The following is a 1,153,433-nucleotide window of genomic DNA, read 5'->3' as shown; positions in this document are numbered from 1 at the left end:
ACATGTCGTAGAGGACGGAGTAGCGGGATTTCGTGAAATCAGTGTCGAGACGATCGTACGGATAGGATTCGGAATTCAGATAGAGTTTGACATCGAGGACTTTGCAATGATTAAATCTCAGCACATCCTCGTGCTGATTACTCTTCTTGTTCGTTCTGAACGCCAGAATGACGTATCGCGGCTTCTCCAATTGCGTGGACGCTTTCACGGACCACGTGTGTCGCTGCGACTTGGGCAGAAGGGGATACTCGTAAAGTTCCCAGGCGCGAAAAGCGAGTGACAGACTCTTGTCCTGCTCGACGATACCGAGAAATTGGAGTTTCGTAATTTCGTTCAGAGTCACATGGGGTATTCTCCATTGCACTCGTAGCAGCTTGATCGACGAATCGGTGATTTTCACCGCCGAGTAAATGGCGTTTGTATCGTCGCGCGCGCGAATGAGAACGAGCTCGTGACGCGCGTTAACGACGACTCGCCGATAATCCTCGCAGAATCCCAGCAGCATTTTCAGGGGCACGCAAAAGCTGAAATTCTTAACAGCCGCCTCCTTTTTGAGCCGGTCTCTGGCCGTAGCGACGAACCATCCGGAATGACGTAGACTGACGCTCTCCTCGGTGCTCAGGGAAACGAGATTCTTCAGAGTGCTGGTAATACCGACGTTTCTGCATCGGTCGATCTCGATACCGTTCAATTCATAACGAATCTCGTCGAAGAGGAAAGCCGCGGAATTGCAGTCGAGCGTAACTGTATCGTCGTTGGTGGCGCTCGCGTCACGCGTACCCTCCACCAGCTGGCCCTCGACGTAGAGATAACTCTCGCACGGCAGGAGTATCAAATCTTGCTGCTGTATGGGAATGCGAATCTCGTCGCTGTTCGCCAACGAGGCGTTCGCATACGGATTGTAGGCATGCATCTCCATTTTCGTGATGCGATTGTCGTAGGTCAGCGGTGCGGTGACGTTCAAGGGATCTGTCATTGTTCCACTATGTACTACCTTCGCCCAATCTCTTCACGGTGAATCCCAATGATTGTAAAAATTCGATATTTCTTCTCGTTAGCAGGAAGCTCCTCTTGTCGCGATTTTCACTCCGAGCCGGTGTATTCGACTCCACGTAGGACGAACGACTAGCTAACGTTTCATCCAGTTTCACCGCTTTATAATCCTCGCTACTACTTTTGTAAATTAACATTTCTTAATGTGTAATCTTATGGTAATTTCTTCACGTCCAAAGTCTACGAGACGATCGTCCTGATCGAGGATACGTAACGTGAGACGGTCGATTACTCTGACGATGACCGGTAGATAAATGACGGTTTTCGGTGCCTCCGAGATTTTATAGCCCGGTGGTACGCTGGGAAAGAACTCGTGAATAATGTGTCGTGGTCTACCGTTGGTGTACGCACCACCCGCAATGTTGCACTCGATGCGTAGAATATTTGTTTTCACAATGTCCACGGTATCGTCGGATTCAGCCTGGACGTTCGGCTCGATCACGCGATTCGACGAGAAGCCCAGTAGCGAGCCAATGTTATTCGGTTTTCCAAAGTCAATCGAATATTTACAGAATATTTCACTCTTCAGTGTATTGTTATTCGCTCGTAGAAGAATAACGCTGTCAATGTCGTCTTGAATTTCGTGTCTCGCAGAAATTTGAGACTGCAAATACTCATTTATCGCACTCAATTCGTAACAGCCTCTGGGTATCGTCAGTACCTTATCGTTGTCGTAGTAGAACTTATTATTCGTCTCGTCCACATTGGCTATCGAGTTGTACGTTTGCATGTCCACGAGACCGATCTCGTACCGATCGTCTTGCAGATTGATGGGGGGAAAGAAATCTGAATTTAATACTGATTTACGATCCGATAATGTCACGGTGAAAGACATTTTTTTTTTTTTCAAAGTATCTGTTCTCGCAGGAATTTCACGCACAACTGACCGCAATTGCTTTTATCGTACGATTGATATCGATCATGATTGTAGTAGATTGTAACGTTAGGGCCAAAGTAACGCACACATTCTTTCGGCGGTTTCAAATTTCCGAAGGAATCAAAGTATAGGACGATGTCGTTACGCTTGACGTAGGCTACCCAGTGGGTACCAGGACCGCATTGATCGTCGAGATTCACGATCGCGCACTCGTTGCACCGCGGCCCGTCTAGCGGCAGAGATGTGCGCATAAAGACTCCACGGAAGTATGGTATGCGTCGGCAGATGAGTGCCAATTGTACGTTACTAGTAGGACCTGAATCCGGGAGAGCATCGCCACGACGAAATTTTCCCTCATTCATTTTCTTCCTCGACCGTTTTTTTGTCGTTTTTTTTTTTGTTTTTTTTTTTCCACGGATACCCTCTCCGACGACTCGCTTGTACGGTTTCAGATAAAGACCTCTACCTCTCTCGCGCGACGCTTCCATCGCGCGATTGTGACGTTGCATTTCCCGCAATCCTTCTCTCTCAGCTTTTGCACGGTTTACAGCACTCGCTATACCCGATGCCCCACCTGCAAGTGCTCCGACTGCACCTAGTAGTGGAAGTATAGGTATTATACCACCCCGTTTCCTCGGCACTCGAATTCTTCTCTTCCTCGTAATACCAATTTTTTTTTTCTTGTTGTTCTTTTTTTTAGCCGCTACTGCTTTCTTCATCGCAACAATATTATGTAATCCCAAGCCAAGGATGTAATTTAATATGTTGAAAGACATGTTGAAACAAGCCTGGTTCCTGTTTTTCATCAACATTTAATTTTTCTAGCAAACTTTTTTTTGAATCGGGCGATGGTTGATCGGTTATAGAAGACTCGTCGTCGTCGTCGTCGTCGTCGGTCATGAAATCCAATGGATTCGTAATAGTTTCACTAATATTACTACTACTAAGATTCTTTGCTCGTTTATGCGGTGTCGATGTGAAGTAGGCTCCCCTCTTCATTTATCGTTGTATTTGACAAATGAACTATTTGTGTTATCCTCCGTTTGCGAAACGAGTTTCTTCAATGGTTCGACTATCGGCTTGAATGTCTCATTCAAACTGCTCTCCATTATCGCCTTCTCCGATTTCAAGGCACGATGCTTGTCGCGAATGACCTCGCTCGTCTTGGCGATCCTCTTCAGAAGCGATTTTTCATCCATCGCGATGCTGTATAAAACAGCTATCCCCCGAATTGAAAGGTTTTTAACCGACCTGTTGCGATGCTGTATACAACAGCTTTCCCCGAACCGACACGGGTTTTAACCGACCTGACGATCCGAACAGCCTGCGCTCCAGTATCAAACTGACACTCAAGGCCGTGATCGTGAAACCTTACCGGCATGACATTCACAAGGCCGAAACCTTACCGGCCTGTTCACTCGATCGTGGCGTACTCGTTGAAACCTTTGCGATAACGGCCGTTCCTCAGAGGGCTATCCTTGTCTATTACCAAGAAACCGTAATCGCGACTCCAACAGGTCGAACACAATGTGAGAAATTTCTCATACGACATATCACTGTTGACATGATCGTTGAAAATATGCTTCAGATTAGTTCCATCCTGCTTAAATATTATTAGCAAGTTTGCGTTATCTCGTATCAGATGCTTCGGTATTTTCGCATAAGTCTGACAGAGGTAGAAACAATCGATGTTGGAATGTCTACCCATGCAAAAGTAGTCCCTTATATTGTCCTGCTTGTCGTTGGCCACATCGTCGAATATGAAAATGGAATTCGGCTTTGCATCCGCGACGTTCACAACCTCGCAATTGTTGGAAAATTGAAAGTAACCAATTTCCTCCGTTTCCTGCAGAAGCTGCTCCAGATATCGATACTTCGGTTGCTGCAGCGACTTCGAGTAGACGTACAGGTTCTCGAATCTCACACCGTGCGGACTCTCTATGAGGCTCAGCAGCACGTTTGTCTTACCGCAATTCGACGGACCGCAAACTATGCAGCGTATCGTAGATGGTAATAGCGATCCGTGACGTTTTCTTATTTGCGCGGTAGCATTGTGAGCATCCAAATTTGTCACGCGAATAGTCGGCACGTGCTTCACGAAATGCATCCTCGCTATTGACCTTCGGCAACAGCCGTATCGTTCATTTATATTTCGCGATTCACGGAACTATTCGGTCAGTTGCCATTACGATGTCGTTCATGCTAGTCGTCGTCGATTCCCTGCAGAACTTGACGAATCATCAGCTCGAACACATACCGAAGATCGTATTGCTCGAGTACTTTCCAGACAGTATCGCGAGTGTGTGGGAAAGATTACCTCGGCACATTCGCGCGGACTCGGATGTGCAGCAATATCAATATTGTTTGCAACACTACAATCTACCTGATACCACTCACCACGACGGACCACCGAGACGGATAAAAGACTGTTACGTTTGTCAGCAAGAGAAGCAGTTGCTTTAAATGTCTGGATCGTTCTTCAATAAAGTCTTGAAAAAATTGCCATTTGAGCTGCACGTGCCCGGTTACAATTATTGCGGGCCCGGCACTCGACTTCGCGAAAGATTGGAGCGCGGCGATCGTGGTATAAATCCGCTGGACGATGCCTGCCTCGATCACGACTTAGCATATTGGCACAACGAGGATCTACCGGAGCGTCATCAGGCCGATAAAGTGCTAGCGAGGAGAGCGCGTGAACGTATTACCGCAAGAGACGCGACCTTGGGTGAACGCGCGGTCGCCGCAGCCGTATGGGCATCGATGAATGCTAAGCGTAAACTTGGCTTGGGATTACATAATATTGTTGCGATGAAGAAAGCAGTAGCGGCTAAAAAAAAGAACAACAAGAAAAAAAAAATTGGTATTACGAGGAAGAGAAGAATTCGAGTGCCGAGGAAACGGGGTGGTATAATACCTATACTTCCACTACTAGGTGCAGTCGGAGCACTTGCAGGTGGGGCATCGGGTATAGCGAGTGCTGTAAACCGTGCAAAAGCTGAGAGAGAAGGATTGCGGGAAATGCAACGTCACAATCGCGCGATGGAAGCGTCGCGCGAGAGAGGTAGAGGTCTTTATCTGAAACCGTACAAGCGAGTCGTCGGAGAGGGTATCCGTGGAAAAAAAAAAACAAAAAAAAAACGACAAAAAAACGGACGAGGAAGAAAATGAATGAGGGAAAATTTCGTCGTGGCGATGCTCTCCCGGATTCAGGTCCTACTAGTAACGTACAATTGGCACTCATCTGCCGACGCATACCATACTTCCGTGGAGTCTTTATGCGCACATCTCTGCCGCTAGACGGGCCGCGGTGCAACGAGTGCGCGATCGTGAATCTCGACGATCAATGCGGTCCTGGTACCCACTGGGTAGCCTACGTCAAGCGTAACGACATCGTCCTATACTTTGATTCCTTCGGAAATTTGAAACCGCCGAAAGAATGTGTGCGTTACTTTGGCCCTAACGTTACAATCTACTACAATCATGATCGATATCAATCGTACGATAAAAGCAATTGCGGTCAGTTGTGCGTGAAATTCCTGCGAGAACAGATACTTTGAAAAAAAAAAAAATGTCTTTCACCGTGACATTATCAGATCGTAAATCAGTATTAAATTCAGATTTCTTTCCCCCCATCAATCTGCAAGACGATCGGTACGAGATCGGTCTCGTGGACATGCAAACGTACAACTCGATAGCCAATGTGGACGAGACGAATAATAAGTTCTACTACGACAACGATAAGGTACTGACGATACCCAGAGGCTGTTACGAATTGAGTGCGATAAATGAGTATTTGCAGTCTCAAATTTCTGCGAGACACGAAATTCAAGACGACATTGACAGCGTTATTCTTCTACGAGCGAATAACAATACACTGAAGAGTGAAATATTCTGTAAATATTCGATTGACTTTGGAAAACCGAATAACATTGGCTCGCTACTGGGCTTCTCGTCGAATCGCGTGATCGAGCCGAACGTCCAGGCTGAATCCGACGATACCGTGGACATTGTGAAAACAAATATTCTACGCATCGAGTGCAACATTGCGGGTGGTGCGTACACCAACGGTAGACCACGACACATTATTCACGAGTTCTTTCCCAGCGTACCACCGGGCTATAAAATCTCGGAGGCACCGAAAACCGTCATTTATCTACCGGTCATCGTCAGAGTAATCGACCGTCTCACGTTACGTATCCTCGATCAGGACGATCGTCTCGTAGACTTTGGACGTGAAGAAATTACCATAAGATTACACATTAAGAAATGTTAATTTACAAAAGTAGTAGCGAGGATTATAAAGCGGTGAAACTGGATGAAACGTTAGCTAGTCGTTCGTCCTACGTGGAGTCGAATACACCGGCTCGGAGTGAAAATCGCGACAAGAGGAGCTTCCTGCTAACGAGAAGAAATATCGAATTTTTACAATCATTGGGATTCACCGTGAAGAGATTGGGCGAAGGTAGTACATAGTGGAACAATGACAGATCCCTTGAACGTCACCGCACCGCTGACCTACGACAATCGCATCACGAAAATGGAGATGCATGCCTACAATCCGTATGCGAACGCCTCGTTGGCGAACAGCGACGAGATTCGCATTCCCATACAGCAGCAAGATTTGATACTCCTGCCGTGCGAGAGTTATCTCTACGTCGAGGGCCAGCTGGTGGAGGGTACGCGTGACGCGAGCGCCACCAACGACGATACAGTTACGCTCGACTGCAATTCCGCGGCTTTCCTCTTCGACGAGATTCGTTATGAATTGAACGGTATCGAGATCGACCGATGCAGAAACGTCGGTATTACCAGCACTCTGAAGAATCTCGTTTCCCTGAGCACCGAGGAGAGCGTCAGTCTACGTCATTCCGGATGGTTCGTCGCTACGGCCAGAGACCGGCTCAAAAAGGAGGCGGCTGTTAAGAATTTCAGCTTTTGCGTGCCCCTGAAAATGCTGCTGGGATTCTGCGAGGATTATCGGCGAGTCGTCGTTAACGCGCGTCACGAGCTCGTTCTCATTCGCGAGCGCGACGATACAAACGCCATTTACTCGGCGGTGAAAATCACCGATTCGTCGATCAAGCTGCTACGAGTGCAATGGAGAATACCCCATGTGACTCTGAACGAAATTACGAAACTCCAATTTCTCGGTATCGTCGAGCAGGACAAGAGTCTGTCACTCGCTTTTCGCGCCTGGGAACTTTACGAGTATCCCCTTCTGCCCAAGTCGCAGCGACACACGTGGTCCGTGAAAGCGTCCACGCAATTGGAGAAGCCGCGATACGTCATTCTGGCGTTCAGAACGAACAAGAAGAGTAATCAGCACGAGGATGTGCTGAGATTTAATCATTGCAAAGTCCTCGATGTCAAACTCTATCTGAATTCCGAATCCTATCCGTACGATCGTCTCGACACTGATTTCACGAAATCCCGCTACTCCGTCCTCTACGACATGTATGTAAAGTTTTTCACCTCCTATTACGCTGGTGAGAAACTCGGGAGACCCATGCTCGACTATACGGACTTTTTGACGTACGGGCCGCTCTTCGTCATCGACTGCTCGCATCAGAACGAGTCCATAAAAACCGGCACGGTCGACGTTAAACTCGAGATCGAGTGTATGGAAATCATTCCGGATAATACTACAGCCTATTGTTTAATCATACACGATAAAATTGTACAATATAATCCTCTTACGAATATTGTTAGAAATGTAAGTTAAAAAAAATAAGAAAACAATTTTTATTAAATAAATATATAATAAACAACAAATTTATTCATTATTTTTTGATACAAAATACCTATCAAACTTTAGACTTAAATTCCACGTTGTGATATTTTCCTCCTTTATATAACATTATTAAATTATTGGATGCTGCAGCCTTTTGTAGGTGCTGCAACTGCTCCGTATCTTCCGCCAATTTTGCCATTCTCCCTGGCAAGAATACCCAATCGGTTGTTGACAGCTTTACAATGATTTTCATTCCATATTTTGTCATAATTTTGTCCACTTCGGAAATATCGTACTCTTGATTTTCCGTCAAGCTATTTAATTTCACAAAATTTTTTGGAATGACGCTTCCCAATTCATTGATTTTATTGAAATTCATTTTTATCTCTATGAAAAAAAAAAAAAAAAAAAAAAAAAAAAATGATTAGTCTCATTAAAGTTAAAAACTCAATTAAATAATGCATGTACTAATCGAATGAAAAAAAAAAATATCCTTACCTTTTTTATGTAACAAACAAGTTTCTTTTTAATGCGTTCAAACACACACACAAACTTATTTTTTCTTAATAGTTTAAGCACGCGTGGTACGACTATGCAGCTCTCGTTTAACAGACTGACTTTTTATATGAACGATATTGTCATATATTAAGCGTATGCAATGTTTGGAAGGGGTAATTTTTGTTTATTTTTTTTCTTTTTTACTTGCGATGAATTTCCATTGTGATTGATCTATAGGTTAATAAACAACAAATTTATTCATTATTTTTTGATACAAAATACCTATCAAACTTTAGACTTAAATTCCACGTTGTGATATTTTCCTCCTTTATATAACATTATTAAATTATTGGATGCTGCAGCCTTTTGTAGGTGCTGCAACTGCTCCGTATCTTCCGCCAATTTTGCCATTCTCCCTGGCAAGAATACCCAATCGGTTGTTGACAGCTTTACAATGATTTTCATTCCATATTTTGTCATAATTTTGTCCACTTCGGAAATATCGTACTCTTGATTTTCCGTCAAGCTATTTAATTTCACAAAATTTTTTGGAATGACGCTTCCCAATTCATTGATTTTATTGAAATTCATTTTTATCTCTATGAAAAAAAAAAAAAAAAAAAAAAAAAAAAAATGATTAGTCTCATTAAAGTTAAAAACTCAATTAAATAATGCATGTACTAATCGAATGAAAAAAAAAAATATCCTTACCTTTTTTATGTAACAAACAAGTTTCTTTTTAATGCGTTCAAACACACACACAAACTTATTTTTTCTTAATAGTTTAAGCACGCGTGGTACGACTATGCAGCTCTCGTTTAACAGACTGACTTTTTATATGAACGATATTGTCATATATTAAGCGTATGCAATGTTTGGAAGGGGTAATTTTTGTTTATTTTTTTTCTTTTTTACTTGCGATGAATTTCCATTGTGATTGATCTATAGGTTAATAAACAACAAATTTATTCATTATTTTTTTATACAAAATACCTATCAAACTTTAGACTTAAATTCCACGTTGTGATATTTTCCTCCTTTATATAACATTATTAAATTATTGGATGCTGCAGCCTTTTGTAGGTGCTGCAACTGCTCCGTATCTTCCGCCAATTTTGCCATTCTCCCTGGCAAGAATACCCAATCGGTTGTTGACAGCTTTACAATGATTTTCATTCCATATTTTGTCATAATTTTGTCCACTTCGGAAATATCGTACTCTTGATTTTCCGTCAAGCTATTTAATTTCACAAAATTTTTTGGAATGACGCTTCCCAATTCATTGATTTTATTGAAATTCATTTTTATCTCTATGAAAAAAAAAAAAAAAAAAAAAAAAAAAAATGATTAGTCTCATTAAAGTTAAAAACTCAATTAAATAATGCATGTACTAATCGAATGAAAAAAAAAATATCCTTACCTTTTTTATGTAACAAACAAGTTTCTTTTTAATGCGTTCAAACACACACACAAACTTATTTTTTCTTAATAGTTTAAGCACGCGTGGTACGACTATGCAGCTCTCGTTTAACAGACTGACTTTTTATATGAACGATATTGTCATATATTAAGCGTATGCAATGTTTGGAAGGGGTAATTTTTGTTTATTTTTTTTCTTTTTTACTTGCGATGAATTTCCATTGTGATTGATCTATAGGTTTATCACAGTATAACACAATAGGAAAAAATAACTATGGATATCACTATACGGGGATTATTCAGAGGGTATAGTGTATCCTTCTTAATTAAGAAAGAAATAATGGAAGGGGTAATTTTTTTTTTTTTTTATTTGCGATAAATTTCCATTGTGATTGACCTGTAGGTTTATCACATATAGCGGACAATATTTTCCCGACCTTTCGGCAGTCAATATTGCCATATAAAGAACATCAATCTGATTTTTCAGGCCTTATTCAACCCGGTAACGGGGAATTAATTCCGAAACGTACTATATTACTTTGTTGGGCGCCAGGTCGGTTCTTGTGACCAAGCCTTCGACATCAATTGATGTTTTAAGTTGCACGGCTAGTCAGCCCCCCCTAAGGTAAAGGAGAGGGGCAAGGTTAGGAGAATACTCCCGGATTGACAAGTTTTATGACTTTCAGGTGTTAACCTAGGTGTTGCGGTAAATTAAATAGACCAGACTTTTAGGGGCAAGATAACCGAGACTTTTAATATTCCATATTAAGAGATTCATACAAAATAGTATTCGCTCGGTAGTTTTTCCCCTATTGGTTACTCTCAAACTTTATATACGCGACAGACTCATACCATACAGAAATATCACACTCATACCAACATACTGCACGACATACTACGACCCGAGGAGCGGGGAGAAACAGAGTTTTCCTGACTGTTATTAATCAGGCATCTTCTCGGTTGGCGAATACGGCCCGATGACGGGGAAAATGGTGAATCCCTAATTATATGCCAAGTCCCGAAGGAGGCTACACACGGGCCAGAGACCTCGGTCCAATGGGGGAGGCACGCCATGGGCACTCACTCTCTGGCTACGTCCTCCAGAGAGGCCCCGCCGGAGTGACGCTCGGATGGGGCCCTTTTCAGGGCATCGGACACCCCGAATACTTCCGGATAAGCACCGCAAGTTCCGATCCCGTCCCTCATCCGATCGGACGCCTAGCACCGGACTCGAGAGCGGGGAACCTAAGGAGGAACCACTTCGCTTTTACAGGGACCGGCGTCTCGGGCTCGCGGATGATTCTACGACCAACCGACGGTCCACAAGCACAAATCAAAATACAATTAAACAGGGGAAACAACCATTCGGACCTGTAATACCACCCTACATATGCTCTTCGGTGACGAGACGCCTGGGGAGTGATACCCCGGCGAAGCTCAGGACCCACCGCCAGCCCACCGACCCACCCGGGATGGCCACAGGAGAGAAATTCCCTCACCGTGATGCCCACCGGGGAAGAGCCGGGAAAACCGACGGGAAAGCCCCGAGTCCGCCGTGATACCTCCCCCCTCCTAGGCCTATCTACCTCACTAATTCGCCGAACCGAGAAGAGGAAAACACGGAACTCTAACCTTTACTCCTATCGGTCAGCACCGGGTTGGTCAGCCTCGCCGCAGGTCCTTTGTTTGGCACCTCGTCCTCGCCTTCCTGATCCCGGCTGCTACTTTTAGGTGCTCCGTTGCTCCATCTCCTCCTCCAGATCCATCGGATTTTCCTCCAGACTCCAAAACTGCTACGACCGCTGCCTTCAGAGGACCAGACGGAAGAGAGCGAGTCCACACAGGCACTCCTCAACTTCCAATTCCCCGGACATCTCCCCTCACCCTGGATTATCATCTAGTTTTCTGTAATTCCGGCGGTATTGGCCGATTAATATCACGTGCTCTAGTCGAAGCATCGTGATTAGCGGAGCTACCGACTCAGTCGCGTAGCCTATATTGTACCGCTAAGCGAGGATATTGTCTCTCGCGGATAATATATAGTGTGATATCCAGGTGAGAGGCCCGAGTCCTACCTTCTTCCTTTAACTCTCTGCAGCCATACTTTCTTCCATATCCTCCTGATATTCTCTTTTACCGACGGATCTGGAGGGGCTCTTTTTCTCTTATCAGACTCCAACTTCTCCATCTCTCCCTACTCCTCGTCCGTTCTCAAACACACTCCTCTACTCTAAACGTAATACGCTCTGCACATTCACACAAAACGAACTTACAGACTAATAAACAAGTTAATAAAGGCGCTACTAAGGCGCTGACTCGATACAGAACAATATAATATTAGATAAATGTCATATCCGGTGATAAGTAATCATTTTCCGTATTATTAGGCCAAGGTATGTTTTAGATTGGTAGCAGGAATGGAGCAACGTGCAAATAATAGGGCCTTCCAGGCCAGGATCGCCCGCTTATAACGGGGATCCTAAAATTCACGTTATAATTCCCCCTTCCTACCCCAAGGGTACTATCAAACACCCTTGCCTCACGTCTTGACCCAGATGACCAGGATCAGTAAGTAGGTTCGGTTTGTATTTCTTTTCTTCCCGTTAGAAACATCTTCGGGGTTGAAAAGAGATCTCCCTCCGCAGGGGACCCATCTCCGCACCGCGAAGGCTCCTGAACCTACTTCCCTCATTAGGGGAGGTTCGTTAAACTCCTCTACAATAATTTCACCCGTGGCGGGGATTTTCTTAAAAATCTACGCCCTAACGCAACAGGGGAAATTCTCGCTCTTGCCTATCCGATACGGGGATACCTAAATTTTTGACGGCGCCAAGTTATACTAACAACCAGAACGCGCCAAATTAAAGATGTCAGTCTATAACTAAAATTCATACCCATGAAGGGGTCCGAAGTCTTACTCACCCGTTGCCGGGTAAAACCTCAACTAGACATGCCAAATTATCTATACGAACTAAGGGACGCCAAATCCGTACCCATGAAGGGGAATAGGATGGCTCCCACCCGTTTCCGGGGAACTTAAAACTAACTAAATATAACACCCGCAACGGGGAAGGAGTGTTTCTTCCCGAGTCGGGGATTACTCCTATACGCCCAAGGATGGGGAGGATACAAATAAATAAGATATATACCTTTATATATTTTTTTTTTTTTTTTTTTTTTTTTTTTTTATTTATTTTAACGATCCAATTTCATTTACGATGAGGACAATTTAAGTAGGTGTGGCCCCGTACTCGGCAGATATAGCATCGAGGTCGGCCTCTCGTGACTCTTTGGACGTCTGGATTTGCTCCCTCTTCTTGTACTTGGAAGAAATTTATCCGCCGCTCCATCACGATGCTTGGCTCCCCATCCTTTTTGTAGTATTGCCGGGTTGATTTTATGCAGGTGGCTCCGGCTGGGAGACTCTTGCGGGTGACCGTCCGCAGAACGCTCTGACTCGCTCCAGTCTTAGGTATCGCTCCTTTGGGCGAGGCCGTTGAGGGCGAGGTACTTTCTCCCGCTTCGGGGGAAAGTTTCACGGTCGTGTCCTCGGATAGGGATTCGGTATCCGAATCCACGAGGGGACCTGTTTGAGCGCCACTTGGTCCGGGCATGCTATACTCGGGTATCTTTTTACGCGGCGGATCCCCTTGGATACTCCGCTCGTCGTCCGCTTCGTAGCTGGTGGTGGGGTTAGACCCAATTTCCTCCGGATCTTCAGACGCCGCAGAAGATGTCTGGGTTCCCGTCGTGATTTGGTTTCGGGTTTCCTCGATGTACTCGGTCTGAGTACTCTGAGTATTGAGGGCGGCAACCCGGACGTAGGGGATGTCGCCCGTGCCGTATACTCTTATGGGCGGGTTATCCTCCCGGCGTAGTCTTTCCAGGCTTTCAACCACCCTTTCTTTTAAGCTCGGATATCGGTTGAACCATTTTTTAATTTTGTTAACGAATGGTAATAGCGGTCGAGCCGGGTCGGTTTTGTATTTGTCTGGAGGTTCCCCCACTATTCTCACCTCCGTGTCGCTGCTGTCGTAGTCGATGGGGGGCGGTGTTGCTTCTCGCTCGACTTCTTCAACACTATCCTCTCCCGTTAAGTCCACGAACTCTGCCTTTTTTGCTCCCGAGGATTCCTGGTCAGAATGTTGGCCCTGGCTTTGGGGGCCAGCCGTTCCTCGCGGTCGAGTACGAGGGCGTCTTAACGGGACGGTCGGGTCCTCGTCGTTGGGTACTCCGAAGCCTCCTTTTTTAAACATGTTGATGTTAGTTATCTCCTTTTCAACTGCGTCGGGGGGCGGAAGGTGATGGAACTGATCTTTCTTGGCCCGCCCGTGTCGGGGATGGTCTCCCGAATTTTCCGGGGAAAAATGGTTGATGCAATCGAGCAACGCTCCCGTGTCTCCGATTGCGGGGATTCCTGTACGGGAATATATGGCTTCACGTAAGAAATGTGGGTTTTAATATTGCGTTTGGTGATGACATCCTCCAATTCGTACATTATCGGGGAAATAATTTTACACACCCGAAATGGGCCCTGAAATTTGGGTGCCAACTTGGCTGAAAAGTTCTTCGCGCCCGAGGACAAAACGTGAGCCCGATAAAGCACGAGATCGCCTACTTTGAATCGTTGTTCGCGGCGATGACGGTCGTAGTCTCGAGATTGCTTCGCGAAAGCCTGATCTAGACGCTGGACTACCCAGTCCTGTATCATTCGCAACCGACGCATTCTCTCGCTCCAGTCAGATTCATCTTTGCCTGGAGAAGAGCTAACGTTTTGACTCCGCAAGCACTCAACTGGGGAAAGTTCACGCCCAAGATTGAGGAAAGCGGGACTCATCCCTAAGGTGGAATGTCGCGCCGTGTTATACGCGAACCTAAAATCAGCCAAATGCAAGTCCCAGTCCCTATGGTTATCGGAGAGGAACGATACGATCATTGTTTTAACGACCCTATTCACCCGTTCTACCGGATTAGCTTGAGGGTGATATGGCGGAGTAGTAGCGTGGTGTATCCGAAAATCACGACAAAGTTCGCCTACCACACGATTGGCAAACTCTGTTCCGTTGTCGGTCAGTAATACGCGAGGCGTTCCCCAACGCGAGAGAATGAGTTCCCTAAATGCGTCGCTTATTTTTGGTCCCGTAGCCCTACGCAAAGCACAGAGCTCGATCCATTTGGTGAAATAGTCTTGAATCACCAACAGATACGCGTAACCCTGTTTGCTAGGGGGAAAGGGGCCCATAATATCCATGGCTACGTATTCCCATGGTCGCTCTACCACCCTACGCCCCATCAATCCTGCCGGAGCGACCGCTTCTACTTTATTTCGCTGGCAAATATTGCATCGCTTAACATACGCATGAACGTCCCTATATAATCGCGGCCAAAAGTAACGCAATGCTACGCGCTGATATGTCTTTTCTATTCCCAAGTGACCGGCTTGAGTCGCTTCGTGGTTTTCGCGCAATACCCGATCCTGTAATCGCTTAGGTATTACTAACTTCCAGGCCTCCAAATCCTGCACCTCCGGCTCACAGTCGCGCGAAGGCCTATGTACGAAGAGTCTACCCGGCTTCAACCGCCAGTCTGAGTACTTCCGTGGCTCTTTCTCGATCGCCTCGCATTTCTGAGTGTACCAGATGTCGTCGGCATCCGCGAGATCGTCCTCCGGACTCACACTGTCCTCCCCCGTCAACGCCATGGACCAAAACGCCCCGAACCCTTGTGAGATGTCGGTTGATGTCCCCGATCCCTGGGGGATACCTTCAGCCACCCCGGACTCGTGGGGGAAGTTCGTCGATACTTCCTCCTCCTCGCCCTCAAACATTCGCGAAAGCGCATCCGGTACGTGATGCAGCGCTCCCTTTCTATGTAGGATCTTGAAGTCATATTCTAGTAATTCTAAGGACCACCGTGCCAGACGACCCGTCGGATTCTTTAGGTTATGTAACCACAGTAAACTGCTATGATCGGTGATGACCGTAAACGCTGTTCCTTCCAAATACGCACGAAACTTTTTGATCGACCACACGACCGCGAGACACTCGAGTTCAGTCGTAGTATAGTTTCGCTCTGCCTCGGTCAACGTACGACTAGCGTACGCGATGACTTGTTCCGCCTCGTCCAGATTCTGGGTGAGTACCGAACCCAGACCCACCGTGCTCGCATCGGTTTGTAGGGCGAAGGGAATCTCGAAATTCGGACAACCCAAGGTCGGCGCTGTCGTTAAGCAGCGGCAAAGATCGCTAAATGCCTCTTGTTGCTCCTCGCCCCAACACCAAGCCTGTGTCTTTTTCAAAAGTCGGTTAATCGGTTCGCTTCGAGAGGCGAAGCTTGGTATGAACCGACGATACCATGAGACCATGCCCATGAACCGTCTCACCTGCTTGATGTTTTTAGGCGGAGGATACTCGAGGATCGGAGCTATCTTCTCCGGATCCATGCGCAAACCGTCCCTGTCCACCAGAAAACCCAAATATCGAACCTGAGATCTACAAAATTCGCTTTTGTCTGGATTAATACGCAACCCCGCCCCCGCTACTTTATCGAACACGATTTTAAGCCAGCGAAGATGGTCGGAGAAGGTTGCGGTTATGACAATGATATCGTCAAGATACGCAAACGCGTGCGGCTCCATTTCCGGTCCTATTAATCTATCGAGCAATCGCTGAAAAGTTGCCGGTGCCCCTGTCAAGCCAAAAGGCATCCGTATAAAATGAAATAATCCACGGCCCGGCACAGTAAAGGCAGTTATTTCTCTACTGTTTTTATCCATCGGGATTTGAAAATACGCTTGACTTAAGTCAATAGCGGAAATGTAGCGAGCCGATCTTAATTTCTCCAAGATACTCTGCATATATGGTAGGGGGTACGCGTCTTTCTTCGATACTGCGTTGACGCGACGAAAATCAAGACAAAACCTATACGATCCATCCTTTTTACGAACCATTACAATCGGAGATGACCACTCACTGCTGGAAGGCTCTATAATTCCCTCGGCCAGAAGACGATCGACCTCTTCATAAATGGCTTTTTGTACCACCTGTGCTACGGGATAGTAGCGTTGTTTAATCGCAGCCGCGTTACCCACGTCGATGCGGTGAGAGGCGAGGATAGTCACGCCCGGAGCCACCAATAGTTTGGGACGCTCGACAGCTAAGAAACGCTCAAGCTCTCTCTCCTCATCGACCGTGAGTTCGCTGATCCCAAGGCACAGGTCTGAGTACTTTCCCCCGGAAACGGGGAGTTGATTTTCTCCCGAAAAATTCACGGGGATTCTCATTTCACCCATTTGTAGGGGATAGCGATATTCATCTATTTCGTCTCCCCATAACCGGGGGAAATTATCCACGAACGCGAAATCGGTAAGGTACGGACTTTCCTGCTCCCGAGTATTCGGGGATTGGATCGCGGGGAAGTCTCGCCCGTCACCCTCGAAGGGGAAGACGCACTCCGGCCGTGAGTCAAACCACCAGTTTTGACCAGCGAAGTTGATCACGATGCCGAAAGAGTTTAACGCGTCTAACCCTAAAATACAGGGGACTGCTAACGTTGGAAACACCCGAGCTCGTACCTCCCGCTGCTCAAACCCAATCGTCATGGGGAGGCATATTTCACCGTCGATTTCCGTACTATACCCGTCCGCGGTAGTCACGGTGCTTTTCGTTCCGGGAAGGACAGGAAGATCCAAACAAGCCAGCATTTTACTCCCGACAGCCCCAAGGAAAGTTCGAGTAGCACCACTATCTACTAGGACGGGCAACGGAACCTCTCCCACGAAAGCTGCAAGAAACAATAATGGGCCTCCTTTCCGGATTACCAAAATCGACTCGGACGACCGTTGAAAGCGCGTCACGAATCCTTCCAAATGATCGGCCATTGACGACGTCAACGGCCGCTGTTCTCGTTTCCCGGACCGCAGGGACACTTTAGACTTATTACGCCGTCCTTCCCGCAACGATAGCAAAATATTCGCCTATTAGTAGAGGGACAATTTCGCCATGAGTGACCGTTCTGCCGACAATTCCAGCAGAGAGTGGGTCTTCGATCCACCGGCGCGGAGTCTAAATTCGACCTATCCGCCGCAAGATTTATTGTTTCATTGGTAACTTCTTCAATGAAAGTAGGTTCGTTCGCGTCTGAGACTGGATCGTTCATCTCTGTTAGCATGGCCGCGGTTCGCCTAGTAACGCGTGAGCTTCGGGCGCTCGGTGGACATGCTAATTCCGGGTACAATGTTCGATCCGGTGGGGGTGGAGCACAGTAAGTCTGGGCCGATTTCACTGCCTCCTCGACTCGGCACGCGCGCATCTCGAGTGCATCGAACGACACTATCGAATCGATGTCGATTGCTGGCTGCAATCTAGGCAATAGGTTTTTATAGGCGGCCCAGATCCATTCGCGTTCCGGCCAGGGAGGAGTCAGTCGGTCTAGCATATTTCGAATACACACGAAATAATCGGCGACCGGTTCGCCCTCACCCTGAGTACGCTTGGCTATATCTTGTCGTAAATTAAATTGGACGTTAGGTCCACCGAAACGTAAGCGAAAGGCTTGCTCGAACGTTGGCCAATTTCCCCAACGCGAACGCAAGCCTCGATACCACTGTAACGCTATTCCGTTCAATGCGTATCGTACGTAATCGAGCATCATCGAGTCTGAAATGTTAAGCGGTATCCGAACATCGATCAATCGAAGTAAGAATGCTTCAGGGTCTTCCCCTGTTCTCCCGGAGAAGCTAATTTTTAACCTGCTAAACATGGAACAGATCGATGATACCTGATTCGCCAAGTTTTCCCGCGGGTAACTCGAATGACCGTACTGAGTCGGCGGAGGTACGGCATGCGTGGAGTACGCGAGATACGGGTCCAATGATCCAAACCCCCTTGAAGTTGGAGGGGATAGATCATTTGAGAGGCCCTGTCCAACCGAATCTCTCATTGGGGAATATTCACCCATTCCGTCGTTGCTTGTCGACACATTAACTCCCGACGAACAACGGGGATTCGTATAAGCCGCGGTCTCTTGAACCATAGCGGTTGAGGGCCCTGCCGTCACTCGAACCGTTTCCTGAGATGACGATCCCGGTACGAACGATACGAAAGGGTAACGTTCCCGAGTCGTCATTTCCCTCGTCTGGTTCGGAACCTCTGCTACGGGGAGCGCCCTGTCGGGGAACACCCGATCGGAAGATTCTATTTCGGGGATTGTTCCTGGAGGAACCACCCGACTCGACGGAGGAAAACTAACGTGGTGAGGAATTCCCCCTTCCACGCCAGCCCTCTCCGTCGGAAGCAATACCGACAATCTTTCGATTAACACCGCGAGCTGTTGTTCTAACCGCGAGGTGTTTTCTCGATCACGACTTTGCTCGTTTAGGCTCGGCCCTTCCAAACGTCGATCGCTAGGAGGACTTCTTTCCAAATTAATGGGAAGGTCTCGCTGAACTCCATCCCCACGCGATGCCGCACTCCACGGTTGACCGGTATCCGCGCTGGCGATTTGTGTTCCCGGGGGAGCCACTGATCTCCCCGGTGATGTTGCCTGATCCGCGAGACTGGCCTCCTCCCTGCCCGCATCGCTCACCCGACTCGGCCCTGGATTTCGATTTTGGGCGGTCAAATAGTCGTATAACCGATCGCGAAGAGTAGGCAGAATCCCTTTCGTGGACTGGCCCAGCGTCGCCAATTGTGCAGTTACTTCTGCTACATTTAAGGTATACACCCACGCGAGGGGGTCCTCGTTATCTGGCACGGGGTCGGGCATTCCTGACTATTACGCGACCTGTAAAACGCGAAAAACCTAACCGCCGATGTCTTTCGTTCGCCTATTAAGTGAGTTAGTTGATACCCTGAAATACGCGAAACTGCTATCTACTGTTATCTCTACGCTCGCTCGGTTACTTAAAATTAAAGCGTTTACCCGCGACCGGGGAGTATAGCCTTCTGTAACTTATCAGGGATAATGCGTTACCGAATATCGAAAACCGAAAAGATTCTCTTCCGGCCCGACCCGACTTGAGGAAACGCCCTTTATTCTGGCTAATTAGTCGGAAGTAAGGAAAGCTTCCAGGGAAAACGACAGACTGAGATCTTCCCAAGTCCGCGCCCCCAATTGCCCACTCACCCGACTCTACACCCGATTGATGCGAAGTATTATCGCGAAGCGTTTTATGGGGAAAAACACCCAAGTTTCAAACCGCGAGAAATACCGTATAACGGGGAAAGCGACTGGCAACAGGGAATTCTTCTAGGATATGGTAGTCGCCGAGAAATAGCCCAGGACTACCACCACCAGAAGCCACCTGCCCAAGTCCACAGCCGAAGTACACGATGTATTTCCGCGACGCGAAACTGGAGATAACGCCCAAAACTAACGCCGCGAAGAATACCGCACCACGGGGACTAAGCTGCAATACGGGGAAAATTTCCGGGAAGTGAGAGACGCCGAGATATTCCCAGGAACTCACTACCGGAAATCCACCTGTTCTACCTACACCCGTGCGATGTACCCCGCTAAATATTGTTCGGGAATTATCACCGAAACAATACCGCGAGAAGTACCACAAACCGGGAAAAACCTATCAAAACTTCTGGGGAAAATCACCCAAGTCGAATCGAAAGCCCGAAAGAGTCGTATCGCACGCGAACACTCGAACGCTTCTCTCGCGATCTCCCGATTCACGCACTGAATCTAACTTTCGCAATGTATTAATTAATTTTTATTCTAGCTATTAAGCTAGCACCCAATTAAGCGAAGGGGAAAAACTAAACGCGACTCAACACACGAATAAACGTGGAGGATATCACGTAGCGGATATAAATGGCGGACTATGTCCGCCTACCTTTGGTAGTCCTTTTCCTTATCTCTCTCACTCCTTCGCACCTTTACTGCCCTTCTACTAAGCCCAGTGTCCTTGAGATGGGGGACCCCGGTTGGCAATCCTCTCCTTTGGATCTCCTGAGTCGGTCCACTCGTAGCACTATTTGTCCCAGTTTCAATTTCCTCAACTCGCGACACGTCTTACTCGTCCTCAATTATGCTAAGCACTGGCCCGGTCCGCGAGCCGCGACTCGCATGGAGGGGGTAAAGGACCAATCGGCAACTAGGAAAATGTAAACACTTGCCGATCCCAAGTACCTGGAATTGCTCCGCGCTCTTGTTATTGTCGCGGCCTCAAGTACTTCCGAGTAAGACAACCGATGTAAACATACGGTCCTATAGCCCATCACCCAAGTTATTGGGGATTATGTTTTTCTGCGTGTTTACGCAGTTCGTCTTAACCGGGATTAATATAATAGGACGAACACAACATTCAGGACAAAATTTACAGATACATAATTTATCATTCATACCTCATTCAAACCAAAACAATTTACGCTTAGCAACACCTTATTTAGAATATTCGTTCTAATAATATTCTAGAATGTCGAATCCTTTCACATTCTCGGGCCCCACGTTGGGCGCCAAATTTATAGCGGACAATATTTTCCCGACCTTTCGGCAGTCAATATTGCCATATAAAGAACATCAATCTGATTTTTCAGGCCTTATTCAACCCGGTAACGGGGAATTAATTCCGAAACGTACTATATTACTTTGTTGGGCGCCAGGTCGGTTCTTGTGACCAAGCCTTCGACATCAATTGATGTTTTAAGTTGCACGGCTAGTCAGCCCCCCCTAAGGTAAAGGAGAGGGGCAAGGTTAGGAGAATACTCCCGGATTGACAAGTTTTATGACTTTCAGGTGTTAACCTAGGTGTTGCGGTAAATTAAATAGACCAGACTTTTAGGGGCAAGATAACCGAGACTTTTAATATTCCATATTAAGAGATTCATACAAAATAGTATTCGCTCGGTAGTTTTTCCCCTATTGGTTACTCTCAAACTTTATATACGCGACAGACTCATACCATACAGAAATATCACACTCATACCAACATACTGCACGACATACTACGACCCGAGGAGCGGGGAGAAACAGAGTTTTCCTGACTGTTATTAATCAGGCATCTTCTCGGTTGGCGAATACGGCCCGATGACGGGGAAAATGGTGAATCCCTAATTATATGCCAAGTCCCGAAGGAGGCTACACACGGGCCAGAGACCTCGGTCCAATGGGGGAGGCACGCCATGGGCACTCACTCTCTGGCTACGTCCTCCAGAGAGGCCCCGCCGGAGTGACGCTCGGATGGGGCCCTTTTCAGGGCATCGGACACCCCGAATACTTCCGGATAAGCACCGCAAGTTCCGATCCCGTCCCTCATCCGATCGGACGCCTAGCACCGGACTCGAGAGCGGGGAACCTAAGGAGGAACCACTTCGCTTTTACAGGGACCGGCGTCTCGGGCTCGCGGATGATTCTACGACCAACCGACGGTCCACAAGCACAAATCAAAATACAATTAAACAGGGGAAACAACCATTCGGACCTGTAATACCACCCTACATATGCTCTTCGGTGACGAGACGCCTGGGGAGTGATACCCCGGCGAAGCTCAGGACCCACCGCCAGCCCACCGACCCACCCGGGATGGCCACAGGAGAGAAATTCCCTCACCGTGATGCCCACCGGGGAAGAGCCGGGAAAACCGACGGGAAAGCCCCGAGTCCGCCGTGATACCTCCCCCCTCCTAGGCCTATCTACCTCACTAATTCGCCGAACCGAGAAGAGGAAAACACGGAACTCTAACCTTTACTCCTATCGGTCAGCACCGGGTTGGTCAGCCTCGCCGCAGGTCCTTTGTTTGGCACCTCGTCCTCGCCTTCCTGATCTCGGCTGCTACTTTTAGGTGCTCCGTTGCTCCATCTCCTCCTCCAGATCCATCGGATTTTCCTCCAGACTCCAAAACTGCTACGACCGCTGCCTTCAGAGGACCAGACGGAAGAGAGCGAGTCCACACAGGCACTCCTCAACTTCCAATTCCCCGGACATCTCCCCTCACCCTGGATTATCATCTAGTTTTCTGTAATTCCGGCGGTATTGGCCGATTAATATCACGTGCTCTAGTCGAAGCATCGTGATTAGCGGAGCTACCGACTCAGTCGCGTAGCCTATATTGTACCGCTAAGCGAGGATATTGTCTCTCGCGGATAATATATAGTGTGATATCCAGGTGAGAGGCCCGAGTCCTACCTTCTTCCTTTAACTCTCTGCAGCCATACTTTCTTCCATATCCTCCTGATATTCTCTTTTACCGACGGATCTGGAGGGGCTCTTTTTCTCTTATCAGACTCCAACTTCTCCATCTCTCCCTACTCCTCGTCCGTTCTCAAACACACTCCTCTACTCTAAACGTAATACGCTCTGCACATTCACACAAAACGAACTTACAGACTAATAAACAAGTTAATAAAGGCGCTACTAAGGCGCTGACTCGATACAGAACAATATAATATTAGATAAATGTCATATCCGGTGATAAGTAATCATTTTCCGTATTATTAGGCCAAGGTATGTTTTAGATTGGTAGCAGGAATGGAGCAACGTGCAAATAATAGGGCCTTCCAGGCCAGGATCGCCCGCTTATAACGGGGATCCTAAAATTCACGTTATACACAGTATAACACAATAGGGAAAAATATCTATGGATATCTCTATATACGGGGAGGGTATAGTGTATCCTTTAAGAAAGAAAGAATGGACTTCTAATGTAATTTCATATTGAAAACAAACGATAAAGACTCTCTCTCTCTCTCTCTCGACGGGATTTCTTCAGAGGCTGCATTCAGTCCTCGAACGTTCATCAGTGCGGATAGTAAAGTAGAAAATTAAAGAAATGGAAAGTGAACGTTGTTTAGTGACAATAAATCTAGTAGAGGAGGAGGAGGATAAAAATCAAGCAGAATCGATGTCTGATTACATCAAAAGAATTAACGATTCTCATAATCGTTATTTTGAAGAATATGAAGCAATGCTTCATCATAATATGCACATGAACTGTAAGTACTTATTTTAATTTCTTTTAAAGAAAAAAAACCCTACCCATCCATACAGATTGTTTATTTCAATAAATAGAATCATAAAAGAATTTTACGACACATATATTTGAAAACTGTTAACAATCCCACTATTTGACCAATTTTTTTTTTTTTTATTATTATTCAAAACGAAGAATTACGAAAAAAAAATTTTTTTCTTTTATTTTTTACCAGCCATTGCTTTAGAGGAGAGGGAGGAAGAAGAGGAGATGGTGGAAGAAGAGGAGATGGTGGAAGAAGAGGAAGAAGAAGAAGAAGAAGAAGAAGAAGAAGAGTTTGTGATTTTTGTAAGTATATTTGCTTTGTTAAAATAGTTATTACAATATCAAAAAAAAAAAAAAAAAAAAAATAACAAAATGTTTCTCAAATATGTCCCAGGTGAAAAATATGGCCACACAAACGGAGTCCATTGCTACAAGAACTGAGGCTACGCAAATGGAGCCTCAGATAGATCTCACACCACATTACTGGTGTACAAATTGTACAAAATATGGTCACCTACGCATCAATTGTTCACTACCAGAGTGGTGTAGCATTTGTCATAAATATATACATCATGCAATTGAATGTAAAAAAAATTTCTAAAAAAAAAAGCATTGTAAATAAAACCTTTTTAATACTTCAATAAATTATAATTAAAAAAAAAAAAAAAAAAAAAAAAAAAAAGATTCCCTTTTTTCTAACTTACGAAAAAAAAAAAAAAAAAAAAAATATGGGGGAGCGATCACTGGATCGCTCTCTACGAGTATTCTCTCTCTCTCTCTCTCTCTCTTTCTCCAAAGCGATCATCGCACTACTCTCTCTCTCTCTTGTATGGCTTAACGTAAGGGGGATGGGGGGCTCTCTCTCTTGTACGGATAAACGTAAGGGGGACCACGTGTGTACCCTACGAGTTTATTCTGCTGGAATCTCTCTCTCTCTCTCTCTCTCTCTCTCTCTCTCAGGCGTCCACTGCTTAACATTAGAGGGGGGGAGGTCACGTGTGTACCCTACGAGTTTAACGTCGGGGGAGGACGATGCGCATGCGCACAACCGCGCACGAGGAGAGGGGGCAATTCCCCTACTTCCCTTGCCCCCGCGGGACCCCGACCCCCTCGCCACGCGGTCCCAGAACCATCCTAGCTACTCTACTGCTGGTAATACCGACGTTTCTGCATCGGTCGATCTCTATACCGTTCAATTCATAACGAATCTCGTCTAAGAGAAAAGCCGCGGAATTGCAATCGAGTGTAACTATAACCTCGCTGTTGGCGCTCGCGTCACGCGTGCCCTCTACCAGCTGACCCTCGACGTAGAGATAACTCTCGCACGACAGGAGTATCAAATCTTGCTGCTGTATGGGAATGCGAATTTCGTCGCTGTTCGCCAACGAGGCGTTCGCATACGGATTGTAGGCATGCATCTCCATTTTGGTGATGCGATTGTCGCAGGTCAGCGGTGCAGTGACGTTCAAGGGATCTGCCATTGTTCCACTATGTTCTTCCACCCAATCTCTTGACGGTGAATCCCAATGATTGTAAAAATTCTATATTTCTTCTCGTTAGCAAGAAGCTCCTCTTGTCGCGATTCCTGCTTTCACTCTGAACCGGTGTATTCGACTCCACGTAGGACGAATGACTAGCGAACGTTTCATCCAGTTTTACCGCTTTATAATCCTCGTTACTTTTGTAATTTAAAATTTCTTAATGTGTAATCTTATTGTAATTTCTTCACATCCAAAATCTACGAGACGATCGTCCTGATCGAGGATACGTAACGTGAGACGGTCAATTACTCTGACGATGACCGGTAGATAAATGACGGTTTTCGGTGCCTCCGAGATTTTATAGCCCGGTGGTACGCTGGGAAAGAACTCGTGAATAATGTGTCGGAGTCTACCGTTGGTGTACGCACCACCCGCAATATTGCACTCGATGCGTAGAATATTTATTTTCACAATGTTCACGGTTTCGTCGGATTCAGCCTGGGCGTTCGGTTCGATCACGCGATTCGACGAGAAGCCCAGTAGTGAGCCAATGTTATTCGGTTTTCCAAAGTCAATCGAATATTTACACAATATTTCACTCTTCAGTGTATTATTGTTCGCTCGTAGAAGAATAACGCTGTTAATGTCGTCTTTAATTTCGTGTCTCATAGAAATTTGATACTGCAAAAACTCATTTATTGCACTCGATTCGTAACAGCCTCTGGGTATTGTCAGTACCTTATCGTTATCGTAGTAAAACTTATTATTCGTCTCGTCCACATTGGCTATCGAGTTGTACGTTTGCATGTCCACGAGACCGATCTCGTAGCGATCGTCTTGCAGATTGATCGGGGGAAAGAAATCTGAATTTAATACTGATTTACGATCCAATAATGTCACGGTGAAAGAAAATTTTTTTTTTCAAAGTATTTGTTCTTGCAGGAATTTAACGCACAACTGACCGCAATTGCTTTTATCGTAAGATTGATATTGATAATGATTGCAGTAGATTGTAACGATAGGACCAAAGTAACGCACAAATTCTTTCGGCGGTTTCAAATTTCCAAAGGAATCGAAATATACGACGATGTCGTTACGCTTGACGTAGGCTCCCCGCTGGGTACCAGGGTGGCATTGATCGTCGAGATTTACGATCGTGCACTCGTTGCACCGCGGCGCGTCGAGCGGCAGAGATGTGCGCATAAAGACTCCACGGAAATGTGGTATGCGTCGGAAGATGTGTGCCAATTGTATGTTACTATAGTAGCACCAGAATCTGGGAGAGCTTTTACATTGCGACGAAATTTCCCCTCATTCATTTTCTTCCCGCTCCTCTTCTTCGACCGTTTTGTTTTTTTATACCTCTACGATTCCCACCTCCAACGATTTGCTTGTACGGTTTCAGATAAGGACCTCGACCTCTCTCGCGCTTTGCCGACGCTTCCATCGCGCGATTGTGACGTTGCATTTCCTGCAACCTTTTTCTCTCAGCTTTTGTACGGTTTACAGCCCTCACTATATACGATGCTCCACCTGCCAGTGCTCTGACTGCACCTAGCAGTGGGAGTATAGGTATTATACCGCCCCGTTTCCTCGGCACTCGAATTCTTCACTTCCTCGTAGTAGTAGTAGTACCAATTTTTTTTTCTTTTTTTTAGCCGCTACTGCTTTCTTCATCCCGACAATATTATGTAATCCCAAGCCAAGTTTACGCTTAGCATTCATAGATGCCCATACGGCTGTGGCGACCGCGCGTTCACCCAAGGTCGCGTCTCTTGCGGTAATACGTTCACGCGCTCTCCTCGCTAGCACTTTATCGGCCTGATGACGCTCCGGTAGATCCTCGTTGTGCCAATATGCTAAGTCGTGATCGAGGCAGGCCTCGTCCAGCGGATTTATAACACGATCGCCGCGTTCCAATCTTTTGCGAAGTCGAGTACCGGGCCCGCAATAATTGTAACCGGGCACGTGCAGCTCAAATGGCAATTTTTTAAAGACTTTATTGAAGAACGATCCAGACATTTATAGCAACTGCTTTATTTTTCTCTCTCTTCTTGGTGACAAACGTAACAGTCTTTTATCCGTCTCGGTGGTCCGTCGTGGTGAGTAGTATTAGGTAGATTGTAGTGTTGCAAACAATATTGATATTGCTGCACATCCGAGTCCGCGCGAATGTGCTGAGGTAATCTTTCCCACACACTCGCGATACTATCTGGAAAGTACTTAAGCAATACGATCTTCGGTATGTGTTCGAGCTGATGATTCGTCAAGTTCTGCAGGGAATCGACGACAACTAGCAGGAACGCCATCATAATGGCAACTGACTGATTAGTTCCGTAATTCGCGAAATATAAATGGACGCTACAGCTGTGCCCGAAAGTTAATAGCAAGGATGCATTTCGTGAAGCATATGCCGACTATTCGCGTGTCAAATTTGGATAGTCATGTTCACAATGCTACCATGCAAATAAAAAAACGTCACGAATCGCTATTACCATCTATGATACGCTTCATAGTTTGCGGTCCGTCGAATTGCGGTAAGACGAACGGGCTGCTGAGCCTCACAGAGAGTCCGCACGGTGTGAGATTCGAAAACCTGTACGTCTACTCGAAATCTCTGCAGCAACCGAAGTATCGATATCTGGAACAGCTTCTGCAAGACACGGAGGAAATTGGTTACTTTCAATTTTCAAACAATTGCGAGGTTGTGAACGTCGCGGATGCAAAGCCGAATTCTATTTTCATATTCGACGATGTGGCCAGCGACAAGCAGGAAAATATAAGGGACTACTCTTGCATGGGTAGACATTCCAACATCGATTGCTTCTATCTCTATCAAACTTATGCAAAAATCCCAAAGCATCTGATACGATATAATGCAAACTTGCTAATAATATTTTAGCAAGATGAAACTAATCTGAAGCATATTTTCAACGATAACGTAAACAGTGATATGTCGTATGAGAAATTTCTCAAATTGTGTTCGACCTGTTGGAGTCGCGATTACGGTTTCTTAGTAATAGACAAGGATAGCTCTCTGAAGAACGATCGATATCGCAAAGGTTTCAACGAGTACGCCACGATCGAGTGAACGAAGTGCAGACTTGAGTGGTAATAGTGTCAGTTTTGATCGACGAACAGGTCAGTTGATGATCGGATCTGTTAAAAACCGTGTCAATTAGATCGGTTTATAACTGTTTTAAACAAAAGCAGATCGGGGAAAGCTGTTGTATACCACCCAAAGCAGCATCGCGATGAATGAAAAATCACTTCTGAAGAGGATCGCCAAGACGAGCGAAGTAATTCGCGACAAGCATCGTGCCTTGAAATCGGAGAAGGCGATAATGGAGAGGAGTTTGAATGAGACATTCTAGCCGATAGTCGATCCATTGAAGAAACTCGTTTCGCAAACGGAGGATAGTGATAACGCAAATAATTCGTTTGTTAAATACAACGATAAATTGAGGAGGGGAGCCTACTTCACATCGACACTGCATCGAGATGCTAAAAGAGCAAAGAATCTTAGTAGTAATGATGAAACTATTACGAATCCATCGGATTTCATGACCGACAACGAATCTTCTATAACCGATCAATCGTTGCCCGATTCAAAAAAAAGTTTGCTAGATAAATTAAATATTGATGAAAAAAAGGAAACAGGCTTGTTACAATTGCCTTTCAACGTAATCCATTACATCCGATTCCTGCCAAGTATATTACATTACTTCTGACCGATAGGGATAACTTGATTGATCGTGCTTTTGGACCTCTTTATAAAAATGATCAACTGACGCTTGGTAGATGTAAATTTGAAATAAGTCATGAAGGAGAAATTATTATTGGCGATAAGACGCCATACACCGGTACAGTAGGTACTTATGAACTAGTTTTCATGAGAGAACCCAATCGAGCTATTATAAAACCCGATGATTTGGAACAATACAAGAGTATTCTCAATCAAACTAAGGCGCATAAACTGTTAAACGGTAGTCTAAAACAAACAAAGGGTAATAAAGGTGTAAAATATACAGAAATTATGAAACCATTGCTATTGGGAAAACCAATGTTACCGCCTAATCGGTTACCATCAACATCTGAGGCAAGTAAATCGCCAACATCAGGCGCAAGTAAAGCGTCAACATCATCATAAAAAAAAGGGGTAAAAGTCTTATGCGTGTCACCGAGGGACCAATCAACTACGTACATTGGAACGATCCGAATGAATTAATCGAACGTTTGAGACTTTTCATCGCATCGGTGGCTGCCGGTAATACGAGTCATCACAATGAGATACAGTCGATAATCGAAGAGTTGCGCGAGGAGGATCTTATCGTATAGAGAAAGTTGCACGTTATATTTTTACCTCAGTGAAATATCAACGTCTTTCAGTAGCACGGTGTAAAAAAAATTAAATGTCTGATTTCTGCTGTTGTGAAATTTGCATTTGTTTAATATTGTTACGCGGCAAAAATCTCGTGATAAAACTTGCCGCGTGGAGCAAAATACGAGATACTCTACAAATGGTATTTGGGGACGATACGATACAGCCAAAAACTAATACGCGAATATCTCTACGTCTCTCTTCGAAGGCTCTAAAACTAGAACTCTATGAACGATAGGTTGGGCGCCAGGTCCACGTAGACCAGTTTTCTCTAGTATGTTATTTTCCACGAAAATTACTTATTCGATACAGTAAAGTTTTCCCCAAAATGCTGGGTTAGCTCAGTCCCTAACTGGATAATAGAGAGGGGTCAGGTTAGGAGAGGTTTGCGCTACAGATGATAAGAGAATCATTAACCCACGAGGTAAAATCCGAATAATGGAAAAAGGCACGATTTATTCAAGAAAATTCTGAGGTTTATTAACAAAATACGCTATTTTACAATGATCGATAACACCTCAGATTCAAATCATAAGAACTAAAAGTCGAAATTCATTAATAGATTGGCCCGCCACATTCTATTACAATTTATGATAATTCATTAAGGGACAATAAGTCTCAACTCTTTACGAAGACCTACAAGCGAAATGCTATTAAAACACCAAATATGTCCCGCTAATACAAGATAATGTAAGGTGGAGGTACATCAGGAAGATACAATAAGCTTTAAAGGAAAGGTGGTGAATAATGCCTATGATCACGGCCAATCACCTATACCGTCAATTACTCGTCACGTAGATCGGTTCAAACAAAACTTTACAAATCTCACACGCCTCAAAAATGGAGAACATGTTCCTCAAACGGAGAGTGAGCTGAAGACGGAATTGATGTCCAATGACACTCAATCTTGGACTATCAATCCGTTAGACGATACAAAACTCGGGTAATTTCCTCCCGGTAAGACTCTATAAATAAATCGACAACTATGTCGAGCCTACGACAGGTAGGCCTCGACGCGCGACACCGCCAACGATAATTAACTACAAGAAGAAATAATTAGTTTCTCCCCAGTTTACTTCCCGATACTCTACTTTGAATTTTACGCCAACGATTCGTCTTCTAATTCACGGCCATGATCACACGCAAGCAAGAATTAAAGGATTTTCGGCATATTAAAATAAATGACCCGATATAAAGAAATTAGGCAATTACTGGCATGGTCGACCCGAGGGAGGCACTCACCGATCCGCTCAATTTTCTATATTCTTCACCTCAAACTATTCCTCTCGAATACGGTAGTTTCCCCAGGACAATGTTGGTCCGGTAGATTCGACTATGCCCCTGGAAGCGGTCGCAGGTCAGGTTCGGGAAGCTCCAGATTCACGTCGGACTCCAACTAGTGCCAAATTTCGACTCCCAGAGCGATACAGTGATTTCGGTATCTCACGATCATCCCCACCTAGTCATTAATAGGTTCGGACATCGATCGGGTTACCGAAGATTCACGAGGATCCGCGGGATTCGGCTATCCTCTTCTCTAACTCTTTTCTCTTCTTTTCGGTCGTCCGGAGTCAACTTTGCCCGGGACGACTCTAAATATTTTCGTCGGAGGCAGCGGTGACGAGAAGTGTAGGACGCTGCTGGGCGCGAATCAATCATGGATAGACGGCACGGGAAAGCATGAGCAGGCGACAGTTAGTCCTTTTCAATGCAATGATTCTTTGCCTCGACCTCGAGAGATCCTCCTCCGTCTAGGCCCTGTCCCTTGGCGGGTCGAGATCCAGGGTGGGCTCGCAAGGAAGGGGAGAAGCTGCGGTACCCCGTCGGATGAGTTCGGTGGCGATGCCTTTTCTCCCTTAGGTTATGGAGGTCGTTGGAGCGAGAAGGGGCAGAGCCCTCACCCAGATCGACACGCCGTACAATTAATTTTCAATGTCAGTGTGAGCAATGTTCGGAAATCCGACTGAAAGGCTTAGTATACCACCAAAGTAATTACTCCACAACGATATCAACACGAGAAATTACGAAGTGAGCGGATAAGATCTTTAACCTGTATTGGTGGCGGGGTTCCGAGGTGATCCTGGAGCCTCCCTTGACCTTGGGCTGAAAAGCTTATTCTAACATGCTTATAAAATCGCTTATTTGCCGGTTTCCAACATAATTTTAAAATAGTCAATCTGGAGGGTGCATCCGAAAGCGAGAGGAGGGTTATAGCCATTAAGTTTGTGACGCCACCAAACCGCGTAGGATTGGCAACGTCACAATATATATCGTAAACTGTATACTCTCGACATTACGAGCCATCAAAAAGAGGAATAATAACGAGGAACAAGAGACTGATTTTTGATAAAAAAACAAGTGACAGTAGTGGATTTATTTTGAAATGTCGATAAATAAATTTGAAATTGGACTGGATGGTGTGAGGAGGAAACACTTTCACGAACCAAATTTAGAATATTTCCTACTTGAATTTAAACAATATTTGACAATAACATTGAATAAACTTAATGAACAATTTGAGAAAAAGATGAATCAAACTTTACAAACAATGTGTGAAAAATTTGTTGAGAAAGTGAGTGGGAAAGATCTGATACTTGAAACACTTATCAATAAGAAATTCTAAAAATCTGTCCATTTTTTGAAAAAAAAAGGGAGCAAAGAAAAGATACAGTCGGTGAAGGAGCTCCATGCACCGGCGATGATAAATTTTCCACGCAGAAGAATCATTGTGCGCGGCTTCGACGATCTCTGGCAGGCCGATCTTGTTGATATGCGCAATTACGTAGATGTGGGTCACCAGTACATTCTCACTGTAATCGATACCCTTTCGAAATACGCTTGGTCGGTGGCATTAAAGACCAAGAGTGGCAGAGAAGTGACGACGGCAATGACGAGAATCCTAAAGACCGGCAGATGTCCGAAAAATTTACAGACCGACAACGGCAAGGAGTTTTACAACAGTGACTTTCAGGCGTTGATGAAGCAACGCGGAATAAATCACTTCTCGACTTAAAGCGTGATGAAAGCATCGATAGTCGAGCGCTGGAATCGTACTTTGAAGACGGAAATGTGGAAAAGTAAAGGAGAAAATGCGGTTCCGATGACAGGGAGTGGGGGAAACTGTTTTGTGGTGTGGATGGGGGATGGATGGGGATAAGACTCTCTTAGTATGGTAGTGGTGGGGATGAGGAAGGAAAGGGTCTTATAGTGGGATCGAGTTTGGTTAAGGAGGGTGGGGGTATTTTTCAACCTATGTCACACTTGGAAGGTCTTATAGTGGGACCGAGTTTGGTTAGGGAGGGGGTATTTTTCACCCTATATCACAGTTGGAAGATCTTATAGTGGGACCGAGTTTGGTTAGGGAGGGGGTATTTTTCACCCTATGGTACTGATCGAGATCGGGAGGAGCAACAATGCTGAGAAGTAGATTCCACATTTTTGCTATATCTCCCTGTCTCTATTGCGTTCACAGGGGACGGCTAGACCAACAGCGTGTAGCCGCTCCACCTGTCTCTCTCTATTTCGCACCGCGGCGCGCTTGCGCGTCTACAGGCACTGGCGCGTCGCGGCCGCGGCACAGCTTGCGCGCCTGACCACTAGGTGGCCAGAGCCTCGAGCAGCTCTCTCGCTGGCAAGTTTCGTGCCGCGGAATTATATAGATGGGTCCTTGATAAGGACCCATCGCACCCCAAACTTGCCGCAACCAGCAGCGTAGCAGCCGCAACAGCAGCAGTTTGTCGCCTTCACGGCATTTTTTGACGCCTCACCAGGCCAACTAAACGAGCGCCTCCACCGGCGAACTCTAAGGGTCGCCTACTTTGGTAAGTATCACCCAAACACCCACCGCCTACCAAGAGGGGACTACCCCTCTGTGGCCATATCCTCCCTCCTAAGGGAGATTTCTCCGGGGACTGCCCGGGAGAAGTTAACCCTCTCCTTCCCCTCCACACTGCCTCCGAGGACTAACTCGGACCCAGTGTTCCGACCCTCAAGTCCAGGGCTCTCGAAAGAGTCGGGTAGCGTGAGGGGTAGAATTCACCCTGGGGGTTGGGGTGGCTCGGAGCCACTATAGCTCTGGGAGAAGGAGGCCGAGGGGTAAGGGGACTTCCCCTTCCCTAAAACCACTTCTCCTACTTCACTTCCTCCCGTGGCTGGGGATTTTACTGGGGAATACTCCAGGGAAAATTGCCCAGTCCGGGAGCTTCTAAGTCCGGGTTCCTTTCTGGGGAATTCTGGTTTCTGGGTTTCTAGGGAATCTTCGTCTACCGAAATTCGCTAGAAGTTGACGAGAGCAAATTCCCTAGAAAGTCGATAATTAGTCTAGCGGTTCTTGTACATATATATATATATATATATATTGTAAATTTTGTATATTTTTATTTATTTAAATAAACAACTCATTTTGCCTAGTACCTTGGCTTTGAATTTTATTCTAGAATAAGACCTTCCCTTCTGACCACAGGTTCGGAGCTCTCTTAGGACATTGTTTCGCACAAATTTATGGTCCTTCGAGCCGGATTTCCGGCAAAAAACGTTCGAAGTGCATCAGTGTTCCTGAGTGGGTATTCCGGGCTGTGTTTTGGATTGTGGTTTTGTTCTGGAATAGGGTTTCAAAAATGGCTACCTCAGGGGAATTATTAGAAGCCATCAATTACGTGCCCATGATTCGGGATGAATTCGTTCGGTTGGTCGTTAACGTTAAGAAGCGTGGAGTGCACAATTTCACCCTTCTCTTCTTGGAGGATAGGCTTGCAGCTGTAGAGAAGTGGCTTAAAGTGTTGCATAAAACTCACGTTAAGATCACTACTCACACTAAACCGGCCGAATTGGCTAAAATGGAGTACGTAACCGATAGCTGGTATCAAGCGGCCCTTGATGCCCATAGTGATGCGGAAGAATTCATCCTAGGACATCTAGATGAACTTCGATCCAATCAGGTAATGTCGGCATCAGGTCCCACTGCACCTTCAGGCGAAATAAACCACATTAGGCTTCCAGTTATCGATTTACCGAAGTTTTCCGGGGATTACTTAGAATGGAACAACTTTTATGAAACGTTCCGTTCCATTGTTCACGACAAAGTGTATGTCTCCGGTCGGGACAAGTTCCATTATCTAAAATCCTGTCTGCAAGGAGAAGCAGCTACGGTCATTAAATCTTTAGCGATCACCTCCGAGAACTATGAGATAGCATGGGACACTCTGGTAGCTCGGTACACTGACAAACGGATGATCACGGATACGTTCTTAGATCAGATATCGCAAGTACTCACGCTTCGGGGTGACAATTTTAAGGTTCTGAAAGAAGTTAGGGACTCAGTTACGGTTGCTCTCAACGCCCTTAAAACTATGGGATACGGCGTCGATCAATGGGATCCCATAATTGTTCATTCGCTGAAGAACAAACTGGATGAAACCCTTCGTTTGGCTTGGGAGATGTATCTGGGAAGCAGCAAGGATTATCCCACGTTCATTCAATTCTCTGAGTTTCTAACGCGTCATATTAACTCCTTGCAATCATTAGGTAACAAACCTAAGGCTTCCAAGAAGGAATCGGGGAGATCCTTGAAGTCACACGCTACTAGCGTGAATAGTACCGGTTGCGCTCACTGTGGTAGTAACCATCTCTTGTATCAGTGCAAGGACTACCTTGCATTGACCCCTCAGGCCCGATCAAAGTTCGCATTTTCACAGAATCTTTGCATCAACTGTCTGAGGCCCGGGCATAGCTGCTCCAATTGTTCTTCTTCGTCACGATGCAGGAAATGTAGTAAAATGCATCATACTTTATTGCATTTTGACAAATCTGGCACAGGGGGGAGCAAGGCACGGGGGACTACCCCCGCGGTCAATTCCTCTTCCGAGCCAGAACCCTCTAGCTCGAATACTACAACACATCTCAGTGTTTCCGACACTCGATCAGTTCTATTGGCCACTTTTTCTGCCAGAATTGACGCTCATGACGGTTCTCGTATTATAGTCCGCGGTTTAATGGACGCGGGTTCAGAAACTTCCTTTATCTCGGAAAATCTAGCTCAGCAACTACGGGTATCACGAAAACGTGTCAACGCGACCATTCATGGCGTCTCTCTGAATTCGGCTCAAAACGTTCGCGCAGAGGCACAGATTACGCTTCATTCTCTATCACGACACGGTGTTTCATTGGACATAACTGCATTGATCTTACCAAGGATTACTCAGTATATGCCTCCGACTTATTCTCCGTCGTCGTTTCCAGCACTCAGCGAAATTGATCTGGCCGATAACTTCGCGTCAACCAGGGCTTCAATTGACGTGCTTATTGGCGCAGACTATCTTGCAGCATTGATGGAAGGTCCGTACATGCATTCTCCTGATCATACGTTGCTTGCCCAGCGGACTATTTTCGGGTGGATCGTATCTGGGGTCGTACTCAAGACGGGTCACTCTCATACTGTCACGGTGCATCATTGCTTTGAGGTGGAAAAAACTCTTCGCGACTTCTGGGAACTGGAAGAAGTTCCGGAAGTCAAACCCATGTCCACAGAGGACTCCCTCTGTGAACAACATTTTGTGAATACGGTATCACGCACCCCCTCAGGTCGTTTTGTCGTTGCTTTACCTTTTCGATCCGACATCGAGAAGCACAGCTTAGGTTCTTCCTCTCGGGTAGCAGAGAAAACCTTAACACGAATACTTCGGCGATTGGAAACCTCTCCATAACAAGCTGAAAGCTATTCTCAATTCTTACAGGAGTATCAATTGTTAGGACATATGTCTCCTGTTCCTATGAACTCTGATTTTCGCGTCTTCCTGCCTCATCATGCAGTTTTTAAGATCGAGAACCAGAAGACAAAGATTCGCGTTGTATTCAACGCATCTTCTAAAACATATACGGGCGTATCGCTTAACGACACGTTATTCATTGGACCCAAGCTCCAGCAGGACATCACGCGGATCTTAATGAATTGGCGTGCTTTTCGATATGTTGGCGTGACGGACATTGTTAAAATGTTTCGACAGATTCTTGTGCGTTTTGAGGACCGCAAATATCAGAACATTTGATGGAAGACTGATTCCGGTGAGCTTCAGGCTTTCGAACTCAACACGGTGACCTACGGTACGGGACCGGCACCTTTTTTATCCTCGCGAGTATTGCGCGAATTAGCTTCCACGGACGGGGCTGACTTCCCTCTCGCGCAGGATGTCTTGTTAAATTCTACATACGTAGATGATAAACTCTTCGGGGCTCATGACTTAAAACAACTCAGTTCGGTCAGGGAACAACTCATCGCTCTACTAGCGAAAGGGGGCTTCTCCTTGAGCAAATGGGCATTCAATCAACCGGGGACTTCCCCGCTTGAACCTACCGAGCCGTACGCTTTCCTTGAGGATCCTGCTGGGTCAAGTAAAGTCTTGGGTATATATTGGGATCACGGGGATGATAGCTTTCGCTTCCGTGTTTCTCCTTCGTCTATTGGTGTACTAACCAAACGCATCCTCTTATCAGAGAATGCTAAGATCTTTGATCCATTGGGATGGATCTCTCCCATAGTCATCACTTTAAAGCAGTTAATGCAATCCACATGGTTACTCAAACTCTCTTGGGATGAAGAGATTCCTGAGCCTATTCAGTCCAAGTGGCTCAAGTGCTATGAGCAGCTCTGCGACTTACAGGCTTTGAGAATTCCACGGTGGACTGGACAATCCCTTACTACTGGAAAACGCGAATTAATCGGATTCTGCGACGCCTCAGAGCAGGCCTACGGTGCAGTCGCTTACGAACGTCTCACGGACGAAACCGGTCATCTTTCGGTACATTTAGTAATGTCCAAAACAAAGGTCGCGCCGATCAAGACCACTTCAATACCTCGGTTGGAGTTGGTTGCAGCCGCACTTCTAATCAAGTTGTTGGTTCACGTCAAGGCAAGCTTGGTCGGGAATTGTGATGCGATTCGGTGTTACTCGGATTCACAGGTCGCGTTAGCTTGGATAGCGAAACAACCCGTCCATTGGAAGACGTTTGTGGCCAATCGCGTTTCGTATGTTCAAACGCATTTACCTGAAGCCAGCTGGCATTATGTACCCACTAAGTTGAATCCTGCAGACTTGTGCTCAAGAGGAACCAGTGTTCAACAGTTATCAGAGAACTCACTTTGGTGGCATGGGCCTGCTTTTCTCCGTGAGCACACCGCAAATCCTGTTCAGGTCTTTGAAACCGCGGAAGAAAGTCGGAAGGTAGCGTTAACCGCCCAACTAGACACAACTAAGTGTTGGTTTTTTGATAAGTTTTCGTCTTGGTCTAAACTGGTCCGAGTTATGGCCTATGTTCTTCGATTTGTCCAGCGGACCAGGAAAACCGGCCAATGGGAGGACTCCCTCCTGTCCGCTTCAGAGATTCGCGATTCTATAGTCGCTATGGTACAGGTTGTTCAACGGACACACTTCGCAGCCGAGCTTTCAGCCTTGAATCATGGGTCACGTATACCGTCGCGGTCAAAGCTTCTTTCCTTACATCCGGTCATTAATTCACAAGGAGTCTTAATAATAGGGGGGCGGCTTCGGAACGCCGAAATTTCTGAACAAATGAAACACCCCATTATTCTACCGGATTGCCACACAACTGCCACACTCATTAGGCAAACCCACCTAGATACACTTCACGGGGGACTCCAATTAACTTTGTCCACGTTGCGACAAAAGTTTTGGGTCATGAATGCGCGAAATCTAGTAAAATCATGCGTTTACAAATGCATCACGTGTGTTCGCGAACGCGCTAAACTCTGTAGCCAACTCATGGGTTCACTTCCTGCCGCTCGGGTTTCTCGCAGTTTTACTTTTGAACACACCGGAGTAGACTATGCCGGGCCCTTTCTGGTGAAATTACATCACGGTCGTAATGCAAAATCCATAAAATGCTACGTGGCAGTGTTCGTATGTCTATCTACCCGTGCTGTACACTTGGAACTCGTCTCTCGACTGGATACCGAGGCCTTCCTCGCCGCGCTGTCCCGGTTTATCTCACGTCGTGGAAAACCCGCCTTTATGAACCCCGACAACGGCCTTAACTTTCAAGGAGCAGACGCAGAACTGAAACGCGCCTACCAATGCGCTCTAGAAGCCGCCCGCACTCAGACAACGGATTCCCTCAGCGAAATCGAGTGGAAATTCATCCCGGTCGCCACACTCCAGTGGGGTGTTCTTTGGGAAAGTGCTGTAAAAAGTATGAAGCACCACCTGAAGCGCTCCATAGGAGTTTTCGTGCCTAATTTCGAGGAAATGACCACATTGCTGACCAAGATTGAGCCTGCCTCAACTCACGGCCTATTTCGCGGTTATATGATGATCCTGAGTCGTTGGACGTACTCACTCCGGGGCATTTCTTGTCAGGTCGGGCGTTAAATTCTCCTCCGGAATTTTCCACATTGGATTTACGCGAATCGTCATTAAACCGTTGGCAAAACGTGATTAGAATCACCGAAACATTCTGGAAGAAGTGGTCTTCCGAATACCTCTACACGTTGCAGAATAGGCCAAAATGGCAGAACACGAACTCGGAATTTGGTGAAGGAGATTTGGTCCTGATCAAAGTACCCAACAACCCCCCGCGCATGTGGACCTTGGGGCGGATTCTCAAACTAGTCCCTGGGGTGGATGGGGTAGCTCGCGTAGCTATACTTAAAACCGCGAGAAAAGAGATTCAACGGAGTCTCTCGCAACTTTGTAAATTCCCTTCTTAGCCCTTGCTTTCGGGTCGTATCAGGGTCTATCTTTACCCTGCCTTACGGCATCCTGGGACTCTTCAGGTTACCACCTCCTCCCTCGGGCGTCCTGGGACTCTTCAGGTCGTCCTGTTTCCTGATCCAAACCTTCAGGAACACTTATGATCTCCGCCATGTCTTTTCTTCCAAAACTCCAAAAATATTTACTGAATCTTCGTACTCACCATTTACCCTTTTTGGTGCAGCGAGATCGATCATGGCGGATTATCCGTGGGCCCACCTCCTGGGTGTAGGATATGAGGACGAGGGGTACGATGTCCTCGAATTGCATGCCCCCCGGGAGGAAAATGAATTTCGGCGGCTTTTCGGCCATATTCTCCCGGAGGGGTAAAAGGAGACGCCGGCACCGCCACCACCTCCATCCAAACCGCGGGTTCGACGGCAGAGGCCCGCTATTGCCTCACAGAAGCGCATTGCCTCAGTGAACTGGGCAGGGAAAGTCCTGGACGATCCCAGCGCCAGGGAGCTTGAGCGCAATGCGCAAAAAATGCTGGTCCGAGCATTCGGGCAAACCATCGAGATGCCCCTCTACACAGCCCTCAAGCTGAGGCGCTGGAAGGCCTGGGCCCCCCAGGGCAAAATCACCCTGTGGTGGTCACCAGCTTTGGAGCTTCACTCCGCCAAGCTCCACGTGAAGCCCAAAGTTTAGTCGTCTCGTCCCTATTTGTTTTATATCTTTTATTTTTATTTTTTATTTTTGTAAATAAACTTGTTTTAAACTGAGTTAACTTTCTTCTTCCTTGTCTTGACGCCATCGCGTCAACGGGGGGAGTTTGTTCGAGATCGGGAGGAGCAACAATGCTGAGAAGTAGATTCCACATTTTTGCTATATCTCCCTGTCTCTATTGCGTTCACAGGGGACGGCTAGACCAACAGCGTGTAGCCGCTCCACCTGTCTCTCTCTATCTCGCACCGCGGCGCGCTTGCGCGTCTACAGGCCCTGGCGCGTCGCGGCCGCGGCACAGCTTGCGCGTCTGACCACTAGGTGGCCAGCGCCTCGAGCAGCTCTCTCGCTGGCAAGTTTCGTGCCGCGGAATTATATAGATGGGTCCTTGATAAGGACCCATCGCACCCCAAACTTGCCGCAACCAGCAGCGTAGCAGCCGCAACAGCAGCAGTTTGTCGCCTTCACGGCATTTTTTGACGCCTCACCAGGCCAACTAAACGAGCGCCTCCACCGGCGAACTCTAAGGGTCGACTACTTTGGTAAGTATCACCCAAACACCCACCGCCTACCAAGAGGGGACTACCCCTCTGCGGCAATATCCTCCCTCCCAAGGGAGATTTCTCCGGGGACTGCCCGGGAGAAGTTAACCCTCTCCTTCCCCTCCACACTGCCTCCGAGGACTACCTCGGACCCAGTGTTCCGACCCTCAAGTCCAGGGCTCTCGAAAGAGTCGGGTAGCGGGAGGGGTAGAATTCACCCTGGGGGTTGGGGTGGCTCGGAGCCACTATAGCTCTGGGAGAAGGAGGCCGAGGGGTAAGGGGACTTCCCCTTCCCTAAAGCCACTTCTCCTACTTCGCTTCCTCCCGTGGCTGGGGATTTTACTGGGGAATACTCCAGAGAAAATTGCCCAGTCCGGGAGCTTCTAATTCCGGGTTCCTTTCTGCGGAATTCTGGTTTCTGGGGTTCTAGGGAATCTTCGTCTACCGAAATTCACTAGAAGTTGACGAGAGCAAATTCCCTAGAAAGTCGATAATTAGTCTAGCGGTTCTTGTACATATATATATATTGTAAATTTTGTATATTTTTATTTATTTAAATAAACAACTCATTTTGCCTAGTACCTTGGCTTTGAATTATATTCTAGAATAAGACCTTCCCTTCTGACCACAGGTTCGGAGCTCTCTTAGGACATTGTTTCGCACAGGTACCGTTGGTTAGTTATCCTACGGGGACCTAAGTTATCCTACGGGGCCCTAGTTGAGGGAAGGTTTTTTCACCCTTCGAAGTCGATGGTTAGTTACCTTACGTAGCCTAACTATTTCCGACAGGATAGTAGGAGGGATGAAGAACAATTATCTTGAAGAGAGGGGGAAATTTTCATGAAACATGCATATTTAAATAGAATTATTTTAGTATAAAAAACGTAGGCATAATGGCACCAACGTTCGTTGATTTTCAAGGATTCCGTTTGACGGATAAGTCATTTATAATCAAAGAATTTGCTGCTGTACAAAAACAAAAAGTGTTCCATATTTTATTTTCGCCTCCCTATTCATTTTCATGGCTAAGTGAAAAGGAGCGAAAGCGGACAGGGTAAGTATATGAAAAAGAAAAAATATATATTATTTTCGTTTAATATAATGTTTCTTTTTAGCTGGTCCTTTCTAAATTATCACGGCTTAAATTGGGCGGATGGCTACTCACCCTACTATAAATATAAAGATATTATAAGGAAGTATATCTATGATGATGAGGATGAGATTTTTGTGAAAGGAATTGAAAATACAAATTGGTTAAGAGATATATGTAATTTAGTAATAACTACTGTAGATAATTTTATGTGGGGGGATTTTGATTTAGAAGATAGCTTGCATAATTCACATCTTCCAGCATGTTTGAATCATGAAGGTGTATGTGCCTTAAAAAATGTCTATTATATGAAATATATGTATGAGCAAAAATCTGGAATATATGTATAACTGATAAACGCTTGCATCTATTTTCTAACATGTCGTTACCTGTCCTCAATGTTCTCTTACCCCCTGAAGTGTTTCAGAGATCCTTTATCTGAAGAGAGCTCAGTTTCCCACCCACTTTTCCTCAGTTCCTGATTAGTCCTCTCAAAGAAAAGAACAAAAGATGTCTCTACGAAATAGAGTTATGAAAACGCAAGAAGAATATCGCGAGTGGGTACGCGAGTGTCGTGAATATATTCATAAACTCAGAATCTCTAATCGCAACGCACCTATAGGCACGCTGCAGAAAAATTTTACAGAAATTGCACAAATACAGTGTCTTTTACTTAGAGCAGCTAAGGATAAGAGTTATTGTTTGAATCATGCTCTCAAGAATCCTGATTTAGGAAATCAGCATAATTATCATGAGTGGGTACGCAAGTGTCGTGATTATATTCGAAGTTTAAAAGATGCTAATAGATCTGCAGCTCCCGATACAGTACACAAAAATCTGACTGAAATAACAACTATCCAGCGTCTACTTCTGCATGCGGCAAAAAATAAGAAATCAATTGCAGTGAGAAAGCTTGTTTGAAAAGATCTCGAGTCTTCATTTAAATCTCGAATATGTAGCGGAATGGTTGTAAATTATAATTATATAGAACCACGTGATTTTCTAACAGGTGCAAAAGACTTAGTACAGAAGTAGATAGGCTAGGATGGTTCTATGACCGCGTGGCGAGGGGGTCGGGGTCCCGCGGGGACAAGGGAAGTAGGGGAATTGCCCCCTCTCCTCGTGTGGTTGTGCGCATGCGGTTGTGCGCATTATCGCGTTCCCCCGACGTTAAACTCGTAGGGTACACACGTGACCCCCCCCTCTTACGTTAAGCAGTGGACGTAGAGAAAGAGAGAAAGAGAGAAGAGAGAGAAAGAGAGAAAGAGAGAGAGAGAGATTCCATCGATGATTGTCGGTATCGCTAACTACCGATAGTTGTCGCGTGTATCCCCCCTCTGACTCCTTTGGTGGGGGGGGGGGGGGGGGGGGGTACAAATGTGGCCTCCCCCTTTTACCTTAAATTCCTTAAAGAGCGGTGCCTAAGCGAATCTTGACGCTCCTGGGATGAGAGTTGGGGGGGTGCCCAACCGAGTCTTTACGCTCCTGGGTGCCCGCGCGACCGACTTCTTTTAAGGCGAATAGTGTAGACGCTTTGGAGAAAGAGAGAGAGAGAGAATACTCGTAGAGAGCGATCCAGTGATCGCTCCCCCATATTTTTTTTTTTTTCGTAAGTTAGAAAAAAGGGAATCTTTTTTTTTTTTTTTTTTTTTTTAAATTATAATTTATTGAAGTATTAAAAAGGTTTTATTTACAATGCTTTTTTTAGAAATTTTTTTTACATTCAATTGCATGATGTATATATTTATGACAAATGCTACATCACTCTGGTAGTGAACAATTGATGCGTAGGTGACCATATTTTGTACAATTTGTACACCAGTAATGTGGTGTGAGATCTATCTGAGGCTCCATTTGCGTAGCCTCAGTTCTTGTAGCAATGGACTCCGTTTGTGTGGCCATATTTTTCACCTGGGACATATTTGAAAAACATTTTGTTATTTTTTTTTTTTTCTTGATATTGTAATAACTATTTTAACAAAGCAAATATACTTACAAAAATCACAAAAAGATTTTTAGGCTTTCGCTGCTTCTCCTTCGTTTTCCTCCCCCTCCTCCTCCTCCTCCTCCTCCTCATGCTCTTCTTCTTCTTCTTCTTCCTCTTATTCCACCTGCTCTTGCTCCGCTTGCTGTAGCCCTTCTTGTATTCGATTTCTGAGCTCCACTAGTTTTTCAACTAGTACTATCAAATCAGGATCGTCACCCAACAAATCTTCGTCCTCTTGCACTTCTTCCCCCATTTTACCCATTATTTCCACAAGTTCTTTAACCAAGGCGCTAAATTCAGGATTATCCTCCGGATTCCTCAACAAATCTTCGTCCTCTTCCTCTATTTGTTCCTCTATTTCACTTATTATCCCCACAAGGTCTTCAATCAAGGCATCAAAATCAGGATTATCCTCAAAAATGTCTCGTTTTTTAGGTGTATCACAGAACATTGTCACTGTCGTTGCTAGCGTTAAAATGATCTCAAGATTTTTCGTCACTAGTCGCTCAGATGCAAAACGATCTTCCAATGAAATATGAACTTACTGATTACACACGTATTTTGTAGTTAATCTGATACCTTTCTTTCTTCTTTATCAATACATACATATTAGTCTACTCTTTATCAAAACGTATTAGCCTCCTATCCGAGAAGCGGAACGCAGTCAAAGAGAATTTCAATAGAGACCTGATACGACGAACGTTAATAATAATAATAATAATAATATTGTTTAATCATAGATATTTTTCCCTATTGTGTTATACTGTGATAAACCTACAGGTCAATCACAATGGAAATTTATCGCAAGTAAAAAAAAAAAAAAAAAAATTACCCCTTCCATTATTTCTTTCTTAATTAAGAAGGATACACTATACCCTCTGAATAATCCCCGTATAGTGATATCCATAGATATTTTTTCCTATTGTGTTATACTGTGATAAACCTATAGATCAATCACAATGGAAATTCATCGCAAGTAAAAAAGAAAAAAAATAAACAAAAATTACCCCTTCCAAACATTGCATACGCTTAATATATGATAATATCGTTCATATAAAAAGTCAGTCTGTTAAACGAGAGCTGCATAGTCGTACCACGCGTGCTTGAACTATTAAGAAAAAATAAGTTTGTGTGTGTTTGAACGCATTAAAAAGAAACTTGTTTGTTACATAAAAAAGGTAAGGATATTTTTTTTCATTCGATTAGTACATGCATTATTTAATTGAGTTTTTAACTTTAATGAGACTAATCATTTTTTTTTTTTTTTTTTTTTTTTTCATAGAGATAAAAATGAATTTTAATAAAATCAATGAATTGGGAAGCGTCATTCCAAAAAATTTTGTGAAATTAAATAGCTTGACGGAAAATCAAGAGTACGATATTTCCGAAGTGGACAAAATTATGACAAAATATGGAATGAAAATCATTGTAAAGCTGTCAACAACCGATTGGGTATTCTTGCCAGGGAGAATGGCAAAATTGGCGGAAGATACGGAGCAGTTGCAGCACCTACAAAAGGCTGCAGCATCCAATAATTTAATAATGTTATATAAAGGAGGAAAATATCACAACGTGGAATTTAAGTCTAAAGTTTGATAGGTATTTTGTATCAAAAAATAATGAATAAATTTGTTGTTTATTATATATTTATTTAATAAAAATTGTTTTCTTATTTTTTTTTAACTTACATTTCTAACAATATTCGTAAGAGGATTATATTGTACAATTTTATCGTGTATGATTAAACAATAGGCTGTAGTATTATCCGGAATGATTTCCATACACTCGATCTCGAGTTTAACGTCGACCGTGCCGGTTTTTATGGACTCGTTCTGATGCGAGCAGTCGATGACGAAGAGCGGCCCGTACGTCAAAAAGTCCGTATAGTCGAGCATGGGTCTCCCGAGTTTCTCACCAGCGTAATAGGAGGTGAAAAACTTTACATACATGTCGTAGAGGACGGAGTAGCGGGATTTCGTGAAATCAGTGTCGAGACGATCGTACGGATAGGATTCGGAATTCAGATAGAGTTTAACATCGAGGACTTTGCAATGATTAAATCTCAGCACATCCTCGTGCTGATTACTCTTCTTGTTCGTTCTGAACGCCAGAATGACGTATCGCGGCTTCTCCAATTGCGTGGACGCTTTCACGGACCACGTGTGTCGCTGCGACTTGGGCAGAAGGGGATACTCGTAAAGTTCCCAGGCGCGAAAAGCGAGTGACAGACTCTTGTCCTGCTCGACGATACCGAGAAATTGGAGTTTCGTAATTTCGTTCAGAGTCACATGGGGTATTCTCCATTGCACTCGTAGCAGCTTGATCGACGAATCGGTGATTTTCACCGCCGAGTAAATGGCGTTTGTATCGTCGCGCGCGCGAATGAGAACGAGCTCGTGACGCGCGTTAACGACGACTCGCCGATAATCCTCGCAGAATCCCAGCAGCATTTTCAGGGGCACGCAAAAGCTGAAATTCTTAACAGCCGCCTCCTTTTTGAGCCGGTCTCTGGCCGTAGCGACGAACCATCCGGAATGACGTAGACTGGCGCTCTCCTCGGTGCTCAGGGAAACGAGATTCTTCAGAGTGCTGGTAATACCGACGTTTCTGCATCGGTCGATCTCGATACCGTTCAATTCATAACGAATCTCGTCGAAGAGGAAAGCCGCGGAATTGCAGTCGAGCGTAACTGTATCATCGTTGGTGGCGCTCGCGTCACGCGTACCCTCCACCAGCTGGCCCTCGACGTAGAGATAACTCTCGCACGGCAGGAGTATCAAATCTTGCTGCTGTATGGGAATGCGAATCTCGTCGCTGTTCGCCAACGAGGCGTTCGCATACGGATTATAGGCATGCATCTCCATTTTCGTGATGCGATTGTCGTAGGTCAGCGGTGCGGTGACGTTCAAGGGATCTGCCATTGTTCCACTATGTACTACCTTCGCCCAATCTCTTCACGGTGAATCCCAATGATTGTAAAAATTCGATATTTCTTCTCGTTAGCAGGAAGCTCCTCTTGTCGCGATTTTCACTCCGAGCCGGTGTATTCGACTCCACGTAGGACGAACGACTAGCGAACGTTTCATCCAGTTTCACCGCTTTATAATCCTCGTTACTACTACTACTTTTGTAAATTAACATTTCTTAATGTGTAATCTTATGGTAATTTCTTCACGTCCAAAGTCTACGAGACGATCGTCCTGATCGAGGATACGTAACGTGAGACGGTCGATTACTCTGACGATGACCGGTAGATAAATGACGGTTTTCGGTGCCTCCGAGATTTTATAGCCCGGTGGTACGCTGGGAAAGAACTCGTGAATAATGTGTCGTGGTCTACCGTTGGTGTACGCACCACCCGCAATGTTGCACTCGATGCGTAGAATATTTGTTTTCACAATGTCCACGGTATCGTCGGATTCAGCCTGGACGTTCGGCTCGATCACGCGATTCGACGAGAAGCCCAGTAGCGAGCCAATGTTATTCGGTTTTCCAAAGTCAATCGAATATTTACAGAATATTTCACTCTTCAGTGTATTGTTATTCGCTCGTAGAAGAATGACGCTGTCAATGTTGTCTTTAATTTCATGTCTCGCAGAAATTTCAGACTGGAAAAATTCATTTATGGCACTCAACTCGTAACAGCCTCTGGGTATCGTCAGTACCTTATCGTTATCGTAGTAAAACTTATTATTCGTCTCGTCCACATTGGCTATCGAGTTGAACGTTTGCATGTCCACGAGACCGATCTCGTAGCGATCGTCTTGCAGATTGATGGGGGGGAAGAAATCTGAATTTAATACTGATTTACGATCCGATAATGTCACGGTGAAAGACATTTTTGTTTCAAAGTATCTGTTCTCGCAGGAATTTCACGCACAACTGACCGCAATTGCTTTTATCGTACGATTGATATCGATCATGATTGTAGTAGATTGTAACATTAGGGCCAAAGTAACGCACACATTCTTTCGGCGGTTTCAAATTTCCGAAGGAATCAAAGTATAGGACGATGTCGTTACGCTTGACGTAGGCTACCCAGTGGGTACCAGGACCGCATTGATCGTCGAGATTCACGATCGCGCACTCGTTGCACCGCGGTCCGTCTAGCGGCAGAGATGTGCGCATAAAGACTCCACGGAAGTATGGTATGCGTCGGCAGATGAGTGCCAATTGTACGTTACTAGTAGGACCTGAATCCGGGAGAGCATCGCGACGACGACGAAATTTTCCCTCATTCATTTTCTTCCTCGACCGTTTTTTTTGTTGTTTTTTTTTTTTTTTTTCCACGGATACCCGCTCCGACGACTCGCTTGTACGGTTTCAGATAAAGACCTCGGCCTCTCTCGCGCGACGCTTCCATCGCGCGATTGTGACGTTGCATTTCCCGCAATCCTTCTCTCTCAGCTTTTGCACGGTTTACAGCACTCGCTATACCCGATGCTCCACCTGCCAATGCTCCGACTGCACCTAGTAGTGGAAGTATAGGTATTATACCACCCCGTTTCCTCGGCATTCGAATTCTTCTCTTCCTCGTAATACCAATTTTTTTCTTGTTGTTGTTCTTTTTTTTAGCCGCTACTGCTTTCTTCATCGCAACAATATTATTATTATGTAATCCCAAGCCAAGTTTACGCTTAGCATTCATCGATGCCCATACGGCTGCGGCGACCGCGCGTTCACCCAAGGTCGCGTCTCTTGCGTTAATACGTTCACGCGCTCTCCTCGCTAGCACTTTATCGGCCTGATGACGCTCCGGTAGATCCTCGTTGTGCCAATATGCTAAGTCGTGATCGAGGCAGGCCTCGTCCAGCGGATTTATACCACGATCGCCGCGCTCCAATCTTTCGCGAAGTCGAGTGCCGGGTCCGCAATAATTGTAACCGGGCACGTGCAGCTCAAATGGCAATTTTTTCAAGACTTTATTGAAGAACGATCCAGACATTTAGAGCAACTGCTTCTCTTGCTGACAAACGTAACAGTCTTTTATCCGTCTCGGTGGTCCGTCGTGGTGAGTGGTATCAGGTAGATTGTAGTGTAGCAAACAATATTGATATTGCTGCACATCCGAGTCCGCGCGAATGTGCCGAGGTAATCTTTCCCACACACTCGCGATACTGTCTGGAAAGTACTCGAGCAATACGATCTTCGGTATGTGTTCGAGCTGATGATTCGTCAAGTTATGCAGGGAATCGACGACGACTAGCATGAACGCCATCGTAATGGCAACTGACCGAATAGTTCCGTGAATCGCGAAATATAAATGAACGATACGGCTGTTGCCGAAGGTCAATAGCGAGGATGCATTTCGTGAAGCACGTGCCGACTATTCGCGTGACAAATTTGGATGCTCACAATGCTACCGCGCAAATAAAAAAAAAACGTCACGGATCGCTATTACCATCTACGATACGCTGCATAGTTTGCGGTCCGTCGAATTGCGGTAAGACAAACGTGCTGCTGAGCCTCATAGAGAGTCCGCACGGTGTGAGATTCGAGAACCTGTACGTCTACTCGAAATCGCTGCAGCAACCGAAGTATCGATATCTGGAGCAGCTTCTGCAGGAAACGGAGGAAATCGGTTACTTTCAATTTTCCAACAATTGCGAGGTTGTGAACGTCGCGGATGCAAAGCCGAATTCCATTTTCATATTCGACGATGTGGCCAACGACAAGCAGGACAATATAAGGGACTACTTTTGCATGGGTAGACATTCCAACATCGATTGTTTCTACCTCTGTCAGACTTATGCGAAAATACCGAAGCATCTGATACGAGATAACGCAAACTTGCTAATAATATTTAAGCAGGATGGAACTAATCTGAAGCATATTTTCAACGATCACGTCAACAGTGATATGTCGTATGAGAAATTTCTCACATTGTGTTCGACCTGTTGGAGTCGCGATTACGGTTTCCTAGTAATAGACAAGGATAGCTCTCTGAGGAACGGTCGTTATCGCAAAGGTTTCAACGAGTACGCCACGATCGAGTGAACGGTCTTGTCAGGCCGGTAAGGTTTCGACCTTGCCGGTAAGGTTTCGGCCTTGTGAATGTCGATAATCATGCCGGTAAGGTTTCACGATCACGGCCTTGAGTGTCAGTTTGATACTGGAGCGCAGGCTGTTCGGATCACCGTGTCAGGTCGGTTAAAACCCGTGTCGGTTCGGGGAGAATACAGCATCGCAACAGGTCGGTTAAAAACCGTTCAATTCGGGGGAAAGCTGTTTTATACAGCATCGCGATGGATGAAAAATCGCTTCTGAAGAGGATCGCCAAGACGAGCGAGGTCATTCGCGACAAGCATCGTGCCTTGAAATCGGAGAAGGCGATAATGGAGAGCAGTTTGAACGAGACATTCAAGCCGATAGTCGAACCATTGAAGAAACTCGTTTCGCAAACGGAGCATAACACAAATAATAATAATAATAATAGTTCGTTTGTCAAATACAACGATAAATTGAAGAGGGGAGCCTACTTCACATCGACACCGCATAAACGAGCAAAGAATCTTAGTAGTAGTAATATTAGTGAAACTATTACGAATCCATTGGATTTCATGACCGACGACGACGACGACGAGTCTTCTATAACCGATCAACCGTCGCCCGATTCAAAAAAAAGTTTGCTAGAAAAATTAAATGTTGATGAAAAACAGGAACCAGGCTTGTTTCAACATGTCTTTCAACATATTCAATTACATCCGATCCCTGGCAAGTATATTAAATTACTTCTGACTGATAGGGATAACTTGATTGATCGTGCTTTTGGACCTCGTTATGAAGATGATCAACTGACGCTTGGTAAATGTAAATTTGAAATAAGTCATGAAGGAGATATTATTCTCGATAAGACGTTATACACCGGTACAAGAGGTACTTATGAACTAATTTTCATGAGAGAACCCAATCGAGCCATTATAAAACCCGACGATTTGGAACAATACAAGAGTATTCTCAATCAAACTAAAGCGCATAAACTGTTAAACGATAGTCTAAAACAAATCAAAGGTAATAGAGGTGCAAAATATACAGAAATTATGAAACCATTGCTATTGGGAAAACCTATTTTACCGCCTTATCGGTTACCATCAACATCACGCGCAAGAAAATCGTCAACTTCTGACGCGTCAACATCGGGCGCAAGTAAACCGTCGGGCGCAAGTAAACCGTCGGGCGCAAGTAAACCGTCGAGCGCAAGTAAACCGTCATCAGCATCATCGAAAAAAAAGGGTAAAGGTCTTATGCGTGTCACCGAGGGACCAATCAACTACGTACATTGGAACGATCCGAATGAATTGATCGAACGTTTGAGACTTTTGATCGCGTCGGTGGCTGCCGGTAATACGAGTCATCACAACGAGATACAGTCGATAATCGAGGAGTTGCGCGACGAGGATCTCATCGTATAAAGAAAGTTGCACGTTACACTCTTACCTCAGTGTAATATCAACGTCTTTCGGTAGTACGAGGTAAAAAAATGTCTGACTCCTGCTGCTGTGAAATTTGCATTTGTTTAACATACATCGTAGACTGTATACTCTCGACATTACGAGCCATCAAAAAGAGGAATAATAATAATAACGAGGAACAGGAGACTGATTTTTGAAATGTCGATAAATAAATTTGGAATTGGACTGGATGGTGAGAGTAGGAAACACGAACCAAATTTAGAGCATTTACTGCTTGAATTCAAGCAATATCTGACAATGGCATTGAATAAACATAATGAACAATTTGAGAAAAAGATGGACCAAATTTTTCAAACAATTTGTGAAAAATTGGATGATAAAGTGAGTAAAAGAGATCTAGAAAGAGCAATACTTAGCAACACTTTTCATTAGGAATTTCGAAGAATCTGTCTATTTTTGAAAAAATGAGCAAAGAAAAGATACAGTTGGTGGAGGAGCTCCACGCACCGGCGAGGATAAATTTTCCACGCAGAAGAGTCATCGTGCGCGGCTTCGACGATCTCTGGCAGGCCGATCTTGTTGATATGCGCAATTACGTCGATGCGGGTCACCAGTACATTCTCACTGTAATCGATACCCTCTCAAAATACGCTTGGGCGGTGGCATTGAAGACCAAGAGCGGCGGAGAAGTGACGACGGCAATGACGAGAATCCTACTGAAGGACGGCAGATGTCCGAAAAATTTACAGACCGACAACGGCAAGGAGTTTTACAACAGTGACTTTCGGGCGTTGATGAGGAAACGCGGGATAAATCACTACTCGACCTACAGCGTGATGAAAGCGTCGATAGTCGAGCGCTGGAATCGTACGTTGAAGACGGAAATGTGGAAACGATTTACGTTGAACGGTAATTACAAGTGGCGCGCTATGCTGCAAGAGTTGGTGGACGCGTACAATGCGCGAAAGCATCGTACCACGGGAATGCGTCCCGTGGATGTGAAACCCGAGCATGCAGATAAGCTACTCAAGACAGTATACAGTAACATCAAGGTCGCAGGTCGTGCCAAGTTCAAATTCGGCGATTTCGTACGAATCAGTAAATACAAGCAGATGTTCGCCAAAGGCTACACGCCAAATTGGACGACCGAAATATTCGAGGTGGCGAAAGTGCAGAGTACCAATCCCGCTACGTATCTCCTCAAGGATTCCAGGGGCACGCAACTGTTGGGTGGATTTTACGAATACGAGCTTTCGAAAACCATCAATCCCGATGTGTATCTGGTGGAGAGAGTATTGCGCAGAAAGGGCGAAAAAGTGTTCGTTAAGTGGCTGGGATTCGACAGTACGCACAATTCCTGGATAAATAAGAGCAATGTTTTATAAAAACTTTTATTAAGATGTATCAAAATATAGAATAAATACATAAATAACTAAATAAAGCGAATAAATAAAAACAATAAATAAATTATAATTTTAGACTATAATGTCCCCAGGGTAGAGTCGCCGCGGTGTCGGGTGTAACGAAACGCTTGTCGTCGTACGGACTGAGGGCGACCTTCCGCTGACTGATCGAGAAAACTCGGTGCAGCTTCGATCTTATTAAATTTTGACTGCGAGACTGTACGGTGAAATTGTTCAAACAATCCTTGTAGTCGTCAAATGTTATATTTCTATCGATAACGTAACCTTTGACACCTTTGGCTTTTTTGGTAATTCTCGCACAGTCCTGCACCTTGAAAGTATACATTTTTGCCCTCAGTCCTACGAACTCGGTCATGATACGACCATTGTTCTCGTCCTTCATCAGACCGGGTATCTTTTTGTTGACGCGTGGCAAGTCATACCGATTATCGTCAGGATAATCGCTGGTGTCGAATCGCGCGAGATCGCGTTTCATGACCGAGTAAACGTCGTCGCACTCGACACTGTATATCAGACTGTCCGTGTCGGTATACATCGCTCTACATTTACCGCCGAATGTAGGAAGCATATAGTCATAGTGAAATTCATACAAGCAAATTTTTGAAATATCTAAAATACTCATTCCCACGTAAATGGGTTTATCAAATTTCGCGGACAATTTCGATAATTGAATCGCGACCAAATTCTCCTTGAAAATCGCGAGACTGTGAAAATTCGGTTTGGAAATCAGGCTTTCCGCCCCGTATCTTCCCTCCCACTTGGTTGCGAGCCTCACGTCAACTCTATTCCTCACGTTCTCCATTGTTTTACCGAAAACCGCGTTGTTCATCAATTTGAAGAGATTCTTCTCAAATTCATTGGTGGACGCGGTGCGCAAACGCGTGTTCAGCTCGATGTAATCGCGTAGCCAGGTGGACTGTTGAAACTTTAAACCACGATGTATACGCTTCAGTACCAGTCCATTACGCATACATTGTTGCAGAGCGCGATAATGTATTACGTAACGGGTCTTATCGTTTAAAGTGGCCAGCAGCTTCTCCTGGCTAGCGCCCGGCGGTTTCTCGCGCACCATGCAGAACGGTAGGTCCGCGTGTTTGTCGTGAAGCTCGCGCGGATACTCCAAATCGACCTCCAAAATATAACCCTCGGGATGATCCGTGGGTATAGCAGAGACATCGAGATTGGCAGCGTCCTCGATCCATAGGAATCCATGGGTGGGCAGCGGCTGACACATTGCCCACCCATACAGATTGTTTACGTCGTAATACATGAGATATTTCGACGGTTCCGCCGGATCGTAGTCCCGCATGTACCGATTGTTGGCCCTCTCGTAACGATGGGAGCACTGACTCAAACCACCGCGTATACCGCGCTCTACGAACAGCAACATATCCACGTCCGTGAAAAGCTCCAGCCTGATTCCCGTATGCTTCAACATCGCGTCCCAGGTGAAGCCCGGTAGCGTATAATAATGGGCTGGATCCAACTCATAATTTAGCATGCAACTATCGCGAAAACTTTCGAAAACATCGGCCAACAATAGGACATCGGTCTTCAAGTACAGGTCACTGTACTCCCCAAGTGTGCGCATGTGGAATTTGGTCCATACCTCTACGGCATGATTGTATGCTTCCTCGCTGATATCGCTGTCGGTCAGTCTGTTGTGAAACGACTGGCGCGGTGGTAAAGCCGTCTCTTCCAATCTAGCCGCACTATCTACATAGTCGTAAGGAAAAATACCTTTCCTCGTAAGCAAGTCGAACTGCTCGACGCTCAATTCCGAAAATTGTGACCTCAAATTTGTCAGCTGAGATTCCGCCAAGTACGAGCTCAATTTGTTCAAACTGGAGGCCATAAATTTGAACGAATCGATAAATCTCAACTGTATATTATATTTTCGCAAATATTTGGTAAATGAAATGTATTTTTCCTTATGTACAGGCAGCAGATATACCGATCCCTCGTACAAATTAGCGATCGTCTCGAAGATAAAATGCGAATCATAGCCGGATAAATTGTGAAAAATTACTGGAATGACATGCGAATCTTTGAAATTTAAATTACAATTATTGTGAGCCGGTCCTCTGTATCTGCCGGTCAGATGATCGTGATCGCGAATTCGTAGTTGATTCGGAAGAAACGGCTTTTTGCATATATGACAATTGGGGTCATTATAGTGACGCAATTGTTCGCTAAGACTAAGATTATGCATGGGCACGATAGTACTTAGCGTCTCGCTCGCGATGCGCGCAATGTTCTCGAGCTCGCATACGAACCATTCGATGCAGTCGGCACCCCGACGAGCGTCGTACCTCGAGAGTGACGCATCGCGAGCACTTTTTAAATAATAGCCTACACTAATAGGTTCATGTCTCTGATAAATATCACTACTACTACTACTGTTCGATTGTTCAACTTTCAATAATATGCACTCGAGATCCGCGTATACGACGAATGGCGCTCGTTCCCCATTTTTGATGTTCTTGAAGGAAACCCAGCGATCCTCGGCTTTGCTCGGCAACATCAAGCGGAGATTATCGTTGAGCTGCGCGCAATCCTGCTCGTGCGACTCGAGCCTCTCCACTGTGCGGAAGTAGTGGAGACATCTAAAAAATTTAATATAAAACATATACAGTTATATTTGTATTTTTTCAGTATTATTATTATTATTATTAATACATACCGATCGCATACATAATGAGCATTTTCTCTCTTGGTGAATTGGCTTCGCACCAGTCTCGAGAGATTCCTTATGCACATAAAATGTGCAGCTCCCTGTTCATCGTTGACGAGAAGAAGATTAGCATGCCTCGATCTCTTCTTCTTCGTCACCTGAAGAGGCACAATTCTGCTTTTTGCGTCGCTATTTTGCTCTTCATTCTCCAAGGTGAAGATGTTCACCGACACGTCGTTATCCACCTCGAATTTCGGAATCTGTTTTAGCGTAGTCGGAAAGGTTAGGCTACCGACGTCTAAAACCGTCCGAAAATGTGGATAAGAGGACGTGCGCTTTGGATTAGCCGTAGGTTTTGCCGGATAGAGTGCCGCCGTCACGGACCACGCGAAACATGCATTATCACTGGTTTCTAAATTTATCAGAGCTTTCCTACTCGTGATAGCGGATGGCAGATTAATTTTACAACCCGCGTGGAACGGGTTAAAACGATTAATGTTAACTAGTAAATAATGAATTTTGTGCAAAGTCCATCCACTATCACGCTCTTGAAATTCACTTAATTTTTGTATAATAACGTCTAAAATGTTTTTCCTATACCAATCACTAAAATTATCAGTCTTATACAATGTAGCATTAGTCGTACTAATGTTTTTATCATCACTCTGGTCCTTAGAGATGAATTGTCCGTTAAATACACAATTAACCTTAACACTATTTGCACTAACAAATACCTTATCTATACGCGTACGCACTAATACTTCCGCGTCTACTAAAAAATCCTTAGGCTCTATATAATTACTATTAACTACCATGCCGCTGCATATTCGACTTCGAAACGCTGAATCAAGCTCCTCCCAGGTAAGTCCTTGTACGTCATTGCTACAACCAGCCCCTGATTTAATATAATTCAATTCTCTCTGCGCTCGTAGCAACAGACACTTTATACACGCGATTTCGGCGAAATTCTTCTGACGCGTTCCAACGGGTAAAGCTTGATCCGCGCTGCTCAATCGTCGAATATGCTCGCGACATTCCAGTACCCACGCGTCGTACTCATTCGCACTATTAATTGTAAAAAATTTTCTTCGCAATTCCGTCGACATTTTGTGTGTTTCTTAAAGAAATGACTATGTCATACGGTGAACAACAACAACAATAAATTAATAATTGCGAATGCGTCTCTCGCGAAGAGTAACGCTTATATATATCGAATAGAGAATGGAAGTAGGGGTATCTACACATCCCATTGTTTCGTCCGAGATGCATACTGACATTGATATACATTGTTTTTTTTTTTTTTTTTCAGAAGTCTTTTATTCCTTTATATATTGATCATATACAGATTTCATAAAGTAAACATTTTGCAGTGAACATATACCATAATGATTCATACACTTGGGTAACGGTGGTTCGAAATTTTTACTCCATCCAAGACTAAATTTACCCCACTCACACTCCTTCGCATTGTATATATTTTCTAAGTTGCAAATTTTTCTCAACCAATCATATTTCTCCCGTCCTTTCACGAAAATCCAATCCTCTCCCTCGTACGACGTTACATACTTTCTTATTACATCTTTATGCTTGTAATAAGGTGAATGACCGTCGGTCCAATTGAATCCATGTCGATTAAAATAAAGCCAACTTTAAAAAAGAAAAAATTATATACAAAACATTACATTTTTAAAAAAAAAAAATACTTACTCATTCTGTTCTCTCTCGAGATCGCTCAACCAAGCTTCTTGAAATGGTGGTGAAAATACATTGTGATACACTTCATTATCACGCAACACCGCAAATTCTTTAACTATAAAACTCTTGTCGGTCAATACAAAACCTTGAAAATCAACGAATGTCGGTGTCATTATCGTCGTCGTCGTCGTCGTCAATCGCTCGATGCAAGAATGAACGATCTTTTTTTTGTCGCATTTAAGAAAATTTTTTTCCCCCTCCAACAGGGGAACAAATAACGTATTAAAATTTAATGTTTTTAAAAGGAGGGGATAATTTCTAAGAAAATTTTTTCCCCATTGTTACCTATAGTTTCTTCACAGTATAATACAATAGGAAAAAAAATATCTTCTAGAGATTAAGAAAGAAAGGACTTCTTATCAAATGTAACTTTATATTTTAAAGAAACGATAAAATCTTTCTCTCTACGGAGATATTTCTTCGAATGTTTCATTTCAGTTTTTTTCTTCATCGAGAATAGCACGAGCGCAACAATGTATAGAATAACTCACATAATGGATGTAGAAGGTTTCTTAGTTTATAAAAAAGAACTTAAATATAAAGATATAGCTATAATTGATTTAAAAAGTAACCAAATTTCTTACGCATCGTTTCGTTTGCGTGACAGTATGAAAAATCTTAGTGAGAAAGACAAAAAAACTGTGTGGTATTTGCTCAATATGGTTCATGGTATAAAATATAGTGATACGGGATTCGAGAAATACGAGCAGGAGGATGTGGAAGATTTTATTAGAGGTTGCCTAACGTGCGAGAATCCCGTAGTAGCCTACAAGGGAGGGAACATTGAAAAAAATCTATTGAATAGGATGAATGTGGATAATATTAATTTAGAAGTGTATGGTTGTCCTAAGTTTAAGGATTTAATTAAATTATATGATTTTGAAAAAACTCCGTGCAATTTACACGTTCGAGAGAAGAACTTGGACAATGAACGTATCCACTGTCCTTACGAGGAGGTGTCAGTTTTTGCCAAGTGGATAAAAGCAAATATGTGATTCTTTAAAAACTATTTAGAGAAATAAAGAGGAGAACACAAGTCCTCAATTCTTCATTCAATCTTATACCGTTGTCGGTGCTGCACACAGGAAAAAAAAATGAGCTGCGAAAAGTGTAAATTAATCATGATTCAAGAGGATATTGTTCCTCTTTCACCCACTCTTCCCAGAGAATTGACAGAGGAATACGTCAATCGAATTAACGATTTTTTCAATCGTTACTTCGAAGAGTATGAACGGAAACTGCATCTTTATTTGCATAAAAACTGTAAGTATTTATTTTTACATTTTTTTCATAATTATTGTTTGTTTCTTTGTTTTTTTTTTAAATAAAGTGAAGAAAGACGAAGAAAAACAGGCTGAGGAAAAAGATATTGAGTTAAAGGAGACGAAGAAGGAAGAGGAGGAGGAAAAAGATATTGAGTCAAAGCAGACGAAGAAGGAAGAGGAGAAAAAAGTAGAGGAGGAAGAATGTAAGTATTTATTTTATCTTTTTTTTTACCTTTTCATAATTATTATTATTACCTGTTTGTATTTTTAAAATAAAGTGAAGAAAGACGAAGAGAAAGAGACTAGGGAAGATATTGAGTCAAAGGATATGAAGAAGGAAGAAGAAGAGGAGAAAAAAATGGAGGAGGAGGAGGAGAAAGATATTGAGTCAAAGCAAACGAAGAAGGAAGAGGAGAAAAAAGTAGTGGAGAAGGAGGAGGAGGAAAAAGATATTGCTTCAAAGCAGACTAAGAGAGAAGAAGAAGAGGAACCACCACATTTCTTTTTCTTTTACTATTAAATTATTTTATCTAACAAATTGAAAAAATATCATTGTAAATTAACCTCTACTATTTCTTTTATCAAATAAATTGAAAAATATTATTGTAAATATACCTTTTACTAATTCATCTGGAGTTAACGGAAAGAAACCTAATACGTATTGAGAAATGGATATAAACTTCTCTCCGCATTGATAATGAGATGTAAACTTCATCCGAAGTGGAGAGAGAAAGCTAATATGTATTGATAAAGATATGTAAACTTCATCTGGAATACGTAGAGGAGAGCACTCTTCACTTCAGTCTTCAGTGAGACATCATGAGTTCCACACGACCAATAAGCTTACCTGACAAGAAACTAACATTAAAGGATTTAGAAAAAAAATATTGCAAACCAGTTGCAATAGTAAGGCCATTTCGGCATAATGAAGAACAGCAGCAGCAGCCGCAGCAGCAGCAGCAGCAGCAATCAGTTCTAAGAGGGTATCGCTTGATACTTGAACAGCAGCAGCACCAGCAGCCACTGCGGCGACCACATTCGCTGCCCGTAGCCCTGCAGATGCCGACCGCAGCGGTGCAACCTGCAGCGGACCAACCTGCAGCGGACCAACCTGCAGCGGAGCAACCTGCAGGGGAGCAACCTGCAGTCTCGCGTAGGAGGCAATTGTTATTACGGTTACGTAATATGCAGCCTATGTGAGCTTGTGGGTTGTATGACAGACAGTCACCACCACCAAATCGGTAAGAGTTAATAAAAGTCAAAGACTAATAAAATATAAAAAAAAAAAAAAAAAAATGGCTTAATAGCGAAGGAATCTCGCATTCACTTTTTCTCTCGCAGCGATTTATTAAATCGTAGTACTACTTTTGTTCGACAAAGAGTGCTTTTAATGTAGTATAGAAGCTACTTAAATAATTTTTTTTAATTATAGATGCTGTTGCTGTTGCTGTTGCTGTTTTTATTGGAATTCTACAGGACGTACAATTCCTGGTTTATTTATATATTTTTATAAGTAAATTTGTATTTCAATAAAGAGGGTTTTTTATGCCGAAAGGCTTTTTCCCTTACATTGGTGTTTCTTCAATTACCTCTCCACCAATCCACTGTACCCTGTAATATATAAGTATTGCAAATAAAAAAGAAAAAAAAAAAATGTAAATCATAACATAAAACCCTTGAAGATTTCCATTCAACCGACATCGGACGATGCTTCGACTGAAATATTCCAGGGGGATCTACAGCTTGAAAACTGTTCTGAATGTTGTCGTGTTTTTCACATACGTCCCAACCACTTTTCTGAAGTTAAGGTCACGTAGGCTCCGCTCTTATTACAGAGCGGATGGTAAGTATCTGCGACGATAGATATACAAATGAATATGACGATCGTCAAAGATACTGTAACATAAATAAGGGGGAGCGATCACTGCATCGCTCTCTACGAATGTTCTTTCTCTCTTTCTCTTTCCAGTACGAGTCCATTTCGCATACATTGTTGCAGAGCGCGATAATGTATTAAGTAACGCGTCTTATCGTTTAAAGTAACCAACTGCTTCTCTTGGCTCGCACATGGCGGTTTCTCTCCTTCTCTCTCTAAGGCGTTCACTGCTTACCGTAAGAGGGGGGAGGCCACTTGTGTACCCTACGAGTTTAACGTCGGGGGAACGCGATAATGCGCACAACCGCATGCGCACAACCACACGAGGAGAGGGGGCAATTCCCCTACTTCCCTTGTCCCCGCGGGACCCCGACCCCCTCGCCACGCGGTCATAGAACCATCCTAGCCTATCTACTTACAGACCTACAAAGAAAAAGTGTTTAATAACGTGAACGCAGTTAAGATAAATTGCATCTTCTACGGACAATTTATTTGTAAAGAGATAAGCGATATTAAACATTTCTCAACCCGCAATGCAGTTTTATACAAAATCGATAGTTTTAGTGATTGGTACAATACAAATATAATAGACAAAATTCTAAAAGAATTGAGTGAGTTTCAAGAGCGTGATAGTAGATGGGCGTTGGAAAAAATTCTGAATTTAATTATAAATATAAATTATTATAACCCGCTGCATATAGGTTGTGCAATCGAGCTTCCAGAATCTATTAAGAATAAACAGGCTGTGATAAACATACACAGTGATGATAATACATGTTTTGCATGGGCTGTAACGGCTGCACTCTATCCGGCAAAACCGAATACTCATCCACAACGAAAATCTTCATATCCTCATTTTACAACTGTTTTCGACGTTAGAAGTATAACGTTTCCGACTACATTAAAACAGATTCGGAAATTTGAGGAAGATAATGATGTCTCTATTAATATTTTTACTATGGTGGAAGAGACTGAGACGAATGAGAATACAATCATAGCACCTCTACAATTAACAAAATGCAAGAGGACCAGACACGCTAATCTTCTTCTTCTTCTCGAGCATCAAGGAGCAGCAGCACATTTTATATGCATCAGGAACCTTTCCAGACTGCTAAATGGACAGCTTACTAGAGGAAAACGCTCTCATCTTATTTGTGATCGGTATATTAAATATATATATATATATATATATATATATATATTTATAATTACTGCTTCTATATTCTAATATTACTTTTTCCCTCCTATAGTTGCTTACACTATTTCCACAATGATGAGAAACTAAAATCGCATGAACGTGATTGTGCTTAACTCAATAAAAACATCCGAATTGTGCTACCTGACAAGGACCGTTGGGTTTCCTTCAATAACATGAAGAACAGTGAGAGGGTACCATTTGTCATATACGCTGACATTGAGCGCTTGCTTGAAAAAGTTGAGCAAACGGATGACGATATTGGTATATTTATCAAAAACACATACCTTTTAGTATAGGTTATTATTTTAAAAGCGTTCGTGATTCAACGCTTTCTAATTATAAATCATATCGAGGACTTGATTGTATTGAATGGTTTGTACATGAGCTTGATAAAATGGCTAGTATAGCGAGTGAAAAACTGAAAACAGTAATACCTATGCATAAACTAAGTATTAGTGAAAATTCAAGGCATTATACTGAACCCAACTGTCATATATGTAAAAAGCCGTTTCTTCCAGATCAAATACGTGTTCGCGATCATGATCATTTAACTGGTAAATATAGGGGACCTGCTCATAATAATTGTAATTTAAGCTTTAAAGATGCACATGTAATACCAGTAATTTTTCATAATTTATCAGGTTATGATGCACATTTTATTTTCGGTACAATCGCTAACTTGTATTAAGGTTCAGTACACTTGTTACCTGTACATAAGGAGAAGTATATTTCATTCACTAAATTCATCCGTAAATATAATATACAACTAAGGTTTATCGATTCTTTCAAATTTATGGCATCTAGTTTAGACAAATTGAGTTCATATTTAACGAGATCACAGTTAAAAATTTAGAGTCAGAATTCTCATATTTAAACATAGAACAATTTAACCTTCTGACAAGGAATGGTATTTTTCCTTACGATTACATAGATAGTCTGAACCGTCTGGAAGAATTGCTTTACCTCCACGCGAGATATTCCATAATAGATTATCCGATAGTGATATTAGTGAGGGTGCGTATAATCACGCTAAGGAGGTATGGACCAAATTTCAAATACGAACACTTGGGGAGTATAGCGATCTCTATTTGAAAACTGATGTACTATTGTTGGCTGACGTTTTCGAAAATTTTCGTGATAGCTGCATGCAAACTTATAATTTGGATCCTGCTCATTATTATACACTCCCAGGCTTCACTTGGGATGCAATGCTCAAACATATAGGAATAAGATTAGAACTTTTTACTGACGTAGAAATGCTGCTTTTCGTAGAACGGGGCATACGTGGTGGTTTAAGCCAATGCTCGCACCGCTATGAAAAGGCTAACAATCGGTACATGCAAAACTACAATCCCGAGGAACCTTCTAAGTATTTAATGTACTACGATGTAAATAATTTGTATGGGTGGGCAATGTCTCAACCGCTACCTACTCACGGATTTCGCTGGATTGAAAATGTTAATAATTTGGATATCTCTAATATACTGATAGATTCACCCGAGGGTTATATTTTAGAGGTTGACTTAGAGTATCCAAGCATGCTTCACGATAAACATTCCGACCTTCCATTTTGTCCCGTACACTCTGGGAAATCGAATCGTTCCAAAATGTAAACACAAGTTAAAGGTGCCTTAGTTAGCTAGTGGACAAGACTTTTCCACGTCGCGCGGCTTACCTGCTATTGTACCGAGTCCCAAGCAATAAACAGAGAACAATAAACCGACCGAAAATGACTAATCCTTCTATACCTGTCCTGCAATGATTAATAAAAAATTCTAATTTTAATATTATTAATTAAACATTTTTAAGATTATTATCAATACATTGCTTATATTTTTAAGATGAAAATGAGCCCAAACACGAGGCTAATCATGCGATTATTTCTATATTAGTTGTATCTTATATTTCTCATTTTCATAAATTCTTATGAAACTCTATTTTATATTTTATCTCTATTACATAGTAAATTAAAATAAATCCAAAATACACACACAGCAAGAAGAATTCATTAATAAATATCAGGATTAATACGATGTCTAACAAAGTAGGAATCTTTCACTTTTTATCAAATTTCCCAGCTTAATATCTTTTAAAGCGATAAGCGAAAGGTATTACTTTCTTTGTTGACAACTGCTTTCGGCAACTTTCCAACGCTTTGAACGTAAAAAAAATGTGATCAGCTGCTAATATTATTGTTGTTGATGTTCTTAAGACATAAACAGAAATAGCACAGCTCACCTTATTTAAAATACCATTTAACTCTTACGTAATATAATCGTAACACGGATTATACAGTATATTTGAAATAATATGAAGTGATTCGGTTTGATAAAATTTGACTGTTTACGTTTCACGATGAAGCAGGACAATAATATTAACAGCTGTCAGTCGTGCGTTAACTTATTAAGTGTCACCATATATAGAAACGGTTGAAAATAAAATGAACGACCAAGAAATGTTATTAGTATAAAAAGGAATGATAGTTGGCATGTTATTGTGTGGTGCAAGCAAGTGGGAAATATCCGGAAAGACAGAAATGAGTGAGAAAATAGTGACAAAATGGATAAAAAGATATGAAGAAAGTGGACTCGACGGCTTGCGAGACAAACGTAAAGACAATTTTGGATTAAGTAAAACAACAGCGCAACAGGACGCAGAAATTGTAGCAGCAGTGGATATACAACCGTTTGAACCATCAGCTAGAGTTTTAGATTCAGTGGATAATTTAAATATTTGTCCAAGAACGGTGAGAAATAAATTGCATAAGGCTGGAATACATTGCCATTGTCCAGCAAAAAAAATTAAACTAACAGCCAATCACAGAGAAAAAAGGATTTCATTTGCAACAGAATATTTAAGAGTGGCACCAACATTTTGGGACAATGTTGTGTGGACTGACGAAAAAGTTTTTGTTTCAACGATGGATGGCAGAATGCATGTGTGGCGTCCAGACGACAAAAGATTCGAAGACAAATACACGTTACCGAGAGACAGAAGCAGCAGAATCTCTATAGCATTCTGGGGATGGATGACCAAAGATGGAGTAGGAGAGTTACATGAAATTGAGACAAAAATGAATTCAGAAGTTTACTGCAACGTTTTGGAAACTGTTATGTTTCCTACAGTGAGAGCAGTATATCCCGAGGAAGATGTTCCCAAAATTAAATTCGTGCAAGACAATTCCAGTGTTCACACTTCGAACATGACAAAGGAATGGTTCGCCGGACATCCGGAAGTGGAATTAATCGACTGGCCAGCTAAGTCGCCCGATTTGAATGTCATTGAAAATATTTGGGGCATAATGACAAAGCGGTGGAGGCCTGAGCAAGAGCGATCGACGGCAGCATTAAGAAAACATGTTTTACAAACATGGGACGATTTGCGAAACGACCCATGCATTTGTAAAAACTTAGTCGATTCGCTCCCTCGACGTCTTAATGCTGTCGTAAATAGCAATGGTCATTCCATTGGCTATTAAGGTAATTTCTTTCATTTTCTAATTAAATTATACAGTTTAAAAATTGTATAGCTCAACCTTTTTTTCATTTTTGTTGACTATAGATCAGCTATGTTTCTTGCTTGGACCTTGCCGTAGTGTCATCATGGCCCAGCTATTTTCAATGTATTCAAATGGGTTGACGCTGCCAGTTTATTGAATCTACTTCGGGGATTTGGCAAATCATTCTTTTGGAGTTCGATCATCTCGCACGAGTTTTATTTTTGGGACATCATCTTCAGGATATCCTGTGATCACTGTGGAAGCATGAGTATTTCCAAAATGTTGCAGTAAACTTTTGAATTTATTTTTGTTTCAATTTTATGGACTTTTCCTTTACTCTATCTTTTGTCATATTCTGCTGTTTCTATCTTTTGGTAACATATTTGTCGCGACACACATGCACTCTGTTATCCATCGTTGAAACAAAAACTTTCTGTCAGCCCATACAACATTATCTCAAAATGTATGCTACACTTTTAATATTATTTCGATGCGAATGAAATCCTTTTTTCTCTATGATTGGCTGTTAGTTTAATTTTTTTCATAAAACGATAGTAGAATATTATAGCGTTGTACAATTTATTTCTTCGAGTTCTTGAGACAAGTATTTAAATTATCCACTGAATCTAAAACTCTATCTGATGGTTCAAACGGTTGTATATCCATTGCAGTATAAAAATTATAATATTGAAGTTCACTAAATTTAAAATATGACAAGGCCTCTATACAGCCGCTATATATATAATGTATTTTTCTTATATTATGACAAAAAAGTGAACATATTTATATTTATGTATTTATTTATACAAAACATGACTAACTTTATTATATGACAAAGCCTCTATACAGCTGCGAAAGGAACAACGTTTTTTTTAATCTTTGACAAAATTGAGCTTATTTATAAATATTTATTTATTGTAAGTTCAATACTTTTATTACATGACAAGGCCCCTTTACAGCTGCTATATAAACAATGTTCTTTCTTATATCTGTTGATTATATAGTCAACAAATTTATAATTTTATAATGTATGTATGCGTTAAGAGATATATTATAATTATTTATGTATTAACGCAATATTTTTTATTTTGATATATGTATTTATTGATATTTGTGTAATCTTAAGAGTCCGTATATTTTAAGACAGTAATAAATGGATTGTGTAGCAAAAATTATATTAAATGATAAACAAAAATTTATTTAATTTAAATATATAATTAAAAAATGTGCAAATACTTTAAATTCCTATCTAAATTACTCAAAAAAAAGTGTTATTAAAATTTATGAAAATGAGAAATATAAGATACAACTAATATAGAAATAATCGCGTGATTAGCCTCGTGTTTGGGCTCATTTTCATCTTAAAAATATAAGCAATGTATTGATAATAATCTTAAAAATGTTTAATTAATAATATTAAAATTAGAATTTTTTATTAATCATTGCAGGACAGGTATAGAAGGATTAGTCATTTTCGGTCGGTTTATTGCCCTCTGTTTATTGCTTGGGACTCGGTACAATAGCAGGTAAGCCGCGCGACGTAGAAAAGTCTTGTCCACTAGCTAACTAAGGCACCTTTAACTTGTGTTTACATTTTGAAACGATTCGATTTCCCAGAGTGTACGTGATGCACCACCGGGTACACGTCAGAAGAAGCTACTTGCAACTTTAGAAAATAAGGAGCGCTATGCTATACACTATCGTGCTTTACAGCAATGTATGCGTAATGGTGTTGTCTTAAAACACATTCGTCGCGTTTTAGGATTTCAGCAGTCCACCTGGTTACGTAAATATATCGATCTGAACACTAGTTTGCGTGCAGCATCTAAAAATGAGTTTGAGAAAAATCTTTTCAAATTAATGAACAATGCGGTGTTCGGTAAGACTGGAGAATGTTAGAAATAGAGTTGATGTGAGACTCGTGAGTAGGTGGGAGGGAGGATATGGTGCTGAAGCAATGATTGCTAAGCCTAATTTTCACAGTCGCACTATATTCAGTGAGAATTTGGTCACGATAGAATTAACAAAATTAGCAGCTAAATTCGATAAGCCTATTTACGTAGGTATGAGCATTCTTGATATTTCGATAACATGTTTGTATGATTTTCATTATGATTATATGCTTCCTACGTTCGGTAGCAAATGTAAAGCGTTATATACCGATACAGATAGTCTAATATACAGCATTGAGTGTGATGATATTTACACTATTATGAGGGAGAATCTTGCTAGATTCGATGCAAGCGATTATTCTCCCAACAATCAGTACAATTTACCTCTAGTGAATAAAAAAGTCACTGGGCTGATGAAAGATGAGAATAATGGGCAGATAATGACAGAGTTTATTGGATTGAGATGAAAAATGTACACATTTAAGGCACAAAATAAAATGATCAAAAAAGATGAAGGTATTAAGACTTACGTTGTTGCTAGAAACATAACCTTCGAGGACTATAAGGACTGTTTAACAAATTTTACTGTACAAGTCCGCAATCAAAATTTAATTCGCTCAAAATTGCATAATGTTTATTCGATTACGCAACGGAAAGTAGCTCTCAGCCCATACGATGATAAGCGTTATATCGTGCACGGAACTGTATCGACTCTACCATGGGGTCATTATAGAATAAATTAATTATATTTAAATTGAATAATTTTATTAATAAATATTGTTTTTACAAAATATTATATTTATTTATCCATGAATTATGTTTATTATCGAATCCTAACCACTTCACAAAGACCTTATCACCCTTCTTACGTAATACCTTCTCCACTAGATATACATTAGGATTAGCAGTTTTTAAAAGTTCATATTCGTAGAATCCTCCGTATATATCAGTACCACTAGAGTCTCTAAGTAAATATGTAACAGGATTTGTTTTTTGCACTTTTATAATTTCAAATATTTCAGTTGTCCAATTTGGTGTGTATCCCTTTGCGAATACATTCTTGTATTTACTGATTCGTACAAAATCACCTACTTTGAACTTGGCACGGCCAACAATCTTTATATTATTGTATACTGTAGTCAGGAGCATATTAGAATGATCTGGCGTCACATCAACTGGTCGCATTCCTATAGTACGATGTTTTCTTGCGTTGTAGTCTTCAACTAGTCGCTGCAGTATGCCTCGCCACTTATAATTTCCATTCAACGTAAATCGTTTCCACATTTCAGTCTTCAGCGTGCGATTCCAGCGCTCAACTATCGTAGCTTTCAATACGCTGTATGTTGAGTAATGATGTATTCTACGTTTTTTTATAAGCGATTTGAAATCACTATTATAAAACTTCTTGCCATCATCTGTCTGCAAATTTTTGGGACATCTCCCACTTTTCAGAATCTTCGTAAATGCGTCTGTCATTTCCTTGCCAGTTTTGGTTTTTAGTGCTACTGCCCATCCAAATTTCGACAATGCATCAATAACTGTGAGAATAAAGTGGTAACCTCCGTCAGTATAATTCTTCATATTAACCAGATCTGCTTGCCAGAGGTCATCGAAGCCTCGTATTATAACTCTTCTACGTTGAAAATTCCGTCTTGCAGGTACATGCAGTTCTTCGACCAATTTTTTCTTTTCTTCACTATCCATAACTCTTCAGGTATGTGTTGGGTTTACAAGGGTACAACGAGCACTGATGGTAGTAAAAGTTTCTTTTTCCTAATAAAACTCTTTGTCGAATTATTTCAAAAAGAATTCTCCTTAGCATGATTCTCCCCATGAAAAATAGCACTTTTTCTTTTTTAATATCGCATTATCTTCATTATATGTTTCTTTGATTCAGCATCCTCTTTAGTCTGATTCTCCATGAAAATTGATGCATATTTCTTTAAATCTGCATTATCTTCAGCATGTTTCTGCATGAAATTACTCAATTTCACTTGAAAATCATTTTGCCTTAACTCGGTTTCATCCAGTCTTAACGCAATACTTCGTAAAATATCACTGTTTTCTTGCATTTCATTTTTAAGGTTCTCACGTACAGCATTCATATTATCCAGCAGAACACGCATATTCACAGCACATTTCTCATCAGTAGCATTAAATCCTAAATTTGAAATAATATTCCCCTTAGCATTAAATGCATTCATACGTTTATCAAATTTTAATGTTTCATCTTCAGTTTTGCGGATATATATTCTCACATTACTGGCAGTGGAAATACCTCCAAATTTATTTATCGACATTGTGAAGTAACACAATCAACTGGGAAATTATGGAAAGTGTAATCTCTTTTATAGGATAATACGTTCTTCATGAAGCTCCTCAATTATTGATTGTATCTCATTATGATGATTCGTATGTCCTGCAGCAGATGATGCTATCAAAAGTCTCAAACGTTCAACTAATTCGTTCGGATCATTCCAATGTACATAGTTCACTGGTTTATCATTAACACACATATAACCGCTGCCTTTTACAAGATTCTTTGGAGGAAATAATGGGCTAATTATTTTCTTCCATTTATGACCCTTATTCCCACGAAGCTTTCCCTCGCTACTGTAATCTGCTCTGTGTACATTAGTTTGAAAAAGAATATTCTTATATGTTTTTAAATCGTCTTCAATATAATCATGTGGCTCTTTTATGAAGATCAATTCAAATAGACCAATAGTACCCTGATAATACTCATCATCAATAATAATAAAATCTTTACGATTTACTTTAAAAGAACATTTTCCAAGTCTCATTTTGTTAAGTCTAGCATCTCGTTCAACTCCAAAATTATCATCAATTAAATCCTTATTTTTACGCATAAACATCTCTATATATTTACGTCCAATTGGTGCATATTCTGACAAAGAATTATTTAAATCTAAGGATCTTTGCAATGGCGATGATGGAGTTTCTGCTTGCATTGGTGATGGTATTGCTAAATCATTAACATCCTTTTCCACTTTCACTCCCTCCTCCTTCTCCTCCTCCTCCTCCTCCTCCTCCTCCTCCTCCTCCCCATCCTCTTCCAGAGAAAGGTATAATGTTTCATTAGGTCGTGAATTTCCTTGCTCATCATCATCATCATCATCAGATGAACGGGTTGGAATTTTAATTCTAGAGTCGTCTGCGAAATATTGATGTTGTGGAGTCGAAGAGAAATAAGTCCTTTTACGTTTCGATGGAATAATCAAAGAATTATCGCTTACAGTAGTCTTCTGTAGCGGTTCCTGTTTATACTCATATTTCGGGGACACGAAGGTCATCTCATTATGTTCAGTGAGCTTCTTCAATGGCTCAACAATTGGTTTAAAAGTTTCATTTAAATTGGTTTCCATCATTTCTCTTCCTGATTTGAGTGCATGATATTTTTCACGAATTACTTTACTTTTCGCGGCAATCTTCTTAAGCAGCATCTTTTCTTCCATTTTTCTGCTTTCCATGTTTTCCACGTTCAATCCACGTTCAATTCACGTTCAATTCACGTTCAATTCACGTTCAATCCACGTTCAATCCACGTTCAATCCACGTTCAATCCACGTTCAATCCACGTTCAATCCACGTTCAATCCACGTTCAATCCAGGTGCAGTCCACGTTTTTACTTCCACGTTTATACTAGGTTTATTCCACGCTCATTTGATGTGTGTGTTTTCATGGACACTTAGCTCTAAACTGAACAATCTTAAGCAAATGGTATACTATTTAATCTTAGCATACTCATCGAAACCTTTCCGATATCTACCATTTTGAATTGTACTATCCTTGTCGATCACTAGAAATCCATAATCATGGTGCCAGCACTTTGAACACAATTCATTGAATTTTTCAAATGACATATCCGTGTTTACATGATCGTTATAAATATGTTTTAAATTAGTACCAACTTGCTTAAAGATTATGAGAAGATTTGCATTATCACGAATCATGTGTTTAGGAATTTTAGCATAAGTCTGGCAGAGGTAGAAGCAGTCAATATTTGAATGTCTACCCATGGAGAAGTAGTCTCTGATATTATCTTGCTTATCGTTAGCAACATCATCAAATATGAAAATAGAATTGGGTAACGCCACAGTTACCTTTACAACGTCGCTATTATTTGAAAATTTAAAATATCCAATACCTTTTAGTCCTTTTAATAACCGTTCAAGGTATTGATACTTGGGTTGTTGAAGCGACTTTGAGTATACATAAATATTTTCAAATCTCACACCGTTAGGACTTTCTACGAGACTAAGCAGTACGTTTGTTTTACCGCAATTCGAGGGTCCGCAAATTATACTACGAATTGTAGATGGAAGTAGGGATCCATGACGTTTACTTCTTCCTCCACAACCCCCACCGACAATAAAGCGATCGGCGTTGGAGACATGAATGTGCAGTGGTTTCTTTACGAAATCCATAACTGTAAAACTCTATGATCATGCAAGCTATTTATAGGCTTGAAGCAGATTATCTCATTAGTTCTCATTATGTCGTTGTTAATGTTAGATGTGCTACGTTTGGAGGATTTAACAATTGAGCAGCTTGAATACATTCCAAAAATTTTACTATTGAAGCGCTTTCCAAACAGTATTCGACTTGTTTGGTGTAAATTGCCTGAGCACATTCGTGCAGATCCTGAAGTGCAACAATATCGTGCCTGTACGGAACATTATAATTTACCTAATCAAGATCATTTTGATGGAATACCGCCTTCAATAAAAAATTGCTGGATGTGTCAACGAACCCGTTAGAAAAGCATGACATGATGAGATATGGTTGTGGATCTTTTTTCAATAAGCTGCTAAATAAACTACCCTTCGAGCTGCATGTACCTGGCTACAATTATTGCGGTCCAGGTACTCGCCTTCATGAACGGTTAGCACGTGGTGATCGAGGAATAAACCCTCTGGATGATGCTTGCCGTGAGCATGATATCGCATATTCAGTATATAAGAATCTGCCCTCGCGTCATCATGCTGATAAAGTACTTGCACGGCGTGCACGACAACGTATCATAGCTAGTGACTCATCCGTAGGTGAACGAGCGACAGCGACTGCTGTCTGGGCATCAATGAATACAAAACGGAAACTCGGCTTAGGACTGCGAGTGTCTAGAAAAAGTACGAAGAAAAGAAAAATTCGTGTACCGAAAAAACGAGGTGGTTTATTGAGGAAAAAGTCAATTACTAAAACAAAACGGGGGGAGGGGGTTTATTACCATTACTACCGCTGCTGAGTGCGGTGGGCGCATTAGCTGGTGGTACGGCAGGTATAGCAAAGGCTGTAAACGACACCAAAGCAGCCAAAAAACATTTGGAAGAAATGCATCGACACAATCGCTTAATGGAAGCGAGGCGGGGACAAGGTTTATACCTCGCACCATACAGTCGAATAGGAGAGGGAATGAAAAGGAAAAGGAAAAGAAAATAAATGGACTTCCTAAATCTGCACCTACTAGTAATATGCAATTATCTAACGTCTGCCGTAAAATACCGCATTTTCGGGGAGTCTTTATGCGTACATCTCTACCTCAAAATGCGCAACGCAATGAGTGCGCAATTGTGAATCTTAATGACGAACAAGGTCCTGGAACACATTGGGTCGCTTACGTTAAACGTAATAAGCACGTTAAGTATTTCGATTCCTTCGGAAATTTAAAACCTCCAATTGAACTTGTAGAATATTTTGGACCTTCTGCTATAATCTAGTATAACCACGACCAATATCAATCGTATGATTCAAGCATATGCGTTCAGTTGTGTGTCAAGTTTCTACGTGAACATTGTCTTTAACAGTTACACTCTCTGGCCGTGACTCGGTATTGGGGTCAGATTTTTTCCCCCCGATCGATCTTTGAGATGGACATTATGAACTCGGGCTCGTAGACTTTCAGAGCTTCAATTCAATCTCTAATGTTGATGAGACAAACAATATATTTTACGTTGATGATCAGGAGCTAACTATACCTACAGGTTGTTATGAGCTCAATGCTATAAATGACTTTTTACGTGCTCAGATGTTCGAAGGTGATGAAGAAGAAGTAATTGTTCTACGTGCTAATAATAATACATTAAAAAGTGAAATAAAGTGTAAATATCAGATTGATTTTACACAACCTAACAATATAGGCTCTTTGTTGGGTTTTTCATCAGATCGTGTTATTCCACCGAATACACTAGCTGAATCAGACGAGCTCGTAAACATTATAAGCGTAAATATTCTACGAATTGAATGCAACATTACAGCGGGTGCGTACACAAATGGTAGACCTCGACATGTTATACATGAATTTTTTCCGAGTGTTCCGCCAGGTTATAAAATCGCAGAAACACCGAAGAACGTCATTTACTTGCCAGTCATTGCGAAAGTAATTGACCGTCTCAACTTGCGTATTCTCGATCAGGAAGATCGTATAGTAAATTTCGGAGGTGAAGAAATCACAATTCGTTTACATATTAGAAAATGTTGATTTACAAGAATACTTATAAATCACCGATACTCGATGAGCCTATCAGTCCAACTGCTGCAGCAGGACAGAATACATTGAGTGAAGGTAACGCTGGAGGACAAAATACATTGAGCGAAGGTAACGTTGGAGCATCATTAACAAGAAGAAATATCACCTTTCTACAATCACTGGGTTTCAACGTTAGAAATAAAAATGGATCCATTAGATGTAACCGCTCAACCGGTGTTCGACAATCGCATCACTAAAATGGAAATGCATGCATACAATCCTTATGCAAATGCCTCATTGGGAAATAGTGATGAAATTCGAATTCCTATACAACAGCAAGATTTAATTCTTCTACCCTGTGAAAGTTATCTCTACATTGAGGGAAAGATAATCGTTGGAACCCGTGCTCCAGATGCAACAGCCCAAGATGTCGTAGGACTTGACTGTAATTCCATGGCATTCTTGTTTGATGAAATTCGTTATGAATTGAATGGTATTGAGATTGATCGCTGTAAGAATGTGGGTATTACTAGCTCCATGAAGAATCTCATCTCCTTAACTGCTGAGGAAAGTGCAAGTCTACGTCATTCAGGATGGTTTCTAACAGATCACAGGTCTACGAATCATTTCAACTTTTGTGTACCATTGCAAATGCTGTTGGGTTTTTGTGAAGACTACAGAAGAGTTATAATAAATGCACGTCATGAACTCGTTCTTATTCGAGCACGTGATGATATAAATTCACTACATTCTTCGAAAAAAATCATCAACTCCAAAATTGATTTGCAAAAAGTGCAGTGGAGGATTCCTCATTTATCACTGAATGATTATACAAAACTTAAATTTCTACGTTTGATTGAGCAAAACAAAAGTCTAACCATGGCTTTTCGTTCCTGGGAACTCTACGAATATCCACTTCTACTTGAAACACAGAGGCATACAGGGGCCGTAAAAGCTGCAACACAATTGGAGAAACCTCGATATGTTATACTAGCATTTAGACAAAATAAGAAGAGTACGCAGCATATGGAGGTGCTTAGATTCAATGACAGTTCTGTTCGTGATGTTAAAGTCTATCTGAATTCAGAATTTTATCCATATGACCGAATTGATAGTGATAGCGAAAAAAACCGTTATTCTGTACTATATGATATGTATGTTAAATTTATCCATTCATATTATGCAGGAGAAAAGCAGTCGAAACCAATGCTTAATTACAAAAACTTTGTGGAATACGGTCCTCTCTTCGTCATCGATTGTTCGCATCAAAATGAATCTATAAAGTCAGGCACTGTTGATGTTAAAATTGAGATTGATTGTACTAGAAATATTCCAAGTAATACTACTGCGTTTTCTTTAATTATACATGATAAAATCGTTGAATATAACCCGCTTACTAGTATTGTTAGAAATATAAGTTAATAGACTAGATTTATATGTATCTTACTAATGTAGTGAGGGATAAAGAAAAAATAAATAAATAAGATATAATAAACATTTATTGATGTCATTCCTTAAAAACATTCCTTACAAACATTTCCAAAATTTATCTTATGATTATCATTGGGTAACTTTAAATTCTAAATTATTGTATCGTCCTCCAACATATAAGATTTTTAATGTATTCGCTGATGCAGCATTTTGAAGTTCTTTGATTAGTTCAGGCGACTCCAGTAATTTCATCATCCTTGAGGGTAGGAAGAACCATTCGTCGGTAGCCAGCTTCGCTATTAATTTCTCTCCATATTTGGTCTTAATTTTCACTAATTCAGTGATTTGATACTCCTTATTCTCCTCAAAAGTATTCAGCTTTACGAAAGTCTTAGGTTCGTAAGTTACACTTGCAAGTGCATTGATCTTGGTTAAATCCATTTTTCTGTGAAAAAACATAGAAATTGAGAAAAGAAAAATATTGAAATAGAATAGCAAGAAAAGAGAATAATAATAAAAGAATAATTCTTACCACCCAAAAGAGTTTCTGTGGTACAGCAAGGAAAATATTCGGAATATAGCTTTGCACTGGATCTTTCACCTCCTTGAAGCTTCTAATGAAAACTGACTGATTGAAATTTCCCGATTGCTAACAACAAGGGTTTGAAAAATGGTGGAAGGGATGAGATGCATTCATGGAAGGGGATGAGATGCATTCTTATTGGAAGTTAATATTTGGGTGGTTGGGTATTCTTGCCCGCCTACGAAATTTGCGTCAAACAAGTCGTAACACGTTACAAGCGGTTTCTCCTGAATTCTTTTAATTGCATAATCATGTTGTAGACTTTTCTTAAGTGAAACGGTAAAATTTACGAGCACATTCCTCTCGATAGCTAGGCATATAAAAAATTGAGAGAATATGAAAAAATCGAGGATTTAAAAGGTCATAAATCAAGTAACAAGTCATGACATGACATGATCTCAGGCGTCAGGTACTCGAGCATATCCGTTCTAGAAGATATCAGCACACTCAGCAATCAGTTCTCCAATCGCTAGAATGATGCCAATACAGCTTCTTAATGTCTAGGTAAAAGTTATGTTTTGCTTTACCCTTCAAAAAAATGAAGTGCACTGACAACTCTTTCCCTTTCTAATACCTAGCCTGCTTGTTAGATGGATCGTATGATATGCTTACCTGAAAAGCTAAAAATGGCTAAAAGATAAGTCAGGGAAGGCTATAAAAATTCTTAAAACTGTTTTTCTATTCAATAACTAAAGTTTTACTATCAGTTACTCATCCAGTCTCCATGTCTCATCCTCCTCCTCCTCCTCCTCCTCCTTTTTCATCCACATCCTCCTCTTGAAGGCTACCTTCTCTATAGCCGTATCCCGTGGTACCGCGAATGTATAATTTTAGTCAAACATCTTTCTATCACTTTAACTAATTCGCTCGTAGAAAGGTAAATGATTTCTTGAATGAAAGTCTAAAGAGAGGGTCCATAGAAGGAGAGAATAGTGGGAAGGTCTAGGATTGGTTCTGAATGGTCAAATATTACCCTTTAAGGACATACTATAAGTGAGGAGCTGTAAGGCCTAATAAATTGGTGAACCTGACCTGGGTATAGTAACAGTTAGGACTTAATAAGTTGCCCTATCAAAATATAAATATTCCTGAAACTGATGTTAAATTGTTATTTTCCCCAATAGGGGAGACTATTAAAACTATATCCTTTCATTTAAAGGATATTTTAGTGATTCTCTGCATAGGTTTAGTTAAAACCATGCAAAGTTATAATTCCATGCTCGATGGAAAGTTAATTCCTTGCACGATATCAGTAACTTATCACAATAGCTATCTACAATTTAACTAACGAGAAAAGGGGGGATTGCGGTAGCCACCTAGCGGCAATTACTGGTACTATCAAATAAATTGAACTAGTTCACCCGTGTGTGAAATTACGTAATATTAAAATACCATTAGCGCGAAAGAAGATTAAGGAAGGCAGTCACCTAGCGGTGACTACTGGAACTAGCAATTAACTCAACCTAGTTTATCTGTGTAGCAGAGTCGGAAATAGTTAGGCTACGTAAGGTAACTAACCATCGACTTAGAAGGGTGAAAAAACCTACCCTCAACTAGGGCCCCGTAGGATAACTTAGGTCCCCGTAGGATAACTTAGGTCCCCGTAGGATAACTAACCAACGGTACCATAGGGTGAAAAATACCCCCTCCCTAACCAAACCCGGTCCCACTATAAGACCTTCCAACTGTGACATAGAGTGAAAAATACCCCCTACCTAACCAAACTCGGTCCCACTATAAGACCTTCCAACTGTGACATAGGGTGAAAAATACCCCCACCCTCCCTAACCAAACTCGATCCCACTATAAGACCCTTTCCTTCCTCATCCCCACCACTACCAACTAAGAGAGTCTTATCCCCACCCATCCCCCTTCCACACCACAAAACAGCTTCCCCCACTCCCTGTCATCGGAACCGCATAGCTCCTCTACTTACAACCACTGTTATTGATTTAATAAACATGTTTTATTGATATTACAACCACTATTATTGATTCAATAAAAAGACTTTATAGCTATTAAAATTACTGTTTTTGATTCAATAAATAGATTATATGAATATTAAAAGCACAATGATTAATTCAATATTGAAATTACAGTTTATTGTAATAAATATACATTGTTTGTTAAATAAAATATAAAATTAATTCTTTTTTAGTACTCCTAAGAGAGAAGTCAATAAATCTAATTTTAATCGTTTTCATTTCAACTGTATTTACAGATTTCGTCCGTGAACAAGTAGTAAAGCTATGAAAAATGTGTTTGCAAGTTCAGTTTTTATGAACTAACTCTAAGTGAAATTACAGAAGTAGGGATATAATTTATTTTCTTCAAAGACGTGGTCGCGTTAGATATCTATTATGCTAGTCAGTTACGTTTAATATTTGAAATAAAAAATATCCTGGTTTATAAATGAATAATTAACACTCAATTATTGAAAATAGATTGAAAGACAATGGAAAATGAAATCAAAATTTTCATATTTACATCATTTGCCATTGTTTTTCAATTCTTTTTCAACATTTAAAAGATAAAACGTGTTTGACTAATACAGTAGATATTTAACGCAACAACGTCATTAATACAAATCATACCCTCAATATGTAGGATAATTACGTTACAGTTAAAGAAACTTGTGAAAACAAACGCACTCACAGCATATTCTCTTTTTAATTATATTCTGTATTAATTTCCTAGGCTTTTCACACGTTCTAATCCAGTCATTTCACAAGTCTATTTATTGCAATAATGAAGCTATTGTCAATTAAACTTAATTTGCAAATATGATTAATGCTAACTATATATATTAACGATTTAATGGTCAAAATAAGTAGTTCGCTGTTAATACATAAGTTTTACTAATCATATTTACTAGTTTCTCAAAATATCAATTAAAATATGCGCTTTAGAACATAATTTTTTCGATGTTAAGTTATAAAAGAATTGTTCTATGAAAATATAAAATGCTTCGCATTCTATTGGAAATTGAAAATTAAATAAATATATAACTTTAAACCAGATATCGATAGCTTTAATACAATCACGAAAGTTATATCTTATATTATCATAAAACAAACTAAAGTCGCTTACATTTAATATATCGTCTGCTACGGAATATAAGAAAGGTTGTATCGACGGTTTGGAGCGTTGTATATGGAGGATGTGGTCTTCTACTTCATGCAAAGAACGTCCGATGAAGAGAAAAGCCACTTGTGCGTCTTTGATGGTGTAGCGGCTGTTAATTTTGTTGTTATCCTTTGTTTTTACAGCGAACCTTGTTGGAACAAAATAAGCGTGTATGGCCCAAAAAATTATTGCGTTTTTTGTGTCTGAAAAAATGGTTTTAGTTTTCATCAATGGTTAATTTTTAGTATTATTGAGCATATGTATATATATAATTACTCTGGGATATGTTACTGCTTTCGTTTACTTTCTGAAGAATGCCTTTGGCTGACTTATCTTTTATATGTCCATCAACGAGTAAAAACGTCATAAATTTGGGGTAATAGAAGTCCCAATTTTTTAGCAAACCATTGCTATCGTTATGATGATTGAACGTAATATTGAAATCCATATCCACCTTAAAACACAAATTTACAGGTAACTGCACAAAGTTCTTATAAATAGAGTTATGATTTAAACAAATAAAAATATAATAATACCAGACGATATCCGGTCGGATTTTTATAAAATGGCCATATCTCAATGAAGGTGCTGATTTTGGTTAGCTCTTTAATTTGAAATAACCGATATTGGACACATGCCTTCCAGCATTTATCAAAGTCACCCATACTTAAATTATCATATTTTAAGCATCGAAGACATGATTGGGCATCGGGTTCAGGCTCTGAATATAATAAAATTACCAATTGACATTAAGAATTAACATTTAAAATAAATTTTAGAAGTCCATCTTTTACTAAATTCCCATAGAGCACCTAGTGACTTAAAGACATCATTTCGGTGTTATTTAGCCAATTGGATGACTAAAAGATGTCTATAGGACAACATTTAGTCAAGTGTGCTGTATGGGTTTATTGTAATAAAAAATGAGATAAATTAAAATATAATAACCATAGGTGCTGCTCAGGCGAGAGTTTTTGCTTCAGTGGTTTGACCCTTCATGGTATCCTTTGATAAAACTGATTTTATTGATGACTTCATATTAGCGTATTTGTTATAAATTTGTCCCCTTACTCCAGTACGATAAAACTCCTACAATAAAATTATATTAAATTGTAATGGTGTTACTTATTAATAAGATATATAATATTCAGAAAATTATTGAGAAGATGCAATTTCCTCATTAATTAATAAATTCTCGATTAGTTGTTAAATTGCGAAATGAAATTCGTTTTAAAATAAGTCATGTGTCCCTTAATTTTATAATCTACAGGGTGTAACGAAACGACCGCCTTTTCTCGTAAGTGGAGGTTCGGGGTGACAAACTGAGTGCACGTGTAAAATTTGGCTCGAATCGTTCAAGGGGTTTAAAAGTTATTTACATTTAAAAATCACCCTTTTTCAGTCCTTTTCGAACGACTTTGACTACACAATGCAAAGTGTTGAAAGTGAAAAAACAATTGATGAACACCCCAATAGAATGTAAAAATTATTGATCGCGCGCGATAATACTTTTGCTATTTATTCCATTAATCTGGCTATCAGATCAATTATAAAAATAGCAAAATCCTTTTCTTTACATTTCCAATTCAATTCAGTACAGTTATCATTGACTGAATTTATGGAAAGAGCGAGAAGACGCAATGAAAAGGAAAGTATCAGAAACTAAGATGTCGCGTGTACGCACTGATAATTTAACAGAAAACGCATGAGGGCATTCTCTTTCTACTAACGAAGCTAAAGAGAATGATTCAAAATCAATACATTGATGATAGAGAAAACTAAACTTACCCATTTAATGTTCTCCAAGTTCTTTTACATCGAAGTTTTCGAAAAAGCTTCAAACTGGCTCCTCGATGATTTCCAGAAAGCACACTATCACTGTTTTTGCATTTAAGCACTCGTGAATTTAAACAAATTAGGTATTAACCTACGTTTCTTCAAAACACTGGTTAATTTGACACGTTTGAATTGTTTGAAGTAGGTTGATTAAGAGTAGTCGAAACGAATTACTTATTATTTTTCCTCTCTGTGTCTCTTTCTCTCTCTTTCTCTTCAGCATACTTCAAACAGTTCAAAAGTGTCAAATTAACCGGTGTTTTGAAGAAACGTAGGTTAATACCTAATTTGCTTAAATTCGCGAGTTTTTAAATGCAAAATCAGTGATAGTGTGCTTTCTGGAAATCATCCAGGAGCCAGTTTAAAGCTTTCTTAAAAACTTTGATGTAAAAGAACTTGGAGAACATTAAATGGGTAAGTTTAGTTTTCTCTATCATCAATGTATTGATTTTTAATAATTCTCTTTAGCTTCGTTAGTAGAACGAGAATGCCCTTATGCGTTTCCTATTAAATTATCAGTGCGTTTGTGCGACATCTTAGTTTCTGATACTTTCCTTTTCATTGCGTCTTCCCGCTCTTTCCATAAATTCAGTCAATGATAATTGTACTGAATTGAATTGGAAATGTAACGAAAAGGATTTTGCTATTCTTAAAATTAATCTGATAGCCAGATTAATGGAATAAATAGCAAAAGTATTATCGCGCGCGATCGATAACTTATACATTCTATTGGGGTGTTCATCAATTGTTTCTCTTCACTTTCTTCACTTTCCATTGTGCAATCAATGTCGTTCGAAAAGGACCGAAAAAGGGTGATTTTTAAATGTAAATAACTTTTAAACCTCTTGAACGATTCGAACGAAATTTTAAACGTGAACTCAGTTTTTCACCCCGAACCTCCAGTTACGAGAAAAGGCGGTCGTTTCGTTACTCCCTGTATACTACAGCCAGTATAGCAAATACAATATTTCATTAAAATAGTACTACTGCTAAAAAAAGTAGCGAAATCATACATTTTAGGCAAGTAATTTTAGTCTTATCAAAAAATAGTACAACATTAATGAAAATAATGCTGAAATCAAATTAGGAAATAAATAAAAACCACCAATTATTCACGAAAAAGATATTATTTTACAATATTGAATTCATTGCATAATAATTATTATGCAATGAATTCAATATTGTAAAATAATCAAGAGGCACGGTAGTGTCTCGAAGGCAAGTACATATAAAAGTACCGCCGATGCTACCGTGTAACTTATACAGCAAGTTTTGCCCTCCCAATTATTAAACCGATTTATTTCCGTGAATGATGCATTGTCATGATTTAACTAAAGCTTTTCCTAAACTGGTTTTGAATAAGCTTTCATTTGAGACCATAAACATGAAAATCAGTTCATGCAATCGAAAGATCTCATACAATGTTAGCTATATATATTGTAACGTGGTAGAATACACGTTACAGAAATGCATAGGTCTTTTAGTTTCTCCTGCCCCCCTTAGCGCCTCCTGCGATCCCCCCGGTATGAATGTGTATGTGTGTGTGTAGCCTGATGAACCTTCCGTGGAGCGACGATGTAGTTTTCCGATGTAGGAATATTGTAAGTGTCGACCACGGAAGGAGAGTAGATGTTTTTAGGAAATGGTATGATTGGGAATTGGGCGAATGTTTGTAGGATTAGGTGTAAATAGGATGATAGAAATTAAGAATATTTTATTTCAGGCTAAAACTAGTACTCATAAGTCTCCTCTGCTCCAACATGAGCTTGAAAACTGTTGTTCTCCTATCCTCTACGCTCCCATGCCCAAACGCCTATGATTCCCTCTCACTCTAACCTTCCCGCTGAGCGCGACTGTTTACGCGACGCTCCTACCGTCCCCTCACCGCAAGTCCCCGCTGAGCGCCCCACCCATTCCTTTCCTCTACCGCGCCGCGCCGCTAGCGCGTCGAGCTGCGATCTCCCGTGCCCGCGCTATCCCCGCGCCACGGCTACCGCTTCCCCGACCGCCCGACTCCCCGACCACTACTCGCCGACCCCGCACCGCAGAGCCCCGCCCGGACCTCACCAAGCTACGAAGCAGACGACACGGATAGCCGAGACGCTACGAAACCCAGGGAACAGTGCGAATGCGGATCCCAGTCAATTTGATAGGTGATAATTGACTGATAGATCGAGAGCATGCGCTGTTGCCCTGACGAATAATGAAATCCTAGGAATTAGGAAAAGGACCCGGGGCCCAGGACGAACGAAGAACCAAGGACCGGGCCACTTCTGTTCTACAGTTAGGACTGTTCCCCGCGCCGAGCTCTCTCTCATTTATTATGTAAGAGAAACAGAAGGGTCGTCGCCATACTTTGAAAGGAGCTTCGTCTTTTAAATACGGGCCCCTTCTTCGGAGTATTAAGTGGTCCCGACGTGGGATTTGTGGAGTTTGGAGATCGTGGTCGGAGTGGTCGCTGCCGTGTTTTCCCTCGAGCTTTCCCTGTCCCCGTGTTCCCTCAAGTTCTTTCCTCGTATGCCCCTGCTCACCCCTTTCCCCCTTCTTTGGTCCGCCCCCGAATAATTCCCTCCCCGCATTCCCCGAGTGAGAACCCGAAAAAACAGTGTATACGCGTATAATAAGTGTGCGTGAGCATCGCGGGAGGCCCCCTCCTTGAGATTTCGTGGAATAAAGTGGTTTCCACAGACAATATTTTAGTGTTTCGGATTATTTGTGACACCCAGGTTACAATATATATATATATATATATCGAAAATTCAGTTTTTTCTCCATAATCTTCTTCTTCTTCTTTTCCAGCCATAATGTATGTCTCGGGCTGAAATTGGTTGCTCAACGTAGATGCTAGTGACGTCGGTAGACGTATGCGTAAACATACTTGCACACAATCGTAAATAGTGTGTCTGTGTGTGTATCTCCGCGACATGATTTACTTCATTTATTACGGTAAATCAGGTTAAGCTGCAAGTTTGATTGACAGTATTAACCTTAAAATGAGTAGAACCCAATTTTATAATAAATAAATGAAAGAACATTATTAGACTGTTCTTATTTGAAAAAGATGGGGTTATACTTGTACTCACCATACTCATTAAAAGGATTTTATGGAATCAACAGATTAGATAAGTATAACAATAAATTTTATAATATAAATTGTAATATATTTTGTGGTACTTTGTGGGATTTTATTTCAGATTAAATTATAGTGATGTGTTTATTGTCTGACTGCTGAGGGTCGAGCTGTGGAGTGAAGAATTAAAATATAATGTGGTTGTTGTACCATTTGCTGAGGATAGAGCTGACTGGATAAAGTAAGATTAATATTTACATATCTTCAACACCGTGCCAAAGAGAAGTATACTTTCAACATTTATATGCATCGGTGATTATCAGGAGCATATTAATTACAAGAAATTGTTAAGGTATTTGAAAATCATATGGTAAGCTTCCCAGTATTGATATCATTAACAAAATCCATATTTAACTGCTTCTTTTCTTTAAACTGATGTGGGTTTCAACTGTCCGATAGGTTATATCATATATACACATACAAATATTTCAAATTAAATTATGGTAATGCTTGTTTGTAAGATGTGAAACATTCCAAATAACCCTCATTTACGAATAATAGAAGCTGACAAGTGCTTGGATTTGAGTTAATTATACGATAGGAGATGTTTACAAAAAAAAAAAAAACAAAGACATACCCAAGTATTAAAGATATTTAAACTCAAGGACGTTAGGTTACCAAGAAATAAAGAGAATGAGGATGGAACAAAGTCAAATGTTGGTAAGTAAATGAAATTATTCATATTCTTTGAAATATTTAGTTCCATTGAAGAATTTAGGTAAAAGATCAATTTGATTTTAGGCTTCCTCGTAGTATCGTTATTTCGTATTTTATAGTCACTGTACAAGTCTATTATAGAAAACAGTAATACTTGTGCTTTGACTTAAATACATTTGGTACAATTGAACTAAAAATCCAAGGAGGAAGGTTTGCACACATACTGACTGATGGAGTTGAATGAAAAATTGGACTATTCACTCCTGCATTTTCTGAGACTTGAAACAGGCCAAGATGAAAGCTTTGAAAGATTGGCAAAGTAAGAAGTGGCCAATATTCACAAAAAGGTCATCCATTGCTCAGCCATGATTTGAGGATGGGATTCATTGGATGAAATTATGTAAAGTTGAGTTAATAACTGCTGATTCTTTTCCTTCGTTACCTATGCAAGTATTCTAGGCCAAATGCAGTATACTGGTCATTAGTATGAATGAAAAAATGCACGTTTATTCTCAATTGAAACTTAGTCCAAAAATTAATGGTTTCCACTCCATTTTGCAGCACCAGAAATCCGACCAGTTTCAACAGTGTATAGAGATTAGCGAAACGAACGTCTGAGGACTCTGGCACAGGAAATGTTATAAGGGTGACTCGCCAATGTATCTACTATGTCACCTTTGTCAAGAATTAGCAGCATAAATGTGATAGTAATTGGTGCTAAAAAGAAACGTGGTATGCAAAACGACAATGTCAGCTTTGAAAATATGCTTGATTGCAGCTTAATCAAAGCTTTGCGAATTGCTTGTTCAGTCATGCCCCAGTATCAACTCAAGTACTTGATGAAACTAGTGAAGTTTGGCAAGGTCAGATGGTGGTAAAAAGTCAAATGTTGATAAACAGAAAATGTAAATTAATTAAAACATACATTTTACTTAATTACTTTTATATGTTGAAAGTATGTTTATTGATTATGAAAAATTTAATCAAACCTTTATTATAGTGAAACTGAAAATATTAAACAAGCAGCCGGGACATTAATTATGAAGTTTATTTATGCAGAATGCATTACAAATATCAATAAATTCCATGTGTTGACTGTGATATTTTTTCAATATTAATATATATTATTTTATTAGTTAAGCGCTGCTGTATCACAAAATTAGAAATGTAGAAATTTTCTTTAAATTCTGTAGAAAAATTAAAAGAATTATTTAATTTTTTAAATATTATACTCTTACAAAACGTAATGAAATCCCACAAAAAACAGACTTCGCCTGTAAAAAAAGGCGGCAAGTACATAAATCATCTAGCATAAATAATATAGTAATATTATCCAATTAAAAAAAGTAGTGAAATCCAAATATTAGGCAAGTGTATTTTTTCACTTTAGCAAAAGTTAAATTTTTGGAAAAAAAAGGAACAACAAAGTTACTTGCCGGGCCCGTAATGTCCATGCACATTGGGAAATTGAATCGTGTGTGAGATTCAGCTATAGCGTAGTACAGCAAATTTCATGTTAAAATACAGAGTGAAGTTAGCCGAACCACAGACGATTCAATTTCTCACTGTGCATGGACATTACAAGCCCGGCAAGTAACTTTGTTGTTCCTTTTTTTTTTCAAAAATTTAACTTTTCCTAAGGTGAAAAAATACACTTGCCTAATATTTGGACTTCACTACTATTTTTAATTGGATAATTTTACTATATCATTTATGCTAAATGGTTTATGTACTTGCCGCCTTTTTTTACAGGCGAAGTCTGTTTTTTGTGGGATTTCATAACATTTTGTAAGAGTATAATATTTAAAAAATTAAATAATTCTTTTAAGTTTTCTACAGAATTTTAAAAAAATTTCCACACTTCTCATTTTTTGAAACAGCAGCGCTTAACTAATAAAATAATATATATTAACATTGAAAAAATATCACAGTCAACACATTGAATTTATTGATATTTGTAATGCATTCTGCATAAATGAACTTCATAATTAATGCCCCGGCTACTTGTTTAATGTTTTCAGTTTCACTATAATAAAAGTTTGATTAAATTTTTCATAACCAATAAACATACTTTCAACATATAAAAATAATTAAGTAAAATGTATGTTTTAATTAATTTACATTTTCTGTTTATCAACATTTGACTTTTACCACCATCTGACCTTGCCAGACTTCACTAGTTTCATCAACTACTTGAGTTGATATTGGGTCAAGATTGGACAAGCAATTCGCAAAGCTTTGAATAAGCTACAATCAAGCATATATTCAAAGCTGACAATGTCGTTTTGCATACCACGTTTCTTTTTAGCACCAATTACTATCACATTTATGCTGCTAATTCTTGACAAAGGTGACATAGTAGATACATTGGCGAGTCACCCTTATAACATTTCCTGTGCCAGAGTCCTCAGACGTTCGTTTCGCTAATCTCTATACACTGTTGAAACTGGTCGGATTTCTGGTGCTGCAAAATGGAGTGGAAACCATTAATTTTTGGATTGAGTTTCAATTGAGAATAAACGTGCATTTTTTCATCCATACCAATGACCAGTATACTGCCTTTGGCCTAGAATACTAGCATAGGTAACAGAGAAAAATAATCAACAGTTATTAACTCAATTTTACAGAATTTCATCCAATGAGTCTCATCCTTAAATTATGGCTGAACAATGGATGACGTTTTTCTGAATATTGGCTTATTCTTACTTTGCCAATCTTTCAATGCTTGCATCTTTGCCTGTTTCTAGTACCAGAATGCAGGAGTGAAAAGCCCAATTGTTGATTCAACTCCAATAGTCAGAATGTGTGCGAACCTTCCTCATTGGATTTTTAATTCAATTGTACCAAATGTATTTAAGTCAAAGCACAAGTATTACTATTTGCTATAATACACTTGCACAGTGACTGTAAAATACTAAATGATAACATCTGAGTAAACCTAAAATCAAATTCATCATTTAAAAATCTCAATTCTTCAAAGAAAATAATATTTTAAAGAAACATGAATCATTCCATTTGTTAATCAACATTTGACTTTTTACCAACATCTGACTTTGCGAAACTTCAGTAACTCCATCAGCTGCTTGGGGTGATACAGGGGCATGACTGGACAAGCAATTCGCAAAGCTTTAAATAAACTACAATCAAGCATATAATTAAAGCTGACATTGTCGATTTGCATACCACATTTCATTATAGCACCAATTACTGTCACATTTATGTTGCTAATTCTTGACAAAGGTATAACCTATCGGACAGATGAAACCCACATCAGTTTAAAGAGAAGAAACAACTAAAAATGTATTTTGTTAATGATTTCAATACCTCGAAGTTTAGCATATGGTTTTCAAATACTTTAACAATTTCTTGCAATTAATATGCTCTTGATAATCACCGATGCACATAAATGTTGAAAGTATACTTCTCCTTGGCACAGTGTTGAAAATGAATCTTACTTCATCCAGTTAGCTCTATTCTCAGCAATGACTCAATCCACATAGTTTCATCCTCAGTATGATATAACCTATCGGACAATTGAAATCCATATCAGTTTAAAGAGAAGAAACAGTTTAACATGTATTTTGTTAATGATTTCAATACCTGGAAGTTTAACATATGATTTTCAAATACCTTAACAATTTCTTGCAATCCTGATAATCACTGATGCACATAAATGTTGGAAGTATACTTCTCCTTGCCACAGTGTTGAAAATATATAAATATTAATCTTACTTCATCCAGTCAACTCTATTCACCCCCAGTATGATAACCTATCGGACAGTTGAAATCCACATCAATATAAAGAAAAGAAACAGTTAAATATGTATTTTGTTAATGATTTCAATACTTGGAAGTTTAGCATATGGTTTTCAAATACCTTAACAATTTCTTGCAATTTATATATACTCTGGATAATCACCGATGCACATAAATGTTGACAGTATACTTCTTCTTGGCAGTGTTAAAAATATATAAATATTAATCTTACTTCATCCAGTCAGCTCTATCCTCAGCAACTCAATCCACGTAGTTTCATCCTCAGCAATCAAGAGACACGGTGTATATTATATTTTAATCTTTCACTCCACACAGCTCGACCCTTAGCAGTCTGATAATAAATACATCACTATTTAATCTGCAATAAAATCACACAAAGTACCAGAAAATATATTACATTTTATATCATAAAAATCATTTTTATACTTATCTAATCTGTTGATTCCTTTATGTAATTAAAAATCCTTTTAATGAGTATAACCTCATCAAATTTAAATAAGAACAGCCTAATCATGTTTTTTCATTTATTTATTTCATAATTAGGTTCAAATTGTTTTAAGGTTAATACTGTCAATCTTGCAGCTTAACCTGATTTACCGTAATAAACGAAGTAAAACATATATCTAGGAGATACACACAGACACACTGTTTACGATTGTGTGCAACTATATTTACGTTTACGTCTACTGACGTCACTAAACCTACGTTAAGCAGCCAACTTCAGCCCGAGACATACACTCTGGCTGGAGAAGAAGAAGAAGAAGATTATGAAGGAGAAGACTCTCAATTTACGATATATATATAGATAACTCAGTATGAGATCTCTGGATTGCATAAACCGTTTTTAATGTTCATAGTCTTAAATGAAAGCTTGTTCCAAACTAGTTTAAGGAAAGCTTTACTTAAATCATGAAAGTGGATCATTCACGGAAATAAATCGGTTTGAAAATTGAGGCGGCCAAACCTACTGTATAAGTTAACGGTAGTGCTCGGCGGTATAGACATGTCATTATCTACTTTTATATGTACTTGCCGTTGAGACACTACCGTGTCTCTTGATTTCATATAGTAGACATTTTGCAGTGAACATATACCATAATGAGTCATACACTTGGGTAACGGTGGTTCGAAATTTTTACTCCCTCTAAGACTAAAGTTACCCCACTCATACTCCTTCACATTGTATATATTTTCTAAGTTGCAAATTTTTCTCAACCAATCATATTTCTCCCGTCCTTTCACGAAAATCCAATCCTCCTCCTTCTCCTCGTATGACGTTACTGTTATGTACATAGAATAAACATACATAACTCATTGCTATTATAAGCACTATATAATTAATATTATTAATATTATTATCATTTAAAGATATAATTAATAACTCTAAATCTATCATGATTATATTAAAATATCAATAGCCTCATTGTAAAGGAGAGATACTCCTAAAAGCGACAAATTCCTAAATGTAATACGAAGCGCCAGACGCAGCTCGTTCACACAGTCGCCAAGGCTAAGTCCCGACACGTGGCAAAATGCACTTCGACGGCAGTCGAATGTTCTAGAACAATGACGCATTTGACCATTGGGACCCGCAAATGTTACCATATAAGGTGATGTTTGACGCTGCACTTTGAGGGTAGGAGCCCCAAACGTGCAGCCCCAAAAATCAGTTCGAGTCCAAAGCTAGAAGGAGCAAGTCGAGTCTCCTAGGACCTTCAGTCCTCTTATTTCTTAACCTTAACCAGGCAATCCTTTGTCTCTTAAAACTATAATTATCTAGCTCATAGCTCTGGTTATCAATTTGTATAAAAAGAAACATTGTAAATCAAACGTCAATAAACTTTATTATACAAAAGAATTTCGAGTTTGTCGTGAATCAGCGATTGAACCACAACAAACTGGTGGCAGCGGTGGGATCCGTTGACTGGTGAAGATCAAACCTACATAAATCTTCATCCCAAGGAAAATCAAGAAAATTCTATTTCTTCGATCGACCAACCTCTACAAGGACGAACCGACGTGGACGATCATCGATACTCAACGAGACATCCGCCAACTTCGCCTTTCTCAGCAACGGAGCGACAAACCCACAACTTCGAGGTTCACCCCGCATACTACCTCACGACTACAAGAAATCAACGACTGGAAACCAGCAGAACTTGCAGCCAGCCAACCAGTGAAAATGAGCTTTTGGTGAGTACGGTACCAATCATATCAGTAGCAATTTTAATTGTGAACTTTGTAACCGCGAGCCCATAGCGTTCGTAGTACTAAATTTCTTCCATGTACCGTAATCCCGATAATTTAGACCGAACTCAATCTGAACCCAGCTTAACTCCCGCGACACATAGTGTACCTCGACCAAATCGTGTTTCAATCTCCCGAGAGATAGACAGTTGCATCTCTCAATTAGGGAATAGAACTTTGCGTACTCTTAGGGAAACCGACGAAGGAACCCCATTTCGAAACGTAAATACGCGAAGACGGAATAGACTAACTATGGCTCACCGTGGCAACGCGAATAACGACGCCCCAGATTTAGACCATAGTTACACCGCGGAACGTCCCCCTATCAGAATAGAAGACGCACCAACAAACACGATTCCACTTGACGAAAGCGTACCTCCTAGCGCCATAGATGCTGAAATTAGAAGATTACATCACAGCATAAGGCCCCGCGATATTAGCATAATGGAAGAAGAAAACGCGAGACTGAGAGACGAACTCTCCAGGTTACGACAAAATTTTAATAGGTTCCCCTCGAGGACCTCCACGGCAAGAACGACACAAAGAACATCGTATGTGACTCCATGCGAAAGACCTCGATACGTGCCAGATCTAGACGATGAGGAAGAAGAAGAACCTCACCACGGATATGCTTCCCTACACGTAACTCTTGGAAGAATTCCAAAGTATAAAGGAGACCCAGACGAGCTAGAACCGTTTGTGAATTCCATAATTATGGCAAACCAAAATCTACACCCGTTAGATAGAGACGAATTTCTACGGCAGGTTAGATTCACTATACTAAGAGGCAAAGCTTATACCGAAACTAAGCACAAAGTAATCGAAAATATCGAGCAACTAATACGAGAATTAGAAGAAGCATTCAAACCCCGACGGTCTACCGCGACCCTTCAAAATAGTTTAAATCGATGCCGACAAGGAAAAGATGAATCGGTACGATCCTATGCTTCTCGACTAGAAGACATATTATCAGGTTTGAAAGAAAGATGCATCACGCCAGCAAATGACCCGGCTAAAAACGAAGCCATAGAAGAATTGTTAACGCAACAAGCGAAACATCAATTCATAAAAGGATTGAATTTTAAACTCCAAGTTATGGTAGCATCTTGCGAGCGTGCAACTCTAAGAGAATCAATTGCTATCGCAATCGATCGTGAATCCTTGACTCGCTCCGACGAAGAGTACAGAACTCAACAGGGCTCGACCCATGGCAGACGCGATAACCAAGGACAACAACGATCCTCCGGACAACGGAATAATTCGCACCTCCATTGCAAACGCTGCGATAGGAAAGGACATGTAGCCGAAAAGTGCTACGCGCGACTTAGCAACGCAAAACGGACTCAGAGTCACTCATCTTCCGTTAACAAAGTATCCACCTCTTGCAATTATTGCAAAAAACCAGGACACACCGTCCAAGAGTGCCGCACATTAAAAGCAAAGCGAGAAAGAGAAGCTCAGCAGAATGCAAATAATTCAGAGCAACCAATTAACGAAAACCTGAATCGACCAACACCTGTAGGAAATTTAACCGCTAATATGGTATTATGTACTCCCATAAAAAATCTGATCGAAGTACAAGCCGCTGAATTCATACGACCAGCAACCTTACTCTTCGATACTGGAGCCGATGTCTCCATAATTAAAATAAAAGTCCTGCGCAAGGAAACGATAGCTGACAAAACCCCGATTACGCTAACAGGAATAAGTGGAACACCTGTAAAGACGCTTGGATCAGTTTACCTACACGTAAAAGTCGGAAAATACACTATAGCCCATAAATTTCAAATAGTACCAGACACCTTTTCGCTAATAGCCGACGGACTAATCGGTATGGATTTCTGGAAAAGAAACAGTTTCCATTATGAAAAGGACGTGTCCTTGACGATGCTGGGACACACCTGGCCAATGAAACAAGTAGTATCACGCACGGTATCACTAAAACCGAGATCCCAAACATTAGTAGCCGCGTTAACAGATAGTAAACAAGACGGCATTGTAAACGGACACCAAATACTACCTGGAGTGTATATAGGTAACTGTGCCACTAGGCCAACCAACTCTACCTGCTGCGTCAGCATCTTGAACATCACGGAGAAAGAACTAGAGATACCCTTGCCTACAGTTGTGTTAGAAGATATTCCGAGTCCACCGACTCAGGGCGACGACCCTTCTGTACCCATAACAGTATACGCTGTAAATAATTGCGCCAGCGATCGACTCGCCCGGCTAAAGTCTCAATTAGAACTAAATCATTTAAATCGGGAAGAATTGCGCACTCTAACAGAAATCTGTGAGGAATACAATGATATATTTCACTTAGAAGGTGACAAACTCCTCACCACTGAAGCGGTAAAACATACCATTACTTTGGTAGAAAATACCAAACCTATCTTTAAAAAACCCTATAGGTTACCTGAAAAGCATAAACAGGAAATTGATAAACAAATTTCTCAGCTAGAAGCTGACGGAATAGTACGGCCGAGCCGAAGCCAGTGGAACGCGCCACTGCTCGTGGTACCCAAGAAACCCGATGCACAAGGAAATATAAAAATGCGCATCGTCGTAGATTTTCGCAAGCTAAACGAAGCTACTATAGGTGATGCCTATCCATTGCCAAACATCACCGAAATATTGGACCAACTAGGCCACTCGAAATATTTCACCACCCTTGACCTAGCCTCTGGATTTCACCAGATAGGCATGGCTGAAGAAGACAAGGAAAAAACAGCCTTCTCCACACCCCTAGGGCACTACGAGTACAACCGCATGCCCTTTGGATTGAAAAACGCGCCAGCTACGTTTCAACGTTTAATGAACACCGTATTATCCGGACTCCAAGGGATCCAATGTTTCGTTTACCTTGACGACATAGTAATTCACGCCCCTACTCTAATAGAGCACAATAAAAGACTAAAACAAGTGTTCATTCGATTGCGTGAAAATACTCTAAAGCTGCAACCGGAAAAATGCCGTTTCCTTCGCAAGGAAACTTGCTACCTGGGTCATATAATTACGGACAAAGGCATCTCTCCAGACCCAACTAAAATAGAAGCTGTAAAAAATTTTCCAGCACCCAAGAGCGTAAAGGACGTACAATCCTTTTTAGGCCTAGCAGGCTATTACCGAAGGTTCATTGACCATTTTGCTGACCTGTCGAAACCCATGACGAACCTATTAAAGAAAGGAGTGAAGTTCAACTGGACCTCCCTAGAACAATCATCATTTGAAAATCTAAAGGAAAGATTGACTACTGCACCACTTTTACAGTATCCAGACTTTCATCTTCCTTTCATTCTGACCACGGACGCCTCCAATAAAGCAATAGGAGCCGTGTTATCGCAAGGCGAGGTAGGCAAAGACCTCCCCGTTGCTTACGCCAGCAGAACGCTTAACAAGGCCGAAGTAAACTACAGCACCACGGAAAAAGAATTAGCAGCTATAGTTTGGGCTGTACAAAATTTTCGACCTTACTTATATGGTACTAGATTTACCATCATCACCGATCATCAACCACTTACTTGGCTTTTCAATGTAGAAAACCCAGGCTCCAGATTGATGCGTTGGAGATTAAAGCTAGCCGAGTACGATTACGAAATTAGATACAAACCAGGTACTCAGAATACAAACGCAGATGCGCTAAGTCGTATATACGTGACCACGCGCTCAAGAGCACGGCAAGCCGCCCCAAGGCCAACCGACTCAAACGGAGATGCAACCTCAGCTAACTCCGACGCCGAGGAAAAAACAGCTGATGAGAAGCCATCAACCTATACTCCCGCAATGATAAACCAAATCCTTTACGAGTATCACGATACTCCCTTCGGAGGACATGAAGGCGTAAATAGAACTCTGCAAAGAATTAAAATTAGACACGTTTGGCCAAATATGAAAAAGGACATTGAAGAATACATAAAAAAATGTGACAAGTGCCAGCGCAATAAAACAGGCAACGTGAAACGTGCACCAATGCAGATAACAGACACGCCAGTAGAACCCTTCGAAAAGGTCGCCCTAGATATAATAGGACCATACCCTGCGACCAAACAAGGAAATAAGTATGCCTTAACCTTCCAAGACCTTTTCACAAGGTACAGCATAGCCCTACCAATTCAAGACCAGTCAGCCTCTACTGTGGCACGACTATTCGTTGAAAGGATCATTTTTTCTTACGGGCTACCCCAAAAGGTTTTAACTGACCAGGGCACTAACTTTCTAAGTAACCTCTTTAAGGACGTCTGTAAGCTATTAAAAATTGACAAAATACAGACCACGGCATACCACCCACAGTCGAATGGTGCGCTAGAAAGGTCGCACCGAACATTGGCGTCGTACTTAAAAAACTTTGTCAACGAAGATTTAGACAACTGGGACGAATGGTTACCCTACGCCATGTTCACCTATAACACTACGCCACACACAGCTACAGGCCGAACGCCTTTTTCACTGCTATTCGGACGCGAGGTTGAATTACCGACCACGCTCAAATATCCGCCGCAACCTACGTATACATTTGAAGATTACTATAACGAACTCCGCGAAAGAATTCGCTCAACGGGTAACATAATGAAAGACCAATTAATATGGGAAAAGGAAAAATCGAAGATCTATTATGATCACAATACTCAAGAATCAAATTACGAAGTAGGAGACCAAGTATTGTTAAAGCGAGAAATGGTTCGCGCTGGAAGACCAAAGAAACTGGAACCCCTATACGACGGTCCCTATACCATAACCGCAAAACTAAGCGAGCTAAATTATGAGTTAGCAGTGGGTAAAAAGAAAATCGTAACCCACGTCAATAGGCTAAAGCCTTATCACGTGTAGTTACCGACTCGACCACCCACACGTACCATACTCTCTTCACACTTTTCCCCATCAACCTAATCTACTTCCTACTATAATACTAGCTTACAACTACCAATTACTATATATCACTACCACTAGAACTATCTAACTATACTAATAGTTTTTATAAAAAAAAAAAAAATATATCAAAATCAATTCCTAAATACTTTCATTATAACTAATAAGATAAGCTCAATAAATAAAAAAAAAAAAAAAAAAAAAACTATTTTTAATTTCTACGGTACCTACATAATTTTTTTTTCTTTCATATTATTATTAGAATTTTTATTATTTTTTTTTTACCTTCCTTTCCTTTCTACCTTACTGTCCCTAAAAACTTAACTAATAGGAAAAGGTACTAAGACTAGAAATCAAATGGATACCTTTTAAAAATATTGAAATTTATTCAAGGGGAAAAGGTTTCTACAATCTCCTCACCTCCTCTTACAATTATTACAAGTTTTAGGACATAAATATAATTGTTCTTATTTTTTATATATATAATAATAAAAAAAAAAATATATAAATTTTTGTTTCTGGCTAAATTAAGCCATGATATTTGAGGACGTCCTTTTCCTCCAAGGGTGGGCCAGTCCACCCCTCGACCTGCTGGTTGGGGTACCCCCAGCCACGGTAGGGCTCCACCCCGGTGTACTGGAGCCACCTTATCCCAAACAGGTCGAAAACGACCCAAAAACAGTCCTCTAGGCAGTCGTAGTCCCACTCCTGGTCATTTTGGATGCGGTCGGACTTCCGGCACATCCTCCGGAACTGAACTGCACCCACGTTGAAAATTACGACTAAACAAAAAAAAAGGGGGGGGATAGAAACTACGAAATCAAAACTAATTAAAACAAAAAAGGAGAGAAAACGAAAATATAAGGATACTCACCATTGTCGAACTTGAGGAAAAGACGACGCCCCTGGCCGTCAATCTCTCCACGGTCGTACATGTCCTTCCGTTTGTACACTTGGACAGCCATTGCACAATAAACGCTGGGAAACTTTGAAACTTTTTCGGTCGAATCAAGACGAAATGAAATTCCCCGTACGGGAACCACTAATATATAGTGCATTCCCCACTTCACGCAAATTCACGCAAAAACGCTGACCCAATGTCTACGAACTAGACGCACCTTCGCGACCGACTAAAATAACTCCCATGTAGAAATAAAGCTTGTTTAAATTTTACATATTAAAATTCCAAAATTAACCAAACATACCCTTTATTATAGGTGCATGCTGACCCTTATGGTCATAACGATCCACAGAAGCTCCCAGCAAGTCCAAAATATTCCCATCAAAGGTCAACCGGGACTATTCTATGAAAAATTCGGCACGGTCAATTTTTATAAAGAGAAATGGAAATTAGTGATAACTACCGACATAGTAGAATACCGCCAAAGACTCGCGCAACTAAACAAATTCCTATACGACCACGCCCTTTGCTCCACACAAGAAGGAAAAAAAATCTGTAAACACTCCGTCATTGATACCGTCTACAAATTAGAGACAACCGAAAAAATCCTAGACGAAATAGATGAAGTAACGCTACATCAAGAAAGAAACAGACGAGGACTAGCAAACGGAGTAGGGTCAATCGGAAAAATTTTATTCGGAATAATGGACAGTAACGACGAAGAAGAAATAAATAAACATCTACAAAATTTAGATCAAACAGTAGAAACCAACAGATTAGCACTCCTAAAACAAATACAAATTATCGACCAAACCATAGAAACCTATAATAACACGATACAAAAAATAGATGCGAACGAAAAAATGCTGATGAAAGCAGCACGTGATCTAGAAGCCCAAGCGGACGAGCGAGAAGCTCTATATAACATTAATCTTACATCCGAAGAATTAATGATAGACACAGATCACTTATTAAATTTCGTGATAATGGCGAGCCAAGGAATAATAAACCCGAACATTATTCGATACACAAAAATTATCGAATACCTTAAAGATGCGATTCCTCACATCCCTCCTGGCACGCAATTCCCTTTTCCATTAGAAACACTAAACATCCATTTAATTTCCAAACTAATGCAACCCACAATTTATACCAAAACAAACAAACTAATTGTAGTACTCCATATACCTCTAATAACACCCAAAGAATTCGATCTTTTACAAATATATCCAATCCCAATCCCTATTCAGAATTCTACAACATTACACTCCATAATAGATTTAAGAAAAGATTACATAGCGATAGATAGCATCGCTGAGCGATACACAGAATATACCGAAGACGAACTACGAAAATGTTACACGATAAAAGATAATTATTTCTGTCCAACGGATAAACCATCCAACAAAATAAAGACAATTAATCCATGCGAAATTGCATTATACTTAAAATACATAGATATAAATACGTGCGAGCATAAACTTATACATTTAGTGCAACCGATGCTAATTCCCATGAAAAACCAAGCCTCGTGGATATACTCCACACCGCGATTAGAAATTGTAGAAGTAATCTGCAAACAAAAACCTACTTATAATATAGAATTAATGGGCTCCGGAGTAATTAATTTATATAAAAATTGTATCCTAACAGCTACTGATTTTGTTTTGGAACCCGTACAAACCTCCAAGCCCAACAAACATAAGAACTATATCCCGCACTATAATTTCTCTTTGAGAGCCATAGATCCTGAAAACTACGTAGCAGCAATCAACACAACCAAAATTCCCAGGCTGCATAACATCTTGAACAAGGTCAACGACCTCAACACGCTCAGCATCCAGCTAAAACAGCTGAAAAAGGATGTACAAAACGAAAACCTAGGACAACACCACACCTATCAACATATGGCCATCTCATATTCTACTACAACGTTAATCATCATAGGATTAACCATTTACATAATCTGGCGATATCTTCACAGAAGACCAAAACCTAAGCCAAGAATCAGGTCAATACAGGCATTGGCATCCAATGCCATCGTAACAGATGACGTCGCCGCCCCAGCAACAGACAACGTTGTCCCGACGCACATGATTATCGTCACACCTGAGCAAGCGGCAAACATTCAATACGAACCCGATTATTAACCACCTACCCTCTTTTTCCAGGGGGGGAGGGGTGTTATGTACATAGAATAAACATACATAACTCATTGCTATTATAAGCACTATATAATTAATATTATTAACATTATTATCATTTAAAGATATAATTAATAACTCTAAATCTATCATGATTATATTAAAATATCAATAGCCTCATTGTAAAGGAGAGATACTCCTAAAAGCGACAAATTCCTAAATGTAATACGAAGCGCCAGACGCAGCTCGTTCACACAGTCGCCAAGGCTAAGTCCCGACACGTGGCAAAATGCACTTCGACGGCAGTCGAATGTTCTAGAACAATGACGCATTTGACCATTGGGACCCGCAAATGTTACCATATAAGGTGATGTTTGACGCTGCACTTTGAGGGTAGGAGCCCCAAACGTGCAGCCCCAAAAATCAGTTCGAGTCCAAAGCTAGAAGGAGCAAGTCGAGTCTCCTAGGACCTTCAGTCCTCTTATTTCTTAACCTTAACCAGGCAATCCTTTGTCTCTTAAAACTATAATTATCTAGCTCATAGCTCTGGTTATCAATTTGTATAAAAAGAAACATTGTAAATCAAACGTCAATAAACTTTATTATACAAAAGAATTTCGAGTTTGTCGTGAATCAGCGATTGAACCACAACATTACATACTTTCGTATTACATCTTTATACTTGTAATAAGGTGAATGACCGTCGGTCCAATTGAATCCATGGCGATTAAAATAAAGCCAACTTTAAACAAAAAAATTATATACAGAACATTATATTTTTTATCGTTTAAAAAAAATACTTACTGATTCTGTTCTCTCTCGAGATCGCTCAACCAAGCTTCTTGAAATGGTGGTGAAAACACATTGTGATACACTTTATTATCACGCAACACCGCAAATTCTTTAACTATAAAACTTTTGTCTGTCAATACAAAACCTTGAAAATCAACAAATGTCGGTGTCATTATCGTCAGTCGCTCGATGCAATACTGAACGATTTTTTTTATCGCATTTAAAAAATTTCTTTTCCCCCTCCATCAGGGGAACAAATATGCTAAACGTATTAAAATTCAATGTTTTTTTTCCCATTGTGATTGTTACCTATAGTTTAATCACAGTATACTACAATAGGAAAAGAAATATCTCACGGAGATTATGCAGAGGGTATATCTTTCTTTGATTAGGAAAGAATGGACTCCTTATCAAATGTAACTTTATATTTTAAAGAAACGATAAAAATTCTTCCTCTCTAAGGGGATTGCTTCGGAGCTTCATTTCAGTTTTTTTCTTCGTGGAGAATAGCGCGAGCGCAACAATGCATAGAATAACTCACATAATGGATATAGAAGGTTTCTTAGTTTATAAAAAAGAACTTAAATATAAAGATATAGCTATAATTGATTTAAAAAGTAACTAAATTTCTTACGCATCTTTTCGTTTGCGTGACACTATGAAGAACCTTAGTGAGAAAGACAAAAAAACTGTGTGGTATTTGCTCAATATGGTGCATGGTATAAAATACAGTGATACGGGATTCGAGAAATACGAGCAGGAGGATGTTGAAGATTTTATTAAAGATTGCTTAACCTGCGAGAATCCCGTAGTAGCCTACAAGGGAGGGAATATTGAAAAAAATATATTAAATAGGATGAATGTGGAAAATATCAATTTAGAAGTGTATGGTTGTCCTAAGTTTAAGGATTTAATTAAATTATATGATTTTAAAAAAACACCGTGTAATTTACACGTTCTAGAGAAGAACTTGGACAATGGACGTATCCACTGTCCTTACGAGGAGGTGTCAGTTTTTGCCAAGTGGATAAAAGCAAATATGTGATTCTTTCAAACTCATAGGGGGGGGGGGGGGGAACTATTTAGAGAAATAAAGAGGAGAACACAATTCCTCAAATCTTCATTCAATGTTATACCGTCGTCGTTACTGCACACAGGAAAAAAATGAGCTGCGAAAAGTGTAAATTAATCATGATTCAAGAGGATATTGTTCCTCTTTCACCCACTGTTCCTAGAGAATTAACAGAGGAATACGTCAATCGTTACTTCGAAGAGTATGAACGGAAACTGCATCATTATTTGCATAAAAACTGTAATTATTTATTTTTTACATTTTTTCATAATTATTGTTTTTTTTTTTTAAATAAAGTGAAGAAAGACGAAGAGAAACAGACTGAGGAAAAAGATATTGAGTCAAAGCAGACGAAGAAGGAAGAGGAGAAAAAAAATATAGGAGGAACAATGTAAGTATTTATTTTATCTTTTTTACCTTTTCAAAATTAGTACCTGTTTGTATTGTAACGTTATTCTCGTCAGTGCGAGAGGCCACTCACACTACGGGTTTTCCCATTACCTTCGCCCGTCCTTTTCTATCGGTATCAGGGCGCCAGTTGGTCAGTTGGGTGGCCAACAACCCTACGTTATCAATTGGGTCCTTCGACCCCATTCTCTATGCATCTTATACGGCCCTGCGGCCATGCATATGGACGGTAGCGGTAGCCAGGGTCGCTCAGTATGCTAGGTCGTGGAGAGAGGGGAGAGTCCCTTACGGAAGTCCGAGCCTCGCAGACCTGCCTGCTGAGGGGCATACATTTCTCCCTCACCACCCACACACAGGTGGTGGTGAGGAGTGCGGGAACATGCGGTATCAATTGCCAAAGCATAGCGTTTTGCCAGGAGCGGACCACCACGGAGGCAATGTTCACGGCCCGTCCAGCCATAGCGCAAGCCTATGGGATTACGGAGGGCACCGGGACACATTCCAACGGGCTAACTACGCCCCTGCACAACCCACTATGCATTGGCCGGTATCCAGTCGTGACGTACGCGCAGGCTGGCCTATGGCACACGCCTCACGTACGCGAACCGACCCATGGATGTCTGAGTGCCGCGTCGCGCGCTCACCAGCACGCACGGACACGTCAGCACAGTCCCATGGTCGCGTTCCGACTGCCTGCTATGGCAGTCTGCGCACGACATTCGCGCAGCCTGCTTGACGCGCGTAACCAGCGTTCAAGCCAGACTCGATGTTCTATTTCCCCTCCTCGTGGGGACTTATAGACACTGTCATTGTTTTAGGACTCCCCGAGGCCGCTTCTCCTTATCTCAGGTTGCCTGGGTTGTTTGGCATGGCCCTGTCTTACTTCTCAGGACAACCTGGACATCGTTTACTGGAGCGCCGGTCTTTTCATCCGGGCCTCTGCCTGTCAACGGGGTCTATCCTTGACGTTAGCTATAATCCACTCGTGAGCCTATCTCACGAGTCGGTAACGTAGGGATTAATAATATCCACTGTTCGGTAGCTTTTATGTTATTTATTCGGTATCTCGTATACGTAACGGGGAACTTCGTTACATACCCCCCTCCGTAACGGAGGTTTCGACCCGAAACCGAAAGCGCCCGAACACGAGTTCGTTTTTCGCTGCCACGCCCAAGCGTGCAGTGATGCACTTCAGTCTGGGTTTACTCTTGCGGTAGCTCAGGCTTGTATGGCTTGATGTCTGCCGTAGACATTTTGCCAGTGACGTTTCCTGCCAAATCAGACAATTCTACAACTGTCTCCGATAACTTCTTCGCAATCATAAACGGTCCACCGAATGGTTTGTTCAGTGCAGCCGATATGTGTTTTGCGGCATTCGAGAGCTGTCGGTTGCGAACTAAGACTAACTCGCCAACCTCATAGTGCTTTTCACGACGACGTAAATTATACGGTCTTGCCTGTCGTTCGTGCGCTTCTTCGAGAGCATACTTGAAAACTGTTCTAAGTGTTTCCAAGCGTTTCATGCGTGCCAACCACTTTTCTGTCGGTTGCTGCATGATTTCGGTATCGCCTTCTAATTCACGTCGCATCGACCTTGCCGATTCTGGTTCTCTACCCAGATTAGCAAATGCAGGTGTAGCTTGCAGTGAACCATGGTGGGCAGTATTGAATGCAAATCTAAATGCATCCAAATGCTGATCCCACTCTCGATGATCAGAATCGAGAAAGGCCCTTATCATCATCTTCAGGCTTCTATTCACCCTTTCGGTGGGGTTTGCCTGGGGATGATATGGAGGTGTCGTGGTTTGCCTCATACCCGTTAATTGTAATAAAGCAGTTATGTCTTTATTTACAAATTCGGTACCATTGTCGGTAACTAAAACGTTTGGTGTACCCCATCTATGAATCACCAAGTTTTCGATAGCTTCTGCAATCTTTTTGCCGTTAGCGCGTCGAAGTGGAGCTACTTCGATCCATTTTGTGTATAGGTCTTGGATTACCAACACATACGAGAACCCTTGTTTACTTGGCGTCAGTGAGCCCATAATATCTGCCGATATTACAGTCCACGGCTGTTCAACAATTCGACGTCCCATGAAGCCGACGGGAGCTTGTTGTTCTACCTTGCAACGCTGACATTCGTCGCAGTGACTGACGTAAGCCGTTACATCTTTGAACATACCTGGCCAGAAGTAATTTATCGAAAGGCGTCGATATGTACGATCGATACCTTGATGGCCGGCTTGCGGTAACTTATGGCATTCTTCGAGCACTTTCTGCCTGTACTCCCTGGGTATCACCAGTTTCCAAGCATCAAGATCTTCGAGCTCAGCATCTGCCAAATCTGAACGTCGTTGATGATACATCAACTCTCCATCTAATTTCCAATCAAGAAATTTTTCTGGCGTTCTTTCGATATCCTTTACGCGCTTTAAATACCACGCATCCTTGGTATCGGCGTAAGACGGTAGCAAAGCATTTAAACTTTCCGGTGCTCTTGACAAAGCATCAGGAACATGATTTAAAGCTCCTTTACGATGTACGATCGTAAAATCGTATTCCATCAAGGCTAGAGCCCAACGAGCAAGTCTTCCAGATGGATCTTTTAAATTATGCAACCATCGGAGACTGCTGTGGTCGGTAATTACAGTGAAGTGGTAACCCTCAAGGTAACATCGAAACTTCCTTATCGACCACACCACTGCCAAGCATTCCTGCTCGGTAACGGTATATTTTCTTTCGGGATCCGTAAGCGCTCTACTCGCGTAGGCGATTACTCTTTCTTGACCTTCGATAACTTGTGTCAAAACAGCACCTAAGCCAACATTGCTAGCATCGGTCTGTAATGCAAACGGGATCGAAAAATCTGGACAGGCAAGCGTTGGCGCGCTTGTTAAACATCCTTTCAGCGCGTCGAATGCTGACTGCTGATTGGCTGTCCATTCCCATGACTGATTTTTCTTTGTCAATTTCGTTAGCGGTTCAGCAACTGTCGCAAATTCTGGAATGAATCTTCTATACCAAGATGCCATTCCCAAGAATCTACGAATTTGCTTTAAATTCTTCGGTATCGGGAACGTGATTACGGCTTCTGTTTTCGCCGAATCCACGCGAAGACCTTGACTGTCTACAATAAATCCGAGATATTTTACTTCCGTTCTACAGAAGAAACTTTTCTCCTTATTTATCGTTAGCTCAGTTTGCCTTAACTTTTCGATAACTTTATCCAACCATAATAAGTGTTCGTCAAATGTTTTGGTGACAATGATAATGTCATCCAAATAGACGAATACATGTGGATAAAATTCGGGACCCAATAATTTATCCAGAGCACGCTGGAATATTGCGGGAGCATTAGTTAATCCATAAGGCATTCGCTTAAATTGAAATAAGCCTCTGTCTGGAACAATAAAAGCCGTGATACCACGTGACTTTTCTGCTAGCGGTACCTGCCAATACGCTTGACTCAAGTCGAGCGTTGTTAAATAATTGGCCTGCCGTAACTCATCTAGGATCGCAGCCATGTTCGGTAATGGGTACGCATCCTTTTTAGTTACAGCGTTAACGCGCCGGAGATCCACACAAAAGCGGAGCTTGCCATTGGCTTTCTTCGCCATGACTACCGGGCTCGCCCAATCACTTTGCGACGGTTCGATAATGCCATTGGTTAGCATATCGTCAACCTCTTGCCACATAGCTTGGCGGATTTTATCCGTGCACCTATGAGCTCGCTGTCTGATTGGCTCGTGATCTTGCACGTCAATTATGACTGCCGGTAACTTTGAAATTCCAGGTTTTCCAGAAATGGGGGGCAGTTTAATTTCTAGAAACTCTTGTAATTTCTTAGCGTTATCATTATCGGGAACCATTAAGCCGTTATTCACCACTACACAGTTTAGTGATTCGGCATTCGAGAACCAATGTTTATTTTGAGGTTTTTCCTTGTAAGCCCATTCTCCCGTGGAGAAGTCCACGACAACATGAGCATCTTGTAGGAAATCAAGTCCCAAAATAAAATTACTCGACAAGGAAGGCATCCATAGTGTGTCAACTATAGTTGTCTTCCCCTCAAGAAATATCGGGATCTTGGCGGACTCAATTACTTTACATGTGTAATTGTTGCCAACGGTAACTCTTAAGGGTTCTATCTTATTGGCTTGTATACCAATTGAATTAAACAATTCAATGGCTACTTTGCCTGCAAACGTGCGTGAGGCTCCCGAGTCCACCAGCGCACGCAGCTTTTCCCCTTGTACGGTGATCGTGGTGTAGAATGCTAGTTTCCTAGATCTGTCGCCAAACGTCGTAATTACTATATCAGTAATATCACCGACCGGTAACTTATCGACCGATTGATCATCGTTCGAATTTTCGGTAGCAACCACTCGAGCGCTTGTGTCCTCTGAGTGTTTGTTTACATTCTCCGTCTCCAACATAACATGTTGGTCTGAGAAGTCGCGGGAGCGATAATTATGGTTAATATTCACACATTGCTGTACTGAATATTCTTTGACATAATTATCCGGGAATATATTATCTTGGTTTTCACCCAAGATTTTCGGTATCATGTTTTTCCGCTCTTGGAGTATTGTAATATTCTCGGGAAATTTTACGAACTCCTCTTGGCGTTTTTTGAACAGCATTTAGGGCACTCCGCCGTAGAAACCCCTTTGCTGCCACATCGGTAACAGAACATTGTTCTCTGCTCTTTACACGCACTCCAACCGTGTCCAGCTTTCCCGCAATTAAAGCAGGTAGCGTTCGGGCCCGGTTGTTTACGTTTTGAGCCCTGCCGGCTGTTATTGTTGCCAGCTGCCTTATCTAACGAAGGTTTCGACTTGGAACTGGTTCCTTGTCGGTTCCTTGTTGATTTAAAGGCTTTCAAATGCTCTTCGTTATCATTTGAATCTTCCGTTGTTGATTCGTCGGTATCAGAGCTGGATGTTTTATCCACTTCTAGGGCACGCACACCGTGTCGCCTAGACTCTCGGGACCTTCCATGACTGCCGGTATACGCCAACTCAGGAACTAAACTTTCTTCAGGCGCGGCAGGTGGACGGTATTTTAATGACGGCCTATAAGCGGCTTCGAAATTGAGCGCCAAACGCTCAAATTCTCGATACGTCATATTTTTGTGTATAGCGATACCTCTTCTATACACCGGTAGCATATTCTTGTGCGCGATAGCGATTCGGCTCCAATCCGATCTTTCTCTGCCTATTTTCCGAATATACGACTGTATAGTCTGCAAATAGGCTCGCACAGATTCGTTAGCACCCTGAGTTCTTGTTAGAAGCTCAGTCTCCAGTTCTTCCTCCCATGTTTGTGATCTGAAATACGACCTTAAGGCGGACTTAATATCAGACCAGGTTGAGAATTCATTATCCTCAAACCACATCCTCGCCACACCTGTTAGGATGTGGGGAAAGACGTCAACAAGGTCGGAATCTCTTACCCTGAGAAGGTTCAGGACGGCATCGGTTCGAGAAATAAAACTCTCAACCGCCTCCGTTCCATCGCCCGCAAAGGTTAAGTTTGACCTCTGGAGAGATTCGAGAACACGCCAACGGGGCATACAGTCATCCCCTTGGCCGGTAGCTTTTCCAGGTTTTCCCTTCAGGACCCTCGTCCTGCAGGCCCCCTGGAATATCTCAGCCGAAGCATCGTCTGATGTCGGTTGAGATTCGAGATCATCGCTCGGCCTTGTCACTGTCAATAAAGGTTGACCCTGATTGGCCGATGCCGGTAGAGCGGCCGCGGTCTTTCGCGGTCGGCCTCTAGCGCGCTTTTCGGTAGCAGAAGCAGCTGCCACTGCTGCTTCATCGGGAACAGTCTTATTTTTCAGCAGCTTGTCAAAAGCCTGCTGGACTTGAGAAATGAAATCTTGGAACGACCCTTCCAGTTTTTCCATTCTCTCGTCTAGACTCGAGATCTTCTTCTCCAGGTTTACCTGGGAAGCATCGGTAGCTGTCGGTTCTGCGAACTCATCAGAGTCGCCCGACCCGGTACTCCTTTTCCGTCCTGTGGACTCAGCCATCTACGTATCAATATAATAGTGCTGTTCGTTCTGTCTGGTCCAAGGGTTGTCGCTGGAGTGATCCGGCAAAGTTCTGTTTTGCCCCGTTAGCCGTCCGTCGGATAGGTTACCCCCACCCGAGCTTTGGACATGCGCAGACGATCTAAGTGATTCTCGTATTCTCACTTATCGCTTCTGCTCGATAACAATCGCCCTTCGATTAATCGAATTTCGATCTAGGCGCTCGATAGCTCTGCTTCATCTACGGGCCGCTAGATGGCAGCACTAGGATCGAGTTCATCGACCTCCAGTACCATCAATCACGACCGACGGCAGCACTTCGACGAATTATTGATTCGTCTTGCCGTCGATTACCGCTAGATGGCAGTACCGGTAACATTTCTCGACAGAGGGTCCACGTGTGGTCTCTGTCTCACCTCGTCCTGAAAACATTGGCCTTTACTGGCTCAAGCTCATCAATTTCTGTTTTTGTTTTGGATGGATAGGAAAGGAATGAAAAGGAAGGAAAATAGGATGGAAATTGATGGGAAATTCACCGAGGTGTACGGTAGCGTGCGGGATCGTACGATTTCTCGTACCGGTAACATTCGGTAACTTGCAGGAGGAGTATTTCTAGGGCTCGACTAGCTGTGAAACCCTATCCATACAAACCTCCTTACGAGCCGCTTTCGTCTTTAGCGGCTTCGAAGGTTTTTCCTTCGGTGGGGTTACCACCTGGGGAACTGCCTTCGGAGTCGCCTCGGAAAGCCGTGGTTGGGCGTGTACTTTCCCACGCTCGGATCTGCGTTTTGCCGCTATCACCTTACGTGGTACGTTCGTACCCGCATTCGCCACGTATGGACCGATTGTCTGCCAATGCGGCCCACAGGCAGGGCAGGTGCGCAACGTTTTCCCGGTGCGCCCACACCCCTTACAGAAAGCATCTGTAATTGGTGTAGGGCATTCGGAAAACCGATGGCCCTTACCCTTGCAATTCCAGCATACACGTATGCCGAAATTGCCGGTAGCGCGCGTGGCCACAGGATCGGAAGGCTTCGCCTTCTTCACCGGTGGTGCCGGAGTCACCTTAGGCGGCAACGGTTGCTTGACTCCTTTCGGAGGCTTGACGGACGCCATAGCTGCGTATGACGGCCGCTTCGTCTCCGGAGCAGCTACCGCTGTCTCCCGCTGGACCTCCCTGACCCGCTTGCGCTCCTTTCGGGAGAGCTTACGGACAGGGGTGCTCAGCACAGGTGCCTCGGCCACCTCGACCGCTGCCACGACTTCGTGGTAGAGGTCCAGGTCCGCTCGGAAGAGAGCAGCCAGCAACTCCACTAGACTACGTCTAGGAAGACCCTGATTGCTCCCCCCCATAGGCGTCGGGGTTACCGAACGCATCCTGCAGTGTCGCTGCATTAATTCGCTGAGTACCTGCGTACCCAGCTCCTCATGCCCAGACTCTACAGGGTGTTTCGATACCCCCTCGAGAACAGGTGGGCTGCCGCCCACCTCGATAACAGTAACGCAGGTTGGCGTTTGACGGACAACCTGCGCCACGGGAACGGGAACGGGATCGGATGCGGGACCCTCAATAGGGCCCGCAGGAGATGGGGATGCCAGAAGGGCATCCTCATCGACGGAATCCTGTGCCATAGGCACAGGAGGAGCGAGAGCGTCGCGAGCGGCGACAGTCGTAGCCGAGGGCGAGGCGTTCTGGGATGCCATTGTATAGGGCGGAGAGAGAGAGAGCGAGGAAGGCTGAGAGAGAGAGAGACGGAAGAACAATTTGTTCTGTAGGGATCCAGGGTAGGATGAGATGTGAGGCGACTTGCCGGCTCGCGGAACGTTAGCGAGGCGTTATCATCCGTTGCCAAATTTCCGATTCTGCGCTTAATTCGGTAATTGTGTTTGGCAACATCTCGATAGCTAGCTAATTGAACTGCTCTGACAGTTAGTCGGTCGGGCTCCGCCAGGCAGCATGGCTCAGCTCAGCCGGTCGACTTGTTTACAAACAAGCGCTCAGCTGTCACTTGCCCAGTCAAGTAGCCTTTTCGGTAGCGTTAGATTTTAACACGGGCGAATATAATATTAAATTATATTTGCGCCCGTGGTTCTCATCCAATTTTCCGTTAGCTTAGCATGGGTTGCTCGAATTCTACGTGGACACGTCAATTCGATCAGGCTATCAATTCTTAACAGAATTTGATCCCTTTTACAACCAGATGATCTTTTCATGCTTTTTCAGGGTTTCCGAGCCTCCAGAAAATAGTGGGCCACCTATTCCCTGAAAACTCCAACACTTCCGGTAACTTCTCGGACTTGTGGATTATTCGTTCGCCGAATAATTAATCTATTATAAGAAACCACGTTGGGCGCCATTTGTAATGTTATTCTCGTCAGTGCGAGGGGCCACTCACACTACGGGTTTTCCCATTACCTTCGCCCGTCCTTTTCTATCGGTATCAGGGCGCCAGTTGGTCAGTTGGGTGGCCAACAACCCTACGTTATCAATTGGGTCCTTCGACCCCATTCTCTATGCATCTTATACGGCCCTGCGGCCATGCATATGGACGGTAGCGGTAGCCAGGGTCGCTCAGTATGCTAGGTCGTGGAGAGAGGGGAGGGTCCCTTACGGAAGTCCGAGCCTCGCAGACCTGCCTGCTGAGGGGCATACATTTCTCCCTCACCACCCACACACAGGTGGTGGTGAGGAGTGCGGGAACATGCGGTATCAATTGCCAAAGCATAGCGTTTTGCCAGGAGCGGACCACCACGGAGGCAATGTTCACGGCCCGTCCAGCCATAGCGCAAGCCTATGGGATTACGGAGGGCACCGGGACACATTCCAACGGGCTAACTACGCCCCTGCACAACCCACTATGCATTGGCCGGTATCCAGTCGTGACGTACGTGCAGGCTGGCCTATAGCACACGCCTCACGTACGCGAACCGACCCATGGATGTCTGAGTGCCGCGTCACGCGCTCACCAGCACGCACGGACACACCAGCACAGTCCCATGGTCGCGTTCCGACTGCCTGCTATGGCAGTCTGCGCACGACATTCGCGCAGCCTGCTTGACGCGCGTAACCAGCGTTCAAGCCAGACTCGATGTTCTATTTCCCCTCCTCGTGGGGACTTATAGACACTGTCATTGTTTTAGGACTCCCCGAGGCCGCTTCTCCTTATCTCAGGTTGCCTGGGTTGTTTGGCATGGCCCTGCCTTACTTCTCAGGACAACCTGGACATCGTTTACTGGAGCGCCGGTCTTTTCATCCGGGCCTCTGCCTGTCAACGGGGTCTATCCTTGACGTTAGCTATAATCCACTCGTGAGCCTATCTCACGAGTCGGTAACGTAGGGATTAATAATATCCACTGTTCGGTAGCTTTTATGTTCTTTATTCGGTATCTCGTATACGTAACGGGGAACTTCGTTACAGTATTTTTAAAATAAAGTGAAGAAAGACGAAGAGAAACAGACTGGGGAAGATATTAAGTCAAAGGAGATGAAGAAGGAAGAAGAATAATAGGAGAAAAAAATAGAGGAGGAAAAATATATTGCGTCAAAGCAGACTAAGAGGGAAGAAGAGGAACCACCACATTTCTTTTTCTTTTACTATTAAATTATTTTATCAAATAAATGGAAAAAATATCATCCATCTATACCTACTACTTCTTTTTCTTCGATGAAAGACATGCTGAATTTTTGTAAGTATACTTTCTTTGTTAAAAAAAAAAAACTATTAATATGTGAAGAAGAAAAGTAACAACATGATTTCAATTATGTCTGAGGTGAGAAATATTGGCTACGCAATCGGAGACGTTCGTCACGGGAACACAAGCTGCGCAAATGGAGCCTGAGGTAGACCTTACTTCGAAGAGGCGAAGTGGGCCATTTTAATTCTAGATGGAAGAACGAATCAAAATGGTACGATTAGCAGCAACGAGAATAACAACACGCAGAGCCCAGCTATCTCGCTGCAGATTGTTAGAAAAACAAAAAAAAATGAAGATTGTGAAAAATATGTATTTTAAATAATAAAGTGGGGTTTTTATGCCGAAAGGCTTTTTCCCAAAATCTACGTGTATTTATATAATTAACCGTTCCCTCAATTCCTTTCAAAAATAAAAAAAAATTAATTTTAAAATATGTGTTCCCTCTCTCTCTCTCTCTCTCTCTCTCACATCTCTCGCGTAGAGGGCTGGGACGTTTGGGTGGGGGGATCGAGAGGCTGTCGCGTGCTCAATTTTACCCACCACCATGGGTGTCACGCGATTAATTTTCCCCCTCCACCAGGGCAGTCACGTGCTTAAAAATTTCCCCCTCCACCAGGGATGTCACGTGCTTAATTTTCCCCCACCACCAGGGGTGTCACGTGCTTAATTTTTCCCCACCACCAGGGGGGTCAGGTGCTTAAGTTTCCCCCACCACCGGGATGTCACATGATTAATTTTCCTCCACCACCGAGCTTCCCCCACCACCCTGGAGTGGGGGAAATCCCCCCTTCCCCCTCCGCTAAGGAGTGGGGGCATTTCCCCTACCTCCCCTCCCCCCGTGGAATCCCGACCCTCTCGCCACCCGGTCATAGAATCCTTACAGCCACACTACTTGTTAGAGTAAGGTTTTACAGCTCAAGGTCAAAGGAAGCTCCAGAATCACCTTGGAATTCCACCACAAATAAAGGTTAGAAATCTCATTTATTCATCCACTTCCGTTTCATGTCGATAACGGCATATGTTATTTTATTTTATATTATACTACGCTTTTTAGCTTAATTTTTGTAAAGTGCTTGCTCTGTAAATTAAACTCTCTGTACGGCGTGTTGATCTGGGTGGGGGCCTTGCCTCTCCTCCTTCTCCTCCATCACCAACCCAGGGGAAGACTACGTCATCGGAAAAATCATCGGAGGGAATATTGCATTTTCGTCTTCTTACTACCAACCAACGAGGGATTTCGACCTGTAAAAGGACAACACCTGGATATGAGAAGATATACCCAGGTCAGGGTGCAAGAAAAACTACATCCGAGTAATAATAGAGCTATCGTGGAGTCCTCCAAATTCGAGGAATAATTACATCAGAAGGGGCTATCGTCACTTGCTCATACTCTCCTACGGCTTTTATCCATGCTGGTTCGCGGACGGCGACAGCCTCAACCTCACACTACCGCTGGAGCTGACGAAAATATTTAGAATTGTTCAGGACAAGGCTTACTCCTGGCGACAGAAAGAAGAGAAAACGAGCTAACGACCAGGATCACATAATATCGTGGATCCTCGTGATTATTCGGAAGTACGATCGATATCCGAACCTTTTAATCAGTAGGTGGGGATGATCGAAAATTACCGAAAGCACTGTCTTGCTAACGACACTCGTAATCTACCTCTGAGAAGAGATACTCGTATTTTAGTCCTTACGAGAGGAAAGACTCATATTCTAGCTTTTACCGGGAATCCGTATACCGACATTACAGGGCGAAAACTATTTCGCATGCAGCGTCGTCATTTGTTGATGGATTGTAAAGTTATTACAGGTTTTTGGAAATGCTAGAAGCTTATCTACTAAGTTACGTTAGGACAATTAACAAAAAATGAAAAAAAAAATTTGTTTAAATAAATAGATTAACATTATTGAGAAACAACAATTAAATCGCAAAATCCCCCAACGTACTTTACTAGATAATGTTCATACGTTTCCAAAAAGTCCACATACATGCAAATCCGTCAAGAAATGACGATGCTGCATGCGAAATAAATAATGGAAGAATTTCGTGTTAGCGACTTCCCGAACACGAAATTCTTCCATTATTTATTTCGCATGCAGCATCGTCATTTCTTGACAGATTTACATTTTTGTGGACTTTTTGGAAACGTATGAACATTATCTAGTAAAGTACGTTGGAGGATTTTGCGATTTAATTGTTGTTTCTCAATAATGTTAATTTATTTATTTAAACAAAATTTTTTTTCATTTTTTGTTAATTGTCCTAGCGTAATTTAGTAGATAAGCTTATGGCATTTCCAAAAACCTGTAATAACTTTACAATCCGTCAACAAATGACGAAGCTGCAATGCGAAATAGTTTTTGCTCTGTAATGTCGGTATACGGATTCCCGTTAAAGCATTAAGAGTCGAAATCTAGTGCTGATGGGATTGTGACGTGAACTCTGGAGCATCCTGGACCGAACCTACTACCGTTCTTTTGAGGCCTTCTGGACATCTTTTGGCTGTAGTTTCCCGCCAATTTCCTGTATCCGAGTGGAGACTTATAGACTACCGAATAGACGAGAGTTTGCGGATTGGTGAGTGCCTCATTCAAGTCGACCATGCCAGAGTTGCACTAATTTCCTTGTACATAGTATTTTATCTTATTCCGCTACATAAATCCTCGAGATTTTGCTTTCTTATGATCACGGCAGAGTACTACACGGTGATATGTTGAGTTAAGTTAATATGTAGAAATTTGGGAGTTAACTGGGGAAAATTAATCACATTTTCTTACAGTTAAGTATCGTTTGGCGGTGTCGCGCATCGAGGCCTGCCTCTTGTAGGCTCGATATAATTTTCGTATCTTTTGTAGAGTTTTCCGGGATGAAATAGCCCGTGTTTTCGTGAGTTGATGAGCCAAGATTGAGTGTCGCAGGACATCAACTCTATCTCCAGTTCACTTACCGTTTTGAGAATAAAGTCTCCGCTTTCGAGGTGTTTGAGATCAGTAGAGTTTTGTTTTAGTTAATATTTGATTTAAAGAATCAACGATATCGATATTGAGCCATGATCATGGGAACTTTCATGATCATTCAGTTAGAGTTTATTGTATCTTTTTGTAGATTATCTTCATATTAGGTTGTATTGCGTTTACGAATTAACTTGTATTATTTTGGTGTTCTCTTTGATGTATTTGTTGAGTTCTATCGTTCGAGAATTATGAGGAAAATTACCTATATCGTGGCGGGCCTGATATGTAATTAATATCGACTTTCTGGGCCTTGTTAAATGAACCTGAGGTATTCTCAATAGTTGTAAATCCCAGGAGTTTTGTGAATAAATTTAAGGATTTTTCTTATATAAATCTTGCCTTATTTTTTTATCGCGTTTTAGAGATTCTCTTATCGATATTATATAGCGAATACCTCCCCTAACCTTGCCCCTCTCCATTATCCAGCTAGGGACAGAGCTAGCCCAGCACTTTGGGGAATTTTAGTTGTCGATTAGTAGATTTTTCGTACCGAATTCAGTTATAGAGAAAACTGGTCTACGTGGACCTGGCGCCCAACTTATCATTTATAGCGTAATAGATTGTAGAGTTTTCGAGTATAGTAGAGTAGTTTATCGCGTATTAATTTGAGTAGTATCGTATCGTCCCCAATACCGTTAATAGAGACTTGCGTATTTTGCTCTACGCGGCAAGTTTTATCATAGGGATTTTTGCCGCGTAACAACATCTATTAGAACCGGAGACACTATTCGCGTAATCAAATGTTTACCGGTGGAAGTAAACCTACGAGAAACCGTCGAATGCTATAATCAATTACCAGTTTTTAAGGGCAATGACAGTTATTTTATGACCCCCATAACAAAAATTTTAGTACAAAACGGAGATCACACCGAATGCAATAAAATCCTCGCGCCTATTTACTTAATCAATAACATGTGGCTTGAATTTATGCCGCAGGTCAGTAGAGCTATTCCTCCTTCGAAACTAACTGCATCACCTTCTCCAAAATTCACATGTGAGTCGCCTCACAATTTAGCCGCGAGCGGAATCTATTCCAATAAAGATATTCAAAAACTTCATGAAAACATTATGTTTCCAATGGAAAATCCCGCCATAATTCACACTATCTCTCGCGAAGGTACAGGGCATAATGACGGTAATCATAACTTACGAATTAATAGCCTGTTAGATGAAGCAACACTCCAGAGTCAAATACAAAAATCGTGGGACAAGTTCTTCAATTTTGTACACTCATTTGGGACTTATAGCGCTGCGCTACTAGGGATGTTTTCGATAGTTATGACTATAAAGTTTGCATTGAGTACACTTATCAACGGCTACGCTATCCATTCAGTAGTGGGTTGGAGTATTTGGTTACTCTCCGCCATATGGGACTCTTTAGCTAATTTTGTGGTATATTTCAAATCAAAAAGAGCTAGAAACGACGAGGAAAATCCTGCGGAAAACGTTCGGGGAAATATAATATACACTTCTCCAACTTCCCCCTCCGCCGAACCGAGACGAAGCAACGAATCCTATAATTTAATTCGGGAAGACCAATCTCAACCAATTCCTCGTCATGAACGTCCTCACCTTAACCCACCTATTTCTCAAGACCTATACCCTAGATTATAAATTTAAACGCATCATAAACATTTTGTATAAATGTAAGCAAACTAAAGCGAGTCTTCGCTTATAGCCTACTATATGTAAGCTTAATAACTAAATTATTAAGTTACTCGACACAAATCGACATACCAATACATTATAATCAAACCATGTAATCATTCTAGAATTAAGTTATGGACTGCAGCATTGTGGCTTATGGGATTAACATCTTAAACAAACGATCGAGGACGATCTATCTTTAAGGAGGGAAGTGTTACGTCCCTAACCAATCAATTCCGAAAAACTAAAATTATTTTATTAAAAGAAATAAGATAGTTGAATGTAATCACATATGCCAGAATCTGCAACCACCGTCGCCAGGACCTTATCTTTGCCTACGTTTGCATCTTGCATCGTGCGACTGTAAGTCCGTGAGAGAATTATACCTCCCACTCACACTTAGATGCTTTAATTCTTATTGGTCAAAGATAGGATAAATTCATTTTAAAAATGTTTTGATTGGCTTAGCCATCTCCCTGGATCACGATCCAAGACCCGGCGTAGACTAATTCGATTAGCTTTTAAGCAATTGCTAATTGTACCTTCAACTAAAACAGTCTTAGAAGACTCTTTTATATTTGTTACGGTTAATAAATAAAAACCATTAAAAATCATCGAAGTCTGCTCAACTAAGTGTTATCCCTCCATACAAAAATCCTCCATCGAATTTCCTACAACTACTACTAGCTGGTAGGCAGCGGACACTGGAGCCCACAACAAAAAATGTTCCTGAGTTTACAATACAATTCAGGACGTAACAATTTACATAAAAACGCTCTACCTTCATTATGCATTAATGATAATGCGAATTCTTTTAGTCGTCCTATGACGAAAAGAAGGATTTGTTTGCAGATAAATACCGAACATCTTCCTCGACTAAAATAAAACAGAAGGACAGAAAAGAAGAGCCCAAATCATCAAAAGAAGATGATTATTGCTGGAATAATAGCTGGAGAAACACACGGGTAAAGTATATTACTTTTGATATAATTTTCATGCACAAAAATATATTTAATATTGAAAAACATTTTTATTTTAGTACGACAGAGCCGTGTACGAACAACATTAGAAGCTAGGTTTGGAGGAAACAAAACCTTCCACCAAAAAAAGGTCTCTTACTCCAGAAGGTAAGAATTTAAGGAAAGTACCATTGTAATGTCATGTATTAATAATTATATTGTAGAATGAATATTTTTATATGAATTTAAACCTTCAATTTCGATACGGCTTCGTCTCATGGGTCACAATAAGCCGCATAAATTTATAGGTAAATATATAGAATTAACTTAATAATTATTACTTGAGACAAATAGTAAATTAATCTATAAAAAATTGTATTGCAAGAAGTCACACAGATCGTAAGTGTAACGAAATCTTCAGCCCAACCGTGGTTGTGGTGCATTTTTCATGCGTAGCATCTGTAATATAGAACATTTGTATTTTATTAATGTTTTATTTTATATTTAATTTCAAAAATCATGCTTATAATATCTCATACTTTACCATCAGTATGTCAGTTATCAGACATCAATTATAAAGATGAACATGTTTTTATCATAATAATTATAAACTATTAGCGTTATACTCCAATAAATAATATATAAACATATCTTTATTTAATCTGAAAAAACCAATAAGTTTACTACATCCTGTATTATAAAACTTATTATTATACTTATCTAATTTGTTGACTTCTTCATTCATTTTTATATTCATCCATTCAGCTGAGTGATTTACTTTAATATACATCTCAATTAACACAGTTTGATCCTCATCGCTGTCACATTTTAGATTCCCAAATCTCCTTGAACACCATCATCTGGATATACTTGGATGGAACTAAACATTCTGCCTAAAAGAACAATAAGGAACTACAATATTACAATAATTTCATACTACATTCAGATAAGTTTTGTTTACATCTAATGGGCTTAACTGTTTTCAACCTTTATTGATAATGACGTACTTGCATTAACAGCTTTCCAATATGCACTTGATGTTTCCTTTTCAATTGCAGAAATTATAGTTTTCTTAAGATATATTTTTTACTTGAAAAAATCTGTTGAATAATTTTTTTTTTACTTCTTTTATATGAAAGCGTTTTCAAACTTCCAATCACCAAATTTCAAACTGCAATTAATTGTGTATTTAATATGCCTTTTATCTTTAAATATAAGCGATTTAAGTGAGTATCATTTCTTTACATTAATCTTCTTTAAACTAAAATTTTTAAAATCATTATAGTTTTATGTACAAACATTACTTTCAGTATAATACAAATACAAATAATTACTGGTACTATTTTATTTTTCCTCTTTATTACTAGTCGATCCCTTTATTTTACTTTTGAAAACTCGCATAGCTCCATTCTCAGCATTGACATAGTAAACACTTTACTATAATTTAATCTGAAACAAAATTCCAAAAAGTAATATAAAATATCTTACATGTTAAAGTGTAAATGTAATGTCAGCTTCTTAATTTGTTATCGTATTTACCCAATGTGTTGACTCATTGATTTGAATATTAGTCTTAATCGACACAGTTTGATTCTCAGCGAGATGATACAATAACAACATTATATTTAGTCTCTTCCTTTATTTTAATTTTGAAAATTCCCATAGCTTCATTCTCAGCATTGACATTTGACATAGTAAATACATTACTATAATTTAATCTGAAATATAATCCCACAAAGTACCACAAAATATACATATCTTACATTTTATATTATAAAATTTATTGTTATACTTATCTAAGATGTTGTGTCCTTCATTTACTTTTAAAAATTATTTTTATGCATATTTTACAAATCTCGTCACTTTATTTACTCAATTTAACCATCAGTATCTCAGCTATCAGTCAGATCAAAACTGTCATTTACTCCTTACTTCTTTACTATCCGTAATTTTTCAGTATACTAATAATCGGGGAGAAATGGCACAAAAATATAGCTCTTTTTCCACTTCGTGCCATAGAGAATTTTCATTTTTTTATGTATAGTTTAGAACGTCCTTAAAGAGTTCCTGAAGTCTCGAACACGAAGGAGGTCGGGAAGGTTAGTATTAATTCAAAATAATGTTGAAAAATGCGTTTCTTTCTGGTTTAACTTAAATAACTCGCTTATTATTAATCGTATAAAAAAATGTGTCAAATAAAACTTGTTCGTAATTAAATTTTCAATAAGATAGGCGGGGTTTAAAAAATCAACTTGTTTTGTTTATTTGTAAAATCATTAATGAAATACAGGAAGTGGAGAAAAGTTTAAGTAGTGAAAAACCATATAACAAATGCTTGATTGCTACTGAAAGTTCACTAGAAGGTGTCTTTTAGTTAGTAGAATTTCCTATAAAAGCCATTTTTCGATATCTAAAAATGGTGGCCTATTGCAAAATTATTTATTTCAAAACTTTAAGTAGCTGCCAATTTTTTCCTGGCGGTCAAAAATTAATGAAACCCATTGCTAAAAATTGGTATTAACAAATGGTGTAAAGAGCATATTTTTCAATACTAAACAAAGCATTTTTTAATTGACAAAACCCGTTGCTATCGTCCGTATTTCAGCAACTATTGGATTTTAACAATTGCAATAAAATGCATTGTAATGTTTATAAAAAATCATGGCGATTGGAGCAGGAGAAGCTGAGATCATCAAGTTTTACTTCACGGTGCACTACGTCGACAGTATTTGACCTTTCGACCTGAAATTTTGCACAGTAGTAGTGCACATATCACCCTATCACCTAAATTTTTTTCTTAATCTTTCGTTCAATTTTTCTTGTTTGCAACGAAGAAGAATCTGTTAGAAATCATGTGCTCGGTGGTAGCGATCTCCTCGCTACGTAGCGTGGTGGTGGGGGTAGCGCCTGAACCTTGGAGGAGGCGCGCTGGAGATATTAAACAACTTAATTGAAAAATTTATTTCTACATAACCAAAGGTCGTAGATGGATGATTTTTTTTAATTGTACATCATTTTTTCCTTACTTTCCACCAATATTTATAAAAATTTTATAAGACTGCGGCAAGTGTCAGAAAACTATGCTTTTTAACTTATTGGTAATTTTCCAGGATTTCGAAATAAAGTACAGACATGTTTTTAAATTGCAGTGAAATATCATATGTATATTTAAGTATGCAATTCAAAAACATGTCTGTATTTTATTTCGAAATCCTGGAAAATTACAAATAAGTTAAAAAGCATAGTTTTCTGACACTTGCCGAGGTGTTATAAAATTTTTATAAATATTGCTGGAAAGTACGGAAAAAATGATGTACAATTAAAAAAAATCATCCATCTACGACCTTTGGTTATGTAGAAATAAATTTTTCAATTAAGTTGTTTAATATCTCCAGCGCGCCTCCTCCAAGGTTCAGGCGCTACCCCCACCACCGCGCTACGTAGCGAGGAGATCGCTACCACCGAGCGCATGATTTCTAACAGATTCTTCTTCGTTGCAAACAAGAAAAATTGAACGAAAGATTAAGAAAAACATTTAGATGATACGGTGATATGTTCACTAATACTCTGCCAAATTTCAGGTCGAAAGGTCAAATACTTTCGACGTAGTGCACCGTGAAGTAAAACTTAATGATCTCAGCTTCTACTGCTCCAATAGCCATGATTTTTTCTTAAATTCATGGTTTTTTATCAACATTACAATGCATTTTATTGCAATTGTTAAAATCCAATAGTTGCTGTAATACGAACGATAGCAACGGGTTTTGTCAATTAAAAAATGCTTTGTTTAGTATTGAAAAATATGCTCTTTACACCATTTGTTAATACCAATTTTTAGCAATGGGTTTCATTAATTTTTGACCGCCAGGAAAAAATTGGCAGCTACTTAAAGTTTTGACATAAATAATTTTGCAATAGGCCACCATTTTTAGATATCGAAAAATGACTTTTATAGCAAATTCTACTAAAAGTCACCTTCTAGTGAACTTTTAGTAGCAATCAAGCATTTGTTATATGGTTTTTCACTACTTAAACTTTTCTCCACTTCCTGTACTTCATTAATGATTTTACAAATAAACAAAACAAATTGATTTTTTAAACTCCACCTTTCTGATTGAAAATTTAATTACGAACAAGTTTTATTTGACACATTTTTTGATACGATTAATAATAAGCGAGTTATTTAAATTAAACTAGAAAAAACGCATTTTCTAACATTTTTTTGAATTAATAATAACCTTCCCAACCTCCTTCGTGTTCGAGACTTTAGGAGCTCTTTAAGGACGTTCTGAACTATACACAAAAAAATTAAAATTCTCTATGGCACGAAGTGGAAATTCAAATGCTATTTCTCCCCGACTATAACATGTCTTCGTTCACGCCGTTCACGGTGACAGGCTGTGAATATAATATATATAATTTTTGATATATTACGTTCTGCATTTAAAATGGCGACCGACGTATTTCCGCTGGTAGTATGCTTTGTGGAGTCTGCATTCCTTATATCAAAATTCACTTACTATAGAGCGTATTACTATTCAAGATGGCGGACCTGGCAACGCTGACTGACAGCCAGCGTTGCCAAGTGTAGAGTAATTACACTATGTAGTGTCCATATCCTATAGCGTACTGTCGTTTCGGACACTACGCTATAAGATGTGTAGCCTTTGGGATGCTACGCTATAAGATGTGTAGCATTTGAGATACTACGCTATAGAATGTGTATATTTCGGATACTGCGCTATAAGATGTGTAGTACAACGCTACAATTTCTGTTAGTATATTAGTTTTCTATAGTGTAGTAATAGTCTTACGAACAATACTTCGTAATACTTCTATCTTCCTCGTGTATTTTGACAGTTTATCTAGAATTGTATGTTATTATTGAACTTTGTAAAGAATATTGAAGTGAAAATTGTTCTTGTAATGCATGTATATGTATAATTACCTAGTAAATTAAAAATTAAATAAACTTTTAAATATCGTGTTAGTCATTATTAAATAAATAATTTTATTCTTTTATTTTTTCCCGAGGATAAATGATCCCTTATAATAATGCTGTAAAAAGTTTATCCTTTTTATAATTTTTAAGAATTTTAAAATGTATGAAAATTTATTACTCTTGAATCATAAATAGTTGTGTTTTTCTTGTTTTATATGAATTTTATTGAAATTAAATGTCTTTATTTATGTGAAAATGATCGTTGGAGTTAATAAATTCATGTAAATGTCAACTGAGGTCTTTTTTCTGTAAATTATTATTAAGGGGTGATACTCCTGTAAAACGTTGTTTTATAAAGAATTTTTATTACAAGAAGAGTAAAATATTTATTGATTCGCCGTAAAGTGCATCTTAATTAATATTAAAGTTAATAGATGCTTGAAATGATTATTTCACAAATAATAAAAAACCAATTGGCAGCGCCATAAAATACTAACCGGGAAGAAATTCGTCAATGTGCACGTAAACCGGTTAAAATCCTACATAATATAGACGATCAAATATTATTATAATAAACAATGACGTAGTTTTAGATCCTTAGTTCTGTAAGAATTAATAATATAATTAACAAATAATAATAATACAAGTCTACCGAAAGCTAATATCAATCGCAGATAAATCTGAAACTGAACTATATATATATCCCCCCGAAAAAACACTTTCGTGTAAAAAAAAAACGGCAAGTAATTTGGTCCTTTCTCTCCACAAAAATTAAAATCCCAATAAAATACCATAAAAAAAATTTACACAAAATAAATCTCAAACAAAAATTCCGGCAACACAAAGGATTGAAATCACTTAAATTCGATAAGTAATTATTTGATTCCAAACAAAAATACCGGCAACACAAAGGATTGAAATCACTTATAAATTCGACAAGTAATTAAAACGGTAATATAAAGCACTGAGGTCGCATAATTTAGGCAACTAAAAAATGTGAATAAATAATTAATTATTATATCATTTTTGTATACATATTACTTGCCAGGAGGGGCCAAGAAGTGTAGAGTAGTAGATATTTCAATATGCAACTGTAACGAAGATTTAAATATACATAACTTTATTTGGCCCCTCCTGGCAAGTAATATGTATACAAAAATGATATAATAATTAATTATTTATTCACATTTTTTAGTTGCCTAAATTATGCGACCTCAGTGATTTATATTACCGTTTTAATTACTTGTCGAATTTATAAGTGATTTCAATCCTTTGTGTTGCCGGTATTTTTGTTTAGGATCAAATAATTACTTATCGAATTTAAGTGATTTCAATTCTTTGTGTTGTCGGAATTTTTGATTGAGATTTATTTTGTGTAAATTTTTTTTATGGCATTTTATTGGGATTTTAATTTTTGTGGAGAGAAAGGACCAAATTACTTGCCGTTTTTTTTACACGAAAGTGTTTTTTCGGGGGGATTTCAGAGCTTTTTGTAATATTTTGACAAAGATGCATCTTAAGAATTTCTTTATGCAAATAATACAAAATGTAGTGAAACTCTTAAAGAAAGAATGTGTATTCTAATAATTAAATTTTATTGGACGGGAATATAAATTGAAATATATAAATAATTATATTGTTAACAATAATCAATTTTAATTAACAATATTAAAAAAGGAAAAGTACAACATTTTAAATAATACATTGAAAAATTACATATCAACTCGTTTTAAATAGTTTTGATGAAGAAAGATATAATAATTTTCTACACAAAAAATATGTATTACGAGATTTTATTTGAAACTGCGCGAGATACTCAGTGAGAAAATAATTTAATAATGATAGAAACTCATTGTGGAAATCATATCATTTTAAATAGTTTACTCACTAGATATATTGCAGCCGAAGGCGCTATAATTGCGGCCAATATTTAGTGAAATTGCGTTTTAAACGCAGCCGTGGTGCTAATATTGTTCAACATGTTATTACGAGTAAGATGTTTTTACCCATGATAACAACTTTCAACATTTATAAAAGCAGCCGTTGAGTTACGAATAACGTAATATTGAATTAATTAAATTTCCTCAAAGAATATGATAAACGTATCTTTTGAATTTCTGGGCCATGTTTTCATTGAACGATATGATCGTTCGCATATATCCATGATTTATCTTTACGTATCATAGACGTATAGTGACCAGTTGCAGCATCCTTACCGTCATGGAAAATCGCACAATTTGCTTTATAAACTTTATCACCCATTTCTAATTTCTCAATAGGTATACCTTTAATGTTTCAGTTTTTAAGAACAATCCAATTTTTAACGTTTTCTATATTTTCAGTTTTGGTATTATATAATGATAATTTAACAATCAGAACTTTGTTAGTAACTGTATTAGCAGTTTTTTGCTGATTATAAAGAACTCATGCAATTACTGCACAAAGACTTCAATAGTTTTTTTCCACTTAGAGAAGTTGCTCTGAATTATTTCTTTCATGTGCTCCAAGAATTACTTTTGCATAATTTTTTGAGAATTAACAAACTCTTCATACCATCAAATAGCGTAAGTAATAAAATATTATTACAAGATAGGGTAATATCTGTATGACAACATGAATTACAACATTTTTCCGTTTTTGTTAGATAATGTTGCACAACGCGATTCAAGCAACTTAATTTATCACACAGAGCAGTGATTAAATCACCAGCATCATACTGCCGCTTTCCAACAAATTCGATTTCAGCATATTGTTTAATATCAATATTCTCTAAAGATTTATTAAAAGTTTCTGTAGGCAAAAATAAAAGATTTTAGAGACTTGTCTGCTCCTATACGAAATAGTACATTTCTAATTGAATAACAATTTACATTGCATTGTATAACTGCAATTGCGTATGAAGAAATATAATCACGTTTCATTATTCCTCTTATATATTAATCAATATCATTTACATATACAGCAATCATTGACAAATTTAGATGATGAAAGTTCTACTTATTAATACAACCTTCTATCCTCATTAAAATTATTCACCAAAAATTTTCGTAAGTTATAATGTTTTATCTGCATATCTTTACGCAAACATGTGACTGCTTAGCCCATTTACCACTATTCTAGATGCTCCTTCTTATTTATGAAATAACCTGTAAATAAAACAAAATTATAATATAAACAATGCTAATTAAGAGAAAATTTGTTAGGTTAAATATTGGATACATATTATAGAATATAATTTTCTTTCAATTGTTGCTTTGCACTTATAGCTCAAGTCATACATAATAGTTCCCAGGCTTACTATTTAAATATACATATAAACCGGTTATTGAAAAATTAAAATGATGAAAGATCTGCTGATTACAACCACTTTCCATCCTCATTAAAATTAGTCACCAAAAATTTTCGTATGTTATAATGTTTCATCTGAATATCTTTACGCAAACATGTGACTGCTTAGCCTATTTCCCACTATTCTAGATGCTCCTTCTTGTTTCTCATATAACCTGTAAATAAGAAAATTATAATATAAACATTGCTAATTAAGATAAAATATGTATAAATTAAAATTAGATAGGTATTATACGATACAATTATCTTTCAATTGTTGCTGTACTACTTATAGCTCAAGTCATATATAATAGTTCCAAGGTTCACTATTTAAATATACATATACATCGGTTAATGAAAAATTAAAATGATGAAAGATCTGCTTATTACAACAACTTTATATCCTCATTAACATTAGTCACCAAAAGTTTTTTTAAGTTATAATGTTTTATCTGCATATCTTTACGCAAACATGTGACTGCTTAGCCAATTTCCCCCTATTATAAATGCTCCTTCTTCATTATGATATAACCTGTAAATAAAACAAAATTTTAATATAAACAATGCTAATTAAGAGGAAATTTGTTTTGATTAATTTTGGATACATATTAAACAATATAATTTTCTTTCAATTGTTGCTTTGCTACCTAAAGCTCAAGTCATACATAATAGTTCCCAGGCTTACTATTTAAATATACATTGTAACGTCGTATTTTGCAGCCTGGCCGAATCAGTGCTTTCGCAAAGGTTATTACCTGAAAGACAAGACGCACGATTACTGGGCCTCAGTGTGCCAGGGGATAGGCAGTGACCGAAACAGACGCACAAGGCACACGGAGAGGTTTGATGGCCAGTTAATTAGATTAAAAAAAATTAAGAGTTAAGATACAATCAATTCTCTTTAATAGTCAAAAGTCGTCAGCAAGCACATTTGTATAACATAATAGGGCGTTCCCCTTCATAATGGGTTAATTAACCTTATTATCTAATCGTGATTAGTGTTGGACGCCAGCCTGCTGAACTCTTAATGATCCCCGCCGTGGCTGTCCGGCTTGAGACTTTACCTAAGGGAGGTGCCAGGCACTCCGTAAATTTGCCTAAATAAAAGAATAATAATAAGGAGCGCGGACGGACCGCGTCTTTTAGGTGGTCGCGGAAGTAACGGAACCGGGCCAATAAGGCGTCCCTCCGCCCGGCAACTACCCACCAGTTAACAATGTGCGTTGTACGCCCACTCGAGTCTAGTTCTCTATATGACAAATCCCCGATCGACACCCGATTCGGTAATCCCGAAATCTCGGCATAAACGACGTTTTCGGTGTCTTAGGGAGGGAAATATACGGTTCCCCGATAATGCCCCGATGCCGTACGGATAGTCCGCAGGGAACGCCTGGGCGATTCGCCGTTTACCGCGGTTCGAGGAAATAAAACAACGTATATTTCGTAATGAGAAATCTGGCTCCTCCTAAGGAAAAGCCAGGCCTACCTGTTACTATGAGGTACCGTGCGGGATTGGGTTCACATTCATGAGTGGCTGCATACTGCCGTCCTCTCATGCATCGTGCAGGTTTTCCTTCTAAAGTCCTCACTGTTTCCTCCTCTATATTCCACTACATTCCCCCACAACCGACACTCATCCTCACATGCACTGCTCGAGACGACCAGTATCCTAAGGGGTACCCTTAGGGAAATCCCTTACTTCGCACGTGGTGGGCGATATTTTCTCGCGGCTAAAGAAAAGTTAATCGTCGGGTAATTCGATATGGCGACTGACTACACGAGGTCCCAAATCCGGAGTGTCGTCCGGCGACGATGGCACGCGACACGACGCGAACGGCGCAGGCGCGTATCGATTCCGCCTTCGATCCGCGATGTAAATTAATTGGGACGGAGACAGGCAGATGGCGCCGTCTCCCCGCTTTTCACGACAATCGGGAGAACGAGTATTGGGAAATTAAGGGACAAAGTTACACTTCGTCACAACATATACAACAATTAATGACAATTTTAAATGATGAAAGATCTACTTATTACTAAAACCATCTATCTTCAATAGTTAGACAACTAACAGTTTACGTATGCTAAAATGTTTTGTATGCTTATCTTTACGCAAATATGTGACAGCTTAGTAAATTTTCCACCATTGTAGATGCTCCTTCTTCTTTCTGACATATCCTGTAAATAAGACAAATTTGTTATATAAATAATGCTACTTAAGAGAAAATTGGTTTGAATTAAAATTGGATATGTACGTATTATGCAATATAATATTACTTTTAATTGTTGCTTTGCTACATAAAGCTCATCTCAAACATAATATAATTGAATAATTTTATAATATCCACAAATGGCTCATACTCAACATACAGCTGCTGGATACAAATAATTTCTACTCTTTTTTTCCATTCGGATGTTTGTTGCCGCATTATTTAAGAATATATTGCCTGGTAATCATTTTATATGAATATAATAACAATACAAGAGGCTATGAAGCGAAAATATGATAATATTTAAATTTCCACAACCTGCAGGTCACAAATTAAATTGAAATAAGTATCTCTTTATTATTGTATTAGAGTTTATTGATAAGCACCATGTATCACCATATACCACACAGAATTCTCCAACATAATCTGAAATTAAAAAAAAAATATATCTGTAAAAACATGCATATGTATTTATAAATTTTAATATTTTTTCTTACAATTTTATAGATCTTACGTAGTGTAAAATACCAGGCCTCTTTTTAGACGAAATCCTAATTTATCATCCTCCGCAGCATTGTCTAATTGAATGATTTTCTAATATCCATAAATGGCTCATACTCTACATAATCACCCCGTTACCAAAATTGGCTCAAATGATGTAAAAATGACTGGATTTCTGGTCATAATTACGTCATCTCGACTAATCTTGCTATTAGGGCAGCTCCTGGATACAACTTGATAACTTCTATTTTATTTTCCCATTCCGATACTTGTTGTTGCATTTTTGAAGAATATATTAACTGCCAATCATTTTATAATAATATAATAACAATAGTTTAAAATATTAATGGTATATGACTGCATATAAGTATACAGGGTGAAACGAAACGACCGCCTTTTCTCGTAACTGGAGGTTCGGGGTGACAAACTGAGTGCACGTGTAAAATTTCGTTCCAATCGTTCAAGAGGTTTAAAAGTTATTTCTATTTAAAAATCACCCTTTTTCAGTCCTTTTCGAACGACTTTAACTGCATAATGGAAAGTGGAGAAAGTGAAAAACAATTGATGAGCACCCAGCTAGAATGTAAAAATTATCGATCGCGTGCGGTAATACTTTTGCTATTTAATTCTTTAATCTGGCTATTAGATTAATTTTAAAAATAACAAAATCCTTTATATTACAATTCCAATTCAATTCAGTACAAGCATCATTGACTGATTTGATGGAAAGAGCGAGTTGACGCAATGTAAAGGAAAGTATCAAAAGCTAAGATATCGCGCGAGGGCAATGATAACTTAATAGACAATGCATGAGGGCATTCTCTTTCTACTAACGAAGCTAAAGGGAATGATTCAAAATCAATACATTGATGAAGGAGAAAACTAAACTCACCCATTAAATGTTCTGCAAGTTCCTTTAAATCGAAGTTTTTGAAAAAGCTTCAAACTGGCTCCTCGATGATTTCCAGAAAGCACACTATCACTGATTTTGCATTTAAACACTTGTGAATTTAAACAAATTAGGTATTAACCTACGTTTCTTCAAAACACTGGAGAATTTGACACTTTTGAACTGTTTGAAGTAGGGTGATTAAGAGTGGTCGAAACGAATTATTGATTATTCTATCTCTCTGTGTCTCTCTTTTCAGCCTACTTCAAACAGTTCAAAAAGTGTCAAATTAACCGGTGTTTTGAAGAAACGTAGGTTAACACCTAATTTGCTTAAATTCGCGAGTTCTTAAATGCAAAATCAATGAAAGTGTGCATTCTGGAAATCATCGAGGAGCCAGTTTGAAGCTTTTTCAAAAACTTCGGTGTAAAGGAACTTGGAGAACAATAATGGGTAAGTTTAATTTTTTCTATCATCAATGAATTGATTTTAAATCATTCTTTTTACCTTCGTTTGTAGAAAGAAAATGCCTTGATGTGTTTCCTATTAAATTATCAGTGCAGTCGCGTGACATCTTAGCTTTTGATACTTTCGTTTTCATTCTATCTTCTCCCTCTTTCCATCAATTCAGTCAATGATACTTGTATTGAATTGATTTGGAATTGTAATGAAAAGGATTTTGCTATTTTTAAAATTAATCTAATAGCCAAATTAATGAAATAAATAGCAAATGTATTATCGCGCGCGATCGATAATTTTTACATTCTAGTGGGGTGTTCGTCAATTGTTTTTTCACTTTCTCCACTTTATTATGCACAGTTAAAGTCGTTCGAAAAGGACCGAAAAAGGGTGAGTTTTAAATGGAAATAACTTTTAAACCCCTTGAACGATTCGAACAAAATTTTACACGTGCATTTGGATGGTCACCCCGAACCTCCAGTTACGAGAAAAGGCGGTCGTTTCGTTACACCCTGTATAAAAGTACTTATATAGATTCAATTTTTAAACATACGTACAAACCAAGTTATGGCCAATTTAAATGATGAAAGAAGATTTATTTTGTTAATACAACCTTCTAACCTCATTGAAATTAGTCACAAACAGTTACTGTATGTCAAATTATTCTTTCTGTCTACCTTTATATATATATCATTCTCATCGATCTTCGATTATTCCAACTATTTCTTGCATATTTCCAAAACAATCTGCTATTTAGGAAACAATAATAATATTCACTAACATATATAACAGAAAGACTAAGACTGAATTAAATCTAAATATTAATTGTTAAATGTTATTTACATTTTAATTTGTCCATCGTAATCCATTATATCCGATTTAAATAACCTGAGTAAGCTTGAAGTATATGCTGGTATATAACTGTGTTCGAGATTGGGAGGAGCAAAATGCTGAGAAGTAGATTCCACATTTCTGCTATATCTCCCTTTCTCCCTTGCGCTGACAGTAGACGGCTAGACCGACAGCGTCTAGCCGCTCTATCCGTCTTTACCTCTCCGCGGCGCGCTTGCGCGTCTTCAGGCCCTAGAGCGTTGCGGCCGCGGCAGCGACACTACTTGCGCGCTTGGCCACTAGGTGGCCAGCGCCCGCAGCAGCTCTCTCGCTGGCAAGATTAGTGTCGCGTAATTACTTAGATGGGTCCTTGATAAGAACCCATCGCACCCCCAAACTGGCTCGACAGCTGCCTAACCAGCAGCAACCGCAGCAACTTTCACGCCTCATTGGCAATCTTTGACGCCTCAACGGCAGCGCCTCCACCGGCCATCCAACGAGCGCCTCCACCGGCGAACTCTTCTGGTGAATCACTTTGGTAAGTATCACCAACCACCCACCTAGTGATGTTAGATCGTGCCGGATTTCACCCCCCACCACGCGACCGTAGTCTCACTAACACACGGTCAGCCGGTAGCATCGGTGAGACATCCCTACTCATGCGCAACTCCCTAGTCACGCACACCATTGCAGCGATACGTGCGTGTCTCTGCTGCCTTCGCTGGGTCTCGGTCGGATTCGGCACAACTGCAGAGCGAGAGAGAGCAGTATAGTTTTCTCGGCCCTCTCACTCTCTCCCAATCTTGACTGTCTCTTAGCCAAGGAAGAGTGGCAAAATCCTTTTCAGCAAGCACGGCAAGTGTAGTCCAGTCAAATCAATAAAAATAATTACCAAAAAATCGTAAATTTTTTTTTTTAATTGGTAAATCCTAAGGAGCGAAAATTTGCAAAATTCAAACTCCTAAGGGGTTTGCTAATTGGGGGGGTGAAAAAGGGTAACCAAAAATAGTTCGACTCCTGTACTTCGTAGAATAACAATTTTTTTTATTTAACTTAGAAAAATATTCTCTACAACTATTATTGGACAATATTTTTTGTAGCGAAATCGGTTAAAAAGTTATTCAGGAAAAAGAAATACAAATTTTGCAATGTTAACTTATTTAATTTAATATTTTGAATCCGGCTATATTAATCGAAAATAAGTTTAAATATTTTTTGTAGGTTATTTAATTAGCTAGAATCCAAGTTAGTTAAAATATGATTTTTGTCAAATGGAACCTTAAGTAGGGTGCATCGCGCGAAGTTAATTATTTTAATGACTTATTTTGCTCAGCGAATGAAGTACACATCTTTACTTGCTATTTGTTATGTTCAAACATTGAGCTCCTCATGTTTTTAATATATTTACGAAAAATGCTTTAAATAATAAATTCTTTTCCACCCTACCCTGGAGGTAGAGTTGGAGGCGCATTTTTTTTAACGTGGTATCCCCAGAAGGTATATTCTACAGGAACGCTTTTTAAGCCAACTTTAACACAATTATAACGAAATTTGTTAAAGAGAACACTGGCAAGACGCGCGTTTGGAAACATTGGTGGTCTGGCCTAGTTTTGCCAAAATCGTCGGATAGTATTTTATTTTAGTAGTATAATGTGCTAATCATTGCATTTCTTATTTATTATTGAGTCCAATATGTTAATGGTTATTAAACAAAAATCCTTGCAATGAAAAAAAAAAAAAAAATTAAACTTCGCCAAGACTCGAACACGAGCCCGCCGCGTGACAAACGGTACCCTTACCATCTGCGCTACAGCGCTCACTTGGTGTACCAGAGGCAAAACAGCTTTTTAAAGACTTACTACAATTCTTTCATTAATCCGTCATAAACGATCAAGAATTAGCAGCAATAATAAATACATTTATGTACACATCATTATTGCACTAAATTTATTATGTTTTCCATTTGAAGCATACATTTTGAATGAAGATACGACAGTTTAAGGGTGTTCATGCAATACTCTAAATACAAAAATATTAACACGCTCAATTACCATTAATTATTCGACTACACGTAACATATATTATAAGATTACTCAATTGATTTATGATAATTGAGCATATGAATATTTTTGTATTTAGAGTATTGCATGAACACCCTTAAACTGTCGTATCTTCATGCAAAATTTATTCTTCAAATGAAAAACATAATAAATTTAGTGCAATAATGATGTGTACATAAATGTATTTATTATTGCTGCTAATTCTTGATCGTTTATGACGGATTAATGAAAGAATTGTAGTAAGTCTTTAAAAAGCTGTTTTGCCTCTGGTACACCAAGTGAGCGCTGTAGCGCAGATGGTAAGGGTACCGTTTGTCACGCGGCGGGCTCGTGTTCGAGTCTTGGCGAAGTTTAATTTTTTTTTTTTTTTCATTGCAAGGATTTTTGTTTAATAACCATTAACATATTGGACTCAATAATAAATAAGAAATGCAATGATTAGCACATTATACTACTAAAATAAAATACTATCCGACGATTTTGGCAAAACTAGGCCAGTCCACCAATGTTTCCAAATGCGCGTTTTGGCAGTGTTCCCTTTAAAAAATTTCGTTACAATTGTGTTAAAGTTGGGTTAAAAAGCATTCCTGTAGAATATACCTTCTGGGGATACCACGTTAAAAAAAATGCGCCTCCAACTCTACCTCCAGGGTAGGGTGGAAAAGAATTTATTATTTAAAGCATTTTTCGTAAATATATTAAAAACACGAGGAGCTCAATGTTTGAACATAACGAATAACAAGTAAAGATGTGTACTTCATTCGCTGAGCAAAATAAGTCGTTAAAATAATTAACTTTGCGCGATGCACCCTACCTAAGGTTCCATTTGACGAAAATCATATTTTAACTAACTTGGATTCTAGCTAATTAAATAACCTACAAAAAATATTTAAACTTATTTTCGATTAATATAGCCGGATTCAAAATATTAAATTAAATAAGTTAAAATTGCAAAATTTGTATTTCTTTTTCCTGAATAACTTTTTAACCGATTTCGCTACAAAAAATATTGTCCAATAATAGTTGTAGAGAATATTTTTCTAAGTTAAATAAAAAAAATTGTTATTCTACGAAGTACAGGAGTCGAACTATTTTTGGTTACCCTTTTTCACCCCCCCAATTAGCAAACCCCTTAGGAGTTTGAATTTTGCAAATTTTCGCTCCTTAGGATTTACCAATTAAAAAAAAAAAATTTACAATTTTTTGGTAATTATTTTTATTGATTTGACTTGACTGCACTTGCCGTGCCGGCTGAAAAGGATTTTGCCACTCTTCCTTGGCTAAGAGACAGTTAAGATTGGGAGAGATTGAGAGGGCCGGGAAACTATACTGCTCTCTCTCTCTCTCGCTCTGCAGTTGTGCCGAATCCGTCCGAGACCCAGCGAAGGCAGCCGAGACTGTAACGTCCAGAGTTGTACGATTATTAAATTTAACACGATGCTCAATTACAATTTCATATCATTGCTGAGCCTCTAGGTAGCGTTATTATTCTTTTAAATAAGGCGTCGTAGGTAAGGAAAAATAAAACCCTGGGCGTACAAAATGAGAAGGAAAAGTGAAATTCAAAAATTGGAAACAATATAATTCAAATGTTACCTGGTGATGAACAACAATAATAAAAAACAATGAAGAAGGTAGAAGGGAGACTCTCCTGTTGCTGCTTCTCGGACTACGGTCGTCGTCGCCGTAGGGAACCAGGGATGATTGTGTGAGTGTTTGGTGAAGAGAAAAGTGTGCACTGAGTCAATTAGCGAGAAAAATTTTAATTTGGTAATGATTTCGCTTGGTTACACAAAAAAAAAATATAAAAAAATTGTTCGTTTGTATTTTAACAAAATTATAACGCGAAGCTTTGTCTCACTTTCTAGGTTCGAAACTTATGCAAATTCTTGAATTTTACTTAATCAAAGACGTACGAGATGAGTGAAAGTAATTTAGGAAAAAAAATATGAGTCTAACTTGAAAATGAATGAAAGAATGCAATGCAGCGTCCATCCGCTCCGCTCTTAAATAATTAGCTGGGGGGAAGAACGTCGCGTCGCCTTCAGCCAATCAGAAGGCGCTACTGCCTAAGCTTGGGTACGCTAGAGAATGAGACAAAGGGTGCTGAGCTTGCACCTTTTGTATACAATCGTTTACTTATAACTAAACGCAATTATTAAATAATATTAACAAAATTTAAAGATTAATACGGCATTAGCCGTCGCATGAGCAAAATGTGTCCTAATCCGGACGCGAGAGAAAAGTAATAATAAAAAAAAGGAAAAAGGAGGAAAACTGCGAGAGGAAAACGATCACCGTTTTAGGGTTAAAAAACCCATAACAATTAAATTGTTAAACGGTTGACCGCTTCCAAGGGCACGTTATATAAAAAAATAGTATGCACGTGGCTACCTGTGGTTCGATATCCCGTTACTCATGGGACCTGATATCTAATGTTTCTTATTCCTATGGTTGGACTTATATAAACGGTGGCCCGAATGGTTACGGAGAAGAAAAAAAAACGTTAAAATAGTTAAGCGTGAAGAAAAAATGCCCGAATGGTTACGGAGGAAAAACGCTTAATATTTTATCGCAATTATGTTCCCCATGGTTTATTGGGGTTAGGAAAATCGAAATTCCAATATCTATCTTCGTAGATAATGGAATTTACAAAGGTTCGATTGTTTTCTTTTCGCTGAAGGGTTTCTCTATGCAAATAAAAAGCATGCTTGCAGCAAAGGCATGTGTTGAGTGGGGCAATGAAAAGCAATGATCTATGGCAGATGTTACAAAAGATGTGGTTAACATCTTTTGCAGCTCTAAGACGGTGTTGGCGAATTGTTGCTAGGATACTTCGTTTGTTGTCCGGAAGGGCGGCCTCGCAATAGGCACAGATCCTTTGGGCTGGATTGGTCCTAACATATTTGTATAATAACCGCTCACAAACGAAAAGTTCCTTTGGGGCCATGCTGGTGATGAAACGGATTTGATGGTTAAAATTTGGACACAGGATGTATTAAAGATAGAATAGAAGAGGCATAAGGCAGTAAGCGTGAGATCCGCTGACTAGCGTCTGAGAGGAACCCTTATCGCGAGTAACGTGACTAACGGTGGGGTTCCAGGAAAACAAATAAAGAGAGAGAAAGAGAAGAAAAAGAAAAGAACAAAATTAGTATTTGTTAAATAAGTTAATCCAAAGAAGGGGGAAAATATGGGGAATTGAAAATGAATAAAGGAAAATTGTTTAACAATCGAGTTAAGAAGGGGAAAAATATGGAAAATTGAAAGTGAATAAAGGAAAGATTGTTTAACAATCGAGTTAAGGGGAAAAATATGGAAAATTGAAAATGAATAAAGGAAAGATTGTTTAACAATCGAGTTAATTAATTCCTTTCTAAGAGGGGGAAATATATGGAGAATTGAAAATGAGGAAGATTTTAGACATTTAGGAAATGAATCTAATTTGCTGCTTGCAATCTCTTATTCCCGACTAAAGGAAAGCGCTAGCATTTTAAATGACCAAAACAGTGAAAGAAAGATTACCCAACAGAGAAAGAAGAGAAAAACGATGAGAAAGATTATTTAACAATCGAGTTAATTAATTCTTTTCAGAGAAAAGGGGAAGATCATCTAACAATCGAGTTAGTTAATTCCTTTCTAAGAAAAGGGGGAAAAATATGTGAAGAATTGGGTCCGCACGGCGCGATGGTAAGACGATCGCTGGCGCGTTTTGGAAATATGAAGCATTCTTAAATATAAATAAGACATTTACTCCTAAACGCAAGGAAGATGATAAATGAAAACATTTTAAAATATAAATAAGACATTTACTCTTAAACGCAAGGAAGATAATAAATGAACCGAAATGTTCATGAAACAACTTCAAGGGATGCTAACGATCGGTCTGAACAAAATAATGAAAGTATCGGAACAATGTTTCATTTACTCTAGAGTAACAAATCTATTTAAAAGGGAGGGAAAAAAAAATTTGGGAAACGCTTAAGAATTTAGAATTATCGGTCTGGACGTTACAAGACACGCACGTACCGCTGCAATGGTGTGCGTGACTAGGGAGTTGCGCATGAGTAGGGATGTCTCACCGATGCTACCGACTGACCGTGTATTAGTGAGACTACGGTCGCGTGGTGGGGAGAGAAATCCAGCACGATCTAACAGCACTGCACCCACCGCCTACCAAGAGGGGATTTCCCCTCTGCGGCAATCTCTTCCCTCCTAAGGTTGATTTCTCCGGGCACTTCCCGGGAGGAATTAAACCCTCTCCTTCCCCTCCACACTGCCTCCGAGGACTAACTTGGACCCAGTGTTCCGACCTCAATCCAGGGCTCTCGAAAGAGTCGGATAGTGGGCGGGGTAGACTCACCCTAGGGGTTGGGGTTGCTCGGAGCCACTAGAGCTCTTGGAGAAGGCGGCTGAGGGGTAAGGGGACTTCCCCTTCACTAAAACCACTTCTCCACATCTGCTTCCTCCCGAGGCTGGGGATTTTACTGGGGAGCACCCCAAGGAAAATTGTCCAGTCCGGGAGTTTTTAAGTTCGCGTTCCTTTCTGTGGCATTTTAGTCTCTAGGGTTTTTGGGAATCTTCGTCAACCGAAATTCCCTAGAGTTTGACGACAACAAATTCCCTAGGAAGTCTATAATTAAGTATAGCGGTTTTATTGTATATATTTTTGTACCATATTATTTATTGAATAAATCTCCTATTTTCCATTAAATTGTGTTTTGATAATTTTATTTCAAGAGCAAAAAACCTTCCCTTCTGACCACAGGTTCGTAACCGACTTGGGACATTGTTTCGCACAAACTGAATATATAAATATATAAAAATATCTAGATTCAATTTTTAAACATACGTACAAACCAAGTTATTGCAAATTTAAATGATGAAAGAAGATTTATTTTATTAATACAACCTTCTAACCTCATTAAAATTATAAGTTACGAAAGATCAATGTATGTTTAATTCTTGTTTCTGCATACCTTTATATATGTAATCTGTTCGATCTGCCATTCGTTCATCTGCTTTCTGCTTTTTCCTAACACAATCTGTAATTTTGAAAACACATACTATAATAATAATATTGATAAACACATTTAATATTAAAACTGAGTAAATAAAAATCAGATATTGAAAAATGTTATTTAACTTTTAATTTGTTCTTCAAGATGCATTGAAACTAACCTAAATAATCTGCGTATTAAGGGTTATAGACTATACCACAACTATTTTCCTTGTTTTGGCATCATTTTGTTACCTATTACTTTATTAATTGGAATGTGATGAGCGTTTATAAACGCATGGTTTTCTATTAGTCACTCTATTTCCTGTAACCTATAAAAGAAAGAAATCACAAAGTACCATTGCTCAAATATTTAAATATTTGTTCTAACAAACAATACTTATCTAATTGTTTTCTGGATCACTGCCATATAATTGATGCATCCAAATTTTAACTATGAATTCACGTGGAAAACTCACGTGCGAATCATACTAACAAAACGAACACTTCGATGGATACTACATATACGTCGCGCCTGCGTTGCGGCCATATTGGAATCTGATTCACACCTATAGCACGAACATATTCGGACTATATCGGAAGAGTGGTGGAGAAGGACAGAAGATGTCGTTGATAGGCTTCTCTTGTGAAAGAGTGAGACTTCCGAGCGAGACAACAATTTTCGGTCGGAAGAAGAAGAAAAGCTGAAACTAAAATAGCTGATCGTAATTGCTCAATCTTGATATCTCAGCATTGAGTATACCGATTTAGACGTTTGTAGTCTCATTCGAAAGCTTATAATCGATTTATATAATGAAAGTTTCATTAAAATTTTCATTAAATGAACCAATCGGAAAATATATCCATCGGAAAAATCGAGTGGTACAGTTTGGTTCAATCTTCGCGTAAAAGTAAGTAGTGTCGCGCGGCTCGTATTTTTTTAATTACTTGCCGCGTAACACTACCGTGTTACTTGATATAGAAGAATATATGTATAAAATATTTCTTTATTCGTATAAGAGTTTCTGTTTTTTTACGACGGTTGCTGTGCTAAGATCAAATATTGAAACGGTTAAAATGAGTGACGACTTACATACTTTTATATTGAGAATTGAGAAGAATCTTATGGAACAATTAACATTAATTTATACTGTTATTGAAAAACAAAAATGGATGAGAGAATGTGATGAATTTATTGAAAATCTTGTAGAATATTTGAAAAGTGTTGATGAAAAAAAGCATACAATAAGTATAGGATTACAACAACATATTTTGGCGTAAATTACAAAATTTAAAAGTTATAAGAAAATTATAGTATATAATTTTTGGTCTGGTGGTGGTAATAGTAGTAGTGAAATAAAAAAATCATGATTAAATAATGTTTGCCGTTGGGAAAATGTAGAATCTGCTTTTGAACAGAGAATTATTACTAGTTTAATAGTAAATATCCTACACGTAGATCCACATAGATTTTTATTGGTTATTAAAGAAATGGTAATTGATAAAATTAAATATTATTTGGAACATTATAATTCTATAAAGGTAAATGCTATTTTTAATGCTGAGTTTATTATATCTAATATGAATAAATCTAGTTTGGATGTTAAAATTTTTCAAACGAGAAATAACATTTTATTGAATACCAGTGATTTGGGGAAATGGTATATGAATAACATTGTGAGTTCAATTTTAACATCTCTAGAAGAATTTCAAGAACGTGATAGTGGATGGGCCTTATCAAAAATTTTAAATTTAGTAATAAATATTAACAAGTGTAAATTACTAAGAGGAGAACATTGGATGAATCTTCCGTTAAAAATACGAAGAAAACGAGTAATTGTGAATGTTAAATCTAACGATGATAAATGTTTTATGTGGGCTATTGTGGCTGCTTCATATCCAAAACACAACAATGACTGCAGTTCTTTTAAGGATTATCCTCATTATCTTGATGTTTTGAATTGTGATGGAATAAAATTGCCCATGACTTGAAATCAAATTAAAAAATTTGAAACAAATAACAATTTAACCATTAATGTATTCATATACGATGAAAATGAGAAACAATATTTGCCACTTCGTTTAAGTAAAAATTTTGATGATGATGGTGAAAATCATACGAGAAAAAAACATATTGATTTACTTCTGTGGAAAGATATTCATTTTGTTTGGATTAAAAATTTATCAGGTTTACTATCTAAACAAGTAAGCAAGAATAGACGCAAAAAATATATTTGTAACAGGTAAATATTTCTTATAAAAATTAACAATACATATTTTACATTATATATTTATTTATTTTTTAACAGATGTCTACATTATTTCCAATCAAAGGAGAAATTAAATCATCATTATAAGGATTGTAAAAGACACAACGATTGTATGATACAGCTACCACATGAAGAAGAAACATGGATATATTTTAAAATTTTTGTCGTAAAATTCAATTACCGTATATTATGTATGCTGATTTTGAATGCATTTTAGAAAAAATAGAGAATATTGATAATTGAAACAACAGTAAAATAAATACCGGTATATAAATATCAAAAACATATACCATGCAGTATTAGATATTATTTTCATTCAAATTTAAATAAAGAATCATGTATATATCAATTTTGTAGAGGAGTTAATTGTGTAAAATGGTTTGTCAATGAGCTAAAAAAAATAATTGAATAATGTATATTTAATATAAACATTCCTATGAATGAATTAACTAAAATAGAAAAGTTAGAATTTTTTAAGACAACAAAATGTTATATAGGGATGTTCAGATAATTCGTATCAAGGGGTGGGGGCCCACTTGAAACGAGTCAAAGCCTAGCAGTAATGCCTATGCGCGTGATTGGCCGATATGAGAAAGTGAAAGGTTGATTGGGTAGGGAGGAGGAGAGCACGCTACGCGTGACGTTTCTCTGTCACTCCTGTTAGTTCCCTCTCTTTCTCTCTCTCTCTCTCTGAAACGTAGCTTAGCTAGATTGGCTGGCTGCTAGAGTGAGATGCTATTAGAAATGAGCGAAAGGCAGCGATTTTACGAGATGGAGACGTACACTATTCAAAACTGAATCATGTACAGGTATAGTTTCTGCTTCCCTATACTATCTTGTAGCAAAAATGCTTCTCGCAAAATTGATTCATGTCCCATCTCAACTCCTCTATACTATCTTATAACAAAAGTTTACAGACAACAGCAGACGAAACGCGACATCAACAAATATGAAGATGACGTTTCGGACTTAGTAAAAGCATTATCCAAAAAGCATATTATTTATTTTGGAAACGTAGAGATGTCGAAAAATGGAATGGAAAATAATGCAAATATGGTGCATATATATAATATTATTTATCAAGTATAAAAGGGAAGAGGTCGGATGCAATTTTCCTCTTTATAGGCTGAAAATTGCATCCGACCTCTTCCCTTTTATACTTAATAAATAATATTATATATATGCACCATATTTGCATTATTTTCCATTCCATTTTTCGACATCTCTACGTTTCCAAAATAAATAATATGTTTTTTGGATAATGCTTTTACTAAGTCCGAAACGTCATCTTCATATTTGTTGATGTCGCGTTTCGTCTGCTGTTGTCTGTAAACTTTTGTTATAAGATAGTATAGAGGAGTTGAGATGGGACATGAATCAATTTTGCGAGAAGCATTTTTGCTACAAGATAGTATAGGGAAGCAGAAACTATACCTGTACATGATTCAGTTTTGAATAGTGTACGTCTCCATCTCGTAAAATCGCTGCCTTTCGCTCATTTCTAATAGCATCTCACTCTAGCAGCCAGCCAATCTAGCTAAGCTACGTTTCAGAGAGAGAGAGAGAGAAAGAGAGGGAACTAACAGGAGTGACAGAGAAACGTCACGCGTAGCGTGCTCTCCTCCTCCCTACCCAATCAACCTTTCACTTTCTCATATCGGCCAATCACGCGCATAGGCATTACTGCTAGGCTTCGACTCGTTTCAAGTGGGCCCCCACCCGTTGATACGAATTATCTGAACATCCCTGTATATGTGAGAAAGATTTTCTTGAAAATTATGAAAAGGTAAAAGATCATTGTCATTTAACTGGTATATTTAGAGGAGCGGCACATAGTATATGTAATTTAAATTATCGTGATTCCCATATTTTACCAATAGTTTTTCATAACTTAGGTAATTATGATGCGCATTTTTTAATAGAAGACGTAGCTTTATTATTAAATGGTATTACTAAAGTAATTGCTTTAAACACTGAAAGATATGTTGGAATTATGAAAACAGTTAAGATTCATGAAAACAAAAAAAATTTACAAATACGATTTATTGATTCATACAGATTCCTAAATACTTCGCTTAGTAAACTATCGCAAACATTGTGTAAAAGTGATATGAAAATTGTGAGAGAAAATCTTATTAATAATACCGAGTTTGAATTAGTTACGCAAAGAGGTGTATTTCCATATGATTATCTTGACAGTTGGGATAAATTTGAAGATACTACATTACCAAAATATGAAGATTTTTATAATGAATTAAGTTTATGTAATATAACATTAGAGGAATATGAACATGCGAAAAAAGTATGGAAAATTTTTAACATTAAAAATTTAAGTGAATATAGTGATCTCTATTTAAAAACCGATGTTCTTCTATTAGCCGATATATTTCAAACTTTTAGAATGAATTGTTTATCAAGTTATGGATTAGATCCTGCTTATTATTTTACTCTCCCGAGAGTTTTACCTGGGATGCAATGTTAAAGTTTGCAAATATAAAACTAGAACTATTAACAGATATTGATAAGGTAATGTTTATTGAGCGAGGTATACGAGGTAGTATTAGTAAATGTTGTAGGAGACATTCTGAGGCAAATAATAAGTATATGCATGATCTTTATGACCCTATGAAGGATGATGTTTATTTAATGTATTTTGATGTTAATAATTTATATGGATGGGCAATGTCACAAGCATTACCATATGCGGAATTCAAATGGGTTGATAATTGTGAGAATTTTGATGTTAATAACATAGACACAAATATTACATTAGGTTATATATTAGAAATCGATTTAAAATATCCGCAAAGTATTCATAATTCTCATATAGATTTACCATTTTGTTCTACTCATGATTTATCACCGGTTAATAGTAAACATAAGCTTTTAACAACGTTATACGATAAGAAAAGATACGTTATACACATTAGAATGTTGAAAACATGCTTAAAACATGGTCTTCAACTGGATAAAATACATCGTATTTTACAATTTAAGCAAAAAGAATGGTTACGCGTTTGCATTGAATTGAACACGGAATTACGTGTAAAAGCTAATAATGATTTTGAAAAAAACTTATATAAATTAATGAATAATGCCGTTTTTGGTAAAACAATGGTAAATGTTCGAAATCATGTGGATGTAAAATTGTGTACTGTATGGGACGGTCGTTACGGTGCTAATTCATATATTTCAAAACCTAATTTTCATAGTAGAGTTATTTTTAATGAAATCTTAATGGCGATTAAAATGAATAGATTATGTGTAACGATTAATAAACCCATTTACGTTGGTATGTCAATATTAGATATTTCAAAAATTTGTTTATACGATTTTCACTGTAATAATATGAAAACGAGCTTTAATGATTGCGCTAAAATTTTATATATGGATACTGATAGCTTGATTTACGAGATCAAACATTTTGATATTTATGAAACTATTAAAAGAGATTGTAGAACAATGTTTGATACCAGTGATTATTCAACAAATAATATTTATAAAATACCATTGGTTAATAAAGAAGTGCCTGGGCTGATAAAAGATGAAAATAATGGATATATAATGAAAGAATTTATTGGTTTAAGATAAAAAATGTATGCCATACAAGTTTTCCATAAATGTGACATAAAGAAAATTAAGGGAATTTCATCAAATGTTGTAAAAAGAAATATTATTTTTCAAGATTATTTAGATTGTCTATACAATCAAGATATTAAAGTAAGTTTACAAGGTAGAATAAATTCTAAACTGCACAAAGTGTATAGCATTTTAGAAGAAAAAATAGCTTTAAATCCATACAATGATAAACGTTTTATAATGGATGATTTTATAAATATACTACCATGGGGACATTTTAAAAGTAACGAAAAAAAAAAGGCAAGGATAGAGAATAATATGTATGTTAAAATTTATTTTGTAAAACAATTTTAAAGAATAATAAAAATACATATATAAAATTAGAAATTTAATTATAACAAAATTTTTTTAAATTATTACTTATTATCTATTACCCAATTTCTAAATATTTGAACTTCCTCGAATGGACAATGTACTCTTGTATTTTTTATAGTGTACATTCTAGCATGTAATTTACATTTTGTTGCTTGAAAATTATATAATTCTATAAGATCATTAAATTTAGGACATCCAAATTTTTCAATATTCACATACTCCATACCTAAATTTTTCAATATTTTTTGCTCAATGATACCTCCTTTGTAGCCAATTATTGCAGACTCTATGTCATAATTTTTTTTTTACAATTACTTAAAATAAAATCATTTATATCACTTTGTTCATATTCCTCAAAACCATAATCTTTATATAACATTCCATGTAAATTTAAATATAAATATCGTGCACTTATTTGATCTTCTTTACGTAATGCATAGTAATTATCATTTAACTTAAAATTAGCTGCATATATAAATCCAGTATTAATATCTATAAGAGCTGCATCTTTAAATTTAATTTCATTATCCACGTTAAAACCATCTACATCAAATATATGTGTAATTCTAAAATAATGAATAAATATTAGTTATTAAAAAATAATATTTGATAGAAAATAACACTTACTTATCCATTTTGAAATTAGTAGGTGAAGAGAGGGAGAGAGAGAGAGAGACGATTGAAAGGTTTATAGAACTGTTTAAAAAAATTAGTTGTAGAATAGATGTTATTGACGGTAATGGAGCTATTGACATAGAAAGAGTTACTTCATGTCTTTATACTCTATTCTCCCCACTCCAACGTTTTAGATATATATATATATATATCACAATCGTGTGGTTAATGAAAGAAAGGAAAAGAATAGGAGAAAAAGTAGTTTGAAAATAAAACTTAAATATATATATTTAAGTAATAAAATATTTTTTATTTTATAATTGTTTACAATATATTATCTTTATCTATCCATGAATTATGTGATTTATCAAAACCTAACCATTTTACAAAAACTTTATTTCCCTTTTTACGCAATATTTTCTCCACAAGATATACATTTTTATCTTTAACTTCTGACAATTCTTGCTCATAAAATGCTCCTTTAATATCATTATTACTCAAATCTTGCAGTAGATAACTAACTGGATTAGTTTTTTGAATAACTTTTACTTTAAATACTTCAGTAGTCCAATTTGGTGTATATCCTTTCTCAAATAACATCATATATTTACTTAAACGCACAAAATCACCAACTTTAAATTTTCCTGGAGCAGCAATTTTTATATTACTATACACTGTATTCAATAAATGTGTTGAATTTTTTGCATTAATATCAATAGGTTTCATGCCAGTAGTACGATGTTTTCTTCTATTATAGTCGTTAATTATTGTTGGAAGAATATTTATCCATTTATAGCTTCCATTCATTGTAAGTAATTTCCACATATCATTTTTTAAAGTTCGATTAAAGCGTTCGACAATATTTGCTTTCATAATACTATATGTTGAATAATGATTGATTGCATGTTTCTTCATGAGATCTTGAAATGTTTTGTTATAAAACTCTTTACCATCGTCAGTCTGTAAATTTTTTGGTTTTCTACTTTTTATAATTTTACCAAATGCTTTAGTCACTTCATTTCCTGTTTTTTTTATCGGTTCTGCCCATGCATATTTTGAAAAAGTATCAATAACAACCAAAATATATTGATTACCCTTATTTTGATGAGTGTAAGCTCGCATATCAACTAGGTCTGCTTGCCATAAATCATATCCCTTTATTATTACTCGACGTCGTGGAAAATTTTTTCTTGCCGATCTATGAAATTCTTTTACTAGTTGAACTTTCTCCTTACTCATTGTAGATATTATTATTATTGTTGTTGTTGTTGTTGTTTAATCAAAACTCTTTTCATTATTATTCTTCTTAAAAAAAAAAATCCTTTTAAATTTACTCACGTTATTTATTCTCCTTTTTCATTGTTTTTTGCGTCAGGTATAACTTTTTTTAGTGGAATTGATCCTGAAGTCATTATTCCTGTTCAAAAGAAAGGTTGATGATTTTCCAATCTTAATTGATTTTTCAATTGTTTATTTTCATTATTTTGCGTGTTTGAGATTGATTTTAAATTATCAAATTGTTTATTCAATACTTCTTTTGGATTAGGTATAACTTTTAGTGGAATTGATCCTGAAGTTATTCCTGTTTCAGAGAAAGACTGATTTTCTTGTAGTAATTGTGTTTTCAACGGCTTATTAATATCTTTTAGTTTCTCATTAAATTCTTTTACAAGTGCATTTATTTTTTCATTAACTTCTTCCTCAGTCAATACTTTCGCTTTTTCATCAATTTTCACCTCTAAGGATTTTATTGTTTTTTCAAAATAATTTATCTCTGAATTAACTATTGTTCTTAAATCTTTAAAGGAATTACTTAATTTAGTCAATTCTTCGTTTGAATATGTTAAAATATCATTCTTTACTTTATTCAACTTGATATCATTCGTCTCGTTATGTATATTTATTTCATCAGAAAGATTTCTTATTTCAGTTAATATGTGATCGCAAAGATCTTTGAATTTTCCTTCAATTAGCGAATAAATTTTTGTAATCTTGCTATTAAGTTGTGATAATATTTTAGTATTAAGATCTTGTAATTCACTTTGTATATGTTTACGAAGATCAACATCTTTTTCATTAATCTTTGAAAGTGTATTCTCATGAATATGTTGATAAATTTTATCATTGTTTTCCGAAATTAGATTATATAAATATTTTAAAGTAACAGCATCATTAATATTCTCAGGATCGAATACATTAATCAATTTTTTATTTTGAGCGTCGAAAGAACGCTCTGAATAATTGAAATTCATTGATATTTCTCTTTTTCTTTTATACTGTAAATGATCTTTATATCTACTACTATCACTAGTACCATCAAACTTATTAAAAGACATTCTCACTACTTCTATAAAACGAACTTATGACTTGCTTCGTTGAGTTATGAACAAACACTGGCAAAATTTTTAAAGAATATAATGTTTTAAGCAATGACACCATCCTCGCACAGTTCTTCAATAATAGATATGATTTCATTATCATGATTAGCATGACCAGCGTTTTTTGATGTTATTAATAATTTCAATCTATCGACAAGTTCATTTGGATTGTCCCAGTAAACATAATCTTCTACATGATTATTTAATAACATTTTAGATGGTATCAATTAATTTTGATCGTTGTCATCAACATCATCATCATCATCACTAGATAAATAATTTTTTTGTTTATATAAGGATGATTGAAATCCCCTCCCCGAAAATGATTGCGATCTTGGTCTTGTATTTAACTGTTTTGTAGAATTTTCCAAAGAAGAAGATGCTTTTACTCTTGATTGACTTTCAGACAAACTTGGTAATGTTTTAGCTACTCTTATTCTTGATTGATTTTCAGATGAGCTTGATGTTTTAGATGCTCTTGTTCTTGATTGATTTTCAGATAAACCAGATAATGTTTTAGATGTTGTTGATTTTGTTGCGGATTTTTTCGTTATTAAATTAGAAATAATATTTTTATACTTACTACCTCTACTACCTTTAATTTGATCTTCAGATGACCTATTTCGCCTATATGCATTAGTTTTTAATAACATTTTTTTATAATTTTTCTCATCATCTTTAGTGTATTCGTTCGGTTGTTTCATGAAAATAAGCTCGTAAAGCCTACGTGTACCAGGATATTTATTTTTACCAATAATAATATCATCATTTTCATCGGTATTAAATCAAGAGACACGGTAGTGTCTCGACGGCAAGTATATATAAAAGTAGATAATGACATGTCTATACCGCCGAGCACTACCGTTATCTTATACAGTAGGTTTGGCCGCCTCAATTTTCAAACCGATTTATTTCCGTGAATGATCCACTGTCATGATTTAAGTAAAGCTTTCCTTAAACTAGTTTGGAACAAGCTTTATTTTAGACCATGAACATTAAAAACGGTTCATGCAATCCAGAGATCTCATACTGAGTTAGCTATATATATATCGAAAATTGAGATTCTTCTCCTTCATAATCTTCTTCTTCTTCTTCTCCAGCCAGAGTGTATGTCTCGGGCTGAAGTTGACTGCTTAACGTAGGTTTAGTGACGTCAGTAGACGTAAACGTAAATATAGTTGCACACAATCGTAAACAGTGTGTCTGTGTGTGTATCTCAGCGATATATATTTACTTTGTTTATTACGGTAAATCAGGTTAAGCTGCAAGTTTGACAGTATTAACCTTAAAATAATTTGAACCAAATTTCGTTATAAATAAATAAAAAAACAATATTAGACTATTCCTATTTGAATCCGATGAGGTTATACTCATTAAACGAATTTTTTACATAATAGAATCAACAAATTAGATAAGCATAACAATGAATTTTATAATATTAAATGTAATATATTTTGTGGTACTTTGTGGAATTTTATTTCAGATTAAATTATTGTGATGTGTTTGTTGTATCATTGCTGAGGATACAGCTGACGGGATGAAGTAAGATTAATTTTCAACACTGTGCCAATGAGAAGTATACTTTCAATATTTATGTGCATCGGTGATTGACAGGATTGCAAGAATAAATAAATGAAAAAACAATATTAGACTGTTCCTATTTGAATCCAATGAGGTTATACTTATTAAACGAATTTTTTACATAAAGGAATCAACAAATTAGATAAGCATAACAATGAATTTTATAATATTAAATGTAATATATTTTGTGGTACTTTGTGGAATTTTATTTCAGATTAAAATATTGTGATGTGCTTATTGTATCATTGCTGAGGATACAGCTGACGGGATGAAGTAAGATTAATTTTCAACACTGTGCCAAGGAGAAGTATACTTTCAATATTTATGTGCATCGGTGATTGCCAAGATTGCAAGAAATTGTTAAGGTATTTGAAAATCATATGCTAAACTTCCAGGTACTGAAATCATTAACAAAATACATGTTTAGCTATTTCTTTTCTTTAAACTGATGAGGATATCAACTGTTTAATAGGTTTCAGATTAAATTAAGGTAAAAAAAATGCTTATTTGGATGAGGTGAAATTCCAAAAAAATATTATTTACGTAGAATACAAGTTGACCAGTGCTTGGATTTGAGCTAATTATATGATAGTACATTTTACCAAAGAAACAAAGATATAATTGTTGAATATATAGTACATTTGTCTGTACACTATACCATTGAGATAGGTTACGCAGGAGTGTTGTGCGCAACTAACTATAGTTCTCGAGCTCGAAGCGCGAATTCTGCTTGTGTGTATGAGCGTCGCGCGTCTATGACTAGGTTAACTGGTTGTTGGAGGTTCATAAAGAGCAGACGCATATTTGACATGCCTTTGTATATATAGTACATTTAATAATAATCCTAATCTTTAAGTAACCCCTTTTTTTTTAACAATAATATATATGTCAAGAACAAATATTGAATGCTTTGTAACAATTAATTAGATTAAATAAAAATATTACTTCATTTGAACAATATTAAGATATATATCAGTTTACAAACTGATCAATTTGTCGTGTAAGATTATACATTTTTAAATTGCAGTCATATAGTGGATGAAAATAGGAAATTGGCAGCAGAATATCTATGAACCAAAGGCTTCAATCATCTCATCTGTGGTATTTCCTGATACAGAATGTCCAGAGGAAGATAAAAATGATCTCAGTTTGGCAGAGGATATGTCAGAACTCTTTGGTGATGTTGAGACCTAGAGTATAATATATAATAATATGAAAAAAGGAGTAAATTTAAAGTAAAATTTTGAGAAAAGAAGGACTTGCAACTCTGTTTGGACTGAAATTCTTTAGAATATTAGGCTAATAGTTTACAAATATTATGACCAGAACATCTGGAAGCTTATAATTATGAAAATACTACCAATTTATCATTTTTCATATTATAGGCATACGGTAGATAAAAGTAGGAAATTGACAGCAGAATTTCTTAGAAACTGAGGGTTCAATGATATTCTCTGTGGTATTTCCTGATACAGAATGTCCAGAGGAACATAAAAATGATCTTGGTTTGGCAGGGGATATTTCAGAACTCAATGGTGATGTTGAGACCTAAAGTTCATAAAAATATGAAAAAAGTAGTAAATTTAAAATCAAATCTTGAGAAAAGAAGGGCTTGCAACTCAGCTTGGACTGAAATTCTTTAGAATATGAGGCTAATAGTTAACAAATATTATGACAAAACATCTAGAAGCTAATAATCATAAAAATACTATCAACTTTAGATTTTTCATATTACAGGCTTACAGTAGATAAAAGTGGGAAATTGACAGCAGAATTTCTAAGAAACTGAGGCTTCAATGATATTCTCTTTGGTATTTCCTGATACAGAATGTTCAGAGGAAGATAAAAATGATTTTGGTTTGGCAGAGAATATGCCAGAAATCAATGGTGATATTGAGACCTGCAATTCATAAAAATATGAAAAAAGTAGTAAATTTAAAACTAAATCTTGAGAAAAGAAGGGCTTGCAACTGAGTTTGGAATGAAATTCTTCAGAATATAAGGGTAATAGTTAACAAATATTATGACAAAACATCTGGAAGCTTATAATTATGAAAATACTACCAATTTATCATTTTTCATATTATAGGTATACGGTAGATAAGAGTAGGAAATTGACAGCAGAATTTCTTAGAAACTGAGGGTTCAATGATATTCTCTGTGGTATTTCCTAATACAGAATGTCCTGAGAAAGATAAAAATAATCTTGGTTTGGCAGAGGATAAGCCAGAACTCAATGGTGATGTTGAGACCTGCAATTCATAAAAATATGAAAAGTAGTAAATTTAAAATTAAATCTTGAGAAGAGAAGGGCTTGCATCTCAGTTTGGAATGAAATTCTTCAGAATATAAGGCTAATAGTTAAAAAATATTATGACAAAACATCTAGAAGCTAATAATCATAAAAATACTATCAACTTTAGATTTTTTATATTACAAGCATACGGTAGATAAAAGTGGGAAATTGACAGCAGAATTTCTAAGAAACTGAGGCTTCAATGATATTCTCTGTGGTATTTCCTGATACAGAATGTTCAGAGGAAGATAAAAATGATTTTGGTTTGGCACAAGGTAAGCCAGAAGTCTGTGGTCATGTTGGGACCTTCAATTCATAGAAATATCAAAAAAGTTATGTTTAAAGTCAAATCCCCAAAAATGTAAGGACTGTTAGTGAAGTTGGGCTGAATTTTATTGGATTATAAGGCTAACAATTAATAAATATTATGTTAAAAGTCTATAGGAGAATATAATTTTTAAAAACCATTTATTTAATAGTTCTTATAGTATAGGCATACGTTGAATAAATTTTGGAAACCGAAAGCAGTATATTTAACAAACAGAGGCATTTGTTGTATTGACATATTTTCTATTGTATATTAATCGTACAATTTTAATAATTGTGCTAATTTAATAATTTAAGAATTACGATCCAGATATGTTGTTTAGTAATACCTGAAAAAGATGTAAAAAAGGATAATTTGGAAGTGAATAAGGGGTTTAAATAACTTACAATATATTAATTATAAAAATGGGTTATTTATTGAAGGGAAAAGGGGGGTACTACTGGCCTCGACCATGACCACGACCTCTACCTCCCCTTTTCCCTTGTCCATAGGCCTCGCTGGCCATGGAGCACAGCATTTTTGCCGCATTTGTAAAATTAATGTTGTGCTGTTTGTATCTGCTAGGCCTTGCCCTCCTGGAGCGGTGGTGTTGTCTCCTACCTGCAAAAACAAATTTTTTATTTAAAATTGTAATTAAATAAAACTATTGAATTACTTACCATATCCTCGCCCCACCCTCTCTGCTGGTTGTGCCGGTGGCAATGGAGGTGCCGGTGGCGGCAATGATGCCGGTGGTGGCACAGCTGGCATTGGTGCTGTTAAAAAAATATAAATTATTATTGAACATTTTTTTTATTTTTAAACTTACCATTATTTGGTGTCAGCACCATTCGTTGGGTTAGGGGGATGAGCTGACCTTGCCCCCCCCCCCCCTAATTTGCGTGGATGGCCCAGGTACTGGTTCTGAAAAAAATTATTAATTCTAACTTACCACTGCGGCCACGTGCATACATTTTCAACTCTACTTATTTAATTTGTATAAATTAGCTACATACCGTCTAGGTCCATTTCCTCCAGCATTCTCTGTAATTACAAAAAGCAAAAATTAGTAATCAAAAGACACGGTAGTTTCTCGACGGCAAGTATATATAAAAGTAGATAATGACATGTCTATACCGCCGAGAACTACCGTTAACTTATACAGTAGGTTTGGCCGCCTCATTTTTCAAACCGATTTATTTCCGTGAATGATCCACTTTCTTGATTTAAGTAAAGCTTTCCTTAAACTAGTTTGGAACAAGCTTTCATTTAAGACCATGAACATTAAAAACGGTTCATGCAATCCAGAGATCTCATACTGAGTTAGCTATATATATATATATAATATAATAAATTGTAAAAGCAATTGCCATACTGTCTACTTCACATTATATACTATGTAATGTCACATATGTACATCTTTTTTATACGTAAAAAATTAAATGCAACACATGTACTAAATCTATTATTAGCCGCATATTACTTTATATTGTAAAAGTCATATGCTTATATTAATATGATACATTTCATTAATAATTCATGTGAAAAATTGAGCTTGAATTCATTTTGTACCCTTTTTCCTTTTGCAGGCCTCCTCACCTAGACATAACTTTCATATTTCCTAATGCGTGTGAAACGGATATTGCGAATAAAAATGTATCCGATAACATGATAGTTCGTGTAGCGTCCTCTTACGACATGGGCTGGACTACAAGAGGCACTGGGAGAACTTATGATAGCCTGTCCGGAACAGCAGCTATGATCGGCTTTTTTAGCAGAAAAGTTATTTGTTATGTAACATTGAACCGTAAATGTGCAAAATGCGATCGTGGTCACTCTCCTAAGGATCATGATTGCCGATTAAACTTTGTGGGTAGTGCAAAGGCGATGGAGCCTCACGCTGCAGTTTTACTCACAAAAGATAATCCGATTTTGAAAGCATGTAATCTTCAAATTGGAATATTTATAGCCGACAACGACAGTAGCTCCATTTGTGCCGTGAGAGAAGCTAACGACCATGAAGTTACAAAGCAATCCGACAAGAATCATACAGCAAAAGGAGTTGTCAATGAATTATATAAAATAAATAAGACTCACAAAGAGTTGACTAGTACTGCTATTCAATATTTAAAAAAATGTTTTAACTACAGTATTTCACAAAACCAAGGCAATATAAAAATATGTCAAAGGCCATAGAAAACATCCCTTACCACGCTTTTAATATTCATAGTAATTGTGGGAGTTGGTGCACTTATGCTTTGGATCCTAATAATTATGTGCATGCGAATATTGGCGATGGTTTCAGTGATATGAATTTATTTGAGGCTTTAAAAACTATTTTTAATAATTTAGCAAGTAAATGTAGTCAATTTGTTGGTGGTGCTTCCAGCAATCCAAACGAGAGTTTGAATGCTATGATAGTTAGTAAGGCTCCGAAAAGTAGGCTATATGGAAAAACAGCATCTGGTGATGCACGAGTAGCGTGTGCAATAAATAAAAAAAATGAAGGGGAAGAGTATGTTAGCCAATTGAATAAATCTCTAACACTGTCTCCAGGAAAACATACTATGAAATATATTAGAAAAGTTGATGCTGTTAGTAAAAAAAGATACGCTCAATCTATAACAAGAGAAATTAAACTGAAACGTATTTTATTAAAAAAAGCTAAAACTTCATTGAAAACCCAGACTGAAGCCAAAGAGGGCACAATGTATGAATCTGATGTTGGGTTGCTTAATTTACATGAAAATGTTCCTATTATAGTATTAGAATTAGAAGACGTAAATCAAGACCCGATCACAGTATTTTTTGATTTAGAAACAGGAGGATTTTTGAAGACTGCCGATATTCTACAAATTGCAATGAAGTATAACGAGTTTGAATTTTCAATTTACGTGAGACCAACGCAGAAAATTTCGGAAGAAGCCAGTAAAGTATATGGTTTACAATATATAAATGGAAAACTTCTATTTCACGGAAAGGCAGTTCCAGTCGTCGCATTATCAGAAGCGTTATTAAAATTGTATCAATTTTTATGTTCTTTCAAAAGAAAGTGTATTTTAACGGCACACAACTGTTTATTCGATTTTCCTCGTTTAATGAATGCTATCAAAAAAACTTTCATGACAGAACATTTTCATGCCATAATACATGGATATTATGATACACTTCCTGTAATTAAAAAGAAAACAGGAAAAAAGGGTAAAGGAGACAATAAATTGGAGAATCTGGCTCAAGAATTAAAAATAGATTGTGAAAAAGCTCACGATGCACTCCAAGATGTAATTATGTTGGATGCAATTTTAAAAAAGTTGAACGTTTCAAACGATGATTTAAAAGCATCATTTCTGAGTTGGGAAGACGCTCAGAATAAAATCATTTTTTGGGAAAACTTACCGAATGCAATGAAGAAGTTAAATAATCTGAAATACTGTACATCAGCAGGAATGAGAAAAAAAATGGTTGCTGCAAATACAGGGCGTTTTTCTAACGGCGGCATATAGGAGATTCGTGTTAGTTGACTGTAGCACTCAGTTTGATCGAATCCTAAAGCATTGATTGGTCAGTTTCGCGTAGTGCCAACCTAAAATTAGTTGTCGCCAACACAGTAATAACATAACTGAGACGAGCCACCATTTTGGTGTGTAATAATTTCACACGTGTGTTTCGCAAGTAGAAAGATGATAGAATGAAAGAAATGTCAAAAGGAAATGTCAAAAATAGTAAGGTTAATGACGATCAAAATGAAAAGGTGAGAATAATATGAAAATAAATATTGTACACATAATTAAATAACGATGTTTAAATATTAAATGTTATGTTGTTTATATTCACATTAGATTCGGTGGATAAAGCAACAAGAAATAACGTATAGGTTATCTTAAGATGTAGTGAAGGTGGAGGATTTTAAGGATTTCAAGAGGTATAAAATTATAATGAAATATTTTTAATAAATACCAAATTTATTTAATTTTCGTTTTTACTTTTTTGTAAAATACTTCTTTCCTTCGCAGATCATGGACCATATAGTTAAACTGGAATAGTCGCAGCTTGAGAGTGCTTATACTATGTACGATAGATAAGACATTTGAAGTTCCAACAATGTACGTAATAAGTGTAGCATATGCCTAGCTGCTTGATAGATATCATTAGATTCAGACAAATGGAGGAAGCTGTGAAGGCGTGAACTTTCTACTGCTCGTGGACAGAAAGGATCAAACAAACATATCCAGATGAGTAATTTTTCAGTACAAAATAGATGTGAAATGCTATGAGGTAGATTCTTTGTGGTTTGTTTTTTATTATAGGTACTTATAATATTGGACAAATTTAAGAAACGACGTCATGAATGTGCAGCTTGGATTAATAAAATATATAAGTATCGATGGAAATTGACCAGTGGAATATAGGAATAGATTAGTCTGAAAATTGGTTTAAAAATTACAGAAAAAATGTCTCGCAATCTCAATATAAATTATAGGTAAGAGCACCAAAATACCTGCACTTTAACTAATAATAATAATCAATATATAGGTAAAAAAATACAAATAATATGTATTCTTAAATAGGTATTGTTAAAGCTAGAATGTTTGGTCATCACATATTTTTTCATCGATTGAAGACAGTTTGGGACTTACATACATTTTCTAATGTAATTATTTTTTATGAAAATGTCTTTGCCATGATTTTGAAGCTTAGGTCAACAGGACTGCATACCTCTGTTGATTAGGATATAAATCTAAATATGCCAATCGCAACTATCTTGCCTGAAGTTCTGGGCCACATATTTTGGTAAAAATGAAAAATATTTTAAGGAAGGATGAACGTCGAGGGTTATTATGAAGATAAGATGAATTTATTAATATCATTGCAAACTAATCTTTTTCAAATAGAATAAGTGACTAATTTGTTTCTATTTCAGGCTGTGAAATTGAGAGGACAATTTGTAGAGCATCAGATCCATTAGAAATTTATTCAATTTCACAACATGCTGAGGAACTTTGATCGCGTTTCAATCTATTATAGTATAATCGATTGAAATGGTTAAAGATATTACTACGACGAATAATAGTTAAAACCTAAAAAAAAATGGTTAATTGGAGCATTGTTTTTGTAATTTCTAGTTTAATTAGCAGTATATAATCGCATTAAATCCTGTAATAGTAATGTTAGTAGATATTTCTGCATATATTATTTGTACGAAATATTTTTGAAATTACTGTATGCAATTATTGCCTTCTTCGTTTAATTTGGAGAGCGCGAGAAATATAATGATGAAATTATCGAATATTTACATTTTAGTTTATATAATATCGATGTTATTTGGATATTGAGATGAAATATATGAGAATTTTTAAAATGTGCAATGTATCCTACGAATATTTGAATTTCAAAGAGGTCTTAGTTATATTAACACTTTATGTAATAAAAATTAGCTCATATTTTTTAGTTGTAGGAAACTAATTATTAATGCTATTATTGGAAGTTTGGATAATTCCTTAATTAATAAAAATTATATTTTACAATTTAAACATCTTTTATTCTAAATAAAATTTGATATTAATGTCAACGCTTACAAATTATAATACATATATATTTCAAAAATATATTTTAATTATAAATAGAGCTCAAAATGACCTCCACCAACTGCATAACACATCTATATTCGTTTACTGAAGCTGTTCAATACGTTTTGCAGGTGCTGAGGTGTTAATCTCTCGCATTCTCCAATTATTAAATCTCGTAGATCTTCCAGGCTTTCGATCTCCATTCCATTGTAGATCCTATTTTTGATATGCCCCCAGATCCCAAAGTCGAGAGGAGCAAGATCGGGCGATCTTGGGGGCCACTCAATAGGGCCGTATTTCCCAATCCACCTTCCAGGATATTTGGCATGCAAATACTCGACCACAAATCTTGCCGTGTGCGGTGGAGCCCCATCTTGCTGAAATACTATGCGTCCCTAAAACATGTACCAAGATTATTTTTCAAATTAACTTTCTTTATATTTCATAATTGTTTTTAAAGATTATTGAAAAGTTACATTATCAGCAGCCACTCTTTGAACTCTTGACTGAACATCATTCATCAGCAGATTTAAATACTTTTCGGCATTTAAATTGCCGTCGATAAATATTGGCCCGATGACATTTTCTCCCCATATTCCCAACCAGACATTTAGCTTCTCCTGATATTGGGTGTGAGATTCTATGGATTCGCGTGGGTTATCTTTTGACCAAAATCGAGTATTTTGCTTATTTGGCGAGTGTGTTAAGACGAACGTCGATTCGTCGGTAAATAAAATATTATTTAGGAGAGCTCCATCATCATCTATTTTATCCATCATTATTTTGCAAAACTGTAGTCTTTTTTCATAGTCCACTTCTTTGAGTTGTTGGCAGGTGTTGATTTTATATGCATAAAATTTGGCTTTTTTCAATATTCCGTGGACCGTTGATTTTGAGATACCATGCTGCCTACTGATGTCCATCAGCGATTGTCTTGCGTTACTCTCGGCGCAAGTTATGACAGCTTCTTTAATATTTTGTTGTACAGCCCTATTTGGACGATTTTTTTTAATATGGCTTGCGTCTAAACATCCGGTAGCCTCGAATTTTTTTATCAGACGGAAAACCGAACTGGTAGAGGGGTGGGGGGAATCATTATATTCTCTTGTAAATAATTCTATAATTTTTTTTATAGAGTTACCGCTGTAGTACCATTTTACTATCTGTATTTTTTGTTTGGTATCCATTTTTAATTAAACTGAAACAATTAATACAACGTTCTGTAATATATCAAGTTAACCAGAAATTGTCTTAATCTTTAGATACTACATATTTTAAACAAACAAATTTGATACTCACATTGTATATTTAATCTTTAATTAGTCAAATTCTTCGGTATAGCCACTGCTAATTCGCTGGTTCAATTTCTTCAAAAGAGACGTTGCAGCAATTGTTTAAAACGTCTCTTTTGAAGAAATTGAACCAGCGAATTAGCAGTGGCTATACCGAAGAATTTGACTAATTAAAGATTAAATATACAATGTGAGTATCAAATTTGTTTGTTTAAAATATGTAGTATCTAAAGATTAAGACAATTTCTGGTTAACTTGATATATTACAGAACGTTGTATTAATTGTTTCAGTTTAATTAAAAATGGATACCAAACAAAAAATACAGATAGTAAAATGGTACTACAGCGGTAACTCTATAAAAAAAATTATAGAATTATTTACAAGAGAATATAATGATTCCCCCCACCCCTCTACCAGTTCGGTTTTCCGTCTGATAAAAAAATTCGAGGCTACCGGATGTTTAGACGCAAGCCATATTAAAAAAAATCGTCCAAATAGGGCTGTACAACAAAATATTAAAGAAGCTGTCATAACTTGCGCCGAGAGTAACGCAAGACAATCGCTGATGGACATCAGTAGGCAGCATGGTATCTCAAAATCAACGGTCCACGGAATATTGAAAAAAGCCAAATTTTATGCATATAAAATCAACACCTGCCAACAACTCAAAGAAGTGGACTATGAAAAAAGACTACAGTTTTGCAAAATAATGATGGATAAAATAGATGATGATGGAGCTCTCCTAAATAATATTTTATTTACCGACGAATCGACGTTCGTCTTAACACACTCGCCAAATAAGCAAAATACTCGATTTTGGTCAAAAGATAACCCACGCGAATCCATAGAATCTCACACCCAATATCAGGAGAAGCTAAATGTCTGGTTGGGAATATGGGGAGAAAATGTCATCGGGCCAATATTTATCGACGGCAATTTAAATGCCGAAAAGTATTTAAATCTGCTGATGAATGATGTTCAGTCAAGAGTTCAAAGAGTGGCTGCTGATAATGTAACTTTTCAATAATCTTTAAAAACAATTATGAAATATAAAGAAAGTTAATTTGAAAAATAATCTTGGTACATGTTTTAGGGACGCATAGTATTTCAGCAAGATGGGGCTCCACCGCACACGGCAAGATTTGTGGTCGAGTATTTGCATGCCAAATATCCTGGAAGGTGGATTGGGAAATACGGCCCTATTGAGTGGCCCCCAAGATCGCCCGATCTTGCTCCTCTCGACTTTGGGATCTGGGGGCATATCAAAAATAGGATCTACAATGGAATGGAGATCGAAAGCCTGGAAGATCTACGAGATTTAATAATTGGAGAATGCGAGAGATTAACACCTCAGCACCTGCAAAACGTATTGAACAGCTTCAGTAAACGAATATAGATGTGTTATGCAGTTGGTGGAGGTCATTTTGAGCTCTATTTATAATTAAAATATATTTTTGAAATATATATGTATTATAATTTGTAAGCGTTGACATTAATATCAAATTTTATTTAGAATAAAAGATGTTTAAATTGTAAAATATAATTTTTATTAATTAAGGAATTATCCAAACTTCCAATAATAGCATTAATAATTAGTTTCCTACAACTAAAAAATATGAGCTAATTTTTATTACATAAAGTGTTAATATAACTAAGACCTCTTTGAAATTCAAATATTCGTAGGATACATTGCACATTTTAAAAATTCTCATATATTTCATCTCAATATCCAAATAACATCGATATTATATAAACTAAAATGTAAATATTCGATAATTTCATCATTATATTTCTCGCGCTCTCCAAATTAAACGAAGAAGGCAATAATTGCATACAGTAATTTCAAAAATATTTCGTACAAATAATATATGCAGAAATATCTACTAACATTACTATTACAGGATTTAATGCGATTATATACTGCTAATTAAACTAGAAATTACAAAAACAATGCTCCAATTAACCATTTTTTTTTAGGTTTTAACTATTATTCGTCGTAGTAATATCTTTAACCATTTCAATCGATTATACTATAATAGATTGAAACGCGATCAAAGTTCCTCAGCATGTTGTGAAATTGAATAAATTTCTAATGGATCTGATGCTCTACAAATTGTCCTCTCAATTTCACAGCCTGAAATAGAAACAAATTAGTCACTTATTCTATTTGAAAAAGATTAGTTTGCAATGATATTAATAAATTCATCTTATCTTCATAATAACCCTCGACGTTCATCCTTCCTTAAAATATTTTTCATTTTTACCAAAATATGTGGCCCAGAACTTCAGGCAAGATAGTTGCGATTGGCATATTTAGATTTATATCCTAATCAACAGAGGTATGCAGTCCTGTTGACCTAAGCTTCAAAATCATGGCAAAGACATTTTCATAAAAAATAATTACATTAGAAAATGTATGTAAGTCCCAAACTGTCTTCAATCGATGAAAAAATATGTGATGACCAAACATTCTAGCTTTAACAATACCTATTTAAGAATACATATTATTTGTATTTTTTTACCTATATATTGATTATTATTATTAGTTAAAGTGCAGGTATTTTGGTGCTCTTACCTATAATTTATATTGAGATTGCGAGACATTTTTTCTGTAATTTTTAAACCAATTTTCAGACTAATCTATTCCTATATTCCACTGGTCAATTTCCATCGATACTTATATATTTTATTAATCCAAGCTGCACATTCATGACGTCGTTTCTTAAATTTGTCCAATATTATAAGTACCTATAATAAAAAACAAACCACAAAGAATCTACCTCATAGCATTTCACATCTATTTTGTACTGAAAAATTACTCATCTGGATATGTTTGTTTGATCCTTTCTGTCCACGAGCAGTAGAAAGTTCACGCCTTCACAGCTTCCTCCATTTGTCTGAATCTAATGATATCTATCAAGCAGCTAGGCATATGCTACACTTATTACGTACATTGTTGGAACTTCAAATGTCTTATCTATCGTACATAGTATAAGCACTCTCAAGCTGCGACTATTCCAGTTTAACTATATGGTCCATGATCTGCGAAGGAAAGAAGTATTTTACAAAAAAGTAAAAACGAAAATTAAATAAATTTGGTATTTATTAAAAATATTTCATTATAATTTTATACCTCTTGAAATCCTTAAAATCCTCCACCTTCACTACATCTTAAGATAACCTATACGTTATTTCTTGTTGCTTTATCCACCGAATCTAATGTGAATATAAACAACATAACATTTAATATTTAAACATCGTTATTTAATTATGTGTACAATATTTATTTTCATATTATTCTCACCTTTTCATTTTGATCGTCATTAACCTTACTATTTTTGACATTTCCTTTTGACATTTCTTTCATTCTATCATCTTTCTACTTGCGAAACACACGTGTGAAATTATTACACACCAAAATGGTGGCTCGTCTCAGTTATGTTATTACTGTGTTGGCGACAACTAATTTTAGGTTGGCACTACGCGAAACTGACCAATCAATGCTTTAGGATTCGATCAAACTGAGTGCTACAGTCAACTAACACGAATCTCCTATATGCCGCCGTTAGAAAAACGCCCTGTATAACTTTTGAAATTCTGCTCGATTCATACACTAAAAATAAATTAGTTGGATTATGTACTACTTTAGGTAAAGATGAGAACGGTATTATTAAAGTTACCAAAGATAAAAAAGCTTTACAGAAGATTTTTAATTACTTTGAAAGTAGAAAGTAAAAGAATAAGTTAATTTACTATATTATAAATCGATGTTACTTTTATTTTTATTACTTCGTTCGATCTGTATATATGTTAATAAATACATTATTTATGTCATCTTTGAAATTGTTATTATATAGAAAAACTAACCCTATTTATCATTAACTATTTTCTTGATTTTTTTTAATCCACAAAACCTTCATTTGCGTATATACGTAGCACGTGAAATTTCAAATAGAGCGCGCACCTAACCTCTTATGCGACGTTGCCACATCTACTGAGTCATGGCAGTCTTCCGCTGCTGAAAGTCATTTTTAGTATTTCATCAATCGTTTCCTATTATCACAGGTACCTAATCAATACGTTAAAAATCTAAAAATGCTCTGCGGATATCTAATTTATATTGTCTGTTGTTTTGTTTAAATCAGAACGGTAGTTTTTTTACAGTTTGAGGATAACTGTCGCTGAAAACCCGATTTCCATAAGACTACGTGTTAAATGAGTAATTTTTAAAATACTCATAACTTTTCTCTCACATACCCTAGCCTTACAAAAATTTGTTTTAGACACTTTTAAACCAATATGAATCGATATATTTAATTTCATTAATATCTTAACGGTATTTAATTAACGACGGTACTATCTTAAAGAGAGAGCGGAGATACTTTCTCGGACCTCTCTGTCTTTCTCGCTGTTAGCGTCTAGCAGAAGTTCGAGGCAAAATCTTTCCGCTTCGCTTTGCCGAAAATCTACGAATATTTTATGTTAATTACATTTGCAGCCTAATGCCTTTATACATGTTTATCAGCATATTTATTTATAAGCATTGACTTATTATAGTCAATAATAAATTAAGGAAATGCGCATGTGATATGTAGTAATTACTTTAAATACAATTGAGCGCGCGGATTCAATAATCAGACGCGACGCGTGACCCCAGAGCCTGCCTGACGCCCCCCACCACTCGCACATCGTTGAAAGCCACTGAGCGACGCGTAGATAGCTTTATTACCTATTGCTCGTATAATTAAATATAAATTAAATCAAAGAGCGAGTGAGACGCAGTAGATAAATGATGCTCAGGTATGTCGAGTTGCATATAAATTAAAAAATAACTTACCATTTTCAGTAAAATTTATTCACCTTTTTATTGCGGTTCATTTGATATATTTTTTAAATTAAAGTAAATAATGGTAAGTATAAATCAATTAAGCATAACCCATGAAAATACATTTGGACGATTTTTATAACATTTAAAATTATATGATTTTAAACACAAATAGCTAAGAAAATAATATACTGATTCATTGATTGTGCGAATAAATAAAAGTGATTGAAATTGTTCGAGATTGGGAGGAGCAGAAAATGTTGCGAAGTAGATTCCGCATTTCTCTGTTATATCTCCCATCTCTATTGCGCTCACAATAGACGGCTAGACCGACAGCGTCTAGCCGCTCTATCTGTCTCTCTCTCCGCGGCGCGCTTTCGCGTCTTCTGGCCCTGGCGCGTCGCGGCCGCGAAGCGACACTACTTGCGCGCTTGGCCACTAGGTGGCCAGCGCCCGCGGCAGCTCTCTCGCTGGCAAGATTAGTGTCGCGTAATTATATAGATGGGTCCTTGATAAGGACCCATCGCACCCCAACACTTGCTCGACAGCAGCGTAGCAGCAGCAACAGCAGCAGGTTTTGACGCCTTCTAGGCTTGATTTTTGACGCCTCAACGGCCTTCAAAAGAGCGCCTCCACCGGCGAACTCTACGGGTACATACTTTGGTAAGTATCACCCACCACCCACTGCCAACCAAGAGGGGACTACCCCTCTGCGGCATTTCCTCCCTCCTAAGGGAAATTTCTCCGGGGACTGCCCAGGAGAAGTCCAACCCTCTCCTTCCCCTCCACACTGCCACCGAGGACTACCTCGGACCCAGTGTTCCGACCCTCAAATCCAGGGCTCTCGACGAGTCGGGTAGTGGGAGGGGTAGATTCACCCTAGGGGTTGGGGTGGCTCTGAGCCACCATAGCTCTGGGAGAAGGGGCTGAGGGGTAAGGGGACTTCCCCTTCCCTAAATCCACCTCTCCTACTTCGCTTCCTCCCGTGGCTGGGGATTTTACTGGGGAATACCCTAGGGAAAATTGTCCAGTCCGGGAGTTGATAAGTCCGCGTTCCTTCCTGGTGAATTCTAGTCTTTGGGGTTCTTGGGAATCTTCGATTACCGAAATACCCTAGAATTTGACGACAACAAATTCCCTAGGAAGTCTATCATTTAATCTAGCGGTTCTTTGTAAATATATTTGTACATTTATTTATTTAATAAAGACACTTTTACCTCCTTACATTTGTCTTCGAACTTTATTCTCAGATATAACCTTCCCTTCTGACCACAGGGCTGGAACCTACTTGGGCACTGTCTCGCACAAATTATTGGTCCTTCGAGCCGGATCTCCGGCAACAAACGTTCGAAGTGCATCAGTGTCCCTGAGTGGGCATTCCGTACTGTGGTTTGGATTGTGGTTTGTTTTGGAATAGAGTTTCGAAATGGCTAGCGCAGGGGAATTATTAGAAGCAATCAATTACGTGCCCATGATTCGGGGTGAATTCGTTCGGTTGTTCGTTAACATCAAGAAGCGTGGAGTGCACAATTTCACCATTCCCTTCTTGGAGGATAGGCTAGCAGCCTTAGAGAAGTGGCTTAACGTGTTGCATAAAACTCATGTTAAGATCACTACTCACACTAAACCGGCCGAATTAGCTAAAATGGAGTACGTAACCGATAATTGGTATCAAGCGGCCCTTGATGCCCATAGTGACGCGGAAGAATTTATCCTAGGACATCTAGATGAACTTCGACCCAATCAGGGCATGTCGGCATCCAATCCCACTGTGCCTTCAGGCGAAATAAACCACATTAGGCTTCCAGTTATTGATTTACCGAAGTTTTCCGGGGATTATTTAGAATGGAACAACTTTTATGAAACGTTTAGTTCCATTGTTCACGACAAGGTGTATGTCTCCGGTCGGGACAAGTTCCATTACCTAAAATCCTGTTTGCAAGGAGAAGCAGCTACGGTCATTAAATCTTTAGCGATCACTTCCGAGAACTATGAGATAGCATGGGACACTCTGGTAGCTCGGTACACTGACAAACGAATGATCACGGATACGTTCTTAGATCAAATCTCGCAAGTACCCACGCTTCGGGGTGACAATTTTAAGGTTCTGAAAGAAGTCAGGGACTCAGTTACGGTTGCTCTCAACGCCCTCAAAACTATGGGATACGGCGTCGATCAATGGGATCCCACAATTGTTCATTCACTGAAGAACAAACTGGATGACACCCTTCGTTTAGCCTGGGAAATGTATCTACGAAGCAGCAAGGATTATCCCTCGTTCATTCAATTCTCTGAGTTTCTAACGCGTCATATTAACTCCTTGCAATCATTAGGTAACAAACCTAAAACTTCAAAAAAGGAATCGGGGAGATCCTTGAAGTCACACGCTACTAGCGTGAATAGTACCGGTTGCGCTCACTGTGGTAGTAACCATTTCTTGTATCAGTGCAAGGACTACCTTGCATTGACCCCTCAGGCCCGTTCAAAGTTCGCATTTTCACAGAATCTTTGCATCAACTGTCTGAGGCCCGGGCATAGTTGCTCCAATTGCTCTTCTTCGTCACGATGCAGGAAATGTAGTAAAATGCATCATACTTTATTACATTTTGACAAATCTGGCACCGGGGGGAGCAAGGCACGGGGGTCTACCCCCGCGGTCAACTCCTTTTCCGAGCCAGAACCCTCTAGCTCGAATACTACAACACATCTTAGTGTTTCCGACACCCGATCAGTGCTTTTGGCCACCTTTTCTGCCAGAATCGACGCTCATGACAGTTCTCGTATTATAGTCCGCGGTTTAGTTGACACGGGCTCCGAAACTTCCTTTATTTCGGAAAATCTAGCTCAACAACTACGGGTATCACGAAAACGTGTCAACGCAACCATTCATGGCGTCTCTCTGAATTCGGCTCAAAACGTTCGAGCAGAGGTACAGATTACGCTTCATTCTCTATCACGACACGGTGTCTCGTTGGACGTAACTGCATTGATCTTACCAAGGATTACTCAGTATATGCCTCCGACTTATTCTCCGTCGTCCTTTCCAGCACTTAGCAAAATTGATCTGGCTGATAACTTCGCTTCAACCAGGGCTCCAATTGATGTGCTCATTGGTGCAGACTATCTTGCAGCAGTGATGGAAGGCCCGTACATGCATTCTCCTGATCATACGTTGCTTGCTCAGTGGACTATTTTCGGGTGGATCGTTTCGGGGGTCGTACCCAGGGCTGGTCGCTCTCATAGTGTCACGGTGCATCATTGCTTTGAGGTAGAAAAAACTCTTCGCGACTTCTGGGAACTGGAAAAAGTTCCGGAAGTCAAACCCATGTCCACAGAGGACTCCCTCTGTGAACAACATTTTGTGAATACGTTATCACGCACCTCTTCAGGTCGTTTTATCGTTGCTTTACCTTTTCGATCCGACATCGAGAAGCACAGCTTAGGTTCTTCCTCTCGGGTAGCAGAGAAAACCTTAACACGAATACTTCGGCGATTGGAAACCTCTCCAGAACAAGCTGAAAGTTATTCTCAATTCCTACAGGAGTATCAAGTGTTAGGACATATGTCTCCTGTTCCTTTGAACTCTGATTTTCGCGTCTTTCTGCCTCATCATGCAGTTTTTAAGACCGAGAACCAGAAAACAAAGATTCGCGTTGTATTCAACGCATCTTCTAAAACCTCTACTGGCGTCTCGCTTAATGATACGCTATTCATTGGACCCAAACTCCAACAGGACATCACGCGGATCCTGATGAATTGGCGTTCCTTTCGTTATGTAGGCGTGACAGACATTGTTAAGATGTTCCGACAGATTCTTGTGCGTTTTGAGGACCGCAAGTATCAGGAACATTTTATGGAAGACTGATTCCGGTGCGCTTCAGGCTTTCGAACTCAACACGGTGACCTACGGTACGGGACCGGCACCGTTCTTATCCTCGCGAGTTTTGCGCGAATTAGCTTACACGGACGGAGCTAACTTCCCACTCGCACAGGATGTGTTATTAAATTCTACTTATGTAGACGACATACTTTTTGGGGCCCATGACTTAAAGCAGCTTAGTTCGGTCAGGGAACAACTCATCGCTCTACTGGCGAAAGGGGGCTTCTCCTTAAGCAAATGGGCATTCAATCAACCGGGGTCTTCCCCGCTTGAACCTACCGAGCTACACTCTTTCTTTGCGGATCCTGCTGGATCAAGTAAAGTCATGGGCATATATTGGGATCACGGGGATGATAGCTTCCGCTTCCGTGCTTCTCCTTCTCACATTGGTGTACTAACCAAACGCATCCTCTTATCAGAGAATGCCAAGATCTTCGATCCACTGGGATGGATCTCTCCAATAGTCATCACCTTAAAGCAGTTAATGCAATCCACCTGGTTGCTTAAACTCTCTTGGGATGAAGAAATTCCCGAGCCTATTCAGTCAAAATGGCTCAAGTGCTATGAGCAGCTCCGAGACTTACAGACTTTACGGATCCCACGGTGGACTGGACAATCACTTACTACTGGAAAACGCGAATTAATTGGATTTTGCGACGCCTCAGAGCTTGCGTACGGCGCGGTCGTTTATGAACGCCTCACTGATGAGGACGGTCAACTCTCGGTACATTTAGTAATGTCCAAAACAAAGGTCGCTCCGATCAAGACCACTTCAATCCCTCGTCTGGAGTTGGTCGCCGCTGCCCTTCTTGTCAAATTATTGGTTCACGTCAAGGGAAGCTTGGTCGGGAGTTGTGATGCGATTCGTTGCTATTCAGATTCGCAGGTCGCTTTAGCTTGGATAGCAAAGCAACCCGTACATTGGAAGACGTTTGTGGCCAATCGCGTTTCATATATCCAAACACATTTATCGGAAGCCAGCTGGCATTATGTACACACTAAATCGAATCCTGCAGACTTGTGTTCAAGAGGAACCAGTGCTCAACAGTTATCAGAGGACTCACTTTGCTGGCATGGGCCTGCTTTCCTCCGTGAGCACACCATAAATCCCGTTCAGATCTTTGAAACCGCGGAAGAAAGTCGGAAGGTAGCGTTAACCGCTCAACTAGACACAACTGAGTGTTGGTTTTTTGATAAGTTTTCGTCTTGGTCTAAACTGGTCCGAGTTATGGCCTATGTTCTTCGATTTGTCCAGCGGACCAGGAAAACCGGCCAATGGGAGGACTCCCTCCTGTCTGCATCGGAAATTCGCAGTTCGATTGAAGCCTTGGTAAAGGTTGTTCAACGAACACACTTCGCGAGCGAAATCTCAGCCTTGAATCATGGGTTACGTATACCGTCGCGGTCAAAGCTTCTTTCCTTACATCCGGTCATTGATTCACACGGAATCTTAAGAATATGGGGACGGCTTCGGAACGCCGAAATTTCTGAACAAATGAAATACCCCATTATATTACCGGACTGTCATTTAACTACCATACTCATTAGACAAACCCACCTAGAGACACTTCACGGGGGACTCCAATTAACCTTGTCCACGTTGCGGCAAAGGTTTTGGGTCGTGAATGCGCGAAATCTAGTAAAATCATGTGTTCATAAATGCATCACGTGTGTTCGCGAACGCGCTAAATTCGGTAACCAACTCATGGGCTCGTATTTATAGACAACCCTCGGCCGAGGGTCCCCTTACTCGAGGGCTCTTTACCAACGTTTGAGTTTCCCATCTATGTACACATTATTAAATCTTGATTTTAAACCTATCTTTTTATGTTTATACTAATGTACTAGAAATGCAATGGGTAATTGATAAGAGAACCAATCTTTTAAACCCAGAGTTCTTAAAAACAAAATAATAATTATATCAGTTTATACATATACGTGTACTATACTGTAATTATATATAATTAAGTACTTATAAAATGGACTTTTTAAATTCGTCAATTTCTTCTCTTGAAGATGAGGAAGAACAAATTATAAGATTACCGAAGAGATATTGTAGAGATTATTGTAATCCATTTGAATGTTATAATAATGAACAGTTCAAACGACGATACAGATTTAGTAAGGATTGTGTAATCAATATTTTACATCCATTAATTGAAAGCAGTTTAGAAGGAAACTCGGTAGCCAACTTATGGGTTCACTTCCTGCCGCTCGGGTTTCTCGCAGTTTCACTTTCGAACACACCGGAGTAGACTATGCCGGGCCCTTTTCGGTGAAATTACATCACGGTCGTAATGCAAAAGCCATAAAATGCTACGTGGCCGTGTTCGTATGTCTATCTACCCGTGCTGTTCACTTGGAACTCGTCTCCAGACTGGACACCGAGGCCTTCCTTGCCGCGCTGACTCGATTTATCTCTCGTCGTGGAAAACCCGCCGTCATATATTCAGACAACGGCCTCAACTTTCAAGGAGCGGACGCAGAACTCAATCGCGCCTACTGATGCTCCTTAGAAGCTGCACGCGCTCAGAACACCGATTCCATCAGTAAAATCGAGTGGAAATTCATTCCGGTCGCTACTCCCCACTGGGGCGGTCTTTGGGAAAGTGCCGTAAAAAGCATGAAGCACCACCTGAAGCGCTCCCTCGGAGTTTTCGTGCCTAATTTCGAGGAAATGGCCACACTATTGACCAAGATTGAGGCCTGTTTAAATTCACGACCTATATCGCGGTTACATGATGATCCAGAGTCGTTGGACGTACTCACTCCGGGGCATTTTTTGTCAGGACGGGCGTTAAATTCCCCACCTGAATTATCCACCTTGGATTTACGAGAATCATCATTAAACCATTGGCAAACCGTAAATCGAATCACCGAGACCTTTTGGAAGAAGTGGTCTTCCGAATACTTACACACTCTGCAACATAGACCGAAATGGCAGAACTCTAACTCGGAATTCGGTGAAGGAGATTTAGTGCTTGTCAAAGTACCTAACAATCCCCCCCGTATGTGGACCTTGGGGCGGATTCTCAAACTAGTTCCTGGGGTGGACGGAGTAGCTCGCGTAGCTGTCCTTAAAACCGCGAGAAAAGAGATTCAACGGAGTCTCTCGCAACTCTGTAAACTCCCCTCTTAGCCCTCACTTTGGGTCGTATAAGGGTCTAGCTTCACCCTGCTTTCCGGCATCCTGGGACTCTTCAGGTTGTCATCTCTCCTTCTCAAGCTTCCTGTGACTCTTCAGGTTGCTTAAATTTCTTTTCCTGGTTTCCTGGGATTCTTCAGGTTACCACCTCCTCTCTCGGGCGTCCTGGGACTCTTCAGGTCGTCCTGTTTCCTGTTCCAAACCTTCAGGAACACTTTATGATCTCCGCCATGTCTTTTCTTCCAAAACTCCCACAATACTTACTGAGTCTTCGTACTCATCATTTGCCTTTTTTGGTGCAGCGAGATTGATCATGGCGGACTATCCGTGGGCACACCTCTTGGGCGTAGGGTACGAGGACGAGGGGGACGATGTTCTCGAATTGCATGCCCCCCGGGAGGAAGCGGAATTTCGACGGCTGTTCGGCCACGTTCTCCCGGCGGGGCAAAAAGAGAAGGCGCCACCACCACCACCGCCACGGAAACCACCATCGAACCGGCGACGTCGGAGGCCCGTGGTTGCCGCCCAGAAGCGCAATGCCTCGACGAACTGGGCTGGGAAAGTCTTAGACGATCCCAGCGCCAGGGAACTCGAGCGCAATGCGCAAAAAATTATTGTACGAGCCTTCGGGCAGACAATAGAGGTGCCGCTCTATTCGGCCCTTAAACTTCGGCGGTGGAAGGCCTGGGCCCCGCAGGGCAAAATCACCCTGCGGTGGTCGCCGGCCTTAGAGCTTCACTCGGCCAAGCTCCATATGAAGCCATGTAAATAGTCGTCTCGTCCCTATCTGTTTTATATCTTTTATTTTATTTTTTTTGTTTGTAAATAAATTTGGTTTAAACTGATTACACTCTTTCTTCCTTGTCTTGACGCTATCGCGTCAACGGGGGGAGTTTGTTCGAGATTGGGAGGAGCAGAAAATGTTGCGAAGTAGATTCCGCATTTCTCTGTTATATCTCCCATCTCTATTGCGCTCACAATAGACGGCTAGACCGACAGCGTCTAACCGCTCCATCTGTCTCTCTCTCCGCGGCGCGCTTTCGCGTCTTCTGGCCCTGGCGCGTCGCGGCCGCGAAGCGACACTACTTGCGCGCTTGGCCACTAGGTGGCCAGCGCCCGCGGCAGCTCTCTCGCTGGCAAGATTAGTGTCGCGTAATTATATAGATGGGTCCTTGATAAGGACCCATCGCACCCCAACACTTGCTCGACAGCAGCGTAGCAGCAGCAACAGCAGCAGGTTTTGACGCCTTCTAGGCTTGATTTTTGACGCCTCAACGGCAGCGCCTCCACGGCCTTCAAAAGAGCGCCTCCACCGGCGAACTCTACGGGTACATACTTTGGTAAGTATCACCCACCATCCACTGCCAACCAAGAGGGGACTACCCCTCTGCGGCATTTCCTCCCTCCTAAGGGAAATTTCTCCGGGGACTGCCCGGGAGAAGTCCGACCCTCTCCTTCCCCTCCACACTGCCTCCGAGGACTACCTCGGACCCAGTGTTTCGACCCTCAAATCCAGGGCTCTCGACGAGTCGGGTAGTGGGAGGGGTAGATTCACCCTAGGGGTTGGGGTGGCTCGGAGCCACCATAGCTCTGGGAGAAGGGGCTGAGGGGTAAGGGGACTTCCCCTTCCCTAAATCCACCTCTCCTACTTCGCTTCCTCCCGTGGCTGGGGATTTTACTAGGGAATACCCTAGGGAAAATTGTCCAGTCCGGGAGTTGATAAGTCCGCGTTCCTTCCTGGGGAATTCTAGTCTTTGGGGTTCTTGGGAATCTTCGATTACCGAAATTCCCTAGAATTTGACGACAACAAATTCCCTAGGAAGTCTATCATTTAATCTAGCGGTTCTTTGTAAATATATTTGTACATTTATTTATTTAATAAAGACAGTTTTACCTCCTTACATTTGTCTTCGAACTTTATTCTCAGATATAACCTTCCCTTCTGACCACAGGGCTGGAACCTACTTGGGCACTGTCTCGCACAAAATATTATTTTGTATTAGTTTTAATGATAACAAGATGGATAGAAATAATAAATTACTTTTAGAGGTGCATTCAGCAAATAGATACATTAAGAAACATTAAAAATGCATAGTAACTGAAAATAAAAATAATACTGTTTGCATGTTGATATATATTATTCCAAAAATGTTCATTCAAACAAAATGTAGAAGTGTAAGTACAATTGATGTAAACATTACTGCTATGACAAAAAATCAGTAATGCAAAGCCTCTGAATACAATGTTTACTTATGCCTAGTTCTTATCTCGTTTGTTTATTTGTTATATATCTATAGAACAAAAATAAACAAATGCATTGTTGTGGAAACTGATATAGTCATTTTATTAGAAACTGTCGTGGGAGTTAGTTGTCGTACACCAAATAAGTTACAAGTTAATCCAATAAGAAAACAGTTCAGATTAAATAGTAAATATGTGTATTATATACTAGAATATACTTTTTAAGTCATTGTAAATTAAAAAGATGTCGGGCAAAGGTCGCAAAAAACCCAGAAAAGAGGAGAATTAGGAGAGAAATTTAAAAAAATCAAAAAGAAACAAGGTATTACTTTGGTTTTCCATTTAAAATATTAGTTCATATGCTTTATCCATTTGTGCTTTTTTATAATGAAAGTCAAAGTTATCATTTGTATGAATACTTTTCTAAAACATATTAGGGAGAAGAGTATCGCTCACAGTCTGGCCAAATCGTCCCAGGAAAACACTTTGCTGCCATTGACTCGTGCTGCACTAACAACTGCTACGAGAAAGTGTCCATTGACGAGCAACAGAAATTGCACAACAAATTTTGGGAATGTGGTGATTATCAGGCGGGAAATATACTCTTGGGCTCTCTGACCAAACAAGGCAAACCAAGAAACAACTTCAAAGGAACGATTATTCTCTCATGGAGATATTTATGTCCGACTGTAACAGACACAATTGTTGTTTGTAAAAAGTTTATTTGCAAATTATTAAATATTGATAAAAGTAGAATAGAGGTTGTGCAGAAAAAGATCATTAATGATGAACCGTTATCAGATAAAAGAGGCAAGCACGGAAACCAAAAAGTTAAATTAACTAGCGATGTTACACTTGCGATTTACGATCACTACAAAAGTTTGCCACACTCGCAATCTCATTATACTCCATCCAAAATCAACTACTTTGATGACAGCAATGTTTTTCTGCAAAACCTCTACATGCAATTTTTGCTATATTACAGAGATAAAACGGGAAAACACGATTTTTTTATAAGCAAGTCAACATATGCAAAATATTTTAACTATTACATAGAATTTACTTTTTCGAAACCCCGTACCGATGTTTGTAACACGTGCTACTCTTTCCACCTGACAAAAAAAGATGAAATCGCGTACAAAGAGCACAGGCAAAATGTTGTTTTATATTTTTTAATAAAACAGCAAATGCTTTCTGCACAGCAGGTGCTGCATTGCGAGTTTGATTTTGGCAAGAATTTACCCCTTCCTTATTTGCCTGTCAATGCTCAATTCTATGCACGTTTACTGTGGTTGCAGATTTTTAATGTCCACTTACATAGCAACAATAAAGTTATCAACAAAACCCCCAGCTACATGTATCATTTCATGGAAGGCACTTATAAGAAAGGGGCAAATATTGTGCTTAACTGTTTATTCCATGCTATTACACAGGAATACAAACATGATGTGTACAATAAGATATATCTTTACTCAGATGCTGCAGGTGGGCAAAATAGAAATATGTTGACAATTATGTTCTGCTCCTTGCTATCAAGTCATTTTCAAGTCGAAATCCAGCATATATATCCTGTGCGCGGCCATTCATACAACCAGTGCGATCGCAACTTTGGTTTATATACACGAAAGATTAAGAAATGCGAAACGATTGAATTGAAAGAAAATTACGTAAATCTTATTAGAGATTGCAGGAACCCACCTTTCAGAATTATTGATGCTGAAAAGGAAATAATTTACGATTTTGACAGTGTCTTAAAGGGTAATGCTGCTCAAAAAAAGCTCGTATCAGTCAGACAAGTTACAAAAGTTGCTTATTTCCCAAATGGATCGATTGACATATATTATGGATATTGCACGCAACCAAAAACTGTAAATTTGCAATTAAATATTGCGTTTGATGACTTAATGAAGACTCCATCGGCACAGCCTGTTGGTATAACAAAAGAAAAAATTGCGGACGTCAAAAAGCTACTCAAATTTTTAAGTCCAAAAGCACAGAAATTTTATGAGCAGTTTTTGGAAAGCATACCACTCAGAAAAAATGAAAAAGAAAAATGCGAGGTGTGAAATTGGTTATTTCAATATTAATTAAAAATATATTATAAAAATTGTGTAAATATATTTTTTCGGGTTATGCTTAATTGCTTTACACTCTTACCATTGTTTGTGTTAATTTAGAAAATATCTTAAACGAACCGCAATAAAGAGTTGAATAAATTTCACTGAAAATGGTAAATTATTTTTTAATTTATATGCAACTCGACATACCTGAGCATCATTTATCTACTGCGTCTCACTCGCTCTTTGATTTAATTTATATTTAATTATACGAGCAATAGGTAATAAAGATATCTACGCGTCGCTCAGTGGCTTTCAACGATGGGCGAGTGGTGGGGGGCGTCAGGCAGGCTCTGGGGTCACGCGTCGCGTCTGATTATTGAATCCGCGCGCTCAATTTCATCTTTATATTTAGCTTACTTCCGTAAAATATGCATTTCTTTAATTTATTATTGATTTTTGTAAGTCAACGTCCATTAAAAAAAAATTTTTATCTTAAAAAAAAAGAAAAGTACCGAGCAGGAACCGAACCCGGACCCACGAATCGCCACGCGGTTACCTTACCGCCTAGACCACGAAGCTTCTTCGGTGCACCGTAAGCAGAAAGTCTTCTTAAGGACTTGAAATCTTCTTTTGAACCGTATAAATAAACGAGCAACCGACAGCTTTATTCATTATTATTCTGTCATAATGGTACAAAAATTAAAGGATAATTATATAATGTAGATTTTCAAAAGCTTTTCCAATAACCAAGAACGGAAACTGCGAGCGTTGATTATTTATCTTCGTTCTTGGCTATTGGAAAAGCTTTTGAAAACTATTCAATATATAATTATTCTTTAGTTTTTGTACCATTATGACAGAATAATAATGAATAAAGCTGTCGGTTGCTCGTTTATTTATACGCTTCAAAAGAAAATTTCAAGTCTTTAAGAAGACTTTTTGTTTACGGTGCACCGAAGAAGCTTTGTGGTCTAGGCGGTAAGGTAACCGCGTGGCGATTCGTGGATCTGGGTTCGGTTCCTGCTCCGTACTTTTCTTTTTTTTTTAAGATTAAATTTTTTTTTTAATGGCCGTTGACTTACGAAAATCAATAATAAATTAAAGAAATGCATATTTTACGGAAGTAAGCGAAATATAAAGATGAAATTGTATTTAAAGTAATTACTACATATCACATGCGCATTTCCTTAATTTATTATTGACTATAATAAGTCAATGCTTATAAATAAATATGCTGAAAAACATGTATAAAGGAATTAGGCTGCAAATGTAAATAACATAAAATATTCTTAGATTTTCGGCAAAGCGAAGCGGAAAGATATTGCCTCGAACTTCTGCTAGACGCTAACAGCGAGAAAGACAGAGAGGTCCGAGAAAGTATCTCCGCTCTCTCTTTAATCCGAGGATAAGTGAGAGCGAGCGAAGTCAGTCGACACATGTACGGACGCTTCTACTTGTGTTCGTGACCATCGAGCAGCGGTAGAAGCGGGGATGGCTCACGCAAACGAGCCTGCATCTGTGGTGGTAAGTGGAGGGGGAAATTCTGTAGACCGACGGTTTACTTTCTGGCAACACTGTACGCACGTCCGCCGCACCACCGGTGCCGCCACGCGCCTCCGCGCCTGCTGCGCGCCCCCGCGACACTGCGCGTCCCCGCGCCACCGGGCCCGCCGGCCATTGTGCCAGCGTCCGCCCAGCTCCGACCGCGTCTAAACCTGCGACCAGGTCGGCCGACCCCGACGTCCTGGAGCTGGACATCGACGCCATCTTGGCCGAAATGACAGCTCCAGTGCCGGCGAGGCTATCTCCCATCCGGGAGATAGAGGCCGAACTGGTCGCCATGTTGCCTCCGACCCCTTCTGAGTCGTTTGAGGACTTGCTCCGCATGCCGCCACCGCCGAACCGGCCGAAGCGGCCAACGAAACCGGCAACAACGAGGGACTTACCAGTCCACCGCGTCCTCCCAACCCCCGCCCCGGCTCAGCTGCCGGCGTCGAGACCGGTGCCGCCTCCGGTTCCCGTCGCGGAGATCCCGCTTCCACGGGAACACTCCGTTGTCGGGATCCCGGAGGAGATCCGACACCGTGTCGACATGCGGCAGCTGACGCATAACAAAGCTCGCCTCCGTGTCGAGGGAAATGGCGGGTATTGGATCCTAAGGCGACGAGGACCCACCATACACTCCTACTTCAGGCCTAAAAACCTGAAGTAGTGAGCATTTTTCAGTGCCCGGAATTTATTCCGGGCCGTAATTCTTCCCAAAATTAACTTCTAGGTCCGCACAGAAGCTGGGAGGCCTGAAAACATCCATTTTTATACCGTTTCTCCGAGCTGACAGGTCGCACGTGGTGACCTCTCACCGCCAGCCCGCCAAAACTCCGAGTCACCAGGCCTGTCAACGGCCGCGAAAAAGTCCCTAGGGGAAAATTTTGGACAAGACGGGCCCCACCATCCGGCCAATCAGAGAGCGGAAAATAAGTGAAGAGACCGAACGACCATCTTTCGGTCTGGAAGGAGGGGGAAGGTGTGACGAGACGCTTGCTTTGTTGCTGCCCCATGCAAGATACCGCGTGGTTGGGAGAGCTGTGGCGTACGTGCCGATACCGCGGCCTATACTATAGCGTGCGCAAAGTATAGTGTTCTCGTCATGCCCCTCCCTAACTACCCAGAACGTCCGCTCCGCAGCGCCGATACCGTTTTCGGCGGCTCAACTGGGTATATAAGACCGAGCTCTGACCCAGTTGAGCATTCCGTACCCAGGAGCTCTCCGAGTATATTCCCAACCTATCCTACGCAGGAGTTCTCCGCGTATACCCATCCTTTGCTCAGGAGTTCTCCCACCGCTCTTCCACCTATGCCCGCATGCTAACGACTGCGTCCAGGAGTTCTCCGGACCAAAACGGCCATTTCTTTTCAGCGATTAATGCCGTTTATTTTCAGCTCCGCCCGTTGACCGCCATATTGGCTCCCCGGGGCCCTCCCGTGAGGCCACCTACCGCCGCGCCGCCTATCCGAGCCCTTCCGTGTGGCTACCAACCGAAGCGCCGCCAGCGGGCGAATTTTGTACCTGCGACGTTGCGACTTAGCAACCAACACATATGCGTACAATGACCGCCACTAATGGCCTGCAAGATTTTTTTGATGCGTTTAGGAACTATACTTCCTCATAGATTTTTCCCCACCTGGACTGAGTGACTGGAAAGAGTATAGGATATGTATGATAGGCTATCCTTGTTTAAATGCCTTAAAGAGAAAGAGAGAGCCTTATACCGCGTTCAACGTGGTTTCTCCAGGCCTTCGTTTATTTTCCTATCTCGGACGTCGCCATTGCTCTTCTCTCTCTAACTCATAGATTTCTATCTGCGTCTTTGTCTAAAATAATTCTACGCCACTGGGTGATTTTTGGTGAGTCTATACCACTGGACCTATCTGTGAGTCTTGTGAGAGTGTGAAAAGTGCAGAAATGTCAGTCTGGCATCGCGGATTTTTAATCAAACGAGTGTTAGTATAAATTGTTAAAGAGTTTTAATTTGTTGGAAAATGTTAACCAGTTATAGTGAAGTTATACAATTTTTAATGACTTTTCTGGATTATCGAAAAAAACAGGTATTATAAATTTTTTATACTTTTAAAAACTTACATTACGTATTAAGGAAATATATTAAGTTAATTCTTGTCAAAATTAACTTAATATATAAATGTATGAAACAAATAGATTCATGAATTTAAATAAGAAATACATAATAAAAAATATTGTTATAATTTTTTAAATAAAATGCAGATCCTAGTGTATTTATTATCATGTATAGTTAATTGGTAAAATTACTGCTAATTATAATGTCTCTTTTTCCTAGGTGTAAAGGTTCTATGGAAGGTCCTACCAGGAGTAAAGTGCATACGTCATACTGATTTCAACCAGAGGAATTAAGCAACGCTAAGGAATGGAACACAGATTCAGATCACGCAGCATGCTCTCCACATCTATAATAAGCCAACCTGTTTTCTTAGATAAGTAATATTACTGATAACCATATATAAAATGTATTCAAACATGATCCTTTGTGGTTTCCCTTATGTTTCGCAGGTCAAATGTTCTAATAAGGCTGATGAGCTGCATCCAATTGGTGAATAAAAATGAGGCCAGGCTATGTGTCAATTCTGCTGCTTCAAATTTGGAATCTCCATGCAGAAGCCAAATGGAAATATTAAAAAAAGATTTGTTATTCAGGTATTATTTAACAATGATCTAAATGCATCAATATGGCTATTACTGGTAGTCATTTTTCAAACTTGTTTATATCTAAACTTATTTTCTTTGCTGTTTTAGGTCCAGTAAATATTAATAGATTTGGCTATCAGTATTTGCTTTGAATAACTGTCCTAGATTATAAATGGAGATGAAAGAAAATCTTATATATAAAAAGTAGGGTACAGGATAATGAATTAATCTTTCAAAATATTTTTCTTTTCTTTATTTAGATTACGTTTATATATTATACTGTGAATTATAAAAGATTTATTGCAATAGGTTCAAGAGCAATATACCTTTTTCTGACGATTTTAATTAGCTTCTTACTTTTTCTCCTTCTTATGTTTAAACGTCGTCATTTGTCATGAATCCCACAGATAAATCTATATTTTTACTTTCTTATGGGTAATTCTACTTTGCATATGTATTTGCATCCATGCTCAACATAATTATAATCATAGTAAATGAATGTATTTATTGTGTTCGGGAAGTAAAGCTTTGTAGATTATGGTAAAATGTATTAGTTTATTGAAACATTATTAATTGATAAATGAAATTATTACTATTTTATAAGGTATTAAATATATGTAATTTTAATAAAATAGAATGCATTGTATAAAGATTATTTCAATTTTATTTATTATAAATAATCGTAGTTTATTAGTGTATATTAATAAATTGTTTTTACAAATAATATTAATTAAAAGAGACTATCCATTCAGGGAATATCAATCACTTATTTCAAATTGAAAAGTGTAAGGTAAAGAGGATAAGTTTACTTAAATTTGTAAATGAAATTAGCCATATTGATACATTTAGATCATTGTGAAATAATACCTGAATAACAAATCTTTTTTTAATATTTCGATTTGGCTTCTGCATGGAGATTCCAGATTCGAAGCAGCAGCATTTACGCATAGCCTGGCCACATTTTTATTCAACACTTGGATGCAGTTCATCAGCTTTACTAGTCTCCATTTATTATAATGCAGGACAGTTATTGAGACCAAATACTGACAGCCAAATCTATTAATATTTAGTGGACCTAAATCAGCAAAGAAAATAAGTTTAGATATAAACAAGTTTGAAAAATGACTACCAGTAATAGCCATATTGATGCATTTAGATCATTTTTAAATAATACCTGAATAACAAATCTTTTTTTAATATTTCCATTTGGCTTCTGCATGGAGATTCCAGATTCGAAGCAGCAGCATTTACACATAGCCTGGCCTCATTTTTATTCACCACTTGGATGCAGTTCATCAGCTTTATTAGTCTCCATTTATTATAATGCAGGACAGTTATTGAGACCAAATACTGACAGCCAAATCTATTAATATTTACTGGACCTAAACCAGCAAAGAAAAAAAGTTTAGATATAAACAAGTTTGAAAAATGACTACCAGTAATAGCCATATTGATGCATTTAGATCATTGTTAAATAATACCTGAATAACAAATCTTTTTTTAATATTTCCATTTGGCTTCTGCATGGAGATTCCAGATTCGAAGCAGCAGCATTTACACATAGCCTGGCCTCATTTTTATTCACCACTTGGATGCAGTTCATCAGCTTTATTAGTCTCCATTTATTATAATGCAGGACAGTTATTGAGACCAAATACTGACAGCCAAATCTATTAATATTTACTGGACCTAAACCAGCAAAGAAAAAAAGTTTAGATATAAACAAGTTTGAAAAATGACTACCAGTAATAGCCATATTGATGCATTTAGATCATTGTTAAATAATACCTGAATAACAAATCTTTTTTTAATATTTCCATTTGGCTTCTGCATGGAGATTCCAAATTTGAAGCAGCAGAATTGACACATAGCCTGGCCTCATTTTTATTCACCAATTGGATGCAGCTCATCAGCCTTATTAGAACATTTGACCTGCGAAACATAAGGGAAACCACAAAGGATCATGTTTGAATACATTTTATATATGGTTATCAGTAATATTACTTATCTAAGAAAACAGGTTGGCTTATTATAGATGTGGAGAGCATGCTGCGTGATCTGAATCTGTGTTCCATTCCTTAGCGTTGCTTAATTGCTCTGGTTGAAATCAGTATGACGTATGCACTTTACTCCTGGTAGGACCTTCCATAGAACCTTTACACCTAGGAAAAAGAGACATTATAATTAGCAGTAATTTTACCAATTAACTATACATGATAATAAATACACTAGGATCTGCATTTTATTTAAAAAATTATAATAATATTTTTTATTATGTACTTCTTATTTAAATTCATGAATCTATTTGTTTCATACATTTATATATTAAGTTAATTTTGACAAGAATTAACTTAATATATTTCCTTAATACGTAATGTAAGTTTTTAAAAGTATAAAAAATTTATAATACTTGTTTTTTTCGATAATCCAGAAAAGTCATTAAAAATTTTATAACTTCACTATAACTGGTTAACATTTTCCAACAAATTAAAACTCTTTAACAATTAATACTAACACTCGTTTGATTAAAAATCCGCGCTGCCAGACTGACATTTCTGCACTTTTCACACTTTCACAAGACTCACAGATAGGTCCAGTGGTATAGACTCACCAAAAAATCACCCAGTGGCGTAGAATTATTTTAGACAAAGACGAAGATAGAAATCTATGAGTTAGAGAGAGAAGAGCAATGGCGACGTCCGAGATAGGAAAATAAACGAAGGCCTGGAAAAACCACGTTGAACGCGGTATAAGGCTCTCTCTTTCTCTTTAAGGCATTTAAACAAGGATAGCCTATCATACACATCCTATACTCTTTCCAGTCACTCAGTCCAGGCGGGGAAAAATCCATGGGGAAGTATGGTTCCTAAACGCATCAAAAAAATCTTGCAGGCCATTAGTGGCGTTCGGAATTTTTTTGATGCGTTTACGAACGGTGGTGCCCCCACTACGTAGTTTTCACTATGATTTCATCTCCCCTCTAGCCAGACACCCCTTATGAGTCGGAAAAGTGGGGGAAGTGGCAATCTATTTCCCTCATGGTAGGTTTTGATGGCCTGATAGGCTATCCTTCTTTAAATGGCATAGAGTGAGAAAGTGGAACTTATGCCGATCAACGTGGTTACTTCAGACGTTCATAGGGTATTTTCGTATCTCTAACGTCGTCATTGCTCTTCTCTCTCTCTAACCTAAGGATTTATATTTGTGTCTCTATCTCAACCAATTCTACGCTACTGCTTGATTTTCTGGTGAGGATGAGGCTATGCCACTGGACCTATCTATGAGAGTGAGTGAAATGTGTATTAGTGATGGCATTTTGACAGTGGGCATTTAATCAAATGAGTGTTATTAAACTATCAAGTTATATATATATGTCAAGGGGCAGTTTTGGCGTCACATTTTTTTAATTATATACAAAGGTTCAAAATAGATATATGAAAGAGCACCTAAAGTCATTTTTCGTTATAAGGAATAATGACGACATATATTCAGATTTAATATAAAGTGGCAGTTTTGACGCCATAATTACTTTTATACAATTCGATTAGTTTAAATTGGTAGTTTTGGCGCCATAAATATATCTATACATTTGGATTAGTATAAAGTGGCAATTTTGGCGCCATAAATATTTCTATACAATTCGAATAGTATATACTATTCGAATTGTATAGAAATATTTATGGCGCCAAAACTGACACTTTTTACTATTCCAACTGTATAGAAATATTTATGGCACCAAAGCTGCTGCTTTATACCATTAAAAATGTATACAAATTTTTAATGGTATAAAGCAGCAGCTTTGGTGCCATAAATATTTCTATACAGTTGGAATAGTAGAAAGTGTCAGTTTTGGCGCCATAATATATACTTAAATTTATTTTGAAGTAGCAGTTTTGGGAATATAAATTTCTCTATTCAATTTTGTTTCGTATAAAGTGGCAGTTTTAACGCCATTATATATATTTTGATCAAGAGACACGGTAGTGTCTCGACAGCAAGTACATATAAAAGCAGATAAAGACATGTCTATACCACGGTCGAGGCACTACTTCTCTTATACAGCTAGTTTGGCGGTCCCAATTTTCAAACCGATTTATCTCCGTGAATAAATCATTATCATGATTTAAGTAAAGCTTTTCTTCAAATGATTTTGAACAAGCTTTCATTTAAGCCCATGAAGATCAAAATCGGTTCATGCAATCTAAAGATCTCATACTCTGTTAGCTATACCACAAAAAACAGACTTCGCCTGTAAAAAAAAGACGGCAAGTACATAAGCCATCTCGCATAAATAATATAGTAAAATTATCCAATTAAAAAAAGTAGTGAAATCCAAATATTAGGCAAGTTTATTTTTTCACCTTAGCAAAAGTTAAATTTTTGAAAAAAAAAGGAACAAAAAAGTTGCTTGCCGGGCCCGTAATGTCCATGCACAGTAAGAAATAGAATCGTCTGTGGTTCGGCTAACTTCACTCTGTATTTTAACATGAAATTTGCAGTACTACGCTATAGCTGAATCTCACACACGATTCATTTCCCACTGTTCATAGACATTACCGGCCCGGCAAGCAACTTTTTTGTTCCTTTTTTTTTCAAAAATTTAACTTTCGCTAAGGTGAAAAAATAAACTTGCCTAATATTTGGATTTCACTACTTTTTTTAATTGGATAATTTTACTATATTATTTATGCGAGATGGCTTATGTACTTGCCGTCTTTTTTTTACAGGCGAAGTCTGTTTTTTGTGGGATCTCATAATGTTTTTTTCATAATTAATAAAAGCGTAGATAATTAAGTGTAAATGGTTATTTTAACTTAATTTGTTCTATTATCCGTTATAAATATCATATTACTAAATTAAACTCAATTATCACATTTAATACTTAAATTAAATGGAAAGCAGTAATTTTACTATAATTCAAATTGCTATAGTATAATAACACGAAATGTCATGGCTGAGCAATGGATGACTTTTTTGTGAATATTGGCCATTTCTTACTTTGCCAATCTTTCAAAGCTTTCATCTTGGCCTGTTTCAATTCTCAAGAAATGCAGAAGTGAATAGTCCAATTTTTTATTCAACTCCATCAGTCATTATATGTGCGAACCTTCCTCCTTGGATTTTTAGTTCAATTGCACCAAATATATTTAAGTCAAAGCACAAGTATTACTATTTTCTGTAATAGACTTGTACAGTGACTATAAAATACTAAATGACGACACTACCAGGAAACCTAAAATCAAATTCATCATTTAACAATCTCAATATTCAAAAGAAAATAATATTTTAAACAAAAACATGAATCATTTCATTTGTTTATCAACACTTGAATTTTTACCAACATCTGACTGCCAAACTTCAGTAACTTCATCAGCTACTTGGGTGATACAGGGGCAAGACTGGACAAGCAATTCGTAAAGCTTCGAATAAGCTAGAATCAAGCATATAGTCGAAGTTGGCATTGTCGTTTTGCATACTCCGTTTCTTTTCAGCACTATTCATTGATTCGTTTATGCTGCTAACTCTTGACAAAGGTCGCATGGAAATTACATTGATGAGTGGTCCTTATAACATTTCCTATGCCAGAGTCCTCATATGTACATTTCACAAATATCTAAACACTTTTCAAACTGATCGGATAACTGGTGCTGCAAAACGAAGTCGAAACAATTAATTTTTGTCTGAGATTTTTCTCATTGAGAATAAACGTGCATTTTTTTATCCATACCAATGACTAGTATACTGCCTCTGGCTTATAATACTTGCATAGGTAATGGAGGAAAATAATCAGCAGTTATTAACTCAATTTGACATAATTTCATCCAATGAATCCCATCCTTAATTCATGGCTGAGCAATGGATGACTTTTTTGTGAATGTTGGCCATTTCTTACTTTGCCAATCTTTCAAAGCTTTCATCTTGGCCTGTTTCAAGTCTCAGAAAATGCAGGAGTGAATAGTCCAATTTTTTATTCAACTCCATCAGTCATTATATGGGCGAACCTTCCTCCTTAGATTTTTAGTTCAATTGTATCAAATGTATTTAAGTCAAAGCACAAGTATTACTATTTACTATAATACACTTGCACAGTGACTGTAAAATACTAAATGATAACACTATGAGTAAGCCTGAAATCAAATTCATCATTTAACAATCTTAATCTTCAAATAAAATAAATATTTGAAGGAACATGAAACATCTCAGTTACTTAAAACTGTTTGATTTTGCTCCATCTCCATTTTCTTTATTGCTTGTTGACCTAACTTCTGTAATATTTGATTGTCTTCGCATCTTTTGTAAACATCTACTATCGTATAATTTGTTCAAATCCAAATACTGGTCAACTTGTATTTTACGTAAATGAATATTCTTTGGAATGTTTCATATCTTTCAAATAAGCATTGCCATAATTTAATCTGAAATATTTGTTCGTATATATATGATATAACCTATCGGATAGTTACAATCAATATCACTTTAAAGAAAACAAAAAGCAAAACATGCATTTGATTAATGATTTCAATACCTGAAAGTTTAGCATATGATTATTAAATACCTTAACAATTTCTTTCAATTAATATCCTCCTGATAATGACCGATGCACATTAATGTTGAAAGTATGCTTCTCATTGGCACAGAGTTGTAAATATTAATCTTATTTAATCCAGTCAGCTCTATCCTCATCAATGAATATGAAAATGTTCTGTCTTAATTTAATCTGAAAAAGAAATACCACAAAGTATACTACATTCTGTATTGTAAAATATATTGTTATACTTATCTAATTCGCGAATCCTTCAGTCACTGTTAATTGAATTATTTGTGATTGTAGAAATTAACAGATGCAATATCGCAACACGATGAATAACCTCACTGCATTAAATAAAAATAACCTCACATTACAATTTACACAGTTCAATATAGTCGCCGAATTGACAGTTCACAACCATATAGTTTGATCGTTGAGTATATTATGTTGGAAGCGTTGTGAAAATGACGTCATTTTTCTTAGCGACCAACTTCAGCCCGAGACATACATTCTGGCTGGAGAAGAAGAAGATTATGAAGGAAAATTTTATTTTCGATATATATATAGCTAACAGAGTATGAGATCTCTGGACTGCGTGAACCGATTTTGATGTTCTTAGGCGCAAATGAAAGCTTTTTCAAAACCATTTTAAAAAAAGCTTTACTTAAATAATGGCAATGGATTATTCACGGAGAAAAATCGGTTTGAAAATTGGGACGCCTCAACTAGCTGTATAAGAGAGTAGTGCCTCGACGGCGGTATAGGCATGACTTTTTCTACTTTTATGTACTTGCCGTCGAGACAATACCGTGTCTCTTGATTTAATATATAAATTTCAAAGGTTATTAACTACTTTTATTTTAAATTATTCCAGTAATTTCTTGGTTGTTTAGTTCTCCTTATTTTAAAAGTTTGTACATCTAATCTTGCTAATATTCTCTCCTATGTAAGCAAAATATTTTCATTTTCCGTAAATTATTCGTTTCTTTCCATTTTAATTTCTACAATTAAAAAAAACTTGCCTTTTCCTATTCAAATCTTTAAGGGTCTCTTTCACCAAGTCCTGTAAGGTAAAATTTTACCATGTAGGATTGCCAATTTACTATGAATTAACCAATCAGCATACGTATTTTCGAAAAATTGGCAATCCTACATGGAAAAATTTTACCTTACACGGCTTGGTGAAAGAGACCCTAAAAATGACATTTGAAGGGTTATAAATACATTAACTCATTCTGGCAAAAGAAAAATTCCCTAGATAAGAAGTCCTTAATCTAAGGAGCTCCTTAAGGAATGACTATAAATACGGCCGTAAGTTATCTGACAAACACTTGTTTGTATTAAAAAAGTTTTAACAAGTTTTATTAATTAAAAATAACATACACGGAAATAAAAAATTATCATAGTAATTATTACGCTTCAATTAATACTATTAAGTATAATCCGTTTGAATTCCCGCTTCTCTCTGCTCGAAATAGAATGGCGCAGTGCTGCCACGTTTCGAGTTTTCAGGTATTTAACATTTCGGACGTAACAAAAATATAGAGTTTGAACGCATAAATCTTAAAATCTACACCGGCAAGCTGCTCATGATTACAGTATGATATTCCAATGATATTAACCAACGTTTTACTAGTTTTTTATAAACTCGGTAAGGAAATTTTTAAGTTATCGTTAAATAAACGCGTGAAAACAGGTATGGGCCATATAACGCCATATAAAAACTATTAAGTTTATACATTTTTTTCTCCGAAACTAGACGGCTGTGCATATTTAAATTTATATATGTTATTCTCTGGATAATTAACTATTAGCTTGAATTTTTTTAAAAGTTCGTAAGAAAACCAAATATTGCGATAACCCCCTTAATGTCATTGCATAGAACGGACACTCGGCAAGTAACTTGCTTGTGTTACTATTTTGTTTTTTTCCAAATTTTAATTTTTGCCACAGTAAAAATAAATACTTGCCTAAAATTTGGATTTCCCTAATTTTTTTAATTGGAATATTTTATTTTACTATATTATTTACAGTAGACAATTTATGTACTTGCCGCCTTTTTTACAGGCGCAGCTTGTATTTTGTGGGATTTAATTTAAAGCGGCCAGTTTAGCCCCAATAAGTAAGCGTTTATATTTTTCAATAGTGTAAAGGCTGATTTAAAGGCATTTGAAATTATAAATTTCAATGACCCGCTCAAGCCAAACTACATAAAGGCAAATTTATTTGACTTTCATCCGTAAAACCATTGTATATAAATTTGAAATATTTTTGGGATATTGCTAAGATATAAAGTTTTATTTCCTTGCTTGCACTGGACTCTGTTACTGAGAACAATTGTCCACTCATGTAAGATATATAGTTTATATAGGGTATATCAAACAAAAAATATCATTCTCGGGACGGTGACACTATCAACCGCAACAGTAATTTAACTATTTAAGGTTGGTAGCGCTGAAAGCATGAAGCCTTTTATTCAAAGGCGGAACATAAGATTGTGTTATTTGACTGTAGCACCCAAGCTATAGTATTCTTCATGTGATCACAGTTTGAATAGTCTGATAATCAACGGTTTTAGTTAAAAAGTGTTATTGCTAATTTCAAATATTAAGCATATATTCAATATGTATTTTCTAATGTTATCGAGTGATGGTCAATATTTTATAAAAAGCGGTAGAAAAAAGGAAAAATTTCCAGGATTTGTCATCGTAAAAAAAAAATTGTACGTAAACTACAAAAGTTTAGATATAATACTAATTAATATTATTAACACTATTAAAAATACATGTTTAATTGAAGCTTTCAAAATTAATTGATAGTAAATTATTTCTAATAGTTAAAATTGTTAAAAAAAGTATTGCCTTCAATTTTGTAGGTAACATTTTGCCGTTGCAAAAACTCACGACATTTAAATAAAAAATTACCATTCGTACATTTGTCTAAGTTAAACGAAACAGGTAAATCATTGTTACTATTATTATTATTTTCATAAATAACGTTAATATTTTAAACAAACTTTAATTAAATTCATATCTATTGTAGAAAACTTTGAAAATTCGTTTTCTACTACATCTATTAGTGATGGACCCGACTTGAGTATTAACTACGATGCATCTTCTGAAAATAATACAACTTATGAAGATATAGTAACAGATAATAATAAAAACTTAATCTCTGTTTTCGATAATAAATGCAATAATAAAGGCAACTGCACAGCGACTGTAACAGGTAATAATAAATATTATAGCCTTATTGTTAGTTAAATAACTGTTACTCCATTGTTCTAAAACATTAAATTGAATAACTTAATCAAAATATTACAAAATATATTAAATTAATAAAATTATAATTTATTTTGGATCACAGCGAATATATATTTATTTGTCTCTATACTATTTTTCAGCGCTTTATGTTACCCAATGTCTTTTTAACAATAATGAGTCTTATAATGGTTAAAATGTGTGATTTCATTTAACTAGATATTGTTATTGTTTTTATATAAATGAATAATAACGGTTAGAATTAGTAATACTTTTTGAAATTATTAAGCATAATATAGTTTGAAAGAAAAAATAATTTATTTTTCAGATAGTTTATTTGCAGCGGACAATATTGGTAATAAGGATTCTAACTTTATCTGTGATAAAGACTCTACTAATGAAGTCAATTGTACGGCAACAGTAGCAGGTAAGGAAAATATTATAGCCATTGGTTATTCAATAATAAACTTTTGAAGATAGAATTTACTTAGAAAGCAGTAGTTTCTTTAAACTCGTAATATTTATCACAAGAAATTTTAGTGTTTAAAATTTTATTCCTTTGTAATAATTAAAATTTGTGTAAAATATTAGAACTTATAGGTGAGCTTAATTATTTATAAAATGAATACTTAGTTGAATCAAATTTTTAAATTTCTTTTGCTATTAAACAATGTATTCTATATTTAAGATCTATTTTAATTTTATATCGTTTATTAGCAGTGGCAATTATTGGAAATAAAGATTCTAACTCTTTCTGCGATAAGGACTCTATTAATGAAGGTAACTGTACTGTAAGATTAACAGGTGAGACAAAATTGTATGATTTTATCAGTTGAGTAATTGTTACCATTTGATTCTATTTTATTACCTTTATTATATAATTGTAATTTGCTAGCTGGAATATTTTATCATAAGTAATTAATCTTGAAAAATAGATTAAGTTTAAAGCAGAGTATTTTGCTTACAATTTTAACTTCCTTGTATATATATATTATATGAAAGTTTACTATCTGAAAATGTTATTCTTTGGTGTATACAAATGTATGTAGTACACAGTGGGAAATTGAATCGTGTGTGGTTCAGCTATAGTATTGTATATCATTTTCCATTTTACAGTACAGAGTGAAGCTAGCCGAACCACACACGATTCAATTTCGCACTGTGTACAAAAGAGCCTATCTGAATTTTATTCTTTATTACATAAAAACGGGTTGATTTAATCTGTTAAATCTTCATTCATATCAAACAAATTATTTTAAAATTAAAATCTTATTTATCTTTCAGATCCTTTATTGGCAGCGGTTACTATTAATAATAAAAGCTCAAACTCTTTCTGTAATGCAATAGGCATTATTGCAAGCAATTATAGTGTTCAACTAGCAGGTGAGACAGAAGACTTTAACTTTTCATATAAATGTTATCACTTCATTTATTTGTACCATATATTATTATTCATATTTAAAATTTTGAAATAAGCGGAAGCTTTATTTAGGATCATGTTTAATATAATATTATTAATAAATTATCTTTGTATATTTATTTTAAAATAGTTCATTGCATTAGAATTCAATTTTTAATGTAAAGATTATCGGGTAGCTCTGATTAAATATATTATCATTATTAAATTTTAATTAATTGTTGTAAACTCATCAGAAATAGAAATATTGAAAGAATTAAAACATTTTTAGATTATTTGTTTATTACTTTATATATATATATATATATATTTGGTCTTTCTATACAATATATGTAATATTATATTATAGCAGAAAACTTGTCATTGTTTAAAACGGACATCATAGCTGTTAGAGAATATGAAACCAGTATTATATATTTATTAATTTATTATTAGAGGTAAGCACATTAATTTAAAGAAAATGTAGGAAACTGCATAAATTAAATAGTTATATAATACTTGCCAAATTTAAAATTGAATTTTGTTTAACACCAATTCCTAACCAGCTAGAATGAAAAACTACTTTAGTGCATTTTTGCATTTCTTTTTTATCACAGTATAGCAAAAGTCATATTTTAATTCTTCAGCAGGTATAAGATATTTTATTACGGGCTATATTAAAGTCGGATACAGCCATGGTTAATAGCCTCAAGACGATACAGTGATGCATGTTTCAACTGATAAATGTTACCTATAATGTGAATTCATTTTGCAGAAGTTGTCATTGATTTAGAAAATATTATTTAAATACCATAAGAAAATATAAAAAATGATACAAAATATTCCTGTAAATTTTTATTAATTCATTGATTATTTAATTACTTATAGAGAAATATAGAAACGTATAGATCACTTCCCTAATACTCCTATATTAAGATAACAATTTATTTTCCTATATACATTTAGAGTTAACTTGTCATAATTCTGTTATACACAATGAACATAAAAATTAAAACATTATTCTCTCACCAAAGTCCTTATACATACAAGCCAAAAGTATACTGTTTATAATTCATATAAATTTTAATAACATTATTTGTACCAATTAATTCTAGTTATTTCATACTTTAAGCTTATAAGAAGTATAATTCTGTGAACTGACCTACATCAAATTTGCTCCTGACATTTGAAATAGCGAGATACTCTATTGGATGAAATAACGAATTTTTCGGAAATAGAATTGATACAGCTCATCGCACCCTCTAAGACCAACTATTGAAGAAACTCTATGCAGACTAATGAATATTCAGGTGATTGTGACTTGATCATCTTGGAAATAAATGTATAATAATTCCTGAAAACATTAATAATAGTCTGTGAAACAGAGTAATAGTTTCCGAAATATTTCTCTAATTTAATATTGGTAAAGAAACAGGAAAGATCTGATACGTATTGTTAAAATGTAAAACTAAATACCTTAGATGGTAAGGTTCCCATTAGAATTTTATGATGCATCTGCAATTTAGTGTATAATAAGTGTTATATCTAAAAGTGTCGTGCACGACCATACATACAACATACATCTATAACAATACAAACACGCATATTTCTATATAGAAATATGCACATGCAATAGCAATAACGTTACTGGCTCAAGCAAGATGTTCGAATGATTCCGAAGGTCTTCGGATATCGTAAAATCGAACCAATCAGGGGACAGTAACGCTAGACGCCGAACAACCGTGTTCGCACAGCAGGCAGTTGAACGATAGCTGATCACGACTAACAAGCTCAAGGGACTCAAGCAAGGAACATCATAAATAAAAACCTTAATATATTAAACGTGTATTAATGATAGAACCAAATATCATCGCGTTATAATAAACAATTTGGTGCCTCCTGTGAGGTCTAAGAAGAAAACCAGAGAGAGAAGACGTGGAAACAATAAGCAGCATACAGTGGATATCAAACAAAAAGATTAACGGTGGCATCACAAAGAATAAAAAGGTAGGTCATTTGGCTAATCTGAAACAAAAATGTCGGACAAAATCAAACTTCTCATTCAAAAAAGAATCGCCTTAAAAACACAATTAACCACTCTAAACAATATCTTAGAGAAAGGAACGGTGGATACAACAGCTTTAAATTTACGAATGAAAAGAATATCTGAATTATATAAGGCATTCGAAGATTTCAACGATGAATTATCTGTATTAGATCCTAAGGAGGATCATCAGGTTGAATTTATAGGCATCCAAGAAAGATATTATAATATAGCAAGTAGAATCGAAAATTTATTAGAAGCTTCCACCAATAAATCTGATAATTCGAATACCATTTCAACAGAAGGTAACGAACGAGAAGTTCAAAATAGTCTAATTAAAAGACGAAAATTAAAATTACCTGAAATAACGTTACCAGTTTTCGACGGAAAATATGAAAATTGGTTAACGTTCAAAAATATGTTTAAAAATATAATAGGGACACAGAATGACTTAACTGATACTGATAAATTGCATTATTTAAAAGCCGCATTAATAGAAGACGCGGCACAAAAAATTGGAATTTTCACAATATCCGATATAAACTTCAACAAAGCTTGGGAATTATTAGAAAAATCATACGAGGTTAAACGGATATTAATTTCCCAACATTTATCTTTGATTTTAGAATTACCGGTAATGAACAAAGATTCTACTAACGCATATTCAAAATTAGCAGATGATATGCAGCAGCATATCGCTGCCTTAGACGCATTAGGCGTAAAATTCACACCAGAATTAACAGTTCATATATTAGAAACAAAATTAACAAAGAGCGCATTAAAAGAATGGGAAACGAATTTAGAAAGGGACGAGTTTCCGACATTAGATAAAATGTACGAGTTTTTATACAAGTCAGCAGTGTGTGCATCAAGACGCGAAAGAGTGCGACACGCAGAAGCAGAAAAAGCTAAACCGTTAATTCCGGATAAGAAAAGGAAATTCGATGCAAATCATAAATCATTTTTCGCGAACGCGACGAACAATTGTGTAGTTTGCAATAAATCAAGTCATCCTTTATTTAAATGCGATGAATTTAAGGCATTAAGCGTAGATAAACGAATCGAAGCGGTAAGAGCGGCCAGAGTTTGTTACAATTGCTTACGGTCTCATAGAGGCAAACAGTGTCGGGCTTCAACCTGTTCAAAATGTCATAAAAGACATAACACGTTGATTCACGTAGAAGTTAAAGGTGCTACAACAAACGACACAAAGGAAGCGGCACAGAGTATGTGACTAGGCGAATCAAAACAGAAAGAACAATCTAACAAAGCAACAATGCTTACATGGACACCTCAACTTCTTACCACCGCTATAGTTCGTATACATAATAAAGCTAATTCCGGGAATTTTCGCGTACTATTAGATACTGGGGCTACCGCTAATTTTATATCGGAAACAGTAGTAAAACAGCTAAAACTATTTGTAAACAAACAAGCAATTCCGGTAGGCACGATTAATAACATGGGCACGGTAGCTAAGGGAATAACTAACATAACTATTCATTCTATTTATGGTGATTTCGAGAAACACTTAACATGTATAGTCGTCCCGATTATAACTGAAATGATTCCTTCAGAGATTATAACAAGAGAATTGATTAAAATACCAGCGAATATTAGACTAGCTGATATAAAATATTATAAACCAAAAACTATAGATTTACTGATTGGTTCGGGGGCATCACTATTATTATTTATGCTCGGCCAAATCAAATTAACCAACAATGAAAAAGACTTGTATTTACAGAAGACCAAATTGGGATGGGTAATAGGTGGTAGTGTTCCCATGAAAAATCAAGTTCAACATACGTATCATTGTACGGTATTAGAACAAACGTTGGTTAAATTTTGGGAAACGGAAGAGGTAATAAACCATAGATCACTTCCGAGTTCAATTTCAGATTGCGAAATTCATTTTTTAAAAAATATACGTAGAGGTGGGGATGGACGGTATTGCGTAAGATTACCGTTTCGGGAAGAAATGCCTACGATAGGAGATTCGCGTACGAATGCATTTAAAAGATTATTAAGTTTAGAACGAAGATTGAATACAAATACACATTTAAAAAATGAATACGAGCGCGTTTTCGAGGAATATATAAATTTGAATCACATGTCGATGATAGACAATAACGATGACGAAGGATACTACTTACCGCATCATGCTATAATCAAGGAAAGCAGTGATACAACTAAGGTAAGAGTGGTTTTTGACGCGTCGGCAAAGACTGATAGGGGATTATCGCTCAACGACGTGTTATTAACCGGTCCCACTATTCAAGACAAGCTATTTTTTCATTTATTGCGTTTTCGAACATACAATTACGTATTATCGGCCGACATCGAGAAGATGTATCGCCAAGTGTGGGTAGACGAGAAAGATAGACGATATCAAAAGGTCTTATGGCGAATAGGCGATCAGATTAGAACATTTCAACTCAATACATTAACCTTTGGAATAGCTTCGTCCCCATTTCTTGCCATATGCACAATCCATAAGTTAGCTGAAGATGAAATTGAATATTTCCCAAACGCAGCTAAGGTATTAAAGAATAATCTTTATGTAGATGATTTGTTAGCTGGATCAGAAACAATAGAAGGGGCGCGAAATCTGCGAGACGAGATAATCGAGTTATTGAAAACCGGAGGCTTCAACATAAGGCAATGGGCCTCAAATGATAGACAAATAATCGACGGTTTGTCGTCCGAGGTTATATGTAAGGATTTGTCGAAAAATTTCGATCAAACACTAAAAACGTTAGGAGTCACATGAAATCCATCTAATGACAAATTATATTATATACCAAATACAATCGAATATCATAAGGCAACCACTAAACGGACAATTTTGTCCGAAATCGCGAAATTATATGATCCCTTGGGATTGATAGGCCCAATAGTATTTTATCTCAAAAAACTAATGCAGGACATTTGGCGTAGTCAGGTAAAATGGGATGAAGGTGTGCCCCAAGATATTTACACTGCATGGTTGATTTTTAATAGACAGTGGAAAAATATGAGACAAATTTCTTTTGACCGGCGTATTTTTAAACTCAATTATTATAAAGTGCAAATTCACAGATTTTCCGATGCGAGTAATGCAGGATTCGGTGCGTGTATTTACGTTAGGTCACAAACCCATGACGGAGAAATAAACTCCCGACTGTTATGCGCTAAATCTAGAGTTGCACCCATAAAAGCAACTACTATACCTCGGTTAGAATTATGTGGCGCGCTATTGTTAGCACAATTGTATCAAGAGATAATTAATCTTTTTGATCCTCATATAATAGAAAAAACTGTATTTTGGACTGATTCTACGATAGTCTTACACTGGATAAATACTAGTACGTCGTTATTAGTAACATATGTCGCTAATCGGGTTAAAAATATTAAGGAAATAACGAAGCAATTACAATGGCGACACGTAAGAACAACAGATAATCCGGCTGATGCTATTTCCAGAGGCCAGTTACCTCATGAGTATTTAAAAAACGAATCATGGTTGGTCGGACCTACATGGCTTATACAGGAAGAAGCAAAATGGCCCTACCCTCAACTACATTTAAAGGAAATTCCTGAATTGAGAAAAAATGTATGTTTACATTTCATAAATTCGGTTAAAGATATTTTAGAAAGATTTTCGTCGTACACGAAAATGTTGCGAATAATATCATATTGTCTACGGTTTCGAAGAGCAAATAAGTTTAAAGGTCTGTTAACTACCAACGAAATTCAGGAAACGGAATTAAGAATTTTAAAAATTGTACAACAATCTAAATACGGCGATGACTTCCATGCATTAAAAAGAGGGTCATATAAGAATGGTAAATTAAAAAATCTGGCTCCGTTCCTGGACGAGCACGAATTAATACGAGTGGGAGGACGTTTAGAAAAATCTAAATTAAGGTTCGATCAGAAACATCCCATATTAATTCCGAATAGACATCATGTCACTGATTGCTTAATCCGAGAAATACATGAAAAATATTATCATATTGGGATCCAAACGACTTTATATCATCTGCGACAAAAATATTGGTTAACAGATGGCCGTAATCAATTTCGTAAAATTATAAGATCGTGTACGCGTTGCACACGTTTCAAACAGGAAAGCATACAACAGAAAATGGGTAATCTGCCATCTGCCAGGGTGAATCCTTCACTACCATTTGCCCATACTGGGATTGATTTTTGTGGTCCCTTTTTTATCAAAGAGAAAAAGCTCAGGAACCGAAATCGAATAAAAATATATGTATGCGTTTTTGTGTGTATGGTTATAAAGGCAGTTCACTTAGAAATAGTAAGTGAGATGACTACGGAAGGATTCATTGCAAGTTTACGTCGTTTTATAGCAAGACGAGGTGTCCCAGAACATATATATTCCGACAACGGAAGCAATTTTGTAGGTGCTAATAACCAATTCAAAGAAATATATTCAGTGTTGAATTCTGACGAGCATAAAGAAGCGGTAAATAGATTTGCCGGTGATAGACGCATAATTTGGCATTTTATCCCTCCCGTAGCTCCACACTTCGGAGGGTTATGGGAGTCTACAGTCAAGGTATTCAAACACCACTACAAAAGAGTAATCGGCGATACATTGCTAACTTTTGAAGAAGTTAATACTTTTACTGTAGAAGTGGAGGGTATATTGAACTCCAGACCAATCACTACAATATCATCAGATCCAAATGACCTCCTTATTTTGTCACCTGCCCATTATCTAATTGGGAAACCAATTACTGCCTTGCTTGAATTTAATTTAACAGCTGTTCCAGAAAATAGATTGTCCAATTGGCAACACATTGTCAAAATGCGTCAAGATTTTTGGGTTCGTTGGAGTATGGAATATCTTAACGAATTACAAAGACGAAATAAATGGACCAAGGACGATTCAAGAGCAAGGGTTGGCGCAATTGTATTAATCAAGGACAGGACATCACCTTGTTCCAGATGGCCATTGGGCAAAATCATAGAAATACATCCAGGGAGTGAAGGGGTAGTCAGAGCAGTGACGTTAAAAACTGCTAGCGGAACTTTGAAAAGAGCAGTACATTATTTATGCCCTCTACTCGAGGAGTCTTGACATTTTTTAAGTAATTATTTATGTATCCAATTATTATCTTTCTTGCAATTATTGTTAAATTAATCATACTATGATATTCTATTTTATCCATTTGTTTCTTCAATATAACATATTGTATTCAATTTATTTATATCAATATATATATGTAAGTCTATTTATGTATGCAATAATGTAATTATTGATCCAGAGCTTATATATATCATGTCAATAATAGTCGATTGATCGGTGCCCTCTCAAGGGGGGGGAGAATGTTATATCTAAAAGTGTCGTGCACGACCATACATACAACATACATCTATAACAATACAACACGCATATTTCTATATAGAAATATGCACATGCAATAGCAATAACGTTACTGGCTCAAGCAAGATGTTCGAATGATTCCGGAGGTCTTCGGATATCGTAAAATCGAACCAATCAGGGGACAGTAACGCTAGACGCCGAACAACCGTGTTCGCACAGCAGGCAGTTGAACGATAGCTGATCACGACTAACAAGCTCAAGGGACTCAAGCAAGGAACATCATAAATAAAAACCTTAATAAATTAAACGTGTATTAATGATAGAACCAAATATCATCGCGTTATAATAAACAATAAGAGAAATAGTAAATGGCATAAGCTGTCAAAATGAGGGTCCGAGTTAAAACTTTTTGGTGAAAGTATTGAAGTTAATAGACCTGAAAGAAAATTTCACAAAGTATAATATTCGTTAAAATTTCTATATTGTAAATTTCTAGGTTACTTATCTGACATATTAGTTCAAAGCCTGCATATATTATATTGTTGCATTGTTATATTTATCATAATCAATCAATATCATGCTATTGGAGGCTTCGGATTACTTTGAAATATCCTTCGCAGTACATCTCCCAAGGTTAATCCAATATAGCCATCTTAGAGATTTTTCGAACATCAAAGATATTTTGCCTAAGTCCATTAGCTCTAACTATATTATTGAAATTTGTTCAATCTCAGTATATATTTAGTTTTTCATTAAAGACTTGCGTTGGATAGTAAGAAGACAAATTGCTTTTATCCTTACGCTATAGTTTTAGTCTTCTTTGGCTATACATTTTCTTCCATTTTACACATATTCAGAACAGTATATTTAACCAAATTACCATCATTTTCAAAATATCTCAACATTTTCTTGACATTACAATTGCTTAGAGCTCTGTAAAGAAATTCCTGAAGAGAGTGATTAAATTTTAATTTGTCTTAATTTACATTTATTGTATTTTTAATAAAACCATTATTTGGCAGTGGACTTTTTCAGATACACGTATGCTGATGAAATGAGTATTACCTCTCCCTATTATTGTCCGCTCTATAGTGAATTCCAATTTTTCAATTAAAGTGTCTCAATCTTGCCTCTGATAGATCATATATTATATATATAATTGCAAAAGACAAAGTGTTAGCTAGAAATTTTATTTATAACAGAAGTAATTCTTTTTGTGTTCAAATATGTGAGTAAATACATATATGCTGCAATAAGTGCAATAGTATTATATATAATGAACAAAATAATGTAATAGATATATATCAAAGGGATAACACAAAAATATGTTCTACTTACATATCTATATTAATAGGGTAGACTGGTTTTATGACAGCTTTATTATTTTTAGCCTTCATGGGTGCAGATATCCGACAATATGCCTTCAGTAAAATTTACAATTTTGAAGAAAAGCTGTTCTCAATTATAACTTAAACTTTTTACTAACTCCAATTAATATGAAAATTTGAAATATAGTTATTATTTTTACGATACATAATTGTATTCCTGTGCAAGACATCTGTTGAAACATCTTCCTTTCAGTTAATGTCTTAAGTACATATAACAAATATTTAATAATGCCACAAATAATATTGCTTTTACTTAAACAAAAATAGTATATTATATGTTAAATAAATCATCTGAAAATCAATTTTCCCCGTATTTCATTTAAGCACTCCTTTACTATTTATGTGTCAAATTTATATTCTTTATAACTGTTTTAACTTCACCTTTCAACTATTTTTTTTTCAACTCGTCGATCATTTACGATCGATTCATTTGATCTGTCAAACAAATTTATACACGTTTTGACAGCGAATGTACTGGGACAATAAAATCCTTTAAATTTAGTTACGTTCCGCTGCATTCCATTGTTCCGTCATACTCCCTGATACTCCCTATGAGTATGTACTATTGCCAACCACCATGACCGCCATTTTCTCACTAAGGAAAAGTAGGACAATTGGCCCCATACCTCTTTAGCATATGTGCTGAAGGGTTTTGCATTTTTTTGGCGATGATCCTTCAAAGCTTCATCACCACCAACTCGATACTTCTTGATCCAGCGTCTCATTGTCTGCTCGGTTACACCACAATGTGCGGCAATTTAAGTCGGCTTTTTGCCATTCTCGTAGTGGCCAATTATACGGCCTCTCAAAACTTCACTTATGATAGTAGCCTTAATTATCCAATTATCTATCACCTAATTCGATTTCAGAACGTGAAATTGGAGCACTACTGAAAACTTACGCGTTTTGAACACCAGAGAACTGTGCAATGTTTACATCCGCCCCCCTTTTCTGTGCACTATACTAAGAGTATAATTGTATTAGTAAACAAAGAGAAAAGAAGGCAACGGCAGAAGAGGAAGTGTCTAGTGCACAGAAATGGGGGGCGGATGTAAACATTGCACAGTTCTCTGATGATCAAAACGCGTCAGTTTTACAGTAGTGCTTCAGTTTCAGGTTCTGAAATCGAATTATGTGATAAATAATTGGATAATTATGGCTCCTATCATAAGTGAAGTTTTGAGAGGCCGTTTAATTGGCCACTACGAGAATGGCAAAAAGCCGGCTGAAATTGCCGCACATTGTGGTGCAACCGAGCAGATGGTGAGACGCTGGATCAGGAAGTATTGAGCTGGTGGCGATGAAGCTTTGAGGGATCAATGCCAAAAAAATGCAAAACCCTTCGGCACATCTGCTGATGAGAATGAGGATCTGGTGAAACATATGCGGGAAAACCCATTTGATAGCGTGGACGATGCAAGATATGAGACCAATTTTCCTAGGTCAAACACGACAGGTAGACGACGACTCAACGATGCCGGTATTTCCTGTTATCGTCCGGCAAGAAAATTCACTTTAACAGATTCGCATCGCGAAAAAAGAGTTGGTTTCGCGCTGCAACATATCAATGACAGTGTTGAGGAATGGTCAAAGACTATTTTTACGGACGAAAAAGTGTTTAAGTCGTATGTGAAGAACAGGCACCACGTTTGGCGACCTGTAAATACCCGGCTTTTAGCCACAATATATTGTGCAACAAGATGTGCCTGGTGGAATCACAGGTGGCCTATGGAGGTGGGTGTCAGGCCATGTAATGGGCGAACTAGTGGAAATACCACCACGCATGGATTCTGCAGATTACACCACAATATTAGAACATGTATTGCTCTCAAGTGTCCGGGCAGTGTATTCTGCAGAAGAAATGCCTGTTATACGGTGGGTACAGGATAATTCTAGCGTCCACACATCGTGGCAAACCCGCACATGGTTTGAGGCACACCCTGAAATCCAATTGGTTCAATGGCCTGCAAAAAGTCTAGACCTCAACATCATTGAGAATGTCTGGGCACGAATGACCAACTTTTGGGTCGCACCACAATACCGGACGAGAGCAGCAATATTGGCAAATACAAGGACAATCTGGGAAAACTTACGCGACAAAACAGATTTTTTACCCTACTTAGTATCATCAATGCCCAACAGACTGAACCTAGTACTTGACAGAAACGGTTACTGGACATTCTACTAACTCACTGACTGCTAGAATAACATACCACGACATCCTAGACGCAGACTATACTTAGGAAATATTGGCCAAATGTGACTAAGCGTCGTTACACGCACTTCTACGAGGATCATCATATAATAGCCCTCAACTAGATTCTGTCTGCTTCAATAACAGTTTTAGCGGGTAAGAAAATGTCGGCGCTTGTTACAGGAGCATTATTAAATATGAACCTTTATGACTATACCAACAGAATATATTCTTACACGTAATTCCGGTACCAGTGAATAGCTCCTTTGAAGCAGGAGCTCGCTATGATAAACTTGAATATTTAATCGCAACCTCTTAATATACCTATTGCTAGAAACAATATGAACAAAAATCAAGTATATGAAAATGAAAATGATCTTTAGTAAATCCATATCTGTTAGAAATAGAATTGTTTAAAATAAGTCAATAAAATTAAAAGATTCAGATGATTGGTATAAAATTACATTTAAATATATAGAAACAATAATATACATAAATATGTACAATAAAAATGACAAAATATTTATTATATTTGCATGTCTGGAATAATTAAAAAAGGTAAATAACTATATCGTTTCTTATAGAAGCTTGGGTTGCTACTGTCAGTTTTATAAAATTAAACTCTGGAGACTTCTCACAAGGATGATAATACACTATTTACCAAAAAAGTAGAAGAATCTATCACCCCGTAGACCTCTAATGGACTGCCCTTGAACAATCTGCATGCTGCGACTCAGAACTTCAATGTAGAATCTGAAGCAGAAAAGGGATTTGTAGACATGAGCAATTTCTCCTATTATTGCATATGGTGAATATATTACATGTTTGGTAGACCTGCAAATACTGATTCAAATAAACTTTTAACTTTTTTCCTTCATGCTGCAATTCCTCGTGCAGGTGACTGTATGAATGGATGCATGGAGGCTGGGACTGCTGCTGTTCTCAGTTCTCAATAATTCCATCACCCTGTAGACCTCTAATGGATTTTCCTTGAACAATCTGCAGGCTGCGATACTAAGCATTTAATATTTATAATACGTTAAGTAGACAAGGGAATTATAAGCATAAGGAAATTCTCATATTATTACATACGGTAAAAATTTAATGTCTCATACTTCAAATAATATTCATTAAAAATTACTTTCTTCTTACTTGTCTAGCCCTGTATCTCTTGTTATAGGTGACTTTGTGACTGAACCGTAAAGCCCAAGGGATATATCTTCTTCTTTCTTCTCCGCCAAATGCTTTTCTTCTGCCCAATTTTCAATCTTTTATCAGAAATATTATCTGCAAAATAAGAGAAACAACAAAGAGTGTAGCCCGAATAAATTTTATACATAATCGGTTATAAATATACTTATCTAATGAAGTATATATGCGCTTGTTTTTATTAGTCACAAGTAGTACTACTTGCAATTTTCATTCCTTTTGTTGTATTGCCTGTCTCCATTGGATATATTGACCCCATATTTCATTTGAACTTTCGTATCATCCTTCGTGAGTAAATGAATTCCTGTAATGAAAAATTCTATTTACTATTGTTATTATAAATGCTTCAATGAAAATAACGATTAATAATTATACTTCTTATGTATGTAAAAATTATGACAAATAATTTAAAAATTGAATACCTGTAATGCATTCCAATGACTATTTTATGACACAATAAATTATCTTGATAGTTTAATAACACTCATTTGATTATATGCCCGCTGTCAAAATTGCATCACTAATACACATTTCACTCACTCTCATAGATAGGTCCAGTGGCATAGCCTCATCCTCGCCAGAAAATCAAGTAGTGGCGTAGAATTGGTTGAGATAGTGACACAAATATAAATCCTTAGGTTAGAGAGAGAAGAGCAATGACGACGTTAGAGATAGGAAAATAGCCTACGAACGCCTGAAGTAACCACGTTGATCGGCATAAGTTCCTCTTTCTCACTCTATGCCATTTAAGGGGATGCATTGAGCGACTCAAACATTCATTCAAATTTATCTTCCAAACTATTAGGAATATGAACTTTTTTGTAGAGATTAAATTTACTCTTTTAACTGTACTGAATCGCGCTACAAATTCGGTTTCTCAAAATTATACAAAAAAAATTGTCATAAAAATTATAAATACTTGTAATTTTGTTGATCATAATAATATTGAAAATTAGGCCTTGTAGCGAGCTAAGGAAAAGTTCTATGACTAATTTGAGACCAAGAAGAAACAAATATACCTAAAAATGTGGAAGATTTTTTTGAAAAACTAAATTAGCTATTGAAAGACAAGTTTTACACTATTTTATGGACGGAGAAGTTTCACAGTGCGTTACACAAGGACAAGCCTATTAGCTCTCCTCGCTTTAGAAGGGGTACCCACTCTCTCCCCACCATTTCCCGCTAAACAAACCAACTCTCCTACACACAGCAAGACGGCTGGCCAACGCTGCCTGTCGGTGTAAATTCGTAGCGTAATGCAACAATAAATCATTATTTCTAGGTTTAGGGGTTAGGTTTTCGCAAAACCGACCTTGTACCGCCCTTCCATATCATTTCAGGAGGCTACAGTAAAATTTTCAAAGTATTTTGTCATCTACAAGTCTCAAAAAACTTGAATTAGTTGATGAAAGCGTGACTCGTATCAGCCGACGCTGATGCGCTACACAACTTAGTATCAGCGTCGGCTGCTACGAGTCACGCTTTAGTCAACTAATTCAAGTTTTTTGAGACCTGTAGATGATAAAATATTTTGAAAATTTTGCTGTAGCCTCCCGAAATGATATGGAAGAGCGGTACAATGCCGGATATGCGAAAACCTAACCCTGAAATCTACAAATCATTATTTATTCTTCCATTCCGCTACGGATTCACATCGACAGGCAGCGTTAGCCAGCCACCTTGCTGTGTGTAGGAGAGTTGGTTTGTTTAGCGGGGAATGGTGGGGAGAGAGTGGGTACTCCTTCTAAAGTGAGGAGAGCTAATAGGCCTGTCCTTGTCTAACGCAGTGTGGAACTTCTCCGTCGGTAAAACAGTGTAAAATTTGTCTTTCAATAGCTAATTTAGTTTTTCAAAAAAATCTTCCACATTTTTAGGTATATTTGTTTCTTCTTGGTCTCAAATTAGTCATAGAACTTTTCTTTAGCGCGCTACAAGGCCTAATTTTCAATATTATTATGACCAATAAAATTACAAGTATTCATAATTTTTATGAAAATTATTTTTTATAATTTTGAGAAACCGAGTTTGTAGCGCGCTTCAGTACAGTCAAAAGAGTAAATTTAATCTCTACAAAAAAGTTCATATTCTTAATAATTTGGAAGAAAAACTTGAATGAGTGTTTGAGTCGCTCAATGCATTCCCTTAAAGAAGGATAGCCTATCAGGCCATCAAAACCTCCCATGAGGGGAATAGATTGCCACTTCCCCCACTTTGCCTACTCATAAGGGGTGTATGGCTAGAGGGGAGACGAAATCATAGTGAAAACTACGTAATGGGTGCACCACCGTTCGTAAACGCATCAAAAAAATTCCGAACGCCATTAATGGCGGTCATTGTACAATGACCGGCAGAAATGGTGTCCCTTAATGCGTTTAGGAACCGCGTTTTAAGATCCTTCACTGTATACTCTATTCTGCTAGACAGAGATAGAGGAATGGAACGCAATAACTATAGTAGTTCGTCTATCTCGTATTAAATGCGTGAGTGCGAGAGAGAGAGAGAGCTTTATACGACACAGCAGGGCAAGCCAGGCGTCCGAATGCTTATTTCTATCTGTGCCATTGTCTATACCTATCTCTCTCGCTCGGTAAGAATCATTGGTCCATCCTTGTTTAGGTCAGTTCTACGCCAATGGATACTCTCTAAAAAAGATTTCCTCAGGCGACACCATTGAAGACTGCGATTACAGCGGGGATTTTAAAATAGTGTGCACCTGTCACTGTCAAACGTCAGTATGAAAAATTATTGTTACTTTCAGCGTTTGGTGCAATTAACATTATAAGTCTGGATTAATATATGATATTCTGTAATTCACATATATATATACTAGTCGAATATTCTAAGTCCTATGTCGAGACAATAGGAAGTCAGTGAAGCGTGAGCTAATCGGCTTAGTTCGGCGCGACTGGGCACTCGCGGTGTCTCCCTAGTTTCCCCCTCAATAGTTTTTCTACACGTAAATTTCCTATGTCGAAATCTTCCGTATTTGAAATTAAAGATGATTATTTCGGCTGGAAATAAGACCGGAATATTCGGCTAGAATTATCCGTATATTATAACAGATACAGAAAGGCTATAAACACATGAAATAATATGAGCATAAATCATTAATGCTCGTTACGATAATCCTGTCGGAGAAGACGTTAATTTCGATTAAATCCGACCATTTAAATATTAGTCGCGAGATTCGAAAGCATAATCACTGTATAACTCCGAATTGCCAAACAAAGGACTTGGATTGGAAACAATAAGAGTTCGAAAGGAAATGGATATGGAAAATAATATGACTCGAATTAAAATAATTTTAAGCCGAATTTGTGAAAGGTTATATCACCAACTTCTAGCTTATATCTGCCCTATGCGGGTGTTATGATTCGCGACAAATAATAAGACTTTAATCATGATAATTCGAAGTCGAATTTGTGAAAGGCTATTTCATCAAATTCTAACTTCTGTGGGCCCCACGTTGGGCGCCAAAATTTGCTACAGCATCAAATTCTAACTTCTGCAGGCCACACGTTGGGCGCCAAAATTTGCTACACTACAAAAATTTTGGCTGATCCTTCGATCTTCGTAAGCTGTAACTCAATCAAAATCTAAAACGTAAGTTGGGCGCCAGGTTCCCTAAAGAACCACTGTACTGTAGTGATCGCGAAATACGGTAATCGTCAAACGGTAATACCAACTAGCTCAGTGAATATAGGGTTAGGATTGCGTAAGCGGAGAGTGGGTGAGTCCCTGAAACGTAAAATACGGAAGGATTTGGCAGTTCGGGTCAAATCACTACACACTATATTCGATAATAAATTCTCTATATTTCCGTAAAGACATCGCTGTATATGTCAGATCTCATAGCGCATAGATCGTTCTTCGTATTCTATAAACTATAATTACGGATGGCCTGGAAGACAGTTTTTCGGAGCGCTCGAGATTAATCCAACGAATTTCTTTACTAAGCTACCAACTAATAAACTAAAGGCCTTCTCAAGGCACGTGTTTCTCCTGCGACCTTTTACCAAAACGGAACGATACTTTCTCGAAGAGAACCGAACGGAGTAGCTCCTTTCGGGGAGAATTCACCTCCGGGGTTCCATCCAACGAGAAAAACTAACTGTACTCCCACGAGGTGATCGAACGAGGTAGCTCCTTTCGGGGAGAATTCGACCTCGATATGCACCTCTGGTTAAACGCGACCAACTATACTAAACGTAACGGAAATTCGAAACTAAACGAATATCCCGATCACTCTTTATAACCGAATTCGATCCATCAACTATACTATAAGCGCATATCCAAATTTTCGGAAACGTCGAACTCTAATATGGCAGTAAATACACGGTAATCGATAAAAGGAACTTAACATAAGTTACATATAAAACTATATACATTCCATATCCGAAGATCTATATGTGACTAGGTCATCGAATTAATTACGAATCTCAGAATTTCCCCGACGATAGACTATTATTTCAACTATCAATTTATGGCTCTAATTCCCAATTCACGCACTTTGGGAGCATGTTGAACTCGTAATTCGTGATTTTTGACATCTCAAGGCGATTAAGCGCATTTTCCGAATATTATTCGTAGTATAAAGGATTTCTAGGAGCTGGGACTCCCGCTAACCTTTTCCGCTGAAGTTTAAGGAGGCGGCTGGATCACTCGACGGAGGTGGAGCAGAGTAGAGCGGAGCCGAGTTGAGCAGGATCGAGCCAAGCAGAACAGCGTCGAGCAGAGCAGAGCAGAGCAGAGTTGAGCAGAGCTGAGCAGAGCCGAGTCGAGCAGAGTAGAGCAAAACTGAGCTGAGCAGAGCAGGGCTGAGCAGAGCAGAGTAGCGTTGAGCAGCTTCCACACTTTTCCCACTAATACGATGCGAGTCTCCAATCCACATCTCACCTCTTTCAGGACTAAAGTACGAGTGTCGCAAAAATCGGGAGACACCAGCAATGAGCTGTTAGTCCCTTACCCCCAACTCATCATAACTCTCAATCTAATTGGCAGAGCCGATTAGGTTATTGGTACCACCAATTAGAGCCAAGGTCCGAACTCTTCCGAAAATTCAACTAGAATGTTCGAGAGTCGCGGAAAGCCGTAGTTCGTTAGGACCATTTAACACACGACTTATGGGCCACGAACGTTACTCTACTTTATGACCCATCAATCACCGAACTTTAGACTGTATTTCGAAGGATAGGTAGGCCGATCGTATATGACACGGTATATAGCCTTGATAATGTGACCATAGTATGTCTTATTGTTCTATAGAAAGACATATATGTCTTTTTAGTGAACCTGTACTATCTTAAAATAGTACAGGGTCACAATGTATAGGTTCCTTATTTACAAGTACCACATGTAACAACGATGAAAATGTTCCTGTTGGATAGTTTTCTCATAGATAAGGACAATGAAAACTTTCTTGTTGGATAGTTTTATTACGAATTCAGTTTTCTTGTTGCGATTGTACATGAATTTGCTTATTTCAAAAAAAATGATCATGTATATGTTCCTTATTTACGAGTACCATATGTAACGACGATGAAAATGTTCCTGTTGCATTGTTTTCTCACAGATAAGGACAATGAAAACTTTCTTGTTGGATAGTTTTATTACGAATTCAGTTTTCTTGTTGCGATTGTACATGAATTTGCTTATTTCAAAAAAAATGATCATGTATATGTTCCTTATTTACGAGTACCATATGTAACGACGATGAAAATGTTCCTGTTGCATTGTTTTCTCACAGATAAGGATAAGGAAAACTTTCCTGTTGATAGTTTTATTACGAGTTCAATGTACTTGTTGTGTTTGTACGTGAATTTGCTTAATGTAAAAAGACTATCATGAATATGTTCCCTATTTACGAGTACCACATGTAACGACGATGAAAATGTTCCCTTTGTATAGTTTTCTTAAGTATAAGGACAATGAAAACTTTCCTGTTGGATAGTTTTATTACGAATTCAATTTACTTGTTACGTTTGTACATGAATTTGCTTATTGTAAAAACTATCATGTATATGTTCCTTATTTACGAGTACCACATGTAACGACGATGAAAATGTTCCTGTTGGATAGTTTTCTCATAGATAAGGACTATGAAAACTTTCCTGTTGGATAGTTTTATTACGAATTCAATTTACTTGTTGCGTTTGTACATGAATTTGCGTAATGTAAAAACTATCATGTATATGTACCTTATTTACGAGTACCACATGTAACGACGATGAAAATGTTCCTGTTGGATAGTTTTCTCACAGATAAGGACGATGAAAACTTTCCTGTTGGATAGTTTTATTACGAATTCAATTTACTTGTTGCGTTCGTACCTGAATTTGCTTATTGTAAAAACTATCATGTATATGTTCCTTATTTACGAGTACCACATGTAACGACGATGAAAATGTTCCTGTTGGATAGTTTTCTCACAGATAAGGACTATGAAAACTTTCCTGTTGGATAGTTTTATTACGAAATCAATTTACTTGTTGTGTTTGTACATGAATTTGCTTATTGTAAAAAAAACTATTATGTATATGTTCCTTATTTACGAGTACCACATGTAACGACGATGAAAATGTTCCTGTTGGATAGTTTTATTACGAATTCAATTTACTTGTTGCGTTTGTACATGAATTTGCTTATTGCAAAAACTATCATGTATATGTTCCTTATTTACGAGTACCACATGTAACGACGATGAAAATGTTCCTGTTGGATAGTTTTCTCACAGATAAGGACAATGAAAACTTTCATGTTGGTTAGTTTTATTACGAATTCAATTTACTTGTTGCGTTTGTACATGAATTTGCTTATTGTAAAAAAAACTATCATGTATATGTCCCTTATTTACGAGTACCACATGTAACGACGATGAAAATGTTCCTGTTGCATAGTTTTCTCACAGATAAGGACAGTGAAAAGTTTCCTGTTAGATAGTTTTATTACAAGCATCACATATACGACGATGAAAAGGTTCCTGTTGGATAGTTTTCTCACCGATAAGGACGATGAAAACTTTCCTGTTGGATAGTTTTATTACGAATTCAATTTACTTGTTGCGTTTGTACCTGAATTTGCTTATTGTAAAAAAACTATCATGTATATGTTCCTTATTTACGAGTACCACATCTAAGGACGATGAAAATGTTCCTGTTGGATAGTTTTATTACGAATTCAATTTACTTGTTGCGTTTGTACATGAATTTGCTTATTGCAAAAAAAATGATCATGTATATGTTCCTTATTTACGAGTACCATATGTAACGACGATGAAAATGTTCCTGTTGCATTGTTTTCTCACAGATAAGGATAAGGAAAACTTTCCTGTTGATAGTTTTATTACGAGTTCAATGTACTTGTTGTGTTTGTACGTGAATTTGCTTAATGTAAAAAGACTATCATGAATATGTTCCCTATTTACGAGTACCACATGTAACGACGATGAAAATGTTCCCTTTGTATAGTATTCTTAAGTATAAGGACAATGAAAACTTTCCTGTTGATAGTTTTATTACGAGTTCAATGTACTTGTTGTGTTTGTACGTGAATTTGCTTAATGTAAAAAGACTATCATGAATATGTTCCCTATTTACGAGTACCACATGTAACGACGATGAAAATGTTCCTGTTGGATAGTTTTCTCATAGATAAGGACTATGAAAACTTTCCTGTTGGATAGTTTTATTACGAATTCAATTTACTTGTTGCGTTTGTACATGAATTTGCTTATTGCAAAAACTATCATGTATATGTTCCTTATTTACGAGTACCACATGTAACGACGATGAAAACTTTCCTGTTGGATAGTTTTATTACGAATTCAATTTTCTTGTTGCGATTGTACATGAATTTGCTTATTTCAAAAAAAATGATCATGTATATGTTCCTTATTTACGAGTACCATATGTAACGACGATGAAAATGTTCCTGTTGCATTGTTTTCTCACAGATAAGGATAAGGAAAACTTTCCTGTTGATAGTTTTATTACGAGTTCAATGTACTTGTTGGGTTAGTACCTGAATTTGCTTATTGTAAAAACTATCATGTATATGTTCCTTATTTACGAGTACCACATCTAACGACGATGAAAATGTTCCTATTGGATAGTTTTCTCACAGATAAGGATAAGGAAAACTTTCCTGTTGATAGTTTTATTACGAGTTCAATGTACTTGTTGGGTTAGTACCTGAATTTGCTTATTGTAAAAACTATCATGTATATGTTCCTTATTTACGAGTACCACATCTAACGACGATGAAAATGTTCCTATTGGATAGTTTTCTCACAGATAAGGATAATGAAAACTTTCCTGTTGAGTTTTATTACGAAATCAATTTACTTGTTGCGTTTGTACATGAATTTGCTTATTGTAAAAAAAACTATCATGTATATGTTCCTTATTTACGAGTACCACATGTAACGACGATGAAAATGTTCCTGTTGGATAGTTTTCTCATAGATAAGGACAATGAAAACTTTCTTTTTGGATAGTTTTATTACGAATTCAATTTTCTTGTTGCGATTGTACATGAATTTGCTTATTTCAAAAAAAATGATCATGTATATGTTCCTTATTTACGAGTACCATATGTAACGACGATGAAAATGTTCCTGTTGCATTGTTTTCTCACAGATAAGGATAAGGAAAACTTTCCTGTTGATAGTTTTATTACGAGTTCAATGTACTTGTTGTGTTTGTACGTGAATTTGCTTAATGTAAAAAGACTATCATGAATATGTTCCTTATTTACGAGTACCACATATAACGACGAAGAAAATGTTCCTGTTGGATAGTTTTCTCACAGATAAGGACAATGAAAACTTTCTTGTTGGATAGTTTTATTACAAGCATCACATATACAACGATGAAAAGGTTCCTGTTGGATAGTTTTCTCACAGATAAGGACGATGAAAACTTTCCTGTTGGATAGTTTTATTACGAATTCAATTTACTTGTTGCGTTTGTACCTGAATTTGCTTATTGTAAAAACTATCATGTATATGTTCCTTATTTACGAGTACCACATCTAACGACGATGAAAATGTTCCTGTTGGATAGTTTTCTCACAGATAAGGATAAGGAAAACTTTCCCGTGGAATTTTATTACGAGTTCAATGTACTTGTTGTGTTTGTACGTGAATTTGCTTAATGTAAAAAGACTATCATGAATATGTTCCCTATTTACGAGTACCATATGTAACGACGATGAAAATGTTCCCTTTGTATAGTTTTCTTAAGTATAAGGACAATGAAAACTTTCCTGTTGGATAGTTTTATTACGAATTCAATTTACTTGTTGCGTTTGTACATGAATTTGCTTATTGTAAAAACTATCATGTATATGTTCCTTATTTACGAGTACCACATGTAACGACGATGAAAATGTTCCTGTTGGATAGTTTTCTCACAGATAAGGACAATGAAAACTTTCCTGTTGGATAGTTTTATTACGAAATCAATTTACTTGTTGCGTTTGTACATGAATTTGCTTATTGTAAAAAAAACTATCATGTATATGTTCCTTATTTACGAGTACCACATGTAACGACGATGAAAATGTTCCTGTTGGATAGTTTTCTCATAGATAAGGACTATGAAAACTTTCCTGTTGGATAGTTTTATTACGAATTCAATTTACTTGTTGCGTTTGTACATGAATTTGCTTATTGCAAAAACTATCATGTATATGTTCCTTATTTACGAGTACCACATGTAACGACGATGAAAATGTTCCTGTTGGATAGTTTTCTCACAGATAAGGACAATGAAAACTTTCATGTTGGTTAGTTTTATTACGAATTCAATTTACTTGTTGCGTTTGTACATGAATTTGCTTATTGTAAAAAAAACTATCATGTATATGTCCCTTATTTACGAGTACCACATGTAACGACGATGAAAATGTTCCTGTTGCATAGTTTTCTCACAGATAAGGACAGTGAAAAGTTTCCTGTTAGATAGTTTTATTACAAGCATCACATATACGACGATGAAAAGGTTCCTGTTGGATAGTTTTCTCACCGATAAGGACGATGAAAACTTTCCTGTTGGATAGTTTTATTACGAATTCAATTTACTTGTTGCGTTTGTACCTGAATTTGCTTATTGTAAAAAAACTATCATGTATATGTTCCTTATTTACGAGTACCACATCTAAGGACGATGAAAATGTTCCTGTTGGATAGTTTTATTACGAATTCAATTTACTTGTTGCGTTTGTACATGAATTTGCTTATTGCAAAAAAAATGATCATGTATATGTTCCTTATTTACGAGTACCATATGTAACGACGATGAAAATGTTCCTGTTGCATTGTTTTCTCACAGATAAGGATAAGGAAAACTTTCCTGTTGATAGTTTTATTACGAGTTCAATGTACTTGTTGTGTTTGTACGTGAATTTGCTTAATGTAAAAAGACTATCATGAATATGTTCCCTATTTACGAGTACCACATGTAACGACGATGAAAATGTTCCCTTTGTATAGTATTCTTAAGTATAAGGACAATGAAAACTTTCCTGTTGATAGTTTTATTACGAGTTCAATGTACTTGTTGTGTTTGTACGTGAATTTGCTTAATGTAAAAAGACTATCATGAATATGTTCCCTATTTACGAGTACCACATGTAACGACGATGAAAATGTTCCTGTTGGATAGTTTTCTCATAGATAAGGACTATGAAAACTTTCCTGTTGGATAGTTTTATTACGAATTCAATTTACTTGTTGCGTTTGTACATGAATTTGCTTATTGCAAAAACTATCATGTATATGTTCCTTATTTACGAGTACCACATGTAACGACGATGAAAATGTTCCTGTTGGATAGTTTTCTCACAGATAAGGACAATGAAAACTTTCATGTTGGTTAGTTTTATTACGAATTCAATTTACTTGTTGCGTTTGTACATGAATTTGCTTATTGTAAAAAAAACTATCATGTATATGTCCCTTATTTACGAGTACCACATGTAACGACGATGAAAATGTTCCTGTTGCATAGTTTTCTCACAGATAAGGACAGTGAAAAGTTTCCTGTTAGATAGTTTTATTACAAGCATCACATATACGACGATGAAAAGGTTCCTGTTGGATAGTTTTCTCACCGATAAGGACGATGAAAACTTTCCTGTTGGATAGTTTTATTACGAATTCAATTTACTTGTTGCGTTTGTACCTGAATTTGCTTATTGTAAAAAAACTATCATGTATATGTTCTTTATTTACGAGTACCACATCTAAGGACGATGAAAATGTTCCTGTTGGATAGTTTTCTCACTGATAAGGCTAATGAAAACTTTCCTGTTGATAGTTTTATTACGAGTTCAATGTACTTGTTGCGTTTGTACGTGAATTTGCATATTGTAAAAACTATCATGTATATGTTCCTTATTTACGAGTACCACATGTAACGACGATGAAAACTTTCCTGTTGGATAGTTTTATTACGAATTCAATTTACTTGTTGCGTTTGTACATGAATTTGCTTATTGCAAAAAAAATGATCATGTATATGTTCCTTATTTACGAGTACCATATGTAACGACGATGAAAATGTTCCTGTTGCATTGTTTTCTCACAGATAAGGATAAGGAAAACTTTCCTGTTGATAGTTTTATTACGAGTTCAATGTACTTGTTGGGTTAGTACCTGAATTTGCTTATTGTAAAAACTATCATGTATATGTTCCTTATTTACGAGTACCACATCTAACGACGATGAAAATGTTCCTATTGGATAGTTTTCTCACAGATAAGGATAAGGAAAACTTTCCTGTTGATAGTTTTATTACGAGTTCAATGTACTTGTTGGGTTAGTACCTGAATTTGCTTATTGTAAAAACTATCATGTATATGTTCCTTATTTACGAGTACCACATCTAACGACGATGAAAATGTTCCTATTGGATAGTTTTCTCACAGATAAGGATAATGAAAACTTTCCTGTTGAGTTTTATTACGAAATCAATTTACTTGTTGCGTTTGTACATGAATTTGCTTATTGTAAAAAAAACTATCATGTATATGTTCCTTATTTACGAGTACCACATGTAACGACGATGAAAATGTTCCTGTTGGATAGTTTTCTCATAGATAAGGACAATGAAAACTTTCTTGTTGGATAGTTTTATTACGAATTCAATTTTCTTGTTGCGATTGTACATGAATTTGCTTATTTCAAAAAAAATGATCATGTATATGTTCCTTTTTTACGAGTACCATATGTAACGACGATGAAAATGTTCCTGTTGCATTGTTTTCTCACAGATAAGGATAAGGAAAACTTTCCTGTTGATAGTTTTATTACGAGTTCAATGTACTTGTTGTGTTTGTACGTGAATTTGCTTAATGTAAAAAGACTATCATGAATATGTTCCTTATTTACGAGTACCACATATAACGACGAAGAAAATGTTCCTGTTGGATAGTTTTCTCACAGATAAGGACAATGAAAACTTTCTTGTTGGATAGTTTTATTACAAGCATCACATATACAACGATGAAAAGGTTCCTGTTGGATAGTTTTCTCACAGATAAGGACGATGAAAACTTTCCTGTTGGATAGTTTTATTACGAATTCAATTTACTTGTTGCGTTTGTACATGAATTTGCTTATTGTAAAAACTATCATGTATATGTTCCTTATTTACGAGTACCACATGTAACGACGATGAAAATGTTCCTGTTGGATAGTTTTCTCACAGATAAGGACAATGAAAACTTTCCTGTTGGATAGTTTTATTACGAAATCAATTTACTTGTTGCGTTTGTACATGAATTTGCTTATTGTAAAAAAAACTATCATGTATATGTTCCTTATTTACGAGTACCACATGTAACGACGATGAAAATGTTCCTGTTGGATAGTTTTCTCATAGATAAGGACTATGAAAACTTTCCTGTTGGATAGTTTTATTACGAATTCAATTTACTTGTTGCGTTTGTACATGAATTTGCTTATTGCAAAAACTATCATGTATATGTTCCTTATTTACGAGTACCACATGTAACGACGATGAAAATGTTCCTGTTGGATAGTTTTCTCACAGATAAGGACAATGAAAACTTTCATGTTGGTTAGTTTTATTACGAATTCAATTTACTTGTTGCGTTTGTACATGAATTTGCTTATTGTAAAAAAAACTATCATGTATATGTCCCTTATTTACGAGTACCACATGTAACGACGATGAAAATGTTCCTGTTGCATAGTTTTCTCACAGATAAGGACAGTGAAAAGTTTCCTGTTAGATAGTTTTATTACAAGCATCACATATACGACGATGAAAAGGTTCCAGTTGGATAGTTTTCTCACTGATAAGGCTAATGAAAACTTTCCTGTTGATAGTTTTATTACGAGTTCAATGTACTTGTTGCGTTTGTACGTGAATTTGCATATTGTAAAAACTATCATGTATATGTTCCTTATTTACGAGTACCACATGTAACGACGATGAAAACTTTCCTGTTGGATAGTTTTATTACGAATTCAATTTACTTGTTGCGTTTGTACATGAATTTGCTTATTGCAAAAAAAATGATCATGTATATGTTCCTTATTTACGAGTACCATATGTAACGACGATGAAAATGTTCCTGTTGCATTGTTTTCTCACAGATAAGGATAAGGAAAACTTTCCTGTTGATAGTTTTATTACGAGTTCAATGTACTTGTTGGGTTAGTACCTGAATTTGCTTATTGTAAAAACTATCATGTATATGTTCCTTATTTACGCGTACCACATCTAACGACGATGAAAATGTTCCTATTGGATAGTTTTCTCACAGATAAGGATAATGAAAACTTTCCTGTTGAGTTTTATTACGAGTTCAATGTACTTGTTGTGTTTGTACGTGAATTTGTTTATTGTAAAAACTATCATGTATATGTTCCTTATTTACGAGTACCATATGTAACGACGATGAAAATGTTCCTGTTGGATAGTTTTCTCACAGATAAGGACAATGAAAACTTTCCTGTTGGATAGTTTTATTACGAAATCAATTTACTTGTTGCGTTTGTACATGAATTTGCTTATTGTAAAAAAAACTATCATGTATATGTTCCTTATTTACGAGTACTACATGTAACGACGATGAAAATGTTCCTGTTGGATAGTTTTCTTACAGATAAGGACAATGAAAACTTTCCTGTTGGATAGTTTTATTACGAAATCAATTTACTTGTTGCGTTTGTACATGAATTTGCTTATTGTAAAAAAAACTATCATGTATATGTTCCTTATTTACGAGTACCACATGTAACGACGATGAAAATGTTCCTGTTGCATAGTTTTCTCATAGATAAGGACAATGAAAACTTTCCTGTTGGTTAGTTTTATTACGAATTCAATTTACTTGTTGCGTTTGTACATGAGTTTGCTTATTGTAAAAAAACTATCATGTATATGTTCCTTATTTACGAGTACCACATGTAACGACGATGAAAATGTTCCTGTTGCATAGTTTTCTCACAGATAAGGACAGTGAAAAGTTTCCTGTTAGATAGTTTTATTACAAGCATCACATATACGACGATGAAAAGGTTCCTGTTGGATAGTTTTCTCACCGATAAGGACTATGAAAACTTTCCTGTTGGATAGTTTTATTACGAATTCAATTTACTTATTGCGTTTGTACCTGAATTTGCTTATTGTAAAAAAACTATCATGTATATGTTCCTTATTTACGAGTACCACATCTAACGACGATGAAAATGTTCCTGTTGGATAGTTTTCTCACAGGTAAGGCTAATGAAAACTTTCCTGTTGATAGTTTTATTACGAGTTCAATGTACTTGTTGCGTTTGTACATGAATTTGCTTATTGTAAAAAAAAGTATCATGTATATGTTCCTTATTTACGAGTACCATATGTAACGACGATGAAAATGTTCCTGTTGCATTGTTTTCTCACAGATAAAGATAAGGAAAACTTTCCTGTTGATAGTTTTATTACGAGTTCAATGTACTTGTTGTGTTTGTACGTGAATTTGCTTATTGTAAAAACTATCATGTACATGTTCCTTATTTACGAGTACCACATGTAACGACAATGAAAACTTTCCTGTTGGATAGTTTTATTACGAATTCAATTTACTTGTTGCGTTTGTACATGAATTTGCTTATTGTAAAAACTATCATGTATATGTTCCTTATTTACGAGTACCACATGCAACGACGATGAAAATGTTCCTGTTGGATATGTTTCTCACAGATAAGGACAATGAAAACTTTCCTGTTGGATAGTTTTATTACGAATTCAATTTACTTGTTGCGTTTGTACATGAATTTGCTTATTGTAAAAACTATCATGTATATGTTCCTTATTTACGAGTACCACATGTAACGACGATGAAAATGTTCCTGTTGGATAGTTTTCTCACAGATAAGGACAATGAAAACTTTTCTGTTGGATAGTTTTATTACGAATTCAATTTACTTGTTGCGTTTGTACATGAATTTGCTTATTGTAAAAAAACCATCATGTATATGTCCTTATTTACGAGTACCACATGTAACGACGATGAAAACTTTCCTGTTGGATAGTTTTCTCACAGATAAGGACAATGAAAACTTTCCTGTTGGATAGTTTTATTACGAATTCAATTTACTTGTTGCGTTTGTACATGAATTTGCTTATTGTAAAAAAACTATCATGTATATGTTCCTTATTTACGATTACCACATGTAACGACGATGAAAATGTTCTTGTTGGATAGTTTTCTCACAGATAAGGACAATGAAAACTTTCCTGTTGATAGTTTTATTACGAATTCAATTTACTTGTTGCGTTTGTACATGAATTTGCTTATTGCAAAAACTATCATGTATATGTTCCTTATTTACGAGTACCACATGTAACGACGATGAAAATGTTCCTGTTGGATAGTTTTCTCACAGATAAGGACAATGAAAACTTTCATGTTGGTTAGTTTTATTACGAATTCAATTTACTTGTTGCGTTTGTACATGAATTTGCTTATTGTAAAAAAAACTATCATGTATATGTCCCTTATTTACGAGTACCACATGTAACGACGATGAAAATGTTCCTGTTGCATAGTTTTCTCACAGATAAGGACAGTGAAAAGTTTCCTGTTGATAGTTTTATTACGAGTTCAATGTACTTGTTGCGTTTGTACGTGAATTTGCATATTGTAAAAACTATCATGTATATGTTCCTTATTTACGAGTACCACATGTAACGACGATGAAAACTTTCCTGTTGGATAGTTTTATTACGAATTCAATTTACTTGTTGCGTTTGTACATGAATTTGCTTATTGCAAAAAAAATGATCATGTATATGTTCCTTATTTACGAGTACCATATGTAACGACGATGAAAATGTTCCTGTTGCATTGTTTTCTCACAGATAAGGATAAGGAAAACTTTCCTGTTGATAGTTTTATTACGAGTTCAATGTACTTGTTGGGTTAGTACCTGAATTTGCTTATTGTAAAAACTATCATGTATATGTTCCTTATTTACGCGTACCACATCTAACGACGATGAAAATGTTCCTATTGGATAGTTTTCTCACAGATAAGGATAATGAAAACTTTCCTGTTGAGTTTTATTACGAGTTCAATGTACTTGTTGTGTTTGTACGTGAATTTGTTTATTGTAAAAACTATCATGTATATGTTCCTTATTTACGAGTACCACATGTAACGACGATGAAAATGTTCCTGTTGGATAGTTTTCTCACAGATAAGGACAATGAAAACTTTCCTGTTGGATAGTTTTATTACGAAATCAATTTACTTGTTGCGTTTGTACATGAATTTGCTTATTGTAAAAAAAACTATCATGTATATGTTCCTTATTTACGAGTACTACATGTAACGACGATGAAAACGTTCCTGTTGGATAGTTTTCTCACAGATAAGGACAATGAAAACTTTCCTGTTGGATAGTTTTATTACGAATTCAATTTACTTGTTGCGTTTGTACATGAATTTGCTTATTGCAAAAAAAATGATCATGTATATGTTCCTTATTTACGAGTACCATATGTAACGACGATGAAAATGTTCCTGTTGCATTGTTTTCTCACAGATAAGGATAAGGAAAACTTTCCTGTTGATAGTTTTATTACGAGTTCAATGTACTTGTTGGGTTAGTACCTGAATTTGCTTATTGTAAAAACTATCATGTATATGTTCCTTATTTACGCGTACCACATCTAACGACGATGAAAATGTTCCTATTGGATAGTTTTCTCACAGATAAGGATAATGAAAACTTTCCTGTTGAGTTTTATTACGAGTTCAATGTACTTGTTGTGTTTGTACGTGAATTTGTTTATTGTAAAAACTATCATGTATATGTTCCTTATTTACGAGTACCACATGTAACGACGATGAAAATGTTCCTGTTGGATAGTTTTCTCACAGATAAGGACAATGAAAACTTTCCTGTTGGATAGTTTTATTACGAAATCAATTTACTTGTTGCGTTTGTACATGAATTTGCTTATTGTAAAAAAAACTATCATGTATATGTTCCTTATTTACGAGTACTACATGTAACGACGATGAAAATGTTCCTGTTGGATAGTTTTCTCACAGATAAGGACAATGAAAACTTTCCTGTTGGATAGTTTTATTACGAAATCAATTTACTTGTTGCGTTTGTACATGAATTTGCTTATTGTAAAAAAAACTATCATGTATATGTTCCTTATTTACGAGTACCACATGTAACGACGATGAAAATGTTCCTGTTGCATAGTTTTCTCATAGATAAGGACAATGAAAACTTTCCTGTTGGTTAGTTTTATTACGAATTCAATTTACTTGTTGCGTTTGTACATGAGTTTGCTTATTGTAAAAAAAACTATCATGTATATGTTCCTTATTTACGAGTACCACATGTAACGACGATGAAAATGTTCCTGTTGCATAGTTTTCTCACAGATAAGGACAGTGAAAAGTTTCCTGTTAGATAGTTTTATTACAAGCATCACATATACGACGATGAAAAGGTTCCTGTTGGATAGTTTTCTCACCGATAAGGACTATGAAAACTTTCCTGTTGGATAGTTTTATTACGAATTCAATTTACTTATTGCGTTTGTACCTGAATTTGCTTATTGTAAAAAAACTATCATGTATATGTTCCTTATTTACGAGTACCACATCTAACGACGATGAAAATGTTCCTGTTGGATAGTTTTCTCACAGGTAAGGCTAATGAAAACTTTCCTGTTGATAGTTTTATTACGAGTTCAATGTACTTGTTGCGTTTGTACATGAATTTGCTTATTGTAAAAAAAAGTATCATGTATATGTTCCTTATTTACGAGTACCATATGTAACGACGATGAAAATGTTCCTGTTGCATTGTTTTCTCGCAGATAAAGATAAGGAAAACTATCCTGTTGATAGTTTTATTACGAGTTCAATGTACTTGTTGTGTTTGTACGTGAATTTGCTTATTGTAAAAACTATCATGTACATGTTCCTTATTTACGAGTACCACATGTAACGACAATGAAAACTTTCCTGTTGGATAGGTTTATTACGAATTCAATTTACTTGTTGCGTTTGTACATGAATTTGCTTATTGTAAAAACTATCATGTATATGTTCCTTATTTACGAGTACCACATGCAACGACGATGAAAATGTTCCTGTTGGATATGTTTCTCACAGATAAGGACAATGAAAACTTTCCTGTTGGATAGTTTTATTACGAATTCAATTTACTTGTTGCGTTTGTACATGAATTTGCGTAATGTAAAAACTATCATGTATATGTACCTTATTTACGAGTACCACATGTAACGACGATGAAAATGTTCCTGTTGGATAGTTTTCTCACAGATAAGGACAATGAAAACTTTCCTGTTGGATAGTTTTATTACGAATTCAATGTACTTGTTGTGTTTGTACGTGAATTTGCTTAATGTAAAAAGACTATCATGAATATGTTCCCTATTTACGAGTACCACATGTAACGACGATGAAAATGTTCCCTTTGTATAGTTCTCTTAAGTATAAGGACAATGAAAACTTTCCTGTTGGATAGTTTTATTACGAATTCAATTTACTTGTTACGTTTGTACATGAATTTGCTTATTGTAAAAACTATCATGTATATGTTCGTTATTTACGAGTACCACATGTAACGACAATGAAAATGTTCCTGTTGCATAGTTTTCTCATAGATAAGGACTATGAAAACTTTCCTGTTGGATAGTTTTATTACGAATTCAATTTACTTGTTGCGTTTGTACATGAATTTGCTTATTGCAAAAACTATCATGTATATGTTCCTTATTTACGAGTACCACATGTAACGACGATGAAAATGTTCCTGTTGGATAGTTTTCTCACAGATAAGGACAATGAAAACTTTCATGTTGGTTAGTTTTATTACGAATTCAATTTACTTGTTGCGTTTGTACATGAATTTGCTTATTGTAAAAAAAACTATCATGTATATGTTCCTTATTTACGAGTACCACATGTAACGACGATGAAAATGTTCCTGTTGCATAGTTTTCTCACAGATAAGGACAGTGAAAAGTTTCCTGTTAGATAGTTTTATTACAAGCATCACATATACGACGATGAAAAGGTTCCTGTTGGATAGTTTTCTCACCGATAAGGACGATGAAAACTTTCCTGTTGGATAGTTTTATTACGAATTCAATTTACTTGTTGCGTTTGTACCTGAATTTGCTTATTGTAAAAAAACTATCATGTATATGTTCCTTATTTACGAGTACCACATCTAAGGACGATGAAAGTGTTCCTTTTGGATAGTTTTCTCACAGATAAGGACAATGAAAACTTTCCTGTTGGATAGTTTTATTACGAAATCAATTTACTTGTTGCGTTTGTACATGAATTTGCTTATTGTAAAAAAAACTATCATGTATATGTTCCTTATTTACGAGTACCACATGTAACGACGATGAAAATGTTCCTGTTGCATAGTTTTCTCATAGATAAGGACAATGAAAACTTTCCTGTTGGTTAGTTTTATTACGAATTCAATTTACTTGTTGCGTTTGTACATGAGTTTGCTTATTGTAAAAAAAACTATCATGTATATGTTCCTTATTTACGAGTACCACATGTAACGACGATGAAAATGTTCCTGTTGCATAGTTTTCTCACAGATAAGGACAGTGAAAAGTTTCCTGTTAGATAGTTTTATTACAAGCATCACATATACGACGATGAAAAGGTTCCTGTTGGATAGTTTTCTCACCGATAAGGACTATGAAAACTTTCCTGTTGGATAGTTTTATTACGAATTCAATTTACTTATTGCGTCTGTACATGAATTTGCTTATTGCAAAAACTATCATGTATATGTTCCTTATTTACGAGTACCACATGTAACGACGATGAAAATGTTCCTGTTGGATAGTTTTCTCACAGATAAGGACAATGAAAACTTTCATGTTGGTTAGTTTTATTACGAATTCAATTTACTTGTTGCGTTTGTACATGAATTTGCTTATTGTAAAAAAAACTATCATGTATATGTTCCTTATTTACGAGTACCATATGTAACGACGATGAAAATGTTCCTGTTGCATTGTTTTCTCACAGATAAGGATAAGGAAAACTTTCCTGTTGATAGTTTTATTACGAGTTCAATGTACTTGTTGTGTTTGTACGTGAATTTGCATATTGTAAAAACTATCATGTATATGTTCCTTATTTACGAGTACCACATGTAACGACGATGAAAACTTTCCTGTTGGATAGTTTTATTACGAATTCAATTTACTTGTTGCGTTTGTACCTGAATTTGCTTATTGCAAAAAAAATGATCATGTATATGTTCCTTATTTACGAGTACCATATGTAACGACGATGAAAATGTTCCTGTTGCATTGTTTTCTCACAGATAAGGATAAGGAAAACTTTCCTGTTGATAGTTTTATTACGAGTTCAATGTACTTGTTGGGTTAGTACCTGAATTTGCTTATTGTAAAAACTATCATGTATATGTTCCTTATTTACGCGTACCACATCTAACGACGATGAAAATGTTCCTATTGGATAGTTTTCTCACAGATAAGGATAATGAAAACTTTCCTGTTGAGTTTTATTACGAGTTCAATGTACTTGTTGTGTTTGTACGTGAATTTGTTTATTGTAAAAACTATCATGTATATGTTCCTTATTTACGAGTACCATATGTAACGACGATGAAAATGTTCCTGTTGGATAGTTTTCTCACAGATAAGGACAATGAAAAGTTTCCTGTTAGATAGTTTTATTACAAGCATCACATATACGACGATGAAAAGGTTCCTGTTGGATAGTTTTCTCACCGATAAGGACTATGAAAACTTTCCTGTTGGATAGTTTTATTACGAATTCAATTTACTTATTGCGTTTGTACCTGAATTTGCTTATTGTAAAAAAACTATCATGTATATGTTCCTTATTTACGAGTACCACATCTAACGACGATGAAAATGTTCCTGTTGGATAGTTTTCTCACAGGTAAGGCTAATGAAAACTTTCCTGTTGATAGTTTTATTACGAGTTCAATGTACTTGTTGCGTTTGTACATGAATTTGCTTATTGTAAAAAAAAGTATCATGTATATGTTCCTTATTTACGAGTACCATATGTAACGACGATGAAAATGTTCCTGTTGCATTGTTTTCTCACAGATAAAGATAAGGAAAACTTTCCTGTTGATAGTTTTATTACGAGTTCAATGTACTTGTTGTGTTTGTACGTGAATTTGCTTATTGTAAAAACTATCATGTACATGTTCCTTATTTACGAGTACCACATGTAACGACAATGAAAACTTTCCTGTTGGATAGTTTTATTACGAATTCAATTTACTTGTTGCGTTTGTACATGAATTTGCTTATTGTAAAAACTATCATGTATATGTTCCTTATTTACGAGTACCACATGCAACGACGATGAAAATGTTCCTGTTGGATATGTTTCTCACAGATAAGGACAATGAAAACTTTCCTGTTGGATAGTTTTATTACGAATTCAATTTACTTGTTGCGTTTGTACATGAATTTGCTTATTGTAAAAACTATCATGTATATGTTCCTTATTTACGAGTACCACATGTAACGACGATGAAAATGTTCCTGTTGGATAGTTTTCTCACAGATAAGGACAATGAAAACTTTTCTGTTGGATAGTTTTATTACGAATTCAATTTACTTGTTGCGTTTGTACATGAATTTGCTTATTGTAAAAAAACCATCATGTATATGTCCTTATTTACGAGTACCACATGTAACGACGATGAAAACTTTCCTGTTGGATAGTTTTCTCACAGATAAGGACAATGAAAACTTTCCTGTTGGATAGTTTTATTACGAATTCAATTTACTTGTTGCGTTTGTACATGAATTTGCTTATTGTAAAAAAACTATCATGTATATGTTCCTTATTTACGATTACCACATGTAACGACGATGAAAATGTTCTTGTTGGATAGTTTTCTCACAGATAAGGACAATGAAAACTTTCCTGTTGATAGTTTTATTACGAGTTCAATGTACTTGTTGCGTTTGTACATGAATTTGCTTATTGTAAATACTATCATGTATATGTTCCTTATTTACGAGTACCACATGTAACGACGATGAAAATGTTCCTGTTGGATAGTTTTCTCACAGATAAGGACAATGAAAACTTTCATGTTGGTTAGTTTTATTACGAATTCAATTTACTTGTTGCGTTTGTACATGAATTTGCTTATTGTAAAAAAAACTATCATGTATATGTCCCTTATTTACGAGTACCACATGTAACGACGATGAAAATGTTCCTGTTGCATATTTTTCTCACAGATAAGGACAGTGAAAAGTTTCCTGTTAGATAGTTTTATTACAAGCATCACATATACGACGATGAAAAGGTTCCTGTTGGATAGTTTTCTCACCGATAAGGACGATGAAAACTTTCCTGTTGGATAGTTTTATTACGAATTCAATTTACTTGTTGCGTTTGTACCTGAATTTGCTTATTGTAAAAAAACTATCATGTATATGTTCCTTATTTACGAGTACCACATCTAAGGACGATGAAAATGTTCCTGTTGGATAGTTTTCTCACTGATAAGGCTAATGAAAACTTTCCTGTTGATAGTTTTATTACGAGTTCAATGTACTTGTTGCGTTTGTACGTGAATTTGCATATTGTAAAAACTATCATGTATATGTTCCTTATTTACGAGTACCACATGTAACGACGATGAAAACTTTCCTGTTGGATAGTTTTATTACGAATTCAATTTACTTGTTGCGTTTGTACATGAATTTGCTTATTGCAAAAAAAATGATCATGTATATGTTCCTTATTTACGAGTACCATATGTAACGACGATGAAAATGTTCCTGTTGCATTGTTTTCTCACAGATAAGGATAAGGAAAACTTTCCTGTTGATAGTTTTATTACGAGTTCAATGTACTTGTTGGGTTAGTACCTGAATTTGCTTATTGTAAAAACTATCATGTATATGTTCCTTATTTACGCGTACCACATCTAACGACGATGAAAATGTTCCTATTGGATAGTTTTCTCACAGATAAGGATAATGAAAACTTTCCTGTTGAGTTTTATTACGAGTTCAATGTACTTGTTGTGTTTGTACGTGAATTTGTTTATTGTAAAAACTATCATGTATATGTTCCTTATTTACGAGTACCACATGTAACGACGATGAAAATGTTCCTGTTGGATAGTTTTCTCACAGATAAGGACAATGAAAACTTTCCTGTTGGATAGTTTTATTACGAAATCAATTTACTTGTTGCGTTTGTACATGAATTTGCTTATTGTAAAAAAAACTATCATGTATATGTTCCTTATTTACGAGTACTACATGTAACGACGATGAAAATGTTCCTGTTGGATAGTTTTCTCACAGATAAGGACAATGAAAACTTTCCTGTTGGATAGTTTTATTACGAATTCAATTTACTTGTTGCGTTTGTACATGAATTTGCTTATTGCAAAAAAAATGATCATGTATATGTTCCTTATTTACGAGTACCATATGTAACGACGATGAAAATGTTCCTGTTGCATTGTTTTCTCACAGATAAGGATAAGGAAAACTTTCCTGTTGATAGTTTTATTACGAGTTCAATGTACTTGTTGGGTTAGTACCTGAATTTGCTTATTGTAAAAACTATCATGTATATGTTCCTTATTTACGCGTACCACATCTAACGACGATGAAAATGTTCCTATTGGATAGTTTTCTCACAGATAAGGATAATGAAAACTTTCCTGTTGAGTTTTATTACGAGTTCAATGTACTTGTTGTGTTTGTACGTGAATTTGTTTATTGTAAAAACTATCATGTATATGTTCCTTATTTACGAGTACCACATGTAACGACGATGAAAATGTTCCTGTTGGATAGTTTTCTCACAGATAAGGACAATGAAAACTTTCCTGTTGGATAGTTTTATTACGAAATCAATTTACTTGTTGCGTTTGTACATGAATTTGCTTATTGTAAAAAAAACTATCATGTATATGTTCCTTATTTACGAGTACTACATGTAACGACGATGAAAATGTTCCTGTTGGATAGTTTTCTCACAGATAAGGACAATGAAAACTTTCCTGTTGGATAGTTTTATTACGAAATCAATTTACTTGTTGCGTTTGTACATGAATTTGCTTATTGTAAAAAAAACTATCATGTATATGTTCCTTATTTACGAGTACCACATGTAACGACGATGAAAATGTTCCTGTTGCATAGTTTTCTCATAGATAAGGACAATGAAAACTTTCCTGTTGGTTAGTTTTATTACGAATTCAATTTACTTGTTGCGTTTGTACATGAGTTTGCTTATTGTAAAAAAAACTATCATGTATATGTTCCTTATTTACGAGTACCACATGTAACGACGATGAAAATGTTCCTGTTGCATAGTTTTCTCACAGATAAGGACAGTGAAAAGTTTCCTGTTAGATAGTTTTATTACAAGCATCACATATACGACGATGAAAAGGTTCCTGTTGGATAGTTTTCTCACCGATAAGGACTATGAAAACTTTCCTGTTGGATAGTTTTATTACGAATTCAATTTACTTATTGCGTTTGTACCTGAATTTGCTTATTGTAAAAAAACTATCATGTATATGTTCCTTATTTACGAGTACCACATCTAACGACGATTAAAATGTTCCTGTTGGATAGTTTTCTCACAGGTAAGGCTAATGAAAACTTTCCTGTTGATAGTTTTATTACGAGTTCAATGTACTTGTTGCGTTTGTACATGAATTTGCTTATTGTAAAAAAAAGTATCATGTATATGTTCCTTATTTACGAGTACCATATGTAACGACGATGAAAATGTTCCTGTTGCATTGTTTTCTCACAGATAAAGATAAGGAAAACTATCCTGTTGATAGTTTTATTACGAATTCAATTTACTTGTTGCGTTTGTACATGAATTTGCTTATTGTAAAAACTATCATGTATATGTTCCTTATTTACGAGTACCACATGTAACGACGATGAAAATGTTCCTGTTGGATAGTTTTCTCACAGATAAGGACAATGAAAACTTTTCTGTTGGATAGTTTTATTACGAATTCAATTTACTTGTTGCGTTTGTACATGAATTTGCTTATTGTAAAAAAACCATCATGTATATGTCCTTATTTACGAGTACCACATGTAACGACGATGAAAACTTTCCTGTTGGATAGTTTTCTCACAGATAAGGACAATGAAAACTTTCCTGTTGGATAGTTTTATTACGAATTCAATTTACTTGTTGCGTTTGTACATGAATTTGCTTATTGTAAAAAAACTATCATGTATATGTTCCTTATTTACGATTACCACATGTAACGACGATGAAAATGTTCTTGTTGGATAGTTTTCTCACAGATAAGGACAATGAAAACTTTCCTGTTGATAGTTTTATTACGAGTTCAATGTACTTGTTGCGTTTGTACATGAATTTGCTTATTGTAAATACTATCATGTATATGTTCCTTATTTACGAGTACCACATGTAACGACGATGAAAATGTTCCTGTTGGATAGTTTTCTCACAGATAAGGACAATGAAAACTTTCATGTTGGTTAGTTTTATTACGAATTCAATTTACTTGTTGCGTTTGTACATGAATTTGCTTATTGTAAAAAAAACTATCATGTATATGTCCCTTATTTACGAGTACCACATGTAACGACGATGAAAATGTTCCTGTTGCATATTTTTCTCACAGATAAGGACAGTGAAAAGTTTCCTGTTAGATAGTTTTATTACAAGCATCACATATACGACGATGAAAAGGTTCCTGTTGGATAGTTTTCTCACCGATAAGGACGATGAAAACTTTCCTGTTGGATAGTTTTATTACGAATTCAATTTACTTGTTGCGTTTGTACCTGAATTTGCTTATTGTAAAAAAACTATCATGTATATGTTCCTTATTTACGAGTACCACATCTAAGGACGATGAAAATGTTCCTGTTGGATAGTTTTCTCACTGATAAGGCTAATGAAAACTTTCCTGTTGATAGTTTTATTACGAGTTCAATGTACTTGTTGCGTTTGTACGTGAATTTGCATATTGTAAAAACTATCATGTATATGTTCCTTATTTACGAGTACCACATGTAACGACGATGAAAACTTTCCTGTTGGATAGTTTTATTACGAATTCAATTTACTTGTTGCGTTTGTACATGAATTTGCTTATTGCAAAAAAAATGATCATGTATATGTTCCTTATTTACGAGTACCATATGTAACGACGATGAAAATGTTCCTGTTGCATTGTTTTCTCACAGATAAGGATAAGGAAAACTTTCCTGTTGATAGTTTTATTACGAGTTCAATGTACTTGTTGGGTTAGTACCTGAATTTGCTTATTGTAAAAACTATCATGTATATGTTCCTTATTTACGCGTACCACATCTAACGACGATGAAAATGTTCCTATTGGATAGTTTTCTCACAGATAAGGATAATGAAAACTTTCCTGTTGAGTTTTATTACGAGTTCAATGTACTTGTTGTGTTTGTACGTGAATTTGTTTATTGTAAAAACTATCATGTATATGTTCCTTATTTACGAGTACCACATGTAACGACGATGAAAATGTTCCTGTTGGATAGTTTTCTCACAGATAAGGACAATGAAAACTTTCCTGTTGGATAGTTTTATTACGAAATCAATTTACTTGTTGCGTTTGTACATGAATTTGCTTATTGTAAAAAAAACTATCATGTATATGTTCCTTATTTACGAGTACTACATGTAACGACGATGAAAATGTTCCTGTTGGATAGTTTTCTCACAGATAAGGACAATGAAAACTTTCCTGTTGGATAGTTTTATTACGAATTCAATTTACTTGTTGCGTTTGTACATGAATTTGCTTATTGCAAAAAAAATGATCATGTATATGTTCCTTATTTACGAGTACCATATGTAACGACGATGAAAATGTTCCTGTTGCATTGTTTTCTCACAGATAAGGATAAGGAAAACTTTCCTGTTGATAGTTTTATTACGAGTTCAATGTACTTGTTGGGTTAGTACCTGAATTTGCTTATTGTAAAAACTATCATGTATATGTTCCTTATTTACGCGTACCACATCTAACGACGATGAAAATGTTCCTATTGGATAGTTTTCTCACAGATAAGGATAATGAAAACTTTCCTGTTGAGTTTTATTACGAGTTCAATGTACTTGTTGTGTTTGTACGTGAATTTGTTTATTGTAAAAACTATCATGTATATGTTCCTTATTTACGAGTACCACATGTAACGACGATGAAAATGTTCCTGTTGGATAGTTTTCTCACAGATAAGGACAATGAAAACTTTCCTGTTGGATAGTTTTATTACGAAATCAATTTACTTGTTGCGTTTGTACATGAATTTGCTTATTGTAAAAAAAACTATCATGTATATGTTCCTTATTTACGAGTACTACATGTAACGACGATGAAAATGTTCCTGTTGGATAGTTTTCTCACAGATAAGGACAATGAAAACTTTCCTGTTGGATAGTTTTATTACGAAATCAATTTACTTGTTGCGTTTGTACATGAATTTGCTTATTGTAAAAAAAACTATCATGTATATGTTCCTTATTTACGAGTACCACATGTAACGACGATGAAAATGTTCCTGTTGCATAGTTTTCTCATAGATAAGGACAATGAAAACTTTCCTGTTGGTTAGTTTTATTACGAATTCAATTTACTTGTTGCGTTTGTACATGAGTTTGCTTATTGTAAAAAAAACTATCATGTATATGTTCCTTATTTACGAGTACCACATGTAACGACGATGAAAATGTTCCTGTTGCATAGTTTTCTCACAGATAAGGACAGTGAAAAGTTTCCTGTTAGATAGTTTTATTACAAGCATCACATATACGACGATGAAAAGGTTCCTGTTGGATAGTTTTCTCACCGATAAGGACTATGAAAACTTTCCTGTTGGATAGTTTTATTACGAATTCAATTTACTTATTGCGTTTGTACCTGAATTTGCTTATTGTAAAAAAACTATCATGTATATGTTCCTTATTTACGAGTACCACATCTAACGACGATGAAAATGTTCCTGTTGGATAGTTTTCTCACAGGTAAGGCTAATGAAAACTTTCCTGTTGATAGTTTTATTACGAGTTCAATGTACTTGTTGCGTTTGTACATGAATTTGCTTATTGTAAAAAAAAGTATCATGTATATGTTCCTTATTTACGAGTACCATATGTAACGACGATGAAAATGTTCCTGTTGCATTGTTTTCTCACAGATAAGGATAAGGAAAACTTTCCTGTTGATAGTTTTATTACGAGTTCAATGTACTTGTTGTGTTTGTACGTGAATTTGCATATTGTAAAAACTATCATGTATATGTTCCTAATTTACGAGTACCACATGTAACGACGATGAAAACTTTCCTGTTGGATAGTTTTATTACGAATTCAATTTACTTGTTGCGTTTGTACATGAATTTGCTTATTGCAAAAAAAATGATCATGTATATGTTCCTTATTTACGAGTACCATATGTAACGACGATGAAAATGTTCCTGTTGCATTGTTTTCTCACAGATAAGGATAAGGAAAACTTTCCTGTTGATAGTTTTATTACGAGTTCAATGTACTTGTTGGGTTTGTACCTGAATTTGCTTATTGTAAAAACTATCATGTATATGTTCCTTATTTACGAGTACCACATCTAACGACGATGAAAATGTTCCTGTTGGATAGTTTTCTCACAGATAAGGATAAGGGTAAGGAAAACTTTCCTGTTGAGTTTTATTACGAGTTCAATGTACTTGTTGTGTTTGTACGTGAATTTGCTTAATGTAAAATGACTATCATGAATATGTTCCCTATTTACGAGTACCATATGTAACGACGATGAAAATGTTCCCTTTGTATAGTTTTCTTAAGTATAAGGACAATGAAAACTTTCCTGTTGGATAGTTTTATTACGAATTCAATTTACTTGTTGCGTTTGTACATGAATTTGCTTATTGTAAAAACTATCATGTATATGTTCCTTATTTACGAGTACCACATGTAACGACGATGAAAATGTTCCTGTTGCATTGTTTTCTCACAGATAAGGATAAGGAAAACTTTCCTGTTGATAGTTTTATTACGAGTTCAATGTACTTGTTGTGTTTGTACATGAATTTGCTTATTGTAAAAACTATCATGTATATGTTCCTTATTTACGAGTACCACATGTAACGACGATGAAAATGTTCCTGTTGGATAGTTTTCTCACAGATAAGGACAATGAAAACTTTCCTGTTGGATAGTTTTATTACGAAATCAATTTACTTGTTGCGTTTGTACATGAATTTGCTTATTGTAAAAAAAACTGTCATGTATATGTTCCTTATTTACGAGTACCACATGTAAGGACGATGAAAATGTTCCTGTTGCATAGTTTTCTCATAGATAAGGACAATGAAAACTTTCCTGTTGGTTAGTTTTATTACGAAATCAATTTACTTGTTGCGTTTGTACATGAATTTGCTTATTGTAAAAAAAACTATCATGTATATGTTCCTTATTTACGAGTACCACATGTAACGACGATGAAAATGTTCCTGTTGCATAGTTTTCTCATAGATAAGGACAATGAAAACTTTCCTGTTGGTTAGTTTTATTACGAATTCAATTTACTTGTTGCGTTTGTACATGAGTTTGCTTATTGTAAAAAAAACTATCATGTATATGTTCCTTATTTACGAGTACCACATGTAACGACGATGAAAATGTTCCTGTTGCATAGTTTTCTCACAGATAAGGACAGTGAAAAGTTTCCTGTTAGATAGTTTTATTACAAGCATCACATATACGACGATGAAAAGGTTCCTGTTGGATAGTTTTCTCACCGATAAGGACTATGAAAACTTTCCTGTTGGATAGTTTTATTACGAATTCAATTTACTTATTGCGTTTGTACCTGAATTTGCTTATTGTAAAAAAACTATCATGTATATGTTCCTTATTTACGAGTACCACATCTAACGACGATGAAAATGTTCCTGTTGGATAGTTTTCTCACAGGTAAGGCTAATGAAAACTTTCCTGTTGATAGTTTTATTACGAGTTCAATGTACTTGTTGCGTTTGTACATGAATTTGCTTATTGTAAAAAAAAGTATCATGTATATGTTCCTTATTTACGAGTACCATATGTAACGACGATGAAAATGTTCCTGTTGCATTGTTTTCTCACAGATAAGGATAAGGAAAACTTTCCTGTTGATAGTTTTATTACGAGTTCAATGTACTTGTTGTGTTTGTACGTGAATTTGCATATTGTAAAAACTATCATGTATATGTTCCTAATTTACGAGTACCACATGTAACGACGATGAAAACTTTCCTGTTGGATAGTTTTATTACGAATTCAATTTACTTGTTGCGTTTGTACATGAATTTGCTTATTGCAAAAAAAATGATCATGTATATGTTCCTTATTTACGAGTACCATATGTAACGACGATGAAAATGTTCCTGTTGCATTGTTTTCTCACAGATAAGGATAAGGAAAACTTTCCTGTTGATAGTTTTATTACGAGTTCAATGTACTTGTTGGGTTTGTACCTGAATTTGCTTATTGTAAAAACTATCATGTATATGTTCCTTATTTACGAGTACCACATCTAACGACGATGAAAATGTTCCTGTTGGATAGTTTTCTCACAGATAAGGATAAGGGTAAGGAAAACTTTCCTGTTGAGTTTTATTACGAGTTCAATGTACTTGTTGTGTTTGTACGTGAATTTGCTTAATGTAAAATGACTATCATGAATATGTTCCCTATTTACGAGTACCATATGTAACGACGATGAAAATGTTCCCTTTGTATAGTTTTCTTAAGTATAAGGACAATGAAAACTTTCCTGTTGGATAGTTTTATTACGAATTCAATTTACTTGTTGCGTTTGTACATGAATTTGCTTATTGTAAAAACTATCATGTATATGTTCCTTATTTACGAGTACCACATGTAACGACGATGAAAATGTTCCTGTTGCATTGTTTTCTCACAGATAAGGATAAGGAAAACTTTCCTGTTGATAGTTTTATTACGAGTTCAATGTACTTGTTGTGTTTGTACATGAATTTGCTTATTGTAAAAACTATCATGTATATGTTCCTTATTTACGAGTACCACATGTAACGACGATGAAAATGTTCCTGTTGGATAGTTTTCTCACAGATAAGGACAATGAAAACTTTCCTGTTGGATAGTTTTATTACGAAATCAATTTACTTGTTGCGTTTGTACATGAATTTGCTTATTGTAAAAAAAACTGTCATGTATATGTTCCTTATTTACGAGTACCACATGTAAGGACGATGAAAATGTTCCTGTTGCATAGTTTTCTCATAGATAAGGACAATGAAAACTTTCCTGTTGGTTAGTTTTATTACGAATTCAATTTACTTGTTGCGTTTGTACATGAATTTGCTTATTGTAAAAAAAACTATCATGTATATGTTCCTTATTTACGAGTACCACATGTAACGACGATGAAAATGTTCCTGCTGCATAGTTTTCTCACAGATAAGGACAGTGAAAAGTTTCCTGTTAGATAGTTTTATTACAAGCATCACATATACGACGATGAAAAGGTTCCTGTTGGATAGTTTTCTCACCGATAAGGACGATGAAAACTTTCCTGTTGGATAGTTTTATTACGAATTCAATTTACTTGTTGCGTTTGTACCTGAATTTGCTTATTGTAAAAAAACTATCATGTATATGTTCCTTATTTACGAGTACCACATCTAACGACGATGAAAATGTTCCTGTTGGATAGTTTTCTCACAGATAAGGCTAATGAAAACTTTCCTGTTGATAGTTTTATTACGAGTTCAATGTACTTGTTGCGTTTGTACATGAATTTGCTTATTGTAAAAAAAAGTATCATGTATATGTTCCTTATTTACGAGTACCATATGTAACGACGATGAAAATGTTCCTGTTGCATTGTTTTCTCACAGATAAGGATAAGGAAAACTTTCCTGTTGATAGTTTTATTACGAGTTCAATGTACTTGTTGTGTTTGTACGTGAATTTGCTTATTGTAAAAACTATCATGTATATGTTCCTTATTTACGAGTACCACATGTAACGACGATGAAAATGTTCCTGCTGCATAGTTTTCTCACAGATAAGGACAGTGAAAAGTTTCCTGTTAGATAGTTTTATTACAAGCATCACATATACGACGATGAAAAGGTTCCTGTTGGATAGTTTTCTCACCGATAAGGACGATGAAAACTTTCCTGTTGGATAGTTTTATTACGAATTCAATTTACTTGTTGCGTTTGTACATGAATTTGCTTATTGTAAAAAAAAGTATCATGTATATGTTCCTTATTTACGAGTACCATATGTAACGACGATGAAAATGTTCCTGTTGCATAGTTTTCTCATAGATAAGGACAATGAAAACTTTCCTGTTGGTTAGTTTTATTACGAATTCAATTTACTTGTTGCGTTTGTACATGAATTTGCTTATTGTAAAAAAAACTATCATGTATATGTTCCTTATTTACGAGTATCACATGTAACGACGATGAAAATGTTCCTGCTGCATAGTTTTCTCACAGATAAGGACAGTGAAAAGTTTCCTGTTAGATAGTTTTATTACAAGCATCACATATACGACGATGAAAAGGTTCCTGTTGGATAGTTTTCTCACCGATAAGGACGATGAAAACTTTCCTGTTGGATAGTTTTATTACGAATTCAATTTACTTGTTGCGTTTGTACCTGAATTTGCTTATTGTAAAAAAACTATCATGTATATGTTCCTTATTTACGAGTACCACATATAACGACGAAGAAAATGTTCCTGTTGGATAGTTTTCTCACAGATAAGGACAATGAAAACTTTCTTGTTGGATAGTTTTATTACAAGCATCACATATACAACGATGAAAAGGTTCCTGTTGGATAGTTTTCTCACAGATAAGGCTAATGAAAACTTTCCTGTTGATAGTTTTATTACGAGTTCAATGTACTTGTTGCGTTTGTACATGAATTTGCTTATTGTAAAAAAACTATCATGTATATGTTCCTTATTTACGAGTACCACATCTAACGACGATGAAAATGTTCCTGTTGGATAGTTTTCTCACAGATAAGGCTAATGAAAACTTTCCTGTTGATAGTTTTATTACGAGTTCAATGTACTTGTTGCGTTTGTACATGAATTTGCTTATTGTAAAAAAAAGTATCATGTATATGTTCCTTATTTACGAGTACCATATGTAACGACGATGAAAATGTTCCTGTTGCATTGTTTTCTCACAGATAAGGATAAGGAAAACTTTCCTGTTGATAGTTTTATTACGAATTCAATTTACTTGTTGCGTTTGTACATGAATTTGCGTAATGTAAAAACTACCATGTATATGTTCCTTATTTAAGAGTACCACATGTAACGACGATGAAAATGTTCCTGTTGGATAGTTTTCTCACAGATAAGGACAATGAAAACTTTCCTGTTGGATAGTTTTATTACGAATTCAATTTACTTGTTGCGATTGTACATGAATTTGCTTATTGTAAAAACTGTCATGTATATGTTCTTTATTTACGAGCACCACATGTAACGACGATGAAAATGTTCCTGTTGGATAGTTTTCTCACAGATAAGTACAATGAAAACTTTCCTGTTGGATAGTTTTATTACGAATTCAATTTACTTGTTGCGTTTGTACCTGAATTTGCTTATTGTAAAAAAAAGTATCATGTATATGTTCCTTATTTACGAGTACCACATGTAACGACAATGAAAATGTTCCTGTTGGATAGTTTTCTCACAGATAAGGACAATGAAAACTTTCCTGTTGGATAGTTTTATTACGAATTCAATTTACTTGTTGCGTTTGTACATGAATTTGCTTATTGTAAAAACTATCATGTATATGTTCCTTATTTAAGAGTACCACATGTAACGACGAAGAAAATGTTCCTGTTGGATAGTTTTCTCACAGATAAGGCTAATGAAAACTTTCCTGTTGATAGTTTTATTACGAGTTCAATGTACTTGTTGCGCTTGTACATGAATTTGCTTATTGTAAAAAAAAGTATCATGTATATGTTCCTTATTTACGAGTACCATATGTAACGACGATGAAAATGTTCCTGTTGCATTGTTTTCTCACAGATAAGGATAAGGAAAACTTTCCTGTTGATAGTTTTATTACGAGTTCAATGTACTTGTTGTGTTTGTACGTGAATTTGCTTATTGTAAAAACTATCATGTATATGTTCCTTATTTACGAGTACCACATGTAACGACGATGAAAACTTTCCCGTTGGATAGTTTTATTACGAATTCAATTTACTTGTTGCGTTTGTACATGAATTTGCTTATTGTAAAAACTATCATGTATATGTTCCTTATTTACGTGTACCACATGTAACGACGATGAAAATGTTCCTGTTGCATAGTTTTCTCACAGATAAGGACAATGAAAACTTTCCTGTTGGATAGTTTTATTACGAAATCAATTTACTTGTTGCGTTTGTACATGAATTTGCTTATTGTAAAAAAAACTATCATGTATATGTTCCTTATTTACGAGTACCACATGTAACGTCGATGAAAATGTTCCTGTTGGATAGTTTTCTCATAGATAAGGACAATGAAAACTTTCTTGTTGGATAGTTTTATTACGAATTCAGTTTTCTTGTTGCGATTGTACATGAATTTGCTTATTTCAAAAAAAATGATCATGTATATGTTCCTTATTTACGAGTACCATATGTAACGACGATGAAAATGTTCCTGTTGCATTGTTTTCTCACAGATAAGGATAAGGAAAACTTTCCTGTTGATAGTTTTATTACGAGTTCAATGTACTTGTTGTGTTTGTCCGTGAATTTGCTTAATGTAAAAAGACTATCATGAATATGTTCCCTATTTACGAGTACCACATGTAACGACGATGAAAATGTTCCCTTTGTATAGTTTTCTTAAGTATAAGGACAATGAAAACTTTCCTGTTGGATAGTTTTATTACGAATTCAATTTACTTGTTGCGTTTGTACATGAATTTGCTTATTGCAAAAAAAATGATCATGTATATGTTCCTTATTTACGAGTACCATATGTAACGACGATGAAAATGTTCCTGTTGCATTGTTTTCTCAGAGATAAGGATAAGGAAAACTTTCCTGTTGATAGTTTTATTACGAGTTCAATGTACTTGTTGGGTTTGTACCTGAATTTGCTTATTGTAAAAACTATCATGTATATGTTCCTTATTTACGAGTACCACATCTAACGACGATGAAAATGTTCCTGTTGGATAGTTTTCTCACAGATAAGGATAAGGGTAAGGAAAACTTTCCTGTTGAGTTTTATTACGAGTTCAATGTACTTGTTGTGTTTGTACGTGAATTTGCTTAATGTAAAATGACTATCATGAATATGTTCCCTATTTACGAGTACCATATGTAACGACGATGAAAATGTTCCCTTTGTATAGTTTTCTTAAGTATAAGGACAATGAAAACTTTCCTGTTGGATAGTTTTATTACGAATTCAATTTACTTGTTGCGTTTGTACATGAATTTGCTTATTGTAAAAACTATCATGTATATGTTCCTTATTTACGAGTACCACATGTAACGACGATGAAAATGTTCCTGTTGGATAGTTTTCTCACAGATAAGGACAATGAAAACTTTCCTGTTGGATAGTTTTATTACGAAATCAATTTACTTGTTGCGTTTGTACATGAATTTGCTTATTGTAAAAAAAACTGTCATGTATATGTTCCTTATTTACGAGTACCACATGTAAGGACGATGAAAATGTTCCTGTTGCATAGTTTTCTCATAGATAAGGACAATGAAAACTTTCCTGTTGGTTAGTTTTATTACGAATTCAATTTACTTGTTGCGTTTGTACATGAATTTGCTTATTGTAAAAAAAACTATCATGTATATGTTCCTTATTTACGAGTACCACATGTAACGACGATGAAAATGTTCCTGCTGCATAGTTTTCTCACAGATAAGGACAGTGAAAAGTTTCCTGTTAGATAGTTTTATTACAAGCATCACATATACGACGATGAAAAGGTTCCTGTTGGATAGTTTTCTCACCGATAAGGACGATGAAAACTTTCCTGTTGGATAGTTTTATTACGAATTCAATTTACTTGTTGCGTTTGTACCTGAATTTGCTTATTGTAAAAAAACTATCATGTATATGTTCCTTATTTACGAGTACCACATCTAACGACGATGAAAATGTTCCTGTTGGATAGTTTTCTCACAGATAAGGCTAATGAAAACTTTCCTGTTGATAGTTTTATTACGAGTTCAATGTACTTGTTGCGTTTGTACATGAATTTGCTTATTGTAAAAAAAAGTATCATGTATATGTTCCTTATTTACGAGTACCATATGTAACGACGATGAAAATGTTCCTGTTGCATTGTTTTCTCACAGATAAGGATAAGGAAAACTTTCCTGTTGATAGTTTTATTACGAGTTCAATGTACTTGTTGTGTTTGTACGTGAATTTGCTTATTGTAAAAACTATCATGTATATGTTCCTTATTTACGAGTACCACATGTAACGACGATGAAAATGTTCCTGTTGGATAGTTTTCTCACAGATAAGGACAATGAAAACTTTCCTGTTGGATAGTTTTATTACGAAATCAATTTACTTGTTGCGTTTGTACATGAATTTGCTTATTGTAAAAAAAACTGTCATGTATATGTTCCTTATTTACGAGTACCACATGTAAGGACGATGAAAATGTTCCTGTTGCATAGTTTTCTCATAGATAAGGACAATGAAAACTTTCCTGTTGGTTAGTTTTATTACGAATTCAATTTACTTGTTGCGTTTGTACATGAATTTGCTTATTGTAAAAACTATCATGTATATGTTCCTTATTTACGAGTACCATATGTAACGACGATGAAAATGTTCCTGTTGCATTGTTTTCTCACAGATAAGGATAAGGAAAACTTTCCTGTTGATAGTTTTATTACGAGTTCAATGTACTTGTTGTGTTTGTCCGTGAATTTGCTTAATGTAAAAAGACTATCATGAATATGTTCCCTATTTACGAGTACCACATGTAACGACGATGAAAATGTTCCCTTTGTATAGTTTTCTTAAGTATAAGGACAATGAAAACTTTCCTGTTGGATAGTTTTATTACGAATTCAATTTACTTGTTACGTTTGTACATGAATTTGCTTATTATAAAAACTATCATGTATATGTTCCTTATTTACGAGTACCACATGTAACGACGATGAAAATGTTCCTGTTGGATAGTTTTCTCATAGATAAGGACTATGAAAACTTTCCTGTTGGATAGTTTTATTACGAATTCAATTTACTTGTTGCGTTTGTACATGAATTTGCTTATTGTAAAAACTATCATGTATATGTTCCTTATTTACGAGTACCACATGTAACGACGATGAAAATGTTCCTGTTGGATAGTTTTCTCACAGATAAGGACAATGAAAACTTTCCTGTTGGTTAGTTTTATTACGAATTCAATTTACTTGTTGCGTTTGTACATGAATTTGCTTATTGTAAAAAAAACTATCATGCATATGTTCCTTATTTACGAGTACCACATGTAACGACGATGAAAATGTTCCTGTTGCATTGTTTTCTCACAGATAAGGATAAGGAAAACTTTCCTGTTGATAGTTTTATTACGAGTTCAATGTACTTGTTGTGTTTGTACGTGAATTTGCATATTGTAAAAACTATCATGTATATGTTCCTAATTTACGAGTACCACATGTAACGACGATGAAAACTTTCCTGTTGGATAGTTTTATTACGAATTCAATTTACTTGTTGCGTTTGTACATGAATTTGCTTATTGCAAAAAAAATGATCATGTATATGTTCCTTATTTACGAGTACCATATGTAACGACGATGAAAATGTTCCTGTTGCATTGTTTTCTCACAGATAAGGATAAGGAAAACTTTCCTGTTGATAGTTTTATTACGAGTTCAATGTACTTGTTGGGTTTGTACCTGAATTTGCTTATTGTAAAAACTATCATGTATATGTTCCTTATTTACGAGTACCACATCTAACGACGATGAAAATGTTCCTGTTGGATAGTTTTCTCACAGATAAGGATAAGGGTAAGGAAAACTTTCCTGTTGAGTTTTATTACGAGTTCAATGTACTTGTTGTGTTTGTACGTGAATTTGCTTAATGTAAAATGACTATCATGAATATGTTCCCTATTTACGAGTACCATATGTAACGACGATGAAAATGTTCCCTTTGTATAGTTTTCTTAAGTATAAGGACAATGAAAACTTTCCTGTTGGATAGTTTTATTACGAATTCAATTTACTTGTTGCGTTTGTACATGAATTTGCTTATTGTAAAAACTATCATGTATATGTTCCTTATTTACGAGTACCACATGTAACGACGATGAAAATGTTCCTGTTGGATAGTTTTCTCACAGATAAGGACAATGAAAACTTTCCTGTTGGATAGTTTTATTACGAAATCAATTTACTTGTTGCGTTTGTACATGAATTTGCTTATTGTAAAAAAAACTGTCATGTATATGTTCCTTATTTACGAGTACCACATGTAAGGACGATGAAAATGTTCCTGTTGCATAGTTTTCTCATAGATAAGGACAATGAAAACTTTCCTGTTGGTTAGTTTTATTACGAATTCAATTTACTTGTTGCGTTTGTACATGAATTTGCTTATTGTAAAAAAAACTATCATGTATATGTTCCTTATTTACGAGTACCACATGTAACGACGATGAAAATGTTCCTGCTGCATAGTTTTCTCACAGATAAGGACAGTGAAAAGTTTCCTGTTAGATAGTTTTATTACAAGCATCACATATACGACGATGAAAAGGTTCCTGTTGGATAGTTTTCTCACCGATAAGGACGATGAAAACTTTCCTGTTGGATAGTTTTATTACGAATTCAATTTACTTGTTGCGTTTGTACCTGAATTTGCTTATTGTAAAAAAACTATCATGTATATGTTCCTTATTTACGAGTACCACATCTAACGACGATGAAAATGTTCCTGTTGGATAGTTTTCTCACAGATAAGGCTAATGAAAACTTTCCTGTTGATAGTTTTATTACGAGTTCAATGTACTTGTTGCGTTTGTACATGAATTTGCTTATTGTAAAAAAAAGTATCATGTATATGTTCCTTATTTACGAGTACCATATGTAACGACGATGAAAATGTTCCTGTTGCATTGTTTTCTCACAGATAAGGATAAGGAAAACTTTCCTGTTGATAGTTTTATTACGAGTTCAATGTACTTGTTGTGTTTGTACGTGAATTTGCTTATTGTAAAAACTATCATGTATATGTTCCTTATTTACGAGTACCACATGTAACGACGATGAAAATGTTCCTGTTGGATAGTTTTCTCACAGATAAGGACAATGAAAACTTTCCTGTTGGATAGTTTTATTACGAAATCAATTTACTTGTTGCGTTTGTACATGAATTTGCTTATTGTAAAAAAAACTGTCATGTATATGTTCCTTATTTACGAGTACCACATGTAAGGACGATGAAAATGTTCCTGTTGCATAGTTTTCTCATAGATAAGGACAATGAAAACTTTCCTGTTGGTTAGTTTTATTACGAATTCAATTTACTTGTTGCGTTTGTACATGAATTTGCTTATTGTAAAAACTATCATGTATATGTTCCTTATTTACGAGTACCATATGTAACGACGATGAAAATGTTCCTGTTGCATTGTTTTCTCACAGATAAGGATAAGGAAAACTTTCCTGTTGATAGTTTTATTACGAGTTCAATGTACTTGTTGTGTTTGTCCGTGAATTTGCTTAATGTAAAAAGACTATCATGAATATGTTCCCTATTTACGAGTACCACATGTAACGACGATGAAAATGTTCCCTTTGTATAGTTTTCTTAAGTATAAGGACAATGAAAACTTTCCTGTTGGATAGTTTTATTACGAATTCAATTTACTTGTTACGTTTGTACATGAATTTGCTTATTATAAAAACTATCATGTATATGTTCCTTATTTACGAGTACCACATGTAACGACGATGAAAATGTTCCTGTTGGATAGTTTTCTCATAGATAAGGACTATGAAAACTTTCCTGTTGGATAGTTTTATTACGAATTCAATTTACTTGTTGCGTTTGTACATGAATTTGCTTATTGTAAAAACTATCATGTATATGTTCCTTATTTACGAGTACCACATGTAACGACGATGAAAATGTTCCTGTTGGATAGTTTTCTCACAGATAAGGACAATGAAAACTTTCCTGTTGGTTAGTTTTATTACGAATTCAATTTACTTGTTGCGTTTGTACATGAATTTGCTTATTGTAAAAAAAACTATCATGCATATGTTCCTTATTTACGAGTACCACATGTAACGACGATGAAAATGTTCCTGTTGCATTGTTTTCTCACAGATAAGGATAAGGAAAACTTTCCTGTTGATAGTTTTATTACGAGTTCAATGTACTTGTTGTGTTTGTACGTGAATTTGCATATTGTAAAAACTATCATGTATATGTTCCTAATTTACGAGTACCACATGTAACGACGATGAAAACTTTCCTGTTGGATAGTTTTATTACGAATTCAATTTACTTGTTGCGTTTGTACATGAATTTGCTTATTGCAAAAAAAATGATCATGTATATGTTCCTTATTTACGAGTACCATATGTAACGACGATGAAAATGTTCCTGTTGCATTGTTTTCTCACAGATAAGGATAAGGAAAACTTTCCTGTTGATAGTTTTATTACGAGTTCAATGTACTTGTTGGGTTTGTACCTGAATTTGCTTATTGTAAAAACTATCATGTATATGTTCCTTATTTACGAGTACCACATCTAACGACGATGAAAATGTTCCTGTTGGATAGTTTTCTCACAGATAAGGATAAGGGTAAGGAAAACTTTCCTGTTGAGTTTTATTACGAGTTCAATGTACTTGTTGTGTTTGTACGTGAATTTGCTTAATGTAAAATGACTATCATGAATATGTTCCCTATTTACGAGTACCATATGTAACGACGATGAAAATGTTCCCTTTGTATAGTTTTCTTAAGTATAAGGACAATGAAAACTTTCCTGTTGGATAGTTTTATTACGAATTCAATTTACTTGTTGCGTTTGTACATGAATTTGCTTATTGTAAAAACTATCATGTATATGTTCCTTATTTACGAGTACCACATGTAAGGACGATGAAAATGTTCCTGTTGCATAGTTTTCTCATAGATAAGGACAATGAAAACTTTCCTGTTGGTTAGTTTTATTACGAATTCAATTTACTTGTTGCGTTTGTACATGAATTTGCTTATTGTAAAAAAAACTATCATGTATATGTTCCTTATTTACGAGTACCACATGTAACGACGATGAAAATGTTCCTGCTGCATAGTTTTCTCACAGATAAGGACAGTGAAAAGTTTCCTGTTAGATAGTTTTATTACAAGCATCACATATACGACGATGAAAAGGTTCCTGTTGGATAGTTTTCTCACCGATAAGGACGATGAAAACTTTCCTGTTGGATAGTTTTATTACGAATTCAATTTACTTGTTGCGTTTGTACCTGAATTTGCTTATTGTAAAAAAACTATCATGTATATGTTCCTTATTTACGAGTACCACATCTAACGACGATGAAAATGTTCCTGTTGGATAGTTTTCTCACAGATAAGGCTAATGAAAACTTTCCTGTTGATAGTTTTATTACGAGTTCAATGTACTTGTTGCGTTTGTACATGAATTTGCTTATTGTAAAAAAAAGTATCATGTATATGTTCCTTATTTACGAGTACCATATGTAACGACGATGAAAATGTTCCTGTTGCATTGTTTTCTCACAGATAAGGATAAGGAAAACTTTCCTGTCGATAGTTTTATTACGAGTTCAATGTACTTGTTTTGTTTGTACGTGAATTTGCTTATTGTAAAAACTATCATGTATATGTTCCTTATTTACGAGTACCACATGTAACGACGATGAAAATGTTCCTGTTGGATAGTTTTCTCACAGATAAGGACATTGAAAACTTTTCTGTTGGATAGTTTTATTACGAATTCAATTTACTTGTTGCGTTTGTACATGAATTTGCGTAATGTAAAAACTACCATGTATATGTTCCTTATTTAAGAGTACCACATGTAACGACGATGAAAATGTTCCTGTTGGATAGTTTTCTCACAGATAAGGATAAGGAAAACTTTCCTGTTGATAGTTTTATTACGAATTCAATTTACTTGTTGCGTTTGTACATGAATTTGCTTATTGTAAAAAAACCATCATGTATATGTCCTTATTTACGAGTACCACATGTAACGACGATGAAAACTTTCCTGTTGGATAGTTTTCTCACAGATAAGGACAATGAAAACTTTCCTGTTGGATAGATTTATTACGAATTCAATTTACTTGTTGCGTTTGTACATGAATTTGCTTATTGTAAAAAAACCATCATGTATATGTTCTTTATTTACGAGTACCACATCTGACGACGATGAAAATGTTCTTGTTGGATAGTTTTCTCACAGATAAGGCTAATGTAAACTTTCCTGTTGATAGTTTTATTACGAGTTCAATGTACTTGTTGCGTTTGTACATGAATTTGCTTATTGCAAAAAAAACTATCATGTATATGTTCCTTCTTTACGAGTACCACATGTAACGACGATGAAAATGTTCCTGTTGGATAGTTTTCTCACAGATAAGGACAATGAAAACTTTCCTGTTGGATAGTTTTATTACGAATTCAATTTACTTGTTGCGTTTGTACATGAATTTGCTTATTGTAAAAACTATCATGTATATGTTCCTTATTTACGAGTACCACATGTAACGACGATGAAAATGTTCCTGTTGGATAGTTTTCTCACAGATAAGGACAATGAAAACTTTCCTGTTGGATAGTTTTATTACGAATTCAATTTACTTGTTGCGATTGTACATGAATTTGCTTATTGTAAAAACTATCATGTATATGTTCCTTATTTACGAGTACCACATGTAACGACGATGAAAATGTTCCTGTTGGATAGTTTTCTCACAGATAAGTACAATGAAAACTTTCCTGTTGGATAGTTTTATTACGAGTTCAATGTACTTGTTGCGTTTGTACATGAATTTGCTTATTGTAAAAACTATCATGTATATGTTCCTTATTTACGAGTACCACATGTAACGACGATGAAAATGTTCCTGTTGGATAGTTTTCTCACAGATAAGTACAATGAAAACTTTCCTGTTGGATAGTTTTATTACGAGTTCAATGTACTTGTTGCGTTTGTACATGAATTTGCTTATTGCAAAAAAAACTATCATGTATATGTTCCTTATTTACGAGTACCACATGTAACGACGATGAAAACTTTCCTGTTGGATAGTTTTATTACGAATTCAATTTACTTGTTGCGTTTGCACATGAATTTGCTTATTGCAAAAAAAACTATTATGTATATGTTCCTTATTTACGAGTACCACATGTAACGACGATGAAAATGTTCCCGTTGCATAGTTTTCTCAAAGATAAGGACAGTGAAAAGTTTCCTGTTAGATAGTTTTATTACAAGCATCACATATACGACGATGAAAAGGTTCCTGTTGGATAGTTTTATTAGGAATTCAATTTACTTGTTGCGTTTGTACCTGAATTTGCTTATTGTAAAAAAACTATCATGTATATGTTCCTTATTTACGATTACCACATGTAACGACGATGAAAATGTTCCTGTTGGATAGTTTTCTCACAGATAAGGACAATGAAAACTTTTCTGTTGGATAGTTTTATTACGAATTCAATTTACTTGTTGCGTTTGTACATGAATTTGCGTAATGTAATAACTACCATGTATATGTTCCTTATTTAAGAGTACCACATGTAACGACGATGAAAATGTTCCTGTTGGATAGTTTTCTCACAGATAAGGATAAGGGAAACTTTCCTGTTGATAGTTTTATTACGAATTCAATTTACATGTTGCGTTTGTACATGAAATTGCTTATTGTAAAAAAACCATCATGTATATGTCCTTATTTACGAGTACCACATGTAACGACGATGAAAACTTTCCTGTTGGATAGTTTTCTCACAGATAAGGACAATGAAAACTTTCCTGTTGGATAGTTTTATTACGAATTCAATTTACTTGTTGCGTTTGCACATGAATTTGCATATTGCAAAAAAAACTATCATGTATATGTTCCTTATTTACGAGTACCACATGTAACGACGATGAAAATGTTCCTGTTGCATAGTTTTCACACAGATAAGGACAATGAAAACTTTCCTGTTGGTTAGTTTTATTACGAATTCAATTTACTTGTTGCGTTTGTACATGAATTTGCTTATTGTAAAAAAAACTATCAGGTATATGTTCCTTATTTACGAGTACCACATGTATCGTCGATGAAAATGTTCCCGTTGCATAGTTTTCTCACAGATAAGGACAGTGAAAAGTTTCCTGCTGGATAGTTTTATTACGAATTCAATTTACTTGTTGCGTTTGTACATGAATTTGCTTATTGTAAAAACTATCATGTATATGTTCCTTATTTACGAGTACCACATGTAACGACGATGAAAATGTTCCTGTTGGATAGTTTTCTCACAGATAAGGACAATGAAAACTTTCCTGTTGGATAGTTTTATTACGAATTCAATTTACTTGTTGCGATTGTACATGAATTTGCTTATTGTAAAAACTATCATGTATATGTTCCTTATTTACGAGTACCACATGTAACGACGATGAAAATGTTCCTGTTGGATAGTTTTCTCACAGATAAGTACAATGAAAACTTTCCTGTTGGATAGTTTTATTACGAATTCAATTTACTTGTTGCGTTTGTACCTGAATTTGCTTATTGTAAAAAAAAGTATCATGTATATGTTCCTTATTTACGAGTACCACATGTAACGACAATGAAAATGTTCCTGTTGGATAGTTTTCTCACAGATAAGGACAATGAAAACTTTCCTGTTGGATAGTTTTATTACGAATTCAATTTACTTGTTGCGTTTGTACATGAATTTGCTTATTGTAAAAACTATCATGTATATGTTCCTTATTTAAGAGTACCACATGTAACGACGAAGAAAATGTTCCTGTTGGATAGTTTTCTCACAGATAAGGCTAATGAAAACTTTCCTGTTGATAGTTTTATTACGAGTTCAATGTACTTGTTGCGCTTGTACATGAATTTGCTTATTGTAAAAAAAAGTATCATGTATATGTTCCTTATTTACGAGTACCATATGTAACGACGATGAAAATGTTCCTGTTGCATTGTTTTCTCACAGATAAGGATAAGGAAAACTTTCCTGTTGATAGTTTTATTACGAGTTCAATGTACTTGTTGTGTTTGTACGTGAATTTGCTTATTGTAAAAACTATCATGTATATGTTCCTTATTTACGAGTACCACATGTAACGACGATGAAAACTTTCCCGTTGGATAGTTTTATTACGAATTCAATTTACTTGTTGCGTTTGTACATGAATTTGCGTAATGTAAAAACTATCATGTATATGTACCTTATTTACGAGTACCACATGTAACCACGATGAAAATGTTCCTGTTGGATAGTTTTCTCACAGATAAGGATAAGGAAAACTTTCCTGTTGATAGTTTTATTACGAATTCAATTTACTTGTTGCGTTTGTACATGAATTTGCTTATTGTAAAAACTATCATGTATATGTTCCTTATTTACGTGTACCACATGTAACGACGATGAAAATATTCCTGTTGGATAGTTTTCTCATAGATAAGGACAATGAAAACTTTCCTGTTGGTTAGTTTTATTACGAATTCAATTTACTTGTTGCGTTTGTTCATGAATTTGCTTATTGTAAAAAAAACTATCAGGTATATGTTCCTTATTTACGAGTACCACATGTATCGTCGATGAAAATGTTCCCGTTGCATAGTTTTCTCACAGATAAGGACAGTGAAAAGTTTCCTGCTGGATAGTTTTATTACGAATTCAATTTACTTGTTGCGTTTGTACATGAATTTGCTTATTGTAAAAACTATCATGTATATGTTCCTTATTTACGAGTACCACATGTAACGACGATGAAAATGTTCCTGTTGGATAGTTTTCTCACAGATAAGGACAATGAAAACTTTCCTGTTGGATAGTTTTATTACGAATTCAATTTACTTGTTGCGATTGTACATGAATTTGCTTATTGTAAAAACTATCATGTATATGTTCCTTATTTACGAGTACCACATGTAACGACGATGAAAATGTTCCTGTTGGATAGTTTTCTCACAGATAAGTACAATGAAAACTTTCCTGTTGGATAGTTTTATTACGAATTCAATTTACTTGTTGCGTTTGTACCTGAATTTGCTTATTGTAAAAAAAAGTATCATGTATATGTTCCTTATTTACGAGTACCACATGTAACGACAATGAAAATGTTCCTGTTGGATAGTTTTCTCACAGATAAGGACAATGAAAACTTTCCTGTTGGATAGTTTTATTACGAATTCAATTTACTTGTTGCGTTTGTACATGAATTTGCTTATTGTAAAAACTATCATGTATATGTTCCTTATTTAAGAGTACCACATGTAACGACGAAGAAAATGTTCCTGTTGGATAGTTTTCTCACAGATAAGGCTAATGAAAACTTTCCTGTTGATAGTTTTATTACGAGTTCAATGTACTTGTTGCGCTTGTACATGAATTTGCTTATTGTAAAAAAAAGTATCATGTATATGTTCCTTATTTACGAGTACCATATGTAACGACGATGAAAATGTTCCTGTTGCATTGTTTTCTCACAGATAAGGATAAGGAAAACTTTCCTGTTGATAGTTTTATTACGAATTCAATGTACTTGTTGTGTTTGTACGTGAATTTGCTTATTGTAAAAAAAAGTATCATGTATATGTTCCTTATTTACGAGTACCACATGTAACGACAATGAAAATGTTCCTGTTGGATAGTTTTCTCACAGATAAGGACAATGAAAACTTTCCTGTTGGATAGTTTTATTACGAATTCAATTTACTTGTTGCGTTTGTACATGAATTTGCTTATTGTAAAAACTATCATGTATATGTTCCTTATTTACGAGTACCACATGTAACGACGATGAAAATGTTCCTGTTGGATAGTTTTCTCACAGATAAGGACAATGAAAACTTTTCTGTTGGATAGTTTTATTACGAATTCAATTTACTTGTTGCGTTTGTACATGAATTTGCTTATTGTAAAAAACCATCATGTATATGTCCTTATTTACGAGTACCACATGTAACGACGATGAAAACTTTCCTGTTGGATAGTTTTCTCACAGATAAGGACAATGAAAACTTTCCTGTTGGATAGTTTTATTACGAATTCAATTTACTTGTTGCGTTTGTACCTGAATTTGCTTATTGTAAAAAAACTATCATGTATATGTTCCTTATTTACGATTACCACATGTAACGACGATGAAAATGTTCTTGTTGGATAGTTTTCTCACAGATAAGGACAATGAAAACTTTCCTGTTGATAGTTTTATTACGAGTTCAATGTACTTGTTGCGTTTGTACATGAATTTGCTTATTGCAAAAAAAATTATCATGTATATGTTCCTTATTTACGAGTACCACATGTAACGACGATGAAAATGTTCCCGTTGCATAGTTTTCTCACAGATAAGGACAATGAAAACTTTCCTGTTGGATAGTTTTATTACGAATTCAATTTACTTGTTGCGTTTGTACCTGAATTTGCTTATTGTAAAAAAACCATCATGTATATGTTCCTTATTTAAGGGTACCACATGTAACGACGATGAAAACTATCCTGTTGGATAGTTTTCTCACAGATAAGGACAATGAAAACTTTCCTGTTGGATAGTTTTATTACGAATTCAATTTACTTGTTTCGTTTGTTCATGAATTTGCTTATTGTAAAAAAACTATCATGCATATGTTCCTTATTTACCATTACCACATGTAACGACGATGAAAATGTTCTTGTTGGATAGTTTTCTCACAGATAATGACAATGAAAACTTTCCTGTTGGATAGTTTTATTACGAATTCAATTTAATTGTTGCGTTTGCACATGAATTTGCTTATTGCAAAAAAAACTATCATGTATATGTTCCTTATTTACGAGTACCACATGTAACGACGATGAAAATGTTCCCGTTGGATAGTTTTCTCACAGATAAGGACAATGAAAACTTTCCTGTTGGATAGTTTCATTACGAATTCAATTTACTTGTTGCGTTTTTACATGACTTTGCTTATTGTAAAAAACCATCATGTATATGTCCTTATTTACGAGTACCACATGTAACGACGATGAAAACTTTCCTGTTGGATAGTTTTATTACGAATTCAATTTACTTGTTGCGTTTGTACCTGAATTTGCTTATTGTAAAAAAACTATCATGCATATGTTCTTTATTTACCATTACCACATGTAACGACGATGAAAATGTTCTTGTTGGATAGTTTTCTCACAGAAAAGGACAATGAAAACTTTCCTGTTGGATAGTTTTATTACGAATTCAATTTACTTGTTGCGTTTGCACATGAATTTGCTTATTGCAAAAAAAACTATCATGTATATGTTCCTTATTTACGAGTACCACATGTAACGACGATGAAAATGTTCCCGTTGCATAGTTTTCTCACAGATAAGGACAATGAAAACTTTCCTGTTGGATAGTTTTATTACGAATTCAATTTACTTGTTGCGTTTGTACCTGAATTTGCTTATTGTAAAAAAATATCATGCATATGTTCCTTATTTACCATTACCACATGTAACGACGATGAAAATGTTCTTGTTGGATAGTTTTCTCACAGATAAGGACAATGAAAACTTTCCTGTTGGATAGTTTTATTACGAATTCAATTTACTTGTTGCGTTTGCACATGAATTTGCTTATTGCAAAAAAAACTATCATGTATATGTTCCTTATTTACGAGTACCACATGTAACGACGATGAAAATGTTCCCGTTGCATAGTTTTCTCACAGATAAGGCTAATGAAAACTTTCCTGTTGATAGTTTTATTACGAGTTCAATGTACTTGTTGCGTTTGTACATGAATTTGCTTATTGTAAAAAAAAGTATCATGTATATGTTCCTTATTTACGAGTACCACATGTAACGACAATGAAAATGTTCCTGTTGGATAGTTTTCTCACAGATAAGGACAATGAAAACTTTCCTGTTGGATAGTTTTATTACGAATTCAATTTACTTGTTGCGTTTGTACCTGAATTTGCTTATTGTAAAAAAACCATCATGTATATGTTCTTTATTTACGAGTACCACATCTAACGACGATGAAAATGTTCCTGTTTGATAGTTTTCTCACAGATAAGGCTAATGTAAACTTTCCTGTTGATAGTTTTATTACGAGTTCAATGTACTTGTTGCGTTTGTACATGAATTTGCTTATTGCAAAAAAAACTATCATGTATATGTTCCTTATTTACGAGTACCACATGTAACGACGATGAAAATGTTCCTGTTGGATAGTTTTCTCACAGATAAGGACAATGAAAACTTTCCTGTTGGATAGTTTTATTACGAATTCAATTTACTTGTTGCGTTTGTTCATGAATTTGCTTATTGTAAAAAAACTATCATGCATATGTTCCTTATTTACGAGTACCACATGTAACGACGATGAAAATGTTCCTGTTGGATAGTTTTCTCACAGATAAGGACAATGAAAACTTTCCTGTTGGATAGTTTTATTACGAATTCAATTTAATTGTTGCGTTTGTACATGAATTTGCGTAATGTAAAAACTACCATGTATATGTTCCTTATTTAAGAGTACCACATGTAACGACGATGAAAATGTTCCTGTTGGATAGTTTTCTCACAGATAAGGATAAGGAAAACTTTCCTGTTGATAGTTTTATTACGAATTCAATTTACTTGTTGCGTTTGTACATGAATTTGCTTATTGTAAAAAAACCATCATGTATATGTCCTTATTTACGAGTACCACATGTAACGACGATGAAAACTTTCCTGTTGATAGTTTTATTACGAGTTCAATGTACTTGTTGTGTTTGTACGTGAATTTGCTTAATGTAAAAAGACTATCATGAATATGTTCCCTATTTACGAGTACCACATGTATCGTCGATGAAAATGTTCCCTTTGTATAGTTTTCTTAAGTATAAGGACAATGAAAACTTTCCTGTTGGATAGTTTTATTACGAAATCAATTTACTTGTTGCGTTTGTACCTGAATTTGCATATTGTAAAAAAACTATCATATATATGTTCCTTATTTACGAGTACCACATGTAACGACGATGAAAATGTTCCTGTTGGATAGTTTTCTCATAGATAAGGAAAAGGAAAACTTTCCTGTCGATAGTTTTTTACGAGTTCAATGTACTTGTTGTGTTTGTATGTGAATTTGCTTAATGTAAAAAGACTATCATGAATATGTTCCCTATTTACGAGTACCACATGTAACGACGATGAAAATGTTCTCTTTGTATAGTTTTCTTAAGTATAAGGACAATGAAAACTTTCCTGTTGGATAGTTTTATTACGAAATCAATTTACTTGTTGCGTTTGTACCTGAATTTGCATATTGTAAAAAAACTATCATATATATGTTCCTTATTTACGAGTACCACATCTAACGACGATGAAAATGTCCCTGTTCTATAGTTTTCTCACAGATAAGGATAATGAAAACTTTCCTGTCGATAGTTTTATTACGAGTTCAATGTACTTGTTGTGTTTGTACGTGAATTTGCTTAATGTAAAAAGACTATCATGAATATGTTCCCTATTTACGAGTACCACATGTAACGACGATCAAAATGTTCCCTTTGTATAGTTTTCTTAAGTATAAGGACAATGAAAAATTTCCTGTTGGATAGTTTTATTTCGAAATCAATTTACTTGTTGCACTTGTACATGAATTTGCTTATTGCAAAAAAAACTATCATGTATATGTTCCTTATTTACGAGTACCACATGGAACGACGATGAAAATGTTCCTGTTGCATAGTTTTCTCACAGATAAGGACAATGAAAAGTTTCCTGTTAGATAATTTTATTACAAGCATCACATATACGACGATGAAAAGGTTCCTGTTGGATAGTTTTCTCAAAGATAAGGACGATGAAAACTTTCCTGTTGGATAGTTTTATTATGAATTCAATTTACTTGTTGCGTTTGTACCTGAATTTGCTTATTGTAAAAAAACTATCATGTATATGTTCTTTATTTACGAGTACCACATCTAACGAAGATGAAAATGTTCCTGTTGGATAGTTTTCTCACAGATAAGGCTAATGTAAACTTTCCTGTTGATAGTTTTATTACGAGTTCAATGTACTTGTTGCGTTTGTACATGAATTTGCTTATTGTAAAAACTATCATGTATATGTTCCTTATTTACGAGTACCACATGTAACGACGATGAAAACTTTCCTGTTGGATAGTTTTATTACGAATTCAATTTACTTGTTGCGTTTGTACATGAATTTGCGTAATGTAAAAACTATCATGTATATGTTCCTTATTTACGTGTACCACATGTAACGACGATGAAAATGTTCCTGTTGGATAGTTTTCTCATAGATAAGGACAATGAAAACTTTCCTGTTGGATAGTTTTATTACGAATTCAATTTACTTGTTGCGTTTGTAACTGAATTTGCTTATTGTAAAAAAACTATCATGTATATGTTCCTTATTTACGAGTACCACATCTAACGACGATGAAAATGTTCCTGTTGGATAGTTTTATCACAGATAAGGCTCATGAAAACTTTCCTGTTGATAGTTTTATTACGAGTTCAATGTACTTGTTGCGTTTGTACATGAATTTGCTTATTGTAAAAAAAAGTATCATGTATATGTTCCTTATTTACGAGTACCACATGTAACGACAATGAAAATGTTCCTGTTGGATAGTTTTCTCACAGATAAGGACAATGAAAACTTTCCTGTTGGATAGTTTTATTACGAATTCAATTTACTTGTTGCGTTTGTACATGAATTTGCTTATTGTAAAAACTATCATGTATATGTTCCTTATTTACGAGTACCACATGTAACGACGATGAAAATGTTCCTGTTGGATAGTTTTCTCACAGATAAGGACAATGAAAACTTTTCTGTTGGATAGTTTTATTACGAATTCAATTTACTTGTTGCGTTTGTACATGAATTTGCTTATTGTAAAAAAACCATCATGTATATGTCCTTATTTACGAGTACCACATGTAACGACGATGAAAACTTTCCTGTTGGATAGTTTTCTCACAGATAAGGACAATGAAAACTTTCCTGTTGGATAGTTTTATTACGAATTCAATTTACTTGTTGCGTTTGTACATGAATTTGCTTATTGTAAAAAAACTATCATGTATATGTTCCTTATTTACGATTACCACATGTAACGACGATGAAAATGTTCTTGTTGGATAGTTTTCTCACAGATAAGGACAATGAAAACTTTCCTGTTGATAGTTTTATTACGAGTTCAATGTACTTGTTGCGTTTGTACATGAATTTGCTTATTGTAAATACTATCATGTATATGTTCCTTATTTACGAGTACCACATGCAACGATGTTGAAAATGTTCCTGTTGGATAGTTTTCTCACAGATAAGGCTAATGTAAACTTTCCTGTTGATAGTTTTATTACGAATTCAATTTACTTGTTGCGTTTTTACATGACTTTGCTTATTGTAAAAAACCATCATGTATATGTCCTTATTTACGAGTACCACATGTAACGACGATGAAAACTTTCCTGTTGGATAGTTTTCTCACAGATAAGGACAATGAAAACTTTCCTGTTGGATAGTTTTATTACGAATTCAATTTACTTGTTGCGTTTGTACCTGAATTTGCTTATTGTAAAAAAATATCATGCATATGTTCCTTATTTACCATTACCACATGTAACGACGATGAAAATGTTCTTGTTGGATAGTTTTCTCACAGATAAGGACAATGAAAACTTTCCTGTTGGATAGTTTTATTACGAATTCAATTTACTTGTTGCGTTTGCACATGAATTTGCTTATTGCAAAAAAAACTATCATGTATATGTTCCTTATTTACGAGTACCACATGTAACGACGATGAAAATGTTCCCGTTGCATAGTTTTCTCACAGATAAGGCTAATGAAAACTTTCCTGTTGATAGTTTTATTACGAGTTCAATGTACTTGTTGCGTTTGTACATGAATTTGCTTATTGCAAAAAAAACTATCATGTATATGTTCCTTATTTACGAGTACCACATGTAACGACGATGAAAATGTCCCTGTTCTATAGTTTTCTCACAGATAAGGATAAGGAAAACTTTCCTGTCGATAGTTTTATTACGAGTTCAATGTACTTGTTGTGATTGTACGTGAATTTGCTTAATGTAAAAAGACTATCATGAATATGTTCCCTATTTACGAGTACCACATGTAACGACGATGAAAATGTTCCCTTTGTATAGTTTTCTTAAGTATAAGGACAATGAAAACTTTCCTGTTGGATAGTTTTATTTCGAAATCAATTTACTTGTTGCGCTAGTACATGAATTTGCTTATTGCAAAAAAAACTATCATGTATATGTTCCTTATTTACGAGTACCACATGTAACGACGATGAAAATGTTCCTGTTGGATAGTTTTCTCACAGATAAGTACAATGAAAACTTTCCTGTTGGATAGTATTATTACGAATTCAATTTAATTGTTGCGTTTGTACATGAATTTGCGTAATGTAAAAACTACCATGTATATGTTCCTTATTTAAGAGTACCACATGTAACGACGATGAAAATGTTCCTGTTGGATAGTTTTATTACGAATTCAATTTACTTGTTGCGTTTGTACATGAATTTGCGTAATGTAAAAACTACCATGTATATGTTCCTTATTTAAGAGTACCACATGTAACGACGATGAAAATGTTCCTGTTGGATAGTTTTCTCACAGATAAGGATAAGGAAAACTTTCCTGTTGATAGTTTTATTACGAATTCAATTTACTTGTTGCGTTTGTACATGACTTTGCTTATTGTAAAAAAACCATCATGTATATGTCCTTATTTACGAGTACCACATGTAACGACGATGAAAACTTTCCTGTTGATAGTTTTATTACGAGTTCAATGTACTTGTTGTGTTTGTACGTGAATTTGCTTAATGTAAAAAGACTATCATGAATATGTTCCCTATTTACGAGTACCACATGTATCGTCGATGAAAATGTTCCCTTTGTATAGTTTTCTTAAGTATAAGGACGATGAAAACTTTCCTGTTGGATAGTTTTATTACGAATTCAATTTACTTTTTGCGTTTGTACCTGAATTTGCATATTGTAAAAAAACTATCATGTATATGTTCCTTATTTACGAGTACCACATGTAACGACGATGAAAATGTTCCTGTTGGATAGTTTTCTCACAGATAAGGAAAAGGAAAACTTTCCTGTCGATAGTTTTTTACGAGTTCAATGTACTTGTTGTGTTTGTATGTGAATTTGCTTAATGTAAAAAGACTATCATGAATATGTTCCCTATTTACGAGTACCACATGTAACGACGATGAAAATGTTCCTGTTGCATAGTTTTCTCACAGATAAGGACAATGAAAAGTTTCCTGTTAGATAATTTTATTACAAGCATCACATATACGACGATGAAAAGGTTCCTGTTGGATAGTTTTCTCAAAGATAAGGACGATGAAAACTTTCCTGTTGGATAGTTTTATTACGAATTCAATTTACTTGTTGCGTTTGTACCTGAATTTGCTTATTGTAAAAAAACTATCATGTATATGTTCTTTATTTACGAGTACCACATCTAACGAAGATGAAAATGTTCCTGTTGGATAGTTTTCTCACAGATAAGGCTAATGTAAACTTTCCTGATGATAGTTTTATTACGAGTTCAATGTACTTGTTGCGTTTGTACATGAATTTGCTTATTGTAAAAACTATCATGTATATGTTCCTTATTTACGAGTACCACATGCAACGATGATGAAAATGTTCCTGTTGGATAGTTTTCTCACAGATAAGGACAATGAAAACTTTCCTGTTGGATAGTTTTATTACGAATTCAATTTACTTGTTGCGTTTTTACATGACTTTGCTTATTGTAAAAAACCATCATGTATATGTCCTTATTTACGAGTACCACATGTAACGACGATGAAAACTTTCCTGTTGGATAGTTTTCTCACAGATAAGGACAATGAAAACTTTCCTGTTGGATAGTTTTATTACGAATTCAATTTACTTGTTGCGTTTGTACCTGAATTTGCTTATTGTAAAAAAACTATCATGCATATGTTCCTTATTTACCATTACCACATGTAACGACGATGAAAATGTTCTTGTTGGATAGTTTTCTCACAGATAAGGACAATGAAAACTTTCCTGTTGGATAGTTTTATTACGAATTCAATTTACTTGTTGCGATTGCACATGAATTTGCTTATTGCAAAAAAAATTATCATGTATATGTTCCTTATTTACGAGTACCACATGTAACGACGATGAAAATGTTCCCGTTGCATAGTTTTCTCACAGATAAGGACAATGAAAACTTTCCTGTTGGATAGTTTTATTACGAATTCAATTTACTTGTTGCGTTTGTACCTGAATTTGCTTATTGTAAAAAAATATCATGCATATGTTCCTTATTTACCATTACCACATGTAACGACGATGAAAATGTTCTTGTTGGATAGTTTTCTCACAGATAAGGACAATGAAAACTTTCCTGTTGGATAGTTTTATTACGAATTCAATTTACTTGTTGCGTTTGCACATGAATTTGCTTATTGCAAAAAAAACTATCATGTATATGTTCCTTATTTACGAGTACCACATGTAACGACGATGAAAATGTTCCCGTTGCATAGTTTTCTCACAGATAAGGCTAATGAAAACTTTCCTGTTGATAGTTTTATTACGAGTTCAATGTACTTGTTGCGTTTGTACATGAATTTGCTTATTGTAAAAAAAAGTATCATGTATATGTTCCTTATTTACGAGTACCACATGTAACGACAATGAAAATGTTCCTGTTGGATAGTTTTCTCACAGATAAGGACAATGAAAACTTTCCTGTTGGATAGTTTTATTACGAATTCAATTTACTTGTTGCGTTTGTACCTGAATTTGCTTATTGTAAAAAAACCATCATGTATATGTTCTTTATTTACGAGTACCACATCTAACGACGATGAAAATGTTCCTGTTTGATAGTTTTCTCACAGATAAGGCTAATGTAAACTTTCCTGTTGATAGTTTTATTACGAGTTCAATGTACTTGATGCGTTTGTACATGAATTTGCTTATTGCAAAAAAAACTATCATGTATATGTTCCTTATTTACGAGTACCACATGTAACGACGATGAAAATGTTCCTGTTGGATAGTTTTCTCACAGATAAGGACAATGAAAACTTTCCTGTTGGATAGTTTTATTACGAATTCAATTTACTTGTTGCGTTTGTACCTGAATTTGCTTATTGTAAAAAAACCATCATGTATATGTTCTTTATTTACGAGTACCACATCTAACGACGATGAAAATGTTCCTGTTTGATAGTTTTCTCACAGATAAGGCTAATGTAAACTTTCCTGTTGATAGTTTTATTACGAGTTCAATGTACTTGATGCGTTTGTACATGAATTTGCTTATTGCAAAAAAAACTATCATGTATATGTTCCTTATTTACGAGTACCACATGTAACGACGATGAAAATGTTCCTGTTGGATAGTTTTCTCACAGATAAGGACAATGAAAACTTTCCTGTTGGATAGTTTTATTACGAATTCAATTTACTTGTTGCGTTTGTACCTGAATTTGCTTATTGTAAAAAAACCATCATGTATATGTTCTTTATTTACGAGTACCACATCTAACGACGATGAAAATGTTCCTGTTTGATAGTTTTCTCACAGATAAGGCTAATGTAAACTTTCCTGTTGATAGTTTTATTACGAGTTCAATGTACTTGTTGCGTTTGTACATGAATTTGCTTATTGCAAAAAAAACTATCATGTATATGTTCCTTATTTACGAGTACCACATGTAACGACGATGAAAATGTTCCCGTTGCATAGTTTTCTCACAGATAAGGACAATGAAAACTTTCCTGTTGGATAGTTTTATTACGAATTCAATTTACTTGTTGCGTTTGTACCTGAATTTGCTTATTGTAAAAAAATATCATGCATATGTTCTTTATTTACGAGTACCACATCTAATGACGATGAAAATGTTCCTGTTTGATAGTTTTCTCACAGATAAGGCTAATGTAAACTTTCCTGTTGATAGTTTTATTACGAGTTCAATGTACTTGTTGCGTTTGTACATGAATTTGCTTATTGCAAAAAAAAGTATCATGTATATGTTCCTTATTTACGAGTACCACATGTAACGACAATGAAAATGTTCCTGTTGGATAGTTTTCTCACAGATAAGGACAATGAAAACTTTCCTGTTGGATAGTTTTATTACGAATTCAATTTACTTGTTGCGTTTGTACCTGAATTTGCTTATTGTAAAAAAAAGTATCATGTATATGTTCCTTATTTACGAGTACCACATGTAACGACAATGAAAATGTTCCTGTTGGATAGTTTTCTCACAGATAAGGACAATGAAAACTTTCCTGTTGGATAGTTTTATTACGAATTCAATTTACTTGTTGCGTTTGTACATGAATTTACGTAATGTAAAAACTACCATGTATATGTTCCTTATTTAAGGGTACCACATGTAACGACGATGAAAACTATCCTGTTGGATAGTTTTCTCACAGATAAGGACAATGAAAACTTTCCTGTTGGATAGTTTTATTACGAATTCAATTTACTTGTTGTGTTTGTACGTGAATTTGCTTAATGTAAAAAGACTATCATGAATATGTTCCCTATTTACGAGTACCACATGTATCGTCGATGAAAATGTTCCCTTTGTATAGTTTTCTTAAGTATAAGGACGATGAAAACTTTCCTGTTGGATAGTTTTATTACGAATTCAATTTACTTGTTGCGTTTGTACCTGAATTTGCATATTGTAAAAAAACTATCATGTATATGTTCCTTATTTACGAGTACCCCATGTAACGACGATGAAAATGTTCCTGTTGGATAGTTTTATTACGAATTCAATTTACTTGTTGCGTTTGTACATGAATTTGCTTATTATAAAAAGTATCATGTATAAGTTCCTTATTTACGAGTCCCACATGTAACGACGATGAAAATGTTCCTGTTGGATAGTTTTCTCACAGATAAGGACAATGAAAACTTTCCTGTTGGATAGTTTTATTACGAATTCAATTTACTTGTTGCGTTTGTACATGAATTTGCGTAATGTAAAAACTACCATGTATATGTTCCTTATTTAAGAGTACCACATGTAACGACGATGAAAATGTTCCTGTTGGATAGTTTTCTCACAGATAAGGATAAGGAAAACTTTCCTGTTGATAGTTTTATTACGAATTCAATTTACTTGTTGCGTTTGTACATGAATTTGCTTATTGTAAAAAAACTATCATGTATATTGTTACACTACAAAAAATTTTGGCGTACCCTTCGATATTCGTAAACGATAACTCGACCAAAATCTGAAACTTAAGTTGGGCGCCAGGTTCCCCAGGGAACCAACGATACTGTAATGTTACAAAATACTGTAATACTCGACTAATATTAACTCGAATAGAATCGCAAAGCGACAGTTAGCTCAGTTTTATAAAGAGTAGGATTCGGAAGCGGAGAGTGCGTGGATTCTTCTGGAACGCAAAGGATGTTTGGCGATTCAGGTTAATTGTTCCAAACGCTATAAATGTGATAACACAAATTTGTCATATATTTTCCTAATACTCTGAACTCTACAAAAGCGCTAAATTCGAAATCTTTCTATTCAATTTCCATACATTTCGGAAATATTACGGAAGTCGCGAGTATTCTTATAAGCTTGACTGGGAGGAAATAACCAACGATACTTTTCTCGACTTACTTAAGGCCCCTCTCAAGGCTGGTGTTTCTCCTGCGAACCTTATACGAAAAACGGAAAGCGAAAACTATACTTCCGAGGGACGAATCGGACGAAGTAGCTCCTTTCGGGGAGAATTCGACTTCGGGATTCTATCTCCTGCGGAAAACGAAAACGGAAGGATCGGGGACGAACGAAGTAGCTCCTTTCGGGGAGAATTCACCTTCGGGCCCCACGATCTGCGATACTTAAAACTAACGCGACTAAACACAAAACTTCACGATATTTCCAGCCCAATCTCACTTAGTTAAATATCGCGAACTCCCGACCAAAATGAATCTTCACAATAGGAAATAAATCATCAATATTCTACACGATATACGATATCTTAAAATCTACCATTAAAAATCTATTTACAAATCGTCATATTTCCGTAACCGAATATCTATATGTTAACGAATTCTCTCGAATGATTCATAATTCTACTTCCGTCTACGAACCGGAATTACGTTTCTTCTCAATATACCCCCGCGCTTCGAGTAGGTAAACGACAATTAGTCGATTTAAGTTCGTACCAGGATTCTATGGGTCCTGTAGTCTCTCACGATCGCCAAGTAGGAATTCACGCTAACCTTTTAAGGCCGGAAACGGCAAAGTCGATGAGCAGGCGAAGCGACGAGCAGATCAGCGGGCAGGCGAACAGGCCGGTCGACGAGCAGGCGAAGCGGCGAGCTGGATAGGCAGAGCGGCGAGCAGGTCGACGAGCAGGCGATCGAGCAGGCCGGCGAAACGACGAGCAGGCAAAGCGACGAGCAGGACAGGCAAGGCGGCAGGCAACACTTCCCGGTACTTCAAGATTAAACTCTTGTTCGTACTCGTTGAAGACTCAATCGCGCGTCCGCACTCTTCTCCGACATGACTAGGTGTGTCTGTACTTCTCCAAGACTAGATAAGGTGTGTCGCAAAATTCGGAAGCTGTGATCCGCTAGATCTCGGTCTCTTACCCCCAGTTCATCATAACTCTCAATCTAATTGGCGGAGCTGGATCATCCGTTGGTACCACCAATTAATTTCAAGGTCTTACTTTCTCCGAAAATTCAACTTGAATTTTCGGTAGTTACTCAGGGTCAAAGTTCTTTCGTGATATTTAGCCCAGGACATATGGGCAAGTACCGTTGTGATACTTTTACGACCTGTCAATCACCGAGTCTTCTAGCTTAAGTCGGATGATTGCTAGGACGTTATCCAGGATTCTTTATTATGGCCGTGATAATGTGGCCATAATATATATATTCAGACTCTATATGAAATCCTCTATATATGTTTGGCGAAACTGTACTATCCTAAAATAGTACAGGGTCACAATATGTTCCTTATTTACGATTACCACATGTAACGACGATGAAAATGTTCTTGTTGGATAGTTTTCTCACAGATAAGGACAATGAAAACTTTCCTGTTGGATAGTTTTATTACGAATTCAATTTACTTGTTGCGTTTGCACATGAATTTGCTTATTGCAAAAAAAACTATCATGTATATGTTCCTTATTTACGAGTACCACATGTAACGACGATGAAAATGTTCCTGTTGCATAGTTTTCTCACAGATAAGGACAATGAAAACTTTCCTGTTGGTTAGTTTTATTACGAATTCAATTTACTTGTTGCGTTTGTACATGAATTTGCTTATTGTAAAAAAAACTATCATGTATATGTTCCTTATTTACGAGTACCACATGTAACGACGATGAAAATGTTCCCGTTGCATAGTTTTCTCACAGATAAGGACAGTGAAAAGTTTCCTGTTAGATAGTTTTATTACAAGCATCACATATACGACGATGAAAAGGTTACTGTTGGATAGTTTTGTCACAGATAAGGACGATGAAAACTTTCCTGTTGGATAGTTTTATTACGAAATCAATTTACTTGTTGCGTTTGTACATGAATTTGCTTATTGCAAAAAAAACTATCATGTATATGTTCCTTATTTACGAGTACCACATGTAACGACGATGAAAATGTTCCTGTTGCATAGTTTTCTCACAGATAAGGACAGTGAAAAGTTTCCTGTTAGATAGTTTTATTACAAGCATCACATATACGACGATGAAAAGGTTACTGTTGGATAGTTTTGTCACAGATAAGGACGATGAAAACTTTCCCGTTGGATAGTTTTATTAGGAATTCAATTTACTTGTTGCGTTTGTACCTGAATTTGCTTATTGTAAAAAAACTATCATGTATATGTTCCTTATTTACGATTACCACATCTAACGACGATGAAAATGTCCCTGTTCTATAGTTTTCTCACAGATAAGGACAATGAAAACTTTCCTGTCGATAGTTTTATTACGAGTTCAATGTACTTGTTGTGTTTGTACGTGAATTTGCTTAATGTAAAAAGACTATCATGAATATGTTGCCTATTTACGATTACCACATCTAACGACGATGAAAATGTTCTTGTTGGATAGTTTTCTCACAGATAAGGACAATGAAAACTTTCCTGTTGGATAGTTTTATTACGAATTCAATTTACTTGTTGCGTTTGCACATGAATTTGCTTATTGCAAAAAAAAACTATCATGTATATGTTCCTTATTTACGAGTACCACATGTAACGACGATGAAAATGTTCCTGTTGGATAGTTTTCTCACAGATAAGGACAATGAAAACTTTCCTGTTGGATAGTTTTATTACGAATTCAATTTACTTGTTGCGTTTGTACCTGAATTTGCTTATTGTAAAAAAACCATCATGTATATGTTCTTTATTTACGAGTACCACATCTAACGACGATGAAAATGTTCCTGTTTGATAGTTTTCTCACAGATAAGGCTAATGTAAACTTTCCTGTTGATAGTTTTATTACGAGTTCAATGTACTTGTTGCGTTTGTACATGAATTTGCTTATTGCAAAAAAAACTATCATGTATATGTTCCTTATTTACGAGTACCACATGTAACGACGATGAAAATGTTCCCGTTGCATAGTTTTCTCACAGATAAGGACAATGAAAACTTTCCTGTTGGATAGTTTTATTACGAATTTAATTTACTTGTTGCGTTTGTACCTGAATTTGCTTATTGTAAAAAAATATCATGCATATGTTCTTTATTTACGAGTACCACATCTAATGACGATGAAAATGTTCCTGTTTGATAGTTTTCTCACAGATAAGGCTAATGTAAACTTTCCTGTTGATAGTTTTATTACGAGTTCAATGTACTTGTTGCGTTTGTACATGAATTTGCTTATTGCAAAAAAAAGTATCATGTATATGTTCCTTATTTACGAGTACCACATGTAACGACAATGAAAATGTTCCTGTTGGATAGTTTTCTCACAGATAAGGACAATGAAAACTTTCCTGTTGGATAGTTTTATTACGAATTCAATTTACTTGTTGCGTTTGTACCTGAATTTGCTTATTGTAAAAAAAAGTATCATGTATATGTTCCTTATTTACGAGTACCACATGTAACGACAATGAAAATGTTCCTGTTGGATAGTTTTCTCACAGATAAGGACAATGAAAACTTTCCTGTTGGATAGTTTTATTACGAATTCAATTTACTTGTTGCGTTTGTACATGAATTTACGTAATGTAAAAACTACCATGTATATGTTCCTTATTTAAGGGTACCACATGTAACGACGATGAAAACTATCCTGTTGGATAGTTTTCTCACAGATAAGGACAATGAAAACTTTCCTGTTGGATAGTTTTATTACGAATTCAATTTACTTGTTGCGTTTGTACCTGAATTTGCTTATTGTAAAAAAACCATCATGTATATGTTCTTTATTTACGAGTACCACATCTAACGACGATGAAAATGTTCCTGTTTGATAGTTTTCTCACAGATAAGGCTAATGTAAACTTTCCTGTTGATAGTTTTATTACGAGTTCAATGTACTTGATGCGTTTGTACATGAATTTGCTTATTGCAAAAAAAACTATCATGTATATGTTCCTTATTTACGAGTACCACATGTAACGACGATGAAAATGTTCCTGTTGGATAGTTTTCTCACAGATAAGGACAATGAAAACTTTCCTGTTGGATAGTTTTATTACGAATTCAATTTACTTGTTGCGTTTGTACCTGAATTTGCTTATTGTAAAAAAACCATCATGTATATGTTCTTTATTTACGAGTACCACATCTAACGACGATGAAAATGTTCCTGTTTGATAGTTTTCTCACAGATAAGGCTAATGTAAACTTTCCTGTTGATAGTTTTATTACGAGTTCAATGTACTTGTTGCGTTTGTACATGAATTTGCTTATTGCAAAAAAAACTATCATGTATATGTTCCTTATTTACGAGTACCACATGTAACGACGATGAAAATGTTCCCGTTGCATAGTTTTCTCACAGATAAGGACAATGAAAACTTTCCTGTTGGATAGTTTTATTACGAATTCAATTTACTTGTTGCGTTTGTACCTGAATTTGCTTATTGTAAAAAAATATCATGCATATGTTCTTTATTTACGAGTACCACATCTAATGACGATGAAAATGTTCCTGTTTGATAGTTTTCTCACAGATAAGGCTAATGTAAACTTTCCTGTTGATAGTTTTATTACGAGTTCAATGTACTTGTTGCGTTTGTACATGAATTTGCTTATTGCAAAAAAAAGTATCATGTATATGTTCCTTATTTACGAGTACCACATGTAACGACAATGAAAATGTTCCTGTTGGATAGTTTTCTCACAGATAAGGACAATGAAAACTTTCCTGTTGGATAGTTTTATTACGAATTCAATTTACTTGTTGCGTTTGTACCTGAATTTGCTTATTGTAAAAAAAAGTATCATGTATATGTTCCTTATTTACGAGTACCACATGTAACGACAATGAAAATGTTCCTGTTGGATAGTTTTCTCACAGATAAGGACAATGAAAACTTTCCTGTTGGATAGTTTTATTACGAATTCAATTTACTTGTTGCGTTTGTACATGAATTTACGTAATGTAAAAACTACCATGTATATGTTCCTTATTTAAGGGTACCACATGTAACGACGATGAAAACTATCCTGTTGGATAGTTTTCTCACAGATAAGGACAATGAAAACTTTCCTGTTGGATAGTTTTATTACGAATTCAATTTACTTGTTGTGTTTGTACGTGAATTTGCTTAATGTAAAAAGACTATCATGAATATGTTCCCTATTTACGAGTACCACATGTATCGTCGATGAAAATGTTCCCTTTGTATAGTTTTCTTAAGTATAAGGACGATGAAAACTTTCCTGTTGGATAGTTTTATTACGAATTCAATTTACTTGTTGCGTTTGTACCTGAATTTGCATATTGTAAAAAAACTATCATGTATATGTTCCTTATTTACGAGTACCCCATGTAACGACGATGAAAATGTTCCTGTTGGATAGTTTTATTACGAATTCAATTTACTTGTTGCGTTTGTACATGAATTTGCTTATTATAAAAAGTATCATGTATAAGTTCCTTATTTACGAGTCCCACATGTAACGACGATGAAAATGTTCCTGTTGGATAGTTTTCTCACAGATAAGGACAATGAAAACTTTCCTGTTGGATAGTTTTATTACGAATTCAATTTACTTGTTGCGTTTGTACATGAATTTGCGTAATGTAAAAACTACCATGTATATGTTCCTTATTTAAGAGTACCACATGTAACGACGATGAAAATGTTCCTGTTGGATAGTTTTCTCACAGATAAGGATAAGGAAAACTTTCCTGTTGATAGTTTTATTACGAATTCAATTTACTTGTTGCGTTTGTACATGAATTTGCTTATTGTAAAAAAACTATCATGTATATTGTTACACTACAAAAAATTTTGGCGTACCCTTCGATATTCGTAAACGATAACTCGACCAAAATCTGAAACTTAAGTTGGGCGCCAGGTTCCCCAGGGAACCAACGATACTGTAATGTTACAAAATACTGTAATACTCGACTAATATTAACTCGAATAGAATCGCAAAGCGACAGTTAGCTCAGTTTTATAAAGAGTAGGATTCGGAAGCGGAGAGTGCGTGGATTCTTCTGGAACGCAAAGGATGTTTGGCGATTCAGGTTAATTGTTCCAAACGCTATAAATGTGATAACACAAATTTGTCATATATTTTCCTAATACTCTGAACTCTACAAAAGCGCTAAATTCGAAATCTTTCTATTCAATTTCCATACATTTCGGAAATATTACGGAAGTCGCGAGTATTCTTATAAGCTTGACTGGGAGGAAATAACCAACGATACTTTTCTCGACTTACTTAAGGCCCCTCTCAAGGCTGGTGTTTCTCCTGCGAACCTTATACGAAAAACGGAAAGCGAAAACTATACTTCCGAGGGACGAATCGGACGAAGTAGCTCCTTTCGGGGAGAATTCGACTTCGGGATTCTATCTCCTGCGGAAAACGAAAACGGAAGGATCGGGGACGAACGAAGTAGCTCCTTTCGGGGAGAATTCACCTTCGGGCCCCACGATCTGCGATACTTAAAACTAACGCGACTAAACACAAAACTTCACGATATTTCCAGCCCAATCTCACTTAGTTAAATATCGCGAACTCCCGACCAAAATGAATCTTCACAATAGGAAATAAATCATCAATATTCTACACGATATACGATATCTTAAAATCTACCATTAAAAATCTATTTACAAATCGTCATATTTCCGTAACCGAATATCTATATGTTAACGAATTCTCTCGAATGATTCATAATTCTACTTCCGTCTACGAACCGGAATTACGTTTCTTCTCAATATACCCCCGCGCTTCGAGTAGGTAAACGACAATTAGTCGATTTAAGTTCGTACCAGGATTCTATGGGTCCTGTAGTCTCTCACGATCGCCAAGTAGGAATTCACGCTAACCTTTTAAGGCCGGAAACGGCAAAGTCGATGAGCAGGCGAAGCGACGAGCAGATCAGCGGGCAGGCGAACAGGCCGGTCGACGAGCAGGCGAAGCGGCGAGCTGGATAGGCAGAGCGGCGAGCAGGTCGACGAGCAGGCGATCGAGCAGGCCGGCGAAACGACGAGCAGGCAAAGCGACGAGCAGGACAGGCAAGGCGGCAGGCAACACTTCCCGGTACTTCAAGATTAAACTCTTGTTCGTACTCGTTGAAGACTCAATCGCGCGTCCGCACTCTTCTCCGACATGACTAGGTGTGTCTGTACTTCTCCAAGACTAGATAAGGTGTGTCGCAAAATTCGGAAGCTGTGATCCGCTAGATCTCGGTCTCTTACCCCCAGTTCATCATAACTCTCAATCTAATTGGCGGAGCTGGATCATCCGTTGGTACCACCAATTAATTTCAAGGTCTTACTTTCTCCGAAAATTCAACTTGAATTTTCGGTAGTTACTCAGGGTCAAAGTTCTTTCGTGATATTTAGCCCAGGACATATGGGCAAGTACCGTTGTGATACTTTTACGACCTGTCAATCACCGAGTCTTCTAGCTTAAGTCGGATGATTGCTAGGACGTTATCCAGGATTCTTTATTATGGCCGTGATAATGTGGCCATAATATATATATTCAGACTCTATATGAAATCCTCTATATATGTTTGGCGAAACTGTACTATCCTAAAATAGTACAGGGTCACAATATGTTCCTTATTTACGATTACCACATGTAACGACGATGAAAATGTTCTTGTTGGATAGTTTTCTCACAGATAAGGACAATGAAAACTTTCCTGTTGGATAGTTTTATTACGAATTCAATTTACTTGTTGCGTTTGCACATGAATTTGCTTATTGCAAAAAAAACTATCATGTATATGTTCCTTATTTACGAGTACCACATGTAACGACGATGAAAATGTTCCTGTTGCATAGTTTTCTCACAGATAAGGACAATGAAAACTTTCCTGTTGGTTAGTTTTATTACGAATTCAATTTACTTGTTGCGTTTGTACATGAATTTGCTTATTGTAAAAAAAACTATCATGTATATGTTCCTTATTTACGAGTACCACATGTAACGACGATGAAAATGTTCCCGTTGCATAGTTTTCTCACAGATAAGGACAGTGAAAAGTTTCCTGTTAGATAGTTTTATTACAAGCATCACATATACGACGATGAAAAGGTTACTGTTGGATAGTTTTGTCACAGATAAGGACGATGAAAACTTTCCTGTTGGATAGTTTTATTACGAAATCAATTTACTTGTTGCGTTTGTACATGAATTTGCTTATTGCAAAAAAAACTATCATGTATATGTTCCTTATTTACGAGTACCACATGTAACGACGATGAAAATGTTCCTGTTGCATAGTTTTCTCACAGATAAGGACAGTGAAAAGTTTCCTGTTAGATAGTTTTATTACAAGCATCACATATACGACGATGAAAAGGTTACTGTTGGATAGTTTTGTCACAGATAAGGACGATGAAAACTTTCCCGTTGGATAGTTTTATTAGGAATTCAATTTACTTGTTGCGTTTGTACCTGAATTTGCTTATTGTAAAAAAACTATCATGTATATGTTCCTTATTTACGATTACCACATCTAACGACGATGAAAATGTCCCTGTTCTATAGTTTTCTCACAGATAAGGACAATGAAAACTTTCCTGTCGATAGTTTTATTACGAGTTCAATGTACTTGTTGTGTTTGTACGTGAATTTGCTTAATGTAAAAAGACTATCATGAATATGTTGCCTATTTACGATTACCACATCTAACGACGATGAAAATGTTCTTGTTGGATAGTTTTCTCACAGATAAGGACAATGAAAACTTTCCTGTTGGATAGTTTTATTACGAATTCAATTTACTTGTTGCGTTTGCACATGAATTTGCTTATTGCAAAAAAAAACTATCATGTATATGTTCCTTATTTACGAGTACCACATGTAACGACAATGAAAATGTTCCTGTTGGATAGTTTTCTCACAGATAAGGACAATGAAAACTTTCCTGTTGGATAGTTTTATTACGAATTCAATTTAATTGTTGCGTTTGTACATGAATTTGCGTAATGTAAAAACTACCATGTATATGTTCCTTATTTAAAAGTACCACATGTAACGACGATGAAAATGTTCCTGTTGGATAGTTTTATTACGAATTCAATTTACTTGTTGCGTTTGTACATGAATTTGCTTATTGTAAAAAAACCATCATGTATATGTCCTTATTTACGAGTACCACATGTAACGACGATGAAAACTTTCCTGTTGATAGTTTTATTACGAGTTCAATGTACTTGTTGTGTTTGTACGTGAATTTGCTTAATGTAAAAAGACTATCATGAATATGTTCCCTATTTACGAGTACCACATGTATCGTCGATGAAAATGTTCCCTTTGTATAGTTTTCTTAAGTATAAGGACGATGAAAACTTTCCTGTTGGATAGTTTTATTACGAATTCAATTTACTTGTTGCGTTTGTACCTGAATTTGCATATTGTAAAAAAACTATCATGTATATGTTCCTTATTTACGAGTACCACATGTGACGACGATGAAAATGTTCCTGTTGGATAGTTTTATTACGAATTCAATTTACTTGTTGCGTTTGTACATGAATTTGCTTATTGTAAAAACTATCATGTATATGTTCCTTATTTACGAGTACCACATGTAACGACGATGAAAATGTTCCTGTTGGATAGTTTTCTCACAGATAAGGACAATGAAAACTTTCCTGTTGGATAGTTTTATTACGAATTCAATTTACTTGTTGCGTTTGTACATGAATTTGCGTAATGTAAAAACTACCATGTATATGTTCCTTATTTAAGAGTACCACATGTAACGACGATGAAAATGTTCCTGTTGGATAGTTTTCTCACAGATAAGGATAAGGAAAACTTTCCTGTTGATAGTTTTATTACGAATTCAATTTACTTGTTGCGTTTGTACATGAATTTGCTTATTGTAAAAAAACCATCATGTATATGTCCTTATTTACGAGTACCACATGTAACGACGATGAAAACTTTCCTGTTGATAGTTTTATTACGAGTTCAATGTACTTGTTGTGTTTGTACGTGAATTTGCTTAATGTAAAAAGACTATCTTGAATATGTTCCCTATTTACGAGTACCACATGTAACGACGATGAAAATGTTCCCTTTGTATAGTTTTCTTAAGTATAAGGACAATGAAAAATTTCCTGTTGGATAGTTTTATTTCGAAATCAATTTACTTGTTGCGCTTGTACATGAATTTGCTTATTGCAAAAAAAACTATCATGTATATGTTCCTTATTTACGAGTACCACATGTAACGACGATGAAAATGTTCCTGTTGCATAGTTTTCTCACAGATAAGGACAATGAAAAGTTTCCTGTTAGATAATTTTATTACAAGCATCACATATACAACGATGAAAAGGTTCCTGTTGGATAGTTTTCTCAAAGATAAGGACGATGAAAACTTTCCTGTTGGATAGTTTTATTACGAATTCAATTTACTTGTTGCGTTTGTACCTGAATTTGCTTATTGTAAAAACTATCATGTATATGTTCCTTATTTACGAGTACCACATGCAACGACGATGAAAATGTTCCTGTTGGATAGTTTACTCACAGATAAGGACAATGAAAACTTTCCTGTTGGATAGTTTTATTACGAATTCAATTTACTTGTTGCGTATTTACATGACTTTGCTTATTGTAAAAAAACCATCATGTATATGTCCTTATTTACGAGTACCACATGTAACGACGATGAAAACTTTCCTGTTGGATAGTTTTCTCACAGATAAGGACAATGAAAACTTTCCTGTTGGATAGTTTTATTACGAATTCAATTTACTTGTTGCGTTTGTACCTGAATTTGCTTATTGTAAAAAAACTATCATGCATATGTTCCTTATTTACCATTACCACATGTAACGACGATGAAAATGTTCTTGTTGGGTAGTTTTCTCACAGATAAGGACAATGAAAACTTTCCTGTTGGATAGTTTTATTACGAATTCAATTTACTTGTTGCGTTTGCACATGAATTTGCTTATTGCAAAAAAAACTATCATGTATATGTTCCTTATTTACGAGTACCACATGTAACGACGATGAAAATGTTCCTGTTGGATAGTTTTCTCACAGATAAATACAATGAAAACTTTCCAGTTGGATAGTTTTAATACGAATTCAATTTACTTGTTGCGTTTGTACATGAATTTGCTTATTGCAAAAAAAACTATCATGTATATGTTCCTTATTTACGAGTACCACATGTAACGACGATGAAAATGTTCCTGTTGGATAGTTTTCTCACAGGTAAGTACAATGAAAACTTTCCTGTTGGATAGTTTTATTACGAATTCAATTTACTTGTTGCGTTTGTACCTGAATTTGCTAATTGTAAAAAAAAGTATCATGTATATGTTCCTTATTTACGAGTACCACATGTAACGACAATGAAAATGTTCCTGTTGAATAGTTTTCTCACAGATAAGGACAATGAAAACTTTCCTGTTGGATAGTTTTATTACGAATTCAATTTACTTGTTGCGTTTGTACATGAATTTGCTTATTATAAAAAGTATCATGTATATGTTCCTTATTTACGAGTACCACATGTAACGACAATGAAAATGTTCCTGTTGGATAGTTTACTCACAGATAAGGACAATGAAAACTTTCCTGTTGGATAGTTTTATTACGAATTCAATTTACTTGTTGCATTTGTACATGAATTTGCGTAATGTAAAAACTACCATGTATATGTTCCTTATTTAAGAGTACCACATGTAACGACGATGAAAATGTTCCTGTTGGATAGTTTTCTCACAGATAAGGATAAGGAAAACTTTCCTGTTGATAGTTTTATTACGAATTCAATTTACTTGTTGCGTTTGTACATGAATTTGCTTATTGTAAAAAAACCATCATGTATATGTCCTTATTTACGAGTACCACATGTAACGACGATGAAAACTTTCCTGTTGATACTTTTATTACGAGTTCAATGTACTTGTTGTGTTTGTACGTGAATTTGCTTAATGTAAAAAGACTATCATGAATATGTTCCCTATTTACGAGTACCACATGTATCGTCGATGAAAATGTTCACTTTGTATAGTTTTCTTAAGTATAAGGACGATGAAAACTTTCCTGTTGGATAGTTTTATTACGAAATCAATTTACTTGTTGCGTTTGTACATGAATTTGCTTATTGTAAAAAAAACTATCATGTATATGTTCCTTATTTACGAGTACCACATCTAACGACGATGAAAATGTCCCTGTTCTATAGTTTTCTCACAGATAAGGATAATGAAAACTTTCCTGTCGATTGTTTTATTACGAGTTCAATGTACTTGTTGTGTTTGTACGTGAATTTGCTTAATGTAAAAAGACTATCATGAATATGTTCCCTATTTACGAGTACCACATGTAACGACGATGAAAATGTTCTCTTTGTATAGTTTTTTTAAGTATAAGGACAATGAAAAATTTCCTGTTGGATAGTTTTATTTCGAAATCAATTTACTTGTTGCGCTTGTACATGAATTTGCTTATTGCAAAAAAAACTATCATGTATATGTTCCTTATTTACGAGTACCACATGTAACGACGATGAAAATGTTCCTGTTGCATAGTTTTCTCACAGATATGGACAATGAAAAGTTTCCTGTTAGATAATTTTATTACAAGCATCACATATACGACGATGAAAAGGTTCCTGTTGGATAGTTTTCTCAAAGATAAGGACGATGAAAACTTTCCTGTTGGATAGTTTTATTACGAATTCAATTTACTTGTTGCATTTGTACCTGAATTTGCTTATTGTAAAAAAACTATCATGTATATGTTCTTTATTTACGAGTACCACATCTAACGAAGATGAAAATGTTCCTGTTGGATAGTTTTCTCACAGATAAGGCTAATGTAAACTTTCCCGTTTATAGTTTTATTACGAGTTCAATGTACTTGTTGCGTTTGTACATGAATTTGCTTATTGTAAAAAAAACTATCATGTATAAGTTCCTTATTTACGAGTACCACATGTAACGATGATGAAAATGTTCCTGTTGGATAGTTTTCTCACAGATAAATACAATGAAAACTTTCCAGTTGGATAGTTTTAATACGAATTCAATTTACTTGTTGCGTTTGTACATGAATTTGCTTATTGCAAAAAAAACTATCATGTATATGTTCCTTATTTACGAGTACCACATGTAACGACGATGAAAATGTTCCTGTTGGATAGTTTTCTCACAGGTAAGTACAATGAAAACTTTCCTGTTGGATAGTTTTATTACGAATTCAATTTACTTGTTGCGTTTGTACCTGAATTTGCTAATTGTAAAAAAAAGTATCATGTATATGTTCCTTATTTACGAGTACCACATGTAACGACAATGAAAATGTTCCTGTTGAATAGTTTTCTCACAGATAAGGACAATGAAAACTTTCCTGTTGGATAGTTTTATTACGAATTCAATTTACTTGTTGCGTTTGTACATGAATTTGCTTATTATAAAAAGTATCATGTATATGTTCCTTATTTACGAGTACCACATGTAACGACAATGAAAATGTTCCTGTTGGATAGTTTACTCACAGATAAGGACAATGAAAACTTTCCTGTTGGATAGTTTTATTACGAATTCAATTTACTTGTTGCGTTTGTACATGAATTTGCGTAATGTAAAAACTACCATGTATATGTTCCTTATTTAAGAGTACCACATGTAACGACGATGAAAATGTTCCTGTTGGATAGTTTTCTCACAGATAAGGATAAGGAAAACTTTCCTGTTGATAGTTTTATTACGAATTCAATTTACTTGTTGCGTTTGTACATGAATTTGCTTATTGTAAAAAAACCATCATGTATATGTCCTTATTTACGAGTACCACATGTAACGACGATGAAAACTTTCCTGTTGATAGTTTTATTACGAGTTCAATGTACTTGTTGTGTTTGTACGTGAATTTGCTTAATGTAAAAAGACTATCATGAATATGTTCCCTATTTACGAGTACCACATGTATCGTCGATGAAAATGTTCACTTTGTATAGTTTTCTTAAGTATAAGGACGATGAAAACTTTCCTGTTGGATAGTTTTATTACGAATTCAATTTACTTGTTGCGTTTGTACCTGAATTTGCATATTGTAAAAAAACTATCATGTATATGTTCCTTATTTACGAGTAACACATGTAACGACGATGAAAATGTTCCTGTTGGATAGTTTTATTACGAATTCAATTTACTTGTTGCGTTTGTACATGAATTTGCTTATTGTAAAAACTATCATGTATATGTTCCTTATTTACGAGTACCACATGTAACGACGATGAAAATGTTCCTGTTGGATAGTTTTCTCACAGATAAGGACAATGAAAACTTTCCTGTTGGATAGTTTTATTACGAATTCAATTTACTTGTTGCGTTTGTACATGAATTTGCGTAATGTAAAAACTACCATGTATATGTTCCTTATTTAAGAGTACCACATGTAACGACGATGAAAATGTTCCTGTTGGATAGTTTTCTCACAGATAAGGATAAGGAAAACTTTCCTGTTGATAGTTTTATTACGAATTCAATTTACTTGTTGTGTTTGTACGTGAATTTGCTTAATGTAAAAAGACTATCTTGAATATGTTCCCTATTTACGAGTACCACATGTAACGACGATGAAAATGTTCCCTTTGTATAGTTTTCTTAAGTATAAGGACAATGAAAAATTTCCTGTTGGATAGTTTTATTTCGAAATCAATTTACTTGTTGCGCTTGTACATGAATTTGCTTATTGCAAAAAAAACTATCATGTATATGTTCCTTATTTACGAGTACCACATGTAACGACGATGAAAATGTTCCTGTTGCATAATTTTCTCACAGATAAGGACAATGAAAAGTTTCCTGTTAGATAATTTTATTACAAGCATCACATATACAACGATGAAAAGGTTCCTGTTGGATAGTTTTCTCAAAGATAAGGACGATGAAAACTTTCCTGTTGGATAGTTTTATTACGAATTCAATTTACTTGTTGCGTTTGTACCTGAATTTGCTAATTGTAAAAAAAAGTATCATGTATATGTTCCTTATTTACGAGTACCACATGTAACGACAATGAAAATGTTCCTGTTGAATAGTTTTCTCACAGATAAGGACAATGAAAACTTTCCTGTTGGATAGTTTTATTACGAATTCAATTTACTTGTTGCGTTTGTACATGAATTTGCTTATTATAAAAAGTATCATGTATATGTTCCTTATTTACGAGTACCACATGTAACGACAATGAAAATGTTCCTGTTGGATAGTTTACTCACAGATAAGGACAATGAAAACTTTCCTGTTGGATAGTTTTATTACGAATTCAATTTACTTGTTGCGTTTGTACATGAATTTGCGTAATGTAAAAACTACCATGTATATGTTCCTTATTTAAGAGTACCACATGTAACGACGATGAAAATGTTCCTGTTGGATAGTTTTCTCACAGATAAGGATAAGGAAAACTTTCCTGTTGATAGTTTTATTACGAATTCAATTTACTTGTTGCGTTTGTACATGAATTTGCTTATTGTAAAAAAACCATCATGTATATGTCCTTATTTACGAGTACCACATGTAACGACGATGAAAACTTTCCTGTTGATAGTTTTATTACGAGTTCAATGTACTTGTTGTGTTTGTACGTGAATTTGCTTAATGTAAAAAGACTATCATGAATATGTTCCCTATTTACGAGTACCACATGTATCGTCGATGAAAATGTTCACTTTGTATAGTTTTCTTAAGTATAAGGACGATGAAAACTTTCCTGTTGGATAGTTTTATTACGAATTCAATTTACTTGTTGCGTTTGTACCTGAATTTGCATATTGTAAAAACTACCATGTATATGTTCCTTATTTAAGAGTACCACATGTAACGACGATGAAAATGTTCCTGTTGGATAGTTTTCTCACAGATAAGGATAAGGAAAACTTTCCTGTTGATAGTTTTATTACGAATTCAATTTACTTGTTGCGTTTGTACATGAATTTGCTTATTGTAAAAAAACCATCATGTATATGTCCTTATTTACGAGTACCACATGTAAGGACGATGAAAACTTTCCTGTTGATAGTTTTATTACGAGTTCAATGTACTTGTTGTGGTTGTACGTGAATTTGCTTAATGTAAAAAGACTATCTTGAATATGTTCCCTATTTACGAGTACCACATGTAACGACGATGAAAATGTTCCCTTTGTATAGTTTTCTTAAGTATAAGGACAATGAAAAATTTCCTGTTGGATAGTTTTATTTCGAAATCAATTTACTTGTTGCGCTTGTACATGAATTTGCTTATTGCAAAAAAAACTATCATGTATATGTTCCTTATTTACGAGTACCACATGTAACGACGATGAAAATGTTCCTGTTGCATAGTTTTCTCACAGATAAGGACAATGAAAAGTTTCCTGTTAGATAATTTTATTACAAGCATCACATATACAACGATGAAAAGGTTCCTGTTGGATAGTTTTCTCAAAGATAAGGACGATGAAAACTTTCCTGTTGGATAGTTTTATTACGAATTCAATTTACTTGTTGCGTTTGTACCTGAATTTGCTTATTGTAAAAACTATCATGTATATGTTCCTTATTTACGAGTACCACATGCAACGACGATGAAAATGTTCCTGTTGGATAGTTTACTCACAGATAAGGACAAGGAAAACTTTCCTGTTGGATAGTTTTATTACGAATTCAATTTACTTGTTGCGTTTTTACATGACTTTGCTTATTGTAAAAAAACCATCATGTATATGTCCTTATTTACGAGTACCACATGTAACGACGATGAAAACTTTCCTGTTGGATAGTTTTCTCACAGATAAGGACAATGAAAACTTTCCTGTTGGATAGTTTTATTACGAATTCAATTTACTTGTTGCGTTTGTACCTGAATTTGCTTATTGTAAAAAAACTATCATGTATATGTTCCTTATTTACGAGTACCACATGTAACGACGATGAAAACTTTCCTGTTGGATAGTTTTCTCACAGATAAGGACAATGAAAACTTTCCTGTTGGATAGTTTTATTACGAATTCAATTTACTTGTTGCGTTTGTACATGAATTTGCTTATTGTAAAAAAACCATCATGTATATGTCCTTATTTACGAGTACCACATGTAACGACGATGAAAACTTTCCTGTTGATAGTTTTATTACGAGTTCAATGTACTTGTTGTGTTTGTACGTGAATTTGCTTAATGTAAAAAGACTATCTTGAATATGTTCCCTATTTACGAGTACCACATGTAACGACGATGAAAATGTTCCCTTTGTATAGTTTTCTTAAGTATAAGGACAATGAAAAATTTCCTGTTGGATAGTTTTATTTCGAAATCAATTTACTTGTTGCGTTTTTACATGACTTTGCTTATCGTAAAAAAACCATCATGTATATGTCCTTATTTACGAGTACCACATGTAACGACGATGAAAACTTTCCTGTTGGATAGTTTTCTCACAGATAAGGACAATGAAAACTTTCCTGTTGGATAGTTTTATTACGAATTCAATTTACTTGTTGCGTTTGTACCTGAATTTGCTTATTGTAAAAAAACTATCATGCATATGTTCCTTATTTACCATTACCACATGTAACGACGATGAAAATGTTCTTGTTGGATAGGTTTCTCACAGATAAGGACAATGAAAACTTTCCAGTTGGATAGTTTTAATACGAATTCAATTTACTTGTTGCGTTTGTACATGAATTTGCTTATTGCAAAAAAAACTATCATGTATATGTTCCTTATTTACGAGTACCACATGTAACGACGATGAAAATGTTCCTGTTGCATAGTTTTCTCACAGATAAGGACAATGAAAAGTTTCCTGTTAGATAGTTTTATTACAAGCATCACATATACGACGATGAAAAGGTTCCTGTTGGATAGTTTTCTCTCAGATAAGGACGATGAAAACTTTCCTGTTGGATAGTTTTATTACGAATTCAATTTACTTGTTGCGTTTGTACATGAATTTGCTTATTGTAAAAACTATCATGTATATGTTCCTTATTTACGAGTACCACATGCAACGACGATGAAAATGTTCCTGTTGGATAGTTTTCTCACAGATAAGGACAATGAAAACTTTCCTGTTGGATAGTTTTATTACGAATTCAATTTACTTGTTGCGTTTGTACATGAATTTGCGTAATGTAAAAACTACCATGTATATGTTCCTTATTTAAGAGTACCACATGTAACGACGTTGAAAATGTTCCTGTTGGATAGTTTTCTCACAGATAAGGATAAGGAAAACTTTCCTGTTGATAGTTTTATTACGAATTCAATTTACTTGTTGCGTTTGTACATGAATTTGCTTATTGTAAAAAAAAGTATCATGTATATGTTCCTGATTTACGAGTACCACATGTAACGACGGTGAAAATGTTCCTGTTGGATAGTTTTCTCACAGATAAGGATAATGAAAACTTTCCTTTTGATAGTTTTATTACGAGTTCAATTTACTTGTTGCGTTTGTACATGAATTTGCGTAATGTAAAAACTATCATGTATATGTTCCTTATTTACGAGTACCACATGTAACGACGATGAAAATGTTCCTGTTGGATAGTTTTCTCACAGATAAGGATAAGGAAAACTTTCCTGTTGATAGTTTTATTACGAGTTCAATTTACTTGTTGCGTTTGTACATGAATTTGCTTATTGTAAAAAAACTATCATGCATATGTTCCTTATTTACCATTACCACATGTAACGACGATGAAAATGTTCTTGTTGGATAGTTTTCTCACAGATAAGGACAATGAAAACTTTCCAGTTGGATAGTTTTAATACGAATTCAATTTACTTGTTGCGTTTGTACATGAATTTGCTTATTGCAAAAAAAACTATCATGTATATGTTCCTTATTTACGAGTACCACATGTAACGACGATGAAAATGTTCCTGTTGCATAGTTTTCTCACAGATAAGGACAATGAAAAGTTTCCTGTTAGATAGTTTTATTACAAGCATCACATATACGACGATGAAAAGGTTCCTGTTGGATAGTTTTCTCTCAGATAAGGACGATGAAAACTTTCCTGTTGGATAGTTTTATTACGAATTCAATTTACTTGTTGCGTTTGTACATGAATTTGCGTAATGTAAAAACTACCATGTATATGTTCCTTATTTAAGAGTACCACATGTAACGACGTTGAAAATGTTCCTGTTGGATAGTTTTCTCACAGATAAGGATAAGGAAAACTTTCCTGTTGATAGTTTTATTACGAATTCAATTTACTTGTTGCGTTTGTACATGAATTTGCTTATTGTAAAAAAAAGTATCATGTATATGTTCCTGATTTACGAGTACCACATGTAACGACGGTGAAAATGTTCCTGTTGGATAGTTTTCTCACAGATAAGGATAATGAAAACTTTCCTTTTGATAGTTTTATTACGAGTTCAATTTACTTGTTGCGTTTGTACATGAATTTGCGTAATGTAAAAACTATCATGTATATGTTCCTTATTTACGAGTACCACATGTAACGACGATGAAAATGTTCCTGTTGGATAGTTTTCTCACAGATAAGGATAAGGAAAACTTTCCTGTTGATAGTTTTATTACGAGTTCAATTTACTTGTTGCGTTTGTACATGAATTTGCTTATTGTAAAAAAACTATCATGCATATGTTCCTTATTTACCATTACCACATGTAACGACGATGAAAATGTTCTTGTTGGATAGTTTTCTCACAGATAAGGACAATGAAAACTTTCCTGTTGGATAGTTTTAATACGAATTCAATTTACTTGTTGCGTTTGTACATGAATTTGCTTATTGCAAAAAAAACTATCATGTATATGTTCCTTATTTACGAGTACCACATGTAACGACGATGAAAATGTTCCTGTTGGATAGTTTTCTCACAGGTAAGTACAATGAAAACTTTCCTGTTGGATAGTTTTATTACGAATTCAATTTACTTGTTGCGTTTGTACATGAATTTGCGTAATGTAAAAACTACCATGTATATGTTCCTTATTTAAGAGTACCACATGTAACGACGTTGAAAATGTTCCTGTTGAATAGTTTTCTCACAGATAAGGACAATGAAAACTTTCCTGTTGGATAGTTTTATTACGAATTCAATTTACTTGTTGCGTTTGTACATGAATTTCCTTATTGTAAAAACTATCATGTATATGTTCCTTATTTACGAGTACCACATGCAACGACGATGAAAATGTTCCTGTTGGATAGTTTTCTCACAGATAAGGACAATGAAAACTTTCCTGTTGGATAGTTTTATTACGAATTCAATTTACTTGTTGCGTTTTTACATGACTTTGCTTATTGTAAAAAAACGATCATGTATATGTCCTTATTTACGAGTACCACATGTAACGACGATGAAAACTTTCCTGTTGGATAGTTTTCTCACAGATAAGGACAATGAAAACTTTCCTGTTGGATAGTTTTATTACGAATTCAATTTACTTGTTGCGTTTGTACATGAATTTGCTTATTGCAAAAAAAACTATCATGTATATGTTCCTTATTTACGAGTACCACATGTAACGACGATGAAAATGTTCCTGTTGGATAGTTTTCCCACAGATAAGGATAATGAAAGCTTTCCTGTTGATAGTTTTATTACGAGTTCAATGTACTTGTTGCGTTTGTACATGAATTTGCTTATTGTAAAAAAAAGTATCATGTATATGTTCCTGATTTACGAGTACCACATGTAACGACGATGAAAATGTTCCTGTTGGATAGTTTTCTCACAGATAAGGATAATGAAAACTTTCCTTTTGATAGTTTTATTACGAGTTCAATTTACTTGTTGCGTTTGTACATGAATTTGCGTAATGTAAAAACTATCATGTATATGTTCCTTATTTACGAGTACCACATGCAACGACGATGAAAATGTTCCTGTTGGATAGTTTTCTCACAGATAAGGACAATGAAAACTTTCCTGTTGGATAGTTTTATTACGAATTCAATTTACTTGTTGCGTTTGTACATGAATTTGCGTAATGTAAAAACTACCATGTATATGTTCCTTATTTAAGAGTACCACATGTAACGACGTTGAAAATGTTCCTGTTGGATAGTTTTCTCACAGATAAGGATAAGGAAAACTTTCCTGTTGATAGTTTTATTACGAATTCAATTTACTTGTTGCGTTTGTACATGAATTTGCTTATTGTAAAAAAAAGTATCATGTATATGTTCCTGATTTACGAGTACCACATGTAACGACGGTGAAAATGTTCCTGTTGGATAGTTTTCTCACAGATAAGGATAATGAAAACTTTCCTTTTGATAGTTTTATTACGAGTTCAATTTACTTGTTGCGTTTGTACATGAATTTGCGTAATGTAAAAACTATCATGTATATGTTCCTTATTTACGAGTACCACATGTAACGACGATGAAAATGTTCCTGTTGGATAGTTTTCTCACAGATAAGGATAAGGAAAACTTTCCTGTTGATAGTTTTATTACGAGTTCAATTTACTTGTTGCGTTTGTACATGAATTTGCTTATTGTAAAAAAACTATCATGCATATGTTCCTTATTTACCATTACCACATGTAACGACGATGAAAATGTTCTTGTTGGATAGTTTTCTCACAGATAAGGACAATGAAAACTTTCCTGTTGGATAGTTTTAATACGAATTCAATTTACTTGTTGCGTTTGTACATGAATTTGCTTATTGCAAAAAAAACTATCATGTATATGTTCCTTATTTACGAGTACCACATGTAACGACGATGAAAATGTTCCTGTTGGATAGTTTTCTCACAGGTAAGTACAATGAAAACTTTCCTGTTGGATAGTTTTATTACGAATTCAATTTACTTGTTGCGTTTGTACATGAATTTGCGTAATGTAAAAACTACCATGTATATGTTCCTTATTTAAGAGTACCACATGTAACGACGTTGAAAATGTTCCTGTTGGATAGTTTTCTCACAGATAAGGATAAGGAAAACTTTCCTGTTGATAGTTTTATTACGAGTTCAATTTACTTGTTGCGTTTGTACATGAATTTGCTTATTGTAAAAAAACTATCATGCATATGTTCCTTATTTACCATTACCACATGTAACGACGATGAAAATGTTCTTGTTGGATAGTTTTCTCACAGATAAGGACAATGAAAACTTTCCTGTTGGATAGTTTTAATACGAATTCAATTTACTTGTTGCGTTTGTACATGAATTTGCTTATTGCAAAAAAAACTATCATGTATATGTTCCTTATTTACGAGTACCACATGTAACGACGATGAAAATGTTCCTGTTGGATAGTTTTCTCACAGGTAAGTACAATGAAAACTTTCCTGTTGGATAGTTTTATTACGAATTCAGTTTACTTGTTGCGTTTGTACCTGAATTTGCTTATTGTAAAAAAAAGTATCATGTATATGTTCCTTATTTACGAGTACCACATATAACCACAATGAAAATGTTCCTGTTGAATAGTTTTCTCACAGATAAGGACAATGAAAACTTTCCTGTTGGATAGTTTTATTACGAATTCAATTTACTTGTTGCGTTTGTACATGAATTTCCTTATTGTAAAAACTATCATGTATATGTTCCTTATTTACGAGTACCACATGCAACGACGATGAAAATGTTCCTGTTGGATAGTTTTCTCACAGATAAGGACAATGAAAACTTTCCTGTTGGATAGTTTTATTACGAATTCAATTTACTTGTTGCGTTTTTACATGGCTTTGCTTATTGTAAAAAAAAGATCATGTATATGTCCTTATTTACGAGTACCACATGTAACGACGATGAAAACTTTCCTGTTGGATAGTTTTCTCACAGATAAGGACAATGAAAACTTTCCTGTTGGATAGTTTTATTACGAATTCAATTTACTTGTTGCGTTTGTACATGAATTTGCTTATTGCAAAAAAAACTATCATGTATATGTTCCTTATTTACGAGTACCACATGTAACGACGATGAAAATGTTCCTGTTGGATAGTTTTCCCACAGATAAGGATAATGAAAGCTTTCCTGTTGATAGTTTTATTACGAGTTCAATGTAATTGTTGTGTTTGTACGTGAATTTGCTTAATGTAAAAAGACTATCATGAATATGTTCCCTATTAACGAGTACCACATGTAACGACGATGAAAATGTTCCCTTTGTATAGTTTTCTTAAGTATAAGGACAATGAAAACTTTCCTGTTGGATATTTTTATTACGAATTCAATTTACTTGTAGCGTTTGTACATGAATTTGCTTATTGTAAAAACTATCATGTATATGTTCCTTATTTACGAGTAACACATGTGACGACGATGAAAATGTTCCTGTTAGATAGTTTTCTCACAGATAAGGACAATGAAAACTTTCCTGTTGGATAGTTTTATTACGAATTCAATTTACTTGTTGCGTTTGTACATGAATTTGCTTATTGTAAAAAAAAGTATCATGTATATGTTCCTGATTTACGAGTACCACATGTAACGACGATGAAAATGTTCCTGTTGGATAGTTTTCTCACAGATAAGGATAATGAAAACTTTCCTTTTGATAGTTTTATTACGAGTTCAATTTACTTGTTGCGTTTGTACATGAATTTGCGTAATGTAAAAACTATCATGTATATGTTCCTTATTTACGAGTACCACATGTAACGACGATGAAAATGTTCCTGTTGGATAGTTTTCTCACAGATAAGGATAAGGAAAACTTTCCTGTTGATAGTTTTATTACGAGTTCAATGTACTTGTTGCGTTTGTACATGAATTTGCTTATTGTAAAAAAAACTATCATGTACCCAGATAGCACACTAATATTCTTAGAATAATCAAAGAATGATCTTCTAGAACGATTGAATATTCGTAGAATATTCTTTTTTGAGTAAAAGTACACTAGTTTAAATATTCCCAGAATATTCAAAAGAATTTTTGATGAATAACCTTAGAACATTCTGAGAATATGCGGTGAATATGTTTCGAATATTCTTTGGATGTTATAAGAATGTTATAGGAACAACCCAAGAATATTCTGTGAATGTTTTATGGACATTATAGGAATGTTCTGTTAACATCTCCTAGAATATTACGAGTATATTCTGTAGACATTATGGGAATGTTCTATGAACCTCCTAGGAATATTCCCAGAGAGCACACAAATATTCCTGCAATATTCTTTCTTGAGTAAAAGTACACTAGTTTAAATATTCCTAGAATATTCATAAAAATATTCTATGAATAATCTAAGAACATTCTTAGAATATATAGTGAACATGGTTTGAACATCCTTAGGATATTATAAGAATGTTCTGTCAATATCCTCTAGAATATTATTAGGAATGTTCTACGAACCTCATAGGAATATTCATAAGAATATTCTATGAATAACCTTAGAACATTATTAGAATATTGGGTAAATATGTTTGGAACTTTCTTAGAATATAATAAGAATGTTCTGTGAATACCCAAGGAATATTGTTTTTATATTTTTGGGACATTATAGGAATATTTTAGGACCGTCCTAGGAACATTATGAGAGAATGTCCATCGAACGTTTTAAGAAAGTTTCCTAAATGTTTAATTGACATTCTAGGAATATTCTATGAGCATCCCAGGATCATTTGAATAATATCCTCAAGAATGTTCTTAGAATATTTGTAAAATCTTTTACAAATATATATAAATATATTTTAAGAATAATCTGCCGAATTTTCCTGGAATATTCTTAGAATATTGTCTGAACATTCATAGAATTTCGCTAGATTTTTCCTTAGATATTCTTCGAATATTAAAACTAATTACGTAAACAAATGGGGGTTTGAAGAAAAGACGCATTTTTAATTTATTTTCAGAATTTATTAAACTTTAAGGCTATCTTTTCCTCACCACCTGGCGGTAGACAGCAAGGCGCGTTTTTTTTATAGTGGTTTCCCCATAAGGCCTAATCCACTTTGTTTATTGAAATAATAATTTTTAAAGTTTAATAATATTTGAAAATAAATTAGTTGAAAAACAGACCACGTAATTAGCAATTAATAAGATCCGACTCTACATAAATGAATTACAAATAAAATTATGAAAATTACCGTGCCACTATGTACTCTAAAATCTCAATGAAAATCTATGCACTTCGTCTTGAATTACCAATTTTCGCTACAAAAAAATAACAGTCTTATCGAAAACTTAAAATTTAGCAGCACTGTTATAAAAAAATTAAATTAATGCATTTTATACATATATATATTTAGATTTTTCTTAAAAACCTGATACAAAAAATTGTAATTCTTAGAATTAACAAATAGTAATTAGAAGTTAAAAGTTACGGGCAGTGTGCGATGCATTTTGCTTTTTTCTTACAAAAATAAGCATAGAGAATAAAACAGCTTAAAGTTTAATATCTAAATGATAAATGATACTATTCTATCACATGCACTACTATCACATGCATAATTAAAATGCTCAGGGATAATACCTAACGTTTAAGACGTTTTTCCTATATATAAACTATAATAGATGAAATGAATAAAAACTATTGGGGCCGTTTGTTTTGTAATCTATCATTTGCTTTACTAAGGCAGATAGCTATAACGTTTTCTATATCCTTTTGAGAAACTTCATTCTTTGAAAATAATTTAACCGATTCTGTACAAATAAAACATATTGATTATTTACAAGGAGTTAATTACAGTAAACCCGCACAGCATTTAAAATAAAATTTACATTTTAGAAATGTTGCAATATAATTTTTACATAACAGCTTAAATAAGAATATTACAGAAATGTTTATAATGTAATCTTACGGCAAGCAATTTAATGTAGCGTTTCTGTAATATAACTGCTAATAATTTCAGAAAAGTATGTAGTGACATCTTTCTGAAATCTGACATTGCAACTTTAAAATAAATTTGGAGCTACGCTACGTTTTGTTCATGTGTATGCTGTTCGTGTGACTCAAATAATCAAATTTCTCCGAAATTAATTAAATCTAACGAGATTACAACGGTAAAGGTTAAACAAAATTGGGCTTTGTGTTATTTATATAAGAAGATTATTATATAAGCTTATATTCAATTAAAATGTAAGTATAACATTTTTTAAATATAATTGAGGTTATGGAAGATATATAAATGAAGATTTTCCTGTATATGTCAGGTCACGAAATCTCTTAACAATATCTAAAAGGCATAGGCGTTATCTTGTTAAAAAACAAAGTGAAACAGACTTAGAAGCAATTAGAAATATTGCAGAAATAAAAAGAGGTCAAGCAGAATTCCAAGACACTTTTATTCCTGACTCTTCGTTAAGTTCATCAAATCAGCTACAAAAATATATGCTTCCACCAAGTTCATCGAATCAGCCACATGAAAGTAAGATTCTACCAGGTTCGTCGAATCAATCACAAAAATATATGCTTCTCTTAGGTTCATCGAATCAACCAAACGAAAGTAAGATTCCATCAGGTTCACTGAAGCAGTCAAATGAATGTACGTTTCTACCAGGTTTATGGAATCAATTAATTGATTATATGCTTTCTACAGATTCATCGAATCAGCCATATGAATGTAAGATTCCACCAGGTTCGTCGAATCAACTTTTTGAATATATGATTTCTACAGGCTCATTGAATAACCCACATGAATACATATCTGAATCTGGTTTGTTTCATTGCATTTCATCTTACTTCCTTCAGTTTGGTAAGATTATTTAAATAATTAATATTGCTTTCAGATCTATCAAATCATTCATTAATAAGTGATATAGGTCAGGATGAAAAAATATTAAATAACAGTTTGTCTACAGATTTAAGAATATGGGCCATAATGAATCATATTTCATTTAAAGCTATATCTGAACTATTAGAACTACTAAATAAAAAAAGAAAAAATTGCAGTTTACCTAAGAACCCTAGAACGCTGCTAAAAACTCCTAAGACTTGTAAAATCTTATCAATTTTTGAAGAAAATGATTATTGGCATAATGGTTTACGGAAACCATTAGAAATTCTTGCTGAGCGTTATAAGAATGCGAAAATGTTTGACAAACCCATACAATTATTGTGCAATATTGATGGCTTGCCATTGTTCAAATCATCATTTGGTTGCTTATGGCCAATTTTAGTATCCGATACTATCTTCAAAACCATCTTTTTAGTAGGTTCATATTATGGGAATGCGAAACCAAGAGATGCTAATAGATATTTACGATTCTTTGTTAATGAATTAAGTCATTATATAATCAATGGTATAAACTGTCAAGGATATAATTTTAAAGTCAAACTGCATGCAATTATTGCTGATGCTCCAGCCAAATCGTTTATATTTAATATCAAAAACCATAACGGATATGATAGCTGCACTAAATGTACAGTACATGGCAAATACATAGAAAATAGAATATGTTTTTTAACAGATAAAGCAGATATTCCAAGAACAGATGCATAGTTCTTAAACAATGAATACATAAATTATCAGCTTGGAACAACTATTGTAAGTACTATACCAAATATTAAGCCAGTAACAGACACCCCTTTAGACTGCATGCATGTAATATACTTAGGTGTTGTAAAAAAAATTATTACCTTATGGTTTTGTGGACCACTATCTGTGAGATTAAGACCTTTTGAAATAACAAAAGCTTCAAACAGATTAAAATGTTTACTGCAAAATGTGCCAACTGATTTTCAACGTAGACGTAGATCTTTAAAAGAAGTTAAGAACTGGAAAGCTACTGAATTTAGACAATTCCTTTTATACAGTGGCCCTGTAATATTTAGTACAAAACCGTTTATATTAAAAAAAGATATTTACATAAATTTCATGGTGTTACATGTTGCAATTACTATTTTCTCAGATGAAATATTAACACAGCAAACAGATTTTATTGATTATGCACATCAATTACTGCAACATTTTGTTGACTCATTTGCGAAGCTATATGGGAAAAAGTATATATCTCATAATTTGCACAATCTCTTGCATATATCCGACGATGTAAAAAAGTACGGAGCAATTGATTCTTATAGCTCATTTAGATTTGAGAGTTATTTGTATGAAATGAAAAAAATGATAAGAAAACCTGAACGGCCACTTCAACAGTTGTCAAACAGATATAAAGAAGCTGAAAACATTCACAGAAAAGAGCAGGAAAAATCTCAATTGATAGATAATGAGAAATACATACTGAAGAACAAGCGTATAAGTGGAATAATTGGATCACTAAGTTCTAATGAAATAGCTGAACAATATTATGAATTACAAACATCTAAGTTTAATATTAATTGTAAAAGTAAAAGAAAAGAATGCTGTATTCTAACAGATAAAAAAATAATATTGCCATTAAATTTTGTCAAGTGCGTAGATAATGAATTATATATTATTGGAAAATTGTTGGAATTTAAAGGTAGGTTATGTAACACACCTATTTCATCAGAACAACTTGATATTTGTATAGTATCAGAAACAGATACGATATTCGCAGAAAACGTAAAAAAAATTTCAGCTAAAATGTGGCCCATCAAATTAGAAAAAAATTATGTTGTATTGCCATTACGTCATTCATATATACATTACTAAATGGAATATGAGTCGAAACACACTAACATATTTCACGATTTATAATAAATTAAACTCTTCAATAATTTTAAATTTGCCGCCGTTTTGCCCTATAATATGTTTTAAATTTTAAGTATACTTAAGTCAATAGCAAATGCCAGCAGCATTAAGAGTTAGTGAATAGCTCTAACTGGCACAAATCATCTTATTTATGTAAAAAAATAATTGAACGCAATTATCATTTAAATGATTTAGCAAATTTGTGATCTAGGATTATAAGTATTTTTTGGTAAAAAGGAATTTAAAATATATAATTACTGTACACATTGGCATATTTCTCCGTTAAAAAGTGAGGTTACATTTTCATATATAGTTATAATTATCATATATTTAATTGTTTTATATGAAATTATTTTTGGCAGATGAGTAAATATTTTATTGTTATGTTTGGTGATGGTTTATCATTAATTCCTGAAAATTGGTTGTCCAATGATAAGCAAAAATGTTACTGGCCAAATTATAAAGAAGATAAAAAGTTACAATCTGCTGTGAAAAAAATGGAAATGCCTATTCATCATTAAAAAAAATGGCAATTACTTGACGTTACACATATTTATGGTTCTACAGGTAAAGTACATTTCAAAGTTACTGTATGAATATTATTTTAAAGTATTATTACGTTATACAGTTTGCTTCAATTGCAATATAAGCGGGATATATATATATATATATATGTCGATCTTTTAATATTTTCTTCAGTATATTTTATTATTTCAGAAACGTATGAAAGAGGGATACAAAAATTGTTGAAATGTCAAAACGTAACAGATTTAGACACTGGAAATACTTCAAGTGAAGATAGTTGTGATAAAAATAGTAGACATATACGAGCAATTAGAAAATTTTCCAGTAGTGACTCAGAAGTAGAAAAAATGAAAGAAGTATCAGTGCTAAAACCATTGCCAACCATGCCTACTACATTAAATAAAAAAATTACGAGTAAAGTTATAGCAACTTTTGAGAATCCTATTATATCCATGGGGAAAAAAGACTTTGTTTATAATACCAAAGAATTAGCTAAGCTATCCGTTGAAAATATTGATGTTAATTTGCCATTAGAGACTACTAGGTCAAACATTCAGTATCTAGATGAAAACAATGATACATTGATTAACTCAGAATTTTGTCCTACTAATATATCATTAAAAAATTCTGAATGTGTTAATGCTACTACTAAAACATTAACAATGACTTCATGTAATAATTGTGAAGGTACTGTGACGAAGTATAATGTTCGTCACTTATATGTATTTCGTCTTTTCAGTTAGTCCGGAAAACGGGAGGGGGAACATCACCTGCCGGGTTTAGCGACAATCATGCGTATTAATCTTAATCGCGGTCGATGAGAAAACAGATCCGCGCGTGCGCAGAATACATTGTCTCGCGTGCCATAATTGCCGGACGACACTCGCATTTTTGGGCCCTACGTAGCCGGTTGTGTGCCGTAGTTGTGTCTTGTTGAGTCGTTAAGGGTGCCCCCCTGTTTAGTATTTTCTATTTCTTCTCTACTTGTAATAGTGCGCCATAGCGATTTCACTGAAAGGATTCCCTGGTTATTAAGGAAAAAAGGTGTAGCATGGTAAATAGACCCGATACAGGAAGCATGGAAGGAAAGTAGAACTTGGGAAGAACCGTCTAGCACGTGGTAGTCCTTATAAAGGCCCCTGCATGGATCCCCATTTTGTCTGCATATATAGTTGATTCCAGGTAAAGCTGACTTCGAACTTGCGAAGTCAGGTTTCCTTAACCTTATACTCCTCTTTCCTTGAGTTTCGTCCGGCATTATTACTCGTATGATTCTTCTTATATTTGTATTGAGCGTATATCAGGTATTTTCTAATTAATTAATTTGGATATTGCTCCTTTTTATTAATTGTTACGTTTTCGGGAGCGGTTTAAGAGCAGTGGGCTAATGGACGGGTCGCGAATCGCGTAGGGATTCCCTGTATTCTAGGAATACGTTGTAGGACGGGGTGTAGTCCCTCGTCGGAGAAAGGCGATCCAGAGCCTTCTCGAAGTTTTCCCGACGCGAGCCCGTTCGAATATCCTTGCCCTAGCCGTTTCCCCGTTATTTTAAGTAAAATTTACAAAGCGTCTTGGTTCACGCATGAGACGAGTCTCAAGCCGGTCAGCCGCGAAGGGTCATATTAGCGGATTTAGCAAGCTGGCGCCCAACACCTTGTAAACGGTTTATTGTACGTGATCTCCTTTTCATTATGGTGTATTTAATATAAATAACAAGTTTATAAAATTAACTATTGTCATTTTAATACAACGTAGGGAATACCCTATTGTATCTATGAGAACGTTTGCTGATCCGTAATAATTAAAGTAAAGCTGTATTTTTAGAAACTAATCATTTGCTTATTTGATTACCCGGCCAATAATTCCCTCCGTGTGCCTTGTGCGTCGGTTCTGGTCACTGCCTATCCCCTGGCAAACCAAGGCCCATAAGTGATACTTTTCGTTTTTAGGTAATAACCTCAGTGAAAGCACTTATTTGGCCAGGCCGCGAAATACGACGTTACAGTACATAAATGTTATTTAGTAAACTGTAAATCAATTTGACTGTAGTATTATATTATACAATTTTTCTTCGTTTTACAGAATTTCAAAAAGAAGTTATAAGAAAACTAAATAGAGTGATACAGCAACTAAATATAATACAAAATGAGATAGCTATTATAAAAACTTCAAATCATAATAAACAGATGGATGAACTGGAAATAAGCGAGGAAGTAGATTTACCTTTAAAAACTGATAATGATATAAATCATTTTGAGTCGTTGTTGCAAGAGACATCATTTTTTAAGAATATGGTAAGCTTTATTATGGGAAATGTCAATGTATTTTGTAGAAACTAACTTTTACTTTGACATGAAAAATTTTGCTTTCAGATAAGACGGTTATCTGCAATAGGTGGTCATAACGCTAACAACTTAACTATTAAATTATTAAGAAGATTAATAACCGATACTTTAGCAAAAGAATACAGTTTAAAAGGAAGAAAGGGAAAGAAGAGTTTGGAAAATTTATTAATTTTAAATCTTATTATTCGTATGTATATACTTTGTTTTCAATGAATCATATTTTTACATAATGTAATTATGAAAATTATATATATAGCGTAATAAAATTATTCTTTTACAGAAGCAGTTCGTATACATCATAAAGATACAACGGAACTAAAAATTTGCGATTATATTGCAAAATGGCTTGTGCAAGCTAAACAAAGGCATGACAGAGAATTGTACGTGTTGTATTACATCTGGATATATGATTAACTTTTCGTATTTAAAAGAAAATTATTAATGAGAAATGTACATTAATTTCTTAATTTCAGACAAAAACAAAAAGTATAGGTTTGACATTTCAACGTGATATTTATTTTTATTCATTTACTTAATTATATTAAAGTTTAAAACTAAAGTATGGCCTATCTACACAAATTTTGAAAACTTATTTTATTGACATTGTACGAAAGTGTGTAATTTCATTTGTTCAGCCGGTTTAGGTAAAAGTACATTTTAGTTGAAAAATATTTGGCGGAAAACAAACATATTTTTGTTACTATTTTATACTTGTATATTTTATATATCATAATAAAAACATATTTAAAATTTATTTAATATTATTGAAATTAATTCCTGCAAAATATAGATATTTATAATATTTACTAATATTACTACAATATTAAAAAATAACAGATATCTTTCAGCTATATTGCTAATACATTAAAGCAAGATTGATGCTGTTGCAGATGATTATTCGAAATATTCTTCTAACTATCAAAGAATAACATTCCAAATATATAATCCTGTTACTTTTTAGAAACATTGTAAAACAATATTACAGTAGGAGGAGATTTTCATGTTGCTGTGAATATTTTTGAAATGTTGATGTCATATTTCAATATGTACTTGAAATATTTCTATCTTCCAAAGCAATGTTGATGAAAGCTAACTTTAATGAAAAATTGCTGTGCGGGAATATACAACGTGTGTGATTTAATTCGCCCCAAGGAGGCGTGGCCGATTCAGCCTGGCAAACGGACAGTGGGGGAGAGAGAGAGAAAGAGAGAGAGAGAGTTAGACGAGTGGAGAGGAGAGGAGAGGAGAGGAGAGTATCCTTGCTCCCACTCTCCGTTTGCCAGGCTGAATCGGCCACACTTCCTTGGGGCGAATTAAATCACACACCCTGTATATTTGAAAAGTTGCATAACACTTAGAAATTTTAATGGCATAATAAAAAGGCACGATCTATTTAAAAAAATTTTCTTCGCTGAGTCGACTCAAGTGTTATTACAAACGTAAAATAACCGGAATAAATTAATATTACCTATAATAACCGAGCACAATTTTAAAAGAGAAAAGTTGGATTTAGCTTTATGTCCCTTAAAACTGAATAACAGCGCCAAATCGTTTGTCACTGCTTTTTCTAATACTCTTCTGGTACATTCTTTATAGTTTAAACCCCCCAAAAGAGCGAAGAATTTTGTCTGGAAAAGATCGAAGAATTGTACTTGCAAAAGAAACTCATTTGTTAATTAAGTAATATAATATTAAAATTATAAGAATATAACGAGATATGTATGTTTCACTTAATAACTCTAAAATTTTAAATTATGTACTAATAAGAAAATTATTTAATGCTTTTACATACAAATTTATATAATATAAAAATGATTTAAGAGCTGAGCATATTATGTTAAGACAAAACTTACCAAACTTTCTGAAATAGTCTCATCTTCTAATTCTTTCTCTAATTTTTCTAAATCATCTTTAGTTGACAAAGGTAGAGATTTAATTACATTCTTAGAAAGATCTGTATTACGAGAAGTGTTAAAACTAGCCTTATCCATTTTTAACTCATTTAAAATCATTCTTTGCTTTTTTAACTCTTCTTGCACAGACTTTAATAGTTTATTATTCATTATAACATACTTCAAAATTTCCTACTGTAAAACTGCAATTCAATGATAATAATTGAATGAAATATACAAAATTAATATTAATCAGATGTTTCGAAAGAAATGAAAAATGAAATACGTGATGATGACTCGTTTCCTGAAGCAGGTAATGAATTTTCTGTAGAGGATGTAGTAGGAGTGGATAATATTTCCGTGGAAACTATGGTATTTGGGATAATATTAAAATTTTCCGCTAAGCAAAAAAGGTATATATTGTAAACATGACATCTTTAAAAATGAACTTTACTTGTGCTTAAAGAGAATTTTTAACTTGTAGACAACCGTATTTTATCTAATATACAACGTGTGTGATTTAATTCGCCCCAAGGTGGCTAGGCCGATTCAGCCTGGCAAACGGACAGTGGGGGAGAGAGAGAGAGAGAGTGAGACGAGTGGAGAGGGGAGGAGAGGAGAGGAGAGTATCCTTGCTCCCACTCTCCGTTTGCCAGGCTGAATCGGCCACACTTCCTTGGGGCGAATTAAATCACACACCCTGTATAAATCTAACATATCAACAGTTTTAGTATTAACAATACATTTAAGGTAAAAATTAAAATTAAATAGTATATGGCAGTCTCAAATTATTATTCACAATTACTAGATATATTGTACTAACCACTAAACAAAGTTGATAGATCCTGAAAATTTTGTGATAAGTCTAGCTCTACCACACAATTATTCTTATCTTCCGCGCCTTTTGCTTGAGATTCTTATAAAAAAATAAATATAAATTTATGTCCGAACAATGCTAGTAGCTTGCTTATGATAGAAATACTATAAGTAGAGAAACAGTAAGAAAATTATAAGTGAATGGGTTAATGATTACCTAATACAACAGGGCATTTGTCAATATCGATTAGCTGTGATGATTGGTAAGGCTCAGGAAATGCTTCTAATTCAGGATTATGATCAAGACCACATGTTTCATCATCTGAAATTGCAGTATTATTTTGTTTTGACATTTTGCGCTTCTTTCTAACACAATGACTATCTCCTTCGGAAAAATCCGAGTTTTCACACGCCTTATTTGCTGTTATATTAGCAGCAGAAAATGTGTTTATTGGATTTCTACTTAAAACTTTAATTTCAAATGTTTCCCACGTAGATGTGTCGCAATCAATACAATTCTTTATTGCCTGATTTACGTTTTCTTTAGGCCAATAACAAAATTTTTTATCTTTCGTAATCCATGTAGACGGTACGGCTTCAATTACATTTTTGATAATGAATTTTACTATAGTCCAACTCATTTTTCGTTTTATTAATTTTCCTTAATCCTCTATATAGAAAGATAATCAACTGTTAATAATTTTATTCGTACATATGGCAAAAGTCAAATAACTACACAAATTTAAAACAAATTCCGTTGCAAAACTGCTTAGGAAAATATCCTACAATAGCGATCACTATTAGCACTTCTAAGTTAGGACTTGTAAAATTTTAATGGGAATTAACTAATAATTTTGAAAAATTTAAATTTAAATTGTATTATAAATGCAGCGTTAAACATAGCGTTTAAAATTAATGTAACTTTATTTACAATATATAATTAAATTATTCTGGAAAGGAAGTATGTAATAATGGAAAAACAACGTTTTGACTTCCAAGTGGAAATCTGACTCCTTTACTCGCTACAGAAGAAACTGGCCAATATTGTAAAAATCCTGGCTTATCAATCTTATAAATGCCTATTAGAGAAGAATTGCAAGGCACCGTGTATAAATCAGAAATTCCTGTGTAAGCATTCCCTATAATGACATATTCATTTAATTCTACATTAAATGCAAAATTTTTAATTTCTACAATTGCATCGTTATTTAGTATACAACATGAATCTCGAAGGGACAATGAAAGTTTAAAGTCTTTTGGAAATTGAACTGATTTATACTGTGAACCAGTACAATCATCGATTAAAATCCCATGCGTATGCTCCTGTGAAAACTTACATTCTTTCAGAGAATTGCAACTCTCATTAATACTATTTAAATAATACTCGTTAAGTCTTCTAACAACCTTTGCTAAAACATCTCCATGTTTCCTAATTAATTTCTTTAACATTTGCAAATAATTTTCACTTGAAAAGTTACTGAAGTTGTCTAATTTACCAAATTTTCTAACATCGTCTACCAAATGTAATAAATTGTGAACATTGTGTATTAAAAAATGAGATCCATATAATATTTTAGTACTCCCTACAAAATGCTTTAGTAAATCATTTGCATAATCAATGTAAAATGTATCAAATGTTCGCTTATTAGTATACTGATAGCTACATGCAGTGTAATAAAATGATTAAATTTATCATTACTTAAGACATCTTTTAAAACTATAGGACCAGCGTACAATAAAAATAGACGGAATTCTGTTGCTTTCCATCTTTTGGATTCTTTCAAAGATCTTGTGCGACGAGGAAATTCTGAAGGAACATACTTTGATAAACTCTCTAATTTGCTTGAAATGCTATTGATATGAGCTGCAGGTAATTTATGTGGTGGTGAACCAAAACACCACGTTGAGACTAAAAACTTTTTCACTACACCTAGACAAATCATATGCATGTAATCTAAAGGTATATCTTCTATCATATTAATTCCAGGAATAGCTGTTAAAATAGTTGTTCCTGTATGATGATCAGAGTCAGTTTTATTTATAAAATCTGTATGAGTTCGTTTATTAAAGTTTAAATCTGGAAAGCAAACTCTATCTGATATATAATCACCTTCTTGTGTGCATTTAGTGCAAGAACTATACCCTGTAACACCTTTTATTTGAAAAATATTAGACTTTAGCTACAGCATCAAATAAAAACATTTTTATTTTAAATGAATATTTTTCTTCAAATAAAGTAATTCCATTATTTATAAGATCAGTAGAATCTCTAACAAACCCATACAGCACAGACGTTTGCAGTGATATTGCTGCAACATTGCATCATTGCATATTGAATAGTAATATTGCAGAAACATTGCAGCAATAATTTCGATTAAATATTGATTTTTCGACTTGCAGCAATAATATAAAATAATATCTGAAATTTTAATTTAAAATAATTTAATGTAAACAATATACCAATATCATAATAGTTATAGTAGTTTATTCTGATCATATTTGAGTTAATAACACGTGGAAGTATGAATGTACATACATATATACTACTGCTCGCTTACAATAATACTCTAACTTACACCACACTGGTAAATTTCACGGTATACGATTGGGTTTGTTGGCTACACTGAATGTTGATGATTTTCGCGCTAGTTTTGTCGATCGAATGCTGTAGACAGGCAGTAGACACCAGTGAACGTATTGTGGTACTGCAGAAATTTATGAGTTTTCTTTAGAATAGAATGAGAAAATATTACGTTGTTATATTTAATTACGAATATAAAGTGTAGATTTGCATGCTTGAAAATTATATAATAAATTCATTTGAGCTGTCTTGTCAACAAAAAATTGCTTCAAACAACGTTTTACGAAATAACCTACAAAATACACCGAATACATTAGGTAAATATCATTATTTAATTATTTATAACAATATTATAAATATTATTTTTTAACATAGTTTTTGTACATTTTTAATTATTGTTTATTATATTGTAGTTAAATAGAAATATGTATAACGCAAATGGAAAAATTGTCTCTAAACGTCATATAAATAGAATTATTGCCAATGCTACTGAAATAGAAACTGCTGGATGCACTAATTTTGAGATAGATTGTTTAGATGCACATATTACAAGTAATGTGCTTAATACTGCTCAATGCAATAGGCGTCAACATAATATTAGTGATAATATTATATTACCAGAAGCCCAAGTTAGTTCACAAAGTATTGCTAGTATTGCTACTGCTCTTGAAAGTGATAGGAATGAAGCTAGAATTGATGATGATGAATTTGATAAATATGAAAATAGTTATATACCTATCGAAACAGGAATAAAGAGTGCTTTTAGTATTAATAATAAAACAAATAATACTTTTAAAGATGCTATTGCTACTTGGGCTGTATCATATAATATTCCTAATAACGCATCAACTGCTTTATTAAAAATTTTGAATGAATATACGTCATTTGATATTCCATTGGACATACGAACTTTGTTAAGAACTCCAGGACAAACTAATATTGTTAAAATGGACGATGGGGAATACTTTTATTTAGGTTTAAGACAAATAATAAATAAAATGATGTTAAATGATAGCAATAGAAGTTTAAAGTTGTTAATACACATTGATGGTGTGGAGATATTACAATCATCGAAAGCATCTTTATGGACTATTTTATGTTCGAACACTGTAAACAAAACAGTCTATTTTGTTGGTTCGTACTTTGGATATAAAAAACCTAGTGATTCTAATGTATTTTTAGAGCCATTAGTAAAAGATTTAATTGATTTGGCTGATGGTTACTATGTTAATAATGATTTAATTAAGGTTTCATTATTTGGTTTGATTTGTGATGCACCTGCTAAATCTTTTGCATTATGTATAAAAGGCCATAATGGTTTTAGTAGTTGCAGTAAGTGTATAATAAAAGGGAAATATAAAAACGGCAGAGTCTGTTTTCCTTATAAAAAGAATTATCCCCTAAGAACAGATGCACTTTTTTCAACTAATTCTTACCAAGGTTTCCAACGTAGTTTTTCAATTTTAAATAATGTTCCTAACTTTTTACCTTTGACTAATACACCTTTAGACTATATGCATTTAGTGTGTTTAGGAGTGACAAAAAAATTGTTATTAATGTGGATAAGTGGTCCTCGTTCTACTCGTTTGCGTATCAGATGTATTAATAAAATATCACATTTATTAATTTTACTAAAACGTACAATACCTAGTGAATTTGTTAGAAAGCCCAGATCATTGAGAGACGTAAAGTTATGGAAGGCTACAGAATTTAGAACTATTCTATTATATACAGGTCCAGTAGTGTTCCAAGATATACTTCCAAAGGAACTCTATATTCATTTTCTCACGTTGCATGTTGCTATAACAATTTTGATTAGGCAGAATAATGATGAAGAATTAATTGACTTTGCCGAATCATTACTCCGCTATTTTGTTCAATCATTTGAGATATTATATGGTAGCGAACATATATCGCACAATGTACACAATCTTTTACATTTATGCTCTGATGTTCGAATATATGGTGCACTCGATAATTTTAGTGCATTTCGATTTGAAAATTATCTATCATTTATTAAAAAGAGATTACGTAAAGCTGAAAAACCTTTACAACAATTATTTAAAAGATATAGTGAATCTGAGAACTGCAATTCTTCATGTGAAATATATAACGAGCGTAATCAAGAATTATTCATCTGTAATTATCAGCGCAGCACAAGTGGCCCATTACCTAATAATATACAATTTAAATTCCAATATTTTACAGTCTCAAATAAAAAGTTTGTTATAAATGCTAAAAATTATTTTGATGCTTCTTGTTTATTAAAGAACAATACATATATATTAATTAAAAATATTATAAAAAATAAAGAAGATGATATTTTTGTGATTGGTTATATATTTAAATATGTAAAAGATTTGTATGAGTTACCATGTGCATCTAGCAATTTAGATATTAGAGTAATGCTGTTAGATGAAAGTAAACTTCATTTTTGGTTAATAACAGAGATTAAGTGTAAAACATGGATAATTCCTTATAAAAATTATAAAAATGTATATGCAATTTTTCCTCTTAATCATTAAGTGTTTTGTTTGATAAATATATATTTCTATAATCTACAATTGGTATTTTTAAAACATGTTTCTTACTTCAAAATAATGCTACCTTAAAGAAAATATGGATAACCAAACATATGCAATCACGGAGTTTCACGATGGTCTGCAATTAATACCTTCAGCATGGTTAAATGCAGATAAATCTACATGTATTTGGCCTAGTCACTTTAAAACCAAATTGAGGATTAGTAAGGCTATAGTAGATAAAGAAATGCCAAAAGAAAAATCAGATTGGGATCAATTAATAGTAAAGAAGATTTTTGGTATTACGAGTAAGTAAAAACTGTATAGTTTAACTCTAGTTATGCATGCTTCTTCAGTATTTTACCTAAGATTTAAAAAATAATGTATCAAACAAACATATAAATATATATTTAAATAACAAATAATGGGGTATAATTCTCTTTGATCTTTATTTGCGTTTGAAAGTAATACAACAATTATACTGAAATTATTAAGTGAAAATGTATATACTTTATTACTTAATAGTTCTTTCTGTATTTTAGTAATACTCTTTCTAATTTTTTAGATACATACGAAGAGGGTATACGAAAATTACAATTAGCTGAAGAAACATCACATATTGACGAAACGGATATGTTGTCTTCAGATGAATATAAAGAAAGACAAAAGAAACGAAGACGCACCAAAGCGAAAAAAGTTATTTCATCTTCTTCCGAAGAAGAGTTAACCCATGATGAAGATAATGATAAAGAAAACTATAAATTCCAAACAAACAAAAATCTGCCTACTCTTCCTGTGTTTCCCAAAAACATGTTGAAAACAGCATCAAGTTTAAATATATTAGGGAAACGTAAAAATGGTTAGATTTCGTAATATAATCTATTACTGTACGACTTAATGTTAAAGTATAAAAAGTATAATTCTGTTTTAGATACTCTTGATAAAGATGAATATTTAAAAAAACTTAACGTACCTACTCATCAGAATACAGCTATGTTACTGGATGATACTGAGCAGTTCAACTTTAATGAATTTAAGAAACTAGTCTTAGCCAAGTTAAACAAAATAATATATAAGACCAATGTTATTGAAAGTAAATTAGAAAGCTTTGAAGAAAAACGAAATTTCCAGGAATCTATAGAAAAACACAATATTCCTTTTCCAATTTCAACAATTGATGAAATAACACACTTTGAAAATCAATTGCGCGATTTGTCTACATTTAAGGAAAATGTGGTATAATATTAAACATTTTAATTTAATTAATAACAAATTTGAAAAAATTAACAAATTATGATCACATAAAGCTTTTAAGTATTAGTTATATGGTATATTTCACCTTCCACTAATGAAAGGAATTCACCCGGTAAGATTTCTAAATTTGCTATTTAATAACAAATTAATTTCTAGAAAACTTAGGAATCTAATAGGATGGATTCTTTTTATTATCATTTGGTGAAACTTACCTTGTCTAATTTAATAAATATAGTTCAAAATTGTAATAGTAAATTTTTTTCTTTCTAATTGTTATATTAGTTAACTGTTTTTCAATACGTTGGAGGCAATAATGCACAGATGATGATTAGAAATATTTTTAAAAAATTCATTACTGATGACCTCGCAAAACTTTATAGCTGGACAGGGAAAAGTAATAAATTACCATTTAAAGAGTTGGAAACTTCAAAAGTTATTATACGTAATTATCTTATGTATATTTTTTATATAATTTTAATAACAATTTTTTAATTCAAATTGCGATAAGTTCATGCTTTAGAACTGGATTTGAGTATAATATGGGAAGTATTATAAAAAATTATAAATTTGGTCACATAGTTAACTGCATCTATCCAGTATATTACTGTATGGATGTATATAGGAATATATAATCTCAAAAACTATTTAGAACAACGAAATAATATGTAGTACATACTAATATAATAAAAATTGCGTATTTTGTTTTAGAAGCTGTTCGAGCAGTTTACAAAGATGTTACTGAAAGTGGTGTTGCCGAATATTCTTCTAAATGGCTAGCCCAAGCTGTTGTACGATTGCAAAGAAAAGCTAATTTATGATAATTTCTGTTCTTTGAATTACATTTTATCATAAAGTTTATGTGTTGCCCTAATATATATGTAACTTATAATTATAGCTATTATTTACTTAACGAGATTTATGTATCTGTATACAAGTTTTGACAAATAAAGTAAAACTTTGAAATTATAAGTAGCTTTCATAACGCATTTACATTAATATTATATACATTTGAAATAATAAATATATATCGTACACAAGAATTACAAGAGTACTGCATTTAAATATTACAGCAATATTGGATTGAAATATTTCAAAAGCGGGACATTTAATGTTTGTTTTAACGATGCAGCAATGTTGCTGCAAAGTTCCATTATAATACTACAATGATGCAGTCTTGCAAAAAAATATTGCTACAAGATTAATATAATATTACTGTGCTGTATGGGAATTCTTCTAAAAAAACATTAAAATCTGAAGGTTTTTCATATCCATGATAAAGACCAGCAAGACATACATTATTACTATTTTTTAATGTAAAATTAATTAATAAAATAGGATATAATTGACGCGATGAACTTTTAGCTAATGGAAGACCATCTATATTAATTCCTATTTCAACTGGACCTGTAGGTTTTGAATTATTAATTTTATAGTGTTGCTCTAACATAGTCTGAATTCCAACATAATAGCTATATCCAGAATTTATACGAGTTACACTAATAGACCTAATTGTACCTAAGAAAGTTCTGGGATCTTTAGGGAGATTTTTTAAATCATCACTAGTCAGCATTGGCAAAATTTGTAATAAATGCTTAAGAGCAATATGAGTAGTTCCATGCTGTACTGCCCAACTTTTTAATTTATCAATAGAAGTAAAGTTTTCTAAAACTGAGTTACTATTAGAGCTGTCACTTTCTTCTCTATCGAAGGACATTTCATTCATATCATTATAGCTATCTGGCATGTCTTGCTCAATGTTAGTCATTGTATTGTTACATGAAATTGGTACGCTAAGATTATGAGATGTCATTAAAGTTGCTACGCTCTGCCCAATACTATTTGTTTCATTGCTTAAACTTGGTACGCTGTGATTATTATTTAATACTGCACTTGGTACGCTTTGACTAAAATTAAAAATATCATTGTTTGATAAACCTGTTGAACTTTGTCCAATGCTATTTGATTCATTGCAAAAACTTGGTACGCTTTGCCCAATGTTAATCATTGTATTGTTGCATGAAACTGGTAAGCGAAGGTTATGAGATGTCATTAAAGTTGCTACGCTCTGCCCAATACTATTTGTTTCATTGCTTAAACTTGGTACACTATGCTTATTATTTAACACTGCACTTGGTACGCTTTGCCTAACATTAGAAATATTATTATTTGATAAACCTATTGAACTTTCCCCAATGCTATTTATTTCATTGCATAAACTTGGTACGCTTTGCCCTATGTCAGTCATTGTATTGTTGCATGAAATTGGTACGCTAAGGTTATGAGATGTCATTTCAGTTGATACGCTTTGCCCAATACTATTTGTTTCATTGCTTAAACTTGGTACGCTGTGATTATTATTTAATACTGCACTTGGTACGCTTTGACTAAAATTAAAAATATCATTGTTTGATAAACCTGTTGAACTCTGTCCAATGCTATTTGATTCATTGCAAAAACTTGGTACGCTTTGCCCAATGTTAATCATTGTATTGTTGCATGAAACTGGTAAGCGAAGGTTATGAGATGTCATTAAAGTTGATACGCTCTGCCCAGTACTACTTGTTTCATTGCATAAAGTTTGTACGCTAACTTTATCACACAACACTCCACTTGGTACACTTTGACTAATATTATAAATATTACTATTTGATAAATCTGCTACGCTCTGCTGAAAGTTACTTGTTTCATGGCATAAAGTTTGTACGTTGACTTCATCATACAACACTGCACTTGGTACACTTTGACTAATATTGCATCTGTCTAATATACACCTAATTTCTGACCTAACCTTTCTATAAAAATAATTTTTACTTTTGCTCTTAGGCATTTTAGTATAAATTAAAACCACTTACTTGGTGCTGAATAAAATATCTTGATCAATCAATGTAGTTGTAAATTACCTGCTGTTTAACCTTCCAATTAATGACCAAGCTTAATGAATAGCTGCTAAAGATACTTGAAATCTGGAAAAAAGATATAATTAATATCTATACATTTGATGCAGTTAAAGAAGAAGAAGTTAACACTTATAATTGTTGAAAACAATATTTCAGAGGTTACTTACCACGTAAACATTATTTAACGATGATAACGATAATTCGATGATGATAAACTGCACTTTCAATTTCCAATAACCTTTGCACGTGGGAGCTTTCCAGTAACCAAGTTGCACGTGGTTTCCAAAAACCAGTCGCACGGAGGAGTAACCACTATACACCGGCTAAAGACGCAAATGCAATGGTATCGAATGGCACATGGCAACAGGTGCTAGATCGCTACCAACTATACAATGTTCTATGGATATTCTAAGAATAATCTTGAATGAATATTCCTATAATATTCTATTACAATTTTTTGAGAACATTCGTAAAAGAATATTCGCTGAATATTCCCGAAAAGAAATTTAGAGAATATTCGGAAACGAATATTCCTAGAACAATCTTTTTATAAAGGATGTTCTTAGAATATGCCTATCCGAATGTTCTATGAATATTATTGATAAAATATTATAGAAATCTTCTTTTTTGAATATTCCTTAAATTTTATTGCTGGAGGTTCTAGGAATATTCAAAATGGAGCATTCTACGAATATTCTTCATTGAATGATCTATGAATGTTCTTATTTAAATATTTTTAAAAGTTTGTAGAAGGATGTTCTTAGAATATGCCTATCCAAATGTTCTATGAATATTATTGATAAAATATTATAGAAATCTTCTTTTTTGAATATTCCTTAAAGTTTATTGCTGGAGGTTCTAGAAATATTCAAAATGGAGCATTCTATGAATATTCTTGTTTGAATGTTCTAATTTAAATATTTTTAAAAGTTTATTCTATGAATCTTTTTTTAAGAATATTCTAAAAAAACATTCCTAGAATATTATATAAACGGTCAATTAGAAATATTCTTTAAAGAAGGTTCCGGAATATTCATAGAATATCTACAGAATGTTTGTGCCATCTGGGTATATGTTCCTTATTTACGAGTACCACATGTAACGACGATGAAAATGTTCCTGTTGGACAGTTTTCTCACAGATAAGGACAATGAAAACTTTCCTGTTGGATAGATTTATTACGAATTCAATTTACTTGTTGCGTCTGTACATGAATTTGCTTATTGCAAAAAAAACTATCATGTATATGTTCCTTATTTACGAGTACCACATGTAACGACGATGAAAATGTTCCTGTTGCATAGTTTTCTCACAGATAAGGACAATGAAAAGTTTCCTGTTCGATAGTTTTATTACGAATTCAATTTACTTGTTGCGTTTGTAACTGAATTTGCTTAATGTAAAAAGATAATCATGAATATGTTCCCTATTTACGAGTACCACATGTAACGACGATGAAAATGTTGCCTTTGTATAGTTTTCTTAAGTATAAGGACAATGAAAACTTTCCTATTGGATAGTTTTATTACGAATTCAATTTACTTGTTGCATTTGTACATGAATTTGCTTATTGTAAAAACTATCATGTATATGTTCCTTATTTACGAGTACCACATGTAACGACGATGAAAATGTTCCTGTTGGATAGTTTTATTACGAATTCAATTTACTTGTTGCGTTTGTACCTGAATTTGCTTATTGTAAAAAAAACTATCATGAATATGTTCCTTATTTACGAGTACCACATGTAACGACGATGAAAATGTTCCTGTTGGATAGTTTTCTCACAGATAAGGACGATGAAAACTTTCCTGTTGGATAGTTTGATCACGAGTTCAATGTGTTTGTTGTGTTTGTACGTGAATTAGCATATTGTAAAAAGACTATCATGTATATGTTCCTTATTTACGAGTACCACATGTAGCGAGGATGAAAATGTTCCTGTTGGATAGTTTTCTCACATATAAGGACAATGAAAAGTTTCCTTTTAGATAGTTTTATTAAAAGCATTACATACAACGATGATGAAAAGGTTCCTGTTGGATGGTTTTATCAAAGATAAGGACAATGAAAACTTTCTGTTGGATAGTTTTATTACGTGTTCAATGAATTTGTTGTATTTGTACGTGAATTTGCATATTGTACGGAAATAGAGACTAGTATAAAATTGTTGTTTATTTCATTTGAAGTAGATTATATTGTAAATAATGTGAAAACGTCCAATCGTTATGGAAATGATGTCTGACGTTTTTTAATATGAAAAAATGGCAGGCAGTAGCTTGAATTAGAAATCCCTGAAAAAAAGAAATTCTTAATCCCAAAAATGTTAATTTCAATGATTAAACTATATCATGTAATATGTCTGTAGGGCTGAGAGGCAGTTTTGATGAAAAAGATCCGATGTGTGCGGCATATATGTACGCTAATTATATTTTTCGTTAAAATCGAATTATCCTTCGATTTATGAAAAATCCGTATAATTCGCATTTTCCATTATGTAAATGCGTGTAGGGGCCATACCCACACCATGCATTTTTTCCCGCCTTACTTGTAGCATTCCTTCTTACTTTAATGACTGAAAAGAGGTGAAGAGGGGCATATGACCAGTGAAGCCAGACTGGGTCTAAAATACTTCACCACTCTGCCTCCATAGACTCACTAACACATAGAGCTATTGAATCGTCCGTGAGAGCACCCCACTACTGACTCTTCGAACGTTGCACGCATACCATCACTGCAGTACGTGCATGTTTCGGTGTCCTTCGTATAGCTCCGGTATATTTCGAGTACGAGAGAGAGCGGTATACTTTTCTCGGACCTCTCTTTCTCGCGCTCCTTCTGCGCTCGTTTAGCCAACGAGCTTAAACGAGAGAAGCCAAGCTAGCCGAAGGAAATTAAGAAATGCCTTTTTCGCGGTCAGCTATGATAAAAGCTGAATACACTAAATGTGAATGTATTAAGATAAAATATTTATAAGCAACCGTTAACTTATTAGATTTTATAATAAATATGGAAATGCGATGATATTACGTAACATTGGTCAATTGTCTTAAGACTTATATGTTACGTATTATTGTTAAAAATATTTTATTCTCTTAATTTATTATTTTATCTAGTAGGTTAATGGCAATAAAAAAAAATTATGACGAAAAAAAAAATTAAAAAAGTTTGCATGAGTCTGCGGGAATCGAACCCGAGCCCGCGTAAGTAGGAAGCAAGCGCCTTACCATCTACGCTACGGAACGTATTCGTTAACTCTGAAGCTTAGTGGCCTGATAGAGCAATGGAAGCTTTCTCTATGAAATTCAATTTACAGAATAAAATATCAATTATAATCGTATATACATTTATTTCGTATGTCTTTTCCTAATGAAATAAAATATTTCTTTGCGTATTTCTAATCATTAATCACTTTAACAGATGTAGCTTTAAAAAGCGACTCCAACATTACGAAGAATATTTTTGATGGCTGTGGAATTAAAAATAAATAACCCAAGATTTGTATTTGGGATCTCTGTTGTACTTACTCAATATGTAAGTTATATATTCTGATAGCCTTTTAATGCAGTATATATGCTATATAAATACTTTGTTTGGCTACATCGTTTCATTTCTGTCAGTCAAGCGCGTTTACTTGTCAAGAACGATGAATCATTTTTCTATATATGAGCTATTTCAAAATAAATTGATTGCAATAAAAATAATAAATTAAATCCCAAATACAAATCTTGGGTTACTTATTTTTAATTCCACAGCCATCAAAAATATTCTTCGTAATGTTGGTGTGGCTTTTTGAAGCTACAGCTGTTAAAGTGATTAATGATTAGAAATATGCAATAGAAATATTTTATTTCACTAGGAAAAGACATACGAAATAAACATATATACGATTATAATTGATATTTTATTCTGTAAATTGAATTTCATAGAGAAAGCTTCCATTGCTCTATCAGGCCACTAAGCTTCAGAATTAAGAAATACGTTCCGTAGCGCAGATGGTAAGGCGCTTGCTTGCTACTTACGCGGGCTCGGGTTCGATTCCCGCAGACTCATGCAAACTTTTTTAATTTTTTTTTTCGTCATGATTTTTTTTTTATTACCATTAACCTACTAGATTAAATAATAAATTAAGAAAATAAAATATTTTTAACAATAATACGTAACATATGAGTCTTAAGACAATTGACCAATGTTACGTAATATCATCGCATTTCCTTATTTATTAGAAAATCTAATAAGTTAACGGCTACTTATAAATATTTTATCTTAATATATTCACATTTAGCGTATTCAGCTTTTATCATAGCTGGCCGCGAAAAAGACATTTCTTAATTTCCTTCGGCTAGCTCGACTTCTCTCGTTTAAGCTCGTTGGCTAAACGAGCGAAGAAGGAGCGCGAGAAACAGAGGTCCGAGAAAAGTATACCGCTCTCTCTCGTACTCGAAATATACCGGAGCTATACGAAGGAGACCCAAACATGCACGTACTGCAGTAATGGTATGCGTGCAACGTTCGAGGAGGCAGAAGTGGAATGCTCTCACGCATGCTTCAGTAGCTCTACGTGTTAGTGAGCCTATGGAGGCAGAGTGGGGAAGCATTTTAGACCCAGTCTGGCTTCACTGCATATGACGTCTATGATAGGCTATCCTTTTTTAAATGCCTTAAGTGGGAAAGAGAGAGTCTTATACCGTTGAACAAGTGATTTCCTATCTCGGACGTCGCTATTGGCTCTTCTCTCTCTAACCCATGGACTTCTATCTGCGTCTTTGTCTAAAATAATTCTACGCCACTGGTTGATTTTGTAGTGAGTGTATATCACTGGACCTATCTATCTGTAAGACTTGTGAGAGTAGTGAAAAGTGGAAAATTGCCAGTCTGACAGCGTGGTTTCTTAATAATCAAACGAGTGTTAGTGTTAATTGTTAAAGAATTTTAATTTGTTCGAAAATATTAATTAGTTCCAGTAAAGTGCATTATAAAAGTTTTATTTGCTTTTCTGGATTACCAACAAAAAAAAAATCTGTACGATAAATTTGTTACACTTCTCCCCATACAGAAATGAAATAGAACGATTGAAAAAAAATTGTTATTTATGTATTGATTAAATAAGATCTAGATGTATCATTTTGACAATTTGGTAGTGATTTTCAAAACTTATTATATTAAAACTTAATTCCTTTACTGTTTTAGGTGCACTAAATGTTACAATATTTGTTTTACAGCATTTCGTTTGAATAACTGTCCTGGATTTTATAAATGAAGATGGAAGAAATATTATCTGTTGGTTCTAAGTGGGGAACAGAATAATGAATTAACACATTACAATATAATTTTTTTTTCTTTACTTAGATTATGTCTAAATATTATACTGTGTGAATTATAAAATATTTATCGCAATAGGCACTTTATAAACGAAGGCATATGATATACTTGTTTTGTTTTTACAAATAATGAAGTTTTTAAAAAAATGAAGGCTCGCGAATGGAGTCATTTTAAAAAGTTAATATATATTTGAACATATTCAAGAAGACTTTTACTATTCTCGACAACCTACCAGGTTTAATAGCCGCGCCAAATTTCTAGCGAACGCTAATCCAGAAATATCTGCCTTCTCCTCGAATTTAATTTGAATTATTTCATATACCACCGTGCACCGTAATAGGTCGAAGCTATCAATGGACGAAAGAAGAACGTCTTCTGCCTTCAACAGTTGTATTACGTCAGTCAAAAGAATCAGCCAAAAACTAGGAGAACGAAAATTAAAGCTTGGTAGTCGTATTAGATGTACAAATTGTTTAACGACATCAGTTATAAATATATGTTACTATTCAGGTGTTATATAAAATAGAAACCTAAGGGTTGACCAATGAACTCGCTGTATCCTTAAACTCTCCGATCTCATACTTTTGGTGAAATTCACAATATTTACCTGGAATTAATCAAGTTTTATAAATCTATACAAAATATACTCCATTTGCGTTAATTTTGTTACTAGCTAAGTATATAATATTCACCTACCTGAAAATGTGATTCTTCCAATAGCCAGCATACAGGATCCCAAATTTTCGAGTAAATAACGACATTCCAATTCAACATTATCAGCATAATACTTCAAGAATTGGTCTGGGATATAAGTAATAAATCCATTAACTTGCGCTTTAAATGCCCAAGTAAAAGCATATCCCATTTGTCCTTGTTTGATGCACTGAATTCCTTGGTTCTTGTAAATTATAGTAATTAATACAAGTCCTTTAAATATCTATTAATTGTCAGCATCAAAAAGCAAATTAAATTACTTACCAACGTGATTCATGTATTATCCTTGACAATATCTATTATTTTAGATATTCTAGATTCACTTTTCATTGGCAGTGACTGCAAAAGAATCTCTAATTATGCTTTGCCTTGCATTCACGATACATCAGGTAAGTAGCACCACGTTGACATAATGAGTGATAGCTCATTATCGTAGTGCCATACTATAGTAGAAGCGATTCATAAAGTTGTTTGCTAACTTTAATTTGATTTTTATACTGAATATTAAGCTTACCACTATTCTATTATAAAGTAAGGTTATCAAATCAGCTGCAAACCACCCCTTCTCATTCTGGTTCTGTATCTTTTCTATGACCTGAGGAAACTTACTTTCCACCAATGCAAGGGTAATGCTATCTGCTTGCCTGTAATTTATCTGCTACTTTGTTAACATGATTATAGGCACACAATTCATGAAAATTTTAACAGGGTACACACTACACAGTAGATATATTTTGCAGTCAAATCTTCAAACTTCTAGGTTAAGAGAATTCATGGATATATACACGCACACAACCAAATGCAGTGCATCGTTGCCAGCTCCTCAATTTTAGGCGTTCAGACGATTTAATCAATCATCTGTAATACCGGATTTGACCAATGTGAATATAGCGTTTTTAGGCGATATTCTTATTAGGTCATCTTCCATGGTACCATCCAAAGCTCTTTTTCATTCTGTACAGCAAGCTACGACTCTTACTAAAATTTTCCTTCGCCAAATGGTAACACTATTACACTAGATCTTGCTAAACCATTTTCACAAATCTTTCTCAAACTTTTCTCCTGATAAGGCATTAAAACTGTTGATGGTTTTGAATTAATATTGGCGTCAGGATTAACAGTATCATTTCGAAAATCATACTCTGCTATTAAAAGACGCTCCAATTCTATACATCTCTCTTTTGGATTGCGTCAATTTTCTCTTCATTTATTTAAAACCTAGCAGTCTTGATTTCCGCATTTTCTTTATCTATTTTGTTATAAAAGGTAGTAATATCTTTTGGAGCTGTAACTAATTCCTCTGTAACTTCAGTAATACCTTCTGGTGCTTGCATATTTCCAGGAAAACTGTTGGAGCATCTGGCACCAAAGTGTAAACCATGAAATATTGCTTTATATATAGCTTTGTTTTAATTAAAAAAATTTTATTTACAATGTATGTGCGAAACAGTGTCCAAGAAGGCTCCAAACCTGTAGTCGGGTGGGAAGGTTTTTTCCGAAATTAACTTTCAAACACAATTTAACAGACAGGAAGGAATGTTTGTTCAATAAAAACAAAATAAATAATTTACAAACATTTTTACAATATGTACAAAGTTGAAAGAACCACTAGAACGTGACTTAGAATTATCACGGGCCTCGGGAATTTGTCCCCGTCAAAATCCTAGGGACTTTCTTCCTAAGAAGTTTCCCAAGAACCGAAGGAAGGGAAAATCCCCAGGTCCGATCGCTGACTTAAGTCCACTCCCGGACTGGCCAATTTCTCTGGGGTATTCCCCAGCAAAATCCCCACCCACGGAAGAGAGCAATAGTGGAGAAGTGGTTTAGGGAAAGGGAAGTCCCCTTACCACGCAGTCCCTTCTCCACAAGCTCTAGTGGCTCCGAGCCACCCCAACCCCTAGGGTCAGTTCACCCCTCCCCACTACCCGAGTCTCGCGAGTGCCCTGGATTTAGGGTAGGAACACTGGGTCCGAAAGAGTCCTCGGAGGCAGTGTGGTAGGGGTAGGAGAGGGTGGATTTCTCCCGGGCAGTCCCCCGAGAAAGCTCTCTTACGAGGGATGAGAGTGCCGCAGAGGGGAAGTCCCCTCTTGGAAGGCGGTGGGTGGTTGGTGATACTTACCACAGTTATTCACCAAAGAGTTCGCCGGTAGAGGCGTTCGTCGTGACCCGTGGAGGCGCTGATGCCGTGAAAGGCGCAAAAGTTGCCGATGAGACGGTTGGTGCCGAAAGACTCAAAATCTACTAGCGGTGCTTGCTTACTTGCTGGCTGGCTGGCTGCTGCTGGCGGTTGATAGCTGCGATGGGTCCTTATCAAGGACCCATCTATATAATTACGCGGCACTAAACTTGCCAGCAAGAGAGCTGCTCAAGGCGCTGGCCACCTAGCGGCCCAGTGCGCAAGTTGTGCCACTGCCGCGACGTGCCAGAGCCAGTAGACGCGCAAGCGTGCCGTGGCGAAAAATAGAGAGAGACAGATAGAGCGGCTAGACGCTGTCGGTCTAGCCGTCTACTCTGAGCGCAAGAGAGATGGGGAGATATGACAGAGAAATGCGGAATCTACTTCTCAACATTTTCTGTTCCTCCCGATCTCGAACAATATACTTACTTGAAAATGTTTATGTTTATTATGAGTGGTTGTAACAACATCATTCTCTTCTCTGTTTCATCTACATTCTTTTTTAATCTGCATTCTTGAATAACAGGACCTACCAATAACCTTAAAAGTACATCTGGATAGGGAAACTCAACAAAGTACTTGTTGTGATTGAATACAAGCTTGACCTAAAATAAGAATAAGTAAATAAACTATTAATTTTTATCCATATGCATTTAAAGCAGTTTAATGAGTTATACATACTTTACCATACGATGACGTACATAACTATAAGGGTGTTTATTTCTGCGGATTGGATCGGATTAGATTGGCATCTAGTCACAGTCACGCAACTTATAACAAAAAAACAATAGATTCCCTATAATCCGGTGTGTCTATGGGTGTTTCTTTTCTGCGTATTGGATCGGATTGAATTGGCATCTAGTCACAGTCACACAACTTACAAAAAAAAAAACTAGATTCCCTATGATCCAGTGTGTCTATTTCAGGTCGGATTGGATCGGATTAAGATGGCCGCGTCCATGGTCTGCTAGAGTGATGTATCAAAATCACATTTAATATCAGCACATGGAAGAACCGGAATATTAGCAATCAATCAATAGTGAAGAGGTGCTCTCCAAGCGACAGAATTTATTTATGCTGTTGTAATACACATTGATGCAGTTATTAATACAGATGGGTATAAATTTAACTATTATATATGTAAAATTTATTGGAGTACGAGATTCTTTGTGGTTTCTATGATTTTTACATATAGTCTTCTTAATCTCTATTGTTTGTGATGCTTGCCAAATGAGGAAAATGGATTAGCAAGGATATTTAGGAGAGATAAGAAATTAGATAAAAAGACTGCAATTTGAAGAAAAATGCAGGAATTGTGCAACATTTGTTTATTTGAAGTTTAAGTGCAACCTCCATTACATGAACTGTATAATTATAGCTGATGGTTAACTTAAACTTGTTTAAATTAAACGGTCCTAAAGGTAAGTATTACTTTTTCTTATTAAATTAGTTCATTTCTCTTAACCGATTAAAGGAAAGATAATACAGTATCAGTAAATGAACAGGAAATATATAATCGATAATACGGTGAAATTAAATGGTGAGTAATATGTAGCTATATATTAAAAATTGGCAAATAGTTACTATAATAATATTCAATTTAAAGTTTTATCAAAGAAATAGATTTACCAAGAGGCTCACCGATAGACGGAATAATTAGTTCTTAATCAATTACCTATATACTTGTTGATTGCCAAATATCCATAGAGCAATTGCAATTTGTTTTGTAACTGATATGCGAAAACTTCCTCTTTCAGCTAAGATTGGGCCAATGGCTGCAATTGGTATTTCAAATGTTTCTCTATTGACACGAAAATGAAATTTAAAATCTAAGAAAGGCATAGAATTTCAAAATAATTTTTAATATTAAATAGCTGATAACATATATTTTGTTACCTGTTAAGGAGTAATGTAAGGCAACATTTGTAAAAGAATTTAAAATATGGAAATGGTTTTGCCTTGTGGTTTCTAATAATAACTCATCTTCCTTATCGATTGTATCAAAAATGAAACTAATAATAGCAGATGGATCCATAATCCTCAGAATCTACAATTACTAAGGCAAAACTACTTATATTTATCCTATTAAGCACGAAAGAAAAATAGAATAAATACTTTATTATTTAATTTATAAGATTTCTTGTATTTTATCTGCTACTGTATTAGCTTTCCTTTAATCGGTTAAGAAATATGAAATAATTTAATAAGAAAAAGTAATTCTTACCTTTAGGACCGTTTAATTTAAACAAGTTTAAATTAACCATCAGTTATAATTATGTAGTTCATGTAATGGATGCTGCACTTAAACTTCATATAAACAAATGTTGGACAATTCCTGCATTTTTCTTCAAATGGCAGTCCTTTTGTCTAATTTCTTATCCCTCCTAAATATCCTTGCTAATCCATTTTCCTCATTTGATAGGCATCTTAAACATTGTGATAAATAAAACTTCCTGCAAAAATCATAGAAACCACAAAGAATCTCGTACTCCAATAAATTTTACATACATAATAGTTAAATTTATACTCATCTGAATTAATAACTGCATATTACAAAAAGTACTAAGATCCCCTAAAAAAAATACTTTCGTGTAAAAAAAACGGCAAGTAATTTAGTCCTTTTTCTCCACAAAAATTATAATCTGTAACGGGTACTTTTCCTGAGGATAGGACGATAAATAATTAAAGACAGAAATTCACGTTTTATACTGGGCAGCCCACAATCTGGCACTTGCCCTCTCTATATTCACCACTTTAATACAAAAGTCTATATACAGCACAATTTATCGCCTTCCCCTGATTCGCCTAGATGGGAACATTAGGCTAAGTCAAAAAGAGTACCGCACAATAAAAAAATCGGGATCGACACTTGTCTATCCTAGGCTTGGGCCTTATTTCCTACAGCGGAGACGCGGAGCTTGAATTTATCTGCTTTCATTCCGTAAAGCATTGGGCGCCAGGCCCTTACACTGGGCCACTTCGGTTCCCTTGTTTCCTTCTCATTACGCTGAAAATTACGCTGGCCCAACCTATTCTTCACTACCCATTTGTGACTCCACATCCTTCACGGGTCGCCCGAGTTGGCAAAATTAGCATAAATCTACTGGAGGCTCTATTTTCCTTTCCTTTTCTGGCCTGCGCCATACACATGCTGTTACACTCTAGCTTTCTTTCCGCGTAAGCTTATTACTCTTCCCGGGCCTCTATCTCCAATTCACGCGTATCAAATTTGACCGATCACGCACTATTTAACATCTACGACTCCTCCAACCGGTTACACATGGTCAGGCAGAATTTTACACACGCGATAGAACATGTTCAAGTACCTGATCTCTTTTCTTACCTTATCGGCGCTTCGACCTCGAACTGCGTTAATTTTTCCACCGGAAAGCAGACTTCCTTCTCCCTGTAGGCTCCTTTCTAGCTGGCCTTCTATTCTGGGTCTGATCCTTGCTTTCCTGTCTTGCCGGGCATCTCGACCTTAGTGCACGAGATACTTCTTAGCTCCTTCCTTTCCTTTGCACTCCTCTCGCACGAGATGCTTATTAGGAATGAATCTTCTTCGCTCGAATTTCGTTTTAAGCTCATCGGTGGCGCTACTAGGCCTTCGTAGCGGCGCTACTAGGCTCTCGCTGTGGCACGCAGTCCCGGCGCGAAATTCGAAAGGCAATTTTATTTACGTGTGGATTCCTTCAGAATCCACAACGTTACAAATCCCAATTAAATACCATCAAAAAAAAAATTTACACAAAATAAATCTCAAACAAAAATACCGGCAACACAAAGAATTAAAATCACTAAAATTCGACATGTAATTATTTAATCCCAAACAAAAATACCGGCAACACAAAGGATTGAAATCACTTATAAATTCGACAAGTAATCAAGCGGTAACATAAAGCACTGAGATCATATTATTTAGGCAACTAAAAAAAGTGAATGAATAATTAATTATAATATAATTTTTGTATACATACTACTTGCTGGGACGGGCCAAAACGTGTAGAGTAGTAGATATTTCAAAATACAACTATAACGAAGACTTAAATATAATTTACACGTTTTGGCCCGTCCCAGCAAGTAGTATGTATACAAAAATTATATTATAATTAATTATTCATTCACTTTTTTTAGTTGCCTAAATAATATGATCTCAATGATTTATGTTACCGCTTGATTACTTGTCGAATTTATAAGTGATTTCAATCCTTTGTGTTGCCGGTATTTTTGTTTGGGACCAAATAATTACTCGTCGAATTTTAGTGATTTTAATTCTTTGTGTTGCCAGTATTTTTGTTTGAGACTTATTTTGTGTAAATTTTTTTTTTTATGGAATTTAATTGGGATTATAATTTTTGTGGAGAGAAAGGACTAAATTACTTGCCGCTTTTTTTTACACTTAAGTGTTTTTTGGGGGGGGTACAAAACTACTGCAAATTTGAAAATCGGTCCATAAACAACGCTGTTGTTTGGAAACTAAGATTTCAGGTGGAACCGTTCTATAATGTCGGTATAGACCTTACTCTTGACTGGTAGTATTCGGGGTGCCCGTTGCCCTGAAATGAGCCCCATCCAAGCGCCACTCCGTTGGGGCCTTTCTGGAGGACGTAGCCAGAAAGTTTGTATCCATGGCGTGTCTCCCCATGGAACTGAGGTCACGTGGTTCGTGTGTAGCCTCCTTTAGGACTTGGCGAAATATGTAGGGATTCACCTTTTCCCCAACATCAGGCCGTACTCGTTAGCTGAAGAGATACCTGGCTGAGATCGTCCAAGAACTCCTACTCTCCCCGCTTCTCAGGTCGTATGTAGTATGTTTGAGTGAGTGTGTTAATTTGTATAGTATGAGTGTGTCGCATTATTCTGGTTGAAACAAGAAAAGAGGAAAATATCGAGCTTGTAAATTAATATATACGACTCTTTATTTTGGCAGATTAAAGCTCCTGTTATTTTATTCCCAAGAACGTATGATTCATTTCATTAACAGCAACACCTAAGAGAAACCGAATAAAACATAAAATAGTCGATCCTGGAGTATCTTCCTGATCCTGCCCCTCTCCTTTACCTTCTGGGGCTGACTAGTCGAGTAAATACATGTGTGAATGGATTTCTAGGGTTTGGTCACAAGAACTGGACTAGCGTCCAATAAATGAAATTAATATGTTAGAAATTAACTCCCCGTAACCGGAATAGAAAAACCTTGGAAAATATATTTATACATTTGTATATGATAATATTAACTACCGAATGGTCGGAAAATATTATCCGCTATAGTAATTAAAATTAAAAATATCATTGCTGTTATAGCCTGTATGTTTTTTCCAATACTGCTTAGGATCACTTTCGTAAAAAATATGCTTATATATCTACTGTTTATTTTTAGTTAATATTTCTGATTGACGTGCTGTGGTAAGTCAAATATTGAAAATAAGGAGAGGGAACAAAAGTTTAAACATATCTATGCAGTTTCTTGACTTGATTAGTTAATTATTTTTATTGGTATATTAATACAATAATTTCTTAAAATTTAGTAGTATAGTTATATTTCGTTTTTTATTTTAGTTGTGTTAAGCAGAAACGATGTCTGGTTGAGCTATGTATGAGCTAGTATGAGTAGGTTATTATGAATTATTAGAAGAGATTATTCATTGAGGTGATATGGCTACCATTCAGGAAATAATATCTTTTTGGTTATTATGAGTAAATCTCTTTTAAAAACTCTTAATCTACCAAAATACTTATTTACTTATTATAGGTTTATCAGGAAACTAGTACTCAGAACAGAAATCCCTTGTCTGCTTAATTGTGGCCTGGTTATTCTTGGCAGCATTTTCGTTGGTATTTAGCATACACTGAAAGACATCAATGAGCACAGTAGCGGTCTTTATATTCCAAAGGGTATTAATGTGCCTTGCTTATCTCATACTATACATCCTGGGAATTCAATCCGTCAAATGTTAAAAGTGGCAGCCACATCACTGGTGTTGATTTGTTTGGGATTGTTAATTAGAATACACTGGTAAAGCACAAGATGTTATCCCCTGCAATAAATATTTAAGAGCTTTAGCAATTTTTAGAACAAGAACTTTCCTGAATTTGTCCTACTGAAAGCAACATTTTATAAGGTTATCAAAAAAAAAAGATTTGTCTGAAATCATTCAATTGATTGATAAGCTAAAATGAACAAAATAACATTGGAAGCTGCTAAGTTATCAAAAGACGACTTCTTGTTACAAAACAGGTAATTGCAATGATTCCAGTGTATAATGTGCAAATTAGGAGTATTTATTCATATAAAATCTGATTTTTTTTCTTTCTAGCTACTCTCCGTACGATCGTTTCTGTTCATTCGATAAAACCGTTGGAATGTTGCTTCTCTTGGGAGCCTGTAAAATACAGTGAAGCAAAGATTTCATCAGATTTATACCAACTTCACAAAGATATCCAACAGGTATTCAGAAAGCTTGAAGATTAAGTCATTCGCATGATTTAGAAAATAAGTTGGTTGCATGGGATGATGGTCCTCGGTGAGTTAAGAATATCTTAGTTTATTTTAAAGATGCTAGAAAAATGAAGGACGGTGAGAGAAAACTTAATCAATCACAAATTTCTCATCTAATTTTGTTTGGATTGGTTAGTTTTGAACGCTTCTTTCTATAGTACATAAAGGCAATGTTTTCTATTCTTAAAAATCGTTTATAAAAATAAAATACTAGACCTCTTATAATTGTTTTTGTTGGATCCTTCTATTTATTTAGGTTACAGATGAATATACTGTGACGCTACTGTCTATCCCGAAAGGTAGAGTAGAAGGGGAGGGAGGAATGATCCCTCACCGATAGCGTTCGCGTCCCAATTTGGTGACTCCCTATAAGACCCGGGCGCCTTCGATGTAATATTAATTATGCCCGAATATTTATTTGTACAGAGGGGGTTCTAACCCTCGTACACGAATTTAGGGGATGAGGTGCTAATAAAGAAAAGTCTCCCATTCCAATTCAACTCTGTTTATTATACTTTCTAATCAGTAACAATATAGTACTCTCTTTACACGGCTTTGTTATACCAACGCGAAGTCCAGAATGTGGGCGCGGCCTAAGTCCTACGAACGCGGCTGAAGCCCCGATGACGTAGTAGCTAGCCTCGCGCTCGAGCCACTAGTCGGCGCTCCCGGCGGTCCCCACCGAGTCGCGCGGTACTCCCCGTGCCACCGGTGGATTCCTGAGCTAACTACTACGCGACGCTACGCGGATGAATCCCTATCCCCGCGCGTGCGCGTTACTCGACGGTTATTCGCACTCACTAAGTTCCCGCGTACTCAACCACAACAACGACCTAAATTGTTTTGGTTCGGTACCTAAGGTCGCGAGTCTTCACGGAAATTGTACTAAGTCCGCGGCCTAGAACGGCTCAAGGGAACGATCACGTCAACTGTCAAACACAACGAACTTATGTAATCGCGAATACTCTTTTAATTCGCGCCTCTACACACAATGATTTTCGTTTATAGGTCCGACGGAATGACCACTCCGCTAGGTTACCCGCTTACCCGTGACAAGTGAGCAGGGCCAGCGGTTCCCTATGTAACCGATCGGTGCTACGAGCCCTAAAACCCTAGCACACCCCGGGACGTTACAGTACTTTTATACGAAACGAATGTTTACCCTTACTTCAGCGGATAGGACTGCCTTCCTTCGATCTCTCTCTCTCTCTCTCTCTCTCTCTCTCTGCTCGCTCCTTCTCGCTCTAGTTACTGGCACTTAAGGCAGTAGGTTTCCTCTGGTCCGGTATGGGTTCGTGTCCTGGCTGTCCGTTGCTGCACACTTGCACTCTCTTTAATTTCCGGATCAGTAGCGGCGGATGGCTGGGTTACGAACTATTTGCGGCGGGGAAGCTTATTGCTCGAGTGTCACCTTTGACATCTAAACTACGTGTGTCGGGGCAGCTCGCGGGAGCAGGTAAGGCCCTGCGCCTGTCCCGCCGCCGCCCCGCTACATCCATCGCGCGACACTAGAAAGCCGACAAGTTATCGATCCTAGATAAATAACTCATCAGTAGAGGAGCTATGCTGTTCCGATGACAGGGAGTGGGGGAAGCTGTTTTGTGGTGTGGAAGGGGGATGGGTGGGGATAAGACTCTCTTAGTATGGTAGTGGTGGGGATGAGGAAGGAAAGGGTCTTATAGTGGGATCGAGTTTGGTTAGGGAGGGGGTATTTTTCACCCTATGGTACCGTTGGTTAGTTATCCTACGGGGACCTAAGTTATCCTACGGGGCCCTAGTTGAGGGAAGGTTTTTTCACCCTTCGAAGTCGATGGTTAGTTACCTTACGTAGCCTAACTATTTCCGACTCTGCTACACAGATAAACTAGGTTGAGTTAATTGCTAGTTCCAGTAGTCACCGCTAGGTGACTGCCTTCCTTAATCTTCTTTCGCGCTAATGGTATCAATTTCAGGAATATTAATATTTTGATAGGGCAACTTATTAAGTCCTAGCTGTTACTAAACCTAGGTATCTTATAAAAGAGATTGCAGTTTCAAGATTTTCTTAGTTCAACGTGCTACTTCACTATGTCGATAAATAAATTCGGATCTGGTTTCAATACCGGTAAAGTGAGAAATTATTCACACAAAATTGACAATGATACGTTAAAGTTTGATAAAAAAAGGAATGCATTTAATGCCAAGAAGAAAATAATTTCAAACTTAGAATGTGATGTTACTGATGAGACAAGTGCTGTGAATATGGCTGCTCTGTTACGTAATTCGATGACTGTACGTGATAGCTTAATGGGGGAATTGTTTGAATACAGTGAAAAGCTAACTCACTATTACCTAAAAGGTAACCGCCTTGAGGAAAAAGTTACAACTCTGCTGAAAAAAACTGATGAAATTAATGAAATTGATGAAAAAATTAATGATATTAGTGAAAGAATTAATCAATTGAATGATAAAGTCGATTATATTGAAAATAAATTGGATCGAAAAGTTGAGGCATTACGGAAAGATATGTATGGTAGATTGAAAATTGTTGCAAATTATATCTCTAATGAGCATCAAAAAGAGGAAATCACGACTGCCAATGAGAAGAAAAGAGAAGATGATTGGAATTATGCTCTAAAGAAACTTATATTACCGCCAGTGATTGATGAGCTAGTGTAATCATAATACGTAGTGGAATAGTCATGGGAAGTGAGGAGAAGAAACAATTGGTAGAAGAGTTACATGACAGACGGAATTTATTTATATATATATAAAATGAAATATTTTTACAATTAAACTTATAATTAAACAAATATACATAAAATTTATATAAAGGATAAAAACTTATAATTGATCGGATATACAAATATATAAAAAATGAAGGAAATATACATCAATTTATACAAATATTTAAAATTAAATGTTTTACAATTAAACTAATAATTAAACTTATATCAATATATATATATATATATATATTATTCAATCATCTGAAACAGAGAAATCCAGTTAATACTTTACAAATTTTAAGTTTAACATTTGATACTCACATCTATTTGTTGATGTACCCATCGTGCGAAAACGTTTACCTTTTGATATACACAATGTATAGGCTTTCTCGTATGATTGGTGAACATTTTTACGTGTAGTTTACACGGGGTGTTGCAAGGTTTTATAGTGGCTATCAAATTATCAAATTTAGGACAACCAAACCTTTCCAAATTTGTATTTGGGATATCCAAGTAATTCAGAACATCCCGTTCTACATGCCCCCCTTTATAAGCTACTAGGGGGTATTCACAATCCAATTTTATGCTATTCACAAATTTGTAAATATCTTCTTGATTATAATGTTCATATCCTGTGTTGCAATATTTTATCCCGTGAATATTTTTGAAGACGAAATTTATGCTTTTTTGGTCCTTAATCGATAAACTTTTATACGGCTCATGAACACGAAATGCACCGTAATTCGTATTTCCCGTAGTTAAGTTTTTGATTGCCACTTCTTTATGCACAAACTTTCTGTTTATCTTAAACCCGTCAAAATCGATTATATGTGTAATATGAAACAGTGAAGACATTTTTAAAATGGAATGTTATTTGTCGTACGAATCAAACGTTCAAGCAATACTGATGCCTGTCCTACGATTTCTTCGAGCTTTTAAGCACTGTTAGGGAGGTGTCAACAATTTTTTTAATCTACGGTAGGAAGATGCCTATACTACTCTTAGAAAAACTGAAACGTCATTGGCTCTAAGAGAGAATATTTTCTGCCCTATGCTACATGTAGTGGGCGGTAATTCTAAAATGCTTTAAGGGTTGAGAAAACTTTTGTCCTACGGTGGGGAAATGACTGACCTGCCACTCTTGGAAGAACGGAAACGTCATTGGTCCTCAAGGAAATATTTATGACCTATGCTACGTATAGTGGGAGATAGTTTTGACCTATGGTGAGGATAGTAAGAGGGATGAAGAACAATTACCTTGAAGAGAGGGAGAAATTTTCATGAAACATGCATATTTAAATAGAATTATTTTAGTATAAAAAACGTAGGCATAATGGCACCATCGTTCGTTGATTTTCAAGGATTCCGTTTGACGGATAAGTCATTTATAATCAAAGAATTTGCTGTTATACAAGAACAAAAAGTGTTCCATATTTTATTTTCACCGCCCTATTCATATTCGTGGCTAAGTGAAGAGGAGCGAAAGCGGACAGAGTAAGTATATGAAAAAGAAGAAATATATATTATTTTTGTTTAATATAATGTTCCTTTTTTAACTGGTTCTTTCTAAATTATCACGGCTTAAATTGGGCGGATGGCTACTCACCCTACTATAAATATAAAGATATTATAAGGAAGTATATTTATGATGATGAGGATGAGATTTTTGTGAAAGGAATTGAAAATACAAATTGGTTAAGAGATATTTGTAATTTAGAAATAACTAATGTAGATAATTTTATGTGGGGGGATTTTGATTTAGAAGATAGCTTGCATAATTCACATCTTCCAGCATGTTTGAATCATGAAGGAGTATGTGCTTTAAAAAATATCTATTATATGAAATATATGTATGAGCAAAAATCTGGAATATATGTATAACTGAAAAACGCTTGCATCTATTTTCTAACATGTCGTTACCTGTCCTCAATGTTCTCTTACCCCCTGAAGTGTTTCAGAGATCCTTTATCTAAAGAGAGCTCAGTTTCCCACCCACTTTTCCTCAGTTCCTGATTAGTCCTCTCGAAGAAAAGAACAAAAGATGTCTCTACGAAATAGAGTTTTGAAAACGCAAGAAGAATATCGCGAGTGGGTACGCGAGTGTCGTGAATATATTCATAAACTCAGAATCTCTAATCGCAACGCAACTATAGGCACGCTGCAGAAAAATTTTGCAGAAATTGCACAAATACAGTGTCTTCTACTTAGAGCAGCTAAGGATAAGAGTTATTGTTTGAATCATGCTCTCAAGAATCCTGATTTAGGAAATGAGCATAATTATCATGAGTGGGTACGCAAGTGTCGTGATTATATTCGAAGTTTAAGAGATGCTAATATATCTGCAGCTCCCGATACAGTACACAAAAATCTGACTGAAATAACAACTATCCAGCGTCTACTTCTGCATGCGGCAAAAAATAAGAAATCAATTGGAGTGAGAAAGCTTATTTGAAAAGATCTCGAGTCTTCATTTAAATCTCGAATGTGTAGCGGAATGGTTGTAAATTATAATTATATAGAACCACGTGATTTTCTAACAGGTGCAAAAGACTTAGTACAGACCTACACAGAAAAAGTGTTTAATAACGTGAACGCAGTTAAGATAAATTGCATCTTTAACGGACAATTTATTTGTAAAGAGATAAGTGATATTAAACATATCTCAACCCGCAATGCAGTTTTATACAAATCTGATAGTTTTAGTGATTGGTACAATACAAATATAATAGACAAAATTCTAAAAGAATTGTGTGAGTTTCAAGAGCGTGATAGTGGATGGGCTTTGGAAAAAATTCTGAATTTAATTATAAATATAAATTATTATAACCCGCTGCATATAGGTTGTGCAATCGAGCTTCCAGAATCTATTAAGAATAAACAGGCTGTGATAAACATACACAGTGATGATAATACATGTTTTGCATGGGCTGTAACGGCTGCACTCTATCCGGTAAAACCGAATACTCATCCACAACGAAAATCTTCATATCCTCATTTTACAACTGTTTTCGACGTTAGAAGTATAACGTTTCCGACTACATTAAAACAGATTCGGAAATTTGAGGAAGATAATGATGTCTCTATTAATATTTTTACTATGGTGGAAGAGACTGAGACGAATGAGAATACAATCATAGCACCTCTACAATTAACAAAATGCAAGAGGACCAGACACGCTAATCTTCTTCTTCTTCTCGAGCATCAAGGAGCAGCAGCACATTTTATATGCATCAGGAACCTTTCCAGACTGCTAAATGGATAGCTTACTAGAGGAAAACGCTCTCATCTTTTTTGTGATCGGTATGTTTTACTGTATATATATATATATATAATTACTACTTCTATATTCTAATATTACTTTTTCCCTCCTATAGTTGCTTACACTATTTCCACAATGATGAGAAACTAAAATCGCATGAACGTGATTGTGAGCAACTCAATAAAAACATCCGAATTGTGCTACCTGACAAGAACCGTTGGGTTTCCTTCAATAACATGAAGAACAGTGAGAGGGTGCCATTTGTCATATACGCTGACATTGAATGCTCGCTTGAAAAAGTTGAGCAAACGGATGACGATATTGGTATTTATCAAAAACACATAACTTTTAGTATAGGTTATTATTTTAAAAGCGTTCGTGATTCAACGCTCTCAACTTACAAATCATATCGTGGACTCGAGTGTATAGAATGGTTTGTGCGAGAACTCGATAAAATTGCTAGCATAGCGAGCGAAAAACTAAGGACTGTAGTGCCTATGAGAACGCTAAGTATTAGTGAAAATTCAAGGCATTATACTGAGCCCAACTGTCATATATGTAAAAAGCCGTTTCTTCCAGATCAAATACGTGTTCGCGATCATGATCATTTAACTAGTAAATATAGGGGACCTGCTCAAAATAATTGTAATTTAAACTTTAACGATTCACATGTAATACCTGTAATTTTTCATAATTTATCAGGTTATGATGCACATTTTATTTTCGGTACAATCGCTAACTTGTATGAAGATTCAGTACATTTGTTACCTGTACATAAGGAGAAGTATATTTCATTCACTAAATTCATCCGTAAATATAATATACAACTAAGGTTTATCGATTCTTTCAAATTTATGGCATCTAGTTTAGACAAATTGAGTTCATATTTAACGAGATCACAGTTAAAAAATTTAGAGTCAGAATTCTCATATTTAAACATAGAACAATTTAACCTTCTGACAAGGAAAGGTATTTTTCCTTACGATTACATAGATAGTCTGAACCGTCTGGAAGAAACTGCTTTACCTCCACGCGAGATATTCTATAATAGATTATCCGATAGTGATATTAGTGAGGGTGCGTATAATCACGCTAAGGAGGTATGGACCAAATTTCAAATACGAACACTTGGGGAGTATAGCGATCTCTATTTGAAAACTGATGTACTATTGTTGGCTGACGTTTTAGAAAATTTTCGTGATAGCTGCATGCAAACTTATAATTTGGATCCTGCTCATTATTATACACTCCCAGGCTTCACTTGGGATGCAATGCTCAAACATACAGGAATAAGATTAGAACTTTTCACTGACGTAGAAATGCTGCTTTCGTAGAACGGGGCATACGTGGTGATTTAAGCCAATGCTCGCACCGCTATGAAAATGCTAACAATCGGTACATGCAAAACTACAATCCCGAGAAACCTTCTAAGTATTTAATGTACTACGATGTAAATAATTTGTATGGGTGGGCAATGTCTCAACCGCTACCAACTCACGGATTTCGCTGGATTGAAAATGTTAATAATTTGGATATCTCTAATATACCGATAGATTCACCCGAGGGTTATATTTTAGAGGTTGACTTAGAGTATCCAAGCATGCTTCACGATAAACATTCCGACCTTCCATTTTGTCCCGTACGTGATGCACCACCGGGTACACGTCAGAAGAAGCTACTTGCAACTTTAGGAAATAAGGAGCGCTATGTTATACACTATCGTGCTTTACAGCAATGTATGCGTAATGGTGTTGTCTTAAAATACATTCATCGCGTTTTAGGATTTCAGCAGTCCACCTGGTTACGTAAATATATCGATCTGAACACTAGTTTGCGTGCAGCATCTAAAAATGAGTTTGAGAAAAATCTTTTCAAATTAATGAACAATGCAGTGTTCGGTAAGACTATGGAGAATGTTAGAAATAGAGTTAATGTGAGACTCATGAGTAGGTGGGAGAGAAGATATGGTGCTCAAGCAATGATTGCTAAGCCTAATTTTCACAGTCGCACTATATTCAGTGAGAATTTGGTCACGATTGAATTAACAAAATTAGCAGCTAAATTCGATAAGCCTATATACATAGGCATGAGCATTCTTGATATTTCGAAAACATGTTTGTATGATTTTTATTATGATTATATGCTTCTTACGTTCGGTAGCAAATGTAAAGCATTATATACCGATACGGATAGTCTAATATACAGCATTGAGTGTGATGATATTTACACTATTATGAGGGAGAATCTTGCTAGATTCGATACAAGCGATTATTCTGCCAACAATCAGTACAATTTACCTCTAGTAAATAAAAAAGTCCCTGGGCTGATGAAAGATGATAATAATGGGCAGATAATGACAGAGTTTATTGGACTGTGATCAAAAATGTACACATTTAAAGTACAAAATAAAATTATCAAAAAAGCTAAAGGTATTAAGACTTACGTTGTTGCTAGAAACATAACCTTCGAGGACTATAAGGACTGTTTAACAAATTTTACTGTACAAGTACGCAATCAAAATTTAATTCGCTCAAAATTGCATAATGTTTATTCGATTAGGCAACGGAAAGTAGCTCTCAGCCCATACGATGATAAGCGTTATATCGTGCACGGAACTGTATCGACTCTACCATGGGGTCATTATAGAATAAATTAATTATATTTAAATTGAATAATTTTATTAATAAATATTGTTTTTACAAAATATTATATTTATTTATCCATGAATTATGTTTATTATCGAATCCTAACCACTTCACAAAGACATTATCACCCTTCTTACGTAATACCTTCTCCATTAGATATACATTAGGATTAGCAGTTTTTAAAAGTTCATATTCGTAGAATCCTCCGTATATATCAGTACCACTAGAGTCTCTAAGTAAATATGTAACAGGATTTGTTTTCTGCACTTTTATAATTTCAAATATTTCAGTTGTCCAATTTGGTGTGTATCCCTTTGCGAATACATTCTTGTATTTACTGATTCGTACAAAATCACCTACTTTGAACTTGGCACGACCAACAATCTTTATATTATTGTATACTGTAGTCAGGAGCATATTAGCATGATCTGGCGTCACATCAACAGGTCGCATTCCTATAGTACGATGTTTTCTTGCGTTGTAGTCTTCAACTAGTCGCTGCAGTATGCCTCGCCACTTATAATTTCCATTCAACGTAAATCGTTTCCACATTTCAGTCTTCAGCGTGCGATTCCAACGCTCAACTATCGTAGCTTTCAATACGCTGTATGTTGAGTAATGATTTATTCTACGTTTTTTTATAAGCGATTTGAAATCACTATTATAAAACTCCTTGCCATCATCTGTCTGCAAATTTTTGGGACATCTCCCACTTTTCAGAATCTTCGTAAATGCGTCTGTCACTTCCTTGCCAGTTTTGGTTTTTAGTGCTACTGCCCATCCAAATTTCGACAATGCATCAATAACTGTGAGAATATAGTGGTAACCTCCGTCAGTATAATTCTTCATATCAACCAGATCTGCTTGCCAGAGGTCATCGAAGCCTCGTATTATAACTCTTCTACGTTGAAAATTCCGTCTTGCAGGTACATGCAGTTCTTCGACCAATTTTTTCTTTTCTTCACTATCCATAACTCTTCAGGTATGTGATGGGTTTACAAGGGTACAACGAGCACTGATGGTAGTAAAAGTTTCATTTTCCTAATAAAACTCTTTGTCGAATTATTTCAAGAAGAATTCTCCTTAGCATGATTCTCCCCATGAAAAATAGCACTTTTTTTGTTTGTTATTCCGCATTATCTTCATTATGTTTCTTTGATTCAGCATCCTCTTTAGTCTGATTCTCCATGAAAATTGATGCATATTTCTTTAAATCTGCATTATCTTCAGCATGTTTCTGCATGAAATTACTCAATTTCACTTGAAAATCATTCAGCCTTAACTCGGTTTGATCCAGTCTTAACGCAATACTTCGTAAAATATCACTGTTTTCTTGCATTTCATTTTTATGGTTCTCACGTACAGCATTCATATTATCCAGCAGAAAACGCATATTCACAGCACATTTCTCATCAGTAGCATCAAATCCTAAATTTGAAATAATATTCCCCTTAGCATTAAATGCATTCATACGTTTATCAAATTTTAATGTTTCATCTTCAGTTTTGCGGAAATATTTTCTCACATTACTGGCAGTGGAAATACCTCCAAACTTATTTATCGACATTGTGAAGTAACACAATCAACTGGAAAATTATGGAAAGTGTAATCTCTTTTATAGGATAATACGTTCTTCATGAAGCTACTCAATTATTGATTGTATCTCATTATGATGATTCGTATGTCCTGCAGCAGATGATGCTATCAAAAGTCTCAAACGTTCAACTAATTCGTTCGGATCATTCCAATGTACATAGTTCACTGGTTTATCATTAACACACATATAACCGCTACCTTTTACAAGATTCTTTAGAGGAAATAATAGGCTAATTATTTTCTTCCATTTATGACCCTTATTCCCACGAAGCTTTCCCTCGCTAAATACTCATCATCAATAATAATAAAATCTTTACGATTTACTTTAAAAGAACATTTTCCAAGTCTCATTTTGTTAAGTCTAGCATCTCGTTCAATTCCAAAATTATCATCAATTAAGTCTTTATTTTTACGCAGAAACATCTCTATATATTTACGTCCCATTGGTGCATATTCTGACAAAGAACTATTTAAATTTAAGGATCTTTGCAATGGTGATGATGGAGTTTCTGCTTGCATTGGTGATGGTATTGCTAAATCATTAACATCCTTTTCCACTTTCACTCCCTCCTCCTCCTCCTCCTCCTCATCCCCATCCTCTTCCAGAGAAAGGTATAATGTTTCATTAGGTTGTGAATTTCCTTGCTCATCATCAGATGAAGGGGTTGGAATTTTAATTCTAGAGTGGTCTGCGAAATATTTACGTTGTGGAGTCGATGAGAAATAAGTTCTTTTACATTCCGATGGAATAATCAAAGAATTATCGCTTACAGTAGTCTTCTGTAGTGGTTCCTGTTTATACTCATATTTCGGGGACACGAAGGTCATCTCATTATGTTCAGTGAGCTTCTTCAATGGCTCAACAATTGGTTTAAAAGTTTCATTTAAATTGGTTTCCATCATTTCTCTTCCTGATTTGAGTGCACGATATTTTTTACGAATTACTTTACTTTTCGCGGCAATCTTCTTAAGCAGTATCTTTTCTTCCATTTTCCTGCTTTCCATGTTTTCCACGTTCAATCCACGGTCAATCCAGATTCAGTCCACGTTTTTATTTCCACGTTTATACTAGGTTTATTCCACGCTCATTTGATGTGTGTGTTTTGATGGACACTTAGCTCTAAACTGAACAATCTTAAGCAAACGGTATACTATTTAATCTTAGCATACTCATCGAAACCTTTCCGATATCTACCATTTTGAATTGTACTATCCTTGTCGATCACTAGAAATCCATAATCATGGTGCCAGCACTTTGAACACAATTCATTGAATTTTTCAAATGACATATCCGTGTTTACATGATCGTTATAAATATGTTTTAAATTAGTACCATCTTGCTTAAAGATTATGAGAAGATTTGCATTATCACGAATCATGTGTTTAGGAATTATAGCATAAGTCTGGCAGAGGTAGAAGCAGTCAATATTTAAATGTCTACCCATGGAGAAGTAGTCTCTGATATGATCCTGCTTATCGTTAGCAACATCATCAAATATGTAAATAGAATTGGGTAACGCCTCAGTTACCTTTACAACGTCGCTATTGTTTGAAAATTTAAAATATCCAATACCTTTTAGTCCTTTTAATAACCGTTCAAGGTATTGATACTTGGGTTGTTGAAGCGACTTTGAGTATACATAAATATTTTCAAATCTCACACCGTTAGGACTTTCTACGAGACTAAGCAGTAAGTTTGTTTTACCGCAATTCGAGGGTCCGCAAATTATACTACGAATTGTAGATGGAAGTAGGGATCCATGACGTTTACTCTTTCCTCCACAACCCCCACCGACAATAAAACGATCGGCGTTGGAGACACGAATGTGCAGTGGTTGCTTTACGAAATCCATAAATGTAAAACTCTATGATCATGCAAGCTATTTATAGGCTCGAAGCAGATTATCTCATCAGTTCTTATTATGTCGCTGTTAATGTTAGATGTGCTACGTTTGGAGGATTTAACTATTGAGCAGCTTGAATACATTCCAAAAATTTTACTATTGAAGCGCTTTCCAAACAGTATTCGACTTGTTTGGTGTAAATTGCCTGAGCACATTCGTGCAGATCCTGAAGTGCAACAATGTCGTGCCTGTAGGGAACATTATAATTTACCTAATCAAGATCATTTTGATGGAATACCGCCTTCAATAAAAAATTGCTGGATGTGCCAACGAACCCGTTAGGAAAGCATGACATGATGAGATATGGTTGTGGATCTTTTTTCAATAAGCTGCTAAATAAACTACCCTTCGAGCTGCATGTACCTGGCTACAATTATTGCGGTCCAGGTACTCGCCTTCATGAACGGTTAGCACGTGGTGATCGAGGAATAAACCCTCTGGATGATGCTTGCCGTGAGCATGATATCGCATATTCAGTATATAAGGACCTGCCCTCGCGTCATCATGCTGATAAAGTACTTGCACGCCGTGCACGACAACGTATCATAGCTAGTGACTCATCCGTAGGTGAACGAGCGACAGCGACTGCTGTCTGGGCATCAATGAATACAAAACGGAAACTCGGCTTAGGACTACGAGTGTCTAGAAAAAGTACGAAGAAAAGAAAAATTCGTGTACCGAAAAAACGAGGTGGTTTATTGAGGAAAAAGTCACTTACTAAAACAAAACGGGGGGGTTTATTACCATTGCTTCCGCTGCTGAGTGCGGTGGGCGCATTAGCTGGCGGTGCAGCAGGTATAGCAAAGGCTGTAAACGACACCAAAGCAGCCAAAATACAATTGGAAAAAATGCATCGACACAATCGCTTAATGGAAGCGAGACGGGGACAAGGTTTATACCTCGCACCATACAGTCGAATAGGAGAGGGACTGAAAAGGAAAAGGAAAAGAAAATAAATGAACTTCCTAAATCTGGACCTACTAGTAATATGCAATTATCAAACGTCTGCCGTAAAATACCGCATTTTCGGGGAGTCTTTATGCGTACATCTCTACCTCAAAATGCGCAACGCAATGAGTGCGCAATTGTGAATCTTGATGACGAACAAGGTCCTGGAACGCATTGGGTCACTTACGTTAAACGTAATAAGCACGTTAAGTATTTCGATTCCTTCGGAAATTTAAAACCTCCAATTGAACTTGTGGAATATTTTGGACCTTCTGCTATAATCTACTACAATCACGACCAATATCAATCGTATGATTCAAGCATATGCGGTCAGTTGTGTGTCAAGTTTCTACGTGAACAATTTCTTTAACAGTTACACTCTCTGGCCGTGACTCGGTATTGGGGTCAGATTTTTTCCCCCGATCGATCTTCGAGATGGACATTATGAACTCGGTCTCGTAGACTTTCAGAGCTTCAATTCAATCTCTAATGTTGATGAGACAAACAATATATTTTACGTTGATGATCAGAAGCTAACTATACCTACAGGTTGTTATGAGCTCAATGCTATAAATGAATTTTTACGTGCTCAGATGTTCGAAGGTGATGAAGAAGAAGTAATTGTTCTACGTGCTAATAATAATACATTAAACAGTGAAATAAAATGTAAATATCAGATTGATTTTACACAACCTAACAATATAGGCTCTTTGTTGGGTTTTCATCAGATCGTGTTATTCCACCGAACACACTAGCTGAATCAGACGAGCCCGTAAACATTATAAGAGTAAATATACTGCGAATTGAATGCAACATTACAGCTGGTGCGTACACAAACGGTAGACCTCGACATGTTATACATGAATTTTTTCCGAGTGTTCCGCCAGGTTATAAAATCGCAGAAACACCGAAGAACGTCATTTACTTGCCAGTCATTGCGAAAATAATTGACCGTCTCACCTTGCATATTCTCGATCAGGAAGATCGTATAGTAAATTTCGGAGGTGAAGGAATCACAATTCGTTTACATATTAGAAAATGTTGATTTACAAGGATACTTATAAATCACCGATACTCGATGAGCCTATCAGTCCAACTGCTGCAGCAGGACAGACTACATTGAGTGAAGGTAACGCTGGAGGACAAAATACATTGAGCGAAGGTAACGTTGGAGCATCACTAACAAGAAGAAATATCACCTTTCTACAATCACTGAGTTTCAACGTTAGAAATAAAAATGGATCCATTAGATGTAACCGCTCAACCGGTGTTCGACAATCGCATCACTAAAATGGAAATGCATGCATACAATCCTTATGCAAATGCCTCATTGGGAAATAGTGATGAAATTCGAATTCCTATACAACAGCAAGATTTAATTCTTCTACCCTGTGAAAGTTATCTCTACATTGAGGGAAAGATAATCGTTGGAACCCGTGCTCCGGATGCAGCAGCCCAAGATGTCGTAGGACTTGACTGTAATTCCATGGCATTCTTGTTTGATGAAATTCGTTATGAATTGAATGGTATTGAGATTGATCGCTGTAAGAATGTGGGTATTACTAGCTCCATGAAGAATCCCATCTCCTTAACTGCTGAGGAAAGTGCAAGTCTACGTCATTCAGGATGGTTTCTAACAGATCACAGGTCTACGAATCATTTCAACTTTTGTGTACCATTGCAAATGCTGTTGGGTTTTTGTGAAGACTACAGAAGAGTTATAATAAATGCACGTCATGAACTCGTTCTTATTCGAGCACGTGATGATATAAATTCACTACATTCTTCGAGAAAAATCATCAACTCCAAAATTGATTTGCAAAAAGTGCAGTGGAGGATTCCTCATGTATCACTGAATGATTATACTAAACTTAAATTTCTACGTTTGATTGAGCAAAACAAAAGTCTAACCATGTCTTTTCGTTCCTGGGAACTCTACGAATATCCACTTCTACCTGAAACACAGAGGCATACATGGGCCGTAAAAGCTGCAACACAATTGGAGAAACCTCGATATGTTATACTAGCATTTAGACAAAATAAGAAGAGTACGCAGCATATGGAGGTGCTTAGATTCAATGACAGTTCTGTTCGTGATGTTAAAGTCTATCTGAATTCAGAATTTTATCCATATGACCGAATTGATAGTGATAGCGAAAAAAACCGTTATTCTGTACTATATGATATGTATGTTAAATTTATCCATTCATATTATGCAGGAGAAAAACAGCCGAAACCAATGCTTAATTACAAAAACTTTGTGGAATACGATCCTCTCTTCGTTATCGATTGTTCGCATCAAAATGAATCTATAAAGTCAGGCACTGTTGATGTTAAAATTGAGATTGATTGTACTAGAAATATTCCAAGTAATACTACTGCGTTTTGTTTAATTATACATGATAAAATCGTTGAATATAACCCACTTACTAGTATTGTTAAAAATGTAAGTTAATAGACTAGATTTATATGTATCTTACTAATGTAGTGAGGGATAAAGAAAAAATAAATAAATAAGATATAATAAACCTTTATTGATGCCATTCCTTAAAAACATTCCCTACAAACATTTCCAAAATTTATCTTATGATTATCATTGGGTAACTTTAAATTCTAAATTATTGTATCGTCCTCCAACATATAAGATTTTTAATATATTCGCTGATGCAGCATTTTGAAGTTCTTTGATTAGTTCAGGCGACTCCAGTAATTTCATCATCCTTGAGGGTAGGAAGAACCATTCGTCGGTAGCCAGCTTCGCTATTAATTTCTCTCCATATTTGGTATTAATTTTCACTAATTCAGTGATTTGATACTCCTTATTCTCCTCAAAAGTATTCAGCTTTACGAAAGTCTTAGGTTCGTAAGTTACACTTGCAAGTGCATTCATCTTGGTTAAATCCATTTTTCTGTGAAAAAACATAGAAATTGAGAAAAGAAAAATATTGAAATAGAATAGCAACAAAAGAGAATAATAATAAAAGAATAATTCTTACCACCCAAAAGAGTTTCTGTGGTACAGCAAGGAAAATATTCGGAATATAGCTTTGCACTGGATCTTTCACCTCCTTGAAGCTTCTAATGAAAACTGACTGATTGAAATTTCCCGATTGTTAACAACAAGGGTTTTAAAAATGATGGAAGGGATGAGATGCATTCTTATTGGAAGTTAATATTTAAGTGGTTGGATATTCTTGCCCGCCTACGAAATTTGCGTCAAACAAGTCGTAACACGTTACAAGCGGTTTCTCCTGAATTCTTTTAATTGCATAATCATGTTGTAGACTTTTCTAAAGTGAACTAGGGAAAATTTGCGTTAAACAAGTCATGACACGTTACCAGTGTGTTCTCCAGAATTCTTTTAACGGGATCCCTCAAGCCCTCTGTAGCCAATATTACGGAAAGAAAAACGAGGGAGAATTGTCCAGCGCTATTTTTCAACCGATTTCAATGTTTTTGGGCTTGTTGGAATTGTTAGGACTCGCACTTTGTCATAAATAAAGCCGTATTTTCCAAAAAACGTGAAAAAAATAAAATTATTTAAAAATTCGCATTAATATTATTTAAACGCAAAACAAATCGAAAAATCGAGCTTCTTTATGACGAGGTGCCAGGCCTAACGATTCCAACAAGCCCAAAAACATTGAAATCGGTTGAGAAATAGAGCCGTACCATTGTCCCGCGTTTTTGAGGTGGATGAAAAGCAAAAATTTTTAGGAAGAAAGCTAGGCTTCCACCCCTCTCGCGGCTCACGCTAACGTGTTCCCCCACTCCAGCATCGATACTTACTGCGAAGCTTTCCTCATATTTACGCTATTCCCCTATCTGTAGCTATACACATATAAATACCGCTAAAATAATGTTGAGAACATTTCATTTCGCCGATATAATGAAATTGCTCAAAATGCAATTATCATTTTGGAATAAAATTGTAGAAAAGCAGATTTCGTAATGCTTGAAATATAGGGCATACGGCGAAACGCGGGACAATGGTACAGTCGTATTTTTCAACAGAATTTGATGAGACTAGTAATAATTAAAGCCATTCTTCATGTAGATTGTCCTAAAGAGCTCCGCATTTTTGATAAAGCTTATACTTTTTCAGCTATGAACGTTTGAAGTTGCACGGCGCACAAATACATATTTCTTCTCTCGCGTAGATCAGCTGTTGCGCAGGTCCATCTTCAATCGCTCATAACTGGAAAACTATAAGCTTTATCGAAAATGCGAGCTCTTTAGGACAATCTACATGAAGAACGGATTTAGTTATGACTAGTCTCATCAAATTCTGTTGAAAAATACGACTGTACCATTGTCCCGCGTTTCGCCGTATGCCCTATATTTCAAGCATTACGAAATCTCCTTTTCTACAATTTTATTTCAAAATGATAATTGCATTTTGAGCAATTTCATTATATCGGCGAAATGAAATGTTCTCAACATTATTTTAGCGGTATTTATATGTGTATAGCTACAGATAGGGGAATAGCGTAAATATGAGGAAAGCTTCGCAGTAAGTTTCAATGCTGGAGTGGGGGAATACGTTAGCGTGAGCCGCGAGAGGGGTGGAAGCCTAGCTTTCTTCCTAAAAATTTTTGCTTTTCATCCACCTCAAAAACGCGGGACAATGGTACGGCTCTATTTCTCAACCGATTTCAATGTTTTTGGGCTTGTTGGAATCGTTAGGCCTGGCACCTCGTCATAAAGAAGCTCGATTTTTCGATTTGTTTTGCGTTTAAATAATATTAATGCGAATTTTTAAATAATTTTATTTTTTTCACGTTTTTTGGAAAATACGGCTTTATTTATGACAAAGTGCGAGTCCTAACGATTCCAACAAGCCCAAAAACATTGAAATCGGTTGAAAAATAGCGCTGGACAATTCTCCCTCGTTTTTCTTTCCGTAATATTGGCTACAGAGGGCTTGAGGGATCCCATTAATTGCATAAACGTGTTGCAGACTTCCCTTAAGTGAAACGGTAAGATTTACGAGCACATTCCTCTCGATAGCTAGGCATATAAAAAATTGAGAGAATATGAAAAAATCGAGGATTTAAAAGGTCATAAATCAAGTAACAAGTCATGACATGATCTCAGGCGTCAGGTACTCGAGCATATCCGTTCTAGAAGATATCAGCACACTCAGCAATCAGTTCTCCAATCGCTAGAATGGTGCCAATACAGCTTCTTAATGTCTAGGTAAAAGTTATGTTTTGCTTTACCCTTCAAAAAAACTGAAGTGCACTGACAACTCTTTCCCTTTCTAATACCTAGCCTGCTTGTTAGATGGATCGTATGATATGCTTACCTGAAAAGCTAAAAATGGCTAAAAGATAAGTCAGGGAAGGCTATAAAAATTCTTAAAACTGTTTTTTTATTCAATAACTAAAGTTTTACTATCAGTTACTCATCCAGTCTCCATGTCTCATCCTCCTCCTCCTCCTCCTTTTTCATCCACATCCTCCTCTTGAAGGCTAGCTTCTCCATAGCCGTATCCCGTGGTATCGCGAATGTATAATTTTAGTCAAACATCTTTTTATCACTTTAACTAATTCGCTCGTAGAAAGGTAAATGATTTCTTGAATGAAAGTCTAGAGAGAGGGTCCATAGAAGGAGAGAATAGTGGGAGGGTCTAGGATTGGTTCTGAATGGTCAAATAGTACCCTCTAAGGACATACTATAAGTGAGGAGCTGTAAGGCCTAATAAATTGGTGAACCTGATCTGGGTATAGTAACAGCTAGGACTTAATAAGTTGCCCTATCAAAATATTAATATTCCTGAAATTGATGTTAATTTGTTATTCTCCCCAATAGGGGAGACTATTAAAATTGTATCCTTTCATTTAAAGGATATTTTAGTGATTCGCTGCATAGATTTAGTTAAAACCATGCAAAGTTATAATTCCATGCTCGATGGAAAGTTAATTCCTTGCACGATATCAGCAACTTATCACAATAGCTATCTACAATTTAACTAACGAGAAAAGGGGTGATTGCGGTAGCCACCTAGCGGCAATTATTGGTACTATCAATTAAATTGAACTAGTTCACCCGTGTGTGTAATTACGTAATATTAAAATACCATTAGCGCGAAAGAAGATTAAGGAAGGCAGTCACCTAGCGGTGACTACTGGAACTAGCAATTAACTCAACCTAGTTTATCTGTGTAGCAGAGTCGGAAATAGTTAGGCTACGTAAGGTAACTAACCATCGACTTCGAAGGGGGAAAAAACCTTCCCTCAACTAGGGCCCCGTAGGATAACTTAGGTCCCCGTAGGATAACTAACCAATGGTACCTTAGGGTGAAAAATACCCCCTTCCTAACCTAACTCGGTCCCACTATAAGACCTACCAACTGTGACATAGGGTGAAAAATACCCCCTACCTAACCAAACTCGGTCCCACTATAAGACCTTCCAACTGTGACATAGGGTGAAAAATACCCCCACCCTCCCTAACTAAACTCGATCCCACTATAAGACCTTTTCCTTCCTCATCCCCACCACTACCATACTAAGAGAGTCTTATCCCCACCCATCCCCCTTCCACACCACAAAACAGCTTCCCCCACTCCCTGTCATCGGAACCGCATAGCTCCTCTACTCTCATCGGTTGATAACTTCCCAGTTCTCACATGACCCGCATATCTAGCGCTTGAGATTAGCAAAGCGCTAGATGGCAGCTATTGTAACGCTGCGGGAACGCAACGTTAAAATACACATAGATTACAATGGATATTTGTGAGATACATATTTTTGCGTTCAGTACAAAGGTGACAGCCACGAGAAGACGCCGCAACGGATACGGGTGCACTAAGCGCTGTCATGTGACGTACTAAGGATGACAATAATGCGCAATACATTTTCCATCATTCCCTCTTAATCGTCATTTTTATTGCCAACAAACAATTTCTTTGTTTCATTAACCGTTTTTTAAACCCAATTCTTACCTATTTTTTGTTTATCTTTGACCAATGCTTGTCTCTAAGTATATTAGCAGTCATTTGGTCCGTATACCTGTATTTTAAGTTTACAAAACCTATACGAACAATCTCTCGGACAAAATGATTTCTGATATCGATATGCTTAGGGAGTGTTCATGGAGCATACTATTAGCGCTATTTAATGCTGTCGATTGTTTATAGAGCTAATTTTTAACGCAAATAAACGCTGCCGTGATGTCATAACTTTTGGTATTGACATCACGAACAAACGCATTCCATGCTTTTGCTTCGAAGGTAGTGAATTGATAGCGACAGTGATCTATTACTCCGTGAACAGTGCCAAGTATTAGTTATGTTGGTGTGTGGTAACAACTCTATTGAAATTAAAAGAATTTTGGCCACTTGTTTTCTTTTTCCAAATGGATGTTTCAGAATTTGAATTACATGACATTTTAAAAAATGAAGATTTTAAGGTATATTTACTAAAAGATGATGCGGTTAGAACACAAACTAGTGAGTGAAATCTATGAATATGTACTGCTCTAAAATAATCTTATGATCAGCAAATGGGTAACACTGCTGTTCTGAAACTTTGCTTCATCAATTTTTAATATATTTTTATGCAGATATGGTATTTGTCAACAAACTTCTGGATCTTGTAAGAGCTGAGCAAATAAATATTCATGGTGCATATATTTATCAAAATTTGATGAATAATTTAATAAATTTATATATTCTTTTTACAAATGAGAACATGGATAAAACAAAAGGTTGCTCAGTAACTACAGCTACTTTTCCTACATCTGCAGAAGATTTGGATGAAGAGCGAATAGATGGTGAGTTAATATACAAAATGATATATCTAATTCATTTATATTTTTTAATTATTCGCGTTAAGAACTGATTTTTCTAATTATTATTCAAATATATTTATCTTTAAATATATGAAAGTATAGAAAACTCAATTTCTAAGTCAATGTATTTGTTCGAGATTGGGAGGAGCAGAAAATGTTGCGAAGTAGATTCCGCATTTCTCTGTTATATCTCCCATCTCTATTGCGCTTACAATAGACGGCTAGACCGACAGCGTCTAGCCGCTCTATCTGTCCCTCTCTCCGCGGCGCGCTTGCGCGTCTTCTGGCCCTGGCGCGTCGCGGCCGCGAAGCGACACTACTTGCGCGCTTGGTCACTAGGTGGCCAGCGCCCGCAGCAGCTCTCTCGCTGGCAAGATTAGTGTCGCGTAATTATATAGATGGGTCCTTGATAAGGACCCATCGCACCTCAGCCTTGCTCAACCGACTGCCCAACCAGCAGCAACCGCAGCAACAGGAGCAGCTTTTTTTGACGCCTCCACGGCAGCGCCTCCACCAGGCAATCAAGAGCGCCTCCACCGGCGAACTCATTGGGTACCATACTTTGGTAAGTATCACCCAACCACCCACCGCCTACCAAGAGGGACTACCCCTCTGCGGCAATATCCTCCCTCCTAAGGGAGATTTCTCCGGGGACTTCCCGGGAGAAGTTAACCCTCTCCTACCCCTCCACACTGCCTCCGAGGACTACCTCGGACCCAGTGTTCCGACCCTAAACTCCAAGGCTCTCGACAGAGTCGGGTATTGGGAGGGGTAGAATCACCCTAGGGGTTGGGGTGGCTCGGAGCCACCATAGCTCTTGGAGAAGGAGGCTGAAGGGTAAGGGGACTTCCCCTTCCCTAAAACCACTTCTCCAACTCCGCTCCCTCCCGTGGCTGGGGATTTTACTAGGGAATACCCTAGGGAAAATTGTCCAGTCCGGGAATTTATAAGTCCGTGCTCCTTTCTGGGGAATTCTAGTCTCTGGGGTTCTTGGAAATCTTCGGTTACCGAAATTCCCTAGAATTTGACGACAACAAATTCCCTAGGAAGTCGATCATTTTAGTCTAGCGATTCCTTTGTAAATATATTGTAAAATTTTTGTACATTTTATTTATTTAAATAAAAACTCCTTTTACCTCTTATCTCTTATCTTTGAATATTTTATTCTAGAATAAGACCTTCCCTTCTGACCACAGGTTCGGAGCCAACTTGGGACATTATTTCGCACAAATTTTTGGTCCTTCGAGCCGGATATCCGGCAAAAAACGTTCGAAGTGCATCAGTGTTCCTGAGTGGGCATTCCGGACTGTGTTTTGGATTGTGGTTTGTTCTGTAATAGAGTTTCAAAATGGCTAGCTCAGGGGAATTATTAGAAGCAATCAATTACGTGCCCATGATTCGGGATGAATTCGTTCGTTTGGTCGTTAACATCAAGAAGCGTGGAGTGCACAATTTCACCCTTCCCTTCTTGGAGGATAGGCTAGCAGCCTTAGAGAAGTGGCTTAACGTGTTGCATAAAACTCACGTTAAGATCACTACTCACACTAAACCGGCCGAATTAGCTAAAATGGAGTACGTAACCGATAGTTGGTATCAAGCGGCCCTTGATGCCCATAGTGACGCGGAAGAATTCATCCTAGGACATCTAGATGAACTTCGTTCCAGTCAGGTAATGTCGTCATCAGGTCACACTGCACCTTCAGGCGAAATAAACCACATTAGGCTTCCAATTATTGATTTACCGAAGTTTTCCGGGGATTATTATTAGGATGGAACAACTTTTATGAGACGTTCCGTTCCATTGTTCACGACAAAGTGTATGTCTCCAGTCGGGACAAGTTCCATTATCTAAAATCCTGTTTGCAAGGAGAAGCAGCTACGGTCATTAAATCTTTAGCGATCACTTCCGAGAACTATGAGATAGCATGGGACACTCTGGTAGCTCGGTACACTGACAAACGGATGATCACGGATACGATCTTAGATCAAATCTCGCAAGTACCCACGCTTCGGGGTGACAATTTTAAGGTTCTGAAAGAAGTTAGGGACTCAGTTACGGTTGCTCTCAACGCCCTTAAAACTATGGGATACGGCGTCGATCAATGGGATCCCATAATTGTTCATTCGCTGAAGAACAAACTGGATGACACCCTTCGTTTAGCCTGGGAAATGTATCTGGGAAGCAGCAAGGATTATCCCTCGTTCATTCAATTCTCTGAGTTTCTAGCGCGTCATATTAACTCCTTGCAATCATTAGGTAACAAACCTAAGACTTCCAAGAAGGAATCGGGGAGATTCTTGAAGTCACACGCTACTAGCGTGAATAGTACCGGTTGCGCTCACTGTGGTAGTAACCATCTCTTGTATCAGTGCAAGGACTACCTTGCATTGACCCCTCAGGCCCGTTCAAAGTTCGCATTTTCACAGAATCTTTGCATCAACTGTCTGAGGCCCGGGCATAGTTGCTCCAATTGTTCTTCTTCGTCACGATGCAGGAAATGTAGTAAAATGCATCATACTTTATTGCATTTTGACAAATCTGACACCGGGGGGAGCAAGGCACGGGGGACTACCCCCGCGGTCAATTCCTCTTCCGAGCCGGAACCTTCTAGCTCGAATACTACAACACATCTCAGTGTTTCCGACACCCGATCAGTGCTATTGGCCACTTTTTCTGCCAGAATCGACGCTCATGATGGTTCTCGTATTATAGTCCGCGGTTTAGTTGACACGGGCTCCGAAACTTCCTTTATTTCGGAAAATCTAGCTCAGCAGCTACGGGTAGCACGAAAACGTGTCAACGCGACCATTCATGGCGTCTCTCTGAATTCGGCTCAAAACGTTCGAGCAGAGGTACAGATTACGCTTCATTCTCTATCACGACACGGTGTCTCGTTGGACGTAACTGCATTGATCTTACCCAGGATTACTCAGTATATGCCTCCGACTTATTCTCCGTCGTCCTTTCCAGCACTTAGCGAAATTGATCTGGCTGATAACTTCGCTTCAACCAGGGCTCCAATTGATGTGCTCATTGGTGCAGACTATCTTGCAGCATTGATGGAAGGCCCGTACATGCATTCTCCTGATCATACGTTGCTTGCTCAGCGGACTATTTTCGGGTGGATAGTTTCGGGGGTCGTACCCAAGACTGGTCGCTCTCATAGTGTCACGGTGCATCATTGCTTTGAGGTAGAAAAAACTCTTCGCGACTTCTGGGAACTGGAAGAAGTTCCGGAAGTCAAACCCATGTCCACAGAGGACTCCCTCTGTGAACAACATTTTGTGAATACGGTATCACGCACCTCTTCAGGTCGTTTTGTCGTTGCTTTACCTTTTCGATCCGACATCGAGAAGCACAGCTTAGGTTCTTCCTCTCGGGTAGCAGAGAAAACCTTAACACGAATACTTCGGCGATTGGAAACCTCTCCAGAACTAGCTGAAAGTTATTCTCAATTCTTACAGGAGTATCAATTGTTAGGGCATATGTCTCCTGTTCCTTTGAACTCTGATTTTCGCGTCTTTCTGCCTCATCATGCAGTTTTTAAGACCGAGAACCAGAAAACAAAGATTCGCGTTGTATTCAACGCATCTTCTAAAACCTCTACTGGCGTATCGCTTAACGACACATTATTCATTGGACCCAAGCTCCAGCAGGACATCACGCGGATCCTAATGAATTGGCGTGCCTTTCGATATGTTGGCGTGACGGTCATTGTTAAAATGTTCCGACAGATTCTTGTGGGTTTTGAGGACCGCAAGTATCAGAACATTTTATGGAAGACTGATTCCGGTGAGCTTCAGGCTTTCGAACTCAACACGGTGACCTACGGTACGGGACCGGCACCCTTCTTATCCTCGCGAGTTTTGCGCGAATTAGCTTCCACGGACGGGGCTGACTTCCCTCTCGCGCAGGATGTTTTGTTAAATTCTACATACTTAGATGATTTACTTTTCGGGGCTCATGACTTAAAACAACTCAGTTCGGTCAGGGAACAACTCATCGCTCTACTAGCGAAAGGGGGCTTCTCCTTGAGCAAATGGGCATTCAATCAGCCGGGGACTTCCCCGCTTGAACCTACCGAGCCGCACTCTTTCTTTGAGGATCCTGCTGGGTCAAGTAAAATCTTGGGCATATATTGGGATCACGGGGATGATAGCTTTCGCTTCCGTGTTTCTCCTTCATCTATTGGTGTACTAACCAAACGCATCCTCTTATCAGAGAATGCTAAGATCTTTGATCCATTGGGATGGATCTCTCCTATAGTTATCACTTTAAAACAGTTAATGCAATCCACCTGGTTGCTCAAACTCTCTTGGGATGAAGAGATTCCTGAGCCTATTCAGTCCAAGTGGCTCAAGTGCTATGAGCAGCTCTGCGACTTACAGGCTTTGAGTATTCCACGATGGACTGGTCGATCACTTACTACTAGAAAACGCGAATTAATCGGATTCTGCGACGCCTCAGAGCTGGCCTACGGTGCAGTCGCTTACGAACGTCTCACGGATGAGAACGATCATTTTTCGGTACATTTAGTAATGTCCAAAACAAAGGTCGCGCCGATTAAGACCACTTCAATACCGCGGTTGGAGTTGGTTGCAGCCGCACTTCTAGTCAAGTTGTTGGTTCACGTCAAGACCAGCTTGGTCGGGAGTTGTGATGCGATTCGGTGTTACTCGGATTCACAGGTCGCGTTAGCTTGGATAGCAAAGTAACCCGTCCATTGGAAGACGTTTGTGGCCAATCGCGTGTCGTACGTTCAAACGCATTTACCGGAAGCCAGCTGGCATTATGTACCCGCTAAGATGAATCCTGCAGACTTGTGCTCAAGAGGAACCAGTGTTCAACAGTTATCAGAGGACTCACTTTGGTGGCATGGGCCTGCTTTTCTCCGTGAGCACACCGCAAAACCTGTTCAGGTCTTTGAAACCGAGGAAGAAAGTCGGAAGGTAGCGTTAACCGCTCAACTAGATACAACTGAGTGTTGGTTTTTTGATAAATTTTCGTCTTGGTCTAAACTGGTCCGAGTGATGGCCTATGTTCTTCGATTTGTCCAGCGGACCAGGAAAACCGGCCAATGGGAGGACTCCCTCCTGTCTGCATCGGAAATTCGCAGTTCGATTGAAGCCTTGGTAAAGGTTGTTCAACGAACACACTTCGCGAGCGAAATCTCAGCCTTGAATCATGGGTTACGTATACCGTCGCGGTCAAAGCTTCTTTCCTTACATCCGGTCATTGATTCACAAGGAATCTTAAGAATAGGGGGGCGGCTTCGGAACGCCGAAATTTCTGAACAAATGAAACACCCCATTATTTTACCGGATTATCACTTAACTGCCATACTCATTAGGCAAACCCACCTAGAGACACTTCACGGGGGACTCCAATTAACCTTGTCCACGTTGCGACAAAGGTTTTGGGTCGTGAATGCGCGAAATCTAGTAAAATCATGTGTTCATAAATGCATCACGTGTGTTCGCGAACGCGCTGAACTCGGTAACCAACTCATGGGTTCACTTCCTGCCGCTCGGGTTTCTCGCAGTTTCACTTTTGAACACACCGGAGTAGACTATGCCGGGCCCTTTTCGGTGAAATTACATCACGGTCGTAATGCAAAAGTCATAAAATGCTACGTGGCCGTGTTCGTATGTCTATCTACCCGTGCTGTTCACTTGGAACTCGTCTCTCGACAGGATACCGAGGCCTTCCTCGCCGCGCTGTCCCGGTTTATCTCTCGTCGTGGAAAACCCGCCGTCATGTACTCAGACAACGGCCTCAACTTTCAAGGAGCGGACGCAGAACTCAAACGCGCCTACCAATGCGCTGTAGAAGCCGCCCGCGCTCGGAAAACCGATTCTTTCCCCGAAATCGAGTGGAAATTCATTCCGGTCGCCACTCCTCACTGGGGCGGTCTTTGGGAGAGTGCGGTAAAAAGTATGAAGCACCACCTAAAGCGCTCCCTCGGAGTCTTCGTGCCAAATTTCGAAGAAATGACCACACTGCTGACCAAGATTGAGGCCTGCCTCAACTCACGGCCTATTTCGCGGTTACATGATGATCCTGAGTCGTTGGACGTACTCACTCCGGGGCATTTCTTGTCAGGTCGGGCGTTAAATTCTCCACCGGAATTTTCCACATTGGATTTACGCGAATCGTCATTAAACCGTTGGCAAACCGTGACTAGAATCACCGAGACATTCTGGAAGAAGTGGTCTTCCGAATACCTCCACACGTTGCAGAATAGGCCAAAATGGCAGAACACAAACTCTGAATTTGGTGAAGGAGATTTGGTCCTGATCAAAGCACCCAACAACCCCCCGCGCATGTGGACCTTGGGGCGGATTCTCAAACTAGTCCCTGGGGTGGATGGGGTAGCTCGCGTAGCTATACTTAAAACCGCGAGAAAAGAGATTCAACGGAGTCTCTCACAACTTTGTAAACTCCCTTCTTAGCCCTTGCTTTCGGGTCGTATCAGGGTCTATCTTTCCCCTGCCTTACGGCATCCTGGGACTCTTCAGGTTGTCATCTTTCCTTCTCAAGCTGCCTGGGACTCGTCAGGTCGCTTAACTTTCTCCTTCTTGGCTTCCTTGGACTCTTCAGGTTACCACCTCCTCTCTCGGGCGTTCTGGGACTCTCTAGGCCGTCCTGTTTCCTGTTCCAAACCTTCAGGAACACTTATGATCTCCGCCATGTCTTTTCTTCAAAAACTCCAAAAATACTTACTGAGTCTTCGTACTCATCATTTACCTTTTTGGTGCAGTGAGAATTAATCATGGCGGATTATCCATGGGCCCACCTCCTGGGTGTAGGATATGAGGACGAGGAGGACGATGTCCTAGAATTGCATGCCACCCGGGAGGAAAATGAATTTCGACGGCTCTTCGGCCACATTCTCCCGGCGGGGCAAAACGAGACGCCACCACCACCACCGCCACTGAAACCACCGGCGAACCCACGACGTCGGAGGCCCGTGGTTTCCGCCCAGAAGCGCATTGCCTCGACGAACTGGGCTGGGAAAGTCTTAGACGATCCCAGCGCCAGGGCACTCGAGCGCAATGCGCAAAAAATTATCGTAAGGGCATTCGGGCAAACCATAGAGGTTCCCCTCTACACGGCCCTCAAGCTGAGGCGATGGAAGGCCTGGGCCCCGCAGGGCAAAATCACCCTGCGGTGGTCGCCGGCCCTAGAGCTTCACTCTGCCAAGCTGCATATGAAGCCTTGTAAATAGTCGTCTCGTCCTAATCTGTTTATATTTTGATTTTGTAAATAAAAATATTGAAGCTGATACTGTATTCTTCCTTGTCTTGACGCTATCGCGTCAACGGGGGGAGTTTGTTCGAGATTGGGAGGAGCAGAAAATGTTGCGAAGTAGATTCCGCATTTCTCTGTTATATCTCCCATCTCTATTGCGCTCACAATAGACGGCTAGACCGACAGCGTCTAGCCGCTCTATCTGTCCCTCTCTCCGCGGCGCACTTGCACGTCTTCTGGCCCTGGCGCGTCGCGGCCGCGAAGCGACACTACTTGCGCGCTTGGCCACTAGGTGGCCAGCGCCCGCAGCAGCTCTCTCGCTGGCAAGATTAGTGTCGCGTAATTATATAGATGGGTCCTTGATAAGGACCCATCGCACCTCAGCCTTGCTCAACCGACTGCCCAACCAGCAGCAACCGCAGCAACAGGAGCAGCTTTTTTTGACGCCTCCACGGCAGCGCCTCCACCAGGCAATCAAGAGCGCCTCCACCGGCGAACGCATTGGGTACCATACTTTGGTAAGTATCACCCAACCACCCACCGCCTACCAAGAGGGACTACCCCTCTGCGGCAATATGCTCCCTCCTAAGGGAGATTTCTCCGGGGACTTCCCGGGAGAAGTTAACCCTCTCCTTCCCCTCCACACTGCCTCCGAGGACTACCTCGGACCCAGTGTTCCGACCCTAAACTCCAGGGCTCTCGACAGAGTCGGGTATTGGGAGGGGTAGAATCAGCCTAGGGGTTGGGGTGGCTCGGAGCCACCATAGCTCTTGGAGAAGGAGGCTGAAGGGTAAGGGGACTTCCCCTTCCCTAAAACCACTTCTCCAACTCCGCTCCCTCCCGTGGCTGGGGATTTTACTAGGGAATACCCTAGGGAAAATTGTCCAGTCCGGGAGTTTATAAGTCCGTGCTCCTTTCTGGGGAATTCTAGTCTCTGGGGTTCTTGGAAATCTTTGGTTACCGAAATTCCCTAGAATTTGACGACAACAAATTCCCTAGGGAGTCGATCATTTTAGTCTAGCGATTCCTTTGTAAATATATTGTAAAATTTTTGTACATTTTATTTATTTAAATAAAAACTCCTTTTACCACTTATCTCTTATCTTTAAATATTTTATTCTTGAATAAGACCTTCCCTTCTGACCACAGGTTCGGAGCCAACTTGGGACATTGTTTCGCACAGTATTTTTTTATTATATTTATTAACTGTGTGTAACTTTGATTTCTAAATTATTATTTATTTGTAATCTAACAGCACATATTGTTTTATGTGCAGATGTCCAGCCAATTGAAAACAGGCAGGTGGTCGATGATAAAGGTGATGGTAAACATAAATTTAATTAATATTTCAGACGAATAATTAAAGTTTGCACATTTAATGTCAGAAGATTCTTTTTTTAGGTTTAAGTAAAATTAGCTTCAGATGGAGCCATGAGGCTATTTTGCTCTTACTAGAGGAGGATAGAAAAATTGAACTAAACTTAAATACAGGAAAAATAACTCATAAAAGGACTTAAGAAGACAGCTAAAACTATGATTAATAAGGGCTATCCAGCCAACTCCAAACAATGTGGGGCATAACTAACCACCATCAAAGGAACTTATAAGTAAATTAAGGATCAGAACAAAAAATCTGGATATAGTCCACAAAAATGGAGATATTTTGAGGTAAATGTTACACATTGGTGAAAATAAATATACATATAGGTTTTACTAATGCTTATTGTAACGTCCAGACCGACTATTTATATTTTACATTAATATTCTCGACCGTTTCAACAGCTCTATTTTTTTCCTTTACATTTACTATATACAGTAAATGTCGTATTACTGTTTAAAATTGCTTTATATTATATAGCCCATCTGTCAATAATGAAGATATTAGCTATTAGTATATTTTTTGTAATGTGCGATTGTTGACATTTCTTATATTTCGCGCCATAGATCCAGTTCTTATTTCCACATTTCTTGAAAACGACTTAATTAACTCGGTTACGAGATTGTTTTTATCTATTTTTCCATTTTTTATCATTAAAAAGGCTGGCAATGATGTACTCCTTCATCTCTTTCAATCTGGTTTAAAAAATTGAAAGCAACAGATTGGATTAAAAAAATGTTTTAAATCCAAAGGGTTGTCAAGAATAAAAAGTCCAAGATCTATTTTTCTTCATTTCCTTTTCCTTTTATTTCTTTCAATCGGGTATACAAAATTTCAAACAATAGATTGGATTCAAAACAATCTTTGGAATCCAACAAATTATCAGGAATAAAAGATCCAAAACCTGTTTCTCATTTTCCTCTTCCATTCCACTCCGGGGATTAATTTGTTCAGCAATTATTTTTTTTTCTTCCTGACCTAATTGTTAATAGTCCCACTAGCGATAAAGCATTTCTTTCAGACACAAGTCAGCGGATCTCACGATTACTGGCTTATCCTATCCTATCTTTTCTTTAGTACACCCTGTGTTCTTTTCTAAACCATTAAATGCGTTCTATTACCAGCATGGCCTTAAAAAAAACTTTTCGCTTGCGAGCGTTTATTATATAAATATTTTAAGGAAAATTTATATTGTCACAACTAGCACACGTCAGGCGGCGTCGCTACTGTTATGTGGTGATCGACCACGATCAATAAGCGGATCGATTGCGCATGAGTCGAAAATCAAAAGAGGCCTAGAGTTCCGGCGGGCGAGAGCCGAGATTATTACCGGAACGGAGTTGGATGTGTTATTTTGGAGTGGCCCGACTCGAGACTATGCCTTATAGAATGGAACATATTTGAATAAAGGGTTTGCATAAATCTAATTATGTATCTAAGATCATTCTTTTCTGTGTGCTTCGCGAGAGTCGAGGCAGACGTAAATTTTACAATATATTAGGACCAATCTAGCCCAAAAGATCTGTGCCTATTATGAGGCCGCCCTTCCGGACCACAAACGAAATACTCTGGCAACAATGTGCTAACATCACATTAGAGCCATGCAAAATGTTAATAACATCTTTTGCAACATCTGCCATAGATCGCTTCTGTTTATCGCTCCGCTTAACATTTGCTCTTGTTGAAAGCACCCTTTTTATTTATATAGAAGATGTCTTGAACGCAAGGATAATAATTTAAATTTTGTAAATTCCATCATCTACGAAGATAAATACTGGAACTTTCATTTTCCAAACCCCAACAAACCATGGGGAACGAAATTGCGACAAATATATTAAGTTTTCCCCGTAACCATTCGGACATTCTTTTTATACTTAATTATAAAATCGTTTTTCTTCTCCGTAAACATTCGGGTCACCATTTATATAGTTCCAACAATAGAGATGGAACATCAGACCATAGTGCATCCGGTGTTACAGTAACCAAATATCATATTATCGGCAGCCACGTGTAAAAACGCTAATTTGACCTTGGAAGTGGTCAACAGTTTCAACAATAAGTTGTTGTGGGATTAATTATTACAACATTATCGGTGATCTACTTCCCCTTACACACATACAAGTGCCCCTTCTTCTTTTTTCATTCTCTCCTATTTTTCCATCCCTATTGTCCTTTTACTCCTAAATAAGAAATTCTTTACCCATGCGTTGGCTGATAACATGTTTAGCTATTGTTATAAGTATTGTTAATATTTTATTAATTGCGCTTTTGTTATAGGTGTACGATTTTATATTAAAGGTGCAAGCTCAGCACCCTTTGTCTCACTCTCTAGCGTAGGGTAGATCGGGGATAGTTCAGCCACGGGGTCAGTTGAGCCACGTGTATTACCATGGATACCCAGTATTTAAAGATGATCAAAACAGTTCCTATATAACTACAAATCAACAAATAAGAGTCATCTCTAACTTGATATTCATTTGAAGACTGTAGCGATATTGTCTACAACATTTAGTATTCCTCGTTTACATCGTGGAAATTGAGCAGTTTAATAATTATTAATCCAGGTGAAAAATTGTAGATTTCTTATATAAAATGTAATTATCTTTCTATACATTAATGTGTCTAATCTAAAATCCTTGTAATAAATGTAACTATTTATGTAAATTTGAGTTTTTAATGTAGTAGTCTAGTAAATCGAACGGTTTTGCAGGGTATTTTTCGCGAATTTTTTTGACTACCAAACTGAAATGCAAAAAATCTGAAAATTGTATATATTATTAATACTAGATTGAATTATACAAAAATATATGTTTTTAATTTTTACGATATTTTATTTAAATTATATGGGGTCAAAGTAGGTGAAAAAAAATTGGTGCTGCTGGCCCGTGAGGTATCTACAGTTTCGGTAATCGGATACAAAAAAATGCAACGGATTATTTTTCAATAGGATTGTCATTCTGGCCGGAACTAAACAAAATTAATTCGGTTGAAAAATAAAAAAATGGTGGACTTCGAAAAAAAAGGTACAATTTTTTTTAGTGTAAATTGAGCTGTAACTTGAAAAATAATGGTTGAAAAAAAATGATTCTAGTTCCGGCCAAAATTACAGATGTGTAGAACAACCTGCATAAATTTCAGCCCGATCAGTTCAATAGAAAACCTCTTATGCTTCGGGCCGACCGAGGAAAACGCAATTAAAATTTGGCTAACAGAACTTTCATCCTCACACTAATCCTCGATCCCCGGTGCGTACAACAATCCTTTGAACTCTTCTTACGTGTCAAACACGGGTATATCTGATTATAATCTTTCGTATATCAAAAGGTATACGAAACACCAAAGAAATATAAAGGTAATGAGTCATAATAGTGAGGAATAACCGTTAGCAGGTGTCGTGCAACTTACAGCGTTCAATTATGCGGCGTTCTCGAATATATGTTATATCTTTGATAATATTTCGAATATAGGTTTAAAATTTATACACCATATTCTTATGTTGGTATACTATCGAAATATGATAAAAAGAAAAATTTTTTCTCGGCCTAAACAACTAGACTATTACCTTAATTACTAATATTTAGAAACAAGCACATCGGGGTTAGTTGATCCAAATCAGTAGGGGCATATTGAGCCACTTGTTATAATACGCTATGAGAAACTAATAAATTCTTTTTCTATGTTTAGGGTGAGAACTTGCAAAAAAAAAGACATATCGTGGTAATATGACTAAAGAACAGTTTAAGAGTGCAGCAAGGTTAGTCCAAATGGAAAGAAAAAGTATAAAATGTGCAGCGGAAGAATGTGGAATTAACAGGATGACATTAACAAAATATTAAAAAAAAAAGAATAATTATCATTCGCCAGATCAGTTAAATATAGGATATTCGAAACATTTAAAAGTTTTTCGTTAAAGCAAGAGAACATATTTCAAAAGATTTGTTCGAGATCGGGAGGAGCAGAAAATGTCGAGAATTAGATTCCGCATTTTTCTGTTATATCTCCCATCTCTCTTGCACTCACAGTAGACGGCTAGACCGACAGCGTCTAGCCGCTATATCTGTCTCTCTCTATCTCTCGGCGCGGCGCGCTTGCGCGTCTACTGGCCCTGACACGTCGCGGCAGCGGCACAGCTTGCGCGCCTAGCCAGTAGGTGGCCAGCGCCTCGAGCAGCTCTCTCGCTGGCAAGTTTAGTGCTGCGTAATTATATAGATGGGTCCTTGATAAGGACCCATCGCAGCCCAAACCGCTCAGCAGCAGCTCCAGCAGCAGCAGCAATCGAGCACCGTTAGCCAGCAAGCAGCTATTTTTCGCCTTCCGGCACCACCGCCTCCACGGCAACTTTGACGCCTCACCGGAAGCGCCTCCACTGGCCAACCACGAGCGCCTCCACCTGGCGAATTCTTCTGGGTCGATCTTTGGTAAGTATCACCGACCACCCTCCGCCTTCCAAAGGGAGACTTCCCTTCTGCGGCACTTTCCTTTCTCCTAAGGGAGATCTCTCCGGGGATTTCCCGGGAGAAATTAAACCCTCTCCTTCCCCTCCATACTGCCTCCGAGGACTACCTCGGACCCAGTGTTCCGACCCTCAAGACCAGGGCTCTCGAAAGAGTCGGGTAGTGAGAGGGGTAGAATTCAACCTAGGGGTTGGGGTGGCTCGGAGCCACTATAGCTCGTGGAGAAGGAGGCTGAGGGGTAAGGGGACTTCCCCTTCCCTAAAACCACTCCTCCACATCTGCTTCCTCCCGAGGCTGGGGATTTTACTGGGGAGCACCCCAGGGAAAATTGTCCAGTCCGGGAGTTTCTAAGTCCGCGTTCCTTTCTGGGGAATTCTAGTCACTGGGGTTCTTTGGAATCTTCGTCTACCGAAATTCACTAGAATTTGACGAGAACAAATTCCCTAGGAAGTCGATAATTTTAGTCTAGCGGTTCTTGTGTAAATATATATTTTAAATTTTGTACATTTTTATTTGTTTAAATAAAAAACTCATTTTGCCTATTACCTTGGCTTTGAATATTTTATTCTAGAATAAGACCTTCCCTTCTGACCACAGGTTCGGAGCCAACTTGGGACATTGTTTCGCACAATATATCCTCAGCTACTCTCGCGAGTCCTTGCAAGGCAATAATCCGAATATTCGGCGACGACTCTTCAATGCGACTCGATACGGTTGATACCAGGATACTCCTTACATAGCCGGCAGCATAGCAGCAAGTCCTCCACGAGAGCGGAATCAGTAGCACAGTAGTTGCTTGACGGCGCAATAAGAAGTGGTCCTTCTTCCGACCCTTCCTCTGATTTACCCAGTTTCATCCTTTCCTTATTTTCATAATAAGCAAATCAAATACTTTGATTGATGGCTGATAGGAGTGTAATCCTTTTGATACAATCAATAATCAGGATTGATCCCTATGCGAAACAGTGCCCAAGTAGTTTCCAGTCCTGTGGTCAGAGGGGAAGGTTTTTTGTTCTTAAAATAAAATTGTTAAAGACACAGCTTAACGATAAAGGGAAGATTTATTCAATAAATAAAATTGTACAAAATTTACAAAAAATATATATACAAAAATAACCGCTGTACTTAAATTATCGACTTCCTAGGGAATTTCTGCAGAAGAAGATTCCCAAGAACCCTAGAAACCAAAATTCCTCAAAAAGGAACGCGGAGGAATAAACTCCCGAACTGGACAATTTCCCTGGGGTATTCCCCAGAAAAATCCCTAGCTACAGGAGGAAGCAAGGGTGGAGAAGTGGTTTAGGGAAGGGGAAGTCCCCTTACCCCGCAGCCTCCTTCTCCACGAGCTCTAGTGGCTCCGAGCCACCCCAACCCCTAGGGTGTATCTACCCCTCCCACTACCCGACTCTGTCGAGAGCCCTGGATTGGAGTTTCGGAACACTGGGTCCAAGGTAGTCCTCGGAGGCAGGAGGCAGTGTGGAGGGGAAGGAGAGGGTTTAATTTCTCCCGGGAAGTCCCCGGAGAAATCTCCTTTAGGAGGGAGGAGAGTGCCGCAGAGGGGTAGTCTCCTCTTGGTAGGCGGTGGGTGGTGGGTGATACTTATCACAAGAATCAACCCAGAAGAGTTCGACGGTGGAGGTGCTCGTTGTGGCCTTGGTAGAGGCGCTGGTGCCGTGGAGGCGCAAAAGAGTTGCCGATATGGCGTCAAAGTTATCAGCGGTGCTCGGTTGCTGCTGCTGTGGAAGCTGCTGCTGAGCTGGTTTGGCTGCGATGGGTCCTTATCAAGGACCCATCTAAGTAATTGCGCGACACTAAACTTGTCAGCGAGAGAGCTGCTGCGGGTGCTGGTCATCTAGTGACCAAGCACGCAAGTAGTGTCGCTGTCGCGGCCGCGACGCGCCAGGGCCAGAAGACGCGCAAGCGCGCCGCGGAGAGATAGAGACAGATAGAGCGGCTAGACGCTGTCGGTCTAGCCGTCTACTGTGAGCGCAAGAGAGAAACGGAGATATAGCAGAAAATGTGGAAACTACTTCTCAGCATTTTTGCTCCTCCCGATCTCGAACAATTCATGTTCTACTCCATTCCGGCATTTGAAACTAAACTGGGTTGGCAGCACTGCTGGGAGATGATATGGTAACTCTCTCTCTCTCTCTGGTATCGCGGCCTTTGAATGTTTCGGATAGAGCTAGCGCTGGTGGGAGAGTGCTGCGCTAAACGGGAAATTACAGGGTCGGAATGGGAGAAGGGGAAAGTATGGTGTGACGCTACTGTCTATCTTGGAGGATAGAGTAGAAGGGGAGGGAGAAGTGTTCCCTCACCGATCGCGTTCGCGTCCCAATATGCGACTTCATACAAGACCCGAGCGCCTTCGATGTACTATTAAAAGAAACGAATATTTATTTTAACAGAGGGGGTTCTAACCCTCATTCGCGAGTTTAGGGTATGAGGTGCTAATAATAGTAATTCTCTGATTCCGGTTAAACTATCTTTATTATAGCTTTCGTAAGCAGTATAATACAATATTCTATATAACACAGCTTAGTTACGCTAACGCGAAGTCCCTATTGTGGGCGCGGCCTAAGTAGTGCGAACGCGGTTGAAGCCCCGATGACGTAGTAGCTAGCCTTGCGCTCGAGCCACTAGTCAGCGTTCGCGACGGACTCCACCGAGTCGCGCGGTACTCTGCGCGCCACAGGTGGATTCCTGAGTCAATTACTACGCGACGCTACGCGGAAGAGTTCCTATTCTCGCGCGTGCGCGGCACTGGGCTGTTATTCGCACTAACCGAGTTCTCGCGTACTGAATCACAACACGACCCGTATTGTTTGGGTTCTGAATCTAATGTCGCGAGCCCTCACGGAAATTATACTAAGTCCGCGGCCTTGAACCGACTCAAGGGAACGATCACGTCAACCGTCAAACTGACAACGAATTTAGGTAATCGCGAAACACTCTTTTTATTCGTGCCTCTCTAACAATATGATATTCGCTCTTTTAGGTCCGACGGAACGACCAATCCGCTATGTTGCCCGTTTACCCTTGACAGGTGAGCAGGGCCAGCGGTTTCCTATAGAACCGATCGGTGCTAAGAACCCTAAAGCCTTAGCACATCACGGGACGTCACAGGACTTTTCTAATAAACGAATATTCACCCTTACTTCTGCTTACTAGGGCTGGCTTGCTTCTCTCTCTCTCTCTCTCTCTCTCTTTCGTCTTCTCGCTGTCTCTTCCTCTCTCGCTCTCTTCCTGTCCTGTGCATGCCCTGATCCTAGCCCTTATGGCTGTAGTACTCAGCTGTCCGATATGGGTTCGCGGCCGGGCTGCAGTCGTTGCACTTCTGCACTGTTACAATTTTCGGAAGTAGCGCTGTGACTTCGGTCGCGGATTTGTGGCGGCGGCGGGGACAATTCCTGGCACAATATGTCACCTTTGACTTCCAAAATACGTGTGTCGGGGCAACACGCGGGAGCAGGTAAGGCCCTGCGCCTGTCCCGCCGCTGCGCCGCTATACCCTTCGTCCGACATTAGGGAGCCGACAAGTTATCGATCCTAGATCAATAACTCATCGGTTGATAACTTTTTAGTTCGCACATGACCCACCTATCTGGCGCTTGAGATTAACAAAGCGCTAGATGGCAGCTATTGTAACGCTGTGGGAACGCAACGTTACAATGTACAAAAAGGACGGAATGTATGGTAAAGGAGAGATCAGATAACATTCATACTAATTTTTAGATCATTTACTCTTCTCCCTTGTGCGGCAATTACATACTCCCATTTAGAGAACTACATAACCGACACACGGGAGATTGTTCGCTCTTGCACTCCATATACAAAAAAAGGGGCATCAATATTGGCAACGGTGAGTCGAGTGCGACCTCACCAACTTGATGCTACCCCGCGTCGAGTAGTGCTACCTTTTATGCTCAGTACTCAATTCAGGTGCTTTATTTGCCCTTGCGGGGTACAAAAGGACCTCGCTCCATGCACACATCGTCAAATGCATTAAAATATACAATTTACTACATATCCCTTAATATTATAACGCTTCGTATTACAACTATTTCTTAATATTAATGTGGGACATCGTGGCTCACACTTAACCTTCCTCGCCACACATCTTACTTCCACTCACATCTTAGAGAGAGAGAGAGAGAGTCCCTTCATTTCTTCATCCTTCCATCTTTCCATTCTCTTTCTAACGCTCCATTGTTACCCGACTTCGTTCCCTTTTCACTCATTCTTTCCTTCAACCCATTCCTTCTCTCCATTTCTCCCCTCATCCAGCTGTCACACTCCCATCATCCCTTAATATATCCCTAATCTTGTCCCCCACTCCCCCAATCCCTATATCCTGCCCACCCTTAAATTCCTCCAGAGCATGCTCCCAACTCTTAACTCCCCACCTACATACTCTGCACTTTCTATCTTCTCCATCTAACCAATACTTCCCTTCCCTCATCTCGTTTCCCAGCCTAAATCTCGCTATTCTCCTCTTACTTTCCTTTCAAATACACCGGCACCACCTCTACCATTATTTCTCTATAACATTTGTTATACTTGCTGTTCGCAATCCTATCCACTACTTCTTCCTTCTCCTCCTTCCTCATCACCCCTTCCATCCCCTTCCACTTTCTCTCGCCTTCTATTTCCCTCCTTCCTCCTATATCCTCCTCCATCTTTTCCTCGTACTTTTCCAAGAAACATGCCCTCTCCCTTTCCCACCTAGATCCTACTTTCTCATCCCTCCTTCTGCCCTCCACCTCTCTCAAACACATCCTCGCCCACTTGCTCCCTCTTCCTTTTTTCAACCTCTTCTCAAATTTCCACATTCTCCTTGCTGCCTCTATCCTTAACTTTTCTATCGTCATCTCCTCCCTCACCATATATCCCGGCGTCTCTACCTCCACCCCCAATACCCACATCATCCCCCTCTCATTCAGTCCCTCTAGTCTTCCCCTTTCCCTCCATCCCCATACCTCTACTCCATATGACAGCATCGGTCAGACCATACTGTCAAAGAGCTACATCCTACTGCCCACGTCCTTTCCGAACAGCTTCTTCCCTATTCCCCACACTTTCCTCAGCGCCACCATTGCCTTCCTTACTCTCTCTTCCAGTTTTCCATCCTGCGCCCCATTTCTCCTTACCACGTAACCTAGATATTAAAATTCCCTTACCTACTCTATCCTTTTCCCTCCCCACTACACCCTTAATTCCCCTCTCACTCTCTTCCCAAAATCTCATCACCTTCGTTTTATCTATATTTACTTCCAAGTCTCTTTCCGTCATAAACCTCTCCCCCTCCTCTAACATTAACTCCAAACCCCTCACATCCTCCGCTAGCAGCGTTATGTCATCCGCATACAGCAGTTCAAATAATTTCGTGTTACCCTCTCTCACCCCTCCTTTCCCCCTCATATTGTCTCCTCTCTAATTCTGCAATATATATTAAAAACAACTTCGCACTTAATGGATATCCTTGCCTCACCCCCTCGCGGTCCAGAACTCCCTACTCTTTTCTCCATCCACCCTCACCTCACACTTAGTTTCCCTATAAAAATCTCTAATTCCCCACTTTAGCTTCTCACTTATCCCTTCCTTCTCCAAAATCTCCCATAATATCCTCCTATTTATCATGTCGAATGCCGCTTTTAAATCTATGAATGCTGCTACTAAACCAGCTCCTCTCATCTGTTCCTGCCTTCCTATTATACAATTTAACACGTATATATTTTCCATTGTTCCTCTTTCTTTTCTAATACCTTCCTGCCCCTCTCCAATTATTTCCTTCCCATTCATGCTTTTCTTTAACCTCTCCTCCAGAATACTCGCATACACCTTACTGGCCGTACACATCAAAGTCACCCCCCTATACTCCTCTACCTTACTCCCTTTTCCTTTCTTTTTGATCGGCACTATCACTTCTACGCTCCAGTCCTCCGGCCATCCCTCCCCCGCCCACACCACATTCATTACCTTCCACAAATCCTCTACTAAAATTTCCCCTCCACCTTTCCATACCTCGTTCCTTATTCCATCTACCCCCGCAGCCTTTCCTCTCTTAACCTTCTCTACTGCACTCCTCACCTCCTCTATGCTAATCTCATCCTATCCTCATTTTCTCATCTCCCGCCCCCACCCCTCTCTCACCCTTCCATCCACTCCCCCCAATAAGCTCATGAAATACTTACGCCATTTCTCCATTCCTATCCCTTCAAACCTTCTCTCCTCCCCTGTCCAGCATCTTCTCAAAAACTTCCATATCTCTCCCTCCGCTTTTATACCTACTATCTCCCTCTTAAATTCCTCGCCTCTTTTCTCCCTCTTTATCCCACACAATTCGTTGTATTCCTTCTTCCTTTTAATATATCCTTCCCTTTCCAACTCTCCCCGACTCCATCTCTTTAACTCCCCCCTCAGATTCCTCTTGCACTCCCTATACTCCTCATCAAACCACCCTTCTACCCTTCTCACCTCTCGCTTTTTCTTTCCTATTTCCAGCTCCAGTTCTTCTACTTTCTTCTTGATCTCTTCCAATAATTCCTCACACCCACTCTCCCTCCACTTCCATCCCTCGAACAATTCCCTCATACCCTTTTCCTTCTCGTCATCCCACCTCTTCACTCCTCCTCTCTTCACCACCCCTCTCTCTCTTCTCTTCGCCACCCTACTTTTACTTTCCAAACTCATCTCTATCTTTAACGGCATATGGTTCGAATCCGTCCTACTTAAAACTTTCAATCTTACCACCTCCTTTCTCACTTCTTCGCATCCCACCAGGTAATCAATTACCGAACTCCCCCCGCTTCCTACATAAGTTATTTTCCCTTCTCTATCCCATTCCATCCCCCTATTCCAAATTCCCATTCCGAGCTCCCCCAGCATCTTTACCATTCTCCTCCCCTCTCCATCTATTCCCTTATCCTCCGACATCCTACTCCCTTCCTCCTCTCCTTCCAACTTCCTTATCCCTCCTAGTTCTCCTGTCTTCGCATTCCAATCCCCTCCTATTACGTATCTCTCCCCTACACCATTGTCCACTTCACCTCTTATCTTCTCCTCTGCCTTTGCCCACTCACCCTCTCTCACATATATTCCTATATCCTATACTCCCTACCTTTCTCCCCCTTTACCTTAATTATCACCAACTCGTCCTTTTCAAATATATCATTCTGTCCCTCTTGCCATAAATCCTCCCTCACTCCTACAATCATCCCTTCCATAGCCCTGCCTTTTTTATTCTCCCTATATGTCCATTGTCTCATCCACCTGTATCCCTTCGGCACCTCCCTCCTGATTCTTCCCCATCCCTTTTCTTTTACCCAAGTCTCAATCAGAAAAACTATATCCCATTCCTTAACCCCCTCCCAAAAATCCCTATCCTACCCTCCCAAACCTGCCACATTCCAAAAAATACAGCTCCTAATCCCTTTCGTCCTCTCTTTCCTTTCTTAAATGTCTTCCTTCCTTCTTTTTCCTTTCCATTCCCTCCATTCCCCCCTTCCACCATAACCCTCTTCCTCATCTTCCGTTCTCCCCCCCCCCCTCAAAACCCCTCTTTCTCTCCACCTTCTACGTTCCCTCCTCTATGAACCTTTTTCCTATAACTTCCCTGTCAAAATCCTCCTTCTCTCCCCTCCTTACAGCTTATTACTCTCCTCACACCACACTCAGCATTCCTTCTCTATCTATATCTTCCTGTATCCTATCCTCACCCTCTTTCCCTTTCTCCTCTCCTCACTTGCTCTATCCCTTATTCTCCTCCTTATTCTCCTTTCCTCCCCCGTAAGATCATCCTCCACCCTTATACTTTTATCATCTATCATCCCTTTCCTCATCATTATCCTTTTCTTCAACTTCAACCTCTTCATGCTTACTACAACCACTTTCCTCCCTGCTCCTCCTATATACATCATCTCCCCTTCCATCTCCTCTTCTCCCTCCACACCCAAGTCCTTCAGTAGCCTCTTCACCTCCTTCCCTTTCTCTTGGCGTTCCTTTCCCTTCACCCCCCAAATTACCACGTTTCTTCTCCTCTCATCCCTATCCCTTCTTTCCATTCTCTCCTCCAACCTGCACAGTCGCCTTTCGTCATCCCTTCTCCCCCCTCCCCTCTAACTTTCCAATCTTCTCTCCTATTTCTTCTACTTTGCTCTTCACCACTCCCCACTCCCTGCTTCCCGTCTCCAAGCCCTCTACTCTTTTTCTCAACTTCTCCATCTCCCCACTCCATTCCTTTCTTTCCTCCTTCCATTCCTTCCTCATCTATTCAATCTTCCCCATCATTTCCTTTCTTCCTCCAAACCCTCCATCCTGTCCCGTATTTTCCCGAACATTCCTAAAATCTTTTCCATCCCCCCCTTCCTTCTCCTTCGGCGATCTCAACACTTTTTGGCTTTTTCTAAAGTCCCACTCCTCTCCCTTCCCTTCCCCTTCCTCTTTTCCCCTCTTTGGCCCCGTGCACTCCTCTAAACTCCCTAAACTACCCACGCTATTTGCTCTCTCCCTGGCCGCCCCTTCCCCCCCAGTTTCTCCAATCACAACTTCACAACTTCCCACCTTCTTCCTTGCTTCCCATATCTCTAATTCACTCTTCCCTACTTACCTACCTCACTCATTCCTAATCCGCTAGATGTCACCACCTGCTCCTTATCTCCTTATCCTTATCTCCCGCCTAATTGCTTATTTACGATCCTAACCTCACTATTCTTCCTCTGTTTCTTTTCGCTTTTCCTTTGCCCCCTTTCTCACACCAATCTTCCTTTTTATCCCTTCACTGCCTCCCTATCCTTCCGCACAACAAAATCACTCCCACTACACCCACTATGCAAGAAGATTCCTATTTAAAATCCCCCTAGACACTCCTCAAATGCTCACATATCCACTCACTCACACATCCAGAAACGAAGTCCTTATGCTCAGTACTCGACTTAACTAAATCGGAAATAATATGCTTAGATTCCGAAAGGGGGGCAGGGCAGCAATAGACCAAGCAGGGGGGCAAGCGAGAGAAGCAATAAATACGCTTCGTAACGTCAACTACGTTATAAACTATTCTTGATTTACTTATCTGATCCTTACATGTATTTCATAAATAATCTCCAAAAATTAAAGCCAGCTAAACTTACCCCACATATTGGATCAACCTGACTCAACTGTGGGGCAAATTGAGCAACTTACCTACTTTTATTCTACAGATATTTTTGCAAGGAAAATAAACTAATTGTTCATGCAATTTAAGAATTAGCTATAGTTTGTAATTATATATATATATTAGTTTTTTGCGTTGCGTTGGAAACATAAAAAAATGGATGTTGTTGTGAGTGGTTTGGTGAGAAAGAAAAAAAAGGAGAATTTGATTTTCCTTTGAAGTGATCAGATGAGTCTGAAAGTGAGATGATTAAAAGAGGACCATTCCTAATGGAGGTCGTAAGATGATACTAAAGAATTTAGTGGCCTAAAGACTGGCAGCTCAAAGGAGTATTAATAAATATAAATATTGAGTTTAAGAATGGCAAGTGTTAGAGCTCAAAGGGTTGGTGAATATTTGTTGGTCGAAATGCCCTAAGGTAGGTTAATTATTTTATTCTGTTTTATTATATTTTTATATTTGCAAATTTTTATCAAGATTGGTTTAGTTAAAAAAAAAAAAAACTTATCCATTGTTAACTGAAGTACAATAAAGGGAAGATTTTTACTTCCAATGGCTTTTTCCCATTTCGAGGGTTTTTTATGCCATTGCAAGGTTTGAATTTTCGAATCTCGGTAATCTAAGTTGTTTTCATTCATCATCACTCACCGGTGAAGCAGTTCATTTCTTTTTAAGGTATGATCTTCAATAAAAAAATATATTTGGTTTACAATTAGTAAAAAACACTAATCTTAAGCTTAAAATTATTTATTGCGCATATAACTAATAAAAATAAATTATTATGCAGAAACAAATGTTTATACTACCAAATTATACATAATACTTCAATTAAACCAAAAACCGTTTCAATTTACCCCGTTTTACCCTACTCAATCTTTGACGGTATAGCGCCTTCTGATTGGCCAGAAGTGACGTGACGACTCCCCCCACCTAATTATTTCAGCACGAAGCGGGTGGACGACGCTCTCTCTCTCTCTTTGATCATCTTTGATTCGAACTGGGTCCCCACATTCCAGTTAATTAATTCATAATAATCGGTTGTATTTGTAAAACCTAGAGAGCGGCAACAAGTTCGCGTTTTTTTTATATATTGTTTTAAAACGTATAACCTAATCAGTTGTGTTTTATACGCGAGTGAAATTATAATATTTTTATTTCATTAAAATTCATTTCTACACTCGACTCAGTGCAATCATCTTTTCACCATTACACATAGTCATCCTTGGTTCCCTACGGCGACGAGACGATCCTAGTCCATACAACAGGTTAACAGGAGAGTTTCCTACTACCTTTCTCATTACAATTTATTATCATGAACAGGTAACAGATTGAATTATATTTATTTCCGAATTTCAATTTCATCTCTTTTTGTCATATTGTGCGCCCAGAGTTTTTTTTCTTACCTACGACGCCTTACTTATATGATAAATTACGCTACTTAAAGATTCTAATGACAATTTAAAAATTGTGGTTTAAATATCGCGCTTTTAAAATTAATCAAATTAGCGATCGAATAGCTCTAGACGTTACAGTAAGTATATCGAAATATCATACTCCCTAATCTCGAGGCGAGGTATATCTCTTTCGGCCCACCTATCCTTAGATTTTGAGGTATCCTCAAAATTACCTCCTTCCATACTCCGTACGGTTAGTCGGGGGATCTACAGTGTTGTATTCCCTTGCAATGGGACCTTGGCCACTTTGGCAAGTAATGGTGGGTAAAAGCAGGTTTATATCTCTGGGGTTGAAACGGCTACAAAGAGCCTTAGTATTTGTTCGGCCCAAACGCCATCTTAATAAATTCACTAGGCCACTCAAGCGCCCTCTTAGCATTCATACGGCCATCCCAGTGCTCTCTCATGGTATTTGCAAACTTAACGTCAACTTTTGGGGCCACAGCACTATATTCAAATAGCTGGCTAGTACCACATTGTCAGGACATATAGAGAGATTCACTACAGCGTCCAATTCTGTTCAAATATTCTTGTTTAATCTTGCATGGGGTAAGTGTGGGTAAGAGGACGCATATGGGTAAGAGTACATACCAGCAATATTTTAGAAGAAACAACAAAAACAACTTCTGAAAAGAGTCAGTTACATTCACAAGTGCTTATTATAACACGGCCAAAACTGCAAGTATGCATTACCGATCGAGGTTGGAATATATATGGGGTATTTTTTGCCAAATCGGTCACCCTTCTTGCGCACTTCAATTTTTGAGATAAAATAGTTTTCAGCATATGAAAATTTTCGTTGAAATGTCTATTTTTTAATGCCGTTAGGTGATTTTAAACTTTCGAAATGACCGACCTAGAATTAAAGCTGAAATGGAAGGATGCGTAATATTTCTTTTTATATTGTGCAACAATTTTTGCATCTGGATCACAAAATTTTTCTAGATAAGCTTTTATTGTTTTTTTACCGGTCGTATCTAAATCCATTGCGAAAAGTGAGCTAGCATGTCAAAGTTGATTTTTTTTATTAATTTTTCATTAAGTTTTTATTAGTTTTTTTTTAAAGCTAAAGGCTGAAATTAAATTTTCTGTGGAATAAGAATGTCTTAGATTTTTATGAAGAATACTCTCCAAATTTTTAAAGATAATTTTTGATTTATTAAAAAATCGCGAAATTAAAATATCCAAAAAAAGTCTCCAAAAATTCTTAAAAAATTTAAAAGTGTTATTCAAATAATTCTAAGACATTTTTTTTCTACAGAAATTTTTATTAATGCCTTTAGTTTTCAAGAAAAAATTAATATAAAATAATCAATTTTGACGTTCTAGCTCACTTTTTGCAATGGATTTTGATTCGACAGGTAAACAAATATAAAAAAGTTTATCTAGAAGCATTTCGTAATCCAGACGCAAAAATTGTTGCATAATATTAAAAAAAATATTACGCATCCTTCTATTTCAGCTTTGATTCTAGGTCGGCCATTTCGAAAGTTTAAAATCACCTAACGGCATTAATAAATAGACATTTCAACGAAAATTTTCATATGCCGAAAACTATTTTATTTCAAAAATTGAAGTGAGCAGGGAGGGTGGCCGATTTGGCAAAGAATGCCCCATATAAGTTTATAGTTTTAGTAACTGCGCAATATAATAATCCGGTGTCACGTTTTTGTGTTTGGAGATGGTAAGTACCATTCTTATGACTGTATGAACATTGGATATAAATTCTACATTTTTTTTCTTCATTTACATTATTAATAATTATCAAAAATGTACTTTTTTTAAAAGTTTTAACCGAAAATATGATATTGCATACATGTGTGTAAGAGTACGCAAAGTCTGTAGGGTAAGAGTACGCGACGCGTAAAATGGGAGTGTTTGTTTGCTTTCAGTGTAAAGACTAATTTCTAGTTATGTTGATACTTTAAAAGAAATTACACATGTAGTTTTGTATTTTGAAAGCTTAATTTTAAGAATAGAAATATTTATATTTAAAGGCCTTCAATTATAGATACATTTACACTACCGGTCAAAAGTTTAAGACCACTTGAGAAATTTGACTGAAAAACAGTTGCTTCTTTAAACACGCATAGCTTGATAATGAAGAAAGATAAAAGAAAATTCGAAACACCATTGGAAAGGTGATGAAATTCTCCATACGATGGAATTAGATTCATTTCCTATAAGCTTATAATAACAGAATTGCAATTAAATAAAAATGCTGCTAAATTAAAAAATTTTAATTTTTCGTTATGTCAATTCAACCTGTTGCAGCGCTTGTAATAATTATGATAACTATGTGGAACATTGGTGACATAAAGCTCAAAGTTTTAGCTTTAATTTGAGCCATCAAACGTAACGATATTCATCGTATTTCCTTATTTTCATAACGTTTTTCTGAGTAATGTCGAGAAAAATTTTTGACCGAAAAACAACTGCCCAAACATTTAAGACAATTTCAGATCGAAGAATCCGTCGGTATTAACGACTTATTCTACTTATTCCATATTGCACTTTTATTCAATTAACACAAAGCACTTTTCAATTTTAAATTAAATCAACAAATGTAGAGTAATAATTAACCAAATCTATTTTATTAATTCGAAGATTTACAATTATCATATTTCTTTTAATTGAATAAAAGTGCAATATGGAATAAGTGGAATAAGTCGTTAATACCGACGGATTCTTCCATCTGAAAATGTCTTAAATGCTTGGGAAGTTGTTTTTCGGTCAAAAATTTTTCTCGACGTTACTCAGAAAAACGATATGAAAATAAGGAAATGCGATGAATATCGTTACGTTTGATGGCTCAAATTAAAACTAAAACTTTGAGCTTTATGTCACCAATGTTTCACATAGTTACCATAATTATTACAAGCGCTGCAACAGGTTGAATTGACATAACGAAAAATTAAAATTTTAATTTAGCAGCATTTTTATTTAATTGCAATTCTGTAATTATAAGCTTCTAGGAAATGAATCTAATTCCACCGTATAGAGAATTTCATCACCTTTCCAATGGGTTTTCGAATTTTCTTTTATCTTTCTTCATTATCAAGCTATGCGCGATTAAGGAAGAAACTGTTTTTCAGCCAAATTTGTCAAGTGGTCTTAAACTTTTGACCGGTAGTGTACGATTGAAAGAAATATATAACTAAAGATTTCAGTTATACAAGTATTGTTCTGATTTAGAAACTTGATAGTTAGTACACACACACACACACACACACACAGATCAATTTTTATAGTATGTCCACTATTAAGTACAGAGTGTATACACTCTGGAAAACCGAATCGTTCCGAAACGTCAACAAAAATTAAATAGGCCTAAGTTAGCTGGTGGACCATTTCTTTCCACGTCACGCGGATTACCTGCTATTGCAACCGAGTCCCAAGCAATAAACTGAGGGCAATAAACCGACCGAAAATGACGAATCCTTATATATCTGTACTCAAATTGGCAATCAAAAAATCTAATTTTAATATTATTAATCAAACATTTTTTAAATTGTTATCAATACATTGATTTATTTTTAAGATGAGAATAAGCCCAAACATGAGGCTAATCGGACGATTATTTCTGTATTAGATGTATCCTGTAGTTCTTATTTTATTAAATTCTAATGGTATTATATTTTATTTTGTATTTCTTTTATTTAGTAAATTAAAATAAATTCAAAATAGCAGAAACAATTCATTAAAAATTATCAGTGTTAATACGATGTCTAAAAAAATAAGAATTATTCATCCTTTATCCAATTTCCGAGCTTAAATGTTTCAAAGCTATAAGCGAAAAGCATCACCTTCTTTATTAATAACTGCTTTCGGCTACTTTCCAACGCTTGTAACGAAAACAAATTTTGATCAGCTGCTAATATCATTGTTGTTGATATTCTTGAGATGTAAGTACAAATAGAATAGCCTACCTTATTTAGAATACCTTTTAACTGTTATATAATATAACCATGACATAGATCATACATATGAAATAATTTAAGTTGTTCTGTGGTTTGCTAAAATTTGATTGTTTAGATCTCATGGAGAAACAAGACAATAATATTACCATCTGTCAATCGTGCATTAACTTATATAGATAGAATCCAGACATATAATAAAGTGAAAGTATATACAGGGTGTAACAGCAATGATGTTTTTAATTTTAACCACATATTCTTGTGGCTAAACAAAGTAGAAAAGTCCTATACTATAAGGTCCGGAAAAGGATAGTTGCTGCGATAAATCAATATTAAACTAATAAATCAGGACTTTCATCCAACGGAAAAATTACTTTAATTTCACTTTCGTTGACAGTTCCCCTTCAAAAAACAACAGAAGTTTGTACTTTTCCGTCGTTCCGTATTGTCGCACACGCATACACACACTCACGCAACTACGCAAATTAAAATATTACCTCCTAATGTCTTACATTCCTGATTCTGGTGCTCATGAAATCTGTTTTCTGCCTATTTTTAAAAGGATCCTCGACAGCACCCATTTAATTGAAAAGTCCGAAAAATAATACGGCGTTATTCGTAGATTAATTTTCTAGTCGTTTTATCTTTTCGACGACGCGACATATGAACTGTTCTAAGGTAGTCAAAAAATAAGTATTATATTTAAAAAGCTATTATAAGAAATCGTATTTTTTCTGTTTTTGAAAATATTGCTTTATCACATTGAGCAGTTAGCTGCATCATTGGAAGAGCAAAATGACTCGAAAATTGATCTTCAAGTAAAGCCATATTCTTGTTTCGAAATTTCGGCCTAATAAATGGAAAGCCTGAAGGATCCCTTTAAGAATAAATGAGCCTTTTTTTCATTTTATGAAAGGACAAGCTACAAAATTAAAAATAATTATTTGTTAATGCTGTAGATTTTTATTTATAGTCTTTGCACGCTCTTATGTACGAGGAGACTTCAGATAAGTTAGTAAATACTTATCCTATTTTATTTTAAAGTTTATTACAATTTGCTTGGTGAATTACAAAATATTTCATTTTGGTGACCATATCAACTTGTAGTCACTATAAACTAGAATCTGGTCTAGCAATTGGCTAGTTTTACTGGCAAGTCCATTTAGGCAGATACTATGTAAAAAGGAAAGAACTATGGACAATCTGTGGCATAAAGAAAAAATTATACTTAATTTTGTGCATTGTCCTTTCATAAAATGAAAACAAGCTGATGTATTCGTAAAGCGACCCCTCAAGCTCTACACTTACGTCAAAGTTTCCAGAAAACATTATAGCCACACTTGAGAATCCATTTTCGAGTCATTTTGATCTTCCAATGATGCAGCAAACTGTTCTATCTCATAAAAAAGTGAGACTTCCAAAAACAGAAAAAATACAATTTCTTATAATAGCTTTTATGATAAAATACTTATGTTTTGACTACCTTAGAGCAGTTCATATGCCGTACCACCGAAAAGATAAAACGACTTGAAAATCAATATCCGAATAACGCCGTATTATTCTCCAGACTTTTCAACCAAATGGATGCTATCGAGAATCCTTTTAAAAATAGGCAGAAAAAGAATTTCATCAATACCAGGATCAGAAATGTAGGACATTAGGAGGTAATATGAATAATCGGCGGAGAAGTACAAAATTCTGTTGTTTTTTGAAGAGGAACTGTCAACAAAAGTGAAATTAAAGTAATTTTTCCATTGAATCAAAGCCCTAATTTATCGGTTTAAAATTGATTTATCTCAGCAATGATGCTTTTCCGAACCTTATAGTATAGGACTTTTCGACTTAGCTTAGTCCCATGAATATGTGGTTAAAATGAAAAGCATCATTGCTGATACACCCTGTACATACAAAATGAATGATAACGAACTATTGTTTGTTGAAAAAAGGAATGGTGATTGGTATATTTTTATGTGGTGTAAACAACAGAGTGATATCAGAACAGACGGAAATTAGTGAAATGTTAGTGTCAAAATGGATTAGATGGATTGAAAGACAAACGCAAAGACAATTTTGGATTGAGTAAAACAACAGCGGAACAAGACGCAGCAATAGTAACAGCAGTGAATTTATAACCGTTTGAACCATCAGCTTGAGTTTTAGATGAAGTAGATAATTTTAACATTTGTTTAAGAACTGTAAGAAATAAGTTGCACAAAGCTGGAATAAACTGTCATCGTCCAGCGATTAAAATTAAATTAACAGCTGTTGGCGTTAACTTTATCCAGCTATTGGTAAAATCGGAATGTATGTTGGTGTGTGTGTCTGTATGCGTGCCTGCTGTATGATTGGTGGAGAGCGATAAGTAAGAGAGCGTTTACAGTCCGCGAGCTGAGAGGGCGCTTATGCTGGGCATAGGCAGGAGTAGTAGTCAAGAAGAAAGGTGTGTGTATGGACGTGCAGAGCGTTGTCTTCCTGCAGGGCCAGTGGGTCCTTGGAGAAACAGGAGAGGACAAACAGAGAGGCTGGGCCTTTCTGATAAGTAAGGGTAAGATCTAATTGATTTGCTGATTGCGACGGCGAAGAGATATTAGATTATAAGGCTTTTTCCTCCCAAGTGGGGGTTTTTAATGCCAGGATGGTCCTATTTTGTACGGCAATAAATATTGTTTGATTGAAGCCGAAATTGCGTTGTTTTCTTTGATAAGTTGTTTACCCTCCATTCCTGATGCTAGAAAATGGTTTGAAACTGAACTTAGAGCTCATCTATTCGAGATGAACATGGTCCTTCGAGCCGGATGCATCGGGAATCGAAGGTAGTAGCGACGTTGTTGTCGGATTTGGAAAGTCGCGGCTCGGTGAGTTGCGCCTCTGGCAAGATCGGTGGATCTGAGGGGAGGGACAGGCTGCCACGGGCAAGAAAAAGTTAGTTGTGCGTATGGCAGTGACTAGGCTAGGGCAGTTAAGTCTCTCACTGGTTTCTGGATTGTGTGTGTGTGTGGGTAACGCAGTGTTTGAGAATATTGAAAATACTGTGAGTGATTGCAATGGCTCCTGCGTCCAAGACATTAATTTCTCAACTGAAAACGTTGGAAATGGATATGAGATTTTTAGTGGAAGACTTGGGGGGTCGAGCTGGCGGTTCACAAACAATATTAGTGATTAAAGCTAGAAGTGAATCACTTGCGTCTATCTGGGATAAAATTCGGTTAATTTATTCTGAATTAGTGACGAAAGGGGATGATGTGGCTAATGAGTTTATTGGCAATAATGGATTTTCGGAATTGCGTCGTTGCTACAACACTGTAGAAGAAGAATTAATTGCTTTACGCGACAGTCAGTCGTCTTCATCTGCATCTGAGAATTCTTTGTCAACACTGGTGACGGCTTCCGATACAGGCACAATGCCAAACCATGCTAGATTACCACAGGTGGACTTGCCATCATTTTCTGGGCGATTTGAGGAATGGGACAGCTTCTACGATTTGTTTGATAACCTCATTCATCAACGAGCCGATTTGTCGGACGCAGTGAAACTTCAGTATCTAAAAACTTGTTTATCTGGAGAGGCGGCTGCCTTTGTAAGCGGGACTACGCTCAAGGAGTCAAATTACCTCCCAACATGGAGAGCCATAAAAGCGCGTTATGCTAACCCTCGAGAATTGGCATTTATTCAAATAAAGGAATTAATAGAATTGCCAGGTATTAAAAAAGGGTCAGCTACTGACCTGCGTAATTTTATTGATAAGGTGCAACGTAATTTACGCGCACTAAAAGGCATAGGATTACCTGTCGAACATTGGGATCAAATATTGATTGTATTACTACTACGAGCCTTGGATACAGAATCTCGTAGATTATGGGCGGAAAAAACAAGTCTAAAAGAACAATGGGTCCTGGACGAGGCTTCTCGAACCGGACGTGAAATAGACTCCATGGAAAGGTTCGCAACTTTCATGGACTTTATCAAGTTTCTGGAAGTACGAGCATCATCTCTCATCGCGGTGAACAAGGATGAAGGCGTTGCTGACGGAACTTCGGCAGGTGGAAAAGCGGAACGCCGTCAAAAACCGAGGATCGAAAGGAGGGCAGCGTATCATGTCGGTGCGACTCGGAGAGGAACAAAACCTGTTACATCGTGCGCTCTGTGTTCGGGTTCCCATAATTTAGTCGACTGCGACAAGTTTGTGAAAGAATCGGTCAAGTCGCGGCTCGAGATCGTCAGACGTTTGCGACTATGTTTTAAATGTTTTGCCCCTCATTTTGCGCGAGAATGTAGGGCCACGATCATTTGCAAGGTTTGTCATGGAAAGCATCACTATTTATTACACCGCACTTCAAAACCGGATGGAAACCCGCCGACGACTGTAAATTCAGACCAAACCGTCGCTTGTAGTGAGACTACACAGGTACTAAATGTAATAGCGAATAGACAAGGTCGACAAGTGATTTTAGCTACGGCTCGGGTGGCTTTGAGTGATTCGAGGGGAAATAAAATAATTGCTCGTGCGCTTCTCGATCAAGGATCAGAGGAATCCTTCGTATCTGAAGCATTAGTATAATTGTTAGAACTGCCTAAACAGAAGGCTCATGTGTCATTAATGGGGGTGGGATCAACTTCCCTAGGAACAATAAGATCGCGGGTGGACATAGATTTGTACTCTGTGAGTTGTCCGTCGTTTAACGTCAAATTAAAGGCGTTAGTCCTCCCTCAAGTTACAGCGTATATACCGAGCAAATGCGTTGTCGATTTTAATTATAACGAATTGAGAGGTTTGGAAATGGCTGACCCTGGATTTGTGACACCTGCGTCAATTGACTTAATTCTAGGGGTAGATATTTATGGCCAGGTAATAAAGTCCGGCGTTCGTCGACTATCATCGGCTACCTTAGTGGCACAGGATTCTTACCTGGGTTGGATCATTTCGGGATCGATTCGAAAGGACAGTGCATGGCGGGCGGGGAAAACTTATGACCATGCTCAAGCTGTAGTATCCATGTATTGTAAGACTGAAGCGGATTTGATGCCGGGGCTACAGCAATTTTGGGAGCTAGAGGAGATTTCATGTCAACCTTTGTTATCTCCGGACGATGAGTATTGTGAAAAACAGTTTGTTGAAACACATACGCGTGACGACTCAGGTCGCTTCGTGGTAAGATTACCGGTCAAACCGAATTTACCGATAGTTGCTCGGTCCTCGCGTCAATTGGCATTAAACGCGCTGAAGCAGACTCATCGTCGTTTTCGACGGGATTCACGATTGGCTAACGCCTATATTGAGTTCATGAGAACATATGAATCTTTGGGACATATGGAACGAGTAACTCCTATAGAACACGGTCGATCGCGAGTATGGTACCTTCCCCATCATGCGGTGATACAGGAATCAGAAAAAGGGTTCAAGGTACGTGTGGTTTTCGATGCCTCTCGTAGTGTTATGGGAACGCATAACTTAAATCGTTATTTATTAGCTGGTCCGGCCTTACAGAACGACTTACCACTGATATTATTACAATGGCGTCAGCATCGGTTCGTGTTCACTACGGATCTAGTGCGAATGTTTCGTCAAGTACGAATTGACTCTTGCGATCAAGATTTGCAGCGTATCGTATGGGCTGAGAATCCGGAAGACCCTCCAATAGATTACAAGTTGACGACGGTCACCTATGGCACTGCGAGTGCACCGTTTTTAGCGATTCGTGTCTTACAGCAATTGGCCCATGAAAATAAGTTAAAATATCCTTTGGGTGCAGAGTGTTTGTTAAGCAACACGTATGTCGACGATATTTTCGGTGGTGACCAAGATTTGAATACAGCTATTCAAAAACGAGACGAATTATGCCAACTTTTGGAAACTGCAGGCATTGAACCGAGTAAATGGGCGGCGAATCATCTTCAACTTTATCCCGGAAATAAATTGTCCTATGGGGATTCGCGCACGGAAAAGGTGATATTAAGAAACCAGGATAGTATAAAGACGCTAGGGATAGGATGGCGCCCGACCGCAGATCAGATCTTCTTTTCTCAAAACACATCTAAAGATCGGGTTTTTACCATGCGCGGAATTGTGTCGGATATTGCTCGATTATTCGATCCACTAGGTTGGCTGGCTCCTGTGATTGTGAAGGCCAAAATTATACTTCAGGATCTTTGGATATTAAGATGTGATTTGGATGCACCTTTACCCAGGGAGATCACCACTCGGTGGTTGGAATATGTAGAGTCCTTAGATGGGTTGGAGAAATTATCCATTGACAGATGGCTCAAAACCTCGTCAGTAATACAAGGAGAAATTCAAGGATTTTCTGATGCGTCAGTTAGAGCGTATGCTGCCGCGGTTTACTTGCGCGTACTGCAGGATGACGGATCTTATACGGTGTCTCTTTTAACAGCCAAAACTAAAGTTAGTCAGGTCAAAACTGTTAGCATACCGAAATTAGAATTGAGTGGCGCAGCTCTGTTAGTAAAGCTGATTTGCAGTATACGTTCTGTCTCTTTTTTGCAAGATTTACCTATTATTGCTTGGTCTGACAGTCAAATCGTTTTATCGTGGCTACAAAAGCACCCTTGCAATTGGAAAACGTTCATTGCTAATAGAGTATCCTACATACAGACTACTTTACCTACGGCTGCCTGGCGTTATGTAAAATCCAAGGAAAATCCTGCAGATTTGGCAACCCGTGGGTCGTTGCCTGCCGATTTAGCCAGCTCAGATTTGTGGTGGCATGGGCCTACGTGGCTGGCTGCTTCTAATTCCGATTGGCCGAAGCCTGATACGCATGTCCGAGCGTTTCATATTCGACAATCTGTTGAGGACCCAGAATTGGTCACTCGTTTTTCGAATTTCACCCGATTAGTTAGGGTAGTGGCGTATTGCTTACGCCCCTTAAGACGACTACGTGCCAAAGGGGCAAGTGAGAACCCAATGCGTACAGGGTTATTAGCTACTGAGCTGAATGCTGCTCGGAATTCGTTAATCCGGATAGTTCAGCGACAATTTTTCGGAAAGGAAATTGAACAGTTAACTGGAGGCGGTTGTGCTGGAGATGAAAAATCCAGCAGATCAAAACTACCGCGATCGCATCCCTTGACCAAATTGAGGCCGTATGTTTGCTCGACTGATGGGTTATTAAGGGTGGGCGGTAGGTTGACGTTTTCGTCCTTGCATCGCGACACCAAACATCCTCCTATTCTTCCTAGAAAATCTAAGCTCAGTCGTATGATGGTAGTGCACGCACATTTAATGGTATTACATGGAGGAGTTAGACTAACCACCGCTCGTTTAATACAAGGAGTGTGGATAATCGGAGTTAATTCACTGGTAAAATCTGTGCTTCGAACCTGTGTGGTCTGTCAAAGAGTGAAGCCAAAGTTGGCTTATCAGCTGATGGGTGATTTACCGGCTGATAGAGTAAACCCTCACCGACCGTTTTTAAATTCGGGATTGGATTATGCAGGGCCTTTCCAAATGCGAATGTCGAAAGGCAGAGGTTCTAAATCAGTTAAGGGATATATTGCGTTATTTGTTTGTTTCGCCACCAAGGCGATCCACCTTGAGGCTGTTAATGATCTGACTTCCGAGACATTTATTGCAGCTTATCGCCGGTTTGTAAGTAGAAGAGGCCTCTGTAAAAGGCTATATAGTGATAATGCGAGTACGTTTCAGGGTGCCGCGCGAGAACTTCGCCTCTTATTTGATTCGGCGTCTGAATTTTATGAAAATATTCGAACGATACTAGCTGCTGATGGTACTGATTGGTGCTTTATTCCCCCGAATGCACCTCACTATGGAGGCCTATGGGAGGCAGGGGTGAAATCAGTAAAGCACCATCTAAAACGCGTAGTAGGAGAATATCACCTTACGTTCGAGGAATTAACTACCATCATATGTGAGATTGAGGCGTGTTTAAATTCACGACCCCTTGGGGCTATGACTAATTCGATCGAGGATTTGCAGGCCTTCACGCCTGCCCATTTTTTAGTTGGCGAACCCTTTTGCGTGATACCGGAAGCAGATAATGTCGATCTTAAGGAGAATCGTCTTAATAGGTTTCAATTAATGGTTCGAATCCGGAACAACTTTTGGAAACGTTGGTCGCAGGAATACCTGCATACTTTGCAAGAGCGTGTAAAGTGGAAATCGCCCACAGTTAATTTTACTATCGGTCAACTAGTGTTGATTAAGGATGACAAGTATCCGGCAGCCAAGTGGCCACTAGGACGAATATTGGAAGTACATCCAGGACCGGATGGTCTAGTACGGGTGGTCACGGTTAAGACAGCTGCATCTGTCTATCGGCGTCATATTAACCGTCTTTGTCCATTAAATTTGTGTGATTCTGTATAATAAAAACCATTGTTATCTTTCAAGGTATAGTTCGTCTAAGTTATTCATAAGGCCTGTATGTTAGACGAAGGCGGGCGGTATGTTGGCGTTGACTTTATCCAGCTATTGGTAAAATCGGAATGTATGTTGGTGTGTGTGTCTGTATGCGTGCCTGCTGTATGATTGGTGGAGAGCGATAAGTAAGAGAGCGTTTACAGTCCGCGAGCTGAGAGGGCGCTTATGCTGGGCATAGGCAGGAGTAGTAGTCAAGAAGAAAGGTGTGTGTATGGACGTGCAGAGCGTTGTCTTCCTGCAGGGCCAGTGGGTCCTTGGAGAAACAGGAGAGGACAAACAGAGAGGCTGGGCCTTTCTGATAAGTAAGGGTAAGATCTAATTGATTTGCTGATTGCGACGGCGAAGAGATATTAGATTATAAGGCTTTTTCCTCCCAAGTGGGGGTTTTTTATGCCAGGATGGTCCTATTTTGTACGGCAATAAATATTGTTTGATTGAAGCCGAAATTGCGTTGTTTTCTTTGATAAGTTGTTTACCCTCCATTCCTGATGCTAGAAAATGGTTTGAAGCTGAACTTAGAGCTCATCTATTCGAGATGAACAACAGCCCAGCACAGAGGAAAAAAATTTTATTTGCAAGTGATTATTAAAGAGCAGCACCAACATTTTAGGACAATGTTGTATGGACTGACGAAAAAGTTTTTGTGTCAACGATGGATGGTAGAATGCACGTGTGGAGGCCAGACGATAAAAGATTTGACTATTTTTTCATGCCACCTTAATTTATAAAAAGGATAATCTGAATCGAATCATTATTTCGCGAGATAGCATGACATACTTGATTCTTTTGACATATAAGTTACTTAAGGTGGTTCGAGCGCAACTCTCTAGTCAAATAGAGTTGTAGGTAGTTACAAAATTGAAAGTAGTACACTCCGGGAAATATATTCTGTCCAACTTATAACCAAATATTTTAATAGGTCGTACTTCAATAGCGGTCAACACTTTTCCACATCACGCTGGATACCTAGTCTAGCACCGAGTCCCGAGCAATAAACCGAAAACAATCGAAGAACCCTATATACCTGATACTCTAATGACTAATCCAAAATTACAATTTTTATATTTTTAATCAAACATATTTGAAATTATTATGAATACATTGCTTGTATTTTTAACATGAAAATGAATCCAAACATGACGTTATTCGGACTATTATTTTTGTATTAGTTATATCTTGCATCTCTCATTTTATCAAAATCTGTTAAAAATCAAATTTATTTTATTCCAATATGTCTATAAATAATCCAAATAAGCATCAATTAACCCGTAGCAGAATCATACTAACAAAATTTAAATTTTTAATTTTATGAACTGATTAACCATTTTTTTTTTAAGATAGTATTTTAAAATATTTAGATTTATTTGTCAATTATATCTTAAACTAAAATTTATATTTGTTACTTTTTTAATAATATGTTTATGTTCTTTCCAATATTTTGGAGATTTATTTTAACTAATGCACAACGAAGATATATAGTAAAATTGAATTTTTATTAGAATTTATAGATAATAAAGTAGCAACTGCAAGGTATAACTGAAAGAAATAATAGTTCGATTAATGTCGTATTTGGACTCATTTTCATGATAAAAATACAAGGAATGTATTCATAATAATTTCAAATATGTTTGATTAAAAATACAAAAATTGTAATTTTAGATTAGTGATTAGATTATCAGGTATATTAGGGTGTTAAGTGTACGGTAGAAAACGGAACACATTCCGATTATGTAAAATTCATGTTACCAAAGTAACCGTTGTTTTTAACATATTCAGTCTTTCGTCAAACCGAAAGACTGAATTTATCAATTGACGACGAGAAGAACAGTTGAGTTATAGATATCAAAGAGTGAAGACGAGCTAAGTAATGAAAACGACGCATACGAGTACGAGTACGAAGTGGTGAACAATTAAGATAACGTGGTGAAAAACACGTACTGCCAATTTACGGGCACGAAGACGGGAGGTTTAAAGTACACGTATACTCGACGAAATTTAACGATAAACGAAAGAAGTGGTGACGATAAAGGTTTTGATTGTCGCGCGACGAACATTTGTATTTGTAAATTAGTGTACTATACTGAATGCAATCAGAAATGCATTAATAAAAAGGGTTTTTTATGCCGCAAGGCTTTTTCCCCCCAAAACTGAATTTACTTATTTTAATAAAATACGGGAATGATCTCGTGTTGAGGGATTTTCCAGCTTGTATCGAGTTAGCCTTGAATATAGGGTTCTTCGATTGTTCTCGGTTTATTGCTCGGGACTCGGTGCTAAATCAGGTAACCAGCATGAGGTGGAAAAGTGTTGATCGCTATTGAAGTACGGCCTTTTAAAACATTTAGTTATAAGTTGGACAGAATATATTTCCCTGAGCTTAGTTATTCTGGTTATGATAGAAAAAATCAATTTGTAAAAAATAAATAATTAAAGTGTTATATTTATTAATCTTTTTGAAACAATTATATTAAAAGAAATACGCATATGATTTGAGTAGTTGCCACATTTTCATGCAGAATATAGACAAGTACGAGATTTAAAATTTTTCACAAGTAATAATAGGAGATTATTATCGGTAATATGCACATTTTCGGTGATTAAGAAATTGCTTATAATTTAAATAATATTACTACAGTTTTTCATTGCCTTGTGCAGTCATTACAATATGGGACATCATAAATTTCTTCAAAATGTGTTGATCGCCCATTAAGCTACACGTTAAAAGTGCCAATTTCAAAGAATTATTTCTTGCTTATATCATCGGTAACATCATTCCAAATTTTAGTAGAATATTCCTCTAAGCCTAAATAATGTTTCTTTAAAATTTTAAATAATTCTGAAGAAATTTCATTGGCCTTTGAACCACCTTAATCCATCACGATCGCGAGACACGGTGAGGAAGTGCATGCATCACCCCCCCCCCCCCCCCAACATTTTCCATTAGGCTTCAGGAAAGGCATTAATATGCACTGACGTTTATTAAATAATTTTGGTTGGAGATTGAGGTTCGGTACGAGCGGTCTGGGCCTCTCAGACTGTCTAGCTCCCGCTCACACTCCATCTCTCTCTGCCCTACCTCCAAAAGAGGTGGATAGATGGCCAACGGTGCTGAAGGCTCTCTCGCTCTTATGATTTGGGCCCATTGTACATATAAATGCCCAAGAATTCCTTGATAAGCGCGGCTCGTTTCAAACAGTCTAGACTCTAGACTCGGTAAAATCGTTATAAATTCGTAGCTTAGCCACTCCTTTACCTTCCTGCAATACCTATAGGACTCCTAGATCGCAACATTTTCCCATTGGCGCAATCGTGGTCTCCAGGAGAACGCCATCCTTTACTTATCTAACTTTGTTGCCTGGACATCTCAGATGCGAAGTATCCTGCTCTGGGACCTGAGTTTTTTGGCAGGGTTGGTATTGCGCAATTAATCGGTATATCATTATGGGTGGTTTGCCTTTTTTCCACAGCATAATCTGTGAGCAATCATTATTATATGTCAAAGTTCATATTCTGTATTGACCATATGTTAATAAACAGTTTTTTACCAGTTAAACTTCAGCGGTATTTTGTCTCCCGGAGTTCTTCCCTCCTGTAACTATTAGAAGACATTACACAATCAACATTTCAACAATTTTCATTAGATATTCACATAAATGGTTGTGCAATAATGGTATATTGTAGTTCAACTGTTACTTCAAACTTCCTGTAGTGATGAGCTTTTAGTATTGATAACTAGAGCCACATTGATTTAAAAAAAAAAAGTATATTACATCGGCTCTCAAAGCATCCTACAGAAATATTCAATATATGAAAATTTTTAGAAAAATCGCAACAATTGAATGGACAAGATTTCGATTTAATTTATGAAAATGTATTTACTCTATAAATCAATTGTTCATAAGCTTGTATTTCAAAGTCATTTCAGAATTATTTTATCATTGAAAATCGACTTCCCGGTTAAGGGTGATTCACACTAGACCATCAACTGCACGTACCGACACCGACACCGACATGTTGATGAGCGCGTAAATTCAGACAATTCTGAAAGCTGTTGGTCGGTACCAACCGACCGGCAGCTTTCAGATTTTTCACATTTCGTATTGGATCGGTCCATGATGGTTCATGCCGGTTGCTTAACGACAGTCATGGCCATATGAACATATGCATTTATAAGGTAATATACAATTGAAGAACTATCTCTTATGAAAATATCATAATGAATGTTTCATTCCGCCATCAAGAATTAAGGGGCTATACCAGTGTAATTTTGTCAAAAAATCGATTTTTGTTTCTTTGGCTTATTCGATAGTTTATACTTTCAAAAATATCCTGTGAAAGCGGCAAGGTCGTATCTTGAATAGTTTTTGAATAGCAGCGTTCTAAAGATCGACCGCTAGCAGGTATAAACCGTTTCAGCTGCCTATGGGCGGTGTTTCGGAGCTATTGTGTAGTTCCTCGAATCTTTCGCATCGTAAAGGATACATAGGTAATATAGGGGGCCTATACAGGTATATACGGTACTTGTATCATGCCATTTTAAATATTTTTGGAGCCGTTAGGCACTGTTGTCGAAGCGTCTGTTCAGTTTACTCTCAGCTGTCGTACACTACACAACGCAACGAAAATGAGTAATGTCCAAAAAGGTTCTCACGATAATCCTTTATCTAGATCGAGGTCTAAGAAGAGAAGATTTTCAGGAAATCGTTTTACATACGAACAGTCCACCGCAAATACCAGTACAGCCGCTGAAAAACTGTTAGATACCGGAGATAACGAAATTGTCGTTGAACAAACGCATAGATACTGTTTTATAGATTTTTTCTCAGTTTTCAGTGCAATAAGTGCTTTGGTTGTTTGCAAAATTTGCAAAAAAGACATCAAGTTTAATCAAACAAGTTCAAGGGGGTTAGGATTTAAAATAGCTGTGTCATGTGAGTGTGGTATTTCATATGTGAATTCTGGACCGACAATTGATAATGCTTATGAAATAAATCGTCGTATAGTGTTTGTGATGCGACTTCTAGGCATCGGTATCAATGGACTAAATCTATTTTGTGGCTTGATGGATCTCCTTGCAAAATATAATAATAATACTTTCGTTGGATGCTTTCAAAATATAACTAAAGCTGCTGAAACCATTTATAAGTGGAGTACAAAAAAAGCCATAACCAAAGAAAAAGCAAAAACTTTACAGGAAGAAGGTTCGGATGATTGCTTAACAGTTTCTGGAGATGGCACATGGAAAAAACGCGGCCACACTTCACGTTTCGGTGTTACAACTCTTGCGGGTAAATATAATAAAAAAATTATCGATTCAATCGTAAAATCGACTTATTGTAAGAGTTGTGAACTATGGGAAAAGAAAAAATATACTCATCTTGAAGAATACGAAGAATGGTATGAAAAGCATGACGATTGCGATGCAAATCATGTTGGATCGGCTGGAAAAATGGAAGTTGACAGTGTAAAAGAAATGTTTGGCCGCTCGATCGATCAATACGGAGTGAAATACACGCGCTACATTGGCGATGGTGATAGTGCCACATACAAAGGCATATTGAATTTAAATCCATACGATGATATACAGGTAGAAAAATTAGAATGCTACTTGCATGTAAAAAAAAGAATGGGAACGCGATGCCGTAATCTAAAAAAACAAATGAAAGAATTAGGAGGAAGAAGTAAGAATACAAAGAAGTTGACTGATGTAGTTATCAATAAACTACAGAAATATTACGGATTAGCAATTACCAGGCATCAAGATAATGTTGATGAAATTTACAAAGAAATTTGGGCAACATTTTATCACTTATCTTCATCAGATGAAAATCCAAACCATCAAAATTGCCCCGTAGGTGAGAATAGCTGGTGTTCCTATCGTCGCGCGGAAGCTCAAGGAATGGATTTATCAAAGTTCAAGCACGATTATTTACCGCTTGATAAGGATGTTACAGAAGCTTTGAAACCAATTTATACTGATTTGAGTTCAAGGGAATTGCTAGAGCGATGCAAAGGAGGAAATACACAAAACAACAAAGAAAGTTATAATGGGTTGCTATAGCACTTTGCTCCAAAACACCTTCACAGCGGAATGAAAACGATTGAGCTCGCTAATTTCCTAGCAGTTTCAATATTTAATGATGGTTTTTATATAGTATTTTAAAAATGATGGAAGTAATGGGCGTGATTGTCGGCCCTATTGCGGAAGAATATGCAGTTCAAAGAGATGACAGCCGAATCAAGCAGGCAGAGATACGTCACGCTGCGTCCTCAAAAGAGGGACGAACAGCCCGGAGACAAGCATTAGCCTATCAGCAGGCACTTTTCGAAGAAGAAGAAGGTGTATTGTATGGGCCAGGCATAGCAGATTAGCAATTTTTATGGTAAATATAATTTTATCTAGCAAAAATCGATAGTTGAAACTTTAAACTGGTTTTTCTCGGAACGACATTTTTCAAAATTGCTGACATCATAACTCAAAGAGAAATTGACCGATCGACTTCAAATTGAAACTGAATATTCTTGAATATATTTACTATACAATGACCTACGATCTTTTTGATTGATTGAAAATTGTCAATTTGGCATTAAAAAAACCACCATTTTTCACCCCAAAAACGACACTTTATTTCAGAACTACGCCATTTTGTTAATTTTTGATATTTTTCAAAAATCGTAGGTCATTGTATAGGAAATATCTTCAACTTTATTTACCCTTTTGAATTTTTTTGTTTCAGCTACTCATTCGGTCGGAATCATGTCAGCAGTTGGGGAACTTTTTTTTTTGGCATCTCTGAAGACAGCACATAACTTTTATTTTTCAATATTTTTAAAAAAAAAATTTTCAAATATAGCTGAAAATATACCTAATTATGTCAACAAAATTCAAAACATTCTATCGTATACTTTCTTTTTAAAAAATTCCCGAAAATCGCCTAATTTTTCATGGGTTACACTGGTATAGCCCCTTAAGAGTAGTCGAAACGAATTACTTATTATTTCTCCTCTCTGTGTCTCTCTCTCTCTCTCTTTCTCTTCAGCATACTTCAAACAGTTCAAAAGTGTCAAATTAATCAGTGTTTTGAAGAAACGTAGGTTAATACCTAATTTGCTTAAATTCGTGAGTTTTTAAATGCAAAATCAGTGATAGTGTTCTTTCTGGAAATCAACGAGGAGCCAGTTTAAAGCTTTCTTAAAAACTTTGATGTAAAAGAACTTGGAGAACATTAAATGGGTAAGTTTGGTTTTCTCTATCATCAATGTATTGATTTAGAATCATTCTCTTTAGCTTCGTTAGTAGAAAGAGAATGCCCTCATGCGTTTCCTATTAAATTATCAGTGCGTTCGCGCGACATCTTAGTTTCTGATACTTTCCTTTTCATTGCGTCTTCTCGCTCTTTCCATAAATTCAGTCAATGATAATTGTACTGAATTGAATTGGAAATGTAAAGAAAAGGATTTTGCTATTTTTAAAATTAATCTGATAGCCAGATTAATGGAATAAATAGCAAAAGTATTATCGCGTGCGATCGATAACTTTTACATTCTAATTGAGGTGTTCATCAATTGTTTTTTCACTTTCTTCACTTTCCATTGTGCAATCAAAGTCGTTCGAAAAGGACCGAAAAAGGGTGATTTTTAAATGTAAATAACTTTGAAACCTCTTGAACGATTCGAACGAAATTTTACACGTGCACTCAGTTTGTCACCCCGAACCTCCAGTTACGAGAAAAGGCGGTCGTTTCGTTACACCCTGTATAGAACCACGTAATTTTCTGTTAAATGCAGAAGGAATTGTACATACCCGTGTAAATAAAGTATTCTGTAGTGTAAATTGTGTTAAAATAAACTGTTTTAAATGGTCAATTTATTAGTAAGGATATTAGTGATGATAAAAACATTAGTACAAAAAATAGTGTTTTATATAAAACTGATAATTTTAGCGAATGGTATAGGCAAAATATTGTAGAGACAATATTGAATAACTTGAGTGAGTTTCAAGAACGTCGTAGTGGATTGGCTCTGGAAAGAATATTGAACTTGATAGTCAATATAAATCATTATAATCCACTGTGCGTGCTGGATGTGGAGTCGAACTACCGTCCAGTATAATACATAAAAGGGCTGTGATAAAAATTGACAATGAGTATAGTGCATGTTTTGCATGGGCTGTGACGGTAGCGCCTTTTCCTGCAAAACCACCCGCCAAAACCTACCGCACATCCTCCTATCCGCATTATCGGTCTGTTTTGGACGTTGGAAGCTTAACCTTTCCAACCACTCTGAAACAGATCCCGAAATTTGAATCGGATAATGACATTTCAGTCAATGTGTTCACAATGGAGGAGGAAAATAAAAGCAAAACTGAAATAAACATCACTCCTCTTCATCTAACGAAGAAGAAGCGATCGAGACATATTAACTACCTTCTTATTACAGATGACCAAGGAAATGCACCCTTTCTATGTATACGAAATCTTTCTAGATTAATAAGCAAACAGACAAATAAAATGGGACATACTATTCATATTTGTGAACGGTATGTAATGGCTGTACAAATAAATTTATACATAATTATTATACTTATACTAAACCATATTAATATTTTTTTTGCTTAGCTGTCTGCACTATTTTCATACGGCAGATAAACTTCAGATTCATGAGAGGGATTGTGTGCAGCTTAATGACAACATCCGTGTCATACTGCCGAAGAATGCAAAAGACTGTTGGGTAGCTTTTATGAACCAGAAGAACAGTGAAAGAGTGCCGTTTGTCGTCTATGCAGACTTTGAACGTTTACTACAGAAAATTGATAATAGTAGTAATAGTAGTAGTAAAAATAGTTACGATTATCAGTAACATGTACCTTTTAGTGTAGGGTATTATTTAAAAAGTGCTCGCGATGCGTCACTCTCATGTTATAATTCTTTGAATGGTTCGTATGCGAGCTCGAGAGTATTGCACGCATCGTCAGCGAAGAATTGAAGACTGTAATACCGATGAATACTCTTAGTGATGTAGAAATTTCGCTGCACTAGAGTGAACCTAATTGCCATATTTGTGGAAAACCGTTTCTTCCAAATCAAGTGCATATTCGCGATCATGATCACCTAACTGGTAGATATAGAGGACCGTCTCATAATAATTGCAACTTAAACTTTAAAGACTCGCATGTTATTCCCGTAATTTTCCATAATTTATTCGGCTATGATTCACATTTTATTTTTCAGGCGATCGCGATTACGCTTGAGGGATCGGTATATTTGCTGCTTGTAAATAAGGAAAAATACACTTCATTTAGTAAATATCTGCGAAAGTATAATATACAGCTAAGATTCATCGATTCGTTCAAATTTATGGCATCCAGTTTGGATCAATTGAGTTCATATCTGAATAGACCTCAGCTGAAAAATTTAGAGTCACAATTTTCAGAATTAAGTATTGAACAGTTCAGCCTGCTTACGAGAAAAGGTATTTTTCCTTTCGATTATGTGGATAACATTACTTGCTTGGAAGAAAGGTTTTTACCCGCAAGTAGTATAGCTGTAAAGATTCTATGACCGGGTGGCGGGGGGGGGGGGGGGTCGGGGTTCCGCGGGGGAGGGGAAGTAGGGGAATTGCCCCCATTCCTCGAAGGAGCTCCGGATAGATTCTGCACCTAACATCTCAGCCGTGAGGCGTGGGGAGTGCAGAGCGCGGGGGAGGGTAAGATAATATGTGTGTGTGTGTGTGCGCATTGTTTTGGAGTTGAGATGTCCGCTTGTATCCACCCTAACGTTAAGGGGATGCATTGAGCGACTCAAACACTCATTCAAGTTTATCATCCAAACTATTAGGAATATGAACTTCTTTGTAGAGATTAAATTTACTCTTTTGACTGTACTGAAGCGCGCTACAAACTCGGTTTCTCAACATTATAAAAAATAATTTTCATACAAATTATAAATACTTGTAATTTTGTTGGTCATAATAATATTGAAAATTAGGCCTTGTAGCGCGCTAAAGAAAAGTTCTATGACTAATTTGAGACCAAGAAGAAACAAATGTACCTAAAAATGTGGAAGATTTTTTTGAAAAACTAAATTAGCTATTGAAAGACAAGTTTTACACTGTTTTACCGACGGAGAAGTTTCACAGTGCGTTAGACAAGGACAGGCCTATTAGCTCTCTCGCTTTAGAAGGGGTACCAACTCTCTCCCCACCATTCCCCGCTAAACAAACCAGCTCTCCTACACACAGCAAGTTGGCTGGCTAACGCTGCCTGTCGGTGTGAATCCGTAGCGGAATGGAAGAACAAATAATTATTTGTAGATTTCAGGGTTACGTTTTCGCAAATCCGGCATTGTACCGCCCTTCCATATCATATCTGACAGCTACTACAAATTTCTCAAATCATTTTGTCATCTACAAGTCTCAAAAAACTTGAATTAGTTGACTAAAGCGTGACTCGTAGCAGCCGACGCTGATCGCTAAGTTGTGTAGCGCATCAGCGTCGGCTGATACGAGTCACGCTTTCGTCAACTAATCTAAGTTTTCTGAGACTTGTAGATGACAACATACTTTGAAAATTTTACTGTAGCCTCCTGAAATGATATGGAAGGGCGGTACAAGGTCGATTTTGCGAAAACCTAACCCTAAAACCTGGAAATAATGATTTATTCTTGCATTGTGCTACGGATTCACACCGACAGGCAGCGTTAGCAGCCGTCTTGCTGTGTGTTGGTGCTCGTAGGTGATGCGCTACAAAACTTAGCGATCAGCGTCGGCTGCTACGAGTCACACTTTCGTCAACTAACTCAAGTTTTTTGAGACTTGTAGATGACAAAATACTTTGAAAATTTAACTGTAGCCTCCCGAAATGATATGGAAGAGCGTTTCAACTCCGGATATGCGAAAACCTAACCCTGAAATCTACAAATAATTTTTTGTTCTTCCATTCCGCTACGGATTCACACCGACAGGCAGCGTTAGCCAGCCATCTTGCTGTGTGTGGGAGAGTTTCTTTGTTTAGCGGGGAATTGGGGGGGGGGGGGGGGGGGGAGCGGATACCCCTTCCAAACAGAGAGGGCTAATAGGCCTGTCCTTGTCTAACGCACTGTGAAACTTCTCCGTCGGTAAAACAGTGTAAAACTTGTCTTTCAATAGCTAATTTAGTTTTTCAAAAAAATCTTCCACATTTTTAGGTACATTTGTTTCTTCTTGGTCTCAAATTAGTCATAGAACTTTTCTTTAGCGCGCTACAAGGCCTAATTTTCAATATTATTATGACCAACAAAATTACAAATATTTATAATTTGTATGAAAATTATTTTTTATAATGTTGAGAAACCGAGTTTGTAGCGCGCTTCAGTACAGTCAAAAGAGTAAATTTAATCTCTACAAAGAAGTTCATATTCCTAATAGTTTGGAAGATAAACTTGAATGAATGTTTGAGTCGCTGAATGCATCCCCTTAAACTCTTATAGCTGGGGGGTACACACATGTGAACTCCCCCCCTCTTACGTTAAATTCCTTATAGTGGATGGGGTGCCCAAGCGAATCCTGACACTCCTGGGATGAGAGTTGGGGGGGTGCCCAACCAAGTCCTTACGCTCCTGGGTGCCCCGCGCGGCCGACCCCCCGTTGGTAATTCAAGGCCAACCAATGGCTTAACCTTATATCACCCTTTATCCCAATCAGCTTTTACTTAAACAATTATCTTACAAAAAGTAATTTTTAACAAATAATTCAAGTCGTCATTTAAATTTCACATTACATTAATAGCAGAGTTCAATGAAGTTGATGATAAGGCAGTGAAATTTTAATGCTTTGATCATTTCTAAATTGGGAAGACTGTTCTCAAATATTTTTTTTTTTTTTTTTTATTTTCCAGGCGCCTTTTCAGGGTTCGCCTCTCTTTTCTCTTACATCCTCCCTTCTCTTCTTCTTTACAATTCCTTTTTACATTTCATTCTTAACCTATCTTACTCTAACTTAATCTAATAATTCCGAGAGAGTGAGAGAGATCTCCGCTCCATTCGCTCCTCCATCCATCCTCATTCATTCCTCTTGGACCTTCGCTTCCGGGTTACTTTTTCTATCCCTCCTCCTCTCCAATTCCTTCATCCACCCTATTCCTCTTCCATCCCCTTCCAAAACCTCCTTTACTCTCTCTTCTATCCCTCTGTCTCTTTCCCCATACCCCCCACATCTATCCATAACATGTTCCCACCCCTCCGTCTCCCACCCACAAACCCTACACTTCCTTTCCTCCTCTCTTCTCCAATAATTCCCCTCTCTCATCTCGTTACCCATCCTAAATCTCGCCACCCTTCTCCATTCCCCTTCCTTTCTCCCACCTGCCAGATATTTCGGCTCCCCTTCCTCCCTTATCATCTTGTACCACCTATTGTACCTCGATACCTCTATTCTCCCTCTCCTTTCCTTCATCTCCCTCTCTTTCTCACCTTCTTCCATCTCCTTCCAAATCCTCTCCCTTTCCTCTTTCCTTTCCCAACCTACCCCTCCTCTCTTTCTCCCTCTTTCTTCCATAAATTTTCTTCTCCCTTCCTCCCATCTTGATATTTTTCCGCCTTTCCTTTCCCTTTCCTCTATCTCCCTCAGACATTCCCTTGCCCACCAGCTCCCCTTTCCCTCCCTTAATCTTTCCTCATAGTCCCACGCTCTTTTCGCTGCCCTTATTCTCACTTTCTCCCTCTTCGTCTCTTCCCTCACCATGTACCCCGGCGTCATCCAGTCCAGCCCTAATATCCACTTCAAATATCTCTCGTTCCCTGCCTCTACCCTTCCTTTTTCTTCCCATCCCCAAATCTCTGCTCCGTACCCCACAACTAGCCACACCAACCTGTCGTACAACCATACCCTCCTCCTGAAATCATTCCTGAACACCCTCTTCCCTATGCCCCAAACCTCCCTCATCACCCCACCTGCCCTTTTTACCCTTTCCGCTACATGCCCATCCTGCCTTCCGTTCCTTCCAAATTTATACCCCAAGTACGTCACTTCCTTCTCTTCTTCTATCCATCCCCCCTTCCATTTGACCCTCATCTTTCCTTCCACTCTTTTGCCAAACCTCACCAACTTTGTCTTCTCCGTGCTTATCTCCATTCCCATCTCATCCATAAATTCCTCCATCGCTCCCATCATCATTCTCAACCCTGCCATCTCTTTTGCCAACACTACTATATCGTCCGCGTACATTAGTGTGTATAGCTTCTTCGCTCCGATTTGCACTCCTCCCTTCGCCCTTTCCTCCAACTTTTTTTCCAATCCCGCCATGTATAGTATGAACAGCTTCGCGCTCATCGGGCATCCCTGTTTTACTCCTCTATCCGTCCAGAATTTTTCTCCCATTTCCCCTCCTCTTTTTACTTTGCATGCTGTTTCTCTATAAACCTCTTCAATTGTCCCCCTCAAACTCTCACTTATCCCGCCCTCTTCCATCACTTTCCATAATTTTCTTCTGTCTACCCTATCAAAAGCTGCCCTCAGATCGATGAAGCATCCTACTATCCCCCCATTCCTACCTTCTATCTCTCTATTCACTACGTAATTCAACACAAAAACGTTCTCCATCACTCCTCTCCCTTTTCTAAATCCTGCCTGCCCTTCCCCTATCATCTTTTTCTCCATTTCCTTCTCCAGCCTCTCCCCTAGCACTCCTGCATACATTTTTGCCGCCGTGTCCATTATCGTTACCCCTCTGTATTCATCTACTTTTCTCCCTTCCCCTTTCTTTTTTATCGGTACTATGATTCCCACCTCCCACCCTTCCGGCCACCCCTTTCCCCTCCACACCCCGTCACATATCCTCCACAATTCCTTCTTTACCTGTCTTCCTCCATACTTCCATATCTCACTCTCTATCCCGTTTTCTCCCGCTGCTTTTCCCGTCTTTGCCTTTTCTATCTGCACCTCTACCTCCCTCTCATCTATTCCCCCTTCCCTTCCTATTTCATCTCCCCTCCTCTCCCTATTCAAACTCTTTTCCATTTCCCTTTTTCCTCCCAACTTCTCTATGAAGTACTTATTCCATTCATCAATCTCTATCTCTCCTGCTCTCCCCCTATCCCTTCCTCTGCATTTTCTTATTACCTCCCACACATCCACTTCCAACTTTGCATTTTCTATCACCTTATTCATCCTCTCCCTTTCTCTTTCCTTTTTCCACTCACATTTCTCCTTGTACTCCTTCCTCCCTTTCACATACTCCTCCTTCCCCCTTCCCTCTTTCACCCATCTTCTTAGTCTCCTCCTCAATTCCCTCTTCATCTGCCTACATTCCTCATCCCACCATCCTTTTCCCACCTTTCTTTCCCCTTTCTCCCCCTTCCTTACTTCCTCCACTATCCCTTTTATTTCTCCTTGCAGCCTTTTCCATCTCTCCCTTATATCCTCCTCCTTCCCCTCCTCTAATTTCTCTGTTCTCTTTCTATATTCCTCCTTCACTCTTTCCCCCCACCCTTTTTCTATCCACCCTTTCCCTCCTCTCCACCCCTCCCTCTCTCTCTTCCCCTTTGTCTCTACCACCAGCGGCAAGTGATCCGACTCCGTCCTCACCTCTATCTCCATCCTCTTTACTCCCCTCCACGTCCTTCTGTCTCCAACCACGTAGTCTATCACCGATCTCCCCATATGCCCCACATAAGTAAAATCCCCTTCCCTGTCCCCTTCTATCCTTCCATTCCATATTTCTAAACCCATTTCTCCCACCAATTCTAACATTCTCTTTCCTTCCGCATTCACTACCTTGTCCCTTGACTCCCTTCCATCCCCCTCTCCTTCCTCCTCCTTTCCTGTCCCTATCTCCCCCGTCCTCGCATTCCAGTCCCCTCCTATTAAGCACCTCTTTTGCTGCTCTCTGTCCACTATTCTCCTTATTCCTTCCTCCTTGTTCCTTATCCCATTTCCTATGTATACCGCTATTATTCTCCATTCTTCTCCTCCTAACTTGACTTCCACCTCCATTATTCCCTCTTCCTCACCGCCGCCTCCCTTTCTCTTGCTTTCTATTTCCCTCCTCACCCCTATCATTATCCCTCCCTTCGCCCTCCCTTTCCTTTCTTTCCTTTCCGCCCATTGCGTCCACCAATTGTATCCGCTTGGCACTCTTCTTTCTATCCTTCTCCAGTCCTTCTCCTCCGCCCATGTCTCTACCAAACACACCACCTCCCATTTCCCAACTTTCTGCCAAAACTCTTTGTCCTTATTTGCTACCCCCGCTACATTCCAAAATGCTATCTTTACTCCTTTCCCTTCTTTTCCTCCCCTCAAACCTCCTCTTCCTTTTTCCTTTCTCCCTTCCACCTTCTTCTCTTTCCTTTCCCCTTCATTTTCCCCCTCCTTCGACTCCTTTTCATCCCTTACCTCCCTTTCTATCCTTTTCGTCCCACTCCTCCTATCCTTCCCCCAAAATTTTCCTTTCTCCCTTTCTCCTCCCCTATCTCTTTTCCTTATTTGTTCCTTAACTTCCCTTCCTCTTCATTCCATCTCCATTCTTCCTTCTCTATCCATAATTTCATATATCCCACGCTCACCCTTTTTCCTTTCTTCCTTTCCACCTCCGCCACTTTCCTCACCTCTGCCATCACCCTCCTTTCTTCCCATGATAGGTCATCTTCCACTCTTTCCTTCCTTCCTCTCAGCCCCCTTTTCCCCTCCATCACTTTTCTCTTTGCTTCCCTATTCTTCAGCTTTACTTCTACTCCTTTTCTTCCTCCCTCCCTCCCTCCCTCAATCTTTCTGACTTCCTGTACTCCGTCCTCCACTCCTATCATCCTCATTATTTTCTCTACCTCTTCCAATACCTCCTTTTCATCTCCCCCTATTCTTTCTATTCCCCATATTACCACATTATTCCTCCTTCTCTCTCTTTCCTTCCTCTCTCTCTCCCATTCCAGTCTCCTTAGTCTTTTCTCTATCCCTTCATACCCCGCCGCCTCCTCCTTCCCTCTTCCCTCCTCCTTCCTTTCTTCCCTTTCCTTTTCCTTTCTCTCCACTTCTTCCAGCCTTCCTTTCAACTTCTCCATCTCTCCTCTCCATTCCTTCCTATCTCTTTCAATTTCTTCTTTTATCCCCTCCATCCTTTTTATTATCTCCCTCTCCCCCCTTTCTAGCCCATCCATCTTTCCCTTTATTTCCTCTAACATCCCCATCACTCTCTCCATCATCCCCTCCTCCTTCCTCTCCGGCGTTCTCACCACTTTCGCACTCTTCTGAAATACCCATCCTTCCCCTTCCTTCTCCCCCTCATCCTCTTCCCTCTCCTTTCTCTTTCCCTTCATCATCTCCTCCACACTTCCCATGCTTCCGCTTCTTAACCTCCCTACCATTTCCTCCCTCTTTCCTAACTTCCCTAACTTTAATTTCTCCTTTTCTCCTACGCCTTCCACACCTCCTCTCCCCATCCCTCCTTTCCCTTCCTCCCACCTCTTATCTACTCTCTTTCCTTCCATTGTTTCCCTAATTTCCTTGCTCGTCCCTACCTCCTCCTCGGCTTTCTCCACTCTACCTTACCGACCTTTCTCTTATTCCACTTTCTCCGCTAGGTGTCACCCCTTCCCCCTTTCTCCAACACTTTCCTTTTCACTCCTATCTCCTTCCCGCCTTTCTTCCTAACCTCACTTTTCTTCCCAACTTTTTCTCCGGCTCCCCTTTTCTTTTCCCCTTTTCCCCTTCTCCTCCTTATATCTCCTTTTAACGTTCCCTTTTTACTCTTCCTCCTCCTCTATTTTCCTTCCTTCTCTCCATCCACTAACCTCCATTCCTCTTTATCTCTTCTACTCCTTCTGTCAGCACACCTGTCCCTATCACACCGGAAACGAAAGTCCCCTGTTCTCAAATATAAAAGGAGCTTAGGAATCGCTTCATTGTTACCGGTAAAAGTGTTATATTCTTCATATCATTACGGTGTTATAGAAGATTACCGAATGATAAATTGACCGAATGAGATTATGACCGAAAACCGCGAACATCACGTTCTTCAAAAATCGGTATTGCAGATTACCGACTGAATCGTCTAAAATCCTAATTTTGAGAAGCTGGCAACACTGGACTAGATAAGGGTATCATATGGGTTCGTGTGAGTGCACGTGCGTGTAAGGTGGAAATGTCAAAATTGTGAAAATGTAAACATAGTATTAGGATATATGTATGCAGTAACTTCAATTGTGGATTTATGAGATAAGTTTATCAATTTATGTTTCTAACAATTGTTAAGAATAAATAGTTTTGTTTGTGTAATTTTGTTTCCTGTAGGTGTGCAATCTCTTACATAAAGTGATTAAACATACAGAAAATTGGACATGATAACACATGTTGCCATCAGACTGTCAGAATAACCAACAAGTTGAATTTAATACGATCAAAGGCATTAATCTGGATACACTATCAATGTCAGTTATCATCTACGTTTCAAGCAATGCTATGAGTAGGTACAACAGCTTAGAAATTAATATGAATTGTATAGTATATATGTATGTATATATACTGAATATACGTATGGTTATCATAAATGATAGTAGTGGTAGCTAGGGGGTTCCTGTGACACAGTGGTGAGGGGAGTATGGGTGTGCGGGGGGAAGTGTCTCTGTGACAGGGTGGTGAGGGGGGTGCGGGTGTGCGGGGGGGGGGGGAAGTGGCTTAAGAGCTGGGGTATATTGGGTGATGAGGGGGAGTGCGGGTGTGCGGAGGAAGTGCCTTGGCTGTGGGGAGTGTGTGAGAGAGAGAGAGAGGGAGAGATCCCTCTCACTCTCTCTTTCTCTCTTAGTCTCTCACCCCTCTCCCATCACCCTAGGGCCCGGATGGTTAATTATCCTACGGGTCGACTAGTTTCCTAAGGGTTACCCCTCTCCCATCACTCTAGGGTCCGGATGGTTAGTTATCCTGACAGTTACCCAGAGAACTTTTTTTTGTATTTTAGTTAGTGGAGGAAAAAGTTCCAATTTTCTCCACTAGGTGGCGATCACGAAAATTACTGGGGCAGCTACACCGCTTGGGGTCCACACCATCTTACAGACTACTATTTTTTCTTAGGCCTGCCCTCGGAGAGTCTTTTCTCCCTCCACATACATATCCTAGACCCTCCCACTATTTTTCTACTATAGACCTGCCATTTAACTTGATTTTACATTTTTCCTTAAACATTGAGCACTAGGTAGATTTTTGTCTTTTATGAGTTAGTAATAATTATAAAGTGCTTTTTTCATTTTTTTCTGTTTTTCTCTTTTTCTTTTTTACTTTTACGGATTAAATTAAGGGAAATAGGAGTAGGGGAAAAGAAAGAGACTATTAAATAACATTTATCATATAATTAAAAACGAACATGGAACTTATATAAAAAACTAATACAATTGAAACTTATATAAAAACGAATATACAATAATATTTAGCCCATTCAGCTAATAACAGCTTCTGAAACATACAAAAAATTTATTAATATCAAGTAAATTGCGAACTTAATTTTTAATATTTACCTTTTATTTGTTTCCGCACCCACTTTGCGAAAACTACTTCCTGTTTCACACAGTGGACAGGCTTTTGTGTTTTTCGCGTAATTTTAATTTTATGCAGCTCACAAGGAATAATGTCTGTTTTTATATATTCAATTAAGCAATCGAATTTTGGACAATTAAAATTTTCTAAATTGACATTATTAATATTCATTATATTTAATAAGTCACGTTCGAAGTGTCCACCTTTATATGCAACCACTGGTTGCACACTGTCACATTCAATGATTTTTAGAAAATCATATATTTCATTTTGTGAATATCTTTCATTTCCCGTATTTCCATATGCAATTCCGTGCACATTATTAAACACAAAAGATGCAGTTTTCCGGTCAGCAATACTTAAGGTGTTCATTGATCCACTAACTTTAAACGCACCATAATGTGTTAAGTTAGAGTATATATTTTTAATAGCCACTTCTTTGTACACTATCTTCTTATTAACGATAAATCCATCCATATGTATTATGTGCGTGGTATCTCTTAAATGATGCATAATGTCAGAGTACCTGAAGATTCTGTGACTAAAACTGAACTGAAGATTTTGTGTCTTAAACTGAACTGAAGACTACCCTACACGCTTCTCAAGATTTTTTAAATGCTGTAAGGGATGTGAAAAATTTGATCTGTGGTGGGAGGTGACTAACCAGGCACTCTTAGAAACACCATTGGTCCAAAGAGAGAATAGTTAAGGATAGTGGGAGAATTGAAATACTTGGTTAGAAGAGAAGGGGAAAACTTTAGAGAAACAAAGAAAGAATATATTTAAAATATAGGCAAAGTGTAATAAATTTAGTATAAAAAACGCTAACATGATGATCCCAACGTTCGTCGATTTTCAAGGATTCTATTTAATGGATAAGACATTTATAGTTAAAGAATTTGCAGTTTTACAAGAACTAAAAGTGCATCATATTTTATTTTCACCCCCCTTTCCACATACTTGGTTAAGTGAAGAGGAGAGAAAGAAAACAGAGTAAGTATATTTTATAACAAACAATAACGAATTATTATTTTCAATGAATTAGGAATTTCTTTTTCAGTTCAATCTTTTTCAATCATCATGGCTTAAATTGGATGGATGGTTATTCACCATATTATAAATATAAAGATATTATAAAAAAATATGTATATGAGGATACGGTTTTTGTGAAAGGGGTGGAAAAGTTAAATTGGTTAAGGAGTATTTGTGATTTAGAAATTAGTAATGTAGATGAATATGTGTGGGGAAATTATAATTTAGAAGATGGTTTATATAATTCACAACTTCCTATTTGCATGAATCATGAGGGTATATGCGCACTGAGAAATGTATATTATATGAAATATATGTATGAATCAAAAATCTAGAATATATGTGTATTTTAAACATGAATGCATTCTTTTTCTTCAACGCGAAACCTGATCCGTAAAGTATTTATGTCACTGAAGTGTTTCGGAGACTGATTATTTGAAGGGCTCTCCATCTAAGATTTTTCATTAGTTTCACGCTGATCATTTAAACGGAAAGAACTACGATGTCGCTTCTAAATAGAGTTTTAAATAGCCAGAATGAATATCGTGAGTGGGTACGTGATTGTCGCGAATACATTAAAAAATTGAGAGTTGCTAGCCGCAATGCACATATAGGGGCAAGGCAAAAAATATTTACAGAAATTGCTCAGATACAGTGCCGATTAATCAGAGCAGCAAGAGGAAAAAGCTATTCTTCAAATCACGCTCTTAAGAATCCCGATTTAAGAACTCAGCATGATTATCGCGAGTGGGTTTGCAAGTGTCGTGATTATATTCGAAATTTGAGAGAATCCAACCGGAATGCAACTCCAGATGCTATACAGAAAAATATTGCAGAAATAAAATGTATTCGAAAGTTACTTCTCCATGTGGCGAAAAATAAAAATTCAATTGGAGCGGGCATTAATGTGGAAAAGCTTATTTGGAAAGATCTTGATTCATCATTTAAAAGTCGAATGTGTAGTGGCATGATAGTAAACACTAATTATATCGAACCACATGAATTTCTATTGGCAGCATTAGAAATGCTGGAATCCTACATGAACAAAGTATTCAGTAAAGTAAGCGCTGTTAAGATAAATATGGTATTCAACGGACAATTTATTTGCAAGGAAATTAGTGATATCAAACATATTTCCACACAAAGTGTGATTTTATTCAAGACTGATATTTTAGTGATTGGTATAAAACAAACGTCACAGATAAAAATTAGGTGAATTTCAAGATCGTAATAGTGGGTGGGCTTTGGAAAAAATATTAAATTTAATTGTGAATATTAATCATTATAATCCACTACATGCAGGCTGTGGAATCAACCTTCCAATATATATTAAGAACAAACATGCAGTGATGAACATACAGAGTGATGATAATACATGTTTTGGATGGGCTGTAACGGCTGCAGTGATGCCAGAAGGTAGACCGTCGGTCTACGGGATTTCCCCCACCACTTACAACACAGAAGCAGGCTCGCGCCCGCATGCCTCACGAGCATGAGCCTGCTTCTGTGGTTGTAAGTAGTGGGGGAAATCCCGTAGACCGACGGTCTACCTTTTGGCATCACTGAACGGCTGCACTCTACCCGGCTATTTCAACTAAACACCCACAACGACAATCTTCATACCCCCATTTTAAATCTGTTTTCAACGTTAGAAGTATAACATTTCCAACCACATTAAGGCAGATACCTAAATTTGAAGAAGATAATGATGTGTCAATTAATGTTTTCACCATGGTGGATGAGCAGGAAGGGCAGGAGAATAAAATTATTGCACCTCTTCAACTCACAAAATGTGAGAAATCGAGACATGCGAATCTTCTTCTTCTCGAACATCAAGGTGCAGCACATTTTTTATGTATCACGAATCTTTCTCGCTTGCTAAAGAAACAACTGACTCGAAAAAAACAATCTCATCTTATTTGTAATCGGTATGTTATACTGTTTATATTTTAATATAATTTTATTTAACGTTTATATACTAATATGATTTTTCTCTTAGATGTTTACACTATTTCTTCAATGAGGATAAACTTCAATCTCATAAACGTGATTGCAGTCAGCTCAATATAAACGTCCGTATACTGCTACCTGAAGAGGACCGTTGGGTGTCCTTTAAAAATGACAAGAACAATGAGAGGACCCCATTCGTCGTATATGCAGACATTGAATGTTTATTAGAGAAAGTGAATGAAACGAGCGGTAATAGTAGTATTTATCAAAAACATTTACCCTTTAGTGTAGGATATTATTTTAAAAGCGTTCGTGATTCATCGCTCTCAACCTATAAATCATATCGTGGACTCGAGTGTATAGAATGGTTTGTGCGAGAACTCGATAAAATTGCTAGCATAGTGAGCGAAAAACTAAAGACTGTAGTGCCTATGAGAACGCTAAGTATTAGCGAAAATTTTCGTCATAACAATGATCCCGACTGTCATATATGTAAAAAGCCATTTCTTCCAAATCAAATACGTTTTCGCGATCATGATCATTTAACAGGTAAATATAGAGGACCCGCTCACAACAATTGTAATTTAAACTATAAAGATTCGCACGTTATTCCAGTAATTTTTCAAAATTTAGCTAATTACGACACACATTTCATCTTCAATGCGATCGCTAACATGTATGAGGGTTCAGTATACCTGCTACCTGTACATAAGGAAAAGTATATTTCATTTACAAAATACATACGGAAATATAATATTCAGCTCAGGTTTATTGATTCATTTAAATTTCTTGCATCAAGTTTAGACAAATTGAGCTCATACTTGGAGAGATCTCAATTGAAAAACTTAGAGTCAGAATTTTCGAATTTAAATACGGAACAATTTAATCTACTAACAAGAAAAGGTATTTTTCCTTATGATTACGTAGATAATCTTAATCGTCTGGAAGAAAATGCTTTACCGCCTCGCAAGTTATTCTATAACAAATTAACTGACAGTGATATTAGCGAAGAGGCATATAATCATGGTAAGGAGGTATGGATCAATTTTCAAATACAAACACTTGGGGAGTACAGCGATCTCTATTTAAAAACTGACGTATTATTACTGACAGACGTTTTTGAAAATTTTCGCGATAGCTGCATGGAAAATTATAATTTGGATCCTGCACGTTATTTTACACTCCCAGGCTTCACTTGGGATGCAATGCTTAAATATACTGGAATAAAATTGGAACTTTTCACTGATTTTGAAATGTTGCTTTTCGTAGAACGCGGAATACGTGGTGGTTTGAGTCAGTGCTCTCACCGCTATGAAAAAGCAAACAATCGGTATATGAATGATTATGACTCAACAAAACCAAGCAAATATTTAATGTACTATGATGTAAATAATCTATACGGATGGGCAATGTGTCAAGCTCTACCTACTCATGGATTTCGCTGGATTGAAAATACTAACAACTTTGATATCTCTAGCATACCTATAGATTCATCTGAGGGTTTTATTTTAGAGGTAGACTTGGAGTATCCAAGCGTACTTCATGATAATCACTCTCACTTGCCATTTTGTCCGGTACGTGAGGCTCCGCCTGGAGCACGACAGAAGAAGCTACTTGCAACTGTCGAAAATAAGGAGCGTTATGTTATACATTATCGGGCTTTACAACAATGCATTCGTCATGGAATGGTACTGAAGCGTATACATCGCGGTTTAAAGTTTCAGCAGTCCACCTGGCTACGCGATTACATCGAGCTGAACACGCGTTTGCGCACCGCGTCCACTAACGAATTTGAGAGGAATCTCTTCAAGTTGATGAATGACGCGGTTTTCGGTAAAACAATGGAGAACGTGAGGAATAGAGTTGACGTGAGGCTCGCAACCAAGTGGGAGGGAAGATACGGGGCGGAAAGCCTGATTTCCAAACCGAATTTTCACAGTCTCGCGATTTTCAACGAGAATTTGATCGCGATTCAATTGTCGAAATTGTCTGCTAAATTTGATAAACCCATTTACGTGGGAATGAGTATTTTAGATATTTCAAAAATTTGCTTGTACGAATTTCACTATGACTATATGCTTCCTACATTCAGCAGTGAATGTAGAGCGATGTATACCGACACGGACAGTCTGATATACAGTGTCGAGTGCGACGACGTTTACTCGTACATGAAACGCGATCTCGCGCGATTCGACACCAGCGATTATCCTGACGATAATCAGTATGACTTGTCACGCGTCAACAAAAAGATACCTGGTCTGATGAAGGATGAGAACAATGGTCGTATCATGACCGAATTCGTAGGACTGAGAGCAAAAATGTATACTTTCAAGGTGCAGGACTGCACGAGAATTGTTAAAAAAGACAAGGGTGTCAAAGGTTACGTTATCGATAGAAATATAACATTTGACGACTACAAGGATTGTTTGGATAATTTCACCGTACAATCTCGCAATCAAAATTTAATTCGATCGAAGCTGCACCAAGTTTTCTCGATCAGTCAGAGAAAGGTCGCCCTCAGTCCGTACGACGACAAGCGTTTCGTTACACCCGGCACCGCGGCGACTCTACCCTGGGGACATTATAGTCTAAAAGAATAATTTATTTATTTATTTATTTTAAGAATACATATATTTTTTGTAATGATACATCTTAATAAAAGTTCCTTTAGGACATTGTTCTTATAAAACATTGTTCTTATTTATCCAGGAATTGTGCGTCCTGTCGAATCCCAGCCACTTAACGAACACTTTATCGCCCTTTCTGCGCAATACTCTCTCAACCAGATACACATCGGGATTGATGGTTTTCGAAAACTCGTATTCGTAAAATCCACCCAACAGTTCCGTGCCCCTGGAATCCTTGAGGAGATACGTAGCGGGATTGGTCCTCTGCACTTTCGCCACCTCGAATATTTCGGTCGTCCAATTTGGCGTGTAGCCTTTGGCGAACATCTGCTTGTATTTACTAATTCGTACGAAATCGCCGACTTTGAACTTGGCACGATCTGCGACCTTGATGTTGCTGTATACTGTCTTGAGTAGCTTATCTGCATGCTCGGGTTTCACATCCACGGGACGCATTCCCGTGGTACGATGCTTTCGCACATTGTACGCATCCACCAATTCTTGCAGCATAGCGCGCCACTTGTAATTGCCGTTCAGCGTAAATCGTTTCCCCATTTCCGTCTTTAACGTACGACTCCAGCGTTCGACTATCGACGCTTTCATCATGCTGTAAGTCGAGTAGTGATTTATTCCGCGTTTCTTCATCAACGCCTGAAAGTTACTGTTGTAAAACTCCTTGCCGTTGTCGGTCTGTAAATTAGTGAGAATGTCTGGTGACCCGCATCGACGTAATTGCGCATATCAACAAGATCGGCCTGCCAGAGATCGTCGAAGCCGCGCACGATGACTCTTCTGCGTGGAAAATTTATCCTCGCCGGTGCATGAAGCTCCTCCACCAACTGTATCTTTTCTTTGCTCATTTTTTTTCAAAAAAAAAAATAGACAGACTCTTGTCCTGCTCGACGATTCTTATAAATTAACACTGATAGTTCCGTCCGTTTCACGTATCAGATCTTGCTTACTCACTTTATCATCCAATTTTTCACAAATTGTTTGCAAAATTTGGTCCATCTTTTTCTCAAATTGTTCATTATGTTTTTTCAATGTCATTGTCAAATATTGTTTAAATTCAAGCAGTAAATATTCTAAATTTTGTTCGTGAAAGTGTTTCCTACTCTCACCATCCAGTCCAATTCCAAATTTATTTATCGACATTTCAAAATAAATGCACTATTGTCACTTTTTTTTTTCAAAAATCAGTCTCTTGTTCCTCGTTATTATTATTATTCCTCTTTTTGATGGCTCGTAATGCCGAGAGTATACAGTCTACGATGTATGTTAAACAAATGCAAATTTCACAACAATCAGACATTTATTTTTTTTTACCTCGTGCTACCGAAAGACGTTGATATTACACTGAGGTAAGAATGTAACGTGCAACTTTCTTTATACGATAAGATCCTCGTCGCGCAACTCCTCGATTATCGACTGTATCTCGTTGTGATGACTCGTATTACCGGCAGCCACCGATGCGATCAAAAGTCTCAAACGTTCGATCAATTCATTAGGATCGTTCCAATGTACGTAGTTGATTGGTCCCTCGGTGACACGCATAAGACCTTTACCCCTTTTTTTTATGATGTTGACGCGTCAGACGTTGACGATTTTCTTGCGCCTGATGTTGATGGTAACCGATCAGGCGGTAACATTGGTTTTCCCAATAGCAATGGTTTCATAATTTCTGTATATTTTACACCTTTATTACCCTTGGTTTGTTTTAAAGTATCGTTTAATAGTTTATGCGCCTTAGTTTGATTGAGAATACTCTTGTATTGTTCCAAATCTTCGGGTTTTACAATAGCTCGATTGGGTTCTCTCATGAAAACTAGTTCATAAGTACCTACTGTACCGGTGTATAGCGTCTTATCGAGAATAATATCTCCTTCATGACTGTTCGAGATTGGGAGGAGCAGAAAATGTTGCGAAGTAGATTCCGATATTTCTCTGTTATATCTCCCATCTCTATTGCGCTCACAATAGACGGCTAGACCGACAGCGTCTAGCCGCTCTATCTGTCCCTCTCTCCGCGGCGCGCTTGCGCGTCTTCTGGCCCTGGCGCGTCGCGGCCGCGAAGCGACACTACTTGCGCGCTTGGCCACTAGGTGGCCAGCGCCCGCAGCAGCTCTCTCGCTGGCAAGATTAGTGTCGCGTAATTATATAGATGGGTCCTTGATAAGGACCCATCGCACCTCAGCCTTGCTCAACCGACTGCCCAACCAGCAGCAACCGCAGCAACAGGAGCAGCTTTTTTTGACGCCTCCACGGCAGCGCCTCCACCAGGCAAATCAAGAGCGCCTCCACCGGCGAACTCATTGGGTACCATACTTTGGTAAGTATCACCCAACCACCCACCGCCTACCAAGAGGGGACTACCCCTCTGCGGCAATATCCTCCCTCCTAAGGGAAATTTCTCCGGGGACTGCCCGGGAGAAGTTAACCCTCTCCTTCCCCTCCACACTGCCTCCGAGGACTACCTCGGACCCAGTGTTCCGACCCTCAAGTCCAAGGCTCTCGAAAGAGTCGGGTAGCGGGAGGGGTAGCATTCACCTTAGGGGTTGGGGTGGCTCGGAGCCACTATAGCTCTAGGAGAAGTAGGCTGAGGGGTAAGGGGACTTCCCCTTCCCAAAAACCACTTCTCCTATTTTCGCTTCCTCCCGTGGCTGGGGATTTTACTGGGGAATACTCCAGGGAAAATTGCCCAGTCCGGGAGCTTCTAAGTCCGCGTTCCTTTCTGGGGAATTCTGTTTTCTGGGGTTCTAGGGAATCTTCGTAGACCGAAATTCCCTAGAAGTTGACGAGAGCAAATTCCCGAGAAAGTCGATCATTAGTCTAGCGGTTCTTTTGTAAATATATTGTAAAATTTTGTACATTTTATTTATTTAAATAAAAACTCCTTTTACCTCTTATCTTTGGCTTTGAATATTTTATTCTAGAATAAGACCTTCCCTTCTGACCACAGGTTCGGAGCCAACTTGGGACATTGTTTCGCACAATGACTAATATCAAATTTACATCTACCAAGCGTCAGTTGTTCATTTTCATAACGAGGTCCAAAAGCACGATCAATCAAGTTTTCCCTATCGGTCAGAAGTAATTTAATATACTTGCCAGGGATCGGATGTATTCGATTATGTTGAAAGGCATATTGTAACAAGCGTGGTTCCTCGTTATCATCAATATTTAATTTTTCTAGCAAACTTTTTTTTGAATCGGGCGACGTTTGATCGGTTATAGAAGACTCGTCGTCGGTCATGAAATCCGATGGATTCGTAATAGTTTCATCACTACCACTAAGATTCTTCGCTCTTTTAGCAACTCGATGCGGTGTCGATGTGAAGTAGGCTCCCCTCCTCAATTTATCGTTGTATTTGAAAAAAGAATTATTATTATTATTTATGTTATCACTATCCTCCGTTTGCGAAACGAGTTTCTTCAATGGATCGACTATCGGCTTGAATGTCTCATTCAAACTGCTCTCCATTATCGCCTTCTCCGATTTCAAGGCACGATGCTTGTCGCGAATGACCTCGCTCGTCTTGGCGATCCTCTTCAGAAGCGATTTTTCATCCATCGCTATGCTGTTTTGGAGGGGGGGTTTTGTTTAAAACAGTTATAAACCGATCTAACTGACACGGTTTTTAACAGATCCAACCGACCTATTCAAACTGGCACTCGATTATCAACTGACGCGGTTTCTTAACAGATCCGATTGACCGACCTGTTCGTCGATCAAAACTGACCCTCAAGGCCGTTCACTCGATCGTGACGTACTCGTTGAAACCTTTGCGATATCGACCGTTCTTCAGAGAGCTATCCTTGTCTATTACTAAGAAACCGTAATCGCGACTCCAACAGGTCGAATACAATGTGAGAAATTTCTCATACGACATATCACTGTTGACGTGATCGTTGAAAATATGCTTCAGATTAGTTCCATCCTGCTTAAATATTATTAGCAAGTTTGCGTTATCTCGTATCAGATGCTTTGGTATTTTCGCATAAGTCTGACAGAGGTAGAAGCAATCGATGTTGGAATGTCTACCCATGCAAAAGTAGTCCCTCATATTGTCCTGCTTGTCGTTGGCCACATCGTCGAATATGAAAATGGAATTCGGCTTTGCATCCGCGACGTTCACAACCTCGCAATTGTTTAAAAATTGAAAGTAACCAATTTCCTTCGTGTCCTGCAGAAGCTGCTCCAGATATCGATACTTCGGTTGCTGCAGCGATTTCGAGTAGACGTACAGGTTCTCGAATCTCACACCGTGCGGACTCTCTATGAGGCTCAGCAGCACGTTTGTCTTACCGCAATTCGACGGACCGCAAACTATGCAGCGTATCGTAGATGGTAATAGCGATCCGTGACGTTTTTTTATTTGCGTGGTAGCATCGTGAGCATCCAAATTTGTCACGCGAATAGTCGGCACGTGCTTCACGAAATGCACCCTCGCTATTAACCTTCGGGAACAGCTGTATCGTTCATTTATATTTCGGAATTACGGAACTATTGGGTCAGTTGCTATTACGATGGCGTTCATGCTAGTCGTCGTCGATTCCCTACAGAACTTGACGAATCATCAGCTCGAACACATACCGAAGATCGTATTGCTCGAGTACTTTCCAGATAGTATCGCGAGTGTGTGGGAAAGATTACCTCGGCACATTCGCGCGGACGCGGATGTGCAGCAATATCAATATTGTTTGCAACACTACAATCTACCTAATACTATTCACCACGACGGACCACCGAGACGGATAAAAGACTGTTACGTTTGTCAGCAAGAGGAGAGAGAGAGAAGCAGTTGCTCTAAATGTCTGGATCGTTCTTCAATAAAGTCTTAAAAAAATTGCCATTTGAGCTGCACGTGCACGGTTACAATTATTGCGGGCCCGGCACTCGACTTCGCGAAAGATTGGAGCGCGGCGATCGTGGTATAAATCCGCTGGACGAGGCCTGCCTCGATCACGACTTAGCATATTGGCACAACGAGGATCTACCGGAGCGTCATCAGGCCGATAAAGTGCTAGCGAGTAGAGCGCGTGAATGTATTACCGCAAGAGACGCGACCTTGGGTGAACGCGCTGTCGCCACAGCCGTATGGACATCGATGAATGCTAAGCGTAAACTTGGCTTGGGATTACATAATAATATTGTCGGGATGAAGAAAGCAGTAGCGGCTAAAAAAAAGAACAACAACAAGAAAAAAATTGGTACTACGAGGAAGAGAAGAATTCGAGTGCCGAGGAAACGGGGCGGTATAATACCTATACTCCCACTGCTAGGTGCAGTCGGAGCACTGGCAGGTGGAGCATCGGGTATAGCGAGTGCTGTAAACCGTGAAAAAGCTGAGAGAGAACGATTGCAGGAAATGCAACGTCACAATTGCGCGATGGAAGCGTCGGCAAAGCGCGAGAGAGGCCGAGGTCTTTATCTGAAACCGTACAAGCGAGTCGTCGGAGAGGGGAACCGTGGAGGTAGCAAAAAAAACAACAAAAAAAAGGTCGGATAAGAGGAGCGGGAAGAAAATGAATGGGGGGAAATTTCGTCGTCGCAATGCTCTCCCGGATTCTGGTGCTACTAGTAATATACAATTGGCACGCATCTGCCGACGCATACCATACTTCCGTGGAGTCTTTATGCGCACATCTCTGCCGCTCGACAGGCCGCGGTGCAACGAGTGCGCGATCGTGAATCTCGACGATCAATGCGGCCCTGGTACCCACTGGGTAGCCTACGTCAAGCGTAACGACATCGTCGTGTATTTTGATTCCTTCGGAAATTTGAAACCGCCGAAAGAATGTGTGCGTTACTTTGGTCCTAACGTTACAATCTACTACAATCATGATCGATATCAATCGTACGATAAAAGCAATTGCGGTCAGTTGTGCGTGAAATTCCTGCGAGAACAGATACATTGTAAAAAATGTCTTTCACCGTGACATTATCGGATCGTAAATCAGTATTAAATTCAGATTTCTTTCCCCCGATCAATCTACAAGACAATCGCTACGAGATCGGTCTCGTGGACATGCAAACGTTCAACTCGATAGCCAATGTGGACGAGACGAATAATAAGTTCTACTACGATAACGATAAGGTACTGACGATACCCAGAGACTGTTACGAAGTGAGTGCGATAAATGAGTTTTTGCAGTCTCAAATTTCTGCGAGACACGAAATTCAAGACGACATTGACAGCGTTATTCTTCGACGAGCGAATAACAATACACTGAAGAGTGAAATATTCTGTAAATATTCGAGTGACTTTGGAAACCCGAATAATATTGGCTCACCACTGGGCTTCTCGTCGAATCGTGTGATCGAACCGGACGCCCAGGCTGAATCCGACGATACCGTGGACATTGTGAAAACAAATATTCTACGCATCGAGTGCAACATTGCGGGTGGTGCGTACACCAACGTTAGACCCAGACACATTATTCACGAGTTCTTTCCCAGCGTACCACCGGGCTATAAAATCTCGGAGGCACCGAAAACCGTCATTTATCTACCGGTCATCGTCAGAGTAATCGTCCGTCTCACGTTACGTATCCCCGATCAGGACGATCGTCTTGTAGACTTTGGACGTGAAGAAATTACCATAAGATTGCACATTAAGAAATGTTAATTTACAAAAGTAACGAGGATTATAAAGCGGTGAAACTGGATGAAACGTTCGCTAGTCGTTTGTCCTACGTGGAGTCAAATACTCCGGTTCAGAGTGAAAGCAGGAATCGCGACAAGAGGAGCTTCTTGCTAACGAGAAGAAATATAGAATTTTTACAATCATTGAGATTCACCGTGAAGAGATTGGGCGAAAATACATAGTGGAACAATGGCAGATCCCTTGAACGTCACCGCACCGCTGACCTACGACAATCGCATCACCAAAATGGAGATGCATGCCTACAATCCGTATGCGAACGCCTCGTTGGCAAACAGCGACGAAATTCGCATTCCCATACAGCAGCAAGATTTGATACTCCTGCCGTGCGAGAGTTATCTCTACGTCGAGGGTCAGCTGGTGGAGGGCACGCGTGACGCGAGCGCCAGCAACGAGGATATAGTTACGCTCGACTGCAATTCCGCGACCTTCCTCTTCGACGAGATTCGTTACGAATTGAATGGTATCGAGATCGACCGATGCAGAAACGTCGGTATTACCAGCACTCTGAAGAATCTCGTTTCCCTGAGCACCGAGGAGAGCGCCAGTCTACGTCATTCCGGATGGTTCGTCGCAACAGCCAAAGACCGGCTCAAAAAGGAGGCGGCTGTTAAGAATTTCAGCTTTTGCGTGCCCCTGAAATGCTGCTGGGATTCTGCGAGGATTATCGGCGAGTCGTCGTTAACGCGCGTCACGAGCTCGTTCTCATTCGCGCCCGCGACGATACAAACGCCATTTACTCATCGGTGAAAATCACCGATTCGTCGATCAAGCTGCTACGAGTGCAATGGAGAATACCCCATGTGACCCTGAACGAAATTACGAAACTCCAATTTCTCAGTATCGTCGAGCAGGACAAGAGTCTGTCACTCGCTTTTCGCGCCTGGGAACTTTACGATTATCCGCTTCTGCCCAAGTCGCAGCGACACACGTGGTCCGTCAAAGCGTCCACGCAATTGGAGAAGCCGCGATACGTCATTCTGGCGTTCAGAACGAACAAAAAGAGTAGTCAGCACGAGGATGTGCTGAAATTCAGTCATTGCAAAGTACTCGATGTCAAACTCTATCTGAATTCCGAATCTTATCCGTACGATCGTCTCGACACTGATTTCACGAAATCCCGCTACTCCGTCCTCTACGACATGTATGTAAAGTTTTTCACCTCCTATTACGCTGGTGAGAAACTCGCGAGACCCATGCTCGACTATACGGACTTTATGACGTACGGGCCGCTCTTCGGCATCGACTGCTCGCATCAGAACGAGTCCATAAAAACCGGCACGGTCGACGTCAAACTCGAGATCGAGTGTATGGAAATCATTCTGGATAATACTACAGCCTATTGTTTAATCATACACGATAAAATTGTACAATATAATCCTCTTACGAATATTGTTAGAAATGTAAGTTAAAAAAAAAATTATTGTTAGAAATATAAGTTTATAAAAAAAAAAAAAAAAATACTTTATTTATTAAAGTTCTTAATGTTTTATTCCTAATTTCTACATTACGATATTGGAAATTAGACGTGGGGAATAAATAAATATAAGCAGAAATTTAGTTTTATTTCTTAAACAAACAATTTTTAAACAAACAATATTTAATTTTTATTCTTAAATTCTACATTGTGGTATTTACCACCTTTATAGATCATTATTAAATTACTTGCTACCGCAGCATTTTGCAGCTGCTTCAATTCAACCGGGTTATCTGCCAATTTTGCCATTCTTGCAGGCAAGAATAGCCATTCATCGGTTGTCAATTTTACAATTATTTTTATCCCATATTTTGTTTTAATTTTTTCTACTTCTAAAATTTCGTAATTTTCATCCTCGTTTAAAGTATCCAGTTTCACAAATTGTTTTGGTTTTACATTTCCCAGAGTATTAACTTTTTCAAAATTCATTTTCAATTTATTGATATGTCTATAAAAAATGATTCGTCTTATTAAAGTTAAAAAATCATTTAAAAAATTGCATGCACTACTCAAATGAAAAAAAAATTTACTTACCTTTATTATGTAAGAAAAACAAAAGAAGTTTTTTTTCAAAAACGCTTATTCTCTTTCTTTTTCAATACGTATGACACTACTGTAACTGCTATGCAGAATACGTTTTACAGACTGATGCCTTTTCTTCTGCTGTTCAATTAAATTCTTTGCAAACGATATTATCGTATGTTAAGCATATTTAATTTCAATGTTTGGAAGGGGTAATTTTCTTTTCTTACTTGCAATGAATTTCTATTGTGATTGACCTATAGGTTTATCACAGTATAACACAATAGGAAAAAATATCTATAGATATTACTATACGGATATTATTCAGAGGGTATAGTGTATCCTTTTTGATGAAGAAAGAATGGACTCCAAAGTGTTATCAAATGTAACTTTATATTTAAAAAATTAACGATAAAGACTTTCTCTCAACGGGATTTCTTCAGAGGCTGCATTCAGTCCTCGAACATTCATCAGTGCGGATATTACAATAGTAAATTAAAAAAAAAAAAAATGGAAAGTGAACGGTGTTTAGTGACAATAAATCCAATAGAGGAGGAGGATGAAAATCCAGCAGAATCGATGTCGGATTACATTAAGAGAATTAACGATTCTCATAATCGTTATTTCGAAGAATATGAAGCTATGCTTCAACATAATATGCACATGAACTGTAGGTACTTATTTTATTTTCTTTTAAAAGAAAAAACCCACCCATCCATACAGATTGTTTATGTCGTAATACATGACATAATTATAATGTCAATAAATAGAATCATGAATGAATTTTACGACACACATATTTTTGAAAACTGTTAACAATCCCACTATTTGACCAATTGTTTTTTTATTCAAAACAAAGAATAACGAAAAAAAAAATTTAATTTTTTTCCTTTTATTTTTTACCAGCCATTGATTTATAGGGGGGGGAGGAAGAAGAGGAGTTGCAGGCAGTGAAGCCAGATCGTGGACAGAATATTCTCCCCACCATGCCGTCCTCTGCGCGCGCAGCTCTCACACATAGAAAGCTCCTGCTATGTTCGTGAGATGCTTCCCCAGTCGTAGCACGCACACTCTTCCACCGGTACATACGTGTATCGGTCTTCTCCGATAATCTTCGGTAGATCTCGGGAGCGAGAAGGAACGATGTCGATTCTCGGACCTCTCTCTTACTCTATAATACGTTTACCCCAAACGCGACTCGCAATGCAAAACCAAATCCTTTTCCTAATGCTTCGGTAAAAGTTAAATTACCGAAGGTCCCAGCCCGAAATTAAAACTTTCCTAAATTAGTTTTCAATTATTATAAAATGCTTATATGCAGCCATTAACTTATTAGATTTAATAATAAATACATAAAATGCGTTCTTACTATATAAAATGGGTTGAGGTAAAAGAAACTCAATGTTTATGTATTAATCTGTTAACAAATGCATTTTTATATTTATTATTGAGTCCAATAAGTTAATGGTTATTAAAAAAAAACTCCCCGTAATGCAAAAAAATGAAAAAAAAAGAAAATCTCTGCCAGGAATCGAACCCGAGCCCACCGCGTGACAATCTGCCATCCTACCGCCTGCGCCACAAGACTCACTTAGCGTTGCAAGGGCAAAACAGCCTTTTCTCGGCTAACTCTAATTCTTTTATTAATTCGTCATAAACGATAAAGAATTAGCTGAAATAATAAGTACATTTATTTACACAGTATTATTACATATGACCTATTTTTTTTTTTAATTTGAAGCATACATTTTACACGAAGATACGATAGTTTTTAAGGATATCCACAGATGCAGTACTTTAAATAAAAAACTCTTTTCATATGTTCCACTGTCATTATTTATTCCGTTACACGTAACATATAATATTGCTTGATTTATTCGTGATCGGGGATGTTTACATTTTCCGGTGACAAATTATTTACTATATAATTTTATGATCAAGGTTAACTCTTTCTATTATACCTTTACATGTTAAATTGGTGAGAAACTATACCAATTTCGATATGAAAATATTGCTATTTAGCCCAGGTCTTATAGGTAGCTCTGTTACAGTGACATCTCAGTACTTATGGAGCAGTTAACTCGTTCGTTTGAAGCGTAAGTATACTTTTACTTTTCATAATATATAATGTAAAATTTGAAAAGTACAAAATGTCTTGTGTAATATTGTAGCATAATTTACACAACGCAGTTATTACTAAATTAACAGTTTTTATTCATGTTTTATTTTATAAATTTATTTTTCAGAATGTCGAGCGACGATTTATTGTTAGATAGTAAGTAAACTTTTTTCACCGTCCAGCACGTTCTATATTTTCAATATTCTTTTAATTAATTGAATTAATTTGTTTTTCTTAGATGAAATGGAAGAGGAATTAGCCGCCATGGCTGAGGTGGCTCCCACTACCGACCAACGCATCGCTGCGCTAGAAAAGTTGGTGTAAAAGCTGGTGGGGCAGTAGCAGCAACAACAGCCGCAGCAGCAGCAACAACAACTACAGCAGCAACAACAACAGCCGCAGCAGCAGCAACAACAGCCGCAGCAGCAGCAACAACAGCCGCAGCAGCAGCAACAACAGCCGCAGCAGCAGCAAATAATGCCGGCGCGTCACCGTAAGTATTAATATTCAATATATTTATTTATTATTTCTCCTCCAGTCATTTATACTATCTTTCTTTCTCATTTGCCATTTGTGTGTCGCTTTGGTAATGTGTTCATTTATGTAGTAAAGAATTCACACACATTTCAGTCAATTTACTATCATAAATGTTTCTTTTATTTAATTCTTAATAAATTAGATTATTCATTTTCCATTATTTTACAGACAACAAAAATGGTGGTGGAAAGGCGCGCCGGCATTGGGCGCAATTGCGTGGTGGATGGAGAGGAAGAGGACAAGGAGGAAGAGGAGGAAGACAGGGAGAAAGAGGAAGAGGTGGAAGAGGGTGGGGTGGAAGGGGAGGAGAAAGGGGATGGGGAGGTAGAGGAGGAAGAGGGTGGGGTGGAAGGGGAGGAGAAAGAGGATGGGGAGGTAGAGGAGGTTTAGCCCATATAATAAAAAATTATTATATTAATTAAAAAAATAAAAAAAAATAATTAAATTTAAATTTGTAAAATTCATTTTTATTTCCTCATTATTTATTATAAACACTAAAGATACCATTTGCAAGTGATATGCCCTTTTTAAAATAAAACACATGCAAGAAATACTTATCTCGGTACGTTTAGTGTTAATAATATTACCGATTAGAGCTTAAAGCAAATATCGACATTACATAATTTTATAGTTAGTAATACTGTTGCTTCAATTATATACTTAGTTAATATTAATATTTGTCTCAATTTTTTCCGATCCTTTTACATACAAAGTTGAAAAACAATATATATTAGGTTAAAAGTTTTGTTTCATTAGAAATATGGAATTTTATGTTAGGCTAGTGGAAAAAATGGAGCTGAGTTCATAGGTAGCGCGAACAAAATAGACAGGACATACACAAACACGAATTATAATAATAATGAGACCAAGGTCACTGAAAAAGAAACGTGATACTAAACGGAGAGAGATATGAGGTATCACAAACTTTAAAAGACCACTGCAAAAAAACTAAAAAAGATACAAGGATGATCGAAGGGGGTTTTTGAATAGTTTTACACCCCCTACAGAATATGGCTATAAATTGTATCCTACTCGATTCAGAAGATCGGAAATTAACATTGGAAAGGCTAAAAAAAAATTTTTACAACATGGACCATGGGGGATACTTTAGATGGTGCAAAAACCTATTTACCCTTACCCGCCTTCCCCCCCCTTTTCCGAAGGATTTCGGAGTTATAGTACAATAAAGTACAGGCGTATAGACCTTGGAACAAGGAGTAATTAATGTCAAATAACCTTTTTCCTCAAAGTCACCGTTTGGCCAGCAGAGGACAGAGAGCGAGAACCAATCGGGAAACTGCACTTAAGGGACATGTAATTTACAAAAATAAAAGAAATAAGACAAAAATATGGAAGCCTCAATGGCACCTTTCATTAACAAGCTAAATCAAATTCAGGGTTACTGAATTTTGAAACTGAATTCATCCCGCGCGTTGACTCTACGCGCCGCGCGTCCGCTCCACACGTTTCACGCGCCGCGCGTATATTCCACGCGCCGTGTACCCGCACCTTTAGAATTCTCTTCAAGATTTTTTATTCAATTTTATATAAGATTTGCATATTGCAAGAATTTTTTCAAATAGCCATTAGTAACATATTCATTAATAATAATTGAATAAATAAATTATATTTGTATTGCATGAAATGGGGTGCGAGAGTTAACAAAACACATTCTTATTTCATGTGAAAACTCTATTCCTATTTATTATTTAACGATATATATAAGAAAATAAACTAATTGAGCATTTTTTAATTATCATATAAAACTTCATAAGTTATTCAATTACATGTAACATATATTATTGCTTAGTTTGTTCCTGATCGATTTGCTTTCAAACTATGTTGAAAAAAGAAAAGAAAATGAATATCATTTCACGAGAGAATCCTTTAACATTGTCTATTTATCTAAGAACTATCGGAAGGTTGTGTAGCGTAGGTGATTAAGTGCTTGCTCTATACGCTGAACGTCGCAGGTTCGAGTTCTCCTCAAGATTTTTCTTTTTTTTTGATTTTATATAATTTTCTAGATAAATTTCACCTGTATTTGAATCTAAGATGTAAACAATAATACGACTTTTCAGCAAAGATCTATGTGTCTCGTTCAGTCGGTTTCAATCGGTTAAATTGAACGACTTAAAATTACATACGCGAATAAAGTTTTGGAAATTAAAGCAATTTATTAAGCGTACTTTTCTATTGTGTTTGAAAAATTTAATTGTAAAATAATTTTTCACGTTAATATCCACAGTGTTTTTGTTGGATTCGGTATACTTTGCGTGAAAAGTGAGTTTGTTCTAAGGATATTCCTGGTTGATTTCATAGAGGATTATATAGTCATAATTGTGAGTACAATATTTATAATATAAATACACTTGAGAAAAATGGCTGTGGAATTAAAAGAAGCAAAGAGCACAGCTAAAAAATTCCAAATTGAATGGTACGATGAATATCCATCTTGGGAGAACTGGGTTCTGAGAGTAACTGGTAGAGATGATTTATTTGTTTGTCTTGCGTGTGAAAAGATAAATGTTTGTGGTCTTTCACAAATTAAAAGGCACGCTGTGCAGAAAAGGCATATAGAAAATATGATAAAAAAGAATATTCCATTAGATGAAATAGCATATCCCACTACTTCCGACAATGATACGTTTCGTTTTAATGATAGAGTAAAAGCAGCTGAACTTAAAGTGGCAGCGTTTTTCGCACAACATCATATTCCATTTAAAAATAGTAAAGAGTTACTTTTATTATTTCAAGAGATTGGTAAAGAGCCGGACGTTCTTCAATCTATGACTTTGGGAAAGACAAAAGTAAGAAATATTATTACTAAAGTCTTATGTCCGTATGAAACTGAACGAGTAAGTGAAGATTTGAAGCGTCATAGATTTTCTGTTTTTGTAGATGAAACTACAGACAGTACAAACGAGAAAAAAATGACACTTATAACAAGACATGTTGACAGTAAATCATTGTGTATACAGGATAATTTACTGCATTTAATTAATTTAGACGCAAAAGACTGTTCTGCGGACAAAATTTTTCATGCATTTAATAATGAAATGAATAGAAGAGAAATACCTGTATCCAATGTCATAGGGTTAAGCTGTGATAATGCATCAGTAATGATTGGAAAACATGATTCTTTTAAAACAAGACTTTTAAATATTAGTCCGAAATTGGTGACAATGCCATGTATTTGTCATTCTTCAGCATTAGCAGCTTCTAATGCATGTAAATCATTGCCAAACGAATGCACAATTTTCATTAAAAAAATTGTGTCTTTCATAAATGGAAGTACAAAAAGATATGCTATATTTAAAGAGTTTCAGCAATCCTTTGAAGATAATACTAAAAATTTAGTGAAATATGCAGAAACGCGTTGGCTTTCGCGTCAAAAATGTATTGAACGCATTTTAGAAAAATGGGATACTATATACAAGTTTTTAGTAGAACAGCAACTTGAGAAAATCAAAGAAACAGAGGAATTACTGATTATTATGGAAAATATTGAAATAAAAGCTTATTTATATTTCTTAGAACATGTGTTGAGAAGATTTAATACTTTCAACACTCTTTTTCAAAGTAAGGAAACAAAAATTCATTTACTTAACAAATGTTCAAGAAATTTTCTTTTATTTTTCTTGCAAACATATATTAAACCAACATTATTGAAGCAAGATGTGTTTTTACCTTTTGTACGCAATGCAAGATTTTCAAGAAATGAAAACCTTCTTCCCATAGAGACCATTAATATAGGTTCTAATTGTGCTGGTTATTTAGAAACTATGTTGAAAGAAAAGAAAATGACTGAATCACAAGTGAAAACAATTCGCCAGAATTGTTTATCCTTCCTCATAAAAGCGAGTGAAGAAATTCGTGATCGTTTCCCAATATTTGACAACTTTTTAGAAAATTTGAATATTTTCGAAAAGGACAAGGCATTATTTGATCAGGATCGAGAAGCCAGTAGCTTCCAATTACTGCAACTATGCCGTCGACTGGGAACTTTCAGTGAAAATACAATTATAAAAGAATGGGAATCTCTGTATGCAAAAGAAAGCTGTGATGTAAAGAAATATTGGTCAAAATTAGAATTTGATGACATGTGGAAAGCAATATGCTCTGCCCAACATGAAAACAAGGAAATCAGATATCCACAATTGCGGAAATTGTTAAACTTAGTGAGATCTCTTCCTCACTCAAACGCTGAGGCAGAAAGATGTTTTTCTATGCTACCTGATATTAAAAGCAAGAAAAGAAATAGACTTGTGCATGACACAGTTAATGCTACGTGTGTCATCAAATATGCTTTGAGAAGAAGCAAAGAAACACCTATCTCCATGAATATCACAAAGAAGCACTTACAATTAATGAAAAATGATTTGTATCAGTCACATGATGCTAAACCAAGAAGTAGTTTAAATGTATATGCTTATAATGAGAGTGATGATGATATAGATTATGAATAAAATGAAAGTCTGCTTTGGCGACTACTTTGCAAAGCTTCAATAAGAAATTTCAGTCTGCTTTTGGCGACTACTTTGCAAAGCCAGAATAAGAGAATAAAGTCTGCTTTGGCGACTACTTTGCAAAGCTTCAATAAGAAATTTCAGTCTGCTTTTGGCGACTACTTTGCAAAGCTCATTAAAATTAAAGTCTGTCTCTGACGACTACCTCGCAAAGCTTTGAGATTTTCAGTCTGTTCTTGGCGACTACTTTGCGAGGAAAAACTATGAATATTATTGAAATTAAATATTTTTAGATATAGAGGATTGTTTAGTGGGTAGAGTTTGGACCTTAAAGATCCAGGGAGTTTGAGCCAGCGTGTAATTCCCAACACAAAGGTAATTCCTGGGGGCCATGAGTCCCACACTATCAACGAGCAGACAAATTCCTATCATAATTAATTGAAAGGATGAGTCTACTGGTTGGTGAGCGTAAAAGCATTTTAACCTCTTAAAAAGAAAGAAAAAAAAAATCCCAAAAGACCATATCCTTCTTCAATGTTTGTACCATGTTCCTCTTTCGTATCACAGCTTCAAATCGTAAACTTTATGAAGAATGTATTTCTATTCGTGTTTTAAATATATATTGAAAATAATTCAAAATTGTTTATTGCAAATGTTGCGTGCAAAAGCGTATAACGAAAATACGGCGTGCACAGCAACTTTACAAATGTATTTAAAAGCACGTGAAAACGGAAAAAATTGCGATAAATTTTGCTAAAGGTGCGGGTATACGGCGCGTGAAATACACGCGCGGCATGAATTCGGTTCCAAAATTCAGTGACCCTGATTTTCATTTAGCTTATTAATTAAAGGTGCCATTATACGACGCGTCAACAATTACCAGTTTCATGAGCGTTCAAGATCGGAGAGTATATACGTAGAGAAGGAAATGAGAAGCCCAGACGTGTAACTTTCAAAATTATCGAATTTGTCACGATTCTGACAAGGTAACAGAAAAGTGCCTTTTTGAGCCGAAAAAATTGCTTTTTTCGGAAAAAGTTGTTTAGACATTATAGAAAGTGGACATTCAGGGCTACACGTAGATATGCTCATTTTCCAGAAATTGTAAAAATCAAAGGAGAAAGGTGGGGAGGAACTGTTCGATGATTTGCTACAAGTGCAATATCGATCCTTCAGTCTAGCTCATCCACTTTTGCGAGCCTATTATGCAATATTATTATTTGAAAATGCAAAAAATCCATCACAATGTATTTTTTTATTTAAAGTACTGCATCTGTGGATATCCTTAAAAACTATCGTATCTTCGTGTAAAATGTATGCTTCAAATTAAAAAAAAAAATAGGTCATATGTAATAATACTGTGTAAATAAATGTACTTATTATTTCAGCTAATTCTTTATCGTTTATGACGAATTAATAAAAGAATTAGAGTTAGCCGAGAAAAGGCTGTTTTGCCCTTGCAACGCTAAGTGAGTCTTGTGGCGCAGGCGGTGGGATGGCAGATTGTCACGCGGTGGGCTCGGGTTCGATTCCTGGCAGAGATTTTCTTTTTTTTTCATTTTTTTGCATTACGGGGAGTTTTTTTTTTAATAACCATTAACTTATTGGACTCAATAATAAATATAAAAATGCATTTGTTAACAGATTAATACATAAACATTGAGTTTCTTATACCTCAACCCATTTTATATAGTAAGAACGCATTTTATGTATTTATTATTAAATCTAATAAGTTAATGGCTGCATATAAGCATTTTATAATAATTGAAAACTAATTTAGGAAAGTTTTAATTTCGGGCTGGGACCTTCGGTAATTTAACTTTTACCGAAGCATTAGGAAAAGGATTTGGTTTTGCATTGCGAGTCGCGTTTGGGGTAAACGTATTATAGAGTAAGAGAGAGGTCCGAGAATCGACATCGTTCCTTCTCGCTCTCGAGATCTACCGAAGATTATCGGAGAAGACCGATACACGTATGTACCGGTGGAAGAGTGTGCGTGCTACGACTGGGGAAGCATCTCACGAACATAGCAGGAGCTTTCTATGTGTGAGAGCTGCGCGCGCAGAGGACGGCATGGTGGGGAGAATATTCTGTCCACGATCTGGCTTCACTGGTTGCAGGAAGAAGAGGAGAGAGAGAGGAAAAAGAAGAAGAAGACGAAAGGGAGGAGGAGGAGGAGGAGGAGGAAGAAGAAGAGGAGGTGATTTTTGTAAGTATACTTGCTTTGTAAAAAAAAAATAACAAAATGTTTTCAAATATGTCCCAGGTGAAAAATAGTAGCACACAAACGGAGCCTATTTTCGCAAGAACAGAGGCTACGAAAATGGAGCCTGAGATAGATGTAACATCACATTATTGGTGTACTAATTGTAAAAAGTATGGTCACCTACACATTAATTGTCCACTTCCAGAGTGGTGTTCAATCTGCAAAACATACATTCATTATGCTATAGAATGTATGAAAAACTTTTAAAAAATAAGCATTGTAAATAAAACCAATAAATTTTTATTTCTTCAATTACATTACCTCTCCATCAATCCACTTTACCCCGTACTATTCTCTTTCTCTTTCTCTTTCTCTTATAGCCGGTCGGCTAGTAAGATTTAAACGTTCGAAATCAAATATCTATAAAATCTTTATTAAGAAAAATATTTACATGTTAAAAATTCTTTAACCAGAAGGTTTTTTTTTTGGTCAAGCATCGGTTTGAAAAAATTCTTAGTTTGGAGAAAATTGTCGATTTATATTTGTAAAAGGCAGATTAATTCAAAGCGATAGAAGAAAGTTCACTAGATGATGTTGAAATAGTAGTAACCTGATTCTCTTTCTCTTTCTCTCTTTCTCCTTCTCCTTCTCCTTCTCCCTTTCTCTCTTTGTCTCTAAGGCGTCCACTGCTTAACATTAGAGGGGGGAGGCCACGTGTGTACCCTACGAGTTTAACGTCGGGGGGGGGGGGGGGGGGGGGGACGCGATAATGCGCACAACCGCATGCGCACAACCGCACGAGGAGAGGCGGCAATTCCCCTACTTCCCCTATCCCCGCGGGACCCCGACCCCCTCGCCTACCGGTCAGAGAATCCCTATAGCCACACTACTTTTACATATTTCTAAACATTAATGACTTTAACAGCTGTAGCTACAAAAATTGACTCTAACATTGCGGAGAACATTTTTGAAAGCTGCAAAATTAAAAATCAGTAACCTAAGAATCGTATTTGGTATTTAATATGTCATTCCTATTGCAATATATTTAATTTAAAATACCTCATAAAAAGAAAAACGATTAATCGTTCTTAACAAGTAAAAACACATGGCTGACAGAGTTTAAGTCGATATTTATAATAGATAATATATGAAAATAAACAATTAAATAAATAAATTGTGATCGATTATTTGCATTTTCAAATAATACTATCGCATAATTAAAAGAGGTAGTGCAAAGTGGATGAGCTAGTCTAAAGGATCGATATCGCAATTTTGGCAAATCATCGAATAGTTCCTCCCGATCTTTCTCCTTTAATTTTTACAATTTCTGAGAAATAAGCATATCTACGTGTAGCCCTAAATGTCTACTTTCTACGATGTCTAAATACCTTTTGTCGATAAAAGCAATTTTTCCGGCTCAAAAAGGCACTTCACGCGCCGTGTACCCGTACCTTAATGTTCGTACGGAAGGAGAAAATCAAAATTAGCAAACGATGCTTATTTCTCAGAAATTGTAAAAATTACAGAAGAAAGATCGGGAGGAAATATTCGATGATTTGCCAAAATTGCGATATCGATCCTTTAAACTAGCTCATCCACTTTTGCACTACCTCTTTTAATTATGCGATACTATTATTTGAAATGCAAAAAATCGATCACAATTTATTTATTTATTTGTTTATATTCATATATTATCTATTATAAATATCGACTTAATCTCTGTCAGCCACGTGCTTTTACTTATTAAGAACGATTAATCGTTTTTCTATTTATGAGGTATTTTGAATTAAATAGATTGCAATAGGAATGACATATTAAATAACAAATATGATTCTTGGGTTATTTATTTTTAATTCTGCAGCTTTCAAAAATGTTCTCCGTAATGTTAGAGTCACTTTTTGAAGCTACAGCTGTTAAAGTCATTAATGTTTAGAAATATGTGAAAAAAATATTTTGCTTTATTATGAAAAGACATACGAAGTAAATAAATATAAGATTATAATTAATACTTTCTTCTGGAAATTAAACTTAATAGGGAAAGGTTCCATCGGTTTAATAAGCGACTTGCGACTTTGCTTCTAAGCTGCCAAATAAGTGCCATAGCGTAGATGGTAAGGCGATTGCCTGCTGTTATCGCGGGCCCGGGCTCGATTCCCGAAGACTCCTGCAATTTTTTTAAATTTTGTTTTCATAATTAATTTTTTTTTATTACCATTAATCTACTAGATTAAATAATAAATTAAGAAAATGAAATATTTTTAACAATAATACGTAACATATGAGTCTCAACAAAATTGATCAATGTTACGTAAAATCATCGCATTTCCTTATTTATTATAAAATCTAATAAGTTAATGGCTGCATATAAATATTATTTTAATATTCATTCAACGTTGCCAGCTTTTTTATCATAGCTGCCAGAAAAGACATTTCTTAATTTACTTCGGCTAGCACGGCTTTGCTCGTTGGCTAAACGAACGAAGATCGAGCGCGAGAAAGAGAGGTCCGAGAAAAGTATACCGCTCTCTTTCGTACTTACGTTCAACGAAGCTTGCCGAAGTCAAGCGACGGAAGCCGAGACACGTATGCATCGCTGTGATGGTATATGTGATCAGCGTGAAGGGACACGAGTGGGGATGTCTCACTCATGTCAGAATTTCCAGAAGGCTTTCGGAGTCGTAGTGAGCCTATGGTTGCATAGTGGGGGAAACGAATATCCGCTTTCTATCATCACTGGGTCGTTGTGGCCTGGTGGAGGCGCTGGTGCCGTGGAGGCGCAAAAGATGCCGATGAGGCGGGTTGTCGAGTAGGCGGTAATTCCGGAAGGCGCAAAAATGGCTAGCGGTGCTGGCTGCTGCTGCTAGCGGGTTTGGGCTGCGATGGGCCCTTATTAAGGACCCATCTATATAATTTCGCGGCAAGAAACTTGCCAGCGAGAGAGCTGCTTGAGGCGCTGGCCACCTAGCGGCCAGACGCGAAAGTTGTGCCGCTGCCGCGACGTGCCAGGGCCAGTAGACGCGCAAGCGCGCCGCGGCGTAAGAGAATAGAATAGAATAGAATAGAATTTATTATAATTATACAAGGGCACAGCCCCGTTTGTACAAAAAATAAAGGAAAATAACAAAAATACGAGAAAAGAAAAAGGAAAAAGGAGAGCCCCCGAATATCGCAAAAGAACATAAGACAAGATTTGATGATTGAGAGGGGGACTCATCCTTTCAGAGCTCTCAGAGAAGAGTTAAAGAATAGCTACACAACTGCTTAAGCCTAACGAAGGACCGCAAATATGCAGAAACAGAGCGTATTAACTGCGGCTAACTTAAAAACTAAGTAACTAAAACTAGTAGCTAACAATACTTTAGCAATTAATCAACAAGATTAAATATGTATACATACAATTCGCTCTTAAAACGCGAAAGAGAACTAAGCTCCCTAAGTCGTATAGGAAGAGAGTTCCAGAAACGAACACCGGAAATAATAAAAGACCGCTGATAAGCGGCAGTACGACACGAGGGAACCTTAAGATCCAATCGCGAGCTCCGAGTGCCACAGACGTTGCCATTTAACTGTCTAAGTCCCTGAAGAGTGACCCCAAAAGGGGAAAGTTCAGGGAAATAGTAGGCCTTGTAAAAAGCAACCCCAAGAAAGTAACGACGCCTTTCACAAACTTTGAGGAGATTAGCTCTCTTATAGAACGGCGTAATGTGTTCGGATTTGGGAACGCCATATACAAAACGAATACAGGAGTTAAGGGCACGCTGCAGCCTCAAATTCTCCTCCCCCGAAATATCAGTAAACACCAACGAACAGTAATCAATAATTGGGTAAATAAGAGACTTAACCAGTTGAAGACGAATCCTCAAAGAAAGACATCCCTGGTTAAATCTCAGCTGGTAGAGGGTGCGATAAATTCGTTTACAACTATCGTTTACTGTCTCTCTCCAGCTAAGGTTTGCCGAAATACAGATACCGAGGTTAGGAACGGAACTCACAAACGGGACCACATTAGAGTTAACCAACAGGGGGTTAAGACTGGAAAGGTCAATACAATTTATATACCTGGAAGAACCCAAGATCATAGCCTTCGTTTTACTGGGATTAAGTAGAAGATAATTATCACACGACCAGTCCCACAACCGACAGATAGAATGGTTTATAGCAGCAATGCATGAATTAATTTCGGACGGGTCACACTGGGCACAGATTTGAATGTCATCAGCATATTTAATGAGGAGACAATCAGGAAAAAGTGAGTTAATATCCGCGATGTAAAGGAGAAATAAAAGTGGGCCAAGAATAGAGCCCTGCGGAACACCCGAAGTGATCGACATCCACGACGAACGCTGATGATTATACCTCACTGCACATCTTCGGTCAGAGAGATAAGACCAAAGCCATTCCAGTACAGGAGCAGAGAAACCAAGGGCAGAGAGTTTTTTCAGTAGTATGATATGGTTAACGGAGTCAGAAGCCTTAGAAAAATCAAACAGTACAAGAATAGAAACCATTCGTTTATCGATTCCAAGACGAACGAAATCCGTCAATTTAATAAGAGCATCTTGAGTCGAACGACCAGATGTAAAACCGAACTGTGCATCATCCTTAAAATCAATCGATTTAAGGTACTTAAGAATATCGCTGTGCACAATTCTCTCAAGCACCTTGGAAAGCTCAGGTAAAAGAGAGATAGGGCGAAAATGTGACACTTCTGAGGGATTAGACACTTTAGGAACCGCAGTGATATACGCCGATTTCCAAGCACAGGGAAAATGAGAGCAAGCCAAGGATCGATTAAACAACTCAATACAAGCTCCTGCAATAGCAGTGGAAAACTTGGCAAGTAGCCGAGGAGGAATCTCATCACTACCTGATACCAGGGAGGTAGAGAACTTAAAGAAGCTAAGAAACGTAAACGAATTAATGTGCGAAAAATAGAAATTAGAATCACTAAACACAGGTGGAGCAACGATCAGGGCGGGATAGGAGCCATGACTATTAGATAATCCTGAACCCTGTGAGAAATTCCCCGAGAAGTGCTTGACAAAATCCTCCGCACAAAAAGAGTTAGAAGCAGCCCCTCTCTGAGCAATAATACCCAGGGTCCTCAAACAGTGCCAGAGCGTCCGTGGGGTAACACACGCGTTAATGACCTCTAGACAGTGACCCTCCCTGGCCGATCTAATCAAGCCCCTAGCAGTGTTACGGACCAAGCAGTACTCCTGGCGAAGATCACTGTTAGGGGAAGTCAAGCGCCGAAGCTTAAGACGCAGCCTATTTCGGTGACGAATGATAGAGCAGAGTTCAGGCGTCATCCAGGGTGGATGAACCCTAGAAGGCTTTATAGAACAGTATGGAGCCAGGGTATCAGCCAGACTGAGAATAGAGCTCGTGAGAGTGCTGACAGAGAGATCTATTGACTCCTGGTTAAGAGCAACCGAAAAGTTGGTACCTGCAAGCGCAACAAGCGCCTCAGGTTGGTCCAGCCGCTTCCACCGCCTACCCCTAGTTGGCAGATGAAGGGGGAGAGAGTGCCGATCAGTGCGATATTCAATTTGTATCAGGTCATGGGCAGATAAGAAAGGCAAAGAGCACTGGCCCACATGCAAAACCTTGTCACCATCATCAACAATACTCACATCAATCCAGGTGTGGGAAGAAGAGGTGTGATGCGTGGCACTAAGAGGGACTAGATGGAGGGAACAAAGGTCTAAAGTACGACGAAGAAACACACTATCAGGCAGATCAGTGAGGAGATCAGAATTTAGGTCACCCATAATAATCTTACTAGCATAATGCTGCGCTGCATCCATCATTATACCCTCAATAACATTAGAAAAGGCAAGTTTAGGTGGACGATATATAACTCCCAGGAAGATCTTAGCAGATGGAGAGAGTACAAGTTCCGCCAGGAGAAAATCCGGCCGCCGTACATGTAAATCCGTAAATGACGTCTCCAATACACACACCCTAAAGTGGTTACGGTAGTAGAGACACACACCCCCACCCTGTATGCCAGACCTGTCGCAACGCAGCACAGAGTAACCATCCAGACGAACAAAATCATCAGATATATGTGGTTTAAGCCAGGTTTCAGAGACAAAAATAATATCAAACGAATTATGCAGAAAGAACTGACGAAATTCAAGAATGTGAGCAGGAATGGACTGTGCATTAACGTGGCAAACAGTTAAAGAAGTACTGCAATTCTGCGCGCGAACAGGGTGAGCAGGACAGGCAGGGAGGGGGGGTACGTCTCAAATAAGCTTCCCAAAGTCGTCTGGAGAGTGAATGCTAACTATAGGAGAACGATCCGCCTTTCTCGCCTTAATAACCCCAAAATCATCCACCCAAGTGTACCTATAGTTGGCCTTTTTCGTTTCAACTTTTACACTATTTAGAAACTTGTGTAGAGTAGAAGGCAGCGATTTATTAATATAAATATTAGCATTGCCAAATGTGCTAGAGAGCAAGTTCGCTTGCAGCTTCGGTAGGGAACTCTTGGCAAGAAGTATTTTTTGCGCAATATCAATGCTATTAAACCTAACAATCAAGGTTTTTGGGCGATCCTGGTTAGACGAGGGAATTCTACGCGCAGACCGAATCATTGACGGTACGGCATCAATTTTAAGAAGCTTCGCAATTTTTATCACTAACTCCGCATCACTATCAGTAGAGCTAATTGGTACGCCAGAAAACCGCAATTGCGAACGATATGCCTCAAACTCGAGCTGAGCTAATCTAGACGATACGCCGTCAATAGTCTCACGGGATTCCGTCGAAATGGGCATTTCCTCCAGGGCCCCAACACGCGACTCAAGATCCTTACAGACTGCTTGAAGGTCGATGCAGCTGGACTCAATGTTCGCGATTCTAGTAGACATATTATTAAGTTTATCCACACAAGAGTCTACCTTGACCGTCAGGGATTCCAATGCAGACATTTTAGTATCGATGGAATCAAGGCGCGCATTTAATGTAGAAAACATCGAGGCAAGATACTCCGGTACGGTGCCCATAGGGTTCTCTGCAACAAGCGTGGAGGAAGGAGGCACACAGAGATCACTGCGAGGTGTATTGTCACCCGAATCCTTTATACCAGCTTTGACACACGCTGGACAACTGACAGATGGAACTTTATCTGCAGAAGATAGTTTCATCTCCTTCCTGACACATTGCGAGTGATAACCGTGAGCAGAATTAAAACAGAACTGCAGGAGATCACCCCTACTCACAAACTTGTTGCAGAGACCACAATTTACAGTTGGCATTATAAAGTAATACTATATTACAAATGTACCGTGTTAAAAGTAAGCCAGATAGGCAAAATGTCACAGTAAACTTAGCACTAGAGGAGAAGAGCCAATGTTTGCAACATAGAGAGGTCCGTCCAGTGTCAAATGTGTGTGATGGTGTAGACATACGATGAGCGCCGTACACATAGAAACGCCGCCAGAGGTAGTTGATAGCGACAGCAGTACTCCAAAATACAGCAAACACCAACCAAGTTAAGTGTTAGACTGTTGAACACACCAACCTTCAAATAGGCACCCTGGGAGTCTCCAATTTGAAAAGTGAGGTTAACCAATGTGACTGATTAAAAGCGTCAATTTTCACATATAGGTTAATAAGCCAGACCACAATTTATTACTCAAAAGGTAGCTTGAGATATGGAATAGCAGATCTGCAACAGTACGCCCACAAGGGCACCAGAAAAGCAGTAAAAAGAACAATTTAAGACAGACAGCTTAAACAGACATGCTATGTACTTACAGAGAGAGAGAGATAGAGCGACTAGACGCGGTAGGTCCAGCCGTCTACTCTGAACGCAAGAGAGATGGGAGATATAACAGGAAAATGCGGAGTCTACTTCTCGACATTTTCTGCTCTTCCCGATCTCGAACAAACTCCCTTCCGTTGACGCGGTGGCGTCAAGGAAAGGAAAATAAACTTAGTTCAGATTAACAATATATTTACAAAATATAAAAAGAATATAAACACAGATAGGGACGAGACGACTATTTTTTTAACTTCATGTGGAGCTTCGCCGAATGAAGTTCCAATGATGGAGACCATCGCAAGTTGATCTTACCCTGTGGGGCCCAGGCCTTCCAGCGGCGGTTCTTCAGGGCCGACTAAAGAGGCACCGCAATTGTTTGCCCGAATGCGCGGACCGTGATCTTTTGCGCATTGCGTTCGAGCTCCCTGGCACTGGGATCGTCCAAGACTTTCCCAGCCCAGTTCACCGAGGCAATGCGCTTCTGGGTGGCAACGACGGGCCTTCGCCGTCGTGGGTTAGCCAGCGGGTTCCGTTGTGGTGGTGGTGGTGGCGATGGTGCCGGCTCCTCCATTTTCTTTACCAAATTGTTATTGGGGTCGAGCCCCTGTATAAAATCTAGCTCCACTTGCGGAGCATGGAGCTCGAGGACGTCTTCCTCCTCCTCCCACTCATAACCAACGCCCAATAGGTGGGCCCACGGATTGTCCGCCATGAATACTGATCGCTGCACCAGAAAAGAGCAGATGATGAGTACTAAGACTCAGTAAGTACGGTTTGGAGGAAGAAAAGACAATGCGGAAATCAGAAGTGTTCCAGGAGATGTGGAACCGGAGACAGGCGACCTGAAGAGTCCCAGGACGCCCAAAAAGGGAGGTGGTAACCTGAAGAGTCCCAGGAAACCACGAAAGAATAAGCGACCTCAAGAGTCCCTGGAAGCTTGAGAAGGAAGAAGGCAACCTGAAGAGTCCCAGGAAGCCGGAAGGTAGGGTCAGTAGACCCTGAGACGTACTGGGTGCAGACTAGGAAGGGAGTTTGCAGAGTTGAGAAAGACTTCGTTGAATTTCTTTTTTAGCGGTTTTGACTACCGCGACGCGGGCTACCCCATCCACCCCTGGAACCAATTTAGATACTCGACCTAATGTCCACGTTCGTGGAGAGTTATTGGGGACTTTGATCATGACAATATCCCCTGCTTGAATGTCGGTATTAATTTTTTGCCATTTTGGCCGGTTTTGCAAGGTGTTCGAGATTGGGAGGAGCAGAAAATGTTGCGAAGTAGATTCCGCATTTCTCTGTTATATCTCCCATCTCTATTGCGCTCACAATAGACGGCTAGACCGACAGCGTCTAGCCGCTCTATCTGTCCCTCTCTCCGCGACGCGCTTGCGCGTCTTCTGGCCCTGGCGCGTCGCGGCCGCGAAGCGACACTACTTGCGCGCTTGGCCACTAGGTGGCCAGCGCCCGCGGCAGCTCTCTCGCTGGCAAGATTAGTGTCGCGTAATTATATAGATGGGTCCTTGATAAGGACCCATCGCACCTCAGCCATGCTCAACCGACTGCGTAGCAGCAGCAACCGCAGCAACAGAAACCAGCTTTTGTTCGCCTCCACGGCACCTAACTGACGCCTCAACGGCAGCGCCTCCACTTGGCCAACTTTTTGGATACTTTGGTAAGTATCACCAACCACCCACTGCCTTCCAAGAGGGGACTTCCCCTCTGCGGCATTTCCTCCCTCCTAAGGGAAATTTCTCCGGGGACTGCCCGGGAGAAGTTAACCCTCTCCTTCCCCTCCACACTGCCTCCGAGGACTACCTCGGACCCAGTGTTCCGACCCTCAAATCCAGGGCTCTCGACGAGTCGGGTAGTGGGAGGGGTAGAATCACCCTAAGGGTTGGGGTGGCTCGGAGCCACTAGAGCTCTTGGAGAAGGTGGCCGAAGGGTAAGGGGACTTCCCCTTCCCTAAAACCATTTCTCCAACTTCGCCTCCTCCCGTGGCTGGGGATTTTACTAGGGAATACCCTAGGAAAAATTGTCCAGTCAGGGAGGTTCTAAGTCCGCGTTCCTTTCTGGGGAATTCGAGTCTCTACGGTTATTAGGAATCTTCGTATATCGAAATTCCCTAGAATCTGACGACGATAAATTCCCTAGAAAGTCGATCATCTTAGTCTAAGCGGTTCTTTTTGTAAATATTGTAAAATTTTGTATAATTTTTATTTATTTTGAATAAAGACTCTTTTACCTCGTACATTTGTCTTCGAACTTTTATTCTCAGATATAACCTTCCCTTCTGACCACAGGGCTGGAGCCTACTTGGGCACTGTCTCGCACAAATTTTTGGTCCTTCGAGCCGGATTTCCGGCAACAAACGTTCGAAGTGCATCAGTGTTCCTGAGTGGGCATTCCGTACTGTGGTTTGGATTGTGGTTTGTTCTGGAATAGAGTTTCGAAATGGCTAGCGCAGGGGAATTATTAGAAGCAATCAATTACGTGCCCATGATTCGGGGTGAATTCGTTCGGTTGGTCGTTAACATCAAGAAGCGTGGAGTGCACAATTTCACCCATCCCTTCTTGGAGGATAGGCTAGCAGCCTTAGAGAAGTGGCTTAACATGTTGCATAAAACTCACGTTAAGATCACTACTCACACTAAACCGGCCGAATTAGCTAAAATGGAGTACGTAACCGATAATTGGTATCAAGCGGCCCTTGATGCCCATAGTGACGCGGAAGAATTCATCCTAGGACATCTAGATGAACTTCGCCCCAATCAGGGCATGTCGGCATCAGGTCCCACTGCGCCTTCAGGCGAAATAAACCACATTAGGCTTCCAGTTATTGATTTACCGAAGTTTTCCGGGGATTATTTAGAATGGAACAACTTTTATGAGACGTTCCGTTCCATTGTTCACGACAAAGTGTATGTCTCGGGTCGGGACAAGTTCCATTATCTAAAATCCTGTTTGCAAGGAGAAGCAGCTACGGTCATTAATTCTTTAGCGATCACTTCCGAGAACTATGAGATAGCATGGGACACTCTGGTAGCTCGGTACACTGACAAACGGATGATCACGAATACGTTCTTAGATCCAATCTCGCAAGTACCCACGCTTCGGGGTGACAATTTTAAAGTTCTGAAAGAAGTTAGGGACTCAGTTACGGTTGCTCTCAACGCCCTTAAAACTATGGGATACGGCGTCGATCAATGGGATCCCATAATTGTTCATTCGCTGAAGAAAAAACTGGATGACACCCTTCGTTTAGCCTGGGAAATGTATCTGGGAAGCAGCAAGGATTATCCCTCGTTCATTCAATTCTCTGAGTTTCTAACGCGTCATATTAACTCCTTGCAATCATTAGGTAACAAACCTAAAACTTCCAAAAAGGAATCGGGGAGATCCTTGAAGTCACACGCTACTAGCGTGAATAGTACCGGTTGCGCTCACTGTGGTAGTAACCATCTCTTGTATCAGTGCAAGGACTACCTTGCATTGACCCCTCAGGCCCGTTCAAAGTTCGCATTTTCACAGAATCTTTGCATCAACTGTCTGAGGCCAGGGCATAGTTGCTCCAATTGCTCTTCTTCGTCACGATGCAGGAAATGTAGTAAAATGCATCATACTTTATTACATTTTGACAAATCTGGCATCGGGGGGAGCAAGGCACGGGGATCTACCCCCGCGGTCAACTCCTTTTCCGAGCCAGAACCCTCTAGCTCGAATACTACAACACATCTTAGTGTTTCCGACACCCGATCAGTGCTATTGGCCACCTTTTCTGCCAGAATCGACGCTCATGACGGTTCTCGTATTATAGTCCGCGGTTTAGTTGACACGGGCTCCGAAACTTCCTTTATTTCGGAAAATCTAACTCAGCAACTACGGGTATCACGAAACGTGTCAACGCAACCATTCATGGCGTCTCTCTGAATTCGGCTCAAAACGTTCGAGCAGAGGTACAGATTACGCTTCATTCTCTATCACGACACGGTGTCTCGTTGGACGTAACTGCATTGATCTTACCAAGGATTACTCAGTATATGCCTCCGACTTATTCTCCGTCGTCCTTTCCAGCACTTAGCAAAATTGATCTGGCTGATAACTTCGCTTCAACCAGCGCTCCAATTGATGTGCTCATTGGTGCAGACTATCTTGCAGCATTGATGGAAGGCCCGTACATGCATTCTCCTGATCATACGTTGCTTGCTCAGCGGACTATTTTCGGGTGGATCGTTTCGGGGGTCGTACCCAGGGCTGGTCGCTCTCATAGTGTCACGGTGCATCATTGCTTTGAGGTAGAAAAAACTCTTCGCGACTTCTGGGAACTGGAAGAAGTTCCGGAAGTCAAACCCATGTCCACAGAGGACTCCCTCTGTGAACAACATTTTGTGAATACGGTATCACGCACCTCTTCAGGTCGTTTTGTCGTTGCTTTACCTTTTCGACCCGACATCGAGAAGCACAGCTTAGGTTCTTCCTCTCGGGTAGCAGAGAAAACCTTAACACGAATACTTCGGCGATTGGAAACCTCTCCAGAACAAGCTGAAAGTTATTCTCAATTCTTACAGGAGTATCAAGTGTTAGGACATATGTCTCCTGTTCCTTTGAACTCTGATTTTCGCGTCTTTCTGCCTCATCATGCAGTTTTTAAGACCGAGAACCAGAAAACAAAGATTCGCGTTGTATTCAACGCATCTTCTAAAACCTCTACTGGCGTCTCGCTTAATGATACGCTATTCATTGGACCCAAACTCCAACAGGACATCACGCGGATCCTGATGAATTGGCGTTCCTTTCGATATGTAGGCGTGACAGACATTGTTAAGATGTTCCGACAGATTCTTGTGCGTTTTGAGGACCGCAAGTATCAGAACATTTTATGGAAGACTGATTCCGGTGCGCTTCAGGCTTTCGAACTCAACACGGTGACCTACGGTACGGGACCGGCACCTTTCTTATCCTCGCGAGTTTTGCGCGAATTAGCTTCCACGGATGGGGCTGACTTCCCTCTCGCACAGGATGTGTTGTTAAATTCTACTTATGTAGACGACATACTTTTTGGGGCCCATGACTTAAAGCAACTTAGTCCGGTCAGGGATCAACTCATCGCTCTACTGGCGAAAGGGGGCTTCTCCTTAAGCAAATGGGCATTCAATCAACCGGGGTCTTCCCCGCTTGAACCTACCGAGCTGCACTCTTTCTTTGAGGATCCTGCTGGATCAAGTAAAGTCTTGGGCATATATTGGGATCTCGGGGATGATAGCTTCTGCTTCCGTGCTTCTCCTTCTCATATCGGTGTACTAACCAAACGCATCCTCTTATCAGAGAATGCTGTAACGTAGGGGTCAGCCACCTCGCCGAACCAAAGTAGATCGCACGCGTCCGTGTGCAATACCGGTAGTATTGCACATTGCTGACACCCGAAATTCTTTTCCGGAAATGCGTCAAACCTTGGGCGTCGGCCGTGGATGTGGAGACTTTTTGGTCGTCATGTGTCGAAAGATCATGGCGCTACTGACGACACATGACCTATTAAGCCTCCTACATATATGCGAGTTCCGCGACCCTCAAGTCGAGTCTTATTCTGTGCAAGCTTAGCCGCTGCCGCATCATCCGCGTTCCAAGGTCGTAACTCTAGTGTTCGTTCCACGGGAGCAGAGTACTCCACCGTATTCTAACTAAAACCTCTTGCCCAGTCGCCGTGTACTGGTAGTTAAGTCTAGTATAATTCAATCCGAAAACAAGTCGTGTGGAAATCATAGCGAGTGTGTATCTTTCAGTCGTGCTTGACACGTACCGTTCTGAAAGATAACAACAACTACTACGAACTGATTATAATAATTTAAGTGCGAGTAATTCACAACCATAGGAGGGTCTAGTCTCTCCAATAGTTGTGACGAATAATAAATAATCCTGCGAATGCTAATACAGCATATTTAGTGTTTACTGTAAGTACAATTGTAATAGCTGAAAATATATATATTTGTGTCAAATCTGCCGTTCCAACGTGTGTTTATACACACTATCATTCACCCCGAATTCTGCCAATTCATTACATTCTTACCGCTCGGAGTGTAATACTTTAGTTCATTGTACTGTGAGTCGCAAAGCTCAATCGGCGTTTCTACTGACCCAGACTGTCGTGTCTAGTCAGCGCGAAACCCGACCGATAGGCGGCCACGACTACCCAGTACGTAACAAATCTGGTGACAGCGGTGGGATCTAGCAGGAAATTCCGTTTCTACAGAATTTCCTCAGGGTGTGAACAGCTTGTTTGACACAGTTTTATTCAAATTTTTCTACTAACTTCCGATATAAAATGCCTTTCACCCCTACACGATCACCACCCGGACCTCCACCTCTTCCACCCGCTAACGGTAGCCACCGCGGAAATACGTCCGGTTATTTAAATGTTTCCAACGGAATTTGCTCTCCCCGCGGAGAGGTATTAATCCAACTCCAAACAGTACCATCTTACAATGGCTCCCGAGACGATCTGGGACCTTTTATAGAAAATTTAAAAAATATTTACTCTACCCTGTCTGACGCCGCACGTCTGGAATTTGTTCCCTTGGTATTAGCCAAGTTAATCGGTTCTGCTCGTGTGAGCGTTACTGGTAAACGGTTCCCTACCATCAAGGACTTGATCACGCACTTACGACGAAAATTTCAACCTCCCCGGACTTTCATAGATTTAGTCACGCTATGTGGAAAATTAGCTATGCGCCCGAACGAAGCCTTAGGTTCTTATATAGACCGAGCTGAACGCCTAAAAGCTGACCTTGATGCCGCTTATGAAAACAAATACGGGTCAGAATCGCTCGATTTGATACAGGAACCCAATGATCGGGAGTTTCTGGAAGTATTCATGGATGGACTAGCTCCAGAATATTACACCCCCGTGTATTCCAGAAACCCCCGAAATTTACAAGAGGCCTGCGATTACGCGCGCTTACGAGAATTCGGTATAGAACGAAGAGAAGCCTTCGATCACTCTAATTACCCTCCTTATTCCCAAAATCCAAATTCATATCAACCTTCCCCGTATTATTCATCATATCCTTCTCCTCGTCCTCCCCAATACCCTCCTTACCCCCGCTATCCTCAACCTCCTCCTGCACCCGGACCTAATGGTTATCCACCTCCTTCAGATCAACACTATCGATCTCGACCCCCTAGACCCCCACAGTCCGAACCCTACGATCCAGAGCTCACCTGTGGACGGTGTCGAAGGATTGGGCATAGAGCATCCAGCTGTAGAGCTTCACCTGCCTATCCTTCCAACGCCCATGTTCCCACAACTGCAGTAATAGAGGCTGTCGAAGAGACCGGTGATTTAAACTACGATCAGGTTCGCCCGGACGACGCGTCGACGAACCCATCATAGAAACCGCGTCCGTTCAAATTTTAACTCCGCCCGAGAAAAAGAGTAAAAACCCGCCACCTGTACCCGCCATTTTGAGCTATTCGCCTCACGCGACCTTAGTACTCAAGAAAGTTCCCCAACTGAGCTACTTGGACGGAGAATTTTTGGTGGATACAGGCTCCCACATTAACATCATAGTGTATAATGCCCTTCGAGAAGATATTGGCCTCGAATACCCCGACTTCCCGGCCCTCCGAGGTCTCAGAGGACAACTGGAAGTAGTAGGATCGGTAACCCTTACTATCGATGAGGAACCTCATCGATTCCAAGTCATAGAAGACTTCGACCTCCCTTACACCGGAGTTTTGGGGATGCCCTTCCTCAACCAAACCGAGGCACAGATATCCTTGTTACATCGGTCCCAGGTTACCTCTAGTAAACCAGTGAGGCCTCTACCATTCAAAAATAGTGACGAGCTCCTAAGTATCAGAGAAGGGTGTACTAAGGCCAACGCCTCTCATCACCCTCCTCAGTCCCTTAATGTTACCATAAGCCCGCCGGCAACATCACCTCCGGAGGAAGACGCTCCAATCACTCTTCCCTACCTAGGCGAAGACCCTAGACGAGAGTTGCCCTACGAAGACGATACCCACGGAATTGAACCTTTAAAACCGCAGGAAAGAACTATAGCCTTAGAAGCACTGTTCCTCAAAACCCCTCCGGAAGATCCAGAAGCTCAAACCGTGATTAAGTCACTAATTCATGAGTATTCTGACATATTCTATTTGACGGGAGATCGACCCGACATGGAGAACAAGGCCGATCTTTACCATGAAATCGATACCCCCGGAGGAGCCGCTTTCAAGATTCGACAGTACCGAATTGAAGAAACACTACATTCCGAAGTACAGAGCCAGGTCAACGTACTTTTAGAGAATGGCATAGTAGTCCCTTCCTCGTCGCCCTACAATTCTCCTCTATGGATAGTACCAAAGGCGCCCGACTCTCAAGGAAAGAAACGGTGGCGCCTAGTTACCGATTTCCGTCGATTAAACGAACAAACCGTAGGAGATTCCTACCCTCTACCTATCATAGTGGACATCCTGGACAAACTAGGAGGATCTAAGTATTTTTCTATTTTCGACTTGGCCAGTGGATTCCACCAAATTCACCTCCATCCTAAGGATAGGCATAAAACAGCATTCTCTACTCCCTTCGGACATTACGAGTATACCCGGATGCCCTTTGGACTCAAGAATGCCCCTGCTACCTTCCAGCGCCTTATGGATCGAGTCTTACAAGGACTCCAAGGACAAGAACTTTTTGTATATCTTGACGATATTATTGTATTTTCTGCCACACTCCCTGAACACATCGAAAAATGCAAGCGCTTATTCAGCAGAATTCGACAATACGGTCTCAAGCTACAATCGGAAAAGTGTACCTTCCTAAGACAACAACTCACTTATTTAGGTCACCTTATCAACCCGAATGGCGTCCAGCCCCTTCCCTCTAAGGTGGAGGCTGTACGAAAATTTCCAGTACCTACCAACCCCAAGAACATCAAGCAGTTCTTAGGATTAGCCGGTTATTACCGACATTTTATTCCAAATTTTGCTCAAAGAGCCAAACCCCTGACTCAACTGCTCAAGAAAGGTATCACCTTTACTTGGAACGAGGAAGCCCAAGCTAGCTTTGAAGACTTACGAGCCTGCCTGTGCGAAGCTCCAGTTCTGGCCTATCCAGACTTCCAGATCCCGTTCATCATCACCTGCGACGCTTCGGAATTTGCCATAGGAGCCATCCTCAGCCAAGGAAAGGTTGGACACGATCGACCCATAGCCTACGCCTCTCGTACGCTTACCGACCCGGAAACTCGATATTCTACTTCTGAGAAAGAAGGACTGGCTGCTGTATATGCTATCAAGCAATTCCGTCATTACGTGTACGGAAGAAAATTCACGCTCATCACCGACCATCAACCTCTCGTCTGGCTCAGCAAGGCAACCGACCCCACCAACCGCATCCAAAGATGGAAACTCTGTTTAGAGGAGTTCGATTACGAAATCATCTATAAGAAAGGAACAACTAACTGCAACGCTGACGCTTTATCGCGAAATCCGGTGCCGATTGCTCTGCTTGTGTTCCGCGATGACCCCAGTTACCTTCCCCATCAAAAACAACTTCCGGTAGACTCACAATCAATTGGTGCACGTCTGAGAAGTCGTCGCCGCGAGACCGCCGCTCCTCCTATTAATTACGCCGAATTAGACTCTTCTGCTGAGCTCGAGACTTCCACCGAAGGTCACCCTTCAACCAATATCGACTCCCGGCCTCCAACTAGCATGTTACCAACCCTGCTAGAAGAAACGTCTCTCCCTGACGACACCAACCCGGAAAATCCTCTGGAAGACGTCCCTGAGGAACCCAGTGTACTCGGAGATTCTTTTGAAGCCGAATGTACCCCTCTGACCACCGAGCAATGTTTTATTATTAGCGACTTGAGCTCTAGCCAAGAAGAAATTCATAAACTTTTGACGTCCCTCCACAACGAACAATCATCGGACGAAGACGCCGATTCCGATGAGGAAACCGACTCCGACTCTTGCATCACACCCACCGCAACCTCCGAACCTCTAAACTTTACTCTTCCATCTCCTGATAAGATAAAACCCATAGGACGATCCACGTGGATACCCAGTGATTTCGAAAAACCCGAAGAAGAACTTTCTGGCTCCGACGCCGAATCGGATATCACTGTAGTGGATGCCACCCAAAACAAAACCATGCCGCCTTCTCAATACGATCCATCTCTAGATCCTGGTCTCATCCGTATTGAACCCAATCCTATCTCCGAAAAATTCCAATCTAGCTCTTCCCCTAACCCTATGCGATGTAACATAGAAACCTCTGATTATGTTCTATGCCATCGTCCTAACAACATTGTCCATCTGGTCGCATCTGACTGTTCCTTTCAAGACCCCATTAGCCAAATGCTCATAGAGACTGGAAAGCTCGACCTGAAAACCATAAAAAGTCATCCTTTTCCTATTGGGTCCATCCATGACTTTTCCTACAAAACCACCAAGATCATCCTAGTCATTACCCATCCCAGCGAGTTAATCCCCGCCAGCGACGAAGAAATTCTTAATTCTCTGAAAAAGTTAAAAGAATTTGTCCTTAAGAATAACATTACAAAGTTCAGCATCGGTCCGTATAAACTCGGAACCACCCGGCTGACGTCGCGATATTTGAGCTCCGTCTTTTCCCGTGCATTCCACGATGACGATGTCGAAATCACTATCTGCACTGGAGAAGTAGTGACTCCCCCAGCTCAGATGAGAAGACACATCATCGTGGAGTATCATGGAGGCTTAGTTGGAGGTCATAAGGGAGTGACCAAGACCTATCATAGAATTAGGGAACATTATAATTGGCCCGGTCTCCATAAGGACGTCCAGAGCATTATACGCTCCTGCGATAGTTGCCAACGGCAGAAATTGGTTCGCGTAAAACCCAAACTGCCAATGCTCATAACTGACACCCCCTGTGCCCCCTTCGATAAGGTAGCCTTGGACACCGTAGGCCCTTTTCCAGTTACGCCCTCCGGAAATTTACACGTCCTAACCATGCAGTGTAATTTGACTAAATTTTGCATTGCTGTCGCAATACCTAACATTCGCGCCGCTACCATCGCTGACGCATTTTCGAGACATTTCGTTGCGCAATTCGGACTTCCGCGTGCCATTCTCACGGATCGAGGCACCAGCTTTTTAGGAAAACTACTCAAAAGCGTAACCTCTCTTTTTAAAATCAAGCACTTAACCACCTCCGGTTACCGACCCCAGACCAATGGATCCCTAGAGAGAAGTCATTTAGTGCTCACCGAATACCTAAAACATAATATCAACCAGTATTCAGACTGGGATTTATTCATCCCCTTCGCCATGTTCTCCTATAACACCTCTGTGCATGAAGCTACAGGGTTCACGCCATATGAATTGATTTATGGACGAAAAGCTCAGTCCCCCGTCTCCGCCTATGCGATCGAGGAGTTATTAACCTACGACGCATACGCACGGGAGCTGGCTCAGCAATTAACCCGGCTGCACGCTTTAGCTCGAGAACGCGAAATCCAAGCAAAGGAAAAATCTAAGGAATATTATGACCGGAACGCCGCTGTTGTCGCCTATTCTCCTGGAGACTTGGTCTACGTCCTCCAAGAACCTAGAAAGCATAAACTAGACCCCCAGTATATTGGTCCATATGTCATTGAAACAATCAACGACCAACACAACGCCACCATCCTCACCGACGCCGGAGTTCCCATCACCAAACACCTGGACAAACTAAAACCTGCTTCCATACCCCCTTTTCCTATCACCAACTCTACTAACCACGAAATCTAACGCAGGCATGACTTTCCTGTTATAGAACTACTCTTGCTGCCTAATTATCGTTTACTCCTATACTAGCGACGATAGATAGCTGAAAGCCAGTATTCGAACGGCTATTCGCTCCCTACAGTCTAGTCTCTCACTGCTCCACTCCTATCCGGGACGACGAGGAGCCCTGGAGACGGCCCTGCCAAGCAACAACGAAAGGAGCTACTAAGGAATTGTGGGGTTACGTAAGGAAAGAACGCTTACCCTAATTAGCAACGGAACCTCATCCAATCTATAGTTACATCTCACAGTTCCTGTACCCTTCCCTACATCTCTTTCCTATCCGATCTCAATCCTTTTCTCTCCAAGAAAATCCAGACACCGGACTCAATTTCATACCCCCCGACCTCCTGATCTAAAGACTCAACCCCTGGAAGGATAATGGGAATTGGAAAGAAGGGGATTGCTAAATCATCAGTTACGCACATATTCTTTTACGTTTCCATATATGGTTACACCCTTTTCTTTTATTACAGACAATTATTTCTTAACCTCTAACTTAATCTACGCCAGGCCGTGCCATTCTAACACCTCCTGTTCCGTCAGATCTGGCTCCCAGCCACTCCACGGGTCCTCCACCTGAAGGTTTATCCGCTCCCAACGGCTGTCTTGGAGCCAGCGCAGGCCCCACCAGTCGAAGTCCTCCCGGAAGGACCACGTTTCCAGTTCCCTCTCGCCGATCCACACGTTGACCCTCCGGTCGGACTCCCTCTCCCGCCTGATCTCTCGCATCCCCGCCAAGTCCAAAACTACCACTAAAATTATAAACGGATTATTATCAATCGCTATAAAATATCACGGGTGCTTGGAAGACAATATCTTTCAATCCACTTACCAAATCGGGTACATACTGATGCCCCTTCAGCACGCCTAGCTCCTTTAGACCCAAGGTGGGCGTTATTGTTTCTTCTCACCATCTCGTGAACCTTTATTTTGTCTCCTTTCCTTCTTCCTCGTTATCACCCTGCCACTCTGTACGGCCGCAAAAATTTAACCAGAACAATATCGCTCCTCCTCAATACCGCACTTTTATACCAACTTTCCCACTCCACTCATAATTGCGACACTACTTCGTGACGCACGAGATTCACTACAACACACAACCGAAATCGCCATGACGACCGTTATAAATATATTATTTATAATGATCTTCAGCATCACGCAGATCTCCTGGACCCATGCATATAACATCACTCATCTAAAACATAATCCTGGCATCTTTTTCGAGAAAATCGCCACTCTACAGTACTATCCAGTGCTATGGAAGGTCGCCACAACCATCGACATCGCCAATCTAATTAGTCAAGCCCCTAATCTTGGAAAGTTCTACGAAACTATCTTCTATGTATGCAAGGGTAACAACTCTTGCATCCGCAACAGCAAAATCGAGGAGATCGGACGCAAAATAGTCGACACCGAGCATTTTGCCTCGATACTTCGCCGAGGCTTACGTCCTACAGACCGTAACCGGAACCGTAGAAGCGCTCCTCTAGGATTTATCGGAGGACTTTCCAAAACCCTTTTTGGCACCTTGACCGAGGAAGACGGCGAATATTACACCGGCGAAATCTTAAAATTACAAGAGAAGGGAGCACACACCGCTCAGCTATTAGAGAAACAGACGCATGTGGTACAGTCAGAATTCTCAGCTTTACACCATGCTCTCAATAGCCTAAATAATAACACTCAAGAACTTCAAGACCAAACCAGGGCCTTGGCTGATGCTATTGCTCTCTCCAATGACGCCCTCGAGCAAGAGAAACACGCGAGAGTACATCAAGATTACGTCCGACACATGGAAATGTACGCGGAAAAATATAGGACCAGCATTCTATTCCTAGTGGATGCCGTTCTCTTTGCTCGTCGTGGAATCTTGCACCCCATGATACTAACACCTACCCGGTTGCAACAGGCTTTACAAGAAGCCACCCACAGGACCGGATTTTCCCTACCTTTCGACGAAGAGGAACTAATGATGGAGGACATCCAGGAACTCTCTCACCTACATGTTAACCACTACAAGGGACAATTGGTGGTCGTGATTGAGATTCCTCTCCTCAACAAGGAAGAATATCACCTGTATAAAACATATCCTTACCCAACCCACCATACTCGTCCTGATAACCAAACTATCATCACCTTTATCCAACCTGCCCATCCCTATCTAGCCGTCTCTTCCTCCCAACGCTTTTACTCCAATATCCCTTCCGCGTCCCTATCCCATTGCCTTCACCACCTAAAAACCTACTACTGTGCTCCTGGAGCACCTCTTCATAAGATCGCGTACAACCAGGAATGTGAGATATCCATCCTCCAGCACCATGACACCACCCAGTGGACTGGTTGCGACATCAGGGTTGCCTCTTTCACCGGCCCCTTCTGGACCCCTTTGGTTCAACCCCGAACCTGGCTATACTCTCTCCCAAAACCGGAACAAATCACCCTCATCTGCCAAGGAAACGTACGGGGAACTGAAACCATCCTTGGAGATGGAATTATCCAATTAGAAGCAGGATGCTTCGCGGACACTACATCTACTCAGCTACGATCACTGCAAACCCTGATGGTGTCCGATGTTACTCACTTCGAAGCCCTAGAGCCGATGCCTCTCCCTGAACTTCTACCCGAAGGTCACATACCAGCTTTACAAAAATTAATAAAAATACAGCCTATTAAGAGTAAACCATTGGAGGACTGGAATCTATCCAAAAACAGCGTAGCCCTCAAGGACATAGCCCGAGAAGCAAAGGACCTACAGAAACAAGATTCCACTACCCTTAGAGCATCCATCATCTCATATGCTTCATCTGGATCTCTTTTTATCTTCATTATATTAATCGCTGCGGCCCTGTGGTTTAAACGAAATCCGACACCTGCGCATACCAGCCCGACGTCAACCACCTCTATAAGAGTTCAAAGCACTCCAACGATAGCAGCCGAAAGCATGCCAATGCTTCCGGTACGCACCGTCAGCATGCCATTTCAACAACCTATTCGACATGTGCAGAGTATGCCGTACCTGGAACCAATAGCGATGCCACGGGACTCGCTACCCTTTAGTTAATAAGTACCGAATTCCTTTGGAAACTGTCGGCAGTTAGCCTGACCCATACTTCTCATCCTGGAAACATTGACCTCCACAGGACAATGTTTCATCTAAGGGGGGAGGTGTAACGTAGGGGTCAGCCACCTCGCCGAACCAAAGTAGATCGCACGCGTCCGTGTGCAATACCGGTAGTATTGCACATTGCTGACACCCGGAATTCTTTTCCGGAAATGCGTCAAACCTTGGGCGTCGGCCGTGGATGTGGAGACTTTTTGGTCGTCATGTGTCGAAAGATCATGGCGCTACTGACGACACATGACCTATTAAGCCTCCTACATATATGCGAGTTCCGCGACCCTCAAGTCGAGTCTTATTCTGTGCAAGCTTAGCCGCTGCCGCATCATCCGCGTTCCAAGGTCGTAACTCTAGTGTTCGTTCCACGGGAGCAGAGTACTCCACCGTATTCTAACTAAAACCTCTTGCCCAGTCGCCGTGTACTGGTAGTTAAGTCTAGTATAATTCAATCCGAAAACAAGTCGTGTGGAAATCATAGCGAGTGTGTATCTTTCAGTCGTGCTTGACACGTACCGTTCTGAAAGATAACAACAACTACTACGAACTGATTATAATAATTTAAGTGCGAGTAATTCACAACCATAGGAGGGTCTAGTCTCTCCAATAGTTGTGACGAATAATAAATAATCCTGCGAATGCTGATACAGCATATTTAGTGTTTACTGTAAGTACAATTGTAATAGCTGAAAATATATATATTTGTGTCAAATCTGCTGTTCCAACGTGTGTTTATACACACTATCATTCACCCCGAATTCTGCCAATTCATTACATTCTTACCGCTCGGAGTGTAATACTTTAGTTCATTGTACTGTGAGTCGCAAAGCTCAATCGGCGTTTCTACTGACCCAGACTGTCGTGTCTAGTCAGCGCGAAACCCGACCGATAGGCGGCCACGACTACCCAGTACGTAACAATGCCAAGATCTTCGATCCATTGGGATGGATCTCTCCAATAGTCATCACCTTAAAGCAGTTAATGCAATCCACCTGGTTGCTTAAACTCTCTTGGGATGAAGAAATTCCCGAGCCTATTCAGTCAAAATGGCTCAAGTGCTATGAGCAGCTCCGAGACTTACAGACTTTACGGATCCCACGGTGGACTGGACAATCACTTACTACTGGAAAACACGAATTAATTGGATTTTGCGACGCCTCAGAGCTTGCGTACGGCGCGGTCGTTTATGAACGCCTCACTGATGAGGACGGTCAACTCTCGGTACATTTAGTAATGTCCAAAACAAAGGTCGCTCCGATCAAGACCACTTCAATCCCTCGTCTGGAGTTGGTCGCCGCTGCCCTTCTTGTCAAGTTATTGGTTCACGTCAAGGGAAGCTTGGTCGGGAGTTGTGATGCGATTCGTTGCTATTCAGATTCGCAGGTCGCTTTAGCTTGGATAGCAAAGCAACCCGTACATTGGAAGACGTTTGTGGCCATCGCGTTTCATATATCCAAACACATTTATCGGAAGCCAGCTGGCATTATGTACCCACTAAATCGAATCCTGCAGACTTGTGCTCAAGAGGAACCAGTGCTCAACAGTTATCAGAGGACTCACTTTGGTGGCATGGGCCTGCTTTCCTCCGTGAGCAAACCGTAAATCCCGTTCAGATTTTTGAAACCGCGGAAGAAAGTCGGAAGGTAGCGTTAACCGCTCAAATGGACAAAGCCCAGTGTTGGTTTTTTGATAAATTTTCGTCTTGGTCTAAACTGGTCCGAGTTATGGCCTATGTTCTTCGATTTGTCCAGCGGACCAGGAAAACCGGCCAATGGGAGGACTCCCTCCTGTCCGCTTCTGAGATTCGCGATTCTATAGTCGCTATCGTACAGGTGGTTCAACGGACACACTTCGCCGACGAGCTTTCAGCCTTGAATCATGGGTCACGTATACCGTCGCGCTCAAAGCTTCTTTCATTATATCCGGTAACTGATTCACAAGGAATCCTAAGAATAGGGGGGCGGCTTCGGAACGCCGAAATTTCTGAACAAATGAAACACCCCATTATTCTTCCGGATTGCCACTTAACGGCCATTCTTATTAGGCAAACTCACCTAGATACACTTCACGGGGGACTGCAATTGACTTTGTCTACGTTGCGACAAAAGTTTTGGGTCGTGAATGCACGCACTCTAGTAAAGGCATGCGTTCATAAATGCATCACGTGTGCCCGCGAACGCGCTAAACTCGGCACCCAACTCATGGGTTCACTTCCTGCCGCTCGGGTTTCTCGCAGCTTTACCTTCGAACACACCGGAATAGACTATGCCGGGTCCTTTTTGGTAAAATTACACCACGGTCGCAATGCCAAGTCCGTCAAATGCTACGTGGCGGTATTCGTATGCCTAGCTACCCGTGCTGTTCACTTGGAACTCGTCTCCAGACTGGACACCGAGGCCTTCCTCGCCGCGCTGACTCGATTTATCTCTCGTCGTGGAAAACCCGCCGTCATGTATTCGGACAACGGCCTTAATTTTCAAGGAGCGGACGCTGAACTAAAACGCGCCTACCGATGCTCCTTAGAAGCTGCACGCGCTCAGAACACCGATTCCATCAGTAAAATCGAGTGGAAATTCATTCCGGTCGCTACTCCCCACTGGGGCGGTCTTTGGGAGAGTGCGGTAAAAAGTATGAAGCACCACCTAAAGCGCTCCCTCGGAGTCTTCGTGCCAAATTTCGAAGAAATGACCACCCTGCTGACCAAGATTGAGGCCTGCCTCAACTCACGGCCTATTTCGCGGTTACATGATGATCCTGAGTCGTTGGACGTACTCACTCCGGGGCATTTCTTGTCAGGTCGGGCGTTAAATTCTCCACCGGAATTCTCCACATTGGATTTACGCGAATCGTCATTAAATCGTTGGCAAACCGTGACTAGAATCACCGAGACATTCTGGAAGAAGTGGTCTTCCGAATACCTACACACGTTGCAGAATAGGCCAAAATGGCAGAACACTAACTCGGAATTTGGTGAAGGAGATCTGGTACTGATCAAAGTACACAACAACCCCCCGCGCATGTGGACCTTGGGGCGGATTCTCAAACTAGTTCCTGGAGTTGACAGGGTAGCTCGCGTAGCGATAGTTAAAACCGCGAGAAAAGAGATTCAACGGATTCTCTCGCAACTGTGTAAACTCCCTTCTTAGCCCTTGCTTTCGGGTCGCATCAGGGTCTATCTTTACCCTGCCTTACGGCATCCTGGGACTCTTCAGGTTGCTTAACTTTCTCCTTCTTGACTTCCTGGGACTCTTCAGGTTGTCTATTCTCTTTCCTGGTTTCCTGGGACTCTTCAGGTTACCACCTCCTCTCTCGGGCGTCCTGGGACTCTTCAGGTCGTCCATTTTCCTGTTCCAAACCTTCCGGAACACTTATGATCTCCGCCATGTCTTTTCTTCCAAATCTTCAAAAATACTTACTGAGTCTTTGCACTCATCATTTACCTTTTTTGGTGCAGCGAGATTGATCATGGCGGACTATCCGTGGGCCCACCTCTTGGGCGTAGGGTACGAAGACGAGGGGGACGACGTCCTCGAGTTACATGCCCCCCGGGAGGAATCTGAGTTTCGGCGGTTGTTCGGCCGTATTCCCCCGGAGGGGCTAAAGGCGCCACCACCACCACCGCCACAGAAACCGCCGGCGACCCCACGACGTCGGAGGCCCGTGGTTGCCGCCCAGAAGCGCATTGCCTCGACGAACTGGGCTAGGAAAGTCTTAGACGATCCCAGCGCCAGGGAACTCGAGCGCAATGCGCAAAAAATTATTGTCCGAGCATTCGGGCAGACGATAGAGGTGCCGCTCTATTCGGCCCTTAACGTCCGGCGTTGGAAGGCCTGGGCCCCGCAGGGCAAAATCACCCTGCGGTGGTCGCCGCCTTAGAGCTTCACTCGGCCAAGCTCCATATGAAGCCATGTAAATAGTTGTCTCGTCCTTATCCGTTTATATTTTGATTTTGTAAATAAAAATATTGAAACTGATATGGTATTCTTCCTTGTCTTGACGCCATCGCGTCAACGGGGGGAGTTTGTTCGAGATTGGGAGGAGCAGAAAATGTTGCGAAGTAGATTCCGCATTTCTCTGTTATATCTCCCATCTCTATTGCGCTCACAATAGACGGCTAGACCGACAGCGTCTAGCCGCTCTATCTGTCCCTCTCTCCGCGGCGCGATTGCGCGTCTTCTGGCCCTGGCGCGTCGCGGCCGCGAAGCGACACTACTTGCGCGCTTGGCCACTAGGTGGCCAGCGCCCGCAGCTGCTCTCTCGCTGGCAAGATTAGTGTCGCGTAATTATATAGATGGGTCCTTGATAAGGACCCATCGCACCTCAGCCTTGCTCAACCGACTGCGTAGCAGCAGCAACCGCAGCAACAGAAACCAGCTTTTGTTCGCCTCCACGGCACCTAACTGACGCCTCAACGGCAGCGCCTCCACTTGGCCAACTTTTTGGATACTTTGGTAAGTATCACCAACCACCCACTGCCTTCCAAGAGGGGACTTACCCTCTGCGGCATTTCCTCCCTCCTAAGGGAAATTTCTCCGGAGACTGCCCGGGAGAAGTTAACTCTCTCCTTCCCCTCCACACTGCCTCCGAGGACTACCTCGGACCCAGTGTTCCGACCCTCAAATCCAGGGCTCTCGACGAGTCGGGTAGTGGGAGGGGTAGAATCACCCTAAGGGTTGGGGTGGCTCGGAGCCACTAGAGCTCTTGGAGAAGGCGGCCGAAGGGTAAGGGGACTTCCCCTTCCCTAAAACCACTTCTCCAACTTCGCCTCCTCCCGTGGCTGGGGATTTTACTAGGGAATACCCTAGGAAAAATTGTCCAGTCAGGGAAGTTCTAAGTCCGCGTTCCTTTCTGGGGAATTCGAGTCTCTACGGTTATTAGGAATCTTCGTATATCGAAATTCCCTAGAATCTGACGACGACAAATTCACTAGAAAGTCGATCATCTTAGTCTAAGCGGTTCTTTTTGTAAATATTGTAAAATTTTGTATAATTTTTATTTATTTTGAATAAAGACTCTTTTACCTCGTACATTTGTCTTCGAACTTTTATTCTTAGATATAACCTTCCCTTCTGACCACAGGGCTAGAGTCTACTTGGGCACTGTCTCGCACACAAGGTGTGGAGATATTCCGCCGACCACTTCCGCCAGAATGTTTCCGTGATTTTGACTACGGAATGCCACCGATTCAACGAGGATTCGCGTAAATCGAGAGTAGACAATTCTGGGGGCGAAAGAAGAGCGCGACCGGTTAAAAAATGGCCCGGAGTCAAAACGGCGAGTGAGTCGAGATCGTCATGAAGACGTAAAATTGGACGGGAGTTGAGGCAGGCCTCGACCCGAGAGAGTAACGTAGCCATCTCTTCAAAATTAGGTACAAAGACCCCGATAGAACGTTTCAGATGATGCTTCATGCTTTTGACTGCACTTTCCCATAAACCTCCCCAGTGTGGGGTCGCGACTGGAATGAATTTCCATTCAATTCCGCCGATAGGCTCTGTGTCATTTAGACGCGCGGTTTCTAGGGAAGCGTTAAATGCGCGGGTGAGTTCCGCGTCGGCTCCTTGGAAGTTGAGACCATTATCCGAATACATGGTGGAGGGTTTTCCACGCCGAGCTATGAATCGTGATAATGCAGCGAGGAAGGCCTCGGTGTCTAGTCTGGAGACGAGTTCTAGATGTACCGCCCGAGTAGCTAAACACACGAACACGGACACGTAGCACTTGATCGACTTAGTGGTGCAACCGTGATGTAGTTTAATCAGAAAGGGTCCGGCGTAGTCTACTCCGGTGTGTTCGAAGGCAAAGCTGCGAGAAACACGAGCCGAGGGTAATGACCCCCCATGAGTTGGGGCCCAAGTGTTGCGCGTTCGCGGACGCAGAAAGTACATTTGTGAATGACCGACTTGACTAGATTACAGGCATTCACAACCCAAAACTTCTGCCGCAGGGTAGCCAAGATGAGCTGAAGTCCACCATGGAGAGTGTCTAGATGTGCTTGCCGAATCAGAAGATTGGCAAAATGACAATCCGGAATAATCACTGGATGTTTTGTGTCTTCCGGAATATTGGTGTTTCGCAAGCGGCCTCCAACGCGCAAAATACCGTGGGAATCGAGTACCGGTTATAACGAGGGAAGTTTCGATCGCGACGGAATTCGCTCCCCCCAATTCGAAGCTTAGATTTCGGACGAGAAGTGAATTCGTTGGATAATTTTTACCAATATCTCAATTGAGTCGCGAATTTCGGACACCGACAGAAAACAGTCCTTCTGGGTGCTTAGTTTCCTACTCCTAGCTACAAAGCGAAGAACGTAGGCCATGATCCGAACGAGTCTATGAGTCTATGCCATGAGGAGAACTTGTCCAGAAACCAACACTGCTCGACACCCACGTGAACGTTCAGTGCGGTCTTCCGACTCTCCTCATCGGCTTCATAGACTGTGACCTGAGTTTCGGGATGCTTCCGGAGGAATTCGGGCCCGTGCCACCAGAGGGAGTCCTCAATAAGCTGTTTGGCACTGATTTCCCGGGAACAGAGATCCGCGGGATTCAGTTTGGTATTTACATAATGCCAGCGTGCCTCTGGCAGTTGGGTTTGAATAGAGGAGACGCGATTGGCCACGAACGTTTTCCAGTGGACGGGCTGTTTCGCGATCCAGGCGAACGTGAATTGTGAGTCTGAACAACACAAGATCTCGTCACATGTTCCCGCAAGGCTTTGCCTAACGTGTACTAACAGCTTGAACAGTAGGGCAGCTGCAACTAATTCAAGACGTGGTATCGACGTAGTCTTAATAGGCGCGACTTTGGTTTTCAACATTACGAGATGTACTGAAGTATGGCCATCTGCAGTAGAGAAGCGCTCATACACGACGGCTCCGTAAGCAAGTTCTGACGCGTTGCAAAAACCGATCAAGTCGCGTTTTATGGTAAGCGGGGATTGTCCCGTCCATCGGGGAATCTGTAGATTCTGTAAATCGCGTAATTGATCGTAGCATTTAAGCCATTGAGTCCGAACAGGTTCAGGAATCTCCTCATCCCATGACACTTTCAGCAACCAAGTAGACTGCATCAATTGTTTCAGGATTATAATCACTGGAGATATCCATCCCAACGGATCATAAATTTTCGCGTTTTCAGACAATAAAACGCGCTTAGTTAGGGTAGATATCGGCGACGAAGAAACTAAGAAACGGAAATTGTCAGTCCCATGTTCCCAAGAAATACCCAGAACTTTACTTGATTCCGAATGATCCTCAAAAACCGTATGAGTTGCCGAAGATTCAGTCGGGGAAGTCCCCGATTGATTAAATGCCCACTTGCTCAAGGAGAAGCCCCTTTTCGCTAGTAAGTTGATGGTCTGTTCTCGGACAACGTGAAGTTGATTCAGATCATCAGCCCCGAAAAGAATATCATCCACGTAGGTGGAATTTAACAATATATCTTGGGCTAACTGAAAGTCCGGTCCGTCGCGGTAAGCTAACTCGCGTAAAACGCGTGAGGATAAAAATGGCGCAGGCCCCGTGCCGTACGTCACTGTATTTAGCTAATACGCCTGAATTTCTCCAGAATCCGACTTCCAGATTATATTCTGAAATTTGCGATCTTCCGGGCGCACTAATATCTGTCGAAACATCTTTACTATGTCGGTTGCCCCTACATATTGGAAGGATCGCCAATTCATGAGTATGCGGGTGATGTCCTGCTGCAGCTTTGGACCTATAAGTAACGTGTCGTTTAACACTAGGTTTACGGGACCCGTCAATTTGACGGATTTCATACTTTGTAAATGAAACACGCAAAAAACCATAGCATTAATCTTAACTATTTTGCATCGTAAATTTATAATTTCATTAAAAGAGTTTATACGCACAATTATTATTTTCCTAAGCTTTATAAATTTTGAAAATTGTATCTTGTATACCTATTTCTACGGAACCCGTCAATTTGACGGGTTAGCTGATTACGTCAACAATCCTTATATATTTGCTTCGCTTGTAAAATTATACCTCCAATAGCAAATATAAGATTCAGTATAGTCGCTGCAGTGACAGTGGTAAGAACATTTTTCGAAGACAGTGTGCAAAAGTTTTGGTTATTGTAGTCACCCGCTTATTGTAAGTTTTTAGAATAGGGTAATTGAATTTTGCACGGTATTTTTTACTTTCACCGATCACCCTTTTCTAGCAATCATGATTAGAAACACGCGATATAATAAGAAATTGACAAAAATTACCAACATCAATGAGGATTGTTCTGAGGTGTCCTACGAAGAAGATCAATATGAATTAGGTGAAAGTGATGATTACAGTAAAGATTCTGAATCCACTGAAACTGCAGAAATGGAAGGATCTTCGGATAGTGAAGAGGAAAACCTCTTCAATATACGTCGTAACAAGAAAAGGAGGCGGATTATTTCTAGTTCTGACACCGAGGATGAGAGGACGAGTATTCCAAGTACATCCAGAGATGTAATGGAAGAAATTGAAATTGCAGTTGACGGGACACGGTGGGTGAGACTGAAAGCAGGGAAATCTAGGGGTAGGCCGTCCGTTCATACTATATTCAAGGATATCGTAGGGCCTACTGGTTACACAAAAAGAAATATTATGTCGGGTTGTGTAACTAGTGCTTTTGAATTGATAATTGACGCTCACATTATGAAACATATAAAAGACTGCACCGAAACCGAGGCACGTCGAGTTTTGAAGAACGACTGGAGAATTACAGTTTCCGAATTACGTAGTTTTCTAGCAATACTATATGCCCGGGGCGCGTACGGAGTAAGAGCATTGAAAGTATCTTATCTATGGTCCAAAAAATGGGGACCTTCTTTTTTCCGAGATACAATGACCAGAGATAGATTTATGCAAATTCTAAGATTTATACGCTTTGATAAAAGAACCGAACGATCCGAAAGGTTACAAACCGATAAATTTGCACTCATTTCTGAAGTATGGAACAGATTTATAAGTAACAGCCAGGCTTGTTATAAACCACATCAAAATATCACAGTGGATGAACAACTGTTTCCAACTAAAGCCCGTTGCAGATTTACACAATACATGCCAAATAAGCCGTATAAATTTGGCATTAAGTTTTGGTTAGCGGTTGACGTTAAATCAAAATATATTTTGAATGGTTTCCCTTATTTGGGAAAAGATGACACTCGATGCTCAAATTCGTTGGGCCAGTTTGTAACGTTGAAATTAGCCGAACCGTATTTACATCGAGGAAGAAATATCACGACCGACAATTTTTTTACAAGCATCCCGCTGGCCAAAAAATTGCTTGAACTAAAGACAACTTTGGTTGGGACCATCCGCTCGAACAAGAGAGAACTACCAAAACCAGCGAAAGAAACAAAGGACAAAATGCCGTTATTTTCATCAAATTTATATAAATCAGACAACTGCACGCTTACTGTATATAAAAGTAAACCGAAAATAAAAGTTCTTCTTCTAAGCACCAAGCATAGAAATATACAGATAGAAAACAATAGAAAATGTGTTCCAGAAACTATTACATTTTATAATAAAACAAAGTTTGGTGTCGATGTCGCGGACCAGATGGCACGCAAATATAGTGTGAAAGCAGGGTGTTTTCGATGGCCTCTCCAAGTTTTTTATAATATTTTAGATTTGGCAGCGATAAACGCGTGGATATTGTACAAAGAGTGTACCGGATCGAAAATATCCAGAAAGGAGTTTATATTTTCTTTAGCCGATGAATTAGCTGGAAAAAACAAGGAGAACGTTCGTCACAGTTCAGACGTTTCAGATCGGTCACCTTCAACATCGGGAGTGCGAAAAAGTTGCCAAGTGGGCTACTGTAATAAAAATAGAAGCAGTAATTGCTGTATGTATTGTAAAAATATCGTATGCGGAAAATGCACAAAAGAAATTCAATACGTATGTAAAAAATGTCCTCGATAAATATGATTATGTAGCCTTTATATTATTGTTATCATTTTCGTAATAACTTAACAAAAAATTTGACTTATTAGTATTTTATTTTTACGTGAAGCCTTATATTGTTAAACTCAGATTTAGTTTGAATAAATTGATTTTTTAAAAATAAATATGTATTTTCATCCACCCGTCAATTTGACGGATGCTCGTAGAGATAGGTATATAAGAAACGCCCGTAAACCTAGTGTTAATGTAACTCCAGTAGAAGTTTTTGAAGACGCGTTAACACCACACGGATTTTCTCGGTCTGATTCACGGTCCGGAAGACAGCGTGATGAGGAAGAAAGACACGGAAATCAGTGTTGATCTGTATAGGTGACATGTGTCCCAATGTTTGATACTCTTGAAGAAACTGAGCGTAACTCTCGGCTTGAGCTGGAGACTTCTTCAAACGTTGAGATATACGAGACAGCGTTTTTTACGCAGCGCGGAATGAAGAACCTAATCTAGATTTGTCCTCCTCGGAACGAAAGGGAAGCGCGACCATGAATCGACCCGAAGGAGTGCGAGAAACATTATTTACAAAGTGCTGTTCACAGAGGGATTCCTCTGCGGACATAGGCTCTACTTGGGGTACTTCTTCAAGTTCCCAAAAATCACGAAGAGTCTGTTCTAAACTGAAGCAGTAATGAACTGCAATTCGTTTGGGCTGAGTGACACCAGGGAAGACCCCGGTGACTACCTAACCGAGCATAGTCTTATAAGTCGTTAATAAACGATCAGGGGAGTTAATTAGTGAACCATCCGCTAATGCCGAGAAGTAATCAGCCCCTAGAAGAACGTTGAAGGGAGCAGATTTGGAAACGAAGCTGTCCGCTAATTCTATTTCCCGGAGCAATGGAAACGATTCAGGAGAATACGTAGGCAGCGTATAATTTGTGATTTCAGGCAAAATCGCCACCGTGGCGTCTAAAGAAGCACCTCGTAAGAAGAGAGAATGCAAGGTAATTTTAGCTTCTGCTCGAACTTTCTGAGCTGGAACCGAAGATACTCCATAAATGCTGACACTGATCCGTTTACGAGGAACGCGTAATTGTTGGGCCAAGTTTTCGGACATGAATGAAGTTTCCGCTCCTGGGTCCACCAGGCCTCGGATTATGAATGAAGAACCATCATAGGCCTCAACTCTGGCTGCGAAGGTCGCAAGTAATACCGACCGAGTGTCCGAAGCACTTAAATGTGCAGAAGAACAAGAAGCTATAGGTTCAGAGTCTGGAGTGGATGAAGGAGTGGGGGTAGTCCCCCCTGACTTTCTCCCCCCGGTACTTGAATTTTCGAAATGTAACACAGTGTGATGTAGCTTGCTACCTTTACTACATCGCGAAGATGAGGAACAATTATTGCCATTATGCCCAGACTTTAGACAATTGATACATAAGTTATGTGAGAGCGCGAATTTGGAGCGAGCATGTGGTGTTAGTGCAAGGAAGTCCTTGCATTGATACAAAAAGTGGTTGCTGCCACACTGCGCACATCTAGAAATTTCGACGCTAACAGCATGAGATTTTAAGGATTTCACCGGTTCCTTTTTTGTACTCTTAACTTTAGTCCCAATGGACCGAAGTGTATTGATATGACGAGTTAGAAAATCGGCGAATTGAGCGTACGTAAGATATTCCTTGTTGCTCCCCAAAGCGTCCTCCCAATCTAACCGCAGGATATTATCCAATTTATTCTTTAAGAAATGGACAATAAGTGGATCCCAAGAATCGACTCCGTATCCCATAGTTCTCAGCGCGTTGAGTGCGACTGTAACCGATTCGCGAACTTCTTTCAACGTTTTTAAGTCATCTCTACGCATTATTCCGATCCGGGCAATTTGATCCAAGAAGATGTCGGTGATTAACCGTTTGTCAGTGTAACGAGTTACCAACGCACCCCAAGAAATTTCGTAATTTTCGGAAGTAATGGCAAGTGATTTAATAACGGACGCGGCTTCGCCTTGTAAACAGGACTTAAGATAATGAAACTTTTCCCTTCCAGCCACAGAAGGCTTATCATGGACAAGGGACCGGAAGGCTTCATTGAATGAGTTCCACTCAGTATAATCGCCAGAGAATTTTGGTAAATCAATAACCGGAAGTCGAATGTGGTTCATTTCTCCCGTTGGAGCAGCGGGACCTGATGCCGGTACTGCGCCATTCTCTCGGAGGTCATCTAAATGTCCCAGAATAAATTCTTCCGCGTCGCTGTGAGCATCATTGGCCGATTGATACCAGTTTTCGGTCACGTACTCCATTTTAGCCAATTCAGACGGTTTAGTATGCGTCGTGATCTTAACGTGAGTTTTATGCAACACCTTAAGCCACTTTTCTGCCGCAGTTAGCCCATCCTCTAAGAATGGAAGAGTAAAATTGTTAACTCCACGTTTTTTGATATTAACAACTAACTGAACGAATTCATCCCGAATAACGGGTACGTAGTTGATCGCCTCTAACAATTCCCCTGAGCTAGTCATTTTGAAATTCTATTCCAGAACAAAACCACACCTTTAAACACAGTCCGGAAAACCGACTTAGTAACACTGATGCACCTTAACGTTTTTTGCCGGATATTCGGCTCGAAGGACCAGAAATTTGTGCGTAGCAGTGTCCAAGACGGCTCCAAACCTGTGGTCGGGTGGGAAGGTTTTCTTTTGAAATAAAAGTTTCAAACGCAATTTAAATACGAGAAGGAATGTTTATTCCAATAAATAATATATACAAAAATTTACAAAATATATACAAAGAACCGCGAGACTTAAATATATCGAATTCCTAGTGAATTTGCGCCCGTCAAATTCTAGGGAATTTCTTTCGCAGAAGATTCCCAAGCACTCTAGGACCAAAAATTCCCTAGGAAGGTACGCGGACTACAGAGCTCCTTGACCGGACAATTTCCCTGGGGTATTCTCCAGTAAAATCCCCAGCCACAGGAGGAAGCAAAGGTGGAGAAGTGGTTTGGGGAAGGGGAAGTCCCCTTATCCTTCAGCCTCCTTCTCCACGAGCTCTAGTGGCTCCGAGCCACCCCAACCCCTAGGGTGAGTGTACCCCACCCCACTACCCGACTTTTGCGAGAGCGCTGGATTCAAGGGTAGGGAACACTGTGTCCGAAAGAGTCCACGGAGGCAGTGTGGTAGGGGAAGGAGAGGGTTGAATTTCTCCCGGGAAGTCCCCGGAGAAATCTCCCTTAGGAGGGAGGAGATTGCCGCAAAGGAGAAGTCCCCTCTTGGAAGGCGGTGGGTGGTTGGGTCTTATACTTACCAAAAGGATCTACCCAGAAGAGTTCGCCGGTGGAGGCGCTCGTTGTGGCCTGGTGGAGGCGCTGGTGCCGTGGAGGCTCAAAAGATGCCGTTGAGGCGGGTTGCCGAGTAGGCGGTGATGCCGGAAGGCGCAAAAATGGCTAGCGGTGCTGACTGCTGCTGCTGCTAGCGGGTTTGGGCTGCGATGGGTCCTTATCAAGGACCCATCTATATAATTTCGCGGCACGAAACTTGCCAGCGAGAGAGCTGCTTGAGTCGCTGGCCACTTAGCGGCCAGGCGCGCAAGTTGTACCGCTGCTGCGACGTGCCAAGGCCAGTAAACGCGCAAGCGCGCCGCGGCGTAAGATAGGGAGAGAGAGAGATAGAGCGACTAGACGCGGTAGGTCCAGCCGTCTACTCTGAACGCAAGAGAGATGGGAGATGTAACAGGAAAATGCGGAGTCTACTTCTCGACATTTTCTGCTCCTCCCGATCTCGAACACAAATAAAAAATTAAGTTGGGGGGTACCAAAAATCGGTCAAACTATTATCTTTCTAATAAGTGAAAGAACAATACTGCAATGTTTCGACTCGATATTCGTATCGCTGCAGCAATTGCATAGGCTAAAGAGCTTAATAGGTGTTTTTTTCACTGTTAAGATATCGAAAAAAAATCAGCAGGTTAGTGTTCGAAAAATTAAACAAATCTTTGCCTTTTTAATAAACTATAAAAGATTAATGCAATATTCGCAGCAAATATTTGTTTTACTATCTCATATTGAAGATTTAGCCTACGTACTACTACTTTATTCCTTTTTGCAACATTACTAAAACTCCAAAAAAAAAGATTTTTTTTTCTAAATTTATGGAAACACTCTTTCTTCATTCTAATGAAACGCGTAATAAATTTATGAAATTATTGAATTATTATTGTTTTTCGATTTCTTATAATGATCCAAACACCCACCATCGATTCGTCTCTGGCGCTCTTCGTCTGGCTGCTAGCTCTAGCTACTAGTTTCAGCCTTGTCGATTAATCAACTTTTTGTTCCCAGCGCTTACCGGACGGTAGCCGATTAATCTACTTTTATCCCCAGTTTCCCGAATATTGCTTAGCACTAATATCATTAAAATAAAAGATTTAACTAAATTTTGTTATCCTATAATAACTTGAAGCGTACAATTTTTTCAGAGCTTCAGAAAAGCGCATATATTTCAGCACGACAGTCTAAACCGAAACCGAGCTAGTGTCCCAGACAACATGCGGCTGAGTGGCCGGTGAGAAGGAAATAGGATTCTCAAGCGGCTACCGGTTGGTAAAGTGTTAATAAAGAAAGAGAATCGCTTTTCGATTGATTTTTGGTAGTTTTAAATTGAAAAACAAAAAAATTCTCAGTATCTTTTTAGAAATCGTATCAACCCTGATAGCAATTGCTAAGTTCTTTCTATTCTTTCGGGAATGTAATATTTAAATAAATATAAAGGAAATAAATCTTTATTTGATTTTCAATTTATTACAATTAAATATGTAAGGTATAATTAATATAGAAATAATTATCCGATCTATGCAGTATTTGGACTCATTTTCATCGTAAAAATAGAAGCAGTACCTTCACAATAATTTAAAAAATGGTTAATTAACAAAGTAAAAATTTTAAATTTGTGTTAGCTCTTGGAGTAATAGATATAATCAATTTGCTTTTATTTATGGCCTGCGGTTTATTACACTAGGGCCTAGGCTCGATCCTAGTTCAGATAGACCGCTTGATAGGGAAGCCTTCTCCACTTGGAAATAGAGTCCTTTAATACCTTTGTTGATATGTTAGACAGAATATATTTCCAGGAGTGTACTAGCTTCTGTTGTTTATCGAAAGGGAAGTGTCAACGAAAGTAACAATAAAGTAAGTTTTCCGTTGAATCGAAGCCCTGATTTATCGGTTTATAATTGATTTATCTCAGCAATTATGCTTTCACGGATGTTATAGTATAGGATTTTTCTATTTAATTTGTCCTCTAGGATTTGTGGCTATAGTTGAAAATATCATTGCTGATAGACCCTACATAGCTATTTATTCCTAAATTATAAGTTTAAAAAAATAAACTCGATAAACTATATTTTGTAAAGGAAAATAGACCGCACCTTTAAGCAGAATCTGGAAATTGTAATTGTTTAAGGTTTATTCCTACACTCAATAAATGATACTTCAAACGATAGAATGCACTGCATAATTACTATTACACGAGATTTGCATTAAAAGTTTAAGCGGATTAAGGGAAACCCGTATACCGACATTACAGAACAAAGCTCTTGCCAAACGCAGCTCCCTCATTTCTTAACCGATTTACAAGTTTATACACCTTTTTGAAAACACCAGAAGCAAATCTAGGGCTTCACGTTGGTTGATTTTTGAAAAAATGAGAAACTAACAAAAATGTTAAAAAAAATTAAATTCGAAAAATTGGCCAACGTGAAGCTCTAGATCTCCTTCTGGCGTTTTCAAAAAGGTGTATAAACTTGTAAATTGGTTAAGAAATGAGGGAGCTGCGTTTGGCAAGAGTTTTGCTCTGTAATGTCGGTATACGGATTCGCCTTAAGCAATTTTCTATAAAAATTATAGAGAGAGAGAGAGAGAGATCTTATCCAAATTTTGCGAAGATTCTCGTTCAACTTGAAGTTTCAAATCTATATTTTAATGTTAAGAATGTTGAATCAATCATCCAGAAAAGAAGTTTAAATATAGCACTCTTGTAACACGTATCCTTATGAGCTATATGATGTAAGAATATATTGTGTGTGTTTGAATATATAAATATTGTTTGTAATAATAGGAAAAGTCACTATAAATCTTTTACGTAGACAAGGTTAGTTTAAAATAATTAGCAAATTATTTGACATATGAGGAAGATATCGGAAATAGGAGAACAAAAATCACAATGCAGTGTTCCCATCAGTTACTTCGGCTTGCTATGTCCACTAGCTCTTATTTACGATTTATTCATCACTAACCTTTCTTTTCATATAAAGAATAACAGTTTTCTCAAAACCTTTTATTCCATTTAAACAGATTTAATAATATAAGTTATATAACTGTGTGTTTGTGCCCTCTATAGGGTTCCAAATTAGTACGGTATTATAAGATTAATTTGATTAACATTTAAAACAATGAATGGACATTTGATACTAAAAGTGATAAGAAAAAAGTATAGCAATTTCTTAATATCTTTTATATAATTATTAATTTAAGGCAGTAACGTGACTTTCAAAACACATTTCGTGTGAAACTTATTTTGATAATTAACTTTCTTAATAGTAACTTAACCGATCTCTTTTTAAAAGCATACCTTTCGTACTTACCGTTTGACTTGTAATTTTAATGTATATTAAAAGTGAAGCTAGCTCCAAGTCTTCACTGTAATTATTCTTTAACGGAATACTTCTATAACCAGGTCTTAAACATCGAATCTGGAATTTAAAACTGATAAATAATTCATATAGTTGTTTAAAGAAAAGAATAAAATTGCGTATATACAGGATAAGTAGCTTGACCAATAAAATTACTATCACCAAACATATCTTCTCCTTGCACTATAAATCTTATAAGGGCAAAATGTGGATTAAGAATTTCAAATTCACAATGTTCATTCCACATTGGATTGAATCCATTATCAGCTGTAAATAAATTGCATTAGTACAAAAGTAACTATTAAAATGCGTGTTTATTATAAATCTTATTACTAATAAGTTTATAATGCATACTTATAGTTTTGGTTGTTAATTTAATTCCTGCATCGAAATCTGCGCCAACAATCTCCACTTCTATAAAAGGACTTGCCGTACTTTTTCCTGATCTGACTAAATGTCTCGCTCCAATAATTTTTAAGTATATTTTGTACGAATCTACTCCTTGTAAAGTATTTTTATCATAGGGGCTAAAATTATCAGAAAACATGAATTCAGGTTTTAGAAGATAGCCACAATTTCCGTTCTCTCTGAATTTTGCATAATTTAGTTGCATTGCTTTATCTCCAGTTTGATAATTTAGAGCAACCATTTGAGAGCCAGAATTCCACATTGCTATCGGATTGTAGTTAGATGAATCTATACGCTGACCTTTCGGATAAACTCTACTAAATTGTATCTGAAATGAACAATAAGTATGTAAGTTAAAATTGTAAAAAGTCTTCAAAGAATAATATTTTATATATTCTGTACCTGATGATATTTAAGGAAAAATTTATTTTCTTGTTGGCACATTAATTTCTCTGCTTTGGTCTCTGGAAAGCTGCTCATTTCATTGAATATAAATCCTTTGCTTCTAATTCGGTCTATGTTAAATGCTACAGATCTACAATATACTATAAGGTTCGACAACTCTTTTGCTATTCTCCAAGCACGCTCGATTTCTTTGTGTTGATTTTCCTAAACATATTAAATGCAACAAAATTATTTATCATAATTACTTTCCAGAATATTATCAAGATTATATTTATTGAGTTACTAAGGATGCAAGAGAGTCAGGTTGAGCGTAATAATAGAAAATCGTACCGCTTCTACCTATTATCAGTTACTATACTGAGAAAAAAAAATTATCGACACTAAGAGGTTGAGTTGCGACGTGTTTTCCTAGCGAGGATAAGTCGCTGAAAACAGTCCGGTTCATTTGACTGAGAGGGATCAAAATAATGTGGAGAAGCTCAAAGTTTATTAGATAAAAACAGTTTTATTATTCTAAATAAATGTAAGAAATATTTACAGAGTTTTTCTACAGTGTTTTTATAACCTTAATTTATTTATGTTTGTGTAGTTTTGTGTCGGTCTGCCGCTGCAGGTATGTTCGTAAATGTACTTAATCGCTACGTTGTTTACAAAATCGCCCGCTGGCGGCACGTCGGTCGGTAACCACAACGGAGGGGCTTCGAATTTGTGACGGTAGGCGACGTGGCGGTCGGTAACCTCACGGAGGGGCCCGGTACATGGCAATTTAGAGGTCTAACCCATTAGCTGTAAGAAAATGGCTGTTAGTGCTGAAAACAAAATGGCCGTTGGTCCGGAAAACTTCTGGATGCGGCCGGTTAGCATGGCATAGGCTTAGGAATGGTTAAGGGTGTTCTACCCCAAAATGATTTTCATAAGATTGTTTAAATTTTAATTGAAATGGGTTAAATATAACAATATTGACACGATAGTCAAATCTGAGATTGATGACACGTTTCTAGCTAGAGAAATTCAATATCAATGTTATCACTTTTACTATGGAACATATAGGAGATTCTGCTAAAAAGACAACATTTTTACTAATATTAGATAAACAGTTCTTTAGATTTTGTTAAAAAATAAATGCTTTACGGATTATACTTGTTAACAGCACATAAAAAAAAATGAAAAATAAGACACGTACTGTTGCCGAGAAAATTCAAATCAAAGTTTTATTGTTACACGATAAACGTGAAAGTTAGTAAATATGGCAGCGTCGCATATGCGCGCGCAACTGCGGTACATATATTTACTAGTAATGAGGGAGAATATATATTTTCAAATTATTATTGTACTTAAATTTGTATATCTACATTTTGAATGATATGTTTTAATTGTGGATGCGAAAAATAATAGGATAAGTAGTACAATATAAAGATCGAAAAACATGTGTTCATCTTCCCATGTTGCCGTTATTACAAAAACCTTAAGTTGCATCCACAACTTCACTATACGCGTTAAGCCATTCGCCGGTGCGAATAGTACCTTTGGGGTAGAACATCCTTAATATGATGCGGAGAACTCCTGCATTTGGATAGGCTCGGAGAACTCCTGAACAAAGGATTTGGAATACGCGGAGAACTCCTGCGTAGGATAAGTTGAGAGTTGTATCTGGAAGCTCCTGGATACGGAATGCTTCTGTCGACTCGACATCGGTGTTATACGGGTGGAACGTTAACGCCGCACTCCCTTTAAACGGGTTTTTCCTGAGACTTTTCTAAGGAAAACGTCGTTGGCCGTTTTAAAAACTAGCCACTGGTTAAGGAGATATTAAAGATTAAATTTTGTATGCAATTATTGATTTTACATATGATTGCAGTAGTATTGGTATGTACGTGTGGCAAGTGCAAGTATAAGAGAGAAGTTGCTGCTATGACGTTTCACTCTCCCCTTTTATTGATTTTTTCAGAATCGTTGGGAAGTTTCTGCCGGTTAGCTGTTTTGCTTTTTTATTGGTTAGCTGGGAATTTTGAGATTTAATTCGCGTTCTCGCGCAGAAACTAACGCGTACGCGCACTTTACCTACGGAGAATCTTGGTTAACTGTTATTGTGTGCGTCCCCATACCATTTAATTTCCGATGCCAAATAATTAATGGGCAAATCGAGATAATGCAAATTAAATTCTATGAGGATTGAACACTTTAAACCAAGACTATGCTCCAGTCAATGAGCGCTCAGTTTTGCATATCTGTCGATCATTGACTGTAAGCCAGAAAAAGAAGCTATAGGCGAATAGTCGCGTCGTTGACGGTTAGCCTAAAAAATGAAAAGATTGCGTAATCAAATGTTTATTAACCTGATTTTATGGAACAACATCAAGGATGGGCAGCATTGTAAATGTGCTCCATATGGCCACCTTCAGCATCGATGCATGTCCTTGCTCTTCGGAGAAGATTTGCTTGGACAGTGGCTACCATCTCAGGTGTGATCTCCGTGATAGCCACATCCAATCGCGCTGCAAGTTCTCCCTGATCCCGCATTAGATGTCTTCCCGTGTAGACCTTTTCTTTCAAGGCCCCCCAAAAGAAGAAATCTAATGGATCCAGATCAGGTGATTTAGCAGACCAAGGGATGGGACCACCACGGCCGATCCATTCGCCGGGAAACTTGCGGTGCAGCACGCCTTTCGCAGTGGGCGCGTTATGCGAAGCTGCTCCGTCGTGCTGGAAACACATTTTCTGCCGTCAATCTAGATGGTAGGATGCACGGTCCAATCTGTAAACAATTCACAATGAACTTTAGTTGCAAGCATTATTAGCATTTAAGAAACGTGAATAAGTGTTAGAAACTTACCAAATATTTCCCGACGATGCCTGTCCAGAGATTTACCGACCATTTATATTGAGATTTCTGTTCTCTTATTACATGTGGGTTACTCTCAGACCAGTGATGGTCGTTTCGCATGTTTATAACACCATTTTTGTCAAACATGCTTTCGTCAGAAAATAAGATACAATTTATGAAATCGTTATCCTCTCCATGTTTTGCGAGAAGCAGCGGCAAAACTGCAAGCGGTTCCCATAATCTCTGGTCAATAATTCTTGTACACTCGTGTACTTATAGGGGTGCATCGATTCGCCATGGAGCACTCGCAGCACCGTGGTGTGATTGCTGCCTAAATCTCTGGCTACGGCTCGTGTGCTGGTCCTCGGCCTCTCCCGGAACTCGCGCAGTACACTCTCCTCAAAGGCAGGAGCGCGTTATGTTCTCTGCTTGCCGTTTGTCACTATAATTTGGCGCCAAACTGCCCGTGTCCCTCAAGCGCTGCACAACCGTCTTGATGACATTTTTGTCCGGGTGTCGCCGATTGGGGAACTTTTCCGCGTACACCCTCGCAGCCACGGTAGCCGAAGCATTGTTTTGTCAGTATAACTGGAGCATATCACAGTATCCAATGTTGCTGTAACTCATTTTTCACTAAATTTACGGTTGAAAAACGGAGAAAACGATGCACACTTATATCGACAAACTGGTAATAGTTTTTTCAGTTGCTAATAACAACCCTTAGCGGTGCGAAAGTAGCCCTTGCTAAATAAAAAGTGGGTGGTTGTTATTAGCAACTGAAAAAACTATTACCAGTTTGTCGATATAAGTGTGCATCGTTTTCTCCGTTTTTCAACCGTAAATTTAGTGAAAAATGAGTTACAGCAACATTGAATACTGTGATATGCTCCAATTATACTGGCAGAACAATACTTCGGCTACCGTGGCTGCGAGGGTGTACGCGGAAAAGTTCCCCAATCGGCGACACCCGGACAAAAATGTCATCAAGACGGTTGTGCAGCGCTTGAGGGACACGGGCAGTTTGGCGCCAAATTATAGTGACAAACGGCAAGCAGAGAATATAACGCGCTCCTGCCTTTGAGGAGAGGGTGCTGCGCGAGTTCCGGGAGAGGCCGAGGACCAGCACACGAGCCGTAGGCAGAGATTTAGGCAGCAATCACACCACGGTGCTGCGAGTGCTCCATGGCGAATCGATGCACCCCTACAAGTACACGAGTGTACAAGAATTATTGCCCAGTGATTATGGGAACCGCTTGCAGTTTTGCCGCTGCTTCTCGCAAAACATGGAGAGGATAACGATTTCATAAATTGTATCTTATTCTCTGACGAAAGCATGTTTGACAAAAATGGTGTTATAAACATGCGAAACGACCATCATTGGTCTGAGAGTAACCCACATGTAATAAGAAAACAGAAATCTCAATACAAATGGTCGATAAATCTCTGGGCAGGCATCGTCGGGAAATATTTGGTAAGTTTCTAACACTTATTCACGTTTCTTAAATGCTAATAATGCTTGCAACTAAAGTTCATTGTGAATTGTTTACAGATTGGACCATGCATCCTACCATCTCGATTGACGGGAGACATTTATGCCGAATTCCTAGAGAATCAGCTTCCAGACCTTCTGGAAAATATTCCTCTAGAAATTCGGCAGAAAATGTGTTTCCAGCACGACGGAGCAGCTCCGCATAACGCGCCCATTGCGAAAGGCGTGCTGCACCGCAAGTTTCCCGGCGAATGGATCGGCCGTGGTGGTCCCATCCCTTGGTCTGCTAAATCTCCAGATCTGGATCCATTAGATTTCTTCTTTTGGGGGGCCTTGAAAGAAAAGGTCTACACGGGAGGACATCTAATGCGGGATCAGGGAGAACTAGCAGCGCGATTAGATGTGGCTATCACGGAGATCACACCTGAGATGGTAGCCACTGTCCAAGCAAATCTTCTCCGACGAGTAAGGGCGTTCATCGATGCTGAAGGTGGCCATATGGAGCACATTTACAATGCTGCCCATCCTTGAAGTTGTTCCATAAAATCAGGTAAATAAACATTTGATTACGCAATCTTTTCATTTTTTAGGCTAACCGTCAAAGACGCGACTATTCAGCTCTAGCTTCTTTTTCTCGCTTACAGTCAACGATCGACAGATACGCACAACTGAGCGCTCATTGACTGGAGCATAGTCTTGGTTTAAAGGGTTTTCAATCCTCATAGAATTTAATTTGCATTATCTCGATTTGCCCATTAATTATTTGGCATCGGAAATTAAATGGTATGGGGACGCGCACAATAACAGTTAACCAAGATTCTCGTAGGTAAATTGCGCGTACGCGTCAGTTTCTGCGCGAGAACGCGAATTAAATCTCAAAATTTCCAGCTAACTAATAAAAAAGCAAAACAGCTAACCGGCAGAAACTTCCCAACGATTCTGAACAAATCAATAAAAGGGGAGAGTGAAACGTCATAGCAGCAACTTCTCTCTTATACTTGCACTTGCTACACGTACAATGACCGGCAGAAATGGCGTCCCTTGATGCGTTTAGTAACTGCGTTTTAGGATCCTTCACTGTATACTCTATTCTGCTAGGCGGAGATAGGGGAATGGAACGCGATAACTATAGTAGTTAGTTTATCTCGCTCTAAATGCGTGAGTGCGAGAGAGAGAGCTTTATACGGCATAGCAGGGCAAGCCAGGCGTCCCGAGGCTTATTTCTATCTGTGCCATTGCCTATGGCTATCTCTCTCGCTCGGTAAGAATCATTCGTCCGTCCTTGTTTAGGTCAGTTCTACGCCAATGGATACTCTCTAAAGAAGATTTTCTCAGGCGACACCATTGAAGACTGCGATTACAGCGGGGATTTTAAAATACTGTGCACCTGTCACTGTCAAACGTCAGTATGAAAGATTATTGTCGCTTACAGCGTTTGGTGCAATTAACATTATAAGTCTGGATTATTATGTGATATTCTGTAATGCACAAAAACAAATGCCGAAGAAGCGAGCTCCTGCTCATATGGATTAGATTACAAAAAAAGCATAAATATAACATTGTATATTTTAAGGTTTGCAAAGATATGTTTGGAGGCAGTAGCAATGCTTCCAAATAATTAACCAAAAGAAAAGATAATAATGCTTTTAAAACGAAAAAAAAATATCTCCCGCGGGACTCGAACCACCGACAAAAGCGCTTTAACTAATCTTCGAGGCAAGCGACCTAGCCATTGAGCCACGAACTCTTCATGACCATTGATCAAGATTTCTTCAATGTAAATGATATTTTAAACTGAAGGATATTGAGATATATTATTATCAATGTGTAACGATTATAAAAATATTTCTCTAATAATAATTAGTTAAGTGTGCGCGTTTAGGATATTATTCTATACATGTTAAAATTTAAAAGAAATAACTCTTCTTAGTCTGATTAATAAACGAGTGAATTTTATTAATTAAAATTATGTTATATTTACAAGAAAAGTTACATAAGTGGAAACCAGTATATTCTTATATTTAAATGAGTTTCTTCTATAATGCCAATAACTTATTGGTTTAAAAAATTAAAAGTAAATTAACATATGTATATATATATGTGCATTACAGAATATCACATAATAATCCAGACTTATAATGTTAATTGCACCAAACGCTGTAAGCGACAATAATCTTTCATACTGACGTTTGACAGTGACAGGTGCACAGTATTTTAAAATCCCCGCTGTAATCGCAGTCTTCAATGGTGTCGCCTGAGAAAATCTTCTTTAGAGAGTATCCATTGGCGTAGAACTGACCTAAACAAGGACGGACGAATGATTCTTACCGAGCGAGAGAGATAGCCATAGGCAATGGCACAGATAGAAATAAGCCTCGGGACGCCTGGCTTGCCCTGCTATGCCGTATAAAGCTCCCTCTCTCGCACTCACGCATTTAGAGCGAGATAAACTAACTACTATAGTTATCGCGTTCCATTCCCCTATCTCCGCCTAGCAGAATAGAGTATACAGTGAAGGATCCTAAAATGCGGTTCCTAAACGCATTAAGGGACGCCATTTCTGCCGGTCATTGTACATACCAATACTACTGCAATCATATGTAAAATCAATAATTGCATACAAAATTTAATCTTTAATATCTCCTTAACCAGTGGCTAGATTTTAAAACGGCCAACGGCGTTTTCCTTAGAAAAGTCTCAGAAATAACGCGTTTAAAGAAAGTGCTGCGTTAACTTTCCACCCTGTATACTCGGTCGAGCCGCCGGAGCGGGCGGAAGAGGCGCTCCGAGCGGCCGTTTGATAAGATGGGGAGGTAAACGTTGAGAACCCTATACCCTGCGCACGCTATAGTATAGGCCGCAGTATCAGCAAATACGCCAAAGCCTTCTCTACTACGCGGTATTTTAAGTGGGGATAGCGGTGGAGCGAGCGTTTCGTTATATCTCCCCCCTCCTTGCAGACCGATGAATTGTTGGCGTCGGTGGTTATAATCCACTCTTCTCTGATTTACCAGTTAGTAGGGCCCCCTTGTCCAATTTTTCTTTGCCCTAAAGAATTTGTTTTGGCGGTACGGCGACGGCAGGTACCCCTAGGGAATTTGGCCTGTTGGCGGGCTCGCGGTGAGCTGTCACCTCGTCACATCTATCTGGCGTTATAAATGGATGTTTTCAGGCTTTCCAGCCTCTTCCTGAACATGTAGATTAACTTTGTGGAATATCTATCGCGCGGAATAAGATTCCGCGCTATAAAAATAACTCACTACTTCAGGTTTTTAGGCCTGTAGTAGGAGTGTATGTGCGGTCCTTGTCGTCGCAGAATCCAGATCCCCGTATTCGTCTAGACGCGGAAACAAGCCTTTCTATGCTGCAACTGTCGCATATCTCGACACGATGTCCGATCTCCTCCGGGATCCCGACAACGGAGCGTTCCCAAGGGAGCTGGATCTCCGTGACGGGAACCGGAGATGACACCGGTCTCGAAAACGGCAGCTGAGCCGGAGCGGGAATCGGGGGAACCCTCTGGACGGGTTTGGTGCTCGTTGGAGCCGGTTTCTTCTGCCGTTTAGACCGGATTGGCGGATTCAGAACTTTAAATATATCCTCAAACGACCCCAAAGGAGTTGCAAGCAGCATGGCGACCAGTTCGGCCTCAATCTCCCTGATGGGAGAGAGTCTCGAGGGTACTGGAGCTATTATCTCGGCAAAGATAGCGTCGATGTCCAGCTTCAGCACCTCGGGGTCGCCCGACCTGGTGGCAAGTGGACTCGCGGGTTCTGGCGTGGGTGCTGGCGCGGGTGCGGGGACCGGCGCGGGCGAGGCGCTAGGTCGATAGAGCGGGTGGAGGCGTGGAGTCCTTCCGCTTTGCGGCCAAGCACGCCATGATCGAGGCCCAGCTGACTAGATGATGGGCGGGAATGGTCACTTTCGGCAGGCGGTAACGCGGAGGGTGTCAAAGGATGGAGACAAGCCGTCTCTCTTGACTCCTAACGTCGAGGCTTGTGGCGGTACGTGAGGGAAGGCGTCGAGCGCATGTCGAGCTGAACGGTGCTGGTCCATTATCGACCAGGCAATGCTTTTTGGAGCCTGCATGAGGCCTTATATATCCTATTTCCGTGTTATGGGAACGATGCGCCATCCCCTCCACCTGCATTTCCGTGCAAGATTTTAACTCCTTTACGTGATGATTCCCTATAGATAATCCATCTATATTCTGGAATCTAAAAATGACAAGTGATTTTGCTGCCACCACGATGTAAGGGCCGGATTATCGGGGAGTTAATTTGCCAGCATAGTTCCTAGACGCGCCCGATAGATAGTGCTCGCGTTTCATCACTAGGTCGCCTAGTTGAGGGCGCCACACTTGACGACGGAAGTCGTAGTCAGGGATGCCAGATTCCAGCTATTAGCAACGAAAATGAAGTTAGCCGTTAGTCAGCAGCACTATCGAGAATTTGAAGGAAAGGGGTACACAGCTATGCCTAGTCAGCATAGGTGTGATTAGGACTTCGGGCAACTTCGGCTTTAGAAGAAGAGCGACTACAGCTAACCAACATATTTTTACATGTCATCCGTGTGAAGTGATGCTGCGTTTACCCAAAACCTCGTAGGAAATTAAAATCCTTTTCATACATTAGTTTTTAATTTTTATAAAATGCTTATATGTAGCCATTAATTAATTAGATTTGGTAATAAATACAAAAAAACGCTCTTATTATAACAAATAATGACTTGAGGTATATTAAGCTCAATGTTTTTATATTAACCTGCTAACAAATGCATTTTTTATTTATTATTGAGTCCAATATGTTAATGGCTATTCAAAGAAAATCCCTTATAATGAAAAAAAAGTTTTAACTCTGTCAAGACTCGAACCCTTGCCCGCCGCGTGACATAATGGCAAACTTAGCGTCTGCGCTACAGCGATCACTTGCTGTATCAAAAGCAAAACAGCCTTTTAAAGACTGACTACAATTCTTTCATTAACTAGTCATAAACGATCAAGAATTAACTGCAATAATAAATACATTTATTTACACAGCATTATTGCACTAAATTTATTATGTTTTTAATTTGAAGCATACATATAGCATGAAGATACGATAGTTTAACGGGAATCCGTATACCGACATTACAGAGCGAAAACTATTTCGCATGCAGCGTCGTTATTTGTTGACGGATCGTAAAGTTATTTCAGGTTTTTGGAAATGCCAGAAGCATATCTACTAACTTACGTTAGGAAAATTAACAAAAAATGAAAAAAAATTTTTGTTTAAAAAAATATATTAACATTATTGAGAAACAACAATTAAATCGCAAAATCCCCCAACGTACTTTACTAGATGATGTTCATATGTTTCTAAAAAGTTCACATAAATGCAAATCCGTCAAGAAATGACGATGCTGCATGCGAAATAAATAATGGAAGAATTTCGTGTTGGCGACTTCCCGAACACGAAATTCTTCCATTATTTATTTCGCATGCAGCATCGTCATTTCTTGACGGATTTGCATTTATGTGAACTTTTTAGAAACATATGAACATCATCTAGTAAAGTACGTTGGGGGATTTTGCGATTTAATTGTTGTTTCTCAATAATGTTAATATATTTTTTTAAACAAAAATTTTTTTTCATTTTTTGTTAATTTTCCTAACGTAAGTTAGTAGATAAGCTTCTGGCATTTCCAAAAACCTGTAATAACTTTACAATCCGTCAAAAAATGACGACGCTGCATGCAAAATAGTTTTCGCCCTGTAATGTCGGTATACGGATTCCCGTTAAGGGCGTTCGTACAATATTCTAAATATAAAACTATTCATACGCTCAATTATCATAAATCAATTAAGTAATCTTATAATATATGTTACGTGTAGTCGTATAAATTTTGGTAATTGAGCGTATGAAATTTTTGTATTTAGAGTACTGCATGAACACCCTTAAATTGTCGTATCTTCATGCAAATGAATGCTACAAATTAAAAACGTAATAAATTTAGTGTAATAATGCTGTGTAAATAAATGTATTTATTATTGCTGCTAATTTTTGATCGTTTATGAGGAGTTAATGAAAGAATTGTAGTCAATATATAAATGGCTGTTATGCTTTTTGTACAGCAAGTAAGCGCCGTAACGCAAACGGTAAGGTTGCCGTTTTGTCACGCGGTGGGCTCGAGTTCGAGTCTTGATGAAGTTTAAACTTTTTTTTTCATTATGAGGGATTTCTTTTTAATAGCCATTAACTTATTGGACTCAATAATGAATAAAAAAATGCATTTGTTAGCAGGTTAATATAAAAACATTGAGTTTAATATACCTGAACTCATTATTTGTTACAATAAGAACGCATTTTTTGTATTTATTACCAAATCGAATTAATTAATGGCTACATATATGCATTTTATAAGCATTGAAAACTAATTTAGGAAAAGGATTTTTATTTCCTTCTAGCTTTTGGGTAAACGCGGCATAACTTTATAGGGATGACACGTAAAAATGTGTTAGTTAGCGGTCGTCGCTCTTCTTCTAAAGCCGAAGTTGCGCGAAGTCTTCATCACATCTATGCTGACTAGGCATAGCTGCATGTGTACACTCCGGAAAATATATTCTCTCCAACATATTAATAAAGGTTTTAAGAGACCTTACTTCTCAAGCGGTAAACGCTTCCCTCACCAAGCGGCCTACCTGTACTAGCATCGAGCTTAGGGTAATAAACCGCAGGCCAAAAATAAAGGCAAATCAATTATACCTGTTACTCCAAATGCTAATACAAATCTTAAATTTTTACATTGTTAATTAAACATTTTTTAAATTGTTATTAAGGTGTTGCTTACATTTTTATGAAAAAAATGAGCCTAAACACGGCATAAATCGAATAATTACTTCTATGTTAATTATATTTAACAGTTTTCATTCCATTAAACTCTAATAATAAATCAGATTTATGTTACTGTAATGCTACACAAATAATATTTATTTTGAACCATTCTGAAGTCTTTCCTGCAGTTAGGATAGGACTTGGAAATGTATACATAAATTTTTTAAATACACTTGTAAATAAAACTTTTATTTATCATGCATTAATTTGTGTATTACAATACATATTTTCGATTTGCACTCTACATAAAAGATTTGTCATTTTATAAATTACTTAGTCACAATATATTGTAACGTTGCGTTCCCGCAGCGTTACAATAGCTGCCATCTAGCGCTTTGCTAAATCTCAAGCGTTAGATAGGCGGGTCGCGTGCGAAATAGGGAGTTATCAACCAATAAGTATTGATCTAGGATCGATAACTTGTCGGTTCCCTAGTGTCGGGCGATGGGTGTAGCGGGGCAGCGGCGGGACAAGCGCAGAGCAGTGTTGCCAGAAAGTAGATCGTCGGTCTGCAGAATTTCCCTCTCCACTTACAACCACAGATGCAGGCTCATTTGCGTAAACCATCCCCACTTCTACCGCTGCTCGATGGTCACGAACACAAGTAGAAACGTCCGTACATGTGTCGACTGGCTTCGCTCGCTCTCGGCTATCCTCGAATTAAACAGAGAGCGGAGATACTCTCTCGGACCTCTCTGTCTTTCTCGCTGTTAGCGTCTATCAGAAGATTAGAGGCAACATCTTTCCGCTTCGCTTTACCGAAAATCTACCAATATTCGATGTTATTTACATTTGCTGCCAAATGCCTTTATACATGATTTTCAGCATAATTATTTATAAGCATTGACTTATTTAAATCAATAATAAATTAAGGAAATGCGTATTTGATATGTAATGATTATTTTAACTACAATTTCATCGTTATATTTCGCTTATTTCCGTAAAAGTTGCATTTCATTAATTTATTATTGATTTTAGTAAGTCAATTTTCATTAAAAGAAAATATAATCTTAAAAAAAAATTACTCGGCAGGAATCGAACCCGGACCCACGAATCACCACGCGGTTACCTTACCGCCTAGACCACGAGGCTTCTTCGGTGCACCGTAAACAAAAAGTCTTCTTAAAGACTTGAAATTTTCCTTTGAAGCGTATAAATAAACGAGCAACCGACAGCTTTATTCATTATTATTCTGTCATAATGGTACAAAAATTAAAGAATAATTATATATTGAATAGTTTTCAAAAGCTTTTCCAATAGCCGAGAACGGAAACTACGAGCTTTGATTATTTATCTTTGTTCTTGGCTATTGGAAAAGCTTTTGAAAACTATTCAATGTATAATTATTCTTTAATTTTTGTACCATTATGACAGAATAATAATGAATAAAGCTGTCGGTTGCTCGTTTATTTATACGCTTAAAAAAAAATTTCAAGTCTTTCAGAAGACTTTTTGTTTACGGTGCACCGAAGAAGCCTCGTGGTCTAGGCGGTAAGGTAACCGCGTGGCGATTCGTGGGTCCGGGTTTGATTCCTGCCGAGTACTTTTTTTTTAAGATTCAATTTTTTTGTAATGACCATTGACTTACTAAAATCAATAATAAATTAATGAAATGCAGCTTTTACGGAAATAAGCGAAATATAACGATGAAATTGTAGTTAAAATAATTATTATATATCAAATACGCATTTCCTTAATTTATTATTGATTTAAATAAGTCAATGCTTATAAATAAATATGCTGAAAATCATGTATAAAGGCATTTGGCTGCAAATGTAAATAACATCGAATATTGGTAGATTTTCGGTAAAGCGAAGCGGAAATATTTTGCCTCGAATCTTCTGATAGACGTTTACAGCGAGAAAGACAGAGAGGTCCGAGAGAGTAGCTCCGCTCTCTGTTTAATTCGAGGATAGCCGAGAGCGAGCGAAGCCAGTCGACACATGTACTGACGTTTCTACTTGTGTTTGTGACCATCGAGCAGCGGTAGAAGTGGGGATGGTTCACGCAAACGAGCCTGCATCTGTGGTTGTAAGTGGAGGGGGAAATTCGGCAGACCGACGGTCTACTTTCTGGCAACACTGGCGCAGAGCCTTACTGCTTCCGCGAACTCCCCCGACATACGTAGTTAGGAGGTCTTAGGTGACATTCAGAGTGCCGAATTGTGCCCCGCCGCCGATATTTCGCGACAGAGCAGCAGCCGCCGCAGATAGAAAAATACGTAATATTACCGTGAAATGCGACGACTGCCACCCTGCCGCAACCCATTTCGGACAGCGGAGCTTTCCAGCCCTAAGGGCCAGCAATGCGCCTCCAGGGAGAAAGGAGAGAGCGAGAGATAGCGAGAGATAGCGAGAGAGAGAGAAGAGAGCCAGCCCTTGCAAGCCGAAGTAAGGGTGATTATTCGTATCGTGTCAAAGTCCTGTATCGTCCCGAGGTGTGCTAGGGCTTTAGGGCTCGTAGCACCGATCGGTTTTATAGGTAACCGCTGGCCCTGCTCACCTGTCACGGGTAAGCGGACAACCTAGCGGAGTGGTCAGTCCGTCGGACCTGCAACGAACATCATATTGTGTAAAAGCGCGAATTAGTAAAAGTGTTCGCGATTACTTCGAATTGTTGTGAGTTTGACCTTTGACAGGATCGTTCTCTTGAGACGGTTCAAGGCCGCGGACTTAGTACAATTATTATGAGGATTCGCGACCTTAGACTACCCAAACCTAAACAATCCGGGTCGTGTTGTGATCAGGGGGCGGAAACTCTCATATACACAGTTCACCCGTAATGCGTTAGTTCCTCCAGATTTTCGAGTGGTGCGATGGCGCTGCGATTGATAACTGTGGCGTCGCCAAGTGCCAGATCTATGAAACGTAGTTTTGACGCACTTATTTGGGGCCAAAACTCCATTGCGCGGGGCTTTGCCTTTTAGCAATCAAGAGCAGACGTACTTTTTTACCGGGTCTTATTTTTGTAAAAAAAAAAACGCGGGAAACTGAATCAATAGTGATAGTTTTGTGTGCAGAAAAGAAAGAAAAACAACTGGATAAAACACTTTCACTATTACATATTCATTTTTTCAGTAAAAAAAGTGTGAAGTTTTGTGTAAACTGTTGGTTAGGTTAATTGAGTTCAAATATCTTTAACTTTTTCATTTATCGATATTTTATATACAAGTAGTTATATAAACAAATTTTATTTTTTCTTAGGAAACACTAACAGTTGCAATTGGAAAAAGTTGTTGTGTTTTGGGATGTCCTTCGAGGTGGGATGCACCGCAACATACTTTCTCAAAAGCAGCTGCAAGATTTGCTGAATGGAAGAAATGTATATATTCTTCAAAAATAGCACATTTAGATGATGATGGTCTAAAAAAATGTGTTGTGTGCTACAGACACTTTCAAGAATCTGACTACGAAGAAACACACACAAACAGAAAAAACTAAAATCTTCAGCGAAACCCAGTATTAATATTATAACTGATTGCACGATACAATCTGAAGAAGTTGAATCTGGTAAGGTGTTCCCTTTCTTTCAGTTTCATATTATAAAGTCTTTATAGTAGCATAATATCTAAATTTTGATTTTTTAACTTACAGTTGATGATCGTTTATTACCAAATGCGATAGCTGCATCATCTAACAAACCATGTTGCTCAACATCTAAGGAAAGATTGAATATTGGTAGGGAATATTAAAGCATATTTGATTGATTAAAGTTAGTGTGCAATTGTTTCTTGAAATTAATTTTTATTGCAGATGATTATCCGTTATCAACATTCTCGGAACCACAAGATTTTACAACTGATGATACAATGGAAATTGGCAAGTATTTCAAGCAGCTTTATAAATATTAGAAAATATTTTATCCTATAAAATTTAACTTTAATTTAACTGAAATTCTAGATGTTTTAAGAGAAATTAATGTGGAATCATCCATGAACACAAATGAAAATATGAGTGAAAAGGAAAATTCACGAAATTATTTATTAACTAAAAGAACGAATATGAAAAATCTGAGTGTAAGAGAAAAAAGACTGTACAAAATAGCTAAGGTGTTTGAGAAGAAGGAAAGAGACATACAGAAAAAAATATGTTGTTAAAACAGCGATTGAAGGAAGCAGAAAAATATTGCAAATCCAAACCTATGGAAAAATTACTGAGTCAACTAAGACAACAACAATGAAGTTTCATTTATATGCAGATAAGAACATCTGCATATGCACCAAGGGTATGGAAAAAATTATATTATAATATAGCTAAAGCTAAAGCACTAGGATTTGATACAAATGATGTCCTACATAAAGGATTATCATTTTGCCTTCCTTAAACTGCATCATTAAGCGGTACAATAGTGCCTCAATTAGATGAGCAGTATCAGAAGCATAAAATTACATTTATACTCCTGTTTTCGTATCATAAACTAGTGCATTTGAAGTCTCTTATTTTGTATGTAATTAAGATTCTTTAAAACCTGAATACATACAAATTAATAGAATATATTAATTATGATAGAACATAATATGTTAAATAAGTGTATATAAAATAATACTAAAGCTACAATTATGCGTGAATAGTTATATTAATGAAATATATTTATATATATAATACTTTAATACGTATATATAGTAATTAATATACTTTATAAAAGACTGTGAAGTTTAAATTAAAGAAATTAAATTATAATTAATGTTATGTACTGTCGTGAATAAATAAATTCAGATAGAAAATATGCACACAAATATGTTTTATAACCTTTCCTGCAGGGGCGAAAATATACTTTAGATTTAAAAATGCTAGCTATTTCATTATGGAAACAATCATCAAGAGCATATTTATTCTTGAGGGAAATGTTCCATCTTCCCTCCACTAGAACTTTACGTACAATGTTGCAGAAAATTAATACTTATCCCGGTCAAATGGAATTTATAAATCAATACTTGAAGGAGTCAGTGACACAAATGTCAGCAAAGGAAAAGTATTGCGCTTTAATGTGGGATAAAGTAGCACTCAGTGCACATGTTGATTACAACAGCTCGAAAACTTACATAACAGGATTTGAAGACTTTGGATTTCTCAGAACACCAAAGTTTGCTGACCATGCTCTTGTCTTCATGGTAAGGGGCATACATTCTGGATGGAAATTTCCATTAGCCTACTTCTTCTGTGATGCTGCAACTAAGTCTAACCAGTTAGCTGATTGCATCAAAACCGTATTGGAATCAGTATTAGAATCTGGTCTTCATGTTCTTGCTTTTCTCTGTGATCAAGCAGGAACAAATGTTGCTGCCATAAATAAATTGAAAAAGGATTGCTTCTACAATAGAGATGTAAATGAAAATGGTATGATTTATTTATTTTACTTAATTTATAACAAATATTTTCTCTTCGCATGAAAACTGATTTTTTTAATAGAAAATTTATTTTGACAGATTGCTGCATTAAATTATTTGGAGAGGAAACAGTGCCAATATATGACCCACCACAATTACTGAAGTCCATAAGAAATAATTTATCAACAAAAGATTTGGAAATTAACTTCAAGAATAAAAATGAAAATGAAAGGCAAATAGCTTCTTGGGATATAGTACAAACAGCATATAAAATGGATTCGATGGATCATTTATATAAATTGATGCCCAAAATTACAGTGGAGCATGTAGTGATTAAAAAAATAAAAAAAATGAGAGTAAAACATGCTGCGCAAGTTTTAAGTAAAACTATGGCTAGTTTTATTATGCACCATACAAAGATTGAAGGTAAGCTTTTGTTTTCTTCTTTTTATTAAATTATATTTGTAGGCTTCAATTAAGTTATTCTCTTATATTCTTTAAATTATAGGCCATATAATTTCCAAAGAGGGTCCCCTTCAAATTTCAAAAAAAGAAGGCTTGGTTACTGCGGAAATGCTTAAATTTTTGAATGATCTTTTTGACTCCGTGAATGGACATAACACAAAGACACCAGAAGCACCATTGAGAACTATTGTGAAAGCAAACAGCAAGCACGAAGAGTTCTGGAAAAGTGCCATAGATAAATTAGAAAATATGAGATTTGTTGATAAAAAGACCAACGAGCCAGTAAAGAACCCACCATGTTTAAAAAACTGGAAACGTACACTCTGGGAAATCGAATCGTTCCAAAATGTAAACACAATTTAAATGTGTCTTAGTTAGCTAGTGGACAAGACTTTTCTACATTGCGCAGCCTACCTGGCCTAGTACCGAGTCCCAAGCAATAAACAGAGGGCAATAAACCGACCGAAAATGACTAACCCTTACATACCTGTACTCGAATGATTAATCAAAAATTCTAATTTTAATATTATTAATTAAACATTCTTAAAACTGTTATCAATACATTGCTTTTATTTCTAAGATGAGAATGAGCCCAAACACGAGGTTAATCGGACGATTATTTCTGTATTATGTGTATCCTGTAGTTCATATTTTATTAAATTCTAATGAAACTATATTTTATTTTGTATATCTGTAATTTGATAAATTTAAATATATATATATATATATAAAACAATATAGCAGAAAGGATCGATTAACAGTTATCGGAGTTAATACGATGTCTAAGAAAATAGGAATTTTTGCAACCTTTAAGAAAGGGCGAAAAATAAATTATGTATAAAAATATTATTAAATGATGAATAAATATTTATTTCATTTAAATATATATGTAATTAAAGATATGTGTAAATACTTTAAATTCCTATCTAAATGATTCAAAAGAAAAGTTTTATTAAAATTAAATAATTTGAGAACTGCATGATAAATTTAATACAGAAATAATCGTCCGATTAGCTTCGTGTTTGGGCTCATTCTCATCTTAAAAATAAAAGCAATGTATTGATAACAGTTTTAAAAATGTTTAATTAATAATATTAAAATTAGAATTTTTGATTGATCATTCGAGTACAGGTATATAAGGGTTAGTCATTTTCGGTCGGTTTATTGCCTCTCTTTTTATTGCTTGGGACTCGGTGCTAAGCCTGGTAGGCTGAACAATGTGGAAAAGTCTTGTCCACCAGCTAACTAATGCACCTTTAAATTGTGTTTACATTTTGGAACGATTCGATTTCCCAGAGTGTACAATATTAGGCTTCCAAAAATTATGGCACATGATGAAAGAAAAAGGATTGCTTTCTTTAAAACCTAGGATGATCAATCAAGATCCACTGGAGAATTTCTTTGGCCAGATAAGAACCTTCGGATGAAACAATAGTAATCCAACTTGTACTCAATTTGAAATATATTATAAAGCGCTATTAATAAATAAGTTGACAACAAAAAGAATAACAAATACAAATTGTGAAGATGTATGCAGCGGAGATTTGCTCTTTACATTAAAATCTATGTTGCAAAATGAGCAAAATAATAAACAAAACAATGAAGATGAATTTGAAGAAATTATAATAGATGATGCTAAAATGGAAATAGACAAATATATTAATAATATGAACATGGAGAAGGTAACAACTTTAAATAAAATGGTCATAAAACTACTACAAAATACAGAGATAAAGAATTGCTCATATTGTGAAAAAAGTTTAGTGAGTGAAGAAACACAGCCCACCAACAATGTAGTCCAAGTATATCAAAAAGCGCAAGAAGTTTTGCAACAAAATATGCAAAATAATGTAGAGACAAAAAATTTATGGACTAAATTAGAGACATTATTATGGATTGAACTTGATTTACAATGGATTAAATGTGAGAAACATAGTATCCTTTTGAAATCAATGCTCGTACAAATGATAATAGCACAATATATTGTGAGATGGTGCACAAATATTAATAGAATATTACAAGGAAAAGAACAACGAATAGGAAATAATTTTCTTTCAAAGGAAGCACAAAAGAAATATTAAAAAACACTAAAAAAGAAGAAAGGTGAAAAGAAAGAAACAGTACAGGGACCATTAAAAGAGCAACAATCAACGCAGAAGCAACAATGAGAATAAAATCTCTCCGGTGTAAACCAATGTTTCAAATAGCCTGATATTAAAAGATGACTACAATTAATTATATATGGACAATTGGTCAGCAACCAGCTTTACTAAAATATCTAAATTTACCTTCGAGAGAACACAAGAACAAGTTTAAGAGATTGACTTTTATAAGTGAAGAGTGATGTGAAAAAAGATCAAAACCAGTATTATGTAACTTCGTTATCTATTATAAATGTTAACGAAAGACTGAAAACTTTTTATTTAATTATATCAAGAAAACATTGACTTTGTCACTCACTCTTCAAACGACTATTGTGATAATTGTTTATTTATATGAAGTTTCAAAGAAAATATGTGTTCGAGATCGGGAGGAGCAAAAATGCTGAGAAGTAGATTCCACATTTTCTGCGATATCTCCCTATCTCTATTGCGTTCACAGGGGACGGCTATACCACCAGCGTATAGCCGCTACCTCTATCTCACTCTATCTCTCACCGCGGCGCGCTTGCGCGTCTACTGGCCCTGGCGCGTCGCGGCCGCGGCACAGCTTGCGCGCCTGGCCACTAGGTGGCCAGCGCCACGAGCAGCTCTCTCGCTGGCAAGTTTCGTGCCGCGGAACTATATAGATGGGTCCTTGATAAGGACTCATCGCACCCCAAACTCGCTCGACAGCCTGCGTAGCAGCAGCAACAGCAGCAGTTTCCGAAGCCTTCATCGGCACTTTTTGACGCCTCATCGGCAGCGCCTCCACGGCCAACTAAGAGCGCCTCCACTGGCGAACTCATTGGGAGCATACTTTGGTAAGTATCACCCACTACCCACTGCCTACCAAGAGGGGACTTCCCCTCTGCGGCATTTCCTCCCTCCTAAAGGGAGATTTCTCCGGGGACTTCCCGGGAGGAATTAAACCCTCTCCTTCCCCTCCACACTGCCTCCGAGGACTACCTCGGACCCAGTGTTCCGACCCTCACATCCAGGGCTCTCGATAGAGTCGGGTAACGGGAGGGGTAGAATTCACCCTAGGGGTTGGGGTGGCTCGGAGCCACTATAGCTTGTGGAGCGGTAGGCTGCAGGGTAAGGGGACTTCCCCTTCCCTAACACCTCTTCTCCACCTTTGCCTTTCTCCTCGGCTGGAGATTTTGCTGGGGAACAACCCAGGGAAATTGTCCAGTCCCGAGGAGGCTTAAGTCCGCGTACCTCCTGGGGAATTTTGAGTCTTGGGGTTCTAAGGAATCTTCTGCGAAAAGAAATGCCCTAGAATTTAACGGCAGCAAATTCCCTAGGCCTTCGCCATTGTAAATATCGCGGTTTTTCTTGTACATAAAAATACTTTGTAAACGTTTGTATATTTTTTATTTATTTGAATAAAAAACACTTTTACCTATTACCTCAGCCTTGAATATTTTATTCTAGAATAAGACCTTCCTTTCTGACCACAGGTTCGGAGCCAACTTGGGGCACTGTTTCGCACAATATGTTTAATATTATATTTACAATTGATACCCTTGTTATATATTTATAGAAAGCAAATATATTTTTGTTATTTTAAGAATATAAAAATTAAAAATGAATTTTTTGGAGTTTTCTTTTGAATGAACCTATATATATATATATATATATGGTATAAATTCTATGTACATATGTATACATGCACATATATACCTATGCACTCACATATGCACGAGGGGCCTGCGCTTCTAGCGCCATCTCACCACTCGAAAATCTGGAGGAACTAATGCTTTACGGGTTTACCTCTCTTGCAGAGAGTTTCCGCCCCCTGGTTGTGATCGAGTATGCAGGAACTTAGTGAGTGCGAATAACCGTCGAGGAACGCGCACGCGCGAGGATAGGGACTCATCCGCTTAGCGTTGCGTAGTAGTTATCTCAGGAATCCAACGGTGGCGCGCGGAGCGCCGCGCGACTCGGTGGGGGACCACCGCGAATGGCGACTAGTGGCTCGAGCGCGAGGCGGTAGGGGCCCATTTGTTCCAAAATTTTAGTACAATGCGTGTGTCTCTCTACATAACTTTGTGAATATGGCGACCTGTCAAAACACTGGTACACTCCGGGAAATATATTCTGTCCAACTTATAACCAAATGTTTTAAAAGGTCGTACTTCAATAGCGGTCAACACTTTTCTACATCACGCTGGTTACCTGGTCTAGTGCCGAGTCCCGAGCAATAAACCGAGAACAATCGAAGAACCCTATAATATACCTGATACTCTAATCACTAATCTAAAATTACTATTTTTGTATTTTTAATCAAACATATTTGAAATTATTACGAATACATTGCTTGTCTTTTTAACATGAAAATGAGTCCAAATACGACATTAATCGAACAATTATTTCTTTTAGTTATACCTTGAAGCTGCTACTTTATTATCTATAAATTCTAATAAAAATTCAATATTACTATATATCTTCGTTATGCGTTAAGTTAAAATAAATCTCCAAAATATTGGAAAGGACATAAACATATTATTAAAAAATTAACAAATATAAATTTTAGTTTAAGATATAATTGACAAATAAATGTAAATATTTTAAAATACTATCTTTAAAAAGAAAAAGGTTAATCATCTCATAAAATTAAAAATTTCAATTTTTTTAGTATGATTCTGCTACGGGTTAATTGATGCTTATTTGGATTATTTATAGACATATTGGAATAAAATAAATTTGATTTTTAACAGGTTTTAATAAAATGGGAGATGTAAGATATAACTAATATAGAAATAATTGTCCGAATAACGTCATTTTTGGATTCATTTTCATGTTAAAAATACAAGCAATGTATTCATAATAATTTCAAACCTGTTTGATTAAAAATATAAAAATTGTAATTTTGGATTAGTGATTAGAGTATCAGGTATATTATAGGGTTCTTCGATTGTTCTCGGTTTATTGCTCGGGACTCGGCACTAGACCAGGTAACCAGCGTGATGTAGAAAAGTGTTGACCGCTATTGAAGTACGGCCTTTTAAAACATTTGGTTATAAGTTGGACAGAATATATTTCCCGGAGTGTACCAGTGTTTTGACAGGTCGCCATATTCACAAAGTTATGTAGACAGACACACGCATTGTACTAAAATTTTGGAACAAATGGGCCCCTACCCGCGAGGCTAGCTACGTCATCGGGGCTTCAGCCGCATTCGCACAACTCAGGCCGCGTCCACATCTAGGACCTCGCGTAAAACACTTATACCGTGTAAGGAGAACTGGGTATTGTATCGAGCACGGAATTTATAATTAAAAGAGTTTAACCGGATTTGAGGAATTATTGTATTAGCACCCCATCCCCTATATTCGTGTACGAGGGTTATAACCCCCTCTGTATAATAAATATTCAGGTGTTATTAAAATTACATCGAAGGCGCCCGGATCTTGTAGGAAGTCGCCTATTGGGACGCGATCGCGATCGGTGAGGGATCACTCCTCCCTCCTCTTCTACGCTATCCCTCGGGATAGACAGTAGCGTCACAATATAAATAAATAAATAGAAAGATAATGTTAAATCGAACAAATACACATGCAGTACAATGACAAATAAATAAATAGTGATACAATGATAAATAAATAATTTCAAAATAATAAATATGTTCATTATCGTCAAATTAATAAAAAATAAATAGTTCATAAAAACCGGCTTTAAAGGGGCCTTGTCAATAATAAGATTAGTGAACTTCTTTTTTCTAAAAGTTGTTACTGCAATGGATGAATTATCAGCTATAAATTTAAATACAGTGAATGATTTAAATGTTTATCCAAGAAATATACGAAATAAATTGCACGATGTGTACCTATCATAGTTCAGCGAAAAATATTAAACTAACAATAAACATTGACAGAAGAATTTTGTTTGCAGACTAAGATATTTTAAGGAGAAAGATTTTATATCAACTATGGATAACAGTGATATACTGCAGGCACAATAATCGGCTCAATGACAAATATGTAATCGATCAACAGAAGCAGTAGATTCGAACGAAAAATGAGTTGGAAATATCCATAAATTTGAAACAAAAATGAATGCTGAAATAAATACAATGCTTTGGTACCAATCATGATTCCAGTGATCGCAGAATTCCCTGAAGATAATGTCCAAAATTAAAATTCGTACAAGATTCCAAAGGTCCGGAAATAAATTGAATTGACTGGTAGCATCATTCAATTTGAATGTATGGTAACATATGGGCCATAATGACAAATCGGCAAAGTCCAGACCAAGAAAAATCAACGATCTATGGAAACAATTTCTTTTAAATTTAAAAATATTTATTCTATGATTAATTGTATTAAGAAATTATACAGCTTATCTTAATAACCTATGGAGTGTCCTTTATTGGCTATTACAGCATTTAAATGTCTTGGGAGCTATTGGATTAAATGTTTTGTAGCGAAGTTCCCCGTTACGTATACGTGATACCGAATAAAGAACATAAAAGATACCGAACAGTGGTTATTATTAATCCCCACATTACCGACTCGTGAAATAGGCTCACGAGTGAATAATAGCTAACGTCAAGGATAGACCCCGTTGACAGGCAGAGGCCCGGATGAAAAGACCGGCGCTCCATTAAACGATGTCCAGGTTGCCTTGAGAAGTAAGGCAGGGACATGCCAAACAACCCAGGCCACCTGAGATAAGGAGAAGCGGCCTCGGAGATTGCTAAAAAGAATGACCGTGTCTATAAGTCCCCACGAGGAGGGGAGATAGAACATCGAGTCTGACTTGAACGCTGGTTACGCGCTTCAAGCAGGCTGCGCGAATGTCGTGCGCAGACTGCCATAGCAGGCAGTCGGAACGCGACTATGGGACAGAGCTGATGTGTCCGTGCGTGCTGGTGAGCGCGTGACGCGGCACTCAGCAGCCATGGGTGCGTTCGAGTGCGTGAGGCGTGTGCTATAGACCAGCCTGCACGTACGTCACGACAGGATACCGGCCAATGCATAGTGGGTTGTGCAGGGGCGTAGTTAGCCCGTTGGAATGTGTCCCGGTGCCCTCCGTAATTCCATAGGCTTGCGCTGTGGCTCGACGGGCCGCGAACGTTGCCTCCGTGGTGGTCCGCTCCTGGCAAACTCTATGCTTGGCAATGATACCGCATGTTCCTGCACTCCTCACCACCACCTGTGTGTGGATGGTAAGCGATAAATGTATACCCCTCAGCAGATAGGTCTACAATTCTCGGACTTCCGCAAGGAATCCTCCCCTCTCTCCACGACCTAGCATATTGAGCGATCCTGGTTACCGCTACCGTGAAAATACATGGCCGCAGGGCCGTATAAGATGCATATAGAATGGAGTCGAGACACTCAAATGATAACGTAGGGTTGTTGGCCACCCAACTGACCCACTGGCTCCCTGATACCGATAGAAAAGGATGGGCGAAGGTAATGGGAAAACCCGTAGTGTGAGTGGCCCCTCACACTGACGGGAATAACGTTACAACTTCTGCTCATTATAAATTAGAATCTAGCCTAGCAATTGGCTAATTTTACTGGCAAGTCTATTTAGACAGGCATTGTACAAAAAGTAGTAGGTAAAAAGAATAGATAATGTACAGCGTAAATAAAAAAGAGTGACACCCGATTGTACGCATACCGATTCGACATTTTTCAATATGTCACAGTAGTAAAGGCATACAATCCCGCTTCAACACAAACGTAATCGGAAAGGATCCTGTTTAAACACATCCCGATTCAGCACATAGCAATTGGTCAAGTATCCCATTGAATATATCCCAATTCTGCACATCCTATTTCAATACATCCCGCTTAAGCACAGATGAGATTCAACATGCCTAATCGATACATTCCAAATCCACATAAAAGAATTTATATATCGTGATTCGACACATCCCAATTCAACACAGCAGACAGCAAAGCAATCCCGATTCAGCACAAAGTGGAATGACACTGAATCTCGATTTGACACATCCTATTTCAACAAATCCTTCTTCAACACAAACGAAAATCAGTATCACGCTTCGACACTTCCCGATTCGATACATCCCAATTAAGCACAAAGAAAATTATGGTTCCCAATACGGCGCATCTTGAATCAACATTTCCAGAATAGACACTTAGGGACTTACACTGAATTCTAATTCAGAACAAAGAGAATGCACATGATGCCTATTCGACACATCACGTTTCATTAACTGCGGCCTGATTGCGCACATTTTGAATAGAATACGACAGTATCTTGGGATCGGACACAAGTCGGGTCAGACACAGGTCGGCTTGGTCACAAGTCAAGTTGGATGAGGTCAGATTAAAAACAGGTCGGATTGTTACATGCCTGATTCGACACATGTCAGAGTGGGCACAGGTCAGATTAGTCACAAATCGGACTGGGCACATGAATGATCGAAAACAAAGTTAATCAGATCGGTCACGGGTGAATTTAGATACACGGAATATTAAATACGCTGTTAGTCGGATCAAACACAGTTCGAATTGGGCACGGATTTAATCGAACTTAGGTCAAACTATGCAAAGGTCAGTTGAGGACGTATGTGATATTGGGCACACGAAGAATGATACCAACAATTGGCAACATATGAAACTTCGTATCAGACACAAATTGAGTGAAAATTTGAGGACAATTTTTAATACCAAATTTTTACTTCCACGATCGATCTCAATATTTGATGGAGTCCAAACTTTTAGGACACCTGTATGTACTTCGCACCAAAACACTAATGATTCTCTTAATCCTGTACAGTTGAAGAGGACGGTCCTCATAAATATTTATTTATTAAAGTATAGTTTGAAAACTATTCTCAAAATGTACAAACGTTATAAAAATTAAGTAGATCTTACAATATATAATTTTTTTATAAAAATAAGTAAATAAACCACATATAAGGTTTGTATGAACGATTGTGAAAGTATAAACTTTTTATTAAAAATTGTCCGTAAATTATAAATTAAACTTGAATCCAATAGAAATTGTCATGTCTGATGAGCTGTCGGTCCTATTGTTCATGTGTTCAATTCTACAAATCTCCTGAACTGACCTTTGCGTAAATAGATCTAAGTCCGATTAGATTCGTGTCCAATCCGACATCTGCTTGATCTGACAAACAGAGTATCTAATAGCCCGTGTATCTATTTTCACTCTTGTCCGATCTGATCAATTTTGTGTTCGAATACTCATATTCTCAATCCGATTTGTGACTAATATGACCTGTGCTCAATCCGACCTGTGTCTAATGCGATCTGTGCCCATTCTGGCATATGTTCAATCAGGCATGTAACAATCCAACCTGTATCTAATCCGCAATTTGTTTGATCTTAAAATACTGCTGTGTCCGATCCAAAATGTGCACAATCAGGACAATCTTCACTTCAACACAGACGAGATTCAGAACTGCGATTCGACAAATCTCTATTCGAGACAAAGAGGATAGCAAGTAATCCCGATTAAACACAAAGCGAATTGCACTGCAACCCAATATGACACAAAGATAAAGCTGCACAAACCCGTTTCAGTATATCCAGTTTCAACACATCTCGATTCGAGACTAGAATTAGACAAGTATCTGAATTGACCACATCCCAATTCGGTACATTCTTATTCAACATAAAAGGGATGGCATATAATCTCGATTCAACACTAAGTTAATAGCACTGAATTCCGATTTGACACATCCATTTCAATAAATCCGGCTACAACAAAAAAGAGAATCACCATTCTGTGTTTTGACATTTCTCTATTTAACACAAAGAGAATGGAAAATAATCGAATCGAAATGCATAGTTTCTTTAGTGTGGAAACAGGATATGTCGAGTTGGGGAGTATCTAGTCCGAATCCTTTCCGATTACCTTTGTGTCAAATCGGGATGCATAACTTCCTTTATTTGAAATCAGTATATATCGAAACGTTACATGTCGAATTGAGAATTGCCTATTCGGGATTCATTATGATTTTTGCTGTATCGAATTAGAATGTGTTGAATCGAGATTCTGTGCAATTGACTATGTGTTGACTCTGAATTACTTGCCATCCCTATAATGTTAAATATAGATGTGCGAAATCGGGAAGCATCAAATCAGGATGTATAATTTCTTTTGTGTGGATTGGGGTTGTATCGAATTGGAAAGTGTTGAATTGGGATGCAAAATCTCGTCTGTGTTGAAGCGTTATGTATCGAATCGGGACCATGTGCTACTCCTTTTGTGTTGAATCATTATGTAGCGTCAGTTTCATAGTGTCGAATAGAGATGTATTCAATTAAAATACTTGTCCAATTCTTATGTGCCGAAACGAGAGGTGTTGAAACGGGATTATTTCTATTTGCGTTTATCTTCAAACGGGAAGTGTTGGATTAGGATTGTATGCCATTTCCTCTGTGTGTTGTATCGGGGTGTTGAATCGGGATACGGTGTCAATCTGTGTATTCAATCGGAAATACTTGCCATCCTCTTTGTGTCGAATTGGCATGTGTTAAAACGTGGTGCGCCCCCCATAAAAAATTTTTCTTAATTATGTGGTTTGTATTTACATGGAATGGAACAAGGCTTAATTATATTTGAAGGGAACACTCAATCTGTTAACTTAGGTTGAAATTTTTAAACAAGACTATGGTATTATTTGAAAACTTGTTTTCAAGTCATTTTGCTCTTTCAATGACGCAGTGAACTGCTCTATCTAATAAAAAAAGTTAGATTTTCAAATGTCGAAAACAATTTTTTTTTTTAATTGCTATTTTAACATAATACTTATTTTTTACTACTTTATTAGATAAAACAGTTCATACGCGGCATGTTACTGAAAAGGTAATATGATTTTAAAATAATGCCATATTGTTACCATGAAATTTCATCTTAAAAGGAGATTTCGGGGATTTTTTGAAAATACACAGAAAATAGATTTTACATAGTATCAGAATCAGAAAACTAAGACGTTAGGGGATAATATTAATAATCAGTATAGTTTAATGCGTTTGTGTGACGGCATAGAATGGTGAGAAGTATGAATTTATTTTGTTTATTGAAAAGGAATTGTCAATAAAAGTGACAATAAAGTAATTTTTCCGATTTATCGAAACCTTGATTTTTCGGTTTAATATCGAATTATTTTAGCAGTAATGCTCCTACGGAAGTAACGGTTCATGACTTTTCGATTTAGTTTGTCCTCAAGTATATATGGTTAAATTTATATGAATCATTAACGTTTTATCCTGTATAAATATCATCTCAAAGTAATATTTAATCCTTTGCACTTCGTGGTCGCTGTATTTGCGACATTAAAATGCTAACACTAAATCCACTGCCCCGGCTACGGCGACACGGATATGTTTCTTTATAAAATAGTTACAAAATAAATGTTTTGTTTTATTGCAAAGACTCCATTTTTCTTCTACATCACAGGTATGTACTTGTAGCTAATTTAGTGCTAGAGTTATTGGTATCATCTATGAGTTACTAGGCTAGAGTGCAAAGCGTTAATTGGTAGGCCAGAATGAAACATCTAACCCATTTGCTAGAAAAGTATGTATCTAGATCAGTGAAGCCAGTCTGGGCAGTGCTATTAGATCGTGGAGAAATTCTCTCCCCACCACGCTTACCATAGTGTCACTAACACACTCAGCCGGTAGTAACGGCGAGCCATCCCCACTCATCCCGCTACTCGCTAGTTACTCACACCATTTCAGCGATGCGTGCTTGTCTCGGCTGTCTTCGCTGGATCTCAGTCGGGCTCGGAACAGCTGTAGAGCGAGAGAGAGCGGTATAATTTTCTCGGCCCTCTCACTCGTTCCCAATCTTGACTCTCTCGGGGCATCTTCGGCTTTAGAAGAAGAGCAACTACCGCTAACCAACAAATTCTTACGTGTCATCCGTAAGAAGTGATGCTGCGCTTACTCAAAAACTCGAAGGAAATCAAAATTCTTTTCCTAAATTAGTTTTTAATTTTTATAAAATGCTTATATGTAGCCATTAATTTAACAGATTTGGTAATTGTAACGTTATTCCCGTCAGTGTGAGGGGCCACTCACACTACGGGTTTTCTCATTACCTTCGCCCGTCCTTATTTATCGGTATCAGGGCGCCAGTTGGTCAGTTGGGTAGCCAACAACCCTACGTTATCATTGGAGTCTTTCAACCCCATTCTATATGCATCTAATACGGCACTGCGGCCATGCATTTGGACGGTAGCGGTAGCCAGGGTCGCTCAGTATGCTAGGTCGTGGAGAGAGGGGAGGGTTCCTAGCGGAAGTCCGAGCCTCGCAGACCTATCTGCTGAGGGGCATACATTTATCCCTCACCACCCACACACAGGTAGTGGTGAGGAGTGCGGGAACATGCGGTGTCTTTGCCAAGCATAGAGTTTGCCAGAAGCGGACCACCACGGAGACAATGTTCACGGCCCTTCCAGCCATAGTGCAAGCCTATGGGATTACGGAGGGCACCGGGACACATTCCAACGGGCTAACTACGCCCCTGCACAACCCACTATACATTGGCCGGTATCCTGTCGTGACGTACCTGCAGGCTGGCCTATAGCACACGCCTCATGCACTCGAACGGACCCATGGCTGCTGAATGCCGCGTCACGCGCTCACCAGTACGCACGGATACATCAGCTCTGTCCCATAGTCGCGTTCCGACTGCCTGCTATGGCAGACTGCGCACGACATCCGCGCAGCCTGCTTGAAGCGCGTAACCAGCGTTCAAGCCAGACTCGATGTTCTATCTCCCCTCTTCGTGGGGACTTATAGACACGGTCATACTTTTTAGGACTCCCCGAGGCCGGTTCTCCTTATCTCAGGTTGCCTAGGTTGTTTGGCATGGCCCTGCCTTACTTCTCAGGGTAACCTGGACATCTTTTACTAGAGCACCGGTCTTTTCATCCGGGCCTCTGCCTGTCAACGGGGTCTATCCTTGACGTTAGATATAATCCACTCGCGAGCCTATCTCACGAGACGGTAACGTAAGGATTAATAACATCCACTGTTCGGTAGCTTTTATACTTTTTATTCGGTATCTCGTATACGTAACGGGGAACTTCGTTACATAATAAATACAGAAAATGTACTCTTATAATAAAATATAATGAGTTGAGGTATAATGAACTCAATATTTTTCTATTAATCTGCTAATAATTGAATTTTTTTATTTATTATTGAGTCCAATAAATGAATGGTTAGTAAAAAAAAAAATTAAAAATTTTTAAAGTTCGCCAGACACGAACCAGAGCCCACCGCGTGACAAACGGCAACCTTATCATCTGCACTACAGCGCTCACTTGGTGTACCAAAAGCAGAACAGCTTTATAAAGAGTTACTACAATTCTTTCATTAACTCGTCGTAAACGACGAAGAATTAGCAGCAATTATAAATACATTTATTTACACAGCATTATTGCACAAAATGTACTGTTTTTAATTTGAAGCATACATTTTGCATTAAGATACGATAGTTTAAGGATGTTCATGCAGTACTCTATATAAAAAACTATCCACATGCTCCATTGTCATAAATTAATTAAGTAATATTATAATATATGTTATGAGTAGTCGAATAATTTATGATAATTGAACATGTGGATAGTTTTGTATATGGGTTAGAGATTATAGGGTAACAACCCGAAAAATCTGAAAAGAGGAGACGATTTTAAGAAAAAAATTCAAATACAACTTTTAAATATGATTAATATTTACAGAGTTACATAACGATTTGTTTGGGCGAAGGGCCAGTATAAATTTTTATGCAGCTCGGAAAATATTATCAATATGAAGAAATTTCATTAAAATTTTTTATAGAAGTAATAATAAGGAAGAAATATGTCGAATAACTTTTTACTATATTATTGACATTTTTCCACTTATAGAACAAAATGTTTGGATCTAAATTGGCTTCTCATATAAACTACATAAATTGTTATATAACTCGTTAAAAATCAACAATTTCAAAAAGTGTATAGAATACCTTTTTAAAGATATTGTAATTTGCAACAAAAAACTCATACTAAATTTTTTCGTATTATTAATATTTATTGAGTAACACAACAGTATATGTAGTCAAAACATATTGTTAAGTAATTCGATAAGTGTAAATGATTAGAAAAAAATTCGTATGAGTTTTTTGTTGCAAATTACAAAATCTTTAAAAAGCTATTCTATAGATTTTTTGAAATTATTCATTGTTAACGAGTTACATAACAATTTATGTAGTTTATCTGAGTAGCCAATTTAGATCCAAACATTTTGTTCTCTAACTGGAAAAATGTCAATAATATAGTAAAAAGTTATTAGACTTATTTCTTCCTTATTATTACTTCTATAAAAAATTTTAATGAAATTTCTTCGTATTGTTAATATTTTCCGAGCTGAATAAAAATTTATATTGGCCCTTCGCCCAAACAAATTGTTATGTAACTCTGTAAATATTAATCATATTTAAAAGTTGTATTTGAATTTTTTTCATAAAATCGTCTCCTCTTTTAAGATTTTTCGGGTTGTCACCCTATAATCTCTAACCCTGTATAATACTGCATGAACACCCTTATACTATTGTATCTTCATGCAAAAAGTATGCTTCAAATTAAAATCCTAGTACATTTAGTGCAATAATGCAATGTAAATACATGTATTTATTATTGCTGCTAATTCTTAGTCGTTTACTACGAGCTAATGAAAGAATTGTAGTAAGTCTTTATAAAGCTGTTCTGCTTTTGATACACCAAGTGAGCGCTGTAGCGCAGATGGTCAGGTTGCCGTTAGTCACCCGGTGGCAGCGTTGCCATCTCCGCCATTTTGATTATACTACGCTTTACAGTGATGTCATTGATTCCAGAAACAAGCTTTTAGCAACAAAAATAAAGTTAACCGTTAGTCAGCAGCATTATTGAAAACTTGAAGGGAAGAGGTATATATCCCTTCCCTTCAAATTTTCTATACTGCTGCTGGCTAGCGGTTAACTTTATTTTTGTTGCTAAAAGCTTGATTCTGGCATCACTGACATCACTGTACACCATAGTATAATCAAAATGGCGGAGTTGGCAACGTTGCCCGGTGGGCTCGTGTTCGAGTCTTCGCGAACTTTAAAATTTTTTCATTTTTTTTTTCATTAGAAGGGCTTTTTATTTTACTAACCATTAATTTATTGGACTCAATAATAAATAAAAAAATTCATTTGTTAGCAGATTAATACAAAAATATTAAGTTTATTATACCTCAACTCATTATCACGAGACACGGTAGTGTCTCGACAGGAAGTACATAAAAGTAGGTATAGACGTGTCTATACCGCCGTCGAGGCACTACTGTATCTTAAACAGCAAAATTGGCCGTCTCAATTTTTAAATCGATTTTTTTCCGTAAATGTTACACTGCCATGATTTCAGCAAAGCTTTTCTTGAAATGGTTTGGAGTAAGCTTTTATTTGAGCCCATGAACATCAAAATCGGTTCACGCAATCCAGAGATATAATCAGTTAGCTATATGTATATATGTCGGCGAACACTTAAATTTTTCTAACCGCCGCCCGAATACTTCCGTCTTTTCCGGTTCCCACCGTGAAAACTGTCACTTCATTTACTCCGCATCATACTTCCGCCCTCCCTTCCACGTCTTGTTTATTTACTATCCCACCTTACATTACTAACTCCGATTTGTTTACATCTCGTTGAACCTAACGCTCACTCGTTCTTCTCAACTTATTACTGCTATCTCCACCATAGCCCAACTACCCCCCACTATATTCCCCCAACCAATCACTTCTCAACCTATCATCCCCGACATATATATATATATTGTAACGTGGTGGAAATACATTACAGAAACGTACATATTTCTTAGTTCTCCTGTCTCCCCCTTAGTGCCTCCCGTCCCCTTGAGTATGCTTGTGAGTGTGTGAGTGAGCATAGATGAACCTCCCGTGTGATGGTAATGTAGATACCCGCTAAAGGGATATTGTAATTGCCATCCACGGAAGGAGAGTAAATGTTTTTGGGACATGGTATGATTGAGGATTGAGCGAATGTTTTTAGGTTGTAGCTTAATTATAATTAAATATTATATTCCCAATGATAAATTTTATTAGTAGTTTATAAGACCGATTCCTCTGCTCCAACAAGAGCTTGAAAACTGTTGTCCCTCTATCCTTTTCTAACCCGTGCTAAACCCACATAAGTCTATCTCCCTCGCACCCATTGTACCGTCCGCGTATGTTTACGCGTAACTCTATCCTTCCCCTTACCACACTTCTCGCCGCGAGCGCCTAGCAGCGAGTCCCGTCCCCTCTCCTTACCGCGCTGACGCCTTACGCGCCTAGCTGCGTTCCCCCTTGCCCGCGCTATCCCCGAACCACGACTCGCCGACCCTGCATCGCATCGCCCCGCCGCCGAGCCACGAAGTCATAGTGTCGTCTGCTGCTAAGGACGACCGCGCAGGATCTTCGCGCAGGAGCTAGCTAGCTAGCTAGCACGCTAAGCATAGGAGTAATTAGATGGAACAGCGAGAATTATGGATCGCGGATCCATACCTAATCATTGATTGGTTCCTGGATCCCGATCATAACTATGCCCAATTGAAACCCCCGGAACGAGGGGAATGACACTACGAACGAAGGAATAAGTGTCAATTTGGGCCACATCTTGTTCAGCTCCTGGAACAACCGTACGTGTTTTGTAAAGGAGATTGGGTCGTCGCTGCGGTGATCGAAATACGTCGGATTTCGATACGGCAGGCCCCAAGCATCGTTTTTGCAGAGTTTTGTGCAGTATTCGTGGCGGACGTCATCGGCGGAGCCGCGGAGGAAATTCCTTACCCTTTTCCCCCCTTTTTTCCTGCTTTCCCTTCGCCGCTTTTCGCCCGTTGCCTGCCCCTCGTCTCCCCCCCCCCCCCTCTGTTTCCCCGTTTTTCCCTTTTAGTAAATTAGTAAAATCAGTGCGTCGTATAGTAAGTGTGCCCGGACATCGCGGGAGGCCTCTCCCCCTCGGGATAAGTTAGTGTAGTTGATTTTTTATTACTTTGTTTGAATAAAGAAGTGTCTTGGACGTGTAGTGTTCGTTTTTTAACCCGGAATCCTTTCCGAGCGTTACAATATATATCGAAAATAAGATTCTTCTTCATAATCTTCTCCAGTCAAAATGTATGTATGTCTCGGACTAAAGTTAATTGCTAAAGAAAATGACGTAATTTTTACAAACACGACAACTAAATAATCGATATAATCGATAACTAATATGGCGACTACTGTTAGCTGTCAATTGAATGTCAATTGAATTGTAAGGTTTACCGGTGTAACCTTAATATTTTTATAAAAATGAATTGGCTGTAATGATAGTGTAATAGTGTAATATAATCGAAACTACGGATAATTTAAGGGAGAAAAATGAAGGACTCAGCAAGATTATCAGATAAGTCGCACTGTATTCAAAAATATGTATAAAATTTAATGTTCGGTGGTACTTTGTGGGATTTTTTTTATTGCAGGTTATATAAAATATTCCTTATATGCATATTCGTTGTATGCAGCTCTGATTTGAAATCCTACCAATGCCAAATGCTCTAACAATTCTTGGAAATATCCTGTTATTGAAGAATGTAGATTGAGGAAGATTGTAAATGAAACAAAGAAGGATGAGGTTTAAACATATGCTAAACATCCAGGTATGGAAATCAATAACAAAATTCATGTTTAAATTTTTCTTTTCTTTAAACTCATATGGATTTCAACTGTCCGATAGGTTATATCATATATATGAGCAATTTTCCAGGAGATAATAAAGTTTCTGTTTACTACGATTAGATAAAAATGAATTTTACAATATAATATGTCATATATTGTTTGATATTTGTGAAATTGCTTTTTCAGATTAAATTGAGACAGAACATTTCCATTGCCAATTTCATTGCTGATGATAGAGCTGACCGGATGAAGTAAGTTTAATATTTACATATTTTCAACAATGTGCCAAGGAAAAGTATACTTTCAACATTTATGTGCATCGGTGATTATCAGGAGCATATTAATTAAAAGAAATTGTTAAAATATTTGATAAACGTATCCTAAAATTTCAGGTATGGAAGTCATTAACAAAATTCATGTTTAACTTTTTCTTTTCTTTAAACTGATGTGGAACATACTCTCCGATAGGTTATATCATATATACAAACAATTTTCCAGGAGACAATAAATCTTTCTTTTTACTACGATTAAAAAAAAGCAGATAAATATTTTCTAATCGTTATTTAATATTCAATTATAATATAAAAAAGTATTAAAACCAAATATTTACCTACGCTTTCCTAATCAAAATAGAAAGAAATTATTATTATTTCCAAAAAAATTATTCAAATTTAATTTTTTATAAGAATAACATTGATTTCTATAATATAATATGTAATATATTTTTTGGTACTTAGTGAGATTTTATTTCAGATTGATTTACAAAAACGTGTTTATTGTGTCATTTTGCAGGGTTGAGCTATAATATTTAATAGAAGAAGTCAGAAATGATTCCAGTTTACCATAGAAAGAGACATAATGCAAAGTTAATGTTGAGAGTTAAACCTAAGGAAAAGGTGGAGAAATTAAAAAAATTTGGAGGCCAATTCTTGATAAAGAAAGGCTTGCAGGTGATTTTGGGCATAAACTTTTTGAAATATATAAGTCAATTAAATAATAAGTATAATGAAAACTTCATCTAGAAGTGATACAATGAAATGAAGTCATCATTTTAATATTTTCCAAGCGATACATAATACAGTGAATAAATTTGGGAAAATGAAAGCAGTATATCTAAAGTAGAGGCTTCCATTGCATTAATTTGTGTATTTTCTAGTTTATATTGTTGAAAAGAAAATACAAATGGCACTAGTTTGCTTGAAAAAGAGCCCTGATTCATAGTTGATATTGGGAGTAACAGTTAAGAAAATGATGGATAAATATGAGCTAATTTATAAGAAAATCCTTAAGAATGGAGTGTTTGCAGGTGATTTTAGACGTACAACTTTGGAATTAGAAGTCACATAGTTGATGAAAATTATAATAAATTCATGTAGATGTGTAAATATGAAAGGAATTCATAATTTCAATATTTCACATGTAATAGAACATACGGTGTGTAACTTCAGGAAACTGAAAGCAGTATACCTAAAAAACATAGACTTCTATTGCATTAATTGGTATATATTTTACAGTTTATATTAACGAAAAGAATATATAAATGTCACTAGTTTACCAGGGAAAGAGCCATAATGCAAAGATGATAGTGAGAGCAACACCTAAAAAAAAATTGGATTTAAAGGTAAATTTAGAAACAAATTTTTGAAAGCGAAAGGCTTTAATGTGAAATTGGGTATAAGATGTTGAAAATATAACTCAAACAGATATTGAATCCTATGTTAAATGCCTCTAAAAGTGTATTTATGATAAGAATTCATCATTGTAATATTTTGTATTTCATTTAATAGATTAATAAATTAATATCTCGAATTGAAGCTTTACATTATGGAACGATAAAAACATTGGAAAATATTTTATTAGATTGAATTAGTTAAAACAATTTTTTAGTTTTAATTCCTATATTCTTACAAAATGTTATAAGATCCCACAAAAAACAAGCTTTGCTTGTAAAAAAAGGACGGCAAGTACATAAGTCGTATCTAGTATGATTAATATATAGTAATATAAAATATTTTAATTAAAAAAAATAGTGAAATCCAAATGTCAGGTAAGTATAAATTTTTTCCATGGCGAAAATTGAAATTTGGAAAAAAGTAAATATTAATACAAAAATTACTTGCCGGGCCCGTAATATTCATGTGTAAGTCGCTATCTTGCAATATAAGCATTGCATCTCGTAAGTTAAAAATGTGACTATTTAATACAATTGCATACAACGGGCCTGGCAAGTAATTTTTTTATTACTATTTACTTTTTTCCAAATTTCAATTTTCGCCATGGAAAAAATTTATACTTGCCTAACATTTGGATTTCACAAATTTTTTTAATTAAAATATTTTATATTACTATATTAATTATGCTAGATACGACTTATGTACTTGCCGTTCTTTCTTTACAAGCGAAGCTTGTTTTTTGTGGGATTAATCATGCTGGAGATGACTTATGTATGTGCCGTCCTTTTTTTACAAGAGAAGCTTATTTTTTGTAGGATCCTATATGCCGCCGTTAGAAGAAGACCTTATATGTCACGTATAATGTAAAGTTCTTCAATCAAGTGAAAGCTGGGGTATCATTTTTATATATTTTAATTGTTTTTCGTTTTTTTCTCTACATTTTCTTAAAAGTATGAATAGATAAGCAAACGTAAAATGTTGAAATTGGCATCCCAGCTTGCACTTTATTCAAATACTCTACAGTATCCGCTACATGTACTTTACTAATTTAATTTTAAAAGTACCAGTAAGAAAAAGCAAATCTATTGCTATATCTAGCACTTTTTCGCATATGTATACACTATTGCCAATCAAGAAGTTAAATAATTATAATTATAGGAAACGTTACCCGAAAGCTGGCACTTTGAGCAGTTTCTTTAATGCTGTCCATCCATTCCAGCGCTGAATCCTTCGACGATGTGGCTACTTCAAAAACGGAACACATACTAGGATTTTGAATTCTCAAAATCCATTCTAAACCCGCTCTTTCTCCGACTATTAGCTCAACCACAGCACCCATAATGTCTAGTGAGCCTTTTTGAAGATTCCCAAGCATCATAGAATCTGCGGACTGAACAGAATTTTATTTTGAAAATGTACAGTGAAAATAATTTATATAACTTCATTCCCTTTAAACCCACATCTGTATTAATTTTCCTTTATATATATAAGAATAAATTACAGTTAACCCATTAACGTCCACATGGACAATTCCTTCATCAATTTTTAAAGTTATCTAGATGGTATAGATTTGGTTTTCATAATTTGCTTGAAACATGAAATTTATAGATTTTAAATCAGTCTTTAAAATGGTTACATTTAAAATTAGGAAAACTTATTGTTTAATATTCAAAATTTAAGATAAAGTGTTAAAAATACAAAGATAGAACAAATTTTTTTGCTTCAACTTCTATTTTCATCTACTTTCCTTTATGCAACCAGCTTAATACCAGAGAAAAAGGTATTCTGGGTATCTTAACTATTGCAACGCTACTTTCAATCCCGAAGGGTGTGATAGAAGGGGCGGGGTGACTCTTCACCGTCGACATAAGCATTTCAATAAGGGACTCCTCACAAGAATAGGGCGCCTTGCGCGTATATTGAGAAACGTTCAAATACATCGGAGCGTACCAATACATTTAAATAAAAAATAACATCTATATCTAATCATTCTGGTTGGGTGAATGTAGGCCCTAATCTTATTAAAAATTACAGCAGTTCCTAAAGCAATTAAAAAAAATATGCTGTGACATCATCAGAGTGGGGGAACTCATAAGTGGTGGGGGTCAATGCAGTCCCTAAAATTATATCAAAATTATGACACGTTCGTGAAGCAATTAAAAAAATTTAATGTGACGTCAGCTGAGTGGGGAACTCATATGCTAACCAAGTGGAGGGCATGACGTCAGAGGAGAGGGGACACCTCCCGACTCTCGCGACGGGGATCCCCGCGCGACGTACCCCCCTTGCCAATGTTCCAGTATCGGCAAAGCTACACTACTCGTGTAGCGTTATTAATTTAATAAAGTAAACTATTTCAATTAAAAAAATTAGTGAAATCCAAATATTATACAAGTATATATTTGTACTATGGCAAAAGTTAAAATTTCGAAAAAAAAAGAGTAACATAAACGTTACTTGCCGGGCCCGTAATGTTCATGTGTAAGTCGCTATCTTGCAATACAAGCATTGCTTCTCGTAAGTTCAAAATGTGGCTATTTAATATGATTGCATACAACGGACCCGCGGCAAGCAACTTTTGTGTTACAATTTCATTTTCGAAATTTTAACTTTTGCCATAATAAAAATAAATACTTGCCTGGTATTTGAATTTCACTCATTTTTTTAAACGGAGTATTTTATTTTACTAATATTGTTTACGCGGGACGATTTATGTACTGTAACGTTGCGTTCCCGCAGCGTTACAATAGCTGCCATCTAGCGCTTTGCTAATCTCAAGCGCTAGATAGGCGGGTCGCGCATGAACTAGGGAGTTATCAACCGATAAGTATTGATCTAGGATCGATAACTTGTCGGCTCCCTAGTGCCGCGCGATGGGTGTAGCGGGCCAGCGGCGGGACAGGCGCAGGGCCTTACCTGCTCCCGCGGACTGCCCCGACACACGTAGTTTAGAAGTCAAAGGTGACACAGTGCCCGGCGCATTCCCCGCCGCCGATATAACTTCGCGACCTAAGCCACAGCTGCCACCAAGCACCCAAGTGCAAGTGATATTGCAGCGACTGCAGCCCGGCCGCGAAACCATACCGGACAGCGGAGTGTACCGGCCCAAGTGCCAGCTATCAGGCCAAGAGAGGTAGAGAGAGAGAGAGAGAGAGAGAGAGAGAGGGACCAGAGCCAGAGAGAAAGAAGATAGCCAGCCCTAGAAAGCTGAAATAAGGGTGATTATTCGTCTTGTATTATAGTCCTGTGACGTCCCAGGGTGTGCTAGGGCTTTAGGGCTCGTAGCACCGAACGGTTTTATAGGGAACCGCTGGCCCAGCTCACCTGTCACGGGTAAGCGGGCAACTTAGCGGAGTGGTCATTCCGTCGGACCGATAACGAATATCCCAAAGAGTAAAAGCGCGAATTAGTAGAAGTTATCGCGATTACATTGATTCGTTGTGCGTTTGACCGTTGACAGGGACGTTCCCTTCAGTCAGTCAAGGCCGCGGACTTAGCATAATTATCGGGAGGACTCGCGACCTTAGACGTGCGGGAGTAAACAATCCGGGTCGTTGTTGTGTTTAAGTACGCGGGAAAGAAGTGAGTGCGAATAACCGTCGCGGTAAGCGCACGCGCGGAAAGAGGGACTTATCCGCGTAGCGTCGAGTAATAGTTAACCTAGGGATCCGCCGGTGGCGCGCGAGTACCGCGCGACTCGGTGGGGCCGCCGCGAACGCCAACTAGTGGCTCGAGCGCGAAGCTAGCTAGTACGTCATCGGGACTTCAGCCGCGTTCGCACCTCTTAGGCCGCGTCCCCATTTAGGACCTAGCGTAACGCACCCAGAACGTGTAAAGGGAACCGAGTATTGTATCAATAACCTACTTTATAATAAAGAGAGTTCACCGCAGTTATTGAGTTGTTATATTAGCACCCCACCCCCGACATTCGCCTACGAGGGTTAGAACCCCCTCTGTAAAAATAAATATTCGAGTATTATTAAAAGTATATCGAAGTCGCCCGGGTCTTGTAGGAAGTCGCCTATTGGGACGTGAACGCGATCGGTGAGGGATCACTCCTCCCTCCCCTTCTATACTATCCCCAAGGATAGCCAGTAGCGTCACATTACCTGCCGTCTTTTTTTACAAGCGTAGCTTGTTTGTTGTGGGATCTTGGATACGCCCAATATAAAGGCATCAGAGCAGAATACCTAATCTAGACAGATGTAGTATTTCTATGACCCCCCTTTCCCGAAAAAATGAGAAATACAATAACAAAATTGACTTTCAAATAGCATTAGATTTCACCTCAAGGTTATTGTAAAGGTAATTATCTTGTCATACAGCACAATCAAACTTTCATCTAAAATGTCTATCATTGAATGTCGGTGAAATTTCGAACGTTCAATGAACGGTTTTAAGAAACCATTTTTCGAACTATTCCGGTGGTTCGAAAATTCCAAAAAAATTATGCTTAACACTACTTCGGTTCAGCAATCGAATGCAAAAAGAAAATTCGATGCAAATTGAACGATGCGTCTTAAATAAAATAAAATTGTTGTGTCTTATGTAAAAAAAAATGAATTTTTTTAATATTCCGGTGGCTGGAAAACTCCCAAAAAATTATGCTTAATACTACTTCGGCTCAGCAACCGAATGCAAAAAGAAAATTCGATGCAAAATGAACGATGCGTCTTAAATAAAATAAGATTGTTGTTTTTATGTAAAAAAATGAATTCCTTCAATATTCCAGCGGTTGGAAAATTCCCAAAAAAATATACTTAACACTACTTCGGCTCAGCAATCGAATGCAAAAAGAAAATTCGATGCAAAATGAACGACGCGTCTTAAATGAAGTAAAATTGATTTTTTTATGTTAAAAATGAATTCTTTCAATTTTCTGGTGGCTGGAAAATTCCATAAAAATTACGCTAAACACTACTTCAGCTCAGTAATTGATTGCGAAAAGAAAATTCGATGAAAAATGCGCCTTATATTAAGTAAAATCTTTTTTTTTTATGTAAACAAATCAAATTTTTCCAGTGTCCCTGTGGATAGAAAATTCCTCAGAGATGATAGTAAACACTAATTCTATTAGTTCTCATAAGCAGCAGCAGCGTCGCTTGAAAGCGGGTATTTTGAACGGTTTGTGATAGGTGAGGGGGTAGGGGCATTGTCGCGGAATAGCCGTTGCTTCAAATGTTTTGCATTGGCTGTTGGCTTACGACTTCTTTTGGCTGCTGGCTTTCGACTTCTTTTGGCTACCAGTTTCAGTGCATGCGAAAGCATAGCCATATGTAAATATAAAATTGTCTTTTTTCGAGTTAGGATTTAGAAACAAGGTAAAAGTATAGTAGATATATCTATATTATTTCCAACATTGTCAATATAAGTATATGCAGGTTCAATATCGTAAAGAATCAATGCACCTCAATCGTAAATTGTGTTTCACATCTTCATTAGTGTCTCCTGCAGCTTGCTAAATTTTTATAAGCTTTCATTTCCATGCTTTAGCGTGAAAGAGCGTGTTTCTGTCTACTATAATACGTTCTGTTAACAGTTTTAAATCGAGTATTTATTTGAAATATATTACTCACTAAAGCCCAAATTTGATATATTCATTATTTTGAAAATAAATACTTTTTAATGTTCATATTGTTCTTCTGTTGATAATAGTTATGTCTGCAATAAGAAAAAGAACAGGTCCCAAGAATAAACAAATGATAAAAATAGCGAAATTAATTGCTAATACATTTACATCAGAGGACATTGAAAATATTGATGTTGTTGAAGTACCGTTTATGAAACAGGTAAAGCTTATACTTTGTATGTTATTTTAAGAAAATAATAAATTTGCAAATATATTAGTCGTTTTTCGATCGAACAAACTGGAATATATTTTAAGTAAAGAAACAACCAAGCTTATTTCAAAAGGTTAATACTTACATATTTTCATTTGAAAATAAAAGCTATGATGAAAATGTGAATACAATAACTTGTTAGAGATTCCAAATCTTGTGAAAGTACTGCCTACTTATTTATAAAAATTGAAAACAGTTAAAAAAGAGGTAAATATTCAGCGTTTCTCCGACAAATTGTAGCAACCTATGATATCGTTGTCATTCTTAACGATATAATAGACCATTATAAAGATAAACTTATATACAGCTACCACATGAAAATTAAATGAAAATTCACTCACATTAGTATAGTATGTTTATAACGATGATAATCTAATTGTAATTTATTACTATGCCCACGCGTTTTTCAGTTTCGACAAGTCAGGTATTACAAAACGTTGTAATTTTAACCTTAGTAAATTCTATTGCTTAATTTGTAACTTGAATTATAATTATATTAAGGACTTATATTTTTTTCCAAAGATGTTTATATTTCAAATGAACTATTAAAGCATATACAATGCATTTTTTCATATGTTAATACATGTTAATGTATATTTTTTTATTGCACACGTGTAATTACATGACGTATGGGTTGAAACATTGTACACAATATCCAACTATAAGTAGAAAAGAAATAAACACGCTATATTTTAGTCCAAACACTATGTAATGGTGCTTTGCCAGACAATAGTCTTATAAGAGTTCAACCATCCTAATGAATTATTGTACGAATACTTGCTTTATTTTTATGCAAAACGTTTATTTAATTTTAATTGTTGTAAGTTTGGTTGAAAATTTCGTATTATTAAGGAATTACCACTGAAGCTTCTTCATTGTACACTATAGGAAAAAAGTTACTCAATTTTTCATAAGTCTACTCTCCTAATACTTATGACCATATTTTTTGGTACATCTTGCATGAAAAAAATATACTCTTTTCAACTATACCTGCACACACACACATTATTTTAAAATAATAATTCTATTAGATTTATTCTCATGTATTTCTGGATTTTAGATATGAATGCCATCACTTTTGTCAATTTGATTAATTATTTTTCTTCCTCTATATTATCTGTGTAGGTTGTCCGACAAAACAAAATAAAATAGGAAGATAAATTATTTCGTGCTATTCGTTATTCATGGGAGTTTACGGATTTAAAACAGAAAGTAAAAGAATTTTTGTTGTATAAAAGGCAAAAGAACGAAAGTAAAAACTGCGTAAATGACAATAATGAAACGATTTTTCCATCGAATAATGCAATTATTGAAAATGATGAAGTCAATTCCATAGAAACAGATCATTTCGGTGGAAAAAAATATTTTGATGAAAAGGATGAGTGTTCGTTGCAATTTGATAGTAATAATAACAACATTGAAATAAAAAGTGAAATAAATAGTAACATTGATGGGATTAATTATATACATAGTGACAGTGATTTAACTGATGACATTAACGACTGTCCAGTTAATAAAATTGAATTAAGAAAGAAAAAGCAGGTACAAATTAATCTTAAAGACGAACCAGATGAACATGTTAACACCAATACAAAGCTGTCCAAAGTCTTTTGATATTACATTGGGGAATTCAATATTTTTTCCGGTGACATTTTAGAAAAAATGTTATAAGTGCAGATAAATGTATGTATGAAGTCGAAAGAGCTATGTTATCCGAAAAATGTAGCCATATTTTATCGTTTTACGGATTCCACACATATATAAATTATTCTGTCGTATATGTTAAGTATAGAAAAGAACACACACAAAAATTTAAATTTGAAATACACATAAGTAGTATAGATAACATAGCTACAATAATAATATTCAGCACAGAGGAAAAATTGTTTGTGCACAATAAAAAATATTTTCGCACTTTGAAAAAGGTGGAGAGAAAGAAAGTGCAAAATATTATAAAATACCAGTCTCCACGAAATTATCAATTAAAAACCATTGAAAATGTTGATGTAGAATTAGCAGTAGACGGGAATTTACAAGACATTAGAAGCTTAAATGTTTTAAAGAAGGTAAATTCTATAGAGAAATGCTGTACAAGATTAAAATTGCATTGAAATGATTTACAGGATATTGCTCACTTGTGGGTAGATCAACAAATCTGAAAAGATCCTTTTGTTAGAGTATTTCAGTTATCCTTAATATTATACACCTATACAGAAAAATCAATATTGTCAATAGAATATAACAAACCTCTTATATTGCATTTAGATGAAACAGGCATTGTTGTGAGAAAACCTCCAGGTATACAATCAAAACAAATTTTTTTGTATTCTATGGTTTTAAAAGCATTTCAATCCGTATTTCCTATTGCTTAAATGGTAACATCTGAGCATGATGTTACCTCCGTCTCATCATTTTTAAAACAAAAAAAATTTCTGTATAAGTTGAAATCAACACGGCCCTTTTTCTGATGCGATGTGATTGATTAGAGCTGGGTATTTATCCATTCCCTTAGTTTGAATGGAACAAAATGACGGTAATTGAATACTTAAATGTAATATTCAGCTATGTTATGGACAAAAAAGTACCCCAAAAAATTATATTTGTGCAAATATGCAATTCTCACTTCATAAAACGAGTTCTAAAAATATTATGTGAGAAATTTTCAAAAAATTATATTTAACGAAGTTCCCCGTTATATATACGAGATACCGAATAAAAAGTATAAAAGCTACCGAACAGTGGATATTATTAATCCCTGCGTTACCGACTCGTGAGATAGGCTCACGAGTGGATTATAGCTAACGTCAAGGATAGACCCCATTGACAGGCAGAGGCCCGGATGAAAAGACCAGCGTTCCAGGAAGCAATATCCAGGTTGTCCTGAGAAGTAAGGCGATGGTCCGTCTGAGTGGGGCGAGGAGAGACGTATGCCTTGTCTGTATCTCTTACGTGTTAAAAGATATATTTGGTTATTTATTTCATTAAAATAGTGCAAACATGTAGGATTTTAAGTAAATAATCTTTTTTTATATTGTAGTATCATAAATAACTACAATTGTAGGCATTTCTTTCGAAGAAATGTCTACTAGTGAACACAACGATAACATAACTTCAAACATGGCGTCCCAACCTCAAAAGTTAACATACGCTCAAACAGCACAGGTAGTTCAATATCCGACGTTGGAGCAGGCTATTATCATGGATTCGATAGATGGTTTATCAGTGCACTCATATTCGATAGCTGTTGGAAAAATAATTGTACCTAATAATATTAGATATGCTTCGCGCATATCCCAAAATCGTGTTTGTCTTTACCTCAGCTCTACTGCAATAGTAGACGACCTTATAGAAAAACATCCTAACATAGTGGTGGAAAATCATATGGTGTCTGTTAGGCATTTACAATAAAAGGCGAGACGTATCATAATCTCTAATGTACAACCAGTAATCGCTAATGAACTTATTGAATCGGAATTGAATAAAATTGGAGTACAACCGGCTTCGAAAATCACTCATATTAAAGGTGGAAATAGAGAACCTGGTTTTGAACATATACTTAGTTTTAGAAGGCAAGTATATATTAACTCAGTTGATATTAATAAAGTTCCTTCTATTCTTAAGATAAATTATTCTAATACTACTTATTGGTTGTACTTTTCATGTGAAAAAGTAAAATGTTTTGTTTGCAAAGAAGGCCATATAGCTAAATTTTGCAAAGCATTAGAGAAGGAAACTCCAGTAATAAAAATTATTGATGAAAATATAGCAGAACCAAAAGGAAAGGTCACCAATAATAATACTCTCACGCAGGTCATAAATTTGGATGTGATAACCACACCTATAGAGATAATAGATTCCCCAAGTCTATCAGAGTCTACTATGGTTAATGATGATTTTAACAAGGAAGAATCAAAAGTTGTGCCATCAATTAATATATTTAAAAGAACTGCTTCTCCTTCTACATTTTCTACTGTTTCAACTGAGACAAGTAAAAATATTAATGATAAAATCAGTTTAGAAAATGTTTCAATAAAACATTTACAGTCAACTAAACCCAAACCTATAAAAAGATCTAAAAGATCTTTGAGTGTTAGTAAAAGAGATAATAAGGAAATTTCTGTATTGTTGGAAGAGGCTAAACAGGAGAAATAAGGCAAGGCCATGCCGAAAAATCTAGGCAACCTCAGATAAGGAGAAGCGGCCTCGGGTAGTCCTAAAGAGAAAGACCGGGTTTATAAGTTCTCAAGAGGAAGGGAGATAGAACATCAAGTCTGGCTTGAACGCTTGTTACGCGTTTCAAGCAGGCTGCGCGAAAGTCGTGCGCAGAATGCCATAGCAGGCAGTCGGAACGCGACCGTGGGACAGTGCTGATGTGTCCGTGCGTGCTGGTAAGCGCGTGACGCGGCACTCAGCCAGCCATGAGTCCGTTCGCGTACGTGAGGTGTGTGCTATAGGCGAAGCCTGCACGTACGTCACGACTGGATACCGACCAATGCATAATGGGTTGTGCAGGGGCGTAGTTAGCCCGTTGGAATGTGTCCCGGTGCCCTCCGTAATCCCATAGGCTTGCGCTGTGGCTCGACGGGCCGCGAGCATTGCCTCCGTGGTGGTCCGCTCCTGGCAAACTCTATGCTTGGCAATGATACCGCATGTTCCCGCACTCCTCACCACCACCTGTGTGTGGGTGGTAAGCGATAAATGTATACCCCTCAGCAGATAGGTCTACAATTCTCGGACTTCCGCAAGGAACCCTCCCCTCTCTCCACGATCTAGCATACTGAACGACCCTAGCTACCGCTACCGTCCAAATGCATGGCCGCAGGGCTGTACAAAGTGCATAGAGAATGGGGTTGAAAGACTCCAGTGATAACGTAGGGTTGTTGGCCACACAACTGACCAACTGGCGCCCTGATACCGATAAATAAGGACGGGCGAAGGTAATGTGAAAACTCGTGGTGTGAGTGGTCCCTCACACTGACGGGAATAACGTTACATATAATAACAAAGGACTTTTAATTGAATGCATAAGTATAATGATACTATGTCGAACGATAGAAGAATTGGAGAACATATTTAATAATTTTATACGTTTGCTTTTGACGGACAACGAAAAAGATGTGACAAACTTTTAAAAAATCTAAAAAAATTAAAAGAAAAAGATAAAAACTTTTTAAAAGATTTAAATAATGATTTACAAAATGAAGCAGAACATTTTACCGAATTACCCAATATTAATTTTAAGAATAAAGTAATTTATGACAAGTGCCCGTTTTATAAATATTTTCAGAAAATGTTTTTAATAATAGAAAAAGAATGCAAACAATCTAGGGGAAAATATAACAATAAGTTTTATGATCCTGCCTACGCAAAATATTTTTTAACACATTATATTCCGTATATACCCTTCTGGAGTGGTATAAACCTGAATTTAATTGATAAAAATGTAGAGGAGAGACGTCTTAGCAATGCCTACATCGAAAGTTATTTCAGGGAAAAAAAAAATATTTTGGAAGGTAAATCAACAAATTCAATAGCAGATTTTATCAGAAAAATGGAGAATTATACATCACAATTGCTAACAGAAAACGAATTAAAAATACAAACTAAAACACCATTAAAAAGAAATATAATAAAATACCCACAAGCAGAAGAAAATCCTTTCATTACCAAAAAATGGTGTAAAAAATCAAGTAAAAAACGAATTAGCTATTTGAAAGGTAAAACAATAAGAAACACGTGGAAACAAATGGGAAAAAAATTAGAATAACAAAGTTCACCAGATAAATCTGAATCAATAATTGATTCACTCGATGAACCCGATTCAATAGTCGAATTTGACTCATTAGATACACCTGAGTCAATAAATGAATACAATATAATAGATGAATCTGGTTTACTAGAAAAATCAAAATCACAAGATCAATATAACTCTCTAAATCAACCAGATCAAGCAGAAAACATAAATTATGACAAACAGCAGTGCTGCAGCCAAATGGCAATATCAGGAAATAAACTGTACAATTCTCCAAACTATAATTTTGCAAGTAGTTCGCCAAACATATATATATATATATATCCCAATATGAATACCCCCCAGATACAATAAAAGTAAATAAAACAGTGCATTCATCCGCTTATGAATATAACACTTTATTACCAAAAAAATGGATTAATAGTCTAGTTATTGATTCTTATATGATTAACCAAGATTGGGGTAATAGAATAACATATGTTTTTACCGATGACTCGATTTTAATGGTCGGAGACTTTTTTAACCCAAATTTAATCAGTTCTTGTTCTATTTTTAATATACCATACATATTAAAAAACGAAATTTTAATTCCATACATATACAGAAATCATTGTCGGTTATTACATATCAATATTGACACTAAAACGATATAGCTCTGTTAGACCCGTACAAAAATATAGAAGATGAAAATCGAGTAACAAATGCTTTTCTGTATTATATTAACAAATGTGATGAATCGTCAGATTTCCATAGCCTAAAAAACGTTAAATGGACCATAACTTCAAATTCTGACAGGGTATTTTAGGCCCAAAATGATTTTGAAAATTGTGGCTTATACGTAATCCATTATATGGAATGTATAGTCATAAGTATTCCTTTAGAAACCCCGATGAATCCTAAAAATTATAGGATTACAGTTGCAATACAATTATTAAAAGCATCAAGGAACATGGATTTTTGTTGCTTATATTGCACTCAATTAATAATTAAGGACAATTACGAAACTTGTTCCAATTGCTGTAGAAAGATACACAAAGAATGTATAAGTGTCAGTGTTCGAGATTGGGAGGAGCAGAAAATGTTGCGAAGTAGATTCCGCATTTCTCTGTTATATCTCCCATCTCTATTGCGCTCACAATAGACGGCTAGACCGACAGCGTCTAGCCGCTCTATCTGTCTCTCTCTCCGCGGCGCGCTTGCGCGTCTTCTGGCCCTGGCGCGTCGCGGCCGCGAAACGACACTACTTGCGCGCTTGGCCACTAGGTGGCCAGCGCCCGCGGCAGCTCTCTCGCTGGCAAGATTAGTGTCGCGTAATTATATAGATGGGTCCTTGATAAGGACCCATCGCACCTCAGCCTTGCTCGACCGCTGCTACCCGCAGCAACAGCAGCACCTTTTTTTGAGCCTTTCGGCACCACCGCCTCCACGGCATTTTTGACGCCTCCACCAGGCCAGCCAACGAGCGCCTCCACCGGCGTACTCTACGGGGCGACTACTTTGGTAAGTATCACCCACCACCCACTGCCAACCAAGAGGGGACTACCCCTCTGCGGCATTTCCCCCTCCTAAGGGAAATTTCTCCGGGGACTGCCCGGGAGAAGTCCACCCTCTCCTTCACCTCCACACTGCCTCCGAGGACTACCTCGGACCCAGTGTTCCGACCCTCAAATCCAGGGCTCTCGACGAGTCGGGTAGTGGGAGGGGTAGATTCACCCTAGGGGTTGGGGTGGCTCGGAGCCACCATAGCTCTGGGAGAAGGGGGCTGAGGGGTAAGGGGACTTCCCCTTCCCTAAATCCACCTCTCCCACTTCGCTTCCTCCCTTGGCTGGGGATTTTACTAGGGAATACCCTAGGAAAAATTGTCCAGTCAGGGAGTTTCTAAGTCCGCGTTCCCTCCTGGGGAATTTTGAGTCTTGGGGTTCTAAGGAATCTTCTGCGAAAAGAAATTCCCTAGAATTTAACGGCAGCAAATTCCCTAGGCCTTCGCCATTGTACATATCGCGGTTTTTCTTGTACATAAAAATACTTTGTAAACGTTTGTATATTTTTTATTTATTTGAATAAAAAACACTTTTACCTATTAACTCTGCCTTGAATATTTTATTCTAGAATAAGACCTTCCTTTCTGACCACAGGTTCGGAGCCAACTTGGGGCACTGTTTCGCACAAATTTTTGGTCCTTCGAGCCGGATATCCGGCAAAAAACGTTCGAAGTGCATCAGTGTTTTTAAGTTGGAGATTCTGACTGGGTTAAGATTGTGGTTTGTTCTGGAATAGAGATTCAAGATGACTACGCCTAGCTCAGGGGAATTACTAGAAGCGATCAATTACGTGCCCATGATTCGGGATGAATTCGTTCGGTTGGTCGTTAACATTAAGAAACGTGGAGTACGCAACTTCACCCTCCCTTTCTTGGAGGATAGGCTTGCGGCCGTCGAGAAGTGGCTTAAGGTGTTGCATATAAAACTCACGTTAAGATCACTACTCATACTAAACCGGCTGAATTAGCTAAAATGGATTACGTAACCGAAAACTGGTATGAAGCGGCCCTTGATGCCCATAGTGACGCGGAAGAATACATCCTAGGACATTTAGATGAACTTCGCTCCAATCAGGTGATGCCAGCATCAGGTCCCACGGCGCCTTCAGGCGAAATAAACCACATTAGGCTTCCAATTATCGATTTGCCGAAGTTTTCCGGGGATTATTTAGAATGGAACAACTTTTATGAAACATTCAGTTCCATTGTTCATGAAAAGGCATATGTCTCCGGGCGAGACAAGTTCCACTATCTAAAATCTTGCTTGCAAGGTGAAGCGGCTACGGTCATTAAATCTTTAGCGATCACCTCCGAGAACTATGAGATAGCATGGGACACTCTAGTAGCTAGGTATACTGACAGACGAATGATCACGGATACGTTCTTGGACCAGATCTCGCAAGTACCCACGCTTCGGGGTGACAATTTTAAAGTTCTCAAGGAAGTTAGGGACTCTGTCACGGTTGCGCTCAACGCCCTCAAAACTATGGGTTACGGCGTCGATCATTGGGATCCCATCATTGTTCATTCACTGAAGAACAAACTGGATGACACCCTCCGCTTGGCCTGGGAGATGTATCTGGGAAGCAGCAAGGATTACCCCACCTTTCTTCAATTTTCGGAGTTTCTAACGCGTCACATTAACTCTTTGCAATCATTAGGCAACAAACCTAAGACTTCCAAAAAGGAATCGGGGAAATCCTTGAAGTCACACGCTGCGAGTGTGAATAGTACCGGTTGTGCTCACTGTGGTAGTAACCATCTCTTGTATCAGTGCAAGGACTACCTTGCATTGACCCCTCAGGCTCGATCAAAGTTTGCATTTTCACAGAACCTCTGCATCAACTGCCTGAGGCCAGGGCATAGTTGCTCCAATTGTTCTTCTTCGTCACGATGCAGGAAATGTAGTAAAATGCATCATACGTTGTTGCATTTTGACAAATCTGGCACCGGGGGGAGCAAGTCACGGGGGACTACCCCTGCGACAAACTCCGCTTCCGAGCCTGAACCCTCTAGCACGCATTCTACAACGCATCTTAGCGTTACCGATACACGATCAGTCCTATTGGCCACGTTCTCTGCCAGGATTGATGCTCATGACGGTTCTCGTGTTATAGTCCGCGGTTTAGTTGACCCGGGCTCAGAAACTTCCTTTATCTCAGAAAAGTTAGCTCAGCAGTTACGAGTACCGCGACAACGTATCAACGCTACCATCCATGGAGTGAATTCGGCTCAAACCGTGCGAGCGGAGGCACAGATTACCCTTCATTCTCTCAAACGACACGGTGCTTCATTGGATGTAACCGCAATAATCTTATCAAAGATTACTCCATATCTACCTCCGTCTTATTCTCCGTCATCTATTCCAGCACTAAACGGAATTGAGCTCGCAGATACTTTCGCTTCTACCAAGGTTCCAATTGATGTGCTCCTTGGTGCAGATTATCTTGCTGAGGTGGTAGAAGGTCCGTACATTCGTTGTCCTGATCATTCAGTACTTGCTCAGCAGACGATTTTCGGGTGGATCGTAGCCGGAGTCTTATACAAGGCTGGTCGCTCCCATAGTTACACGGTTCATCATTGCTTTGACTTCGAAAACACTCTTCGCGACTTCTGGGAACTGGAAGAAGTTCCTGAGGTCAAACCCATGTCCACAGAGGACTCCCTCTGTGAACAACATTTTGTGGATACGGTATCACGCACCCCTTCGGGTCGTTTTGTCGTTGCCTTACCTTTTCGATCCGACATCGAAAGGCATAATCTAGGTTCTTCTTCTCGGGTAGCAGAGAAAACCTTATCAAGAATACTTCGGCGATTGGATACTTCTCCAGAACAGGCTGAAAGTTATTCTCAATTCTTACAGGAGTATCTTATGTTGGGACATATGTCTCCTGTTCCTAGGAACTCTGACTTTCGCGTCTTCCTGCCTCATCATGCAGTATTCAAGACCGAGAATCAGAAGACCAAGATTCGCGTTGTATTCAACGCATCATCTAAAACTTCTACTGGCGTCTCGCTTAACGATACGTTATTCATTGGACCCAAGCTCCAACAGGACATCACGCGGATCCTAATGAATTGGCGTTCCTTTCGATATGTAGGCGTCACTGACGTTGTTAAAATGTTCAGACAGATTCTTGTGCGTTTTGAGGACCGCAAGTATCAGAACATTTTATGGAAGTCTGATTCCGGTGAGCTTCAGGCCTTCGAACTCAACACGGTGACCTACTGTACTGGACCGGCACCTTTCCTATCCTCGCGAGTTTTGCGCGAATTAGCTTACACGGACGGAGCTAACTTCCCTCTCGCGCAGGATGTGTTGTTAAATTCTACTTATGTAGACGATATACTTTTTGGGGCCCATGACTTACAGCAACTTAGTTCGGTTAGGGAACAACTCATCGCTCTACTGGCAAAAGGGGGCTTCTCCTTAAGCAAATGGGCATTCAATCAACCGGGGTCTTCCCCGCTTGAACCTACCGAGCTGCATTCTTTCTTTGAGGATCCTGCTGGATCAAGTAAAGTCTTGGGCATATATTGGGATCACGGGGATGATAGCTTCCGCTTCCGTGTTTCTCCTTCACACATTGGTGTACTAACCAAACGCATCCTCTTATCAGAGAATGCTAAGATCTTCGATCCATTGGGATGGATTTCTCCAATAATCATCACTCTAAAGCAGTTAATGCAATCCACCTGGTTGCTTAAACTCTCTTGGGATGAAGAAATTCCTGAGCCTATTAAGTCAAAATGGCTCAAGTGCTATGAGCATCTCCGAGACTTACAGACTTTACGGATTCCACGGTGGACCGGACAATCACTTACTACTGGAAAACGCGAATTAATTGGATTTTGTGACGCCTCAGAACTTGCGTACGGCGCAGTCGTTTATGAACGCCTCACTGATGAGGACGCTAAACTCTCGGTACATTTAGTAATGTCTAAAACAAAGGTCGCTCCGATCAAGACCACTTCAATCCCTCGTCTGGAGTTGGTCGCAGCTGCCCTTCTAGTCAAGTTATTGGTTCACGTCAAGGGAAGCTTGGTCGGGAGTTGTGATGCGATTCGTTGCTATTCGGATTCGCAAGTCGCTTTAGCCTGGATAGCAAAGCAACCTGTGCATTGGAAGACGTTTGTGGCTAATCGCGTTTCATATATCCAAACACATTTATCGGAAGCCAGCTGGCATCATGTACCCACTAAGTTGAATCCTGCAGACTTGTGCTCAAGAGGAACCAGTGCTCAACAGTTATCAGAGGACTCACTTTGGTGGCATGGGCCTGCTTTTCTCCGTGAGCACACCGCAAATCCCGTTCAGGTCTTTGAAACCGCGGAAGAAAGTCGAAAGGTAGCGTTAACCGCTCAATTCGACACAACTGAGTGTTGGTTTTTTGATAAGTTTTCGTCTTGGTCTAAACTGGTCCGAGTTATGGCCTATGTTCTTCGATTTGTCCAGCGGACCAGAAAAAACGGCCAATGGGAGGACTCCCTCCTGTCTGCAACGGAAATTCGCAGTTCGATTGAAGCCTTGGTAAAGGTTGTTCAACGAACGCACTTCGCGAGCGAAATCTCAGCCTTGAATCATGGGTTACGTATACCGTCGCGGTCAAAGCTTCTTTCCTTACATCCGGTCATTGATTTACAAGGAATCCTAAGAATAGAGGGGCGGCTTCGGAACGCCGAAATTTCTGAACAAATGAAACACCCTATTATTCTTCCGGATTGCCACTTAACGGCCATACTCATTAGGCAAACGCACCTAGATACACTTCACGGGGGGCTCCAACTAACTTTGTCCACGTTGCGACAAAAGTTTTGGGTCGTGAATGCGCGAAATCTAGTAAAATCATGCGTTCACAAGTGCGTCACGTGTGTTCGCGAACGCGCTAAACTCGGTAACCAGCTTATGGGATCACTCCCTGCCGCTAGGGTTTCGCGAAGCTTCACTTTTGAACACACCGGAGTAGACTATGCTGGGCCTTTCTTGGTTAAATTGCATCACGGTCGTAACGCAAAATCCATGAAATGTTACGTGGCAGTGTTCGTATGTCTATCTACCCGTGCTGTTCACTTGGAACTCGTTTCTCGATTGGTACCGAGGCCTTCCTCGCTGCGCTGTCTCGATTCATTTCTCGTCGTGGAAAACCCGCCGTTATGTACTCAGACAACGGCCTTAATTTTCAAGGAGCGGACGCGGAACTAAAACGCGCCTACCGATGTGCCTTAGAAGCCGCCCGCGCTCAACCCACCGAGTCCATCCGTGAAATCGAGTGGAAATTCATTCCGGTCGCTACTCCCCACTGGGGCGGTCTTTGGGAAAGTGCTGTAAAAAGTATGAAACACCACCTGAAACGCTCCCTCGGAGTTTTCGTGCCTAATTTCGAGGAAATGACCACACTACTGACTAAGATCGAGGCCTGCCTAAATTCACGACCTATATCGCGGTTACATGATGATCCAGAGTCGTTGGACGTACTCACTCCGGGGCATTTTTTGTCAGGACGGGCGTTAAATTCCCCACCTGAATTATCCACCTTGGATTTACGAGAATCATCATTAAACCGTTGGCAAACCGTAAATCGAATCACCGAGACCTTTTGGAAGAAGTGGTCTTCCGAATACTTACACACTTTGCAACATAGACCGAAATGGCAGAACTCTAACTCGGAATTCGGTGAAGGAGATTTGGTGCTTGTCAAAGTACCTAACAATCCTCCCCGTATGTGGACCTTGGGGCGGATTCTCAAACTAGTTCCTGGGGTGGACGGAGTAGCTCGCGTAGCTGTCCTTAAAACCGCGAGAAAAGAGATTCAACGGAGTCTCTCGCAACTCTGTAAACTCCCCTCTTAGCCCTCACTTTGGGTCTTATCAGGGTCTATCTTCCCCTTGCTTTCCGGCATCCTGGGACTCTTCAGGTTGTCATCTCTCCTTCTCAAGCTTCCTGGGACTCTTCAGGTTGCTTAACTTTCTTCTTCCTTGTTTTGACGCCATCGCGTCAACGGGGGGAGTTTGTTCGAGATTGGGAGGAGCAGAAAATGTTGCGAAGTAGATTCCGCATTTCTCTGTTATATCTCCCATTTCTATTGCGCTCACAATAGACGGCTAGACCGACAGCGTCTAGCCGCTCTATCTGTCTCTCTCTCCGCGGCGCGCTTGCGCGTCTTCTGGCCCTGGCGCGTCGCGGCCGCGAAGCGACACTACTTGCGCGCTTGGCCACTAGGTGGCCAGCGCCCGCGGCAGCTCTCTCGCTGGCAAGATTAGTGTCGCGTAATTATATAGATGGGTCCTTGATAAGGACCCATCGCACCTCAGCCTTGCTCGACCGCTGCTACCCGCAGCAACAGCAGCACCTTTTTTTGAGCCTTTCGGCACCACCGCCTCCACCAGGCCAGCCAACGAGCGCCTCCACCGGCGAACTCTACGGGGCGACTACTTTGGTAAGTATCACCCACCACCCACTGCCAACCAAGAGGGGACTACCCCTCTGCGGCATTTCCTCCCTCCTAAGGGAAATTTCTCCGGGGACTGCCCGGGAGAAGTCCACCCTCTCCTTCCCCTCCACACTGCCTCCGAGGACTACCTCGGACCCAGTGTTCCGACCCTCAAATCCAGGGCTCTCGACGAGTCGGGTAGTGGGAGGGGTAGATTCACCCTAGGGGTTGGGGTGGCTCGGAGCCACTATAGCTCTGGGAGAAGGGGGCTGAGGGGTAAGGGGACTTCCCCTTCCCTAAATCCACCTCTCCCACTTCGCTTCCTCCCTTGGCTGGGGATTTTACTAGGGAATACCCTAGGAAAAATTGTCCAGTCAGGGAGTTTCTAAGTCCGCGTTCCCTCCTGGGGAATTTTGAATCTTGGGGTTCTAAGGAATCTTCTGCGAAAAGAAATTCCCTAGAATTTAACGGCAGCAAATTCCCTAGGCCTTCGCCATTGTACATATCGCGGTTTTTCTTGTACATAAAAATACTTTGTAAACGTTTGTATATTTTTTATTTATTTGAATAAAAAACACTTTTACCTATTAACTCTGCCTTGAATATTTTATTCTAGAATAAGACCTTCCTTTCTGACCACAGGTTCGGAGCCAACTTGGGGCACTGTTTCGCACAGTCAGTGAATCACAAATAGATGATACTTATGACAGGAAGCTTCGATCAAAATTAAGTCGCAATCCTTATATCTTTCACAACAGAAAAATGTGTGTTCTATGTGAAAAATTTGTTATAAATTATTGATAAAAATATGTCATTTTTAGATGTTATCAGGACAATGATTAATTTCTTATAAATTATTGGTAATATTTTGAATATTATATAATTAAACTAACAATAAATAAACTAATCTTTCAATATATAAATCGGTTTTTTATTTCATAGCCTTTTTTTAAAACTTGCCCTTTATTCTACTTCAAAGTATCATAATTTTATTAGTAATTTACTTTCATTCTGCAACACACAAGGTTTGAAAACTATTTTTGTTATGAAAAAAAAATTTTCATATGAATTAATTACTGGATTTACGCAAATTGTTACATAATTGGTTCATAATTTCCCACCTTCCGGAAGAAGCTGCAACACAATTTGTTATATAAAAAATACCATTATTAATTTTTTTCAAGCGTATTATTTCGTTGGCATACTATTTCCTTTCTGCATCTTGCTTTTTCGATAATAGACAATGCAAGAATAAATATTGATCCATGTAAAAGATCCGGTAACCTTATGCAAATGTTTATTTTTGCTTAAACAAATTTATATCGAAGGCATTTTTTATTCAGCATCCAATTTTCTTAATACACTTGATTGTTGAGTTGAAGTAGTGTTTAGTATTATTTTTTGAGAATTTTCTATTTTACGATATACTAGAAAAATTCAGTTTCTTATCAAAAAAAGGCAATTTTTTTGTTTTAAGACACATCGTTTAATTTCTATCGAATTTTCTTTTTGCATTCGTTTGCTGAGCCGAAGTAGTGTTAAGCATAATTTTTTGGGAATTTTCGACCCACCGAAATATTGAAGGAATTCATTTTTTTACATAAAAACAACAATTTTATTTTATTTAAGACGCATCTTTCAATTTGCATCGAATTTTCTTTTTGGACCTGATTGCTGAGCCGATGTAGTGTTTAGCGTAATTTTTTGGGAATTTTCCAGCCACCGGAATATTGTAAGAATTCATTTTTTACCATAAAAAACAACAATTTTATTTTATTAAAGACGCATCGTTCAATTTGCATCAGATTTTCTTTTTGCATTTGATTGCTGAACCGAAGTAGTGTTAAGTATAATTTTTTGGGAATTTTCCATCCACCGGAATAGTTCGAAAAATGGTTTCTTAGAACCGTTCATTGAACGTTCGAAATTTCATTGAAACAATTTACCAAGGAGTTAACATGTTGGAATCCTTTCTCAAAAAACGGGTTAACGAAACCCTGTAACTTAGCAACAAAGATCAGGCTTAAGTTAAAACTTATTAAACTTAACTTAAAAGTTGCAGGAAAGTAGTATCTCATAATGTACTATCAATTGAGAATAAAAAACTTTTTGAAATCGAGGGCTACAATACAAGTTACTTTTAGCCTATTATTGGAGTCAATCTTTATGAAAAAATACGACGACAGCTTCAATATTATGGACTAAATATGAAGATAAGTTAATCATATAAGATAGAAATATTTTCGAATTTTCCTTTTGAGTATTCAAAGTATAGTAAAATCTTAATAAAAAATAAAATAATATAAATTTTACCAATTTATTGAACTACACTTTTATTAAATATATTATAGAACATCAGTTACTTATTATAAAATCAAGGGAAGTTTATTTTATTGAAATGAAAATTTGTCCTGGACTTTATTTTTAAAGTAATAAGCATTTACGTGATATTTATGAAAAATATATAACATGACCCTAACTTATGTATAATAATTTCTTCACTATTTTGATTCTACTTTCAGAATTAAAATTGAAAAATCATAAGCTTCTCTATTTTATATCTTTTACTAATCGATAGGCTGCCAGTTTGAAACTGTCATCTAATTAAAAAAATCAATGGAATTTGAAAGATTAGAGGAAGGAAGAACGATCTATGCTTATTTAAATAACTTTAAATGATGGTTATTTATCCAAAAATTGTAATTGCTAATTAAAAATACGTAATAACTTGATGTTTTACCGAAAAAGAGGTTATAATTTCTGCCAAACACCAAAATAGTTCAATGTTGTTATTATAATTGACAAAAGAGGCTTAAACTAGAGATATTACTTTATCAGTTTTTGTATAAGATTTGTATAGAAAATTTAGCAATGAATTTTGAAGATGAATAATAGGCATTTGAACCTAAAGGATTTAGTAGAAATAATATGATAAATATATTGTTTCAAACATATAGTGCGACCTATTTTTGTACTAATACATAGACTAATACTAATATTATGCTTCAAATGAAAAAATCTTTAGTTATAACTAACAAGTATAATTACTTACATCAGTTTGATTATCGTGACAGTCAATCTCCTCTACGTAATTAGCTGGAAACCAATGCTGTTTTATACCACCGTAATCTCCTCTCCACCATCCTTCTGTTTGACGGTTTACATTTGTTATTAAGGCATGCTTAACTAATGTCAATTCATCATCCCTCTGTGCTTTATAATCATATACTGCTTTTACGGTTACCTTTAAAATGTAAAAAAATCAAGAGTCAACATCGTGAAAAATTAAGAAAGTTCGGAGCATTGTCCGTTTTGCTTCAGATTGTGTTGCAACGCTAAATGTTATCCAAATATTTTATATAACGATAGCTTTTTCTGTTATCACAGTTAGTTAAAACTTATAAGGAACCATTTGTGTGTGTTCTTTTACTTTGTCAATTAAAGTATTTTTGACGCCAAATGCAGACTGTATTATTCAGACATGTTTTAAAATTTGAAATAAACTCCTCGGCTGTATAAATAAATAAATAATTCTAAAATATCAAATGATTAGTGGAACATAATGTAGAATAAAATTGTTCACTTTTATAATTGTATCAAATGCCATCAAGAAGCACGATAGTGTATCGATGGCAAGTAATTTAAGCAGCCGATACACAACCAAGGTTGCCAAGTGTAGTACTTTCGGTACACTCTGGAAAATTGAATCGTTCCGAAACGTCAACAGAAATTAAATAGGCCTAAGTTAGCTGGTGGACAATTCTTTTCCACATCGCGCGGCTTACCTGCTATTGTACCGAGCCCCAAGCAATAAACTGAGGGTAATAAACCGACCGAAAATGACGAATCCTTATATACCTGTACTCAAATTGGCAATCAAAAATTCTAATTTTAATATTATTAATTAAACATTTTTTAAATTGTTATCAATGCATTGCTTTTATTTTTAAGATGAGAATAAGCCCAAACACGAGACTAATCGGACGATATTTCTATATTAGATGTATCCTGTAGTTCTTATTTTATTAAATTCTAATGATACTTTATTTTATTTTGTATTTCTTTTATTTAGTAAATTAAGATAAATGAAAAATAGCAGAAATAAATCATTAAAAATTATCAGCGTTAATACCATGTCTAAAAAAATAAGAATTTTTCATCCTTTATCAAATTTCCCAGCTTAATATGTTTCAAAGCGATAAGCGAAAAACATCACGTTCTTTATTAATAACTGCTTTCGGCTACTTTCCAACGCTTGAAACGTAAACAAATTTTGATCAGCTGCTAATATGATTGTTGTTGATATTCTTGAGATGTAAACACAAATAGAGCAGCTTACCTTATTTAGAATACCATTTAAGTGTTATATAATATAGCCATGACATAGATCATACATATGAAATAATATGTGTTGATCCGGTTTGCTAAAATTTGATTGTTTATATCTCATGGAGAAACAAGACAATAATATTACCAGCTGTCAGTCGTGCGTTAACTTATATAGAATCCAGACATATAATAAAGTGAAATTATATATATATACAAAATGAATGATAACGAACTATTGTGGGTGAAAAAAGGAATGGTTATTGGTATGTTTTTATGTGGTGTAAACAACAGAGTGATATCAGAACAGACGGAAATGAGTGAAAGGTTAGTGTCAAAATGGATAAATAGATATAAAGAAAATGGATTAGACGGACTTAGAGACAAACGCAAAGACAATTTCCGATTGAGCAAAACAACAGCGGAACAAGACGCAGCGATAGTAGCAGCAGTGGATTTACAACCGTTTGAGCCATCAGCTAGAGTTTTAGATACAGTGGATAATTTAAACATTTGTGCAAGAACTGTAAGAAATAAGTTGCACAAAGCTGGAATACACTGTCATCGTCCAGCGAAAAAAATTAAATTAACAGCCCAGCACAGAGAAAAAAGAATTTCATTTGCAACTAATTATTTAAGAGTGGCACCAACATTTTGGGACAATGTTGTATGGACTGACGAAAAAGTTTTTGTGTCAACGATGGATGGCAGAATGCACGTGTGGCGTCCAGACGACAAAAGATTTGACAACAAATACACATTGCAGAGAGACAGAAGCAGCAGAATCTCTATTGCCTTTTGGGGCTGGATGACGAAAGATGGAGTAGGAGAATTACATGAAATTGAAACGAAAATGAATTCAGAAGTTTACTGTAACGTTTTGGAAACTGTCATGCTTCCTACAGTGAGAGCAGTTTATCCTGAAGAAGATGTTCCAAAAATTAAATTCGTACAAGATAATTCCAGCGTTCATAGTTCGAACATGACAAAAGAATGGTTCGCCGAACATCCGGAAGTAGAGCTAATTGACTGGCCAGCTAAGTCACCTGATTTGAATGTCATTGAAAATATTTGGGGCATAATGACAAAGCGGTGGAGGCCTGAGCAAGAAAGATCGACGGCAGCATTAAGAAACCACGTTTTACAAACATGGGACGATTTGAGAAACGACCCATCGTTTTGTAAAAACTTGGTCGACTCGCTCCCTCGACGTCTTAATGCTGTCATAAATAGTAATGGATACTCTATTGGCTATTAAGGTAAGTTCTTTCATTTTCTAATAAAATTATACAATTTCAAATTTGTAGAGCTTAACCTTTTCCTTCGATTGTGTTCATTTTAATTTAGCGATGTTTCTTGCTTGGACCTTGCCGTATTGTCATCATGGCCCATCTATTTTCAATACTTTCAAACGGGTTGACGCTGCCAGTTCATTGGATCTGCTTTCGGGAGTTTGGGAAATCATTCTTTTGGAGTTCGACCATCTTGCACGAAATTAAAATTTAGGGCATTATCTTCAGGAAATTCTGTGTTCACTGTGGAAACATGAGTTTCCTACATGTTGCAGTAAACTTTTGAATTTATTATTATTTCAATTTTATGGACATTCTCTTAATTCCATCTTTTGTTATATTCTGCTGTTTCAGTCTTTCGGTAATATTCGTTGCAATACATATGCATTCTGTTATCCATCATTGAAACAAAATCTTTTTCTGTCAGCGCATACAACATTTTCCCAAAATTATGTTGCGCTCTTAATTATTTAGTTGCAAACGACATTCTTTTTTCTCTGTGTTTTTGGTTAGATTAATTTTTTATTAGATGATGGCAGAATATTTTAGCGATGTGCAACTTATTTCTTACAGATCTTGAACAAAAATTGTAATAATCCACTGTATTTAAAACTCTAGCTGGTGAATCAAATAGTTGTATATCCACTGCTGCACAACAATTTTAATATTATAGCTCACTAATTTTAAACTATGACAAGGCCTCTATACAGCCGCTATATATATAATGTATTTATTTTAATTTTTGACCATATTGAACTTATTTATTTATTTATTTATATATTTATTTATTTATTTATTGTAAGTTCAATACTTTTAATATATGATAAGGCCCTTATACAGCTGTTATAAAAATAATGTTTTTTCTTTTACATTTGCTGGCGATATGATCAACAAATTTTATTATGTTAATATATATGTATGCTTGAAAAGATTAATTATAATTCTTAATATTAATTTATTTATTAACGAAAAATTATTTACTGGTATATGTATTTAGTGATACTTATTAAATCTTAAAAGAGTCCGTATATTTTAAGAAAGAGCGAAAAATTAAGTGTGTAATAAAAATATTATTAAAAGATAAATAAATATTTCTTTCATGTAAATATACAATTAAAAGATGTGTAAATACTTTAAATTCCTATCTAAATTGCTCAAAAAAAAGTTTCATTAGAATTTAATAAAATAAGAACTACAGGATACATCTAATACAGAAATAATCGTCCGATTAGTCTCGTGTTTGGGCTTATTCTCATCTTAAAAATAAAAGCAATGCATTGATAACAATTTAAAAAATGTTTAATTAATAATATTAAAATTAGAATTTTTGATTGCCAATTTGAATACAGGTATATAAGGATTCGTCATTTTCGGTCGGTTTATTACCCCTTGTTTATTGCTTGGGTCTCGGTGCAATAGCAGGTAAGCCGCGCGACGTCGAAAAATCTTGTCCATCAGCTAGCTTAGGCCTATTTAATTTCTGTTGACGTTTCGGAACGATTCAATTTCCCAGAGTGTACCTTTCCCTCTAAATTCTCGCTGCCTCTGCCGCTACTGCTCGAGCTTCTCCCAGGATGAACATCATTTCAGCGTATTCTGCGTTGGTAAAATTCGACATATTTAAACAATATCAACCACTAATTATGTCCCGTGATATGCAATTCACTTCCACTTTTTCCGAAAGATCCAAAAAGACTGATTGTTTATTACTGTGACAAATGATAACATATCGGAAGAAGAAGCCGGAAGATGGTTCATCTTTTTATTTCTAAAATATGTGATTGGGTAAAATGCCGAATTTTATCAATGAATAGTATGCAAAGATAATGCTGATACTTCGAGAAGCTTGTGCAGTGGAGGCGAACATTTACAGGCAATGATACCTATATCGCAGAAATGTTTTCCAGAATTTTATAATTAATAATTACATCACAGGGATTCTGTTAAAAATAGACGGAAAATAAATTTCATACGGTGCTCGGATCAGGATTGTAGAACATTAGGAGGTAATATTAATAACCGGGGTAGTTGCTTGCGTGCGTGTATACGTGTACGACAATACGGATCGGTCGAGCAGTGCAAACTTCTTTTATTTCTAGAAGAGGAACTGTCAACGAAAGTGAGAGTAAAGCAATTTTTCCGTTGAATCAAAGCCCTGATTCAACGGTTTAAAATTGATATATATCTCGGCAATGATGCTTTTACAGATGTCGTAGTATAGGACTTCTCTACTTAATTTAGTCCCACGAATATTGGGTTAATATTAAAAACATCATTGCTGTTACACCCTGTATTTCCAAGTCGCAACTTTTTTTCTTATTAACATTTATCATGAAAAAATGGATTTTTTTTGTCTTTTTCGCCAATATCTTCAAAACCGTTGAAGTAATATTATTGACGTCTATGGAAGAATTGTAGTGAGTGGAAAAACGAAGAAAATATGAGAATTGGAAAATGTTTATGAGATAATTACAAGCTTAGACACTGAGGAAAAACTGGAAAATTGGTAGCTTCTTTAAAAAAATCACAACTCAGCCATTTGTTAACATTAAGAGCTAAACCTTGAAGAGAAAGTAGGTATTTATGTCCAATTTATGTATGCAAACTTTGTGTATTCTTAGTGTAACGTCCGGAACTGTTCGATCGCTAATTTGATTAATCTTAGAAGCGCGATATTGAAAACACAATTTTTAAATTGTCATTTGAATATTTAGGTAGCGTAAATTATCCTTCAAGTAAGGCGTCGCAGGCGCAGGTAGAAAATAAAATCTCTAGGGGTACACAAAAAGAAGAAAGAGATGAAATTCAAGTTTCAAAAATAAATATAATTCAATTTGTTACCTGTGGATAATAAATTGTAATTAAAAGGTAGTAGGGTACTCTCCTTTAACCTGTCGTAATAGACTACGGACATCGTCGCCGCACAGTGGGACATTTGCCACAAAAAGTTGGTCAAAATACAAAAAGCTTAGCAAAAGTATTTTACTTATGATGAAATTTTGTATTCGAAAGTATTCGATATCTCTGATTTCGAACCCAAAGTTAGAATTTATAAAATCAAAATTATTATATTAAACTGTATAGCTCTACATAAACAAATTATTATTTCAAAAAATTTACTTTTAATTTTTGTTTTTATTAACTATAAGTCTAAAAATGAATCGGAATTCACAACACTGATCCTTTACTGTGATTATATTGGAATGTTTCTATCGAGCTTTTCAAATGCAATTTATTAAACTTGGTTACACAGATTCACTGTAGGCCAAAAGTTTAAGACCACCCGACAAAATTGTCAGAATGACATGCTCTTCTTTATGTGCAAGTGGTTTAGCAGCCCTAGGAATTAAAAGAAATTTAAAGATACCGTTGGAAAGCTTATAAAATTCTGCGTCCGACCATAATGATTTGATCTAAAAAAATCCAATAGAAACCCATATTATAGAAGCGAGATATCATACAATTTTTGATGTCTCTTTATATATGGATATCCAATTTCAATGGCTTGCACCAGTTATAGTAAGCGTCTTACGTAGTTGAAACTTAAGTATGTGAAAACTTGAAACTTAAGCTTTCATTTAAGACCAAAAACATATATAAATTATTATTTGGTCCGCAGTTATTTGATAATTAATGAAGCAGTGTTCGGCCGGCATTTTTTCCGTAAAACATTTGCTCGCTAAGCTCTTAAAGCAAATTCAGATCTGCATAAATTCTGGGTGCCAAACGGGTACCATATTTAATTTTTTTATTTTGATTATTAATAATACTAGGTGTTCCAATTCAATCAATAAAAGTATAAATATGTGTTAACTGTACTAAAGCATTGCATTAATTTATTTGAAACCGTAGAAAAGTTGTTAATCAAATGAAAGAAAAGTTAAACGTGGTTCCCCTTTTTGGAACCCATAATTTATACAGACCTGAATTTGCTTCAAGAGCTTAGCGAGCAAATGTTTTACGGAAAAAATGTTGGCCGAACACTGCATCATTAATTATTAAATAACTGCGGACCTAATAAAAATTTATAAACGTTTTTGGACTTGAATGGAAGCTAATGATTCAAGCTTTCACCTACTTGAATTTCAAATGCTTCGGACAATTAATTGAGCGGTGCTGTTGGAGATCGGAGTGTAGGTGCGAGCGGTCTGGGACTCTCAGGCCGTCTCGCTCCTGCTCACACTTTGTCCCTCTTGGTCCTACCTCCAATTAAGGCCGACAGGTGGCCCACAGCGTAGAGCTCTCTCTCGCTGTTACTATTTGGGTCTCTTGTACATATTAATACCCAAGAGTTCCGTCTTATTGCGGCTCAATTTAAACGGTCTAGACTCTAGACTCTGTCTTTTCTGTCATTCTTCTCAGCAGCTTAGCCATTTCTCCCTTCCTGCGACGCCACTAAGTCTCTTAGTACGCATTTCTGCTCCATCGTCGATTTCTTGGGCTCCAAGAAATCGTCTTCCTTTCTCTCTATCTTCGTTGCCTGGGAGTCTCAGGTACGGGGAATCCTGTCCGGGGACCTGGGGATCACAGGGTTAGGATTTCGTGGTTGTAACTTTGGGTGGATTATCAATTTGCGGCTCAGCCTCCTTTGGAGCACTTTTCATTCTTTTGTATCTTTTTTTGCAATCAAATAAACAGATTTTTACCAGATTTCCTAGGCGTTGTTTTTGTCACCCTAGAGCCTTCCTTCCTAGACCTCCTTGCGGATATCGCCCAATCAACTTTCAAACAGGTGCAAAGAATTAAAAATTGATATCCATAAATATGGAGACGTCAAAAATGTTGTCATGTTCCTTTCCTTTAATACAGGCACCCACTAGATTTTTCTATGTCAAATTAATGCAGTAGGACGCGGAATTTAATAAGCTTCACGAAGATATCCTTAAATTTGTTCTACCTCTTAAGGTTGCCAAACTACACGTACTTAAAGGAGAGCCTGTCTTTTTGATAATTTTACAAAGTGGACCTAAACTTTTGACCTGTAGTGTATGTGTATAAAGATAGGTTCAAAATTATAAAAACCACTTTTCGTTAAAAAAAAAAGAGAATAAAGAGTTTAGGCACTTCTAGACGTCCAAAGTTTTAACGCCTGCTTTAAAAAAAGATATACATTGTAACGTGGTGAAATAACGTTACATAAAGTTGGTTAATACGACCCTTCTCCTTAGCGCCTCCCGTGTCCCCAAGTATGTATGTGAGCGAGTGAATGGATAAGGATGAAGCTTCCGTGCGACAGTAATGAAGTGGCCCGCATAAGGGTTATTGTAATCGCTGTCCGCGGAAGGAGAGTATATGTTTTTAGGAAATAGTATGACTGATGATTGAGCGAATGTTTGTAGGTCGTGTAACGAAGTTCTCCGTTACGTATACGAGATACCGAATAATGAACGTAAAAGCTACCAAATAGTGGATATTATTAATCCCTACGTTACTGACTCGTGAGATAGGCTCACGAGTGGATTATAGCTAACGTCAAGGATAGACCCCGTTGACAGGCAGAGGCCCGGATGAAAAGACCGGCGCTCCAGTAAACGATGTCCAGGTTACCCTGAGAAGTAAGGCAGGTCCATGCCAAACAACCCAGGCAACCTGAGATAAAGAGAAGCGGCCTCGGGGAGTCCTAAAAAGAATGACCGTGTCTATAAGTCCCCAGGAGGAGGGGAGATAGAACTCCGAGTCTGGCTTGAACGCTGGTTACGCGCTTCAAGCAGGCTGCGCGAATGTCGTGCGCCGACTGCCACAGCAGGCAGTCGGAACGCGACCATGGGACTGGGCTGATGTGACCGTGCGTGCTGGTGAGCGCGTGACTTGGCACTCAGCAGCCATGGGTCCGTTCGCGTACGTGAGGCGTGTGCTATAGGCCAGCTTGCACGTACGTCATGACTGGATACTGGCCAATGCGTAGTGGGTTGTGCTGGGGCGTAGTTAGCCCGTTGGAATGTGTCCCGATGCCCTCCGTAATCCCATAGGCTTGCGCTATGGCTGGACGGGCCGCGAACATTGCCTCTGTGGTGGTCCGATTCTGGCAAACTCTATGCTTGGCAATGATACCGCATGTTCCGTACTGCTCAACACCATCTTCGTATGGGTAGTGAGGGATAGATGCATGCCCCTCAGCAGATAGGACTGCGAGGCTCGGACTTCTCCGTAAGGAACCCTCCCCTCTCTCCACGACCTAACATACTGAGCGACCCTGGCTACTGCTACCGTCCAAATGCATGACCGCAGGGCCTTATGAGATGCATAAAGATTGAAGTGGAAGGGCTCCTATGATAACGAAGGGTTGTTGGCCACCCAACTGACCACCTGGCGCCCTGATATCGATGAGTAAAGACGGGCGAAGGTAATGGAAGACCAGTAGTGTGAGTGGCCCCTCACACTAACGGGAATAACGTTACAAAACAATCTTCGTTTATCAACTCAGAATTGTTCTTAAAGTAGTTACAAGAAATTTTTGTTCCTCGAAAGCCTGATAGATTCGTCATTTTAATCCTTGATGGACATAGTTCACATTGTAACAAATTGTTGATGTTGGAATACGCCGAAATCAACAAAATAATATTACTCTATTTACTAAGCCATACAACACAGGATTGTAACGCGTTTTGTTAGTGAGGTTAGTCGCCGCAAAACCGTTCGGTTCGATTCACCGAGAGGGATCAAAATAATTGTGGACATGTTTAATGTGGTTAACAAAAACTATTTATTCAAGTTAAAAATAAGGAAAATAAATATTTACAATGTTTATACAGAGATCTTACAAGCTTAGCCTATATCTGTTTGTGTATTTTCTGCCGCTGCAGGTGTGTTCGGAAGTGTGTCGGTCGCTAGGTCGCGAGTACAAAATTCGCCCGCTGGCGGCGCTTCGGTCGGTAGCCACACGAAGGCGCTTCGGAACTGACCGGTAGGCGGCTCGGTGGTCGGTGGCCTCACGGAAGGGCCCGGCAAGCCAAAATGGCGGTTATAGGGGGGGGGAGCTGAAATAAACGGCATTAGTGCTGAAAAGAAAATGGCCGTTGATCCGGAGAGCTCCTGGACGCAGCTGTTAGCATGCGGGCATAGGTAGAGGAGAGGCGTAGACGACGCGGAGAACTCCTGCGCCAGGATGTGCTCGGAGAACTCGTGAGCAATGGATGGGTATACGCGGAGAACTGCGTAGGATAAGGAGGGAATGTACCCGGAGAGCTCCTGGGTACGGAATGCTCAACTGGGCCGGAGCTCGGTCTTATATTCCAAGTTGAGCCGCCGAAAACGGTATCGGCGCTGCAGAGCGGCCGTTGTGGGTAGCTAGGGAGGGGTATGCCGAGAACACTATACTTTGAGCACGCTATAGTATAGGCCGTGGTATCGGCACGTACGCCACAGCTCTCCCCACCACGCGGTATCGTGTATGGGGCAGCGACAAAGCAAGCGTCTCGTCACAGGCTTTTCAACCGTTTGATAGATAATTTGTTAAACCGTTGAAAGATTATTACAGAAAAGAATCCGATAAATTTATGTTTTCTAATCCATCGAAAAATATCTGTCGAAATGTCATTGGTAAGTTGATTGGTGCAGCTTGGAAAAAGGCTGCTACCATCACGAACGGAATGGCTGGATTTGTAGCGTGTGGAATTCATCCTTTCAATGATAACATTATCCCAGATTATGTTTTCAATATTTCGGATGTAGCTGATGATTCAATCCGTTTAGGTGAATTGAAAAATAGCAATGACAATTTTTTGAAGAATGACGGTAACTATCTATTTTTGTTTGATGAAAATGAACTTGCAGCAACATTTGAGGATTCCGATCCTAATAACAACAATGCGGTTAATTTCAATATCAATGAAAATTCTATGGATTGTAATGGAAGACAAATTTTCTATACCACTTCATGGACTTTCTAGTGGTTTCAGTCAAGGGCAATTGCCTATCTATATTGTCGACTGCTCCCATGTTCTGATTATATTCTAAAATGCACGTAGGTTTTATGATATTTTCCCCAGTTTTCCAGTCTTTTTTGACGGTACACCTAAATCCAAGTTTATGCACGGTAGTTATCATATAAACCTCTTTCTTGTCCATCCATTTCAAAATAAGCTACACATCGTTGTGAGCAACTTCTCCTTGAACTTTGTTCAATTTGACATTCAATTTCGGTACGCTTTTCCGATTTTTTCGAAGTGTACTACACATTCCTGTATCCTTATCATGTAAGAATTCAGCTAATTGAGGAGATGAATACCAATTATCAATGTATGTTACATGGCCTTTGTGAAAATACGGCTCAAGGAAATGAGCTACTAAATCTCCGGAAATCCCCAAACCACATTTTTTGAAATCAGTAGTGGAACCTTTGTAGACTATGAAATCAATTAGAAATTCAGATTTGCAATCAACAAGTTCAAATACTTTGATTCCCAAGCGGTTCCATTTCAAAGGAAGATATTGCTTGAACATTAGTCGTCCTTTCCACAACACTAAGCTTTCGTCAATGCATAAATTCTTCCCCGGAGATATAAAACTTGAAAATTTGACTCGAAGTTCATTGATTACAGGTTTCACTTTTTTCAATGGATGATTTCCCAATTCGTCGTTATTTGCGAAATGCAAAAAGCGCAGGATTTGTAAATACCTATTTCGACACATTACAGAGTTGAAAATGGAAGTTGATAATAAAGGATTGGTACTCCAATAGTTTTCTAATTTACTCTTTCAAACATGACCCATATTGATCGTAAGAGCTAAGAAAACTCGCAGCTCATTGACCGTCACTGATTCCCAAGCCTTCATATTCAAACGATAAGGTTCAGGGGTTTCTTCCTGATATAAATTCGTTTGAGATTTGATCATTTCGAAGAGAATATGGTCCAAAAAGAGCTCAAAATAATCAGGAGGTAGATTGCACACACACAACATCTGACAGAATCATGAACCTATAAATGGGCCGGTGAAATCCTTTATTGAAGGATAAAAGAATCTATCATATTTGATATTAGAAGAGTGTGTACCCGTGTCATAAGCATCATCATTGATCTTTATTATAGCCTCCTCACATCACCAGAAGAATCTGGCTCTGATTCGTTACTAGACCAAATTATGGTTTCTTCGGTGTTAGCCATTATTTTTAGGAATAAACGTATAAAGTAAATTAGTACTAAGCTAGTAGTAGCCGATAGCCGATATAAAATATTTAGATAAAAGATCTAAACGTAAAGCATAAAGCAAGTAGAGAAGATTTTTGAGCATAAGGAGTATTAGTGCAGAAGACTTATTACCAGCGAGAAGAGTTATGCAACAATGGCCATCTGTTAGCCAAATATGAATTACTTCAGAGGGGTACTAACTGAATGTCCCAGGAACCCCACGCATGCAAGTAAAAATTTTTCGTGACCATCTTATATAAAACTTTCCAGCGCTCCAAAGGTTAACATTTTCCTAAAGTGTCTTGTAGCGCAGGTGGTAAGATTCTCGGTTTTGAAACCAATGGTCCCAGGTTCGAGAACTCTTCGCCTTTTTCATTTTTTGCTTTTTTATAATTTTGAAATTTTTATTGTAGCTATTAATAACTAATTTGAATTTATAATAGAATAAAAATTAAATTTTTATAAGGGAATAATTAAAATGTAAGATACAACAAAGATGTTTGAAGCGTAAGTATTAAATAATAAAACCCCATTTTTACATATTTTTTAATTTAATCGAGAGACACGGTAGGGTCTCGACGTCAAGTACATATAAAAGTAGATAATGATATGCCTATACCGCCGAGCACTACCGTGTAATTTATACAGCAAGTTCAGCCGTCCCTATTTTCAAACCGATTTATTTCTATGAATGATCAATTGTCATGATTTAAGTAAAGCTTTACTTAAAATGGTTTTGAAAAACCTTTCATTTGAGCTCATAAACATTACACTCGGTTCACGCAATCCAGAAATTTCATACACTGTTAGCTATATACATGCCGAAGTTGAAATTCTTCTCCGTTCTTTCTTCCCGAGTTCTGTATGTCTCGGTCTGAAGTTGGCCGCTTAGGAAAGTGAGGTCATTTTCACATCACTTCCAACAAACTATACTCAACGACGAAACTATAGTTGTGAACTTGCAAATAAATCGATGTAATCGATATAACTAATCCGGCGACTTGTTAACCGTCAATAGTAATGTGAAGTTATGTATATTTAATGCAGTGAGAATGTTCATTATTATGTTAGTGAATGAGTTCAATTTTTAAAATATGACAAATATATTCGAATAATAATGACATAAGGAGTTGACAATTATTAGATAAATAAAACATTATATTTTATAAAACAGGATGTTAGTATATACTCTGTGGTACTTTGAGAGAAATTTCTTTTTCAGATAAATTAAGATAGAATATTTCTATTTGAATTGTTGAGGATAGAGCTGACTGGATGAAATAAAATTAATATTTACATATTTTCAACATTTTGCGAAGAAGATATATACTTTCATCATTTATGTGCATCAGTGATTATCAGGAGAATATTAATTGCAAGAAATTGTTAAGGTATTTGAAAATCATATGCTAATCTTCCAGGTGTTGAAATCATTAACAAAATGCATGTTTATCTGTTTTTTCTTTAAATTCATGTGGAATTTAACTGTTTGATAAGTTATATCATACATACAAACAATTATCCAGGAGACAATAAAACTTTCTTATTACTACGATTAAAGAAAAGTAGATGAATATTTGCTAATCGTTACTTAATTATCAATTATATTATAAAAAAAGTATTAAAACCAAATATTTATCTACGCTTCTCTAATCAGAGTAGAAAGAAATTATTATTATCTGCAAAAAAATTATTTAATTTCTTATAAGTATAACATGGAGTTTTATAATATAATATCTAATATATTTTTTGGAACTTAGTAAGATTTTATTTCAGATTGAATTATAATAACGTGTTTATTGTGTCATTGTGCAGGCTTGAGTTGTAATATTAAATAGAAGAAATCAGAAATGATATCAGTTTGCCATAGTAAGAGCCATAATACAAAGTTAATGGTGAGAGTTAAATCTAAGGAAAAGGTGGAGAAATTAACAAATTTGGATTCCAATTCTTGATAGTGAAAGGCTTGCAGGTGATTTTGGACATCAACTTTTAGAAATATATAAGTCAATTAAATAACGAGTATAATGAAAACATCATCTAGAAGTGAAACAACGAAATGAAGTCATCATTTTAATATTTTCCATGCGATAGATAATACAGTAAATAAATATGTGAAAATGAAAGCAGTATATCTAAAATAGAGGCATCCATCGCATTAATTTGTGTATTTTCTAGTTTATATTGATGAAAAGAAAATACAAATGGCACTAGTTTGCTTGAAAAGAGCCCTGATTCATAGTTGATATTGGGAGTACCAGTTAAGAAAAAGGGATGAATTTCTAAGCAAATTCTTAAAAGTGAAGGGCTTGTAGATGATTTTGGGTATACAATTTTAGAATTAAAAATCACATAGTTGATGAAAATTATAACAAAATCATGTAAATATGAAAAGAATTCATGATTGCAATATTTTACATGTGTAGGGCATACGGTGAATAAAATTAGGAAGTTGAAAGCTATATATCTAAAAAAGAGAGGCATTCATTTTGCATTAACTGGTATATATTTTATAGTTTATATTAATGAAAAGAATAAATCAATGGCACTAGTTTACCAGAAAAAGAGCAATATTGCAAAGTTGATAGAGAGTGTAACACCTAAGAAAAAGGTGGATTTAGAGGTAAATTTAGAAGCGAATTTTTGAAAGCGAAAGGCTGTAAGGTGATTTTGGGTATAAAATGATGGAAATATTATTCAAAAAGTCATTATGAATACTATGTTAAAAGCCTCTAAAAGTATAACTGATAAGAATTCATCATTGTAATATTTTGTATTTTATTTAATAGAATAATAAATTAATATTTTGAATTGAAACTTTACATTATGGAATGATGAGAACATTGGAATATGTTTTGTTAGATTGAATTCGTTAAAATAAATGTTTTGTTTTAACTCCTATATTCTTACAAAACATTGTTATGTACATTGAATAAACATATATAATCCTTACTACCAAAAACATTACATTGTTAATATTATTAATAACAATATCATTTAAAAACAGAGTCAGTAAATCAATACCCATTATAAATATGTTAAAATATCACTAGCCCTATTTGTAACAAGGCAAATTCGTTTGCCTTGCTATCTGGATTATTTTTGATTTAAACACCGCGCGCCAACAAGGTTTCGCTCGATCCCGGGTGGCGGCGCTGTGCCTCATGCATAGCTGCCGCGATCACCTGGTCGACCGAAGACTAAGGCGCAGACACACCACTTTTACCAGTCATCAAGACAGGACGTACTTTTGTGGAAAATTCGAGGAAAGCTGTAATCTGGTTGAGTTACCCATGTAAGTGGACTCCGAAAACTGGATTCGATATACTAAGAAGGAAGGAAGGAGGTTAGACAGGAAATTGGGAACTGTCAGGAGGTTCATTGGGACTTTAACTCCATTCCACTATTCCTAACCTAAGATTAACACTGCTGTGCATGCCAGGCTTGAATTTTATTTCACTGTTTATTGCATGAAGGTAAGCGTTGAGGACTGATATTAGGAATCAACGTTTAATTATTAATACTCCTTTGCGACTAACTTGGTGGCTCCAGGCTTGATGGGGCATAGCAGGTCTGGGTTTGAAGCACTATTGAATCCAACTCCAATTATAGGAGATAGATACAGAATTTTTCCTTTACACTCATATAGTCTAATATTTCCAATAAGGAAAGTAAGTTATTATTGAAATGAGTTGGATTTTGAATTCCATAGCCTGTACGATGACAGGAATAAGGCTTTAATGCCAAATATACATATTAATCTCCTTTTTTTTTGCTTATATACTTGTACATAGGTTATATCACAAAGTATTTTCAGACTAAGGGTAATATTGTATTTTGAGTGAAATATTGTTAATGAATTGGTGCTTAAGCACACTGACAAAGGAGAGTAATAGACTCCATCATATAACCCTAGTCACTTCACTTTCTTATTAATGATTTAAATATTGTGGGACCTAGCTATGCCTTGCTTGACTCGGTGTGACCTTTTTGCTTGTTTCTTCTATGGTTCCTACAGGAATGGTACAGCAAGTATTTAGGTTCTTGAAGGACTAGCGCTGGGAGGATTAAAAGAAGATCTTCGGTCCAGTATATAGGCTGAAAGTCATCCAATTATCGGACCTCCTCAATATTTTTCAATATTCAGTTGTCGTATCTATATAAGCACTTTTCTCTTGTGGATACTCATAACTTCATTGCTCTAGTCTTTAGAAGTTAACGGTAGCTTTGGGGAGAAATCCCATACATAACTGTTTAATTATCTTGACTTTACATTTGTAAATTATAGACAGAGCATTTACAAAAATATAATTTTTATTTTAATTGTTATTAACTTAGTATTATTACTTTCCAAAGAGAATTCACTTTGGTTTCCTAGCATGCCACTTCCTTGAGAATCTCAAGCCGGCAAGCCTCAGACTGGCTCATTTAGCGTTTATGAGCCTGGCGCTCTTTACAAATAAGGTCTGAGTGCCTTTGCACTGACTTTCTGTTAAAATCGTGCCTTCCCCACAATGGCAGGAAATCATGTCGCATATTTTAAAGGAGAAATACTCCTAAAGCGATAAATTCCTAAAGTGTAACACGAACCGCTTGACGCAGTTTGTTCACATTGTCGCCAAGGTTAAGTTCCGACAAGTGGCCAATGCACTTCGACGACAGTTGAACGTTCTAGAACAATGACGCATTTGACCATCGGGACCCACAAATGTTACCATATAAGGTAATGTTTGACGCTGCACTTTGAGGGTAATAGCCCCAAATATGCAGCCCCAAAAATCAGTTCGAGTCTACTGTTACGAGGAACCAGTCGAATCTTTTAGGACCTTCAGTCCTCCTACCTCTTAGACTTTTTTAGGCAATCCTCTGCCTTTTAAGTACACTACTAACTAGCTCATGACTCTTGGATAACGAATTCTATAAAAAGGAGAAATTGCAATACTTCATAATAAATCTTTATTATACAAAAAATTCTTGAGATTGTCGTGAATCTGCGAGCGAACCACAACAAACTGATGGCAGCGGTGTGATCCGTTGACTGGTGAAGATCAAACCTACATAAATCTTCATCCCAAGGAAAATCAGGAAAATTTTATTTCCTCGATCGACCAATCTCTACAAAGACGAACCGACGTGGATGATCATCGATAATCAACGAGACATCCGCCAACTTCGCCTTTCTTTGCAAAGGAGCGACAAACCCACAACTTCGAGGAACACCCTGCACACTACATTACGACTACAATGAAATCAACAACTGGAAACCAGCAGGACTTGCAGCCAGTCATCCAGTGAAAATGAGCTTTTGGTGAGTACGGTACCAATCATATCTGTAGCAATTTTATTTGTGAACATTGTAACCGCAAGCCCATAGCGTTCGTAGTAGTAAATTTCTTCCATGTACCGTAATCCCGATAATTTACACCGAACACAATCCGAACCTAGCTTAACTCCCGCGATATATAGTGTACCACGGCCAAATCGTGTCTCAATCTCCCGACAGATAGACAGTTGCATCTCTCATTTAGGGAATAAAACTTTGCGTACACTTAGAGATACTGACGAAGGAACCCCATTTTGAAACGTAAATACGCGAAGACGGAATAGGCTAACTATGGCTCACCGTGGCAACGCGACCAACGACGCCCCAGAATTAGACCATAGTTACACCGCGGAACGTTCGCCTATCAGAATAGAAGACGCACCAACAAACACGATCCCTCATAACGAAAGCGTACCTCCCAGCGCCATAGATGCTGAAATTAGAAGATTACACAACAGCATAAGGCCCCGCGAAATTAGCGTGGTTGAGGAAGAAAACGGGAGACTGAGAGATGAACTCTCCAGACTACGCCAAAATATTAAAAGGTTCCCAGCGAGGACCTCTACGGCAAGACCAGCACAAAGAACATCGTATGTGATTCCCTGCGAGAGACCGCGATACCTGCCAGATCTAGAGGATGAGGAAGAAGAACCTCATCACGGATATGCTTCGCTACATGTAACTCTCGGAAGAATTCCAAAGTATAAAGGAGACCCAGACGAGCTAGAACCGTTTGTGAACTTTATAGTTTGCGACATGAATTCCTGCTATTATGGGGAAGGCACAATTTTAACAAGAATCAGTGCAAAGGCACACAGACTTTACTTATAAAGAGCGCCAGGCTCATAAACCTCATATGAGCCAGTCTGAGGCTTGCCGGCTTGAGACTTTTCAAGGACGTGGCATGCTGTGGAATTAAAGTGGATTCTCTAGGATAATTACTAGTACACAATAATAAAAATTAAAATAAAAATTATATTCTATAACTGCTCTGTCTATCAATTTACAAGTATAAAAGTTAACATAATTATACAGTTATACATGGGATCTCTCCCTAAAGCAACCGTTAAATTCTAAAGACTAGAGCAATGAAATTATAAATATTCACAAAAGAAAAGTACTTATATAAATAAGAATTAACAGAGTGACTATTAGTTAATACTGAGGAGTTGGATCAATCGTATGACTTTCAGTCCAGGCATGAACAAGTCCGAATGGACAAAAGACCCTTTCCAAGTTTATCCAACGCTAGCCCTCCAAGAACCTAATTACTTGCTGCACTATTCCTGTAGGAAATATAAGGCACAAGCAAAGAGGTAACACCAGGTCAAGTAAGGCGTAGCCAAGTCCATCAATATCTAAATCACTACCAGAAAAGTTGAGTGGCTAGAGTTGTCCAACGGAGTCTCTAAATCTCCTGTTTTAATGTGCTTATGCACCAAATTCATTAACCTTATGTTAACCACACTATAATTCAACGCCTAGCCAGAATACACTTGATTAAAAATAAAACTATGTACAGGTATATAAGTAAAGAAGAAAAATAAAAGTATATAGATACATATATATTTGGCATTAAAGCCTAATTCCTGTCATCGTACAGGCTATGGAATTTATAATCCAACTCATTTCAATAATAGCTTATTTTTTTATTGGACATACTAGACTATATGAGTGCAAAGGAAAAAACTCTGTATCTATCTCCTGTAATTGGAGTTGGATTCAATAGTACTCCCTACGTAGACCTGCTACACCCCCCCAAGCCTGGAGCCACCAAGTTAGTCACAAAGGAGTATTAATAATTAAACGTTGAGTCCTAATATCTGTCCTCAACGCTTAACTTCATGCAATAAACAGTGTAACAAAATTCAAGCCTGGCATGCACAGCAGTGTCAATTTTAGGTTAGGAATAGTGGAATGGAGTTGAAGTCCCAATGAACCTCCTGACAGTTTCCAATCTCCTGTCTAACCTCCTTCCTTCCTTCTTAGTATATTAAATCCTGGTCCGTGGTCCACTTACATGGGTCTCCGAACCTGATTACAGCTCTCCTCGGATTTTCCACAAAAATACGTCCTGCCTTGAAGACTGGTAAAAGCGGTGTATGGCGGTGTGTCTGCGCCAAACCTGCCTCTCTCCCAGGCGGTCGTAGCAGCTGTGCGCGCGGGCGCAGCGCCGCCACCCGGGATCGAGAGAAACCTTGTTTGCGCGCGGTGTTTAAAAATCAAAAATAATTCATCTAGCAAGGCAAAAGAATTTGTCTTGTTACCAGTTATGGCAAATCAAAATCTACACCCATTAGATAGAGAAGAATTTCTACGGCAAGTTAGATTCACAATACTAAGAGGCAAAGCTTATACCGAAACCAAGCACACAGTAATCGAAAATATCGAGCAACTAATACAAGAATTAGAAAAAGCGTTCAAACCCCGACGGTCTACCGCGACCCTCCAAAATAGTTTAAATCGATGCCGACAAGGAAAAGATGAATCGGTACGATCCTATGCTTCTCGACTAGAAGACATATTATTAGGTTTGAAAGAAAGATGCATCACGCTAGCAAATGACCCGGCTAAAAACGAAGCGTAGAAGAATTGTTATCGCAACAAGCGAAACATCAATTTATAAAAGGATTGAATTTTAAACTCCAAGTTATGGTAGCATCTTGCGAACGTGCAACTCTCAGAGAATCAATTGCTATCGCAATCGATCGTGAATCCTTGACTCGCTCCGACGAAGAGTACAGGACTCAACAGGGCTCGACCCATGGCAGACGCGATAACCAAGGACAACAACGATCCTTCGGACAACGGAATAATTCGCACCTCCATTGCAAACGCTGCGATAGGAAAGGGCATATAGCTGAAAAATGCTGCGCGCGACTTAGCAACGCAAAATAGACCCAGAGTCACTCATCGTCCGTCAACAAGGTGTCCACCTCTTGCAATTATTATAAAAAACCGGCACACACCATCCAGGAGTGCCGCACCCTAAAAGCAAAGCGAGAAAGAGAAGCCGAACAGAATACAAATAATTCAGAACAGCCAGTTAATGAAAACATTAATCGACCAACACCTGTAGGAAATCTAACCGCCAATATGGTATTATGTACTCCTATAAAAAATTTGATCGAAGTACAAGCCGCTGAATTTGTACGACCAGCAACCTTACTCTTCGACACTGGAGCCGATGTCCCCATAATTAAAATAAGAGTTCTACGCAAAAGAAATGATAGCTGACAAAACTCCGATTACGCTAACTGGAATAAGTGGAACACCTGTGAAGACTCTAGGTTCAGTTTACCTACATGTAAAAGTCGGAAAATGCACTGTAATCCATAAATTCCAAATAGTACCAGACACCTTTTCCCTAATAGCCGACGGACTAATCGGCATGGATTTCTGGAAAAGAAACAGTTTCCATTATGAAAAGGACGTGTCCTTGACAATGCTGGGGCACACCTGGCCAATGAAACAAGTAGTATCACGTACGGTAACACTAAAACCGAGATCCGAAACATTTGTAGCCGCGTTAACGGACAGCAAACAAGTAAACGGACACCAAATACTATCCGAAGTGTATATAGGTAACTGTGCCACTAAGCCAACCAACTCTACCTGCTGCGTCAGCATTTTGAACATCACGGAGAAAGAACTCGAGATACCCTTGCCTACAGTCGTGTTAGAAGATATTCCGAGTCCACCGACTCAAGGCGACGACCCTTCTGTTCCAATAACCGTATACGCTGTCAATAATTGCGCCTGCGACCGACTCGCCCGGCTAAAGTCTCAAGTAGCACTATATCATTTAAACCAGGAAGAATTGCGTACTCTAACGAATATATGTGACGAATACATTGACATATTTCATTTAGAAGGTGACAAACTCCTCACTACTGAAGCGGTAAAACACACCGTTAATTTGGTAGAAAATATCAAACCCATCTTTAAGAAACCCTATAGGTTACCTGAAAAACATAAACAAGAAATATATAAGCAAATTTCTCAGCTAGAAGCCGACGGAGTAGTACGGCCGAGCCGAAGCCAGTGGAACGCGCCACTGCTCGTGGTACCCAAGAAACCCGATGCACAAGAGAATATAAAAATGCGCATCATCGTAGGTTTTTGCAAGCTAAACGAAGCTACTATAGGTGATGCCTATCCACTGCCAAACATCACCGAAATATTGGACCAACTAGGCCACTCGAAATATTTCACCACCCTTGACCTAGCCTCTGGATTTCACCAGATAGGCATGGCCGAAGAAGACAAGGAAAAAACAGCCTTCTCCACATCCCTAGGGCACTACGAATACAACCGCATGCCCTTTGGACTAAAAAACGCGCCAGCTACATTTCAACGCTTAATGAACACCGTATTATCCGGACTCCAAGGAATCCAATGTTTCGTCTACTTATACGGTATAGTAATTCACGCCCCTACTCTAATAGAACACAATAAAAGGTTGAAACAGGTGTTCATCCGACTGCGTGACAATACTCTGTAGTTGCAACCGGAAAAATGCCGTTTCCTTCGCAAGGAAACTTGCTACCTGGGTCATATAATTACAGATAAAGCATTTCTCCAGACCCAACTAAAATAGAAGCTGTACAAAATTTCCCGGCACCCAAGAGCGTAAAGGACTTGCAATCCTTTTTAGGCCTAGCAGGCTATTACAGAAGGTTCATTGACCATTTTGCTGACCTGCCAAAACCTATGACGAACTTATTAAAGAAAGGAGTGAAGTTGAACTGGACCTGCTTAGAACAATCATCATTCGAAAACCTAAAGGAAACATTAACTACTGCACCACTTTTACAATATCCAGACTTTCATCTTCCTTTCATTTTAACCACGGACGCCTCCAGCAAAGTAATAGGAGCCGTGTTATCGCAAGGCGAGGTAGGCAAAGACCTCCCCGTTGCTTACGCCAGCAGAACGCTTAACAAAGCCGAAGTAAATTACAGCACCACGGAAAAAAAATTAGCAGCAATAGTTTGGGTTGTACAAAATTTTCGACCTTACTTATAGGGTACTAGATTTACCATCATTACCGATCATCAACCACTCACTTGGCTTTTCAATGTAGAAAACCCAGGCTCCAGATTAATGCATTGGAGATTAAAGCTAGTCGAGTACGATTACGAAATTAGATACAAACCCGTTACTCAGAATACAAATGCAGATGCGTTAAGTCGTATATACATGATCACACCCTCAAAAGCACGGCAAGCCGCCACAAGGCCAACCGACTCAAATGAAGATGCAACTTCAGCTAACTCCGACGCCGAAGAAGAAACAGCTGATGAGAAATCAACGACCTAAAATCCCACAATGATAAATCAAATCCTATACGAGTATCACGATACTCCTTTCGGAGGACACGAAGGCGTAAACAGAACCCTGCAAAGAATTAAAATTAAACACGTCTGGCCAAATATGAAAAAGAACATAGAGGAATACATAAAAAAATGTGACAAGTGCCAACGCAATAAAACATGCAACGTGAGACGTGCACCAATGCAGATAACAGACACGCCAGTAAAGCCTTTCGAAAAGTCGCCCTAGATATAATAGGACCATACCTTGCGACCAAACAAGGAAACAAGTATGCCTTAACCTTCCAAGACCTTTTTACAAGATACAGCATAGCCTTACCAATTCAAGACCAGTCAGCCTCTACTGTGGCGCGACTATTCGTTGAAAGGATCATTTTTTCATACGGGCTACCCCAAAAGGTCTTAACTAACCAGGGTACTAACTTTCTGAGTAACCTCTTTAAAGATGTCTGTAAGCTATTAAAAATTGAGAAAATACAGACTACGGCATACCACCCACAGTCAAATAGTGCGCTGGAAAAGTCGCACAGAACATTGGAGTCGTACCTAAAAAACTTTTTCAACGAAGACTTACGGCCGTATTCATAGTCGGTCCTTAAGGAGCTCCTTAGATTAAGGACGCCTTATTCACTAGGCAAGGAATGAGCCAATCACAATGGGAATAGCGATGACTCTTTCATTGTGATTGGTTGATTGTTTTATGCTACAGGCGGCTCAATACTACTTTAATTAGATATAGATATGATTTTTTGCTTCCTTATTTTAAGGAAGGTCTGAGGCTTCCTTGAGGATGTGATTCCTTTACTTACAACTTTTTATGCCGTATGGTTGGCTGCATTGGTATATAGACATAATTTGCTATAGTATATTACTTTTATACAGTGTGTGTCATAGCTGACAGCCACTGACAGCTGTCAAATGGTGCGGTTAACCTTTATTTTTGAATCGTAAACAAGAATAATATTTTCGGAAAACGATTGCGGAAAAGAAGAAAGGATTTTAGTAAATAACAGAGAAAGAAAAATATATCAGATGAGTATTAATTAATATCAAAACATAAAAATTATTGTAAATTTTTAAGGAAATATACTTTTTGATTATTTTATTTTTGTTACAGGTGAAATTCTGTTCCTGATGAGTTTCAATTAAGGAAAAAAGTACTTATAGACCAATAAATGAAAAAGCATTAAATTATAAAGCATTTCTGAGTAGTCCAGTCATTTCAATAATTGTGACATAATGTTATAACAGTGAATGTGTAAGCGATTGGTGTATATACAACCAAGTTTTATTGTAAATTAGTAATGATGTACGATAATGTTTTGATTGCTACTTTTATAAATTAAAACTAGTTCAAGTAACCTATTATTTATATTTCTTCCCTTATTCCAAATTCTATATACACATAGTACGTAATTGCATATTCTCATATTAGTCATATATTCTTTAAATTACTAACAAAATTACTACAATTTTATATTTGTAGGGCATAACTGTCTCTTGCAATGATTTTTATTATTCGACCAATGTAAGACAAGTTGCATAGGGTTTCTGCTAATGTTTTATTGATCCACCATATCCTTCCACATCTTGTGTGACATTTATTTGGCTCCGTTGCACTATTTTCTTCTAGTCTATAACATATAACATTAATTTTCTAATCATTTATATATACACACAGATCTGATAATACTGCTGATCTGCAATTATTTTTGTAATAGTTGAAATGATTGTTAAACCATTATCTTCTTTAATTTGTAAAATGGACATTTGAATGATACTATTAAAATTTGTCATCTTTTCTGCGAGATATGTTCTCATAATACTTGTGAAAATAAAGTTCTTTAAAACGTATTTGTATACTGCTGAGTTCATCTTGTTTTTGGCATCAAATAGTTCTCCCACTACACGCATAGATATCCATTTTGAATATAGAATACTTATTTCATTACATCTATTATGATGTTGTTAGGATTGATAGAAAGACATATCAATTCTTTGAAAATGATATAATATATATCTAGTAAAAAAATAAATTAAGATTTTAGAACAAATGAATTTCACAAACAAATAGGAGTAACAAAATATGTATCATATATGAGGATGGATATCCAAATGTGAAGTTGGATAATTATTTGAAGCTAAAAACAAAAAGCATTCAGCAGTACATTTAAATGTATTGGAGAACAACATCCTCTCAAATGTAAAGAGAAGATATCCTATGGAAGAGGTGCCAAACATAATAAGCACAATATTCAAGTGTCCATTTTTCAAATTTAACAGAACAATGGTTTACCAATCATCTTAATATTTATAAAATCAGTTAGTTAATGGAATAGCCATATCCAAGTGTATTTAAAAATAGCACAAAAATATTGGTATATGTTGAAAACATGAAAAAGGGATTAACAAGGAAAATAGATGTCATACAAGATGTGGAAAGATGTGGTGGATCAATAAGACATTTGCAGAAACCCTTTGCAATTTGTCTTACATTGATCGAATAATAAAAATCATTGCAACAAATAGTTATGCTCTACAAATATAAAATTATGGTAATTTTATTAGTAAATTAAAGAATATATAACTAATATGAGAATATGTAATTACGTACTATGTGTATATAGAATTTGGATTAAGGAAAGAAATATAAATAATAGGTTAATTGAACTAGTTTTAATTTATAAAAGTAGCAATCAAAACATTATCGTACATCATTACTAATTTACAATAAAACTTGAATGTATATACACCAATCGCTTACACATTCACTGTTATAACATTATGTCTAAATTATTGAAATGACTGGGCTACACAGAAATGCTTTATAATTTAATGCTTTTTCATTTATTGATCTATAAGTACTTTTTTCCTTCATTGAAACACATCAGAAACAGGATTTCACCTGTAACAAAAATAAAATAATCAAAAAGTATATTTCCTTAAAAATTTACAATAATTTTCATGTTTTGTTATTAATTAATACTCATCTGATATGTTTTTTCTTCTCTGTTATTTACTAAAACCCTTTCTTCTTTTCCGCAATCGTTTTCCGAAAATATTATTCTTGTTTACAATTAAAAATTAAGGTTAACCGCGCCATTTGACAGCTAAGGACAAACTCCATTTTGCTACAGTTAAAATTCCCTAGATAAGGAGTCCTTAATGTAAGGAGCTCCTTAAGGACCGACTATGAATACGGCCGTTAGACAATTGGGACGAATGGTTACCCTACGCCATGTTCACCTATAATACCACGCCACACACAGCTACTGATATTGTTTGAAAATCGTACAAACCTCCAAGCCCAGCAAAAATAAAAACTATATCCCTCACTATAACTTCTCTTTGAGAGCCATAGATCCTGAAAACTACGTAGCAGCAATCAATACAACCAAAATTTCCATGCTGCATATCATCCTAAACAAGGTTAACGACCTCAACATGTTCAGTGTCCAGCTAAAACAGCTGAAAAAGGATGTAGGAAACGAAGACCTAGGACAAAACCACATCTATTAGCTTATGGCCATCTCATATTCTACTACAACGTTAATCATCATAGGATTAACCATCTATATAATATGGCGATTTCTTCACAGAAAACCAAAACATAACCCAAAACTCAGGTCAATGCCGGCATTGCCATCCAATGCCATCGTAACGGACGACGTTGCCGCCCCAGCAACAGACGACGCTGCCCCAACGGACATGATTATTGTCACACCTGAGCAAGCGGTAAATTTTCAATACGCCGATTATTGATCACCCACCCTTCTCTTCCAGGGAGGGGGGGAGGGGTGTTACGTACACAGAATAAACATACATAACCCTTACAAACCATAAACATTACATTGTTAATATTATTAATAACATTATCATTTAAAAACATAGTCAGTAAATCAAAACCCATTATAAATATGTTAAAATATCACTAGCCCTATTTTAAAGGAGAAATACTCCTAAAGCGATAAATTCCTAAAGTGTAACACGAACCGCTTGACGCAATTCTTTCACATTGTCGCCAAGGTTAAGTTCCGACACGTGGCCAATGCACTTCGACGACAGTCGAACGTTCTAGAACAATGACGCATTTGACCATCGGGACCCACAAATGTTACCATATAAGGTAATGTTTGACGCTGCACTTTGAGGGTAAGAGCCCCAAATATGCAGCCCCAAAAATCAGTTCCAGTCTACTGTTAAGAGGAACCAGTCGAATCTTTTAGGACCTTCAGTCCTCCTACCTCTTAGACTTTTTTAGGCAATCCTCTGCCTTTTAAGTGCATTACTAACTTGCTCATAACACTTGGATAAGAATTCTATAAAAAGGAGAAATTGTAGTACTTCATAATAAATCTTTATTATACAAAAAATTCTTGAGTTTGACGTGAATCTGCGAGCGAACCACAACTACATTATAAGATCCCACAAAAAACAAGCTTCGCTTGTAAAAAAAGGATGGCAAGTGCATAAGTCGTATCTAACATAATATAGTAATATAAAATATTTTAATTAAAAAAAATAGTGAAATCCAAATGCTAGGCAAGTATAAATTATTGTTACCATGATTGAAATATAAAATTTGGAAAAAGGAAAATAGTAACACAAAAATTACTTGCCGGTGGTCCGTTGTATGCAATCGTATTAAATAGCCACATTTTTAACTTATGAGAAGCAACGCTTATATTGCAACATAGCGACTTACACATGAATATTACGGGCTCGGTAAGTAATTTTTGTGTTACTATTTTCCTTTTTCCAAATTTTAACTTTCATCATGGATACAATAATTTATACTTACCTAGCATTTGGATTTCACTATTTTTTTTAAATAAAATATTTTATATTACTATATTATGTTAGATACGACTTATGTACTTGCCGTCCTTTTTATACAAGCGAAGCTTGTTTTTTGTGGGATTCTTAATTGCAACAATACTTATTCAATGGAAGCGCAGCGTTTTCCGTTTGAAAATATATCAATTTCCTAAAATTAATGAACATTTTGAGATGGTAGTGGTTCTCATTCTGTCGCCGTTTGGTCTGCTAGCTTCAGCTTGATAAGTAGATTTATTCCCACACGTTGGCCTCCTTTCCTTTGAAGTAGACTAACTTTAACGCCTGTCGATGGGAACAACACGCGGTGTGTAGACTGTCACGGCGGACCATTTTCACGGCATGTGACGCGTGAAGTCGCATTCAAATTTTTCTTCAAAGACTCGAAAATGGGATTGAAAATAGACGAGCGGCGTGAGAAGTAGCGCGCCAGAGCATTCTCACAGCGTGTGGCGCGTAACGCCACACGCCGTGTAATGGCACCTTAAGACAGTTAATTACGTGTGAACATTACGAGTCAGGAAAGTAACTTTTTTGTGTTACTATTTTTTTCGAAATTCCAACTTTTGCTACGATAAAAATATATACTTGCATAACATTTGGATTTTACTAATTATTTTAATTAGAATATTTTATTTTACTTTGTTGTTTACGCTGATGATTTATGTAATTGCCGCCTTCTTTACAAGCGAAGCTTGTTTTATGTTTAAACGTATACAATAAATCAGTACCCGGCCCTAGATCTTATGAAATGTTTTAAGGGGAATACACTTTCTATCACGTGTATAAATATGATTGATGCGAGGAGATATTGGTGCACGCATATAATCAGAATGAAAGAACTCCAAGGGAAAGAGGAAATTTCATATTGCTATGAATGTTTTGAATAATTATTTTGTGTACATTATATCAGGGCTTGGAGTTTTCTGCATATTTACGCCAGTTTCCGAAGTGATACTAAAATACCACCTAACACTATTGCACCCATAACTCATTGTAAAACGACAGCGAGAAAAATATCCGAAATCAAGGTACGGCTAAACGAAAAGGTCATAAGAATGGTGCCTCAGGAAATACTTGTGATGATTAAATTAATTTGATTTACGTAATGATAATTTTTTATAAGCATCAAACAAATTATTCGAAGCACTCAATAAGTTTCCATATCACTAGTAGGTACTATTGCAGATATTTTTTTTAAGTGTAATAAGCTTATTAGGAATACTAATCTAAAAAAAACACACATTGGCAATAATACCTCTTAGATGATGTGAAGACCTTGTGAATGTTTAATACAAAATAATATTATGTAAAACAAATTAATATAATCATCACAAATATCTCCTGTGGCACCACTCTTATAACCCTTTTTGCAGCCGTACCTGAATTTCAGGTAATTGTCTGGCGGTCGCTTTAAAATGCGTCACGGGTGTGTACTGTATCTGTTTCTGTATTTTATTTTTAATTTTAGGTACATGAACTTTTTTGCAGGTTTATACTTATTCTGTAAAATACACGTTTATCTATTATAATGAATTAACTTTTAAATACGTCTCACCTTTTGAAACGACGGTATTGGGTAAAACCTTGCCGTCGTATAGTATTGAACAGATAGCCAATTTTTCGTGTGACCTCTAAGCAGTCTTCGTAACGAATGAATCTCGTCACCTTCGTGACGGTTCGGATCAAACCCGATCTCGCTCGTGTAGACTCGCCTAGTTCGAGAGTTGATCGCAACCCCACCTTCTTGGCGATTTCTTATTCTATCATCATAATGCTGTCTGTATTATCAACAGCGCAACGTACCAAGGTGCAATAGTGGTGGGAGATATTTCAACATTGCTCTCGGATAATGGTCAAGATCAGTAGAAAGTTCGGAGTCTTAATATAATGTAAACACAATAATTAATTAATTCAATCGAAGCAATATGAAATTTCCTCGTTCTCCTGAAGTTCTTTCGTTCTGACTGTACAGTCACCGCCACTAATGGCTTGTCAGATTATATTGACGCATTTAGGAACCATACCTAAACCATACATATTTCCCCGACTGAAGCAATCCTAACGTTTAGTAACTGGAAAGAGGAGGAGAGGGGCATATTACGTGGTATGATAGGCTATCCTTGTTTTAAATGCCTTAAAATGAAAGAGAGAGTCTTATACCGTTGACAAAGGTTTCATCCAGGCCTTCGTCGCTTATTTTCCTATCTCGGACGTCGCCATTGTTCTTCCCTCTCTAACGCATGCAATTCTATTTGCGTCTTCGTCTCGAATAATTATACCACTACTTGATTTTGTGGTAAGTCTATACCACTGAACTTATCTGTGAGAGTGTGCGAAAAGTGCAGTACTATCAGGCTGATAGTACGGTTTTTTATTCAAACCAGTGTTAATATAAATTGTTAAGTGATTGTTATGTGTTTGAATATATTGATTAGTTTTACTGAAGTTATACAAGTTTTAATTACTTTTCTGGATAATCAAAGGAAACCGGTATAATAAATTTTTTACATTTTTAAAAGCTTGTATTCTATGAAGGATAAATGTAATGTAATATTAATGTAATATAATATTATATTACAATTATCCTTCATAGAATACAAGCTTTTAGAAATGTAAAAAATTTATTATACCGGTTTCCTTTGATTATCCAGAAAAGTAATTAAAAATTGTATAACTTCAGTAAAACTAATCAATATATTCTAACACATAACAATCACTTAACAATTTATATTAACACTGGTTTGAATACAAAACCGTACTATCAGCCTGACAGTACAGCAATTTTCGCACATTCTCACAGATAAGTTCAGTGGTATAGACTTACCACAAAATAAAGCAGGGGCGTAATTATTCGAGACAAAGACGCAAATTGAATTCCATACGTTAGAGAGGGAAGAACAATGGCGACGTCCGAGATAGGAAAATAAGCGACGAAGGCCTGGATGAAATCGCTTTCAATGGTTGTAACGTCACGTTTCGCGGCTCGGCCTCGAACAGTGTTTTCACTCCAGGAGATTTCCTAAAAAGAGTATTTATTAAGCGCTGTTCGGCCTTGGTTTGCCAGGGGAGGGCAGGGACCAGAAACGGACGACAAGACACACGGAGGTGTGTTTGTCAGGGAATATTAAATAAAGTCTCGTTACAATTTTTAATATATAAAAATCACAATTTTATTTCCGCAAACAATATGAAATCATACATGAGTTTTATGTTCCCATTTAACTTAATTTAGTCGATTATAATTTTCCGATGATATGGTATTGGACGCAAATTCGCTGGAAATTCTCTAAATGTACCTCCGCGGTTGGCCGGCTGGAGACTCGTCTCATGCGTGGACCAAGACGCTTTGTAAATTTTACTTAAAATAACGGGGAAACGGCTAGCAAGGTTGCCAAGTCCGCCATCTTGAATAGTACTACGCTCTATAGTAAGTGAATTTTGATATAAGGAATGCAGACTGCACAAAGTATACTGCCAGCGGAAATACATCAGTAGCCATCTTAAATGCAGAACGTAATATATCAAAAATTATATATAGTATATTCACAGCCTGTCACCGTGAACGGCGTGAACGAAGACAAATGTTAGTATACGGAAAAATAAAGTGTAATAAAGAAATAAGGAGTAGTGACAGCTTTGATCTATCTGACAGCTGATGTACTTATGGTATAAGTGAATAAATAAAATAAAAATGCTTTTCCTAAATTGATTTTTAATTTTGATAAAATGGTCAAATGTAGCCATTAATTAATTAGATTTGGTAATAAATACAAAAAATGCGTTTTATTATAACAAATGAGTTGAGGTAAAATAAACTCAATGTTTTTATATTAATCTGTTAACAAATGCATTTTTTTATTTATTATTGAGTCCAATAAATTAATGGTTATTAAAAAAAAAATTCCTTGTAATGAAAAAAAAATGAAAAAATTTTAAACTTCACCAAGACTCGAACACGAGCCCACCGCATGACAAACGGCAACCTTACCGCCTGCGCTACAGCGCTCACCTGATGTACCAAGAGCAAAACAGCCTTTTAAAGACTGACTACAATTCTTTCACTAACTCGTCATAAACGATCAAGAATTAGCTGTAATAATAAATACATTTATCTACATAGCATTATTGTACTAAATTTATTGTTTTTAATTTGAAGCATACATTTTGCATGAAGATATGATAATTTAAGGGTAACCATTCAGTACTCTATATACAAAACTATTCATATGCTCAACTATCATAAATTAATTAATATTATAATATTTGTTATATGTAGTCGAATAACTATGATAAACCAGCATATGAATAGTTTTGTATTTAGAGTATTGCATGAACACCCTTAAAGTATCGTATCTTCATGTAAAATGTATGCTTCAAATTAAAAACATAATAAATTTAGTGCAATAATGCTGTGGAGATAAATGTATTTATTATTGCAGCTAATTTTTGATCGTTTATGACGAGTTAGTGAAAGAATTGTAGTCAGTCTTTAAAAGGCTGTTTTGCTCTTGGTACATCAGGTGAGCGCTGTAGCGCAGGCGGTAAGGTTGCCGTTTGTCATTCGGTGGGCTCGTGTTCGAGTCTTGGTGAAGTTTAAAATTTTTTCATTTTTTTTTCAATACAAGTAATTTTTTTTTTAATAACCATTAATTTATTGGACTCAATAATAAATAAAAAAATGCATTTGTTAACAGATTAATATAAAAACATTGAGTTTATTTTACCTCAACTCATTTGTTATAATAAAACGCATTTTCTGTATTTATTACCAAATCTAATTAATTAATGGCTACATTTGACCATTTTATCGATATTAAAAATCAATTTAGGAAAAGCATTTTTATTTGCTTTGAGTTTTTAGGTAAACGCAGCACCACTTCACTCGGATGACACGTAAAAATGTCACGGTTACCGGTAGTCGCTCTTCTTCTGACGCCAATGTTGCCTGAAGTCCAAATCACACCTATGCTCTCCAGGCATAGTTGTGTTTGTACCGCTTCCCTTTAAATTTTCTATACTGCTGCTGGCTAGCGCTTATCTTCATTTTTGTTGCTAAAAGCTTGATTCTGGCATCACTGCCGTGTGGAACTATTAGTTTGATAATAAAAGCAGAGGCTTAATTTTAAGAGATTGCAACATATAGTAATTAATATAGATACAATTGTAAAAAGAAAACAAAAATTTTATTTTACATATATTAACTTTAAATAAAATCCCACAAAGTACTGTAAAATATCTAACATGTTATATTATATATCTAATCTGTCAGCTTCTTTATTTTAATATTCATCTCAATTATCACAGTTTGATCCTCAGCGATGACACAGTAACCACATTATGGTGAATCTATTCTTTTTTTTTAATGTTCGATCCACATAGCTTCATCCTCAGCAGTGATACAGTAAACACACGTACATTACTATAATTTAATCTGAAACAAAATCCCACAAAGTACTATAAAACATCTTACATTTTATATTATATATCTATTCTGTCATTTTCTTTATTTATTATTGCATTTACCTAAATTGCTGACTCATTTATTTTAATATCTGTCTCAATTAACACAGTTTGATCCTCATCAGCGATGACACAGAAATAACAGTATGGTGAATCTATTCTTTTTGTTTTAATGTTCAATCCACATAGCTCCATTCTCAGCATTGACATAGTAAACACTTTACAATAATTTAATCTGAAACAAAATCCCAAAAAGTACTATATAAAATCTTACATTTGAAATTACAAATGTAATCTGTCAGCTTCTTTATTTGTATCGTATTTACCCAATGTGTTGACTTGTTTATTTTAATATTCATCTCAATTAACACAGTTTGATCCTCAGCGATGACACAGTAACCATAATATGGTGAATCTATTCCTTTCATTTTAATGTTCAATCCACATAGCTCCATCCTCAGTAGTGACATAGTAAACACATTACTATAATTTAATCTGAAATAAAATCCCAGAAAGTACTATAAAATATCTTACATTTATATTATATATCTAATTTGTTAGCTTCTTTATTTATTATTGTATTTACCCAGTTTTTTCACTCATTTATTTTATTATCCGTCTCAATTAACATAGTTTGAATCTCAACGATGACACAATAACCACATTATGTTTAGTCTATTCCTTTATTTTAATTTTGAAAATCCGCACAGCTCCATCCTCAGCACAGTGACATAGTAAACACATTACTATAATTTAATCTGAAATAAAATCCCACAAAGTACCACAAAATATTTATATCTTACATTTTATATTATAAACTTTATTGTTATACTTATCTAAAATGTTCAGTCCTTTATATACTTTTAAAAATTATTTTTTTGTACATTTTACAAATTTCGTCACTTTATTTATTCACTTATACCATCAGTATATCAGCTGTCAGTAAGATTAAAACTGTCACTTTATTTCTTTATATTACTTTATAACTTGCGGTATGTATATTGTATGTACGATACAATAATACTAACATTTGTCTTGGCTCACGGACCATGCATTATGTATTTTGAAATTAGTAATTAGAAATATCTATATTGCGGTCCCTCTACAGTCTCTACCCTCTGACGTATTTCCGCCGACCAGTAGTATCAGCAGCGACTATAGCGTAGTACCCAAAATAGTACTACGCTATAGGATATGTCGCTTTTGGGTACTACGGTAGTACCGAAAGTACTACACTTGGCAACCTTGACGGCTAGGGCAAGGAGATTCGAACGGGCTCGCGTCGGGAAAACTTCGAGAAGGCTCTGGATCGCCTTTCTCCGACGAGGGACTACACCCCGTCCTACAAGGTATTCCTAGAATGCAGGAGATCCCTACGCGATTCGCGACTCGTTAAACATTAACCTATTGCTCTTAGAACCGTTCACGAAAATGTAACCGAACAAAGAATAAACGTCCGACTTAAGTAGTCCTCCGCGAGTTGAGGAATTAACATTTAATCGAACGTAAGCCGACTACTTGATGCCGGACGGAGGTCGAGGAACAAAAAAGAATAAACAAAAAGACAATCAAAAAGAAGTCCTAATTCCTCCTACAGAGAAATCAGGTTTACCTGGGAACTAATGCTACTTAGGCCATAGAAAAGAGTCTAGAATGCTGCATGTCTCAGTGCGTGTCCTCTACCACCAGGTCGACTGCTACATCTCGTGCTATGCTCCTAATTTCTGCTTGACACTTAGGCACTAACTACGCACTACTATACCCAGGAAAATAACTACAGGGAAATATATATGCCCTTACCGTATATGCAACGGGAAACAAATTTACATATTAGGAAAAACAAAATAAAGACTGCACACACGTCTTAACCAGACGAAACCCAAATTTGGTGTGTCTCAGGCGACCACAGCACGCAAGCTGATCAGATCGGCGCATGTGCGAATAGATCGGCTATCGACCCGCGATTTAGCGTAATACGAGCAATTATCGCGAGTACAGGCAGGTGGCGCTTCACCCTCCCCTTTACGGTGACTAGTGTGTAACAAACAATATTCGAATTTTTCTGTGACGAATACAATGCCTCGTCACAATGATATAAGATTTTCTCTTTCACTTTAAGGCATTTAAAAAAAGGATAGCCTATCATACCACGTAATATGCCCCTCTCCTCCTCTTTCCAGTCACTAAACGTAAGGACTGCTTCACGCGGGGAAAAATGTATGGTGGAGGTATGGTTCCTAAACGCATCAATCGAATCTTACACACCATTAGTGCCAGTGACTGTACGCGTGCGCGAATATCTCTCCACAGCAGTCGTATTCATACAAGATATCTATATAGAAAGTATATTCCTTTTAAAAAATTTGATAGGTCATTGAGCCGGGTATCAATAATATAAGCATGAGTTCACATAATTTAAGCATTATTTATTCTGACTACACTTAATGATGTTTCAAAATGCCTAAATGCTTAACAGCTTATGTGCAATAGAAAATGTTCTTTACTGTAAACAAATAATTTTGGAGATCACCAATTTGGCAGCTATGTTTCGTTAGTTTTTTGCAACATTCACACTCTAAGGGGAAGGTGTATTGTATACGTTTAAAAATATGGCGTTCAAAGGTAATGCCAACTCGTTTTCAAACAATTTTATCTTGACAAGCTTGAGAAAGTCGGGCAAAGTACACCTCCCAAAACTTTTACTATCAAGTGGATTACTACCTGGGAGATTCGTTTTTATACATAAACTGTTTTTCAGTTAGTTCAGAAGAGCTCCTTACAGAATTTTAAGCGTCTAAGTATTCATTAGAATCATATAATAAATTACTAATGTCACATTATACTTGTCAACCTATTTTTTTATATTTACCTACCCGATTCAAATCTATTACAACTTTAACGAAAACGAAAACGATGATTTTATGTTAAAAATCTAATCTCGTTATCTTTGATTATTGGGCTAGCACTCGATTTTCCTAGCAACCGCCAGAAAAACGATTTCTTCCTCTCGTTATCTGTCTTCTCTCGACGGTTTGAAAAAAAATATATTGTATTTTTATGTTTCGAATTTTATGTTTAATTTATAGAGGGTCGGAAAACGAATATATTGTCTCAACTTTTAATCGGCCTTTCTATGTAATTAATCTATGGTATTAAGTATTTTTCAACCAATTTTCTAAGGGTCATAAATCGCCTCAATTTCCGGCCTTCTAAAGGTTAATAATATATTTTCTGAAAAAGCACAAATTAGAAATATAAAAAAAATCCTCTGGTATTCATGCACTCTCATGTGTAATAACATATACAATTATTAATTATAATAGCAAGAAATTATGCTCACTTTTGATACGAAGCTTGTTGGATCAACGTAGCCCGGAATACCATAAATAGAGTTGTCTTCTATATCCTGTAAAAATTACCATACTTAATAAGTTTTCTTTTTTAAATATAAGAATAATAAGTTCAGCATTCACATACCAATCCCATTCGTCTAATTATTTCTTGGTTGACTGCATGACTTAATTTAATTTTCTTATATAATGGATGTCGCTCGTAATAAGAAACAAGTTCTACTAAACTTTCAAATTGAGCTTGACCTATAGTATATAGACGCCCTTCGAGCTTAATCCTACAATGTTTTATATTTTTGTCTGCCCTGGAGAATATTTTTAAAAAAGCTTATAAATAATATAAATGTATTTTAATTTAACATAAATAATACAAATAGTAATTACCGAAATGATATCGCATAAGTATTGATTTCTTTTTCACTAGGCCGTACCAAAAATGCTCCGTCAGAAGGAATTCGCTTTATCATTTCTTCAGCCAAAGCACGTGTGCATTCAGCATGCCACCATTCTTTGCTTTCATGTTTATTGGGTTGAGGCACTGGTTCTCGAAGAGTGATTAAAAACTCCTAAAATTAATGATAACGTATAAGAATAATGTAAAATTAAATTTTCATTCCAGTATTTTATTTACATAGAGAAATGACAGAATTTTATATTTACTTGACTTCTAAGGGGGTGATTCCGATAATGCGTAATTAAGCTATATAAGCTATCGAAGCAATTTGTATCAATAAGGTGATACAGAGTTTGTCCCATTTCTTGTTTAAGCTTTATACGACAGTGATTTACTTTGCCTTTTCGCCAAAATGAAAGACAATAATCCCCTACAAACGTCACGCACTGTCTGACTAAAAATGTGCCGTCACCAAGATGAGAATATTGTCGAAGTAATTCCTCAGCTTCTTCTCTACCTCTAGCTAACTTTCCATGAAACCATTTTTCGCCAAAGTGTAACTCTTCATTTGGTACATCCTTTTTGCAGAAATAAAGATATATATATAAACGTTTATATCGAGACCTAACGATAATGTGAATATAAATAGAATAACTGTTACTTAAAATTTACATACATCACCCGGTTTCTTAATTTGACCTTCATCTTCATCATCTTCTTGCTCTGTTTCCTGAGATCTTGAAAAAGTATCTGTATAAAATAGCTTTTGTTGTGTTAATACAAAGAAATGTGGATTCCACTCTTTGTCAACAGGATCTTCGAGATAAAGAATACCGTTCTTTACTGTATTCCTTAAATCCATTTCTTGTTTACTGTCGTCATTATGAATGACAAATGAGGTTTCGTCTACCCCTTCTGGAAGCTTTTTATGTTTTAATATGAATTTTTTGCGTAATGAATAGGGCGACGGTAAACAAACTTCATTCTTGTCAATAGGCTGGGTCAGTAAAATATCTCCAAAAACTTCTTGCAAAGCAGTAGCCATTTTACGTTGTTGAGGCAAAGTACAATTATCCTCAATTGATAAAATCACAGGGTATCTAAAACATACAAAACAAATTAAATTATGTTGATTTTAATATTTTTTAACTTATCATTATTTATAAGCGAGAACAATTACTCAGAAGTAATGAAAGCATGCTCTTTAATTGTCTTAATGACATCTATGAACTTTATTTTAGTAGTTAACGTATGTCCATGAAAAATAAAAGGCATTCCATCTGGTCCATCCCAACAGTCCAATTCTATACACCTACACCCGGCTCTTAATGCACGTACATATGCTTGACAGCTACTTTCACTGCTTATTTGATCTCCCATTAAATATCTGAAATTAATTAAATATATCATAAATCAATTTATTGCATTACTTGAATGATGTTTCAAACCTGATATTTCACCATTTTCTTGTCTTATTCAAATTAATTAACGAGTTAATATAAACATGTAATTACTAACGTATTATGTGAGGAAGCTATATAATAATGTGATAATGGCTGTGTCATATCGTGAGTTATTTGATTAAACTTTTGATTCCAAATCTCATTTTGTTTGGAGAATAAATAATCGATAAATTCAGACATTGTAAAATAAGGCTCTTGTACATCCCTTTGAATATCCTGAAGATAGTTTCTTATAAATCGAGAAGTCTCAAGTTCATCATGTCCCATATTGTCGCATTGTTCAGTTATTAAAAAATTTTGAAATTCCTGAAGAGTTACAGTAGGAATTAATTTCGGAGAATTTAACAGTTTATTCCATTCAGTGATGTTCTGTAACAAATATATCAAAATATTAAATTACAATTTTTTTTTCAAAGATTGTCAAATACTTAGTTATTACTAGTTATAAACTCAATATATTTCTTACACTTTGATCAAACATAAGCTTCTGATATAAACCAATAAAATCATCGAAACCAATTTCACCTCTATTACGGGTATCCACTTCTTGGAAAAGCTCTCTCAGTTTATTCATAGGAAGTTTATAATTTATTCTGGGTAAAAAAGATTTCATATCTTTTAACGTGACCCTATAATTTAATAAAACATATGCATTAAATATTATAAACCAGATACAAATAAAAAACTTAAAGAAACCCGCATTAGCCCTGATGAAAATTGAACTTTAATGGCATTAAATAGAAAACAGGGTATAACGAAACGACCGTCTTTTCTCGTAAATGGAGGTTCCAGGTGACAACTTGAATGCAAGTGTACAAATTTGTTCGAATTGTTCATGGGTTTTAAAAGTTATTTCCATTTAAAAATCATTCTTTTTGGTCCTTTTCAAACGACTTTAACTGCACAATGGAAAGTGGAGAAAGTGAAAAAACAATTGATGAACACCCTGCTAGAATGTAAAAATTATCGATCGCACACGATAATACATTTGCTATTTATTTCTATAATCTGGCTATTAGATTAATTTCAAAATAGCAAAATCCTTTTCATTACAATTCCAATTCAATTCAGTAAAAGTATCATTGACTGAATTGATGAATAGGGTGAGAAGACGCAATGAAAAGGAAAGTATTATATGCTAAAATGTCGCGCGAACGCACTGATAATTTAATAGGGAACACATGAGGGCATTTTTTTCTACAATCGAAGGTAAAGAGAATAATTTAAATTCAATTCATTAATGATAGAAAAAATTAAACTCACCCATTTAATGTTCTCCAAGTTGCTTAAAATTGAAGTTTTTAAGAAAGCTTCAAACTGGCTCCTCGATGATTTCCAGAAAGCACACTATCACTGATTTTGCATTTAAACACTCGTGAATTTAAACAAATTAGGTATTAACCTACCTTTCTTCAAAACACCAGTTAATTTGACAGTTTGAACTGTTTGAAGTAGGCTGATTAAGAGTGATCGAAACGAATGATTGATTATTCTTTCTCTCTGTGTCTCTCTCTTCAGCCTAGTTCAAACAATTCAATTTGTTAAATTAACTGGTGTTTTGAAGAAACGTAGGTTAATACCTAATTTGTTTAAATTCACGAGTGTTTAAATGCAAAATCAGTGATAGTGTGCTTTCTGGAAATCATCGAGGAATCAGTTTGAAGCTGTTTGAAGCTTTTTCGAAAACTTCGATTTAAAAGAACTAAAAGAACATTGAATGTGTGAATTTAGTTTTCTCTATCATCAATCTATTGATTTTGAATCATTCTCTTTAGCTTCGTTAGTAGAAGGAGAATGCCCTCATGCATTGTCTATTATATTATCATTGCGCTCGCGCGCGCGACGTATTAGCTTTTGATGCTTTCCTTTGCATTGCGTCAACTCGCTCTTTCCATCAATTCAGTCAATGATGCTTGTACTGAATTGAACTGGAATTGTAATGAAAAGAATTTTGCTATTTCTTTCTTTAATCTAATAGCTAGATTAAAGAAATAAATAGCAGATATATTATGGTGTGCGATCGATAATTTTTACATTCTAGTGGGGTGCTCATCAATTGTTTTTCACTTTCTCCACTTTCCATTATGCAGTTAAAGTCGTTCGAAAAGGACAGAAAAAGGGTGCTATTTAAATAGAAATTACTTTTGAAACCCTTGAATGATTTGAACAAAATTTTACAAGTGCACACGGATTATCACCCCGAACCTCCAATTACGAGAAAAGGTGGCGTTTTGTTACACCCCGTATACTATACTATACATCTTAAAAAGGAAACCCGTGTAAAACTACTTTTTTAGAATATTTATGTTATTGTTTAAGAATTTTGTTTAACATTAGAGAATATATTCACAAAATATCAAACAACAACAAAATTCTAAGCGTTTTTATGAAGTCTTCAGAGTCATGCTTTTGAAATGTACTGAGTATCGGTATAAAAGCTAACCCGTTTCGTCCGAGAATGTCACTCACCGCATGCACCGGTCTTGCACCGCTCATAACTAATGCTGCAAGCGTTAGTATAAATTGAGAAGTTCATGTTTTTAAAGATTGTAACCTGCCCTTTTCGATGTTACTATCGAAATTGCAAAAAATATTGTTAACTATGAATAATCGTCGTTTAAACACAAAAAATATGATTTTTCCACTCTTTTTTTTAAGTTGAATTTTTAAAGACTTTCCCTTTAGCAATCGACTTGGAACCTTTTTAACCGGTGGAATAAATGTCTAAAGTTAAAGAATGCATTATTCAACAATTAATTTTTCGCTTCGGTAATTTCAAAAAAACCTCCCAAACAGTAAAAATTTTGCCAATACTTTTATGAATTGCTTCATCATAAATGAGGAACTTGTCAGCAGAGTGATAAGAGGAAAAAGATCTTAAAATCTTATAAAAAATATGTCTGAATTTTTTCAACGGGATTCGATTAATTTTTTGTTTCGCTAATGACACAATTTTTACAAAACCGAACAATTGCTCAAATCCCTTTAAAAACATCCTTATATATTTTTCAGCTAATTTTGAGAACATTTTATTCTTGTCCATTTTTTCTTAAAATAAAACGCATCTATCGTCTGTTTGCTGTAAATACTATCCACGTTGCCAGCTATCACCATCGTGGAGATCGACGAATTTAGATAGGTTCTTTCGCTTTTTTTTTATAGATTATAGTAAATTTATATATATTTTTTTCATGAACTTTTCGCACTTTTTACCATTTCTATTTTTTAATCATATTTTATTAAGTTTTTACTCCTCCAGAATGCAGCTTCAAAAAACAATGTAGGCAATAGTATCTGTGGTACCCGCACACCGTATTAATAAATTTACTTCAGGTTCTTTGTATTACTTTAATTACTTTATTAATCAACTTGTACATATCGTGATCCTAACACTCAACACAACTTAACACAACTGGTCCATAATGTTCCCCTCATTCGCCCGCTGTTTCCCTTGTTCCTCCGTTCCATCCGTTCCGCGCTCCTTGCTCTCATCCACCTATTTATTCTCTTCACCGTTAAGGTGACACCTCTTGGCCTGTTCCCATAGTATCTATCGCAACTGACACAAAACCTGCTGGTCCTTTGACAACATCGTTTATAGCTACATACTGATCTGAATCGTGATTCATGCTTAAGCGATTTGAAATCACTCAGTTTCAAATGCGATAAAAATTTCTATTCACTTCCTTATAAAAACCTTTTGGTTTTCATGAGAGTTTTTTTATCTTTGTTACAGATCATCCAGATTGTAACAGACTTTGTTACAGATGCCTCGATTAATCGCAAAAACATTTTAAATGGCCACTTTTTGGAAGTTGTACTAAGTGAAGCGCTTTTTGCATCTAAAATCGTGCAAGTCGACTCCTCTCATATACTTATTGTATAAGGCGAAGGCAAAAGGAAATCCTATTTCTATTCTATGACAATGATTTCGTGAGTATCCTTTCATAGGCTGGATAAGACTAACACAAGCAACGCTGTTGATAAAATAGAAACCGGTTTTGAGTCAATGATACTAATATAATTCATATTACTATTCTTGCCATGGTTTTGAAACATTCTCGCGAAGCATATTTTTCAAAAACATGCTTTTCCTTCATTCGGTCTTTACGAACAATACCTGACGTTCATATACCGCATTCGTTCAAATGAATAACTAACTTTGGACTAGTAAAACAGTTATCAAAATAAAGATGAGAATCAGATAATTTATATTTTGAAAGGGCCATTAGAAGTTGATAGAACATTTGTAAAACTACCCGAGAGCCAAGTGGACACGAGGATAAATTTATTCCAACACTTGTATCATTTTTAACACAATAAATATCTAAGCTGAAAATATATCAGTTCGCTCCACACAATTCCTAGGCCTTTATGCTATATCTATCGGGTTTGCAAGGTAAATACTGCTTTAAGGGGGTTGTCGCAATATATCGTTTTCTTAAGAATTATTTGAAAAAATTAATATTGGTTTATTTCATTAATATCTACCCCATATTAAAATTTCAAGAAGGTAGGCTTCATAGTTTTTGAGAAAAAAATTCATAAAGTTATACGCTTATACATTGCATCTTATGGACAAACCGTTGTGAAAGTTAGAGTTTCATTAATAATAGCAAAAGTTTTCTTATCATTTGTTTCAAAAATCGACATTATGTTGAGAAAGTTGAGTAGAATAACATGTTTCAAAATGGAAACATGTGCCTTCATAGTTTGCGAGATATGTCCTTCGAAAGAGTGCCCTTTGGTAAAATTATCATCGTGCGTAAGACATAGGTGGGAAGTCAGAACGGTGACTTGGCAACGCCGTACGTTCGAAATATCAGCGCGAATATCATACATTTTGAATGTACATTAAGAGTATAATACATAATAACTTAAGAAAAAGAATGAATAAAATCTTATAATTTTCTAAAATTGAAAATGGATAAAGGATAACAATAAATTAATAATAATAAATGGTAAATTTGGTTTGGATATTACTAACTACTAACAGCCTGTTCGTAAGGCTAGGTAAAAATGCAACGTTGCCAAACCGCTGTACTCTCCTATATAAATTAGTGTACGTTTGCACAGACAAGGCGGATCTGTGTGTGCGTGTACAATCCCTACCAAAAATTTTGTTTCGAAGAAAGAAGTAGGAGCATAAGAATACGATTACCGCTGGCGGCATAATTTTTTATGCGGCAGTACCACGACAACCCCCTTAAGCATGTACGCCCAAAATATCTGTTCCTCATCTCATCCACGGAAAAAGCGGTTAAGAAAAAACCAAATTGCTAAAAATTTTTTTTTTTTTAATAAATTCACAATTTTGCGAACTTTACAGGCTTTGTCATCATCTTTTATCAAGATATTAAGAATATTTTATTTCCAATTTTATCTCAATAAACCTATCGCGAGTCATCACTGTAGAAACTGCAGAGTACATGACGAGAGGATCTTTTTCCCCATACTCTCTCTGATTATTTCAAATGTTGAATGATGACAGTAACAATATCACTACGAAAGTTTCGAGTTCTTCTACAGATAAATTGAATTCGTTTTCTTTACAAGCTTCAACGATATAATTGATTATTTCTAAAGAGAAAAAAGCTCAAATAGCTGTGCAGGTGATATCGAGGATATTTTTCTTTGTATTTCAGTACTTAAAAGTAATTCGTCGTCCAATTCGCCAAAGCAATCTTTTTCTCCATCATTCCATGAAAATTCATGATTTGGTTCTAACTTTTTTTGAATTTCTGTATAATTTTGAATAACAGATTTGTATGATACATTTGGAAATTAAATGTTCAACTCAGAATTTTCATAATCTGAATCAAAATCTTCATCGGAACCTGAGTTATTTGTATCAAGTAATACTAGATATTCATCACCATCCGAATTTTCATCTTGGGTTGATTCAGACTCGTTATTTTTAGATGTTGTTGCTGCTTTCCGTTTGGAAATTTTCATAGTATTGCCATAGATTATCGTAGATCGGAATAGAAATAAGACCGCAGATAGAATAACGAACAAAAGTAGTTAGGCTCAAATTCCAAAAAATGGAAATTTCTTTATCATAAATATAGAAAGAATTTGGCCTGCAATGAACTCTTTAGCACGAAATATGCGAACAGATTCAAATTTCGATGAATGTAAAGACAAATGAAACTTACGAATGTTTCCGTTGAAAATCGTGTTGAACAAAAAAAATTGTTCCGTTGAAGATGAGAAACATAGTAGTGTGGCTAAGGGGATTCTGGGACCGGGTGGCGAGGGGGTCAGGGTTCCGCGGGGGGAAGGGAAGTAGGGGAATTGCCCCACTCCTCGGCTGAGACCGGATGGCGAGGGGGTCAGGGTTCCGCGGGGGGAGGGGAAGTAGGGGCATTGCCCCCACTCCTCGGCGGAACTCCGGTTGTGCGCATTGTTTTTGTAGTTGAGATTGTATCCCCCCTGACGTTAAACTCCTTTGGTGGGGGGTACACATGTGACCTCCCCCCTCTTACGTTAAGCCCGCGCGAACAACTTCTTTTAAGGGGAATAGTGTAGACGCTTTAGAGAAAGAGAAAGAGAAAGAGAGAGAAAGAGAGAGAGAGAGAGAGAGAGCACTCGTAGAGAGCGATCCAGTGTTCGTTCCCCCTTATTTTTTTTTCGTAAGGTAGAAAAAAAGGGAGTATAATTTTTTTTAATTAGAATTTATTGAAGTATTAAAAAGGTTTTATTTACAATGCTTTTTTCAGAAGTTTTTCTTACATTCTATCGCATGATGTATATATGTTTTGCAAATGGTACACCATTCTGGAAGTGAACAATTGATGTGCAGCTGACCATAATTTTTACAATTTGTACACCAATAATGTGGTGTGAGATCTCTCTCAGGCTCCATTTGCGTAGCCTCTGTTCTTGCGGCAATAGGCTCCGTTTGTGTGGCCATATTTTTCACCTGGGACATATTTGAAATCATTTTGTTATTTTTTTTTTTGATATTGTAATAACTATTTTACAAAACAAGTATACGTACAAAAATCACAACCTCTTCTTCTTCCTCCCTCTCCTCTTCTTCCACCGTATCCGCTTCTTCCTCCCTCTCCTCTTCTCCCACTATCTCCTCTTCTTCCACCATCTTCTTTTCTTCCTCCCTCTCCTCTAAATCAATGGCTGGTAAAAAATAAAAGAAAAAAATTTTTTTTTTTCGTTATTCTTCGTTTTGAATAAAAAACAGTTGGTCAAATAGTGGGATTGTTAACTGTTTTCAAAAATATGTGTCGTAAAATTCTTTTATGATTCTATTTATTGACATTATAATTATCTCATGTATTACGACGTTAACAGTTTCTATGGATGGGTGGGTTTTTTTCTTTAAAAGAAATAAAAATAAGTACTTACAGTTCAAGTGCATATTATGAAGCATCGCTCCAAATTCTTGAAAATAACAATTGTGAGAATCGTTAATTCTTTTAATATAATCCTGCATCGATTCTGCTGGATTTTAATCCTCCTCCTCCTCTACTAGATTTATTGTAACAAAACACCGTTCACTTTCCATTTTTTTTTAATTTACCATTGTAATATCCGCACTGATGAATGTTCGAGGACTGAATGAAGCCTCTGAAGAAATCTCGTCGAGAGAAAGTCTTTGTCGTTCATTTGTTAAATATAAAGTTACATTTGATAATACTTAGGAGTCCATTCTTTCTTAATCAAAAAGGATACACTATACCCTCTGAATAATCCCCGTATAGTGATATCTATAGATATTTTTTCCTATTGTGCTATACTGTGATAAACATATAGGTTAATCACAATGGAAATGCATCGCAAGTAAGAAAACAAAATTACCCCTTACAAACATTGAAATTAAATACGCTTAAACACTTAGGAGTCCATTCTTTCTTAATCAAAAAGAATACACTATACCCTCTGAATAATCCCCGTATAGTGATATCTATAGATATTTTTTCCTATCAAGAGACACGGTAATGTCTCGACGGCAAGTACATATAAAAGTAGATAATGATATGTCTTTACCGCCGAGCACTACCGTGTAAATTATACAGCAAGTTTAGCCGTCCCAATTTTCAAACCGATTTATTTCTATGAATGATCAATTGTCATGATTTAAGTAAAGCTTTACTTAAAATGGTTTTGAAAAACCTTTCATTTGAGCTCATAAACATTAAACTCGGTTTACGCAATCCAGAGATCTCATACACTGTTAGCTATATACATGCCGAAGTTGAAATTCTTCTCCGTTCTTTCTTCCCGAGTTCTGTATGTCTCGGGCTGAAGTTGGCCGCTAAGGAAAGTGAGGTCATTTTCACATCGCTTCCAACAAACTATACTCACCGACGAAACTATAGTTGTGAACTTACAAATAAATTGATGTAATCGATATAACTAATCCGGCGACTTGTTAACTGTCAATAGTAATGTAAAGTTATGTATATTTAATGCAGTGAGAATGTTCATTATTATGTTAGTGAATGAGTTCAAATTTTAAAATATGACAAATATATTCGAATAATAATGACATAAGGAGTTGACAATAATTAGATAAATAAAACATTATATTTTATAATACAGGATGTTAGTATATACTCTGTGGTACTTTGAGAGAAATTTCTTTTTCAGATAAATTAAGATAGAATATTTCTATTTGAATTGTTGAGGATAGAGCTGACTGGATGAAGTAAAATTAATATTTACATATTTTCAATATTTTGCGAAGAAGATATATACTTTCATCATTTATGTGCATCAGTGATAATCAGGAGCATATTAATTGCAAGAAATTACTAAGGTATTTGAAAATCATATGCTAAACTTATATGTGTTGCAATCATTAATAAGGTATTTGAAAATCATATGCTAAACTTATATGTGTTGCAATCATTAATAAGGTATTTGAAAATCATATGCTAAACTTCCAGGTGTTGAAATCATTAAAAAAATGCATGTTTACCTATTTTTTCTTTAAACTGATGTGGAATTCAACTGTCCGATAAGTTATAATATATATACAAACAATTATCTAGGAGACAATAAAACTTTCTTATTACTACGATTAAAGAAAAGTAGATGAATATTTGCTAATCGTTACTTAATTTTCAATTATAATATAAAAAAAGTATTAAAACCAAATATTTATCTACGCTTCCCTAATCAGAGTAGAAAGAAAAGATTATTCTCTGCAAAAAAATTATTTAATTTCTTATAAGTATAACATTGAGTTTTATAATATAATATGTAATATATTTTTTGGAACTTAGTGAGATTTTATTTCAGATTGAATTATAATAATGTGTTTATTGTGTCATTGTGCAGGCTTGAGTTGTAATATTAAATAGAAGAAATCATAAATGATATCAGTTTGCCATAGTAAGAGCCATAATGCAAAGTTAATGATGAGAGTTAAATCTAAGGAAAAGTTGGAGAAATTAACAAATTTGGAGGCCAATTCTTGATAGTGAAACGCTTGCAGGTGATTTTGGACATCAACTTTTTGAAATATATAAGTCAATTAAATAATGAGTATAATGAAAACATCATCTAGAAGTGAAACAATGAAATGAAGTCATCATTTTAATATTTTCCATGCGATAGATAATACAGTGAATAAATTAGGGAAAATGAAAGCAGTATATCTAAAATAGAGGCTTCCATTGCATTAATTTGTGTATTTTCTAGTTTATATTGACGAAAAGAAAATACAAATGGCACTAGTTTGCTTGAAAAGAGCCCTGATTCATAGTTGATATTGGGAGTAACAGTTAAGAAAAAGGGATGAATTTCTAAGGAAACCCTTAAATGTGAAGGGCTTGTAGATGATTTTGGGTATACAATTTTGGAATTAAAAATTACATAGTTGATGAAAATTATAATAAAATCATGTAGATGTGTAAATATGAAAGGGATTCATTATTTCAATATTTCACATGTAATAGAGCATACAGTGTGTAACTTCAGGAAACTGAAAGCAGTACACTTAAAAAACATAGGCTTCCATTGTATTAACTGGTATATATTTTACAGTTTATATGAATCAAAAGAATATATAAATGGCACTAGCTTACCAGAGAAAGAACAGTAATGCAAAGTTGATAGTGAGAGTAACACCTAAGAAAAAGGTGGATTTAGAAGTAAATTTAGAAGCAGATTCTTGAAAGCGAAAGGCTTTAAGGTGATTTCGGGTATAAAATGTTGGAAATATAATTCAAGCAGTTATTGTGAATACTATGTTAAATGTTTTTAAAAGTGTAACTAAGATAAGAATTCATCATTGTAATGTTTTGTATTTTATTTAATAGAATAACAAATTAATATTTTGAATCGAAACTTTACATTATGGAACGATGAGAACATTGGAAAATGTTTTGTTAGATTGAATTAGTTAAAATAATTGATTAGTTTGAACTTCTATATTCTTACAAAACGTTATAAGATCCCACAAAAAACAAGCTTCGCTTGTAAAGAAAGGACGGCAAGTACATAAGTCGTATCTAGCATAATTAATATAGTAATATAAAATATTTTAATTAAAAAAAATAGTGAAATCCAAATGCAAGGCAAGTATAAATTATTGTTACCATGATGAAAGTTAAAATTTTGAAAAAGGAAAATAGTAACACAAAAATTACTTGCCGGGCCCAAATATTCATGTGTAAGTCGCTATCTTGCAATTTAAGCGTTGCTTCTCATAAGTTAAAAATGTGGCTATTTAATACGATTGTATACAACGGGCCACCGGCAAGTAATTTTTGTGTTACTATTTTCCGTTTTCCAAATTTTAACTTCCATCATGGTAATAATAATTTATAGTTGCCTAGCATTTGGATTTCACTATTTTTTTTAATTAAAATATTTTATATTACTATATTAATTATGTTAGATACGACTTATGTACTTGCCATCCTTTCTTTACAAGCGAAGCTTGTTTTTTGTGGGATCTTATAACGTTTTGTAAGAATATAGAAGTTCAAACTAATCAATTATTTTAACTATTTCAATCTATCAAAACATTTTCCAATGTTCTCATCGTTTCATAATATAAAGTTTCAATTCAAAATATTAAATTATTATTCTATTAAATAATATACAAAATATTACAATGATGAATTCTTATCATAGTTACACTTTTAAAGGATTTTAACATAGTATTCACAATAACTGTTTGAATTATATTTCCAACATTTAAACCCAAAATCACCTTAAAGCATTTCGCTTTCAAGAATATGCTTCTAAATTTACCTCCAAATCCACCTTTTTCTTAGGTGTTACTCTCACTATCAACTTTGCATTATGGTTCTTTCTTTGGTAAACTAGTGCCATTTATTTATTCTTTTGATTAATATAAACTGTAAAATATATACCAGTTAATACAATGGAAGCCTATGTTTTTTAAGTGTACTGCTTTCAGTTTCTTAAAGTTACACACTGTATGCTCTATTACATGTGAAGTATTGAAATAATGAATTCCTTTCATATTTACACATCTACAAGATTTTATTATAATTTTCATCAACTATATGAGTTCTAAATCCAAAATTGTATGCCCAATATCACCTGCAAATTCTTCTCTCTCAAGGATTTTCTTATGAATTGACTCATTTTTCCACCTTTTTCTTAGCTGTCACACTCAATATCAACTTTGCATTATGGCACTTTCTCCAGCACATTAGTGCCATTTATATTTTCCTTTCATTAATATAAACTAGGAAATAAACGAACTTCTGCAATGGATGCCTCTTTTCTTTAGATATATAGTTTTCAGTTTCCTAAATTTATTCACTGTATGCCCCATCACATGTTAAATATTGCAATCATGAATTCTTTTCATACTTACAGATCCACATGATTTTGTTATAATTTTCATCAATGCGCAATTACGTAGATGCGGGTCACCAGTACATTCTCACTGTAATCGATACCCTCTCGAAATACGCTTGGTCGGTAGCATTAAAGACCAAGAGAGGTAGAGATTTGACGACGGCAATGACGAGAATCCTAAAGACCGGCAGATGTCCGAAAAATTTGCAGACCGACAACGGCAAGGAGTTTTACAACAGTGACTTTCAGGCGTTGATGAAGAAACGCGGAATAAATCACTACTCGACTTACAGCGTGATGAAAGCGTCGATTGTCGAGCGCTGGAATCGTACATTGAAGACGTTAATGTGGAAACGATTTACGCTGAATGGCAATTACAAGTGGCGCGCTATGCTGCAAGAGTTGGTGGATGCGTACAATGCGCGAAGGCACCGTACCACGGAAATGCGTCCCGTGGATGTGAAACCCGAGCATGCAGATAAGCTACTCAAGACAGTATACAGCAACATCAAGGTCGCAGGTCGTGCCAAGTTCAAAGTCGGCGATTTCGTACGAATCAGTAAATACAAGCAGATGTTCGCCAAAGGCTACACGCCAAATTGGACGACCGAAATATTCGAGGTGGCGAAAGTGCAGAGGACCAATCCCGCTACGTATCTCCTCAAGGATTCCAGGGGTACGGAACTGTTGGGTGAATTTTACGAATACGAGCTTTCGAAAACTATCAATCCCGATGTGTATCTGGTGGAGAGAGTATTGCGCAGAAAGGGCGATAAAGTGTTTGTTAAGTAGCTGGGATTCGACAGGACGCACAATTCCTGGATAAATAAGAACAATATTTCATAAGAACTTTTATTAAGATGTATCATTAAAAAAATATATACATATTCTTAAAATAAAAGCAATAAAGCGAATAAATAAAAAAAAATATTCTTTTAGACTATAATGTTCCCAGGGTAGAGTCGCTACGGTGCAGGGTGTAACGAAACGCTTGTCGTCGTACGGACCGAGGGCGACCTTTCTCTGACTGATCGAGAAAACTTGGTGCAGCTTCGATCGAATTAAATTTTGATTGCGAGACTGTACAGTGAAATTATCCAAACAATCCTTGTAGTCGTCAAATGTTATATTTCTAGCGATAACGTAAGCTTTGACACCTTTGGCTTTTTTAACAGTTCTCTTGCAGTCCTGCGCCATGAAAGTATACATTTTTGCCCTCAGTCCTACGAACTCGATCATGATACGACCATTGTTCCTATCCTTCATCAGACCAGATATCTTTTTGTTGAAGCGTGGCAAGTCATACTGATTATCTTCAGGATAATCGCTGGTGTCGAATCGCGCGAGATCGCGTTTCATGTACGAGTAAACGTCGTCGCACTCGACACTGTATATCAGACTGTCCGTGTCGGTATACATCGCTCTACATTTACTGCCGAATGTAGGAAGCATATAGTTATAGTGTAATTCATACAAGCAAATTTTTGAAATATCTAAAATACTCATTCCCACGTAAATGAGTTTTTCAAATTTCGCGAACAATTTCGATAATTGAATCGCGACCAAATTCACATTGAAAATCGCGAGACTATGAAAATTCCGTTTGGAAATCAGGGTTTCCGCCCCGTATCTTCCCTCCCACTCGGTTGCGAGCCTCACGTCAACTCTATTCCTTATGTTCTCCATTGTTTTACCGAAAACCGCGTTATTCATCAACTTGAAGAGATTCTTCTCAAATTCGTTAGTGGACGCGGTGCGCAAACGCGTGTTCAGCTCGATGTAATCGCATAGCCAGGTGGACTGCTGAAGCTTTAAACCGCGATGTATACGCTTTAGTACGAGTCCATTACGCATATATTGTTACAGAGCGCGATAATGTATTACGTAACGCGTCTTATATTTTAAAGTAGCCAGCAGCTTCTCCTGCCTCACGCCTGGCGGTTTCTCGCGCGCACCATGCAGAACGGTAGGTCCGTGTGTTTGTCGTGAAGCTCGCGCGGATACTCCAAATCGACCTCCAAAATATAAACCTCGGGATGATCCGAGGGTATAGCGGAGACATCGAGATTGGCAGCGTCCTCGATCCATCGGTATCCATGGGTGGGCAGCGGCTGACACGTTGCCCACCCATACAGATTGTTTACGTCGTAATACATGAGATATTTCGAAGGTTCCCCGGATCGTAGTCTTGCATGTACCGATTGTTGGCCCTCTTATAGCGATGGGAGCACTGACTCAAACTACCGCGTATACCGCGCTCTACGAAAAGCAACATATCCACGTCCGTGAAAAGCTCCAGCCTGATTCCCGTAAGCTTCAACATCGCGTCCCAGGTGAAGCCCGGAAGCGTATAATAATGGGCTGGATCCAAGCTATAATTTTGCATGCAACTATCGCGAAAACTTTCGAAAACGTCGGTCAACAATAGGACATCGGTCTTCAAGTACAGGTCACTGTATTCCCCAAGTATGCGTATCTAGCATTTGGCCCATACCTCTACGGCATGATTGTATGCTTCCTCGCTGATATCGCTGTCGGTCAATCTGTTACGAAACGACTGGCGCGGTGGTAAAGCGGACTCTTCCAATCGAGCCGGACTATCTATATAGTCGTAAGGAAAAATACCTTTCCTCGTAAGCAAGTTAAACTGCTCTATGCTCAAGTCCGAAAATTGTGAACTCAAATTTGTCAGTTGAGATTCCGCCAAGTACGAGCTCAATTTGTCCAAACTGGAGGCCATAAATTTGAACGAATCGATAAATCTCAGCCGTATATTATAATTTCGCAAATATTTGGTGAATGAAATGTATTTTTCCTTATGTACAGGTAGCAGATATACCGATCCCTCGTACAAATTGGCGATCGTCTTGAGAATAAAATGCGAATCATAGCCGGAAAAATTGTGGAAAATAACTGGAATCACATGCGAATCTTTAAAATTTAAATTACAATTATTGTGAGCCGGTCCTCTATATCTGCCGGTCAGATGATCATGATCGCAAATTCGAAGTTGATTCAGAAGAAACGGCTTTTTGCATATATGACAATTGGGGTCATTATAGTGACGCGATCGTTCGCTAAGACTAAGATTACGCATAGGCACGATAGTTCCCAGTTTCTCGCTCTCGATGCGCGCAATGACCTCGAGCTCGCGTACGAACCATTCGATGCAGTCGGCCCCCGATGAGCATCGTATCTCGAGAGTGACGCATCGCGATTACTTTTTAAATAATAGCCTACACTGATAGGTTCATGTTTCTAATAAATATTACTACTACTAATACTACTACTGTTCGATTGTTCAACTTTTGATAATATGCACTCGAGATCCGCGTATACGACGAAAGGCACTCGCTCCCTATTTTTGATATTCTTGAAGGAAACTCAGCGATCCTCGGACCTGCTCGGTAGTATCAAGCGGAGATTATCGTTGAGTTGCGCGCAATCCTGCTCATGCGACTCGAGCCTCTCCACTGTGTGGAAGTAGTGGAGACATCTAAAAAAAAATATAAAACATATGCAGTTATATCTGTATTATTATTATTAGTATTACATACCGATCGCATATATAATGTGCAATTTTGCTCTTGGTGAATTGGCTTCGCACCAGTCTCGAGAGATTCCCTATGCATATAAAATGTGCAGCTCCCTGTTCATCGTTGACGAGAAGAAGATTAACATGCCTCGATCTCTTCTTCTTCGTCACCTGAAGAGGTACAAATCTGATTTTTGCGTCGGTATTTTGCTCTTCATTCTCCAAGGTAAAAATGTTAACAGACACCTCAATATCCGTTTCGAATTTTGGGATCTATTTTAGCGTAGTCGGAAAGGTTATGCTACCAACGTCTAAAACAGTCCGAAAATGTGGATAAGAGGACGTACGATTTGGATGAGCCGTAGGTTTTGCCGGATAGAGTGATGGCGTCACGGACCACGCGAAACATGCATTATCACTGGTTTCTAAATTTATCAGAGCTTTCCTACTTGCGATAGCAGATGGTAGATTAATTCTACAACCCGCGTGCAACGGGTTAAAACGATTAATGTTAACCAGTAAATAATGGATTTTTTGTAAAGCCCATCCACTATCACTCTCTTGAAATTCACTTAATTTTTTCATAATAACGTCTAAAATATTTTTCCTATACCAATCACTAAAATTATCAGTTTTATACAATAATGCGTTAGTCGTACTAATGTTTTTTTCATCACTATTGTCCTTGCAGATGAATTGTCCGTTAAATACACAATTAACCTTAACACTATATGCACTAACAAATACCTTATCTATACGCACACGCACTAATACTTCCGCGTCTACTAAAAAATCTTTCGGCTCTATATAATTACTATTAACTACCTACCGCTGCATATTCGACTTCGAAACGCCGAATCAAGCTCCTCCCAGATAAGTCCTTGTACGTCATTGCTACAACCAGCACCTGATTTAATATAATTCAGTTCTCTCTGCGCTCGTAGCAATAGACACTTTATACACGCGATTTCGGCGAAATTCTTTTGACGCGTTCCAACGGGCAAAGCTCGATCCGCGTTGCTCAATCGTCGAATATGCTCGAGACATTCCAGTACCCATGCATCGTATTCGTTCGCACTATTAATTGTAAAAAATTTTCTACGTAAATCAGTAGAAATTTTTGTTTCTTAAAAAAAATAAAATTTTATGATTTTGTCATACGGTAGACAACAACAATAAATTAATAATTATGAATACGTCTCTCGCGAAGAGTAACGGTCATATATAGCGAATAGAAAATGGGAGTAGGGGTGATATACACATCCCATTGTTTCGTCCGAGATGCAATCGATATTCTTAGATATACATTGTTATCAATTTTTCACAAAAGTCATTTATTTCTTTAAATATTGATCATATACAGATTTCTTATAATAGACATTATGCAGTGAACATATACCATAATGAGTCATACACTTGGGTAACGGTGTTTCGAAATTTTTACTCCTTCTAAGACTAAAGTTACCCCACTCACACTCCTTCACATTGTATATATTTTCTAAGTTGCAAATTTTTCTCAACCAATCATATTACTCCCGTCCTTTCACGAAAATCCAACCTTCCTTGTATGACGTTACATACTTTCGTATTACATCTTTATACTTGTAATAAGGTGAATGACCGTCGGTCCAATTGATTCCATGGCGATTAAAATAAAGCCAACTTTAAAAAAAATTATATACAGAACATTATATTTTTTATCGTTTAAAAAAAATACTTACTCATTCTGTTCTCTGTCGAGATCGCTCAACCAAGCTTCTTGAAATGGTGGTGAAAATACATTGTACTTAGTATGGCAGTGGTGGGGATGAGGAAGGAAAGGGTCTTATAGTGAGGTCGAGTTTGGTTAGGGAGGGAGGGGGTATTCTTCACCCTATGTCACAGTTGGAAGGTCTTATAGTGGGACTGAGTTCGGTTAGGGAGGGGGTATTTTTCATCCTATGGTACCGTTGGTTAGTTATCTTACGGGGGCCTAAATTATCCTACGGGGCCCTAGTTGAGGGAACGTTTTATCACCCTTCGAAGTCGATGGTTAGTTACCTTACGTAGCCTAACTATTTCCGACACAGTTAAGTGGCTACACTGATAAGCTAGCTTGAGTTAATTGCTAGTTCCAGTAGTCACTGCTAGGTGACTGCCTTCCTTAATCGTCTTTCGCGGTAATGGAATTTTATTACGTAAGTACACACACAGGTGAACTATTTCAATTTAATTGATAATACTAGTAATTGCCGCTAGGTGGCTACCGTAATCTCATCTTCTCGCTAGTTTAATTGCAGATAGCTATTGTGATAAGATGCTGATATCGTGCAAGGAATAAACTTTCCATCGAGCATGAAATTCAAAATTGTACCCTTTAATAAATGGATATTTGGTTATATGTTGCATTGGAGGCTCCCCATTGATTTGGGGAAAAGAACAATTTAATATCAATTTTAGGAATATTAACATTTTTGCTAGGACAACTTATTAAGTCCTAGCTCTTACTAAACCCAGGTATCTTATAAAAGAGATTGCAGTTTCAAAATTTTCTCAGTTTAACGTGCTACTTCACTATGACGATAAATAAATTTAGAGCTGGTTTCAATACCGGTAAAGTGAGAAATTATTTCCACAAAATTGACAATGATTCGTTAAAGTTTGATAAACAAAAGAATGCATTTAATGCCAAGAAGAAAATAATTTCAAACTTAGAATGTGATGTTACTGATGAGACAAGTGCGGTGAAAATGGCTGCTCTGTTACGTAATTCGATGAATGTACATGATAGCTTAATGAGGGAATTGTTTGATTGCAGTGAAAAGCTAACTCACTATCACCTAAAATATAACCGCCTTGAGGAAAAAATTACAACTCTGTTGAAAAAAACTGATGAAATTGATGAAAAAATTAATGATATTAGTGAAAGAATTAATCAATTGAATGATAAAGTCGATTATATTGATAATAAATTGGATCGAAAAGTTGAGGCATTATGGAAAGATATGTATGCTAGATTGAAAATTGTTGCAAATTATATCTCCAATGAGTTCCAAAAAGAGGAAATCACGACTGCCAATGAGAAGAAAAGAGAAAATGATTGGAATTATGCTCTTAAGAAACTTTTACTACCGCCAGTGATTGATGAGCTAGTGTAAACATAATACGTAGTGGAATAGTCATGGGAAGTGAGGAGAAGAAACAATTGGTAGAAGAGTTGAATGTGCCTGCCAGACGAAATTTATTTATATATATACCAATATATAAAACGAAATGTTTTTACAATTAAATTTATAATTAAACAAATATACATAAAATTTATATAAATGATAAAAACTTATAATTGATCGGATATGCAAATATATAAAATTAAATATTTTACAATTAAACTAATAATTAAACTTATATCAATATATATTTTATTCAATCATCTGAAACAGAGAAATTCAGTTAATATTTTACAAATTGTAAGCTTAACACTTGATATTCACATCTATTTGTTGCTGTACCTATCATGCGAAAACGTTGACCTCTTGTTACACACAATGTATAGGCTTTTTCGTATGATCGTTAAACATTTTACGTGTAGTTTACACGGTGTGTTGCAAGGTTTTATGGTGTCTATCAAATTATCAAATTTTGGACAACCAAACATTTCCAAATTTGTATTTGGGATACCCAAGTAATTCAGAACATCCCGTTCTACATGCCCCCCTGTATAAGCTACTAGGGGATATTCACAATCAAATTTTATGCTATTCACAAATTTATGAATATCTTCTTGATTATAATGTTCATCTCCTGTGCAGTGATGCCAGAAAATAGACCGTCGCACAGTGGTTAAAATGACTTATCTAGGTGGACATTTGAACAAAAAAAAATTATCAACGGAATGACCAAATTTTTTTTTACTGTAACGAAAAAAAGTTGACGAGACAGAAAATTGCTTAGACAATTTGATTTGATTCATTAATATTTGTTAAAAATGTTTACTCTTTGTACAGTATGTAACGAAGTTCCCCGTTACGTATACGAGATACCGAATAAAGAACATAAAAGCTACCGAACAGTGGATATTATTAATCTCTACGTTACTTACTCGTGAGATAGGCTCACGAGTGGATTACAGCTAACGTCAAGGATAGACCCCGTTGACAGGCAGAGGCCCGGATGAAAAGACCGGCGCTCCGGGAAACGATGTCCAGGTTGTCCTGGGAAGTAAGGCAGGGCCATGCCAAACAACCCAGGCAACCTGAGATAAGAAGAAGCGGCCTCGGGGAGTCCTAAAAAAAATGACCGTGTCTATAAGTCCCCACGAGGAGGGAGGATAGAACATCAAGTCTGACTTGAACGCTGGTTACGTTACGCGCTTCAAGCAGGCTGCACGAATGTCGTGCGCAGACTGCCATAGCAGGCAGTCGGAACGCGACCATGAGACTGTGCTGAGGTGTCCGTGCGTGCTGGTGAGCGCTTGACGCGGCACTCAGACAGCCATGGGTCCGCTCGCGTACGTGAGGCGTGTGCTATAGGCCAGCCTGCACGTACGTCATGACTGAATACCGGCCAATATGCATAGTGGGTTGTGCAGGGGCGTAGTTAACCCGTAGGAATGTGTCCCGTTGCCCTCCGTAATCCCATAGGCTTATGCTATGACTGGACGGGCCGCGAACATTGCCTCCGTGGTGGTCCGCTCCTAGCAAACTCTATGCTTGGCAATGATACCGCATATTCCCGTACTCCTCACCACCACCTGAGCGTGGGTGGTGAGGGATAGATGTATGTCCCTCAGCAGATAGGTCTGCGAGGCTCGGACTTCTCCGCAAGGAACCCTCCCGTCTCTCCACGACCTAGCATACTGAGCGACCCTGGCTACCGCTACCGTCCAAGTGCATGGCCGCAGGGCCGTATGAAATGCATATGAAAGGGAGTCGAAAGACACAAGATAACGTAGGGTTGTTGGCCACCCAACTGCCCAACTGGCGCCCTGATATCGATGAATAAGGACGGTCGAAGGTAATGGAAGACCCGCAGTGCGAATGGTCCCTCACACTGACGGGAATAACGTTACAAGTAATATGTCGCTTCCAATTCTGGGTAAACTTGAGTTTAATAAAATAATTTTTTTCCAGCTTTTAATATGGCGGTTTTCAATTTATTTCTTTTAGGTATACTTTATAGACATAAGTATAATATATGTAAGCAACTAAAAGATTTTGAAAGGTTTTAATTTATCCAGTAAATTAACAACAATTTACGCTCCAAATTATTTTGTAACATAATATTTTAAATGATTTAGCTTTTTTCCTCCACATTTAACCGTCTTCGGACTTGTATAAAATTAAAATATAATATCTATATAATACATGAAAAAAGAAATCGCACCCATAAAAACCCATGAGGCTAAAATAAACCCTTTTTTCTGGAAATATTCTATTTTCCAACAAAATTAACCTCGTGGTAGTAACTAGTAAGCCCTTTTATTTTATTCTGCTCTATTATTAATTTATCGAAATGTTTGTTTTTCACTTTCTTTACAATTCCATCTTTTTATGAAGCTAATGTGGCAATGTATTAGTATAATTAAATTACTTCCTCCTTGTTACTACGCTGTCATTGAATTTAAGAAAAAGTTGCAATAGTTATATTCACCCTGTTCGCACACCAAGCACGCATTCTTCACATTCTGGGACAATCAAGCATATCTTCTCCGTAAATATAATTGTAGATAAAGTAATTCTTCACTGCGATTTTATTGAATTAAAATCGCTATTCTTTTTACCATACCTTTCTTTTTTTATAGCACTTCACATTTAAGCTTTCGATACTCATCTCATCAATGTCCCTTTTAAAAAGTGATCTTTTTGATGTGTGGATAGCACATACTAAGGGAAAAGATAAAATTTCCGAAGTTAATGCCTACGTCAGGCAGCATTTAATTTCACATGGCATTTCTGATGAAGCAGTTATGGAAATGATATTGAAAAAAGTCGATACCTTTCTGGTACATTTGCGATCGCGATGGGTTCAAAGTCGATGGAGTCGTCATAATTTTTTTAAAAGAAGCTGCGAGTGGTTGAAAGGGTATTTGTTTAATATAGAAATGCTCTCTCCTGAACTTAGTAGTAGTCAAGCTCCAAGCAACAAACCATTTAATGATTTAAGCGATAAACAGAAAAAGCGACGAGTTCAACACTTAGTGGACAATTATTCCTATGATGAGCTTTGTTATGCTGCACGCATCAGTTTGTACGCTTCTGGTAAACGCAATGCTTCGGCTATTGTAAAAGAAGTTACAGAAAAATCAACAAATATTGTTACTACTGCAAAAACAGCCTACAAAACTCCAAGTTCTTCTCTCAAACGTTACTCCCCTGAAGAAGCACTTGCACTTTTCATTCAAGGACGATTTACCAAATTTTCTTATACAATTATGCAAATTGGAGCCAAAAATCGAGCAGTTCCCATTTTTCCTTGCTATCCCTTAGTTTTGGAAGCTAAAAAGTAATGTTATCCAAATGATGAGTCAATAATTATTACAGAAACATATGCACAAATCACTTGGCAAGGTCTTCTTGACCATACCAGCCGACCGTTAGCTTTGTATTTGGAAGAAGTTCTGAAGAGCATTGATGTTTCTGCTGACTTAACATTGTATTGCAAATGGGGCTGCGATGGCAGTTCTGGTCATTCCAATTATAAGCAGCGATATGTAGAAGGTGGACTACTACAATCAGACTTCAAAAATAATAACAATGACGGCAATGTAAAAGAAGAACACCTAATTACGAATTTCAGTCCTATTGATTCATCTCTCTATTCCATTTGCCTGGTACCCCTGCAACTAAGAGCAAATAGTGACAATCGGATAATTTGGCACAACAATAAATCATCGTCACCTCGATTTTGTAGACCAATTAAAATTGCCTTTGAAAAAGAAACAACTGATCAGATAAGGGAGGAAATTTCGGTCGTACAATCACAGATAGATAGCCTCCAGCCAACAGTAATTTATGTAAGCGGGAAAAACTCAACTTATACAATTCATTATGACCTTAAAATGACCATGATTGATGGTAAAACGAGTAGCGCATATACTGGAAAATCGGTTCAAACTTGCAGTATTTGCGGGGCTACCCCAAAGCTTATGAATGATCTTCCTTCAATATTTAATCGTTCAAAAGATACAACCCAATACAGTTTTGGAATTTCGTCCCTTCATGCATATATTCGTTGTCTCGAGATGTTTTTGTGTATTTGTTATCGTCTAGAAACATGCAAATGGCGATTTTACAAATCAGATGGAATTAATTTTAAAATTATGCAAAATACTAAAAATAATGTACAAAGGCAGTTACGAGATAAAATCGGATTGCTTGTTGATATTGTGAAGCAAAGCTTTGGTTCCACTAATGATGGTAACATTGCAGCTCGTTTTTTTGAAAACTATTCTCTTGTTGCAACAATACCTGGACTTGACAAAGAATTGCTGAAAAGGTTCAACATTATTCTTAAGGCTATTTCTAGTGGATTCGTCATTAATGTAGAGCGATTTTCATCATATACGAAATATACTGCTGAATTACATGTATCCTTGTATAACTGGTACCCAATGCCAGCAAGCGTGTCCACAAGTTATTAATTCACGCATCTGACATAATCGATTCGTGTTCTATAGCAATCGGAATGATGTCCGAAGAAGCCCCCGAAGCGGGAAATAAAGATTTAAGATGATTTAGAAGATAAAATACTAGAAAAACCAGCAGAAAAAATACAATGGAAGACATGTTTCACACACTTCTATCTTCATCAGATATATATATTTCTACACTGGCATTTCAAGATGTTGGTAATAATGGTGCTTTGTTGCATTCTTTTCAAAATGATGAATGCTTCCCGAAAGAATGATTAAATCTACTATCAGAATCAGGTGCCTCTGATAATAGAGCTAGTGATTTTTTTGATCCCCTGAAAATGAAAGAGTAGAGCGAGAGGTAGTTTGTAAATAGCAGTAATTTGGTTTCAATGTATATATTTAAAAGTTTTTATTTTTTGAAGATAAATAAACTGTTTTTTCAAATTCTTTGTTTACTTTTCTCTGCGAATAATTTGGATTTTAAAATATCGCATTTTTCGAACTTTATTTGACTGTAACTACTTAAGAAAATATTTTTTTTATTTGTAATTCAGTTTATTACTAGATAGACTGTGATTACTATTTCCAAAAGGCACTTATTTTATTTTAAAAATTTGTTTACCATAGATTTAACTGGTGTTTAGATTAGTGTTAGTTTCAACTTACAATAGTTTTCTAAGATATTTGACGAAGACAAACACAAATTTTCAAGTGATTTCGACTACTTCTTAAGAAGTTATAAGCTAGGTACACCTAGCTTAGTCCTTTTTACCATTGTGCGTCGGTCTGCAGAATTTCCCCCTTCACTTACAACCAGAGATGCAGGCTCGTTTGCGTGAGTCATCCCCTCTTCTACCGCTGCTCGATGGTCACGAACACAAGTAGAAGCGTCCGTACATGTGTCGACTGGTTTCGCTCGCTCTCGCCTATCCTCGGATTAAAGAGAGAACGGAGATACTTTCTCGGACCTCTCTGTCTTTTTCGCTGTTAGCGTCTAGCAGAAGATTCGAGGCAAAATCTTTCCGTTTGCTTTGCCGAAAATCTACGAATATTCGATGTTATTTACATTTGCAGCCTAATGCCTTTATACATGTTTTTCAGCATATCAAGAGACACGGCAGTGTCTCGACGGCAAGTACATGTATAAGTAGATAAAGTCATGTCTATACCGCCGTCGAGGCACTACTTCTCTTATACAGCTAGTTCGGCCTTCCCATTTTTCAAACCGATTTATCTCCATAAATAATCTATTATCATGATTCAAGTAAAGCTTTTCCTAAAATGGTTTTGGAGAAGCTTTCATTTGAGCCCAGGAACATCAAAATCACTTCACGCAATCCAGAGATCTCATACTCTGTTAGCTATATATATAACGAAACATTTCATTTCTTTCCGTCATCTTCTTCTCCAGACAGAATGTATGTCTCGGTCTGAAGTTGGCCGCTAAGAGGAAAATGACGTCATTTTTTCTCAGCGTTGCCAACCAGTTAAACTCAACGACAAAATCATGGTTGTGAACTATCAAATAAAATCGATGTAATCGATATTACTAATCCGGCGACTTGTTAACTGTCAATAGTAATGTAACGTTATATATATTTAATGCAGTGAGATTGTTCATTATAATGTTAGTGAATGTGTTTATTTTTTAAAATGACAAATATATTCGAATAATAATGACATAAAGAGTTGACAATTATTAGATAACTATAACATTATATTTTATAATACAGGATGTTAGTATACTTTGTCGTACTTTGTGAAATTTCTTTTTCAGATAAATTAAGATAGAACACTCCTATTTTCATTATTGGGATAGAGCTGACTGGATGAAGTAAAATTAATATTTACATATTTTCAACACTGTGCCAAGAAGATGTATACTTTCAACATTAATGTGCATCAGTGATTATCAGGAGCATATTAATTGCAAGAAATTGTTAAGGTATTTGAAAATCATATGCTAAACTTCCAGGTGTTGAAATCATTAAAAAAATGCATGTTTACCTATTTTTTCTTTAAACTGATGTGGAATTTAACTGTCCGATAAGTTATATCATATATACAAACAATTATCCAGGAGACAATAAAACGTTCTTTTTACTACGATTAAAGAAAAGTAGATGAATATTTGCTAATCGTTACTTAATATTCAATTATAATATAAAAAAAGTATTAAACCCAAATATTTATCTACGCTTCCCTAATCAGAGTAGAAAGAAATTATTATTATCTGCAAAAAAATTATTTAATTTCTTATAAGTATAACATTGAGTTTTATAATGTAATATCTAATATATTTTTTGGAACTTAGTAAGATTTTATTTCAGATTGAATTATAATAACGTGTTTATTGTGTCATTGTGCAGGCTTGAGTTGTAATATTAAATAGAAGAAATCGGAAATGATATCAGTTTGCCATAGTAAGAGCCATAATGCAAAGTTAATGGTGAGAGTTAAATCTAAGGAAAAGGTGGAGAAATTAACAAATTTGGATTCCAATTCTTGATAGTGAAAGGCTTGCAGATGATTTTGGGCATAAACTTTTTGAAATATACAAGTCAATTAAATAATAAGTATAATGAAAACATCATCTAGAAGTGAAACAATGAAATGAAGTCATCGTTATAATATTCCCCATGCGATAGATAATACAGTGAATAAATTTGGGAAAATGAAAGCAGTATATCTCAAATAGAGGCTTCCATTGCATTAATTTGTATATTTTCTAGTTTATATTTATGAAAAGAAAATAAAAATGGCACTAGTTTGCGAGAAAAATAACCCTGATTCATAATTGATATTGGGAGTAACAGTTAAGAAAAAGGGATGAATTTCTAAGGAAATCCTTAAAAGTGAAGGGCTTGTAGATGATTTTGGGTATACAATTTTGGAATTAAAAATCACATAGTTGATGAAATTTATAACAAAATCATGTGGATCTGTAAATATGAAAAGAATTCATGATTGCAATATTTTACATGTGATGGGGCATACAGTGAATAAATTTAGGAAAATGAAAACTATATATCTAAAGAAGAGAGGCATCCATTGCAGGAGTTGGTGTATTTCCTAGTTTACATTAATGAAAGGAAAATATAAATGGTACTACTGTGCTGGAGAAAGTGCCATAATGCAAAGTTGATATTGAGAGTGACAGCTAAGAAAAAGGTGGAAAAATGGGTCAATTCATAAGAAAATCCTTGAAAGGGAAGGATTTGCAGGTGATTTTGGGCACCCAATTGTAGATTTAGAACTCATATAGTTGATGAAAATTATGATAAAATCTTGTAGATGTGTAAATATAAAAGGAATTCAGGATTTCAATATTTCACATGTAATAGAGCATACAGTGTGTAACTTCAAGAAACTGAAAGCATTACACTTAAAAAACATAGGCTTCATTGTAAACGGGATCCCTCATGCCCTCTGTAGCCAACATTACGGAACGAAAAACGAGGGAGAATTGTCCAGCGTTACTTTTGCACCGATTTGAATGATTTTGGGCTTGTTGGAACTGTTAGGACTCGTACCTTGTCATAAAAAAGCCTTATTTTCTTAAAATGAAAAAAAATAAAATTGTTTAAAAATTCGCGTTAATAATATTTGAACCCAATACAAATCGAAAAATCGGGCTTCTTTATGACGAGGTACCAGATCTAACGATTCCAACCAGCCCAAAAACATTGAAATCGGTTGAAAAATAGCGCTGGACAATTCTCCCTCGTTTTTCGTTCCGTAATGTTGGCTACAGAGGGCTTGAGGGATCCCGTTAAGTGGTATATATTTTATAGTTTATATTAATCAAAAGAATAAATAAATAGCACTAGTTTATCAGAGAAAGAGCCACAATGCAAAGTTGATAGTGAGAGTAACACCTAACAAAAAGGTGGATTTAGAGGTAAATTTAGAAGCAAATTCTTGAAAGCGAAAAGCTTTAAGGTAATTTTGAGTGTAAAATGTTGGAAATATAATTCAAACAGTTATTGAGAATACTATGTTAAAAGCCTCTAATTGTGTAACTATGATAAGAATTCTTTATTGTAATATTTATTACTTTATTTAATAAAATAATAAATTAATATCTTGAATAGAAACTTTACATTATGGAACGATGAGAACATTGGAAAATGTTTTGCTAGATTGAATTAGTTAAAATAATTCATTAGTTTGAGCTCCTATATTCTTACAAATCGTTACAAGATCCCACAAAAACAAGCTTCGCTTGTAAAGAAAGAACGGCAAGTACATAATCCGTATCTAGCATAATTAATATAGTAATAGAGAATATTTTAATTAAAAAAAATAGTGAAATCCAAATGCTAGGCAAGTATAAATTATTGTTACCATGATGAAAGTTAAAACTTGGAAAAAGGAAAATAGTAACACAATAATTATACTTGTCGGGCCCGTAATTTTCATGTGTAAGTCGATATCTTGTAATTTAAGTGTTGCTTCTCATAAGTTAAAAATGTGGCTATTTAATACGATTGCATACAACGGGCCTCCGGCAAGTAATTTTTGTATTGCTATTTACTTTTTTCCAATTTTCAGTTTCCGCCATAGTAAAAATTTATACTTGCCTAACATTTGGATTTCACTATTTTTTTTAATTAAAATATTTTATATTATAATATATTAATCATGCTAGATACGACTTATGTACTTGCCGTCCTTTTTTTACAAGTAAAGCTTGTTTTTTATGGGATCTTATAACGTTTTGTAAGACTATAGGAATTAAAACTAAAAAATTGTTTTAACTAATTCAATCTTACAAAACATTTTCCAATGTTGTGATCGTTCCATAATGTAACGCTTCAATTCGAGATATTAATTTATTAATCTAATAAATAAAATACAAAATACTACAATGATGAGTTCTTATCATAATTACACTTTTAGATGCATTTAACATAGGATTCAATGACTGTTTGAATTATATTTTCAACATCTTATAACCAAAATCACCTTAAAGCCTTTCGCTTTCAAAAATTTATTTCTAAATTTACCTTTAAATCCACCTTTTTCTTAATTGTTGCCCTCACTATCACCTTTGCATTATGGCTCTTTCCCTGATAAACTAGTGACATTTATATATTCTTTTCATTAATATAAACTGTAAATTATATACCAGTTAATGCAATGGAAGCCTATGATTTTTAGGTATACTGCTTTCAGTTTCCTGAAGTTACACATCGTATGCTCTATTACATGTGAAATATTGAAATCCTGAATTCCTTTTATATTTACACATCTACAAGATTTTATCATAATTTTCATCAACTATATGAGTTCTAAATCCAAAATTGTATGCCCAAAATCACCTGCAAATTCTTCTCTCTCAAGGATTTTCTTATCAATTGACTCATTTTTCCACCTTTTTCTTAGCTGTCACTCTCAATATCAACTTTGCATTATGGTACTTTATCCAGCACATTAGTGCCATTTATATTTTCCTTTCATTAATATAAACTATGAAATACACCAACTCCTGCAATGGATGCCTCTCTTCATTAGATATATAGTTTTCAGCTTCCTAAATTTATTCACTGTATGCCCCATCACATGTAAAATATTGCAATCATGAGTTCTTTTCATATTTACAGATCCACATGATTTTGTTATAATTTTCATCAACTATGTGATTTTTAATTTCAAAATTGTATACCAAAAATCATCTACAAGCCCTTCACTTTTAAGGATTTGCTTGGAAATTCATCCCTTTTTCTTAACTGTTACTCCCAATATCAGCTATGAATCAGGGCTCTTTTTCAAGCAAAATAGTGCCATTTGTATTTTCATTTCATCAATATAAACTAGAAAATACACAAATTAATGCAATGGAAGCCTCTATTTTAGATATACTGCTTTCATTTTCCCAAATTTATTCACTGTATGTTCTATCCTTATAATATTTCCTGTGCCAGAGTCCTCAGATGTTCGTTTCGCTAATTTCTATACACTGTTGAAACTGGTCGGATTTCTGGTGCTGCAAAATGGAGTAGAAACCATTAATTTTTGGACTGAGTTTCAATTGAGAATAAACGTGCATTTTTTCATCCATACCAATGACCAGTATACTGCTTTTGGCCTATATAGAATACTAGCATATAGATAACAGAAGAAAACTATCAACAGTTATTAACTCAATTTTACAGAATTTCATCCAATAAATCTCATCCTTAAATTATGGCTGAGCAATGGATGACGTTTTTCTGAATATTGGCTTATTCTTACTTTGCCAATCTTTCAATGCTTTCATCTATCTTTGCCTGTGTCAAGTTCCAGAATGCAGGAGTGAAAAGCCTAAGTTTTGATTCAACTCCGATAGTCAATATGTGAGCGAACCTTCTTCCTTAGATTTTTAATTCAATTGTACCAAACGTATTTAAGTCAAAGCATAAGTATTACTATTTGCTATAATACATTTGCACAGTGACTGTAAAATACTAAATGATAACACTATGAGTAAGCCTGAAATCAAATTCATCGTGTAAGAATTTCAATTCTTCAAAGAAAATAAATATTTAAAGGAACATGAAACATCTCAGTTACTTACCAATATTTGATGTTGCCCCATCTCCATTTTCTTTATTGCTAAGTGACCTAAATTCCTTGAGACTAAGATCTGTAATATTTGGGTGTCTTTGCATCTTTTGTAAACATCTATTATCGTATAATTAGCTTAAATCCAAACACTAGTCAACTTGTACTCAACGTAAATGAAGGTTCATCAGAATGCTTCTTATTTTCCAAACAAGCATTACTATAATTTAGTCTGAAATATTTATTCGCATATATGATATAACCTATCGAACAATTGATATTTACATCAGTTTAAAAAAAGAAAAAGTTAAACATAAATTTTATTAATGATTTCCACACCTGGAAGTCGAGCATATGATTATTAAATACCTTAACAATTTCTTTCAATTAATATCCTCCTGATAATGACTAATGCACATTAATGTTGAAAGTATACTTCTCATTGGCACAGAGTTATAAATATTAATCTTGTTTAATCCAGTCAACTCTATCCTCATCAATGAAAATGAAAATGTTCTGTCTTAATTTAATCTGAAAAAGAAATACCCCACAAAGTACCACAAAGTATACTACATCCTGTATTGTAAAATATAATGTTATACTTATCTAATTCGCGAATCCTTCAGTCACTGTTAATTAAATTATTTGTGATTGTAGAAATTTAACAGATGTAATATCGCAACACGATGAATAACCTCATTGCATTAAATAAAAATAAACTTACATTACAATTTACACAGTTCAATATAGTCACCGAATTAATTATCGATTATATCGATTTTAATTGACAGTTCACAACCATGTATAGTTTAGTCGTTGAGTATATTATGTTGGAAGCGTTGTGAAAATGACGTCATTTTTCTTAGCGACCAACTTCAGCCCAAGACATACACTCTGGCTGGAGAAGAAGAAGAAGATTATGAAGGAAAATTTTATTTCCGATATATATATAGCTAACAGAGTATGAGATCTCTGGATTGCGTGAACCGATTTTGATGTTCTTAGGCGCAAATGAAAGCTTTTTCAAAACCATTTTAAAAAAGCTTTACTTAAATAATGGCAATGGATTATTCGCGGAAAAAAATCGATTTGAAAATTGGGACGCCCCAAGTAGCTGTATAAGAGAGTAGTGCCTCGACGGCGGTATAGGCATGACTTTTTCTACTTTTATGTACTTGCCGTCGAGACACTACCGTGTCTCTTGATATTTCAGTTGTCCAATTTTGGTGTGTATCCCTTTGCGAATACATTCTTGTATTTACTAATCCGTACAAAATCACCTACTTTGATCTTGGCACGACCAACAATCTTTATATAATTGTATACTGTAGTCAGGAGCTTATTAGCATAGTCTGGTGTTACATCAACTGGTCACATTCCTATAGTACGATGTTTTCTTGCGTTGTAGTCTTCAACTAGTCGCTGCAGTATACCTCGCCACTTATAATTTCCTTTCAGCGTAAATCGTTTCCACATTTCAGTCTTCAACGTACGATTCCAGCGCTCAATTATCGTAGCTTTTAATACGCTGTATGTAGAGTAATGATTTATTCCGCGTTTTTTTATAAGCGACTTGAAATCACTATTATAGAACTCCTTGCCATCATCTGTTTTCAAATTTTTAGGACATCTCCCACTTTTCAGAATCTTCGTAAATGCGGCTGCTACTTCCTTGCCAGTTTTAGTTTTTAGTGCTACTGCCCATCCAAATTTCGACAATGCATCAATAACCGTGAGAATATAGTGGTACTCCCTCGGTATAATTCATCATATCAACCAGATCTGCTTGCCAGAGGTTATCGAAGCCTAGTATTATAACTCTTCTACGTTGAAAATTCCGTCTTGCAGGTACATGCAGTTCTTCGACCAATTTTTTCTTTTCTTCACTATCCATAACTCTTCAGGTATGTGTTGGGTTTACAAGGGTACATCGAGCACTGATGGTAGTAAAAGTTTCTTTTTCCTAATAAAACTCTTTAACGAATTATTTCAAGAGGAATTCTCGTTAGCATGATTCTCCCCATGAAAAATAGCCTTTTTTTTTTTTTAATTCTGCATTATCTTAAGCATGTTTCTGCATGAAATTTGACAATTTCACTTGAGAATCATTCAACCTTAACTCGGCTTCATCCTGTCTTAACGCAATACTTCGTAACATATCACTGTATTCTTGCATTTCATTTTTTAGGCTCTCACGTACAGCATTCATATTATCCGACAGAACACGCGTATTTACTGCACATTTCTCATCAGTAGCATCAAAAATCCTAAGTTTGAAATTATATTCCCATTAGCATTAAATGCATTCATACGTTTATCAAATTTTAACGTATCATTTTCAGTCTTGGGAAAATATTTTCTCACATTACTGGTAGTGGAAATACCTCCAAATTTATTTATCGACATTGTGAAGTAACATAATCAACTGGGAAAATAGTGAAAGTGTAATCTCTTTTATAGGATAATACGTTCTTCACGAAGCTCCTCGATTATTGATTGTATCTCATTATGATGATTCGTATGACCTGTAGCAGATGATGCTATCAAAAGTCTCAAACGTTCAACTAATTCGTTCGGATCATTCAAATGTACATAGTTCACTGGTTTATCATTAACACACATATAACCGTTGCCTTTTACAAGGTTCTTTAGAGGAAATAATGGACTAATTATTTGCTTCCATTTATGACCCTTATTCCCACGAAGATTTCCCTCGCTACTGTAATTTATTCTGTGTACATTAGTTTGAGAAAGAATATTCTTATATGCTTCTAAATCATCTTCAGTATAATCATTTGGCTCTTTCATGAAGATCAATTCAAATAGACCAGTAGTATCCTGATAATACTCCTTATCAACAATAATAAAATCTCTACGATCTACTTTAAAAGCACATTTTCCAAGTTTCATTTTGTTAAGATTATTATCTAGTTTAACTCCCAAATTATAATCAATTACATATTTATTTTTAGCCATAAACATCTCTATATATTTACGTCCAATTGGTCCATATTCTGACATAGAACTATTGAAATCGAAGGATCTTTGCAATGGTGATGATGATGTTTCTGCTTGCGTTGGTGAATGTATTGCTAAATCATTATCATCCTTTTCGTCTTTCCTACCCTCCTCCTCCTCCTCATCCTCATCCAGAGAAAGGTATAGTGTTTCATTAGGTCGTGAATATCCTTGCTCATTATCATCTGATGATGGGTTTGGAATATTAATTCTAGAGTTGTATGTGAAAGCCTTACGTTGTGGAGTTGATGAGAGATTAGTCCTTTTCCGTTTCAGCGGGATAATGAAAGAATCATCGCTTACAGTAGCCTTCTGTAGCGGTTCCTGTTTATACTCATATTTCGGTGACATGAAGGTCAACTCATTATGTTCAGTTAGCTTCTTTAATGGTTCAACTATTGGCTTAAAAGTTTCATTTAAATTGGCTTCCATCATTTCTCTTCCTGATTTGAATGCACGATATTTTTCACGAATTACTTTACTTTTCTCAACAATCTTCTTAAGCAGCACATTTTCATCCTTTTTCCCGTTTTCCATATTCACTCCACGTTTCCACGTTCAATCCGTGTTCGATCAATATTTCCACGTTCAATCCACGTTCAATCCAGGTTTACTCCAAGTGTATACCAGGTTTATTCCACGTTTATTTGATGTGCGTTTTGATGGACACTTAGTTCTAAACTGATCAATTTTAAGCTAGCGGTATACTATTTAATCTTAGCATACTCATCGAAACCTTTCCGATATCTACTATTTTGAATTGTACTATCCTTGTCGATCACTAGAAATCCATAATCATTGTGCCAGCACTTTGAACATAATTCACTGAATTTTTCATATGACATATCCGTTTTTACATGATCGTTATAAATATGTTTTAAATTAGTACCATCTTGCTTAAAGATTATGAGAAGATTTGCTTTATCACGAATCATGTGTTTAGGAATTTTACCATACGTCTGGCAGAGGTAGAAGCAGTCAATATTTGAATGTCTACCCATGGAGAAGTAGTCTCTGATATTATCTTGCTTATCGTTAGCAACATCATCAAATATGAAAATAGAATTTGGTAACGCCTCAGTTACCTTTACAACGTCGCTATTGTTTGAAAATTTAAAATACCCAATACCTTTTGGTCCTTTTAATAACCGTTCCAGGTATTGGTACTTGGGTTGCTGAAGCGACTTTGAGTATACATAAATATTTTCAAATCTCACACCGTTTGGACTTTCTATTAGACTAAGCAGTACGTTTGTTTTACCACAATTCGAAGGTCCGCAAATTATGCTACGAATTGTAGACGGAAGTAGGGATCCATGACGCTTACTCTCTCCTCCGCAACCTCCACCGAAAATATAGCGATCGGCATTGGGGACACGGATGTGCAGTGGTTGCATTACGAAATCCATAACTGTAAAACTCTAGGGTCATGCAAGCTATTTATAGGCTTGAAGCAGATTATCTCATCAGTTCTCATCATGTCGTTATTAATGTTAGATATGCTACGTTTGGAGGATCTAACTATTGAGCAGCTTGAATATATTCAAAAAATTTTACTATTGAAGCGCTTTCCAAACAGTATTTGACAGGTTTGGTGTAAAATGCCTGAGCACATTCGTGCAGATCCTGAAGTGCAACAATAAAGTGCCTGTACGGAACATTATAATTTACCTAATCAAGATCATCTTGATGGATTACCACCTTCAATAAAAAATTGCTCTATGTGTCAACGAACCCGTTAAGAAAGCATCACATGATGAGTTATGGTTGTGGATTTTTCTTCAATAAGCTGCTAAATATACGACCCTTCGGGCTGCATGTACCTGGTTACAATTATTGCGGTCCAAGTACTCGCCTTCATGAGCGGCTAGCACGTGGCATCGAGGTATAAACCCTCTGGATGATGCTTGCCGTGAGCATGATATCGCATATTCAGTATATAACGACCTGCCCTCGCGTCACCATGCAGATAAAGTGCTTGCACGGCGTGTACGAAAACGTATCATAGCTAGTGACTCATCCGTAGGAGAACGAGTGATAGTGGCTGCTGTCTGGGCATCAATGAATACAAAACGGAAACTTGGCTTAGGACTGCGAGTGTCTAGAAAAAGTACGAAGAAAAGAAAAATTCGTGTACCGAAAAAACGAGGTGGTTTATTGAGGAAAAAGTCACTTACTAAAACAAAACGGGGGTTTTATTACCATTGCTTCCGCTGCTGAGTGCGGTGGGCGCATTAGCTGGCGGTGCGGCAGGTATAGCAAAGACTGTAAACGACACCAAAGCAGCAAAAAAAAATTGGAAGAAATGCATCGGCACAATCGCTTAATGGAAGCGGGACGGGGACAAGGTTTATACCTCGCACCATACAGCCGAAAAGGAGAGGGAGTGATAAGGAAAAGAAAATAAATGGACTTCCTAAATCTGGACCTACTAGTAATATACAATTATCAAACGTCTGCCGTGAAATACCGTATTTTCGAGGAGTCTTTATGCGTACATCTCTACCTCAAAATGTGCAACGCAATGAGTGCGCAATTGTGAATCTTGATGACGAACAAGGTCCTGGAACACATTGGGTCGCTTACGTTAAACATAATAAGCACGTTAAGTATTTCGATTCCTTCGGAAATTTAAAACCTCCAATTGAATTTGTGGAATATTTTGGACCTTCTGCTATAATCTACTACAACCACGATCAATATCAATCGTATGATTCAAGCATATGCGGTCAGTTGTGTATCAAGTTTCTACGTGAACAATGTCTTTAACAGTTACACTCTCTAGCCGTGACTCTGTATTGGAATCAGATTTTTTCCCTCCGATCAATCTTCAGAATGGACAATATGAACTCGGTCTCGTAGACTTTCAGAGCTTCAATTCAATCGTTAATGTTGATGAGACAAACAATATATTGTACGTTGATGATCAGGAACTAACTATACCTAGAGGTGGTTATGAGCTCGATGCCATAAATGCCTTTTTACGTGCTCAGATGTTCGAATGTGATGAAGAAGAAGTAATTGTTCCATGTGCTAATAATAATACATTAAAAAGTGAAATAAAGTGTAAATATCAGATTCATTTTACGCAACCTAAGAATATAGGCTCTTTGTTTGGTTTTTCATCAGATCGTGTTATTCCGCCGAACACATTAGCTGAATCAGACGAGCCCGTAAAGATTATAAGAGTAAATATTCTACGAATTGAATACAGCATTACAACTGGTGCGTACACAAACGGTAGACCTCGACATGTTATACATGAATTTTTTTCCGAGTGTTCCGCCAGGTTATAAAACCGCAGAAACACCTAAGAACGTCATTTACTTGCCAATTATTGCGAAAGTAATTGACCGTCTCACCTTACGTATTCTCGATCAGGAAGATCGTATAGTAAATTTCGGTGGTGAAGAAATTACAATTCGATTATATATTAGAAAATGCTGATTTACAAGAATACTTATAAATCACCGATACGCGATGAGCCAATCAGTCCAACTGCTGCTGCAGGACAGAATACATTGAGCGAAGGTAACTTTGGAGCATCATTAACAAGAAGAAATATCGCCTTTCTATAATCACTGGGATTTAACGTTAGAAATAAAAATGGACCCATTAGATGTATCCGCTCAACCGGTGTTTGACAATCGCATCACTAAAATGGAAATGCATGCTTACAATCCTTATGCAAATGCATCATTGAGAAATAGTGATGAAATTCGAATCCCTATACAACAGCAAGATTTAATTCTTCTACTCTGTGAAAGTTATCTCTACATTGAGGGAAAAATAATCATTGGAACCCGTACTCTAGATGCAACACCTGAAGATGTTGTAGTACTTGACTGTAATTCCATGGCATTCTTGTTTGATGAAATTCGTTAAGAATTGAATGGTATTGAGATTGACCGCTGTAAGAATGTGGGTATTACTAGCTCCATGAAGGATCTTGTCTCCTAAACTGCTGAGGAAAGTGCAAGTCTGCGTCATTCAGGATGGTTTCTAGCGGATCAGAAGTCAACGAATCATTTCAACTTTTGTGTACCATTGCAAATGCTGTTGGGTTTTTGTGAAGACAACAGAAGGGTTATAATAAATGCACGTCATGAACTCGTTCTTATTCGAGCACGTGATGATATGAATTCACTATATTCTTCGAGAAAAATCATCAACTCCAAAATTGAGTTGCAAAAATTGCAGTGGAGGATTCCACATGCATCACTGAATGAATATACAAAACTTAAATTTCTACGTTTGATTGAGTAAAATAAATGTCTAACCATGGCTTTTCGTTCCTGGGAACTCTACGAAAATCCACTTCTACCTGAAACACAAAGGCATACATGGGCCGTAAAAGCTGCAACACAATTGGAGAAACCTCGATATGTTATACTAGCATTTAGACAAAATAAGAAGAGTACGCAGCATATGGAGGTGCTTAAATTCAGTGAGAGTACTGTTCGTAATGTTATCCATATGACCGAATTGATATTGATAGCGAAAATACCCGTTATTCTGTACTATATGATATGTATGTTAAATTTATTCATTCATATTATGCAGGAGAAAAACAGTCGAAACCGATGCTTAATTACAAAAACTTTGTAGAATACGGTCCTCTCTTCGTAATCGATTGTTCGCATCAAAATGAATCTATAAAATCGGGCACTGTTGATGTAAAAATTGAGATTGATTGTACTAGAAAGATTCCAAGTAATACTACTGCTTTTTTTTTAATTATACATGATAAAATTGTTGAATATAACCCGCTTACTAGTATTGTTAGAAATGTAAGTTAATTCACTAAATTCATAGATTTATAAGTAGCTTACTAATGTAGTGAGGGGTAATGAAAAATAAATAAATAAATAAGATATAATAAACATTTATTAATATCATTCCTTTAAAAAACATTCCTTACAAACATTTCCAAAAATTTATCTTATAATCATCATTGGTTAACTTTAAATTCTAAATTATTGTATCGTCCGCCAACATATAAGATTTTTAATGTATTCGCTGATGAGGCATTTTGAAGTTCTTTGATTAGTTCAGGCGACTCCAGTAATTTCATCATCCTTGAGGGAAGGAAGAACCATTCGTCTGTAACCAGCTTCGCTATTAATTTCTCTCCATATTTGATCTTAATTTTCACTAATTCAGTGATTTGATCTTCTTCATTCTCCTCAAAAGTATTCAGCTTTACGAAAGTCTGAGGTTCGTAAGTAACACTTGCAAGTGCATTGATCTTGGTTAAATCCATCTGTGTGAAAAAACATAGAAATTGAGAAAAGAAAAAAACATTGAAATAGTATAGCAAGAAAAAAGAGAATAATTCTTACCGTCCAAAAGATTTTTTCTATGGTTCTGCAAGGAAAATATTCGGAATACAGCTTTGCACTGGATCTTTCACCTCCTTGAAGCTTCTAATGAAAACTGACTGACTGAAATTTTCCGATTGCTAACAACATTGGTTTTAAAAAATGGTGGAAGGGATGAGATGCATTCTTATTGGAAGTTAATATTTGGATGGTGGATATTCTTGCACACCTACAAAATTTGCGTCAAACAAGTCGTAACACGTTACAAGTAGTTTCTCCTGAATTCTTTTAATTGCATAATCATGTCGTAGGCTTTTCTTAAGTGAACTGGAGAAAATTTGCTTTAAACAAATCATGACACGTTACCAGTGTGTTCTCCAGAATTCTTTTAATTGCATAAACGTGTTGCAGACTTTTCTTAAGTGAAAAGTGAAACGGGAAAATTTACGAGCACATTCCTCTCGATAGCTAGCCATATAAAAAATTGAGAGAATATGAAAAAATTGGGGCTCTAAAGGGATCATAAATCAAGTAACATTAGTCTAGACGTTTATTTTGAACAAGTCATAGCACGATCTCAGACGTCCGGTGCTCGAGCATATCCGTTCTAGAAGATATCTGCACATTCTACAATCAGTTCTCCAATCGCTAGAATGGTGCCAATACAGCTTCTTAAAGTCTAGGTTAAAGTTATGTTTTTTCCTTTACGTACCCCCCCCCCCCCCCAAATGAAGTGCTCTAACAACTCTTTCCCTTTCTAAAGCCTAGCCTGCTTGTTAAATGGATCGTATGATAAGGTTACCTGAAAGGCTAAAAATGGCTAAAAGATAAGTTAGGGAGATATGGCCTGACATAGGTTGGGAAAATCTTAAGGGAAGGCTATACAAATTCTTAGAATTGTTTTTTATTCAATAATTAACGTTTTACTATCAGTTACTCATCCACTCTCCATGTCTCATCCTCCTCTTCCTCCTCCTCCTCCTCCTCTTGAAGGCTAGCTTCTCTATAGCTGTATCCCGTGGTACCGCGAATGTATAATTTTAGTCAAACATCTTTTTATCACTTTAACTAATTCGCTCGTAGAAAAGTAAATGATTTCTTCAATGAAAGCCTAGAGAGAAAGTCCATAGAAGGAGAGAATAGTAGGAGGGTCTAGGATTGGTTCTGAATGGTCAAATAGTATCCTCTAAGGACATACTATAAGGGAGGAGCTGTAAGGCCTAATAAATTGGTGAACCTGACCTGGATATAGTAACAGCTAGGACTTAATAAGTTGTCCTAGCAAAAATGTTAATATTCCTGAAATTGATATTAAATTGTTATTCTCCCCAATAGGGGCGACTATTAAAATTGTACCCTTTAATTGATGGATATTTAGTTATTCGTTGCATTGAATTAATTATATTTCTTTACACTACATCAGCAACTTATCACAATAGCTATATACAATTTAATTAGCGAGAAAAGGAGATTGCGGTAGCCACCTAGCGGCAATTACTGGTACTATCAATTAAATTGAAAAGTTCACCTATGTGTATACATACGTAATAAAATTCCATTAGCGTGAAAGAAGATTAAGGAAGGCAGTCACCTAGCGGTGACTACTGGAACTACCAATTAACTCAAGCTAGCTTATCAGTGTAGCCACTTAGCTGTGTCGGAAATAGTTAGGCTACGTAAGATAACTAACCATCGACTTCGAAGGGTGATATAACCTTCCCTCAACTAGGACCCCGTATGATAACTTAGGCCCCCATAAGATAACTAACCAACGGTACCATAGGGTGAAAAATACCCCCTTCCTCCCTAACCAAACTCGACCTCACTATAAGACCCTTTCCTTCCTCATCCCCACCACTGCCATACTAAGATAGTCTTATCCCCACCCATCCCCCTTCCACACCATACAGCAGCTTCCCCCACTCCCTGTCATCGGAACCGCATTGCTACACTACTTGCCTACGTAAGCACCTTACGCACTTTGATATTATATGTATAGCAGTGTACCAAAGAAATAACGCATGGAGAGAGTGAGAAAACAGCATATTAGAATAGTGGCCCGACACACCAGCGGTCAACTCTGAGTGAACGGATTATAGTGAAGTGTCGATCTTCCGCGTCGTGCTGCCTAGTCTATCGCTCGGCGTCAAATTCTCACGCGCTACCACCTGAGCGGAAAGTGTAGCCAAATCGGCGTCGCACTTAATGTGTTAACATTATTTGTTGTTTTACTGCAACACTAGCAAATATTTTTTCTGCTACTAACTGAACGAGCGTATTGTTTTAAATAACAATGTTTAGCTTCGAATTTAATTGACCACAGATAACGAAATGGCCCAACAGTTTTCATAATGCGAGGATAGTGGACCATTAAATGATGTTTAGGCTTCAAGGTCTTTTCAAGTAAATCAATACATAGTATATGATGCTGACTAATCAAAGTCTCTAATAAATCTTCTATTAATTCTGAAATACTATATTGAAGTGTAATAGAAAGAATTTTACGTAGTAATATAAAGATTCCAATATTTATCATTGATATTTGTCATAAGGTCACCGAATATTAAGGACGTTCCAGCAACATAGGCGTATTTATACAAAATAAAGCTAGTGCCCCGCCACTGCATTTTCAAACACCATAGTCCATATTGTTGATATAATTTATGATTATTTTATTTTAGAAGAATAATTATTTCTAATGTTCTGGCATTTTATCATATAGAATAGCGCATGCGCATGCTTATATATAGTCCTAACGAGACATTGCTAAATTGCTACACCTGGTGCATTCAAAGCGTTAAAACTTTTAAAAGAGGTCCGCTTGCCCATATCGTAAAAAATGATAAATGTTCCTTAAATCTTTATTAATAACATATTTAAATTGCAGCTATAGTTTGGAAAAACTCGTTTAACAATAACAAGAAATGTTGCTATGTGAGGAGTTTTTCCATAAGAAGCAATGCTAAATTTTAAAGAATTTAACTTCGAATATCTCATAAAATGACCTCGCTTGGCTTATTACGACCTTAATAAATTTTATTCAGGAGCCTTAGGAGATATTATTTTTCATGTTTAAAAAAAAATTTGGAACATTTGATTTTATGCTGGAACGTCCTTAAGCTAACATTTAACATAAAACTTAACATTTCAGAAGCAGACAGTTTAGTTGACTTTTAAAGCAACTGTGATTGAGAAATTGAAGGTAGACGATTCGAAAATGAAGTAAAATTAAAGAATTGTTAGCGCCAATTCAAAGTATATAAAATAAATTCTTTTCCTATTTTGATGAAGTAATGCAAAATATAGCGTATTTCATATGAACACACACCCTCTAATAAATCATGCATGATACCTACGCTAAAATTTTCTATTGCATGAAAGCTTGTTAAAACATTAAATGGACAACTCTTCTTTATACCTGTAATAGATGCATTGTCTATTGCTATATCTTCTAAGTAATTTACATTGTTACGCAAAATACTGCGTAACGTTGCGTCCCCGCAGCATTACAATAGATGCCATCTAGCGCTTTGCTAATCTCAAGCGCTAGATAGGCCGGTCGTGTGCGAACTAGGAAGTTATCAACCGATGAGTTATTGATCGAGGATCTATAACTTGTCGGCTTCCTAGTGTCGCGCGATGGGTGTAGCGGGGCAGCAGCGGAACAGGCGTAGGGCCTTACCTGCTTCCGCGAACTGCCCCGACACACGTAGTCTAGAGGTCTAAAGTGACAGTGGTCTCCAGTGCTGGTAACTCGTGGGAAATCCCTATCCCCACCACGTCGACCAAGCTGGAACGCACACATGCATCCGTCATCCGTGAGAGATCTTTGCACCCCTAGCGGAGAAAATCGAACTATTAGGTGCCCACTTGCACTCCTAGCGGAGAAAAGCGGATTACTAGCTACCCACACTGCCATTTGGCATATCTGTGTTTCGGCTACCTTCGCTGGACGTCGATTCACTTCGGGTGCAAGCGAGAGCGGTATAGTTTCATCGCTTCTCTCTTTCTAATTCTTACTTCTCGGCTACTCGGATTCTCTCTCAACTTTCGTTTAAAATCCTTTTCGCTCAACTGTTCCGCTAGAGCAGGATAGCGCGAGTATTGCTCTCTCTCTCTCTCTCCTATCTCTCCTATCTCTCATATTTCTCATATTTCTCCTATTTCTCCCAATGCGTTGCGTATCTGTCATCGGATAAAAATTCTGTGAATATAAACATAAGGTTTTAATATAACGTTGTACTACATTTATTATTATGATAGTATGCAAGACATATGTTCCTCTCGAAAGGAGAAGGAGTGTTTGTCGAGAAATCAATATTTTAATCTACTTACAGTAAAAAGCAAGTGAATATCTTTCACAAATTTTTATGAAAATTAATGTATGCTTTGTAATAACCTAATTGTCGTTTTAGCAATATGTATGATAGCATTTCTCATAAATTATGTATAATATAAGATTTCATGAGACTTCGAGCAAAATAAACAGCTTGTTGTCATTTGCCACATATTTATATTATTTCAGTTTATAATGATTTTCTCTTTTTAATATTAAACAGCTATAAATTGTTGGAATGATCGATTATTAAAACAAAATTTCAAGCACTCTGAAACATGTAAAACACTTTGTAATTCCAAATTACCATCTACATGCTTAATTTAAATAAATATGTTTTTCAGCATTTTCCATGTTTCACGTATATATAATCCTTGTGTCCTCCTGTCAATATATCCTTCATTCTCGTTCACCTATTTGAAATTAATTTAATCTTATATTACTTACACTCGAAATTAGATAATTTATTAGTTTTTCCTATTGATTTAAAGTCAAAACGACTTTAAGGCAGAGATAAAGATAGATTATTATTAATTTCTACGGAAATTGCATGGTACACATCTACTCAAATCTAGTGCACTCTTATTGCATTTGAATATACTACATTAAACTATTCTGAATGTCTACAAAATGATTACTTGACAATATTGTGGAATAGGAGCAAGGACTTAGAAATGAAATGTACAATTAAAGTTCAGTATACAAAATTTATTTAAAAAAATTTAAAAATAATAAATATACCCTCTTGAGGGCTGAGAGGGCTGAGAGGGTTGAGGCACCATCCGTCGGTTGTTTGGTCGGCTATAATAATTTCGGCGCGATTCACCTCCAAACGATCTTCGATCTGCAACAAAAGTACATGCTAATGTTAAATTCTTTTGTAATATAAAATCCCACAAAAAACAAGCTTCGCTTGTAAAGAAAGAACGGCAAGTACATAAGTCGTATCTAGCATAATTATTATAGTAATATAAAATATTTTAATTAAAAAAAATAGTGAAATCAAAATGCTAGGCAAGTATAAATTTTTGTTACCATGATGAAAGTTAAAATTTGGAAAATGGAAAATAGTAACACAAAAATTATACTTACCGGTGGCCCGTTGTATGCAATCGTATTAAATAGCCACAATTTTAACTTATGAGAAGCAACGCTTAAATTGCAAGATAGCGACTTACACATGAAAATTACGGGCCCGGCAAGTATAATTATTGTGTTACTATTTTCCTTTTTCCAAATTTTAACTTTCAACATGGTAACCAAAATTTATACTTGCCTAGCATTTTGATTTCACTATTTTTTTTTAATTAAAATATTTTATATTACTATATTAATTATGCTAGATACGACTTATGTACTTGCCGTTCTTTACAAGCGAAGCTTGTTTTTTGTGGGATCTTATAACGTTTTGTAAGAATATAAGAGTTCAAACTAATCAATTATTTTAACTAATTCAATCTAACAAAACATTTTCCAATATTCTCATCGTTCCATAATGTAAAGTTTCAATTCAAAATATTAATTTATTATTCTATTAAATAAAATACGAAATATTACAATGATGAATTCTTATCACAGTTACATTTTTCAAGGCTTTTAACATAGTATTCACTATAACTGTTTGAATTATATTTCCAACATTTTATACCCAAAATCACCTTAAAGCCTTTCGCTTTCAAGAATATGCTTCTAAATTTACCTCTAAATCCGCCTTTTTCTTAGGTGTTACTCTCACTATCAACTTTGCATTATGGTTCTTTCTCTGGTAAACTAGTGCCATTTATTTATTCTTTTGATTAATATAAACTGTAAAATATATACCAGTTAATACAATGGAAGCCTATGTTTTTTAAGTGTACTGCTTTCAGTTTCTTAAAGTTACACACTGTATGCTCTATTACATGTGAAGGATTGAAATAATGAATTCCTTTCATATTTACACATCTACAAGATTGTATTATAATTTTCATCAACTATATGAGTTCTAAATCCAAAATTGTATGCCCAAAATCACCTGCAAATTCTTGTCTCTCAAGGATTTTCTTATGAATTGACTCATTTTTCCACCTTTTTCTTAGCTGTCACACTCAATATCAACTTTGCATTATGGCACTTTCTCCAGCACATTAGTGCAATTTATATTTTCCTTTCATTAATATAAACTAGGAAATACACCAACTTCTGCAATGGATGCCTCTCTTCTTTAGATATATAGTTTTCAGCTTCCTAAATTTATTCACTGTATGCCCCATCACATGTAAAATATTGCAATCATGAATTCTTTTCATATTGACTGATTTACATGATTTTGTTATAATTTTCATCAACTATGTGATTTTTAATTCCAAAATTGTATACCCAAAATCATCTACAAGCCCTTCACTTTTAAGAATTTGCTTAGAAATTCATCCCTTTTTCTTAACTGGTACTCCCAATATCAACTATGAATCAGGGCTCTTTTCAAGCAAACTAGTGCCATTTGTATTTTCTTTTCATCAATATAAACTAGAAAATACACAAATTAATGCGATGGATGACTCTATTTTAGATATACTGCTTTCATTTTCCCATATTTATTTACTGTATTATCTATCGCATGGAAAATAATAAAATGATGACTTCATTTCGTTGTTTCACTTCTAGATGATGTTTTCATTATACTCATTATTTAATTGACTTATATATTTCTAAAACTTGATGTCCAAAATCACCTGCATGCCTTTCACTATCAAGAATTGGCCTCCAAATTTGTTAATTTCTCCACCTTTTTCTTAGATTTAACTCTCATTATTAACTTTGTATTATGGCTCTTACTATGGCCAACTGATATCATTTATGATTTCTTCTATTTAATATTACAACTCAAGCCTGCACAATGACACAATAAACACGTTATTATAATTCAATCTGAAATAAAATCTCACTAAGTTCCAAAAAATATATTACATATTATATTATAAAACTCAATGTTATACTTATAAGAAATTAAATAATTTTTTTGCAGATAATAATAATTTCTTTCTACTCTGATTAGAGAAGCGTAGATAAATATTTGGTTTTAATACTTTTTTTATAATATAATTGATAATTAAGTAACGATTAGCAAATATTCATCTACTTTTCTTTAATCGTAGTAATAAGAAAGTTTTATTGTCTCCTGGATAATTGTTTGTATGTATGATATAACTTATCAAACAGTTAAATTCCACATGAATTTAAAGAAAAAACAGATAAACATGCATTTTGTTAATGATTTCAACACCTGGAAGTTTAGCATATGATTTTCAAATACCTTACCAATTTCTTGCATTTAATATGCTCCTAATAATCACTGATGCACATAAATGATGAAAGTATATATCTTCTTCGCAAAATGTTGAAAATATGTAAATATTAATTTTACTTCATCCAGTCAGCTCTATCCTCAACAATTCAAATAGAAATATTCTATCTTAATTTATCTGAAAAAGAAATTTCACAAAGTATCACAAAGTATACTAACATCCTGTATTATAAAATATAATGTTATACTTATCTAATAATTGTCAACTCCTTATGTCATTATTATTCGAATATATTTGTCATTTTAAAAATTAAACTCATTCACTAACATAATAATGAACATTCTCACTGCATTAAATATACATAACCTTACATTACTATTGACAGTTAAAAAGTCGCCGGATTAGTCATGTCGATTACATCGATTTATTTGCAACTTCACAACTATAGTTTTGTCGTTGAGTATAGTTTGTTGGAAGCGATGTGAAAATGACGTCACTTTCCATAGCGGGCAACTTCAGCCCGAGACATACAGAATCAGCCTGGGACATCCACTCGGGAAGAAAGAAGGGAGAAGAATTTCAACTTCGGCATATATATAGCTAACAGAGTATGAGATATTTGGATTACGTGAACCGATTTTAATGTTTATAGGCTCAAATGAAAGGTTTTTCAAAACCATTTTAAATAAAGCTTTACTTAAATCATGACAATTGATCATTCATAGAAATAAATCGGTTTGAAAATTAGGACGGCAAAACTTGCTGTATAAGTACACGGTAGTGCTCGGCGGTATAGACATGTCATTTTCTACTTTTATATGTACTTGCCGTGGAGATACTACAGTGTCTCTTGATCTATCGTGGAACGTATGTGTAATTTATGTCATCCGATAAGCTATTTTAAGTCTATTTGACGCGACTGATTAAGATCTAAACCCGTACAATTTAGGAAACGTTATACTTCGTAGTATTACGATTATATTCCGTTTATCTGGATAATCGCGCCGATGTCCTTGAGGCTGGTAGGCCTGCTGGGGCTGCTGCTGTGTATGCCGCTGTGGCTGCCGTTGTTGCTGCCGTTGTTGCTGCTTTTGTTGTTGCTGTTGTTGCTGCTGTTGTTGCTGCTGTTGTTGCTGCTGTTGTTGCAGCCGCGTCTCTATACGCCCTGTGCGCTCCAAAATAAAGGCGAGCATCTCTCTATCTCAATCTGTAAATTTTTGTTGAAAAGATTAATAAAAGTTTAACCTAAACAGTTTTTACATGCAATATATTTATACTTACAAAGCAATTTATCCTCCTCACTCATGTTCTGAAAAATAAAGAATAAAAATTAATTGATTTCATATATTTGTTAGATTGGTAATACTGTCGATAATGCAATATATTACAAATTAATTTTAGTTTTCTATCATACCATGAAAAGTAAAATAAAGCTATTTTAACACGTTAAGTAACAGTGTTAAAGAATTGTGTCTTGAAACAGCCAAATCATTTACACTGATATTTAATGGGTTAAAAGACGAAAAATTACGTCATCAAAAATTATTATCACTACTGCTCCATATATATTTACTACTAAAATTGTTTACTTATGTCAATTTTGAATAATAATCTTAATTAACAACATAAATTTAATTATTACATTACACAGATATTTTTAATAACTTTGAAAGTACTTACATAACAGTATTTTCCACTGCTTCAAAACAAAATACAGCACTGGCAACTTACACCACACACTTTTAAGGACGTTGTCCTGTAAATCGAATTTCGTCAGAATTGTTTAATCTTCCGATTTAATTTTATTCAAAATTAGCTTTAAAATAAGCTAAAAAAATTAACATTTTTGACCACACCAAAATTCAGAAAAACCAATTAAAATTTTCGGATTTTTCTGTCATCGACAAACGAAAGAAAGAGAGGGCATTAAACTATCGGATCATTTTAATTTTACTACTCCATAAGACTTGTTAGATTTTAATAAAAATTAAATATAGTAAAGCAGCATAAGAGAAGAAACACCTGTAATTATTTCAGATTTTTTTACCATACTGTTTTTATGCAATTCATTATTAAAATAACGAAATTGGGTTATAATAATGGTGAAATGAAAGCTCACTATTGTAATGTGGCAACGTTGCACAGGTGCAGATAATGAAAAAATGTGCAATTATCGATAATATTTGAGCACGATGAAAAACGTCCGGTAATAAATAAACTTTGAACAATTATAATTAATAATACAAATTTATATTTTAAAATAACGTTACATAAAATTTGACAATATCAAAAAAGATAATATCTTAAAATGTAGGGACGAAATATGAAATTTCTTTGTTACCCTTCTTATACTAACTATTCATTATAGCTTTCAAAAAATGATGAAATACATTGAAGTACATTTTTATTTTTGGTTGCACACGGCTTGTTATATTTATTTTATTTTTTTTTTGATAATAGATTAATTAAATCTTTATTTCTACTCGCTTCTAATAGCATCGTAAAACTTATCCTAGCAGATGCTATTTTTTGTAACATATTTTTAGAAATATTGCTTTTCAATGGATGTAATGAAGGCAGATTAGTTTCGATTTGATTACAATCAATTTCACTCTGCAAACATGTTACATAAGTTTTTTCTGCTTTAAATAATTTCTCTGTAGGAATCAATGATGTTGTAATTTGTTGTAAAACTACAATTATATGAAGCATCGTGAAAATTTCCATCTATTTTACACAAATCTTTAGCCAGTTTCCTCAGAGTAATCAATCTGGGTCCTTCTCGGTTGGGGTGTAACTCTTTAAATATTTTCAAAGTATCGGAAAATCCATGTATATTATGAAATTCATTGCACATTTCATTACTTATGATAGCTCTAAGCAGTCGTTTAACATTGAACACTGCATTATGAGCAATTAATAAACATGGTTTTTGAAAATGTTTTAAAAATTCATGAAATGAATTTAAAGCATCTTTTATGTTCAAAGCAATCACTTTTTCATTATGTAGATAAAAAGTATTATTAGTAAATTGCAAACCATTGACTGCAGAAGCTTGTGCTGTAATTACTCGTGTAGATTTAACAAAAGTATTGAACAGAAAATTGCCAGAAACAGCAGCAATCTGTAATAGCTGAGCATCTGTATAGAGTCCAGTCGATTCTACGTCAAAGTATACAAGAACCAAACCGTTAGTGTTAAGTAATTGAAATGATGATGTGAAAAGACTATTTCCACTAAGTGCACTCGAAGGTAGGTTCTGCTTTTGGGAATGAGTTTCAAGGCCACAATTTGGTTTATACGTAACCCCCTCGATCCTTTCTCTCTGTTTTCTTAAATTGTCCCTCTCCTTCTTCAATATTTGTCTGCGACCTTTGAAAGAAGGTAATTTTTCTATTTCCTTTCTTCTTAATTTTTCTTTTTCCTTTTTCAGAGCAAATATAGAAGTGTACTTTCCTGGAGAAATACTTAATTTTTTATTAACGGTTAATATTGATTTTTCACCTTCATTTTTGGAGCACACTGTATCAGCAAATCTATAATCGCATGATTCACTTAAACTATAGCATTTATTCTTAGGGGCTTTATGAGCCATCATATTATTCAAGCTTTCGTTAGCTTAACTAGATGCAGCAACCGAAAACTTTTCAGCATTACTTGCATACTTATTAAAAATCAAGACCAGTTCATCGTACAGTTTAGAATCATGAAGTAATATAGTTCGTGCTTGCCTATTTTCTGAATTTCTAGAACACCATATCCCACAATTGTTGTGATTACCGTAAACGTGATCGGGTATTTGACGTAAAGCTTTTGCTAATTCTGTTGCTTTCTTTTTATTTTGCTCTATGGCATAATTAAAACATTTCTTCAAATGTTGAATTGTTTCCTTTTTTCCTCATCTCTTTATATTATTCTGTAACTTGTAAAGCTCATTTCCAAAATGTTTTTTTAAATGGTTTGAATCAGCTAGTTTATATATTTGAACATTACTCCCTTTTCGTACATTAGCAATGGTAGCACAATCTTCATCACCTATGATGACGCGCACATTAACAGCGGCATCTTTGAGAATTGAACTGTTATTTATAACATCTGCTGCAACGTTACCCTCCATAGACTTTGCCGAGGTTTCAAAATTTTTTCGACAGTCATGACTATTATTATTATGTCCTATATCGCATAGTCTGCATTTGCGATTTCTTGTATCATAATCCAAAATTTTCCCTGACAGGAAACCAATTATTGCCCCATAGCCATTTAAGCTATCATAACTTCGTCCGTTTCCGCATTTGCTGCATCCCATGTCATACGACACTATTATGTTAACAATATCTCCTACAGCTTTATCAAAAATTTCGATAGAATCTGTTAAATTAGTACTAGTAGATGTGTTAGGAGCATTGTTGAAAATTACAACATTGGATAGGATATTCCTGGGGTGATAAATTTTGGCAACAATCTAAGCAGGACTAAATAGTAATAATACAAAAAGAATTGTAATTACACAAAAATGGTATATGTAAGCAGCAATTAAATTATAATGTATAAGTATTGAAAAAATTATATATGATTGAATATAACCATACAGAAAATAATTACAGAGTAAAATATTTATGAGTATAGGTATGCATTGATAATAACAATTTGATGAAATAAAATTCTGCGGATACTATTAGCAGCTATTAATTTTGTAAATATAGTTAAATTCATATCAATATTGTCATTGAAATTATGGAATGTATTACATATCCAAGGATATTATAACCCATAATTATTTTCCAAAAAGCAGAGCTCTTACGGTGGAAAGTTTCATAGACATTATTGTAATTAATAAACTATTTAAAATTTGAAATCATAAATCCTTTAAATCTTACAGTTTCGCACTAAGTTCATCTATTTTTTCAATAACTAATTTTCTTTCTTTTTCCACAACCTTTATACAACTGTCTCGTACATTATCTTCAATTGCTAGCCCTACTTCTCTTTCATATCTTTTGTATAAATCCTTTGATAGAGATGGAACATTCAAGCAGGACAGTAATTTATTTATACTGGTACAACCCATTCCAGAATGAATAGCTCCTTTAAAAACCAAATCAAACAAATTTAAAACAGCCACAAAACATTAATAATAATATTGTCCAGAGCAATATTTTTACCTAATACTGCCTTCGTATTTACATCACAGTGCCTTTTAGATGAACGGGTTTGATGTATTTTACCTGTTGGAACCATCACATTTATAAAACACTAATGACATTTGATAATTAACACAGAATGTAGTCCATATGTTTTCTCCTTTAATATGTTTTCCACAAAGAAAGTACTTCTTTACAACTATGACATTTCATGTGCTTTGCAAGTGTTTCAAAATCAACAATTCTCCTTCCTGGACATACTTTAGAAATATTTTCAGGAGACTTAACCTCAAAAGGTTTCTTGCCTTTTGCCATGTTTCAGGTGCATATAATCGTTTTAATAATTGCTTTAATTTTATAAATTTACCTTTAAAGCGCAATCTATCACACATTTCTTTAGAAACAATTACAGCAAAAATATTATATTAGGAGTAAATTCTATACATCAAGCTGGTAGCCGGCTAAGTACATGTATTCAAAATCGTATATTGCGCAGCGCATGTGCGACATAGCTTCGCGTAACGTTGCCACGATCGTTTCCGAAATAATAGGGTGTTTATATTCATATAAATATGTAACTGTTTTAAATGTATTCAGCCTCTGTAAGACTGTACCCATTCAAAAGTTTCTGTTAGATTCCTATTTAGGCAGCAAATTTAAGACAATAACATCAATTAAAAGTTTAGGGAGACATTTTTTTGTTAATAAATACTTTTTTTTAATTAATTTTTGTAACATATAAATAACATATATTAGCTAATTAGTACTGCAAAATTATATCGTGACTAAAAAATGTTCTAACTCGAATGTCCTACGACAAAGTCCTTAAATACGACTAACTAAAGCTTATAATATCCCGAATACATGGCCTAAGAAGTATACAGTGTATATGGTGATATTAACCCGTGGAAAATTTTACTCCCCACTTTATTTCCGTAGATCATATACTAAAAGGGGCAGGCTGACTTAGTGGGAACTTGAAAATACCTCAAAATACCATCATCGAATGTTTCCTATTTAGCTGTTCGCTGATGGGCCCATAAATCAATCATATCATACAGCATAATTGGTGTGATTTATACCAAAGTTCCTAAGACATTTATGAAATTGATTTTTAGTCCACACCGCACCACTTACATTAAATGCATAAATGAAATATCCTTATGTAACAATTGTATGGGATTATAATAAATGTATTTAAGTAATAAATAAATTAAGGTTGTTATAATTCAGCTTCAATTTATGGTATTTTATTAGGCATTTTTAAAACTAAACGTACAAATACTATTAGCTTTAAATATGAGCTCATGCTTGATTAATCAAATGTTAACATGATGACTGAAGGAAAAACTTTAATTGAAAGTGTACTGTCAAAATTAGCCCATATATGCACAGTTTTCTTGGTAGATACGTTTCTGAAATGAATTTAGTTATTTCTTATGTAATTTTATATTCTGAGATTACAGTGCTTTCTCCTTATCTATAAAATCGTCGTCAATATTTCTTAATATCTTTTCATTCCTTATATGTGTACTTGAAAACTAATGCTTATGGAAATCGGCGTACAGCTGAATAGCTAGAGCGCGAGACTACTGATTCTGTGGTCGCGTGTTCAAATCCAGATAATGTAATTCATTTTTTCTTGAGAAATACTAATTTAACTGTAGCATGAAAATACAAAACAACAAATTTTTAAAATTTTGTCATTGCTAGCTGTGTTTGTATACAATAATAAATATATAAAAGGAAACGAAACCTTTGTATCCACGGCAATTGCCTAAAATCTATTATAGTCAAAACTGTTGCAAAATTTATATTTTTGTGTTTGAGATTGTGAAAAGTGATAGAAAGTGTTTGGAAATGTCTTCGGATTCTTCCAGTCCAACAGAAAAAAGAACAAGGAAGTCCCCTCCACTGCAGGAAATAAGAAGCCTGCGAATAAGAAAATATTTCAACATCACTGGTACGACAAACATCCATCTTGAAGGAATTGGTTGAAAGAAATTACGGAAGAAAAGTATAAATGTTACTGCTTATTTTGCGAAAAATCTTTGTGCAGCGGGTATTCGGAAATACAAAAGCATGAGTCGTCGGTTTTACACCAAAGAAATACGGATAAATTCATAACAGTTAGCGATCGTGGTCTTCCGCAAGCTTCTACTAGTAGCTATTCTGAAGCTATAAGGAAACCTCATTTCGAGTTTCGTGATCGCGTAAAAATCGCGAAAATTAGAATAGTTACATTCTTTGTCGAACACAATATTCCATATTCTGCCAGTGCCGCGATGATAGATCTTTTTCAAAGTATAGGCGAGGAGCCGCAAGTCCTACAAGCTGTAAAATTAGGACGCGCTAAATTATCGAAAATATTCAATAACGTCGTTTGTCGTGAACAAACTAATAGACTGAACGAAACGCTGCAAAACACTAAATTTTCGGTATTCGTTGATGAAGCGTCGGATATCACCAACGATAAATGGTTCTCCATAATGGTTCGTTATATAGAAACATCGACTTTACAAATACAAGAGCGGCTCTTGCAATTAATAAACCTTGATGCAAGAGATTGCTCTGCCGACAAGATATTTTCCGCGTTCAATAATGAATTAATGAAAAAACAAATTCCCTTAGCGCAAGTACTAGCTATAGGCTGTGATAACGCGTCCGTTATGGTAGGAAGAAATTCGTCTTTTCGGACAAAAATTTTAGAAAAAAATTCAAAAGTAATTACAGTCCCATGCATATGCTATTTATCGGCACTTGCGGCTTCTGCCGCGTGCAGAGCGATTCCTTCGGTACAAGAAGTGTTTATAAAAAATATCGCGACTTTCATACATGGAAGCCCTAAAAGAACGGCTATATTTCGTGAGTTTCAAAATTGTTTCGGTCCGAAAATATCAAGTATTTTGAGATACGCAGAAACTAGATGGCTTTCTCGCCATAAATGTATAGACCGAGTATTAGAAAATTGGGATATTCTACGTGCATTTTTATTAAAGCAGTCCTCTGAAAATAATAGACAGGCTACTCAATTGTATGAATATATGCAAAACGTTGAAACTAAAGCTTATTTGCATTTTTTGCATTTTGTATTAGAAAAATTCACTACTTTTAATGCGGAATTTCAGTCTCGGGAAACAAAAATTCATTTATTGCAGCCGAAATCTATAGAAATTTTATTTTCCATATTAAGCACATTTATTAAGCCTGCGTTATTAAAATATGAAATGATGGAAGAAGGCTGCATTAATATCAATTTCTCCAATCAAAACAATATTATGGATATAGATGATATAAATGTTGGTACTGATTGCGAAGAATATCTCCAAGATAAATTACTCTAAGAGTCATTAACCAAGATACAAGTTCATGACATAAAGAAAAACTGCTTGCAATTTTTAATAAAATTTGCTGAGGAAATCCGTAATCGCTTTCCATTCAATAATGAATTTTTCAAATATTTAACAATTTTCGATTATAAAACTGCTCTTTTCGATTCGGACCGAGATTCATCGGCTGCAGTATTAATAAAAATCGGTAATATTTTTGATATTTCAAATGAAACGGATTTAAAAAATGAATGGTTTTCTCTTTTTCATAAAGAATCGCCGGATGAAAGAATTGCATGTTCTAAACTTTCTTTTGATAAAATGTGGATAACAATATGTTTTCAATTAACGTCTGAAGGAATTAAAAAGTATCCTCAACTGCGATTGCTTCTTAACAATGTCCGATCATTACCGCATTCCAATGCAGAAGCCGAGCGCTGTTTTTCACTAATACCTGATGTGAAAACGAAAAAAAGAAATAGTATTAGCTCTGCAACGTTAAATTCTATATGCGTGATTAAAAGCTACTTGAAGTGTACAAACTTTAATAGCGTTACTATGCCAGTAACCAAAAGACATTTATTGTTAACTGCAACAAATTATTTATATGCTAAAACTTGTTTAGCAAATGAAAGACTCTTACTCTTCATGGGTATAAAAGCGATGATGATGTTGATAATGATGATCAGGGTTTAATATGAATGAAAAAGCTATTGTCTGCCTACTGCGACACTTTAATAAAAATTAAATCAATGTCTGCCTACTGCGATACCTTATCAAAATCTATACCAATGTCTGCCTACTGCGACAACTTAACAAAAATTAAACCAATGTCTGCCTACTGCGACACCTTAACAAAAATTATACCAATGTCTGCCTATTGCGACACCTTAACAAAAATTATACCAATGTCAGCCTACTGCGACACCTTAACAAAAATTAAACCAATGTCTGCCTACTGCGACACCTTAACGAAAATTATACCAATGTCAGCCTCTTGCGATACTTTGTAATTAAGGGTTTTTTAGTGGGTAGGCGCTATCTGATAAATCCATAGCTGAATTCCTTAAAGGCAATATTATGAAACAGAAACTAGCAATAGTTATCTGTATACAAATTGCTGTCAATGTATTGAGTCGAACAAAGAGATAATGAGTCCCACACTACTTAGAAAGAAGGGGAAGATTAGAGATTATAGGGTGACAACCCGAAAAATCTGAAAAGATGAGACGATTTTAAGAAAAAAATTCAGATACAACTTTTAAATATGATTAATATTTACAGAGTTACATAACAATTTGTTTGGGCGAAGGGCCAGTATAAATTTTTATTCAGCTCGGAATATATTAACAATACGAAGAAATTTCATTAAAATTTTTTATAGAAGTAATAATAAGGAAGAAATAAGTCTAATAACTTTTTACTATATTATTGACATTTTTCCAGTTATAGAACAAAATATTTGGATCTAAATTGGCTTCTCAGATAAACTACATAAATTGTTATATAACTCGTTAAAAATCAACAATTTCAAAAAATGTATAGAATACATTTTTAAAGATATTGTAATTTGCAACAAAAAACTCATACGAAATTTTTTCGTATTATTAATATTTATTGAGTAACACAACAGTATATGTAGTCCAAACATATTGTTAAGTAATTCGATAAGTGTAAATGATACGAAAAAATTTCGTATGAGTTTTTTGTTGCCAATTACCAAATCTTTAAAAAGCTATTCTATACATTTTTTGAAATTGATGATTTTTAACGAGTTATATAACAATTTATGTAGTTTATCTGAGAAGCCAATTTAGATCCAAACATTTTGTTCTATAACTAGAAAAATGTCAATAATATAGTAAAAAGTTATTAGACTTATTTCTTCCTTATTATTACTTCTATAAAAAATTTTAATGAAATTTCTTCGTATTGTTAATATTTTCCGAGCTGAATAAAAATTTATACTGGCCCTTCACCCAAACAAATTATGTAACTCTGTAAATATTAATCATATTTAAAAGTTGTATTTGAATTTTTTTCTTAAAATCGTCTTCTCTTTTCAGATTTTTCGGGTTGTCACCCTATAATATCTAACCCTGTATATATATATTCTTTTTCTTTTAGCTAAGTGTGTTAGGATACATTTTTCCCTTAAAAAAAAAATGACTAAGTCATTTGTACATAAGAAATTTTATGCACTGTTAACATTTCTGTTTTCGTGCGGATCATACGTGTCTTGTGTACTGCATTGATTTTGACAGCATATATGTAAATGCCGATATTAGACGATCAATTGATTGTTATAAATTTATTTATAATCCAACATTAGGCATATACAGGTCTAAGGTATGTCTCATTTTCATATCTAATGACATACATAACAATATCACAAATTTTTAATGCTATTTAATCCAATAATAAAAATAGCATTTACAATTTAGCGATATCCTTGTAACTCAAATGAGTCGACCGGATATTAATTATTACTGTACTGCTTAATTTGACAAATATTTTTTAACGTTTCCACTAGAATATTTTAATTCTCGTCTAATTATATTTTTGTACAATGTAAATTTATATTTATTTAATTTAGTAAACAGTTGGAACCTATTGAAATTGATCGTATTATTCGTGCTTATATTACGATTAGATCAGTGTACCTCTCAAGCACTACCATAATTTCTGTAAGTTACGTGGTATGCATTATCTTGTAAATATAAAAGGAATAAATACTTTTATAAAATTACAAGTAAAGGAAAAATAAAATACTTAACTTTAATTGTACATTTCATTTCTAAATCCTTACACCTATTCCAGAATATTGTGATAAGTAATCATTTTGTAGTCATTCAGAATAGTTTAATGTAGTATATTCAAATGCAATAAGAGTGCACTAGATTTGAGTAGATGTGTACCATGCAATTTCCGTAGAAATTAATAATAATCTATCTTTATCTTTGTCTTAAAATCGTTTACCCTTAAAATCAATAAGCAAAACAAATAAATCATCTAATGCCAGTGTAAGTAATATAAGATTAAATTATTTTCAAATAAGTGAACGCGAATGAAGGATATATTGACTGGAAGACGCAAGGATTATAGATACATGAAACATGGAAAATGCTGAAAAACATATTTATTTAAATTAAGCATGTAGATGGTAATTTGGAATTACAAAGTGTTTTACATGTTTCAGAGTGCTTGAAATTTTGTTTTAATAATCGATCATTCCAACAATTTATAGCTGTTTAATATTAAAAAGAGAAAATCATTATAAACTGAAATAATATAAATATGTGGTAAATGACAACAAGCTGATTATTTTGCTCGAAGTTTCATGAAATCTTAAATTATATATAGTTTATGAGAAATGCTATCATATATATTGCTAAAACGATAATTAGTTTATTGCAAAGCATACATTAATTTTCATGAAAATTTGTGGAAGATATTCACTTGCTTTTTACTGTAAGTAGATTAAAATATTGATCTCTCGACAAACACTCCTTCTCCTTTCGAGAGGAACATATGTCTTGCATACTATCATAGTAATAAATGTAGTACAATGTTATATTAAAACCTTATGTTTATATTCACAGAATTTTAATCCGATGACAGATACGCAACGCATTGGGAGAGATAGGAGAGAGAGAGAGAGAGAGCAATACTCGCGCTATCCTACTCTAGCGGAACAGATGAGCGAAAAGGATTTTAAAAAAAAGTTGAGAGAGAATCCGAGTAGCCGAGAAGTAAGAATTAGAAAGAGAGAAGCGATGCAACTATACCGCTCTCGCTTGCACCCGAAGTGAATCGACGTCCAGCGAAGGTAGCCGAAACACAGATATGCCAAATGGCAGTGTGGTTAGCTAGTAGTTCGCTTTTCTCCGCTAGGAGTGGAAGTGGGCACCTAATGGTTCAGTTTTCTCCGCTAGGAGTGCAAGTGGGCACCTAATAGTTCGGTTTTCTCCGCTAGGGGTGCAAAGATCTCTCACGGATGACGGATGCATGTGTGCGTTCCAGCTTGGTCGACGTGGTGGGGAGAGGGATTTCCCACGAGTTACCAGCACTGGTGGTCTCTGAAAATTCTCCCCCAGCCAATACGGAGAAGGACAGTGACAGCCGCTACTGAACAAAAATGGATATAGTGCTAGAGTGCAGCGACTGCCACCGCCACGAATCCATACCGGCCAGAGGAAAGCTTACAGCCCTGCAGAGCAACTGAAGGGCGAGCGATCAAAGGAGAGAGAGGGAGAGCGGAGAGAAGAACCACATCCGTTACAGTATAGATAAGGGTGAATATTCGTTTAGTGGAAAAGTCCTGTGACGTCCCGGGGTGTGCTAGGGCTTTAGGGCTCGTAGCACCGATCGGTTTTATAGGGAACCGCTGGCCCTGCTCACCTATCTAGGGTAAGCGGGCACACTAGCGGAGTGATCATTCCGTCGGACCAATAAACGAAAATCATATTGTGTAGAGGCGCGAATTAAAAAGAGTGTTTGCGATTACATAAGTTCGTTGTAAGTCTGATCGTTGACAGGATCGTTCCCTTGAGACGGTTCAAGGCCGCGGACTTAGTACAATTATTGTGAGGATTCGCGATCTTAGACTCCCCAAACCTAAACAATCCGGGTCGTGTTGTGATCGAGTACGCGGGAACTTAATGAGTGCGAATAACCGTCGAGGAACGCACACGCGCAAGGATAGGGACTCATCCGCGTAGCGTCGCGTAGTAGTTAGCTCAGGAATCCACCGGTGGCGCGCGGAGTACCGCGTGACTCGGTGGAGACCGTCGCGAACGCCGACTAGTGGATCGAGCGCGAGGCTAACTACTACGTCATCGGGGCTTCAGCCACGTTCGCACGACTTAGGCAGTGCCCACATTCAGGATTTCGCGTTGGCATAATTAAACCGTGTAAGGAGAACCTGGTATTGTATTGAGTACGGAATTTATAATAAAGAGAGTTTAACCGGAATTGAGGAATTATTGTTATTAGCACCCCATCACCTAAATTCGCGTACGAGGATTAGAGTCCCCTCTGTATAAATAAATATTCGGGTATTATTAATATTACATCGAAGGCGCCCGGGTCTTGTAGGAAGTCGCCTATTGGGACGCGAACGCGATCGGTGAGGGATCATTCCTCCCTCCTTTTCTACGCTATCCTCTGGGATAGACATTAGGGTCACAACTGATATCTTCGTTACTTAATTGTCAAGTGACATTCTTAGTTATTTTACAAAATCGGCAATTTTTATTTGCAGAGAAGCTTTCGATAAAATCTAAAATACCGTGTAGCCCAAAATTATCACTGATAATTAATGCTAGCTTAAAATATACTCGAATATTTTTTGTGTCTATGGATAGTTAAATGTTGAATAAGTACCACGTTTTGAAAGAAAAAGATTCACATTTATTTCAACACTTCTGTTTTACACAGACTTCGTTACAGATCTTTTTATTTCGAGTCCTTACTTTCAACTAGTTACTACGCCATCACTTTTGAACTATTATTACTACCAACAGTACCAACTCATACGCTACACTCATGTTACCCAACCTCCTTGACGCGCTCAATGTTGCCAACTTACTTCTAACATTAAATATCTTCGGTTTCTAAATATATTAAATCTTTAACAATGTGCGAATAAATTGCTTCTTTTTTAAATAACTTCAAATCATCTGCAGGATATAATTGTGCAAGAAAAATATTGTCTAACTTTGAATATAATTCTGGTAGTAAACACGGTATTGAAATGTACATTCCATTTAATTTATACATACCAACGCGTGAACCAAGTGGATTTACTGTTTCAAAAGCGTTTTCGCGTAAAAACAGTGGAACAGTTATGGATCCTTTATTTAAAATTGTCGATTTCCAAAAACTAATTTGTAAAATATTGCAAATCTCATTTGATTTTTCTTCATTTAATTGTGCCATATATTTGCTAGTTTTATTGAACACGTCCCCTACCTTAACTCTTAAAGTACACTATGGATCTAAAATACCCCAAAGAAAATATATGCTTTAATTGTAACTTTTAGGATTTAAAGTTTGGTGTTTGTACCGTCAATCGTAAAAAACCGATTCATAAGAAACATTATTAATTATTATCGTAATAGAATACTTGAAAATACAAGTTTTGTAGACATTATAAAAAGTTAGGGTCTTTTAAACCCCATGTACGTTTTATGATATTAATAAGAAGTTTGCGGTTTAAGGGTTAAAAAACTTTTTCAATATTTTTCTTAATGGTATTAATTGCCCATAAACATTAAGAGTTTTTAGAGCACTTCCATTTTTCATTTCCATAGTACAAAAAAATATTCGTGATGGTCCAAAATAATATCCTATATTGGTTAATAAAAATTGTTTCTCTTATATTCAGTATTCAAATCACTGAAAACCATTTGTAATATTTCAATTCTTTTAACAATATCGTCCGAATTTGGAGAATCTATCCAATCAGCACTAAATATTATTAGGAGGTATTTTAAATCATCATTTTTTAATAATCATTAAAAATATTTTATTATTATTCCTATAATATTAAAATTTAGTATATTTCATTATGGAATATTATTTAACGAATATGACATACTTGTGACTAAAAAATATTGTTAGTTTGTTTCGTATTACCTATTATTTGGAATAACTAGAGTATCTATAAGGAGAGTAGTGCCAACACCATGTCTTCACGCTGATTGGTTCTTGCCAAAATCGCAATTTATAGTCCACATTTCCGCAATATACTATATTTATACAAATGTTTTGCTCTGGGTTCTGCATACATATTTATTAATACTTAATAGTGTTATAGGTTAATTTAGGTTATATTATTACTCTTTAAATACAATACTGTAATATGAGTGCAACGTAAGTAATTTGGATATGTCATATTTTTAGCATTTGGTGGCAATAATGAGTCAAAATTTACCTTATTATTAGTTTATAAATAAAATAATGCCTAGCTGTGCAGCTAAAGAGTATAAGCACCACTCATGATTTGGAATTAAAATGTGCAGCTTTCCAAAAAATCCTGAAAGGAGAGGACTCTGGATAAAAATTGCTGCTATCAATTCTCCTGTAAATGATAACTCTGCATTATGCGAGATGTGAAAGCCTAATGTTTTATTTTATAATGAATATTGTAACGAGGTTCTCTCGTTACGTATCAAGATACCGGATTTAATCAATAAAATCAAATAAAAGCTAACGATTAGTAGTGGTCATTTAAAACCCTACATTACCGATTCGGTGCATAGGTTTCCGAGTAGACAGTAAGTACCGTCTAGGAACATTCCTGTCGACCGTCAGAAGACCGGATGAAAAGACCGGCGCTCCATTCAAAAGTCCAAGCCGACCAAGCAAGCAAGGCAGGGCTGTACCAAGTAACTTGGTGGCTTGAGACGAGGAAAAGTGGGCACAGGGACTTCTGCGAAAGGTGAATTCTCTAGTCCCCTGAGGAGGGGGAATTAAAAGAGTGAGTTGGGCCTGGGACGTCGCGCAAGGCGGACGTACACCACACCGGCTCACCGATGAGTGTGTCCGTGTGGGTGAGGTGAGCTTGCTCCCCACGTAACGAACACACTGTATGCTATCGATGCATAATAGGGGACCTGTGCAGGTATGGTAGGTTTCTGCCGCATGTCGGATGCCGCCGCTAAGTCCATGGCAACGCGCATGGCACTGCGGACTTGGGCATTGCGGGGATGCACCACCCTGACAGTCCTCTATAGAAAAAAAGATCTCGATAGTGTTCTCGTCTCCTCACCTCCCCTCACATGTGTGAGTGGGTGGGTGGGAGAGTATGTCTATTGTCGCGAGGCTCGGGCTACCTGTAAGGGACCCTCCCCTCTCTCCACGACCTAGCACACTGCGCAAACCAGGCTTCCGTACTGTCCTCTATACACTACCAACCAGCCCATTGGGAAATGCATATGATTGGAATGGCGGGGTAAGACCCCTATGTTAACGCTGGGTTGTTGGCCACCCACATGACTAACTGGCGCCCTAGAATTACCGAATGTAAGGACGGCCGAAGGTAATCGGAAATAACTATCACGATCAGCCCATCCTAGTATGGGAATCCATTACAATATTTAATGAAATGATTTTGTTTCTTTGATAGTTCCATTTTGTAGCAGATATGTGGCAAAAAAAGAGAATTGATGGAACAAAATAATTGAAACCTAATGCTGCAACCACTATTTTTGGGAATATTGTTTCACAAATCAAAAACAAGATAAATTTTGGTATTAACACAAATAAAATATAATTCTTTTATATTACAAATTACTTCCAGTATTACTATATTAAGCTAATATACAATATGTACATTCTAGGTAGTACATTAGATACTGACATTACACAACAGTCATCATTATTAGTATGTACTGATCCATCAACGAAGGATGTTTCAATAATACCTAAAAAAAAAACATGATTGTTAAAAATAGAATCTTCAGTCAATGTAATAAATAACCACTCATTTGGAGAGGAAGTAGACATAAGTTTTAAGAGAACTAATGAAGATTTATACGATACAGTCATGGAAATACCTTTTGAATAAAATAGTAATATTGTTTGTGAAGAATTAGACACAAGCTTTCAAAGAGAGAATGAACATTTAAAAAACAATGATCTGGATACACCTACCCTACAGTATGATAATAATAATTTAATGGAAAAGTACGAAAAACTAAAATACCTCTATGAAAAGAGTGAAAGGATTAGAATTTTAATGAAGAAGAAGCATAGACGGGAAAAAAATATTCTGAAGAGGAAAATTAGGCTATTCGAAGAAAAAATATGTATTAAAGAGGAGTTATTGCCTAAGGCATTAGATACAATTTTTAATGAAGATCAACAGAAGCTTCTAAGCGTACAGTATAAGAAAATGCCATGCTGGTGCGATACAACTCTGGTAAAAACATATACACTACTGGTCAAAAGTTTAAGACCACTTGAAAAATTTGGCTAAAAACAATTGTTTCTTTAAACGCGCATAGCTTGATAACGAAAAAAGATACAAGAAAATTCAAAACAGCATTGGAAAGGTGACGAAATTCTGCATACGATGAAATTAGATTCATATACGAGAAGCTTATAATTACAGAGTTGCAATTAAATAAAAATGCTGCTAAATTTAAAATTTTTAATTTTTCATTATGGCAATTCAACCTGTTGCAGCGCTTGTAATAATTATGGTAATTATGTGAAACTTTGGTGACATAAAGATCAAAGCTTTAGCTTTAATTTGAGCCATCAAACGTAACGATATTCATTGTATTTCCTTATTTTCGTAACGTTTTTCTGAGTGATGTCGATAAAAATTTTTCAACGAAAAATAACTGCACAAGCATTTGAAACAATTTCAGATCAAAGAATCCGTCGATATTAAACGACTTATTCTATTTGTTTCATATTGCAATTTTATTCAATTAAAAGGAATATGATAATTGTAAATCTTCAAATTAATAAAATAGATTTGGTTAATTATTACTCTACATTTGTTGATTTAATTTAAAAATGAATGGTGCTTTGTGTTAATTGAATAAAATTGCAATATGAAACAAATAGAATAAGTCGTTTAATACCGACGGATTCTTCGATCTGAAATTGTTTCAAATGCTTGTGCAGTTATTTTTCGTTGAAAAATTTTTATCGACATCACACAGAAAAACGTTACGAAAATAAGGAAATACAATGAATATCGTTACGTTTGATGGCTCAAATTAAAGCTAAAGCTTTGATCTTTATGTCACCAAAGTTTCACATAATTACCATAATTATTACAAGCGCTGCAACAGGTTGAATTGCCATAATGAAAAATTAAAAATTTTAAATTTAGCAGCATTTTTATTTAATTGCAACTCTGTAATTATAAGCTTCTCGTATATGAATCTAATTTCATCGTATGCAGAATTTCGTCACCTTTCCAATGCTGTTTTGAATTTTCTTGTATCTTTTTTCGTTATCAAGCTATGCGCGTTTAAAGAAACAATTGTTTTTAGCCAAATTTTTCAAGTGGTCTTAAACTTTTGACCGGTAGAATAAATTAAAATTTGCTTGTGGCACCTCTGGCTACAAAGAATTATTATATAATGGTTTCCCACTTCCCTCACTTAGAACGTTAAGTAGAAAATTAGAAAATTCAAAATTTCAAAGTGGCATACCTAAAGAATTTTTTGAATTGTTACATATTAAAACATCACAATTTAAAAACGAAATACGTAAAGATTGTGTAATAGTTCTTGATGAGATTAGCATATCTCCAGGAAGAATATATGATTTTTCTACTAGTAAATTTATAGGTTTTATTACCCTACCAAATCACGACTTTAATGAAATTGCAACACATGGATTGCTTTTTATGCTTGCTGGAATTGGTCAGAGGTGGAAATAAACTGTTGCATTTTATTATTCGGGTAATTCTACTGATGGTAGAGTTTATAAGAACATTATTGTAGAAATAATTAGACAGTCGGAGAAAATAGGATTACGTATACATGGTGTCGTATCTGACATGGGATCCCCTAACCAAGCCATGTGGAGGGAGTTTGAAATTCGTGCATACGCTCATTCACCTATACAAAATAAGTGTACACATCCTTTACATAATAACCGATTTCTTTTCTTCTTTCACGATGTTTGCCATGCATTAAAAAATCTAAAAGAAGGTGTACTAAATAACCTGCAAGTAACAATTGCATGTAAATTTGTTGAAAAATACAGTTTACCAACAAATAAGGCAAGCAGCAAACTCTAATAAATTACTTATTTCCCCAGAAAACTTCCAAATATTACTTACACCACAATTAAAAGATGATTACTTGGATAGAGGTAAGCATTTTCAAAAGATGAGGGTGGAGAGTGCTTCTAATGTAATGAATCAATACGTAAGTTCGGCGCTTAATTATTTAGCTTCAGAGTGTAATAAAGAAGAGTATAAAACAACAGCACGGCTAGTTGCACAAATTTCTAAATGGTTCGATATAGTAAGTTCAAGAACATTAATTTTCGCTTTAAGTAAGAAAAACGATATCAAATATTCTGAAGCTATTAATTTCTTCCTGGAATTTATCAAAATTATTTGTTCTCTTACTTTTGGTGAAAAAAATAGTTGGAAACCTTTTCAAAAAGGAATAGTTATTTCAACAATGTCATGTATTCAGCTATCAGATTATCTTATTGAAAAAGGTAATTTTCAGTTTTTATTAAGCGAAAGATTTACGCAAGACTGTATTGAAAATTTGTTTTCGGTTTTGCGGTCCAAACATTCAGTTCTAAACGTGTTACAAGACAAACAAAACCTTAAGTTAGTAACTATATCCCAATATATGCGAGAGGTGTCCACAAGCAATTATAATAACGATGATCGTGAATTTTTGCCGGATTTCTTAAACATCATAAAAAATATCAAAATAAATGAAGAACATAATAAAATAAAAAAAGACATTATCTATCCAGAGCCACAGTTGATAGCAAAAGATGTATCATTAATTAAAATTGAACTAAATATTTTAAATAATGTAGCTGGTTACATTATAAATAGCATATTAAAAGTAAGAAGAGCATGCGTAGAATGTACAAATAATGTTGGTAGTAGAAAAAGAAAGTTTACATACTATAATAAATTTTCATACTTTAAAAGTTATAATGAAAATACTTTATTCTTTGTTAATAAGCAAATATTTTATTTTTTTGTTCAGATGGAACAAATATTTAGATGTTATAAAAGCGTTCTTGTTACAAACAGTGTTAATTTACGTATATTCTTAACCGACAAATTTAAAAGTATAAAATTTTATATAAATGATTGTCATGATTTGAAAAGTAAAATAATTTCTAGGGTTGTACAATTTCGACTGAAAATAGGCTCAAAAAATTTTCAAGTAGCTAAAAATTGTACACGATCTAGCAAAACTATGGCGATGCATTATACTGTTAAATAAATCATTTTTGAAGAGTTTAAATTTTATATTTTGGTTTGTCAAATATTGTTTCACATTATATTATTTATATCTGTAATAATAAAAATAATACTTGTATGTAGTTCTGAAGTATATTATTAAATAAAGTTTTAATGTTTGCAGGATAAACATCTATCCAAATTATACCACTTGTGAACAGCTGGAGGATTATTTGCAGGACAATCATGTACTTAAAATGTGTCACCTATTCCATTAGGACTTAGAAGCGTAAAATTTTTTGGCAAGAGTTAATTTATTTAAATATAAAGACTTTCAAGGGACTAATATAGCACAGGATATACAACGTTATTCGTTTCACTTTTTAACATTGTAAATGAATAATAAAAATCAGTGCACACAATAAATTTATAGTATGTAAAATATAAATATATTTTTAATTATAATATATTGCAAATACAAATTCTTTATTAAATTCTATTAACCTAATAACTAATAGCGGAAAAGTTATAGAAATATGCATAAATAAAAATGTTATTATAGTCTGAATCTTAGTCCAACTACATATCATCAAGATAAATTACTTCATACCGGCAGCTGTGGATTATTTTCATACAATCAAATACAAGTCTAGCTTAATTAGAGTCTATTAGTAAATTGTTTATGGAACTGGGCTCTATTTCCATACACGTAAAATAACGTAGGAGAGTGCTTAAAAAATAATTATCACTGCCATATATACTAGTTTCAGTTAGTATTTTGAAAATGTTGCGACATGTCTAATGGTCACGTGGTTGATTGGACAATAAATGTCGTCTCTACTATTTCCGCCTTCATTGGCACTACTCTCCTTATAGGTACTCTAGGAATAACTATAATACAATATACATAGGGCCAATGTATTCGCTCAAAACAGGCAAGCCTCTTGTACAACATCGCGGGCAAAAATCTGAGCACGGAAATTTGTATTGGCAGCATCGAAATCCATCCGAAAAATCTCGTCACTTGAAGACAATAGGACTTACGATTTAAATAAATCATGCTGAGTATTATCTGTTGAGCATTTTATTTTGACAACTCAAGTGTTGTTTTATATAAAATATTTATGAAATAATGTATTTTTCAATGTATTGGTATAGTAATATTGAAAGTGGTATTAATTAATATAAAGAAATAAATATATACAAATTATTTGAGTAATGTAAAATTGGAAACTAATAAAAGCTGTGTAGTGTGGGTACCTAGCCACAAGCATAGAGGGCAACACCGCTGCAGTGTAATAAGATGAGCATAGTTTTAGGAACGCATTTTAGTTCAGTTATAGAAGTATGTATGAAGACATGGCATAATAAAACTCCCGTTTTAAAGTACAGTAATGAATATGTGTGTTTATAGTAACATAAACCATAATCCAATGGTAATATGATTCCTTTCAATATATTACAAGCTGAAATATTAATAAACTTTATATGTGAACATTTTTATTCAACCTTTGAATTTTAATGAATAATATATTTACTATGTAGGAATACAACTGTATAATGCAAATACTGATATTTTAACATTTAATGGATTGAATTCCCAGGATGTGTAGTATGGGACTAACAAGGCTCATTAACACATTTTGGAATATGACTGGAGCTATTGAGCTCATTGATGATTTGGAGTGTACGCTGAGAATACCAGGCTACAATTCATCAGACAAGGGCTTTCCTGTTTTGATCACTGGCTTCCTTTTAAACCTTTAATAAGTAAATAGGTATTTATGTATGTTATGAATTTTTAAAAGAGATTTACTCATTATAATCAAAAATATATTATTTCTGAAATGGTAGCCATATGACCTAAACCAATAATTGCTCGTACTAGTTCATAAAAACCTACTCGTACCAGCTTGTATATGGTTGAACCAGACATCATTTCTGCTGTTACAACTAAATTCAAAAATGAAATATTACTATAATGATAGATTTCAAGAAATTATTGTATTAATATAAGAATAAAAATATAATTAACTAACCAGATGCAGAAACTGCATAGACACATTGAAACTTTTCTTCTCTCTCCTCATTTTCAATTTTTGGCAAACCATAGCCCATCATTGCGAAATATTTTAACAGAAAATAAACATAAGCTATATAAGGGGCGTTCCATGCCAAATCGAATACCTTTGCAATTTGTATTTTTTATTTTTTCGATCAATTTTTCCTGCTAGTATGGGTTAAGGTTAGCCTCCATGATTTTTTTCAAAATTTTTCATAAAGCCATGCGGGAGATATGAATTTTGGAAAAATTACGATTTTCGTCAACCCTTTATTTTTAAATCTTGATAACTCCACGAATTATTTTTTTTTTTTTTATTAATTTAAAGTCTTCAAGCAGCAGAGCGCTTATATGACTACATTAGCACTGACATGTTACAATAAAACAGTTTTACATAGGAAATTGTTGCATTACATAACTTTACATTGCCTTATACATAATTTAACAGTTACATACTATTTGAAGACCAGCATACCACTATTTTTATGTTTCACTATATAGCAATCTCATGGTTTTTCACAAAACTATATATTACTTTTGCTTCTTTGCTCATTGGAAGTGCCAAGAATTCATTAGCCCAAAAAGGAGGACGATGCTTCTTATTTATCAGGGTTGATATCATACATTTTCTATTAACTTCATATTTTTGGCATTGCCAAAGTATGTGGTCCAGGTCCTGTTGGGGGTTACCGCAGTCGCATGCCGGATCTTTGATTATGTTAACTCTAGCTAAAGAGGCCGCTAGATTGTAGTAGTTTGCTCTGCATCGATTGATAAATGTGATGTAATTTCTGTTAACTTTTTGATTTTCGAACCAAGTTTTCGAACTATTATTATGGAAATTTTTACAGAAGTAGGTTCCTTTATAGTTCCCCTCAGACATAATTAGGGAGTTGTTGCGTTCTTTGGCATTGTCTTTTAGTTGTGGTAATAATTCATATATCTTTATTTTGCTGTTGACCGTAGTTGGTTTACTGGCAGCCTGTTTAGCGAGTTCATCAGCTCTGTCGTTTCCTGGTATGCAGCAATACGATGGAATCCAGTAGAGCTATATAGTGTAGTTATTTTCAAATTTTTTATGTATAATATTATAATACTTTTTCTTTATTTCAATAATAGCGTCATGTGCTTTTGCACTGTAGTTTGGTTCTGAAAGTGCTTTTATGGCACTTTGTGAATCGCTAAAAATAATATAATTATAATTATTTTTTGGTTTTGAGGAAATGTAGGTGAGCGCCATGTTAATTGCTGTGCATTCCGCTGTAAAAATGGATGAATTCTTGTCCAAGCTGCAAAATTCAGAGAAATTTGTTTGTGGACATACAAAGCCAGCTCCCACCGATGAATAGTTTGGTCCCTTGCTTCCATCCGTGTAGATAAGAAGTGCTTGATTCATTTCGCTATTTACAAATTTATTGAATGTTTCAGCTGGGTGTTTCGATTCTTTTATGGATTTGCCAAGTGAAGAGTCATATGTTACTTGGGAAAAGAGGATTTCATAAGGACAATTAAAGATTGGGAGTTTGTCATGTGTGTCAATCCTGTTTAAATATGTGCAATGCTCAAGTAGTCTTTTAATAAAGATATGGCAGCTGTTGCCAGTTGATATATTTTCCAGTGTTTCGATAGGTGTAACATTTAGAGTTTCATTAATTTGTATACTTTTATTCCAGGTGCATTTTAGTAGATATTTATCTGTAAGTAATGAAATTCTGTCTTGTATCGACATTAATTTGGCTTCACTTAAAAGTATGTTAGTCGGTGTAGTAATACGATATCCTAGTGCTATTCTTATAGCAGCATATTGTATTCTTTCTAGCTTCATTTGTTCAGTTTTATTTTTTGGATAGTATATGTGACCACAATATTCAATCACCGATCTAATCATACTTTTGTATATGAGTAGCATTAAAGTAGGTGAGGAGCCCCAAGAGACTCCTGCAAGGAATTTCATGATGTTTATTAGTTTAAAGCATTTGTTTCTTATATATTCTATGTGGGATCGGAATTTCATGTCATAGTCAAAGTAAATTCCTAAGAATTTAACAGTTTTAGCCGATTTAATTTCGTTTTCTGATACCTTTATTGATATTTTTCCTGGTCGGATTTTGTTGTCGTTGAAATGAATGAAGGTTGTTTTATTCGGTGCCAATTTTAACCCTAGGTTTAAAAGATTAAGTCTAACTTGTTCAATAGTTCGTTCAAGTATTTTTTTGCTTTCTAATATTGTAGGGCTCGAGCAGAAAATTGCCAAGTCATCGGCAAATTGTGATATGTGAGCGGTATCAGGTAATTCTTTGGTTATTCCATTAGTGTATAGATTAAACAAGAGCGGGCTAAGTACTCCCCCTTGTGGTAAACCTTTCCAGGTAGTTCTTTCAAAAAGTTTGTTTATGGTTATATAATTTGAGATAGTTCTTTCATATATTAGATACGATATGAATGTAAGTAATTTGTACGAGCAGCCAATACTGGATAGCTTATCTATCATAATTTGACAGTTTACATTATCAAACGCAGCTTGTACATATAAGAAAGCAGCCAATGTATCCTTATTATTAAATTTTGAGGTTTCTATCAGTAGAAGAATGTTGGTGACATTGTCAGCGCACAATTTTCCTCGTCTGAAGCCAGTTTGGCTCTGTGTTAGCAGGTCATGATGCTCAATCCACCATTCTAACCTATTCTTGATAAGTGTCTCAAAGAGTTTACTGATACAGGGCATTAGCATGATTGGTCTTAGACTTTTACCACCTGGTTTTTCTATGAACAATACTTCTGCATAATGCCATTGGTGTGGGAATCGTCCTTCACTGTACATATCATTGAATATGTCGATTAAGATTTGTTTGTATTTGGTAGGTAAATATTTAAGTGCCGTATAATCAATGCCATCTTTCCCCGGTGAAGACTTAACTCTTTTATTATTTAACGCAAAATTCAGCTCTGTGAGATTATATTGTCGGTCAAAGTGTTCATTGGTCATGTTCGGTAGGCTTTGCTCTGGTTTACTTGGTACCCAAGGTGGAGCTATTTTATCAATGCTGTTATTAATTTTCTCCGACCAGTCATTATTAGTTTTGTAGTTGTAGTTTGACGTGTTCCATTTGTTTTTGAGTTTTTTACAGGTGTTCTATACCATAGACGGATCAGTTTTGACATTAAGGTTTTCAACAAATGATTTAAAGTAGTTCCTTTTCTTTAAGGCAAAAGACCGTTTTGCTAAAGCAGTATATCTTTTGTGTGAAATTAAGTCAATTAGCTCTTTTGTGTGTTGCCATTTTTTATAAGATGCTTTGCGTAACCTTTTAGCTTTGTCACACTCCCCATCCCACCAAGGAACCGGCGGAGATGAGTGAGCTTTGTTACATTTATTATTTATTTTTCTTTCAGGAGTACTTTGGATAATACATTCTCTTATTTTATTTATGAAGAAGTCATATTTTGAGAGACAGTCTAGGTTGTGATACTCTTTTGCATTAAAGTCCTCAACATTTTCTTCTAATTTGTTAATATAGGAAGACTAATCTGTTTTGGCAGACGATAATCTGTGGGATTTCTTTTGATGCATATGATGTCCACGCTGTAGTTTAATTTCGATGTTTATCATGCAGTGGTCAGATCCACAGCAATCATCTAAAATCTTATAGTTTATTATGTCCGCTATATCAAGTGTGGATAATATGAGATCTATGTTTGAGTATTTGTTGTTGTGGAAATCTATACGCGTGCTTGTATTTGTATTGTAAAGGAATATGTTGTAATCTGAAATACTCTTTTGTAATCTAATGCCATTGGCATCATCATAATTGCAATTCCAGGCCGTGTTGTGAGAGTTGAAATCACCTAACATTATGCATGGTTTTAGGTTTTCAGCTCTTTCTATGATTGTGTCCCACTTTTTTTGTGTTAGACTAGGGCCCTGGGGTTTGTATAGTGCTATTATGTTGATGTTGAGATAAACGTTCGTTAGACAGATTACACATGATTCTATTAAGTTATCAATTTTATTTAAGTTAGGTAGAATTTTGAACTTTATCTCTTTTTTGATGAATATTATAATTCCTCCTCCTTTCTTCACTGGACGATCAAGTCGTATGGTGCAGAAACCTTTATAACCTATACAGTGGTCAGGTTTGAGCCAGGATTCAACACATACAAAAATATCTATATCCGTGAGTATATTGTTAAGCTCTTCTCTCATTCTGTATATACTTCTAGCATTCCAAAAGGTAATGCGCAAATTTGATGGTTGCATGTTTTGTTTCATATTAAGTATAATTATAATAATAATGTGTGATTTAATTAGTTGGTATAGGCTCGTTTTTATCCTTTACTGTTTCTTTTTCTAGTGAATTGATAATCTTGGAGAGTTTATTTTTTATACGTCGTTCTGTCATGCTGGGGTAGATGTCTCGAAGCATTTTTATTAATTCTGGCATGTCATTTGTGTATTTTTCTGCTATGGTTAAGGAGTCGGAGTGTCCAATTGTATCTTGAATTAGTTTTTTGAGGTTGTCAAAGCTAATAAAAAATTTTTCTGGGTTATCAATGATAATATGTTTTACTGGCGATAGCATTAATTCCAAATCATCCTCCTCGGATTCTGCGTCGGATAATGTAGGACGCATTTTTTTCGTAGTTCTTTTTGTATTTTTTTTCTTTGTTTTTACTTGTTCCTTCCGAGATTGGTTTATTTCCTCGCCTTCGAGGTCAGTATCGTCACCTATTTTTGTATTATTTATGTTGGTGTCACTGATTGTAGAGTTAGTAGTCGATAATGGTCGTTTGTAAGAAATTTGTTGGGTTTCCATTTCGATAGATGTGTTAATTTCATTCAAATTTTCCTCTGTTACAGTTTCATTAATTTCAGAGTTGTTATCGTTTGGTATAGGTAATACATTAGATTCTGTGATGGGTATTGTGTCAACCTTCTTTGGGCATTGTTTGGTGTAACGAAGTTCCCCGTTACGTATACGAGATACCGAATAAAGAACATAAAAGCTACCGAACAGTGGATATTATTAATCCCTACGTTACCGACTCGTGAGATAGGCTCACGAGTGGATTATAGCTAACGTCAAGGATAGACCCCGTTGACAGGCAGAGGCCCGGATGAAAAGACCGGCGCTCCAGTAAACGATGTCCAGATTGTCCTGAGAAGTAAGGCAGGGCCATGCCAAACAACCCAGGCAACCTGAGATAAGGAGAAGCGGCCTCGGGGAGTCCTAAAACAATGACAGTGTCTATAAGTCCCCACGAGGAGGGGAAATAGAACATCGAATCTGGCTTGAACGCTGGTTACGCGCGTCAAGCAGGCTGCGCGAATGTCGTGCGCAGACTGCCATAGCAGGCAGTCGGAACGCGACCATGGGACTGTGCTGATGTGCCCGTGCGTGCTGGTGAGCGCGTGACGCGGCACTCAGACAGCCATGGGTCGGTTCGCGTACGTGAGGCGTGTGCTATAGGCCAGCCTGCACGTACGTCACGACTGGATACCGGCCAATGCATAGTGGGTTGTGCAGGGGCGTAGTTAGCCCGTTGGAATGTGTCCCGGTGCCCTCCGTAATCCCATAGGCTTGCGCTATGGCTGGACGGGCCGTGAACATTGCCTCCGTGGTGGTCCGCTCCTGGCAAGACGCTATGCTTTGGCAATTGATACCGCATGTTCCCGCACTCCTCACCACCACCTGTGTGTGGGTGGTGAGGGATGAATGTATGCCCCTCAGCAGGTAGGTCTGCGAGGCTCGGACTTCCGTAAGGAACCCTCCCCTCTCTCCACGACCTAGCATACTGAGCGACCCTGGCTACCGCTACCGTTCATATGCATGGCCGCAGGGCCGTATGAGATGCATAGAGAATGGGGTCGAAGGACCCAATTGATAACGTAGGGTTGTTGGCCACCCAACTGACCAACTGGCGCCCTGATACCGATAGAAAAGGACGGGCGAAGGTAATGGGAAAACCCGTAGTGTGAGTGGCCCCTCGCACTGACGGGAATAACGTTACATTGGCTAAATGATTATCACCTTTACAAGCAAAACATACCAGGTTATCTGTGGTGACGTATATGTAGTAATTGGTGTTGTCTAACATTATTTGTATACTATCTGGTAGCTTATTAATATCTTCGGGATGAATATAGATTTGTCTTCGAAAACTAAGAATGTGTGTATATCCTAATTCGTTACATCCAGCTCTTATAAAGCTCATATCCGACACACAGTTTATACCTAATTCTTTTAATTTATCTTCGATAACATTATGCGAAATTATGGAACACACATTAGATAAGATGATTCTTTTGGCTTTTGATACTAGCGGTCTAATTCCTATTTCATATGCTCCAATTTTTAGTTGTACTTTTTTTGATGCTAGTTCATTTACTAATTCCTTATTTGCTAGATACATACATATCCTTCCGTTGGAAATTTTGGATACGAATCTAATGTTAACAGGGGATATTATGTTACCTATGGCCATCGTGTAGTACTTTAAAGTGAATCCTTCTTTCGCGTCCATTAAGATGGCTTGTTCTTTACTAGGAAATACGTAATTTTTTGCAGCTGTGGCATAAGTATTAACTTGTCCGCCATTGGCGGCCTCTTTATTGGTATTCATATTCAGTAATGTATTATAGTCAGCTCTCCTGTAGTCAGAAGCGCCCACTATTCAAACAAACACAAAAAAAAAGAAAAAAAATTTTCACCGGCTAAGAGTCGCTCTCTTTCCGAAAGCAGACTCACCGAGTATCGCAAAAATGAAATAAATTGATTATTATAAATGTCTAATGTAAATGAAAATTTACAGATAACTAATTACGAATTTGATATAAGAAACTCGTTACATTCCGATAGTGTAAACAGAACCGAAACACGTCCGTCTCATGCGACGGCTCACGGTGAACTCCCTCCACGAATTATTATCGAAATTGATTGTATTTGTTTTAATATCTTCGGTTTTTAACGTACTTTTCAGTCAAATTATTTGAAAATTATTTTCTCAAATATTACTATAATATTTTCCTGTATAAACGTAATATTTTCATTTTTAACAATGTTTGTATCGATCGATTTTTTTCATTTTTTTTATAAAAAAAACTGTATTTTTTTACAAATTTCAAGACTAGTCTTATAATAGGCAAACGTTGGGAACTATTGTTTTTTCAAATTTTTAATTTTTATTTTTCAATTATTCGTGATGATAAATACCTGAAAATTGGATTTTATACTAAGCAACTATTATTACCCATACAGCACACTTGACTAAAAGTTGTCCTATAGACATCTTTTAGTCATCCAATTGACTAAAAGCACCAAAAAGATGTCCTTAATTCATTTGGTGCTCTATGGGTAATATTTATTTTTCTGACGCATAGTGATTATCAATTATGTATAGAGTGATTTGGGATAAAAGATGTACAAAACTAAAGCATTTATTATACTTGGTTGAGTTTATTTATTAAATATTATGACATTTTTGACAAATTTATATAAATAATGAATTCGAAATTCAAAGGATACGGTAGGAGGAGCAATACGAGTCAGTATCGTACGTTCATTATCGATAATTAAAATTGAATTCAAATTAATGTAACTGCAATGATGCAACCAACGCTGGTGGAATGTAAAAAATTCCCTAGATTTGAAACTGAATTATATGAGCGAGACAGGGTTGGGTTGAAAATTAAAAGATTAAACGAGCTTCGCGAAGCGAAGTTTAATCGTAATTATGTAAAAGCCTCGTACGAGATGATTACAGCGTAGTACCATTTTGTCTGGACTAGATTTCGTGACTTATTTAGAGCAAAAATAATTAGAAACGATCACCTTTACTATCCTTCTTGCATATGCCTTCTTCCGCCACCTTCACTTTCATTTTGTCGTGCTAGTTATGAGGAGAGAATATTTTATATTAGACATTTAAACCTGGTATACCAAGTGAAGAAAAATGTCCAAGACATCTTTACATAAAAAGAAGTCTAAAGGATGGGAAAAAATTAATATTGCAATTACCTCTACATCCAAGGAGACCTACGAGGAGACTGTAGATATGGTAGAAGAAGACAATAAGAATGGTAATCACATGGTCTTTATATAAAAAAAAATTGCACTGGCGTATTAGGACGGGTGCCTAATCAAGTTTTTCCAGATGCAAATACAGGGTATTATTACACTGACGTTATAGAACGAGTGTCTAATCAAGCTCAGAAGTAAAATTTAGCAATTCTTCTTCTCTTTCTTCTAAATACAGGATGGTTCAGATAAAACGCCCATACCATTGACATAAAATGCTGTTTAACTTCGTAACCACAAGAGAGAGCAGTTTTGCTATAAGGCCCTTTGAAGCGTCTTTTGATTTGCGTTCAAAAAGGTCTGTAACGAGGCAAATCCAGACGGGATTTATCACGTTAAGAATCTTGAATTCTAGCGCCTGAAGCGCGATTGGTCGTATCGCGAGAGCTTTCGCGCCGACCGTAGCGCCACCGCGAACACATACGCGGCGAGGCAGTCACTACCTATTAAACCGTCGGAAATGATAGATGGGTAACGAGATCTGTTACACATAAAGTAAAAATCGAAAATGGGTCAAATTAAGCGGTCAAGTAAGTGCCAAGAGGTGTGAGTTCACGGTGTACCAAAAGAAGCAAAAGCAGAAGAAAGATGGTTACTTGCCACAGGAAATACTGCATAAAAGAAGCGAAAGAACCGAAGATATAGAAAGGGGACACCCCGGGTATCTCTGGCACCGAATTACTTGCCTAAAATCCTTAAGGTATGCGAATAAAATCATTAACGCGATGCGGTCTCCGACCAGGTGTGTGTAACTGCCTGGAAGAGACACATAGTTAGTAAGAAGTGCGGTTTGAAATCAGAAAAATCGGCTTGCAATAGAGTTCGGATCTCGGGCGGCCCTAAGAGGGGTTAGAGTCACGGGAAAGCCGGAAAAACAAAAGAAAAGTGCTTCGGCCGAATTGTAGGCCATTCGGTTGGCCCATAGTGGGCCTGGCGCCCAAAAGGTTATAAGAAAATAGAATGAAATAAACTGAATGAGCCGAGCAGCACAAAGGGGCAGCACCGTACAAAAAAAAATATTTGTAATTGTCGCGATTCGATGATCTAATCTAAGATTTCCCGTACAGGCTGTTGGGAGAGACTCTGGCGACAGAAGCCAGTGTAAATAGTTCATTTACGGAAGTCTTGTAGAATAAACTTCAAAAAGAGTTTAATATAGTTTTGAGTTTTAGTAAGAAATTTGAGGTACTTATTTATTTAAGAAAAACCTCTCCTAGAAAATAGTGTGTTACAGGTATTATAACAACAACTGCTATATCTTATAATTACGAAGTTAAACAGCATTTTATGTCAATGGTCTGCGGCGTTTTATCTGAACCACCCTGTATACAAGGTGTAACGAAATGACCGCTTTTTCTCGCAATTGAAGGTTTGGGGCGACAACCCGAGTGCAGGTGTAATATTTTCTTCAAATCGTTCAAGGAGTTTAAAAATTATTTCCATTTAAAAATCATCCTTTTTTGGTCTTTTTCGAAAGACTTTGACTGCACAATGAAAAGTGGAGAAAGTGAAAAAACAATTGGTGGCCACCCCAATAGAATGTAAAAATTATAAATCGTGCAATATAATGCATTTGCTATTTATTTCTCTAATCTGGCTATTAGATTAATTTAAAAATTAGCAAAATCCTTTTCATTACAATTCCAATTCATTTCAAAACAAGTATCTGTTGGATTGGGTTATTCCAAAATAAAGAAAAAACGAAATCTTTACTTGGTAATTTCAATTAAGACTTTATTGTGATGTGCTCGACTGATATCGATGTACTGACTACGATCAGTTGGTCGTCCAGCAGCATTGGTCCCCCTTTTTTCTATTGGTTATCGCCCCTCCCCGCGTCCGGGGATTGCCGAACCCTTTCGGGTGTGACCGTGGGGTCTGACTGTTGTACACCAGTCGTGGCGGCAAATGGGTACAATTTTGAATGAGATTTCAAATCAATTAGGCGTTTATGGTAGACCTTGGCTGCTGGGAAACTTATGCTACTTGACAGTATCATTGACCTAATTGATGGAAAGAGCGAGTTGACGTAATGAAAAGAAAAGTATGAGAAGTTAAGATGTAAATAGCGTACTAAAAAATTAACACAAGCAATGCATGAAAGTGTTCTCTTTCTGCTGACGAAGCTGAAGGGAATGATTTGGCATTGCTTGTGTTAATTTTTTAATACGCTATTTACATCTTAACTTCTGATACTTTTCTTTTCATTACGTCAACTCGCTCTTTCCATCAATTCGGTCAATGATACTTGTACTGAAATGAATTGGAATTGTAATGAAAAGGATTTTGCTATTTTTTAAATTAATCTAATAGCCAGATTAGAGAAATAAATAGCAAATGCATTATCTTGCACGATTGATAATTTTTACATTCTATTGGGGTGTTCACCAATTGTTTTTTCACTTTCTCCACTTTCCATTATGCAGTCAAAGTCGTTCGGAAAGAACCAAAAAAGGATGATTTGTAAATGGAAATAGTTTTTAACCCCTTGAACGATTTGAATAAAATTTTACACGTGCACTAGGGTTGTCGCCCCGAACCTTCAGTTACGAGAAAATGCGGTCTTTTCGTTATACCCTGTATATATTAATATATATATTGTAACGTCCAAGCCGTTTATTCTTAATTCTCAGGTGTTCTGATAACCTCCAATTTTTTCTTCTTTTCCTTTAAATAGATTTGTTATTATAGAGTAAATTTTTTTTTATATTATAACGCTCAAATTAAGTTATATCCCTTGAAGTTATTTCTTGAACAAATCGACGGCTCAATCTATTATTTCTTTTAAATAGATTTGTTGCTCTAGAGTAAATTGTCCTTCTATATTATAATGATCAGACTAAGTTATATTCCTTGAAGTTGTTTCTTGAGCAATTCGACGGCTCAATCTATTATTTCTTTTAAATAGATTTGTTACACTAGAGCAAATTTTTTAGTGTTTAAAATCTCTTATATCATAACGCTCAGACAGATCCATTCGCATTTCTTGAAGTTGTTTCCTGAGCATTTCGATAGCGTCATTTATTTTTCTTTACGCATAAGAGTAAATGTCTTATTTATATTTTAAAAAGCTTATTGTATGTCCCTAAAACGCGCGCCAGCGACCGTCCTTATCTTCGCGCCGCGCGGACTCAACTCCTTTTCTCCTCCTTTCTTTGAAAGGAATTAATTAACTCGATTGTTAACCAATCTTTCTTTTGTTTGATAATTTTTCTTTTGGAAGTCAATTTTGCCTTTTTGGTCGTTTAAAATGCTAGCGCTTTCACTTTTGTCCCCTTTAGTCGGGAATAAAAGATTGCAGGCCGTACATTAAATTCAAAAGTTCTTTAATGTCCAAAAAATTGTCTGGAATAAAAATGTCCAAATCTTCCTCATCCTACAGTTCTCCATATTTTTCCTCCCCTTCGGATTAATTTATTTAACAAGTACTAATTTCCTTTTTTTTTCTTGCCTCATTTGTTTTCTCGAAATTCCACCGTTAGTCGTTCCACTTGCGATAAGGTTTCCTCAGACGCTAATCAGCGGATCTCACGCTTACTGCCTTATGCTATTCTATCCTTTCTTTAATACACCTTGTGACCGATTTTTAACCATCAAATCCGTTCTGTTAACAGTATGGCCCCAACGGAACTTTTTGTTTGCGAGCGGTTATTATATAAATATATTAGGACCAACCCAAGCCAAAGGATCTATGCCTATTGCGAGGCCGCCCTTCCGGACAACAAGCGAAATATCTTAGCGACAATGCGCCAGCACCGCCTTAGAGCTGTGAAAGATGTTAATCACATTTTTTGCAATATCTGTCATAGATCGCTGATATTCATCGCCCCGCTTAACACGTGCCTCTGCTGCAAACATGCTTTTTATTTGCATAAGAAAATCCTTGAACGTAATGATAATAATCGAAACTTTGTAAATTCCATTATCTACGGGGATAGATATTGGAATTTTGATTTTCGTAACCCCAATCAACCATGGGGAACATAATTGTGACAAAATATTGAGTATTCTTTCTCCGTAACCATTCGGACCACCGTTTATATAGCCCCGACTGTAGGACTAAGAAACATTAAAACACTGCATATCCGGTCCCACGGTAACTAGTAATCAAATCTCAGAAGCCACGCAAAATATCTGAACTTGCCCTTAGGTATGGTCAACCATTTTAACAATTTATTTGTTGTGGGATCATTGTTTGTAACCCTAAAACGGTGATCGATTTTCTCTCGCAGGTGTCTTTCCTTTTTTCGTTGCATTCTCTTTGCGCCTAGATCAGAACATATTTTGCTAATGCGATGGCTAATGCCATATTAATCATTAAGCTTTGTTAATATTTTTAATAATTGCGTTTTAGTCATAAGTAAACGATTGTATGTAGAAGGTGCAAGCTCAGCACCCTTTGTCTCGTTCTCTAGCGTACCCAAGTTCGGCGGGGTAGCGCCTTCTGATTGGCTGAAGGCGACGTGACGTCCCCCCCCCCTTCCCAGCTAATTTTTTAAGAGCGGAGCGGGTGGACACCGCATCGCTTTTTCTAATTCACTTTCACTCCTCTTGCACGTTTTGTTCTTCTAACTGGGTCAGTCCCAGTCCGGTAAATTAACTCTTAAAAATTGTTTAAGTTATAACCTAGAGAGCGAGAACAAGTTCGCGTTTCAATTTTTTTTATATAATTTTTCTAAACATATGTAACAATTGATTGTATTTGATACGCCGGTACATTATTTGTCAAATTAAAAGTTCATTTTAAACTCGACTCAGTGCACTCATCTCTACACCTTCACATTCATAATCATCCCTGGTTCCCTACGGCGACAACGACCGTAGTTCAAACGATAGTCAACAGGAGAGTTTCCCTACTACCTTTCTTTTCATTTCAATTGTTTATTCATCACCAGGTAACAATTCGAATTATATTTATTTCTGAATTTTAAATCATCTCTTCATTTCATTTTGTGCGCTCAGAGTTCTTTCTCCTTACCTACGACGCCTTATCTGTAAAGGAAATAACGCTACCTAAAGACTCCAACGACAATTTAAAAATTGTAGTTTGAATATCGTGTTTAAATTTAGCGATCGAACAACTCTGGACGTTACAATATGCAAATGCTATTTTTCTTTGTTTGTTTTATAGGAGAATAAAGATAAAGAAAATTACTCTGTAGTTATACTAGACTCAACAGATGTGTTAAATACTGATTACTTGATCGATCCAGGAATTTCAGAGGAGACTAATGAATTGAACTGTCTTGACGAAGACATTCTGAGAATCTTGGGGAAAGACCCAACAGAAATATAGGCTATAAAAATGACTATACATCCTTCCTTAATGAAAAGGTGATAACTTTGGATTCAGCCAGGACTGTCTGCGAAGGACAAAACAAAATTGCATGAAAAGTATGAAAGGCCTTACCCTTTCGAAGCTCCAAAACTGAACAAGGAAGTTATGGCGGTACTAAAAGAACCTGGTGTTAAGAAAGACAAATACTTTTGTGATCAACAAAACTCGGTAGGAGCAGGACTGGCATCCTTAGGACAGGCAATCACTCTACTTCTAAAGGATGAAGAGCAATTAGATAAGTTAACAATTTTAGAGAGATAGGGCGATTCAAGTAAAATTTTGTCGAATTTGCATTTTGAATTGGCCAGAGCAAGAAAGGCTTTTATTACCCCAGGATTAGATAAGAATGTAAAGTCTATCTTATCAGAAAAGAATGCAGACGAAACTAGTGGAGAAGGTCAAGGAATCAAAATCAATACATTTATTGTCCAATAACTTAAAGAGAACTTCGACTTATAAAAGACCATTACAATCATCCACCAGATGGTATTTAAACTACATGAACCCATCTGCAAGAAGAGGATACGACAGTCAGACGGGCTGGAAACGAAACAACTATTATCATCAGCAATCCTATCAACAAAATTATCCTCAACAGAATCAACGTTCGATACAAAGTACCCAGAACAGGGGACGTAATTATCAGAGGAATCGACCAAAACAGATATAAATGTAAGAGTCGATAGACTAAAATATTTTTATAATAAGTGAATTCAGGTTACTTCTGATCCCTTTGTGTTAAATTGCATAAAAGGTTATAGGTTAATATTCAAAAAAAGTAGTAACGGATCATGAAAATTTTGTTGAACCTGTAAGGGCTAAGTTTAAGACGGAGGAAATTCATCTAGCAATAGAGTGACTATTTAAAAAAGGAGCGGTTAGGCCTTGTGAATTTTCTAAAGAACAATTTTTGACTCATTGTTTCGTAATTCCAAAATCGAATGGAGGCAAACGGTTCATGCTTAACCTGAAAAAATTAAGTGAATTCATAGCTGTGAAGTACTTTAAAATGGAGGATTGTAAAGCGGCTACTAGACTGGTAGCTAAAGACTATTTTATGAGTCTAATAAACTTAGAGGACGCCTATTTTTTAGTACCAATCCATAAAGAATCAAAAAAGTATTTTCATTTCATGTTTCAGGGAGTATTATATGAATTCATATGTTTACCGCTTGGACTATATACGGCTCCATACGTTTTTACAAAAATCCTGAAACCAATAGTATCGTGTTTAAGAGAAAAAGGTTTTTGTCTGTCATTTATTTAAATGATTTACTATGCATTGGGAAAAATGAGGTGGTATGTGGAGATAATGTTAAAGAATCGATTAGATTATTAGAGTCTGTAGGATTTAAAACCAATAATGAGAAAAGTTCATTAGTTACAACACGAAAATGCAAGTTTTTATGTTTTATAATAGATTCAGAATTCTTGACGTTGGAATTGACTAGAGAAAGGAAAGAAAAAATCAAAGAATTACTTCAGATTCTTAACCGCAAGAAACATTGTTATATAAGAGAGTTAGCGCAATTGATCGTGTTACTGGTAGCAGCCAGCCCGGCAGTAAAAGATATGCGTGGTTGTATATTAAAAGTCTTGAAAGAACGAAATTTATAAAACTGGATAAAAACGCAGACAATTACGACAGACTAATGAAATTATCACCACGAGTACAAGAGGATCTTGATTGGTGAGAAAATAATATGGATTTGTTCAAGAATTTATTGAAACGAGATATATTTGAATGTAACATATTTATGAATGCTTCTAGGAAAGGATGGGGGGGGGCGGTTTTAAATAAAAATCACATTTATGGACACTGGTCGATAGAGGAAAGTACAAATCACATCAATTTCTTGGAATTACTAACTATTCATAAAGCTGTTACGATATTTACCCCGTTATTAAAAGAGAAAAGTATACTTTTGAGAATTGTTAATACTACGTTTATTGCCTATGTAAACAAAATGGGCGGAGTTCGGTTTCATAATCTTAATGAATTAGTTCGGGAAATATGGAAATGGGCAGAAAAGCATAATTGTTGGTTATTTGCCTCTTACATTCCGTCCGCAAAAAATACAGTAGCGGAGCAATTATTTCGAATTGTTAATATGGACACAAAATGGAGTGTGGCGGATTATTATTATGAAAGATTAGTTAATCGTTTTGGTTGGCCGGAAATAGACTTGTTCGCTTCAGAGATAAATAGGAAGTGCCAACAATATTGTTCATGGTATCCGAAAAAAAAGCAGTAGCAATAGATGCTTTTACAATCCCTTGATCAAATTTTTATTTCTATGCATTTCCTCGGTTTTCTATGGTGCTGAGAATGTTAATGAAGATAATTAATGATAAAGCAGATGATATTGTAGTGGTTCCAAACTGGACAGGACAGAACTTGTACCCACTGCTCTTATCTATCAGAGAAGATTCTGAAATTTTTGGACCTGATATTAATACACTGTTATCACCTTCCAGATTGGAGGTACATCCGTTAGCAGAGAGATTGTCATTAATTGTCGTGAGGGTGTCAAGCAAGCATTTATAGGAAATTTGAAAGAAGATACAGTAGATATTTTGAAGCCATCATTAACGCCAGGAACTAAGAGGCAATATGACTCGTGTATTAAAAAAATGGAAGTTATTTTGTGAAAAGGAAGATTTAAACCCATTTGATGTGACTACTATGAAAATTCTCAAGCTCTTAACTGAAGAATACAAAAAAGGTGCTTCATTCGGGATGATTAATATTTATAGATCAGCGATTTCATTTGTCCTAGGTGGTAATATAAAGGAGAATCATCTGATATCAATGTTTATGAGAGGAATATTTAAAATAAGACTCCACAAACCGAAATACCATTATATATGAGATGCTTCGTTAGTATTGGAAGAGCTAGGAAAATGAAGTAATTGGATGAACTAAGTTTACAAGAATTGACAGAAAAATGATTATGCTATTAGCATTAGCTATAGGTCACAGAGTTCAACCCCTTGCGGTAATAGATATTAATAATATTGAAGTTAATGTGTAACGTTATTCCCGTCAGCGTGGGGGGCCAGTCACTCTACGGGTTTTCCATTACCTTCGCCCGTCCTTATCTATCGTTAACAGGGCGCCAGTTGGTCAGTTGGGTGGCCAACAACCCTACGTTATCATTCGAATCTTTCGACTCCATTCTCTATGCATCTTATACGGCCCTGCGGTCATGCATTTGGACGGTAGCGGTAGCCAGGGTCGCTCAGTATGCTAGGTCGTGGAGAGAGGGGAGGGTTCTTTACGGAAGTCCGAGCCTCGCAGACCTATCTGCTGAGGGGCATCCATCTATCCCCCACCACCCATACACAGGTGGTGGTGAGGAGTGCGGGAACATGCGGTATCATTGCCAAGCATAGAGTTTGCCAGGAGCGGACCACCACGGAGGCAATGTTCGCAGCCCGTCCAGCCATAGCGCAAACCTATGGGATTACGGAGGGCACCGGGACACATTCCAACGGGCTACCTACGCCCCTGCACAACCCACTATGCATTGGTCGGTATTCAGTCATGACGTACGTGCAGGCTGGCCTATAGCACACGCCTCACTTGCGCGAACGGACCCATGGCTCTTTGAGTGCCGCGTCACGCGCTCACCAGCACGCTCGGATACATCAGCCCAGTTCCATGGTCGCGTTCCCACTGCCTGTTATGGCAGTCTGTGCACGACATTCGCGCAGCCTGCTTGAAGCGCGTAACCAGCGTTCAAGTCAGACTCGATGTTCTATCTCCTCTCGTCGTGGGGACTTATAGACACAGTCATTCTTTTTAGGACTCCCAGAGGCCACTTCTCCTTATCTCAGGTTACCTGGATTGTTTGGCATGGCCCTGCCTCACTTCCCAGGACAACCTGGACATCGTTTCCTGGAGCGCTGGTCTTTTCATCCGGGCCTCTGCCTGTCAACGGGTCTATCCTTGACGTTAGCTATAATCCACTCGTGAGCCTATCTCACGAGTCAGTAACGTAGGGATTAATAATATCCACTGTTCAGTAGCTTTTATGTTCTTTATTTGGTATCTCGTATACGTATCGGGGAACTTTGTTATAAATGATAAAGAAGTAATAATAAAGATAACAAAATTGTTAAAAACCTCTGGGCCAGAAAGGTATCAACCTTTACTAGTATTACCTTTTTTCGAATCTAGACCAGAAATTTGTGTGGTAAAAACGCTTATTAAATATTTAGAAGCAACAAGTGATCTTAGAGGGAATGTAGGAGGTTTGTTTATTACGCACAAAAATCCGTTTAAGCATGCATCGTCTCAAACATTAAGTAGATGAATAAATTCGGTTTTAGCCAAATGTGGGGTAAATATTTTGATTTTTAAAACTCATTCAATGAGATACGCGTCGACATTCTCGGCATTGGCACGAGGGATAGATATACAGGGTCTTTTCCTAACGGCGGGACATAGGATTGTGTTATTTGACTATAGCATTGAAGCACTTACTATACATTAATATAATTAATAAAAGCGTAGATAGTTAAGTTTTAATGGTTACTTTAGTTTAATTGCTTCTATTATTTATTATAAATATCATTTTACTTATTTAATCTTGGTGACTTCGATTAACACTTAAATTAAACGGAAAATAGTAATTTGACTATAGTAAAAAATACTATAGTCAAATAACACGAAATCTCCTATGTCCCGCCGTTAGGAAAAGACCCTGTAGACTTAATTTGTCGTTCCGCAGGATGATCAGAAAAATCTCAATTTTCCCACAAATTTTATAATAAACCCATTTTATCTTGTAGTAGAAGTTTTATACCAGCAATAGCAAATTTAAGAAATTAAGAAAAGAATGTACTTTTTATATATTTTTGTTTGTTTTGCTCGTTCATTGGTTTAGTTTTTGACTTAATAAAAAAAAAATTTTTGTTATGGCTTTTAACATCTACGTTCTAATCTCGAAGTACGAGGCTTGAGATATAATTGAAAGATTAAACGAGCTTCGCGAAGCAAATCGAAGATAAGCGAAGTTTAATCGCAATTATGTAAAAGCCTCGGACGAAATCATTACAACGCCCAACCTAGATATTAACCGTTTAAGTGTTGGAGAATTTTCTTATGTATATTCTAAAAGTCCGGGATGAAATGCGTAGTATTTTCTGGGGGGAAACAATGAAAATGATTATAATTAATACTAATTGTTATGTAAAAAGTAATTTTGATCAACAAAAATATAAAAATGCTACTGATATCTCTGCAATTGCTCTCAATAAATGCGTAAAGTATACTAACCAACAGCAGCATCTTCGCATTATCGACACAAAACAAGAAAAGCGCTATCGCGCTGCGTCGTATTTTTAGCATAAGACAAGTGAAGCACCAGAGGGATTCGCCAAACTCAAACGGTTAACAAACCCATCCCAAAGTTATCAAATACCAAATAATTTGTTTTTGTTTTAGCGCTAAAAAAGTGAAGATGTCGGAAGAAGGCATAGACAAGAAGGACATTAAGAATGATCGTTTCTAGTTATTTTTACTCTAAAGAAGTCGCGACATCTAGTGCAGACAGAATAGTACTATGTTGTAATCATCTCGTACATCTTTTAATTTTCAACCCATCCTTGTCTCGCTCACATAATTCAGTTTCAAATCTAGGGAATTTTTTACATTCCATCAGCGTTGGTTGCATCATTGCAGTTACATTAATTTAAATTCAAATTTGATTATCGAAAATGAACGTACGATACTGGCTCGTATTGCTCCTCCTACCGTATCCTTTGAATTTCGAATTCATTATTTATATAAATTTGTAAAAGATGTCATAATATTTAATAAAAAAACTCAACCAAGTATAATAAATGCTTGAATTTTGTACATCTTTTATCCCAAATCACTCTATAAATAATTGATAATCACTATGTGTCAGAAAAATTAATATTAATAATAGTTGCTTTGTATAAAATTCTATTTTCAGGTATTTATCATCACGAATAATTGGAAAATAAAAATTAAAAATTTGAAAAAACAATAGTTCCCAACGTTTGCCCATTATGAGACTAGTATTGACATTTATAAAAAAAATACAGTTTTTTATAAAGAAACTTCGAAAAAAATCGATCGATACAAACATTGTTAAAAATGAAAATATTACGTTTATACGGGAAAATATTATAGTCATATTGGAGAAAATAATTTTCAAATAATTTGACTGAAAAGAACGTTTAAAAACAAAGATATTAAAAAAATATAATCAATTTTGATAATAATTAGTGGACTTATTAGCATTTAAAAGTATAGTTTTTACGAAAATCGTAACTTTTTCAAAATTCATATCCCGCGCATGGTTTCATGAAAAATTTTGAAAAAAATCATGGAGGCTAACCTTAACCCACACACATACATACTAGCAGGAAAAAAATTATCGAAAAAGTGCAAAAGTCCAAGGGTGTGCGATTTGGCATGGAACGACCCATAAGCATAATTCTTCATGAAAATTGTCCTAAACTGTATTGAAAAATACATATACTCTCTTTGTTTCTCCTAATGCATGCCTTTAAAATAGTTTCAACCCAGCTTACTCACAAATACTCTTAACAGCTTGTCATAATCCATCATCCATATCGAGTAAACTGACTTGTAATAATAACAAAGATCCATCACATTGACAATATTTAGGAACTATTGTATATTGGATATTTTAATCTCAATTCCTTTATTAAAAATGCAGAAAGCAATCTGTAACATAAACAACACAAAGAATCAATCTCTTTTAAAGTAAAATAGTTATATACCTTCATATGATATACGAAATACTCATCTGATGATTATTTATCATAGCTTGCGTATAATTACATTACACACTAGCAATATTATGTGCACTTGTATGCAAAAAAGTGGAGGTTCTCTTCTTTCACAGCTCATGACATCAGACATTTATTAACACCACTTGAGCTATCAAAATAAAATGCTCAACAGATAGTACTCAGCATGAATTATCTAATCTGAAGCCATTTTATCTTCAAGTGACGTCATGTTTCAGATGGATTTCGATGCTGCCAACACAAATTTCCACGCTCAGATTTTTGCCCGCCATATTGTACATACATGCGGTTTGCTGTTTTGAGTGAATACATTGGCCCATAGAATATTATTAAAGTATAATATTTTGAAATCAGTGCTGCCAATGCGTGAATTGGTTAATAAATATTAGATTAGCAATATTGTTCTAAGAAGTAGAAACGTCAGAGGCTTTTAAGGTGGGCCAATAGGCGTTAGCGGTAGTAGGAAAATGCCCTAAAAATTTTTGCAAATGCGTGTTCCCTTTTATGCAATTATATAATCGTAGAGATATCAGTGTAGGCAACCCTGCTCAAAAAATTTGAATTACTGTGAGTGGAAGTGTGAAGGTACAGTGTCTTGACAAAAATTATTAACTGGAGTTTGACAGAAAATAACATGATTTTATTTATCTTTGAAAGAAAGTTGATTTATGCAGATATTATTATTACAGCAATGAGGCTGATTTGAAGGATTATTAGATAAATATCTTCGCTCAATACAAAAAATATCGAAAGTACAAATTACTTTGTAAAAGTATATTATAATATATTACAGGTTAACTGCGAGGAGCAATGATAGTTTAAGAGGATAAAATTGACTATAATTAAGGAAATAGTTGTCTATAGTGTAACCTACCTCAATCGTATAAATGTTGTTGGAAAAGTAAAAAGCGTTTAGACTAGATGTAATTGCTAAATATTTGTAGGTTTTAAAAGAGAGAGTTTAAATGGTGGCAGCACGTGTGATGCTGTTATGTACATTTTATAATGTTGAGCTGACAAAGGTAAATCGTCAGTTTTTTAACTTGTACAAATTTTAAAGAACACAGAAATTATTACATTAAGGTCTGCGTACAAGACACTCATAAAATCATACCTTCACAGGCTTCCCAGTTAGCATTGCGCAATGTGATGAGCCATAAAATGTTATTACATAATTTAATGTTGTCAGAAATGTAAATATTACGATATCTTAAAGCTATAAGATATTATTAGAATTGTCTATAAATTATAACTTCAGGATCTCCTTTTTGATAATATTAATTTTATAATATCTTTTTGAGACTTTATATTAATCAACGGAATGTTGTAATTATATTAAAATGTAATATTCATTTATTCTTCGAAGGAGTATTTTTACTTAATTTAATATAATTAAATCTTTGAGTTTATTGTAAGAGATGCATGTAATTTTATTTCTTTTTTACATAAGAGATAAGACTTATTTAAGATGAATATCAGTAATTAGGAGCCAAGAGAAGTGTATACTCTCTTATATTCACAACAAAGAAATAAATTAAACTATTTGTATTAGGCATTCTTGCTATATATATATATATATATATATATTGTTAACACAGAATACATATTTATTATTCCATTTAATATCAACCTCAGCATGCACTTTTTTACAGGTAACATCAATTGAAATAACTTTTGTAATCTTCAAACAACTTTTGTGTTACAATAATTATAAATTAACTATTTTATTTCCAGTGAATGAATTCTGATTGATTCTACATAGTAAAGAACTTGAAAATGGAAACCTACCATAATAACAGTTGGCAGATTAAAATTTTAAACAAAAATTTAAAGTTGAAATAATTGTAAGACATAATAGTGGTAAAGCTACCAATAAAGCTTATATTACTATGTATAGTATGTAAAATATGTTCAACGTAACAAATTTAAGTTTTAATCCACTATTATATATTCGAATAAAAATAGTGAAATAAAATTAATATACTCATTATCTGTATATTAAAAATTTATTTAAATTATTTTACATATCTCAGATAAATTAAACATTTCCCTCTGCCTTTTATGGCTGCTATGCATCTTTTATTGATAAGTTTCAACTGAAATTCTAATAATAAGACTGTAAATTAAAATTTATTTCGCAATAGTGTATTGCTTAAAGAAACATTATTCATTTAAAATTAAATTAATTTTAAACGAATAAAGTCATATAATAATATAATCGATCAATATCTTTTGCTTATTTGATTTTGTATATAATTCTTGAATTTCCTTTATGAAATTTTTATTATTGAAAACAGTTAGGTTTAATACTTGTTTAAGCTTTTTCTTTTTATTTTCTTCATTGCAATTTTCTAAATCGTTAAGCGATTCCCATTCCTGTTTTATCCATTGTTTAAATTCTGTGCGAAACAGCGTCCCAAGTCGGCTCCGAACCTGTGGTCAGATTGGAAGGTTTTCGCTCTTGAATTAAAATTGTCAAAACACAGTTTAACGGGAAAAAGGAGATTTATTCAATAAATAAAAATTGTACAGAATTTACATATATATATAAATTAATCGCTGTACTTAAATTATCGGCTTCCTAGGGAATTTGTTCCCGCCAAGCTCCAGGGAATTTCTGCAGAAGAGGATTCCCAAGAATCCTAGAAACCAAATTCTCCAGAAAGGAACGCGGAGCAATAAACTCCCGGCCTGACAATCTCCCTGAGGTATTCCCCAGACAAATCCCCAGCCACAGGAGGAAGCAAAGGTGGAGAAGTGGTTTGGGGAAGGGGAAGTCCTCTTACCCCGCAGCCTCCTTCTCCACGAGCTCTAGTGGCTCCGAGCCACCCCAACCCCTAGGGTGAGTTTACCCCTCCCCATTACCCGACTCTTGCGAGAGCCCCTGGATTCAAGGGTAGGGAACACTGTGTCCGAAAGAGTCCTCGGAGGCAGTGTGGTAGGGGAAGGAGAGGGTTGAATTTCTCCCGGGAAGTCCCCGGAGAAATCTCCCTTAGGAGGGAGGAGAATGCCGCAGAAGGGAAGTCCCTTCTTGGAAGGCGGTGGGTGGTTGGGTGATACTTACCAAAGATCGACCCGTCGAGTTCGCCAGTGGAGGCGCTCGTTTGCTGGCTAGTGGAGGCGCTGCCGTCGAGGCGTCAAAAGATTGCCGATGAGGCGTCAAAAGTTGCTGCGGTTGCTGCTGCTACGCGGCTGTCGAGCAAGCTTGGGTTTGCGATGGGTCCTTATCAAGGACCCATCTAAGTAATTACGCGACTCTAATTTTGCAAACGAGAGAGCTGCTGCGGGCGCTGGCCACCTAGTGGCCAAGCGCGCAAGTAGTGTCGCTGTCGCGGCGGCGACGCGCTAGGGCCTGAAGACGCGCAAGCGCGCCGCGGAGAGATAAAGACAGATAGAGCGGCTAGACGCTGTCGGTCTAGCCGTCTACTGTCAGCGCAAGAGAGAAAGGGAGATATAGCAGAAATGTGGAATCTACTTCTCAGCATTTTGCTCCTCCCAATCTCGAACAAATTCTATTGTTTCTCTATTTTCTGTATATGAAACGTATGTTCCTTTCATTAATTGTCTGCACTTTAACCAATAAATTTTTATTATTTCTATCCACTTAGCTGCAAGAAAAATTCAATTTAATATAGAATATCTGTATAAAAATACAATTTGATGTAATTCCATCAAATATCCACGCGTTATTATATATTTTCTTATACATATAAATGTGGTCGTTTCAGGATGTGCACCTATTATTTCATTTAAATGTCGGTGATATCTTTCCTGCGGGTTATTAGTAGGGTGCTTTGACTTATAAATACTAATATTTTCAACATTTGACCTGCGTAACCAAAATGACTGAAAATATTTTATAAATGGCCTTAATTTTGCAAACAAATGCTCATCTTCTCTTATTTCGTCTATCACGTCATTAAATATATCTTTAATAATGTACCCTGGCAGATAAGGTAAATTATATATTTTTTTTAAGTAAAATTTATTTTTACACATCATTTCGGGCCTTAATGCATTCTTATTATTATTACTCAAAATTTTCAACTTTTTAACTCGTTTTAATAAATTCTGTAAATAAAAGTCATATATTAAATTGTATTAAATACGTGTACTCTGTAATTTTAAACACTGCTAACAATTTAATTGTTTTACTTACATGCACGTAGTGAAAATAACATCCCTGTAATCGTGCAAGTGGAAACTGTGCTTTAATCGCATTTTGAAGACCTTTCTCAAAATCTGTTACGATAGTAGCAGGATTTAATCGAGGCGCAATAATTTGCTTCATAAAATTTATTAAATGAAAATATAACATTTCAAGCCTCGATGACATAAGCACCCAAATAAATGGAATAATCTGTAAATATTCGAAGAAAGCATCAATCTTAGTTTATATTTTTTTCATATAAATAATACATGTATGTAAAATTTAATTCATATTTAAAGAAATTACTTTTATTTTCAAGGATCCCATTACAATCAATAATTGCTGTGCATCAGCAAAGTTAGGGACGGTTTTAAAAGTGCCATCAAAGAAGATAGTTTTTGATTTTTCCATAATATTTAATAAGTTTTTATCCAGTAAAATAATTTGAAAATCGTTATAATTTTCATTTATAAAAATTTGTCATTTCTGCTCTTTTCCATGTATGTTATATTTAAAATAATCATCGTATTTTTTATTGTTTATAATTTCTTCCAATCGTTTCCTGTTTTTCACTTGTGGGATCTTGCAGCATTTCCTCCAATTATTCATGTTTCGTCTACAACACGAATAATTTAATAGCTCAGCACCATCTGGTCCTCTATATATAATTCATATTTAAAGTATTCGAGTAAATGAAATAATTAAAAACACAAGTAATTTCTCATATATAACTGCAGCGAATACAACTTACATTTCGGCTGCTAAATTGTAAGCTTGATTCATATTAAGAGGATTGCTTTTTACATTTTTCAATCAAGTTTCGCGAAACATAGCTTTTTTTCATAATCCTTGTCTATCGGATGCGAGTGTTCTTTTTTTTAAATAAATTGACCGTCTTTTAGGGAGCTCTACCCCCACAGTTTTTTTGTCGGCACTTTAAGTATCTATATATATATATACATATATAGCATATGCAGAATAAAATTTAAATTATAAATTAGTATATAGTATCTTACTTTAAGAATATTGGTAAAAAAAATGGTTAAAACTGATTATATTAGAGTTCGTATGAATATAATGAAATTAATTATACACTACATCACTGATTCTTCTTTCCGATTTATGTAGTTCCTATTGTTTTGATAAACATATTTGTCATCATATTGGACACTTTTTGATTTTTTCAAATTTGACATATTTATAACTTCATTCGTATTAGATTCGCAGGCAGTAGTTTCTATACTGATAGATTGTGAGAGGAGAATACTCCCTCCTTATCCCCTCCACATCGTTATCAAGGAATAGTTTTTCAGGACATATTTGCGAAATCATAACAAAACCGAGTAAAACTTGTATCGTATGTAATAAATAAGGTGTTAAGGAGGGAGTATTCTCCTCTCACAATCTATCAGTAAAGAACCTACAGTTTGGTGCAGAAATCTTGCGTCAGGCGAGGGGAAATAGGAATCAGAGGGGCGAAGGGATTTCTAGGGAGTTTGGCCGTAGCTGTCAAATGGCGCGATTAACCCTTAATTTTGGATCGTAAACCAAAATAATATTTTCGGAAAACGATTGCGGAAAAGAAGGAAGGATTTTAATACATAACAGAGAAGACAAAATATATCAGATGAGTATAAATTAATAACAAAAAATGAACATTATTGTGAATTTATAAGGAAATATATACTTTATGGTTATTTTATTTCTGTTACAGGTTAAATCCTATTCTTCATGAGTTTAAATCACAGGAAAGAAATACTTAAGCAACAATGAATGAAAAAGGACTAATTTATGAAGCGTTTCTGTGTGGCCTAGCCATTTCAATAATTGTGACATAATGTTATAATAGTGAATGTGTAAGTGATTGCTGCAGAGATGAAACGGGAGATTGCTCATGCGAGGTCCCGAGGCAATCCCTACCGGTAGGCGGCGCTGGTGTTGGCAAACGCGTGTCTCAGGTCCATCTAACCCCTAACGCCATCTATCGGAAGAGACCACGAAACACGAGCGTTAAGCTTAGAATAGGGTAAAACATATATGCATTGTTGCCAGAAAGCGGAATAAAGAGAGAGCGGAGATATTTTCTCGGACCTCTCTGTCTTTCTCGCTGTTAGCTTCTAGCAGAAGAGTCGAGGCAAAATCTTTCCGTTTCGCTTTGCCGAAAATCTACCAATATTCGATGTCATTTATATTTGCAGGCCAATGCCTTTATACATGATTTTTTCAGCATATTTATTTATCAGCATTGACTTATTTAAATCAATAATAAATTAAGGAAATGCGTATTTGATATATAATAATTATTTTAACTATAATTTCATCGTTATATTTCGCTTATTTCCGTAAAATCTGCATTTCTTTAGTTTATTATTGATTATTGTAAGTCAATGGCCATTAAAAAAAATTTAATCTTAAAAAAAAAAAGAAAAGTACCGTTCAGGAATCGAACCCGGAACCACAAATCGCCACGCGATTATCTTACCGCCTAGACCACGAGGCTTCTTCAGTGCACCGTAAACAGATAGTGTTTTTAAGGGCTTGAAATCTTCTTTTAAACCATATAAATAAACGAGCAACCGACAGCTTTATTCATTATTATTCTGTCATAATGGTACACAAATTAAGGAATAATTATATTTTGAATAGTTTTCAAAAGCTTTTCCAATAGCCAAGAACGAAGATAAATAATCAACGCTCGCAGTTTCCGTTCTTGGCTATTGGAAAAGCTTTTGAAAACTATTCAAAATATAATTATTCCTTAATTTGTGTACCATTATGACAGAATAATAATGAATAAAGCTGTCGGTTGCTCGTTTATTTATATGGTTTAAAAGAAGATTTCAAGCCCTTAAAAACACTATCTGTTTACGGTGCACTGAAGAAGCCTCGTGGTCTAGGCGGTAAGATAACCGTGTGGCGATTTGTGGTTCCGGGTTCGATTCCTGAACGGTACTTTTCTTTTTTTTTTAAGATTAAATTTTTTTTAATGGCCATTGACTTACAATAATCAATAATAAACTAAAGAAATGCAGATTTTACGGAAATAAGCGAAATATAACGATGAAATTATAGTTAAAATAATTATTATATATCAAATACGCATTTCCTTAATTTATTATTGATTTAAATAAGTCAATGCTGAAAAATAAATATGCTGAAAAAATCATGTATAAAGGCATTGGCCTGCAAATATAAATGACATCGAATATTGGTAGATTTTCGGCAAAGCGAAACGGAAAGATTTTGCCTCGACTCTTCTGCTAGAAGTTAACAGCGAGAAAGACAGAGAGGTCCGAGAAAATATCTCCGCTCTCTCTTTATTCCGCTTTCTGGCAACAATGCATATATGTTTTACCCTATTCTAAGCTTAACGCTCGTGCTTCGTGGTCTCTTCCGATAGATGGCGTTAGGGGTTAGATGGACCTGAGACACGCGTTTGCCAACACCAGCGCCGCCTACCGGTAGGGATTGCCTCGGGACCTCGCATGAGCAATCTCCCGTTTCATCTCTGATTGCTGTGTATACAAAGAAATTTTATTACAAAATAATAATAATGTATGATAATGTTTTGATTCCTATTATAATAAATTAAAGCTAGTTCAAATAAAATGTATTATTTTAATTTCTTCCTTAACCACACACAAATTCTATACGTACATAGTAATTACATATTCTTGTAGAACCTATCAAGAGACACGGTAGTGTCTCGACGGCAAGTACATAAAAGTAGGTATAGACGTGTCTATACCGCCGTCCAGGCACTACTGTATCTTATACAGCAAGATTGGCCGTCTCAATTTTTAAATCGATTTTTTTCCGTAAATGAAACACTATCATGATTTCAGTAAAGCTTTTCTTGAAATGGATTAGAACAAGCTTTTATTTGAGCCCATAAACATCAAAATTGGTTCACGCAATCCAGAGATCTCATAATCTGTTAGCTATATATATAACAAATTTAATTTCTTTCCGTCATCTTCTTCTTCTCCAGCCAGAGTGTATGTCTCGGGCTGAAGTTGGTCGCTAAGAAAAATGACGTCATTTTCACAACGCTTCCAACATAATATACTCAACGATCAAACTATGTATGGTTGTGAACTGTCAATTCGGCGACTATATTGAACTGTGTAAATTGTAATGTGAGATTATTTTTATTTAATGCAGTGAGGTTATTCATCGTGTTGCGATATTGCATCTGTTAATCTCTACAATCACAAATAATTCAATTAACAGTGACTGAAGGATTCGCGAATTAGATAAGTATAATATTATATTTTACAATACAGGATGTAGTATATACTTTGTGGTACTTTGTGGTATTTCTTTTTGCAGATAAATTAAGACAGAATATTTTCATATTCATTGATGAGGATAGAGCTGACTGGATTAAATAAAATTAATATTTACAAGTCTGTGCCAATGAGAAATATACTTTCAACAGTAATGTGCATCGGTCATTATCAGCAGGATATTAATTGAAAGAAATTGTTAAGGTACTTAATAATCATATGCTAAACTTTCAGGTATTGAAATCATTAATCAAATGCATGTTTTGCTTTTTGTTTTCTTTAAACTGATATTGATTGTAATTATCCGATAGGTTATATCATATATATATAAACAAATATTTCAGATTAAATTATGGCAATGCTAATTTGAAAGATATGAAACATTCCAAAAAATCTTTATTTACGTAAAATACAAGTTGACCAGTATTTGGATTGGAACAAATTATACGATAGTAGATGTTTACAAAAGATGCGAATACAACCAAATATTACAGAAGTTAGGTCAACAAGCAATAAAGAAAATGGAGATGGGGCAAAATCAAATACTGGTAAGTATAACTGAGATGTTTCATGTTCCTTCAAATATTTATTTTCTTTGAAGATTAAGATTGTTAGATGATGAATTTGATTTCAGGCTTACGCATAGTGTTATCATTTAGTATTTTACAGTCACTGTGCAAGTTTATTATAGCAAATAGTAATACTTGTGCTTTGACTTAAATACATTTGGTACAATTGAATTAGAAAACCAAGGAAGAAGGTTCGCTCACATACTGACTATTGGAGTTGAATCAAACATTGGGCTTTTCATTCCTGCATTCTGGTATTTGAAACAGGCAAGGATGAAAGCATTGAAAGATTGGCAAAGTAAGAATAAGCCAATATTCAGATAATCGTCATCCATTGCTCAGCCATAATTTAAGGATGAGATTCATTGGATGAAATTCTGTAAAATTGAGTTAATAACTGTTGATAGTTTTCCTCTGTTACCTATGCTAGTATTCTAGGCCAAAGGCAGTATACTAGTCGTTGGTATGGATGAAAAAATGCACGGTTACTCTCAATTGAAAGTCAGTCCAAAAATTAATGGTTTCTACTCCATTTTGCAGCACCAGAAGTCCGACCAGTTTCAACAGTGTATAGAAATTAGCGAAACGAACATTTGAGGACTCTGGCACAGGAAATGTTATAAGGACGACTCGCCAATGTATCTCCCATGCCACCTTTTTCAAGAGTTACCAGCATAAATGTAATAATGATTGGTGCCAAAAAGAAACGTGGTATGCAAAACGACAATGCCAGCTTTGAATATATGCTTAATTCTAGCTTATTCAAAGCTTTGCGAATTGCTTGTCCAGTCATGCCCCTGTATCACCTCAAGCAGCTGATGGAGTTACTGAAGTTTCACAAAGTCAGATGTTGGTAAAAAGTAAAATGTTGATTAACAAATGGAATGATTCATGTTTCTTTAAAATATTATTTTCTTTGAAGATTTGAGATATTTAAATGAGTAATTTGATTTTAGGTTTACTCAGATGTTATCATTTAGCATTTTACAGTCACTGTGCAAGTGTATTATAGCAAATAGTAATACTTGTGCTTTGACTAAAATACATTTGGTACAATTGAATTAGAAAACCAAGGAAGAAGATTCGCTCACATACTGAATATTGGAGTTGAACCAATCATTGGGCTTTTCATTCCTGCATTCTGGTATTTGAAACAGGCAAGGATGAAAGCATTGAAAGATTGGCAAAGTAAGAATAAGCCAATATTCCGATAATCGTCATCCATTGCTCAGCCATAATTTAAGGATGAGATTCATTGGATGAAATTCTGTAAAATTGAGTTAATAACTGTTGATTGTTTTCCTCTGTTACCTATGCTAGTATTCTAGGCCAAAGGCAGTATACTAGTCATTGGTATGGATGAAAAAATGCACATTTATTCTCAATTGAAACTCAGTCCAAAAATTAATGGTTTCCACTCCATTTTGCAGCACCAGAAATCCGACCAGTTTCAACAGTGTATAGAAATTAGCGAAACGAACATTTGAGGACTCTGGCACAGGGAATGTTATAAGGAAGACTCGCTAATATATCTCCTATATCACCTTTGTCAAGAATTAGCATCATAAATGTGATAGTAACTGGTGCTAAAAAGAAACGTGGTATGCAAAACGACATAGTCAGCTTTGAATATATGCTTGATTGTAGCTTATTTAAAGCTTTGCGAATTGCTTGTCTAGTCTTGCCCCAGTATCAACTCAAGTAGTTGATGAAACTAGTGAAGTCTAGCAAGGTCAGATGGTGGTAAAAGTCAAATGTTGATAAACAGAAAATGTAAATTAATTAAAACATACATTTTACTTAATTATTTTTATGTTGAAAATATGTTTATTGATTATGAAAAATTTAATCAAACTTTTATTATAGTGAAACTGAAAACATTAAACAAGTAGCCGGGGCATTAATTATGAAGTTCATTTATGCAGAATGCATTACAAATATCAATAAATTCAATGCGTTGACTGTGATATTTTTTCAATATTAATATATATTATTTTATTAGTTAAGCTCTGCTGTTTCAAAAAACGAGAAGTGTGGAAATTTTCTTTAAATTCTGTAGAAAAATTAAAAGAATTATTTAATTTTTTAAATATTATACTCTTACAAAACGTTATGAAATCCCACAAAAAACAGACTTCGCCTGTATAAAAAGGCGGCAAGTACATAAACCATTTAGCATAAATAATATAGTAAAATTATCCAATTAAAAAAAATTAGTGAAATCCAAATATTAGGCAAGTCTATTTTTTCACCTTAGCAAAAGTTAAATTTTTGAAAAAAAAGGAACAACAAAATTACTTGCCGGGCCCGTAATGTCCATGCACAGTGGGAAATTGAATCGTGTGTGAGATTCAGCTATAGCGTAGTACAGCAAATTTCATGTTGAAATACAGAGTGAAGTTAGCTGAACCACAGACGATTCTATTTCTCACTGTGCATGGACATTACGGGCCCGGCAAGTAATTTTGTTGTTCCTTTTTTTTCAAAAATTTAACTTTTGCTAAGGTGAAAAAATATACTTGCCTAATATTTGGATTTCACTAATTTTTTTTAATTGGATAATTTTACTATATTATTTATGCTAAATGGTTTATGTACTTGCCGCCTTTTTATACAGGCGAAGTCTGTTTTTTGTGGGATCTTTAAGCTACTCTAACTAAATTGCAACTATTTTAAATCTGCAGGTCATAACAATTTACTTCAATTATTTTTATTATTCAATGTGAGACAAATTGTTTAAAATTTCTGCTCATTTCTTATTGATCCGTCACATGCTTCCTCATCTCGTATGATATTTATTTGTCTTGATTGTTCCTTCTTCTTCTAGTTTTCAACACATAACAATAATTATATTATCATTTTTAAATACACGCAGATAAGATGATTATGTTGATTTGTAATTAATTTTATAAATATTGGAATGATTGTTGAACCATTGTCTTATTAAGTTTGGAAAATGAGCGTTTGAATGATGCTATTTAAATTGGGCCTCTCTTCTGTGAGATATGTTCTCATAATACTTGGATAGATAAAGTTCCTTGAAAGTTATGTTTATATTACTGAGTTCATCTTATTTTTTAGCTTCAAGTAGTTTTCCAGCAACGTGATTGAATATATATTTTGAATATAGAATACTCTTATTTCCTTACTCTTATTATAATGTTGTCAGGAATGATAGAGAGATATGTCAATCATCTGAAAATGATAGGATATACACATGGCGAATGGATAAATTAAGGTTTTAGGACAGATAAGTCTCATGAACAAATAGGAATAATAAAATAAGTATTGCATATTGGGAATGGATATTCAAATATGTAGCTGGAAAATATAATTTGAAGTTGAATACAAGATGAACTCAGCAGTATACATAAACTTATTGGTCGACAATATTCTCTCAAATGGAAGGAAAAGATATCATGTGAATGAGGTGTCAAACATATTTAAGTACAATAAGTCCAGTGTTCATTCTACAAATTTAATACAGCAGTAGTTTACCAATCATCCTAATTATTATAGAAAAAATTAGACAGCAGAATAAGCATATATATATATATATATTAGGGTGGTCGTTAAAAAAAATTTTTTTGACGGATCCCCAAAAACCACTAGTATTTGATGAGAAACTACAGTGGTTGAAACCTGTAGCCTGATAAATGATGGAAACACGTGCCTCATTGCGATCAAATATAATTTTCGAAGAATTTTACAGTTTTTCGCTGATAACTCATTAAATATTCGATTCTATGAAAAGATGCATATAACCTTTTCTCTGAAGAATTAAATTCTACATAATAAAGGTTGTATACATTCTCTTCTAGAATGCATACTAATCGAGATATTCCTGAAAAATCGATCCTCTTTTTCGTTTATACACATTATTTTGACATATGCTCATATGAGTAGTTATTCTTATTTCGTTGTAGTTATACATTTTATTTCTCTTAATTTAATAAAATATGTTAATTGTACGGTAAACTAAAAATAATTATTCATATAAACATATCAATATAATGTGTATAAACGAAAAAGAGGATTGATTTTTCAGGAATATCTCGATTAGTATGCATTCTAGAAGAAAAATGTATAGAACCTTTATTATGTCGAATTTAATTCTTCAGAGAAAAGGTTATATGCATCTTTTCATAGAATCGAATATTTAATGAGTTATCTGCGAAAAACTGTAAAATTCTTCGAAAATTATATTTGATCGCAATGAGGCACGTGTTTCCATCATTTGTCAAGCCACAGGTTTCAACCAGAGTAGTTTCTCAGTAGTGTAGTAAGGCCGGTTCTGCCCCCCCCCCCCACTCCTGTCCACTCGGATGAGCCTGGTTGCGAGGTAGTGGGGGGAGCCAAGAAGTGCTAAGCGGTGTTGGTGGGGGAAATCGGAGGCTCCACGTGAGCTCGCAGCAGGTAGAGGCGAGAGGGTTGCGGGGGTGCGGGAGGATACTTGCAGCCTTTTTGACGTCACACCCCCACTCGTCTGACGTCAGGTCCCAGTCGGTAAAAGCAGTTTCCTAGATGGTAAAACAGATTCCCCCTGCATTGATTTTTTCGCTCGCGTAACCTTGAATTTTTTTCAATATGCTTTTGTTGGAATTGTGGATTTTCAAGGTTTTCGATTGAAAGATAAAATAATAATGATGTGAGGGTGAAGGATTGGTATGAATTTTAGGAATAAATAAATATTATACAATTATTAATTTAAAAATAATATAATTAAGATAATGTATAAAAAGAAAATATTTAATTTTTCTTGACATGTAAGCATATGACACTAGAAATGTGGATGTAGACAGCAAAGAGTCTACTGTAATATTCTGTCCACACAGCGTATGTCTCATTTTGTCTAAAGAGTGTATTCCTCCTTTCACTATGATGCTGACTCTCAGCTCCCAAATAGCAACAGAATCTATGATGAAAGAAAATTATTTATTATTAGTCTTGATCTTTTATTTTTTCATGCAGTACTTAATGTTAGGAATGTGTAGACTTTTATTAATTCTTACCGATGGGTGGTTTCTGTTAAATACACTCACGATCCCTATATTCACATCGGCTGCATATTGCGCACCCGTAACAGTAGCAGCCGACGTGCCAGCGCCTGCTTTGGAGTGAGGACAGTACCAGGTTAAGCAGGAGCCTCCGACAGCTGATTTGTCACCTGCGGTACCAACCGGAATGGTTTAACAACCGCAAAAGGTATCCCTTGATCGACTAAATTCTTTTTATTTGGTAGGACAACTTCTCTTTTTTCGAAACCCATTTTTTAACAATGTCACTGCTACTTTTTATTTTATTGCAAATAGATCTGTGGTAGAAGCAAACTTTAATGAGCAGTCTGGAACTACTCAGATTTTTATAACATCTCCAACACCAACTATCTTAATAAGAAACGCCCTTTCAACGACAGTGTTGAGGGTACTTATACGTGTCATTTGATGAAATTACACACCAAGTTAGATAAACAAACACATATCATCATCTTACTAAGCTATGAAATTAAAATCTTCGTGAGAATGCATGTAATAAAGATTCAAGAGAGAAGCATGCTTCAGATATACAAATATCTTTTTGGTATTAATTTCAGCACGAGACGAAAATTATTAACCTCGAATATGCTCCACGCTAGAGCTTACTATATAACAATATGTCTACGTATGATGAAATTGAGATCTCCAGCAAGAACATATCCTTTTTAAAAAATTTTAATGTATATTTTGGATTTTTATTCAGAAGATAGATCTTTACAAATATATTGATCGCTAACACATTGAAGATCATCTCCTCTTTTCTTAAAATGAAAATGTGCTTGAATGATTCATGCATATTCTTTTAATAGAATCATAATTTGAGTAATCAGCAGTATATCATCTTACTAATCAGTTTTAATGACACCTTAAAGTTCTGCACACGTTTCCAACAAAAAATTGTTTATCCCTTCCATCAATGAATTTTACTTCCTCCATCAACAATTTTTCCTATATAAATGGATTTGAACAATAGTGAACCAGCTTCAATCTGTTCAAACTTTAGTTAGTGCATCAACCACACAACCAGCAAGAATCTTCAGATCAGTAAGAATACTCAGCTCAGTTTATACCTCAGTTTCAACTGATTACTTTGAAAAAACTGCTAAAGAAAGGTAGGAATATATTATTCAAATATTGTTTTAATTTTTTTCAATAATAATAATAATAATAATAGTTTTGTGTAATACAAGGTCTAGATAAAATGGCATTTTTAACTGGAGTTAATGCATCCGCTTTCATCCCTGAAAAGACATTTGTTAAATTAGACAGTCTCGAGGAAAATAAAGAATATGAAATAATTGAAATGATGAAAATAAAGACTAAATATGGAATGAGGATAATAGCGAAACTATCAACGGAGGATTGGTTTTATCTCCCTGCCCGGATGGTTGCCTTACTCGAATAACAGGATCAGTTTACGGAGCTGATAAATGCAGCATCACAAAATATTTTAATCATGAAATACTTAGGCGGGAATTATAATAATTTAGAATTTAATATTAAACAATAAGTGTTTTGCATAATAAATGAGTGAATAAAATGCTTTATATATATTTATTAAAAAGTGCTTTATTTTTTTTCTAACCTTACATATCTAACTTACATTTCTAACAATATTCGTAATTGGATTATAGTCTATAATTTTATCATGTATAATTAAACAGTAGGCTGTAGTATTACTCGGAATATTTTTCCAACACTCGATTTCAATCTTAACATCGACCGTGCCGGATTTCACTGACTCGTTCTGATGTGAACAATCAATTACAAAGAGCGGACCGTATTGCAAGAAGTTTAGGTAATCGAGCATAGGTTTCGACAGTTTTTCTCCAGCATAATATGAGTGGAAAAACTTTACATACATATCATAGAGTACGGAGTAGCGAGATTTAGTGAAATCAGTGTCGAGACGATCGTACGGATAAAATTCAGAATTTAAATAGACTTTAACATCACGTACATCGCAATCGCTAAATTTAAGTACATTCGAGTATTGATCGTTCTTCTTATTTTTTCTAAACGCCAGTATCACGTATCGAGGCTTCTCCAATTGTGTAGCCGCTTTCACAGCCCATGTATGTCGCTGTGTTTGAGGTAAAAGGGGATATTCGTAGAGCTCCCAGGAACGAAAAGCCATGGTGAGATTTTTATTCTGCTCGATAATGCGTAGAAATTGTAGTTTGGTAAATTCATTTAAAGTTACGTGAGGCATTCTCCATTGCACTCGATGCAGTTCAATCCCAGAATCGGTAAACTGATTCGAAGAAAATATTGAATTTATATCATTACGCGCTCGTATCAGAACGAGCTCATGGCGTGCATTGATAACGACACGTTTGTAATCTTTGCAGAATCCCAACAGCATATGCAGGGGAACGCAAAAGCTGAATGTGTCAGCAACATTTTCACGCTCTTGAGTGGCAACGAACCAGCCAGAATGACGTAGACTCATACTCTCTTCACTACTTAAAGATATGAAATTCTTCATACAGGTAGTGATACCAACGTTTTTGCACCGATCAATCTCAATACCGTTCAATTCATAACGAATTTCATCGAACAGAAATGCCATGGAATTAGCGTCGAACATAACTTTATCCGTCAAAGGTGTAGTAGCAACACGAGTACCTTCAATCACCTCCCCCTCTATGTAGAGGTAACTACCACTGGGCAAAAGAATCAAATCTTGCTGTTGTATTGGGATACGAATTTCATCGCTATTTCCCAATGATGCATTCGCATACGGATTGTAAGCATGTATTTCCAATTTAGTGATGCGGTTGTCGTACGCAGGCTGTGCGGTAACGTTCAACGGATCCATGATTTCTTTTCTTCACAGTCAGACCCAATGAGTGTAAAAAATCTATATTTTTTCTTGTCAAAACTTTTTTGCCACCGATCACGTTGTTCCCTATTTCACTCTGAGCTGATGTATTCAGCTCTGTTGCAGCTAATTGACTGATTGGTTTATCGAGTAATGTTGGTTTATAATCGTCGGTATTCTTATAAATCAACATCTTCTAATGTGTAATCGTATGGTGATTTCCTCCTTTTCAAAATTTACAGGACGATTGTCTTGATCGAGAATACGTAATGTGAGACGATCGATTACCCTTGCAATGACTGGCAAGTAAATGACGTTCTTCGGTGTTTCCGAGATTTTATAGCCTGGTGGAACGCTTGGGAAAAATTCGTGGATGACATGTCGTGGTCTACCGTTCGTATATGCACCAGCGGTAATGTTACATTCGATACGTAGAATATTTACTTTTAAAATGTTCACAGGTTCGTCCGATTCAGCCCAAGTGTTTGGTAGGATTACGCGGTCTGACGAAAATCCTAGCAGAGAACCAATATTATTAATTTTTGTAAAATCAATAGAATATTTACACATTATTTCACTTTTCAATGTGTTATTATTGGCGCGCAGAATAATAACATTATCATCATAAGGTAACTCCAACCGCATACGCAAGTATTCATTTATCGCACTCAACTCATGACAGCCTGTAGGTATGGTTATTAGTTTATTTTTACCAAAGTAAAAATTATTATTCGTTTCATCTACATTGGCGATCGAGTAGAAACTTTGAAAATCTACGAGCCCCAGTTCATAGTGACCGTCGTCTAGATTGATCGGAGGGAAAAAATTTGATTCCAATACATGTCCAAGTCCTGATAGCGTAAATGTTAAAGACATTTTGTCTGTTCTCTTAGAAATTTAACACACAACTGACCACAAATGCTAGTATCATACGACTGATATTGGTCATGATTGTAATAAATTGTACTAAGCGGACCGAAGTACCGTACGAATTCAGTCGGTGGTTTCAGATTGCCGAAAGAATCGAAATAATTTACAAGATTACATTTAACGTAGGCAACCCAGTGAGTGCCCGGACCATTAGAATCATCAAGGTTAACGATTGCACATTCATTAGACCATGGACCGTTTCGCGGTAAACTTGTACGCATAAAGACTCCACGGAAATTTGGTATATCACGACATACGTGAGATAATTGAATATTACTTGTAGCACCAGATCTTGGTAGACCGTGTACAGTTACTTTTTTGTTCGCTTCTTTGATATTGATTTTTTTGCTACGCCTCCTCCGCTTCGTTTGTACGGTGCGAGATACAGCCCCCGTCCGTCTCTTGCAGTTGCTTCTATCATACGATTGTGACGCTGCATTTCTTCCAACTGTTTTTTCGCAGCTTTGGCATCGTTTACAGCTTTCGCTATACCTGATGCTCCACCTGCTAGTGCTCCCACCGCACCTAGCAGTGGGAGCAGAGGCAACAAGCCGCCCCGTTTTTTAGGCACTCGAATTTTACGTTTTTTTACAGCACTATTTCCAGTTTTTATCGCTGCTACTTTCCTCACCATATCTGTTTGTAATCCTAAACCAAGTTTACGCTTTGCGTTCATAGACGCCCAGACAGCTGTTGCTGTAGCACGCTCACCCAAGGTTGCGTCACCAGCTATGATACGTCTACGTGCACGTTTTGCGAGCACTTTATCAGCTTGATGACGCTGCGACAAGTCTTTGTATTGCGAATATGCGATATCGTGTTCTAGACAGGCTTCGCCCAACTGATTCACACCTCGATCACCGCGTGCTAATCGTTCTTGAAGTCGAGTTCCTGGTCCACAGTAATTGTATCCCGGTAAATGAAGCTCAAACGGTAGTTTGTTTATTGTTTTATTGAGAAATTATCCACATCCAACGCACGACATGTATAACAATTTTTTATCAACGGTGGTAGTCCATCCGCATGAGTAGTATTAGGTAGATTAAAATGTTGTAAACAATAGCGATATTTTTGAACCTCAGGATCTGCACGAATATGCTTGGTTAATTTATTCCAATATCTGTCAATACTGTGTGAAAAGTATTTTAAAAGTACAATTTTCGGTACGTATTCCAATTGATCACTGCTTAGCTCCTCCAAACTTTTAACATCCAACACAAATGCAGGCATAATGAAAACTGATTCAATTCTCCGATTTCATGCCTATAAATAGCTCGTGCAATTAAGATTTAACCTCACAGTCGTTCGAGAATGCATTTCGTAAAGCAACCATTAAGTATCAATATCTCTAATACCGATTATCACACTGCCACCGTTAGTGATATGAAACGTCATGGAACTTTGCTACCGTCAACTATACGCTGTATAGTTTGCGGACCCACAAATTGTGGGAAAACAAACGTATTGCTAAGTCTTATTGAGAGTCCTCACGGTGTAAGATTTGACAACCTGTACGTTTACTCGAAATCGTTACAGCAACCGAAGTACCGTTACTTGGAACAGCTATTGACAGATATGGAGGAAATTGGTTATCATCAATTTTCAAATAATAGTGAGGTTATAAATGTGACAGATGCATTAACAAATTCAATCTTTATATTTGATGATGTGGCAAGCGATAAGCAGGACAATATAAGAGACTACTTTTCAATGGGTCGGCACTCGAGCATCGATTCCTTCTATCTTTGTCAGACCTATGCCAAGATCCCAAAACATCTGATTCGTGAAAATGCAAATATGTTAATCATTTTTAAGCAGGATGGGACTAACTTGAAGCATGTTTACAAAGATCACGTAAACACTGATATGACATTTGAAAAATTTTGTGAATTGTGTTCAAAGTGTTGGCAGGAAGATTATGGATTTTTAGTAATTGATAAGGACAGTGGTATGCAAAATGGTCGATAACGGAAGGGATTCGATGAGTATGCAACCATCGAGTAGCATAAAGCATCATATCAGTGCTGGAAAGTGTTAGTTTAACGTAGAGCATTGAACAGTGTAAATCTTTTAATTACATAAAACGGACCGGTTACATTATTAACCAAACCATTAAACAGATAAAAGGGTCACTTGGATCGGTAAACCGGTCGATCGAATCGTTAAAGAGGTCACTTACCGCTAAACCGATTGATTGAACCGCTAAACAGGTCGGTCGAACCACTAAACTGGTTAGGTGAACCGTTGAACCAATTGATTGAACCGCTAAACCGGTCAATCGAACCGCTGAACAGCTCGATTGAACCGCTAAACAGGTCGGTTAAACCGCTAAATAGTTCGATTAAACCGCTAAACAGGTCGGTTGAACCGCTAAACCGGTCAATCGAACCGCTGAACAGCTCGATTGAACCGCCAAACAGGTCGGTTGAACCGCTAAACCGGTCAATCGAACCGCTGAACAGCTCAATTGAACCGCTAAACAGGTCGGTTGAACCGCTAAATAGCTCGATTGAACCGCCAAACAGGTCGGTTGAACCGCTAAACCGGACAATCGAACCACTGAACAGCTCAATTGAACCGCTAAACAGGTCGGTTGAACCGCTAAACAGCTCGATTGAACCGCTAAACAGGTCGGTTGAACCGCTAAACCGGTCAGGTGAACCGTTGAACCGGTCGGTCAAACCGCTAAACCGGTCAATCGAACCGCTGAACAGCTCGATTGAACCGCTAAACAGGTCAGTTGAACCGCTAAACCGGTCGGTCGGACCGCTAAACCGGTCAATCGAACCGCTGAACAGCTCGATTGAACCGCTAAACAGGTCGGTTGAACCGCTGAACCTGTCGGTCGAACTACTATACTAGTTGATTGAACAGTTTTAAAGATCGATTGAACTAGCACATTGACTGCTTAAACAATTAAAAGTTTACAATAAAAAATGGATGAAAAGTCACTACTTAAGAAGATTGCTGAAACGAGTGAGATGATTCGTGAAAAACATCGCGCACTGAAATCGGAAAGATCAATGGTGGAAAGTAGATTGAATGAAACTTTTAAATCAATAGTTGATCCACTGAAAAAACTAGTTATGCAAACAGATAATAGCAATGAAGAATCTTATGACTTAAACATTGATATAAATCATGACAAGAAAAGGAAGCGTTATCATACTTCAACCCCCAATGAGTATATTATCAAGAAAAAAAAGGAATTACATAACAATGACGGTACTCTTACAAATAAATCATTGATGATCTATGATGATGATAATGATGATAATGATGAAAAATCTACTTTTGATAAATCAATATTACCAATGAAATCAATGCCAGAATCTACATCATTACATTCAGAGCCTGGACAAGAATCTGCATCATTACATTCAGAGCCTGGACAAGAGTCTGCATCATCACATTCAACATCAAGACAGGAAACCTTAGGATTGCTCAAAAAACAAATAAATCATTCCATAGATTGGAGATCATTTCCACCTATTGCACGTCATTATATGCAGTTGTTCCTTTTCGGTAGTAAAGATCAAATCGATCATGGTTTCGGAGTTACATTAGATGAAAGGAACCAATATGTGATGGGATGATGTACATTTGATATTAGTCATGAAGGTGATATTTTAATTGATAAAAAGCGCTATATTGGTACGAGAGGTCTTTTTGAATTAATCTTCATGAAAGAGCCTGATAGAAAGCTCTATAGCATTGATGACAAGATCATATATAAGCAAATCCTTGAACAAACTAAATCATATAAAAGAGCAAATGACAGTTACCAACAGGTTCAAGGGAATAAGGGTCCAAAGTATAAGAAAATTATTCAACCACTAATTTACAATAAAGTACTATCAAAACGAGTGATAGCTGGTAGTGGATTTATGTGTGTTACTGATGAGCCTGCAAACTATATACATTGGAACGATCCTAATGAATTAGTTGATCGATTGCGACTTTTAATTGCATCAACCACCGCAGGTCATACAAACCATCATAATGAAATACAGTCAATAATAGAAGAGTTGCGTGAAGAGGATCTTATTCTATAAAAGGGTACAGTTTATAAACATTTTCTTCAGTTGCGTACCACACGTCAATATGTCAATTAACAAATTTGGTAGCGGTTTTAACGTAAGGAAAGAATTTAATATTGGTACATTAAATGTGACTAAAAGAGCACTGGATTTGAATAATAAAAAAATAGTAAATTTAACTATTGATTCTGATAATAATACATGTGCTGTGAATATAAAGTTCTTGCAACACAGTTTAGCTAAATTGGAGGAGAAAATTGAAGAGAGAACAAATAAAAAAATACAGGAGATTGAGGCAAAACTTTTGCAAACAAACAGCAAGATTAATGATGGATCCAAAAAGTGAATGTTTAGGATGCATCATACATTTTATACTCATGATAATCGATTGCTTTCGAAAGAAAAAGAATCATGAGTGAAGAAAAGAAACAGAAATTATATTTGCCTGGGGGAAAGGTTGTAAAAAGAGAATCGGGGAAAATCGGGAGTGAAGAAAAGAAACAACTGGTGCAAGAGTTACATGTCCCTGCGAGAAGAAATTTTCCACGACGAAAAGTCATAATACGTGGTTTTCGATGATCTCTGGCAGGCTGACCTTGTTGATATGCGTTATTACGTTGATACTGGTCATCACTATATTCTGACAGTGATTGATACCTTATCGAAGTATGGTTGGGCAGTAGCGCTTAAGACAAAAAGTGGTAAGGAAGTGACCACAGCTATGGGAAAAATTTTAAAGAGTGGAAGATGTCCCAAAAATTTGCAAACTGATAATGGTAAAGAATTTTACAACAACGAGTTTCAACTGCTCATGAAAAAACGTGGAATAAATCATTACTCCACGTACAGCACGTTAAAAGCGTCAATAGTCGAGCGATGGAATCGAACGTTAAAAACCGAAATGTGGAAACGTTTTACACTGGACGGTAGTTACAAATGGCGAAATATACTGCAACAGGTGGTGGATGATTATAACGCGCGAAGACATCGTACTATAGGAATTTGTCCCGTTGACGTGAAACCTGAGCATGCTGAGCATCTGCTTGCTACTGTATATAGCAACATTAAGATCGTTGGACGTACCAAGTTCAAGGCTGGTGATTTCGTGCGAATCAGTAAATACAAAAATGCGTTTGCTAAAGGTTACACACCGAATTGGACTACTGAAATATTTCAAATTACAAAAGTGCAAAGGACAAATCCTGCCACGTATCTACTTAGAGATTCTCGTGGTACAGACATACATGGTGGATTTTATGAATATGAACTTTTAAAAGCAGCTAATCCTGATGTATACTTGGTAGAGAAGATATTGCGTAAGAAAGGGAATAAGGTATTTGTAAAATGGTTAGGAATGGATAAAACGCATAATTCGTAGATAAATAAGAATAATGTTTTGTAATAATAATAATAATAATTTATGTAATATAATATAATACAATAAATACAGCTATTAAAATCTAGTCTTTTAACCTATGATGTCCCCAAGGTAGAGTCGCTACGCAACCGGGTGTTATGTGACGCTTATCGTCATACGAACTGAGAGCAATTTTTCGCTGAGTAGTGGAAAACACCTTGTGCAATTTCGAACGAATTAAATTTTGGTTATGGGACTGTACGGTGAAATTATCCAAACAATCCTTGTAGTCGTCAAAGGTTATGTTTCTATCGATAACATAACCTTTGACCCCCTTAGCCTTTTTGGTAATTTTCGTACAGTCCTGCACCTTAAAGGTATACATTTTCGCTCTCAGTCCAACGAACTCGGTCATGATCTTTCCATTGTTCTCGTCCTTCATTAGCCCAGGCACTTTTTTATTGACTCGAGGTAAGCCGTACCGATTATCAGCAGGGTAATCGCTGGTGTCGAATTTGACCAGATCACGTTTCATGACCGAGTAAACATCATCACACTCGATACTGTACACTAGACTGTCCGTGTCGGTATACATCGCTTTACATTTACTGCCGAATGTAGGAAGTATATAATCGTAATGGAATTCATACAGACAGGTCTTTGAAATATCTAAAATGCTCATGCCTACGTACACGGGCTTATCAAACTTCGCGGATAATTTCGACAATTGAATAGCGACCAAATTCTCTTTAAATATCGCACGACTGTGAAAATTCGGTTTGGAAATCAACGCTTCCGCCCCGTATCTTCCCTCCCACTTGATTATGAGCCTCACGTCAACTCTATTCCTAACATTTTCCATAGTCTTACCAAATACTGCGTTGTTCATTAGCTTCAAGAGATTCTTCTCGAAATCGTTTTTTGAGGCTGTCCGCAAGCGTGTATTTAATTCGATATACGACTTCAGCCAGGTGGACTGCTGGAACTTTAAACCTCGATAAATGTGTTTTAAGACGATACCGTTACGTATACACTGCTGTAGAGCACGGTAGTGTATCACATAACGCGTCTTATCGTCGACGGTTGCGAGCAGTTTCTCCTTGTGTGAACCTGGCGGCTTCTCACGCACCGGGCAGAATGGTAGATCGGAGTGTTTGTCGTGAAGCTCGCGTGGATATTCCAAGTCCACCTCCAAAATATAACCTTCGGACGAATCCTCGGACACATTAAGGATGTCGAGATTGGCAGCGTCATCGATCCATTGGAAACCGTGGGTAGGCAACGGTTGACACATTGCCCATCCATATAGATTATTAACGTCGTAATACATCAAGTATTTCGACGGTTCCGCCGGATCGTAGTTTCGCATGTACCGATTGTTGGCCCTCTCGTAGCGGTGGGAGCACTGGTTCAAACCACTGCGTATACCGCGTTCAACAAAAAGCAACATGTCCACGTCTGTGAAGAGTTCCAGACGGATTCCCGTATGCTTGAGCATCGCGTCCTAAGTGAAGCCTGGAAGCGTATAATAGTGAGCGGGATCTAAACTATAATTTTTCATGCAGCTATCTCGAAAACTCTCGAAAACATCGGTCAACAATAGGACATTGGTCTTTAAATAAAGATCGCTGTACTCCCCGAGTGTTGTCACAGAGAATTTGGTCCATACCTCTTTGGCATGATTATATGCTTCTTCCGTGATATCGCTATCGGACAGTCTATTGTAGAACAACTCTCGTGCAGGTAAAACCGTTTCTTCCAAGCGAGTAATGTTATCCACATAATCGTAAGGAAAAATACCTTTTCTCGTAAGCAAGCTGAACTGTTCAATACTTAATTCCAAATATTGTGACTCTAAATTTTTCAGCTGAGATCTATTCAGATATGAACTCAATTTATCCAAACTGGATGCCATAAATTTGAACGAATCGATGAATCTTAGCTGTATATTATACTTTCGCAGATATTTACTAAATGAAGTGTATTTTTCCTTATTTACAGGCAGCAAATTTACCGATCCCTCAAGCGTATTCACGATCGCCTCAAAAATAAAATGTGAATCATAGCCGGATAAATTATGGAAAATTACGGGAATAACATGCGAGTCTTTAAAGTTTAAGTTGCAATTATTATGAGCCGGTCCTCTATATCTACCAGTTAGGTGGTCATGATCGCGAATACGCACTTGATTTGGAAGAAACGGTTTTCCACAAATGTGACAATTAGGTTCACTGTAGTGCCGCGAAATTTCAACATCACTAAGAGTATTCATCGGTATTACAGTCTTCAATTTTTCGCTGACGATGCGTGCAATGCTCTCGAGCTCGCATACGAACCATTCGATGCAATTAGCACCTCGATGTGAATTATAAAATGAAAGTGACGCATCACGAGCACTTTTTAAATAATACCCTACACTAAAAGGTACATGTTTCTGATAATCGTAACTATTTTTACTACTACTATTACTACTATGGTCAATTTTCTGTAGTAAACATTCAAAGTCTGCATAGACGACAAACGGCAATCTTTCACTGTTCTTCTGGTTTTTAAAAGATACCCAGCAGTCTTCAGCTTTCCTTGGTAGAATTACGTGCAGGTTGTCATTAAGCTGCACACAATCCCTCTCATGCGACTGTAGCTTATCTGCAGTACGGAAATAGTGTAAACAGCTGAAATGCATTATTGATATTATTAGTATTTTTTATAAAATATTAATATCTCTAGTATAATTCTTACTTACCGATCACAAATATGAGCACTGTGTTCTCTTTTACTTATTTGGCTGCTTATCAACCTTGGAAGATTTCTTATACAAAGAAAGTGTGCAGTTCCCTGGTCATCCGTGATGAGGAGGAGGTTAACATGCCTAGAACGTTTCATCTTTGTTATCTGAAGCGGTACAATGTTCACTTTGGCTTTACAATTATGTTCCTCCTCCACCTCCTCCATGGTAAAGACATTAACTGAAATGTCATTATCCACCTAAAATTTCGGAATTTGTTTTAGAGTGGTCGGAAACGTTATACTTCCTACATCTAAAACAGACCGATAATGTGGATAGGAGGATATTCGGAAGGATTTGGCAGGTGGAATTACCGGAAATAGTGCCACTGTCACAGCCCATGCGAAACATGCGCTATCTTCATTGTCTATGTTTATCACAGCTTTTTTATGTAAAATAGCGGCTGGAAGCTCAATTCTGCATCCAGCACGTAGTGGATTGTAATGATTAATATTAACTATTAAACTCAGAATTTTCTCCAGAGCCCAACCACTATCACGTTCTTGAAACTCACTCAACTCTTTTAGTAAAATCTCTACAATATTTAGCATATACCATTCCTTAAAATTATCAGTTTTATACAATACGCTATTCTTTGTACATACATGCTTATCATCACTAATGTCCTTAGAAACAAATTGTCCATTAAATACACAGTTTATCTTAACACTATTTACACTATCAAATACTTGGTTTACACGGGTGTACACAATTTCTTCTGCATCTAATAGAAAGCTGCGTGGTTCTATGTAACTACTATTTATCACCATACCACTACATATTCGGCTATTAAACGCTGATCTGAGCTCCTCCCAGATAAGTTCTCCCACATTATGAGAACCAGAACCAAATTTAATGGAGCTTTTATCCTTTGATGCACGAAGCAGAAGGCACTCGATGTTCGCGATTTCAGCAAAATGTTTCTGTCGTGTACCCACTGATGCATTCCGATTATCGTTCCTCAGTTCCTGAATACGATCACGACATTCACGTACCCATGCAGAGTACTCGTGCTCAGTATTAATTAAGCTAAACTTTTTTCGAAGTTCGGTATACATTTTGAGAATGTAAAATTGATGCGAAAAATGGGAGAAGAGGAAGATTGATTCGAGTCTGATTATAGTGGAATGAGTGAAACATTTCATCCATGATACATCTTTTTATAATTCACATATTGAGATGAAATTTAATATACTTAGTCATCAATTGGTGTGTGTGTGTGTGTGTGTATAAAAATTAGTTTTAAAATAGAATTACTGTAGAAACTCGATATGCTTATTCTTCAATTTAAACACGTGTTAAAAATCGTTTCAAAAAGACTGTTGTAGGAATTTGCTTAAATAACTGAAACGTAATTTTATTTTGTTTCTTATTTATTGTACATTTCTCTTTCATACATATATTTCATAAAATAAACATTTTTCAATGCACATAAACCTTCATGCACATGGAAAGATCCAACTTGTCTTTGCTGTCTTTCAATTTGAAATCTCCCCACTCGCATTCATCTGCATTACTTATTGTATAATCACAGATACCACTAAGCCAATTCCTTTTTTCTAGTCCTTTCACGAATATCTCTTGTTGTTCTTCTTCATTTATCACATATTTCCTTATAACATCTTTATACCTATAATACGGTGAATAGCCATCTGTCCAATTTAAGCCGTGATGGTTATAATATAACCAGCTAGAAGTAAAAATAAAAATATTACAGTAAGAAGCTTCTGTTTTAATTAAACAATTTCACTTACTTTGCTTGTTTTATCTCTGCCTCATTTAACCAAGAATATGGAAATGGTGGTGAAAATAAAATGTGAAACACTTTTTTATCGCGCAAAACTGCAAACTCTTTCACTATAAAAGAATTATCTTTCAATCGAAACCCTTGAAAGTCCACAAATGTAGGAAACATCGTTTTGATTACGATCTTTCGAAAATTTGTGTTAAACTGACGCGTCCCCTGGCCCCTATCCTCGGATTTATTTAACCGAGAAAACGGAACAGTACGTTGCACCAAGTATGCTTTGAATCAATTGTGTGTTTGTGCATGCTATTATATATTAGTTCAAAAATTGCTGAGCTATGGAAAAAAAGTAACATACTCAGCAACATTTAAGATAAAGGGGGTTCAGCGGGGTATTAGCATGTTGCAAAGATTCAAGGTTACGCGAGCAAAAAAAAACGCAGGGAGAATCGGTTTTACCATCTAGGAAACTGCTTTTACCGACTGGGACCTGACGTCAGACGAGTGGGGGTGTGACGTCAAAAGGCTGCAAGTATCCTCCCGCACCCCCGCAACCCTCTCGCCCCTACCTGCTGCGAGCTCACGTGGAGCCTCCGATTTCCCCCACCAACACCGCTTAGCACTTCTTGGCTCCCCCCACTACCTCGCAACCAGGCTCATCCGAGTGGACAGGAGTGGGGGGGGGGGGCAGAACCGGCCTTACTACACTACTTTTCTCATCAAATACTAATGTTTTTTAAGGATCCGCCAACAAATTTTTTTTTAATAACCACCCTAATATATATGTATATATCTGAGCATATTTTAAAAAATATCTAGAGAATTATTGGTATATGTGTTGAAAAATAGAAGAAGAAGAAACAATTAAGGCAAATAAATGTCATACGAGATGAGGAAGCATTTGAAAGATCAATAAGAAATTAGCAGAAATTTTACACAATTCGTCTCACATTGAATAATAAAAATCATTGAAGTAAATAGTTATGACCTACAGATTTAAAATAGCTGCAATTTAGTTAGAGTAGCTCAAAGATAGGTTCTACAAGAATATGTAATTACTATGTACGTATAGAATTTTTGGGGATAAGGAAGAAATTAAAATAATAAATTTTATTTGAACTAGCTTTAATTTATATTAATAGGAATCAAAACATTATCATACATTATTATTATTTTGTAATAAAATTTCTTTGTATACACAGCAATCACTTACACATTCACTATTATAACATTATGTCACAATCATTGAAATGGCTAGGCCACACAGAAACGCTTCATAAATTAGTCCTTTTTCATTCATTGTTGCTTAAGTATTTCTTTCCTGTGATTTAAACTCATGAAGAATAGGATTTAACCTGTAACGGAAATAAAATAACCACAAAGTATATATTTCCTTATAAATTCACAATAATGTTCATTTTTTGTTATTAATTTATACTCATCTGATATATTTTGTCTTCTCTGTTATCTATTAAAATCCTTCCTTCTTTTCCGCAATCGTTTTCCGAAAATATTATTTTTGTTTACGATCCAAAATTGAGGGTTAATCGCGCCATTTGACAGCCACTGACAAACTCCTTAGAAATCCCTTCGCCCCTCTGATTCCTACTACCCCTCGCCTGACGCAAGATTTCTGCACCCAACTGCTGCCTCTGAATCTAATACGAGTGAAGTTATAAATATGTCAAATTTGAAAAAATCAAAAAGTGTCCAATATGAAGACAAATATGTTTATGAAAACAATAGGAACTACAAAAATCGGAAAGGAGAATCAGTGATGTAGTGTATAATTAATTTCATTATATTCATACGAACTCTAATATAATCAGTTTTAACCATTTTTTTTTTACCAAGATTCTTGAAGTAAGATACTATATACTAATTAATTGAAATTTTATTCTGCATATGCTATATATATATATATATATATATATATATATAGATACTTAAAGTGCCGACAAAAAAACTGTGGGGGTAGAGCTCTCCGAAAAAAACGGTCAATTTATTAAAAAAAAGGATCACTCGCATCCGATAGACATGGATTATGAAAAAAAAGCTATGTTTCGCAAAACTTTATTGGAAAATGTAAAAGGTAATCCTTTTAATATGAATCAAGCTTACAATTTAGCAGCCGAAATGTAAGTTGTTTTCGCTGCAGTTATATATGAGAAATTTCTTGTGTTTTTAATTATTTCATTTATTCGAAAACTTTAAATATGAATTATATATAGGGGACCAGATGGTGCTGAGCTATTAAATTATTCGCGTTGTAGACGAAACATGAATAATTGGAGGAAATGCTGCAAGATCCCACAAGTGAAAAATAGGAAACGATTGGAAGAAATTATAAACAATAAAAAATACGATGATTATTTTAAATATAACATACATGGAAAAGAGCAGAAATGACAAATTTTTATAAATGAAAATTATAACGATTTTCAAATTATTTTACTGGATAAAAACTTATTAAATATTATGGAAAAATCAAAAACTATCTTCTTTGATGGCACTTTTAAAACCGTCCCTAAGTTTGCTGATGCACAGCAATTATTGATTGTAATGGGATCCTTGAAAATAAAAGTAATTTCTTTAAATATGAATTAAATTTTACATACATGTATTATTTATATGAAAAAAATATAAACTAAGATTGATGCTTTCTTCGAATATTTACAGATTATTCCATTTATTTGGGTGCTTGTGTCATCGAGGCTTGAAATGTTATATTTTCATTTAATAAGTTTTATGAAGCAAATTATTGCGCCTCGATTAAATCCTGCTACTATCGTAACAGATTTTGAAAAAGGTCTTCAAACTGCGATTAAAGCACAGTTTCCACTTGCACGATTACAGGGATGTTATTTTCACTACGTGCATGTAAGTAAAACAATTAAATTGTTAGCAGTGTTTAAAATTACAGAGTACACGTATTTAATACAATTTAATATATGAATTTTATTTACAGAATTTATTAAAACGAGTTAAAAAGTTAAAAATTTTAAGTAATAATAATAAGAATGCATTAAGGCCCGAAATGATGTGTAAAATTAAATTTTACATAAGAAACATATATAATTTACCTTATCTGCCAGAATCAAGAGACACGGTAGTGTCTCGACGGCAAGTACACATATATATAGTCGAGCTCTACCGTGTAACTTATACAGTAAGTTTAGCCGTCTCAATTTTTAAATCGACGTATCTCTGTGAATTATGCATTGTCACAATTTAACCGTAGCACATCTGAATAAGGTTTTCAAAGAGATTTCGAATGAGATCTCGGACATTAAAAACGGTTCACGCAATCCAGAGATCTTGTACTCGGTTGTCTATATACATACCGAAATATAACGATTCTTCTTTTTCTCCTTCAATCCTCGGCGGATGTCTTCGCCCTGAAGTTAGTCGCTTTGACGTCATTTTTCTACTACTGCGCTGCCAACCAATTTTTGCTCTCTTTAATGATAATAAGGTTGTATTTAGTATTGTCTCGCTCGAAATTTGATCTGACGTATTGTCAACTGTCTGTGTATCTAATTAACCTGATGCAGTAAGTCTAGTTTGTGGTTAAAAGTGTTAATTTAGCAAATCCACAAAAACTTCCAATTAATTAGAATAAGAGGAACCAATAATTAGATAAGTATAACATTCTATTTTACAATATAGAATGCAATAAGCTTTGTGGTACTTTGTGAAGTTTCTTTTTCAGATTAAATGAAAATAAAATAGCCCCTTTTTCATTGCGGAGGATAGAACTGACTGGATAACCTGAGATTTATATTCATAACTTTGCTAATGAAAAGTTTACGTTAAATATTAATGTGCATCAATCAGTATCAGGATTATATTAATAGGTAGAAATTGTTAAGGTATTTGAAAATCATATATGCTATACTTTAAGGCATTAAAATCAATAACAAAATGCATGTTTCAATTTTTCTTTATTTTAAATTGATATGGATACCAAATGTCCAAAAGATTATATCCTACATTTGAACAATTTTCCTGGAGACAATAAAACTTTCTTATTACTATATACGATTAGAGAAAAGTAGATGAATATTTGCTTAACGTTTTATTTAATATTCAATGATAATATAAAAGAATATTTAAACCAAATATTTACCTCTACGCCTCACTAATTAAAGTAAAAAGAAATTATTATCGTCTCAAAAATATTGTATAAATTTGGTATATGTTCTTTCAGAAAAATAGTATGAATATGTTATTATTAAATAATAATCTAGCATTCTTGATTTTATAAAATAAATAGTAGAGTCTATATTCTCATGAAAAGAAGTCTTTTGCAAAAGAACTGTAGTCTATTAATAAGCACAGTTAACTCTACGTATAATTTTCAAAAGATGATAAATATATATAATAGTGTCAGCAATATCGCATAAGCCAAGAAAATTAAATAGTACAGATAGTAAAATATTTAAGATTAAAAAATATAAACTGTAGAAATAGCTGTACATCTATTACCAAAATTAAATTAAATGGTTGCGAAATTAATAGGATAATTGCAAATATCACATACTGTACACCAGCTTAAACACATCTAACCATCAAGTTGGATAAAAAGTAATAAAAATGGCTTTTGCATTATGTATGGTGTATAAGGTAACAATAAAAGCATCTTTGAGTTGACTTTAAAAAATTTTAACGAATAATATGTAATAAGTTCAACAGATTTCAGAAAATATATTAAATAAAATATTTAATAACTAGCAAAAATCTACTAGATATTATGCTATAAATTTCTATGGACATAATACGTAGTGTACTTCTTTCATTTCTTATCTAGCTTGTGCAATTATTAAATTCTGTATTGAAGTATACCAAATTTAAAACGACAATAAATTACTCTAATTTCTGTATGAAATCTGGTAGAATGCAAATTTTATGCGTAAGACCAGACCCTGCAAAAATGTCAAAAAGTAACTAAACTTTCATCACTATTATGAACATTTAAAGCCTTAAGGTCCATTTTCCCTTCAAAATATATAAAAAAAATTACTAAATTCACATCATGATGTGAATATAGGGCCTGTATTTTAATTTATTTTCAAAATGCATTAAATTTGTATTAATTAGCATTTTATAAGAAAAACTTGCAGGTTATTTTGGGCATAAAATCTTGGAAATATAATTCAAATATAGTCAATGAATATTATGAGGGAACTCTCCAAAAGTGTAATTATGATACAAATTCATCATTGCATTATTTTGTATTTTATTTAAAAGATTATTAAGTTAATGTCTGAATTAAAATTTTACATTTTGCAACAATATGGACATTGGAAAATGTTTCTTTAGCTTGTATTAATTAAAACAATTATTTACTTTTATTTTCTACATTCTTACAAATGTTATAAGATCCCACAAAAAGCAAGCTTCGCTTGTAAAAAAAGGCGGCAAGTACATTAATCGTCTAGCATGAATAATATAATAAAATAAAATATTCGAATTAAAAAAATAAGTGAAATCCAAATGTTAGGTAAGTATATATTTTTACAGCAGCAAATGTTAAAATTTCTAGCAAATAATAGTAATACAACAAAGTTACTTGCCGGGCCAATAAAGTTCATACCTAAGTGGCTACCTTACAACACAAACGTTACTTCTCACAATTTCAAAATGTGGCTATTTAATGCCATTGCATACAATGGGCCTGTCAAGTAACTTTGTTGTATTACTATTATTTTTTAGAAATTTTAACTTTCGCTACAGTAAAAATATATACTTGCCTAACATTTGGATTTCACTCATTTTTTTAATTCGAATATTTTATTTTATTATATTATTCATGCTAGACGATTAATGTACTTGCCGCCTTTTTTTACAAGCGAAGCTTGTTTTTTGTGGGTACATTATTAAAGATATATTTAATGACGTGATAGACGAAATAAGAGAAGATGAGCATTTGTTTGCAAAATTAAGGCCATTTATAAAATATTTTCAGTCATTTTGGTTACGCAGGTCAAATGTTGAAAATATTAGTATTTATAAGTCAAAGCACCCTACTAATAACCCGCAGGAAAGATATCACCGACATTTAAATGAAATAATAGGTGCACATCCTGAAACGACCACATTTATATGTATAAGAAAATATATAATAACGCGTGGATATTTGATCGAATTACATCAAATTGTATTTTTATACAGATATTCTATATTAAATTGAATTTCTCTTGCAGCTAAGTGAATAGAAATAATAAAAATTTATTCGTTAAAGTGCAGACAATTAATGAAAGGAACATACGTTTCATATACAGAAAATAGAGAAACAATAGAATTTAAACAATGGATAAAACAGGAATGGGAATCGTTTAACGATTTAGAAAATTGCAATGAAGAAAATAAAAAGAAAAAGCTCAAACAATTTTTAAACCTAACAGTTTTCAATAATAAAAATTTCATAAAGGAAATTCAAGAATTATATACAAAATCAAGTAAGCAAAAGATATTGATCGATTATATTATTATATGACTTTATTCGTTTAAAATTATATTTAATTTTAAATTAATAATGTTTCTTTAAGCAATACACTATTGCGAAATAAATTTTAATTTACAGTCTTATTATTAGAATTTCAGTTGAAACTTATCAATAAAAGATGCATAGCAGCCATAAAAGGCAGAGGAAAATGTTTAATTTATCTGAGATATGTAAAATAATTTAAATAAATTTTTAATATACAGCTAATGAGTATATTAATTTTATTACACTATTTTTATTCGAATATATAATAGTGGAATAAAACTTAAATTTGTTACGTTGAACATATTTTACATACTATACATAGTAATATAAGCTTTATTGGTAGCTTTACCACTATTATGTCTTACAATTATTTCAACTTTAAATTTTTGTTTAAAATTTTAATCTGCCAACTGTTATTATGGTAGGTTTCCATTTTCAAGTTCTTTACTATGTAGAATCAATCAGAATTCATTCACTGGAAATAAAATAGTTAATTTATAATTATTGTAACACAAAAGTTGTTTGAAGATTACAAAAGTTATTTCAATTGATGTTACCTGTAAAAAAGTGCATGCTGAGGTTGATATTAAATGGAATAATAAATATGTATTCTGTGTTAACAATATATATATATATATATATACAGGGTGTAACGAAACGACCGCCTTTTCTCGTAACTGGAGGTTCGGGGTGACCATCCAAATGCACGTGTAAAATTTTGTTCGAATCGTTCAAGGGGTTTAAAAGTTATTTCCATTTAAAACTCACCCTTTTTCTTTCCTTTTCGAACGACTTTAACTGTGCATAATAAAGTGGAGAAAGTGAAAAAACAATTGACGAACACCCCACTAGAATGTAAAAATTATCGATCTCGCGCGATAATACATTTGCTATTTATTTAATTAATTTGGCTATTAGATTAATTTTAAAAATAGCAAAATCCTTTTCATTACAATTCCAAATCAATTCAATACAAGTATCATTGACTGAATTGATGGAAAGAGGGAGAAGATAGAATGAAAAGGAAAGTATCAAAAGCTAAGATGTCACGCGACTGCACTGATAATTTAATAGGAAACACATCAAGGCATTTTCTTTCTACAAACGAAGGTAAAAAGAATGATTTAAAATCAATTCATTGATGACAGAAAAAATTAAACTTACCCATTTAACGTTCTCCAAGTTCCTTTACACCGAAGTTTTTGAAAAAGCTTCAAACTGGCTTCTCAATGATTTCCAGAATGTACACTATCATTGATTTTGCATTTAAGAACTCGCGAATTTAATCAAATTAGGTGTTAACCTACGTTTCTTCAAAACACCGGTTAATTTGACACTTTTTGAACTGTTTGAAGTAGGCTGAAAAGAGAGACACAGAGAGATAGAATAATCAATAATTCGTTTCGACCACTCTTAATCACCCTACTTCAAACAGTTCAAAAGTGTCAAATTCACCAGTGTTTTGAAGAAACGTAGGTTAATACCTAATTTGTTTAAATTCACAAGTGTTTAAATGCAAAATCAGTGATAGTGTGCTTTCTGGAAATCATCGAGGAGCCAGTTTGAAGCTTTTTCAAAAACTTCGATTTAAAGGAACTTGCAGAACATTTAATGGGTGAGTTTAGTTTTCTCCTTCATCAATGTATTGATTTTGAATCATTCCCTTTAGCTTCGTTAGTAGAAAGAGAATGCCCTCATGCATTGTCTATTAAGTTATCATTGCGCTCGCGCGATATCTTAGCTTTTGATACTTTCCTTTACATTGCGTCAACTCGCTCTTTCCATCAAATCAGTCAATGATGCTTGTACTGAATTGAATTGAAATTGTAACGTAAAGGATTTTGTTATTTTTAAAATTAATCTAATAGCCAGATTAAAGAAATAAATAGCAAAAGTATTAACGCACGCGATCGATAATTTTTACATTCTAGCTGGGTGCTCATCAATTGTTTTTCACTTTCTCCACTTTCCATTATGCAGTTAAAGTCGTTCGAAAAGGACTGAAAAAGGGTGATTTTTAAATAGAAATAACTTTTAAACCTCTTGAACGATTCGAACGAAATTTTACACGTACACTCAGTTTGTCACCCCGAACCTCCAGTTACGAGAAAAGGCGGTCGTTTCGTTACACCCTGTATACTGATCTGCACATTTTGGCCGGTTTTGCACGCCCGTATTAATACGTTTGTGCGCGTTAAGGGGTTAAATTAAGTAATAACATTTTATGGCTCATCACATTGCGCAATGCTAACTGGGAAGCCTGTGAAGGTATGATTTTATGAGTGTCTCGTACGCAGACCTTAATGTAACAATTTCTGTCTTCTTTAAAATTTGTACAAGTTAAAAAACTGACGATTTACCTTTGTCAGCTCAACATTATAAAATGTACATAACAGCATCAAACGTGCTGCCAGCTTTTAAACTCTCTCTTTTAAAACCTACAATATATAGCAATTGCATCTAGTCTAAACGCTTTTTACTTTTCCAACAACATTTATACGATTGAGGTAGGTTATACACAATAGACAACTATTTCCTTAAGTATAGTCAATTTTATCCTCTTAAACTATCATTGCTCCTCGCAGTTAACCTGTAATATATAATAATATACTTTTACAAAGTAATTTGTACTTTCGATATTTTTTTTATTGAGTAAAGATATTTATCTAATAATCCTTCAAATCAGCCTCATTGCTGTAATAATAATATCTGTATAAATCAACTTTCTTTCAAAGATAAATAAAATCATGTCATTTTCTGTCAAACTCCAGTTAATAATTTTTGTCAAGACACTGTACCTTCATACTTCCACTCACAGTAATTCAAATTTTTCGAGTAGGGTTGCCTACATTGATATCTCTAGGAGTATATAATTGCATAGAAGGGAACACGCATGTGCAAAAATTTTTAAGGCATTTTTCCTACTACCGCGTCAGCCCGAGCCCAGTGATGGAAACTTGTGGGAATTTCGGTATTCCTAACATGACTCCTCGAGGGAACCAACATAGTCTGTCCCGATCGTGTGAGCCGTCGGCTGCCGTCGCCAGTGCTTTAAGCGCAGGCGCGTGTAAAGTTATCATCGGCTGAGTTCGGTGGGTTTCGGTGCATGTCGGATGTGCAAGCGTGATGCACATAGTTCTTATTGAACCTCTCTGTCTTTCGTTACTCTCCTAGATCTTCTCCTTTGGTTAACATCGTTCAGCTTCGGCCAACTTCAGTATACGTCGGGTACGAGAGAGAGAGAGAGCGCGCGACATAGTTTTCTCGGATTTCTCTCTTCCTCTCGATCTCACTTTCGTTTAACCGATGAGTCCAGTAAAATTCCTTCTCGTCCGTCGCCTTCAATCCTCCGTCTTTCAAACCCCAGATTCGAGTTCGATTTCATCCAAGAACTTTTTTTTTATTGTAGAATGTTTATATTTTACCATGAACATATTAATTTAAAAAATATATAAAAATGGGGTTTCAATATATCATAGTTACGCTCAAAATATCTTTATTGAGTCTTACACTTTAAATGTTCTTATCAAAAAATTTAATTTTTATTTTATTATTAATTCAGATAAGTTATTAATGACTACTACAAATATTTCAAAATTATAAAAAAAAAGAGTTGAACAGGTCTCGAACCTGGGTTCACAGGTTCCAAAAGCTAAAACCTCACCACATGTGCTATAATATATTTAAGAATATGAATGATAAACTTATATAAAAACTTTGTAGCTACAAATCCACGCGTACTCCCTTTTGTTACATTAGTATATCTCTTTCGATATATTAATACTTTGTACTATGAAATTAAACCAAATATTATGTTTAATTGTGACCCTAGAATCGTTAATATATTTTCTACAAAATTTGTCGTTTTTACATGTAATTAATTTATTGAGACATATAAAATATTAATTCGTTTTATTTAATTAATAACTGTATGAAAAAAAAACTTGACTTCCGTTTCCGGTGTTTGGATGAGTGAATAGAGTGAGTGAGTGAAAGATTGAGGATGTGAAAGAGGAAAGGTTAGTGAGAGAAGTGGGGAATAGGGGTAGAAGGGAAAGAAGAGGAAAGGGAGGACGAGCGGAAGGGACATAAGGGAAAGGGAGGGAAGGGAGAATAGGGCAAAAAAGGGAGAAAGAAAGTGAGGCGAAAATTTGGAGGTTAGGAAGGAAGGCGCGAAAGTGACGGAGTGAGATAGGAAGGAGAAGGAGGAAAAGAGAGAGCAGGGACACCTGGTGGGAAGTAAAGGAAAGAGGGAGAGGTCGGTAAGGAAGGAAGGAATAGGAAAGAAAGGAAAAGGAAGGAAAAGGAGATAAATCGGGGAAGGATGAAGGGAGGAAAGAGGAAAAAAGAGAAGAGGAGGGAAAGGAGAGAGAGGGGGGAAGAATGAACATAGGGAGGTTGATAAAGGACAGAGGGGTAGGAGAGAGGAGGAGGACGGAGAGCATGGGAAGCTTGGAAGAATTCCTGAGCGGGAAGAGAAAGGAAAGGGAGGAAGAGGAGGAGAAAGGAAAGGGGGGCGGATGGGCATTTAAGAAGAGCGCCAGGGTGGCAAGATCGCCGGAGAAGGGAGAAGAAGGGGGGATAGAGAGGGTGATGAAGGCGCTGGAGGGGATAAATAAGAAGATAGATGGGATCGAGGAGGGAAAGAAGGAGATTTTAAAGAAAATAGAGGAAGTAAGAGAAGAAATGGAGAAGGATAGGAGGGAGTGGAGGGGGGAGATAGAAGGGAAGAGTGGAGGCGCTGGAGAAAAGAGAGAGGGAGAGGAAGGAGCAGGAGGGAGGGACAGGGAAGGAGAGCAAAGGACAGGGGGAAAAAGCGATGGAGGAGAGGATAAAGAGGATGGAATGGAAGAAAGGGAGGAGAGGGAGAGGAAAAGGAATAACATAATAGTTTGGGGGATGGAAAAGGAAGAGGGGGATGAAGAAAGAATAAGGGAGGAAGTGGGCAAGATAATGGAGGTGATAGGGGTGAAGGGAGGAGTGAAGGAGGTAAGGGTGTTGAGACGGATGAAGGGAGAAGGGAGAAAAGGAGTGGAGGTGAGGTTGGAGAGCAGAGAAGTAAAAAGGAGGGTGATGGAGGGGAAAAGTAAATTGAGAGGAAGGAAGGAAAAAATAGAGGACGATTTAACGTGGGAGGAAAGGAGGATAATGGGAAGGATGAAGGAGATAGCCGAGGGGAAAAGAAGGAAAGGAGAAAGGGTAAGGGTGGGGTATGTGAAATTGTGGGTGAATAATGAGGAGTGGAGATGGAATGAGTGGAAAGGAGGATTATGGAGCAAGGAAGAAAAGGGATGGGAGGAGGAAGAGGTAGGAGAAGGGAGAAATTTTAGGATAAGGGAAGGGAGAAGGAATGGGAAAGGATAGAGGCGAGAGGGGATGAAGGGAGGGAGGCGGGGAAAAGGGAGGATGGGAGAAAGGAGGAAAGGAAGGGAAAGGGAGAAGAGGGAGGCAGGAAAGAGGGGAGTGGAAGAGAAAGAGAAAGAGGGAAGGATAGAAGGGAGAGGAGAGGTGGAATAGAAATAGCTTTCTGGAACGTGGCAGGAGTGAGCAATAAAGACGAGGACTTTTGGCAGAGGATAGGGAGGTGGGACGTGGTGTGCCTGGTGGAAACGTGGCTAGAAGAAAAAGGATGGAATGCATTGAGGGGGAAGTTACCAAGGGGATTCGAATGGTGGGTACAGTGGGCGGGAAGGCAGGAAAGAAAGGGGAGGGCAAAAAGGGGGATAGTGATGGGAGTGAAGGAAGGAATTAAGGGAAAGAGGAAAGGAGAGGAGGGGGAGGAGGAGGGGATCATGGAGATAGAGGTGAAGATAGGGAATGAGGAGTGGAGGATAATAGGGGTGTACGTCGGGAAGGGGATGAGGAACATAGAGGACGGACTGAGGAGGGTGGTGGAAAGAGAGCAGGGAAAGAAGTGTTTGATAGGAGGAGACTGGACTGCAAGGATCGGGGAGATGAGGGAGGAGGAAGGGGAGGAGGGAAGAACGGATACAGGGAGAAGGTCGAAGGATAAGGTAGTGAACGCAGAGGGGAGGAGAATGATGGACTTAGTGGGAGAGATGGGGCTAGAGGTTTTTAATGGGGCAGTGAATGGGGACAAGGAAGGGGAATACACGTATATAGGGCATATGGGAAGGTCTGTAATTGATTATGTGGTAGGAGACAGGGAGACATGGGAGGAGATAAGAGAGATGGAGGTAAAGGTGAGGGTAGAGTCGGATCACTTGCCAATAGTAGTGAAATTGAGCAAGGAGAAGAGGAAGGGTGGGAAGAGGGAGAAGATGGGGGGAGTAAGGAGGGGATGGGACAAGGATCAGTTGGAGAGATATAAAGAGAGAGCGGAGGAGATAGAGTGGGAGGAGGTGGAAGATGTAAATGAAAGGTGGGAAAAGCTGCAGGAGAAAGTAAGAAAGGTGATGGAGGAAATGAAGAAGGAAAGGACTGAAGGGGAGGGAAGGAGGAGGGGATGGTGGGATGAGGAATGCAGAGCAGGGAAGAGAGAACTGAGGAGGAAGTTGAGGGGATGGTTAAGAGGAACAGGAGGGAAGGAGGAATATGGGAGAGAGAAGAGAAAGTACAGGGAGAAGTGTGGAGAAAAGAAAGAGAAATGGAGTGAGGAATGGTACAGAGAGATGGACATGGCGAGAACAGAGAAAGAAGTGTGGGAGATTATAAGGAGGAGCAGAAGGAGAGGAATTAACAGAGCAGAGGAAATAGAAATGAAAGTGTGGGATGAATATTTTAAGGAACAGTTAGGGGGGAGAAGAGGGGAAAAGGGGGAGAAAGGGGAGGGAGTGAGAGGCGAGAGGAAGAAGGAGAGGGAGGGAGGATTAGAAGAGAAAGAGGTAGAGAAGCAGATAGAGAGGCTAAAGGGAGGGAAGCGGCAGGGGAAAACGAGTTAGGAAACGAAGTATGGAAATGGGGAGGGAAAAGGGTGAGAAAAGAAGCGTGGAGAGTGTGTGATGAGGTATGGGGAGGAGGGGGATGACCGAAGGGGTGGGAGGTGGGAATTATTGTGCCGATAAGAAAGAAGGGGGAGGGGAAGGAGGTGGAGGATTACAGAGGGGTAATGCTAATGGACACAATGGCGAAGGTGTATGCAGGGGTATTAGGAGAAAGGCTGGAAAAGGAGATAGAGGAGAAGAAAATGGTAGGAGAAGGACAGACAGGTTTCAGGAGAGGGAGGGGGGTGATGGAAAACATATACGTAATGAACTACCTGGTGAATAGCGAAATAGAAGGGGGGAGGGGAGGGATGGTAGGGTGCTTCATAGATATTAAGGCGGCGTTCGATATGGTAGATAGGGAGATATTGTGGGAGGTGCTGGAAAGAAAGGGGGTAAGCAAAGATCTGAGAGGGGCGATAAAGGAGGCGTACAAGGAAACAGCGTGCAGGGTGAGGAGAGTAAAGGAGTTGGGGGAAAAATTTTGGACGGGAAGAGGATTAAGGCAAGGATGCCCGATGAGCGCGAAGCTATTTATATTATATATAGCAGAGTTAGAGGAAAAATTAGAGGAGAGGGGGAAAGGAGGAATTAAGTTGGGAGCAGGGAGAATTTTCTCGATGGCGTACGCGGACGATATAGTGGTATTAGCAAAAGACATGGGGGGGGATGAAGATGATGATGAAGGTGGTAGAGGAGTTTTTAGACGGGAGAGGATTGGAACTGAATGTGCAAAAAACTAAGATAGTGAGATTTGGCAAGAGAGTAGCAGGAGAGACAAGATGCAGATGGAAGGAAGGGTGGATAGAAGAGGTAAAAGAGGTAAAATATCTGGGATATAGAATGAAGAGAAACGGAAGGCAGGACGGGCAAGTGGGAGAAAGGGTGAGGAAAGCAAGGGCAGTGATGAAGGAGGTATGGGGATTAGGGAAGAGAGTGTGCAGAAACAACGTGGAAAGAAGGTTATGGATGTTTGAGAGGATGGTATGGCCAGTGATGGGGTATGGAGCGGAGATATGGGGGTGGGTAGAGAGAGGAAGGATGGAGGCGATGGAGGAAAGATTTGTAAAGTGGGTGCTGGGGGTGGAATGGGTCACACCGGGATACGCAGTAAGGGAGGAGGTGAAGATGGGAAAATTGAGAGGAAGGGCGGGAAAGAGGGCATGGGATTACGAGGAAAGGTTGAGAGAAGGGAAAGGAAACAAGTGGGCAAGAGAGTGTCTGAAGGAGATAGAAGGAAGGGAAAGGAGAGGGGAGAGGGGGTCGAGATGGGAGGAAGAGAGGAGAAGTTTCATAGAAGAATGCGGAGAGAAAAGATGTAGGGATGGATGGGAAAGCAAGGAAGAGAGAGAAAGAATATGGGACGAAGTGGAGAAAAAGAGGAAAAAGAGAGAGAGTGAGGAGAGGAGGAGTAGGATAGTATTGTCGAGATATAATAAATGGTATAAGATGGTGATGGAGGAGGAAATTCCGGGGTACTTAAAGGGGGGAAGGAAGGAAGGGGAATGGAAAAGGATAGCTAGATATAGGCTGGGGAACGAAATGAAAGAAGGGCAGTATTGGAGGGAAGAGGAAGAGATGTAGGGTGTGTGGGTGGGAATGGGAGAGCTGGGAACATGTTTTGGAAAGGTGCAGCGGAGGGGGAGGAAGAGAGAAGGTGGGTGTGGAGGAGAGGGTGAAAGGGATTTTGGACGGAGATGGGAAAGGAATAGGATGGATGAGGGAGATGGATGAAAAGAGGAGTGTGTGGATAAGCCGGAAGCGGGGGTCAGCGGAAGGATGTGTGGAGATGAGCGGAATGGATGAATGAATGGTGTGTCTCTCTCTCTATAAGCGGCGTAAGGAAGGATGATTAATAGAATAAGTTAGACTAAGTAGATGTTAAGGAAATATTGTAAGATGGTGTAAGAAAAAGGGCGAACCCCGAAAGGGCGCCGAGGAAAATAAAAAAAAAAAATGAAAAAAAAACTTGTAATTATACTGAGATATTATTTTAAATATTCAAAGCTGTAAATTTGTAAAGTAATAAATATTAACGATTATGATGACTCGTTAAACCATGTAGTGGAACGAAAAATATAATTTTTTGGAAAAAAAAACAAGTTCTAAAAGGAAATAAAAAAATACGTAGGTAAAAAAAGTAAAGTGGCATGCGATACAAAAACAAAATTGGAATGTTATATTTCCCATTGCGTTTTAAATATTATTTGACACTTCAGAATTATTAATTCTGTCAAAAAGGCGGAATGAATTTATTTCAAATTTTAAAAATTTCTAAAAATGTAGTAGATGTCTAGGGTCATATTTAACATTATAATATTTTCCTACATTTGGTTTAATTTCATAGTACAAAGTATTCATATATCGAAAGAGGTATATTAGTGTAAAAAAGAGACTACGTGAATTTGCAGCTATAAAGTTCTTATAAGTTTATCATTCTTACTCTTAAATATGTTATAGCGCATGTGATAAGGTTTCGGCTTTTTGAACCTGTGAACCCAGGTTCAAGACCTCTTCGATTCTATTTTTTTCCTTTTTTTATAATTTTGAAATATTTGTAGTAGTCATTAATAATTTATTTGAGTTAATAATGAAATAAAAATTAAATTTTTATAAGAATATTTAAAGTGTACGACTCAATAAAGATATTTTGAGCATAACTAAAAAATATTGAAACCCCATTTTTACATATTTTTTAAATTAATATGTTCATGGTGATATATAAACATTCTACAATAAAAAAAAAGTTATTGGATGGAATCGAACTAGAATCTGGGGTTTGAATAAAGGAGGATTGAAGGTTACGGACGAGAAGGAATTTTACTGGACTCATCGGTTAAACGAAAGTGAGATCGAGAGGAAGAGAGAAATCCGAGAAAACTATGTCGCGCGCTCTCTCTCGCACTCGACGTATACCGAAGTTGGCCGAAGCTGAACGATGTTAACCAAAGGAAAAGATCTAGGAGAGTAACGAAAGACAGAAAGGTTCGATAAGAACTATGTGCGTCACGCTTGCACATCCGACATGCACTGAAACCCATCGATCTCAGCCGATGATAACTTTACACGCGCTTGCGCTTAAAGCACTGGCGACGGCAACCGACGGCTCACATGATCGAGACATATGACTGTGTTGGTTCTCTCGAGGAGTCATGTTGGGGATACTGAATTCCCACAAGTTGTCATTACTGCCTGAGCCCTGCATTATCAAGAAGGAAAGAAAAAAAAAGAGGCATGTGAGGACGAACAGCTAGCAACGAAGCTTCCTACCATATGACGACGATGGGTGACCACTTTTAATCACATTTCAAATATAATGCATCATTATATTACCTTTTATCACATTTAATTGTAATTTCTTTTTTCATCGCGAACCACGTTATTTTGTGAATAGATATAAGAAATATCTAACCTTAACAATAAACGAGAATTTATGCATTTTGGTGTAATTGGTAATCGAAACCATCCAAGGAACTATAAAGTACGAAATGATTTTCATTGCTTTAAACATTTTATAATTAAATTTTTCTACTAAAAGAATATTTTATTACACAAAATGATTCTTAGGTATTTGTTCTTGTTACCTCTTCTCTTTACTTCACTTATGACTTTTGACCATCACAAATGTTACAATTATTCAATTTCTTCAGTTAAAAAAATATGATATAATAAAAATTATATGTATAAAAATGCCAAAAGTAAATGGTAAAATTAAATATAACAGTTACTTTTATCGTTCTGTCAAAAGCGAAGTTGATTTTGTCTTGTTACAAATAAGTACTGCCAGTACTAGTAATTATCCACAGAATCAAACGAATAATTATAAACAGTTAACCACTTAGCTTACAATAACGTCTCAGAGTCGTGGTGGGGCGGACGTGCTAAATGTAAATAAATATCATAGAGACACATTGCAGAGGCACGACATTCTGTCACTTCTCACCGAAATCAACAGACATCTTAAGAAATATTATAAAAGCACCCTACAGAATGTGCTCGCAAAGAAAAATTCGCGCTGAGGCTGACCTTGGTGTCACTTTTATCACGTACAGTTAGAAATTAAATCATAAGGCACGGGGTTATAATTGATACTACTGTACATTCTGATTTATCTCTAGCTCTGTATCTAATATTAATAGTCAATTTACTAATAGATACTTGAACAGAGAAGACTTGTGTGACGTTAACAACTTTGATGATGATAATACTAATAGTCTTGACAATATATTTGCTAACTTTTGTAATAAGAGTATTATTGAAATTTAATAACTTATCGAGGAGTAATCCTATTAATGCAAAAGACCTTGTACGAAATTGATCAATAGAAAATAATGTAACTCATGCATCATTGAAACAATTATTACTAATTTTAATCAATTCAAAGTCAGATGACTTTGCAAATCTCCCTAAAGATCCCAGAACCTCTCTACGTACACCAAGATTCAATAATATTATTCCTGTTACTCCTGATCTATATTGTCATGTTGGCATTCTGAAAGCATTAGAACGACAATTCCAAACTAGTAATAATACTTCTTTACGTACAATAACAGTTGCCATTAATATTGATGGTACGCCATTGTCGACTAGTTCTTCAAGTGAACTATATCCTATTTTATGCAGAAACTTATCTTTAAATGTGACAAATAATATTGTAATAATTAGTGCAATACCATGATAATACAAAACCTGCAGGCTTTAACGGGAATCCATATACCGACATTACATAGCAAAATCTATTTCGCATGTAGTGTCTTCATTTGTTGACGGATTTTAAAGTTATTACATGTTTTTAGAAACGCCAGAAACTTATTTACTAAATTACGTTGGGAAAATTATAACAAGAAATGAAAAAAATTTTGGTTTAAATAAATATATTAACATTATTGAGAAACAACAAATAAATCGCAAAATCTCTAAACGTACTTTAGTAGATAATGTTTTTGCGTTTCCAAAAAGTTCACAAAAATTCAAATCCGTCAAGAAACGACGATGCTGCATTTGAAATAAAGAATGGAAGAATTTGCTGTTGACGACTTCCCGAACACCAAATTCTTCCATTATTTATTTCAAATGCAGCATAGTCATTTCTTGACGGATTTGAATTTTTGTAGACTTTTTGGAAACGCAAAAACATTATCTACTAAAGTACGTTGGGAGATTTTGCGATTTATTTGTTTTTCTCAATAATGATAATATATTTATTTAAACAAAAATTGTTTTCATTTTTTGTTAATTTTCTCAACGTAATTTAATAGATAAACTTCTGGGATTTCCAAAAACATGTAATAACTTTAAAATTCGTCAACAAATGAAGACGCTACATGTGAAATAATTTTTGCCCTGAATGTCGGTATACGGATTCCTATTAATGACTTTTTATATCTGTTTGTACAGGAAGCCATAGAATTAACCTAAAATGCTATTATTATATCAGGACAAAACTATGAATTCATGATTAAAATGTGTTTTCTTGATGCAGTAGCGATAGCTATGGCTCTTAAAATTAAGGTTGAACTGGAGTGTGATTCATTTTTTTTATTGTCGCAACATTGACCGTATGTTTTCATTGTTCCATGTATACACCTACAAACTGCTGACAACGAAAAATCTTACTAAATTAATATAGGTTTTTTTACGAATTATATAATATTTTTATATTTAATTGAATTTGTTATATGTTATACTTTTTTGTGCATTACATGAGTAAATAAATTTCTTTAATTTTAACTTTAAATAAATTGACAAAATTAGGCATGAGACTTGGCAACACAGCTTTAATGTCTTCCTTCAACTTGTTTGCCGTAGCATTTCCCTTTTATTCCTATTTTTATTGTAAAAGCAAGCGAATTATGAACTCTGATGTAAAAATTTTAAGCAATTTACTTGTAATTCATCAAATCGATGAAACAAAATTGGTTGAATAGAAGATAATTTCAACAGATCTAGTAAAAAATATAATTACCAAAAATGATTTAGCTCCTTTTACTTCAATCGCACCTAAAGAAATTGTAAACAAAATGATTGATGTCGGTTTGACAATGAATGATTTGCAAAAAATTTATACAAATAACGGTCACCAAGCTATCACTGATTTGTTTTTAGAAGAAAAAAATTCGAAAGTTGGGAATTAGCAAATCGTTAAATGTTATTAGAAAAGTAGTAAAGCCTTTAGAAAAATAAGCAGAATATTATATTATTATGTTATAATAGGTCTGCTTGTATTAAAGCTTATTTAAACTTTCGTTTGATTAATGTTATCATCACTACTAAATTAAAAAGGTTTTTTTCTTCAACATGACCAACAATTTTTTAATCCTTTCTCTCTCTTGCGTATATAAATTTCTTAATCATGTTACCCACGAAGATAATTGACGGTTTACAAGTGGAAACGATACATGTTTTCAAACCGCGTGCTTATACTCAGGTAATCAGCGGTATTGCCAAATATTCCATATGCAATTGTCCAAATCAGCGTCTTTATGACTTTAACTCAGAAAAACTATTCTCCCTACGGCAGAATCCTTCTGAAGTTTTTGCATAAGATTTAGAAATTCAAATTTTACTTTATTCTAGTTTTTGAATTAAATCTCTTTATTATAAACACCTGTTTCTATAAGAAATAAGAGTAATGATTGAAGTGTTTCCATAAGAAATTCTGTATTTTCAGTCATCTTTAAAAAATAATTACTCAAATTCTAGCGACCCGATCTTGCTTAAATTTAACTGGTGTAACGTAGGGATCAGCTACCTTGCCGAAATAAAGTAGATCGCACGCGTCCGTGTGCAATACCGGTAGTATTGCGCATTGCTGACGCCCGGACTTCTTTTCCGGAAATGCGTCAAACCTTGGGCCTCGGCCGTGGATTTGGAGACTTTTTGGTTGTCATCTGTCGAAAGATCATGGCGCTATTGACGACACATGACCTATTATGCCTCCTACATATATGCGAGTTCTGCGACCCTCAACTTGAGTCTTCTTATGTGCAAGCTTAGCCGCTGCCGCGCCATCCGCGTTCCAAGGTCGTAACTCTAGTGTTTGTTCCTCGGGAGCTGAGTACAGTTTAGCCGAATAACCTGGTGTCAGGCGAGGGGAAGTAGGAATCTGAGGGGCGAAGGGATTTCTAGGGGGTTTGTCCGTAGCTGTCAAATGGCGCGATTAACCCTCAATTTTGGATCGTAAACAAAAATAATATTTTCGAAAAACGATTGCGGAAAACGATTGCAGAAAAGAAGGAAGGATTTTACTACATAACAGAGAAGAAAACATATATCAGATGAGTATAAATTAATAACAAAAAATGAAAATTATTGTGAATTTATAAGGAAATATATACTTTGTGGTCATTTTATCTCTATTACAGGCTAAATCCTATTTTTCATGAGTTTAAATCGCAGGAAAGAAATACTTAAAGAACGATGATTGAAAAAGGACTAATTTATAAAGCATTTCTGTGTGACCCAGTGATTTCAATAATTGTGACATAATGTTATAATAGTGAATGTATAAGCGAATGCTGTGTATACAAAGAAATTTTATTACAAAATAATAATAATGTAGAATAATGTTTTGATTCCTATTATTATAAATTAAAGCTAGTTCAATTAAAATTAAAAATTTTAATTTCTTCCTTAACCACACACAAATTCTATACGTAAATAGTAATTATGAATTCTCGTAGAACCTATCTTTAAGCTACTCTAACTAAATTGCAACTATTTTAAATCTGTGGGTCATAACTATTTATTTCAATGATTTTTATTATTCAATGTGAGACAAATTGTGTAAAAATTTCTGCTAATTTCTTATTAGTCTGTCACATCCTTCGACATATTACCTTGTATGATATTTATATACCTCCTTTGCACTATTTTCTTCTAGTCTATAACATATAACAATAATTTTATTGTCATTTTTAAATACACGCAGATAAGATGATTATGCTGATTTGTAATTAATGTTATAAATATTGGAATGATTGTTAAACCATTGTCTTATTAAATTTGGAAAATGGGTGTTTGAATGATGCCTTTTAAATTGGGCCTCTCTTCTGTGAGATATGATCTCTTCTCATGCTACTTGGATAGATAAAGTTCCTTAAAAGTTATGTGTATAATACAGAGTTCATCTTATTTTTTAGCTTCCAGTAGTTTTCCAGCTACGTGTTTGAATATAGAATACTCTTATTTCCTTACTAGGCTCTTATTATAGTGTTGTCAGGATTGATAGAAAGAAATGTTATTCATCTGAAAATGATAGGATATACATATGGCTACTGGATAAATTAAGGTTTTAGGACAGATAAGTCTCATGAAGAAATAGGAATAATAAAATAAGTATTGCATGTTGGGAATGGATATCCAAATATGTAGCTTGAAAATATAATTTGAAGCTAAAAACAAGATGAACTCAGCAGTATACATAAACGTATTGGTCGACAATATCCTCTCAAATGGAAGGAAAAGATATCATGTGGATGAGGTGCCAAACATATTTAAGTACAATAAGTCCAGTGTCCATTCTTCAAATTTAATACAGCAGTAGTTTACCAATCATCCTAATTATTATAGAAACAATTAGACAGCAGAATAAGGATATATATATCAGAGCATATTTGAAAATATCTAGAGAATTATTGGTATATGTGTTGAAAAGTAGAAGAAGAAGGAAGAATCAAGGCAATTAAATGTCATACGAGATGTGGAAGCATGTGACGAATGAATAAGAAATTAGTAGAAACTGTATACAATTTATCTCACATTAAATAATAAAAATCATTGAAGTAAATAGTTATGACCTACAGATTTAAATTAGTTGCAATTTAGTTAGAGTAGCTTAAAGATAGGTTCTACAAGAATATGTAATTACTATGTACGTATAGAATTTTTGGGGATAAGGAAGAAATTAAAATAATAAATTTTAATTGAACTAGCTTTAATTTTTAATAATAGGAATCAAAACATTATCATACATCATTATTGTTTTATAATAAAATTTCTTTGTATAGACAGTAATCGCTTACACATTCACTATTACAACATTATGTCACAATTATTGAAACTACTGGGCCACACAGAAATGCTTCATAAATTAGTCCTTTTTCATTCATTGGTCTTTAAGTATTTCTTTCCTGCGATTTAAACTCTTGAAGAATAGGATTTAGCCTGTAACAGAACTAAAATAACCACAAAGTATATTTCCTTATAAATTCACAATAATTTTCATTTTTCGTTATTAATTTATACTCATCTGATATATTTTGTCTTCTCTGTTATGTATTAAAATCCTTTCTTCTTTTTCGTAATCGTTTTCCGAAAGTATTATTTTTGTTTACGATCCAAAATTGAGGGTTAATAGCGCCATTTGACAGCTACCGACAAACTCCCTAGAAATCTCCTCGCCCCTCTGATTCCAACTTCCCCTCGCCACGACGCAAGATTTATGGCCAAAACACTATAGATAACTGACTATACTAAATATTCTTTGCAGTTGTCTAAACTGTTTGTTATACATAGTTTCTTCCAATTTCACATATTTTTACTATAGTATGGTTTACTCCAAATCTTACAGTTATTAGCACACGAATCAATTTGGCACAGTGTACGTCATGACTGGATACCGGCCAATGCATAGTGGGTTGTGCAGGGGCGTAGTTAGCCCGCTGGAATGTGTCCCGGTGCCCTCCGTAATCCCATAGGCTTGCGCTATGGCTGGACGGGCTGCGAACATTGCCTCTGTGGTGGCCCGCTCCTGGCAAATTCTATGCTTGGCAATAATACCGCATGTTCCCGCACTCCTCACCACCACCTGTGTGTAGGTGGTGGGGGATAGATGGATGCCCCTCAGCAGATAGGTCTGCGATGCTCGGACTTCCGCAAGGAACCCTCACCTCTCTCCACGACCTAGCATAATGAGCGACCCTGGCTACCGTTACCGTCCAAATGCATGGCCGCAGGGCCCTATAAGATGCATAGAGCATGGAGCCGAAAGACACAAATAATACAGTAGGGTTGTTGGCCACCCAACTGACCAACTGGCGCCCTGATATCGACAAATAAGAACGGGCGAAGGTAATGGAAAACCCGTAGATTGAGTGGCCCTTCATACTGACGGGAATAACGTTACAAAATAGTACTGGTCGGGGTGTAGTCTCTCGACGGAGGAGAGCAATTCAGTGCCTCCTCAAAGTTATCTATAGCGTATCATCTTCGAATTCGCTCCCCCGTAGCCATCTCTTTTTATTCGGGAAAAGTTTACGAAGCTTCTTGGTGCACACCCGAAGAAAGTCTCAAGCCGGCCAACCGCGGGGGTAAATTAAAGAATTTCCAGCGAACTGGCGCCCAACTTCATAGATAGAATATATCCGATTCTTGAATTTATTAACAGTAAATTAAATGTATATATCTCATTTTGTTCGCGGAAATAAATTTGTTAATTTCATATTATAATTATGTAAAGTTTTATTTAGTATTTCCTGGCCATTAACCGCTTCGTGTGTCTTGTTGTCCGTTTCTGGTACATGCCCTCCCCTGACATACCTGGGCCGAATAGGGGCTTCTTAAAAAAATGTAGGAAATACGTTAAGTGAAAACATTGTTCGAGGCCGAGCCGCGAAATGAGACGTTATAATTTATGCAGCAACTCTAGCAGTGAAGTGGACGAGGATATTGATGGTAATCTTACAGACTAGGATAATAATATCCCTTATTGTTCAAAGTTAATCTTAGAGGATATAAACGTTGAAAAACTTCCTTTTACCTATAGTACGATCTCTCTCTCTCTCTCTCTCTAAATTATAATATTTATATTTATATGAGCTTTTAACGTATATTATATTGTAATAAAAGAATCATCATGTTATTATATAATAATTCAGTCTGTGTATAATCTACATATATAATTTTCTTTCTATCTTTCTTTGATTTATTAATCTTAATACAGAAGTGATTGAGAGCTCATTTAGAATTGATAGTGCAGGGATGTCTAATATAAGAACTAATACGTAAGGTCAATTGCAACAAAATCAAAGCCGGAGTGATCCTAATAATTATATTAGTGGTCCCTCTATAAAAAGTATTATTTATAAGGGAAAAACTGTACACACTGAATGAAACAGTAGTAAGATAATATGTACAAGGATCTACGCTCAACGTAAAACATATCAAAATAAACTGGTAGATAATAATGTTGATAAAATATCAGGTAAACATTGTTATTATTTCAATTTATATTACTTCATAGCAATTAATGTAAATATACGTAGAAATCCGCTACATTAATAAAAATATTTATTGTTACAGTTCATAAGTTTTATAATGAATTACTACGTTACATTATAATAAACAATAAGTTATAGAAAGAAGTTCAAAAAGATATTTTGCACTACTATATTAGTTTCGGAATTGATGGCAAAAATTCAAATGATTAAAATAAATATTAATGATGATAAATATGCACAAGTAAACCAGGATATGATGAAACTCTATCCTATGACCACCAATGTGGAGTTGATTACATGCGAAGAGCTGCTAAATAATGAAGATATTCAGAAATATTTAGTAAGTATACAAAATTCAAGAAACATTTAATATATTTGTACATTATTAATGCCAAACTTTCACGATAATAGGTAAAAAAATTGGTTAAGCAAGGAGGAAATAATTATAAGGAGTGCATCCGACGTATAACGAGTATAGTAATAAGTGATAGCTTGGCATCGCAATATAGTTATAGGGGACAAACAAAGTAAACAATTTAGTAAACAAAAATTTCCTGGGTTATTTCAGGCTACTATATATAGTATTCAAAACGCAATATGGTACTGCCAAGTTATTAAGATATCGAAAAACAAAGAAAAAATAGAAAGAAATAAGACAAAAACGAAAGCGATACAATAAAGGTAAAAAGTGAAGCTAAAAGTTATTTGGCATGATCGACTCGGAGAGAGCACTCACGGATCGATGTTCGGTCCTTACAGGCTATGGGGTTGATGGAATCGGTAGAAAGTCCCACAAATATACGCGAAAAAGGTGTAGTCATTGAGAGCAATCATCTTTAAGAGTCTGGGTTTCCAGGCCCAACCATTCTCAATCTCGATATTAGCAACGGAATCAGTATCGGCACTTCGAAATCGCTATAAGATCTTAATATACTCTAGGTCTGGAAGCTCTGAAGGTCCTGGCTGGAAGAACAAATGGTAACTCTGCAGTAACGAGACCATAGGCGAAAATCCTCACTCTTCCATTATTGGATTCAGCAATTGATCGGGCCAGCGAAAGATCACGAGTATTCCCGATTATGCATGATCCTGTTCATGATCTACCGTATTCATAGCAATTCTTCTCGCAGGAAACGAATCCTTGTAATTCGAATATTCCAGAGTCAACGATATCGGTATATTGGATACTGGATATCTTCTCAGACAGATTAGACGGTGATCTGGATCCAGTACTTCTTCTATCTTCTGAATCCTATGATGTTCAGGATCCAGACATCAGTATCGGCAAGTAGGTTGACGAGACGAATTCCCGCAGTTGGTAGGTCTAGCAACGATATCCCTTGATGGTTAGGGCTGTGCTCACGTGAGCCCTCACAACCAGGCGAACGCGCCGGAGCTTACAAATTTAGAAACGGAGGAAAGCAAGCAAAGAATAGAAAGAGATAGAAAGATGTAGGAAGACAGTAGTTAAAGAAAAAAGACACAAGATAAAAGATTAAATATAAAATATCAACGGTATCAATATTAGAAAAATATTACAATATAGAGAATCGGTATTAATCTCAAATCTTTACATGGTGAATCTCCAGTCTGGCCACAGAGATTGCTCGACCTGTGACTTGATATTAAATAAAAGAAAGCACAACTGAAACTACTATAAATAAAATGAAGCTACAAATCTGAATAAATTAACTAGAAACAAGGATTACGGTATTGAGAGTGAGAACTTATATTCTAATTCTCATTTTTGTGACATCCCCAAGTCCACTTGGAATTAGCCACGTCACAATGTATACGCGATTATTGTACAAGTTCGTGCTTAAATTTCTATTGAAATTTTAAATAAAATACGAATTTATGCAATAGCTTAAGGGGGTCGTACAGTGTGTTAGGTCAAAAAAATAGATTTTTTTTATAAATCACATCTAAGGCATGTGTAGAATACGTGGATAAATTTTTTTTTTCAAAATTCGAAGCTGTTCAAAATTTTCAGACATAAACTGGCGCATGTATATACAGCAAGTATACAGGGCGCGTGGGAATTTATTAGTTTTTCTCGAAACGGGTTTTTTCAAACTGCTGCCATGATATCTCAAAAACTAGTTGACCGATTATGTCAAAATTTATACAGCATCGTAAGTATATATATATATATATAAGTATAAAGTGAACTAAAATAATTAAGATTGCTTCAATAGTTTCTTTTTACAAGCTAATTAGACCCCAAAGAAATGCTAAAAATTGACATTTAATTTTGTAAAGCGTGTAACTTTTTTTGCTTGTGGAATTTTAACTTCATTTTAGTTTCCTTTATAGCCTCAAGTCTCACGATTAAAATGGTACTTGAATTTTTAATTTTATATAAGTAGAACAGCCGGAATCATGGCAGGAGTGGAGCATCGATTTTAAAAACACATTCCTGTTGGTCGGAATCTCTTACATGTCGTGCAAAATATTGGCATGAAATTTTTTAAAACATTGTTTTATATAAATGTTGATAAAAGGATATACAAATTATAGATTATTTTAATTAAATAGTTCGCCACAAAAAAATTCTTAAAAAAGCAATAAAAATAAAACCTTCACACTGGACGACCTCCTTAATATAGCTAATATACAATGTACCGTGGTAAAACCACGTTACAGAAATTTAGTGTATAACTCTCCCCCTTAACAGTGATGCCGATCTGTGGACGGACGTGCTCCCCACCATCCGTCTGCGGAATCTTAAACACGTTCAGGGATGCTTGCATCCATGAGTCAACCCCACTTCCCTAATTACGCACACCATTGCAGTGAGGTGTATGTGTCTCGGCTTGCATCGCTTAACATCGGTGAGCATCGGTAGTCTGAATTGCGAAAGAGAGCAAAACAGTTTTCTTGGATCTCTCTGTCTCGCCCCCGAACTGATCCGAACTTAATTTCGTTCGGCCAACGAGTTAAAATCATTTTCGGCCGGCAGCTTCGCCTTTTCTTTTATAGATTGCAGTTCGATTACTCCAGAGAACTTTTAAATGATAATTAAGAAATGCTCAACATGCTCTTATTTGCACTAGTACCAGTAAATAATAAATATAAATAGTATTTTAACATATAGAATATAGTAATGTACAACTTTAATTTCCACTCCCTTTCATGCAATACAAATTTCATTTTCTATTCCATTAATAATAATGATTGTATTATTAATTGCTATTCAAAAGCATTCTTCCAATATATAAATTTTATAAAATTAAAAAAAATACCAAATTTGAAAAGTATCCGAATCCGCGACGATCAGTGTTGCGAGCAGATACTTAATCACCTGCGCAACACATGCTCCCAAGAGCTTACAGATAAGCAGGCAATATGAATGAAGGCTTTCTGAAATAAAAATTATTTATATTCTTTATTTTCTTGAATTTGCTTAACCCTTTATACTCCGCTATCCTCTCTGAAGGGACATAATATTCTTGGTATGATAATAGCGGAGTACAAAGGGTTAATAGCTGAAATTTTTAAAACTGTTTTTGAAGATTCGATTAGTTTTAATTGTTAAACTTCTGTTCTACCTGATTTATCGTTTCGATTTATAACTCTAGATGTAATTTCAGCTATAAACTATAATCAAGAAAATAAAGAATATATGTTCGAGATCAGGGAAAGCAGAAAAATAAATTGCCTTCTGCTCGGTTCCCTATCTTTCTTGCACGCAGAGTCGACAGATAGACCGCCAGCGTCTAGTTTGCTCACTCTGTCTCTCTCTATCTTTCGCTGCGGCGCGCTTGCTCATCTACTAGCCCTGGCACGTCGCGGCAGCGGCACTATTTGCGCGCTTGGCCGCTAGGTGGCCAGAGCCATCAGCAGCTCTCTTGCTGGCAAGTTTAGAGCCGCGTAATTATATAGATGTGTCCTTGATAAAGACCCATCGCAGCCTAATCCGCCAGCAGCAGCAGCTACCGCCGCCGCAGCCAGCACCGCTCGCCTACTTTTTGGCCTTCTGCGGCAATCCGCCTCACCGGCATCATTTTGCGCCTCCACAACACCAGCGCCTCCACGGCACCAACGCCTCCACCAGACCACAAAGAGCACCTCCACCGGCGAACTCTTCTGGGTAGATCCTTTGGTAAGTATATCACCCAACCACCCATCGCCTTCCAAGAGAGGACTTCCCCTCTTCGGCACTTACCTCCCTCCTAAGGGAGATTTTTTCGGGGACTTCCCGGGAGAAAATCAACCCTCTCCTTCCCTTACCACACTGCCCCGAGGACTCTCTCGGACATAGTGTTCCGACCTTAAATACAGGGCTCTCGATATAGTTGGTTAGTGGGAGGGGTAAAACTCACTCTAGGGGTTGGAGTAGCTCGGAGCCACTAGAGCTCGTGGAGAAGGAGGCTGCGGGGTAAGGGGAATTCCCCTTCCCGAGAGTCTAGGGAAGGGGTAGTCCCCTTACACCGCAGCCTCCTACTCCACGAGCTCTAGTGGCCAGAGATATTAACTTGTGGGAATTCGGTATCCCCACCACGCCGCCACTAGGTAGCACGCACACAGTGCCAGCGGTACATCGATGAGCCACCCCACTACTGTCGCCGCTTGCTGTTCACGCACACAGCTACATCGATACTTGCTTGTCTCGGCTTTCGCCGTTGTATTTCGGTTAGCTCCGGTGAGGTATGAGTAAGAGAGGGATGAATATTCTTTTCTCGGACCTCTCTTTCGCTCTCTATTTCTCCCAAGTTTAGCCAACGAGCCGCGCCAAACTCCTTTTCCACGGTATCGGCCGGCTCGATGCAATTGCAAATAAATATACTTTTTGACAATTATAATTCATGAAAATTATTAAATGTTAACATTTTAACAATTATTCTGAAAATGGTGAAAAATTATTATGAAAAAAAAAATAAAAGTAACAAATAAATAATATTGTCCGTGACAGTAATTGGAAGAAAAAATCCTTGTTATATTGCACAAAATGATCACTGGAGTCTGACATTTAAAATTCATCAAATAAAAAAAAATTATACGCAAATACATTAAAGATTGATTAATATGAAAAAATGGTTAAAAAATAGGTAAAAACTCGACCATTCTCTTACAATAATACTGCACCGATAGCAATTCGGATTTGTAAATATGACCAAATTCATTAATATGTTATATGAAATGCAAAAATCTGACCTAATTTCTATGATGAGAGCCTAATAACAGAAAATGTGAGGCTTCTCGGAAATTTCTTCGGTTATTTTCCAGTATGGAACACCTAAGCGAACTGAAATATCCTAAAATATATGCAAAAATAATAATAGGAAATAAAAATAGGACGTAATATATCACAATGTGAAATAATGTGAAGAAATAGCTCAAACCCACTATTTTCAAACTTTTTTTATGCAACATTTGAGTGTAGAAGGTACTTCCGCCTTGAAACTTTTGCAAATTCATGTATAATTGTTGATAACTAAATAATTATTGCTCCAGAATGTACTTAAAATAGATGTTTATTGAAATTGAGTTTTACGCTATGATATTGATAAATCTGACTTTATCTCTGCATTGAGAAGCAAATAATTCAATTTCTCATGCTTCTCGGATGTTTCCTCGGCTAGAATCTGGTATAATATGTCCGAATGAACACAAATAGATGCTATTAATTATCAACAAATTATGTGGGAATCAAAATTGTGGATTCAATGCTATGCTACAAAATAATGACCAGAAATGGCTAAAATTGTCCAATTTCAAATTGATTTTCTACAAAATTGGAGTATCGTAGGCGCTTTCGGTTTGAATTTTTTGCAATTTCAGTTATGTCCGAAAAATCATCCCAGAAATACGAGAAATTCAGTTATTTGCCTCTGAATATTTGCATAAAGTCAGATTTTTCAATATCATAGGGTAAAACTCAATTTCAATAAACTCACCATTTTAGAGCTTTCAGAATTTCGGGAAACTTCAACTTTAGAAGAAGAGCGACTACTGCTAACCAACACATTTTTATATAACATCCTTGTAAAGTGATGTAGCGTTTACCAAAAACTCTAAACAAATCAAAATTCTTTTCCTCATTTAGTTTTTAATTTTTATAAAATGCTTATATGTAGCCATTAATTAATAAGATTTGGTAATAAATACATAAAAAGCGTTCATATTATATCAAATAATAAGTTGAGGTACAATAAACTCAATGTTTTTATATTAATCTGCTAACAAATACATTTTTTGTATTTATTATTGAGTCCAATAAGTTAATGGTTATTAAAAAAAATCCTTCTAATGAACAAAAATGAAAAAATTTTAAACTTCGCCAAGACTTGAACCCGAGCCTGCCGCGTAACAAACGGCTGCCGCCTTACCATCTGCACTACAGTTCTCACTTGGTGTACCAAAAGCAAAACAGCCTTTTAAAGACTGGCTACAATTCTTTCATTAACTCGTCATAAACGATTAAGAAATAGCTGCAATAATAAATACACTTATTTACACAGCATTATTACACTAAATTTATTATGTTTTTAATTTGAAGCATACATTTTGCATGAAGATATAATAGTTTAACGGTAACCATGCAGTACACTAAATACAAAGCTATTCATATGCTACATTGTCGTAAATTATTCGACTACACGTAACATATATTGTAATATTACTTAATAAACCTGTAGGCAGCCGGAATTTTGGTGAGCGTGCATAAGTCATACTTTGAATTATTTATCTATGGAAAAAGTTCCCAATGGACCTGACATAAAGGCTTAAATTTTAAGTGTGCCGATCGGCACTTTCCGGCCGCCTGCAGGTTAATTTACGACAATGTAGCATATGAATAGCTTTGTATTTAGTGTACTGCATGGTTACCGTTAAACTATCATATCTTCATGCAAAATATATGCTTCAAATTAAAAACATAATAAATTTAGTGTAATAATGCTGTGTAAATAAGTGTATTTATTATTGCAGCTATTTCTTAATCGTTTATGACGAGTTAATGAAAGAATTGTAGCCAGTCTTTAAAAGGCTGTTTTGCTTTTGGTACACCAAGTGAGAACTGTAGTGCAGATGGTAAGGCAGCTGTTTGTCACGCGGCAGGCTCGGGTTCAAGTCTTGGCGAAGCTTAAAATTTTTTCATTTTTTTTCATTAGAAGGATTTTTTTATTAATAACCATTAACTTATTGGACACAATAATAAATACAAAAAATGTATTTGTTAGCAGATTAATATAAAAACATTAAGTTTATTGTACCTCAACTTATTATTTGATATAATATGAATGCTTTTTATGTATTTATTACCAAATCTTATTAATTAATGGCTACATATAAGCATTTTATAAAAATTAATAACTAAATGAGGAAAAGAATTTTGATTTGTTTAGAGAGTTTTTGGTAAATGCTACATCACTTTACACGGATGACATATAAAAATGTGTTGGTTAGCAGTAGTCGCTCTTCTTCTAAAGCTGAAGTTTCCCGAAATTCTGAAAGCTCTAAAATGGTGAGTTTATTGAAATTGAGTTTTACCCTATGATATTGAAAAATCTGACTTTATGCAAATATTCAGAGGCAAATAACTGAATTTCTCGTATTTCTGGGATGACTCTTCGGACATAACTGAAATTGCAAAAAATTCAAACCAAATGCGCTTACGATACTCCAATTTTGTAGAAAATCAATTTGAAATTGGACAATTTTAGCCATTTCTGGTCATTATTTTGTAGCATAGCATTGAATCCCCAATTTTGATTCCCACATAATTTGTTGATAATTAATAGCATCTATTTGTGTTCATTCGGACATATTATACCAGATTCTAGCTGAGGAAACATCCGAGAAGCATGAGAAATTGAATTATTTGCTTTTCAATGCAGAGATAAAGTCAGATTTATCAATATCATAGCGTAAAACTCAATTTCAATAAACTTTTATTTTAAGTACATTCTGGAGCAATAATTATTTAGTTATCAACAATTATACATGAATTTGCAAAAGTTTCAAGGCGGAAGTACCTTCGACACTCAAATGTTGCATAAAAAAAGTTTGAAAATAGTGGGTTTGAGCTATTTCTTCACATTATTTCACATTGTGATATATTACGTCCTATTTTTATTTCCTATTTTTTTTTTTGCATACATTATAGGATAATTCAGTTCGCTTAGGTGTTCCATACTGGAAAATAACCGAAGAAATTTCCGAGAAGCCTCACATTTTCTGTTACTAGGCTCTCATCATAGAAATTAGGTCAGATTTTTGCATTTCATAGTACATATTAATGAATTTGGTCGTATTTACAAATCCGAATTGCTATCGGTGCAGTGATATTGTAAGAGAATGGTCGAGTTTTTACCTAATTTTTAACCATTTTTTCATATTAATCAATCTTTAATGTATTATCGTATAATTTTTTTTTATTTGATGAATTTTAAATGTCAAACTTCAGTGATCATTTTGTGCAATATAACAAAGATTTTTTCTTTCAATTACTGTCACGGACAATATTATTTACTTGTTACTTTTATTTTTTTTTTCATAATAATTTTTCACCATTTTCAGAATAATTGTTAAATTGTTAACATTTAATAATTTTCATGAATTATAATTGTCAAAATGTATATTTATTTGCAATTGCATCGAGCCGGCCGATACCGTGGAAAAGGAGTTTGGCGCGGCTCGTTGACTAAACTTGGGGGAAATAGAGAGCGAAAGAGATGTCCGAGAAAAGTATATTCATCCCTCTCGTACTCATACCTCACCGGAGCTAACCGAACTTCAACGACGAAAGCCGAGCCACGCACGTATCGACGTAGCTAGGTGCGTGACCAGCGAGCGGCGACAGTAGTGGGGTTGGCTCACCGATGTACCGCTGGCACTGTGTGCGTGCTACCTAGTGGCGGCGTGGTGGGGATACCGAATTCCCACAAGTTAACATCTCTGCTAGTGGCCCCGAGCCTCCCAACCCCTAGAGTGAGTTTTACCCCTCCCACTACCCAACTCTATCGACAGCCCTGGATTTATGGTCGGAACACTGGGTCCGAGAGAGTCCTTGGAGGCAGTGTGGTAGGGGAAGGAAAGGGTTGATTTTCTCCCGGGAAGTCCCCGAAAAAATCTCCCTTAGGAGGGAGGTAAGTGCCGAAGAGGGGAAATCCTCTCTTGGAAGGCGATGGGTGGTTGGGTGATATACTTACCAAAGGATCTACCCAGAAGAGTTCGCTGGTGGAGGCGCTCTTTGTGGTCTGGTGGAGACGTTGGTGCCGTGGAGGCGCTGGTGTTGTGGAGGCGCAAAAAGATGCCGGTGAGGCGAGTTGCCGTAGAAGGCCAAAAAGTAGGCGAGCGGTGCTGGCTGCGGCGGCGGTAGCTGCTGCTGCTGGCGGATTAGGCTGCGATGGGTCCTTATCAAGGACACATCTATATAATTACGCGGCTCTAAACTTGCCAGCAAGAGAGCTGCTGAAGGCGTTGGCCACCTAGCGGCCAAGCACGCAAATAGTACCGCTGCCGCGACGTGCTAGGGCCAGTAGATGAGCAAGCGTGCCGCAGCGAAAGATAGAGAGAGACAGAGTGAGCAGACTAGACGCTGGCGGTCTATCTGTCGACTCTGCGTGCAAGAAAGATAGGGAACCGAGCAGAAGGCAATTTATTTTTCTGCTTTCCCTGATCTCGAACATATATTCTTTATTTTCTTGATTATAGTTTATAGCTGAAATTACATCTAGAGTTATAAATCGAAACGATAAATCAGGTAGAACAGAAGTTTAACAATTAAAACTAATCGAATCTTCAAAAACAGTTTTAAAAATTTCAGCTATTAACCCTTTGTACTCCGCTATTATCATACCAAGAATATTATGTCCCTTCAGAGAGGATAGCGGAGTATAAAGGGTTAAGCAAATTCAAGAAAATAAAGAATATAAATAATTTTTATTTCAGAAAGCCTTCATTCATATTGCCTGCTTATCTGTAAGCTCTTAGGAGCATGTGTAGCGCAGGTGATTAAGTATCTGTTCGCAACACTGATCGTCGCGGATTCGGATACTTTTCAAATTTGGTATTTTTTTTAATTTTATAAAATTTATAGATTGGAAGAATGCTTTTGAATAGCAATTAATAACACAATCATTATTATTAATGGAATAGAAAATGAAATTTGTATTGCATGAAAGGGAGTGTGGGAATTAAAGTTGTACATTACTATATTCTATATGTTAAAATACTATTTATATTTATTATTTAATGGTACTAGAGCAAATAAGAGCATGTTGAGCATTTCTTAATTATCATTTAAAAGTTCTCTGGAGTAATCTTAACTGCAATCCTATCAAAGAAAAGGCGAAGCTGTCGGCCGAAAAGGATTTTAACTCGTCGGCAGAACGAAGTTAAGTTCGGATCAGTTCGGGGGCAAGACAGAGAGATCCAAGAAAACTATTTCGCTCTCTTTCGCAGCCCAGACTACCGACGCTCACCGAAGTTAAGCGATGCAAGCCGAGACACGTACACCTCACTGCAATGGTGTGCGTAACTAGGGAAATGGGGTTGACTCACGAATACCAGCATCGCTGAACGTGTTAGTGGATCCGCGGACAGATGGTGGGGAATCCGTCTGTCCGTCTGCAGATCGGCAACACTGCCTCTTAGTGCCTCCTGCGTTCCCCATGTATGTCTGTGAGTGTATGAGTGTAGTATGATGAACCTTCCGTGGAGCTACAATGTAGTTTTCTGCAGAAGGAATATTGTAAGTGTCGCCCACGGAAGGAGAATGCATGTTTTTAGGAAATGGTATGATTGGGAACTTGGCGAATGTTTTTAGTTAGAGTATATAATTTACGATATAAGATTATGTTCTATTATAATTCGATACTTTAGTTGTAAGAAACTATCCTCTGCTCTGACATGAGCTTGAAACCTGTTATTTCCCAATCCTTATTGTTATCCTGCCAATTTCTGATAAGTCCTTCATTCTCACACTCGTTCCTCTGTACTAGCCTGTTTACGCTGTGTCCCTACCGTTCCCCTTACCGCGCTGGCGTCTGACGCACCTAGCAGCGACTCCCCTTACCACGCCACTAATCCCGTTCTCCTACCGCTCAGCTACACCGCCACGGAATATCAGCGTCGTCTGCTACGTGAGACGACAACGCAGGATATTTACGCATACAGCTAGCTAGCCGGCTATATGACAAAGCATATAGATGATTGACAGAAGCGGCGAAAACTATGGATCGTGGATCTATACGTAATTGAAGCTTGGTCCCTGGATCCCGATCATGCGCCTGACCCTAATTATGCCCCTGCCGAATTAAGGGACGAGACAGAAGGAAGGAGGAATATCTGTCAAGCCGAAGCAGATCTTTTCCTGCTGTTAAGCGAGTGAGCTCTCAAGCGATTGAGCTTCTCGACGAGATGACCGTACGCCGAATATTGTGAAGTTGATTGAGTCGACGCGGGAATATTGCGGAGTACCAACTTTTCATTCCGGGCCCCAATCCTTGCATTGGTTTCGTGCGGAGTTTTAGCGGAGTGCCGACGCGTAAGGAAGCCGAGAGACGTCGCCGGAGTGGTCGAGTCCTTTTTCCCTGCATTTCTCCCTGCCGTCCACTTTTCCGTTTTAGTGTCCTCCCTGTCGCAGCCCCTACCAACCCCCGTATCTACCCCTATCGACCTCCATTAAGCCCTCCCTACTATCTTTAATATAAGACAATTGGTGTAACATATTATAAGTGTCCCAGAGCATCGCGGGAGGCCCTTGCTTTGAGTTAAGTTTGTATAGTTGAATAAAGTCAGTGATCCCGAAATTATTGTGTTCGATTATTTTGGCCTGGAGAAAACCCACAGTTACAACATATATGTATATACAGGGTATATCAGCAATTATGTTTTTAATTTTAATCACATACTCTTAAGCATAAACTATGTCGAAAAGTCTTGTACCATTAATGTCGTAAAAGCATCATTGCTGAGATAAATTAATTTTAAACCGATAAATCAAGGCTTTGATTCAACGGAAAAATTATTTTAATTTCACTTACGTTGACAGTTCCCCTTCAAAAAACAAAAGAAGTTTGTATTTTTCCGTTGATCCGTATTGTCGTAAACGTATACACACACACACACACACACACACACGCACTAAGCCGATTATTAATATTATCTCCTAATGACTTACATTCATGATCCTGGTGTTTATGAAGTTCATTTTCTGCCTATTTTTTAAGGATCCTCGACAGCCTCCATTTGGTTGAAAAGTCTGGAGAATAATAAGGTGTAATTCGTAGGTTAATTTTCAAGTCGTTTTATCTTTTATATGGCGTGACATATGAACTGCTCTAAAGTAGTCAAGAAATAAGAATTATTTTAAAAAAGCGATTATAAGAAATCGTATTTTTTTCTGTTTTTGAAAATTATACTGTTTTATCAGATAGAGCAGGTTCTGTGTGCTTCACTGGAAGATCAAAATTACTCGAAAATTGGTTTTCAAATGAAGCCATAGTCTCGTCTCAAAATTTCGGCCTAATAAATGGAGAGCCTGAAAGATCTCTAGAAGAGTAAATAAGCCTTTTTTTATTTTATGAAAGGAAAATGCGCAAAATTAAGAATAATTTTTTGTTAATGCTATAGATTATTATTCATAGTCTTTGCATGCTCTTAGGTATGACAAGATTTCTGATAAGTTAGTAAATACTTATGCTTTTCTCTTTTTCAGTATATTAGGATTTGATTGGTGAATTGTAAAATATTTGATTTTGGTGTGACCATATCAACTTCTGGTCACTATAAAGTAGAATCTGGTCTAGCAATTGTCTAGTTTTACTGGCATGTCTACTGAGGCAGACACTATGCAAAAAGGCAAAAACTATGGACAATCTACGGCATAAAGAAAAATTATTCTTAATTTTGTGGCTTGTCCCTTCATTAAATGAAAAAAGGCTTATTTTCTCTTAAAGGGATCCCTTAACGGGATTCCTCAAGCCCTCTGTAGCCAATATTACGGAACGAAAAACAAGGGAGAATTGTCCAGCGTTATTCTTCGACCGATTTTAATGATTTTGGGCTTGTTGGAACTGTTAGGACTCGCGCCTTGTCTTAAAAAAGCCTCATTTTCCAAAAAATTAAAAAAAAATCAAATTGTTTAAAAATTCGCATTAATCATATTTAATCGCAAAACAAATCGAAAAATCGGGCTTCTTTATGACGAGGTGCCAGTCCTAACGATTCCAACAAGCCCCCCCCCCCCCCCCCCCACCCAAAAACATTGAAATCAGTTGGGAAATAGAGCCGTACCATTGTCCCGCATTTTTGAGGTGGACGAAAACCAAAAATTTGTAGGAAGAAAGCTAGACTTCCACCCCTCTCGCGGCTCACGCTAACGTGTTCCCCCACTCCAGCATCGAAACTTACTGCGAAACTTTCCTCATATTTACGCTGATCCCCTATCTGTAGCTATACCCATATTAATACCGCTAAAATAATGTTGAGAACATTTCATCTTGCTGATATAATGAAATTTCTAAATGTGCAATTATCATTTTGAAATAAAATTGTAGAAAAGGAGATTTCGTAATGCTTGAAATATAAGGCATACGGCGAAACGCGGGACAATAGTACAGTCGTATTTTTCAAAAGAATTTGATGAGACTAGTAATAAATAAAGCCATTCTTCATGTAGATTGTCCTAAAGAGCTCGCTTTTTCGATAAAGCTTATAGTTTTCCAGTTATGAACAATTGAAGATGGACGTGTGCAACAGCTGATCTACGCGAGAGAAGAAATATGTATTTGTACGCCGTGCAACTTCAATCGTTCATAGCTGAAAAACCATAAGCTTTATCGAAAATGCGAGCTCTTTAGGACAATCTACATGAAGAATGGCTTTAATTATTACTAGTCTCATCAAATTCTTTTGAAAAATACGACTGTACTATTGTCCAGTGTTTCGCCGTATGCCTTATATTTCAAGCATTACGAAATCTCCTTTTCAACAATTTCATTATATCAGCAAGATGAAATGTTCTCAACATTATTTTAGCGGTATTAATATGGGTATAGCTACAGATAGGGGATCAGCGTAAATATGAGGAAAGCTTCGCAGTAAGTTTCGATGCTGGAGTGGGGGAACACGTTAGCGTGAGCCGCGAAAGGGGCGGAAGGCCAGCTTCTTTCCTAAAAATTTTTGGTTTTCGTCCACCTCAGAAACGCGGGACAATGGTACGGCTCTATTTCTCAACCGATTTCAATGTTTTTGGGCTTGTTGGAATCGTTAGTCTGGCACTTTGTCATAAAGAAGCCCGATTTTTCGATTTGTTTTGCGATTAAATATTATTAATGCGAATTTTTAAACAATTGGATTTTTTTCATTTTTTGGAAAAATAAGGCTTGTTTATGACAATGTGCGATTCCTAACGGTTCCAACAAGCCAAAAATCATTAAAATCGGTCGAAAAATGACGCTGGACAATTCTCCCTCGTTTTTCGTTGCGTAATGTTGGCTACGAGGGTTGAGAGATCCCGTTAAGCTCTCCACTTACATTGAAATTTCAAGAGAAGACTATCGGCTTACTTGACAATCTATTTCCGAGTCATTTTGCTCTTCCAATGATGCACGCATCAAACTGCTCTATCTGATAAAACGGTAAGATTTTCAAAAACAGAAAAAAATACAATTTCTCATAATAGCATTTTAAATATAATACTTATTTTTAGAATACCTTAGAGCAGTTCATATGTCGCGTCACTGAAAAGATAAGACGACTTGAAAATTAATCTACAAATAACGCCGTATCGTTACCCAGAATTTTCAAATAAATGGGTGCTTTCGAGAATCCTTTTAAAAATAGGCAGAAAATAAAGTTCATTAGTACCAGAATCAGGAATGTAAAACATTAGAAGATAATATTAATAATCGGCTTAGTTGCGTGCGTGTATGTATATGCGTGTACGACAATACTGATCGGGGGAGAAGTACTAACTTCTTTTGTTTTTTGAAAGGGGAACTGTCAACGAAAGTGAAAGTAAAGTAGTTTTACCGTTGAATCAAAGCCCTGATTTATCGGCTTAAAATTGATTTATCTCAGCAATGATGCTTTTAATTTTAACCACATATTCTTGGGGCTAAACTAAGTCGAAAAGTATTATACTGTGACATCCGGAAAGCGTCACTGCTGAGATAAATTAATTATAAACCAATAAATCAGGGCTTTGATTCAATGGAAAAATTACTTTTCATCACACGTGCATATAAAGTGGCTGTTTTCAGAGCGTAGTTTACCGGGTTGAAAACGGCTGTTTTCACGCCAGCTGCGCATGCGCACTAGAGTTTTGCTTCATTTTCGTCCCTTGGGAGGAAAAAAAGTCTTTCTTCCCTTGGGCCGAAAGTGAAATAAAACACTAATTCGCATGCGCGGGTGATACTAACGTGAAAATAGCCGTTTTCGGTCCGGTAGTTAATTACGATGAAGAAAACCCACTTTCCATACACTTTTGAAGAAAAATATCGTGTATTACACGAGATGAAATAATTTGACGATTGCACTCGTGTAAATGGCAACCCTCGCTTCGCTTGTGCTGCAAAAATTACTCTCGTCTGCAACCGTCAACTTTCCTCCCTTGTTGTAGAATATACTATTACCTTCACTTTCGTTTATAGTTCCCTTTCGAAAAACAAAAGAAGCTCGTACCTCTCCACCGTTCCGTATTGTCGTACAAGCATACATACACACACATGCAACTACGCCGATTATTAATATTAACTCCTAACGTTCTACAATCCTGATCCGAGCACCGTACTAAATTTACTTTCCGCCTATTTTGAACAGAATCTCGATAATATAATTATTAATTATAAAATGCTAGAAAGCATTACTGCGATTCAGATACCTTTACTTGTAAATTTTCGCCGCCAATCCTCAAGCTTCCCTAAGGATCAGCATCATCTCTGCATACTCTTCATTAGAAAAATTCGGCATTTTACCCACTCACATATTTTCGAAATAAAAAGATGAAGTATCTTCCGGCATTTTCTTCCGATGCGTTGTCATTTTTCACAGTAATAAACAATCAGTCTTTCGGATGAACGTGAACTGCATATTATGTTATATAAACAGTGGTTAAATATTATTTTAAAAATGCCAAATTTCACCAACGCTGGTACGCCTAAATGTTGCTCATCCTGAGAGAAGCTCGAGCAGTGGCGGCAGAAGCAGCGAGAATTTACTGGGAAAGGTATCCAAATACACGACACCTATTTAGCAGGACGTATACAGATCTTCACCAAAGATCGATAGACACTGGTTCATTTTTGCCAAGAGAAGAGTAAGGCAGACATAACGTACGTGACAGATGCGTGACGGAAAAAGTACTAAAATTAGTAGAAGCTGACCCGACAACAAGCACTCGCCGAATAGCGCGAGAAGTAAAAATCTCGCATATGACGGTACATTGAATTCTCAAAGCTGAAAATTTCTATCCATACAATCAAACACCCGTTCAGGATCTCTTGGAAGGTGATCTCACACAACGCGTCAATTTTTGTCGTTGGCTTCTGAGACAATCAGAAGTCAATCGTTATTCTCATCGCAGAATTTTATTCACGGATGAATCCCTATTTACTCATGGAGGAACATTCAATTTTTATAAATCTCACACCTATGCCGAGTTTAATGCACACGCCGTATGTGTGAGAAATTACCAGCATAGGTGGAAATTGAATGTTTGCGCTGGGTTAATAGGGACTCATTTGATCGGGCCGGTCATCCTTCCAGAGAACACGAACGGGGAAGTATATGCGAGATTCCTCAGGGAAGTTATTCCTGGGTTGCTTGAGGACATATTGTTAAATTTGCGGACCACAATGTGGTTTCAGCATGACAGTGCGCCACCTTATAATTTACTCGACGAGCTCCCGCGATTTTGGAAAATTATTTTCCAAATCGATGGATCGCTTATCGAGGACCTATAAAGTGGCCCTCTCGCTCTCCGGATCTGACACCGCTGGACTTCTTTTTATGGGGTAACATGAAAAATGAAGTTTATGTTACAGAGCCTGATTCGTCGGAAATAGCGCTTAAACGTTTAAAGGCAGCGATTGCAAACATGGACGAACGTACGTTGGACAACGTGTATAGACAGAACTGCTGCGACGAGCGTGATTTTGTATCGAAGCAGGGGGGAGGCATTTTGAACAGTTTTTAAAATAATATACAAAGGGCGACGATTTGACGCGACCAACGTTACTGACGAGATAAAGCGTTGAAACCTTACTTGACGCGACTGACGAACGAAGACAGAATTCGAGTAGTTTCTCTGTAAATATTAGCAGATATAGTTTTGGTGAAAAAGTAAGTCTTCTTTACTTAATTGCATATTCCCCGACGAAATGATAAATTTATTACTAGGACTATATCAGTTTTCTTCAAATAACGCAATATTGTTGATTAGAATTTTAGAATCAATAAGTACATCATCGAGATTCTGTTAAAACGAGACGGAAAATAAGTTTCATACGGTGCTCGGATCAGGATTCTAGAAAGTTAGAAGGTAATATTAATAATCAGCGTAGTTGCGTGCGTATGCGTGTATGATAATACAGAGCAGTAGAGAAGTATAAAATTCTTTTGTTTTTTAAAGGGGAACTGTCAACGAAAGTGAGAGTAAAGTAATTTTTCCATTGAATCAAAGCCCTAATTTATCGGTTTAAAATTGATTTATTTCAGCAATGATGCTTTTACGAATGTCATACTATAGGACTTTTCGACTTAGTTTAGCTTCAAGAATATGTAGTTAAAATTAAAAACATCATTGCTGTTACACCCTGTATAGTTTTAATTTCTATATCCTTACTAAACTTTATAAGATCCCAGAAAAAATAAGCTTCGCTTATAGAAAAAGACGGCAAGTACATAAATCGTCTAGCGTAATTAATATAGTAAAATAATATATTTCAATTACAAAAATTAGTGAAATCTAAATGTTAGGCAAGTATATATTTTTACCTTGGCAAAAATTAAATTTCGAAAAAAAAAAATAATAACACAAAAAGTTACTTACCGGGCCCGTAATTTTAATGCGTAAGTCGATATCTTACAATACAAGTGTTACTTTCCGTAATTGAAAAATATGGCTGTTTAATGTCATTGCGTACAACGGGCCCCCAGCAAGTAACTTTTATGTGTTACTATTTTTTCTTCGAAGTTTAACTTTTACCAAGGTGAAAATATACACTAACCCTGTATACTTGCCTAACATTTGGATTTCACTCATTTTCTTTATTGGAATATTTTATTTTATTATATTATTTATGCTGGATGATTTATGTACTTACCGTACTTCTTACAGGTGAAGTTTGTTTTTTCTTGTAGGATTATTATGATACACCTTCAAGCTATTCAATTTATCCTACAGTTTTTTAAATTAATGTCAAATGTGCCTAGAATTATGAAAATGGTCTAAGTCATTATCTCTTGTCTTGAGATATTCAATGAATTGCATTCAACCAAATTAATTTTTTTTATATTATATAACATTTTAATTTAAAATTTTATTAGTCTTGATTAATGAAAGTTTACTATAAATATGAATTTTTTTATGAATTTCATAGGAAATTTTTGCTTCTAAAGTGTGAATTGACTTAGACCACTTTTATAATTATGGGTACAAATGTTATAAAGCTACTTACCTCTGCTATCCATTATAAAATATAATAAATTAAAAATATATCTGTTCTTACCATTTTTAAAAATAAAAAACATATTATACTTACGTTTCTTTTAAGCTTTCCATAGCATAAAATTCTTTACGGAGCCATCTTTCAACTTGTAACGGATATGGAGCATTAATAGTATCGAGCATTAAATATTTTAAACCTTTAACCCATAGTTCACATTCTTTTTCACTTAGAGCTAAAATGACAGTATTTTATTAATTAACAAAATAAATTTGTAACTCTAAAGTCAACTTACCAGTAACTGAAAGTGTTTTTAGTCTAAATTCGGATCCATAGTATACTACAAAACATCTTAAATTCTCAATTCTTTTTGCATCTTCCGGCCATTTTTCAAAATCTTTTGAATGCTTTCCTACTCTTATTTCTTTTACTTCTCTTATTTCAACTGTAACATGTAATAATATTGATATTTAGAAACAAAGTATTAAAAAGTGCATATGAATATATTTTAGTGGAACAGTAGCTATATTAATTATAAATATGTAAATAATAAGTTGAAAATTAAGGGTACTTAGAAGGTTAAATTTCAAAGGACGAGGATTCTTAAGGGAATGCCCTCGATGTCAAATTTATTAACTTCCAATTATCTTATAAATCCTAGAAATATTAACATTTTTGTAATGATTAAACTTATTCGTTGAGATCTACCCTATAACGGTAAAAAGCCCGTTTATATAGAAATAAAAAATAACGACAATTATATTTTACTCTTTGAAAAGTGTCACTGAATTGATTAAAAATTAAGCTTTTACGACTATGGGCCAGAGTGTAACGAATAATCTGAGACCAAAAAGAAGCTAATATTCCTGAAATTGCAGAAGAATATTGGCTAATACCGAATCACATTTAACTGAACAATTGATTTGAAACGGTTTTACCGACGAGAGCGCATAATTATGTATTAAACAAGGACAAGCATATTAGCTCTCTTGCATTATTAGAAGCATCAATCTTCTCCTTACTACTCCCTGTGCTTAATCTCACCAACAAATATCGCTGTCTAATATCCCTGTCTATGCAAGATTACAACGCACAAGTACAATTAAAAGATACGGTAGTGTCTTGATGGCAAGTAATTTAAAAATCCGAGACACTACCCTGTTTTACGCAAAATTTGACAATACTATATCTAATATTTAGTTCCGATCCATATATTGTGATGGCAATTTGATGAAAATTTTAATGGAAGTTTCATTAAATAAATCTAGCCTAAGCTTTCAAATGAGACTAATAACGTGTAAATCGGTTAACTCAATGCTGAGATATCAAGATCGTGCAGTTTCGACCAGTTACTTTCAGCGTTTCTTTTTCTCCCGACTAAAAATTGTTGTCTTGATTGGAACTCTCATTCTTTCACATTGGAAACCTATCTCCGACAACTTTCGTCCTTTCGTGTACAATGACCGGCAGAAATGGCGTCCTTTGATGCGTTTATGAACCACGTTTTAGGATCCTTCACTCTATACTCTATACTACTAGGTGGAGATAGGGGAATGAAACGCAATAACTATAGTAGTTCATCTATCTTGCTCTAAAGGTGTGAGTGCGAGAGAGAGAGAGCTTTATACGGCATAGCAGGGCAAGCCAGGCGTCCCAAGGCTTATTTCTATCTGTGCCATTGCCTATGGCTATCTCTCTCGCTCGGAAAGAATCATTCGTCCGTCCTTGTTTAGGTCAGTTCTGCGCCAATGGATACTCTCTAAAGAAAATTTCCTCAGGCGACACCATTGAAGACTGCGATTACAGCGGGGATTTTAAAATAGTGTGCACCTGTCACTGTCAAACGTCAGTATGAAAAATTATTGTTGCTTACAGCGCGTTTGGTGCAATTAATATTATAAGTTTGGATTATTATGTGATATTCTGTATAATTCACACACACACACACACATCTATATATATATATATATATATCGTAACCGGGGAAACAGGTTCCAGGTCAAATATTAAAGAACCGAACACTAAAACGTCCGAGACACTTATTTATTCAAAAAATAAAGCACAACAGAAAAACTAAACTAAATTATCCCGAGGGGGAGAGGCCTCCCGCGATGTCCTGGCACACTTATCATACGGCGCACTGATTTCATTAATTAACTAAAGGAAACGGGGGGAAATACCATGGGAAAGCGACGGGAGAAAAGGCGGCGAATGGAATGCAGAAAAAAAGGAAAGGAATAGGGCAAGGAAAACTTTTCCGTGGCTCCGAAAGCGATGTCCGGCGATCCCACGACGTCCGCCACGAAAACTGCACCAAACTTGACGAAATCGTTAGGTTGGGGCCTGCTGTATTGAAAGCCGACGTGTTTCAATCACAGCAGCGACGACCCAATCATCTATTTGAATTACACGTACGGTTGCTTGAAGAGCTGAACAAGGTGTAGTCCAAATTGACACTTATTCCTTTATTCTCAGTGTCATTCCCCTCATTCCGGGGGTTCCAAGTAGGCATAGGTACGATCGGGATCCAGGGACCATTCAATGATTAGGTATGGATCCGCGATCCATAGTTCTCGCCGTTCCGGCTAATTATTCCTATGCTTTACATGCTAGCTGGCTGGGTAGCTCCTGCGCGAAGATCCTGCGTGGTTGTCCTCAGCAGCAGACGACGTTAGCGCTTCATGGTCCTGCGGCGGGGCGATACGGTGCGGGGTCGGCAACGGTGGGTCGGTAGTGGCGCGGGTAGGGGAGAACGCAGCTAGGCGCGTAAAGCGTCAGCGCGGTAAGGAGATGGGACGGGACTCGCTGCTAGGCGCTCGCGGCGCGAAGCGCGATAAGGGGAAGAATAGAGCGACGCGTAAACATACGCGGACGGTACAATAGTTGCAAAGGAGATAGACTTATCTGGATTTAACATGGGTTAGAGAAGGATAGAGGGACAACAGTTTTCAAGCTCTTGTTGCAGCAGAGGATCCTTATTCTAAGATACTTATAATTTTAGCATTGGAAATATTATATTTAATTCTAAATAAACTACAACCTACTAACATTCGATTAATCCTCAATCATGCTATTTTCTAAAAACATTTACCCTCCTCCCGCGGATGGCAATTACAATACCCCTAAAGCGGGTAACTACATTACCATCGCACAGGAGGTTCATCCTTACTCATTCACTCACTCACAGGCATACTCAGGGGTAGGGGAAGCACTAGGGGGGGGGGGGGGGGAAAAGAACTAAAAAATAAGCATATTTCTGTAACGGGTTTCTACCACGTTACAATATATATATATATATATATGTGAATTACAGAATATCGTATAATAATCCAGACTTATAATGTTAATTGCACAACGCGCTGTAAGCGACAATAATTTTTCATACTGACGTTTGACAGTGACAGGTGCACACTATTTTAAAATCCCCGCTGTAATCGCAGTCTTCAATGGTGTCTCCTGAGGAAATCTTCTTTAGAGAGTATCCATTGGTGTAGAACTGACCTAAACAAGGACGGACGAATGATTCTTACCGGACGAGAGAGATAGCCATAGGCAATGGCACAGATAGAAATAAGCCTTGGGGAACTTGGGACGCCTGGCTTGCCCTGCTATACCGTATAAAACTCTCTCTCTCTCTCGCACTCACGCATTTAGAGCGAGATAGACGAACTACTATAGTTATTGCGTTCCATTCCGCTATCTCCGCCTAGCAGAATAAAGTATAGAGTGGAGGATCCTAAAACGCGGTTCCTAAAAGCATCAAGGGACGCCATTTCAGCCGGTCATTGTACTCTTCCGATACAGTCTGACATCATCTAGACAAACAATAAACGCGTAGTGTTCGGTGGCAGGGTTGTGTATGTACGTATGTGTGTCAGTAGTACTCTATAGTAAAAGAGAATTTCGTAAGGTCGGAATTACACGGCACGTAGCGTGCCACTCTATGCGCTGTGTAATGCTAGCCTAAGATATTTCAGCCATTAAAAAATGTTTTGAGATCCCACCAAAAAACATATATAAGAAAAAGTTGGCAAGTAATTAAAATGATCCTTAACACTAGATTTACGGACGTTAATTATACCTATTTTTACTAAAGTGAGATAATTTGTATAATACACGAAAGTTGAAATTTTATTTATAGAAATTAGTTCTTCTTTAAATTAAATGAAAGATTTATTACTAAAAAATTTATTAAAAACATTTTTAACATATAAATTATGATTTAGAAATACTTTTGAATGAGTCAAATTGGCTCAGTCCGTAAATCTAATGTTAATATCAAAAAGGGTTGAAATGGAATTTGATAAATTCGATAATAAACTTCCTCAATATAACAAATATTTAACGGGATCCCTCAAGCCCTCTGTAGCCAATATTACGGAACGAAAAACGAGGGAGAATTGTCCAGCGTTATTTTTCAACCGATTTCAATGTTTTTGAGCATGTTGGAATCGTTAGGAGTCGCACTTTGTCATAAAAAAAGCCGTATTTTCCAAAAAACGTAAAAAAAATAAAATTGTTTAAAAATTCGCATTAATATTATTTAAACGCAAAACAAATCGAAAAATCGGGCTTCTTTATGACGAGGTGCCAGACCTAACGATTCCAACAAGCCCAAAAACATTGAAATCGTTTGAGAAATAGAGCCGTACCATTGTCCCGCGTTTTTGAGGTGGACGAAAAGCAAAAATTTTTAGGAAGAAAGCTAGGCTTCCACCCCTCTCGCGGCTCACGCTAACGTGTCCCCCACTCCAGCATCGAAACTTACTGCGAAGCTTTCCTCATATTTACGCTATTCCCCTATCTGTAGCTATACACATATAAATACCGCTAAAACAATGTTGAGTACAATTCATTTCACCGATATAATGAAATTGCTGAAAATGCAATTATCATTTTGAAATAAAACTGTAGAAAAGGAGATTTCGTAATGCTTGAAATATAGGGCATACGGCGAAACGCGGGACAATGGTACAGTCGTATTTTTCAACAGAATTTAATGAGACTAGTAATAATTAAAGCCATTCTTCATGTAGATTGTCCTAAAGAGCTCGCATTTTCGATAAAGCTTATAGTTTTTCAGCTATGAACGTTTGAAGTTGCACGGCGCACAAATACATATTTCTTCTCTCGCGTAGATCAGGTGTTGCGCACGTCCATCTTCATTCGTTCATAACTGAAAAACTATAAGCTTTATCGAAAATGCGAGCTCTTTAGGACAATCTACATGAAGAATGGCTTTAATTATTACTAGTCTCATCAAATTCTGTTGAAAAATACGGCTGTACCATTGTCCCGCGTTTCGCCGTATGCCCTATATTTCAAGCATTACGAAATCCCCTTCTCTACAATTTTTATTTCAAAATGATAATTGCATTTTGAGCAATTTCATTATATCGTTGAAATTAAAAGTTCTCAACATTATTTTAGCGGTATTTATATGTGTATAGCTACAGATAGGGGAATAACGTAAATATGAGGAAAGCTTCGCAGTAAGTTTTGATGCTGGAGCGGGGGAACACGTTAGCGTGAGCCGCGAGAGGGGTGGAAGCCTAGCTTTCTTCCTAAAAATTTTTGCTTTTCGTCCACCTCAAAAACGCGGGACAATGGTAGGGCTCTATTTCTCAACCGATTTCAATATTTTTGGGCTTGTTGGAATCGTTAGGTCTGGCACCTCGTTATAAAGAAGCCCGATTTTTCGATTTGTTTTGCGTTTAAATAATATTAATGCGAATTTTTAAACAATTTTATTTTTTTTACGTTATTTGGAAAATACGGCTTTATTTAAGACAAAGTGCGAGTCCTAACGATTCCAACAAGCCCAAAAACATTGAAATCGGTTGAAAAATAGCGCTCGATAATTCTCCCTCGTTTTTCGTTCCGTAATATTGGCTAGAGAGGGCTTGACGGTTCCCGTTAAGGGGGGCAATCCCTTTAGAATTTTCAAAAAATCGAATTTTTTCATATTTCGAAAGTATAATATATTGAGAATAATCTGACAAAAGGAAAAATCGAAATATTAAATATTTATGAAGTTATTGCAAATAGTCGATAGCGCTGTACGGGCTTGTAGATGGTATACTACGGAAGCAGGTAGTCGAATCGTTTTGGGTAAAGCAGTATAATACCTTTATTGTTCTATTAGTTTTTGCTTTACTCTTACTGTATAGTGTGTAAGAGCAGGTATACGAAAAGAACGCGCCTGCAATCGCTGAGTGATCGGTAAGTTAACAAAATTAACAGTTTTATCATATAGAATCTTTAAACGTGATTAACTCGAAACTACATTTCTAAAAACTGCTCGTGTTGTAACTCAAAAAGTTATTGATCGATTTTGATGAAATTTTAGGAGGTTTATGTCTGTAGTATTATCGGAAGGATAAACTTCAATTTTTACTGATATTGTGTAAATAAGTTTTTTCTTTTTGAGTAAAACTTATCGAAAAAATAGTCCAAAACTGTAAAATTTGATTAAACAGCCTCCATAATTTTTGTTTTTATACTTTTTTTATCATTTTTGAGGTTTATCCTTCCCGTAAACATGTTACAAATTAAAGCCTATTTTGTTTTTTTTCAGATCATAGAAAAATCGGTACAGTTGCAGCACTTTTCGATGTCACACGAAAAACGCATCAAATATCTACTGTGTTGATCCACCACTTAAAAAAAAAAAAATATTTTTGTATACTTCAAACCACTAATAATATGATGTTAAAATTTTAAAACCATGTGATTATTTCATCATCTTCAAAAAACTTCCCGAAAAAGCATTTATTTTTCAACCTCTAAAGAGATTGCCCTCCCTAAAATATTGAAAAATAAATAAAATGCAATAACACATCATTCAATAAATAAATATTTCAAATTTAATTTAAAAAAAGAGAGGAATCATTACTAAAAACTACTTACCGGATACGTTTTTATAAAATATCGAAATAGTAATTTATAAGTTATAACATTTATTGGCAAGTTAACGATATTATAATATACATGCGAGGTATTCTTTGTCAAATCAAACACCCCCCTCTCCGAGATTTGCCCTAACAAAAATGAGTGTTCGTGGTTTTAAATTATTCGTTAGAATGTCTAGAAATTATCACATTGGTAATTTCTAAAAAATTCTTTGTGAAATCTAATATGGCGGATAAAGTTAATAAATTACATGTTTAACACGCGTTGATCGTTAAATAACAGTTCGAAATTTTGTTCAATATTGATAAAATTGCTCTTGTTTTAGTGATTTGTACTGCTGAACATGAATCTACACCTAAAATTCTAAAATTCAAAATGGCGATTTCAGAAGGGCCGTTGCGAAATGAAAATTGATTAGATTTACAGGAATCTCGGTAGCAGAGGGTTTTTATGGTCGCTAATCACGAATCTGAACTTTAATTTTAGAAACTCAAAATAGCTAATACAAAAATATGGTAAACGAAAAAGTAAAAAAATGATTAAAATTGGATGAAGTTTTATTTTAAGGATTTTTTTAATTGCGAAACATAAATATTCATTTAAAATTTATAAACCCAGAGTGGCGGATGCAATATACTATGTAGGCTATGGAAAGTTTGATTGCATTATGTGCTATGAGTATACTTTAAATTGTTCAGTAGCTGCATTAAAAAAAAATTTAAGCATCATTCGTTTATTTAATACTTCGTATTAATAACAAGCGTAGAATGCATTTTAAGATGGTTCCAGCGTTAGGTACTGTACCAAGTGAACTTCTAGCGGTACTTACTAAATTTCAGCATTTCAATTTTATAAATTGTGCCTATACGGTGTTTTTTACTTTAATAACGATAAATGCCAAATATTTTATTAAGTAAAAGTAAAGCAAAGGAAACACGGAGATCACACCTGAGATGGTAGCCACTGTCCAAGCAAATCTTCTCCGACGAGCAAGGGCGTGCATCGATGCTGAAGGTGGCCATATGGAGCACATTTACAATGCTGTCCATCCTTGAAGTTGCTCCATAAAATCAGGTAAATAAACATTTGATTACGCAATCTTTTCATTTATTAGGCTAACCGTCAACGACGCGACAATTCGGCTATAGCTTCCTTCTCTCGCTTACAGTCAATGAGCGACAGATATGCTCAACTGAGCGCTCATTGACTGGAGCATAGTCTTGGTTTAAAGTGTTCAATCCTCATAGAATTTAATTTACATTATCTCGATTTGCCCATTAATTATTTGGCATCGGAAATTAAATGGTATGGGGACGCACACAATAACAGTTAACCAAAATTCTCCGTAGGTAAATTGCGCGTACGCGTTAGTTTCTGCATTAGAACGCGAATTAAATCTCAAAATTTCCAGCTAATCAATAAAAAAGCAAAACAGCTAACCGGCAGCAACTTCTCAACGATTCCGAAAAAATCAATAAAAGGGGAGAGTGAAACGTCATAGCAGCAACTTCTCTCTTATACTTACATTTGCCACACGTACATACCAATACTACTGCAATCATATGTAAAATCAATAATTGCTTACAAAATTTAATCTTTAATATCTCCTTAACCAGTGGCTAGATTTTAAAACGGCCAACGGCGTTTTCCTTAGAAAAGTCTCAGGAATAACCCCTTTAAAGGAAGTGCGGCGTTAACGTTCCACCCTGTATATTAGTTTTCGTAAATCAAACAATAATCTCTTTTCGTTTTTAATTGTTTATATTTTAGAGGTGAGTAAATGTGGGTAGAACTAACAAGATGACCGATAGTAGCACAACGCTTTGGTAAAAATTATATTTTTGAAATATTTTGTTCTCAATAAATGATCGGTTACCCCAGTTTTTTTGTTTTCTCTGAAAAGTTAAATATGTAAGGAATACTGTTGAATTTTTTTAAAGAAATTCTTAAATTTTTGAAACTTTCGCTTAAGCCTCTTTTTGTCATATTAATTCTACCCGCATTTACTAAGCTCCAAAATATAAACAATTAAAAAAAAGGAGATTATTGTTTTATTTACGTAAACTAATATATCATTAAGAAAATTTTACTTTGCCGACTAAACAAACTTGTAATGAGAGTTAAAATTTTCCAATCCCGATTGAATGTCCGTTAATAAACATCTGCAAAGTAGACAAATTTTCTTTGCTTTACTTTTACTTAATAAAATATTTGACATTTATCGTTATTAAAGTAAAAAACACCGTATAGGTACAATTTATAAAATTGAAATGGTGAAATTTAGTAAGCAGCACTATAGGACCCACTTGGTACGATACCCAACGCTGGAGCCACCTTAAATGCAACATATTTGAATGAGACAATATATAAGTTCTGGAAGCAATACAGCTGCGCATGAGGTCAAGTGAATTATGTGTAAATACTGTAAATACATATAACACTTTTGAAAGATGAAAATGTTTTGCATTGGGTGCAGCGACATTTTACCACCCAATGTAGGAATTTTTATTGTTTGAGGTTGGCAGGACTGTGAACATGTACTATTAGAATAAAGACGAAAATCGCATGGGCCGGGATTCATAAACAGAACTTGAGTTCAAGCTCCCCTTGAAACCTATAAGATGTGTTACATAGAATATAGATTTTACAAGTCTTAAGCTTGAGCTTGGGCTGCGTTCCGTTATTACTGCATGTAATGGAAGTATACTGCAAGAGGTCTGTTCTTGTTGCCTACACTTTTTACACTTTGTGCACTTTTTAGGGTGTCAACTTATACAATGGACAAAGACAGAAATACGGAAAGTGTAGAAAGTGTTAAAAGTGTAGGCCAACGAGAACAGACCTAAGTATACTTCAAATCGTTCCGAAATAGCTTGCAGTAAGCTTCCAGTATACTGTAAATGTCCTAGGAAAATTCATGACGTCATGAATAATTTGTCACTTCCTGCCAATTTCTTACTGCATTTACTGGGCTTTTCGAGGTGAGGTAAATCCAGTAAATGTTAAAAAAAAACAAAATGTCGACTAACAGGCGAAGCGCGTGAATTATAAATTCAAATTTATATAAGTCCTGTTATAATTTTAAGAATTCATTTTAACAGAAATACAGTAATATTTTAATTGATATTGAACATTGTTAAAATTAATAATTCATTGTCAAGCGATAAACAATTTTTAAAAGTATTTTGTGATTAGATTTAGATATAATTTCGTTTTCGGTTTGAATCATAAAATGAGATAATATTTATAATTCGATATTCTGGAAAAAAAAGCACTTTATATGATACTGATCAGCAAATGTCGTCGATTTACACTAAATCTAGGCTTTAATAGTTTAATTTCTATTATATTAATATAATATATAGTAGTCAAAAAATACGTTTCTAAAAATTGTTATATTTATAAATAGTAAATGATTTATTTATTTTTTATTTTAAAGTTTCAAATCAATACAAATAATCACAAGTAACATATACATATGAGAGTGATACATATTTGTATATATGCCGGTAATGTGTCGCCTGCTTTACTGCAAGTATACTCAAATCCGTTTCTTTTTACATTTTAGGCAGTATACTCGCAGTACTAAAGTAATAACGGAACGCTGTTTGCAGTATACTGTAATGACGTCACTGTTACTAGAGATGTACTGTACTGGCAGTAATAACGGAACGCAGCCTTGAGCTTTGTTCGAGATCGGGAGGAGCAAAAATGTTGAGAAGTAGATTCCACATTTTCTGCTATATCTCCCTTTCTCTCTTGCGCTCAGAGTGACGGCTAGACCGCCAGCGTCTAGCTGCTCACTCTGTCTCTATCTCTCCGCGGCGCGCTTGCGCGTCTTCTGGCCCTGGCGCATTGCGGCCGCGACACTACTTGCGCGCTTGGCCACTAGGTGGCCAGCGCCCGCAGCAGCTCTCTCGCTGGCAAGTTTAATGTCGCGTAATTACTTAGATGGGTCCTTGATAAGGATCCATCGCAGCCAAACCAGCTCAGCAGCAGCTTCAACGGCAGCAGCAAACGAGCACCGCTGATAATTTTTGACGCCTTATCGGCAACCTCCGCCTTCCGGCATCACCGCCTACGGCATTTTTTGACGCCTCCACGGCAGCGCCTCCACCAGTCCATCCAAGAGCGCCTCCACCGGCGAACTCATCGGGTCGAATACTTGGTAAGTATCACCCAACCACCTACCGCCTACCAAGAGGGGACTATCCCTCTGTGGCAATCTCCTCCCTCCTAAGGTAGATTTCTCCGGGTACTTCCCGGGAGAAATTAAACCCTCTCCTTCCCCTCCGCACTGCCTCCGAGGACTACCTTGGACCCAGTGTTCCGAACCTCAAATCCAGGGCTCTCGAAAGAGTCGGGTAGTGGGAGGGGTAGACTCACTCTAGGGGTTGGGGTGGCTCGGAGCCACTGAAACTCGTGGAGAAGGCGGCTGCGGGGTAAGGGGACTTCCTCTTCCCTAACACCTCTTGTCCACCTCTGCTTCCTCCTGTGGCTGGGGATTTGTCTGGGGAATACCCCAGGGAAATTGCCATGGTCAGGGAGCTTTGTTGTCCGTGTACTTTCCTGGGGAATTTTAGTTCTTAGAGTTCCTGGGAATCTTCTGAGAAAGAAATTCCCTAGAATTTAACGGCGGCAAATTCCTTAGGAATTCGATATATTTAAGTCTCGCAGTCTTCTTTGTATATATTTGTACAATTTGTATATTATTTATTTATTTAAATAAAGATTCCTTTTTCCTGTAAATCGTCTTTGAAACTTTTATTTTCGAGAGAAAATCTTCCCATCTGACCACAGGACTGGAAACTACTTGGACACTGTTTCGCACAAGCCTAAATTTCGTTTACGAATCCCGGGGTTGGCTATCTTCGGTTATCTGTCTTCCAGAATCGTAATTCACACACACATAGATCATAATGAGATGAATTGTACCTGTGTGAGTGAAGAGTGATTAAAAAGATAATTTTAAGTAGCAATTTAATCGAATGAATTCATTTCATGTATATACCGCAATGTAAGAAATAGTTTTAGAAAAGAATAATTAAGAAATTAATTTGGAATATCATAACTGTTAATTTATGTGAATTATTAATTATGATCATTCTAAATTAAAAAAGACGGATATATTATCAGATAAGTCTTATACACTGCATTATTATTAATTAGTATGGGCAAAAGATTCGTTGTTGAAATTTGTTTTCTTTTATATATTATTTTAAATAGAAGGCTTGACTACTCTCATACCTGTAAACATAATAAGAAAAAGAAATTGGTTTTATGGTTTAAGCATCGTTGAATAGGATTTGGAAGAAGAGACCTTTTTCCTCATTTATTAATCTTTTATTTTTTTGGCAGCATGATTGGCAGAGGCAGAAAGCATCTGCGATGAAAGTATTTAGCAAATATATCAAATTGAAGACCCCTAATGGTCAATTTTATTTTGATATTATGAAATCAGCGATAGGATTATCAATGAAGCAGGTATTTCACAGATTTAACATAAGTCGTAATGCCTATTCATTCTTTCAGTACACTGCGTGCATTATGCATTCAGCAATGTCCATTGTGCTATAAAAGATTTAAAGGTTTCAGATTATACTTATGCAATTTGATGCAACAGTCTTAGGTCTTGTACAGCCATTGTTTAGAGGCATTACAGTCTCATTGATTTCTTTTTAACCATGCGGTGAAGTGTAGATACAATAATCAATGATGTCTACGCAATTAAATTTATAGTCCTATATATAAACAGGATAATGGTATGATTGAGGTCCTATCAGTATTGAGGGAGCAAATAACAAAAATATTCTCTCTATATTAGTATCAACTGTAGCTCAATAAAATCTGACAGTTTTTCTATTAATAATTTACAACTAGGTCATTTAGATATTACTTTAAATACATCTTCGTACATTTTATCATAATTAATTTATATCTTTGCAAGAGGTAACGCTTAAAGCTTTTATAATTGACTACAGTCCCTTATCCTAGGAATGAAGAGAAAATTTGATCACAGTGTACAATTTGACAAAGAAGAGCCTTTGCAAGCATTCTAAGTATTTTTGAATGCAAATTAAAGTTTATAGCAACTGTATGGTATAAACACTAATTTGCATTCAAAAATACTTAGAATGCTTGCAAAGGCTCTTCTTTGTCAAATTGTACACTGTGATCAAATTTTCTCTTCATTCCTAGGATAAGGGACTGTAGTCAATTATAAAAGCTTTAAGCGTTACCTCTTGCAAAGATATAAAATAATTATGATAAAATGTACGAAGATGTATTTAAAATAATATCTAGATGACCTAGTTGTAAATTATTAATAGAAAAACTGTCAGATTTTATTGAGCTACAGTTGATACTAATATAGAGAGAATATATTTTTGTTATTTGCTCCCTCAATACTGATAGGACCTCAATCATACCATTATCCTGTTTATATATAGGACTATAAATTTAATTGCGTAGACATCATTGATTATTGTATCTACACTTCACCGCATGGTTAAAAAGAAATCAATGAGACTGTAATGCCTCTAAACAATGGCTGTACAAGACCTAAGACTGTTGCATCAAATTGCATAAGTATAATCTGAAACCTTTAAATCTTTTATAGCACAATGGACATTGCTGAATGCATAATGCACGCAGTGTACTGAAAGAATGAATAGGCATTACGACTTATGTTAAATCTGAGAAATACCTGCTTCATTGATAATCCTATCGCTGATTTCATATTATTAAAATAAAATTGACCATTATGGGTCTTCAATTTGATATATTTGTTAAAGTAACGTCCAGACCGATTATTTATATTTCCCATAGTTATTCTCGAGCGTTTCGACAGCTTCATTTATTTTTCTTTAAACTTACTATAAAGAGTAAATGTCTTATTACTGTTTAAGAATGCTTACATTAAATTTTCATAACGTGCACCAGGCGACCGTTCTAATCTTTCGCGTCGTAGACCCGGCTCCTATTTCTCCCCCTTTCTCTGAAAAGACTCAATTAACTCGGTGGTTAGACCTTCTTTCTTTTTTTTCTATTTTACCCTTTTTGATCATTTAAAATGTTGTGTGTGTGGCACTGATATTCCTTTTTCATTTATTTCCTTTAATCAAGTATAAAAGATTGAATGCAACAGATTAAATTCAAAAAAATCTTTTAAATCCGAAAAGTTGTCAGGAATAAAAAAGCCCAAGATCTTTTCCCATTCTACAATTCCCCATATTTTTTCTCCTTCGCGGATTAATTTGATTAACAATTACTACTTTATTTTCCTTCTCTTTTTATTTTCTCGTAACTCTACTGCTAGTCATCCTACTTGCAATACGGCTTTTATCTCAGACGCTAGTCAGCAGAATTCACGCTTACTGCCTTATGCTATTCTATCCTTTCCCTAGTATACCCTGTGTCCAATTCTAAACCATTAAATCCGTTCTATCAATAGCATGGCCGCAAAGGAACTTTTCGTTTGCGAGCGTTTACTATATAAATATGTTAGGACCAATCCAGCCCAAAGGATCTGTGCCTATTGCGAGGCCGCCCTTCCGGACCACAAGCGAAATATCTTGGCAAAAATGCGCCAGCACCGCCTTAGAGTTATGAGAGATGTTAATCACATCTTTTGTAACATCTGTCATAGATCACTGCTATTTATCGCTCTGTTTAACAATTTCCTTTAATGTAAACATGCCTTTTATTTACATAATAAAACCCTTGAACGTGAGGGAAATAATCCAAACTTTATAAATTCCATTATCTATGAAGATAGATATTGGAACTTTGATTTTCCGAACCCCAACAAACCATGGGGAACGTAATTGCGACAAATATATGAAGTGTTTTTCCTCCGTAACCATTCGGGCATTCTTTCCTCATACATAATTATATAAATCGCATCTTTTCTCTCCATAACCATTCGGACTACCGTTTATATAGCTCCAATCGTAGGAATAAGAAACATTAGGTCATTGCATATCCGGTCTCACTGCAGCTAGACATCGAAACACAGGCAGCCACGTGCAAATGATTAAATTTGCTCTTGGGAACGGTCAACCGTTTAACAATTTAATTGTTGTGGGATCATTACTTACAACCCTAACAGTGATCGTCTTTCCTGGCAAGTGTCTTTTCCTTTTTCCTGTTATTTTCTCTGCGCCTAAATAAGGAAATTCTTTACTCATACAATGGTTGATGCCATATTTAAATACTAAGCTTTGTTTTGATATTTTAAAAATTGCGCTTTAGTTATAAGTAAACGATTCTATATTAAAGGTGCAAGCTCAGCACTATTTGTCTCGTTCTCTAGCGTACCAAAGCTTAGGCGGTAGCGCCTTCTGATTGGCTGGAAGCGACGCTACAGCTCCCCCCCCCCCCCAAGCTAGTTACACAGGCCCATAATTTTTTTTTCTTTCTGAGTCTTAAATACCAGTATATTATTCCCATGTATTTTGTCCCGCTGAAGCCGAATCTGCAATCCGTTATACTTCTACACGTCTGGATATAGACATAACCGCAAAAAACACTTGAAAAGCCTCTAAAGCCGTTAAAATCATTTTCCTCTACAAATTCCAATGCTCCTCCCAACCTACCAGAAAAAATTAGTCACGAATCAAGGTCTATTTTATTATTTGTTTAACTAATTTCCCAATCCAGCCAATATTTTTTCCTTAATCCCAGAGCAATTTTGAAGCAACATTGGTTAACTGGGTAGTTAAAGAATCGTAAAAATTGATAGAATTTTTTTCTGGAACGTGAAATTCTGCTTTCTTAGAGAACTTGGGAGATAGTAACGCTGCTTCTTAGGAAGATGTGTGGAATGATCCACTGTAACGTGACAAATCCAGACGGGATTTTTGCCACGTTAAGAATTCTGAATTTTTGCGCCTAGCGGGCGATTGGTCGTATGTGAGAGCTTTCGCGCAGACGCCAGTGCCACCGCAAGCACGCGGTGAGGCCAAGACATGCCTAGAAAACCGGCATAAGCGACAGACATAAGTGCGAAGACTGTCGAGAGAACCGCGTAAAGGGACAGACGTGTATAATGTTGCCTGCGAGATCCTAGAAGGAGCATCAACTAGCGAAGACGCTTTGCCTGTACCAGCGCCGGAAGAAGAAGTCGACCAGGAGAGAAGGCAGAGAAGACGATCGCCTGGGAGATCGTAACTGGAGTGCGATCCAGTATAGAATTCTGGAAGCCAATACCTGCATCGACAGATAAATAAGAAACGTGCGTGCGTCCTGGCCAGGAAAGTACTTGATTGCTTCCTAAGAAAAGGGAATTATAAGGTATGCGAATTAACCTAATCTCGCGATGCAGTCTCCGATCAAGCGTGTGCCACTGCGTGGAGGAGACACGTAGAAATTGAGGAAGCGGCAACTAGAAAGAACAAGAAAGAATTGTAGAATTGGCTAGCAACAGAGTTCGGCACTCGGGTGACTCTGAGAAGATAGAATCGGTAAGCCGAGACATAGAAAGAAAAGTGCTTCGGTAGAAGAGAAGGCCATTCGAGTGGCCCACAGCGGGCCTGGCGCCCAGAAAATTGTAAGAAATAGAATTAGAATAAACCCGAATGAGTCGAAAAGCACTTGGTAGAAGCGCCGTATGAAGAATATTTGTAAGTTTCGCGACGATGGCCTACTGTATATTTCCCGTACAGGCGGTCGGGAGAGGTCCTGGCGATAGAAGCCAGTGTAAATAATTTATGTGTGAATATTGTGTAATAAGCACCAAAGAGTTCAATATAGTAGTTGTGAATTTTTAGTTGGAAAAGTTGAAGAGTGCTTATTTTATTAAAGAAAAAACCTCTCCCAGAAATCGCGCGTTTCACCACTCTCTTATTCTCTGAGATAACGAAACCAGCGAAGGTGCGCTGCCCTGCAGGTGGACAGTAGGGTGTGAGGATATATGAAGCCAGAATGTGTTCGACGGCGAGCTGACATTGTCCTTGTCAAAACTGGAAAGCCTCTTTACTTAGTCCTAGGGAAGTATGGGGGTTATCACCCTTAGGTAGGCGGACTCACCCGCGATCGGAACGGGATCCGAACTGCGTGGGTTTTTGATACAGCTATGGCTAATAAGAAAAATTTTAAAAGACGATTGCATTTGGCAGAAAATATGTACGTGAATGTATTGGGAACACTGATAAGCTCTGCTATGTACGTGGGGAGGGGGAGGGGTGGTATTAAGATGAAGAAAATTTTGAAAAACATCATTCAAAATTTGCGTTTGATTTCGTTTTCTTGGATCATCTCATACTCAAAGCAGCGGTGATATATCAGATGCAGATTTTGAGTGATGTTTTTCAAATTTTTTTTCATCTTAAAATCCCCCCCCCCCCTCCCCGCATACATAGTAGGGATGTCGATTCTTTCTTAAAGAATCGATTTTTTAAATCGATCTAAAAAATTACTAGAATAATCGATTCAGGATAAATCGAAGCGAACCGATAATTGTAATAATCGGTGCTGTTATATATATAGATATAATACATGCAGTTCCAAATTTCTTACCCACCAAATTGAATCATATATCTACAAATACAGTTTTTGCTTCCCTATACTATCCTTTAGCAAAAATATTTCTCGCAATATAGATTTGTGTCCATCTCAAAGGGAAACAGAATATGTACATACACAATATGCCGACATTAGAGACAAACTCTTTATAACCGCTTTCTTAGTGCCGCGAATAATACTAAAATGTGCTTTCCTTTTACACCAAAACTCAGTTAAATCTCAGTTATGTGGCTCAGTTGAGTACAGTTTATGTTACTTAAACTGTATACAAATGAGTCGATCAGATTCATTTTAGGTGTAAAAGGAAAGCAATGATAATTGATCAAATTGAAATGTCACTTACTGTTCAACCAATCATCTTAAGAGTTTTCACCAACGCTAAGAAAGCGGTTATGGTTTTGCAAGCAGCCTATTATTTTATCAGAGGTAAGGGGTTATTAAGTAAATAACTGCAAAATCAATGGAAAATTTATTTTATAAACCGTTTAATAAGATAGGATTAATTAGTCAGCGTTTTTCACAATTTGAGAGTTAAAATAAATTTTCTAGGTAAAACTATACCAGCGCTGGGCGTCAATTAATCAAAATTTCTAAGCGCGTACGTTATATTAAATTAATAGAAAGATATTCTAAGTAAAAGGCAACAATGTCCATACGAATCTAAAACGAATGTAACAAAATAACAAAAAATTATAATTGTAATTGATATTAATTGCGAAAGTACTTCATCTTTTAAATAATTGTCAAAATCTTATAGTGTTTATAATAAGTGCCAGTCATCCAATCGTAACGAACTTAAAAAAACTAGTTTTGAAAGTCGTTCGCTCGTTAAACGATTGCGGATGGAATCCATAAATTAACCAGCTCTTGAAAACAACCTTTCTGATGGTACGGAAGCTCCAACTATCACTAAAAATTGCATTGCAATAGTCGACAAAATGGGATACGTTAATTTATGTTTGACCCAAAATTGTATAGGGTCCTCAGATAAATTTATCACGTTCTGATGCAAATAATGCTTCAACTCTTCGTTTCCGCTTGTAGAATTATCACTGGATAACCGTACTACTTGCACAGTTCTTTCGTAGAAACTCCAAATACTGTCATAAGTATTGTTTTGATTATCAACAGTTATATTACCCATTTCGGGTGTAAAAACTTGCTGTTGCATATTTTCACACATTGTTTTTATGCGCTGAACCGATGTACTCAATGCTATCACATTTGTGAAATACAGACGCTTAAATCTGAAATAAAGTATGTTAAAGATTTTTTTTTAATTACCAATAGTTATTGAAAATAAAATTATAATGTAAATATATATAAACTGGGATCTAATATAGTGGACATTGCTAAAATTTCATTTTTTCTACACTTTCAAATCTTTTGTTCATTTCAGTTTGAAATAAATTTTGAAGATTTAACGCAGCATTGTTTTCCAAGTGAATATCAGAAACTTTTTTAGTTAACAAATTTATAATAGGAATAACTTTGCTCGCTGTAATATATTTATCGCCGCACATGTCTTGCGATGCTTCTTCCATTGGTTTTAATATAGTCATAATTTCTTCTGCTTTTTGGATATCCAGACTTGATAACATAGTTGGTGATTTTGGGAACCTGTTTCGAATATTTTATTAGATATTTCATAGATAAAAATCATATAGATTAATAAGAAATTTGGTTTTTAGTATTTAGCTCTGATTTTTATTGAATTTTTCTCGTTGATATCGATTCTGTCATAGCATTACTTCATCAAGTCCTAATCTATTAAGCTATTTGAGCTTGTATGTGCAAAACTAGTTATTTTTGAGTATTTTCAATGACTTGCATTAACGGCAACAATAATGTATATAATGTCCTTTTATTATAACCAAATACTACTTTTAACTTTTCGAAAAATGAAGAAAAATGGTATTGTCGTTAATTAAATATTTTGGAAGAATTTAATTAAATAATATTATTTGAAAATATCAAACAGTACTGCATAACGAATGCTGTCAATAATGTAAAACGTTCATAACAGTAAAAAAAAGCGCGGTTATGTATATGAATATTCAAATATTTTGGACACTCATATCTAACAGATCAATGTTAAAATCAAAGTCAATTTCTGCGAGAAATACTATATAGGTAAATCATATTTAAATCGTTAACACTTCGTAGCTCTTCTAATTGTCGACCTCTATTATTATTTATACTATACTTATCATATAAATCATATATGCAGTAAATTATTACTTTAGTAAAATAGCTGCTATTATGTCACGTAGTTCTAGAAATCTTTCTAGCATGAAATATGAACTATTCCATCTAGTTGGAACTGATTGTATCAGTTTTAAGTCGCTATGTTTACGAAGCTCATCAGATGCTCATACGGAGTGTTTAAAATATTTTACTATTATTTTTACTGCATTCAAAATATATGCTATATCTTGTTCGTTGCACATTTTTTGTGCTACAAGATTTAAACAATGTGCAAAACACGGTAATTGTTTTTCCTTCTGCACAATTCCTAACACAGCTTTGACAATGTTAGAACCATTGTCTGTGATATTAGCTGCAATTTTATTTGTCGAATATTCCATTCCCTGAATGTTTTCTCTAGGGCGTCTTTTAAACACTGACTTGTGTGTGCCTCTGTAAGTTCTTTTAGACATATAATTAAGCTGCATAATTGGTTTTTATAAATATAGTGGACAGTTGAACCCAGATAGCTTCTGTTATTAATCGTATCTGTCTACACATCTGCTGTTATAGGAAGATGTGTAATGCTTAAAATTCTCTGTTTTGTCATAGTGCACAGAGCATCATGTCTCATGTCTAACATATTTGTAATTTTAGTTCTACCCGGAGGTTTGTAATGAGGAATTGCCTTTTTCATAAAATACAAGAAACCCTCTTTCTCGGAGGTATTGAGGGGCATATTGTCTTTCGCTATCATATAGATTAAAGCTTCATTTAATTCACTCCATTTATTTCCGCCATCTAAAGTAATATAATAGTAAACATACACTGATATTAATCTAATTATATATTACCTTTGTATGACGATATAATTGAAAAAGAATCATTTATTCTTCTTTGTGAAAAGCCCGCTGTAGATGCTTCTGATAGCTTCGACGATGGCCTGGATATATTTTTTGACCCACATGCTAAAGACATAAAATAAATAAAATCAATGTTTTCTGATCAACAAAAGTTTAAAAAGTTCACATCAATTTTTTTTTACCTATAGTGTTAAACTCTGATTCATCCAAATCACTCATAAACGCTGATGTAATTTCGATATCATCCTCTTCTATAGTGCCTTCAAAATTCTTTCTTTTTATATCCCCGCTAGCTTTCGGTTTCTCGTAACGTACAAATCTGTGCTTCCGAACTAAATGGTTCATTAGATTTGTTGCATTACCATTAGATTTAATTTCTTTTGTACATAATTTACATTTCCCTCCACCTGAAATTTTAACAAAGCTGTTCCATACTTCACTACCTGTTTTGACTCTTGACATTTTCAAAATGAAACTGCAAAAATCGATAAAGTCGACGAGAAAGTAAAAATTACTTGAAATTAAGTTTATAATAACTGGGATTGTAAATGAATATCTATATTATACAATACATATTAGGAAGTGAAAGGAAACTATGAGAATAAATTAAGACATACCTTATTACCGTCTGCTTTTTGTTGAATTATCGAATAGAAAAATAATAAAACTATTATACACATTAAAACCAGAATACAAATATGGCGGATAGCGAAAGTGGCTAAAAACGATAAAGTCTACTTTCCGCTACTCCCCGTTTCATAGTTAGCTTAAAAATTGGCACAAGACACAAATGGTACATTACGTGACACAAAATATATACTTATAGCTTTGTTGATGCAGCTTGCGCTTTCCACACTTTTTGTTAAAAGTGTATACTTCGTATGAACTAAAATATAGACTTTAAAAGAAAAACACAGAAAATACAAGCAACACGAACGAACTTTATGTCTCACTATGGCTGCTTTCCAATTAGTCTAAAATTCCAAAAGATGGGTGAATCCAGTGCATATTCCACTTAAGGCCCAAAACGTTCGTAATGTAATAATTCATGTGCCACACACACTTATTATATATTGTGAGCGTTATCGACTTTAAATGGAATACGCCCCCAAATGACAATCAGCGGCCTCAGCCGCTAAGTAAAAATATGCGTATGATTGGTAGATCAGTTGAAATTGTCCACACAATCATAAGCATTTGTTACCTAGCGACTGAGACCGCTGAATTTCGGCTGGATGCATCCATTGGCCGTATTCCGTTAATATGAGTACTGAAAAACTATATTTAATGTCACACAAACTATAGATTTTCAGTACTCCCGGTCAAAAACGAAACATGGCCATTGTGTTGAATTTTAGACTAATTGGAAACAGTTTAAAAGAGCCCAAGTAAGACAAATTTATACATAGTTATACTTGATGTATAAAATTAATTTATTGCGCATTTCCAACATTTCGATTCAATCTGTTCGAAAATAATCGATTCTTTAAATACTCAGATATACAAGAATCTATTTAAAAAATCGATTAATTTTAATAATCGAAAATTAATCAGCATCCCTAATACATAGCAGAACCTATCAGCGTTTCCAGTACATTCATGTACACATTTTCTGCCAAAAGCGATCGTCTTTTCAAATTTTTCTTATTAGCCATAGATGTATCAAAAACCCATACAGTTCGAATCCCGTTCTGACCGTGGGTGAGTCCGCCGGCCTAGGCGTGATAACCCCCATACCTCCCTAGGACTAAGTAAAGAGGCTTTCCGATTTTGACAAGGACAATGTCAGCGAGCCGTCGAACACACTCCGGCTTCATCTTCCCACCCTTCTGTCCACCTGCAGAGCAGCGCACCTTCGCTGGTTTCGTTATCTCAGAGAATAAGAGAGTGGATCATTCCACACATCTTCCTAAGAAGCAGCGTTAATATCTCCCAAGTTTTCTAAGAAAGCAGAATTTCACGTTCCTGAAAAAAATTCTATAAATTTTCACGATTCTTTAACTACCCAGTAAACCAATGTTGCTTCAAGATTGCTCTGGGATGAAGGAAAAATATTGGCTGGATTGAGCAATTAGTTAAACAAATAATAAAATGGACCTTGATTCGTGACTCATTTTTTTCCGGTAGGTTGGGAGGAGCATTGGAATTTGTAGAGGAAAATGATTTTAACGGCTATAGAGGTTTTTCAAATGTTTTTTGCGGTTATGTCTATTTCCAGACGTGTAAAAGTATAACGGATTGCAGATTCGGCTTCAGCGGAACAAAATACATGGGAATAATATATTGGTATTTAAGACTCTGAAAGAACAAAAAAAAAATTATGGGCCTGTGTTATATAAAAGCGAAGCGGGTGGATGCCGCACGCTAATTCTAACTTTCATTCACACTTACTCGCACTCTCTCCTTGAACGTCTTTGATTCTAACAGGGTCAGTTCCAATCCGGTTAATTAATTCATAAAAATCGGTTGTGTTTGTAACCTAGAGAGCGGGAACAAATTTGCGTTTCCTTTTTTTTATTTTTCCAAACATACGAATCAATCAGTTGTATTTTATACGCGAGTGAACTTAATTCTTTTATTGTATTAAAATTCATTTCTACATTCGACTCAGTGCACTCATTTTTTCACAATCACACACAATCATCCTTGGTTCCCTACGGTGACGACGCCGTAGACTATACAACAGGTTAACAGGAAAGTTCCCTACTACCATTTTTCTCATTTTAATTAATTATCATCAACAGGTAACGGATTGAATTATATTTATTTCCGAATTTCATTTTCATCTCTTCTCTTCATTTTGTCCGCCCAGAGTTTCTTTTTCTTACCTACGACGCCTTACTTGAAAGCTAAATTACGCTACCTAAAGATTCAAACGACAATTTAAAAATTGTCGTTTAAATATCGCGCTTCTAAAATTATCAGTTTAGCGATGGAACAGCTTTGGACGTTACAGTTAAATACTTTCATCACAGATTCTTTCTGCCTCTGCCAATCATGCTGCCTCATAACTAAAACATTAATAAATGAGGAAAAAGGTCTCTCCTTCCAAATCCTTTTCATCGATGCTTAAGCCATAGAAATAATTCCTTTTTCTCATTATACGCTGTGACGCTACTATCTGTCCCGAAGGGTAGAGTAGAAGGGGAGGGGTGAGTAACCTCTCACCGATCGCGTTTGCGTCGCAATACGCGACTTCCTATAAGACCCGGGCGCCTTCGATGTACTATTAATGGAAAACCGAATATATTGATTTTAACAGAGAGGGGGTTTTAACCTTTGTAAGCGAATTTAGGGGATGAGGTACTAATAACGATACGTCTCCAAATCTGATTCAATTCTCTTTATTATAACTCTCGTATCAAGTCTAATACAATGCTCTATATAATATGGCTTAATTACGCTAACGCAAAGTCCCTAATGTGGGCGCGGCCTAAGCTGTGCGAACGCGGTAGAAGTCTCGATGATGTACTAGCTAGCCTCGCGCTCGAGCCACTAGTCGGAGCTCGCGGCGGAATCCACTGAGTCGCGCGGTACTCCGCGCGCCACCGGTGGATTGCTGAGCCAACTATACTACGCGACGTCACGCGGCTGGGTGCCTACTCTCGTGCATGCGCGTTGCTCGGCGGTTATTCGCACTAAGTTCCCGCGTACTCGATCACAACAACGACCCAGATTGTTTTGGTTCGGAATATAAGGTCGCGAGTCCTCACGATAATATACTAAGTCCGTGGCCTTGAACAGATTCAAGGGAACGATTACGTTAACCGTCAAAAAGGACATTAACTTATGTTATCGTGTAATGCCTCTTTCGATTCGCATCTAACATACAAAATATGATTTGCCCGAAAGGTCTGACGGAATGACCACTCCGCTATGTTGCCTGCTTACCCTTGACAGGTAAACAGGGCAAGCGGTTCCCTATCAAACCGATCGGTGCTACGAGCCCTACAGCCCTAGCACACAATGGGACGTCACAGGACTCTAACACGAAACGAATAATCACCCTTATTTCGGCTCGCAAGGGCTGGCTGGCTCTCTGTCTGTCTGTAAGTAGATAAGCATGTCTGTCTAAGCTATCTATTTTAAATTGAACTCTTTGCTGCTTTCCTTATGCCCTTGCGGGTGAATTGTGGCATATTTGTCATACCATTTCTCAAGCTATCATTTGAGTATTTTATCTGGTCTGCCTCGTTAACTTTTATGTGATAAATTGGGCTTTTACGATTTGTCATATCGGTTAACTTCACTTCTGATATTGGAGCCTTTTCCGGTGTACAAGTTTGAAGGTTTGTGTGCTCAGCAATTAAACGCCTAGCTCGGCTTTGTTTACGCCTTCTTCGTTGGATCACGGACTATATATGTCAACATCATCTGACTGAGTTTCCAGAGTCTGTTGTGTTCACCTTTACCTCTTCATCATCACATTGCGACACTGGACAGACTTCTACCTATTTTTTAAACATCGGCACAACTATTTTCACCGCTAAATTTTGTACTGACGTATGCCTATCTGTCTTACTCTTAACACTGCCTATTTTGTATTGTTATCATTCTATATAATGCCTGCGGTAAACTGTGGTATTTTTAATAGGTTTGTGAGTAAGGATGAACTTTGGAAACTGTGCTCTAATACTGCTCATGGATATCATATGCAATGTGTTAGGAAGGAATTGAAGCTATCTGCTAATGCTACACAATTCCATCTGTCAAATGCTTCATTTGTGCTAAGACTAGTTCAAAGGCTTCGGCCAGTGGCGCTTCCCGCAGTGAAGTTTCTTCACCTTTCTCTTCTATTCCTGTTGTGGAAAACCCTACAGGTATTACTGCGGAGTATCTTGCATCCATGTTCTCGTCATTGAATGCGCGACTTGACTCCATTGATGCTAAGATGTCAGGACTGGACTCATTAACAAATAAGGTAGACTCTTGTATTGTTAAACTCAACAGTATGTCAGCTAGAATGGTGAATATTGAATCGAACTGCACTGACTTACAGGCGGCTTCTGCTAATCTTGAAGCGCGTGTTGTTACCCTTGAAGAGAAATCTGTACCTACGGAATTTCGTGAGACTATCGATAGCGTTTCGACTGGAATGTCTCAGTTAGCTTTTGAATCTCATCGCTCATAGTTGCGTTTCTCTGGCGTTCCGGTTTGTCCTAATATTAGTGACACCGCACATATTATTAAGATTACGGCATTGCTTGGAGTCGATGTTCACCCTCCTGCTATTCTCTCTATGCGCAGGATACCTTCTTCTAACCAAGACCGCCCAAAAACATTGATGGTCAACTTAAATTGTATCGAGACTGCGCAACAAATACATAATGCTAAGAGTTCCTTTCCGAAAATATAAGCTAATATGCTTTCTGGTACGCTAGGTAACTCTAATATATTTATTAATAAGTCGCTGCCTCCTACTTTGCATAAATTCCTGAAAATGGTTAAAAATGAAGCCAGGAAAGCCAACTATAAGTACACGTGGGTGAACGATTTTGGTGTCATAAAGGCTAGGAAGGCTGATCGTTCTCCCATTGTAAATATTTTTCTGCGGACGATTTTAGTAAATTAATCTGAGAAGTGCTTCCCCTCCCTACCTGTCCGGATCACCCTCTGTGCACGCAACAATCTAATACTTTAAATGTATGTCATGTTAATGCGCAATGTATTGCTGCTCACATTATTGAATTTCGTCAGTTCTTTCAACATAATTTTTTTGATATCATTTTTATTTCGGAAACTTGGCTCAAACCACATATATCTGATAATTTTGTTCATCTTGATGGTTTTTCGATTTTGCGTTGTGACAGGTCTGGCACATAGGGGGGGGGGGGGTGTATGTATATACTATCGGAACCACTTTAGAGTTCATTTGATACAAACTTCGTTTACGACTGCGTGTGTTAAACAGACCGATTTTATTCTTGCTGAGCTCGTGCTCTCTCCAGTCTCTAAGATATTCCTTGGTGTTATTTATCGTCCGCCTAAACTTGCATTTTGCGATGTCATTGAAAATATCTTGATGGATGCATCGCAACATTATGCTTGTAAAATTATCATGGGTGACCTCAACTCTGATCTCCTCTCTGGGTTACCTGATAGTGTTTTCCTACGTCGCACCATTGACCTCTGCTCCCTTCACTTAGTACCTTTTGATGCTACTCATCACACGTCCTCCTCTTATACCTGGATTGATGTGTGTATTGTGGACGATGGGGGTAAAATTTTGCATATGGGGCAGTGTCCTATGCCTTTTTTATTTATGCGTGACATGATAAAAATTGTGTATCGTGCAGATAACCGTTCTATTTTTCTGCCTTCAATAAGAAAAGGCAGGCGTTGGATACAGCTTGAGGAGCCTGACGCCTTATTAGCTCTTGCAAGTGCGAATTTCACGGGTGTTCTTCTGCTGAACTCTATTGATGATTCAGTCAGTTTTCTTACTAGCTCCATTATTGACTTAGCTAACAATCATGCACCTTAGTTTACACCAACTCTCTCTAAATCTCATTCACCTTGAATGACACCTGAACTTCGTGGACTCATTCGCAACCGGAATAGGCTTCCTATGAAACTTCGGTGCTTGAATTTCCCTGATAATTCTCTTCATCGGGAATATTGTGCTGTCCGTAACCTTGTGAAACGACTTATTAGAGCTGCTATTGGCTGCCAGGGAAAGACACTGTTTGGGGGTTATTAATACATGTGACTCGTCAAGGTCACTCTGAAATTGCTTGAGAAGTTTGCGCATAGTTGGACAAAAAAGGGTGATTTCGTCTTCCTTCTGTGCTGAGGATTTTATTAAATATTTCTCCCCTAATTTTTTTCCTTACTCCAGCGCACCAGTTGAGTCTCTTTCTTGTGTCCCTCGTGATGTCACGCCACCTTTGATTAGCGATTCCAACTTTTATTTTTCGTATACTGATTTTCCCACCTTTTTCAGTTTGTTCAGGTTCTCCACCTCTCTTGTGTCAGATAGCGATGAAATACCTTCTCGTCTGCTTGCTGTTTTCTCCTGCTATTGCTGGTGTTTATATGGAGTTATTTAATCGATCTTTAATCTATGCGTATTTACCCTTATGCTTGGAAATCTACGTTTATCACTGCTGTACCTAAATTACCCAGTCCTTTCGACGTTTCGTACTTTCGTCCGATTTCTATATTGCCTGAACTTTATGAAGCTGAAGTTGGCAGTCACTTTTCCAGCAGGCAGTTTGGATTTCAATTAAATGTTAAAATTTTGTTCTTAAACGGTCGCGTACTTTAAAAAAAATACTCCAAAGTATTCTCCGGATAATTCGCTATAAGAATATGCATTTTAATAAAATTGAAAAAATTTCCTCTTAAGTAGGCATTGTCTTTATTAGGTGCGATAATTATATGCATTGATTCGAAATTGAAAATTTGATATAAAACGGCCGCGTACCTTAAAAAAAACTATTTCATCCTATTCTCTAGATAATTTACTACAATAATATGCATCTTAAAAAAAAATTTTAAATTTTCTCCTAAGTAGACATCGGTTTTGTTAAGTGCGAGACATATGCTTTGATTCGAAGGCGAATCATTCAATTTGAAGTTAAAAATTTCAAATAAAAAGGCCGCGTACCTTATAAAAATACTCCATCATATTCTCCGGATCATCTACTACAAGAATATGCATCATAACAAAATTTTTAAAATTTCCTCTTAAACAAACCTCGGTTTAATTAGGTACGACACATGTGCTTTAATTAGAAGGCGAATCTTCAATTAGAGGTTAAAAATTTCAAATAAAAAGGCCGCGTACCTTAAAAAAAACTACTCCATCGTATTCTACGCATAATTTACTGCAAGAATATGCATCTTAGAAAAATTAAAAAAATTTCCTCCTAAGTAGACATTGGTTTTATTAAGTGCGACACATCGAATGGTTCGTCTTTGAATCAAAGCACATGTCTCGCACTTAATAAAACCGATTTCTACTTAGGAGGAAATTTTTATTAATTTTTTTATAATGCATATTATTGTAGTAAATGATCCGGAGAATAGGACGAAGTAGTTTTTTTAAGGTACGCGGCCGTTTCATATCAAATTTTCAACTTCGAATCAATGCATATAATTATCGCACCTAATAAAGACAATGCCTACTTAAGAGGAAATTTTTTCAATTTTTTTAAGATGCATATTCTTATAGCGAATTATCCGAAGAATACGTTGGAGTAGTTTTTTTTAAGTACGCGGCAGTTTAAGAACAAAATTTTAACATCTAATTGAAATCCAAACTGCCTGCTGGAAAAGTGACTGCCAACTTCAGCTTCATCTGAACTTTCCAAGGTGATAGAGAGGATTGTGCACAGTGACACACTTAAGTCCCTTAAATCAATTGGTTTTAAAGATGATGCGCAGTTCGGTTTTACCTCTGGACGTTCGACACATGATGCTCTTATAACATTAACTGACTTTGTTCGTCTTGGAATTGATAAGCGTAAGATCTCTATTCTAGTGCTCTTTAATTTTTCTAAGGCTTTCGATACTGTCAACCATATTCTGCTACTAAAAAAACTCTCTGCCTTGGGATTCTCTATGTCGGTCTTAGAATGGTTTTGGTCATACCTTTCAGGTCGTAAATGCGCTGTGAGGCATAATAATCAGCTTTTGTCATGGATGCCGATGACATCTGGTGTTCAGCAGGGTTCTATACTTGGACCGCTTTTGTTCCTTCTATACATTGCGGATATAAATTCTCTCTTTCCTGACTTTTTGCTCATAAAATACGCTGATGATATTCAGATCTATGCCCAGTGCGATCCATCCGAAATCAATCAGTGCATTTCCGCTATTAACCACTCTATTAGTCGATTGGTGGACTGGTCGCATGAAAATGATCTTTTACTCAATCCCAGTAAAACGAAGGCCATGATTTTAGGTTCCTCCAGATATCTTAATGGGATTGACCTGTCCAGGTTGGATCCTATTTTGGCCAACACCAGTGCTGTCCCATTTGTATGTTCGGTCCTTAACCTTGATGTACATAATATGGCTAACCTTAGCTGGAGAGATGCAGTTAGTGACAGTTTTAGGCGAATCTACCGTACCCTTTACCAGTTGAGGTTTAACCAGGGCTGTCTTACTACTGTGATTCGACTCCAATTGGTTAAATCTCTTATATATCCCATAATTTATTATTATTTCCTAATTTTTACAGATATTTCTAACGACAAGAACACTAGACTCCAGCGTGCCCTAAGCTCTTGTATATGCTTTGTTTATGGCGTTCCTAAATCTGGGCACATTACACCGTATTACAAGAGAGCTAACCTCCTTAAAGTCAGCGAAAGACGTCTTTACTTTCTCGGGATCTCTATCTATAAAGCCTATTATCTGTCTGACATTACCCCTTTCGGGAATCTCTTTAAAGGGCTTAAACATGTAAATAGTAGTGCTTGCTGCATTCGTAGCTCGCAACAAGACTTAAAAATCCCCAAATGCCGTACTGTCGCTTATCAACGATCTTTCGTCGGTTCTGGGGTTCGTTTCTGGAATTCTCTTCCCACTCGACTTCGGGAGCTTAGTTCTCTTTCCCGCTTTAAGATGGAGTTATTTTTGTATATTTTTCACCCATCTGATTAAGTGTTTATTATTCATATTCTTTTTTTCTTAAGTCTCTTAGTTTTAAGTTGTCGCTGCGACTAATTTTCTATTACTGCTTATTTGTTTCCAGTTAATAATCTTATGTTAAATCTTTTCCTTGAGAGCGCTCAAGGGGTGAGTACGCTCTCATTGCAGGGCCTTCTTTGAGGCTTTGTTTTTTTGGGCTACTCACTTTTTCTACTTTTTCTTATCCTTTTTATCTTTGTTATGCTCTTCACTTTCGCACAAAAGGGGCTACGACATTGTACGATTAATAAATACTAATTCTAATTCTCTCGGTCGCCCTTGAAGCTGGCCTTAGGGCTGGTGTGCCTCGTTGTCCGGTATGAGTTCGCGGCACTCTGGCAGTCGCTGCACTTGGTTATTTTACTGCACTATCGTAACGGCGGCTGTCAGTGGGGTCGCAGAAACGTGTATCTGCGATGGGGCACAATTAGGGCACTGTCATCTTTGACATCTCAACTACGTGTGTTGGGGCAGTCTGCGGGAGCAGGTAAGGCCCTGCGCCTGTCCCGCCGCTGCCCCGCTACACCCATCGCCCGACACTAGGGAGCCGACAAGTTATCGACCCTAGATCAATAACTCATCGGTTGATAACTTCTAGTTCACATACGACCCGCCTATCTAGCGCTTGAGATTAGCAAAGCGCTAGATGGCAGCTATTGTAACGCTGTGGGAACACAACGTTACAGTGCACATGAAAGGGAGTAGTCGAGCCTTCTACTTAAAATAGCCTATATAAGAAAACAAATTTCAATAATGAATCTCTTGCTACATACTAATTAATAATAATGCAGTATATAAGACTTATCTGATAATATATCCGTCTTTTTTAATTTATAGTGATCATAATTAATAATTCACATTAATTAACAGTTATCATTTTCCAAATTAATTTCTTAATTATTCTTTTCTAAAACTATTTCTTACATTACTGTACATACATAAAGGGTGCTTTCCAATTAGCTTAAAAATCGACACAATCGGACACAAATGTACAGTTTGTGTGACATGCAATGTACTATTTGTGTCCGATTGTGTCGATTTGTAGGCTAATTGGAAAGCACCCAAAATGAATTCATTCGATTAAATTGCTACTTGCAATTATCTTTTTAATCATTCTTCACTCACACAGGTACAATTCATCTGGTTATGATCTGTGTGTGTGTGTGTGATTTACGATTCTGCATGACAGATAACCGAAGATAACCATGTGGTTTTCGTCTTTATTCTAATAGCTCATGTTCACAGTGCTGCCAACCTCATACAATAATAATTTCTACATTGGGTGGTAAAATGTCGTCGCATCCTGCAATGTATGACGTTTTTGTTGAAGTAGCGTTTCACTAAATTTCTATACTATAAGTATTAAATAAACAAATGATGTTTAAAATATTTTCTTTTTTTCTGAAACGCAGTTACTGAACAATTTAAGGCATGCTTATAGCATATAATAAAATTAAACTTTTCATAGCCTACCCGCTATATTGCATCTACCACTGTAGATTTGTAAATTTTAAGTGAGTATATTTATTTAGCAATAAAATAAAATCCTTACAACCGAATTTCAACCAATTTCAATCATTTCTTCACTCGTTCGTCCACCATATTTTGCATCCGCCATTTTGAATTTCTAAAATTAAAGTTCAGATTCGTGAACAGCGACCATAAAAACCCTTTATTACTGGGATTCATCCAAATCTAGTCACTTTCCCATATGCCGAGAAGGCCCTTCTGAATCCGATATTTTGACATTCGAAATTTTAGGTGTAGATTCGTGTTCGGCATTACAAATTACTAACATATACTAAATTTGATTACAATTTAACAAACTTACGAACTGTTATTTAACGATCAACGTGCGTTAACCATGTAATTTTTTAACTGTAGCCGCCATATTGAATTCTACAAAGAATTTATTAGAAAAAGCCAATAGGATCATAAAACAAGACACTCTAATGAACAATTTAGGTCTAATATTACTCATTTTGGTCGAGACAAAACTTGGATAGGAGGGGTATCTCTGATTTGACAAAGAATGCCCGCAAATACATATAAAGGGTGTTTCACGTAAGACGCCCCAGAGCATAGATATAAAGTGAGGTGTATCTCTTATAATTAACGGGATAGCTCCATCCCCGGTAGCAAAATTGGTCCAAATGACGTCTTATGACCGGAAAGCCAGTCATATTTACGTCATTTGGGCCAATTTTACTACCAGGGATGAAGTTAGCCCCTTGAGTTTATACTAATGTAATTCTGTTGATAAAAATCATTTGACAATCGTTTGACGGTAATTGACAGTTCATTTTCAGCGTTTGACGGTAATTATTTAAAGAGATATAATCAATATAAATTTAAGCACAAAGTTAGCCCCCCAAATTTAAATTTCTTTATTAAAATCAAAAGAACGATTAACGTATCAATAGATAATCGTTTGACGGTTACAAATAATTAGATTGGAATGTTTGACGGAGTTAGGTTTTACAAAATAATAGGTTTTAATATTTTATGTCTAATGCGCATTAAGATTGCGTTGCATTCGTTGAACATATAAATTGAACACTACTGCGCATCTTATTAATGCCACTCTATGGGTTAGGTTCGTCCTAAGACTGTGGAAATGTCCTTTTATAAACTTTGCGTCAGAACTGATCAAATTATTTATTATTTAGCATTTTTGCTTGAATAGTTTTAAAAATAGGAAGAGTAATAGATATTCCGCGTTAATAATTTTAGATTAACATAAAATTTTAATTAAAAAAAACTCCTACTGCTATTTATTAAAATAAGTTATATGTATACATTGTGATTATGTTGAATATTTTGTGTAGAATATTAACCACATTGGAAACTATTTCCATAGTATAAATTGTTTGCAGAATATCATCTTTTTTATACATAAGGTTTATAACAAATTAGTTATTAACATGTATAGGTGCATCACCCTAACAGAAAATGGGATTCAATCATTGACTTATTTATAATAAAACATGCATTATCAAGGTATATTACTTAATAAGTTTATAGTATATGCAGAACAATATTAAGTTTTGTGACGGGATATTTCCCCGTCACAGAATTTTTGTTGATTGCGGTAAAGCTAGGTGGGCGCGGTCGGTACTTGGGTTACCGTCGCGCGGCCCACTGGCCTAATTCCGTTAGTGAGTCGCCCGCGGCAGCACGTGCCGGGATCTAGGATCGATTACGCAATAATCCGCGAGGAGCGCTGATCGATCCCGGCACGTGCCAATTATCGCCGCGGGGACTCACTCTCTTCCTTGGATGACAGCGTCGAGGACGGACCTCCCTCGTTTCGCGGATTTACGTGTAGGTACTAGCTACCTGTCGCCGGCCGGTTTATGGTTTTATTCTTCCCCCCCCCCAGTTAGTGTTTTCCCTCGGTCTTTTCCGCGAGTGCATGTGACTACATCGGACGAAGGCGAGGGACCCTGGAGTGCTGGTGGAGGACGGAGAGACTGTCTGAATTCGTAGATAGTGAGCAGGTAACGTGGAAACCCCATATCGGGGAAGTACACGCTTTTCTCTTCGTTGCCGTGGGGTTCTCGGGGCAGCAGCGGGTATAAGTGTCTGAGGGAAACCGTCCTCCTGTCTTGAGAGAGCCGGCGATCGTTTTCGCCGTTATTGAGTCTTCTTTGATTGTTGTTCGGATGCCGATTCTCAGGCGGGCGGCCATGTTGAAGGCGGCAGCCACCTAAGGAATCGACTCCTAATATTTCGTTATCGTTGTCATATTCTTCGGTCAACACTTTTCGGGTTTTCAGGTTATCCAGGACCAGTGCCCTCTTTCGAGTTTTCTTGTTTTGTCCTATTATTTCCAGGTCATAGGTTCACCTAACAAAAAGCCAAAAGCCAAAAGCAGAGTGGATTCTCTTGGTTTTTGTTAGATGTTCCTAAATGCATTTTTAATTAGGTAATCGTGATTCAGGTTCCTAAAGGCGTCGGATTAGGACCTGGTAAAATAACTTATTAGAATTTGGTACGGATTCGGTAAGCCAATTCTAGCACGACCTGAGACAGTCTCAGCCGGTCAAGCCGTGGAATGAAATGGGATGCCTGGCGCCCAAGAACGATGTTTTCACCTGTGTAGTTGCAAGTTAATAAAGTGATGTTGAAGAGATAAAATTGGCGTCCATTTCTTTGTTTAAATTCCGTGTACCTTGTGCACCTCACGCTCGAACTCGTGTTCCCCTCGCGAGTAAAAGGCGGAATAGTCCGCCCTCGAAAGATTGTCGTCACAGTTTATATCAATGTTACTCATCTATATTATGAATAAAATGATTAAGCAATAATTGTATGTGCGGCTGCTTTATTCCTAATGATCAGTTGTAGGTTAAACAATATTTATGCAAATATATTGGCTCGATGGAAAGAACTTGGAAGCTAATGAAATGGCTGCTTCTTAGCATCAGATGTGAATTATTCAAACTTTAATCCTCTTCAAGAATAAAACCAAAGAAAAATTATGTAATTCATTCATTACTCCTTATTTTGCAGACTTGGTTGAAGAATGGTTTTGTAGAATAGATACAGAAATTATTTTAATCCTCTTGTCTTTCAATCTTTTATTTTCTCAAGTTTTCTTTTTAGTCATTTTAATATAACGTTACACAATTTCAATTCTCATAGCGGTACTTTGAAATATGATACCATTAATTTAAACCCCCTACCTAATAACAAAATGATAACTTAATGTTATTTTTTGAAAAGTTATCATATACAAGATTTAATAATATTAAAACTTATACAAATGATTGCCTTCATAAAGTTTCCATTTGTTGTATAAGTTGTAACGTTGCGTTCCCGCAGCGTTACAATAGCTGCCATCTAGCGCTTTGCTAATCTTAAGCGCTAAATAGGCGGGTCGTGTGCGAGCTAAGAGTTTATCAACCGATGAGTTATTGGTCGCGGATCGAAAACTTGTCGGCTTCCTAGAGTCGCGCGATGGGTGTAGCGGGGCAGCGGCAGGACAGGCGCAGGGACTTACCTGCTCCTGCGAACTGCACCGACACACGTAGTTAGGAGGTCTTAGGTGACGCACAAAGTGCCGGATACAGTTTCCCCTGCCGATACAGCTCGCTACAGAGCAACAGCCGCTGCTCCAAAGAAAAAGGAAATAGTGATTGAGCAGCGACTGCCACACTTTGCCGCGAAACCATACCGGACAGTAGTATATCTATGTCACCACACCGACCGTGTGAATTTCTGAACATACTTTTTCCCTAGATGTAGTGGGGGTAAATTTCTGAACGTACTTTTCCCCCTAGATCCTAGTGGCGGTGCCTGGCGGCGAGTATAGTAAATTTTTTTTGATGGCGGCGCCTGGCGGCGAGTAAATTTTGTTGGCGCCGCGGCTTGTCTAGTAATTATTTATTTTATGGCGGCGTGGCTAGGTGGCGGCGTGCGCAAGGGCCCCAGCCCCCGCTGCAGCCCGGCCTGTGAGGGTGTGGTGGTATATTTAAAAAAAGTATGTTCAAAAAAGTTGGATATTTTTGTGGGGTTGGTATTGCTGGAGGGGTGGGGGGAGCGAGATAGAGTTTTGTTCCTGCCTCTGTTACTCTAATAAAAAAGATACTGTGAACCAGCCCTATGCAATTTCTCAAAATTGTCTGCCATAAATTGTCGTCAAACCGTAGGTGGCGCTAGTAGTAATTAGGGCCGCAGGCTGGCTATTTATAATAAACATGTATGAGTGTAGTATACATCATATATAATCGTAATCGTAGTATAATATAAGAAATCAGTGAAATGTGATTTTTAATATTTTTTTAAATTAAATTAAATCAATGAAGTACAGGTATTAACGTAAATCAATACAACTTATGATTTTTCAATAAAATAATTTATTATTCAAAATTAAGATACACAAAATTTAGAAGTTTTCTTCTTTTCTTGGTTTATTTTTTTTACCTGCCTATTTATTGCTGTACAATATTGACGCATACGTGTTTGGATATAAAAATGTATAATTTTTGGTAAAATATCATGAATATGCTCTTTACATGGAAAAGAATAATAAATATTAATTGCTAAAACCTCATCTAAAAGTAGATCAATTACATACTTGGAATTACAATGTTTTAAGAATAATGTTTCTAAGGACTGTATAAAATTGTATAATTTTATGTTAGGATGTTTAATACATGTTGTACATTCCCTGCTTTGTATTTCTTTAATTTCCAAAAAACTAGCAACTGGTGGAATATTATCATCTACTGAACTAAACAATGCTCTTTTGCATATATCGCAAGCAGAATTATTTAACACTTTTCGAGATAAATAGCCTGTTACATAATAAATTACACAGTCTATCACTAGTGGTAAGCTATAATCGTGACCTTCGAAAGCGTCATCTATAAATCATTCATCATTTATGGTAATTTGATTTAATTTTTCATTATCCATCGTTCCTTGTTCTTCAGAGATTAACTATATGTAGTCTACGTTACTTGGCCCTTCAGTGTCGCCATCTTCAGAGTAAGTCGAAACCAATCCGTCTCGGCCTCCCGGCTCGCGTCCGCACTACACGCCATTACGTTTTTTGGCGCCCTAGACGACGCATCGTCTCATGGTGGACTACCATGAGCTCATCTAAAGACCAAAAAGCGGCGCAAAAGCGCAAAAGAGGGAAGAATGTGATCCAAGAAATCGAGGCTGAGATGCTATCCCTGGGTAAAAAACTCAGATTAGCGCGAGAAGTACAAGAAAATGCGAGAGACGCGGACGTATCAGGTAAAATTGCATTTTCAGATATCAAACTTGGTCGAGCTTTCGTGAATCGAAAGACAAGAACCGAAACAAGGAAAAAAAACCAGCCGAGCTAATGCAGAAGCTTAGTCATGGGCTGAGAAATTTACGGGAAAAAGAACGTAAAAGTTTTTTTTTGAGGTTATGTCATAATGCCGGTCGAACTTCGTTGAAGCGAAGGCACAAGCCGAGCACAAACAAATGAGATATATTGAATATATATACGCAAATAAGAAAAAATCCTCTTCTTTCTTTCCTTTCTCCTCACAGATTCATCCGAAAGCTTGTCGGAACAAGGAAGAGATAAGGAAAACGAGGAGGCTGAGCCAGACGACGAATTGGAAAAATTTTTGGGAGAACATCCTAACAAAAACAAGGTCGGTGAAGCCGAATTAACGGCCGAGATTGCAGACAGAATAAAGATATGGATGGAAGAAGGAATTGCCAAAGAAGAAAAGTCGGAAATACTAAACCTGGTACCTAGGAAATATAAAGAATGCAACATGAATGCACCGATCTTGAATGAGGAGATACTAAGCAACCTTAAAGAGGACGCTGTAAAGAGAGATAAGTACCTATACAATTACCAAAACATGATCGGTTCAAGTATTTCTCTCACAGGCGCAGTCCTAAGCATGATTTCGAATGATAAGAACGAAGAAGTCGATAGGGACATTGTTTTACAATACTTGTCTGATGCCCTGAAGATTAATGCAGACTTATTCCATTCATGGACAATAGCCAGGAAAGTTTACATTACTCCTAGATTTGAGAAAAAAGTTAAAACCGCTCTTGATAAGACCACACCAACAGAATATCTGTTTGGCGACAACATAAAGGAATTAATTAATAATGTTAAAGCTGTCGAAATAGTAGGGAAGGATTTAAATTCTAACAACAACAATACAAATAACAGGGTTTTAAGATCCAATAGCTCGATAAACTGGAAAGGTTCGTCAGGAAACAGAGAGGTGAACCAGTCGAACCGAGGCCAAAAAAGCTACTTCACCTCCAAAATTCTTCACCAAAGAAACAACCAGAGACCCCAGAAACCAAATTATCGTCGAAATTACAACCAGTCACAACCAATTCAACAGCAAAAGAAATAGCCAAGGTAAACATAGCTGGCAGACTAAAATTTTTCAAAGGAAATTGGGAAAAAATTACAAATGATAACTTTATTTTAAATACAATCGAAGGGTATAAGATTCCATTAAAGGGTAGGATTTTTCAAAATAAAATTCCAGAAATTCGTAAAAGTTCAATAGTAGAAAAACAACACCTAGACGAATGTATAAAGAAACTAAGAACGATAGGCGCAGTCGAAGAAACAAACAGTTCAGAATGTCAATATGTATCACCGTATTTCACGGTCCCTAAGTCAGATGGTAGCCAAAGGTTTATTCTAAATTTAAAATCGTTTAACAATGAGTTTGTAGATACACCACATTTTAAAATGGAAGATATCCGAACAGCGATAAACATGATGAACAAAGATGACTATATGTGTAGCATTGATTTGAAAGATGCTTTCTTCATGATCCCTATAAATCAAAACTGTAGGAAATATTTAAAATTTCGCTACGAAGACTCGCTGTTTCAATTTACGGTATTACCATTTGGCTTAAGTACCTGTCCGTACGTTTACACTAAGATAGTAAGAATAGTCTTAGGCCATTTTAGAGAAAGAGGTATCCGGGTTACCAATTATCTAGAGATTTTCTAATTTTCGGTAAAACACTCGAAGAATGTTCTGTACACAGCAAATACATATATTCGACACTTATCGACTTAGGTTTTTTAATAAACGACGAAAAATCAGAACTTGTGCCAAAAAAGAATTGTAAATACCTCGGGTTTTTACTAGATTCAGAAAGAATGTTACTCGAATTAACAGAAAAGAAAAGGCTGCACATAAAAGAGATAGTTAGCAAGGTTTTAAGAAAAAAATCTTGTCAATTCGACGAAATGTTGAGTCTGATAGGGACGTTAGTGGCAGCCTGCCCTGCGGTAAAATCAGGATGGCTATATTATAAACAACTGGAAAGAATAAAATGGCTAGAAGGTCCAATTCAAACATGTAACAAAAATAATATAATAGAACTTGATAAATCAGCATTACAAGATCTATCATGGTGGAATGATAATATTTTAACATGCTCAAATAATATCCGGAAATTCGAATTTGATAAAGAAATTTTCTCAGACGCCTCCAATGTTGGTTGGGGAGCCACATGTAATAACAAAAAAGCACAAGGACTATGGAAAGAAGAAGAAAGGTTTTACCATATAAATTTTCTCGAATTATTAGCAACGTTTTTCGCACTCAAATGCTTTGCCCAAGATGACCGGGACTGCCAAATCCTTTTAAGAATAGACAATATTGTCGCTATATCATATATTAACAAAATGGGGGGAATTAAATATACATATTTAAATAATATTACAAAGAACATATGGGAATGGTGTATCGAACGTAACATCTGGATATTTGCAGAATATGTAGCTTCTAAAGAGAATCCTGCTGATGAAGGTTCAAGGACATCGAACATAGATACAGAATGGTCATTAGCAGATTATGCATTTGAAAGTATCGTAAAAGAATTTGGCAAACCCGATATCGATCTTTTTGCTTCGAGACAAAATAGCAAATGTAGGAAATACTGTTCGTGGTAACGAGACCCAGAGGCTCTCGCGATAAACGCATTCACCATAAGTTGGAAAAACATTTTTTGGTACGCCTTTCCACCATTTGCCTTAATATTAAGAATTCTAAAGAAAATTCGAGAAGACAAAACAGAAGGAATATTGGTTGTACCGTATTGGACTACACAACCGTGGTACCCGGATTTCATACAAATGTTACAAAGAGAGCTAATTCTCTTCAAACCATCTAATACATTAATGTTATCTCCTTGCAGGACAATAACACATCCACAGTGCAACCAAATCACTTTGATTGCAGGAGTATTATCCGGGAAATGTACAGGAAAAAGCAACTAGAAGAAACATCAATCGACATTGTCTTAGCTTCACTAACAGATAGCACGTACAAACAGTATAACTCAGCGATAAAAAAGTGGTGCACTTACTGCAGTGTTAAAAATATAGATGTTTATAAATTGGAGACTAAAACAGTACTAGATTTTCTAACGGAGGAATACAAGAATGGTGCTCAATACGGTACGCTAAATTCTTCAAGAGCAGCTTTATCCCTATTATGCAATAATGAATTGTCAAACAACACGGAAATCAACTGATTTTTCAAAGGAGTATTCAAACTCAGACCCTCCTTTCCGAAATACAACACAATCTGGGATGTAAATATAGTTCTAAAAGAACTCGGAAATTGGTTCCCCTTAGAATCGTTAACATTAGAAAAACTAACATTAAAACTTACTATGTTATTAGCTCTAGGTACTGGTTACAGAGTACAAAGCTTATCATTAATCAAACTTGAAGGAATAAAAATTACAGACAGAGGTGTAGAAATAACGATAATTGATTTAATAAAAACTTCAAGACCAGGAGCTGTACAACCTCATACTTTTTTACCATTTTTCATAGAAAGACCTAACATTTGTATATCAAAAACGATAATACATTACATAAGTGTTACGAAAGAATTGAGAAGAATAGAAGATAACAACCTCATTTTAACAATAAAAAAACCACATGGGCCAGCGTCACCTCAGACAATAAGCAGATGGCTCAAATCCGTTTTAAAAGATTGTAACATTGACATACAATTTACAGCACACTCGACGAGACATGCATCGACATCCAAAGCCTTCCAGAAAGGAATCGATTTAAACATCATAAAGAGTGCAGCAGGCTGGTCGAAAGAATCACAAGTTTTCGCAAAATTTTACAATCGCCAGATAATTAGTAAAGACAATTCCAAAACATTTGCGGAAGGTGTCATGTTAGACGAATGAAAAAAGAAAATCCTTCTTATGTTAAACTGCGCTCATATTACAGATCATACAACTCTGATTATAATACTTGTATAAGATTCAAATAAAAAATAATAATAATAACATATGTAAAGGTCTCTAAACAGCTACATATAGTTAATCTCTGAAGAACAAGGAACGATGGATAATTGAAATCAAACGAACTTGTGAAGTTCGATAATAATTATCCGAGTTCCTTGTTCGAAGAGATTAACTGCCCACCCAAACAATAATATAAAATAAACCCACCCAGGATGAAAAGGGAAAGGAGAAGTGAATCGTCACCTCTAAACTATAATGGCGTGTAGTGCGGACGCGAGCCGGGAGGCCGAGACGGATTGGTTTCGACTTACTCTGAAGATGGCGACACTGAAGGGCCAAGGAACGTAGACTACATATAGTTAATCTCTTCGAACAAGGAACTCGGATAATTATTATCGAACTTCACAAGTTCGTTTGATTTCAATTATCGATTTAACTAATAATTTAGAGCATTCAGTTTCAGATGATTCTTTATATATCATTTTCAAGTCAGAAATGGTTATGATATTCTTAGGATAGTTATCACCATTATTTAGCACTGAACAATTGCCATATTTTGGTGGTTTCAGGATACTGAATGTGCTTAAAATTTTATAAATCTGAAGGAAGGTATGTGTACATGGGTGATCATTGGAACCACATGCCTGACGTATAGTCCCAAAAAATTGCTATAGGAAGGAAAATTAATATTTATAAGGATATGAGATTAAAGGAAAAAACTGTGTAAGAAAGATATGTTCACCCAGACAGCATTATAATATTTAAATTGATTGCTTTGTGATGTCATTTAACCAAGAAGTAATTTTTTCGATAGTAGATTATGTCCCGGACATAGTATATATGAAAAAACAAATTATGAGTCAATCTTAATACCCATAAGGCAAATATAACTTAATGTTGGCTGAGAATTATTCGTAATACCAATATGCAATTGTATTGAAAGGATTTATATTTTAATTTGCTATGATACTAATACTTAGTAATACTAATCACGCCAAACCTCTAGTGAATCTTGATTGATATTTCCTGTCAAGATCGTATGAAATCCAAAAGTTTCTGTTAGATAATGAATAATATCAATTGTTGATATTAAAGTTATTCTCAGTCCCTCAGCTGTTTCCCTTGTAATAAATTTTGATGGAGCTAGTAATCCTTCTTTAACATTATTTTCCCAATTATTTAATTTAATTAACGCTTCCTTCAAAAACTAACAAAATTATATATTTATTTTTCTTAAAAGTTTTATATTATATTCATATTATAAAAACTAAGTCAACTTACATTGTAATTCTTATCTCCAGTTTTTATACCAACTTCTTTGTGATTCAAACAGTCAAATAAATCATTGAGCCATTCACAAAAAGTCGCTGTAGCTTCGCAGTTTCTTAATGCAGGCACGTATTGATGATAGAACCGTAGTCAACGAGCAACGGATTTACTAAACACCTATAGACAAAATGTTAATTCAGTTAATTATTATTAATTAAGAGAAAGATAGTCTTATATATCAGATGTATTATGAATTATTATTTTAAAACGCAACATATAAAGAATACCTGTACTGCTAACTTGACTCTCATTTTGGAGTAAGTATTAAGGTCTAAATGATTGACTGTAAGTTTTGGACACACTCGCATATGACCAGGTAATTTGGTATCTTCATTATGTATTATATGTAAGTATTCCCATTTAATGAAATCTTCGGTAGGATTAATCTATCAAATCATAGAAACATTATAACATAGCATTACACATATCTATATAAAATAACATAAGCTACATTGTATATATATATATATATATATATTAAACATGTATATATAATTACCTGCAAATCCATTTTACAAAATTTATTTCGAAGAGTCTTAAATAAATGAGGCGTATCCGAAAACATGTATGTTTTTCGCGTATTTACAAGAGGATGTTCAAAGAAACTTTTACAATTGTCTCTTTTCCCAGTTACACCCATTACAGACCAAAATTTTCTGTTCGTAGAAGCTCCATCACTTACTATTCCATGAACCAATGCATCAGCTTCTTCTAATAATATAATAGCTTTTAAAACTAATTTTGCAATAACATCGCCTTTGACAGGACCTCTTGATGCGAACACAGCAATGGGTTGAATATATGTACCAGTTAATGATTGAAACATGAAGACTAATGCGTGATTAGCTTTCTCCTTTAAATCAGTTCCAATGTCTTCATTATCTTTGCCAAAATCTGCTAATCCTTGATACGTTAATGTTTTAGTATCAATGCTAATTGATTCACGTGTAGACATTTCATCTATTAATAAAATTCCATGTTTACAGCTAGGATCTTTTTGCAACAAATTTTGCTTAAATAATTGAAGGAAGTTTGTATCAAAACCACATTTGAAACTTATAATAGACAAATATCTAAAAAAAATGTAAACAGGTATTATCATAAAATCATTATTGCATTAAGTAAATACTTATATTTTTATTACTTTCGAATAGAACGAATGCATGGCAGAGGTAATAAACCAACTTCTCTTATAAAATTGTAACCACAGGGTGATCTCATATATAACAATACGCAAATCAGAATCCATTCGTCAGAGTAACGTCTTCCTTTTTTCTTGACTTTAGCACAATTAATTATTTCCTGAATACTCAATTTTTGATATTCAGTAACACTTTTATTTTGAAAGAGCTTATCTAAAGATTCTCTTGGAAATTTGCTAATTTGGCATTCTATTTTTCGAAGCTTTTGACATTGTATCTTCAATTGATTAATTTTAATATTTGCTTGCTTTACCTGTTTAGAGGCTTTATAGTACCTATACCTTATTATACGTAATTTTTTTAGCTTCTCAGGACTTAAAATTAAGTGTATATATTTACTGTCAGCATTATTTCTTTTGATATTGTTTTTCATTCTCTGTAATCGTTTTTGAATTGTTTTCTTTAAATTTAGACAACATTGACATAGCAGTTTGATTCTGGTTAACAATAAGCAGCTCTTATGTCTCCAATTACCATTAACATCTGGAATAACAAGTGTTGAATAAAATTCAAGTAATTCACTCCTTACTATCCCAATTCCTGAACATACTTCAAAATCATCAACTTTTGATAAAATATTGTTCAATTGCTCAACAGATTCAATATTTTTATCAATTTCAAATGTTGTTATTTTGCAAGGTCTTCCTAGTATATTTAATTGAAGTTTCATATCATCGCTTATAAATATTTCCTTCCAAATAATAGTATGAAAATTACCTTCACTATTTTTGCACAATTTGTTTTCGAGAAAGCTAATTATTTCTTCATTTTTGTACTGTATAATGTGTTTAACCCATGATGATGGAATGGAAACTTCACTGCTCAGTAATCCTTCAAATAAAAGTACTTTCTGTTCACACTGTCTTTCACTTTCTGTATCTTGTTCATACCCAAGATTTGTTTCCAATGGGCTATGATTTTGAAAGTTTCCAGCTTCCTGACAATGAGTGATCCCATCGTTCTCATCTGATATTTTATTTGCCGTAGATGTTTCATTTGATATGTTGATGCTTTCTAAACAATTACCTTTACTATTATTCCTAAAATAATTTTCTTTAGTCCAGGGAAATTGTGAAGGAACTACTCCTTTTTTTAAATGTGGTATTCGATAAGGTGACTATAAAAATAAATAATGTAATAAACAAAAATACCGCAGCTAAGAACAATAATTATAAATCTAATGACAATTGGAGTAGACGGAGTACACTTACAATTCCTAGAACTAATCCATTCGCACCCAACGGTTTTTTCTGCCATAAAATATCTTGCGGTAAAAAATGTTTTTCACACACTGAATGACTTGATTTAATGATAAAATCTTCCCTTCGAATAGCACTTTTCCAAATTTGCATACTTTTAATGTCTTTTGGCACCGAAAAGAAATGCAACTTTTCATGGTTAGATTTATATCCGGAAGTACAGCCAGGTATTATACATCGTGCTGGCATGATTATAATATGGATAAACTATTAAGTTTATAAACTTTAAATGAGAGAGAAGTCCTGACATAAATGAAAAAAGGAAGATAATCTCAAAGGGATACTTCAATCGTATATTCAATTCAAACTATGGTGCTCATGCCATTCAATAACCGGCCTTAATTACAACTAGCGCCACGTAGTGGCTGGCGACATTTCGTTAACCTTTTAAAACAACGGTACAGCTTACAGTTGCATAGGGCTGCTGTGAACTAACGACACATGTGCGCGCGTGAGAGCGTGCGCGCATCATCGTTTATCACCACTGGCACGTGTTTTAAGGATGCAAGTATGATTTACCGCTTTCTCTCTCTCTCTCTTGTTTGTGGTTTTTCAGAGAGAGAGATGTATATAAAGGTTAACCATTTCCATCCTTGAAAAGTTTAAAACTGGATACGGCTGCGTATAATCATTTGGTGCAATCTTATGATAATTAATTTCTCTCTCTATTGTGCGTAGATTTTTCATCCGGTCTATTGGTTTTTATTTAAAAATAAAATGATTATGATAAGGGAGTTAACCACTCATCCTCGGGAAAAGATAAATATTGTCCTTCAAAACAAGTGTAGCTCCTTTTATCCTTGAAAAAGTTTAAAACAGGATACGCGTGCGTATAATCATTTGGTGCAATCTAATGATAATTAATTTCCCTCTCTATTGAGCGTAGATTTTTAATCCGGTCTATTGGTTTTTTTATTTAAAAATAAAATGATTATGATAAGAGAGTTAACCACTCATCCTCGGGAAAAGATAAATATTGTCCTTCAAAACAAGTGTAGCTCCTTTTATCCTTGAAAAAGTTTAAAACAGGATACGCTTGCGTATAGCATTTAGAATAATCTAAATGCTAATTAATTTTCTATCGTGTGTAGGTTTTATCATCCTGTCTAATGGTCTTTTTTATTTAAAATAAAAAATAATTATGATAAGAGAGAGTTAGTCACTCATCATTCTCGGGAAAAGATATAGTCCTTAACAAAACACATGTAGCTCCTTATTTTCTTAAAATGAAGAGAGAGAGTGGGGGGAGATAAAAAGAATGTGATAATATTGACCACAAAATTTTTATGTATGGGTCATAGGTTCAAACACTCCCCCCACTTTAAAACCATTCAAATTTCATAAGTATGCATCAGTTGTCGATATAACTCACTTTGAGTTGGACATATAAACGATTGAGTGAATTGAAAAGTCTAGATATTTATCATAGGAGAGAGAGAGAGAAAAGTAGTGGAAATGCAAGGAAGAAAGATTTGTTTTCGTTGAGTGTAAATAGAGTGAGAAACATATTTGTACCAAATATTCGACTATACCATGAATATCAGCTAACTAAAATTTCAAAGGTTATAGTGAGGTATGGTCAGCAAATACAATTAATGTTAAACACTGTAGAATGTCTTCGACTACCATTAAAAATTAGTCGAAATGTACTGGAAAATCATCCAGAGATCTTTAATGAAATCTGTGAATCACTTGAAAAATATAAAAAAGTGAATATCAAATTTGAAGCTCTAACGAGAAAAACTTTTAAATTTCACATACCTCGAGAGAAAAGGTTGTTAAACAAAAAGAATGATTACGATGAAAACACAGAAGGCAATGGAGCTTCTGGAGTCGAAAGAGTTGTAGGAGAGAGAGGAGAAGAAGAGGAGGGAGAAGAAAAGAAAGAGTATTTAAATATGATGTATCAAATTAAAACTTACAGTAAGTATTAAGAGAATATGGTATAAATGTTTTAAAATAACTTATTTTGTTTCTTTGTTATTTCATTCTCTCTCTCTCTCTCTCTCTCTATTTTACAGATTAAAGGTTTTTCTCCCTCTTCCCCCATCAGTCTTGGTCATCAAATGTGTAATCAGTGTTTGACGTAAATCACACACACACACACACAACGCCCACACGTTTGCATTGTATAAAAATAAAAAAATTTATTCCTCTGATTTTACTATATTATTTACTCTCATGTGTTACTGTTGTGTCTTAAAATGAATTTCCTACGTAAATTCACAGTTATATCAATATTCTCTCTATGGGTTGTGTTTTGTGATAATAATAGTACTTTTATTTCAAATTATTTAACAAAATATGGCTATATTGACGATGGAAATTTCAATAATAACAATGGTATGGCATTAAATGCTGCGGATAATGAAATCTATAAACATGGATTAAGAGTTTTTAAGCAAAACTTTAACTTAGCCGAGGATAGTACGACCGAAGAAATTATTGATTTCATGCAAAGGCCCCGATGTGGATTAGGAGATTTTTCGCAAAATAATGATTTGGAAGAGAACAGATGGTATAAAAAGGAATTATCGTGGTATTTTCTGATGTAGCTAGTATAGCTCAATTGGAAACTGCACATGAAGTATTTCATGAATGGTCAATTGTGACAAATTTAACTTTTAAAGAAGTACAAGAGAAAAGTAAAGTAGATATAATTTTTCATTTCAAAGTGTTAATCATAACTTTGTTTATGATTCAACAAAATGTGATGCTAGATTAGGAGGTCAGGTTGTGGGACATGCATATTTTCCTGATAAACTACAACAGAGAAAAGAAATTCATTTATATATGGATAAAAGACAATGGTTTTTTTAGTTTAGGACCGTACAATTCACATTTGAATAGTTTATATTGGATTTTAATGCATGAAGTTGGACACAGTTTAGGCTTACATCATGATACATCTGGGCATATAATGCATCCTTATGTTCAACACCACGATACTACGAATGGATCACCTTTTAATACAGTAGATTTAAATAATATTAATAATTTATATAAATCGGGCGAGGGAGTAAAAAATAGTCCAATGATTCCAACAACAAATGAAGATGTAACACCGCGAAGAAAGAAAACTATTATCACCATTAATCCTACTTCAGATAAAAAACCACAATCAGAGGAAGATGTTTCAAATTTTAACACAATTTGTAAATTACCTGCGAGTGATTTTCTCTATTTTATTCATAGTAAAAGACTTTTTATTATTTATAAACAATGGTTTTGGTCTTTTGACATGAATTCAAAAGAATTTAAAAATCCACAATTAATTAAAAATTGGCTTAAATTTTTACCCTCGGACTTCAAATCAATTAAAGCTATACATGAAGTATCATTAAATGAGATTGCTGTATATTCTGATAATTATGTTTATGTTTTTAATGCAGAATCTTTGAAACTTATTAATGGCTATCCAAAAACGTATTAACAACTTTTTGGAAGTGAAGTACCATATGATGGAATTCAGGCAGCTGTTTTAAGTAATATGGGTACTATCTTCGTTATCGTTGATAATAATTATGTGAGAATATTCAAGAATTGCGCAATTTTTAAGGATATAAGCTATGGTGTATTGAATGAAGTATTTCCAACAATTTTCAATTTCAACAGTAAAATGTCACTATTTAAGTTTAACAACGGTAAGATTTATATAATTCAGGATGGTAATTATCGAGAATTCGATGAATTTCGTAATATTATTACAAAGACTGACAAATTTGATCTATCATTATTTGGAATAGTGTCCAACATAATCCGTAGTTGAAAAATTAAAAAATTTAATGGAAAGTTTGTTTGGTTTTTATTAATATAAATTAAGAAAAAATAATAAGCATAATGATGGTGAGAAAGAATCAATAAATCAAATTAGTCCATATATTAAAACTTTTAACTCTATAAATGACACACATGATTACATTGCTTCAAAGTATGTTATATAATCTACTTCTAACCGCATACCTAATATTTCCCCACTTTTTATTTCTCCTACTTATAACTTATTCTATTCTCCCACTAATGTGTTTTTTCTTAGTATAGAAGAATATATGTATAAAATATTTCTTTATTCGTATAAGAGTTTCTGTTTTTTTACGACGGTTGCTGTGCTAAGATCAAATATTGAAACGGTTAAAATGAGTAACGTCTTACATACTTTTATATTGAGAATTGAGAAGAATTTTACGGAACAATTAACATTAATCCATACTGTTATTGAGAAACAAAAATGGATGAGAGAATGTGATGAATTTATTGAAAATCTTGTAGAATATTTGAAAAGTGTTGATGAAAAAAAGCATACAATAAGTATAGGATTACAACAACATATTTTGGCGAAAATTACAAAATTTAAAAGTTATAAGAAAATTTTATTACATAATTTTTGGTCTGGTGGTGGTAATAGTGGTAATAGTAGTAGTGAAATAAAAAAATCATCATTAAATAATGTTTGCCGTTGGGAAAATGTAGAATCTGCTTTTGAAAGGAGAATTATTACTGGTTTAATAGTAAATATCCTACACGTTGATCCACATAGATTTTTATTGGATATTAAAGAAATGGTAATTGATACAATTACATATTATTTGGAACAATATAATTCTATAAAGGTAAATGCTATTTTTAATGCTGAGTTTATTATATCTAATATGAATAAATCTAGTTTGGATGTTAAAAGCTTTCAAACGAGAAATAACATTTTATTGAATACCAGTGATTTGGAGAAATAGTATATGAATAACATTGTGAGTTCAATTTTAACATCTCTGGAAGAATTTCAAAAACGAAACAGTGGATGGGTCTTATCAAAAATTTTAAATTTAGTAATAAATATTAACAAGTATAAATTACTAAGAGGAGAACATTGGATGAGTCTTCCGTTAGAAATACGAAAAAAACGAGTAATTGTGAATGTTCAATCTAACGATGATAAATGTTTTATATGGGCTATTGTGGCTGCTTTATATCCAAAACACAACAATGTCAGCAGTTCTTTTAAGGATTATCCTCATTATCTTGATGTTTTGAATTGCGATGGAATAAAATTTCCCATGACTTCAAATTAAAAAATTTGAAACAAATAACAATTTAACTATTAATGTATTCATATACGACGAAAAAAAGAAACAATATTTACCACTTCGTTTAAGTAAAAATTTTGATGATGACGATGATGATGAAAATCATACGAGAAAAAAACACATTGATTTACTTCTGTGGAAAGATATTCATTTTGTTTGGATTAAAAATTTATCAGGTTTACTATCTAAACAACTAAGCAAGAATAGACACAAAAAATATATTTGTAACAGGTAAATATTTCTTATAAAATTAACAATACATATACATATTTTACATTATATATATTTTTTTTAACAGATGTCTACATTATTTCCAATCAAAGGAGAAATTAAATCATCATTATAAGGATTGTAAAATACACAACGATTGTATGATACAGCTACCACATGAAGATGAAAAATGGATATATTTTAAAAATGTTTGTCGTAAAATTCAATTACATTATATTATGTATGCTGATATTGAATGCATTTTAGAAAAAATAGAGAATATTGATAATGAGAACAACAGTAAAATGAATACCGGTATATAAATATCAAAAACATATACCATGCAGTATTAGATATTCTTTTCATTCAAATTTAAATAAAGAATCATTGTTGGAGATCGGAGTGTAGGTACGAGCGATCTGGGACTCTCAGGCCGTCTCGCTCCCACTCACACTCTGTCTCTCTTGATCCTACCTCCAACAGAGGCCGATAGGCGGCCCACGGCGTAGAACTCTCTCTCTCTCGCTGTTATTATTTGGGTCTATTGTACATATCAATACCCAAGAGTTCCGTGATAAGTACGGCTCAATTTAAACGGTCTAGACTCTAGACTCTGTCTTTTCTGTCATTCTTCTCAGCAGCTTAGCCATTCCTCCCTTCCTGCGACGCCACTAAGTCTCTTAGTACGCATTTCTGCTCCATCGTCGATTTCTTGGGCTCCAAGAAATCGTCTTCCTTTCTCTCTATCTTCGTTACCTGGGAGTCTCAGGTGCGGGGAATCCTGTCGGAGGACCTGGGGACCTCAGGGTTGGGATGTCGTAGTTGTAACTTTGGGTGGATTATCATTTGCGGCTCAGCCTCCTTTGGAGCGCTTTTTGATTCTGTTGTATTTTTTTTTTCCAATGAAATAAACTGATTTTACCAGATTTCCTGGGCGTTGTTTTTGTCACCCTGGAGCCTTCCTTCCTAGACCTCCTTGCGGATATCACCCAATCAATTTTCAAACAAATTTCTGGTCCTTCGAGCCGGATATAACCGGTACATATTCAATTGAGTTGAATTTTGATTGGTGATTCTTCGAGGTGACTGGGGGAGTGTCTCTGGTGGCAAAATGGTAACGCAGGAGGAAATACTCATGTGCGCAGGTCACGTTAGTCTTTATTGCTCAGAATTAGAACGGCTACTGGTCAACACCAAAAAGCGTGGTATAGGTAATTTTACCGTCCCTTATTTAAATGGTCGTCTGGCTAGTGCCAAGGAAATTCTCGCGAAAATACAAACGAATCATGTGACGATCACTAATCATTTATCGGAAAAAGATTTGCAACAGTTTAACTATACGACGCAGAATACTTATGAGCGACGGCGTATTTGACTGCGGAAGAATACATTTTAGAGCAAATCGAGAATTTAAGCGGTGAGCAAGTCGCTCCTGTCACTGCAGGGCGGACCCATGCTCCCTCGTTGAAACTTCCTAAGTTAGATTTACCCAAGTTTAGTGGTGACTATTCTGAGTGGTCAACCTTCTATGACTCTTTCAAATCAATGATTCACGATAATTCGACATTACCAGGTGTTCAAAAGTTTCATTATTTAAAGGCATGTCTTCAAGGAGAAGCTAGCTCAGTAATTCGATCCTTAGCCGCCAGTAACGATAGTTACTTAACAGCATGGAATGCATTAGTGACTAGGTATACAAATGAACGAATTATTACGTCCAACCTTCTTAGCAAACCAACGCTCATTCCGAAAGTCTTCGCTGACAATCTCATGTCCATGAAAACACTACGCGATACAACTATAGTTGCGCTCGACTCGCTGAGGACATTAGGATATCCAGTTGATGGTTGGAGTGCCATATTGGTCCACATCCTCTCAAACAAGCTAGATCAAGTTATCACTGCGGAATGGGAGAAGGAAATAAGACGTGTATTGAAATATCCTTCTTTCACTCAGTTTTTAGAGTTCATCACCGAGCAGATAAATATGCTCGAATCTATTAATAATAAATTCAAAGGTAGTAAACAAACTACTGATAAAACTTCTCGTCCTAAGTCGTTGAAATCACTCAACGCAATCGTGGATAAACCAAAATGCTTTTATTGCGACGCGGATCATCCTCTCTATCAATGCAACAGCTTTATTGCCTTGAACCCTCAAGCCAGATATAAAGCAGCGCAAAATAACTCACTTTGTATCAATTGCTTGAGACCTGGACATTCGATATCGTCTTGCCGAAGTAATTCTCGGTGTAAAAAATGTTCCAAGGCACATCATACGCTTTTGCATTTTGAGAAACAAGCTAATCCGACGCCTCAACGTAATTCATCTCAAGCTGCTTCACCCACGAGTCTTCAAACCATTGATCAGTCTTCGACTTCTGTTGTTGCTCATGTGAGTGCCATGGACGAACGCACGACACTCCTTGCTACGTTTCTTGCACGCGCTACAGCACCAAATGGCCGTCAAATTATGATTAGAGGCTTAGTCGACCCGGGCTCACAAACATCGTTCATGACGGAAAATCTAGCCCAGTTATTAAGAGTTACACGCCGCAAAGTTAATGCAACGATTTACGGAGTCACAGGAGGTGCGGTACGTAACGTCTCGAGCAAAGCTGAACTCATCTTACAGTCAGTCAAACACGATCAGGCCTCACTCAAAGTGACGGCATTAATTTTACCAAAAATCACGAATTATAGTCCTCGGTCGTATTCACCTCTTGAATTCCCTCAATTAGGTTCTCTGGACCTCGCGGACGAATATGCTTCTGCTAAAAATCCAATTGATATTTTAATTGGTGCAGATTATTGCCCTCAGCTTTTACTGAATCAAATAATTCATTCATCGAACCGTGCACTGATAGCCCAAGATTCGTTATTTGGCTGGGTTGTGTATGGTACACTTGCGTCGCACATGCATACTGCAACAGTAAACGTTCTTCATTGTTGTGACTTCGATAAAACACTGCGAGATTTTTGGGAGATTGAAGAAGTACCTAGCACCTATAGTCTGACACCTGAAGATCAATTATGTGAGGACATTTTCGCGAGCAACGTTACTCAATTACCATCAGGCCGCTATCAGGTTGCATTGCCTTTCAAGACAGAGTTCTCCAAATCGGCACTGGGAGCCTCTCGCAGCATCGCCGAATCAGCTTTAAAGCGAGTTCTCTGTCGTATTAACAAATCTCCTGAGCAGTCCGAAAGCTATGTTAAATTCATTAGAGAATACGAGCAGCTAGGACATATGGAGAAGGTCACAACAAACGCGATTGACACAGACTTCTTGGTTTACCTGCCTCATCACGCAGTATTTAAGCTCGAAAATGGAAAACAGAAAATACGTGTCGTATTTAATGCGTCCGCTAAAACTCAGAGTGGTCTATCACTCAACGACGTACTCTTAATAAGGCCAAAACTACAAAAGGATATAACAGCCATTCTTATGAATTGGCGTGATTTTCGTTTTGTTGGTATAACCGATATTATTAAAATGTTCCGCCAAATTCTAATTCGTCCGGAAGACAGAAAATTCCAATCTATAATTTGGAAAGATGATTCTGGTAATACTCAAGCATATCAATTGAACACGGTCACATACGGTACCGGACCTGCACCGTTTTTAGCTTCACGGGTAGTGCAGGAACTCGCAAATCAACATGGTGATGACTTCCCAGACGCGAAGTCCATCTTACTTCAATCAATCTATGTCGATGACATTCTTTTTGGAGCTAACAACCTTGCAGATTTACGCGATATCCAATCTCAATTAGTTCAGTTGTTGGATAAAGGTAAATTTGAGCTCAGTAAATGGGCCTTCAATTCAGCAAGCACAGCTCTCCAAGACATTCCTAATGATTCTAGTAACGATAATCTTAATTTTAATAGCGAAAATTTTAACGAAACTAGCAAAGTGCTGGGCTTATCTTGGAATACCAGCTCTGATTCATTTCAGTTTATAATCTCGCCTTCTTCCATCACTAAGTTAACAAAGCGCATGTTACTCTCGGAAAACGCGAAGATTTACGATCCTTTAGGCTGGATCTCACCGTTCACCATTGTGTTAAAGCAAATAATGCAATCCACATGGTTGCTCAAACTTAATTGGGATGACGAGGTTCCCGAGCCTATCCAATCTAAATGGATGTCTTATTACTCGCAAATGTGCGAATTAATAAAAATCACCATCCCGCGCTGGAATGGTCAATTTAGCGAAGCAGATAAATTAGAACTTTATGGGTTCTGTGATGCTTCAAATGTATCCTATAGTGCTGTGGTGTATGCCAAATTCACCAATAGTAATAGTCAAACCTCAGTCAGCCTCGTACTGGTAAAAGCCAAAGTGGCCCCTCTTAAAGCAATTAGCATTGCTCGTCTTGAACTAGTCGCCGCTGCTTATTTGACTAAACTAATGCTTCATATCAAGTCATCACTTAAACGTTCAGTGCATGACATTTTTTGTTTTTCTGATTCACAAATCGTGCTGGCTTGGATTGCACAACATTCGTCAAAATGGAAAGTTTTTGTAGTCAACCGAGTCGAATATATACAGTCAAGTCTACCAGAGGCTCATTGGTCTTATGTCAATACTAAGTCCAATCCTGCAGATCTCAACTCGCGAGGGATTAATCCAAGCCAATTAATACATTGTACGCTTTGGTGGGAAGGACCCTCTATAATTCGGGAAACGTCATCGGAAAATTCTCCTTTAATGTTTGAAACCAACGAGGAAATAAAGACCTCCTCGATATATACAAATCATGTCACACGCGATTTACCGTCATTTCTTCATAACTATTCGTCGTGGACAAAACTAATCCGTGTTGTTAGCTACGTGTTGCGATTTATAGATCGAGCGCGTAGAAAAAATGTTTGTCAACACGCTCACTTGTCAGCTCCCGAGCTACGCACTGCAACACTGCGTGTTGTGAAAATAATTCAAGCTGCTGCTTTCTTAAACGATATATTGACGTTGCAAGGCAAAAAGTCAGTTCCGTCAAGTTCTCGATTACTTTCTCTTGCCCCATTTTTAGATGCGCAAGGAATTCTACGAGTAGGTGGGCGTCTGCAACACTCATTTTTGTCAGACAACCAAAAGCATCCCATTATTTTGCCAACTAATTATTTAACCGAGCTGCTCATTCGACATATACATATCACGACCTTGCACGATGGCCTACAGCTTACGTTAACAGTATTGCGGCAAAAGTATTGGGTGATCAATGCACGAAACGCTGCGAAAAGCATAATACATAGGTGTGTCACTTGCGTTCGTCAGCGTGCCAAGCTAGGAACACAATTCATGGGATCTTTGCCTACTGCTCGAGTAAACCGTAGCCATCCGTTTGAACATACTGGCATTGATTACGCCGGGCCCTTCCTTGTAAAACTGCATCAAGGCCGAAACTCGAAATCAGTTAAGTGTTATATAGCAGTTTTTGTATGCATGGCTACTCGTGCCATCCATCTTGAGCTTGTCTCCAAATATGATACGGATGCATTTTTGGCAGCTCTACCTCGTTTTACTTCACGTCGTGGTAAACCCGCGGTGATTTACTCTGATAACGGGTTAAATTTTCAAGGAGCAAATAAGGAATTGAAACTTGCATTCCAAGGCTCTCTGAAACATGTGCAATCTATAGATTTTGAACCTATACGCGAAATAGAATGGAAATTTATTCCCGTGGCCACTTCTCATTGGGGTGGACTGTGGGAGAGCGGGGTACGAAGCGTAAAACATCATCTAAAGCGTGTTCTTGGGACTTTTCTTCCTACGTTCGAGGAAATGACCACACTAATTTGTCGTATTGAAGCCTGTCTAAACTCCAGACCTCTTTCTCGCTTACGCGATGACATTGAAAGTTTAGAATGTCTAACGCCAGGGCATTTCTTGGTTGGTCGCTCTTTACTCGCTCCACCCGAAATGTCCGTTCTAGATTTAAAGGAATCTACTCTAAATCGATGGCAGAAAATCACTCGGATTACCGAGCTCTTTTGGCAAAAATGGTCGGGCGAATATCTGCAATCATTACAATCTCGTCCAAAATGGCAAATCAAAAATAACGATTTTCGTGAGGGTGACATCGTTATAATTAAGACTCCAAACGCTCCACCTTGCAAATGGAACTTAGGCCGAATTATTCGTTTAATAATCGGTTCAGACTCAGTAGCAAGAGTAGCTGTGGTTCAAACAGCGAATAAACAGATTCAACGCAGCCTAACCCAGCTGTGTAGGATCCCGGCATAAATACAAATATTGACAAACAATCCCAACGGCGTCTGATCTGCCGACTCGTACATCTCATCACCTTGACGCTTTACTTATTAAATCAGTACTCCTTAATCATTGCTAGTGACAAGGTGCCTAATTTAGTCGGCAACGTCGAAATGTTCTTAAGTGAAGTTTGGGGCGAAGAAGCCAACGCGTCCGATGTACTGGACCTTTCCTTCAGTGACTTGAGTCTTTCGGACGATGCTCCTTGTGTTGATTCTCTGCTTGAACTTCCGGATTTGCTTGTGTCGACGAAGGAAGAAGAGGACTCCAGGATGCAGGTCATTTTGGATCCGCCTTGTCCACCTGAACCAGAATCAGCTGACGTGGTCATGGAACCCATAGCGGGACCTTCTCGTACACTAGCACCAGCAATTGATTTAGCTGTTTTATACGCGAGCAGTTGGGAGAATGGAATCCTGTATGATTCTACCGCAAAGGAGCTGGAGCGTACAGCAAAATACGTTACCGTCTTGGCGTTCGGGCTCACTCACCGTATACCATTGCATGCGGTCTTGAAATATCGGCAGTGGAAGTCCTGGGATCCTCAAGGAAAATTGCTCTTGCGTTGGACTCCAGCGTTAGAGCTGAAAACTGCCAAACTCATCATTAAGAAATGAGTTAGTCTGCGACCATTGGTGGACATTCGGAGCTTCGCTCAAAGGTTTTTTTATTCTTTTTCTTTTCCACCATGGTCTTTATTTACGGTGTTTCACCATTCCAAATTTTAGAACATAAGTTTAGTTTATTTCCAAAATCTGCGAGATTCATCTGAATTGATGCAGGAACGTCAATGCGGGGGAGGATTTGTTGGGGATCGGAGTGTAGGTACGAGCGATCTGGGACTCTCAGGCCGTCTCGCTCCCGCTCACACTCTGTCTCTCTTGATCCTACCTCCAACAGAGGCCGATAGGCGGCCCACGGCGTAGAACTCTCTCTCGCTGTTATTATTTGGGTCTATTGTACATATCAATACCCAAGAGTTCCGTGATAAGTCGGCTCAATTTAAACGGTCTAGACTCTAGACTCTGTCTTTTCTGTTATTCTTCTCAGCAGCTTAGCCATTCCTCCCTTCCTGCGACGCCACTAAGTCTCTTAGTACGCATTTCTGCTCCATCGTCGATTTCTTGGGCTCCAAGAAATCGTCTTCCTTTCTCTCTATCTTCGTTGCCTGGGAGTCTCAGGTACGGGGAATCCTGTCCGGGGACCTGGGGACCACAGGGTTGGGATTTCGTAGTTGTAACTTTGGGTGGATTATCAATTTGCGGCTCAGCCTCCTTTGGAGCACTTTTCATTCTTTTGTATTTTTTTCAAATCAAATAAACTGATTTTACCAGATTTCCTGGGCGTTCTTTTTGTCACCCTGGAGCCTTCCTTCCTAGACCTCCTCGCGGATATCACCCAATCAACTTTCAAACAATCATGTATATATCAATTTTATCGAGGAGTTAATTGTGTGAAATGGTTTGTCAATGAGCTAAAAAAAATAATTGAACAATGTATATTTAATATGAACATTCCTATGAATGAATTAACTAAAATAGAAAAGTTAGAATTTTTTAATGCAACAAAATGTCATATAAGTGAGAAACATTTTCTTGAAAATGATGAAAAGGTAAAAGATTATTGTCATTTAACTGGTATATTTAGAGGAGCGGCACATAATACATGTAATTTAAATTATCGTGATTCCCATATTTTACCTATAGTTTTTCATAACTTAAGTAATTATGATGCGCATTTTTTAATAGAAGAGGTAGCTTTATTATTAAATGGTATTACTAAAGTAATTGCTTTAAACACTGAAAGATATGTTGGAATTATGAAAACAGTTAAGATTCATGAAAACAAAAAAAAATTACAAATACGATTTATTGATTCATACAGATTCCTAAATGTATCGCTTAGTAAACTATCGCAAACATTGTGTAAAAGTGATATGAAAATTGTGAGAGAAAATTTTATGAATAATACTGAGTTTGAATTAGTTACGCAAAAAGGTGTATTTCCATATGATTATCTTGACAGTTGGGATAAATTTGAAGATACTACATTACCAAAATATGAAGATTTTTATAATGAATTAAGTTTATGTAATATAACATTAGAGGAATATGAACATGCGAAAAAAGTAAGGAAAATTTTTAACATTAAAAATTTAGGTGAATATAGTGATCTTTATTTAAAAACTGATGTTCTTCTATTAGCCGATATATTTCGAACTTTTAGAATGAATTGTTTATCAAGTTATGGTTTAGATCCTGCTTATTATTTTACTCTCCCGAGTTTTACCTGGGATGCAATGTTAAAGTTTACAAATATAAAACTAGAACTATTAATAGATATTGATAAGGTAACGTTTATTGAGCGAGGTATACGAGGTGGTATTAGTCAATGTTGTAAGAGACATTCTGTGGCAAATAATAAGTATATGAATGATCTTTATGATCCTATGAAGGATGATGTTTATTTAATGTATTTTGATGTTAATAATTTATATGGATGGGCAATGTCACAAGCATTACCATATGCGGAATTCAAATGGGTTGATAATTGTGAGAATTTTGATGTTAATAACATAGATACAAATTCTACATTAGGTTATATATTAGAAGTCGATTTAAAATATCCGCAAAGTATTCATAATTCTCATATAGATTTACCATTTTGTTCTACTCATGATTTATCACCGTTAAATAGTAAACATAAGCTTTTAACAACGTTATACGATAAGAAAAGATACGTTATACACATTAAAATGTTGAAAACATGCTTAAAACATGGTCTTCAACTGGATAAAATACATCGTATTTTACAATTTAAGCAAAAGGAATGGTTACACGTTTACATTGAATTGAACACGCATTTACGTGTAAAAGCTAATAATGATTTTGAAAAAAACTTATATAAATTAATGAATAATGCCGTTTTTGGTAAAACAATGGAAAATGTACGAAATCATGTGGATGTAAAATTGTGTACTGTATGGGACGGTCGTTATGGTGCTAATTCATATATTTCAAAACCTAATTTTCATAGTAGAGTTATTTTTAATGAAAACTTAATAGCGATTAAAATGAATAGATTATGTGTAACGATTAATAAACCCATTTACGTTGGTATGTCAATATTATATATTTCAAAAATTTGTTTATACGATTTTCACCATAATTATATGAAAACGAGCTTTAATGATTGCGCTAAAATTTTATATATGGATACTGATAGCTTGATTTACGAGATCAAACATTTTGATATTTATGAAACTATTAAAAGAGATTGTAGAACAATGTTTGATACCAGTGATTATTCGACAAATAATATTTATAAAATAACATTGGTTAATAAAAAAGTGCCTGGGCTGATGAAAGATGAAAATAATCAAGAGACACGCTAGTGTCTCGACGGCAAGTACATAAAAGTAGGTATAGACGTATCTATACCGCCGTCGAGGCACTAATGTATCTTATACAGCAAGTTTGGCCGTCACAATTTTTAAATCGATTTTTCTCCATGAAAGATACACTGTCATGATTTCAGTAAAGCTTTTCTTGAAATGGTTTGGAACAAGCTTTTATTTGAGCCCATGAACATCAAAATCGGTTCACGCAATCTAGAGATCTCATATTCTGTTAGCTATATATATCAAAAATTAAGATTCTTCTTCGTCATCTTCTCCAGCCAGAATGTATGTCTCGGGCTGAAGTTCACCGCTAAAGAAAATGACGTCATTTTTACTAATTCGACGACTAAATAATCGATATAATCTATAACTAATATGGCGATTCTGTTAACTGTCAATTGAATTGTAAGGTTTACCGGTATAACCTTAACATTTTTATAACAATCAATCGGTTGTGACGATAGTGTAATATAATCAGAACAACTGATAATTTAAGGGAGAAACATGAAGGAGTAAGCAAGATTATCAGATAAGTAATACTGTAATGAATAATATATTAAGCTTTAATGTTCGGTGGTACTTTGTGGGATTTTATTTCAGGTTATAAAAAAATATATTCCTTGTATGCAGCTCTGATTTGAAGTCATACCAGTGCCAAATGCTATAACAATTCTTGGAAAAATGCAAGCACCAAAAGGTTGTACTGAAGTTACAGAGGAATCAGTTACAGTTCCAGAAAATATTACTACTTTTTATAATAAGATAGATAAAGAAGATAGTGTTACCAAGTAGTGCTGGAAAACAGAGTTTCGGTTTTATTCAATTATAGAGTTTTGGTTGAGCAATGGAAGCAGCAATTTCAAATGTGGTCAACTGCTGATGACTGGATGTTATATCTGTTTACTAGTAAAGGAAAAGAGAAGCCAATGAGCTATAGTTTTTTAGATACAACATAATCCATGATGACACATACACAAAAACTTTCTTGGGAGGCTGAAGAAACAGTGGAATGGTTGCAGGAACAGCATTGGGGTATTATGGTTTTGGTTGAAGTGCATATAATTTCCTGCAAAAATGTTCAATCGAGTACTAACAATTGTCTAACCCTAATGTAATTTATGTCTAACGGCTACATTATTAAGAGAAGATGGTAAATAATTGAATATCTGAAAAGATTAAGGAAAACTAGTATACTCAATGGTATTATTGAATTTATTAATTATGTACATTATCATATGGTAAAATTTTGATTTCAGGCTTACTCATAGTGTTATCATTTAGTATTGTACAGTCACTGTGCAAGTGTAATATAGCAAATAGTAATACTTGTGCTTTGACTTAAATACATTTGGTACAATTGAATTAGAAAACCAAGAAAGAAGGTTCGCTCACAAACTGACTATTGGAGTTGACTCAAACATTGGGCTTTTCACTCCTGCATTCTGCTACTTGAAACAGGCAAAGATGAAAGCATTGAAAGATTGGCAAAGTAAGAATAAGTCAATTTCCAGAAAAACGTCGCCCATTGCTCAGCCATAATTTAAGGATGAAATTCAATAGATGAAATTCTGTAAAATTGAGTTAGTAACTGCTGATTGTTTTCCTCCGTTATCTATGATAGTACTCTAGGCCAAAGGCAGTATACTGGTCATTGGTGTGGATGAAAAAATGCACGTTTATTCTCAATTGTAACTCAGTCCAAAAATTAATGGTTTCCACTCCATTTTGCAGCACCAGAAACCCGTCCAGTTTCAACAGTGTATAGAAATTAGCGAAACGAACATTTGAGGACTCTGGCACAGGAAATGTTATAAGGACGACTCGCCAATGTATCTCCTATGTCATCTTTGTCAAGAATTAGCAGCATAAATGTGAGAGTAATTGGTGCTAAAAAGAAACGTGGTATAACAAAACGACAATGTCAGCTTTGAATATATGCTTGATCGTAGCTTATTCAAAGCTTTGCGAATTGCTTGTCCAGTCTTGCCCCAGTATCAACTCATGTAGCTGATGAAACTAGTGAAGTCTGGCAAGGTCAGATGATGGTAAAAGTCAAATGTTGATAAACAGAAAATGTAAATTAATTAAAACATACATTTTACTTAATTATTTTTCTATGTTGAAAGTAGGTTTATTGATTATGAAAAATTTAATCAAACTTTTATTATAGTAAAATTGAAAACATTAAACAAGTAACCGGGGCATTAATTATGAAGTTCATTTATGCAGAATGCATTACAAATATCAATAAATTCAATGTGTTGACTGTGATATTTTTTCAATATTAATATATATTATTTTATTAGTTAAGCGCTGCTGTTTCAAAAAATGAGAAGTGTGGAAATTTTCTTTAAATTCTGTCAAAAAATTAAAACAATTATTTAATTTTTTAAATGTTATACTCTTACAAAACGTTATGAAATCCCACAAAAAGCAGACTACGCCTGTAAAAAAAGGCGGCAAGTATATAAACCATCTAGCATAAATAAAATAGTAAAATTATCCAATTAAAAAAAGTAGTGAAATCCAAATATTAGGCAAGTGTATTTATTCACCTTAGCAAAAGTTAAATTTTTGAAAAAAAAAAAAAAAAAGGAACAAAAAAGTTACTTGTCGCGCCCGTAATGTCTATGCACAGTGAGAAATAGAATCGTCTGTGGTTCGGCTAACTTCACTCTGTATTTTAACATGAAATTTGCTGTACTACGCTGTAGCTGAATCTCACACACGATTCAATTTCCCACTGTGCATGGACATTACGAGCCCGGCAAGTAACTTTTTTGTTCCATTTTTTTTTCAAAAATTTAACTTTTGCTAAGGTGAAAAAATACACTTGCCTAATATTTGGATTTCACTACTTTTTTTAATTGAATAATTTTATTATATTATTTATGCTAGATGGTTTATGTACTTGCCGCCATTTATTACAGGTGAAGTCTGTTTTTTATGGTAACCCTTACTACCATAAACATTACATTACTAATATTACTAATAATATTATCATTTAAAAACATAGTTAATAAATCAAAATCTATTATAAATATGTTAAAATATCAATAGCCTTATTGTAAAGGATAAATACTCCTGAAGCGATAAATTCCTAAGTGTAACATGAACCGCTTGACGCAGCTCGTTCACATTGTCGCCAAGGCTGAGTCCCGACACGTGGCCAATGCACTTCGATGACAGTCGAACGTTCGAGAACAATGACGCATTTGACCATTGGAACCCACAAAGCGTTACCATATTAGGTAATGTTTGACGCTGCACTTTGAGGATAAGAGCCCCAAACGTGCAGACCCAAAAATTAGTTCGAGTCTACAGTTAAGAGCGATCAGTCGTATTTTCTAGGACCTTCAGTCCTCCTGATCATTAAGACTTTCTTAAAGCAATCTTTCGCCTTCGCACATCTAGAATCATAGCTCATATCTCTTAACACCATTTGTATAAGAAAGGAGACTGTATCATTTTGACAATAAAATCATTGTTGGAGATCGGGAGGAGCAACAATGCTGAGAAGTAGATTCCACATTTTTGCTATATCTCCCTGTCTCTATTGCGTTCACAGGGGACGGCTAGACCAACAGCGTGTAGCCGCTCCACCTGTCTTTCTCTATCTCGCACCGCGGCGCGCTTGCGCGTCTACAGGCCCTGGCGCGTCGCGGCCGCGGCACAGCTTGCGCGCCTGACCACTAGGTGGCCAGCGCCACGAGCAGCCCTCTCGCTGGCAAGTTTCGTGCCGCGGAATTATATAGATGGGTCCTTGATAAGGACCCATCGCACCTCAGCCTTGCTCGACCGCTGCTTGACCGCAGCAACAGCAGCATCTTTGACGCCTCCACGGCTTCTTCTTTTGACGCCTCAACGGCAGCGCCTCCTATTGGCCAGCAAACGAGCGCCTCCACTGGCGAACTCGACGGGTAGATCTTTGGTAAGTATCACCCAACCACCCACCGCCTACCAAGAGGGGACTACCCCTCTGCGGCAATATCCTCCCTCCTAAGGGGAAATTTCTCCGGGGACTGCCCGGGAGAAGTTAACCCTCTCCTTCCCCTCCACACTGCCTCCGAGGACTACCTCGGACCCAGTGTTCCGACCCTCAAGTCCAGGGCTCTCGAAAGAGTCGGGTAGCGGGAGGGGTAGCATTCACCCTAGGGGTTGGGGTGGCTCGGAGCCACTATAGCTCTAGGAGAAGTAGGCCGAGGGGTAAGGGGACTTCCCCTTCCCTAAAACCACTTCTCCTATTTCGCTTCCTCCCGTGGCTGGGGATTTTACTGGGGAATACTCCAGGGAAAATTGCCCAGTCCGGGAGCTTCTAAGTCCGCGTTCCTTTCTGGGGTTCTAGGGAATCTTCGTAGACCGAAATTCCCTAGAAGTTGACGAGAGCAAATTCCCTAGAAGGTCGATCATTAGTCTAGCGGTTCTTTTGTAAATATATTTTTGTACATTTTATTTATTTAAATAAAAACTACTTTTACCTCTTATCTTTGGCTTTGAATATTTTATTCTAGAATAAGACCTTCCCTTCTGACCAGAGGTACGGAGCCAACTTGGGACATTGTTTCGCACAATCTTTATTATACAAAAGTTTCCGAAGTTTTCGTGAAACCAGCGAATGAACTACAACAATACTGTGACATCCGGAAAAGCGTCATTGCTGAGATAAATTAATTATATAAACCAATATATCAGGGCTTTGATTCAACGGAAAAATTACTTTAATTTCATTTTCGTTGACAGTACCCCGTCAAAAAACAAAAGAAGTTTGTACTTCTCTGTCGATCCGTATTGTCGTACACGCATATACACACACGCACGCAACTATGCCGATTATTAATATTATCTTCTATAATGTTTTACATTCATGATCCTGGTGCTAATGAAATTCATTTTCTGCTTATTTTTAAAAGGATACTCGGTAGCACACATTTAGTTGAAAACTCTAGGTAAAGATAATGCATTATTTGTAGATTAATTTTCAAGTCGTTTTATCTTTTCGGTGACGCGACATATGAATTGTTCTAAGGTAGTCAACAAATAAGTATTATATTAAAAAAGCTATTATAAGAAATTGTATTCTGTCTGTTTTTGGAAATCTTACTGTTTTATCAGATAGAACAGTTTACTGTGTACATCATTGGAAGAGCAAAATGACTCGAAAATAGATTCTCAAGTGAGGCCATAGTCTTGTCTAGAAATTTCAATCTAACTGGAGAGCTTGAGGTATCCCGTTAAGAATAAATAAGCTTTTTTTCATTTTATGAAGAGACAAGCAACAAAAATAAAAATAATTTTTTGTTAATGCTGTAAATTATTATTCAGTCTTGGCACCCTCTTAGGTATGAGAAGATTTCAGATAAGTTAGTAAATACTTATGCTTTTTTCTTTTACTCTTTATTACGATTTGCTTGGTGATTTGTAAAATATTTCTTTTTGCTCACCATATCAACTTCTAGTCAGCATAAGCTAGTAGTTTAGTTGAGTCGATTTTTTTTCATATATCGATAGTATACTAACATGAGAATATGGTGTATAAATTTTAAACCGATATTCAAAATATTAACAAAGATATAACATATATTCGAGAGCGCCGTATAATTGAACGCTGTAAGTTGCGCGACAGCTGCTAATAGTTATTCCTCACTTTCATGATTCATTACCTTTATATTTCCTTGAAGTTTCGTATACCTTTTGATATACGAAAGGATATAACCAGATATACCTGTGTTTGACACTTTTGAAGAGACCAAAGGCTTGTTGTACTTACCGGGGATGGACGATTAGTGTGAGGATGAATGTTCTGTTGGCCAAACTTTAAATGCGTTTTTCTAGAAACCACGTTTTCTCAGTCGGCCCGAGACATAACAGATTGTTTATTGAACCGATCGGCCTGAAATTTTAGCAGGTTGTTTTATACATCTGTATAATTTTGGCCAGAACTAGAATCAATTTTTTTCAACCATTATTTTTCAAGTTACTGCCGAATTTACACTAAAAAAATTGTACATTTTTTTTCGAAGTCCGCCATTTTGTTATTTTTAACCAAATTAATTTTTTCTAGTTTCGGCCAGAATGACAATGCTACTGAACAATTATCCGTTGCATTTTTTTGTTTCCGATTACCCCAACTGGAGATACCTCACGGGCCAGCAGCACATGTTTTTTTTCACCTACTTTGAACCTTTATAATTTAAATAAAAAATTGTAAAAATTAAAAAAATATATTTTTGTGTAATTCAATATAGTATTAATAACATACAATTTTCAGATTTTGCAATTCATTTAGGTAGTCAAAAAAATTCCCGAAAAATACCCTGCAAAACCGGTCGATTTACTAGACTACTACCATAAACTAGAATCTGACCAGCAACTGGCTAATTTTACTGGCAAGTCCATTTAGGCAGACAATATGTAAAAAGTACTAGGCAAAAGGGCAATAGCTATGGACAATCTACGGCATAAACAAAAAATTATTTTTAATTTTGTGGTTTATCCCTTCATAAAATGAAAAAAGGCTTATTCATTTGTAAAGGGATCCTTCAAGCTCTCCATTTAGGTCTAAATTTACAGAGAAGACTATGGGCTTACTTGAAAATCTATTTTCGAGTCATTTTGTTTTTCTAATGATGCAGCAAACTGCTCTATCCCTTAAGGGGATGATTAAGCGACTCTAACACTCATTCAAGTTTATCTTCCAAACTATTAGGAATATAAACTTTTTTGTAGAGATTAAATTTACTCTTTTGACTGTGCTGAAGCGCACTACAAACTCGGTTTCTGAAAATTATAAAAGAAAATTTCATAAAAATTATAAATACTTGTAGTTTTGTTGGTCATAATAATAATGAAAATTAGCCCTTGTAGCGTGCTAAAGAAAAGTTCTATGACTAATTTGGGACCAAGAAGAAACAAATATACGTAAAAATGTGGACGATTTTTTGGAAAAACTAAATTAGCTATTGAAAAACAAGTTTTACACTGTTTTACCGACGGAGAAGTTTCACAGTGCGTTAGACAAGGACAGGCCTATTAGCTCTCTCGCTTTAGAAGGGGTACCCACTCTCTCCCCACCATTCCCCGCTAAATAAATCAACTCTCCAACACACAGCAAGATAGCTGACTAACGCTGCCTGTCGGTGTGAATCCGTAACGGAATGGAAGAACAAATAATTATTTGTAGATTTCAGGGTTAGGTTTTCAAAAATCCAGTGTCGTACCGCCCTTCCATATCATTTCCGACAACTACTATAAATTTCTCAAATCATTTTATCCTCTACAAGTCTCAAAAAAATTTAATTAGTTGACAAAAGCGTGACTCATAGCAGCCGACGCTGATCGCTAAGTTGTGTAGCGCATCAGCGTCGGTTCCTACGAGTCGTGCATTCGACAAATGAATCAAGTTATTTGAGATTTGTAGATAACAAAATACTTTGAAAATTTTTCTGTAGTCTCCCGAAATGATATGGAAGGGCGGTACAAGGTCGGTTTTGCGAAAACCTAACCCTAAATCCTAGAAATAATTATTTATTTTTGCATTGCGCTACGGAACCACACCGACAGGCAGCGTTAGCCAGCCGTCTTGCTGTTTGTTGGTGCTCGTAGGTTATACGCTACGCTACACAACTTAGCGATCAGCGTCGGCTGCTACGAGTCACGCTTTTGTCAACTAATTGAATTTTTTTGAGACTTGTAGAGGATAAAATGATTTGAGAAATTTATAGTAGTTGTCAGAAATGATATGGAAGGGCGGTACGACGCCGGATTTTTGAACACCTAACCCTGAAATCTACAAATAATTATTTGTTCTTCCATTCCGCTATGGAGAGCTGCTTTGTTTAGCGGGGAATGGTGGGGAGAGAGTGGGTACCCATTCTAAAGCGAGAGAGCTAATAGGCCTGTCGTTGTCTAACGCACAGTGAAACTTTTCGGTCGATAAAACAGTGTAAAACTAGTCTTTCAATAACTAATTTAGTTTTTCAAAAAAATCGTCCACATTTTTACGTATATTTGTTTCTTCTTGGTCCCAAATTATTCATAGAACTTTTCTTTAGCTCGCTACAAGGGCTAATTTTCATTATTATTATGACCAACACAAGTACAAGTATTTATAATTTTTATGAAATATTTTTTTATAATTTTGAGAAACCGAGTTTGTAGCGCGCTTCAGTACAGTTAAAAGAGTAAATTTAATCTCTACAAAAAAATTCATATTCCTAATAGTTTGGAAGATAAACTTGAATGAGTGTTAGAGTCGCTCAATGCATCCCCTTAATACTATATTGAATTCTACAAAAATATATTTTTTTGAATTTTTACGATATTTTATTTAAATTATATGGGGTCAAAGTAGGTGAAAAAAAAACATGTACTGCTGGCCCGAGAGGTATCTCCAGTTTGGGTAATCGCAAACAAAAAAATGCAACGGATTATTGTTCAGTAGGATTGTCATTCTGGCCGAAACTAGAAAAAATTAATTTGGTTAAAAATAACAAAATGGCGGACTTCGAAAAAAAAGATACAATTTTTTTAGTGTAAATTGGGCTGTAACTTGAAAAATAATGGAAGAAAAAAAATGATTCTGATTCCGGCCAGAATTACACATATGTAGAACTACCTGTAAAAATTTCAGCCCGATCGGTTCAATAGAAAATCTGTTATGCCTCGGGCTGACCGAGAAAACGCGGTTTCGATAAAAACGTGTTTCAAGTTTGGCTAACAGAACTTTCATCCTCACACTAATTGTCGATCCCCGGTGCATAAAACAAGCCTTTGGTCTCTTCATACGTGTCAAATACGGGTATATTTGTTTATATCCTTTCGTATATCAAAAGGTATACGAAACTCCAAGGAAATATAAAGGTAATGAGTCATAATAGTGAGGAATAACTGTTAGCAGCTGTCGCGCAACTTACAGCGTTCAATTATGCGGCGCTCTGGAATATATGTAATATCTTTGTTAATATTTTGAGTATCAGTTTAAAATTTATACACCATATTCTCATGTTGATATACTATCGAAATATGAAAAAAAAATTTTTCAACCCAAACAACCAGACTACTATCTTAAAACCAATTGTATGTAAAAATACTCTTGTTTCAAAGCACATAAAAATTAAAATATGTTATTAGAAGAAAATACTAGACTTAAATTTTGGCTGATGTAAGAATCAAAAGTCTTTGTTAGATTCGAGAGATATTCTGATCATGGTTGCTTACAATGTATATATTCAATAAAATTATACTCATGCATTGAAGTGCATAGTGCAATGGGCAAAATGTTAAATTCATCAATCATAGTACCAGAGTTTAAGTTCCACCAGAAAAACAGGCTTTTCTACAGCAGACTTAGGTGAAATTGTTTGATATTGTAATAAGTAAAGAATTTTTAATTAAATTCTAGTAAATATAATTACATGGAATTAATTTTTTATGTTTACAGTAATATTGCAATTGTTTTACATATGATACATATCTAATCTATCCAAATTTATCAATATAGATCCATAGTATACATTACAGTAACATATCTGCATATATTACATTATACAGAAATACAACATTGCGTTGTATATCATATGTATCCAATCTATCTAATTGATACTGAAATAAAGCTATACCAGTATGTTACATTTACTAATACAAACTACATTACATGAAATTTTGTGCACTGTAGCATATACAGATATGAAAAATAACCTGGTTTACTTGGGTGTAATCGTTAAGAATCGTGTATTCAAATACAGTTCAAAATTTTTATAAAATAAAATATGCCATTAGTGGACTGAAATCCAATCCAATCTTATGAATTACACTCCTTTCCTTCTTGTTTATAATAAATTTTTATCACATTAAATTTTCACTTTTGATTCAATTTGTTGAGTTCTTTTTTTATTGTAAAAATATACTGTATAGGTGTGTCATCTCAAAATTTTCTATAAATTTGGTAAATATAAATGTTAATGTTTTATTAAACCAATTATTTAATACATTTGCTGTCCATAACACTTATAAGCACTTATATTAATAATTTGCTGGATGTTCATAAACTTATAGGCAAAGAATCATAATCAACAAATTTAATTTGTCTTTGCTTTTCTTCAAATTAGCTGGATAATTGAAAATGGTAAAATCATACAAGATATTTTTACAATTAAGCTAGTTCAACAAAATTTAAAATTGGATGAAAAGTTGAAGTTTCTGTTGTTAAAAACTAATAATAAAAACAAACAAAAAGAATATAAGTATTCCAATTGAAATAGATGCAAATATATCAATGCAACATTTTATTTTCTATTGATTTAGGGTAGTTTTTGAATCTTTACTGTTCAATATTCAATTTTGGAACATGTTTTAAATGTGCAATCTGCGTAAGGCTCCTAAATCTTACGATGCTTTGAGATACTTGTGTTATTAAGAAAATAGTTTGATTACAATATATTTCAGTAACTATGGTATTATAAGAAACTAATTAGCTATTTATGGTATTCTAATAAAGTCTATCAGCTGAAACTAAATAGTTACTGGACAATGTATATTTTATAGCCCATTTTCCATTATTACTGTAAGTAAATTGTCAGTACAGTCTTTACATTACAGAATACATTTATACAGTTTCAGTATTTACAATTTACTTGTAATAATAACAGAATATGATCAGAATACAAAAGTTTATCATATATACCTGATCCATCAAATGGACGTGATGTAGTACTGCGTGACCAAACAAGTTGTCTAGTCTCTCTTTTAATCATAAGAGTTTTCTTTTCAGGCCTTTTTCGTGGAAAAAATTTAGTTACTATTGTTCCTCTTTCTAATTGACTTATAATTTGTTCCATTTCTGGTATAATTCCATTCATTTTGAAGCTTTTCTACAAATTCTGTAATATAAATTGCATGGAAAACTTAATTACAAAGAAATTGTTTAACAAATTCATATAACACACCCAACAACTCTCATGCAAAAAGAAATATAGTTCTTTACAAAATTCTAAACTCGAAGAAAGATTTGTGACTTTGTTGTATAAATTTCAATTACATATAATGCCAAGTATAATTTATCATTAAGGAACAAATAAAATTACCAATAAAAAGTATTTCAACTAAAATGAAATTATATTAAATACAAGTTTTTTATGTAATATAATTCATTATAAGTAATAAATTATGATAAAAATAAATGATCTAAATTCATTATATTTCATTAGTATTCAAAAATGGAATATTTGATTAAAAATAAAATTGCTAATTATACAAACATCTATTTAAAATGCCGTTGGAATTAAGGAGTACTAACCTGTAATTCATAATACAAAAGGACACAATAATTAATTGAAATAACTACGATTCAAAGAATTATTTACTATTATTTTCATTGTATTTTAACCTGAAAAATAATCATTTACAAAGAGCGTTTACGATTAGTAATCAGATTTGGATTCGGTTCGGATTTACTAAGGACTTTTACGTTCGTGATCCGATCCAGATCACGATCCAACCTAACCGCAGGAATGCAACGTCGAAAAAAAAATTACTAGATGGATCAGAGGCTTCCGCGTGAGCTCGATCCGATCCGATCAGTCAGGACGCTTACGTTCAGATCTCGGATCAAACTTACCGCAGTGTCGCAACTTACGAAAAAAAAATACTAGATCACCCTAGACTAATCCGGATCTAGTGAGGAGGCTTTCGCGAAAGTGAATCCGGATCCAAATTTAAGTAGAGTAATTAGGGCCTATTCAGGTGTGGAAATTTTAGCTGTCATCAGTGGCATTATTCTAATCAACAAAAGGTAAATATTAAATTTCCAATTTGTTTTGCTAAAGATAAAGAAAGAAGTATAATAATCATTAATAATTTTCACTTTTTATATAATATATTAATTTTCTTACATAATTTATACATCATCTTCCTCCTCATCATTTTCAAATAAAATATTCCATAAATTCATATAATCCATTGTTTAATCTGTAAATAATATGTTATTAAGAGAAATTATGTAAGAAAATTAATATATTATATAAAAAGTGAAAATTATTAATGATTATTATACTTCTTTCTTTATCTTTAGCAAAACAAATTGGAAATTTAATATTTACCTTTTGTTGATTAGAATAATGCCACTGATGACAGCTAAAATTTCCACACCTGAATTGGCCCTAATTACTCTACTTAAATCTGGATCCGGATTCACTCTCGCGAAAGCCTCCTCACTAGATCCGGATTAGTCTAGGGTGATCTAGTATTTTTTTTTCGTAAGTTGCGACACTGCGGTAAGTTTGATCCGAGATCTGTGCTGGGATTCTGTAACTTCCCAGCGATGATTGTCGGTATCGCTAACTACCGATAGTTGTCGCTTGCAGTAACGAAAAGAGCGATTCTGTAACTTCCGTCTATATGGATTCAGTAACTAGTTATCGACAACTTTCGGTAATTGAATCGAGTTACCGAGAGATATCGCTAAGAGCGATTCTGTAACACAAAGTTTTCGATAATTGGTGTTAAAAATGGCGGTCGCTACCGAATTCTATCGTTAACTTAACGACGACCGTGATAGGCGTCGGTAGATGTTTACCGAGAAAGTAAATATAATAAATGTCACAAATATTTCTTAAATTAATATTTAGAAATCACAAAAAAGTACTTACAATAAATTTTCTTTATAAATTAAGGCTTACAGTAAAAATCGTAGGAAATAAAATTTAATATTTTTCCAATTTTTATATTTAAAAATAAATATATATATATATGCAGAGGTTTTCTCTAAAATATAGAATTAATTGTATTATTTAACTATAGCACACAGGCACTAACTGTACATTGTCTAACTCAAAAAAATGTTAAAACATTAATTTTTAATACTTATTTTAATTAAAATATACTTACGTTTTAATACTTCTTTTAAATAAAATATGATAATTTTGCTATAGTAAGAATTGCTATAGTCAAAAATGATATAGTCAAGTAACACAAAAATTCCTATTTCGGTTGGTATTAATACACCAATATTATCAGCTTCCCTAGAACCTTAACGAATTTTATCGTTATCGTACAAATATGAGTTGCACCGACTATTGTCGTAAAGCTAAAGTTACAGAATCGCTCATTCGTTAGCGCAAGCGATAACTGTCGGTAGTTAGCGATACCGACAGCTGTCGTTAAGGGGTTTGACCCACTTGAGGCCAAAAACACTCACAATATAATAGTTGATGTGGTATATATTATTTATTACGAGCATTGTGAGTTTTTGGTGGAATGCGTGCAAGGAAAAGCAAAGGTTTATTAAAGTTATTCGTCGGATAAATTTTATATTAGTACCGCTGAACCTCTAGCGACATCTATCTCGGTCGTTGTTAAGTTACAACGATATTATTAGTTTTCCTTTCAATAAAAAACTCAGTGAAATATCAATTCTCAGCTAAATGATTCGGTTTAGTACAATTTATATTAACTTCAATTGTTCGTAACTCCGTCGCTTAACTAAGATTGAACTGAGAGTTTTCTTAAAAAGGAAAGTTACGTTTATTCGGTAGGATTCGGTAGGTTACCGACAGTACCGACATTACAAGCGACAATCATCGCTGACTCTGAGTTACAGAATCGCACTTAGCGATTTCTGTCGGTAACTGGACTTAACGATACCGAAAGTTGTCGCTAAGAGTTACAGAATCCCACTACTGGATCTAATCCCTGAAAATAAACGACCAATGTAGGATATGAAGGCTTAAATTGGGTATAAATTATCATTAATTCCTATATACAATTTTAACTCCGTTTTGGTCCTCAACTTGTTACTTATGTCCAAAAAAGAAAGGTGTAGGCTTAAAACGGAGTTTATAAGCACTCCCGATCAGAAATTTCTTTAGGTTTCGGAGAAGGTCCGCGTCCGGCATGCCGTAACTCTGATACGGCCCGTATAAGGAAGCCCCGTCCGACACGGAAGAAAAATGTAACGCTTATGCTGACGATAGACTGATCAGACAAACAGGTTTGGGCCTGATCAGGGACGATATCCGGCCGGATCCGGCAAAACGGATTAGAAAATTAAACAAAAAATACTTTTCTCAAATTACCACTATTACATATCAATTTATACTTATTTATTTCTTGTTCCAATTAGTTTCTACCTGTTCATTAATTAATAATCACAAATAATATTTTTAGAAAAATCTTTTCCCGACCGGGACTCGAACCTGGATTGTTGAACCTCATGCACATCTGCAGCCTGCGACTTAATCCATTCAGCTATTCTAGAATATACAAGAGTTATCTTTTGATCTTGTATTTAACATCAATATTGTTTCCTCAATTATTTTTCTTTAAGAATTATTATGTTACAAATTAAAATTAATTGAGATTAATTTTAATTTATAATCAAGCTTTCTCGAAGAAATTTATAACAACATGTCGTATTATCATCTGGAACTGATCAGGCTAATCATAAACAGAAGTCCTAACATCCATTTATCATAAATGGAAAATATTAAATAATATAAAATTTTGCAGAATATGTTATATTTCGTTTCAAGAGATCCAAAGACTATGAAGCGATTCCAATAACACAAATTCTTACTGTTTGCGTATATAGCAATGAAAATTGATAATATAGCTTCGCCAATTAATAAAAATGAGTCAGAATAATAATTACAATTGTTTATTTATTATTTTTCTTCTAATATATATAAAAACATAAACGGGTATAAAACAGAGTTAACCGTTAAAAATTTGTTTTCTATTAATTTCGTTACACTGTAATTTATTAGATCAAGAAATAATTTTAATATGTCTTGTATCTAAATCATATCGCAACAAATCCGTAAAAAGAATATTGGTAGGACTTTGTGATTCTAACAAGTGCTGACGAATTTTCTACACTAAATTAAACCTCTTGCTACTACTTTTAGGTTTTACAGGACTAAATCAAAGACTCGGAGTACTCAGAGGTTCAAAAGAGTTCATAGGGAGGATTTGAAGATCCTATTTAGAGTTAAAAGTTTCATTTAAATATTATTTTCATCCTCCTAGGACTACTCTGAGATCTTGTAGGACTAAATTGGTGTTCAATTTTGTCGGTAAATTGAAATATCAAAGAAATAGAGGTTCTAAACGTTTAAAATGGAGCTTATTTTTCGACTCGGGGTGGCCCGTAAGTGCCTAGTTTATGTACTATATATATAATAGTGTTTTGCATATTTCTTGAAATAAGTTAAAAGTCTATATAGTAACAATTAGGTAAGCTTGAAACAACTAAATAAACTTTCATGAGATCTTCTAAGAACCTTGCAAAATCAAATCAATAGTGTTATTTTACATCCCGTTCATAATCATGAAATTTTTATTTAAAGCAGATTTTCATAAATGACTTATTTTTAAAAATACTGACCCGTAATATGGCAGGTAAAAAATTCTGTATATCGATTTAACTTTAACAATAGCAACAGCTGTAGTTAAGAGTTACAGAGAATTCGAATTCTAAATAGCCAATAGCAATGAATAGATAAGGTGATTGGAGGAAACGCTGCGGAAAGGGATATCCCACAAAAACAGACTTCGCCTGTAAAAAAAGGCGGCAAGTACATAAACCATTTAGCATAAATAATATAGTAAAATTATCCAATTAAAAAAAGTAGAGAAATCCAAATATTAATCAAGTGTATTTTTTCACCTTAGCAAAAGTTAAATTTTGAAAAAAAAAGGAACAACAAAGTTACTTGCCGGGCCCGCAATTTCCATGCACAGTGGGAAATTGAATCGTGTGTGAGATTCAGCTATAGCGTAGTACAGCAAATTTCATGTTAAAATACAGAGTGAAGTTAGCCGAACCACAGACGATTCTTTTTCTCACTGCGCATGGACATTACGGGCCCGGCAAGTAACTTTGTTGTTCCTTTTTTGTTGAAAATTTAACTTTTGCTAAGGTGAAAAAATATACTTGCCTAATATTTGGATTTCACTACTTTTTTTAATTGGATAATTTTACTATATTATTTATGCTAGATGGTTTATGTACTTGCCGCCTTTTTTTACAGGCAAAGTCTGTTTTTTGTGGGATATCATTACGTTTTGTAAGAGTATAATATTTAAAAAATTAAATTATTCTTCTAATTTCTACAGATTTTAAAGAAATTTTCCCCCCTTCTCATTTTTTGAAACAGCAGCGCTTAACTAATAAAAATATATATATTTATTTTGAAAAAATATCACAGTCACCACATTGATTTTATTAATATTTGTAATGCATTTTGCATAAATGAACTTCATAATTAATACTTAGGCTAGTTTTTTAATGTTTTCAGTTTCACCATAATAAAAGTATGATTAAATTTTTTATAATCAATAAACATACTTTCAACATATAAAAATAATGAAATAAAATGTTTATTTTAATTAATTTAAATTTTCGTTTTATCAACATTTGACTTTTTACCAACATCTAACTTTGCCAAACTTCAGAAACTCCCTCAGCTGCTTCAGGTGATACAGGGGCAAGACTGGAAAAGCAATTCGTAAAGCTTCAAAGAAGCTACAATGAAGCATATAATCGAAGTTGGCATTATCGTTTTGCATACGCCGTTTCTTTTTAGCACCAATCATTGTCACCTTTATGCTGCTAACTCTTGACAAAGGTGACATGGGAGATACATTGGCGAGTAGTCCTTATAACATTTCCTGTGCCAAAGTCCTCAAATTTTCGTTTCGTAAAATTCTATACGCTTGAAACTGGTCTGATTTCTGGTGCTGCAAAATGCAGTCGAAACAACTAATTTTTAGACTGAGTTTTTTTCCATTGAGAATAAACGTGCATTTTTTCATCCATACCAATGACCAGTATACTGCCTCTCGTCTTGAATACTGGCATAGGTAATGGAGAAAAACAATCAGCAGCTATTAACTGCATTTTATATAATTTCATCCAATAAATCTCATACTTAAATTGCGGCTGAGCAATGGACGACGTTTTTCTGAAAATTGGCTTATTCTTACTTTGCCAATCTTTGAATGCTTTTATATTTGCCTGTTTCAAGTCTCAGAATACAGGAGCGAAAAAAGCATAATCTTTGATCCAACTCCAATAGTCAGTATGTGTGCGAACAATCCTCATTGGATTTTTAATTGAATTGTACCAAAAGTATTTAAGTCAAAGCACAAGTATTACTGTTTGCTATAATACACTTGCATAGTGACTGTAAAATACTAAATGATAACACTATGAGTAAGCCTGAAATCAAATTCATCATTTAAGAATTATAATTCCTCAAAGAAAATAAATATTTGAAGGAATATGAAGCATCTCAGTTACTTACCAGTATTTGATGCTACCCCATCTCCATTTTCTTTAGTGCTTGGTGACTTAACTTCCTTGAGACTAAAGATCTGTAATATTTGGGTGTCTTTGCGTCTTTTGTAAACATCTAATATTGTATAGCTTAAATCCAAACACTAGTCAACTGGTACTCTACCTAAATGAAGGTTCATCGGAATGCTTCATAATTTCCAAACAAGCGTTACTATAATTTAGTCAGAAATATTTGTACGCATATATGATATTTGTTTCATTTACAATCTTCCTTTATTTGCATTCTCCAATAACAGGGTATTTCCAAGAATTGTTACATTATTTGTTTCATTTAAAATCTTCCTTAATCTGCATCCTCCAATAACAGGGTATTTCCAAGATTTGATACATTATTTGGCACTGGTTTGGCATCATACTGCAAACTATGAAATGGTGCCTTATATATAACTTTGTTTTAATAAAACAACCTTTTATTACAATGCACTTACTTTACTTAAAAACGTTTATGTTAATTGCTGTTGAAACAATACCATGTGTCTTGATTATGAGTTAACGTAACAACCTCATCCTTCTCTGTTTCATTTACAATCTTCCTCAATCTACATTCTTCAATAACAGGATATTTCCAAGAATTGTTAGAGCATTTGGCATTGGTAGGACTTCAAAACAGAGCTGCATACAGGGAATATGCATATAAAGAATATTTTATATAACCTGCAATAAAAAAATCCCACAAAGTACCACCGAACATTAAATTTTATACATATTTTTGAATACAATGTGACTTATCTGATAATCTTGCTGACTCCTTCATGTTTCTCCCTTAAATTATCCGTAGTTTTGATTATATTACACTATTACACTATCATTACAGCCAATTCATTTTTATAAAAATATTAAGGTTATACCGGTAAACCTTACAATTCAATTGACATTCAATTGACAGCTATATAACAGTTGTCGCCATATTAGTTATCGATTATATCGATTATTTAGTCGTCGCGTATGTAAAAATTACGTCATTTTCTTTAGCGATTAACTTCAGCCCGAGACATACATACATTTTGACTGGAGAAGATTATGAAGAAGAATCTTATTTTCGATATATATATAGCTAACTGAGTATGATATCTCTGGATTGCGTGAACCGATTTTGATGTTCATGGGCTCAAATAAAAGCTTATTCCAAACCATTTCAAGAAAAGCTTTACTGAAATCATGGCAGTGTATCATTTACGGAGAAAAATCGATTTAAAAATTGAGACGGCCAATCTTGCTGTATAAGATACAGTCACAGACTTCTATACAACTACCTAGACCGCTAGCATACTATAGTTTGTTATTGCGCTAGTTGAAGCTAAGCCGCCATCTGCAAATTGACTTCATGTACACAAACTTTTCGAAAGTGTGTATGATTTTACGGATGTATAACCTCAAATTGTAATAGGTAAGTCGGCTTTTAAGACGCCTCATGTTTTAAAAATGCCCATGACATGTGCAGTGGCTGCGTGTAAAACAGTTTACGCAAAAGGAAAAGGATTTCAATTTTTTCAGTAAGTATTAAATTGTGTATTTCTTAGTTTTTCAAATTTTTTGTAATAAATCATGTATCTTAATTATTAAATCTATTAAACATTCACTATGTTGAAAATTGTGCATAAATATTTTATTTCAGCTTTCCCTTGAATGATACCGAAAGGTGTGAAAAATGGACTAATGCAGCAGATCGGGTTAATTGGGTTCCTACAAAGCATAGTGTAATATGCAGTAGACATTTCCAGTCATCAGATTTTTTGAATAGACCTAATACATACGTACAGAGACTAAAACCAAATGCAGTTCCATCTCTTTTCTTGCAATCAGGAGCTCGTACTATTTCTGTCAAAAATATTTATATCGATGCAACTTCTAATGAAATATCATGCAGCATAACACAAAGTGTGCAAGAATCACAAACATTACAGGAGCACTTAAAATCACACCATAAAACATTAGGTTAGGTTAATTTAAAAATATTAATTATTTTTTACATTTAGAAAGTGTAATATATATTTTAATTTTTTGTTACAAATTTTGTAGAATCTACAGTGATGGATATACCACTGGACAATTTCCAAGTGTTTCCTCTAGAATATGTAAATGAAGTGGAAGAAAACAATACTCCTGGTGAGCCCTTACGAAAGAAGATTAAATTGGATGTCACTCCTACAAAGAAAAAATTAAAATCAAAAATTAAAATCCTGCAACAAAAAGTGAGACGTCAAGATAAAAAAATAAAAAATTTGAGGCAGTTACTACAACAGATGAAGAAAGAAGGTTTGATAGACAGAAGTGATATTAGATTCCTGGAGCATGAATTTGATGGATTACCCTTATCCTTATTCCAAAATGAAATTAGAAATAAGAATAAAAGCTCATATGCATACCGCTATAGTCACGAAATAAAGGAATTTTCATTAACGCTTTATTACCATTCTCCTAAAGCTTATAATTTCTGCAGGTGTGTTTTAATGTGTTATAGATTTTGAATGTGTTGAAAAGCCTCTCTTTCTTAATGCTTATTTCAATCATAATAAATAATATTTGTATAAAATATTATTTGTTTTAGTTATGCATGAAGTTTATAAACATGAATATTATATCTTGATTACTGAAGTAGATTAGTAATTATATTTAACTCTTATCTGTAGTTACATCAGTTGTTTAATTTTTCAATATTTGGTTAGAATTATTCTATAGTTAAGTATAATAATTATCTCTAAAATTGTTGAACTTTTAAACCAAGATTTCTAGAAAACTGCATAGTTTGGAAGTAAGGTAACGTTGAAACGCTTTGTACAGTTTATGTTAATCATAGACTATTTCTTCTTGTAACATGATTATTGGGCTTATTTAACTCTGCTGTTTTGTTATTATCATTTTTTATTGACCTATTTTTATTATATTTTTAAAGGCGACATTTAAAACTTCCTCATCCATCATCACTACGGAATTGGATGCTGTCAGTGAATGCAGAAGCAGGATTTTACAAGGATGTTATTAAATTATTGGAAAATATCGATATCAATGACAAGGACTGCTCTTTAATATTGGATGGAATGGCAATCCGCAAACAAAGGATATGGGATCCAACAACGGATAAATATCAACGATATTGTGACTATGGTCAAGGAATTAATATTGAATCTAAATTAGAAGAAGCAACTGAAGCTTTGGTGTTTTTTCTGGTAAATCTTCGTGGGAAATGGAAATGGCCATTAGCACACTTTTTCATTAATAAAATTAATGCGAATGCTCAGGCACAATTAATTAAAACTGCGTTAGACATGTTATTTGAGATCGGAATAACTGTATGGAATATTACCTGCGATGGAACAATAACAAATTTGTCAACTTTTGAAATATTAGGCTGTAAACTCCGAATGGATAATTACAATGAAGTTCAAAATTATTTTATGCATAAAGGGCGTAAGGTATTTGCTATTTTAGATCCGTGTCATATGATAAAATTAGCGCGAAATTGTTTAGCCGAATATGGTGTTCTTTTAAGTGAAAAGGGACCTATTAAATGGAAGTTTGTAGAGGAATTGCATAGTATGCAGACTGAGCTTACATTAAAATTTAAAAACAAATTAAGTTCATCCCACGTACAATGGCGCCAGAATAAGATGAAAGTTAAATTTGCTGCACAGACTCTTAGTTCATCAGTTGCAGAAGCCATTAAGTTTTTAAATAATATTGGTGTGTCAGAATTTCAAAACTCTGCGTCTACAGTTGAGTTTATTAAAACAATAGACTGCATTTTTGATATCCTTAATTCTAGAAATCCTTTTGGCAAAGGGTATAAAAAGCCTATATTTAAGGAGAATTTAAATTATTTAAAAACAATACTTGTAGAAAAAATTAATTATTTATTTACTTTACATACTCAAGATTCACTGTTGTTACACAAATCACCACGACGAACTTTTATAATTGGTTTTGCTTCTGCAATTAAATCAGTACTTTCTATAGCGAAAAGTATACTACAGCAACCGAACTATAGATACTTACTAACTTATTATTTTTCACAAGACTTCAATGAAATATTTTTTTCAAAAATTCGTAGCAGATATGGATTTAATAACAATCCGAACGTGTTACAATTTAAAAATGCAATACGTCAAATTTTGTTAAAAAATTCAATTTCAGCATCGATAAATGGAAATTGCAACGTATTAAATAATGATGCTGTTGGCTCAATATTTCCTATAAAGTGGACTCGTAAGGTTAAATCTATAAACCAATTATTATCAGATATTTCACTTGTTGATAACGATACTGATTGTGATGATAGGATAGAGTTTCTTAATAATATACAACTACAATATAATAGTGATTTAAAGAATTTTATTTTACATTATATTGCAGGGTATGTGGTTAGAAAGATAAACAAATTCATAAAATGTCAGTCATGTTGTGCTAACTTAGTGGAAAAAAAGGCGACAGATCATACTTATGCGTACAATTCTGTTTTTTCACGTTTTACGGATGAGGTAAATAACGGTGGATTAATTTTACCGTCATCTAGTACTTTAAAAATTATTAAATTTACGGAAAATGAATTAATGTTTATGTCGAATAATTTAAAAAATGTAAATATAGAAAATTTGTTAAAAATAATATTGATACGAGTTAAAAATACGTTTGCACTAGACGAAACTATTTTTTCATCAATGAAATGTGAAGATTATGTACATAACGAGAGACCACACAAAATAACATTAATTGTTTCAATAGCACATAAGTATTTAAATATCAGATTATTTTCTTTTGGAAAATTCTATACAAATGAAATTTTAACTCCATTGCGAAAACGACACACTTTAACAAAAATGGTTTTATTTAGATCTGAATAAATAAAATTTTTAAATTTAAAACCATTTCACCCCTTTATTTTATAAATATATGTATTATTTGTTCATGAAATATATAAATTTCCTTTCAGCCTTCAATTAAAAGTAATTAATACAAAAATACTAATACGCTATAGTATGTGCTGTTTAAAAAAGTCAACTTACAAATGGCTGCCATCCCCACTCCTTCTTTTGCATGGCTTCAAGTTCCTTCTGTGAAGCAATCGGTCTAGGTAGTTGTATAGAAGTCTGTGGATACAGTAGTGCATCGACGGCGGTATAGACACGTCTATACCTACTTTTATGTACTTACCGTCGAGACACTACCGTGTCTATTGATATTAATTCTATCACTTTGTACAATATCCATATCAAAGAATTTTCAAAAATATGCCTTAAGCTTATGTCATTTTAAATATAATTGCTTTCTATAATATCAGCTTATCTTTTTTTATATATTTTTAAATTAAAATTATTTTGGATAATAGTTATTGTCACTTCAATTACGTCAATGCCGTTCGCTGTTGGTAGTACGTTAGTAATACCCCAATGCGGTAGCCAAATCTGTCTGATCTGTCTGATTGTTACGTCCTGATGAAGGCTGCCTGGTTGGATCTTCTTTGTCCCTCTGGGTGCGTTCTCATGGGCGTAAACTCACGATTTTGCCCTCTTTAGGTAAAGAGGTTTGTTGATATTTTATAGGTTCGGGATACCGTCTTTCTCACTATGCGTGATAGGAATTGAGATGGTAGATGATTGATGAGAGTTGTTGATGGTTTTATGTTGATTTATTATTTGCTCGTACAATGATTTATACACTGGTTGAATGTTACTAGCTGATAGTAAGTTCGGTATTTGACTTTTGCTGAACTCCGCGGTTCGAAGGCGCTAAACTTATTCTCTGAAGATTGATTTCCGTCGTCACGAAATTACAAACAGAGCTAAGAATACGAGATTCTAACACAGGAGCAACAACTAAGAGCAAAAAATGCGTACGAGAGAATAGAGAATAGAGAGCGTCTAAGGGTTGTCCAGGGTTTTTAAAGGAGCATCCCTTATCTGAGAGGTAAAGAGGGGGTCCCGCGTCGCTTCTCTGGACCAATCGAACCTGGTTTTCGGAAAGCGTCGCTCCGTTGTCATGGAGATTTTGGGACTAGGAGTAGGGAAGGCTAGGAGATGTTTTCTGGACTGAGAGTAACCTGCTTACGTCACGGGGAGATTTTTTTAGGATGTTGCGTGGTTGGGAAAAGAGAAACTCGCGGATTGCTCATCTGCGCTGCAGATGGATTTTTCCAATATTTAGGAAGGACGAAAAAAACGATAAGGGTTGCGGTTTTATTGCTTTGTTTGTGACGATTCAGGTATAAAAAGGGATATTAAGACGCTTCCTATATAACGGAGTTTTCTTCTTTATGTGTAAAATAATATTCTAGTGGATCCAATGTCTACCAGCATCAGCGTTGCCAAGTCCGCCATGTTGGAAGATACTACGCTGTATAGTTTGTTGGCGAGAATTGAATATACCACGCAAAATGTATAGTAAGTGTGATTCACAGCGCTGTCATCTCTATGAATCGGACGTGTTTTGGCCATTAATCTTGCGTCGCGGCGTTGTGTAGTTAGAATCAGAGGGGCGAGGGGATTTCTAGGGAGTTTGTACGTAGCTGTCAAATGGCGCGATTAACCCTCAATTTTGTATCATCAACAAAAATAATATTTTCGGAAAACGATTGTGGAAAAGAAGGAAGGATTTTAATAAATAACAGAGAAGACAAAATGTATCAGATGAGTATAAATTAATAAAAAAAATGAAAATTATTGTGAATTTTTAAGAAAATATACTTTGTGGTTATTTTTTTTTTGTTACAGTTGAAATCCGGTTATGATGACTTTCAATTAAGGAAGAAAGTAATTACAGACCAATAAATGAAAAAGTATTAATACATTAAGCATTTCTGTACGGCCCAGTCATTTCAATAATTGTGACTTAATGATATAATAGTGAATGTGTAAGCGATTAGTGCATATACAACAAACTCTTATTGTAAATTTAATAATCTTGTATGACAATGTTTTAATTGCTATTATTTTAAATTAAAGCTAGTTTAATTAACATATTTGTATTTCATCCCTTTCTCAAAATTCTAAACACACATGGTAATTACCTATTCTTGTAGTAGTCATATATTCGTTAAATTACATACAAAATTACAACTGTTTTATATTTGTAAAGCATAGCTGTGTGTTGCAATGATTTTTATTATTCAATGTGAGACAAATCACATTTTGTTTAGGTAAATGTCTTATTTATCCGCCACATCCTTCCATATCTTATGTAACATTTATTTGCCTTGTTAGTTCTTTCTTTTAGTTTTCAAAATATACCAATAATTTTTTGCTATTTTTATATACACTCAGATATAGCTATTCTATTGACTAATTAATCTTATAAATGTCAAGATGATTGGTAAACCATTGTTCTATTAAAGTTGGAGAATGGACCTTTGAATTATTTTACTTATAATGTTTGGCATCTCTTCCATAGGATATCTTCTCTTTAAATTTGAGAGGATGTTGTTCTCCAATCCATTTAAGTATACTGCTGAATTTATCTTGCTTTTAGCTTCAAATAATTCACATTTGGATATCCTTCCTCAATATATAATACATATTTTGATAGTCCTATTTGTTTGTGAAATTTATCTGTTCTAAAACCTTAATTAATCCAGTTACTAGATATATAATATATCATTTTCAAAGAATTGATATCTTTCTATTAATCTTAACAATATCATAATGGATGTAATGAAATATGTATTCTATATTCAAAATAGATATCCATGCGTATAGTAGGAAAACTATTTAAAGCTGAAAACAAGATGAACTCAGCAGTATACATATACTTTTTAAAGAACTTTATCTTCACAAATATTATGAGAACATATCTCGCAGAAAAGTGGCCAAATTTTAATAGCATCATTCAAATGTCCATTTTACAAATTAAACAAGATAATGGTTTAACAATCATTTCAACAATTACAAAAATAATTGCAGATCAGCTGTATTATTAGATCTGTGTGTATGTATAAATGATTAGAAAATTAATGTTATATGATATAGACTGGAAGAAAATAGTGCAACAGAGCCAAATAAATGTCGCATAAGATATGGAAGGATGTGGCGGATAAATAAGACATTTACCTAAACAAAATGCGATTTGTCTCACATTGAATAATAAAAATCATTGCAACAAACAGCTATGCTTTACAAATATAAAACAGTTGTAATTTTGTATGTAATTTAACGAATATATGAGTTCTACAAGAATAGGTAATTACCATGTGTGTTTAGAATTTTGAGAAAGGGATGAAATAAAAATATGTTAATTAAACTAGCTTTAATTTAAAATAATCATAATTAAAACATTGATATACAAGATTATTAAATTTACAATAAGAGTTTGTTGTATATGCACTAATCGCTTACACTTTCACTATTATAACATTAAGTCACAATTATTGAAATGACTGGGCCATACAGAGAAGTGCTTCATGTTTTAATACTTTTTCATTTATTAGTCTATAATTACTTTTTTCCTTAATTGAAAGTCATCATAACCGGATTTCAACTGTAACAAAAAAAAAATAACCACAAAGTATATTTTCTTAAAAATTCACAATAATTTTCATTTTTTTTATTAATTTATACTCATCTGATATATTTTGTCTTCCTTCTTTTCCACAATCGTTTTCCGAAAATATTATTTTTGTTGATGATATAAAATTGAGGGTTAATCGCGCCATTTGACAGCTACGGACAAACTCCCTAGAAATCCCCTCGCCCTTCTGATTCTAACTTCCCCTCGCCAAGACTCAAGATTAATGGCCAAAACGTAGTATCCCCAGAGATGAAACGGGAGATTGCTCATGCGGGGCTTTACGACAATCCTCTCCGGTAGGCGGCGCCCGTGACGATTCAGTCCGAAAAATTTTACTCAGATAATTATGCCTTCGCGGCCAGAGATGTTAACTTGTGGGAATTCGGTATCCCCACCACGCCGCCACTAGCTAGCACGCACACAGTGCCAGCGGTACATCGGTGAGCCAACCCCACTACTGTCGCCGCTCGCTGGTCACGCACACAGCTACATCGATACGTGCGTGTCTCGGCTTTCGCCGTTGAAGTTCGGTTAGCTCCGGTGAGGTATGAGTACGAGAGGGATGAATATACTTTTCTCGGACCTCTCTTTCGCTCTCTATTTCACCTAAGTTTAGCCAACGAGCCGCGCGAAACTCCTTTTCCAAGGGTGTCGGCCGGCTCGATGCGCTCGTAAGAGAAATTTATTTTTTGACAATTATAATACAGGAAAATTATTAAATGTTACTATAATTTAACAATTATCCTCAAAATTGTAAAAAATTTTTGTATATAAAAAATTATTATGAGATGAAATAAAACTAACAAAGAAATAATATTATCCGTGTAACTAATTGAAAGAAAAAACCCTTATTATATTGCACAAAATGATCACTGAAGTGTGACATTTAAAATTAATTAAATAAAAAATTATACGAGAATACATGAGATTGATTAGTTTGAAAAAATGGTTAAAAATGAGGTAAACACTCGACCATTTTCTTGCAACATCACTGTACCGATGGCGATTTGGATTTGCAAGCATCAGAAAATTGTCCAAAATTCATCAATTTCCTATGAAATGCAAAAATCTGACATAATTTCTATGATGAGAGCCTAATAAATGAAAATGTGGGGCGGCTAGGATGTTTCTTCGGTTACTTTCTTGTATGGTACACCTATAAGCGAATGAAATCTCCTAAAAAATATGCCAAAATAATGGCAGGAAATAAAATTGCGCCCTAATATTACAATGTAAAATACAATGTCAAGAAATAGCTCAAACTAACAACTTTCAAACTTGTTTCATGCAAAATTTTAGTGTAGGAGGTACTTCCGCCTTGAAAATTTTGCAAATTCATGAATAATTGTTGATAAATAAATAATTATTGATCCAGAATGCACTTAAAATAAAGGATTTTTAAATTTGAGTTTTACACTATGAGCTTTAAAAATCTGACTTTAAGCACATATTGAGAGGCAAATAACTCAATTTCTCTTGCTTCTCGGCTCTTTTTTCGGCCATAATCTGGTGTAAAATGTCCGAATGAACAAATACATGCTATAAATGATCATTAAATCACCTTGGAACCAAAAGTTGACTTTCATAGCTATGTTGCAAAATCCAGCCTAGAAATGGCTAAAATTGTCCATTTTCAAACACATTTAATGGGAAAGTGGAGTGTCGTAGCCGCTTCCGGTTGGATTTTTTTGCTATTTCAGGTATAATTGTCAGTAATAATAATAAAAATACCCTCTGATTGCATTGGAATTGAAATATTCATGCAATTGAGTTTTACACTATGAGAATCAAAAATCTGACTTTAAGCACATATTGAGAGGCAAATAACTCAATTTTCCTTGCTTCTCGGCTTTTTTTCGGCCATAATCTGGTGTAAAATGTCCGAATGAACAAATAGATGCTATTTATAGTAATCAATTCAGGCTACGATCAAATGTTGGGTCTCATGGCTATGCTGGTAAATTATATTCTTAAATGACTATAATGGAGCTCATCAAACCTTCTTATCTGCATTCTTGAGATCTATAAGTGTGCTCCTTCTGTGAAATAATATAGGGATAAGAGGGTTCATGAAATAAATACATTTTAGAAATTCATTTAATTTTTTTTATTTTTTTTTTTACAATTTAGTCATAATAAATAAAATATCCCGTAGGACGTTGACGGGGCCTTCCCCGGCTAGGGTATTCTTCCCTGACCCGGCTATAATAATGGGTCCTGCTGCTGCCCCTACTAGAAGCTCGGGCTGTAACAAAAAAATAGAAAACATTCTTATATTTCCATACCATTGTAATAAATAATCTAATGCTTCTAATAACTATTCAATGCAATGGTTTTTAAATGGAAAAGTAGTGGTAGCTAGGGGGTTCCTGTGACACGGTGGTGAGGGGAGTGCGGGTGTGCGGGGGGAAGTGTCTTGGGTTTTCCTGTGACACGGTGGTGAGGGGAGTGCGGGTGTGCGGGGGAAGTGTCTTGGGTTCCTGTGACATGGTGGTGAGGGGGGTGCGGGTGTGCGGGGGGAAGTGTCTTCTTAAGAGCTAGGGTTTATTGGGTGATGAGGAGGGTGCGGGTGTGCGGAGGAAATGCTTTGGCTATGGGGAGTGAGAGAGAGAGAGAGAGAGAGAGATCCCTCTCACCCTCTCTATCTCTCTTAGAGTCTCTCACCCCTCTCCCATCAGCCTAGGGCCCGGATGGTTAATTATCCTACGGGTCCACTAGTTCTCTAAGGCTTACCCCCTCTCCCATGTCACTAGGGTCCGGATGGTTAGTTATCCTACGGGTCCACTAGTTCCCTAAGGGTTACCCCTCTCCCATCACCCTAGGGCCCGGATGGTTAGTTATCCTGACAGTTACCCAGAGAACTTTTTTTTGTATTTTAGTTGGTGGAGGAAAAAGTTTCTTTTTTCTCCACTAGGTAGCGATCACGAAAATTACTGGGGCAGCTACACCGCTAGGGGTCCTAAGCATCTTACGGACTGCCATTTTTGATTTCTTAGTCCTGCCCTCGGAGGGTCTTTTCTCCCTCCACATACTTATCCTAGACCTTCCCACTATTTTCCTACTATGGACCCGCCATTTAACTTGATTTCACATTTAACCATTTTTCTTCCCTCTCAATCTACCTCTACACCATTGAAGGGTCTTTTTCCCTCCACATACCCATTCTATTCCCTCCTACTATTTTCCTCCTTGGGTCCTTCTTTTAATTTCACATTATACCTTTCTTGAACCTTGGGTACAGATTCCTTTTTTCTTATACAAGCTGTCGATAAATATAAAGTGAAAAAATATGCAGTATCAAGTGATTATTAATTTAGCGTATAGACAGAATTCTCCAGTAATTCATATAATTACAAGAATAATAGATGAAATTATGCAAAATTTATCACAAGCGGTAAATGAAGAAACAATCGAGACGCATGGAATGGAGTATGAAAATAGTAAGTTATTATGAATGAGATTGCATCATACATTTTTCTAAAATCTGATGATTTTTTACAGTAACACGCTGTATACAACTGTTGATGAGAGGTATCAGAATGATTGAGATAGAGGCAGGGATAATTCCGCAGGAAGATGAGGAGGAGCAGGAGGAGGAGGAGGATGAGGAGGAGACAACGATGGAGGTAGCAAGGGCAGAAGAATAGCTTGATATTTTAAAATATTATATGTTAAAACTCTTTTTAGTTATATATATATATATATATTGAATAAAAGTATTATATGTTAAATCTTTTGAATATTGAATAAAAATTACTGTAAGCATATTATAAATGAATAGATTATTCATTACATCTTCCTGTAAGCATGCTCTACATGTCACATAGTTAACAGACATTATTTTTCCTTTTGCGAAACAATGGGGAGTGAAATTCTAGGGACCACCCAATGTTCCTCCTATGAGCTTTCCCAGGGCTCTCTAAAACTGACCCGATACCTTCTGCCCATATTTTACCCTCTCAACCAGTCTCTAGCTATTTTTTTTTTCGAGACTTTTCTCACAAACAGGTCAGATAAATGAGCCCACGTGCTAAACAGAGTCACAGTTGTGAAGTAAGATTGTCAAGAAGCCATTGATGCGCTCGATACTTTCTGACCATATTTTACCCTCTAAACCAGCCTCTAGCTGTTTTTTCGTGACTTGTCCTCCCTCAAGCAGACCAGACAAATCATTCAGCCTCTAGCTATTTTTTTCTCAAGACTTTTCTCGCAAGCAGAGCAGACAAATGATCCCACGTGCTAAACAGAGTCACAGTGTGACGTAAGATTGTCGAAAAGCAATTGATGCGCTCGTAAATTTTAAGCTGCACTCAGGATATGTCCTTAAGATGCTAGTATTCCCAACCCAAGTAATAATGGACGTATATTTCACGACTCGTTTCTAAATAATGAAAAGTTTATATTTTAAACTGTCATTACTTTATCTGAGGAACGTGACTATCTGCACCATCTAGTACGTGTTATGACACGTTTGAATTAAATATATTTGTTTTAGATGACGGTTATTTGATCTGAAGAACGTGTATCTCACGACTTGCTTTTAAACAATGAAAAGTTTATATTCTAGACTGATGTCACTTTATATAAGGAACGTGTATATAATTAAATGGATTTATTTATTTTAATTAACAACTGCTTGATCTAAAGAATACATGTATCAACAGGTTTAAAATAATGAATTCTCTTTGAAATCTACAATCATGAGTGAGTAACCCATCAAAAATGTCATTCGCCTGCAACAGTCCCTCCACTCTCAATTTCCAATAAGTGTGTATATCTTATCCCTTCCTACGATATTATTCAAAGCCACCCAAGGTTCGTTTGCCTGCAACACTTCCCCTACTCTCAATTTCCAAGTGTGTATATCTTATTCCCTCCTAGGATATTATTCAAAGTCACCCACGCTAGCAATTAGGAAATTTCATTCAGTCTCGATTAGAAGCGTGAAGCAGTCGAAAGTTCAAGTCTGTAACGCTGCAGTCATAATATTTTATTGTGGTGTAATAGCAGTATTGAAGCTTCAAGCAGTGCAAAGTACCAGTTTCACGTTGCAGATAGAATATTTTTTTATTGTCACGTAATTGTCGTAGATAATCTTTAGAAGGTAAGAATTATTTTTTCTTTTTTACGTTATTCTCTATTCTTAATATTATTTTATTATTATAGAAATGGATTTAACTAAGATTAATGAACTCGCAACTGTAGAACCAAAAACTTTTATAAAACTGAATACTTTGGAGATTGGGGGGTCATACCGAATAACTGAATTATCGAAAATTAAAACCAAATATGGGGAGAGAATAATAGCAAAGCTGCTTACGAAGGAATGGTTCTTCTTGCCTGCGAGGATGATGGCATTACTGGAAAAACCAGAACAATTCAAGAATTTTCAAGATGCAGCTTCAAATCAAATATTAACATTCACGTATCATGGTGGAAATTACAATAATATGACATTTGCAATTGTTAGTCAAATTTCAAAAGATTAATTTAGAAAACATTTGTAAGGAATAATTTAAACAAATAAATGATTATTATATCTTATTTATTATTTTTTTCCTTCATTATAATGATAAGCTTAACTATAGTCTATTAGCGATTAACATACATTTCTAACTATTAGCGATTAACTTACATTACTAACTATTAACGATTAACTTACATTTCTAACAATACTTGTAAGCGGGTTATATTCAACAATTTTATCATGTATAATTAAACAATACGCAGTAGTATTACTTGCAATATTTTTAGAACAATCGATCTCTATTTTAACGTCAACTGTGCCAGATTTAATAGATTCGTTTTGATGCGAACAATCAATGACAAAGAGAGGGCCATATTCTAAGAAATTGTTGTAATCAAGCATTGGTTTCGACGGTTTTTCTCCAGCATAATAGGATTGGATAAATTTAACATACATATCATATAGTACAGAAAATCGTGATTTTTCAGTATCAGTATCAAGTCGATCATACGGATAAAATTCAGAATTAAGATAGACTTTAATATCACGAACAAAACTATCATCGAAGTCAAGCACCTTCATATGCTGCGTATTCTTCTTATTTGTTCTAAATGCTAGAATAACGTATCGAGGCTTCTCCAATTGTGTTGCAGCTTTTACAGCCCACGTATGCCTCTGTGTTTCTGGTAGAAGCGGGTATTCGTAGAGTTCCCAGGATCGAAAAGCCATGGTGAGGCTTTTGTTTTGGTCGATAATACGTAGAAATTGAAGTTTTGTGTATTCATTCAATGATATATGAGGAATTCTCCATTGCACTTTTTGAACATCAATTTTGGAGTCGGTGATTTTCGTTGAAGAATATATCGAATTCGTATCATTACGCGCTCGAATGAGAACGAGCTCATGACGTGCATTTATTATGACTCTTCTATAGTCTTCACAAAAACCCAACAGCATTTTCAGTGGTACGCAAAAATTAAAATATTTCGTAGGCTTATAATCTGATAGAAACCATCCTGAATGGTGTAGACTCGTACTCTCCTCCCCAGTCAGAGAAATGAGATTCTTCATGGAACTAGTAATACCCACATTCTTACTGCGGTCAATCTCAATACCATTCAATTCATAGCGAATTTCATCGAACAAGAATGCCATGGAATTGCAGTCAAGTCCCACTGTATCTTGAACTGTTGCACCCTGAGCACGAGTGCCCTCGATTAATTTTCCCTCTATGTATAGGTAACTCTCACATGGTAGAAGAATTAAATCTTGCTGTTGTATTGGAATTCGAATTTCGTCACTATTTCCCAATGATGCATTTGCATACGGATTGTAAGCATGTATTTCCATTTTAGTAATGCGATTGTCGTACACAGGTTGTGCGGTTACGTCCAACAGGTCCATTTTTATTTCTGACCTTGAAACCCAGTGATTGAAGAAAGGTTATATTTTTTCTTGTTAGCGGTCTTCTAACGTAATCCCCACCCAATGTATCTGCTCCTGCAGCAACTGTTGGACTGATGATAGGCTCATCTGGTATCGGTGATTTATAAGTATTCTTGTAAATTAGCATTTTCTAATGTGTAATCGAATTGTAATTTCTTCCCCACCGAAATTTACTAGACGGTTTTCCTGATCGAGAATGCGCAAAGTAAGACGGTCAATTACTTTCACAATGACTGGCAAGTAAATGACGTTTTTCGGTGTTTCCGAGATTTTATAGCCTGGTGGCACGCTTGGAAAAAATTCATGTATAACATGTTGAGGTTTGCCGTTTGTATATGCACCATCAGTAATATTACATTCAATTCGTAAAATATTCACCCTTATAATGTTTACGGGCTGGTCTGATTCGGCTATAGTGTTCGGCTGAATAATTCGATCTGACGAAAAACCCAATAAAGAGCCTATATTATTAGGTTTTGTAAAATCGATCAGATATTTACACTTTATTTCACTTTTCAACGTATTATTATTAGCACGTAGAATAATGACATCTTCATTATCCGCCTCATGCATCAATGTACGCAAAAGATCATTTATAGCACTCAATTCATAACAACCTGTAGGTATAGTCAGATCTTCAGTATCGTAGTAAAACTTATTGTTCGACTCATCAACATTAGCGATTGAATTGAAGCTCTGAAAGTCTACGAGACCAAGTTCATATTGCTCCTCCCGAAGATTGATCGGTGGGAAAAAATCTGCCTCTAATATGGACTCGCGGTCAGACAGCGTAACCGTTAAAGACATTGTTCACGTAGAAACTTGACACACAACTGACCGCATATGCTTGTATCATACGATTGATATTGATCGTGGTTGTAGTAGATTATAGCAGAAGGACCAAAATAATCTAAAAGTTCAATTGGAGGTTTCAAATTTCCAAAGGAGTCGAAATACTTTACGTAATTATTACGTTTAACGTAGGCAACCCAATGTGTACCAGAACCTTTATCTTCATCAAGATTCACGATTGCACACTCATTGCATAGTACGGTTTGCGGTAGAGATGTGCGCATAAAAACTCCTCGAAAATGTGGTATATCCTGACATGCATGTAATAATTGAATATTACTAGTAGCTCCAGATTTCGGGAGGTTGCTTATTTTTTTTTTTTTTGCGAGGTTTTTTTCCTCCTTTTCAAACCCTCTCCCCTTCGTCCGTAAGGGGTTAGGTATAAACCATGTCCACGCCTGCCTTCTATTACACGATTGTGACGCTGTATCTCTTCCAATTGTCTCTTGGATGCTTTCGCATCGTTTACAGCTTTTGTTATACCTGCTGCGCCCCCAGCTAATGCGCCCACTGCACTCAACAGTGGGAGCAGAGGTAATAAACCCCCCCGTTTTTTTTTTTGAGTAAATTGCTTTTTCCTCAATAAACCTCCTCGTTTCTTCGGTACACGAATTTTTCTTTTCTTCATGCTTCTTCCATGCACTTGTAGGCCTAAGCCAAGTTTTCGTTTTACATTCATGGATGCCCAGACTGCTGCTGCAGCTGCTCGTTCACGTAAAGATGAGTCACTAGCAGTGATACGTTTTCGTGCACGCTGTGCAAGAACTTTATCAGCCTGGTGACGTGGTGGCAGATCCTTATATATTGAATATGCGATATCGTGTTCACGACAGGCTTCGTCTAGAGGATTTATACCAGGATCACCACGTGCTAACCGTTCTCGAAGTCGAGTACCTGGTCCGCAATAATTGTAGCCAGGTATGTGTACTTCGAACGGTAATTTATTCAGTATTTTATTGAAAAAAGTTCCACAACCGTAGCTTACCATGTGGAACTTTCTTTCTGTTTCTCACACAGAGTTTGCTGACAAGCCCAGCAATCTTTTATTGAAGGGAGCGGTCCATCAATGTGATCTGTATTAGGTAGATTATGATGTTTAAAACACCAGCGATATTGTTGTACTTCAGGATCTGCACGAATATGTTCAGGCAATTTATTCCAAACCTCTTGAATACTACGCGGAAAGTACTTTAAAAGTAAAATTTTCGGTATGTATTCAAACTGCTCAGCGGTTAATACCTCCAAACTTGACACATCTAACACTAATAACGGCATGATGAGAACTGATCAAACAATTCATTTCATTCCTATAAATAGGTTGTATGACCACAGAGTTTTCAGTCATGGACTTCGTAAAGCAGCCGCTCGGTATTCGTGTTTCTAATATAGATTACCGAACAACCGATAAATGCATGAGACGTCACGGACCTCTACTCCCATCAACCATACGCTGTATAGTTTGTGGCCCTTCAAATTGTGGAAAAACAAATGTATTGCTGAGCCTTATAGAAAGCCCTCAGGGTGTGAGATTTGAAAACCTATACGTTTATTCAAAATCGTTGCAGCAACCAAAATATCGATACTTGGAGCGACTATTATCGGACAATGAAGAAATTAGTTATTTCCAATTTTCTAATAATAGTGAGGTTATAAAAGTAGCTGAAGCACTACCAAATTCAATTTTCATATTTGATGATGTTGCAACCGATAAGCAAGACAATATAAGAGACTACTTCTCCATGGGTAGACATTCTAAGATTGATTGCTTTTATCTTTGTCAGACTTATGCAAGGATACCAAAACATCTAATACGTGATAATGCAAATTTTTTAATTATTTTTAAACAAGATGGAACTAACCTAAAACATATATATAACGAACATGTAAATACAGATATGGCGTTTGAAAAATTTTATGAATTGTGTTCAAATTGTTGGAAGCGTGATTATGGATTTTTAGTAATTGATAAAGACAGTGCAATGCAAAATGGACGATATCGAAAGGGTTTCAATAAATATGCTGTGATTAAAGAGTGATGTTAATGGTCAAAAATGTTAGTTTAACCTTGAACGTTGAACAAGTCTATATATTGAATAGAGAATAGCTTTACAAAATGAAGGAGAAAAAGCTTCTAAAGAAGATTGCTGAGGCAAGTGAAGTAATTCGTCAAAAATATCGCGCACTCAAATCAGACAGAGTAATGATGGAAGACAGTTTAAATGAAACTTTTAAACCAATAGTTGAACCATTAAAGAAGCTCACCGAAAATAATCAAGCAATTTTCGTTGCACCGAAACATGAGATGAAAATGGAACCTATAAAGAGATCTCTCTCACACGAGGAATCTTTCATAATTCCGATGAAACGAAGAAAGTCTTATCTCACATCGACTCCACAGCGGAAAGATTTCATACGCAGCTCCAGAATTAACGTTCAAGGTCATTCATCGGATGATGAGCAGGAATATCCACAGTCGCACGAAACACAGTACCTTTCTCTGGAAGATGATGAAGAGGAGGAGGAGGAGGAGGGGGAGGGGGAGGAGGAGGAGGAGAAGGTGAAGAAGAATAATGAATATGGCACGCAAGATTTAGCGAGACAAATAGAATTACCTGTGCATACATCCATCGAGGATGTAAAAGATGCTAATCGAAGTACGATAAAGTCTGGTTCAATTGCATCCAAATATATAGAATTGTTGACGAATAATGCTAAGGATAAAATTGACAGTAATTTTGGAGTTAAGTTAGATAAAGTGACGAATAAAATGTGGCTTGCGAAATGTGCTTTTAATGTTGATGATTACAGTAATTTTATTATTATCGATAAGGAGTATTATCCTGGCACGAAAGGTCTATTTGAATTGATCTTCATGAAAGAACCTGAAGATTATACTAAAGATGATTTAGACACATATAAAAGTATTCTTTCTCAAACTAATGTGCACAGAGCAGATAACATTAGTACAGGAAAGCTTCGTGGGAATAAGGGACATAAATGGAAGAAAATAATTAGTGAATTATTTCCACCGAAGACAAAACTTGTACAAGGCAAGGGATATATGCGTGTTAATAATAATCCCGTGAGCTATGTACATTGGAACGATCCAAACGAACTGGTCGAGCGATTAAAACTATTAATTGCATCATCTGCTGCTGGTCATACGAATCACCATAATGAGATACAGTCAATAATTGAGGAGCTCCATGAAGAAGGTATCATCTTATAAAAGAGATTGCAGTTTCAAGATTTTCTCAGTTCAACGTACTACTTCACTATGACGATAAATAAATTTGGAGCTGGTTTCAATACTGGTAAAGTGAGAAATTATTTTCACAAAATTGATGATGATACGTTAAAGTTTGATAAATATAAGAATGCATTTAATGCCAAGAAGAAAATAATTTCAAACTTGGGATCTGATGTTACTGATGAGACAAGTGCGGTGAATATCAGTGTTCTGATGAGTAATTTGACACCACTGCGTGATAGCTTTACAAAAGAAATGAATGAATATAGTGTGAAGCTGAATGAATATGCATTAAAATGTGAAATTCTTGAGGAAAAAATGACAAATCTGTTGAAAAAACGTATCGACGAAATTGATGAAAGAATCGAAAAATTGAATGATAAAATCGATCATAATAGTTACAAATTGGCAGGATCTAAATAAGAGAAGAAAGCGTTATTCTATATAAAAGAGATTGCAGTTTCAAGATTTTCTCAGTTCCACGTACTACTTCACTATGACAATAAATAAATTTGGAGCTGGTTTCAATACCGGTAAAGTGAGAAATTATTTCCACAAAATTGATAATGATACGTTAAAGTTTGATAAACAAAAGAATGCATTTAATGCCAAGAAGAAAATAATTTCAAACTTAGAATGTGATGTTACGGATGAGACAAGTGCGGTGAATATGGCTGCTCTGTTACGTAATTCGATGACTGTACGTGATAGCTTAATGAGAGAATTGTTTGAATACAGTGAGAAGCTAACTCACTATTACCTAAAATGTAACATTCTTGAGGAAAAATTTACAACTCTAATGAAAAAAATCGATGAAATTGATGAAATTGGTATAAGAATCGATAAATTGGTTGATAAAGTCGATCATAATGATTATAAATTGGATCGAAAAGACAAGGAATTACGAAATGATATGATTGTTGGATTGAAAATTGTTGTAGAATATTTCTCTAATCAGCTGGCAAAAAAAGATTTTGCAAATGAGAAGAATAGAGAAGACGATATAAATTATGCCTTGAAGAAACTTATACTACCGCCAGTGCTTGGTGACCTGCTGTAAACATAACACGTAGTGGAATAATTATGAGTAGTGAGGAGAAGAAGCAATTGGTAGAAGAGTTGCATGTGCCTGCCAGACGGAACTTTTTACGTAGACGGGTAATAATACGAGGCTTCGATGACCTCTGGCAAGCAGACCTGGTAGACATGAGAAACTATGCAGACGCAGGCTACCACTACATTCTCACAGTTATTGATGCATTGTCGAAATATGGCTGGGCAATAGCCCTGAAAACCAAGTCAGGCAAGGAAGTGACAGCTGCATTGCTGAAAATCCTGAAGAGTGGGAGATGTCCGAAAAATCTACAGACCGACGATGGCAAGGAATTTTATAATAGTGATTTCCAATCGCTTATGAAAAAGCATGGAATAAATCATTACTCAACATACAGTGTATTGAAAGCAACCATAGTCGAGCGTTGGAATCGAACGTTGAAGACAGAAATGTGGAAAGGATTTACGTTGAATGGAAATTACAAGTGGAGAGCTATGCTACAACAACTGGTTGACAAATACAATTCAAGAAAACATCGTACTATAGGAATGCGTCCAGCCGATGTGAAACCTGAACATGCTAATAAGCTCTTAGCAACAGTATTCAGTAATATAAAGATCGTTGGTCGTGCCAAGTTCAAAGTCGGTGATTTTGTACGAATCAGTAAATATAAGAATGTATTTGCAAAAGGCTACACACCAAATTGGACAACTGAAATATTTGAAATTATAAAAGTGCAGAAAACAAATCCTGTTACATATTTACTAAGGGATTCTAGTGGTACAGATATATATGGTGGATTCTACGAACATGAACTTTTAAAAACTGCTAATCCTAATGTATATCTAGTTGAGAAGGTATTACGTAAGAAGGGGGACAAAGTCTTTGTAAAGTGGTTAGGATTCAATAATACACATAATTCATGGATAAATAAAAACAATATTTTGTAACATACAATTTATTAATAAAGAAGCAATTATTTAATCTTCATTTAAATCTACTTCACTTAATTCTATTTCATTTATCCTATAATGACCCCATGGTAGAGTTGATACAGTACCTTGTACAATATAGCGCTTATCATCATGTGGACTGAGAGAAATTTTTTGCTGTACAATTGAATAAACATTATGCAATTTTGAACGAATTAAATTTTGATTATGGATATGAACAGTAAAATTTTGTAAGCAGTCTCTATAATCTTCAAACGTTATTTTTCTAGCGATAACGCAACTCTTAACGCCCTTAGCTTTTTTAAAAATTTTATCTTGTATTTTAAATGTATACATTTTCGATCTCAGTCCAATAAACTCAGTCATAATTCTCCCGTTATTCTCATCTTTCATCAAACCAGGCACTTTTTTATTTACTAGAGGTAAATTATACTGGTTATTAGGCGAATAATCACTAGTATCGAATCTTGAAAGATTTTCTCTCATGATCGTGTAAATGTCATCGCATTCGATACTGTATATCAAACTATCTGTATCGGTATACAATGCTCTACATTTACTACCAAACGTTGGAAGCATATATTCATAATGGAATTCGTATAAACATGTTTTTGAAATATCTAGAATACTCATACCTACATATATAGGTTTATCAAATTTCGCCGTTAATTTTTTTAATTCTACCGCAACCAAATTTTCGTTGAATATGGCGCTACTGTGAAAATTTGGTTGGGATATCAATGCTTCTGCTCCATATCTTCCTTCCCACTTACTAACTAGCCTCACATCAACTCTATTTCTTACATTTTCCATCGTCTTACCGAACACTGCATTGTTCATTAGTTTGAAAAGATTTTTCTCAAACTCATTTTTAGATGCAGCTCGCAAACGTGTGTTTAAGTCTATATATTTGTTTAGCCAGGCAGATTGCTGGAATCTTAATCCGCGATGGATACGTTTCAGTACCATTCCATGACGAATACATTGTTGTAAAGCCCGATAATGTATAACATAACGCTCCTTATTTTCGACAGTTGCAAGTAGCTTCTTCTGTCGTGCTCCGGGCGGAGCCTCACGTACCGGACAAAATGGCAAGTCAGAGTGATTATCATGAAGTACGCTTGGATACTCCAAGTCTACCTCTAAAATAAAACCCTCAGATGAATCTATAGTTATGCTAGAGATATCAAAGTTGTTAGTATCTTCAATCCAGCGAAATCCATGAGTAGGTAGAGCTTGACACATTGCCCATCCGTATAGATTATTTACATCATAGTACATTAAATATTTGCTTGGTTTTGTTGAGTCATAATCATTCATATACCGATTGTTTGCTTTTTCATAGCGGTGAGAGCACTGACTCAAACCACCACGTATTCCGCGTTCTACGAAAAGCAACATTTCAACATCAGTGAAAAGTTCCAATTTTATTCTAGTATATTTAAGCATTGCATCCCAAGTGAAGCCTGGGAGTGTAAAATAATGTGCAGGATCCAAATTATAATTTTCCATGCAGCTATCACGAAAATTTTCAAAAACGTCTGTCAGTAATAATACGTCAGTTTTTAAATAGAGATCGCTGTACTCCCCAAGTGTTTGTATTTGAAAATTGATCCATACCTCCTTAGCATGATTATATGCCTCTTCACTAATATCACTGTCAGTTAATTTGTTATAGAATAACTTGCGAGGCGGTAAAGCATTTTCTTCCAGACGATTCAGATTATCTACGTAATCATAAGGAAAAATACCTTTTCTTGTTAGTAGATTAAATTGTTCCGTATTTAAATTCGAAAATTCTGACTCTAAGTTTTGCAATTGAGATCTCTCCAAGTATGAGCTCAATTTGTCTAAACTTGATGCAAGAAATTTAAATGAATCAATAAATCTGAGCTGAATATTATATTTCCGTATGTATTTTGTAAATGAAATATACTTTTCCTTATGTACAGGTAGCAGGTATACTGAACCCTCATACATGTTTGCGATCGCATTGAAGATGAAATGTGCATCGTAATTAGATAAATTATGAAAAATTACTGGAATAACGTGCGAATCTTTATAGTTTAAATTACAATTGTTGTGAGAGGGTCCTCTATATTTACCTGTTAAATGATCATGATCGCGAACACGTATTTGATTTGGAAGAAATGGCTTTTTACATATATGACAGTCAGGATCATTGTTATGACGAAAATTTTCGCTAATACTTAGCGTTCTCATAGGCACTACAGTCTTTAGTTTTTCGCTCGCTATGCTAGCAATTTTATCGAGTTCTCGCACAAACCATTCTATACACTCGAGTCCACGATATGATTTATAGGTTGAGAGCGATGAATCACGAACGCTTTTAAAATAATATCCTACACTAAAGGGTAAATGTTTTTGATAAATACTACTATTACCGCTCGTTTCATTCACTTTCTCTAATAAACATTCAATGTCTGCATATACGACGAATGGGGTCCTCTCATTGTTCTTGTCATTTTTAAAGGACACCCAACGGTCCTCTTCAGGTAGCAGTATACGGACGTTTATATTGAGCTGACTGCAATCACGTTTATGAGATTGAAGTTTATCCTCATTGAAGAAATAGTGTAAACATCTAAGAGAAAAATCATATTAGTATATAAACATTAAATAAAATTATATTAAAATATAAACAGTATAACATACCGATTACAAATAAGATGAGATTGTTTTTTTCGAGTCAGTTGTTTCTTTAGCAAGCGAGAAAGATTCGTGATACATAAAAAATGTGCTGCACCTTGATGTTCGAGAAGAAGAAGATTCGCATGTCTCGATTTCTCACATTTTGTGAGTTGAAGAGGTGCAATAATTTTATTCTCCTGCCCTTCTTGCTCATCCACCATGGTGAAAACATTAATCGACACATCATTATCTTCTTCAAATTTAGGTATCTGCCTTAATGTGGTTGGAAATGTTATACTTCTGACGTTGAAAACAGATTTAAAATGGGGGTATGAAGATTGTCGTTGTGGGTTTTTAGTTGAAATAGTCGGATAGAGTGCAGCCGTTACAGCCCATGCAAAACATGTATTATCATCACTCTGTATGTTTATCACTGCATGTTTGTTCTTAATATATTTTGGAAGGTCGATTCCACAGCCTGCATGTAGTGGATTATAGTGATTAATATTCACAATTAAATTTAATATTTTTTCCAAAGCCCACCCACTATCACGCTCTTGAAATTCACCTAATTTTGTTAAAATTTTATCTATGACGTTTGTTTTATACCAATCACTAAAAGTATCAGTCTTGAATAAAATCACATTTTTTGTGGAAATATGTTTGATATCACTAATTTCCTTGCAAATAAATTGTCCGTTGAATACCATATTTATCTTAACAGCGCTTACTTTACTGAATACTTTGTTCATGTAGGATTGCAGCATTTCTGATGCTGTCAATAGAAATTCATGTGGTTCGATATAATTAGTGTTTACTATCATACCACTACACATTCGACTTTTAAATGATGAATCAAGATCTTTCCAAATAAGCTTTTCCGCATTAATGCCCGCTCCAATTGAATTTTTATTTTTCGCCGCATGGAGAAGTAACTTTCGAATACATTTTATTTCTGCAAGATTTTTCTGTATAGCATCTGGAGTTGCATTCCGGTTGGATTCTCTCAAATCTCGAATATAATCACGACACTTGCAAACCCACTCGCGATAATCATGCTGAGTTCTTAAATCGGGATTCTTAAGAGCGTGATTTGAAGAATAACTTTTTTCTCTTGCTGCTCTGATTAATCGACACTGTATCTGAGCAATTTCCGTAAATATTTTCTGCCTTGCTCCTATACGTGCATTGCGGCTAGCAACTCTCAATTTTTTAATGTAATCGCGACAATCACGTACCCACTCACGATATTCATCCTGGCTACTTAAAACTCTATTTAGAAGCGACATCGTACTTCTTTCCGTTTAAATGATCAGCGTGAAACTAATGAAAAATCTTAGATGGAGAACCCTTCAAATAATCAGTCTCCGAGACACTTCAGTAACATAAATACTTTACGGATCAGGTTTCGCGTTGAAGTAAAAAGAATGCATTCAAGTTTAAAATATACATATATTCTAGATTTTTGATTCATACATATATTTCATATAATATACATTTCTCAGTGCGCATATACCTTCATGATTCATGCAAATAGGAAGTTGTGAATTATATAAACCATCTTCTAAATTATAATTTCCCCACACATATTCATCTACATTACTAATTTCTAAATCACAAATACTCTTTAACCAATTTAACTTTTCCACCCCTTTTACAAAAACCGTATCCTCATATACATATTTTTTTATAATATCTTTATATTTATAATATGGTGAAAAACCATCCATCCAATTTAAGCCATGATGATTGAAAAAGATTGAACTGAAAAAGAAATTCCTTATTCATTGAAAATAATAATTCGTTGTTTTTTATAAAATATACTTACTCTGTTTTCTTTCTCTCCTCTTCACTTAACCAAGTATGTGGAAAGGGGGGTGAAAATAAAATATGATGCACTTTTAGTTCTTGTAAAACTGCAAATTCTTTAACTATAAATGTCTTATCCATTAAATGGAATCCTTGAAAATCGACGAACGTTGGGATCATCATGTTAGCGTTTTTAATACTAAATTTATTACACTTTGCCGTTATTTTAAATATATTCTTTTTTTGTTTCTCTAAAGTTTTCCCCTTCTCTTCAAACCAAGTATTTCAATTCTCCCACTATCCTTAACTATTCACTCTTTGGACCAATGGTGTATCTAAGAGTGTCTGGTTAGTCACCTCCCACCACAGATCAAATTTTTCACATCCCTTACAGCATTTAAAAAATCTTGAGAAGCGTGTAGGGTAGTCTTCAGTTCAGTTTAAGCCACAGAATCTTCAGCTCAGTTTTAGTCACAGAATCTTCAGGTACTCTGACATTATGCATCATTTAAGAGATATCACGCACATAATAGATGTGGATGGATTTATCGTTAATAAGAAGATAGTGTACAAAGAAGTGGCTATTAAAAATATATACTCTAACTTAACACATTATGGTGCGTTTAAAGTTTGTGGATCAATGAACACTTTAAGTATTGCTGACCGGAAAACTGCATCTTTTGTGTTTAATAATGTGCACGGAATTGCATATGGAAATACGGGAAATGAAAGATATTCACAAAATGAAATATATGATTTTCTAAAAATCATTGAATGTGACAGTGTGCAACCAGTGGTTGCATATAAAGGTGGACACTTCGAACGTGACTTATTAAATATAATGAATATTAATAATGTCAATTTAGAAAATTTTAATTGTCCAAAATTCGATTGCTTAATTGAATATATAAAAACAGACATTATTCCTTGTGAGCTGCATAAAATTAAAATTACGCGAAAAACACAAAAGCCTATCCACTGTGTGAAACAGGAGGTAGATGTTTTCGCAAAGTGGGTGCGGAAACAAATAAAAGGTAAATATTAAAAATTAAGTTCGCAATTTACTTGATATTAATAAATTTTTTTATGTTTCAGAAGCTGTTATTAGCTGAATGGGCTAAATATTATTGTATATTCGTTTTTATATAAGTTTCAATTGTATTAGTTTTTTATATAAGTTTCATGTTCGTTTTTAATTATATGATAAATGTTATTTAATAGTCTCTTTCTTTTCCCCTACTCCTATTTCCCTTAATTTAATCCGTAAAAGAAAAAAGAAAAAAGAAAAAAATGAAAAAAGCACTTTATAATTGTTACTAACTCATAAAAGAAAAAAATCTACCTAGTGCTCATTGTTTAAGGAAAAATTTGAAATCAAATTAAATGGCGGGTCTATAGTAGGAAAATAGTGGGAGGGTCTAAGATAAGTATGTGGGGGGAGAAAAGAGCCTCCGAGGGCAGGTCTAAGAAAAAAAAATGGCAGTCCGTAAGATGCTGAGGACCCCCCTAGCGGTGTAGCTGTTCCCCGTAATTTTCGTGATCGCCACCTAGTAGAGAAAATTGGAACTTTTTCCTCCACTAACTAAAATACAAAAAAAAGTTATCTGGGTAACTGTCAGGATAACTAACCATCCGGGCCCTAGGGTGATGGGAGAGGGGTAACCCTTAGGGAACTAGTGGACCCGTAGGATAACTAACCATCCGGACCCTAGTGACATGGGAGAGGGGGTAAGCCTTAGAGAACTAGTGGACCCGTAGGATAATTAACCATCCGGGCCCTAGGCTGATGGGAGAGGGGTGAGAGACTCTAAGAGAGAAAGAGAGGGTGAGAGGGATCTCTCTCTCTCTCTCACTCCCCATAACCAAAGCATTTCCTCCGCACACCCGCACCCTCCTCACCACCCAATTAACCCTAGCTCTTAAGAAGACACTTCCCCCGCACACCCTCACCCCCCTCATCTCCCAATATACCCCAGCTCTCTTAAGACACTTCCCCCCGCACACCCGCACCCCCCTCACCACCATGTCACAGGAACCCAAGACACTTCCCCCCGCACACCCGCACTCCCCTCACCACCGTGTCACAGGAACCCCCTAGCTACCACTACTTGGAAATTTTTGAATGTTGAACTATAAATTTAAGATGGTTAATGCTTACGTATATAGCCGGATCTCGCCGCCTGAGTGGCAGGCACGAACGCTTGCACTGCCACTTGTTGTTGCTGCTGTTGCTGCGGCTGCTGCGGTTGCAGTTGCTGCTGCTGCGGCTGCTGTTGTTGCTGCTGTGGCTGCTGTTGTTGCTACTGCAGCTGTTGTTGCTGCGGCTGCAGTTGCTGCTGCTGTGGCTGCTGCTGCTCCAGCCGCTCCAGCCGCTCCTTAATTTGGTGGAGGAGAACCCCGTTCTCCTCCACCCGCTTCTTTATAATCCGCAGGAGATCCTTCGTAGTTTCTGTAACAGATAATCATTAATAAAATTTATTATTTGCAAAATAGACTTTACTAAAAAGTTCGTTTCCACTCACCATTCCCATTGGGCATAGGTTCGGCCATGATTCTGTAACAAACAAAAAGAATTGAAATTATTATATGAAGGAAAAGGTTTTTGTATTCGAAAAATGAGACAATTATAATGGAGAAAGTAAAGTGAGAGAAATGTCAAAAATGTATTGAATACTGTTGAAAGTACTTACATTATCCTTCCTTTGCTTCTGCTGCTACGAAGTTAATCCGTCGAGATTCAAGATACGAGTGAGGTACCAACGAAGTTCGTCTTCACCAAATCACCACAATACTTTTCAAATTAAATATACAAGGTGTCCTATTGGTTTTCTAACACAATTGTTACATGAGAACCTATTATTGTTGGAGATATTATTTCACATGATTAGTTGCTTTATTCTATTTGCCATCTTTATTATTTACTGTATACCCTGTGTATTATATACAAGTTCTTCTACATTACAGTAACCGTAACTTTTAAATCGAGAAGGAACCGATTTGGAATTCTTCTTAACGCGATATAAATTAAATTTCTAATTTCCGATACTGAAATAAATTAAATATTACTTACATTTAATAATATTTTAATTATTTCATGAAAATCTTTACGAAAAAAATGACTACTGCAGTGGGATTCGAACCCACGTCCTACGGTACAGAGGTCTGACGGCTTACCCACTACACCACAAGGCTCCATTGGATAGTTAAAACTTTATCGTCTATATAATCTAAGCGATAATGCGTAAATATTTTATATGCTTTAATAAAATATTATTTGGCAGTTAGACTAAAAGAATTTGTTATTAATTGAATTATTTATTAATTCAATTTATTACTAATAGCTTGTTGGCTATTTATATCGGAAATTTTTAATTTTATGGGGAAGTCGTGTAGTGGGTGAGTGGATAGCGCATAAGAATGCTGATCCTGTTGTCACAGGTTCGATTCCCAGTGAAACTATCAGTTTTTTTTAATGCCAACTAATTAATTATCCGTCAGGTCATCAACCCTACATTACAAATCGTTGAACCTTACCCCATTTCTGCCTTTATTTGTACACAATTTAATAAATGTATAAAAGTAGATGAAGCCGTTGTAACTTGGGCATTTGCCTTAAAGCTATTAATTTGTCAAGTTCGGATTAATTGACAGTTTCGTGATATAAAGTGATTAAAGTGATAGGAAGAGTGGAAAATGTCTTCCAGTGAAAATAGCCCGGTATCAAAAAAGACTAGAATGTCTTCCAATCCGCAAAAGAGAAAAAGCAGCCACAAAAAGAAATTTCAATATCATTGGTATGATTTGAACCCATCTTGGATGAAGTGGGCAAAGCCGATACCTGATGACAGTAGTAAGTTTCACTGTTTAATTTGCGATAAAGTTTTAAATTGCGGTTATTCGGAAATTCAGAAACATGAGTCCTCCAGCATTCACGTGCAAAATGCTGTTCAATTTTCAAATCGGCATATTCCGCAAGGCTCCAGTAGCTCATCTAATTCCGCAGAATTTTCGAAGGAAAAAGAATTTGATTTTCTTGAACGCGTTAAAATAGCGGAAATAAGATTGTCAACGTTTTTTGTAGAACATAATATCCCGTATACAGCAAGCTCCGCAATGGTTAATATGTTTAAACAGATAGGCAAAGAACCGGAAGTACTACAAGCCATAACATTAGGACGTGTTAAATTATCAAAAATTATAACTAATGTGGTTTGTCGCGAAGAAACACAAAGTCTCACGGAAACGTTACAAAATACAAAATTCTCGGTATTTGTTGATGAGACTTCGGATTTAACAAATGAAAAATGGTTTTCAATAATGGTTCGGTATATTGAACCTGCGTCATTGCAAATTCAAACACGTCTATTGCAATTAATAAATCTTGACGCAAGAGATTGTTCGGCCGAAAAGTTATTTTCCGCGTTTAATAATGAAATGGTAAAAAAACAAATACCATTAAGCCAAATATTAGCAATAGCCTGTGACAATGCATCTGTTATGATCGGTAGAAATTCGTCTTTTCGAACGAAAATATTAGAAAAGAATGCAAATATAATAACGTTTCCATGCATATGTCATTTATCGTCACTCGTTGCTTCCGCTGCTTGTAAAGAGCTACCTTCATTCCCGGAAGAATTTGTGAAGAAAATTGTTAATTTCGTGAGCGGAAGCCCTAAACGGACGGCAATATTTCGGGAATTTCAAAGGTGTTTTGCAGGAAAAATAACAAATTTGTTGAAGCATGCCGAAACTCGATGGCTTACTCGCTATAAATGTATTGATCGTATATTAGAATATTGGGATGTTCTAAATAACTTTCTATTAGAACAATCCTCAGAAAATAATATGCAAGCCTATGAATTGCACCAATGTATGCAGAACGCTGAAACTAAAGCGTATTTGTATTTTCTGCATTTTATTTTAAATAAGTTCAATACTTTTAATGCCGAGTTTCAAGCACGCGAATCGAAACTGCATTTATTGCAGCCAAAATCGGTTGAAATTTTAATTTTTATTTTAAGAAATTTCATGAAACCTGCATTATTGAAGTTTTGCATAGCTCAAGCAAATTTCTGTGATATTAATTTTTCCAAGGATATTAATATTATTCCGTTGGAAGATATAAACGTAGGATATGATTGTGAAGAATATCTGCAAGACCAAAAGAGTAAAGAAACGTTAACGCAAATGCAAGTTCATGATATTAAAAAGAATTGTTTAAAAATTTTAATAAAAGCTGCTGACGAAATTCGTAACCGTTTCCCAATACATGATGAGTTTTATAAAAATTTTACAGTTCTTGATAACGAGAACTCACTTTTTAACTCAGATAGAGAATCATCGGCTGCAGCATTATTAAAAATTGGCAATACATTTGGTATAAAAAATGACATAGAGCTAAAGAAAGAATGGTTTTCTTTATTTAACGATGAGTCAGCAGATCAGAAATATAAATGGTCTAGACTTTCCTTCGATGACATGTGGATAAAAATTTCGCAAACTAAATGTGAAAGGAAGGAAAAATATCCTTTGTTGAAATTACTATCGTGCATAGTACGGTCACTTCCACATTATAATGCAGAAGCAGAACGGTGCTTTTCAATAATTCCTGATGTCAAAACGAAAAAAAGAAATCGTATAAGTTCTGCTACTTTAAATGCAATTTGCGTCATTAAAAATTATTTGAAATGTACATATCATGATAGCATTACAATGCCAATAAGTAAAAAACACATAAAATTAACTGAAAAAGATAATTTATACGCAAGAAGTTACGTCGAAAATAAAGTAACTCTTACAATTCATGGATACACAAATGACGATGATGATATTGATGGTGATTTTGATGACGAAGTACTTTACGATAATTGAAGGAATGTCTGACGGATTCGACAATTATAAAATCGAGTGAAACTATGTCTGACGGATTCGACAATTATAAAATCAAGTGAAAAAATGTCTGAGGGATTCGACAAATGAGAATAGTGTCTGACGGATTCGACAGTTCAAAGAAAATACGTAAAATTGACCGAAAAAATACGTAAACCGCGAAAGGAGGGTTTTTTAGTGGGTAGGCGCTGTCAGAAGAACCATGTAGTTCGAACTTAATAAGTATATTAATTCGACACAAGCATGGAGATGGTGAGTCCCACACTATTTAGTATACGGCTAAAATATATATTCATTCCAACAATTCACCTTACATTACACAACTGTTTTATAACTTTTTGTGTAATGAAAGAACACAATAGGAAGAAATGTATGTTTCCGTAATACTAAGTGTGCCAGGATGCATTTTTCCCTTAAAAAAAAAAAAAAAAAAAACACTGCAACAATTTACAATTAAAAATTGTTTTCATTTTTCCAATAGGAAATATTTCATGGAACACGAAGAGAAATTCAACAAGCTTTATTCGCTGAGTATGGAGATTCAGAGAGACTTTTGATTCTCATAGGGTAAAATTGAATTTCAATAAACTTACCATTTCAGAGCTTTCAGAGGGTATTTTTATTATTATTACTGACAATTATACCTGAAATAGCAAAAAAATCCAACCGGAAGCGGCTACGACACTCCACTTTCCCATAAAATGAGTTTGAAAATGGACAATTTTAGCCATTTCTAGGCTTGATTTTGCAACACAGCTATGAAAGTCAACTTTTGGTTCCAAGGTGATTTAATGATCATTTATAGCATGTATTTGTTCATTCGGACATTTTACACCAGATTATGGCCGAAAAAAGAGCCGAGAAGCAAGAGAAATTGAGTTATTTGCCTCTCAATATGTGCTTAAAGTCAGATTTTTAAAGCTCATAGTGTAAAACTCAATTTTAATAATCCTTTATTTTAAGTGCATTCTGGATCAATAATTATTTATTTATCAACAATTATACATGAATTTGCAAAATTTTCAAGGCGGAAGTACCTCCTACACTAAAATTTTGCATGAAACAAGTTTGAAAGTTGTTAGTTTGAGCTATTTCTTGACATTGGCTGCGTTTCAAATACGTAGCGCTACATGAGCGTTCCGCTAGGTGCTAGCTGTTTTCTTTGTAGACACTAGAGCGCTATTGAAAAGTCGCTAACTTTGTGTAGCACAAAGCAAGCAATAAACTATACATAAGTAAATATACATAGATATAATGCATTATTTGTATACAAATATATATTTTAGTATTATATATGCATATATGAATGCACCAATTTCAAAAACCTCTTTAGTTGTTTTATTTTCGAAGTAACATAGATTTATTGGATCATTAGCTAGCAGTGTTAGAGGTTTATATAATATGGAAAAAATGTATATTATCAATAATGTTCTTTTAATGTCCGATGATTCAACAAGCGAAAGCTCTGAAGATGACAGTGCAGATGAGGAGCTACAAATCTTTCTTGATCACAGTCTACAGAATACAAGTAAGAGAACATAATTATGATGTATATTAATAAATAGTATAGTTAAACAATTTATATTTAATCCTGATGCTGAATAAATAATTATTTACCTCATAGCATATTCTTTTCATAAATTATGATAATAATAGAAAATGTTATATAATATCTTTTTGGAATAGTATAATTTATGTTTTCTAATTTGAAACACGACCACTTAATTACATCTATTATATTCTCTAACATACCAATATGTATAGTAAGTGTAGCAACTCCTAATAAAATATTGATATAATTGCCTGTAGATTCCAACTTTTTTCTGGTATAGAGAGATAAGCCTATAATTTTTATTTGGAGCACATAAAATTTTAAATAATCATTTAACAATTTTATGAAAGATTATTGGAGAAGTACTAAAATTTCCCTGCATTGTAAATTGCAAAAAGATATTTTCTTCCATGCTAGAAAAAACAAAGTTGTGATATCTTATAAGTAATACAAAAGTACATGCAATTTTATGAGTGAAATTATTGTTAATACAGTAAAAAGATTGATATTTTTTTTTAATAGAACAAGCTGAAATTGCAAATATTGCTATGATTACCGTAGGAAATGAAAGTTTTGCAAAAATGCATGGATTAAGAAATACAGAAAAGCTAAAATTAACATATAATAAGGGCTTCTTTGAAAAAATAATTCCAAATTATACAGATAACCAGTTTTTTTCTCATTTTAGAATGGATAAGGAAACGTTTATGGTAAGGTAGCTATATTTCCTACTCGCTATAATTATTGCACCTTTTTATATCAATAATGAAGTACTTGCATATTACAGACATTGGAACAATTATTAAGACCTCAAATTAACGAGAACAAAACAACTCCATTTCGGAAGAAAATTCTACTAACGATTTGGATTTTAGCTTCTCCCGAATCATTCCGATCAGCATGTGACAGATTTGGCCTTTCTAAAAGTAGTGGATGGAAACATTTTAAAGATGTTCTTTCAGCAATAAAAAAATTAATGCCATGTTTCATAAAATGGCCAAGTTATCATGAGCTGATTGAAAGTGAACAAGTAAGATTTGAACTTTTTACTTTATATAGTCACAATATTTAATGGTTACATTACTTTTAAATTGTAAATTGCTTTTGATGGTTGTAGGTTTTTCTCAAAAGATGTAATGGATTCAGAGGCGTTATTGGAGCGATAGACGGTTGTCATGTTCCTATAAAACAACCACCCGGAAACGCTAACGATTACTATAACAGAAAGGATTTCCATTCAATAGTGCTTCAAGGTATTTGTTGCTAATTCTTTCAATCAATTTTTGGAATCATTACCCTAAATTTTTTATGTTGCAGGAACTTGTGATCACTCCGGGAAATTTATTGATTGCTTAATTGGCAGGCCAGGACGCGCACACGACGCAGCAATATTTAGAAGTAGTAGAATATATGAAAAATTAACGAATGCTGAAAATCCTTTGCTACCGCGCACTTTACATTTACTTGGCGACTCAGCTTATCCACTGCTTATCAACGTATTGACTCCCTTTAGGGACAGTGGTAATTTAGCACCGCAACAAATTAAATATAATGTTAAACACGCATCTATACGATCTGTAATAGAACGAGCATATGGTCTTTTAAAGGGAAAGTGGAGACGTTTAAAATGTTTAGATGTTAACAGTATTTCTATGGCCAATAATATTGTTGCAGCAGCTTGTGTACTACACAATTTTCTTATAATTTATAAGCAAATAGATGTTTTAACTGATCCACTTGGCAATGATAGTGATAATAATGAAACCGTAGAAAATAACACAGATTATGATGAATATGAAAATGAAGAGCCTCGAAGAAAACGAGATTTTATTATGAGCCAATTATAGTATTTAAAACAGTGCGAAAAGTCAGGCTGTCTAATTGATTTGTGATATTGTATAAAGTTTATTAAATATGATTTATAATCTTATTGAAGTTATTCTTACAACGGGAGTGAGAAAGTGAACGTTTCTTATTATTTTATGTTTAAATATCTTTTACCCTTTAGATTTACCATAAATTAAGTCAAAACTGATGTACAAATAACATTGACAATTGTTTTATAATTTCATTAAATTATAAAAGAATATTTATAATAAACTGCAGTTCCCATTAATTTTTATTTATTACCAAAAGATATGTCATACAAAATATTACAAATGCGTTTAATACATACATATAGTAAATTGAGTAAATTATTTCTAAAGCAATAATAATTGAAGAATTATGTATCATTAAGTAATTACATTACTAATAACCATTAATAAAGCTTCTTATGGGAAAATAGATCGAAAACCAGAAAGGAAGATATGTATATTTCCTATCATTTATAATGAATATACCCCTATAAATCTATATATAAACAAATAAACTCTGTTCAACTTTGTTAAACATAAAACATATTTCTTTTGAAACGTTATAATTAGTAGCATACTCATTATGTTTATGAAAGAGAATATTATTAGAAAAAAAAACAGCCAATTCAGATAAACTTTTAATAAATAATGAATTTCTTATACTAATTAAAAGGTCAAAATATTAAACTTTTACTTCGCTAAACCGAAAACATCAATTACTTATATAATTATTGAAGAGAAGGGAATAAGATATCATTTATGCAACTATCTTTTTATTTGCGACTCAATTAACTTGTAGAGCAATTCATTTCTTTGCTTTAATAAAGCATTTTTTTCTTGTAAAATCTTATTTTTTTCTTCGATTGCATTTATCTTTCTCTTTTGATTTTCTGCAATACTATTTAAGCTACTTTGGTTACAGCTATTAGAGATAATATTATCGTGAATACTTTTTAATGTTTTCAATTTTTCTTCTTCAATTTGAAGTGCTGCAGCTCCCTGTTGAACCAATTTTCTACTTTTATCTTTTATAATGCAGTCTTCTTCATCTTTTTCATCAAGTTTCCTTTTTCCTGATTTTGATGCCATCATATCTGACGTAGAGCTTTCTAAAGTACTATTTAGGAAATAAGGTTTATGGTAAAACAGATAAATTGTAATATATATAAAATAAGTGCTGAAATAAATTATAAGTAAAATTATTTAAATATGACATCATAGATAACCTGGAGATGCTACAATTTAATGGTTCATCACAATAATTCATTGATGATAACCCTTCATCAAAAGTGACAGATTTATCATTACAAAATATGTTATACATTTGGTCGAACCAAATCCATGTTTCCCTGCCTCTTCCAGTTTTCTTTTTTTCATTTTTAATAATTTTAAATCTGCTTTTCAAATTTCTCATCTTCCGGTCTATTTTATCAGAATCTAAATCTTTAAATCCAGCTTTTTGGAATTCTCTTTGTATTTCTTTCCAAAGTATACCCTTCTTTTCTTTGGGATTTCTAAATCTATATTTCCTCTCTGCGTATTGGTTAAGTAAAAACTTCGTACTTTTTAAATCCCATATAAACTTGTCATCTGAAATAAAAAAAAACATTTTAATATACATAGACTACACTATTACATAATATAGTTTTCTATACGTTGATTGTTAGGAAATCCGCTAGTAGGCTACATTCATTTAAGCTCTATTTTCTACAGATCTTGACTGCATTGATTTTGATATGAAAAAAGATATGAGCCAGATCTGCAGTGGAACAGGCTCTATGCAGACTGTACAAAATATCTGTATATAATCCTAAGTTCAACAATTTTTCAAAAGAATCTATAATGTCTCAGATCTATAACCTATTTTCTTTTCTAAATTCCAAAACCAATCAGGCCTAGATCTGCAAATAAAACAAAATGCTAATAGCGAATATTATAGCAGGATATTTTCTACCATTATGCTAATTCAAAATAAATGCAGTTGTAAGAAGATCATATACATACGAACAATTTAAATAGGCACTTTTTAACTTACCATTTTCTTTTTCAGATTCCTCACCACTCTCTTTGGCTCCATAAAATGCATCAAAACCTGGAAATGTGAACATATTATTATTAAAACTTGTATCTTTGTTAAGTTTTTTATGCTGAGTTGCAAGTTAATTGAAATTTTTTGCTTCATTTTGATCTTTTTATACTTACTATACTTATCACCATCATCCGGATAACTACCTTCATCGGCTTCATCTTCAATAGTTAATGATTTATTGATTTCATTTCCTTCTTTATTTTGAAAATATTCTTTTATATACTCATGATCTGAAATAACGATATATCCTTTCATTCACATTTCATAAATATACATATATGTATATATATTTACACTTCTGTTAACTGCATGTAATGTTATAAATGATCATTTCATGTATTATACATACCTGTTTGCAATTTTAAATGAAAGCTTTCATCACCTGTAACTTCATAATATGCATTTCTATAATCATATGTAACTGTATAAAATTCATTCGACATAATTTTAAATTGAATATTAGCGCAAGCTAGGCCTCTAACCTCTAAAATTATTACTGATATTTTGTATGTACATACACGTATATACTATAAATTCATATAGCGCTATGTTGTCCAAAGGCACTTTTAAAGCAGTTACTTAAAGCTGCTTCGTTATTGAGCGGAGCGCTCATGTAGCGCTACGTATTTGAAACGCAGCCATTGTATTTTACATTGTAATATTAGGGCGCAATTTTATTTCCTGCCATTATTTTGGCATATTTTTTAGGAGATTTCATTCGCTTATAGGTGTACCATACAAGAAAGTAACCGAAGAAACATCCTAGCCGCCCCACATTTTCATTTATTAGGCTCTCATCATAGAAATTATGTCAGATTTTTGCATTTCATAGGAAATTGATGAATTTTGGACAATTTTGTGATATTTGCAAATCCAAATCGCCATCGGTACAGTGATGTTGCAAGAAAATGGTCGAGTTTTTACCTCATTTTTAACCATTTTTTCAAATTAATCAATCTCATGTATTCTCGTATAATTTTTTATTTAATTAATTTTAAATGTCACACTTCAGTGATCATTTTGTGCAATATAATAAGGGTTTTTTCTTTCAATTAGTTACACGGATAATATTATTTCTTTGTTAGTTTTATTTCATCTCATAATAATTTTTTATATACAAAAATTTTTTACAATTTTGAGGATAATTGTTAAATTATAGTAACATTTAATAATTTTCCTGTATTATAATTGTCAAAAAATAAATTTCTCTTACGAGCGCATCGAGCCGGCCGACACCCTTGGAAAAGGAGTTTCGCGCGGCTCGTTGGCTAAACTTAGGTGAAATAGAGAGCGAAAGAGAGGTCCGAGAAAAGTATATTCATCCCTCTCGTACTCATACCTCACCGGAGCTAACCGAACTTCAACGGCGAAAGCCGAGACACGCACGTATCGATGTAGCTGTGTGCGTGACCAGCGAGCGGCGACAGTAGTGGGGTTGGCTCACCGATGTACCGCTGGCACTGTGTGCGTGCTAGCTAGTGGCGGCGTGGTGGGGATACCGAATTCCCACAAGTTAACATCTCTGCCCACAAGTTAACATCTCTGGCTCAAGCTCGTCATCTTCATAACGCGATCAGCTGCCAAGTAGCAAGGAGCAATATTTATAGCGATTGATAAAGTATCCCGCGCTTTTATAATAAATTGTGTTGAGCTTGCAGTATTGATCGTGTATCCTTGTGAAAATGAGCTCAAACCCAAGGCAATCTATAAAGAGTATATGTCTTTATAAGGGCTGCAATAAACGCCGTAGTGAAGTGAAAAGTGAATATACTCCATGGTTTTCATTTCCAGCCGAGAAAGATAGGCGATTTCAAATATGGATCAACAATTGTGGTAAGTTTTTAACTTTCAATTTCAAAACAATTTTCTTTATCACAGTCCGGGGAGCCCATGCTAAATTAGGTTTCAAATTATCGATGTGTTTTAATCCTAAGTACATCCTATATTTTTTAGCCTTTACTTGCACACCTGTGGGTCTGACGGAACCGACTATTTTATCCCTTTGCACAATTTTAATGCGTTTGTCTTCTTTATCTTTATGTTGGGCATTCCACTTGAAATAAGTCTATCTAAAAAAAGAAAAGCTTTTAATTTTGTAATTAATATAATAATAACCTCGTATATATTATTCAATGAATTTACATACAAAATAAATAGCTTTTTTGACTATTTCATCCCTATTTGTTAATGTCAGTATACAAAGGATTGCAATTACTTTTATTTCTTTGGATAATAGTATTTTGTGTAACGAAACTGAATTCTTTCAAAACTAATTAACTTTCACTCGCTGGAATAAATGCGTGATATTTGAATGTTCCTGGAATTGATTTTGCCATCAAATCTTAGTTCCTAAAATTTACTATGTTTGTTATGATCTACTTTACTACTAAATAAAACTTTTGTTTTTTTTAAGTGTTCTTTACTCCATGTGTATGCTCAGCATTTAGAATCACTTTTCCTTGCAAAGTAGCGTTCTTTGCTAGTCTTTTTAAATTTCCACCAATGCCTTCACAGGACCCTTTACTGTGCGCTGTTGCAAAGAAATGCCATTCTGCTATTATGCCTAAAAGATTGAAAGCGTGATATAATAGTTTTGCAAATTATATTTGTTTTTATAATACTAACTAGCTTCATCCATAAAATAGGTAATTTTTTTTGCTGAAATAAGTTTATCTTTAAATTTCTTTAAATCAGTTTTGAAAGCGTACGCTGCTGTAGTATTGTGAGAGAGATCATCTGAAATAGTAATTGCACTGTAATAACGAATTTCGTCGTACATTTTATAATAATATACTGTGGTATGAATTAAAGCCTGATTATTATTTTAATGAAAAGACAGAGCTGCTTCTTGGACTATAAATGCATAATTTTCGCTAAAATTGCATTGTACTGAAACTTCTCCGTCTGGCAAAGTATTTTTATTCCAGTTAAGATATGTGTGTGTGCCGCTTGTTATTTAGATATAAAGTGGTGAGGCTTAGGTTTATATACTTTTTTGTATAAATTATCAATAAATTCCTCTGCTAAGCTGATTTCAGTAAAATAGATCTATCAGTTTTAGGCGATTGTTGGTATTTTATTTGTTCGGTGTTTTCTTCCTCAAATATTGTCAATAATTCATTTTTTAATCATTGTGTTCCCTTAGATTTTTTTACAACAATTACAATAATAACTTTAAGCGGATTATTGTAGAAAGTAATATTCATTAGATCTTTGGAAGTCAAAAGTGTAATTATTTTACATCTAGTAAGCTATGATAAATTACTGCTGTCAAACATTAATTTAACATTTTGGTGATAGATGCAAACACAAATGGAATATGTCCCGATTGCACCAGCAATAACTCAATGCTGTGGTAGAAAATAACAATATTTTGAGAAACCTATTTTTACTGCTGGAAATTGAGATTGAAATTCCTTAAAAAGTTCTTTTAGATTACATAACATTAATCTTTTCTGAATTTGTCTACGTTTTCCATTGCGTTGCTTCACGGAAACATAGTAAGTAATACCTGTCAAATGACGGCTGTTTTCACCATTCTTCAAAAATTCTCTGACTATGTTTTTAGTATCTTCATCTATTTTTTCGCCCCTTTTTTCTAATGTAAAAAAAGAACAGATTGTGAATACCATTCTCATTTAATTAAGATCGAAGTAGTGTAGGAATAAAAATAGAAGCCTGATGTAAAATTGCTTTGTAAGATTTTTTGGCTTCCCGTCGTATTATGCGTGTCGCCTCTAAGAAGCCTGCGTCTATATACACTGGGTGCTTTCCAATTAGCTTAAAAATCGACACAATCGGACACAAATGTACAGCTTGTGTGACATGCAATGTACCGTTTGTGTCCGATTGTGTCGATTTGTAGCCTAATTAGAAAGCACCCACTGACTAATCTTTTACTTTCAGTAACGGAAATTGTCGAATATACCTTGGATAACCGAACTCCAATTTATGCCCTATCCTACACTAGTTTGTACAAACTACGAGAGCAGCCCAAAAATTGCGCCATTTTTCTTATTCCCCATTGATCGAATAGGGGCTAATATTAGAATATTCCGTTTCTCATCGTTACTAATAGTTTCACGTTTAAATTTGTCTAATAAAATTCTTAATATTGAGCAGTTTTCAGTAAGATCATACTCTGTAGTTACTTCTTTCACAAACGGTTCGTAATCCTAATCACTACATTTTGATTCAGCATTGGCTCATTGGCACCGATAAAGCCTTGATTAATTTTAATGTTAACAGTTTGTTCATTTCTTTCAGCTGTAACCTTCGTATTTTTATTAATATCTCCAATACTATTTATATGATTGTATTTATCTATATAATTTCTTACGACATCCATTACAAAGTATAACCTTGGAAGGAAAGTCTTTTAATTTTTGTAACTGCTTTAAAATAGCGGTTCTGACTCTATACTTTCTATGACAAATTATTGTAATAGATTGCAACAAGGAGTTTATTGTCGCTGTTTATACATTCTAGTAAGATTATTTGAGACTATTAAAAATAATACACAATAAAAAATTTCATATCGCTTTTATTATTACACTTCACAAATCTATTTTGTTCTTATGAGGTGAGGAATTTATTTATCTGCCTAGCGATACCTTCTTTAAATAGTAAGTGATATATAGCAACAATAATAAAATAAAACATATGCTCACTGACATCAAACAATAGTATATTGTACAAAAAGGGAGGAAAGTTGACGAGTGCAATCGTCAAATTATTTCATCCCGTGTTATACACGATATTTTTCATCAAAAGTGTATGGAAACTGGCTTTTTTCATCGTAGTTAACTACCGGGCCGAAAACGGCTGTTTCACGTTAGTATTAGCCGCGCATGCGCACTAGAGTTTTACTTCACTTTCGTCCCAAGGGATCGGGACTTTTTTTCCTCCCAAGGGACGAAAGTGAAGCAAAACTCTAGTACGCATGCGCGGCTGAGACTGGTGTGAAAACAGCCGTTTTCGGGCCGGTAAACTACGCTGAAAAGAGTCACTTTCCATGCACGTGTGATGAAAAATATCGTGTATAACACGGGATGAAATAATTTGACGATTGCACTCGTGTGCAATCGTCAACTTTCCTCCCTTGTTGTACAATATACTATTTAATATAATCAGGAATTTTCAACTATTTATAATATCTCCACAACTTCGATAGAAAACAAGGCTGCTGATTTTACACACCTACACAAATCAGAAATGGTTTGGAAGGTTAAAATTAACTGCGTCATACTTGGAATAAAATTTCAATCAATGATACAGCAAGTTTTGATAACGTTCTCAAAAGGATAAATTTTATTAGGAGAATACATTCGATGTGAAGCAAAGTAAATAAACCAAATTGAAAGTTATTTAAAGATGGCTACGTTTGTTTCAGTCATAATCTTTTATTTCGCTAACAACAATTTTTTCCCATTTTATAGTTAACGTATTTTTACTAACCCACATTTTATAGAAAGCTGCAAATGTTATTACGGAGAATAAATAAAGAAAAGTATGGGCTCCCATTTATATTCGGGGATATCCTTGTATCTTCAAACACCGCTAAATTGCTGTAATTTATAAAACAATGATTATTTAAATATTTGAAGTATTTATTGCACACATACATCGGTTATTTGCTTTCGAAATCATATTAACATAATTTGGAACTGGTTAGTTACTTACGATATTTATTTCATTTTAAAAACATTGAAAACTGTGCAACAGTAAAAGCAAAGCTCTATTTTTTTACACCAAGCGGAAAATATGAAAACCCATGTAGGAATTGCCAGAGAGTCTCGGAATGAGCGCCCGACCCATTACTGGCGTGGCTTAAAAACCAGTACTGGCTTGACAATACTGGGACAGTATTAGATTTAAAGATTTTAACTACCCTGCCAATACCGATTCGGCCTAAAGTCCAATATCTAAGAAATACTGAAAATACTACCGTTTGAGTGTCGGCATCCTGTATTGGTTCCGTACAGATTTGAGGTATTGAGTTAAGTATTGGGTCTGTACAGTTTCGGTATTGGTACAGTACAGATCCTACGTCATAAGGCGGTACTGACATTTACCTTCAAATCGTACTGATACAATACTGCAGTCTCGTATTAATCCAGTATTACTATCCAATCGAGTATCGCAGGATTTTATAACACGCTAGTATCGGATCGAACGCTCATATTATACTGAGAGACAATACCGATCCAGTACTGGCACCCGGTATTGTGTCAGTACTACAATCTAATACTCATCCAGTACATTAGTAGAGTATCGTTGGAGGGAAGGGGGGGGGGGATTGATGGGCCTATCTGACCAATACTTTTCTGACGGTTTCCTTAACGGGATCCCTCACGTGTGCTTTACGACAGTACAAATCAATAAACAATTAGTTTAATAAAATTCAAATGCGAAGCAAATTGCAAACACGGGCTTCTTTATGACAAGGCGCCAATTCTAACGAGTCAATCGAGCTTAAAAACACTCAAATTAGTTGAAAAATAACGCTGTACCACTGTCCCGCGTTCTTGAAGTGGAAATAACCAAAAGTAACCTCTCTTCAAGAACACGGCACAATGGTACAGCGTTATTTTTCAACTAATTTGAGTGTTTTTAAGTTCGTTTAACTCGTTAGGACTGGCACATTGTCCAACAAATGCCCGATTGTTCAATTTGCTTCGCATTTGACTTTTATTAAACGAATTGTTTATTGACTTGAACTGTCGATAAAGTAGGCGTGAGGGATCCCGTTAACGGGATTCCTCAAACCCCCTATTACCGACATTACAGAGCGAAAACGCGGGACAATGGTACGGCTCTATTTCTCAACCGATTTCAATGTTTTTGGGCTTGTTGGAATCGTTAGGTCTGCCTCCTCGTCATAAAAAAGCCTGATTTTTCAAAAAATGAAAAAAAAAAGAGTGTTTAAACAATTGTATTATTAAAATTTAAACGAATAACAAATCGAAAAATCGGGCTTCTTTATGACGAGGTGCCAGACGTAACGATTCCAACAAGTCCACAAACATTGAAATCGGTTGAAAAATAGAGCCGTACAATTGTCCCGCGTTTTTGAGGTGGACGAAATCCAAAAATTGTTAGGGGGGGGGCGGTAAGGAAGGACGCTATGCTCTCGCGGCTCAATCTACGTGTTCCCCCACTCCAGCGTCTAAATATGGCTTATTATGAAAGCTTTCTCCACTGAGGCATGCTAGCAAGGCTACATGCAAAGAGGCTACTGGAGGCTACTGCCGAAGTGGGGTGAGGGGAAGTATTAGTAAATTCTCCAAGCATGCATCTTTTTACATATTGCGTTACACTGATCAAATGAAGCTTTGGAAAAATATGAAAATATTATGAAAACATTCCCTTTTCATGTTGTTTTTAACACTCACATCAAATTTGCATTTGCACCTTTACTTTTGAAGAAATAAATTGCTAAACGTACGAACGCGTGACGCTGAAGAGAGCGTTTTTCAGTACAGACGCGGTACAATGGCACAGTCGTATTACTCAATAGAATTAGATGAAACTAATAACAATCGCTTCCTTTCTTTGTATAGATCGTCATAAAGAACTCGGATTTCAGATAATCATCTTAGTTTTCGAGATATGAACGATTGAAGTTGAACGGCGCATACTCATTTCCCTCATTGTGCCTATCAGCTGTTGCGCACGTGCATTTTCAATCGTTCATATCTCGAAAACTAAGACGTTTATTCGAAATCCGCGTTCTTTATGACGATCTGCGTAATGAAAGGAATCGATTATGATTAGTTTCATCAAATTCTATTGAGAAATACGACTGTGCCATTGTCCCGCGTTTGTACTGAAAAACGCTCTCTTCAGCGTCACGCGTTCGTACATTTAGCAATTTATTTCTTCAAAATTAAAAATGGTAATTCTATTTAGATGTTAGTATTAGAAAAAGCATGAAAAGGAGGTGCTCTTATAATATTTCCATATTTTTCCAATGCTTCATTTAGTCAGTGTAATCCAAATTATAACATAATGCGTACTCCCGCGAGGCACGCGGAGTAGAAGCACGTTGTCTCTCTCTCTCACTCTCTCTCTCTCTCTCTCTCCAGCGTTTACTCTAACCAAACGTACAATATTTAGCCTAGCTAGCTAGGGAGTCAGTAGGTATGTATACTGTTCAAAACTGAATCATGTACAGGTATAGTTTCTGCTTCCCTATACTATCTTATAGCAAAAATTTAAAGACAACAGCAGGCGAAACGCAACATCGACAAATATGAAGATGACGTTTTGGACGTAGTAAAAGTATTATCCAGAAAGCATATTATTTATGTTGGAAATGTAGGGATGTCGAAAAATGGAATGGAAAATAATGCAAATATGGTGCATATATATAATATTATTTATCAAGTATAAAAGGGAAGAGATCGGATGCAATTTTCAGCCTATAAAGAGGAAAAAGCATCAGATAAGTATCGGGAGCAGCAAGTCAGAAGAAAGATTAATTTAACAAAGCAAAATATTCTTTAATCTTTCTTTTGATTTACTGCTCCCGATGCTTATCTGATGCTTTTTCCTCTTTATAGGCTGAAAATTACATCCGATCTCTTCCTTTTTATACTTGATAAATAATATTATATATATGCACTATATTTGCATTATTTTCCATTCCATTTTTCGACATCCCTACGTTTCCACCATAAATAATATGCTTTCTGGATAATACTTTTACTACGTCTAAAACGTCATCTTCATATTTGTCGATGTCGCGTTTCGTCTGCTGTTGACGCTGTTGTCTTTAAATTTTTGCTATAAGCAGAGATGAAACGGGAGATTGCTCATGCGAGGTCCCGAGGCAATCCCTACCGGTAGGCGGCGCTGGTGTTGGCAAACGCGTGTCTCAGGTCCATCTAACCCCTAACGCCATCTATCGGAAGAGACCACGAAGCACGAGCGTTAAGCTTAGAATAGGGTAAAACATATATGCATTGTTGCCAGAAAGCGGAGTAAAGAGAGAGCGGAGATATTTTCTCGGACCTCTCTGTCTTTCTCGCTGTTAGCTTCTAGCAGAAGAGTCGAGGCAAAATCTTTCCGTTTCGCTTTGCCGAAAATCTACCAATATTCGATGTCATTTATATTTGCAGGCCAATGCCTTTATACATGATTTTTTCAGCATATTTATTTATCAGCATTGACTTATTTAAATCAATAATAAATTAAAGAAATTCAGATTTTACGGAAATAAGCGAAATATAACGATGAAATTATAGTTAAAATAATTATTATATATCAAATACGCATTTCCTTAATTTATTATTGATTTAAATAAGTCAATGCTGATTAATAAATATGCTGAAAAAATCATGTATAAAGGCATTGGCCTGCAAATGTAAATGACATCGAATATTGGTAGATTTTCGGCAAAGCGAAACGGAAAGATTTTGCCTCGACTCTTCTGCGAGAAGCTAACAGCGAGAAAGACAGAGAGGTCCGAGAAAATATCTCCGCTCTCTCTTTATTCCGCTTTCTAGCAACAATGCATATATGTTTTACCCCATTCTAAGCTTAACGCTCGTGCTTCGTGGTCTCTTCCGATAGATGGCGTTAGGGGTTAGATGGACCTGAGCGCGTTTGCCAACACCAGCGCCGCCTACCGGTAGGGATTGCCTCGGGACGGGACCTCGCATGAGTCGCATGAGCAATCTCCCGTTTCATCTCTGCTATAAGATAGTGGGTGCTTTCCAGTTAGACTAAAAATCGACACAGTCAGACACAATCGGATACAAATGTACATTTTGGGTGACATGCAATGTACCATTTGTGTCCGATTATGTCTGACTGTGTCGAATTTCAAGCTAACAGGAAAGCAGCCAGTATAGAGGAGTTGAGATGGACATGAATCAATTTTGCGAGAAGCATTTTTGCTACAAGATAGTATAGGGAAGCAGAAACTATACCTGTACATGATTCAGTTTTGAACAGTGTAGCTGTCAAATGGCACAGTGGTATCGTAAATAAAAATAATAAAATTGGAAATCGATTGTGGAAAACAAGGAAGGATTTTGATAAATAACGGAGAAGAAAAACTATCAGATGAGTATTTTATTAACAAAACATGAAAATTATTAATGAAATTTACTTTGTGGTTATTTTATTTCTGTTCCAGGTGAAGTCATGTTTCTGTTGGCTTTCAATGCAGGAGAATAGAACTTGTTGAGCAATAGACGAAAAAGCAATGAAGAATTTCTGTGTGGACCAGTGAATTTAATAATTGTGACAATGTTATAATAGTGAAAGTGTAAGCGATTAGTGCATGTGAAAGACAGTTTTATTGTAAACTATTCATGTACTTCATTGCTTCCTATTATTTTAAATTAAATCTAAATGAATTAAAATAATATTTTTCTTTCTTCCTCTCTAAATTCTATTTACTGATAGTAATAACATATTCTCTTATTAGCCATATATTCAATTACTAAATTAATTAAAAGTATTCAATATTTATAAAGCGTAACTGTTTGTAGCAATGATGTTTATTATTTGATGTAATACTAATTGCATAGGGTTTCTGCAGGTGTCTTCTTAGTCCGCTACATTCTCTTATGTGACATTTATATCCATCCGTTGCACTATTTGATTCAAGTATATAACATATTATAACTATTAGCCACTTATTTTTACATACACACTGATCTGATAATACTGCTGACCTTTTCTAGTACTTGAAATGATTGTTATACGAGTTTTTTAACTTCAAGCTTGAATAGATATTTTGAAAATAGAAAACTTATTTCGTTACTTCAATTATGATGTTATAATTGATAGAAAGATATATCCATCCTTTTCAAATGATATCGTATGTCTAGTAACTGGATTAATGAAGGTTTTAGAACATGAATTTCACAAGGAATTAGCAGTAACAAAATATGTATTATATATAGAGGATGGATATCTCCAAATGTGAATTGGAATTTTCTTTGAAGATAAGAAGAAAATGAATTCAACAATACACTGAAATGTATAGAAGATCAACATACTCTCAAATTTCAAGAAATAATATCCTACGGAAGAGATTCCAAACACTATAAGAACAATATTTAATGCGTCCATTCTTCAAATTTTGTAGAACCATGGTTTACCAATCATCTTAATGTTATAAAATCAAGTAGTAAATAAAATAGCCATATCTGAGTTTATTTAAGAATATAAACAAAATATTAGTATATGTTGAAAACTAGAGAAAGGAACTAATGAGTCAAATAAATGTAACATAACATATGGAAGGATATTGCGGATCACTCCAGAAACCGTATTCAATTTGTACTACAGCAAATAATAAATATCATTACTATAAGCAACTTCGCTTCACAAACATTAAGTAATTGTGATTTTTTTTGTAAATTAAATAACCTATTACTAATATTAGAGTATGTAATTACTTTGTGTAAATATAATCAGGAAAGGAAGAGGAAAAATATTATTTTCATTCAACTAGCTTTAATTTATAATAATAGCAAGCATTGTCGTACACGAATAATTTACAATAAGGCTTCCATGTACATACACTAATCTCTTACACTTGCACTATTATAACATTGTCACCATTATTAAAATCACTGGGCCACACAGAAAATCTCCATTGCTTTTTCATCTATTGGCAGTAAGTACTATTCTCCTTCATTGTAAGTCAACAGATACAGGACTTCAACTGGAACAAAAATAAAATAATCACAAAGAATATTTCCTTAAAAATTTATACCATAATTGTCATGTTTTGTTAATAAAATACTCATCTGATATAGTTTTTCATCTCTGATATTTATCAAAATCCATCCTTCTTTTCCCCAATCCGTTGCCGAAGTTTGTTTACCTTGCAAACGCGGCATTTCTTTCTTTCTTTTCTTTTCAATGGATACCACCTTAATAGGTGATTTTCCAGGGAATTTACTATTGTTGTGTTTGTCTTCTGGTTTAATATTCAATGTGTTTGTAATGACAATGTTTGTTCATTATTTTACCTTTCTAACATTTAGTATCACAAACTTATCTCAAACTTATTATTTGGGATTTGCTAATTTAATCTTCAAATTATTATTTTTTATTGTTTTTATTTATTTTTTATTTTTTTTTTTTTTTTTTTTTTATGGTTTGTTAAGAAAATTGCATAGGATTTTTACATGAGCTAGATCTATTTGTTCTATAATTTTTAGAATGTTAAATTCATGTGGTGAATGACAGTTTTCTATTACTTTTATCATGAGATATCTTTTTTCATCCCAAATTGGGCAGTCCCAAAATATGTGGTCTAATGTTTGATTTACTCTTAGGGAGCATTCACATAGTGGTGATTCAATTTGTCCTATTTTATGTAGGTAGTAGTTAGTTGTATATTGATTATTCATTATTCTGTTAATGGTGGATATCTGTTTCCTGGTTATAATGTCACTATTAAACCAATAGGTTTTCTCTTTAGCCTTTTTAAAAACCCTAAAAAAACGAATTTCTGTATCGTTTTTTGGGGTTGACGTTTTGTCATTGAATTCTTTTATTATCTTGGTCTTTTCTAGATCTAGTATGTTCCTTGGGTCTATGGTTTGTATATTTAGTTGTGGGTTAATATTGTTGTTCTTGGTTATTTTGTCTACCAGCTCATTTCCTTTTATCCCTCTGTGACTGGGTATCCAAATCATTGTTATTTTTGTGTTTAAATTTTCCAATTCTGCCAGAATTAGGTTTATGTTGATTAGGAAGAAATTATGTATACCTTTATAGTTCATAGACTCTATTTTCTTGATTGAAGATAAAGAGTCTGTTACTATTATAAAGTTACTAATGTCTTGATCATTATTTTCCTTTTTATTGATAATCTCTTTTTTGATCTTTATGAGAGTGAACCATATTGCTGAAAGTTCAGCCGAGAAAATGTCATTTAGGTCATTTAATTTTAGTCTATGTATTATTTTATTTTCCTGATCCACCACAGCGGAGTAGCATTGTCCTAATGGAAAATTCCCTTTTTTGGAGCCGTCCGTGTAGTAGAGACCTGAAAATTTTGTCATTTTTTGCTTGATCTCTGACAATAACTTATTGTATTGTGTATCTGGGTTTGTGGAATGTTTTAAAGTTGTTCCTATTTCTATATTTGTATCCAGAACCTTGTCTTTATTGAATTGTGGTATTAGGAGCTCTGATGATGCCTTGTAAATTGGAATATTTCTATACCATTTCGCCAATTCCCTAAAGGAGTATATATAGAATGGAATATATCTTCTTGATGTATGTTGGTTGGATTTGATTAGATTGTCTAGTTCCTTAATTGCTAGTATGGTTGGGTGATTGGCTATAGTTAGTCTGTATAGTATCATTTTATTTAGATTAATCTTAGTCTTGGCTAGTATATTAATGTCATTGGATAAGAACCATGCTATATTATTGGATGCAGATGGGAAAATCCCTAGAACTTTCTTTATTATTGTTAGCGTTAGACTATCATATGAGTTAAGAACCGTATTATTAGAAGGATTTAGGAATATTATGGACCCCCATTCTATTTTCGGTCTTATTAGGGTGTTAATGATTTTCAGTAAGGTTTCTGGATTACATCCCCATTTGGAGTGTGTGAGCCATTTTATCAGATTGAACATTGGGATGAATTTTCCTTTTGCTGATTTAAAGTGCTGGTCCCATAGTAGTTTTTCATCAAATGTGACACCTAAGAATTTTTGTTTAGTTACAAATTTGATTTTGCCAAAGTTTACTTGTAACTCTCTTATTTTATTTACAGATATTTTCCTTGTGAAGTGCATCAGTGAAGACTTGTCTACAGATATCTTCATACCTATATCCTTTAGGTATTGATGAATGTTGTTTATCGATTCCTTCATGTCCAATGTTGCTTTTTCTAGGTTTGTCTCTATCGTATATATTATTATATCGTCCGCGTATTGCATCATTTTACAATTTCCCGTCAATCCTTTCTGCAGTTTGCTGACGTATATATTAAACAGTATTGGGCTTAGTGAGGAGCCTTGCGGTACTCCAATAGATGAGTTGCCTTCTGTAATGAATGTATTGTTATAATAGTATTTTATATTTCTGTCTATTAGTGTGTGGAATATATATTTAAGAATATTTTCAGGTATATGGAGTTCTTTAAGGATTTCAATTAGGATGTGTGGTATAACCTTGTCAAATGCTGCCTGAATATCTAGGAATGTAGCGATTAGATTGGATCTGGTTATGAATGCCTGATATATGTGGGATGAAAATATTATCAGACAGTCATTGCATGATTTACTTGTTCTGAAGCCAAATTGATAGTCTGGTAGAATTTTGTTTAATTCAATATATTTCTTTAGCCTCTCTGTTAAGGTTTTTTCATATAGTTTCTTCACACAACTTTGTAGAGATATTGGCCTGAATTTATCTGATTTATCCTTTTTTAATAGGATTGTGTCCATTTCGTTCCATTGTTTGGGAAAATCTCCTGTTTGTAGTATCTGGTTAAATATAGATAGTAATCTATTTTTCCAATTTAGGTTTAATCTCTTAAGGATTTTGTTATCAATTATGTCTCTTCCCGGAGACGAGGAAGGTTTTAGATTCTTAATGGCGAAATCCAATTCCTTTAGGGTGATGTTGCTGTTGTCCCATTTACATGTTGGAGTGAAGGTTCCACTATTTTCTGTGTATAGGTCTTGTCTGGTTTTAAAGTCTGGTAGTATATTAACTGTTGGTGGTATCAAATCACGTATAGTGTTCATTAGTGATTTCTCTAATGGGGCTTCTATTATGATATTTTCTCCTAAGTATCTTGAGTTTTTTAGCATTTTTATTTTATTCCAAACTTCTTTTATCGATGTTTTGAAATTTATACCTTCAATAAAATTATTAAATGAATCACGTTTTTTATTTCTTATTATTTTTGTAAAATCCTTATTCCTTTCATTATAAATTTCTAGGTTTTGTTGGGATGTGTTTAATAAGTAATGTTTATATGCAATGTTTTTCAATAACCAAGCTTCTTTGCATTCGTCGTCCCACCATGATTTCGGAATAGATTTTTTATTTTTCTTTTTCATCTGTAATTTTAAGTTGTTTTGGTCATCATATAATCCCCTTGCTTCTATTATTATTTCTATTAATGTTTTGTATAGAGTATTATATTCTATTAAGAAATTATTGTTGTTGATTTCCGAAGCTACTATTTCGCTATTTATTTCTTTGTCGAATATGCTGGTATTTAATTTTTTGTGATTTATCTTTTTCCTGTATGATATATTTTCATTGTAATCTCCTAATGACAATTTAATCGTGATTGGATAGTGATCGCTATCATAGTTAACTTCATCCACCATAGTCATATATGAATCTATTTCTGGGAAGTTTTTGTGAAGTATTATTACATCTGGGATACTTGTAATGTTTGGGTGACTGTTTAGGGTGGATTTATTTTTATTAGCTACTATAAGGTCATTTTTCTCCAGAAATTTATTTAGTGTAATTCCGTTAGAATTGTTTCTTGAGCATCCCCAATTGTTGTGTTGACAGTTTAAATCTCCCAGTATTATAAAATTCTTTTTATTTTTTGTGATTGCCTCAATTTCCTTTAGTAGGATGTTAAGTTCTGTTTCTCTTATATAGTTATTTGGCTTATTATATATAAGCACTATATATATGCTTCGATTTTTGATTGATATTTTGGTACAGTTTATTTCTTTTATGCTAATTTTACTTGTGTCTAGAGGAACTGTGTATGCTAACACATCATTTCTTATAAGTGTAGCTATTCCCCCTCCATTACTATCCCTGTCTTTTCTATTTATCTTATATCCATTAATGTAAAATGCATCATTTTGTGAGAGCCATGTTTCCGTTAGACAGATTATATCACTGTTGTTGTTATTGATAATTTGTAACACCGAACCTTTTTTGTATTTAATACTTCTTGAGTTCCATAGGGTTAATGTTACTACCATATCTGAGTTTTTTTTTTTTTTTTTTTTTGGCTCATTTTAGTTGGTTAATCCTTTCGTTTGTGTAATGTTATTATTTTTATTATTTGTTATTTAGTTTAACCTTATTATTTACCCTTCTTTATGAAAATATAAATTGCGGGCCAGGTCTCTAATATCCGTTTTCTTCTTTTTAATTATATGATCAGTATTTCTTTTCGATATTTTTGTTATTTTAGGCAATTTTGAAATGTGGTCTTGTTTCTTAGTGTTAATATCTAGTACGTTGATTACATCATGAGGTGAATTTAGTTTCTCTGATTGTTGAGAATTATAATTGAAATCTGAAATTTCTTGAGTACTTGTACTATCCTTTATTGATTCCTTAATATTGTTTAATTCAGCAAAAACAAAATCTTCCAATGATTGGGAAATATCTATGTTAGAATTAATTGTTTCAGAGGGTTCCATTTCTTGGATAATCATTTTCTCCCTTTCTGGATTAATTTCTTTATCAATATCTATATCTTGATATATCTCCGGTATGCTTATTGGTGTGTGGGTTTCTTCATGTTCTTCTTTGTTTCCCATATATTCCTTCTTTCTTGAGACTTTATTATTTAATTTGTCTTCTTGATGTTTTGATGGAACTGTTTCCGATTGATATGCAATCAATTCTTCTGTTGTTTCATTATTATTGGTTGTAAAAGTCATATTATTATTCCTTTTCTCCATATATATATTAATCCATTCGAATAAGTAGTTGTTTTTATCGTTGTTAGACCTTTCAAAGTAACTATCTATTTCAAATTCAGTAGTGAATCTTTGTCCGTTTATAAACTTTTTCGCTTCTTTATTATTACAGTTATTATAGGCTCTTACCTTTTTTATTAATTTAAGGTATCTAAGCGTAGGACACAGATTACTGAGGCTTTCATGTTCATTTGTTTTGTGGCAGTTTCCACATCTAATTTTGTTTGTGCATTTGTCCTGTGTATGGTCCCCTGCACACTTCTGACATCTTTCATGTCCACGACACTGTATCTTGGTGTGACCGAATCTTTGGCATTTCTGACATTTTTTGATCCTATCAATAAATGGTTTTAACCTTAGTTTCACATTAAAAATATATATATATGAAGGCAGAATATTAGTGAGGAATGTTATCTTTATAGTATTTGTGGGAATAGGTACTTTGTTAGTATGGTCCCATCTTGTTAGGCGTTCCAAGGAAATGGCTTGGGAGTTGTTTTTATTGGAGTTTATATCATTTTTAATTTCATCCAGACTTAAGTCTGTAAGAACGTACCTTGCTATTCCAATTCTAGCTATAGCGTTGTTTGGGATATAGAAAATCCAGTCACGATGTTCCACTTTATATTGTAACTCCACCAATTTGTTTGCATGTTTGTAGTTATTGAGCTTAATTTTTATAGTATTGTAGTTCACCTTTGATAAGCTGTAATCTTCCTTAAAATATGATTTAATTATTTGGCTTACCTTCATTAGATGGTAATTACCTAGGTTATCTGCTTCTCTTGATGAAATCAGGTTTACTACATATGGGCCTGTATGATCTCCATTGTATCTATTTTCCATTTGTTCCCTTGCTTTATTGATGTATTTTGTGTTTTGTTGAATATCTCTTCTATCTTCTGTCTCATTTCTTGAGGAGTAGCCTTCCTGGCCATTTTCGCTTATATGCATATTATTGGAATGTTTGATGAACTCCATATTGGTTTTTTTTTTTTTTTTGTAAATTTACTTGTTCTTCTGTTGTAAGATTCCTGGCAGAAAGCTAATCACTTGATTTAGTCTGCTTATATCACTATTTCTTATTAAATTTCTCAGAATTCATAAGACAATATAATTTTTAACGAATGATTTTGTAATGCTCAGGCTGAGTGGTTATATGAACTCCCGGGGAGAAGGTTAGACCTTCAACCCAAGTAGTTTCTAACCGGTAATGATATAACTATTGTTCGATGTGCTTAGATTTACTTAATAGAGACAAAATTGTTTATACTTTAAATATATTATGCTGCTTTATACCATTCGACCCCGCAGGCCGTTGAAGATAGCCTCTCTGGGACTCTATATGAACCACGTGCTTCTTCTTTCCCTTCTTTCGTTCGAGTGGGAAAACGCGGCATTTGACAGCTACGGACTAACTCCCTGGATCAGCGTTGCCAAGTCCGCCATGTTGGAAGATACTACGCTGTATAGTTTGTTGGCGAGAATTGAATATTGGCCGTGTTCAGGCCTACCCACACAGCATTCAGATCCTAAAGATGTCCCTATGATGTCTTGTTACTGACTTCAGACGATTAGGCTTGAAAAGGCGTCCACAAGACGTCTTGTGGCGGAATTCTGATCATATCGTTTTTTTGAGGACTTTTGGACGTCTTGTGACAGACTTCTGATCAGAGAATGTCGTAATGACGTCTTGCAGCAGACGTCTGCGCGTAGGCTTTAAAAGTACGTCGATTTGACGTCTTGTGGCAGACGTCTGCGCGTAGGCTTTAAAAGTACGTCGATTTGACGTCTTGTGGCAGACTTCTGATCATATCGTTTTTATGAGGACTTTTGGACGTCTTGTGGCGGACTTCTGATCATATCGATTTTTATGAGGACTTTTGGACGTCTTGTGACAGACTTCTGATCATATCGTTTTTTATGAGGACTTTTGGACGTCTTATGACAGACTTCTGATCAGAGAATGTCGTAATGACGTCTTGTGGCAGACGTCTGATCATATCGTTTTTTATGAGGACTTTTGGACGTCTTGTGGCGGACTTCTGATCATATCGTTTTTTATGAGGACTTTTGGACGTCTTGTGACAGACTTCTGATCAGAGAATGTCGTAATGACGTCTTGCAGCAGACGTCTGCGCGTAGGCTTTAAAAGTACGTCGATTTGACGTCTTGTGGCAGACGTCCGATCATATCGTTTTTTATGAGGACTTTTGGACGTCTTGTGACAGACTTCTGATCAGAGAATGTCGTAATGACGTCTTGCAGCAGACGTCTGCGCGTAGGCTTTAAAAGTACGTCGATTTGACGTCTTGTGGCAGACGTCTGATCATATCGTTTTTTATGAGGACTTTTGGACGTCTTGTGACTGACTTCTGATCAGAGAATGTCGTAATGACGTCTTGCAGCAGACGTCTGCACGTAGGCTTTAAAAGTACGTCGATTTGACGTCTTACGGCAGACTTCGAACAACTACATCCTAATGACGTCTTGCCGCAGACGTCAAGTCGTTCAAATTCAAATGAAGTCTACTAGACGCATCAATTTGGAAAGGTGAATTGATAACCGAAAAAATTGCAGCCAAATAAATCAAACGTTTTGTTTCGTGAAACAAAAATCAGAAATAATAATTATTTCTCTTGTTCCGGTAAGTACCATTGCATTTGCTTTAACGTATAATCGCGTGTAACACGTATATTATTATTGTGCATCGTGCTCTAGTAAATATTATAGTTTGCTATATAATTGAATAATATTGTCCATGACGATGAAAAGAAAGCCTTTTGATTTATTATCAAGACGACAAAAGAATAGGCGTATTTTAGAGGCTACAACTAATGATTTTCGTGAATTGGCCATTGAAAGTGATAGGTTAAATCACAATGATTCAAACAGTTGTGTTGACTTAATGAGTGAAAGTGATACAATAATGAACAACAACCCTGTTTCTGATTTAACAGATGTAAATTTATTAAATTCATGTGTACCACCACCGCAATTACCAATGGATGACAATAATTACAGTGCTGATATAATTATCCAAAACGCAACTAATAAAGGAAATAACCTAGCGGCATCACTAAGAAATTGGGCTTTACAATTTAATATCAAGCACAATGCACTTAATAGTTTATTGAAAATATTTAATGAGGAAGGCCATGATTTACCTAAGGATGCAAGAACTCTATTAGGTACACCCAAAGAGAATCCTACAGTTCAATTGTCATGGAATCAAAAGTATATGCATTATGGCATTGAAAAAAGTATAACTGAACAACTTAAAAATGTTGAGGATGTAAATCATGCTGATTTATTGCTGCACATGGATATATTCATCGATGGTGTTTCAATTTCGGGTAGCTCCAAGTTAGAATTTTGGCCAATTTTAGGAAAAATTAATAGTCCTCTCTTCAAGCATCAGCCATTCCTTATTGGTGTACATTGTGGCAATGAAAAACCAAAGTCCATATCGGAGTTCCTGAAAAAATTCTGCGATGAATACAAAATTTTATCAAATCATGGGTTTACATATAAAAATAGAAAATACCTTATAAAAATAAGATGTGTTATTGCAGATTCTCCAGCAAGGTCCTTTATCAAATGCACAAAATCCCATAATGCATTTTTTGGTTGTGGTAAATGTCTCACAAGAGGTGAACGCTTTTCCTCCAGAACAATATTTCCGGATATAAACTGCAGCCTTAGGACAGATGACAGTTTTAAGTATAGGGAGCAATTGGAGCATCATTCAGATACATCTCCCCTGGAAGAATTGTCACTGAAAATGGTCAGCCAATTTCCATTAGACTACATGCACCTAGTATGTTTAGGTGTCATGAAGAAATTGTTGGGGATATGGAACAAACATCGCAGAATATTAACGCCGGAAAATAAACGTATTTTAAATGAACGTTTAAAGCACGTAAAAACTTACGTGCCATTAGAGTTTGCCAGAAAATGCAGGACCACTGATGAATTAGAATATTGGAAAGCAGATGAATTCAGATTATTCATGCTATATATTGGACCAGTAATATTAATCGATTTAATACCTGAAAATAATTACATTCATTTCAATACTCTGAATTGTGCAATAAGACTACTCTGCAATCCTATTGAATATAGGAGAAACTCAAACTATTGCAAAGAATTATTAACAAATTTTGTAATAAACATGAGTGTATTGTATGGAAGAGAAAATTTGGTGTATAATGTACACAATTTAATTCACCTTACGGATGACTGCTTATTATATGGCCCACTTGATGATTTCAGTGCATTTCCTTACGAAAACTATTTTGGTCCAATGAAAAAATTGATACGAAAGGGAGAAAAACCTTTGGCTCAGCTTTACAATAGACTGGTTGAAAAATCTGCATTACCGCTGGAACAGAATGACAATATTGATTATCTTCAATTAATTAAGAAATTAAATAATAATCTTCCTTTAGGCTGTAATAGTCCTCATAAATTTGCAGTCTTTCCAAATTTCAAAATAAGTAATCATGACAGTGATAACACAGTTATTCTTAAAAACAATTCAATAGTAATTATTGAACATATAGCCTATAAAAATGATGAACCAGTGATTATAGGAAGAAAATTAGAAAATGTACTCTCATTGGAAAACTATCCTTTCGATTCCAAATTAGTGAATATTTGCCAATCTCAAAACCTTACAACATCACAAATTTGGCCATTGGCTGATATAAAAAATAAACTCTTTAGAATACCACATGGTGCAAATCATTATGTCATGCCTCTTATTCATTCGACAATGGAAACTGCATAATTGTAAACTATCTTATCTATAATTCTAATTTTATAATTTAATATAAAACTTATAATCTATAAAAAAATCTATATTTCACTTTTACTTTGTTACAGTTGAATCTGTGAAGTCTAAAAGATGTCGCAGCATACACAGGAGAGGCTTTTAAAAAATAGAACCAGTAAATTACTTAAACTATGATTTTATAATTAATTTTCAGATTCTAATTTGTTACTTGATGTATAGTTGTGTGCCAAAGACCATCGTTGCCTCCGGTCAACTCAGTGGAAAAAAAGAAAACCATGCAAAGCCAGATACGAAGAATGAGCCAGCAAAGGAATGGTTTGTGTTATACTTACTTCTACATTGTTGTCACTTAATGCATCAACACATTTTTAACAGTTCCCTTATGGAGTTGATAAATTATTTTATTTCCAATTGTACTTCAGATTCCATGCCTGGTCCATCACAGCCACTTAAAATGCAAAACCTGCAGAAAAAAAAGGATAGGGTCTTTACAAAGCCTCCTAGCAGCTTTAAAACTGCGCAAACTGGTCATAATATTCCAGCTACCAGTAGTAAGATAATCAATATAAATTATACCCAGAACAAACTCTCCGACTAAATTTAAACTGCAGTTTAAATGATATATTTCATGTAGAAAGAATTATACTGCTTAAACTCTATACAGTTTAATTCTAATCAGAGGGCTTGTCGTGGGCTTTACAAAATGAAAATCATTATTCCAGACATGTCTATGGATCATTCAGCAAATGAGGAGTTTACATCTCCAATGATGGAGGAATATTTGGACGAGGCATACCAAGATTCTTCAAATGGTACTATTCATTTAGATATTTACTTTGAAAATTTTATATAAAACATGAAGTAAATTATGTACATTGTATTTTCAATATTATTAGTACCTCGTGAAGAATTAAGTCCTATCCCCTCTGAATATATTAATACTGAGGAAAATAATGATGCATGCTATGATGGGTATATAAGTAAAGAGGCACAAGTGTTTGTATTTATTTACCTGTGTTATCCTTAGTCATAGCATCTTTAACTATCTCAACAGCACTCACTACAGCAATACTGATTTCAACAATCATTTGTAGTTACACTGGTGAAACACTTGACCCAGCAGATAGAGAGGATACCAATTTGGTGCCTGTGAGCCCGGCTGAAGCTACTGACGGCATTACGTCAGCTATCAGCGACGTAGGAGACATTGGGCAGAATTTTAATTACACCAATGAAGTACATGAGCACACAGAAACGTCATGCTGCAGTATGTTTATTGACCTTGTTTGTTCCATGTGCTACATTGATATGATACTGGATGCGTGTCCATACAACTTGCTGGATTTTAGAACGTTGTGATTGTTGATTGGATATCTGCATTGTTATAATAACCAATTAACAGTCCGCATTTCAAAATTCAATAAGTTCTACACCGAACGAATCTAGCATCGTAAACCGTCAATGTTAGTTTTATACACTGACCAGTATGTATTAGCTTTCCTTGATGCATTTAGAAACCGCGCTATAGAATCCCCCACCATGAGTAATTGAAAATGGAAAAGCGCATTTCAGCATACATTTTTGATTAAAAAAAATTTTCAATTTCATTATTTAAAGATTTTTAATCCAAAATGTATGCTAACTCACGCTTTTTCGTCTTCAGTTATTAATGAGATGAGCGGCCCTGTAACGCGGTTCCTAAATGCTTCAAGGGACGCCATACATTCCGGTCAGTATATGTCAATTGCGCCATTACTGCAGATTAACGAAAAGGGACAAACCCTATGATTTATCATTCAATCAAATGTCAAATAAATCACTTAATAAGTGGTTTTAAATAGCGCTAAATGTCGATTTAAATATGAATTCAAAATATACATATGTTGCATTTCGCAACTATTTAATTAAATATATATATTATAGGAGCCTGTAGAGAAGAACATAAACTTATATTGAGGAAACTCAATGAATTACTGGAAATCGCAGGCAATTTATTATCAAATAATTCGGCCTCAAACTCCCAAACTATCAGCTTCAACGAAGTCAATGAACTTTTGCCACTCGCCACGACTGAAGCAGTCACAGAGTTCGAACATAGGCTGAAATCAGACTCAAATTTCTTAAAAATATATGTATGTAATGCATGTTTCCATTAAGGAGTTTAAATTGGGTTTGAGTTAAGGCCGGGTTCATAAACAGAATTTGAGTGCAAAATTCCCTTGAAACCTATATAATGTGTTACATAGAATATAGATTTTACACGTCTTAAGTTTGAACTTGAGCTTAAGGCCAGTATTCATAGTCGTTGCTTATATTTAAGTCTGACTTAAAGTATCGATTGTCCTTTTTCACCTAACAGTAATAGAAAAAGAAAACCTATGCTTAAGTCGGTCTTAAATATAAGTAACGACAATGAATACCGGCCTAAGTTTTGTTTATGAATCCCGGCCTTGGAATCAACTTCTGAAAGATTTCTATTGGTTGAAGGTATCTCTGACCTGATTTAAACCCCTGAAGAGAAATATATGCTTCGATTATAAAATATATATGTATATTTTCAGAGAGCAAAAATTCGATCAATAGGGGGCGTGGATCCCGAAAATTTCACAAGGAATATTTTAAAACATTTAATGACGGATGAAGCAGCCGTTCATTATTCATGGACTGGTCAAAAGAAGACCATAAAATTTTCATCCTATTTAATAGTTAAAACTATTATTGGTACAATCTTTTCAATAATACTTATTACACTATATATACAGGGTTTTATCCTAACAGAGAATCATAGGAGATTCGTGTTAGTTGACTATAGCCCATGGAGCATGGAATCCGAGAGTCCTGATTGGTCAATTTCGTGTAGTGCCAACATAAAATAGGTCGTTGCCAACAGATTTTGTCTCTAATGCTTCTCGTAAGTGGAAACAGCAGAAATGTCAAATAAAGTAAGGTTACTAAAGGTAAAAGTAAATATTTCTGAAGAGATAGTAATAAAGGGTATGTGACAGTAAAAATAAATATGATGTGAAGGAAACTTTAATGTTGAATATATTAAATAATATTGATTAAGTGTTTTTTAATAATCAGTTATCTGTTTTAGTGTAATTAAGAGGCTTCGCTTTAGACATGCATGGAACGAAGAACCTGAAGAAGATAATTAAAGTAAAATTTCAAGAGATGGAGCTAAGAATTATGAAGAATATAATATTGTTACGTGACCTCAATTCCTGAACAATTTTTCATTAGAGGTAGCAAACAGTAAGTTGAACTACATAATCTAATTTGTTATATTTTGTATATTATAATATAATAAAATGATTGCAGGTAGATTGTAGATTGTAATTCCAAGTTTTGTTATCTGTGGCAAAGATTTTTGGTAAATGTTCAAAGGGAAGAGTGATTTTAATTCTAGCTACAACGATGCAGTACAATAGTTGCAGGATGTATACAATTTCTATTATTACAATTAATAATATTTATTATGTAGTTTGTTTCAACCATTAAAGAGAGGCATATTGTATATTTAGAGCTACGTAAACTAATTAAGATTATAATTTTGTACATTAACTAAAGCACATATTCTTTTGCAGAGCCATAGCTGAGAGGTGCATGAGCTTTCCATTCAATATTCTATGGATTCAGCGGTTCTTGGTGATTTAGTATAAGAGGTTTATACTCTGGATGTGGGATGGAAAAAGTTTGATGTTTGGAATACATAAATTCTTGGCTGCAGTAAACACTGTACTCGCAATTGTGTAAGTATAATAAATATTTTGAAAATTATTAAAACATAATATTATAAAATTTCTCTCTTTTCTTTACATTTGTTTTGAGTTTTTCCTGTTGTATGTACAAATGTCGCTTTGTCCTAGCTTGGTACCATAACTTCTTTAGCTTCATCCTGTGTGCCTCATCAAGTCAGGAAAAACTCAAAACAAATGTAAAGAAAAGAGAGAGATTTTGTAATATTATGTTTTAATAATTTTCAAAATATTTATTATACTTACACAATTGCGAGTACAGTGTTTACTGCAGCCAAGAATTTATGTATTCCAAACATCTCAAACTTTTTCCATCCCACATCCAGAGTATAAACCTCTTATACTGAATCACCAAGAACCGCTGAATCCATAGAATATTGAATGGAAAGCTCATGCACCTCTCAGCTATGGCTCTGCAAAAGAATATGTGCTTTAGTTAATGTACAAAATTATAATCTTAATTAGTTTACGTAGCTTTAAATACAATATGTCTCTCTTTAATGGTTGAAACAAACTACATAATAAATATTATTAATTGTAATAATAGAAATTGTATACATCCTGCAACTATTGTACTGCATCGTTGTAGCTAGAATTAAAATCACTCTTCCCTTTGAACATTTACCAAAAACCTTTGCCACAGATAACAAAACTTGGAATTACAATCTACAATCTACCTGCAATCATTTTATTATATTATAATATACAAAATATAACAAATTAGATTATGTAGTTCAACTTTCTGTTTGCAACTTCTAATGAAAAATTGTTCAGGAATTGAGGTCACGTAACAATATTATATTCTTCATAATTCTTAGCTCCATCTCTTGAAATTATACTTTAATTATCTTCTTCAGGTTCTTCGCTCCATGCATGTCTAAAGCGAAGCCTCTTATAATTACACTAAAACAGATAACTGATTATTAAAAAACACTTAATCAATATTATTTAATATATTCAACATTAAAGTTTCCTTCACATCATATTTATTTTTACTGTCACATACCCTTTATTACTATCTCTTCAGAAATATTTACTTTTACCTTTAGCAACCTCACTTTATTTGATATTTCTGCTTGTTTCCACTTACGAGAAGCATTAGAGACAAAATCTGTTGGCAACGACCTATTTTATGTTGGCACTACACGAAATTGACCAATCAGGACTCTCGGATTCCATGCTCCATGGGCTATAGTCAACTAACACGAATCTCCTATGATTCTCTGTTAGGATAAAACCCTGTATATATAACACTATAATACATTTAAAATAAAACATGAATAGCTTAGGCATTTTTAGCCCTCACTGTATTCAGTTCGAAAACATGGCCTTGAATTTTTATGGACTTCCTTTCGAATTGAATGCTGTACATGTATGTTTATGAGGTACAATTGTTCTATAACGAATATTAATATTTATTCTAGAATGTGTTATGGAAGCTGGAAGCTGCACGGAGTCCGATGTGCAGGAAGTGATTAAGCAATGGTTGCGGCACGCGGGCGATAGAGTGCGATACGCATTTAAAAAGCGCAATAGAATCGCACAATAATTGTTATCTTTTTATATTAAATTTTTATATTTATTTTTGTTAAATTGTTAATTTATTGTTATATATTCTTATTTCGTTAAATTGTTATACGGTTAAATATATTATTTGTGTTAATTATATTATAATTGAAAATCAAACTGTCTTGTTAACTGTATTATTTTATCTTTTAAGGAAATGGATTTTGTTCGTGCAGAAGTACTTCTCCAATTTTAACCAAAATGCAGTGAATGTAAGTTTACACAATTAATGTTGTATAATATAAATCTCGTTCTAGCTGGACTTACAGAGGGCATAGAGAACATATATTTAACAATTGTGTAAACACATACCATATTGCATTTTGATTCAAAGTTTAAAAGTGCTAAGCATGAACTAAATCGAAACGTAGAACTAATTTTAAATTTCCCGCGCTAAAAAAAAATTATTGCGCCTGACGTCTTATAGATGTCTAAAATAAGAAAATAAAGAACGTCTTCAAATAGTCTTATCGCAGACAATTATTCAAGTCTTCAAGATGTCTTATATCTGATCATGTTTCTGATATAAACATTGACGTCTTACTGAAGTCTTGTTGAAAACATAAATTTCAATTTTTTTTATTCTTATTTAAAGCATAAAATGGTCGTCCTGCGGACGTCTTTTTTCTGACATCAATCATGTCTTTATCGAGACATCCACAAGAGAGAGAGAACCGAGACATAAGAAGTCTTGTGGACCTCGCCTATACTTCTTTTCGTCCAAACAGAAGACGTCCAATCAGAGACCAAGACGTCATCTGGACGACTTTAAGACGTCTGAATGCTGTGTGGGTAGTGATGGCGATATTTTCAAAAAGTATCGATATTTCGTATCGATACGTATCAAAAACAGAAGTATCGATACGTGTGAAATATCGAAATCAATGTATCGATATCCGATATATCGATGCTTATCGATTCAGTAGAATATTGAATTGTATTATTATTCAATGTATATATATTTCTACTAGCAACTAAAGCCCGTATTTCCATATTTCTAGACGAACTACGAATACAGGATTTTCTCTAACGGCACTATATAAAAATTTTCATGTTATTGGACTATGACACTTTTAAGTTTTAACTGCCGCAAATTTATCATATTACATTTAAGTTAAAAATTAAATATAACTGAAGAAGATCAGACGAAACAAAATAATATTTGTAAGGAGCTATGGAAGAAAATTAATGTTTCTGATTTTTTCAGACGGATAATGTATAGTAAGTGTCTTTTTGTCAAATAACATAATTCTGAGAGTTTCCGATTTGTAATTGGAATATTCCGATTAATCTAGCTGCAGTGATGCAACCAAAACCGAAGGCCTAGCGCAAAAATCACTAGATTCTCATCATAAACATGCCGCGATTATCACATGAGGATCTTGGATTGAGATTGAAAAGTTGATGGAGGCTTAGGCTTATACGTGGCTCTATAAAATAGCTAAAAAGGTTTATTGTGTTTTTAAATTCGAACCGAAGAGAGAAATAGTAGAAATTTCCTGAAGGTAAAATGATAAACAATTTTTAAAAAAGTAAGAAATATGTAAAATAATATAATTAACTAAGTATAATTATAACTAAATGAAATTAATAAAAATATAATTTATTTCTCATGGTTAAATATTATAGCAATAACATTTTAATTTATCAACTAATTTGAACTTATATTTTACTTCCCTTGTTTAAATCTTATTATTTTTATGATTATTAATTTTATTTAGTTATTATTATACTTATTTAATTATATTGCAGCGCATATTTCTATTAAAAATATATAATCATATTACCTTGAATGAATTTCCATTATTTCTCATCATCCATTAAATTAATTTAAAAGCATGATAAACCAATCTAGTTAGTCTTTAGCTACGAGCAAGTCTAAACCTTCCATCAACTTCTCAATCTCCAATCGAAATCGAATTGTGGTTAACAAGAAAAGTTTAGGATAAGAATATAGGGATTTTTTGTTAGACGTTTCATGTCAATTGCATCACTGCAGCTAAAACAATTCGAATCCAAAATCCGATTATTTCAAAACCGCTCTGATGTACATATGTATCGATAGGTTTGATATTGGAGCATTTGTATCGATACTGTCCTATATCGAAAAGTAAAGTATCGATACAAAAATCGATGGTGTCGTCATGAAAATATCGATACAATATCGCCATCACTAAGTTCAGGCACCTTAGCGCTAAGTTAGCGGTCGCTTTCTTCTTAGCAGTTTGCTGGCTGCTAAATATTTAGCGCTTTACAGATGCCTGGACACACACCGTAACGATATCAATTTTGTCAGTCTGTTTAGTAACGTATTATAGTAAATTCAAAATATCGATATTTTTAAATATCGATAAATGAATTATTTATGTGCAAAATATGCATATGTATATATAAAGCCGAAATCAGACGATGCTTTTTCTCGTGCTGGATTGCTTGCTGAATTTAGAATGATGACTGCTGATTGGAGATATTTGCATTATTATAACCTATCAGCAAACAATATTTCAGTTCAGCAAGCAATCCAGCACGAGAAAAAGCATAGTCTGACTTCGGCTTAATTTGCGCAGTATTAAATATAAGCTGTATTATGAGAATTTAAATCTTTGTTATTAATAATTAGAGCAGGCAAATAAAATGAGATAAGTCGATTACAAAAATCAGATATATATATACATAATTGAAAACATATTTTATATAAAATAATTATGTTTAAACTAAATACCAAACAAAATCAGCGTATTAGACAAAACGTTTGTTTAATATCTGAAAACAATTTACAATAAGTTTTTTTAGTTTACCTATTTGCTCATCTATCATGAGAATTTCATCTAAACTCACAAATAACCCACCTAATAGAATTGCGACAAGTATTATTTTAATGAAAAAAGTTAATATTGTAAAGACTTAAAAGGCGAAGAATAAAACCTGTTGTTTACACAGAATAAGAAAGGAGTTGAAAAGAGTTCATTAAATGCAATATAGTAAAACTTTAGTTATTACGTAGGCATATTTCGAATGTGACGGTTGATTGGAGATTAATGATTATTGGGCGACAGTAACGCCCTGACTCCAATTCGAGCGCCTCGCGAGCGGTTCAATTTGAACTTAAGAGAGAAACCAGGAGAATTTAAAAAGTTTAAATTTGGTTCAATTGAAACGAGGTAAGACCCGAAAGTTACGACAGTTAGAAGCATATTATTAGTATTGGTGCACTTTTCTTACTGTGCCTAGAGATCTCTGAGAGACACAAGAAGAAAACGAACAATATATAAGAAAATAATAAAATTGCGATTTTTCATTTCTTCGGAAGTATATAGTATTTAAGTATTTTACGTGCTGAAGATTTACAAGATTGATAAACTATATATTTTGATAAATACTTTTATAATTGATATTAATTTTGATAGATAAATTTTCAATTAATATGGCATGGGATAATCTGGAATTGTTTATCATGAATGAAGATTCATCAGAATCTGATAATTCAGATATGGATGGAGTTGAGGATTTATTTTTACAAAACACTTTACACAAGAATGACAGTAAGAATGTATAATTTAATATTTTAGTAACAATAAAAATGAATGACTTACATTTTGCATGAAGCCTCGTTTTATTGTCTTTACTTTTCGCACATTTCATCAAAGAAACTATTATGTACACACTTTTCTTGAAAAGTGCAGAATGTGTAGGCAATAAAAACAAATCCATTGTTGCTGAAATTATAAATTAAATTAATAACTAATTGTATAAATTCATTATTATAACAGACATTGGTAATATTATTGCAAGTACCATGGGAGATGTTGCTTATACAAGCATTCTTGGATTTTCAAGTAATGGAAGACGGAAAATTATTTATAATTCCCATTATTTCGAAGAAATAATACCTAATTATCAGGATGACCAATTTTATTCCCATTTTCGCATGAATAAGGAAACGTTCTTGGTAAGGCAAACTTAAACACCTATAATTGACTGCTCAATTGCATTATTAAACTTTTGCAAAAGTTAGGGTAATATATTATTTTCTTACAGGAATTGGAAAAACTTTTAATGCCTCATATTTCTAAGGCATATAAAACTGATCCTCGGAAAAAAATCTTATTAACAATTTGGATTTTGACTACACCCGAGTCATTTAGATCAGTAAGTGATAGATTTGGTTTCCCGAAAAGCATTGGTTGGTTAGTGTTTAAAGAAGTTGTATGGGCACTAAAGAAACTTATGCCATCTTTAATTAAATGGCCTAATAATGAAGAGCTACTTAATAGTGAACGTGTAGGTTTCTTGAGTTTAATTTAAATAATACTCTTAAATTAATTTTAATGGTTATAACTAATAATAATATATTTTAATTATCGTTTAAACATTTTAGATTTTCATAGAGAGATCACAGGGTTTCAAGGGGGTTATTGGAGCTATAGATGGGTGTCACATCCCTATAAAACAGCCTCCAAGAAATCCTAATGATTATTTCAACAGAAAAGATTTTCATTCGGTTGTTTTACAAGGTATTTACTACCTATACTTTTAAAGTTATCTGTATCATATATCTGCTTATTAATTGTTACTTAATTTTTTTTTATGTAATACAGGGACATGTGATGCATCTGGAAAGTTCATTGATTGTTTAATTGGTAGACCCGGACGTGCGCACGATGCAGCTATTTTTAGAAGTAGTGCAGTTTACATTAAATTAACACATCCAGAAACTCCTTTGCTTGCTTATGACAAGCATTTACTTGGCGATTCTGCTTACCCGCTGCTTATAAATTTAATGACTCCATTCAAAGACAATGGTAATCTATCAGCACCTCAAATTAATTATAATATAAAACATGCATCTCTGCATTCTATTATTGAAAGAGCATATGGTCTGCTGAAAGGAAAATGGAGAAGACTGAAGTATTTAGATGTCCGTAGCATTGATATGGCTAATCATGTAATTGCAGCAGCTTGCGTACTCCACAATTTTTTAATTATTAATGGTTAGATGAATGTTTTTTCGGATCACATTGGCAATAATTATGATATTAGTGAAGACATGGAATATATAGATGCTGACGAACAAAATGAAAATGCGCAAGTTAAAAGAAATTTCATAATGAATATGTTATAAAGGCTTTTATAATAAGTTATCGCAGCTTGTATTACTTCATATATTTATATTTATCAGTTTATTTTCATATATATTCGATAATTACAATTATTGGCAGTATTGTTTTCTTATTATTAAAGAACATTAAAGTATACAATAATATGTGTTATTTTTAAACCATATAATCTATAATTAGTTTTTATTAAGTAATTGTGATTCTAACAACTTTTGAAGCAACTCATTCTTACTCTCCATTAACTCATTCTTTTTTTTTAACAGCTTATTTTTTTCTTGCATTGTAGAAATTAAGTTCTGCAGAATAGAATTATCTAAACTATTACAGGTAATATTTTTCTCTATACTTTTCAGTGTCTTTAATTTTTCATTCTCAATTTCCAAAGCTCTCTCTCTTTGTTTATAAAATCGAGTATTTTTTACTATTGAGGAATCGCGTGATGACGAAAAGTCCATAGATGACAAAATTATTCTCGTAGCTCCCTCAATATCTTCGGATGCCGGTTCTTCATTTGGTAAGCTAGTTTCACTATTTGAAGAAAAGTTAAATGACAAAGACGGACTATAAAGATATATGAAAAATTTTTAAATGTTGATAGATGACTTTTACGTTCACCTTTGTGTTCTGAAATTTATCGGTTCTGAACAATCATCCATTGATGATACACCTTCATCAAAAATAACAGATTTGTCAGTCGCAAAGATTTCGTTCATTTGATCAAACCACATCCACGAAGGCCTGCCTCTACCTGTTTTTCTTTTTTCATTTCTTTTCGATTTAAAAGCAATTTTCATATTTCTCATTTTTCTGTCTAACATTTCATGCTTCAAATTTTTGAAACCAGCCTTTTCAAATTCCTTTTGTATTTGTTTCCAAAGAGAACTTTTTTTAACCTTGGGATCTCTAAACCTGTATTTTCGCTCTTCGTATAAATTCAGTAATAGCTTCGTTGATTTTATATCCCATATAAATTTATCACCTGAAACTAAAAAACATGTTTGTATATAGCCTATTATATTCGTATATAAATATATTCGTAGAGTACATTTAATTATTTACCATTATCTTTTTCGGAATTTTCAAAACTACTGAATTCTTTCTGGACAATTTCAAGATTCGAATCATTACATTCAAATGTGCTTCTTTCTAGGAATGCTTCATCGTTATCTATACAATCATTGGTATTGTCTTCATTTGCATAAACATGCGGTGTTTGCTTACATTCTCCTTTACAATATAGAAAATTAAACCAATATGGTATATGCATTTTACAATAAACATATTACTTTATAAAACCCTATAAGACAGAACTTAATATTCATATCTTTACTTGTTATTTCCTCAATGTTCTCATAAGTCGATCCATCATTCATCAGACCTATTTCAAGATCTTCACTTACACAATTATGCTGTGTTTGATTACATTCCCCATTGAAATGTAGGAGTGTAAATCCAAAACATGCATGTATTTTGCATAAGTACATTACTTTCTTAAACCTCAAAGAGAGAATTTAGTATTTTTATTGTTATACCTTTTTCTTTCTCAGTATTTTCATAAGTTGATCCTTCATTCATTAAGCATTTTTCAAAATATTCAATACCGAAATTACCATCTGCAAAGAAAAGAAATATTTGTAATAAATTTTATAGAATTTGTTATATATATTTAACATCCATAATTCATAAATTATTATATAACAATCAATTAGGATGTTTAACGCACCTAACTGTAATTTTGAATGAAAACTTTTTGTTCCTGTAATCTTAAAATGATCATTTTTATATTTGTATGTTTCTTCAAAAACATGCCTATTCGACATTGATAATCTATAAATAAAAATGCAAGCTCATTAAACTCACACCTCTCATAAAAAGAAAAAGTAACAACTATATTACTCTTAACTACAAATTACATAAAATTTCTTTATGCGAGTTCTACTTACGACAAATTACTTTTATAGATTGCTATATTTACCTCGAACGCAAAGCTTGCTAATCTTTTTGATGATGAATTTATAATTGTTCAATTTTTTAAATATATTTTTTGTAATATTTAAAAAAGAACTGTTTTCTTCTAAATTAATCGCTTTTTTTTATATTTATAGCTCGGTATTTATATCATGCTGTGTAAAGGAAAGATCAGAATTCAGAAGCGGTATTTCATATATAAGTTAGCGTTTTCTATCTTAACGCATGATCTTCCTTCTTGATCTTCATTTTTTTCTCAAATTCTCTTTTGCCGTCTTATCCGCAAATTTTAATTTTGCAATAATGAAGTTTTATATAAAATATGTAAGTACATATAGTATATGTATAAGTATAGTGAGAAGTATCAAGTTTTACAAATATCGATACTTATTTAAACATCAATGTTTTGCTATAGTAGAGTACATTCAAAAGAACCGCTAAAATTTAGCACTTTCTTATGGAGCGGTAAGGTTTGTCCAAAACAAAATACTGATCGATAAGTAATCATTTAGCGGTCGCTACTTTAGCGTTAAGGTGCCTGAACACGGCCATTGTAACGTCCCGCTTCGCGTCTACGGATTTCGATAGATGAAAACGGATCGTTCGTAGATTAATCGTTTCGGGCACTATACTTTTGGACTAGTCTACCCGGGACCGGTCGCGATTCGATTGTTTGTAAGGAATAAATGTTGAGACCTTTACCTGTATCCTTGGAGACAATGGCTTTTGATGAGGTGAAGAGGGTAGAGAATGCAAAAAAAACACCAATTTCACTTAGGAAAATGAATAAAAGTAATATAATTAAAATAGCAATAGTGAATACAATAAAGCAAAATAGAACTAATTAGAATACAAGTAATTCGAACGGAATTGAACCAAATCGATTTAGCAAAAATAAGTGTGGTTCGAACTGAACAAGTAATTGGAATGAATCGAATGCTCGAACTTAATTGTTACATTAGCTTAACCTAACGCTGGACTCCCTGACCCTCGGGGTGGGGGTGCGCGTTGAGCCAGGGCGCATGTCATACCCCCCCCCCCTTATCTTATTGCTATAGTATCTGTATTCCAGGGAGGATGGGGACGTTACACCTCCCCCCCTGGGATAAATAAAAGAATTGGAGGAATTCTTTTATGGAGAATGGGGTCAGGGAGCCCATTACTTGCCATAAGGGCCTTATTTATCATTAACTGTTGAGTTAGAGCTAAGTTCAGGATTTTCCATTCTAGCTTTGTTCTCCGCCTCTATCCGCCTGGCCCGCCTTTCCAGAATGTATTTTACGCAGTGGGGACACTCGTCCCTAGGATTATCTGTGTAAGCTTCGCACAAATTACACACCTTGTGGAAACTATATATGGGATCCTGAATCATACAATAGCTACACATATCGTCTACTATGAAACACATTAGACAACTGGAACATCGAGGGTAAATGGAGTATATTTCTTCCTTGCATTCAAAGCACTTTACCCCCTTCGAAGGGGTGACCCTTGAGATCTGTATATATTCTCGTACGTGATATAGCTGCTTCAGTTCCGGATCCTTATCGTTGAAGCATTTGTGACAGATAAGCCCTGGGCTGGTGACGTCTCCATCGAGTACAATTCGGGCGCCCCGCGTGCAGTAGACCTTGGCTGCTCCTTTGAGGTAGAACGATTCTGCTGCCATGATTGTGTTATGGTAGAGGTTGGAGGAATCTAGAAAGGGAGCTGAAATAAAGGATGATTAGTATTGTTTAGAAGCTGTTAGTACGACATGATTATGCTCTAGTGAGGTCTAAGAAGGTAGGACTATGGGTATGGGGTGCGCTGGGGGTGTAGGAGGGTTGCCGGTTATTTTGACCATCGAGATCGTTCCTACGGAGGTCCATGGATCTTCTGGTTCTGTGTAGGGTAGGGTATATGGTTGCCCCGGTTCCAGGGTGCGGTTCCTCGGGAACAGTCCCGTTGGCTCTCTCCACTTCATTATTTCCTCTTCGGGCTTCGGGTTCCTGATTCTGCCCCCTCGCGACAGCTCGGTGCAAAAGCAAGTTGGTCAGTGAATTCCAACATGCTCCCACTAAGTGGATTCCCCATCTATAGGCAGCGTGTAAGGCGTAACCGTGTAGAAGGGTGTCCAAGGTCAACTTTATTATCACGTATACCATGTATATTCCCAATAGCCCAGCACTAGTGGTCCCGAAGGTGGTCATTCCCATCCAGATTTTTCCCATGGTGGTTTGGGTAATTTTTTCTAATGCCGTTTCGTCTAATAGATGATGTATAGATATACCCTCCTCCATAGATGGACGTCCCGAGAAACTCCTGATGACGTTATTAGTTAAGGCCGGTCTTTCGGCCGAGAACATGATATGGTCTCGCAGCCGGTCGATGTCACTCTGGCTGTATATACCGGAAGTGGCTAAGTTTCCCGGTGACAGGTATCTCCAGGTGAGGCGGGTTTTTGGCTTCAATTTTTCTGGGGCACTTACGTCCAAGGCTTTCGGCAGTAGGCGCACCCATCCGTGTTCGGTCAAGTGTCGCGTTGGCAGGACACTGGAGCAGTCTCTTTTCGTGCCGTATCTTTTTAAAACCCTTGACCTGGGAGCTACGAAATATGACTCATTGAGGAAGGTTACTGGAAGTTCTAAGAAGCAATCCGTTGTTTCCCGAATTTCCACTCGCACAGGTATGCACTTTATCACGTAAATGACCTCTCCGGCCGGGTCTGCGGTGTATCCTGGGCCTTTCATGAGGGTATACGCGAAATCGATGGGGTTAGAGGCAGCGGTTGACAGCGTAATCTCCAACAGTTGTCGTTCCATATCGCACTTTTGTCTGATAATATCCGTATATAGTGAGTTTACTTGATTTCGAATATGTCTTTCTACGTAAATGAACTTTGAATTTATGTAGGTGAATAGGTCCATGTTTTCAACTGACATGTCCCGGGACTTCGGGAAAGTATTACCTGCTTGAGTTTCCAATATAAATAGCTTAGGGTGTTCTGTGCGATATAGTTCGTATCCGCAGATTTTCAGACTAGTTGTACGAGTCAAGGCGAAGGTAATGTCGTTAGAGATGACAGAGAAGATTTCCGGTGCATTTGTTGACCCAACCTCTTGGATTTTCTGAGCATTGCCCTCGTATAGGACATCATATCCAGAAAAATCGCAGGTACTGGAAGGAGTTAACTGCCAGTACGTGTTTCCGTCCTGTACATCCATACATTCCAAGTCTCCGGCGTGGCATACGGTGCCTGAGGGTAGATACATCTTTCCTGTGGGTGTTCGCAATATGTTGTGACCATGTACTATTTTAGGATAATACATGTTCACTAAAAAGATATATATATATATATATCTATAGAACATTGAGACATATTATGGTCATATTATCAAGGCCATAATATCATGTCCTATACGCTTGGCCTACCTATCATCGGAAATACCGTATAACGTTCGGTGATTGATAGGTCATAAAGTAGAGTAACGATCGTGGCCCATAAGTCGTATGTTAAATGGGTCTAACGAACTACGGCCTTCCGCGGCTCCCGAATATTCAAGTTGAATTTTCGGAAGAAGTTAGACCTTGGATCTGATTGGTAGTACCAATAGCTTAATCGGCTCCGCCAATTAGATTTAGAGTTACGAAGAGTTGGGGATAAGGGACCAACAGCTCGTTGCTGGTGTCTCCCGATTTTTACGACACTCGTTATCTAGTCCTGAAGAAGATCAGTCGCGATCTTAGCAACTCGGAAATTGAAGACTCGCATCGTAGCAAGTGAAAAGTATGGAAGCTACTCGACTCCGCTCTGCTCAGCTCTGCCCTGCTCTGCTCTGCTCTGTCCTGCTCTGCTCTGCCCTGCTCTGCTCTGCTCTGCTCCGATCTGCTCTGCCCTGCTCTGCTCTGCTCGACGCTGCTCTGCGCTGTCCTGCTCTGCTCTGTCCTGCTCTGCTCTGCCCTGCTCTGCTCTGCTCTGCTCCGATCTGCTCTGCCCTGCTCTGCTCTGCTCGACGCTGCTCTGCGCTGTCCTGCTCTGCTCTGCCCTGCTCTGCTCTGCTCCGATCTGCTCTACTCCGATCTGCTCTGCTCTGCTCCGATCTGCTCTACTCCGATCTGCTCTGCTCAGCTCTGCTCGACGCCGCTCCGCTCTGCTCTGCTCTGCTTTATCCTGCTCAGCCGTCGTTCTCCAGCTCCAACGGAAAAGGTTAGCGGGAGTCCCAGCTCCTAGAAATCCTTATATCACGAGTAAACTTCGGAAAACGCGCTTAATAGCCGTGAAATCGTCAAAAACCACGAATTACGAGTTAAACATACTCCCAAAGTGCGTGGATTGGGAATTAGGGACACAAATGAGAAATTGGAACAATGGTCTAATATCGAGAAACTTTGAGATTCGCTAGTAATTCAAGGACACCGTCGTCTTTGGGTTTTCGGATATGAAATGTACATAGTTTTTATCTATAACTTACGTTAAGCCCTTTTATCGATTACCGTGTATATAATGTCGTATTAAAGTATTGTATTTTCCGAGAAATTGGTTATGCGCTTACAGTATAGTTGATGGGTCGAATTCGGGTATAAAGAGTGTCCGGGATATTCGTTCAGTTTCGAATTTCAGTTACGTTTCGTACAGTTCGTCGCGTTTAACCAAGGGTGCATCCCGAGGTCGAATTCTCCCCGAAAGGAGCTACCTCGTTCGATCACCTCGTGGTAATCCAGTTCGTTTTCTCGTCAGAAGGAACCCCGGAGGTGAATTCTCCCAGAAAGAGCTACTCCGTTCGGTTCTCTTCGCGAGAGTATAGTTTCGTTTAGTTAAAAGGTCGCAGGAGAAACACCTGCCTTGGGTAGGCCTTTATTTGATTAGTTAGTTGTTTAGTGAAGAAATTCGTTGGATTGGTCCCGAGCACTCCGGAAAACCGTTTTCTACGCCATCTCGAGTTATAGTTTTGTAGAATACGAATAACGATCTATGCGCTATGAAGTCTGACAAATACAGCAATGTCTTTTTGGAAATATAGACACTTTATTATCGAATATAGTATGTAGTGATTTGACCCGAACTGCCAAATCCTTTTGCATTTCACGTTTCAGGAACTCACCCACTCTCCGCTTCCGCAATCCTACTCTTATATTCACTGAGCTAGTTGGCATTTTAGTTTGACGAATACAGTATTTTGCAGTCACTACAGTACAGTGGTTCTTTCGGGAACCTGGCGCCCAACTTACGTTACAGATTTGGATTTAGTTACAGCTTACGAATATCTTAGGGTCAGCCAAAATTTTTGTAGTGTAGCAATGCTTATTCCAGACTTCAGAGTGATTTCCAATGACCCTTGGACGATTACATTGTCCCAAGAGCCGTAGGTATCTGCGTAATATGTTCCAGTGCATTTCCCGTCGTTATCTATCCTCCCTGCGGCTGTGACTGGCCTGGAGGTGGTGGAGTTTGGTTTCAAGTCTGATATTACTATACGATCGTTGAAGTAAAAAACACCGGTAGAGTGCATGGTGCGGCATTGTTGCTCGTTGATTTCCTTGATGTAGGAGACGAACCCATTGTGCACTTCCGAGGTGTGTGAGTGCATTCCACAGTATTTTACGGTTCTTGAATAATGGACCAAACATTGTATGATCTCGATGGGTTGATAATCGGTGATTTGGAGGACTTGAATATAGGTAGGAGTGGTTTCGGTTTGGATGTTCTTTATATTGCAGTCTTCTACATCTAATAGGCTGATGGTGGTAACGTTTAGATGGGGCCCTCGGCAGTCATAACCAATCAGCCCAGCGCAGAGACGTGCGAATGTTAAGATGAGGAAGAAGTGGGGAGATGAGACGTACATGATGCGTCCTGCAATCCAGGAACGTCCTTACTTAGTCTAGCTTTATCATTATGTATAACACGCATTTTATTCTTATATCTAATCTTAAGATTATTGTTAGAGAGAATCTCTAGGATTTCGAAGGGTCCTTCATATTGGTTCGCGAATTTTCCAACTCTAAGTTCCTTTACCACGTATACCCAATCCCCTTCCCTGAATGTGACAGGTTTTACGCGCGCGTCGTAATATCTTTTATTTCTTTCTTTTGATTTCTGCAAATTTTCTCTAGCCAGAGCTTGAGCATTATTTACGCGGTGGAATAGTTCCGTAACGTATTCGACATACGTATGTTCAGTAGACTCTTCTAACAGCGGGTCCGATGCCGGAATCCTGGCGATTCTACCGAATATCAATTCATGGGGTGTGAACTGGGTACTCTCATGTACGCTAGTGTTATACGAGAACGTGGCGGTCTCGAGCCACTCATCCCAGTCGGTGTAACTAGTGTTAACGTAAGCTTTTAAATATTCCACTAATACATGGTGGGACCTTTCCAAAGACCCGTTTGACTGTGGATGATAGGCTGTAGTCCGGAATTGTTTGATGTTGAACTTTTTCGCTACGCTTTTCATAATGCTAGATAGGAAATTTGACCCTTGATCCGTTAATAAAGCTTTTGGTGCTCCAAATACACAGATACACCTTTTCAGTAATCCTTGTGCCGTTTCGATACTATTGGCAGCAGGTAGGGGTACTGCAATTAGGAATTTCGTCAAAAGGTCCTACATTGTTAGGATGTATTTATTGCCCTTAAGGGTCTCGGGTAACGGTCCTACTATGTCTAAAGCTATTTTATCGAATGAAGCTCCCGGTGTGTCCGTTAAGACCATCGGTTGCTTGGTTTTTATTCGAATTAATTTGCGGAGTTGACAGCCCTGGCAATTCTGAATGAACTCCTGGATATCCCTTTTCATGGAATTCCAATGGTAGTAAGGCCGCATTCTGTTGTACGTTTTCGAGATACCCTTATGCCCTCCTGAGCTAGACTCGTGATATTCTTTAATTAAGGTTTTCCGTGCTTGCTTATCTGGGGTTATTACTAATTGCTTACAGACTATAAAGGTGATCTCTCTGCCAATAAAAATTCGTTTTAGTAGATTTACAATTCGTTTCCAAGGAATGTCATCTATGGATTCTGTTTTGGCTAGGCATATGGTCTTAAATTTGAAAGTGTCTTGTACTTGCAGTAATGATAACAAAGCTAGATTTAAATCTTCGTCGGTGAGTAAATCTTTGTGTTCCCTTTTTATTGGAAGTGTTACAAGGACCTTCTGATTTTGGTAAATTATATGGGCCTCAGTTAGTGTCAGTTCTTGATAAGAGGGCAAAAGGTTCTCTTCACGTAATTTCAGAGCGCCTTTGTCAACGGGTTCTCCTTCGCAATCAGTAAAAATAAGGATGTTATCGCGTCGATTTGTCAAGCAGTCGCGTGTTTCAACAAACTTAGGCGAGTCGATGTTTTCGGGTGTAGTAGTTTGCACGGTGTCATTTATATCGTCTATTATTTCATCGTCGGTCAGTTCGTCGCTACTGGGGTCTTCATGGAGAGCATAGATTTCGGCTTTGTCCCGTATGTTTGTCGGCTCAGGTTCTTCGTAGTCTAAACAGTGTGTACCGGTTTCTGTCTCTTGGTCCGTAAAGAGGCTAACGGGGGGTCCGCATAGCTGAGGTTTATTGCAGTCGGGGTAATAAATAACACGACTGAAAAGGACATATTCTGGAGGGTTTCTTGAGAGGGCGTCTGCGTTGTCGTTAATTTTTCCGGGCTTATGTTTTATTTCAAAGTCGAAATCAGAGATCTTCAACCACCAATTCCAAAGTCTGGACGATTTATCTTTTGCGTTTTTGAGCCACACCAACGGCTTATGGTCGGTGATCACCGTGAATTTATGCCCGTAAATGTAATGTCGAAAGGTGGAAATGGCATAATAAATGGCTAAACATTCTTTTTCTATAGTGGAATATTTCGCCTCGGTTTTGCTTAATACCCGCGACGCATATGAAATCGGCAGATCTTTGCCTACGTCTCCTTGGCTCAACACCGCGCCTATCGCGTAACCTGATGCATCCGTTGTGATTATGAAAGGCTTGTCGAAATTCGGGTACTGGAGTATCGGAGCCGTACACAGGGCGTCCCGCAACGTTTCGAACGCCTTTTGCTGTAAATGAGTCCAAACAAAAGGTTTCGCTTTTTGTAGTAGGTCTGTCAAGGGTTTTGCGACTTTAGAAAAACCGGGGATAAATCGTCGGTAATAGCCTACGAGTCCCAGGAATTGTTTTATATTCTTGGGGTTTTTAGGTAAGGGAAAAGTCTGAAGGGCCTCTATTTTCTTCGGGTCTGCCCTAACTCCGTCTTCGCTAATGACGTGCCCTAAATATACCACTTCTTTCCTCAGGAAACTGCATTTCTCAGGCTGTAATTTGAGATTGGCGTCTCTCAGTCTTTTCATCAACCTCTCGAACTTTACTGTGTGCTCTTCGAGGGTTCTGGCATAAATAACGATGTCGTCCATATAAACGAACAACTCTGTCCCTTGTAACCCCGTCAATACCGAATCCATAACACGTTGGAAAATAGCAGGCGCGTTTTTCAACCCAAAAGGCATTCGTTTGAATTGATAGTGTCCATAAGGGGTAGAGAATGCGGTTTTATGTGCATCTCTCCCAGACATTTCGATTTGATGGAATCCTGATGCTAAATCTAATATTGTAAAGTATTTGGCCTCCCCTAGTTGATCTAAGATTTCTGTGATATTGGGCAAAGGATATTTGTCAGCGATTGTTTTTTCATTTAAATGACGGAAGTCTATGACCATCCGCCAGCGTTTATTACCGTCCCCGTCTGCTTTCTTCGGTACAATCCATACCGGAGAGTTGTAGGGGGAAAAGGAGGGTTCAATTATATCCTGGTCTAATAGTTCTTGTACTTGCCGGTTAATTTCGGTTTTATGAACGGGAGGAAATCTGTATTGTTTAGTGTGGACAGGAATTTCGTCGATGGTATCGAAAGAGCATTTAGCTGTACTGGCGGGTCCCAATTGTCTCCCTGGTACTTTGAAATTTTCTATATGCTTCGCGACTAAATCTATAATATACTCCTTTTCTTCGATATTTAACCCCTCTAAATCTAATTCTAATCCTAATTCTTTATTACTACTAATTTGATTAATATTCCGAAACTCTGGAGATTCGGTGGGTTCAGTGGATTTAGAAAATGCGGTGGATTCAGAGAATTCAGAGGATTTGGAAAGCTCAATGGCCTTAGGAGACTCAGCGGACGGTGGTGATTTGCTAGTCACCCCGTAGTATTCGAGAAGCTCCACAGTAAGAACTTCAGCCAACACATCGTCTTTAGTGGATTTAGAAAATTCAGTGGACGGTGGTGCTTTGCTAGTCACCCCGTAGTATTCGAGAAGCTCCACAGTAGGAACTTCGGCCATCACATCGTCTTTGTTAATATTGAGGGCAGCGACATGGGCATACCCATTAGTGTTAGTAACTAAGGCTTCTCCCACGTATAACCCTTGGAGAAGATTAATCTTGGGGACCCATCCTTTCTTTATTTCCGGGTTGCCTATTCGAAATTTAAAGGGGCTGCATGTCCTAGCAGGCAGCGAGATTAATTCCGGAATCTTAAACGGTATAGTAATGCCGTTCATCTTCAAGCATTTTCCATCGTAGTTGATTTGCACCTCATTGTGTGCAAAGAATTCGTCCCCGAGGATTCCATCATATTTAATAGGGAAAGAGTCTGGAACTACGTGAAACTTGGCAGATGTTCCGAATAGGTTTAATTTAACCGAGCCTAGAGTAACTAATTTTTCCTCCGTGATCCCTGTCAATGATAAGATTTCGGAATTATCGAGTGCATGATCCGGTACCTTATGGAGTTTTATAACGTTCACCTGGGCCTCCGTGTCTAATAGAAACTCCGTCGTGTTTGTTAGTGAATTTGTTATGCATTCGACACTACGGTGTTTATTGCGGTTTAATCTAATAGTGGCAATTTTTAATTCTGATTCGGCGGGAGTTCTGGCAGATCTTGGTCTAACAAATGGCCGGGTTGAGGCTCGTTATTATTATTATAATTGTTCGCGTAGTTGTGAGCGTTTTCATTCGGGTATCGTTCTGATGGTTGTGGGGGGTGTTGATACTCGTTTATTGGGCTTTGGTTTGTTTCGAGGATTGGTTGGTCCGATTGTATGAACCGCACAGGGTATTGTCGGCTGTTTCCCGATGAAGGGTGCGAGGGATTATATCGCGGGTTATTAGAATCATTCCATGTTTGGTTATTTTGATTCGCGAGGTTCGGTCTATTATTATGATTAGTCGGATTACTCGAAGGATAAGGTGTAAAAGGGACGGTATGGGGGTTGGGACCTTGCGTGGCTTTTCTATTAGCGAGCTTCCTACAAACCGATATATCGTGACCCTGATTTTTGCAGTACCGACATATTTCCCGAGCCTCAGGTGGTGAAGGGTTCTGGTTATTCCTCCCAGTCTGAGGTGGTGTTGTTGTTTGCCGTTGGTCAGCGTTTCCTGATCTTTTTTCCGGTTGTAAATCACGGTCTATCTCGACGGCGTTGGAAATTGCTTCCTTTAAATCCCCGTAGCGGGACATTCGCACTCTCAAATGTAAATCGTCCCGTAGGCCGTCAACGAACGACTTTAGGATATCGTCTTCGTGTTTCCGCATAATGCCTACCGGTGGCGAGCCCTGCCATTCGTCCTCTACCCCTTCTATTAACGTGGTGGAGATTAATTTAAAACGGCCTATATAGTCGAATAAGTTTTGTAACGAAGTTCCCCGTTACGTATACGAGATACCGAATAAAGAACATAAAAGCTACCGAACAGTGGATATTATTAATCCCTACGTTACCGACTCGTGAGATAGGCTCACGAGTGGATTATAGCTAACGTCAAGGATAGACCCCGTTGACAGGCAGAGGCCCGGATGAAAAGACCGGCGCTCCAGTAAACGATGTCCAGGTTGTCCTGAGAAGTAAGGCAGGGCCATGCCAAACAACCCAGGCAACCTGAGATAAGGAGAAGCGGCCTCGGGGAGTCCTAAAACAATGACAGTGTCTATAAGTCCCCACGAGGAGGGGAAATAGAACATCGAGTCTGGCTTGAACGCTGGTTACGCGCGTCAAGCAGGCTGCGCGAATGTCGTGCGCAGACTGCCATAGCAGGCAGTCGGAACGCGACCATGGGACTGTGCTGATGTGTCCGTGCGTGCTGGTGAGCGCGTGACGCGACACTCAGACAGCCATGGGTCGGTTCGCGTACGTGAGGCGTGTGCTATAGGCCAGCCTGCACGTACGTCACGACTGGATACCGGCCAATGCATAGTGGGTTGTGCAGGGGCGTAGTTAGCCCGTTGGAATGTGTCCCGGTGCCCTCCGTAATCCCATAGGCTTGCGCTATGGCTGGACGGGCCGCGAACATTGCCTCCGTGGTGGTCCGCTCCTGGCAGGCTCTATGCTTGGCAAATGATACCGCATGTTCCCGCACTCCTCACCACCACCTGTGTGTGGGTGGTGAGGGATGAATGTATGCCCCTCAGCAGGTAGGTCTGCGAGGCTCGGACTTCCGTAAGGAACCCTCCCCTCTCTCCACGACCTAGCATACTGAGCGACCCTGGCTACCGCTACCGTTCATATGCATGGCCGCAGGGCCGTATGAGATGCATAAAGAATGGGGGTCGAAGGACCCAATTGATAACGTAGGGTTGTTGGCCACCCAACTGACCAACTGGCGCCCTGATATCGATAGAAAAGGACGGGCGAAGGTAATGGGAAAACCCGTAGTGTGAGTGGCCCCTCACACGGACGGAAATACCGTTACAGTTTTCACGAGGTTGTTGTTTCATAATACTTAATTCTCCTAAGCACCGATTTACCGACTTGTTTATGCTGAATAGCCTTTTAAGGTGATACTCATACTCTTTGTATGAATTGAATCGGGTTCCCAGCGTAACTTTTCCCGCCGCTCCCTGTAGATCGTTCGCCAACAGTTCCACGAAAACTCCGTGCATTTCGGGGGCGACATGTGCCTTGATACGTCGGCAACTCAACAGGTGTTTTCAAAGTGCGCTGCTTTTCCCATCGAAGGGAGTTACGAGCTTGATAGCTTTGTAAGGGCTTAAATACGAATCTTGGGAATTTACGCTAAACGGCGTTCTTTCTCTGTCTATTCTGTCGCCTCTATCTCCGTTATACTCGGCGGCGCGCTCACGGTCGTTCTGTACAATGAGAGTTCTGAGTCTGCTTATAGTGGCTTCCTGATTTTCTTCCCGCCTATCTCTTTCCCCGATTTCCTTCTCTAGCCTGTCAATTTTCGCCCGAAGTTCTTCCATTTCTTCAGGATTTCCTCGCTCCGCGGTTAACACTTCAACCCTGTTTTCTAATTCCCGTATCCTTTTATCCCTGCCCTGTCTTTCGCTTCGCAACATTTCGACCTCGTCTTGCGACAGCCCGCTCTTTCTCTTCTCCAATTCCGACTCTAATTCTCTAATCCTATGGTTACTATTTACTAGTTATGCTTGTAACTGGTCAAAATGGATCGGAGTCAAGCCTTTACCATTCGACATTATTTCGCTTATTATTTACTTGATTATCGAATCGCGGTATCCCACTTCTGACACCAATTTTGTAACGTCCCGCTTCGCGTCTACGGATTTCGATAGATGAAAACGGATCGTTCGTAGATTAACCGTTTCGGGCACTATACTTTTGGACTAGTCTACCCGGGACCGGTCGCGATTCGATTGTTTGTAAGGAATAAATGTTGAGACCTTTACCTGTATCCTTGGAGACAATGGCTTTTGATGAGGTGAAGAGGGTAGAGAATGCAAAAAAAACACCAATTTCACTTAGGAAAATGAATAAAAGTAATATAATTAAAATAGCAATAGTGAATACAATAAAACAAAATAGAACTAATTAGAATACAAGTAATTCGAACGGAATTGAACCAAATCGATTTAGCAAAAATAAGTGTGGTTCGAACTGAACAAGTAATTGGAATGAATCGAATGCTCGAACTTAATTGTTACATTAGCTTAACCTAACGCTGGACTCCCTGACCTTCGGGGTGGGAGTGCGCGTTGAGCCAGGGCGCATGTCATAGCCCCCCCCCTTATCTTATTGCTATAGTATCTGTATTCCATGGAGGATGGGGACGTTACAATATACCACGCAAAATGTATAGTAAGTGTGAAACGAAGTATAGTGTTTTAGGTATAATAAGCTCTCAGTGCTTTCGGACGTGTTTTGGCCATTAATCTTGCGTCGCGGCGTTGTGTAGTTAGAATCAGAGGGGTGAGGGGATTTCTAGGGAGTTTGTACGTAGCTTTCAAATGGCGCGATTAACCCTCAATTTTGTATCATCAACAAAAATAATATTTTCGGAAAACGATTGAGGAAAAGAAGGAAGGATTTTAATAAATAACAGAGAAGACAAAATATATCAGATGAGTATAAATTAATAAAAAAAATGAAAATTATTGTGAATTTTTAAGAAAATATACTTTGTGGTTATTTTTTTTTGTTACAGTTGAAATCCGGTTATGATGACTTTCAATTAAGGAAAAAAGTAATTACAGACCAATAAATGAAAAAGTATTAATACATTAAGCATTTCTGTACGGCCCAGTCATTTTAATAATTGTGACTTAATGTTCTAATAGTGAATGTGTAAGCGATTAGTGGATATACAACAAACTCTTATTGTAAATTTAATAATCTTGTATGACAATGTTTTAATTGCTATTATTTTAAATTAAAGTTAGTTTAATTAACATATTTTTATTTCATCCCTTTCTCAAAATTCTAAACACACATGGTAATTACCTATTCTTGTAGTAGTCATATATTCGTTAATTTACATACAAAATTACAACTGTTTTATATTTGTAAAGCATAGCTGTTTGTTGCAATGATTTTTATTATTCAATGTGAGACAAATCGCATTTTGTTTAGGTAAATGTCTTATTTATCCGCCACATCCTTCCATATCTTATGCGACATTTATTTGGCTCTGTTGCACTATTTTCTTCCAGTCTATATCATATAACATTAATTTTCTAATCATTTATACATACACACAGATCTAATAATACTGCTGATCTGCAATTATTTTTGTAATTGTTGAAATGATTGTTAAACCATTATCTTGTTTAATTTGTAAAATGGACATTTGAATGATGCTATTAAAATTTGGCCACTTTTCTGCGAGATATGTTCTGATAATATTTGTGAAGATAAAGTTCTTTAAAAGGTATATGTATACTGCTGAGTTCATCTTGTTTTCAGCTTTAAATAGTTTTCCAACTATACGCATGGATATCTATTTTGAATATAGAATACATATTTCATTACATCTATTATGATATTGTTAAGATTGATAGAAAGATATCAATTCTTTGAAAATGATATATTATACAGGGCGTTTTTCTAACGGCGGCATATAGGAGATTCGTGTTAGTTGACTGTAGCACTCAGTTTGATCGAATCCTAAAGCATTGATTGGTCAGTTTCGCGTAGTGCCAACCTAAAATTAGTTGTCGCCAACACAGTAATAACATAACTGAGACGAGCCACCATTTTGGTGTGTAATAATTTCACACGTGTGTTTCGCAAGTAGAAAGATGATAGAATGAAAGAAATGTCAAAAATAGTAAGGTTAATGACGATCAAAATGAAAAGGTGAGAATAATATGAAAATAAATATTGTACACATAATTAAATAACGATGTTTAAATATTAAATGTTATGTTGTTTATATTCACATTAGATTCGGTGGATAAAGCAACAAGAAATAACGTATAGGTTATCTTAAGATGTAGTGAAGGTGGAGGATTTTAAGGATTTCAAGAGGTATAAAATTATAATGAAATATTTTTAATAAATACCAAATTTATTTAATTTTCGTTTTTACTTTTTTGTAAAATACTTCTTTCCTTCGCAGATCATGGACCATATAGTTAAACTGGAATAGTCGCAGCTTGAGAGTGCTTATACTATGTACGATAGATAAGACATTTGAAGTTCCAACAATGTACGTAATAAGTGTAGCATATGCCTAGCTGCTTGATAGATATCATTAGATTCAGACAAATGGAGGAAGCTGTGAAGGCGTGAACTTTCTACTGCTCGTGGACAGAAAGGATCAAACAAACATATCCAGATGAGTAATTTTTCAGTACAAAATAGATGTGAAATGCTATGAGGTAGATTCTTTGTGGTTTGTTTTTTATTATAGGTACTTATAATATTGGACAAATTTAAGAAACGACGTCATGAATGTGCAGCTTGGATTAATAAAATATATAAGTATCGATGGAAATTGACCAGTGGAATATAGGAATAGATTAGTCTGAAAATTGGTTTAAAAATTACAGAAAAAATGTCTCGCAATCTCAATATAAATTATAGGTAAGAGCACCAAAATACCTGCACTTTAACTAATAATAATAATCAATATATAGGTAAAAAAATACAAATAATATGTATTCTTAAATAGGTATTGTTAAAGCTAGAATGTTTGGTCATCACATATTTTTTCATCGATTGAAGACAGTTTGGGACTTACATACATTTTCTAATGTAATTATTTTTTATGAAAATGTCTTTGCCATGATTTTGAAGCTTAGGTCAACAGGACTGCATACCTCTGTTGATTAGGATATAAATCTAAATATGCCAATCGCAACTATCTTGCCTGAAGTTCTGGGCCACATATTTTGGTAAAAATGAAAAATATTTTAAGGAAGGATGAACGTCGAGGGTTATTATGAAGATAAGATGAATTTATTAATATCATTGCAAACTAATCTTTTTCAAATAGAATAAGTGACTAATTTGTTTCTATTTCAGGCTGTGAAATTGAGAGGACAATTTGTAGAGCATCAGATCCATTAGAAATTTATTCAATTTCACAACATGCTGAGGAACTTTGATCGCGTTTCAATCTATTATAGTATAATCGATTGAAATGGTTAAAAATATTACTACGACGAATAATAGTTAAAACCTAAAAAAAATGGTTAATTGGAGCATTGTTTTTGTAATTTCTAGTTTAATTAGCAGTATATAATCGCATTAAATCCTGTAATAGTAATGTTAGTAGATATTTCTGCATATATTATTTGTACGAAATATTTTTGAAATTACTGTATGCAATTATTGCCTTCTTCGTTTAATTTGGAGAGCGCGAGAAATATAATGATGAAATTATCGAATATTTACATTTTAGTTTATATAATATCGATGTTATTTGGATATTGAGATGAAATATATGAGAATTTTTAAAATGTGCAATGTATCCTACGAATATTTGAATTTCAAAGAGGTCTTAGTTATATTAACACTTTATGTAATAAAAATTAGCTCATATTTTTTAGTTGTAGGAAACTAATTATTAATGCTATTATTGGAAGTTTGGATAATTCCTTAATTAATAAAAATTATATTTTACAATTTAAACATCTTTTATTCTAAATAAAATTTGATATTAATGTCAACGCTTACAAATTATAATACATATATATTTCAAAAATATATTTTAATTATAAATAGAGCTCAAAATGACCTCCACCAACTGCATAACACATCTCTATTCGTTTACTGAAGCTGTTCAATACGTTTTGCAGGTGCTGAGGTGTTAATCTCTCGCATTCTCCAATTATTAAATCTCGTAGATCTTCCAGGCTTTCGATCTCCATTCCATTGTAGATCCTATTTTTGATATGCCCCCAGATCCCAAAGTCGAGAGGAGCAAGATCGGGCGATCTTGGGGGCCACTCAATAGGGCCGTATTTCCCAATCCACCTTCCAGGATATTTGGCATGCAAATACTCGACCACAAATCTTGCCGTGTGCGGTGGAGCCCCATCTTGCTGAAATACTATGGGTCCCTAAAACATGTACCAAGATTATTTTTCAAATTAACTTTCTATATATTTCATAATTGTTTTTAAAGATTATTGAAAAGTTACATTATCAGCAGCCACTCTTTGAACTCTTGACTGAACATCATTCATCAGCAGATTTAAATACTTTTCGGCATTTAAATTGCCGTCGATAAATATTGGCCCGATGACATTTTCTCCCCATATTCCCAACCAGACATTTAGCTTCTCCTGATATTGGGTGTGAGATTCTATGGATTCGCGTGGGTTATCTTTTGACCAAAATCGAGTATTTTGCTTATTTGGCGAGTGTGTTAAGACGAACGTCGATTCGTCGGTAAATAAAATATTATTTAGGAGAGCTCCATCATCATCTATTTTATCCATCATTATTTTGCAAAACTGTAGTCTTTTTTCATAGTCCACTTCTTTGAGTTGTTGGCAGGTGTTGATTTTATATGCATAAAATTTGGCTTTTTTCAATATTCCGTGGACCGTTGATTTTGAGATACCATGCTGCCTACTGATGTCCATCAGCGATTGTCTTGCGTTACTCTCGGCGCAAGTTATGACAGCTTCTTTAATATTTTGTTGTACAGCCCTATTTGGACGATTTTTTTTAATATGGCTTGCGTCTAAACATCCGGTAGCCTCGAATTTTTTTATCAGACGGAAAACCGAACTGGTAGAGGGGTGGGGGGAATCATTATATTCTCTTGTAAATAATTCTATAATTTTTTTTATAGAGTTACCGCTGTAGTACCATTTTACTATCTGTATTTTTTGTTTGGTATCCATTTTTAATTAAACTGAAACAATTAATACAACGTTCTGTAATATATCAAGTTAACCAGAAATTGTCTTAATCTTTAGATACTACATATTTTAAACAAACAAATTTGATACTCACATTGTATATTTAATCTTTAATTAGTCAAATTCTTCGGTATAGCCACTGCTAATTCGCTGGTTCAATTTCTTCAAAAGAGACGTTGCAGCAATTGTTTAAAACGTCTCTTTTGAAGAAATTGAACCAGCGAATTAGCAGTGGCTATACCGAAGAATTTGACTAATTAAAGATTAAATATACAATGTGAGTATCAAATTTGTTTGTTTAAAATATGTAGTATCTAAAGATTAAGACAATTTCTGGTTAACTTGATATATTACAGAACGTTGTATTAATTGTTTCAGTTTAATTAAAAATGGATACCAAACAAAAAATACAGATAGTAAAATGGTACTACAGCGGTAACTCTATAAAAAAAATTATAGAATTATTTACAAGAGAATATAATGATTCCCCCCACCCCTCTACCAGTTCGGTTTTCCGTCTGATAAAAAAATTCGAGGCTACCGGATGTTTAGACGCAAGCCATATTAAAAAAAATCGTCCAAATAGGGCTGTACAGCAAAATATTAAAGAAGCTGTCATAACTTGCGCCGAGAGTAACGCAAGACAATCGCTGATGGACATCAGTAGGCAGCATGGTATCTCAAAATCAACGGTCCACGGAATATTGAAAAAAGCCAAATTTTATGCATATAAAATCAACACCTGCCAACAACTCAAAGAAGTGGACTATGAAAAAAGACTACAGTTTTGCAAAATAATGATGGATAAAATAGATGATGATGGAGCTCTCCTAAATAATATTTTATTTACCGACGAATCGACGTTCGTCTTAACACACTCGCCAAATAAGCAAAATACTCGATTTTGGTCAAAAGATAACCCACGCGAATCCATAGAATCTCACACCCAATATCAGGAGAAGCTAAATGTCTGGTTGGGAATATGGGGAGAAAATGTCATCGGGCCAATATTTATCGACGGCAATTTAAATGCCGAAAAGTATTTAAATCTGCTGATGAATGATGTTCAGTCAAGAGTTCAAAGAGTGGCTGCTGATAATGTAACTTTTCAATAATCTTTAAAAACAATTATGAAATATATAGAAAGTTAATTTGAAAAATAATCTTGGTACATGTTTTAGGGACCCATAGTATTTCAGCAAGATGGGGCTCCACCGCACACGGCAAGATTTGTGGTCGAGTATTTGCATGCCAAATATCCTGGAAGGTGGATTGGGAAATACGGCCCTATTGAGTGGCCCCCAAGATCGCCCGATCTTGCTCCTCTCGACTTTGGGATCTGGGGGCATATCAAAAATAGGATCTACAATGGAATGGAGATCGAAAGCCTGGAAGATCTACGAGATTTAATAATTGGAGAATGCGAGAGATTAACACCTCAGCACCTGCAAAACGTATTGAACAGCTTCAGTAAACGAATAGAGATGTGTTATGCAGTTGGTGGAGGTCATTTTGAGCTCTATTTATAATTAAAATATATTTTTGAAATATATATGTATTATAATTTGTAAGCGTTGACATTAATATCAAATTTTATTTAGAATAAAAGATGTTTAAATTGTAAAATATAATTTTTATTAATTAAGGAATTATCCAAACTTCCAATAATAGCATTAATAATTAGTTTCCTACAACTAAAAAATATGAGCTAATTTTTATTACATAAAGTGTTAATATAACTAAGACCTCTTTGAAATTCAAATATTCGTAGGATACATTGCACATTTTAAAAATTCTCATATATTTCATCTCAATATCCAAATAACATCGATATTATATAAACTAAAATGTAAATATTCGATAATTTCATCATTATATTTCTCGCGCTCTCCAAATTAAACGAAGAAGGCAATAATTGCATACAGTAATTTCAAAAATATTTCGTACAAATAATATATGCAGAAATATCTACTAACATTACTATTACAGGATTTAATGCGATTATATACTGCTAATTAAACTAGAAATTACAAAAACAATGCTCCAATTAACCATTTTTTTTAGGTTTTAACTATTATTCGTCGTAGTAATATCTTTAACCATTTCAATCGATTATACTATAATAGATTGAAACGCGATCAAAGTTCCTCAGCATGTTGTGAAATTGAATAAATTTCTAATGGATCTGATGCTCTACAAATTGTCCTCTCAATTTCACAGCCTGAAATAGAAACAAATTAGTCACTTATTCTATTTGAAAAAGATTAGTTTGCAATGATATTAATAAATTCATCTTATCTTCATAATAACCCTCGACGTTCATCCTTCCTTAAAATATTTTTCATTTTTACCAAAATATGTGGCCCAGAACTTCAGGCAAGATAGTTGCGATTGGCATATTTAGATTTATATCCTAATCAACAGAGGTATGCAGTCCTGTTGACCTAAGCTTCAAAATCATGGCAAAGACATTTTCATAAAAAATAATTACATTAGAAAATGTATGTAAGTCCCAAACTGTCTTCAATCGATGAAAAAATATGTGATGACCAAACATTCTAGCTTTAACAATACCTATTTAAGAATACATATTATTTGTATTTTTTTACCTATATATTGATTATTATTATTAGTTAAAGTGCAGGTATTTTGGTGCTCTTACCTATAATTTATATTGAGATTGCGAGACATTTTTTCTGTAATTTTTAAACCAATTTTCAGACTAATCTATTCCTATATTCCACTGGTCAATTTCCATCGATACTTATATATTTTATTAATCCAAGCTGCACATTCATGACGTCGTTTCTTAAATTTGTCCAATATTATAAGTACCTATAATAAAAAACAAACCACAAAGAATCTACCTCATAGCATTTCACATCTATTTTGTACTGAAAAATTACTCATCTGGATATGTTTGTTTGATCCTTTCTGTCCACGAGCAGTAGAAAGTTCACGCCTTCACAGCTTCCTCCATTTGTCTGAATCTAATGATATCTATCAAGCAGCTAGGCATATGCTACACTTATTACGTACATTGTTGGAACTTCAAATGTCTTATCTATCGTACATAGTATAAGCACTCTCAAGCTGCGACTATTCCAGTTTAACTATATGGTCCATGATCTGCGAAGGAAAGAAGTATTTTACAAAAAAGTAAAAACGAAAATTAAATAAATTTGGTATTTATTAAAAATATTTCATTATAATTTTATACCTCTTGAAATCCTTAAAATCCTCCACCTTCACTACATCTTAAGATAACCTATACGTTATTTCTTGTTGCTTTATCCACCGAATCTAATGTGAATATAAACAACATAACATTTAATATTTAAACATCGTTATTTAATTATGTGTACAATATTTATTTTCATATTATTCTCACCTTTTCATTTTGATCGTCATTAACCTTACTATTTTTGACATTTCCTTTTGACATTTCTTTCATTCTATCATCTTTCTACTTGCGAAACACACGTGTGAAATTATTACACACCAAAATGGTGGCTCGTCTCAGTTATGTTATTACTGTGTTGGCGACAACTAATTTTAGGTTGGCACTACGCGAAACTGACCAATCAATGCTTTAGGATTCGATCAAACTGAGTGCTACAGTCAACTAACACGAATCTCCTATATGCCGCCGTTAGAAAAACGCCCTGTATAATATATCATTTTCAAAGAATTGATATCTTTCTATCAATCTTAACAATATCATAATAGATGTAATGAAATATGTATTCTATATTCAAAATAGATATCCATGCGTATAGTTGGAAAACTATTTAAAGCTGAAAACAAGATGAACTCAGCAGTATACATATACCTTTTAAAGAACTTTATCTTCACAAATATTATCAGAACATATCTCGCAGAAAAGTGGCCAAATTTTAATAGCATCATTCAAATGTCCATTTTACAAATTAAACAAGATAATGGTTTAACAATCATTTCAACAATTACAAAAATAATTGCAGATCAGCAGTATTATTAGATCTGTGTGTATGTATAAATGATTAGAAAATTAATGTTATATGATATAGACTGGAAGAAAATAGTGCAACAGAGCCAAATAAATGTCGCATAAGATATGGAAGGATGTGGCGGATAAATAAGACATTTACCTAAACAAAATGCGATTTGTCTCACATTGAATAATAAAAATCATTGCAACAAACAGCTATGCTTTACAAATATAAAACAGTTGTAATTTTGTATGTAAATTAACGAATATATGAGTTCTACAAGAATAGGTAATTACCATGGGTGTTTAGAATTTTGAGAAAGGGATGAAATAAAAATATGTTAATTAAACTAGCTTTAATTTAAAATAATCATAATTAAAACATTGTCATACAAGATTATTAAATTTACAATAAGAGTTTGTTGTATATGCACTAATCGCTTACACTTTCACTATTATAACATTAAGTCACAATTATTGAAATGACTGGGCCATACAGAGAAGTGCTTCATGTTTTAATACTTTTTCATTTATTAGTCTATAATTACTTTTTTCCTTAATTGAAAGTCATCATAACCGGATTTCAACTGTAACAAAAATAAAATAACCACAAAGTATATTTTCTTAAAAATTCACAATAATTTTCATTTTTTTTATTAATTTATACTCATCTGTTATATTTTGTCTTCTCTGTTATTTATTAAAATCCTTCCTTCTTTTCCACAATCGTTTTCCGAAAATATTATTTTTGTTGATGATATAAAATTGAGGGTTAATCGCGCCATTTGACAGCTACGGACAAACTCCCTAAAAATCCCCTCGCCCCTCTGATTCTAACTTCCCCTCGCCAAGACTCAAGGTTAATGGCCAAAACGTAGTATCCCGCAAGGACAGAAACTGTAGCGTAGGATCCCGCAGTGAATAGAAACTACAGCGTAGGATCACGCAGGGAACAGAAACTGTAGCGTAGTATCCTAAGGATACTACGCTATAGGAAAATTATACTACGGTAGTATAATTATACTACACTTGGCAACGCTGCCCTGGATGGCTGGATACTGTGTGTTGACGAGGCTATACGCAGCAGAGAGAGAGAGAGACATCGCGATTCTATTCCGAGTACGCACTTCATAACATTTAGCGATACACAGATTAAATGAAGCAGTAGAAAAATATGAAAATATTATGAAAGCATCTCCTTTTCATGCTCTTTCTAACGTTTTTGTCTAATTTGCATGAGAACTTTTACTTTTGATGAAATAAATTGCTAAACGTACGACTTCGTGGCGCAGAAAAGAGCGTTTTTCAGTACAAACGCGGGACAATGGCACAGTCGTATTTCTCAACAGAATTTGATGAAACTAATCACAATTGATTCCTTTCATCACGCAGATCGTCATAAAGAACGCGGATTTCGGATATACATCTCAGTATTCGAGATATGAGCGATTGAAGTTGCACGGCGCAAACTCATTTCCCCCATTGTGCGAATCAGCTGTTGCGCACGTGTATCTACAATTGCTCATATCTAGAAAACTAAGATGTTTATCCAAAATCCGCATTCTTTATAACGATCAAAATAATGAAAGGAATCGTTTGTGATTAGTTTCATCAAATTCTATTGAGAAATACGACTGTGCCATTGTCCCGCGTTTGTACTGAAAATCTCTCTTTCCAGCGTTAGCCGTTCGCACTTTTAGCAATTTTATTCTTCAAAAATAAAAGTGCTAATGAAAATTTGACCAAAACGTAAGGAAGAGCATGAAAAGGAGATGCTTTCATAATATTTTCCTATCCTTCATTTGGTCAGAGTAACCCAAAATGTAAAGAGAAACATGATTTGAGTAATTTTCAATGCTTCCCCTCTCCCCACTCCAACATATAGGCTATCCTGCAGTCAGCTGGCATAGACTCTATATAGCTCTGCCTGTGTTAGTGAGCTAGCGAGTGTCACTGTAAACAAACACACGCAGAGCAGGCCATATACATTATTCTGTCTTTCGGAATCATAATAAATACAAGTTCCAAATTTTATATTTACTCTACAGGATTTAGCGTCGTGGCTAAGTGGCTCGACTACCACCGGGAGGACCAGAGTTCGATCCCTGGTAGGGGTTGGCGTTTTTCTCCTCCCGGTGATGTCTCTCCATGTGCAATTTCGATGGCATAGTCGCCCCCGCGATGCCGTAGTCACAAAAAAAAGAAATTGCATATGGAGAGACGTAGTTGTGTCACCGTCACGACGCTAAATCCTGTATTTTTTATTTATTTTTCAAGCAGCAAAGGCTACTCACGTATCTATTAGATATAATGGATAATTAAATAAATTAATATACTCGAATGAAATATTTCTTTTTAATTAAATTGTTTATGAGAGAGGTACTATTTTCAACGATTCTTAATTAAAAACATATTATAATAAATCATCATAACGAATAGATACGTGAGTCCCCTTTGCTGCTTGAAAAAATAACATACAGGATTTACCGTCGTGACGGTGACTTGACTACGTCTTTCCATGTACAATTTCTTATTTTTTGTGGATGAGACGTCGTGGAGTGCGGCTGCGCCGTCTAAACTGTACATGGAGAGACATCACCGGGAGGAGAAAAACGCCTACCCCTACTGGGGATCGAACCCTGGTCCTCCCTATGGTAGTCGAGCCACTTAGCCTCGGCGCTAAATCCTGTAGCGTAAATATAAGATTTGGAGCTTGTATTTATTATGATTCTGAAAGACAGAATCAAATGAATACGGCCTACTCTGCGTGTGTTTGTTTACAGTGACGCTCGCTAGCTCACTAACACACGCGGAGCTATATAGAGTCTATGCCAGTTGGCTGCATGATAGCCTATATGTCGTAATGGGGCGAGGGGAAACATTGAAAATTACTCAAGTCACGCTTCTCTATACATTTTGGGTTACTCTGTTTAAATGAAGGAAAGGAAAAATATGAAAATATTATGAAAGCATCTCCTTTTCATGCTCTTTCTAAGCCTTTTCATCAAATTTACCTTTGCACTTTTACTTTTCAAGAAATAAATTGCTAAACGTTCGAACGCGTGAAGCTAAAAAGAGCGTTTTTCAGTACAAACGCGGGACAATGGCACAGTCGTATTTCTCAATAGAATTAGATGAAACGAGTCATAATAGATTCCTTTCATTACGCAGATTGTCATAAAGAGCGCGGATTTCGGAAAAACATCTTAGTTTTCGAGATATGAGCAATTAAGTTGAACGGCGCATACTCATTTCCCCCATTGTGCGAATCAGCTGTTGCGGACATGTATATTTAATTACTCATATCTCGAAAACTAAGACGTTTATTCGAAATCCGCGTTCTTTATGACGATCTAGGTAATGAAAGGAATCGATTATGAATAGTTTCATTTAATTCTATTGAGAAATACGACTGTGCCATTGTCCCGCGATTGTACTGAAAAACGCTCTCTTCAGCATCACGCGTTCGTACGTTTAGCAAATTATTTCTTCAAAAGTAAAAGTGCAAATGCAAATTAAACGATATCGTTAGTAGTTGCATGAAAATGGGATGCTTTCATATTATTTTCTTATTTTACCAATGTTTCATCTAGTCTCTATAACCCTAAATATAATAAAACGCGTACTCGGAGTAGAAACGCGTTGTCTTTCTCTGTCTCTCCTTGTAACTCTCTCTCTCTCTCTCCAGCGTGTAGTCCCGTCAAACGTATATCTAGATCTAGGTAGTTAGTCCGGAGCTGTCAAATGGCGCGTTTGCATCGTAAACATGGAGTATACTTTCGGAAAATGATTACGGAATAGAAGGATGGATTTGGATAATTATTGCATTTAGGCTCTTTCTCTGGTAAACTAGCATCATTTTTAACTACTTTCAATTGATACAAACTAGGAAATATATCAATGAACGCAATGGAAGTCAGAGTTTTCCAGTTACAGTCCCTTAGGTTTCCTCAGTTTATTCACCGTAAGACCTATGACATGTGACTTTGAAAATAGTTCATTCTTTAAATATCTTAGAGGTGATAAGGCATACGGTGAATAAACAGGGGAAATTGAAAGCAGTATAACTGGAAAACTGTTACTTCCATTACATTCATTGACATATTTCCTAGTTTATATCAATGGAAAGAAGTTAAAAATGATGCTAGTTTGTCAGAGAAAGAGCCATAATGCAAAGCTGATGTTCAGAGTAATAGCTAAGAAGAAGGTGGGGGAATAAGTCAATTTATGAGCTACTATTTGAAATTAAAGCACTTTTAGGTGATTATGGCCTAAAATGTAGGTACTGTGATTCTAAGAGTAGCAGAACATTTTGACAAGTGCCTCTGGTTGTATAATTTCAGTTTGAATTCATCGGTTTCTTATTATGTATGTGATTAGTCATTCGTTGAGTACACTAATGGAACTGAAAGGATTATACCTACTAAATAGAGGTTTTCTAATGATTTCAGAGCTACATTTTCCACTTTGTATTCATGAATAGCCATTATAAATGATCTTAGTTTGCCAAAGAAAGGGCCATATTGCAAATCAGATGATCAGAGTAACAGTTTAGAAAAAGGTTGAAAATAAGATGAATTTTGAAGCAAACCTTGATAGTGGAGGGCTTGCAGGTGATTTGAGGGATAAGATCTTGAAAATAGAAGTCAAATAGTCGATAAATAGTGAAATAAAAGCAAGTAGAAAAGATGAGGCTGGAGTTAGCCCACACTTATAGCCCACAGTTGCGGGTGATGGTTGAGAACCACTGTAAACATCTGATTTCTCTGAAAATACGTTTTTTTCGTGTTTTTAGTAAGTCAATGGCTTCATTTAGATATAAATCAATCAATTACGTTGATTTATATTTAAAAAATTAACTTTATTAATGCTTTTAACAAAAAACTTATAGAAGTTTCGGTCGACCCATAGTTTCGGTATTTCGCACAGGAAGAAATATTTTAAATCTTATTCAGCCATACTATCTTAAAGCCAATTAAATGCTGAATAAAACAGTATATGTATCATGAGGGTTCGCGACACCCTTAACATATTGTTTTTAACAAAGATATAGCACTAACTACCAAATCTCACGTTCTTCCAGTTAGGGCTAAGTTTTTCAAATGGAAGGACATTTTTCTAATTTTTCTCAGTTATACAGTCTTGAAGCCAATTAAATTCTGAGTTTAATAGTATGTATTTGGTAGGGTTCGCGACTCCCACATAAGGTCTTTTTTTAACTAAGACGTAAGACTTTATAACACGTAAGTTTATGAAGTTGAAGTCCTATCTCTTCGTTAAGCAAAGATACTAAGGCAGTCGCGAACCCTCACCAAATGCATACTGTTAAACTCAGAATTTAATTGGCTTCAAGACTATATAGGTGAAAGATATTAAAAAAATTTCCTTCTATTTGAAAAACTTAGCCCAAAGTTGAAAAACATGAATTTTGGTTGTGCTATTCCTTTGTTAAAAAAAAAGATATTAAGGAAGTCGCGAACCCTTATGAAATATATATTGTTACATTGAGAATTTTAAAGGCTAAAAGACTGTGTAATTAAAAAAAATTAAAAAAATTTCCTACTTTTTGAAAAATAAATATAACCCAATGTTATAAAACGCGAATTTGTGCTATTAAACTTTTAACCTTCACTCCACAATATCACGTTTTCAAACTGTGGGTTGAATTTTCCAAATATCAGGACATTTTTTTGATTTTTTTAAACTGTGTAGTGTTGTAGCCCATTTAATTCTCAATATAACAGCATGATTTTCAAGAGGGTTCGCTTTATTAACCAAGAAGTAACCAGAATTCAGAAAAGATGGATAAACTAACGTTTTCTACCTTTAGGCTAAAGACAGAAAACGTTAGTTTATCCATCTATTCTGAATTCTGGCTACTTCTTGGTTAAAAAAAAGCATTACGAGAGTCGGGAACCCTTTCGAAATGCATACTGTTTTATTGAGAATTTAATGGGCTAGGAGACTGTGTAGGTGAGAAAAATTTAAAAAAATGCCTGCTATTTCATAATAGCCGTGAATGACTCGCTGATGACATCTTTTCATTACCGCAAGAAGGAGTGAACTAAGTCGCTTTTTTTAATTAATATCAAATGAATGTTTTCTTTTTAGAATAGTTTTAGCTTCAGCGATATTTAATTCTCGAAATATTAGGTTTTTCGGTCAAGTTAAATATGAGTAGCGGTTCTCAACTTGCATCCGTAATTTATTGCTGAAACTTTCTGCTATCTTCAACGTCATTCAACAATTTTCTGTATATTTGGATCTCTTCCTTATGAAATAAGGAAGTCGATGCATACTTTTTTAATCGCCTGTAGAATTCCCTGTGTATAGAAAACAGGTGAATGGGCGAAATTGTAATAAATCTTAGAGTACCTCGCGCTTTTTCAGCTTCTTTAATTTTTTCAGTTTATTCCGTAGTTTTCCAAAATTTTCTGTATATATGGATCTCTTCCTTATGAAATAAGGAAGACGATGCATACTTTTTTAATCGCCTGTAGAATTCCCTGTGTATAGAAAACAGGTGAATGGGCGAAATTGTAATAAATCTTAGAATACCTCGCGCTTTTTCAGCTTCTTTAATTTTTTCAGTTTATTCCGTAGTTTTCCAAAATTTTCTGTATATATGGATCTCTTCCTTATGAAATAAGGAAGACGATGCATACTTTTTTAATCGCCTGTAGAATTCCCTGTGTATAGAAAACAGGTGAATGGGCGAAATTGTAATAAATCTTAGAATACCTCGCGCTTTTTCTGCTTCTATAATTTTTTCAGTTTATTCCGTAGTTTTCCAAAATTTTCTGTATATATGGATCTCTTCCTTATGAAATATGGAAGACGATGCATACTTTTTTAATCGCCCGTAGAATTCCCTGTGTATAGAAAATAGGTGAATAGGCGAAATTGTAATAAATCTTAGAATACCTCGCGCTTTTTCAGCTTATTTTATTTATTTAGTAATTGTGGCGGAGCTCTGGCAACTGTTTCTTTTATACGGAAATCTTCCTAATGAAATAGGGGAATGGATGTCTAATTTTTAATAGCCTGAAGAATCCCTATGTACAGGAAATGGGTGAAAAGGCCTTTAATTAATATATCTTAGGATACTTTGCTTTTTTTCAGGTTATTATAATTTTTCAGAAAATTCCGTAAGTATTACAAATTTGTTGTATATATGGATCTCTTCTTTATGAAATACGGAAGAAGATTCATATTTTTTTTTAAATCTGGTAATTTTCCTTGTATATAAAAACAGGAGAAAGGGCGAAAATTATAAAAATTATTTTTATTTTCCGGTGTTTCCAGTGCAAGTATGGGACATATTGGAGAGTATAAGAAGAAGCTGTCCAGAAAACCCAGTCGAAAACGATGGTGTTTTTGTATGAGTAGGCTGAAGTATGCCAAAATGATAGAGACCTCCTCTTCATTAAGCATCCTTCAACGCCTGAACGATAGTGATCATGCTACTAGTGAGAACAATTAGGTTTTTACAAAAAGTGGCGAAATTACTACGCTATGGACGGACGATGCTGCTACAATGGAAAGTGACGACGTTACTAGCCAAAGTGACAAAGTTACTATCAAAAGTGACACAGTTACTGGCAAAGGTGACAAGGTTACTAGCTACATGGATGAGATCAACGGCAAATGGAACCAGGACACCATCAGCAAAAGTGACGACGTTACTAGCCAAAGTGACAAAGTTACTATAAAAAGTGACACAGTTACTGGCAAAAGTGATAAGGTTACTAGCTGCATGGATGGGATCAACGGCGAATGGAACCAGGACACAATCAGCAAAAGTGACGACGTTACTAGCCAAAGTGACAAAGTTACTATCAAAAGTGACACAGTTACTGGCAAAAGTGACAAGGTTACTAGATGCATGGATGGGATCAACGGCGAATGGAACCAGGACACAATCAGCAAAAGTGACGACGTTACTAGCCAAAGTGACAAAGTTACTATCAAAAGTGACACAGTTACTGGCAAAAGTGACAAGGTTACTAGATGCATGGATGGGATCAACGGCGAATGGAACCTGGACACCATGAGCAAAAGTGACGACGTTACTAGCCAAAGTGACAAAGTTACTATCGTAAATGCCAGCAATAACGGAGAGGATTATAATAAAACTGCCAGCATCTATGATTTCACGGACGAAAAAAGCAAAATCGCACTTGACAGCTTCTCAGTCAGCCTAACAAACAGTGGCTCTGGGACGATGGAAACCGATGTTTCCTCTATCAATGCTGTCGAGGGAAGAGAGAACAATTTTCTGGGACAACGACGAATTTGTGATGTAGGCTACCTTCTCGGTGAAATGTTGAAAATTTTTAATAGTCACAGTGAAGGGAAGCAATGCGAATTAAAGAATTTGCAATTCACTAAAATTCGTAAAGTTGGTCTGTTCACAGAAATATTTGTAAGATGCAAAGAATGCAAGTTTGCTGAAAAAATATGGTCAGAACCTATGGAAAAATCAAACGCATTCGATCTCAATATGGCAGCTGTTTTGGGATCAGTTACTTGTGGAATTGGTCATTCCCAATTACAAGAACTATTTGCAGGCATGAATGTATCGACCATGACGGCAAACACATACAACAAGCGTATGGAAGTCGCTGTAGACCTGTTCCGTGAAACAGCGGAGAAAAACATGAAAGAAGCAGGCGATGTGGAACGCGGACTGGCGATTCAAAGGGGTGACATCATAAATGGTGTTCCATTTATTACCGTAGTCTTAGATGGCAGCTGGCTGAAAAGATCATACGGCACAAAATATGATTCACTGTCAGGCACAGGCGCGATCATAGGCAATGTGACCGGAAAAGTTCTTTTCGTCGGCATACGGAATAAATTCTGTGCTCTGTGTACAAATTATGAAGTTAGAGGAGCAACTCCTAGAGAACACGTCTGCTTCAAGAATTTCGACAGAGGCACTTCTTCCGCTGCTGTGGAAAGTGATGCCATAGTAGAAGGATTTAAAAGTAGCCTACAAATGCACGGACTCATTTATAAAACGTTCATCGCTGATGGCGACAGTAACGTTTATAAAGCGGTTCTTGACAACGACCCCTATAAGGATCACGGTGTCGTTGTGGAAAAGGTTGAGTGCACTAATCACCTTTTCCGTAATTTTTGTAAGAAAATAAAAACGGTAGGGGACATGACCCACCCTAAAGGGCCTATTTATAAGAATTTCACCGCACTTCGAAATTACATAAGAAGCCATCATCTGGAGTTTCGAGGAATAATCGAAGATGCAATGGCAATTCGAAGTGCAGGAGAAGGCTCTCAAAAGGAAAAGGCAAGATTGTTGCACAACGACATAATGAAAGTGACGAATCACATTTTTGGCCATCATTCAACATGCAAAGGTTGCAGCTTTGAAAAAGACTGTGAAAAAATGAACGAAGAGGACAAAGTTCATTTATTGAAAGTTCACGGCTTTTCTGATAAAATAGATGCTGCGACCGTGCATCTGAGTCATCACTCAGAAAGCTTATTGTTGAATTATACGAATAATAAAGTTGAATCGTTCAATAATATTATTTGTAAAGAATTTGCAGCTAAAAGAATTAATTTTGGCGCAAGAGGCCAATATAATGGCAGAGTATATGCAGCTGTACTGCAATACAACACCCAACAAACGCTTTCAGAAATCCACAAATATGCGTGTAAAGAAATACCTGCGGTGCTTTCGAAAGTTGAAAAGCAGCGCCAAGAAAAGGTGGCACGCACGCGGCAAAGTCGCGAAGAAAATGGGAGAGAGCGTTTGTATGTCGAATCCAGTAATGAAAATAAATATTACGGATTATCTTCGCAAAAGCCTGATCTCTCACAAGAAGTTTTCGAAAGGCATTGTGAAATTCATTTTCAAGAAATGCAGAAGAATCTCGATAACTGGGAAGATATCGAGGAGAAAACGAGAGATCAAGCGGACTCACGGCTATGGTTATCTTTGAGGAAGAAAATGCTGACAGCTTCCAATTTTGGACATATATATCGCATGCGACCGACAACTTCTTGTGCGAAGTTGGTAAAACAAATATTGTTTCCGACTTGTATAAATAATGCGGCATTGCAATATGGCCGAGTAAACGAGTCGAATGCAAGGAAACAATTGGAAATTGTAATGAACATTTCAATTCACCGTTGTGGATTGTTTATTGATCATGAATTTCCATACTTGAGAGCAAGTCCTGATGGATTGATAAATGACGATGGGCTTGTTGAGATAAAATGCCTATCGTCAGCGAAAACAATGTCAGCAGAAGAAGCCGTTGAGATTTTGCCATCGTGGAAGAGAGTTGTCAAGAAATGCGCAAATGGTTATGAAATGAACGAAACAAACGTTTATTATTACCAGGTGCAAGGACAACTCCATGTTACGCGCAGAAACTATTGCATATTTGCGATATGGACGCCTAAGAGCATGTTGACGACGCGAGTCCCTCGCAATGACGATTTCTGGGAAAACAACATGAAAAAGTAGTTGACACGATTTTATGAAGAGTGCCTGCTTCCAGAAATTGTTGATAGTCGTCACAATCGTAACATGAGTATACGCGATCCCTAATTCATATTGGAGGCTAAGGAAAAGGCACGCATTATTAAAGAGACGAAGGAGTCGAAGAAGAATAATGCGTTGCAAAAACGAAAAGCAGAAAAGTTTCAGAGGATGACGACTGCATCATGCTAAGTGTATCAGAACATAATGATACAATGGAAAGTGCAAGGAACCGTCGATGCACTATTGAAAACTTAGCTGCAACTGTGGAAGATGTAGAGAAAAATGTTTCGCCCATCAATTCAAGATTGAATGATGACTCTCTGAATGAATTCCTCAGAATCATCAGAGAGACTACAGATATCGAAACAGAAAATCCTCTGTTTATTGCATACCCAAAATTAGTGAGAACAGCTACAAAGCCGAGAAGCATTGCGATACTCGGTGGCAATTGTACTGATCACTGGAGATGCATTTTCGTTGAAAACGAGAAGCTTTTCGTTTATGACAGCTTACCAAACTGCAGTTACCAAAAGCTGTCTAATGCTGAACGAGAGTATATTAGAATGCGGTACCCTTGGATAAGAATACGTCAAATGACATTTCCAAAGGTGCAAGATCAACCAGATGGTTGTAGCTGCGGCATATATGCTGCAGCTTTCGCAACCTCTGTCGCACTGGGCTACGATCCTAGCGAACAAACGTATTGAACAAATGTTTCCAAAATGAGGAAACATTTCATGCAAATTGTTCAGCAAATACAATTGTCTGCTTTTCCAAGCCAATAAAAGTGTTCATCTTTTATATGTTTTTCAATAAAATTTCTACTAAATCTTGAAAAGATTTTTAAAAGAAATTTATAAAATTTGAAAAACAGCTTTAATCTCTTTGGAGTTTGAAGAAATTGGAAGCAGAGGAATCTCTTTGCTTATAGAAAATATTGAATTCACCAAAACATTTCCTATTTCTCTTTATGAGAAATGCTCATACAGTTTTCATGTTTGAAAAGAAGGAAGTCTGATCCAGTGCGGTGAATACAAATTTCTATAAAAAGTGAGAAACTTTTTTTGAGATTAGGAGGGGTTTTGGTAAGTACGTTTGCCCTTTGTGAGCATTCTTACATATCATTCAACCGAAGTTGATGATACCTGCCCATCCAAAAGAAAAGTGAGCAAACAAATGTACACTGGAAAAAAATTTACAGCTTACAATTGTTTCTCGTTACCATAAGGAACAAAATTTATTGATAGAGAGAATAAATTTATTGATATAATATGAATGATGAATAAATATTACTGACATATAATTATATGAATAACTTAGTTCGGCCTATCAATAAATATTGTTAATTATTATAACGTATTGCGAATGTAAGTTGCAAAACATTTTTCAGTGTGTTTGCAAGAGTTCACAACGTGATGATGTCGGAAACCTTGCTGATAGCGGTGAGTAACACAATTCAATATCTATTTTACAATAATTGTTTAAATTTTATGAGACCAAATTCGTTAGTTAGGGTATTGGGAATATTTCTGTATATAGTGTGATTTATTGTAATCTATCTAGGCGAATATATGTAAATCTAATCGTTGAGTACAAAATATTAAAAACAAAGGTTATATGGTGTCGAACGTAAAAGAAGATGGTGCGCTATTACTTTGGCTATCTTCTTTCCCCCTCGAAACTACAATTTTTGTTTGAAAAATGTTGTTATTCGACCATTACATGTTGAAAAATTTGTATGGATTGACTAAAATAAATCACACTGTATATATTAGAATAATATATATGGAGCATTCCACATTAGGCTAAAACTGGCAGCCAAACAAAAGCAAAGCAGACAACTTTTGAATCGGACTATACAAGCAAAATTTAAAAAAAAATCAATATATTTCAGAATATTAAGGATAATAAGCTTTATTTTATGAACATTTTCATAATAGTCCAGTCGACTAGAAAATTGCGATATGCCATTTATTCATTTTTTAAGATTTTCAGTAAATCATTGTTTAAATAATTTTTACAGCTTTATTCAACAATTTCGTTGCAATTTTCTAATAGACTGCATGACGCTGAAGTTAGCAGAGATTTTTCCACCAGCGAAATACGTCGTCACATAACCCAAAACTAGCGTGTCACCCGGTACACGACGCATATAGAAAACCTAAATAAAATGCTAATATCAAATTACCTGCTAACTGAAAAACTTGAAAATTCAGTCGTATCTCTGCTTTCAGTGTTAAAAAAATCTAAAAAGGGAGTCGAGATCCCTAATGAAATTCATACTGATCAATGCAGAATTTAATAGGCTACAGGAATGTATGATTTAAAAAAATTAGAAAAATTTCCTGCTAGCCGAAAAACTTGACTAAATGTGGAAAAACTTGAAAATTCAGTCGTATCTCTGCTCTCAGTGTTAAAAAAATCTAAAAAGGGAGTCGAGATCCCTAATGAAATTCATACTGATCAATGCAGAATTTAATAGGCTACAGGACTGTCTGATTTAAAAAAATTAGAAAAATCTCCTGCTAACCGAAAAACTTGACTAAATGTCGAAAAACTTGAAAATTCAGTCGTATCTTGCTTTTAATTTGATATTAGCATTATATTTAGGTTTTCTATATGCGTTGTGTACTGGTTGACACGCTAGTTTTGGGTTATGTGACGCCGAAACTCGTTGGTGGAAAGTCGCTGCTAACTTCAGCGTCATAAAGACTACACTATTATAAATATGTTCATAAAATTGAAGCTTATTATCCCTAATTTTCGCAAAGATATTGATTATTTTTGAAAATTTTGCGTGTACAGCCCGACTCAAAAGGTTCATGTTTCGCTTTTGTTTGGCTGCTAGCTTTGGCTGCCAGTTTCAGATTTATATTTGGCGTGAAATGCTCCATATTTATATTAAGTTTTACTACATCATTTATAATATAAAGAAAAAAAATAAGGCTTCATTTTTGTTTCAGGTGAACTGATTTCAGAAGGTTTCCACGCGCGAGCCGTTGGCCGTGAGCCGCGAGACACCGCGAACCACGAGTCGCGAGCCTTCAGCCGTGAGCCGTGAGCCACCACGAGCCACGAGCCGCGAGCCGCGAGTAGTCAGCTGGGCGAAAGGGGAGAGGCAACCGCTGCTCGCAGTGGAAAATGCCTGTAAGCGCCCGGCTTATTCCCCGCCCGGCTACTCTCCTCTCGCGCAGTGGGTGGGGGAACTCTTTCCCCTTCAGCGTGCTACTCGCTAGCGGCATCGCGCGTATGCCACTAGATGGCAGTTTTTTAAATTTCGGGCGAAACTGCAGCGCGTGGTAACTCCGTCGCGACCGCGCAACGCTTGAGGGATCCCGTTAATACTGGCGGAAAACCGACTATGAGTATAGCTATTGTATCAAATTGATAAAAATCCATGTAGGAGTGATTTACTGTCCCTATACTGGCACAGTACCACATTTTCAATTCATTATAACAGGTAACTGTGTTGATACACACGGCTACGATAGATGGCGTGAAAGTTTATCTTTCTCGATAGCTACATCAGATTAACCCAACTACACATGTATAACCTCTGAGCATTCAGTTGCATATTTGTATTGAATCTTTCAGGTTTATTTGTAGGTGTTGGCGTGCTGGTAAAAACATTGGTGTACGAGCTTATTATCATTCTAGTATGTTGTTATTTAATGTGTATTGCAATAAACATCTTATTATGTATTATTCATTTCCTATATAGTATATACGTTGGTATTTGTATTATTGTGTCTGTACGATGTCTATGTGTAAAATGATGGTGTGTAGTTAATTCCTTATAAATGTTTGAAGTGATGTAATACATTTTTTTTTATCATTTCTAAAATTGATAATTGATACTGATAGTACTGAAGGAAACATTTTGCAGTACAATAATCCAATACCGTAGCTGCACCTTACCAATGTATTGGATGAGTACCAGACTGTAGTACTAGCACAAATACCGGGTGCCAGTACTGGATCGGTATTGACTAACGAGATATGGTCCGTTCTTATCATTTTGGCAGGAAGGCTATACTAGCAACCGGTCTTCCGCCGATACTGAGACTCTGCGTTCGATACTCCGTCAGTATTGGGGCGGTAGATCATTCCTACATGGGAATATATATATAATACAGAAACACAATTTATCTTCAAAGTAACATTTCATATATTATAAATAATAGATTAATGTTGAAAACAATTGCAATTTATAAATCTGCATATGATTTATCTTTACATTTAAAGATTCTGCAGGTTTCACACGCGTGATTCTAAAAATCAGAAATAACGTATTGTATCCAGCGTGCATCATATTTTTCCCAGCTAAGGTAAGACTCTATTCCTGGGAAAAATCATGGATTTTAACTTCGCGATTATTATGGCTTAATAAAGAAGTTTTATTGAAAAACGATTCTATAATTTTCTATTGTACATGTTTTTATGTATCTCATAAAATTATTTTCATCCTGGCTAATACAATGATAATAACTAAAAGCTATTACTTATTAAATTTTACTTTGTACGTATCATCAAACATTGTTTTACACATAATATTTTAAAGCGAAATGAATAAAAACCAAAGAAACTGGAAGTTTTTACAATCTTTTGACAATAAACTGTGTTTGATTAATCAATTTGATGATGTTACTTAAATATTGTAAGTCTATCCAAAAGTACAAGGTTATTCTCCACTTCAGGATTCGGAAATTTTGCAATTTTCAGCTACTTCCTATAGTCAGTAAAGAGAATTTACTTTTATTGTGTCTATAGTAAGCAGCTGAAAGTGCCAAATTTTATGAGCTTTGTTCTAATCAATATAACTAAATTTTGCACGTTTCTTGATCTTCTTTCTATTTTTTCTTATGCAGGAAATGATTTGCTGGCTTACTACAAACCGTCTACAATTAGGCAAACGGGATTATGTAGTGATCATTTTAAGGATGATGATTTTACTAATATTTTTAGAAATAAATTAAAAAGAACGGCTGTTCCCATCCCCTATAACGAAACCATAGAAAAAAAATAGAGAACACGCTTATAACGTTCAAAAAGAGAACCAAGCATATATACATCCAAAGCAAAGCACCAACAAAAAAAATGCTGAAATAAAAGGGGTGCAAAGTAGTGCTGAATTATATGACAATGAAGAATGTGAAAATATGTCTACAGCTGAATTGTACGGGGTACATAAAAAGAAAGAAAATATAAAAAGGGAAAAAGAACCAATGGAAAGTGCTGAAGTAAATGTAAAATACCCAGCTCCCTTCAGTTATAAAACAGCCATAAACAAAAAGTCCCCCCAAAGACAATTAATAGAAATTTCTTCTGGTACTCTGAAAGAGGATCGAATTTTTGAGCAAATAGAAAAGAAAATACTACAGAATAGAATAACAGATATCTATTATGATGGTCCAAGCACTTCACAAAGAATACTATTTAATACAGATGATGAGGCAACTGTAAAAAAAGAAAAATTACCAAAGACTTATTCAATGAAAATTGATGATTTCAGTCCAAAAAAACTATCAAAATATGAGCAAACCCTGATTGGATCGAATAAACCCGTTCATCTACGCGAGCGCAGTCCTGATTTATTAGAAATGGAAAGAACAATGGTTCATTCTACTCTCCTGGAAAATCAAATATTACGTAAAGAAAATATTAAAATAAAAGCAGAAAATGAAAAGTTGAAATATTTAAACAAGAAGCTTATGTACAACATGAAATTGCAACGGACACAATTATTACGGTTGAAGAAGAAAAATGTTAAGCCTGTACGACAAATTTCAAAACAGGAGAGAAAAATAAAAGACTTGCAATCATTAATGAAAAAATACGATTGCACGAAGCCTGCAGCACAAGCTATGGTGGAACTTATGTTTCATAATCGTAAAGCCCCATACAGTGAAGACACGAAGAATATATCAAAACAACTGTATTATTATTCGGCTTCTGCCTTCTCAAGATTGAGAAAGGCGGGATGTAATCTTCCTGCAGAAAGCACAGTACGAAGATGGACTTCCATTTATGATCTTCGTACTGGCTTTTGCGATTTTATTTTTGAAGAGCTCAGAAAAAAGTTCTCAACCATGCCACAGGTTGAAAGAGTTTGCGCTCTTAAATGGGATGAAATGAGCATTCGCTCATTCGAAGAATTTTCCAAAAAACTAAACCTAATAGAAGGTTTAGTAGATATTGGTCCGCTGGGAAGAAGCAAGGAACGTGCTACATGCGTCTTAGTTTTCTGCTTAGATAGCATCAACGCAATTAAACCTTGGCGACAACCGACTGCATATTTCTTGCCGAAGAATACTCTCCCCGGAGAAGATATAGTGTTTTTGGTAAAAAAATGCTTAATGAAGTTAAAGTCTGTGGGTGCCGATGTGCGAATTTTAACATGCGATCAAGGGTCGACAAACCAAAATGCTTTTAACATTTTATAAATTTCCGAAAGAAAATGTTGGTTTCAGCTGGAAGGCATAAAATATTTCGCGTCATTTGACTTCCCCCATTTGATTAAAAGACTACTAAGCCATTTAAGAAAATATAAACGTATTTATAAGGATGGGAAAGTAATTGTATCGTTCGACGATTTCATAGATACATGGCAGTACGATAGCAGAAGTGTGACTTCCAATTTATTATCCCATATAACGGAAGCACATATAAGACCTAATACTTTTGAAGCAATGAACGTGAAAAGGGCTTTCCAAGTGCTAAGCCACAGATATGCTGCAGCAATGAAACTGGCAGGCTCAGATCCACAAGGACTTCGAAGTAACACGTGGAAATTAAGTGCAAATTTTGCTGAAAGAATGAATGTACTTATAGATGGATGTAATGCATATCGGTTATTATCAAGCGACCCAGCTAAACGACAATTGTCTTCGAAAAATGAAAATGTCATTGAGACTTTAAAATCATTTTTAGAATGGTCCTCAAACTGGAGCATAAATGCAGATAATATAAAACGACCACCCTGCTTTTCAGGATTAAAAATAACTGTCCAATCAATTCTATGTACGTACAATGCAGTGGTCAAAGAATATCCACAATTTGAATTAGCAGCCGCTCTTTGTAATCAAGATTCAGTGGAGCATTTATTTTCAAAGTTGAGGCAACGCGGAGGACACAACCCTAATCCGACTGCGCGTATGGTACGCCTATCGCTACGCCACATTTTATCTACTGGATATACAGGGTGTAACAAAACGACCGCCTTTTCTCGTAACTGGAGGTTCGGGGTGACAAACTGAGTGCACGTGTAAAATTTCGTTCGAATCGTTCAAGAGGTTTAAAAGTTATTTACATTTAAAAATCACCCTTTTTCGGTCCTTTTCGAACGACTTTGATTGCACATTGGAAAGTGAAAAAACAATTGATGAACACCCCAATTAGAATGTAAAAGTTATCGATCGCACGCGATAATACTTTTGCTATTTATTCCATTAATCTGGCTATCAGATCAATTTTAAAAATAGCAAAATCCTTTTCATTACAATTCCAAATCAATTCAATACAAGTATCATTGACTGAATTGATGGAAAGAGGGAGAAGATAGAATGAAAAGGAAAGTATCAAAAGGTAAGATGTCACGCGACAGCACTGATAATTTAATAGGAAACACATCAAGGCATTTTCTTTCTACAAACGAAGGTAAAAAGAATTATTTAAAATCAATTCATTGATGATAGAAGAAATTAAACTTACCCATTATTGTTCTCCAAGTTCCTTTACACCGAAGTTTTTGAAAAAGCTTCAAACTGGCTCCTCGATGATTTCCAGAATGCACACTTTCATTGATTTTGCATTTAAGAACTCGCGAATTTAAGCAAATTAGGTGTTAACCTACGTTTCTTCAAAACACCGGTTAATTTGACACTTTTTTAACTGTTTGAAGTAGGCTGAAAAGAGAGACACAGAGAGATAGAATAATCAATAATTCGTTTCGACCACTCTTAATCATCCTACTTCAAACAGTTCAAAAGTGTCAAATTCACCAGTGTTTTGAAGAAACGTAGGTTAATACCTAATTTGTTTAAATTCACAAGTGTTTAAATGCAAAATCAGTGATAGTGTGCTTTCTGGAAATCATCGAGTAGCCAGTTTGAAGCTTTTTCAAAAACTTCGATTTAAAGGAACTTGCAGAACATTTAATGGGTGAGTTTAGTTTTCTCCTTCATCAATGTATTGATTTTGAATCATTCCCTTTAGCTTCGTTAGTAGAAAGAGAATGCCCTCATGCATTGTCTGTTAAGTTATCATTGCGCTCGCGCGATATCTTAGCTTTTGATACTTTCCTTTACATTGCGTCAACTCACTCTTTCCATCAAATCAGTCAATGATGCTTGTACTGAATTGAATTGGAATTGTAATGTAAAGGATTTTGTTATTTTTAAAATTAATCTAATAGCCAGATTAAAGAAATAAATAGTAAAAGTATTACCGCACGCGATCGATAATTTTTACATTCTAGCTGGGTGCTCATCAATTGTTTTTCACTTTCTCCACTTTCCATTATGCAGTTAAAGTCGTTCAAAAAGGACTGAAAAAGGGTGATTTTTAAATAGAAATAACTTTTAAACCTCTTGAACGATTCGAACGATATTTTACACGTGCACTCAGTTTGTCACTCCGAACCTCCAGTTACGAGAAAAGGCGGTCGTTTCGTTACACCCTGTATACTAGTGATAGAGGAAATGTAAATTGTGAAGAAGCACAATTGTTACTAGCAGAAAATGATGCTTCTAATACATTTAGCGAACAATCATCAAGAAATGAAAATGATTTGTTATTCCTTGCCACTGAGGAAGAAGAAGAAGATTTAATTGCTGTATGTGATATTGTTGAAACCTTTTTCGATCTAAGCAACGATGAAAATGTCGATAATCCTGACATACAGCAATCCAATTATCATTCCGGAATGTATGAAAGAAACGCAATTACATACTTTGCCGAATATATTGCTCAAAAAATTGTTCTAAAAAGCAATTGTGATAATTGTCGATATTGCATGATGAAGACTCCATTTCAAAATGCAACTGATGATGAATTGTACATAGAATTGAGGGAATATAAGAATATTAATTCAGATGCTCTAAAAGTAATGAAACTTTCAAGGCCAACAGAAGTATTTATAAAAATCGTAGAAGCGCAATTGTTGGCATATCATAAATCATGGCAATCATATTGGGCTTCAAAACGAATTTTAGATGATTTAATGTCAATAATATTAAGAGACACAAAAACATTATTTCCTGGTTGGCTAGATTCTGATCACGAATGCTATGAGCACAGGTTGGACGCATTGAAATTTTTAATTTCAGTAAAATTATTTGCTCAATGTCGATTTAATAACAAAGAAAGTAAAAACACATTAACTAAAAATCGTAAATTAAAAAAAATCAAATACATTTAAGGTAAGTGTACTAGTTTATTTTGCCTTTAGGTGGAATGAATAAGATATTCATCGCGCCTTGTGGCGAAGCGAATGAAAAATTCATCTTCTTTTGAGGCAGAATGAATAAAATATTCCCCGCCTTGTGGCGGAGTGAATGAAAAGTTCATCGCCTTGTGGCGAAATGAATACAATATTCATTGCCTTGTGGCGGTGTGGATGAAAAATTCATCTCCTTGAGGTAGAATGAATAAAATATTCACCGCCTTGTGGCGGAGTGAATGAAAAGTTCATCGCCTTGTGGCGAAATGAATACAATATTCACCGCCTTGTGGCGGAGTGAATGAAAAGTTCGTCTCTTTGTGACGAAATAAATACAATATTCATTGCCTTGTGGCGAAATGAATACAATATTCACCGCCTTGTGGCGGAGTGAATGAAAAGTTCATCGCCTTGTGGCGAAATGAATACAATATTCATTTCCTTGTGGCGGAGTGGATGAAAAATTCATCTCCTTGAGGTAGAATGAATAAAATATTCACCGCCTTGTGGTGGAGTGAATGAAAAGTTCATCGCCTTGTGGCGAAATGAATACAATATTCACCGCCTTGTGGCGGAGTGAATGAAAAGTTCGTCTCTTTGTGGCGAAATAAATACAATATTCATTGCCTTGTGGCGAATTGAATACAATATTCACCGCCTTGTGGCGGAGTGAATGAAAAGTTCGTCTCTTTGTGGCGAAATAAATACAATATTCATTGCCTTGTGGCGAAATGGATACAATATTCATCGCCTTGTGGCGTAGTGAATGAAAAGTTCATTGCCTTGTGGCTGAATGAATAAAAATTGCACTGCCTTGTGGTGGAATGGGAGACATTTGATATATCATTTGCATAATAAATGAAACATATGTATTTCATTATATGAATGGTCCATCACACGTCAATTGGCCTCCTCGTGGCGTCTCCTGGAAATACACTAATAGGTGTAGCTAACAATTGACGAAAAAAGAAAATAGTTTTTTCTTTCTTCTTATTTTGTTTTTCCTTAATTCGTACTTTCTCTATCTTTCTTTCCCTCTCTATTTCTCTCTTTCCTATATCTCTTGACATATCCATTACTCCATCTAGTTACAATCACTTCTAAAAATCAATAAATCGAGAATAAATAAATTAATAATAAAAGCCGAATAAAAATCAAGATATGAATAATCTAAGTTTATTTTTATAATATTTAAGTAATATGATAGCTTGTGATTTTAGTTAATATTTTCCAAGAAAAAAGAAGTTGATATTACTTTCGTAATGAATTAAACTATTTATAAAAGAATTGATTGATTGTTTATCATCAACGAATGTACTCGGCATCATACATTGTTTATCTGGTTTATTTCAAACTTATTAACCACTTGTGGTGATACTCTACTGGGTATTGTAGAATTAAAACAAAAGTATGAAACATGCCTATTCCATAATTGTCGATTTTGCTTATTGAAATTTTTCGTATTCTCTCTTTTTAAAATTATGATTATATTTTTAAATTGATAATATCATTTTTATGTTCCCAGACCGAAGGAAATAAAAGGTAAGGGCTCGAAGGATGCGTGGAAAAGGAGAATTAATAAAATAATTGATATTTATTCATTTTATGTATATGTATATGTGTTTAAAAGTAACGTAGTCAAATTAAACCTATTTTAACTCTGTTAATTTTAGTTTTCGTTTTAAAGCTTTGACACCAATTAATCCGAAAATAGATAAATTCATATTTTATTTAAGTTCGGATAACAAAGGTTTGCAATATGTAAAAAGATACGACTTTTTGAAAATTAAAAATTTTGTACTTTAAATTTGCATTGTTATATTTCCAGTGACTTTTGTACCGTATCCGGAGTCTCCTAAAATAAAGTTGCCTAACTGCTACAACGATATCGCCGTTTAGAATACCTTAAATAAAATATTAAAAATTACTTATTAAAATAGATTAATTTCCTGCACCATTAAATAGGATTTTGGAAAATACTAAAATTCTACAAAATAAGGGGGCTTTGAATGCAGTGTTTAAAAATTTACGTAAAACTTTAACCGCTCTTTTTGCATTTCCATCATTCAATTCTTATATAATATGATCGTAACAATAGTACTTTAAAGTATAGCAAATATCTTCTAGCATAACGTGAATTTTTTTTATTTCAATCAATCTAAAGACGGAAATTTGTGGTAGTAGTTAGGATACTTTTTTTTATAAGGCTCAGGAAATTAAGCATATATCTCACATAATTAAATACAGTTTTCAAAACATTCAGTGAATATTTTAAATATTCATGAATAAATCTTAAATGTTTTTAAACGTTCCATGAGCAGTCTATTGTTTTTAAATGAATTACCGAAACCCGCTTTTCTCCAGCCATTATACTGGTGACGTTTGTTAAATTATCATTCGTAAAAACCACCGATACTGTAAGAATTGAAGTCTGTCTGAAAAAATTTTATATTTGAAAAAATTTGAATATATAGAAATATTTTAGAAATAAATTTTTCTATATAGTACAATATTATTTATATTTAAAATATTACATAATGTTTATAAAAAAAAAAAAATTATTTATAATCAGCATCGAGGTCCAAATACAGAGAGTTTCAAAATCATCATCTAATATGGTTCTATTAAAATTCCCGCTACTTCTTTTCTTACAACAACAAAACCTATCGCAAAAGTGTCGTCACAATATATATAATTGCATACACGTTTTTACATGTTGCATACAATATGAGAGAAATTATCCAATTAAAACGCTTACCATTTCGCGTACTATACGTGTGAAAAAAAGTTAAGCAATATAATAATTAATTTGAGTAACTATTTCGAAATTACAATTCAATTAATGGAGATAATGTGAAGAATAAAGTGGTATAGAATATATTTGTCAAATATAGATAACTTATTTAAAAATTATTTCCTCTCTGTATACATTTTCCTTTTGCATAAAAATATTTTCTTCGATTATAAAATTATTATCTGATGGAGATCTATGTTACCCTATTCGAAGCTAAATTGGTGGGCTTCGCTTCAGTTTCGACAGATGCCGCGAGCAGAGATGTTAACTTGTGGGAATTCGGTATCCCCACCACGCCGCCACTAGCTAGCACGCACACAGTGCCAGCGGTACATCGGTGAGCCAACCCCACTACTGTCGCCGCTCGCTGGTCACGCACACAGCTACATCGATACGTGCGTGTCTCGGCTTTCGCCGTTGAAGTTCGGTTAGCTCCGGTGAGGTATGAGTACGAGAGGGATGAATATACTTTTCTCGGACCTCTCTTTCGCTCTCTATTTCACCTAAGTTTAGCCAACGAGCCGCGCGAAACTCCTTTTCCAAGGGTGTCGGCCGGCTCGATGCGCTCGTAAGAGAAATTTATTTTTTGACAATTATAATACAGGAAAATTATTAAATGTTACTATAATTTAACAATTATCCTCAAAACTGTAAAAAATTTTTGTATATAAAAAATTATTATGAGATGAAATAAAACTAACAAAGAAATAATATTATCCGTGTAACTAATTGAAAGAAAAAACCCTTATTATATTGCACAAAATGATCACTGAAGTGTGACATTTAAAATTAATTAAATAAAAAATTATACGAGAATACATGAGATTGATTAATTTGAAAAAATGGTTAAAAATGAGGTAAAAACTCGACCATTTTCTTGCAACATCACTGTACCGATGGCGATTTGGATTTGCAAATATCACAAAATTGTCCAAAATTCATCAATTTCCTATGAAATGCAAAAATCTGACATAATTTCTATGATGAGAGCCTAATAAATGAAAATGTGGGGCGGCTAGGATGTTTCTTCGGTTACTTTCTTGTATGGTACACCTATAAGCGAATGAAATCTCCTAAAAAATATGCCAAAATAATGGCAGGAAATAAAATTGCGCCTTAATATTACAATGTAAAATACAATGTCAAGAAATAGCTCAAACTAACAACTTTCAAACTTGTTTTATGCAAAATTTTAGTGTAGGAGGTACTTCCGCCTTGAAAATTTTGCAAATTCATGTATAATTATTGATAAATAAATAATTATTGATCCAGAATGCACTTAAAATAAAGGATTATTAAAATTGAGTTTTACACTATGAGAATCAAAAATCTGACTTTAAACACATATTGAGAGGCAAATAACTCAATTTCTCTTGCTTCTCGGCTCTTTTTTCGGCCATAATCTGGTGTAAAATGTCCGAATGAACAAATACATGCTATAAATGATCATTAAATCACCTTGGAACCAAAAGCTGACTTTCATAGCTGTGTTGCAAAATCAAGCCTAGAAATGGCTAAAATTGTCCATTTTCAAACTCATTTTATGGGAAAGTGGAGTGTCGTAGCCGCTTCCGGTTGGATTTTTTTGCTATTTCAGGTATAATTGTCAGTAATAATAATAAAAATACCCTCTGAAAGCTCTGAAATGGTAAGTTTATTGAAATTCAATTTTACCCTATGAGAATCAAAAGTCTCTCTGAATCTCCATACTCAGCGAATAAAGCTTGTTGAATTTCTCTTCGTGTTCCATGAAATATTTCCTATTGGAAAAATGAAAACAATTTTTAATTGTAAATTGTTGCAGTGTTTTTTTTTTTTTTTTTTTAAGGGAAAAATGCATCCTGGCACACTTAGTATTACGGAAACATACATTTCTTCCTATTGTGTTCTTTCATTGCACAAAAAGTTATAAAACAGTTGTGTAATGTAAGTTCAATTGTTGGAATGAATATATATTTTAGCCGTATACTAAATAGTGTGGGACTCACCATCTCCATGCTTGTGTCGAATTAATATACTTATTAAGTTCGAACTACATGGTTCTTCTGACAGCGCCTACCCACTAAAAAACCCTCCTTTCGCGGTTTACGTATTTTTTCGGTCAATTTTACGTATTTTCTTTGAACTGTCGAATCCGTCAGACACTATTCTCATTTGTCGAATCCGTCAGACATTTTTTCACTTGATTTTATAATTGTCGAATCCGTCAGACATAGTTTCACTCGATTTTATAATTGTCGAATCCGTCAGACATTCCTTCAATTATCGTAAAGTACTTCGTCATCAAAATCACCATCAATATCATCATCGTCATTTGTGTATCCATGAATTGTAAGAGTTACTTTATTTTCGACGTAACTTCTTGCGTATAAATTATCTTTTTCAGTTAATTTTATGTGTTTTTTACTTATTGGCATTGTAATGCTATCATGATATGTACATTTCAAATAATTTTTAATGACGCAAATTGCATTTAAAGTAGCAGAACTTATACGATTTCTTTTTTTCGTTTTGACATCAGGAATTATTGAAAAGCACCGTTCTGCTTCTGCATTATAATGTGGAAGTGACCGTACTATGCACGATAGTAATTTCAACAAAGGATATTTTTCCTTCCTTTCACATTTAGTTTGCGAAATTTTTATCCACATGTCATCGAAGGAAAGTCTAGACCATTTATATTTCTGATCTGCTGACTCATCGTTAAATAAAGAAAACCATTCTTTCTTTAGCTCTATGTCATTTTTTATACCAAATGTATTGCCAATTTTTAATAATGCTGCAGCCGATGATTCTCTATCTGAGTTAAAAAGTGAGTTCTCGTTATCAAGAACTGTAAAATTTTTATAAAACTCATCATGTATTGGGAAACGGTTACGAATTTCGTCAGCAGCTTTTATTAAAATTTTTAAACAATTCTTTTTAATATCATGAACTTGCATTTGCGTTAACGTTTCTTTACTCTTTTGGTCTTGCAGATATTCTTCACAATCATATCCTACGTTTATATCTTCCAACGGAATAATATTAATATCCTTGGAAAAATTAATATCACAGAAATTTGCTTGAGCTATGCAAAACTTCAATAATGCAGGTTTCATGAAATTTCTTAAAATAAAAATTAAAATTTCAACCGATTTTGGCTGCAATAAATGCAGTTTCGATTCGCGTGCTTGAAACTCGGCATTAAAAGTATTGAACTTATTTAAAATAAAATGCAGAAAATACAAATACGCTTTAGTTTCAGCGTTCTGCATACATTGGTGCAATTCATAGGCTTGCATATTATTTTCTGAGGATTGTTCTAATAGAAAGTTATTTAGAACATCCCAATATTCTAATATACGATCAATACATTTATAGCGAGTAAGCCATCGAGTTTCGGCATGCTTCAACAAATTTGTTATTTTTCCTGCAAAACACCTTTGAAATTCCCGAAATATTGCCGTCCGTTTAGGGCTTCCGCTCACGAAATTAACAATTTTCTTCACAAATTCTTCCGGGAATGAAGGTAGCTCTTTACAAGCAGCGGAAGCAATGAGTGACGATAAATGACATATGCATGGAAACGTTATTATATTTGCATTCTTTTCTAATATTTTCGTTCGAAAAGACGAATTTCTACCGATCATAACAGATGCATTGTCACAGGCTATTGCTAATATTTGGCTTAATGGTATTTGTTTTTTTACCATTTCATTATTAAACGCGGAAAATAACTTTTCGGCCGAACAATCTCTTGCGTCAAGATTTATTAATTGCAATAGACGTGTTTGAATTTGCAATGACGCAGGTTCAATATACCGAACCATTATTGAAAACCATTTTTCATTTGTTAAATCCGAAGTCTCATCAACAAATACCGAGAATTTTGTATTTTGTAACGTTTCCGTGAGACTTTGTGTTTCTTCGCGACAAACCACATTAGTTATAATTTTTGATAATTTAACACGTCCTAATGTTATGGCTTGTAGTACTTCCGGTTCCTTGCCTATCTGTTTAAACATATTAACCATTGCGGAGCTTGCTATATACGGGATATTATGTTCTACAATAAACGTTGACAATCTTATTTCCGCTATTTTAACGCGTTCAAGAAAATCAAATTCTTTTTCCTTCGAAAATTCTGCGAAATTAGATGAGCTACTGGAGCCTTGCGGAATATGCCGATTTGAAAATTGAACAGCATTTTGCACGTGAATGCTGGAGGACTCATGTTTCTGAATTTCCGAATAACCGCAATTTAAAACTTTATCGCAAATTAAACAGTGAAACTTACTACTGTCATCAGGTATCGGCTTTGCCCACTTCATCCAAGATGGGTTCAAATCATACCAATGATATTGAAATTTCTTTTTGTGGCTGCTTTTTCTCTTTTGCGGATTGGAAGACATTCTAGTCTTTTTTGATACCGGGCTATTTTCACTGGAAGACATTTTCCACTCTTCCTATCACTTTAATCACTTTATATCACGAAACTGTCAATTAATCCGAACTTGACAAATTAATAGCTTTAAGGCAAATGCCCAAGATACAACGGCTTCATCTACTTTTATACATTTATTAAATTGTGTACAAATAATGGCAGAAATGGGGTAAGGTTCAACGATTTGTAATGTAGGGTTGATGACCTGACGGATAATTAATTAGTTGGCATTAAAAAAAACTGATAGTTTCACTGGCAATCGAACCTGTGACAACAGGATCAGCATTCTTATGCGCTATCCACTCACCCACTACACGACTTCCCCAGAAAATTAAAAATTTCCGATATAAATAGCCAACAAGCTATTAGTAATAAATTGAATTAATAAATAATTCAATTAATAACAAATTCTTTTAGTCTAACTGCCAAATAATATTTTATTAAAGCATATAAAATATTTACGCATTATCGCTTAGATTATATAGACGATAAAGTTTTAACTATCCAATGGAGCCTTGTGGTGTAGTGGGTAAGGCGTCAGACCTCTGTACCGTAGGACGTGGGTTCGAATCCCACTGCAGTAGTCATTTTTTTCGTAAAGATTTTCATGAAATAATTAAAATATTATTAAATGTAAGTAATATTTAATTTATTTCAGTATCGGAAATTAGAAATTTAATTTATATCGCGTTAAGAAGAATTCCAAATCGGTTCCTTCTCGATTTAAAAGTTACGGTTACTGTAATGTAGAAGAACTTGTATATAATACACAGGGTATACAGTAAATAATAAAGATGGCAAATAGAATAAAGCAACTAATTATGTGAAATAATATCTCCAACAATAATAGGTTCTCATGTAACAATTGTGTTAGAAAACCAATAGGACACCTTGTATATTTAATTTGAAAAGTATTGTGGTGATTTGGTGAAGACGAACTTCGTTGGTACCTCACTCGTATCTTGAATCTCGACGGATTAACTTCGTAGCAGCAGAAGCAAAGGAAGGATAATATAAGTACTTTCAACAGTATTCAATAAATTTTTGACATTTCTCTCACTTTACTATCTCCATTATAATTGTCTCATTTATCGAATACAAAAACCTTTTCCTTCATATAATAATTTCAATTCTTTTTGTTTGTTACAGAATCATGGCCGAACCTATGCCCAATGGGAATGGTGAGTGGAAACGAACTTTTTAGTAAAGTCTATTTTGCAAATAATAAATTTTATTAATGATTATCTGTTACAGAAACTACGAAGGATCTCCTGCGGATTATAAAGGAGCGGGTGGAGGAGAACGGGGTTCTCCTCCACCAAATTAAGGAGCGGCTGGAGCAGCAGCAGCCACAGCAGCAGCAACTGCAGCCGCAGCAACAACAGCAGCTGCAGCAGCAACAACAGCAGCCGCAGCAGCAGCAACTGCAACCGCAGCAGCCGCAGCAACAGCAGCAACAACAAGTGGCAGTGCAAGCGTTCGTGCCTGCCACTCAGGCGGCGAGACCCGGCTATATACGTAAGCATTAACCATCTTAAATTTATAGTTCAACATTCAAAAATTTCCATTTAAAAACCATTGCATTGAATAGTTATTAGAAGCATTAGATTATTTATTACAATGGTATGGAAATATAAGAATGTTTTCTATTTTTTTGTTACAGCCCGAGCTTCTAGTAGGGGCAGCAGCAGGACCCATTATTATAGCCGGGTCAGGGAAGAATACCCTAGCCGGGGAAGGCCCCGTCAACGTCCTACGGGATATTTTATTTATTATGACTAAAATGTAAAAAAAAAAAAATAAAAAAAATTAAATGAATTTCTAAAATGTATTTATTTCATGAACCCTCTTATCCCTATATTATTTCACAGAAGGAGCACACTTATAGATCTCAAGAATGCAGATAAGAAGGTTTGATGAGCTCCATTATAGTCATTTAAGAATATAATTTACCAGCATAGCCATGAGACCCAACATTTGATCGTAGCCTGAATTGCCCACATAGCGCAATTATTCTATAAATATTCGTAGATTATGCCGAAACGTTCTTTTTCGAATATTCAAAAAAATATATTAAGATAATATTTGTAGATTATTCTTTTTCAAATATATATTACAGAAGGTTTGAGTATATTCCAAGAATGTACTTTTCCGAATATTCAGATAAGAACGATCTTTGTATATTCAGTCAGATATTTTCAATAGATATACATGAAATGTGATTCTTGGAATATTGGAAAATAAGCTTTTTCGACTATTCATAAAAGAATGTTCTTGTTATATTCAATATAATACATTCAATGGTTATATCTGAAACATGATTATTAGAATGTCGGACAAGAAACTTTTTCGAATATTTCTAAAGAAATGTTCTTCGTATGTTAAGTAAGATGCGTGCAATAGATATTGTTTAGAATATGATTCTTGGAATATTGGAAAATGAACTTTTTCGGATATTCATAAAAGAACGTTTTCAGAATATTTAAATTTGAATGTTTGAGGACCGTGAAAGAACACAAATTAAAGCATTTGTAGTAAAAATTAAAATAATTGAAAATAATCTACTCAATTATTTCCTATACTGACAAGAGGTACGATCGGAATACCGCTGATAATGACCGTATACAATATACGTCATTATAGGCCGTGTTCCGTTATTGACTGTGAGTACTGAAAATCTGTAGTTTATGTCACGCAAACTATAGATTACTAGTACTCACAGTCAATAATGGAACACGGCCATAGTTAGTACGCACAGTTTATTGCGGAAACACACCACGTCGTAACTTTAGCTGTGTTTTTTTTAACTACACTTTTAACAGTTTTCCCAAAAGGTGTAGAAAGTGTACTAAAAGCGTTTCTTTTAACGCGAGTGCATATAAAGTATCTGTTCGGTTTAGCAGGAGTAACTACACTTTTCGCATTCTATGTTACACTTATTGCACTTGGTTTTGAGGAAGGTTGAAAAGTGTAGTATGTATAAAGTTCAAAAAAAGGCGGTTTATTTAAATTATATTCATAATTTGGCAAAACTAATAGAAGATCTGTTCCAGAATACACTAGCAGTACTGACACTCCCATAAGTTATGTAGTGTAAACCCAGCGATTGCAGTACTACTGCAGTTAATTCTGGAATATGACCACAGAGATTACATCTGAAAATTTTAATATGGTAATTATAAAGCATATTTAATATTAAAAATATTTGATTTTAATAAAGGTATGATTATTATAATAATATAATTTTATGCCTCTTTACATGTAATTGAATCATAACTTATAGTCCGAATGTAACCTAGGAGGTTATGTATTAAGAGATTCCAGGGGGAATATAATTCTTGATGAAGAAGAAAACATAACGTGTATATGTGAAGGTATATGTATAAAAGTAAAATTAAATATAATTTTCAATCTAAATAGAAGCATATTTTAGATTATAGATCATTGTACTTGTTTTTAAATTATAGACTTTCCTAAATAATGTTGATAAAATTAGAATTATATATTTAAAATTTTCTGATACAATCGATCAAATTACATGAAATTTAATTTGTGTGCATTATTTTATTTTGGATTATTAAAAATATATATTAATTTATAAATGTATATTATTTTAGATGGATTGGAGTTTAAGATAAATTCTACTAAAGTAGATTTTAGGCAATCACAACTTTTATGTGAATTCAATAACAAAATAATAAATATTAATATTTTTGATAAGGTTCAAGTAGTAGAGAATGAGAGCCATTGTACCTTTGGCTCAATCTCAAATACTACTACTACTTCTACGGCACAAAGTGCTGCATGTACTCAACTGAATGAAAATAACAACACCAATAAAACAAGCATTTTCTGTTGGAATGATGCCACAACAAAGTTGTTTTTAACATTGTATTCAGAAAAAAGACAATTATTTAATGAAAGAAAAATAAAAACACTTAAAGTATTATACAAAAAAATAGCAGAAAAAATGAATGAAAAAGGATATAATGTAACAGATATCCAAGTGGAAAATAAATTTAAAAGTATGGAAAGAGCATATAAAACTAGTAAACTGAATAATAAAAAAACTGGTAGAGCTAGATCAAGATGCAGTTTTGAAGAGTAATACATTTTTAACCTTTACTATAGATTAATTCTTTGAATCAATGTATGGATTATAGTATTTTTTTCTTTATAGTGAGCTGGACGAAATTTTAGGAAATAGACATAATATAAGACCACTGGCTCTTTCCAGTACAAATGGTTTGACAATAAGAAAAGACGTTCAATCTAATAATACTACTGAATATGAAACATTGCTGTAAGTAATGATATTTTTTAAATAATATACCTACAATAATTCTTTATTGTTATGACTCAAGATTAGAGAAATACCTATTAAAGTAAATATCATTTTTAATTTCATTATTTTTCCTACAAATACAATCTCAAATTTTTTTATGTCCAAGGGAAGAAGAAAATGTTGATGACCCTGATAATTTTACAAATGCAACAGAAGTTGGAGAATCCATTGCCATTGCGTCTACAAATTCTGAATCAACATCTTTGCTAACCTTAACAAACACAAACTGTATCGCTAACAAAAAAGAAAAGCGGATTCAATTAGGAAAAACAGCTCAAATAATACAAAAATGCCAAAAAGCATTAGATGAATTTACAAAAGACTGTAAAACTTATAGAAATAATGAAGAAAAGGTACATATGGAAATTTTAAAGGAGCAACGAGAAATCCGTATAATCTATGGAAACTCTTTACAAACAATGAAAGAGCAAAATGAAAAAATGTTCCAATTAATGAAAGAAAAAAATGATATTTTTAGAGAATTAATGAAAGATTCTAGAAATAATAATAATTAATAATGCTATACAAAATTTGAAAACATTTCAATGCAATAATTCATTGCAACAGGTTACAATAAAATGGGAAGTATTATTAGGAAACAGACTGTGATGAAACCATGATATAAAGTTTAAAAGATTTTTAATTTTGTTCTATTTGTATTTTTATTATTGATAAAGTCATGAAACATTTTTATAATAAAAATCTATTGCCATGATAAGATTAACGTTAATTGAAAAATAAACTATTTGCAAAATATAAATATGTGTACCAATTATTTTAGTCATTTAAGTTATTTGTAAACATAATATATCACGTAAATTTCGACCGATTCTGGAGTTAACTACATTTTCATTATCTGCTAATGGAGTCTCATTTCTTGCTTCTATATCTATGTTATCTTCTGGTAAAGGTGGTTCAAACATTGTAATGTCATTACAATTAGCTATATTGTGTAAGACACAGCAAACGTGTATTATTTTTACCATCTGGATAATACATTTTAATTTTAAATGGTAGAGCTGTCTAAATCTTTGCTTTAAACGTCCAAAAGCATTTTCGATAACCACTCTACAAGAACTTAATTTCTTATTAAATTCGCGTTGGCGAGCTGTCAAATGACCATTGTCTTTATATGGTACAATTAAATTTTTAAGGCATGGATATGCACTGTCTCCAAGTATAATGTCATTATCTGAAATATTGTAATAGTAATTACAATTATTCTTTACAAGATTAAATAAACTGAGTGTTTGAAACTAATTACAAATACCTCCACATATTTCTTCTAAACTACCAAACAGAGTAGATTCTTTTAATACACGAGAGTCGTGAACTGACCCGGGAAAGCCTACAAATACATCCAGAAACTTAGTATCATGATTAACTACACCTTGTATGTGCAGCGAAAAATATTGCTTCCTATTCATATATGCATTTGGGTCATCAGCAGGTCTATCAATTCGAATATGCGAACCATCTATAGCTCCTACCAAAAACAAAATCAAAAGTAAAAGATTTTTATTTCAATTTTCTGATTACTATCAATTTTAAATATTACATAAAAGATTTTACACGATTTTGTATCATATACCTATTACATTTGGAAATCCTTTTTTATTTAAAAAATATTCTTTTATTATTTGTTTTTCCTCTTGATTTGGGAAGTGTATTAACCTTGGAGATATTGATAACAAGAAATCAGTCACTCTTATTATTATTTTATGCAGACTACTAATTGATATATTGAATCGATCAGAAACGTCCCGAAAACTACAGCAGTAATGACCCACAAACCATAAATACACAAAAATATGTTTTTCTGCTGAAATAGTTTGTTTGCCTGCTGGATCTAATAAAATTTATATTAATTAATTCCCTACATGCTATGTGGAAATATATATAATTCAAATAAATTAATTAAAATGTATATAAGTAAATATGTATATTTACTTAGCAAATTTCTAAAAATTTCGGATGTTTCAAATTGTCTAATAATTTCATATGTGACATCTCTACCCAATCGAAAATGCATTACAAAATCCTTTTCGATGTAACTTTTTACAATATCTTCTATGTAATTTTCGACTTTTACATGATTTTCTTGTTGGGTTGCAGCTAGTATAGAATGAAAAAGCTGCAAACCATAATCTAAAAATATTTTTCTTTAAATTAATTTTAACAAAATAAGATTTTCCTACTACAATATATATGGTTAAATATGGAAAAAGTCAATTTTTAATAAGATATTATTAAAATATTTATTTTACCTTCAGCTTTTCCCTTTCTAAATAATAATTTTAATGGGAATAATGATGAATGGGTAATAAGTTTATTTTCTGCATCACCCATTACTGCTAATAATAATAAATTTCTTTTTGCCATTTTGCTCATTATGAAGTCTACAAAGTGATACTCAAATCATTTCATGAATTCGTGTTAAAATTTATACCATTTATCTGTTTCTTTTAGATTAAACTTTTCCCTAGATTTTATGTACATTAACCAAAACTAACTAGATAGTGAAATCCCACTTGATTTCAGAGGTGTAGCTAAAAAAAACACAGCTTTTGTCTTGTCTTACCTGTTGCACTTTGAAAAGCATGGTTTATCCTTTTACTGTGTAGCCAATGTATTTCAATTCAAATTCAAATTCAAATTCAAATTAATTAGTCAATATTTGAATTAAATAATTAAGGTAAGCATCTGATTTTATAAAAATTATATTGTCTTTGAATAATACATTTCTTTTGTTTCTTTAATAGAGATAGCTGTGAATCAATATTATATGCACGTGGTTATGCATGCAGGGATTGATGCAAGGTAACTTTCTTAAATGCATTAGATATTCACTACAATATTTTTTATTCATAAAATACTAATCTTATTTTATCTTTAATTTCTAGATAAAACGTATATTCAAGTGATCCTACGAGTATTCCTTAAAAGGATTTTTCTTTTCAAGGTAAGCTCTTAATATATAAGTATTAATTTTCAAATTTTAAATTCAATGTGTATTTTATAAATTAATAATTTCAAATTAATATTGCAAATCGTTTTGCTGATTTAATATGAACTTTACAGCTTTGGAGACCTTTTGTTGAGCATTATCAGCCTTCAACTTGGCTAATTTTTACTGCGGTGACTTTTTTAAAGGTAAGCTCATATTATATTTTTAATTAACTTTCATATATAAAATATGCATAGTTCATTTTAGTAATTATTGTGTTACATCATATATGTTAAGAGATGAAAGTTATTAGTGATATTGGTGAATAGTATTTTAGTATCGATGGTAAATTTAATGAGATAAATCATATCTATGCAATATACTTAATTCATTCTTTTTAAAACATAATTGACAGTTAGGTTTTAATATTCTTGAATGAATTAAGCTTCGTAGTGACAAATGTAAAAAAATTGAGAACCGCAACAGTTTAAAATTTGATTTTAATTATTTTATTGAGTATAATTTACATTAGAAGTATATTATGATTTAATAATCTGAAATCTATATGTAAATATTGTTTTGCTGAGTTAATATTAATTTTACAGCTTTGGAGATCTTACGTTGAGCATTTTTTGAATGATAAGCATAAATTAAAATAAGTAAGTTAAATGAATCTCGAATAAGTATTGAAATTATTGCAAAGCTTTTTTAACAGCTTTAAATATTTTTCATTGATCTTTTAGTGGTCTAAACTTTTTATCTGTTTCTACTTTTCAAGTTAATTTTGCATGTGTATCATTGTTCGAGATCGGGAGGAGCAAAAATGCTGAGAAGTAGATTCCACATTTTCTGCGATATCTCCCTATCTCTATTGCGTTCACAGGGGACGGCTATACCAACAGCGTATAGCCGCTACCTCTATCTCACTCTATCTCTCACCGCGGCGCGCTTGCGCGTCTACTGGCCCTGGCGCGTCGCGGCCGCGGCACAGCTTGCGCGCCTGGCCACTAGGTGGCCAGCGCCACGAGCAGCTCTCTCGCTGGCAAGTTTCGTGCCGCGGAATTATATAGATGGGTCCTTGATAAGGACCCATCGCACCCTCGCATTGCTCGACAGCTGTGTAAGCAGCAGCAACCGCAGCAACGAAGCAGCCTTTTTCGCCTCAACGGCACCTCAGCAGCTTTTGACGCCTCATCGGCAGCGCCTCCACGGGCAACAAAGAGCGCCTCCACTGGCGAACTCATTGGGAGCATACTTTGGTAAGTATCACCCACCACCCACTGCCTACCAAGAGGGGACTACCCCTCTGCGGCACATTCCTCCCTCCTTAAGGGAGATTTCTCCGGGGACTGCCCGGGAGAAATTCAACCCTCTCCTTCCCCTCCACACTGCCTCCGAGGACTACCTCGGACCCAGTGTTCCGACCCCCAAGTCCAGGGCTCTCGACGAGTCGGGTAGTGGGAGGGGTAGAATTCACCCTAGGGGTGGGGTGGCTCGGAGCCACTAGAGCTCTTGGAGAAGGCGGCCGAAGGGCAAGGGGACTTCCCCTTCCCTAAAACCACTTCTCCAAATTCGCTTCCTCCCGGGGCTGGGGATTTTACTAGGGAATACCCTAGGGAAATTGTCCAGTCCGGGAGCTTATAAGTCCGCGCTCCTTTCTGGGGAATTCTAGTCTCTGGGGTTCTTGGGAAACTTCGTCTACCGAAATTCCCTAGAATTTGACGACGACAAATTCCCTAGGAAGACGATCATTTTTAACTTAGCGGTTCTTTTGTAAAAATATTGTAAACTTTTGTATATATTTATTAAATAAAAACTCTTTTACCACATAACCTGGCTTTGAATACTTTATTTTAGAATAAGGCCTTCCTTTCTGACCACAGGTTCGGAGCCAACTTGAGGCACTGTTTCGCACAAATTTATGGTCCTTCGAGCCGGATTTCCGGCAAAAAAACGTTCGAAGTGCATCAGTGTTTTTAAGTTGGAGATTCTGACTGGGTTAAGATTGTGGTTTGTTCTGGAATAGAGATTCAAGATGACTACGCCTAGCTCAGGGGAATTACTAGAAGCGATCAATTACGTGCCCATGATTCGGGATGAATTCGTTCGGTTGGTCGTTAACATTAAGAAACGTGGAGTACGCAACTTCACCCTCCCTTTCTTGGAGGATAGGCTTGCGGCCGTCGAGAAGTGGCTTAAGGTGTTGCATAAAACTCACGTTAAGATCACTACTCATACTAAACCGGCTGAATTAGCTAAAATGGATTACGTAACCGAAAGTTGGTATGAAGCGGCCCTTGATGCCCATAGTGACGCGGAAGAATACATCCTAGGACATTTAGATGAACTTCGCTCCAATCAGGTGATGCCAGCATCAGGTCCCACGGCGCCTTCAGGCGAAATAAACCACATTAGGCTTCCAATTATCGATTTGCCGAAGTTTTCCGGGGATTATTTAGAATGGAACAACTTTTATGAAACATTCAGTTCCATTGTTCATGAAAAGGCATATGTCTCCGGACGAGACAAGTTCCACTACCTAAAAGCTTGCTTGCAAGGTGAAGCGGCTACGGTTATTAAATCTTTAGCGATCACCTCCGAGAACTATGAGATAGCATGGGACACTCTAGTAGCTAGGTATACTGACAGACGAATGATCACGGATACGTTCTTGGACCAGATCTCGCAAGTACCCACGCTTCGGGGTGACAATTTTAAAGTTCTCAAGGAAGTTAGGGACTCGGTCACGGTTGCGCTCAACGCCCTCAAAACTATGGGTTACGGCGTCGATCATTGGGATCCCATCATTGTTCATTCACTGAAGAACAAACTGGATGACACCCTCCGCTTGGCCTGGGAGATGTATCTGGGAAGCAGCAAGGATTATCCCACCTTTCTTCAATTTTCGGAGTTTCTAACGCGTCACATTAACTCTTTGCAATCATTAGGTAACAAACCTAGAACTTCCAAAAAGGAATCGGGGAGATCCTTGAAGTCACACGCTACTAGCGTGAATAGTACCGGTTGCGCTCACTGTGGTAGTAACCATTTCTTGTATCAGTGCAAGGACTACCTTGCATTGACCCCTCAGGCACGTTCAAAGTTCGCATTTTCACAGAATCTTTGCATCAACTGTCTGAGGCCCGGGCATAGTTGCTCCAATTGCTCTTCTTCGTCACGATGCAGGAAATGTAGTAAAATGCATCATACTTTATTACATTTTGACAAATCTGGCACCGGGGGGAGCAAGGCACGGGGGTCTACCCCCGCGGTCAACTCCTTTTCCGAGCCAGAACCCTCTAGCTCGAATACTACAACACATCTTAGTGTTTCCGACACCCGATCAGTGCTTTTGGCCACTTTCTCTGCCAGAATCGACGCTCATGACGGTTCTCGTATTATAGTCCGCGGTTTAGTTGACACAGGCTCTGAAACTTCCTTTATTTCGGAAAATCTAGCTCAGCAGCTACGGGTATCACGAAAACGTGTCAACGCGACCATTCATGGCGTCTCTCTGAATTCGGCTCAAAACGTTCGAGCAGAGGTACAGATTACGCTTCATTCTCTATCACGACACGGTGTCTCGTTGGACGTAACTGCATTGATCTTACCCAGGATTACTCAGTATATGCCTCCGACTTATTCTCCGTCGTCCTTTCCAGCACTTAGCGAAATTGATCTGGCTGATAACTTCGCTTCAACCAGGGCTCCAATTGATGTGCTCATTGGTGCAGACTATCTTGCAGCATTGATGGCAGGCCCGTACATGCATTCTCCTGATCATACGTTGCTTGCTCAGCGGACTATTTTCGGGTGGATCGTTTCGGGGGTCGTACCCAAGGCTGGTCGCTCTCATAGTGTCACGGTGCATCATTGCTTTGAGGTAGAAAAAACTCTTCGCGACTTCTGGGAACTGGAAGAAGTTCCGGAAGTCAAACCCATGTCCACAGAGGACTCCCTCTGTGAACAACATTTTGTGAATACGGTATCACGCACCTCTTCAGGTCGTTTTGTCGTTGCTTTACCTTTTCGATCTGACATCGAGAAGCACAGTTTAGGTTCTTCCTCTCGGGTAGCAGAGAAAACCTTAAAACGAATACTTCGGCGATTGGAAACCTCTCCAGAACAAGCTGAAAGTTATTCTCACTTCTTACAGGAGTACCAAGTGTTAGGACATATGTCTCCTGTTCCTTTGAACTCTGATTTTCGCGTCTTTCTGCCTCATCATGCCGTTTTTAAGACCGAGAACCAGAAAACAAAGATTCGCGTTGTATTCAACGCATCTTCTAAAACCTCTACTGGCGTCTCGCTTAATGATACGCTATTCATTGGACCCAAACTCCAACAGGACATCACGCGGATCCTGATGAATTGGCGTTCCTTTCGTTATGTAGGCGTCACTGACATTGTTAAAATGTTCCGACAGATTCTTGTGCGTTTTGAGGACCGCAAGTATCAGAACATTTTATGGAAGTCTGATTCCGGTGAGCTTCAGGCCTTCGAACTCAACACGGTGACCTACGGTACTGGACCGGCACCTTTCCTATCCTCGCGAGTTTTGCGCGAATTAGCTTACACGGACGGAGCTAACTTCCCTCTCGCGCAGGATGTGCTGTTAAATTCTACTTATGTAGACGATATACTTTTTGGGGCCCATGACTTACAGCAACTTAGTTCGGTTAGGGAACAACTCATCGCTCTACTGGCAAAAGGGGGCTTCTCCTTAAGCAAATGGGCATTCAACCAACCGGGGTCTTCCCCGCTTGAACCTACCGAGCTGCATTCTTTCTTTGAGGATCCTGCTGGATCAATTAAAGTCTTGGGCATATATTGGGATCACGGGGATGATAGCTTCCGCTTCCGTGTTTCTCCTTCACACATTGGTGTACTAACCAAACGCATCCTCTTATCAGAGAATGCTAAGATCTTCGATCCATTGGGATGGATTTCTCCAATAATCATCACTCTAAAGCAGTTAATGCAATCCACCTGGTTGCTTAAACTCTCTTGGGATGAAGAAATTCCTGAACCTATTAAGTCAAAATGGCTCAAGTGCTATGAGCATCTCCGAGACTTACAGACTTTACGGATTCCACGGTGGACCGGACAATCACTTACTACTGGAAAACGCGAATTAATTGGATTTTGTGACGCCTCAGAACTTGCGTACGGCGCAGTCGTTTATGAACGCCTCACTGATGAGGACGCTAAACTCTCGGTACATTTAGTAATGTCCAAAACAAAGGTCGCTCCGATCAAGACCACTTCAATCCCTCGTCTGGAGTTGGTCGCAGCTGCCCTTCTAGTCAAGTTATTGGTTCACGTCAAGGGAAGCTTGGTCGGGCGTTGTGATGCGATTCGTTGCTATTCGGATTCGCAAGTCGCTTTAGCCTGGATAGCAAAGCAACCTGTGCATTGGAAGACGTTTGTGGCTAATCGCGTTTCATATATCCAAACACATTTATCGGAAACCAGCTGGCATCATGTACCCACTAAGTTGAATCCTGCCGACTTGTGCTCAAGAGGAACCAGTGCTCAACAGTTATCAGAGGACTCCCTTTGGTGGCATGGGCCTGCTTTTCTCCGTGAGCACACCGCAAATCCCGTTCAGGTCTTTGAAACCGCGGAAGAAAGTCGGAAGGTAGCGTTAACCGCTCAATTCGACACAACTGAGTGTTGGTTTTTTGATAAGTTTTCGTCTTGGTCTAAACTGGTCCGAGTTATGGCCTATGTTCTTCGATTTGTCCAGCGGACCAGAAAAACCGGCCAATGGGAGGACTCCCTCCTGTCTGCAACGGAAATTCGCAGTTCGATTGAAGCCTTGGTAAAGGTTGTTCAACGAACGCACTTCGCGAGCGAAATCTCAGCCTTGAATCATGGGTTACGTATACCGTCGCGGTCAAAGCTTCTTTCCTTACATCCGGTCATTGATTCACAAGGAATCCTAAGAATAGGGGGGCGGCTTCGGAACGCCGAAATTTCTGAACAAATGAAACACCCCATTATTCTTCCGGATTGCCACTTAACGGCCATACTCATTAGGCAAAAGCACCTAGATACACTTCACGGGGGGCTCCAACTAACTTTGTCCACGTTGCGACAAAAGTTTTGGGTCGTGAATGCGCGAAATCTAGTAAAATCATGCGTTCACAAATGCGTCACGTGTGTTCGCGAACGCGCTAAACTCGGTAACCAGCTTATGGGATCACTCCCTGCCGCTAGGGTTTCGCGAAGCTTCACTTTTGAACACACCGGAGTAGACTATGCTGGGCCTTTCTTGGTTAAATTGCATCACGGTCGTAACGCAAAATCCATGAAATGTTACGTGGCAGTGTTCGTATGTCTATCTACCCGTGCTGTTCACTTGGAACTCGTTTCTCGATTGGATACCGAGGCCTTCCTCGCTGCGCTGTCTCGATTCATTTCTCGTCGTGGAAAACCCGCCGTTATGTACTCAGACAACGGCCTTAATTTTCAAGGAGCGGATGCGGAACTTAAACACGCCTACCGATGTGCCTTAGAAGCCGCCCGCGCTCCACCCACCGAGTCCATCCGTGAAATCGAGTGGAAATTCATTCCTGTCGCTACTCCCCACTGGGGCGGTCTTTGGGAAAGTGCTGTAAAAAGTATGAAACACCACCTGAAGCGCTCCCTCGGAGTTTTCGTGCCTAATTTCGAGGAAATGACCACACTACTGACTAAGATTGAGGCCTGCCTAAATTCACGACCTATATCGCGGTTACATGATGATCCAGAGTCTTTGGACGTACTCACTCCGGGGCATTTCTTGTCAGGACGGGCGTTAAATTCCCCCCCTGAACTTTCCACCTTGGATTTACGCGAATCATCATTAAACCGTTGGCAAACCGTGAATCGAATCACCGAGACATTTTGGAAGAAATGGTCTTCCGAATACTTACATACTCTGCAGCATAGGACGAAATGGCAAAATTCTAACTCGGAATTTGGTGAAGGAGATCTAGTTCTTGTTAAAGTACCTAACAATCCCCCGCGCATGTGGACCTTGGGGCGGATTCTCAAACTAGTTCCTGGAGTAGACGGGGTAGCTCGCGTAGCGATAGTTAAAACCGCGAGAAAAGAGATTCAACGGAGTCTCTCGCAACTCTGTAAACTCCCTTCTTAACCCTCGCTTTGGGTCGTATCAGGGTCTATCTTTACCCTGCTTTCCGGCATCCTGGGACTCTTCAGGTTGTCATCTTTCCTTTTCAAGCTTCCTGGGACTCTTCAGGTCGCTTAACTTTCTCCTTCTGGGCTTCCTGGGACTCTTCAGGTGGTCTATTCTCTTTCCCGGTTTCCTGGGACTCTTCAGGTTACCACCTCCCCTCTCGGGCGTCCTGGGACTCTTCAGGTCGTCCTGTTTCCTGTTCCAAACCTTCGGAACACCTATGATTTCCGCCACGTCTTTTCTTCCAAAACTCCAACAATACTTACTGAGTCTTCGTACTCATCATTTGCCTTTTTTGGTGCAGCGATATTTGAGCATGGCGGATTATCCATGGGCCCACCTACTGGGCGTAGGATATGAGGACGAGGGGGACGACGTCCTAGAATTACATGCCCCCCGGGAGGAAAGTGAATTTCGGCGGCTGTTCAGCCATGTCCTCCCGGCGGGGCCGAATGAGGAGCCGGCACCACCACCACCATCCAAACCGCGGGTCAGACGGCAGAGGCCCGTTATGGCCTCACAGAAGCGCATTGCCTCAGTGAACTGGGCTGGGAAAACCCTGGATGATCCCAGTGCCAGGGAGCTTGAGCGCAATGCGCAAAAAATCACAGTACGCGCATTCGGGCAAACCATAGAGGTGCCCCTTTATACGGCCCTTAAGTTACGCCGATGGAAGGCCTGGGCCCCACAGGGCAAGATCACCCTACGGTGGTCCCCCGCTTTGGAGCTTCACTCCGCAAAGCTTCAAATGAAGCCCAAAAAATAGTCGTCTCGTCCCTATCTGTTTTGTATATTTTATTTTTATTTTATTTTTGTAAATAAAATCGTTAAACTCAGTTAATTTTATTCTTCCTTCTTGACGCCATCGCGTCAACGGGGGGAGTTTGTTCGAGATCGGGAGGAGCAAAAATGCTGAGAAGTAGATTCCACATTTTCTGCGATATCTCCCTATCTCTATTGCGTTCACAGGGGACGGCTATACCAACAGCGTATAGCCGCTACCTCTATCTCACTCTATCTCTCACCGCGGCGCGCTTGCGCGTCTACTGGCCCTGGCGCGTCGCGGCCGCGGCACAGCTTGCGCGCCTGGCCACTAGGTGGCCAGCGCCACGAGCAGCTCTCTCGCTGGCAAGTTTCGTGCCGCGGAATTATATAGATGGGTCCTTGATAAGGACCCATCGCACCCTCGCATTGCTCGACAGCTGTGTAAGCAGCAGCAACCGCAGCAACGAAGCAGCCTTTTTCGCCTCAACGGCACCTCAGCAGCTTTTGACGCCTCATCGGCAGCGCCTCCACGGGCAACAAAGAGCGCCTCCACTGGCGAACTCATTGGGAGCATACTTTGGTAAGTATCACCCACCACCCACTGCCTACCAAGAGGGGACTACCCCTCTGCGGCACATTCCTCCCTCCTTAAGGGAGATTTCTCCGGGGACTGCCCGGGAGAAATTCAACCCTCTCCTTCCCCTCCACACTGCCTCCGAGGACTACCTCGGACCCAGTGTTCCGACCCCCAAGTCCAGGGCTCTCGACGAGTCGGGTAGTGGGAGGGGTAGAATTCACCCTAGGGGTGGGGTGGCTCGGAGCCACTAGAGCTCTTGGAGAAGGCGGCCGAAGGGCAAGGGGACTTCCCCTTCCCTAAAACCACTTCTCCAAATTCGCTTCCTCCCGGGGCTGGGGATTTTACTAGGGAATACCCTAGGGAAATTGTCCAGTCCGGGAGCTTATAAGTCCGCGCTCCTTTCTGGGGAATTCTAGTCTCTGGGGTTCTTGGGAAACTTCGTCTACCGAAATTCCCTAGAATTTGACGACGACAAATTCCCTAGGAAGACGATCATTTTTAACTTAGCGGTTCTTTTGTAAAAATATTGTAAACTTTTGTATATATTTATTAAATAAAAACTCTTTTACCACATAACCTGGCTTTGAATACTTTATTTTAGAATAAGGCCTTCCTTTCTGACCACAGGTTCGGAGCCAACTTGAAGCACTGTTTCGCACAATCATATTCATAAATTTTTATTAGTTTAATATTAATCTCTTTTGTTTCTGATAAATATTTATATTTTATTATTTATGATTATTTTTTAAAATGCCTAAAATTATCAAGAATAAAAGTTACTTTTATAGACAAGTTAGAAAAGAAGTAAGTGAAATTTTAAATAAAACTGAAAATAAGAGAAACTACTTAGGCTATGAAGGAATTAATGTTGGTATAGAGAATAGGGAAGTCATTGATGATGTTAATAAATGTATTGCACCATGTACGTCCAACCAAGAAGTAGTTAATGATTTTGTTGATGAACAATCTGATAATAGCGATAGTAGATCTGATAATTATCAGAAGAGCATAGCAGTAGAAAAATCTCCTCTTGATTTATTAAAGAATTGGGCGGTACAGTGCAATATTAGTCATGTATCTCTTAAAGGATTATTAACGATTTTGCCAAAGTTAACCACTAATGATTTACAAAATCTTCCGAAGGATCCAAGAACATTTTTAGGTACAATAAGAGATGTAACAGTGTTAAATATACATCCTGGGCATTATTATCATATGGGAATACAACATACATTAGAAGAACAGTATAAATTATCTAAAATGAAACCTCATGGAATAATTGAAGTAGCGGTTAACATAGATGGTCTTCCTTTAACGAAAAGTTCTTCGAGTCAATTATATCCTATTTTAATAATAAATTTATCATTGAAAAGCAATAAAAATGTTTATCTTGTTGGACTTTATCATGGCTATGAAAAGCCTTCAGATTTTAATAATTTTTTACGAGAATTTGTAAGAGAATCTATAGAGTTAATTAATAATGGAATAATTATTTTCGGTGAAAAGTATTTATTTAGAATAAAAATGTTTTTGTTCGACGCAGTAGCTAAATGCAGCATTCTTCAAATAAAGGGTGTTACAGGATATAATTCGTGCACTAAGTGCAAACAAGAAGGGGAATACATTTCTGACAGAGTCTGTTTTCCCGATTTAAACTTCAGTAAACGAACACATACAGATTTTATTAATAAAGCTGACCCTGATCATCATACAGGAACAACAATTTTAATAAAGATACCTGGATTAAATTTAATAGATGATGTGCCTTTAGATTACATGCATATGATTTGTCTTGGAGTAGTGAAAAAATGTCTTGTTTCGACATGGTGTTTTGGGGCGCCACCACATAAATTACCTACTGCCCAAGTTAATAGCATTTCACAAAAGTTGGAAGAATTATCTAATTATGTGCCTTCAGAATTTCCAAGACGTCCAAGATCTTTAAAGGAATCTAAAAGATGGAAAGCTACAGAATTTAGATTATTCTTATTATATACTTGTCCCATAGTTTTGAAAGGTGTGTTGAGCAAAGAAAAATATATTCATTTTATTACTTTACATGTAGCTATTACTTTATTAATAAGCAAAAAATATTATAATATCTATATAGATTATGCAAATGATTTATTAATTAATTTTGTGAGTAATACTAAAATTTTATATGGGGCTCATTTTCTAATCCATAATATTCACAATTTATTACATTTAGTAGATGACGTTCGTAGATTTGGACAATTAGATAATTTTAGTAATTTTTCAAGTGAAAATTATTTGCAAGCGTTAAAAAAAATGATTAGGAAAGATGGGGATATAATACCACAAGTAGTTCGAAGGCTTAATGAGTATTATTTAAATAGTTTTAATGATGGCTCTTACTCTTTAAAGGAATGTAAATTTTTACAAGAATATGCAAATGGTATTTTAGCTGACAATTGTTCTAGTCCTCAGTATAAAACTGTTCTATTTCCGAATAATTTTAAGCTTTCGTTGTCCATTCGAGATTCGTGTTGCATAATGAATAATAGTACAATTGTAAATGTTAAAAATTTTGCTTTTAATTCGGTATTGGATGAAATGGTTATTATAGGACATGCATACACAGAATCTTCAGATTTTTATACAGAACCTTGCCAATCTTCTCTATTAGACATTCGCTTGGTTAGTAATGTAGGTCCTTTGCAGTATTGGCCTATAACTTCTGTTGCGAATAAAGGTGTAAGATTACCGTTTGGAGGTCAATATGTAGTTTTCCCACTTTTACATACAACAATATTATAATTAAGCTGTAATTTTCATTTCAACAGCCCTACCTAATGTGTGCTAAAAACTTCCTATTGTGGGATTTTTCCCTAAGCACATTTATTATGCGACAACAATAATATGCACTTAAACAATATTTCTCTATTGGTATTTAATTTTTAATTAATACAATATTAATATTCTTTAAATTATAGGCATTAACATTTAATAAATGAATGTCGTAAGCATCCCAAATTTGGTATTTCATTTAATGTAGCTTCAATCTTGTAGTTTTATGTAAGATGCATGAACGATAGCAATTGATTATTGTACTATAGGAAGGAGTTATATCTTTAATTAATGCTCTTCACTTATTTTCAGTTTTTATTATTACTTATTTTCTTTAGCCCTAGGTAATATATGCTAATAGCTTGCTATAGTGGGAGTTTTCCCGAAGCACATCTATTGTTTTTCGGAGCAGTATGTGATTATTAGCATTAATTTTGCTTAAATTAATTATTGTAAGTTTAGAATGAGCTGGTCAATTGTTAAATTCTTAAATGAGGATGAAGTCGAAGTCATACCAACGAACTGAATATCGGCTGATAAGTCGTTTTGTTACTGGCCGCCTGATGACTTTCAAGAAGCGATAAGAAAATGTATTGATTATGATATTGATACGTGGGCAACCTTTGATATAAAAGTTTTAAATAGAGAACCGATAACTAAGTTTTCATTAGCTACCGCTAAAGCCACGAAGGCTTGTGAAAATTCTGACATTTCTGCTGGAGAAGGGATGTTGCCACAAAAGCGTAAGAGAAAGAGAAATGCAAAATATGAGTGTTCTGATGATGAAATTAGTAATACCCTTAGTTTAAATATTGAACATCCTCCAAGTCCTTACAAATCCTTGTCATGCTTGAACATAGATGATATACCCATTATCATGGGTAACAACATGAGACTTATTTATTGACGCATTATTAAATATTTTATGTCGTAATTTATTTTATAACATATTTGTTCTGGATACCAAAGTGGTTTTCTAAAATTTTTAAAATGCAATATATTATATAAAACTTTTCCACAATTAAATTTTATGATTGTCTCAATTATCAATAGCAGGTTTCAAAAAGCATACTAACATACAGGGTATTCCACGTAACTATGATAATAAATAATAAATATTTTCTTCTATTTGTTATTGTTTAGGAGATATGATCTGTTGTAGTAACGTGGGACACCCTGTATACCATTTCTAAATGAAGTGTTTACGATGCATGCATCTGTACGTTATATCTCATTTAAGAAAAGATAATTTTAAATTTTACAACTGTAGTGCTCCAAAACCAAATTCTCAAACATGCATTTATAATTAACTACTTAACTATTTCTTTTACTCTTTCAGTCTTAGTTTCAGAGGCTATACTAATTTCATTACATTTGTATCATCGCTGTTAAAGTATAAAATTTTAGCAATTTCATCATTTTATATTAAAGATTCAAATTAAATTGCGCGGACACGATAAAACATTTTTAGTGAAAAACACATTGGTCATGAATGTTGTGTTTATCAAATAAAATTCCCTTAAGACCTTATTTGTAATTCCATTTATTTATCCTTCGGTATTGGGATGATAGATTGTTCGTACGGTGCAACCTATTCGATGGATTCGTAATGCTGAACTGAGCTATTGTAGGGTGTAGCGAAAGGGTATCCCCTCCACTCTTTTCTTCGACCTCACCACGTTGTCACGTGAACAAGATCTTATTTATTATTGGCGGACTCAATTGAGCGCGCTATTTGTGATTTCCTTTAGGTATATAATCGTGCACGATTGATATTGATAATATGATTGGGTTTTTTATATATTAAAAATTATAGTGGACATATATGTATGTATCCATATGTATGTACGTATGCATATGCCATATGCTTATGAATGAATGTGCAAGACTTGTGTGATATTTGTACGAAACATACTCCCCCCTGTTGGAGGGTACCGAACAATGGTTGCTTAAGTTGTGCGTACGAACAATTCTTAACAAATGCGTTCCCATAATTTAAAGATACATAGACGAATATTAAAATTTAAATACATAAATTATTTTTATCAAAGAATAACTTATCGATACAATTATAACATGAAAATATATCTTAATAATAAATAAAGTAATCTTATTAACTATCTTTAAATAGATAATTGTAAGCAATAATGTAGGTTATAAAGGTTCAGTTGGTAATGGGCAAATATATTTAACCCCTCTTTTTAGTTCACCGTTAGTAGTTTTGAGAGTTACGGTTCGTACTATGCCGTCTTCACCTGGGTGCGTGCTCACTACTCTTCCCATGGCCCATTGAGAACATGGAAGCGTCTTATCCTTTATAAGTACGATGGTTCCAATTTTGAGGTTATAGTCTTCCTTTAACCATTTACTTCTTTTCTGCAATTCATTAAGATACTCCGTGCTCCATCGTGTCCAAAAGTTTTGGCGAACCTTGCAGATGTGTTTCCAAGTGGACAATCGGTTGGTGTGAATGCCCGCATAATTGGTTTCCGGTAGCATAGTGATAGGTTTACCTATCATATAGTCAGCAGGTGTTAGTGCTCTCGGATCATTTGGGTCTACAGAAAGGTACGTTATTGGTCTAGAATTTAGGATTCCTTCGACTTCGATTACGAATGTATTTATCTCTTCGAAAGTGAAGAGTGAATCGCCTATAACGCGCTTGAAATGATGCTTAAATAGCTTTACTGAGGATTCCCAGAGTCCTCCGAAGTGAGGAGCTCCGGGTGGAATAAAATGCCATTTTATTCCATGTCGAGTTGCGAAATTTTCAGTGTTTTCCCGATGTTCCTTGGAATTAAATAACGCATATAACTCCTTCAGTTGATTATTCGCACCAACGAAATTTGTCCCATTGTCAGAGTAAACCTGCTCTGGGATACCGCGTCGACTGATAAAACGACGAAAAGCTGCGAGGAATCCTTCTGTAGTAAGATCACTTACTAATTCTAGATGCATGGCCTTAATGGTCATACATATGAAGATACAAACGTACACCTTGATTCTGTTCCGATTGCGAAATTTTTTTTCTTTAATGTGAAATGGTCCGCAAAAATCCATTCCCGTATGCGAAAACGGAATTGCCGGTCGAACTCTAGAGGATGGCAAATCCCCCATTTTGTACTCGATATTATTTGGCGAAATTCGACTACATTTTACGCATGCCCTTACGATTTTTCGCACTTGATTGCGACCATCACATATCCAATATTTCTGTCGTATTTGGCCCAATGTCATTGAAATACCAGTATGATAATACAGGTTATGCGTGTCTCTAATAATGCTATCTGTTATAGGATGTCGATTGGGTAGTAATATTGGATGTTTTTGTGCAAATGTTAGATGCGAGTTCTGAATGCGCCCGCCTACACGTATTAGCCCATCTTGGCCCACAAACGGACTTAACTTTGCTAGTTTACCTTTATAAGGTGTCTTTTTCATAAATTTTAATTCTTCTGTAAACTCGTGCTCCTGAACTAATTTTAACAAACGTGTTTCGGCCTCTTTTAACTCCTCTTTATTTAGCGATCCAGAATAATGATTATTTCGTCGCAAACGCAAACAATACGAAATAATTCGCAGGAGCTTATTAAAGGAAGAATACCTATTAAGGAAATCAGGTAGAGAAATTACCGATTGAAAACAATTAACGGTTCGGAGTTCCGGAATTTCATTTATTTGCGTAAATTCTTGTGGCCAAATAATTTCCGGTTTCGCTAACCACCACGGACCGTCCTTCCAGTCTATATTTTGCAAAAATTCATTGGGAAGTTGACCTCGCGATAGCGCGTCTGCCGGATTATCCTCGGATTTAATATGCCGCCAACTTTGTTGATAAGTCAATTCTTGTATAATAGCGATTCTATTAGAGACAAACATTTTCAAGAGATGTGGATCAGTGTTGATCCAATGAAGTACTATCATTGAATCGCACCATAAAACGGTTTTACTTATTTTCGACAGATCGAGAATAACGTTTACTTCAGAGAACAATTTTGCTAATAAAAGAGCTCCACATAACTCTAATCGTGGAGTTGTCAATGACTTCAAAGGTGCAACCTTTGACTTTGCGCAATATAATCTGATTTTTACTGTGCCATTACTTGTGCGGGATCGTATGTATATGCAAGCTCCGTAGCCTTGTTTGCTGGCATCACAGAATCCGTGAACTTGAATTTCTTCGAATTCATCTGCCAATAAATAACGTTCAAAAGAAATTAAACCTAACGAATTCCACTGATCTATAAACCTTACCCATTTCGTGTAAACTACTTGAGACACAGATTCGTCCCAATGAATATTAGAACGCCAGATCTCTTGCATAAGTACCTTGACGTAAAATATTATCGGCCCTAGTAACCCTAACGGATCGTACAGTTTAGCAATCTCGGATAGCACCTTGCGCTTTGTTAGGTTTTCTAATCTTTCGATTGGTTGAGGATAATAGACAATACAATCATTGCCAGTGTTCCACGAAAGCCCTAAAGTTTTTAATGTTTGTTCATTATCCTTGATTAAGTTCTTGTGAACTGCACTTGAAGGTAAATCTTTAATTATTTTGGGATCGTTGGATGCCCACTGTTGTATATTAAAACCCCCTTTGGCCAATAACCGAATGATTTCATCACGTAACGAACATGCTTCTTGAACTGTTTCTACGCCGGTCAGTAAATCATCAACGTAAAGGTCCGTTTTAAGAACTTTAGACGCCTTGGGGTAATATGCCATTTCATCATCGGCTAGCTTGTGTATGGTACGTATCGCTAAGAATGGAGATGATGCTACGCCAAAAGTTAATGTTTTAAGCTCAAATGTTTGAATCTTATTGTTTTGTCTCCATAATATCCTTTGATAACATCTGTCCGATTCGCTAACCCATACTTGGCGGTACATTTTTTCAATGTCCGCATTTAAGACATATTTATGTTTACGAAAACGCAATAGATGTAAAAATAATTTGTCCTGAATAGTTGGACCAGTCATCAATATCCCATTGAGCGAGAAACCTCGATCAGTTTTCGCAGAGGCATCAAAAACCACTCGTACTCTAGTAGTGTTACTATTTTCTTTAATAACGGCGTGGTGTGGCATATAATATTTTGTATCGTCTGGCGTTTTTACTAATGACATATGCCCTAAATCAATATATTCTTCAAGAACCCTAGTGTACTCTGCCTTTAGATTGCTATCTCTGTTTAGTTTACGTTCTACTGATAATAATCTATTATACGCGTTTGTATATGATTCACCAATTTCATCCAATTTTATTCGAAACGGTAAATTCACTGTATATCGACCGTTGTCACCTCTTCGAACGGTTTCTAAAAAGTAGTTTTCGCAATCCATTTCGCAAATTGTAACCGTCTTATTAGCAGGGACTTCTTCGTTTTCCCAAAATCTAGTCAAGGCCCTTTCAAGACTTATCGAATAACATTTATTTTCAGCCTGTTCCTTTGTTAAAACCTCACCGGCTATCACCCATCCCAACCTCGTTTTTTGTAAGTACAAATCTCCTCCGCTTTCACCCAACTGGATTTGACCAATAGCTAATAGTCCAAGAGTAACTCCTGATCCTAATATTAAATCAACTGGCTTAGGTAAATGAAATTCTGGATCGGCCAGATTTAGATTCCGCGGAATTTTAATTAGATCTCGAGGTATAATTTCAGTTGGAAGAAGATCAGTTATCGTTGGGATGACGATACAATTCAATACTTTATTGAAATTATTGTACATAGACCGAATAGTTATATTCGTTTGCCCTAATGCGTATGTATTTATGTTATTAATTGCACCGACAGGGATTTTTTGCGCATTTATTATACAACCTAATTTCCTTACGACTGTTTCCGTGATTAAGTTATTAGTGGCCCCTGTATCTAATAACACTCTAATCCTCTCAGAATGTGCGTTGTTGTTTATATTTACTATGGCGGTCGTGATCAATTGAGGTGTAAGCGGATACGCAACCGAAAAACACTTCTCTTTCTTGAGAACTGGCTTTACTAGTCAACTGACATGAGATGCGTCACTTTTTGGTTTTGAAGATTCGCTGCTTGGCCCTTTATCGTCCATATGTATTAATGTATTATGCTTTTTATGGCATATTGTGCATCCGGATGATAAACATGGTTTACCTCTGTGTGACCGCAGACAGTTATAGCAAACCCTTGCCCTTCTTACTGCTTCAATGCGTTTATCTATCTTTAAGGCCCTAAAACCGTCGCATCTAAACAACGGGTGATTCGGTGCATTGCATACCGTACAATTATCTGTTGTTTTTAGCGAAAAAGATTTATTGGGTGCACAATACCTCCCTTTCTTTTCAGGTACGACCGCCTTTGCCTTATCCGATTCGGCACATCGTATTTTCTCTCTACGTGAAGCACAAACCGCGGCAGTAGAGTAGCTAAGGGGATTCTATGACCGGGTGACGAGGGGGTCGGGGTCCCGCGGGGGCAAGGGAAGTAGGGGAATTGCCCCCTCTCCTCGAGCGGTTGTGCGCATGCGCATCCTCCTCCCCCGACGTTAAACTCGTAGGGTACACACGTGGGCCCACTCTTACGTTAAGCAGTGGACGCAGAGAAAGAGTGAAAGAGAGAGAGAGAGAGAGAGAGATTCCATCGATGATTGTCGGTATCGCTAACTACCGATAGTTGTCGCGTGTATCCCCCCTCTTACTCCTTTGGTGGGGGGGTACAAATGTGGCCTCCCCCTTTTACCTTAAATTCCTTAAAGAGCGGTGCCCAAGCGAATCTTGACGCTCCTGGGATGAGAGTTGGGGGGTGCCCAACCGAGTCTTTACGCTCCTGGGTGCCCGCGCGACCGACTTCTTTTAAGGCGAATAGTGTAGACGCTTTGGAGAAAGAGAGAGAGAGAGAGAGAGAGAGAATACTCGTAGAGAGCGATCCAGTGATCGCTCCCCCATATTTTTTTTTTTTTTTTTTTTCGTAAGTTAGAAAAAAGGGAATGTTTTTTTTTTTTTTTTTTTTTAATTATAATTTATTGAAGTATTAAGGAACGCAGAATATTATTTTGTAAAGTGGATGGATGGAAAGGTATTGAAGAAACACAAATTTAAGTAAAAATATATTTATTGGTTTTATTTACAATTTTTAAAAGTTTTTCATACATTCGATAGTATGATGAATGTATTGTTTACAAATGGAACACCACTCTGGAAGTGTACAATTAATTTTTAGGTGACCATACTTTTCACAATTAGTACACCAATAATGTGGTGTTAAATCCATTTCAGGTTCCATTTGTGTAGCCTCTGTTTTTGCGAAAATAGGTTCCGTCTGCGTGCTACTATTTTTCACCTAGGACATATTTGAAAACTTTTTTTAATATTGTAATAACTACTTTACAAATCAAGTATACTTACAAAAATCACCTCCTCCTCCTCCTCCTCCTCCTCCTCCTTCTCTAAATCAATAGCTGCTAAAAAATAAAAGGAAAAAAAATTAAATTTTTTTTTTTTTTTTTCGTATGTGTGTTGTAAGATTATTTCATGATTCTATGTATGGGTGGGTTTTCTTCTTTTAAAAATTAATAAAATAAGTACTTACAATGCATATTTCGCTGAAGCATCGCTTCATATTCTCGAAAATAGCGTTCATGAGAATCGTTAATTCTCCTAATATAATCCTGCATAGATTCTGCTGCAGTTTCCTCCTCTTCTGCACGATTTATCGTCACAGAACACTTTTCACTTTCCATTTTTAATATTTTGCTCTTTCAACGTGTACTGCTGTAGGTTCGAGGACTGAATGAATCCTCTGAAGAAATCCCGTCGAGAGAGAGAGAGAGAGAGAGAGAGAGAGAGAGTCTTTATCGTTTGTTTTCAATATGAAATTACATTAGAAGTCCATTCTTTCTTTCTTAAAGGATACACTATACCCTCCCCGTATATAGAGATATCCATAGATATTTTTCCCTATTGTGTTATACTGTGATAAACCTATAGGTCAATCACAATGGAAATTTATCGCAAGTAAGAAAGAAAAAAAACAAAAATTACCCCTTCCAAACATTGCATACGCTTAATATATGATAATATCGTTCATATAAAAAGTCAGTCTGTTAAACGAGAGCTGCATAGTCGTACCACGCGTGCTTGAACTATTCAGAAAAAATAAGTTTGTGTGTGTTTGAACGCATTAAAAATAAACTTGATTCTTACATAAATAAAAAAAAAGGTAAGGATTTTCTTTTTCATTCGATTAGTAAATGCATTATTTAATTGATTTTTTTTTTTTACTCTAATGAGACTAATTTTTTCATAGAGATAAAAATGAACTTCAATAAGATCAATGAATTGGGAAGTGTCATTCCAAAAAAATTCGTTAAATTAGATAGCTTAACGGAAAATGACGAATACGAAATATCTGAAGTTGAAATAATTAAGACAAAATATGGCATAAAAATTATTGTAAAGCTGCCAACAGCCGATTGGGTATTCCTGCCAGGGAGAATGGCAAAATTGGCGGAGGATACGGAGCAGTTGCAGCAGCTGCAAAAGGCTGCAACAGCCAAAAATTTAATAATGCTATACAAAGGAGGAAAATACCACAACGTGGAATTTAAGTGTAAAGTTTGATAGATATTTTGTATTAAAAATAAAAAATTAATTGATGCTTATAATTATTAATATTTATTTATTCCCTACGTTTAATCTCCCATAATGTAGAATTTAGGAATAAAACATTAAGAACTTTAAGAAAGTATTTTATTTTTTTTTTTTTTTTTTATAAACTTATATTTCTAACAATAATTTTTTAACTTACATTTCTAACAATATTCGTAAGAGGATTATATTGTACAATTTTATCGTGTATGATTAAACAATAGGCTGTAGTATTATCCGGAATGATTTCCATACACTCGATCTCGAGTTTAACGTCGACCGTGCCGGTTTTTATGGACTCGTTCTGATGCGAGCAGTCGATGACGAAGAGCGGCCCGTACGTCAAAAAGTCCGTATAGTCGAGCATGGGTCTCCCGAGTTTCTCACCAGCGTAATAGGAGGTGAAAAACTTTACATACATGTCGTAGAGGACGGAGTAGCGGGATTTCGTGAAATCAGTGTCGAGACGATCGTACGGATAGGATTCGGAATTCAGATAGAGTTTGACATCGAGGACTTTGCAATGATTAAATCTCAGCACATCCTCGTGCTGATTACTCTTCTTGTTCGTTCTGAACGCCAGAATGACGTATCGCGGCTTCTCCAATTGCGTGGACGCTTTCACGGACCACGTGTGTCGCTGCGACTTGGGCAGAAGGGGATACTCGTAAAGTTCCCAGGCGCGAAAAGCGAGTGACAGACTCTTGTCCTGCTCGACGATACCGAGAAATTGGAGTTTCGTAATTTCGTTCAGGGTCACATGGGGTATTCTCCATTGCACTCGTAGCAGCTTGATCGACGAATCGGTGATTTTCACCGCCGAGTAAATGGCGTTTGTATTGTCGCGCGCGCGAATGAGAACGAGCTCGTGACGCGCGTTAACGACGACTCGCCGATAATCCTCGCAGAATCCCAACAGCATTTTCAGGGGCACGCAAAAGCTGAAATTCTTAACAGCCTCCTCCTTTTTGAGCCGGTCTCTGGCCGTAGCGACGAACCATCCGGAATGACGTAGACTGGCGCTCTCCTCGGTGCTCAGGGAAACGAGATTCTTCAGAGTGCTGGTAATACCGACGTTTCTGCATCGGTCGATCTCGATACCGTTCAATTCATAACGAATCTCGTCGAAGAGGAAAGCCGCGGAATTGCAGTCGAGCGTAACTGTATCATCGTTGGTGGCGCTCGCGTCACGCGTACCCTCCACCAGCTGGCCCTCGACGTAGAGATAACTCTCGCACGGCAGGAGTATCAAATCTTGCTGCTGTATGGGAATGCGAATCTCGTCGCTGTTCGCCAACGAGGCGTTCGCATACGGATTGTAGGCATGCATCTCCATTTTCGTGATGCGATTGTCGTAGGTCAGCGGTGCGGTGACGTTCAAGGGATCTGCCATTGTTCCACTATGTACTACCTTCGCCCAATCTCTTCACGGTGAATCCCAATGATTGTAAAAATTCGATATTTCTTCTCGTTAGCAGGAAGCTCCTCTTGTCGCGATTTTCACTCCGAGCCGGTGTATTCGACTCCACGTAGGACGAACGAGTAGCGAACGTTTCATCCAGTTTCACCGCTTTATAATCCTCGCTACTACTTTTGTAAATTAACATTTCTTAATGTGTAATCTTATGGTAATTTCTTCACGTCCAAAGTCTACGAGACGATCGTCCTGATCGAGGATACGTAACGTGAGACGGTCGATTACTCTGACGATGACCGGTAGATAAATGACGGTTTTCGGTGCCTCCGAGATTTTATAGCCCGGTGGTACGCTGGGAAAGAACTCGTGAATAATGTGTCGTGGTCTACCGTTGGTGTACGCACCACCCGCAATGTTGCACTCGATGCGTAGAATATTTGTTTTCACAATGTCCACGGTATCGTCGGATTCAGCCTGGGCGTTCGGCTCGATCACGCGATTCGACGAGAAGCCCAGTAGCGAGCCAATGTTATTCGGTTTTCCAAAGTCAATCGAATATTTGCAGAATATTTCACTCTTCAGTGTATTGTTATTCGCTCGTAGAAGAATAACGCTGTCAATGTCGTCTTGAATTTCGTGTCTCGCAGAAATTTGAGACTGCAAATACTCATTTATCGCACTCAATTCGTAACAGCCTCTGGGTATCGTCAGTACCTTATCGTTGTCGTAGTAGAACTTATTATTCGTCTCGTCCACATTGGCTATCGAGTTGTACGTTTGCATGTCCACGAGACCGATCTCGTACCGATCGTCTTGCAGATTGATGGGGGGAAAGAAATCTGAATTTAATACTGATTTACGATCCGATAATGTCACGGTGAAAGACATTTTTTTTTTTTTCAAAGTATCTGTTCTCGCAGGAATTTCACGCACAACTGACCGCAATTGCTTTTATCGTACGATTGATATCGATCATGATTGTAGTAGATTGTAACGTTAGGGCCAAAGTAACGCACACATTCTTTCGGCGGTTTCAAATTTCCGAAGGAATCAAAGTATAGGACGATGTCGTTACGCTTGACGTAGGCTACCCAGTGGGTACCAGGACCGCATTGATCGTCGAGATTCACGATCGCGCACTCGTTGCACCGCGGCCCGTCTAGCGGCAGAGATGTGCGCATAAAGACTCCACGGAAGTATGGTATGCGTCGGCAGATGAGTGCCAATTGTACGTTACTAGTAGGACCTGAATCCGGGAGAGCATCGCGACGACGACGACGAAATTTTCCCTCATTCATTTTCTTCCTCGACCGTTTTTTTTTGTTTTTTTTTCCACGGATACCCGCTCCGACGACTCGCTTGTACGGTTTCAGATAAAGACCTCGGCCTCTCTCGCGCGACGCTTCCATCGCGCGATTGTGACGTTGCATTTCCCGCAATCGTTCTCTCTCAGCTTTTGCACGGTTTACAGCACTCGCTATACCCGATGCTCCACCTGCCAATGCTCCGACTGCACCTAGTAGTGGAAGTATAGGTATTATACCACCCCGTTTCCTCGGCATTCGAATTCTTCTCTTCCTCGTAATACCAATTTTTTTCTTGTTGTTGTTCTTTTTTTTAGCCGCTACTGCTTTCTTCATCGCAACAATATTATTATTATGTAATCCCAAGCCAAGTTTACGCTTAGCATTCATCGATGCCCATACAGCTGCGGCGACCGCGCGTTCACCCAAGGTCGCGTCTCTTGCGTTAATACGTTCACGCGCTCTCCTCGCTAGCACTTTATCGGCCTGATGACGCTCCGGTAGATCCTCGTTGTGCCAATATGCTAAGTCGTGATCGAGGCAGGCCTCGTCCAGCGGATTTATACCACGATCGCCGCGCTCCAATCTTTCGCGAAGTCGAGTGCCGGGTCCGCAATAATTGTAACCGGGCACGTGCAGCTCAAATGGCAATTTTTTCAAGACTTTATTGAAGAACGATCCAGACATTTAGAGCAACTGCTTCTCTTGCTGACAAACGTAACAGTCTTTTATCCGTCTCGGTGGTCCGTCGTGGTGAGTGGTATCAGGTAGATTGTAGTGTTGCAAACAATATTGATATTGCTGCACATCCGAGTCCGCGCGAATGTGCCGAGGTAATCTTTCCCACACACTCGCGATACTGTCTGGAAAGTACTCGAGCAATACGATCTTCGGTATGTGTTCGAGCTGATGATTCGTCAAGTTATGCAGAGAATCGACGACGACTAGCATGAACGCCATCGTAATGGCAACTGACCGAATAGTTCCGTAATTCGCGAAATATAAATGAACGATACGGCTGTTCCCGAAGGTTAATAGCGAGGATGCATTTCGTGAAGCACGTGCCGACTATTCGCGTGACAAATTTGGATGCTCACAATGCTACCGCGCAAATAAAAAAACGTCACGGATCGCTATTACCATCTACGATACGCTGCATAGTTTGCGGTCCGTCGAATTGCGGTAAGACAAACGTGCTGCTGAGCCTCATAGAGAGTCCGCACGGTGTGAGATTCGAGAACCTGTACGTCTACTCGAAATCGCTCCAGCAACCGAAGTATCGATATCTGGAGCAGCTTCTGCAGGAAACGGAGGAAATCGGTTACTTTCAATTTACCAACAATTGCGAGGTTGTGAACGTCGCGGATGCAAAGCCGAATTCCATTTTCATATTCGACGATGTGGCCAACGACAAGCAGGACAATATAAGGGACTACTTTTGCATGGGTAGACATTCCAACATCGATTGTTTCTACCTCTGTCAGACTTATGCGAAAATACCGAAGCATCTGATACGAGATAACGCAAACTTGCTAATAATATTTAAGCAGGATGGAACTAATCTGAAGCATATTTTCAACGATCACGTCAACAGCGATATGTCGTATGAGAAATTTCTCACATTGTGTTCGACCTGTTGGAGTCGCGATTACGGTTTCTTAGTAATAGACAAGGATAGCTCTCTGAGGAACGGTCGTTATCGCAAAGGTTTCAACGAGTACGCCACGATCGAGTGAACGGTCTTGTCAGGCCGGTAAGGTTTCGACCTTGCCGGTAAGGTTTCGGCCTTGTGAATGTCGATAATCATGCCGGTAAAGTTTCACGATCACGGCCTTGAGTGTCAGTTTGATACTGGAGCGCAGGCTGTTCGGATCACCGTGTCAGGTCGGTTAAAACCCGTGTCGGTTTGGGGAGAATACAGCATCGCAACAGGTCGGTTAAAAACCGTTCAATTCGGGGGAAAGCTGTTTTATACAGCATCGCGATGGATGAAAAATCGCTTCTGAAGAGGATCGCCAAGACGAGCGAGGTCATTCGCGACAAGCATCGTGCCTTGAAATCGGAGAAGGCGATAATGGAGAGCAGTTTGAACGAGACATTCAAGCCGATAGTCGAACCATTGAAGAAACTCGTTTCGCAAACGGAGGATAACACAAATAATAATAATAATAGTTCGTTTGTCAAATACAACGATAAATTGAAGAGGGGAGCCTATTTCACATCGACACCGCATAAACGAGCAAAGAATCTTAGTAGTAGTAATATTAGTGAAACTATTACGAATCCATTGGATTTCATGACCGACGACGACGACGACGACGAGTCTTCTATAACCGATCAACCGTCGCCCGATTCAAAAAAAAGTTTGCTAGAAAAATTAAATGTTGATGAAAAACAGGAACCAGGCTTGTTTCAACATGTCCTTCAACATATTCAATTACATCCGATCCCTGGCAAGTATATTAAATTACTTCTGACTGATAGGGATAACTTGATTGATCGTGCTTTTGGACCTCGTTATGAAGATGATCAACTGACGCTTGGTAAATGTAAATTTGAAATAAGTCATGAGGGAGATATTATTCTCGATAAGACGTTATACACCGGTACAATGGGTACTTATGAACTAATTTTCATGAGAGAACCCAATCGAGCCATTATAAAACCCGACGATTTGGAACAATACAAGAGTATTCTCAATCAAACTAAAGCGCATAAACTGTTAAACGATAGTCTAAAACAAATCAAAGGTAATAGAGGTGCAAAATATACAGAAATTATGAAACCATTGCTATTGGGAAAACCTATTTTACCGCCTTATCGGTTACCATCAACATCACGCGCAAGAAAATCGTCAACTTCTGACGCGTCAACATCGGGCGCAAGTAAACCGTCGGGCGCAAGTAAACCGTCGGGCACAAGTAAACCGTCGAGCGCAAGTAAACCGTCATCAGCATCATCGAAAAAAAAGGGTAAAGGTCTTATGCGTGTCACCGAGGGACCAATCAACTACGTACATTGGAACGATCCGAATGAATTGATCGAACGTTTGAGACTTTTGATCGCGTCGGTGGCTGCCGGTAATACGAGTCATCACAACGAGATACAGTCGATAATCGAGGAGTTGCGCGACGAGGATCTCATCGTATAAAGAAAGTTGCACGTTACACTCTTACCTCAGTGTAATATCAACGTCTTTCGGTAGTACGAGGTAAATAAATGTCTGACTCCTGCTGCTGTGAAATTTGCATTTGTTTAACATACATCGTAGACTGTATACTCTCGACATTACGAGCCATCAAAAAGAGGAATAATAATAACGAGGAACAGGAGACTGATTTTTGAAATGTCGATAAATAAATTTGGAATTGGACTGGATGGTGAGAGTAGGAAACACGAACCAAATTTAGAACATTTACTGCATGAATTCAAACAATATCTGACAATGACATTGAATAAACATAATGAACAATTTGAGAAAAAGATGGACCAAATTTTTCAAACAATTTGTGAAAAATTGGATGATAAAGTGAGTAAAAGAGATCTGGAAAGAGCAATACTTAGCAACACTTTTCATTAGGAATTTCGAAGAATCTGTCTATTTTGGAAAAAATGAGCAAAGAAAAGATACAGTTGGTGGAGGAGCTCCACGCACCGGCGAGGATAAATTTTCCACGCAGAAGAGTCATCGTGCGCGGCTTCGACGATCTCTGGCAGGCCGATCTTGTTGATATGCGCAATTACGTCGATGCGGGTCACCAGTACATTCTCACTGTAATCGATACCCTCTCGAAATACGCTTGGGCGGTGGCATTGAAGACCAAGAGCGGCGGAGAAGTGACGACGGCAATGACGAGAATCCTACTGAAGAACGGCAGATGTCCGAAAAATTTACAGACCGACAACGGCAAGGAGTTTTACAACAGTGACTTTCGGGCGTTGATGAAGAAACGCGGGATAAATCACTACTCGACCTACAGCGTGATAAAAGCGTCGATAGTCGAGCGCTGGAATCGTACGTTGAAGACGGAAATGTGGAAACGATTTACGTTGAACGGTAATTACAAGTGGCGCGCTATGCTGCAAGAGTTGGTGGACGCGTACAATGCGCGAAAGCATCGTACCACGGGAATGCGTCCCGTGGATGTGAAACCCGAGCATGCAGATAAGCTACTCAAGACAGTATACAGCCACATCAAGGTCGCAGATCGTGCCAAGTTCAAAGTCGGTGATTTCGTACGAATCAGTAAATACAAGCAGATGTTCGCCAAAGGCTACACGCCTAATTGGACTACCGAAATATTCGAGGTGGCGAAAGTGCAGAGGACCAATCCCGCTACGTATCTCCTCAAGGATTCCAGGGGTACGGAACTGTTGGGTGGATTTTACGAATACGAGCTTTCGAAAACCATCAATCCCGATGTGTATCTGGTGGAGAGAGTATTGCGTAGAAAGGGCGATAAAGTGTTCGTTAAGTGGCTGGGATTCGACAGGACGCACAATTCCTGGATAAATAAGAGCAATGTTTTATAATAACTTTTATTAAGATGTATCAAAATATAGAATAAATAAATAAATAAATAAACAAATTATTTTAGACTATAATGTCCCCAGGGTAGAGTCGCCGCGGTGCCGGGTGTAACGAAACGCTTGTCGTCGTACGGACTGAGGGCGACCTTTCTCTGACTGATCGAGAAAACCTGGTGCAGCCTCGATCGAATCAAATTTTGACTGCGAGACTGTACGGTGAAATTATCCAAGCAATCCCTGTAGTCGTCAAATGTTATATTTCTATCGATAACGTAACCTTTGACACCTTTGGCTTTTTTGGTAATTCTCGCACAGTCCTGCACCTTGAAAGTATACATTTTTGCCCTCAGTCCTACGAACTCGGTCATGACACGACCATTGTTCTCGTCCTTCATCAGACCGGGTATCTTTTTGTTGACGCGTGGCAAGTCATACCGATTATCGTCAGGATAATCGCTGGTGTCGAATCGCGCGAGATCGCGTTTCATGACCGAGTAAACGTCGTCGCACTCGACACTGTATATCAGACTGTCCGTGTCGGTATACATCGCTCTACATTTACCGCCGAATGTAGGAAGCATATAGTCATAGTGGAATTCATACAAGCAAATTTTTGAAATATCTAAAATACTCATTCCCACGTAAATGGGTTTATCAAATTTCGCGGACAATTTCGACAATTGAATCGCGACCAAATTCTCGTTGAAAATCGCGAGACTGTGAAAATTCGGTTTGGAAATCAGGCTTTCCGCCCCGTATCTTCCCTCCCACTTGGTTGCGAGCCTCACGTCAACTCTATTCCTCACGTTCTCCATTGTTTTACCGAAAACCGCGTTGTTCATCAACTTGAAGAGATTCCTCTCAAATTCGTTGGTGGACGCGGTGCGCAAACGCGTGTTCAGCTCGATGTAATCGCGTAGCAAGGTAGACTGCTGAAACTTTAAACCGCGATGTATACGCTTCAGTACGAGTCCATTACGCATACATTGTTGCAGAGCGCGATAATGTATTACGTAACGGGTCTTATCGTTTAAAGTGGCCAGCAGCTTCTCCTGGCTCGCGCCCGGCGGCTTCTCGCGCACCATGCAGAACGGTAGGTCCGCGTGTTTGTCGTGAAGCTCGCGCGGATACTCCAAATCGACCTCCAAAATATAACCCTCGGGATGATCCGTGGGTATAGCGGAGACATCGAGATTGGCAGCGTCCTCGATCCATTGGAATCCATGGGTGGGCAGCGGCTGACACATTGCCCACCCATACAGATTGTTTACGTCGTAATACATGAGATATTTCGACGGTTCCGCCGGATCGTAGTCCCGCATATACCGATTGTTGGCCCTCTCGTAACGATGGGAGCACTGACTCAAACCACCGCGTATACCGCGCTCCACGAACAGCAACATATCCACGTCCGTGAAAAGCTCCAGCCTGATTCCCGTATGCTTCAACATCGCGTCCCAGGTGAAGCCCGGTAGCGTATAATAATGGGCTGGATCCAACTCATAATTTAGCATGCAACTATCGCGAAAACTTTCGAAAACATCGGTCAACAATAGGACATCGGTCTTCAGGTACAGGTCACTGTACTCCCCAAGTGTGCGCATGTGGAATTTGGTCCATACCTCTACGGCATGATTGTATGCTTCCTCGCTGATATCGCTGTCGGTCAGTCTGTTGCGAAACGACTGTCGCGGTGGTAAAGCCGTCTCTTCCAATCTAGCCGCGCTATCTATATAGTCGTAAGGAAAAATACCTTTCCTCGTAAGCAAATTCAACTGTTCGACGCTCAATTCCGAAAATTGTGACCTCAAATTTGTCAGCTGAGATTCCGCCAAGTACGAGCTCAATTTGTCCAAACTGGAGGCCATGAATTTGAACGAATCGATAAATCTCAGCCGTATATTATAATTTCGCAGATATTTGGTGAATGAAATGTATTTTTCCTTATGCACAGGCAGCAGATATACCGATCCCTCGTACAAATTAGCGATCGTCTCGAAAATGAAATGTGAATCATAGCCGGAAAAATTGTGGAAAATGACTGGAATGACATGCGAATCTTTGAAATTTAAATTACAATTATTGTGAGCCGGTCCTCTGTATCTGCCGGTCAGATGATCGTGATCGCGAATTCGTAGTTGATTCGGAAGAAACGGCTTTTTGCATATATGACAATTGGGATCATTATAGTGACGCGATCGTTCGCTAATACTAAGATTATGCATGGGCACGACAGTCCCCAGTTTCTCGCTCGCGATGCGCGCAATGACCTCGAGCTCGCGTACGAACCATTCGATGCAGTCGGCACCCCGATGAGCATCGTATTTCGAGAGTGACGCATCGCGAGCACTTTTTAAATAATAGCCTACACTCATAGGTTCATGCTTCTGATAAATATCACTACTGTTCGATTGTTCAACTTTTGATAATATGCACTCCAGATCCGCGTATACGACGAATGGCACTCGTTCCCCATTTTTGATGTTCTTGAAGGAAACCCAGCGATCCTCGGACTCTCTCGGTAACATCAATCGGAGATTATCGTTGAGCTGCGAGCAATCCTGCTCATGCGACTCCAGCCTCTCCACTGTGCGAAAGTAGTGGAGACATCTAAAAAAAAAAAATAAATAAATAAATAAAACATATGCAGTTATATTTGTATCATTATTAATACATACCGATCGCATATATAATGCGCATTTTTGCTCTTGGTGAATTGACTTCGCACCAATCTCGACAGATTCCTTATGCACATGAAATGTCCTGCCCCCTGTTCATCGTTGACGAGAAGAAGATTAGCATGCCTCGATCTCTTCTTCTTCGTCACCTGAAGCGGTACGATTTTTGCGTCGATATTTGGCTCTTCATTCTCCAAGGTAAAGATGTTAACCGACACGTCATTATCCGTCTCGAATTTCGGAATCTGTTTTAGCGTAGTCGGAAAGGTTAGGCTACCGACGTCTAAAACCGTCCGAAAATGTGGATAAGAGGACGTGCGCTTTGGATTAGCCGTAGGTTTTGCCGGATAGAGTGCCGCCGTCACGGACCACGCGAAACATGCATTATCACTGGTTTCTAAATTTATCAGAGCTTTCCTACTCGTGATAGCGGATGGTATATTAATTCTACAACCCGCGTGCAACGGGTTAAAACGATTAATGTTAACTATTAAATAATGAATTTTGTGCAAAGCCCATTCACTATCACGCTCTTGAAATTCACTTAATTTTTTCATTATAACGTCTAAAATGTTTTTCCTATACCAATCACTAAAATTATCAGTCTTATACAATGTAGCATTAGTCGTACTAATGTTTTTATCATCACTCTGGTCCTTAGAGATGAATTGTCCGTTAAATACACAATTAACCTTAACACTATTTGCACTAACAAATACCTTATCTATACGCGTACGCACTAATACTTCCGCGTCTACTAAAAAATCCTTAGGCTCTATATAATTACTATTAACTACCATGCCGCTGCATATTCGACTTCGAAACGCCGAATCAAGCTCCTCCCAGGTAAGTCCTTGTACGTCATTGCTACAACCAGCCCCTGATTTAATATAATTCAATTCCCTCTGCGCTCGTAGCAACAGACACTTTATACACGCGATTTCGGCAAAATTCTTCTGACGCGTTCCAACGGGTAAAGCTCGATCCGCGTTGCTCAATCGTCGAATATGCTCGCGACATTCCAGTACCCACGCATCGTACTCATTCGCACTATTAATTGTAAAAAATTTTCTTCGCAATTCAGTCGACATTTTATGTTTTTTCTTAAAGAAATGACTCTGTCATACGGTGAACAACAACAACAATAAATTAATAATTGCGAATGCGTCTCTCCCGAAGAGTAACGCTTATATATATCGAATAGAGAATGGAAGTAGGGGTATCTACACATCCCATTGTTTCGTCCGAGATGCATACTGACATTGATATACATTGTTTTTTTTTTTTTCAGAAGTCTTTTATTCCTTTATATATTGATCATATACAGATTTCATAAAGTAAACATTTTGCAGTGAACATATACCATAATGATTCATACACTTGGGTAACGGTGGTTCGAAATTTTTACTCCATCCAAGACTAAATTTACCCCACTCACACTCCTTCGCATTGTATATATTTTCTAAGTTGCAAATTTTTCTCAACCAATCATATTTCTCCCGTCCTTTCACGAAAATCCAATCTTCATCGTACGACGTTACATACTTTCTTATTACATCTTTATGCTTGTAATAAGGTGAATGACCGTCGGTCCAATTGAATCCATGTCGATTAAAATAAAGCCAACTTTAAAAAAAAAATAAAATTATATACAAAACATTACATTTTAAAAAAAAAAAAATACTTACTCATTCTGTTCTCTCTCGAGATCGCTCAACCAAGCTTCTTGAAATGGTGGTGAAAATACATTGTGATACACTTCATTATCACGCAACACCGCAAATTCTTTAACTATAAAACTCTTGTCGGTCAATACAAAACCTTGAAAATCAACGAATGTCGGTGTCATTATCGTCGTCGTCAGTCGCTCGATGCAATACTGAACGATCTTTTTTTTTGTCGCATTTAAGAAAATATTAAAATTTAATGTTTTTTTTTTAGGAGGGGATATTTTCTAAGAATTTTTTCCCATTGTTAGTTTCTTCGGAAAAAAAATATCTTCCAGAGATTAAGAAAGAATGGACTCCTTATCGAATGTAACTTTATATTTTTAAAAAATCTTTCTCTCTCTACGGAGATATTTCTTCGGAGATGCTTCATTTCAGTTTTTATCTTCGTCGAGAATAGCGCAACAATGCATAGAATAACTCACATAATGGATATAGAAGGTTTCTTAGTTTATAAAAAAGAACTTAAATATAAAGATATAGCTATAATTGATTTAAAAAGTAACCAAATTTCTTACGCATCTTTTCGTTTGCGTGACAGTATGAAAAACCTTAGTGAAAAAGACAAAAAAACTGTGTGGTTTTTGCTAAATATGGTGCATGGTATAAAATACAGTGATACGGGATTCGAGAAATACGAGCAGGAGGATGTGGAAGATTTTATTAGAGGTTGCCTAACGTGCGAGAATCCCGTAGTAGCCTACAAGGGAGGGAACATTGAAAAAAATCTATTGAATAGGATGAATGTGGATAATATTAATTTAGAAGTGTATGGTTGCCCTAAGTTTAAGGATTTAATTGAATTATATGATTTTGAAAAAACACCGTGCAATTTACACGTTCGAGAGAAGAACTTGAACAATGAACGTATCCACTGTCCGTACGAGGAGGTATCAGTTTTTGCCAAATGGATAAAAGCAAAAATGTGATTCTTTAAAAATCATAGAGAAATAAAGAGGGGAAAACAAGTCCTCGCAGCCTCATTCAATGTTACAACATCGTCGGTGACAGTAAGAAAAAATGAGCTGCGAAAAGTGTAAATTAATCATGATTCAAGAGGATATTGTTCCTCTTTCACCCACTCCTCCCAGAGAATTGACAGAGGAATACGTGAATCGAATTAACGATTTCTTCAATCGTTACTTCGAAGAGTATGAACGAAAACTGCATCATTATTTGCATAAAAACTGTAAGTATTTATTTTATAATATTTTTACATTTCCATAATTATTATTTGTTTGTAAAATTTTTTTCTTCAAAAAAATAAAGTGAAGAAAGACGAAGAGACTGAGGAAAAAGATATTGAGTCAAAGGAGACGAAGAAGGAAGAAGATAAAGAGGAGAAAAAAATAGAGGAGAAGGAGGAGAAGGAGGAGGAGGAGGAGGAGAAAATAGAGGAGGAAGAATGTAAGTATTTACTTTATTTTTTTACCTTCTCATAATTATTACCTATTTGTATTTTTAAATTAAAGTGAAGAAAGACGAAGAGAAACAGACCGGGGAAGATATTGAGCCAAAGGAGATGAAGAAGGAAGAAGAAGAAGAGAAAAAAATAGAGGAGGGAGAGGAGGAGGAAAAAGATAATGCGTCAAAGCAGACTAAGAAGGAAGATGAATCACCACATTTCTTTTTCTTTTATTATTAAATTTTTATAGAATAGTTTAAAAATTATTGTAGAAATATTATTGTAAATATTCCCCTTCCTATTTCATCAGGGGTAAACGGAAAGAAATCTAATACGTTTTGATTAAGAGATGTAACTCAATCTAGAGTAGAGATAGATAAGGATTATTCGTACTGGAGAGCAATGTCGACTTCAGTAGTGTTTCTGACAGTAGACAAAATGAATTCGAACCAAAAAAAAATCAGTTTACCAGACAAAAAAATGACATTGTTGGATTATCAACAAACAGGAAAGCCTGTAGCTATAGTAAAGCCAACACCGCGGTTAGTAGTAGGACGAAATACATGGAGGCTTCTGCAGCAGCAGCATCAACCACTTCGAAGACCTGCACCGCTTCAGCCTAATGCTGCTGCTGCTGCTGCTGCTGCTGGTGCTGGTGATTCTGATAATGTCAATAATCAACCTATACCACGTCTTTAGCCACCAATCGGTAAGAAAAGTTTTAACTCTTCTAACATTAAGTACTTCATGAAATTAAAATTTAAGACTAATAATAATAATAAATCATTTTCAATTTTTTAATCGCAGATTCTGCTGCTGCTGCTGCTGCTGCTCCAGTTTAAGACCAATATTATCATTACTATTATTGTTATTGTGTGTATATAATATTATTATTAAAAATATATATTAAAAACTACAACGATTGTTCAACTAGCAAACCCCTGCTCCTCAACCTTGAATTCACGTGAAAAATGATAAAACGATATCATCCAAAGTATGGACGAGGTAGTAGAAGAGGAGGATAATAACCTGTTAATAGTTATTGTGAAGTGGAGAAATCTAATACGTATTGATAGAGAAAATAATAATAATAATTATACATTTCGTATTGAGCTTACATCTCTACCATTCTCAGTCTACCGAGTTTGCTTGACGTGATAGTTTCTACAAAAAAAAAATGGGTGTAATTAAATTGTACAGATTATCTACTGAACAAAATATTGAAAACATTCTAAATATGGATGAATTAGTGGAGGAAGAAGAAGAAGAAGTAGATTTGGAAGGAGATTGGGGTGAAATAGAAGACGTGAATAACAACGCGTTGACCGCGATTGTGAGAATGTTGAGGAAGAAGCTTCAGCGGCAACAATCCACATCAAATATCCAGTCTGATGGGGATAATGACGATGATGATGATGATGATGATGATGATGATGAGGTTCATCTATCAGATTTTAGTAGTGAAATGGAGTGGGAGGGTATTGATATGGAGCAAGAAATTTCTCCAGAAAATATAATACGGTTCGATGAGGATAATGACGTTCTCCAGCTACTGGAAACCATCAACAATCGGTAAGAATCAATGAAAAAAAAAAAAAAAAAATTTTATCAAGTGCTTGGATAAGTAGTATAATAAATATTTTTTCTCGTAGATGATACCGCTCCTACTGCTACTCTCACTACCACTTCATTTTTATAATATTTTATTATTAAATTCAATTATAACTTTTTTTTTTATGTGTGTTATTAAAAATATATTTATAAATTTTAATTAAAAAAACAAAAAAAAAATATCGTTCATTTCACAACCTCAAAATTCTATTTCTCCTTCTCCTTCTCTTTGACTGCGTTCCGCTTCTCGGATAGGAGGCTAATACGTTTTGATAAAGAGTAGACTAATATGTATGTATTGATAAAGAAGAAAGAAAGGTATCAGATTAACTACAAAATACGTGTCTAATCAGTAAGTTCATATTTCATTGGAAGATCGTTTTGCATCTGAGCGACTAGTGACGAAAAATCTTGAGATCATTTTAACGCTAGCAACGACAGTGACAATGTTCTGTGATACACCTAAAAAACGAGACATTTTTGAGAATAATCCTGATTTTGATGCCTTGATTGAAGACCTTGTGGGGATAATAAGTGAAATAGAGGAACAAATAGAGGAAGAGGACGAAGATTTGTTGAGGAATCCGGAGGATAATCCTGAATTTAGCGCCTTGGTTAAAGAACTTGTGGAAATAATGGGTAAAATGGAGGAAGAAGTGCAAGAGGACGAAGATTTGTTGGGTGACGATCCTGATTTGATAGTACTAGTTGAAAAACTAGTGGAGCTCAGAAATCGAATACAAGAAGGGCTACAGCAAGCGGAGCAAGAGCAGGTGGAATAAGAGGAAGAAGAAGAAGAAGAAGAGCATGAGGAGGAGGAGGAGGAGGAGGAGGAGGAAAACGAAGGAGAAGCAGCGAAAGCCTAAAAATCTTTTTGTGATTTTTGTAAGTATATTTGCTTTGTTAAAATAGTTATTACAATATCAAAAAAAAAAAAAAAAAAAAAAATAACAAAATGTTTCTCAAATATGTCCCAGGTGAAAAATATGGCCACACAAACGGAGTCCATTGCTACAAGAACTGAGGCTACGCAAATGGAGCCTCAGATAGATCTCACACCACATTACTGGTGTACAAATTGTACAAAATATGGTCACCTACGCATCAATTGTTCACTACCAGAGTGGTGTAGCATTTGTCATAAATATATACATCATGCAATTGAATGTAAAAAAAAATTCTAAAAAAAAAGCATTGTAAATAAAACCTTTTTAATACTTCAATAAATTATAATTAAAAAAAAAAAAAAAGATTCCCTTTTTTCTAACTTACGAAAAAAAAAAAAAAAAAAAATATGGGGGAGCGATCACTGGATCGCTCTCTACGAGTATTCTCTCTCTCTCTCTCTCTCTTTCTCCAAAGCGTCTACACTATTCGCCTTAAAAGAAGTCGGTCGCGCGGGCACCCAGGAGCGTAAAGACTCGGTTGGGCACCCCCCAACTCTCATCCCAGGAGCGTCAAGATTCGCTTGGGCACCGCTCTTTAAGGAATTTAAGGTAAAAGGGGGAGGCCACATTTGTACCCCCCCACCAAAGGAGTAAGAGGGGGGATACACGCGACAACTATCGGTAGTTAGCGATACCGACAATCATCGATGGAATCTCTCTCTCTTTCTCTCTTTCTCTGCGTCCACTGCTTAACGTAAGAGTGGGCCCACGTGTGTACCCTACGAGTTTAACGTCGGGGGAGGAGGATGCGCATGCGCATAACCGCTCGAGGAGAGGGGGCAATTCCCCTACTTCCCTTGCCCCCGCGGGACCCCGACCCCCTCGTCACCCGGTCATAGAATCCCCTTAGCTACTCTACTCGCGGCCTTATACAAAAACTCGTACATTTTTTCCACCGTTGGAAATTCTTCTCTCTCTAACGTTGCCTCCCATTCTTTCAACGCCCCTTTTGTAAGTTTTGTTTCTAATATGTGTACAGCCAGTTCTGGCGTGAACTTAACACCTAACGCATCTAATGCTGCAATGTGCTGCTGCATGTCGTCAGCTAATTTTGAATAACCACACGTAGTGTCTTTAGTCATAGCCGGTAATTCTAATATCATGGTTAAATGCTGTGATATCAAGACTCGCTTTACTTCATAAGATTTTTCTAATAGATTCCATGCCTTATTGAAATCTGTACCCGCTATTGATAAAATATTCAACTTTTGAGATGCATCTTCGATTAATGCGGATTTCAGATAATGTAACTTGTCTGTCTCTGTTAAGTCATTTTGTGAAATGATCAAATTTTTAAATGCGTTTTTGAATGCTAACCAGTTTTCGTATTTACCGTCGAACTTGGGTAAGGCTATCTCCGGTAATTTGATACGACGACCTATGTTTACATTCTCGCGTTGATCTGCTAATAGCCCTTCGCCGCTGTAACTACCACTATCCGTATGACTACTAACGTCTGATGCTAATAAAATACTATCTACTCTGCTAGCTAGCGCGTAATATTTATCCTGAATGTCGATAAATTCAGTCTCTTGGCGTTGATCGGGTTCTAATATTGCCAATTCATTGTTATCTTCTTCGAACGAATAAAATTGTTCTTCTAATCTTCTCATTCGCAACCGCAATGAAATTCGATCGATTTTGCCTTTGTCGAGAATCCTTTCTAGATTTACTATTTGTGACCTTAATGTTGATCTCTTTTGTAATAGTAATTGTACCCGTGTAGCCATTTTATGTTGATCCGAGAATACACTATATTGACTTACTTGTTATTTCAATGTGTTGATTAATTCGTCTATTGTCCTACCTCACAGGAGGCACCAATGTCGTGTTTATCAAATAAAATTCCCTTAAGACCTTATTTGTAATTCCATTTATTTATCCTTCGGTATTGGGATGATAGATTGTTCGTACGGTGCAACCTATTCGATGGATTCGTAATGCTGAACTGAGCTATTGTAGGGTGTAGCGAAAGGGTATCCCCTCCACTCTTTTCTTCGACCTCACCACGTTGTCACGTGAACAAGATCTTATTTATTATTGGCGGACTCAATTGAGCGCGCTATTTGTGATTTCCTTTAGGTATATAATCGTGCACGATTGATATTGATAATATGATTGGGTTTTTTATATATTAAAAATTATAGTGGACATATATGTATGTATCCATATGTATGTACGTATGCATATGCCATATGCTTATGAATGAATGTGCAAGACTTGTGTGATATTTGTACGAAACAATGAACATTTTTCATAAATATCCAATGTGTATGTATCATTATAGTGATCAATTATTAAAGCATACGAAATTTTAACAATATCTAGGCCACTTTGCTTCATAAATATAATATAAACATTTTTGTTCCTTAGCAATAATGAATGAACCCGGACCATCATCTGCTGAACCAATTGAATCGAGAAGATTATTTATTTCGCGTCTCAGTAAACGAAGCAAGAAGGAAGATCTTTTATTCTTATTTAAGGACCACGGAGTAGTAGATGCAGTAATAAGACGTAAAGATAGTGGAAATGTAGCTTTTGTGACATTTTACAGTCAAGAAGCTGCGGCCAAAGCTCTAGCAGCAGCCGCGACAACTCCAAAAATTTTACACAAACGAAAACTTCGTGTTCTATAAGCTGATCGTCGGCATTGTTTAAAATTGATTAGCCGACGTCCGGCGCAACAAGTAGTCCCAAGTATTAAATCACTCCCTGGCTCTACACCTCCAGAGGCGCCTGCATTGCCCATTGTTTTAATAGAACTAATATCTTCTTATTTGCCATTTCGTGATAGAGTTCGAATGGAAAGTGTTTGTAAATTGTGGAAAGAAGAAGCGCGTAGTTCGTATAGAGAAATAAAATCGCTCAGTTTAACAGATTGACGATGGAAAGAAGAAAGTGTGACAAAACATAAATTTTATTGGTTGGTTGAGCGCTGCTTGCCTTATTTACGCAAAGTAACCTTAAATACACCAATGCCTTCAGAATTACAGCCACAGTTAATTTCAATTTTAGTAACAAAAGCAAAAAAATGAGAAGAGTTAGATGTAACAAACACTACCATCAGGCCGTCCACTATATGGGAATTATCGGTAGGTATGAGAAATATGGAAACTTTAAGGTTGGGTAACTGTGACGGTCCAATAGACCGTGATTTGTATCGGTTATTCGATAATTCCAAGTTGTCAGAATTCGCGGCTAATGGGACTATTTTCACTGGATTTTCCCTAATAAGACCTAGACAAAGTATCATGGCCTTAGTCTTACGGATACTTTCGTCAGATACAATTATCTTACAAACGCAATTCAAGGTTTTAGAAATATTGTTGTTTTAAAAATAATTGAACCAGTTTATTTTGATGATAGCGTTTTACAAGCATTAGCTTCCAACGTTTTCTTGGGCAAATCTATGCGGGTTATTGACTTCGCATATTGCAATCAACATGAGCAGCCTGACGAAGACATCTGATCTAGACGGTGATATCAATGGAGACAGAAAGAATTTTTTCGAAATACCTCTTAACCCATTGTATTTTGAAGTAACATTGCCAGAGAGATATAATAATGTAACTATATTGAAATTATTTTTCTGTGGATGGGTTGACAATATTTTTATTCAAAAAATTGGGGAGCATGTGCAAAACCTACAAATATTAGACATATCTGGTTGTACGAACATGCGTGGGCAGTTTGGATTGGAACCTCTAAGCTCTCTACTTAATCTGCGTGAATTACATATGAGCCTCCTTTTTGTAGACGTTGGAGCACAATTCTTATTTTATTTTATTAAATTAAGAAAATTAGTGTGTAGATAAAATGAAGGTGTAACTGATGAAGACATTTGTTGGTTGATTCAAAACAGTAGTGATCTAGAATTGGTAGATGTGGAAGGATGTATAAATATAAGAAGGCCAATCATAAATTGCATACAAAGGGTGTTAAGAGGCGATCCTCATAATCGAATTGATTTTTTTTGGGGAGGAGCGAACGCAGTAAAATATCATAGGGATCGCAGGATGTTTCATGTATTTATGCATTATAGTCGCTCTTTTTCATCAGTCTTTTATTTTCTACGACAACAACCTATTTAAAATTATAAATACATTTAAATTACACTTTTTTTATATTTGTATAAACATTGCTTGTAGTTAACTACAGTGGGATTATCCCTAAGCAATAAATATTTTGATATCGTATTTTATAAAATTTAAATACTTTACGCATCCATTTTGTTAATCTTATAAATTAAATTGATACATAAAGATAAATGAGAAAACGTTAAATAAGGTAAAAGATTTATGCCCTTTGGTATCCAATTTTCATTATATTAGAAAATTATATGTTATGTTTTAAGAAGTTCCTTGTAAATGTGAGATACAACTTAATATACTTTTAATTGAATGTTAATGCAAAAATTTGTAGGAAATACATCATCGACTTCCGCAAAATTGCAACAAAATGATGATACTAGGTTAAATTTGCAACAGTCATCTACATCCCTTACAGGTAAATATCCTCCAAGCAGCCATACTATTTATACATAATTTTATATATATTTTTTTCTCAACAGCAAATATTGATTGTTCTTACGTTTTACAACCTGCTCAGTCAAATGGAAATAACATACAAGCAAATTCTTCTCTAATGAGAGATGAAAATAATATTCCTTTTGATTCAGTGGAAATACAGTCATCACGTATTTATATTTGTTCTTTCTTCGAAATGGATTAATTTTTCAAAATATCAGTAATTAAAAAGTAATTATAAATTTTGCAGCAAATTTATTACTACATGAAATGTTGAAATATATTATAATGAACAATAAGAAGATAAATAGTATGGAGCAGGAAATGAAAGAGATGAGAGCAATTTTAATCGACCTACGACTGAAAAACTCCGCCCAAGAGAGTGCTGATACTGATTCTTCGAAAGAATTAATCAAATCTTTACCATTATCAACAATTTCAGATTTAGAAAATGTTGAATCTAAACTAAATAATGAAACTCTATCCGCTAGTTTGGTAAGTCGTATGATCTTGAATAAGTACATATACATCAAGTCAAACTGATATTCTTTTATCAATGGTTAATTTCACTCTGAATTTTTTCTATAAACATATTTTATATGAATATACCAACGCGGATGAATCAGTTTGACACCCGGTATATATAAAATATTTTGCATGTCAAAACACTGATTTCGTTTTAAATTTCAAATCATTTTCATACTGGATATATAAATAATACTAACATTTACAGATAAGATTATTTGCTCTACTTGGAGGCTCGAATTTTAAAGAATGCGTCAGAAGAATTATGGAGAAAGCATTGACAAATGATTTAGCAAGTTTGTTTAGTTTTAAGGGACACAAGGCAAAAAAATATTTTTCCCTGCTTAAATTATGCTCTGTTGTTATCGGTATTTTCTATATTTTTACACTAGTGTTACTAAGATATGCCTTTATTTCACTAATATTTAAATTTTAATTCGTAAACGGTAGTGAAACGATCTCAAGTTTGATGTAACGGAAGTATGTTGCACTTAAGGATATTTGCATTTAAAATATATATGAATGTCAGTAATTGTAGAAACCTTTTATTTTCAAGATCATGAGATGTTATAGATATTTTAAATAAAGATATTGAGAATATCGTATGTTAATTAGAGGGTCCATGTGGTAATAATCAATTATTATATTAAGATTCATTTTAATATGAGAAATGATTTCAACTTAATGGAAAATCGACAAATTTTATCTATTGCAACAACTTCTTGTTCATTTTTATAATTTTAATTTTAAAAAATGAGTAAATACACTATCAGTAATGCCACTCTTTCTTACTAAATAATTTTCATTAATATAATTGCACTGTGAAATAAAGGGATATCCGTATAAATTTTGCAGAAGGTTGTTGTGAACATTTATTAATTCAGATATGCTTTTATTTTTTTTTCCAATATAGAAGCAGTTAAATCTTTTACGAAAAATGCAGTTTCTCAAAAAGAAATAGAAATGGTTATTGCTACGTGGCTAGCTAAAGCAAATGAAAGATTGAAGAAGAATACGTTACAGGAATAATAAATTTAAAATAATTAAAAATTAACATTTTTTATGTTTTTTCAATTCGTCTGTGATATTTGAAACTACCTAATTTTGCATAATTTTACCAAGATATTACTTAATTGAAATGTTTATTTTACAAATAGCTTTCATCATGCATACAATTTTATTTTGCTAATGTGTGCTAAGAACTTAAATTGCTATGGTGGGAGATTCCCTAAGCACATTTATTATGCGACAGCAACAATATATGCACTTCGACAAAATTTCTCTATTGATATTGTATTAATAAAACTAATACAATACTATAATTCTTTAACTTAATGTAATGATACACAATTTTACGCAAAGTACCATATGATAAACCTACATTAGTTCTAAACGCTAACAGTTTTGCATGAATTATAATATTGGTCTATATAATAAGTAACGTAATATACTCTATAAAATAACATATTTTTTTAAATAAATTTCTAGTAAAATCATAACAGGGATTTTTGAAGCCTTAAATAATCATCTCTCCTTATATATAATAATTCTAAAGTAATATCAATAATTTTTTCCCAATAATGTTTCATTAGTACAGATATCGTCGGATGTAAAGAAATTTGCATACCAAACTGTTTAGGTTCATATTTCAATGTCGTAACTACAAATGATCTATTTTGAGGAAATGGCTGAAGCTCTGATATTTAATTGTAACTCGACATATGCTGCCGCCCTTGATGCTACCAAAAACTTTGCTGAAACATTTAATGCATTCAAACAATATCGAGGTGAGCAATATGATTGCGTTATGTAATATATAATAACACAGACACTATATAACGTTTAAATTTTAACTTCTAGAAAATGTACCTCCGAAAATACTATCATTTTTATTAACAGATTTTATCTTTTGTACTAATAAGTTATTTCTATATTCTTATTATATCTTCCTTTTCTTTTCTTTTACAGAAAAAACGAATGCCATGACTGTAAGCAATAACCGTAGGAATGAATTAAATAAAGGATTGAAATGATCATAAAGATTGACGACATAGATCTGAAGCGAAGGAAATAACTACATACAAACAGGATACAAGATCTTGTATGGTGTAGCGTAATTGAAAACCATCGATAGCTAAATTAAATGTCATCTAAAACGTTAATCCCTTATAACAACTTTTTATACATATCACACTAAGTTACAAAAAATATAATTAAATTTTTTAGTTTTAACGATTGTTCGCTTAAACTAATTTTAAACTAAAATATTAAATATCAATAATATTAAATAAAAATATGTAATATACAATTTTATAAAAGTTTATAAGGGTTTAATGTTTGGATATTATATGATAAATTATCAAATATCATATATAAATTAAAGTAATTTATATTATACTTTTAATGTAAAACTTTTAGCTAAATTCATATGTGCTGTCTTTGTCATATGCTAAAAATACTTGAATAATTTTATTATATGCACTTAATATACACTTTATTTCAAACTATCATTTTCTACACAAGCACCACAAATGTAATTAATTATTATTTATATATAACATACACTTACCCATTTTCTTTATTAATTTTTCATACACACGCGCCACCAATCAAAACCGCATATTAACTTATCGAGGCATGCTAGCTGAATTTTTAAATTAATATCTAAAAAATGGAAATTTGTCATTTTAAAATTTAAATACTATGAAATATTACCATTGTATCTAATGAATTTATAACATTAAAATTTTGTATACCATATAGTAAAGTTTTTATTTAATATTAACATATGTAAATAAAAACTCAGAATATCGATGTTATGTATGTTTGTTATATAGACATATAAATATATATACAAGGCGCATCACATAAGATGCTCCATAAAAGTATGTCATTATACACCAAATTTATATTTGGTGAATTTTACATAATGCACCTTATATATTTATTTATGTCTATATAACAGACACGTATAATCAATATTCTGAGACTGCTTAAAAAAATATTATGAGCATATCTAGAGAATGTTTATTAGAATATTCCTGTAATATACAAATTGAATGTAGCTAGAATATATCTAAATTATTCATAAGATATCTGTTAGACATTCGTATAATATTTATAGAATGTACTCAGATTTTTCCTAAAACATTCTGTTATTATTTGTAGAACATTCTCTGATTATTTTTAGAATATGCCCATATTATTCCAACAACGTTCTGAGAAATTCCGCAAAAATTAATCTTAGAATATTCGGAGAACATTTATAGAATATCCGCTGAATCTACTAAGATTATACACAGAATATTACTAGAATAATCAACAGAATATTCATCGATTATTAAAACCTGTGTACTTTTGCCTACAAGCGAATATTCTATGAATCATTGAATATACTCGGGAGAAGTTCGTAGAATAATTTCAGATTATTCTTATGCTATATGGGTGATTACTATAAATAGCATCTATTTGTTCATTCGGACATTTTACACCAGATTGTGGCCGAAAAAAGAGCCGAGAAGCAAGAGAAACTGAGTTATTTGCCTCTCAATATGTGCTTAAAGTCAGATTTTTGATTCTCATAGGGTAAAATTGAATTTCAATAAACTTACCATTTCAGAGCTATCAGAGGGTATTTTTATTATTATTACTGACAATTATACCTGAAATAGCAAAAAAATCCAACCGGAAGCGGCTACGACACTCCACTTTCCCATTAAATGTGTTTGAAAATGGACAATTTTAGCCATTTCTAGGCTTGATTTTGCAACATAGCTATGAAAGTCAACTTTTGATTCCAATATGATTTTGTGATCATTTATAGCATCTATTTGTTCATTCGGACATTTTACACCAGATTATGGCCGAAAAAAGAGCCGAGAAGCAAGAGAAATTGAGTTATTTGCCTCTCAATATGTGCTTAAAGTCAGATTTTTGATTCTCATAGTGTAAAACTCAATTGCATGAATATTTCAATTCCAATGCAATCAGAGGGTATTTTTATTATTATTACTGACAATTATACCTGAAATAGCAAAAAAATCCAACCGGAAGCGGCTACGACACTCCACTTTCCCATTAAATGTGTTTGAAAATGGACAATTTTAGCCATTTCTAGGCTTGATTTTGCAACACAGCTATGAAAGTCAACTTTTGGTTCCAAGGTGATTTAATGATCATTTATAGCATCTATTTGTTCATTCGGACATTTTACACCAGATTATGGCCGAAAAAAGAGCCGAGAAGCAAGAGAAATTGAGTTATTTGCCTCTCAATATGTGTTTAAAGTCAGATTTTTGATTCTCATAGTGCAAACCTCAATTTTAATAATCCTTTATTTTAAGTGCATTCTGGATCAATAATTATTTGTTTATCAATAATTATACATGAATTTGCAAAATTTTCAAGGCGGAAGTACCTCCTACACTAAAATTTTGCATGAAACAAGTTTGAAAGTTGTTAGTTTGAGCTATTTCTTGACATTGTATTTTACATTGTAATATTAAGGCGCAATTTTATTTCCTGCCATTATTTTGGCATATTTTTTAGGAGATTTCATTCGCTTATAGGTGTACCATACAAGAAAGTAACCGAAGAAACATCCTAGCCGTCCCACATTTTCATTTATTAGGCTCTCATCATAGAAATTATGTCAGATTTTTGCATTTCATAGGAAATTGATGAATTTTGGACAATTTTGTGATATTTGCAAATCCAAATCGCCATCGGTACAGTGATGTTGCAAGAAAATGGTCGAGTTTTTACCTCATTTTTAACCATTTTTTCAAATTAATCAATCTCATGTATTCTCGTATAATTTTTTATTTAATTAATTTTAAATGTCACACTTCAGTGATCATTTTGTGCAATATAATAAGGGTTTTTTCTTTCAATTAGTTACACGGATAATATTATTTCTTTGTTAGTTTTATTTCATCTCATAATAATTTTTTATATACAAAAATTTTTTACAATTTTGAGGATAATTGTTAAATTATGGTAACATTTAATAATTTTCCTGTATTATAATTGTCAAAAAATAAATTTCTCTTACGAGCGCATCGAGCCGGCCGACACCCTTGGAAAAGGAGTTTCGCGCGGCTCGTTGGCTAAACTTAGGTGAAATAGAGAGCGAAAGAGAGGTCCGAGAAAAGTATATTCATCCCTCTCGTACTCATACCTCACCGGAGCTAACCGAACTTCAACGGCGAAAGCCGAGACACGCACGTATCGATGTAGCTGTGTGCGTGACCAGCGAGCGGCGACAGTAGTGGGGTTGGCTCACCGATGTACCGCTGGCACTGTGTGCGTGCTAGCTAGTGGCGGCGTGGTGGGGATACCGAATTCCCACAAGTTAACATCTCTGGCTAAAGACGCAAATGCAATGGTATCGAATGGCACATGGCAACAGGTGCTAGATCGCTACCAACTATACAATGTTCTATGGATATTCTAAGAATAATCTTGAATAAATATTCCTATAATATTCTATTACAATTTTTTGAGAACATTCGTAAAAGAATATTAGCTGAATATTCCCGAAAAGAAATTTAGAGAATATTCGGAAACGAATATTCCTAGAACAATCTTTTTATAAAGGATGTTCTTAGAATATGCCTATCCGAATGTTCTATGAATATTATTGATAAAATATTATAGAAATCTTCTTTTTTGAATATTCCTTAAAGTTTATTGCCGGAGGTTCTAGGAATATTCAAAATGGAGCATTCTACAAATATTCTTCATTGAATGTTCTATGAATGTTCTTATTTAAATATTTTTAAAAGTTTGAAGAAGGATGTTCTTAGAATATGCCTATCCGAATGTTCTATGAATATTATTGATAAAATATTATAGAAATCTTCTTTTTTGAATATTCCTTAAATTTTATTGCTGGAGGTTCTAGGAATATTCAAAATGGAGCATTCTACGAATATTCTTCATTGAATGTTCTATGAATATTCTTATTTAAATATTTTTAAAAGTTTGTAGAAGGATGTTCTTAGAATATGCCTATCCGAATGTTCTATGAATATTATTGATAAAATATTATAGAAATCTTCTTTTTTGAATATTCCTTAAAGTTTATTGCTGGAGGTTCTAGAAATATTCAAAATGGAGCATTCTATGAATATTCTTGTTTGAATGTTCTAATTTAAATATTTTTAAAAGTTTATTCTATGAATCTTTTTTTAAGAATATTCTAAAAAAACATTCCTAGAATATTATATAAACGGTCAATTAGAAATATTCTTTAAAGAAGGTTCCGGAATATTCATAGAATATCTACAGAATGTTTGTGCCATCTGGGATCTCCGTCCTCTCCAATTTCCCCTACCTCTGGGAGCACTTGCTGCTCTAACTACTCGCCCACGGTGCCGAGCATTTTTAATTTGCTCCCATCTGTGTGAAGAAAAAATATGAATTAATTAAACAATAAAAATCATTGTCGAATCTTAAATGGAAAAGACAAATAGCAAAAATTACATAAAACTAAAGACACTAAATCTCATCAACTGCAAAATGGTAATTATCTTTATGCATTTTCGATATTTCGAAGAAACTTTTTGTAAAAATTGACATTACTAAATTGTTATTTATTTACCTTTCTTCCCTCTCCTTCCAATTCTTTCCAGCCCTAGTCCTTTTTGTCGGGGTAGGAGGCTCAATTACTTTCTTAGGATTAGAAGGTTCTTCTGCCTCCTTCTTCTCCAACACAATCATTACCGCCCGCTACATCAGCATTAGCCTGATCAACCTGATCAGGCTGCGACGATTTTTTAGCCGCAGTGTGGATATCACATGTTTGCGGCTTGCTGTTACTCTTACTGGCCATGTAGGCCGGCTCGAGCCACGCCAAATGGGCCTTAGCGTTGGCCTCAGCAATTTTTCTGTAAAACAAAGAGAATTAGCACCATTTTCAATCCTTTCAGACTCTTTTCTCTCCCTATTTCTTAAAAAAATTATGTCATATATTACCTAGTTGCTATATTTTAGTTGACATAGCGTTAAGCTATGCTAATTAAAATACTCGATATGAATAATCAAGATTAAAGCACTGATTAATCGATCAATCATAGCAAATATTTTATTTCATGTAGCTTAGCACTTTGTCAAAGATAACATCTAATGTACTTTAGAATTACATATTTTCCATGCACTGACAGTGTTGTGGTTTGCACGATAACGATAGGGTAGCTTCTATCAATGTTTACTTTCTACCGATAAATAGTCCGGGACGTGTCACATTAGCACCAGAAAAGATCACAAAGAGAAAGAAAAAGGGAGAGAGAGAGAGAGAGAGAGAAAAGTAAGGGGAACAAGGAGCCGTATTCATAGTCTAGTCTGAAGTTGAGTCTTAAGACCACCTTGAGAAAGACCGCCTTATTTAAATAAGTTTACCTTATTTGAAGTAGTATTCACAGTCATAAAATAAGAAGGCCTTCATGAAGAATTTCTTGCTTTAGATGTTTTTGTTCAAGTAAGATGATCTTCATCAAGTCTCTCCTAAGTAGTCCTAAGCATTTGCTTATTTAACATTCGGAAATTTTCGGCTCAATTCTATTGGAATTGATTAGATCAACCAATGAAAATATGATGTTTATTTACACGAGTTTGATTTATGATTAATTGTGATTGACGATAACGTTTGCTAGTTTAAAAGTGGTTATACCGTTATTACTCGCTTCTATTATTACAATAAGAAAAAGCTTATTAAAATCACATAAAATATACTCATATTTAATGTTCTCTTCTGAAATTTGTAAAGTTGTTTTACGTATATGTATATATATATATATATATATATATATATATATATATATTAGAGCCCCCCATGACATGTTAAAAGTTCGCCGCCACTGCTCTGATTAGTACTATTCATCTTGATCCCGCTTATTTCTGTCTTAGCATGTGAATACGATTGTGTATTATGGATTTTCAAACAAACGTCTTTTGTTGTTTCCAGTATATATTCTGTGTATCCATTTTTAACAGCTGCTATGTGGGAGTGGATTCCACAGTAGAATACGTATCTCTTTATTTCAATTTTACACTGTGTTACGTGTACCATTTGAATATCATGCGATTGTAGTAATTGGATTGTAGTATTGGTCACCTTTGGTCTTGTTATTGGCTTTTCACATTTCTCAAAATTTATTACATCCACCGTTGTTGTATTCATATCAGGAATCCCACAGTCGAAGGCAATAAAACATGAGTAGCGGCCAATGAAAGTTAGTAGAAGAAGAAGTATAGGAACTACAGCTTTTACGGAATACATGCTTCACCTGAAAAATTGTTATAGTACATTTGATAATTGCTGAAAATATAATGTGGAAATAAACTGTTGCAATAAACATTTATCTCGATATTTTTCCCTGTTTATAAATTTATTTTTATTCTTCGCTTTTGCTTTACAAGTTTTTAATCTAAAGTAATTATTTCTACATCATCTTTGTTATTATCTATAGGAGCAAGCCAACCGAAGTGCTCTTGCAGTAGTGTTTGGCGAATCTGCATGTATTTTTTGTGTCGCGGATCACATTAGGGAATATCGTGCATAGGGAATCGACAAGTTTCTACGCTGTTATTGAGTTCTATTGTATTCAATTGCCATGTTTTTTTTGTTGCAACTTCAACCGCTTGTGTTATGGTTACTGAATGGTTTTCAACAATTATTTCACTTTCGGACACCGCATTATTTTGTTCTTGGAAAGAGGGGTTAATGAATTCTGTTTCGTGTTGTGGAGTGCAAATACCAATTAAATCATTTAAGGGATTATTATCAGCAATTAATTGTTCATAATCTAGTGGTGGAAAAGATTTCAATGATTATAAATATTGTTGAAATTATGCATCGGCAATAGCTTCAGCTTCCCGTCTCGCTAAGGTGAATCCTCTCTCGTTTCTTTCGTCCTCCCCTACACTTTTTTTTACGCATGACTCGGAAACTGAAAAGGACAACAAGGGATTAGTCTAACTGCATTTATTCGCAAGTAGGACTGGATAATTGGAAAATATAAGGAGTCTTTCTGCGTTTTCTCGCATGATGGAAATGTAAAAAATAGTAAGTCTTTCTGCGTATTCTCGCATTATGGAAAGGTAGAAAATAGTTGGAGTCTTACTGCGCATGCTCGCATGGAAGACTGTGGAATTGTGGAAAATAGTAGGATTCTAACTGCAAAACTTTTCGAATGCAACGCTGTGAAATAACTGGAATGGAAGTCTGACTGCAAGATTAATTTGCATGTTTAACTGTGAAATAATTGTTAAATAGTGTTGGGGGCGAATTTCGAAACGTAAAAGAACTTATTATTAAATCTTCAATTTATTTGAAATTGTCTAATAACGAGTTTCCCCTAATTTACTTACTAACACACGCCGGGTCTAACTAGTTCACGTCACATAGAAGGAAATAAATAAATAGAGAAAAGGTGTAGGAATAGGTATAAGATCTATAATACTATTTAGCCTACCTTGTCTTTCCTTGGTGTTGTTGATATTGTACAAAGGTGGTCAGCGCTCGATTGTTGCAGATTAGACAATAGACGTATTTTGCAATGGGACCCTCAGATACGATTAAGAAATTGAGAGGTTTAATATATGAACCACTTTTTAGAACTGTGTCGTAGTTAACACTCACTCTTCAAACTTAAGAAATTTACTGTTCTGAAAATATTACACCGGGTCTAACTCAGCTCGTACGCGCGGCATTAATAGTTTATATAGATGCAAACTGCGACTGTTTCCAGTGAGCGCTGAGTTTAAACTCTGAACCTTTTGCTGTTATGACAGAGTTTTTATAATAGCACCCCTGGTCCATTCAGCTGAATCCTGTCAATTGTATACTTCTCAAATGTCGAATCCTTATCGCAATGTTCGGATGTTTTTATTTGTTTTAATTCTTAGAACTATATTGAGATAATGTGTTGGAGTTGTATTTCAAAAATTCAACTGTAAACCTTTTCTTACATTCATTAGAGTGAAAAACTTGTTTCGCAACTGCCAAATATAATTTAAAACGGGAGGAATGTGCGATCTCACGGCCTGAAAACTGTCGCGCCGGGCCTGAGGATCGACAATTTTCAGGCGGCGTGATGGTTGCCGCTCCCTGTCGCTTTGGGCCGTTCTCACGGTGCGATAATTTTCAAGCCTCATATCTATTTATAATGACATTTAAACAGTATTTAATAAAAGTTTCAGTTGATGTCTACTGGTTAGTTTTCTCGAAACTGTCAAACATATTCCGTCTGTTTCTTTGTAAAATGTCCAGAAATCGTGAGCTGAAGGCCGCTATCGCAGAGGCTTACTGTTTTATTTATTGCGGATAGTGACGATGATGATGATGCGAAACATAGAAAGAAAAGGCGGTACTGGATGTCGTCGCATTATAAAAGCCGTTCGGTGCAAGTTTCTGAATTATGTATAATTTTGTTTATACATATTTCATTTATGCAACATTTTAAGATGTCAAGAATAGTCGCAGAGACGCGCGACGCGAAAATATAGAGTGTTCTGACGGCGTGTTGTGTGTCGATCCATCTCACCGGATCATTTCAAGCTTCCACACGCGGCTTGAAAATCATCATGCCTAGTCGTTCTCACTGCGTGTTTTTTGCCAAGCAATATTCGAAATTTGTTTCAAAAGATCGACCGATACCGATATTTATATCGGTATACCGGTCATATCGGTAAATTCGAGAATTATCGGTTTGGAATGCTATCGGCCGTTAACAAAAGCATTAACCGATATACATAGTAATGGGTAAAAATTTAAAACAATAACTAAAAGACGCGTACATTGCACAGTAGTCAGTTATTATTATTACTAAATAAAAGTTTTATAAATATAAAAAATATAAACATAGGTAATATAAAATATAAAGAAACCATAAGATGTCTATATTATTATAAAACGCCGAATTAGTATTGGTAATTTAACTTAGGCAAATTATGGTGTAAGAATATAAGTAACTCTACACGGTCAGGCTTTAAGCGATTCCTCTTGGAATCATATATATTGCCTGCTTCGGAAAATATTTGCTCGCTGTATACGCTTGATGCGGGAGAAGAAAGGTAAACATTAATTTGGTTATAAAGAATAGGAAAGATTTCCTTCTTATTCAACCACCAGGTGAAAATGTTACCGTCTCTTTCAATGTTCGGAAGATCTTGGTAGCGACTAATTTCTTCCATAACTTTTTTCTTTATATCACTTTCATCGTTAGATTTCGGCTCAGACGTTTTATCCTGAAGAATCTGATTGAAATTCTCCCAAAAAAGGGTGTGTCCGGTAATTTTTAATTTTTTCGCAGGTGTTTCCAAGGAATCCTTTTCTTCACAATCAGAATGAAATACGTTATCAGGTTCTTTAAGGTCCTTATTGATCTTGGATTCAGTGTCTTGATGAGAATTAATAACATTTTCTTTTAGTTTTAGTATTACGCTTGCTGTTATATCATCACTTTCAAAGAATTTTTCTTTGAAACGGGGATCCAAGAAAGTTGCGATGGTTAAATTTTCATTTGTGAACATATCTTTAAATCGTTCATTAAGATTTTTTAATAATTCGTCCTTTATTGTTCCTACACCAGAAAATGCCTTATTCTCGACTGTTAAAAATCGGCGCAGGGTGAAAACAAACGGTATGCATTCGGATATGCAGCTATCCCTGTGGCTGACAATTTTTGTAATCTCTTCAAATGGTTTTAGCAAACTAAGGATGTTGTTTGCTAATTCCCATTGATTGAATGTTAGATCTGTTAAGTCAGGGTGATCAATAATGTTTAAATTTATCGCTTGCTTTTGTTCGACCAATCTTTCAAGTAAATAGTACGTCGAATTCCAGCGAGTCTCTACATCCTGTATCAGTTTTTTCTTAGGTAGACCGAGCTTTTCCTGGATAATTTGTAATTTTTCACAGGCAACTTGAGAATGGTTAAAATGAGTAACTATTCTCTTTGATTTGGCTATTACGTCTGCAATTGCACGTTGACTTTTTATACCATCCTGAACAATTAATTGCAAAGTATGTATAAAGCAAGGTTGATACGGTAAATTACATAAAGAGATTAAACCTTTCTTCATATTTGAAGCATTATCAGCCAGAATTAAATGTATTTGATCTTTTTTTATTTGCCAATCACTAAATAATTGGGTGCACTTCTCAGCTATAGCTTCTCCAGTGTGACTACCCGGAAAGTGCGAAGTAGATAAAACAAATGATATTCTGTTTCCATTATTATTAAATCAATAAGCGGTTAGCGAAATAAATGCGGCGTTAGTATATTTGCAAGTCCAAATATCTGATGTAATTGACATTTTACCAGTCATATTAGCTAACTCTGTTTGAACTTGTTCTTTACATCTTTTATAAAAATCGGGGACAATTTTCTCACGGAAAAATTTATCTGATGGTATATCATATAGTGGAAGACATTTACGTAATAATCTTTTAAACCCTATATTATTTACTATATTAAAGGGTTGGTTGTCTAGCGCTATCATTTCCCCAATTAAATAATTAAATTCTTTGGCTTTAGCTGAATTCTTGTCCCATTTCTTGGTTTGATTGATTGCCGCTGCAATCGTTATTTGTTTCGAGCTACACGAGGATCCGCTGGTTGAGGGAAGAGCTTTGTCAACGTTAACATTTTCCTTCTCACCTATAAATGATACACATAAATGATCTACTCAGCTTCTATCAGTTTTTTTTCATACATACTCTTGAAAATTAGAAGTAGCTCTAATTGCCAAAACTCAAAAGTAACAATTCTTTTAGAAAATTTCGTTATAAAATAAAGTTTTCTGCTCAATTTACCTTGACAATTCTGTTCTAATTCACATAATTTCTCAGAATGGCATTTTTTAAGGTGGTATTTCAAGTTTGTTGTATTCGCAGATTTTCCAATTCCGCCAAGAGAAATAATTGTATTGCAAATATTACACATAGCATTAGAAGTTTTATCCGTTAAAAGAGTTGGATTACGGGTAAAAAATTTCCAGTAAATGCTAACTTTTCGCGTTGATACTGACATTGTAAAAGATACAGAGTAAACTAAACTTATTCACGTGAATGTACGCTACAAAAATAAACAAGTGCGCCCCTAAGATTCGAATAACTTCTACAAAGGAACAAAACACTGTGCAATATAGCGCGAGCGGGTTGCTATGGTATCCAGATAATACTGTACGGAGCGGAGGGGGAAATACCTGTTATATTCATATATAGAAAATATATCGGTAGGCCGATATGAATATCGGCATTGGTTACTAAATTAAATATATCGTTTAATTATCGGTATCGGCAAAAACTTTTGCATCAGTCGATCCCTAGCTCAAATACTATTGAAAGACATACGCGTGGCGCGAAATTCATCGCGTCAGGCTGTTCTCATGGCGCGTTGCGTGTCATGCAGTCCACAGGCCCGGCGCGACAATTTTTAAGCCGTGAGATCGCTCCTTAAATACTTATACAAAATTTGGAGTTAATCGATTGAATATTGTTCGCGTTAAACTGCACCCCAAGTCTGATAACGTAGTTTTAAATAAAACGCGTTTAAAGTTTCGACAAACGACAAACCAATGATTTTTATTAATTGCGTATTAATCAGCGATACTAGGCCTTTATACCAAATCTTTGATTCCTTCATAAAGATCAATTTGCCTAATTAAGGCATCTTTTCTTCCTGCTCGGGCTGCCTTAGTTTTCGAAAGACTACGCCGGTTCTTTCGCTCTAACCGTTTTTGATATGTCCCATCTACGAAGTTTTTGCAGACAGGCCCAATTTGCAACTCTAACTCAACCATAATTTTTTACATTGATTACAGTCTTCACAATACAGAATTATCTACTGTTTTTATTACTGCTTATTTCATAAATTTTCTACATTAAACAAGCAGCAATAACAAGTGGGATAAATTTCATGAAAAATGTGAAATACTTTTGTAATTCATATGTACACGTTGTAACTAAGCATTATTTGTCTCATGCGTCTTACTCACTCATTGATTTAATATTTAATTATTTATGCGAGCAATAAGAAATGAAACTATTCAAGCGCGTTACTCAGTACCTTTCGGCGACAGACAAATGGTAGGGGACGTAAGGCAGGCTTTGCGGTCACGCGTCGCGTCTGATTGGTGATTCAGCATGCTAACTGTTGATATTATTAATGTACGGTCCGCTTATCACATTTTCTTCTCGTCGATGTTTTGTTTTTTGTTCTTGTAATGCATTTGTAATGAATGCATCTTGAACAATTTTACTTTCAGCCTTGTAAAAGATATCGTAAAATTTGATAATGTCACATAATGTAACTTTAAAGGCTATGCAGAGCAGTTATTATAAAATAAAGGATTTTCTTTTCATTGTTAAATGATTACTACTTTGAACACTGTCTTCCAATAAATCATTCGTAGACAAACTTGTTTTATTTCAAACAAATTGCAAATTTTAAATTTAATATAAGATATTTCGATAATTAATCCTGTTTGGGGACAAAAAACAAAGGAAATTATTTCTAAATTAAGGGTACTCTATCGATATGTAAAATTGTTCCAATTATATTCAAAATATTTCACCATGAACAAAATAATAATACGTATACAAACCCTTAAATATTTACAATCAGGTTATTCGATTTTGAACCGGTTACTGACATTTGTTTATTGCTATGGCTTATCTACAAATTTTATATAAGTCTCTTGGTGAGGATGATTACTTCTCGGCAGCGTTATGTGCTTTTAAATATCATGCATCTATATTTCGGAGCTACATCAATCCCCAAAAGATTCATGATATGTGAAGTGTTTCTAAAGAACGAAATTCTATCATTTACCGTGACAGAGTTTTGATAAGACAAACGTGTTCATTGTACAAACAATGTTCAAAATTTTTCTAAGAGTATGATAATGCTGCAAATGAAAGGAATCCTGTATATATCATTCCTTTGGGTAAGAAGTAAATTTCAAATGCGAGGAGTGTTGATAATTTTGAAATAAAGTGAATAGGCACAAGTGGCCTGAGGATAATATGTTAGCTCCAAAAGAAACATGAGGCCCTTACTAAAGAGACGGAAAATACTTTCCCAAAGGACGTGGCTGCGGTAACCTAACACTGAGTCCTCAGTAATATACTTATGGCAATAAAACAATTAACGTAACAAAAACAACGAATCTTCGAATAATGAATACTCCAATTACATGCAATCACTCATCCACTAATCAAAGTTCCATATTTAAAAGATTAAAGACTTGAATCCTGACATTATTCGATTAAACTTTTCTAATCTGCGATGAAAGACAAACAAAAGTTTATAGATTTCTTAATTGAAAGGATTGAATAGTGAGGGGAGATGCGCCGATTGCTTTCGGAAGAAGAGGTGTAGGTGTAGCGTTGTAAAATGAGGAGATTGGTTAGGGAGGTGGTACCCTCTCTCTCTCTCCGGAACCATCCTTCAACAAACCATATCTTATTTCCCTTCTCCAAAACTATACATTAAACTGTGCGGCTCGGAAATAGAGTGCAGCCTTTCTCGGATATGCCCGCCAGTACCCAATCAGTACTCCATTACGCGGGTTTACCCCCATCCTTATTCCCCCACTCAAACCCCATCCCTTTCTCTTACGATGCTACCTCAGCTGGAGACCCCTTCCCTCTACGATGGCTCAGGAGAAAGAATAGTAGAAAAATATGGTTAAAAAGACTATAAGTAATTTTACTTTGTTTAATGATAATAATACAATTTTTTATGAAAATGGTTATAATATAAAAGAAGAATTGTAATACAAAAACATATTAGATATTAAAAAATTTATTTATAAATTTTTCGTCCGGATTCGGACGCTACCCTTCCTCATCTTCTGGATCCTCGAATTGAAGATTGGGTGACCCACAACCTCCGTCCTGCGTCCACCTTATCCCAAAGAAATCGAAATCATCTTGGTAAGTAAAACCCCTGACGATTTCCTCTTCCCATTCTTGCTGCTGAATCCGCCTTCCTTCCCGAATGTAGTGGGTAAATTCTATGAAACACAAAAATTATTGATAAGGTAGGGGATAGTGAAATTAGTCGAGGCATGGGGTAAGTTGATCAACAATTTTATTCGTGCGTTTATCTACATACACTGCCGGTCAAAACTTTAAGACCACTTGAGAAATTTGGTTCAAAATCAGTCACTTCTTTAAACGCGCATAACTTCGTTGTGAGGAGAGATACAATAAAATTCAAAAAACCGTTGGAAAGCTGATAAAATTCTTCATATAGTGGAATTAACTCAATGCACAGAAAACCTGTAGTTATCGAATTACCATTAAATAAAAATGCTGCTAAATTTAAAAATTTTATTTTTTCGTTACATCAATTCAACTTGTTGCAGCACTTGCAATAATTGTGATAATTATGTCAAACTTTGGTGACATAAAGTTCAAAGTCTCAGCTTTAATCAGAGCCATCAAACGTCACGATATTCATTGTATTTTCTTATTTTCATAAATTTTTTCTGAGTAATGTCAAGAAAAATTATTGACCACAAAACAACTGCCCAAGCATTTAAAACAATTTCAGATTGAAGAATCCGTCGGTATTAAATGATCTAATCTACTTATTTCATATTGCACTTTTATTCAGTTAAAAGAAATATGATAATTGTAAATCTTAGAATTAATAAAATAGATTTGGTTAATCATTACTCCACTTTTGTTGATTTAATTTCAAAATTAAAGGTGTTTTATGTTAATTGAATGAAAGTGCAATATGAAACAAGTAGAATAGGTCGTATAATACCGACGAATTCTTCAATCTGAAATTGTTTCAAATGCTTTGGCTGTTGACGTTGGTCAAAAGTTTTTCACGACGTTACAAAAAAAAATGTTATGAAAATAAGGAAATACAATGAATATTGTGACGTTTGTTGGCTTAAATTAAAGCTAAAACTTTGAGCTTTATCTCACCAAAGTTTCACATAGTTACCATAATTATTACAAGTGCTGTAGCAGGTTGAATTGACATAACGAAAAATTAAAATTTTTTAATTTAGCAGCATTTTTATTTAATTGCAATTCTGTAATTATCAGCTTCTAGGAAATGAATCTAATTCCATCGTATGCAGAATTTCATCACCTTTCCAATGGTGTTTCGAATTTTCTTTTATCTTTCTTCATTACCAAGCTATGCGCGTTTAAAGAAGCAACTGTTTTGCAGCCAAATTTCTCAAGTGGTCTTAAACTTTTGACCGGCAGTGTATATATATATATATACAGGGTGTAACGAAACGACCGCCTTTTCTCGTAACTGGAGGTTCGGGGTGACAAACTGAGTGCACGTGCAAAATTTCGTTCGAATCGTTCAAGAGGTTTAAAAGTTATTTCTATTTAAAAATCACCCTTTTTCAATCCTTTTCGAACGACTTTAACTGCATAATGGAAAGTGGAGAAAGTGAAAAACAATTGATGAGCACCCAGCTAGAATGTAAAAATTATCGATCGCGTGCGGTAATACTTTTGCTATTTATTTCTTTAATCTGGCTATTAGATTAATTTTAAAAATAACAAAATCCTTTACATTACAATTCCAATTCAATTCAGTACAAGCATCATTGACTGATTTGATGGAAAGAGCGAGTTGACGCAATGTAAAGGAAAGTATCAAAAGCTAAGATATCGCGCGAGCGCAATGATAACTTAATAGACAATGCATGAGGGCATTCTCTTTCTGCTAACGAAGCTAAAGGGAATGATTCAAAATCAATACATTGATGAAGGAGAAAACTAAACTCACCCATTAAATGTTCTGCAAGTTCCTTTAAATCGAAGTTTTTGAAAAAGCTTCAAACTGGCTCCTCGATGATTTCCAGAAAGCACGCTATCACTGATTTTGCATTTAAACACTTGTGAATTTAAACAAATTAGGTATTAACCTACGTTTCTTCAAAACACTGGTGAATTTGACACTTTTGAACTGTTTGAAGTAGGGTGATTAAGAGTGGTCGAAACGAATTATTGATTATTCTATCTCTCTGTGTCTCTCTTTTCAGCCTACTTCAAACAGTTCAAAAAGTGTCAAATTAACCGGTGTTTTGAAGAAACGTAGGTTAACACCTAATTTGCTTAAATTCGCGAGTTCTTAAATGCAAAATCAATGAAAGTGTGCATTCTGGAAATCATCGAGGAGCCAGTTTGAAGCTTTTTCAAAAACTTCGGTGGAAAGGAACTTGGAGAACAATAATGGGTAAGTTTAATTTTTTCTATCATCAATGAATTGATTTTAAATAATTCTTTTTACCTTCGTTTGTAGAAAGAAAATGGCTTGATGTGTTTCCTATTATATTATCAGTGCAGTCGCGTGACATCTTAGCTTTTGATACTTTCCTTTTCATTCTATCTTTTCCCTCTTTCCATCAATTCAGTCAATGATACTTGTATTGAATTGATTTGGAATTGTAATGAAAAGGATTTTTCTATTTTTAAAATTAATCTAATAGCCAAATTAATGAAATAAATAGCAAATGTATTATCGCGGGCGATCGATAATTTTTACATTCTAGTGGGGTGTTCGTCAATTGTTTTTTCACTTTCTCCACTTTATTATGCACAGTTAAAGTCGTTCGAAAAGGACCGAAAAAGGGTGAGTTTTAAATAAAAATAACTTTTAAACCCCTTGAACGATTCGAACAAAATTTTACACGTGCATTTAGATGGTCACCCCGAACCTCCAGTTACGAGAAAAGGCGGTCGTTTCGTTACACCCTGTATATATATGTTGTAACGTGGTAGAAGCACGTTACAGAAATGTACAGACTTTGTAGTTCTTGTCTCTCCCCATTAGTGCCTCCCGCCCTCCCCCCCCCCCCCCCAGTATGCCTCCTGATGTGTGAGTGTAGTATGATGAACCTTTCGTGGAGCTACCATGTAGTTTTCCGCCGAAGGAATATTGTAAGTGTCGCCCACGGAAGGAGAGTGTATGTTTTTAGGAAATGGTATGATTGGGAATTGGGCGAATGTTTGTAGGGTGTAGTTTATTTAGAATTAAATATAATAATTCCTATGTTAAAATTATAAGTATCTTATAAGAAGGATCCTCTGCTCCAAAATGAGCTAGAAAACTGTTGTTCTCCTATCCTTTATTATTCCGTCCCCGATGTATATAGTGTCTTCTCCTTTCAATCTTCTCGCTGTGCTCATCTGTTTACGCGACTCTCCTGCCGTCCCCTTACCACGTATCCCCGTTGAGTGCCCCACCAATCCCTTCCTGTTACCGCGCCGCGCCGCTGGCGCGCCGAGCTGCGATCTCCCCTGACCGCGCCACTACCGACCCACCATCGCCAACCCCGCACCGCATCGTCCCGCCCTGAAGCCACCAAGCAATGTAGCAGACGACGCCGCTGGAGAAGAGCCTACGAATACTGGGAACAGTGCGAATGTGGATCAAAGCCTAATATTCCAATCGATAATTGGCTCAATGATTTTACACATGCGCTGTTGCCCTAAAATAAAGGAGAAGACAACAGGAATAGGAAAATAGGACCTGACCGATGTCACAAGAGAAAAGTGAGGATCGGGCCACTGCTAGTCTGGACTTTGACTACTCCTGTCCTGCGGCTAGGAATGGGGCTGGAGCTATCGCCGTATAAGAGAGCAAGAAGGGTCGTCGCCGAGATTGACAGAGAACGTCGTCTTGTCAATTCGAGCCTCTTCTTCTATGTTCGAAAAGTCAGGATCGGAGTGTGAAATCTGGGAACAGGAGATCTCAGTCGGAGCGGTCGATTAAGTATTCCTGTGTTAATCCTGCTTTCCTCTCCCTCGTTTCATCTCCCTTATGCTCGCCCAATGATTCCTTGCCCCTGTCGCCCTCCCCCCCGTTGCCCCGATTTTTTACCACTATCGACTCCCTTTCCTTTCATCCGTCTTCTGCCCGTCCTTTTTAAGTTAAGTGAGAAATTAGGAAAGCAATCTGTGTAGCGTATAATAAGTGTGCGTGAGCATCGCGGGAGGCCCCTACTCTGAGTTTTAGCGAATAAAGTGGTGTGTTCCCGGACATTTTTAGTGTTGTTTAAATTATTTGTAGTCCTCCAGGTTACAATGTATATATAGTCGAGTAGAAAATTTCGCCAGAATTGGATAGTGATGACCCTAATGAAAGTGTGGTATGTTTGTAGCTCACCGGATTTAAATATAAATAATGAATTTGATACTAATTACATCTTTATCATGAAAATCGTTTAAACAAAATATTTTTCTTAAACAATCTTTGCATATTGCAGCCTACAAGAAGTTATGATTGAGCTACTATATCAAATACTATTAATTTATTTTCATAAGAAAAAGCGATTTGTAAATATTTTCATTTTATGTGACAGTGAGAATCCTACTTGAGACCTCGTGACGAGTAGCCTATGCCTTTGCCTACTCCGCTGACCTACAGTTCTTATTATCTCAGTTTCTTAAAATGCCTTGTTTAGACTTCAAGCACTGTAGTATAAACAAGGGCTAAGAGGGCGTCAAAAAGGTGTACAGAAATTTGTAGGTCTGCAGGATAACAGAAGACGTAAAGTAGGACTGAAAAACCGAAGAAAGTCTTATAAGCTCTAGCTCCTTCGGAATTTAAAGGTTTATAGTAGATTTCAAACATAAGAGCTATGAAGACGTAATTAAGAAGTACAGATCTTTGTAGGTTTAGGGAAAGAGTAACATACCATTTTAAATACGTCAAATAGGCTTTCATAATAAAATAGAGCTTAAAGAGATCAGGTGTCGTATTTTTAGGCTTTAAGCAGACTTGAAATTTCGACTAGGGATACATGGTGAAAATATTTAAATTTATCAATCCTTACTGTTCTGACGTCAGCGTTGTCTTTGGCCGCCACAAGTTTGTTATACGGCTGCTTATGCCGCAACAGGGATTGCAGGGGCTGTTTCTGCTGCATCACCTGCCGAACCTTTATTGGAGGCTCCTATTTGCGTCTTGGATACCCATTCGCTTCAGTCCTCTTATTATTACTTTTTTTTCCAACCACGTCTATGTGCTTGCATCCTTATACTTCAATGCAGAAGTAAATATAATTAATATTTATACACTTCCTAATTCTTTGCGTTGCACAAATCTCACTTACACTAATTTCGAACGTTAATGATTACTAGTTATTTTGATGAAGGAATGACACCAATGGTCTTCATTTACAACAGTTTTCATTTTTAAATTATCGTAATCTAATCCATAGACTCAGTTACCAAAATACTAAGCAAAATAAACTGTTTACTCTTTATAATCAGCTATATGCATGCCTAAGGTTGAAAATTGTTACAAGCAGAATTGATAAAAGTATAGGATTTCATGCCCGGAGTAAGACTCCTTCCCCACAATCTTCAAAATTCTTGCGATACTATAGGATAATAATTAACCACAGCCAAACTTCTTTCATACACAAACATTTAGGCACGTGAAATTTTTATAAATTAATTTCAACAGAGGAAGGCAAACATTCGACCCGTTTGATGTTAGAACGTACACTTGACACCCGTCGTATCCTTAAAAGAATTTACCAAGGAAAAATGATTAATTCTAAAGAAAAATGTGGATAGCCGCCCTTTCGCTTTCGACAGACGACTACCCTACCCATACGAACAACGTAAAGTGGCAATGAATTGTTGGTTTCTGTAATAAACCAATTACAATAAACATAACGAAATCGGAAATATGTGTGCTCATATATACCTGTTAGTCCACTTACTCATTCCAAAATAGAAGTTATTTATTTCAATGAAACCTTTTCGAAGTTATCATTAATACATAATAAACGCAAGGAGTCAATGGACTCTTCACTCCTCTAATCGTGCGATAACACATTTCACGGACCTTTTTCTTCTAATGTTGGGAGTGAAGCAGAAAAGGACTGACGTAATTGAATTATACCATGAAATTGAAAAATTAAACAGGATTCAATTTGAAGTGCATAAAAGTATACTTTATTAATATTAACAATTTTAATCAACAATTTCTTTATAAACTTTCAATACAAACGTTATAACATAAAATTTTAATAATAAAATCAACATTTTAGAAATACGTGTAATATGAAAAATCTTATGAACAATCTTTCATTTTCTAATCATTTTTAAGTTTCAATATAAATTAGGTGCGTTACAACAGTACAGGTTCAAATAGGATTTTGTAAGAAGTAAACGATGCATTTATAAATTGATTAGAATATTTTACATTAAGAGATTTGCTCATGATTCATAAGTGTATAAAAAATTGTATGAAAAACTTACAAGAATAAAAATAGAGAATAAATGTGTCGAGATACATATACATTTTTTTTATTATAAAAAGTTTTAGAATATCAGAATGAAAACACATTTTAACTAATATTCGAATTCTTTTCTGCGGTAAGAAGTAAAACGAAATAATTTATAAATTTTAAATTTAAAGAAAATCAACTTCATCTTCATCCTGATTTTCCTCTCCCTCCAATTCATTTTCAGACTCATTATTAGAGCTTGCATTGCTGCTATTGTACATACTTTGGTTGCAATGGTCAATCATGTCTTGGGAAGGTTCAAACACTTTACAACCTCCATTATTAATGATACCTTCTCACGCAATTAATTTATTTCTTAAATTCGTTGTTAGCAGCCTATTTCTCATTTTCGTTTTTGTCACAGTTACTTTGCTGAACAAACGCTCGCACTCAGCATTAGAGTGAGGCAAGCACAATAAATCTAAAGCAAATTTTGACAAATTTTTATATTGTTTGAATCCTAAATCGCATTGATAATTCAATAACTTTACCCAAAAATGATCTATTATACTTTCATTTGTGATTTGCAACGGTAATTGTGTTATCACCAGGAGACGCCATTCATTATCAATGTCTTGAGCAGTGGAAGATTCTACATCTAATACTCGAGGAAACATTGTAAAAATCGGTGCCAAAGTTGGTGTAGTTTCATAAAATGTAGGATTCGTAGCGTTACGGGGAATGAAACACTTCAAATGTTTTAAACGAATATCGCTAAAATCAAAACGCTTCCTCAATTCTATACAAAAGTCTCTTAAAAAATTTTTTGCAGTTATGCGAAACATTTACTTCATTCGTTTGTACTTGTATCTCAGATTTATTAAACTCTGTATCTACTTTAACACCTAAATAAATTGTATCAATCTGCTTGAAATATTTTTCATTCGCAGGATCTACATTATGCAGGTTTCCAGTAGTCACATAGTTGCTATCCATATAACACAATAAAATATCTTTACATAAAGTTGCTGCTCTATCATAAAGTAAAGGAATTATAACTCTATCGGACTGGAATAATAAATTTAAATTAGTAAATTTGGGTAGCACCCACTGCAAGAAGAAATAATAACATTTTAAAAATGGATGATTCAAGTAATTGTATATTTCCTCTGCTGCTAAAACTTTATCTCTTAACCACTGATTTTATAAAATATAATTTTAATGGCTCCCGCTGCTCTAGCACTCTATCCACCACTGCCTGCATTGAAAGCCATCGCGTTTACGATGAATACAACATTTTATGTAAATTAGCATCCAAAAAAATCTGACATTGCTTAAATTGATGCTGTTGCTTATTGCTATGTTTAAAATAATTATAAATATATCGCCCTAGATCTTCACATTGACGTGGTAAAGATTTACAAGCATGGCTCACGCACAAGTGAGCGGTGTGGCATATGCACTTAAAAATTGTAATACCAGGGCAGCTAAGCCGAAACCTAGATGCTACTGAATTAAATTGACCAAAGTAGTGTGGCTAGAAGGATTCTGGGACCGGGTGGCGAGGGGGTCGGGGTTCCACGGGGGTAGGGGAATTGCCCCACTCCTCGGCTGAGACCGATGGGCGAGGGGTCGGGGTCCCGCGGGTGTAGGGGAAGTAGGGGAAGTGCCCCCTCTCCTCGTGCGGTTGTGCGCATTGTGTGTGTGTGTGTGTCACCCACGTTAAACTCCTTTGATGTGGGGTACACATGTGACCTCCCCCCCTCTTACGTTAAGCAGTGGACGCCTTAGAGAGAAAGAGAGAGAGCTTATATTATCTTACTAGGTATAGAGTGTTTCATAATGCTAATGTAGGGTTTTTTATTCTTTGAATACGGTAAGGGAAAAACTCTTTATTGAAATACAAATTTATTGGTTTTATTTACAATGCTTATTTTTTAAAAGTTTTTCATACATTCTATAGCATGATGAATGTATGTTTTGCAGAGGGGTACACATGTGACCTCCCCCCTCTTACGTTAAGCAGTGGACGCCTTAGAGAGAGAGAGAGAGAGAGAGAGAGAGCTTATATTATCTTACTAGGTATAGAGTGTTTCATAATGCTAATGTAGGGTTTTTTATTCTTTGAATACGGTAAGGGAAAAACTCTCTTTATTGAAATACAAATTTATTGGTTTTATTTACAATGCTTATCTTTTAAAAGTTCTTCATACATTCTATAGCATGATGAATGTATGTTTTGCAGATTGAACACCACTCTGGAAGTGGACAATTAATGTGTAGGTGACCATACTTTTTACAATTAGTACACCAATAATGTGGTGTTACATCTATCTCAGGCTCCATTTGCGTAGCCTCTGTTCTTGCGAAAATAGGCTCCGTTTGTGTCCTACTATTTTTCACCTGGGACATATTTGAAAACATTTTGTTATTTTTTTTTTTTTTTTACAAAGCAAGTATACTTACAAAAATCACCTCCTCTTCTTCTTCCTCCTCCCTTTCCTCTTCTTCTTTTTCCTCTCTCTCTTCTTCTTCCTCTAAATCAATGGCTGGTAAAAAATAAAATGAAAAAAATTAATTTTTTTTTTCGTTATTCTTCGTTTTGAATAAAAAAACAATTGGTCAAATAGTGGGATTGTTAACAGTTTTCAAAAATATGTGTGTCGTAAAATTCTTTCATGATTCTATTTATTGACATTATAATTATGTCATGTTTACGACATAAACAATCTGTATGGATGGGTGGGGTTTTTCTTTTAAAAGAAAATAAAATAAGTACTTACATTTCATGTGCATATTATGTTGAAGCATAGCTTCATATTCTTCGAAATAACGATTATGAGAATCGTTAATTCTCTTAATGTAATCAGACATCGATTCTGCTGGATTTATTGTCACTAAACACCGTTCACTTTCCATTTTTTTTTTAATTTACTATTGTAATATCCGCAATGATGAATGTTCGAGGACTGAATGAAGCCTCTGAAGAAATCTCGTCGAGAGAAAGTCTTTGTCGTTCATTTGTTAAATATAAAGTTACATTTGATAACACTTAGGAGTACATTCTTTCTTAATCAAAAAGGATACACTATACCCTCTGAATAATCCCGTATAGATATTTCATTCTATTGTGTTATAAACCTATAGGTCAATCACAATGGAAATGCATCGCAAGAAAGAAAAGAAAATTACCCCTTCCAAAACATTGAAATTAAATACGCTTAACATACGATAATATAGTTTGCAAAGAAGTCAAGTTAACAGCAGAAGAAAAAGAAGAAAAAGCTTCAGTCTGTAAAACTTATTCTGCAAAGCAGATCCAGTAGTGTCAGACGTATTCTGCATAGCAGTAGTGTCAGACGTATCGAAGAAAAGAAAGAGATTAAGTGTGTTAGAAAAAAAAACTTCTTTTGTTTTTATATAATAAAAAATAAAGGTAAGGAAACATTTTTTTTTCATTTGATTAGTGAATGCATTTAAAAAAAAATGATTTTTTTAACTCTAATAAGGCTAATCATTTTTTTTTTATAGAGTGATCAATAAAATAAAAATGAATTTTACAAAAGTTAATAATCTGGGAAACATAATACCTAAACAATTTGTTAAATTAGATAGATTAAAGGAGGATCAAAATTATGAAATTTTAGAAGTTGAGAAAATTAAAACAAAATATGGGGTGAAAATAATTGTAAAAATGGCAAGTGATGAATGGCTATTCTTGCCTGGAAGAATGGCAAAACTAGCAGATGAGTTGGAGGAATTGAAGCAACTGCAAAACGCTGCGGTAGCAAATAATTTAATAATGATATATAAAGGTGGTAAATACCACAATGTAGAATTTAAGAATAAAAATTAAAAATTATTTGTTTAAGAAATAAAACTTAATTGCTGCTTATATTTATTAATATTTATTTATTTATTCCCCACGTCTCATCTCCCGTAATGTAGAATTTAGGAATAAAACATTAAGAACTTTAAAAAAGTATTTTATTTTTTTTTTATAAACTTATATTTCTAACAATAATTTTTATTAACTTAGATTTCTAACAATATTCGTAAGAGGATTATATTGTACAATTTTATCGTGTATGATTAAACAATAGGCTGTAGTATTATCCGGAATGATTTCCATACACTCGATCTCAAGTTTGACGTCGACCGTGCCGGTTTTTATGGACTCGTTCTGATGCGAGCAGTCGATGACGAAGAGCGGCCCGTACGTCAAGAAGTCCGTATAGTCGAGCATGGGTCTCGCGAGTTTCTCACCAGCGTAATAGGAGGTGAAAAACTTTATATACATGTCGTAGAGGACGGAATAGCGGGATTTCGTGAAATCAGTGTCGAGACGATCGTACGGATAAGATTCGGAATTCAGATAGAGTTTGACATCGAGTACTTTGCAATGACTGAATTTGGGCACATCCTCGTGCTGATTACTCTTTTTGTTCGTTCTGAACGCCCGAATGACGTATCGCGGCTTCTCCAATTGCGTCGACGCTTTCACGGACCACGTGTGTGGCTGCGACTTGGGCAGAAGGGGATACTCGTAAAATTCCCAGGCGCGAAAAGCGGGTGACAGACTCTTGTCCTACTCGACGATACTGAGAAATTGGAGTTTCGTAATTTCGTTCAGGGTCACATGGGGTATTCTCCATTGCACTCGTAGCAGCTTGATCGACGAATTGGTGATTTTCACCGATGAGTAAATGGCGTTTGTATCGTCGCGGGCGCGAATGAGAACGAGCTCGTGCCGCGCGTTAACGACGACTCGCCGATAATCCTCGCAGAATCCCAGCAGCATTTTCAGGGGCACGCAAAAGCTGAAATTCTTAACAGCCTCCTTGAGCCGGTCTTTGGCCGTAGCGACGAACCATCCGGAATGACGTAGACTGGCGCTCTCCTCGGTGCTCAGGGAAACGAGATTCTTCAGAGTGCTGGTAATACCGACGTTTCTGCATCGGTCGATCTCGATACCGTTCAATTCATAACGAATCTCGTCGAAGAGAAAAGCCGCGGAATTGCAATCGAGCGTAACTATATCCTCGTTGTTGGCGCTCGCGTCACGTGTGCCCTCCACCAGCTGACCCTCGACGTAGAGATAACTCTCGCACGGCAGGAGTATCAAATCTTGCTGCTGTATGGGAATGCAAATTTCGTCGCTGTTCGCCAACGAGGCGTTCGCATACGGATTGTAGGCATGCATCTCCATTTTGGTGATGCGATTGTCGTAGGTCAGCGGTGCGGTGACGTTCAAGGGATCTGCCATTGTTCCACTATGTACTTTCGCCCAATCTCTTCACGGTGAATCCCAATGATTGTAAAAATTCTATATTTCTTCTCGTTAGCAAGAAGCTCCTCTTGTCGCGATTCCTGCTTTCACTCCGATTAACCGGTGTATTCGATTCCACGCAGGACGAACGACTAGCGAACGTTTCATCCAGTTTCACCGCTTTATAATCCTCGTTACTTTTGTAAATTAACATTTTTCTTAATGTGCAATCTTATGGTAATTTCTTCACGTCCAAAATCTACGAGACGATCGTCCTGATCGAGGATACGTAACGTGAGACGGTCGATTACTCTGACGAGGACCGGTAGATAAATGACGGTTTTCGGTACCTCCGAGATTTTATAACCCGGTGGTACGCTGGGAAAGAACTCGTGAATAATGTGTCGGGGTCTACCGTTGGTGTACGCACCACCCGCAATATTGAACTCGATGCGTAGAATATTTGTTTTCACAATGTTCACGGTTTTGTCGGATTCAGCCTGGGCGTTCGGTTCGATCACGCGATTCGACGAGAAGCCCAGTAGTGAGCCAATGTTATTCGGTTTTCCAAAGTCAATCGAATATTTACACAATATTTCACTCTTCAGTGTATTATTGTTCGCTCGTAGAAGAATAACGCTGTTAATGTCGTCTTTAATTACGTGTCTCGCAGAAATTTGATGCTGCAAATACTCATTTATCGCACTCAATTCGTAACAGCCTCTGGGTATCGTCAGTACCTTATCGTTATCGTAGTAAGACTTATTATTCGTCTCGTCCACATTGGCTATCGAGTTGTACGTTTGCATGTCCACGAGACCGATCTCGTAGCGATCGTCTTGCAGATTGATCGGGGGAAAGAAATCTGAATTTAATACAGATTTACGATCCGATAATGTCACGGTGAAAGACATTTTGTTTTTTTTTTTCAAAGTATCTGTTCTCGCAGGAATTTCACGCACAACTGACCGCAATTGCTTTTATCGTACGATTGATATCGATCATGATTATAGTAGATTGTAACGTTAGGACCAAAGTAACGCACACATTCTTTCGGCGGTTTCAAATTTCCAAATGAATCGAAATATACGACGATGTCGTTACGCTTGACGTAGGCTACCCAGTGGGTACCAGGGCCGCATTGATCGTCGAGATTCACGATCGCGCACTCGTTGCACCGCGGCCCGTCGAGCGTCAAAGATGTGCGCATAAAGACTCCACGGAAATGTGGTATGCGTCGGTAGATGCGTGCCAATTGTATGTTACTAGTAGCACCAGAATCCGGAAGGAGAGTTTCTACATTGCGACGACATTTCCCCTCATTCATTTTCTTGCCGCTCCTCTTCTCCGACCGTTTTTTTTTGTTGTTTTTTTTTATACCTCTACGGTTCCCCTCTCCGACGACTCACTTGTACGGTTTCAGATAAAGACCTCGATCTCTCTGGCGCTTTGCCGACGCTTCCATCGCGCGATTGTGACGTTGCATTTCCTGCAATCGTTCTCTCTCAGCTTTTGCACGGTTTACAGCACTCGCTATATCCGATGCTCCACCTGCCAGTGCTCCGACTGCACCTAGCAGTGGGAGTATAGGTATTATACCACCCCGTTTCCTCGGCACTCAAATTCTTCTCTTCCTCGTAGTACCAATTTTTTTCTTGTTCTTTTTTTTAGCCGCTACTGCTTTCTTCATCCCTACAATATTATTATTATGTAATCCCAAGCCAAGTTTACGCTTAGCATTCATCGATGCCCATACGGCTGTGGCAACCACGCGTTCACCCAAGGTCGCGTCTCTTGCGGTAATACGTTCACGCGCTCTCCTCGCTAGCACTTTATCGGCCTGATGACGCTCCGGTAGATCCTCGTTGTGCCAATATGCTAAGTCGTGATCGAGGCAGGCCTCGTCCAGCGGATTTATACCACGATCGCCGCGCACAAATCTTTCGCGTAGTCGTGTGCCGGGCCCGCAATAATTGTAACCGGGCACGTGCAGCTCAAATGGACACGTTTTCAAGACTTTATTGAAGAACGATCCAGACATTTAGAGCAACTGCTTCTCTCTCTCCTCTTGCTGACAAACGTAACAGTCTTTTATCAGTCTCGGTGGTCCGTCGTGGTGAGTAGTATTAGGTAGATTGTAGTGTTGCAAGCAATATTGATATTGCTGCATATCCGAGTCCGCGCGAATGTGCCGAGGTAATCTTTCCCACACACTCGCGATACTATCTGGAAAGTACTCGAGCAATACGATCTTCGGTATGTGTTCGAGCTGATGATTCGTCAATTTCTGCAGGGAATCGACGACGACTAGCATGAACGCCATCGTAATGGCAACTGACCGAATAGTTCCGTAATTCGCGAAATATAAATGAACGATACAGCTGTTCCCGAAGGTTAATAGCGAGGATGCATTTCGTGAAGCACGTGCCGACTATTCGCGTGACAAATTTGGATGCTCACGATGCTACCACGCAAATAAAAAAACGTCACGGATCGCTATTACCATCTACGATACGCTGCATAGTTTGCGGTCCGTCGAATTGCAGTAAGACAAACGTGCTGCTGAGCCTCATAGAGAGTCGGCACTGTGTGAGATTCGAGAACCTGTACATCTACTCGAAATCGCTGCAGCAACCGAAGTATCGATATCTGGAGCAGCTTCTGCAGAACACGGAGGAAATTGGTTACTTTCAATTTTCAAACAATTGCGATATTGTGAACGTCGCGGATGCAAAGCCGAATTCCATTTTCATATTCGACGATGTGGCCAACAACAAGCAGGACAATATAAGGGACTACTTTTGCATGGGTAGACATTCCAACATCGATTGCTTCTACCTCTGTCAGACTTATGCGAAAATACCAAAGCATCTGATACGAGATAACGCAAACTTGCTAATAATATTTAAGCAGGATGGAACTAATCTGAAGCATATTTTCAACGATCACGTCAACAGTGACATGTCGTATGAGAAATTTCTCACATTGTGTTCGACCTGTTGGAGTCGCGATTACGGTTTCTTAGTAATAGACAAGGATAGCTCTCTGAATAACGGTCGATATCGCAAAGGTTTCAACGAGTACGCCACGATCACGGCCTTGAGAGTGTCAGTTTAAAAAACAGCGTCAGATAGTCGAGTGCCGACGAACAGGCCGGTCGGATCTGTTAAGAAACCGCGTCAGTAACAGGTCGGTTAAAAACCGTGTCGGTTCAATTCGGGGAAAGCTGTTGTATACAGCATCGCGATGGATGAAAAATCGCTTCTAAAGAGGATCGCCAAGACGAGCGAGGTCATTCGCGACAAGCATCGTGCCTTGAAGTCGGAGAAGGCGATAATGGAGAGCAGTTTGAACGTGACATTCAAGCCGATAGTCGATCCATTGAAGAAACTCGTTTCGCAAACGGAGGATAGTGATAACATAAATAATAATAATAATTCTTTTTTCAAATACAACGATAAATTGAGGAGGGGAGCCTACTTCACATCGACACCACATCGAGTTGCTAAAAGAGCGAAGAATCTTAATAGTAGTGATGAAACTATTACGAATCCATTGGATTTCATGACCGACGACGAGTCTTCTATAACCGATCAAACGTCGCCCGATTCGAAAAAAAGTTTGCTAGAAAAATTAAATATTGATGAAAATGAGGAACCACGCTTGTTACAATATGCCTTTCAACATAATCGAATACATCCGATCCCTGGCAAGTATATTAAATTACTTCTGACCGATAGGGAAAACTTGATTGATCGTGCTTTTGGACCTCGTTATAAAAATGAATAACTGACGCTTGGTAGATGTAAATTTGATATTAGTCATGAAGGAGATATTATTCTCGATAAGACGCTATACACCGGTACAGTAGGTACTTATGAACTAGTTTTCATGAGAGAACCCAATCGAGCTATTATAAAACCCGAAGATTTGGAACAATACAAGAGTATTCTCAATCAAACTAAGGCGCATAAACTGTTAAACGATATTTTAAAACAAACCAAGAATAATAAAGGTGTAAAATATACAGAAATTATGAAACCATTGCTATTGGGAAAACCAATGTTACCGCCTGATCGGTTACCATCAACATCAGGCGCAAGAAAATCGTCAACGTCTGACGCGTCAACATCAGGCGTCAGTAAAGCGTCAACATCATAAAAAAAAGGGGTAAAGGTCTTATGCGTGTCACCGAGGGACCAATCAACTACGTACATTGGAACGATCCGAATGAATTGATCGAACGTTTGAGACTTTTGATCGCATCGGTGGCTGCCGGTAATACGAGTCATCACAACGAGATACAGTCGATAATCGAGGAGTTGCGCGACGAGGATCTTATCGTATAAAGAAAGTTACACGTTACATTCTTACCTCAGTGTAATATCAACGTCTTTCGGTAGCACGAGGTAAACAAAAAAATAATTAAATGTCTGATGATTGTTGTGAAATTTGCATTTGCTTAACATACATCCTAGACTGTATACTCTCGGCATTACGAGCCATCAAAAAGAGGAATAATAATAATAACGAGGAACAAAAGACTGATTTTTGAAAAAAAAGTGACAGTAGTGCATTTATTTCGAAATGTCGATAAATAAATTTGGAATTGGACTGGATGGTGAGAGTAGGAAACACTTTCACGAACCAAATTTAGAATATTTACTGCTTGAATTTAAACAATATTTGACAATGACATTGAATAAACTTAATGAACAATTTGAGAAAAAGATGAACCAAATTTTGCAAACAATTTGTGATAAATTGGATGATAAAGTGAGTAAGGAAGATCTGATACGTGAAACACTTAGCAATAATTATAAATTCTAAAAATCTGTCCATTTTTGAAAAAATGAGCAAAGAAAAGATACAGTTGGCGGAGGAGCTCCATGCACCGGCGAGGATAAATTTTCCACGCAGAAGAGTCATCGTGCGCGGCTTCGACGATCTCTGGCAGGCCGATCTTGTTGATATGCGCAATTACATCGATGCGGGTCACCAGTACATTCTCACTGTAATCGATACCCTCTCGAAATATGCTTGGTCGGTGGCATTAAAGACCAAGAGCGGCAGAGAAGTGATTATGGCAATGAAGGGAATCCTAAAGACCGGCAGATGTCCGAAAAATTTACAGACCGACAACGGCAAGGAGTTTTACAACAGTGACTTTCAGGCGTTGATGAAGAAACGCGGAATAAATCACTACTCGATTTACAGCGTGATGAAAGCGTCGATAGTCGAGCGCTGGAATCGTACGTTGAAGACGGAAATATGGAAACGATTTACGCTGAACGGCAATTACAAGTGGCGCGCTATGCTGCAAGAGTTGGTGGATGCGTACAATGCGCGAAAGCATCGTACCACGGGAATGCGTCCCGTGGATGTGAAACCCGAGCATGCAGATAAGCTACTCAAGATAGTATACAGTCACATCAAGGTCGCAGGTCGTGCCAAGTTCAAAGTTGGCGATTTCGTACGAATTAATAAATACAAGCAGATGTTCGCCAAAGGCTACACGCCAAATTGGAAGACCGAAATATTCGTGGTGGCGAAAGTGCAGAGGACCAATCCCGTTACGTATCTCCTCAAGGATTCCAGGGGTACGGAACTGTTGGGTGGATTTTACGAATACGAGCTTTCGATAACTATCAATCCCGATGTGTATCTGGTGGAGAGAGTATTGCGCAGAAAGGGCGATAAAGTGTTCGTTAAGTGGCTGGGATTCGACAGGGCGTACAATTCCTGGATAAATAAGAACAATGTTTTATAAGAACAATGTCTTAAAGAAACTTTTATTAAGATGTGTCATGACAAAAAATATATGTATTCTTAAAATAAATAAATAAATAAATTATTCTTTTAGACTATAATGTCCCCAGGGTAGAATCGCCGCGGTGCCGGGTGTAACGAAACGCTTGTCGTCGTACGGACTGAGGGCAATCTTTCTCTGACTGATCGAGAAAACTTGATGCAGCTTCGATCGAATCAAATTTTGATTGCGAGACTGTACGGTGAAATTATCCAAACAATCCTTGTAGTCGTCAAATGTTATATTTCTATCGATAACGTAACTTTTGACACCCTTGGCTTTTTTAACAATTCTCGTGCAGTCCTGCACCTTGAAAGTATACATTTTTGCCCTCAGTCCTACGAACTCGGTCATGATACGACCATTGTTCTCGTCCTTCATCAGACCAGGTATCTTTTTGTTGACGCGTAGCAAGTCATACTGATTATCGTTAGGATAATCGCTGGTGTCGAATCACGCGAGATCGCGTTTCATGTACGAGTAAACGTCGTCGCACTCGACACTGTATATCAGACTGTCCGTGTCGGTATACATCGCTCTACATTCACTGCCGAATGTAGGAAGCATATAGTCATAGTGAAATTCATACAAGCAAATTTTTGAAATATCTAAAACACTCATTCCCACGTAAATGGGTTTATCAAATTTCGCGGATAATTTCGACAATTGAATCGCAACCAAATTCTCATTGAAAATCGCGAGACTGTGAAAATTCGGTTTGGAAATCAGGGTTTCCGCCCCGTATCTTCCCTCCCACTTGGTTGCGAGCCTCACGTCAACTCTATTCCTCACGTTCTCCATTAATTTACCGAAAACCGCGTTGTTCATCAACTTGAAGAGATTCCTCTCAAATTCGTTAGTGGACGCGGCGCGCAAACGCGTGTTCAGCTCGATGTAATCGCGTAGCCAGGTGGACTGCTGAAACTTCAAACCGCGATGTATACGCTTCAGTACGAGTCTATTATGCATACATTGTTGCAGTGCGCGATAATGTATTACGTAACGCGTCTTATCGTATAAAGTGGCCAGCAGCTTCTCCTGGCTCGCGCCCGGCGGTTTCTCGCGCACCATGCAGAACGGTAGGTCCGCGTGTTTTTCGTGAAGCTCGCGCGGATACTCCAAATCGACCTCCAAAATATAACCCTCGGGATGATCCGAAGGTATAGCGGAGACATCGAGATTGGCAGCGTCCTCGATCCATCGGAATCCGTGGGTGGGCAGCGGCTGACATATTGCCCACCCATACAGATTGTTTACGTCGTAATACATGAGATACTTCGACGGTTCCGCCGGATCGTAGTCCCGCATGTACCGATTGTTGGCCCTCTCGTAGCGATGGGAGCACTGATTCAAACCACCGCATATACCGCGCTCCACGAACAGCAACATATCCACGTCCGTGAAAAGCTCCGGCCTGATTCCCGTATACTTCAACATCGCGTCCCAGGTGAAGCCCGTAAGCGTATAATAATGGGCTGAATCCAAGTTATAATTTAGCATGCAACTATCGCGAAAACTTTCGAAAACGTCGGTCAACAATAGGACATCGGTCTTCAAGTACAGGTCACTGTACTCCCCAAGTGTGCGCATCTGGAATTTGTCCATACCTCTACGGCATGACTGTATGCTTCCTCGCTGATATCGCTGTCTGTCAGTATGTTGCGAAACGACTGGCGCGGTGGTAAAGCCGTCTCTTCCAATCGAGCCGCACTATCTATATAGTCGTAAGGAAAAATACCTTTCCTCGTAAGCAAGTTGAACTGCTCGGCGCTCAAGTCCGAAAATTGTGACTTCAAATTTGTCAGCTGAGATTCCGCCAAGTACGAGCTCAATTTGTCCAGACTGGAGGCCATAAATTTGAACGAATCGATAAATCTCAGCCGTATATTATAATTTCGCAAATATTTGGTGAATGGGACTTCCGTTTCCGGTGTGTGGATGTGTGGATGGAGTGAATGAGCGAGGGATTAAGGAGGAAAAGAAAAGAAAGGTTAGTGAGAAAGGAAAAGATAGGGAATAGAAGGAAAGGAAGAAGAAAGGGGTGGCGAGCGGAAGGGATATAAAGGAAAGGGGGGGAAGGGAGAAAAGGGTAAGAAAAGGAGAAAGAAAGGGAGGTAGAAATTTGGAGGGTAGGAAGAAAAGCGCGAAAGTTACAAGGTAGGATAGGAGGGGTAAGGAGAAAGAGAGAGAGAGTAGGGACACCTGGCGGGAAGAAAAGGAAGGAGAGGGAGGTCGGTAAAGAAGGAAGCAATAGTAGATTAGGGAGATGGAAGGAAAAGAAGACAAGGCGGAAAAGGGGGATGGCAGGAAAGAGGAAAGAAGAGGAGGGGAGGAGAAGGAAAGAGAAGGGGGGAGAATGAACATAGGGAGGCTGATAAGGGAAAGAGGGGATGGGGAGAGGAGAAGGACGGAGAGTATGGGAAGCATGGAGGAATTCCTGAGTGGAAAGAGAAAGGAACGGGAAGAAGAGGAGGAGAGAGGAAAGGGTGACAGGTGGGCCTTCAAAAAGAGCGCCAGGGTGATGAGGTCGCCGGCTAAGGGAGAAGGAGGGGGGATAGAAAAGGTGATGAAGGCGCTGGAGGGGATAAAGAAACAGATAGACGGGATTGAGGAAGGAAAAAAGGAAATACTAGAGAAGATGGAAGAGGTAAGGGAGGAAATGGAGAAGGACAGGAGGGAATGGAAGAGAGAGATAGAAGGGCTGAAGGGAAGAATGGAGGCGCTAGAAAAGGCAGAGAAGGAGAGGGAGAGGCAGGAGGGAGGGAGAGAGAAAGGGAGCAAGGGGCAGGGGGAAAGAGTGATAGAGGAGAGAATAAAAAGACTGGAATGGGAGAAGGAAAGGGAGAGAAAAAGGAATAGCATAATAGTGTGGGGGATGGAAAGGGTAGAAGGGGGTGAGGAAAGAATTAGGGAGGAGGTAGGAAAGATAATGGAGGTGATTGGGGTGAAGGAAGGTGTGAAGGAAGTAAGGGTGCTGAGAGGGTAGGGGGGAGAAGAGAGAAAAGGGGTGGAGGTGAAGCTAGAAAACAGAGAGGTGAAGAGGAAGGTGATGGAAGGGAAAAATAAATTGAGAGGGAGAAAGGAAAGAATAGAGGACGATTTAACATGGGAGGAAAGGAGGATAATAGGAGGGATGAGAGAGATAGCAGAGGGGCAGAGAAGGAAAGGAAAAAGGGTAAGGGTGAGGTATATGAAAATGTGGGTGAACAACGAAGAGTGGAGATGGAACGAGTGGAAAGGAGGATTATGGAACAATGAAGGGAAGGGTTGGGAGGAGAAGGAAGTAAAAGGAGGAGGAAATTTTTGTGTAAGGGAAGAGAGAGGGAAGGGGAAGGGATAGAGGAGAGAGAGTATGGAAGGAGAGAGATAGGAGTGAAGGAGGACGGAAAGAAAGAGAAGAAGGAGGGAGAGGGTGGTGGGAGAGATGGAAAAAGGAGGAGCGGGAGAGGGAAAGAAAGGCGAAAGGAGGGAAATGAGAAGAGGGAAGGAATAGAAATCGCTTTTTGGAACGTGGCGGGAGTGAGCAACAAAGACGAGGACTTTTGGCATAGGATAGGGAGATGGGACGTGGTGTGTAAGGTGGAAACGTGGCTCGAAGAAAAGGGATGGAATGCTTTGAAGAGGAAGTTGCCGAGGGGATTTGAATGGTGGGCGCAGTGGGCGAGAAGAAAGGAAAGAAAGGGAAGGGTAAAAGGAGGGATAGTGATGGGAGTAAAGGAAGGAATTAAAGGAAAGAGGAAAGGAGCGGAGGAGGAGGAGGAGGGGATCATGGAGATAGAGGTGAAGATAGGGAAAGAGGAGTGGAGGATAATAGGAGTATACGTGGGGAGAGGGATGAGAAACATAGAGGATGGGTTGAGGAGAGTGGTGGAAAGAGAGCAGGGAAAGAAGTGTCTGATAGGAGGGGATTGGAATGCAAGGGTGGGAGAGATGAGGGAGGAGGAGGAGGAGGAGGGAAGAACGAATATGGGAAGAAGGTCAAAGGATAAGGTCGTGAATGCGGAGGGGAGGAGAATGATGGACTTGATGGGAGAGATAAGATTAGAGATATTTAATGGGGGAGTTAAAGGAGACAGGGAGGGGGAATACACATATGTAGGGCATATGGGAAGATCCGTAATCGATTTTGTGGTAGGAGACAGGGAGACAAGGGGGGAGATTGGGGAGATGGAGGTGGAGGTAAGGGTAGAGTCGGACCATCTACCGATAGTGATAAGTTTGAGAAAGAGGTGGAAGAAGAGTGGGAAGAGGGAGAAGATAGGGGGGGGGGTAAGGAAGGGATGGGACAAAGGACAGTTGGAGAGGTATAAGGAGAAAGCAGCAGGGATAGAGGGGGAAGAGGTGGAAGAGGTAGGGGAGAGGTGGGAAAGGTTGCAGGAGAAAGTAAGAAAAGTGGTAGAGGAAGTGAAAAAGGAAAGGAATGAGGAGGAAGGAAGAAAAAAGGGATGGTGGGATGAGGAATGTAGAGTGAGAAAGAGAGAACTAAGGAAGAAGTTAAGAGGATGGTTAAGAGGATTAGGGGAGAAGGAGGAATATAGAAGAGAGAAGAGAAAATACAGGGAAAAGTGTGAAGAAAAGAAGGAGAGGTGGAGGGAGGAATGGTACAAAGAAATGGATACGGTGAGAACGGAAGCAGAAGTGTGGGAGATTATAAGGAGGAGTAGAAGGAGAGAAATTAACAGGGTAGAGGAAATAGGAATGAGAGAATGGGGTGGAATTTCAAAGAGCAGTTAGGGGGGAGGGGAAAGGAAAGAGATGAGGGAAGGGTGGGAGAGAGAAACGATAGAAAGAAGAAGAGAAAGGGGGGAATAGAAGAGAAAGAAGTAGAAAGGCAAATAGAGAGGTTGAAGGGAGGGAAGGCGGCAGGGGAGAATGGATTAGGAAACGAGGTATGGAAATGGGGAGGAAGAGAGGTGAGAAGGGAAGGGTGGAAAGTGTGTGATGGAGTATGGAGAGGTGGAGGGTGGCCGAAGGGGTGGGAGGTAGGGATAATAGTGCCGATAAGAAAGAAGGGGGAGGGGAGGGAAGTGAAAGACTATAGAGGGGTAACGTTGATGGACACGTTGGCGAAGGTTTATGCAGGGGTATTAGGAGAAAGGCTGGAGAAAGAGATAGAGGAAAAGAAAATGATAGGAGAAGGTCAGACGGGATTTAGGAAAGGGAGAGGGGTGATGGAAAATATTTATGTCATGAACTATCTGGTAAATAGGGAAATGGAGGGGGGGAGGGGAGGATTGATGGGGTGCTTTATAGACATAAAGGCAGCCTTCGACATGGTAGATAGGGAGATATTGTGGGGGGTGTTGGAGAAGAAAGGGGTAAGTGAAGATTTGATCGGGGCGATAAAGGAGGCGTATGAGGAAACGGCGTTTATGGTAAGGAGAGGAAAGGAGCTGGGAGAAAAATTTTGGACGAGGAGAGGATTAAGACAAGGCTGTCCGATGAGCGCGAAGTTATTCATATTGTACATAGAAGAGTTAGAGGAAAGATTGGAGGAAAAAGGAAAAGGAGGAATACAGTTGGGATTAGGGAAGATTTACTCAATGGCATACGCGGACGACATAGTGGTACTAGCAAAAGGTATGGGGGGAATGAGGATGATGCTGAAGGTGGTGGAGGAGTTTTTGGACGGTAGGGGAATGGAAATGAACGTGCAAAAAACAAAATTAGTGAGATTTGGAAAGAGGGTAGCAGGAGAGGCGAGATGCAGATGGAAGGAAGGGTGGATAGAGGAAGCGAAGCAGGTAAAATACCTGGGATACAGAATGAGAAGGAATGGAAGGCAGGACGGACAAATAAGGGAAAGGGTGATGAAAGCGGGGGCAGTGATGAAGGAGGTGTGGGGATTAGGAAAGAGGGTGTGTAGGAATAACGTGGAAAGAAGGATATGGATGTTTGAGAAGATGGTATGGCCGGTGATGGGGTATGTTGCGGAGATATAGGGGTGGGCAGAGAGAGGAAGGATGGAGGCGATGAAAGAAAGGTTTATATAGTGGGTGCTAGGGGTGGAATGGGTTACGCCGGGATATGCAGTGAGGGAGGAGGTAAAGACGGGAAAAGTGAGAGGGAGGGCGGGAAAGAGAGCATGGGACTTTGAAGAGAGATTGAGAGAAGGGAAAGGAAATAAGTGGGTAAGGGAGTGTCTGAAGGAGATAGAAGGAAGAGAAAGGAGAGGAGAGAGGGGGTCGAGATGGGAGGAGGAGAGAAAAAACTTTATAGAAGGGCACGGAGAGAAAAGAGGTAGGGAGGGAAGGGAAAACAAGGAGGAGAGAGAAAGGATATGGGAAGAAGTGGAGAAGAGAATGGAAAGGAGAGAGGAAGAGGAGAGAAGGAGTAGGATAGGACGGTCAAAGTACAACAGATGGTATAAGATGGTGGTGGAGAAGGGATTTCCGGGGTATTTGAAGGAGGGAAGGAAGGAAGGGGAATGGAAAAGGATAGCAAGGTATAGATTGGGAAATGAGATAAAGGAAGGGCAGTACTGGAGGGAGGAGGGCGAGAGAAGGTGTGGGGTGTGTGGGTGGGAGAGGGTGAGCTGGGAACATGTATTGGAAAGGTGTGGAGGAAGGGGTGGAGAGGTAGAGGTGGGAGTGGAGGAGAGGGTGAAAGGGATTTTGGATGGGAGTGGGAAAGGGATAGAATGGATGAGAGAGATGGATGGAAAGAGGAGAGTATGGATAAACCGGAAGCGGGGGTCAGCGGAAGGATGTGTGGGAATGAACGGAATGGAAGAATGAATGGTGTTTCTCTCTCTAAAAGCGACGTTAAGGAAGGATGTATAGTAGGTTAAGTTAGAATAAATAGATGTAAGGAAATATTGTAAGGATGATGTAAGAAAAAAGGGCGGACCCCGAAAGGGCGCCGAGGAAATAAAAAAAAAAAAATATTTGGTGAATGAAATGTATTTTTCCTTATGTACAGGCAGCAGATATACCGATCCCTCGTACAAATTGGCGATCGTCTCGAGAATAAAATGCGAATTATAGCCGGAAAAATTGTGGAAAATAACTGGAATCACATGCGAATCTTTAAAATTTAAATTACAATTATTGTGAGCCGGTCGTCTGTATCTGCCGGTCAGATGATCGTGATCGCGAATTCGAAGTTGATTCGGAAGAAACGGCTTTTTGCATATATGACAATTGGGGTCATTATAGTGACGCGATCGTTCGATAAGACTAAGATTACGCATGGGTACGATAGTCCCCAGTTTCTCGCTCGCGATGCGCGCAATCACCTCGAGCTCGCGTACGGACCATTCGATGCAGTCGACACCCCGATGAGCATCGTATCTCAAGAGTGACGCATCGCGAGCACTGTTTAAATAATAGCCTACACTTATAGGTTCATGTTTCTGATAAATATTACTACTACTACTGTTCGATTGTTCAACTTTTGATAATATGCACTCGAGATCCGCGTATACGACGAATAGCACTCGCTCCCCATTTTTGATGTTCTTGAAGAAAACCCAGCGATCCTCGGACTCTCTCGGTAGCATCAATCGGAGATTATCGTTGAGCCGCGCGCAATCCTGCTCATGCGACTCCAGCTTCTCCACTGTGCAAAAGTAGTGGAGACATCTACAAAAAAAAATATAAAACATATGCAGTTATATTTGTATCATTATTAATACATACCGATCGCATATATAATGCGCATTTTTTTTCTTGGTGAATTGACTTCGTACCAATCTCGAGAGATTCCTTATGCACATAAAATGTGCAGCTCCCTGTTCATCGTTAACGAGAAGAAGATTAGCATGCCTCGATCTCTTCTTCTTTTTCACCTGAAGAGGTACGATTTTTGCGTCGATATCTTGCTCTTCATTCTCCAAGGTAAAGATGTTGTTACGCGGCAAAAATCCCTTGTGGATAAAACTTGCCGCGTAGAGCAAAATACGAGCTACTCTATAAACGGTATTGGGGAACGATACGATACTACTAAAATTAATAATCGATAACTACACGACTATATTCGCAAACTCTAAAATCCATAACGCTATAAACGGTAAGTTGGGCGCCAGGTCCACGTAGACCAGTTTTCTCTATCACTGAAATCGATACGGAAAATCTACTAATCGACAACTAAAATTCCCCAAAAGTGCTGGGCTAGCTCTGTCTGTCCCTAGCTGGATAATGGAGAGGGGCAAGGTTAGGAGAGGTATTCACTAATATCGATACGAGAACCTCTAAAACGCGATACAAAATACGACAAAAGAAAAAGGCAAGATTTACATAAGATAAATCCTTAGATTTATTCACCAAAACTCTTGGGATTTACAACTATTGAGAATACCTCAGGTTCATTTAACAAGGCCTAGAAAGTCGATAATAGTTACATATTAGGCCCGCCACGATATAGGTAATTTTCCTCATAATTCTCTAACGATAGAACTCTACAAATACATCAAAGAGGATGCCAAAATAATACAACTTAATTCGGAAACGCAATAAAACCTAATATGACGATAATCCAAAAAGACAATAAATTCTAAATGAATGATCATGAAAGTTCCCATGATCATGGCTCAATATCGATATCGTTGATTCTTTATATCAAAAATTAACTAAAACAGAACTCTACTTTTCTCAAACACCTCGAAAGCGGAGACTTTATTCTCAAAACGGTAAGTGAACTGGAGATAGAGTTGATGTCCTGCGACACTCAATCTTGGCTCATCAACTCACGAAAACACGGGCTATTTCACCCCGGAAAACTCTACAAAAGATACGAAAATTATATCGAGCCTACAAGAGGCAGGCCTCGATGCGCGACACCGCCAAACGATACTTAACTGCAAGAAAATGTAATTAATTTTCCCCAGTTAACTCCCAAAATTCTATATATTAACTTAACTCAACATATCACCGTATCGTACTAGGCCGTGATCATAAGAAAGCAAAATCTCAAGGATTTATGTAGCGGAATAAAATAAAATACTATATACAAGGAAATTAGTGTAGCTCTAGCATGGTCGACCTGAATGAGGCACTCACCAATCCGCAAACTCTCGTCTATTCGGTAGTCTAATTCTTCCGCTCGGATACCGGAAATCAGCGGGAAACAACAGTCAAAAGATGTCCAGAAGGCCTCAAAAGAACGGTAGTCGTTTCGGTCCAGGATGCTCCAGAGTTCACGTCAGACTCCCATCAGCACTAGAGTTCGAATCTTTTCTAAGGGGTAGATTACGAGTGTTACTCTCGTAAGCGTTAGACCAAGAGTGTCTCTCTTCTAAGAGTTAGAATACGAGTCTCACTGCTCCAAGAGCTACATTCCGAATGACTCTTCTCCCAGGTAAATTACGAGTGTTCCTGTCGTAAGCGGTAGACAAGGAGTCCGTCGTCCTCTCGTAAGCAATACACAAAGAGTCCCCCTAGCAGGACAGTACTTTCGGTAATTTTCGATTATCCTCACCTACTGATTAAAAGGTTCGGATATCGATCGTACTTCCGAATAATTACGAGGATCCACGATATTCTGTGATCCTGGTCGATAGCTCGTTTTCTCTTCTTTCTGTCGCCAGGAGTAAGACTTGTCCTGAACGACTCTAAATATTGTCGGTAGGCATAGTGGTAGCGTGAGGTATAGGCTGTCGCCGTTCGTGAACCAGTGATGGATAAAAACCGTAGGAGAATATGAGCAAGTGATGATAGCTCATTCTGATGTAATTATTCCTCGAATTTGGAGGACTCCACGATAGTTCCATTATTGCTCCAATGTAGTTCTTCCTGCATCCTGACCTCGGTAGATCTTCTCAAGTCTATGTGTTGTCCTTTTACTGGCCGAAATCCCTCGTTGGTCGATAGCAAGAAGACGAAAATGCGGTATTCCCTCCGATGATTTTTCCGATGACGTAGTCTTCCTCTAGGTTGGTGATGGAGGAGAAGGAGGAGAAGGAGGAGAGGCAAGGCCCCCACCAAGATCGACACGCCGTACAGATAGTTTAATTTACAGAGCAAACACTTTACAAAAATGAGCTACAAAGCGTAGTCTAATATAAAATAAAATAACATATGTCGTCATCGACATAAAACGGAAATGAATGAGTAAATGAGATTTCTAACCTTTATTTGTGATGGAATTCCAAGGTGATTCTGGAGCTTCCTTTGACCTTGAGCTGTAAATTCCTATTCTAACATGCTCATAAAATTGCAAGTGACAGAGGGCCAAAATATCACAATTAACGAATATTAATGTGATTTACGATATTAACTCGGGATGTTATATCCGAGAGTGTGCGATAGTTCTTTCTAATTTTGTTTTGTGACGACACCAATACGCCTAGAATTGGCCACGTCACAATGTTAACCGACACGTCATTATCCGTCTCGAATTTCGGGATCTGTTTTAGCGTAGTCGGAAAGGTTATGCTACCGACGTCTAAAACCGTCCGAAAATGTGGATAAGAGGACGTACGATTTGGATGAGCCGTAGATTTTGCCGGATAGAGTGCAGCCGTCACGGACCACGCGAAACATGCATTATCGCTGGTTTCTAAATTTATCAGAGCTTTCCTACTTGTGATAGCAGATGGCAGATTAATTCTACAACCCGCGTGCAACGGGTTAAAACGATTAATGTTAACCAGTAAATAATGGATTTTTTGTAAAGCCCATCCACTATCTCCCTCTTGAAATTCACTTAATTTTTTCATAACAACGTCTAAAATATTTTTCCTATACCAATCACTAAAATTATCAGTTTTATACAATATTGCGTTAGTCGTACTAATGTTTTTTTCATCACTATTGTCCTTGGAGACGAATTGTCTGTTAAATACACAATTAACCTTAACACTATTTGCACTAACAAATACCTTATCTGTACGCACACGCACTAATACTTCCGCGTCTACTAAAAAATCCTTCGGCTCTATATAATTACTATTAACTACCATACCACTGCATATTCGACTTCGAAATGCCGAATCAAGCTCCTCCCAGATAAGTCCTTGTACGTCATTGCTACAACCAGCACCTGATTTAATATAATTTAATTCTCTCTGCGCTCGTAGCAATAGACACTTTATACACGCGATTTCGGCGAAATTCTTTTGACGCGTTCCAACGGGCAAAGCTCGATCAGCGTTGCTCAATCGTCGAATATGCTCGCGACATTCTCGTACCCATGCATCGTATTCGTTCGCGCTATTAATTGTAAAAAATTTTCTTCGCAATTCAGTAGACATTTTGTGTTTCTTAAAGAAAATTTTATGACTGTCATACGGTAGACAACAATAAATTAATAATTATGAATGCGTCTCTCGCGAAGCGTAACGCTTATATATATATCGAATAGAGAATGGAAGAAGGGTTATCTACACATCCCATTGATTCGTCCGAGATGCATACTGACATTGATATACATTGTTATCAATTTTTTTCTTTTCAGAATTCATTTATTTCTTTGATCATATACAGATTTCATATAGTAGACATTTTGCAGTGAACATATACCATAATAATTTATGCACTTTGGTAACGGTGGTTCAAAATTTTTACTCCATCTAAGACTAAATTTACCCCACTCACACTCCTTCACATTGTATATATTTTCTAAGTTGCAAATTTTTTTCAACCACTCATATTCCTCCAGTCCTTTCACGAAAATCCAACCTTCCTCGTATGACGTTACATACTTTCTTATTACATCTTTATACTTGTAATAAGGTGAATGACCGTCGGTCCAATTGAATCCATGTCGATTAAAATAAAGCCAACTATAAAAAGAAAAAAAACATTATATTTTTTATTGTTTAAAAAAAAAGTACTTACTCATTCTGTTCTCTCTCGAGATCGCTCAACCAAGCTTCTTGAAATGGTGGTGAAAATACATTGTGATACACTTCATTATTACGCAACACCGCAAACTCTTTAACTATAAAACTTTTGTCGGTCAATACAAAACCTTGAAAATCAACGAATGTCGGTGTCATTATCGTCGTCAGTCGCTCGATGCAATACTGAATGATCTTTTTTTTTTATCGCATTTAAAAAATTTCTTTTCCCCCTCCATCAGGGGAACAAATATGCTAAACGTATTAAAATTCAATGTTTTTTTCCCCCATTGTGATTGTTACCTATATTTTAATCACAGTATACTACAAAAGGAAAAAAAAAAATATCTTACGGAGATTATGCAGAGGGTATATCTTTCTTTGATTAGGAAAGAATGGACTCCTTATCAAATGTAACTTTATATTTTAAAGAAACGATAAAAATTCTTCCTCTCTAAGGGAATTGCTTCGGAGCTTCATTTCAGTTTTGTTTTGTTTCTTCGTCGAGAATAGCGCGAGCGCAACAATGCATAGAATAACTCACATAATGGATATAGAAGGTTTCTTAGTTTATAAAAAAGAACTTAAATATAAAGATATAGCTACAATTGATTTAAAAAGCAACCAAATTTCTTACGCATCTTTTCGTTTGCGTGACACTATTAACAACCTTAGTGAGAAAGACAAAAAAACCGTGTGGTATTTGCTCAATATGGTGTATGGCATAAAATACAGTGATACGGGATTCGAGAAATACGAGCAGGAGGATGTTGAAGATTTTATCAGGGACTGCTTAACCTGCGAGAATCCCGTAGTAGCCTACAAGGGAGGGAATATTGAAAAAAATATATTGAATAGAATGAATGTGGAAAATATCAATTTAGAAGTGTATGGTTGTCCTAAGTTTAAGGATTTAATTAAATTATATGATTTTGAAAAAACACCTTGTAATTTACATGTTCAAGAGACGAACTTGGACAATGAACGTATCCACTGTCCGTACGAGGAGGTGTCAGTTTTTGCCAAGTGGATAAAAGCAAATATGTGATTCTTTAAAAACTATTTAGAGAAATAAAGAGGAGAACACAAGTCCTCAAATCTTCATTCAATCTTATACCGTCGTCGGTGCTGCACACAGGAAAAAAAATGAGCTGCGAAAAGTGTAAATTAATCATGATTCAAGAGGATATTGTTCCTCTTTCACCCACTCTTCCCAGAGAATTGACAGAGGAATACGTCAATGGTTACTTCGAAGAGTATGAACGGAAACTGCATCTTTATTTGCATAAAAACTGTAAGTATTTATTTTTTACATTTTTTCATAATTATTGTTTTTTTTTAAATAAAGTGAAGAAAGACGAAGAGAAACAGGCTGAGGAAAAAGATATTGAGTCAAAACAGACGAAGAAGGAAGAGGAGAAAAAAGTAGAGGAGGAAGAATGTAAGTATTTATTTTATCTTTTTTTACCTTTTCATAATTATTACCTGTTTGTATTTTTAAAATAAAGTGAAGAAAGACGAAGAGAAAGAGACTAGGGAAGATATTGAGTCAAAGGAGATGAAGAAGGAAGAAGAGGAAAAAAAATAGAGGTGGAGAAAGATATTGAGTCAAAGCAAACGAAGAAGGAAGAGGAGAAAAAAGTAGTGGAGAAGGAGGAGGAGGAGGAAAAAGATATTGCGTCAAAGCAGACTAAGAGAGAAGAAGAGGAACCACCACATTTCTTTTTCTTTTACTATTAAATTATTTTATCCAACAAATTGAAAAAATATCATTGTAAATTAACCTTTACTATTTCTTTTATCAAATAATTTGAAAAATATTATTGTAAATATACCTTTTACTAATTCATGTGGAGTTAACGGAAAGAAACCTAATATGTATTGAGAAATGGATATAAACTTCTCTCCGCATTGATAATAAGATGTAAACTGCATCCGAAGTGGAGAGAGAGAAAGCTAATATGTATTGATAAAGATATGTAAACTTCATCTGGAGTAAAGAGAGGAGAGCACTCTTCACTTTAGTCTTCAGTAAAACACCATGAGCTCCGGACGTAAAATTGTGCTACCACAAAAAAAGTTCACTATGTCGGACGTGGAGAAGTCCTCTGTGCCAGTGGCAGTAGTGAGACCATTTGTGCAGAATGAAGAGCAGCAGCAGCAGCAAGCAGTGCGAAGAGGGTATCGCACGATACCTGATCAGCAGCAGCCACTGCGGCGACCACATTCGCTGCCCGTAGCCCTGCAAATGCTGCCCGCAGCGGTGCAACCTGCAGCGGAACAACCGGCAGCGGAACAACCGGCAGCGGAGCAACCGGCAGCGGAGCAACCTGCAGTCTCGCGTAGGCAAATTACTATTACGTTTACGTAATATGCAGCCTATGTTAGCTGTGTGTGACAGGCAGTCACCACCAAATCGGTAAGAGTTAATAAAAGTCAAAGACTAATAAAAAAATATAATAAATATAAATATATAAATAATTTTTTTTAATTATAGATGCTGTTGCTGTTTTTATTGGGAAGTCATCTGGAATAACCTGAAATATGCAGTCTACTCCATTAAAGTATACTGTTGCTAAGTGGCTGGGATTCGACAGGACGCACAATTCCTGGTTCATTTATATTTTTTTATAAGTAAATTTGTATTTCAATAAAGAGGGTTTTTTATGCCGAAGGCTTTTTCCCTTACATTGGTGTTTCTTCAGTTACCTCTCCACCATTCCACTGTACCCCGTAATATAAGTATTGCAAATAAAAAAAACAAAATATACAAATCATAACATAAAACCCTTGAAGATTTCCATTCAACCGACATCGGACGATGCTTCGACTGAGATATTCCAGGGGGATCTACAGCTTGAAAACTGTTCTGAATGTTTTCTGTAGGTAAGGTCACGGACCCAGAGAGCACAGAGACGACGAAAACACGTCTAAAAGACGTCAGACTATATTGAAAGACATCTTTCAGTTTGTGTAGGAAGTCGCCGAAAGGATGCCGAAAAGACGTCTTATGTCCCGACTTCTAACGTCTTAAAGACGTCAGATTTCTAGATACTTAAAGACGTCTTTTAGCTATAAATAAAAGATGTCTTTTAGCACTAAACGAAATGACGTCTTTTGGTAGTAAAGAATCTGACGTCTTTAAGTCATTACATATCATACGCAATTACGTGGTTTTTTTTTCAATAAAATCTACACAGATATTAAAAATTAAGTTTATATTTATTAAAGTTATTGATAATTATATTAAATTTCCCATATTATTTATAATTTGTATATATAGAGTATGTATAATGACTACATATATATAATATATTAGGAAATTTACGTAACAAAAGTGATAATATATAGTTATACAAATAAAATATCATGTAATTATTACTATACACAAAATTGAACAAAATAGCTGCTAATCCATAACGATCTATTTAAGTTTCACGAGCTTACTTCTGGTGGTACCTATATCGATCTCCAGCCCGTCGTAACCATTCCTTGCATACTGTTGCAATGCCATCTTGCAAAGCGCTTGCTGCATGGCTATTTAATATAGTCGCTAAAATAATAAATATTATTTTAACGAAGTTACATAATAATCTCTAAAAAATTCAAAATTTATATAAAATCTTAAATGTTCGACGAATAATGTGGATTATTCACGTGTACATATAATATACAAAAAGATAGATGAAAATGAAGTAATTTTGAAATTTTTCAACTCGCAAATACACAAATGTATTCTTTTTCACCCTATACGGCCTTGTTCATAAAAAATAAAATATATGTTTTGGAAATACTCACCCATCAGGATATTTACAAATGAAGTGGCCTTGATACCAGTTGTATTACGTTGGCCATCCCATGTTAGGCTCATAGCTAATTTATTTGTAGAAACTGGCTCATAACATTGTAAGCTAGTTTTTTATAATTTTTTCCCCCGATTAAAAGAATTTTTCGTTTCTGAAAAATAAAATATACACATATATGTCATTATCTACTTTTATATGTACTTGCCATCGAGATGCTACCGTGTCTCTTGATATGTACATATATATTTATATTAATTGATAAAAAGATGAAGTAATAAATCATGTACTCATAATAAATATACATACGGTCTGATCTCTCATATGGGCATTGTCGTTCAGATCCTCACAAAACTTTTCAAATTCTGCTTTTTCGTTAAATGGAAGTAACGGCAGCAAGCCCTCCTCCATTGCCATTGAATGTTCTAGATTGAACTGATTAATTATTATATCCGCTTTACGATGTAACGATATAAGCAGCCGCTCCACATTTGCAAGAGCTAAAATAATATGCAATGTGAGTTATAAATAATAATTTTGCAATCAATATTTTGAATATGTATTGCACTTACTACGATCATTAACTAGTGTCGAAGGGCCTGCAGTATTCTCAACTGGTTCAGATTCAGCAGTACAAGAAGCATTGAAATCAATGTTCAGAAAGAGAGGTTCTAAGGTATTGTCTCCGGCACTATATACAGGAGTAACCGCTTCTTCAGCTTCAACGAAAACGGTAGGTCCTTTCTTGAAGGACGTCATTTGTTTCTGTCTTTCAAAGTCCATGGTGGCAGTCGAATCATCTGAGTAATTGTTGAAAAGGAAGGAAAGGATGATGTGGAAAAAGATAAGAAGGGAAGTTTAAATGATTTGTTGACAATCTAAATAATTTACTTTGAGTGGCAGGAGTTCTAGACCCGGTATGACTTTGAGCGTCATGTACCTTCGACCTTTCACAGGTGCTTTCTGTAAAATTTATAAATTTGAATTATACTGACTCCTTTCAATGTTAAAGTTGAGCAACTCTTAAATACAATATATGAGGATTTATTAGATTTCATTAATTTGAATGAATTTTAAAGTAACCGTTGAAAGTAGCAAACAAGCTATATATATTGGCGATTTCTTATAAATTGCAAGAGGGAATATTTAAAAAACATTATATGGTGGTTATAAACTTTAAAAACTTTTCATTTGCATTAAACAAGCAGTTATGTATAAAACGAAGGAGTTACAAAAATGTAGTAATCATTAAAATGAAAAAATATATATAGTTTCTGAGTAGTCATACTACGTACAAAAATAAATCTTGCTTTTATTGTTAATCTACCCAACTATACAAAGTCATACATATATTTGTTATTAATGAAAACTAAATACTCAATCTCTTTTTACGTTTAAAAGATACAGACCACCTAAAAATTATATGTATATCAGAGTTATACTAAACGTACCATTCTGTGATATGCTCGGAACTGGATCATGTTGCTGTATATCAGGATTATCCGTGCAAACATAATTAGAAGGAGGGGGTGGGATTGATGATTTCGTTACTTCTGGATATAGAAAAAAGAGATGATTTCAATTAGGAGATAAAAGGAAAATCCGTGAAACACAAATATTAAGAAATATATCCCTATACCAGGCTATATAATTACTATTTTGACATTTACTTGAACGTTGTTTTTTCATTACACGACTCTCTGATTCCTCAGAAGAGTGTGATGATTCTTCAGAATCAAAGAACTTTGCATTTTTCTTCCTTCTTCTCTTTTGCGGCAAAGGATCAGAAATAAGTTCGTTTAATGTTGCCATTATACCTTCATCGGACGATATAAATTGAGAATGGCTTTCGGCTTTTCTAGCTATTTCATATGTAGCTATATTTACGGGTAAACAAATTAATAATAACATTCATTTCATGTTAGGTTTATACCATATTGTGTTACGGAATATTTACGGAAAGGTCCTAAGATGTGTTTGCAGGGTACTGATTGCCAGGAAGATTCAGGAAGGTCTTGCTTTTTAATTAATTTGGACGGATCTTTAATATGAGAAGGCCACATGCAGGATTTTTTATCTAAGGAGATCCAGGAGCTAGGAATAGCGCTACACCATTCATGCGCCACAGCTACGTAAAACATCTATGAAGAAAGGAAATTACATAAGGATGATAAAGGAGCAATTTAAAATTAGCCACTATTACTCTTAGCATTCGTATACAACAATTGTAGTACCTATTTAATGGTATGTATGTAGGAGAGGAAAAACGCAGAATTTATCGTTCCATGGAATGAGTATAGCTTTTGAAGCGATCTGATTAGTATTAACTATTAAAGGTTCTCCCAAGTCGTCAGTAACCACATATATGTTAGCATCTTTCGAGTTGAATGGATAATGAGGGAAACTATCATAATGTATAAATTCTTGGCCTATGACGACAGTTTCTCCATTTTTCTCTCCAATATGCCGTACAAGAAAAACTTTGTTGCTTTTCAAGTAACATATTCGGTCACACCTCTTCGCAGATGACAACGTAAAGTTTTCGAACATAATACACTCATAGAAATTGTACTCGTTAAATGATGTATGATTCATAAGCTTCTTTTTTAATGAAGGGTATTGTGGCAATTTTAAGTTACATTTTAATTGCGTTGCAGTATTCCCTTCGATAATTCTTCGATGTATTTGTTGAAGAGGCTTTTCGTACTTCCTTAATAATTTTTTCAGAGAATGCAAATGATTTTCAAATGGAAAAGAGCTAAATGTATCTAGAGGCCCAAAACGCAACGAATCATCACTAATATAAATTAGATTATGAACAGTATATATCATATGTTCTTTGCCGTAAATATGTGGAAATTGTTGCACGAAATATCGTAGAAGATTTTTAGCATATGCGTTATATAGCTTATAATTTTCGTAATGAGTTAAGATTCTTATTGCACAATGAAAAGCAAGAAAATGTTTGAAGACGTCAATAGATAGATAATTCTCCATAACAATAGGACTTAAATAAAGCAGAAAAATCCATAACTCCGTTGCTTTCCATCGATCTAAATCTTTTAAGCTTGTCGGTGTCCTAACAAATTCCTGCGGTACCCACGGCTTCAGACTTTTTAAATGATGGGACAATTTTTCAGTTTCTTTCGAAGACAATCGAGTGCCCTTGTTTTTAGGACCAGACAACCATAATCGAAGCATTTTCTTCATTTGGCCCAAACAAATGAGATGCATATAGTCAAGAGGAAATGTGGTTACCATCGGCAATAGAATATTTTCAAAAGGGGATATACCTATATGATGCTCAGGGTTTTTACGCGAAGCAAAGTCTTCATCCGTACGTAGAGCGCAATTGTCTTCGATGAAAAGCATTTTGCGATATTCATAGTCACCTTCAACAACACACTTACTGCAACCAAAATAACCGTTGTGTCCCTTTGTGCATGTAACCAAGGCTCTTGCTGGAGAATCGCAAATGATTGAACGAATTTGAACAAAAAACCGATTACCATTAAAAGTAAATCCACTTGTGTTTAATTCTTTATATTCGTCAACGATAGGAATGAGAAAATGATTTTCTGCATTTGGTTTTTTGAATCCGTGAAATGCTCCAATTATAAACGGTATTTTTAATTGTATATGCACAATTTGAACTAATATCGGCCATAATTGACTCTTCGAACTCTTTGTAAGGGGTAATCCATCAATGTTAACGTTGATAAAAATCGTATCAGTTTGAATCATTTCATCCAATTGATACAGTTGATCCAATATTCCCTGTAATAATCCATAATGAAAGTAATCACCACCTGATCTTTTAGTTACGATTATAGTGCGAGGTGTTCTCATTAAACTTCTTCCATCCTTAGGCAAATCGTGATGTCCCTCTTCTCTCAGAATTTTTAGCAAGGACGTTAAAGTTTTGCCTTGAACATGATGTTTATCGGCCCATAAGATAAGTTTGGAACGTAATGTCAGGTGTTCTAATGAGCTTACACCTTTATAATTAGTAGCAAGAACTGTATCGTCTACGTGTAAAAAATTATAAAGGAGTGAAGAGCTTGGAGTATTTACAGATATATCTTCAACATGAGGGCTACTATTTACAGAAAATATGTGATTACTGTCAGCTTCGAACAAGGGAGAACCTTTATGTTCAATATTATCTGCTAATATTCCTGCGCTACTTTGCCTTTCAGATCTTAAAATGTTTCCTTTACGGAGGCGTCGATTTTTCTGATGTTGAGATAAATCCGAAAATCTTTTAACCTTCGTCATCTTTGTGTCTGTTTTAATATGAAAATTACATAATTATATTCTTCAATAATATCTGTTTAGATTAGCAAGAAAGCAAAAGCAATATTTTTTTCATCTGTATCAATCAAAGTTTACTCTAACCAAATATGGTACGTAATATCGTAATTAATCAATGACTACATATAAAGATTAATTAATCAAATTTTGTAGAAAACTGTTAAAACAGATATAATAATATATGCAAGTACGCAGGTCTTTTCACATATATAATTAACCCTAGAAGTAAAAGCGTTCATGGTGAAAGGAAATAAGGCACGTGATTTATTCAACATCGACAGGAAGGAAGATATATAAAGAAGGAGAACCATACGCTGGTACACGCGTAGTGTATCGCTAACTCTCTCTTACTCCTAGGTACCTCTTTCCTCAAACAGTAGACAAATAACTTACTACCCTGATTTATTGATGGAAGAGGAAGACAGGAGATTAATAGAAATGAGTGAGTGTTAACGATGTGACAAGACTATAGTGTAAGCTCTCTCTCTTCTCTCTTTCTTTCATTCTCTCACTCGCTCCATCATTCACCAATTTCATCCTCTCTTTCATTCTCTCACTTGCTCCATCATTCACCATTTTCATCCTCTCTTTCATTCTCTCACTCGCTTCGTCATTCACCTCCATTCACCAATATCATCCTCTTTCGCTCTTTGTCATTCAATTTCATTCTCTCTTTCGTTTTCAATTATTCACCATCATTCAATCCGTCATTAAACTATTTCATTCTGCCTTCCGCAATCACTCATTATCTCTGGAATTTAACAATATCCTCTCTCTCTCTCTCTCTCTCTCTCACATGCACTCACTCACTCACTCACCCACTCACTCATTCACTCATTCACTCACTCTCTATCTCTCATTCACAGAAAAAGAAAGAGAGCTTAATTTACCAACGTATTGACCCACCGTACTCCCACACACTTCTATCAATCCTTGCCTCTTTCTTCCATCAAGAAACCGGAATAATAGGCAAGTTTGTTTACGTTTGAGGAGAGAGGTAACTAGGAGTGAGAGAGGATGAGCGATGCGCCATGTGTATAAATCAGCGTTCAGCTCTCCTTCTCCATGTCTTCCTCCTGTTAATATTTTATAAATCACGTGCCTCTATCCACACTATAAGCATATATTCTTCTTTGCTTTAAGGAATAAATTAAGTGAGTCAACCACTGTATATGGTGTTCCATTAAAAAAATTATTAATCGTATTGTAATCTCTAAAAATTGGACTTATGGGCAAAAAGTCTGTCGCAGTATACTCGGAATGTATACACAAATGGATTAAAAGAGTAAATAGAAAAAAAAAATCTTGTCCACCTTTATGAATCAACATATATAAAATTACAAGATTATTCAAATTATTATTCTCATTATCTATTTATCATGAACTAATAGTTCTTTACGTCATATTTATTATGTTTATTTTTTGTAATATTCTCTGTCTCTCATCACCTTAATTCCCATATTTAAATTTATTTTTTTAATCAACCAAATAAATAAACATGTATCACAAGCAAAGTTACTTTAAAATACATTTTAATGTAACTATTGCAAGCTTTCAAAAGTACTTCGTATAATTGTCTTTTTCAATCTCGCAAGTAATTGAATGGAGTTGTATAATTAAAATATTATAGTTAATTTATTTAAACACACTCATAGAAAACGATGATAGAAAGTAACAAAGGAAATTAGTATCATAAAAATGAAGAAATTGAAAAAAGTGGAAGGGAGAGGATTAAGATTTGTTATGGAATTTAAGGTGTATGGGAATATCAGGAATGCTGCATAGGTAAACAAAACAAAAATATTAACAATATATAAATACTACAAGTATAAATAGTAATAACATGAAAAATGGACCATAGCTAGAGAGTTGAAAATAACTAGATCTTATTTCAAATAATTTTTAGATTAATATTTAATTTAATACTTAAAGCCAAAACTTAAAACATATGGAAACATTATTTTTGCCATTCAAATGATTTATTACAAATTATATTTTGTATAATTTTTCGTTAAACAAATTCATTTTCAATAAACATACTGCAGTTTTTATGCAAATTCTATTATTTTTTAATAAACACTTGCTAATTGTATTTGTTAAAATTCCCATACAGCACCAAATGACTTAAAGACATTTTTTAGGCGTCTTTTAGTCAAGTGTGCTGTAAATGTATCAAATTATACCATAAAGCAATCACATTTTAACTCTCAATTTGCGGGAGGTCTAATTTTCAATGGAAAATTTGATTAAATCTAAGAAATAAATGGCTTACCTTGCAGATAAACTTTGACTTCCTTGAAATAAAATCGTGCGTTCAAGATAATCCAATATTCTCCAAACAATCTACAGGCCTCAAATATATAGGTAGCAAGAATGACACGCTGCAAAACAAGATTTAATAAAATAATTATTCATGTTGCACAATTGTCGCTATTTCTAAAAAAAAAGACATTAACACAGTGGCGAACCCTCAGGATACTCATACCATTATAATCCAAATTAAATGGATATCAAAACTAAATAGTTAAAAAAACCTGAAAAAATTTCCTGCTATTTCAAAAATATAACCCAAAATTAGAAAACGTGAGTTTATCGAGTTAAAGTTGTATTTCATAGTTAGTAAAGGGCATTAGGGAGTCACGAACCCTCACAAAATACATACTGTAAAACCCAGAATTTCATTCGCTACATGACTGTATAATTAGATAAAATTAAAAAACATTCCTTTTTTCTCCAAAATTAAGTAGAAGCTTAAAAAACGTTGATTTATCGAATTAGAGTCGTATTTCTTCGTAGTATGGATAGAGATGAATGAAAATGAAAACGTTTAGTTCAACCAACCTTAAATTCTGAAGATTAATTATAATCAGCTATTTTGATTGTATCCGTAGAAGGTGAAGTGGAGAGCAACTATAAGATTGACTAGCTGTAAATTAGCTAAGGTCCATAGCCACTACACTTCACTATAACCATTAAATCTGAAGAGACAGCCAGCAGCGGAGCACACAGAATTATGTGGCTATGTATTCACTGATATAAGAGATCCTGTAAAAAGAAAATTGTTTTTCATTGCATATAGATCAAGTTTGATGACTATAATATGAGCCATTACTTATATGTGTGAACAATTCTTTGCATTTCTAGGATATTTATAAAAGATAAGTGAAAATGAAGCATTGTTCATTTAATGCAAAAATATTCAATTAAGAAAATAAGAATAATCAAATAGACTATAATATGCTACACTATAATTGCCCAAAAGACTTAGGAAAGGATATAGTGAGTCGTCTAATATGATTTCGACATTTATATTTGGAGTTACATAGGCGATTTGTCTGCTAAATGGAAATATTAGTTAATATGCAATGGATAGAAGAAAAGAAAACGTTTTAATGGAAAATATTTACTTATATAGTGAAATAGAGTGTCATGGGAGAATTGTTTGTAAAAGTATAAGTTTGACTTACCAAAATTGATACTTGAAGGAGCAAATACAAAATCAGCAGGGCCAGTCGTAGCACAATATTTGCAGTTATATTACAATGAAATCCTGTGAAAAAAAGAATTAATAAATCTGTGTTTTCTAATCTACGTACTAAAGATAACCACCAATATTCATTTTTTAATTTATGGTATAAATAACAAATTATTGATTTTTAAGAGCTTTAAAGACAGAAAAAATATGAATTTATAAATGCTTACCACAAATTAATATACCAAGGCAGCTTTTTGAGGAAATACATGCAATGGAGCACACTATACACCCGCGCACGTGCTGCACTTTAAAAAAACACCACGGCCATTAAGGGGATGCATTGAGCAACTATAACACTCATTCAAGTTTATCTTCCAAACTATTAGGAATATGAACTTTTTTGTAGAGATTAAATTTACTCTTTTGACAGTACTGAAGCGCGCTACAAACTCGAGTTCTCAAAATTATAAAAAAAAGTTTTCATAAAAACTACAAATACTTGTAATTTTGTTGGTCATAGTAATATTGAAAATTAGGCCATGCAGCGCGCTAAGGAAAAGCTCTATGACTAATTTGAGACCAAGAAGAAACAAATATACATAAAAATGTGGAAGATTTTTTTGAAAAACTAAATTAGCTATTGAAAGACAAGTTTTACACTGTTCTATCGACGGAGAAGTTTCACAATGCGTTAGACAAGGACAGGCCTATTAGCTTTCTCGCTTTAGAAGGGGTACCCACTCTCTCCCCCACCATTACCCGCTAAACAAACCAACTCTCCTACACACAGCAAGACGGCTGGCTAACGCTGCCTGTCGGTGTGATTCCGTAGCGCAATACAAGAATAAATCATTATTTCTAGGTTTTAGGGTTAGGTTTTCGCAAAACCGACCTTGTACCGCCCTTCCGTATCATTTCGAGAGGCTACAGTAAATTTTTCAAAGTATTTTATCATCTATAAGTCTCTGTTCGAGATCTGGAGGAGCAAAAATGTCGAGAAGTAGATTCCGCATTTTCTGCTATATCTCCCTTTCTCTCTTGCGCTCAGAGTGACGGCTAGACCGCCAACGTCTAGCTGCTCACTCTGTCTCACTCGCTATTTCACAGCGGCGCGCTTGCGCGTGAACTGGCCCTGGCACGTCGCGGCAGCGGCACGACTTGCGCGCCTGGCCACTAGGTGGCTAGCGCCACGAGCAGCTCTGTCGCTGGCAAGTTTCGTGCCGCGGAATTATATAGATGGGTCCTTGATAAGGACCCATCGCAGCCCAAACCCGCTAGCAGCAGCAGCAACAGCAGCAGCAACAGCAGCAGCAGTCAGCACCGCTAGCCAGCACCGCTAGCCATTTTTGCGCCTTCTTGGCATCACCGCCTCACCAGGCACCTTTTGGACGCCTCCACGACATCGGCGCCTCCACCAGGCCAGCAAACGAGCGCCTCCACCGGCGAACTCTACGGGTCGAATACTTTGGTAGGTATCACCCAACCACCCACCACCTACCAAGAGGGGACTACCCCTCTGCGGCACTCTCCTCCCTCCTAAGGGAGACTTCTCCGGGGACTGCCCGGGAGAAATCCACCCTCTCCTTCCCCTACCACACTGCCTCCGAGGGCTTACTCGGACTCAGTGTTCCTAACCCAAAGTCCAGGGCTCTCGCAAGAGTCGGGTAGTAAGGAGGGGTAAATTCACCCTAGGGGTTGGGGTGGCTCGGAGCCACTAGAGCTTCTGGAGAAGGAGGCTTGTTTGTAAGGGGACTTGCCCTTCCCTAAACCACTTCTCCACCTTTGCTTCCTCCTGTGGCTGGGGATTTTGCTGGGGAATACCCCAGCAAAATTGTCCGGTCAGGGAGCTCTGCAGTCCGCGTACCTTCCTAGGGAATTTTCGTTCCTAGAGTTCTTTGGTATCTTCTGCGAAAGAAATTTCCTAGAATTTGACGGGAGCAAATTCCCTAGGAATTCGATATATTTAAGTCTAGCGGTCATTTATATATATATATATATTGTAAATTTTGTACAATATTATTTATTTAAATAAAGACTCCTTTTCCCTCTTAAATTGTCTTTGAACATTTTATTTTAAGAAAAACCTTCCCATCTGACCCCAGGTTTGGAGCCTACTTGGACGCTGTTTCGCACAGTCTCAAAAAACCTGAATTAGTTGAAGAAAGCGTAACTCGTAGCAGCCGACACTGATCGCTAACTTGTATAGCGCATCAGCATCGGCTGCAATGAGTCGTGCATTCGTCAACTGAATCAAGTGTTTTGAGATTTGTAGATGACTAAATACTTTGAAAATTTTACTGTAGCCTCCCGAAATGATATGGAAGGGCGGTACAAGGTCGGTTTTGCGAAAACCTTAACCTAAAACCTAGAAATAATTATTTGTTCCTTTATTCTACTACGGATTCATACCGACAGGCAGTGTTAGCCAGCCATCTTGCTGTGTGTAAGAGAGTTGGTTGGTTTAGCGGGAAATGGTGGGGAGAGAGTGGGTGCCTTTTTCAAAGCGAGAGAGCTAATAGGCCTGTCCTTGTCTAACGCACTGTGAAACTTCTCCGTCGGCCAAACAGTTTAAAACTTGTCTTTGAATAGCTGATTTAGTTTTTCAAAAAAATCTTCCACATTTTTAGGTATATTTGTTTCTTTTTGGTCTCCAATTAGTCATAGAACTTTTCTTTAGCTCGCTACAAGGCTAAATTTTCAATATTAGTATGACCAAGAAAATTACAAGTTTTTATAATTTTTATGAAAAAATTTTTTTTTTATAATTTTGAGAAACCGAGTTTGTAGCGCGCTTCAATACATTTAAAAGAGTAAATTTAATCTCTACAAAAAAGTTCATATTCCTAATAGTTTGGAAAATAAACTTGAATGATTGTTTGGGTCGCTCAATGCATCCCCTTAAAAATGGCGATTCATCTCACGGCGCTTTACCGCGTGTTCTTTACGGAAGTTACAGTAGAGGAGCTATGCGGTTCCGATGACAGGGAGTGGGGGAAGCTGTTTTGTGGTGTGGATTGTGGAAGGGGGATGGGTGGGGATAAGACTCTCTTAGTATGGTAGTGGTGGGGATGAGGAAGGAAAGGGTCTTATAGTAGGATCGAGTTTGGTTAGGGAGGGTGGGGTTATTTTTCACCCTATGTCACAGTTGGAAGGTCTTATAGTGGGACCGAGTTTGGTTAGGTAGGGGGTATTTTTCACCCTATGTCACAGTTGGAAGGTCTTATAGTGGGACCGGGTTTGGTTAGGGAGGGGGTATTTTTCACCCTATGGTACCGTTGGTTAGTTATCCTACGGGGACCTAAGTTATCCTACGGGGCCCTAGTTGAGGGAAGGTTTTTTCGGTAGTGGGTCAAGTGTCCTACTTTTCGGTGGGGATAAAATGGCGGCGACAGGAACGTTCTTGCATAGTGCGTATACAATCTACCATAATCATGATTCAATCCCCTTAGAAGTATGTCACGTGATTTATAGTACAGTCTGTACCAAATGTACTCTAATATCATTAATTGTGACAGATAATTAATATGTCAAAAAAATAATTTCTTAAAATTTGATTTAAAGAGTTCACTCTGCCTCAGCAATAAAAGGAAGGAGTTTAATTGTCAGATAAGTAACTTGCTAATGATTAAGATTTCAAGTTTATCCTAAATAAAGATCAGATACTTTGCGTTATTTATGATGTGTTACAGGATAAAAGGCAGAGGAATACAAAAAAAAAGATGTTAGACAATTAAACATCTTTTATGTGCTACTATTTACAGCATGAGAATGTATGTACATCAACTGGAATTTACTCAGAAGGTCCTGTTTTCACATTGAGAGCTACTCGTTATGAATTCTTCTTGGTTACTGGTGCACTGTAAGCTTAAAGGAACATCCTGATTTTTAATTAAAGACTAATAGTGATTCCACTATTATTTAATTTATTAACGCTACTGTTAAAAAGGAATTATTTTAACAAAAGCTTTTTTAGCCACTGGGGACTGCCTAGGTGAGTTATTTGTGACAAATTGACACACTTTCAGTAAAATTTCCTAGAATAGTATATGGTTTATCGCTTTTGTTTTAACTTGTTAAAACAAAAGTCATAGACAATATACTGCTGTAAAAGCTTTATTGAAAGAGTGTCAATTGGTCACAACTCTCTCGAGTGGTCCTTGCAACAGGTTTAATGATCTAATAAATTTTACTTTTCTAGGTTATTGAAACTTATCACAATAGGAAAACATTTGCAGAGAATATCAATGAAGAATCTTTTTAAAGGGAGAGATAATACACATTTCCAATGCCTCTATAAATGGATACATGCTCTTATTTTAAAGATATGAATTGATATCTAATGATGACTAATATAATTATAAACAAGAATTTAAATAACTACTAATATTTCATTGTATCATTTATAATTTTAACGCATTGAAGGGTATTTGCTTGGCATGTACGTATTCTATTTCTTCATCTTGTTCTCTTTTTATACTTAATTGTAGTCCTTGTGAATGTTATAATGTACTTTACAATTAAATAAAGAGATATAAAAGATTATTTTGTATGGTGCATTATATAAATTATAATTATAAATTAAGAATCCCTCAGAAAAATGGAAATATATTTCTTACATAATTTTTTAAATGTTCTTTTTTAATAGATATATTTAAATTTTCAACTACATTTTAACGATAGGAAAAAATTTATTTGATATTATTATATACATTATATTATTATATAATTTCAATCTAAACTTACCTAAAACAAAATTTGTCTAAATTAAAGCAATGATAATATATAGTAAGTCTTTAGTGATCATATTTAATTTTATTTTATTCTGTCAAAATATGTTTACAAAACAAAATTGTATTCTTGTTTTGACCGTTAAACTGGGAAACGCAAGTACTTCTTGATACTAATGAGTAACGATGGTTCCAGTATGGTGTTAAATTTTAAGTGAACATATTCGTATAGATGTAGATTTTTGATATATTATAAAAATGAATAATTTAAAAACTTCAAAAATTGTATATGAAGACGGTTTTTGTTATTATGTTAATGTAAAAAAAAGAAATAAAGATGGACATGAAGTTGTGTAAGTTAAATTCAGAAATTAAATAATACAAAAGATATTACTTAATTGGAAATACAATTTCTTTTTGTAATATTACAATAATATTTTAATAATAAATATAATTATTGCTTAGATATCTGAAGTGTAAAAGACTCGAGTGCACTGGAAGCGCAAAAACACTTTCAAATAGATTTTATCCTATCCGTAAACACAATCATGAAAAGGAAAATGAATATTTAAAAACCGCGTTATTTAGAGAAGATATATTTAATTGCGTCAAAAACCTTCCTATTTCCCTTAAAGAAGCATATGACTATAAATGTAAAGAGTAAGTTTTATAAACGTTGTTTATATGGCTATAAGTAAATTTTGTTTAATCCTTCCTATCATATACATTTGCAAGGCATGTGGAAGCAGCACGAACTATTACATATAAGCATATAAATAGTACTTTAAAAAGAAAAAGAACGCACAATTATCTATATAGACCAAAAAGTATGAAAGATATACAACAAATAACTAACAATGAAATATGGCAGGAGGCATTAAAATTTTCTATTGAGAATTGTTGGCATAAGATATCAATTAATGTCATAGAAACAAATGTTGGATATCAAGTTATTTTATATGACACCATATTACTTGAAATGTTTCAAAATTTCCATGAATATTGTGTTGATGCTACTTATTATTCAAAGCCCCAATTGAAGGATGTGTATCAACTATTAACTATTATGGGCAGAATAAATCAAAAGGTAAGATCTAAATTTAGTTGTTAATTAACATCTTGAATCATTGATATATTAACGTGTATACCTCAGTTCCTACCATGTGTTTGGGTGTTAATGCCTCGAAAAAATGAAATAGCGTATGTGGAGGTCTTCACATATTTGAAAAATAATATAATGAAAGATATTATTATACACAGCATAATGTCAGACTTCGAATTAGCGTTACAAAATGCACTAAAAATAGTATATCCTCTTTGCAAATTAAAAGGATGCTATTTTCACTATGTGCATGTAAGTATATAATTATTTAGCAATAAGTTGCAATTATAATCATTTAATTATAATGTTTTAGAACATTGTAAAGCGTGCTAAAAAATATGAAGTCTTTAGTTGCTTAAAAAAAGAAAAATTGATTACAAACGTTCAAGGAACGTTCTTTTTGCGTCAGCTTCAGAATTTACCTCTCTTACCTGCATCCTCCATTAAAAGAGGATATCAAATAATTAAAGAAAATATGCTCGCAAATCAGGATCTACAAAAAATAAAGGCTGTTAAAAATTTATTATCATATATTGAAAGGTTTTGGATTAAACAAACAAATAGTGAAATACTTAGCGTTTTCAATCAAGATGTGAGGACCAATAACAGTCAAGAACGTTATCATAGGTCTCTAAATATTTTAGTGAAGCATAAGCCAACATTTTACAAATTAATATGTAAATATTCTTTCTCTTTCCCTTTCTCTTTTCTTTCTATTTCTTTACATTCTATAAATTAATAGAAAAGCAAAGTATTATTATTAATGCTTCCTGATTTTCAACTATATCAATCAATATTAAATCTAGTGTAATATATTATAAAACCATTATTTTTTTTTATTTAATATTCCATAACTATTTCAATAACTGCAGTAAAACTGAAAGATTTAATGATCAAAACCTTCATTGAGATTTCTCAATTAAATAATAACTTAAACATATCAGCCAGCAATAGAACAAGAAATGATATAAATTATGAGAACTGGTTAAATAAAGGCTGGAAGAAATTGATGCAATCAACGGGTGAAGAAAATACAAAAATAAAACACTTTTTAGTTATATCTGCTTTTAAAAAAAAATCTATGATAAACAAGATTAGAAATATTTTAAGAAACACAGGTAAAATTTATTAAAATGGAAATTTAAATTCTGTAAATGACTTACATCCCTTATTACTGATGCTAAACCATATTGATTAATGTATTATTCCACAGATGATACTATACCCTGCAAGAAAGCAGAATTAAGTATAGCAGATAGTGATAAATTACTATATATTAAAAGTAAGTTTCAGCATAAAAGTTTATCTCTTAGAACAAACATGAAACTGGGTATGAAGTTCAGAAGAAATATGACTGTCTTATGTACTTTCTACATGCATGGAAATGTAATCCACATACTTTAACATTATTATTGATTTCAGTCCACCAGGTGCCGCAAGAACATGACCAATAGAAATATCAACATTAAACCGTAAGCATGCGTCTGTTGGATGTAAATTTTAATGACATTTCATCTAAGCTGTTACAAAAAATATGTTATTTAGTCTTTTAATATTTTATATTCGTTTAAATATCTACATATATTTTATTACACATTCATTTTTACTAAACTGACTAAAAAAATTAAAATGTTTATTACAATAATAGAATACTGTATCAAACTATTACCTGTAAGAATTATAACTGCATTAAAAGTTGCATAAATAGAAATAGGAACTGTCTATTATCTCTCCCTTTAAAAAGATTCTTCATTGATATTCTCTGCAAATGCTTTCCTATTGTGATAAGTTTCAATAACCTAGAAAAGTAAAATTTATTAGATCATTAAACCTGTTGCGAGGACCACTCGAGAGAGTTGTGACCAATTGACACTCTTTCAATAAAGCTTTTACAGCAGTATATTGTCTATGACTTTTGTTTTAACAAGTTAAAACAAAAGCGATAAACCATATACTACTCTAGGAAATTTTACTGAAAGTGTGTCAATTTGTCACAAATAACTCACCTAGGCAGTCCCCAGTGGCTAAAAAAGCTTTTGTTAAAATAATTCCTTTTTAACAGTAGCGTTAATAAATTAAATAATAGTGGAATCACTATTAGTCTTTAATTAAAAATCAGGATGTTCCTTTAAGCTTACAGTGCACCAGTAACCAAGAAGAATTCATAACGAGTAGCTCTCAATGTGAAAACAGGACCTTCTGAGTAAATTCCAGTTGATGTACATACATTCTCATGCTGTAAATAGTAGCACATAAAAGATGTTTAATTGTCTAACATCTTTTTTTTTGTATTCCTCTGCCTTTTATCCTGTAACACATCATAAATAACGCAAAGTATCTGATCTTTATTTAGGATAAACTTGAAATCTTAATCATTAGCAAGTTACTTATCTGACAATTAAACTCCTTCCTTTTATTGCTGAGGCAGAGTGAACTCTTTAAATCAAATTTTAAGAAATTATTTTTTTGACATATTAATTATCTGTCACAATTAATGATATTAGAGTACATTTGGTACAGACTGTACTATAAATCACGTGACATACTTCTAAGGGGATTGAATCATGATTATGGTAGATTGTATACGCACTATGCAAGAACGTTCCTGTCGCCGCCATTTTATCCCCACCGAAAAGTAGGACACTTGACCCACTACCGGCATCAGCGTTGCCAAGTCCGCCATGTTGGAAGATACTACGCTGTATAGTTTGTTGGCGAGAATTGAATATACTACGCAAAATGTATAGTAAGTGTGAAACGAAGTATAGTGTTTTAGGTATAATAAGCTCTCAGTGCTTTCGAACGTGTTTTGGCCATTAATCTTGCGTCGCGGCGTTGTGTAGTTAGAATCAGAGGGGCGAGGGGATTTCTAGGGAGTTTGTACGTAGCTGTCAAATGGCGCGATTAACCCTCAATTTTTTATCATCAACAAAAATAATATTTTCGGAAAACGATTGTGGAAAAGAAGGAAGGATTTTAATAAATAACAGAGAAGACAAAATATATCAGATGAGTATAAATTAATAAAAAAAATGAAAATTATTGTGAATTTTTAAGAAAATATACTTTGTGGTTATTTTTTTTTGTGTTACAGTTGAAATCCGGTTATTATGACTTTCAATTAAGGAAAAAAGTAATTACAGACCAATAAATGAAAAAGTATTAATACATTAAGCATTTCTGTACGGCCCAGTCATTTCAATAATTGTGACTTAATGTTATAATAGTGAATGTGAAAGCGATTAGTGGATATACAACAAACTTTTATTGTAAATTTAATAATCTTGTATGACAATGTTTTAATTGCTATTATTTTAAATTAAAGTTAGTTTAATTAACATATTTTTATTTCATCCCTTTCTCAAAATTCTAAACACACATGGTAATTACCTATTCTTGTAGTAGTCATATATTCGTTAAATTACATACAAAATTACAACTGTTTTATATTTGTAAAGCATAGCTGTTTGTTGCAATGATTTTTATTATTCAATGTGAGACAAATCGCATTTTGTTTAGGCAAATGTCTTATTTATCCGCCACATCCTTCCATATCTTATGTAACATTTATTTGCCTTGTTAGTTCTTTCTTTTAGTTTTCAAAATATACGATTAATTTTTTGCTATTTTTATATACACTCAGATATAGCTATTCTATTGACTAATTAATCTTATAAATGTCAAGATGATTGGTAAACCATTGTTCTATTAAAGTTGAAGAATGGACACTTGAATTATTTTACTTATAATGTTTGGCATCTCTTCCATAGGATATCTTCTCTTTAAATTTCAGAGGATGTTGTTCTCCAATACATTTAAGGATACTGCTGAATTTATCTTGCTTTTAGCTTCAAATAATTCACATTTGGATATCCTTCCTCAATATATAATATATATTTTGTTAGTCCTATTTGTTTGTGAAATTTATCTGTTCTAAAACCTTAATTAATCCAGTTACTAGATATATAATATATCATTTTCAAAGAATTGATATCTTTCTTTCAATCTTAACAATATCATAATAGATGTAATGAAATATGTATTCTATATTCAAAATAGATATCCATGCGTATAGTTGGAAAACTATTTAAAGCTGAAAACAAGATGAGCTCAGTAGTGGGATTCTGTAACTCTTAGCGACAACTTTCGGTATCGTTAAGTCCAGTTACCGACAGAAATCGCTAAGTGCGATTCTGTAACTCAGAGTCAGCGATGATTGTCGCTTGTAATGTCGGTACTGTCGGTAACCTACCGAATCCTACCGAATAAACGTACCTTTCCTTTTTAAGAAAACTCTCAGTTCAATCTTAGTTAAGCGACGGAGTTACGAACAATTGAAGTTAATATAAATTGTACTAAACCGAATCATTTAGCTGAGAATTGATATTTCACTGAGTTTTTTATTGAAAGGAAAACTAATAATATCGTTGTAACTTAACAACGACCGAGATAGATGTCGCTAGAGGTTCAGCGGTACTAATATAAAATTTATCCGACGAATAACTTTAATAAACTTTTGCTTTTCCTTGCACGCATTCCACCAAAAACTCACAATGCTCGTAATAAATAATATATACCACATCAACTATTATATTGTGAGTGTTTTTGGCCTCAAGTGGGTCAAACCCCTTAACGACAGCTGTCGGTATCGCTAACTACCGACAGTTATCGCTTGCGCTAACGAATGAGCGATTCTGTAACTTTAGCTTTACGACAATAGTCGGTGCAACTCATATTTGTACGATAACGATAAAATTCGTTAAGGTTCTAGGGAAGCTGGTAATATTGGTGTATTAATACCAACCGAAATAGGAATTTTTGTGTTACTTGACTATATCATTTTTGACTATAGCAATTCTTACTATAGCAAAATTATCATATTTTATTTAAAAGAAGTATTAAAACGTAAGTATATTTTAATTAAAATAAGTATTAAAAATTAATGTTTTAACATTTTTTTGAGTTAGACAATGTACAGTTAGTGCCTGTGTGCTATAGTTAAATAATACAATTAATTCTATATTTTAGAGAAAACCTCTGCATATATATATATATATATATTTATTTTTAAATATAAAAATTGGAAAAATATTAAATTTTATTTCCTACGATTTTTACTGTAAGCCTTAATTTATAAAGAAAATTTATTGTAAGTACTTTTTTGTGATTTCTAAATATTAATTTAAGAAATATTTGTGACATTTATTATATTTACTTTCTCGGTAAACATCTACCGACGCCTATCACGGTCGTCGTTAAGTTAACGATAGAATTCGGTAGCGACCGCCATTTTTAACACCAATTATCGAAAACTTTGTGTTACAGAATCGCTCTTAGCGATATCTCTCGGTAACTCGATTCAATTACCGAAAGTTGTCGATAACTAGTTACTGAATCCATATAGACGGAAGTTACAGAATCGCTCTTTTCGTTACTGCAAGCGACAACTATCGGTAGTTAGCGATTCCGACAATCATCGCTGGGAAGTTACAGAATCCCAGCACAGCAGTATACATATACCTTTTAAAGAACTTTATCTTCACAAATATTATCAGAACATATCTCGCAGAAAAGTTGCCAAATTTTAATAGCATCATTCAAATGTCCATTTTACAAATTAAACAAGATAATGGTTTAACAATCATTTCAACAATTACAAAAATAATTGCAGATCAGCAGTATTATTAGATCTGTGTGTATGTATAAATGATTAGAAAATTAATGTTATATGATATAGACTGGAAGAAAATAGTGCAACGGAGCCAAATAAATGTCGCATAAGATATGGAAGGATGTGGCGGATAAATAAGACATTTACCTAAACAAAATGCGATTTGTCTCACATTGAATAATAAAAATCATTGCAACAAACAGCTATGCTTTACAAATATAAAACAGTTGTAATTTTGTATGTAATTTAACGAATATATGACTACTACAAGAATAGGTAATTACCATGTGTCTTTAGAATTTTGAGAAAGGGATGAAATAAAAATATGTTAATTAAACTAGCTTTAATTTAAAATAATAGTAATTAAAACATTGTCATACAAGATTATTAAATTTACAATAAGAGTTTGTTGTATATGCACTAATCGCTTACACATTCACTATTATAACATTAAGTCACAATTATTGAAATGACTGGGCCATACAGAGAAGTGCTTCATGTTTTAATACTTTTTCATTTATTAGTCTATAATTACTTTTTTCCTTAATTGAAAGTCATCATAACCGGATTTCAACTGTAACAAAAATAAAATAACCACAAAGTATATTTTCTTAAAAATTCACAATAATTTTCATTTTTTCTATTAATTTATACTCATCTGATATATTTTGTCTTCTCTGTTATTTATTAAAATCCTTCCTTCTTTTCCACAATCGTTTTCCGAAAATATTATTTTTGTTGATGATATAAAATTGAGGGTTAATCGCGCCATTTGACAGCTACGGACAAACTCCCTAAAAATCCCCTCGCCCCTCTGATTCTAACTTCCATTCGCCAAGACTCAAGATTAATGGCCAAAACGTAGTATCCCGCAAGGACAGAAACTGTAGCGTAGGATCCCGCAGTGAACAGTAACTATAGCGTAGGATCCCGCAGGGAACAGAAACTGTAGCGTAGTATCCTAAGGATACTACGCTATAGGAAAATTATACTACGGTAGTATAATTATACTACACTTGGCAACGCTGCACGGCATGAGCAATGGTACTAATGGTAGAAGGAATTAAGGCCTACAAATCTTTCTTGAGAGCGCATCACTCTCTACATATTATATGCCATTGGTTTGATTTAACACGTGGCGCCTCACATGGAATTAAAATGAAACACAAAAGTGCCAACTCTGAGAAAATTAAAAATATTTGTCAATATAAATAGAGGTTAACAGCTGATGAAATGACAGGTATGACAGCTGTTATAAATGATTTCGTTCAAGAAATTAATATAAAGTAAAAATGTATAAGAAATTAGTACATACTTGATAGTAGTTCTTTACAGCATACGTACTAATTTATATTTGCAGCTTAATAATTGTAAAACTATTTATTATTTATTAATGTAATTACATTAATCGTTATTGGCATGGTTTAAGACAAAATTTTTTTTGCTATCAAATATATTTTATTCTCAGTTTTAAATATTGAAGTTACTACACATATAAATGATACACGTCATGTATAATTGCAATAATGGTTGATTATATTTGCTTAAAGGTATATGCTTCTAAGCCAATTAAAAGTTTGCAAGAAGAGGAACAGATGCTATATACATATATAACTCAATTTTGACAGTGAGTTCAAATATATTAATATATGCAAAACCTATTAAATGTCATGAACTGTAACCAACCAATTATGTGTAACATGATGGTGCGCAGTGAGTTATGTGTCCTTAATACTTTCTATATATATATAAATAATGAATATTAAACTAATTAACGATAAAAGTTTAATGTTATTTTTATGAACATATTAGGTTGTACGAACAGAAATGTAAAGAAAAAGAAGTAGAGAATGAAGAACACTGATGGGCATGAAGTGGTTGCTGCGGAGCAATATTCACATTCACTTAGATTTAAGGAGAAACAAATTACATTATAAGATAGTATTACTCTTACTATATGAAATCAAGGTATGCCATATAAAAGTTACTTGAACTAAACAAATAACAAAAAGATTTAGTACTCGTTATAAATACTGACAGTGATAAAAAATGTTACAAAATTATTTAATTGTAATTAGATTAAGTTTTAATTTCATATATCTCATATTTTGCATAAGGTATTAACAGTTTAGCAAACGAGAAGAATAAAGTTAAATTATGCACAGCCTATAAAATTCTGAATAGTCCATTTCTTAACCATAAAGATTCTATGGAAAAATAATAGTGAAAAGGTAGAATTAATTTTCTTCTATATCGACTTAATATTGTTGAGATTTAATAATTTGTAGTGTAAAAAATACAATAGTACAATTGTTAAAGCAATAGAAGGAATGTGATGGCGGGCATCGGAATGTTAAACTAGTAGCTGTGTTCCCTCTCATTGCCGTTCCATATCTACTACCATGTTAACTTAATAAATTAATTATATGTGTCTCAGCGACCAAACGTAGTGCTTAAGAAAATAATTAACTTTACTACCGTAACTATCTGCAAAATCTGTAGCTAGGAGATAGTGCTATTGAAAGCTTTTTGCATTGTGCTTACACCTTGATAATCTCAGATTTATATGCTGGTATTAAAAAAAAACTTTATAAGGATAGACATGTATATTCAGAATTAATATTGCATAAAATACATTGAGGAACGTAAAATTAATATTTTCAACAAAATGATAACATTTTTTAAATTATCTGTTTAAATAATAAATATACATGCAGTACACTTTACATAATTTTATTATATTAATCGTTGTGTTTATTTATTTCAGTCAGTCCTTGGTAGACTTACAAATAGCTGGCCGTTTTTCAATGTAAGCCTGGATGCATCGAAAGTTTTTAACGTCTCTTCTGAATATAAATGAAATATACTTTCACGAAAAAGGAAATAAAGATGACAAATATTATAAGATAAGAAAAAGAAAGTGATCTAGACACGTAGGAAAGTAAATGTGCATCCTTTTATACAATAATTAACTTACTGTTTAAACTAACGCACAACTTTTTAATGCCTTCCATGAAGTTTTTATTTTGAACAATAGAGTTGTCTAAAAATGTTCTATATTTCCTATTCTTTTCTGCATTTGATAATTGTTCAAAGTTTTGAAAAGTTGACCATTCTTTCTTTATCCAATTATTGAAAATTTTTGACGAAGACGACATATTGCTGGTAAAAATGTAGGAGCCGCGTTTTATTTGATTGAATTCCAATCTATACATCGTTAGAACATCCATCATTTTAGCTATAATTACAGAAATAAAGAAATAGGAACTGTATAACATTAGTCGTTTTATAAAAATTTAATGCGTTTTCACTCTAATTTCAACTGATGATAAATTAACATTATTTTTCTTACAGGAAGCCAAATGTTGGATTTATATAGTCAGTTATATATTTGATTTATATAACAATAATAATATACCGACTGTACTTACAAATAAAAAAAGAAAAGTTTGGATGGCTTCCAATTATTTTCTTTAATTCTTCATGGTAACGCTCCTGGCTATTATTTGTCCTTGTTTCTGATAGGAATACATTAACAATTTTTGGTGTTACTCTGTGCAACCAAAACTGTTCAAAATAATTAAAAAACGGGACCAATAAACTATAAAATTTCTCCTTTTCGGCAGTTTTGCGTATTTTCTCAAACATAACTTTTGTTGCTTCCTCCGGCAATAATGGCAGATTACAAATTTCCCTCACAATAACTTTTATTTTGACTTCGTCATTTATTGTCAAGTTATTTGACTTCTTTTTTAAAAATCCAAGCTTCTCTATTTTCCTGTTGATACTCTGAAAACAAACTTAGCTTATAGTTTATTAATTTTTATATTTTTTAATTCAAAGCTTTTTCATTAATGTTAAATTTCAACTGAAGTACATGTACGTAGTGGAAATAACAGCCTTGCAACTTTGTGTGCGGTAACGTGGTTGTTATGCTTTTCTGCAAGCCTGCCTCAAAATCCGTTACAATTTTCTTAGGGTTAAATATAGATGTAATTTTCAGCTTTATGAAATTAATCAAAGATGCATATGTTTTTTCTTCTTTATATGTTGTTAAGGCCCAGAGGAATGGAATGAACTGTAAATTGCATAAAGTTTGTATAAATATATATTGTCATATTTTTTTACTGTATGGAAACTTACCTTTTTTTTATAGTTCGATAAAATCGTAACCATTTGGTATAATTTTTCATTAAATTTTGGAAGTATCTCAAAAGTGCCGTCAATTGACATTACGTCACTCTCTCTTAATAGTTTTTTGACAAATTGTTTGTCGTACAAAATTATTAGGAAGTTGTTGCTCTCCTGCAGCAAAATATCAATATGCAAACGATGTACTTTATCTTTTACGCTATACGTAAAGAATTTACGAAATTTGTTGTCATTAATAATTTTTTCTAATTTCTTCAAGCTATTAATTTTTGGTAAACAGTTTCTCCATTTGTACATGTTTCGTTTAACTTTATGAAATGGCAATTGTTCAGCTGCCTCTGGATATCTAAAGTATTGAAGCAATAGTTATGATGAATTGAATCACGAAAAAGAAGACCAAGAATTCGCGAAGAAATCATTTGGACCCATTTTTCATAATTTCAACTTACTCCTTTGCCGCTTTCATATAACACATTTTCATGCCCATATTATTTTCTAAACTATTTCATGCAATTTTTGCCTAAATTTAGAAATTATATCATATTCTTTATCTGTAGGATGTGAATGTGCCTGTCCCCTTTGAAATGTATTATTAATTAATTTCGCTGTGCCTTTGCAATTTTTATTTAAACATTTTAAGTAACTGTACAAAAAATATATTACTTTCATCAGAAAGCATCAGATACAGCCACTAAATTAACAAAAATTCATTCATTCATTGATCTTCGCATGTAAAGGCTGTTACTGCAAAACTTAATTGCATATACATTACGTCATAATTAAAACAGTTCGATTTGTGTACTAATTGAAATCACCGAGATCATCTATACATACATGATTTTCTCCCCTCTTTTACTAGTCCTGCTTATATTCTTCTTGTAAATGTGACCATCTTCATATTGAGTATCGCTTCGTTTCCGTAATAATTTACCTTCAAAAGACATTTCAGATCCTTTCTATTAAAAACTGTTAGATCTATATTAAAATATTTACTAAACAGGATGCTGCTTTTTATTTTTAATACATCAAGATCCAACCATCGAAGACGAAATGAAGTCACGTGCACGTAAACACAAATATATATTATACATAGGCTGCCGGTTTTTGTTTATTATCATTTGTGTTTACGTGCACGTGACTTCGTTTCGTCTTCGATGGTTGGATCTTGATGTATTAAAAATAAAAAGCAGCATCCTGTTTAGTAAATATTTTAATATAGATCTAACAGTTTTTAATAGGAAGGATCTGAAATGTCTTTTGAAGGTAAATTATTACGGAAACGAAGCGATACTCAATATGAAGATGGTCACATTTACAAGAAGAATATAAGCAGGACTAGTAAAAGAGGGGAGAAAATCATGTATGTATAGATGATCTCGGTGATTTCAATTATTACACAAATCAAACTGTTTTAATTATGACGTAATGTATATGCAATTAAGTTTTGCAGTAACAGCCTTTACATGCGAAGATCAATGAATGAATGAATTTTTGTTAATTTAGTGGCTGTATCTGAAGCTTTCTGATGAAAGTAATATATTTTTTGTACAGTTACTTAAAATGTTTAAATAAAAATTGCAAAGGCACAGCGAAATGAATTAATAATACATTTCAAAGGGGACAGGCACATTCACATCCTACAGATAAAGAATATGATATAATTTCTAAATTTAGGCAAAAATTGCATGAAATAGTTTTAGAAAATAATATGGGCATGAAAATGTGTTATATGAAAGCGGCAAAGGAGTAAGTTGAAATTATGAAAAATGGGTCCAAATGATTTCTTCGCGAATTCTTGGTCTTCTTTTTCGTGATACAATTCATCATAACTATTGCTTCAATACTTTAGATATCCGGAGGCAGCTGAACAATTGCCATTTCATAAAGTTAAACGAAACATGTACAAATGGAGAGACTGCTTACCAAAAATTAATAGCTTGAAGAAATTAGAAAAAATTATTAATGACAACAAATTTCGTAAATTCTTTACGTATAGCGTAAAAGATAAAGTACATCGTTTGCATATTGATATTTTGCTGCAGGAGAGCAACAACTTCCTAATAATTTTGTACGACAAACAATTTGTCAAAAAACTATTAAGAGAGAGTGACGTAATGTCAATTGACGGCACTTTTGAGATACTTCCAAAATTTAATGAAAAATTATACCAAATGGTTACGATTTTATCGAACTATAAAAAAAAGGTAAGTTTCCATACAGTAAAAAAATATGACAATATATATTTATACAAACTTTATGCAATTTACAGTTCATTCCATTCCTCTGGGCCTTAACAACAAATAAAGAAGAAAAAACATATGCATCTTTGATTAATTTCATAAAGCTGAAAATTATATCTAAATTTAACCCTAAGAAAATTGTAACGGATTTTGAGGCAGGCTTGCAGAAAAGCATAACAACCACGTTAACGCACACAAAGTTGCAAGGCTGCTATTTCCACTACGTACATGTACTTCAGTTGAAATTTAACATTAATGAAAAAGCTTTGAATTAAAAAATATAAAAATTAATAAACTATAAGCTAAGTTTGTTTTCAGAGTATCAACAGGAAAATAGAGAAGCTTGGATTTTTAAAAAAGAAGTCAAATAACTTGACAATAAATGACGAAGTCAAAATAAAAGTTATTGTGAGGGAAATTTGTGATCTGCCATTATTGCCGGAGGAAGAAACAAAAGTTATGTTTGACAAAATACGCAAAACTGCCGAAAAGGAGAAATTTTATAGTTTATTGGTCCCGTTTTTTAATTATTTTGAACAGTTTTGGTTGCACAGAGTAACACCAAAAATTGTTAATGTATTCCTATCAGAAACAAGGACAAATAATAGCCAGGAGCGTTACCATGAAGGATTAAAGAAAATAATTGGAAGCCATCCAAACTTTTCTTTTTTTATTTGTAAGTACAGTCGGTATATTATTATTGTTATATAAATCAAATATATAACTGACTATATAAATCCAACATTTGGCTTCCTGTAAGAAAAATAATGTTAATTTATCATCAGTTGAAATTAGAGTGAAAACGCATTAAATTTTTATAAAACGACTAATGTTATACAGTTCCTATTTCTTTATTTCTGTAATTATAGCTAAAATGATGGATGTTCTAACGATGTATAGATTGGAATTCAATCAAATAAAACGCGGCTCCTACATTTTTACCAGCAATATGTCGTCTTCGTCAAAAATTTTCAATAATTGGATAAAGAAAGAATGGTCAACTTTTCAAAACTTTGAACAATTATCAAATGCAGAAAAGAATAGGAAATATAGAACATTTTTAGACAACTCTATTGTTCAAAATAAAAACTTCATGGAAGGCATTAAAAAGTTGTGCGTTAGTTTAAACAGTAAGTTAATTATTGTATAAAAGGATGCACATTTACTTTCCTACGTGTCTAGATCACTTTCTTTTTCTTATCTTATAATATTTGTCATTTTTATTTCCTTTTTCGTGAAAGTATATTTCATTTATATTCAGAAGAGACGTTAAAAACTTTCGATGCATCCAGACTTACATTAAAAAACGGCCAGCTATTTGTAAGTCTACCAAGGACTGACTGAAATAAATAAACACAACGATTAATATAATAAAATTATGTAAAGTGTACTGCATGTATATTTATTATTTAAACAGATAATTTAAAAAATGTTATCATTTTGTTGAAAATATTAATTTTACGTTCCTCAATGTATTTTATGCAATATTAATTCTGAATATACATGTCTATCTTTATAAAGTTTTTTTTTAATACCAGCATATAAATTTGAGATTATCAAGGTGTAAGCACAATGCAAAAAGCTTTCAATAGCACTATCTCCTAGCTACAGATTTTGCAGATAGTTACGGTAGTAAAGTTAATTATTTTCTTAAGCACTACGTTTGGTCGCTGAGACACATATAATTAATTTATTAAGTTAACATGGTAGTAGATATGGAACGGCAATGAGAGGGAACACAGCTACTAGTTTAACATTCTGATGCCCGCCATCACATTCCTTCTATTGCTTTAACAATTGTACTATTGTATTTTTTACACTACAAATTATTAAATCTCAACAATATTAAGTCGATATAGAAGAAAATTAATTCTACCTTTTCACTATTATTTTTCCATAGAATCTTTATAGTTAAGAAATGGACTATTCAGAATTTTATAGGCTGTGCATAATTTAACTTTATTCTTCTCGTTTGCTAAACTGTTAATACCTTATGCAAAATATGAGATATATGAAATTAAAACTTAATCTAATTACAATTAAATAATTTTGTAACATTTTTTATCACTGTCAGTATTTATAACGAGTACTAAATCTTTTTGTTATTTGTTTAGTTCAAGTAACTTTTATATGGCATACCTTGATTTCATATAGTAAGAGTAATACTATCTTATAATGTAATTTGTTTCTCCTTAAATCTAAGTGAATGTGAATATTGCTCCGCAGCAACCACTTCATGCCCATCAGTGTTCTTCATTTTCTACTTCTTTTTCTTTACATTTCTGTTCGTATAACCTAATATGTTCATAAAAATAACATTAAACTTTTGTCGTTAATTAGTTTAATATTCATTATTTATATATACAGGGTGTAACAAAATGACCGCCTTTTCTCGTAACTGGAGGTTCGGGGTGACAAACTGAGTGCACGTGTAAAATTTTGCTCGAATCGTTCAAGGGGTTTAAAAGTTATTTACATTTTAAAATCTCCCTTTTTCAGTCCTTTTCGAACGACTTTGACTGCACAATGGAAAGTGGAGAAAGTGAAAAAACAATTGATGAACACCCCAATAGAATGTACAAATTATCGATTGCGCGCGATAATACTTTTGCTATTTATTCCATTAATCTGGCTATCAGATCAATTTTAAAAATAGCAAAATCCTTTTCATTACATTTCCAATTCAATTCAGTACAGTTATCATTGACTGAATTTATGGAAAGAGCGAGAAGACGCAATGAAAAGGAAAGTATCAGAAACTAAGATGTCGCGCCAACGCACTGATAATTTAATAGGAAACGCATGAGGGCATTCTCTTTCTACAAACGAAGCTAAAGAGAATGATTCAAAATCAATACATTGATGATAGAGAAAACTAAACTTACCCATTTAATGTTCTCCAAGTTCTTTTACATCGAAGTTTTCGAAAAAGCTTCAAACTGGCTCTTCGATGATTTCCAGAAAGCACACTATCACTGTTTTTGCATTTAAGCACTCGTGAATTTAAATAAATTAGGTATTAACCTGCGTTTCTTCAAACCATTGGTTAATTTGACACTTTTGAACTGTTTGAAGTAGGCTGATTAAGAGTAGTCGAAACGAATTACTTATTATTTTTCCTCTCTGTGTCTCTCTCTTTCTCTCTTTCTCTTCAGAATACTTCAAACAGTTCAAAAGTGTCAAATTAACCGGTGTTTTGAAGAAAAGTAGGTTAATATTTAATTTGCTTAAATTCGCGAGTTTTTAAATGCAAAATCAGTGATAGTGTGCTATCTGGAAATCATCGAGGAGCCAGTTTAAAGCTTTCTTAAAAACTTTGATGTAAAAGAACTTGGAGAACATTAAGCGGGTAAGTTTAGTTTTCTCTATCATCAATGTATTGATTTTGAATCATTCTCTTTAGCTTCGTTAGTAGAAAGAGAATGCCCTCATGCGTTTCCTATTAAATTATCAGTGCGTTCGCGCGACATCTTAGTTTCTGATACTTTCCTTTTCATTGCGTCTTCTCGCTCTTTCCATAAATTCAGTCAATGATAATTGTACCGAATTGAATTGGAAATGTAATGAAAAGGATTTTGCTATTTTTAAAATTAATCTGATAGCCAGATTAATGGAATAAATAGCAAAAGTATTATCGCGCGCGACCGACAACTTTTACATTCTATTGGGGTGTTCATCAATTGTTTTTTCACTTTCTTCACTTTCCATTGTGCAATCAAAGTCGTTCGAAAAGGACCGAAAAAGGGTGATTTTTAAATGTAAATAACTTTTAAACCTCTTGAACGATTCGAACGAAATTTTACACGTGCACTCAGTTTGTCACCCCGAACCTCCAGTTACGAGAAAAGGCGGTCGTTTCGTTACACCCTGTATATAGAAAGTATTAAGGACACGTAACTCACTGCGCACCATCATGTTACACATAATTGGTTGGTTACAGTTCATGACATTTAATAGGTTTTGCATATATTAATATATTTGAACTCACTGTCAAAATTGAGTTATATATGTATATAGCATCTGTTCCTCTTCTTGCAAACTTTTAATTGGCTTAGAAGCATATACCTTTAAGCAAATATAATCAACCATTATTGCAATTATACATGACGTGTATCATTTATATGTGTAGTAACTTCAATATTTAAAACTGAGAATAAAATATATTTGATAGCAAAAAAAATTTTGTCTTAAACCATGCCAATAACGATTAATGTAATTACATTAATAAATAATAAATAGTTTTACAATTATTAAGCTGCAAATATAAATTAGTACGTATGCTGTAAAGAACTACTATCAAGTATGTACTAATTTCTTATACATTTTTACATTATATTAATTTCTTGAACGAAATCATTTATAACAGCTGTCATACCTGTCATTTCATCAGCTGTTAACCTCTATTTATATTGACAAATATTTTTAATTTTCTCAGAGTTGGCACTTTTGTGTTTTATTTTAATTCCATGTGAGGCGCCACGTGTTAAATCAAACCAATGGCATATAATATGTAGAGAGTGATGCGCTCTCAAGAAAGATTTGTAGGCCTTAATTCCTTCTACCGGATTAGGGAATTAGAACTAGAGTTGGAAAGGAAGAAATGTGGGTTATCACAGGACGAAGTCGAGTTGTTGCGGACCGAAAGAAAGAACAGGGATAAAAAAATACGGGAACTGGAGAACAGGGTTGAGGTGTTATCCGCGGAGCGAGGAAACCCTGATGAAATGGAAGAGCTCCGGGCGAAAATCGACAGACTAGAGAGAGAAATCGGAGAAAGGGATAGGCGTGAGGAAGCTCAGGAAACCACCATAAGTAGGCTTAGGGGTCTCATCGTTCAGAATGACCGTGAACGCGCGGCGGAATACAACGGAGATAGGCCAGATAGGGAAAGAACCCCGTTCAGTATAAACTCCCATGATCCGTATTTGAGCCCTTACAAGGCAATCAAGCTCGTGACTCCATTCGACGGGAAAAACAGCGCACTCCGAAAACACCTGATGAGTTGCCGACGGATCAAGTCACAGGTCGCCCCCGAAATGCACGGAGCTTTCGTAGAATTACTGGCAAACGACCTACAGGGAGTAACGGGAAGGGTTACTTTGGGAACCCGATTTGATACATACGAGGAGTATGAATATCACCTGAAAAGGTTATTCGGCGTAAATAAATCGGTGAATCGGTGCCTAGGAGAATTAAGCATTATGAAGCAACAACCTCTCGCGAGAATTTACTTGATTATGTAGGCCGCTTTAAGTTAATTTCCACCGCATTAATAGAAGGGGTGGAGGACGAGTGGCAGGGCTCGCCACCGGCAGGCATTATGCGGAAACACGAGGATGACATCTTAAAGTCATTTGTTGACGGCTTGCGGGATGATCTGCATTTAAGAGTGCGAATGTCTAGATAGAGGGACTTAAAGGAAGCGATTTCTAACGCCGTCGAGATAGATCGTGATTTACAGCCCGAAAAGAGATCAGGGAGCGCTGAACAACGACAAACGGCAACATCACCTCAAACCGGGAGGAATAATCAGAACCCTTCACCACCTGAAGTCCGGGAAATATGTCGTTATTGCAAAAATCAGGGACACGATATATCGGTTTGTAGGAAACTCGCTTACAGGAAAACCATGCAAGGTCCTAACACCCATGCCGTTCCTTTTCCACCCAATCCGTCGAATAATCCGACTAATTATAACAACCGACCGAATCTCGCGAACCAGAGTAACCAAACGTGGAATGACGCTAACGGCCCGCGATACAATTCCTCACATCATCCCCCGGGAAACAACCGGCAGTACCCCGTGAGGTTTATGCAATCTGAACAACCAACCCTCGAAGCAAATCAAACCCCGGCGAATGAGTATCAACACCCCCCACAACCGTTAGAACGATACCCGAGCGAAAACGTCCATAATTACGCGAACAATTACAATGGTAATAATGAGCCTCAACCCGGACATATTTTAGACCAGGACCTGCCGGGACCTTCGCCGAGCCAGAATTAAAAATCGCCACTATCAGGTTAAACTGCAACAAACACCGGAGTGTTGAGTGCATAACCGATTCATTGTTAACCCCTGCGGAATTCTTATTAGACACGGGAGCCCAAATAAATGTTATAAAACTCCGCAAACTACCACACCATGGGTTCGATAGCTCCGAAATCTTATCATTAACAGGGATCACGGAAGGGAAGTTAGTTACTTTGGGCTCAGTTAGACTAAACCTATTTGGGACATCTGCCAAGTTCCATGTGGTTTCAGATTCTTTCCCTATTAAATACGATGGAATCCTCGGGGATGAATTCTTTGTGCACAACGAGGTGCAAATTAATTATGAGGGAAAATGCTTGAAAATGAACGGCATCACCATACCGTTTAAAATTCCAGAGGTAATCTCGCTGCCTGCTAGGACGTGTAGCCCTTTTAAATTCCGAATAGGTAACCCGGAAATAAAGAAAGGATGGGTCCCCAGGATTAATCTTCTCCAGGGGCTATACGTAGGAGAAGCTCTGGTTACTAATTACGAAGGGTACGCCCATGTCGCTGCCCTTAATGTTAACGAAGACGATGTGTTGGCTGAAGTTCCTACTGTAGAGCTTCTTGATTATAACGGGGTGATTAGCAAAGCACCACCGTCCGCTGAATTCTCTGAATCCACTGAATTTTCTAAATCCACTGAATTTCCTAAATCCACTGAGTTTTCTAAATCCACTAAATCCACCGAATCTCCAGAATTTCGGGATATTAATCAAATTAGTAGTAATAAAGAATTAGGATTAGAACTAGATTTACAGGGGTTGAATACCGAGGAGAAGGAGTATGTAGTAAACTTAGTCGCGAAACATATAGAGAATTTCAAGGTGCCGGGGAGACAATTGGGACCCACCAACACGGCTAAATGCTCTTTCGACACCATTGATGAGATTCCTGTCCATACTAAACAGTATAGATTTCCTCCTATTCATAGGACCGAGATTAACCGGCAGGTACAGGAACTATTAGATCATGATGTAATTGAGCCTTCGTTCTCTCCTTACAACTCCCCGGTATGGATTGTACCAAAGAAAGAGGATGGGGACGGCAATAAACGCTGGCGGATGGTTATAGATTTTCGCCATTTGAACGAAAAAACAGTTGCTGATAAATATCCTTTGCCTAATATAGTAGAAATCTTAGACCAGCTAGGAGATGCCAAATACTTTACGATATTAGATTTAGCGTCAGGGTTTCATCAAATCGAAATGTCTGAGAGGGACGCCCATAAAACCGCATTCTCTACCCCCTATGGGCATTACCAATTCAAGCGAATGCCTTTTGGGTTGAAGAATGCGCCTGCCATTCTTCAACGCGTTATGGATTCAGTATTAGCGGGATTACAGGGGACGGAACTATTCGTTTATATGGATGATATAGTAATTTACGCTAAAACCATCCAGGAACATACGGTAAAGTTCGAAAGGTTGATGAAAAGACTAAAGGACGTTAACCTTAAATTACAGCCGGAAAAGTGTAATTTTCTAAGGAAAGAGGTGGTATATCTGGGACACATCATTAGTAAAGACGGAGTCAGAGCAGACCCCCAAAAAGGTCGAAGCCCTTCAAAATTTCCCTTTACCCAAGAATCCTAAAAACATAAAACAATTCCTGGGACTTGTGGGTTACTATCGACGGTTTATTCCAGGGTTTTCGAAAACTGCTAAACCTCTGACTGACCTATTACAAAAGGCAAAACCTTTCGTTTGGACACACTTACAACAAAAAGCCTTCGAAACCTTGCGAGACGCCCTGTGCACAGCTCCTATACTCCAATACCCAAATTTCGATAAGCCGTTTATAGTGACAACGGACGCGTCCGGTTACGCGATAGGGGCCGTGTTGAGCCAAGGGGAGATGGGCAAAGATCTGCCGATTGCATACGCGTCGCGGGTATTAAGCAAAACCGAAGTCAAGTATTCTACAATAGAAAAAGAATGTCTAGCCATCCAGTACGCTATCTCTACTTTCCGTCATTATGTTTATGGCCATAAATTTATGGCTATTACCGATCATAAACCGCTGGTTTGGTTAAAGAACGCTAAAGACAAATCTTCGAGGCTTTGGAATTGGTGGTTAAAGATATCCGATTTCGACTTTGAAATAAAGCATAAGCCTGGAAAAGTAAACGACAACGCTGACGCGCTCTCGAAAAACCCATCGTCGTGCGTTCTCTCCAGTCGTGTTATTTATTACCTTATCCCCGATAAACCCGAGCCTTACAAACCTAATTCTCTGGGAAGTCATGAGACTGAGAACCCAACGTACTGTTTAGACTATGACGACGAGACTCGTGAAAACTTGACTTGTAGCGAAGATGAAACCGACGGGTACTTGACACCACTTTCGGCGGACAAAGGAGAGGTTTGCATTCTTGACGGGGACCTTAGTGGTGACGAATTAACCGGCGCCGAAACGACAGACGACATAGACGATCCTGAACAAGACGAAATATCCGAAAACAATGAATCACCTAAGGTTGTCGAAACTCGCGACTGCTTAGCCAATAAACGCGATAACATCGTTGTTTTCACTGACTGTCGAGGGGAACCCATTGATAATGGGGCGCAGGAATTACACAAGGAAAACCTTTTGCCCTCCTATCAGGATTTGACTCTAAGTGACGCTCACATAGTTTACCAAAATAACAAGGTTCTTGTAACTCTCCCAATAAAGAAAGAACGCAAAGAATAACTAATAGATGAAGATTTAAATTTAGCTCTGCAATCCCTACTACAGGTGCAAGACACCTTCAAATTTAAAACACTGTGCATAGCCAAAACGGACTCGATAGATGACGTCCCTTGGAAAAGGGTCATGAATCTATTAAAACGAATCTTTATTGGAAGAGAAATAACCTTCATAGTATGTAAACAATTAGTCATAACACCCGATAGTGGAGTGCGCAAATCCTTAATCAAGGAGTATCACGAATCCAAGGTAGGGGGTCACAAGGGCATTTCAAAAACATATAATAGGATGCGCCCATATTATTATTGGCACTCTATGAAAAGAGATATACAAGAATTCATTCAGAACTGCAGAGGGTGCCAACTCCGAAAGTTAATAAGAATAAAAACAAAACAACCAATGATACTAACGGACACGCCCGGTAATTCTTTCGAGAAAATAGCTTTAGACATCGTAGGACCGTTACCTGAGACCCTTAAGGGAAACAAATACATCTTAACAATGCAGGACCTTTTAACGAAATTCCTAATTGCGGTACCATTACCTGCTGCCAATAGTATAGAAACGGCACAGGGACTATTGAAAAGGTGTATCTGTATATTTGGAGCACCAAAAGCTTTACTAACAGATCAAGGGTCAAACTTCCTATCTAGTATTATGAAAAGCGTAGCAAAAAAGTTCAACATCAAACAATTCCGGACTACCGCCTATCATCCACAGTCAAACGGGTCTTTGGAAAGGTCTCACCATGTACTAGTGGAATATTTAAAAGCTTATGTTAACACTAATTACACCGACTGGGATGAGTGGCTGGAGACCGCCACGTTCTCGTATAACACTAGCGTACACGAGAATACCCAGTTCACACCCTATGAATTGATATTCGGTAGAATAGCTAGGATTCCAGCATCGGACCCTCCGTTAGAAGAGTCTACCGAGCATACGTACGTTGAGTACGTTACGGAACTATTTCATCGTGTTAATAATGCTCAAGCTCTGGCTAGAGAAAATTTACAAAGGTCGAAAGAAAGAAATAAAAGGTATTATGACTCACGTGTCAAACCTGTCACATTCAAGGAAGGGGACTGGGTATATGTGATAAAGGAACCTCGAGTTGGAAAATTCGCGAACCAATACGAGGGACCTTTCGAAGTCTTAGAAACTCTCTCTAACAACAATCTTAAAATTAGGTATAAGAATAAATTGCGCATAATACATAATGATAAGGCTAGACTAAGTAAGGATGTTCCTGGATTGCAGGACACATCATGTACATCTCATCTCCCCGCATCTCCCTCATCTTAGCACTCGTACATATCTGCACGGGACTGATCGGTTATGACTGCCGAGGGCCCCACTTAAATGTCACCACCATCAGCCTACTAGATGTAGACGACTGCAATATAAAGAATATCCAAACCGAAACCACTCCTACCTATATCCAAGTCCTCCAAATCGCCGACTATCAGCCCATCGAGATCATACAATGTTTGGTCCATTATTCACGGACTGTAAAATACTGTGGAATGCATTCGCATACCTCTGAGGTACACAATGGATTCGTCTCGTACATCAAGATCAACGAACAGCAGTGCCGTACTATGCATACTACCGGCGTCTTTTACTTTAACGACCATATAGTCTTATCAGACCTGAAACCTAATTCCACCACGTCAAGGCCAGTCACAGCAGCGGGAAGGATAGGCAACGATGGGAAGTGCATCGGAACATACTACGCAGATACCTATGGGTCATGGGACAATGTGATAGTTCAAGGATCATTGGAAATCACGCTGAAATCCGGAACAAGTATATTACGAACTCCTACAGGCAAGATCAACCTACCTTCAGACACTGTATGCGACGCAGGGGAACTAGAGTGTATGGATGTACAGGACAGATACACTTACTGGCAACTAGCTCCCTCAAACACCTGTGACTTCTCTGGGTACGACGTTTTGTACGAGGGTAAGGCCCAGAAACTTCAGGAAGTAGGGTCAATAAACGCGCCTGAGATCTTCTCCGTCATCTCCAATGACGTCACCTTCGCTTTGACCCGTACCACCAGCCTGAAAGTATGCGGATACGAGCTATATCGCACCGAACATCCTAAGTTATTCGTATTAGAAACCCAAGCGGGCAACACCTTCCCGAAATCCCGGGACATGTCCGTCGAAAATATGGACTTATTCACTTATATAAACTCAAAGTTTATCTACGTAAAGAGGCACATTCGTAACCAAGTGAACTCATTATATGCAGACATCATTAGACAAAAGTGCGATATGGAACGTCAATTATTGGAAATCATGCTGTCGACCGCTGCCTCCAACCCCACTGATTTTGCATACACCCTTATGAAAGGCCCAGGATACACCGCAGACCCGGCCGGAGAGGTCATTTACGTGATAAAGTGCATCCCCGCGCGAGTGGAAATTCGGGAAACAACGGATTGCTTTTTAGAACTCCCGGTGACCTACCTCAATGAGTCATACTTCGTAGCCCCCAGGTCCAGGGTTTTAAAAAGATACGGCACGAAAAGAGACTGCTCCAGTGTCCTACCAACGCGACATTTGACCGAACACGGATGGGTGCGCCTACTGCCGAAAGCCTTGGACGTAAGTGCCCCAGAAAAACTGAAGCCAAAAACCCGCCTCACCTGGAGATACCTCTCACCTGGAAACTTGGCTACTTCCGGTATATACAGCCAGAGTGACATCGACCGGCTGCGAGACCATATCATGTTCTCGGCCGAAAGACCGGCCTTAACTAATAACGTCATCAGGAGTTTCTCGGGACGTCCATCTATGGAGGAGGGTATATCTATACACCATCTATTAGACGAAACGGCACTAGAAAAAATTACCCAAACCACCATGGGAAAAATCTGGATGGGGATGACCACTTTCGGGACCACTAGTGCCGGGCTATTGGGAATATACATGGTATACGTCTTGATAAAGATGACCCTTGACACTCTGTTGCATGGTTACGCTTTACACGCAGCCTATGGATGGGGAATTCACCTAGTGGGGGCATGTTGGAACTCGCTAACCAACTTGCTTTTGCACCGAGCTGTTGCGAGGAGGCGGAATCCTGAACCAGAGGCCAGAAGAGGAGACAACGAAGCGGAGAGAACCGAAGAAGCAGCTCCCGAAGGATCACGCTCCAGCACCGAATCGACATTGTATCCTACTCTACATAGATCACGAAGGTCCTTGGACCTTCGTAGAGACGATCTCGAGGGGCGAGATAGTAGACCAAACCCCTACCCTCCCAGTGCACCGCACAATCATAGCTCGACTTTCTTAGATTTAACTAGAACCTAATCAGATACTAACAAACTGCAACTATACTAACCACCCTTTATTTCAGATTTTCCCTTCCAGATTCCTTACTTCCGAAGTGCAGTATCCTCAATCATGGAGTCGGAACAATTCTACATCAAGGGACCAGCCAAAGTATACTGCACGAGGGGTGCCCGCATCGTACTAAATGGAGATGTTACCAACCCGGGGCTCATTTGTCATCGATGCTTCAATATTAAAGATCAGGAGCTGAAGCAGCTATACCATGTGCGGGAACACATCCAGATCTCGAGGTCCACTCCTTCGGAGAAGACAAGGTGCTTCGAGTGCAAAGAGGAGATATATTCCATCTATCCCCGATGTCCGAGTTGCATCATGTGCTTCATAATAGACAATTGGTGTAACAATTGCATGGCACAGGACCCCATGTACAGTTTCCATAAAGTGTGTAAATTATGCGAAACATATATAGACAATCCTAGGGACGAATGTCCCCGCTGTGTTAAATACATTCTGGAGAAGCGAACTAGGCGTATAGAAGCGGAAGAGAAGGCCGGGATAGTAAACCCGGAAACTAGCTCTAATTCCGTAGTTTTTTTTTTTTTTTTTTTTTTTTTTTATTTTCCTGGCGCCCTTTCGGGTTCCGCCTTTTTCCATTTTTTACAAAATCCTACATAAAATTCCTTACATTTATCCTTACATATACTTCTTATATCTACTTCCACATTCTTTCTCTCTCCACTCACTTTCATTCCATTACATTCTTCCACTCTTCTTCCCTTCTCACTCACACTTCCATCTCTTATTCTACCTTAACCTATTTCCTTTTACATTTTCCATTCCGAGAGAGAGAGCGACAATTTCCATCCCCTTCATTCATTCATCCATCCTTCCTCATTCTTCCATCCTTCATGACTTTCGCTTCCGGCTCATCCTTTCTCTCCTCTCCTTTCTTCCATCTTCCTTATCCATTTCATACCTTCCTCCCCCCCTCTCAAAATCTCCCTTACTTTCTCCCCCACCCCTCTCCCCCCTCCCCCTTCCCCTGTGCATCTCTCTAGCACATGCTCCCAACTTTCCTCTTCCCCCCCTCACACTCTGCATTTCCTTTCCTCTTCTTTTCTCCAATATGCTCCTTCCCTCATCTCATTCCCCATCCTATACCTTGCTAGCCTTCTCCATTCCCCTTCCTTCCTTCCTCCCTTCAGATATCCCGGCCTTTCTTCCTCCATTATCTCCTTGTACCACCTGTTATACCTTGATCTCTCAATTTTTTCCCTCCTCTCCTTCTCCTCCCTTTTGACTTCCTCCCCCTCCAAGTCCTCCCACATTTTCACTCTCCCTTCCTTGCTCTCCCATTCCTTTCCTCCTCTACTTCTTCCCCTTTCCATCATAAAGTTCTTCCTCTCTTCCTCCCATCTTGACCTCTTCCCTCCCTTCCTTTCCCTCTCTTCTACCTCTCTCAAATACTCTCTTGCCCATCTATTCCCTTTCCCCTCTCTCAGTCTTTCCTCAAAATCCCACGCTCTCTTTGCCGTTCTCATTCTCATCTTTCCTCTCTTACACTCTTCCCTCACACTATACCCCGGCGTTGCCCAATCTACTCCCATTACCCACCTTAAATACCTCTCCCCCATCGCCTCTATCCTTCCCCTCTCCTCCCAGCCCCACACTTCCGCCCCATACCCCAGTACCGGCCACACCATCCTATCATATAGCCATACTCTCCTCTCAAAATTATCTCTCCACATTCTCTTTCCTATCCCCCACACTTCCCTCATCACTGCTCCCGCCTTCCTAGTCCTCTCCGCTACCTGCTCCTCTTGCCTTCCATTCCTCCTAAAACTGTACCCTAAGTATTTTACTTGCCTTTTCTCCTCAATCCACTTCCCCTTCCATCTACATCTCACCTCCCCCTTCACCCTTTTTCCAAACCTAACTACCTTCGTTTTCTCCACATTTAATTCCATTCCCCTTTCGTCCAAAAACTCCTCCACTATCCTCAACATTAGCCTCATCCCTCCCATCTCCTTTGCCATCAGCACAATGTAGTCCGCATACATCATGCAGTGTATCTTTCCCCTCCCTAATCTTATACCTCCTTTCCCTTTCTCTTCCAACCTCTCCTCCATCTCTGCCATATAAATTATAAATAGCTTTGCACTCATTGGACACCCCTGCCTTGCCCCTTTCTCTACCCAGAACTTCTCTCCTGTATCCTTCCCTCTTCTCACTTTACACACCGTCTCCTCGTACATCCCTTCTATTGCCTCTCTTAACTCTTCCGTCACCCCTTTCCTCTCCAACACCTCCCATAGTTTCCTCCTATCTACCTTATCAAAAGCCGCCTTTAAATCTAGGAAGCACCCTACCATCCCTCCCCCTTCCTCTACCTCCCTGTTAATCAGATAATTCAGCGTGTATATGTTCTCCATTACTCCCCTCCCCTTCCTAAAAGCCGTTTGTCCTTCTCCTATCATTCTTTTTTCTTCCATTTCCTCTTCTAATCTCTCCCCCAGCACTCCTGCATATACCTTCGCCATTGTATCCATCAGTGTGACTCCCCTATAATCCTCTACCCTTTTTCCTTCCCCTTTTTTCTTTATCGGAACTATTATTCCCACTTCCCATCCTTCCGGCCACCCTTCCCCTCTCCATACCGCATTGCATATTCTCCATGCTTCCTCTACTACCCTTTCCCCTCCATTCTTCCACACCTCATTCTCCAATCCATTTTCCCCAGCTGCCTTTCCCGTCTTTAACCTTTTTATCTGCTTTTCTATCTCCTCCTTCTTTATTTCCCTCCCTTCCCCCTTCGTCTTCCTCTTTATTCTTCCCTTTTCTATCCTTCGCTCCTCTCCCCTTTTCCCTCCTAGCTGCTCTCTGAAATACTCATCCCATTCATCCATCCTAATCTCTTCTACCCTATTCCCTTCCTTCCCCCTACTCCTTCTTATTATTTCCCATACTTCCTTCTCGTTCCTTGCCTTTCCTATTTCCTTACACCATTCCTCCCTCCACTTCTCCCTCTTTTCCTCGCACCTTTTCATGTATTCTTTTTTCTTCTTTCTGTAATCTTCCTTCCTACTTTCTCCCCTCAGCCATCTCCTCATCTCCTCTCTCAATCTCTTCTTTTCTTCCCTGCATTCTTCATCCCACCACCCTCTCTCATTTTCCTTTCCTCCTTTCCCTTCCCCTCTTATCCCTTCCACTATTACCCTCATCTTCTCCTGCAGCTCCTTCCACCTTTCCTTCACCCCTTCCCCTTTCCCTTCCTCCATGTCCTCTACTTTCCTTCTAAACTCCTCTATCACCTCCTCTTTCCATTCCCTTCTTATTCTCACCTTTTCTCTCCTCCTTCTTCCTTTCTTCTTTTCCCCCACCAACCTTACTACTATCGGCAAGTGGTCCGACTCCGTCCTCGCCTCTATCTCCACCTCTCTCACCCTCATTCTCGTCTCCCTGTCTCCTACCACATAGTCTATCACCGATTCCCCCATGTGTCCCACATACGTAAATTCACCTTCCCTGTCTCCTTCTACCTTCCCATTCCATACTTCCATTCCCATCTCTCCAATTATGTCCATCATCCTCCTTCCTTCCGCATTTACTACCTTATCCTTTGATCTTCTCTTCTCTTCCCTTTCTTCACTCTCTTCTCCTTCCCCTCCCATTTCACCTATCCTCGCATTCCAATCTCCTCCTACCATGCACCTCTTTCCCTGCCCTCTCTCCATTGCCCTCTTTATACCATCCTCCATGCTCCTCATTCCCTTCCCTACAAACAACGCTATGATCCTCCATTCTTTTTCTTCTATCTTTACTCCTATTTCCATAATCCCCTCATGCCTCCCCTCTTCTCCTTCTTCCCTTCCCTCCAACTCCTCCCTCACCCCTATCAATATTCCTCCCTTCGCCCTTCCTTTCCTCTCCTCCTTCTTCGCCCATTGCTTCCACCACCTATACCCTTTCGGCACCCCCTTACTCACTCCCTTCCATCCTTTCTCCTCCATCCACGTTTCCACCATGCATATTACATCCCATCTTTCTATTTTTCTCCAAAAATCCTCTTCCTTGCTTCCCACTCCCGCTACATTCCAAAAAGCAATCTCTATTTTCTTTCCTTTCCTTTCTTCACCCTTCCTCTCTTCCACTTCTCCTAATCCTTCTCTCTCCCCTTCCATTCCTCTTCCTCATTCTTTCCCTTCTATCCTTTCATTTCTCCCCCTCTCTCCTTATCTCGAAAATTTTCTCCCTCATCCTTTCTCTCTCCTTCCCACCTCCTTCCTGCTCCATTCCATAGCCCCCCTTTATCTTCTCTCCACCTCCACTCCTCCCCTTCTATCCACACTTTCATATACCCCATATACGCCCTTCTACCCTTTCTCCTTTCTCCTTCTGCTACTCTTCTTATTCTCTCCATCACCCTCCTTTCTTCCCATGTCATGTCCTCCTCTATTCTTTCCTTCCTTCCCCTTAGCCTTCCTTTTCCTTTCATTACTTCTTTCTTCATCTCCCTATCCTTCATCTCTACTATCACTCCCTTTCTTCCTCCTTTTCCTATTCCACCTACCCTCCTTATTCCTTTCACTCCTTCCCTTATCCCTATTACTCCCATTATTCCTTCCACCTCTTTCCTTATTTCGCTCTCACTTCCTTCCACCTTTTCCAATCCCCATATTACTATATTATTCTTCCTATTTTCTCTGTCCTTCTTCTCTTTCTCCCACTCTAATCTTTTTATTCTCTCTTCTAATTCCTTACCCTCTTCCTTTCTTTCCTCCTATCCTCCTCCTTCTTCCTTTCTATTCTCCTTCTCTTTTCTTTCCATCTTTTCCATCCTTTTCTTTAAATCCTCTATCTCCCCCCTCCACTCCTTTCTATCCTTCTCTATCTCTCCTCTCACCTCCTCCATCTTCCTTATTATTTCCTTTTTTCCTTCCTCCCATCCCTCCATTTTCTCCTTAATCTCATTTAGCACCTCCATTATATTTTCCATCCCCCTCCCCATTCCTTTCTCCGGCGTCCTTCCCATCTTCGCACTTTTCTGAAAGATCCATCCCTCCCCTATTTCCTCTTCCCTATCCTTTCTTTTCCCCCTCATATACTCCTCTATACTTCCCGTACTTCCTGCCCTATCCCTTTCCCCTCCACCCTCTCCCTTTCCCAGCTTCCCTAGATTTAGCCTCTCCCTTTCCCTTTCCTTTCTTTCATCTTCCCTTCCCTCCATCTCCTTACTCTGCCCTTTCCTCTCTTCCCGCCTCAAAATCTATCCCTTCCTACCTTACTGACCTTTCTTTCCTCCTTCTTTCTCCTACAGATGTCACTTTTCCTTTCCTTATCTTTCCTTTCCCGCTCTAAACTTCCTATATCCTGTCACTTCACCTAACCTCCAAAACGATCTCCTACCTTTCTAGCCCCTTATTTTTTCCTTCTTCTTCCGTTTCTCCTATTTTATACCTCTTCTTTCCGTCTTTTCTCCTTCTCCTTTTTTCTCCCTCTTTCCTTCTCCCCACTCTCACCTATTTCTTCCTTTTCCTCACTTAATCTCCCTCACATTCACACCATTCCACCATTCACGCAACCGGAAGCGAAAGTCTAATTCCGTAGTTAATGATTAGTAAAGCCTACGGGGCGAGCAATGGGCTCCCTGACCCCATTTTCATAAGAGAATTCTTCAATTCTCTTATTATCCCAGGGGGGGAGGTATAACGTCTGTAACGTCTCTCTCTCTTCCTCTAGGCCATTCAATGGAGATTTAAAATAGCCATTTCATGACATAAATACTAACAGCAAACCACCTGTGCGATTATATAGAAGGGGGTGCGTAGATTAATGGGTATATGTTTTTCACTCGAGTTTCGTGTCCGGCTAATTGTTATAAACAATTATATGCCAAAAAATCGCATTTTTTTCGGTTTTTTGCTTGTAACTTTTTATCTAATGGAGCAATCTTAATGCCCCCAAGAAATAAAATGTAGAGCATTAAAATACGACGAGATTGCCGGGTCAAAAGTCCTGATCGGATAATTAGCAACGGAGAAAAATCGGAAAAAACCGGAAAATTAGGCGTTTTTTCACAAATTCATAACTCGGCCATTTTTTGAGCTGGAGCACCGGGCATTTGGGAAAAAGTAGAGAATTGTAGGTAGTTTATGTGTGCAAAACCCTATTACTGTGAAACAATTACTTTAGTCACAGCAGCAGTTTGAATTTTCGAGAGCGCGATTTTCGAGCGAGGCTATGAAATTCTGTTGGGATGATTTTAATTTTGAAACCAGATTTGAAAAGTTGACATCGTGCCCTACAAAACTGCAATTTCAGTTTTTCGATAAAATGCTTGTAAGTGGGTGAAAAAACTACGTAAAGTCGGCGAAAAACGGCCAAGCGCGCTCGCGCGGTCGAGGAGTGGGGGACCGACCGGCGGCGGCGGGGAAGGTATGAGGTTTAAAAGAGACAATTAACATATATTTTCTGCCGCTGGTTTTCTCTTGGTTTATTTCCAAAAAACAAGTTGGTTTTTGATAGGCGCGCACTCGCAGGATCCACACTGGTCAAAGACCAAACAGGAAGAGAGCGAGATACGCGATACAATTTTATTAATCTAATTAAGCATATAAAATGTATAGACAATTGTTCGATATTCAAAAATTCAATAAAACTAAGGAACGGATTTCTGGATTAAAGCACTTGCCACAGGTGTCGCAACTGAGAAGGTGTATATTGTGTGCCAGTGGTATAGTCAGTGGGGTACATACTAGATTGTCCGAAAACTTTTGTAGAAGTGAGTCGACTACCTATATGACTAGTGAATATGGCCGAAATCTAGTAATATATTGCTATAATGTCGTAAGGCATTTATTGTAGTATTCATTTAGATATCAAGATGAGAAAAAGATAATTGAATAATCTTCAAGATAACGTCAATTTAAAGAAGCAGAAGAAAAAACTGCAAAATAAATGTAATTAAGAAAAACTATGGATCTTAGATAAGTAAAAACGTTTGAATAATTTAAAGTATTTATATATTGAATTTACTAGTGTTACTTTGTGGAAATATATTTTGTACAAATATGATTTAGGTGTTTGTGGCTTTCGCAAAGGATTAAAGAAATGCAGCATAAATGTTTATCAGAATAATAATGAGAGACGAGACAAAAATGACTGATAAGTGTAATTAAAATATTCATGCGTACTTTATTGACATATATGTCATCTGGTATAACTTTTACTGCTACGATGTTCATATTAATTATGATTTTATGATGAGAAACGCATGGGTCAAAGAAGGCAATACTTCTTACAAGGTAAATGTAAACAATTTGCAAATGTATTATACTTTCAATTTCAAATATAAAACTGTGTCTTAACTGTTTAGTTGATTAATTATTTAGATATTACTTTTATCGCTGGAATGATATCTTGCTCATATCTACGATGAGCAGAAATAAGAAGATATGAAGGACTTTCGACTAATCCCATCCATGTAAATTGCTTCCTTTGGCACAGAGTTTATGGTTAGTAATCGCAAGGTATATGTAATTTTTATTACAGTGTTTATTAATTCAAAGTTACTTTTAATTTGCTTAGCTTAATGAGTTTATATATTAAATATGGTCTGCTTTGGTTTTTCAGATATTACTGAGCGACTGAAGTGGAACTTTTATCAAATAACCTATTCAAGGATTATAATAAATATATAGAGTATGGATATATATATAATTATTAATAATCATACGCTGCAAGATTTGTACAGATGACAAGTGTCTTTATAACAGTGATTTTGCAATACTTAATTAGAACAAGTTCAAGCAAAGTTAAATTATACAAGTTAATATTGAAATTTTATCATTTTCACTATTATTAAATATATTTAATAGATATACAATATGCAGGGCGTACCACTTAAATGCCCCAGAGCATGGATACAAAAAGCGTGTATTGCGTTAATTATAAGAGATATTCAATTTTTTCATATGACCCTTTTGGAAGCAAATAACAAAAGGTTTCGAAAAAGTCCTGTGCAAACATTGAATATCTCTTATAGTTGAAGAGGTACGCGTCTTTTTGTATCTATGTTCTGGAGCATTTTAAGTGGTACGCCCTGCATATTGTATATCTATTAAATATATTTAATAATAGTGAAAATGATAAAATTTCAATATTAACTTGTATAATTTAACTTTGCTTGAACTTGTTCTAATTAAGTATTGCAAAATCACTGTTATAAAGACACTTGTCATCTGTACAAATCTTGCAGCGTATGATTATTAATAATTATATATATATCCATACTCTATATATTTATTATAATCCTTGAATAGGTTATTTGATAAAAGTTCCACTTCAGTCGCTCAGTAATATCTGAAAAACCAAAGCAGACCATATTTAATATATAAACTCATTAAGCTAAGCAAATTAAAAGTAACTTTGAATTAATAAACACTGTAATAAAAATTACATATACCTTGCGATTACTAACCATAAACTCTGTGCCAAAGGAAGCAATTTACATGGATGGGATTAGTCGAAAGTCCTTCATATCTTCTTATTTCTGCTCATCGTAGATATGAGCAAGATATCATTCCAGCGATAAAAGTAATATCTAAATAATTAATCAACTAAACAGTTAAGACACAGTTTTATATTTGAAATTGAAAGTATAATACATTTGCAAATTGTTTACATTTACCTTGTAAGAAGTATTGCCTTCTTTGACCCATGCGTTTCTCATCATAAAATCATAATTAATATGAACATCGTAGCAGTAAAAGTTATACCAGATGACATATATGTCAATAAAGTACGCATGAATATTTTAATTACACTTATCAGTCATTTTTGTCTCGTCTCTCATTATTATTCTGATAAACATTTATGCTGCATTTCTTTAATCCTTTGCGAAAGCCACAAACACCTAAATCATATTTGTACAAAATATATTTCCACAAAGTAACACTAGTAAATTCAATATATAAATACTTTAAATTATTCAAACGTTTTTACTTATCTAAGATCCATAGTTTTTCTTAATTACATTTATTTTGCAGTTTTTTCTTCTGCTTCTTTAAATTGACGTTATCTTGAAGATTATTCAATTATCTTTTTCTCATCTTGATATCTAAATGAATACTACAATAAATGCCTTACGACATTATAGCAATATATTACTAGATTTCGGCCATATTCACTAGTCATATAGGTAGTCGACTCACTTCTACAAAAGTTTTCGGACAATCTAGTATGTACCATTTTCCATCCCCACCATCGTCGAGGAAGCCCTTTCTCAACAAAAAGGTATTGGGATCTGACATGGGAGAAGAGAGGGGGCAAATATGGCGGAAAGAAGCATGCATTATAATAAAGAAATACATATAGACGTATGTTTAAAAATGTATTTAAACTTAATTGAAATAATATCATGGGTGGGTGATAATCTGAGACAAAAAAATTAGTAATGGTAACCAAATGATGGCCAGCTTTAGGAAAAGAATGGTGTGTAAAGGTTAAATCCTTCGTGGAATTACTTTAGCACATGTTTACTGCACAATACAGCCTAGTTTTTTATTTCTCACGTGCTAAAATAATTCCTACTTCCATAATTTCTTATTTTTTATAATATTAATCAAATCTAATAATCAGTAATAGGTATCAATAATACCATTAATAGCATGCTTAAAATAGTTCTGATTTCTACCACCAGATGTCATATTCCAATCTGTCAGTTCCCAATATATCTCTGCATTTTTCATTCATCTAATATATCGAATCGCGACCGGTCCCGGGCAAACTAGTCAAACGTATAGTGCCCGAAACGGTAAGTCTGCGAACAGTACGGGTTTTGTATAGTAAATTCAGCCCCGTGAACTTAGACGTTACACCATGAGCAATCTCCCGTTTCATCTCTGCCACTACCATTCTGACGGCCTACTTTCTGGCAACACTGGATCCGGATCCATCTAGTGACTTTTTGAAAGTTGCAACACTGCAATTGAGTCCAATTAAGTCCACCTTATCCCAAGTTAGATTACTGAACGTATGCTTCTGTTGATTGCTGTCTGGTGTTCAATATTGTTTTCAAATTTTGGAAACGTCCCGGATTATACTATCAGGTTAAAAAAATGTTAAAACAATATTTATTATCAGGAATTTTTAGGAAGCGTGTCGAGGTATGTATTGTATTGTTAATTATTTTAAATTGAGAAAGAAAACTAAAATATGCTTTACTTATTTATTATTAAATACAAGAAAAAAATGTATCTAATGATAATTTTATCGACTACAATTAAAGTAGTGATTGGCAAAACTCAAATGCGTTTCTTCATTTTTATGATTATAGGTATTTTTGCCACTGACTGAAATTGATAATGCTTGTATTATCAAATCTTTGCAACATGTTAGATATATACAGAAGCATTGGAATCCTAAATTTAAAAAGGAGAGGAAAGAAAAATTTATAAAGATAGACTTACCAGATTTTTATAAAAGTGACAGTGAAATTGATAATACTGATTTAACGGCAGAAAGAAATAGAAAATTGTATAAAAAGTATGGAATACTACCTCATGCACCTTGGGTTGAAAAGCAAATGATTTTCAATTGTACAAATACAGTTTTTGACTCATATATTCCACCAGAAGGGGATGGAAAAGTGTCACTGGTATCGAGAAAAGTAAGTCAGCACATTTCAAACAAGCAATTGCTTTGAATAAGCTTCATAACCCAATATGTTAGGTTTCATATTGCTTTGCATACTAGATTTATTTGAAAAAATTATATCTCGTATTTAATTCACAGTTGAATTGTCATTTGTCTCCACAAATCTCGGAAGCAATCCAACATGAAATCTAACATAGTTTGCCATAGACTTAAGTTTATTTTACAAAATACATTTTTATATATGTAGGGTAGCTAGGAGCTAGTTATAACTTTTTCTGAAATGTCTAAAATTATTCCATTAAAAAAATTTATCTAAATATAAAAATTATCAGTTTTACTATCAGAAAGTTACTGTTTTTATAGTTCAATTATCAAATATATACCAGAGGTTTGGTTAACTATGGCAAATCCAGTAAGTATATAGTATAAGTAATTATAAGAACAGTTTCTATATCATTTTTGAATCTATATAGTCCTCAATAAAGAAGTTATCAAGTATTATAAATTGCTTAATTCAATATTTATTAATAGAACAAACCTTTAATCATCTTCTATTGATTAGAATTTGTCAGATTTTTCTCACTAATATGAAATTTAGAAATAAGTAAGTTTTAATCCTTAGTGACTTCTTCGTTGGAAGCTAGAATTAAAAATGGTTTATCTAGCTTTTGTTACAAATATTTATATTGCTCTGGTTTATCTATTTGGCTATTGTTAATTGGATACGAAATAGAACAAAAAATGTCAGTGTTTGTTTATTTTAAGACAAGAAATACTTTGTCAAAACTGCAATAAAAGCGAAAGAGCAAATAGGAACAATACAAACAAACTTTTCTAAAATATATGTGACGTTTCCAGCTAAAACATTCCAAAAATAAATTCATCTGCAAAGAATAGTTTTAACCCTAACCTACCATTTAAGGATCAAATGACTCTTTTGAAGTGTGAATATATGTTTTTAAGAAATTCTTTGATACTTTAGTGTTAAGAATAAGAATCTTGCTTTGAGAAATCATTAAGGATAAAAAATTATTTTTTTTAAACCTTTCTATTATTTAATAGATTCAATTACCAATGCCTGACCAGTGAGAAAAAGTTACTACACAACTTTATTAACAGCTAGTTTTAACTCAAAGAATTTTTTAGTCTTAGTAACATTTAATTAAGGTATAATCTAAAAACAGGTATTAAAATTATATTCTACACATGAAACGCTCTTCTTTCAAATTTTGTGAACACATTGAATATTATATTTATCAATTAACCGCTTAACAGTCTAATAAATAATGCCTAAGCGTGCTCCTATATATTATAAGGTACGAGTTAAATGTTTTACATTTACTTGAAACTTCAGGTGTCAAGGTTTTAGCATAACTGAATCCAAATATAGTGTAAAAGTTTCCAAATTCAGCATGGCATATTTTAGATTCAAAAATTATTAATGAATTCTTATAAAAGTCCGTATTTACATTTTGGGATTAGTGAATACAAAGTTAATATTAAATTTTCAAGATTTAAAATGGCGAAACTATCACAGATAACCATTTGCATACAGACACTATATGGCGATGAAGCTGGCAGAAAGTTTGCCAGCAGAAAGCTTCGTATCGTGTAACATGGACTCGAGCGCCAACTTCAGAGGGAAGAAACATCAGATGCGTTTAATTATTTTGGCTGAAATTTATTGACAGACCAAAATAATTATAGGCATTTTCAACTGCATATTTTTATGCAGAATTAAATCACGAAGAGAATGGAAGTAGTTTCATCTGGGAGCTCAATTCCTGTAATAGATTTTTTGGACAAATTATGTCAACATGAACATGGAAAATTGACGTTTTCCAACTTTCGGTCAAGAGTTGCACATAGCAGGACATTTTTTTAATTTTTTCCAACTGCATATTCTTGTGCAGAAGTAAATAACGAAGAGAATGGTACTACTTTCATCGGGGAGCTCGACTCGTTTACTAGAGTTTTTGGACTAAATATACCAAAATGAACAAGGAAAATTGACATTTTCGAACTTTCTGTCAAGACTTGCGCAAAGCAGGAAATTTTTTTAATTTTTTCCAACTGCATATTCTTGTGCAGAAGTAAATAACGAAGAGAATGGTACTACTTTCATCGGGGAGCTCGACTCGTTTACTAGAGTTTTTGGACTAAATATACCAAAATGAACAAGGAAAATTGACATTTTCGAACTTTCTGTCAAGACTTGCGCAAAGCAGGAAATTTTTTTAATTTTTTCCAACTGCATATTCTTATACGGAATTAAAAAACCAAAAGAATGATACTATTTTCATCGGGGAGCTCGACTCGCGTAATAGTTTTTATTGACGAAGAATGTTGAAATGAAATAACCAAATCGTATTTTCATACTCTTTAGACTTTTCACTATTGCTTTCCGTCATTTTTTGTTAAGAAAAACTATTATTCGAGTCGAGCTCCCAGATGAAACTACTTCCATTTTCTTCGTGATTTAATTCTGCATAAGAATATGCAGTTGAAAAAAATTAAAAAAATTTCCTGCTATGTGCAACTCTTGACCGAAAGTTCGAAAATGTCAATTTTCCTTGTTGATTTTGGTATAATTTGTCCAAAAAATCTAGTAAACGAGTCGAGCTCCCCGATGAAAATAGTATCGTTCTCTTCATTATTTAATTCTGCATAAGAATATGCAATTGAAAAAAATTTAAAAAAAATCCTGCTATGCGCAAGTTTTGACAGAAAGTTGGAAAACGTCAATTTTCCATGTTCATGTTGGCATAATTTGTGCAAAAAATCTATTACAGGAATCGAGCTCCCCGATGAAATTAGTACCATTCTCTTCGTTATTTAATTCTGCATAAGAATATGCAGTTGAAAATGCCTATAATTATTTTGGTCTGTCAATAAATTTCAGCCAAAATAATTAAACGCATCTGATGTTTCTTCCCTCTGAAGTTGGCGTTCGAGTCCATGTTACACGATGCGAAGCTTTCTGCTGGCAAACTTTCTGCCAGCTTCACCGCCATAGACATTATGCAGAATACTGGCTAATTAAGCCAAGGCTTCCACACAACAATTCATATATCTGTGTCGCCACTGGTTAGTGTTCTGATAGCAGTGTATGCGTGTAACAACGCGATAGATTATAAGCAGTTTTCGAGTAGACTATATGCGATTCGGCTGACAGCACATTTAGCGCAGATTTCAAGCAGGTCCTGTAAGGACCAATTAATTGTACATTTTCATAGAACAATAGTACATATCATGCAGCGCCGTACTAGCCTACCAAATCTGCAACAGTAATTTATTTCACCATTGCCGCAGTATAGTATTATTATAAAATTAGGTAGTAGTATTAATCAAATACTATAGTTCCACTAGAAAGGCTCAGTTTTTTAAAATATTCCAATGTCAGATTGCTTTCTAATTCGTAAGCTGTGTGCATGTATTACTTTTTATAGTTAAAATAATGAATAAACCATGAAAAAATATTTAAATAATAGAAGGCTTTTAACTTAAATCTTTATGTCACAGTACAAAACAATTTACAGTGGTTATAATGTGGTGACACTTAAATCGTATTAGTAAGTTTGTAATCTATAATACTTCTATATAATGTCTTTATTTCAATATCTCATTTTTTAATTTACTCTAAATTACTTTCATAATTTATATGTTAATAACTTCACTTACTTTTGCCATAGAAAAATCAGTTCCTTGGTAAAGCTTCCACCTAAATCCTTCAAATGATAAGACAGTCACCTTGATACTACACTACTTACTAATTACTATATTATGCAGCTCTTATTATCTACAGATTGATCGATGTTGCAGTTTTGTATATAATATATCTTCTTCCTCACCCTTACATTTTACAAAAACTTTTGATAAAAAGAAAATTCATCACACTTTTAAAATTGTAATAAGTTATACATTACTTTTTTCGACATTATTAAAAATTTTAAAAGGTTATAATATTTAGAAACAAACAAAATTTGGAGTACAGTACCGATTTTTTTGCAATTAAATAATATTAAAGTAGTAGAAAACAAAACTATTGTCGTAGGAAACAGTTAAGAGCAAGATGGATAACGATATTAGACAGCGGTTTCACCTGAAATCTGAGTTTTCAAAGTACAACGTTATTTCAAAACAGATTTCAATTTTTGCAAAGGCTTTTGAGTCGTCGAAGAAATATTTTTTGAACAATATAAAGTATTTTTCGAGAAAAATAAAACATTCTTTACGGAAAAAATGTTAAATTAAAAAAATAAAATCGAAATTATAAGAACGGGCAATTTTTTTCAATTCTAGAGGAAATTTTATTTCTTTAAGAATTTTTGCTGATTTTTTAAAGCAATAATGGGTTAGCACGACCAAAACTTTTTTTTACGTAGAACTAGTACAGTTATTTAGTTCGAAAAAAAGAAATTACTTGAAAAGTTTTCCTGAAGTTTTGAAAATTGGTAATTTTTTCGATTTCGATGTACTTGTTCTGAATTTCAACTTTGCCACCTGTATCATTGCTGTTTGCGCTGCCCTATTGGTAAAATGGCACCTACTAGACGAAGCTGAAGCTAGCGGCCGATGGCTAGCGGCCGATGCGAGCATTTTTGTCATTACTGTACACGTACGCTGTTATTCGAAGCTTAAGTAGAAAACGCATAATCTCCGCTAGCGCACCGTATGTGGTCAGACACACTCTACGTGTCCTTGCACGAAGAGGTCAACTCTATAAAGTTAAATAATATCTAAACCAAACACTTGTAAAAAATAAAAAAATATGCATCTTCTTCCTTATTTCACAAGGAAGAGATCCATATAGGTTAAAAAGTGGCACGGCCACCGGAAGTGGGTGAAAACGATTTTTGAAACTCAAATTTCCTACCATTTCGTAGCATTTTCGACGCTTGAACTTATATATCACCGGCTGATACATAGTAGGAAATTTTTCTCGAAATTGAGAGTATATGCATCTTCTTCCTTATTTCATAAGGAAGAGATCCATATAGGTTAAAAAGTGGCACGGCCACCGGAAGTGGGTGAAAAAGATTTTTGAAACTCAAATTTCCTACCATTTCGTAGCATTTGCGACGCTTTAACTTATATATCACCGGCATATACAAGTTCAAGCGTCGCAAATGCTAGAAAAAGCTACGAAATCCGAGTTTCAAAAATAGTTTTCACCCACTTCCGGTGGCCGTGCCACTTTTTAACCTATATGGATCTCTTCCTTGTGAAATAAGGAAGAAGATGCATATTTTTTTATTTTTTACAAGTATTTGGTTTAGATATTATTTAACTTTATAGAGTTGACCTCTTCGTGCAAGGACACGTAGAGTGTGTCTGACCACATACGGCGCGCTAGCGGAGATTATGCGTTTTCTACTTACGCTTCGAATAACAGCGTACGTGTACAGTAATGACAAAAATGCTCGCATCGGCCGCTAGCCATCGGCCGCTAGCTTCAGCTTCGTACCTACTAGCAGTTTTTTTTGAAAAAAATCTCCTTTCCGACTCAAATTAAAAAAAAAACGTTTACATATAAAATAAAAGTAGAAAAAATTTCATACAATTTATGTATTAACAATGTTGGTTCTACATTCAATAGTTTTGTTGTACGAGTACCGCAAACTAGGAAACATCTGACAGTAGAACTCAATAGAAGTATAGTACGTCTATATTGTTTTACAGTGTCGTTTGTGTTCACGTAGCCTTGGTTTCTAATAAAGCAAATTGTTTTATTTGTCATAACCCATAATACCGGAAAGTGAAACAATTGAAATGAAGGAAAAAGGATTGGAGATTTCCGTAAGTCGTCAAGTATTAAAAGAAAGGATAATAAGATTAACCTTTGGAAAGACTAAGATCTATTCGAAGTTGTGTATTACATGTGGATTAGGCCTACAAGGGACACCTTGATAAAATAAACGCGCTGCTTACTTTTTCTCAAGGTGGTGTGGAAATGAGTTTTATAGTGTTACATGGCAAATCAATGCCGTGTAGAGCAAAATGATGCCTCTACCTCTATGACACTAAGGATGTTCTCTTGATCAGTTGAACTCAATCGGCGGCACTATGACTATTACCCCTACTCCACTTACATTCTCTCTCTCTCTCTGAAGTAGAATAAGTTGAGCCCCTTGAAATGCGGAATGACGAAATTCAATGTCCTACGCAGCACTGTTTGCCCGCTAATTTCTTTCCTTTAAGTCTCGATGGACACACGACCCCCACTCTACAGTAAAGCTGAGTTCCTTCCCCGTATTTGGTGCTACGCCTGCCCCGATATTACCTGGCACAGCGCAGTTTATATTTCAATGTTACAAAAAGTAATTCCGGTTGACCTGTTAGTAAAAGATGCATATTACTCGCAAAAAATCTGCTCTATTACGTATGTAAGTATCAATGAAATTGGGAGATTTTTCCAGATATGTCTAAAGAAAATTGTATTTCAAAACGAATCGTGTCCTATGCAGTCCATGATAAAAGTTGCAACTTTGAGATTACATAACTCAAAAATTAGTACGGATTGTGGTACTGGAAATTTAACCACTCATCAAGTATGTTAAAATGTACTTGTAAACTAAATTTGGGCAAATCTGTGAGAATAATCATTTATACAAGAGAACATCCTTAACCCATTAAGGCCGTAGACGGTCGATTTTCGACTATATTTTTGTAGCTGAATTTCAGATGTTTAACGAAGTAGTAACTGGGTCTAAGGTGTGATTCTGTATATTTTTAGGTTTGCTGAATCAGATTTTAGGCTCAAAATCCATAAATTTTGACCACCAAATTAAATATGGTGGTTTTTTTCGCAAAAAAATATCAAAAATATGGTCATTTTCGAAGTTTACAATTTTTTTTCAGGCATATAACGTTTAAATATATGGATATTTGATTAACCATCGGTGCACAAATTTCCTGATGTTTAACGGTGAATTTTTACGTACATGCTTTATTTACCAAAATGGCCGGTAAAATACAAGAAAGTAAAAAAAATTGAATTTTTTCTACATTAATTTTTTTCATAAGAACTAAAGGCTTAAATAAAAATATCTGAGAATTAATTTAGGAATCTTCTTAAATTTTTTAAGATTTTTTGGAGACATTTCTTGAATATTTTAATTTTACAATTTTAAAAAAAATCTAAAATTATCCCTAAAAATACTGAAAAAATTCGAGAGTATCTTCCAATCAATTCTAAGATATTTTTATTCTGATACAGTTTAGATCAAACTTTGCAGTTTTCGAGAAAAAAATTACCCAAAAAATAGACTTCGCCTGTAAAAAAAGGCGGCAAGTACATAAACCATCTAGCATAAATAATATAGTAAAATTATCCAATTAAAAAAAGTAGTGAAATCCAAATATTAGGCAAGTTTATTTTATTACCTTAGCAGAAGTTAAATTTTCGAAGAAAAAAATGAACAAAAAAGTCACTTGCCGGGCCCGTAATGTCCATGCACAGTGGGAAATTGAATCGTGTGTGATTCAGGTATAGCGTAATGTAGCAAATTTGATATTAAAATACAGAGTGAAGTTAGCCGAACCACAGACGATTCTATTTCTCACTGTTCATGAATATTACGGTCCCGGCAAGTGACTTTTTTGTTCCTTTTTTTTTTCGAAAATTTAATTTTTGCTAAGGTAATAAAATATACTTGCCTAATATTTGGATTTCACTACTTTTTTTAATTGGATAATTTTACTATATTATTTATGCTAGATGGTTTATGTACTTGCCGCCTTTTTTTACAGGCGAAGTCTGTTTTTTGGGGGATTTCATAACGTTTTGTAAGAGTATAATATTTAAAAAATTAAATTATTCTTTTAAATTCTACAGAATTTAAAGAAAATTTCCACACTGCTCATGTTTTGTAACAGCATTGCTTAACTAATAAAAATATATATATTAATATTGAAAAAATATCACAGTCAACACATTGAATTTATTGATATTTGTAATGCATTTTGCATAAATGAACTTTATAATTAATGCCCATTCTACTTTTTTAATATTTTCAGTTTCACTATAATAAAAATTTAATTAAATTTTTTATAATCAATAAACATACTTTCAACATATAAAAATAATTAATTAAAATGCATGTTTTAATTAATTTACATTTTTCAATAAATAATATGTAAATATTTCTTGCATTACGAGGCCAATTCGTATTGGTAATCTTTTCATCATCTACAACTATCCAAGAAGGACCACTATGACGTAGCATAGAAATGTAGTTTCCTTCGTCAATAGTTGTACCATTTTGAAAGATTGCGCTAAGAATTTTATAAGCATTATCATTGATGCGCAATTTTGTAGTTGGAATACTTTTAATTCCACATTGCTGAATTTTTGTAAATTGATCATTTACTTGTTTAAAAAGTACCAGCTGAATAATAAACACCTTACTTGTCGTGATTATTTCAACTTTTTTAAAATGTTCCGTGCCATTACAAAGTTGACAAGGTAATTTTTGTTTAATCCATATTGAATAATTTTGTTTTATTAATTCAGTCAGATCATGACTTTTTAGATTTTTCGGGAATATTAAGTAAAATAGAAAAGTTCGAAGAATGATGCAGTTTTGTGTTATCACATGTAACACACCGTGAAGTTGTAGTAAAGTTATTTTCTACTTTTGACTTCATAAAATGAAATTTGCTGCAAAAATCTGTAATAAATTTACCAGCATCTTGTTTAAGATTATTCAGATACGTATTTCCTAAGCATTGCCTAACTTCATCAAGGGTAATAATACGTTTGTTAGTCTGATAGACATTTATAAAACGTCTTATAACATCGTTATCATCAAAGCTAAATATAGCACTTCTAATGGAAGAATAATATAACATACATTGCATTGTAGCATTTGCATAAGAATAAATTTTATTATTATTTAAAATGCCTCTAACATTCCACATTAAATTCTTAGGTATTTCACTTTCAATTATTTGACATTCTTAAATATTCTTTGGATTCATCCACATAGTGTCAAGCATTTTTCTAGTATTTCCTTCAAAAATACTTATATTCTTTAATTCAGGTCTAAACTGTTTTCGAAGCCTGTTGTACTCTATTATGGCTAATTTACTAGCTTTCACAGAAGCTGGATCATAATTAATAATGTGCAGTCCTTCTAATGTTGCTACTCGTGAAAGAGCAACGTATGCTTAACGACAAGTAAAGATAGAGTTACCTACATCTACAACTGCAGTTTGTAAACTTAGCCCTTGACTTTTATGTACTTATCATGCCATAACTGAGACATATAGGAAATTGCTTTCTTATAACGTAAACTGTATCCATTACCTCAAATTTTACACTTATACGTTCAATTGTATACTCTACTCCGGTGGACAATATGATTTATACTTTTTCAATATCGTCCTTATTATCAACGGATCGTGTTACTGATTTAACCGTAGCTATCGTTCCATTGACAAGACCTAACGTAATGTCAATATTTCTTCTTAACATTATACGAGCTCCCAATTTAATTCGTATTATTCTGGATAATCCAGCTGTTCGAGAACTGTCTTCATCCTCAGAATTTAATACTCGTAAGACTTTTTTCTTTAAATACATTGGACAATCTGTTGCATCATGAGCAATCAGTTGTATTTCGTCAGTCATCAGTCTGTCTAACATTGCTTCATTCAAAGTATCGCACTGACTACAGGTTGGTAGTAAACAAACAGTATCAGAGGATAAAACAGAAATGAAATCGCATAATTCTTGCATTCGATCTTCAATTTTAATACTTTTGAAATTTATCTTTTTTGAAAGTAAAATCTGAATTTCCGAATATTGTACAATACCTATTCTAATTCTCGATAAAATATCTTTATAAGTATTGTCGGTTTTTTGTCGCATATTAATTGTCAATTCGTCATAGGAAAATAAATTTGTCCATAAATCATAAGAACCTAAAGTGCCTATGTAATTTCAATTTCAATATTTGATAACTTTATAAAAGGTTGTTTATCACGTATAGGTGGCAATTGTAACAAATCTCCAAAGAATAATATGTGTTTTCCTCCAAACCAACCATTATCTAAATCCTTGGTATTGAATATTTCCACTAATCTAAGATGTATATACATTAGCGTTATATTTGAAATCATAGATATTTCATCAATGATTATTAATGTAACATTTTTAAGTTCTTCCCGAATAATTCTAATTGCTACATCTGATAATTCTATATATTTAGCTGTACGTCCATGTTCCACTGGCAGTTGAAATAATCTGTGAATCGTTAGACCATCAATGTTAAAAGCTGCTATTCCCGTAGGAGCACTTACAATGACATCTTTTTTCATGTTTTTTTTTATCCAACATCTTATAGTTTTTATCAAGAAACTTTTACCCGTACCACTTTTACCACTAACGTACACTCTAAGAATTTCATGACCGGTAGAAACAGCTTTTGTCACTTTATCAAAAACTCTTTTTTGATCGGAGTTCAACTCTGATATCATTTGTGAAACATCTAAATCCTCATACTTATTTTGTACATCTTGAAAGTCTTTCATTGCACCTTCTACTTCTATACGTACACATTCTAATGTCAAATCATTTGAATATTTATCACCTTCATTACTTTCTTCAATATTTTTATTAATTAACTCTTTCATATAATCCATTCCTTTTTGAATTTCTAAAATACGTTCATGATATTTTAGTCCGTCCATAAGTTCTGACTGTACTGACACGAATACTTCTGCTTATGTATCGCATCCACACTTCAATTCATCAGTATTTCGCCAAGGTTTAAACAATAATAGTAATGCATAGAAATATGCTTCTGGTTGCGTTTGTATATTATAATGATAATGATTAACTAAGCAACCAATTGAACGTTTTTTCAGATATAAATTATCTTTTGTTTTGAAATGCTCCACTTTTCTAATAGGTTCCTGTTTCACAGTATCATACCATTTTACAAAATCATACAGGCATGTGGATTCAAGATTCTTAGGCCTGGTTGGATAATATATAATAATCTAGCATGGAGTGACAAAATATATCCGTAGAATCGAGGCTTAAAGCTTCAATTTCTTTACGACTTTTTAATTTTCTACTATTTATCATATTAACATCTACCCATTGAATAGTAGTTTTTGGATCCGTTATAAATAAGGGAATTCCTAACAAGCAATCTGCAGCTTCTAATGCACCGCACTCCCTATGATTTAACATTCGCATTCCAATATTCCATAAATTACTACGTATAAATTTAGTAGAATTTATGACGTACAGTGTATCTGTTATATTACTTTTTTCTAACTTAGATACATATTTAGTAGTGTACCACGTTAATAAAGTCGATTTTTCTCCAACGAATTGTATATCCATATTTCCTTTCCATGCACAAAGAATTGCGGGATTATAATCATTAATGTTAACTTCTTCTTGTGATCCTGGTAAGTCATAAAGTCTATTCTTTGTTTTCAATTTTTTTCTACGCCCCATGGATATACAGCGACGTCTCTGATTAATAAAGTATCTATTATTGGTCGAGAAAAACCAAATCTGCAAATTTGACTAGTCGTATTTTAGTCTTTTTAGCACGTAAACAATAACTGTTATGCTTGTGTCGTTGGTGCTTATCAACGCGTCTGTATAATTCAGGGGAAATATTTTTGGAAGGCATTCTGCAAGTAATATACTTTAAAATGAAAGCTGCTACATCTTCATTAGAAGATACATTAATTATTGGAGCATCTTTTATCCAAATTAACATATGAAAATGTTGAGTACCTCTACCTTTGTATTCTCTACGTATAAAGTAATGCGAGACTCCTCCAATAGGATTGTTAGGTGAAGTTATAAAATCAATTATTGCTTGAAATTTATTTTTAATAAATCTAGATACTGATACAGAATCAGAAGCAATAAGCTCATTTATTGACATGGTTTTCGATTTGGGACTATTTATTTCGCGAAGATATTCAATCATGTTTGACCAAAGCCACTCGCTCGGACTAAGTGTCAAAAACCATGTGGCAGGTCCGTAGTTGTGAATCATACATTTCAACATGCATCTTGGTCTAATCCAAAATTGCGGCGTATTACGTAACCTACCAAAAATAGTGTTTAAATTAGTTTCCAGTTGATGTTTAGACAACTTTTCTAAATAACTAGAAGCCGTATACTTTTCACGAGGATTCGTGATATTTAATTTATGAAATATACCAGCATTAATGTTTCGTATGTTACTGTCGTGTACTAAATAAGTACTGTATATTTAAACGAAACCGTGAATGTTTAGACATAAGCCTTGATTTAATAAATTCGAAATCACTAAGACGAACACTTCGGTTTTCATGTTGTCCATTAATTCCATACGGAAATAAATCTGGAAAGCACATTACATCTAATTGTTTATAATTATAGTCCAAAGGACGATCATGAACCTTCAGCATTTGATATAGCTCAGTTGCCGGTTTATCAATTCTACTTTCCTACATTGGATAAATTGTATACTGATCATAATATGAATCAGATTGAGACTTTTGTGTCACTAAAGCATTGTTTTCTTTTTCTTTATCATTTATTTCTTCAAATATTTCATCATCTTCTCTCAAGTCATTATCTATTTGGAATTCAGTTTCTTTTAAATTAGACTGTAATAGCAAGCCATCAAAGGACATAGGTAGTACTATTTCTGAATATAAAGGATTATTATCTCCTTCAACCATAATAAAGCGTTCCATATTTTGTTTACATCCACTAAATTTTCCCACACTACGTTCGATTTAGTAGGAATTCCTCTTACTAATATGTACAATTCATGAATTACATTTATTGGTACATGCGAAGGATAGATTTTTTTAAATGTTTCTTCCAGTGGCAAAGGCAGATGCAATGTCCTACCTTTAACTTTAGGAATCATACCTCTGTGTGGTATATTTTTATTCATAACAGTTCCCATTCGCAAAACAGTTTGAAATGCTTTAGCTCTTTGAATCAAAATTCGTTCATAATCATTTAGGTTTTCTATTTCTTCTGGTACTTTTCGTGCATCTAAATTATTCATGATACACGTAGGTAACATAATATTAAAGCGAATTTTACTTTTACAGTATTAACAAATATAAGCAGTATCATTCTCTTTAAAATCTATATGCTGTAGCAGCTTGCTCCAAAGTTTTGAGCCATGCGTTTTATTACAAATTTTTATTCTCGTTACATTTCTCTCAAAAGATAACTTTTCACAAGAAATACAAGGCCATTTAGGTATATCGATAGAACGTTTTGTAAAAGCTTTAAAGGCAAGAAAATATTGACATTTTATGTCGTCTTCATTTAAATTAATTTCTGTGAATTTCTCTCTATGTGCTGCAGCATTTTCTTGAGCTTCCTTCGATATCTCTTGAAGTAAATTGACGTCATTTTCATTCAAAGCTTTGTCCAAATTATTAAGTTTTGCATCTAAAGCTATCAAATCGTATAGCAATCTTTTAATTTACCTCACTTCAGGAAAATGAGAAGACAATATCTGTGTTGCTATAAGCTTTGATCTACAAAGCTTATAATTTATATAACAACCATGTGAATGACCGAGTTTGTTATAATTTACTTTATTAGAACAATGATTTATATCTGCCATAAATTTATGTAGCTTTTTTAAAGTACACTATAATAAATTGTTATAAAATTCTTGTAAATCATTTATTAGATTAACATCTTTAATTTTACAAAGAAAATTACAACGCCATGTCTTAGTTTTATTTTTTGATTCCAATAAAGGCATGATATTAATACATTTACCCTCGGAATTCATGACAATTTTAGTAATACTTCTTTCTACCTTTGTTCTAGTTACAGAAAAATCTTCTCCTGTACTTATAGAATCATCTAAATTTGCCTCAGTAATTTCACTCATTGAATAGTAAGAAGTTTCATAAAAATATTGTTCGGAGGAAGCAATATGTTTTGACAATCCACATAAATAATTAACTTTATCCATTATACCTATAGAAATACATTGTTTAAACCGAGTTACAGAATCTTCGGCCTTTTGTTTTATTTCTTTAAAAATTTTTTTAATGCTCGTAATGTACGAATTTCTAATATATAAACACCATTTTATTATGCATTCGGCTTCCATTCTACTTTCTGTTATTGAAGAAATGCCGAGAACTTTGCTAAATTTTGTATACACCTTTCTGTAGTAAATTTTAAAGCAATATTATTGTTTTGTCTATTAATACGTCTGTATTTATTAATAATTTTCTTTGCAGCTCAAATTTTTACTGATTTGTTAGTTTTGTAGTATATTTTCTGTTTTTTCAGTATACTATCACTATTTAATTCATAATTTTTTTTTTCTTTTCTACTATAACCTCTCTATTAATATTATATGATAATTTCTTTTTCTTTAGTCTATCTTCTCTGTTTATTTCATACGATATTTTCTATTTTTTTAAGTTAGCTTCTTTATTTGATTCATAAGCAATTTTGCTCTTTTTTAAGTTGGCTTCTTTATTTAAATCCTAAAAACCTTTTACGTTTTCTTAAAATATCTTTTTTATTTAAATCATAATATATTCTTTTTTTTATTGACATATTAGTTTGTCTATCATAATCATTCAATGAATAATTATTAAATTTAAACCGTTTCGGATTTGAGGAAATTTCGTATTCACAAATGTTTGATGAAACATGTTTTTTAGCTGCAGAATGTGTATTTTCGGTATTTAAACTGAAATAATTTGATTCTTTTTGTACATCGATATCTGTGTTATTGCTATTTTTATACATATCATTTATTTAACAACTTTCTTATTTTTATTATCCTATAAATATGTAATACTGGGTTCTTCCTCACTTTTATAAATATTGCTCGTTTCTCTTCCTTGAACCGGTATTTCATCTTTACTAATTAATAAAATATTATGATCTGTATCAATGTTTAAACTTAGTTGCATATTACTTTTATCGTTACAAAAATTCTTATTATCATTAATAGTTTTGTTTTCTGTATCATTTTTCCACTTTTCTTTAATATAAGTAGAAGCTTTTTTCAACCGCTCTACACGTTCTTCTTCACTTTCTTTTTTCCTTAATTCTCTTTTTCGAGAAGCTGCCTTATGACGATTTTATAATACACCAAAAGTAACAATTTTAACTTTTTCATTTTGTTTTTGAATAATTGGAAAATGGTCTAAGCGGTTCGATTTTAAACCTGTATTAAATGTGGACGCATTAACTTTTGATCATATAAAACATCATTAGGTTTAATATTGTATAACAGAGATATTGCGAATGCTATAGCAAATACTCCACAATCATTTCCGTTTTTTTTTGCGATTGCACTAATGGAAATATAACTGATCCATTGTCAAAATTATAAAACGGGAACAGTCTTTTAAGAAATTTTTCATGATGGGTATGCAATCTTTTTCTATTCAATGAATCATAAATATATATTGATTTACCATCATAATAAGGGCAAACCCAATTACCACCTTGGTTAGATTTAAAATCATCACAGCTGTGTAATATTTGAATGTTTTACAGTTTTTGGTACACTTTCAATATTATTAGGAATCTGAACTAATAGTTTGTACTTTGAGGATTATAATTAGAGCACGATTTTAATATATGAAAAAAATGATCCATGTGCTCATCCTCCAACCATTGTCCATTTTTAATAATTTCTTCATTTCTAGCACAAAGCTTCATGATGGTTGTTATTAACAAATTGTATATAATACCAATAAATATACAGGTATTGAATTGTCAATAATATTTAATATTCGTAAAAAATATGTACTATTATAAATATTTATTTGGTGCTTTTTGTCAGACCAACCCCCAAAAAAACAATTTCGTGCAAAAAAAAGACGGCAAGTAATTGAAAGTGATTCCACTGAAAAAAATAACCTATAAGACCAAACATTTTTTAAACTCAAATGTTACTTTAAAAATTTCTAGGTAAATATATTTCCACACATCAAACATCAATACTTTTACAATAAAAAATAATACATTAAAAACGAAATATTGCAGAAAAAGAATTTTAGACAAAAATATCTGAAAAAATACTTTACAGTTAAATATTTCAGAAAAGGAAGTAGTTCTTCTAGTTGTTTAATAAATATATCTGGCAACATAAAGCATGAAGATCAAATAAATTAGGCAAGTAAGTCAATCAATCGACAACATAAAGTATTGAGATCACATAAATTCAGGCAAGTAAATGAATGAATAATTAATTATTATATAATTTTTGTATACGTACACAGTGGGAAGTTGAATCGTGTGTGGTTTCAACTACAGTGTAGTATATCATTTTCCAAGTTAAATTACAGAGTGAAGCTAGCTGAACCACCCACGATTCAATTTCCTACTGTGTACTACTTGCCCGAACGGGCCAAATGTGTACTGTAGATGATAGTTCAAAGTGCAACTGATGAAGACTCAAATATACTTTACACTTTTCGGCCCGTCCGGGCAAGTAGTACACAGTAGGAAATTGAATCGTGGGTGGTTCAGCTAGCTTCACTCTGTAATTTAACTTGGAAAATGATATACTACACTGTAGTTGAAACCACACACGATTCAACTTCCCACTATGTACGTATACAAAAATTATATAATAATTAATTATTCATTCATTTACTTGCCTGAATTTATGTGATCTCAATACTTTATGTTGCCGATTGATTGACTTACTTGCCTAATTTATTTGATCTTCATGCTTTATGTTGCCAGATATATTTATTAAGCAACTAGAAGAACTACTTCCTTTTCTGAAATATTTAACTGTAAAGTATTTTTTCAGATATTTTTGTCTAAAATTCTTTTTCTGCAATATTTTGTTTTTAATGTATTATTTTTTATTGTAAAAGTATTGATGTTTGATGTGTGGAAATATATTTACCTTGAAATTTTTAAAGTAACATTTGAGTTTAAAAAATGTTTGGTCTTATAGGTTATTTTGTTCAGTGGAATCACTTTCAATTACTTGCCGTCTTTTTTTTACACGAAAGTGTTTTTTTGGGGGATCTCAGAGCTTTTTGTAATGTGACAAGGATACATCTTAAGAATTTCTTTATGCAAATAATACAAAATGTAGTGAAACTCTTAAAGAAAGAATGTGTATTCTAATAATTAAATTTTAATGGACGGGAATATAAATTGAAATATATAAATAATTATATAGTTAACAATAATCAATTTTATTTAACATTATTAAAAAAGGAAAAGTACAACATTTTAAATAATATATTGAAGAAATACATATCAACTCGTTATAAATAGTTTTGATGAAGAAAGATACAATAATTTTCTACACAAAAAATTTGTATTACGAGATTTTATTTGAAACTGTGCGATACTCAGTGAGAAAATGATTTAATAATGATAGAAACGCATTGTGGAAATCATATCATTTTTAAATAGTTTACTCACTAGATTATTGCAGCCGAAGGGGCTATAATTGCGGCCAATATTTAGTGAAATGGCGTTTTAAACGCAGCCGTGGTGCTAATATTGTTGAACATGTTAAGATGTTTTTACCCATGATAACAACTTTCAACATTTATAAAAGCAGCCGTTAGAGATACGAATAACGTAATATTGAATTAATTAAATTTCCTCAAAGAATATGATAAACGTGCCTTTTGAATTTCTAGGCCATGTTTTCTTTTGAACGATATGATCGTTCGCATATATCCATGATTTATCCTTACGTATCATAGACGTATAATGACCAGTTGCAGCATCCTTGCCGTCATGGAAAATCGCACAATTTGCTTTATAAACTTTATCAACCATTGCTAATTTCTCAATAGGTATACCTTTAATGTTTCAGTTTTTAAGAACAATCCAATCTTTAACGTATTCTATATTTTCAGTTTTGGTATTATATAATGATAATTTAACAATCAGAACTTTTTTAGTAACTATACTAGCAGTTTTTTGCTGAAGTTCTAAAGAGCTCAAGCAATTACTGCACAAAGAATTCAATAGTTTTTTTCCACTTAGGGAAGTTGCTCTGAATTATTTCTTTCATGTGCTCCAAGAATTACTTTTGCATAATTTTTTGGGAATTAACAAACTCTTCATACCATCAAATAGCGTAAATAATAAAATATTATTATAAGATTGGGTAATATCTGTATGACAACATGAAGTACTACATTTGTCCGTTTTGTTAGATAATGTTGCACAACGCGATTCAAGCAACTTAATTTATCACACAGAGCAGTGATTAAATCACCAGCATCATACTGCCGCTTTACAACAAATTGGATTTCAGCATATTGTCTAATATCAATATTCTCTAAAGATTTATCAAGTTTTTGTAAGCAAAAATAAAAGATTTTAGAGCATTGTCTGCTCCTATACGAAATAGTACACTTCTAATTTAATAACAATTTACAATGCATTGTATAACTGCATTTGCGTATGAAGAAATATAATCACGTTTCATTATTCCTCTTATGTATTAATCAATAACATTTACATATACAGCAATTAATGACAAATTTAGATGATGAAAGTTCTACTTCTTACTACAACCTTCTATCCTCATTAAAATTAGTCACCAAAAATTTTCGTAAATTATAATGTTTTATATGCTTATCTTTACGCAAATATGTGACAGCTTAGTCAATTTTCCACCATTGTAGATGCTCCTTCTTCTTTCTACGATAACCTGTAAATAAGATAAATTTATAATATAAAAAAATGCTATTTAAGAGAAAATTGGTTTGAATTAAAATTGGATACGTATAATACAATATAATTTTCCTTTCAATTGTTACTTTGCTACTGAAACTTCATCTCAAACATAATAGTACCCAAGCTGACTATTTAAATATACATACACAACAAATAATGACAATTTTAAATGATGAAAGATCTATTTATTACTTAATCCTTGTATCTTCAATAATTATAGGCACCAACAGTTTACGTATGTTAAAATTTTTTTCTGCATACCTTTATGCAAATATTTGAGAGTTTACCCAATTTTCCACTATTCTAGATGCTCCTTCTTTCTGACATATCCTGTAAATAAGACAAATTTATTATATAAATAATGCTACTTAAGAGAAAATTGGTTTGAATTAAAATTGGATATGTACGTATTATACAATATAATTTTCCTTTTAATTGTTGCTTTGCTACATAAAGCTCATCTCAAACATAATATAATTGAATAATTTTATAATATCCACAAATGGCTCATACTCAACATACAGCTGCTGGATACAAATTATTTCTACTCTTTTTTTCCATTCGGATGCTTGTTGTTGCATTATTTAAGAATATATTGCCTGGCAATCATTTTATAAGAATATAATAAGAATACAAGAGGCTATGAACCGAAAATGTGATAATATTTAAATTTCCACTACCTGCAGGTCACAAATTAAATTGAAATAAGTATCTCAATATTATTGTATTAGAGTTTATTGATAAGCACCATGTATCACTATATACCAAACAGAATTCTCCAACATAATCTGAAATTAATACAAAAAAATATATCTGTAAAAACATGAATAATATGTATTTATATATTTTAATATTTTTGTCTTACAATTTTATAGATCTTACGGAGTGTAAAATACCAGGCCTCTTTTTAATCAAAATCTATATTTATCATCCTCCATAGCATTGTCTAATTGAATGATTTTCTAATATCCATAAATGGCTCATACTCTACATAATCATCCCGTTACCAAAATTGGCTCAAATGATGTAAAAATGACTGGATTTCTGGTCATAATGACATCATCTCGACCAATCTTGCTACTGGGGCAGCTCCTGGATACAATTTGATAACTTCTATTTTATTTTCCCATTCCGATACTTGTTGTTGCAGTTTTGAAGAATATATTACCTGCCAATCATTTTATAAGAATATAATAACAATAGTTTAAAATATTAATGGTATATGACTGCATATAAGTATATAAAAGTACTTATATATATAGATTCATTTTTTAAACATACGTACAAACCAAGTTATGGCCAATTTAAATGATGAAAGAAGATTTATTTTGTTAATACAACCTTCTAACCTCATTGAAATTAGTCACAAACAGTTACTGTATGTCAAATTATTCTTTATGTCTACCTATATATATTTATCATTCTCATTGATCTTCGATTATTCCAACTATTTCTTGCATATTTCCAAAACAATCTGCTATTTAGGAAACAATAATAATATTCACTAACATATATAACAGAAAGACTAAGACTGAATTAAATCTAAATATTAATTGTTAAATGTTATTTACTTTCTAATTTGTCCATCGTAATCCATTATATCTGATTTAAATAACCTGAGTATGCTTGAAGTATATGCTGGTATACAACTGCGTATATAAATATATAAAAATATCTAGATTCAATTTTTAAACATACGTACAAACCAAGTTATGGCAAATTTAAATGATGAAAGAAGATATATTTATTAATACAACCTTCTAACCTCATTAAAATTATAAGTCACAAAAGATCAATGTATGTTTAATTCTTGTTTCTGCATACCTTTATATATGTAATCTGTTCGATCTGCCATTCGTTCATCTGCTTTCTGCATTTTGCTAATACAATCTGTAATTTTGAAAACACATACTATAATAATAATATTGATAAACACATTTAATATTAAAACTGAGTAAATAAAAATCAGATATTGAAAAATGTTATTTAACTTTTAATTTGTTCTTCAAGATGCATTGAAACTAAACTAAATAATCTGCGTATTAAGGGTTATAGACTATACCACAACTATTTTCCTTGTTTTGGCATCATTTTGTAACCAATTACTTTATTAATTGGAATGTGATCAACGTTTATAAACGCATGGTTTTCTATTAGTCACTCTATTTTCTGTAACCAATAAAACAAAGAAATCACAAAGTACCATTGCTCAAATATTTAAATATTTGTTCTAACAAACAATACTTATCTAATTGTTTTCTGGATCACTGCTATATAATTGATGCATCCAAATTTTAACTATGAATTCACGTGGAAAACTCACGTGCGAATCATACTAACAAAACGAACACTTCGATGGATACTACATATACGTCGCGCCTGCGTTGCGGCCATATTGGAATTTGTTTCACACCTCTAGCACGACACATTCGGACTATATCGGAAGAGTGGTGGAGAAGGACAGAAGATGTCGTTGATAGGCTTCTATTGTGAAAGAGTGAGACTTCCGAGCGAGACAACAGTTTTCGGTCGGAAGAAGAAGAAAAGCTGAAACTAAAATAGCTGATCGTAATTGCTCAATCTTGATATCTCAGCATTGAGTGTACCGATTTAGACGTTTGTAGTCTCATTCGAAAGCTTATAATCGATTTATATAATGAAAGTTTCATTAAAATTTTCATTAAATGAACCGATTGGAAAATATATCCATCGGAAGAATCGAGTGGTATAGTTTGGTTCAATCTTCGCGTAAAAGTAAGTAGTGTCGCGCGGCTCGTATTTTTTTAATTACTTGCCGCGTAACACTACCGTGTTACTTGATAAAAGTAATTTTTTTATTTTCTCGTTTAAGAAACTTTCAACTAAAATTTGTTTGTCTATTTGGTTAAACAAAGGTTATTTATAATAACTGCAGTGGTTAATATTAATTTATAATTGTTAGAACATTTTTTTCATTCAATTTATGTGTTTTCTTATTTTGCCCAAATTGGTGGCTGCAAAGTTGTGGCTAACTTCAATGTCATAAGAACCCTGCAGAACCTAAATTTTTTAAAATCCAACTAATTTTTAAATTGTTGGCCGCTATATTGGATCTGCTGTTTTGAATATTATTTGCTTGATTCTATTATATTATATTCACTAAATTCAAATAAATTAACTCAATAATCAAAGTTTCCCCCCACTGAATACAAACTAACCAGCGGCACTAAAACGTACTTGCTCTTCCTTTAACCATTGAAGCATTAACTAAGGAGTGAGAAACAGATTCAAAATAATTGTCACCCGTCGGTCAAATAAGAAATGAAATAGGTTGAAAATAAATTTGAAGCATTTATTGAATATCTCGAAACATGAATTGTACGAAAATAATAAGTAGAGCTTTTAAAAAGTTTTTTTAAAAATCTATCTAAAGATATAAAAGGTTTAACTTTGGTTAGAATATTGAAGGTCACGTGAAGATAACTTTATATTTTTTTAATGGTATGCCCTATCTTTTATTACGTAATTTGATAGGATATCTTAAGATCGAAAACACTATGTAAAAGCATTATTTAATCCAGTCGTTTATTAGATATTTCGATTTGAAGTTATAAGCAGGTGAGCACTATTCGGGAAAATGCAAAATGCAGTTTTACATTGGAATATGTAAGGAATGACTGGATTGAATGATGCTTTTATTAGTATTTTTAAAAACTCTTGAAATATGCTAAACGAATATGTAATAAAAATAGGGTAAATCGTTGAAAAATAAATGTGATCTTGAAGTGGCCTGCACAACGCAATTTAAGGTTATATACTTATAAAACTGACTGATAGACCCTTTGAAACCATACAGCTTTTATCTGAAGTATTTTTACTAGAATGCATAGTTTCCAAGATATTTGATGGTTACATTCTTTTTCTTTGCTCTATATAAATTTTTCTATTTGACAAAATACTTGATTACAGGATAAAAGTAATTTTTTATATAATTTTAAATTAAAATTTGTTCAATAAAAATGAGAAATTATTTTAAACATATAATGAAATATTTTATATTAATGAGAGAATCATTTAAATCAAGAAGAATGTTGATTAAATTGAAAAACGGTGTTGCTGATTTAGAAATTAGAAAGTAATTTAAAAAAGATTTCGATTTAAACAAATATTAATGCTCATGGAATGAATATAAGTCTGTATGCATTCAATGTGATGTTTTAAAACAGTTAAGCCTTTCGTTTTAATTAAACATATATTAATTTCAAATAAATGCACAATCTGTTTTAATAGAATACATCGATGTTTATTGATTAAGCATAAATATCGTCTTGCATTGAATACAAAATTCCATTTAATGTGAAACTGAAAATAATTAAACTCTACAATTGTTATTTTGATGGAAAAAACAAAATGTATTACTGAATTCAGAAATTTACGACACAATGCTTTTCAGCTATTTCATTGAAGTATTTAATTTCATAAATCGAAATAAATATGTGTTAATATGTAAGAAATATATTATTTACCAACTTTAACAAAACTAATTTGTAACGAAATAATTTTTCTTTTCTAATAAATGAATGTTAATCTGAAATTGAATGAAACATTACTTTTAACTTCTAATCAAAGAGAAAACATTTATTTCATTCAATGACACAATTATTTGAAATAAAGACAAATTGATTAACTTGCCAATAGGCGTGTGCTTTTTTTTACGTAGATAGGCGCGTGGAGTGCCACGAACACTCCATTTGTTTTCCGTTATTAGACGTAAATTATTTACGAAATCAGATTTATTTTTCAATAAATATCATCTATGTGACTTTCCCTTGCTATACGATAGCAGTTACATGTTTTTAAGTTATTTATATTAATTAAACGCTAATACTTGTAAGTGACTGCACAAATTTTTCGCCAAGTTATCTATAGATTTTTATTCTTGGGGTGCTTTGGACACCCTACGCGCCCATTGACGGGTTAATTTAATTCTAATATTTATTATTTATATATTTTCGCAATACTAATAATTATTTTGATTCAACCAAATAAATAAATATTTAAATGAATAAAATATTTTTTTACTTTAATTATATCAAATATTTTATTTAAACAAATTTTTGTATTTTAGATTAACACATTTTGAGCGGGTAGCCTAACAACCGTGACTAGGATGTGTAGCGGGCAAAAGAGGTTTTAAGTATTTAAAAAAAGTTTTCATTTAAAACTTTTAAGTAGGCAACAAAGTATATAGTCTTATCTTATATACCAAATAATTGCTTTCTATTAATTTCATTTTAAATATGTTTAAATTCATTAAGTAACTGGGTATGAGTACCAGTCCGTGAAACGGGTACTAATACCCACTCCGCTTGAAATGTGTTAATATTTGTTGATTCTTATAATGAAAATTATTAAATTCAAATAAACGCAAATCCCAATAAATGCGTTCATTACATGCAACTGATTTTCCGCTCAGTGTGTATATGCGAAAGGTGTACTAAAGTATAGAACGTCATTTCTGGTATTGCCTGTATACTAACTTGGCGTACAGACACTGTTACATATAGCACTCTAATTCAGTATACTTTCCGCAACGTTTTTGTATATTATGTGTATGCAGAAATTATAGTAAAGTAGAACGCCATGTCTGCGGTGTCTGTACGTATAACCAGTGCTGTTAGATCGTGCCGGATTTCTCTCCCAACCACGCGACCGTAGTCATACTAACACACGGTAAGCCGGTAGCATCAGTGAGACATCCCTACTCATGCGCAACTCCCTAGTCACGCACACCATTGCAGCGATACGTGCGTGTCTCGGCTGCCTTCGCTGGGTCTCGGTCGGATTCGACACAACTGCAGAGCGAGAGAGAGCAGTATAGTTTTCTCGACCCTCTCACTCTCCCCCAATCTTGACTGTCTCTTAGCCAAGGAAGAGTGGCAAAATCCTTTTCAGCCAGCACGGCAAGTGTAGTCCAGTCAAATCAATAAAAATAATTACCAAAAAGTCGTAAATTTTTTTTTTAAGTGGTAAATCCTAAGGAGCGAAAATTTGCAAAATTCAAACTCCTAAGGGGTTTGCTAATTGGGGGGGAGGGGTGAAAAAGGGGTAACCAAAAATAGTTCGACTCCTGTACTTCGTAGAATAACAATTTTTTTATTTAACTTAGAAAAATATTCTCTGCAACTATTATTGGACAATATTTTTTGTAGCGAAATGGGTTAAAAAGTTATTCAGGAAAAAGGAATACAAATTTTGCAATTTTAACTTATTTAATTTAATATTTTGAATCCGGCTATTTTAATCGAAAATAAGTTTAAATATTTTTTGTATGGTATTTAATTAGCTAGAATCCAAGTTAGTTAAAATATGATTTTTGTCAAATGGAACCTTAATTAGGGTGAATTTACGACAATGTAGCATATGAATAGCTTTGTATTTAGTGTACTGCATGGTTACCGTTAAACTATCATATCTTCATGCAAAATGTATGCTTCAAATTAAAAACATAATAAATTTAGTGTAATAATGCTGTGTAAATAAGTGTATTTATTATGGCAGCTATTTCTTAATCATTTATGACGAGTTAATGAAAGAATTGTAGCCAGTCTTTAAAAGGCTGTTTTGCTTTTGGTATACCAAGTGAGCACTGTAGCGCAGATGGTAAGGCAGCCGGTTGGTACGCGGCAGGCTCGGGTTCGAGTCTTGGCGAACCTTAAAATTTTTTCATTTTTTTTCATTACAAGGAATTTTTTTTTTAATAACCATTAACTTATTGGACTCAAAAATAAATACAAAAAATGTATTTGTTAGCAGATTAATATAAAAACATTGAATTTATTGTACCTCAACTTATTATTTGATATAATAAGAACGCATTTTATGTATTTATTACCAAATCTTATTAATTAATGGCTACATATAAGCATTTTATAAAAATTAAAAACTAAATGAGGAAAAGGATTTTGATTTGCTTCGAGTTTTTGGTAAACGCTACATCACTTTACACGGATGACATATAAAAATGTGTTGGTTGGTTAGCGGTAGTCGCTCTTCTTCTAAAGCTGAAGTTGCCCGAAATTCTGAAAGCTCTAAAATGGTGAGTTTATTGAAATTGAGTTTTACCCTATGATATTGAAAAATCTGACTTTATGCAAATATTCAGAGGCAAATAACTGAATTTCTCGTATTTCTCGGATGATTCTTCGGACATAACTGAAATTGCAAAAAATTCAAACCGAAAGCGCCTACGATACTCCAATTTTGTAGAAAATCAATTTGAAATTAGACAATTTTAGCCATTTCTAGTCATTATTTTGTAGCATAGCTTAGAATCCCCAATTTTGATTCCCACATAAGTTATTGATAATTAATAGCATCTATTTGTGTTCAATCGGACATATTATACCAGATTATAGCCGAAGAAACATCCGAGAAGCATGAGAAATTGAGTTATTTGCTTCTCAATGTAGAGATAAAGTCAGATTTATCAATATCATAGCGTAAAACTCAATTTCAATAAACTTTTATTTTAAGTACATTCTGGAGCAATAATTATTTAGTTATCAACAATTATATATGAATTTGCAAAAGTTTCAAGGCGGAAGTACCTTCCACACTCAAATTTTGCATAAAAAATGTTTTAAAATAGTTGGTTTGAGCTATTTCTTCACATTATTTCACATTGTGATATATTAAGTCCTATTTTTATTTCCTATTATTATTTTTGCATATATTTTAGGATATTTCAGATCGCTTAGGTGTTCCATACTGGAAAATAACCGAAGAAATTTCCGAGAAGCCCCACATTTTCTGTTATTAGGCTCTCAACATAAAAATTAGGTCAGATTTTTGCATTTCATAGTACATATTAATGAATTTGGTCATATTTGCAAATCCGAATTGCTATCGGTGCAGTGATATTGTAAGAGAATGGTCGAGTTTTTACCTCATTTTTAACCATTTTTTCAAATTAATCAATCTTTAATGTATATTCGTATATTTTTTTTTATTTTATGAATTTTAAATGTCACACTTCAGTGATCATTTTGTGCAATATAACAAGGATTTTTTCTTTCAATTACTGTCACGGACCATATTATTTATTTGTTACTTTTAATTTTTTTTCATTATAATTTTTTACCATTTTCAGAATAATTGTTAAATTGTAATAACATTTAAAAATTTTCATGAATTATAATTGTCAAAAAGTAAATTTATTTTCCCATTGCATCGAGCCGGCCGATACCGTGGAAAAGGAGTTTGACGCGGGTCGTTGGCTAAACTTGGGAGAAATAGAGAGCGAAAAAGAGGTCCGAGAAAAGTATATTCATCCCTCTCGTACTCATACCTCACCGGAGCTAACCGAACTTCAACGGCGAAAGCCGAGACACGCACGTATCGATGTAGCTGTGTGCGTGACCAGCGAGCGGCGACAGTAGTGGGGTTGGCTCACCGATGTACCGCTGGCACTGTGTGCGTGCTAGCTATTGGTGGCGTGGTGGGGATACCGAATTCCCACAAGTTAACATCTCTGTGTTTAGTTTGTCTCTTTCCTCCATTTTCTCGTCATTACGCTTCAGTAGCTACAAATTAAGCCAACGATAGAAATTTTAAGCACATTTATTCGTCGGGATATGTGATTGATCTTTAAAGTGAATGTAATAAAATCATATGTTAAATAATAAATTAATTATTAAATTGTCTAAAGTGACCAAATATATGAATAGTTATCTTGGACAATAGTGAAAACTGTTTGAACGCCGATATGTGCATCGAAAGTGAAAAAGAAGGTTAAAAATCAAAGAGAATCTTCAATTTTTAGATAAGTCTAAATTTACTAAAGATAGATGATATACATGATTCGAACTCAAAACTGTGAATACTTTGTGGCTTTTTTTGATGTTTCAGGTATTAAAATTTATCTTATAAAAATGAGACAAGGACGCACACACAGATGCTATCGAATATTATCATCACACGGTAAGTTAAATAAAAGATACAAATTATATCATTAAAATCTCAGTAATTCGTAAAAAATTTTGGATTTGAGGAAATGATGTTAGTCTCCAGCCTTAAAAAAAATGGCTAAATATCTTATATTTTAACTCTTAAAAAACACATTTCCCCAAAATTGCATAAACAGCAAGCAGAGTTTTCGGTATATTTAGGGCTATTCCAATATCTATATTGTTGCAGATATGGAATATCTATATGCTAGGAAGTGGTGATAGAATGAATATTTTTATAAATAAAAAATATAAATTAATATCCTGACCATGAAACATCTGGGACGTTTTTAATTTAGTACAATTAAGGGGATGCATTGAGCGACTCAAACACTTATTCAAATTTATCTTCCAAACTATTAGGAATATGAACTTTTTTGTAGAGATTAAATTTACTCTATTGATTATACTGAAGCACGCTACAAACTCGGTTTCTCAAAATTATAAAAAAAAGTTTTCATAAAAATTATAAATACTTGTAATTTTGTTGGTCATAATTATATTGAAAGTTAGGCCTTGTAGCGCGCTAAATAAAAGTTCTATGACTAATTTGAGACCAAGAAGAAACAAATATACCTAAAAATGTGGAAGATTTTTTGAAAAACTAAATTAGCCATTGAAAGACAAGTTTTACACTGTTTACCGACGGAGAAGTTTCACAGTGCGTTAGACAAGGGCAGGCCTATTAGCTCTCCTCGCTTTAGAAGGGGTACCCACTCTCTCCCCACCATTCCCCGCTAAACAAAGCAACTCTCCTACATACAGCAAGGTGGCTGGCTAACGCTGCCTGTCGGCGTGAATCCGTAGCGGAATGGAAGAACAAATAATTATTTGTAGATTTTAGGGTCAGGTTTTCGCATATCCGGCGTTGTACCGCTCTTCCATATCATTTCGGGAGGATACAGTAAAATTTTCAAAATATTTTGTCATCTACAAGTCTCAAAAAACTTAAATTAGTTGAAGACAGCGTGACTCGTATCAGCCGACGCTGATGCGCTACACAACTTAGCGATCAGCATCGGCTGCTACGAGTCACGCTTTAGTCAATTAATTCAAGTTTTTTGAGACTTGTAGATGACAAAATATTTTGAAAATTTTACTGTATCCTCCCGAAATGATATGGAAGAGCGGTACAACGCCGGATATGCGAAAACCTAACCCTAAAATCTACAAATAATTATTTGTTCTTCCATTCCGCTACGGATTCACGCCGACAGGCAGCGTTAGTCAGCCACCTTGCTGTGTGTAGGAGAGTTGCTTTGTTTAGCGGGGAATGGTGGGGAGAGAGTGGGTACTCCTTCTAAAGCGAGGAGAGCTAATAGGCCTGCCCTTGTCTAACGCACTGTGAAACTTCTCCGTCGGTAAACAGTGTAAAACTTGTCTTTCAATGGCTAATTTAGTTTTTCAAAAAATCTTCCACATTTTTAGGTATATTTGTTTCTTCTTGGTCTCAAATTAGTCATAGAACTTTTATTTAGCGCGCTACAAGGCCTAACTTTCAATATAATTATGACCAACAAAATTACAAGTATTCATAATTTTTATGAAAATTATTTTTTATAATTTTGAGAAACCTAGTTTATAGCGCGCTTCAGTACAGTCAAAAGAGTAAATTTAATCTCTACAAAAAAGTTCATATTCCTAATAATTTGGAAGATAAACTTGAATGAGTGTTTAAGTCGCTCAATGCATCCCCTTAACTAGTATACTCAACTTTTACTGCATGTTAAAAATCCATACGGCAGTTTAAAAGTTAATTACCGTAAATATTAAATATTTAACAAAATAGTAGTAGAAAACATGCCTATCTATATATAAATCATTAAATATAACCAATTGGAATTTATTTTGAGATTAAAGTAGTCGAACCTGTTGAAAAAGAGAAAGTAGCGTTTCGAGGGTTATATATGAACTTACTGTCGAAAACCTATCATTTCTTTTTATATTGAGTTTTAAATATATAATTTTTAGAAAATAAATTCATTCATTGCTTCAAAACAAGATATTATATTTTTAAAGATATGAAGCATATTTTCAAAAATGTTGACTATGAATATTATTATTTTATATATTGTATTATCAGGTAGCTCACAAATTTTTACGTAAAATAGGTGAAAACATTATAGCAAAGATATGTATACACAAATAAAATCATCAGTTATATCATCAAAACATATTTTGTAATAATTTAAAATATTTAAAATAATCACAAATAATAATGATGATAAACCCTTAGAAATGATTCAAAAGTATTTTAAAAAAAAAATATTTAATTAATTCTGGCAAATAAATAACAAAAAGGCATATGAAACTCTTGATTAAGTTTACGAAACAATTTAAAAGGATTATACGTGTTAGAGTTACAATCCTTGTGATTTTTGAGACACAAAGTACTATGACATAAGGTTAATCAGATTTTAGAACTCTTATGAAAAACCACTCTTATAAACTATGCTTCCTATACTAAACCAGGTCACTCAAACACTGTTAATAAATAGTGACGCTAATAATTAATTGCATGTAAAATGATAATCTGAATATTTATGAGATAAATAACTAATAACTTTAATTTCAGTGTTCTTGCACAACCATAAAAGGGTATTATCATAAAATTCGGTTAAAAAGCTACATAGCAAAATCATATATCTCATAAGACTGCCGTAATTGAAAGCAGACCATTTTGAATAGATCAAGGAGCTGTTAAAATTGATAAGACTATATTTTAAACATTATTAATACCCAATAATAATATCAATTGACAACTATTGATATTTTATAATATATTTAATATAAAAAATATACACTTATGAAGATTCTTATCAATACCATGAATGCCACAATGGCTTATTTTTAACCATAATTGTTTTATAAAAAATATAATGAAACTATGTACATGTTTTAAGTGAATCTCATCATAAATACTGTCTATTAATTGCTTCAAATTAAAGTTAGTAGTAATTTAGTAATATCTACACATAGATAAAAGAAAACTTGTGTGGCTAAGTGTAACACAATTTACAAAAATGACTTGTCATAAGAATTGAAATTCTTATGACTATAAAAATAATTTGGCAGTTTGCTAGTGCTGTGGTCAGACACACTTTACTATTGTTATAAACAAACACTTCATCACTAATTGGAAAGTTAATACTGAAATTTTAAATAATAGTTAAACTGTTAAGTGAAGCAAAGTATTTCACTTTTATGTTTGAATCCCATGTTATTTTATTACCTGTATTTATCAATGACTCTTCAAAGAATAGTTTCGAATAAAGAAAGAAATATTTTCACCGTAAAAATCTAACAAATAAGTGAATTAATAAATACAGGTAATAAAATGACATGCAATTCAAGCGTAAAAGTAAAATATTTTGACGGACTCAAAGTTTTAACTATTTATTAAAAGTTCAGCGTTATCATTTCTGTTAGCGTTGAGGAGTATTTTTATATCAATTTGAAAGTATGTGTAAATAATATAATAACCAAATTTCTAAGCTAGTTTAAGGTTTAATTAGTTATGGTTACCTTTTGATTGCGTTCTATGTAGTTTGATCGGTGAGCCCTATTACTCCTTTGACAAACTTATGTCAATTTCAGGTCAGATATGCTTTCCACTGGCAGTGATTGCAAAAAAATCTCTAATATTGCTTTTCCTTGCTATTTACAATGTATCATATAAATTGCATCACGTTCCTATAATGAGTGATGTCTCATTAGTGTAGTATCATACTCTAGTAGAAGGGACTTGTGTATTGGTTTGGTAACCTTAATTTAATTTTTATCCTGAATATTAAACTTACCAATATTATAAATCCATCAAATATGCTGCTAATCACCCATTCTTATTCATATTCTGTATTGAGTATACTTATAGCACAGTTAAAACCTGGATGATCAGATCTATCGTGCTACTCCAGTAAAGCAGAACCTATTTCTAAATCACCATGTGTAAAGCGCAACACAAAATGTCTTGTAACGTTATTCCTGTCCTAGTGGGGGGCCACTCACACTACAGGTTTTCTCATTATCTTCGCCCGTCCTTAATTATCGGTATCAGGGCGCCAGTTGGTCAGTTTGGTGGCCAAAAACCCTACGTTATCATTGCAGTCTTTCAACCCCATTCTCTATGCATCTTATACGGCCCTGCGTCCATGCATTTGGACGGTAACGGTAGCCAGGGTCGCTCAGTATGCTAGGTCGTGGAGGGAGGGGAGGGTTCCTTGCGGAAGTCCGAGCCTCGCAAACCTATCTGCTGAGGGGCATACATCTATCCCTCACCACCCACACACAGGTGGTGGTGAGGAGCGCGGGAACATGCAGTATCATTGCCAAGCATAGAGTTTGCCAGGAGCGGACCACCACGGAGGCAATGTTCACGGCCCGTCCAGCCATAGCGCAAGCCTATGGGATTACGGAAGGCACCGGGACACATTCCAACGGGCTAACTACGCGCCTGCACAACCCACTATGCATTGGCCGGTATCCTGTCATGACGTACGTGCAGGCTGGCCTATAGCACACACCTCACGTACGCGAACGGACCAATGGCTGCTGAGTGCCGCGTCACGCGCTCACCAGCACGCACGGACACATCAGCAAAGTGTCCCATGGTCGCGTTCCGACTGCCTGCTATGGTAGTCTGCGCACGACATTCGCGCAGCCTGCTTGAAGCGGGTAACCAGCGTTTAAGCCAGACTCGATGTTCTATCTCCCCTCCTCGTGGGGACTCATAGACACGGTCATTCTTTTTACGACTCTCCGAGGCCGCTTCTCCTTATCTCAGGTTGCCTGGGTTATTTGGCATGGCCCTGCCTTACTTCTCAGGGCAACCTGGACATCCTTTACTGGAGCGCCGGTCTTTTCATCCAGGCCTCTGCCTGTCAACGAGGTCTATCCTTGACGTTAGCTATAATCCACTCGTGAGCCTATCTCACGAGTCGGTAACGTAGGGATTAATAATATCCACTTTTCGGTAACTTTTATACTTTTTATTCGGTATCTCGTATACGTAACGGGGAACTTCGGTACAGTCTTTTAATAGTACTGTTAAAATCTGAATAATCAGATCTATCGTGCTACTCCAGTAAAGCAGTACCTATTTCTAAGTCACCATCTAAACGCAGCCCAAAATGTCTTTTTTCCAAGTAAAATACCTATTATTTTTTGCGGCAAAATGAATATGTCTGATGAGACCAAACTTCAAACTACGAAATGATGCCTTAGCTTTGGTTTGAAGTCCACACGAGGTTCACACTCACAGATGAAAAGATTCAGGGCTAGAAACCTAAGAATTCGAAACCAAAAAAGCAGTGATCCTTCTAAATAGACTACAATTTCACGTAAATATGGTAAATTACCATATAACTTACCTAGTTTATCTTCAGAATATATTGATTTCGAGCTCCCGAACATGAAAACTGTTTATTTGGCTTCGAATTTTTAGATATCCAGCCTTGCATTTGCGAACGTTACCAAACCTTCAGAGGCCAGTGTAATGTGAAAAAATTCAGGGCTAGAAACCTCAGAATTTGAAGTCAAAAAAGCAGTTTTTATGTTCGGGAGCTTAAAATGAAGACACTCTGAAGTCAAATTAGATATATTGTATGATAATTTACCATTTTTATGTGAAATTGCCATCTATTTAGACAGATCGTTCATTTTTCGCTTCGACTTCTTAGATTTCCACCATTGCATTTGCGAACGTTTCACCGACCATATCAACTAATCGTGAATTCGGGGAGTTGCACTAATACACACTGAGTGTATTTCTTTCTTTTTTTTATCAATGTAAAAGCAGAAGATAGGGATGTACTCAATGTATACTAGTGCAGGTACCCGATTTCGCGATATCACAGCCACTTCACAAAGCTGCTAACTCAAATTGACCATTTTCAGGATTTTTGCTGTTTAGTTGGAAATCCTATTTTTCACTTTACACCGGCCCTGTAGGGAATTCTGTAACTCTTACCGACAAATTTCGACATCGTTAAGCAAAAGTTAACGATAAATATCGGTACGTGCAATAATAAATGTATATCTATATTTATCATTTTCGGTTCGTACCGATATCGAAAATTTTCGTTAGTTACAGAATACGGGGTCCGATCTAAAAATTGCAGGTAGTTCAATATTTTGACAGTCAAAATGCCTCGCTTGAATTTTGAACGAAAGTGAAATAAACAAAGACTAGCGTGTTTGTGAGTCTGATGATTATAAAATAATTAATAATTAGAAATGTGTTTTTATATTAAATTAATTGTATACGAATTAAATTTATAGTATAAATGTAGATAGTATAAAGTTGTAAATAAAAGTATTTATTTATCTGAATAAACAATATTCAATTTATTTTTATAAATACAATCATTAAATTAATCATTTTAATTACTTATAAAATATAATATTCATTACTTGTGATGTTATGTTTAAATCAAATTCCATTTTCATTATTTAATATTCAATTGCCAAAGAAAATAATTATAACAATTTGATATTATACCACTTTCCACCTTTCGTTACTCTTTGAACTTTTACCTTGAATTCTAGTCTTATATTATAAACATTTCATATAAAGTTAATTGTTTTCCAAGTCTTTAAGTAGTCTCTATTAACAATTTTAAGGATTTACCTTTCAACGTATCAAAATTTTATATTTTAATTAACTGTAGCTCTTAACATCAGCATACAGTTCAAACACATCCAATTTCAAACCAAGGTCATCTATTCCTTCTTCTGCGCATACTGTACCAGGAAATACTACCGAGAATATCATTGAAGCCTTTGCTTCTTAGATATTCTGCTATCAATTTCCTACTTTCCACCATTGTATGCCTGTAAGATGGAAAATGTTAAACTGATGGTCTTTACATGATTATAATCTTGAGTTGAATATTGACTGTAAAATATTAATTGATGTCACTACGTGTAAGCCTAAAATCAAATTGATTATATAACTATCAAAACTCTTCAATGAAAATTAATATTTGAAGGAACATTATCATCTCATCTACTTACCAGCATTCGACTTTGAACGTCTCCATTTTCTTTATTTCTTTGTGACTTAATGTCCTCGAAACTAAGGATCTGTAATACTGTAGTATATCTTGGTTACGCTTCTAAACGTCTAATTTTAATTGATCTGAAAAACAAATATTCCACAAAGTATATAACCTCTTGTATTGTAAATATAAAGTTATACTTATCTAATTGGTGAATCCTTCTGTCACTGTAAATGAATTTATTATTTTTTATTTTAAAGAATTAACGCAGATGCATTATAGCAATTATCGCAACACGATGAATAACCTCACTGCTTTAAATATAAATATAAATAACGTCACATTACAATATACAATTCACAATAGTTGCGGGATTAATTATATCGATTATATTGACTTTATTTGACAGTTCACAAACACAGTTTGGTCGTTAGGTATAGAGACCGTACACACCAACACAATGATAGCGAAGTGTCAATGTATATCTGTATACGTATAAATAAATTACACTCAAAAACTGCGAAAAAAGACCGATAGTTTGCGCTGATAGTATGCATATACACCGATATTCATTCTTATCTCACTGTCATTGTGCTAGTGTGCACGGTCTCTATAATTTATTTAAATGGAAAAATAGGAACTTCATTTTAAATAACTAAAACACTTTACATAATTTATTTTTATTTTTTTTTTATTTTAATAAAGGGACTATTTACATATGGGACAATTTATTGTCTACGTCCCTTCCTCTACCCCGACTTCCTCCTCCTCGTCCCCTGCCACCAAAGGCCTCGTCCGCCATGGAACGCAGCATGATTGTCATACGCTGGCATGCTGCGTTCCCCTGGCGCCATCCGGCCCTGCGTGACCTTTTATGCCACCGTCTTCCTCCTAAAAAATTTAAATAAATTATTATTAATCAAATTTATTATGTTACTTATGATTTCCTCCTTCCCTTTTTTCGGCCTGCTCTGGACGAGGAGGAGGAGGGTTAGCCCCTGCCTGGCCTTGTGGCGGTAGAGGCGGTGCTGCTGCTGGTGGTTCTGGCGGTGCTACTAAAACAATATAAATTTATAATTATTATTATTATTTTGTTAACTTACCATTAATAGGAGGCGTGTAACGCCTGGTCGGCGGGATGGGCAATTCCCGCCCAACCACTCTGGCTGATGGCCCAGGCAATGCTTCTGAAAATAATTAATGTGATTGTTAATACACCTATAATAGTATTAAAAAATATAACTTAATAGGTTAAATATCATATTAATTCTTCTAGCTTTTGCTTCAACAAAAGCTATTATACAATATTTTAACCTATCTAAGTTACCACGTGCATGCATTTATCTATTTAATTTTTATTAATGAGATACATACCTTCCATGTCCATCATTACGAGCAGTCTCTGTAATACAAAAAACATGAGTTACATTAATTGATTTATATTTTTAATTCAGTAAGTAATAAAAATTAAATAAAATCAGCAACTTACATCTTCTTCGCTGCTTCGATCAGACATCTTTAAAAAACAAACCCATAGACTGCACTCTCTAGTGCATTTCTTTTCAGAATTCAAATTTTGATAGATTGCATACTCATAGGAGATTTCGTGTTATATTACTATAGCTATTTTAACTAGTAAAATTACTGCTTTCCGTTTGATTTAAATATGAAACAATGGCCGAGATTAATTAAATAAAATAATATTTATAATGAATAATAGCAGCAATTAAACAAAAATAATCATTAAAACTTAACTATCTGCGCTTTTATTAATTATGATAATGTATATTAAGTGATTAGGTGCTACAGTCAAATAACACAATCCTAGAGTTTTTCTCTTAGGGTTAGTCCGACCAAAACCTGTAAGGTAAAATTTTACCATGTAGGATTGCCAATTTTTCGAAAATACGTATGCTGATTGGCTAATTCACAGCAAATTGGCAATCCTACATGGTAAAATATTATCTTACAGGTTTTGGTGGGACTTACCCTAACGGCAGAACATAGAACTATGTTATTTTACTATAGCATTAAATCACTTACATTGGTTTGCATTTCTAATCCTTTGCGCTAAAGTAACGCTGTATCGCGATTGATCGATTCAGTTAATTTAACCAATCATGACAAGTCTTTTGCATAACGTTATACATAAGCACTTAAGATTTTAAACGTATTACCATAATTAATAAAAGCACAGATAGTTTAATTTTAATGGTTATTTTAGTTTAATTGCTTCTACTATTTATTATATATATCATTTTACTCAAATAATCTGGGTCGTTAAGTTTAATCCTTAAGGCCCAAAACTTCCAGGCGGATTAAGTTAATTATTATGTGACGTCAAATGTATTGATTGAGTTCCTTTTAACTTTTCATTCCTTCCAAACTTTTATAATAATTTATATACAAATACAAACAATAAAATAAATTATTAAATATAACAGAATCAACCTACAATCTTTATTAATCTACCTTCTTAAATAACAGAATATTTCAGTAACCTTTAAAGTACATCTTAACAAAAAGACTTAACAAAGTACATATTATGTTTTAATAAAAGCTTGACCTGAATTAAAGAATAAGTAATTAAACATTTTATTTTTATCTATATACATTTTAAGCATATACTTTACTATGACCTGAATTAAAGATTAAATAAACAATTAATTTTTATCTATATACATTTTAAACAGATACTGTACTATAAAAAGATAAGCAAAACTAGTATTATACCCCTGATAACCATTTGAACTTAAACTGATAGAATTTTGAGTGCAAGGAAGTGCAAACATTGACTTCAGTGTGCTAGCAACTGTGGATATAATTGATTGCGGATTTGACCTCAAATCTTGATCACATAACCTGATAGCAAATTGACATCAAACATATAACAGAAGTTGATATCAGCATCTGGTCATAGATTGAGGTTAAATTCACAGCAAGATTTATTTTATAAATTTCGGCAGCAGATTGGTGGCTGAATAGAAGCAATATAGCTGCCCAGTGATGCTCTTTAAATTTTTAAATGGCTTAACGGTAATCCGTATACCGACGTTACGGGGCAAAAACTATTTTGTATGCATTGTCCTCATTTGTTGACGGATTGTAATGTTATTCCATATTTTTGGAAATGCCAGAAGATTATCTAGTAAAGTACTTTGGACGATTTTGCAATTTGTTTGTTGTATAAATAATGTTAATATATTTATTTAAACAATTTTTGTTCATTTTTTGTTAAATTGCCCAATCTACTTCACTAGATAATCTTCTGGCATTTCTAAAAATATGAGATAACATTACAATCCGTTAACAAATGAGGACGCTGCATGTAAAATAGTTATTGCCCTATAATGTCGGTATACAAACTCCCTTTAAGCTCATTGTCACAGTCAGATATGTCAAGTCTCATGTACTACATATAGGGCTGAAATCTAGAAGCGCTAATTTTTGATTGGGTTTTTCAGATTTTTGGTCGTTATGCTATACATAAGGCATATTTGAACTGATTATGACGACATCTCTTAAAATGACTAAATTTATTTTCATTGAAATTAAAGAAAATATTTTAAATTTGAATTTTTACATAGTTAAATAGGATATATATATAAATATAACAATAATATTTTTGGTTTTTTAAAGCTTTAGAAGTTAATAAGACACGCATGGACATCGGATTTCAACGGTACAGCAAAATACATTATGAAAAATACCTCTATTACAATCAAATTGATCTCAGAAACTCAATTTGATTATATTTTCATATTCTGTATCTAGACAATTATGCTACGTATGATACACTTTAAAATTGAATCATGTACATGTACAGTTTCTGCTTTCCTATACTATCCTATAGCAATACTGTTTCTCGCAAAATTGATTCATATCCATCTCAAAGGGAAACAGAATCTGTACATGTACATGATTCTACTTTGGATGGTGTATAATGGAGGTTTCTAAATATTACTACGCACAACCGATAAGAATCTCATTCTTTTAAAAACAATAGGATCTTTTCCTTCATAACGCATCATAACCTTAAATTTTACTCCAATAGAACTGGTTTATTTGCCCATTAAACAAGTATCTTTATATATTCAAAAAATACACTATTTATAATGAAAATAAAAATATCAAATTCATATATTTATATTAATATTTGAAAAATAATCATTGCAATAACATAAAAGAGTATTCGCGTTTCTTGATCCCATTATATTTCTTTTTTCCTTGTATATATGTAATGAAAAAAATTTATATAAGAGACATTGTTTTCATACAGGGTAATTTTTCTAAAACCAACATATAGAAGATTTAGTTTTGTTAAGAGGTTTGATCGTCTGATTCAGACAGTACTAGTTACACATGATTTAAAATTGAAATAATCACAATTATGGTGTATAATTCAATATTTACCAAAATGAAATATTAAAAAAAACACTCTAAATTAATAAAACATAAATTATTTTAGTACTGCATTATCGCCCATTACCATTTGGTGACTTCCCTAGTTAAAATTGTTGATAGAAAATGAGATATTTTGTTTGAATCTGATAGAAATTCTATCATTTTAAACGAGGATACAATAATCACTACTCAAGAGCAGATGGACTGATAATGTATGTTACCTTATAATATTCTATGATTATATGCTTGAAGTTGATATTTTTGGGATTCACGAATACCGTTGAATATGTGAAAATAAATTTGTTATCATATTTTATTCAGCATTGTAACAAGGGGTTTTCTTTTATTTTTTACATTCAGTTTTTGCTTATAGAAATTTGTATTATTGTAATAATGTAACTTTTTGAGGTGCTATATTAATGGGAAAAGTATACTGTATATGTTTACCTCGAGCAATTTTTTAATAAATTAAGAGAGAATTATATAAAAATTATTTTTTTTCACCTGATTAAATAATTTTGTCGCAAAAACAGATTTATATGTATGCTTACCAGTTAATTCAAAATTTAGAGACGGCAAACTTATGCAGTATACTTTTATAATTAAAAGGACACCTAAAAATTTATGATCGGTGAAAACATTAATCTCTATTGGTGAAGACGATTATAAATAATTATAAAAACATATGGATCAATTAACCACATTGAATGCCAATTCACTAATAGAATAATTTATTTTAAATTGAGTTTTAGATGGTTTTGAATATTTCATTGGTTAATACTTGATTAAATAACAGAATAAAGAGTTTTTCAATTTTAAATCATGGATAGTTAGTACTTTCTGGATCATAGAATCGAAAATCCTTAAAACCATTAACATATTTACTCTGTTCATTGAGCATCGACATCCACATCTTCGTCGTCATCATCGTTCCACAGGCTTCTGTCTATTGTTCTTCGTTCAGTTTTTGTTTGGATTCTTGAACGTAACTTTTGGTAGTGCCTAAATCTTTCCTTCGCCGTTCTAAGACATTCCTGGAAGTTGATTTGAAATTATTTACGTGTTGACTTCTTAATATATTGATTATTACAAGCAGCTTCTGCAAGGAAAACGGAAATTAAAACTACAGATATATTTCATATAATACAAAGTAGTTGTAAATAACATTTTTAAGTAATTGTTGTAACGTTGCGTTCCCGCAGCGTTACAATAGCTGCCATCTAGCGCTTTGCTAATCTCAAGCGCTAGATAGGCGGGTCGTATGCGAATGTTACGTTAGGCGCTGCGTCAGCAAAGTAGCGTGGCTCAAATGGCTTCCAAATATAATTGGGTCAGGAGAGACACTGCTGATTTGCGTTAACAGAGCCGACGATATAATCGAAATGTCGGTCTTCGAGCGGCGAAAGATCGACAAGGTCAGCAGGATTCGTGGTATTTAAAATAGAAGAGGAAATGCCTCTTCGTTAGAGTTCAGATGTGTGTGACTAGCAATTGGATTTCTAGTTTATCTTACGGTTCAATTGGTTGTGTGGTTCGCTGTGGTTGTCGTAAGATGTTGGCAAATTTCTGGACGGCAGTGGTCGTTGTAAGATGGGGCAGGTTGTGTGGTTGCAATGGTCGTCGTAAAAGATTGTCGGTTTAAATCGTAGATGTTTATTTATAAAGTCGCGTTGACACAGGTTATAATTAATCTAATTCTTAAACTACCAGCACTTCGTTGGCCGGGCAAAGAGAAGTGTTGAGCTATCTGCTCCGTAGGGCTCGGACGCGACTCGCGGCAGTGAGATGCACAGGATAACTAAAATTTGGTCGGTCGGTGCGGATTATAAATGCGAAAATTTTGGGGGAGGTGGTGCAAGACCTCCTGTGTCTCGCAACACCTTCCAGCCTGCGTCTCACTAGGTCGGGTCGTTGATCGTCGTCCGAGCATTGACGCACCCAGCCGGAAATTTCGGGTGTCAGCATTGAGCAACGATCTCGAGCTTCGTGCTCCGCTAAGTGACCGGAAGTCCCGGTGTCGAAACAGCCAATTCAACACTTTTCTTATAATTTCTTATTTCTAACTATTCTACTTATTACTAAAGTAACCTATACTGGGGTTGGAAATACAGGGAACAGACCCCTACGTTACACGAACTAGGAAGTTATCAACCGATGAGTTATTGATCGGGGATCGATAACTTGTCGGCTTCCTAGTGTCGCGCAATGGGTGTAGCGGGGCAGCGGCGGGATAGGCGCAGGGCCTTACCTGCTCCCGCGGACTGCCCCACACACGTAGTTTAGATGTCAAAGGTGACACTTAGTGCCAGGTTTCTTCCCCGCCGCCGATATAACTTCGCGACCGAAGCCACAGCCGCTACCTAGAAAATCAGTGAGTGATAGTGCAGCGACTGCAGCCCGGCCGCGAAACCATACCGGACAGCGGAGTGCACCGGCCCTAAGGCAAGAATCAAGGGCGAGAGAAGGAAAGAGAACGAGAGAGAGACCAAGGCGAGAGAGAGAGAGAGAGAGAGAGAGAGAGAGAGAGAGAGAGAGAGAGAGAGAGAGAGAGAGAGAGAGAGAGAGAGAGAGAGACCAAGGCGAGAGAGAAAGAAGAGAGCCAGCCCTTGAAAGCAGAAGTAAGGGTGATTATTCGTTTCGTATTAAAGTCCTGTGACGTCCCGGGGTGTGCTAGGGCTCTAGGGCTCGTAGCACCGATCGGTTTTATAGGGAACCGCTGGCTCTGCTCACCTGTCACGGGTAAGCGGGCAACATAGCGGAGTGGTCATTCCGTCGGACCGATAACGAAAGCATATTGTGTAGAAGCACGAAGTAACCGAGTGTTCGCGATTGCATATATTCGTTGTGAGTTTGACCGTTGACAGGATCGTTCCCTTGAGTTGGTTCAAGGCCGCGGATTTAGTATAATCATCGTGAGGAATCGCGACCTTTGACTTCCAAACGTAAACAATCCGGGTCGTTGTTGTGCTTGAGTATGCGGGAACGGAGTAAGTGCGAATAACCGTCGAGGGACGCGCAAGCGCGGGGATAGGGACTTATCCGCGTAACGTCGCGTCGTGGTTAGCCTAGGAATCCGCCAGGGGCGCGCGAGTACCGCGCGACTCGGTGGGGGACCGCCGCGAACGCCAACTAGTGGCTCGAGCGCGGGGCTAGCTACTACGTCATTGGGGCTTCAGCCGCGTTCGCACGACTTAGGCCGCGTCCACATTTAGGACCTCGCGTAACATACTGATACCGTGTAAGGAGGACCGGATATTGTATTGAACACGGAATTTTTAATAAAGAGAGTTTAACCAAAGTTGATGAATTAGTGTATTAGCAGCCCTTTCCCTATATTCGCGTACGAGGGTTAGAACCCTCTCTGTATCAATAAATATTCGGGAATTATAAAATAATTACATCGAAGGCGCCCGGGTCTAGTAGGAAGTCGCCTATTGGGACGCGAAAGCGATCGGTGAGGGATCACTCCTCCCTCCCCTTCTACGCTATCCCTCGAGATAGACAGTAGCGTCACACTCTTAATAATTATTTGTCGTTTGTAATATTTGAAGTTAAAGCTTACTTAATATTCAAAAGCATGCATGTATAAGATGTCCTAGTTTTCACTTTACTAGCTTCAACAATTAACTGTTTACATCTACAGGGTCTTTTCCTAACAGCGGAGCATAGGAGATTCGTGTTAGTTGACTATAGCACTCGGAATAATCGAACCTGAGAGCGCTGATTGGTCAATATTACGTAGTATCAACAGATAATAAGCCGTTACCAATAGTTGGATACAAAAAATGAGATTCATCCGCCATATTGGTATGAATAAATGTTTACATGCTAATCCTAGCAGAAAGAGGTGTAAAATGGAGAAATGTCAAATAGTGAGGTTAGTAAGGTAAAAATGGAAAATAATGAATGGAAAGTAAGAATATTCGAACTTTCCATTCATTATTTTCCATTTTTACTTTAGTAACCTCACTATTTGACATTTTTCCATTTCACACCTCTTTCTGCTACGATCAGCATGTAAACATTTCTCCACACCAAAATGGCGGATGATTCTCATTTTTCGTATCCAACTATTGGTAACGGCCTATTATATGTTGGTACTAAGCAATATTGACCAATCAGCGCTCTCAGATTCGATCATTCCGAGTGCTATAGTCAACTAACACGAATCTCCTATGCTCCGCTGTTAGGAAAAGACCCTGTATACAGGGTGTTTCACGTACGGCGCCCCAGCTCAGAAAGTCAGTAATAAGACTCAGGAGCGAGTGGAGGGGGCAGACGTACGTACTAGGCCGGAAAGCGAGCAACAGAAAGGATGAGTGGGAGAAGGAGAGAGCTATACGCAGGTATACGATACGCCTAGCGTATTGCCCCCCCCCCCCCGCCCCCCGTATATGACATCAAGTCAACCAGTCCTCCATTTGTTAACTGGTACTCTCTCTCTCTCTCTCTCCATCTATTTAATATGGAGATGCAGAGCTTTACTATCTTTTCCGCACCACCCAGAGGTAGATACCAAGGCGCGTTTTTTTTAAGTGGTTTCCCCGGTAGGCCTAATCCACTATACTAATTTATAAATGTTCGAATTGCCTCTCTCTTTGTTGAACGCAGAGTTCAGCTCTTCGAACAATGTCGCGCGTTGCTCGGTGCACCATGTCGGACGTGAGTGTTTGGAAGGCCGCAATAATTGCTGCACGAACCTCCTCTTCTCTACCCCCACGTTCATTTTCCACCAGATTCTTAATATGTCCCCATAAAAAGAAATCCAGTGGAGTTAAGTCTGGGGACCGAGCCGGCCAGGTGATCGGGCCACCACGACCCATCCACCTGTCGGGAAATTGCGCATCTAATGTGGTACGGGTATTTCTATGAAAGTGTGCAGGAGCTCCGTCATGTTGGAAAATCATGTTTTCCCGCACGAGCAGAGGCACATCTTCCAACAACATCGGTAGTTGCTCTTGTAGAAATTCCACATACTTCTCTCCATCTAATTTAGGTGGGAAGAAAACTGGTCCTATCTGAAAACAGAAAAAATATAATAATTTTAAAAAATGAATCAAACATCCAATAATTTATTTAATCAATTACAATAATTGTCTACTTACAACCCGGTCTCCAATCAGACCAGCTCACACGTTGATTTTCCATTTATATTGGAAGGCGCCAAGTCGGGTTGCGTGGGGATTTTCTTTTGCCCAATAAACATAATTTTTGGAATTAAAAACTCCATTAGGCGTAAATGTGGACTCGTCCGTCCACAAGACCTGGTCTGGGAATCCACTATCCCGCCTGCATTGTGCCAAGAATCGTATAGAAAAAAAAGAAGCATGAAACAATACAGTTTTAAGCAGCTATAGTATTTCAAATTATTTCAACACATACCCATGCAGAAATTTACTCTTGGCTGCCAATCCCTTGGTAGCAATTGATGCACTCGCTGCATATGAAAAGGATGCAAGGCGTTTTTTCGTAGAATACGCCATGCCGTTGATACTGGCGTATTGAAGATGCGTGAAATTTGCCTCACGCTCGACCTTGGATTTTCTTCCACATAATCCAGTACTCTTAGTGCAAGCTCGGGGTCTGCACAGCTACGTTTCCTTGAAAATTCGTGCACTTTTCCTGTGGCTTTGAAATTTTTTACCACCCTAAGGATGACCTTGTGGTCAGGGTGTCTCCGCGTAGAAAATCTCTCTTTATAAATTTTCACAGCTTTACGCGCACTTTGCTTAGCTTCCCCGTAAGCAAAAATCATGTCAACGTATTCGTTTTTCGTAAAAATCATGGTAGTTGCTCGATCAAAATCTATCACAGACTACGGAAGCAAAGTGTTTTGATTTAACACGTCATCTTTTAGCGGCGAAAGGTAAAGGATTGTTATTGAAAACTAACTAGGTGCGCGGTATCTTTGATTCTTCATTGTTTCTTGCGATATAAAGGAATCAAAGATACCGCACACCTAGTTAGTTTTCAATAACAATCCTTTATCTTTCGCCGCTAAAAGTTGACGTGTTAAATCAAAACACTTTGCTTCCGTAGTCTGTGATAGATTTTGATCGAGCAACTACCATGATTTTTACGAAAAACGAATACGTTGACATGATTTTTGCTTACGGGGAAGCTAAGCAAAGTGCGCGTAAAGCTGTGAAAATTTATAAAGAGAGATTTTCTACGCGGAGACACCCTGACCACAAGGTCATCCTTAGGGTGGTAAAAAATTTCAAAGCCACAGGAAAAGTGCACGAATTTTCAAGGAAACGTAGCTGTGCAGACCCCGAGCTTGCACTAAGAGTACTGGATTATGTGGAAGAAAATCCAAGGTCGAGCGTGAGGCAAATTTCACGCATCTTCAATACGCCAGTATCAACGGCATGGCGTATTCTACGAAAAAACGCCTTGCATCCTTTTCATATGCAGCGAGTGCATCAATTGCTACCAAGGGATTGGCAGCCAAGAGTAAATTTCTGCATGGGTATGTGTTGAAATAATTTGAAATACTATAGCTGCTTAAAACTGTATTGTTTCATGCTTCTTTTTTTTCTATACGATTCTTGGCACAATGCAGGCGGGATAGTGGATTCCCAGACCAGGTCTTGTGGACGGACGAGTCCACATTTACGCCTAATGGAGTTTTTAATTCCAAAAATTATGTTTATTGGGCAAAAGAAAATCCCCACGCAACCCGACTTGGCGCCTTCCAATATAAATGGAAAATCAACGTGTGAGCTGGTCTGATTGGAGACCGGGTTGTAAGTAGACAATTATTGTAATTGATTAAATAAATTATTGGATGTTTGATTCATTTTTTAAAATTATTATATTTTTTCTGTTTTCAGATAGGACCAGTTTTCTTCCCACCTAAATTAGATGGAGAGAAGTATGTGGAATTTCTACAAGAGCAACTACCGATGTTGTTGGAAGATGTGCCTCTGCTCGTGCGGGAAAACATGATTTTCCAACATGACGGAGCTCCTGCACACTTTCATAGAAATACCCGTACCACATTAGATGCGCAATTTCCCGACAGGTGGATGGGTCGTGGTGGCCCGATCACCTGGCCGGCTCGGTCCCCAGACTTAACTCCACTGGATTTCTTTTTATGGGGACATATTAAGAATCTGGTGGAAAATGAACGTGGGGGTAGAGAAGAGGAGGTTCGTGCAGCAATTATTGCGGCCTTCCAAACACTCACGTCCGACATGGTGCACCGAGCAACGCGCGACATTGTTCGAAGAGCTGAACTCTGCGTTCAACAAAGAGAGAGGCAATTCGAACATTTATAAATTAGTATAGTGGATTAGGCCTACCGGGGAAACCACTTAAAAAAAACGCGCCTTGGTATCTACCTCTGGGTGGTGCGGAAAAGATAGTAAAGCTCTGCATCTCCATATTAAATAGATGGAGAGAGAGAGAGAGAGAGTACCAGTTAACAAATGGAGGACTGGTTGACTTGATGTCATATACGGGGGGCGGGGGGGGGGGGGCAATACGCTAGGCGTATCGTATACCTGCGTATAGCTCTCTCCTTCTCCCACTCATCCTTTCTGTTGCTCGCTTTCCGGCCTAGTACGTACGTCTGCCCCCTCCACTCGCTCCTGAGTCTTATTACTGACTTTCTGAGCTGGGGCGCCGTACGTGAAACACCCTGTATAGTAAAAGACGTTTGAACCGAAAGTTAATGTACTTTCAAAATTAAAAGAAAGCATTTCATTTTTTATATGTTCGTGTCTTGGTCATCCTTTGAATGTGAACTGTTTTTATAAACCTAATCATTTAAATTTTATTTTTATTTTCTTATCCGTTATCTTAGGAGCTTCTTAAGACATTATACATATGTTTTATTTTGTCCAGTAGTTCAGTAAAATGATATATTTTAAATTGTATGTAAACTAAGGTTTTGTTAAAATAGTAAACGTGACCGTTATACAGGCATACGCACCATCGTTTACTTATAATTTCAAATCGAAATTATGTAGTAAACTGCTGGATCTATTGATAAATTCAAGTATTCTTTTCGAAACAGCTCGAGGTAAGCTGAGAGATAATTCAATAAAATATTAAGAGTTTTATGAACACAATTAAAATTTACTTTCAAATATGTTTCTACATCATGAACAAATCAAAACACAAGTATGTTATTCTGTAGATTTCGAAAATTAGAGTTATTTTATGTGAGATGTATTCTGCTAAATATAAAATGCTACTTATTGGAGTTTCTAAAGTAATGTCTAAAACACCTGTCAAATTCATGAAAATTAGACAACAGTTATTAAACAAAATACCTAAGAAAATAATATTTTTTCATAATAAAAAAATAATTCATTTTAAAAAAACTTGACAAAATTTGTATTTCTTTACCATAAATAGCCTTTGCAAACAGAGAGGTATATAATGGTTCCTTGTCCTTATTACCGAACCAGGTGAAATTGTTAACTGCTTCAATTTTTAATCCCTCTTCCAGGCAGAAATTAATTGATTCCCTTAACGTTATGCCCCCTAGGTACGTAAAGTAATTAACCTGTAAAACACATTACAAAGCTATTTATTAATTTCATTACCTACAATGCTTCTACCGATTAAAATTTTGGTATCACTTGCTTATTCTACGCCATAAATAGACCATTCTTCAATAGCATTTGTAAGAAGCTAGGTAACGATAACTGGTAAACTTCGATTTATCGATCTCGAATAACTTCGATTATAAGACAGAGGCTATCGCCATCTGGCGAGTTGCTGAGAGAGTTAGTTACAAAAAAGGCGGTGAGCCAGCACGTTGTACGGATTGTACAATGACCGGCAGAAATGGCGTCCCTTGATGCGTTTAGGAACCGCATTTTAGGATCCTTCACTGTATACTCTATTCTGCTAGGCGGAGATAGGGGAATGGAACGCGATAACTGTAGTAGTTAGTTTATCTCGCTCTAAATGCGTGAGTGCGAGAGAGAGAGAGCTTTATACGGCATAGCAGGGCAAGCCAGGCGTCCCGAGGCTTATTTCTATCTGTGCCATTGCCTATGGCTATCTCTCTCGCTCGGTAAGAATCATTCGTCCGTCCTTGTTTAGGTCAGTTCTACGCCAATGGATACTCTCTAAAGAAGATTTTCTCAGGCGACACCATTGAAGACTGCGATTACAGCGGGGATTTTAAAATACTGTGCACCTGTCACTGTCAAACGTCAGTATGAAAGATTATTGTCGCTTACAGCGTTTGGTGCAATTAACATTATAAGTCTGGATTATTATGTGATATTCTGTAATGCACATATATATATACATATGTTAATTTACTTTTAATTTTTAAAACCAATAAGTTATTGGCATTATAGAAGAAACTCATTTAAATATAAGAATATACTGGTTTCCACTTATGTAACTTTTCTTGTAAATATAACATAATTTTAATTAATAAAATTCACTCGTTTATTAATCAGACTAAGAAGAGTTATTTCTTTTAAATTTTAACATGTATAGAATAATATCCTAAACGCGCACACTTAACTAATTATTATTAGAGAAATATTTTTATAATCGTTACACATTGATAATAATATATCTCAATATCCTTCAGTTTAAAATATCATTTACATTGAAGAAATCTTGATCAATGGTCATGAAGAGTTCGTGGCTCAATGGCTAGGTCGCTTGCCTCGAAAATTAGTTAAAGCGCTTTTGTCGGTGGTTCGAATCCCGCGGGAGGTATTTTTTTTTCGTTTTAAAAGCATTACTATCTTTTTTTTTTGTTAATTATTTGGAAGCATTGCTACTGCTTCCAAACATATTTTGAAAAGTTTATTTTGCCCTGAAAAGGGCAGTTAGTCAGACACGGCTAGAGCTTCCTAATTTTTGTCAAAATTGTATGTCCTACGTAACGTCAGTTCGTCTAGTAGTCAGTCCAATATCCGCGCCGTCAATAACTTGATTGAGTCGATTTGGAATCGATTCAATTAAGTTTTCAAGAAACTGTGGTTCATGCCGTAGGCCTTCCCACACAGCTCTTGCATTCTCAAGCACTGCTGCTTTCGTCCTCCCCCTTGGCGCGACCCATTTGTTGGTCATTCTCGCCCAAACGTTTTCTATAATATTTAAATCCGGACTCTTGGCCGGCCACTGGACCAGTTGGATTTCCGGATGATCCCCTAACCAATCACGAGTGGCGTGTGAAGTGTGAACTGCAGAATTATCCTGCACTACACGGATTATTGGCATATCTTCGGCAGAATACACAGCACGAACACTTGGAAGAAGCACCTCTTCAAGGATCGTAATGTAGTCTGCAGAAGACATCTTAGGAGGAACCCCAACCAATTCACCTATCGTGCCTCCTGACACCCACCCCCAAACGCCACACGTGATTCGTCCAGAGCGATCACTCTGAACGACGTATTCGGGGTTCATCCGAGAATCGCTGGGCCTCCAGACGTGAAGAAAACGTCGGTCAACGGATGATACAAAAACCTTTTCATCGGTCCAGATCACCGTTTCCCACGTTTCACGACTGGTCGCTAAATTTTCTAATGCAAATGCGACTCTTTGTTCTCGGTGCTGAGGATTAAGAGTAATCTTGCGGGCTGGACGATAGCAATTAATGCCGGCCGCGTTAAGTCGCCGCCTACCCGATCGTTCGGATAAAGGAAATCCCGTCTCAACAATTCCGTCAACTACGTTCCCGAAGGGGTCTCGCGAAATGTAGTCCACTAGGAGTTGGTCCTCTACCGGTTGTGAACCAGCAGGTCTATGTTTATTTGCACGGTGATCACGCAATGCGTTACCACCGCCGCGCTGAAAAGCGGTAATCCACCGGCGAACGGTTTTCACCGAAACACCTGTAAGCGCTGCAATTTCTAAATTAGATTTTCCAGCCTCCCAAAGGCCTACAATTCGCCCCCTCAACCAAACTTCGATATTCGGTGCCATTATACGCGAAAACTAATAGCGATGCGCGAGCTCTAACCACCTAGACTGCAATGAAACAGTTTATCAAAAAGAAACAAGCTATTCAGTGGTTTGTTTACATGCACTTCCGATCAAAACAAATGCCGAAGAAGCGAGCTCCTGCTCATATGGATTAGATTACAAAAAAAGCATAAATATAACATTGTATATTTTAAGGTTTGCAAAAATATTTTTGGAGGCATTAGCAATGCTTCCAAATAATTAACAAAAAGAAAAGATAATAATGCTTTTAAAACGAAAAAAAAAAATATCTCCCGCGGGACTCGAACCACCGACAAAAGCGCTTTAACTAATCTTCGAGGCAAGCGACCTAGCCATTGAGCCACGAACTCTTCATGACCATTGATCAAGATTTCTTCAATGTAAATGATATTTTAAACTAAAGGATATTGAGATATATTATTATCAATGTGTAACGATTATAAAAATATTTCTCTAATAATAATTAGTTAAGTGTGCGCGTTTAGGATATTATTCTATACATGTTAAAATTTAAAAGAAATAACTCTTCTTAGTCTAATTAATAAACGAGTGAATTTTATTAATTAAAATTATGTTATATTTACAAGAAAAGTTACATAAGTGGAAACCAGTATATTCTTATATTTAAATGAGTTTCTTCTATAATGCCAATAACTTATTGGTTTAAAAAATTAAAAGTAAATTAACATATGTATATATATATGTGCATTACAGAATATCACATAATAATCCAGACTTATAATGTTAATTGCACCAAACGCTGTAAGCGACAATAATCTTTCATACTGACGTTTGACAGTGACAGGTGCACAGTATTTTAAAATCCCCGCTGTAATCGCAGTCTTCAATGGTGTCGCCTGAGAAAATCTTCTTTAGAGAGTATCCATTGGCGTAGAACTGACCTAAACAAGGACGGACGAATGATTCTTACCGAGCAAGAGAGATAGCCATAGGCAATGGCACAGATAGAAATAAGCCTCGGGACGCCTGGCTTGCCCTGCTTTGCCGTATAAAGCTCTCTCTCTCGCACTCACGCATTTAGAGCGAGATAAACTAACTACTATAGTTATCGCGTTCCATTCCCCTATCTCCGCCTAGCAGAATAGAGTATACAGTGAAGGATCCTAAAATGCGGTTCCTAAATGCATCAAGGGACGCCATTTCTGCCGGTCATTGTACATACATGTAGAAAATAAGAATAAAGGTAGATAAGCTGGGAATAGGAGATTGTTTAGAAACATCCCTACACATTTAATTTCTTAACCCTAAATGGTAGAGTAAATTTAAAAGTATCGCTATTAGGCCTATATTAAATTTTGCGTAATATCGTATTCATTTAATTTATATTAATCTACTAGTAACCAAAGTTGAAGGAAGGAGAAGCATTAGCATATTTGACTTTCGCTTAATTCTGGTTTTAAACTTTAATTCTTCACATCGTTTAGGACAATAATCGTATGCACTTGAAACTGAAGTCAGTGGAAGCTGTTTATTTTATCCTTTATTCAAGATGGAAAACGTAGACAAATTCTAATTAAGTTTGTAATGATATGGTAAGTCACACACACACACATTTAGCTGTATCCAATAAATATTTTGACTGTAAAACATCTGCCCATAAAGTTTAGCACATAAATTAATGTACCAATCTGAATTTAATTCAACAGTTAAATTACATAGTGGATAATGCACGGTCATAATATTCTTCAGACGTTATACTTAATAAATTATTAGAGGGTAGATCCAGAATATACCATTTTTCTGCAAACCAACGTCATTCATGCACTAAGACTCTAGTTTCCACAAGAATTTCATAGATAAATCCTAAACGGTACTTAGAACTGATGTTTGATGACAAACATTAAACAGAGGCCAAATATGCTACCATGTTTCTCTTTTTATATATTTTGATAGATTTTTATAGATGAAGCTTATATGATCGGACGTAGAATCTTATGAACTTTGGACAACGATGGCTCTAATTTTGTTGTATCACTCAGGCTGTCTCATTAATGTATGTAATTAAATAATAATTTATCTATTCAACAAGTTTAGTAAATGGAGTCCCTAAAGTTTGAGCAGCAGTGAACATGTAAAAAAAAATTTTGATTCCTTACAGCATTATTATAAATATTATCATCAACGTGATTAAATTCCTTCATTTCTTCTACGGAAGAAATAGGTAAAAATTCTGGTTTGTCGGACAGATTTTTTTTTATTCTTATTTTTTTCTATTCTCTCTAACTTGTCATTAATGTCCCTGCAAATGAAATACACAAATTAAAATTTTCTACTGTATTTTGTTTCGTATATGATAAATGTCACACATACTTCAAACGGTCATTCATTTTTTCAAAGCATTCCATTAGTCTGCAAAAAAAAATTGGTTTACTTTTTGAAAACACGTTTTTACATTAAAGCTGTAACTAGCGGGTAATAGAGGTAAGCACTGACCATCGTACCAACAACAAGTAGCTGAAAGAAACGTAGGGATTACTCAGATAACTGTGAAATTAAGCACCATATATCTATATAATGTAAGATTATCCTGCGCGATGTTTTGACCCTACACTCTGACTCCTAAGTCCGTAGATTTATAGAAGATTGGGTATTAGAGTGAGGGGCTTTAGTGTCGTCAATCTTGCATTTCAGTAACAGATATAATAATATTTTATGATACATTTTGAAATAAATAATATACATATCACTGTTGTACTACTTTGGGGCTGAGTTCATTAGTAAAATCCTATTTATTACTTTACCTTTTATTAACATATGCTGTTAAATATTAAGTTAATCGTGGAAAAACACTTTTTTTTTTCGATTGACCAAGACAATCCCAAATCTACCCTAAATAACTGGAAACATATTCACATGATGCATAGGCTATAAAAAAATCGTAAAGCACCCCGTCTTTTTACTTCTTGCCATAAAAATAACAAAGAATTCTGACGGACTTTGGAAAGTAATTTTGGATTTTTTGTATGTTATACATTAAACATTTTTAAGCCGTGTAAAGCTATAAAGTATACATACTTTTGCTGAGATTTAGAGTGAACTGTCCTTTGCATACATAAAAATTAGCACGTCATTGAAACCGACCATGCAATCAGAACTTGGCTATTTCTTAAATATTACATGTTTAAAAAGACAGCCCAAAAATTATACAAATTTTAGAACATATATTTGAACATTTTATTTGATTTAAAATTTTAAAGGTAATAAATATGAAACATCTAAAAGTACTTTTACAGTTCATCAAAATCCTACGTTATTTAAATGAAAAGATGAATATATAGGTTGGAAGCACTTTAAGTTTTTCTTTAAGTCTAAACACCGGGGATATTCTTTGTTGTTTATTTAGTATATATTAAGAGGACTCCTCAGTCAAAGTAAAATGATACACCTACATTATGATCACCTTAATAACATGTACTTATAAAAGAATGCAAAAATTATTTAAAAAGTCAGTGAATTCTGAGTTATTAATGGCCTATCAAGTAAAAGAGCAATCTTCAGATAACAATACTTTTCTTTTTAATTTTTGCAGTTTTTCAAATAAAATGTCTATTAAGTTAGAACCCCCCACAGCGCGTAATAAAATTTCGTTTGTGTAAAAATTTAGTGCTATTTTTTTGCAATTTATTTGCTAAAAAAAATTTTTTTTGCTCCATTGGTTTGGCAGGAAATTAAAGTCATAGCGGGGGGTTTCAGCTTAATGTTAAGCTAGACCCCCCCCCCCATACGGTTATGTAACATTCGGTCGTATGAATTTAATAAAAGATAGCACTAAATTTTTTGCTTTTTTTTTGCTTTAGAAAAATATTAAAAAGTTTAAAAAATTTTAATTATTTTAGAAGATACGGCGTTGCAAGAACGTGTCGAGGCGCGCGAGTTGTGTGAGCTACGTATCGTTTCGATTTTTCTTCGTCAACAAAATTAAATAGTTAAAAATATTATTAGAATAGTTAATTATGATCACTTAGAAACTAGAAACAAATGAGCAAAAAAATTTTTGACGAAAATGCACAATGTAAAAGTAGCTTGAGAATCACTGATCCTTGCTGCTGTACGCTATCGCTTACTGCGTCAATTCTATAGGAGCAAAAAAATCAGATTACGAAAAATTCGATAGAACAATTAATTGTGATCACTTAGACACCAGAAACAAATGAGCAAAAAAATCTTTGATGAAAGTGCGCAATGTAAAAGTAGCTTGAGTATCACTGATCCTAGCTGCTGTGCGTTATCGCTTACTGCGTCATTTGTATTGAAGCAAAAAAATCAGATCACGAAAAATTCGATAGAATAAATAATTCTGATCACTTAGCCACCAGAAACAAATGAGCAAAAAAATTTTTGACGAAAATGCACAATGTAAAAGTAGCTTGAGAATCACTGATCCTAGCTGCTGTGCGTTATCGCTTACTGCGTCATTTGTATGTAAGCAAAAAAATCAGATCACGAAAAATTCGATAGAATAAATAATTCTGATCACCTAGAGACCAGTAACGAGTCAGCAAAAAAATCAGGTCCTTAAAAGCAAAATAGAATAATTAATTGTGATCATTTATAGGCTCTAATCAAACCAACAAAAAAAAAACTTTGAAAGAAATACTCGAAGTAACAGTAGGTATAAGCTGTTATCTCTTCTAGTTCACGTTATAGATGACAACTGTGGCAACACCACTTCTATTGCAGCAATACAATCAGTTTTTTTAAAAATACATCAGTATTCTTAAATGTAATCATTTTGGGATTACAGATAAGTGAGCAAATAAATATTTAAAGGTTATTAGCACAATTAATTGTTGATGCCAATTATCAATTATCATATACGCCCATTATTTTGTTAACTGGACCTATGGCGTGATTCTCAATGCTACAAAAAAAACAAGATATTTCTAATTTATAAGATCATTTAATAAGGATCATTCTGAGGCCAAAAACTTGGTAACACTAAAATATTTAATGAAAATTCACCGATTGTTATTGATAAAAACGTGTACAATTGATAGACGCTATTTGCGTTAACGAGATCGTTTTCATTCAATATTTTTTTGGTCACTTTTTTTAACACCAAAATGATCGAAATTAACTCCTTAAGTATTTTGCAAAAGAGTTGATTTTTATTCTAGCATGGTTCTGCTAAATTTTCGAGTACAAATACCTTATGCAGCGCTCGCTTGCTATCATCCCCTCCACCCCCTTGGTTAAGTGGTATATTTTTGATAAATAGTTATTATCCCCGTTGCTTTCGGTGGAAAATGATTGCGATATTCTATTTAAATCTATTTCCAAATTTCTGATTTTTGGCTCTCTCTCAAAAGTAAAAGAATATTAAGTTATGTTGACAATTTCTCGTCAGCAACATATATTCAATTGATTATTCATACATCATTTTTAATTTTTTAGGATTATGAATATAGGAAAATATAATTGACTAAATAATTCTCAATATACTGAAATGTTACATCCGATTTTGTTGAAAATTATATATTTTCAGTTGACTAATAACAAGAATAGATGACAATGTATTTAAATGTTTATTTCTGCAACACGCAGGTAATATTATGTAACAATTCTACAAGAAGTATCGAAATTAAAAACTATAATTGTTTAATATTTAATAATAATATAAAAAATTGTGGTAAGCATAGTAGGATCTTTGGAATATATAACATCATTATTTAATGCAATACATTATTATATGTGGAGACGACTTATAACTGGGTTTAACTGAAATTTCTGTTTCTTTCAGGTCATTGTACTGCACCCATTTTTGTCCTCGGTAGCTAATCGCGATATAATGTCCTATTTTATCCCAGTCTCCAGAGTGTCTCGTATTTTTTGTATTTCCAGGAGACTTGAAATCAATTAAACCAGCTAGCTCGTATTCTTTTTGGAGAAACTTCCATTTTCTTGGTAACTGGCTTAATTCTAGTAAAAGACTTGCATCATCTGCAGATTCATTTCTGTAAACTTCCATTAAGAGAAATGGACCTATATAAGAAAGTATGAATAGTAAATAAATTATTTCTTAACGAAGAAATATTATTGTTATTACGAAATATTGTAATTTACTTACTAATATCTTTTAGTGTTGTAGTCTCAATTCCCAAGCAATCTTTGGTACAGCAACCTCGAGGTCCTTGTATCAAAAATTCTTGTTCAGTTTCTTCCACTTGACATTTTATAAGGCAATCGAATTGCACAGGCATTATCCAGATACTTTTTTCTCTTTGTGGACAATTATTTGTGCACTTTGATATTTCATGAAATATTGGTGTATTTGTTAATATCATTTTAATTAACTTACTTGTGTTTATTTCACAATTTATCAGAGTGCCGTAATTAGTTGTGTGAGTGTTCTTATATACAGATTTCAAGATTATCGCACGCTGTCTATAAGACATATTTGTAATTCCATTATTCACCGTATCAAGGATCATAGAAAAAAATTTAGAGTTTTTATTTTTCTCTATACATCTCTTCATAAGACTAGAGTCAAAATATGAAGTAATAAATAACTGGAATAAGCTGTCATAAGCGCAAGTATTATTGAGCGTATATTTCTCCTTCCCAATTTTAATAGATTTGACCAATAGACTATTACCATTTTTTATGATGGGAATATGATAACTTTTTTTTCTCCAAAATTTGTTCATTAGATATGGCACTTTTGGTAATATATTTACTAGACTTTTGTTTGTCAGTTTTTCCCAATCCACGCCAATTTTCAATTTCATTTGTTGCAATTATACTTTTTACATTACTTAACTTATGACAGTCTAGGCATAATCTTTTTTATCCATATCCTTCTTCACCAATAGGAAAAGAACAGGATTCTATTGCATGCACATTCTTTTTACATAAATGACATTGATGTGCCCTACCAGGCAAATCAGCATTCTTACATGCTGGACATGTTATTGCAGTAGTTGCATGTGCATCAAAAGGATCAACGCATTCATTAGGGTCATCGGGATTAATCAAATTTTCGTCATCTTCTGCATCTTCTAATACTTTCATCCTTGGATTATTATTGTTTATATTTTCATCGTTGCTAGTATTTTGCAGTTTAATTCTACCATTTATAAAATTGATATGTTTTAGTACAAACACATCTGGACGCATTGGTGTTTTATCATATTTTAACATTACGTTTTTGATTAAATTAAAATCGCTTTCTACCGATGCACTACTTGCAGGCATTCTCCCATAACCAAATTTTTCACGGGAAACACAGGACCATAAGGGATAAAGTTTAATGTCTTTCATTATATAACCGGCTAATTTTGGTATATAATGGGCATTTTCTCGATCTCCTTCTAATGAACAGTTTAAAGTATTTTTTACTCTATCGTTTATATCTGTACCCCATTTATGCCAATAGTTATTCTGTGTTTCGTCTTCTACATCATTTTCGTTTACAAATGGTTCTAGATCGTCTTCAAAATTTTCATCAAACTTCTCATTTGTTAACAAATGTTTCATTTTTAATTTATAGTTTTCGCAGATTGTATTAACTCCCTCGCTTGTCTGACCTTCCGATTCACTCTGCGAAATATATAAAAGAACTTGAAGATAGTCTTCTGCTGTGGAAATATTATCCGCTAAAATCAACTTTCCTATTATAAATAAATAGAATTGTTTAATATTTTTTCGAGTATCTTTAAGAAATGTCGTATATTTTTTTATAAAATGGGATACGTCAATCCTTATGTAACATTTAGGTAAAATATCTTTTGCACATGCATCGGCGTACTCCTCCAATGTTGAGTTTTGCGTGAAACAACGTACTGCTGCTGTTAATAAAGCTCGCGAATAATCGCAAACTACTTCGCAAGGGTACGGTACGCCACGTCTAATCCATTCATTTAACCAGTATAATATCGCATTCGTATTATGAGCTTCCGATAACATTTGTGTTACTGGAATGCTCCCTTTTCTTTCCGATCGTGCTACACAATTGTACAAAAAAATATTGCCTGATTTAGTTTTATCGATCTTTGTAATTTTTTTATTATACTCCCTGTAGCATCTATACACAAGCTAGAAAATTCTTGGGTTGCATATTCTTTATATGCATTTGTTTGAAAATTTGTCCAAAAATGCACAAAGAAGGGACTTAATCCAATATTGTGAATGGAATTATTAAATCCAGTGTTTTTCATTATCTCCAGGGATAAAATAGGATTTTTGTGAAAATAATTTTTTTGTTGAATCTCATATTTAGCAACGCGAATCACATTTGCCGTAAAAATTTGTGGAGGCTCAACAGCATTGTTAGTCTCGTCATTTATTAACTTTTGTACTAAGTCTATTCGATATTTACTTGCTGTTGTGTGTTCTAATTCTTGTCCAATTTCGCTCCTTAAAGGATTTCGCAGATATCGTTTTCCACATTTATCAGTACCTTGAATAAAACTACATTTAATTATAGTTGTTATTTCCTCGGAATTATTTATTGTGCACTTCATAATTCCTCCACATTTACATGTTCCATATGCGTAGCCGTAATCTCCGTTCTGCATCAGTTTGTGTCTTTTAAAATTAAAACCACAGCTTATTTTTGTAGCCTCCCAAATTTTATTGCAAAATGTTTGCTGCCACACGCTTGGTTGAAGAATCGTATAGTGACGTACAGTTTGGGCCCTATTCTTTTCATTTTTTTTATATATTTTTTTTATTAACATTTTATTAAAATCTTCTTTAGGCATCGTTAAAGAAAATAAGAAAATGCCATTATTTTCATTAAGGTAATTCAGTGTTTCATTGTTTGATGAATCGCAAATTCCCGAAACTCTTGTTGAGATGTAGCTGCACTCACCTGTTCTTTCTCTTATTTCTGGTATGGCGTGTGCTTCTCGTTGCAAAGAAGGAGATGTCACAGCGTTAGTTAAGCATAATTTTTCTTTAATCCCATATCGGTTGCAAGTCACAAATGTATATAACGAATAAGCAGTAACAACATTTTGCAATTCTGCTGCTATTTTCGCCCATATCGCGTTACTTTTAGACACAACTTTCTCATTATTCAAAACAATACTATCTTTGTATTTTAAAATTATTTCTATCAAAATCTCTTTTGCCACTTTAGCTGGTCTTCCACGGGCTGTCATTTTTAGTTTACCTTAACACAATTTATGTACTAGAATCCAATGTGCTCTGATGACGATCTGGCACGAACTGACTGGCGAGCAAGCTCCTCCTATACCTAGTTACCAATAGCAATATAATATCAAAAATACCGCTTAATGAAAGAAAAATTCTATGATCTGCCGCACCCTTTGTATAGTACCGACATTTAAACCCTTATCCACTTTGCGGCAAAAATCAAGCGGCGCGGTACCCTAAGATATACAAGTGTATGCTACATTGAAATTCAATTCAATTTTACCGACATATTTAAAACAGTTCACCCTAGAACAATTATTTCAGAGGTGTGAAGTTTGATATGGTCTATATTAAAGTTTCGAAATTTCTAATTTCTGTCCAAAAATTTTTTAATTATCCTCTTTAATTGGTGTAGAATTCTGTAGTTAAATAGGCCAAATTTTGAAGACGATCTAGAACCATTTGTAAACGAAAATGATGTAGAAGACGAAACACAGAATAACTATTGGCATAAATGGGGTACAGATATAAACGATAGAGTAAAAAATACTTTAAACTGTTCATTAGAAGGAGATCGAGAAAATGCCCATTATATACCAAAATTAGCCGGTTATATAATGAAAGACATTAAACTTTATCCCTTATGGTCCTATGTTTCCCGTGAAAAATTTGGTTATGGGAGAATGCCTGCAAGTAGTGCATCGGTAGAAAGCGATTTTAATTTAATCAAAAACGTAATGTTAAAATATGATAAAACACCAATGCGTCCAGATGTGTTTGTACTAAAACATATCAATTTTATAAATGGTAGAATTAAACTGCAAAATACTAGCAACGATGAAAATATAAACAATAATAATCCAAGGATGAAAGTATTAGAAGATGCAGAAGATGACGAAAATTTGATTAATCCCGATGACCCTAATGAATGCGTTGATCCTTTTGATGCACATGCAACTACTGCAATAACATGTCCAGCATGTAAGAATGCTGATTTGCCTGGTAGGGCACATCAATGTCATTTATGTAAAAAGAATGTGCATGCAATAGAATCCTGTTCTTTTCCTATTGGTGAAGAAGGATATGGATAAAAAAGATTATGCCTAGACTGTCATAAGTTAAGTAATGTAAAAAGTATAATTGCAACAAATGAAATTGAAAATTGGCGTGGATTGGGAAAAACTGACAAACAAAAGTCTAGTAAATATATTACCAAAAGTGCCATATCTAATGAACAAATTTTGGAGAAAAAAAAGTTATCATATTCCCATCATAAAAAATGGTAATAGTCTATTGGTCAAATCTATTAAAATTGGGAAGGAGAAATATACGCTCAATAATACTTGCGCTTATGACAGCTTATTCCAGTTATTTATTACTTCATATTTTGACTCTAGTCTTATGAAGAGATGTATAGAGAAAAATAAAAACTCTAAATTTTTTTCTATGATCCTTGATACGGTGAATAATGGAATTACAAATATGTCTTATAGACAGCGTGCGATAATCTTGAAATCTGTATATAAGAACACTCACACAACTAATTACGGCACTCTGATAAATTGTGAAATAAACACAAGTAAGTTAATTAAAATGATATTAACAAATACACCAATATTTCATGAAATATCAAAGTGCACAAATAATTGTCCACAAAGAGAAAAAAGTATCTGGATAATGCCTGTGCAATTCGATTGCCTTATAAAATGTCAAGTGGAAGAAACTGAACAAGAATTTTTGATACAAGGACCTCGAGGTTGCTGTACCAAAGATTGCTTGGGAATTGAGACTACAACACTAAAAGATATTAGTAAGTAAATTACAATATTTCGTAATAACAATAATATTTCTTCGTTAAGAAATAATTTATTTACTATTCATACTTTCTTATATAGGTCCATTTCTCTTAATGGAAGTTTACAGAAATGAATCTGCAGATGATGCAAGTCTTTTACTAGAATTAAGCCAGTTACCAAGAAAATGGAAGTTTCTCCAAAAAGAATACGAGCTAGCTGGTTTAATTGATTTCAAGTCTCCTGGAAATACAAAAAATACGAGACACTCTGGAGACTGGGATAAAATAGGACATTATATCGCGATTAGCTACCGAGGACAAAAATGGGTGCAGTACAATGACCTGAAAGAAACAGAAATTTCAGTTAAACCCAGTTATAAGTCGTCTCCACATATAATAATGTATTGCATTAAATAATGATGTTATATATTCCAAAGATCCTACTATGCTTACCACAATTTTTTATATTATTATTAAATATTAAACAATTATAGTTTTTAATTTCGATACTTCTTGTAGAATTGTTACATAATATTACCTGCGTGTTGCAGAAATAAACATTTAAATACATTGTCATCTATTCTTGTTATTAGTCAACTGAAAATATATAATTTTCAACAAAATCGGATGTAACATTTCAGTATATTGAGAATTATTTAGTCAATTATATTTTCCTATATTCATAATCCTAAAAAATTAAAAATGATGTATGAATAATCAATTGAATATATGTTGCTGACGAGAAATTGTCAACATAACTTAATATTCTTTTACTTTTGAGAGAGAGCCAAAAATCAGAAATTTGGAAATAGATTTAAATAGAATATCGCAATCATTTTCCACCGAAAGCAACGGGGATAATAACTATTTATCAAAAATATACCACTTAACCAAGGGGGTGGAGGGGATGATAGCAAGCGAGCGCTGCATAAGGTATTTGTACTCGAAAATTTAGCAGAACCATGCTAGAATAAAAATCAACTCTTTTGCAAAATACTTAAGGAGTTAATTTCGATCATTTTGGTGTTAAAAAAAGTGACCAAAAAAATATTGAATGAAAACGATCTCGTTAACGCAAATAGCGTCTATCAATTGTACACGTTTTTATCAATAACAATCGGTGAATTTTCATTAAATATTTTAGTGTTACCAAGTTTTTGGCCTCAGAATGATCCTTATTAAATGATCTTATAAATTAGAAATATCTTGTTTTTTTTGTAGCATTGAGAATCACGCCATAGGTCCAGTTAACAAAATAATGGGCGTATATGATAATTGATAATTGGCATCAACAATTAATTGTGCTAATAACCTTTAAATATTTATTTGCTCACTTATCTGTAATCCCAAAATGATTACATTTAAGAATACTGATGTATTTTTAAAAAAACTGATTGTATTGCTGCAATAGAAGTGGTGTTGCCACAGTTGTCATCTATAACGTGAACTAGAAGAGATAACAGCTTATACCTACTGTTACTTCGAGTATTTCTTTCAAAGTTTTTTTTTTGTTGGTTTGATTAGAGCCTATAAATGATCACAATTAATTATTCTATTTTGCTTTTAAGGACCTGATTTTTTTGCTGACTCGTTACTGGTCTCTAGGTGATCAGAATTATTTATTCTATCGAATTTTTCGTGATCTGATTTTTTTGCTTACATACAAATGACGCAGTAAGCGATAACGCACAGCAGCTAGGATCAGTGATTCTCAAGCTACTTTTACATTGTGCATTTTCGTCAAAAATTTTTTTGCTCATTTGTTTCTAGTTTCTAAGTGATCATAATTAACTATTCTAATAATATTTTTAACTATTTAATTTTGTTGACGAAGAAAAATCGAAACGATACGTAGCTCACACAACTCGCGCGCCTCGACACGTTCTTGCAACGCCGTATCTTCTAAAATAATTAAAATTTTTTAAACTTTTTAATATTTTTCTAAAGCAAAAAAAAAGCAAAAAATTTAGTGCTATCTTTTATTAAATTCATACGACCGAATGTTACATAACCGTATGGGGGGGGGGGGGGGGGTCTAGCTTAACATTAAGCTGAAACCCCCCGCTATGACTTTAATTTCCTGCCAAACCAATGGAGCAAAAAAAATTTTTTTTTAGCAAATAAATTGCAAAAAAATAGCACTAAATTTTTACACAAACGAAATTTTATTACGCGCTGTGGGGGGTTCTAACTTAATAGACATTCAAATAATGGCTGTTGAATGTATATTTTTTAAATAATAGTTTTAAAATATATAAAATTATTAACAGAATATAAAAAGATCTTCAAATCTGAAGATTGATTTTTAACTTGATAGGGTATTAGTACTTTCGTTACGTCGAAAACCCTAGTTCATCAGATACATTTTATAATTTGTTTTATTGCTTTATTAAGAAAGTTTAATTGTGAATAAACACTTTCTTATATAATGTTTCAATTTTTCCTCTTTATTTAATATTTTTAATCGTGATCCTCCAGCGGATCATAGGGTCACGAATGTATTAATAATTCAGTATTCTCCAATTTTTTCATAATTTTTACATTGCCCTATAATTACATACATGTTACAGTATAAATTGAAATTTATAAATTAGCTAGCTTAATTTAATTGGTAAGTTCGACGTCAAAGTAACTACCATGAGATAAATATTATGTACTTAAGAAAGTGTATGACAAAATAACGATATCTATAGTGCTTAATTTCTGTAGTATGGAGACGTCGATTGAGTTACTGGCATATTATTCAACCCTGGTACAGTGGTGAGTGTCTGCTAGTTTAACTATTACTTTTATTTTTAAATATCTACATTGCATGCATAAATAGTAGAAAATTACTTGGTATTATACTGCTCCAGAGATCTTATGACGGATAACTGGGGCTCAGTTGGGTACTGTGGAAAGCTGTACATTTGTTGAACTTCCTTATTAGAAGGCATTTGGTATCCCGGCTGCATTTGATTAGTTTGATAAGAATGTGACCTTGGATATAATTGATTGTTAGTTAATTCCACCATTGAAGGGCAAGATACAAGCTGTGAATGCATAGGGATTGGTGTATTGCAAACTTGTTCTGTACGTGAGATATTTGTATGACTTAAATTATCATGGTGATTAGGATAATTGATGTCATGTGAAATTGTTCTTCCCTTAGTGGCTAATTCCGATGTATTTGTGTCCACCAAATCTTGGTTAGAAATTGCACGAGTAAGAGGAATATGACTATCAGGAGTGGAAGTTTCATCTGATTCATTTAAAAGCTGTCGAGCTTGTTGCATGTGCAATCTAATATCTGCTAAATCTGTATGTACTGTGCCACTTGAAATAGCTTCCTTCGCCTTGGGTGGTGCCTCATCTGATGAGGTTGGCAAGTATCTTGCTGGCCTCACAATTGTTCGTTTTACTTTGTGCATTTCTATCTAGATAGTTAAATATAACATGCTAATTGATTAAATAATTAAAAACGAAATAAAGATAATTGACAAAAAGACTATGCAACTTGTAATTATATATCACAATATATAATCAATAAAACATGTACGCATGCAAATATTTCTAAATAATTTTCTTGGACGATGATACTACTTAAGTTATTTGCATTTAGGCAAAGAGGTAAATATATATATGTATATTTGGCAAACACTGTGTTGAAAGTAGTGTAGCAATGCGGTTCCGATGACAAGGAGAGGAGGTAGCTGTTTTGTGGTGTGGAAGGGCGATGGGTAGGGATAAGACTCTCTTAGTATGGGGGTGGTGGGGATGAGGAAGGAAAGGGTCTTATAGTGGGATCGAGTTTGGTTAGGGAGGGAGGGGGTATTTTTCACCCTATATCACAATTGGAAGGTCTTATAGTGGGACCGAGTTTGGTTAGGGATGGGTATTTTTCACCCTATGTCACAGTTGGAAGGTCTTATAGTGGGACCGAGTTTGGTTAGGGAGGGGGTATTTTTCACCCTATGGTACCGTTGGTTAGTTATCCTACGGGGACCCTAGTTGAGGGAAGGTTTTTTCACCCTTCGAAGTCGATGGTTAGTTATCTTACGTAGCCTAACTATTTCCGACTCTGCTACACAGATAAACTAGCTTGAGTTAATTGCTAGTTCCAGTAGTCACCGCTAGGTGACAGCCTTCCTTAATCTTCTTTCGCGCTAATGTTATTTAATATTACGTAATTACACACACGGGTGAACTAGTTCAATTTAATTGATAGTACCAGTAATTGCCGCTAGGTGGCTACCGCAATCTCCCCTTTTCTCGTTAGTTAAATTGTAGATAGCTATTGTGATAAGTTGCTGATATCGTGCAAGGTATTAACTTTCCATCGAGCATGGAATTATAACTTTACACGGTTTTTTAACTAAACCTATGCAAAGAATAACAAAATATCCTTTAAATGAAAGGATACAATTTTAATAGTCTCCCCTATTAGGGAGAATAACAATTTAACATCAATTTCAGGAATATTAACATTTTTGCTAGGACAACTTATTTAGTCCTAGCTCTTACTACACCCCAGGTCAGGTTCACCCTTTGCATGGAGGCTCTCCATCGATTTGGGGAGAATAATAATTTAATATCATATTCAGGAATATTAATATTTTGATAGGACAACTTATTGAGTCCTAGCTCTTATAAAACTTTAGATATTGAATAAAAAACTGTTCTAAGAATTTTTATAGCCTATCCTTAATATTATCCCAACCTATGTCATGCTATTTCTCCCGGACTTATCTTTTAACCATTTTTTTAGCTTTTTCAGGTAAGCATATCATACAATCCATCTAACAAGCAGACTAGGATTTAAAAAGGGAAAGAGTTGTCAGAGCACCAGTTTTTTTGAAGGGTAAAGCAAAATATAACTTTTACCTAGACGTTAAGAAGCTGTATTGGCACCATTCTAGCGATTGGAGAACTGATTGCTGAGTGTGCTGATATCTTCTAGATCGGATATGTTCGAGTACCTGACGCCTGAGATCGTGTCATGACTTGTTACTTGATTTATGACCTTTTAGATCCTCGATTTTTTCATATTCTCTCAATTTTTTATATGCCTAGCTATAGAGAGGAATGTGCTCGTAAATTTTACCGTTTCACTTAAGAAAAGTCTGCAACACGTTTATGCAATTAAAAGAATTCTGGAGAAACCACTGGTAACGTGTCATGACCTGTTTGACGCAAATTTTCCCCAGTTCACTTTAGAAAAGTCTACAACATGATTATGCAATTAAAAGAATTCAGGAGAAACCGCTTGTAACGTGTTACGACTTGTTTGACGCAAATTTCGTAGGCGGGCAAGAATACCCATCTCCCAAATATTAACTTCCAATAAGAATGCATCTCATCCCCTTCCATGAATGCATCTCATCCCTTCCACCATTTTTAAAACCCTTGTTGTTAGCAATCGGGAAATTTCAGTCAGTCAGTTTTCATTAGAAGCTTCAAGGAGGTGAAAGATCCAGTGCAAAGCTATATTCCGAATATTTTCCTTGCTGTACCACAGAAACTCTTTTGGGTGGTAAGAATTATTCTTTTATTATTATTCTCTTTTCTTTCTATTCTATTTCAATGTTTTTCTTTTCTCAATTTCTATGTTTTTTCACAGAAAAATGGATTTAACCAAGATCAATGCACTTGCAAGTGTAACTTACGAACCTAAGACTTTCGTAAAGCTGAATACTTTTGAAGAGAATAAGGAGTATCAAATCACTGAATTAGTGAAAATTAAGACCAAATATGGAGAGAAATTAATAGAGCGAAGCTGGCTACAGACGAATGGTTCTTCCTACCCTCAAGGATGATGAAATTACTGGAGTCGCCGGAACTAATCAAAGAACTTCAAAATGCTGCATCAGCGAAGACATTAAAAATCTTATATGTTGGAGGACGATACAATAATTTAGAATTTAAAGTTACCCAATGATAATCATAAGATAACTTTTGGAAATGTTTGTAAGGAATGTTTTTAAGGAATGACATCAATAAATGTTTGTTATATCTTATTTATTTATTTTTTCTTTATCCCTCACTACATTAGTAAGATACATATAAATCTAGTCTATTAACTTACATTTCTAACAATACTAGTAAGCGGATTATATTCAACGATTTTATCATGTATAATTAAACAAAACGCAGTAGTATTACTTGGAATATTTCTAGTACAATCAATCTCAATTTTAACGTCAACAGAGCCTGACTTTAAGATTCATTTTGATGCGAACAATCGATGACGAAGAGAGGACCGTATTCCACAAAGTTTTTGTAATTAAGCATTGGTTTCGACTGTTTTTCTCCTGCATAATATGAATGGATAAATTTAACATACATATCATATAGTACAGAATAACGGTTTTTTTCGCTATCACTATCAATTCGGTCATATGGATAAAATTCTGAATTCTGATAGACTTTAACATCACGAACAGAACTGATAATGAATCTAAGCATCTCCATATGCTGCGTACTCTTCTTATTTTGTCTAAATGCTAGTATAACATATCGAGGTTTCTCCAATTGTGTTGCAGCTTTTACGGCCCATGTATGCCTCTGTATTTCAGGTAGAAGTGGATATTCTTAGAGTTCCCAGGAACGAAAAGCCATGGTTAGACTTTTGTTTTGCTCAATCAAACGTAGAAATTTAAGTTTTGTATAATCATTCAGTGATACATGAGGAATCCTCCACTGCACTTTTTGCAAATCAATTTTGGAGTTGATGATTTTTCTCGAAGAATGTAGTGAATTTATATCATCACGTGCTCGAATAAGAACGAGTTCATGACGTGCATTTATTATAACTCTTCTGTAGTCTTCACAAAAACCCAATAGCATTTGCCATGGTACACAAAAGTTGAAATTATTCGTAGACCTGTGATCTGTTAGAAACCATCCTGAATGACGTAGACTTGCACTTTCCTCAGCAGTTAAGGATATGAGATTCTTCGTGAAGCTAGTAATACCCACATTCTTACAGCAATCAATCTCAATACCATTCAATTCATAACGAATTTCATCAAACAAGAATGCCATGGAATTACAGTCAAGTCCTACGACATCTTGGGCTGTTGCATCTGGAGCACGGGTTCCAACGATTATCTTTCCCTCAATGTAGAGATAACTTTCACAGGGTAGAAGAATTAAATCTTGCTGTTGTATAGGAATTCGAATTTCATCACTATTTCCCAATGAGGCATTTGCATAAGGATTGTATGCATGCATTTCCATTTTAGTGATGCGATTGTCGAACACCGGTTGAGCGGTTACATCTAATGGATCCATTTTTATTTCTAACGTTGAAACCCAGTGATTGTAGAAAGGTGATATTTCTTCTTGTTAATGATGCTCCAACGTTACCTTCGCTCAATGTATTTTGTCCTCCAGCGTTACCTTCACTCAATGTATTCTGTCCTGCTGCAGCAGTTGGACTGATAGGCTCATCGAGTATCGGTGATTTATAAGTATTCTTGTAAATCAACATTTTCTAATATGTAAACGAATTGTGATTTCTTCACCTCCGAAATTTACTATACGATCTTCCTGATCGAGAATACGCAAGGTGAGACGGTCAATTACTTTCGCAATGACTGGCAAGTAAATGAAGTTCTACGGTGTTTCTGCGATTTTATAACCTGGCGGAATACTCGGAAAAAATTCATGTATAACATGTCGAGGTCTACCGTTTGTGTACGCACCAGCTGTAATGTCGCATTCAATTCGTAGAATATTTACTCTTATAATGTTTACGGGCTCGTCTGATTCAGCTAGTGTGTTCGGTGGAATAACACGATCTGATGAAAAACCCAACAAAGAGCCTATATTGTTAGGTTGTGTAAAATCAATCTGATATTTTCACTTTATTTCACTTTTTAATGTATTATTATTAGCACGTAGAACAATTACTTCTTCTTCATTACCTTCGAACATCTGAGCACGTAAAAAGTCATTTATAGCATTGAGCTCATAACAACCTGTAGGTATAGTTAGCTCCTGATCATCAACGTAAAATATATTGTTTGTCTCAACAACATTAGAGATTGAATTGAAGCTCTGAAAGTCTACGAGACCGAGTTCATAATGTCCATCTCGAAGATCGATCGGGGGGAAAAAATCTGACCCCAATACCGAGTCACGGCCAGAGAGTGTAACTGTTAAAGACATTGTTCACGTAGAAACTTGACACACAACTGACCGCATATGCTTGAATCATACGATTGATATTGGTCGTGGTTGTAGTAGATTATAGCAGAAGGTCCAAAATATTCCACAAGTTCAATTGGTGGTTTTAAATTTCCGAAGGAATCGAAATACTTAACGTGCTTATTACGTTTAACGTAAGCGACCCAATGTGTTCCAGGACCTTGTTCGTCATCAAGATTCACAATGGAGCACTCATTGCGTTTCACATTTTGAGGTAGAGATGAACGCATAAAGACTCCCCGAAAATGCGGTATTTTACGGCAGTCGTTTGATAATTAAATATTACTAATAGGTCCAGATTTAGGAAGTCCATTTATTTTCTTTTCCTTTTCCTTTTCACTCCCTCTCCTATTCGACTGTATGGTGCGAGGTATAAACCTTGTCCCCGCCTCGCTTCCATTAAGCGATTGTGTCGATGCATTTCTTCCAATTGTTTTTTGGCTGCTTTGGTGTCGTTTACAGCCTTTGCTATACCTGCTGCACCGCCAGCTAATGCGCCCACCGCACTCAGCAGCGGAAGCAATGGTAATAAACCCCCCCGTTTTGTTTTAGTAAGTGACTTTTTCCTCAATAAACCACCTCGTTTTTTCGGTACACGAATTTTTCTTTTCTTCGTACTTTTTCTTGACACTCGCAGTCCTAAGCCGAGTTTCCGTTTTGCATTCATTGATGCCCAGACAGCAGTCGCTGTCGCTCGTTCACCTACGGATGAGTCACTAGCTATGATACGTTGTCGTGCACGGCGTGCAAGTATTTTATCAGCATGATGACGCGAGGGCAGGTCCTTATATACTGAATATGCGATATCATGCTCACGGCAAGCATCATCCAGAGGGTTTATTCCTCGATCACCACGCGCTAACCGTTCATGAAGGCGAGTACCTGGACCGCAATAATTGTAGCCAGGTACATGCAGCTCGAAGGGTAGTTTATTTAGCAGCTTATTGAAAAAAGACCCACAACCATATCTAATCATGTCATGCTTTCCTAACGGGTTCGTTGGCATATCCAGCAATTTTTTATTGAAGGCGGTATTCCATCAAAATGATCTTGATTAGGTAAATTATAATGTTCCGTACAGGTACGATATTGTTGCACTTCAGGATCTGCACGAATGTGCTCAGGTAATTTACACCAAACAAGTCGAATACTGTTTGGAAAGCGCTTCAATAGTAAAATTTTTGGAATGTATTCAAGCTGCTCAATAGTTAAATCCTCCAAACGTAGCACATCTAACATTAACAACGACATAATGAAAACTGATGAGATAATCTGCTTCAAGCCTATAAATAGCTTGCATGATCATAGAGTTTTACAGTTATGGATTTCGTAAAGCAACCACTGCACATTTGTGTCTCCAACGCCGATCGCTTTATTGTCGGTGGGGGTTGTGGAGGAAGAAGTAAACGTCATGGATCCCTACTTCCATCTACAATTTGTAGTATAATTTGCGGACCCTCGAATTGCGGTAAAACAAACGTACTGCTTAGTCTCGTAGAAAGTCCTAACGGTGTGAGATTTGAAAATATTTATGTATACTCAAAGTCGCTTCAACAACCCAAGTATCAATACCTTGAACGGTTATTAAAAGGACTAAAAGGTATTGGATATTTTAAATTTTCAAACAATAGCAATGTTGTAAAAGTAACTGAGGCGTTACCCAATTCTATTTTCATATTTGATGATGTTGCTAACGATAAGCAGGATAATATCAGAGACTACTTCTCCATGGGTAGACATTCAAATATTGACTGCTTCTACCTCTGCCAGACTTATGCTAAAATTCCTAAACACATGATTCGTGATAATGCAAATCTTCTCATAATCTTTAAGCAAGATGGTACTAATTTAAAACATATTTATAACGATCATGTAAACACGGATATGTCATTTGAAAAATTCAATGAATTGTGTTCAAAGTGCTGGCACCATGATTATGGATTTCTAGTGATCGACAAGGATAGTACAATTCAAAATGGTAGATATCGGAAAGGTTTCGATGAGTATGCTAAGATGAAATAGTATACCGTTTGCTTAAGATTGTTCAGTTTAGAGCCAAGTGTCCATCAAAACACACACATCAAATGAGCATGGAATATACCTAGTATAAACGTGGACCGAATCTAGATTGAACGTGGATTGAACGTTGATTGAACGTGTAAAACATGGAAAGCAGGAAAATGGAAGAAAAGATGCTGCTAAAGAAGATTGCCGCGAAAAGTAAAGTAATTCGTGAAAAATATCGTGCACTCAAATCAGGAAGAGAAATGATGGAAACCAATTTAAATGAAACTTTTAAACCAATTGTTGAGCCATTAAAGAAGCTCACTGAACATAATGAGATGACCTTCGTGTCCCCGAAATATGAGTATAAACAGGAACCGCTACAGAAGACTACTGTAAGCGATAATTCTTTGATTATTCCATCGGAACGTAAAAGAACTTATTTCTCATCGACTCCACAACGTAAATATTTCGCAGACAACTCTAGAATTAAAATTCCAACCCCTTCATCTGATGATGATGATGATGTGCAAGGAAATTCACGACCTAATGAAACATTATACCTTTCTCTGGAAGAGGATGGTGATGAGGAGGAGGAGGAGGAGGGAGTGAAAGTGGAAAAGGATGTTAATGATTTAGCAATACCATCACCAATGCAAGCAGAAACTCCATCATCACCATTGCAAAGATCCTTAGATTTAAATAGTTCTTTGTCAGAATATGCACCAATTGGACGTAAATATATAGAGATGTTTCTGCGTAAAAATAAGGATTTAATTGATGATAATTTTGGAATTGAACGAGATGCTAGACATAACAAAATGAGACTTGGAGAATGTTCTTTTAAAGTAAATCGTAAAGATTTTATTATTATTGATGATGAGTATTATCAGGGTACTATTGGTCTATTTGAATTGATCTTCATGAAAGAGCCACATGATTATACTGAAGATGATTTAAAAACATATAAGAATATTCTTTCTAAAACTAATGTACACAGAGCAGATTACAGTAGCGAGGGAAAGCTTCGTGGGAATAAGGGTCATAAATGGAAGAAAATAATTAGCTCATTATTTCCTCCAAAGAATCTTGTAAAAGGTAGCGGTTATATGTGTGTTAATGATAAACCAGTGAACTATGTACATTGGAATGATCCGAACGAATTAGTTGAACGTTTGAGACTTTTGATAGCATCATCTGCTGCAGGACATACGAATCATCATAATGAGATACAATCAATAATTGAGGAGCTTCATGAAGAACGTATTATCCTATAAAAGATATTACACTTTTCATAATTTCCCAGTTGATTGTGTTACTTCACAATGTCGATAAATAAATTTGGAGGTATTTCCACTGCCAGTAATGTGAGAAAATATTTCCGCAAAACTGAAGATGAAACATTAATATTTGATAAACGTATGAATGTATTTAATGCTAAGGGGAATATTATTTCAAATTTAGGATTTGATGCTACTGATGAGAAATGTGCTGCGAATATGCGTGTTCTGCTGGATAATATGAATGCTGTACGTGAGAACCTTAAAAATGAAATGCAAGAAAACAGTGATATTTTACGAAGTATTGCGTTAAGACTGGATGAAACCGAGTTAAGGCTGAATGATTTTCAAGTGAAATTGAGTAATTTCATGCAGAAACATGCTGAAGATAATGCAGATTTAAAGAAATATGCATCAATTTTCATGGAGAATCAGACTAAAGAGGATGCTGAATCAAAGAAACATATAATGAAGATAATGCGGAATTAAAAAAAAAAAAGTTCTATTTTTCATGGGGAGAATCATGCTAAGGAGAATTCTTCTTGAAATAATTCGACAAAGAGTTTTATTAGGAAAAAGAAACTTTTACTACCATCAGTGCTCGTTGTACCCTTGTAAACCCAACACATACCTGAAGAGTTATGGATAGTGAAGAAAAGAAAAAATTGGTCAAAGAACTGCATGTACCTGCAAGACGGAATTTTCAACGTAGAAGAGTTATAATACGAGGCTTCGATGACCTCTGGCAAGCAGATCTGGTTGATATGAAGAATTATACTGACGGAGGTTACCACTATATTCTCACAGTTATTGATGCATTGTCGAAATTTGGATGGGCAGTAGCACTAAAAACCAAAACTGGCAAGGAAGTGACAGACGCATTTACGAAGATTCTGAATAGTGGGAGATGTCCCAAAAATTTGCAGACAGATGATGACAAGGAGTTTTATAATAGTGATTTCAAATCGCTTATAAAAAAACGTAGAATAAATGATTACTCAACATACAGCGTATTGAAAGCTACGATAGTTGAGCGCTGGAATCGCACGCTGAAGACTGAAATGTGGAAACGATTTACGTTGAATGGAAATTATAAGTGGCGAGGCATACTGCAGCGACTAGTTGAAGACTACAACGCAAGAAAACATCGTACTATAGGAATGCGACCAGTTGATGTGACGCCAGATCATGCAAATATGCTCCTGACTACAGTATACAATAACATAAAGATTGTTGGACGTGCCAAGATCAAAGTAGGTGATTTTGTACGAATCAGTAAATACAAGAATGTATTCGCAAAGGGATACACACCAAATTGGACAACTGAAATATTTGAAATTATAAAAGTGCAGAAAACAAATCCTGTTACATATTTACTTAGAGACTCTAGTGGTACTAATAAATACGGAGGATTCTACGAATATGAACTTTTAAAAACTGCTAATCCTAATGTATATCTAGTGGAGAAGGTATTACGTAAGAAGGGCGATAAGGTCTTTGAGAAGTGGTTAGGATTCGATAATAAACATAATTCATGGATAAATAAAGATAATATTTTGTAAAAACAATATTTATTAATAAAATTATTCAATTTAAATATAATTAATTTATTCTATAATGACCCCATGGTAGAGTCGATACAGTTCCGTGCACGATATAACGCTTATCATCATATGGGCTGAGAGCTACTTTCCGTTGCGTAATCGAATAAACATTATGCAATTTTGAGCGAATTAAATTTTGATTGCGGACTTGTACAGTAAAATTTGTTAAACAATCCTTATAGTCCTCGAAGGTTATGTTTCTAGCAACAACGTAAGTCTTAATACCTTTAGCTTTTTTGATAATTTTATTTTGTACTTTAAATGTGTACATTTTTGATCTCAGTCCAATAAACTCTGTCATTATCAGCCCATTATTCTCATCTTTCATCAACCCAGGGACTTTTTTATTCACTGGAGGTAAATTGTGCTGATTGTTGGGAGAATAATCGCTAGTATCGAATCTAGCAAGATTCTCCCTCATAATAGTGTAAATATCATCACACTCAATGATGTATATTAGACTATCCGTATCGGTATATAACGCTTTACATTTGCTACCGAACGTAGGAAGCATATAATCATAATGAAAATCATACAAACATGTTTTCGAAATATCAAGAATGCTCATACCTACGTATATAGGCTTATCGAATTTAACTGCTAATTTTTATAATTCAATCGCTACCAAATTGTCACTGAATATAGTGCGACTGTGAAAATTAGGCTTAGCAATCATTGCTTTAGCGCCATATCTTCCCTCCCACCTACTCACGAGTCTCACATCAACTCTATTTCTAACATTCTCCATAGTCTTACCGAACACCGCATTGTTCATTAATTTGAAAAGATTTTTCTCAAACTCATTTTTAGATGCTGCACGCAAACTAGTGTTCAGATCGATATATTTACGTAACCAGGTGGACTGCTGAAATCCTAAAACGCGATGAATGTGTTTTAAGACAATACCATTACGCATACATTGCTGTAAACCACGATAGTGTATAACATAGCGTTCCTTATGTTCTAAAGTTGCAAGTAGCTTCTTCTGACGTGTACCCGGTGGTGCATCACGTACGGGACAAAACGGAAGGTCGGAATGTTTATCGTGAATCATGCTTGGATACTCTAAATCAACCTCTAAAATATAACCCTCGGGTGAATCTATCGGTATATTAGAGATATCCAAATTATTAACATTTTCAATCCAGCGAAATCCGTGAGTAGGTAGCGGTTGAGACATTGCCCACCCATACAAATTATTTACAACGTAGTACATTAAATACTTAGAAGGTTCCTCGGGATTGTAGTTTTGCGTGTACCGATTGTTAGCCTTTTCATAGCGGTGCGAGCATTGGCTTAAACCACCACGTATGCCCCGTTCTACGAAAAGCAGCATTTCTACGTCAGTGAAAAGTTTTAATCTTATTCCTGTATGTTTGAGCATTGCATCCCAAGTGAAGCCTGGGAGTGTATAATAACGAGAAGGATCCAAATTATAAGTTTGCATGCAGCTATCACGAAAATTTTCGAAAACGTCAGCCAACAATAGTACATCAGTTTTCAAATAGAGATCGCTATACTCCCCAAGTGTTCGCATTTGAAATTTGGTCCATACATCCTTAGCGTGATTATACGCACCCTCACTAATATCACTATCGGATAATCTATTATAGAATATCTCGCGTGGAGGTAAAGCAGTTTCTTCCAGACGGTTCAGACTATCTATGTAATCGTAAGGAAAAATACCTTTCCTTGTCAGAAGGTTAAATTGTTCTATTTTTAAATATGAGAATTCTGACTCTAAATTTTTTAATTGTGATCTCGTTAAATATGAACTCAATTTGTCTAAACTAGATGCCATAAATTTGAAAGAATCGATAAACCTTAGTTGTATATTATATTTACGGATGAATTTAGTGAATGAAATATACTTCTCCTTATGTACAGGTAACAAGTGTACTGAACCTTCATACAAGTTAGCGATTGTACCAAAAATAAAATGTGCATCATAACCTGATAAATTATGAAAAATTACTGGTATTACATGTGAATCTTTATAGTTTAAATTACAATTATTATGAGCAGGTCCCCTATATTTACCAGTTAAATGATCATGTTCGCGAACACGTATTTGATCTGGTAGAAACGGCTTTTTACATATATGACAGTTGGGTTCAGTATAATGCCTTGAATTTTCACTAATACTTAATTTATGCATAGGTATTACTGTTTTCAGTTTTTCACTCGCTATACTAGCCAATTTATCAAGCTCATGTCCAAACCATTCAATATAATCAAGTCCTCGATATGATTTTTAATTAGAAAGCGTTGAATCACGAACGCTTTTAAAATAATAACCTATACTAAAAGGTATGTGTTTTTGATAAATACCAATATAAATTTTTACCATGGCGAAAATTGAAATTTGGAGAAAAAAGTAAATAGCAATACAAAAATTACTTGCCGGGCCCATTGTGTGCAGTCGTATTAAATAGCCACATTTATAACTTACGAGAAGCAACACTTATATAGCAAGATAACGACTTACACATTGATATTACGGGCCCGGCAAGTAATTTTTGTATTGCTATTTACTTTTTTCCAAATTTCAATTTTGGCCATGGTAAAAATTTATACTTGCCTAACATTTGGATTTCACTTTTTTTTTTAATTAAAATATTTTATATTATTATATATTAATCATGCTAGATACGACTTATGTACTTGCCGTCCATTTATTACAAGTGAAGCTTGTTTTTTGTGGGATCTTATAACGTTTTGTAAGAATATAGGAATTAAAACTAAAAACTTGTTTTAACTAATTCAATCTTACAAAACATTTTCCAATGTTGTGATCGTTCCATAATGTAACGCTTCAATTCGAGATATTAATTTATTAATCTAATAAATAAAATACAAAATACTACAATGATGAGTTCTTATCATAATTACACTTTTAGATGCATTTAACATAGGATTCAATGACTGTTTGAATTATATTTTCAACATCTTATAACCAAAATCACCTTAAAGCCTCTCGCTTTCAAAAATTTATTTCTAAATTTACCTTTAAATCCACCTTTTTCTTAGTTGTTGCTCTCACTATCACCTTTGCATTATGGCTTTTTCCCTGATAAACTAGTGACATTTATATATTCTTTTCATTAATATAAACTGTAAAATATATACCAGTTAATGTAATGGAAGCCTATGATTTTTAGGTATACTGCTTTCAGTTTCCTGAAGTTACACATCGTATACTCTATTACATGTGAAATATTGAAATCCTGAATTACTTTTATATTTACACATCTACATGATTTTATTATAATTTTCATCAACTATGTGATTTCTAATTCCAAAGTTGTATGCCCAAAATCACCTGCAAGTTTTTCCCTCTCAAGGATTTTCTTATGAATTGACTCATTTTTCCACCTTTTTCTTAGCTGTCACTCTCAATATCAACTTTGCATTATGGCACTTTCTCCAGCACATTAATGCCATTTATATTTTCCTTTCATTAATATAAACTAGGAAATACACCAACTCCTGCAATGGATGCCTCTCTTCTTTAGATATATAGTTTTCAGCTTCCTAAATTTATTCACCGTATGCCCCATCACATGTTAAATATTGCAATCATGAATTCTCTCCATATTTACAGATCTACATGATTTTGTTATAATTTTCATCAAGTATGTGATTTTTAATTCCAAAATTGTATACCCAAAATCATCTACAAGCCCTTCACTTTTAAGGATTTGTTTAGAAATTCATCTCTTTTTCTTAACTGTTACTCCCAATATCAGCTATGAATCAGGGCTCTTTTTCAAGCAAAATAGTGCCATTTGTATTTTCTTTTCATCAATATAAACTCGAAAATACACAAATTAATGCAATGGAAGTCTCTATTTTAGATATACTGCTTTCATTTTCCCAAATTTATTCACTGTATGTTCTATCCTTATAACATTTCCTGTGCCAGAGTCCTCAGATGTTCGTTTCGCTAATTTCTATACACTGTTGAAACTGGTCGGACTTCTGGTGCTACAAAATGGAGTAGAAACCATTAATTTTTGGACTGACTTTCAATTGAGAATAAACATTGCATTTTTTCATCCATACCAATGACCAGTATACTGCCTTTGGCCTAGAATACTAGCATAGGTAACAGAGGAAAACAATTAATAGTTATTAACTCAATTTTTCAGAATTTCACCCAATGAGTCTCATCCTTAAATTATGGCTGAGCGATTGATGACGTTTTTCTGAATATTGGCTTATTCTTACTTTGCCAATCTTTCCATGCTTTCATCTTTGCCTGTTTCAAGTACCAGAATACAGGAGTGAAAAGCCCAGTTGTTGATTCAACTCCAATAGTCAGTATGTGAGCGAACCTTCTTCCTTGGATTTTTAACTCTATTGTACCAAATGTATTTATGTCAAAGCACAAGTATTACCATTTGCTATAAGACACTTCCACAGTGACTGTAAAATACTAAATGATAACACTATGAGTAAGCCTGAAATCAAATTCATCATTTAACAATCTTAATCTTCAAAGAAAATAAATATTTGAAGCAACATGAAGCATCTCAGTTACTTACCAGTATTTGATTTTGCCCCATTTCCATTTTCTTTATTGCTTGTTGACCTAACTTCTGTAATATTTGGTTGTCTTCGCATCTTTTGTAAATATCTACTATCGTATAATTTGTTCAAATCCAAATACTGGTCAACTTGTATTTTACGTAAATGAAGATTCTTTGGAATGTTTCATATCTTTCAAATAAGCATTGCCATAACTTAATCTGAAATATTTGTTCGTATATATATATATATATGATATAACCTATCGGATAGTTACAATCAATATCAGTTTAAAGAAAACAAAAAGCAAAACATGCATTTGATTAATGATTTCAATACCTGAAAGTTTAGCATATGATTACCTTAACAATTTCTTTCAATTAATATCCTCCTGATAATGACCGATGCACATTAATGTTGAAAGTATACTTCTCATAGGCACAGAGTTGTAAATATTAATCTTATTTAATCCAGTAAGCTCTATCCTCATCAATGAAAATGAAAATGTTCTGTTTTGATTTAATCCGAAAAAGAAAGACCACAAAGTATACTACATCCTGCATTGTAAAATATAATGTTATACTTATCTAATTCGCGAATCCTTCAATCACTGTTAATTGAATTTATTTGTGATTGTATAAAATTAACAGATGCAATATCGCAACACGATGAATAACCTCACTGCATTAAATAAAAATAACCTCACATTACAATTTACACAATTCACAATAGTCGCCGGATTCATTATATCGATCATATCGACTTTATTTGACAGTTCACAAACACAGTTCGGTCGTTGGTATAGTTTATTATCTCGTTAGCGACCAACTTCAGCCCGAGACATACATTTTGGCTGGAAAAAGAGATGAGGAAGGAGAAAAATGTTATTTCGGCATATATATAGATAACAGAGTATGATATCTCTGGATTACGTGAACCGATTTTCATGTTCGTGGGCTGAAATGAAAGCTTTTTCAAACCCATTTTAAGAAAATCTTTACTTAAGCAATGACAATGGATTATTCACAGAGATAAATCCATTTGAAAATTGAGACGGCCAAACTTGCTGTATAAGAGGGTAGTGCCTCGACGGCGGTATAGACAAGTCTATACCTACTTTTATGTACTTGCCGTCGAGACACTACCGTGTCTCTTGATATCGTCATCCGTTTGCTCAACTTTTTCAAGCAAGCACCCAAATGTCAGCGTATATGACATGGTACCCTCTCACTGTTCTTCATGTTATTGAAGGAAACCCAATGGTCCTTGTCAGGTAGCACAATTCGGATGTTTTTATTGAGTTGCGCACAATCACGTTCATGCGATTTTAGTTTCTCATCATTGTGGAAATAGTGTAAGCAACTATAAAAGGGAAAAAGTAATATTAGAATATAGAAGCAGTAATTATATATATATATATATATATATAGACAGTAAAACATACCGATCACAAATAAGATGAGAGCGTTTTCCTCTAGTAAGCTGTCCATTTAGCAGTCTGGAAAGGTTCCTGATGCATATAAAATGTGCTGCTGCTCCTTGATGCTCGAGAAGAAGAAGAATATTAGCGTGTCTGGTCCTCTTGCATTTTGTTAATTGTAGAGGTGCTATGATTGTATTCTCATTCCTCTCAGTCTCTTCCACCATAGTAAAACTATTAATAGAGACATCATTATCTTCCTCAAATTTCGGAATCTGTTTTAATGTAGTCGGAAACGTTATACTTCTAACGTCGAAAACAGTTGTAAAATGAGGATATGAAGATTTTCGTTGGAGATGAGTATTCGGTTTTGCCGGATAGAGTGCAGCCGTTACAGCCCATGCAAAACATCTATTATCATCACTGTGAATGTTTATCACAGCCTGTTTATTCTTAATAGATTCTGGAAGCTCAACTGCACAACCTATATGCAGCGGGTTATAATAATTTATATTTATAATTAAATTCAGAATTTTTTCCAACGCCCATCCACTATCACGCTCTTGAAACTCACTCAATTCTTTTAGAATTTTGTCTATTATATTTGTATTGTACCAATCACTAAAAGTATCAGTTTTGTATAAGACTGCATTACGGGTTGAGATATGTTTAATATCACTAATCTCTTTACAAATAAATTGGCCGTTAAAGATGCAATTTATCTTAACTGCGTTCACGTTATTAAAAAGTTTTTCTGTGTAGGTCTGTACTAAGTCTTTTGCACCTGTTAGAAAATCACGTGGTTCTATATAATTATAATTTACAACCATTCCGCTACATATTCGAGATTTAAATGAAGACTCGAGATCTTTCCAAATAAGCTTTCTCGCTCCAATTGATTTCTTATTTTTTGCCGCATGCAGAAGTAGACGTTGGATAGTTGTTATTTCAGCCACATTTTTGTGTACTGTATCGGGAGCTGCAGATCTATTAGCATCTCTTAAACTTCGAATATAATCACGACACTTGCGTACCCACTCATGATAATTATGCTGATTTCCTAAGTCAGGATTCTTGAGAGCATGATTCAAACAATAACTCTTATCCTTAGCTGCTCTAAGTAGAAGACACTGTATTTGTGCAATTTCTGCAAAAATTTTCTGCAGCGTGCCTCTAGGTGCGTTGCGATTAGAGATTCTGAGTTTATGAATATATTCACGACACTCGCGTACCCACTCGCGATATTCTTCTTGCGTTTTCAAAACTCTATTTCGTAGAGATATCTTTTGTTCTTTTCTTCGAGAGGACTAATCAGGAACTGAGGAAAAGTGGGTGGGAAACTGAGCTCTTCAGATAAAGGATCTCTGAAACTCTTCAGGGGGTAAGAGAACATTGAGGACAGGTAACGGCATGTTAGAAAATAGATGCAAGCGTTTTTCATTTATACATATATTCCAGATTTTTGCTCATACATATATTTCATATAATAGACATTTTTTAAGGCACATACACCTTCATGATTCAAACATGGTGGAAGATGTGAATTATGCAAGCTATCTTCTAAATCAAAATCCCCCCACATAAAATTATCTACATTAGTTATTTCTAAATTACAAATATCTCTTAACCAATTTGTATTTTCAATTCCTTTCACAAATATCTCATCCGCATCATCATAAATATACTTCCTTTTAATATTTTTATATTTATAGTAGGGTGAGTAGCCATCCTCCCAATTTAAGCCGTGATAATTTAGAAAGAACCAGCTAAAAAAGAAACATTATATTAAACAAAAATAATATATATTTTTTCTTTTTCATATACTTACTCTGTCCGCTTTCGCTCCTCTTCACTTAGCCACGAATATGAATAGGGCGGTGAAAATAAAATATGGAACACTTTTTGTTCTTGTATAACAGCAAATTCTTTGATTATAAATGACTTATCCGTCAAACGGAATCCTTGAAAATCAACGAACGATGGTGCCATTATGCCTACGTTTTTTATACTAAAATAATTCTATTTAAATATGCATGTTTCATGAAAATTTCTCCCTCTCTTCAAGGTAATAGTTCTTCATCCCTCCTACTATCCTCACCATAGGTCAAAACTATCTCCCACTATACGTAGCATAGGTCATAAATATTTTCTTGAGGACCAATGACGTTTCCGTTCTTCCAAGAGTGGCAGGTCAGTCATTTCCCCACCGTAGGACAAAAGTTTTGTCAACCCTTAAAGCATCTTAGAATTACCGCCCACTACATGTAGCATAGGGCAGAAAATATTCTCTCTTAGAGCCAATGACGTTTCCATTCTTCTAAGAGTAGTATAGGCATCTTCCTACCGTAGATTAAAAAAATTGTTGACACCTCCCTAACAGTGCTTAAAAGCTCGAAGAAATCGTAGGACAGGCATTAGTATTGCTTTTGTGTATAAAGAAGTGGCAATTAAAAACTTAACTACGGGAAATACGAAATACGGTGCATTTCGTGTTCGTGAGCCGTATAAAAGTTGATCAATTAAGAACCAAAAAAGCTTAAATTTCGTCTTCAAAAATATTCACGGGATAAAATATTGCAACACAGGACATGAACATTATAATCAAGAAGATATTTACAAATTTCTGAATAGCATAAAATTGGATTGTGAATACCCCCTAGTAGCGTATAAAGGGGGACATGTAGAACGGGATGTTCTATATTGCTTGGATATCCCAAATATAAATTTGGAAAGGTTTGGTTGTCCAAAATTTGATAATATGATAGCCACTATAAAACCTTGCAACACCCCGTGTAAACTACACGTAAAAATGTTTACTGATCATACGAAAAAATCTATACATTGTGTATATCAAGAGGTAAACGTTTTCGCACGATGGGTACAGTAACAAATAGATGTAAGTATCAAATGTTAAACTTACAATTTGTAAAAAAATATTAACTGGATTTCTCTGTTTCAGATGATTGAATAAAATATATATTGATACAAGTTTAATTATTAGTTTAATTGTAAAACATTTAATTTTATATATTTGTATAAATTTATGTATATTTGCTTCATTTTTGTATATCCGAACAATTATAAGTTTCTATCATTTATATAAATTTTATGTATATTTGTTTAATTATAAGTTTAATTGTAAGTTTAATTGTAAAAACATTTTATATATTTGTATATATAAATAAATTCCATCGGCAGGCACATGCAACTCTTCTACCAATTGTTTCTTCTCCTCACTTCCCATGGCTATTCCACTACGTATTATGTTTACACAAGCTCATTAATCACTGGCGGTAATATAAGTTTCTTTAGAGCATAATTCCAATCATTTTCTCTTTTCTTCTCATTGTCACTCGTGATTTCCTCTTTTTGGTACTCATTAGAGATATAATTTGCAACAATTTTCAATCTACCATACATATCTTTCCGTAATGCCTCAACTTTTCGATCCAATTTATTTTCAATATAATCGACTTTATCATTCAATTGATTAATTCTTTCACTAATATCATTAATTTTTTCATCAATTTCATCAATTTCATCAGTTTTTTTCAGCAGAGTTGTAACTTTTTCCTCAAGGCGATTACCTTTTAGGTAATAGTGAGTTAGCTTTTCACTGTATTCAAACAATTCCCTCATTAAGCTATCACGTGCAGTCATCGAATTACGTAACAGAGCAGCCATATTCACAGCACTTGTCTCATCAGTAACATCACATTCTAAGTTTGAAATTATTTTCTTCTAGGCATTAAATGCATTCCTTCTTTTATCAAACTTTAACGTATCATTGTTAATTTTGTGGGAATAATTTCTCACTTTACCTGTATTGAAACCAGATCTAAATTTATTTATCGACATAGAGAAGTAGCACGTTGAACTGGGAAAATCTTGAAACTGCACACAATCTCTTTTATAAGATACCTAGGTTTAGTAAGAGCTAGAACTTAATAAGTTGTCCTATTAAAATATTAATACAATGGAGAGCCTCAATGCAAAGGACGAACCTCACCTGGGGTGTAGTTAGAGCTAGGACTAAATAAGTTGTCCTAGCAAAAAATGTTAATATTCATGAAATTTAGGTTAAATTGTTATTCTCCCACATAGGGGAGACTATTAAAATTGTATCCTTTCATTTAAAGGATATTTTATAATGCGTTGCATTGGTTTAGTTAAAAAACCATGCAAAGTTATAATTCCATGCTCGATGGAAAGTTAATTCCTTGCACGATATCAGCAACTTATCACAATAGCTATCTACAATTTAACTAACGAGAAAAGGGGAGATTGCGGTAGCCACCTAGCGGCAATTACTGGTACTATCAATTAAATTGAACTAATTCACCCGTGTGTGTAATTACGTAATATTAAAATACCATTAGCGCGAAAGAAGATTAAGGAAGGCAGTCACCTAGCGGTGACTACTGGAGCTAGCAATTAACTCAAGCTAATTTATCTGTGTAGCAGAGTCGGAAATAGTTAGGCTACGTAAGGTAACTAACCATCGACTTCGAAGGGTGAAAAAACCTTCCCTCAACTAGGGTCCCCGTAGGATAACTAACCAACGGTACCATAGGGTGAAAAATACACCCTCCCTAACCAAACACGGTCCCACTATAAGACCTTCCAACTGTGACATAGGGTGAAAAATACCCCTCCATAACCAAACTCGGTCCCACTATAAGACCTTCCAATTGTGACATAGGGTGAAAAATATCCCCTCCCTCCCTAACCAAACTCGATCCCACTATAAGACCCTTTCCTTCCTCATCCCCACCACTACCATACTAAGAGAGTCTTATCCCCACCCATCCCACTTCCACACCACAAAGCAGCTACCCCCACTCCCTGTCATCGGAACCGCATTGCTACACTACTGTTGAAATTAAAAATTCAAACAGAATACCTAAATCATAAAAATATTTTGTAATTGTTCGAAACTTGTAACCTAAAGATCAGAAAAGATCAGACATCGTTAAAATCAATAGCTTTAACAATAAAAAATGAGCTGTGAGGCAAAAGATAAAAAAATATTAAGTATCTTTGTAGTAATGCAAATATTACTAAACGTTATTTTTTTAGAAGCAAAACGAGAAATAGTAAAGTAATACTTTATTAAATTTTGAGCGCAATGCTCAATAACATATGCAACACATGTTACACTGAATTTAATTTTCTTGATTCTCTTAATGTTTTATTTTCTTAACCTCTCTGCTTAGCACTAAAATAATTTATAAAATGATTATATAAATTTTAGAGGGAAATGCTGATAATGTAACTAAATTACCGTTTTCTGATATGCTTAATCATTTGATATTCATCGTAACTTCATAAAAAAATTAAGTCACAATTTTACCCCGCCTAAATATATTTGAGAAACTTTAATTTGCAGCAATAGTTATGAAAAGTATTTTGTGGCGAACGGGATAAATCATTTACCTACGACGTACAAATCTTTTATGAGCTTGGCTACATTGAAGAACCCTGCTTATGGCTTTGGTATCACCCTTACGTCGTACATCCGAACTTCGCACTTCATCCGTGATTAATCACTTTCTTTCTCTATAGTTAACAATATATTATTCGCAATGTACAATTGCGCAAACCACATATGCGGATATTTCACTATTATTCTCATCGTTGCTGCTACTACTTATATTCCTTGTATTTAAGAAAAGAGGCATTCTGTAACACTTAGCAAGAACAGTATCTCATTTAACAGGAACGACGGTCTCATGTAAATTTAAGCATTTAAATATTTGAAGGTCAGAAGAAGGAATACCGACGTCATAAAAGTCTGAAATTGTTTCAAATTTTCTAACGAACAGAAAATAGGAATCATCTTTGAAATCTATAGTTTCAATGATACAGACTGAACCGTCAAACAAAAGGCAGCAATTATTGCGTATCTCAGTAGTAAGGAAAGTATTTTTAAACTTTATTTTTGTATAAGCAGGACGATGTATAGTAGCATTACACTTAACAATCTTTGAAACTGAAGAAGCATAATCATGTATAGTTGAGACTGCATTATTATCTATTTCTTTTAATCGATTTACAATTTGCTGAAGAGGAAGGTTCGGTTTTCGACAAAGTTTCCTGAAGATAATATTATTGTTTTCAAAAGGAAAAGCTGAAAAAGAATCTAAACTACCAAATTTTCTAACATCCTCAGTAATGTGCAGAAGACCGTGCACGTTGTAAGAATTGAAATATAAGCCGTACAGTTGTTCGCACCTCATAACGAATTTTTCAATAGCTATCTCTGCAAATCGAAGCCATAAAAGGGAACAAGAAGGAGATACCAAAACTTTTATCGCGGCTTGCAACAGTAAAAAGTGCTTATAAATAGAATCCTCTAGTATACCACTTAATACAATTGGCCCTGTATATAATAAAAATTGTCGAAATTCCGTTGCTTTGTATTTAGCAAAAAGTTCAAGACGTCTCGGAGGTCGTGCGAAATCAGATGGGCAGTAATTTTTAACAATATCTAACCTATTAGAAATTACAGTTACGGAATTGCCTGATATCTTAGAACCGGGAGAAAATTTTCCTAAAATCCATGCAAGTAAGAGTCTCTTCATAACACCCGAGCATACCAGGTGCATATATTCGAACGGTACCCCTGACACTAAACCGATAGGAATATGCATCAGAGGAGTCGTGCCTTCTTTGTGATGATCTTTATCATTACGAATCAAATAATCGAAATCAGTTCTTAATACATTTTTAATATTTTTAAATACGTACCGTTTTTTAACACGCGTTCCTATGACCTTGCATTTCGAACAAGGTTTAGATGATGTACGGCCGTGATGATTAAGTACGAATGCTCGAGCTGGTGCATCGGCTATAAAAGATATTAAACAAAGCGGCAGCTGATTACCATTAAAATTGATTCCCCCCTTAGATATAATGTTTGAAATGTCGTATATAAAGTGTTCAAAAAATTTGACTGTATCAAATGGTTTTTCATTCCCTTTATAAATTCCCACAAGGATGGGAGGAGCACGTTGGATATTAGCGATTCTAATTTGAATAGGCCACAAGTGTATAGAGCCTGATTTATCTAAATGACACCCATCCGTGCTAAAATCTACATTTAATTCATTTACATAAGACTCAGGATTAACCGTTTTTAAAAACTTAACAATTTGTTGTTCTACATCAAAATGAATATATTCACCTGGTTCAACAGAAATAACATTAACGCGATCTCTCGGCGTTTTAATAAAGGTTCTAGCATCTTTTGGAAAATTTAAGAAGCAAGAGTGAAATCGTAGTACAGATAAAATGCTGTTTTTTTGTGTATGATTCAAATTACTTTCAACAAAACATGCTGCAAGCCGATCTTTAAAAAGTAACGAAAATGGTGATTCTACGATCGATGCTGCACCAAACTCAGAATCATCAGAGGAATCAAAAGAGTACGTGGAAAATACATTAGTTTCCTGATAATCCGCAGGATTTTCAGGAAGGAAACTATCTGCTTCAGTGTTTATAGGAACGGATAACGAAGGAATTGGATTAATGGAAGATTCAAGATTGGCTTCTACACAACTACCGCGATTAGCCACCGGTATATTTGAATGCACTTCATTCATTAGTCTTCTTCTCTGCTTCACCGATAAATATCTTAAAGGTTTTCGTGATATCGAATATTTGATATTACTACGTTTCATGTTAATACTACGATTTACGAATTTCTTTAATATATCTTATCGAACTCCCAGCTACCTTCGCTTATGCAATTACAGTATCATATGTGTGTGTCATTATCTGTAAAAAATATAATTTAAGAACATCGTAAATTGATTAATATTTAGCTTAGGCTGAAGCATTAAGGTGTTATTACAGTGTGAAAGCTCAAAAAATTAGCTATATTTAATAATTTTATATTTACAAATTATTGCATCAGTAAAGTTTTGTTATGAAAGGTACAATCTTCAAGAATGAAAAATTATTTTTCTTTTGTTTCTGAAAAAGATCATTATTTAACAATAAATTATAGATGAAATCCATGACAAAAATTTTGTTACTAGCACAGATAATTTAGCCATTCATGCAGTGTGATACAGAAAATTCAAAAACATTCTTAATTTTTAGATACGTGACTATCGCAATCACCAATATCTTTGATGTATTTTATAAAATACCAAAACGGCGTCAATTTTTACAAAACTTTTAAAAGATAGTATTATTTCCGTCGTATTTCAGTAAAGAAAAATATGCATTAGATGTATAATTTTGTGTAATGGTTCTCACTCCGACGGTACCCAGACTGATATAAGTTCACATTCAGTTTCAATTAATGGATTTTCAAAACTTGTTTTTCTGAAACTATCTACGCCAGAAAATAATACATTTACTGGTTCTTTATTTCGCTGATATATACATATATTCTTTTATGTAACAAAAAAAGTTGCTTTCTATTCCATAAGAGTTTAATTTTTATAAAAAAAATTAAATCGTCACATCAAATACTTCTGATATATCAAAACAATTAAAATCAGCTACTCTTTCGGAGACTTACACTGTAATAGCCCCTTAAAAATGGAATAATAAAAATTCTCATCTGCTTCTTTTTGAAAGCAATTAATTTTATGAAAGCTAATATCAATGCTATTAAAATTTGTAAGCAAGTGATAAATGTGCAGTATGTATTGTATTGCAAAAATATCCTAGGAGTATTTCTAATGTAATGCAATCACCTATAAAATAGATTTTAAACGATACCCTATGACTCTGCAATACATAAAATTATGTCAATGAATAAGTACAAAGATTTGCAATAAGAAATTTTCACTTTCATATAACTAATACAAAGTATAGGACAAAAACGAAAAAGTAGAAGAGATTAAAGAAACGAATTTGTAAAGAGCTCTCTACTATGTTTTTGAATAACAGTGATACTTATCTATTAATATTTGAGATAAAATTAACAGCGTTGAAAATAATCAATTTAATTTTAACAAAATTGAAAGATTTATATTCATGTAAATTTTTATGCTTTATATATTATTGCAGCTGTTATAGTACAAAAGAGGTCTAGTATACCACGCAAAAGAAAAATATACCAAATTAATTACTTTTGCTAAAATTTAGAAATTATGTCAACTTCCCAGCTTAGCGTATACTATATTACTTCTTCATAGGGTGGCATTTATAAAAACCATAATTTAAAATATGGAAACAGATAATAGATAGATGAAGCTTAGATATTAAAATTATAAACTATAGAGTCTTACCTTTTCTTTTTCAAAATAAATTGTTTCAATGAGTATTAAATGTTTTGCACTTATGTTGTTAACAATAAAGTTTATGAAAACTGATGAACTTATTCGAACTCCAATATATTCTATGAGTAATCACCAAAGATAAATAATTGTGTTCAAAATTTATTGCTGCAAGTGCTGTATTTTCCTGAAAACATTAAATTCTATGAATTAGTATAAGAGTGAGAGAAAAAAGGAATATAGAAGTGGGTGTAGAATGTTTTTAAGAAAATGTAAATGAAGGGGAACATCATGTATCAGTACGTTGTTCTATTATCTCTCTTACCTATTTAAATTTAAGTTCGTATATTGCAAGGAATCATGAATAAAAAAATCAGATAAATATACAAATGAAAATAAGCTACTGCCAAATTTTAATTTAAAAGTACACCAGTTGTGCATATAATGGGAAGTATTTAAAATAATTTCAAATATATATACATGAGCAGAAATTTTAGTTTTAGATATATAGCTGAAGTAGAACAAAGTTGCTCCACTGAACAATGCAAAAATGATCAATCTATTTCAACAACTTTTTAATAGAGAATATGAATCTCCTAAGTATTTTCGAATATGCAAATAAAATTGTTTGTTGCTAATGATATAATCCAACGCAATTGTAAGAAAAGTTTATATAAATGATACATAATTCAGACTCAAGCAGCAAATTTAACAAAAAGAAAGTCATAAAGTTGACCTGTCTTTTTTATAAAGGAATGTATATATACTATATATTTCTGCAACTAACATAACATCCAATGCCTTTTACCATTAATCCACAGGTATAATCTAATGCATGTAAAATCTCTATTGCCTTCAGTAAAAGTTCACAGGATAATTACAAATGATACATAACCCATCAAATTTAATGCAGGAAATAGTTTATAATTCTGTAAAACAAAATTCAACAATAATAAAACGGAAGAGTAGAAGAAGGAAAGAACGTTTAAAAGAATTGATTAACCTATAAAATCAAATCAGGTAAAAATATATAAAAAAAACTATGAATGTATATTTGTTATAAAATGTATGTTGCTATAACAGGAAAATTATTATATTTTATAATTAACCTTATCATAGCACTTGAAACATGGAAAATACAATTAACTTGCATTCGTCGCATTCGTACATAAATCTAAATAAAATGTTTGCTAAATACACAATCTTCGTAACGTGCAACTAATTCAGAAAAAGCGCGGGCACCAGTGATAACGTTTTAACCATGTTATGGTTTTAACCATGGAAAACACGGCCCACTAGTTAGTTCTGGTTACCCAGGGTGCCACTGCATGCTGTGCCATCTATGTTATTAAATTGGAATCACACAAAATCCATTTCCTGTGCGATTCATATGTATGTATAACTCATCTGCAAGAATATATTTAATTTGACGATTCTAAATGAAATACGGGTTAGCATAAATATAACATTAAAAAACGATAATATATATATGTGTTCTACCCCTCAGAATATTACATATATATATATATTCTTCGGTTCAAACATTATAGTTTGCTTAATATAAAATAATTGTTATTATTGTTAAAAAGATAAAATGTAGGGTTTTTATTTATTACTACCATATTGAACTCTAATGGTTATCAAGGTAGATTATACCATTTAAACAGATTCTTTTAGTAGCTGACGTCATTTTGCATATTATGAATTTTACTGTAAAGAGAGAATCTCCTATATAAAGTTTTGTTAGCAATATGACATCAAGTTGTGTCAACAGAATAAGTTTTGGTTTCGTATTCAATTTACAAGCAGGATATATTGCATTATAGATTCTCATACCAATTTTGATGTCATTTTACATTTTAAATTTGCAACTGAACCTGCTACGTTTTAGTTGACAATTTCCCGTCATAATCTGACAGTATAGAATAAAGTAAACATTATATACACAAACTGCTAGCAGAATTTATTAATCAAGGTTTTGCAGTTAGCTTGACATAATTTTGCTGACAAAAGCTGCAGCAGGATTCTGACCTAATTTTGTGAGCGCATAGCTTGGCTATCAGGGATAAATTCAATAATACCATCGAGTATGCTAGTTTTGCTTAATGTTTTGAAATCTTCAATTATATCATGTTTGAAGTCCTACAATCACAGCTGCATATTATAACCTGAAATAAATCCCACAAAGTACCACCAAATAAAAAAATTTATTAGCATATATTACAATACAGTGTTACTTATCCGATGAACTTGCTGACTCCTTCATGTTTATTCCTTATTAATTATCCAGTTTCAATTATATTGCACTATCATCACAGCTGAGTAATTTGGATGAAAATATTAGGGTTATGCCGGTAATACAATTAACAGTTAGCAGTTAGTCGCCTCCCGCCAAACTAGTTATATCGATTAGTTAGTCGGCGAGTTTGTATAAATATAACGTCATTTTCTTTAACGGTTAACTTCAGCCCGAGACATACATTCTGGCTGGAGAAGAAGAAGATGACGGAAAGAAATTAAATTTTTCGTTATATATATAGCTGACAAATTATGAGATCTCTGGATTGCGTGAACCAATTTTAATGTTCATGGGATCAAATAAAAGCTTGTTCCAAACCATTTCAAGAAAAGCTTTACTGAAATCATGACAGTGTATCATTTACGGAGAAAAATCGATTAAATAATTGAGACGGCCAAACTTGCTGTATAAGATACAGTAGTGCCTCAACGGCGGTATAGGCATGACACATTATCTACTCTTATATGTACTTACCGTCGAAACACTACCGTGTCTCTTGATATATCGAAACCCTATTTTTACATATTTCTTAATCAATTATGTTAATTGCAATATATACATATTCTACAATTAAAGAAAAAAACAATTGGGTGGAATCGAACTCGAATCTGGGCTATGAAAGACGGCCCTTTTTAAAATGACCGATTGATTCTTATGGATGTTATAAGAATTAAACGGAATATGTTTATTAGTTTGTATTAGAATTTATAAGAGATTATAGGTTCTTACAAAGAGTAGAATTTCCGATGTAGAAACCCTATTAAGTTCAATAAGATTTGTTATGAGTCTCTATTGGTAATTTATCCAGGGGGACGACTAAAGCAAACATCCGAAAAGGATTTTTGTCGACTCGTTGGTTAAGCGAAAGGGAGATCGAGACGAAGAGAGAGATCCGAGAAACTTATGCCCCTTTCTCTCACACTCGACGTATACAGGAGCTGATCGATTTTAAACAAAGAAAGCCGAACACATATACGCACCAAAGTAATGATATGTGTGCATTACAATATGCTTAGCGTTCTTTTCCGATAGATGACGCTACGGATTAAATGGAAAGGTAAAACGTTTGCGATTATCAGGGCCGCCTACCTGTAGGGATTGCCGCGGAACCTCGCATGAGCAATCTTCCGTTTCATCTTTGGTTATACGATAGAGCTCGGCGGCAATCATGAAGGTCTGCGAACGGACTGACTCCCCACCATACTTGTTAATTTATAATATTTATAAAAACATAAACAAACAATTAAAACATGTTATTAGCTCGCATTATTCATAGATTGATGGATTCCGACATGTAGAGACTAGTCGCGCTCAGTTACGCATGCGCTTCACCGGTTTACGCCGCTCGAACGACGCTTCTGGCCGAGCGCGTCGTGATAAAATATCTTTTTTCACTATGAACACCAAGAGAGTATACGCGTTTTAATTTTTTTCTTTGTAGAGGACATTCCAAGGAACATTCCTGATCTTTTTTTATAATTGTCAGAGCATGACAACACATTTGTTAATTCAAATGTTTATTTTAATTGTTAATAGTTTTAACCAATTAAAACAAACTGTCTTTTTTTATATTTTTCTAATAAAGTATGATTCTTTCTGAGTACACTCGTTCCAGCCAGAGTCTTCTATCTTTATTCGTTTAGGAGATATAAATTTTCAAAGATTACGTGTTTTTATCAAAAACAGTAAAACTGCAAACTTTGACAGCTCGTATCTCCGAAACGTAAAAAGATTTTTGACTCAAACTAGCGCCAAAAGTCTTGTATTTTCTTATATATTAACACATATTTAAAAAAAAAAAATCGGTGTTGTACTCCGAAATCTGTCTGTTTTGACGTGGAATGGCCCCTTCCGCAGACCCACCAACATGTTAACAAATGCTTGCATCCGTGAGATAACCCCACTAATGTCCCTGCTCCCTAGTCGCGCACATTATTACATGAAGGTATACGTATCTTGGCTCGTATCGCTCAACTTCGATGAATATCGATTATCTGGGGTATGAAAGAGAGCGGAATAGTTTTCTCGGATCTCTCTGTGTCGCACCCGAACTAATTCGAGGTTAACTTGGTTCAGCCGACGAGTTAAAAACGTTTTATGCCGGCAGCGTAGACTTTTCCTTTTGCAGGCTTCAGTTCGATTACTGTAAACAATTTTGCAACTGTTATTAAGAAATGCTCAATATTTTTATTTTCTTGTATCATCAAATAATAAATACAAATACGGTTGTAACATAAAATATGGTAATGTGCAGCTTTAATTCCCACACCCAATTTCATGCAATACAAATTTCTTTTTAAATTTCATTAATAATAATGATTGTGTGTACGTATTACTAGTTCCTATTGAAAAATATTTTTCCAGCATATAAATCTTAAAGAATTGAAAGAAAAAAAAACAACTTGAAAATAATTCGATATTGCGACACCATCATCGTAGTGAGCAGTTACATAATCACCTGCGCTACACTAGCTACCAAAAGCTTGCAGATAAGCAGGCAATGTGAATGAAGGCTTTCTTAAAATGATAATTATTTATATTCTTTTCTTTCTTCAATGTAGTTTAGTAGCTGAAATCATCGAAACTGAATTTAGAGATTCGAATGGTTTTAATTGTTTAATTTCTATTCTGCCTGACTTGTCGTTTTGAATTATAGCTGTAAATATTGTGACGCTACTGTCTATCCAGGAGGATAGCGTAGATGGGAAGGGAGGAGTGATCCCTCACTGATCACGTTCGCGTCCCAATAGGCGACTTCCTACAAGACCCGGGCACCTTCGATGTACTATTAATAGAAAACCGAATATTTACTTTAATAGAGGGGGTTCTAACCCTCATACGCGACTTTAGGGGATGATGTGCTAATAATAGTAATTCTCCGATTCCGGTTAAACTCTCTTTATTATAACTTTCGTAACCAATATAATACAATGCTCTGTATAACACGGCTTAGTTACGCTAACGCGAAATCCCGAATGTGGGTGCGACCTAAGTTGTGCGAACGCGGCTGAAGTCCCGATGACGTAGTAGCTAGCCTCGCGCTCTCTCGAGCCATTAGTCGGCGTTCCCGACGGGGAATCTACCGAGTCGCGCGATACTCCACGCGCCACCGGGGGATTCCTAAGCCAACTACTACGCGGAGGAGTCTCTATTCTCGCGCGTGGGCGTTACTCTACGGTTATTCGCACTGACTAAGTTCCCGCGTACTCGATCACAATAACGACCCAGATTGTTTTGGTTCCGAATCTAAGATCACGAGTCCTCACAGAAATTATACTAAGTCCGCGTCCTTGAATCGACTGAAAGGAACGATCACGTCAACCGTCAAACTGACAACGAACTTAGGTAATCGCGAACACTCTTTTTATTCGCGCCTCTACACACTCTATGATATTCGCCTTATAGGTCCGACGGAATGACCACTCCGCTATGTTGCTCGCTTACCCTTGACAGGTGAGTAGGGCCAGCGGTTCCCTATAAAACCGATCGGTGCTACGAGCCCTAGCACACCACGGGACGTCACACGACTTTTTCTTCAGAACGAATATTCACCCTTATCTATCCAGCAGTGGATGTCTTTCTTCTCTCTCTCTCTCTCTCTCTCTCTCTCCGATTGCCCAGTGCTGGCCCTCAGGGCTGGAAAGCTCCGTTATCTGGTATGGGTTTGCGGCAGGGTGGCAGTTGTCGTACCTCACGATTACACTCGTATTTGCTCTATGCGGTGGCTGTTGCTCTGTCGCTGAATATCGCCGGCGGGGCATAAATCGGCACTCGTGTCGCTTGAACTTCCAAACTACGTGTGTCGGGGCAGTCCGCGAGAGCATGTCAGGCCCTGCGCCTGTTTCACCGCTGCCCCGCTACACCCGTTGCCCCACACTAGGGAGCCGACAAGTTATCGATCCTAGATCAATAGCTTATCGGCTGATAACTCCCTAGTTCTCACACGACCCGCTTATCTAGCGCTTGAGATTAGCAAAGCGCTAGATGGCAGCTATTGTAATGCTGCGGGAACGCAACGTTACAATGTTAAGTAAATATGTTTCTATCTTTTACGGCGAAAATCCCTCCCGAAGTAACACTTTCTGCATTCTTAACGGAATGACCACCGGATTTTTTAACAACTGTTGTCCTTGGGACAAAAATTGTGACGCAAAACGGGATAAAATAAATTCGCGCTCGGACGAAAGACAAACTATGACTATTCACTTTTAATAATGGCGTCGTTCAGCAACCATTATTGCTTTTTTACAAGTAAACTACGATGCAAACGCCATAGACGACCTTCTTGTTATTGGTCAAATGAGTGACACTAATTTACCATTTTTTGGTTATTCGCAAATAGGAAATTTCAAGTGAGCATTTTTCAAGAAATTTCGATTAGCCATTTATCGGTTAATGGTAAATAGAGAAATTTTGAGTGGGTATTTTTTGATTATCGGCAAACGAAAAATTTCAAGTAAGCACTTTTCCATCACTGGGCAAATGGAAAATATCGATTGGCCATTTTTCAGTTATTGGCAAATGAAAAATTTTTGATTGGCCATTTTTTGGTTACTGATAAATGAGAAATATCCATTAAGCCATTTTTCAGTTATTCGCAAATAAAGAATCTCGATTAGTCATTTTTCTGTTATTGGAAAATGAAAAATCTCGATTTGCCATTTTTCTGTCACTGGGCAAATGAGAAATTTCGATTGGCTATTTTTCGGTTAATGGTATATTGATAAATTTTGAATGAGCATTTTTTGATTATCGGCAAATAAAAAATTTCGAGTAAGTACTTTTCTGTCACTGAGCAAATGGAAAATTTCGAATAGCCATTTTTTGGTTATTGGCAAATGAAAAATGAGATTCAATAATTTTTTAGTTAATGAAATAATGGTAATCTCGGATTACCATTTTGCCGATCCCTGAGTGTCTGTCACATAAACTATACCGTCTTGGCTCATGGTTAATTTAACTACGTTTGCTTAAAATGGCTTTTAGGCGGCTATAATCCCGATAAAAGTTGGTAAAGGATTAAAAACTATCGAATAAAGTGTCTTACTTTGTATCCTTTGTTACATGTCCTCTTTTTTAATTGTATTATTCTGTGCGTAATATAACTAATTAAAATTAATATTTTTAATAATTTTTTTATTAAATAGGGCGCAAAGGACAATATAATGTTTATACAAGAAAAAACGAAGTCCCTTCTAACTGTTAAAAAAATTAAAACCTTTGATGAAAATTTTAAGGCATCTGAATTTGCATACGAAGCTTTGGATGTATATATAAAAGCCCATTCAGCTCTTACACAGTAAGTACAACAAAATTTTTATTTTATACACCGAACCTTTAAAGCACAAATGAAAATTTAAAGCAAAATATTTATTACAATCCGAATTGTTATAAATAGGTTAATTATTAATAATGAGTTAAAATATTTATTAGCCGATAAAGTGAAAACATTAATATGTAGGGCAGAAAGGGGAGTAAAATGATCCTCCTGATCAAAAACTCATCATTGTGACGCCAATATAGATTTTATCGTAGCAAAAATTGCATGTAAAAGAAATCATATTGCTCAATATCTACGTGGTCGTCCAATTCAGTTTAATTCAATCATTTATTTGCCTTCTTGGTTTACAGCTATTTACAGACTTCGTATTATCAATTATTTCTGATTAGGCTGAAGCTAGAGCGGCCAATTCGTAGTGGTCGATGTAGAATAATCTTTGTCATGCCTGTAAGGGTAGTTAGACGTACGATAAGTAGAAAAGTCTAATCTTCGCTAGCACGTCGTATGCAAGGTCTGTGGATGAACGGAACGTGAAGCACGGAGGTCCTCGGAAGCGATGCTATTTTTGAGCCATAGGGCTGTCATGCGCAGTGTCACTAATCGAGAATCAAAAGTTTCGCGCGATATTCCGTTTGTTCCTTTTCGCTGCGCTATCGAACTAGTGAAATTAATTAAAATAAAACAAACATAGTTTTCTCCATCTAACTTATTGCACTAGTGCAGCAAACAGTGAAAAAGAACAGACCTATTGTATTATTAAATTGTTTTGAAAAAAACTACTATGACGACCGTGATGAACATTATACAGACTTTTGTAGCTCATTAAAAACAGATGTTAAAAATGCAGAAGCAGCTTCGTCTATAACATCGATTGACCAATGCATGTTTTCCGCAATACATGGAAATGAACAAAATTATGAATATGTACAACCCATAGAAAATAATTTGGGGTGCAATGTTCTTAATATCATAATTGGTAGCGCTATTTCTTATGTTCTTCGAAAATGTTGCGTATGTCGTTCTTCTTTATCTTCTTTTACAACTGACAAAAATTATAAATTCAGTTTTATACAAAAACACTTTCTTAACTTCGGATTCTTAGAAAATTTTTCTAATATTCTATATTTAAATACTTTGCTACAGTTGAAGCACATCTAAGGGAGCATTTTCACCGTTGTAAGTATCATCAAAAATTATAATTTTCATTTATTAGAAATGATAAAATTTGGGTACCGCATGAAAAATATGGAATTATTAGATGTAGATCTACTGAAACTGAAAGGTATTGTAATTTTGTTAGAGTGAAATTATTAAAAGATTTATTTTGATTAGAACTATTATATTTAATAACGACAGAATTAAAAGTGACATCAAGTCGTCAAAACACATATCATTTGCATCATAAAATGCACACAGGCACAAATAATAATTTAAAAAATAAATATATATAATGTTATACGCATGTTTTAAAGTTTAAGAAAGAAGTATAGATGTTAAACGAATATTATATATAGTTTAAAAAATAGTAAAATGTTTTATACTATTTTTATGTTCTGTTAAAGAGATATTGTAACGTTACTTAACCCTTAGGCGGCCGAGATTTGAACATTGAAAATAGTAACAAAAAACTATTTAATATTACTTCTCAGATTTAAATGTAAAAACTAAAAAATACATGTGTGTAGTCATGACGCCATATGGCGTTATAGTGGCGGGGAACGATTAATTAAAAATGTTCGAAAATAATTTGATATTTTCATGGTAAATTAGGTTGAGTATGATATTTTTCAAAGCAAGATACAATACACAATGTAAACTGACATTGTTTGCCCTGGATTTTGGTTTCTGATCTTTTTTTCTTTTTACCATCTGGCATACGACGCATCTCTTCTTTTTCGCCATTTGACTGGAATAATGTTTCCCATTAAGACGATCATTATTGGATTGTAAAGTAAAAGACGGCTTGTCTTTTACATTCAATATTGCTTCAACAATTTCTAATCTAAATTTTTGGAAAGGTATTCTCTGATTGTTTATATTATATAATGTATGGGCATTTATAAGAGCCAAATCAAGTAATTGGAAAAATAATTTTTTATGCCATTTCATTGATTTTCTAATTGATTCAATCAATGAT

At 36.3% G+C, this 1,153,433-nt stretch overlaps 25 protein-coding genes and 2 long non-coding RNA genes across 34 annotated transcripts; 16 read left to right on the top strand and 11 right to left on the bottom strand.

Moving 5' to 3' along the window:
- Positions 1-139,854: 139,854 nt before the first annotated feature.
- LOC136776480 (uncharacterized) lies at positions 139,855-141,335 on the top strand. Its single transcript, XM_066732021.1, has 2 exons — positions 139,855-140,046; positions 140,145-141,335. Exons 1-2 carry the CDS (start codon positions 139,855-139,857, stop codon positions 141,333-141,335), a joined length of 1,383 nt encoding a protein of 460 aa, XP_066588118.1.
- A 2,399-nt stretch (positions 141,336-143,734) lies between these two features.
- Positions 143,735-144,903, bottom strand: LOC136776479 (putative leucine-rich repeat-containing protein DDB_G0290503). Its single transcript, XM_066732020.1, has 2 exons — positions 144,750-144,903; positions 143,735-144,660 (listed from the first exon to the last, which is right to left on the bottom strand). Exons 1-2 carry the CDS (start codon positions 144,901-144,903, stop codon positions 143,735-143,737), a joined length of 1,080 nt encoding a protein of 359 aa, XP_066588117.1.
- A 5,640-nt stretch (positions 144,904-150,543) lies between these two features.
- On the top strand, positions 150,544-152,378 carry LOC136776478 (uncharacterized). The gene is made up of 2 exons (XM_066732018.1): positions 150,544-150,939; positions 151,026-152,378. Exons 1-2 carry the CDS (start codon positions 150,544-150,546, stop codon positions 152,376-152,378), a joined length of 1,749 nt encoding a protein of 582 aa, XP_066588115.1.
- A 36,948-nt stretch (positions 152,379-189,326) lies between these two features.
- On the top strand, positions 189,327-190,568 carry LOC136776477 (uncharacterized). Its single transcript, XM_066732017.1, has one exon. It carries the CDS (start codon positions 189,327-189,329, stop codon positions 190,566-190,568), a length of 1,242 nt encoding a protein of 413 aa, XP_066588114.1.
- Positions 190,569-190,610: 42 nt separating this feature from the next.
- On the top strand, positions 190,611-192,107 carry LOC136776476 (uncharacterized). The gene has a single exon (XM_066732016.1). The coding sequence runs from the start codon at positions 190,611-190,613 to the stop codon at positions 192,105-192,107; it is 1,497 nt and encodes a 498-aa protein (XP_066588113.1).
- A 147-nt stretch (positions 192,108-192,254) lies between these two features.
- On the top strand, positions 192,255-194,423 carry LOC136776475 (uncharacterized). Its single transcript, XM_066732015.1, has one exon. The coding sequence runs from the start codon at positions 192,255-192,257 to the stop codon at positions 194,421-194,423; it is 2,169 nt and encodes a 722-aa protein (XP_066588112.1).
- A 121,797-nt stretch (positions 194,424-316,220) lies between these two features.
- sl (small wing phospholipase C gamma 1) lies at positions 316,221-783,423 on the bottom strand. Of its 5 annotated transcripts, XR_010823023.1 has the most exons (21): positions 783,252-783,423; positions 782,640-782,835; positions 712,612-712,761; positions 712,413-712,551; positions 553,648-553,810; positions 553,237-553,550; positions 552,899-553,105; positions 552,395-552,818; positions 551,985-552,296; positions 551,709-551,890; positions 551,452-551,629; positions 551,315-551,380; positions 515,323-515,514; positions 493,876-494,097; positions 456,243-456,449; positions 455,787-456,168; positions 455,560-455,699; positions 455,385-455,492; positions 377,589-377,638; positions 377,297-377,516; positions 316,646-316,717 (listed from the first exon to the last, which is right to left on the bottom strand). XR_010823023.1 is itself a non-coding variant. In XM_066731396.1 (20 exons), coding segments are annotated over exons 2-20 (3,612 nt in total). In that variant the 5' UTR covers positions 782,815-782,835; positions 783,252-783,423; the 3' UTR covers positions 376,999-377,515. The 5 variants fall into 5 exon arrangements, 4 of the variants coding, with proteins under 4 accessions (XP_066587494.1, XP_066587493.1, XP_066587492.1 ...); XM_066731396.1 differs by lacking the exon at positions 316,646-316,717 and having other exon boundaries at positions 376,999-377,516; XM_066731397.1 differs by lacking the exons at positions 377,297-377,516; positions 377,589-377,638 and having other exon boundaries at positions 316,221-316,717.
- LOC136776444 (uncharacterized) lies at positions 355,951-356,556 on the top strand (the record flags this gene model as incomplete). Its single annotated transcript, XM_066731977.1, has 1 exon — positions 355,951-356,556. A coding segment is annotated over one exon (606 nt), but the record flags the coding sequence as incomplete, so codon positions are not given.
- LOC136776063 (reticulocyte-binding protein 3-like) lies at positions 748,842-750,490 on the top strand. The gene has a single exon (XM_066731399.1). The coding sequence runs from the start codon at positions 749,632-749,634 to the stop codon at positions 750,310-750,312; it is 681 nt and encodes a 226-aa protein (XP_066587496.1). The 5' UTR covers positions 748,842-749,631; the 3' UTR covers positions 750,313-750,490.
- Positions 783,424-818,980: 35,557 nt separating the features above from the next.
- LOC136776474 (protein FAM200A-like) lies at positions 818,981-821,158 on the top strand. Its single transcript, XM_066732013.1, has one exon. It carries the CDS (start codon positions 818,981-818,983, stop codon positions 821,156-821,158), a length of 2,178 nt encoding a protein of 725 aa, XP_066588110.1.
- Positions 821,159-823,197: 2,039 nt separating this feature from the next.
- LOC136776473 (putative nuclease HARBI1) lies at positions 823,198-824,693 on the top strand. Its single transcript, XM_066732012.1, has 6 exons — positions 823,198-823,201; positions 823,251-823,438; positions 823,516-823,758; positions 823,846-823,981; positions 824,046-824,574; positions 824,633-824,693. Exons 1-6 carry the CDS (start codon positions 823,198-823,200, stop codon positions 824,691-824,693), a joined length of 1,161 nt encoding a protein of 386 aa, XP_066588109.1.
- Positions 824,694-856,904: 32,211 nt separating this feature from the next.
- Positions 856,905-858,602, top strand: LOC136776472 (putative nuclease HARBI1). The gene is made up of 6 exons (XM_066732011.1): positions 856,905-857,022; positions 857,251-857,429; positions 857,519-857,761; positions 857,859-857,994; positions 858,079-858,471; positions 858,541-858,602. The coding sequence occupies exons 1-6, from the start codon at positions 856,905-856,907 to the stop codon at positions 858,600-858,602; spliced, it is 1,131 nt and encodes a 376-aa protein (XP_066588108.1).
- A 3,723-nt stretch (positions 858,603-862,325) lies between these two features.
- LOC136776471 (uncharacterized) lies at positions 862,326-863,876 on the bottom strand. Its single transcript, XM_066732010.1, has one exon. The coding sequence runs from the start codon at positions 863,874-863,876 to the stop codon at positions 862,326-862,328; it is 1,551 nt and encodes a 516-aa protein (XP_066588107.1).
- Positions 863,877-907,140: 43,264 nt separating this feature from the next.
- LOC136776470 (protein FAM200A-like) lies at positions 907,141-909,318 on the bottom strand. Its single transcript, XM_066732009.1, has one exon. The coding sequence runs from the start codon at positions 909,316-909,318 to the stop codon at positions 907,141-907,143; it is 2,178 nt and encodes a 725-aa protein (XP_066588106.1).
- A 497-nt stretch (positions 909,319-909,815) lies between these two features.
- LOC136776469 (putative uncharacterized protein DDB_G0294196) lies at positions 909,816-910,837 on the top strand. The gene is made up of 4 exons (XM_066732007.1): positions 909,816-909,867; positions 909,967-910,054; positions 910,458-910,489; positions 910,563-910,837. The coding sequence occupies exons 1-4, from the start codon at positions 909,816-909,818 to the stop codon at positions 910,835-910,837; spliced, it is 447 nt and encodes a 148-aa protein (XP_066588104.1).
- A 3,601-nt stretch (positions 910,838-914,438) lies between these two features.
- LOC136776468 (uncharacterized) lies at positions 914,439-915,685 on the bottom strand. The gene is made up of 4 exons (XM_066732006.1): positions 915,604-915,685; positions 915,245-915,502; positions 914,924-915,139; positions 914,439-914,845 (listed from the first exon to the last, which is right to left on the bottom strand). The coding sequence occupies exons 1-4, from the start codon at positions 915,683-915,685 to the stop codon at positions 914,439-914,441; spliced, it is 963 nt and encodes a 320-aa protein (XP_066588103.1).
- A 10,193-nt stretch (positions 915,686-925,878) lies between these two features.
- LOC136776467 (uncharacterized) lies at positions 925,879-927,906 on the top strand. Its single transcript, XM_066732005.1, has one exon. The coding sequence runs from the start codon at positions 925,879-925,881 to the stop codon at positions 927,904-927,906; it is 2,028 nt and encodes a 675-aa protein (XP_066588102.1).
- A 2,184-nt stretch (positions 927,907-930,090) lies between these two features.
- Positions 930,091-935,658, bottom strand: LOC136776466 (uncharacterized). Its single transcript, XM_066732004.1, has 5 exons — positions 935,508-935,658; positions 935,324-935,379; positions 935,126-935,258; positions 934,074-934,208; positions 930,091-933,941 (listed from the first exon to the last, which is right to left on the bottom strand). Exons 1-5 carry the CDS (start codon positions 935,656-935,658, stop codon positions 930,091-930,093), a joined length of 4,326 nt encoding a protein of 1,441 aa, XP_066588101.1.
- A 17,359-nt stretch (positions 935,659-953,017) lies between these two features.
- On the bottom strand, positions 953,018-954,466 carry LOC136776465 (uncharacterized). Its single transcript, XM_066732003.1, has 3 exons — positions 954,365-954,466; positions 953,992-954,041; positions 953,018-953,936 (listed from the first exon to the last, which is right to left on the bottom strand). The coding sequence occupies exons 1-3, from the start codon at positions 954,464-954,466 to the stop codon at positions 953,018-953,020; spliced, it is 1,071 nt and encodes a 356-aa protein (XP_066588100.1).
- A 9,454-nt stretch (positions 954,467-963,920) lies between these two features.
- On the bottom strand, positions 963,921-970,275 carry LOC136776459 (zinc finger BED domain-containing protein 4-like). The gene is made up of 5 exons (XM_066731992.1): positions 970,059-970,275; positions 969,582-969,903; positions 968,386-969,467; positions 964,217-964,223; positions 963,921-964,128 (listed from the first exon to the last, which is right to left on the bottom strand). The coding sequence occupies exons 1-5, from the start codon at positions 970,273-970,275 to the stop codon at positions 963,921-963,923; spliced, it is 1,836 nt and encodes a 611-aa protein (XP_066588089.1).
- A 22,546-nt stretch (positions 970,276-992,821) lies between these two features.
- Positions 992,822-993,541, top strand: LOC136776458 (octapeptide-repeat protein T2-like). Its single transcript, XM_066731991.1, has one exon. It carries the CDS (start codon positions 992,822-992,824, stop codon positions 993,539-993,541), a length of 720 nt encoding a protein of 239 aa, XP_066588088.1.
- A 719-nt stretch (positions 993,542-994,260) lies between these two features.
- On the top strand, positions 994,261-995,289 carry LOC136776457 (golgin subfamily A member 6-like protein 25). The gene has a single exon (XM_066731990.1). It carries the CDS (start codon positions 994,261-994,263, stop codon positions 995,287-995,289), a length of 1,029 nt encoding a protein of 342 aa, XP_066588087.1.
- Positions 995,290-1,026,975: 31,686 nt separating this feature from the next.
- On the top strand, positions 1,026,976-1,028,354 carry LOC136776403 (uncharacterized). Of its 2 annotated transcripts, none has more exons than XR_010823066.1 (3): positions 1,026,976-1,027,053; positions 1,027,239-1,027,394; positions 1,028,194-1,028,354. It is a non-coding gene; the product is annotated as an uncharacterized lncRNA (long non-coding RNA). The 2 variants fall into 2 exon arrangements; XR_010823065.1 differs by having other exon boundaries at positions 1,026,981-1,027,139.
- Positions 1,028,355-1,028,383: 29 nt separating this feature from the next.
- On the bottom strand, positions 1,028,384-1,030,053 carry LOC136776456 (uncharacterized). Its single transcript, XM_066731989.1, has 5 exons — positions 1,030,028-1,030,053; positions 1,029,570-1,029,924; positions 1,029,304-1,029,504; positions 1,028,858-1,029,215; positions 1,028,384-1,028,664 (listed from the first exon to the last, which is right to left on the bottom strand). Exons 1-5 carry the CDS (start codon positions 1,030,051-1,030,053, stop codon positions 1,028,384-1,028,386), a joined length of 1,221 nt encoding a protein of 406 aa, XP_066588086.1.
- Positions 1,030,054-1,053,890: 23,837 nt separating this feature from the next.
- LOC136776455 (large ribosomal subunit protein mL45-like) lies at positions 1,053,891-1,151,314 on the top strand (the record flags this gene model as incomplete). Its single annotated transcript, XM_066731988.1, has 3 exons — positions 1,053,891-1,054,023; positions 1,054,194-1,054,526; positions 1,151,163-1,151,314. Coding segments are annotated over exons 1-3 (533 nt in total), but the record flags the coding sequence as incomplete, so codon positions are not given.
- On the bottom strand, positions 1,071,579-1,074,646 carry LOC136776275 (uncharacterized). 3 transcript variants are annotated; one of them, XR_010823042.1, is made up of 4 exons: positions 1,074,079-1,074,646; positions 1,073,621-1,074,001; positions 1,073,475-1,073,543; positions 1,071,579-1,073,187 (listed from the first exon to the last, which is right to left on the bottom strand). It is a non-coding gene; the product is annotated as an uncharacterized lncRNA (long non-coding RNA). The 3 variants fall into 3 exon arrangements; XR_010823041.1 differs by having other exon boundaries at positions 1,071,579-1,073,543; positions 1,073,621-1,073,812; positions 1,073,894-1,074,001; XR_010823040.1 differs by having other exon boundaries at positions 1,071,579-1,073,543.
- On the bottom strand, positions 1,140,189-1,142,162 carry LOC136776312 (uncharacterized). The gene has a single exon (XM_066731736.1). It carries the CDS (start codon positions 1,142,160-1,142,162, stop codon positions 1,140,189-1,140,191), a length of 1,974 nt encoding a protein of 657 aa, XP_066587833.1.
- Positions 1,151,315-1,153,433: the final 2,119 nt, after the last annotated feature.

Source organism: Prorops nasuta, unplaced genomic scaffold (assembly GCF_024137725.1).
Source record: "Prorops nasuta isolate Cenicafe-Biocafe unplaced genomic scaffold, Cenicafe_Pnas_1.2 PNAS00009, whole genome shotgun sequence".
Taxonomy (NCBI): domain Eukaryota; kingdom Metazoa; phylum Arthropoda; class Insecta; order Hymenoptera; family Bethylidae; genus Prorops; species Prorops nasuta.
This window is presented reverse-complemented; position numbering and strand designations above follow the sequence as displayed.

Bases quoted from the DNA above. Each gene is read 5' to 3' on its own strand.
- LOC136776480 (XM_066732021.1), top strand. From the start codon at position 139,855: ATGAAAATTGTGAGAGAAAATCTTATTAATAATACCGAGTTTGAATTA. The intron at 140,047-140,144 runs GTATGGAAAATT...TCAAACTTTTAG, and splicing joins AATATGAACATGCGAAAAAA to AATGAATTGTTTATCAAGTT.
- LOC136776479 (XM_066732020.1), bottom strand. From the start codon at position 144,903: ATGTTATTAAATAATCATGTAGAAGATTATGTTTACTGGGACAATCCA. The intron at 144,661-144,749 runs GTGTCATTGCTT...TTCGTTTTATAG, and splicing joins TGAAGAACTGTGCGAGGATG to AAGTAGTGAGAATGTCTTTT.
- LOC136776478 (XM_066732018.1), top strand. From the start codon at position 150,544: ATGATAGTTCGTGTAGCGTCCTCTTACGACATGGGCTGGACTACAAGA. The intron at 150,940-151,025 runs GTCAATGAATTA...TTTTAACTACAG, and splicing joins ATCATACAGCAAAAGGAGTT to TATTTCACAAAACCAAGGCA.
- LOC136776477 (XM_066732017.1), top strand. From the start codon at position 189,327: ATGTCGGACAAAATCAAACTTCTCATTCAAAAAAGAATCGCCTTAAAA.
- LOC136776476 (XM_066732016.1), top strand. From the start codon at position 190,611: ATGCTTACATGGACACCTCAACTTCTTACCACCGCTATAGTTCGTATA.
- LOC136776475 (XM_066732015.1), top strand. From the start codon at position 192,255: ATGCAGGACATTTGGCGTAGTCAGGTAAAATGGGATGAAGGTGTGCCC.
- LOC136776063 (XM_066731399.1), top strand. From the start codon at position 749,632: ATGGAAGAAGGAATTGCCAAAGAAGAAAAGTCGGAAATACTAAACCTG.
- sl (XM_066731395.1), bottom strand. From the start codon at position 782,814: ATGAATGGAATTATACCAGAAATGGAACAAATTATAAGTCAATTAGAA. The intron at 552,297-552,394 runs GTATGTAAATTT...TTCTGCAAAAAG, and splicing joins AAATTAAGAAACCGGGTGAT to GATGTACCAAATGAAGAGTT. The intron at 551,381-551,451 runs GTATGTGAATGC...TAATTTTTACAG, and splicing joins TAATTAGACGAATGGGATTG to GATATAGAAGACAACTCTAT.
- LOC136776474 (XM_066732013.1), top strand. From the start codon at position 818,981: ATGTCTTCCAGTGAAAATAGCCCGGTATCAAAAAAGACTAGAATGTCT.
- LOC136776473 (XM_066732012.1), top strand. The intron at 823,439-823,515 runs GTAAGGTAGCTA...TGCATATTACAG, and splicing joins TGGATAAGGAAACGTTTATG to ACATTGGAACAATTATTAAG. The intron at 823,982-824,045 runs GTATTTGTTGCT...TTTATGTTGCAG, and splicing joins CCATTCAATAGTGCTTCAAG to GAACTTGTGATCACTCCGGG.
- LOC136776472 (XM_066732011.1), top strand. From the start codon at position 856,905: ATGGCATGGGATAATCTGGAATTGTTTATCATGAATGAAGATTCATCA. The intron at 857,995-858,078 runs GTATTTACTACC...TATGTAATACAG, and splicing joins TCATTCGGTTGTTTTACAAG to GGACATGTGATGCATCTGGA. The intron at 858,472-858,540 runs GTTAGATGAATG...TGGAATATATAG, and splicing joins CAATTTTTTAATTATTAATG to ATGCTGACGAACAAAATGAA.
- LOC136776471 (XM_066732010.1), bottom strand. From the start codon at position 863,876: ATGTATTATCCTAAAATAGTACATGGTCACAACATATTGCGAACACCC.
- LOC136776470 (XM_066732009.1), bottom strand. From the start codon at position 909,318: ATGTCTTCCAGTGAAAATAGCCCGGTATCAAAAAAGACTAGAATGTCT.
- LOC136776469 (XM_066732007.1), top strand. From the start codon at position 909,816: ATGGAGCCTTGTGGTGTAGTGGGTAAGGCGTCAGACCTCTGTACCGTA. The intron at 909,868-909,966 runs GTGGGTTCGAAT...AATTTATTTCAG, and splicing joins AGACCTCTGTACCGTAGGAC to TATCGGAAATTAGAAATTTA. The intron at 910,055-910,457 runs GTAGAAGAACTT...TGTTTGTTACAG, and splicing joins AAAGTTACGGTTACTGTAAT to AATCATGGCCGAACCTATGC.
- LOC136776468 (XM_066732006.1), bottom strand. From the start codon at position 915,685: ATGCATTTTCGATTGGGTAGAGATGTCACATATGAAATTATTAGACAA. The intron at 915,503-915,603 runs GTAAATATACAT...AAATTTTATTAG, and splicing joins AATTTTTAGAAATTTGCTAA to ATCCAGCAGGCAAACAAACT. The intron at 914,846-914,923 runs GTATTTGTAATT...ACAATATTTCAG, and splicing joins TTTAGAAGAAATATGTGGAG to ATAATGACATTATACTTGGA.
- LOC136776467 (XM_066732005.1), top strand. From the start codon at position 925,879: ATGCCTAAAATTATCAAGAATAAAAGTTACTTTTATAGACAAGTTAGA.
- LOC136776466 (XM_066732004.1), bottom strand. From the start codon at position 935,658: ATGGAAAGTGAAAAGTGTTCTGTGACGATAAATCGTGCAGAAGAGGAG. The intron at 935,380-935,507 runs GTAAGTACTTAT...TTTATTTTTTAG, and splicing joins GCTTCAGCGAAATATGCATT to CAGCTATTGATTTAGAGAAG. The intron at 933,942-934,073 runs GTAAACCATGTT...TCAGTTGACTAG, and splicing joins CTGTCTGCGGTCACACAGAG to TAAAGCCAGTTCTCAAGAAA.
- LOC136776465 (XM_066732003.1), bottom strand. From the start codon at position 954,466: ATGATACATACACATTGGATATTTATGAAAAATGTTCATTGTTTCGTA. The intron at 954,042-954,364 runs GTACATACATAT...ATTACAAATAAG, and splicing joins AGCATATGGCATATGCATAC to GTCTTAAGGGAATTTTATTT. The intron at 953,937-953,991 runs GTAGGACAATAG...AAGTCAATATAG, and splicing joins ACATTGGTGCCTCCTGTGAG to TGTATTCTCGGATCAACATA.
- LOC136776459 (XM_066731992.1), bottom strand. From the start codon at position 970,275: ATGTCAGTATCAACGCGAAAAGTTAGCATTTACTGGAAATTTTTTACC. The intron at 969,904-970,058 runs GTAAATTGAGCA...TATCATTTATAG, and splicing joins ATTAGAACAGAATTGTCAAG to GTGAGAAGGAAAATGTTAAC. The intron at 969,468-969,581 runs GTTAGCTAATAT...TAATGGAAACAG, and splicing joins AAAGAACAAGTTCAAACAGA to AATATCATTTGTTTTATCTA.
- LOC136776458 (XM_066731991.1), top strand. From the start codon at position 992,822: ATGGAAGGAAAAGAAGACAAGGCGGAAAAGGGGGATGGCAGGAAAGAG.
- LOC136776457 (XM_066731990.1), top strand. From the start codon at position 994,261: ATGGGAGTAAAGGAAGGAATTAAAGGAAAGAGGAAAGGAGCGGAGGAG.
- LOC136776456 (XM_066731989.1), bottom strand. From the start codon at position 1,030,053: ATGTGTTATATGAAAGCGGCAAAGGA. The intron at 1,029,505-1,029,569 runs GTAAGTTTCCAT...TGCAATTTACAG, and splicing joins TATCGAACTATAAAAAAAAG to TTCATTCCATTCCTCTGGGC. The intron at 1,028,665-1,028,857 runs GTAAGTACAGTC...CTGTAATTATAG, and splicing joins AAACTTTTCTTTTTTTATTT to CTAAAATGATGGATGTTCTA.
- LOC136776312 (XM_066731736.1), bottom strand. From the start codon at position 1,142,162: ATGAAACGTAGTAATATCAAATATTCGATATCACGAAAACCTTTAAGA.